At 37.3% G+C, this 1153433-nt stretch overlaps 2 protein-coding genes, 3 long non-coding RNA genes and 1 other non-coding gene across 7 annotated transcripts; 4 read left to right on the plus strand and 2 right to left on the minus strand.

Moving 5' to 3' along the window:
* Positions 1 to 118320: 118320 nt before the first annotated feature.
* Positions 118321 to 600357, plus strand: LOC148125121 (uncharacterized). The gene is made up of 2 exons (XR_015744487.1): positions 118321 to 118399; positions 600220 to 600357. It is a non-coding gene; the product is annotated as an uncharacterized LOC148125121 (long non-coding RNA).
* LOC148125122 (uncharacterized) lies at positions 287935 to 323709 on the minus strand. Its single transcript, XR_015744486.1, has 4 exons — positions 323569 to 323709; positions 289967 to 290040; positions 288900 to 288965; positions 287935 to 288465 (listed from the first exon to the last, which is right to left on the minus strand). It is a non-coding gene; the product is annotated as an uncharacterized LOC148125122 (long non-coding RNA).
* NLGN4X (neuroligin 4 X-linked) lies at positions 373083 to 572981 on the plus strand. Of its 2 annotated transcripts, XM_026707502.2 has the most exons (7): positions 373086 to 373541; positions 421996 to 422846; positions 485321 to 485380; positions 488257 to 488409; positions 560299 to 560484; positions 562336 to 563125; positions 568715 to 572981. In XM_026707502.2, exons 2-7 carry the CDS (start codon positions 422375 to 422377, stop codon positions 569556 to 569558), a joined length of 2505 nt encoding a protein of 834 aa, XP_026563287.1. In that variant the 5' UTR covers positions 373086 to 373541; positions 421996 to 422374; the 3' UTR covers positions 569559 to 572981. The 2 variants fall into 2 exon arrangements, with proteins under 2 accessions (XP_026563290.1, XP_026563287.1); XM_026707505.2 differs by lacking the exon at positions 485321 to 485380 and having other exon boundaries at positions 373083 to 373541.
* LOC113440902 (U6 spliceosomal RNA) lies at positions 410652 to 410758 on the plus strand. The gene has a single exon (XR_003374772.1). It is a non-coding gene; the product is annotated as a U6 spliceosomal RNA (small nuclear RNA).
* Positions 600358 to 608065: 7708 nt separating the features above from the next.
* LOC148125123 (uncharacterized) lies at positions 608066 to 642548 on the plus strand. The gene is made up of 3 exons (XR_015744488.1): positions 608066 to 608255; positions 639252 to 639393; positions 641828 to 642548. It is a non-coding gene; the product is annotated as an uncharacterized LOC148125123 (long non-coding RNA).
* A 192028-nt stretch (positions 642549 to 834576) lies between these two features.
* LOC148125124 (uncharacterized) lies at positions 834577 to 841394 on the minus strand. Its single transcript, XM_087938146.1, has 2 exons — positions 841338 to 841394; positions 834577 to 835158 (listed from the first exon to the last, which is right to left on the minus strand). The coding sequence occupies exons 1-2, from the start codon at positions 841392 to 841394 to the stop codon at positions 834577 to 834579; spliced, it is 639 nt and encodes a 212-aa protein (XP_087794272.1).
* Between the last annotated feature and the right edge of the window lie 312039 nt (positions 841395 to 1153433).

Consider the following 1153433-nt stretch of genomic DNA (forward strand, 5'->3'; position numbering starts at 1 on the left):
GAGACGTGAAAGTGAACAGTCAGCTCTTTATTATGACTTCAGAACAAGGACAGCTAAAGCGTGTGAGCCGCTTGGCTTTATACAGCCGGCCGGTGGCTCGGTGGCCAATGGCAGCGCTTTGAATCTCCCGTGATCGGCTCGGCCAATCGCGGTAGATTCTCAGCGCTCCAATCACAGGCGTTCAGTGAACCAATCGGGTTGCGGTCCTGGTGGACCAATCAGAATGCGAGTTTACAAGAATGTTAATACAGAACACCCCTCCCCTCATGGTTTCGTCCGACGCAGCGTCGTGACGTAGTCGCGCAGGTAGGTGGGACTCCGAATCTGCCTAGTTGACCTGCGCGGTTCAGTCTGTGTGTGATCGTCGGCCGGTTCGGACGGGCTCCGCGTCGCTCTCAACTCCGTTGATGGAACCGCCTGGAAGGGTGAGCCGGGCCTGTTGCTGCAGCTCCCGCCCGGACTACCTGGGTCGGTCGAGTTGCGGTTCCTGTTGCTCTCACTCGGTCTTTTCGGGCTGGTTGAGCTGGCTTGGCTGTACCTCCCAGGTGAAGATCCCGTCTGCGACAGTTCGAGGTCTGCTGGTGAGTATGGCTGGTTTATTTGAACGTTTCTGTCTTCTGGTGGGGGGTGTTCGGCTTGCGTTGGGGGGTGTGCCGTTGACAATTCCGGCCTTTCGTCGTTCACCGGCTTGGTTGTTGAGGCTTCCCCTCCCTCTCTGCTTTCTGTGGTTGTTGTTGCTGAGGCGTCGGGGGTGTTGGCGGCTAGTCTGGACCGTAGCTGGTCGATGTGCCGCTTCCAGCTCCTTCCATCCGTCGTTTGGAGTCTGTATGATTGGGGCCCGGTTACCTGTGTTATTTGTGCAGGTACCCAGAGGGGGTCTCCCGTGAAGTTCTTTGCGTAGACCGTGTCCCCGATGTTGAATGCCCGGTACCGGCTGGAGGAGTCCGGGGGTTTCTCTGGGTTGTAGGTGGGGTGTAGGTGGTCCAGTGGAGACCTCAGTTTCCTTCTCATCAGTAACTCCGCTGGGCTCTTGTTCGTGGTCGTGCTCAGCGTGATGTGCTATATGAAGAGTAGCTTGTTTATTTTTTCTTGGATGTCGCCGGTTTCGATTTTTTGGATGTTTTTTTTTGTGTATTGGACCATCTGTTCCGCCCTACCGTTCGCCGCCGGGTGAGCCGTCGAGGTTAAGGCGTGTCTGATGCCCCGTTCGGCCAGGTATTTTTCAAATGCCAGTGTGGTGAACTGTGGCCCGTTGTCCGAACTATGACATCCGGTAGCCCATGCATTGCAAAGAGTCTGTTGAGCTTGTCAATGACCGCTTCTGTTGTTGTTGCCCTCATGGTGCTTACCTCCAGCCAGTTGGAGTAAGCATCTACGGTGATGAGGAATGTATGCCCTTTGGCTGGCCCGGCGAAGTCTATGTGTATTCGCGACCATGGTCCTCTGGGGGTTTCCCATTCCAGGACCGGGGCAGCGGGGGTGGTGGCTCTCGACTCTTGGCACCTGCTGCAGCCGGCGACCCATGTCTCGATTTGTTTTTCCATCCCTGGCCACCAAGCGTAGCTTCTGGCCAGGGCTTTCATCTTGACAACCCCCGGGTGTCCCTCGTGCAGCATTGCCAGCACTCTATTTTGTAGTGTTTCCGGTATGACTACCCGGTCTCCCCAGAGTATGCACCCCCTTTGTGTGAACAGCTCAGTTTGGCGGTTTTGGAAGGCTTTGAACTGTTCGCTGCCGTCGTTTTCCGGCCACCCCCGCTCTACCCAACTCAATACCCGTGCCAGCCATTTGTCTTTATTTGTTTCACGGGCAATGTCTGGCGCAGTTAAGAGTGGGCTGGGTAGGGTCTCGATTTGCAGGATCGTCGTTGTGGGTGCTGGGTCGTCGTCTAGGTCTGGTAGTGGTGACCGGCTTAATGCGTCAGCGTGCGGAATGTTCTTGCCGGGCCGGTGTGACAGTTCATACGAGTACGCGGCAAGGAACTTGGACCACCGTGTCATCCGGGGCGACAGGATGTTCGGGGTGGCCTTGTTCCCTGTGAGTATCCCGAGCAGGGGTTTGTGGTCCGTAATGATCGAAAAGTTCCTACCGTAAAGGTACTCGTGGAACCTTTTCACTCCGGCGACGATGGCGAGGGCTTCTTTGTCCAGTTGGCTGTAATTTCTTTCCGGTCTGGCCAGCGTTCTGGAGAAGAAGGCGATGGGTGCTTCCTTCCCGTCGGGTAGGGTGTGGCTGAGGACCGCTCCGATGCCGAAAGGTGATGCGTCGCATGTTACCATGAGTGGTAGGGTCTCGCTATACTGGATCAGGACTGCGTCTGATGTCAGCAGGTTTTTTGTTTGTTGGAACGCAGTCTCCTCCCGCTTTCCCCAGGTCCAAATGGCTGCTTTATTGAGTAGCCGGTGTAGGGGTTCTGCCACGGTCGCCTTCTGGGGTAGGAAAACATTGTAAAAATTAAGCAGTCCCAAGAATGCCTGTAGTTCCGCCTTGTTTGTTGGTGTGGGGGCTTCTTTGATGGCTCTGAGTTTCTTCCCGGTTGGGTGTATTCTGTGCCGGTCCAGGAGGTACCCCAGGAATTCGACCCTCTCGGTGTGGAGTTGGCATTTGTTTCTTTTGACTTTAAGGCCGGCGTCTTTGAATTTGCTAAGCACCGCCCTTAAACGGGTTTCCAATTGTTCTCTGTTGGCGGCTGCGACCAGCACGTCATCAAAGTAGGGGACCACTCCTTTTATTCCCTGGAGGAGCCTTTCCATGAGACTTTGGAAGACTCCTGGGGCGACGCTGACTCCGAATTGGAGTCGGTTCCATCAAAAAGCCCCCCGGTGTGTAACAATCGTTTGCGCTTCAGCTGTCTCCGCATCGACCGGCAATTGCTGATACGCTTGCGCCAAGTTGAGTTTTGCGAAGACCCGGCCTCCCCCCAGTGAGTGCAGGAGGTGCTGTACTACTGGGACGGGGTAGGCGCTTTGCTGCAGCACGTGATTGAGGGTGGCCTTGTAGTCACCGCAGATTCTTATGGAGCCATTGGGTTTGATGGGGGTGACTATGGGCGTTTCCCAGTGGGCATGGTCGATGGGTTCTAATACCCCTTGCGCGATGAGCTTGTCTAGCTGCTCGTCGATTTTCGGCTTGAGCGCAAATGGCACTCGCCGAGGTTTGAGGCGGATTGGGGCGACGTTAGGGTTAAGGTTGAAAGAGATAGGGGGCCCTCGGTACTTGCCTAGCGAGTCGTCGAAGACCTCCTGGAACTCCTTTACGAGGGTCCCTTCCCAGTCGGCCTCGTCCGTGTGATGGATGCCCGTCACCTCAATTCCCAGCGGGGAGAACCATTGCAGGCCGAGCAAGCTGTGGCGGTCCCTGTCCACGATTGTGAGTGGCAGTATTTCGGTGTGGTTCTTGAAGGTGACTTTAAAATGTCCGATGCCGGCCACAGGGATGCGGTTTCCCTGGTAGTCTTTCAGGATTAGCTTCTGGTTGTCTAGTTCGTTGTGGCGGATGGTCGGTACTAGGCGCTTGATTGTGCACCAAGAGACCATGGAGAGGTAGGACCCAGAGTCCACTTCCATCTCGCAGGGCTGGTCCTCGATGCACAGCGCCACGTGTACCTTTCGGGCGTCCATGGTTGATGAATGGCCGATGACGACCGTCTGGTGGGTTTCCTCACGCCGCTGTGCTTCACTGAGTCATCTGCTGTGGCTGTCGCGGCTCCACCGGCTCTCGGTCTGGTGGTCTCGGTGCCTGGGGGGAGTGTTGTCTTGTCGTCGGGGGCTGTTTCCTCATCGTTGCGGGCTGTAGCTCTTTCTGTTCTGGCACACCTTGGCGATGTGCCCCCGCTTCTCGCAATGCCGGCAAACGGCGTCAAGAAAACGGCATTCGGAGCGGGGGTGGTCGCCGCCGCAGCCGGCGCAATGGAATCCCGACTTACGTCCCCTGCGGTCCCAGCGGTCGCGCTCGGTCTGCAGCCGATGGATCTCCTCGTCTTCGTCCTCGGTGTCGGATTGGGGTTCGAGGTCACCATGATGTGTGGTTGTTTCTCGGTGGCTGGCTTCTCCGGGCTTCGCTGGGGCTGGGGTCGCTTCGTTGGTCGGTGGCCGTTCAGTCGTGTTTGCTTGTCGCATCCGGGCTGCTGATTGGTGGGTGGCCTCAGCGGCGGTAGCCTCAGCGAGGGCGTCGGCGAGGGAGATGTCTCCCTTGGCCATTAGCCGGCTTTGCAGCACGGGGTCTCTGAGTCCGAGGACGACTCGGTCACGAAGTGCCTCGTCCAGGTCGGTGAACCCGCAGAGGCCTCCCAGGTTCCGCAGTTGAGCCACGAAGTCGTCTATGGTTTCGCCTTCGCTCTGATCTCGGCGGTAGAAGTCGTGCCTATGGATGAGGATGGGCACGGCAGGGGCATAATGGTGGCGCAAGATGGGCTCAAGGTCAACCCAGTCCATCTCTTTTACATCGGCGGTCTTGGCCAGCGCCTTGGCCATCTTGAATACCGCGGGGCCACAGTGTGTCAGAAACACTGCCCGTTTCCTCTGGCCGTTGGTGTCCTTGAGGTTGCTGCATTCCAGGAACACCTGGAAGCGATCGGTGTACGACTCCCAATCCTCAGTGGCTGGGTCGAACGGAGTGGGTGGCGGGGTGCTGGCCATCTTGCAGGTCATTGTGCGCCGTTTGCCACGTGCTGGTTGGTCCTCACCTCACGATCCCACCCTCGTCGCCAGTGTTAGATCGGTGGATCGGGTCACATAGAGGCGAGACGCGAAAGTGAACAGTCAGCTCTTTATTATGACTTCAGAACAAGGACAGCTAAAGCGTGTGAGCCGCTTGGCTTTATACAGCCGGCCGGCGGCTCGGCGGCCAATGGCAGCGCTTTGAATCTCCCGCGATCGGCTCGGCCAATCGCGGTAGATTCTCAGCGCTCCAATCACAGGCGTTCAGTGAACCAATCGGGTTGCGGTCTGGGTGGACCAATCAGAATGCGAGTTTACAAGAATGTTAATACAGAACAAAAGGGATTCTGGATTTACACAATGTTTAAAGCTCTTCTTCCAAATTATTGCTGAAGCATATACCCCCCTAATTAATAGGTACACAGATTGTAAATTGATGACCATCAAAAATAGCACACATGGGGAGAAATGACAGCTCCCTTGATCTCTGCTCATTAGGCTTTCATATTGTCACCAGTTTCCTCAGTCTTCTATACTTGATTGAAACAATCATTCACTCCAGTAAGCAAAGTGTATGTTTCATTCCTGTTTCATAGCAAGAAGCTGCCATAACACTTGCTCCTGTAAATTATGCCACAATTAGGGCTCCACTGAAAAATTTTGCCCATGAGTCCAGGAGAGAAAGTAGATAACTTGGACAAATAGTAGCTGAAGAAGAGATAGACAGATGTGCCAAGAGAAAAACAAGTGATGGTTTACAGCAATCTCACTAACCTGAACTTTCTCCAGCTAGTTGTATTAGGATCACAGCACTCAGAAATCTCAGCTAATATTTCTTTCTCAGATTGGGAAAGGCTGGCCGATGGTTTTCTTTTCTTGCTGATTTATTGAATGAAATGAAGGCATTTTGGTATGTCTAGAGCCTGTGAGAGACTCACTTTCCAGATACGTGAACATTCTTTTCACCAACAGTTAAGATAAGACATCCTCTCCAGTTTTCACAGACACCATGAATAGATTGGGGGGGAAATCTTCACCTTAAGAGATAAATTGGGTTCTGAAAATGAAAACTATACAGTTGCTGAGATTTATATAATTTTACCCTATTACTTTGCAATAAATCTTCTTTGTATTTGGGGGATATCATGCATTTGGTTGAAGTAGTACTGTCAAAAGCTTGACAGAATGGAGATACACAGTGTTTTTCAACATAGCATCCATAAATGCTTTAGCAGGCTACAGCTTTTAGATTACTTTGGCCAATCTCAAACTGGGAAATCAGGAAAACTGGAAAACCAATTCAAGAAAATGCATGGATATAATTACCAGGAGATGATATCAATTTGAGTCTCTTTTTTTTGGTTACCAGGTTTTCAAAATTGCTGGAATTGCAGCTCCTAGAATTTGCAGCCAGAAGGCACTGTTGGATTCTGGGCACTGTAATATGCAAAGTGGTAGAAAGGACTCATTTAAACTGTTTAAAGACTGTGAATAGTATTAAGGCCAGATTCAATATTTTCAAGTCTCATAATTCCTAGGTAATATGAAAGTACTTAGCTGTGATAAGGATCCTACTTCCTCCTACACATACACACACTTTTTAGCTTCTTTGGCCCAAGCTAAGTAAAACTCTTTGAATGTAGAGCATAGATATTTTTTTCATGAAATAGCTTTAAATGAGTCCTTCTGTGAATGTCCAGGAATTTAATGCTCTTTTTAATTGAACAAGGAAGAGATAGGGACAAGGGAATGCTTTCTATTTATAATGACTCAATGCAATTTACTGTATATCAACAGAAGTTTATGAAAATATTTCATTCCTATCAATACAACACATGCATTATCTTTTCTCAAAGAGAATAAAACTAATTAATCTAGTTTCTTAGTTCTGCATGACCCAAATACATTGATTCTAGACTAATGGCGCAACCTTCTATACCTGCTTTTAGATGTGCTGTTTGCATGTCTTATATGTTGTTCAGAAAAAAAACGCATCATGTATTCAGTGAAATCAAATAAGACTAAAATCATCATATATGTCAAGGTTCCGACAGATGCCCTAATTAAATCATGAGTCTCAAGCCAAGCTTCAAAAGAAATCCAGTTATTTATTAGGAGTTTCATGCTGGCATGGACCAGGTGGAGACAACTCTGGCCTCAATAATTCGCCCTTTGCCTCTGACCCTGTTTCTCCTTCCCCCCAATATGTGTCACATTCCCCAATGAAGCAATTTTGTGGGTTGTAAAAATCCCTCCCTCCAGCTACTGTGGGTTCCCATGGAGATGGCCTTGGAGATTTGGGTGGAAGGTGCCTTGTTTTGACTGAGGCACCAGCTCCTTCAGGCAGCAGCGAAGTTTGCTCTCCCATCCCCCTTTCCCATGGCAACTCGAGAGCAGTTCAGGGATGCTTTGCGAGTTGACAATATATTTGTATCACCTAAGTTTAAATAACTGGATTCCATTTACAGAATTCCATATTCAAAGCTAGTACCATATTATATTTCCATATTGTAGGATTTCATTTAAAATTCTATGCAGTGTCTGAATATACTATATTTTTAATGAATGGAAAGTAACTTCCTACATATGTAATATAAATCTATTTACTTCAGTTTGTATGTTTAATTTCCAAACTTTGAAATTCCTTCTTTAGAATGGGTAGTACCATAAAAGCTTTTAATTGAGGTTTTATTTGATTTAATATTTTTATATAAAACAATTATAGTTAGACTACATTTTGTAGACATATTTATGGAATAACTTTTTCATCTTCTGCCATTGTTCCTCATACTGCACCGAAATAGCTTACAGTTTAGATAGTTGAAAACGTTTGACTTTAAATTCTGACTTTCATACTTCTACAGCTATCTCACAAAACTTTCCACTTAATGATGAGAGTAACTAACCTATATCAAGCATCATAACTGTGCTGTTCCAGATACTGGTAAATTACAGTTCTCTAAAAATCTGGATAAAGTTACTGGAAGCTATAATTCTACAACAGAGCTGTCAAACTCATGGCCCATGGGTGGATGTATCACGTGCTGGCCATACTCGTGTGGTTTAGCAAAGGAGGGGGGGGAGTTGCTATATGTCATGTGACACCACTGTAGGTTTGACATCCCTGTTCTACAATATCTTAAGTGCCAGAATGTATCTATCCTGATCAAAACTGTTGTGAAGTCAACTTATTTTAACACTACCTAATATGTCAATACCAGACAGGCAATACCCATATCCTGGAAGAAAGTTTGTGTGTCCTTTTGAAAACCAGACAGAACTCTGGTACCAAAGCTTAGGTGAATCATTTATGTGAGATGATAAACAAACAAACTAAACAAACATATAAAGATTAGGTAAAAGGAGAAAAGCTGTATCACTTTCCTGAGCCTGTGATTTAAAGTTGTAATCTACAGGAAAGAAAGCTCAAGGGAATTAAATAGAAAACAAATGATGCAGTGATCGGTTTGCATCTAAGAAATAAGTTACTAGTTTAACTGGAAATATTTCATAGGATTACCTTTTATTGATTTGTGTTTCCATTCAAGGGTTAATGTATGTGATATTTATTGTGTCTATGCAAACTGGTGGTTGCCTTCCTAGAATCTCTAAAGCTCAAAGTTGTCTCTAGCCAGAAGCAAACCATAATTAGCTTATTATCTGCAGGGCATTATATTTTCCTGTATATTGCAGATTATTTTAAAAATAGCATCTGTAGCTCCTTATTTTTTTAATCTCTTATATCATGAATTTTTTTGCATTTGATTACTTAAAATTATAAATAAGTTTTTACTTTTCTCTTTTCTTTCTTTTTTTTAAATAAAGTTTTATTCTATTTATGTCTTGTGAGATTGGTAAAGCTCATAGTGGAGAGAAGACATGATTTGTCTAGTCATAATCCTCAAGGCTTCAAGTCCTGAAAAGGACCTTATAAATTTATTTAATATTTTTCCTCATGGCAATGGCTTGAAATGGTTTGAGGCCAACCTGATTGCTTTACTAAATCAAATTAGGACATCTGTTCACTTTCAGTATCAAAATAATTATCAAAATTAACTGAAATTTTTCCCCTAAGACTATGAAGACTACCTTGAATGAAATCATTTATTTTATGTTAGGCATAGGTCTTGACTGTTTAATAAATTAAAGAAAAAACAAATTACTGTTCACTGATAACCATCTCCCTTCTACAAATGGTGATAAAAACATGGAAATAAAATAGTTTCCAGATATTGGAAGTCAGCATCAAATATCATGACACAGCTTAAATAATATGTTACTTGTGCTATGACATGATGACTATATCATCATTTTTAGAATGATGTTTATTGTTTTATGATGGACACGTAACAGTTTGCATATATATATATGTTGCACGCACGCACGCACGCGCACACACACACACATATATATGGCATTCAGCTTTGTTCGGGTATTTTCCCACGTCATTGTAGTTGTGCTTTTAAAGTTGTAGCAACGTTTCGGCAGAATCTCATCTGCCATCATCAGGCTTCTGTAAATACACTGAAAATACACCAAGTGCTTAAAACAATTTAAATAAATGTATTTTATAGACTACATATTCTGTATTCCTGCTGGTCTATTTTCCAGCTGCATAATGTCATAACAGCTTGGGGCAGCCTATAAATTTCATTAAAATGTGATGATAGTTGAAAAAATACTATTTTCATTATGGTTTATAGCCAGTTTGATCTTGGACTATTTATTTATTATTTAATTAAATTTATCAGCCATCTAACTCAATAGACTCTGGGTGGTATACATAGATAAAACATGCAAGTAGCTCAAACATTAAACCAGATAGCCTGACTTAAGTAATCCAATGGACAGCAAAATTAACAAAATAGAACAAGAGGCTGAATGAATGAATTATAAATATCAACCCCAGGCCTGTGACCAAAGACATGTTTGAAAGGCTTTCTAGCACCCTAGGAGGGAGGGTGCCTTCCTTGAATTTGGGGATGATGTTTCAGAGGGAGGAGGGAACAATAGAAATGTCACATTTTCCAGGTCACACAAGGTGACGATGTTTAATGGAGGAGACCTGCAGTGAACCCACTTTGCAGACAGAAACAGTTGGAGAGAAGCATGGTGTCAGATATCCAAGCCTTATGCTATAGATTATTTTTAAAAGACCATATGCTTCCATATATTACTTTGGGTGCCCTATTTGTATTCTCCATTGAATCAAAAGTGAGAAGGGCTCAATTTAATCATGAAAACTACATGTGCATTATTGTACCACCCCTTATTACATGATAATGTACAAGGCTTCTAAAAACTCTGACCCACAGTTACAGTATCAGAAATAGATGGTCGATAGTCTGCCTAATATCAACTAAAGAAGGCAGAGGATTTTTATGTTAGTATATTAATTCAATGTATGGTTGTACATATAAAGACAGAGGAAGAATCTGATTCTTTTTATATGAATGTCTTAGTTCTAATCAGCTCAGCAATAGTCTGAGTAGAATCCAGAAATAAGAGGGATAAGGAAAAGAAGCAGGAACTGAAATGTTTGATGGAGAATCTACATGGATTGTATTTGGCCGTGTGGTATTTTCCAAACCTTAAAGGAGTCAGTAAATTAGATACTAGCAATCAAAACCAAAATTTATAGCGATAGATCCTTAGGAGACAGGCTGATAGGAAAGAAAATTACTACTACTAGTTTTCAGTAAAGGCTACCTTACTTTTTCTCTAGTATCCATTAGAGCATATACCCAAGAAAAACTGTTATGCTTTATGTAACATACATAAAAACCTTTATTTGGGGATGGGGATTCTTTTTTCTTTTGTTAGTCTTGATTAATGTTGTTTATTTCTTTCTATGTTTCATGGTCTCTATCTCAAGCTTTCAAATGTTTACATTCAAATACAATGACAACCATTGTGATTAATATTGGACCTCATACTGTCATAAAGTCAATCCTACCACATTTTAAATCATGTATCAGCATTTGCGTAATATCAATCAACTGATTTATTGATTTCACTTCTGGGGTCCACCAAGTCAAATATTATAGTGAACGAGAAACCTATTCCTATTCACCTGACATCAGCAGGTATTTCTAATCTGGCTCATTATTGTGTTCATGATAGTTTAGGCCTCCTGTGTAATTGTGAAAAAAGCCTCTATGGATGGCTGAAAACTTTTCAGTGTTATCCCATTTGGTGGTCCATGTGGATAAATAGAAAAGCTTGCCCTTGTCAGACTTGAGCAACACAATGCACCACAGCATGTTAAGAAACAGAATATGCTGAACTCCCCAGTTCACAGTTTTCTTTTCTCATCCCAGTGAAAGTCTTAAAGATCTATTGTCTAATCAGCAGGACAAATATAATAGCTTAAATGATGCAAAATCATCCCCTCATGCTAAGACTGCAGCTTGAGACAAAACTAAGTGGCAATTTTAGGATTTTGATCTCAAATCCCAGTTTGTACTCCCTGGGGTTCAATGCTGTCTGAATTGCTACTTTTCACCAAGCCTATTGTTATAGTCAAATACTGCTTGACAAAGTGTTGGCTTTAGTCTCTATATATCAACAAGTGGTCAGGAATAGATTGATTTGAAATATTAAGTACTGCTATTTCTCTGAAGTACAGCAGGAAAACTCCAATAAGGTCATTCTAAACCTTTAGTACATTCCACAAAGCCGCTTCAGACTGCAGTTGAAGAATAATATTTAATTTGAGAAAAAGCAAATATAATTTAATAGATGAGGTGTTCTCATAATGAACTATAATCAAATAAAGGTAGTACAATGAAATTCTGCTACTGTGTATTCCTCCTTATCAAAATTCTTAAATTTACCAATCAATGCCAAGCAAGACTATGAAGAATGCAATAAATTAGTAATGCTGTACAATTTTTCATAGCAAGAACAAAGTCAACATCTTGAGCAAACAATATGGTATCTGAAATCTTTGTCCTATGATTTGAATCTTGTTATGGTAAGGTTGTCTAAAAAATAAAGAATTTATCAAAATCTTTCACCAGGCAATTCAATGAAATATATTATCTGTGTTGTTTGATATTTATAATAGTAAAATTAATTAATTTACTTCATGTTCCTTAAGCTCCAATAGCAAAATTCTCTGAGCAGTTTACAATAAGATTGAGATCTCTGCGCAGAGATCCCATCTGTAAATGGGGCACAACCACACACACACACACACACACACACACACAAAGGTACAGACTCATGTCACTTCCTTTAGTGGAGAGAACTAGAGGAAGGTATCAGATCTTAAGGCCTAGACATACAGGAGAAGGAACTTCTTCCGTTTATCTGGCTGTAAGCCATTCCCTGCAATATAATTCAAAATTGACCTATCAATATGGTGCAACTATAGAACAAGCAAAATATAATTGAGTAGGCTATTGTAATAGGTATTTAAAAATAGTAAAACCAAAAGGGAATAGAAAAATGAGTAATAAATTGATTGTAGGAGGTGAGAAGCATTCTTGTATGCTAGACAGTTTGATCTAGACAACAAGCATGACTGCTTTGCATCCTGTAAATAGTTTGTTACTACAAATACAGAGTCACTTGCTAATTTTGGTGATTTTATAAGTTGACAATAAATAAATAAATATGAGGACCAGAACAAGGTAATGTGTCATTGCACAGAAACTTTTGCCCTTTTTCAGAAAAAGCAAGAATTGGGAGTCAGACATTTACAGATCTATAGCATATGATTTTTCTTTTATTCCATTCAATTGTGTCCAATTCTCAGAGACTGCCTGGATAAGTCCCTGCCCAAGATTAGGATAACTGTATCTGGGTTGCAAAGATATATGGAAAACTCTAACTTTGCTGCCATCTACAGGTTTTCTAACAATCCAGATAAGCATTTCTCAGCCTTGGCAACCTGAAGAGGTGTGGGAGTGAAGTCCATGCCTCTTCAAGTTGCCAAGATTGAGAAACACTGATCCAGATAATATTCTATCTTCTCTGAAATATAATTAAAGTAGTTCTTACTAGCATCTGGTCTTCTGAGCACAGAGCAACAAGACAGGAGTTGCCACTGTTGTTGCTAGTAATTTGCAATCCGTGTAGCTATTTAGGCCGAGTACCTTGAGAAATTAAGGACTTTAAATATTCCATGAACAATTCTCTGTTAGTTACCACAAGAGTTTCTTTTTAAGGGAACACCACAAGAGTTTCTTTTTAAGGGAACTCCACAAGAGTTTCTTTTTAAGGGAACAGCTTTGGGTGGACTCTTTAAGCATCAGCACCTTTTTGCCAGCTTGTGTGTAAGCTGCTTTTCTATCTTAGGTTTAGGCATTATATCCTTGACTCATTCAAGTTGAATGGAAGTGGTTTTGTTTATACAGGACCTAGATCTCCAGGAAATTTTCCAATCCCTGTTTCTGTACATTCAATTTGTTCTGCTAAATGCAACGTGGATATCCCAAGCAACAAGAAATTTTGTATTACTTCTGAGAAAACCCTGCATACAAAAGGAAAATACATGGTCAATAGATTTGTATTCTTTTAATTTGTTTGTATCAGCTGTAATCATAGATTTTCTAAGTTGTATGTCTTCAGTCATAACTGATATTTTGGCTGGAAGAGGAAAAGATGAGGGAGATAGAAAATGCAGGCATGGTAGACAATATCTTCCTGCTAGTTTTGCTTGAGGCCATACCAGCAACCAAACATTTCTGGGGACTTTTTTTTCAAACTTTAAGCTCCAAAATAGCTATGTCAAAATATATACTATTGAAGTGTTTTACTGTTAACAATAGGTCATGTAATCCAGTTTGGTATACTATAGTGGTTAAGCATCAGTCTAGAAACCAAGAGACCATGGGCTCTAATCCTGCCTTGAACCTTTGGGCTCAAGGCGGGACTGGACATTGGCCAGTAACTTTCTTTCAGTCCTATGAAGTAGGCAAAGACAACCAGTTTTGAAATCTTACCAAGAAAACTGCTGGGACTTGTCCAAGTGATCTCCAGGAGACAACACTGACTTAAAAATATGCAGCTTGGCATAGTACACAGAAATATGTACATTTAGTATCCTGGGCAGTGAGAGGAAGAATGCAAATTCTGAAGCATGTATCATAAATCAAATCACATGATTTACAAGTAGCTCTTAATTTATGAGCACAGTTGGGCCTGGAACTTCTATCACTAAGAGATGCAGTCTTTAGGTGAAACTTCATGTGACCAACAGCTTAGCAATAGCAATTCTAGCAATCCTAGTTGCACCCATTAGGCTAGGACAAGCAAGGTTCTCATGTTTCTCCTGCCTTGTTATAATCAGCTTCACTTCAACTCTCCACCCACCAATCTTCCTCCCATTGCTGTTTACACTATTCTCTACTTCACATCCCTGCTATCTTCTACTTTGACTGCCACTGCCTCTCACTACTTGAAGTTGACCTTTGCCATCTCAGGCTGTTGGTTGGCTGCAAGGGGCATTGCTGTGGCCATAACTTGGGTTATACATCCCTTTGATCAACTCCAATGTAAATTTGAATGGTCAATGAATGAATTATCATAAATCAAGGACCACCTGTATGTACTTGTGTGCATACAGTATGAAAGTTTCAAATTGCTCCATATCACAAAACTATATACAGCTCATTAAAAATAGATTAAGACTCCAAAACCTCTTTGTAAAATTTATTTATTTATTTATTAGGAAAATAAATAAAAAGCAGCAAAATATGCACTGGAAAGTGATGATTCGTGGAGTTTTAAAGATTTACATTTTTGGTATAATTAAATGAGCAATATTATACCTTTTATTAAAGAAAATGGATAGCATAAATGGATTAACTCAGACAAAATAAGAAAAAAAAGGTAGATGGATTTTCCATAGAAATCTCCTTCTGAAGAAAAGAAAAGCAACAATAGATCTAATGGGCACAGGCTTCAATAAACTCAGCAGCACTCCAAAGTCATTTTAAAAGGGTTTTGAGTCTTGATTTTCATGGTTAATCATATTGTTTAAAAAGTATAAAAATTTCAAAATCACTTCAATAATCTGGTTTAAATACTTTTTGCTAAAATGTTTCTTTTCTAAAAAAAAATACCTAATTAGGTTCAGCACTATATATGACAATACACTGTGGTTGTTGTCTTAGTTGTACATTATCTCCTCTTGCTGAAAATGTCCTTATCTTAATTTTAAGCTTGCCTTGCATATGTTGTCTGGTTAGAGACTTCTTAATGTCCATCAAACAGGTAAGTTTTCTGTAAGTGATTATTTCAGTGAATATGCTTTGTGGGTGATGCTTTTTGTACAATATTCTTTTAAATCAACCATTTAGATTTTTTTTCTCTATATAATTTTAGATACATAGACATAGATGATAGAAGATAGATTATATATAGATATATAGATAGAATAGATGATAGATAGTTACTTTTGAGTGTACACATCAAAACGAACCATGAAATGGTTTGTACACAGGTTTCAATATGACTATCTCCCAGCCCCCAAAAGAATTATGAACTTTATTCTTTGCTATATTCATTTATATAGAGGTTCATGCCAGTTCCCAATTATATACACTCTAGTAGTAATAATGATATTATCTATTCAGTCATATCTGACCCTTGGTGCTTCTATGGGCCAGGTCTCTCTACATCTTTCTACGTTGCACTACCTCTTTGAGTTTTTCTACACTCTGGCTGGTGTCAACTCTGATGGTGTCCAGCCACCATGTTTTTGGGCAGCCTAGTTTCCTTTTACTGTTAACTTTTCCAAGTATAATTGCTCTGTCCAATGATTTCCCCTGAATTACATGTCCAAAATGAGTGAGATGCAGTTTTGTGATTTTGCCTCCCAGTGGCATGTCTGGTGTTATGCACTCCAGTACTTGCTTGTTAGTTACCTTTGCTGTCCAAGGAATGCAGGAACAGTGGCTATAATAAATTGTGAGCAAAATAACAGTCATAGAAATGGTGAATAGAATAAAATGGAGATATGATATGAATGCAGGAGGTATAATAGTGATAGGTGACTGGTAGAAAAATAATCTTGTATTCTTTATCTAGTTTTTCTCTGTGCCACACCTTTAAGCTATTGGGTTAGTGAGTGATAAACCACAGGACATTGACAAGTCTTGTTAAATTATTATGAGTCATATTGCTAGTTATGCTAAATTTTATAAAGAATTGCTGCCACTTATAAATAAATCAGTTGTTCCAATATATTCTGAAATCTTAGTTCCACAGAGGAATTGACAATGCAGGCCATAGATCTATACAACTAATCCTCAAACCTTCTGCTGTTAAATGTGGAAATATATTGGTTTCAGTAGGTGAAGAGATGATAACATAGATTAATCTATTTTTGCCATCTCTTTTCCTGGCACATTGTTTTTTCTAGTAACTTTATCAAACATGGCAGACAATGAAAAATGAAAACCTTAGAACTTAGTGTTTCCTGACCTTCTCAAATGCTATCATTTCCATCTTGACATGATCAGTTGTGTAGTATCTGGCATTTGACCCTTGAATGAAAATTATGTCTGGTAAGGGGCAATGCTTTTGAACATATGCTCAAAAGAATGGTCAATCTTAGCACTCTCTTACTTTGTACTTTTAGTTGCAGACACGTGTGGTAGAATGTGGGCAAACACTAAAGAAAGTCTTCATCTAGCATTTTCAAGGTTATCCTTAATTTAGTCAAGAATATTTTAGTGATGCACAATCGGTACAGTAATTTCTTTTGGCTAATGAAACTGAGGAAATAGCAACCTTCACCTCATGCATCAGTGAGAAAAAAGGAAGGAACAATTAGAGTGGCAGAGCAGAAGACAATTATCACCTGTCTTGCTTATGTGTTTTAGATTCTGCCTCAAACTCCTCATTGATCTGAAACTAAAAAGATGAAATTTTATCTGTTCTTCTTTGAATGTCATTGTATTCATCCTATATGCTAATAGCAAATTTATTTTCATACTGTAGATCCTTACATAACCAGAACTACATCATCCTTGCTATTCAGGGAGCTATAACTGAGCTTAAGAGCTGCTTGCCCTCTAAAAATAATAGATAAATAGGTGCATAGAGAAAACACAAAATGAAGGTGTACTTTATTTTCTCTTTGCAAAGAATGGGAAGGGAAATTATTATCTTGTTTGTATTTTTGGTTGGAAATGGGAAATATGTCAAGTATATTTTACCAACTTGTTAGAATACCAAACAAGCACAACTTTTTCTAATCTGAACCTAGAATGTACAAAATTCTCTTTAAATATCAATTCTCTAATTCAAATTTAATCAGGATAGGTTCACACAAGGTTAAGGAGAGAGAGATTTGAGATTAACCTTTGAGAAAGGAAATTTAACTTTTTAAAAAATCATGTCACACTATTGCTCAATAAAAGTAGGAGTGACAGATTTGATTCTTCACAATTTTACAAGATTGAATAAAAACAATGTCAACACATACATATAATTTACATAGTTGGGATATTTAAAAATATGGTACAGGAAAATAGGACCTGAAACGAGCTCCTTCATCTGCACCTCCACATAATCAGCATTCACATTATTCTGCCAATGATGCACAAGCTTGTTTATGAAAGACCTCCACGTTTTGTCTCTTCAACCAGGTTCTGAGTGCCCTTCCACCTTTGAATTAAATGATTTCCTTCATCTGAGTTAAACGGTGTCTTATAAAGAGATACTCCTTTGATTTTGAGAAAGTGAAACTTGCATGGTGCCATGCCTCGCATATTGATGGGGAAGATGATGACCTCCAACCTTTTATTGCTTTCTGAATGCCTCTTGTGGTATGAGGTCTATCATTGTCATGGTGCAGCAAAAATTCCTTCTTATTCTTCAGTACATGCTTATATGTTGTTTTGAATGTTGCAATTTACACTTTGAATAGATAGTAATACAAGGTTCAAGAAAATCCATAGTGAATAGCACTATCTGCATTCCCAAAACCTGAAACCATGAGATTTCTCGCCAAAGCCTATGCTGTGAAATGGTTTATCACAGATAAAGCTTTGTGATAGTATTCTAAAGTCTAATACTTTTTTTCTGATTCCTAATGATGTGCCCATGTATCATCAGCACATGAAATTATTTGCTTTGATTTTCATATCATGATAACAATTGTGGGAAATTTTTAAATATAAAGCTTTTATTTTCTGCTGTCATCTGCTTTGTCATGATCACACAACTCTTTTTTCTTCACGTTTACAGTTATTTTACTGTAATATACAGTACTCTTGTTACCACAGTCCTTACCATAAACTAGCATAAACTAGAATGATAATGCCTGCTAATGTTGCTTCACTATAAAGTACACGGTTTGAATGAAATATAATGCCTCCAATGTTCTAAGTCAACAACAGGTGGCAGCAGTACTACTGTTGATAAAGCTATCAGGGTTTGATATTGATTTTCAATTGGAGGGATTACTTTAAGCAACAAAAATTCAATGCTGCTTAAAAAGCACTGATGAGTACTCACTGCAACATTCCATTTCATAAATAATAGAAACACAATATTTTCTCATGTAAACTTTCTGTAACTGACGTAAAATAACAGATGCTGAAGAACATGTCAATACAGCTATCTGAGGCTGACTTCTAACACTAGAGGCATTACTTTTCATTCAAACATTGTACTTTATAGAAACTCACTATCAGCAATGCATTTTCATTTTTTCATTTTGTATTAAGACAAATGTCCTTGATATATAAATTGAAGCTAAATTGATTAGCTGCTATGGCACAGTGGTGAGAGTGCAGCACTGCAGGCTATTTCTGCTGACTGCCAGCTGCCTGTTCAATTTTTGAAGTTCAAATCTCACCAGGCTCAAGGTTGTCTCAGCCTGCTATCCTTCTGAGATCAGTAAAATAAGGATCCAGATTGTTGGGGAAAATATGCTGACTCTATAAACCTCTTAAAGAGGGCTGTAAAACACTGTGAAGCGGTATATAAGTCTAAATGCTATTTCTATTTTTATTAGTAAATTGGTAAAAACCAGCATACTTCTGTATCAGATTTAAACTGAAGTTTTTTTTTGGGGAAATAGAATCTCCAATTTTTTTGTCTAATTTTGTTTTTCTGTACACTGTGAAGGATTCTTGAAAAGCCTGGGATCCTTCATGGTGGACCACTGCAAATGAGATTCTGCTTAATAATTGAAGCATATAATAAATTCCTGTTTATAGATTATTTCTATAATGCATTAATTATAGCATTATAGAAGTAATGTTGTAATAATGCATCAATGTTGTCTGTGTAATTCTATGTACAGAAGTCACCATCACAATATTGGCAATTACTAGGTAAATTGAATTAGTCTATTTTTGTCCTCTATAGAGATTTTATAAGACTGACTAAATACAAAATATGAAATAGAAATATAGAAATGGTATTAATAAACTTGATGAGTATACTGTGAGAGCTGATTTTTATGTTTCCCCTACAGTTGGAGACCTGTGCTTATATGGAAGAAGCATTTAATGAACAACTTGAGCATCTGAACAGCCACTAATTTTCTTGATGCAAAAACTGGGGAATTGCTCCTGCAAGTACTTCCACCACTTTATCTGTATTGCTTCTTGGTTTAAATGTTAGAAGACAACACTGCCTAGTTGTGTTTATTAGTATTTAGAATCCTTTCAAAATAAAGCAAGATTAAACAATGTAAAATAATACACAGGCAGAATAAAATGAGGGGAAATCACAGTAAGATTATATACAGATATCTGGAGTTACAAGTATTGGTGGTTACAGGTTGACATAGAGGAATGCTGTAAAAAATTCAAAACATATCAAGGTACAAATCAATAGGATTGGTATACCATAAAAGGAAAATGGTTCCACTACACAGGTATCCCTGTAAATAATGCTTGCTTCCATACTGTAAGCAATAATTGTTAGTTTGCTTTACAGGGAAAAAGAACTCCTTCAAGCCATGAGATGTTTATGTCCTTGAAAATGCATTTTAAAGTATTCTGGTTAACATGTTCTTCGCTGTCATAGCACAGTCTGGATTATAATTCTTAAGTATTAACCATTAACAAGTTGGTCCAGAATGCAGTGGCTTGATCATTACCACTGCGTGTTCATCAGATATGCCACCAAAAGAACTGTACTGGTTAGCAGTGAACTTCCAATGCAGTTCATGGTGCTGGTTATCAACTAGAAAACCTTTCATGGAATAAGGCCTGACTATCTGAGGTGCTGTCTTGCTTGCAATATTTCTGTCTGCCTCACATCAACAGTGCATGTTCTCCATGTTCCATCTATTCAGAAAGTAATCAGAGGGAACCTGAAAAGTGAGTCTTCTCTATCGCAATGCCTGTTCTTTGGAAAATAAAACCCAAAGAAGCTCAATATGCCAATTCTGCAAACTTTTAAATAATGTTGGAAAATCAAGTCCAACTTCTTGCATTGAATGGTGGAGGGCCTATTTGGCATATATAATTTATCTTAGCTATGCTATGTTTTTTATTTTTCTGTAGTTAGCTCTATTTTTACATGCACATTGTATTTGTTTTGTAATTGCATTATATATCATCAAGAGTCCATGTTTTGGATTTTAGATAAAGACATAAATTATAGATAAATGCCCCTTTAGCTATGGAAAAAAAAGGAACATCAGGCTATTGAGTATAATAGGTGTTCCCCAGTTCATTTAACTTATTTTATAGAAGCAGTTTTTTGCACACAAGAAAATATACAATGAAACCTTCAATGGACCTCTATGCATTATGCTACTGTTATGCTCAACACATTGCAATCAGACTTAACAAAGGAAAAGCTTTTTCTTTGAAAACTGGTGAGAATAGTATCTGGAAAAATATTTTTTAATGTATGTGTGTATATATAAAGATTCAAAGACATACAAAGGATGCAAGTGAATCATATTTGCCATTATATGTGTTCTGTAGAATGTTTTCTGATCACATTCTCTAGATTTGATGTAGGCATGTCCATGAACTGGAAAAATACTAAGTTTACAGTGCCAGCAAAGGAAAACCTTTCAAGTCCAATACTTATTAAAGCTATATACAGTGTGTGTGTGTGTGTGATTGTGTGTGTGCATGTGTGTGTGTGTGTGTGTGAGAGAGAGAGAACGAGAGAGTGAGAGAAATGCATTTATATATTCACAACTTCTGCTCCTAGTACTCTCCAGAAGCTCAGTAAAAGCAACAGTACTACTTTGCTATGTGCTCAACAAATGGCATTACTGTGCATCGTAGATGATGATAATGATTGAATTAATGCATTTATGGACCGACAGCTGGATGTACACATGTGCACTAATTTTTCATTGTGAAATTTCCAACGGACCTACAAAACTATTCATACTTATAGTGTAAAGGTCCTTTGTATTCATCAGTTCCATAAATATACATCTATAAAGGATGTTCCCAGAGAATTGTAAGTAGACAGGAAGGAAAATAGAAACAGAAAACAGAATAAGACCTCAGCATTTGGACAACTTCTTGGAGAAGTGGCAATTTTTAAGGTATTTTAGCCCTAGGTTGTTCAGCAGTTTAAAAATAAGAAAACTTAAAATATTTAAGTTAATCCAAGATACAGACGATATACAAATGTAGATAATTACACACATAGATTCACATATGCATACATGAAAATTCTATCTTAAACCAGTGAGACTTAAATGTGTTTATTTGTATTATTTTCTTAAGTGACAAATGTATGATCAACATTTTGAAACAATAGTTTCTCAGCTGAAATGTATACTCTGCAGCACAACATATTCGGAATATTTTTCCTCCTCTTTTTATACTTTCCTTTTAAAATATGTCCTTCCCTTTTAAGGGAGGTTTCTTTTTCATTAGGAAAGGCAAACATGATGGATACGAGAAAAATAACCCTTTTTAAAATGATTGCATTATGTAGCATTTCAAAAGCTATCTATGAAAAAATAGAAGGAAAAAAAAACATAGTCAGAGACAAAGGATATGATCTATAAAAAGATGTCCCTGAATGAAGGCTGGTGACTAATACTTATAAGTACATTGCAAAATGCAGCAATGGGAAACAAACAATTTAATTATATAAAAGATTGTCATCTTGGTAAAATATGACTCCTGAGCATCAGAGGCTTTTAAAATGTAGCCAAGTTGGCTTACTCTGTGACTTATAGCCTAAACATATTTACTTTACCCTTTATTTTGAAATGTGGTTGGTAGTTTATCAATTACAAAATGGACAATGTATAGATGGTGGGTTGCTGATATCTCATCACTGTTTTTTAGTATTCTGAATGCTTCCTAGGATTATGCTACAAATTTTGGTGGCAAACCTCAAATAACAACTACTATTGCATAAAAGTCTTGGCATTTTTTCATTTAACAGTATTCACTTAAGAAAAAACAAAATCCAAATTTCTCACAGTAGTTTTCCAATAACTAACTTTCACATTTACATTGACAATGGCAATAGAGCAGGGTTGTCAAACTCAAGGCCCTCAGCCCGTATCTGGCCCGCTATGTGGTCGAATCTGGTCTGCACAGCCATCCTGGAAAAAGTAAGGGGCCGGCTGCATCATTTCAGCCCATCCCAGACCATCCCAGCAGGCATGCATGTACACAGGAGGCAGTGGGCACATTCATGCACAGGCCTAGTCCATGCCATCCTGGCAGGCACACGTGCGCATAGGAGGAGGTAGATTTGGAAGGAATAGGACATGCCTGTGCACATGCACACCCACTGCCTCCTGTGCGCACACATGCTTGCCGGTATGGTGTGGGCTATGCTGTGCTGTGCATACATGTGCACACTGACTCCTGTGTGCACACCTACCATGATAGAATGTTCTCTCCCCACTACACCTCACTGCCAGCCCATGGGGGACAAGTTTAATGCTGCTCGGGCTCTCAAAGAAATCGAGTTTGACACCCCTGCAATAGAGAGTTTAGATTAAAATATGCAATCATTTCTTGTTTTAAGCAAGAAGTCTTGTTTCCAAATAATTTGGAAACAAATTATTACAAAGGTTACAGTGATCTCTGTAACCAATCTTGGCTCACGAAATGCTGAAGTAGCTCGGAGGGCATTTTATGATAAATAATAGCCTTGATTATTCATGGTTAGAATCTTCTTTTACAATAACTAAATCCAGAATGAACCAACAAAAGCAAGCACTAAAGATTGTTCTGACATATAATTGTGCTTTCATTCATTTATTATATTTAGATTTCTTTCTTTTTTTTTCATCTGGATACCTGGCTCTGTCAGAAGAGTGAGAGGGACTTCATTCAAGGATCTAAAGCCAAATTGGCCAACAAAATGGCTTATTCATTTAGGATCACAGAGAGACAAAGTCATTCCTGAAGATATTCAATAAACTTTTTACTTGAATGTACTACATTATGATTAAATAACACTAGAAAATGTATGAAAACCATCGGAAAACCATTTCCATTATGAAATGATTTTCTGTTCACATATTATTAATGTGTCAAATGGTACAGCCATACACCTGTACTAATGATCGAGAGATGGAAGTAGTTAGTAGTATCAAGTTCCTGGGTGTGCAGCTGATGAACAAGTTAGCTTGGTCACTCAGCAGTGAGACATTGATGAAGTGGGCACAGCAGCATCTGCATGTGAAAAGCATATCCTCCGTCCCCCAGCATTACCACTTACTATAAAGGGACGATTGAAAACATCCTGTCATATTGCATTACTGTGTGGTTTGGAAGCATTTTTTTTTTAATTAGGAAGACTGTGTAGAGAGTGGTGAGGACAGCAGAAGAGATTATAGGATGTTCACTTCCTTCTCTTCAGGATATGGCATATCAACACTACTTGCTTAGGATTTGCAGTATTGTCGGAGATGCTACTCATTGTCTCCGTGACAGGCTTTTTTTATTACCCTCTAGGAGGCCCTGTCCAGAGTTATGCCAATTCAGAAATATGGTATATTTTCTAAAGAGAGTAGTCATTAGATTATGATAAACATAAACCTGCAAGTAAAATATTGAAATGAGCTTAAGATAACCCATATAGTGTAGCCTCTTTAGTATGGTTGAAGGAATGGGTGAATTTAACCAAAAAGAGAATATTATTCTTAGAAGGCCATGACTTGCAAAGGGGGTGGCATGCTTTTTTATGGGATGTAGGGAAAACTAGCCAGAAATATTTTCACAGACACCTAATCAGGGACTCATTAATAACTAATTGGAAGAAAATACGGAAAAAACACTATTTAAAAATACCACTTTGGATTTCAACAATGGAGGCAATGATTCACTCAAATAATCTGGATATCACTAAAATGATTAAATATAAGGATCTATTGGATACACAAGGAAATTTGAAATCGTGGCAAGAACTTCAAGAGCAGGGACTAAAAATTGATCAGTGGGCATATCTTCAAATTCAAAGTAGATATAAACAGGACAAGAAAGAATTTGGAATTAACAATAAACTCCAGCAATTAGATAAAATTTTATTAGGATCAGGCAAAAAAAAATATAACAAAATTTTATAATTATTTATTAGAAGTAGAATTAGAAGAAGAAATTGTAAAAGGGAACATGATAGCCTGGAATAGGAAAATAGGACGTAGCATCACCATAACAGAATGGGAAAAGGTCTGGGGTAGAAATAATAAAATTACAAAATCAATAAGCATACAAAGAAAACACCTATAAAATGTTTTATAATGGCACCTTCCTCCTTCGAGATTAGCGAAGATGCACCCCAATATGAGTCCGAATTGCTGAAAATGCAAAAAAAAAAAAGAGGGAACTTTTTTCCATATGTGGTGGTCCTGTACAGAAGCTCAAAAATATTGGCAGAAAATTAGAAATTGGCTGGAAGAAATGACAAGAGAACAGATCGAATTCAAACCAGAGTCCTTTCTGTTAGGGATCTTTGATAAACAAATATCAAAAAAAGTGAAATATATAATAATACACATTTTGACAGTGGCCAAATTGGCTTTTGCACAATGTTGGAAGCGGCCTCATGTTCCATCAGAGGAGATGATCATTCAAAAAATTTCAAGTTGTGCAGAAATGGACAAATTAACTTTGGCATTAAAAAATAAAGACACTTCAATATACTACAACAGTTGGAACTGCTGGTACAAATGGATAGACCAAAGATAGACTTCACACTAAAAGGCAAAAGAGGATAGGATAAATCCATACTAGTCATACACAGATATATGTAAGGATTCGGTATGTTTATATGGCATAAAATAAGGATAAAAAAGAGATCTTACAAACTGTTGAAGATGAGAATGTTTTTAATTGTTTTCTATTTTTTTGTTTCCATTTTCTTCTCTCTTTCTTCCTTTTCTCTCTTTCATTTATGTATGTGTTGTTGGTTTGTTTTAACTGTAAAATCAATAAAATTTATTTTAAAAAAATATTGAAATGGGCTTAAGATAACCCATCATGATATTTCTGAAATCAGAGTTTTCAAGTTGAGATACATGATTTATCATTCAGCTGAATAGTTGAGAAAGGAATATCTGAAATATCTTTACCCTTTACCTTACCTTTAGCTAGAACATCAGGAAAATGATAATGATTCATAAGTTTCTACAGTCAGTCCCACTTCAAGAATGTACTGGGTTAATTTACTTTGTATTGAAGATGAAGTTATAATTATCAATTGCAACAATGTATCTTCCATCCATTGTACTGGATCTTGATTAAATATGCCTATATCTAATGTGCAATATATATATATATATATATATATATATATATATATATATATATATATTGCACATTAGATATAGCATATTTTAACCACACACACACACACACACACACACACACACACACACACACATATATATATATATATATATATATATATATATATATATATATATATATATATATATGTTTTCTTAAGTTTTCGTGGGTATTTACATGTATGTTATTCAGCTTTATTCGGGTATTTTCCCACATCATTATAGTTGTGCTTTTAAAGTTGTAGCAATGTTTTGGCATGTAGCATGATGGCAGATGAGATTATGCCGAAACGTTGCTACAACTTTAAAAGCACAACTACAATGACGTGGGAATGCTATACATGTAAGTACCCGTGAAAACTTAAGAAAACACACACACACAGAGACATATATATTGAAGTATACTTTTAAAACATGCCTCTAAATTTGAACAAAACTAGATGTTTTCTCTTTCCGTCAAAATGCTTGAAAATATTCTGTATCCTGAATATTTTCCCATTTTTTTTCTTTTTTATAACTGCCTTCATACTTGCTGTGACTCCCACCAGATGGCTGACAGTGTTTTTAATTGTATATATTCAATTTAAGAGAAAGGGAGTCAAGATACTGTAAACATATTAAATCATCAAGGAAGAAAAAAAAACATTCTGTTTATCAGCAGAACAACTGAATCCCGTTTGAAATGCAATCATCCCTCACTAGAGGATTAAAAAAAAGCAACGTGATGATTTTTTAAAAATAAAATGAGGGATGCGGGATGATTGCCTCATTTCTGTTCTACTGTAGATACTGAGATGTTTTGTGGGAATTAAAAGAATCCTGAATAAGTCTTCATATTTCTTTATGGCGATACAGCTGCACTTGTGCCAATCAATAATTCCTTGATCTTCAGAGTAACAGTTTTAGTTGGCTATCCTGAAGCCAAACTACAAGCCTTTGCAAAACCTGCTGTTTCACATGACCCTCCTAAACATGAGTTAATTAAATTTTCCATAAATCTAAGGATTTGATAGTGGAACCTTTTCTAGCCTAAACTTAACTCTTGGGTGTCTCTCCAAATACTTCAGTATATTGTATTTTTAAAATATGTTTACAATATCTCAACCCCCTTTCTCTTAAATTTAATAAAAAAAAAAGAGAAAAGAATGTAAGGAACAATCCTGTGTTTTGGTCTAGACTAGCACTTGTCAATCAGTGCCTCCCTCAAACTGGCTGGGGAATTCTGGGAGTTGAAGTCCATACATCTGACAGTTAACAAGGTTGAGAAACATTGGTTTCAACATTCATGCTATGCTCCAATAGGATTATGCAAAATGGACAAGTTTGGCTCTTATGATATATTTCTTGCCACAACTTCTTGAGGCAAAGGTGACAGAACTTCATCAGACCTTATTTGGTTTTGGTAGCCTCCTCCATGAATTTACAATGCTTCCCTGTAAATTCACTGCATAGTGCACTAGAAGCCCCTTTCAGATTCTGGAAGTGCCAAATGAGGTCATCAAGGCAATGGGCAGTTTTGCTCTGCTTTTTTTTACAAGAACTTATAAAAGGGTCCCAAATCCACTTAAAGATGTACTTCACATGAACCATCTTTGACATGACTACCTCTTCATAGTTTTGTACAGCCTTGTCCCCAAAGTTCTACTTAGAAAAAAAGAGATTCACTTTCATGCAGCTGAACCCCAAAATGGTCATTTTGAAATTATTTTAGATGTTGTACCTTTTGTGTTAAAAATAACTTTCATTTTAAAACTGTATTGTTAATACAAATGGATTTTGTTTTGTTCATATCCCAACAAAAAACACATGCAATGTTCTTGCTTCCATTGGATATAGAATGCACAAAACAACCAGAGTGTCAGAAAGATTTATGATTAAAATATAAATTTTTCAGAGTACCTGATAATCTCTCCACTGAACTTCTCCTCCCAGAGAGCCAGGCACTGTGAGATAAGTGTTCTCTTATAGCAGCTGTTTGCTTTCCTAACAATGTTATATAGCCAGCGACTAACCTTTCCAATTTCCCCCTAGTCCTCTGATACATTCAGAAAATGATAACATTTTTGAAAAGAAAGTGATAGTAGACAAAATAGCTCTTTGTGAACATACTTTCAGGACTTATTTATTTATTTATTTTACAGAAGAAAATGTAAGTATTTAAAAGAAACATGGCTCTAATTCAGGGGTGGGCCTCAAAAATTTCAGCAACCGGTTCTCTGCCTGGTTGCTGGGTGGGCATGGCGGTGGTGGGTGTGGCCTATTCGGCTTCCTTCTCCATGGCAGGGGGGCATTTTCACCCTCCCTGGTCTACAGAGGCTTTTCTCAAGCCTCCAGGAGGGTGAAAACAGCCTTCCTGGCCTCTGGAGGCAGGAAATGAGCCTATTTTTCACCATCCCCAGGTAAAAATGCATATCTTCTGGTTAAGACAGCCAGACTCTTAATGTTATGTTCCTGGGGAATCTTAATTCCTTCAGTTTTCACTATTTTTCTTCTTTAATAGTGAGTGTGGCATATTTGTCCAATACAAACTCCATTGCAATATCTTGGATATATATACGGACAGTGTTGAACAGTGATTCTATTTCAGATGGAGTTTTTCCATACAGCTTCAGTTCATCCATGCAAAGGAGGGGGTCAGGCAGATTCTTTTGAAGTTTAATAGCCATGGCCTGAGTTTCTCAGTATTATTGACAGAAGAAACAGTGCAATGACAAATAGCATTGGTGATAGTGAATCTCCTTGAAATATTCCTCTCTTGATATTAACCTCTCCCAGTCTCTCACTATAGATCTGCAACTGTGCCTTCCATTGTGCCATTGATTTTTGCACAAAGTTTCTGATCTTTCTACTGACTCCTATTATTTCTAGGCACTTGATTAACCAATCATGTGGTAGAGAATCAAATACCTTTTTGTAGTCAATCCATGCTAAATTTTGATTGGTCTTCCTTTTTGTGCAGTTTTCAAAAACATTTTGTCAATTAGGGGTTGATCTTTTGTACTCTACTCTTGGTGCAGTTTTCTTTCTGCTTAAATGGAAAGAAATTGCTTTCAACTGAATGCTTTTGGACTGCATCAGCTACCACACCAATTAGCAATTTTAAAGTTGTTGGTAAGCAAGGATTTTGCTTAGTTGCCTGGTGTGCCCCTTTTGCTGGATCTTTAATTAATTTTCAGGTAGGTTTTCCCAGATGTTAGCCACTCTTCAATTTCATCTCCTTGTAATACATTGTTAAACTGTTTGGCAATGAGTGATATAGATTAATTAGATGTTTTAACCAAAAACCATGCAGTTCATCTTCACCTGGTGCTGACCAATTCTTGATCTTCCTTGCTCTTTTCTCTACCATTTCTGCTGTTATTACAAGTTCTTTCTTTGCAATTTCTTTTTTATTCATATCAACATCTTTTAACCAAGCTGTACCCTTGTTGTATTTCTTTGGGTTATGCCATATCTGTGCCCAAAACTGTACTGTTTCTTACTTGTCAGGTATTGACTGATTCACTGTAGTTTCTCTGTTAATGAATTGGTAGAAATGTTTCTGATTGGATTGAAATTGGAGGTTCTGCCTATAATTTACAATTTGAGCTTTGTATCTGCCGATCTTGGCTATAGCTGTTATTTGCTGCTTTATTATTTCCAGTGCTTCTTTGATCTTCCTTGTTTCTAAAGTGGTATTTCTTGATTAGGTATTGTTTTTTCTTCTTGTTCTTCAACTTCTTTTCCTTCACCTGTTCTAGCCCACTGCCATCTGATCTCAAATTGCTGACCTTATTTTCCATTCTAATCTTACATTTTGTGGGGTTTTCTTCTTCTCTGTTGACGTTGCAGTTATTCAGTTATAACTGCAGCTAAGCTGTATATTAGTTGGTTTGTTTCATGCAGTGAGTTAGTGCTTATACTTTCTATTTCAGTATTTGCATCTTTTAATGTTTGTGCTAACTGTTTCTTTGGAACAAGCTTCAATGCAGGCAGCCTTATTCTGATGTCTTTGTGCTGTTCTAGATGCTCAGTTGTTCTTTGTTTCAATTCTTTTACTTCTTTAGTTAGATGGCTTTGTCCTGAGGCAGAGAGTGCTGGATTCTTCTACTACCAACTCTGCTTTGCCTCTACATTCTGAGGTACTTTTGGAAAATATTTGATTTCTTTGCAGAAAATATTTGATTTCTTTGGGTAAACTTTTGCAGTTCTTCTAATTCTGCTTCTGTGAGTACTTTATTTCATATTATAAATCAACGTTAGGGTTAGGGTTACTTCTGATTTTGGATGTTCTTTCCAGAACTGGTGCATTCATTTCAAATATCCTCTTCTTATTGGACTGGATGTGTCATAACAAATCATTATTTCTTTGTTTTCAATCCCTGTATATTTGTGAACACATTTTCTTCCAATAGTTCTGTAACTGCTGGCTCTGGTTGCTCAGCCAACAGTCCTGAGTCCTATAGCCCATTTTTCACTAGATATCCAGAAACTCTAATATTTAGTGTGGACTTTATTAACCTGAGCAACACCTGAACTGGTATGGCTTTCTGTAATTTACATATCACCATATCTTTAATGGGAGACATACTTTGTCTGACTCCTCAGATGATACCTGTTCAGTAGGTTGAACCTCTGGCATTCCTCAGAGCAATTAATCACGTCAAGGTAGAGTCTCACTGGGGGATTATCATCTTCATAATCATCATCAAGATAATCATCTCAATTCATAATATATCAAATTTGGCCAGTGCAGGTTAAGAGATATTTCTGACTTTCCAGTCTGAGACTTAAAGGTTGTGTTGTCCAAAATAATCCAGGTGGAGGTTTCCATGCCTAAAAAAGGACTAGAGTTTGGGTCTGTCTCTTTCTATTGCTTATTTGTACCCTATGATTATCATTAAGTGTTGTACCTTATGATTCTTGATGAATTTATCTTTTCTTTTTACGTATACTGAGAGCATATGCACAATTCCTTGTGTGTCCAATCACACTTGGCCAGTAAAGAACTCCTATTCTATTCTATTCTATTCTATTCTATTCTATTCTGTTCTGTTCTGTTCTGTTCTGTTCTGTTCTATTCTATTCTATTCTATACTACTATACTGCAGCAATTTTCAAAAATTAATAAATGTTGGAAGTTATGTATCAATCTTCCTTTAACACTTTTCAGGTTTTTCACAAACTTAATAGTGGAGAAAATATGAAGCTTCTAATTTTTTCCTAGGCCAAAAGTGAAGAATAGCTACAAGTGTTTGTAACAGAATAGTAATCATGCTTTGTGTAATGTAATCTTGTATCACTTGATTCTTGAACATAATTACAAGTTTACTTTATTGTTTTTATCAAGATGAAGAAGGACAGATTATCAAGGACAGATTGATTTAAGAGAAAACTAATTCTACTTTTTATTATAAACACATACCTTAATAATTTCACATGTTCAGTTTAACTTAAGAGAAGTATTTATTTTTCATTTTAAGTTTGCTTGTAATATGAGTCACTTTCTGGCAAAATAGGAGGAAATGTCTGTATTTTTAACACATTTCAATTGAGCCTTTAAGGGTTTACTTAGATTTATTTTTATTTAGCATCCATTCTATCTTCAAAGTAATTTTAACACATTTATTGCTTTCTTTTCATCTTATGGTAAGATACAGCAATTTTTAAAATACTATTGATGTCAAATTGCTTTGAGGCATGCTGAGTGTAGGAAAAAGCAAGGATTCATCTCTAGCTACAGCATCCTTGTTGCGGTCATTGTGACTTTTTCAAAAAATAGATATGTTTCTGTAATGAACATAAACAAATTCAAGGTCAGAAATACCTGTATCTAGATATATTTGGTTCTCTCTGTGTTTGTCTGGATGGATAAAAACTAAAAGAAATCCACCTATATGGGTCTATATATATGTGTGTGTATAATGATAATCTACTAACATTTATTACATCCCATAATAGGTTTAATTATGTAAAGATAGGTAGACAATATGATACAAAAAAGCTGAAAAATGGGTTGGTTTCTTGGATATATAAATCAGAATTTTTGCTCTGTCATTGTGTTGTATTGCTGCTTGTCCAACTTGAAAACCAGACATTGTTATGGATGAAATGCAGGAGTTATTTTTTTTAGGCTGCATTTTATTTTATTTTTTTTTATTTATTTGATTTGTCAATCACTTACAAGATAATAGGTATAAGTATAAACATGAGTAAGAATACCTGAAATAGGTACGAATAAATGGGGAGAATAGGACAGGGACTGTAGGCACGATGGTGCACTTATGCACGCCCCTTACAGACCTCTTAGGAATGGGGTGAGGTCAATAGTGGATAGTTTAAATTTAAAGGAGTGGGGGTTAGAGGATGTAACAACAGAGTCAGGTAGTGCATTCCAGGCCTTGACCACTCTGTTGCTGAACTACTTTCTGCAATCAGGTTTGGAGCGGTTTACATTGAGTTTGTATCTGTTGTGTGCTCTTTTTATTGTTGCGGTTGAAAGTAAAGTAGTCATTGACTGGTAGGACATTGTAGCAGATAATTTTATGTACTATGCTTAAGTCCAACCATAGGAGGCATGGTTCAAGGTTGTCCAAGCCCAAAATTTCAGGCCTAGTGATATAGGGTATTCTGTTGTAATATAGGGTATCCAGTTTTACATATAAAACTGCGAGAAATTATTTGGATCTAACAGAAGTGCAAGCCCAGATAAAGCATCGCTGCAATGTATTAAAGAACAGCAATCTGTTTGAGGGCTCTCTAGGAGCATAGGAAAAAAAGAGATGTACCTGCGTTAAAAATAGCTTAAGCTTATTGAGAGGATTCCTTAAACCAACCAATAACACCTTTTTTCTCACTTGTGGAAAAAATGTGGAAAATGTTAGGCTCTTTTCATGAAGTACAGAATAATAGTGTATTTATGCTTGCCAGTTTCAAAACAATGCTTCCATTTATTAAGGTACAGAGATATAACATTTTAAAGGAATTTCTCATAGGAATCATCCTTACCAAACTGAAATAATATGTATTCTGAATAGGAAGATAAAGAATCTAAGTAAAATAAATAAAATCTAAAAAATGTCTTACAAATTAAGGAGTGGGCTACATATAGTAGGTTTGCCACATTGAAGTTTTCCCCCATAGGTTTCCTCTTGTTAGACATAACATAAAATGGCTAAACCCTCTTTTCTGCAGTGCTAGTTTGGGCATCTACATGGCATGCAAGTATGTTTATGTCAAAATTTTCAAGAAGGCAGGTATTCTTTTAGGATTTTATATTGACATATACAGAAGCGGAGTGGTGTTCTGATCACAACATTGTGGTTGCAAAAGTTGACATATACAGTCACACATTTATCTTGGTATGGGATAAAATTGTTCATGTTTGTAAAAAGGTAACAGAGAAAGAAGAGAGGGAGCTCCAATGTGCAACATTGTTGTGTTCTTTTTCAAGTAAATTTTGCATAGCTGCAAGCCCATAGATGTAAGCATCTTGATGTGATGCATAGTTAACATTACATTTAAAAAGTTCCTCTGAACTTTCCTCTGAACTTTAGACTGGTGGTTCTGTTTGTTACTTGGTTGGACACCCATCTAAACTTTAACCCACCTCCAAGCACAACAGACTCAAAGTGACCTAAAGCAGGTATGGAATCAACTCAGAAATATCTCCCATTTTTCCATTTGCTCTCAATTTTGATAGGCTATTTGTTTCTATCACATAATATAAGCCATCACTCTTCCTTTGCAGTCATTGAAACAATTTTCCAAATTCCAAAATGAAAGAAAATTTCTTAGGAAGAATATGTTCCCAGACACGGAAATTATAGCAATAGTCAGTCTGTTTAATTTGTGGTAGATTGGATTTTTTTTAAAAAAAATCTCAGTTGTCACTTACTTTTTATGTTATTATTTATTACATTTTAAAAAAATATAATTAGCTACCCAGAATTTCTACAGTGAGTTGGATGATGATATAACTTAAATGAATGCAATGTAACACGATACAATAAAAAACAGCAATTTAACTAGAAGCAGATATTTTTCTGGTGCTCGTATGATAACCTAGAAAGATTTTTTTATTTTTTTAACAAGCCAGAAAATGTCATAATGCTGAGGACTGAAAACTGTTTTTTCCCCATTCTGTCTAATTATAAGTTCTGTATTTTGAGTCTTTCCACTACCTTGCCATTGCTCACATTTATGATCCTAAAAGCATCAGTATTTCATGTTCATCTGTAAGCATGAAGAAAAGAAGTAGGCTGAACTCTGCAAAGAGGTTTGTTTTTTTTTGAGGATACATTACTAGTTAATGGGAACATTTTAAAAAATGCCAAATATTCATGGCATCTAATAAAGAGACAGGAGTCAATTCCACAAAGCAAAACATGAATGATTTTATTGATGTTTTTATAATTCATGTCAAACTCTGTGATTTATATTTTATTTATTCCTCACATTCATATAGCCTCACACACACACACACACACACACACACACACACACACACACACACACACACACACACACACACACACACACACACACACACACATATATATATATGTTAAGACTGTTAAGAACTGAAAATCCACCTACAGTTCCACTTCATGAATATTTCTTCTCAAACCTTTTGAAGATTATGTTATGGCTCACAGGTCTCAGACAGATATGGCTAATGGCCATTTCAGGAACCAGACAACAATATTCTGTCTATAGAATCCGTGAGCCATAATCTTCAAAAGGTTTGAGAAGAAATATCTCATGAAGTGGAACTGTAGGTGGATTTTCAGTTCTTAACAGTCTGTTTAGGATTGCAAAATAATGCACGCTGTCTCTTTATTTGCAAGAAATTCATGATCTTTATTTTGCTTATTTATTAGTACTATTAGGCAATTTATGTGTTAGCTTCTTTATCCGTAATCTTATGATACTTATGAAAAAAAAAAAGCCCACCCCTGTTCCTGGAATGTATTCGCAAAGAATGTCTGTACAGAGTACACAGCTCCTTGCTGCAAATAGACTTTGCCTTCCTTCATCCAGCTACAATCTCCACAATAGACACCATTCCATTTAAAAAGGGATACTTAGTTTTTCATGAATCTTCACCAGAAGTAATCTTTGATGGTCTTGAACATTTATGGAACCTGCATCTCTTCAGCATCCTGAGTTCCATCTTTGCTTTCTATACTTCTGTCTTTCCAATTCATCTTTCTACTTTGTCAATTTCACTTCAACTCTTTCTTGCCAGCTTCTTTACCCCATTACAACCTTTCCTCTCTCATGATCGACCTTCTGTGTGTGGAACCTTCATAAATACTGGTCAGCATGGTTGAAAGTCATGTCTTATAGTAGTTGCAGTCTTAAACTACATTGGAGGAACATCATTTGGCTTGTCTTTGATTTAAACCGTATCTATATAGTCTCATATTGTTAGTAGTGCAATAGCAGTGTTTGGGCATCATAAATGGGAAGAAGAAGAAAAAGTAGATAGGGAGAGAGAGAATGCAAAGACTGGATTAAAGTTAGTTCATTAGAAATGTTTCTGATTAGCATTGCTTTTGTTCTCAAATTTGATACAGCAGTTTAAATCACACGTAAACAGAAACAGATGGGGTGAGAATCAGCGACCTCTGAGCCAAATCTAACACAAAAATGAAACAATAGAAACAATACACTCTTCCTGCAAGCTGTGTTCATTGCTGCAAATTGCACTACACATTCAGTTCTTTTCATTTTTAACAACAATTTCCCAGCTGAATCTTTTTTCTCAGATGACAAATGGTTTCAGTTGAGTTAACAACCAATAATATAATGATGCAGTTTCTTTACAGAAACAATGAAGGCAGACTATGTGCTTGCAACTTCTCCTCTTCTCTAGAGAAGAGAAACTGATTTGGTTAGTGAAATAATGGAAGGAAACACAAAGGCTGATGACACGTAGCACTAACTCAGAAGAAAACAATTCACTTTTTACCATGGTCATGGCCTTGCATCGTCTTGGCTTTGTGTCACAAATAGCATTACTCATTTCTTCCACGCAAGCATTCCCCATAAATTCTATTCCACTTTATCCATTACGTGCTTTCAGCTTCCCCCAATTTTCCCAAGTATAACCATTTTTTTCTAGTTCATCATCCACGTGAATTTCTGCTTGCTGATCTCTGCTTCAAGAGAGAAGTCTGTCTTTATTTAGTATAGGATTGGATGAATGAGAAAGTGTGAGTTGTTGCAGTCCAATCTTAATAACCAGTTCCAGGAAGAAGGAAGTTAGCTTTTGAAACAGATTTATGGATCATTACAAATATAAGCAAAAACTCATTTCCCCTGCGTTCACTAACAGGAACTGCCATATAGTGTTTAGATCATTATTATTTTTATTCAAGCAATTTTGTAGTTATCTTATTTTTAAAAACCTATAACTTTCTTATAATAATTGAACTATAAATACAACACCGTCTACAAAACAACACCATTTGGCAATTTAAATTTAAGTTAAGCATGGATTGATACTATAAAGATTTTAATACAACTAGGTAAAATTGTCTTTAAAGTAATAATCTTTGGTGGATAAAAGCCAGAGAAGCCCAATATGTATTGCTCACTAATGTTGTTGATTTTAAGGCAAACTCTGCAGGTTTACCTGCTAGTGATGACTAATATTAAGGGCAGTGTTTATCTCTGTTTCTTGAGCCAGCATTGTCCAGAGACATTTCTGTGGTTACGTGGTCAACATGACATCATGATGCAGCACAGAGCATGCGGCAAACATAGAATGCTGTTACCTTGCTACATGCGTATGTGTGATACCTATTCATCTTCTTGCATTTACATGCTTTTGAACTGCTAGGTTGATATGAGCTGAGACAGGTAACAGGAGCTTCCTCCTGCTAGTGGCACTCAGGTCTCAAATAACTGAACTGTAGGCCTTTAATGATCTAATATTTTGAAACCCCTGTTGATCCTAAGGCTGATTAATAAAAGAGAAGAAGCTTGGCCAAGAAATGACAATAAATGTCATGGCAATCAACCCATAGTGCATTAAGGTAAGCAGAACTATCACAGTCCTGTTTTTTTAAAAAAATATTTCATACAGGTAAACCTTGGCTTATGACCATAATTGAGATCAGATTTTTTGTTGTTAGGCAAAACAGTTGTAAAAATGAATTATGACCTATTTTTCCATGGTTTTAACTGAATCACAGAAGTTTTTAAGTAAATTGAATGACCCTTAAATGAATCTTCCTTCCCCCATTGACTTTGGTTGCCAAAAGACAATTGGGAAGATCACAAATGGCAATCATATGACCCTGGTACATTGTAATTTTTAAAAATACATGCCAATTGCCAAGTGCCCAAATTTTGATCATGTGACTGTGGAGATGTTGTGATGGTTGTAAGTGCAAGGACCAGTTATAAATAACATTTTTCAATGCCATTATAAGTTTGAATGTGCTATGTTCTGAAGTTCCCCCTCTGGTCCAGGGGGCTCCCAGCCACAACCTGATTGGCCGGTAGTTTGACAGCCAACTATATAAGGAGCTGTCAAACAGGCCAACAGCTGTTACCTAATGGCTGAGCAGTTCATTTGCTGTTAGCGGGCGAATTCAATAAAGCCTGAGCAACCAATTTAGCTGCCTTGCCTCAGTCTGTGTTACGTTCGCTCCCAGTACGAAGCACTGGCAATGAAGGTGGGATTGCCACCCTTGAGGCATTAGGGGAGCTTGAAGTCCTCCTGTGGGCAACCAAAAGAGCTGATCACAGTGGCAAAAAGAGCCAAACAAGCCAGAAGGGCATACAAAAAGAGCAAGTCATGCTGAGGGAGCTCGATAAGTCCACCAGCCACCTGCCTAAGGATCAAGGGTCCTGTGAAGCTGTCAGAATGGCAGCATTAAATTCATTCGCACCATTTGACACATCCACAGAGACTTGGGAGTCATACACTGAGCATTTTGACTGTTTCCTAGAGGCAAACGATCTGGTGGATTTGACAGGCAGCCGGTGAAGGGCGCTATTTCTAAATTTCTGTGGCAAACAAATATTTGACAAAGCCAGAGCTCTGTTAGCACCTCAACCCCTGAATTTCGTCACCTGGGAGGTGTTAATGGCAAAGCTTAAGAACCATTACTTCCTCCCCCCCTCACGAATATCCTGAAGGCAGGCATTTCACCGGTGCGAGCAAGCTGAGGGGGAAACTGTTAATCAATTTATGGTGGGTCTCTGAACAGCTGCTTTCCATTGCGAGTTTAAAGAGCTGGATGATGCCTTGCTGGATCGTTTAGTTTGTGGGTTAAAAGACCTCTGAATCCAGTGCAGACTACTAGCAAAGCCTGACCTGACACTACAATCAGCATTGGACGAAACCTGCGCTGAGGAGCTATCCAACAAGTTGAAGGTAGAGATTCATGGCACGAGCAGCCCAGCTTCAGGGAGAAAAACCTTAGCTGTCCACCAGGAAGAGGCTACCAAGGAAGACCTTGATCTGCCAGGGGATGACAATATCTACTGGCTGAAGACTGCATCAGGTGATAATTGGCAATCCAATAAAGCAGCCCAGGCACAATCCTGCATAGGGTGCAGAGGAAACCATCTATGAGCAGCATGCAGATTTCGAACTGCAAATTGTCAGCGCTGCGGAAAGAGAAGCCATTTAGCTAGGAAGTGCAGAGCTATCCTGCCTGATGACAGTCCAGGCAAAACAAGGGCAAATGAAGGGGACCCCTAGAAAGGTTCCTAGGTTGAGGGAACAGTGTTTCACCATCCAAAGGGATAATTGCCACATCAACCCCAGAGTAGAGCAAACAAACTTATCACTAAATAAAAAAAATTTTCTTTCAGTGAAAATTGAGGGACAGGATTGTCAAATGGAGGTTGACACAGGTTCTTCTTTCTCGTTGGTAAGTTGGAGCACAATCAAATGGTTGGTGCCCAAAATGGCAAAGAAAAGATTAAGTTCCTGTTCCCTCACATTAAGAGACAATCAAGGGAATATAATTCCCATTTTGGGTCTCATTAAAGTGACAGTAGTTTTCAAACAATTCAAAGGCTGTCTCCCACTAATAGTTGTGGAAAGGACATTGCCAAGTTTACTGGACCTTGACTGGTTTAAATCCCTAGGTCTGCCCATAAGTGGAGTGCATGCCACAAATGGACAAAACACTGACACCATAGATGCATTGGCAAAGGAATTTGCTAGTGTTTTTGACAGTGACCTAGGTAAATATACAGGGAAACCTATTTCACTGAATTTAGACCCTACAGTTATGCCTAGGAGATTGAAAGCCAGGCGAGTGCCCTTCGCACTCCGCCCAAAAATTGATGCTGAACTTGATAAGCTTATATCACAAGGGGTATTACAGCCAATAGATCACACTCCTTGGGAGACCCCAATTGTCACGCCACTCAAGGTTGACGGGTTGGTCAGGGTGTGCACAGACTACAAGGCAACCCTTAATTTGGCATTACAGCAAAGTGCGTACCCAGTTGCAACATCTGTTGCATTCACTGGGTAACAGAATTTTTTTTGCAAAGCTTGACATGGCTCCAGCGTATCAACAGCTGCCGGTGGACTCAGCCATCCAGAAGCCCAAACCATAGTAACACACAGGGGAGCATTTAGGTGCAGTAGGCTACAATTTGGCATTAGTGCTGCCCCTGGGATATTCCAGTCCCTGATGGAACGGCTCTTACAAGGCATCCCTGGAGTTGTTCCCTACTTTGATGACATTATTGTTTCAGCTAGAGATGAAAAAGCACTTTTAGACAGCCTAAGGGAAGTTTTTAAGAGATTCCAGGCTCATCCCACAGCAGCTTGGGTTCAAGCCATAAAAAGCACTCCCATTCCAAATAACAAAACTGAGCTGCAGGTTTTCCTTGGCCTTCTGAATTTCTATGCCATTTTCATTCCTCACAAGGCATCTGTAGCTGAACCCCTACACAGACTTTTAGATAAAAAATCACCTTGGGTTTGGGGCAAAGGCTGTGAAGGACTTGTTAACTTCAGATTCTCTTCTCATACAGTTAAATGAATGCTTACCATTAGTGTTAGATGCGACACTTCGCCATATGGAATAGGGGCAGTTTTGAGTCACAGACTGCCTAATGGCTCTGAGGCCCCTATAGCATTCTGTTCTGTCTTATCTGTGACCACGAGGTGAGAGTCCAAGTTTTCAAAGGAATACAAACAAACAGACAGGACCAGGAATGACAGAGTTAAATTTCTTTGACTGGAGGAATCCTTGGCAGTCTTCCAGAAGCTGCCTGCCAAGTCCGATAACAAACAAGACCGTAAATCAAGAAGCAAATGCCGCACGGAGAGAGTTTGTCCAAGCTGCTATCACGATTAAACAATTTGTCCCGAACAGAGATTCAGAGCTAACACGCCCCCTTTTATGTCCTGAGGGGCGTGTCCATCTCTCAAATCAGTTCCTGATTTGACATTTCCTTTTACGTTGAATTTCACGCTTCTGCCTGCGTCTTTGTCTTGCATCCAACCAGCATTCCCTGGCTTGATCCTCAGCCAAGGACTCTGGCACGCTCTCCTAATTATCTGCCAACACCTGAGGCACAACCAGGGATGAAGGTCCCGGGGAGGGAGATGATGATTCCGAAACTTCCAGCAAGGCAGGTTCAAAACTCAAGGCCAAATCCTCCTCTTCCTCATTACTCGAGTCTGTGTCTTCCAACAGAGCAGGCTCAACCCTCCGAGTCACAACAGCATTCTTCTCTAGGACTATCGCCAGTGGAATGGAATTATAGCCAAATAGATCGTGAGGTCCTTGCTGCCATTACTGGTGTTAAACGTTACCACGAGTATGTTTATGGACATAAGTTTGAACTTATGACGGATCATAAGCCTTTACTAGGATTATTCGCTGGGGATAAACATACTCTTCAAATACTCTCCCCTCGAATGACAAGGTGGGAGGGGGTTGGCAGCATACTCATACACACTGACATATCGGCCGGGCAAACATCTCAGCCATGCTGATGCACTCAGCAGGTGCCCGATTCCAGCTGCAGCTGAGGACCACGAGGCTGAGGAATCCATCCTCCTCATTGACCAACAACAGGACTTTCTACTCACCGTTGCAGACATTGCTGCCCATTCAGCTAAAGACAGACTCTTAAGGCAAATTCTGAACTGGGTGAAAAGGGGATGGCCACAAGGGTCTGTGCCTGCTGATTGTCGTCCCTTCAAAATAAGGCAACAAGAGCTGTCTTGCAGCAAGGGTTGTTTACTATGGGGGAGTAGAGTGGTAATTCCCTCAGCCTTACAAAAGCATGTTCTGGGGGCACTCCATAAGGGTCACCCGGGCATCGTTCGTATGAAGTCCCTAGGCCAAAGTTATGTGTGGTGGCCAGGGATGGACCAGGCATTATCTGAATGGGTGTCAGGGTGTCAGCAGTATCAGGAAACTAGGCCATTACCCCCAAAAGCCCCAGTAAGAGAGTGGGAAGCCCCCAGAGGTCCATGGTCACGCCTGCATATTGATTTCACGGGGCCCTTCCAAGGTCAGATTTTCCTCATCCTAGTAGACACTTTCTCCAAGTGTGTTGAGGTAGTTTCAGTGACCTCTACAACATCTGAAGCTGTCGGTTTAGCCTTACAAAAGGTGTTTGCCACCCATGGGCTTCCCGATCTAGTTGTATCAGATAACGGGCCCCAATTTACCTCAAGAAGTTTTGAGCTGTTTCTCATTAGTTTAGGCATAAGACATGCATTAATTGCTCCTTTCAATTCCTTTAATAATGGGATGGCAGAACGAGGGGTAAGATCTGCAAAAGAGGCACTAGCAAAGATGGGCCCAGGGCCATGGATAACTAGAGTAGCCCAGTATCTGCTAATCCAGCATTCTACCCATGTCCATCCACAAATCATAGCCCAGCAGAATTATTAATGGGCCGAAGACTTAGAACAGTGTTAGATAGGCTGCATCCTGCCTATACATCAGACAAGCCCCTTGACTCACATAGCAGTGCCAGGGAATTTGATGTAGGGGACCAGGTATTTTCTAGGAACTACACTGGTAATCCCCTGTGGGTACCGGCATCCATAACTAGCATAACCCGGGCCGTATTCATACATTGTAAAGTTAGAGGGTGGCCAGACCTGGAGGTGCCACATTAATCAATTAAGGGGGCGAGGGAACCTGAGGCCAGGAGCTATATTAACAGGGGAGAACGATGAGTTCTTAGGAACCGACACAAGATCATCTGCAGCAACCACATGCCAGCAGCCACACTCACCAGAGAGGCCAGGGGTCGAGGAATCACCAGCAGAAGTCCAACTGCAGCAGTCAGAGGTTCTGGTCAAAGAGGTCCCAGACAAAGAGGTTCCTGCCGCGTCCAACGAGCCATCGCTGTGCAGATCAACTAGAATCCGGCGCCGCCCGGCCTACCTCGAAGACTACGCATGCGCTATCAAGATGGGAAGGAGTGCTATGTTCTGAAGTTCCCCCTCTGGTCTGGTTTCCAGCAGGGGGCACCCAGCCGCAATCTGATTGGCTGGTAGTTTGACAGCCAACTATATAAAGAGCTGTCAAACAGGCCAACAGCTGTTGCCTCATGGCTGAGCGTTTCACTCGCTGTTAGCGCGCAAATTCAATAAAGCCTGAGCAACCAATTTAGCCGCCTCGCCTCAGTCTGTGGTACATTCTCTCCCAGTATGAAGCAGAATGGTTACTAAATGAATGGTTGCAATTTGAGGACTACTTATATTCTTACTGTGTTCTAATTCTAATTTCAATAATAGGTTTAGAAATTGTGGACTGTTGCACTTTTCATCTTTGATATTAATATTCAATTATTTTCAAATGATAAAGACTAGATATTTGTCAAAGTTTTTATTCAATACTTTCATAGATGTATGCATAAATAAGTTAAAATTTCATATTTTCCTAAAGAAGATACATCAAATATTTCATCTTTTAGTTGATTTATCTATTCTTGTAGGAATACGTTTGTCTATTTCCATCTTGGCAGCTCAGTATAATATTTTGACTGTCTTGACTATTCAGGGCTTAGGCAATAATCTATGATCCAGAAGATTCCATTATTTTTGCTCCTCAGGATGGAGCTATTAGGTGGATAGTCACAATCTAGACCAAGGATGTCAAACTCAAGGCCCACAGGCTGGATGCAGCCTGCGATGTGGTCAGATCCGGCCTGCATGACTGGCTTGGAAACAGTAAGGGGGCAGCCTGCATCGCTTCAACCCTGCCCATCCCATCCCATCCTGTCAGGCATGCATGCACACAGGAGGTGGTGGGCGCATATTCGTACAGGCTCGATCCACACCGTCCCAGCAGGTGCACGAGTGTATGCTGGAATGGGGTGGGTCGGGCCTGTGAATGCATGTGCGCCTGTCCCACGCACACACAGAAGAACTTGGAATGGGACCTCTGCACTAGCCATTTATAACTTGCTTCACTTGATTGGGAATTATGCTCTGCAAGGAAGAGACTTCATAGACATTCTCATTAATTGTAACAACAGCCAAAACCATTTTTTTTAAATTTCAACCTGGAAATTTCACACTGAACCAATAGGAGAGAAAATAGGACACTTTTCTTATTAAAATAAAACAACAGAATAATTTGCATTTGTCTTTTGTATCTGGCTTTTTTTTTTTTTTGGCAAAAGTAACCCACTCTCTTTAAAGTTTTTTTTCCTAAAAAAACCTGTGTGTCACAGGTTCCTCAAGTTGTTTACTGCATGTCACGGTAGGACTATATTTAGCGTGTGGCGTTTGGCTTGCAGGTGTAGAAGGTCAAATAAAACTTGCAAATATGAAAGCCTGGGAAAATTAGCACAATCTTTGTTAACATAGTCACTATGCTGGTGGCAGTAACAGGCCAAGGCCTAGCTGGATTGCATGCTTTTTATACAGAATCACTAAACATCCAGCAAAGAACAGCATTCCACTTTTCTTGTTCCCTCACCTTCCTGTTGCCCTCTGAAGAATTACAGGGTAGTATTATACTAAGTTAGCTTCCATGTATGTATTCTGTTGAGGCTTAATCAAATACAGCCCATGTCTCTGGGATCAAACAACTAATCTTAGCAGCTTTGTCAGACCACTGACTCCCTCATCAATCATGCTGCAGACTTTGGAAAGTTAGAGGTATTGCTGAATAGCCTTCTGTTATAGGCTGCGGCCAGCTTCTTTGTGACAAATTTACAGCAGACACCGACAATGTTGTTTGTGTGAAACCAGCTGAACTTGATGGGATAAAGCTGGGGACTCAGGGGGAGGAATAATGATTCTGCAAAAGTGATTGCTAACGAGAACCCTACCTTTTTATTCCTTCTCTAAAAAAAAAGTAATTGACTGCTGGAACTGCTTGTGCTGGGAATATTGATCAGTGACAGTTAGAGGCCTTCTTCACTATCACTCGTCCTGGGAGGCCTAATTAACAAAGGCTGGCTTGTTGAATTAGATAAAGCTCAGTGTGCACTGAAATTAATGTGATGCTGTCTGAGCATCCTTCACCTAATAGGCGAAAATCAAGTTTAAGTGGAGGAAAAGAGGAAAGTCCTGTTAAGAGCTAAAACAATTGTGACTGGAAAAGAAGTGGATAAATACAAGATCTTTACAAGGGCAAACTTTTTTTCTTCTAGAGCAAAGTCATATGCATTGTTTCATTCATATCAATCCTTCTAATGGGGCCTTTGTGATTAAAGAAGGCTCTTATTACCATTGTAACCCTGCTTTCTAAGTAAAATAAACTTTGTCTTGAAATTTGGCAGGATGTTTGTACAGGCAGGGAAATGGACAATTAGATTGGTGTTCTTCCAACCATTCTTAGTTCTTTCAATCATTTTTACAGTGCTCCAAAGTAGTCTAGAATTGGTCACCTGGGAAAGCAATAGAACATTTTGTGTTGCCTTCAGTGAAGGATCTACTCTATGCTAAATATGGAGATGTGAGAATACTGACACGCAGAATTGAGATTCAAATAGAGTTGCACATGTAGCGCTACCCCTGAAAGGGCTGCAAAAGTCCATCTCCATCTGTCCCTTTCTCCCAGATAACTTGGGGTCTTTCAGCTCATGGTCATTGATCTAGCGTTTCAGGTGCTCTCATTCTGACCGTTCACCCAGTCACCTTTACTCACCTGGCTTAGTTCACCTCCGCAGTCCTTCTGGTGTATCTGATGGCCCTTCTGGTCATTGGTTCTCTCCTGCACTGGCTTTCCACTGCAGCCTCCTGGTATGTCTTTTGACCCCTTGGGTTGCTGGCTCTCTTTCTCACACTGCTCTCTCTCTCTGGGACAGTGTTGCTCCTTTCTCTCTTTTTGGATCAACTTCACTCCTGCTCTCTCTGCCCCCACCCCCATCTGGCCCTTACTGCCCTCCACACAGCCCCGCTAAGCAGGGACCAGGCTGTGGGCTGGTTCAAGGTAGGCTGATAAATGCTTACCTGTCTCTCCCTTCCCTACTCACCTCCTCTTACACCATTTTTTCCCCATTTCCTCCTCCTGTTTGCTTTTTCCTGTCTCTCTCCTCACACTGCTTCTCTCCCTTCTTTAATCTCTCTCACTCAGATTCTCTCTCTATCTCTCCTTCTTCCCTCCTTTGTTCTCCCCCTCACCACATGTCTCCTTCTCTTTTTCTTGAGTTACGCCTTTCCCCCTAATTTTCAGTAGGATTCTGTGGGGCACCATGCAGCAATTGGAGCTCCAGGTCAGCTGGAGCTCCAGGACTCCATCCATGCCCAACTGATTGTGTCCATTGGTGCCACCACATCAGGGGTGAAATTCAAAATTTTTCCCTACCGGCTATGTGGGCATGGCTTGGTGGTACTCAGTCTCTAAAAGGAAGAAGGTGTGCGCGTGTGGGCGGGGCCAACTGATTCAAATCGTCCCTACCACCTCTCCCAAGGTGGTGCGAGGTGGTTGAATTTCACCCCTGCACCTCGTGACCGGCACAACCTTGTGATCGGCGCTGAGAATTCTCTCTCGCTATTGCACTGGTCAGTGTGATTGCACTGCCAGCATGATTCGTGCTGTTGGTGCCACTCTCCCTGCTGGCCAGACGGTGTCCCGGGATTCCCGCAGCTCCATCCAGGTAATCACGCTGATCAGCACTGTTCTCCCTGCTACCCCTGTATTGAGAGTTTCGCAGCAATAATTCAGCGCCAGAAAAATAAACACAGATGGCTGATGCTTCATTTAACAGCTTTATAAACATAAGTAGATTTTACAAACCAATTGTAGATTTCTCCAACATGGAGCAAACTCAAAGAGAAACATGTTGCAAGTTCAGAGCAGAGCTCCAGTCTTCAGCAAGCAAGCAAGTTAGTTTCATCTTCAGTAGACAGACTCAGAGGTCTACATAGCTTCAGGGCTGCAGAGCTTAACATAGAACCACACCTAGGCTACTTTTAGTTTCAGTTTCCAGCCTAGGCTAATTCTAGTTTCAGTTTCCAAAATAGTTCTCATTGGCTGACTTAGTTGCTATGCCTATTCATTGGCTGACATCACCAAACTCTGTTCTAGTTCATGAACATACTCTGACACCCTGCCAAACATAAATCAGATCAAAATTCATACATAAAAAAGCAGGTGGCACTAATAGATTTTGGAATGTTATCTTGATCCAAAATTAATAAATAATTTCTTTTTCTTCCATTCAATAGGGTCTGATTCTCAGAGACTGTCTGAATAAATTGCTGACATTTTCTTGGTAGGATTTTTCAGAACTGGTTTGCCATTGCTTCCTTTCTGGGTCTGAGAGAAAGTGATTGGCCCAAAATCATTCAGCAAGTTCTAGGCCTAAGGTGGGAATGGAACTCAGTCTCCTAATTTCTAGCCTGGTGCCTTAATCAGTATATCAAACTTTTGTACAGGTGCTTGTTAAGTGATTTTATTGAAATTGAATGCCAACATCATGTCATATGCAAATCAAATTTAGTCTATACATGTGTACATGTGCATCATTCCTTTTTCCAAATGAGAAGACAAAAAGGAATACAGTATTTGCAATTCCCCAAAGAATGAGAAAGGTTTTTCTAGGGCTTCCTTCTTGTAATTTGGTGGTGATGCTGTGGTGTCATTCAGTTTTTTCCCAGGTTATGAGGTTATATTTTATAACTTGTATTTTATAAGCTTGTTATTTGTGTTAAGGTTGTCAGAGTCAAAACACCCCCTGCTTTAAAATTCATTTTCCACTAAAAGTTTGTGTAACTTACATTATTTTTAGTTTACCATCAATTTGCTGCAATAATTTAAAAAATGTTTCTGAAAGGTATATTGTACACCTGTACAATATAAGTTATCTCTCTGTTATGCATATAAAACTATTTATTATTCCCATCCACAAGTGGCATAGAAAATTACAAAAATAAAATAAAATAAATGGAAATAACTAAAAAAATAGGACCCAAGCCTCCAACACATCATTTTCTCTGTAAAATATCCTTACAAAAATACCTGCTGAGTTCAGAAGGTTTTCAATAATTTTGGGAATCACTGTTACTGTGGATAAAAATGAAAGTCTACCATTGCCCAGCCCTGATATGTGACAATGACAGAGGATTAATATTGTAAGATATTTGCTTTTATCAGTGAATAGTGAGTAACAATGGGAGACAGGTATTTCCTTTGTGTCCCCCTAGGATATGGCTTCCCAATTTGAGCACCCTCAATTAGTTGACTTTCAACTTTTCATCTTCTCTAAACAGCACAGCCATAGCCAAGAGTTCTAGAAATTAGTCCACATATTTGGAAGGTGAGAAGTTTAAAGATTACTGTCCCAAAGTCATTTGGTTGACTATTGTAGACTAGATGGATTTTTGAAGGATGACAACATTATACAATTTTGTGGACTTTCAGATGATTTCAAATTAGTGTTTAGAATTCCATAAGTAAATGCATAAGATTTCATATAAATAACATCTGCAAATACTTCTGTGAAATAGGTTTTGCACTAATTCTCCTTTATTTTTATAATGAAAGAAAAGATGCTCCTTTATTTTGCAAAACACTTTACATAAAATAATTGATTTTTATAAGCTTTGCTTGTTTGTTGCCTGAGAAACCTGTTGAACTATATCTGATTAGGAATTATAGGGATTGGTCCAACACACTTGACTTCTCAAATTCATTGGCAAAGAAATCAGTAGTTTCTCAAACAGATCGAAAGCAAAAGTTAGCTCAGCAAACATGCGTTCTTTCTGAGACCATTTGGTAACAGGACAAGTTACCTGGATATATATTGAACTTCATTTAATAATGGGAGGAGAGGTGGTATTCAGCAGGTTCTGACCAGTTCTGGAGAACCAGTAGCGGAAATTTTGAGTAGTTTGGCGAACCAGCAAATATCACCTCTGAGTAGAGACTTATAGTATCCTTCCCCTGCCATGCCCACCAAGCCATGCCCAAAGAACCGGTAGTAAAAAATTTTAATCCCACCACTGAATGGGAGAATCACTCATTTTTTTGTTGCTTGGAAAAATTAATAAGATATTTAATATAGGGACAATGCAGCTTTCAGCAACCAGAATGATAGCAATTACAGAATAAACATTATTTTCTCATGACCATTTATCAGAATCAGATATGCATGGGATGCAAAGTACACCTGGATCAACAGAGAGAAATCAGCTTGCTTAACTTTGATTGATGAAGCAGATCATTAGGAGGAGGATGAGAAGTTGTGCCTGACAGCAATCATTCAGTAATTGCTTGATGGAATTAAGACCTGTCAGGTACTGCCATAAACACACCATACTATATAATGCATAGCTTCTATTAACAGAAGATGGCAAGTGATTCTATAGGCATAAATCTAGAAGGCATAAAGAAATATGCACACAGAGCATACTTCATTTCTTTTTGCATATGCAGTCAAAACCAAAAAATAGACATTATTCCTGAATCTATTACATCATAGGGGAAAGAAGAATATGAAGTTGTAAAAATAGTTGTTACGTGTACAGGCTGTTTAAATTTAATACAATCTTTTGTTCAATAACGAACAGAAGTATCTCAGAATAATTGTATGAACATATAATCCATTAAAACAATTTTATGTTCATACAATTATTCAAATGTTTATTTAACATTTAATCAATAAAAAAAAACTTATCTAGTAATCAGTTCAAATCTCGTATAAAATAAAATTGTAACCAGGAGTGGGTTTCTACCAGTTCGCACCTGTTCGCTGGTTTCTACCAGTTCACACCTGTTTGCTGGTTGTTAACATTCTAAGCAGTTTGGAGAACCGGTTGTTAGAAGAAATTATTGGCCTAATCCTGTAAAGAAGGCAGGAAGGAAACACTCTGATGTTGCTTACAGAAAATGCCTCTCCATTAATCCTTATTACATTCTTGGCAGGACTAGACTTCCTGTCTCAGGAGCTTCTCTGGAGTTTTTTTCCCCCTCCTTTGCTAGTACTTTGCTTGTGTGGAGTGACCACTCAAAGTTACAATGGCACTGAAAAAAATGACTTATCACAATTTTTCACACTTACGACTGTTGCAGCATTCCCACATTCACGAGAGGCCAGGCGAAGAGATGCGTGCCTTGATGTGAATGATGTTGAGTTGGCCAATGACATGACCATCAAGCTACGTCCACCTGGTCACATGACCACCAAGCCACACCCATCAACTTAGCCAGACTCACAGAACCAGTTGTTAAAAAATTTGAATCCACCTCTGATTGTAACTATTAATCCTGAACTTTCACTTACCAAGAAATATTTATTTTTCAAAACCTATTTTATAGTGTTTACCCTATTTCACCCTAAGAAAATGTTGGGGAGAGAGGGAGAGAATGGGATGCTCAGGGAGGGATAGTGCCTCTGGTGGAGGGGGTCTCATGTCCTTTATAGGGATTTTCATTCGTCTTTGGTCCAACTGGTGCTCAGCTCTCACATGCTGCTCCAAATGTGCTTATATTCATGCATGAATATGTGTACACATACAGTGTTTAAATTACCCTTTAATATTAGTAGAAAAAGACAAATATTTGTCTGTGGGTTTTGGCCTATTCAATAAAGAGAACATTGGTTCAGACTTATTTTACAGTCAGTTATGATAGTATGTAAATATGATGCCTTTAATAACATTGAAGTATGTACTTATACTAAATATACTAAATTATGTATATTTCATCCTGTTTGCACCCTATCTTCCCCTCCTTTCAGCAACCAATTTGAATTCTCCATCATTTTAGTCATTCCTTTCATCTGATAAACCGGGTTGTAGCACACAAAGCTTATGTCTTTTCATAAAATGTGTTAATACATTAACACACGTTGCCATTTGGTGCTACCATAAGCTAATATGGGGCTCTTTTTAGAATGCCTGTATGCTTGTGCCAAAAGCACCCAGGAAAACCTTTGCAGAAAGAATCCATCTTCTCAACTGTTCTTAGGATAACTGCTTTGTGAAGGTGCTCAGTTTATAGCTTTGCAGAGTCCCACCAGGATCAAAGCATCTCAATAGACTAAGGACTATCCCAGATTACTATCTGAAGTGTCAATTGTGAAACTTTGCAGGCTAAAAAGCTATATTTAGACAAATTATCTTGATATCCAAGGCAGAAATCTCCACATGCCTATTCAACCCTGGTATCAAATACAGTCATAAAACATTTAAAAGCATATACTTTCCTCCCTTTCATGTCAATTCACGAAGCTGAAAGAACTGTTTTACTTTATATTAAGAACAACATCAAGGAAAAAAATTCCTAAGACTTAGGGGTGCTTGTGGATGTCCTAGAAACCTCAAAATGAAGCATTTCATAACAGCTGACAGACTTTTTAATGTTATCCTTTCTACTGTCACAATGTCCTAAAGAAGTGGATAAGATCTTTGTGTTGTTGAGTTGGCCATTTATTTACTGGATCATGGTCCTTGCTGAGTCACAAAAGAGCCAAAGAAGGTGTGCCACAGTTCATCCATGCAGATCTTTTTGACAAAGGTAATGGTACCCCCAGCCTTGGAAGAGGCAGTGGTGCTGCCACTTGTCAAGAGGTCATCCCTGGATCTAACAATTGTTGATAACAATGGACCAGTTACAACTCTCCTTTCAGGTCTGACTAGTTTGTACCTGATGAGAACCCTGGAAAAATGCAGTTTATCTAGTCCCATTTCAGACAGGTTTCAAGCTGGGATTTAGTACTGAGGCAGCTTTGGTGACACTTGGTGGTGGTGATTCTATATCTATTTTTGTGTTCCTTAATGTTTCAACAACTTTCAATTTCATTGACTCTGGCATCCTTCTATAAGAGGGGTGTCATACTCAAGGCTGGATTTGGCCCACAGGGGGCTTAGATCTTGCCCTCAGGGCCACCCTGGAAACAGTGAAGGATTGTCCCCTGCTGCCTCTATCAGCAAAAATGGAGCATGGGAGGACTGGCGCATGGGTCATTCTGAGCTCCATTTTCCCTGGCAGAGGGTTGCAGGAAGCTACTGCAGTTAAAAATGGTGCTCAGGAGCCCGTTTTCTCTGGCAGAGCATTTGGGCCACCACAGGCACCCCCAACACGAGTGATGTCATACTGGCCATGCCCACCCTGGTCACATCTACTCCAGACCCCTGGGGTCAAACACAATCCTGATGCTACACACCCGTTCTATAATGTCTCCATGAGCTGGGGTTTAGGGAAACAGTTTTGAAGGGATGCAGTTGCTTTCTCTGAGACAATTCTAATTCAGTGTTGGTTGGTTGGACCAGTGGTGGTATTCTACCAGTTCAGCCTGATTCAGGCAAACCAGTAGTAAAAAATGCTATCGTTTGGCCAAACTGGTAGTAAAAAACTGGTATTTGTTTTTTTTCCTCCTGACGATCAGTTGTTCTGATGATCAGCTGTGCTGGGATACCCATCGCTGTCTTACTGCTTCACCCAGGAGGCTTCCCTGAGGCCCAGGAGTCAAAAGGGGGCACACAGGGGTGCATGGACCAAAAACAGGCTCCCAGGAGGCTTCCCTGAGGTGCAGTAGGCAAAAAAAATGGAGTGCAGGGGGGATGCTGCAAAAAAATAAATAAAAAGAAGCCACGCCCACCCAGTCACATGGCCATGCCAACCAAGCCACACCCACCAAGCCACACCCACAGAACTAGTAGTAAAAATATTTGCATCCCACCCCAGGTGTGGACAGATCATCCTCTTATTCCTTCATTTCTGGTGTGAGCTAGTCTATCTCCTATTTTTTTCAATATCTACAATATATAAACCACAGAGTAAGATTATCCACCAGTTTATGATTAAGTATATGATACCCAACTATATCTTTTAACTCTGGGCCAGACAAATAAGATTATTGAGGTTCTGTCCCAGTGTCTGGAGGCTGTTTTATTTACTTACTTACTTATTTATGTATGTATGTATGTATTTATTTATTTATTATTGATTTGTCAATTGCTTACAAGATAATAGATATAAGTATAAACTTATATAGATATAAGTATGAGTAAGAATACAGGAAATAGGTACGAATAAATGGGGACAATAGGACAGGGACGGTAGGCATGATGGCGCACTTATGCATAGACCTCTTAGGAATAAGGTGAGATCAATAGTGGTTAGTTTGAGGTTAAAGGTGTGAGGGTTAGAGGACATAGCAACAGAGTCAGGTAGTGCATTCCAGGCATTGACCACACTGTTGCTGAACTACTTTCTGCAATCAAGTTTGAAGCTGTTTACATTGAGTTTGTATCTGTTGTGTACTCTTGTATTGTTGTGGTTAAAACAGAAGTAGTCATTGACTGGTAGGACGTTGTAGCAGATAATTTTGTTTGCTATGCTTAAGTCTAACCATAGGCGGCATAGTCAAGGTTGTCCAAGCCCCAAATCTCATGCCTGGTGATATAGAGTATTCTGTTGCGAGCAGAGAAGTGTAGTACTCTTCCCGTGAAATACTTCTGGACTCGCTGGATTGTATTAATGTCTGATATGCAGTGCAGAATCCAGACTGATGAGCTGTATTCGAGTATTGGTCTGGCAAAAGTTTTGTATGTTCTAGTTAGCAATTTGATATTTCTGGAGGAGAAGCTTTGTAAGATTAGATTTACAACTCTTAATGCCTTTTTGGCAATGCTGTTACAGTGAGCTCTGGCGCTTAGGTCATTTGATATGAGAACTCCAAGGTCCTTGACAGAGTGAGGATCATCAACGAGGTCATATCCATCTAGTTTGTATTTGGTGTACTGATTTTTTTTTTTTTTACCAATGTGTAGGAGAGAGCATTTGTTGGTCGAGATTTGGAGTTGCCAGATATTTGACCATTCAGACACATAATCAAGGTCACTTTGAAGGATAGTAGCATTGTCAGTGGTGTTGAATAGTTTTATGTCATCCACAAAGAGGACGCAGTTGTTTATAAGGTGATCACAAAAGTCATTTATATAGAGTATAAAGAGTGTGGGTCCTAGAACACTGCCTTGGGGGACACTGAGGTTAACTGGAGCAGGGTTCAATATAGCGCTCCCTATTTTTACTATTTGTTGCCTGTTTGACAGGAATGCAGTAATCCACTTATGGAGGGATCTGGAAATGCCGTAAGAGTTTAGTTTTTACAGTAGTTTGTCATGTACCACTGAATCAAAGGCTTTGCAGAAGTCTATGTAAATTGCATTTATAGCTTTATGGTCAAGTAGAGTAGTCCATATGTTTTTGCAGTGTAGGAGTTGTAGATTGCAGGACAATTTTTTCCTGAAACCAAATTGTTTTTTGGAAAGTAGGTTGTTTGACTCTAAGTGGAGAGTGATGAATTGGTTAATGATTGATGCCATGACTTTGCACATGACACAACACAATGAGATTGGTCTGTAATTTTCAACAAGGCTGGGGTATGTAAATACGTAGGTTATGTAGATATAGATGGGGAAGAACCATTTCCAACTCAATCCTACCAAGACTGAGTAACTGCGGGTGGCCACCCAGATTTGGAGCTATGCTAACTTTCACCTTAAATTGGTTGTACATCCCCATTCAAGAATAGTGTGTAATTTGATGGTCCTCCTGATATCAGAACTCTTGCTTAATGAGCAGAGGGCAGTAGTGGCTAGAAAGGCTTTTGCCTAACTTCACCTGGTGTATCAATTGCACCCTTTTCTAGATTAAAGAGTAATTCAGGCAGTCAATCATGTCCTGTTTACTTCATGCCTTGATTATTGCAGTGCACTTTACACGGGGCAGCCCTTGAAAACTACTCTGGAAGTTTCAGCTGGTCCAGAATACAGTTATGTGCCTTTTAATATCTGCGTTTCACCAGCTTGCTTCCAAGTGCAATTCACATTCTCCTTATCACCTATAAAATCTTACATGGCATAAGACCTGATTACTTGAGGGACTGCTTACTTCCCATAATACCTTTCCTACAGGTTCAGTCTAGCAGGATTGGTGTACTTTGGATTCCATCAATTAAACAATGTCATATGTTGGAAGCATACCTTCTGGAAGCATACCTTCTCTGAAGCAGCACATGCCCTCTGGAATGTGGTTTGCCCCCAAATTTGAATATTTTGCATCCTACTGTTTTTCCAAAGAAGTTAAAGACCTAGCTCTTTGTCCAGGTTTTTGGTAAAGATGATTGACATCCTCTTTTTCTTTCTGGTTCCTCTCTGAGTTTCTTTTCTTTACCATCATTGTTCTGCTTATGCTTGTGTTATTTCTCTTTCTCTCTCTTTTTGATTTTTGGTCTGAAATATTTTAACAATTATAAACTGCTCAGAGTCACTGGGAGTCAGGTAGCATATAGATTTAATAAATTATTATTGTTACTTTTAGAAATGTTGCTAAGTTTCTTAAAATATGTTATGTATTTTAGACTTTGTTATTATCAATTATTTTTGTAATTGCTTTTAGTCTTTTCACTTTTTGTTATCACCAACCTAATTTATTGAATTAGTTTTTTGTATTGTATCAGCATAGAATGCATCAGCTTCTAGATAACTCATACATTTAAAATAAAAATGAAATAATACATGACTTTTTGTTAAATTTATATTCTGCCTTTCCTTGGGGCTCGAGGCAACATAAAGAATGCTTCCATTTTCCCCCACAATGACAATTTTGTAACTGGCCCAAAGTCAACATATAAAAATTCAAAGAGACTTGTGAGGAATCTACTACTTATATCCTAGTCTGATTTTTCAAAGAAAAGATGAATGATGTCCATATAGTATAACTATATGTGAACAACAAAAAAGGTTTGCTGATGATGGAGTTCTGGTTTGCAGGGCTTCAGCGGCAGGCTGGAATCCGTGATCGTGTGCGGTTTCTGCCTGGGCTCGCCGCTGGAGCATTCCGAGCCAGCTGGCTTTGGGGCTAAGCCATCCCATAGAGGTGGTGAAGAGGGGGGAGATCACCAGCAGAGTCAAAGGGAGCCTCATCTCTCCTCCTCAGCTGGCCAAACTCCCTTTCCTAAAGGCAGTAGGAGCGGTGGTCAGAAATGGCCACCTCAAAGAAGCACTCAACCAGAAAAGAAAGTGCAGGAGGAAGATAAGAAGTGAAAGTTTTGGCTGACTGGGATAAAAAGCAACAACTAAGGTACCCTGGAATTTAAATTTTATAAAAGATAACATCACTCCCAAAGAAGAGTCAGAAGCAGCGAAAGAAAGTGAAAAGGAAACGTTTTTTTTTCTTCACTCTCCTTCCTCACATTGACAACGAAGAGAGCTGAATAAGAAATAGGAAAAATCCGCTTTGGCACTAATAGGTAACTAAGCTGAAAATATAATTAAATGCCAAAGGGACAATAAAGATTTCTGGACACTAAAAAATCCTTTTTTTTTCTGTAAGGAGGAAGGGAGAGGAAAAGAATAAGGACAGGATTTGGAAGGAGGAGACTGCCTGGACTTCAAAAGAATCTAAAGTAAAATCTCAATAAGACTTCTAAAAGATACATTTTAACTGGAACTTTGGAACTAAATAGTAACCCCAGGAAGAGAAAGTGAAGAAAGAAGAAAGTGTAAAAAGAAACAGCTTGTGTGTATTCGGATTGCTTGGTGACTTTGGGATTTTTGGGTATTATATTTGAATGACCAAAAACAATTGGGTGGTGTTTAAAAAAATTCTACAATGGCATCACTTATGGATGAACTGAAAATGGAATTTAAAAAATATAAAGAAGAGACACAAGAAGGGAAGGGCTTCTTTGGCTCCATTTTCCAATTCTTAGAAATGGCGATCTGCATCTATGAGAAACAACAAGAAAAGACTGCGCAACTAGAAAATTGGGACAAAGAAGAAGCCATCTTTAATGAACAAGTAACTCTATTTGGGAAAGAAAGGGGAAAGGGGGGGGAAAGAGAATGGAGAATTTAAGACTTTAAAAAACAGCCCCAAAAGGGAAAAATAATTTGAGAAGTGGATATAAAGTTGGAAAGCAACAGAAAAGGGGAATACAGAAGAGGGAAATGGAGGGGGATAAAAAGGGGAGAGAGAAGAAGAAAGGGAAGAAGGAAAGGAAGAGAAGTTACAAAGTTTTGGAGCAAGATGTAAAGAAACAGGACTTATTCAGAGATAATGGGTGAAAATTTAACTGAAAAAGGGATTCTGTGAAGGTACATAAGATTGTATTGTTATATTTGTAATAGAAATAATGTTAGAAAATTGGAAACAATGTATGATTAAAAAGTGGGATAAAATAGTCAGTGTACTTTAGTGAAACTTTTGTGAACAAAATAAGTGAAATAAAATAAATGAGAGAATTGAATTAGGAAGGAACGGGAACATTTTAATTACTCAATATTGGGGGGGAATTAACTATGGAAAGTTTCTAAGTGTTTCCATAGAAGTAAGATACTTATCTGAAAAGTAATGTGTAAAACATTAAGATTTAAATGAATATTAATATTAATGATAGAATTGAATTGGTATGGATTATTGTTTTAATTATATTATACATTTATAATTTTTTTCTTTTTTAAAAATACAGTGTGTAGTTTTAGAATGTGCCAAGCAGAATCCGAATGGAAGTTATATATTATTTTAAGTGTTATAATTTTAGGGGAACGATATAAAGGCGTCATACTCCAATCAGTGATTACAGGAGAAATTTTATTCAATGAGAACAGATAGTAGACAGTTGAAACAGGACAGACAAAGAATATAAGTACAATGATTTGAATTGAGATGAAATAAATAAAATAAAATTAAGAAAGTTAAAAGAGGGGAGAAGCTATATAGAAAATGTAGAATAGTAATAAGATATGGAATGGAATATAAAAATGAGCATGAACATGAATTTGTGTCTGTACAAAGAGATGTAACCCGGGATTATGCTGCTTTCAAAAAAGGTGTTTTATGTTTTTATGTTTTTATGTTTGTTTTTAAAAATCAATAAAATTTTCAAAAAAAAAAGTTTGCTGATGGCACAACAGTGATTGGTCTCATTCTAGACAATGATGAATCTGCACACAGACAGGAGGTTATACAACTTGCCTCGTGGTGTAACCGGAACAATCTGGAATTGAACACACTCAAAACCATAGAAATGGTGGTAGACTTTAGAAGAAACCCTCCCATACTACCACCTCTTACAATAATAGACAACATAGTATCAACAGTAGAGACCTTCAAATTTCTAGGTTCTACTATACCACATGACCTAACATCAAAAACATCATCACCTAACATCAAAAATGTCATCAAAAAAGCACAACAAAGAACTTTCTTTCTGTGCCAACTCAAACTGCTCAAACTGCCCAAGGAGCTGCTGATCCAGTTCTGCAGAGGAATTATTGAGTCTATCATCTGCACCTCTATAACTGTCTGGTTTGGTTCTGCAACCCAACAGGACAGACACAGACTTCAGAGGATAATTAGGACTGCAGAAAAAACAATTACTAGTCACCTGCCTTCAATCGGGAACCTCAATACTGCACAAGTCAAAAAGAGGACTGTGAAAATATTTACAGACCCCTCACATCCCGGATATAAACTATTTCAACTCCTTCCCTCAAAACAACGCTATAGAGCACTGCACACCAGAACAACTAGACACAAGAAAAGTTTTTTCCCGAAAGCCATCACTCTGCTAAAGAAATAATTTCCTCAGCACTGTTCAACTATTTACAAAGTGTGCACTACTATTACTGTTAATCTTCTCATCACTCCTTATCACCCATCCCCTCCCACTTGTGATTGTAAGACTGTAACTTTGTCGCTTGTATCCTTATGATTTATATTGACTGTTCCCTAGTGTGATTTGATTGTTGATTGTACCCTATGACTATCATTAAGTGTTGTAGATTATGATTCTTGATTCTTAATGAATGTATCTTTTCTTTTATGTATACTGAGAGTATTTACACCAAGACAAATTCCTTGTGTGTCCAATCACATTTGGCCAATAAAAGTATTCTATTCTATTCTATTCTATTCTATTCTATTCTATTCTATTCTATTCTATTCTATTCTAAAACATATAGGTACAAAACATTTACTTATTTCTCATCATGCTTTATTTTTCCATTTCTTAGTATGGCAACATTTAGAAACACACATCTACTCTCAGCAGAACACCCTTGCTGAAGGAATGAATCTTCAAAGTTATTCTAGTTCAATTATGCATGATGCTGCTTGATGTAGAATAAAGAAACCAATATTCAGGTATGTTCCAGAATCCTCTTGTGGGTATGTAAAAAAGAAGTACCTGTCCCTCCCTGTAGCAGAAGGAGGAGATAGCAGGAGCATAAACAGCAAAAGAAACACACCCATGGCTTGATCTCACCCCCCTCCTTTTTTATTTTTAGTTCAATTGAAATTCACTGATTTGTGCAGTGGGAGGCTCAAGTCGACAGTAGCAGGCTAGCATTTCTAAGAGAAGAGCTGATACTCTTCTATGACGCACTGACATCCAAAACAGTGGGAGAGTGACAGGTGGCATTCCCTTTGTTCCCCTGCCTGTCCACATGCTTCTGACATCTCTTCATGGGCACAGCAGGGCTTTGATTCCTCTGTGTTTTGTATTCATGCCCTTTCCACAGTTCTGTGGCACCAATTTACAGAATGCTTGGAATTGCAGAAATTCAAAACATCTCACTTGCAAGGGTAGATGATACACTGTTGATTGGGGATGGGGGAGAGTGGAGGGGGAGAAGTGGACAGGCGTGGGAAATAATCATGCTGCTTCTCTGGTTCTTGAAAATAAGGAAAAGAAAGGAAGAGAGAGGGGTGAAAAGCATGGCAAAATGTTAAATGATTTCAATTGTGCAGTCATCCCAGCTGTTCTGGGGAGATTTCCTATTCCTCTGCTTTAAGAGAATGAAGGAAAGTGAGAGAGGGAATGAGGGGGAGAAAGAGAGAGGGAGAGAAGGAGGGAGGAAGAGATTATAATGAGTAGAGGTCACAAATGTCCTCTTGGACAACCCCCTGGAACGGTTTCCTCTCACAAGTGTCATTGTGCTACACTTGAGATCAGGAGCTGGTCTTTAGTATTCAGAGTGCTAATTCATTTTGTTGCTGGCAGCGCTGCATTAATGATCAAGCGACGACAATGAACACTGTCTGCATAACAAATGTGCCTTTCTCCAGTGGCAGTAAATACAAAGTGATTAATATAGAATCAGGGCTCATATGGAGTACCTTTCTTTTTACATCTTCTCAAATGATGATGTTATTATTATTACTATACCTGAATTTTGTCAGATTTCTAGGGAAGAGACTTCTGTTCCTTTGTTCCTATCTATCCATATTTCTCTCTGTATATGGATTGGTATGTCTCCATTTCTATCCAACTGCACCCATGCATCATTATTAGGGCGAAGCTACTTGGTGCTTTCTCTCTCTCTCTCTCTCTCATTGGAAAGCTGCCTTTTCCTACGCTGGATGCAAATGATTATTAATACTCTGTTCTTCGCTTCTGACATTTACCAAGGCAGAATCATCAGACTGAACTAAATCACATCCTGCTCCTTCTGGCTACCTACCTAAGCCTATCTTCTATTAGAATTAAACGATTGGAACAGGTGAGATGTGGGGCCACATTTTTTTTTTTTTAAAAAGTGTCAGTTGCTGCTTCCTTTTAGCAGGAGTCGAGAAAGCTCCAATTTCATGGAGTTTGGACTTAAATGAGAGGGAAAGAAAGATTATTCCTTTATCACAGCAGTGATGTTAGGGCAATATTAGTCAGTATAAAAAATAGGATTATGCTATTCTTAAGGAGCACAAAAATGGTTATTTGTCAAGCTGTTTCCTCTTCTGTGTTATTTGTGATGTGGTGAATCCTCTTTGACTACCTCCCTGCTTTTGAAATGTAAAGGAGATTGGGACAGTGGTGGAAAGAGCAGTGTTAACCCTCTATTAAGCATTTGGATATGGCAGCTTTTCACTCACTTTGTACATAACACTGTTCACATACATAGTACCCTCTCATCTGCTTATAATGTGCCAAAAGCTTCCTCTCTTCAATCCCAAGCAGCCTTTTAAAGAGACATCTTTACTGGAAACTCTAAAATGTCCTTTGCTAAGCAAGACAATTGTTAAGTGAGTTGTGCCCAATTTTATGATCTTTTTGCCACAGTTGTTAAGCAAATCATTGCAGTTTTCAATGAAATATGTGGTTGTTAAATGAATCTGGTTTCCCCCCATTGGCTTTGCTTCTTGGAAGCCAGATGGGAACATATGATGATCACATGATCCCAGGACACTGCAAATGTCATAAATACATACATACATTCATAAATGTCATAAATACATAATAATAAATTCTAGTTGGTTGTAAATCAAGGACTACTTGTAAAGTACCTTTTGCATCTCTTCTCCGACATCACTATCGAGATTCCTTCCTTATATATGCCTTTCAAAACATGGAATATTTCTTTATTTAGGACTCAATATAACTCTCCTTCTAGCAAGAATGGTGATTTTGAAACCATGCACCTCTCTTGGAACAGGAGTGAGTCATGTTAGATGGCTCAGAGCCTAGGTGTGGCTTAGCTTATGGGTTAGTTTGTCCTTGGATCTTTGTTTCTGTGATTATGACTTCTGGATTCTGAGTTCTGGTTCTGACTTCTGCTGCATGAGTATTGTATACATGCATCATACTGTATATTATTGTATTTAAAGAAGTTTCTTTTATAAATGAATCCTGCTGAATTATTTACTTGTGTGCTGGTTGGATGGCTGCAAACTCGAACACATTTTATAATGAACAGCAGAACAAGAGAAAATATTTTTTATTGCACATGCTTGCAATCCACATTTTCTAAGAGGAAAAATCAGGGTGAATTCATATGCCTCAAGAATGTTGGTGAAAATTCTTGTTGGTGCAAAGGCCATGTGAATGTAAATAAACACTGTGACTGGAGATAGGCACATCGCAAGCATTCTCATTGACACCCATACCCAGAGGAGACAGTGTGATATGGAAAATGTACATGGTAAAAATCCAAACAACCACGTCTTGGTGCTTCTAGTAATCCAATACAACATGCTCTGTTTTTTTTTTAAATGAAAGCTTTCCCCCCTTTTTCTTCATAAGGATATTCTCATCATTCTCATGTGAACAACTGCACCTACATACACACTCTGACCTTGAAAGTTAATTTGCACAGAAGGTTGTGTCTTCCAATTTTTCCCTTTGTACAGCATTGGGAAGATAATGAAAAATGCTCATTTGGTCCAATTGCATATTTTATTGGCATTTTTTATGCTTACAAAGTATTGGTGTCATTATTTTTACTAGTATTCAATGACATATTTAGCTGAAAGCACTGATTGGTCATATTTATGTGATGCTTCAAATACAAAATTGGTTTATATAAAATAGTCATAACCTTTAGATACTCCCTTTTGGACATAAATTATTTTATATTTTTTCTTTTGGAAAACTCATTCCATTTTGTATGTCTTTTGAATTATATAGTGACAAGTTGAAAATTAACTGGTGGACAAAGGAAATGGATATGGCATGTATTCATGGCTGTTAAGGGAAGTTGTAAAGATATTCATTTTCTGTCAATTATGCAATAGTTCAAAGTCTCATCTTTTTTTCTATATTTGAAATGAGCACTTGGCTGCCAAAATTCCCATTTTGAGTACTGCTTAGAGTTTGGGGCTGAATATTCTTCTTGATGCTTGCTTTGCTGTTTCTGTTGTAGTTGTTAATAATTACTATATGCCTAGGGTTGAGTACACATTATTATACGAGACCTATCTGCTTGTATAACAAAGTTTTGCAATTGTGGTTTGGACTGCTATTTTTATTATTTCTAGTCCATCAGAAAGTTGGAAGAAAATTATAAAAAGGAGTTTAGTATCTATCTCTCCATCAATCTGCATGCTAGCAAAATAAATAATCAATATCAGGATAAAAGTGATCCAAATTTGTGGAAGGGCAAAAGTATTAAAATAAAAAATGCAAAAACGGGGCAGATCTGGTAATGGTTACAAGGAAAAAAATTCCCAAATATTACCCTATCATTTTAATAGCACAGGAAATGTATTCCTAGACATCTAGACACAAGAAATGTATTCCTAGACAACAAAAGATGGTCGATTTTAGGAGAAGTCTTTCCTTTATCAGGAGATCTTTAATCAGGAATCCACAGCCCATTCTATAAATCTTAGGAAGAATCTTCTGCCCTTTAACTCAAAGGATACTCTAAGGCTTCATCCAGGAAATCATGGAGGCCATTGTACACATTCATCAAAAATTCTCTTCCTAAAAGAAGCAACTTAGAAATAGTTGATTTCATGATGAGTAGCTGTCTGGTCTGCTGTACTACACAAAGTATTTTGTCTGTAATGCCAAGTCAGTAGTAATGCAACTTGACCTGTTTACTTGTAATGCTGTATTAATTCACTGTAGTTCTGAATCAGTTACGAGTTCAGGAAGGATTACCTTTCCCCATACCCAGTAGATGTTGCTTGTTTAGTCTGATGCTGCTGCTTATCTTAGTTAACACCATTGACTGTGTATTATACCCTTTCTCTGATTATGGGTCACTTTAAGTGAGACTGAGCAGGTTGCTCTTCAGAGGATGGATGGTCCTGCCTTTTAGCGTCTTAAACTGCACAATATTTGAGTTTCTTCCAGCTGCTTGGTTAACCCTCTTAGTAAAGTGTGGAGGAAGGAACAGGTGCATGAATTAGTCTTGCATAAAATGAATAGGTCAACAGGTGTCCAATTAGGGCATCACCAAGTTGGTTGAACACAAAGGGAAATGTGGGGAGATGAGCGGGTTAAGCAGTTTGTGTAACTTACTGCTTTAGGAAATACTTATGATTAGGACACTGTCAAGGCTGACTTGAACTTTCACCTATATTCCATTTCTCATGCAAGAATAGGTTGATGGTGATGGATTGGAATGCAAAGGTGGAGAGAATGGCATCCAAGCATCATCAGTTTCCACGAAACATCTCTCCCCCCCTCAAGGACACTCTGAGCAGATGTCCCAGCGGGGCCAGTCAGTTCTCATAACAAAATCAACAGAAGTGATTGGTGGACATAATGGACCATGGATGGTCTGTGGGTAAAGAGTGAATGAACTTTGTGTGCTTTTGCATGGGAAGCCCAGAGCTAGTTTCACTTCTTCTGTACTAATGTGGATTTATTCAGTAAAATAATGTCCCAATCTTCTTCTAGATTCTCCAACTGGGAAGTTGACAGACCCAATTTTGTAAGCAGTGAAGTTAAATGAACATAGAGGAAAGTCATCTCAATTATTAATTAATTAATTAAATTTAACACAGAAACTACTCAGCAGAAAACAAGTGGCTGTTTGTCTTTCACTGTAAGACAAAAAGTTGTGCTGTTGAAAAGAAGAGGATGCATGTTCATAACCTTCATGAAAAGAAAGAAAAGAAGCATTCTTTCAACAGGCCTGATTTGTTATTATTGTAAGGAGAAATGAGTAAAGCTTACTAAGCTGATCAGTTTCTCAAGCACTTTTCTCACAAGGTTCAGTAGCTAATGCCATTTTCTCCATGATCTACTGCATGTGGGACACAACACTTTTATGAGAGGATTTCACACAATGACAGCAGAAATATGAGGTGAATCAGTTATTCACTATCCAGGCTTTTGTGTAGGCAGCAGTGCTCACTGTCAATATGGCCTCTGACACAATATCTGCCTTCTTGTCAAGAAGAACTGGCAGGATTGGATGATTAAGCAAGTCTGAGGCCAAGGTTCAGAACCCTGGATTTTTTTTTTAGGAACAGATACTGTAAACTGGTTCAGAGTATGAGGTTCAGGACCTGAAAGATCAAGGCTGTAGTGCAGTAACAGGATTATCATTGTCTACACCAAAGTAATATTCTCCCTTATTCCTATTCCAAGGTTCTTAAAACTTCCTCCAGATATAGAGTAGAGTTTATTGGATATTGTTTAAAAGTAACACAAAAGAAAAATATATGGCTTGATATAACTAGCTAATGTAGTCTTTAGGACTGCATTATCATCTTTTGCATACTTATGGAAATTGACTGATTTATCTTCTTCTTGATTTTCAGAGTTGTATGGCTATTGTAGATAGTTGTTATAGTGATATATTACTCTGCTTTTATTCTACAATAGTTTTTGTCTGTTTGGGAGTTTCCTCACCAAACTGAATTATTAACCTACCTTTTCAATTAGTAATATGAGGTGATATGTACTAGTTTATAGATAATGTAATAATCTTAAAAAGGAGTACTTGAATAGTAGATTGTGAAGGTTAATTAGGTTACTATGTGTTGGGGATAGTAAATGAGATTTTAAAAGAGATTGGCATTGTTTTGATTTCTCAGTTGTAGAAAATCTGAAACTGACAGTGATTTAAGTGGCAGAAACTCTAAGGAAATTGTACATCGCAGATCCTCTGGACATTTCTCTTCTTATGCCCACAGAATGAGACTTCCTAAATCTTACATATGTAGCCAGACAGCTTCATAATAGATAATACATGAGGCTAACATAAAAGTTGTTTTTTTCAACAACTCAAGTTTTCTATAACTAAAAGACTATAATTCTATGTCTTTCTTCCTGGTCATTAATGGGAGGTGAGAATGACAAGTTCTCAATGAGATTGAAACTGTTCGAGAAGACAAATTATGATAACATGGTTTGATTGTGCTAGGTTTATGTAGATTATTGCCAATAAGGATATTCTTTTAGTTCTGTTATATACTTATAGTAAGGATATTGGCTTGGCTTATTTTTTAGAAAGAAAAGATTGGACAGTTTTCAAAAAGCACAAGTAGGAATATATAAAAAGAAAACAAAAAACAAAGCAGTGTTCTGTTACATTGCTGTTACTCTAATTTAAGTAGAAGCATTTAACCAAGATTTTTATATATATAGTATGACATTAGAATTGCAGAAAAACAAGTTTGAAAAGTCATTGGGTGAGCTTATATTAAAATCAGAACAGACAAATTTATTAAAACCTTAAGAACTTAAAGGAATTTGAAATAAAAATGAAGCAGCTAAATAATTTTTTAATCTAAGCAAGTTATAAATAGATTAAGATTCTAAGTAAATCTGGAATATTGATTTTTACTATACAATGTTGAAATTAATTATAAAAAATAAATACCATCTTGTGGGAAAGTGACTTATTTTGGCCATCCATTGAAAAGATAGATAATGATTTTAGAAACTGGATACTAGAGGGGACTAAAGAGGTAAAACAGAAAAAAAGTACAAGCTTGGTTTTGATGTCAGTTAATACTGGGAATTTCAAAGTGACACAAAATGTTATAACACTGGAAATATTAAAGGAGATCTTTAAAGAGTGAAGTAGGAAGTTAGTAACCAAAATATCAACACTGTCACTAATGCTGCCTGCTTTATAGATTATGTCTAAAAGATGTTAATGAAGGAATGACGGATATGAAACAAATTTTATCTGACAAGATGAAGGAATACGGAATGTGGAACTACAAATGACAACCAAATAGAATATTTGGAAAATGATCCCTTAGTGTATACTCCAAAGAAACTGGCTGAAGTTCTAAAAAATTAAAAGAGTAATAGAAATGATAAACCAAGAAAATGGCCTGGAAAATGTTTTCCTATTGTATCTAAAAGTAAAATGAATGTATAGGAAGAAAGTTGGTTTGTTTAATCAAGATTAAAATAAGATTTTTTTTTACAATGCTTTGGCAATCCTATATGCACTTTTGGCTGACATCAAGATTGAAAAATGCGGGACAACTGGAGTGGCAGGACAGGAGAACGGAGGTGAAGAAGTCTGGTGCAGGCTTCGAACACCTTTTCTGGCGTCAGGAGCGATCCCCCAGGGATACATGAACCCCGGAGAGGTTCGTGTCAACGTGGAGATCCTCGAGCTGCAGAGGGGGGAAGGCAACTCCCCGACAGTGAAGAGGGAAGCTCCCGAGCTCAGCGCTAAAGAGTAAGCTGTCATTTTATGGCAGCTTCCAATCCGGTCTGCCACTTGAGTGAATAAGCAAAGCAGTGACAGCCTGCGAGATCGAGTAACAGGAACAGAGAAACGGTTTATATCTTGGATTCTTTGAAGTCTGAAGGGAGTAGAATGACAGAAGAATGATAGCATAAATTCTTCTCTCCTGGTTGTGATAAGCACCTCTTGGAAGTCGGGCGGAGAGCGGCCAGAAAAGCAATTGGGAAAATTTTACTCTGTGAGGGGGAAGCTTTGGGGAAAGAAGGAGATTGCTAAAACCTGGAGATTTGAGATCCGGAACTGGTCTGAGCACAACATGACTATTACATCTACTTAATATTGGGGAGAAGATAAATTGAGCATTATATTGGACTTTGGAAGATTTGTATGTGGATTTAAAAGTTGGAAAGCAAAGAAAGAAGCAGCAGCAAGAGGAAGAAGCCAGAGGCGAACAGTAGGCTGGGAAAGACGGTTTTGGGACTGCAGATTAGTCAGCACATTTCACCATTTGCTGATTGGAAGGCTGAAAAGAAACCTCTAGCTGGAAGATGGAACTTTAGCTCACCCAATTTGCTCTCTTTATTACGTGGTACTACTTAAGTTTACTAAGTTGGCACTATTTTCTCTTTAAGATGACTTCCTTGTTGTTGTTTGTTTGTTGAATTTCTGAAGCTGTGGTAATCTCTCTTCTACCCCTTCTCTTATTATCTTGCCCCTTGCCGCCCTATTGTATCTCCTAAATACTTTACATAATTTTACTTACTGGGGGGGGGAAGAGGAAGATACACTATTATCAAAGAGTTAAGAGTTTACTGTTGTAAGTATTAATAGTAAAAAGGGATAAACTTTGTTGATATAACCTATTTATAAATTATTTAGACTACTTATGACATTTAAGATTAATTCCTTAAAGTGTTAATTGATGTACTATTGTTGACCAATTTTCTTATTACATTGACTAGAATATTGTTGCAGATCTCTATTTATGATATAGGGGAAAAGACTGTGGAGTGAGATATAAAATTGAAATACGTGAATAGTCTTTCAAGTACAGGACCCAAATACTGAATGGTGATTTGGGATAATATATTTAAAATTGTGCATCAACAAAAACAAATACTTAGAGAGATGACATCCACAACAACTATGGCCTTAAAAGCAGGAAAGAAGGCTATCCCGACCTTATCGACTACGTTGACAGCTACCCCACCAACATCTCAAAAAACTATCGAGGAGTCTTTAATAGGGGAAAAGCAGCCCAATGTCCCCAATATTAATATACAAACTTCCATATTAGCCTTGCAGGAAGCTATATCTAAAATGCAAGAAATGATGATTAAAAATCACAAGGAAACTAGAGCAGATATAAGCGAATTGAAAGATGAGATGGGGAAATTGAAGGCTGAAATGAAAGCGGATATAGCGAAGGTGGAGGGTAAGATAGGGTCTCTACAGCAGGCCATGGAGAGAAACGAAGTGAAGATAAAAGATATAGAGAGTAGAACAACACGCATGGAGACTAACTTTGAAAGGATGGATGAGGAATTTAAAAATGTACTTAGAGAAACGGAAGACTCTCTGGTCCACCTCGAGATGGACAAAGCAATGGCGTATTTAAGATTCCAGAATGTGGCGGAAGCCAAAAATGAAGAATTGGAACATTTGATGGCAGAAATATTGGCTGAATGGCTAGGAAAGGAAAAAGATGATCTAATTAAAGAGTTTGATGAGGTATATAGGGTTAGCACAAAGCTACGCCAGGCGTAACAACTGTCCAAGAGAAATTCATATCCGCTTCTCTAGGAGATGTCTGAGGGATTTAATTTTGAAAATGTCTAGGGAGGAAACAATATCATATAAAGGCAGAGAAATTAGGATTTTAAAACAAATTCCAAAGAGAGTGAGGATGATAAGACAAGATTATAAATTTTTAGCTAATGATTTAAATAAAGAAGGAATCCATTTTAAATGGTTAATCCCGGAAGGGATGTTAATTACATGGAAAGAGAGGAAAATCAAAATAGAATCGATAGAACAGGCCCAAGTTTTTCATCAACAGCTCACAGATAAGAATAGTCAACCCACCAAAGAAGACCCTAAAACAAGACCACAGGAGGTCCGATATTATCACAGAACCTAAAAGGAACGACTTTCACCAATTTCAGGAAGTGATAATCCACAACATGGGAGAGAAGAGCAAATCCCACAACAACAACAACAAGAGAACCGAATCATTACTAGGCAAAAATCTAAGCAGAAGTAGATAAATGGTGGAGGGGAAGAAGTTGCTCTCCATCAATATAAACGGATTAAATTCATTATTAAAAAGAAAAGGATATTCTCAAAACTTATTCAACATAACGCAGATATAATATGTCTTCAAGAGACACATATTTCAAGAATGACGAAAGACATCTAATTTGTCCAAAATTAGGTAAACTTTTTACAGCACCGCCGACCAACACAAGAAAAAAGGAATTGCAATTTATGTAAAACAAGATGTAAAGGCAGAATTAATCTGGTCGGATCCCGAAGGAAGAACTCTGGTTATACAAGTTTGGATAAACCACATCACATTTTTACTTGTAGCAATCTATGCCCCAAATGATGACCAGGGAAATTTTTTAAACACCTTCACCAAAAAATAGTAGGCTTTGAAAAAAGAAACATTTGCTTGATTGGCGATTTTAACTCCATTGCAGACTACCAGAAAGACCATAGTAATATGGGGAAAAACAAGAAGGGGAAAAGGGAACTTTCTGCGGCATGTAAGGAAATGTTGAGAGAGTTAAATTTAAAAGATCTATGGAGGAGCGGAATCTTGAAGGAAAACAATTTACATATTATTCTAACCCACATAAGACTTGGACCAGAATAGATATGGCTTGGATGGATTTGGACTTGGCTAATGAAATAAAAGAAATCAAAATCCTACCGAATGAATGGGCTGATCATAACCCAATACAGCTAATTTGGAGAGATAGGAGACGAATAAAAAAAGATGGACACTAAATAACCAAATTGTAAGCGAAGAAGAGTATATTAATAAACTGAAAGAGGAGCTAAACTATTTTCTAAAAGATAATAATAATGAAACAACTTCAAAACAGAACATTTGGGTTACTATGAAAGCAATTATAAGAGGCACAACAATTTCCTATAATGCTATGAGAAACAAGAGAATTTATGCCCAACAAAAGCGTTACAACAACAAATTCAAGACTTAGAAATACAATTACAAAAACCCCTAAGACCCAAGGACTACAAAATCAGTTAATACTAGCCAAACATAAGCTGAATTTAATTGAACAAGATAAAATAGAAGTTAGCTTGAGAAGGTCCAAACAAAATTATTTTGAACACGCCAATAAACCAGGAAGATGGCTATCTTATAAACTTAAAAAGAAAAAGAAAAGAGATTGATACACCAATTAATAGGCGAGAAAGGTATCCCACAACATGAGATTGAGAAGAAAAAGGATATTATATTAAACTATTTCCAAAGATTATATAAAAAGAAGAAATCAATGAGGATAAAATAAGAACTTATCTGGAGAATACGAATGATAAAACAATAGGGGAAGGAGACAAAGAATTACTAAATAAGGATATTACATGGTCTGAGTTAAAATCTGCAATGGAAAATCAATGTAATAATAAATCCCCTGGTCCAGATGGGATTCCAGTAGAATTGTATAAAGCCACAATAGATTTAGTAGGGCCTCTGATGCTGGAAGTGTTTAACGAAGTACTTTTGGCTGCCAAAATGCCAGACTCATGGAGGAGGCGTTGATTGCGTTAATTCGAAGGAGGATGTGGATGCCAGATATATCAACAATTATAGACCAATCTCACTTTTAAACGCCGATTATAAATTATTTACCTCAATTATTGCGAATAGAGTAAAACAAGTTTTAAATTTATACATTCATGAAGACCAAAATGGCTTCCTTCCATTCCGCCAAATTAAAAACAATTTAAGAACCGTTATTGACGTCTTAGAATATTATGAAGCTCATCCAGAGAAACAATTTACACTCTTGTTTCTAGATGCAGAGAAAGCATTCGATAACTTACATTGGCACTTTTTAATACAAAAATCTATAATATGAATCTGGGCACTAAATTCGAGAATATTATCACAACAATTTACAATACCCAACAAGCCAATATACTAATTAATGGTGAACAAACAGGCCCACTAAGCATTGAAAAGGGCGTTAGACAGGGTTGCCCTCTCTCACCCCTCTTATTTATATTTGCTTTAGAATCATTGTTAACGTGGATAAGACAAAATCCTGAAATCCAAGGGGTTAGGGTCAAAGCAGAGGAATATAAATTACAGGCGTTTGCAGGCGATATGGTTTTCTTCCTAGAGGATCCCATGGAAAAAGGACATAATCTAATAAAAGAACTAGAACAATATGGTTCAGTAGCAGGATTAAAGATTAACAGAAATAAGACGAAATTACTGACTAAAAATCTAACAGAGAACCAGAGGAAAGAATTAGAAAAAACCATGGGGATACAGGCAACAAAAAAGGTCAAATATTTAGGCATATGGTTAACACCACATAGTAAATCACTCAAAGAGAATAATTATGATAAACTGTTACAGCAAATTAAGAAAGATCTAGAATCTTGGAATAAGTTGCAGCTTTCTTTACTGGGCAGGATTGCCACAATCAAAATGAACATTTTACCAAAACTCCTTTACTTATTCCAGACAATCCCAATAAAATTACCAAAAATTTTTTTTGATGATATAAATAAGGTAACTCTTAAATTTATTTGGCAAGGGAAAAAAGCTAGAATCAGTATTAAGGCCTTACAAGATGCAAAAAGTAGAGGTGGGCTAGCGCTTCCAAACTGGGAATTATATTATTGGGCAGCCAACTTATTATGGTTAAAAGACTGGGTCAATTTACGGAATAAAAGAACTCTAGCCTTGGAAGGGCACGACCTTCAGAGAGGATGGCACGCATTTCTATGGGATGTGGGAAAACTAAACAGGCGTACTTTCATAGACATCTTATTAGAGATTCACTATTAACTAATTGGAAAAAAATATGTAAAAAACATTATTTAAAAATTCCGATTTGGCTTTCAACAATGGAGGCAATGGTTCATCCCAACAATTTGGATATAACAAAAACGACTAAATATAAAGATTTATTAGATCCTTTAGGAAAATTAAGAACTCGACAGGAATTACAGGAACAGGGATTTAAAATTGATCAGTGGTTATATATACAAATCCATAGTAGATACAAACAAGATATCAAAGAATTTGGAATCTATAGCAAATTACAACACTTAGATAAAATCTTATTAGGATCAAATAAAAGAATATCTCCAAATTTTATAAATATTTATTGGAGGTAGAATTAGAGCAAGAGATAGTGAAAGGGAACATGATAATGTGGAGTAGGAATATTGGAAGAAGCATTACATTAACAGAATGGGAAAAGATCTGGAATAGAATCATTAAGATCACGAAATCTGCGGCGTACAAAGAAAATATGTATAAAATGTTATATAGATGGCACTTACCCCCTTCGAGGTTAGCGAAAATGAACCCAAACTCTAGTCCAAAATGTTGGAAATGTAAAAACATAGAGGGAACCTACTTTCATATGTGGTGGACCTGTAAAGAAGCCCAGAAATACTGGCAAAAAATTAGAAAATGGCTGGAGGAGATAACTAAAGAACAAATTGAATACAAACCAGAGTTCTTCCTACTAGGGATCTCTGATAAACATTTTCTTAAAAAGACGAAATATATAATAATTCATATTCTAACTGCGGCCAGATTAGCATTTGCCCAGTGCTGGAAATCATCCCGTTTATCTACAGATCAATTGGTCATTCAGAAAATATGTGACTGCGCAGAAATGGACAATCTAACCATAGCTCTTAAAAATAAAGAGTCTTCAGCATTTGATAATAATTGGAATACGTGGTATAATTGGTTATATCAGAGATAAACTGTTCAATGAGCATAAATAAGCATAAATAACCATAAATATCCCAGGGGTGGGATTCAAATTTATGTGGGAGTGGCCTAATTTGAGGGTGTGGTTTGCTGGTCACATGACTGGGTAAGCATGGCTTGCTGGTCATGTGAATGGGTGGGCGTGGCCAGGTGACTGGCAAACCAAATACAAGTGGTCCTCACTTAATGACCGGTTGTTTAGCAAGTGTTCTAATTTATGACTGGCCTCCCCAGAGCTACCTGACCAGTTTTTGGAGTTTTGACAGCTTTAGATCAGGGGTCTAAATCTCACCTCTGCCTGTGTGTGTAAGAGAGAGGGAGAGAGAGAGGTTGGATCAGATCTCTCTCTCTCTCTCTCTCTCTCTTCCACCAATGCCAGAAAGCCACAGTCAGTCAAAATTCATATTAGTGGTCTCCGGGATTTAAAATTATGAGTTTGGTGGTCCCCTGATCCAAAGGGATGAGCCTGAGAGAGGGAAAGAGAGAGAGAAAAGAAAGAGAGAAAGAGAAATGGGAAATAAAGAGAAATGGGAAAGAAAGAAAGAAAAGGGGACAAAGAAAGAGGGGGGATGGAAGGAAGGGACAGAAAGAAAAAGAAATAAAGAAGGAGGGAGGAGAAAGATAATGAAATATCTATTCTAGTCCAATCACCTGCTCTAGCAGGGTTAGAAGGGAGTGTGTGTGTGTATTATTCTTGTAATTTACCAGTACATTTTGGTTTTGCCTTCTTCAGAATTGGCACTGTAATACATTGAGGAAAAGTAATTTTTAGGGTGGAGATCTGGTCCAATGGATCCTGTTTAAAGCCTCAACAAAATGTGAGAGCTTCCTGATAGTCTTGATCATTTTTCGTCCACAAAACCTTTAATAGAAGCCAAAGAGGTTTCAATGTGCTGGCAAATGTGGAAAAGGGCCTCAGTCTAAACTAGGCTTTATTCAATCTGATGCATCAGGTCTCTCTCTTTCTCTCTCTCTCTTCCTCTCCCTCCTTCCCTCCCTCCCTCTCAGACTGGCTTTGCTCTACTTTCCCGATGTGCCTGTGGCGCCGGCGCTTCAAACATGGATGGATGGATGGATGGAGAGAGAGAGAGAGAGAAACAGGCAGGCAGGTTGGTAGTCAGGAAGGCAGGCAGGCAAACAGACAGACCTTTTGGGTGGATGGATGGACGGACAGACAGACAGACAGAATGCGACAGCAGTGGCACTTTGGGAAAGCAGGGGCAGCGGCTTTTCCCAACGTGCTTCCGCATTCGAGGCACCGGTTCTGGAGCATTACTACAATCAATGGGTGAACCTGCAGGGCCGGCGCCTCAAACGGCCCCCTGCTGCCTCTTAGCATCCCCAAGGGGGCTGGCAGAGGGGGGCTAAGAGGTGGCAGGGGGGCGTTTGAGGTGCCGGCTGGCCCTGCAGTTTCACCCATTGATTAGCACTGCTCCAGAGCCGGTGCCTCCAATGCAGAAGTGGTGGCATGTTACATGCTGCCACGGCCATGTTTGATGTGCCACCCCCCTGCCGCCTCTTAGTGCCCTTCTGCTGGCCCCCTTGGGGATGCTAAGAGGTGGCAGGGGGGTGTTCAAGCCACCAGTCCTGCAGGTTCACCCATTGACTGTAGCACCGCTCTGGAGCCGGCACCTCAATGGGTGAACCTGCAGGGCCAGCTGGCACCTCGAATGCTCCCCTGCCGCCTCTTAGAGCCCCTCTGCCAGCCCCCTTGGGGACACTAAGAAGTGGCAGGGAGACAGTGCATTGAACACTGCTGTGGTGGTACATAACGTGCCACCACTTCTACATTGGAGGCTCTGGCTCTGGAGTGGTGCTACAGTCAATGGGTGAACCTGCAAGACCGGTGCTTTGAATGCCCCCCTGCCACCTCTTAGCATCCCCAAGGGGGCCAGCAGAGGGCTCTAAGAGGTGGCAGGGGGTGGCACATCGAACGCGGCCATAGTGGCATGTAACATGCCACTGCTTCCTCATTGGAGGCATCGGCTCTGGAGCAGTGCTACAGTCAGTGAGTGAACCTGCAGGGCCAGCGCCTTGAACGCCCCCCTGCTGCCTCCTAGTGTCCCCCTGCCAGCCCCCATGCCTCTTAGCACCCCCTAAGGTATTCCCATCGCCCCCCCAGGAGGCGGTACTGCCCACTTTGGGAACCACTGGTCTATACCCCTTGTTCTCGCTGTTCGTGATTCATCAAACAAATTTGTGGAAAATTCATTACCACGCAACATGACAACAATGGTTTACTTCAATAATTTTTAAAAAGCAGTGCATACATTGAGGACACAGAACATGTATACTAAAAACTATTGGTTGAAATGTTAGACTTAAATGGGTCTTGTGACTGTGTCTGTTACAACTGCTTTTCTTTTGTTAGGTAACCCAAGTTTATGAAGATTATGCTGGGTATTTTCACAACTATTTACTATTTATGTATTTTACAATATTTTAATACCACCCACATCTTGAAGAACACAACAAAGCAAAATAAATACAACTGAAGCAGTGTGAAAGTAAAAACTCATAAACCAGTCAAGATCAAAGTCACGCCTATGATGGTGCTTATAAACAACTTAAGGCAAAGGTTAAGCTTAAAGGTAAGGGCCACAATTCTGAATTAGGTCTGGAAGCCTAATGTCAACCAATTAATTTACTGCTCATGTCTGGGTTGTTATACAACAGTGAGTTTGTCCTGCAAATAATATGACTAACATTCATTTCATTTTTCAAGTCGTCTTCAATGTTAGATCCACATTCACTGTATTACAGTAGTTCAGCTGAATGATGATTAGAATAAGAATTACCATTACCAAAGCACTCTGGTCCAGGTAGGATTGTACTGGTTCACCACCTGGCTTACATTTGCTTCTCAAACATCACCCTTGAATCCAAAAGGACTTGTAAAGCCTGAACTACTTCTCTCAGCAGAAGAATCTATTCCAGAGTAATTATTAGGACCAATATTAGCAGATGCTTACTGATGAATGACAAATCTGTCTTGGCATTATTTAATGAGAGCTTGTTTTCCCCATGTAACCTCCAAAATCTAGTTCAGGCATGAACCTATAACTGAGGTAAGAGCTCTGTTTTACATTGCTACAACTAAACTGCTTGGGATTTTACTGGTTTCTCGAAATCAGAGGATGAAGATTATTGAGGTTTTCTGGTAGTGTCATGGTGCAAAACGAGAGGAATTGTGTTTCTTTCCCTCCTTTGGATTTTAACATATGCCATTGGTGTCACTGACATTTTTTTTCTATCTCTTGTAGTAGTTGTTGGCAACATTTGGGAGAAAAGTGAATCTATCAGGAGAGAAATATTAAGACAATCCGTATGTATGGAGAATGGATTTTAAAAAATGCTATACTAAGCAAGCTGACAGAATGTAGAAAAAAATGAACTGGCAAAGATTGATATTACTTTAAAAGTGTAACTTGTAATCATACTTCCTATTTGTCCCTTTTTTTTCTTTGCATTCTTTTGATATTTCTGTCTTTCCCCCTTGTTATACCAATAATTAGATTTTTTTTTTTTTGCTGGAAACAGAGTTATGGCAAAGAAGGGAAGAATGAAATGAAGAAACGTTTAGAGAATGTGACTAAGGTTTTACATAAATTATCTGAAACTTTGTAAAGCTTGCATATTAATGAAGCACATGCAATTCTTCTTCATTTCACTTGAAATTGCCATAGGATTGGACAATGTATATTTGTTATGCCTATCTCTGACTTAAAAATGTCTTGTCAAAACCTCAGTGACAAGCAAGACACAGACAGATGAAAAATAAATTTTGATTTAAACAGACCATTTTATGCTAGCTATGCTAGATTCTTGGTTCAGACCCATAAAGTTTGTTCACCCCTTTTCAACTGTTTGCCAATTAAGTAAAATAATGTACTATCTGTCAAGATGAATGAGACAATAAAGATATATAAAAACCATAGTAAAAGGCAAGGCAAAGATAAAATTTTCAACACAGTACCACCCAATCCAAGACCAGAGGTGGCAATTCTCCCTGAGCCAATAAACCCCCAAACCAGAGCCATTTGGTCTTGCCAAATGGTTTGGTTTTTTTAAAATCATCTTTTATCACCTTAATTGCTTTTCTCTGAACTTTTTCCAAACTCTCAACATCTTTTTTGTAGTATGGTGACCAAAATTGATTGCAATATTCCAGATGTGGTCTTAAGTCATTTTTGAAGATATTGAAGAGTACTGAGCCTTGTGGTACCCCACTATTTACTTCCCTCACAATATTTCAAAACTGTTAAAACCAAAACTATTGTTCTTAATCTAACAATCTCTCTCCTCCCCTCCCCTCCCCTCCCTTCCTCTCCTCTCCTCTCCTATCTTGGGATTCTATTTAAATTAGAATAGGAACTCCAGCTTTCTGATAATGGTTTTTCATGTTTAGGGTTCCCAAAATGTGTTTTTTATATGTGGAGTGTGAAATTAACTCATATGTGCAGTCACATCTTTTTAAAGCAGAGGTCAGTCAGTCACATGATTTCTGGAAAAGAAAAACTATTTTACCAAGTTGCAGACAATACTTCAACTACTATTCCCCCCAATATTTTTCTCTTCTAAACTACTATACAGCCCTATTGGGATCTTATCTGGAGCTAGAAATAAATGTTGATAAACATATTAAAACATATTCTAAAAGTTTTTATTAAAAATATTTAGGCAAACAGATGATTTCATTGAATTAATTTTGAATATTTGTTTTAAAAAAATCAGTTGTGCGCGATTTTGTGTGCATTTACATTGTATGGCATATCTGAAAGGGCAACAGGACAACAGAATTGACAAGAATTATACCATAATATTACATTTGAACATAGAAATCAATATAAGTTACTCTGTCACTGAATCTATCATGATGTTTGCTATCACTAGAGAAGGAAGGAAACAATCCTTTTAATGTTACCTATTTGAAACAAATGACAGTGTGATTTAGTTTTTTTTAAAGTCAAACTGGAAATTAACTGCACAAATGTTAATATAATAAAGTGCTTCAGTATTGAAAGGTGCTCATGTAATTTTAAAATTTCCATAAAATATTTTTACCTTTCCAAGGTATATTCACACTGAGTATGATTTGCATATTGCCTATTATCGCAAAATGGGGAACAGTGCAAGCAACAATTATATTAAACTCCACTATGCATGTGAATTTGATATTGTCCTGTGGCTTCATTAAGGAGAAGGTAGCATTAAAAAAAGATGTTATGGTTTCCATCTGGCCTCACATATAGTCATAATAGTCTTTTTAATGAAGGAAATAAAAGGAAAACCAGATCCTGCCTACAATCTACTTCATCCACTAATATGAAAATGTCTCATTAAACAAATGGATACCAAATACAAGTGTTGCACGACCTCTAGCAAATTGATGCTAAAATGAAAAAACACGTGTAACTGCTCGGAACTTCATGTTGCCATTAACATGTCCTCTTAATGGAACCACTGAAAATATTAGTTTTCCTGTTAAAAATTAAGGACTTTCTTCCAGTATTCAATACAAGGTTCATTACCTACTTACCGTAATATCTTGTCAGCAACGTTAAGGTTCAGTACTGAATTCTGCCTTATAATTAGAATACAAACAGAAGAACTGAGTGAAATGGTAATTTAACAATTTGTATTCACTTTGGATAAAATTCTGGGAACAAGTCGAGCATGTATTTACTTACTGAACATATGAAACTTTTGTGGTTCTCTGAATTATAGCTCACAAAACCATAGTTGATCCTGGGTGGTATACAGCAACTCATCAGTGATTATTCCTTGTGTGTCCAATCACACTTGGCCAATAAAGAATTCTATTCTAAAAATTGTAATACTATTACAAAAAAGAACTTAAATAATTGGGGACTACTCATTAAATCTGTAATTAATTCAATAGTATTTTAGTTACATTTAAATTGAATGAATTAGTTTTTGTCCAGGCCCAATCCACTTTCTGTGATTTTGCCACCTTTTTGCAGTTCCCCCAAACCAGACTAGGATTTAGTTATCCTCAAGTATTGTACATTCTCATCTAGAACTCCACCCTGAGTTCAAGATTCATCCTTGTCAATGTGTTAACTTTTATATATGCTATTACAAGGGACTGTTCAGCATAGCCACAGCCCATTGACGAGTTGTACTTCTGAATTACTATAATACAATTACTATAATACAATGCCTAAGTAATGTTATAGACTCCTTTCTTTAGAAATCTCCACATTTCATTTCTGACATGTACCTCTTGTCATTCAGGTCTCATGCATACTAATTCAGTAGCAAGTCTCATTGGATTGATTAGGAAATGCTCTTTAAAAAGCTTCCTTAGAATTACATCAGTAAAACAGGACAACTTATCCATTGCATAATGAATAAGCAAGTGAACAAATATGATATTGATGTTTGCATTACTTTGGTCTTTTAAATGTGATGGACTAAATATGAATCAAAAATGAAGCTGAGTCAGTTCTAATTACTGACATGAAAAAACAGCCACTGAACACATTGAGATTTATTTCTGTGTAAATATGCTATGAGTGGCACTGAAAACAATGGAAAAATCAATACCATCTAGTTTAGCTCCCATTCGGTTTTAATCAAACCTATTAGCTGCTACTAAGGTTAGTCGGATGGAAGTCAATAATATATTGTAGCCAACAATGGCAGTTTTATTTAACTTTAAACAAAAGTTAGCTGACAAACTTATATCATACCCAAAAAACAAACCTCTTTGTCATTTTTATTGATTAGAAAGATGAGTTAAATGTATTGAAGGAATTATTGGATTTTGGGTTAAAAAGAATGTTAGAAGATTTTAAAAGTTACAGAAAGTAGAATAAAATAGAAAGAAAGCCTTAGCCAAAAAAGCAAATACAATCCTTAGTAAGATCAGACTTGGAATACTGCATCCAGCTTTGGTCACCACGTTATAAAAAAGATGCTGAGATTTTGGAAAAAGTGCAAAGAAGAGCAACTAAGATGTTTAAGGGCCTAGAGACAAAAACATATGAAGAACAACTGCAGGAATTGGGTATTGCCAGTCTAGAGAAAAGAAGGACCGGGGTGGTATGGTAGCAGTATTCTAGTATTTGAGGGGATGCCACAAAGAAGAGAGTGTAAAATTATTTTGCAAAGCACCAGAAGGTAATACAAGAAATGCTAGTTGTTCTGATTTTGGTAATCTAAATATTATAGGCCTACTGGACACTTGAATTTCAAAAATACATAAACATTATTTTCTGTCAATGATTTTTAAAAAATCAGTTCCTTTTAACAATAAAATAAATGTGAAACTTATATATGTATGAAAAAGGGAAAAACAAACAAACAAACAAAAAACCTTCAAAGTCCCCAGAAAAAATTCTAACTTACTAATTAAAACTTCTCAAAGCAGTTATTTTTCTATCTAGAAATATTTTACATGTTGTTTTATTTTTGTTGTTTTTATTAAACTATTGAAGAGCAGGCTGCTTTCTAAATAAATTCATAAAACAGTGAAGAGTTTGAAGAGGTAATTACAAAGCTTTAATGACCAACAATTATCTCCTATCAAAAATATTTTTCTTGAGGATATAGGATTTGGTTTTTTTTCCTTGCTCATATGTTTGGAAAAAGAACGAACAATAAAACATAAATCAGAAAAAAAATCTGCAAAGATTGTTTTGCAGAATACATTTTATTTTATCAATATATTTGGAGAGATATAGTCTAAACTTCTGGCAAGTAGCAGAAAGACAAAATAATAGTATCCTGGTATCACTATTATTTCATATCTTAATTAAAAAGCATGTGAAAATCTCAGTTGGCCATTGCAATAACGAACATAGAGTCAATGAAATAGGAAGTAGTAGAAATCCTGTTGATATATTCCCCATAGCAAAAAATGTTTGTAATATAAGAAGAGTTTGTGGTAAAGAATATGCATTGATGAATTACATTTAAAAAAGACCACTTTGGTCTAATACAGGGGTATGAAACTCAAGGCCGAGTGCCCATGGGGCCCGCCTGGAAATAAAGGACCAGCCCATGGTGTCTCTTCCAGTGAAAATGGAGCTCACTGGGGCCATGCGCAGCCTTCCTTTTTACTGGCAAAGGGTTGCAGGAGACTGTTGCAGCCGAAAATGGAGATCAGGAGCCTGTTTTCAGTGGCAGAGTGCTCAGGCCACCACAGGCACCCTCCCCAACACAAGTGATGTCATTTTGGCCACACCCACACTGGCCACGCCCCTCCAGTCAAACACACCCCTGATGCAGCTCTCAATGAAATTGAGTTTGACACCCCTGGTCTAATAGATAAGGCACCAGACTAGAAACCAGGGGATTATGAGTTCTAGTTCCTCTGTAGGCATGAAAGCTGGCTGGGTGACTTTGAATCAGTCACAGTCTCTCAGCCTAACTCAAGGTTATTGTAATAAGGAAAATAGGAAAAGAAAGAAATATTGTTCACTGCCTTGAGTTATTTATAAAAATAGTAATGTGGGATAAAAATGAATAAATAATTTTTTAAAAGATGTAAATTTATGAAACTAAGAGAAAAAAAGAAGGATTTAATAGATTTGACTAGTGATCAACTGACCTCCTGGACAAGCGGTAAAGATTATTGTATGGAAGTGAAAATGTAGATTCAATTCTGAATTTAAGGATAATATATGTCATAAAGCATGAATTATTGCAATTTGGATTAGTGAGATATGAAAGTAAGTATTAATAGGATCATGGTAGTGGCATAGAATAACATAGAATAATAGGGTTAGGAGGGGCCTTGGAAGTCTTCTAATCCAACCCTCTGCTCAAGCAGGATACGTTAGACCATTCCATATGTTGTACTTCAGCAAATGGAGATAACAGGAGAAAGACAAGTGAGAAATATTCTGAGTTAATTTCATCGATGGGGGAAAATCTGTTATAGAGAATGAAACTAAAGTTACGAAATTTCTCCATTTCTGCCTGTTAGATGTTTCGTTTCGTCTAACATAACAACTTTTTAAAAGACTATGATATACAATTTTCTTCAATACACTTGGCAACACTTTCTCAAAATTATGAAAAGTTTTCTCCTAAGTAGTCTTTTCAGTTATTGGAAATTAGAAATGATAGTTTCAAACTGAGGTTCAAATGATGAACATGTATGTTAAGCCTTATTTTTTTTCTCTCTCTCTTCTTTCTCTCTTCACATGCATGTACAATTCTTCATCTTTGCTCAATTGAACTGTTTTTATGGGGTTTTTTATGGTTTTTGACAAGTCAAAAATGTGTGAGAACAGGAAATACTAATAGAAGAAAAGGTCATTTAAATTTAGCTCTGATTTTATAAACATTTATTTTTTCTCTTTTTCTTGTTCTTTTCAAAGAAAAGTAGTAATAAATTTAGTTATTGAAGATTCAGTGTCTATATCTGGTAAGGCAAAATGAGAAGCTGAGTTACACTTAGAAGCAATACATTACTTACAAAAATCTTTGTTGTTCAATTCTACCCTGAATCACTTGGTTAAACTGGTATTAGCTGGTATAATTTTCATTGAAAGGCCAAGTGTACTGTTCTGACCTGATGATTTTGTGTGGCAATTTTACTTTGAACTGTGAAGCTAATGAATTTTTACTTCCTCAATCAAAGAGTTTCCCATGATCCTCTATTATTAATTTAGTTTAAGTGGAATGAAGTTTCACTTTAATTGTAGAGCACTAAATTACAGGTTATTGAAAGTATAGCCTATTTTATTTCCTTTGTTTTTATTGTTGAAGTTCCTCCTGCACTAATTACTTCATTTGTAATAACATAAACAAATACTGAGTAGCGGTTTTGTTCCTGGTTTCTTCCTGCCACCAAATTCCCATTCTTTCTTCTGTCATCACAATAAGAATGTGGGCAGATACAAATGCACACACATGTGCTCATTCTATTTTGAAGATTTATCACATAAGATATTATATATTCCAGTTGCTATCAAGAACTTTTAAACATATGGAGATAATCTTTGTAGAAGTAAGCATGCTAGATGCCTAAAATATATCTGGAATGGTGAAAGTGCATCTCTCCCTCTCTGTTCCCTTCCCCCCCCGCCCCCCCGCTTTCTGCATGCGTGAGAGAGAAAAAGCTGTCGCACATAAGTGACATTATGAGATAGTAGGGTTGGAGGTGGAAATGGCCATGATATTATGAATATGAGAACAAGCTGACTACAAAGTGTCAGAAGGCAGTGTACAATCAGGGGTTGACTTTGTATTTACCAAGGTAAATCAATTATTCACTCATTCCTATTTTATTTTAAATAAATAATTAGATTTGGGCCTTATGATTTCAACAAAAGGTTAGAAGAGTGAATCGCAAGGTATGTATTATCTGAAACAACAATTTATTATATTAAGCTCATTTCTTTATTTTATTATTATTATTACTGAAATATACAAATGAGAAAAAATATCAGAACTGAAAAATTATAAAATACAAAACAATATAAGCTTACCCCATCATGTTATAAATAAAGGTACAAAATACAGAACCATCCCACAATAAATCCTGCACACATACTCACAAACATACACACACATATGCACACACACACACACACACACATATACACATGTAGACATAGATATGTGTTTTTAAACAAATTAAAATTTGTAACACAGATCATGCTGTTTTGTTATTGAGAGCCAATTCAAATACTGAAATGCATATAATAAAGACATTTTTTTAAATTCAGACTAATTAGGTTTTTTTTCCATTCTAGGGTGGATGCCAATCTCAATAGATCCAAGAATTGTTTTTTTCCTTTCTATAGATATAATTTTGAAACTGACCAGCTATACATGACCCTGGATGGCTTACAATTTATGAGCAACAAGGAACAGTTCATTGATATCCATAAAAGAAACAAAAACTAAATTAAGTAATATAAGGTAGCCCACAGAGGCTTAGTGCTTCCAACCCCAAAGTTCTTCATAAACCAATAAATCCCAGTTTTTTTTGGTGTAAAAGTATTACACTGACCTTTTACTGTGGTTTTGTAAAATCATATTAATAATTGGTTCAGTATTAGTTTAAAAAATGTGCATTATATGTGGATAAATCATAGGTGTCAAAGTTCACATAACCTTGACATTAAAATGGTGGTTTTAAATGTGTAGTCCTAAACATCTGCTGAAGTATGAAGACCAGAGAGGTGACCTTGGGGAAGTAATGCAACAGTTAGAAAAACATGAATTAACCCTGGGAAAGGGGGAAGGCATTGAACAATAAGTTCATCTTTATCATTACAATCTGGATCTGGTCCAGATTATTTACAGTCATTTTTATATCTTTTTTCCCTCCTTAGAATAGCAATATTGGTGCTTTTGAAGGTTAGATCTCTGTTAGACTTGAAGTTCTCTGGAGCTTTCCTCATTGAGGGGCAAACACCTATTGACTACCCAAGTGCTACTCTATTGGGTTTCAGAGAGAATTTGGAATTATTAATCACATTCTGAAAAAGAGTTCATTTAAGACCATAGTCTCTATCTAAATGAGAGCGGGGTAATAGTCATAGTTTGTTCCTGTGCAATATCTTTCTGCACATCAATCCTGGAGATCCCTTTGGTTTTCAAAGGAGACAGGGAGATAAAGTACCAGAAGTGATACCTAAAGCACTACTGGAGGAGAACATAGAAATATTCAATCAAACATAGATAAAATCTTTTAGTAAGATTTACTTCAAGGCAACAAGAGTGGCAGAGGTAGTTATTTTCCCATCCTTATCTCATCTTCTTGTTGACTGATGGTCCTATTTATGATGACCTAAACTCTCCTGGAGAAATAGAGGCCAGAAGAATGTCTACAGTACCACTATAAGGAATATTCTACATATTTGTCAGATAAAGTTGAAGATTTCGACTCTGTGCAGATCCTGTGGTGTTGTTTGAGGATGGTTTGTAAAACTTTATGACAGTTGGTTCTGAGAAAGTGGACAGGGTCCATAGAATTTTAAATATGGCTACCTCTGTGTTAGATTCTTGTACCTCATGATTGGTTGAGGCTTCCTAGGATACGTCATGCTATTGAATAGATGGATTTGTAACTGGCTAACAAACTGTACTCAATGTGTAGTCCATAATGGTACTACACCTACATGGATGTAAGCAGTGAGATACCACAAGGTTCCATCTTAGGCCCAGTATTCTTTAATATCTTCATAAATGGCTTAGATGAGGGAATAGAAAGGGAACTCATCAAATTTGCAGGTGACACTAAACTGGCAAGAATAGCTAATATCCCAGAAGACAAGCTGAGGATCCAAAAATATCTTGACAGACTTAAACAATGTGCCCTATCCAACAACATGAAATTTAATGTGAAGAAAAGCAAGGTTTTATACCTAGCAGGAAAAAACAAAGGTACAAGTACAAATTAGGTGAAACCTGGCTCAAAAATAGTAACTCTGGGGATCCTAGTGGATGAACAGTAACCTTGGGAGTCCTAGTGGATGATCATTTAAATATGAACTATCAGTGTGTGGCAGCAGCCAATAATACTAATACAATCCTTGGTTGTATAAACAAAGGCATAAAATCAAAATCAATTAATACCACTTTATAAATCTTTATAAATTAGACTCCAATTAAGTCAAGCAAGAAGGTCTCCTCAAGTTGCTGATGCTGAAGGAGAGATCTAGTAATAAGTTGTTGAAAAACAACATGGTGTATGAATGACAGCAACTGTTCTCTGTCTCTAAACTACTATTCAGAGTAGCAGTATGTCCAGTTTTTGAACATCGAACAAGACAGAGAGGAGGTAATAGAATCTTGCACTGATTTGAAAGTTTTGAAACCATACAATAACATTAGTTATTATAGATCATGTATATATACAGGAGACATAGCTAATAGAATATGGAACATAGAACAACAGAGTTGGAAGGGACCTTGGAGATCTAGTCCAACCCACTGCTCGAGCAGGAAACCCTATACTATTTCAGACAAATGGTTCTCCAGTCAATTTTGAAAACCTCCACTGATGAAGCACCCACAACTTCTGAAGGCAAGCTATTCCACTGGTTGATTGCTCTCACCATTAGGAAATTTCTCCTTAGTTCTTGATTGCTTCTCTCCTTGGTTAGTTTCCAACCATTGTTTCTTGTATGGCCTTTTGGTGTTTTGGAAAGTAGTTTGACCTCCTCGTCTTTGTAGAAGTCCCTCAACTATTGGAACAATGCTATCATGTCACCGCTAGTCCATTTTTTCATTAGACTAGACATACCCAATTCCTGTAACTGTTCTTCGTATATTTTTGCCTCCAGTCCCCTAATCATTTTTGTTGCCCCTCTCTGCACTCTTTCGGGACTCTCAACATCATTTTTATATTGTGGTGACCAGAAATGGATGCAATTTTCCAAGTGTGGTCTTAGTAAGGCTTTGTAAATTGGTACTAGAACTTCATATGATCTTGATTTTATCCCCTCTAATACAGGTGAAACTCAAAAAATTAGAATATCATGCAAAAGTTCATTTATTTCAGTAATGCAACTTAAAAGGTGAAACTAATATATGAGATAGACCCATTACATGCAAAGCAAGATAGTTCAAGCTGTGATTTATCATAATTGTGATGATTATGGCTGACAGCTCATGAAAACCCCAAATCCACAATCTCAGAAAATTAGAATATTACATGCAAACAATAAAACAAGGATTGCACATAGAACGATATCGGACCTCTGAAAAGTATAAGTATGCATATGTACTCAATACTTGATTTGGGCCCTTTTTGCAGCAATTACTGCCTCAATGCATCGTGGCATGGAAGTTATCATCCTGTGGCACTGCTGAGATGTTATGGAAGACCAGGATGCTTCAATAGCGGCCTTCAGCTCTTCTGCATTGTTCGGTTTCATGCCTCTAATCTTTCTCTTGGCAATGCCCCATAGATTCTCTATGGGGTTCAGGTCAGGTGAGTTTTCTGGCCAATCAAGCACAGTAATCCCATGGTCATTAAACCAGGTTTTGGTGCTTTCGGCATGTGGGCAGGTGCCAAGTCCTGCTGGACAATGAAGTCAGCATCCCCATAAAGCTCTGTGGAAGGAAGCATGAAGTGCTCCAAAATCTCCTGGTAGACGGCTGTGTTGAACCTGGACTTAATGAAGCACAGTGGACCAGCACCAGCAGATGAAATGGCTCCCCAAATCTACACAGACTGTGGAAACTTCACACTGGACTTCAAGCATCTTGCAGTGTGTGCCTCTCCATTCTTCCTCCAGACTCTGGGTCTTTGGTTTCCAAATGAGATGCAAAAGTTGCTCTCATCAGAAAAGAGGACTTTGGACCACTGAGCAACAGACCAGGTCTGTTTTTCTTTAGCCCAGGTAAGATGCTTCTGAGGTTGTTTGTTGTTCAGGAGTGGCTTGACAAGAGGAATACGACATTTGAAGCCCATGTCCAGGATCTGTCTGTGTGTGGTGGCTCTTGATGCACTGACTCCAGCCTCAATCCACTCCTTGTGAAGGTCCCCGACACTTTTGAATGGCCTTTTCCTGACAATCCTCTTCCGGCTGCGGTCATCCCTGCCACTTGTGCACCTTTTTCTTCCACACTTTTCTCTTCCACATAACTTTCTATTAATGTGCTTTCATACAGCACTTTGGGAACATCCAACTTCCTTTGCAATTACCTTTTGAGGGTTTCCGTCCGTATGGAGGGTGTCAATGATGGTTTTCTGCACAACTGTAAGTTCAGCAGTCTTTCCCATGATTGTGATTCCTACTTAACCAGACTGAGAGACCATTTAAAGGCTCAGAAACCCTTTGTAGGTGTTATGGCTTAATTAGCTGATTAGAGTGGGACACTTTGAGCCTAGAATATTGAACCTTTTCACAATATTCTAATTTTCTGAGATTGTGGATTTGGAGTTTTCATGAGTTGTAAGCCATAATTGTCACGGCTTGAGCTATCTTGCTTTGCATATAATGAGTCTATCTCATATATTAGTTTCACCTTTTAAGTTGCATTACTGAAATAAATGAACTTTTGCATGATATTCTAATTTTTCGAGTTTCACCTGTAAATTTCTTATGAAGGCCAAGTGACTAACTTAATTAAGGTGGAAGTTTTCAAGTATTTAGGGAAGTAGTTTTAGCTATTAGTACACTTATATGATTTCCAGTTATTATTTATTTATAAGCATACTTATAAGCATATTGGCTTCAGCGTGCATAGGATCAAAATCTTAAGATCCCAAGCTCCATTTTGCATTTATATCAAATAAATATAATGAACATGTTATATGATTTTTATTTCTTTTAATTAGTGTTTCCAAGTGATCATGTGATTCATTCTTTAGAAACTGTATAATTGCAATGAATAACTTAAAAGCTGCTTTTGAAAAGATAAAAAGGTGCAATGCAATGCAGTGCAATGATTCCATGTAAGATAAATGAAAGAAATCTTGCTCTCATTTCTCTCTGCCTTTAGTTTCTATTTTTGAGGTTTTGAGTTCAGAGTAAAACACTGTGCAATAAGTCTTGTGGAAATGTATGTCAGAGCTATACGATTATCTATGTCCTCAAACTCCCCTGTGTCTACCTTTTGGGCATGTGTTATCACTCTTGAACTGTCTTGCAAGGATGTTCAGTGTGAGACTAAGATTACCTCTTTATGTTTCATTTGTCAATAATTTGCCAATAGCTTAGCATGCATCTGCTTAATGAGAAGTTTGAAGACAAACAGAATTGCCAGATGGCTAGTTTGTTTAAAATCTGCTCTATCTGATTAAGGCCAAGGACGACTAACAAAATGAAGGAGAGAACTGTGCACATTGGATGAACAGGCAGATGCCAGATGGGAAGATAAGATGCCATTTCTGAAACAAGAAGATAATGGTCAAATTATGGTGATGGCCTTAAACAATGAATGTGACAGCAGAATGCCACCATTTTTGAAGCCTAGTTTAAAGATTATATAGCAGTGATGGCTAAACTTTTTTGGCTCCCATGCCAGCACTCAGAAGGCAATGAATGCTGTCCCCCCCACGCCCCTGCGCATGCGTGAGTAACTCCCTACATGTGTGCCATGCATCTGCACATGTGCACATGATTCTCCCATGCCATGTGTCTCTGTGCATGTGCACGCGATCCCCCACACATTCTGCGCATCTCTGAGCATGCATGCGCATCTCCCACACACCCACGCCCCTGCGCATGCATGCCAGATACCCGACAATCAGCTGTTGGGCTGTGGCATACATGCGCATGCACAGTGGGGCTCTTCCAGGCGTCCTCTCACATGCTGTCAGAAGTGGCTCTGCATGCAACTTCTGGTACACGTGCCATAGGTTCACCATTGCGGTTATATAGGATGGGCCATTTCCTTGTTTTGACCTATTTAGCCATTTCTACTGACAATTGTCGATTCTTTTTTGTTTTAAACAATAGGTCAGAAAAAGTTTTTTTTTTTAATTTTATTTTAAATTTTTTGATAGGATTAATCAAATATAAACACTTTTAGGAGAAATATCTATTAGAAGAATATTAAATATTAAATATGCAAAACAGATGGCTAATTTTATGCTTTCTTCTGAGGTGGTTTCATTGCTTTCCTTACTTCCCTTTTTTTTTAATCAGGAGGCTGGGAAATCAGTTTCAAATAAAAAAGTGCTTCATCAAAGCTGCCAAATCACTTCCTAATTATTACCTTTTTTTCTCAGGCCAAGTACTTTAAATTCCTCGCAATACTTCAGCTCTAGAGCTGGGCTGCAACAATGGCCAGTAGGGAGCAGCAAAGAGATATGCAAAGATCAAACTCTGCCATCCAATGGTTATCCATATTTTTGCAGAGTATAGATGAGGAACTCATCAAATTTACAGATGACACCAAGCTGGCAGGAATAATCAACTCTCCAGAAGATAAACTTAAGATGCAGAAGGATCTTGACAGACTTGAATTATTGGACACTACCTAACATAATGAAATTCAATGGTAAAAGAAAGACCAAATGCACAGGTATAGTATAGGTGGTACATGCATCAGTAATAACTGTGACAGGGATCTTGGAGTCCTAGTAGACAATCACTGAAATATGATCCTGCAATGTGCTGCAGCTGCCAAAAAAGCCAACTACAATCCTAGGCTGCATTAACAAAAGAATAGAATCAAGATCACATGAACTGTTAGTACTGCTTTATAATAGCTTGGTAAGACCATACTTGAAATACTGCATTCAGTTTTGGTCAGCACAATGAAAAAAAAAAAAAAGATGGTGAGACTCTAGAAAAAATTCAGAGAAGAGCAACAAAGATGGAAAGTTGCTGGAATTGGGTATTTCTAGTTTAATGAAAAGAAGGATTAAGGGTGACATGATAACAGTGTTCCAATATGTAACGGGTTGCCACAAAGAGGGTGTCAAGCTATTCTTCAAAGCACCTGAAGGCAGGACAAGAATCAGTGGGTGGAAACTAGGAGCAAATCAACCCAGGACAAAGGAGAAATTTTCTCTTAGAACAATTAACCAACTTGTCTCCAGAAGCTGTGGGTGCTCGAACACTGGAAGTTTTTCAGAAGAGATTGGGCAACCATTTGCCTGGCATAGGGTTTCCTGCCTGACTAGTGGCTTGGATTAGAAGACCTCCAAGAGTCCTTCCAACTCTGTTATTCTATTATTTTGTAATGCTGAACCAGTAATGAGCTTTCTCCTTTTAGATACTGATATGCGACTATAAAGTAAGGAAGATAACGCAAAAGTTAGCATGCCTAAACATTGTTCAGGACTACTAAAATCAGTTAGACTTTCTGCAAATGAATTTATATAGAAGAATTCTTAAAAAATTTCACCTGCCTTCAACTAAATTGGACCTGTCTTCACTGCAAGCATGCATCTTTGCCAATTCGTTAAGTTAGATCACAGTCAGAAAGGCAAAAAAGACACAAGTGCTTTTTAGATTTTTGCCTTTGTACAACAATATTAGTGAAGGGTACTTCATATGACAATAACTCTCTTGAATTACAGAAACAATCATATGCCTCTCTTTTATTAAATTAATGATGTACTTAATAAACACATCAATTGAACAAAGAAGGCTGCCTCTTAACTGATTCATTTCCTGGAAGTTCAGCTATTGAAAAACGGTATTCCCAGCCAATCTAGACACTAATATTGATTTTGGTAATGATGAAAGAAATATACACTTAAACAGGTCATGATATGAAGGGTGAATTTTAATGACTAAAACACTCTATTTTTTATTTCCCTTTGAGAATATGAACAGATATAAATTAGATATAGATAATATAGATAGATATATACATGTACGCATAAGCATGCTCTGTTTTTATTTGTTAACAAAATCATTTTGTTATGCTTTTGCATACCTCCAAAAAGTCTCAATATGTATTTTTTCTCTATTACAGAATGAAATGGCAAGTGAGGATTGCAAAAAGAAATCTGTAACTATGATAATCTGAACATTTCTCTTAAGGTGGGAACATTGAATGAAGACATTTAGAATCAATGTATGTATCACTTGGATATAGGTAGTCTAGGTTGAAAAATTCCATACATCTAGTTGACAGAAAATAGTTCAGGTTTTGCAGCCTAGATCTGGTATATCCTGTAGTTTACAGCAGTGTACAGAGACACAGCCATCTCAGAAGGGCAATCAAACATCTATACCTAATCCTCAATCCACACATTTTCTTGGATTAATGGCCCAATTAAAAATAGATGAAAAATTCAACCACCTTAGTCAAGTTTTTCTTTTAATAAGCAATCAAGATATTTAACTATATTTGCCAGCTTTGCGCAATGAAATTCCATGCTGCAGCTGAGAAGGAAATGTGTTTAGCATAAATTGAATTGTTACACATGTGTACAATAAATCCAATTGTTGACCTGCTAGTTTTACTTCATCAGAACATGACCATTTCTAGGTTTTTTAAAATGTTAATGTCAGCAGAAGATTTCAAGTGATTTTAAATTTTCTAGCATTTTAAAAACATGCCAAAAGCATTATTCCTTTTTTCTAAAAGTATAAAAAAACCTAAATTTTGATTTTTTTAATTTTAGCTGATAGCTTGCAGTCAAGGTATTAACATTTATTCTAAAATCTGAATGTGTCCAGCACATTAGCACATTTCATTGCTTAAATGGATAGGGAGAAAGGACTGTACAAAACCTTGTAGTTTTTAATCTAAGTCAAATTCCTCCTGATTTCCACCACATACTTTTTTGGGGGGGAGGAAGAGGAGGGGAATGGATATGACCCAAACACTTCAATCAATGTGCATCCAATATGGATTTCCTACAGTTCTTCTGGAATTGTACTGTATTTTCCAGATGAATATCCTCTGGATATCACAGCTTTACTGTATATATGGAAATGGATCTGCTTCAGAGGTGGTATTCAGCAGGTTCTGACCAGTTCTGGAGAACTGGTAGTGGAAATTTTGAATAGTTTAGAGAACCGGCAAATACCACCTCTGACTGGAGATTTTACTGCATCCTTCCCCCTGCCACTCCCACCAAGCCCCGCCCACAGAACCAGTAGTAAAAAGAAATATGAATCCCACCACTGATCTGCTTCTTAGAATCACAAACAAGTACCCAATCATGGATGTTGGAAAATGAGGCCCAGGTAGATGATTCTATTGTAAATGTGAAAAAGGCTGTTACGCTGATGATCAGCTACTGCAAACTTTTGAAATATAGACATATTTATATATTAACCTGCAGAGTTTAAGCCTTGAAACTCTTTCTTTCTCTAGACTTGTTTTCCATTTATTTCTCAACTTTGGATTTTAAGAATACATGCTAATGAGGGGTTTTGTCCTTAATTAATGAAATTATACAGAGGGTTTTTGTTTTATTTATTTATCAAATTTCTATCCAAAGATGACTCTAGGCTGCTTAGCTTATAAAGAATGAATGAATAAATAAAAGCAACGAATAAAATGCAGTATAAAACATCAAAACAATAAATAAAAATATAAAATTTAAAAATGCAATTAAAACAGGATGGGGAGGGAAGGAGCAAAGTTCTCATAGGGAGAAAGCCAGGTGTTCTTTTCTCCATTATCCATCTCCAATGTGCCACACCCCAATTGGAATTCTAAGCTAGTGGACACAACAATATTTTCAGGCCTTTCCGAAGGCCAAAAGAGTGAAAGCGGATCTGACCTCAGGGGGAAAGATGTTCCAAAAGGCAGGAGCCATGGCAGAAAAGGCTCTTTTTCTGGATTCCACCAGTTAAAATTCCTTGGTGGATAGGATCCATGTATATTCCTTCTGCTGGCATGGCTGGAGGGGGCTAATTCTATAAGGTGAGTCAGTTTCTCAAATAGCCTGGACCCTGTTGGGTTGCCAACTGGGCAGTTTTGAGAATGTTATGGACAATCTGATGAATAAGCTTACAACTTCTTTTCACTAAACTAAATTCACTTTTGCACTAAACATACAAAGATAATGAAGATTTCCTGATTGGGAACTCGTCAAGCTATGAAAATGCCATCTGTTGCTGTTCTGATGTTAGGGTAGTGTTTTAGGGTAGCAATTAAAAAACATGATGGCTTTCCTTTAGGTATAGGCTAATGAGCTTCACTGATAATTTGTGATGATAGTTCTGTAAAGTAAACCACAAAAGGATAGGATCAGCCCAGCACATTATTGGTCATTTTAGATTAAAGGCAGTGCACACACTTCCCTTCAGGGCATTCCCCCACCCACCCATGTTAGACAATAAGAGAATCCAATTATTTTAAACTTGGTTCGTTTCTCTGTACATACCAGGTTTCTGAGCTGATCTCTGACTCAAAAATCTGGCTCAGCTATTATAGCAGCTGATCATCACCAATGGTAATGAAGCAGTACAACAAAGGAGACTGACTAATAAAGCAATTCCTCATCCTCCCCAGTCCACCACATTTATGTCAATTGATATTTGGGTTGTCGGCTACTCAGACCTATAATTATTTGGGCAGCAAAGAGGTGTGGCAAATGAAGTGAGGGCTAGACTTGTAAATTTAGCCATCTTACAGAATCTGTGCCAACACTGTGATTTAATAACATAGACGTTTTTATGTGACCTTGAGAAGATGTACAAAAGATTGGTCTTTCCATCTCTCAAAGTAAGAAGACTGTCCTACTGCTGCAAGTGTTTATGATAGCCAATAAGGACCATCAAAAACCCACAAAACCCTATGCTTTCTTGTTTTCTGCTGGCTGACAACTGAAAAAGAATACTTGAACTGAGTTATGGAACAGCCTTAGGGCAACCAATATGTTGAATCATTATGGAGATGGTTTGAATCTACATCTTGCCTCAATTTCAGTTAAACATCAACATGCTTGCTTCCAAGTGACTTTAGCATTAGGTTTAGTCATCTGGTGATTGCAACAGTAGTATTTTCTATACCGGTGACATTAGATTTGCAGGCATTTGTGGATTACGGTGAAGATTAGATCAAAATTTTTGATGCATGGTACAAATAGCAGATCTTTTATATGCAGTTGTATCTGTCATAAACCCATGAAAAATGTATTTATCTATCTAAATAAATGATTCAGTTCATGATGGATTGGATTTATCAAATGTTAACCTGCATAATACTAAAATTCAGCTGCAGACACTAATTAAATAAGGGGAAAAGAAAAACATAATCCATTAACAGCTACTCATCAACACATGTTATATTATCAATTGTTTGGAAAAATGCTAAAATAACAAGCTTTAGAGATTATATTTCACTTGAAATTATTCTTCCATAGATGGAGCTGATTGCTCAGTTAGGTATTCAGAATTCCTATTTAGCAACTGTATTTGCATTTTAACTTCATAAAAACCTTCATGAAAATGTGTTGTTACAGATTGTTAGCTACATTATTGGATCCTGTTAAAAAAGGAAAAGGGTACAGTCAACCAAAAATTTCTTTTGATTTTCTTATCTTTTTAGAAGGATACATGTTAATATATGCTTCTAATGTTGATTTTACAAAATAAATTAGAGACAAATCAATTATTTTTTTTAAAAATATATTTATTTCTGTATACATTTATTCATACTAGCTTCTTTTAGACACAGCACAGTTAGGAACTTTACTAGAGGATGGCTGCTATAAGAAGTGGTCGTAATGTCTTTATAGTGAAGAGTCATACTGTGAATTAATGTGAGGTGGCCACCTTTCGAAGTTATTTTCAGAGCTATGATGCTAGGATGAGCAGTGGGCTACAATCAGTTCTGAACACCCACTCTCCCTAGCAGCAGCTAAGCTCATTCTTTGGGTAGCAGCAATAGATGGGACTTTAACCCAATTCTTAATCTGCTCAAGACTATTGCTTTACTTTATCCATTTGACAACTTACAAATTTCTGTGTGACTCTATATGCAAAATATATCACACAATATTGAGAATTTTGATATTTTGCTCCACAACTGCATTTTGGATTCTCTTGTAGCCTGAAGCTAAGGTTGGTCTAAGATAAATATAGCAATAGCACTTAGATTTCATAATGCTTTACAGATCTTTCTAAGCAGTTTACAGAGACAGCATATTGCTCCCAACAATCTGGGTGCTCTTTTACCCACTTTGGAAGGATGAAAGGATGGCAGTGGGCAGAGTTAGTCTTTAATACTGCATTCCAACTGTTATGTCTTGGGAACCGGTTGGGGCTCCAACCGGGTCCACTCGTTAAGCAAGTTCAACAACCGTTCCTATTGGCTGGCGTCGGTTGACAGCCGACTATAAATAGCCGGCTGTCAAGCCAAGCCAGCTGTTGTTCGCAAGCTAGTCTGCCCGTTGGCTGGCAGACGCGACAACCACTGTTCCTTCAATAAACGTGTTAATTGCATGCCCTGGTCTAAGCCTCTCTTTCCCTTGAAATACAACACTGGCGACGAGGGTGGGATGTGAAGGCTAGCCAGGAGCATTTTCTAAAGGAACAGGAGCCTGTCAGCGGAAGCCGCAGCCGCTTGCCGTTTGCTTACCGAGCCATCGGACTCAGCAGCCTGTCAGCGCAAAAGTGAAAGCTCAGGTTAGATCAACCGGGTTAGAGAAGGCCGGGCGCTATCAGAGAAAGCGCGTCGGTTAGAGCACCACGGATAGGGAAAGTCGGGCGCTGAAGCCGCAGCCGCCCGCACGCGCGAAAAAAAGGCGCGAAATTTCTAACGGCTGTCACTGAGCTGCAGCCCCGAGCAAGCTACGGCGCTGAGAGCCTCAGCCGCCTCGATCACAATTGGGCACTAATTACAGAAGCCGTCTCTAAGTGAAGACTCCCCAGTGAAATTGCGAGCGCCTCAGCCGCCTCGCCAAAAAAAAAAAAAAAAAAAAAATTAATAATAAGAAGAAAAAGGGCTCGAATTTAAAGCGCTGTCAGTACAGCACCACAGCCACAGCCGCCTAACGCTAGCAAAAGAGCACGAAAATTCAAGCGCCTCAGAAAAGCTGAAGTCCTTGAGTGAGAATAGGGCACTGTAGGCACAGCCGCCCACGCCCCCAAGCAGCATCAATCCAAGACAACGAGCTCCCAGTGAGGTAGACCAGTCTACAAAGAGACTGAGGGGTCCAAAATGAATGTCAATTCAGTATTCCCCCCTTTCAAACCCGATGAGGAAAAGTGGGACTCATATAAAAATCGCTTCAACCACTTTATCAATGCCATTGGACTGGCTGAAGCTTCGGAGCAGAGGAAGAAATCCTACTTCCTCAGCTACTGTGGGGCTGTAGTATATGACACTGCCACAGCACTCCTGGCCCCACGAGAAATAGGGAATGTCCCATGGGCAGAGCTGGTGGAAACGCTATCCAACCACTACTCCCCAAAACCGTCTCAGATTGCTAGGCGCTTCGCTTTTAGGATGAGGAAGCAAGCTGAGGGGGAATCCATAAATCAATATATGGCAGCCCTGAGGACAGCAGCTCTACAATGTGAGTTCAAGAACTATTTGGACAACATGCTGCTAGACCAACTCGTCTGTGGGGTGAGGGATCTAAAACTCCAGAGGCGTTTGCTGGCTAGAAGAGACCTAAACCTCCCCCAGGCAGTTGAAGAAGCTTTAGCTGCAGAACTTGCAGCACAGTCCGCAGCTGAGATCCAGGGCACCGCTCCCAGACCTAGCACTTCCTCTGTACACTCTGAAGAAGCGGTAAGTGAGGATGACCCGGCAGAATACTCCGATGTGCATCGCCTCAAACCAACGAGACAGCCGCAGGTAGGAGCGAGGCCAAGAAACAACAGTGGTCCAAAACAAACTCTTTTATGCCTGACCTGTGGAGGTTCCCATTCCCGGGCATCTTGCAGGTTCCGAAACGCCACCTGCCACAACTGCCACAAGAAAGGTCACCTCGCAAGAGTCTGCCAGGCAGCGCGCACCTCTCCACAAAGATCTCCTTCCTCTCCTGTTCCCCGAAGGCAAGTAGAAAAATGCCATACTTGTTACCAAGCCAACCACACACTCTACACCCCCAATAAAATTACACTTTCTGTTTTACTAGAAGGTAATCCCTGCCGCATGGAAGTAGACACGGGGTCAGCGCTCTCAATCATATCTTGGGACACGCTTAAGAAGATCCAGCCCAGACTGACAAAGAAACAGCTTCAAAAGTGCCATCTCACCTTGAGAGACTACCAAGGAAAGAACAATCGCCCAGGTTCTGGACTGGGTAGGGAGGGGGTGGCCGGAAACTAACTATTCAGTTGATTTCGCCCCATTTAAAACTCGCCAGCTAGAGCTCTCTAAGTTGCAGGGATGCCTATTGTGGGGTACCAGAGTGGTCATACCAACCACCCTTCGCATACCCGTCTTGAAGATGCTGCACGAGGGCCATCCAGGAATCGTGCGGATGAAGGCGTTAGCTTGAAGTTACGTCTGGTGGCCCGGGATGGACGATCAGATCGCCAAGTGGGTGAGCTCGTGTCGACCCTGTCAGGAATCTAGGGCAGCCCTGCCAACCGCCACACCCACAAAGTGGGAAAGTGCCAATGCCCCGTGGTCACGGCTTCACATCGACCTGGCCGGGCCAATGCACGGCAAGACCTTCTTGGTGGTCGTGGACGCCTATTCAAAATGGATAGATGTGGCCTTACTTCCCACGACCACCACACAGGCAGTTGTTAAAGCCCTGACTCACCTTTTCGTAACTCACGGACTCCCTGACACACTGGTCTCTGATAATGGCCCCCAGTTCACCTCGAACGAATTTAGTAGGTATGTCACCAATCTAGGCATCAGACACGTCTTCACGGCACCCTTTCACCCCGCCAGCAACGGGTTGGCTGAAAGGGCAGTCAGATCAGCCAAGGAGGCGTTAGCCAGGTTCGGCCAAGTGGATTGGCATTCTAAACTGTCTCAATTCCTCCTAAGCCAGCATACCACACCGTGCACAGTTATGAACAAATCCCTGGCTGAGCTGCTGATGGGGAGATGCCTGAGGACTACCTTAGACAGGCTGCACCCCCACTACTGTCCAGACTCCCCTTTGGGGTCTGACAGTCTGGCCAGGAATTTCGCAGTTCAGGACCTAGTGTTTGCTAGGAACTACGTGGGGGACCCACTGTGGGTGGCCGGGAAGGTCGTGGCTGTCACAGGTCCGAGATCTTATCGGGTCCAACTTGAAGACGGTCGTGTGTGGCGAAGACACCTGGACCAGCTGCGGAGACGACGGAGCAGCCTGACCGGCCCAGACCCGTCTCCACCAGAAGAGCCGCGGGCGCCACTCCAAGGTCCAGCTAGGGGCTCCCAGAGTGATCAACCTTCACCAACGGAGCAGAGAGAGCAGGCAGTAGACTGGGACTGCCAGCCGGGAGCCCCACCGTTTATCCCCAGTGAAGGCAGAGACTTTTCACTGGTTCCAGTTCCTGCACCGAGCCCTGGTCGCCACCCTACGTACCCTGACCTGGGGTCCGCAAACTTGTCTTCGCCCAATGAATCTCCTGAGTTACGTCGCTCGGGTCGCCAACACAGACCACCGGCGTATCTCAAAGATTATGTGTGTTCCCATCTGGGGGGGAAGGGGTGTTATGTCTTGGGAACCGGTTGGGGCTCCAACCGGGTCCACTCGTTAAGCAAGTTCAACAACCGTTCCTATTGGCTGGCGTCGGTTGACAGCCGACTATAAATAGCCGGCTGTCAAGCCAAGCCAGCTGTTGTTCGCAAGCTAGTCTGCCCATTGGCTGGCAGACGCGACAACCACTGTTCCTTCAATAAACGTGTTAATTGCATGCCCTGGTCTAAGCCTCTCTTTCCCTTGAAATACAACACTATACTACAGTTTACAGAGACAGCATATTGCTCCCAACAATCTGGGTGCTCTTTTACCCACTTTGGAAGGATGAAAGGATGGCAGTGGGCAGAGTTAGTCTTTAATACTGCATTCCAACCACTATGAAACCAAAGTTTATCACAAAACATTCTGAGCGCCTTACCCATTCCTACTAACATGATGAAAAGAAAGAGCATATAACTGGCTGAACCAGGAGTTGTCTACTCTTACCATGAAATAAATTGTTAAATCTGGGAGGACGGTTCAAGAATGGAGGCAAGACTCAGATAGCAACAACAGTTCTTTATTTGTGACTTCAGATCTGAGCAACTAACCCCAGCCGCAGCAGCCCCTTATATAGGGATGGCTGCGGCTAGGCAGCCAATGAAGGCGATTTGAGTTTGCCGCTCTTGGCAGGGCCAATCGCGGCAGCCCATTTACTGGCCAATCGCATCAGTCTATGGCGACCAATCATGATCGGTTATCAGCGGGCCAATCAGATTTGCAGGCTACGAGCCTGCTAGTCCGGAACACCCCTTCCCTCTCGGTTCCGTTTAAGGGGTGGAGTAATATAGTCTCGCAGGTAGGCAGGTCTTCGCACCTGTCTGCCTGACTTATGCAATTCCACTTGTCCCTGTTCAAACCCGGGTTCAGATGGACTGCTTGCTGGATCAAACAGGAACGGTGAACCGGTGCCATGGTTAGGGCTCTCCTCTGGTGCCCCCGGGGTGATAGAGTCCGGCTCCTGGGGCTCGCTGAACCTGCCTGGTTGCTGCTTCTTGGCGAAGCGATTGACTGTCCAGTCTCAGCTGCAGCTGGTGAGTGTTGCCAACCATGGTGCGGTGATCTCGGTGTTAGCTCGGAATAAACAGGTGTTGGTTCTAATTCTGAGTTGACTGCTTCCCCTCCCCCCCAGTGTCAAAATTAGGGTCAGGGTTGGAAGATGTGGTTAGTCTAGAGCGCAGTTGGTCAATATGGCATTTCCATGCTCTGCCATCAGTAGTGAGTAGACGGTAGGAGCGGGGACCCGTAACTTGAGTTACTTGGGCAGGAATCCAAAGGGGATCCCCAGAAAATTTTTTTGCGAAAACAAGGTCTCCTACCTTGAAAACACGGTGCTTGCTGCTGGAACCCAGGGGCTTTTCTGGGGTGTAGGCAGGGTGCAAATGATCTAGAGGCGATCTGAGTTTCCTGGCCATCAGGAGTTCAGCTGGGCTCTTGTTGGTCGTGCTATTTAGTGTGATGTCTTGTAGGAGCAGCATTCTAGTGACTTTGTCATGGATGTTGCCTTGATCCATTTTCTGCAGGGTTTTCTTTGTAAACTGAACCATTTGTTCAGCCCGGCCATTCGCCGCAGGATGAGCTGGCGATGTGAGTGCGTGTCGGATGCCCTGTTCCACTAAATACTGTTCAAAGGCTAAGGCAGTAAATTGGGGCCCATTGTCAGAGACCAGGACATCTGGTAACCCGTGTGTGGCGAAGAGTCTGTTCAGTTTTTTAATGACCGCCTCAGTAGTGGTTGCTTTCATTTTATTGACCTCAAGCCAGTTTGAGTAGGCATCTACAGTTATTAAGAAGGTGTGGCCTCTTGTAGGTCCTGCAAAGTCAATTTGAATGCGAGACCAAGGACCCCTGAGTGTTTCCCATTCTGCTGGTGAGGCTTTAGGTGGAGCTGAGTGGTTTTCCTGGCATTTGTTACAAGTGGCGACCCAGGTTTTGATTGTTTGTCCATACCTGGCCACCAGGCGTAACTTCTTGCCAGCGCTTTCATACGCACAATGCCCGGGTGTCCATCGTGTAGCATTTGCAAGACCCTTTTTTGTAACTTAGTTGGTACAACAACTCGGTCTCCCCACAAAACACACCCCTTTTGTGAAAAAAGTTCCATTTGTCTGTTTTTAAACGGCTTAAACATTTCCTTAGTGTCGTAATCTGGCCATCTCCTCTCCACCCAGCCAAGAACTCATGCCAAACAAGAGTCTCTTCTGGTTTCAAAGGCGATGTCTTGGGCCGTTAGTGGAGGCGATGGCATTGTCTCTATTTGCAGTACCGGGAGTGTGGGAGCTGGGTCTTCCTGTGGCTCGGGTAGCGGTGAGCGGCTCAAGGCATCTGCGTGGGGAATAGATTTCCCCTGGCGATACTTTAATTGATAGTCGTAGGCAGCGAGAAATTCCGACCATCGCGTCATTCTGGGGGAGAGAATGTGTGAAGTAGATTTGTCACCCGCCAGGATCCCAAGTAGTGGCTTATGATCCGTTATAATAGAAAATGGTATCCCATAAACATATTCATGAAATCTTTTAATTGCAGAGACAATAGCAAGGGCTTCCTTATCTAATTGGCTATAGTTTCTTTCTGTTTTTGATAGAGTTCGTGAAAAAAATGCAATTGGTGCTTCTGAGCCGTTTGGTAGGACGTGGCTCAGGATGGCCCCTACCCCAAATGGTGAGGCATCACACGTGACAGTCAAAGGTAGTGTCTCGTTATACTGAATTAGTACTGCCTTTGAGGTAAGGAGGTCTTTTACTTGCTGGAAGGCATGTTCCTCCCGACGTCCCCAAATCCAGGAGGCCCTTTTATCGAGTAGTCTATGAAGGGGCTCAGCAACAGTCGCCTTCTGGGGTAAGAAGATGTTATAAAAGTTAATAAGTCCCAGGAAGGCTTGGAGATCGGTTTTGTTTTTGGGTCTTGGGCGTTTTTGATAGCTGCCAATTTTTTTTCTGTGGGGTGGATTCCTTGCTTGTCAAGGAGGTAGCCAAGAAACTCCACCCTTTCTGTGCAAAGCTGGCACTTTTCCTTCTTAACCTTGAGGCCCGCGTTTTTGAACCTCTGTAGGACTGTTCTGAGGCATTTTTGTAATTGGTTTTTTGTGGGTGCTGCTATTAATATGTCATCAAAATAGGGCATGACCCCTTTTATCCCTTGTAATAGTCTTCCATCAGGCTTTGAAAGATGCCTGGGGCTACACTTACACCAAACTGGAGCCTGTTGCATTTGAATGCACCACGATGTGTGACTATAGCTTGGGCTTCTGCAGTCTCGGGATCCACTGGCAGCTGTTGATACGCTTGGGCCAGATCTAATTTTGTGAATATTTTGCCACCCCCAAGTGAATGCAGGAGATGTTGAACAACTGGTACTGGGTAGGCGCTCTGCTGTAGCACATGATTGAGGGTGGCCTTGTAGTCCCCGCAGATTCTTATGGACCCGTCAGGCTTTATGGGGGTGACAATTGGTGTCTCCCATCAGGCATGGTCAATAGGTTCTAACACGCCTTGCGCAATTAATTTGTCCAGTTGCTCGTCAATTTTGGATTTGAGAGCAAAGGGAACTCGGCGTGGCTTCAGGCGAATGGGTGCAATGTCGGGACAAAGATTAAATGAAATAGGGGACCCCTTGTACTTGCCTAGGCTTTCATTGAACACTTCTCAGAAGTCATGGACAAGAGCCGACTCCCAGTCATTGTCTTCAGTATGATGGATGCCAGCCATTCCGATTCCTAATGGCGTGAACCACTGAAGACCCAATAGACTTGGCCGGTCTCTGTCTACGATGGTGAGTGGTAGAATTGCCTTATGTCCCTTGAACGAGACCTGCACATGGCGGGTACCTGCAACTGGAATCCGGTTGCCTTGATAGTCTTTCAGTATGAGTCTTTGACTGCTGAGGTCTTGGCATCGGATGTTGGGGATTAGCTGCTTGAGTGTTCTCCAGGATACCATGGATAGTGATGACCCAGAGTCGACTTCCATGTTGCACGGTTTGTTTTCAATCGTGACCTCTACTCAGATCTTTTTAGCGTCAAGTGATGAAGCGTGGCCGTTGGTGATGGTTTGATGAGCCTCCTCTCGTCTGGGGGTGTCGTTAAACCTTCGGGGTCTGCTGTACCGGTTCCACTGGTTGCTAGGGCGGTCCCTCTGCGTGGTGGCGTTGCCATCATTTCTCTTTGGGCTGCTCCCTCTCCGTCTGGGGCTGGAATTTCTCTTGTTTTTGCATACCTTCGCGATGTGTCCCCATTTCTCACAAAAACGGCATATGGCGTCTAAGAATCTGCATTCGGATCGGGGATGGTTTCCCCCGCATCCGGCGCATTGGTAGTTGGATTTGCGACCCCGCTGGTCCCGTTGCTCACGTTCTGACCGGAGCCTGTGGACTTCTTCTTCCTCGCTGTCTGAGGATGACTCGACATCTTCGTGATGGGTGGTCGATGTGTACTTGTTTGAAGGTTTCCCAGCATCGTTGGTGGGTTGGCGGTTGGTCCCGCTGGTTCGACGCATTCGTGCTGCCGATTTACGAGTGGCTTCGGCTGCTGTGGCGTCTGCTGTGGCGTCTGCTATGGCATCTGCAAGCGAGATGTCTCCCTTGGCCATGATCTTGCTCTGGACGGTTAGGTCTCTGAGGCCAAGGACGATGCGATCTCTCATGGCTTCTTCGAGGTTGGTGAAGCCACACAAACCACCCAGGTTCCTCAGGTCTGCCACAAAATCCCCAACGGTCTCACCTTCACGTTGGTCCCTCTGGTAGAACTCATGTCTGTGAATGAGAGTTGGCACGGCTGGGGTGTAAAGGTTGCACTGGATGGGAGCAAGGGTGTCCCAATCCATGGTTTTAACTTCAGCTGTCTTGGCTAAGGCTTTAGCCATCTTAAGAACGGCTGGTCCACAATGGGTTAGAAAAACGGCTCGTTTCTTGCTGGGCGTGGCATCTTTGAGGTTGTTGGACTCCAGGAATATTTGAAATCTGTCCATGTACAAGTCCCAGTCTTCGCTAGCTGGATCAAATGGTGCGGGTGGTATAGCGCTGCTGGCCATGTCGCCGTCGTTGTGCTCTGTCAGCCACGTGCTCGTTTGGCTAGCTCAATTCAATAGCTTCTGTTGACTCCACATCCCATCCTCGTCGCCAGTGTTAAATCTGGGAGGACGGTTCAAGAACGGAGGCAAGACTCAGATAGCAACAACAGCTCTTTATTTGTGACTTCAGATCTGAGCAACTAACCCCAGCCGCAGCAGCCCCTTATATAGGGCTGGCTGTGGCTAGGCAGCCAATGAAGGTGATTTGAGTTTGCCGCTCTTGGCAGGGCCAATCACGGCAGCCCGTTTACTGGCCAATCGCATCAGTCTATGGCGACCAATCACGATCGGTTATCAGCGGGCCAATCAGATTTGCAGGGTACGAGCCTGCTAGTCCGGAACATAAATGTTGGCATATTAACATGAGCTGACTAGTTTCTGAGTTGCTCTGAATGTCTGAGAATCTCTTTTCAACATGTGTGGTGGAAAATACAATAAAGCCTTTATTTCCCTGTATGATTTATAGGTAGAGTGGGAGAATCAGAAAAAGCTCTTGAGCCTTAGAAATTCAGCTGACTGAACAGCATTTTCAGATCTTCACCATTTGTAAGAGTTGCTGAAAATAGATTTGCCCTTTTCCAAAGACAGGAATAAAAGTGAGGAAGAGAACTAGGTTGTGTGGAAGGGAAATCTTATACTTCCCTTTGTTTGTCAGCTCCACATTGTGCCTAATGATTCAGAGACATGACAACTGTACATTTTATATCTACAGGATATCTTTTCTGTGAAGGGTGATTATTATGTAGCTTTTGTGGTGTTCATGACTTACTGAAGTCTTTTTTAGAAGTGAATGAGAAATAATCATTACCTTTCAGTGAAGATATTTTATTTGTTCTGTGAAAGATTGCTTCTTCATTAAAACACATGCACATATTCTAGGAATAAATCAATCAGCATGTCAGCCTCAATCAGCCATATTCTACTTTGTATTAGTTAAACCTCTATCGTAACTACTATTTTCCCATTTGAAGTTTTACTATCTTCAAGATACAAGTTAAAATTAGGAGCAAGATAATACAGAAATACAGATAATACAGAAAACTTAAAAGCATGTAAATTACAAAGCTTATAAACTAACATATATTTAGATACTTTATATCAGGGATCCCCAACCTCCAGGCTATGGCCCACTACCAGTCCTCATCTCTTTTGGAACTGGGTGTGGGCCTGCCACTCATACAGAACCATTCCCACGCCCCGCTCCCAGGGCTACCAAGCCAGAAAAGGGACCACTACTTTATATCCAAAGCATTGGCTTTGGAGTTCCTTCTAAATCAGATGCTGGTAAGATTGGTCCATTTTAAAACTCCATTTTAATAGCAGCTCCACTCTGGGTCTCATGAGTGGAGTATAGAGAATGAAAAGATTTAGGAGGAGCATCTGTCTGCATTCCAAGCCACTGCTCAACAACTAGTTTTATGGAAATACTTTGGGGTTTATTTATTTGTTATTTTGTGGCCTTTTTTCTATAATCCCCATTCATTTTCAAATTAATGTTTCTTTAATTGGTTATTAAGTTTAGTTTTGTTCTATGATCCAAAGTATTCCACATAAACAGAATCTCAAATATATTCAATTTTGTCTCTATCTATCTGTTCTGACCTAGGCTTCACCAAATCACAAAACAGACTCCTTGTCCTGACAAAACCCCTTTTTATTTGGCTAATGTGAATTCCTATCTTTCACATCCAGCAAAGTCCCGGAAAACAGTCTTTCAAGAGTGAATTACAACCACAGATCTTATCAGGCTTGGAGAGTCGCCAGGCCGCTAGCTTCCAAGCGCAATGCTGTACAAGAAATACTTGGCAAGGAGTCTCTGGGAGTCCTGAACTCAGATAAAAGAATCATCACACTCATTAAATGAACTAATTGTCTACTGCAAACACTACTCCCCTTTCACTACTATTTATTTCCTTTGGGAGAGGCCATTCACCTTCCATCTATGCCTTTACTCCCAAGTCAACCCAAGTTCCTTAACTGTTCCCTTCTCCTCATAGCTCTGTGCATGAAAAGGAAAAGGGTCCAGCTGTTCTTTTGCCGCACTGATCTTTGACTCAGAAGGCAGCTGACGGCCCAGGCCCCATCTCTGTCTCCAACGCAGAGCCCACCCCAGGCTCCAGGATTGGGCCATGTTCCTCCCCAATCTCCTCATTGTCCAAGTTTGCCACCATCTCTGCTGGCTGCTGGTGGACCACAAAACTGTCTGTCTGTCATTAAAGCATTTCATGGGTTTAAAAAACAATAAAAATCTTTCTGGGATTTAAGTCAGCATACCAGGATTGTATCTCCTTAATTAGCCTTCAACCATTTCCTTACTTTGGCACATCACTACTCTGAGTTGTATCTAATGACATCTAATAGTCCCATGTGTGTTTATCTTCTACGTAATCCTTTTTCCTATTATGATTTGCTTTAGTATAGACTGATGGACTCTTGGAGTTTTCTACTGTTCTTATTGCTAAGGTCTCAGAAAAAAGAGTGGAAAAGCTACCAGCTATTCAGAATCACCCAGTATTTAGCTTAAGTTATTCATTACCTGTGATCAGAGGGAGTAAGAAATGGTCTGTTACACCATAGCAGGCTTACCTTTAGCAGTCTTGATATGATGCCTGCCTTCAAAACAGACAGAAAAATAGCAGCGATCCTAAGAAACCCCAAAGACAAAATTGACTTGGAAAACCAAGGCATATATGAAGTCCCCTGTGCATCATGCCCTGCCACATATATTGGACAGGCCAATAGAAGAATAAGTACCCACCTGGATGAACACAAAAATGCAGTAAAAAAGCTGGAATACACTTCCTCTCTAGTCCAACACATGAAAGCCACAGGTCATAGCATCAACTTCAATGGCACCAAAACCCTAGCCACTATAGAAAACCCCAGCCACAGAATTATCAGAGAAGCCATAGACCTGAAAGCATGAATAGAAGAGATGATTCCACCAGACTGTCAATTATTTGGATGCCTGCACTCACACAAAAAAAATCTCCACACCACAAGCCAGGCAAACACCTGGGCACAAACAGATCCCCCTAATACCTCCAGCTCAAACATACCCCAACCAGGCACCCAGATGAAACCTAACTTCCTAATAAATGATAGCTGTCCATTTACTTGGAGTCAAGCTGCGCTAAAAGCCTCCAATACAGGAACACAATGTTGCCAGCCAATCAAGACAAAAAAAGCCACAAAACAGACAGAAGATATTTGAAACACCAATCAAGCAGAACACAGCAAGCTCCAAGACCAATAAACACAGACCAAGACTCCCAACCAATCAGAATGAAGAAAAAACATACTGGCACAGCAGTAGACTAGCCCCAAATTTAAAACTGAAACGGCTATGAAAGTCTGACTTACAGACGAACACAATACAGAAGCCTGATGATGGCAGATGAGATTCTGCTGAAACGTTGCTACAACTTTAAAAGCACAACTACTATGACGTGGGAAATACCCGAGCAAAGCCGAATGCCATATATATATATATATATATATATATATATATATATATATATATATATATATATATATGTATGTATGTATGTATGTATATGTATGTATATGTATATGTGTATATGTATATATATATATATATATATATATATATATATATATTTGTTTTCTGAGGTTCTCGGGTATTTGTATGTGGATCTTTAGTTGTTCGGGTTTTCTCCCGCGTAAGATTCAAAGTATCTAGGCAACGTTTCGATGAAGTCTCATTCATCATAATCAGGCCTCTGTCTTCGGTTCTTGCTTTTCAGAGTGATGTATATCATATATATCATTAAAAAACCCGAACAACCAAAGATCCACATACAAATACCCGCGAGAACCTCAGAAAACAAATATATATATATATGTATGTATGTATGTATGTATGTATGTATGTATGTATGTATGGCATTCGGCTTTGCTTGGGTATTTCCCACGTCATAGTAGTATATATATATATATATATATTCTGAGGTTCATATACATATATACGTATATACATATGTACATATATACATATATACATACATATATATATGTTCGTATGTGTGTGTGTGTGTGTGTGTTTCTGATATATATATATATATATATATATATATATATATATATATATATATATATATATATATATATTGGTATAATTTGTCATAACTGTGGGAACTCATGCAACATACAGAGATCCTTAGATGATAGTGTTGGATAACAGATGTAATAAATACAAAAATAAATGTATGCACGAATTTTTAAGAATAATAATTTGGAAGACCCATCCATTTCAAGATCTGAATTTTTTTAAGGAATGAAAGTTCAAGAAATTACTTAAATTTATATGTAGAAAAAAAGAATGAATGTTATCAATAATGCTGATTCTGGAACTGCTAGAAAACAAATATGCCATAGAAAAGATGTGATAGTGATAAATTGAGGAATGTCTATGTGCTTCAGAAAAAAAAAAATGTGGCTGGTAGAGAGCTTTGATTCCCTCCCTCCCTGCAATCTCCTCTGTAGAGATAAAAAGAAAAAAAATACCATAGCTTACAGTTAAACATAAGCTACGTATCTAGTGCAAAGATCACATTTTATAGTCCCTTTGTATTTCAAAACCATATTAATTCCTGATACATTATTTATACCTTAAAATATTTTAACAAGTATATTTATTTATTCATATTGTCACTCCATAGCTTCTTTGAACAGTTCACTGCTGATTGGTTTTTAATGTTCTCTGATGAAGCTCTAAAGCTGCATATAAGAAAGCAAAATAGAATAGAGAGTTGGAATGGACATTGTAGGTCATCTAGTCAAACCCCTGTTCAAGCAGTAGACCCTGGGACATTTCTTACAAGTGGCTGTCCAGTCTCTTCTTGAAAGCCTCCAGTGATGAAGCCCACAACTTCTGAAGGCAAGCTGTTCCATTGGTTTATTGTTTTCACTGACAGAAATTTTCCCCTTATTTCTAGGTTAAATCTCTTCTAGATCAGTTTCCATCCAATTTTCCTTGTCTGGCCTTTGGGTGCTTTTGACAATAGGTTGTCCGCCTCTTCCCTGTGATAGTCTCTCAAATATGAGAAGACTGCTATCATGCCATCCCTGGTCCTTCTCTTCACTAGACTAGTCATGCCCAGTTCTTGTAACCGTCCTTCATATGTTTTAGCCTTCAGGCCCCTAAGCATCTTTGTTGCTCTTCTCTAGTTTCAACATCTTTTTTATTGTGTGGTGACCAAAACTGGAGCAGTATTTTAAGTGTGGCCTCACTAAGGCTTTATAGAGCAGTACTAGTATATCACATGATCTTGATTCAGTCCCTCTGTTAATGCAATTTAGGATTGCAAATTGTTCCATCAATTAATTGTTGTCGTAGTCAGGAAATCCCTCCTTATTTCTGCGTTGGATATCTTTTTGATGAACTTCTACTCATTGCTGCTTGTCCTGGAGAATAAATCAGCCCCCTCTTTTCTGTAAGTCTTTCAAGTATAAGGGCTACTCTCCAGTCTCCCCTAAGCCTTTTCTTATTTAGACTAAAAATCCATAGTTCTCTTAGCTGTTCATCAAAAGCTGTAGCCTCCAAACCCCTTATCATCTTTGTTGCTCTTTTCAGCAGTCATTCTAGGGCCTCAGAATCTTTTTCATATCATGGTGACCAGTGGTGACCATGGTGACTAGCTTCACTAGTGCAACATAGAGCAACAACATTTTTCATGAATGTGAGGCTATCCCTTTGTTGATGCAGCCTATGACTCCATTGGCTTTTTTGGCAGCTGCAGCATACTGCTTTTCTGCCAGGACAACCAGAACCATATCACAGATACTACTGTTGAGTCAGGTCCTACCTATCCTGTACCTGTGCATCTAGTACAGGACATTACTTTTTTCACTACTGACCAACATCTTGTGGGTTAGGACCCAATACTCAAGATCCTTCTCCAAAGTGTTAATAATTTTCCCCACCTTTGTGTTATCTGAAAATTTGATGAGCGCTCCTTCAATCCTCTCATCTAGATCATTAAAAAAATGTTGAACAGGAAACCTCTGTGGCACGATGGTTAGAGTGCAGTACTGCAAGCTACCTCTGCTGCAGCGAGCTACCTACAATTTGGCAGTTCAAATCCCACCAGGATCATGGTTGACTCAGCCTTCTATCCTTCCGAAGTGGGTTAAACGAGGACCCAAATTGTTGGGGGCAATATGCTGACTCTGTAAACTGCTTAGAGAGAGCTGCAAAGTGGTATATAAGTCTAAGTGCTATTGCTATTTATCCAAGACAAAACCTTAAGGTGTTCCATTGCATGCTTCCCTCCGGGTAGATATCGTTCCATTGAGGACTACATACTGAGTGCAGTTGGTCAGCCAATTGCAAATTCATCTGATGGTGGTAGTGTCTATCCCATATTGTTCTACTGTATCTTATAAAGAAGTAGACTGTGGTCTATTTTATCAAATGCCTTACTGAAATATACTTTACGGTTTACTTTATGAAGTATATTTATGGTTTACTAATCTTATCAGTTTACCAAGGAAAGTGATACCAGCATTCTTTGTTTGGCATGTTTTTAACAACTCATGTTGGCTTCTAGTCATTTCTAGATGCTTACAAATCTGCTGCTTGTTTATCTTTTCCAGGATTTTCCCAGGTATTGATGTCAAGCTGATGAGTCTGTAATTTTCCTCTTTTTCTCTCTCTCTTTTTAACAAGTAGAACCACATCAGCTCTTTTCCTGTCCTCTGGCAAATCTTCTCTGCTTCACAAGCTCTGAAAGATTTCATTCAGTGGTTCTGAGATCACATCTGTCAGCAACCTTAGTACCCTGGGATATAAACTATCTGGTCTAGGAGATTTGAATTCTTTCAGAAAAGATAGATGTTGACTTACCAAATCCTCACCTATCTTGTTCTACATTCCTGTTCTGTTTCCCAGGGTGCTATTTTTGATAGGTTGACTATTTTTTTCCATTGGAGTGAAGAAACAATTATTGTATAGGAATATACAATTTTTCTGAATGCCTAAAATTTACTTTTTATTTTTGAAAGTTGTTCAGATATTTCTTCTTAGTATATATTTCTTCTACACATATTCTGGTGGACCTTAAGTTAAATGCTGCTTCAGTGCTCATATGTTTCAAATGCTGTGAGTTTTGTCAAACAATTCTGAATTGTCTGTAAAACGACATTATGAAAAATCAAGGAAAGTAATATAATGCAAGTCATTAATTTTTTTCAAGGCCAGCAGGTATAACTTTTAAATTTCCTTCAGAACAACAAATGTCTTACGACATTTTCACTTATAATGATGCTATCTAAAAGAGAACCTACAGCTCTTCCTCGAAGCTGCAACTTTGGAAACTTGGTTCCTTGTGAATGTTTATTAGATATTAATATTCAGGGGGAAATCAGGCAAAATGTGGAATAGTTTGATGCCTAAAGTTTATAAACATTATTATTTAACTAGATGTGGTATGCTGATATATCCTATGGATATACATAGGGTGATATAAAATGATGTCACATGTGTGACAAATTGTGCAATTTGCTTGATGTCATGGTGTACATGACATGGTATTGGATTTCATCAGTTGATTATAGTATCTTCCTTAGAAAAGTCTGTCTCTGATTCTAATATCATTTATACTGGCTCATTTAAAAGGGCTTAAGGCTCGATATCACAAAGTTCCAAAGTTAATCAAATTCTAGCATTTCTGAATAGTTATACTTCCATGCAATATACAAGTAATTTCATACAAAAATGTTCCAACTGAATTTATAATGATTGATGTACAATAAGCATATACATTTGGAGCCACTGATTCAATATGTGCTTTTGAGGTTGTCTTTCCAAATCAGTATGTACTGGATTGATTTAATTAACAATTTAAAACTTTGAAGATACATTTTACAGTTACATGCTCTTTTGCAAAAGTATTTTTCTGTTTTTTAAAGTCTTTATATGTAACTAAAACTACAGTTAATTTATGAGAAAATGACACCTAAAGTTATCTTTGCATGGGTTTATAATCTGTATAAAATGTGTACAATTAATTTCATGTCCAAAATCTATCTATACATTCTATTTCTATACCTTCTATATCTATTGTATACATTTCCTTTTCTTTTTTCTATTATCTATTCAATAGTACCATTTCTCCCATATTGTATAATATTCAGAATCTTCTTTTCCTTTTAATTCTATAGTCAATTTATCCATTTCTGTGCACTCAATTTTTTTTTTAATTACTAGACCTTTGGATCAGGGGTGGGATTCTACCAGTTCGCACCTATTTGCTAGAACCGGTTGTTAACATTCTAAGCAGTTCGGCAGTTCGGAGAACCGGTTGTTAGAAGAAATTACTGGCCTAATCCTGTAAGGAAGGCAGGAAGGAAACATTCTGGTGTTGCTTACAGAAACTGCCTCTCCGTTAACCCTTATTACATTCTTGGCAGGACTAGACTTCCTGTCATTAATGAAATTGGTTAGAGTTTTTTCCCCTCCTTTGCTGGTACTTTGCTTGTGTGGAGTGACCATTCAAAGTTACAATGGCACTGAAAATAAGTGACTTATGACATTTTTCACACTTACGACTGTCGCAGCATCCCCACAGTCATGAGAGGCCAGGCAAAGAGATGCGTGCCTCGATGTGAGTGATATTGAGTTGGCGACGCCCAGCCAATAAGATGACTACCAAGCCATGCCCACCAAAAAGCCACGCCCACAGAGCTGGTTGTTAAAAAATTTGAATCCTACCCCTGCTTTGGATGGTATCTATTCTTTCCTCCAACACTGCACAATGGTGATCACCATATATTTTGTCCTTTTGTTGTATTTCCCTTTAATTATTCCTAGGAGAAATAATTCCAGAGCAAATTCAATTTGACTTCCTGTTAATTGCTGTAACCACTTTTGAATTTTCTTCCAATATTTTTTTGCTTCAGGGCATAACCACCATGCATGAAAGAAGATACTTGTTTTTGTCTGCATTTCCAACAGTTTGGATTTGAGTTTGGATAGATCTTAGCCAGCCTTGTGGGTGCCAAGTGCCAGCAATAAAACATTTTGTGTTGGTTTTCTTTATAAGCCACCAATTTTGTTATCTTGTAATTTATATTCTCCTTCTCTAGCTCAATACTATACCCAAAATTTTTGGCCCATGCTATCATCGATCCCTTTACTATCTCCACTGCTCTGTCAAATTCTAATAAGTAATTATATATTTTTATAACAATTTCTCTTCTGGACCAATCAAAAGTTTGTCTAGTTTTTGTGGCTCAAAATTAATTCTATATTCCTCACTAACATTTTTGTATCTTGCTTGTAATTGCAAGTAAGGCCACCAATCAATAGTTATTCCCTAGTCCTTCAATTCCTGTCTATTTTTTAATTTCCCTTGGTTATCTAAGATGTATCTGGCCATTTTTGTCTACATCCATTGTGTTGGGGTGAATAATTGCTTCCATGCAGAATACCTTATGCCGCCAGATTTGAAATTTTAGACCTAGACAACCTAGAACTACACCACCTTTCGTCCGATCTAAGTATAGTACATAAAATTATATATTGCAATGTCCTAACTGTCAATGAATACTTCAGCTTCAACCATAACAATACAAGAGAACACAATAGATACAAACTCAAGGTAAACTGCACCACACTTGAATGCAGGAAATACGACTTGAGCAGCAGAGTGGTCAGTGTCTGGAATACTGTACCTGACTCTGTGGTTTCTTTCCCAAACCCCAAAAACTTTAACCTTAACCTGTCTACTATTGACCTCACCCCTTTCCTAAGAGGTCTGTAGGGGGCGTACATAAGCGCACCAACGTGCCTACCATCCCTATCCTATTGTTTCTTATTTCTTTTTCTTATACGTATCCATTTCATGTATTCATAACCATGTTTATACTTATACCTTTATCTAATAATCGCTTGACAAAATAAATAAATAAAAATAATAAAAATGGTGGATAGCCAACCTGGGATTTTCATATAATGCTTTTTTTAAACCTCTCTCCATGTTTGTATCAAAGCATCCCTTATTTTATGTCGATAAAAATATAGATGTGACTTTTTTCCCTATCCCACAGGAAAGCATGCCATTCCTTTTGTAGATCATGTACTTCAAATAATATTCTTTTCTTTCTTAAATTAATCCAATCTAACACCCATACTAGTGTCGCCACCTTATAATAGAGATCCCAATCAGGGAGTCTAAAGCCATATCTGCTTCTGCTATCTTGTACATCTCTTAATTTTATTAGTGCCTCTTTCCTGACCAATAAATTTTGTGGTTACTCTATTTAAATCTATAAAAAAAATTCTTGTCTAATTTTATAGCAATTGTTTGGAATAGGTAAAGTAATTTAGGAAGGATATTCATTTTTTTTTTAATAAATTTTTATTGTTTTTTTAACATAGAAAACACAACAACAAAACATAAAAGTATCAGCTCCCCCATATTTTTGTACACACAGTAAGTCGGTTGGTCCATCGGTTTTGTGCATTCACCTCATAGTCACAATTACAGTTACTTTATATAATACTCTTATCAATACAAATTTATAAATCCTAGTATCGCTATTAAAGAAAAAAAAGAAAAATTTGACTAAACTTTTATTCGGTCATGCCTTTATGAGATAACTATATTTTAAATATTTTATTCTAAAACAAATCTTATAATCATACCAATTCTATCCCAAATATGAAAAAGAAAGAAACAAAGAAAACTATTATATAGATATAGTATCAAAAACCAATAAAAGGAAAGGGAAAATAAAGTCATTATTATTCCTTATTATCTAACTTTTATATTTTAATATTTCATCATTCAACCATTGATAGAAAAGATCCCAAACTAAATAAAATTGTTTATCTTCTTGCTCTCTAATTTCAAAAGTCAATCTACTCATCTCAGCACATTCCAAAATTTTCTTTACAACTTCTTCTTGCAATGGAATTTTCTCATTTTTCCAATTTTTGCAAATACAATCCTAGCAGCAGTCAATACATTTACAATCAAATATTTCAACTCTTTACTATAAGTATCTGGTAGGATTCCCAATAGAAAAAACTCCGGTTTCAAGTCTATATGCTTCTTTGTCATTTTTCCAGCCACATGTGGATTTTAGTCCAATATTTTCTAGCATCCTCACAAGTCCACCACATGTGATAGTATGAACCAGGTTTCTGATGACATTTCCAGCATTTTTGGATTTGTTCTTGAACATTCTTGCTATCCTTGTCGGGGAAAATGCCACCTGTAAAACATCTTATACAAGTTTTCTTTATAGGCTGTAGACATTGTCATTTTATAATTTTGCGACCATAGTTTTTGCCATTTCTCTAAATCAATCCCATATCCAAAATTCCTCCCCCACGCAATCATAGTTTCTTTAACTTGTTCTTCCTCAAGCTTAATTTGCAATAAATAACCATACAATTTTTTAATCACCTTTTCATCAGTACCCATCAAAATCTTATCCAAGTCAGTTTGCTTAGCATAAAATCCTTCTGCTTTGGAATCCTCATAGTACTTTGAATGTATTTGCAAATATGAAAACCAATTCATCTGTATACCTTGTTCTTCCAGTTTTTGCATCGATTTAAGTTCACCCTTTTCATCTAATAATTCCCCATAGTTAACTGTTTGTTCCTTTTTATAAATTATAGGATAAGAGAACGCTTCTATCGTCGATAACCAAACTGGAATTTTCAAATAACACTGTTTTTTATCTTCTCCCAATTCAACCACAGAGACTCCCGTATATAATGTCTTCTAAAATACCCCTGTGTTTTAGTTCCCTTATACCATAAAAAAGCATGCCAGCCCAACAACAAATCATGACCTTCTAATGTCAACAATCTGGTTTTCCTTAATGTTATCCATTCTTTAACCCACGTCAAATTTGCAGCTTGGTAGTACAACTCCCAATTAGGCAGACCAAACCCTCCTCTAAATCTAGCATCCTGTAAAAGCTTTAACTTTATTCTTGCTTTCTTGCCTTGCCATATATACTCAAAACAATTTTATTTAAATCCTCAAAATATTCTTTTCCAAGCCTAATTGGTATTGTTTGAAACAAAAATAAGACTCTGGGTAAAATATTCATCTTGATTGTTGAAATCCTTCCTATTAATGACAATTGTAAGTTCTCCCATTTTTTCAAATCTTGAACTATCTGTTGTTTAAGTTTAATATAATTATTCTCCTTCAATGTACTACATCTTGATGTCAAATATATCCCCAGATACTTAACCTTGTTTGTAACTTGAATTTTTAACAGTTCTGCCAACTCTTCCCTTTGTTTCAGCAACATATTCTTTGACAAGATCTTTGTTTTATCTCTATTTATTTTCAGACCAGCCACCTCCCCATAGACCTCTATCTTTTCCAACAGTTTCGAGGCTGTTTCTATAGGGTCTTCCAAGATAAAGACTAGGTCATCTGCAAAGGCTTGTAGTTTAAATTCTTCCTTTTTAATTTTCATTCCTTTTATAGTTTTATCTTCTCTGATATTTCTATTCAACACTTCCAAAGTCAATACAAATATCAAGGGAGAAAGAGGACAACCTTGTCTTGTGCCTTTTCTTATATTAATAGGATCTGTAAATTCTCCCTCCATCATTACCTTAGCTGTTTGTTCATTGTAAATTACTTCTATTGCCTGAATAAATCTTCTAGCAAAGCCCATCTGTTCCATTAAAAGTAACATAAATCTCCAATTCACGTTATCAAATGCCTTTTGAGCATCTAAAAATATCAAAGCCATTTGCTTTTCAGGATGCGCCTCATAGTATTCCAAGGTGTCCAGAATTACTCTCATATTGTCTCTGATTTGTCGCTTTGGCAAAAACCCATTTTGGTCTGGGTGGATAAAGTTATTCAAGTACTTTTAAGTCTTTCTGCTAATATTGAAGCAAAAATTTTATAATCTGCATTTAATAAAGAAATCGGTCTATAATTCTTGATTTGAAGTAGGTCCGCCTCCTCTTTTGGAATAAGTGTAATGTAAGCCTCTGACCATGTTTTAGGTATCATCTTTTTTAACATAACTTCATTCATAACTTCTAACAGTGGAATACACAGTGATTCTTGAAAGGTTTTATAAAATTCTACAGGAAACCCATCTGGACCTGGTGCCTTTCCATTATTTTGTTTCTTAAGTGCTTGGCTTAACTCCATCATTGTTATATTGCTTTCTAGCATTTCTTCAATCTCTTTAGGTATCTTAGGTAGATTTGCATTCTGCAGGTATTGTTTAACTTTCTCCTCATCAATGTCTTCTTTCTTATACAAATGCTTATAAAAATCATAAATAATCTCTTTTTTTTTCTTTGCTGCCATAACAAATTTTACCTTGGTCGTCTATTAACTGCGGTATTTTCCTCGATTCTTTCTCCTTTCTCAATTTGTATGCTAGCCATCTACCTGGCTTATTTGCATCCTCAAAATAATTCTGTTTAGCATTCCTAATTTTCTGTGCCAGTTCTTCTTTCTCTATTAAGTCCATTTTATGTTTAGTTATATCCAGTTTCATTTTAACATCTTTTTGTGTGGCATTTTCTGTAATTCTTTTTCAAGTCCCTTATATTCATCATCCAAGGCTTTAAGAGTTCGCCTTTTCCTGTTATTCTTTTTCTTGTATAGTCTATTATCAAGCCTCTAACATAGGCCTTCATTGTGTCCCAAACATTCTGTATTGAGGTGTCTTCTTTTCTATTCTCTTTAAAGAAGAAGGCCAATTCTTTCTCCATCCATTGTATAAATTCCTTATCCTTTAAAATAGAATTATTTAATGTCCATCTCGATCTTTTCCTTTGTCCCTTCCATTCAATTGTCAATGGGTTATGGTCAGCCCAAGTACTTGTTTCAATATTTACTTCTTGAATACTAGACATTAAATCTGTTGAGATCCAAATCATATCCAGTCTGGACCATGATAGATGCCTATTTGAATAGAACGTAAATTGCTTAGATTTATCATTTCTTTCTCTCCATATGTCTTTTAAAATTAATTCATCTATCATTTTAAAAAGGATTTAGGAAGAGTTTTCCTGTTATGCTTTACTGCTGTTGCAATATAGTCAAATCTATTATCCACAATTCCATTAAAGTCTCCCATCATAATTACATTAGCATAGTCAAGTTCGGCAGTCTTAGTATGTAATTTTCTATAGAATTCTTCCTGTTTATCATTCGGTGCATAAATTGCAATCAAAAGTATCTTTCTATTATTGTCCATTATTTCTACCATTAATATTCTCCCATCATCATCTGTATAAATCATTTTTGCTGGAATGGCCTCTTTAATATATAAAACCACCCCTCTTTTCTTGGATTGTGTCAAAGAGGTAAACAATTTCCTAATTTTGGTTGTAATAACAATTGTTCATGTTGCTTTTTAATATGAACTTCTTGTAAACAAATTATGTCGAACCTTAATTTCATTAATTTATGGAAAGTCTTCCTTCTCTTAGCAGCTGAATTCAGTCCATTTATATTCATTGTAATCAATTTTTCTCTTCCATAATTATGTTTTATATTTAGATTTAACCACTCTCGTGGGTCTTGCCTCACGTTGATCTTTAATATCCACTTGTCCACCTACTGCACCTTCTTCTTTTCCTACCTCCATTTGTTCCTCTTGGGATTCAATTGATGGGACCTCCTTTCCTGCTCCTCCTTCTCTGCCTCCAAAAACCTCTGCACAAAACAGTTCTGCTTTCTCGATTGAATCAATTCTATGTCTCTGTTCCTGCCACGTAAACATCAATCCTTCTGGAATCAACCACCTGTAAGACACCTCTTTTCCAATAACCTTTTAGTCAGGAATCGGTATTCTCTTCTCATCTCTCTCACTCTTCTAGGTATTTGTTTTAAAACCAAAATTTCTTTACCTTTGTATTTCAGTGGCTTCTCTCTTGCTGCTTGCAATATTTGTGTCTTCAAAGATTTTTTAATAAATCTAATATGAACTTCTCTGGGTAGGTTATTTCTCATCGCATATCTTGTAAAAACTCGATATATCTCATCAATTCCATCCATCATCTTTCTTCTGTTATCTCGAGCGCCTCCGCCAAAATTCCTACCATTATCGCAGCCAAATCTTGTCCTTTTTCTTCTTCTATATTTTGAAATCTGAGATAAAATTCTGATCTATCCAACTCCCACTTCAACATCTCACTTTTTTCTTGTTCAATCGCTGTTAATCTATTGTCGATATTTCCAATTTTCTCCTCTCTTTGTTTGCCTCCCTCTTCAACATTTTGGAGTCTCTCTTCATATTTTTCCATCATCTGTTCCATCCTACCTGTTCTTTGTTCAATAGTATCCATTTTTACCTTAAGATCTTGAATTCCTTGCATAATCATCTGGAAGGATACTCTTCTTGTTCTTTTTTTCTCTTTATCTTGCTTTAACAATGTCTGAATTGAGGCTGTCCAGATGGTGGGGAGGCAGAAGCAGACATAGAGGCACCCAAAGATATAAATTTCTTACTCATTTTAAGTGGTTCCAACTCTTCAAGTTTTTTCAAATTTTAATCCACAAAAAAGAGAAAAAAATATGAAATTATAATCCAAGGTAAAAAGGCCAACAATAAAAAGCCAAAAGTGAGAGAAAAAAGAAAAAGGAAAAAAAATTCTTCAAATTCTTCCTGACCTTAGTCCAATAAAAAGAGAAAAAAAACCATAAAAAAAAGTAACAGTAAAAATAAAAACCCAATAATAATAATAATAAACAAGACAAAGCCAAAAAGAAGAAGGGAAGAAGAAAAAGAGAAAAACAAAAACAAAACAAAAACCAAGAAAAATAAGTTTCTTCAGATTCCACACCTTAGTCCAGCCAGAAAAAAAAAAAAAACCTCAATTGAGAATAGGAAAAGAAATAGTCCGCTGATGTACATTAAAAAAAAAAAAAGGAAAAAGAAAAACAGGATCCAAATGGGCAAGAGAAAAATAAAATCAGTTAAATCAAAATAAAATAAAAGTAGAAAAAAAAAAATTCAGAGGCTTCCTTTGCAAATAAATCAAGCTTAAAAGTAAGGACCTTGATGTTAGTGAAGGGGTTGGCAGAACTCAAAAACAACAACAACACTGCACTCTATTTAATTATCCAAGGCTCTAATTATAACTCCCTTCTCTTTCCCACAAGCTTCAAAGCTGAGCCATGTATATCCAGAAAGACACCTGTAATAATATTCCACAAAGTGCTTTCCTCTATCTTATCAGGGGATGTCCTTGAGAAGAAGAGTCTGTTTTTTTAAAAATATTTCCGAGCCTCTAGGTGGCAGTGTTACAAAGTATCATAATTCTCACTTTCCCCCCTCCTCTCTTAAGGGAAAGCCGGCTTGCAATACACAAAACAGAAACACAAAAATCAAACAAAGTCAAGAGAAGCCTCTAGCCCAGAAAAAAAATAAAAAGTCCAGAAGAAGAATAAAACATATGAATATATAAAAGAAAAAAAAAACAGTCCAGTTATCCAATAAATAACAATAGAGTCCGGAAGCAAAAAAAAAATAGATTCTCTTTGACGTTTCCCTAAAAAACACCGCTAAATCGATTTTGTCAAAAAACAAAACAAAAATCACACAGGTTTCTTCAGATAATTAGAGTAAACTTTGAAACTCAAAAAATTAAATAAAAAAAAAAGAAGTTCTCACCCAACTGACAAACTCTTTCTCAAACTCTTTCCGTCTGAGCGCCCGGCTTCAGCAGCATGGGGGCTGCCTCTCCGCCGCTGGCAAGAAGAGCTTCACCCGGGCTCTCCAGGGATTTTGCGGTATCCCCGGAGTCCTTAGGGTATGCTCTTCACGGTGGCTGTCCCTACGGGACAGCGTAGGTCCGTTGGACCGGCCGGTGGCGGAGATATCGGCTGCAATCGAGGAGCTCGATTGCAGACCGTATCGCCACGGCGCAAGCTCCTCCCATCTCCAGGAAGGATATTCATTTTGATAGTTGCTATTCATCCTAATTAAGATAATTATATCCCCCATCTTTCCAAATCTTTTTTAACTTGATGGAATAATTTCACATAATTGTCTTATTTTATTGAGGAGCATCTCGCCATTAACCAAATTCCTAAATATTTAATTTTGTTTATAGTTTGTAATCCAACTGCTTCTTCTAATTCTCTTTTGTACTTTAATGTTACACTTTTCACTAGCATTTTAGTTTTAACTTTATTAATTTTAAGACCTGAAATACAGCTCTTTCCTATGAAATCTTTCTTTATTTCATATGAAAACAAAAATAGAAAAATTCTACTTTGAAACTATCCCTTAAATAATATAGATGCCAACATGTGCAATCATAACTAGAGTTGGTGGAAAATGTGGAATTTGAAAATGATTTCTCTCTGCTTCGAGTTTTTGCTAATATGCATTGAGCAGAATCTTTCTTGGGCATTATTCCTAATATCTTACTCCATGTAATATGCTATTCTAATATTCTTCAATTTCTGAATAAAGTTAGCTGAGATTAACAGATGGTAATATAAAAGATACTCATCTGTGAACATATTGACTTTGCAACAGAGAAATGTCATCTTCTATGAATCAAGACAGAAGACATTAGATAATATAAATAATATAATGCAGTATAATGCAGTGCAGCATAGCTTATTTAATAATTTGCTTTGATTAAAATCAGATTAACCTGGAAACTCAGATTATAGAAAGTAACATTTACAACAATCAAGGAAGAAAACATTACAATAGAAGATAATATTTGTAGCTCAGGGTTGAACTTGGAATCACTCTCTGAGCTTGGTTGTTTTTGTGCGGATATTTCTTTATTCAACTTGGTAACATCTTCATGCTAGAAGGGAGTGGAGTTTACTTTCTGCTTATATATAGTTGCTTGCTCTTTCAGAGTTGTTGGAAGTGTTGTTTTTTCCTTAATAGTTCCACACTTAGGTGTTGTTTACTACTTGATTTTTTGTCTGATGTTGAACCTGGTGTTAACTCCTGCTTAGGTAAAGGTAAAGGTTCCCCTTACACATACATGCTAGTCATTTTCGGCTCTAGGGGGTGGTGCTTATTTCCATTATAAAGCTGAAGATCCAGCACTGTCTGAAGACATCTTCACGGTTATATGGCCAGCATGACTAAATGCCAAAGGTGCATGGAATGCTGTTATCTTCCCACCAAAGTGGTCCCTATTTTTCTACTTGCATTTTACATGCTTTCAAACTTCTAGGTTGGCAGAAGCTGGGACAAATAAAGGGAGTTCACTCCATTAGGCGGTGCTAGGGATTCGAACCACCGAATTGCTGACCTTTCTGATCAACCAGGTAACCCTTGCTTACCTGGGTATTAATATTCTGATATTTTTGTTTCTCTTTTAACTGTTTTGTCTCTTTTGAATGGTGTATAAGTGTTTATCTCTATGTGTCTGTTGATGGTTGATTTGTCTGAGTGCCAAACTTTCAGGAATTCACTCACATTATTGGATTTAGGTTGGACTAATAATGTGAGTGAATTCTTTTTAAAAAGAACTAAGGTCTTTCCTATTGTGTGTGTGTGTGTGTGTGTGTGTGTGTGTGCATGCATGCATGCATGCATGCATATTAGGCTTAGAATTGCACAAAACCTTATCTGACATTATATCTATCTATCCTTCAAAGCCAATGCAGATCTGATTAGCATATTTATGATGAGCTAACAGATAATCTACAGGCTTTACAATCAGTTATGATGCAATGCAGAAACATCACTTCTATTTCAAAACAAATATCTAGTTTGCTAAGGAATACCAAAGTCAATCATCATATGCATCCTTTAATTAGCTAATCTAACTCTCTTAGACATCTCAAAACTATGGTTAAATCTGAGTGTTATGACTTTAAGCAGTTTTCATCATGTCTTCTGACTGCTAGTTGTTGTGCATTGATGCACTCTGCTGTCTTCTGTCTGTTTGTCCTACATAGTGGCTGTCACAATTTTCACACTGCATGTTGTAGATGAGTTCTATATTTTTTCCCCTTCTTGGGTTATTGTGACCCACCAAACTATATTTGTTTTCAGTTGTCAGGAGAAAACAGTTAAGAATGTTTCCTATGTATAAGATATCCAATCAGTTTTGAGATGTCTAAGAGAGTTAGGTTAGCTAATTAAAGGATGCATATGATGATTGACTTTGGTATTCCTTAGCAAACTAGATATTTGTTTTGAAATAGAAGTGATGTTTCTGCATTGCATCATAACTGATTGTAAAGCCTGTAGATTATCTGTTAGCTCATCATAAATATGCTAATCAGATCTGCATTGGCTTTGAAGGATAGATAGATATAATGTCAGATAAGGTTTTGTGCAATTCTAAGCCTAATATGCATGCATGCATACATACACACACACACACACACACACACACACACACACACACACAAAATAGGAAAGACCTTAGTTCTTTTAAAAAAAAATTCTGGTCATTGATTGAATAAATCTTATTGACTGAGTCACATATCACATGAGAAAATATATAAAAGAATATCCTTATAATAATTTCATCACATTTTTGTTTACAAGAAAGTATGCTAGGTGAATATAAATTTTGAGTCTTAAATGTTTGCCTTAGATAAAACCTTTGCCTTAGATAAAACATCTCTATGGTATTGAGTAAGACTTAATTGGAACAATGTGTCTGAATTAGTCAAAGCATCACAGATAAAATGTTAAGCCAAGTCTATTTATTATGACATGGAAAAAACAATATGCTACATTTCAATAATCAAGATCTAGTGAGGAAGTTATAGTAAGGAAGGGGGAAAATCTTGAATTATCAAAGAGTGTGCAAACAATAGCACAATTACTGATAAATAATCTGGTAAAAAATTTAGAGTATTTTAGAAATAAAAAAATCACTATGCCACAATGTGAATTAATCTGTCTAGTCTTTGATTAACTATTGGCTTATACACTATTCCTTTCAGATCACATATTCTCAATTTATTTATCCAAATGTTCAATATGAGAAAGATTGCACTCTTCCTAATACCTTGAAGCTAAAATTGAGATTTTAATTCAGAATAATTTTCCTGATTGACTACAACATGTCCATCCCTTTAAGCAAATTTTAATTTATGTATTTTTTTTCAATAATTTCCTTCTAGCTATAGTAATAATAATGCAAATAAAAATATGGATAGCTATTTGATAACATTTGTATATTTGTATCTGATGTTTACACATAAATGTGTTAGATTATAAAACCAGAAAGACTCAACTGGTGATACAGCAGATTCATCATACCATTAGAGCTCACAGGGAAAACACATTTTTACTTTGTGACAAAATGTATAATATTCTGAAGAACTGAAACTATTTCTTGAAGCAAAGCACAGCAACAATGCTTGAGCTGTACCCAAGTTTAAAAACACCCCACCAAAATCAGTCAAATTAGGTCTGTTGTAATTCAGAAGAATTTACCTGATTGGCTACAGCATGTCCATCTCTTTAAGCCAGGGGTTGCCAAACTTTTGGACCTCACAGACCACCAAACTCATTTTAAATTTTTAAATTTTAAATCCCAGGGACCACTAACTGGTTCTGTGGGCATGGCCTAATTCGTGGGTATGGCTTGATGGTCATGTGACTGTCTGGGCATGGCTTGTATGTAAATATTATAAATATTTATATAAATATTGAATTTTTTTTATAAAAAAGAGCAACTTCTATCCAAAATCAGGCAAAACAGGCAGGCAGATTCAGTTGCTCACAGAATCACAGATTCATTCAGAGATTTATCTATCTGCCATCAGCTAGCTCAGTCTGTCACATAAAATTTTCTTGCTGTGAATCTGCACTGAATAATAGAAACCAGACCTAAGGGAAGTTCGGCTGTGCTTAAAAGCAGAGCCAAAGATCTAAAGACTAGCTAGAAAGCAAAAAATCCAACCATTTCCTGCTTCCTAGCTAATCTAAATCTCCTGGCACAGCAGAACAGATGATGGTCAGAAAAAAGAAAAATAGCAATTTAGCAGGCAAGTTTGCTGGGTAAGGAATGAGTGGACAGGGGGGGCATGTGGGCAGCTTAGCCTTGTGTTTCTCCACAGCCTGGATTAATTGCTTTGGGGAGGGTGCTCTGCGGGTGAGATTTCTCTGCAGCCCACCAAAATTTTCTTATGGCCCACCAGTGGACTGCAGCCCACCAGTTGGTGACCGCTGCTTTAAGCAACTGGTTGCTGCCCTGGGATGATGGTCAGTTGCTGTTGCTTGTTTTCTTTTTAAAAAAATATTGCAATTGATTGACCAAAGATCTGTTTAAAAAAAATCAAGTCTCTTCCACTCTAGGCACTCATATCCGTTTTAGCTTAACATCTCCTAAGGGTCATCCTTTCAGTTTTGCTCTTGCTAGCATTCCTACATGAGTGGAAAGTTCTAGAAGCAAATCTTGTGAAGACTAGTCTGGATTCACTAGCGGACTCACCCAGTAGGCAGCCAATTTCAGTCTGAGCTGAAATTTCTGAATTTGGCAAATACACAGCCAGGGCCAGGTTTGGAGACCAGCAGCTTAGAGTCCTCTGCAGATTTACCCCTAGACAGAGCATTCAAAGTTGATAGCATCTGCTGCACTTTACTTACTTGATTATATGCCATCAAATTGTTACCAACTCTTAGCAGCCACATAGATTTTGTTCGCGATGACATGTCCCCAACCTTTCTGTCTATATAATATTTAATGAGCTTTTCTGCAGAGGAATAAGTATTGTAAGTGGGGAAGATACAACAGTATCACTTGGGACAGTGGAACAGATTATCTTTCTATATTTATATCACACTTGGCCAATAAAAAATTATATTCTGTTCTATATTTAATTCTAGATTTAATTTCTAAATGCTATTAGCAGGAAATTTCCACAGAGACAATTCAGCATTTGTTCAAGTCCCCTTATGTGGGGAAGGACCTATTGAAAGTATATGTATACATATGAATTGATGATATAAATTGCTAGTGCAAAAATTAAGGCACTACAATGTTTTAGTTAAAATATAATTTATAGCATTATCCCTGCCCAACCTTCGGTAAAGCTTTCATATTCCTCCAAATGTTATGGCTAAATTATATTTAATGTGACAAGAAGGAAAAGTGATTAAATGTTCATATTTATTGCATTTTAATTAATTTAATTTAATTCAAATATAAATTAAATTAAGTCAAGCTTATTTTTCCTCCTACTCTGCCAGTATTGAAGTTTGCCCAGCGTAACACTGAAAAATGAAGTTTGAGCCTCAGTTCAGAAAAAGTTAATTGTTATTTCTGTCTCCCTCTCTCTTTAAGTACGTTTATATTCCATCTCTCTCCAAATACACAGTTTCTTTTTTTCATTGTTTGCACAGGAAACCCCTAAAAATAATATCCCCATTAATTTTCTGTGGTAAATTACTTCATTGCCACAGAGATTTAACTATAATTTCTTTTCATCAAACTTTCAGAAACTGTATGACTATATATGGAGGCACATAATTTGATATTAAATCTTCAGGTGTGTGGATATATTTAATTGGTGATACAATTTATTTCTAATTTAGTTGAGGCTATAATATGTTCTTTAGAGATAAGTTATTTAAAATGAAATGATGCTCAATCCAAAAGTGGAATGATGACAATACTGGAGGAAATTATAATAAGATAAATAGAAAAAAAGTGGAAAAATGCAAGGATTTTATAAAGAAATGCATTACTATATATAAAAACCCATTTAAAAAACCCTAAAGATAATCATAGTTCACTAGAAAGGGTGATGATACTTATTCTGCCATACAATTCACGCTTAATTGGGAGCATGTTTTATTGAACTTAGTTGCAGTTACTTTTCAGAGGTTATAAATGAATTTCAATAATAGCATTGCATTTGTTTGAAATGAAACATACTGTATATCAGATAAAGCATATGATTTGGTCAAAACTTGATTCAAATTTATAATGTAATGTAGTTCAATAAAGACCATCTCCTTGACTTTTTTTCTAACAATAAAAAGAAATATATTTCTTGTCTAAATATCTCTATGATTTATCCTTGTCAGATTTCATGCAGGCTCACAGGTATGGTCATAATTTTTGATAAACTAGCTGGATTACAGAAAAGTTCAGTATGAAGACCATCATCTGCAAACTGTAAGAATCAAGCCATATATGTAAAACAGTTCCAACGTTTCTACAGTATGTTCATATACAAATAAATAGCTCACACCTATTCATTACAGCAAACTATAAGAAATAGATGGTTTTCCTATGTTTTTCCAGAAGGATATTTATTAAAACAGTTAAAAGGTTTGTTTTCTACCTTAGGTTCTTCACAAACTTACTTATTGCTAAGCTTATGCTATCTTAAACCACACCTACACTAATATCTATATCATTTTCAGGTACAGTCATCATTTTTGAGAGGACAAAGTTAATAAATCTAGAAATTTTATTTTTATTGTCATCATCTTTATTATGTTATAGCATCACTAAGTAGTGTTTTTAGGCATGGTAATTTTTCTCCAGAGTAAGTCCTGTTCACAAATCAGATAGGATATTTGTGTGGGTGTTAATAAATTATTTGTAAATTATAAAAACCCAAAACGTAATTCCTCATTATTCATTTGTTTAAAATTACTGACTTATATTTGATAGAGATTCAGACAAATTCTGATAAGACAGATATATGAATATTTGAAAAAAAATCTGATTTCTAAAGATATTAAAGTGCCAAAAGATTTCTTCATGCACAGACAGAGATCTTTGTTTTAGCTATAGAATTCCCACAGGATTTTCTAAGAAGAGAACTCTAATTGAACTATTCTCTGTGCTTAATAATCACATTGAATCAAATGGTTTTGGTGCCTCTCTCAGAAACACATTCTGGCTATAGCATTTTATTGTGTCTTTTAAATTTATATTTAATGTATTATTTTGCAGCTGTCACAGGCAATGAAGAATAAAAGTATGAGTTTAAATTTGGTTTAGTTCATAGAGCTACCATATTAAAATGAAGTCATGAATTTCACTTCTCACTTGGCAAACACTGACCTATAAACTTATCAAAAATCTTAATTTCCTGCTTGAGATGAAATGAGAAACTATGGTGAATTAGAGATTTCCTGGTTTATTGAGGATGCTGGGAAGGGATGAATGATGAAGACTGCATAAGTTGAAATCTTTTTCAGGGGGAAACTGAAATAAATGAAAATATGTAACACCAAGTTACTTCTATTTAGATTATCCAGGACTACTTTTCCCACTATGCTAGTTGATTTTTAACAAGCTTAGCATTCAATTAACACTAAATAAAATAATGTTTAAATATCCATGGACAAAACATTTCATAATTTTGTCTGTAATTAGTGCATGATTTCACGTGTTTCCTATATATAATGAAAACCATTTTCTTCCTACTGATCATTTTTATCACTTTCTTACTGCAATAATGTGATCTTTGTTTTTTACCTTAATGTAGGATATCATTTTATTTAAAGTACTTCATCTATAATAAAAATAAATAATAATGAAATTGGCAATAAACTATAGTATCTATTAAATAGATTTCTAAATTTTAGAAACATAGTATTAGGTGAACTAAATTTAAGCAGCTGTTTAAAATTAATAATGTCTGGCTTATGTGCTATGTTTCTCCTCCATGTGAAAGTCCTCTTATAAAAGATCTGATTCAAGAGTAACTTACCTGAACTATAATAGATCCCAAATGTGAATGAGAAAGGAAAATGTTACAGTATTAAATAACTTCCAATCCTATGAGGTTAATTAGAATAAAATATCACATGACTTGGGCAACTTGATATGGAGAACTAGGTTATATACCAAAACAGTCTGTGGTTGCAAGGTTTTCAGTGTTGATTCTCTCAGTTTCTAATACACTAAATAATAGCTGAATGAACATCACTATCTTGCATTGCTTTTGAAACAATGTAAAAATAACTAAGTCACCAAAGGCATATTTTAATTTTATCAACCCCACTCTAAAACAACATAAAACAAAATTGGAAAATACCACCTTTAAAAGTAAATGTAATTACCAGGATATATGATATTTATATACAGTTGACCATTTGCCATACATATCCTTCTCCTCAACCCCAGATTCTGGTTTCATAAGGAACACGACAAACTACTCCTTAAACTAAAATCTTACGGTATCTCTGGACATCTGCATAATTGGATAGAAGCATTCCTGCCAAACAGACAACAAATGGTCAAAATTGGGAGCATCCTATCAAATTCTGTACCTGTCAACAGTGGTGTCCCCCAGGGCAGTGTTGTAGGACCAACTCTCTCCATACTCTACATAAATGACCTGTGTGATGATATTAAGAGCAACTGCGTTCTCTTTGCTGATGATGTAAAGCTATTCAACACCACAAACAATACTGCTACCCTTCAAAAAGACCTCAACTATGTATCAGAATGGTCAAACAAATGGCAACTTCAAATCTCAACAAATAAATGCTCTGTCTTATATATTGGCCAAAAAAAATATATCAGAAAATAAAATACAAGCTGAATAGTCAAGACCTTGTTGATGATCCAAACTCTGTCAAGGACCTTGGAGTACTCATCTCTAATGATCTAAATGCTAGAGCCCACTGTAACTACATAGCCAAAAAGGCATTAAGAGTTGTTAACCTAATCCTACGTAGCTTTTTCTCTGGTAATATCACACTACTAACTAGTGCATACATAACATTTGCTAGACCAATACTCGAATACAGCTCATCAGTCTGGAACCCACATTATGTATCTGATATTAGCAGAGTTGAGAAAGTCCAGAAATATTTCACAAGAAGAGTTCTCCACTCCTCTACTCATTGCAGAATATCTTATGCCACCAGACTTGAAATTCTAGAACTAGAAAACCTAGAACTACGCCGCCTTCTGTCCGATCTAAATATAGTACATAAAATTATACATTGCAATGTCCTACCTGTCAATGAACACTTCAGCTTCAACCATAACAATACAAGAGCACACAATAGATACAAACTCAAGGTAAACCACACCAAACTTGAATGCAGGAAATACGACTTCAGCAACAGAGTGGTCAATGTCTGGAATACTTTACCTGATTCTGTGGTTTCTTCCCCAAACCCCCCAAACTTTAACCTTAGACTGTCTACTATTGACCTCACCCCTTTCCTAAGAGGTTTGTAGGGAGCATGTATAAGCTCACCAACGTGCCTACCGTCCCTGTCCTATTGTTTCTTTTTTTTTATTTTTGTATATGTATTCATTTCATTTATTCATAACTATGTTTATACTTATACCTGTTATCTTATAATTGCTTGACAAAATAAATAAATAAATAAAGGAAAAGATTGTATTACTATGTAAAATGAAAATATTAAATTTAAATGGCTACTGGGAAAACTTCTGCTATATATATTTGATTAACAGATACATTTGATCAATAAAAGCCTTGATAGTGCAGTGGTTAGAGTACAGTAATGCAGGCTATTTCTGCGGATTGCTGGCTGCTTGCAATTTGGCAATTTAAATCCCACCAGGCTCAAGGTTGGCTCAGCTTTCCATCCTTCCAAAGGTGGGTAAAATGAGGACTCAAATTGTTGTGGACAATATGCTGACTCTGTAAAACTGCTTAGAGAGGGTTATAAAAGCACTGTAAAGCAGGGGTGGGATTCAATTATTTTAACCACCAATTTTGGTGGTTTTTAACCACCATGTGGCTAGGTGGGCATGGCCATGTGACTAGGTGGGCATGGCTTCTTCTCTTTTTTTGCATCACTCTCCCTGTTTTTTGCCTCCTGGGACTCAGGGAATCTCCTGGGGGGGGGGGCATTTTTGCTCCCAGAAGGCTTCCCTTGGGCCCAGGAAGGCAAAAAATGGAGCATGGGGGTGTGTGCAGAACCCACCCACTCCCCGGTCCCTCCATGCCCCTTTTTGCCTCCTGGGCCTCAGGGAAGCCTCCTGGGAAAAGCAGTAAGACAGTGAGGGGGATCCTGGCACAACTGATCCTCAGAACAGCTGATCATTGGGAGGAGGGGAAAAAGAAATACCTTATGGAGTTACTGGGTGGGGAGAATGCAGTCAGCATGTCAGGCATATGTGCGATGTCATGCATGTGCGATAAGGACTGACTGTGCGGGGAGGGGAGGGGCGAGCGGAGAGAGGTGGGACCAGCCAGGGGCATGATTTGCCAACTCTCCAAACTACTCCTAAAACTAAAATCTTATGGTATCTCTGGACAACTGCATAACTGGATAGAAGCATTCCTGTCAAACAGACAACAAATGGTCAAAATTTGGGAGCGTCCTATCAAATTCTGCACCTGTCAACAGTGGTGTTCCCCAGGGCAGTGTTGTAGGACCAACTCTCTCCATACTCTACATAAATAACCTCTGTGATCATATTAAGAGTAACTGCGTTCTCTTCGCTGAAGATGTAAAGCTGTTCAATACCACAGACAATACTGCTACCCTTCAAAAAGATCTTGACTATGTATCAGAATGGTCAAACAAATGGCAACTTCAAATCTCAACAAATAAATGCTCTGTCTTACATATTGGCAAAAAAAATCAGAAAATCAGAAAATAAAATACAAGCTGAATAGTCAAGATCTCGTTGATGATCCAAGCTCTGTAAAGGACCTTGGTATACTCATCTCTAATGATCTAAGTGCTAGAGCCCACTGTAACTACATAGCCAAAAAGGCATTAAGAGTTGTTAACCGAAGCCTACGTAGCTATTTCTCTGGTAATATCACACTACTAACTAGTGCATACATAACATTTGCTAGACCAATACTCGAATACAGCTCATCAGTCTGGAACCCACATTATGTATCTGATATTAGCAGAGTTGAGAAAGTCCAGAAATATTTCACAAGAAGAGTTCTCCACTCCTTTACTCGTTGTAGAATACCTTATGCCACCAGACTTGAAATTCTAGACCTAGAAAACCTTGAATTATGCCATCTTTGGTCTGATCTAAGTATGGTATATAAAATCATACATTGCAATGACTTACCTGCCAATGAATACTTCAGCTTCAACCATAACAACACAAGAGCACGCAATAGGTACAAACTTAAGGTTAACCACAGCAAACTTGAATGCAGGAAATACGACTTCAGCAACAGAGTGGTCAATGTCTGGAATACTCTACCTGACTCTGTGGTTTCTTCCCCAAACCCCAAACACTTAAACCTTAGACTGTCTACTATTGACCTCACCCATTTCCTAAGAGGTCTGTAGGGGGCGTACATAAGCGCACTAACGTGCCTACCGTCCCTGTCCTATTGTTTCTTTTATTTTTCTTATATGTACCCATTTCATGTATTAATAACTATGTATATACTTATACCTATTATCTTGTAAGCGATTGACAAATCAAAATAAATAAATAAATAAAAATAACATGGAAAATCAGGATAAAACCTTGGCAAAGCAAAACTGGTTTCTATCTTTATTTACTGTATCTTTTTTTGAAATTGTTACATCAATGCTTTCTATTAAGTTTAATTTAGTAATCACAATGTAAACTTTTCTGCCTTTTCTTATTTGATTTGTTTATTGAATTTATAAAAAGTGGTGCTAAATTTGCTTTCTTTCAGTTTTCCTGAACCAGTCTTTCATTTTTCTCCTCTCTTGCTAGGCAAAGTCTCCCAGTACAATTTCTTTCTTTTTAACAATATTTTTATTTTATTTTTATTTTTTCAGGTGATATACCAATGATATTTTAAAAAATGTTTCTTTAAGATTATATCATAATGTAATTTCAGTCCTTTCAACCACACATTCTCCCATTCCTCCATTTGTGTATCACAGGTAAATTTTTTAGCCCACTTTATCATACATTCTTTTACATGTTCTTTTTCTGTATCAAATTTCAATAAAACTTTATATATTTTAGCAACAATATTTTCACAATTTGCATGTAATTGTATTTCAAACTCTTACACTGGTCTAAAACAAAAGTTATTTTGTCTAATTTAAGCCTTTCTAATACTTGTACATAAGAGAACCACTGGCCAGTGTGTTAAAGTTTGCAGCAATCCAACCTGCACACAAGTAAATAATTCAGCAGGATTCATTTATAGAAGAAACTTCTTTCTATACAATAATATAAAGTATGATGCATGTATACAATACCCATGCAGTAGAAGCCAGAACCAGAACTCAGAATCCAGAAGTCATAATCACAGAAGCAAAGAATTGCAAGGACAAACCAACTATATATACAGATCAGTCAAGTTAAACCATGCCCCAGGCTCCGAGCTGTCTAACTTGTTGTTATGGCTGTCCCAGCTGATAATTTCTTACATACTGACACAGTGTGTTCTTCTGTCACCAGATCTTCTCTTGATCCACTAGAACTAGTCTATGAGTGATAAATAATAGCAAAACTAGGAGATTCCAACAGATTCTCTAATTGTAATAAATGTAATTAGAGGAAATCTGCACCAAGGCCATCTGCTTATAGAAAAGATTAAGGGTATACAAGTGGCAAAAGAAGTATTGTGCCATCCAAATGAAGCTCTGCCTTTTTGTACACCTCTCTTGACATCACCATGAAAGAGCTTGCATTGGTATGTTGAGCTACAACTAATGGGATGAAACTTCAGGGCTGTATATACAGATTACAAGAAGAACTTTTTAACAGTAAAAACTGTCAATCAATGGAATAGGTTTCCAAGTGGGCTAATTTTTTCTATTGCCTGGAGGTTTTTATCAGAGGATGGAAAGACACTTATTGGGAAAGATATAGTGAATCCTGCAATATGCATGTGATTGGACTCCTTCCAATTCTAATTTGAATTCACTGTTTTCAGGACTTGTAGTGGAAGACATTATGCAGCATCTGGAAACTATACAATTTCTACAAAGAACCCCAAAATATGAATCAGATATGTAGATCACACCTTCACCATACTAAAAAATGACCAGTTAGAAAATACTCACAAAACTATCGACAACACCTTCAAAGGAATCCACTTTACTAGAGAAGAATAAAACAACAACTCACTACCTTCCTGGATATCCTGATCAGCAGAAACCATGATTGCAAACTAGAAATACAAATGTACCACTAGAAAAGCAATAACTCAACCTTCCATAAGAAAAGCTACATAAGAACTTTATTTACACAAGTGTCAGGTCAGCCTGGCTCAGCTTGGAGGTCTCATAGGCATCCTGCCATAAGGGGATGGAAGGATGAAAGGTGGAAGAATGGGGGAAGGATAAAAGAGGGAAAGATGAAAGGATAATAAAGCTTTGTGTGTATGTGATAGGAAATTGGGAGGAGGGAATCACAGGTGAGAAGGATCAGAGCAGCTGGATCCTATTTTTATCAGCATCCCATGGCGAGGCACCCTGAAAAATATACAAATTATCCCCCAAACATCTCAGATTATCAAAACATCTTGGTGAGCTCTAGTTGGCTGGAAATGGACTGGGCAAAGGAAAGGTCTTCACCAAGTTATATTTGCATGAGGTGTACTATGAATGAGGACCAAAGAATGAAATGATATATCCGAACACCAATCCAAAATGTTGGAAATGCCAACGAGTTGATGGTACCTACTATCACGTGGTGGCTATACCCTCAGGCCAGGACCTATTGGAATAAAATTAGGAAGTGGACACAATAAATTATTGGATGCCAAACTGAATTCAAACCGGAAATCTATTTACTTGGGATTATTCAAAAACAATATCCAAAAAAGATTAAATATTTAATTTTACACATAGCAACCAGAATAGCTTACGCACAAATGTGGAAAGAGCAGAGGATTCCAACTGAAGAGTTAATTATACAAAAAATAGCAGGCTATGCTGAGATGGGCATGCTCACACTTAAAATGAGAGAGAAAGAAGAATCAGAATACTACTCAATTTGGCATAGATGGTACTTGTGGGTAGAAAAAGAAAGATGAGAATTAGAAAAGATGTTTAAATAAGAATTCTCAAGAAAGTGATACACAAGATATAATAGGATAAACAGAAGGATCAAAGATGTATAATAACTGTAATATATGTATTAAGGATAGGTATGAATAGATGTTAAAAGAATAAGACAATATTTAAGATGTATAATAATAACTGTAATATAAAGGCAATATGTATTGATGATTAATGATAAACAAAGATAATATAGACTAATATAGTTATGAATAGATGTTAAAGTATAAGACAATATTATATGTGGATGTCAATGTTGTTGAAAAAGTAACTAAGATTTGTACTGGTGGAAAATAATAAAAAATTATTAAAAAAAGAAAGAAATGAGTGGAAAATGGCTTTCAATTGCCCATTAGGATACTTCCAGTTCCAGATCCTCCCTTTTGGATTGCAAGGTGCCCCTACGGATTTTATGCAGCTAGTAAACAAAATGCTGCATGAACATCTTACAAGAGGGTATTAGTTTATCTTAATGACATTTTAATCTCTACTGAGACAATGGCAGAATATGTAAAAGAGCTGTGCTCAAGAAGCTTTGAGCAGCCAACTACAGTATATCCAAGCTGTCAAAATGTGAATTTGACCAGAGTAAAATCAACTAACAGGGCTATCACATCACCCATGAGGGAATAGAGATGGACCCTGAAAAGTTATAGGCAGTGCTAGAATGGGCTCCTCCCTACACTTGGAAACAACTACAAGAATTCCTGGGATTTGTGAAATTTAATTGCCAGTTCATCCCTTCATTTGCCCAGATAGCTCTTCCCATCACCAATCCATTAAAGACAAAAGAGGAGGGGAAACCCAGGCAGCCACTTAAATGGACTATGGAGTGCAAGGTTGCATTCAAAAAGTGTAAGTGAAATGAAACCGGTGCTGAAACACCCAGACCCCAATGCCCCCTTCATCTTTCAGACTGATGCCAGTGATGTCACAATGGGTGCAGTGCTTTTACAGAAAAAATGAGCCAAGGGTACCGGAGCCCTGCAGCTATACTCTAAAAGCTAAATGAGATGGAGCAGAGATGGGCAGTCTGGGAAAAGGAAGCTTATGCAGTGCACTGGGTGCCCCTAACTTGGAGGCATTTTCTAGATGGAGGGAAAACCCCATTTGAAATATGGACTGACCATAAGAATTTCAAGGCATTAAAAGCCCTCCAGAGACTATTGGCCAAACGGGCCCAACTGGGCCCAACAGTTTAACTGATTCAACTTCATGTTAAGGTACCTCCCATGGGGGAGGAACCTTCTAGCAGATGTTTTATTCAGACTGCTACAATAAAATAGTTCAAAGTCAGAAGTGATGAAACTGGTCATTCCCTCCAGGCAACTGGCCCCACCCTGAAAGAAGCCAAAACGAAAACTCAACCAGCTGATGATTTAAAGGGTACCTTAAGGGAATTTTGAAGAATGAGTAGTTTCAAATGCACAAGGGAGAATGTACAATGTAAGATGGTCTAATTTGAATAGGAACTAAACTATATGTTCCATAAAGCCAATGATTAACGGTTCTACAAAAAAAAAAAAAACACGATTCAAAAGTGGTGGAGCACTTTGGCTTCATAAAAACCATACACCTAATCAAGCAGCAGTTTTGGTGACCATCACTGAAAAAGGACATAGAGAGCTATACAGTAACTGCCCCATTTGTACCTCTGCCAATTGGCAACAAGCAGTGGTGGGATTCAATTTTTTTTTACTACCGGTTCTGTGGGCATGGCTTGGTGGGCATGGCGGGGAAGGATTCTGTAAAATCTCCAGTCAGAGGTAGTATTTGCCAGTTCTCTAAACTACTCAAAATTTCCTCTACTGGTTCTCTAGAACTGGTGAGAACCTGCTGAATAAGGTTCTGGCAACAAGGGAAAATATCTAGGCCTCTCCAGCCAGTAGCAGAGCCCAAGCCCCATGGAAAGAGATATCATTACACTTTATTGTAGAACTGCCTGAAAGATTGGGGAATACGGTGACCTGGGTGATAACCAATCTATTCTCCAAGCAAGCACACTTTATACCTTGTCAAAAAAAATCCCTTCAACATGCACTTTGGCTATCATACAGCACATCTATCAGCTGCACAGTGCTCCAGAAAGAATAATCTCAGATTGCAAAGTCTAATTCACTTCACAGGTTTGGCCAGGGTTCTTAAAACTTTTGGAGACCACTCAGGGGCTCAGATCCTCACATCATCCAGCTACTAATAGGGAGTGTGAGAGAGGGCCAATGGCATCCTGAAGCAGTACCTCAGATGCTAGATTAATTACAAACAGGACAATTGGACAGACTTCCTCCCTTTCATGGAAATTGCCTCAGTGAACAATAGCACTGGGTTCACCCCATTTAACATGGCCACAGGAGAAGACCTTGTAGCTGTCCCTGAATTACCTCAGGCCACCCCATTGACTGCATCACTGAAATATTAGGTTGCCCAGTTATTACAATATCCACTACATAGGACAAATAGGTAGAAGACTGGCAGAACATATCCTTGAACGCAAACTAGCAGTCAGAAGACATGATGAAAACTTTTTTTAAATTTCACAACATATGGACAGACTTAATGATAGTGACCATCCTAAACCAAACCAAGTCCCAAAATGCTGGGAAATTTCTAGAAGCCTGGCACTCTGATATATTCATAAAGGAAAATATTCATAGCTCAGGGTTGAAATGAGAGGTTCTTAGTGCTTCCTGAACTTGGTTATTTTCTTGCAGATATTTCATTACCCAAACTAGGAAACATCATAGTGCTAGTCATTCATAATGCTACCTAGTTTGGGTAATAAAATGTTTGCAAGAAAACAATCAAGCTCAGAGAACAAGCAAAAAAGACCAAAACCTTTACATCAGCAGTTAGCACCCAGATAAGCATAGACTAACTTCAAGATTAACCTCAGATCAACACTCAAGAAGTAAACAATATCCCAATCAAGCAACTGCCAAACAAGCTAACAGTAAACAGCCCAACCGAAGAACTCTAAAATCACCCCTATTAAAGCTGACAGGGCAAGCCACTAAAATATAAACTGAAGGCAAATCTCACTTCTTACTAGTACTGATAGTGTTACCTAGTTTAGGTAATGAAACATCTGCAGGAAAACAACCAAGCCCAGAGAGCACCAAAGACCTTTATTTGTTGCTGTGGCTTGCTACTGCAGAAAGAAAAGGAGGCAAAAAAAAATTGTTTTGATTATCAAATATTTCTGGCTCCAATAATTATTATGAATTATATTTAAATGTTCCTGTGGTTTTGATGGATAGTCTGGTAGAACATGTTTTCTCCTTTATTTGTAATTTTGTCTAATAATGAACCATTCTTCATTTACTAACTTGGTTCTATGGTTTCCAGCATCACCACACTTTGTGAGTGTTTTATATAGAAAAATTCTATATTTAAATATTTGTCACTGGTATTTTCAGTTTTAACTAAAGTACATTAAGTACCTAGGACCATGGTAGGAAATGAATTAGACTGCAGTCATGAACACAGCATGTTTAAATTTTAATGTGCCATTTTTACATTCTGATTTATTCTGGGATGCATATAAATTTGAAAATAAGCTAAATATTGCTAATTTTTTGTAGGCTTATTTTCACCTGTGCCCACTCCCCATTCAAGGGGATATTTCTCATATTTCTCCCCTTTGGGAGCTTAAGAAAATGTGGAGCCTATACAGCATTCTAAAGATAGATAACAGGAACCATGGAAGGAATTCTTCTCAGTTGCTGCCCAATTTCTAGGAACCAGCTTCTTCAGAAAATTCAAATGTCTCTTATCCAATTGCTTTTTAGAGAGGCCACTAAAACTTGACTATTCTACCAGGCCTTAGCATATGAGATGTTTAAATGTATTTTTGTTTTTATGAAATGTATTGTTATGTTTTATTTTTAGATTTGTATTTGTTCTTTTATATTAGCTGTTTGACCTTTTGTTGAATCACCTTCAGTGAGCTGACAGTACTTCTTGCATTTAATTTATATTAATTTAATATTGGGAAGATACATCAGAATATAGATACATGCTTTGGTTTTTCTTATTGTAATTGTTATTAATATTATTACAATGCTATTATTTTAAAATTCTTTTATATATTGTTGTTTAAATGTTTTGTATGCAGAACACTTAGAGTCATTCAAGTTGGACCATTATATTCCAGTAAATATCTAAATTTACCAAGGTTACAAAAGATGACATAAAGTACTGTCTCTGACAAACAGACACATCTGCAGCATAATGTTATCTTTATAACTTCTCAGCAAATCATATTTCTTAGAACTAAATAACTATTGCCTGGAATAATTTGATCAACAAAGTATAAAGATAAAGAAGTTCAATTAGATTCAGGTTTCCATTAAAGACTGAGGCTGGAGATCTTTCAGAATATAATGGGTGGGTTGGCACTGGGAGCTATGGGGTAATTGAAAATTGCTTTGTGCCTTTTATTTACAGAAGATCTCATTTTTTCACATTAATGAAATGGCCATTTTCATTTACAGAAGGCATTTTTCTGAATCCTTTTCCTCCTACAGCCCCACCCCCAAGCCAGCTTTGGCCAATTTTAAAACTTGACCGTTCTTTTGCTGTTTTTCCTCCATGTGAGATTTGATCTTGTTCTGTTCAGCTAAGAGAGACAATTATGTGCAGAGTGATAGACAGAGTCATAAATTCAAGCTGTTTACATAATTTATTTCCAAGATTCTGTTGGGTTTGAAAGAATAAAAAAGAATAATCTGACTTACACATATTCAAAATTTAAAATTGCAGGCAATTGCAGAGAAATTTCCATAGAGCAATTCAAATTGTTAATATTGTGCAAAGTATTCTGGATTTTAAAATAACATATGCACATATCAGATTTTAAAATCTTTAATGCCCTCCACAAAGGAATCCTCTCTTTTTATCCGAACAGCTTAGCCTTCAAATGTGCTTTTCAGATTTACAGCACTGGTATAACCTCGGCCTTTTCAGCACTGCTGTTTCTGTGTAACTAGCATTGTCTAGGTCACAGACCATACTTTTGTAATTTATTGCATATTATATATACACTTGGACAGGTGATGAATGATCTGTGAAAAAGAATTGTCTGTAGATAATACAGACTCTTGTTTCACCTGGTTATCCAATCTAGTAATTATCTTCCTTAAGAGTAAATTGATTATCCATACTTCCTCTTTGACAAAGGTGAATAAGCTGACCTCTTATATATCTCCTGTATTATTGTGGGATGACACCGATTCCAAATGAGTCAGAAGAACCAGGGGAAAAAAAGGAGTAGTGGTGGTGGAGAACTTATTATTTAAGCTTGAGTCGAAAGGAGCAAGCAACCATATATGTCAAAATGTGGCCAAACTCACTGAAATGGGATGTGCTGCAATTTATCATTAGATTTTTATCCCATCTTTATGACTTTATTCAAAGTTCAATGCAGAAACACATTCCTTCCTCCTCCTGTTTTCCTGACAATAACATCTCTATGAAATGAGTTGGACTGAGAGAGAATGATAGGCCAGTTGGCTTTCATGTCTAAAGGTGCTCTACAACTCATAGCTCCTAGTTTCTAGCCTGGTGCCTTAATCATCAGATGGAAATTTAAATCTGTTTTCTGTCTCAGTATGACATACATTCAATGCTGGCTCCTTCTGTCAAGCATTCAGTGAATTACTGGCTTTAAGCATACTTTCTTTATAAATAATTTCTCCTAACATATGGATACAGTTAGTCCTTGACTTATGACTGGCAGTTTGAATTTATAACAGACCTCCCCAGGGCTACTTATGACCCAGATTCAAAGTTCTGATGGATTGCACACCTTCAAGTTTGCAACTGGCAACTGACTTCCATTTATGGCATTTTGCAGCATCCTGTGGTGACATGACCATGATTTATGCTTTTGGGGTGTGTGTGTCAAAAACTGGTTTCGCTTAGCATCTGTGGTGGTTGCTTTGTTACCACTGGGTTTGTTAACAACCTCTGCACAAAGTTTGTAAAATTGTTCTTAACTTTCAACCATAATTTTGGGGTTAATTACAGTAATAAGTCAAGGACTACCTTTGTTTAAGACATGAAATATTTATCTGAATTTTTCATGCACCATTTTTGAAACAATAACACGTTTAACACTCATGTCTACAGTAGGTTCCTTAGTATTTCAATCTGGAAGTTTCCATTCTTGCTGTATGTATCATCTCTTCCATAAAGATGAGGAAATTCTGAAGAAATATTGAATAAATGTAATTTCTTAAAAACCATTATAACATTACTTATAATAAATATCAATAAATATTATTATATGCTGTATACCAGCATTCAGAAAAAATATAAAGTTAAGACCATGTAATCATAGGGGTAATCTAAGGCTTTAACCAGGAAAATATAAATGTAGAGCAGACATCTTTCAAATTGTCAAGTAGTAAGACCTTTCGACTATTGTTTGGACTGTGATTTTGTATCACTTGGAAGCATGCTCAAAATTGCTAAATTTACTAATGCTAAATTTCTAACTAAATGGTCAAGTAGAAATGGACCACTAATAAGCACCCTAAAAATGTTTACATGACCTTTCCCAAAGCCATAATAAGATAGAGATGGTTTATATATTTTTACTTTCTTTCTCCTGAAAACTGTCTGCAGTTTTCTTGGCAAGATTCCAGAAATGGTTTGCAATGGCTTGCTTCCTAGAGCTTAGGCCAGTTTTGTGCCCAAGGCAAGACTAGAATTTCCAGTCTCCTAGTTTCTAGCCTGCTGCCTTAATCATTAGACAATACTAACTGTTTCTATATATCTTAACGCTATGCAAATCCACTTGTCCTTGGAACCTCCATTTTAAGAGTGAATAGATCATGTCTGCTCAAGCTCAGGATGGCCACAGAAGGTCCCCCACCTAGTCTGAGTTCAGAAGCAGAAATCTCTGCTGCCCATATTTTTGTTGAAGTGAAGAGAATAGAAGAAGTGAATCAGATCTTGAAGGAAATAGACAAAAAACTGTTATATAAACAAAGGGGGCTGAAATATTCCTTAAGTTTTGGGAAACAAGATATCAAATAAGCTCCCTGATTCCTTTGGATGTTACATGGAAGAGAGGTACAGCACAATGAGGCTTGCAAGATTCATGCCAACCCTTTCGGATAGATTAAATGAGGAAACAGTTTCCACTGGAAAACTAGAACTTAACTAGGGGTGGGATTCTACCAGTTCTGTCCACTTCTGTAGAACTGGTTGCTCTAAAGAGCAGCAGACAGAGAGCATACATAGAACTGGTTCTATGTCTGCTTGCTGTTTTGGCCCACCCGCCCATCCAGGCTCTTACCTGAACTTTATTTCCTGCTTTTTTACCACAGCTGCTTTGCGCGACACAGCTGCAGTTGAAAAAGCAGGGGAAAGGGGCTTTTCCAATCACTGCACATTTGCACGCAGTGCTGCTCAGCTGTCCGGGCAGCTCAGCAGGTCGTAAATTGCACTCACGTGCCCCACGTGATTCACGCATGTGCACGCAACGCAGAACAATAGAACCGGTAGTTATACCGGTCGGATCCCATCCCTGAACTTAACTTCATGTACTGGACATTTTCAAGAAGAGATTGGACAGTCATTTATCTGGAATGATATAGGATCACCTGCTATGCAGGGTGTTGGGCTAGAAGATCTCCAAAGTTCCTTCCAACCCTATTATTCTGTGTTCTATGAGATAGCCTATAATAATAGCATCTTGTAGTCTTTTTATATAAAACAACTGTCAGAGGTTTTTCATTTGGCATTACTTCTGCCCTTTTCTCTATTTTTTTTCTTGAAATGATTTTTGCTATGACAATAGTGCTTGCCTTGGCTTAGTGCTTTTTCCAGAAAAAAAGAGTCCAAAACCATATTGAATGCTCTACTGGTTTGCTTTGTAATGTAAACAACACTTACTAATAGTGGTTTAGGGCATGTAGATGCTGAATGGTTTTTGCTGATGAAAAACAAAGAAAGCCCCATTGAGTGATTGATAAAAACCATGAAAATTCTCAGTTGGATAAATTGTTGATACTTAAATATATTTATGATTGAAAATATGGATACAATCATTGATAGCTCTTCCATCAATGACATACATAATCAGTTGCCAAAGGTATAATTTGGTTGTTATTAGTAGTAATAAGGATAAATGTTGCACAACAATGGAAAACAGTAAAAAAAAAATCAGTAAATAAATTTCTGCTGAGCTGTAGATCTAACTAAACACTAGGAGTTGGATTAGTTAGCAGTTGATCAATATAGTAAACCTGGGGGGGCTGCCTTAGGGGGGCGCTAAGAGGCAAGAAGGGTGTTTGAGATGCCAGCCCTGCAGGTTCACTCATTGACTGTAGCACTGCTCCAGAGCCGGTGCCTCCAATGCAGAAGCAGTGGCACATTACGTGCCGCCATGGCTACGTTTGATGTGCCACCCTCCTGCCACTTCTTAGCACCCCTCTGCTGGCCCCCTTGGGGATGCTAAGAGGTGGCAAGGGGGCATTCGAGATGCCGGTCCTGCAGGTTCACCCATTGACTGTAGCACTGCTCCAGAGCTTGTGTCGCCAATGCGGAAGCAGTAGCATTTTATGTGCCGCCGTGGCAGCGTTCAATGCACCGTCCCCCTGCCACTTCTTAGTGTCCCCAAGGGGGCCAGCAGAGGGGCACTAAGAGGTGGCAGGGGGGCATTCTGGTGCCAGCCAGCCCTGCAGTTTCACACATTGAGGCGCCGGCTCTGGAGTGGTGCTACAGTCAATGGGTGAACCTGCAAGGCTGGTGCCTCGAACGCCCTCTTGCCATCTCTTAGCATCCTCAAAGGGGCCAACAGAAGGGTGCTAAGAGGCGGCAGGGGGGCAGTGTGTCAAACGCGGCTGTGGCAGCATGTAACGTGCCACCACTTCCTCATTGGAGGCGCTGGCTTCGGAGCAGTGCTACAGTCAATGGGTGAACCTGCAGGGCTGGCACCTTGAACATCCCCCTGCCACCTCTTAGCATCACCAAGGGGACCAGCAGAAGGGCTCAAAGAGGCGGCAGGCCATGGCGGCATGTAACATGCCACCGCTTCTGCATTGGAGGCGCCAGCTCTGGAGCAGTGCTAGTCAATGGGTGAAACTGCAGGGCCAAATGGTGCCTCAAATGCCCCCCTGCTGCCTCTTAGACTCCCATCTGCCGGCCCCCTTGGGGAAACTAAGAGGTGGCAGGGGGGCATTCGAGGCGCCGGCCTTGCAAGCTCACCCATTGACTGGAGTAATGCTTCAGAACCGGTGCCTTGAATGCGGCAGCACATTGACGAAAGCCCCTGCCACCGCTTTCCCAAAGTGCCACTGCTGTCGCATTCTGTCTGTCTGTCCATCCAGCCAGCCATCTATCCATCCACCCAAAAGGTCTGTCTGTTTGCCTTCCTGCCTACCTACATGCCTGCCTGCCTGCCTGTCTGTCTGTCTCTCTTTCTCTCTCTCTCCATCCATCCATCCATCCATGTTCAAAGCGCCGGCGCCACAGGCACATCTGGAAAGTAGAGCAAAGCCAGTCTGAGAGGGAGGGAGGGAAGGAGGGAGGGGAAGAGAGAGAGAGAAAGAGAGAGACCTGATGCATCAGATTGAATGAGGTCTAGTTTAGACTGAGGCCCTTTTCCACATTGAAACCTCTTTGGCTTCTATTAAAGGTTTTGTGGATGAAACATGGTCAAGACTATCAGGAAGCTCTCACATTTTGTTGAGCCTTTAGGTACAGGATCCATTGGACCAGATCTCCACCCTAAAAATTACTTTTCCCCAATGTATTACAGTGCTAATTCTGAAGAAGGAAAACCAAAATGTACTGGTAAATTACAAGGGAACATAAACACACACACTCCCTTCTAACCCTGCTAGAACAGGTGACTGGACTAGAAATAGATATCTCATTATCTTTCTCCTCCCTCCTTCTTTATTTCTTTTTCTTTCTCTCCCTTCCTTCCATCCCCCCTCTTTCTTTGTCCCTCTTTCTTTCTTTCTTTCTTTCTTTCTTTCTTTCTTTCTTTCTTTCTTTCTTTCTTTCTTTCTTTCTTTCTTTCTTTCTTTCTTTCTTTCTTTCTTTCTTTCCATTTTCTCTTTATTTTCTCTCTCTCTTTCTCTCTTTCTTTTCTCTCTCTCTTTCCCTCTCTCAGGCTCATCCTTTTGGATCAGGGACCTCAGGGACCACCAAATTCATAATTTTAAATCCCGGAGACCACTAATATGAATTTTGACTGACGGTGGCTTTCTGGCATTGGTGGAAGAAAGAGAGAGAGAGAGATCTGATCCAACCTTTCTCTCTCCCTCACTCTCTCACACACAGGCAGGGGTGGGATTTAGATCCCTGATCTAAAGCTGTCAAAACTCCAAAAACTGATCAAGTAGCTCTGGGGAGGCCAGTCATAAATTAGAACACTTGCTAAACAACCGATCATTAAGTGAGGACCACTTGTATTTGGTTTGCCAGTCACCTGGTCACGTCCACCTAGTCACATGACCAGCAAGCCATGCCTACCCAGTCACGTGACCAGCAAACCACACCCTCAGATTAGGCCACATCCACAGAAATTTGAATCCCACCCCTGGGTGGGGGGCACCGAGGATGAGTTTGTAGCACCAAGGGGGCGGTGGACCGAAAAAGTTTGGGAACCACTGTAGTAAACCATCAAAAATAGGAACTAAGAATACATGTGATACATGAATACCTCCAAACATTTTGTTTTTATGGGTGAAGCAAGTGCCAAAATACTTAGACAGAAATATTCAGGGACATTGGAGTGAAAAATTCTGAAGTCTCTCTGGACATAGTCAATTGATTAGAAAAGAACACATTTCTTACAGTATAAGAAAAGGTTAACAAATCTAGGAAGTGGTCAGCATTGTTTTCTAGCAATGTCCAGGAATTTACAAAAGTTTTTAAAAGAAGCACATTTCCCAAAATGGAAAATATGATTTGATATAGAGATGAAAAATAGTACAAACTTTGAGAAACAAGTATAAACTGAAAATAAGATCTACAAAAAACAAACCCTTAATAAGCTGTTAGTATAACAGCTTAGAATAAAGTGGAAACATTTATTAATGGTAACAAATAAATAAGATCTAGACTAACTTGGAGGAAATAATAAAAATCCAATCAAATAAATTAATGAAATAGCCATTAGGGCAATAAGTAAGAAAAACTTGAAATGGATCACCAAGGTGGATACAGAGTTTTAAAGAAACTGAATGAGTTGTTTTTATTTATCTTAACTCCAGAAAATATAAGATAGTACCTGATCCTACACTGACTTTTTCAAAGAAAAAATCATAAATACCTAGAAAAATGAGATAAGAAGGCACCTTAAGAAAGTTCATTGTAACAAGTCATGCATCAAAGAGTACCCAAAGACCTCAAACATAATATTGCTGACCTTCTAGAAAAATTATGTCATTTGTCACTCAAATCAGGCTCAGTGGAGAGACCAGAAGATAAGTAATGTGACCCTTTTTATTTTCCAACCAAATGAGAAAATATCCAGGAAATTATAGGCTAGTTAAAGTAATGGCTGTTCCAAAAAAAATGGTAAACATAGAAAGACAAAACATATAAAGAACAAAACTTTGCTAAAGTAAAATCAGCATGGTTTCTGCTAAGTAGATCCTTCAATCTCTCTCCCTCCCTCTCTCCTTCCCTCCCTTCCCTCCACTGCTTATCTATCTATCTATCTATCTATCTATCTATCTATCTATCTATCTATCTATCTATCTATCTATCTATCTATCTATCTATCTAACTATCATCAGGTATGGGTGGAGATGATTAAATTCAGCAGCATATATTTACAAGTGAAGTATTTAATATGCCAATATTCAAAAAATTGTCACAAAGAAGAGGGGGTGAATCTACTTTCCAAAGCACATGAGTGCAGGACAAGAAATAACAAATGAAAATCTATTAAGGAAAGATCTAACCTAGAACTGAGGAGAAATTTTCTGACACTGAGAATAATTAACCAGTGGAGTGGCTTGCCTCTCAACCCTGGAAGTTTTTAAGAAGAAGCTGGACAGCCATTTCTTCAGAATGGCATAGTGTCTCCTGCTTGAGCAGGGGATTGCAATAGAAGATTTCCAAGGCCCTTTCTAACTCTGTTATTCTGTATTTTTTATTCAGAGGATCTTGGATAAATTTAGTACTTGTCAGATACAGGGACTCTATAAACAAGTAAAAAAAAAAACAGAATTGGGATAAGTAGAGTACTTTCTTAGCAAATTGTCTCTCTTCTTTAAGGATATATGTTAGTGCTTTTTAATTGATTCATCAAATGATGGCAGGGGTGTGTGATTAATGTATATAAAATCATTTATGGTGTGGAGATAGTAGACAAGAGAAAGTTTTTCTTTCTTCTTTATAACAGTAAGACCAGGAATTATATGGAAAAGCTGGCTAAAAGGAGATTTAAAATAACTTCACATAGTCCATAATTAACCTGTGGAATTTATTACTACAAAACTTGAGCTTGGCTACAAATCTGGATCATTTTTGAAGGAGATTGGTTAAACTGATGGTCCACCAAGAAATATTGCTTGACCATAAGTTATTAACTTTAGATTAGGTGAAGAATGCTTCCAAAAATCCAATTGCTTGCAAAATTTATGGAAGAGGTCTATGTCTCTACCTATGGCAGCATATCAGGCATATGGTTGGTCACCGTGAGAAACAAACTGGCACTCTATGGATCTTGGCCAGACTATCAGTATGGATATTATTAGTGTTTTTTATCATAAAAAAACAAATATTCAGAGGAACTGTCATTTTGTGAGGGAGATGGCAGTTTATAAATGTGATATAGATAAACTATAACCCCTGAATCAAAATAAAAATAAATGTAAACCAATCTTTTTTTTTCCTTAAACAAGCCAGCTCTTCTATCAGGGCTAGCTATAATATCTGTGGACAGCATTGTTGTCTCAACCCAGAGAGATATCCAGTCCAGTTTTCCACTTAGAAAATAATCTTACTCTTTTCTTACTTCTGCTAACATTACGCTAAATTATAATGATAATTTTTAGGAAGCATTGTGGCATGGTGGTTAGAATGCAAAATTGCAGACTAACTCTGCCCACTGCCAGGAGTTTGATCCTGATTGGCTCGAGATTGACCCAGCCTTCTATCCTTTCGAAGTTGGTAAAATCTAGATTGTTGGGGCAATATGCTGACATTATAAACTGCTCAGAGAATGCTGTAAAGCACTATGGGATGGTATATACGTCTGCTATTTCCTAAGTGTGCACTAAGTCTAAGTGCACACTGTTTAGTAACTGTCCTCATCTTCCTACAACTTCCTTTCTGTGGCCAGTTCAGCCTCCAGCCAATACTGGAAGGGGAAAATACAAAGAAAAATCATCCATCATTCCATTGCATTGATATTTAGTTTTTGGCAGCAAGAAAAAGAAAGAAAGAAAACTATAAGCCAATCAATATTTAAAGAGTGAGAACATCATTCCTCTGTTTTATAAGGAAAACCCTTAGTTCTGAAAACAGGAAAATATCAAAGGAGGAAAAAAGTAGATGATTTTCCCAATGATGTGCGGAGGACTTGTTCAGAAATTGTCATTGCAAATGTGAAAATGTAAATCCATGTTTCTTCTGAAGTAGGATTTTAGGCAGTTGCTTACAAATTTAATTGGCTTTGCTTCCGAGAAGCCTAGAAGTCTCAGAGGAATTTGCAAGGTAGTCCTGATTTCAGACTGATGCATTCCTAGCATATAAAAAAGACTAGATCAATTCCTCCAATTGAGTGTTTTACATAATCGGTTTTATTGATTACTGCTTTAAGAAAAAAATGTCATGCCACAAACAAGGCATTATTTGTGTGAGCCATATCTATGCATGCAGCTATTGGAGAAAAAAATCCTGGTTGCAAAATTGTACTTAGCTGGCAAAAAAGATGGCACGAGAGCTTTGCAGCTATACTACTTTACCACAGCTGCTGATATTTCAGCAGATGCAGACAATAAAGTTTAGAAAATATTATTTATTTTTAATGGAAAGGAAGGGAAAAGAGGACATTTAGATTGCAATCTTGGGAAAAAGTTCTGTTTAAGTTAGGGTTTTTTAAAATTCTTTTATATTAAAAAGAGACTGATTAGTCTTTTTTTTTTTCAATTTTGTCATTTGGAAAGTGGAAAGTAGAAGAAATGAAAACAACTGTAGTCAGTTTAAAACCAGTAGACTAGGAAAAGGGTAGAAATAGTTTACTGGAGAAGTAGCCTCAAATAAAACCAGGATGACCAACTACATGTTTACAACTAAGACTTCTTTATAAGTTGCTTCTCCTCTTCCTTAACAATCTAGTGAATAAATTAGGCTATGTTTTCTTGCATGTCAGTAAAACAGACTCAATACATTCAAAATTAAATTAGCATGCTTTTAATCTCATATTAATGTGGCGGTGCCAAAATCAAAACAAAGTTGTATTTTTTTATAAAAACCCAGGATGTATGACATGGGATGGAGGAGGGAAAGATGATTAACAATTTTGTTGGCTCTATCAGGTTACTCGGTAATATGATTGTGGAACAACTAATAGGAAATCTACTGAATGAATTTTATAAATATATATATTTATAAAATTATAAAATTTATAAATATATAATATATATATATATATATATATATATATATATATATATATATATATATATATATATATATATATATATATATATATATATATATATATATATATATATATATAAAACCAGACACCCAGATGAAACCTAGCTTCCTAACTAATGATAGTCGTCCATTTACCTGGAGCCAAGCTGCACTAAAGGCCTCCAATAAAGTAACAGCCAAAAGAGACAAAAAGAGCCAAAAAACAGACAGGAGATATTAGAAACACCAATCAAGCAGAACACAGCAAACTCCAAGACCAATAAACACAGACCAAGACTCCCAACCAATCAGGGTGAAGAAAAAACCATTCTGGCACAGCAATAGGCTGCCCCAAATTTAAATCTGAAGCCACTATAAAAGCCGGACTCACAGATGAACACTATACAGAAGCCTGATGATGGCAGATGAGATTCTGCCGAAACGTTGCTACAACTTTACAAGCACGACTACAATGACGTGGGAAAATACCTGAACAAAGCTGAATGCCATACATGTAAGTACCCGCATATTTATTTATTTCTCTGAGGTTCTCGCGGGTATTTGTATGTGGATCTTTGGTTATTCGGGTTTTCTCCCGCATAAGATTGGAGGTATCTATGCAAGGTTTCGATGAAGTCTCATTCATCATCTTCAGGCTTGTGTCTTCGGCTCTGTGCTTCTCAGAGGAGCACAGAGAAGCACAGAGCCGAAGACACAAGCCTGAAGATGATGAATGAGACTTCATGCCTGCCCTACCACATACATTGGACAAACTAACAGAAGAATAAGTGCATGCATTGAAGAACATAAGAACTCAATCAAAAAAGAAGAAACGACCTCTTCCCTGGTCCAACACCTCAAAGCCACAGGACATGAAATTGATTTTAAAAATACCAGAACTATCGCCAAAACCGAACACTTCAACAGCAGAATAATCAGAGGAGCCATAGAGATAGAAAAACGCCCACACAGCATGAACAAACGAGATGACACCTCCCGCCTTCCAGCCATTTGGAAACCTGCCCTCATGAACAGACAGTACCTAACATGAAGAAGGACACCAGACCCACACCCATGAGAGCCACACAAGATGCCACCACCACACTTCCATGTAGAAAACAGACTCCCACCCACTCAGAAGATGAGACACGACCATGGACCAGAAGCTGCACGGCAGCTGCATCACTACCCACTTCAAACCCCTCCGAGCCATACATGAAGCAAACCGACACCCACTATGAAGATGCAGAAGGACCACGAACTCAAGCCAAACAGCAAGATCACAACTCACCAGCTCAAATCCCCAGCAACTAAGACTAACCTGAGCACAACCAAGCCCCCACCTGAACAGAACACGCCTCCAACCAATCAGAACACGGCTAACCCCCAACCAATCAGAACACAGCCAAACCCCTACCAATGAGAACACCCCCACCCAATCAGAACACAGCCAAGCCCCCACCCAATCAAGTCCCACCCCCACTGGCAGTTAAAAGGAGGAAGCAGCTGCAATCTCACATTACTCTGAGAAGCACAGAGCCGAGACAGAAGCCTGAAGATGATGAATGAGACTTCATCGAAACGCGTTGCCTAGATACTTCCAATCTTACGCGGAAAAGAAAACCAAAGATCCAACAAATGAGAATCAAAAATATATATATATATATATATATATATATATATATATATATATATATATATATATATATTTATTTTCTGAGGTTCTGCGGTATTTGTATGTGGATCTTTGGTTGTTTGTTTTTCCCACGCAAGATTCGAAGTATCTAGGCAACGTTCTCATTCATCATCTTCAGGCTTCTGTTCGGCTCTGTGCTTCTCCTCTGAGAAGCACAGAGCCGAAGACAGAAGCCTGAAGATGATGAATGAGACTTCATCAAACGTTGCCTAGATACTTGAATCTTACGCGAGAAAACCCGAACAACCAAAGATACACACTAACACACACACACACACACACACACACACACACACACACACATATATTTATATATATCAATATCAATATCAACAGATGAACACTATAGAGAAGCCTGATGATGGCAGATAAGATTCTGCCGAAACGTTGCTACAATTTTAACAGCACAACTATAATGACGTGGGAAAATACCTGAACAAAGCTGAATACCATACATATAAATACCCATGAAAATGTAAGAAAACAATATCAATATATATCAATATCAATATATACATATACATCAATACATATCAATATATATCTCTATCTTTATCTAGATTTGTCTGTCTGTCTGTCTGTCTATCTATGACAAACAAGAATTATGACAAAGTGCAAAGAAGTTAGAAGTTGTACACATCTTCATGAGATAGAATATTTTAAGCTTTGAAGCTATATTTGAAACTCAATGACTCCCAAAATATGGCATCTCAGCATCTCCTAGAATGAGAAACTTGGACATACATAAATCTAGCATATTATATCTATCTTAACTATATAAAACTTCATTCATTTTGCTAAAAATAATAGTGCATTTTCAAAATCTAGAAATCCCAGATTCCCTAATGTCAATTAAAAATGAAGTATAGCCCAACATTTTCTTCTGCAAACATCCAGAGAGATTAACTACTTTTGGTAGAGAGAAAATGCTTTTCAATGAACCCTTATCTGCTGGGATAAGGGAAAAAGAGAATCAGTTCTACTTAATATATTAAACACAGTGAATCAGATTGTATATGACACCTATCCTGTGTGACAAATGGGTTTATAAAGTATTACTCACATAGCATAATGGTAATTTGTCTGCTAGGTAGCTGGAACATATGCATTACATTTTTGCTTAACAGTTATAATTCATCATTTCAATACACAAAATACAGGGAAATTCCTTTTTTCTCAGCAGGGGATAAATAGGATGTCAGTGCTGAAGTTACAATGGTTTCCCAAAAGCATCATTAATTTATTCTTCTACTTGCCCAGAAGTAGGAAAAAAGATGGCTGCATAGGGATTGTAGCACTTAGATGTTATCAATCAAGACCACCATCTGAATCAACATTTTACAATATGGTAGCACCATGCTGATCTGAACAGCTGTCACAGTTTGTTGAGATGTCAAGAAATACATCCAGAACATTTCTTTTACAGAAAAAAGTGATCCTTTCATTTAAAATATTGTCAATTAATATAGACTTTATTCTTAAACAATGTGAAAACTATAACAGTTGGTTTAGAATCTTGTCCAAATAATTTTTCAATGTTTTTTTAACCTGTTTGCAACCATTTTGCTTTTTTTTTTTTAACTGATGGAAATTTGGTTGTATAATCTGTCCCATAAAAAGTAATAGAAATAGATTTATGAATCTGCACATTCTGATTGTGTAGGTTTTCTAATCTGATGGTAGTTTGTAATTGTATTCAGTAAGTTTATGTATTTTCCACCAATAATACAGATTCTTTTCCATCCAGGAAAAGAAGTTTTGTCTTGAGGTGATAGGGCTAAAGTTTATTTCTCTGGAACAATCTATGGTTTTTGTTAAAGAAATACCTATACAATGCTAGAATGAATACTAACATACCTTTTTAATATCACTGTGCAGGTAACAGGTGACCTTGCAGGTGAAGTTGTCAATGTGTTCACAAGCTATATGTAGGTTGTTAGTCTTGGATGGAGTATCATTTCCTCTGGTGATCAATTTGAGTTCCTCCTGAAATCATGGCTACTTTATGCAGAACAGGTGGCTACTATTGTCAGTAAGGTCTCTTTACAGGTACATATGCCAGTTTCTTTTCCTTGATTGGGAGGGTCTTCAGACAATCGAACTGCAGAGACTCTGGCATAAATTATTCACCTCATAACTGGATTGCTGTGTACTCTACATGGAGTTGTCCTTGAACATTTGGAAGCTGGTGCTGGCTGAAAAAGCAGTGGTGCAAGCAGTAACATAGGCTTTCCAATGTCCTGTGCGTCACTGTAAGCCATACTCGAATACACAAACTGTATTCATTGCAAGTCAGCTTCTGAGTGCAATTCAAGGTGCTGGATATCATCTTTAGAGACCTCCATGACATACAGTCTGGATATCTATGGAACTGCCTATCTCCAATTGTTTCTGCTTGCTTGATCATTCTGGCAGAATGGTTATGTTCCAGATGCTTAATATTATGGACCAAGCTTAAATGCATTCCCTGCTGAGGTTCCCACCCTGTGCAATCTTCCCCTGACCTCTCCCCCCAAAGATATGGACATATTTGGGGTTCCAAACAGCCTGAAGACCTGGCTACTCTCTCAGAATTGGAGTTAATATGCTGGTGGTGGCCCTGTTGTAGTTTCTTGTTGTTTTAATCTGGGGTTCTTTGATATTTTATATTTGTATTGTTTTTACTGTTTGGGGAATTTTGTGAACCATTCATAGTTTTCTGGAATAGATGTTGATTTTTTTTTAAATCAAATAAATATATAAATAATATAATACAATAATCACTTCATATATAATTGATTGTGGTTGATGGCAAGAATGAACTCTCACTCACTTGGGATTACTTAGATAAAGATGATGATGATGATGATAATAATAATAATAATAATAATAATAATAATAATAATAATAACAACAATAACAATAACAACAACAACTGTGATATCTGGGGTGAGTGATAAAGTTTTGGAACACAACACCCCGGATATCACATTGAGTCTTATATCAAATTGGATATCAAATTGGGTCTTATATCCACTTGCATCTTTAATAAATCACTAGAGATGTGTCATGTTCCTTCTTGCTTCAAATGCTCTACTATCATTCCAGTGCCTAAGAAACTCTCCATCAAGAACTGAACAACTACAGATCAGTTAACCTGACATCCATAATTATGAATACCTTTGAAAGTTACTGCTTGCCCACCTGAAAACCATCACAAATCCATTGTATACCCAATGCAATTTGCCTACTGAGCAATTAAATTGGCAGACAATGCTGTTAATATGGCACTGCACTACATCTTATAACATCTTGAATCTCCAAGGACCTATGCAGGAGTCCTTCTTGTAGATTTCAGCTCAGCAATCAATGCCATCATTCCAGATATTCTTCTCAGTAAACTGATTCAGCTAACTGTGCCTAGCCACACTTGTAAGTGGATCATAAGCTTTCTAACACTTAGGAAGCAGCAGGTGATGTTAGGAAAAATCACATCAGATACCTGTACAATTAGCAAAGGTGCCTTGCAGGGCTATGTGTTCTCTCCATTACTCTTTTCTCTCTGTACCAACATCTGCATCTCAAAGGATGCCTCTGTTAAAGTACTGAAGTTTGCAGATGACACAACAGTGATTGGCCTTATTTGAGATGACAACAAATCTGCATAGAGATAGGAAGTTGAACAACTGGCCCCACGGGGCAGCCAGAACAATCTTGAACTGAGCACACTCAAAATTGTAGAGATGATAGTAGATTTTAAGAGAAGCTCTTCTATTCTACCCATTGGCAACACATTTTCAACAGTTGAGACATTCGAGCTTCTAGGTTCTATAAAATCTCAGGACTTAAAATGAACACTTAACATCAGAAACATCTTTAAAAAGCACAACAAAATGTTCTTCCTGCACCAACTCAGAAAGTTCAGACTGTCCAAGGAGCTACTGATACAGTTCTACAAAGTCATTTGCACATCTATAACTGTCTGGTTTGGCACGACAGCTAAACAAGACAGGCACAGGCTTCAATAGATAGTTAGGACTGCAGAAAAACATTTGCAACCAGGCTGTCTTCCATTAAGAACATGTATACTGTACAAGTCAGAAAGACGGCTGTGAAAATATCAATAGACTCTTCACATCCTGGACATAAACTGTTTGAACTTCTTCCCTCAAAATGATATTATAGGGCATTGCATCCCAAAACAATTAGACACAAGGGTAGTTTCCCCACCACCACCATCACCCTGGTAAACAACTAATTCCCACAATACTGTCTTATGCCCAAGGATGTAAAACCACCTAGAAGAGCTATATTACTATTATCTTTTTCATCTTTCCTATTACCTATTTCCTTAGCTTCTTATGACTATAACTTTGCTATTTGTAACTTGTGATTTATATTGATTGGTTTTATTTAGTATCCTATTATGATTTATGTTGATTGTTTATTTAGCATTCTGTTTATATCACTGAGTGTTGTATCTGGATTTATGATGATAGTATTTTATGTTTATGATCATGACTTATTACTTGTTGTTTGTATGTACACTGAGAGCTTATACACCTAGACAAAGTCCTCATGTGTCCAATCACACTTGGCCAACAACGAATTCTGTTCTGTTCTGTTCTGTCCTACCTTACCCTACCCTATTCTAACATACCCTATCCTATTTTGTCATAATGACTGGCTACACATATCATGTGAAGCAAAAAAATATGTGAACCCAATAAATGGGTAATTTCTTTTTCATAAGAAAAAGAGTGATGTGGGCATTAATTGAAGAAATGAAAATTATATGTACAAGAAAGGAAAGAAACAACGAGGAAGCTATCCTTACAGAATAGTTACGGTATAAAACTTTAAGACAATGTTAAAATTCATCATGGAATGTAAATGAAGTTAATGAATCATTCTTGCACAAAAAGTGCTTGAATTTCTGGGAGAAATGTAAAAAGTCATCATTGAGGAAACCCTTGGCAAAAAGAAAGATTTTTAAAAATGATGATTTATAGTTTTTTAGCTTTCATTCCTAAACTCTAAGGAGTGGCTTATTTCAATGCACAGGGTTTTTAAATTTAATATCTGAGGAGTGGGAAAAATAGAATTATGTTAGATGAGGATTTTTTTTTATTGGCCAAAAAAGGAGAAAGAAACTTTTATGTTTTACATTCTAAGAAAAGACCATGATAGACCATAAATCTTACATTTGACAACAAAGTCAAAATATCAAGAGAGAGAAAAAGGGGGAGTATTGATACCTGTTAAGGAAATGTATATAACATTTTAGAGCTGTGTTTTACAATGAATAGAAAATGAATCCTTATGTGAAAGGTGAAAAACTAGCCTGAAATTTTGCATGACTGAGAAAATTTATCATTGCATTTATTTAAGGTAGCTGGATGAAAATACTTGTTTTTAGTCTAGCTTCGTGTTTCTATGTACAGTATGTTCTTTTGTATTTTTCATGAATTATGGTTCTGCTATTTTAATGTACAGTATGCTATAAGTTTTAATTCACTGTAACAATAACTGAAATATATGCCAGAAGAGATGGTTTGGGTTTGTGTAACATATAAGCGCAATAAGATAAATAAAACCTTAGTAAGACTACATCTGGAATACTACATACAATTTTGGTCATCACATTATTAAAAAAGATGTTGAAACTTTGAAAAAACTGCAGAGAAGAGTAATTAAGATATTTAAAGGTCTAGAGACTAGAACATATGAAGAACAGTTACAGGATTTGGCTATGTCTAGTCTAGTGAAAAGAAGGACTAAGGATAGCAGTGTTCCAATATTTGAGGGGCTGCCATAAAGTGGAGGGAGTTCAACCTATTTTCCAAAACACTTGAAGGCAAGACAAGAAACAATAGATAGAAACTAATAAAGGAGAGAAGCAATTTGGAATTAATGAGAAATTTCCTTACAGTGACAACAATTAACTGGTGGAAAGGCTTGCTTTCAGAAGTTGTGGGTGTTTTATCACTGGAGGCTTTTAAAAAGAGACTAGATGTCTGAAATGGTATAAAGTCTCCTGCTTGAGCAAGGGTTAAGTAGAAGACCTACAAGTTCCCTTCCAACTCTATTATTCTGTATTCTATAAAATACAAATACAGGATACCTTTTAAAGATAATGGGCATTCCTCCTTTCTGTGAGGTGAGCTGTGACATTAGAATCTAAGCACTTTTCCTTTATATCAATTGTTGGAAGCAGCTATGCTTCTTTTATCCAAGAATCATCTTGAATTAGAAACATTAACTTTATTACATTGATGACTCAATGCCCAATTATCATCCTGAATGTGACCTGCCTGTATTAAAATTTCACATATTTACTTTTCTTTTATTTCCCAAGATAAATGGCATCCTATCTCCTGTTGCGGTAGTACCAGATTAAGGCTATGCAAACAGTGCTTCAATTGAGATTGGCTATGAACCACTTTGTAACCTTAATAAGTGCTTGCTGTCAGGGTTCTGACGATTGCCCCAATTAAATCATGAGCCTCAAGCCAAGCTTCAAAAGAATCCAAAAGATTTATTAGGGGCAACATGTCGGCATTGTCCCAGTTGAAGCCAACTCTGACACACATAATTCATGTCACTTGCGACCCTGTTTCCCCTCCTTCCCCTTGGTGTGTCATACATCAGATTCTCCAACGAAGCACATTCACGGGCTAGATGTCATCAATTACACTCTCCAAAGAAGGATTTTTGCAGGCAGAAGATCCAGTAGCCTAGCTACAATATTTGTAAGATAAGTGTGGAATGTACTTTTGGTTTCTCCCTCCCCCTGGTTATGGCAACTCAGAAACAGGCATACTTTATGAGTTGACAGTTTGCAAATATGATGGCTAACTTGATATAAGGTTGCCACTTTAGCTTCTTCTATGTAAATTGAAAGTATGCTAAAGTACATCAATGGACAGATAATAATTGATTCAAAAGAGGTCAATGGAAGATGATAGGAGTATACTGAAAGAATAGAGTACAGCTTCCAGCAGAGATGGACATACAGTAAGATGTCAACATTCAAGATACCTTAAAATATTTCTAACATATAATAATTTTTAGTAGTAGAAAATGAAGTTAGATTGGTGCTCTGAGTATTATCAAATCATGAAGCTATAGAAACTGATGCAATATCCACTGAAATATGACAAGCAACAGAAGAAGAATTAATCAAGGTTTTATGCTGGCAAATCTGAAGAATGACATAGCGGCCAATTGTTGGAAGAGGTACATTCCAGAACCAAAACAAGAAGACTTAACAGAGTGTGCAAAATATTGCAAAATAATTTCACATGCTGGCAAAATAATGCTTGAAATTATCCAACACAGTTAGGGCCCTACATGGAAAAAGAAATGCCAGATGTTCAAACTGGCTTTAGAAAAGGCCGAGGAAATGAGACATTATTGCAGATGTATACCGGATAATTGAAAAAGCTGAATAATAATAATAAAAAACTTAGTATATGCTTCTTCGATTATAGAAAAACATTACATTGTGTTGTTCATGTCAAGCTGTGTAATGTGCTAAAAAAATGGCAATCCCAGAACATCTCATTGTCATCATGAGAAATTTATCTGCAAGCCAGGAAGCCACAGGCCAGGCAGAATATGATGAAACAAACTGTCTCCAAGTTGGCAAAGGAGTAAGACAAGGCTGCTTACTCTCCCATTATTTATTCAACCTGTCGTATCTCTCATACGGACAAAGGACGCAAGGCAGTGACTTGGTTCAGCTCATTTATTCGGGAAAAACACAAGTGGGGTCAGTGGGGAAGAAGCGCGGCTTAAAAGCATTTTCCGCCGAGCGCTGCGGCCAATCGGGGTCGTTTGAATCGCCCGCGATCGGCTCAGCCAATCGCGGTCGATTCCGAATGACCAATCAGTGCCGCGCACTCAGCCAATCCGGTGGCCGTGCGCTTTGGCCAATCCGGGCTGCCGGATTTCGAGTATGCAAATGTCTGTACAGAACACCCCTCCCCTCTTGGTTTGGTCCTACGTGACGTAGTCCCGTAAGTAGGCGGGGCTCCGTATTTTCCGACTGGACCTGCGCAGGTCAGTTGTTTCCTGGCTGTCGGCCGGTTCGGTTGGGAATCCTGTCGCTCTCCGCCTCGTTGATGGAACCGCCTGGAAGGGTGAGTCAGGCCTCTCGCCGCGGCTCCCTCCTGGTCTCCCCGGGTTGGTTGAGCCGCTGGCTTCGCTGCTCCCGCTCGGACTTCCCGGGCTGGCTGAGCTGTCTAGACTGCTTCCGCTCGGGCTTCCCGGGCCGGTTGAGCTGGCTCGGCTGCTCCTTCCAGGTGAGGCTTCGAGTGGGTCGCTCTCCGGTTCTTCAGATGGTGAGTACTGCTGGTTTCTTTTTGGGTGGGTTTGTCCTTCTTGTTCTTTGGGGCCTTCCCTCCCCTCTTGGTTGGTGTCTTGCCGGTTCTCCTCTGTGTCTGATGTTTGCGTGTCGTTTGTGTTTCCCGCGGTTGTTCTTGATCTCAGTTGGTCGATGTGACGTTTCCACGCTCGTCCGTCGGTTGTTTGAAGGTGGTACGAGTGTGGGCCCGTTGCTTGGGTTATTGTTGCCGGCACCCAGAGGGGGTCCCCGGTAAGGTTTTTTGCGTAGACCCTGTCTCCTGGTGCGAATGTTCTGCGTTTGCTGGTGGAGTCAGGGGGCTTCTCTGGGTTGTATGTGGGGTGCAGGCAGTCGAGCGGTGATCGCAGTTTCCTCACCATCAGTAGCTCCGCTGGGCTCCTGTTTGTTGTCGTGTTCGGGGTTATGTGCTGGATCAGCAGCATCTGGTTTATCTTGTCTTGTATGTCCCCGGTTTCGATCTTTTGAATGGTCTTCTTCGTGAATTGGACCATTTTCTCTGCCCTTCCGTTCGCCGCCGGGTGCGCTGGCGCCGTTAACGCGTGCCGGATCCCTCGTTCCGCCAAGAATTTTTCGAAGGGCAGCGTGGTGAACTGGGATCCGTTGTCTGAGACGATGACATCGGGAAGGCTGTGGGTTGTGAAAAGCTTACTGAGTTCTGTGATGACGGCGTCTGTGGTGGCTTCGGCAAAAGCGTCGGCGAGGGAGATGTCGCCCTTTGCCATGATCCGACTCTGTAGGACGGGGTCCCTGAGGCCGAGGACGACGCGGTCCCGCAGGGCTTCATTGAGATCGGTGAACCCGCACAGGCCCCCGAGGTCCCTGAGGTCAGCCACAAAGTTGCTGACACTCTCGCCTTGCTTCTGGTCGCGGCGGTAGAACTCGTGCCGGCGGATGAGAGTGGGCACGGCGGGCGCGTAGTGGCTCCTCAGCAGCGGTTCGAGATCGGCCCAGTCCATGGCCTTCACGTCGAGAGGTTTGGCGAGGGCTTTTGCCATTTTAAACACTGCGGGCCCTCAGTGCGTGAGGAAGATGGCTCGTTTTCTCTGCCCATTCGCGTCCTTGAGGTTGCTACTCTCCAAGAACATGAGGAATCTGTCTATGTATGATTCCCAGTCCTCCGTAGCTTGGTTGAAGGGAGCAGGTGGCACGTTGCCGCTGGCCATGCTGCCGGTTGCGGTTCCGTGGGCCACGTGCGGTGTGGGACTTGTTTTAGGATCCCATCCTCGTCGCCAGAGTCGTATCTCTCATACGGACAAAGGACGCGAGGCAGTGACTTGGTTCAGCTCATTTATTCGGGAAAAACACAAGTGGGGTCAGTGGGGAAGAAGCGCGGCTTAAAAGCATTTTCCGCCGAGCGCTGCGGCCAATCGGGGTCGTTTGAATCGCCCGCGATCGGCTCAGCCAATCGCGGTCAATTCCGAATGACCAATCAGTGCCGCGCACTCAGCCAATCCGGTGGCCGTGCGCTTTGGCCAATCCGGGCAGCCAGATTTCGAGTATGCAAATGTCTGTACAGAACACAACCTATATGTGAAATATGTATTAAGGATATCTAAAATGAAAAAAATTAGCATAGTTTTAAAACTGGAATAAAAAACAAGATTAACTTGCACTATGCTAATGACACTATTCTCATAACTGAAAATTCAAAGAATGTCTGAGCAACAAAAGTCAAAGAACACAGTGAAACAAATGGGATAAAAATTAAATATAAGGAAGATCAAATTAATGACAACCGGTAGAACAATTAGCCTTAGCACTGACAATGAAGGTTTCAAAGTAGTGAATAGTTTCTGCTTTTTATATTCAACCATCAATAAAGGAACAAGGGTGCAAGAAATACACCACAGACTAACACTTGGTGTGAATATGAGAATGAAGGCCTTGGAAAAGAAAGACATTCAAATACTGTTGTGTCTATACCTACAAAGTTCAAAATCATACAAACAATGGTATGCCCTGTGACACTGTATGGAAGTGAAAGTTGAACTTTAAAAAGGCAGGACAGGAAGAGTACTGAAACTTTTCATCTTTGGTGATGGAAAAGATTCCTGAAAATACGGTGGACAATAAAGAAAACAAACTGCTGGATCAATGAACAAGTCAACCCAGAGTTCTCACTCAATGAACAAATGAATATGTTTATCTTACTTTGGAGACATTATGCAAAGGACCAGCTCTTTGGAAAAGGGTCTAATGTTGGGAATGGCAGAAAGAAAGAGAAAAGGACAACCAGCAACAAAGTGGATGGACTCAGTTTTAGAGATGATGGGTGCACCATTGGGAGACATGAAATAACAGTTTAAGGATAGAATATTTTGTGTGTGTGGATTGTGTGATTTATAGGAGTCAAAAATAATTTGGTGGCACATAATCAATCAATGATGGAAAGCCCTGAAAAAGAGTCAAATGGTGGGATAGATAGCCTAGCATTGACATTCATAGTTGGAGCTTTATAATATTGTTCAGCTCTCTAAATATCAAGAGCTACCTTGATTTGTGTTTTGTACATATTTTTAATTCCCAGCTGATTTTAAAATAATTTTAAAATTATTCCACATTTCATTTTTAAATCTATCAATTGTACCATGTACTTGTAGCCTGGAAGATCACTTTTACTGCAGGTATTTAAACAATCGAATCTTTTATTTATGGAACCCAGGAGTCCTTTGTTTTTTATTGTATAATATTATCTCATAAATCTACATCATCTTATATTGTGTCTCTGGTGGAAAGCTATTGGCCTGTAAGGTAACTCATAGTAAACTTAGATAAACTCTAAGTATAATTTCCTTAATAAAGTTTACTCATTAAATGGCGCAGGAAATCAGTACTGTACTCCCATCTCCCTTCTGATTAGAAGCACATAAAAAGCCATTTTCCCTGGAGAGTTAGATGATGGTGGGTTAATCGTCCCAAATTATTTTTAAAAAATTAGAGAGGATTTGATGTGATTTGTAAAGTAACTTTTATTTTATGCTCTTATTCTGAGAAGAATATTTGAGACTCTTCCTGATGCAAATTCAAGAGCAAACATGCATTCCTAGTCATTAATGACAGCTCAAGTGGCACTATTTAAGCAATAGAGAAAATTAGAAAGAAAGATGAGAAAATAAGAAGAAGCCTTAAGAAGTTTTGCAGAGAGAGATTACATGAAGTTAATCCCATGTCACTTTGTGAAGAACCTGAATCAGCTGAATTCATTTGAACACAGATTCCTGAAGGTATTCTCCAGGGGTAACACTGCAAGTTTGCCAAAGCTGATGTTTTAGTTTCACAAGTGCCTTTGATACTTGATCAGTATTAAGTACTGAACATAATATGTTATTCTAATGTTCTCTGATATTTGGTAATCCCTTTGCTTTGTGGTCAAGAACGAGTCATCCTTCGAATGAATGATATATCTTCCTATAGTTAATAGAATGCACAGCTACTCTAGGAATCTATTGAATGGTAGCTCTATATCTTTTGTAAACAAACAAGTGAACATCTCCTGATACACTCTTCTCAGAGAGACAGGATAGCTACATTATTTTTCTATCATGTTTTTAGAAGGCAAAAATATTTTCACTTTGTCTTTAATGAGCTCTACACCCATTGTACATTGCTTTGGTATTGTGATAAATATGATTTTACTGGCCCAGCCTCCTATCCCTATCTTTTTTTTTTTTTTTTTTTGCTCTATACAGATTGGAAAACTGTTTTGTTCAGATTTCTTCCTTCTATACACATGGACACATTTTCATGAACATGTGATATGAGGTAGAACAGGATTTTTGGGCTGCATATACCTGCTGTATTGTGCAATAAAGGGTTTACTTTGGTTGAACATGTTGTATGTAGGCAGCTATTAGTTTGGAAAAGAAGGCATATGGCTTAATGTCTATGTCAAAACATAGGCATTGTGGCTTATTTAACAAATTAAACTTAAAAGAATTCCTGCTTTTTCAAAGACCAATTATAGATAGCTTCCTAAAAATAAGCTCAGCAAGTTTAGTCATGAGTTTTAATTACAGAGAAGTCTCAATTTAATGGACAAACTGTAGAACAGTCTCCATTATTCCTGAAGTATGTGGTCAGAAAGTTATAACTGACTACTATGGAAAGAACCATAATATGTGATTATTGTGAAATGAAATGATACTACGAAGTAGGTTTTATAATAGTTGAGTCTTGCTTGAAAAGGATGAAGTGAACTTGCAATTATAGTCTGATAATGATTTGATAATAATATGATATTAATATTATATATTATGAACTGTAATATAAAATTAAGATGGAATGACTGTTGATATTGTGCTCAAGAGATATGTACCAACTGACACACTGTATAATGGAAAGAAGATTTTATTTAATGTTGTATGTTTTGTGTTTGTTTATATTTGTTGTTAAAAATAAAAAAAATACAATAAAAGAAAGTATGTCATTTGCATTGTGGTGTCATCACACAAATGACATAAATGTAGGCAAATAATATAATTATCTTGGTTGATAGTGCTTTCAATATGTGTGTGTGTGTGTGTGTGTGTGTGTGTGTGTGTATCTATGTCCTTCTGTCTCTCATGTCCCAAACGATAATATGTTCTTCTTGTATCCAGAGTCTCTTTGGCCAGCCAAATATAGTCTAAAAATAGTGATAGAGGGCAATTCTAGAAATTTAATGGGTAGAGGGCACGTACATAATAGATGGCAGCTGCCAATATGAGCTTGACAAATTTCTTCTCTTGACCACACCATAACAAATATTGCTACCAAGTGTTAGAGAGGAAAAGCATCTCTAACACTGAAATACCTAACAATGATTTTAAGTGATTTTCATATTGAACTATGAGTGGGGCAGAAGTCTCATTGGTTTATAATATGACTTTGTAGTTAAATATAATGGAAATAACCACTGAAAGTTTTTTCCTGCTATGATGTCCCAAGGAAAGAAAAACAGAGAACACATATTTTGGGTTAGTGGTTTCCAAAAATAAATATATTGGTCTTTTCCAACCAAAATCCAAGAAAGTTACATAAATTACAGTTGATTTCATTAGAAGCAGATAAGAAATCTAATGTGAATCATCCTTAAGGTCAGGAAATGGATACTATGCTCGTATTAGGTCAATGAAGATTTTGAGATTGCCTACTGTCCTCTCAGTCTCTTGATTTTTTTTCCTGTTTTCATTAACATTTGCAGTTCTACTATGTTATATTCTTTTTCCTCTGAGAGAAGTGTCACTGCAAATCTGTGTGTGCATCTGTCTAGTTTGTTTTTCTGGTTTAACTGTTTTTTTTTATTAAACTTTAGAAGCATACAGAAATTATATTGCAAAATATGGCAACAGCAGCAGTATACCTAGCTCTGCATGCCTACAGCCATCTGCCACAGCTGATGGTATAATAGCTTTTAGAGTCATTATGTTTTGCTGAAAGACAGCCTGCAAGTAGACTATGGTGATATGCAAGATGGTGTCAAACTTAAAATTCAGTTACAGTTCTTTTGTGTGTGTAAGTATTAGATAGGAAATGTAATAAAGAGAAATAGCATCTTTCATACCTCTTAGCATTCCTGGCAGTGTATTTTTAGTTAGATAGAGTGAAACAAAGTCATTTTTTAAAAAGAGGAGGACTAACATGCCATTAAACATCCACTTAGAATGTCCCTCAAAACTTAATTTTATTAGTAGTCCTTTACAAGAAGAATGACTGCTGACATGGACTCCTTCTTTGAATATTGACTCTTCAGGCATATTTCTTTCCTCGGCCATATAATATAAAAAGTCTTTGTACAAAAATGTTCTGGATATCCAGAGAAGTGAAATGGTAAATAGAGCTTACGAAGACTTTTATATCCCCGCTATTGTTTCATTAAAAAATTCACTGATTCTTCCCAGTAATTCAAATAAACTGAAAGAAGAACAGTGGACTTTTTGGTATATATAGAATCTAGAACTCAGTGGTACAGGAGACTTGAATAGAAGATTCTGATAAGGCTGCACTATTAGTAGAAGAACAATTTCATTCTGCTGGCCTTTGCCTTAATTAAGAAATGAATTTATTATTTCCCCATGCTTGTTACTATTTCTCTAGGTTTTCTCTGCCCAATATCTATTTTCTCACCAATCTCTCCCCAATATGATGAAATGATACAGCTGGTGGGTCTAGGAATCCAGATGTCACCGAATAAAATGGCAAAGTGAATGGTACATACATGGTTTTAGTTATTTAATATATTAGACATGTTTGTGTGGTCAGAACAAGACATTCACATGAAGAATGAGCTTATTTATCACATCCCAGTAGCCTGAAGTCCCTCTAACTCATTAATATCTGACACATAACAGGAATAGATGGGTTAAAAGAACACAAACCTATACTGAATATCTTATGTATGTAACTTTTCGTTTCTGATGCCCATGCATTATGTGTAAACATTTCACATAAAACAGCATTATGGGACCTAGAATTACTTCAGTCAAGCTTCCTTGTAAGCCCATATCATATGCATACTTTCCAATGGAGAAATATCCATACCTAACACATAGGCACTAAGCACAGTATGGACAAGGGCATCATTCATCTGGATAAGTTGTTTTGGCTGTCTATAATCAGTTTGCTTTTCTCAGTATAAATTTCATGAAGAAATCCCAGGAGTAAGTAGAAACTGTAAAAGTAAAAGAATGAAATACAAAGTTACATAGGGATATCATTGAATGGATTCCAACGGAGGAAAATGTAGAAATTGGGAAATCTACAAATCTTGCTTTGCCAGTTTTCTTTGTACAATCAGAAAATATTATCTCTTTACCATAGTTTACTGTCTGTCTATTAAAGGTGAAGTCAGAAGAAAAATACTTTCTGTGGAAAGATAAACAATAAATAAAAAATAGAATCTGCATACAATGTTATGATGTCCTTATCTTAGTTCTTATTTTAGTTCAGGAAAAGGACTTCGGAGAGTCAATTTGGTACAGTGTTTAAGGCATTAGGTTACAAACTGGGAGACCATCTTGCCTTGGCCATAAAGCCGGCTCACTTTCTTGTGCCAATCACTTTTTCTTAGACCTAGGAAGAAGGCAATGGAAAACCAGTTCTGAAAAATCTTGCTAAGAAAACTTCAAGGACTTGGACATGATTGAACATAAAAGAAAAAAGAGATTTCATGAGTAAATAACTCATGATCACTATCAGCACTCAATTTCCAATTTATATAGTTGTTAAAGTTTCTAAATGTACTATAGATACAGTTTGCATTCTTGGTTGTTCATACACTACAAATTTTAAATAATCTATAGTTCTGGCTAAAACTTCTGATGTCATTGTAAAATTATAATTCACTACAATGAACTATATAATTACCGGAACATTATCTTGATGAAAAATTGTGAATATATTAACATTCCAAGAACAAATGTACTGCACGAAACATTAAATTAGACTTTATTCAGGATCCAAAATACTATTTCTGATGCTAGAAATAAGAAAATGTGGTAATCTCATAGCCAATAAGCTATACAGAAAACATTATTTAATTCTCAATTAATCGGATATTAATAGGATAAAAGTTTTCCACTGTAAAAAAACTTCAACATTAATATTGAACATTAATTCAATGTTATATGCTACAGCATTAAGACATATTGGGGAATATAAACACATGCACACACACAAATACACATACACACAATCAATTCATTTAATGAAATGGAATTGTAGATACATAAGGTGCAGAAAGGGAATAAGAAATGTACCATCAAAGTATACCTTACAGAGTTATTTATGCTGACAATCTAGTGTAAAACATTTGTTGTCTGTGCTCTATTAAATTATATAAGCAGATTCATGAATACACAAAGTGTACATGAGCATTAGAAAAGCACCTCAATCCAAGAGTTAAAGAAACACATTATTCCTATTATGTTGTTCTTCAGCTGTGTGTCCATTTCTGTTTAGACATTGTTGGACTCTTTTATGGTAATTTATAATAAAGTCCAGAATCACTTTACAAATGAGGTGAATTGCAATTAAATGTAATGAATAAATAATGCTGCACAGAGCACGCATTGTTTCACTGTTTACAATAGACTTTTTAAAAAGTGGTTTTTAAAATATTTTTAAATTTTATATCAGGCATTTTTTTTTCTTTGGGTTGCACACAGAAAATATTCAGCACTGACAACCACTCTGACTAGGTTTGGGGAGTGTATTTTGAATTCTAGTTTTTTCCTATTGAGGAACACTAATAAGTTTTCACGTTTACTTTCTTTGAAACACAGCCGACTCAAAACATTCTGTCAGATTTTTTTCATTTCTTTCTTTGGGTACTTCATGTACATCCTTTCTTGGCAAATATTCAAATAGAAGGCACTTTTGAAATGAAGACTGCCCTCTAACAAGACATATAACCACCTGAAATTTAAAAACAATTAGATTTTTTTTTCTTTTTTGTTCAGCATTTGCGAGTTCAGGTCTTTCCTTTCCAATATGGCTTTGAGGGCAAATGTTTACATAGGGAAATAAATATAGGAATTTGCTTTAGGAAATAATTGGGATAGCCTTCTTGGCAATTCTTCCTTGTTTTAATTCTTTAGAAAACACATATTTAACTATTTAGTTGACTATTTTCATCAAAGGTAAAGGTTCCCCTTGCACATATGTGCTAATCGTTTCCAGCTCTAGGGGGCACTGCTAATCCCCATTACAAAGCCAAAGAGCCAGCACTGTCCAAAGACATCTCCGTGGTCATGTGGCCAACATGACTAAATGCTGAAGACGCACAGAACGGTGTTACCTTCCCACCAAAGTGGTCCCTATTTTTCTACTTGCATTTTTACATGCTTTCAAACTGCTAGGTTGAGAGAAGCTGGGACAAATAATGGGAGCTCACTCTGTTACACGGCGCTAGGGAGTTGAACCACTGAACTGATGACCTTTCTGATCGACAAGCTCAGCATCTTAGCCACTGAGTCACCACGTCCCTCCTAAACAAGCATACCAGAGAACAATAATCTTGTTGGAAGATTATGGTTTTTTTTCTAGATTACCATTACCATTAACTCATCTATTCAAATGTTAAAATCCAAGCTGGTCTATCTATAGGTAGTCCTTAATTTATGGCCATAATTGCACCCAAAATTGCTGTTGTGAGTCATGGTAATCATTAAGCAGGTCACCATGTGACCATGTCTGATTTTTGTGGTGGTTGTTAAGTGAATGCCAAGGTCAATAAAGCAAAGACTATGGTCACTAAGCAAAATTGTCTTTTTCAATATTTTGTTTTTTTGTTGGAAACCAAAAGTAAGTGCCAGAAACTGGGAAAAATGCTGAAAAATTGCATGGCTTTGGGACCCTGAAAAGAGGGTAAATGATTTTTTTCCTTTCTGAGCTCCAGTGAAGCCTTCTGGGATCAAAAACACCCTCCAGGAGGCTTCCCTGAGGTACAGAAGGCCCCCAAAATGGGGGGGGGGTTGTTGCCACACCCACCCAGTCACATGGCCACGCCCACCTAGCCACACTCACAGAACCAGTTGTTAAAAAATTTGAATCCCACCCCTGTCTGTCATAACTTGGAATGTCAGTAAGAACAGTCATTAAGCAAGGACTGCCTGTAGGTTGTTTTGAAATTTGCAGGTAATTGGGATCATATTTATGATTCTACATTTCTCTCTCTCTCCTTCTCTCTCTCTCTCTCTCTCTCTCTCTCTCTCTCTCTCTCTCTCACACACACACACACACACACACACACACAAAGGTCAGGTAGTCACTAATTACCTTTTGGCCAAATAACTGATTTAGAGACTGGTCAGTCAATCAATGCTTAGTTTCTGGCCTTAGGTTTCTCACAGGAACACAAAATGCTAACCTGCTCATTTAGAATTCCTGATCAGCAGACAGCTAGTGATTGATATGTAGATATTCTGGGAACTGGCTTTTTGTCTTCATCAGATGTAAAAAGTATCTGATGATGGCAACACAACCTTATTAGAATGAAGTTTCAGAATAACAGCTTTGATTATTAAGAGTGAGGTGGATATATCTTATCTAAAGTATGTCATCTGGAAAAGTCTAATGTTCAAAATGTTTGAAGTGTAATAAAATAACCAAATATATTCCAATAAAATGTATGCAAACTTGAATATATCAAATAGCTGTGCAATGCTGAATTTTATTTTAATTATTTATAAGAACACTTATTCTGTGGGAATGTTCACCACACTGGAAAAAATTCATACAGGAATGCACTGAGTTTTACATAAAGGAAACATCTGTTTCTCCACAATTTGCAATTAAAAGTGCCAAACCACAACAAATGTTTTAATGTGGACTCATTCACATAATGGCTACCAGTTCCTGTCATAATATACTAATCAGATCAGACATTTGTAAGTGGTACAGACTAGCATGTTCTACTTCCAAATGCCCACCACATGAAATGCTATAAGAAGAATTTGAGCTCTGAGCAAATGTTAAATTTGAGAACAGAAAGAAATGTCAGATGAAAGAGAAAAGGGAACTTCTCAGGAAATGTAATTTCCCCCCCTAGCAGGCAGCTTTGGAAAAGAAAAACACTGAAGCACTGTGCCTCAAAACCAAATCAAAAGGGTTTACAGAAAAGCTAAACTTGCGTGAATGACCCTTATTGCTGGATTAAGAAAAGGCTGGAATGAACTGATTTCATCTCTTAATGTTCCAGGCACTTTTCCATACTTGCCAATGAAAAGAATGGATCTTTTTAAGCACTTTATCTAAAACAGTCATTCTAAGTGAGCCATTGTTGTAGAGATTACTATCACTTATTTTCATATAGATAAAAAATGATTTTTATGGGTACAAGCAGGGACATTTTCAGGGCAAGGGGCAAAGCTCCAGTTTAGGCTATGCTTCACATTTAATAGTCTCATAGAATCATAGGTAGAAGAACTGGAAAATATCTTTCTAATACTTCACCAGTGCAGAAATCTACTACCGCTACATTTCTGAAGTGCAGGGGTAGGGACTGGGGGTGATTTTAGTATACTAATTTACTATATGATTCTTACTATATGATTCTTCTTTTATTGGTTTTATATAGGGTTTTATATTCTGTAAGCTGCCTTGAGTTGCCATGTGCGAATAGGTAACAATATAAATTCCCTAAATAATAAAAATTTCTATCAGAGAAGAATCGAACAACTTCTTAGTGTTGGAAGAAATATCCACCTGGTTCAGCTCCAAACCAAAAGAAAGACATTGGAAACATGGAGACTGATTGGAAAGATGGTTTAATAATGAAGCAGGACCACCAAGCATATGGGTCTGGTGCAGCTGACCATGTGGAGCTGAGAGTGAGGGGTTTTTATACCTTCTCTTGGGCTTTGCACTTGATCTTTCTGACCCTGTGCAAGAACATGTATTCTATTGACTGTTGTCAGACGCCCATGGGGCCATGTGCAAATCCTAGGAGTTTGAGCTAAGTTTGGTTGAAGTTTCTGAGGGTGATGCAATGAAGGGGCTTGTGTTCTGAAAGGGTGTTGGGCAATTCCTATTATGGCTTAATGGCTTTGTCTTGGTTTGGATCTTGAGTGTGGGCTTTCTGCTGAATCAGACAGAAGACAGTCTTCATTTCTGTTGAATGATTATTGGGCGATTATTTGTGGATACAATAAAAGCAGAAAAACAGCCACATTTTGCCACCCTTGCCACTGTGAGATACGCTTTAGCTCATATTTGATCATCCCTATCATTTGCCAATGGCAGTCTAAGTCATGGAATATAAAACTATTATTAAAAAAATCTTTCTCAGCTCCATTCTTCCAATAGTATTGGTACTTGCTATGCATCCAGCAGGGTGTACAACACAGATTATATTAACTGAGGAGTCCCCCCATGGTTGCAACAATGAAATGATTCAGTTTGGAATTTCTTTTTTTTTTCTGACAGCTAATAGTAATAACTCTTTTTTCAATACAAGCAACTACGTGTTCCTGAATATTTTTTCCCATCTGTATGAGAAAAATGGCATCAACTATGTGATAGTATTCAATAAACTGTATTCATGACTATTGAGCACATATACCTTCAGAATATCTTAAAGGGCCTGTGCGATAGCCTAATCGTAGAAACAAAACTATACTTTCCATGACCATGTTATTTTCTCTTATTCTATTAGAATGAGATTTTCATTATAGTTCCCCCCCCCCAATTTTTCCTCTTAAAATCCAGAATAAAGATGTGCTTTTGGGCTATGTAGGATCTCTTGTTGTACTAGACATTATTAATGAAAAAGGGAATTTATTTAACAAAGTAGCACAGTGCATATTCTGTTTTATATTTATATTTAATTATTTATTGAATCTTTGTGCATCTCAATAAATTATTTTGCATGGCTTAGAATTCCAAAACTACAGAAACAATTAAAAAAACATTTTTAAAAGAATAAAAACGTTGAAATAAATATGCACAGCAACTGAGATACTTAACTAGTTAACAATAAAACCAAGGAACAGGACCCTTAACACATTCAATACTGCAGGCTTGGGAACAGAACCAAGTTTTTAAAGCCTTAGAAAAGGCCAAGAGGATTGGCTTATTCTAATCTCTGAGGGGAGATTATTCCACAGAGCAGGAGTTAATGCAGAAAAAGCCTAGTCCCCACCAGCCAATACTCTTTGATTGATGGGATCAGCAGCATGCCCAATCTGTAGATTGAATTGGATGGGTAAAGACTGTTGGGAAAAGGTAGTCCCTCCAGAATGAAGGTATTTATCCTTCAAAGATATACCTTATAAATATTCAAATATGCTCAGTAAAATATTTTAATGTTAAACTCTTCAGAACAGAGATTTTATCATAATCTCATCACTAAATTTTGAAAAATTGGTAGTGAAAGTGGAATTCTTAAGAGTTTGTTCTTGTTGAGTCTTATTTAAGCTTCTCTGCAATTATTTTAAAGATGTACCTGCTAAGTTGTATTTTTAGTAATAACCCAATTAAGACATTCATAGCTGTTCTGTAATTGCAATCCTTGCAATAAGAAATGCTGAGTAGTGAATTTGATCTCTATTAAACAAACAAAACAAACGCATAATAGCATTGACTGTTATTGCTAATAAAACTACAGGTGACACCTAGTTGTTATGACTTGCACAGTAATGACCTAAATTTGTTCTAAAATGATACTTTAATCCAGTAATACTATTCTATGTTACTTCCCACTGAGAGGAAGGCATAGCAACGAAAGGAGAAAATGTAATGTTGCACAGTGATCTATCAAACTAATTGGATTATCAGGGGTAACAGAATACTATGCCTGTTTCCTTGACTTATTTCTGTTTTACAGTATATGCAAAAAATACCTTTGTAGCTGCATAGATGGAAAAACTACTGTGATCCAGAACTTTGCTCTTGGTTGCAATGGATGAATGAATTGATTGACTATGATTAGCTAGAAGAGCTAGATGTTGAATAATCTATGTGACATATAATTACATCATGTTGTTTGTGCTTCACTTGTTCATTTTCTTGGCTATTCATGGTATTCTTAGAGATCTTCTCCAACAGTACAAAAGTATCCATATTTTTTCTATTCTGCTTATTCCAAGGCCAATATTTGCTTCCATAGAGGGCAGCTTGGCTGAACACATACAGTATTTTGACTTTGTAGAAAGATATAAAGGATAGGAAATAAAAGATACATTTGATCAAATTGAATTTTGACTCAGTCTAATCTGAGACAAGGGTATGTCTCATCCAATACTGGGGAAGAAGATAAAGGGTTTTGAGAGAACAAGTGATGTTGTCAGAAAATTTCTACCAGCTATGAATGACATTGAATAAGTTTAGACCTCTAAAGCCAAAGAGGTCTCTGTGTTAAAATGCTAAAATAACTTACAATGGTCTAGTGAAATATTTTTTTAAAAAAACAAGTTTTATTCAGTTTCTCCCATTTTAACATCTCTTTTTAGTGAACAGCATGATTACAGGTTTCACATACAAATATGACCATAATTACATATTCAATTTTTGTATTCAATTTCTTATCTTAACAATGCTTTTATACATTTTCCATTTTATTATATTATTCCAAATGCTTATCTCATTATTTAATTCATATATATTAACTTCATAATTATTATACTTTAGTACTTTTAACTGTCACATTTGTATATTCCTCTTAAATTCTGATTAATAACACTCCTTCTATAAATTGATTTTCCCCTAAAATATCAGTTTAAGTGTGCCACCTCTAAGTTACATATTCATTAATTATTACCTAAAACATTAAAATTAATAATCCCATTTTAAACTACATAACATATATAAATCAGATTCTGCATGGTTTCCTCTTTTTAATTTCATACAGTTTATCTACAATTTTTTAAAAAAGGACATATTAATCTACTCATTTAATCCTGATGTTAATTCCATTTCAGCTCTCCTCCTATATCATTTCATTTATTTCAGTATATTTAAAATATTTCAATATATTTAATCCATTATTTGTTACAATTATCTCTATGCATAAAGGAAAAGAGCATTGAATTCCATTATAAAAAAATATCAGTTCTAGTTTCCATCTTATCTATATGTCCCCATTTCACAACTACAAATTTATTTGTTACCCCCCAGAACCTTGCAGAATCCCCTCTCCAAATATCAATCAGCCATTATCTCTATGTCCAATAAAACAATTTTTCCCATTTTTTTAGAATTCCCATATTTCTTTGTTCCCAAGTCCTGTTTCTTATCCCTTCTTTCCCCTTGTGTTTTCCCCTTTATTCTTTCACTCCAGTTTTTATCCCCCTCTCTATTTATAACTCCCTTCCACCCTTTGAATTTCTGCTGATTCTTTTCCCCCCTTTTAATTTTCCAGATATTTCCCCTTTATTCAATTTCCAAAATCTCCAATATTTATTTCCAACTTTTTTCCTCTTTTTTTCCAGAGTTCTTTGTTCTCGGTGGTAATTAAAGATGGCCCCTTCTATGATTTGCTCCACCTCCTCTTCTGTCCTTTGCCTTTGTTGTTCATACTCTGCAATTGCATTTTCAATGAATTTTGAAGCAAAACCCAGCATTTCACCTTGTTCTTGTAATATTTATTTTGTGTTTCTAAGTTCCATTTTTAATGCCAGAGGAGATATTGCCATTTTAGAAAGCTTTCTAATTAGCAATTTAGTCCAAATAATGCCTTTAAAGTTAATTTCCGTCAGTCAGCTTTTATTTTCTTCCTCTCAAGTTTTAATCCTCAGCTAATCCAATGCCAAATCCATATCAGAATCAACAATTAATCCAAAGGAAGAATCTTCCCGTTTCTTTCCTTGTTTCAATTTTTCAATTTTTCAAAGTTCTTGTTTTATTGTATCAATTATCCTTACAGTTTTAAGAAACAGAGTCTTTTGAAGGAAAAACAAGTTAGATTTAGCTCAGATGGCACTTTTGTTCTGACAAGTCCACACACACCCTTTTCTTTTTTTCTTCCCAATTATTCAGAGCTTTTTAAACCATAATCTTCCAAACAGGTCAAATCCAATTAATATTAAAGTTTCTCTTTAACAATCTATACTTCAGCTTTATTAGTGCCCAGATAGAATCAAAATATACTTATCCAAATTGATTAGATGATTCCTTCTCTAGCTTCTACCTTTCTCAGTTCAAAGCCCCACCACTGTCAAAAGCAATTCACACCTTTTTTTTCCTCTTTCTATTCACCACTTTAAGTCCTTTCTTGAAAATTCTTTGAAATGTTAATCCAGGGGTTCCTTCCATTTAATCATATAGTCCCATTCCTCCTGCTGTCCACTTCTTTCTCTCTCTCCTGCACAAACTTATTCCTGTCTAATCTTCCCCTTCAGGGTGGCCATTTTAGACCACCACTTCAGGCGTCTTCGGGAGGGAGCAATTGCCAAGCCGGGGAAGGGAATTGCAACTCCCCTCTACCCGGCTGATGGCCTCCCCTTCCTCTGCTGCCCCATGAGGCAGCTTTTGCCCCAAATCTAGTCCATTGGGGCTCTCCAATGCCGAAGCACGGACCAAAGCTGCACACAGTCATGGTCAGCAGTCAGTCTTTGAGGAAGCTCAAAACCGGAAACCCCAATGGTCTACTGAAATCTTGTTTGTGATATCTGTAAGGATATTTGGAAAAAAGGGCATTTTTAACAAGGTACCACAAGTTATGCCAGACCAAAAAAATGATTCACAAGTTTGCCTGCACTTACTTGAAAGCCTGTTTTTCTTTCACTCCCTCTTATGTTCAGTAGGCAGCTTGAAATTCTTGTTAAGGTTTTGTTTCTTTGGGGATTAAAAAAGGTTAATTTCCCTGTAATAATCTTTGTATTATTTCTTTTGGACATTTTTGAACTTTCTACACCATTTCAAAAAAGAACAAAATGATGACGATCCAGGGAATTATACTGAAGAGTATGTCTGATCTTGACACCTGAGAGGATTCTATAACATATATCTGACTACGGAAATTCTAAGACATCTGGGTCATGATTGTCTCAAAAGTGCTTTTTTTTTCCCTTGAGGAAGACGTTTAGCTTCTCACCCAAGAAGCTTCTTCAGAACTGACCATTCAGTCAGAACTGAAGAAGCTTCTTCAATGAGAAGTGAAATGTTCTCCTCAAGGAAAATACGAAGTCCATTTGCCTTTTGAAAAAGCACCTTTGAGTCAACAAATAATTGAGAAATTAGTCTATAATCTAAAATATTGTTAACAGCAAATCTTTGCACATTAAACTTCATCTCAACTTTTTAATGAGGTTACATTTTTTTAATATTTATTTATTTATTTTGTAAAAAGCTTACAATACAATAGAAATAAACATAAGCTTAAATATAAGAAATAGGAACTAATAATTGGGGACAATGGCACAAGGATGGTAGGCACAATTGTGTGCTTATGCATGCCCCTTACAGACCTCTTAGGAATGGAGTGAGGTCAATAGAGGTTTGTTTGAGGGTAAAGGAGTGGGGGTTTGAGCAGTTGACAACAGAATCAGGTAGTGAGTTCCAAACATTGACCACTCTGTTGCTGAAATTGTACTTCCTGCAATCAAGTTTGGAATGGTTTACATTAAGTTTATATCTGTTGTGTGCTCTTGTGTTGTTGTGGTTAAAACTGAAATATTTATTAACTGGTAAGATGTAACATATGATTTTATGTACTATGCTTAAGTCCAATCTTAGCCAGCGTAGTTCAAGGTTTTCTAAGCCTAGAATCTCAAGTCTAGTGGTGTAGGGTATTCTGTTGCGAACAGAGGAGTGTAGTACTCTTGTAAAATACTTCTGGACTCGCTCAATTGTATTTATGTCTGATATACAGTGCAGATTCCAGACAGCAGAGCTGTATTCAAGTATTCTAGCAAAGGTTTTGAATGCCCTAGTTTGCAAATCAGTATTACTGATTTGGGAGTCTAGGTCTGCTTTTTAATGGTCTTCGAGTTGCTGTGTTCTTGATTGGCTAGCAACATTGTGTTTTGTGCATTGGGGTTTCTTAGTGCAGCTTGGTTTCTTGTGAATGGCCGATAATTATTTATTAGGAAGCTAGGATTTATTTGGGTAGCTGGCTGGGGCATGTTTGGGCTGAAGGTATAGCAGAGCCAACCACTACAGCAGAGAATGAAGAGTCACTGAATAGACTGGCTCTTCAAACCTTTCCAGGCCAAGAGAGGATGGGAGATCACCCACAAGTGCTCCAAGCAGTTGCTGCTTGTGAGGAAGTTGCCAGACAAATTCTCTTTGGAGAATTTTGAGCACTGGGAGATAAGGAAATAGACATCTTGCTCAAACTGCATTTGGTGCCTTTGAAAGAATACTAAAGCAAAGTTTACATGCACAACATGTAGGGACAGCTAGGAAAAACCTAAGAAGCTAGGTGAGCAGTATAAAAGATATTGCCACATGAACTATTGAAAGAGAGCTACACTGTTTCTGTTAACATAAGTTGTGAAATATTGTTTTTCCAAATGGTTTTCCAAGCTTAATAAATAATACTTAGAAGACAGAAATGAAATTTAAAATAATCTTTCTGAGTGAGACAAATGAGCTAAAAATAATAGAATGAATATCAACAGGAACAAATGCAAATTGACACATCTATCAAGCAGAAATCAAATGTACAGATACAGGGTGGCTATGTCTAACTTCATAATAGTATCCATGAAATGATATTAGAACAGAAGTTGCTTACAAATAAATGAGTCAGCAAAGAGATATAAGTGCAAAAAAAGGCAATGGCAATTTAGGCTATGTTTAGTGGAAATATCTTTTTCAATCATGACAATTTTAGTTTGCACAGATAAATTCCCTAGGCTGATTAAGGAGTGAAAATTAACTCCAGTGTATAAAGACTGAAGGATCTGGAGCACTTTTGTTTTGAAAGAAGATATAATATCATAAAAAGCCAATAGACAACATGGAATGATAGTTTTTTTCTATTATAGCACAACATGGAATGATAGGTTTTAAACTAATGGAATACATATAAATTAATTATTATTTAATATTATATAATTATAATTAATTTAATTTGTGGAGATACAGCATCATAGTTGCAAACACTCTAAATAGAAAAATAGATTGATTTTATTTTTTACCAGTTGGTCATAAGATATCCATGTAATTACGTACACAAGATTTTTGCTTTCTGTTCAGGTTCTGGTAATACCTAGGGAAATTCAAGGGAATTCAAAGGAAGAAATCCTATATAATAAATATGAATATTTTGAGTTGTATCACAAAAATAAATGGGGATATTTAGAGGAGAGTAAAGAACAACTATGAATTTTTGGACAAGGATAAATATGATGAAAATGAATATGGCTTCACAAAGAGAATGATGCTGAGGATAAAATGATTTTTTAAATAAACTTACAGATAATTAACTTTCCTTATGAAAGTTGATTTTTAATGGGAGACAGAAAAATCACAGTTCAAGAGAATATAGTTCAGAAAGTTAAGTGAAATATCTTTTAGAAATGTGTAGTTCCTTTTAAAGAATAGGCATGATTTGGATTTCAGAAAAACTTGGCTACTAAAGTTTCTGAAGTAGAGGTTTTACCAAGATGCTTTCAGATCATAATCCTGAAAGTTCGATTTATAAAAGAAAATCTAGCTCTTTTAGTCAAACTTAAATGAAGGATTGTTACAGAAAGAAATATTTTCTCAAAAATAATTGAAACAAAAGAAATGATCTGAAAATGGTTTGGAGGCAAGTAAGCCTTTATAGATACAATATAGTTTTGAACAGGGGTGGGATTCAAATTTTTTAACAACCGTTTCTGTGGGCATGGCTTAGGTGTTGGGCGTGGCTTGGTGGTCATGTGACTGGGTGGGCATGGCTTGGTGGTCATGTTATTGGCTGGGTGTGGCCAACTCACTATCACTCACATAGTGGTACGCATCTCCTCGCCTGGCCTCTCATGACTATGGAGATGTTGCAACCGTTGTAAGTGTGAAAAATGGTCATAAGTCACTTTTTTCAGTGCCATTGTAACTTTGAATGGTCACTCCACACAAGCAGAGTACCAGCAAAGAAGGGGGAAAAATCTCCAGAGAAGTTCCTGAGACAGGAAGTCTAGTCCTGCCAAGAATGTAATAAGGGTTAACGGAGAGGCAGTTTCTGTAAGCAAAACCAGAATGTTTCCTTCCTGCCTCCCTTACAGGATTAGGCCAGTAATTTCTTCTAACAACCGGTTCTCCGAACTGCTTAGAATGTTAACAACCAGTTCGGGCGAATAGGTGCGAACTGGTAGAATCCCACCCCTGGTTTTGAACCTAGGAAGAGGCAATTGAAAATGTAGAATAAATTGAATGAAATGAAAATAAAGAAGAATTAAGGAAGTTCTGAGGACTATCAATCAGAATAGAGCTGGAAGGGACGTTGGAGGTCTTCCAGTCCAACTCCCTACTCAAGCAGGAGACTCTAGACCATTTTAGTTAGGTGGCTGGCCAGTCTTTTCTTTAAAACCTCCAATGATGAAACACCTCAACTTCTGAAGGCAAGTTGGTCCATTAGGTAATTGTTCTTGCTGTTAGGAGTTTCTCCTTAATTCCAGGTTGCTTCTCTCCTTAATTAGTTTCTATCCATTATTTCTTGTCTTGCCTTTTATTGTTTTGGAAAACAGGTTGACCCCCCCCCTCTTTTTTGTGACAGCCCTTTAAATATTGAAATATTTCCATCATGTCACCCCTAGTCCTTTTTTTTCTCTAGATGCTATTCTTCGCACTTTTTCCAAAGTCTCAACATCTTGCAGTGACCAAAACTTGATGCAGTATTCCAGGTGTGGTCTTACTAAGGATTTATAAAGTTATACTAATACTTCACATATTTGATGAGTTTCCCTTCTATTCCCCCATTTAAGTAATTTATGAAGATACTGAAAAGTACTGGGCCTAAGACAGAACCTTGTGGTATCCCACTGCTTCCTTGTGGGAATAAACTTTGACTTGGGTATTGGGTAATGATTAGTCTAAGACCTTATACATACATACTTGCTTAAAGGTCACTGAGATAGTGTAAGGAAATTAAGAACAAACACTAGAAACAATCAAGCAGCTCAGACAACTGTAAACAAGTCTGTACTATATCTAATTATTGTAATCCACAATGTGACTATACTTGCTATGCTAAAAATCTCAATAAAAGGGAGCACTGGAATTTGCTCTGGGCTCTCATCCCGAGAACACTCGCTTGTGTCTCATCTTTTCCATGAGAGACCACCACACTTCCTCCCTTCCATGTAGATGTAGTGCTATTAAGGACTACTCATTGAGTATGGTTTATCAGCCCATTACAAATATATCTGGTGGTGATGCTGTTTAACCCACATTTTTGTAACTTACCAAGAAGTAGGTTGTGGCTTACTTTGTCAAATGCCTTGTTGAAATCTAAATAAGATTGGCTTGGGTGACCTATTTTTAACAAACCCGTGCTATCTATATCTTTATTTGTTTCTAGATTTTTGCAGATCTATTTTTCAATTATCTTTTCCAGTATCTTCCCAGGTATTGGCTGGTTGGGTCTGTTCTTTTTCCTTTTTTGAAGATGGGAACCACATTAGTTCTTTTTCAATTTTCTGGTAGTTCCCTGGTGCTCTCTCAACAAATTAAGATTTTACAGCAAAAGTTATCTCTCTATTATTGAAATAGGAATAAATTTGAATTATGCAAAGCACAGACATTTTGAATTTGTAATTAAATGTTGCTTTATAAATTGTGAAAAAAGGGGAAAGAAATGATATTAAATTTACAACAATAAATATTATAACAGGAGACACTGACAGTGTAGTTATACAAAAATATTTTATTAATATTTTAATTTGTATAAAGGTCATGATATTCTTTGGGACAAAATAGATAAATATCTTAGAATATAAATTTGACAAGGATTACAATAGGCCAAAGACAAATTATCTATGGGCCTATAATGATAAGGCAGTCAAACTAGATTCTTTGGAGAGCCATAACAACATTGTAGTTGTCCTCTGCAGACCAGATGGGCTGGAGGAGATGGGATGGATGGCCTCCTGCAGCACCCTGCAATTTAAGCTTTCCCCTTATTTCTACTGGTTTTAAATATAATTGCAAGGTATTATTCTCTATCCATCATCTCTCAGACTTTTTAGAATGTAATCATTTATTGATTTTGGTGATTCTTTTATATTTCTCTCTTGGAATCCTATATGTCTTTCTAGCATTTTTGCACAGACTAATTGTTCTCTCTGCCTTACCCTTTTCCTCCTCTTGCTGCATCTTTTGTATGTCCATCCATAACCCTTTCATTATTTTTGGAAAATCTACCTTTCTCTCCCCGCCCCCCTATTCTATTGTAAATTCTTAAGGGATTATCTATTTGATTTTTTAATATTTATTGTTACTGTTTTTTTCAGTATTTTTATCTGCTTGTAACTTATTTTTATCTGTTTGTAGTTTATTTTACATAGTCTCCTCTACCACTTCTTCTAATTTCTCATCTATCTTCTGTGTATTATATTCATCCTTTCCCACCATTTGTTGAGGGCCTACTACTTTCACATCTTTATCTTTAAATATTCCCATCAACTCCTTATAATTCTTTGTTGCCATTTCGAACATTTCCTCATAGAACTTTATTGTCTTCTGCTGGGCCATTTTGTTAATATACCTTAATATTCCAGTATCCCAATATCTAAAAACTCCAGAAAAAATCAATTGTTAATAAAAATTGCTCAATCCCAAAATTATTCCTCCAAGTCCCCTAAATTTTTAGTCTTTAAGTGCTATCAATTTGTGCTTTTCAGTCTTTATAATTTCCAGTTTACACCTTCCCAATTGTCCAAATTTTAAAGTCTTACTTATCTTTTTTTTCTTTTTCCTTTCCCCCTTCTAACACTTTTATTCCTTTGCTTCATAGGATGATATGTCATGTGATGAATGAATGAATATAACTTTATTACGGTCTTAAACCAGCAGTAGACATCACTATTTACAATATACATAAAAAATACTGACACTTTATAATACATTAATAGTGGATTAAAACATCTGTTAAGAAAATACATGTTCTCAAACAGTTAGGGGCACTCCCTGGTTTATATGAGTGGAGAACCAATAAGTATGTGTGTAAATATCATTTTCCAAAGTTTTTCTATCTCCAAAAATTGTCACAAATTGACAGCTATAATTCTGTAACCAATTTTTTTCTAGTAGACATTGCAGCAACACAGAATTTTGCCACTGCACATGTAATAGCTGGGTTTGAATCCTGGAGGAGAAAGTCTACATAAAAATTGTCTGCCCTCCCTGGCAATCTCTCTAGTGAGGGTAGAATATACAATGACCTATATACTCTGTATAACTCACAGTACAATAAAACATGTGAGGAATCTTCAACTTCTCCTTTACCACATATACATACCCGTTCTGCTATTGGTGTTTTCTTATACCTATCCTGAATGAATGCTGATGGGAAAATATTAAATCTGGCTCCGAAGAATGTTATTCTTTGTTTTGGGAAGATCAGATCATTTAGATATCATGCTGACTCCCACACTCCCTGTTTAATTCTGTCCTTGCTGTGGTGAACCAACCTATTTAGTTCTTCTTGGAACTCCATGTCCTTCATTCTATTGATTACTACTTGCTTTGCTTGGTCAAAGCCTACGGAAATTAAGAATACCAGTAAGAACCCATAAGAGCCCAGCTTGTGGTCTATTGCCTGTTTCCAGGGGGAGGGGTAGTTAACAGTCAATACTAGAAGGGTCAGAAATGCATTTTTAGCCAATGAATGACCATCATCTTCCAGGCTCTTACCTGAATTTGAGGCATGCCTGTCTCAATTCTTACCTGGGCATTTGGAGTTCCTTTGGGTACAGCTAAGATGGCTCACAGGAATTTGGTTTGTATAGGTTCTAGCAAGTCTTTTTTGCAAGGATTCCTGTTTGTGCCCCATATAGAATTTGTGTCAATGTTTTGGCCTCAAAAAGTTTTAAGGCCACGGGTACTAATTGCCCTCCACTGGTGTAAAAAAAGTGTTTAATTGTATTTGAGTACCTATAGGCTGCTTGCACTGTGTGATCCAGGCGTGCCTTCCATGTCCCTTGTGAGTGGAAAACCACCCCAAGATAACTGAATGTCCTGACCTGTTCTAAACTATACCCTTCTATTTTCCAGGAGTATCGTCTAGGTCTTTTAGCAAAAACTGAACCTTTTGATTTATCAAAGTTAAGAACCAGCTTATTCTGTTTACAAAATTCAAGTGTTGCTGTAATTGCTCTCTTCAGTCCTATTGGAGTTTATGAGATTATAGCAGCATTGTCGGCATATAGGAGAATTGGGATTTTACATTGTGCTATGTTTGGAGGATGTAAATCAGGGTTCTGTAAGAGGTTGATCAGAGGGTTAATGTAAAAGTTAAAAAAGGAGGGGGATAGAATGCAACCCTGCCATACCCCTTTTTGTACCCTTACTGGGCCGGTTAAAGTCCCTTGAGGATTACATATCACTTTCAAGGTGGAATTATCATAGAATTTTTGTATGAGGAAAAGGAGGCATTTATTCTCCCTGAGAGTATTGAATCAAAGGCCTGCTTAAAATCAAGGAAGGCCACAAAAAGAGAGGATTTTTTTAAATTCGTGTATTTTTGAATCAGATGGTGAAGTACCAAGATATGATCCACCGTAGATCTTCCTTCTCTAAAACCAGCTTGCTCATCTTTAATTATCCCCCCAGAAATTAGCCAATCATGAAGTTTATAGTTTAGGTGTTTGGCATACAATTTACTAATAACACTCAGAAGGCTAATAGGTCTATAATTACCTGGGTCATTTCTATTACCTTTTTTATAGATTGGTATGATAAATGCTAATCCCTGATCTCTTGGCATACGACCCGTTTTATCTATAAATGTAAACAGAAATGCTAAAAGTGGAGCCCACCAACTGGAATTCTTTTGGATTATTTCTGGCAGGACATTATCAGCACCTGGTGCCTTATTAGCCTTGAGGGTTCTGATCCACCGGGTTATCTCTCCTGGTATAACCGGAGGCCAGTAAGGAGTTTGGTCCAAACTAATTTGGCTCTCCTTAGTTACATAGTCAGGGTCTGTATATAGCTCTCTAAAATATTCTTCCCAGGCATGAATCAGTACCTGATTAGTTGGGGGTAGGAGGGATTTCCCCAATCCTCTAGTGATGTGCCAGAAAAGGGATGTATTTTTTGTCTTGACTGCTGCAATTAATCTATGCCAAGACTCCTTCAGAGCTGCACTTTTCTTTTCTTTTCTTTTAGCAGGGTCTTATATTGTGCCTTCAACTGCTTTAAGTAGTGAGTGTGATCCTCAGAAGGGGCATTTTTACTTTTCCTATACTCTTTGTTATATGTCCTTTTCAGTTGCACGCAATCTCTATCAAACCATTTTTTATTCTTTAAAATCGGCATTTTGGATTGAGCTAGTATTCTGTTAGTGAGAATCGATTTCAAATTTGAAATTAAAGTTTCAAACCCTTCTAAGTATGATCCTTCAAACGTATTTTTTAGTAGAGATGTACGAAGTTCTATTGTTTCTGGCACTAACATCCATTCAGTAACTTCCTTTGCATTTTTCTCGGTCCATTTAATTTTTACCTGGGTATTTTGGCTCTCTAGCCTGGGTAGGTAGATTGAACCGGTCCTTAGAGATTTCTGGTGTAATGTGAGAGTAAGGATTACTGAATTGTGATTGCTTTCCAGTCGTGAGTCTACCTCCATCTTTTGCAAGAACTTCTGGAGGTCATATGATATTATCCAATAATCAACTATGGATTTTCTTCCTGCTCCCTGATAATTATATTCCACTGGGTAGTCACCTTTTGTGGAACCATTAAGGATACAAAGGTCCAAATGTAAATGTGATGTTAATAACCTAAACCCAGCTTAGCCCACCAGGTTTTTTCAAATCTTTCAAATCCTCTTTTCAATGCTGTCAGGATTCCAACAGATGCTCTAATTAAATCATGAGTCTCAAACCAAATTTTAAAGGATATCCAGTTATTTATAAGGGGCTTCATGCTGGCATGGACCAAGTGGAGCCAACTCTGACCTCAGTTAATTCATGCTTTGCCTCTGATCCTGTTTCCCCTTTCCCCTGATATGTGTCATCAGTCACATTCCCCCATGAAGCAATTTAATGGAGGGTAAAAGTCCCTCCCTCCAGCCACTGTGGGTTTCCATGGAGACACCTTGGAGATTTCATTGGAATGTGCCTTGTTTTGATTGAGATATCAGCTCCTTAAGGCAGCAGCAAAATTCCCTCTCCCATCCCCTTTCCTTTGGCAACTCGAGAGCAGTTCAGGGATGCTTGGTGAGTTGACAAATGCACAGTTCCAATAAAGTTATTAGTGTTTAATTTAATTTGACTTATGTATCTTCAAAAAAACCAGTAAATATTCCCCAGCATCCAAATTGCATACTAAGGTAAGGTCAAGGTCAAGTAGCCTTCCAGGTGTTATTTACTTTCTCTCGTTTCCTCACTTTCCTTTGAGTTTTACAGGTAATCTTCTTCCTCTAGTAGATGGCTTTCCTGCTCCCAATTCCAGCATTTAACAGAGTGTAACAGTCAAAAACAGCTTATTGTCATCCAATCAGGGGGGTTATAAATAGAGTTTAGAAAAGCAATTTCTCCCATTAATCACTTTTCACAATGTTATTCGGCTTTTCCAGGCTTTATATGTTTTGTGAAAACCAAACAAGTGCCTATTGTTTTATATGAATCAATGAGGCCTCAGGTATAGTAATGAACCAAAGTATGGAAAATTTTAAAAGTACAAAGGAAATATTTATAAGAACGTCAGAATGTTACTGGAACATGTTTTTGAAACTGAAGGAAGTTTCATAAGTATGTTGGGAAATCAACGGTTGCAACTAAAGAAAATTTAGGAACTGAGTGTAGCAGGTATTGAAGGATTTCAGATGTACCTGGACAAATGTTGAAACCTGATGGTCAGCAAAAGAACAGGGAAGTTAAATTATGAAATATGGGTGGACATTGGAAGAAAAGTATAAAAGATTGGATAAACATCAGAGTGGGGCCCTTTGGCCATAGCAACTCTTTTTGGACCTGCTATGTCTTTTGGATCCCATTGCAATGGTTTATTGATGTGAATACCCTGTTATTGGTATACTCTTTCTTTATTTCTTATATTTTCTCTGTGCTAAATTGTTAGAATTAATAAACTTCTGATTCCAAAGCAAGAATCATTCTTTGTGGTTGCGGCCTCTGTTTTGTCATTGTAATTTGATCACAGTTTTAAATCATCCTTTAGGTATTTCTTTTACTTCTAGGTCTTTAATCTTTCTCTTTAGTTTTTAGTCTTTAATCTTTCTCCATAAATCCAATCACTACTTACTTTGCGTTAGGAGATCATTTTTTTGGAACTTTTTTACTTGAGTTAAATCTCTAAGGGTGGAAGTTATCTCATTGCTCCAGCACAAGATCTTAATGTCTCAGTTGTCCCTGAGACTGACCAAAATAGCTGTCATCTCTGCTGCCATTTGGGAGAGCTTTCTTTGAATTAACAAGGAAATTGTGAATTCCTCAGGATTGACAAAGCGCCTCTCCTTTCCTCACCACCCCTCTAGGGCAGCTTAACCTATAAGGGCTCCCAGCAAGCAGTTACCAGCTGCATTTCATGGAGCCCAGGGGAGCTCTACTATTTTCCAGCCATTCTCGCCATGATATCAACCAGAGCATTCATAGAATCTTTCTTTTCTCAAGGTTTCTTTCAAGAGTTTTCTCGTGTTTTTATGAGAAAACATGAAACTTCTATATACTTTATCAAGGTAACTGGTACGCATTTAAATTGTTTGATTATTGGACAACCAAGTGATTTACAAAATCTAATTTAGTACTGAGGACAACTTAAGAAGGGTTTGGGATTTTTTTTACTGTAACAAGAGGGTATTGCTGGTTGTATTTGTTCAACAGATAGTAAGAATCATAACTATATTAAAGTGCAAAGATGCATTTGGATTACATATTTTCTGCTCTTTTCTGGTATTTAGTCTTTTGTTTTATCTCACATTATATGCAAGTGTTGCTTGTGAATTCTAAGCTGCATTACCCAGAGGACTAGATTTACCATATGTTCTATGGCATTTACATTATTTTTTAAATAAAATATTCATTTTTGAAATAAGCATATCTAGAGGTTAAATTATATATTTTCAGCTCAAGCATCCATATGATGGCAATTAAAATGCATTTCTCTTATTATTAAAGATAAATATTGGACCTTATTGATTCACCAGTGCCCCATAAGCTACATTGGCTGTAGACAGGTTTATAAATGTAGCTTGTGGGGCACTGGTGTTGTATGTTTGTAATGGGAAATGCCAAAAGTACTTGCCTTCTCCCCCCCCAAAGAAAAACCTTAGCACATTCTGGATCAACTGAAACTCTGAGTGCTCTTCAAGGACAGTTCCTTATACATTACGTTAAAGTAATCAAATGGGGGATAACTATGGCATGAATTAGAATGACTAAGACTTTCAAGACAAAGAATGAGCCAATGGATGTATAAAACAAACGTGTGTAAAAGCCCCTATCTGCAGCTGCCACCTACTGTTTGAACAGGAGCTAAGACTCCAAACTGGAAACCAACTCTGGGAAAATGCAATTCAAAGCAGAATGAAAGATGGAAAATCCCCAGAACTGAGGGGAGGCATAAAACCATAGCTATTCAATCTTGCCAAATGCTATTTTCTTCATCCAGACCCTCATACTCTACAACCACCCCAAAAAACCAGAATTACTTGATTAGCATAATTTATGCCACACATGTCAAACTCACTGTGTCACATTGCTGTCACGTGACATATCACAATTTTTCCCCTTTGCGGAACTGCGGTGGCCTGCATGTGATGCATCTGGTCTGTGGGCTGCCAGTTTGACACCCCTGACACCCCTAACCTATGCCAATCAGATGACCTTGCCCAATGGCTTCTTGTAGATCTTAAACAGGAGTGTGGAAAGAGTAAGCGCCAATGCCCTACTCAAAATTGGGTCCTCACTCCAAGAGGAAATGTCCCCAGAGAAAGTAGGAGAACCATCATAACATGGTGCCTTCCACCCCTAACTCCCTGAAAGATGCCAGGTTTGTTGGTATCAGAAAGCCTCTGAGATATCAAGGACAGTAGAATGGGTACACTATTATGTCCTCAACTCACAAGAGGTCATCAGCTAGTGTGATCTTGACTGAAAAGTGTTTACATAATTCATTTCTCTGATCTCCTACTTGATCTGTAAGTCAAGCCCTGCTCAACAATCATTATAAAAAGGGAAGGTTTGAGACTGGAAAAAAAAATGTTTAAAACCATTGGGTACAGTGATGATCTCTTAAGGAAAAATGGACAATTGCCTCCTTAAAAGTGAACAGAACACCTTTTACCACAGAAAAACCATTACATGAATTTAACCTCCTACCAGCTATTAGGAGAACTTAATTAGACAGATGGACAGTCATCCAGGTGACCAACTTGACAGCTCCAAGGACCAATTCCGAAAGAATATGAATAACCTATAGGCCAGGAGTCTATAAATGTCATATGTCATGAACTGTGGCAAACATCCTACTGGAATTCATTATTGGTTCTTGATAGATAATGCAAAACTGTCATCATGACTCTACTGATAATAGTTTAAAGCTAAAAAATGGAGCATGTTAGGTGAATATTAAGAGTATGTGACACTTTTATTACAAAATTGAAACTTTATTTAACTTCCAGATACCACCCCATGTTGTCCAAGATTAACTAATGAATCCTACAAGACCAAAATTGTTGGGGTGTTGCACTTTTCATCAAAGAACTATTATGACATTCACTGTCTTGTTTTTTACCAACTGATAGCAAATCAGATAGTACAGATAGCCCTTGACTTATGATCACAATTGGGCCCAAATGTTCTGTTCCTAAGCAAGGCAGTTGATAAGTGGGTTTTGCTTCATTTTATGACCTTTCTGCCACGGCTCTTAAGTGAATCACTGTAGCTGTTAAATGAATTATATGGACATTGAGTGAATCTGGTTTCCTGCATTGACTTGTCAGAAGCCATCTGGGAAGGTGTGATGACCCAGGGTGTGGCACAAAAATAATGAAGTCACAAAAGTAGATAAATTCCCTTTAAAGCTCCAACTTGGCCCCCAATGTCCAGTTATCCTCGGCTGGAAATCAAACATTTCAAAAAGAGGAAGAAATGCAGTCCGAACCCAAAGTACAGATATAGTAGAAATAAAAACAACAACACAAACCACGCTGAAGTAATTAACACGACAGGCCAGGATAATAAATTGCAGACTTCCAAAAGATAATGAAGCACACACAGTTGGGAGGACGCCAAAACCCAAATAAGCCTTGACAAAGATAATGCACGCTTTGCTTCTAGCAAGGTGCTGGGTGCAAATGCCCTTCTTATATCCCATTCTCCCAGCTGCAACTAATGAAAGGGATCAGGGCCTTTTTCTCTTCCGTAAGTCACATTGCTACCTTCTCTGTTTCTCCCTGAGTGTCCTAGGATGAAGAAGAGGGGGTGGCCCTGGTTCTTTTTCTGAATACCCAGCCTTCCCGTTTCTTCCACAACCACTGGAGCCACACTCCCACTCCCTGTCAGCTCCTCAATCTTCCCCTCAGTATCAGACTGAAACAAGGGCATGACAGAAGGTTACAAATGATGACACATGACCTGAGACAGTGCAATTATCATAAATACATGCCAGTTCCTAAGCACTAAATTTTGATCACATGGGAATGCTACAACAATCAAAAGTGTGAAACGTGGTCATGAGTCATTTTTTTTTCAGTGTTGTACCTTTGAATGGTCACTAAATGAATGATAGTAAGTTGAGGACTACCTGGATTCATTTTGGAAACTGAATCACATGTAATACTGTAGAATGGATAGAATTTATTTATTTAAAAGCATTTATTTATTTTAAAAGTAGTAGTGGTATGTACTAAATAATTAGGTTTCATATTTTTAATTTAGCCACTCTTAAACATTTTTAAACTAATAAACCTTTATATCACAGTCTCCTATATATTTTTCAAAAAGGCACAAGTACTTTGAAACACATGTTTACTTAAATTTGACTATTTATTTATGAGCCGCAGTGGCGCAGTGGTTAGAGTGCAATACTGCAGGCTACTTCTTCTGACTGCTGAATGCCTGCAGTTTGGCAGTTCTAATCTTACCAAACTCAAGGTTGACTAAGCCTTCCATCCTTCTGAGGTGGGTAAAATGAGAACCAAGATTGTTGGGGGAAACATGCTGACTCTGTAAACTGCTTAGAGAGGACTATAAAGCACAGTATAGTGGTATATAAGTCTAAGTGCTATTGCTATTGCTAAATAAATTATTCAATTAGTTTATATTCATTTCTTCAGTTCATATTGTAGAAGATAGTTTCAGGTTTTAATTTTTGTTGTTAATTGTACAGAAGTAAATGATACTTATGAAGTTTGCTTTTTTTAAAAAAAAACTTGTAAGTTAGTTAACATGGACATTGGCATGCCAGAAAAAAAATGAGACCTTGATAATCTGTTCTTATCAGATACAAGATCTGATGCCTTATTTAAGATAACAAAACAGTGCAGCACTATTGTGATCTAACTCTTCTTCTTTCATTCATTCATGCATAGGATGTCATAATGCACATATATACTCAGCAGGTACCTCTAGTTCAATGTGACTGTTCCCAAGTCAGCCATTTTATCTTTTTGAGAAACAAAATTGAAAAAGTGGGGGAGGTATGCCAATGTCTTGACCAATAGTTATACATAAAGTTAAGAGATTAGATTCAAAGAGAAGTCCTTGCAATTTTCTTGGCATGGTTTTTTAGAAGTGATTTGCCATTGTGTCCTTAATAGGGCAGAAAAAGAGTAATTGGCCTAAGATCAACAAGTTGGATACCAAACCTCATGGTCTTCAGGTTTTTAGTTTGATGTGTCAAACACTATACCAAATATGTGTGTATGTATATTTATATATATATATGCATATATAAATATGCATGCAAGCATTTAAGGAAGGGAATTTAAATCTTCTGAGTGCTATTCTGCCTTACTTACCAAAACATCTTGGGTACATCCTCCTTGAATTGTTGTAGCCACATATTTTATACTTTATTTTAATTATATAACCCTTCACTAAGAATAAGCCATAATATCTCCTTGTCAATAAAGCTGGGAAACTAAAAATATGAATAGCTAGTTTAACATAATTACTCTTACTGTAGCATGTATAAATATTAAACTATCACATCTACCAGAATAAATAATGGTTATTAATTGTAAACTATGTTCTGTCTGCAGAGGCATTGCTGGCTAAACAAATATTGATGAAACAAGAAGCAATATCAAGAAGTTAAATAAACAATTGGAAATATTACTGTGAATAATTAGATTTCTATATTTAGTGACTCTCTCCAATTTGAAATGATTACATATTGGGATCAATAATACAGGGATTTTTCAAGTGGAAAATTAGCCAATTTTGTTTTTTAAAACCAAATTGAGCAAGTAAGATTGAAGTGGAATGGAATTATTAAGGATAAAAGTCTATTCTTGTTTTAACTGTGGCCCAGAAGGCACATTATTTAAGCAAGTATGAAAGCAAATGAGTAAAGGATGAATGTGTTATTTTAATATTTCTGATTCTTGATTGTAAAGGAAAGCCTTTTCAGTCATAGTGACTATCTTTCGAGTATCATCACATAGTTGTTAAGGAAATTCAGTATAACCAATGGATGTTTTCTCCAGAAAATGGCAAAAATGTTGCACATTGTGCTGATATGACCAATAGAATAGAATAACAGAGTTGGAAGGGATCTTTGAGGTCTTCTAGTCCAAACCCCTGCCTAGGCAGGAAACCCTACACCACTTCAGACAAATGGTTATTCAACATCTTTTTAAAAACTTCCAGTCTTGGAACATTCACAACTTCTGGAGGCAAGTTGTTCCACTGATTAGTTGTTCTAACTGTCAGGAAATTTGTCCTCGGTACACTGCACTGGTCATAATTACAATCTGGTTGCCAAGCACCTGAAATGTGATCACATGACTTCAGGAGAGGAGAGTTTTGTAGTTATAACTTTGAGGACAATACATAAGTAGCTTTTTTGAAATCCATCATAACTTCAAACAATCATTATGTGAACCATCATTAAGTGAGGGCTATCTATATATCTCCCTGGTTCTCAAATATAGAAATACATTAACACACACACACACATATAAATATACAGAAAAAACCACGTATTGCATATCTCAATAATTCAGTTAATATTTCTATATTGTTATTGTGGTTTTGGAACCACCATACTAATGATGTAGTTCTTGCAGACCTTCTTCTGATGAAAGGAGTACTAATAATTCAGCCAAGCAAATGTTAAATGGGAAGTGATTGATATATCATTCAAGTTATTATGTTAGGGCTTAAATTAGTTATTGAGCAACCTGCAGGCAACTGCCATCCATTTACAAGGAAATGGATGTGGAATGACAATTCCTTAAATTCAGATATCACACCAGAGTTGGGTCAGAGTTCACAAGTACAGACTCTGTTATATTTGAGGAATAATTAGGATGTATTGAAGATCAACATGTTTATTTATTTACCAGTTAATTCTGGTTGCAGAAGAATTATTACAAAGGCTAAGCATGTTTATTCTATTTGAGAAATACACACTCTAGAAGGCTCATTTAAATACATTATGGAGTTTCTATTTCACCTTCATTTAAGCACTTTTAGTATGTGTATCTGTGCTAATTGAACTATTTGGCATACAAAATTTCACTGAAATTACTGATGTGCAAATGTGTGGCATATAGTTTTTATTGGTCTGATATGGTGGAATGAGTCAGCAATTGAAGAGCAATAAAGATGGAGAAAAGCAATCCTATCCTTGAAGTGCAGCTGTCCTTCATCATAGCTGAATGAGATCACTGGCTGGCAACGGCTGTTGTAGATTTGAGTAGCAGCAATCCCATTGCTCCTATCTTATACATAGGTGGACTAGAAACCTGCAAAGAAACCCAGGTTTCTTCTTTAGTTTTGGGGAATCTTGCTTCCATTTGACTCAAACTGGAGAGAGAGAAGGAAAGAAGAGAACAGGAAAAGACAATGTAAAGCAAAGTGGCTGGAGAAAAATAATTGGAGAATAAAGTTAGATATGAGTTGTTGGTTCCTGGTCAGAGGAGAAAAAGTCCATGGATGGCTTCTCTGAAAGAGAAGGAATGAATTTCATAGATATGACATCTACACCTACATCCATTACAGAAAGGAGGGAGACAGCCAAAGGTGGTATTCAGCAGATTCTGACCAGTTCTGGAGAACTGGTAGCGGAAAGTTTGAATAGTTTGGAGAACCAGCAAATACCACCTCTGATTGGCCCTGCCCCCATCTATTCTCTGCCTCCTGAGTCCCAGCTGATTGACTGGGTCTTTTTTTGTTGCCCTGCACAGGAGAATGGAGCTAGAAACCAAGTTAGTAGGGTGGGGAGGGAATGGAGATTTTGCAGTATATCCTTTCCCTGGAGTGGGGTGGAAATGGAGAATTCTGGGAGTTGAAGTCCGTAAGTCTTAAAGTGGCCAAGTTTGGGGGGCCCTGATTTAAGCCAACCCAAGGAAAGGAGACTTGCCTCAGTGAGGGAAATAATCATAAATCCATTCCTTTCTTTTCTTTTTACTTTCTCATATTAAGTCCAGAAACGGTGGAGAGAGGGAGAGGAAGGGCAGTTAATGGGAAAGTCGGGAGGGTATAAACTCTAGGAAGATGACCAAACAGGATACCCATAAAAATTTGAATTGTGAATAATTTCACTGTCTATAGTAAACAAACATAAAAATCTCACCAGTTTTGGTTTCACTATGTCATTTGTCATCTTTGAAAAATATATATATATATATCTGCAGTTCTTCAGTGAGAATATGACTTAATTGAAGGTTAAGATGAGGATGTTAATAATTCTAATAAAGTATTCCAACACGCATACTAATGCAATGCTAGCTAGCTAGCACCTCTGAGATGTAATGACATGGATTAAACTTTTAGAACACTCCAACAATGACAAAACAAGTTTTAAAGACCTTTCTGTGACCCATATATGAAAGGAGCAGGGCATGGAGTATCACCCTACATTTTCCTTCTTGCACGCTTTGATCCACAACACTACTAGATTTTCCCATGGTTCTTAGGAAATTCATAAAAGTGCCTTTTAATAAATTTAATAGGCACATCAAATAGTCAAAGCAATGGCTGTTTTAAAAGAAAACATACATTTTCATTTGTTGTTATAGTGCTACTGTCAGTTTTAAAAGATCAGTTGCTGATGGCCCTTCATAGAAGATTATTATTACATATGTAGAATATTATTAATTTATGAACAAATTTTGTTACTTATAAATTTGACTCTTAGGGTCAAAGTGCAATGTTACTTCAAATTTTAATCTCTTTTTGTCTCTTTCTGAACATCAAAAAGATAACTGCAAGAAATGGAAACATCAGAAATTGATGGTGAACAGATAGAATGCTTGGAAAAATTCATTGTCCTAGGATTGCAGATAGCTCAAAGTGGTGATTGCAACACCAAAATAAAACTTCACAAGACATCAGGTCACACAGCATTGATGAACATGAGTTGAATGTGGAAAAGCAAGGACATCAACCTGGCAACCAAATGTAGATTTATCTGCTCTACTGTGTTCCCTGTAGCAACCAATGATTTGTAAGTTGGACCTTAAAAAAGCAAGACCAGAAGAAAATCATGTTGTGGTGGTGAAGACTCCTACATATTCCTTGGATAACAAAGCAGCAGATAGCTCTGAATGCAACATTTGTAGGAAACATAATTAAAGATAATGTCAAGAGCTGCAACACCCTTTTTCTAATTGTTGGTTCCTATGAAAGAAGCATCTGGAGACAGAAATAAGATGGCAGGTTCTAGTCATAAAATCACATATAACAATTATTACAGTTACTCATTTTCTGCATAGTGTGTTTCTTTAATTTAAGGCTGTTTTTCATGGGAGAACTAATGTGCTTTCCTCAGTTCTTAGGTTGTCAAAAGTTATGAAATCATAAATGGTTTATCTCCAGCAGATAATCTTTCTTCTACCTCAGCTGAGTGAAAGGTTCTGTCCTTATAGATTTAGGCCATGCCAAGTATTTTGGATGGGCAAAAAAGTTGCTTTCCTTAGCATACCTTAGGGCTAGGGAATGAAACAAGTTTGACAGCTGACTAGAAATATGAGTTTAGCCACTTGTCAAAAGTTGGTACCAGATCAGGCAATTATTCTTTTTCTTGATCATTCTCATACTCTTTGTGTATCTGGGATGAAATAGGGAAAGACTCGGCCACACAACATCTGGCGGGGGGGCAATGTGCACAGAAGCTGAGTATTTTTCCTGCTTTGCAGGAAAATAATAGCAACAAGAGAAGCAATGAACTTGATGGCATGTTACTTAATAGTAACATACCACAGCATAATATTTGGTAGGCTACAGTTCACAAAGTGTAGGAAACTTCCATATTTAGAACGGCCCAGAGATATGCAAAACAAGTCTAGCCCTCTGAAACTCCCTGTTGGAGATGTCCCAATTCAAATTCTAAAGAAATGGATTTTTAATTCCTGATGTCTACTTTGGAATTCTACATATTGCTTACGTATCTGTATCTGCATCATTAGGAGATTGGAGGCACAGAGAAAATGTAGAATAAAATAGAAGGGAGTGTCTCTGATGAATTGGGTCACACCCTTTCTATTTCATGTTCTCCTTTCTTGCCTGGAATTTGTTTGTTGAGCTATTTTTAGATGCACATTTAAGCATTTTGCTCTGTCTCTTCCTGATTCAGTGAGATTCTGCATATGTTCAAAAGAAGTGCATTTTATTTCTTTTCCATTCTGAATTTTAGTCTGATAAATTGAATAATCTTCTGATGAAGATCAGGGAACAGGAAAAGTATGATCATAACACAACTGACCATTAAAAAAAAGACAGCATTCAGCTGCTTTCAGATTGTTTCAACTTCTTTAATAACTTTTATCTTTCTTATGATGATGATTGGAGTTTTAGTTTTTCAGATTTTAAGAAATATTGTTGGGCTTATTTTCTTTTATCTCAATCACACATTAGAATGGAAACAATACTGAATGTATACTATTGTGGAATTGACATGGCAAATTCTTGGCAAATTCTTGTCACTAATTATGGTAGAATGTGGGGGTTTTTATTTCTCCAGTAGAGAAAGTTCTTAGCCGTTGCTGTGTCTTATTGGGTACAAATTTAACTTGTATTTATTGATTCCCATCAAAAATTAACACTTTCAACTTACTGTTATTTAAAAATGTCTGGCAATACATTTCTTTTGCAGTACATGGGTTATAACTGAATCATTTTCACCAAATGAAGTATTACATAAAGATACTTTAAAAAGTATCATCATGAATGGACTGAGATCAGTGAAATCAGGCTCATTGTCTATTTGTTACTGAATAGATTTCCTGCCTGATAGTTTGACCTGTGTAATACAGAAGTGTTTTGAGGTTTTTTAATTTTAGTTTGGCAATATGTGTTCAGTCTGGATTAACCTATTGCTATTATTTTGTTCAACTACTATTGTAATCTTCACACAGGTTGCAGATTCACCCAGTGTCTATGTAAAGTTTATGTTTATTACTGTTTTAAAAGAGTCAAGGCAAATTTAACAAAAGAGATTTGGTCTGATTGAGGAAAGGATAGAAAAATAAACATCTTGAAGGAAAAGACTATTTATAATAAAAAGTAGAATGTTTTAAAGGCAAGTGGACTACCCTATGAGCAACATTAAGAGCAGCTTGCAGGTTCTCAGGATACCATACTGTTTTACTGTTTTCTTAATTTTATTCTGGCTTTATATTAGAGCCTTTAATTTTGGCTTTTGGTCAGCACAGAAGACATAATTATAAATCATGAAGAGAGAAATACATTGTAGCAATAATTCAGTGGATAGTCTCACCTGACAGAAAAGAGAAGATGTATCCAGGAGTTAAATCAAAAGAGGAGGAGGTGCTTAATATGAAAAATGGATTAATTTGTAATAAAAATAAATAAGAACTGCCTTCAGGAAAGAAACTCATAATTCAAATCTGGAGGCTTAAGAATTGGGACATGAAGTTCTTACTTGTTTACAGAATTGAAAAACAAGTCCTGATAAATGTGTATTGGGCAAGATACAAACTGTCAAACTTTGAATTAATTGGGTCAAAGACTCAAAGTGAAGTGGGTTATTCATATATGGTGACCAATAGAACTTGTCTGTACCACAGCAATGAAAGAAACATGACCATTTGCTCAAATTTCATTTTAGTTTTTTTTTTCCACTAACTGAATTCAGAAATCAGGAAGAAAAAAATGACATTCCCAAGCCCACATAAAATTGTAAGTAACTTAGGGCCCATTAGACAAAAATAACAGCTGGTCAAAAAGAACAAGCAGTATTAGGTGGAAATGCCAGAATCAATAGATACATCTGCTAACTGGTTTCCGTGCCCAGGGGGAAAAAAAAAACCATAAGTATAAAACTGTGGTAAACAATTCTGATACTTTTCCGTGTTGAGCTATTCAAGAAACCAGTGTATTCAGGGGAAAAACATTACCATAAACTAGAGGCTATTGCCACAGCTCTCTAAAATTAACTGATAAAGTAAATATTATTCTGCAGCTAATTGGATAAGGAATTATGCTGGTGGCATCTTTAGAAGAAAACCATATGGAATTAAAGGAAAGATGCCAGAGAAAAGCATTAGTCTTAGTTGGGTTCCCTGCTTAGGTCTCAAGTCACAGTTGGAAGAAATGATATATGATTACAAGTGTAATTTGGAGACCAGCAAATTAACATCTTTATTAAATTGGTCCAGTAAGGGCAGCATTTAGAATAATAACTCATTTGTTACTGTAGACAGATAGCCAAATAATACACTTAAGGCTAACACTTTGACTGTATACTGAGATCAGATATATAACAAAGAAAAGAAGGAGATAGCTGGAAAGTTTTTGATAAAACTGCTAAGATCTATGGATTGCTTCAGCTATTTTTTTGTTAGTATGTGAAATTAAAGATACTATTTGCACACTGTTTTATCTTTGCTATTGGTATGTAGAGTATCTTTTTCTAAATTAACCTTGGCAATGGCCAGGCAACCGACAAGGAGGCAGGGAAGAAAAGGATAAGTACATAACACTTGTGAACAGGGAGGAAAGAGATAAACTTTCAAAGCAGATTATAGAGGGTTAAGAGCTAAGCGTCTCCTAGAAAAAAGCTTGAGATTTCCAACAAAAAGAAGTGCATAACACTACATAAGGGTCAAGAACTTTTGCAAATTCTTAAATTTTTAAAAATTTCTGAACGTTTTTTTAAAAAAACAAATTCTTTTTCTATTTCTTTTTTCAATGTTCAATGTTCAAATTCTTTTTTCAAGTTTTCAATTCCTTTTTAACTTTAAATCTTTTTTCAGCTTTTCAACTTCTTTTTAATTTTAAATTCTGTTTTCAATTTTTAAATATTTTCCATTTTTAATTTCATTTTTCAATTTTTCAATAAAATTCTTTTTCCAATTTTAATTTTTTTCTATTTTTCATTTCTTTTTGAACTAAACAACTAAAAAAGCAATTTACTTATTTTATTTCTTTAGAATTTTTTAAATTTTTAACTAAGAGGGGAAAAAAATCACAGAAAAAGTAGTGATGAATTTTTCAAGACAGAGAACAAAGGATCAATAACTTTTGTAAACTATTGTAAATGGACACTTTGCAATAGGGAAATATTTTTTAGATTTTTAAAAAAAATTTAAGAAAAAAAATGGAAATAAAGACTGACATTATAGTGACTTGCAAAATATGTCGTATGTTTGAGCTTATGCTCACAGAAGACCCAAACTATATATGTATTACATGTAAATTATATGAATTGCTAGAGGAAAAAGTATAGAAGCAACTCTAGCCACTTTGAAACTCAATGAACAAAGTGAGAAACTCAATGAACAAAGTGAGAAAGAAGAAGACTACACCAAATTTAAACACAATAGGGAGTAAACAACTTCTTAAAAAATGACACCTATATATGAACAAAAAGAAGAAAACCGATATACCCAAATTGAACTCAACAGGGAAGAAGCAGCTTCTATTAAAAATAATCCTATATATGAACCTAAAGAGGAAAAGTGATGAAAACATTTCACTTTTAGAAGAAAACATCAAACAAGTGCAAAGCCTCTACTATTTACTCTAGCCCACTTCAGTGAAGCCCTTCTGGATCTGAACAATCGTTTTCATAACCTCCCGTTGGAAAAGAATGTACAGAAACCTATAAAAGATACATCATCAATAGTTTCTTAAAAAAAAAAGATATACAACCCTGCATTCCTGTGACAGGAAGAATATTATCCCAGGAAAAAAGATGAATATTAGTGATAGGAAATTCAAATTTTTGGGGAATAGAAACTGAAGTTTGCAGACTGAAAACTCAATCTTAGGATAGTATGTTAAGAAGAACTTTATTGTCATTGTACAAGTACAATGAATGCATCCCACCTTTCCCTGGAGCAAAAATCAAAGATGTAACTGTGAGAACTTACTAAAACGATCAACCCCACAGATTACTGCCCCTCCTACATGTGAAGACCAATGACACAATAATGAATCTAAAAACAATAACAAGAGATTATAAACTATAAAATTAGGAACACAAGTGATATTTTCATCTATACTTCCAACAAAAGGCCAACATCCAATGAGAAAGCAAGGGATTTTATAAACAAATCACTAGCATAAAAACTGTGTCATCAAAAGAACTTCAGTTTTCTAGAACATGGTCTGCATTACCTACATGAAGGGCTATTGGAAAGGGATGGGATGAATCTCATAAGAACTGGAAAGAATATATTTGGAAAACAACATGCTCATCTTATCAGAAGGGCTTTAAACTAAAATTGAGAGGGGCAATCTTTAAGACCTTTAGAACAAATTTCCAATAAAAAACCACTAGATAACCAATCATATAAGGAGTTAAGGAGTAAAAAGAAAGAAAAGAAAGAAAAGAAAAGATAAAAAACACAATGAAGTAGACAATTTTGGAAATGATGGAAAACCCAGTTCCAAAGTAGGAGATATTAGAAACATATTCAAATGTCTATACATGAATGTTCAAAGTTTAGAGAACAAAGTGATCTGAAGTATTAGTACATAAAGGCAGATATAATATAGTTGCCCTCGGTGAAACATGGTGGGATGACACTCATGACTGGAATGTACTGATGGAAGGATACAAACTATTCAAAAGAAACAGATCTAACAAAAGATGTGATAGTGTTGTATTATATGTAAAAGATCACTACATCTCCACCAAAATCCATAAAACCAAGGATGAAAAGCTCTTACAAACCATAAGGATCAATATAAAGGGGGAAAAATAACTTTGCTATAGGTGTATACTACAGGCCACCTAACCAAGCAAAATAAATAGATGAACTTTTTGCTAAACAATTAACAAATGTATGTAGGAAACATACCACAGTAATAATGAGAGACTTTAACTACCCTGGTATCAATGGAAGACAAGCACCCCCAGAAGATTCAAAAAGATCTTGACAGACTTGAACAATTGGCCCTTTCCAATAAAATGAAATTTAATCTGAAAAAAAAGCAAGGTTTTACCACTAGGCATGAAAAACAAAGGTACAAATACAGATTAGGCTCAAAAACAGTAACTTTGAGAGGAACCTTGGAGTCCTAGTGGACAATCATTTAAATATGAGGCAGCAGTATATGGCAGCAGCCAAAAAAGCTAATACAATCCTTGGTTGTATAAACAGAGGCATAGAATCAAAATCATAATAGGAACAGTAAGTTATATAATCATATCTATTTTATTTCCTAATCTTAACCTTAATCCTTCCATTCAGATAGTTTCATTGGAATCTGGGAGACTGTTTGAGAGAACAAAAGAAGGAACAAGAATTGGTCAGAGGAGATTGAAATGGCATTCAACAACTTAAACCAGCTGAAATTTCAAAAACTTATTCAAATAAGCTTTAACCAAAAGTCCAAAGAGGCCAGAAACATATGGCTAAATTTTAAAGGAAAGCAAAAGCACCCCAAAAGGCAGCATTGATGCCAGATCTAGTAGATGAATTGTCAAGATTTAAAAAAACTCAACTAAAGGGAAAGAAAGTGGAAATTGACAAATTATATCTGACAGGAAATGGTGGAAAAATTGATAATCATGATGAAAACAGATTGTGGCTTTAGCTTTCCATGGATTAGATAAACTAGAATGCTAATTGAAGCACAGATTCAATTCCCACTGGATGGATTTTTTTCTCTTTCAGCAAATCTTTGCAGAAATTTACTGAAAGTGAACATACTGAGAATATACAGGAATATGGGAATTCAGAGAAACTGCAAGAATCAGCAAAACAGTCACCCCAATTGCAAGAGAAGTTAAGAGAACTGAGGTTCAACAGATGTCAGGATCTTATCCCAGTACTAGGAAAATGCATGATACCAGCAGAAGGAATAGTCAAAATCATTTTATGTAAATAAACTTTGCTCCCATTCTGTTGTTTTCAATAAAAGTGAATTTTCTTTCTATTATTATTAAAACAATCAAGGAAATTTTTCTCTCTGATAAAAAGTTGATATGTTAAAAAAGATGTTTATAAAAAAAAAGAAAAATCTATAAGGGTAGTTTGGAGGGAAGGGTCCAAACTGAAGTTTAAAGCTTGTATGGTAAGTCAAAGAAAAAGATGTATTAGAAAGTTTTGATTTTTAAAAAAGTGGTTTCTTTAAAAAAGTTTAGTGCTTTGAAGCAGTGATGGGATTCAAATAATTTAACAACCAGTTCTCTGCCCTAATGACCAGCTAGGTAGGCATTGGTGGGTGTTCATGTGATTGGGTGGACGTGGCCAACTCAATGTCAGCTGAAGACAAAACAAGAAGCAGTGGATGGAAACTGAACAAGAAACTTCCTGACAGTGAGAACAATTAACCAGTGGAACTGCTTGTCTCCAGAAGTTCTGGGTGTTCCATCACTGGAGGTTTTTAAGACTGGTCAGCCATTTCTCTGACATGGTATAGAGTCCACCTCCAAGATCTCTTCTAAGTTTTATTCTGTTAGTTTGACACCTTTCCCAGGCCCTGCACTCAAATTTAGGCATCCTCAATTTTCCTGCCTGAAAAGGGGTTGGACTAGAAGATCTTCAAAGTCCCTTTCAACTCTGTTGTTCTGTTATTCCTGAGCTAAATATGCTAAGACCCTCATTGGGACCCTTTTTCTTTACTCCCTCTGGACTAATGAGTTAAAGAACTGCCTCTAGACATTCATTTTAATAGACTTTTAGAAACCTGCAATTAAAGATTCTTCATGAATCCTTACCCTGTAGATCCAATTTCATTTGGAATTTAATCCCAAGCTGATTGCCCTTTTAACGTTTCTCTTGACGCTTCCCCAAAATGCACCCCCAAGGTTTCCTCCCCCCTCTCTCACACACTCAGTTTAAGCAAATTCCCTTGAATTGGAGCCTTTAGAATCATAGGCTGGAAGGTACCTTGGAGGTGTTTTACTTCAACTTTCTGCTCAAGCCAGAAGACCTCATACATACTTGTAGGTTCATAGACATCCTGGCTTTGGCTGCAGGAACTACAGGAAGCCTTCCCAGTCACACACTTCTCCTTCTGGTCTGGGCACACACACACAGTGGAGCCCTTCCCAGGGAGCAAAACCTTGGATGACGTGCTCTCTCTTGAAGGCCTCGAGGGACAAAGAATTTGAAAGAATACAATAAATTTTGTAAATAAAAATGGTGACAGTTCATAAAGATTACAAGTGCAAATAGAAATACACTTTATTTCCATAGCAAGGAAGATAAAGCAGGATTGGTTAAACTGATTGTTTTATTTGAAGAGGAAAATATGTTCTTGTTTGGATATCATGTCTGGAATTTGTGCTTGTGAAGAAAAAAATGAAACTTTGACCTTGGTTTTGTTGATTAGAAAGATTTGGTGTTATAAGTAAATGTAAATGTTCCCCTCGCACATACGTGCTAGTCGTTTCTGGCTCTAGGGTGTGGTGCTCATCTCCGTTACAAAGCCTAACAGCCAGTGGTGTCTGAAGACATCTACATGGCCATGTGGCTAACATGACTAAATGCCGAAGGCGCAACGGAACGCTGTTACTTTCCCACCAAAGTGCTCCCTATTTTTCTACTTGCATTTTTACATGCTTTCAAACCGCTAGCTTGGCAGAAGCTGGGACAGGTAATGGGAGCTCACTCTGTTACACAGCACTAAGGATTTGAACCGCCGAACTGCTGACTTTTCTGATCAACAAGCTCAGTGTCTTAGCTACTGAACCACTGTGTTCCTATGGCTAGTTATATTTTAATGTGTAAAAGCAAAAAGTTGAGGTTGGAGTGTGTTTATCTTGGACTGTGCTAAGAAGCGTTGGAAGTCAATGCCCCCTTTACTGTTTCCCCTTGTATCTCTCACCCCCTTTTCCCTGCTTCCTTTCCCTCCCTTAATTTCTTATTTTATCTTTTCTTCTTTGTATTTTATATAATAAAATAAAAATGATAAATGGATAAAAAGTTGATTGACATGCCTAAATCATACTACTGAAATAATGGAGACAGAAATTAAAGATAATGGTTGTGTTTGGGAATGTTTACAGTATTTGAAAGTGATTCTCGTTCAGTGAAACAGGTGTCCCCAATTTTCAAGATTAATTTAAAGATCTGGCAGTTGGTGAGCCATTTGCTTAGAATGATATTGTGCAGTTGAGTTGTATGGAAAATGCTACAATATCTACAGATTTGAAAGCATTATCTGTGAGACAAGCCTTTACTCTCAAAATCTGGAAAATGAAGAGGGATAATAGTTCTAACATGTCTCTGTATTAGTTAATTAGTTCTGGGCATCCTTAATAGCAGAAATATTAGATTTTACAGATGTTTCAGCAGAGAATCTAATACATCTCCATATATTTATTTCATATAATGAAAATTTCTATTTAAAATTCTTTTATGTCTATTATTTATCTTTATGTTATCTTTCTGCTGCAATCATGCTATAATTCATCCAAACCAGAAAGGTTAGTTTGAACTCTAGTTTAAGTCCTATTTCAAATTTTCAATAAAATTTGAAAATAGAAGGTACGTAAAATTTAGTAAAATATTTGTATAAATTCTATGTATTTATGTGTTGGGGCAGAGACCTTTCAAATTGGTAAACAGTTCAGTTTGTTTTAAATTCGATTTTGGGGCAGATTAAATTTATTGATACCTATCCATTGACCTAATTCTAGCTCAGCAAACTAATCTTCCTGACATGAGAATATAGACTTGTTTTCTCTGCTTTCTAACTTTATCATAATAAATTGAGTGTCCATTAAACATATTTTTATGCTCAACTTTTAGGCAATAAAGCAGTCAATAGATAAGAAGATTATCACTTGGGAATTATCTAAATCTTAATTCAAAACATTGCTGTAATAAATCTGAAGTTTTTTTTTTCAAGTAGCCAAATCTATCCAATTTCACGAGAACATAAATATTCTTAGTGCCAATTCCAAAAGACCCTAAAGAATAGAGCTTTGTACAATCATTTCATGCTAGGTTATGCTAACAAATTCTGATATTCTGGTGGGAATTATTTAGAAGTATGCATAATGAGCATGTGCACATGTGTATGTATGCATGTGAAAACAAAGTCTCAATTTATAATGCCATTGATTCAGTTCAGAAACTGCATTTTAAAAATACTGACAGAGCATGGGAGGGGAATATTCTTTGGCAGCCAGCTCTGCATACTTATGCTACTAGAAGCAAGGTTAAAGATATAAATAGAGATCTTTGCAGAATGCCAGTTCTATAAATATATGAGAGGAGTGACAACTTTACATTTTCTCCTGTTGAGAAATAGTTCTCAAATAGATGAGAGTTTATTAGTCAGATTTTGAAATACAGCAGCAGCATGCTTGAATGGGTAACAGATTCTCTATTCTTGGAGAGATATTGAACCAAGACCTAATTATGTCATCATGCTGTTAATAAACCTACTGTTTTCTGAATGATGTGGTAGCTTGAATTATCTTAAATGGGACAGATGATTGGTTTAATGTCCCACAGAGAGTGCCATTCCAAAGACTGTATCATAGAAGCATTTTTGTAGCCTTTGGAAAATGGAACAAAAGAATCCAGTCATAGGAATTTGACCAGCCTGTTACTTAAAGAGAGAAAAATAAAGCTGGATACAATCAGTCAAGCAAATCAATTTTTATGGAATGCCAAGAGTCTATAATTTGTACATCTTCCACAATTTATCAATCATAAACATAAGCTAAAAAGATCTTTGTAAAATTGGGCTATAATATCTTTTATCCATTTTATTTTAGTTAATTTGTCTCATCAAATAGTATTTCATTAAAATTAATCAGAGTTCATTTCCAAACCTGTAAGGTTCCAGTATCCTTAGTTTTTCAGTTCATGTGGTTATCTTTTAGTCCTTTTTTTGTACTTGCTCCCAGCTTTGTTTCAGAACTTCCCTTTGATCCTAACTTTTGGCTTTTAATATTGCTCCTGGTTCTCATCTGTTGTTGTTTGTTGTTAATTTCATTGTTTTTCCTGGTTCAAATCCCAACCCGGTTCAGTCTTGGCTGGACACTAACCATGATCCATATTTAGAGAGATTCAAAGATAGAGGCACAGAGTTTGTAAGATTGCATAGTGACTTGAATTAGGCACATTTTATAAGCATAGGAATAAAAACAAGCCTTAAGGATTTTGTGATAGTGGCTATTCATAGGATATATAGTCAGTACCATTTCAATATCCTGCCAGTTATCATTTCAGCTACTATAGCTATTTCTGCTAATAAAGTGCACATTTGTCTGGTATCCCAAATTAGCTGAATAAATTTGTTGGAATCAGCACTATAACTCCACCATCAGCCCCCAACACACACACACACACACACACACACACACACACACACAGACACACACACACACAGTCTAGAGTCTTTATATAGCAAACTTCTTTTTTTCACTGCTGTCAGATTGTGGTACATCATCTTCATTTTTTACATAATTTAACTATGGGATCTAGGGAAAGTCTGCAAGTACAGATAATGTAATGAATCTTACTTTATTTTTAAAACTTCCTCTTTTGATCCCATTAGTATAATTGGTTTGTATAATTTCAAACAAGCACAATATTTCATTTACTTAAAAAGATACTATCTGTGAATAGAAAATTAATGTTTATTTTAAAAGACTCATTATAATATTTTCTGATTATGAGAAAAGGAGAAAGTCAGGGAAAGAGGGAATAGAGCAATTTACTAAGACTCTTGCCATAATAACCTTTAATGAGCAGAGATCAAACCATCCACAATGCTGAAAGTGAAATGTACAAGTGAAACTTGAAAAATTAGAATATTGTGCAAAAGTTCATTTATTTCAGTAATGCAACTTAAAAGGTGAAACTAATATATGGGATAGACTCATTACACGCAAAGCAAGATAGTTCAAGCTGTGATTTGTCATAACTGTGATGATTATGGCTTACAGCTCATGAAAACCCCAAATCCACAATCTCAGAAAATTAGAATATTACATGTAATCAATAAAACAAGGATTGTACATAGAACAATATTGGACCTCTGAAAAGTATAAGCATGCATATGTATTCAGTACTTGGTTTGGGTCCCTTTTGCAGCAATTACTGCCTCAATGCGGTGTGGCATGGAAGCTATCATCCTGTGGCACTGCTGAGGTGTTATGGAAGACCAGGATGCGTCAATAGCAGCCTTCAGCTCTTCTGCATTGTTCGGTCTCATGTCTCTCATCTTTCTCTTGGCAATGCCCCATAGATTCTCTATGGGGTTCAGGTCAAATGAGTTTGCTGGCCAGTAATCCCACGGTCATTGAACCAGGTTTTGGTGCTTTTGGCAGTGTGGGCATGTGCCAAGTCCTGATGGAAAATGAAGTCAGCATTCCCCATAAAGCTCGTCTGCAGAAGGAAGCATGAAATGCTCCAAAATCTCCTGGTAGATGGCTGTGTTGACCCTGGACTTAATGAAGCACAGTGGACCAACACCAGCAGATGACATGGCTCCCCACACCAACACAGACTGTGGAAACTTCACACTGGACTTCAAGCATCTTGCAGTGTGTGCCTCTCCATTCTGCCTCCAGACTCTGGGTCCTTGGTTTCCAAATGAGATGCAAAAGTTGCTCTCATCAGAAAAGAGGACTTTGGACCACTGAGCAACAGACCAGGTCTGTTTTTCTTTAGCCCAGATAAGATGCTTCTGACGTTTTTTGTTGTTCGGGAGCAGCTTGACAAGAGGAATACGACATTTGAAGCTCATGTCCAGGACCTGTCTGTGTGTGGTGGCTCTTGATGCACTGACTCCAGCCTCAGTCCACTCCTTGTGGAAGTCCCCAACACTTTTGAATGGCCTTTTCCTGACAATCCTCTCCAGGCTGCGATCATCCCTGCTGCTTGTGCACCTTTTTCTTCCACACTTTTCCCTTCCACATAACTTTCTATTAATGTGCTTTCATACAGCACTTTGGGAACATCCAACTTCATTTGCAATTACATTTTGAGGCTTTCCCTCCTTATGGAGGGTGTCAATGATGGTTTTCTGCACAACTGTCAAGTCTTTCCCATGATTGTGATTCCTACAGAACCAGACTTAGAGACCATTTAAAGGCTCATGAACCCTTTACAGGTGTTATGGCTTAATTAGCTGATTAGAGTGGGACACTTTGAGCCTAGAATATTGAACCTTTTCACAATATTCTAATTTTCTGAGATTGTGGATTTGCAGTTTTCATGAGCTGTAAGCCATAATCATCACAACTATGACAAATCACAGCTTGAACTATCTTGCTGTGCATGTAATGAGTCTATCTCATATATTAGGTTCACCTTTTAAGTTGCATTACTGAAATAAATGAACTTTTGCATGATATTCTAATTTTTTGAGTTTCACCTGTATATGCTATCATTACTATTAACTCCTAAGGCTGATTTCTATTTCAAAATAAGATCTCTGAATACCTTGGAATAATAAGTAATAATCAGGAATGTCTGGAATATAATTTGTTCAATGAAAATATAGTCTTTCTTTTTAAAATTAGGAAATGTTGTCCTGGGCTTTAGTGGAATATTTAAAATACTTGATCTCATTAATCCTCTACAGTGCTTCCTCAAATATTACTAACCTATTCAAAAATAAGTCAATAAATATGATGCTGTTGCTGTATCCACTTAGTCTAGGAGTTTGATGATGAATCTTGTAAGAGCTGTCATTTCATCTCCTTTCTGCTACTTTAAGAACTGGAGAAACCCTACCAATAGCTAGAGGGAGGGAGCTATCTCAGCAGAATTTTAATAACCTAAAATGACATAACACCCTAAATTATTTGTTATTATAAGAGGATAAGTAATCTTCCATACCAAAGATCTAATAGTTCTTTTCTTTATAGATTATCTTGCTTACTTCCCAATAAGAGTAAATCTCAGGTTCATGAGACTTGGTACATATATTGCAGGGATTAATTTACTGGAAATAATTCTGTTTTCTCAAAATTGGGCAGGTTGAAAGTTTCTGCTTTTCATTGCGAATTAATCCTTATTTGGAAGTGAGAACAAAAATGTAGTACTCTTTTGATCTTTTATATGTCTTCCAAGAAATATGGTGCAAGCTCAATTAGGCTCTGCTGGGAAATTTAATACACCCTATTTTATAGCAGAAGGACTTTGTAGAAAAATCTGATTTCTAACGTAAGTCTGTTCTGGATGAGAACATTGACAACTCAAAGAGAAGGCTTCGGGATTTTATTTTAAAAGAGGCATGTGAGAGTTTGCCTACCTTAATCTATGTGTCTCCAAAGTTCAGAGCAATTCAACTAGGCTATATATTGTTAAAAGAGACAAATGTGTAACTATACAATTCCTTCTGTTTGAAGTTAGGAATAATAGATGAGCAATGGAAACCTTTCCCCTTCTCCCCTTACAGCCACTGCCCAAAATTATTCTTCTGTAATGCGTTAGATTACATTTCTGATCATACTCAAGTACTTAAAGCATAAAATTTATAAATTTTATTCTAGAATATCCAAAACCATGTTGCACAATAGATTTAGAATATAGCTTTTTTCACTCAAAAAAAAAAAAAAACACCAAAAAAACGGGTAGGCATGTGACATACATTTTACCTAAAATTGGGTTTACCACCTGTAAAATGCAAAAACCTAAACAGTCTCTAGAATAGGGCTGCCAAACTCCTGGCCTGCAGACCAGATGCATCACATTTGGCCATGCCCGTGTCCACTTTAGCAAAGGGGAAAAAAGTCCCAATACATCACGTGATGCTGCCATGACAACGTGAGTTTGACACCCCTGCTCTAAAGGGAATGGGTAAGATAGATGTTTCAGATCTTTTTACTCCTATCTAGTAATCAAAAGGATTTTTCTTTGAAAAATATATGAAAATATTGCTTTCTTCATTTTCTGATTTGCTATACCATCTCAAGGTACTTAAGTAGTCTATAATGCTTGTTTTTATTTCAAATGTTCCTGTTAAATCCTGCTTTGCTCTGGGCCTCAAAATTCAAATGTTTCTTAAAATAGAATTGCTTTTTGACATCATTAGGTTTACCAGATTTGGACTGCAAAAACCCCAGAAAGCAGATACAAAAAAAACTTTTAACTTTTAGCTCTGAAAAAACTTGGTTCCTGCAGCACACCAAAATGAAATGGAGATTAAGAACATGGAATCAATATTATACAATAATTTATTGGAATGACTTGCCTTGCCTTTAGAAAGTGTAGGTGCTCCATCACTGGAGGTTTTAAGAAGAGATTGGACTGAAATGGTCCAATTGTCTGAAATGGTACAGAGATGGTATTCAGCAGGTTCTGACCAGTTCTGGAGAACCAGTAGTGGAAATTTTGAGTAGTTTGGAAAACCGGCAAATACCACCTCTGACTGGAGATTATACAGTAACCTTCCCTGCCACGCCCACCAAGCCATGGCCACAGAACCAGTAGTAAATTATTTTGAATCTCACCACTGGTGTTTCCTGCTTGAGCAGGGGGTTGGATTAGAAGATCTCTAAGGTCCTTTCCAACTCTGTTATTGTGCTATTCTGAAATTGCTGTCTAATATTATGCTGTAACAAAATAGTTTAATTAAGCAACATGTTTAGAACCATGGCTAAATTTTCACAATACATCGAAGCCCACAGTCCAACATAATACCACTGGAATAAAAAAAGAAATCCAAGAAACCAGCATGGTTTCATTCCAGATGGCAGATGTCTCAGAACAATTGTACCATATCTTTCAGAAAAGCACAGGGATCTAGCAGCGGATTGGAAAAAAGCTGTTATGGTTCCCAAATTAAAAAGCGGGGAGGGGGAAACAGAGCCAGGAGACTACAGACCAATCAGCCTAAAATCAATACCTGGGAAAATACTGGAAAAAACCCCCACATCTGTGAAAATCTACATACAAAGTTATAACTAGAAGCCCTCACAGGATTGCCCAACCAATCCTACTTCATTCTTTGACAGTGTCCAAATTAGTAGACCAGCTAAATGCTGTGGACATACTTGGACTTCAGCAAGGCATTCAACAAAGTAAACAACAACCTACTTCTTGGTAAACTAGAAAAATGTGGGATAAACAGCATCATTGCTAGATGGATTTATAACTAGCTGACAAATCATATTCCTTCTTGCTTAAAAGTCTGTGCTGACCAATTGGCCCCCACCTTCACCTGAATCTTCAATAGATCACTGGAGATGTGCTTTGTTCCTTCCTGCTTCAAATGCTCTACTATCATCCCAGTGCCAAAGAAGTCCTCCATCAAGGAACTGAATGACTACAGACCAGTTGCTCTAACATCTGTAATTATGAAAATCTTTGAAAGGCTTGTGCTGTCCCACCTGAAAACCATCACGGATCCGCTTTTAGATCCCATGCAGTTTGCATACCAAGCAAATAGATCAACAAATGATGCTGTTAACATGGCTCTGCATTACATCCTGCAACACCTTGAATCTCCCAATACCTATGCAAGGGACCTCTTTGTAGACTTCAGTTCAGCATTCAATACCATCATTCCAGACACTCTTCTAAGTAAATTAAATCAACTAGCGGTACCTGAACACACTTGTAAGTGGATCATAAGCTTCCTAACAGATAGGAAGCATCAGGTGAAGCTAGGCAGAATCACATCCGATACCTGTACAATCAGCACAGCTCCCCCCCACTTCTCTTCTCCCTATATACCAATGACTGCATCTCAAATGATTCATCTGTTAAAATACTGAAGTTTGTAGATGACACAACAGTGATTGGTCTCATTCGAGACAACGAAGAATCCGCATACAGATAGGAGGTTATACAACTTGCCTCGCGGTATAACCGTAACAATCTGGAACTGAACACACTCAAAACTGTAGAAATGGTGGTAGACTTTAGAAGAAATCCACCTCTTACAACACCAAATCAACAGTAGAGACCTTCAAATTTCTAGGTTCTACTCTATCACATGACCTAAAATGGACACCTAACATCAAAAATGTCATCAAAAAAGCATGTTTGTTTATTTTAATTGTAAAATTAATAAAGTTTGTTTTTAAAAAAAGCATAACAAAGAATGTTCTTTCTGCACCAACTCAGAAAGCTCACACTGCCCAAGGAGCTGCTGATCCTCTACAGAGGAATCATTGAGTCTATCATCTGCACCTCTATAACTGTCTGGTTTGGTTCTGCAAACAAAGAGGACAGACACAGACTTCTGAGAGTAATTAGGACTGCAGAAAAAACAATTACTACCAACCTGCCTTCAATCAAGGACCTGTATACTGCATGAGTCAAAAGGAGGGCTGTGAAAATATTTACAGACCCCTCGTATCCCGGACATAAACTGTTTCAACTCCTTCCCTGAAAATGACGTTATAGAGCACTGCACAGCAGAACAATTAGACATAAGAACAGTTTTTTACAAAAGCCATCACTCTGCTAAACAAATAATTTCCTCAACACTGTTCAACTATTTATAAAGTGTGCACTACTATTACTGTTAATCTTCTCATCACTCCTTATCACCCATCCCCTCCCACTTGTGTCTGCATGACTGTAACTTTTTTGCTTGTATACTTACAATTTATATTGACTGTTTCCTAGTATGATTGATTGCTTATTGTACCCTATGACTATCATTAAGTGTTGTATCTTATGATTCTCGACTCCTGATGAATGTATATTTTCTTTTATGTACACTGAGAGTATTTACACCAAGACAAATTCCTTGTGTGTACAGTTGGCCAATACAAGCATTCTATTCTATTCTATTCTATTCTATTCTATTCTATTCTATTCTATTCTATTCTATTCTATTCTATTCTATTCAAGTCGTCCTTGGTGATACTGCACCTATATGGAAGGAAGGAAGCAGCAAGGTACCACAAGTTTCCATCCTCCGCCCCATCATAAATATCTTCACAAATGGCTTAGATGAGGGAATAGAAAGGGAATTTATCACATTTGCAGCTTGCAGGACTAGCTAACATTCCAGAAGACAAGTTCAGGATCCAAAAAGATCTTAACAGACTTGAACAATGGGCCCCATCCAACATCATGAAATGTAATGTGGAGAAAAGCAAGTTTTTATACATAGGCAGGAAACACCAAAGGTACAAAAACAGATTAAGCAAAACCTGGTTCAAAAACAGGAGCTGTAAGAGGGACCTTGGAGTCATAGTGGATGATCATTTAAACATGGGCCAGCACTGTGAGGCAGCAGCCAAAAAACCCTATACAATCCTTGGTTGTTTAAACAGAGGCATAGAATCAAAATCATGTGATGTATTAGTATTGATAAATCTTTAGTAAGACCACACCTGAAATACTGCATCCAGTTTTGGTCACCACATTTACCAAAAAAAAAAAAAAGATGAGATTTTGGCAAAAGTGCAAAGAAGAGTAACTAAGATAATTAAATGCATAGAGACAAAACATATGAAGAACAGCTACAGAAATTGGATATGGCCAGTCTAGAGAAAAGAAGGACTAGTAGGAACATGATAGCAGTATTTCAGTATTTAAGGGGCTGTCACAAAGAAGAGAGGTTCAACCTTTTCCAAAGCACCAGAAGGCAAGATAAGAAACAATGGATGGAAACTAATCAAGGAGAGAAGCAATCTGGAATTAAGGAGAAAGGTGAGGACAATTCACTAGTGGAACAATTTGCCTTCAGAAGTTTTGGATAGTTCTGTAAGTGGGTAAATCACATTTTTTGTAGTTAATATTTATAAGTGTAAATGCCATCTTGTGTTTTGTGCTCCTGGGAAAACAAGTGGGATAAAGGAACTTTCCCTATGGATTTTTGTCAATAATCTGTGTGTGAGGGAGAAAGGGAGATAAAGCTATGGATGATTTTGAAAATTTTAGATTACAAAACTTGGTGATAATAAAAGAGAAATATCATGCTCTTGTTTTCCTGTTTTCTCTAGCTTTTGGATTTTATTTTGACACACCTTTTGGGAGGCAGACTCAAGGAAAGTAATTTTCATACACTTATTTGGGATTAATTCCAGATGGATTCTGTGGTACTTATAAACATGTAGAAGGTTGCAGCATTAATGCAGATCCAGAAGAAATTCTGCAACATAGCACTAGTGTATAAACAGGGGTGGGATTCAAATTTTTTAACAAACGGTGCTGTGGATGTGGCTTAGTTGGTGGGCTTGGCTTGGTGGTCATGTTATTGGCTGGCATGGCCAACTCAATATCACTCACATCGAGGGACACATCTCCTCGCCTGGCCTCTCACAACTATGGGGATGCTGCAACAGTCTTAAGTGTGAAAAATGGTCATGTCACTTTTTTCAGTGTCATTATAACTTTGGTCACTCCACACAAGCAAAGTACCAGCAAAGGAAGGAAAAAAAAACTCCAGAGAAGTTCCTGAGACAGGAAGTCTAGTCCTGCCAAGTATGTAATAAGGGTTAATGGAGAGGCAGTTTCTGTAAGCAACACCAGAATGTTTCCTTCCTACCTTCCTTACAGGATTAGGCCAGTAATTTCTTCTAACAACCGGTTCTCCGAACTGCTTAGAATGTTAACAATTGGTTCTAGCAAATAGGTGCGAACTGGTAGAATCTCACCCCTGTGTGTCAATAGTTGTTGTTCATTTGGGTTATGTGCAATATAAATTAATGGTTTTCAAACATTTTATCTCCACCTCCTTTACATTTTTAAAATGATTGAGTATCTCACACAAGCACTTTGGTTTATCTGACTCACTTCTATTGATATTTACTGTATTAGAAATTAAAACTGAGACATTTAAAATATTTATTTGATCCCCTCAGAGACATCCAGACTATACTTTGAGAACTACTGATATAAACAAAGCAAAAATTTGGATATATGGGAACTTGAAAGTGATTCAAAACTCATTCAAAAAACTAGCTCTTCCTTACATTCTGAAAATGGCTCTTGCATTATTTTAATTTTATATTGAAGTTGGACAAAACGTTTTTGCATCCACACACAAAAAAGGCAAAACTTCAATTGCACCATCACTTTCAAAAATTTTTGCCATACATTGTGGGCAGTCCAAGGAATACAACTGCAAATATTTAATAATCCTTCCCTAAAAGTAAAATTATTATATTTCATTTGAATTAAGTTGACTATACTTTAGCCCTACACAGGTATAACATAACTTGTGTCACAGTGAATTTAGAGAAACACAGGACAGCTAAGTTAGTTTGAAATCAACCAGTATGATTTCTTTAAAAAAAAAAAAAAACCAAATGTGTAAAAACTGATCATGTAATACAGACATGTCAAACTCAAGCTCGCAATGCATTTAGATCTGGCCCATGGGGCTGCCTTGGAGACAGCAAGGGGCTGGCCCCTGCAGCCTTGGCCCTGGCCACCAACCTGACTGGGTGCTCCCCCTGGGCCTCTACACCCTCCCCTTCCTCTACAGCACTCCTCTCCCAAATAAGCTTGGAACCCCACTTTCTTTCTCCCTGCCAGCTGCCCAGTACCTCTCCTGCTGTTGCCTCCATGGGGCAGGTGGATGCATTGCCTTGACCCCTGACCAGCACCATCCATCCATCCAGCCTGCCTGCTTTTTTACTGTCTCTCTCAGGCTGGGCCAAGGCCACTGGGGGTGGTATGAAAAGGAAGAAGAGATGGAGGAGCAGTAGGCGGAGGCATCTGAACCCAGCTCCTGCAGGGCCAGTGGCACTGATGCTGGCATTGCTGCCAGAGGTCTGAAAAGTGGAGTGGGAGAAATGGAGATTGCTGTGATTTTTGTCCCTTTCCCATCTTAGCCGCATACCACTGTCACCTCAATCTTGGGGATGGTGGCATCAGGGGAGAGCTATGAGGGGTAGCCAGAGGGAGCATGGAATGAGAGCTGGAGGGGAAGCCGCTTCTACTCCCCCTCCATGGAACACTCACCTCCCTAGGTGGCCTGCTGCAGACATTCAACTGCTACACCAAGCTTGCAGCAGAAGTGTTGACAATGAGCATAAGTAGGGCAGGTGTGCACTTTCCAGACCAGGCTCCAACCTTCATTCACCAGCCGCCTCCATCTGCCTGGCTGTCCCAGGCTGGTCCCCTCCAGATGTGATCTATTGGGCTACAAATTTATTTCCCTTCCCCTATGTCTGAACAGCAAAGTTGGCTTTTGCATATAGGTATTCTTAAGCACTTTCCATGTTTATATTGTAAAATAAAATAGCCTCTTCGGCCGGCTGACTGAGCTCCTTCCTTCTTTCCCTCCTTCCTTCCTTCTTTTCTTCCTTTCCTTCCTTTCTTCTTTTCCTCCTTCTTTCCTTACTTTCTTCTTTCCTCCCTTCTTTCCTTCCCTCCCCCAATGGCTCCTTTATTCAGCCACACCCACCCAGCCATATCCACCTGGTCACTGTGAATAGTCATAGTCTTACATGCAATTGGCCTTTTGAGGGCAACCATAATGGTCATATGGAGGTCACTTTTGTTCAGAGCTTGCATAGGACTTATGTAACAATTTTAAAGTAAGAGGAATTCCTTTTTTCCTTGTAAATTTTTAAAATAATATAAAAATCATGACGTACTACTGCTCACTAGCTGTTGTGCCCTATTGATATTACTAGTTTCTCAAATTCTTATTCTTAAAAATAATATAAATATTCTTACGAGTTACACATTTGTTCAGATTTATTTAGTTATTCATTCAGCACTTCTAGATGTAACTTTTGTTTCTTAAAATACTTTTGTTAAGTTTTTGTTATTTGTTTACTTTTAGTTTTTCTTATTATTTAAAACACATGTGTAAACACTTCACATAGTAAAAATCCTAATGCGTATCTTATTTGCACATACAGCATCTTGCTCTACTGTCTTTTCTTTTCCAGTTTTTAGGATACCAAATATGAAATAGTTTCCTATGTTTCTAGGCCACATAAATCATTTAGATTGTTTTTCATGCCCACAAAAAAAATATTTACATTTTTAATTTGATATGTTTATTTTTTATCTTTTAATTATTATTGTTCCTCATGCATGATCTATATAGTTGATGTAATCTATTTCACAAGTTATCTGCTTGCATTTATTTGTTTATTTACTTTCTATAGCCACCCATCTCCAGGAGTATCTCTTTAGCTAAGAAGTAGGGATTTGCTTCTGATCAGAGGTCAGCGGAAGAACCAGATTACAATTAGGAAGAGTGCAAGAGTTGTCTCTGGTGCCAGATGCTGGAGATTATGGAAATGAACAGAGCAAGGAGCACCATAAAAGCCTTTTATACTCAGATGGTTTAATGTCTCAAAGGTGCATTTTCAAAACACAAGTGGACTTTCTTCATTTTTCCTTGAAGACTTTCACTTCTCATCCAAGAAACTTCTTCTTCAGGAGAAGAAACATCTTCAAGGAAAAACAAAGAAAGTCCAGCAACCTTTTGAAAAAGCACCTTTGGGATAACCATGACCTGGATAATTGAGAATTTTCACAGACATTTAGAATGGTTGAATGTAATCTTATGCTTATTGTAAAACAAGGTCCTGGCAAACAAAAACCACATTCTAGTCACTATCTTCTTCCATAATTAAATATATTTCATCTTGTACCTTTTCATGTCTATGCTAGACATATGCTGTTAATATCATACTGTTTACAAACAAGTTATGTGAATATGCAGCTTTGTGTATAAATCAAGGAACTACTAGATTATCAGAAACAGTTCTGAACAGGAACTATGCTCATTCTGGATTCAGCTCATACAAATAATAGATTCTTAATGAATATATAATAATATTCTTACTATTACTATAAGGTATAATACTTTTATTAAATATAATATTTGTCGTATTTGCAATACAATTATACACATAATATGCTTTTGTTGGAAATATGACACCTGACTACAGTAATGTTTCTTCAACTTATCTAGCTTCTTATTTGAATTAATTCTCCATGAATCTTCCTCTCTGGGGTCCCTATCCAACTTTTCCTGACAGCATGCCAATTCTCCATAGTAACACACCATCTGTCATATTATTAATCCAATTTTGCATACAAAATCAAAGTCAAAAAGTTTCCAGGATCAATCTAATTCAATATCTTATACTAGCTTTCCTATAGCTATAATTTAATTTCTCAAGCAATAACTAATGCAGTTTTCACCATGCTTTTGTAAGCTTGTAATTTTTCCACAATTTCAGTGAAAAAATGAATAGAATAAATTGCCAAATAGAAATTATAATAGAAATATGTTAATTTGGATCCTGAAACATTTGTCATTTTACTTATCAGAACAAGATTTCACCAAAGATGTTTAAAGAGGATAAATACAGCAACATATAATTAGTCACAATGCTCTCTTATTTCATTCACTGTAATTCTGTTAATAGTGATGCCCATAACCCATAATTCAGTTATGTGAAACTTTTCCAGTGAATTTAAAGGAATCTAAGAACTTTCAGAAATTTGACCTGGGAATTGAATGGATGTTTTAAACAGTTGGTGGGGTTTTTTTTTTTTTTTCAAAATAGAATTTTCTAATGGTGCAATATAAGTTTATGGGACAAATGTTTCAGACTTAATCCTTATACTACCCTTTTATACAATAATTCCATCAATTGTCATTTTTTTCTGCTTGCTATTTGTCAGCCCCACTAGGTAGATCAAAACAGGAAATCATTTCCACAAGTTTAAAATTATTTTTAATGAAATTAGCTACAATGATGGAGTCTTGCAAATCAGATTGCTTTGTATCCTCTCCTATTTATATTTTATGGAATCTATTCATAATTGTGTAAATGCAAAACCTTTTAATGGAAAATTTGCCTGATATTACCACCCAAGACTATGTTCTTACTTTATTAATGACATCCTCATTTCCTTTTTAATGGAAAGCAGTCTAAACAACACCTTTATTTACTAAGTAATGAAAAAAAATTCAATTTTGTTTTAATTATAATTTAACAATATTAAAATAATTCCACACACACACATAACTTCCACAGGAAAAAAACATGATGTCAGAGATCCATACACCCCCAAAGAAAATTCTAAATATGCTATAGGACAATGCTTCTCAATTGGGGGCTGTCATAGGAGGTCTGCAAAGGCTTGAATAAATGTTATGATTTAAATCTTGAGTTAAGCCCTGGTGGTTCATGGCCATGGTCTGTGGCCATAAAAGGTATGTAAAGGGGTTCATGGTGAAGAAAAGGTTGAGAACCACTGCTTTAGGGCTTTGATTCCTATTTATCAATGTAATGATTATATGAATAGACAAGCATCTCTTAAAATTTGAAAAATGGATAGAGAAGCATCTCTTAAAATTTGTTCAAAGTTTACAAAATTATCTATGCAGAGAGTCTTGTTGTAAACAAACATACTTGTGTTTGCCTCTAGATGCCAACAGAATTGTGTATGTGTTTGTATCCTAACCTGTATTAGCAACCACAGACTTAAGCCAGATGGAGTACAGTTGTTTTCATGTTACTTGGCAATATGCTCTAAGATCATAACTAAACTAAATTTGACATTGTTATAAACTTTTGTGTGTGTGTGTGTGTGTTCATGTGTGTATTGAAAATTAATACATTAAAACTCATTGCCTATTCACATATTTCCTCATATGTAACCTTATTAGTCAAGGGTTTTTTTGCAAATAAGGTGAATTTCTGTTGAAGCCATAAATAGGATTTTTTTTTTTGTTAAGTATCATGTTCTGGCATATATATCAGCACTGAGGCCTATTCAAAAAATATTTTGAACATTCAGTGTTGAAAATATTCAAATGTTGGCAAATAAATTAAATGGGCTGGTCAAACATTTTCATATACCAATTCTGGAGTTAAAAAGGCAAGCTCAGATTGATCTGTTTCTTCCTCATAATAACTAGCATTGCTGATTGCTGAGACACAAAGGAAGCCAATAAAACATTATCAATATCTTTTTAATACTGTTTAATCTTATATTCCTCATTTACCATTGTTCAGTCCTCACCATTTTAGTCTAGTGTTCTTTATCTAACTATTCATGTGAATGATGATGTATTTTCCACCATAAGTACAATAATTGCTGAAAAATCCATTATATACGGATAAACATGTATTCTTATTTGTTCTCCTCTCCCCCTAAGAACCCTTATGCATATTGAAAAGGGCATGCTATCCAGAGAGAAGGGAAGAAACAGAATATGTAAAAAGCTACTAAGAATCCACCAGAATGTCACCATATATGGCTTAAGAAAGTTTCTGCAATCCCAAAGTTAGACCTCTATAGCAATTATTCAAGGATTTGCTTCTGTGTTGCAGGACATGAGTTTGTAACTCTGTATGCTAGTTCATAGCCTAATGTAAGAATTAATATAAATTTCTTCCCTGACTAAATTATTTAAAAAGCATTGTTTTCTCTCCTATATCACTTTTGTAAAACTACAGAAAATTCAATGTGTACTCTCAGCTGCAAACTGTTAAATCATCATTATCATCATCATCATAAACTAGAAGTTTATTTTCTTCTCCCTGAATTATTGCATTCTGTGCAAAAGGGTATGATTTAGTTTTACAGAAGTAGTTTGATAATATGGTTTTCACTCTTTTTTTAACTTCTCTAATCATTTGATAAAAGAAGACCAAAATAAAATTCTCATTATGTGAATTATTTCAAATGAGAAAAGTGGGATTCATGTCAGATTTACATTAAAACATATGCAAATTAATACTTTTAGCCTTTAGTTAAATATATCAAAGAATTCTGGTGTGCTCAGGCAGTAATCATTGCTTGTAAAATTGAAATGAAGACTGTCTTAATTCTCTGAAGAACAGAAATATTTGATCAAGACAAAATAATCCAATATTCTGTTCCCAGAGACACTAAGCATTTACCTCTGGGAGTCCCATAAACATTTCAGGAGCTTAATGGAATTTGTTATGGTGTACAGCATGATATTTTACTGTGGCTACTCTTAGTTTTCTCCAAGAATGTGTTCAGTGTTCTTATTAAGCCATTGAAATTGCTGATCAACATCAACATGAAAGCAGATTTCACTAGAGATTGCAATTATTTAATCATTTTGTATCATAAAAGGATAACAAGCTGTTCTTTATGGTTCATTTACCATTGAACCTTTATACGATTAACAGAGGAAAAGAAATTGTGGCAGAGGTGGTATTCAGCAGGTTCTGACCAGTTCTGGAGAACCAGCAGTGGAAATTTTGAGTAGCTTGGAGAACCAGCAAATACTGCCTCTGACTGGCCTCGCCCCATCTATTCGCTGCCTCTCATTGAGTCCCAGCTGATCAGCTAGGTCTTCTTTGGTTGTCCTGCACAGGAGAACGGAGCTGGAAAGAAGGTTAGTGGGCTGGGGAGGGAATGGGGATTTTGCAGTGACTTTCCCCCACCACGCCCACCAAGCCATGCCCACCAAGCCATGCCCACCAAGCCACACCCACAGAACTGGTAGTAAAAAAATTGAATCTCACTATTGATTTGTGCCACTTTTGATGAAAACAACTGTACTTTCTTATCTGGTTCTGCAACAAGGATCCTCCCCCACCCCCCATTTTTACTGACCTCTCCAATGCAATCCTTCAAAATCCTTTGTAGAGGCACATTTCCCATGATTTAATGTCTGTGCCTTTGCTATGGATAAATTCTTAGGAACACATTTCTATTCTTTTTCATTTTACTCTCACAAAGACTATTATATTTTCATGATATCTTCATTATACTATATTAAGCATTAAATAATTATATTGATAAGAATATAGATGTATCTGTACCAAACCAAATAATTTTATCAACTTAAGTTTGCAACAGAAGTCACTAAAGGGTTTTTTTCTGGAGGGGAGTGACTTGTATAAGTACAGTAAAGCAGTTAGCTATATTAATATTCCATGCTGATTATAAGATGTGTTTTTTTCTTGACAGTCAACAAATTGTCTTTTTATTCCTAATATTATGAATCTGTCTCAATGTTTTATTTTATTCCTTACCTACAGTATATCACATTTTACTGAAGAGTATGGGAGCAACACAATCACTGAGGTGAGTTCAATCACACATTTATTCCAAATTTTAGTTACTAAGCTGGAATAATTCTCAGGCCTACACATTTCAACAGTCCACTGTTTAGAAAGTACATATTAAGTGCATTTCATTCATGCTGAAACTTTAAATTCTGGAGATATGTCTTTTGCTGTGTAGGACTATGATCAAGATTAGATCTGCATTTTCTGATTCATCCATCAACAGTACAGACCACTCACCATTTCTTGAGTGTAGGAAGAGTTAGTGTTTTCTGTTATTACACCTAGGCAATAATAATGATGATGATGATGATGATGATATCCCCTAACTCTATTTTGGAGCTTTACTTCAGGAGAACTGTTTTTTACTCTGAGCTATCATAGCAACATCCTCAGATCTATCCTCAGATCTATTTGTGTGGGGTGCCTGGCATCCCTTCAATGATGGAAGGTCTTGTTTAGCCATATCATTCTGCTGAGCTGCCTTCTACCTTAGATCTGCTACTGTGCACCCTTTGGGTTTTGATCCAGAATAGTGAAATATACTCTCCTTTGCCCCAAACATGCTTTTTCAAGAGGCAACTGGACTTTCTTCTTTTTATTTTATTTATTTATTTATTTATTTGATTTGTCAATCGCTTACAAGATAACAGGTATAAGTATAAACATAGTTATGAATACATGAAATGGATACATATAAGAATAAAAAGAAACAATAGGACAGGGACAGAAGGCATGTTGGTGCGCTTATGCACGCCCCCTAAAGACCTCTTAGGAAAAGGGGTGGGGTCAATAGTAGACAGTCTAAGGTTAAAGTTTTTGGGGTTTGGGGAAGAAACCACAGAGTCAGGTAGAGTATTCCAGACATTGACCACTCTGTTGCTGAAGTCGTATTTCCTGCATGGTCATGGGGATCCTGCAAGGGTCCTAAGAGTGAAAAACGATTGTGTTACTTTTTTCAGTGCTGTTTTAACTTCAAATGGTCACTACACAAACTGCTGTAAGTCGAGGACTACCTGTACCGAAAACCAACTTTAAAGTAATTCAGATAAAGAATTGATAAAACTAGTGTGAAAGGGCAGTCTGCCTACAACATGGCAACATGTGAATAGCTGTGTTCTGTCTCTTTAAGACCTCTCCCAAGCCAGCTCAGCAAATGATGGTTATAAAAACTGAGGAGAGACAGCTGAGTGTGGCTGTGTTGGAGGGTTTTTGAAGCAGCCTATGGCAAACGGAGATACTATCCTCCAGCAGTAGGACACACAAGAAGGAGCAGGGGAGGAGCAGGGGCTGTAATAGAACTGGAGAAGAGTAAAATATTAAACAGTGAGTACTATCTGTGAAGTACTCGTGTGTGTGTCAAACAGCTGTCAAAATATAAATAAAATATTTTATATATTTTCTACCTGAAAGATAATAATCTTCTTAACTATTAACAGATGATTTTTTTTTCTTATTTCACACTATGAAAAATAATTTCTAAAAAGGAAAAAAGCTGTACTTAGGAGTTTATCCTGTATAAAATAACTTAATAAATAAGAAAATACAGCTTCCATTTAATTAGGGAGAAATAGAGTTTTGGCATCTCTGAATAAAACGAATATATATTAGAAGTAAGATTAACAGTTTTGTGATTAAATGTTGCATTTTACTAAGATCTGGTAAATTAACTACTGATTAATATTAAAACAACTGTCTTATGCTTTTAGTTTTACATTTAATACAGTAATTGTTACATATTTTCATTAGAAAATCATTCACTTATTCAAATGGGTATGGGTAAATTAGTATAATGGAATAATCATGATTTAAAAGTTTAAAAAGGAATGATTTGCACTTTTGTGAAAACAATAGTAAACTAAAATAATTTGGCCTGAACATTTCAGACATTTCTGGTGCAAATATTGAAGAGTGCTTGAGGAAAATTGTGAAATCACATGACAAGCCACACTTTGCCACCCATGTTCTTTGTTCTATGCATATGTCAGGTTTCCAGCTGATGCCCTAATTAAATCATGGGCTTCGAGCCAAATTGTAGAAAGTTAACACCCACCCTTCTCCTTGAAGAATGAAATATTCTAGGAAATATTCAAAAGGTAGAATATTATATTTTCCCTAAAGGAGAAGCATGTTTCTAAGGACATACACGCAAAGCCTCAACTCCCTGCCCTTCCCAGCAGATATTTTGGTGCCAATCTATCTACAAGACAAAAGGCTGGACCAGCTTATCTACAAAACAAAAGACCTTCATCCTCAAGACATAATAGGATTAGCTCTCTACCCATATCACCACGTGTTACCTGGGAAGATTGCATCATCTAGCAAGGTTCGGTCAAGCCTGGGACCCAAGACAGCCTACAAAGTTACCCCTGCATGGCCCCATGGAGCCTGACAATCAGTCAGAATACATGCCCTTTCCACAGGAACAGGAAGCAAGTTCAAAGCCCAAGAGAGGGTTTTTCTCTTCTCTTCTCTTCTCTTCTCTTCTCTTCTCTTCTCTTCTCTTCTCTTCTCTTTCTCTCTCTCTCTCTCTCTCTCTCTCTCTCTCTCTCTCTCTCTCTCTCTCTCTCTGTCTCTCTTCTCCATGTGCTCAATTGCCCAGGATCTCAAACCATGTGGTCCTGTCCACCATTAAACCATCTTTCCAAACAGCCTCCATGTTTCTAGTGTCATTTTTACCACTTGGAACTGAACCCAGATGGACATTTCTTCCAACAATACCAACAGGGGTTCCGGGCTTATAGCCACATTGTACATTATCTGAGTCTCACAGCAGATTACAAAAGTTTCATGTATGCATTTTCACAAGTACTTCCAGGGTTTTCTTCCTTCTCCTCCAGAGCTGGCACTCAGGGACTTGGCAGTCTGGGTTGTTCATCCATTCCACCCCACATTAACAACTGCATGTCTGGAGAACCTGAACTTTCTTTTTTCTTATTGCTTTTATGTTACATATCTAAAGTACCTACATGATACTTTGTAGGTAGAATTTAACATTTTCTTTTCTGCCTACATGCTCTTTGTCCTGTGCTGACTCATCTGCCTTCATGAAAGGTATAGGCTTCCGTGGCCTGTATCTCCAGGGTTTAGTAACTGTGGTCTAGATCAGCAGTCACCAACCAGTGGGCCATAGCCCACTGGTGGGCCACAAGAAAATTTTGGTGGGCCGCAGAGAAATCTCACCCCCAGAGCACCCCCCAAAGCAATTAATCCATGCTGTGCAGAAACACAAGGCTGTGCCACCCACATGGCCCCTGGGAACCCTCCCTACCCACTCACTCCTTACTCGGCAAACTTGCCTGTTAAATTGCTATTTTTCCAACCATCAGCTGTTCTGCTGTGCCAGGAGGTTTAGATTAGCTAGAAAGCAGGAAATGGTTGGATTTCTTGCTTTCTAGCTAGTCTTTAGATCTTCGGCTCTGCTTTTAAGCACAGCTGAACCTCCCTTAGGACTGAAGGTTCTATTATTCAGTGCAGACTCATGACAAGCAAATTTTATGTGACTTAATGAGCTAGCTGATTGTAGATAGATAGATAGATAGATCACTGAATGATTCTGTGAGCAACTCAATCTGCCTGCCTGCTTTGTCTGATTTGGGGTAAAAATTTCTTTTTAAAAAAATAAAAAATTCAATATTTACATACATGGTATGTTGTGAGTTAATTTTGTGAGTTTGCTTGCTAGCTAATTTTATGTGACAGACTGAGCTAGCCGATGGCAGGTAGATAGATCTCTGAATGAATCTGTGATTCTGTGAGCAACTCAATCTGTCTGCCTGCTTTGACTGATTTTGGGTAAAAGTTGTGTTTTTATATAAAAAATCCAATATTTATATAAATATTTATAATATTTACATACAAGCCATGCCCAGCCAGTCACATGACCACCAAGCTACACCCACAAATTAGGCCATGCCCGCAGAACTGGTTAGTGGTCCCTGGAATTTAAAATTATGAGTTTGGTTGTCCTTGAGGTCCAAAAGGTTGGTGACCCGTGGTCTAGATAGTCATTTTCCTGAGTGAGGAACAGTGAGGTTTCACTGTTTGGGGGCAGCTTTTATCATGGACACTCATGTTCTAATTCTTGCTACTTTTCTATATTACTCATATCTTTGTCTTTTCTAGGTCTTTGGCACATCATTGTTTCAGTACATCCTAGCAGCTGTTGCAATTCCATTCATCTGTACCTTTAGATGGACAGTATGAACTACATTAGACTGAGTATTAATCATACATTTCATTAAGTTCATTGTTCAGAATAATTATTAGAATAGAGTAACAGAGCCGGAAGGGATCTTGGAGGTTTTCTAGTCCAAGCCTCTGCCTAGGCAGGAAACCCTAAACCACTTCAGACAAATGGCTATCCAACATCTTTTTAAAAACTTCCAGTGATGGAGCATTCCCAACTTCTGGAGGCAAATTGTTCCACTAATTAATTGTTCTAACTGTCATTTCTTCTTAGCTCTAAGTTGCTTCTCTCCTTGATTAGTTTCCACCCATTGCTTCTTGTCCTACCTTAAGGTGCTTTGGAAAATAACTTGACTATACTCTTTGTGGCAGCCCCTGAGATATTGGAACACTACTATCATGTCTGCCCTAGTCCTTCTTTTCATTAAACTAGACATACCCAGTTCCTACAACTGTTCTTCATGTGTTTTAGCCTCCATTCCCCTAATCACCTCTGTACTATTTCTAGAGTCTCAACATCTTTTTTAATATCGTGGCGACCAAAACTGAATGCAATATTCCAAGTGTGGCCTTACCAAGGCATTATAAAATGGTATTAACATTTCATGTGATCTTGATTCTATCCCTCTGTTTATGCATCATAGAACTGTATTGGCTTTTTTGGCAGCTACTGCACACTGCTGGCTCATATTTAAATGGTTGTCCACTAGGACTCCGAGATCTCTCTCACAGTTACTACTATTGAGCAAGGTACATTAGAAAAGGTCATTTGCTAAGCAAAGAGGTTACATTCCATTTGAACATGGATTTTCTCTGGCTAAACTAACCTTTCTGTACCTTTCAAAATATTCCTTTGTAAAAGAAGAGCCACAACCTATATAAGCAGAACCCGCTCATCTCCACTTGTGCTATATAGCTCAGTATAGGTAGTCCTTGACTTACAACCACAATTGAGCCCAAAATTTCTGTTGCTAAATGAGATATTTGTTAAGTGAGTTTTATCCCATTTTCAACCTTCTTTGGCACAGGTGTTAAGTGAATTACTGTAGTTATTAAGTTGGTACCACCATTGTTAAGTGAATCTGGCTTCTCCATTGTCTTTGTTTGTCAGAAGGTCATAAAAGGTGATCACATGACCCTAGGACACTGCAACTGTCATAAATATGACCATAGGGATGCTGTAATGGTTGTAAGCATGAAAAATTGTCATGAGTCATTTTTTTGTTGTAACTTCAAATGGTCATTATATGAACTGTTGTAAGTCAAGGACTAGCTGCATCTGAGTTTTGAATAGACCAGACTCTCCAGGTAGATTCTGTCCAGAGTTCCCAAATGTCAGGAAAACGTAATAGCCTCTGCTGCTATTAGATGTGACAAAAGAGCCATGAAAATGATTCAGATCTATCTGTCTATATCATCTATCACCTATTATCTATCCATAATCCATCACCTATTAATCAGTATCATCCATCTATTATCAATCTATCCCTCCATCCTCCTTCCCTCCTTCCATCCAATTTCAAAGGGTTAATTGTATGCAAACTGTGATGCCAATATATTTGGGTTTTTTTTCTTTTTCTTTAATGTTATAGTTTTAATGATGATGATGATGATGCTTTACTGTTATGTTTTATACATTGTCCAGCATTTATAAATATTTGAGCAGTTTTAATTCTTCAATTAATTAAGCCTTCTACAAGTAACCCATTTCAGAATATTGTCTCTGTGCATTAAAGGGCCATAATATGGGTGAGATGAATGACACATTCATTGTGCCATTTCCATGCAAAGAATTATAATGGGAAAAGGAATATATGACAAAGCTAAAATATTAATAACTTCTTTGAGGATCAATATATATTTTTGTTGAAATGAGGTATATTCTAATATTGTATATTAGAATAAGATAGTTTGATAGTAATGAGATTGGTAGCATGTGGTAGAATGACAATATTTGATTCTATCCATTTTAACTTATTAACATAGATTTTAATATTTAAAGTAGGTTTTTATGGATCACATGCAAAGATACCTGAACTGGGAGTTAAAATATCAGAGTTCACTTCTGAAAAGAAACCACTAATGAACAATAAATACTCAGTCTTTCATAGCTATGTAATTTAAATATTACTGACACAGATGTTTGTATATATAATTGAAACATTAATTTGGTTTTAGATTTCCCAGGAGAATGTAGAGGGCTCTGACATTTGAAAGAAGAGAAACTGTACTATAAAAGAATTACAAAGAAGCAGCATAAGCAATTAAATGATGTAAAACTTTGTTAAATTTTGAGCGTTTTAGATCTTTAATTGTTTCCTGGTTCATTTATTAAAGAGAAGAGTGTCTCCTTCATTTTGAATGAAGGACTTACCAACATGTAGAAGAATGAATCTCTCATTTCAGAAGGTTCATATGAACTTTCAGTCAAATTTGTATTCTTCTGGATCTTGATTGGACCTTTGAGTTGATTTCCTTTCCCTTAGCTTCCACAAAACCCTAACAGATTTATTAATATGGTAGGTTCCATATTGTTGCCAAAACAACTCCATAAAATTGAGCTTGACTCAAGGGAGTCTTAATCTTTAGCACAACTTTCTTTTGGGCTGGAATTGAGCAGCCAAGTACAAATTTTTGGTAATTGCATTAAGAAGTCAGAGCCCCAATTCAGCAGGTTAAAATAATTACATAACTTGAGCAGATGTTTTAACAAAACAAATGTACATGTGTTATTGGTGTTTCTCACAGTGAACATATGGAAATTCAGGATCTTAGTTCCAGTCATTTACTCAGGTTGCTAGTTCACATTCCTGATGAGGAAAAAAGTATTTAAAGAAAAATAAAAGCATCTGCAGCATCTTTACTGAAATGTTCAGATAGTGTACATTGAAATATTCATTCCATAATGGGCTTAGCAGAGATTCTCAGTTTTCAGGATGCAATGCATACATTGTATTGTAATATTAATTTCTTTTTCACTTTAATATATTTATAAATTAGTAAATAAATCAAGCTATCTTCAGCAGGAATTATGAATAATATCACAACATATTATATGCCCTATTTATTAAATAACCTTACATTGATGTCTTACGTTGCATAATTCTAGGATGTTGAGATAAGATAACATGATGACAAAATAGAGACGCAAGGAAATCCAGTTGTCTCTAACTTTATTAGTTAAACCTGAAGAAATACATTTCCTGCTTATTTCTTTTTAATCCTTCAAAATATATTGATGAATTTCAGAATATATTGATGAGTTTATTGCTGAAATAATTTCTTTTTATTTATTTTTTTAATTCTAGAAAAAAAAATTGACATACATTTAAAACAGACAAATCAACACACAAACATATATATACATATACATATACATATACATATACATATACATATACATATACATATATATATATATATATATATATATATATATATATGCACATGGGCAAGTCTACCACATGTGAAAATATGTTCCTTGTGCGTAGTTACATTTCCAACAGTTGGGTGGTAGGTTGGGAAACATCTTAGCCAGTCTCGCGGAAGGTAGGTGCCAGCGATAAACCATTTTATATAAATTTTCTTTATACGAGACTGACATGGTTAATTTGTAGTTTGTTTGCCAGATGTGTTTCCCCTTATCTAATTCAATACTATGACCAACGTTTTTAGCCCAAATTATCATAGATTCTGTGACTATTTCTTCTTTTAATTTGTAATCCAAAAGATATTTATATGTTTTACTAATTGTTTTCTTTTACTCTCCTAGCCATATTTTATCTAATTCTTGTGGAATCATATTAAAGCCAAATTGTTCTCTATCTTTTTTATAATGGGTTTGTATTTGTGCAAAGGGCCACCATGCTATCTCCTTTCCTTGAATTTGTATTTGGTTCCTATTTTTAAGCTCTCCAGTATCATATAGTAAATCTTTATACCTGACAATATGTTCATAATCCAATAGATTTGGATATGTGACTGCTTCCAATGTAGAAAGCCACAATGGAACCTTTGGGTAGTGGTTTTTTTTAATCTTTCCCCAGATATAGAACAACACATTTCTTACATGGTGCCTTTGGAAATATGAATGTTGTTTAGATTTTCCATCCCACGTGAAGGCGTGCCAGCCAAGTTGGAGATCAAAACCTTCTAATACTAATAACCTTCTATTTTCCAATTTAACCCAATCCTTAAGCCAGTTTACTATAGCAGCATCATAATATAATTCAAAATCTGGAAGGCCAAATCCTCCTTTTTTCTTGGTGTCCTGTAATAATTTATATTTCACTCTGGGTTTTTTCCCCTGCCATATAAATTTAGATATACATTTGTTTAATGTAAATTTAGATATACATTTGTTTAGATATACATTCTACAAAAAAGTTCTTTTCCAACTTGACTGGCACAGTCTGAAACAGGAACAACAGTTTTGGCAAAATATTCATTTTTACTGTCGAAATACATCCCAATAGCAATAACTGAAATTTGGCCCAATTATCTTAATCTTTTAACTATTCGCATTATTAACTTATCATAGTTATCATTTTTAATCGACGAACATCTAGCAGTCAACCAGATCCCTAAGTATTTTACTTTATTTACCACCTGCATACCTAATTTATTTGCTAGTTCTTTCTTCTGCTCCTTTGTACAGTTTTTTGTTAACACTTTTGTTTTTTCTTTGTTAATTTTTAACCCTGCCACCTTTCCATATTCTTCTATTTTTCTTAGTAGTATAGGGCTCGTTTCTAAGGGTTCTTCTTATATAAATGTCATATCATTGGCCTGGAATTTATATTCCTCTTTTTTAATTTTTAGTCCTCTAATTTCTTGATTTTGCCTAATTTGTGTTGAGGGTCTCTTCTGCCAATATATACAGTACAGGAGCTAGGGGGAAGCTTTGTCTTACTCCCTTATTTATCTTTATGGTATCTGTATTTTCCTCATTTATTAATATTTTTGCAGTTTGCATGTTATAAATTGTCTTAATAAATCCTATAAAATTTTCACCAAATTTCATGCCTATCAGTTGTTTAATAAGGAAGTTCCAATTCAGGTTGTCAAAAGCCTTCTGGGCGTCTAAAAATATCAATGCCATTGTCTTGGTTGAGTGTACTTCATAATATTCTAATATATCCATAATGGTTCTTGTATTTGTTTTTATTTGCTTATGGGGCAGGAAGCCATTCTGATCAGTGTGGATAATTCTACTTAATACTCTCTTTAATCTTTCTGCCAATATTGTAGCCATTATTTTGTAATCTACATTTAAAAGTGATATTGGTCTGTAGTTTTGAATTTTTTGTGGGTCTGATTGTTCTTTATAAATAAGGGTAATATATGCTTCCAACCATGATTTAGGCATGTTAGCATTCTCCAGGGCTTCATTGTACAAATCCACCAATATCTCCTCGATTGTTTCTTGGAATTCCTTATAGAATTCCGAAGGAATTCCATCTGGGCCAGGGGTCTTATTTGCTTTTTGTGTTCCAATTGCCTTCCTAATTTCTTCTATAGATATTTTATTATTCAAATTCTGTTTCTCTTCATCAGTAATTTCGGGCAAATTCTTTTCATTCAAATATTGATCAATAGATTCTTCTGGTATTTCTTTATACAATTTCATAAAAAACTCCTTAGCAATTTCTTTCTTTTCTTGGGTCTGCCTGCATAATTTCCCTTCCTGATCTTGGAGAGCTACGATCGTTCTCTTTTCTTGTTCTTTTTTAATTTTATGGGCTAACCACCTCCCTGGCTTATTTGCGTTTTCAAAGTAATTTTGTTTTGCTAATTTAATTTTTTGGGCCAAATCTTCCTGTACATTTAAATTTATTTTATGTTTTACCAGATCAATTTCTTTCTTAATGTTTGAATTGTTTGGGTCCTTTTGTCTACTTATTTCCAAATCTTTCAGTTTCTCCCTCCATATGTTTTGTTGCTGTCTTTTTTCTTTATTCTTTTTAATACTATAAGCAATAGTTAGACCTCTCACATAGGCTTTGGCCGTATCCCAAAGATTCTGTAGAGAGGTATGTTCTCTTTTGTTTATTTCAAAAAATATGTTCAATTCTTTCTTTATCATTTCAATATATTCTTTATCTCTTAATATGGTATTGTTAAATGTCCATCTTCCAATTTTCCTCTTTTCTTTCCATTTAAGTTGAATGGGATTATGGTCAGCCCATAGATTTAGCAAAATCTCGATCCTTTCAATATTCTCCATTAACCCAGGGCCCATCTATATCTGATCTATTCTGGACCAAGAGTGGTGGGGGTTCGAAAAAAAGATATATTGTTTTTTATTTGGATTTAATTCTCTCCACACATCTTTCAAGTTAAGTTCTCTTACCATATTATTAAAAGACGAAGGGAGTATTCTCCTTTCCTTTTTTTTTTTTTGGGGGGGGGGAGTTCTATAATCTTTATCTTTGCCTGGGACTGCATTATAGTCTCCTACAATGCATACATTAGCATACTCAAATTTTATTATCTTATGGTGAAGCCTATTATAAGTCTTTTTGGTTTGTATTTGGGGCATATATTGTGACTAATAACATCTTTTTCTGATTTACATTTATTTCTATAAAAAGCATTCTCCCTTCTTGATCTTTGTATATTTGTTGCAACCAATCCTTTATGTATACTACAATACCCCCCTTTTTTTTGTTTGCAAGTGCTGAGTACATTTTACTCAAATTTATATTCTTTAAGAGGTCTGCTTGATTGTTTGGAATATGCACTTCTTGGATACAAGTTATGTCAGCGTTTTGTTAAGTTTCTCAAATATCTGTTTTCTTTTTGATGATAGATTTAAACCATTGATATTGGCTGAAAATAAAGTGATTTCTCTATCAGTGTCACTGACTGTGTGAGGCATTTCTCATTTCATTTCTTGTTCTAGGCTCTCTTTGTCTTAGTCTGTTGCCTTCCCCTTCTTCTCTAAGATTTTAGGGTTCAGAGTGTGAATCAGATTCTTTTTCTCCAGAGAGTTGTTCCTCTTGGCTTCTTGTATTTAGGTCGTCTCTACTTTTTTGTTCTTCCTCAGGTCCTAGGTGTCATTCATGAAATTCCTGTGCTTTTTCAATTGTATCAATTTTGTATTTTATGTACTGCCACAAAATTAAAAGTCCCTCTGGGGTGAGCCACCTAAATGGAATACCATTTCTAATACCTGAATTGATAAAAATTGGTAGCCCCTTCTCTGCTCTCTGACTCTACTAGGTATTTGTTTCAGTGTAACCACTTCATGATCTTTGTATACAAGTAGTTCATCTCTGGTCTTACTATAGAGCAGGTCTTGTGTTATCTTCCTCACAAATTGAATTTGAACCTCTCAGAGTAGTCTATGTCTCCTTGCAAAGTGTGTATATACTCTGTATACCTCGTCTACATCATTTTCAATTTCCAGTTTGGGTTTCTGTAAAGCTGCTGCTATCAGATTCGTCATAATTGCACGTAAATCTTTGTTTTTGTCTTCCACCACATTTTGGAACCTAAGATGAAATAATGCCTTCTCTAATTCCATGTGTACCATCGAATCCCAGAGTTCACAGTAGAGTACTTTCCAATTTTGTTCTGAATCCTCTAATTTCTTCTCCACCATCTCCGTTCTTGCCTCTACTAAATTTAATTTCTGTTCATTTTTTATCACCTTTTTCTGCATATTTCCAATCCTACTATTCAAATTTTGTATTTCATTTTTCACTTGTCCTATTTCAGTTCTCATCTCTGTTTTCATATCTTCATGGTTCCTCGCTATCAATTCATGGGTTTTTACCATCATTTCCTGCATCGTAGTGAGCGTTGCCTCTACTGTTTGCAGGCTTTGAGCTGAACTAGTTTTTTCTGCCAGTAGTATTGCATCTATAGATCTCTGCCCCATAGGTGAAGACGTCGTTATAGTTTTCTTTCCTGATTTTACATTTGTAGTTGATGTTGTCGCCATTTTGACTATCTGTAGCAGCTCTTTCCAATCTACTATCAACTATCCCTAGTAGAGCACTATTTTCTCTCCTTTTCAGTTCAATAGTAATATTAATACATATATTATTATATTATTAATTACCAAAATTCTATTATGGAAAATCACAGTCAGCTCTTATTTCTATTTTTTCTTATTGAACTTATTGAACTATTACAATACTTAAGAGAATTCAATATTAATCAAATACAGATATATTTACTCACAAAATCAACAGTCTTATATGTTTAACTAATTAATTCAAAGCAGCCAATTCATTAAAGTAATTAAATTCTTATATATAAATATCAATTAATCTATTTCTTTAGAGTTCTTAGTTATATGCTTACCTCAGAATAAAAATACCTCAATTCTTACTATATGATTATTATTTGAAGGTCTGAGTTCTATATTTATACAACACACTTTCAATTGATCAGTTATTCAAAAATTATTAACCAGTATTCTTAACTCAATATTCTAACACATATATATCTATTAAGATTATGTTTTACCAATATTATTTAGTTACATCTATGATTGACCAGTTGAATGATATCCATGGATCTTCTTCTTCTTCTTTTTATAAATACCTTATTACAGTTCTTAGTTCGAGTTCAAAATGTTCTCTTTAAATTTGCACAGTCACTTCCACCATTCTGTTTCTCCTTTCTATTTTGGCTTCTTCTTCTTCTTGCTTCTTTATTCTTTTTCTCCACACAGTCCTAGTTCCACTTATAAATCTTAGTTATCTTATTTCTTCCTTTTTTTCTTTATCACAGTTATCAGACAAATATTGCAATTATAAGGTTTCTTTCCTCAATCCTTTTCTTAAATCTTTTAAAGTGTCAATTGTTCTCTTTTCAAGTTTTTACTCTCAGCTGTTTTTCGGATCTCTCTGTCTTGTTTGGACACATCACTGTCACTTTCTCTTTCTTCCCACAATTCTCAAACGTCAATCGCCAAAAAATATAGTTATACAACCCCCTTTTCAGCTTCCAAAGTAAAAGTAAACGGTGTTGTCTCACTCTTCAGCTCCTCCGTTTTCAGCGCTCCATTAACCAGTACAAATTACTGCCGTTTCTTTAGTTAGTACTCCTTCCGATATTTCTGCCGCTTCGCTGTACTGTTCGGTTTGGAGTTTCAATTTGCAATTTCCCTTTGTAGTATAAATCAGTATTCTGGAAATCTTCTTTAAGTTCACCTTTCCACTACTCAATTTGCTGTTTTCCACTCTTTGCTTCCTTCCTTCTTCTTTAAGCTGCTGGGCTGCCACGTCTATGGTTCCGATCTGTACAATCTCCCTCTTCTTCTGCTGGTTTTCGGGGGATTCTCTTGTAATCTCCGGGATCGTGGCACCTTCCCGAGATCTCCAGGTCTTCCCCTTTCGTCTGTCTACCCCTCCGAGGTCCAACACGCTCCTGGAAGCCACCAAACAGAGAAAATCAGAGCCTTTCAGAGCGGCGATCCGCCCCTCAGCTCCGCATCAATGCAGCGCCCAGTTGGAAGCGTCTATTGCTGAAATAATTTCTATTGGGAATTCAGTAACACACAGGAATAGATAGATGTATGATTGGTGAGCAGAGACTTTCAGATTCATCCATCCATCTAGCTATCCTTCCCTTCTCTCTAAATCAGGGATCTCCAACCTTGGCAACCTTAAAACTTGCTGGCTGAGGAACTCTGGGAGTTTAAGTCCACAAGTCTTAAATTTGCCAAGGTTGGAGACCCCTGCTCTAATCATAAAGCGTTCGCCCAACAAACTCTCTTTCTCTCATGCACATTGTCTCCTTCTCTTCTCTCTCTCCCTCTTCCCACCTCTCCCCATGTATTATTTTCCTTATTATAAGCAATCTAAATTTATTATGAATTTATATTTTTATATTTTAAAGCAGTCTAATGGTAATTGGATGAATTTTTCCTGTACATTTTCTGATTTATTTCATTTCTTTGTTCATAAAGGAACCATAATTACTGTATTTAAAGCAGTTAAGGATGTTTAGGAAGAAATATTCTTATTGCATTCATTTATCACGATATTGCCTGATGGACTTAATTAATTAAAATGAACATTATCTTCTTCACTATGGTAGAATTGTTCCTTAAACCAATGTCCTATCAGGCTCAGTCCAAATTGTTACAAATATTGGATTTTTAAATAAATGCTAGTTGTGAAGACACCTGATTCTATCTGAAATAAATAACATTCAAAATTCCACTTGTGCCTTGCATTGTCCTATTATAATATTTTAAAGGCTGTAACTTCCTTCCTTCCTTCCTTCCTTCCTTCCTTCCTTCCTTCCTTCCTTCCTTCCTTCCTTCCTTCCTTCCTTCCTTCCTTCCAATAGGATACATTTAAAAAGCTTGTCTTACTACAAGTTTGAAACTTGATGGTTCTACAGATATTTTGAATTTTAATTTAAAATAAAAGACAATGTTTTCAATTGAATTATACATCTTGTCAAATTTCACATACAGTATACTGTAGGTGTAGTGATTTTGTTCAAATGGAATTTTAGAATATTTTTAAAAGGTGTGCTATTCATTAAAAACAATATGAAATGAGAGAATGTCCAGTCACATTTATAAACATAGGTATGGTTTTTTTTAATTCTTTAGCACTAGAAAAAGATATAACTACAGAGAATGATTATTTAATTGACCCATTTTTATATAGAAAGGGGAACACCTAAAATGATGTACAAGTCAACAAAGCATGTGCTTCTATGAATGTCTGGCAGCTTAATATCATTTAAGTGAATTAGGAGATCTATAGTTATGTTAGAAACGACCAATTTATGATCCTTTTATTCAAAGTTCTTTGTAATCCCTTTTCTTAAGATCCTACCAGCTACAACATTTTGACTTTGCTCATGCCATCTGACTTTTCAGCCTTTAGCAGGAAAACTAATTCTGCCTTCTGAAGAATGAGAAAAATAGGGTAAGAGTCATGGTGCTTCAAAGTGGTATTTCAATTTGAGAAAGCTTTGAGGAAGTATTCAAAGAAAAGCTTTAAAATGAAAAGCACCTAGAAATAAAGCAGAGATGGTTATGATGCTTCATCATTTCAACTAGTCAAAGAGGCTTTTTACACATAAGCAGAACTACTTTCTTTAAAAGGAGCTAATGGGCAAGGTATATCATTCATATCTTCATGATTCACACAGAAGAAAGCTTTCACATAGAAGCAGTGCTGCTGTCTTTTCTGGGACAAAATATCGATGCTGAAAAAAGAACAACCCTCTTTATCATAGAGCTGATCATATAAGAGAATTCCTGGGTAACCTCGATGTTTCAGGATGTTCTACAACTGAATCTACTATGACTTCTCTGTAAAAACTTTTTCCATTTGATTTTATTAAAAACACTGTCTAAACTCTGAGCAAAGATTGGGAAGGCACATATAGGTCTTAGAACAATCTTCTGTTTGAGATTTTCCAAATATATTTGAATTTCTCCATCTATTTCTCCACCATCAGCATCAGAACTATTGCCATTACCATCATCACTTTTACCTCCTCATCTTTTGATCTTACGATGCCTACTTATCATTGTTAGCTACAGAATGGCTCAAATGTTTACATATTAGATTTTATAGATCTATCTGCGGTTTGCATATAATAGAAAAATCCATGTTTTTATTGTTTAGTGTCTCAGGTGATCTATGCATAGGCAGAATGTTGCCAGCATAAGATTATGACCATCAGTCCTCTGCCCACTACCCCAAAACCTCTATATTTTTCAAGCAAGGCATAGTCTTTTTGCAAAAGGAGGAGAATAATATGACTCTTTTTATAATATAGTACTTGTATCTTAAAGAAAAGAGTTCTGTCTCGTTTCAGAAAATTGTATAAATAAATATTTTGTGGTTTTCTTTCATCAATGTATTCACCTTCTAAATATTTCAAGATCAGCCAAACTTGGTGCTGCTACCTACTGTGATTCTGAAAATCTTAAGTTTACATTCAAAAGGATTTATCTTGTTTGTTCCATTCTTATGTAGAACAATGAAACAATTTAGAACAACAAAAATATGACTTATAATTTATGATTGCATGATTAAACCTATAAAAATATTCTTCACTTGGGAGCACAATTTAGCTGAAATTGCCATAAAATTATAATTAACTTGCTTATTCCTTGTTATTTGTCTCAAGAGAATGATTGTGCATGTTTCCTTGTGGTCAGATTGTCAATTATCCTTTTTATTATTGTGGTTAAATTAAATGTAAAGATGACCATACTGGGTTCCTTTTCACAAGAAAAGCTTCCTCGTGACTGAAAAAAAATCTGTCATTGTTGTTACATAGCCTTGGAACAAACTATTTATTTACTTGTCTTTACTTCATCTCAACTGGATTATTAAGTGAACTCCATTTACACAAAAGCTCATGTGAGTTCATGACTCTATCAATAATCAGATCAGAATTTTCATAGCAAAAATTAAAATATTTCCTTGACTCACTTTTGTGGTTTATTAGCTGTTTCCCTAGATGTTTTGATCAAGACCTTTGCTTGATCTTGGTGATTATGATTTCGAACTGACAGAAGTTTGATCTGGGTGAACACCACTGACTTTGAATATGCCCTGTGATGTGAAATTATTTCTAGGGAAAAGATGCCCCTCATTCTGAAAAGATTCCTCATACCCTTGAAGAAAAGGGGCAATCTCAAATATAGGATATGAATGCTCAAGTAAATGTATGGTCTTTTATCTTTAAACAGTATTAGATAAATAGTTGCCCAGTAAGAAAGCTTCCAGGGTATTGGACCTTCCAGGTATTGAAGAAGTTTGCCCTCAAAATGCACTGTGCTCCATATTTCTTTATTTTCCATCCATCTGGCTTTTTGTTTGTTTTAATATTTTTGGGGAAATGGACAAAGACAAAGGAAAAGTTTATGGCTTGAATACTTAAGTAGATTGATGGACATTTACTTCCCAACAACAGAATACAAATTTGTTCAGGAACAAAGCTTTCTAGACTTGTAGACCATAGCATTTTACCAATACACATGTTTTCTCAACTATTCTTGTATTTTATTAATAAGGAAAAAGTGGCTTGCTTGCTTGCTATAGTCCTTGCATTAACTGAATCATTGTAAATCTTATAAAAAGGAAACAATCCAAGTTGCATTATACTGGAAAGCAAATTTGGGAAATATTTAGCCTATTGCAGGCAATATTGAATAGTAAGTTAAAATTGCATGGATACATGTGCACAAACACATTCATTTGTATGCATATTGTTGTTCCGTGCTAGTACCTAGCAATCTTGCCTTCTGTCAGACTGCTTTGATGGCCTTCGATTTTTCCAAGCATCAGGGTCTTCAGTAACTCTTGTTTTCACATTTTGTGTCTACACCATTTAAGATTCATGAAAAGGATGTCCAGAGAGTTGATTGGTTTTACTTCATTTAGTTTAGCAGGATCTATTTTTCTTGAATTTCAAAGCATTTACAATCATTTTTCTAACACCATCATTCAATTCATTAATATATCTTTGGCCAGTCTTTGGTTGATCCAAATTTCATAAATGTTCTGGCTGAAGAAAAAAAATCACAGCTCCTATAATATGTAACTTTGTTGTCAAAATGGCATGTTTTCATTTGGAAAAATAAAAGCAACAAATGTTAAGGCTATGATTATTTAATTAAATTGTTAGGCTTTTACTTCCTAACAGTTCAAAGTATAATTGTGACCCCTCAAACCTTGTATACCTACATAGCTACAAAATTTTGGCATAATTCATTTATTAAAATCCTTGAGGGGGAAAAGGAGTGCCAAGACCTGTAATACATGAACTAGAGAAAGCTTATACGAAATGGTAAAAAGCATAATCTTGGGCAACAAGGTTATTATAGATTAAGGAATGAGAGACTAAACCAGAGCATTCACAAGTAAAGGCTTTATTCAATGGAATAAAGGGCTGTCGCGTCTGCATACTAACAAGCAGACATGCTCAGCGAACAGCAGCTGGCTCGACCTAGCAGCCGGCTTTTATAGCCGGCTGTCGAAGGGAGCCAGCCAATGGGAAGCTATAACGCCCAGCGGTATAGACGGACTTGGTTGGGAACTTTGGTCAGTCCCAAGGACATAACACCCCTTCCCCCAGATGCGAACATGAATAGTCTTTTAAATATGCAGGTGGTCTGTGCGAGCGCCCGGACCGGCGCAGTTCAGGTGAGTCACTGAGTGGACCAGAGTTCACGGGATCAGGATTGGTGGGTGCTGGAGAGCGGGGTTGCTCTGGGACCTGATCAGGTGTCTGTGAATAGTCTCTACCACCGGGTTGGCTTCTAGTATAGTCATTGTCCAACAACCCGGTGGCATCGCTGGTCGGCAAGGCTGGCGTCTCTGGCGGACGGTCCCGGTCTACTGTCCGTTCCCCTCGCTCGGTCGGTGGTGACAGGCCCCTCAGATGGTCCCCGATCGGATTCTGATGAGGCGACTGGAGATCAACAGGAGTCCATGGTTCAGCATTGGCATGACCACTCTGGCGCTTCCTTATCTGATCCAGATGTCTCCGCCAAACTTGCCCGTCCTCCAGTTGAACTTGGTACGATCTCAGACCGGTGATGGCCACGACTCTCCCGGGTACCCATACCGGATCGCCGGCGTAGTTCCTGACAAACACTGGGTCCTGCAACACAAAATCTCTGACCCTGCTGTCAGACCCGATAGGAGTGTCAGGGCAATAATGGGGATGCAGCCTGTCTAACACCGTTCTCAGACGTCTGCCCATTAGGAGCTCGGCAGGAGACTTGTTTGTAACCGTACAGGGGGTCGTGTGTTGGCTCAAGAGAAAACGGGAGAGCTTAGAGTGCCAGTCCTCTTGATTGAATCTGGCCAACGCCTCCTTTGTTGACCTAACGGCTCTCTCTGCCAACCCGTTGCTGGCAGGATGAAAGGGGGCCGTTAAGATGTGCCGGATGCCCAGGTTGGTGACATACCGGCTGAATTCTGTAGACGTAAATTGGGGGCCATTGTCCGAGACTAGAGTGTCAGGCAGCCCGTGTGTTACAAATAGACGGGTCAGGGCTTGGGCAACTGCCCGGGTGGTGGTCGTGGGTAGTAGGGCCACATCGATCCACTTGGAATACAAATCCACGACCACCAAGAAGGTCTTGCCGTGCATTGGCCCAGCCAAGTCAATGTGCAGCCATGACCACGGTGCATTGGCACTCTCCCACTTGGTTGGGGTGGTGATTGGCGGTGCTGGCCTGGATTCCTGACAGGGTCGGCAAGAGCTTACCCATTTGGCGATCTCGTCGTCCATGCCTGGCCACCAGACGTAACTTCGAGCCAACGCCTTCATCTGGACGATGCCTGGGTGACCCTCGTGCAGCGCCTTCAGGACAGGTGTGCACAGGGAGCTTGGAATGACGACTCTGGTTCCCCACAACAGGCAGCCCTGTAAACTGGAAAGCTCTTGCTGGCGGGTTTTAAATGGTGTGAATTCAGTTGTGAAATTAGTGACCGGCCACCCCCTCCATACCCAGTCCAGAACCTGGGCGATTGTTTTGTCTTTTTTGGAGTGGAAGGCAATGTCGCCTGAGGTGACAGGTAGGTTGAGCTCGCTGACATCGAAGATGGCATGGACCGGAGCCGGGTCCTCTACAGGGGTTGGCAGCGGGCAGCGGCTGAGGGCGTCGGCGTGGCTTAGGGTTTTTCCCGGCCGGTGAACGAGTTTGTACGAGTAGGCCGCCAGGAATAAGGTCCACCTTGTCATCCTGGGTGACAAGATTTGGGGTGTTTGTTTGTCCCCTGACAATAGCCCCAGAAGCGGCTTGTGGTCTGTGATGAGTTCGAATTTGTGACCAAAAAGAAATTCAAGGAATTTTTTTACCGCAGCCACTGCGGCTAGGACCTCTTTATCAATTTGGCTATAATTACGCTCGGTTGGTGAAAAGGTTCTGGAAAAGAAAGCGATTGGTGCCTCGGAGCCGTTGGGGAGTCTGTGGCTTAAGACAGCCCCGATCCCGAAGGGGGATGCGTCTGCTGCTAAGACTAAAGGGAGGCGCTGGTCGAATTGGATTAGGACAGCGTCTGAGGTGAGCAGCGATTTGACTGCTTTAAAAGCATACTCCTCTTTGGGTCCCCAATGCCACGGTGCGTTTTTGTCTAGAAGTCTGTGTAACGGTTCGGCTACTGACGCTTTGTGGGGTAGGAACGAAGCGTAGAAATTTAATAAGCCTAGGAAAGCCTGTAATTCTGACTTTGTGGAAGGCGTGGGTGCCTCGTGAATTGCTTTAACTTTAGATTCTACCAGGTGGATGCCAGAGGCGTCTATTCTATACCCAAGAAAGTCCACCTGTTTAGTGGCGATGGCACACTTCTCCCTTTTTAGCTTGAGGCCATGCTGTCTGAACTTGTCTAAAACCGCTCTGACTCTTTGGAAGAGTTGGGGCCTGTCCCTGGCTGAGACCAATATGTCATCAAAATAAGGAACCACGCCAGGGAGGCCTTGGAGTATTCGTTCCATTAATGACTGAAAAATGCCTGGGGCAACACTAACGCCAAACTGGAGACGCCTGCACCTGAATGCCCCTCTGTGAGTGACAATAGTTTGTAAATCGGCGGTTTGACTGTCAACAGGAAACTGCTGATAAGCCTGTGACATATCCAATTTGGCAAAAATGGTGCCAGGCTCAAATGTGTGGAGTAAGTGCTGGATTACCGGGACTGGGTAAGCGCTAACCTGTAGGTAGTGGTTAATTGTGGTCTTATAATCAGAACAAATTCTTAAACTGCCATCCTTCTTAAGGGGTGTGACAATTGGGGTTTCCCATTTAGCAAAATCCGTGGGCTCAATCACCCCCTGTTTGAGTAATTTGTCCAGTTCCGCGTCCAGTTTAGGGCGTAGCGCAAATGGTACTCTACGCGGTTTTAAACGGACGGGAACTGCTTGGGGGTCCACTGAAAAAGAAATGGGTGTGCCATTGTAACACCCTAATTCGTTGCTGAACACATCAGCGTAGTCTGCAAATAGGGAGTCAATGTCTGAAGTTGAGACAGCATGGACTCCCGTTAAGCTAAGACCGAGATAGGGGAACCAATCCAACCCCAACAAGCTAGCGAGGGCACCGTCAACAACCACTAAAGGCAGATGGCCTTTAAAGGATTTGAATTTAACGAGGAACTTGCCTTTTCCGAGTACTGGAATATTCTTCCCTTGATAGTCCCTCAAGGTGAGGCGGCTCTTCTGGAGTTGGCTCCTAGACAGGCTGGGCCGGATTTTCTTAAGAGTGTTCCACGAGATGATTGAGAGCGCTGACCCGGTATCGACCTCCATGAGACAAGGTTTACCTTCTAAATGAATAGAAAGTGTGATTTTATTAGGTGTCAGAAAAGTGTGATTAGCTTGGTAGCAAGTATAACAGTTCTCTACTTGCCTTGGTGGCTCCGGAGGAGAGTAAGAGGATGCAGACCTTTGCGATGCCACGTGTGCTACCTGGCAGGCTCGGGCAATGTGACCTTTTTTGTTGCAGTTGTTGCAGGTAGCGTTTCTGAACCTGCACGCCGTCCGGGCATGGGGACCCCCACAGGACAGGCATAACAGGATGTGCTTTGGTGCGTTGCGGTTCCCGTGCCTTGCCCCTACCTGTGATCGCCTCAAGGGTTTGAGACGATGAACTTCCGACTGTTCAATGGGGTCTTCTTCACTCACCGCTTCCTCGGAGTGAACAGTGGCAGAGCTGGGCTTGGGGGTGGTCCCTTGGATTTCAGCGGCTGACTGGGTCGCTAGTTCTGCGGCTAAGGCTTCTTCAACCACTTGGGAGAGGTTGAGGTCTTTTCTGGCCAGCAAATGCCTCTGTAGTTTTAAGTCTTTGACTCCACATACGAGTTGATCAAGTAACATGTCGTCCAGGTAATTTTTGAACTCGCAGTGGAGAGCTGCTGTCCTCAGGGCGGCCATGTATTGATTTATGGATTCCCCATCTGCTTGCTTCCTCATCCGGAAGGCAAAACGCCTCGCGATCTGCGAAGGTTTAGGGGAGTAATGATTTGAAAGTGTTTCCAGCAGCTCTGGCCATGGAACGCTCTTGATTTCTCGTGGAGCAAGGAGGGCTGTTGCGGTATCGAAGACTGCAGCTCCGCAGTAGCTGAGGAAATATGACTTTATTCGGTGTTCCGCTGCGTCAGCCAGACCGATGGCATCAATATAGTGATTGAACCGGTTTCTATAAGAGTCCCACTTCTCTTCATCCGGTTTAAAAGGCGGAAATGCTGGGTTAGCGTTCATATTGGCGCCTAGTCAAGGGTAGACTGCCCTCTCTCTCTGGGTATATGAAGGCCCAATACGTGCTCACGTGAGCGCAGGCGGCTGTGGCTGCAGCGGTTCACCTGGCTCAATGACTTCAGCTCTGTGCTAGTGAGCGTTAGAGGCTCTTGCTGTAACGCTGTGACTATCAGCAATCATTTGAATCTCGCGCTCCCGGAAAGCGTTGGTGGATGTGTTGACAGAGATTCAAATTTCGCGCTCTCTGGGCGTGTAGGCGGCTGCGGACACAGCGCTGGGCTTCACTTGTGTTTCGAATTCAAACGACAGCAGTTTGAATTCTGCGCTCTTTTTCCTGAGCGGGGCGGCTGTAGCTTCAGCGCCTGACTTCACTCTCTCTCGCTGTAGCTTTCTGTGCGAACGGCTACAGACGCTTCACTTTCACTTAGCTAACTAGTGAACTGACCGAGCTCTCTGCTTCGCGGCTGCGGTTCAGTTGCCTATCGTGATTTCAGCTCAATGGAATGCTTCTGGTTAGTCATCCCATCCTCGTCGCCAGTATTATAGATTAAGGAATGAGAGACTAAACCAGAGCATTCACAAGTAAAGGCTTTATTCAACGGAATAAAGGGCTGTCGCGTCTGCATACTAACAAGCAGACATGCTCAGCGAACAGCGGCTGGCTCGACCTAGCAGCCGGCTTTTATAGCCGGCTGTCGAAGGGAGCCAGCCAATGGGAGCTGTAAACGCCCCCGCGGTATAGACGGACTTGGTTGGGAACTTTGGTCAGTCCCAAGGACATAACAAAGGTCTTTAACTGATTCACTGATGCAAATATACTAGAGAAGAGGGGATTCAAAAGAGAGAAGCAGATGAAATCTAACTTCAGTCTAACTCTTCCATCTGTTATATTCAATGTTCTAGTTCTGAGTGTGCAACTAAGTTGCAGATATGAAAGATTCATGGTATTATTTTCAAAACGTTGTGCCGCTTTGAAGTATTTTCTTATGTCTAAATTGATTTGTTTTTTAAATATAAAATCTCATCATACCTAGACATTAAATATCTATCTCTGTTTCTCTCTCTCTCTCTCCCTCCCTCCCTCTCTCTCTTCTGTGTCTGTGTCTGTATTTTTACTGGATCCTCTAAAAGAGAAGGAAATAATTCCTTAGCCACACACATAAACATATACCCACTGGGGGACAATTTTGTAGCAGGCTTGTTTGAAATAAATTAGAATGGACTGGAAGGTTTCCCATTTGGGAAATCTTTTGAGAATCATCTTGAAAAACTTGGGCTCTAGTTTATGGATTATATCCTGAACCTTAACTCTGATCTGTCCTCGCTCCATTATTCAGGTTAGTTATATTACTATTACTATTCAAACAGAAATTTAATAAAAATTATCTACCCATTTCTATAAACAAAAAACTCTCTAAACACAATATTTTCTCCTAATGGGGATGTTGGACCCATAGAGAACTTGTTGCATCTTGAATGATATGAATGATATAAACTAGAAGAGAGATTATATATGGTTTTCCCATAATGTCATTGAGAAAACCCATGCATCTGGTTGTACCCTCAAGCCAGAGGTGCTATTCAGCAGGTTCTGACCAGTTCTGGTAGTGGAAATTTTGAGTAGTTTGGAGAACCAGCAAATACCACCTCTGACTCGCCCCGTCCCATCCAGTCTCTGCCTCCTGAGTCCCAGCTGATTGGCCTGGTCATCTTTTGTTGCCTTGCACAGGACAACAGAGCTGGAAATCAGGTTAGTGGGGTGGGGAGGGAATGGAATTTTGCAGTAATCTTCCCCCCAGGAGAGGGGCGGGGATGGAGATTTTGCAGTAACCTTCCCCTGCCATGCCCACCAAGTCATGCCCACAGAACCTATAGTAAAAAAAATTGAATCCCACCACTGCCTCAAGCATGTGACATTTAGATCTAGGCATATAGAAAATTAGTTTCTGTGTACTTGTGGGCTGCTAAAGAATAAATTCCTTGCCCATATTTATTAATTAACAGGGAGGTTAGTTTGGAAGAGCGAAAAAAGTAGTCTGTGACAGCTCTGAATATTAATGGTAGGGGCAACTATAAGATTTGCATGGTAGAAATAAACTTTTATTACTAGGTGCTTTCAGCCTATAGGAAAATGAAATCTTATAGTCCTTGAAAATTGTACTGCATTTTATATAACAATGATTATGACTTTTAATGTGCAGAATATGACTAGTAGCTCTTAAGAAATATTTTTTTGTGAAATATCATTGACTACACTTCTTATAGGTGCATAATTGTTCCATAATATTCGGGATATTACCCAAAGTTCTCTTTTCTTCTATTGTATGTTGAACTTTTACATTTCAAAGAAATGAGTTGTGGTACTTCAGAGGTTCAGGTCAGGCTCAATTGCATTTAACATCTTCACTAATGAATTGAAAAGCCAGCTAAGCAGCACATCAACTGTGTTTGCAGACAATTATAAATTAGTATACTGTATAACAGCAGTAAAGAAAAATAATCCCACTTCCGGTTTGGGTTTCTTCGGCGACGGACCGAAATCTGCGATCGTGTGCTGTTTTGATCTGTGCTCACTGCTGGAGCACCCTGAGCCAGCTGGATTTGGGGCAAAGCCACCCCATAGACATGGGGAAGAGGGGGAAGACTGCCAGCAGAGTCGAGGAGAGCTGCATCTCTCCTCCCCAGCTTGCCATTACTCCCTTTCCTGAAGATGGTTGCAGCGGTGGTCAGAAATGGCCACCTCAAAGAAGAACCCAACCAGAAAAGATTGTGCAGGAGGAAGATAAGAAGAGAAAGCTTTGACTGACCAGGTTGAACTGAAAAAGCAACAACATAAGGTACCCTGGCATCTGAACTATAAAGAATAACATTGTTCCCAAAGAAGAATTCTGAAGCGGTGAAGAAGGGAAGGAAGGGGAAAGATTTAGTTTTTTTTTCTTTCCTTCCCCTTACTGACAGTTAAGAGACTTAAGTAAGAAATTGAAAAAAAATCACTTTGACATTAATAGGCATTCAAGCTGAAAATAAAATGTCAAAGGGTTAATAAAGATTTCTTGGATATTTAAAAACTTTTAAAAGAAGGAAAGGGGAGAAAAGGAAAAAACAAAAGGGTGGGATCTGGAAAAATGAAGGAGACCACCTGGAAGTAAAAGGAATTAACAGTGAAACCTTAACAAGATTCCTAAAAAATACATTCTAACTGAAACTTTGTAACAAGAGAATAGAACCCCAGGAAGAGAAAGTGGAAAAAAGAAACAAGAAGAAACAGCCTTGGATTATTTGGATTACTTGCTGATTTTTGGATTTTTGGTTATTGGATTTCAATGACTAAAATCAATTGGGTGGTTGTTTAAAAGTGTTTAAAAGGCCATCACTCTTGGAAGAACTGAAAATGGAACTTAAAAAACAGAAAGAAGGAAGAGGCTTTTTTTTGGCTTCATATATCAATTTTTAGAAATGGAGATCTTGAACTATGAGAAACAACAAGAAATGCTTGAAGAACAAGAAGGATGGGACAAAGAAGAAGCCATCTTTAATGATCAAGTAATCCTATGTGGGGGAAAAAAAGAATGGGGGGAAAGAGAGTGAAAAATTTAAGATTTGAAAAAACAACCCCCCCCCCAAAAGAGAACAATTTGAAAAGCAATTACAATATTAGGAAGAAATATTATAAAGGACAGAAACAGGATATAGAGAAACAGGGAAAACATACAAGGATTAAAGGTATAAGCCTATTTAGAAGACATAGAGATAATGGGTGAAAATTTAATTGAAAGAGAGGATTCTGCAAGGGTACATAAGATAGCATTGTTATATTAGAAATAGAAGTGAATTTAGAAAATTTGAAACAAGTGTGATAAAAGTGATAGATAAAATACTTATTGCAATGTAATGGAATGTTTGTTAATAAATAAATGAAATAAAGAGAATGAGAGAATGAAATTAGGAAAGGATGGGAACATTTTAATTGTTATTAATGATTTATGGAAATTTAAATGAAAAGAAATATTAAAAAAATATGGAAATATTACAAGTGTTCCTAAGGAAATATAATATTTAATTGAAAAGGAATGTTAAAGATGTTAATTAATATTAATGTAAGATTGTATCTAACATTAATGGTTGAGCCGAATTGGAATAGAATGAGTATTTTATGTATTATTGTGTGTGTGTGTGTGTGTGTGTGTTTTCTTAAGTTTTCGCGGGTACTTATATGCATGGTATTCAGCTTTGTTCGGGTATTTTCCCACGTCATTATAGTTGTGCTTTGAAAGTTGTAGCAACGTTTCAGCAGAATCCCCATTAAGAGAATGAGTGCATACAGGGAGACGTACTTGAGAGTAGTGTTGAATAATACACATACAGCACACAGATACACTGTACAGTAAATGTAGGATTTTACTTTCAATAAAGGTTTAAGCAAAGTTCAAAATAGGCAGTCCAAAGTCATTCACAGTTAAATCAGTCAGTTTTTTCAATCCAAGGATAATCCAAATATCAAAGTCCAGTGTCAAAAAACTGTTCAGTAACAGACTTACATTAAATCCAGTAATATCAGTCAATTAGAAGAAATTGAGGAACAGCAATACTTTCCAACAGAAGGAAACAGAGATACACTCTCTTCTGAGACTCAGACTGAAACAATCCTGGTTTCTGGTTCCATCTTATGGGCATTTGAAAAACCACACCCAATTGCAGTTTTTGCAATCTCTTAATGACATAGTACTAAAATGTTTATCCTGGTTTATATATTTCTAACCCAAATACCTGTTAGGTGACTTATATTCCTAACAAATCTCATCTGCCATCATCAGACTTCTGCATTGTGTTCATCTGTGAGTCAGACTTTCACAGCCGTGAAAGTCTGACTCACAGATGAACACAGTACAGAAGCCTGATGATGGCAGATGAGATTCTGCCAAAACAAACAAAGCTGAATACGATAGATAGATAGATAGATAGATAGATAGATAGATAGATAGATAGATATAGATATAGATATAGATATAGATATAGATATAGATATAGATATAGATATAGATATAGATATAGATATAGATATAGATATAGATATAGATGGTATTCAGCTTTTTTCGGGTATTTTCCCACATCATTATAGTCTATGACAAACACTATATTGCCAAAACGTTGCTACAACTTTAAAAGCACAACTATAATGACATGGGAAAATACCTGAACAAAGCTGAATGCCATACATGTAAGTACCCGCGAAAACTTAAGAATATATATATATATATATATATATATATATATATATATATATATATATATATATATATATAATCTTTAAGAACTTAGTGTGTGGGGACGACGGTCTGCCACCTCCAAGTGGTGTCCCCTGGATGCGCGAAGCCGTCAAACGCTGACCGTAACTGAGAGCAGACCCTCCGACGACAGGCCCACGCGACAGGCCGGCTGGAGTACTCAAATGCCGCATCAACATGATGGAAACGTCCACTACAAAACACACATCCAATGCTACCGCGTTGGGGAACCAGCGGGTGCAGGAGACCAGGAGCCTGCGCCAAAAATCAACGAAATGGTCCACGGAAAGCACGGCCGTGTGAAAAACGCAAGCGGGGAACAGAGGACTGCCAGACGCTCAAGGTGGCCACCTGGAACGTGGATTCGCTGACTGGACGCTCGACCGAGATCGTCAGGGCCATGCGGGACAGGAAGCTGGACATCTGCTGCCTCCAGGAAACTCGCTGGAAGGGCAACAAGGCTACGACTATAGACGGCTACAAGATCATATACACCAGCTGTAAGGAAAACCGCGGCGGTGTAGCTGTAGTTGTCAGTCCAAGCTGGCAAAGTTCCGTCGCAGAAGTTAAGCGCCTCACAGAACGACTGATGATAATCGTCGAGCGACCGAGAGGCAGCGCCTACACATCTTGTCCGCCACGCCCCTCAGACCGGATGTCACGAGGAGGAGAAGGATACCTTCTGGGAACTGCTCGACATCCAACTCAGGCAGATCCCACACGAAGACGACATCATCATCTCGGGTGACCTGAATGGTCATGTAGGGCGGGACAAAAACGGACACCAGTGCCACGGTGGGCACAGCACAGGCGATACGAATGAGAATGGCCAGAGGATCCTGGACTTTGCCGACTCCCATGATATGACCATCACGAATACCTGCTTCATTAGGTGAGAATCTCAACTCCTCACCTACCATAGCAGAAACAGGAGCCACCACACACAGATCGACTACATCATCGCACGACGAAGAGCCGCTAAAAACGTGCTCAACGCCAAGGCGTACCCGTGCGAATCGAGCAGTCAGCACAGGCCGCTGATGGCGAAGATCAGGATCAGCAAGCCCAAGACCAGGATTGACAAAAGAAATGCAGACCAGCCACGAATCAAGTGGTGGAACCAGAAGAAGATGGCGGGACCCCTCATCAAACCGGAGCAGTTCCCGCAGATGGTCGACGGGCCACAGGAAGCGTGGTCCATGCTGAAGAGCACTGTTCACACTGCCGGCTGCCAACAGCTTGGTTGCACCAAGCCAGGATGGAGACGCATCGAAGCGAGATACATGGCTCTGGACACCGGAAGTACAAGATGCCGTACACCTGAAGAAACGGCTCTACAAGGCCTTTCTTCAGGACAAGACCAGCGAGAAGCTCTGCGAATACAAGGCGACCAAAAAGGCAGCCAAGAAAGCAGTAGCGACAGCCAGAAGCTCCCACTACGATGACATCTACGAGAAGCTGAACACGCGAGAAGGCGAGAATGAGATCTACCGCCTAGCCAAAAGCAGACACAGGAAGACCCTGGACATTGACCAGTTTCATGGGATCAACGACAAAGGGGAAATTTGATCGTCAACCCCAGAGACGCCTGCGGAGAGGTGGCGGCAATACTTCAAGAAGATCTCCACCGAGGAGTTCCCACACCCACGAACCCCGCGAGGTGACCCAGTTGAAGGCCCAGTCTCAGGCATTTATGCCAGCGAGGTCGCCGACGCCATCAAGGCCATGAAAACGGTAAGGCAACAGGACCAGACGACATCCCTGCCGACTTCTGGAAAAAGGCACTACCGGGCTCGGCATTGTGGCTGTGCGAGCTGTTCAACAACATCGTCTCCACGGGAAAAGTGCCACATGACTGGTACCGCAGCACCACTGTTCCAATCTGGAAGGGAAAGGGCAGCCCAGCGGACTGCTCCAACTACAGACCGGTCAGGTTACTGTCACACACTATGAAGATCTTTGAACGCGTCCTTGATAAGCGCATTCGGGACACCGTCGACATCAGCGTCAACCAGGCTGGATTCATCAAGAACTGCGGCACCACCGACGCCATCTTCGGTGTGCGGATGCTGATGGAGGCTCACAGAGAGAAGAAAATCCGCTCCACACCGCCTTCCTAGACTTGGAAAAGGCCTTCGACCGAGTCCCGCACGATCTCATCTGTGCACGCACTGCGAGACCACGGCGTGCCTGAGCTGCTCGTACAATGGGTCCAACTCCTATACAGATGTCACAAAAGCCGTGTAAAAGCGGCAGCTGGGATATCAGAGGAGTTTAATATTACTGTCGGCGTACACCAGGGCTCTGCTCTCTCACCACTGCTGTTCATTCTGGTGATGGACACAATTACACACGACCTGTACACGCCCGCCCCATGGACGCTGCTCTACGCCGATGATGTGTTCCTGGCCAACCTGTGCAAGGCTGAACTAGAGCACCGAGTCCAACAGTGGCACGACCGCCTCGAGCAGTTCGGGCTCCGGCTGAACCTAAAGAAGTCCGAATACCTGACCACTGACAATGAAATGACAGGCTCCATCCATGTGAACGGGCAGGAGCTACCGCGCGCCTCCACCTTCAAGTACCTGGGAACTACTCTTGGGGAAGAAGGCCTACTACAAACTGAGGTGGCAGCCAGGATCAATGCAGCGTGGGGCAAATGGAAGTCCGTCACGGGCGTCCTCTGTGACAAGAAGATGCCGATGCGCCTGAAGGCGAAAATCTATAACTCTGTGGTGCGCCCGTGGCCATATACGGCGCAGAGTGCTGGCCGACGACCAAAGAAGTTGAAAGCAGACTCCAGATAATGGAGATGCGAATGCTCCGATGGTCGGTAGGCCCCACCCTACTCGACGCGTCAGAACGAAGAAGTGCGTAGACGGTTCAACGTCGTGCCCATCCCCACGGTCATGAGGCAGTCCCGGCTACGATGGTTCGGCCACGTGAGCCGCGCCAAGGAAGAATCCATCATCAAATCTGTAATGAAGGTGACTGTCGGAGGAGCGAGACCGCGTGGTAGACCTAAACAACGCTGGATGGACACGATCAAGGCCGATCTAGAGATCGCGAAGGCAGACCCGACACACGTGGCAGACAGAGAGGCGTGGAAGCAGTACTCAAGGACATTAGCGGACCTCGCCCGAGCGCGAGACAAACGCTGAAGAAAAAGAAGAAGAAGAAGAAGAAGAACTTAGTGTGTATTTTAAGAATGTACCAAGCAGCATTTGATTGGCAAAAGTTATGTTTTATAAAATAGAGGTTAGATATTGCATGTTATAATTGTAAAGGCATAAATTGAAGTTTAAATAAGATCTAAATGGACAAAATTTAAAAGATACAAAGGTGTCATACTCCAGTCAGTAACTACAGGGGAGAACTTGTTTAATGAGAAAAGAAAATATGAAATTGAAACAGGACAGAAAAAAAAATTAAACATAATGATTAGAAAGATATTGAAACTTAGAAAAAGGTATGTAATTGAACTTAGAAAGGAATGAGATAACTAAAAACGAGGTTGAGAAAACTAAGGGAAAGGAAAAATCACTGAGAAAATACTAAAATAGTAACAAGATATGGAATATAATACAAAGATGAATATGAAATTGAGTTTGTGTCTTTATGGAAAAGTGATAACCCGGGATCATATTATTCTCAAAAAAAGATATTTTATTTGTATTATGTTTTGTGAAAACCCAAATAAAAATTTTTACAAAAAGAAAAAGAAAAATAATCCCATTAATATCAACAGATCTATAAGGCAACAGGGGCAAATTTAATTTTGAAAGCAAGATTGATATGCAAATGAAAAATTGTAGAAGAAAAAGAAAGAAATGAGAAGGCAAATACTAAGTTTTCATTTGAAATAGTTCCATTTTAAATAGCAATGAACAATAATGATAACTACAAATCTATAAAATCAAAGATACATTTGTTACATTAATTAGTGGTTGCTCAAAAGCCCAAATGCTTCCAAAATGATAAGGAGTGTGTACTATGAAAGATTTTTGAGGTCATATAGGAATAGGTGCATACCAAAGTGCAAATAATCTATTGTAACTTTATAATAAAATTAAATATAGCTTGAACAGTGATTCCCTGTGTTGATACCAATGTTTTTCTCCCTAGTTACAACTTTATGTAAAAACATCTTTATCCATAAATTAAATTACTGGCTGGGTTATTCTGAACAGAAGTTGGAAAAAAAATACTAAAAAGGAACAATGAACAGTGAAATTTTTCCATACTTATACATTTACTACATTCATGATTTGTCCAATAAAATAGTACACTGATCAATTAAAACAGTAATTAGAGAACAGATTGGATACTGCAAACATAGAAGGTTGAATGATCACCCAAAATTACAGTTCTAACATACATATTAGTTACTCTATTAATACTCCCACAGTTCTATTGGATAAAATAATATATATTGAAATAGCACCAGTATAAATAAATATAACCTGTATGTGTGTTCTGATAGGCTTCTAAAGGCATGTGTGTGTTGGGGGAGGAGGAGGGGAGAATAGGAACAGGTAGTAATGATGGAAGCTAACTTGTATTTTAAAAACTAAAATCAACCAGTGTCCTCACACGGAGTGTCTCCATGGCCATTTAAAAAAAAAAAAAACCCTTCCAAGTGCTACAAATACCATGCCATCATTTTGAAAATGCACTGCAGAAGCCCTGAGTTAGTGACAGAAGATTAGTTTTTTTTTTTTTATGACTTTGGATGCTCCAAAAATATCATGGAAATTTCAGTTCTGATGATCAGACATGACTAATTACAGATATAGTAAAGTCTTGATTGCTGATACTGAGTCCAGGCACAGGAGGTAAGAGCAGGGAGCACTGCAAAATTGTTCCCCTTGGCAATAGATTATGCATGGACTGCAGAAGTGCTGCTAAACTTCCTGGTGATATAACAATGCCAATAGTAACTGCATATTTTAGCTTCTGTTAGGATGCTTAAGGTTGCAAATGAAATAGCTGAATTATGAATTCTGAATTATGAAAACTGTCAGTGAATAAGAAATCCTGCTGGCAGTCTACTAAATAGAAGTAAGAAAAGAAGCAGGAACTAATTGTAGTTAACTATCTGCAGGCTCTATTTAAGCCTTCTTCTTCTTCTTCTTCTTCTTCTTCTTCTTCTTCTTCTTCTTCTTCTTCTTCTTCTTCTTCTTCTTCTTCTTCTTCTTCTTCTTCTTCTTCTTCTTCTTCTTCTTCTTCTTCTTCTTCTTCTTCCTCTTCTTCTTCCTCCTCCTCCTCCTCCTCCTCCTCCTCCTCTTCCTCTTCCTCTTCCTCATGTATGGCATGTTTTAGCCAGGGATCATCGAGGTGGCTGGCTGCCTCTGAAAGGAATTTTTTTCAGGCGGTGTTATCTTTTCCTGCGGGATGCCTGGAGAACCAGTAGCAGAAATATTGAGTAGTTCAGAGAACCAGCAAATACCTGCAGATTTTACAGTATCCTTCCCCTGCCATGCCTACCAAGCCACGCCCACAAAACTGGCAGTAAAAAGATTTGAATCCCACCACTGGTGAGCCACCTCTTGATACTGTTCTTCCTCTGGTTTATGTATAAAATATTTATATCAATACTTATTATGTTCTGTCCATTATGGTACATTGTCCTTAGAAAATGGAACCAAAGGGGATTTCCTTAGATTATATTTTTATATATGTACAAAGCAGTTTAATGCAAACTATCGAACCCTACAGGGGAAAGGGCTATTTCCAATAAACTTAGTGAAACAAACTCCATTCAGATAACCAGTTAATTAATATATTAATAAATCAGTCAAAAGCATTGCCACTGTTGCCCGGGGCTCCCAGAAGGAATAGAAGGAGTAGTCAACACCCCAGAAAACAAACTCAAGATCCAAAAAGATCTTGACAGACTAGAACAATGGGCCCTATCCAACAACATGAAATTTAATGTGGACAAAAGCAAGGTTTTATACCTAAGCAGGAAAAGCTAAATGTAACAGACGATCAGGCAAAACCTGCGTCAAAAACAGGGGAGAGGGATCTTTGGAATCCTAGTGGATGATCACTTAAACATGAGCCAGTAGTGATAGGATTCAAAACTTTTTACTACCAGTTCTGTGGGTGTGGCTTGGTGGGCATGGCAGGGGAAGGATACTGTAAAATCTCCATTCCCCCTCCATCCCACTAACCTATTTTCCAGCTCTGTTCTCCTGTGCAGGGCAAAAGAAGACCCAGCCAACCAGCTGGGACTCAGGAGGCAGAGAATAGATGGGGCGGGGCCAATCAGGGGTGGTATTCCAAACTACTCAAAATTTCTACTACAGTTCTCCAGAACTGGTCAGAACCTGCTGAATACCACCTCTAGCCAGCAGTGTGTGGCAGCAGCTAAAAAAAAGTTAATACAATCCTTGAGGCATAGAATCAAAATAGACTGCTTTATAAAGCCTTACATATTGATATAAATATTTTATACATAATCCAGGCCACACCTGGAATATTGCATCCAGTTTTGGACACCACATTACAAAAAAGATGTTGAGACTTTGGAAAAAGTGCAAAAAACAACAACTACGATGATTAAGGGCCTGGAGGCAAAAAACATATGAAGAACGATTGCGGGAATTGTGTATGGCTACTTTAGAGAAAAGAAGGATTAGGGGTGACATGATAACTGTTATGTCCTGAGAACTCTAGGAGTTCTCACTCAGGTCCACTCACTTTGTGTGGGCGTTATTCCCCCCATTCCCATTGGTTGGTTCTCTCCAGCAGCCAGCTATAAAAGCAGGCTGCGGGGTCCAACCAGTTGCTGATTGCTGCGAGCCAGTTCCAGGAGTGGCAAGCACGGTCAGCCCTTTATTGTAAAATAAAGTATTGTTGCACTCATGCTCTGGTTCAGCCTCTCATTGCTCAAACTTAACACTGGCGACGAGGATGGGATGGCTACCAGAAGCACCATGCAACCGCTGAGTCACTAGCCACCGATCCGCAGCCCAGAGAGAGCGATCGGCTGGCGATAAGGGAAACGCTGATCCGCAGCCAGAGAGAGCGGTCAGCCAACAAAACGAGCGATCAAAAAGAGCAAACGCTGATCCGCAGCCAGAGAAAGCGGTCTGGTTCAAAAAGTTAGAAGCGTCTGTAGCCGCTTGTTAGCCCGCTAAGGAAAGTGAAGCGCTGCGAGCCGCAGCCGCTCTGTATTTGCGCGAAATTCAAGCGGGTGTCATTTGAATTTCGAGCCAGTAGGAGTCACAGCACAGCGCTGTAGGAAGTCACTAACGCCCACTTTTTGGCGCGAATCAAGACACCTCCAACGGCTAGCAGCCAACGTGGTAACCCAGAGAGAAAAGAGAGGGTAGCAAAAAACCTCTCCAGAGCTGATATCACTAGTAACTCACGAGCACCCGTTGTCCCAGAGAGATTTTTTCCGCAGGTAGCCCAGCCGTTCCAGCACCATGAGTTCCAACCCAGTATTCCCGGCGTTTAAACCAGACGAAGAGAAGTGGGAATCGTATAAGAACCGCTTCAATCATTACATAGATGCGGTCGGCCTGGCGGATGCAGGAGAGCATCGGAAAAAATCCTATTTCCTAATCTACTGCGGAGCCACCGTTTACGATACCGCCGCAGCACTCGTGGTGCCGAGAGAATTGAAAAACGTTCCGTGGTCCGAGTTGCTTGAGATCCTCACTAACCACTACGCTCCCAGGCCTTCACAAATCGCCAGGAGGTTCACGTTCTGTATGAGGAAGCAATCAAGTAAGGAGACCATCAATCAATATATGGCCGCCCTCAGAAAAGCAGCCCTGCACTGCGGGTTTGGAACATACCTGGAGGACATGCTCCTCGATCAATTAGTTTGTGGGGTCAAGGATCTCAACCTACAGAGGCGCCTGCTAGCAAAAAGACCTCAACCTCGCGCAAGCGGTCGAGGAGGCCCTAGCAGCCGAGCTAGCAACGAACTCAGCCACCGAAATTCAGGGCCCAAGTGCCAAGTTGGCATCGTTCCCAGTCCATTCCGAAGAGGTGGAAGCGGAGGAAACCCACAACGATGAAAACGACGTCCACCGCCTCGCCAACGACAGACGGTCGCAGGTAGGGGCCAAACAAGAATACACCGGTCCACCCAAGCACATCACACTGTGCCTAGCCTGTGGGGATCGCATCAAAGGGCCACCTGCAAGTTTAAAGGAGCCACTTGCAACAACTGCCATAAGAGGGGCACATCGCGAGAGTCTGCCAAGCCCCTCAAAGCGCTGCACACAGACCCCGTCCTCGCACTCGGGACCACAGAGGCAAGTATTAAACTGTCGCACGCACCGCCTTGCCAGGCGTACTTGCCACACTGTTAGTAAAATTTCTCTCTCCGTTTCCCTAGAAGGTAAACCGTGCCACATGGAGGTTGACACAGGGTCAGCGCTCTCAATAATCTCGTGGAGCACCCTCAAGAGACTCCATCCCAGCCTATCTACTACCCGGCTTCAGAGATGCCAGTTCGGTCTGAAGGACTACCAGGGAAGGCCATTCCCGTGATCGGCAGAGGCAAGTTCTTTGTCAGTTTTAGAGCTTTTAAAGGCCACCTACCTCTAGTGGTAGTTAACGGCAATCTACCCACCTTATTGGGGCTCGATTGGTTTCCCCACCTCGGCCTAGGGCTAACAGGAGTCCATGCTGTCTCAACCTCAGACACTGACTCCTTATTCGCTGACTACACAGATGTGTTCAGCGAGGAGCTGGGGTGTTATAATGGAACCCCATCTCGTTCACCGTTGACCCCAGGCAGTCCCAATCAGATTAAAACCACGTAGAGTTCCATTTGCTATTCGACCAAAACTAGACGCTGAATTGGATAAACTACTAAAACAAGGGGTCATTGAGCCAACAGATTTCGCCAAGTGGGAGACGCCCATTGTCACACCCTTAAAAAAGATGGTAGCCTGAGAATTTGCTCGGACTACAAGACAACAATCAATAAATATTTACAAGTTAGCGCCTACCCTGTGCCCGTCATTCAGCACTTATTACACACATTCGAGCCGGGCAGTATTTTTGCTAAATTGGACATGTCTCAAGCATATCAGCAGTTCCCTGTTGATAACCAAACAGCGGAACTTCAGACCATCGTCACTCACAGGGGTGCCTTCCGATGCAAGCGTCTCCAATTTGGCGTAAGTGTTGCCCCAGGTATTTTTCAATCCCTCATGGAGCGGATTTTACAGGGCCCCTGGTGTAGTACCCTACTTCGACGACATCTTGGTCTCGGCCAGGGACAGACCCCAACTCTTCCAGAGAGTGCGAGCAGTGTTAGAGAGGTTCAGACAGCATGGCCTCAAGTTAAAAAAAGAAAAATGCGCCATTGCCACTAGACAGGTGGACTTTCTGGGCTATAAAATTGACGCCTCTGGCATTCACCCCCTGGAGTCCAAGGTTAGGGCAATCCATGAAGCTCCCACACCAACCTCCAAAACGGAGCTACAAGCTTTCTTGGGGCTGCTGAACTTTTATGCATCCTTCTTGCCCCATAAAGCCTCAGTAGCCGAACCCCTACACAGATTACTAGACAAAAAGTCACCGTGGCACTGGGGGCACAAAGAAGACCAGGCGTTTAACGCCGTCAAATCACTACTTACATCAGAGGCAGTGCTCATCCAATTCGACCCCAACCTTCCTTTAGTACTGGCAGCAGACGCATCCCCTTTTGGAATTGGGGCGGTCCTTAGTCACAGACTCCCCAATGGCGCCGAGGCCCCCATCGCCTTTTTTCTCCAGGACGCTCTCGGCCACGGAGCGAAACTACAGCCAAATAGACAAGGAAGCCCTAGCAGCTGTTGCGGCCGTGAAAAAGTTTCACGAATTCCTTTTTGGCCACTTCTTCGAACTGGTCACCGACCATAAGCCTACTGGGCCTACTGGCCGGCGACAAACAGACACCTCAAGTCCTTTCCCCTAGGATGACAAGGTGGACACTTTTCCTAGCGGCCTACTCATACAAACTTATTCACCGCCCGGGCAAAACTCTATCCCACGCCGACGCTCTCAGTCGCTGCCCCTTGCCCGCTCCGGCTGAAGACCCAGCTCCTGTCAACGCCATTTTCGAAATCACCCAGTTGGACCTGCCCATCACCGCCCTTGACATCGCCGCTAAAACAAAGGCAGACCAAGCGCTCGCCCAGGTGCTCGACTGGGTGAGGAGGGGGTGGCCGGGAGGCAACATTGATAACAAATTCGCACCCTTTAAGACTCGCATGCAGGAGCTGTCCAGTTTGCAGGGTTGTCTACTGTGGGGCACTCGAGTGGTCATTCCGACCTCGCTGCGTACCCGAGTCCTGGAGGCGTTGCACGAGGGACACCCCGGCATCGTGAGAATGAAGTCATTAGCACGCAGCTACGTGTGGTGGCCGGGTCTAGACGAGGACATTGTCAATTGGGTAAGTTCCTGCAGCATTTGCCAGGAATCCCGTCCTGCTCCCCCCATCGCCACCCCTACCAGATGGGAGAGCGCCAGCGCCCTTGGTCTAGAATCCATATCGATCTGGCCGGCCCGTGCATGGAAAGATGTTCCTAGTGGTCGTGGACGCTTATTCCAAATGGATAGACGTGGCACAGCTATCCACGACCACCACACTAGCAATCACCAACGTGTTAACGCGCCTGTTCGTTACACATGGGCTACCCGACTCCATTGTCTCCGATAATGGCCCACAGTTCGCATCAGTAGAATTCAGCCGTTTTGCTGCCAACCTGGGCATTTGCCACATTTTCACAGCCACATTTCACCCTGCCAGTAATGGGTTGGCTGAAAGGGCCGTCAGGACCACCAAAGAGGCCCTCGCTAGGTTTGGCAGGGATGACTGGCACCACAAACTCGCACGGTTCCTGATGAGCCAGCACTCAACCCCTGTACAGTCACCAATAAGTCCCCAGCGGAACTTCTGATGGGCCGGCGCCTGAGGACTGTATTGGACAGACTGCACCCTCAATACTGCCCTGACTCTCCCTCGCTTCTACTTCGGGGTTAGACATTTTATGTTACAGGAGCCAGTATTCGCAAGGAATTTCGCAGGGGACCCACTTTGGATTCCAGGCGAGGTCATTGCCGTCACCGGGCCGAGATCGTATAGGGTCAGGCTGGAGGATGGTCGCGTCTGGAGGAGACACATAGACCAGCTTAGAAGGCGCCCCAGCACCCTTGCCAACAAGAACCCAGAGTCTCCAGTCGAAGAGGAACCACCACATCCGTCGCCCAGCCACATCGCACCCAACGACCAGTCTGCACCAGCGGTCGCTCCGGTCAACCCAAACTCGGACAACAGCGCCCATAGAGTTGACCAGCCTGATCCAACCCACGAGAGCTCGACCCCAGTAACCAACCCGGTGGTTTCCGAGGATGCCCAGTCCGGAGAGAGTGTTGGTGACACTATGCCGGCTCAACCGTCACAGACTGATATCGAACAGACAGACAATGTTCCCGAGCTGCGCCGTTCCGGGCGCCAACACAAACCCCCCGTCTACCTCAAGGACTATGCATGTTCGCATCTGGGGGGAAGGGGTGTTATGTCCTGAGAACTCTAGGAGTTCTCACTCAGGTCCACTCACTTTGTGTGGGCGTTATTCCCCCCATTCCCATTGGTTGGTTCTCTCCAGCAGCCAGCTATAAAAGCAGGCTGCGGGGTCCAACCAGTTGCTGATTGCTGCGAGCCAGTTCCAGGCGTGGCAAGCACGGTCAGCCCTTTATTGCAAAATAAAGTATTGTTGCACTCATGCTCTGGTTCAGCCTCTCATTGCTCAAACTTAACAATAACAGTATTCCAGTATTTGAGGAGCTGCCACAAAGAAGAAGGATCAACTTATTTTTTAAAGCACCAGAAGGCAAGACAAGAAAGAATGAATGAAAACTAATCAAGGAAAGAAGTAACCTTGAATTAAGGGGAAACTTCTCAACAGTGTGGACAATTAACCAGTTGCCTTCAGAATTTATAGATGCTTCATCACTGGAGATTTTAAAGAAAAAACTGGACAGCAATCTATCTGAAATGGTTTAGGGAAGTGGTGGCTAACCTTTTTTGGTTCCCATGCCGATAATTGCGTGCGCACTCATGTGCCAGCACCCAGAAGGCAATGCATGTTGACCCCTCATGCACTCTACACATGCGCATGTAATCCCCTCTTGTGTGCCGCATGTCTGCACATGCACAGACAATTCCCCCTATGCACAGTGTGTCTGCGCATGCACATGTGATCCCCTCATGCTGAGCACATCTCTGCGCATGCATGCACATCTCCCATGCAGCCTCCCTCCACCTCCTGCGCATGCGCACCAGACAATCAGCTATCGGGCATCAATGAGCGTGCATGCTCACGTGCCAGGGAAATGGCTATAGGTTTGCCAACATGGGTTTAGGGTCTCCTGCTTGAACAGGGATTGGACTAGAAGACCTCCAAGGTCCCTTCCTCTCTATTCTGACTGATTGAAGGCCCTCCTCCCTTCTTCCCTGCCACTCCTCTCCCCCTTCTCATTTCAGGGTAATAATTTCATAAAAAGACTTTTAAGTTGTGTTTATATAAATGGAAAGAGAGAAATGGTACAGTATTATTTTATCACCTGCTTGACCATATAATTAAAATCTATAATTATGTAAGCAGACAATATGTTAGCATTTCTCTCTGAGCAAATTTGAGTCCTATTCATTCATGTTGATTGGATAATTATAATCAGTTTATACAATTCATTTGATCAGAAGACTTTCCTACTTTCTCATTATACATATAGCCTACATCAGTTCCCATATACAATGGGCTATGAGAATAATCTTGACAGTCAGGAGGAAAAGTCACAGCCTACATAATAATCTGATAAAAGAAATCTGAGTCCAAAGAAAGAATGAAGTTGGAGAAAGTATCTCAGAATTGACCCTTTCTAGTTGTCTGGAAGGTCAAGGCAGATAAGAGGATATTTTTTTCAGACTTACAAGATTGTGTTACTATCATTTCACAATAAAAGTAGTATTCTTGGTTTTGGTTTCCTAGTCTGAAGTAAATGTTGACATTAAATATGATTACCTGGGAAATTAGCGATTGATTGTACACTGGCTATTGTTTTCTACAAGAAATGCAATAAGCATGGAGATCATACACAAAGAGCTGATTTGGGTTATCATCTTACTGCGCCCATTGTGATAAATATGAATTTTGAGATCTTCACTAAATGAAAAAGATGTTTGAACTTTTCCACTTTCTATAATTTTAGAATATTTTATCTTGAACATCACAACTATAGATTGTCATTCTCTCAGGTAATTTTTCATCTTCACCTTGAAAATTTAGAATTGTTTTTATTTAGGCATGTGTATGTGGTAGAACCACTAGCTAAAGGGGAGTGGGCCTCTCTAGGAGAAGTAAAGAGGCATTCCAGTTTAGAGTCTGTTTTGGGGTGGAAATATCTGAAGTCTTTAACTTTTGGTAACTGTTTTTCTCTAGAAAGTCTTACTGTCTCTAAGTGATATGGATTTGTCATTACTGAATTTAAAAAATATTTAAATAATAACATTTTCAAGGCTATTTATTTTCAAAAGTCTAGCAACACATGACATATAGCACTAAAATGCATTATTTATGCTAACACAATTAACAATTTAATAAAATTTCAACTAGAAAAGTCTGTCAGAAATAGATATTTAATTTCAGCTGGTTTTCTATATCTGCTAATATATCATGCCAGTAACAAAACACTGCAGCAGATTACAGGATTATAGTAAAAATTTGTTTGGGGAGAAATCACTGTATTTTTTTAAATTCAAGTGCATTCAGAAATGTTAATGGTAAATATATTCAGATATAAAGAGGGCACCACATTGGAGGAGAATAAATAACAATATTATTTATTTTGTTATAGGCTTCTGGCTTCTTTTTTAATTCCATCAGTTTCTGAAAATATAAATTTCTTATGCAGTGCAAATATAATTCAATACCAAATTAAGACCATATGAATTAAATGAAATGGAAGCAAGTATATAGATGTCTAGATGTGTAGGAGTATGTTTCAATGTGTGTATGTGTGTGTGTGTGTGTGTGTGCATTATGTATTTAAGGACAGGATAGGATAGGATGAATTATGATAAGCTAAGCTAAAACAATAAGGTAACGTAAAGTAAGATAGATAAGATAACTTTATTCTGTGAACACACTGGCACACATTTAAAAATGAAATTCTGATGTGCATTCTCAAAATAAATATATAACCATACACATGCATGCATATACATACACATATTCTATACAGGTATTCCTCCAGTAACCAATGTTTGCTTAGCAAATATTCATTTATGACATCGCTGAGTCCCAAAGTCACCTATGTTGTATGATGGTGTCATTCGCCCTTACAAACAACCACAGAGGCACTGTAATATAGCAATAGCAATAGCACTTACACTTATATACCACTTTATAGTGCTTTACAGCCCTCTCAAAGTGGTTTACAGAGTCAGTGTACTGCCCACAACAATTTGGGTCCTCATTTTACCCACCTTGGAAGGATGGAAGGCTGAGTCAACCTTGAGCCTGTCGGGATTCAATCTGCCAAATTACAGTAGGAGTAGCTTGCAGTATTGCACTATAACCACTGCGCCACCAAGGCTCCTTTGGAGCCATGCTGGAGAGCCACATGTTGTCCACACTTGCCTTCTACATGAGCTTGGATGTCAGAGAGCTTATCCCCACAGGCAAAGCACTGTGCTGGACTCTCTCCTTCCCCATGAAGCCCCAGCCTTGCTCATAAGTAGGTGTGGCCTTGCCCTGCCACTTTCTGGAGCAGTAAACCTGCCCAAATTTCAGAAATTGCACTTCTGTGGAGCTGCAAACCTTGTTGCATGCCAGATGTAGTCTGTCTTCCCCCACTCCCAGGGTGACCATTGTAGCTTACAGACACCTTTCTGCCAAGATTTCCCAAATTGTGCCACCTCAGAGTTGAAGAGTTTGACACACCACCATCCTGTGGCCTTCACTTCTGGACCCACTCTGTGGCCTTTTCCAAACTGCAAGAGGGTCTCCTAATAAACCTGCTTTCCAGCTCCATCGCATTTCTCCCCACAGCTCAACACACCCTTCTTTCTCTAGAGAAATGGAAAAGCTGCATTACAAAAGGAAGAAACCAAAAAAGAATCCTCTGAAGTCATCACTTTCCCCAGTGTGGAGCAGGAAAGAGCAAGCAACTTCACAAGGCAACTTTCATGAGAAGTTGGACATGCTGACCTTACATTTTTTAAGCCCCATGGAGGAAACCGCTAGGCAACAGACTTGGTCATTGCCAGAAGTTGCCTTGTGGAGTTGCTTGGTCTTTCCTGCTCCTCATTGTGGAAAGTGCGCCTGATAGGCAAGGTGCATCAAGCTCTCTAGCTGTCAGCATTCCAGAAAACTTCAACTCCAGTAAATAACTCCATGACAGACATGTTCTCAAAGTTTCCCGTTATTAGAGTAATAAGCTGTCACATCTGGGAAATACTGAATCTGAAAGTTCCAGGTTTCCCTCCAAATAAGTAAAAAAAATTACACCAGCTGTGTGGCAAAGAACAGAGGCCTGCAGGGACATGAGAACACACTATCAAAGGTTTCTGTCCTCTTTACAAAAGGCTCTTGGTGCATAGAATGGAACCATCTTGTGCTTCTTCAGATTTCTCTTCTCTATATCAAAAACTTTTGCAAAGGGACAGAAGGCCTCAAGCAGCACAAGTTCAGTCTCCTGAAGCCTTCCATTCCTTTGCAAAAGCTTTTGGTATGGAGAAGAGGAGCCTTTTGGCCATGAGATCATGCTCCTTCAGACTCACTGAGGCTGCCTGGCACTCCAAAAGTGGATCAGGCAGCCTCAGTGAGTCAGCCAAGCTGAGCAGGGCACAGTTGCCCCACTCACTCTGAGAGAAGGCAAAGAAACCACAACCGAGAGGCTGGGGAAGAGCTTGCTGGATCATGGAGATCTTTGAAAGGTAAGTGAATCTTACCTTTAGGACAGAATGTGTTGGGGGGAAGCATGAGATATCTCAGTAGTCGGGATAGACCTTGGATAGTCAGAAATACTAGGCTTTCCATGGTCTTCACCACCCTGAGATATCTCATGTGCACTTAATGACCTGTGCATTCATGAATGCATTGGGTAAAGCAGGGATGGATCATGTTTATTTAACTGATCCAATTAACAAATCCTCGGGTTACAAATGTAACTAGTAGGCTCTATTACATTCATAACTCGGGGATTACCTGTACACACACACACACACACACACACACACACACACACACACAAAATCACAGTCCATTTTGAAAACATAGTGGAAAAAAGAGTCTTGAGAGTTAGCAAGGTTGACACAATATGGTGCACAAAGCCTCCTCCCAGAAAACAAAGAAAACCAGTCGATGGAGAGGATGTGTATTATCCCAGACAATACTGTGGACTCTGGTCAAGCAACACTTATATGTCATGTCCTGAATAGAAGGAATTGAATATCCAATGACCTTTTCTACTGTCCTCACCACTCTCTGCACAGCCTTCCTATCTGAAATAATAATAATATTTATGTATAAGATATGTTTCTTTGTGTGTGTATAGACAGATCCTCAATGACTTGAGAATATGTATACATGCATTATAAATCTCATGCTTGAGATTAATTTTATTTAAATGGATATCTCTTGTTTATATTTAAATAGATGTTAATTTAAATAGCTATATCTTGTTTATATTAATGAAAGCTAATGAAATGTTTTCTACTATGATAGTTTAAGCAAATGTTATCACAAATCCATTTATGTACTTTGGGAATATGTAGTGCTGCATGTATGTGTGTGTGTATTCAAGTTTTACTGACCATGGCATGTTCATTTCCATAAAAAGGGCACAGACTGTGGCATCTTTACATCGCTTTTTTGAAATTCTGATTTTTTATTATTCATAAACAACACAAGAAATATATGGCTTTGTGGTTATGAGACTTAAGGAAATTGTATTTGCCAGAGGATATTTTGATTAATTAAACATGCCCAATAATTAATATATATTCTCCCGAGGGCTAACCTTTGAATACATTTTTTATTATTATTCTTTTCAGCTGTTACCTTTAGCTGTTTTAGCTTTCTGGATTAGATGGCCTTCAGTTTGGGATCCTCTGTTGCTTTCTCCCATGAGATATTTTCCTCAACTCATGCTTTGATTTCCAGTAGTTTCTGTCATATGGCCTGCAGATATTTTTTAGCTAACAAACAATTTCTAAAAGAAATATTGGACAACTTTTAATTATTTATTTTATTTATTTGGTTTGTCAATTGCTTACAAAATAATAGGTAGTTATGAATGCATGAAATGGGTAGATATAAGAAAAATAAAAGAAATAATAGGACAGGGATGGTAGGCATGTTGGTGCACTTATGCACGCCCCTACAGACCTCTTAGGAAAGGGGTGAGGTCAATAGTAGACAGTCTAAGGTTAAAGTTTTTGGGGTTTGGGGAAGAAACCACAGAGTCAGGTAGAGTATTCCAGATACTGACCACTCTATTGCTGAAGTTGTATTTCTTGCAATAAGTTTGGTGCAATTAACCTTGAGTTTATATCTATTGTTTGCTCTTGTATTGTTACGGTTGAAGCTGAAGTATTTATTGACAGGTAGGACATTGTAATGTATGATTTTATATACTATACTTAGATCGGACCGAAGGTGGCATAGTTCTAGGTTTTCTAGGTCTAGAATTTCAAGTCTGGTGGCATAAGATATTCTGCAATGAGTAGAGGAATGGAGAACTCTTCTTGTGAAATATTTCTGGACTTTCTCAACTGTGTTAATATCAGAAACATAATGTGGGTTCCAGACTGATGAGCTGTATTTGAGTATTGGTCTAGCAAATGTTTTGTATGCTCTAGTTAGTAGTGTAATATTACCAGAGAAAAAGCTATGAAGGATTAGGTTAACAATTCTTAATACCTTTTTTTGCCATGTAGTCACAATGGGCTCTAGCACTTAGATCATTAATATTGGATACATAATGTGGGTTCCAGACTGATGATCTGTATTCGAGTATTGGTCTAGCAGATGTTTTGTATGCTCTAGTTAGTAGTGTAATATTACCAGAGAAAAAGCTATGTAAGATTAGGTTAACAATTCTTAATGCCTTTTTTTGCTATGTAGTTACAGTGGGCTCTAGCACTTAGATCATTAGAGATGAGTACTCCAAGATCCTTCACAGAGTTTGGATCATCAACAAGGTCTTGACTATTCAGCCTGTGTTTTATTTTCTGATTTTTTTTGCCAATATGTAAGACAGAGCATTTATTCGTTGAGATTTGAAGTTGCCATTTGTTTGACCATTCTGATACATAGTCAAGGTCTTTTTGAAGGGTAGCAGGATTGTCTGTGGTGTTGAAGAGTTTTACATTGTCAGTAAAGAAGACGCAGTTGCTCTTAATATGATCACAGAGGTCATTTAGGTAGAGTATGAAGAGAGTTGGTCCTAGAACACTGCCTTGGGGGACACCACTGTTGACAGGTACAGAATTTGATAGGACACTCCCAATTTTTACCATTTGTTGTCTGTTTGACAGGAATGCTTCTGTCCAGTAATGCATGTGTCCATAGATACCATAAGATTTTAGTTTTAGGAGTAGTTTGTCATGTACCACTGAATCAAAGGCTTTACAGAGGTCTATGTAGATTGTGTCTATTGCTTTGCCCTGATCGAGTTGTGTAGTCCATATGTTTTTGCAGTGTAAGTGTTGCAGATTGCAGGAACTTTTTTCTGAAACCAAATTGTTTATTAGAGAGTAGGTTGTTTGTCTTTAAGTGGAGGATAATGGATTGGTTAATAATTGATTCCATGACTTTACAGGTGACGCAGCATAAAGAGATTGGTCTGTAATTTTCAACTAGGCTGGGGTCTCCCTTTTTGAAGATGGGGATGACCGTGGCTTGTGACCATAGTTTTGGCAAGAAGCTGGTCCTGAAAGATTTTTCAAAGATTATGCTTAGAGGTTTGGCTAATGGCAGTGGATAGCTTTTTTAAGAAGTAGGCACATATTCCATCCGGTCCAATAGATAGAGATGGTTTTAGACTGAGTAGTGCTTTTTCAACATTGTCTTCTGTAAAATCGGTATGTATTAGATCATTGTAGTTGTCTGTGGTTTGACTAGGAAGTACTGGGCATGATCCATTGCTGTTTACAAATATGGAGCCAAACAATGTGTTAAAGAGGTTGGCTTTAATGGTGTCATCATTGCAGTTTTTACCATTAGGTCGTTTCAGGGGTGGGATGGACCTTGAGTCTTTTAGTTTGTTGTTTACAAAATTGTAGAAAGTGCGGGTGTAATTGGTATGTAGAAGGTTTTCCTCTTGTTTAATGTGATAATTGGTGTATTCAGTCTTTATCTGGTGGCATATGTTTTTCCGCCAAAGTGATCTCTTTTTGGATTGAAGCTTCCTGGTTGTTATGGGTAATCTGTTTTTTTCTGGTTTTGGAAGTTGTTATTGGTACATATAGTTTGATGACTCTTTTGACTTCAAGTAAAAATATGTTCTAATGGTCTTCAACAGTACTGCATCCAGTGAATAGAAATTGCCAATCAAGGGAACAGAGACTGTTGATTATAAGATCATAGTTGCCTTTTTTGAAGTTATAATTGGGGATCACTTCTTTACCTTTAAGGTTTCCTTCCATTTTGCAGTGTTGCTCATAAAGACTTTTCAGATCCTTCAAAATATATTTCTGACTTGTTAAAGCACTGGTATCTTTTTCCAGGATCATGTAGCTGTTTCATAGCTGTTCTTCATTGCTTCTGGGATGTGTGTGCACTCAATACAATTTTCTCTTTTTGTGGGGGAGGATTTTTTTCCAAAGTAAAAAATGAATGCAGAATAGAATAGAATTCTTTATTTGCCAAGTGTGATTGGACACACAAGGAATTGTCTTAGTGCAGATGCTCTCAGTGTACATAAAAGAAAAGATACATTCATCAAGAATCAAGAATCATCAGGTACAACACTTAATAATAGTCATAGGGTACAACAAGCAAGCAAAAAAGCAAAATGAAATGACTTTCCTTTCATTTGTACACATGGAGCAGTTTATGAAACAGCCACATGCATTTTGTATATGCTACCACGTGTTTGCCCACCATAATTATTTTTCAGGAAAGAAAAAGGGAATCAAGAGACCACAATAGCATGTACTACAATTAGTTTTATGTGTTCAAGCTATGTTATGCCATTGAATTATAAACACTTAAGTAAATAAAGAATAGAAGGAAATGGGAATATAAATTCTATAATATACAGTATAATTCAGAAATCTAAGAAGAATGTCAAACAGAATGCCTGGATTTTAAATATTTGTTTGTGTGTGTGTGTGTGTGTGTGTGTGTGTGTTTAGGTCCTTGTACAACTTATGGAGAAAGGAATCTTTCAAACCTTGTAATATCTATTGTTTTCATTCAACAAAGTACAAAGAAATATTTTTGCAATCATTTCTTTTTTAAATTCGAAGTCTTGGCCATATCATTTGAAAGAAAATGAGGATTTACAAAGAGCAATGAGTGTTACAAAATTAAAATTAATATAAAATACCTGATCTGATATAGCAATTTTCCATATCTTCTAAATTACTTTTGCATTTTGCTGAGCAAAAAAGGTCTTACATCAATGTTTATATACTGGACATTTCCTAATTCTTTGCCTATGTGTGTCTTTAACTAACTAATTTTATACATTCTCAGAACAATGTTTAAATTCTTGTTTTATACTTTTATTCTGAAGAGATTGTTTAGATACAATTTTTAAACCCTTAGGAATACTTACACATATCAAAACATCAAATGGTATTGACAAGATTTTTGTAGCCAATATTTAAATTACAACTCTTCAAATATTTTAATAATATAATCTACTCATTAATCTGAGACATAGATTCCATACTTCACCTAGGATTTGCAATAAAAATATTGCTATTTCATCAGAGTTGTTATCTTTCTCTTTTGCAAGTTTTTTCATATATATAAATACTAAATAAATTCCAACTGTTCTCACTTGGCCTACGAGAATGTTGTCAATAGAAAAAGTTAACTACTCTGGTCTTGGTTTGAAATTTTTGTCTTGTTCTATTTCCTAGCTATAAACTATGTATTATGATGCTATGATTTTTTTTGTCTAAGAAAGCAACACTGCATGATATTTCAAAATGTATTTTAAAACATATATTTGCAGACGTATTTAAATCTTGGCTGTATAGTAATGATAGGAGATATTAAAATGATATGGCATGTTTGGAGATGAACAACCATGAAACTTGTTCACTTGCACTGGTGAAAAAATGGTCCTAAGGCTGCCTGTTCATATCCTAGGATAGTTTATTTTCATCCTGCCAAGAGTAACAGATAACTTCGTCATACATCTAGTTGTGTAGTGGATTAGAATAGTCATCTCCATCAACCCGAAGAAGGTACATATAGGAGAAAACAATTGATTAGCATTCTGTTTTGTTAGAGTTTCATGTTCTTATTGAACTTTGAATCTAATGAAATTGCTCTACGATCCTTAATAGAAACTGTCTATCTTGATTCAGGTATAGCTAGCACATCTTCCTTGCAGGTAATGCTACTCTAACATTGTTTAGAATCACTTGAAGTAGAAGGTTGGGGTTATTTTTTGCTCTTTGGCCACATTTATTTTAATTGTAGTATTGTTGTTCTTTCTTCTATGGATCTCTTCTTGGACACATTCCTTTAGGAATTGGAGAAATCCCTTTTTCCTCTCAAGGTCAGATCTCTATTGGATCTGCAAAAATAACACTTGTTATACATAAGGGCTTTACATTTACAAAGTGATGGGTAAACCGTAACTAATTCGTATCATGCCCCAGTGAAACAAGTACATTTTTCTAGCAGATGGTCCCCATTCATTCTTCATTGAAATATTAATTAATAAGAAACTATTTTTGTAGAAACATTGGATACTAATGAGCTTCCTTCAGGAATTCAAAAGTGGTATAATTTCTAGAGAGTTATTCTTGCTGTGGGATTTGCATTCTTCTCCTTATGGACAACATCATATTTGATTGAAGATCATAAATAATGAAGTACAAATGATTTTAAATATTCTCCTGGCAGAACAGTCTTTTGTCTGCTTTTGATTAAAGAATTACTCAATGTTGCTTATTGCTTTTATCACATATGCAATCAATTTCAGGCCTCAAAGCAAATGTCTTGGATTGCAAAATATTAGTACAGGTGTCTCAGAGGGACCAGTATTTGTGGAGAGGGCAGAGCTGGCGTCATGATGATACGGCATGTGATCTTGGAGGTCTGAGATCGCTGCTGATATCTTTGCTCCTGGACAGTCCTATCAGATCTAAACCATCCCGAAGATATGGTGAAAGTGAAGAGCACATCCTGTCGATCCCAGGGATACTGCAAAGTCCCTGGTAGATCCAGGAGAAGCAGAATTTTTTTGGAGGGAAAGAAGAAGAGGCAGAAAAGGAGATCTCACTTATTGAATTCCAAGAGGACTGCCAAATGGCGACTGAAAAAGAAGAGGGTGCAGTAGGTGGAAAGGTGGAAGCCAAAGAACAATGTGAACTAAGATCTACGAGAGCTGCTAAACTTAACTACAAAATATAACCATGGAAGAAAAAAAATTGATTACAATTAATATAAATGGACTTAATTCAGCCGTTAAAAGAAGGAAAACCTTTCATAAATTAGAGAAATTAAAATTTGATATAATTTGTCTACAAGAAGTACATATTAAAAAACAATATGAACAATTGCTGATACAGCCAAAATTAGGGAAAATATTTACTTCGTTGACACAATGTAAGAAAAGAGGAGTGGTTTTATATATTAAAGAGATCACCCCAGCAAAATTAATTTATACCGATGATGATGGAAGAATACTAATGGTGGAAATAATGGACAATAATACAAAAACACTCCTGATTGCAATCTATGCTCCGAATGACAAACAAGAAGAATTCTACAAAAAATTACATATGAGAATAATTGAACTGGACTATGCTAATATAGTTATGATGGGAGATTTTAATGGAATTGTAGACAATAAACTGGACTATACAGCACAGAAAACAATAAAGCAAAGCAGAAAGACTCTCCCTAAATCTTTTTTTTAAAATGGTAGATGAAATAAACTTAAAAGATACATGGAGAGAAAGAAATGGTAAAACTAAACAATACACCCTCTATTCAAATAGACACTTATTATGGTCCAGAATAGATATGATATGGATGTCAACAGAATTAATAACTAATATTCAAGAAATAAATATTGAAACAAGTACTTGGTCAGATCACAATCCAATGACAATTAAATGGAAAGGACAAAAAAGAAGATCTAGATGGACGTTAAATAATACTATTTTAAAGGAAAAAGACTTCACACAGTGGATAGAGAAATAATTGGCTTTTTTCTTTAGAGAAAACAAAAAAGAAGATACATCAATTCAGAATGTATGGGATACAATGAAGGCATATGTTGGAGGCTTGATAATAGACTATACAAGGAAAAGGAATACTATGAAAAGGCTAGCCTCTAAGGCCTTAGAGGATGAGTATAAAAGACTTGAAAAAGAGCTACAGAAAATGCCACAGAAAAAGGACGTCAAGCTAAAAATGGATATAATTAAACATAAAATGGGTCAAATAGAAAAAGAAGAATTAGCACAGAAAATTAGAGGTGCTAAACAGAACTACTTTGAAGACGCAAACAAACCAAGTAGATGGTTAGCATACAAATTGAGAAAGGAGAAAGAATCAAGGAAAATATTGCAATTAATAGATGACCAAGGCCAAGTTTGCTATGGTAGTAAAGAGAAGAAGAAAATCATTCGAGACTTCTATGGGAAATTATATATGCGAGAGAATATTGATGAGGAAAGATTTAAACAGTACTTACAGAATGCTAATTTACCTCAGATACCTAAAGAGATTGAAACAATGTTAGAAAGCAATATAATGATGATGGAGTTAACTGAAGCACTCAAGAAGCAAAATAATGGAAAGGCACCAGGCCCAGATGGACTTCCGGCAGAATTTTACAAAACACTACAAGAATCGTTGACTCTTCCATTCCTAGAAGTTATGAATGAAGCTATGTTAAAGAAGAAGATACCTAAATCATGGTCAGAAGCTTATATTACACTTATTCCATTGCAAGCCGATCCATTACAAATTAAGAACTATAGACCCATTCCTCTACTAAATGCAGATTATAAAATTTTTGCTTCCAATATTGGCAGAAAGACTTAAAAAAATTTAAATAATTTTATTCATCCTGATCAAAATGGATTTCTGCCAAAGAGACAAATTGAAGACAATATGAGAGTAATCTTGGACACCTTGGAATACTACGAGGCACATCCTGAAAAACAAATGGCTCTGATATTTCTAGATGCACAGAAGGCATTTGATAATGTGAATTGGTGATTCATGTTAATACTGTTGGAACAGATGGGTTTTGCTAGAAAATTTATTCAAGCAATAGAAGCTATATACTAAAAGCAAATGGCAAAGGTAATGATAGAGGGAGAACTGACAGACTATCAATATAAGAAAAGGAACAAGACAAGGGTGCCCACTATCACCTTTGTTGTTTGTGTTAACTTTGGAAGTGCTAAACAGAAATATTAGAGATGAAAAGCATATAAAAAGAATGAAAATCAAAAAGGGAAGAATTTAAGCTGCAAGCATTTGCAGATGATCTGGTTTTCATCTTAGAAGATCCTTTAGAAACAGCATCAAAATTGATAGAAAAGATAGAGACATATGGAAAGGTGGCTGGTTTGAAAATAAATAAAGATAAGACAAATAGGTCTGCCAGTTCTTCCTTTTGTCTTGATAGCATATTCTTGACAAAGAATATGCTATCAAGACAAAAGGAAGAACTGGCAGACCTATTAAAATTCAGGTCACGAATAAGATTAAGTACTTGGGGATATATTTGACAGCAAGATGTAGTACATTAAAAGAAAATAATTATATCAAACTTAAGCAGCAGATAGCGCTAGATAGCGCTAGATTTGGCGAAATGGGAAAATTTACTAATAGGGAGAATTTCAACAATTAAGATGAATATATTACCCAGAATTTTATATTTGTTTCAAACAAATCCAATTAGGCTTGGAAAAGATTACTTTGAAGATTTAAATAAAATTGTGTTGAAATATATATGGCAAGGTAAGAAAGCAAGAATAAGATGCTAGAATTAGAGGAGGATTTGGTTTGCCTAATTGGGAGTTGTACTATCAAGCTACAAATCTGATATGGGTTAAGGAATGGATAACACTAAGAAATAGTAGATTGTTGACATTAGAAGATGATTTTTTGTTGGGGTGGCAAGCTTTTTTATGGTATAAAGGAACTAAAACACAGGGGTATTTTAGAAGACATTATATACGGGAGTCTCTGTGGTTAAACTGGGAGAAGATTAAAAGACAATGTTATTTGAAAATTCCAGTCTGGTTATCGACTATTGAATCATTTTCTTTTCCTATAATATACAAAAAGGAACAAACAGTTAGATATGGTGAAATATTGAATGAAAAGGGTGAACTCAAATCTATACAAAAGCTAGAGGAACAAGGTATAAAGATGAATTGGTTTTCATATGCGCAAAATACATTCAAGAAGAACTTTGGATATGGGATCGATTTAGAGAAATGGCAAAAATTGTGGTCCCAAAATTATAAAATGACAATGTCAACAACAATAAAGAAAATTTGTATAAGATGTTTTACAGGTGGCATTTCCCCCCAACAAGAATAGCAAGAATGTTCAAGAATAAATCCAAAAAATGTTGGAAATGTCATCAGACCTCTGGCTCAGATTACCATATGTGGTGGACTTGTGCAGATGCTAAAAAATACTGGACTAAAATCCACACGTGGTTGGAAAAAATGACAAAAAAAACATATAGACTTGAAACCAGAGATATTTTAATTGGGAATTGTACCTGAAATATATAGTAAAGACTTGAAATACCTGATTGTAAACGTATTAACCGCGGCTAGGATTGTATTTGCTAAAAACTGGAAAAATGAGAAAATACCAACTCAGGAGGAAATCATTAAGAAAATATTGCAATGTGCTGAAATGAGTAGATTGACATTTGAAATTAGAGAACAAGAGGATAAACAATTTTATAAAATTTGGGATCTTTTCTATCAATGGTTAGACAATAAAATACAGTAATGAAATATGTAGACTTTTAGAAAATAATAAATATATAAAGATGTGCTTCTTTCTTATTATATCTACAAAATGATTTTAGGACAGATTTGGGGTGATAATATGAACTGTTATAAAATAAACTAAGTAAATTATGAATGAATAAAAGTATAGTCAAATGATTGATTAATAATGATACTAAGGTATTTAATTTTTGATTGAAAATATGCGATTATATGCAATGTAATTGTAATTGAAGACTATGAAATGGAAGCACAAAATAATTTATAAACCAACTGGCACACTGTATGTACACATGTGGAAGATAGCTTTATGTTTTTATGTTTTGTTTGTTTATGTTTGTTTTTAAAAACCTATAAAAATTTTTTTAAAAAAGAGGGGCCAGTATTTGTATGATAACTTTAGCATTTGTTGTGCCACTTTCTCAGCAAGATTTTTATGTATCCAATTGACAGTATGAAACTTTAACCCAACAAATATATTATTACCATATTTCCTGGCTATCAGGCCTCTGCTGTGGATAATTAAATAACCATTTAATAACATGACATGAACCTTGCTTCCCACTAGTCCACTAGTCAACTTCAATCAATCTAGTTCACATATTAGATCTGATCCCAAAATAGTAAGTCGCTATTATGACAAGGAGTGACTAATGGCTATGAATACATCTAATAATGTTGTCAGACTATCCCAATTGGGGTTCATACTTACATTATTGAAATTGACACCTACTTTTTTAGGACAACATGGTACCATCTTCCTAAGTCTGTGATATTGTTTCTATTCACCTTCAACACTATACATCACTTTGCACATGTCTATCATAACTCTTCACCCCCACTTTTGTTTTTACTGCAATAAAACCCCACACAGTTTTTACAACTTTGTGGAATGAATTTAGGCCTTTGACATCTATTGCAAAGTCCTTTTTAATGTTTGGGTAACCAAAGAATGCGTGAGATTCCATCTGTTGTTTTTCATTTCTTCTTTTTCTGTTTACATTATTCTATCTTTATATTTCTATAATTTGGGCAGACATTTGGGAGACTTTTTCTTTCCCATTTAATATGAAGTTGTATTAGAAACATATATTCTTCAAGCTGATAGGAAAATATGAATACAGAAAAATTACATATTGAAACGAAGTTTAAAAATAAACATAAAATCATAAGACAAAATTTTTAGTAGCTCATAGTCCTTTCCTTCCATTGTTCCTAGTCACTAAAGTACTGTTCTTAAACTATTGAAGGTTGTTACTTATATTTACTTAAATCATTTCATGTTTTCAAAATTAAATCTTTAATGCTTTTTCTTAAGAGCCATATTATAGATGTCTAACCTTGCGTTCCTCTATTATATACCTTGTGTAAGCCATTCCTGGTTGAATTTAGTTAAACCTCTACATTGAATATACACAATCAGTTTTTTTTTTTCATAAAGCATGCAGATAGCAGGGAAATGGGCAAATGTTTCCAACAATCCCAAAGTCCACTCATCCAATTAAATAGGTGCTTGCCATGCAGCTCATCAGGAGGAACGAGGCTGCCACTTCATGAGTAGCTTTGTTGTGTGTGCCTCCATTCAACCCTGTGCATCTGTGGTTCAAGTAGAGGACGCAATTCCTCCTCATTGCCACTGACAAGCTTTAGCTACATACTTTCTCCACCTTGCTTTGCTTCCAACAAAATCTCCCTTTTTCTTTCTTCAGACAGCTTCTCCACTGTTCCTGGAATCTCCACTCCTTGCTTGGAGCCCTCATTGATTTCCTGGCCCTCCTCTACATCCTCTTCCAAAGCCCACAGAGCCAGCTCTTTCATTGTCCGGGCTAGTGTTTGGGGAAGCCACCATACCTTGTGTAGATGAAAGCAATACAGAACTGACACCCTTCCCCATCCCCTTTAAGCTCTATAGAGCTTTATCTATTTTTCTCTGGAAGGCTCATAGTCCGGGGAGATTCTTTTTTAATAGACAGAATATACTAAAGTATTAGTACACATGTGAACTGACTGCTTGTGTCTGACAGAAAGATTATTCTTGTTTTCTGCCAATGTCACAAGGGTGACACATTCTTGTCATAGTGATGTTCATCTTTAATTGGATTTTCATCTTTAAGCTATCAGATATATCGGGGGAACTAAGACAAGATAATGGATATCATTCCAGGATTTCCACACCTGCCTATTTTTTTACTTCCTGAAAGTTCCAATTTACTGGAGATCACAGAATTAAGCCTTGATTCAGCTGGTGTCTAACCTGGACATTCAATTGCACTGAGTTCTCATATTAATTTTCCTGAATTCATTGTGTGCAACTTACAACATAGACAGGCTATATATCAGACTATGGATTAGACAAGAACTTGAATTTATCTTCATTAATCTTCCTCAAAGAAGTGTCCAAAGTATTTTTTTTCCTTTTGCATCATGAAAATCACTCAACAAATATAGAATCTAGAGCCAATAGTTTGATGTGCAAATCAATAGATCATCAGAAGCATAATCAAGTGTGGAAACCAGTGACTTAGCATTCTCAGCATGGGAACCAATTTCACTGATACTAAATTGTAGATAAAGATTATGTAAATATGATGTGCAATAAAAGCTAAAATTATCAGAGGATATGTTTTTTTAATTATATAACTAGTATATGATTTAGACAACTGGACAAACTGAATGGATTCCCCATGCCCTTATTATGGTTAATACCAGTGGTTAATACACTGATATTGCAGCATTGGAAAGATAAGTGTATGATTCCATTTATTTAATGGATTGAAGACCTGTGTCAAGCTGATCAGCTTGACTGCCTGATTGTACTTGTAAGTGGATTGCATTGTAGACATTCGTAAAGACAGCTATATTGAAATAGGGGACACATGTATACAGAATGCCATAGGTTAAAAATTATATAAAGGTATAGAAATATATACATGCTTAATTAATTAAAGCATTTATTGATATAATACAATTTTTGTTAAAGCATTTTTATTCTTTTTTTCTGTTGTCTTCTCTTTGAAAATGTATGCATCCACATTATTATATTTGCATTTTTCTCTCTTTTTATTAATTACAAAACAATAATATATTTTAAAAGTTTTAGATGAGGATGATGTAGGTTTTCTCTAGCTTGAAAGAAGAAACTAGTTTAACCAGCACATTCTATGTTCTGTTCTTAATAAAAATCTGAAAAAATGTCATCATGGACCTCTTTATATAATATTGTTAAGTGCGCAGACTGAGGTGTCTTTGCCTATACAAAAATTAAAATAAATCTAACTAAAGGAAGAATCCAATGGAAAATAATTAAACCTCCTCCTTTGGTATTATTATATTGCTTTGAGGAATTCAAATTATCTGCAAATACAAAACAATTTCTTAGTAAAAGCATATTTCATTGTCCCCAAGCTGCAATGACAACATCAATTCATTTTTGTTTCTGCAGGAAGGCATTTTATAAAATTGATTTAGGGGAAATAGGATCAACATGGCCCATAGCAAAGTATTAGTCCTTCCATAATCACCAAAGCAATGTATTAGTTCAATTTTGAAGTTCATATAATACCACTACCATTCTAAGTAATTAGAATTATAGTCTAATATTCTATTTGTATTATTTTTACAGAATCCTTAGAAGGACTCTTTAAAAGAAACTACATAAATAATACCACACACACACACACACACACACACACACACACACAAATCAACAGCAACAACATAGAAATGTTGGCTATTGAAAGACCTGCTTTACCAGAACTTGTTCACAAAATTAAACTTGCGATCACAAATATTAGAGTCAAATATTAAAGCACAGGGTGATTTCAAATCACAATAGATTATACTTTTATATATATAACACAACCCTTTTTATGGCATATTTTTGAAATAGCATTGAAGCATCAGACTTGCATATTAATTATCCAGCAAAATAATGTGATATGATTTATATTCAGATTTATAAATGTGACAGCTAAATATTAGCTGAAATAAATATTAAATTAATCCTTTTCTTTAATACAATTAACAGAAATTGTGAATTCTAAGGTGCCAAATATTTTTTTCTACTTCAATATTGCATATAATGGTCTTAGTAATTGATTTCTGAGCAATATGTAGACAATTACAACATACACAAAAATATTTTAGCAAAATGTATATTTTATGAATGACTAATTGTAAGCACTCACCATATACTGTAACAGTGACTAATCTAGAAGGAGAGGGACAGAGTGGCTCAGTGGCTAAGGCGCTGAGCTTGTCAATCAAAAAGGTCTGCAGTTTGGTGGTTCAAATAGAGCTGGAAATGGCTAGCACGTATGTGCGAGGGGAACCTTTACCTTTATCTAAATCTAGACGGAAGCAATGTAAGACTACAGTACAAAATATTATAGCTTAATATAGCACACATTATATACAATTTACATGGAAAATATTCAACCACTTGAATACTAGGTCAAGTACAGCAGAATACAAACCCAACAAAAATTGTACTGCCAAGGATAAGATTTGGGGCGAGTACGTGACCATAATAGGAGAGTCCAAAAAGATTGCTTTGACTTTTGAGCATAAGCTGAGTTGGAATTAGGGTTACATGAAAATGAAAAATTGCTTTCATAGATTTCCTCAGGAAGAAAATATACAGACGCTCACCAAAAAAAAAAAAAAAAAAAGCATTCATCAATAGTTTCTAAAAAAGAGGCAGAACCCACAAATCCTATGACAGGAATAAAAATATTCCAGATTTGAACAATGGGCCCTATTCAACAACATGAAATTTAATGTGTAGAAAAGCAAGGTTTTACACCAGAAGAGGAAAACCAAAGGCACAAGTACAGAGTAGGTGAAACCCGGCTCAAAAACAATAACTGTGAGAGGGATCTTGGAGCCCTTGTGGACAATCACTTAAGCATGAACCGGTAGTATGAGGCAGCAACCAAAGAAGCTAAAGTAATCCTTGGATGTATTAACAAAGGTATAGAATCAAAATCAAGTGAAGTATTTATAAAACCTTAGTAAGGCCACACCTGGAATACTGCATCCAGTTTTGGTCAACACGTTACAAAAAGGATATTGAGATTTTGGAAAAAGTACAAAGAAGAGCAACTAAGATGATTAAAAACTTGGAGACAAAAACATATGAAGAACAGTTGCAGGAATTGGGTATGGCTACTTTAGAGAAAAGAAGGACTAGGGGTGACATGATAGCAATATTCCAGTATTTGAGGGGCTGCTACAAAAAAGAGAGGGTCAATTTATTTTTTAAAGCACATGGCAGGACAAGAAACAATGCTTGGAAACTAATCAAGGAGAGAGTCACCTGGAATTAAGGAGACACTTCATAACAGTGAGGACATCTAACCAGAGGAACAGCTTGCCTTCAGAAGTTGTAGGTGTTTCCTCACTGGAGGTTTTTAAGAAAAGACTGGACAGTCACCTATCTGAAATGGTATAGTGTTGAAATGGGGCAGTGTTGGTGAACCTTTTCAGCACTGAGTGCCGAAATGGTAATGAGCATGCATGAGGGACTATCAGAAACTGGAAGAGCAGCTCCCCAGCACGCATGTGCATGCCAGGAAGCTGAGCTTTCATTTATGACATGCACATGTGCACTGATCTTCTGGTTTTCTGGTGTGCATACGCATCTGGTCTTCTGGTTTCTGGCGTGCATACGCACACAAAGACCAGCTGGCCAGCATATATGTGCACACTAGGAACCAGAAACTCAGCCTCCTGGTACATGCATGCATGCAGGGAGCTGCTCTTCTGGGTTCTTGCACTCCCACATGCACAAAGACCAGCTGGCCGGCATGCATGTGTGCACCAGAACCCGAAAGAGCAACGGGCGATGGCTGGCATGCCCGGAGAGATGGCTCTGCATGCCACTTCTGGCACATGTGCCATAGGTTCGCCATCACGGGTATAGGGTCTCCTGTTTGAACAGAGGGTTGGACTAGAACAGGGGTAGTCAACCTTTTTATACCTACCATTCACTTTTGTATCTCTGTTGGTAGTAAATTTTTCTCTAACCACTCACTGGTTCCACAGTAATGGTGATTTATAAAGTAGGGAACAAAACCCTTTCTGCCCACCATGAAAGCTGGAACTCCCACTAGTGGGTGGTAGGGACTAGGTTGACTACCACTGGACTAGAAGACCTCCAAGGTCCCTTCCAGCTCCATTTTGATCAAGTATATCAAGTAGTTTGGTTGTGACACCAAATTTTTCAGTTTCTATCTTCAATTTATATTTTACATTATTATTGTTGTTGTTCATCATCACACAGTCAGCCATATATTCAGACTAGATTTTCCAAGGAGCTAGGATAGAGAGATTTGAATGTTTAAAGGTTCATCATAGCTGGATGTAAGGTTATCCAAGTATTATTATTGTTGTTATTTTTATTATTTTGTATATTATTTTCATTACCTTATGACTATGCTTTTTTCAGAATCCTGATTTTAAGATAATGGCTATATAAGAATTTTAAATAGATAAACAAATAAACAAAAACTACTTCACTGGACTGGTTTTATAATGGTTTAGAATCACTATGTAATCAAAATTCCAGAATGCCATATGTTATAACTAATTCAGTTACTTCTACAATAACAAACATTGATTTATACGTTCTTTACTGACCAATTGGGATAAAAGTGGCAGTTGTATCACTCAGGATGTGATGTGTAAATCAATATCTTATAAATACTTATCCAACATAAGTAGATCTTTAGCACCCACAACCACAGCCTGGGGGAAAATTCTGTCTCTGGTGAAAGAGCATTAAGTAGGAAGCTATTTAGGAAGACACTTGAATGCCTGTTTTCCAATGATCACTTTCTCCCCATAAATCTAAGCATTAGAACCATACCCCTGAAAGAGACTTATTTGTTTTCCATCTTGCTGTCTTGAAGCTTAAAAAGCTCTTTAATATGCACTTATCACTCCTACTGACTTTTCAGCTGTTTGTTGCAATGAAGAGACAGGCTCAGTATCATTTGCAGCTCCCTGGGGGCTACTCTAAGTCACTCAAAACTGAAATAATTTTAGGTTTTATTAAAATTTTATTTTCAGTTGCTTTCTCAGATACTATGGGGAAGGCACTCCCCCACACATCCCAAAGACCTGGTATGCTACCTTATAGTGAGGAGGTGGGAAAGGATATTCTGGGATGAATGAGAAAGTAGCATTAAGTCTTATATATCACCTCATAGCATTTTATAGCACTCTCAGGGTGGCTTATAACCGAAGCATTATTTTTATATTGCCCTGAACAATCTAGGTTCTCATTTTACTGACCTCAGAAGGATGGAAGACTGAGTCAATCTTGACTCCTGTCAGGATCAAATTTGAGGTTGTGAGCAGAGTTGCCTGCAATATTGCACTTTAACCACTGATCCACCAGAGCTCTGTGCCACCAGTAAACAATGCGACATGACCAAACAATGCCAGGAAGGTACACTAAGAATTTATTGTCCTACAGAGTCATTCAAGGTGTGAAAGTCATCCCAGCTAAAATAAACAGGCATTTACACTGAGCAGTAGCAATATAGGAAGAAAAGTGTCATTTCATACTGCATGAATAAACAAAATTCCTGTATGTTAGCAAGAAAACCACATAAATAGAAAGTATTAAAAGACCCACAATATAGTTGGATAATGGGTCCTCCCATGATTCATATTAATATATTATTTGGGACTAACTTGTGCTAACTCTATTGCTTCCAACTAACACTATTGCTAGACAATTGTTTGTCTTGATTTGTTCCCAAACTGAATGACAAGCTAACTATATCCATCTACTGTATCCATCAGTGCATATCCTTTGGTTCTTGATGCCAACTAAAACTAATTCAGAGTAAGCCCAAAAGTTAATAGCTATCAGTTTTTTGTCATTGGTCAAGTAAAGTCATAATTTAAGAGACAGAAATAAATATTTCCAAGTTCAGGCAAATATGTGGTTATTGTTTAATGTATTAATTGCTTCTTACATAATGCTGCATATGTGGCATATGAATTCTTCTAACTAGTGGGTCCATAACAAGCCAAGCAGGCTCTTAAGAACAAGACAGTTCATTCTAGTACTGGAGATTGTAACCACTTGTCAAAAGGATCCATGAAAGGGAAGCTTTCAAAAATTAAAAGCATCATCGTAACAATGTTATGTAAGTTCTGCCCCCTTGAATATCATACAAACAAAGGAGAAGACCTTGCTTTGCAACAGCACAATACTGCTTTTTATTTTGACAAAAGCATTGTGTCCTGCAAACACCTGTGCCATTTGTTAATCAAATTGATCCCAGATGACACATTGAAACTTTGCGAAACCAGCTAGCTTATAATGTTTTGCACATGTATTATTATTATTATTATTATTTTGGCAGACTTGTCTGTACAGAAAGATTGCAATTGTCTTAACTTGGGATTTCCTTTTCTCTTTGAGAAATTAGGAGAGCTTCAAAATTTGAAATGTACAACAGTGAATATTTTCCATCTGTTTAGTAAACAACAAATTATTTTAAAGTAGTGAACATAAACATAAAAATTCATCAATGTTTTGAGAAAACATTTATTTTAGATCCATAGTTAACTGTGATGCTTTTTGTTTGTCAGCATTAGAAACTGCAGTGTTATTTTATAAAGCAGATGAGTGACTTATGCCGATAATGACATTTGATATTAAGGTCACAGTGTATGATATTATTTTCTTCATGTTATTTTAACTTGGGGTCCAAACTTTTTATGACTGGAGATTACACTGTATGCTAAAATAATTCAGCTGGTTGTTCCCTATTCCCTATTTTGGAGCTAGGCAGAAGCTCTCTTTTTTTCTGTAATGAGCCAACCTTCTGCAATGATCTCCCATTAAAGGTTTCTTTATCTTAATTGAAATGAAAGGTTTTCCAGAAGGCTTTTGGAATCTAAAATGATTAATTGTGTTGAGATTTTTAAGGTAGAAAGTTGTGTTATTGTCTTTTGTCATCATAAACTAGGGGATGTTGAAGGGAGGAAAATCTGAACTAGTGCCATCTTGATGAATGTGTTTCATGTTTCAAAAAGACAGAAAAACCAATGTCTACTTATAAAAAATAGATGTCAGAGATGATCAGGCTGATGATCAGGCTGAGGGAGGAGTCAAATGCATCATAAGTCATGAGTCCCTGCTCACCCATAGGAGATCAAAGTTTAGCCCATCTTGAATTCCTTTCTTATCCCCCATTCATTTCCTTTGAATGCTTGTTGGTCAGGTTCTTGTAGAGAGCTAAAGCTTGCAATAAATCTTTATACTCTTGAACTGTCTGAATCTCCTAATTTCCCCAGTGTTTCACAGTAGACCAGTGTTTTTCAGCCTCACTTTAAAATGTGTGGGTCTCAATTCTTAAACTTCCCCACCCAGCATTGAAGTCCACACATCTTAAAGTGACTGAGGTTGTGAAACACTTGGATAGATCTTTGATGTCATAAAATGGTGTATAAATTGCAGGCAATCCTGGAACCTCACTTGCCCTCCCTTCTTTAAGTCATTGGTCATGTGGTTGTTGTTTTTCTGTTTAAGACATAATATGAGGGGGATCTTACTTATAATTAAACTGACTAAAAAACATTATGTTCCTTCTGCAGATAAAGGGACTCAGTATCCAGCAGAACATTCAACTCCAACAAAGAGGCATATCTTACTTCTTTTGGCATCTGCCATTTTCTACATTGCTCTGGAGGGATTCTCAGCCATCCTGTGTAACTATTGGGTTTTTGGAAAAAAGAAAGCTGCACAAAAATCCCCTATCTCCTTTTGTTACATGATGATCCATTTGCACCCAAGAAGATTTTGCATTCTATCTTGGATTAACCCAACTCTATACACCAAGGAAAACCTTCTTGTAAAATCTTTAGGTAAATCTTAGTTTAACTTCTGGAGTGGCTGATTCCACTCAATGTGTCAATTCCCCAGATTCAGACTCTGATCTGAAAAAACTGTTCCACCTGAACCAGTGGAGTATCAGCCCCAGAGATATCAAGCCAAGAATCAATTGTTGATCAGCATCAGAAGAACAAGGGAGTAATTGTTTAATTAAAGATAGCTGGCTGTGACCTGATTTAATAGGCAGCCTGACCCATATTTTTTTGTTGGAAATAACTGTCTGACCTCCCGTTCCACTATGTCATTCTTGTGATTCCACTCATGATTACCAAAACCGATCTTTGAACTTGCTGAAAAGCTTGACTTGGCTCTGATCTTTGGACTGATTTTGACTACTCTTCTATGAGTTTTATTTATTTTTATTTTATTTGGTTTATTAGTTGCTTACAAGATAATAGGTATAAGTAAAAATATGGTTATGAATACATGGATACATATAAGAAAAATAAAAGAAACAATAGTTCCTGCTGAAAGCAAAACTACCCAGGCAAGCTTTATTTCCCAGAGATGGTTTTGATTTATATCCCTTCCCTTTTCTGTCATTACCTACTCAGCCTCAAATAAATTGCCATTCTCACTTAGCAACTGTTTATGTGTGAGTTTGGGCCTGAAAAAGACACAGTGATGGGTGGAGAGAAAATAAGCAAGCACTCAGCCTCTCTTTTACAGAGTACCAGAGTACTGGTCTTGTTTCATCTATAGGTAGTCTTCAATTTATCATTTAATGATTGGCTTCAGAACGGGCGCTTTCTGTTCTATTATATATTCTCAACCGATCAAGCATTTTATTTTCCCCTTAGAAGAAATAGTAGTTTCTGGATATTTTAAAATTCCAAACTGATGGAGATCTCTTCCTATTTCAATTGGTAGTTTAAAATCTTTTTAAAACAATCTTTGTGGTGTATATTTCTTTTGAAAGCTAATTTTTTTAAAAGCCAATGTTTAAGCCCCTGTACTTCCCGTTAATAATTGTTTGCATGGTAATTTCAGTTGTACAATTTACGTTTTAGTGAAAGCCATTTTTCTTTTGCAGAACAGCTTAGTAGCAAAAGACAATAATACTTCTATTTGACAATTAGCTATTATGCAACCTATTCACAGCATAATAAAATATACACATTACACAAAAAAATGTTCAAAAATATTTGTCTTGTTTTAAAAGCTAGAAGCATTTATTACTAATACTTTTAACAAGATTCAATAAATCATTTATATGCCAATAAAATATTTAAAATATCATGTAATAGTTGTTGTGAAGATTTTATTTACTGTTTGATATCTGATATTAACACCTTAGTAAGCTATTCATGTTAAAAATGTCATCAAACAGTAAATATCAACATAAATGTTAAGCTACTAACAATAATTTGTTTTAATTTCATTGTAATATATAGATTGACACATGTAATAACAGAAAAAAGTAGTATATGAACAATGTTCTATTGTATTTGTTGGAAGAAATATCCATCTAGTTCAGTTCCAAGTAGGGAGAAAGACATTGGAAACATGGAGGCTGATTGGAAAAATGGTTTATTGATGACAGGACCACATGGGTTTAAGGCTGCTGACCACATGGAGTGGAGAGTGAGGGTTTTTTAATACCTTCTCTTGGGCTTTGCCCTTGAGCTTCCTGTTCCTGTGGCAAGAGATGTATTCTATTGGTTGCTGTCAGACTCTCATGGGGCTATGCATGGGTCATAGCTGATTTTGTAGGTTATCTGAGTTAAGCTTGGTTGAAGCTTGGGCTGATGCAATGAAGGGGCTTGTTGTGCAGTTCCTATTGTGGCTGAATGGCTTTTTCCTGAAGCATAATCCCATCAACCTGGAGCTGAAGGTCTTTTGTTTAGTAGATAGGCTGGCCCAGTTTTTCTTAATGGGAACCAAATATCTGCTGGGGGCAGGAAGCTGAAAATCTGCTGGGAGCAGGGAGTTTCTCACTCTCTTAAGATATCAATTTCTCTTTTAGGCAAAAGATAATATTCTGCCTTTTTAAAATATTTCTCAAAATATTTCATTCTTCTAGGAGAGGTGACTTCTCTCATATTGACCTATTGTCATTGCTATTTACTATATCTTTAATTTATAAATACTTTTGACATAATAATGGGATTACAAATAGTTGCTACTAAAAATAATTTGAGTTCTTTTGAACTCCAGCTGGGGCAACAACATCTTTTAATGCTGCCATTGTTTTCCTTAGTTGCCAGAGTTTGGTTAGTCAGATTTTTCTTATGTTTGTCAGATCTGTAGCTCTGAACTGTTAAAACTCCCATTAAGCTAGTTTATTGACAAAAAAATATTTGTAACAGCTCTGAAGAAAGCCATAGTGATTTTTAGAGTTTTATTGGTTTTCCTGTTCTTAAAAAATTATTCATCAGTCTTAATTTCAGGCAAAGCAAGCATTAATTGTGTTCTAGTTTATTCCTCCATTATTGCTTCCAATATGAGTGGGGGTTAAATCATTTTTATTGTCTCATTGATGATTAATGACAAAAGGAAAATGGAATAGTGAAATTCTATTGATTTAGGACTATTGCAAAAATGCTTGATCAAATGGGTCATGTCATTCTACACTAATTCTAAACCAATTTTTATGTATTTGTTTATACTTGGCTTTTATTTAAGATGTATTTTCACATAATATCATTGATGTAGTTTCAAGGTAAACTCTGAGAAGCCAAATATAATGAAAAAAGGATCCAGGAGTGTTACTACTTTTAAGCTGTCTTCATCAATGAAAAATTAAAGTATGTGTGAATTTTGAATTTTTCTCCCCCCCAAATTGATCCCAACTCTTCTGTTTCAGGGAAATTCAGGAAAATTTAATACCAATAATATGAACTGGTTTGGAGTATGGCTCAACTGAATATACTTTCTTAAAATGTATAAACCACTGAAGATGCATAGTTTGGAAAATGCATTTTAAATCTGATCTATCCAAGATGGCGCTGACAACGGCTGCCTCGGTGAAATGCTCTCTAATGGTTTCTTGTATACTGAGAGTATTTGCACCAAGACAAATTCCTGGTGGGTCCAGCCACACTTGGCCAATAAAGAATTCTATTCTATTCTATTCTATTCTAAATTTATTTGTACAGCTAGTTCTCAAGTTACAACAGTTCATTTAGTGACTATTCAAAATTACAACAGCACTGAAAAAAGTGATTTATGACTTTTTTCACATGACCATTGCAGCATCCCCATAGTCACTTGATCTAAATTCAGATGCTTACAAATGACTCATATTTATGACAGTTGAAGTTACCTGGGGTCATGTGATCATCTTTCTCAATCTTCTGACAAGCAACATCAATGTGGAAGCCAGATTCACTTAACAACTGTGTGACTAAATTAAATGCAGTGATTCATTTAACAACTGTGGTGAGAAAGATCATAAAATAGGGCAAAACTCACTTCATAAACATTTCACTTAGCAAGGTAAATTTTGGGGCTTAATTATAGTCATAAATCAAAAGTACTTATATCAACCAAAGATCTCAATTCCATAATGAGAAAACCAAGAAAATAAAATTAAATTTGAAACAGATTAATTTAAAAAATGGCAGTGAAGTTTCAAATGATCATATGAGATGTTACCTATAGTTGCACCTAATGAGTGGTCACAGCTTTTGGAAGCAATCAGTGGCAGAATAAAACTGTTCTATCCTCACTACATGTTGGTCTGTGTGCAGCTCAACATGCAGGTAAACCCACCAATTGCCCAATAAAACAGACCATTTGGGCAGATCTGGATGCTTTATTGAAGGAACAGGATATGATGAAACTGGGGAAAATAGGAATACATACAATGAGAACCAAATACAAGATAGGCGGTATTGAATTACTGCTGAACATAATTAATAAATACAAGTAATTTAAATCTCACAAGCGATGCTCTGTGTGTGGGATGTGGGTTTGTCCTTGGATGACCCTGTGCTACAGATTAAGATGGTTTCTTCTTTGTGCTTTTGCCTTCTCTGAATGCTAAAGGAAATGGAGTCTGGCTTCCCAGCATGCACTTGTTTTGAGAGTGCAGGCTGATGGGTAAAGAAGGTTGGGTCAACTTCAAACAATATACTTGGTATTTGTCTCTCCGTTCACGAGATGAGGCTAGAGAGCAACAACAGTATATAAAAGTTACATGCTGGGGCATGACAGAAGCAAAATCAGTGACATTTGAGCCAGGATTGATATCTAGTCTCATTGAGTTATCTTGGTCCTGAGCACTTTTTCTATAAATGACTATATGAGAATTTCTTTGCATTTCAGTCACAGAAATAGGTTTTCTTCTTCCTCTTGCCATTTCCTGAAAATATATTGCAAATTAGAAATTTGGTAGCCTTCTTTCAATATTTTTACCATAAACATAGTGATACACAATCAATGTGTAATCAAATGAAGATGATCTGCTTCGTTCATCAGAAAACAAAGCACCACAAAGTATGCCTATCTAAATAACAAAAGAGTTGACTGGGACATATCCTTTCTCTCTTTGGTAAGAGTTTGCTTCATATTAGGGGCCACTATCAATAGAACACATCAACAGAAGATTTGAGAATGCAAAATAAACATCATATAACTATGGAAACCAATACTACTCATTTTTTATTCTTGTAATAATGAAGTGATTGGTTTGAGTTACAACTTATTGATTAGCAAGACCTTTTGCATGCCTACTCCTCTAGTTCTTATAATGTGAGAAAAGGGGATGCCTGTTCATTTTATACACCCATCCATTACCTGCATAATGAAGTATTCCTGCTGCTCAGAGGTTGTTTCTCCCAATCTATTTCCTGACAATCAGTTCTAAAGATATATAACAGATTATTATCCCAAAGTGAATGACCTTTTCATACACACACACACACACATACACACACACAAAATAAATAAGAAAGATCAAATCTTGAGGACCCCCATAGTGAACTGCTTGAGGTTCTGTCAGCCATTCTGTTACAGAACTGAGTTTCCCCAACCACTATTGACTGCATATAATCACTTAGGAAGGAAAGGAACCATGAAAAAATAGGGCTCAAGTGTCATAGGAAATGCAGAAAGATATTGTAGTTGACATTACTGATGTCCACTGAAAAGTCCAAATGGTCAGGAGTGATAGCTTTACTCAATTCAATTTCTGCCAAGACATTAGTTGAGAACAACTAATGCAGTTTCAGTCAAATCTAAATAAGGACTGCCATGTATCCAAGTAATCTTCAGATCTCTTTAAACATCCATCTACAAAAAAGGAAGTTTGGAGATCAAATGTTTGTTTGATAAGTTGTTCATTATCAAGGCATCTAAGGCTCACTTCTTTGGCAGCTGGGAAGCCAATGCCTCTTTCAAGGCAGCTAGATCTTGTTCAGAATTGTTGGTCACTTCCTGTGTCCAAGCTCCAATTTCCTTTCTAGCTGTCTTAATTAGGTAGGTGAACAAGGGACCCACTTACACCCAGCAGAGATAAACCACAAAGAACTACTGACTACTTCTTCCACATTTACAGATTCAAAAACTTCCTAGGTAACATTGCAAGACATTACTTCTGTCATCTTACTGGATATTATCTACCTGACTCCCAACATGGAACCATGTTAGGTATTTTATTTATAACTGTCAAACAATTACAGCTTACACTAAATGGAATGTTAGTCCTGGCTTTCCAAAGAGTTTGGACAATCTAAATACTATAGTAGGAAAGTAACATTTTGCAGATACAAAAAGGTCAAAAAACAACTCTGCCTTGCTTTCTTATTGTTACAGAGAGGACTCGCGTTTGAATGTATATTGTACTTGTGTCCTGTTGTACTTACTTTTGCTGACATTGCTGCAGGCATCTCTTTGCTTATTTGATGTCCCATAGGTCCTCTGAAAACTAAACAGCCATCTGGAATAAGCAAGCAATGATAACAGCTTAGGAACAAACTTAGTTATTGACCTGATCATATTCTAGAACTTAATAAGGCATTCAACGGAACTGTCCAACAGATCTCTGGGGAGAAAACTATCTGGATCTATCAAGTGCTATTATAATTGCTCCCCTCTCCCTGCAGAGATTAGTGGTTTTATTTAACCCCATCATTGATGAAAAAGTGATCTAAACTGTGCAAGGGACTGATATAAAAGTTCTTTCTTACTAGAGAATGCCTGATCTTTTTTGAATAAAGGACAAGTCTAATGTGTAGTCTTTATTGAAAAAGATCAAACATTCTCTCATTTTGGAGGAGTCTGAGCTGTCAAGCCCAGCAACACATTTACAGAAGCTCCACTCAGTTTTATTATTTTATTATATAATTAGCTTTTTAGTACTTTTACTGGACTTATTTAACTAACTTCATTTGCATGAAACAATAGTGAAGATAAATATCTAATTTATCAGTGAAGTGAAGATAAATATCTGAATCCAGATAATGGATTTTGCCTGGAACTCATAGTTATGGGGAAAAGTGTCAGAGTGCACACAGTGTGACTAGGTGAGACAACCCAGGAGCAAATACAGCACACAGGTTTGTATTTACATATAGTGGTCTTATCCCTACAAAAGCATATATACACATGAGTGCTGTGATACAGACCTTGAACAGCAATCAGTTATCAGCTACATATGCTCCATATCACATATGGAGAGAGAGATACTTCATCACATGGTCTCTTATACTACAGCCTCTTAAAGTGGTAGCAGTCAACTGACCCTGCTGACTCATTGCTACCATTGCATCATCATTGTAACCCTACAATATTACAGCATTACACCCTTACAGAAGCAGGTCAGCTGTTAAATCATCATTACCCTGACAAAAAGAAAGTAAACACCATGGTGCTTGGCTGGGACATTTTCCTCTTTTGAACTCTGCAAAACAGCCAAAAATTGAGGAGTGCTTCACACAAAAGAGAACTGTAAGTAAAACAAATTCTCTCCCCAGTTCTAACAACTTTGAAGCTCTAGAATGGGACCTCCAAACAGAGCTGGCCAAACAACAACTATTAGACCTTTCCTCATTTCTTGGTGGAAGAGCAAACAGTGCCTCCTCACAGTGCAAACTGTTATCTCAATATTTTAGTAGCTTATGGCTATAAAACATGATTTGGAAACATTGAAAAGATATGTCGCTTTTTTTTTTTCAAAAGCAGACCTTCTACTCCCACAAAAGCCTTTGTAACAGACACAGTCAAATCTCCCACTCTGAGCAAGAGTACTAATAAGGAGCAAAGAGCTAAAGAAATACTAAATAACTTGTTAAAAAGTCACAGATCTCTAAAAATAACTATCTTCTGATAAAGCAAAGAGAGGGGAACTTACAAATATTAAAGACTCATTGGAAGCCAGCAAATATCCTCCACCAAATTAAATTGTTCATTGCAAACACAACAGATTGCTCTCAGAATTTGTATGAACAGACTTAATATTGGACACTGTAATACCAGGAGACCAATCCTATCTTCCTTGGGTCAGCTTCTTTACTGCCAAGCTGGGCAGATTGATCTGTGTGCTGTCAAATGACTCCCAGTTGCCCCAAATTGGAAGTGGATACTCCTGTCCTTTAAGCAGTCTACCACCCCTTTGATGTTATTCAAAATGAGAGCATATCTAGCTTCCTTTAAAGTTTTTCCTAACAGAGTCTTTTGTGATGAAAAGGTTAAACCTTTAATAGCTAACATGCTAACTCCCAATGCTGCTGCTTCTTCACTCCCAACCTTGAGAAACCAAGAGTGTGGGAGTCAGTCAGCCTTATTTCATAAAGATGTTCTCATCACAGAAACTGGCCTTATTAATCTTTTTGGCTCTTGCCACAAAAAAAAATAAAACAAGATATTGTTTAAACTAGAATACCTTGTTGGTCGCAATTGCCACAGCTGACCCATTTATTTATTTATTTATTTGATTATTTGATTTGTCAATCACTTACAAGATAATAGGTATAAGTATATACATAGTTATGAATACATGAAATGGCTACATATAAGAAAAATAAACAATAGGACAGGGATGGTAGGCATGCTGGTGCGCTTATGCACGCCTCCTACAGACCTCTTAGGAAAGGATGAGGTCAACAGTAGACAGTTTAAGGTTAAAGTTTTTGGGGTTTGGGGAAGAAACCACAGAGTCAGGTAGAGTATTCCAGACACTGACCATTGTATTTCCTACAATCAAGTTTGGTGCGGTTGACCTTGAGTTTGTATCTATTGTGTGCTCTTGTTATGGTTGAAGCTGAAGTATTCATTGACAGGTAAGTCATTGCAATGATTTTATATACCATACTTAGATCAGACAGAAGACGGTGTAATTCAAGGTTTTCTTGGTCTAGAATTTCAAGTCTGGTGCCATAAGGTATTCTACAATGAGTAGAGGAGTAGAGAACTCTTCTTGTGAAATATTTCTGGACTTTCTCAACTGTGCTAATATCAGATACATAATGTGGGTTCCAGAAGATGAGCTGTATTCGAATATTGGTCTAGCAAATGTTTTGTATGCTCTAGTTAGTAGTGTGATATTACCAGAGAAAAAGCTATGTAGGATTAGATTAACAACTCTTAATGCCTTTTTGACTATGTAGTTACAGTGGGTTCTAGCACTTTGATCATTAGAGATGAGTATTCCAGGGTCCTTTACAGAGCTTGGATCATCAACAAGGTCTTGACTATTCAGCTTGTATTTTATTTTCTGATTTTTTTTTTGCCAATATGTAAGACAGAGCATTTATTTGTTGAGATTTGAAGTTGCCATTTGTTTGACCATTCTGATACATAGTCAAGATCTTTTTGAAGGGTAGCAGTATTGTCTGGTATTGAACAGCTTTACATCATCAGCGAAGAGAATGCAGTTGCTCTTAATATGATCACAGAGGTCATTTAGGTAGAGTATGAAGAGAGTTGGTCCTAGAACACTTCCTTGGGGGACACCACTATTGACAGGTACAGAATTTGATAGGACACTCCCAATTTTGACCATTTGTTGTCTGTTTGACAGTAATGCTTCTATCCAGTTATGCAGTTGTCCAGAGATACCATAAGATTTTAGTTTTAGGAGTAGTTTGTCATGTACCACTGAATCAAAGGCTTTACAGAAGTCTATGTAGATTGCGTCTATTGTTTTGCCCTGATCGAGTTGTGTAGTCCATATGTTTTTGCAGTGTAAGAGTTGCAGATTACAGGATAGTTTTTTTCTGAAACAAAATTGTTTATTAGAAAGTAGGTTGTTCGTCTCTAAGTGGAGGATAATGGATTGGTTAATAATTGATTCCATGACTTTACAGGTGACGCAGCATAAGGAGATTGGTCTGTAAAGCTTATTGAGCCTCTCACTTTCCCCTCAGTAAAAAATGGATTATCTATTATCTAAAATGGCCCTATCAAAAATAGAAGTCTAAATCCTCTTGGGCCAGTAGAGGATCCTGCAGTTGAGGAAGAGTCATTACTTTCATCAGGATTCTCCATGGAGACTCCAGCAACAACTCATGGGATGGGCAGGGGATCCTTGTCAACCTCAATGACACAGAGCCAGATGTAGCATGATTTAACATCTCTTTTCCCAACACCTCTGCAGATCCCCCTCACAAGGCAAGCATTGTTAAATGGTGTCAATATCATCCACTCAGAAGAAAAGGTCCAAGAGTTGATGCAGGTTATATATGAATCAAGTCATTCCTTAGAGGAGACCATAATAGTTGCTGATAAGCTCCCAGACCAATATAATGACCTCACAGCTTCTTCTTTCTAAACCATATATACTTATGGGACTCAAATGACTATCATCTTTCCCTTCTAATTTGGAATATTGCTGTCTGGTCAGTTCCATGAAACAATCAACTTTTTTTTTTTTATTATGCTTTACAATTTGATGTTGATTCCTAGAGGAAAACCAGGTCTCCTCAGAGGTGGAGTTAGTTGGCTACTGGGTTAACTCTATCCCAGCTGCCCTGATCAAGGTAGATAGGAGATCTAAAAGTGCTCCTAGATAACAGAGCTCTCCAAAATTTAATGTGTCTCATTGCCTCTTTTACAGCCATGGGTCCTGACTACCTTACTCTCATCCAAACAGGTGGAGATTTTGCTTTTAGATATTTATATTCCCCCTCTTAACAAGAGCAATCTGGTCAACAATATTTGGGAGTGCATATAAAATTTTCTCTCTAGTTGTTTATACAAATACTTATAGGCAGAGGTTTCCATCCTCCCAAAATAGCACAATGCAAAATAAGATACTTCTTTTTTTAAAATTTTTTTATTGGTTTTGTAAGACGAACATAGATAAACAAAACATAAAAACATCAAGCCATCTTCCATATATATACATACAGTGTGCTGGTTGGTTTACAAATTGTTTTGTGTTCCATTTTGTAGTCTTCAATTATAATTACATTGTATATATTCTCATATTTTCAATCAAGTATTAAATACATTAATATTATTGTTAATCAATCATTTGACTATATTTTTATTCATTCATGTTTTATGAAATAATCATATTTTACTTAAATTGTTTTATGACAGTTCATATTATCATCTCACATCTATCCTACAATCATTTTGTAGATATAATAAGAAAAGAATACATCTTTATATATTTATTATTTTCTAAGAATCTACATATTTCATTACCATGTTTTATTGTCTAACTATTGATAGAATAGATCCCAAATTTTATAAAATTGTTTATCATCTTGTTCTCTGATTTCAAATGTCAATCTACTCATTTCAGCACATTCCAATATTTTCTTAATGATTTCCTCCTGTGATGGTATTTTCTCATTTTTCCAGTTTTTAGCAAATACAATCCTAGCCACTGTTAATACATTTACATTTACCTGATTATAATACAATCAGGTATTTCAATTCTTTACCATATAGTTCAGGTAAAATTCCCAATAAAAACATCTCTGGTTTCAAGTCTATATGTTTTTTTGTCATTTTTTCCAACCACATGTGGATTTTAGTCCAGTATTTTTTAGCATCCGCACAAGTCGACCACATATGGTAATATGAGCCTGGTGTCTGATGACATTTCCAACATTTTTCAGATTTGTCCTTGAACATTCTTGCTATTCTTGTCAGGGGAAAATGCCACCTGTAAAACATCTTATACAAATTTTCTTTATATGCTGTTGACATTGTCATTTTATAATTTTGAGACCAAATTTTTGCCATTTCTCTAGATCAATCCCAGATCCAAAATTCTTCCCCCAAGCAATCATTGTTTCTTTAACTTGTTCTTCTTCTAGTTTAATTTCTAATAAATATCCATACAATTTTTTAATCACCTTTTCATCAGTACCTGTCAAAATCTTATCTAAATCAGTTTATCATAGAAACCTTCTGTTTTAGAGTCTTTATCATACCTTGAATGTATTTGCACATATGAAAACCAATTCATCTTTATACCTTGTTCCTCTAATTTTTGTATATATTTAAGTTCACCCTTTTCATTCAATATTTCACCATATCTAACTGTTTGTTCCTTTTTATATATTATAGGATAAGAAAATGCTTCAATAGTCGATAGCCAGACTGGAATCTTCAAATAACATTGTCTTTTAGTCTTCTCCCAGTTTAACCACAGAGACTCCCGTATATAATGTCTTCTAAAATACCCCTGTGATTTAGTTCCTTTAAATCATAAAAAAGCATGCCACCCCCACAACAGATCATGTCCTTCTAATGTCAACAATCTAGTATTTCTTAATGTTATCCATTCCTTAACCCACATCAGATTTGTAGCTTGGTAATACAACTCCCAATTAGGCAAACCAAATCCTCCTCTTATACTATCATCTTGCAAAAGTTTTAACTTTATTCTTGCTTTCTTATCTTGCCATATACATTTCAAAACAATTTTATTTAAATCTTCAAAGTAAACTTTTCCGAGCCTAATTGGAACAAATATAAAATTCTGGGTAATATATTCATCTTGATTGTTGATATTCTCCCTATTAATGACAGTAGTAAATTTTCCCATTTCGCCAAATCTAATGCTATCTGCTGCTTAAGTTTGATATAATTATTCTCTTTTAGTGTACTGAATCTTGCTGTCAAATGTATACCCAAGTACTTGATCTTATTCGTGACCTGAATTTTCAATAGATCTGCCAGTTCTTCCTTTTGTCTTGATAGCATATTCTTTGTCAAAATCTTTGTCTTATCTTTATTTATTTTCAAACCAGCCACCTTTCCATATGCCTTTATCTTTTCTATCAATTTTGATGCTGTTTCTAGTGGGTCTTCTAAAATGAAAACCAGATCATCTGCAAATGCTTGCAACTTAAATTCTTCCTTTTTATTTTTCATCCCTTTTAAATCCTTTTCTTCTCTAATATTTCTGTTTAGCACTTCCAAGGTTAACACAAACAACAGAGGTGATAGTGGGCACCCTTGTCTTGTTCCTTTTCTTATATCAATAGAGTCTGTCAGTTCTCCCTCTATCATTACTTTTGCTGTTTGCTTATGATATATATCTTCTATTGCTTGAATAAATTTTTTAGCAAAGCCCATCTGTTCCAGGTGTAATAACATGAATCGCCAATTCACATTATCAAATGCCTTCTGTGCATCTAGAAATATCACAGCCATTTGTTTTTCAGGATGTGCCTCATAGTATTCCAAAGTATCCAAGATTACTCTCATATTGTCTTTAATTTGTCTCTTTGGCAGAAATCCATTTTGATCAGGATGGATAAAATTGTTTAGGTATTTTTTAAGTCTTTCTGCCAATATTGAAGCAAAAATTTTATAATCTGTGTTTAGTAAGGAAATAGGTCTATAGTTCTTGATTTGTAATGGATCGGCCTCCTCTTTTGGGACAAGTGTAATATAAGCTTCTGATCATGATTTAGGTATCTTCTTCTTTAATATAAGTTCATTCATAACTTCTAGCAATGAAAGGTTCAACGATTCTTGTAGTGTTTTATAAAATTCTGTCGGAAGTCCATCTGGGCCTGGTGCCGTTCCATTATTTTGTTTCTTTAGTGCTTCAGTTAACTCCATCATCGTTATATTGCTTTCTAACATTGTTTCAATCTCTTTAGGTATCTGGGGTAAATTATCATTCTGTAAATACTGTTTAACTCTTTCCTCATCAATATTCTCTTGTGTGTATAGTTTCCCATAATAGTCTCAAATGATTTCCTTCTTCTCTTTACTACCATAGCAAACTTGGCCTTGGTCATCTATTAATTGCAATATTTTCCTTGATTTTTTTCTCCTTTTTCAGTTTATATGCTAACCATCTATCTGGTTTATTTGCATCTTCAAAGTAGTTCTGTTTAGCACCTCTGATTTTCTGTGCTAATTCTTTTTCTATTTGACCCATTTTATGTTTAATTATATCCATTTTTAACTTAAAGTCCTTTTTCTGTGGCATTTTCTGTAGCTCTTTTTCAAGTCCTTTACACTCATCCTCTAATGCCTTTTCATGGTATTTCTTTTTCTTGTACAGTCTATTATCAAGCCTCTGGCATATGCCTTCATTGTATCCCATACGTTCTGGATTGATGTATCTTCTTTTTTGTTTTCTCTAAAGAAGAAAGCCAGTTCTTTCTCCATCCACTGTGTGAAGTCTTTTTCCTTTAATATAGTATTATTTAACATCCAACTAGATCTTTTTCTTTGTCCTTTCCATTTAATTGTCATTGGATTGTGATCTGCCCAAGGACTTATTTCAATATTTATTTCTTGAATATTAGCTAACAATTCTGTTGACATCCATATCATATCTATTCTGGACCATGATAAATGTCTATTTGAGTAGAAGGTGTATTGTTTAGTTTTAGCATTTCTTTCTCTCCATGTATCTTTTAAGTTTATTTCATCTACCATTTTAAAAAAAGATTTAGGGAGAGTCTTTCTGTTTTGCTTTGTTGTTTTCTGTGCTGTATAGTCCAGTTTATTATCTACAATTCCATTAAAATCTCCCATCATAACTATATTAGCATAGTCCAGTTCAATTATTTTCATATGTAATTTTTTAATAAAATTCTTCTTGATTGTCATTCGGGGCATAGATTGCAATCAGGAGTGTTTTCATATTATTGTCCATTATTTCCAACATTAGTATTCTTCCATCGTCATCAGTATAGATCAATTTCGCTGGGATAATATCTTTAATATATAAAACTACTCCTCTTTTCTGGCATTGTGTCAAAGAAGTAAATATTTTCCCTAATTTTGGCTGTATCAACAATTGTTCATGTTGTTTTTTGATATGTACTTCTTGTAGGCAGATTATATCAAATTTTAATTTCTATAATTTATGGAAAGTTTTCCTTCTTTTAACAGCTGAATTAAGTCCATTTATATTAATTCTAGTCAGATTTTTCTCTTCCATGGTTATATTTTGTAGTTAGGTTTAGCAGCTCTCATAGATCTTGGTTCACGTTGTTCTTTGGCTTCTACCTTACCACCTACTGCACCTTCTTTTTCAGTCGCCATTTGGCAGTCCTCTTTGAATTCAATTAGTGAGATTTCTTTTTCGGCCTCTTCCTCTTTCCCTCCAAAAAATTCTGTGTAAAATGATTCAGCTTTCTCAATTGAGTCAATTCTATGTCTCTGTTCTTGCCATGTGAACATTAAATTTTCTGGAATCAGCCATCTATAATTCACCTCTTTTTTAAGTAGCATTTTGGTCAGAAATCGGTATTCTCTTCTCATCTCTCTCACTCTTCTGGGTACTTGTTTCAGAACCACAATCTCCTTGTCTTTATATTTCAATGTTTTCTCTCTTGCCACTTGCAACATTTGCGTTTTAATGGCTTTCTTTGTAAATCCGATGTGAACTTCTCTTGGTAAGCTATTTCTCTTTGCATATATTGTGAAGACTCGATAAACCTCATCTATTCCATCCATCATCTTATCTTTAGTTATTTCCAAAGCTTCAGCCAAAATTTCTATCATTATCTCAGCTAGGTTTTGTCCCTTTACTTCCTCTATGTTTTGGAATCTGAGATAAAATTCAAAATATAAAATCATGTGTAGAAAATCCAGCAATGAGAAAATAAAAATAAAAATATTACTTTGACATTCCTGTTTAAAATCTCTGCTTAATCACTTTTGTCAAAACTTTTATAGATTCTTTCTTTTCCTTAGGGTGTCCTTTCAAATCTTAAAATAGAGAAAAAGTTCTCACCAAACCGGCACGCTTTCTCTTTCCGTTCTCTTTCGTTTCAGAGCTGTCCCAACTTCAGCAGCTTTAATGGCTGCCTCTTTGCCGCTGGCAAAAAGAGCTTCTCCTGGATCTACCAGGGACTTTGCTGTATCCCTGGGATCGAGAGGATGCGCTCTTTACATTCACCATCTCTTCAGGACGGTTTAGATCCAATTGGACAGTCCAGGAGCAAAGATATCGGCAGCGAACTCAGACCTCCAAGATCGCATGCCATATCGTTGTGACACCAGCTCCGCCCTCCCAAAATACAGATACTTCTGTATGCTGACAATGCTGCTATTATTTCACAAACCCATATTGGACTCAAGAGACCTATTTCAGCAACATTAAAATACTGTAGATAAAATAATTTGATCCTCAATTTTGATAAATGAAAAATCCTATTTTTTGCTCAATGAACTATTCAATACTCTTGGAGAGTAGAATCCAGAAAGAGGTCAATACATTCAAGTACCTTTAGATGTTTTCCATACCAAATGTATTCGGAAGGCACATCTGGACCACACAATGCAATCAGCCCTTATATTCTCAAATGCTATTAAAAACTTTTTTTACATAGGCAGAGGACAATTAGTCCTGCAGCCTTGAAGCTCTCTGAATCTAAAACAAATTCTCTACAGGGCACAAACAAGATCTTTTTTTTTTTGAAGAAAGAATCTTTAGAAACCATACAAAGAAAATTCCTGCAATCCATTTTATTATCTATTGGACTTAGAAGGGCATGAATTAAGATTTGGTTGGCACGGTTACCTATGGTATGATAAAGTTAAAGTAAATGTTGACTTCAACAATTATTTTGTCAGACATGCTATTTTGAAAGTTTGGAATAAATAGTAAACACAGTTTTCCATGAAGGTGCCTCTTTGGTTTTCCTCACAGGAGGTTTTTCTTTTTGGAAAAGAAATGGTGACAAGGCGAAAGTGATGGCCTTATGGTACAATAATAATTTTTAACCTAGGAGACCCTACCCTCAAATCTAAGGAGGAGTTAGAATCAGAAGGTCTTTTTGTCATTGTTTTCATACTTACAACTGAAAGATAGAGTTAAACTAGATAAAAAGAATCATGAATTTAACTTTGTTAAAAAAGAATTAGATACTTTATTGTGTGTGATAGTGATGAACATATTATTGTTAAAGTCTATAAAGTGTTATTGAATTTAAATCTGAAATATGAACAAGTAAAACATTATATGATTCAGTGGGCAAGAAATTTTGGATACAATGTAATGCTTGAACAATGGGAAAATATGTGAAATAAAGGTTTAAAGTTTACATTAAGCTATAATTTAAAAGAAAAAATTTATAAGATGATGTATTATTGGTATTTAACACCAGATAAATTGTCAAGAATGTATAAAGGTACCTCAAAGGAATGTTGAAAATGTAAAGGAAAGGGACTTTTTATCATTTATGGTGGACTAATAAAGCAAAGAAATATTGGAGTAGGATTCATATCTGAATACAAAAAATTCTTAAAGTGAATTTAGAACAAAAAACAGAGACTTTTTGGGGGGGAGGTTAATGGAACAAGACTTAGGGGGGAAATTCAGAATGCTGATGGAAGAAAGACTATATGCATAGAAATGGAAAGTCACTTCCACCCACAATGGATGGATGGCTGCAAAAACTTATGGAGTTAGCAGAGATGGCTAAATTAACTGCTCTGATTAAAGAAAAAAAAAACACAAACACTGCTACTTCGACTTGGAAACCACTTCTAGATTTTGTGCTTTAGGTGGAAAAAGATGAAATATTGACTTTGAGTTTTACCGATTAGATAGATTTGTTATTTTAAAAAGGCTAGTTTCTATTAGTTGAGGGTTGAGGGTTGATGGTTGATCTTAATGCCTTATTTAATTGCACCAAAGGAGTCAAAGTCAATGCCCCCACTTCTTTCTGTCCCTCTCCCCCCCACTCTTCCTTTCCACCACTATTCACTTCCCTATTTCCTTTCCTAATTTCCCTAATATTTGCTTTTGTTTTCTCTTTGTATGTTATGTTATAAACTAATAAAAACTACATAATATAGAAAATTGAGACAGGAATGCCTCAAATTCAGGTAAAGGCCGGGAAGATGATGATAATTTACTGGTTGAAAATTCAACTCTTCCCAGAGGGCTTGAACCCCCTAGTCTTATTAGACAATTTTTCCTCTCTCCAGAAACAGGTGATAGAGTATAAGTTGGCCTTCTATGGACTTTCCCCACTGTTTTTAATATCCCTAGGCTACAATAAAGCCAAGCAACTGGCTATGAAAAGAATAAGAGACATGGAGTTCTAGCTGAAACGTAACAGGATATCTCTCCACAACAGAAATCGAATTAAATGGGATATGTGGGAATCAGCAAGGTATCTGAAAGACCCGACTTTTCCTAAGAGCAGAACAGCATTTTTTAGAGCCAGACTTAATATCCTCCCCTCAGCACTCCTGAAGATCAGGTATGATAAAACCCCAATAGCTGAGCAAATATGAACAAATATGTGGCAATAAAAAGTTGAAGATATCTCACATGTCCTATTGCACTTTAGGGACATTAGATTAATGTACTGTATTAGAGATATTTCTAGGAGCTCAGGTAATTTCTACATAAATTCCTTCTCTCCCCATCTCCTTCAGGGTTCAAATCTATCCACCACTTGAGAAGTAATAAAATTTGGTGGTACTGCAATGATAATGAGGAAAAAACACATAAAGAACTAAAGATCCATATTCATATTACAAGTTTACTATTCTCCAATAATTTCTAGAAAACATATTTATTTTAATGTTTAAATTTTGTGCTGGTCTGTGACCACAATAAAGATTGATTCTTTCCAATATGTGGTCAGCTATGAGGGTGGGATCAACAATGACCTAGCACAAGTCCATAGATATCATGATGACCATGAATTTCCAAGCTGAGTTAGACTCTGGTCCTGGGAAATAAAGGTTAAAATTACATCACAGTGCAACATTCTGAGGGAGTCCATTGTCTACCCCAACCATAATCGATCCATAATCACCCCACACCATCCAACTTAGGAATAGGTATTGCTATCATCTATGAGAATAGTACAATAGCAACAGCGTCTGAATGTATCTCTGCCCCAGCTTTACAAATAGGGACCCAAATGTGACTATCTGCAGAATAGGGCTCCTTGCAACATCCAGGGTCAGAGTCTCCTGGTATACAATTCCCTCTTGCCATTCCACCTTCTTTTCTGAAGCTTTCAGCCTGAAGCAATTCACAAATATAGTTGGATAGGTTTCAATGAACAGACCCAACTCCTTGTCAAGCTAAATCTTGATAATGCACACTAGGTCTACACTCTCATCAGTGATCATGCACAAAGACTTGATTTATTTTAAAGAGACCTGACTATCAGGCTGAGCCTGGCTTGCCCAAGGGTTGCATGCTTGGCTTATGAGTTGAGTAAGTGTAGAACTAATCTATCTTGTCTGGTAATGTCTCTTTTCTATATCCTAAAATACTGCTACCACTATTTTCACTTCTTTTTCAACTGTCCGTAGCTTCCTAGCCCAAGCCACCAATGTTGCAATGTTGCAATAACATAGTAACCGAGATCCAAATATGGTTGTTTGACAAATCTTAATCAACCGTCCCACCATCCCTACTGTTTTCACCCTCTAATTTATCCAGCCACTAGCAGTATACACTTGATTCTTATGTGGTTGGAAGGGGCAACATTCCCTTCTCTAATCTCTTAATCTGGAGAATGATCACTCCTCTCCTGTTCCCCAAATCTCACACAAGGGGTCAATACTTTTCTTTCTTTGCATGAGACTTATTTTCTTTATTGTATTCTCTATTTAATTTTCCATTAAATCTACCAGGACATATGTTAGTACAGGTGGTCCTCGACTTCAACAACTGAGACCAGAATTTCCATCTCTAAGCGATGCAATCATAAAGTGAGAGTGGGAAAGAGGCACTCATTGGGAAAGGAATTCCAAAAATCAATCATAACCACCATTCAGTGCCACCATAACTACAAATGGATATCGAACAAATGGTTGTAAGTTAAGATCTACCTTTATCGGATGACACAATGGCCAGTCTTGCTTTGTATATCATCTTCTCCTAAATGGATCCTAGGTTTCAGGCAGATTTTAACTAGCAGTCTCAGTGGTTATTTCAGTGGTTCCCATGAGCCCTCTTAACAACAAGTGAGATATCAACTATCCCTTAAGTTCCAGCCTTTTGGTTCATCTGATTCCAAAGCCATAGTATTACCATTCCAGTTTACAACACACACCATCACTTTTTCAGCATAATATAACAACTATCTATCCGTTTAGCCATATTCCCAACTTCAACTCAAGCTTGCTTATTATGTCAAGCAATTAATTTCTTCTATTGTAAGTTCCTGTTACCTCTCAGCTGTTTGTTTTCTTCTTTTTCCATGCCATAATTTATAAATGCCACATCCTCTCTTGGGCAAACACCACAAAATACAAACAAACAAACACTGGTACTTGAACTACCCTATGAACAATGTATCAAGTGTCATTTTATGGATTTCCTATAAAAAAAATGAGAATCACCAAAAGTGTAATGAGGAACACTTTTTCTCTCACAATAAAATGAATAGCTCACAATAAAGCACTATATGGTAAGGAAGAATGAATAGAAATTAAATCTACCAAATATTATTGTTGTTAAAATGGAGGTATTTTTCTTTAGAGAACATTGGCCTTTTTTTGGATATTTTCTATTTTATTTTTTCAAATATACACCCATATTGTGTGAACAGAGTTGGTTCCTGGTATCATTCATATTAATCTAGTTCATCATAACAATATTAGTAAACTCTATCACATTTGTTGAATTTAAGTAACCCTCGTTATTTTGTTTAAGCATACATCAACTAAAAAGAAACACCTAATTCCTCATCTTTATGTCTATCTTCATCACTGCAGTATGTCTTTCTTGTTCAATCTAAACCTTTCTTTATATGTGTAAATAAAATTAATTCTATCATTCATATTGATCCAATTCATAATAATAATATTAGTAATCTCTATCACAATTATCAAATTTAAGTAAGTCTCATTATATTATTTGAAAAATACATTAAAAATGCCTAACATCTGTGAACTTCTAGTCTTTCTATTATTTTTATTCATTCTATAAAATTTTATATTCTAAGATTCCCCCTATCTAATTTTATTTCTGCTTCCTTTAGCTTACAATCAGGCTACTTAAATATTTAAATGGCATTTTTTATCCATCATCTCTTCTTCTCCTTAGTGCTTCATTTCTTATCCATTTTTTAATTCACCTCCCACACTTCTCATCTTTATCCCTATCTTCATCTGTGTCTTTCTCTAGACATTTCTCCCAATATAATGGTGCCAATTCTCCCAAATATCTGCCCATGTTCCAATCTCCTAATCAAAAGTATATTCCTGCCTCTCCAACTGTCAATTTATCTGTTTTATTTTCTGCAGTCTTTTCTTTTATCAGCTGATTTGTCAGTCCTATTTTTGCTCCAGTTCTTGGTTTATTTGTTGATGTGTCCAATCCATCTGTTCTTTCTGCTTCTCTTGCTTGCCATTTATCTGGTCTTCCTCTTTAGTTTAATTTACTTTGTTGTCATTACACCTTGTACAATGAAATCAAACACCATCTTCAGTGCACATCATGACCATGACCATGACAATAAACACAAACACACTCCTTCACCCTTCACACATTGAACCGGAAACCCCTGACACCATACCAACACTGCACTATACAGCAGAATTCAAAAGAGCTACTGCCCTGGGATAGAAGCTGTTTTTCAGCCTATTTGTCGTTGTTTTTATTATTCTGTACCATCTTCCAGATGGTAACAGTTCAAAAAAAGGATGAGATGGATCTTTGAGAATGTTTTGAACTTTCTTAAGGCAGCAGAAGTTATAAAGCTCTTCCAAAGAGGGGAGAGGGCAACCAATGATCTTCTAGGCAATGACATTAACCTCTGGAGTGCTTTCCTATCTGCCACTGTGCAATTGGCAAACCATACAGAGGTGCAGTATGTTAAAATGCTCTCCCTGGTACAGTGGTAGAAGGTCACCAGCAGTTTCTCATTCAGTTGTTGTTTTCTGAGAAGCCTCAGGTAGTATAATCTCTTCTGGGCCCTTTTGACCAGGGCTGCAATGTGGGCACCCCAGGTCAGGTCCTCTTTTAGGGTAACACCCAGAAACTTAAAACTGGCCACTTGCTCCATTCGGTCTCCACTGATAAGCAAGGGCTGATCTATTCCTTCTATAATCCACTATAAGCTCCTTGGTCTTATTGATGTTGAGGACCAAGTTATTGGCTCCACACCATGAAAGCAACCAGTCCACCTCATCTCGGGAGGCAGACTCATCCTCCTTGGATATAAGTCCCACCACTGTTGTATCATCTGCAAATTTAGCAATAGTATTACTAACGTGAGTGGGAATGCAGTCATGCACATAAAGAGTATAGAGTAAGGGACTCAACACACAACCCTGAGGTGTACCAGTGTTAAGAATAAGGGCTGAAGAGGTATGATTACCTAATCTGACCCTCTGTGAGCGACCAGACAGAAAATCCGTAATCCAAAAGCAGATTGAATTAGAAAGCCCAAGGTCCAGAATTTTAGACACTAGTCTACATGGAAGAATTGTGTTAAATGCAGAACTAAAATCCACAAAAAGCATCCTCACATAGCCCTCCTGCTGTTCTAGATGAGTCAGAGCAGTGTGAAGAGTGATGGCTATAGCATCCTCTGTAGATCTATTTTTTCTGTATGCAAGCTGGTGTTTATCAAATGTATGCAGAAGACCAGAAATGATGTGCCGGCAGACTAATTTCTCAAAGCACTTCATGATGATAGAAGTGAGTGCCACTGGTCTGTAATCATTGAGGTTATTGATAGAGAACTTCTTTGGCAGCGGAACAATAGTAGAAACCTTCAAACAAGATGTAATAGTGGACTGGGATAAAGACCGATTGAAGATCCTGGTAAAGACTGCAGCCAACTGATCAGCACAGTCTTTAAGCACTTGGCCAAAGATAACATCAGGACCGGCAGCCTTTCTAGGGTCCACAGACCTCAGAATGCTCCTCACTTCCTGTTTCTCCACAATGAGGTGGGGACTACAATTGGCTGGTAGTTTTGTTTTATCTGTCTCTGATGTCTCCACTTCAAAGCAAGCAAAGAAATGATTCAGTTCCTCTGCCAATGAAGCATCCCTCTCAGCAGGGATGACATTGGTCAGTTGATCGTAATTTGTTGAATTCCTCACTGCACCTGCCTCATGTTATTGCTATAAAAATTATCCTCAATCTTCCTCTTATAATCAGTCTTGGCCTTCCAAATACCTTTCTTCAGATTAGCTCTGGCAATACTGTATCTTGCTCCACCACCAGACCTAAAGGCCTTGGTCCTGTCACGCAAGAGGTGCTGGACTTCCTTGGTCATCCAGGGTTTCTGATTGGGATAGATCCTAATACGTTTATCCACAGTGATAGTACCTGTGCAGTGTTTGATAGAGCACAGAACAGTTGCAGTGTGCACCTCTAGGTCAGGGCAGTAAAAGATGTCCCAATTTGTGTTCTCAAAACAATCCTGAAATTGTTGGGAAGCATCTTCTGGCCAAGATTTCACTGTCTTTATTATAGGAAGAGCCCGTCTCCTAAGCGGGATGTAAGCTGGTGCTAAAAGCAGTGACATATGGTCTGATTGTCCCAAATGTGGTAATTGTATAACCTTATAGCCATGTTTGATGTTGGTATATACTTTGTCCAATATGTTTGCTCCTCTAGTAGCACATTTAACATGCTGATAGAATTTAGGGAGCACTTCTTTTAAATCAGCTTGATTAAAGTCCCCTGCTATGATATGCACAGCATCAGGATACTTATTGCCTTTTCTGATTAAAGTCCACTAAAAGTAGGCTTATTTTGAATTCTGCACAAATAGTAGTAATAATTGAAAGTATATTTTAATTTCACTTAGAAAAACTGCACTGGGGAAATGTACTTGTTAAAGAAAGATAGCAATATTAATTCATTTTTAAATAAGATTTGTGATGTAATTTATATTAACTTCTATAAAACTACAAAAAGATGAATGCAATGGTGTGATACGTTCATTCATACTGTAAAAATAAATGGTTCAGTTGATTCTATAGAAAAACTCACTGGACCAGAAAGTTGCCTGACTACCATGTGAAATAAGAGTCAGGATTTTTGCTGAATCACTTATTATTAATTGCAATTATGGAAGAGTCATTTTATCTGATCCCATGAGATTAGTTCTGTTAATGGTATCATCTGTGCCTATGAATCACACCTTATTTGCTAGAGATTTGGCAAGGTGCAGAAGTTATGAAGATGAACGGATTACTCTAGGCAAGCAAAGTATTCTCATGCCATGTATCTTCTGGATCAGAAGGACCTGCTAAGGTTTCTGAATAAGAAAAGTTCTACAAGATTTCAATAAATACTCTGAACAGTGAACTTTTTAATGCAGTTCTACATTTTGTTTTGCATCTTTGCATGGTACTAAAAATGGAACTGTTGTAGGTTCTTTTATGCTGAATGATAATAACCTGTCACAAAATCAAGCTTTTATTACAAACAAGCTTTATTGTATCATCATATATAAAATATCTTGGCTTCTCTGCTTGAACATGAAGTTCTTTACATCATCTCTCCCATTCACACTCCTCCACTACTCCTTGATTATTTATCTCTGTTAACACTTTGTAGATTTTTCAATTCTTTTACAGCTTACACTTGAATTTCTTTCACTATTTTTTCTCTCTTTCTCCTCCTATCCTCTTTTTCCCGAGTTACTTGTATTTCTGTCAGCTTCTTCTTTCATTCATTTGGGTCTGAGGTCAGCGGTTCTCAATAGACACAGTAATCACTTGTCTCCTCTTGATGCAATATCATTCCTCTCCCTCAACATTTATCCTTATCCCAATTATTGCTGTAGAAATTCTCCTTGACTGAAGGCACAAATCTCTTTTTCCAGCATTCTCCCTGCCCTGGGATTCCACAAAGTTGCTTTCTGGCTCTTCTGTTTCCTGGCATCATCAGTCTTAACAAAAGTTTTCAGAAAACCAAAGTCTACACCTTCTTTCCAGTTCTGATTAGTCAGTCAACTTTATCTACAATTTCTGATGATTTGGTCTGCAAATGTCCATTCCCTACTGCCTATTCATAGCCACAGTTTCAACAGCGATCTCTTTTTATCAACTATCCTTTGGAACAGAGGTGGGCTGCTACCAGTTCGCACTGGTTCTCCCGATTCGGTGTTAATTTTCTGAGCAGTTTGAAGAACAGGTTGTTGGAAGAAAACTTTTGTCACTTTACAGGGCTAATCCTGCAAGAGAGGTAGGAAGGAAACATTCTGGTATGACAGTATTTCCAGCCTAATCCTTATCTTAATTGCCCTGCTGCTTTAAGTGTTTTCAGAAATTGCCCTGGGTTAAGCTTGTTACATTGTAAGCCTTAATGGTTCTTGGCAGTACACCCAGGCTTTCTGTCTGTAGACTGAGCTTCTCTTGAGGTTTTTGTGGTACTTTTATTTCTGGGGCTTGGTTTTCTTAAAGATTGTTAAAGGGTTGTTTTAAGCTGCTTGGAGTATACTTACAACATGGCTGGAATAGCTATTTACAGAAGCTTTGGCATAGCCATAGAAGAAATGGCTGAGAGGCAGGATGCAAGGTTGACATTCTGATTTTTTTTTTACTGCTTTTTGGGGGGCATGTAACATTTCCTTAAATCTGGATGATTACCTAAGGATATCTTGTGAGGTGAGTGAGACAAGCTGGTATCTTTAAGTGGTGCAAAGGGAACTAATGATTGCTTCTACTGGGCGGGAAATTGTGTTTTGTCAGTTCACTGAGCACAGGAGTCTCTTGCCTATGGGGATTCTTCAGTCATTCAGGTCATGGTTGTCCCAAAGATGTATTTTTGTACAGGTAATCCTTGACTTACAACCATTAGTGACCATTCCGAGTTAAAATGGCACTGACAAAAGTGTCATGACCGTTTTTCACACATATGACCATTGCACCATCCCCACAGTCATGAGAGCATGGGTGAGGTGAAGCACCCCTCGATGTAAGTAACATCGAGTTGGTCATGCCAACTCAGTCACATGACCACCCAGCCATATTACCCAGACAGTCATTATGGCAGAGAACCAGTTTTTGAAAAATTTGAAGCCCACCACTGCTATGGAACCTCTTCCGTGTATGGACATGTTTACTTTGTATGGGCTTTCTGACTTTTTGGTCTTTATTTTTTTCTTGTCAGCTTTTCTTTCCCTTGTCAGTTCTTCTTTCTTCCAGCTTGCCAGTTTGATAACCCTTCAAAGCAACTTCTTCTCTGATAGCTCTTTTCTACAGTCTCTATGTAATACTTATCAGCTCCACTTCCAGCTTCCAGTAAGGTCCATTTCTATGTGCTGCTAGACATACATTCCTGATGAAAAATGTTTATAAGTGTCTGGTGGTCTTGTTAAGAGGGAGGTAGCAGTATTTGCTTGTTAATCACCTTGCTGTCCAAGGAATATGGAGATGCCTTCTCTAGCACCACAGCTCAAATGAGTTGATTTTCTTCCTATCTTAACTTTTTTAAGGTCCAACTTTCATAGCCATAGGTAGCTATCAGAAACACAATAGGGTGAACTGATTTTCATTTGGTTGCCAGGCTAATGTCTGTGTTTTTCCATTTTCAGTTCCTGTTGCACCAGTGCTGTGTGACCAAGTGCAACCTGATGTTTTATTTCTATGCTGCATTCATCACTTTGAGCTACCTGCAATCCTAAGAAAGTGAATTTTTCCACACCTTCTAACTCTTTATCATCGATTTCTATTTTGCTGTTTTTCTTTCTTGCAGTGCTCATGGCCTCAGTCTTTTTAATGTTCAAAAAGAGACTAAAATTCTCATTTTCTTCTTTGATAAATATTCTTATAGAAATGGAATTCTCATAACATCTCATATTCAACTAAAACCTGTACAGAGTCAGGAAGCTATAGTATGAATAGAACTTGGCAAAGCAGATTGGAGTAAAGGAATTTCATATCAAACTTGTAAAAACTCAAACTTCCCTATGTGTACTCTATTTCCCTTCCCATTTAATTTGCACTCTCATGACTGCATATTCTTACTCTTCTAAGTAGGTTTTTAATCCAGTGAAACCACACACACACACACACACACACACACACACACACATGTTAATAGTATGCTGGTCTATTACTAAATAAAGTATGTTTAATATAAACATAAATCATGTTCATACTTTTATTATATTTTATACCATCATAGGAATTCTGTAGGTTGTGCACAATAAGCATAGCATAAAAAGTAAAGTAATATAAAAATGGTATCAAATCAACAGAAAGAATTTTGTGGCATAAGGAACAATATATTGCAGACATAAAGTTATTATAGCATCCATTTCTCTTCATTGTATGCTTCTCTGATTAGCAGTTATTAATTATAATAATGAAAAGTAATCAATAAATTGCTTTTAAGTAAATAGCATATAATTTTACAGAAAAGTTGCTATTTTTGTTATGAAATATAATAACCTCTCTTTCTATGGTGACTTCTTGATAAATAACTCTAATTGCTTACGGAGTAAAGTATGTCCTACTTTTGGAATAAAATGTGACTTGCTTTTCCAAATTCTCAGGAAGCAGATGATGAATGAGCAATCTAATTAACATCCTTATACATATCTCTTTTTATAGCAGTAATGCGAGTAATAGAATGAACAAACATAGATTGCATAAAAATAAAACATTAATACATCCATCATATGCAAAGTGGTGATGGACCTTCAAATACTATAAAAGAGAAAATATAAACATGGGGTTCTTATTGTTATTCCAATTCTGGATCAGCAGGAAGCTTAAACTCCATTTAACTATTAACTGATGTAAACCCAAGTGAAATGAATAATATACTAGGGACTGTCATTTACATTAAGATATTCAATCATTTTGTTAAAACAGAATAATCTCTTGTCTTTAATAGAAGGCAATACTTCTATTTTTGACTGTGGATATGGGAATTGGTCTTCCCTGCAGTACTAAGCATTGACAAGAAAGCTGTGAAGACCTTTCTTGCACACAAACACACCCCAAATAGTGTTTTTATCATAAAGAAAAATCAGTTTTTTTCCTTCCAAAATAATTATCAGTGGACTGAATATTTGTTTTTCTTTGTTGAAACATCCTATAGAAAGAAATGTTGAAAGCAGACAAATAGGTCAAAGAGAAATAAATAACTGCTATGACAAAATTGTTCAGAAACATGCATGCCTTTATATAGTAATTTGCACATTAGCCATTCCTTTACCTGCTTACTGAAGCTAATCACTTTTTAATTCCTGATTTGGACTTCTTTTTGATTTTCCTCTTCTTTCCTGTCCAATTTTTTTTCTTCCCAGTTTCAACTTCTGTCAATGTGTGTCATCTTTTCTCTTTCCTTCCATTCCAATAGAGCACAGCTGTCAAGCTCCCAGCTAGCAGATGTGTCACATGCTGGCCATTCCTGTGTCCATTTTAGTGAAGGGGGGAAAGTCCCAATATGTCACATGACACCACCATGATGACACAAATTTGACACCCCTGCAATAGAGCTATGTATTCCTATCATCAGTACTCAGTCCAAAAGATCTAAGCCCCAGAGCTCACTGTAACAACATTGCCAAAAAAGCATTAAGAATTGTTAACCTAATTTTGCAAACTTTCTTCTCTGGTAACACTGTACTGCAAACCAGGGCATACAAAACCTTCGCTAGACCAATTCTCAAATACAGCTCATCTGCCTAGAATCCACACTGTATAACAGACATTAATACAATTAAGCGAGTCCAGAGGTATTTCACGAGAAGAGTACTCCACTCCTCTGCTCACAATAGAATACCTTATGATATCAGGCTTGAAATTTTGGACCTGGACAGCCTAGAACTATGCCATCTATGGTCTGATCTAAGCTTAATACACAAAATTGTCTGCTATAATGTCCTACCTGTCAATGACTACTTCAGCTTCAACTACAATAATACATGGGCAAACAATAGATACAAATTCAAAGTAGACCACTCCAAACTCTATTGCAGAAAATACGACTTCAGCAACAGAGTGGTCAATGCCTGGAACTCACTACCTGTCTCTGTTGTTACATCCTAAGTCCCGCAAAATTTTAACTTTAAAGTGTCTACCATGGACCTCACTCTATTCCTAAGTGGTCTGTAAGGGGGCATGCATAAGCGCACCAGCGTGCCTACCATCCCTGTCCTATTGTTCCCATTTATCTATTTATTCATATTTATTATGTATATACTTATACTTGTTTATATGTAATATTCATACTTATACTTGTTTTCTCATACATGCTAGACAAACAAAATAAATAAATAAATATTTTTGATCCTTCTGCTATTTAATGTTTCCCCTCCACTGGAAAGAAGGAATAAGTGTGTATAGTGTATAGTTCTATAGTGGTTAATGGTGTGAGAGGAAATAGCTGGCATATACAGATGAAGAATCAATTTTTGAAATGAGGCACCTTATTTTAGAGACTATACATTTTAATAAATAGTTCAGTTAATATGTCTGGATAAATACATGAATGCCCATGAGCATGTGCACACACACACACACAATTAGGTCACACAAAAACATTACTGCATGATAGGATGGGAACAACTCTTCAAAACTGGTTTCAACTGAACTGCCAATCCTATTGATAAGATTTTATGTTTTGCACAGGATTTGTGTTCACTCTTGAATACTACTTGGAAGTTGCAATTGTCACCTATAAATACTTTACTGTATAGGACCTGCCTGTCTGAGATACTCATCTATTTCTTACAGTATCCAGCTCTCCTGTTGACGTGCCTTGAACCTTTTTAATAAACAGTGCCATCAATGGGATTCAGAAAGCAAGCTTTCTCATATGTATAGCATATGTCCTTTGGAATGGCATATTTTCAGAAATCTGTATTGCCCCTACCCTGACCTCATTCAAATGAATTATTAAATTAAAAATTACTTTTTTGCCAGGCCTTTGGCTTTGTTGGCGATTGGGTCCCTTGTAGTAATGTCATTATGTCAGAGTAGGTATTTGCTCTGGCTGAATGTTTATCATTAGCTCAATCCAGGGCTAGGATTCAGATTTTTTAACAACTGGTTCTGTGGGTGTGGCTTAGTTGGTGGGTGTGGCTTGGTGGTCATGTGATTGGCTGAGTGTGGCCAACTCAACATTATTCACATCGAGAGGCGCTTCTTCTTGCCTGGCTTCTCGTGACCGTGGAGATGCTGCAATGATTGTAAGTGTGAAAAATGGTCATAAGTCACTTTTTTCAGTGCCATTGTAACTTTGAATGGTCACTAAATTAACTGTTGCAAGTCAAGGATTACCTGTACAAAAATACAAAAAGCTTCTTTGCTTGCAAAAAGCTGCCCTAAGTACCAATCATTACATTAAAAATACCTGCAAGCTGGAGTTACAAATCAGGCAGAGTGCCAGAGCACCTTGAGGAATTTAAAATAGTTAAAATGCAGTGACAACTATCAGCAGCCAACTCTTGCTCATAAAGTGAAACCATTTAGCAGAGAGATCATTTAAGCTCTCCATAAAGAGCACACCCAGCAGAAGCAATCCTTAGATCCATTTGCACCACTTAAAGGCACCAGCTGGTCTCACTCACCTCACAAGATATCCTAAGGAAATCATCCAGATTTAAGGAAAGGTCACATGACCTCCAGAAAGGCAATAAAAATATCAGTGCATCCTACCTCTTGGAAGTATACCCCAAAAGGTCAGTACCAGATACCACTAAAGCAGTAAAGGAAGACCTCCTCCCCGGACAGAAAAAGAAACCATGAGGCAGGAAAAAATTCAAACACAACACAAATAATTAAATCACAACAGTAGCTGTGTTATAGGCATAAAATCAAATTAAGCCCCTCCCCCAAATTAAGGCCTATATTAAACATGTGAAATGGGGGGGAATGGTGGGAGGGACTTGCTGTTAGGAAGTACTTTTGTTGCATACCCGGATATGGTGTTGCCTGCGTTGACCTCGGCGTTGGTGGGGCACTTCGTATCGGGAGACCTTCCACCACCGTTGCTTTCCCTTCTTCCCAGGCTGCTGTGGTATTTAGAGCAATGCTGTGGCATTTGGCGCAGTCATGCATGGCCAGCCAGGGCTCCTCCCTGCAATAGAGCCCGGTGGAGAGACTCAGCTTCAGGCGCTCCTGTCTCCGCCTTCCTGGGCATTGTTCAAAGGCAAAGTCTATTCTTTTAAAAATGATGCCCTACTATCAGTACAACAAAGCCTCCCCTGCCCAAGAGGGTAGCCCAACCCCACCTGGGGAGGCAAATCTCCCAGGGCCACAGTGCAGGATCGGCCCACCCCGGGAGAAGCGCCCAGCTGCCATCCCTGCCTGGCACCGGGCCGAGCACGAAGAGCTTCACCTGGGGTGCCCAGTGCAGCTGACAGGTGGGCCCTCCTGCCCAGCGGTGGAGCTCTTGCCAAGGCAGCGAGCACCTCCCAGCTGGGCCCTTCACTCATCCCGCGAGGGCCATGCCAGAGCCGGGCGGGCTGGGCAGAGCTGGCAAAATGAGCCGTGGGTGTGTGCCCGCCTGCCAAGTGAAAGAGCCGGGCCAACCCGAGCTTGGCTTCCTTCCCAAGTCCCTCCATCCCGAACCCGAAGGGGCCACTGGGAGAGGCTGCCCGAGGCAGTGTTAGTGCCCACACATCTGTGGACAGGGAGGCAAGGCGACAGCAGCACTGCTTCCCTGGCTGGTGGGGCTGGCGGAGAGAGCCTGAAGCCGCCCATCCTTTCCACCACTCATCCAGCCCGTCCCTGTCCCCAAGCATCTCCAAATGCGCTGGCAGCTCCAAACGTTGCAGTGGCATGGGCATCGGCGCTCACTTGGCGGGGCTCATCTCGGAGGACACGGCATAGGCCATCACCTTGCCTCCCTGTCCACGGATGTGTGGGTCCTATCACTGCCTTGGGTGGACTTTCCTGGTGGCCCCTTCAGGTTTGGGCTGGAGGGACTTAGGAAGGAAGCCAAGCTCGGGTCAGCCTGGCTCTTTCGCTTGGCAGGCAGGCATGCACCTACGGCTCGCTTTCCTGGCTCTGCCCAGCCCGCCCAGCTCTGACGCGGCCCTGGTGGGATGAGCGGAGGGCCCGGTGGGGAGGCGCTCACTGCCTTGGCAAGAGCTCTCCCACCAGGCACGAGGCCCCACCTTTCAGCTGTGCTGGGCACCCCAGGCAAAGCTCTTCGGGCTCTGCCTGGCACCAGGCAGGGATGGCGGCTGGGTGCTTCTCTCAGGGTGGGCCAATCCTGCGCTGCAGCCCCAGGAGATTTGCCTCCCCATGTGGGGTTGGGCTGCCCTCTCAGGCAGGGGAGGCTTTGTCCTACCAGTAGTAGGGCATCGTTTTTAAAAGAATAGGCTTTGCCTTCAAACAATGCCCAGAAAGGCGGCGACAGGAGCGCCTGAAGTCGAGTGTCTCCACCCGGCTCCAGTTGCAGGGAGGAGCCCTGGCTGGTCGTGCATGGCTGCACCAAACTCCATGGCATTGCTCTAAACATGGCAGCATGGGGAGAAGGGAAAGCAACGGTGGCGGAAGGTCTCCCGATATAAAGTGCCCAACCAAAGCCGAGGTCAACTTCCAAGCCGTCGCCGCCCGCCCACCCAAGGATGCAAGGGGAGGAAAATTAAGTCACCCCCGAAAAGACAGCCTAGCCATTTTTTCAGGGGTCAAAAAGAAATAAGGCCCAGCCTTATTTTGTGAGAAACACAGTAACTCCAACAGGGGAGTATTTCCTCCCAACAGCAGTGTAAAAAGCTTAAAACAACCCTTCCCCTTTAGGAAAGTCAAGCTGTCAGGTTTCCAAGTGAAATGGCTGCACATATGTCAATTTTGGGCTATACACAAGCAAGGTACCAGCAAAGGAGGAAAAAAAAAATCCAGAGAAGCTCTGGAGACAGGAAGTCTAGTCCTGCCAAGAATGTAATAAGGGTTAACTTTTATAAGCAATACCAGAATGTTTCTTTCCTGCATCCCTTATAAGCAATAAGCAATAACAAAAATATATACCTGGGCATTCTATGATCTACAGATCACATCTGGCCCTTTGGCAGTCCCTGTTTGACCCGCAATTGTGACAGGGATGGCAGCAGCAGGTGTAGCCCTATTGGTTCAGCCCTGCACAACAGTCCCAGTTTTGCATGTGGCCCCTTGGAAAAATTAATTGCCCACCACTGCTCCAAGGATATAAATGCAACAATAATGTTATAACCAAGTACCTCTGGATGCAGTTCAGAAATTGTTACAGAGAACAAATTCCACCAGCATTTTACGAAGTCCTGTAATTTGCTATTTGTTAGCAAAGTAAAGTGAGTGTGAGTAGAATGGTTAGTACTAGATTATGGGTGCCAGTATACCAGCTTAAAAGATCAATTATCATGCTGTGCCTAATTATGTATCTGTACATCAATCCCTGCCAAAGATGTTGGTATTTTTAATCAAATCTAGCCATCCTCAGAAACACTTTGATTCATGTTATTTTTTTTTAATTGGAGCACACATATAATGTCCAAAGATTTTTCTCTCCCCTCCCCCCCTCTTGTTCTCACTCTTTCTCTCTGTCTTGTCTGTAAATATATTGATGGGTGGATGGATGGAAGAGAAAGAAAGAAAGAGAGAGAGAAAGAAGGAAGAAAAGGAAGGAAGGAGAGAGAGAGAGAGAGAGAGAGAGAGAGAGAGAGAGAGAGAGGTTTTGATTATTGCAAATCAGGAAATCTTAAGGAATATTTTGATGAAAGCTGAGAGTGCAAAAGACTCTATTTAATATTAACAGAAAAAAAGAAACAAAGAGTTAGAAAAGAATGTCAACCAAAGCCAATCCAAAATAACTATACAGAGAAACAGAACAAGTAACAAATGTTATATCTCAAGGCTCAAAAGATCATAAGAACTTTATCTGTCACCATGAAATACAGAGCAATTCACTACTTGGGGCAATGGTTATGATAGATCCAGACAAAATGCTCAGTGGCAGAGGTATCATCCTGACAAGAAACGTATTATTTCAAGAAAATTTGGGTAGTATTTCTTTTTAACATATTTATTTTCATATAGATGACTGAAACAATAGATACCAATGTACAGAGTATGAGAAATAAACAAGATGGATTAGAAATTCAAGTAAATGGGGCCAGATGATATATATATATATATATATATATATATATATATATATATATATATATATATATATATATATATGTGTGTGTGTGTGTGTGTGTGTGTGTGTGTGTGTGTGTGTGTGTGTGTGTGTATGTGTATATATATATATATATATATATATATATATATATATATATATATATATATATATATGTGGATCTTTGGTTGTTCGGGTTTTCTCCCGCGTAAGATTCGAAGTATCTAGGCAACGTTTCGATGAAGTCTCATTCATCATCTTCAGGCTTCTGTCTTTGGCTCTTGCTTCTCAGAGTGATGTGAGATTGCAGCTGCTTCTTCCTTTTAACTGCTAGTGGGGGTGGGACTTGATTGGGTGGGGGCTTGGCTGTGTTCTGATTGGGTGGGGGGGTGTTCTCATTGGTAGGGGATTTGGCTGTGTTCTGATTGGTTGGGGGGTTGGCCGTGTTCTGATTGGTGGGAGGCGTGTTCTGTTCAGGTGAGGGCTTGGTTGTACTCAGGTTAGACTTAGTTGCTGGGGTTGGTGAGCTGTGATCTTGCTGTTTGGCTTCGAGTTCGTGGTCGTGCTGCATCTTCATAGTGGGTGTCGGTTTGCTTCATGTATGGCTCGGAGGGGTTTGAAGTGGGTAGTGATGCAGCTGCAGTGCAGCTTCTGGTCCATGGTCGTGTCTCATCTTCTGAGTGGGTGTGAGTCTGTTTTCTACATGGAAGTGTGGTGGTGGCATCTTGTGTGGCTCTCATGGGTGTGGGTCTGGTGTCCTTCTTCATGTTAGGTACTCGTCTGTTCATGAGGGCGGGTTTCCAAATGGCTGGAAGGCAGGAGGTGTCATCTCGTTTGTTCATGCTGTGTGGGCGTTTTTCTATCTCTATGGCTTTTCTGATTATTCTGCTGTTGAAGTGTTCGGTTTTGGCGATAGTTCTGGTATTTTTAAAGTCAATTTCATGTCCTGTGGCTTTGAGGTGTTGGACCAGGAAGAGGTCGTTTCTTCTTTTTGATTGAGTTCTTATGTTCTTCAATGCGTGCACTTATTCTTCTGTTAGTTTGTCCAATGTATGTGGTAGGGCAGGCAGTGCAGGGGATCTTACGCGGGAGAAAACCCGAACAACCAAAGATCCACATACAAATACCATGAGAACCTCAGAAAACATATATATATATATATATATATATATATATATATATATATATATATATATATATATATATATATATTATTGTCATTATAGAAACTTTATAGAAACATTATAGAAACTCTATGTCTATAGATTGAAATCATTTGTTGACTGGTACCTTCCTTCGGAATTAAGGTGACATATGCCCCAGACCAGGACTTTGGTAGTCCAGTTTCTATCAGTGCCTCATTATATACCTCTAATAGTATTCAAATGATTCGTACATGTTTTTTATATAGTTCACTGGGAAAACTGTCTGGTCCTGGCATTTTGTTGTTTTTCTGCTTTTGACCTGCTTTTTTTCAACTCTGCTGAGGCTATTTCTCTATTTAATGTTTTCTTTTGTTCTTCAGAACTTCAACCCAAACCATTCTTCTCTAGATATTTTATTATATTTTCCTCCATAATTTCCTCTTGTTTATACAGTTCCCCAAAATAGCTTTGCCCAATATATTTTATTTCATCTGACAACATATATTCCCTTCTTTATCTTTTAATTGCTGAATTAAACTTTTTTCTTTATCTACCTTTAACTTATGAGCTAGCCATCTACCTGGCTTGTTTGCAGATTCAAAAAAGTTTTGTCTTATAAATTTTAAATTTGATGCTCTTTTTTCTAAGAATGTCAAATATAATTTTTGTCTAGCCATCATTACTTTTTTTGTTGTCATATTTTTAGGGTCTTTTTGAAATCCATTTTCTAATTCCTTTATCTTCTTCTGCAGCTCATTTTCTTGTTTCCGTTCTGTCTTATTTTTCCTAATTGTGCAGGCTATTGATACTTCTCTCATATAGGCTTTTGTAGTGTCTCACAGATTCTGTAAATTTGTATGTTCTTTTAAGTTTATCTTAAAGAAAGTTTCCAATTCATTTTTTAAAATTCTCTGATTATATTATTTTTCTTTCAAAATTTGTGAGTTTAATGTCCATCTCATCCTTCTTTTCCTCTGCCCTTTCCAAATGATTTTAATGGGTTATGGTCTGCCCAAATATTGGGCATTATTTTATATATCCAATTGTCCCATTCACCCATACCATGTTGATTCTCAACCAAGACTTATGTGAACTCAAGTAAAATGTGTAATCTTTATCATTTGGATTTCTTTTTTGCCATATATCTTCCAAATTAGTTTCTTTTATTAAGTCAAAAAATGGCTTTGGTAAGCAATTCTTTTTTTTCCCCTAATTTGTTCAATGTTAAACATAGATTATAAAATATTTATGACAATATTAGCAGAGAGAATTAAATCAGTTCTAAGTGAGATTATATATTTGGACCAGAACAATTTCCTGCCAAATAGGCGAATTAGAAACAACAGTGGAATAGTGTTAAATACGATCGAATACTATGAAGCACACCCTAAAAAGCAAGCAGCATTAATTAATATTCTTGGATGCACAAAAGGCCTTTGATAATCTAATATAGAAAAAACACTACAAGCCATATACTCTAATCAAACAGCAAGCGTGATACTGAATGGAGACTGTACAGATGAGTTTGAGATAGGCAAAGGACTGAGGCAAGGTATCCACAATCACCTCTGTGGTCTATTTTATCCTTAGAAGTGCTACTAGCCATAATTAGACAAAATTTAAGAATAAAAGGGATCAAAATTAGAAATGAAGAATACAAGTCCAAGCATTTGCAGATGAACTTGTATTCATAGTGGAAGAACCCATGAAGAATGGACAAGTACTACTTCAAGAAATAGAAAAATTTGGAGAAGTTGCAGGATTAAATAAATATATATATATAATGCTCTGTAATCCCATTTTATTTTCTGTTTCCTGTTTTGCAGTGCAATTTTAGTTTAGTTTTTGTTCGGGTATTTTCCCACGTCATAGTAGTTGTGCTTTTAAAGTTGTAGCGACGTTTCAGCAGAATCTCATCTGCCATCATCATTTAAATCTGAAACCACTATAAAAGCCTGACTCACAGATGAACACTATACAGAAGCCTGATGATGGCAGATGAGATTCTGCTGAAACGTCGCTACAACTTTAAAAGCACAACTACTATGACGTGGGAAAATACCCGAGCAAAGCCGAATGCCATATATATATATTTATATATATATTTGGGGATATGGCTATCCACTAGGTGTTCATCAAAGATGACAATTATACTAAATTAACTGAACAAATTAGGAAATAATTGGAATTATGGCAAAAGCTACTATTATCAATACTAGACAGAATTGCAGTGTTAAAAATGAATACCCTACCAAAATTGTTGTAGCTCTTTCAGATGATCCTGATAAAATTAGGAAAACCATTTTTTACTGAATTAAATAAAATAACAACCAAATTTGTTTGGCTGGGCAAGAAACCATGTATTAAATTAAAACTGATGCAGGATAGTAAAAGCAGAGGTTTGGGATTACCAGAATGGGAGCTTTATCGTCAGGCAGCAATACTAAATTGAGTTAAGGATTGGGTTAAATTAAAAGATAAGAGAATACTAACATTAGAAGGTCATGACCTCCAGGAAGGTTGGCATGAATACCTGTGGGAGAAAAAAGGCAAGGCGCGTGCCTACTTTAACCAACACTTAATAAGAGACTCACTTATACAGATACGGAGGAAAATCAAGAACAAGCATTATATGAAAGTACCATCTTGGTTGTCAACCATGGAAACCATGATACGCCCGAACAGATTGGACTTAGGCAAAATGATAAACTATAACGAATTATTAGACACCCAAGGGAAACTAAAATCAAATCATGAACTTAAAGAACAGGGAATTACAATTCATTGGTGGCCATATCTCCAAATTCAAAACAGATATAAAATAGACTCAGAAGAATTTGGATTTGATAAGGGGCAAAACCAATTAGATAAAATTTGAATTGGACCAGAACAAAAATTCATATCCAAAACATTTAATACCTGTTAGATTTTAAAATGGAAGAGGAAACAGTAAAAAAAAAATACTATGATAGAATGGATGAGGAATTTCAGACATAATGTAGATTTAGAAAAATGGGAAAAATAATGGAGCATAAATTATAAGTTAACAACAGCCTTGTCGTATAAAAAAAAAATTATACAAAATGGTTTATCAATGGCACTTAGCCCCAGCAAGACTATCCGTAATATACCCAAATACTAGCCCAAAATATTGGAAATGCCAACAAGCCGATGGTACCTTCTACCACATATGGTGGCTATGCCCCAAGCCCAAGATCTGTTGGACCAAAATTGAAGATTAGATAGAAGAAATTACACAATACCAAAATGAACTCAAACCAGAACTTTATATATTGGGAATAATCAAAGAGCAATATCAAAAAAAGATAAAATACATAATTTTACATATTCTAACAGCAGCCAGGATAGCTTATGCGCAAATGTGAAAAGGACCTAATGCTCCAACAGAAGACTTAGCCTTACAAAAAATAACAGACTGTGTGGAAATGAACATGCTTACACTGAAAATGAAAGAAAAAGAGCAATCCTATTATTATTCAATTTGACATAGATGGTACGAATGGTTAGAAAATAGAGATAGGGAATGAAAAGCAAAGATTACATAGAAGAAACCTTAAGAGAATGATATGTAGATATGTAAAATAGATAAAGATAGAGTTTAATAACAAGTATAAGTAAGGATAATAGTTATTGGTGATGTTTATGAACTGATGATAGAAAACATAAGATAACGTTGTATGCCAATGTCATATGTAAATATGGTGGAAAAACAATAAAAAATATTTGGTAAAAGAAAAGAAACTTGGTGGGATGAAACCCACAAATGGAACATACAGATAGAAGGACCAAATAAAAGAGGAGGTAGAGTTATTTATATATAATAAATAACTACATCTGTACAGAAAAAGAGCACAATGATCAAAACTGTCTTGAATGGGTCAATATAAAAGACAGGGGAATGACATTGCCATAGGTGTATACTATAGGCCACCCAACCAAACATAGAAAACAGATGAACTTTTTGCTAGTCAGTTAACTAAGGTATGTAGGAAGCACATCACAATAGTAATGGGGGATTTAACTACCCTGACATCAACTGGGAGACAACTCTGCATCAAGTACAAGATCAAATAGATTCCTGACAAATCTAGCAAACACTTTTGTGTCCCCAAAAGTAGAGAGGGGGTTAGCTATATTGGACTTGATTGTCACTAACAGAGATGAAATGATACAAGGTGTTGAAGCTACAGGAACCTTGTGGGGAAGTGATCATGCAATATTGGAATTCAACAGTATGCAAGCACAAGCAATAGAATGTAGTCAAACTAGAGTCTTGGACTTTAAGAGAGCTAATTTCAATAAACTTAGAGACAGCTTGGAAAAGATTCCATGGATGAGAATTCTCAAGGGGAAAACAACTCAAGAAGCTTAGGAAATTTTTAAAAGTGAGTTTATAAAAGCCTAGTCTAGCATAACACCAATGAAGAAAAAAATAACAGCTCTCAAAATAAACTAGCATCACTGCATAAAGAACTCTCTGATAAATTGAAAGAAAAAAAGGACAAGTATAAAAAGTGAAAAGAGGTGCACATAATTAAAGCAGAATATCAGCAAATAGCCTCACCCTGCAAAGATGAAGTGAGAAAAACTAAAACTCAAAATGAACTAAGGCTTGCGACAAAAGTCAAAAATAACAAAAAACATGTAAACAAGAAAAAAGTCAAAGAAACTATTGTTCCATTAGTGAGAGAAAGTGGCAAGAAGGTGACAAGAAGGGAGAAAGCAGAACTTGTTAACTCATTCTTTTGCATCCATCTTTACACAAAGGGAAAAACCAATCCAATCCATCAAAAACAATATCATAAATAACAGATTAGGAACACAAGTTAAAATAGGCAAGAAAATGATAAATGAGTACCTGATGAGTTCAAATTACCAGGACCAGATGAATTACACCCTAATGTTCTGAAGGAACTGGCAGACATCTCAGAACCAATCAGCACATCTCAGCACTAGGGAAGGACTGGACTAGAGGACTGGAAAAGAGCTGATGTAGTTCCCTCTTCAAAAAAGAAAAAAAAATAGATCAAGGAAACTACAAACCTATCAGCCTGATCTCTGGAAAGGATAATCAAACAATGAATCAGTAAACACTTAGAGCCAAACAAAGTCATGAACAGATCATGCCAGACAAATCTTATTGCATTTTTGACAAAGTGACAAGATTAGCAGATCAAAGGAATGCTTTGGATATAATTTAGTTGGACTTCAGCAAGGCATTTGATAAAGTAGACCATAACCTAATATTTGATAAGTTAGAAAAATGTGGGATAGACAGCATCACCACTAGATGGATTCATAACTGGCTGACCAACCACACTCAACAAGTAGTCCTCAATGGAACTGCATCTATTTTTATCTTTTTATTTATTTTATTAATTTATTTTTGTCAATTGCTTACAAGATAATAGGTATAAGTAAAAACATAGTTATGAATACATGGACATATATAAGAAAAATAAAAAAAATAAAAGAAACAATAGGACTGGGATGGTAGCCATGTTGTTGCGCTTATGCATGCCCCCTACAGACCTCTTAGGAAAGGGGTGAGGTCAATAGTAGAAAGTCTAAGGTTAAAGTTTTGGGGGTCACAGAGTCAGGTAGAGTATTCCAAACATTGACCACTCTTTTGCTGAAGTCATATTTCCTGCAATCAAGTTTGGTGTGATTAACTTTGAGTTTGTATGTATTGTTTGCTCTTGTATTGTTACAGTTGAAGCTGAAGTATTCATTGTCAGGTAGGACATTGCAATGTATGATTTTATATATTATACTTAGATCGGACCGAAGGCGGCATAGTTCTAGGTTTTCTAGGTCTAGAATTTCAAGTCTGGTGGCATAAGGTATTCTTCAATGAGTAGAGGAGTGGAGAACTCTTCTTGTGAAATGTTTCTGGACTTTCTCAACTGTGTTAATATCAGATACGTAATGTGGGTTCCAGACTGATGAGCTGTATTAGAGTATTGGTCTAGCAGATGTTTTGTATGCTCTAGTTAGTAGTGTAATATTACCAGAGAAAAAGCTACATACGATTAGGTTAACAACTCTTAATGCCTTTTTGGCTATGTAGTTACAGTGGGCTCTAGCACTTAGATCATTAGAGATGAGTACTCCAAGATCCTTCACAGAGCTTGGATCATCAACAAGGTCTTGACTATTCAGCCTGTATTTTATTTTCTGATTTTTTTTTTTGCCAATATGTAGGACAGAGCATTTATTTGATTGAAGTTGCCATTTGTTTGACCATTCTGATACATAGTCAAGGTCTTTTTGAAGGGTAGCAGTATTGTCTGTGGTGTTGAATAGCTTTACATCATCATCAGTGAAGAGAATGCAGTTGGTCTTGATATGATATGATGTGGAGGGAAGTATGCAGTGGGGTTCCCCCAAGCTATGTTTTAGATCCAGTACTCTTCCAACTTCTTCATCAGTGATTTGAATGAGGGGATAGATGGGAAACTCATCAAATTTGCAGACAATTCGAAGCTGGCAGGAATGAACAACACTGCAGAGGATGGACTTTATTTTTATTTATTTATTTTATTTATTTATTTGGTCTGTCAATTGCTTACAAGATAATAGGTATAAGTAAAAACATAGTTATGAATACATGGATACATATAAGAAAAATAAAAGAAACAATAGGGACGGTAGGCACGTTGGTGCGCTTATGCACGCTCCATACAGACCTCTTAGAAAAGGGGTGAGGTCAATAGTAGACAGTCTAAGGTTAAAGTTTTGGGGGGTTGGGGATCTTGACAGACTTGAACACTGGGCACTATCTAACAAAATGAAATGAAATGGTGAAAAAAGTAAGGTTCTACATTTAAGAAAGTAAAACCGAATGCACAGGTATGGTATAGGTGGTACCTCGCTCAATAATAGTAACTGTGAGAGGAATCTTGAAGTCCTAGTGGGCAATCATTTAAATAGGAGCCAGCAGTGTGCAGCAACTGTCAAAAAAAGCCAACACAGACAGAGGGATAGAATCAAGATCACGTGAAGTGTTAATATCATTTTATAATGCCTTGGTATGGCCACACTTGGAATACAGTTTTAGTTGCCATGATGTAAAAAAGATGTTGTAACTCTAGAAAGAGTGCAGAGAAGAGCAGTTTCTTTTCTTTTTGCACCTCAGTTTTATCTTTTTCTTTATCATTTTTAAGTATTTTTGTCTTGTCTGTTAATCTTTTAATCTCAGGTTTCAAAACTCATTGAACTTGTTTTACAGTATAAACACACACACACAGACACTCTTAAATTAAAAAACTATAATTTTAAAACAATTATCACAAAAATACAGAAGCCTAATATCTGGAATCAATAGCTATATATTTTCAGGTAAAACAGCAGTAACAGTTTCAAAAGTCTCAGTGAATACAATATCATTAAAAGCATCAAATTAACAGGAATACAATCTACTTTTTGTTTTATTTTCAGACAAATACATCTATAATGATGGAATCTGTAAACTTCAGGTGGAAACTGAATGCTGAAATTGTGAGATCCTCTGCTAAAATCACTACATTTCTCCTGCAACCTAACATAATAACATAATAACCCAACATAAGGTACAATTGAGGAAAGTAATTAAAGATTGTTGGTCCATCGAAAGATGTGGATGCAGTGCTACAGATACACTAAAAATTAGTGCAATACTTGCTTTGCTAATGTATACTCTTAACCAACGAATGGTACAAACCTTGTTAGGATTCTTATGCTTTTCCATCCATTGTATAGTTTGTAGAAGGGATCAATATAGAGTGGTGAAGGAGGACTACTGCCTAGTTCTATTCAAATCAATTTTGGAAACCAATGTAATGATATTATTGAACTCTTGAATTGCTATTAAAATACATATTGCTACTTTTTGCATCAGTAAGCTTTTAAAACTATTTTAGTCTATTTGAAGGAGTTAGAGGTAGAACTCACAGAATGACAATAAGGAATAATTCCATTATTCATGAATAAGTTGCTTTTCAGTTGTCTGTTCTTTTTTCATTAAATCAATAGTTTCATCAGAGATTTTGACAGTACCAAGTGTTTTTCTGGTGGTGCTTTAGATGTAGCAGATTCAAGGATGTTTTTGACTATTTGTTCATTTTGGTCTGTAATGTTCATCTCTTCCAAATCTTGTAATAGAGCAAAGCAATTTGACCAATTAATCTCATATATTAATATATGAGAATATGAGATATATATTGTATGTATGTATGTGTGTGTGTGTATGTATGTGTATGTATGTATGTATATATATATATATATATATATATATATATATATATATATATATATATATATATATATGCATATACGTATATGTATGGTATTCAGCTTTGTTTGGGTATTTTCTCACGTCATTATAGTTGTGCTTTTAAAGTTGTAGCAATGTTTCAGCAGAATCTCATCTGCCATCATCAGGCTTCTGTATAGTGTTCGTCAGAAGCCTGATGATGGCAGATGAGATTCTGCCGAAATGTTGCTACAACTTTAAAAGCACAACTATAATGATGTGGGAAAATACCCAAACAAAGCTGAATACCATACATATAAATACCTACAAAAACTTAAGAAAACAAATATACATATATGTATATATGCCAAAGCTTTTTATCAGTGATTGCATGACCTCATTAGATTCCATATGCTAAATAAATAAATTTGGCCTTCAATAGTCAATAACATTGCATTAAAGTAATAGCATTTAAGCACATATATTTTGGCATATATTAACTCTATAAAGGTTTCCGAATAATATGTGAGCTTTTGAATTTCAAGAATTAGGCCTTATTAAAACAGAAAAGAGAGGCAAGATGAAGAAAAAATGTAACTTATAAGTTTGAAAATATTATTGTGTTGTTCTGCTGTGCTAATAATTCTCCCAAATTTTACTGGGAGAAAGGAAGAAAGAAATAATTATAGGTTTATCATTTTTGAAAATATGAAAAGCAGGTGTTCATCTTTTTTTATCATCATTGAGATGCATATCCAAAGATCGATATGCAAGTTAGATAAGGTTAAGCTGTGCTAATAGGATATGTATGTTTAGGAGTATTAGCTCCAGCATTGCTATTATAAATTCCTATTTCTTTTGTAGAATCATTATTTGAAATGAAATACTTAAATAGTTATTTAATGGAAATGGTTTATACATCAGCCCTGACCTTTGGTTATATGTGTGATCACAAAGGAAATTATGTGGAACTGGTCATGTCTTTTTCTCCTTCTCATAAAATTCTCCTCCCATGTCTTTTCTTCATATCTACTTTTGGATTGCCTTATTGTGGTTAAATAAAAGACAGTATAAAAGTATAAAAGAGGAATTAACATTTCGATCTTAGCTGTTTACCATAGTTATTGATATTGTATTCATTAATCAAGCAAGAACAATAAGTATAGCTCATTTTACATGGATGGACTAGTAAGTGTGTGTGTGTGTGTGTGTGTGTATCCCTTTTATATGTTTAATATTCCTTCAATATCCTATAAAAATCAAAGTGAATCTGTGAATTTATATTTTCCTTCATAAATACATAATTTTATGTTTATAATTAATTAGTAGATAATCTCAAATATTGAATGCTACTAATGCATAAGAACTGAGGGAATGGGATCTGTTTGTGGTCTAAATTTCCACAAAACCGCTGATATTTATGGAGATTCTTGCACTATGATGTTTTCCATTAATTTCCTTATTCGTTGTGTGTGTACTGTACTTCAATGACTAATCCTAATATATTGCATATTTAATGCATCTCTGAGAAGAAGTGTCACTGCAGTAAAAAAAATTGCCATTTTCTTTCTTTTTGCAGTAGCAAAAATCTATGGCTTCATAGCAGAACTCTAGGTCTATGATCTTTGGCAAGTGATTTAGAATATCCAGTCATGAACTTACATTTGGATAATGTGCCCCATGATTGAAAGAAAGAATTTTTTTGGTTTTAATCCAAATGTTCTGCATCATATGCAATATAAGAATGTTACAAATAAATATCCAGTCTTATGGAAAATTACAGATTAAATCGGGTTTGTGTTTTAACTGAATCAATGTTATATTTAGCTACTTTGCAGCTAAGCCAGAACCCTCATTCACATGGATAGATTTCAGAGTTCTTTTATGATGAATAAGATGCACATCAGGAGAGTTACTGAAGATCATTAGTTAAGAGAGAAACAGCAGGTCCTTGTGCTAAATTGTACTGCTCTTTGTTGGAATAAACATACAACAAGTATGCAGACCATAGGGGTCAGCTCTTCACCGAAGCTTCTGAAATGAAAACTTTCACCTTTAGAGAAGTGATAGAAGAGAGTAATTTATCTTTTATGATTATGCCCCCATAATTGGTATATTTGTATACCAACTGTGATATTTGTTCTGCCAGATAATCAGACACTATTATCTTTTATTTTGATAGTTCATAAGATATTGATCATGATCAGCAACATAACTCTCTTTCCTACATATGATATTTTAAAGAATTGGAAAAACTATAGCAATTCCATTAGGGATACACATTATTAGATGCATAATGTATCAGAAAATATTGCTTATAAGATAAATGACAACTGGCCATTCACAGAGTGTCAGATTAGATAATCATACCTCTTCAGTCCTTATTCTTAACACTGGTAAACCACAGGGTTGCATGTTGAGTCCCTTACTCTATACTCTTTATGTGCATGACTGCATTCCCACTCACACTAGTAATACTATTGCTAAATTTGCAGATAATACAACAGTGATGGGTCTTATCTCTGGAGGGGATGAGTCTGCCTACTGAAATGAGGTGGACCGGTTACTTTCATGGTGTAGAGACAATAACTTGATCCTCAACACCAATAAGACCAAGGAGCTTATAGTGGATTATAGAAGGAACAGATCAGACATCCAGCCCTTGCTTATCAATGAAGACCGAGTGGAGCAAGTGGCCAGTTTTAAGTTTCTGGGTGTTACCCTAAAAGAGGACCTGACCTGGGATGCCCACATTGCAACCCTGGTCAAAAGGACCCAGCAGAGATTATACTACCTGAGGCTTCTCAGAAAACAACAATTGAATGAGAAACAGCTAGTGACCTTCTACTACTGCACCATAGAGAGCATTTTAACATACTGCACCTCTGTATGGTTTGCCAATTGCACAGTAGCAGATAGGAAAAGACTCCAGAGGGTTAACATAATTGCCCAGAAGATCATTGGTTGCTCTCTCCTCTCTTTGGAAGAGTTTTATAGCTCCTGATGCCTTTAGAAAGTTCCAAACATTCTCAAAGATCCATCTCATCCTGGGAACCCTTTTTTTGAACTATTACTATCTGGCAGATGATACAGAATAATAAAAACAAGGACAAATAGGCTGAAAAACAGCTTCTATCCCAGGGCAGTAGCTCTTTTGAATTCTGCTATATAGTGCAGTGTTGGTGTGGTGTCGGGGGTTTCCGGTTCAATGTGTGAAGGGTGAAGGATGTGTGTTTGTGTTTATTTTCATGGTCATGGTCATGGTCATGATGTGCACTGAAGATGGTGTTTGATTTCGTTGTACAACTCTGCTACCATTTGGGCCTTTCTTTCTTTGTCTCTTTCACATTCTTCTTCTTCCTCTTTCTCCCTCTCTCTGCAATCTCCAGAAAGACAATAAGGCATCATTTGATAGAATGAAAAGCTATACTGTAGGCATGGAATGAATTATTATCCAAAGTTGTGGCTATCCAGAAATACTAGCTGAGGAGATGCTGGGAATTCCTGATTATCCTTAAAGCAAAGGTAGATCTTTTAAAAACTAGGGAGATACTCCTGATCCTACTTACAGCAGGAAACAAGGTGATATAACTCAACTGATCATTTCCATGTGTCCACTCCTGTCAGCTTCTGTGCATAAGAAATGTGTATGGCAGAAATTCCATTGTTTAAAGTATCTAATTCAATTATTCTAAAGAATGCTTTTAGCATTTGATTGCTAATAAAAACATTTTTGCCCCAAAGAAAAAGATTTCTGATGAAGAATACGAATATTTGCTAGACCAATACTCAAATACAGCTCATCAGTCTGGAACCCACATTACATATCTGATATTAGCACAGTTGAGAAAGTCCAGAAATATTTCACAAGAATAGTTCTCCACTTCTCTACTCGTTGTACAATATCTTATGCCACCAGACTTGAAATTCTAGACCTAGAAAACATTGAATTACACCGTCTTTGGTCTGATCTAAGTATGCTCTATAAAATCATACATTGCAATGACTTACCAGTCAATGAATACTTCAGCTTCAACCATTACAACACAAGAGCACACAATAGATACAAACTCAAGGTTAATCGCACCAAACTTGATTGCAGGAAATACGACTTCAGCAACAGAGTGGTCAATGTCTGGAATACTCTACCTGACTCTGTGGTTTCTTCCCCAAACCCCAAAAACTTTAACCTTAGACTGTCTACTATTGACCTCACCCCTTTTCTAAGAGGTCTGTAGGGGGCGTGCATAAACACACCAATGTACCTACGTCCCTGTCCTATTGTTTCTTTTATTTTTCTTATATGTACCCATTTCATGTCTTCATAACTATGTATATACTTATACCTATTATCCTGTAAGCGATTGACAAATCTAATAAATAAATAAAATAAGTAAATAAAATATTAACATTTGCTTTTTGGTTATTTGGCAAGAAAATGAAAATGATAAAAACACATCATGAATCTATTGCTTATACGACATATCAGATTATCTAGAAAGAGACAGGGATTTTCATTGTAAGAAAGATAAACAAATGAACAGCTGAAAGAACAATATGTATAAAAATATGAATAAGTCATGCTTACGCAAGGAAATATGCATATGCTAAGTACATACTGTGATTGATTTGATCTGCATTTGTAAACAATCTGCATTTCTACATGACAAGAATGAATTACATTTGTGTATTTCATCAATTTAATATGGACTTCTTATAGTGTACTTCATTTCTCAGGAAAAATAGTCTAAATTCTGCTTCGGCTGTAAGGAAAACACAAATTTCCTTTTTAATAGTGAAAAAAAAATCCATGTTTAGAAGAAATGTAAAAAGGGTTTTCCTCCTCTTGTTTTCCTTTTTGACAGGAAACTGTTCCCAGATTCATTATTTTCTTTAGATGTGAGAGCTCAAAGGTTGGATTCAGTTTTTCATAAAGGTGTATCAAGGTAATCTGATGTTTGATAGAAAAACATTTGTAAACACGTATATTATGCAGGTACATTTATCTGACACAGTAATTGCTTTTTGACTGGCAATACACCTGAGTTTATTGTAAAATTGCCAAGCTCCCTGCTGTTTGTGGGTTTCATTTGCCATCCCATGAACTATTTGTCTGGCAACCAATTTTCTCCAGTCGCTAGTTAAAGCATAGTCATCAAATTTGTGCAAATCAGGAAGGAATATATTGGAGAGAACATATTTCAGTGCTCTTCAACTTATAAGGTACATTATCTTTCTGAGATTCAAAAATTAGAGCACCTGATGAAATGACGAAAAAAAAATCCCTTTGTGTATTATTTCATTTTCCGTGGGTATTCCCTGGGAGGGTAACAAAGTAGAGACAAACGTAGGAGTTGGAACAGTCTCCAGCTTCTTTTCTCTGTGCCAGTAGTAGAAAGGAGAGCTATGCTAAGATTCACTTTCCTTGAAAGATTTGCTTGAATCAGGTCAATTACCCAACAAATAAATTAGACACTCCTGTGGGTGCTCTGATTCTCATTTAACTGAAAGATGATCGGATTTTTAGGTTTGCATGGCATGTTCACTTTTTTATTCTTTAATTGACCTGATTAAGTATGCCATGGAAGTTTGCCCAGGATGTACATCATTTTAACCCTAATTTTGCCTTTAGTTAGAAGCTGTATAGAAGCTTGTGCAGGAAACTCTAGATCAATCAACTATAATTCTGCCAGTTGATTGCTGTACCAGGATTTAGGGTGGCTGAGTCCTAATAAGTTGTGGCGGGGAGGTGTTGTGTTTGGATTCTGTTCTAAATATCTGTGATCTTTTTCATAATTCTGATTTTCATGATTTTAAAATGTAAGCTGCCTAGAGTCATATAAAATAAATGCATTTAAAAACTGTAAAAAAATTGGGTTTTAAAATAGAATTTTTTAAATGTTCTTCAGGTTCTTGGGTGAAAATCAGTCTTAGCTCATTTAGGAAGGTGTTTGTAGCTGCAACATGTTTTATTTTATATTTACCAGTATTTTTTGCACTACAATACACTCCAGACCATACAACGCACCTAGCTTTTGGGGAGGAAAACAAGGGGAAAAAATCTGGCTCCCAGCAAGTTACCTCCTTGCAGCAAACCGCAAACAGTCTGGTCAGTTTCAGCACAGCCTGATTTAGCACCAACAGCAGATTGGCCTCCCAGAATATTGCCAATCAGCTGTTCCAGGCTGCAGGGATCACTGCGACCCATCGCCACCATTGCCGCCCATCGCCACCACCGATTGCCGCCTCCGCATGTCCCATGCATCCATGCATCCCATGCATCCCATTTTTAGCTCCCACGCATTTCCATTTTCGGCCTGTTCCATGTGGAGGATTGCTGCCTATTGCCACCAATCATTGCCACCTAGAACGTGCCAAAAACCAGTGATGGCAGCAATGGGCGGGGGCAATTTCCACAGCTGAAACAGCTGATCAGCAGTATTCTGGGAAGCAGATCCAACCAACAATCAGCTGTTTGTGCTAAATCAGGCTGTGCTGAAGCTGACCAGGCTGTTTGCTGTTTGCTGCAAGGAGACAAATTGCTAGGAGGCAGAGGGTGAATGGTGGGGGCTGGTGGGTGGGCGGGGCTTTGGCAACAGTTGCTCTAATAAGACACACAGATATTTCCAGCCACTTTTTGGGGGGTGGGGGGGAATGCATCTTTTAGTGCAAAAAATATGGTATCTATTTATATGGGCTTCCCCACCCCCAAAAATAACACCAAAAACAAACAAACAAAAACAAGACCTGTTAGGAAATTGAAAATTATAGGCCTTTGAAGAGAAAGGAATTATATTTAAGTTGTATCAAACTTATCTTTCTACATATGGGAACATAGTGATTCCCCAAGACTTGCATATATACAGTATACCTCACACATCAAAATGAAAGGTAATTATTCCACCATCAAAATTATTTTTTAAGAGAACAATAATATGGTGTCTACATTTAGATAATCAAAACTAATCATGATCCATTTACAGATCACATTTTAATAAAAAGCAGCCCTTGTGTTTGTCCAGATAACTATCAGCACAAGAATAGGTCTTAGACTATGTACTCCCTTGAGAAAATGATCCTGTAAAGAGAGTAGCCAAAGTCCCTTCTCCTTGTGTTATTTTCAGTTATACCTGAATAAAACATATTAAATCACTATGCTAACCTACTATTTCAGAATCTATAATAGTAATTGTAGAGGTAAGGGAGAAAAAAACTATTTCTGAGTGATTCCTAAATTGTCTATGATATAGAAATTCACAAACTACATTCACAAACTACACTCTTACATCATCTGGTTACGTCTTTTCACAGCCCTGGGATCATTCACAATGTTATTAAGAGTTGTAGGGTAAATTCTAACAGCCTTAGAAATAAGATGTTTAATATATCTAGATGATATCTTAAGAGTGGGTCCAATGGAGGAAGCTCCATTAACTCACCGAAAGGCCACAAATTCATTTATTAAAAGCCTTGAGCTTTGTAATAAAAGTGGTGGCGGAAAATCAATCTTTTCATTTCAAAAATCAATACCCTACTTATGTTGGTGGGGCGGGTGAATACTCAAACTATGACAATGATGATGATAAAGAGTTAATATGGGGGTGGGAGAAAGGAAATGAAATGTCTGAAGATGGAAAAGGCTTTCAGGAGCATTATGCAGCCAGTCATATTTTATATCCTTTTTTTGCTGTAATCAACGTCTTCCAAGAGCCTGTCTTTGATTGGATGGCTTTTGAATTCCAGGCCTGTGTGTGGTGGGAGGAATGTATTGCTGTTATTTTACATTGCAAGGAATAAAATCTATCACAGCTACATGAATAGTGGTTACTTGAACTAAAGCAGAGGAACATATTCTTTAGCAAAAGGGGAGAAGGAGAACTCATACACAATCCAAAACCAGTCAGAAAAGGAAATGAGTGGAGCTGGAATAAAAACTAAAAATAAATAATTTTAATTAATACTAAAACAAAAATAATTATATGTACATGATGTGATTACTAAGCCTCTATGAAACATCCCACTGACCTAATCTCTTATCTCTAGAGCAGTTTATTTTGAAATATTGCCTATTCTTTAGTACATCAAACGAAGGCATTGTCATAATTTGCATTATTATTGTATCTATTATGACTGAGTAAACATATCTGTTGTTTAGTACTGTTATTCTATTATCATGGTCTGCCTGTCTATGTTATGATTCCTGAAGTCAGTTTCTTCTAGAAAATCTTACTCCTGATTCTAGTGTTTTTTGTTTCATCAGTAGAAACCATGCAACCCTGGTGACAGAATAGGATCCTGGGAGTGGGAGACAAGCTATTTAAGCATCACCAGATGTCTGGGGTAGGGCCGGGGACAATTGGGTGGGCAGCAAGTAGCTAAACAAAGAAATAGAGGAAAACAATGAAAAACCACACCAAGAAAAAGAAAAAGAATACACCAGAGAGGCAGTTTTATTGGAAAGATGAATGCTTTTGATACCACCAGTCAAAAGCTGAATGGGCATTATACAGAGAGAGATCTAAGAAAGTTGTTAAAGCTAAGATGATACAGTTATAGAAAAAAGGCGCCAGTTTTATTAAATGTAAAATGCAAAACATCCAGCTTATTATTCTGACTCCAGGGTCTTTTATAACAGCAAATAATAAAGCAAGAAAATCCTTTGTGGCAAATGCAGCTGAAACCTGTCTGGCTATTGCAGCTGTTCTCTCAGCACAATGTATTGAGACACTGGCTATTTCATGGAATTCTGAAATAAAGCATTCAAAAAAAAACCCCTCTTAACAAAGACAGAATTAACATTTAAGAGTACATCTGAAATTGTTATCTCCAGGGAAACCACAAGATACTACAGAACTCCAGTCAGGCATGAGGGAAAATGTAAACAAACTTGCAACATCATAGGAATAACCAGTAGTAGATCAAAATGAACTTTGTTACCATTGTAGCAAAGGTTTAAACATCCCTCCCAACTGAATGTAGATTTAAAGGAGAAACCAACAGAACATTCAGTAGAAGCTGTTGCTGAGGAAACAAGGTACTTATATGGGCATATCAGAGAACCTAAATAGAATCAACAATTTATACTGGAGAGAAAATCATTCCTACTGAGTAACACTGATAATTATAGTATAAAATAGAAAAATATGTTGGACTTAAATGATGCAAGAACAGATGGACAAACACAGGGTCATGATTCTTTGAGGAAGCTGCCACTGGATTCCTTCAACCCACTGGCACATTATGTTATCTATTGCCAAGTTCCACAAGAATAAGTTCAAAAAGCTATTGGATGTTACTGCACCTGTGTTCAAAGATGATATCCACAACTTTATCATATGAAAAGTGAAATAGAAACTTACCACAGCATAGTTTCATAAACTGTGCTCACTTTAATGTGACATGGAAAAAGCTAGAAACTGAACTGTTTCTATCAGTTGAAGTTGAAAGAATTGCTTCAAAAACTGATCAAATCCCATTAATTTTGGTTCTGAAACTTCCTGTAGTGATTTTTAAATTACCAATAATTCACTACTATCAGGCAATTTCTCTTAATCAGATTTAAGAAATTTAAGAACAATTTTGTCAACTTTATTGGCAAAATAGACTTGGTGGCAACTTATTTACAGATAAAAAGAAAGGGAAGATTTCAAGGTGTTTCTACATGTAAACATTTATGGATGTAAAAAATATTTTTGAATAATATAGCACTAGCTGTTTACCATTGAGCTTTGAACTAAGTGCAACAAGGCTTGTCCAGGCAACTAGTGCTATTGATATGGCATAATTATCATTAGAAAAAAAAATGGCAAGGCATATCTTTGATATCAAGGCAGTTTTGCAGAGATTGGCAAACTATAGATTTCAAACATTATAGAACAAATGTGAGTTATTTATTCCAGTGTTGCCCATTGCTGTAACACAATCAGTGGAGTTATAACTGCCTACGAGATGTTGCAACAATAATCCCTTTTTGATTTGTTAATTATAATTAGAGCAGATTCTTGTCCAATTGAACGACCATTTTGTACCTCTTTAATACACTATTATGTGTGGTCTACAAGAAGCTTTCATGGTGCATTCAAAAAGTATTCAGACCCCTTCACTTTTGTCAATTTTGTTAAGCTGCAACCTGATTGGACAGTTGTTGAAATTCATTTTTTCTTCATTAATCTACACAATACCCCATAATGACAAAATGAATGCAGAAATTTAGAAATGTCTGCAAATTTATTAAAAAGAAAAGGCTGAAATATAATATTGGCATAAGCATTCAGACCCCTGGCAACACCATTTTAAATTTAGCTTCGTTGCCTCCCATTTCTCTGGATCTTTGTTGCCATGTTTCTACACCTATGGTATATTTAATTGATTGGACATGATTTGGAAAGACATCTTTATAAGGCTCACAGCTGACAATGTGTACTGTAGCAGAGCAAAATCCATGAGGTGAAAAGGGATGCCTGAAGATCTCAGAGACAGGATTATTGCAAGGCACAGATCTGGGTAAGCGTACAATAAAGTTTCTGATGCACTGAAGGTACAACCAGGACTGGAGGTGGTATTCAGCAGGTTCTGATCAGTTCTGGAGAACCGGTAGTGGAAATTTTGGGTAGTTCAGAGAACCAGCAAATACCACCTCTGACTAGAGATTTTACAGTATTCTTACCCTGCCATGCCCACCAATCCACGCCCACAGAACCGGTAGTAAAAAAATTGGAATCCCACCACTGACCAGGACTCTTCTAAGAGCTGGTCACCCAGTCAAGCTGGGCAATCAGAGGAGAAGGACCTTAGTAAGAGAGGTGACCAAGTCATTCTGACTGAGCTCCAGAGATCCTGTGTGGAGATGGGACATAATTCCAGAAGAACAACCATCACTACAGCCTTCCACTGATCTAGACTTTATGATAGAGTGGCTATACAGAAACCTCTCCTCAGTGCAAAATACATGAAAGCTTGCCTGGAATTTGCAAAAAAAAAAAAAAAAAAACAGTACCTGAAGGTCTCTCAGACTATGAGGAACAAGATTCTCTGGTCTGATGAAACAAGATTGAACTGCTTGACCTTAATTCTAAATGTTATGTTTGGAGGAAACTAAGCACCACTCATCACCTGCCTAATATCATCCCAATAGTGAAGCAGAATGGTGATAGCATTATGTTGTGGGAATGTTTTTCAGTAGCAGTGACTGGGAGACTGGTCGAAGTTGAGGGAAAGCTAAATGGCTCAAAGTACAGAGATATCCTCAATGACAACCTGTATCACAGCACTCAGAACTTCAGACTGGGCCAAAGATTCACTTTACAGCTTGACAATGACTCTAAGTACACAGTAAAGACAACACAGGGTTGGCTTAGGGATAACTATGTGGATGTCTTAAAGTGGCCCTGCCAGAATTCTGACTTGAACGCTATTAAACATCTCTGGAGGGACCTGGAAATGGCTGTACATCAACAATCACTATCCAACCTGACTGAGCTTGAGAGGATTTGCAAGGAAATATGGCAGAAAATCACCATATTCAGGTATACAAAGTTTGTCATGTCATACCAAAAAAGACTTGAGGCTGTAATTGCTGGCAAAGGTGCTTTAACAAAGGACTGAATGAACAAAGGACTTTGAAAGTGATTATTTCAGTTTTTTCCTTTTAATAAATTTACAGGCATTTCTAACATTTTCTCTTCACTCATGGGTAATGAATGTGGATTAATGAGAGAAAAAAATGAATTTTAACAACTGTAGAACCAGGCTGCTGTATTACAAAATTGACAAAAGTAAATGGGGTCTGAATACTTTCTGAATGCACTGTATATTCAGGCATGGTATTCTCGTTTTATAACCCACATTAGCCAGTGAGCATGACTTGTGATGCTTCACAGTGTGGCTTTGGGTCTGTTATGTGACATGTCATGAAAAGCAGCAGTGATAGCTATCATTTCATGCTCAGTCACAGCTGTACAAAATTATGCCAAATAAACAGGTAAGTCTATCTGGGGAATTAAGCATTCAAACAGTACTCATGTGGAAAGAGATTTATGCTCCTCACCAGCATCTGCTACTACAGTTAATTTTCATCCACAGAAAGTGATTCTATTTCTACATGAAAATTCAGTGATGGAATAACATGGAATTCGAGAGGTTACACAGAAAAACCCAATGTTTCATTATTGTGCAAACTATAGAGTACAATGTAAGTCAGGGGTCTCCAAACTCAGCCACTTTAAGACTTGTGGACTTCAACTCCCAGAATTCTATACTGGCTGCGGAATTCTGGGAGTTGAAGTCCACAAGTCTTAAAGTGGCCGAGTTTGGAGACCCCTGATGTAAGAGGACAATCAGAAAGATAAAACTCTCTTATTCTGAAGAGATTTTCATGACAAAACATGAAGATGACATATGAATTGCTGAAGAGGACATAGATATAGAAAGGACCGGAAGGCATTTTCTAATCCAACGTCTTATCCAAGGTGGGAGTCTTTATACATTGTTACTGTATTGAAGGCAATTGAAATTTCAGCCATTCAGTCTGCTTTTTGTCTTTATTGCTTTACTTTACAAAGTCTATACACTTTTTATGTTTGAAGTTTATGTTGGGTGCATGTGAGCTAGATGGCAGTATCCAAATGGATGGATGACCTTCATCAAGTTATTAGTCAGCTTGTTTTACTATAATTCTGCTCCTTGATATGGAAACATGAATAGGCATATCTAATAATTTCCCTTTCTATATGTTACTACAATATTGTCAATCATTCTGTCAACATTTGCTTGCAACTGGAAACCTAGATTTATGCATTGATCAAACTTTGATCCTATTTCTTAATATAATCTTCATTGTATAAATATTGGTGCTCAGATTAAGACCTAAGATAGGTTTGTTTACTAATATAACAAACAATATTAGTTTTTGTATAGTGCTTTGCCATTGTCAATTACTGATTTCTGATCAGAGGTGGTATTCAGCAGGTTCTGACCAGTTCTGGAGAACCGGTAGTGGAAATTTTGAATAGTTCAGAGAACCAGCAAATACCACATCTGCCTGAAGATTTTATACTATTCTTCCCCTGCCATGCCCACCAAGCCATGCCCACAGAACCGACAATATGAAATATGAAAAACAAAAAAGTTGAGAAAACACTGGCAGATAACCGTAGTTATCTGGTGTTCATATCTTGTGTTAAATTGACCCATGATGACTTGTCCTGCAGTATTGAGTTGTCCCACGTCAAGTTGGCCAGGACGAGTCGACACCAGGGACCGTCTCCAGGGAGCTGGCCATAGCAAATTCTCCCATTCCAAGATCAGATTCCTGCAGATAAACTAATGGGAAGCATTCATCATCAGTGATATTTAACATGTAATAGATTCAGTCGCATTACATGTGCATGGGTTGTTGTTTTTCTAAGTTGCTTAGCTGCTTCATAGAGTCTTTCATACTGATTAGATTAGTGGTGGGATTCAAAAAATTTTTTACTACTGATTCTGTGGGTGTGGCTTGGTGGGCATGGCAGGGGAAGGATACTGTAAAACCTCCAATCTGAGGTGGTATTTGCCGGTTCTCTGAACTACTCAAAATTTCCGCTACCGGTTCTCCAGAACTGATCAGAACCTGCTGAATACCACCTCTGGATTAAATCCTGAATTGATTCTTGTAGTGATTTTGTAGCACAGTCTCTTTTCTATTCAATTTTTGACAGCTGAAAAAATTAATATTGTTAACTTGAATTCCTAAATAAGATACCTTATTATTTTTACATATAATCACTAACTTCAAATATTAAAAATTGCATTTGTTTCAGTTTCAAGTGAAAATAGTTCCAAACAAACCTTTGAAAATGCTAGTTCTCTATGAAAAATTTGTGGCTTCTGAAAATTCTTCATCTAATATTAAAGAGTGCAATAAAGATGAGATAGCTGGAAGTGGATGATTGTGACCACTTCTAATATCTGCTGGGAGTATAACATGAAAAAAAAATTCTGTATGGGAACATGCTAGGCTCTTTTCTGCCAATGTTTATCATAGCAACCTTCTTATCTCATGCATTCCCTTGTTAAGACATTTCATGTCTACAATAAGAATTGGGGTAGGATTTTCAGGGGAGGAAACTTCCTTTCTCTGTTGCCCTTCGCTTTGCTGCTGAAAATTAACCAGACATTTCAGATAAGATAAAGATTTGTTTTCCAAGACAGAAAGATAATCTGGATTCCCAAATGCAAAATTTCATTGCAAAATGATAATACATTGGATGCCATAAGAGCATTTATCTTGATCTTTTAGATATTTTTTATTTCATGAGGAGGTTTAAGTGAGCTTATGTTTATGTACCCCTGAGCTTTCCATATGGTCATAATGTCTGGTGTAGTAGCTATGGGACAAGATTACAGGACTGAAACTATTTATGGATGTGCTAATCCATTTGCATATTTGAACATCCACACCTTAACTTTCATAAATGCTTAAAGTAAAAGAGACCCAGCAAGTCTTCAGCTTATTTCTAATATCTGCTCATTAAAGAATTAATAATATTCATATATATTTTAAATAATGGATAAGCACTGTGGGTAAGCAAGCCATATTTATTTACAAAAAGTTTCAGACCTGATTGGAATTGCTCTATTGATGTACAATATAATGTAACTGAGAGATCCAGCTTCTAATTCCATTAACTTTATATACCAATACAATGTAAAATAACAAAAAAAGTTCCAAATTGACATTACATGAACTTAGCCAAAGAACGAGCTGAAAATTATCTATCCTCTCCCAAGAGTTAATAAAATATACAGGGCTTTGTTAGAAATGTTAAAATTATTACATGTATTGCAAAATTTAAAATATATTCATTTGCAAAAAGGCCATGCATATTTCATTCAGAACTAAGACTAGTGGATAAAAGATGTCCATTTGCCAAGCCTGAGTTCCAGAAACACTTAGCAAAGCCATTCTGCATTTCCTAGTTTCTCAGTAAAGGATATTTTAGTAATGACAGCTGAAGACATGCAAACTGCTACCAGAATTCTAGTAATGACCTTTTTCTCTAAATATCTGCTCTATTTGATGTTTAAAACTAAATTGCAAAAATGCAAGCAGAATGATCAAAAAGCCTCAGAATAATATAACACATGAGACAGGGAGACAGCATTTTTTTGGAATTATTTATAGTTCAGGTTATTAGACAAATAACACAAATGAAAACCATGTGGAACTAGTGGTAAATAAGAAAGGTTTCCAGATACTTGGAATCAGTAACTTAAAGGATTCCTTTTTATGAAATATTTTCAAATTTACTATAGATAAATGTTGGAAATATGACCTTAGTTGCATTAATACTTCAAGATCTACTGACTATATAGATTTAACAATCCTAGAATCTCTCTGTTAACTCTCTGTATGCCTACTATTTGGATATGAGTTGTCATTTGCAGGAATTTTTGTCATTGTCTTCCCAAGTAAAATCTGCTTGATAGAAGGTGCTACTTAGGAGTTAACCTACCACCATGACTGTTAGGAATATGAGTCACCTAACAGCTATTTGGGTTAGAAATATATAAACCAGGATAAACATTTTAGTACTATATCTTTAAGGGAATGCAAGAGCAAGCAATTAGGTGTGGTTTCTCAAAAGGCCATAAGATGGAGCCAGAAACCTGATTTCTTTTGGTTTGAGTCTCAGAAGAGAGTGCAAGTGTATCTCTGTTTCCTTCTGTTGGAAAGTATTGCTGTTGCTCCATTTCTTCTAATTGACTGATATTACTGGATTTAATGTAAGTCTGATACCGAACTGTTTTTGACACCGGACTTTGATATTTGGATTATCCCTGGATTGAAAAACTGACTGATTTACCTGTGAATGACTTTTGGACTGCTTATTTTGGACTTTGCTTAAACCTTTCTGGAAGTAAAAACCTACATTTACTGTACAGTGTATCTGTGTACTGTGTATGTATTATTCAAACACTACTCTCAAATACGTCTCCCTGTATGCACTCATTCTCCTAACGGGGAATTACTTCAACAATGACCCCCCAATATATTCCATATATTTTCTACAATAAACATTTGTTTTTCAGTTAAAGTAGCAAATATTTGTTTCGCTTGCTTTGTCCTCATTCTCCAAGAATGCAATTTTTTCCAACAATATGGATTTTCTTTATATCTTTACCAATAAAGTAGAAATACTGTATAATTTCCATGTTTGGGAGGAAATATAATTTGCTGACTAATCAAAACTCTAAAAACTATTTTCTCCTGTGGTTAAGATTCCTGATTATAACAGAATATCTAGAGAAAACATATCAGGGACTTTGTCCACTCAGAAAATGGGATGAGAATATGACCAAATTACGGTTGAGAGATTTGAAGAAGCCAGAATAGGATAAGGAGAAAAACCAAGCTAAACTGTTGGTAAAGCTTGAGGAAATTTATGAAAGCCTGTTTCCTTGTATTATCTTTCTGCCTGGATCTGATTATAGTGTGAAGTCAGGAAGGAAAAGGTATTGAGCAGCTGCAGCACAAGATGAACAATTAATCTAAAATGATAACTGGATTCAGTAAGAAGAATGAAAAGTAAATGAAAAGTAATGTAAATATCTGCTATCTCATAATGAAAATTTCAAGGCTATTGAGGGGCAGTCTGGGACCATCTGTATATTACCCTGATGCTTAAGGAAACTGTATATATAAATAATGAAACCTCATTATTTATAAAGACCAAGGTGAGTTTTGGCTCAGTTGAAGTGCAAAAGCTTCCACACTGGATAACTTTGTTGCATAATTCAGCAAAATGTCAACAATCTTGAGATTCTTGCTTTAGGAACTAGATGACTACTTCTTCTTCTTCTTCTTCTTCTTCTTCTTCTTCTTCTTCTTCTTCTTCTTCTTCTTCTTCTTCTTCTTCTTCTTCTTCTTCTTCTTCTTCTTCTTCTGCTTCTGCTTCTGCTTCTTCTGCTTCTTCTTCTCCTCCTCCTCCTCCTCCTCCTCCTCCTCCTTCTCCTTCTCCTTCTCCTTCTCCTTCTCCTTCTCCTTCTCCTCTTCTTCTGGCTTCTTTTCATGAGCAGTTATGATATTGGTATTTCTGTAGGTCTGCAGCTGAAAAGATGTCTTCGAAATCCTTACAAGTGGAAATCTCCTCAAGGAGCTGAAAGGATGGGAATTGAACACCTTAAGTGGAGTTTGCTAACTAGATAATGGAAATGGATTTCTTAGCATTGCTGTCAAACTGGACACTGAACTAGTATACGTGTGTGTGTGTTATATAAGAAAATTTCCTTACCATCCCTAGCTTGAAATATACAAAATGAGTTATGTATCTCAACAAGGGCTGCCTGTTGGAAATCACAAACACATGAGTAAATGTGTGTATGTCAGAAGTGGTATTCAGTAGGTTCGGACCAGTTCTGGAGAACTAGTAGTGGAAATTTTGAATTCGGAGAACCGGCAAATACCACCTCTGCCTGGCCCTGCCCCCATCTATTCTCTGCCTCCCTAATCCCAGCTGATCGCTGGGTCTTCTTTTGTTGCCCTACACAGGAGAATGGAGCTGGAAAGCAGGTTAGTCGGGTGGGGAGGGAATGGGATTTTGTAGTAACCTTCCCCCAGGAGTGGGGAGGGAATGGAGATTTTATAGTCCTTCCCCTAGAGTGGGGTGGGAATGGAGATTTTGCAGTATTCTTCCCATGCCATGCCCACCAAGCCACACCCATAGAACCGGTAGTAAAAAAAAATTGAATCCCATCAGTGTGTGTGTGTGTGTGTGTGTGTGTGTGAGAGAGAGAGAGAGAGAGAGAGAGAGAGAGAGAGAGAGAGAGAGAGAGAGAGATGTTGAAACAGAGTCTCAAAGTTTAAACTTTAAGCCTTTTTCTTCTAATCAATGGAAGCAGCAGACTTTGACATCTTTGAGTTTGGGATCTGCTTACCTAACGTTTACACAAGAATTTTGTATGGGTTGAGTAGTGCTGGCTACTGCCTTGCCAGTTTCAGCCCTTCAGGTATGAGCATTTGAAGTAAATCTGATGCCACAAATCACAAAATTATTAGAAGCTGTGAAAACTCAATATTAATACTTAACCCTAATTGCTTCCTTTCAAACAAAGGAATTGTTTGCTTTTATTGCATTCCCTGATTGTTTCAATTGTGCTGGATGCCATTTGACCTGTATGGGGATTCTTCTACCTTCTAATGACTAATGGACCATATTTAGCACCCATAGTGGGTATTTAGATATTTTTAATTTTCAGTCAAAGTTTGGAAAAAGATCCTAGTATCCAGGCAGCTGACATTATTGTAAATTAAAGGAGAATTATGCTTTATTAAAACTTGAGCTATCACCTATTTAGGTCATGGTTGAGTCATCCCATAGATGATGAAGTATCAGCACTGGTGGACTGGCCACTACCTCAAATAAAATGGCAAATATGACAATTAATGGGATTATAGAATATTATCAATTTTTCATTTCTTAGCTTACTCTGTGGGCTATTCTTGTTATAGATAAACTGAGAAATACCCCTCCCATTAAAGGTAATGGACAATTTAAATGAAAGTTTTCTAGGCATTGAATGTGCAACATTTCAAGATATATTTTTATGCTAGTGCACCTTACCAATTTTATAAGGATGTTTCAAATATGTTTCCATCTAGTTTTGTCTCAAAACATTGCCAGAACAGACAGCAATCAGTCAAAAAACTGTAATCAGTGACACAGACCTATTCCTCTATTGAAAAAGAGGCATTGATTAATTGGCCATTATCTCTTATTATTATTACTTTTTGGGTAACAGGAGAGAGTAGGCAGATTATTCCTTATTCCAGTATCTATCTTCCATGAATGAAATGGAATACCTTGATTCTGTTTACTATGATGGTATCAGGCAACAGAGCCACAAGGATTTATGGTGTCATTTCAACCAAGCCAATTGTCATTTTGTGGAGAAAGACTGCCAGACCACACAGCTCTTTTTACATGACAAAATTAACAACTTTGGAACTGCTATTGAAAAAAATTCAACCTGAAGATTGCTGCTTTCTTTTTCTAATGTTGAAATATTTCCATTTGCTGATAAATATGATCAAAATTTAGTCTAATTTTAATAGTCCAATTGCCTATTTGGAAGAGACCCTTAAATCAAAATCCTTTTGAACCCCTTTTAGTAGCAAGTTTACCTTTAATCCATGTTTACTTTTTTTCTTTAATAAACAATTAAAACATAATAAGACATATTGCGAACAAAATCTCACCAGAATGAACTTGCTTCCCTTTTCTTATAGCTTTGTAATAATAATTGACTTTTATTAAATGAGGCTATTCATTAATTGGTTCTTTTTTAAAAAAAGGCTCTACAAGCTGTATGGAGTTCTTTCTTTTCTTTTTTCTTTTCTTTGAGTTATGAATCAATGAATAGCAGTATCTTTATTGTCTGGAAATCTAACATTTTCAATCTGGCTGCTGCTTGCTGCAGCATTGCTGCTTGCTAAATTTTAACAGGAAAAGCACATTCTTCACAGGAATATTTATCCTTCCCACTGCCTCCTAAAGTAAAGTGATCATACAGCATAAAATCAGAAAACTATAATGTATGATTCATTCAGTACTATAAAAATTAAAGGTTAAGTACTACTATGGCAAGATATATAAGTTCTACATATGGGACTTGCTTTCTGAAGTTCTGTTGAGGTAATTCCCCGTTAGGAGAATGAGCGCATACAGGGAGACGTATAGAGAGTGGTGTTTGAATAATACACACAGAGCACACAGATACACTGTACAGTAAATGTAGGTTTTTACTTCCAGAAACGTTAAGCGAAGTCCAAAATAGGCAGTCCAAAGTCATTCACAGGTTAAATCAGTCAGTTTTCAATCCAGGGATAATCCAAATATCAAAGTCCGGTGTCAAAAACAGTTCAGTAACAGACTTACATTAAATCCAGTAATACCAGTCAATTAGAAGAAATGGAGCAACGGCAATACTTTCCAACAGAGGGAAACAGAGAGACTTACTCACACTCTCTTCTGAGACTCAGACTAAATGTTATGTCCTGAGAACTCTAGGAGTTCTCACTCAGGTCCACTCACTTTGCGTGGGCGTTCTTCCCTTCACTCATTGGTTGGTTCTCCCCAGCAGCCAGCTATAAAAGCAGGCTGCGGGGTCCCACCAGTTGCTGATTGCTGCGAGCCAGTTTCCAGGCGTGGCAAGCACGGTCAGCCCTTTATTGTTATAATAAAGTATTGTTGCACTCATGCTCTGGTTCAGCCTCTCTTTTCCCAAACTTAACACTGGCGACGAGGATGGGATGGCTACCAGAAGCACCATGCAACCGCTGAGTCACTAGCCGCCGATCCGCAGCCAGAGAGAGCGATCGGCCGGCGATAAGGGCAACGCTGATCCGCAGCCAGAGAGAGCGGTCAGCAAACAAAAAGAGCAAACAAAAAGAGCAAACGCTGACCCGCTGACAGAGAAAGCGGCCAGCAAGCAGCGAACGCTGATCCGCAGCCAGAGAGAGCGGTCAGAATCGAAAGTTAGAAGCGTCTGTAGCCGCTTGTTAGCCCAGCTACAGGGAAAGTGAAGCGCTGCGAGCCGCAGCCGCTCAGTATTAGGCGCGAAATTCAAACGGCTGTCATTTGAATTTCAAACCTAAAAGGTACAGCACAGCGCTGTAGTCAAGTCACTGACGCCCACACAGGCGCGAATCCAAACGCCGCCAACGGCCAACAGCCAAACGTGGTTAACCCAGAGAGAAAGAGAGGATTGCGAAAAGCCTCTCCGGAGCTGAAATCACTTGCCTGCCACAGGCACTAAAACATTGTCTGCTGCCCCAGAGAGATTTTTTCCCACAGGTAGTTCTACCGGTCCCAGCACCATGAATTCCAATCCAGTCTTCCCAGAGTTCAAACCAGACGAGGAGAAGTGGGAATCATATAAGAACCGCTTTAATCATTATATCGATGCAATTGGCCTGGCGGATGCGGAGAGCATCGGAAAAATCGTATTTCCTGATCTACTGTGGAGCCACCGTTTTCGATACTGCCACGGCCCTCGTGGCTCCTCGTGAGTTGAAAAATGTTCCGTGGTCTGAGTTACTTGAAATCCTCACTAACCACTATTCTCCCAGGCCCTCACAGATTGCCAGGAGATTCACCTTCCGTATGAGGAAACAATCGGACAAGGAGACCATAAATCAGTATATGGCCGCCCTCAGAACAGCAGCACTGCATTGTGGGTTTGGAACCTACCTGGAGGACATGCTCCTCGATCAATTAGTCTGCGGAGTCAAGGATCTCCACCTGCAAAGGCGCCTTCTCGCAAAAAAAGACCTCAACCTCGCACAAGCAGTCGAGGAGGCCTTGGCAGCTGAGCTGGCAGTGCATTCAGCCACCGAAATCCATGGCCCAAGTGCCAAGCTGACATCACTTCCCGTCCACTCCGAGGAGGTGGTAGCAGAGGAAACCATCAATGATGACAACGACGTCCACCGCCTCTCCAACGACAGACGGCCGCAGGTAGGAACCAAACAAGAAAACATCGGTCCTCCCAAGCACATCATCCTGTGCCTAGCCTGTGGGGGATCTCATCAGAGGGCCACCTGCAAGTTTAAAGGAGCCACCTGCAATAACTGTCATAAAAGGGGACACATCACGAGAGTCTGCCAAGCCCCTCAAAGCTCAGCACAAAGGCACCCCCCCTCGCAATCAGGCCCACAGAGGCAAGTATTGAACTGTCGCACTCACCACCATGCCAAACACACTTGCCACACTGTTAGTAAAATTTCTCTCTCCGTTTCCCTAGAAGGTAAACCGTGCCGTATGGAGGTTGACACAGGGTCAGCGCTCTCAATTATCTCGTGGAACACCCTCAAGAGGCTCCAACCAAGCCTATCCACTAGCCGGCTCCAGAGATGCCAGTTTAGCCTGAAGGACTACCAGGGGAAGACCATTCCGGTAATCGGCAGAGGCAAGTTCCTTGTCAGTTTTAAAGCTTTTAAAGGTCACCTACCTCTAGTGGTAGTTAACGGCAATCTCCCCACCTTATTGGGGCTCGATTGGTTCCCCCATCTCGGCCTAGGGCTAACAGGAGTCCATGCTGTCTCAACCTCAGACACTGACTCCTTATTCGCTGATTACTCAGATGTATTCAGCGAGGAGCTGGGGTGTTATAACGGTACCCCCATCTCATTCTCAGTTGACCCCAGGCAGTCCCAATCAGGCTAAAACCGCGTGAGGGTCCCATTCGCTATTCGGCCAAAACTAGATGCGGAATTGGATAAACTATTAAAACAAGGGGTCATTGAGCCAACAGATTTCGCCAAATGGGAGACGCCCATTGTCACACCCCTCAAAAAGACGGTAGCCTGAGAATTTGCTCGGACTACAAGACCACAATCAATAAATTTCTACAAGTTAGCGCTTATCCTGTGCCCGTCATTCAGCATTTATTACACACATTTGAACCAGGCAGCATTTTTGCTAAATTGGACATGTCTCAAGCATATCAGCAGTTCCCTGTTGATAACCAAACAGCGGAACTCCAGACCATTGTCACTCACAGGGGTGCCTTCCGATGCAAGCGTTGCCCCAGGTATTTTCCAATCCCTCATGGAGCGGATTTTGCAGGGCCTCCCTGGTGTAGTACCCTACTTCGACGACATCTTAGTCTCGGCCAGGGACAGACCCCAACTCTTCCAGAGAGTTCGAGCAGTGTTAGAGAGGTTCAGACAGCATGGCCTCAAGTTGAAAAAGGAAAAATGTGCCATTGCCACTAGACAGGTGGACTTTCTGGGTTATAAAATTGACGCCTCTGGCATTCACCCCCTGGAGTCCAAGGTTAAGGCAATCCACGAGGCACCCACTCCAACCTCCAAAACTGAACTACAGGCTTTCTTGGGGCTATTGAACTTTTACGCATCCTTCTTGCCCCATAAAGCATCAGTAGCTGAACCCCTACACAGATTACTGGATAAAAAGTCACCGTGGCACTGGGGGCACAAAGAAGACCATGCTTTTCACGCCGTCAAATCACTACTCACGTCAGAGGCGGTACTTATTCAATTCGACCCTAACCTTCCTTTAGTGCTGGCAGCAGACGCATCCCCTTTTGGAATTGGGGCGGTACTAAGTCACAGGCTCCCCAATGGCGCCGAGGCTCCCATCGCCTTTTTTCTCAAGGACGCTCTCTGCAACGGAGCGCAATTACAGCCAGATCGATAAGGAAGCCCTAGCAGCTGTTGCAGCCGTGAAAAAATTTCATGAATTTCTTTTTGGCCATTTTTTCGAGCTGGTCACGGACCACAAGCCCCTCCTGGGCCTACTAGCCGGGGACAAACAGACCCCTCAAGTCCTTTCCCCTAGGATGACAAGGTGGACCCTCTTCCTAGCAGCCTACTCCTACAGACTTATACACCGCCCGGGTAAAACACTGTCCCACGCTGACGCTCTCAGTCGCTGCCCCTTGCCGGCTCCGGTTGAAGACCCTGCTCCTGTCCACGCTATTTTCGAGATCACCCAGTTGGACCTACCCATCACTGCCCTTGACATTGCTGCTAAAACCAAGGCAGATCAAACGCTCGCCCAGGTGCTCGACTGGGTGAGGAGGGGGTGGCCAGGGGGCAATGTTGAAAACAAATTCACACCTTTCAAGACTCGCATGCAGGAGTTGTCCAGTTTGCAGGGCTGTCTACTATGGGGCACTCGAGTGGTCATCCCGACCTCACTGCGTACCCGAGTTCTGGAAGCGTTGCACGAGGGACACCCTGGCATCGTGAGAATGAAGGCATTAGCACGCAGCTACGTGTGGTGGCTGGGTCTCGACGAGGACGTTGTCAATTGGGTAAGTTCCTGCAGCATTTGCCAGGAATCCCGTCCTGCTCCCCCCATTGCCACCCCTACTAGATGGGAAAGCGCCAGCGCTCCTTGGTCCAGAATTCACATCGACCTGGCCGGCCCCTTGCATGGGAAGATGTTCCTAGTGGTCGTGGACGCCTATTCTAAATGGATTGACGTAGCACAGCTATCCACGACCACCACACTAGCAATCACCAACGTGTTAACACGCCTGTTCGTAATGCACGGGCTACCCGACTCCATTGTCTCCGACAATGGCCCACAGTTTGCATCGACCGAATTCAGCCGTTTCGTGGCCAACCTGGGCATCCGCCACATTTTCACAGCCCCATTTCATCCTGCCAGTAACGGATTGGCTGAAAGGGCCGTCAGGACCACTAAAGAAGCCCTGGCTAGGTTCAGCAGGGATGACTGGCACCACAAACTCTCGCGTTTCCTGATGAGCCAGCACTCAACTCCTTGCTCAGCCACCAATAAGTCCCCAGCTGAGCTCCTGATGGGCAGGTGCCTGAGGACTGTATTGGACAGACTTCACCCACAATACTGCCCTGACTCTCCCCTCGCTTCCACATCGGGGGTTAGACATTTTATCTTACAGGAGCCAGTATTCGCGAGGAACTTCGCTGGAGACCCCCTGTGGATCCCGGGCGAGATCGTAGCCATCACCGGACCGCGGTCGTATCGGGTCAGACTAGAGGATGGCCGCGTCTGGAGAAGGCACATAGACCAACTGCGGAGGCGCCTCAGCACCCTCGCCAGAAGAGATCCAGAGTCACACGATGAAGGGAGACCTCATCTGCAGCCCCACATCCACATCATGCCCGGCGACCAGTTCACACCAACAGCCGATCCCGAAGGCCCGAACACGGACAGCGGCACCCAGACGGTTGACCAGCCCGATCCTGTCTACAGGAGCACATCCCCAGTGACCAACCCTACGAGCCCCGGGCATGCCCGAACCGAGGGGCATACTGATGACACTTTGCCGGCTCTGCCTTCCCAGGCAGACCCCGAATGGACAGACAGTGTTCCAGAGCTGCGCCGTTCCGGGCGCCAACATAAACCTCCTGCCTACCTCAAAGACTATGTGTGTTCGCATCTGGGGGGAAGGGGTGTTATGTCCTGAGAACTCTAGGAGTTCTCACTCAGGTCCACTCACTTTGCGTGGGCGTTGTTCCCTTCACTCATTGGTTGGTTCTCCCCAGCAGCCAGCTATAAAAGCAGGCTGCGGGGTCCCACCAGTTGCTGATTGCTGCGAGCCAGTTTCCAGGCGTGGCAAGCACGGTCAGCCCTTTATTGTTATAATAAAGTATTGTTGCACTCATGCTCTGGTTCAGCCTCTCTTTTCCCAAACTTAACACTAAACAACCCAGGTTTCTTGCTCCATCTTATGGCCGTTTGAGAAGCCCCACCTAATTACAGTTTTGCATTTTCTTAAAGATACAGTTTTAAAATGTTTATCCTCATTTATATATTTCTAACCCAAATAGCTGTTAGGTGACTCATATTCCTAACAAGTTCCAAATGATATATGTAGCAAATGGAGTAAATATGAATGTTTTTAAAAATATTATATATATATATTAAGGGTTAGGTGTAGAATGATCAGAATCCAGAAAGAGGATCAAACATTGTCAAGAAAGAACACTTAGATAAGTCTTGTGAAGCAGGTTAGATAGAATGGGACTAGTGTCTCTTGAAAATAGTTGTTGTTGGAACAATAAATAGGTACAAGGATGCACTGACTTTTTTAAAAATATTGTAAAATATTTTGATGTGTATAAATCAATTTTTCTCAATCTGTGTGCTTTCAGTAATATCCATCTTCTTGCTTGTGACTTCTAAGAATTAGACTCAGAATATCTAAAGTGCCTAAGTAGGAAGGGCTGATGTAGAAAGCTTGCTCTTTCTTTCCTGAATATGTACTCAGAGCCATGGGACTATGTATAATATAATCTTATATCTTATAAATGATAATAAATCTAAGCACTATTTTCCTGCCCTAATTTCTTGCCTAGATTGTCAAAACGTATTGTGGATTATGTGTTCTGTAGCTCTTTCTTCAATGAATCTTTCTTCAATGAAACTTTCTGAAGGATTGTAGCTGGTTTACTGTATTTGATGTTTTTTTTAAATTGTCTTTAAAGAAAACCCCAGTTGTCTATTTGAGGGAAAATGCTTTGACTTCCTGGGAAAATACAACTACTGTACCAAAATTAGTTCTAGATATAGGATTACTTAATTTATTAATTATCTCCTTCTACTTTTTAATGCTTCCATAATGCTTCATGCACAGTTCTAGTTTTGAAATCTATAGTTGTACAGATCAGATAGAGAACTTAAAGCTTTTGGAAAAATACCACAATAGTCTTCAGCCGAGTACAACAATTAGACAGCATTCCTAATTATATTTTTAAACCAAATTGTGGCATCTTAATAATAGTGAGTTTCCATTTAGATTACAACTTTAATCAGATCTATCTCTTGAAGAAGTAATAGTATTCCTAAAGTTATACAAATAATTTGAGACTCTTCCTTTTTAACATTCATAGCCAAATCCCTGGAAATTGGTGGTTAGCTAATTTGATTATGTGCACAGCATTTCTATATTCAATGCATAAGTGATTGGACTTTTTCATTACAATTATGCAAATTTTCATTTACTTTTCTCTCTATAACAATCCCCACTATTTCACTATTGCTGCAATATTCCTGGCATATAATAAAATCCTTTTTGCTATTCTATGCTCCTTTTTGACCTTATTTGGAAATCATTTTTTAAAAAAATTCAATTTGATCTGTTTGTTATAGTATTAAAAGTAATATTATGTTCCAACTTGCAGTGAGTGGATTTAATAAATAATCTATTTTCTTTTCTTTTGTAATCTACACGTACTGTATATTAAAAGTACAGTCTATAGCAGTTGACTTTATGTCTGTAAGCAAATTATTTCTTATTTTGAGAATAATTTCTATCTTAATTGAAACACATTTAAATCTATTCCAAGTGTGCCATATAATTAATAGAAAATTCATATTCTTCTGTATGCATTTTTCTCAAAGTGATGATTGTAGTAAGGAGATAAAATTGCAATTAATTATTTTTAAATGATCTGGATAACCATGCTTTGGAGCTATTAGACTACAGAGAAAGTAATCTATCTCCAGATCACATTCTATACATCCCGATCTAAGTAATTCTGATATTACACAAAAGGGCAATGCCTACCATTTTTAGGTGCTTCTTGAAAAGGCATACAAAAATAATATAACTTGTGCACAACTTGGGCACAGCCTCTAATGTTGCTGTAGGAGCCCTGGTGGCACAGAGGTTGGAATGCAGTACTGTAGGTCAACTCTGCCCACAGTCTGGAGTTTGGATCCTGCCAGGGCTCATGGTTAACTCAGCCTTCCTCCTTCTGAGGTCAGTAAAACAAGGAAACTAGGGTTGTTTAATATTAGTAGTATTGTAAAGTGACTGGTTGTTGACTCATTAACTACTTTCATTATAATCCATATAGTTTTTCTCTTGCCACTTCTGTGCCCACCTACAGTAATCTAGCAATAACATTTAGACTTATATACTTGCAGCAATCTCTGAGTGGTTTACAATATCAGCATATTGTCCCAACAATCTGGGTTCTCATTTTACCAACCTTGATCCAACTCCAGACTGTGGGCAGAGTTGGCCTGCAATACTGTATTTCAACCACTGTGCCACCAGGGGTCCTGTGTTAATATCACTAGAAAATATTAGGAGAGCATTAAGAAAGTTTTTGCTAAAGCCTTAGGAAAATCAACATAAATTGTTGCAATGTTTCATTATGATAATTGGATTAAATTAAAAAGCTGGGTCTTATTAACCTCAAGCATTTCTGCTCTCTTCCTATGTATGATGGGCTGCAACTACTTCTTTACTAGCCAGTTAAATTGTAAATAACTGAGGATGAGGAAAAGGATTTGAGACTCAATATTTGATTCTAACTTTTGATTTACCAGATTATATGCCATCACCTGAACCATTTCCTAACCCTCTTCTTCAGGCTATAAGTGTTTAAGGCAAGGGGAGAATAAAGATACTTTCTCACAGTCCATGTTTTCATTACCCTTATTTACATATAGGTAATCTTTGATTTGCAACAGTTCATTTAGTGACCAACTGAAGTTACAATGGCACTAAAAAAGGGACTTATGGCCATTTTTCATGCTTACAACCATTGCATTGCCATGGTCAAAATTCAGATGCTTGGCAACTGACTCATATTTATGATGACTGCAGCATCCCAGGGTCATGCAATCCTGTTTTGCAACTTTCTGACAAGCAAAGCCAGACAACTGTGTTAGTAACTTAACAACTGCTGCGATTCACTGAACAACTTTCACAATAAAGGCCAAAAAATGGGGCAAAACTCACTTAACAAATGTCTCACTTAACAACAGAAATTTGGGGCTCAGTTCTGGTCATAAGTCAAGGACTGCCTGCATTTCAGATTTGGATTTTTTTTTTACATGAATTTGCACTGATTTGGACTGTTAAACTGTTTTACAGTACTGAATTGAATCAGCAGATTGATCTGATTCATTGAATTAAATCTATCTGCACTGAGTTAAAATGCACGTGCGTTATAATGTTGAAATTTCATTGGCCTTGATTCACTTTGAATTGACTCTGAATTAAATAGATTGATTTTTTTAAAATTGATTTCATTGATTTGAATGCCTGAATCTAATCAGGGCTATTTTCTACACGTCAAGTTTTACAAATACTCAAAGACATTTGAAGGTAAATTTGACTATGTTCTCTTTTGAAGACTTGAAATATGGAAAACTAAAGAAAAAAATCCCTGCCGTTGAGCTTCTGGAAGGAGGAGGAGGAGGAGGAGGAGGAGGAGGAGAAGAAGGAGAAGAAGAAGAAGAAGAAGAAGAAGAAGAAGAAGAAGAAGAAGAAGAAGAAGAAGAAGAAGAAGAAGAAGAAGAAGAAGAAGAAGAAGAAGAAGAAGAAGAAGAAGAAGAAGAAGAAGAAGAAGAAGAAGAAGAAGAAGTAGTAGTAGTCAAGCATTCTACAGAAAAAGTAAAAAAACAAAAAGAAAAAAATGGCTTGTTGTTTTTTATGGATTCTCCTAGAGATGTTAACACTTTTCTCTACATATATGTGTTATGCTGCCTGTACAGAGTGTTCTGTTTACCAAGATATGAATGTACTTTCTTTACATTCTGTATCACCAATTTATTCACTTTTTAAAATCATGATCTAAAAGTAGTAAGACTTTTCCCCTACGTAGCCTAGAAAACAATACCATCAGTACCTCTATGCTTTTTTGGTATTTTAGCCCTTTGAAATGTAAATTTATTCAAAACAACCTTAATTAGAACTAAAATTAGAAATTAGAAGTAAAAATTAATTAGAATTCGAAGCTTCTTCTGAGACTGTACATAGCACACCTCATTTCCTACAGCAATTATCCTGAGTATGCTGCTCTACCTAATCCCTCTGTTTTATTTTATTTTTCTGGGGCATGAATATACCTTAAAGATCACTACACTAAAAACTCTTAAGTGCATACCCTGAAAACTAATTGAATTTATTAGAAATTAAACACTTATTTACTAGTTAGTAAATAGTTTTTTTGATACAAAACAATCATACATTTATAATTCTTTGACCACTAAGTTTATTTCTGAATATAGCTTGGTGATAAAACTCTGATGTTACATGCATACAGAAAGATTCACCCAGATTTTATTTAGGGGTGGAAAGGAAACTACTATATAATAAAATGGCTTATGAATATTTTGCCACTAGGTCATTTAATGCACCTAGAACATCAAGGCACACTCATTTTGTAATACTTTTTTTTTCATCTCTCTCTCTGTCTCTTCCTCATGCTAGATTAACCTATGTTTAATTGAAATAAAAGCATAAATCTGAATTTGTAGGCATTGATGTAGAACAACATTGCAAATCATATGCAAAATGCAGCACCTGCAGTTTGCTTGACACAAAATATTTACAGTAACAATCTCTGGGGTAGAGAAGATGAATATAATTAGGAGTTTTGTAGAATCCCATACTGTAATGAAAATGCATGTTAATACAAATGTTTTAAATAAGGCTGGTTGAAACAACAAACCAAACTAATAAATATATTTCTGTTAACCACAAACTATAAATTTTGATTATAAATGAATTCGACCTAAACACTTTTTAGTGATTTTAAAAAATGAAGTTTAAGTACATGTCTTCCACTGAATCTAACAGGATTTCTGCAATTTCTGCTTAGGTACTGTCTTCAGATATACTTCATCATCACACAATCATGCCTAGCATCCACAATTCTCTCTCTTAACTCAGGACATTTCCTTCACTCACTATGTCCCCAGGTTATAAGTAAAATAATTCTAAGTCATTATGTATCTGAGTTTAGAAGTGTCATAGAACTTGCTACATCTTCAAGATTGATAAAATCTACAATATTTATTTATTTAAAACATTTGTTTAGCCAGTCATCTTTCAATTCTGGGCAGCTCCAATAAAATCATTTTAAAAACTGTAAATCATACTTAATTAAAACATTAAAAAACAATAAAACCAAAAACCTGGCACCAATCTACACAAAGATATCATAATCTAATCTCCCAACACATGGGCAGAAAGCCAGGTCTTTAAAGCTTTGTCACATGTTACCTTAGTATGAAATACCAACCTTGGACCTGTTGTATAATTAAAAGTGTGTTTGGAAGTCTTGGGAGATGCAGACATGCCCTCTCTCTTCAAATAATCAACCACTTTACGTCAGCCATTTTGCCTCTGGAATTTTCTTCTATCATTTCAGGCCCATCATCACTCCCAACCCTGATCCAGTTGTTTACACCAACATCTCCAGACTTCCAGAAAATTAGAGAAGAAAAGAGCAGAAATTCTGTATTTTACTTGAAAAAGAAAATAGGATATTTTTATACTTATTTGCTTTAACAGTATTCTGTCTTCAGTTACATGAATAGCTGCCAGGTAGAAAACAGGATAAATCTTTCAATGTTTTTCTAGAAGACTAGAAAGGAAACAATGAATTTAAATTACCAGTAACTAATTTTCAGTTGAAATCTTGAAAATATGGCAAGAGCTGTTCAACAAAGGAGGGTTCTAGAAATAACTGTCACTGGAGTGACAGAACAGAAGCTGGGTTGCCATCTGTCAGCAATGTTGTAGTAGTAGATTCCAAGATTACCAAGGTTTCTTCCAACATTAAAATTCTAGGATTCTCTGATAGATGAAGTAGTATATATGATATAAAAGAGCCAGGTCAGTGTGATGGTTAAGGTACCAGATTACAAACTAGGAGACGAAGAATTCTAACCCTATTTTAGGCATGCAATTAGCAGTCACTCTTAGTCCTATGAAGCAGGCAATGGGAAACCATTCTGAAATCTTGCGCAAAAGCTTTCCACAACTCCCTGTAAAACAAGTTAGACTGAGAAAGACTGACTGGCCCAATGTCACTGAGTTGACTTCCATGCCAAATAATTGCTGATGAGCATATTATTTCTCTTTTCAGAACTAGCATATTAAATTGGAAAATGTCAAATTAATCATGGCAGGATTGTCTTCCATACTTGATCTTTGCTATGATATGTTGGGCTTTGGATTATAAATTAATTTTGATTGATTGATTGATTTGCTATGGTGATAAAGAAAAGAAGGGCAGTGCTTTGCTTTGTTCAAAATTTTACTCTAGCATAGCTGGCGTAACTACAGTATGAGATAATTATCTTGCATTGACCAAAAAAGTGCTTGGCTCAGATAGGTTAGTTGGTTGTAACAGCCTTTTCTTCCTCTTGTTCTTGCAATAGATGAATGGGTAGATGGATGGATGGATGGATAGATAGGTAAAATAATAGTGCTTTTTTTGTGGGCCACAGAATAACTCAGCCAGTTGTTGATGCTCCAATACTTAGTCAATTGGACCATGAATGCACCTATCCCCCAACTGAACATAATCCCCTGTAAGCCTATTTAAAATCATCCTGGCATTCATGGTCTCTCCAATGCTTACACAATGAATCCCTATTTAAATGTAAATACTGCAAAACTTATAAAGAGAAATCCCTTTCAGTCTACATTATGTATTACTAGGAAGCAAAGATACAGATAAACACTGTGATTATGAATGACACCATTTTGTTTACCACATTTATGGCGGAGGTCCCATTATGCAGACACTTTGATGGATGTGAAGAAAGAGAAGTTTCCCAAACATAAGTAGAGCTAATCTTGGTGACTCTAACATTACGAGATGTTTCTTTTACATGAAACTAAAATTATTTAAATTTTAAAGAAAACTTTAGCTAAGAAACCTTCATGCAAATGTTGCATTTCATTTGTTTGGAATACTTATCCTGCTTGTCTAAAGCATGTACAGCTAATTGTTGTTGTTTTTTTAAATCTGAAAATGTGCACAACATACACTTATGGGCATGTTGCATTGTGCCTAGCATGAAGCAGATCTATCCTAAGTTTTGTTATTGCTTGGATGAGAAGCTTAGAATATGTTTATGAACCCAGCATATGCCATTTTGAGTTTCACAGCAAAAGATTGAATATAAATGAATTGATATATGTGTTGAATATTTTCAAAAACAAAAGAGAAACCACCATTCAAAGCAAATATATCACAAAATTAAATAGCATGTAGTCACATCATAAGGTTCTATATCTATCAAAAACCATACTTTTTTTGCAGCAGAACTAACAATAGGGACCTATATATCCAAAGAAAACCTATCATACTAAATTATTGGGGGGGGGGGGTTTGTGCAAGGAATGATCTTCATAGGCTTCAGATGTAGAAAATTTAAGCTTTTCTTTCCATTACAAAATCAGTTCTCAACATTAGGATGTTCTGCATACATTTTGGAGCCCTGATTATCCTTGGGTATATAGTCTTGTTTGAAAGCATCTAGCACAGGGGCATTAAACTCAAGGTCCATGGGACAGATCTAGCACATAGAGTGCTTAGATCTGGAAACATCAAAGGGCTGGGCTGCAGTGCCTCTGCAAGTGAAAACAGAGTTCAGAAAGGCCACATGCAGTCCTCCCAGTCTCCGTTTTCAGCCACAGTGGCCAACTGCAGCCCTCTGCCAGAAAAAACAGAGCTTGGGAAGGCTGCACGTGGCCCTCAATGAAATTGTATTTGATACCCTGGATCTAGCACATGGTCAGAGAGCTGATCATAAAAATGTCCATGAGTTACTTTATTTCAAAGGCTAGTAGCTAGTAGTAAGCATTAAATTGAACTTCATGCGGTTTCTAGGCTACAGCCTTCCCTCACATAAATCAGCCAGATTGCTAAACAGCTGGCATACGAAAAACAACTGGATTACAAATTAAGTTTTAATGAAGAAGATAGCACAGAATTTTTAAGTCATAGGAAGTTTCATCAGTGGCAGCCCCAACATGACAATCAATCTTGTAACCATTCTGTAATTGCTACAGAGGAGTGTGCTTGTGTGTATAACTGCCATCAATACAGAATCAAAATCAGGCATACATATTATTGCAGTGTTATTTCAGATATTGTTTGCTCCTCTGCTCATCAGCATTTGTGTGTGTGTATGTGTAATTGTGTCTGAAATAATTCTTACTAAAATAATTAGTAATAATTCTCACTAAACCTGGTCTTGGTCCATTCAAACTCTTAAGAAAAATATTTTATGCTCTGAAATTTAGAATTTATTTCATGCATTAGATAAGTGGTTAATGACTATGAACTATAATATTTCTTATAACTAATAATTTTAATATCTGCATATTTTACATTTATGATAGCTGATATATGTCCTTCTCTTCACTTCATCAATAATTTCTAACAAAGAATTATTTATTTTAACTTCACATAAAGCATTTCTGAGCCTGGACCCATAAAAAAACCATTCAAATCTCAAATTTGCCTTCATTCATGAGGTTTCAAATCTAAAAAGAACTATCTAGTGGTCTTTCACTTTGGTCTCCTTGCTTTCAGCCTGCAATCTACATTTTGGCAGGCATACGGAAGAAAATCAAACTTGTAATAATATAAAAATAAAGACCAGAACACAATGACACCAGGGATGGGAGTCAAATTTTTAACAACTGGTTCTGTGGGCATGGCTTAGTCAGTGGGCATGGCTTAGTGGTCATGTGACTGGGTGGACATGGCTTGGTGGTCATGTTATTGGCTGGGTGTGGCCAACTCAATATCACTCACATCGAGGCATGCATCTCCTTGCCTGACCTCTCATGACTGTGGGGATGCTGCAACAGTTGTAAGTGTGAAAAATGGTCATAAGTCACTTTTTTCAGTGCCATTGTAACTTTGAATGGTCACTTCACACAAGCAAAGTACCAGCAAAGGAGAGGGAAAAAACTCCAGAGAAGTTCCAGAGACAGGAACTGTAGTCCTGCCAAGAATATAATAAGGGTTAATGGAGAGGCAGTTTCTGTAAGCAACACCAGAATGTTTCCTTCCTGCCTTCCTTACAGGATTAGGCCAGTAATTTCTTCTAACAACTGGTTCTCCAAACTGCTTAGAATGTTAACAACTAGTTCTAGCAAATAGGTGCAAACTGGTAGAATCCCAACCCCGCATGACACCCAAATGCACATTAGTCTCAATGTGAAGAATATGAACAGAACAATTTTCTTGACTCAAAGAAGACTTGACTTACTGCTATGATAAAATCTCCTTGTTTCAGCCCATAGCTAGGTAACACCAGATGATCCATCAATATTTTGTTCCCTAATCATCTGTGATAGAGCAAAACAGAGTTTTGGACAAGATCGACCCAACCACTTTACCATCTTTTCTTCTGTTTTCCTACTATAAACATTATAAATTAAATCCTTAACTGTATTTGTTAGCCTTCTTTTTTCCAGCTGATTTTATCTGTTTCTCCAATTTTGAGCTTTGATAAAAGAGGGCCATTATAATCATTATTCTGAATCATAAAACAATTTTAAGGCTATTCTAAATATTTAGGACTCTTTCAGGAGTATTAGATATATTTAACATCAACTTACAATATATCTAAGGACTTTTTGACTCTTTCATTACAAAATGAAATGTCTTCTTTGAGAAGTTATTTTCTCTTGAAAACTTTTTAAAGAGATAATATATATTCATCAGAAAATTATATGGATCAGAAGCAATAGCCTTTGCTCAATACTTTGCTGCAAAGTATGTTAAATGGCATACTTTGAAGAAAAATATAGAGCAAGTCTATTTCCTTGAAATGGTGTGCACAGCCAATACCATAAATTTCCCCACTATACTTTGTTTTTTCTTTCTGGAGCAGCTTCAGAATACTATTTCATTTACCAATTATTACAAAACCATATAATTCTTTACATTGAATTCTAAAATAGGAAAATATTTTGGGCTTTTTCAGAAAGTACATCCTCATTAAAAATTGACAATTTTAACAGGTGATAAATCGTAGGATCAGCTTATTGGTCTAGTTAGGACTACTTTCTGTTCTCAACTGAAAAGTGTGTGAATATAAATCTGTGGATATATAATAAATACTAGAATTTGCAATAATTGTTTTTGGATATTACTGAACTCTCTCTTCCACTGTATGAATTAAATGTGTTCATATACATATTTCCATGGTATTTCATTATCTAAAAAGATTTGCTACCATTTTATTGAAAATATTATTTATAGACATTTATATTGCAACAAAGAATTCTGAAAAGGTAGTTCTATATTTACTGTTCTATCTGTCATTGTGTTCTGGAGATTGGACTAACATTGTACATGAGGAGATTTTGAATTCTTTGTACATTTAGTATATGTTTGATACACTTGGATCATGGCATTGCAACTTACCTATTGTCATTAGAATTGCTGCTGAGTCTATGCTTCAAAATAAATAGATATGCAAAAAAAATTAACTTGAGTTCATCAATTGTTGAAAAATAATATCAAAACTTGGTTAAGTGAAGCAGAAAGTAAAGTCTTAATTAACAATCAGGTATTCTCAAAAGCTTGTAAAAAATTAAAATACCTTTCTCTCACCTCTCTATATCACCTTATGGAGTTTTATGAATAAGAAGGTTCTTTTATATCTCTTCTTTCTTTACCCCAGGACTTCCTAAGGATATTGTGGCAAGAAACAGATGTTCTTAAAACAATTTGTGGACCCCAAATACCCTCTGGGGTTTAGAAGATTTCAAAAATGCATTTCTTGCTTCTACAACTGAAGCAAATTGATAACTAAGCCAGTTTAGGCTTAGTGATTGAAGAAGAAAAACAGAGGAATTACTTGTCTGATCTTAATCAGATTGTAAAGCAGTTCAGAAGCTGGTTACTACTTGACTGCAGTTGAAATAGTTGATTTCCAGTATTTATCACAATATGATTTTTATAACAGATTATGCTTTTCAAAAATGGGACAGTCCCAGCCAAATCAAGACTGTTATCAAGTATGCTATATGTTTAGGTGCTACTTTTTAAAAATCCCATAGTTTGGCTCTTCTACATTACATTTTATTCCATATTATTTCTAAAGGAAAGAGGATACATCCTGACATTGGGGGTTGCTTTCAATATATGATTTTCATGCAGTTTTTCCTCAGAGCTTGCCTCATCCAAGCTGCACTCAGCACCTCTAGTAAAAGTATCTTTCTCTAAAATCTATAGAGTCTAGGATTGTTCTTTCTTAGGGAGTAGTTAGGGCAAGTCTGACAAAAGGTATCTGGAGAAGGTTATTGAATAAAATAATTCTGAGGGCACATTAATTCTAAGAGCTGCAACAGTTTAAATCTAGTCTTGTTACCTATGCTTACTTTAAAAGACTTGTATTTGATGGATAAATAATAAAACAGAGCTAGTTGTTAGGCACAAACTAGATCCACACTTGAATTCAATTAGCTACTTCATTGGCCATTCCTACTTTACAGGAAGTTCCCCGAGTGGCAATCCCCACCTGAGCTAGACTAAATAAGGTTCAATGGCATTCAAGTGGGTAGAGTGTTAGATCTTGTTTTGTGCCCATGTAAGGATTCCAAACTAATTCCCCACTTGACTCCTTCTCCTGGCTTTGCCATTCTCTTCCTGATACTAGTCATTTTTTTTTGAAAAAAGTTTTCAATCTCAGTAAGATTTTAATTTCTATAACAAATGTCATTGTCAACTGAATATATTTTCAAAACAGATTTTTAAAAATAATGATAGTAATATCCCACTTGGTAAATTATGGGGAAATAATGTATTGGTATATACTGTGATAAACAAAAGGTGAAAGAAAATCACATCCTGTCTAGTAATATCTTCCAAGTTACTTCCTCAGAGTAGTTGGTGAGATAAATGTTCAACAAACTCCTTCCTCTCTATTAAATTGCCTATAAACATTTTTCTTAAGGTTATGATAAAAGTGGTAGAATGTTATTCTCAAAGTAATATTATTATTTCACCCCAATTTCAACTACAGTTAGCAAGGGAATAAATATTCCCCTCCAATACACGGTTACTGATGGCCTTCTTATGCCCTGAGCTAAAATAAATTTGAGTATGTTTTCTCAGTGCCTTTGTAAAAGACCTTCTCACCTTTTGTTTCTTTCTGTTAACTTTCAGTTCAATTTTTATGTGCAAATCCTGAGTTCTGGTGGCTATTTAAGAAAAAAGCATTAAGCATGTGTCTTATAGTCAACCTTGAGAACAATCTAATTCTATATACTTATTCCTTCATTTTTTTTCTTAAAACTAGGTTCTGAATTTTTCAGTGTTCAGAACCAGAAATTTTAATAAAATATATTTGATTGGGGGGAACTATAATGTTCAATAATTTCTAAAACACACACACACATATATAACGTACATTTGGCATTGGAAGAGAGAAAGAAAATGTATAGTTTTAATATTCTAGTAGAAATAGTGGAATGTATTCCTAATCACTAAATAGGAGGAATGCATTATATAATAAGAAAGAATCTAGAAAGGAGATAGCTGGGAAGTTTTCTCCTGGGAAAACCACTTTAAAAACTATATGCAGTTTATATATTTTAGATTTTATAAGTAATTTATTATTGTTCAACTGAAAAATAGTTTTACAAAGAACAAACATGCAGTAGAACTCATTTCTAAGGCCTGCAGATAGTGCAGCAGATAGAAGGCCTAGAAAATTTCCCCCTATTATGGATCCCTGCACATGTCCTATTTATGTCATCAGACTACAAAAATAACAATTAATTAACTAGATGGTAAGTAGGTTAATTATTATTTTTGTTACTGTCCCACATTACGTTGTTGATTATTTTCTTATTTTAGGGGGGAAATGATGGGCATATTGTCCTTTAGAAAAACTAATCCAAGAAGTGACCTGAATTCATCAATTTAACAAAGAAGGCTAAGGAATCTGCTAAAGTTCCTATAAGAAATCAATGAAAAAGCATGTGAGTTTGGAGACTGCAGCAGTGCTTAGGCTAGTGCACACTGAAGAAGGCATTATCTTAAAAGCTAGAAGAGGAAACTGCTTTAACTTTAGGTGCAAGTATGGCAGTGATAAGAAACTCTGAACCAATCAAGTTCCAAGCCCTGGACCAAACCACCTTAATGGGACTGCAGATAGTTGCTAAAAACCCCTGCCAGTCAAACAAGAGAGGGAAAGCAGGCAGAAAGCCAAGTTAGATAAACTTTGCCCAATGATTAAAGCAATCAGCTTCAACACAGTTGGAGGACTACACATATATTCAGTGTACAGAGGGCAGAATGTTCTACTAGGATTGCTGGATGGCATAAATGTAAGAATGCAGATCATTTTGCAGACATTTGTCATGCTGGAAAACAAAGTTTAAAAAATGGGAAGCATCTTTGCAAAGCAATATTTTAAAATGGATAGAGGAGCTGATGCAACTGTTTACAGTATCTGTTTACAAAAGCTTCCAGAGCTTGCCTGATTCCAGCAGCTAAATGTATTCCCTACAAGACCTGACAGGAACACATTACATGGTCAAGGTTACTTTATAGCTAATGCACAGTACAGAGTTAGAGAGCTTCAAGTATAAATGCATTTTCAAATAAACAATCTTCTACTTCAAGAGGTATGTTTCCAAATCATGTAAAAGAATTAACCCCCTCCCCCGCAAAAATCACTTGAAAACAGGAAACTTGAAAATGTTTCCCATAAAAATAATGCTTAAAAAAGAGTTGCTTTGTGTGCAGTCAAAATGATTACAGTGCTACCATTTCCCAAAGAAAAAAAATAAAAACAGAGACCAGGTGCCAGAAACAATGTGACTGAAATAAGCTCTGAGCCAATGTGTCCCAGTAGTGTAAGTACACAAGGAAAATGGCACAGTTTCCATATGTGTATGAAGAAAATTCTCATCTGGCTAAATAAAGCCATGAAAAGACCTCCTTCATGCTATTGCTACAGATAACAGTTTTCTATCACGTGCTTAATTATTCATGCTGCTGCGTGCAGAGAGACACTTTTGGCTGGTCCAGTCAGACTCGCATGGTATCAGCTTAGTCACCTTATTATACAATTTGGTTTTTTTTAAAAAAAAAAAATCAGCTTTTTGCATTTCCGGGATGCTTAATTTGTTCCAAAGAAAAATGTCTACACTCATTCCCCTGGAAGTTGTTTCAGTGAAAATTTTGGTTTAAAATCTTACTGTGGATGAAGATAAATCTGGTTAGAGATTATCTACACTTCCAGCAACCAAGGTTTTAGGTGTAAAACTGAATAAAAGCAAAAGCCTCTTGGCCAAAAACAAATATACATCATGGACATTACATAAAATAATTATTGATAATCACTGAAAACAGATCCAAAAAGGGTAGAAGCAATTTTAGGAATTAATCCCACTGAATTCTTCTTGAGCTTTTGGTGCAGTGCAATATCCTGAAAGATTAATATCACAACTGGGAGCACTCCTTTTTAAATGAACTGCATAAAATATTTGTTATTTTGCATTAGAAATATAATTAGGATGACAGGTTCAGAAATATATAACAAATCTCAAGTTATGCCCCACTGCTTACATTTTATATTGTTGTGAATGTTATCAAGATTCACCTAACAATAGTGGAACATAATTCTTCAGTAACAGAAGAATTAAAGCTTTTTTTGTGTGTTAATATGCCAAATTTCTGTATCATGAACATCCATGTTCATGATCCAGAAATTTGGCATATTAACACAAAGAAAAAGTGTGACAGGCCCACTGGGGCATGAAAAACACTTCTCATAGGGCTGACTCATTTTACTTGTATATCTATTAAGGATGCAAGGTAAAGTCAGTCAGACTTTTACCAGGATAGGGCAGCAGAGCAAGTGGCTGGAAAATGGCAGTGGTTCATCAGGAGAGGAGGCCAAAGACACAACTTATCTAATTATATTGTTAAGTGTTGGGTCCCAGTGCAATAAGCCAAGTAATTCCAATTGGATGCATGTACACTGAGGGCTTTTGCACTGGAGATGAATTCCTTATGTGTCAAATCACATTTGGCCAATAATGTGTTCTATTCTATTCTATTCTATTCTATTCTATTCTATTCTATTCTATTCTATTCTATTCCATTCATTCCATTCCATTCCATTCAAAACTATACTGTTCTTCAATATGTTTCTGACAAATCCCAAGGAGACGTCAGATGTATTCAGCAGAACTTGGAAGCAGGACCTACAAAGAGGAAAGTTGGCAAAATGAGGACCAATGTCATCAGAAAAACAATGTGTAATTCATCTAACAAGAAGGAAAGAATGACAATGAAAGTCAATGGCTGAATTGTCCAGTACAGAAGCAGCAACCAAGCATCACACTAGCCAATAATCTGAGAGTAGCCAGACTATCAATTATAAACCAGGGCAGGAATTGCAGAGTCAATGCAGAATTGGTAGTGGTGGCAGAGGCAATCTTCAAGGGAGGTGACTGCCAGGAATGAAGGTGAGATAGAGGAAATGAAAAAAAAAGTCAACCACCCACCCCATTCAAACCTTGGGAGAGCAGCCAAGCAAAACTAGTGGTTAGTTAGTAGTTAGTGGTTAGATAGGGAAAACAAAATTAGGAACTAAAATTTTAGAATAAGCAATGTCTAAGCACAGGAAATTTAGCCTAATATCAGAGCTGCCCCAGTTTGAGCCCTTAAGAAAGAGTTTCAACTTCATTTGGTTGAAGTGATAGGTACTTTTACTAAAATATTACTGGCTGCAGTAAACTCGGGCTAATTTTCCCACCTGAAAAGATACAGAAGGATTTCCTCATCCCAGCCTTCTCCCTATGACAGGTTTGTCTTCAGCCAATGAAGATCTGCCTAGATGTTTTGGGAATGCTGAGATGTTTGGTTAATACACATTCCTTCTCAGAGTGCATGGCCTAGAGTGATGGCATAAACTGGTTCTGAACGTCTCTATTCTTCATTAAACTGTTATTTTCCCCATCCCTATTTACCATCACACAATGACACAGGTTTATAGACCATTTATTCCTTCCTTCCCCCACAACCTCCCCATGTCCCCTCCCCACTAGCCTTTGATGGCAGGATGCAGCAAGGGACCAAACCAAAGATGGCAGACCTAACAGCAGGGATGGGATCTGACCAGTATAACTACTGGTTCTGTTGCTCTGTGTCGCGCGAGTTGTGCAAGTGCAATTTACAACCTGCTGAGCTGCCCGAACAGCTGAGCAGTGCTGCGTGCAAGTGCACAGCGGTTGGAAAAGCCCTTTTTTCCTGCTTTTTCAACCGTAGCTGTGTCGTGCAAAGCAGCTGCAGTTGAAAAAGCAGGAAATAAAGGTTAGAAAATATGAAACAATGTATGATTAAAATGTTTGATAAAATAGCTATCATAATTCAGTAGAATGCTTGTCAATAAATAAATGTAACAAAATGAATATTTAATGATTTACAAAACATATGTGAAGAGAAATAAGGGAAAAATTAATTATGGAGATTATATGTGTCTTTAAGGAAGTGTGATATTTAATTGAAAAGAAGTGTTAAAGATGTTAAAATTTTAATGATTATTGATAGAACTGAATTGGAATGGAATGAGGGTTTATAATTACATATATTTATAATTTTTTTTAAAGAATATAGTGTGTATTATAAGAATGTACCAAGCAGAATTCGATTGGAAGTTATGTATTATGTATTATATTGAAGGTCATAACCTTAAGGTATATATTGAAGTTTAAATAAGAGTTGAATGGATGTAATTAAAAGATATAAAGTTGCCATACTCCAAGTAGTAACTACAGGAGAAAATTTGTTTAATGAGAAAAGATAATATGAAATTGAAACAGAACAGACAAAAGTGTAAATATCATGATTTGAATTGAGATGAGATAATCAAAATAAAATTGAGAAAATTAAAAGAGGGGAAAAACTATATAGAAAATGTAGAATAATATAAGATATGGAATAGAACACAAAAAGGAGCATGAAATTGAATTTTGTGTCTGTATAAAGAAGTTCAACCTGGGACCATGCTATTTTCAAAAAAGATGTTTTACTTGTATTTTGTATCTGTGAAAACCCAAATAAAACTTTATTTTTTTAAAAAAAGAATCCCAGTCCTGCCTAACAGTCTCTTTTTTCCCAAAAATAATAGACCACAGAGAAAGGGTTTAATTTTTTAACTTGCTACTTTGTAATAATAATAATAATAAAATTTCCCTATGATAGTTGACCTGTATTGCTTGAAAAATCATCCCTCTGATGATCAGGATGAGCCTCATGGAAGTCTTTGAAAACTTGGTTTTGTGTCTAAGCTTGTGGCCTTGTAGACATAATCTCTAGTTTAAGTTAATTGTGATTTTTTAAAAATGATTTTGCTATGAGGTTTTTTTTTTTAAATTATGTGTTTTATCCATTTTATCGTAAACCATGTGAGATGAATGTCCATATAAGTTGATTAAATAAAAACATAAATAAATAAATAGCATAGATTTCTAAAGTTAGCACTGGATTTTTGATGTCAAACATATATGGAATTTCTTTAGTCCAAGTCTGTGGTTTTATTTTATTTTTATTTTGCAGACTTTTTTAAAAAAGGAATAATCTACAATATTTATTACAACATGTCTTCAATAGACATTTTTCTTTGTTCTAAGATTTCCCAGCTGCAATATGAAGAAGCTTGTAAGACTAACGGCTCTCTTCTCACATAAATCATTTATTTTGTATCTGATACAGTATTACTCTTCCCATACAAAGCTGATCAATCTATTCCTAATGGACCAGGAGGAACAACTATAACATGGACGGGTTTCATTCATTGTTGGGGTTTTAGCAGCAGCACCATTAAAGAAAATTCAAGCGCATATGGCTAGGTGTCCATGGCAGAGAGAACAATCACAACAGAAGAAAATCTGTAACTTCTAGGCTGTCTCTGAAGCTTAGAGTAAATGAAGGTGTATTTGATAACATAAGCAAGAAAGTACCAAGCAATATTAAACAATTAGTTGAATATTAGACAAACCTTTTTAACATAATTTAGGATCTTTGATCATAATTTTCATTTATGGATTTTTTTGTTCTATTGAATTAAAGTGCATACACCCAACCTTGAATCAGTGCAAAATTTTATTATATATCATTCAGCTGATGTTCTGCTTCTATTGCATTTGTTACAAGTCACTGTCAAATATTATAGATAAGGTGATTTCTCCTTACTGTTGTTCTCCTTTCAGGATTTCACCAGACAGTAAGTAAAACATTCACTTACAGGGCACTGCAGCGTGAATGGGATGAATCTGACTCTGGGACTTTTCCTGGGCTTCTTTAAGCTGCTTTAGCTTCCCCTCCCCTCATCTTCCATCACTAGATTAAAATAATGTAAAATAAAGATATATTGATATATGGAAAAAATAGTCCCAGAAAAGAGGACCATTGAAGAGTCATAACACTACCTAGATGCTGTACAGCAGAATAAGTAAAATCGATTAGCTGTTATGCAACTTGATCTGCTACTGAACTGAGAAGTATTTTGAAACGGATCTTTAAATTTGTTAATTTGTCAGCTTGAAATCGACAAAAATGGGGAAATTGATAAAATAAGAAATAACCATATATACTGTATCCTTCATTATTTTATGGTTTTGCATTTGGTTTCTTGAGTACAAATTAGTTTAATCTGTTTCATGATGATTTAAGGTTGTTTCACTCATAGGTTGCTATAAGGATACATGAGACTGGAGAAAGATTGAGATTATGAAGGTGCATGGTACCAATGAAATTTCTTGTGTAAACTTAAATTGATTTAAAAAACAACATGACTTTATTTTTTTTTATATCATCCTAGATGTCTCTAGTGGTTCCAGAAAAAAATCAATATGTGAAATTCTTCAATTATTTCCCAATGATACCATTTTCAAGATGAAGCAAATTCAAAATCCATTGCAGAATAGTCATGATAGGTCTATTATGAATTACCTGTGAGGTTTTGCTCTCAAAAATAGCCTATTCTTGTTTAAAAATAATTAATGTGATGCCTGTAATAGAACATTTAGTCAGAGAATTCAACTTTTAACTTCTCCACTGCATCCACTTTCAAATTCTAAAAAAGAAAGTATGGGCCTATCTAGAAATACCTTTTAAAATATTATTCTAATACTTTTAATATTAATAATTAAAAATATTACTGAAATGGTGTTTCAACACTTTAAAATAAGACCGTAAAATCTGTGTTTGATGTGATTTGGTATACATCATTTTTATACAGCTTTGCAGTGTGAAATAAATAGGTAGACAGAAATGATTATTTAAACAAATCTGAACTCTACACATTATCCTTTTTCTTCCCAGGTGTGTTATATTTTCTGGGGATTCCTACATTTATTAGAGTTTTCTGTTTCATGATTCCTCACAAAAAACAAGGATCAATTATCCTGGATCTCTGTGTTAACTTCAGAATGGCCTTATTTTCATAGGGTTCAATAGTTATGGTGATCTTTACTGAACAATCCCAGTGTCCTTGAGGACTGCGGTTCCTATTCTTTCCAAACCATCAAGGCAACCTCTAAAGGCTTGCACCTTTGATAATTATCTGTAATGTTCCACTTAACAGTCACGCTCATGACAGATGTCTCAAGCTATGTGGAACCTGATGGACAGCTACCCAAAGTCACAGCATATTCCCTGATCAATTTTAGATACTTTTAAAGTGATAAAGAAGCTCCAGTGGTATAAAGCATAAGTCGAAAATTTGGTTTTAGAAGAGACCTAAACAATACACACACACATACACAGAGTGTTAGAGCAGTTTGGCAACCCCAATTTTATTGATTATATGCATGACACAGGCCATGATTTTAAGCATCCTTATCCTGCTCTTTTCTGTACTGCAAAACACCAGCTGGCAGCAAAACACAGAGGTGAGTAATGATAATGAGTAGGACAGATTATACTGGCAGTTTTTTTTTTCCCCTTGCCACAGCAAGGAATAAATTCCATGTAGGATCACTATAACCCATGTTGTAGTTCCACTGGTGCAAACAATGGAACAAATAAGGTTTATTGATTTGTAGCCTTTATTTAATTGCTCTTTTTGTGTAACTTATTCCAGCATTTAAAAGAAATCAGGTTTTCTACTTGCTTTTCAGAATGAAACTTGGGTCCACATTGGAGTGGAACAAGCATGTGGAAACCCACCACTTTTTGCTTAAGGAAACCACTTTCGGACTTCCCATTTGTGAGGTGTGGAATAGAGAAAAAATAAGACACGATGTCAAAGCAATGGGTGGGGACACAGATCAATGACAAAGCACATGTTTTACAGTCCCACCATCAACCTCCAGCGATTCCAACAATGCCTCCTTGAAATACCGAAGATGCTGCTCATAGAACAGCATGCTCTTTTGAAATTCTGTTCTCCAATTCCGGAATGGTTTACTATTTGAGCAAGTTTATTTAAGCCGGTAGTCATTGCTGCTGTGGAAGAGACCATTTTTGAAGTAGCCCTAATGGATTACGGGTGGGTGGGTGTGTGGGCGCGCGCGCGAGTCAAGCCAGAGATATTCCAGGACAGTAACAGGTGCTTTTCTTTACCTTTCCGTTTCAACATGTGTACAAATGCCCACCTGTTCAGCCCTCCAGACACCCCGGCTAATGCTCTTCCGGCTGGTTTGGGTTGAGGATGAGAGGCTCTTCGCCTCGGCTTGTAGATGTCGATCTGGTTTCTGTAGCGATGGGCCAGACTGAGGAGATCTATTGGCTGCTGGCTTTGTAAATTTCACTCAGTTTGGTCCAATAGCAGAAGGAGAGAGACTGGTACAGCCTGGACCCTCTCCCTGCTCAATCTCGCTTCTCCTAGCCGAGCAGTCTCTCGCGCGCTCTCCCTCCCTCCCTCCCTCCTCCCTACCCCGCATCGGCGATCCGAGCTCTTTACTCAAAGACCCAACTCGCCTTCTTCCCGCGCGGCTTGTGCTGATTTTTTCCCCTCCTTTGAATGTAGGTCATTGGCAGCGAGGAGCAACGGGTTATTTCAAGCCTAAGTGTGGAGGCCAGGGTTTGCGGGGTGCGTGGGTGCGCGTTGTTTGTTTGATCGCCGCTCTTCTCATCCCCCCGCCCCCCCCTTTTCCTGCTTCCGAGGGGGCTGTTGCATTCCTCCGGACGAGAAGGATCCTTCGGGTTGGATTTCACGGACGCGGAGAGGGGATGGGTGGGGGGCAGAGACGCCGAACTCCGCTCATTCCAGCGGTGTGAGAGATTCCGACTAAATTCGCCGGGAAGAAATCCGCTGGAAGATCCTGTTCCGTCTACAGCAGCAGTTCTTTCGGTAAAGGTAGGTGCATCTAGAAGTCTTTTCCTTTCTCTCCGCCTTGTTTTTTGGTTTGCAGCCGATACTCCATAGAGGTATTGCTTCGCTGCAGTCATTTTTGCGCGCTTCCAGCCCCCGCTGCTTTGCCACCTTAGAATTGGGAGGGGGGGCGGGCAAAGACTTTTTTCTTTTCTTTTCCTCCTCTCGCCCTCATCTTTCCACCACCACCACCACCACTACCATTAGAGGATTCCCACCACCACCATACACCACCGCCCTCTCTTTGCACGCACACTCCTAATCGCCCACACTTGGGCATCCACACATCCTGGACCCTGATTTGGAAGGTGGGGACCACTTTGCTGCAGTCAGCTCTTTGGCGAAGCTTGGGGCTCTGTGTGAGATGTTTACAAAGTAGTTCTGCCTCTTGGAGAAACACAGTGCAGCCGCGGGGGGAGGAGGGGGGTGATATCTGCAGTACGGAGGGCAGAGAGAGTGGGAGAAAGTGCCGCCGCCGCCGCTTCACGGAGATTATGCAGGGAAGCTGGACCTCAGGGGTTGTTCTTGGGAACCGAGCGGGGGAATGGAGGTGGGGAGAAATGCAAAACAGGCGGCCGGAGCGTTGCTTTTAGCCCTCCCCCGCTAGAATGGGGAGGGATTAGGGGCTCTCTGGAACCATTAAGCGGGTCCTCCTCCTCCTCCTCTCCCCCCCTCCCCATCTCCGGAGGCTGCTTGGTATTCTTTTTCTTTTTAATAGACGAGAAAGCACACGTGATTTACGGACTGGCATTTCGGGGTGGGTTTCCTCCTTATTTATTACTTGTTTATCTGAAAAGAGAAGCTGAATTAAATGGGAAGAACAACGGAAATAGCTTTGAAAAAAGGAGCGGGGGGAGAAGCTGGAGCGTCTTTGCGGGGGTGGAGATGGGGGAGCGGACAAAAGGATTGCTAGATCCACCGTATGCCCTCAAAGGGGGTCTTTCTGCGTTTGGATTCTCTGGTGGGGAGGGGGAGCAAGAAAACTCCGCTTTGGGCTGGAATGGTTGATTCGCGTTGCTAAGGCTCGACTCTCCAGTGGAAAGTTAGCAAACCTAGAACTAAGAGTCAAGTGGTCGAAGAGCCTAGCCTGCCTTTAATGCTCGACCCTTTAATGCTGCTTCTACCCTTTTCGTCCACCTCTTCCTTCACTGCACTGCAGCTGCCTTCCTTTTCCTATGCACCCCTCCCTTTTGGTCTGCAGGGCGTTGTGAATGATGAACTGTCCCTTCTGCAGCCACCCGTGAAGGGGGTCATAAGATCGGCAGCCTAACATGTTAGTCTCCCTCTCTCATCCTTTGCAAAATTGCCATTTTGCCCTCAGCCTCTTGTTCAGCTTCCAAGGCCTAGGAGGATGTTTAAAGAAAGGATGATCCTAATTGGGGGTGGGGGAGAGATGGCTTCATCTCCTTTCCCCCACCCCCAAATCACTGCAGGGGCTTGAAAGTTCCAGATGCTGCCAGGTCTCCAGTATAGGCTGCTAACTCTGGCATTCAGATGCTCTGGAAAGGTTGAGCAGCTGCAGCCCATCTTGTCCCTCACACCAGGTCCAACTTGTCAGATAAAATTATCTAGCTTTTCCAATGATGGACAGTATTCTTTACCCTTCACCAATGTCCAAATGCCCAATTTCAGTGTTTCCACTTTACAAAATGCCTCTCCGCTCCAAGTTGCTTTTCCATTTACTTAACCACACTTTGCAACCATTTCCCTAGTAATCACAGCTGTCAGTGTTGAAGCTATGGCCCAAAGTCAATTGAACCTCACTCCCCAGTCCATAGGTACCCTTTTATCACAACAGTTTTGGCCCTGCTTGATAGATTTTGCCTGAATTTTAACCTGAGCTAGCTGCAAAAGATATCTAAAAGGTAAGAATATCTATTTTAGGATTTAAATAGGAGATTAAGCAATATTATGAAGGTACAAGATAAACATTCTTCTGAATTTTTGTTCTTACTATTCTAATCTTGAGTTGCTGCTCAGTTGCTAGTTCAGTTACTAGAGATGTTCTTTCTTGGATTACATTTTGCTAGAAATATTTTTGGACTGCTGGGAGAAATTCATTGGAAAGTGGCTATGGTCAGTGCCTGGTTAATTTCAACTTTCAATATTTAGGGTGGTAGAAGTTAGGTATTTCAACAAAAGGCCCCATTAATTTTCTGACCTGTAGGCATGTATAAGATTCTGAGAGTCTACATGAGATATCTTTTGTCTTCTCAGGTACTGTAGACATCTATGTATAGTGTGTAGTGTATGTGTATGAAAATAAGAAAATACTATGTAGGAAAACAGGAAAATACTATATATAATAGAAACTTTTCTACTTTTGGGTAGGGGGAGGTGATGGGAAAAAGCAGGTGTTCTTGCAAGAAAATTCCACAAGGTGGTAGTGTGGATACTTCTTAATGATGTGCATTTTATTTATTTTGGGGGGAGATTTCGTCAATTGCTTGAATGTTTTTCCCCCCTCTATTTCTTCTTGTATCTTAAAAGACCCATTGTATGTCTGTTCTGCAAACGACAAAAGCAGGATTGTTTTGCAAATTGTGGTATATTCATCTAGGCCTGCTTTCCTACCCATCAGTTATGTCTTCTTGGGAAATAGGCCTTCTGAGATTTCAAAGTTCATGTATGAGAATTGCAGGAAGTGTAGGATTTGGCTTGCTTGGAACAAGATATAACAATTATGTCAACGGATATGCAGCAGAATGAAGAAAAGAGAGCCTGTGCTTTGTTATAGTGTACACCCACAGATAAGACTGAATTGTAAAAGTCTATAGGTCTAATAATGAGAGACAAAGATTGATGTATCTATTGAATCCATTACACTGGCTGTTTTTGATCAAATTCATGTTTCATTCTGTGTTATTGACAGGATTGCAGTAAACTAACTTATCTGTTGTTTATATAAATTGATAAAAGATTGTCAGAAAGAAGATGATGATATTGCTCAAAATACTATTATGAGTAAGAGAAGAAGAAATGGGGGTTTCTGAAATGAGGAAATCTTTTGAACTTGTAAATTTAAGGTGGGGCATACATGTGGGAAGAAAGAGAAGGTAAGGTGTTAAAAGGTGTTACATATGATAGCTTAAAAATCCATTTGATGGCAAAACTGATATGTGAAAATTGCTTCTTTCCTATAATTTTCAGGAATCTATTTACTAAAAAATTGAAGTTCAGATTCATAGAAGGCAGAAATATATTTCACAAAATGGGTACAAACTATTCTCTTGCTATTAGTGGTTCAGAATATGGTGGATTATATCATTCATTTTTATATCATTGTAATATTGTAATATTTCTGTTCAGTTATGCTATTCCCTTTGGTGTGTATGTGTGTGTGTCTGACTGTTTAGTTATGCTATTCCCTTTGGTGTGTGTGTGTGTGCGTGTGTCTTCCTGGTTATTCTGGAAAAGAAGTGTACATTTTTATTTAGAATTATGTGAGATTTTTATATAAGAATTGGATACTTTATGTGGCAATAATTTCATCACCACAAGTAATTTGGCAATACAACAATACAAATAACAATACAACAAGAAAAATAGCAATAAGTAAAATCTTGTGTTTGATAAAAAATAGTCCAGCAAAAAATGTTTTTGTTTTTAAATTTTATTTAGTGAATCATGATTGTGTTAGGGACTATTGTGTTTCATGCTACCTCTCTCAAAAAAAATATTTGTCATTTTGTAATGTAGTTAAAATACAATATAGTTCAAGGATATAGTGTATCTCCAAAAGGGAAGTAAGCATTTCATTTCATTGTAAATAGCTATCTCCATATATTGAATTTGGTCAGAATTTCAGCTCCTAAATGACTTGTATAAGTTAAGGGCTTTGTTCTCATAAGTAATATAAAACTGAAATAATGTAAATTAAAACTGAGTTTAGGGTAGATAAAATTAAGGTCATTATTTCTGCATAATTATGACCTCTCATTTTATTATTACCTAAAATAAACTGTCTGATCATTATTTTGCTGCACAATATGGAAAGGATCAATAGGACTATAGTATTCTTTTATTGGCTGGCTTCATGATGAAGGGTTTCTCAAAAAAGGATTCTTAAAATGTGCATAGAGAGTTCATGTTCAGCTGTGGATCAGAAGGAAGTACTGTTTGAATCCTCCTCAGGATATGATTTATTTTTTCACATTATCTTTTGCTATAGAAGTACAGTGCCTGGTTCTGATGGGTCCTCAACAGAATGACCACATTAAAAGAATGTTTTTGATTAGTTGAATTGTTTATTGTGTGGAATGCAGTCGTCTGTGTGGGACAGTACCTTTGTCTTTGAGCCATTGTATGGTCTGGGAGGAAGGATGCATTAATGCAAGCCAGGTGCATTTCTCATATCTGTTTCACATTAACTAAACACATTAAAAGTAATAAGAAAAAGTGATATTGAAAACCTGGGTCTTAAACTCAGGACTTACATCATGTCATTGAAACCCACAATGAAATTTAAATTCAGACTAAAGCTTTATTCTATTACTATGCAACTCAGGTGTACTCAAGCTCTGTTTGTAAAGCACTGATATTATGAGCCATTTTGATATCTGAATCTGAGTGGGCTTTACATTCTGCCTCCCAACCTTTTCATGAGCCTTATTCTGTTTACTTTAGTAGTCCCTTGCCTGAATTGCAACAGAAAAAAAGCTTGTTGTCTGATGGAAATGAGATTTCATTGGCAGTTCTCCTGGAAATAGTAGATAAGGAAAAACTACTCAAGATATCTAAAGAAGAAGAAAAAGAAGAGAAATTAAGCCAGAGAGGTAGAAATGACAGCTGGGAGAAACTATTTAAAAGAAAGCATTCATTGTTAAATGTGAAACTGCAGTTTACATCTTGGAAATTATTAGGAACAAGAATCCTTGATACCCAAAGCTTTTAAAGTCTTACTGCATAACTTAGTTTACCTGAAGGAGATGTAATAGTAAAAATGATGACTTACCTATAGCCGTGCAGTTTCCTGAGGAAAGACTTCTTAATACCAGTGCTTTATTTAATTACACATAAAATAAATAAATAGAAGAAAAGTAACAAAAGTAATTGAGATTGGCATATGTGGAACTGATTGCGGTAGATTATACCAAAATATAATTTTATCATATTTTATTTAGCTATATATTAAATTATTGTATTTTATTCCAATTTCCTTTTAAACTATTTTATTCCAATTTTCTTTTAAATTGTATTTTATCCAATTCCATTTTAAATTTATCAGATTTTAGTAATAATTTGTGTCTGGAATGCTGCACTTTGATATGGCACAAGGGCTAATCAATAAACTAAGTAAGTAATACAGGCAAACAAATGAAAGCAGTAACTACTGTCTCCTTGAAATCAGCTGTTTTCTCATAAACACGTTTTCATTTTTTTATCATTTTGATTAGTTTTTCTGTAATTTAATTTTTTATTAAGATTATAAAATAGAGTTAGGCAGACTCAATTTTAACAAAGTGAATAATAAATAAAATAATCACCTGGGTTTCTGAAGAGCAGTAGGCCACATCTGGGAATTCTGCAAAGAAGATATAAGGAATGCAGTGGGGAAGCAAGGCAACAGAGTGCCAATTGAATGAGTGAAAACATTGATGATTTAGGTTTTTCACTATCTTTCCAAGACATGGAGATATTTCATATATTTTGTAGTATTTTATATGTTGCATTTGTCATCGCAAGTTTTCTAGGAAATGATTTATTCAGTCTTTTGATTCCTTGACCATTCTGCTCAAATTCTTTCTCTCTATATATACTTGCTCAATATCCGTGCTTCACTATGAAACTATGTAGCTGGGCTTAGTTTTGGGGAAGGAAAATAAGGGGAAAAAAATTCTACCTCTGCCTACCAGCATCCATTGGTATTCATCTGGCTAGCATCCTGTCACTGTGTGAGAGAGTTGAGGAAACTGAAAAAATGTTTGCTGTGTGAGCAAGAAGGAGACAGCAAGGAGCCTAGGTGTGGCTTAGCTCAACTGTACTGTACTAAAGCTACTTGGTGCTGTGGAACTAAAAGTAAAATTGAAACTCCTCTGCTTGTGTTTTGCATTTGGAACATATTTCTTTTCAAGTGGAGAGGGGGAGTAGAACTCCTTAGCATCAGAGCATGTTAATAATAATATATGAAATATTAATGCTCTGATGGTCATTTTGAAAAATCCTTTCTTAGTGAGCACCTAGAAACCAAGAGGAACATACATGCCAAATTTCAGTTTGTAGGCGTTATGGTTCAAGAGATTTTGTGATGATGCGTGAGTGGTATTTCACTTTTATATAGAGAGATACACACACATACATGCACACAAATATATCATTTAATATATACATACAGTACATACACATAGAAACAAATTGAACTTTTTAATAAAGTTGTAATGAAGTGTGTAATGAAGTTTTTTTATTTATTAAATAAATTTATTAAATTTATATGCCACTCTTTAAAGATCTCCTTTGGGAGGGCATATCTTACTTACCTTTAAGAAAGGTAGAGTAAAATACTGCAGGTGGATTACAACAAGCAGATAAATGTCTAATAAGATATAAACTAGTATAATTGAAAACCAATCCTGAAACCATATATGCTTACATACTTGCAGAAATACAGATAAAACTGTTCTTGAAAAATTGCCAGCCAGAAATGGTAGAGGAAAAATAAAAATATGGTATTTTTGATATTTCTGGTGGTTAAAACACAGGTTGGAAAGAAAGTGCATAGGATTAGAAAACATTGCATTTAGAAAATGTTAGCATATCATATGAAGAAGCTAGATTCCATTAAAAAGCATGGAAAGGATTTGATAGGACAATGGAAGTTAGGCAGAAAATGATAAAAAATAAAGAATGGAATGTAGGCATTTGCAACAGAAACACTGTGTTAAAGGAGTAGATAGAATAAGGAAATTGCCAAGAACACATAAAATCAGGCAATGTATGATTTTTGAAGGATGAATGCCTATTTCCATAGAAATGGTAACTACTGTATAAATTAAAAGCAGAATTCTCTTTTTCCTAACTTCAAATCCTGGGCAACTTCTTATCCATTTATTCTTAGTATGTATGAAGATAACTTCACAGAATCATAGGTTGTTTCTCTTCACATCTGAGATAATATATGCATTTTTGCTATAACGTAATATGTTCCATCTCTGCTTTTAATGTACTCACACTAAGGTAGCTTCATTTAAGTAATATAGTAGCAATTTCTACCTTTCTCTTTCACATCTCATTTTCAGAACACTCTTCTGCTTGACAGAGGTGTCAAAACTTTTAAGAGAGCCCAGATTTGGAAATTAATGGAGCTCTCATTAGAAGCACATTATAGACAATCTCACAATGAGATGATTAAATGACTAGGGTGAAGGATGAGAAAAATGCAGTCATTATTAAAATGACTTTTTAAAAAACGAAACTTTGAAATGGAATGAGAGTTTTTCATATGGTTTTGGTAATAACATAAGAAAGGCACACTGAAGTGCAACTGATAGGAAATGGAAAATAGAGCATTTGTAATGTACTGAAATGATAAAGATAGGGAAAATGTAAATTATTAAAATTATATGCTTAAGTCATATATAGGAGCCGTGGTAGCACAATGGTTAAAATGCAGTATTGCAGGTTAATTCTGCTGATTGTCAGCAGTTCGATTCTGACCTTAGAGGGGGCATGCATAAGTGCCTATTGTCCCTGTCATTGTATTTTTAGTCTTGTTCACATTTTTCTTTCACAAATTCAAATAAATAAATGACCAGCTCAAGGTTGACTCAGCTTTCTATCCTTCCGAAGTTGGTAAAATGAAAACCCAGATTGTTGGGGCAATATGCTGACTCTATAAACCACTTAGAGAGGCACTATGAAATGGTATGTATATCGAAGTGCTATTGCTATATATTAATGTATTATTTATATATCATCCAAACCAGATTTGATTTTATATTCTTGGAATAAAATTACCATAAGGAAAACGTCACCAAATGTAACTGAAATGCATATTATGTTGGGCATTCTGGGTACTAAGGAATTCTATAAAATACTTGTTTTAGGACTGTTTATCCCACACATAATAATCAAAACTTATTGGCAACAAATTTTGGCATTAGGGGATTTAAAAATAATAGAGGCTGACCTGGATGGAACATAAAGCAATAATATGTTTAAAAGAAAAGGAAATTCTGGAGCATTTATATAACCTATCATTGGTTGACCCAATGTCAGATTTAGATTGTTTTTGTATTTTTTTTCATGATTCAATCATAATTCATTTGTCATGATTCCATATATACCCCTTTGCAGGATGGAAGACTATTAGATACGTTTAGTTGATATAAATTAGATAATAATGAAACTGATGAATGAATCAGTCTTAATGTCAGAATTCATCATCCAGAAAAAATCAGTCAAGGAATCAAATTATGCCAGACAGTAAAAGCAAGGATGATATGCTTAAAAGATATAGGGAATGGCAAAGTCAAAACTCTACAATAATGAGCTGAAAACGAGGTCTTGGGGAAAAGCTGATAGATTAGTTTAAAAATCAAATTAGAAAAACATAGGTAAATATGAATTAATTACTCAAGATGTTGGGAGAAACTAATGTATGATATAAAATGCATATTATGTTGGGCAGACCTCAGGTTTCTCAGAATTTTAATTTTGTAAAAAACACTGTACAATCTATAGCTATAATGTATATATAAGGTGCAACTTTTAAGTACTTTTAAAAATCCCCCAAATTTCAAGGATTGAATTGAGCTTCATAGCTACTGTATTTTATCAAATAAATTGATTATGTGCAATCATCTAGGTTTTGATTTTAGCAACCACATTGATAGATTTTCTCCATGACAATCTACTTCAAAATCAAGTAAATATCAAAATCATTCCATCTCTCAGCTTTCTTCCCTTCAGTATAGTAGTGCAAAATAGTCAGGATGGCACTTCTTTTGGTTCTACTATTAAGCAATTGAAGCTTAAAAATTATTTGATGATTGACTTTAAAGAACCTACAGCAGATTTTGCAGTAGATGAGAAACATTTCTATCCACTCCTTCCTTTCTTGTTCTTTGAATGTACTGACCTCTGGCTGTTAACATGTCAGTAAGACTCAAAATCATAACTGGGGTATAGTAACCCAGTCTCAGCACTAATATGGCAAACAAAGTAAAATTTCTTGGTCCTTATACTTTTATGTATGGTGTGTGTGTGTATCTTATGTATGTATATCCACACAAATACCTCACACACACATAACCTCCCACCAAAGTTCCATTTTCTTTTCTCGGTCACAAGTTTAAAAAAAGTGGAATTGCAATCACATAGTTATGCCCACTGTCTTGACTTTTATCAACTCCCATCAATGTTCCTGTCATCATCTCTTTTTATAGAATTTCTTACCCACATTGTTGCTGAAAGTTTGTGGTTTGGAACAAAGCTACATTTTCTGGCATAGGAAGCCATGTATTCTGATGATACTAATATTGGAATCAAGTGCTTCATATTCTATCTAACTATTGAATTTCCCATAAGATGTATCAGTGGTAATTAGGAATAGACAAATTCCTTGTGTGTTCAGTCTCATTTGGCCAATAAAGAATAAAGAAAGAAAGAATTCTAAAAGAATAATTGTGGTCATATAGACAGCTCTTACTTTCCTCTTTTCTTCTTGTTTACATCATTCTGGTTCACCTTTTGAATATATAAATGACATTAAAAACTGTTATAGTTGAAAGCTTTTAATGACCAGACTGTGGGCTAAATTAACCCCCGCATAGGGGCTTTTCCCACTTCCTAAACAGTAAGTCCTAAGCAAATATAATAAAGATGAAATATTATATCAACATAAAAACACAAGCAAGTCTTAGTCACTGGAATATGTCTTTGAAGAGAGACATGCCATTATGCTTCCTGTCAAATTATGTCAGAACAAATTAATTTTCTCATATTAGTCAATTTAATGCAAGCTTATATTTGAGTACATATTGTGTTTGCTTGTGGGTTTCTTTTGTTTTTTGTCTTTGTGATCTGTAATTGTATTATATTTTATAAGAGTGTTTTTGTAACAGAGGGATAGAACTAGGTGAGTGCCAAGAAACAGTAGTCCATAGGTATATTGATGACGATTAGAAAGGATTTGAAATATGGACTATTTCAAAGAATATATGAAGTTATTTTATATCAGCCTATTCATCTCATTCAGTGTTGACTATATTAGCTTTTGCCAATCTGGTATACTCTAAAGCAGGGGTCGCCAACCTTTTGGACCTCAGGGACCACCAAACTCATAATTTTAGATCCCAGGGACCACTAACCGATTCTGTGGGTGTGGCCTAATTTGTGGGTGTGGCTTGGTAGTCATGTGACTGGCTGGGCATGGCTTGTATGTAAATATTATAAATATTTATGTAAATATTGATTTTTTTTATAAAAAAGAGCAACTTTTACCCAAAATCAGGCAAAGCAGGGAGATTGAGTTGCTCACAGAATCACAGATTCATTCAGAGATCTATCTATCTGCCATTGGCTAGGTCAGTCTGTCACATAAAATTTGCTTGCAAGCAAACTCATAAAATTTGCTTGCAAGCAAACTCACAAAATTAACTCCCAACATACCATGCATGTAAATATTGAATTTTTTATTTTAAAAAAGAGCAACTTTTACCCAAAATCAGGCAAAGCAGGCAGATTGAGTTGCTCACAGAATCATTCAGTGATCTATCTATCTGCCATTGGCTAGCTCAGTCTCTCAAATTTGCTTGCTGTGGGTCTGCACTGAATTCGCTTGCAAGCAAACCTTCAGTCCTAAGGGAGGTTCAGCTGTGCTGAGCCGAAGATCTAAAGACTAGCTAGAAAGCAAGAAATCCAACCATTTCCTGCTTCCTAGCTAATCTAAATCTCCCAGCACAGCAGAACAGATGATGGTCAGAAAAAGGAAAAATAGCAACTTAGCAGGCAAGTTTACTGGGTAAGGAGTGAGTGGGTGGGGAGGGTTCCAGTGGGCCATGTGGGCGGCGCAGCCTTGTGTTTCTGTGCAGCCTGGATTAATTGCTTTGTGGGGGTGCTCGGGGTGAGACTTCTCTGTGGCCCACCAAAATTTTCTCACAGCCCACCGGTTGGCGACCGCTGCTTTAGAGGAGTTGAATTTAATAATTAAAATAATTGTTGCAAGCATGTGTAGAAGGAAGAAATTTGTTCTAAACAAGGGTTCAGGTAGCTTTTTTTCTGAAGCCCAGTAGATGCTAATGCTCTTCAATAAAAAAGCATTATTTCACTAGTCTATTATGTGAAATGTCAACATTCAGGTCAGCATTAAATACCTAATAATATACATTTCTTGGGGTTTTTAAATTGCATATAGACTTCTGCATCCATATACTTTCTCTTGAGTAGAGAACATGAAACACTGTATATGAAAATTATCCTCATCCTGATCATCTGTTTTAAAATGTATTATTCGTAACATTTATAAATAATACATAAATAAAATATACATATGACCCATCTTGTAACATATTGTAGAAGCTTGCAACCTATATATAACATCACAATTATACAATAAAAATATTAAAACCAAAGATACTAAAATAAAAATATTAAAACTAAAAATCTGGCACTATATACTAAAGTTAGCTCATTCTGTTCTAGTGCTTGGAGGAAAATCCAGGTTTTGAATGCTTTTTAGGAGGTTTAAAAAGCTGTTGAACTGCCAAATTTCAGGGGACAAGAGTATTGCTTAGGTACAGGGCTTGTCACAGAAAAGGCACATGTACTAGTTTCCACAAAAATTGCAACATTAATGGAAAAGACTAGGACAATGCATATCTTATCCAACCTGATAGGATGGGCAGATGCCTTAGAGAGAGCTGGTTTCCAAATAACTGACTCCTGTGCCATTTCAAGGCAATGTAGGATACAGATAAAGTCAACAACTATAATAAATATCAGTAAGTTTTTCCTCATTAGGTTGCAAAGCCTATTTGACGAATTTACGTAAGCAAGCAGAAACGAGTACCTTGAGCAGTAGAAAATTGTTTGGATTTTTATCTTAATTTATCATTAAGCTCTGTGGAGATCTGTTGTGTTCTTAACAGGGCTGCTTATTAGTATATCAAGTTCACAGAATCAAGGTAGCCTGGACTGAGGCAATTAGATCTTTAAAAAAGTTATATTGACAAAGCCAGAAGCAAGAAAATTATTCTTTTTTTTGGCAGTCTGAAGAACACAGGGACACCATAAGCTCAATGTGTAGTAATTGGTCTGAAGAGACTAAGCATTCTGCCTTAACACAAACTTCTAAAAGCTTGTGTATTTTGAAGTGTCAATATGTAGCTATCACAGATTCAGAAAGTACTGTCTTTATCTTCTATTATGTAATTCAAGGCATATATTTAAAGTTCTCTGATTTTTTTTAACCCAGAATCTGATTGGCTCATGCTAGGTTTTTGGATTTCTTCATTATGTGCTTTGAGGAAAGGTATGCTATCATATAATAGGACTGGTGTCTATGAAAAAGAAATATGTTTCTCCCATCTCAACATGAGTATTAAGTTCTAATATGCATCTGTAAAAAAAAGCTATAAAGAGAACTTATTATTCTAAATTATGGTATATATATGTATAATATGGTACGTCCTCATAATGATTAATGTTTAAAATGTAATTACTTGATAAAAACAATTATCAAAATGAAACAATTACCAAAATCAAACCCTCTTTAAAAATGCTGACTCAAGCACAAAATATATTCAGTTTGCTCAGTTTAGCAAACAAATTTCATTCAGCTGATTGAGAAAACACTGTTTGCAAGATAGCTGTAACAACAGCAGCTTTTTTGTTGTATTATGGAACACTTAGTCTTTACCATAAAAGATTGTTAAGCATAGGTTTATGATCATCTATGGAGATTCTCAATCACCGAGTCCTGGTTGTCTTGAAGATGCTTTTCAAAAGGCAACTAGACTTTATTGATTTTTTTCCCCTTGAAAATGATTCACTTCTCATCCAAGAACTGAAGAAGTTTCTTAGATGACAAGCAAAACACTGTGATGGGTTCTTGTAAATTAGACAAGGGAAAAGTTCTGACATTTTTTTATATTGCATGCAATCATGAGTTTATGGTTTATATGTTTTGTCCTTATAAACAGCAACTATATTTGAATAATGCATCATGTTGATTTTTAGTGCAGCCATTCTAAGCTTGCTGAGTTAAGTATTATGCCTAATAAGAATCAGTAGGGTAACACTTTAATATGATTGGGATGGGGTCTATTGGAAATTGCCATCATATATATGCTCTGCTATCATATTGACCGGAATAATGAAGGTTAAGAGATCAAATTCCTCCATTTGTTAACAAATGGTGTTATATATCAAATGGAGAAGCAAGAGGAGAGGAATCACACCTCCACCTAACTGTAGAGTGGAAACTACTATACATAAACAATATGTAAGCAAACCCCACCTTCACTAGTCCTAATTATATTATCTCATTGGGTAATAAAATGTCTGCAAGTAAGCAACCAAGTATCAAGGAGTGAGCTGGAAACCATGTTTTCTATTTACAATTTTACAGAGAACTTAAAACATTTTTTTCATTTTGTAGGGTTTTAAGAAATTCTGTAACAAAGATTCATAACTGGATTAAAATACATATTTGTTGCAATTACATCTACTTTATAAAGAAATTTAAGTACTATTTGAGCTTAAATATATATGTTGTGTGTTAAAAACAAAAAAGAAGTAAACATAATATACATAGCCTCTATATTAAAATAGTTCATATAAACTATATTAACAATTTTTTTTAAAAAAAAATATAATAATTATGCCAGTCTAGAGCGTGAATTGTCAGCAGCTTGCAGTGGGAAGAGATACTTCCAAATATCTTTTGAAAAGATAGACATGTTTCAGTTATATTCATTTTAATTATACCATATTTAGATATAGAATACTATGGCAACATTTTAATTAGTTCTAGACTGTTAAATACAGGTAGTCCTTGACTTTTTACAGTTCATTTGGTGACCATTCAAAGTTACAAAGGTACTGAAGAAATTGACTTATGACCAAGGGTGGGATTCCACCGGTTCTGTCCAACTCTGTTAGAAACAGTAGCTTTTTCAAACACTGCGCGCAGGTACTCAGCTGTCCGGGCAGCATAGCTGATGACATTTCACATGCGCACCCAGCAAAATGTAAATCACCGAACTGGTAGTTACACCGGTCAGATCCCACCCCTGCTTATGACCATTTTTCAAAGTTACAATCTTTGCAGCATCTCCATGATTATGTGATCAGAATTCAAATATTTGGCAACTGGTTCATATTTATGACCATTGCTGTGTCCCAAGGTCATGTGATAATCTTTTGCTCTGTCGAGCAAAGTCAATTGGGAAGCCGCATCCACTTAACAACTAGATTATTGACTTATCAACTGCATTAACAAATGTGGCAAGAAAGACAGTAAAATGGGGTAAAATTCACTTAACAAATGTCTCACTTAACAACAGAAATTTTGGACTCAATTGTGGTCATAAGTTGAGGATGACCTGTATACAGATTATCTTTCATTTTCATTTCTATTTAAGAATTCTATTTAACAAAAATCTGCCAAAAACTATCCTCAAAATAGCAATACAGAGCAACTTATGGAAAATTATAGGCTAAATGCTGGAATTCTGGAGTAAAATCATCTTAGCCTTTTTTATATTTTGGGTTGTTTTTATTTAAACATGAAAAATGTTGAGAAAATGAATTTTTCTTTAGTTTCCCACTAACTCTTCCAAATCTTTCCCTTTATAGTTATGTTTTATTGATTAATTACATTGCAGCCTTTTTTAGATTTTTCACAGAGGACAGACAAATGAAATATTTCTACTTAAGTTGAATGAACCTAAAAGAATAGCTGTAAGAATGTTAGAATTAGCACTTGGATGCAGTTGTGAATGTAGCTTTAATTTTGATAGCTTTGTAGGTAGAAGACACAGATGGGAATTATCTCTCCTAAAATATAGCAGTTTTTTTCTACCACTAACAATGTTTCCTTTAAAAGATGTAATGGCTCAGGGGTGTAAACATGAAATTATCATATCTAAGTGAAAAGATAGTTGGAAGCTCAATTATATATTTAAAAGATGAGGAAAAAGATATAAAGTGTCTTCAAATAGATTTTGAGTAGTGGAAACTATGTAGAAACATCCATGTAATTTTCTTGATGGCAGTTAGATTTGTTACTGCCTTTTTTTGAACTTTCTTTGGCTTTCCTGCATCGTCTACAGCCATAATATTTCCTGGAAATCTTCCACTCAAATATTAACAAGCCTGACCTTGATTCGGGTTCTGAGCTCAAAGAAAGTCAGGCATTGCTACCGCTAGTTAGAAATTAATCAATCAGATTAGGACTTAAATTATGAACTCTTTCTACCAAAGCATGGATAATTGTGAAAAAATATATATTGCCATTCCCATAGAACAAATTATGAATTTATATGAATAGGACTTTTTAATATTTTCATGTAAATTATCAAAATACACACAGATTTGGATTAGTACACTGACTTTTGAATGAGTTTTTAAAGATTTCAAAAGCATGACCGTTGATATGCATGATTATATTTTACCTCTTGGAAGGTCCCATTATGAAAAAAATTGCCATGTGGTAATAAATTGATTAGAGTAGAAATTTTGTAAGATGGTACAGTTTGCAGAATACATTTTCCTCCAGCCAATCTATATGAAGGTACAGTAATAATCAAACTCTCCACTCCCCTTTTCCATATTTATAGCTGTATAATCAGATAGAGTCAGATAATCAGATAAAAATATACAAGTAATCTAGTGGCATCATCTACACCAGGGGTGTCAAACTCATGATGACACATCACGTGACATATCATAACTTTCCCCCACTTCGCTAAACCGGGGGTGGCCATGGCCAATGCATGATGCATCTGGCCCATGGGCTGTGAGTTTCACACCCCTGATCTATACAGAAAAGAAAGCTTCAACAGCATTCATTCAAATCGTCTGAGGATGGATTTATCAACTAGTTGTAATGAACTTCAAAGAATACTAACTTTTCACTGATAACTTGTGAAAGTTAAAGATAATCTTTGTACTGTCATAAGGTCTACAAAATGTTCAGAATCAGAAACAAGATACAAAGTTTAGACATGAATTTTCTGTCCGTGTTGAGAAGGAGTTATGGTAAGGCCAACTAGTCCACAGAATTTATTGGAAAAATATTATAGCCTAAATAAGCACAATGTCATTTTATTGTTAAGGATTAATTTTAAGCAAGCCCCAAACAGCACCTAATGTTTATTCACCTTCAAGTAGTATCCAATATTTTCCATTTCTGTCCTTCCATAAAGTTCCATTCTCATTTACTGTTAAATTAAAGATGTTAAGTTAAAGATGGAGAGTTATCAATTAACTGTCCATTATTGTTGCCAAATCTTTTAAATGATTTATGTAAATAAGTGATCTGCTTTATTTGGAAAAAAATATAACAAATGACAGTTTAGTCAGCTCCAACACATTCAGAAATTGGCACTGAATTCTTTTGTAGTCACTTATTCTGTTTGCACAATTTCTTCTTAACATATCCCAAAGGTGTTTTTTCAAGAGGCAATTGAACTTACCAGAAAGTCCAGTTGCCTCTTGAAAAAGCACCTTTGGCACAACCATGACCTGGATGACTGAGAATCTACACAGACATCACCTTAACATAGCTGTATAAGATTTATTTCCCACTGTGAGGATTTTTTTTTTATTTTAAAAACCCGCATATTTAAAGTTACATGCATGGAATAATAGGAAGAAAGCAAACATTTCAAAGTAGTATCCCTGAAATTATTACATAAATTTCTGTAAAAGTTGTCTTCTTCATCAATTCATGGTCATTTATCTGAAAATTCCATCCTATGATGTTGATGAATCAGAAAATAGCAGGCATTTGGGCCTCTCTTATACTATCAAATGGGGATTTGCTTTTCCTATAAATCTTGCACCAGTAAAATTGATCTGTAAGCAGTTACCTGATTTGTAAGCAATTATCCAAGTCTAGAAAAGAATACTTCTTTTCTGGATTTGGATCAGGCTCCTAAATTGAACCTGGTGGACTCTGTGCACTCCACGTACATGAAGAAAATGGGAGATATATTGCTAACAAGTATCACTGAATATTTATAATAACCAAGTTTTCTTTTATGAAAATAGTATTGGTTGAAGGGAATAATAAGAATAATGTAACCTTCAATATACTTAGGATGAAACATTGACTTGTAACATCACGTTTGACAAATCATTCTTTGATTTCAAAACTTGGGTGCTGCTAAAATGGAGTGGTGAAATAAAAGGATTTTTAACTGATGAAACCTAACTGTATCAGTGTATTTCCATGGCAAATGTAAGCAATCCACCTCAATTATGCTAAATGGTTCCCTAGAAGAAAATGATACAGCTGTTTAGTGAATTAGCAAAGTGGAGTATTTTGCTTTTCAGTAGAATAAATTTCAGAATATTTTTGCCAGAAGGAAATCTGTTGTGCAGACATTTTTTAAAAAGACACATTATATTTCATATTTTGACACCAAAAATTCATTATGTTTCTATTATGTATTGAATATATTTTATGTTCTTGGTTATTCTTGAGCATCTATATTCACAATGTTTAAATAATTGTCTTTAATCTATTTGTGTAATTTTCCAGACCATTTGCATAAAAATTGGAGCAACGTAAGATGGAAATTATAACTAGAATTTGCTTTTAATTTTGTTTATTATTGAAATAGAATTTATATGTTGCTTTTCAGTATAGGTTCTCAGACAAGCTAGGATATTATAAAATAAAATACTAGAATATATTAACTAAATTAATAAAGTACACACTTGGGAAAGTTATTTAATATGTGTAATGGATAATATGCTTTAGTCTGCAGTTCAGAACAAATCAGCTCCCACAGTTGAAATATTTTTATTGTGACTAAAAAAAATGTTCTTCTTGTAACAAAATTTTAAACATTTCTAATGTTCTAGCCAGTGGAAACAATCAATACCCAGAATAAGTTTGTTCTCTGATTCTCTGACCACAGGGAAACTGTGCTGTTCATGCTGATTGCTACTAACTAGTCTTTTTGCAAAAAAATAATAATAGTTTTTTAAAAAATTAGGTCACCTGCTGGTGTGGCAGCCACTTAAGAAGCAGATTAATGGAGCTGTGATTGGTTGAGGTAGATTGATATATGATATATTGGGATAGGTAGTGTCTAACCAGATGCTGTCTCCATCCATCTCTGTTTCACAATCCACTGTTGAGAGATAGTGCAGGATCAGAACTCAGCTGAATGGACATCATTCATTTGCATGATGTAACCATTTATTTGCATGGTAGCACACATCAAGCTTGGTCTCAAATGTATGCTTTAGTATAAGCATCTGGCTCCTCTTAACCTAAGGTACCTGGCTGCTAGCTGATAACACAGATTACTTACTGCTGCCAAAGCTGATAAAAACCCTTGGATGATGTCTTATCAAATCCTTACATTACTCCAAAATTAAAGGGAATTTTTTATCCTTGACATTATTATTTTCACTTTAAACTGATAGCATAGAATTGGTTTTTAAGCTTGTGCCTGAATTACTCCTATACTTTGTACATCTATTTTGGCAGTAGCTTTTTAATAGTAGCTTTTGCTTTCATTAGGTAAGGAGACATAAGACATGATTCTGCCAAAAAGATGGAGACCTGGACTCAGGTTTCTCATACTTCATTGTTATTTACTAAATGTGCTTTTATTGACTGATTAAATCTACTGGAAGTTGGTTATATAGTTATCGCATATACTGTATTTACCTTATGTGACATCAGTTTGTTTTAATGGTGTCACAAAGAGGATTGTCTTGCCCTTTAGAGGAGAGTAGTTCAAAGAAAAGCAATTAGAACAATAAAATGTTATTGCAGTTATCCTTGGGGCTATATTGCTTTCCTGTAGCTCATTTGTATTCTACCCAGTGATGCTTGAAACTCTTGAGTACACTATCTTACTTAGGCAGAAAGTTTTCTTAGGTAATTTTTGTTTGTACCCATCCTTGGAAGAAGACTAGGTTTTATTCTGCTAAAATTCATAACATGGGGAGACCTGAATTTAAATGCTCATTGTTTATTAGATAATTATGGTTTATTTACTGTTTTTGTCTCAACAATCTAACAAGATGGTAAAGGCAAAGGTTTCCCTGTCCAGTCATGTCTGACTCTAAGGAGCAGTCCTCATCTTTGTTTCCTAGCCTAGGAAGTCAGCCAAGACACTTCCATGGTCATGTGGCCAAAATGACAATACATAGTAAATTTAAAATAAAGAAGTTGTGAGTGCCTTGGAACAGGTAAGATAGACCAATATTGTATGCACCAATAACAGAAAATTCAGTACCAAAATAGGTACAGATCTTTTCCCTAAACATACAAAATTACTTGCATGATGGTGTTGTAATGCACCAAATATATTGATGTGATTGTTACTTCTATCAAATGCCTAACACATTTGGTTTTGTAGCTTACAACATTGTACAAACTGATTTAATTCCATACATCCTTAAATTTCATTTATTCCATATAACAGCTATTGATCATTTTACCTGAATTCTGCTTACCTAAATGAAAGGTTAAGAATAACATTTTGTACAATCAGAATATACCTGTCAAAGTGAATTCTTTTATCCAAATGTTAGAGGCGAAAATATAGCATGTGACCATGATTTAAAAGAAGTCTTGGATTTATTTGTGAGTGTATTTTTAATCAATACTTGCTGACATTTAAACATAAAAGGAATAAAATATTTAAAGAACTGGGGGCAGTTGGAATTTAATTATGCACTATTGAGTCTTATTTTACCCAAATCAGTCACAGCTTATGGGAAAAAAAGTATACATCGCCTATCAAAGCAGCCCTACCATAGGGATGTTGGATGTTTGTGAAGGATTCCAAGATAATAACATGGACAATATTTTTGGATTCAGAACCAATAGGCAAAAGAAATACAGGTAATCCTTAATTTATAACCACAATGGAATCCAAAATTTATGTTGGTAAGTGAGACATTTATTAAGTGAGTTTTTGCTCCATTTTATGACTTTCCTTGCCACAGTTGATAAGTAAATAACTGCAGTTGTTAATAACATGTTTAAGTGATTATGGGTTGTGAATTTTGGTCACATGACCCTGGGGACCCTGCAAAGATCATAAGTCTAAAATACAATCATAACTCATTTTTTTAATGCTGTTGTAATTTCAAAGGATCACTAAATGAACTGTTGTAAGTCGAGGACTAATTACTACACCCAATTTAATACCTTTCCCCAATTACATTAACCATAGTAAAAAGATGGTCCAGCAGCTTCATTTTTTCTGCCATTTCCTTAACACATTGCCTCATCCCATCCTCAATCTCAAATTCATTCTTAGCTGTTAGTTTTTAAGCAATACTTATTCCTTGTCTTAATCATGGAAATAAAATCATTATCAAGGTGATCATTAGATCATTGAAAGCAACTTGATGACACATATTCAATCAATCAGTATTCCGGTAAGCATATGTCAAGTCATTTCAGTTTAACTCACTTCCCTAACAATTTAGTTAATGCTGCAGTCCAGTATCCCTGAGGGTGAGGTTAGTCTGGTATCTCTTAGCCACTTTGAGCTGTGGTAGGCATGCTTCTTCCATTCAGTGCCTAGACATTAATTCCAGGGCCATTCTGTTTGGGACAGTTGAAAAATACATGTTTCAATTGGACGTTCCTTGTGTGCCCATCATGTCTTTAAACTAATTTCTGGTTGAAAGGTCTGGATTGATTTGAACGTCACTTACCCAATGGTGTATGAACCAAGGCTTCATACTGAAATTAGAGAAGAATAGCCAAATTTGAACTCTTCCTGTGACCGTTAGTTCTTTGAGTTGTTTTTGAGTATGAGCTTAGAGTTGTTCTTGAATAGGGCTAAACCTAGGTCCAACAGAAGTTGATGTTTAAAACTAGGGTTTTAGGGGGCTACATTCGAAGGAAATTTGTTTCTCACTTCTTTAAAAGGTGAACATGTTGGTCTGGTTATTTGTCAAATATTGCTGGTTATTTGTCAAATATTGCTTCTGGACAGTGAATGGCGGATTTTTCCCCCTGCCAGCTGATGAACTGGTTGAAAGAGAAGAAAACAAAAGAAGTGAAATAACACCCATATCCTGTAAATAAAGACATTATTTGCATGATCTGTGGCAGAATAGGCATTCCCAGTTCTCAGTGTATTTATTATGTATTTCAGGTTCTGAACTTCTTTTCTAAAGAACCAGTTCTGTTTCCTTAGTTCTTTTATTATTGTTTTATTATTATTTTATTATTATTCTTTGAAAGTATGTGGATATGAGGATATTGTTGTTTCTGGATCACTGGATGAATTTGAAATCTTTCCCTCAAAATCTGAGCCTTTCTAGAGACAGAATAGTCTTGATTTCGCCTCTTCCTTATGTTCATGTTATGTTCTTGACATACAATCATAAGATTATTAGAATAATATTTTATTTCATGAACTTTGAAATATTTTGTGTCTGAATATTGGCTTTGTTCTCAAGTCTTTTTAAAAGAGACAAAATTCAAGGCTACCTAGATGTTAGGCATTCCAGAAACTCTCATATTTAATATATGACAAAATAATGATAACATACAACTGAATAAGCTTTCATCTGAATACCCAATGTATTGTAGTGGGGATATAAAAAAGAAATAATTCCTTAACAACACTAACAATATGGATAGCATATTTAGATCTCCTGTTTGTGGGTTGTCCATAAGGGCTTAACAGGAATATAAATTCTGATGTTTAGGAGCAAACCTTTTTGAGAGAAAATAGAAATATGTAAATACGTAATTATCAGATTGAACTGTCCACCTTTAAAAGAAAAAGAGAGAGAAATATGAAAAAAAAAATCTGTTGATATGGATGTATAAAGGAACTAGACATCCAGTGACCTCTTGGGTCATCTTTTCAGAGATGTTTCCTTACCTAGAGAAGCAAAATGACTACACATGGGTAAAAAAAAACCCAAATGCATGAAGGAACAACTTCCAACTTCTTGCCAGCTTCCTCATTGATGTGGTTTGTGGGAAACTGGCAGGGAGCTTCCTCCTCCTCCCTGTGGAATTGCCTGCCATTGTGCTGAGGGGAAGGGAAACAAAGGGAGCAACTTATTGTGAGGGAAACTGCATCTTCACTCTCCATCCTGGTGTGGTACCAAGGGTCCCCTTCGGGAAAGAAGGAAGAAGCTTCACCTGTTGACTGCCAGCACTTCCCAATTTCACATATAGGCATGAAGACTTCATCTTTCCCTTGCTGTTAAGAGATTTCAGCCTTTGTTCAAAAGCAGACCACCAGCCTGATTGGGTAAAAGGTCAGAAGAATGTGAGAAAGAGGATAAGAATATGACCATACTATTTTTGTTTTTATCATATAAATCTATATGTTTCTGGGACATAGTAGGGGTACATGTTAGAGATGAAGTAGTCACAAATTTTCAAAATTTTATTTCCACAAGAATCAAGGGTCCCAACTTTCTGAAACTTAGTTGATTTGAATTACCTTGATTCAGTAATTGCCTTATACCTTCTAATTTTGCCCAATTGAAGGTGACAAATAAACAACCTTAAGAATTGTAGTAGTATATGCACTGCTCAAAAAAATAAAGGGAACACTTCAACAATATAATGTAACTCCAAGTCAATCACACTTCTGTGAAATCAAACTGTCCACTTAGGTAGCAACACTGATTGACAATCAATTTCACATGCTGTTGTGCAAATGGAATAGACAACAGGTAGAAAGCATAGGCAGTTAGCATGACATCCTCAATAAAGGAGTGGTTCTGCAGGTGGTGATCACAGACCACTTCTCAGTTCCTATGCTTTCTGGCTGATGGTTTGGTCCCTTTCAAATGCTGGCAGTGCTGTCACTCTAGTGGTAGCATGAGATGGAGTCTACAACCCACACAAGTGGCTCAGGTAGTGCAGCTCATCCAAGATAGCACATCAATGCCAGCTGTGGCAAGAAAGTTTGCTGTGTCTGTCAGTGTAGTGTCCAGAGCATGGAGGCTCTACCAGGAGACAGGCCAGTACATCAGGAGACGTGGAGGAGGCCATAGGAGGGCAAGAACACAGCATCAGGACCGCTGCCTCCCCCTTTGTGAAAGGAGGGACAGGAACAGCACTGCCAGAGCCCTGCAAAATGACCTCCAGTGGGCCACAAATGTGCATGTGGCTGCTCAAACGGTCAGAAACAGACTCCATGAGGGTGGTATGAGAGCCCGACGTCCACAGGTGTGGGTTGTGCTTACAGCACAGCACCGTGCAGGACGTTTGGCATTTGCCAGAGAACACCAAGATTGGCAAATTTGCCACTGGTGCCCTGTGCTCTTCACAGATGAAAGCAGGTTCATACTGAGCACATGTGACAGACGTGACAGGGTCTGGAGATGCCGTGGAGAACGTTCTGCTGCCTGCAACATCCTCCAGCATGACCGGTTTGGCAGTGGGTCAGTATTGGTGTGGGTGGCATTTCTTTAGGGGCCCGCACAACCCTCCATGTGCTCGCCAGAGGTAGCCTGACTGCCATTAGGTACCGAGATGAGATCCTCAGACCGCTTGTGAGACCATATGCTGGTGCAGTTGGCCCTGGGTTCCTCCTAATGTATGACAATGCTAGACCTCATGTCACTGGAGTGTGTCAGCAGTTCCTGCAAGATGAAGGCATTGATGCTATGGACTGGCCTGCCCGTTCCCCAGACCTGAATCCAATTGAGCACATCTGGGACATCATGTCTCGCTCCATCCACCAATGTCATGTTGCACCACAGACTGTCCAGGAGTTGGGGGATGCTTTAGTCCAGGTGTGGGAGGAGATCCCTCAGGAGACCACCCGCCACCTCATCAGGAGCATGCCCAGGCATTGTAGGGAGGTCATACAGGGACGTGGAGGCCACACACACTACTAAGCCTCATTTTGACTTGTTTTAAGAACATTACATCAAAGTTGGATCAGCCTGTAGTGTTTTTTTCCACTTTAATTTTGAGTGTAACTCCAAATCCAGACCTCCATGGGTTGCTGAATTTGATTTCCATTGATAATTTTTGTGTGGTTTTGTTGTCAGCACATTCAACTATGTAATGAATAAAGTATTTAATAAGAATGTTTCATTCATTCAGCTCTAGGATGTCTTATTTTTGTGTTCCCTTTATTTTTTTGAGCATTGTATTTAGTTTGTCTAAATGTGTTCATTGCTTTTCATTCATGTGGTCAGACTTGACTTTGAAAGAATGATTATCCTCCTTAAAAATAACTATGGATATGTTTTCAGGACAGTAAGACAAATAGTTCCTTTTTTTCTGCAGAACTGAAAGCTGTGTTTGAACAAAGACTCCAGTTTCTGAGGTGAAAATGAACTGATAACCCTGTGAAGTGAAAATATGACTCTGCTTCAGGGAAAATAAAATATAGAGTAATACTTTCAAAAATAACACCAGGGGGCTGACAGAGATAGGAAATTTAGTAGTGAAAGTGAAAAATGACCATCCTCTGAGATTATTTAAAGGTCACAGGAAAGATTTCTTTCTCTCCCACCTCCCTCTTCAACTATCCCTTTCTCTGTCTTAACTAATCAATGAACCAACCAATCAATCATTTACTGATAAGTGTGTGTAGGTTCCATTATTGAAAGTCAAATAATATTAGGAGAACAAGATAAAACTTGTTTAGGCTTTTCAGAAATAATGCTCACAAGACTTACATTGTAATATAATCAGGTTAGCAAATGGGCTGCTCATACTATATATAGTTCCAATTTTAACCTTAAAGCTGGTCCTGAGTGAGAAGCTGATGCCCTAGCAGGATGCCTTCAGGTTTAATTCAGTCCAAAACCTGTTGCGAAGCTCCAACCAGAGATGAAGGTCAAAAAAGGGCACTTTATGTTCTTTCCTTTTGACTCCAGTAAGACAATATAAACTATTAGTTATAATCAGACAAAAAATAAAACAACCTTTTTCCAGGAAATAATAACCTTACAAATATAAGGAAAACAGGAATAACTTCAAACACTACTAAGCTATTGTTTGCATGGTTTGGATTTCCTTGTACCCCAAGAGACTTACTCAGAGTTAGCAGTTCATGTGCACACAACAGAGCAGTCTCTTTAAAGTTACAGTAAAGCATGTCTTCTTGTTCCCTTCTGAATAATTGTTAGTATGGAAATCTCAGTAACGGATGGTTTTCCACACACATACATACTTGATATATATTTGATGTATCATATATATGGTATACATTATTTAAATTAGTATAATGTTTATGTAGTTTTATATAATACATAATAAACATTTAATATAATTCATTATACAATTATGAAGGTGATTATATAATATTTTAATCTAATATATATTTTAATCTATATAATAACAAAATACAGACATCTTCAAATAGAAATAAAATCATTATGGCAAAAGAAAGCAAAGGTAATACCAATTGTAACAGGTGCCTTGGCTATAATCCCAAAACAAATGGAGTACTATTTAAACATCATCAGCATTGAGGAATTCACTATTGGTCAATTTCAAAAGGCAGCTTTACTCGGAACAGTTTACATCCTGCGAGAATACCTCTGACACCATTAAACATGAACATCTGCCTATTACAAGTCATTGGGAAGGACTCAATTGGTGGATAAAATCCAATCTGAACAACTGGTTGACTGCAATGAACCATAATATATAAAATCAGCGACCTGAATAGCAGCATGTTGCAGGGTTGTTTGTTTTAAGAAAATAAATGCAAGTCCCTATAATTTTCATGAGAAGAGAAGAGAAGAGAATTCTTTATTGGCCAAGTGTGATTGGACACACAAAGAATTTGTCTTTGGTGCATATGCTCTCAGTGTACATAAAGAAAAAATAAAATACATTCATCAAAAATCATAAGATACAACATTTAGTGATAGTCATATGTTATTAATAAGCAATAAAATCATACTAGGAAACAAATAAAACAATATAAATTATAAGGATACAAGCAACATGGTTATAGTCATATGTGGGAAGAGATATGTACTAGGAAGGATGAGAAGAGTAATAGTGATACAGTCTTAGTAAATAATTTGAGTGTTGTGCATGGGTGGGATTCAAAAATTCCAGCAACTGGCTCACTGCCCAGTTGCTGGGTGGGCATGGCCATGGTGGGTGTGGCCTACCAGACTTCCTGTTTCTGGCTTCCAGTGGGCCTCCAGAGCCTGGGGAGGCTGTTTTCGCCCTCCTAAGAATCCAGAGACTTCCCCCAGACTTCTGGGAGGGCAAAAACAGCCTCCCCTGGGCTCTGGAGGCCCACCGGAAGCTGTTTCTGATCTTCTGGTACTTCTGGGAGGTTGATTTTTGCCCTTCCAAGTTTCTGGAGGTCTCCCCTGGGTCTTTGGGAGGGCAAAAATGGCCTCCCCCAGGTTCTGGAGGCCCACCAGAAGCCAGAAACAGGCTCATTTCGAGACTTCCAGTTTTTCTGGGAGGGCTGGGTTTTTTGCCTTCCCAAGGGTCCGGAGGCCTTCCCTGGGCCTCTGGGAGGGCAAAAATAGCCACCCACGGCTCTGGAGGCTCCAGAAACTGGAAAGAGGCCCATTTCATGCTTCTGGTTTTTCTGGGAATGCTGTTTTTCGCCTTTCCAAGAGTCTAGAGGCTTCCCCTGGGCCTTTGGGTGGGTGAAAACAGCCTCCCCTGGGCTCTGGAGGCCCTCTGGAAGCTGGAAACAGGCCCATTTCCAGACGTTCAGAAGGCCCATTTTCCCTCTCCTAGAGCCTCTGCACAGACCCTGACTTACCTCCATCAAAAATGGGCCATGTGGAGACTTCTGGAAGGGGTGGGGTGGGCAGGACAGGCCGATCGGTTGAAATACTGGTTCGGCAAACCAGATGTAAGTTTAACATCCAGTTCGCCTGAACCAGTCCAAACCTGTAGAATTCCACACCTGGTGTTGTGGGAATTAGTTGTTTAGCAGAGTGATGGCATTCGGGGAAAAAACTGCCCTTGTGTCTAGTTGTTCTGGTGTGCAATGCCCTACCCTGTTGTTTTCAGGAGAATAGTTGAAACAATTTATATTCAGGATCTGTCTATAGATATTTTCACAGCTCTCTTTTTGACTCATGCAGTATAAAGGTCGTCAATGGAAGGTGTCAGCTTTGGAAGCCATATTCCACGCTGCCACATAGCCTGAGAAAGTGGAAGGGGGGTGATTTTAATTAGTAGCTCTTAAGTAGACACAATAAAATTCTTCTGTTGTTCAAGATCATTTAGTATGGTGCAGGATGAAATAAGGATCTTACTTTTGGACGGATCATGATTGGGCCATGTGGTGTGATGACAATCAAGGGAAAGTGGATTTGTAGTTTGAGAAATTGTGGAAAGACCGAAAACTTGTAGATTTAGGATTCGACAGATGTGCCAGATGCTATTCTAATAAAGGTACTTTTGAGATGTTTGTCTCTGAGTTACTGATTGGAATGGAGGTTTGCTGGAACGCTGACAGTAGGTTGGTAGCAACTGTTTTTTCTGCAGTTGTAATTGTGCACTGAAGTCTGCGTCTGTCTTGTTTGGTTGCAGAGCCAAACCAGGCAGTTATAGAGGTGCAGATGACAGACTCAATAATTCCTCTTTAGAATTGAACCAGCAGCTCTTCACAGGCTTGACAGTCTTTACAATGTATCTCTTTGCTAAAATATTTTTGCTGTATTAAGTTTAACACATCATTCAAATATAGATGCCTATATAGCATATAATAATAGCAGTGATGGTACTAATAGCACATTGATGGTCAGGAGAGTTAATGTGTTTCAGTGTTTTTGTACAATTTATATGGTATTTAGGAGTTTAGGTTACATCTTTTCAATTGAGTGTTGTAGTTCAAAGAGAACACTTCTGCAATGTTTTTTCCTCAAAGAAAATGCAATTTACAATCCTTAAGAAGTTTGGAAATGTGTGTAGGATTTCAATTATTGGTTAATTTTCAGCGTTGCAGCACATGTATTATGATATAAAACTGGGCTTGTTTCTGGCATTGAAAATATATATTTATTGTAGAAAAATGGTAAAAATGTTGAAAGAGGGAGCAAATTTAGTCTTTATAAATACCATTGTGATTTTAAGTTGGAACACTTGCCAGACTTATATAATAGAATCACTTTCTTTTATTGGCCACTATTCTGTCCCCACTACACATTAGCTTGACATGCAGCTAAACCCTTTAATAAGTCAGACAGTAAATGTAAATCTTGATAGTTTGTTAAAGAACAGGATAAGCAGAGGTGATATTCAGCAGGTTCTGTCCAGTTCTGGAAAACCAGTAGCAGAAATTTTGAATAGTTTAGAGAACCGACAAATACCACCTTGACTGGCCCAGCCCCCATCTATTCTTTGCCTCCCAAGTCCCAGCTGATCGGCTGGATCTTCTTTTGTTGCCCTGCAGGAGGACGGAGCTGGAAAGCAGGTTAGTGGGGTGAGAGGGAATGGGGATTTTACAGTATCCTTCCCCTGCCACTCCCACCAAACCACGCCCACAGAACCGGTAGTAAAAAAAATTAAATCCTACCACTGAGGGTAAGGAAAAACAGTGATGCTGTGCATGTAATGTAGATTTTTGTCTTCAGAAAAACATGTATTGCAGACCAAGCCAGATTCCTCTGTTACCTTAGAATGTCACAAAATGGAGTCTGGCTTCTCAGGATGTAAGGATCCTCAGTAGGGTCAAAAATGCTACCAAACTAACGTTTTAAACATTGAAAGTTTTGTCTCCAGCCAATAGATGTGGCTCAATGCATGCCAGAGAATAACAATAGCAATAAAATACAAAAACTACATATACAAATTTTATGCTGGATTATTAGTAAATATACCTAAAGGCTATTGGTGGCTTGGCTTTAACTCCAGTTGTTTATGATTTGGATTATGGGGGAGGAAGCGCAATATATAAATACAATCAGTGGTGGAATTCAAATATTTTTACTATTGGTTCTGTGGGTGTGGCTTATTTGGTGGGAATGGCTTGTGGTCATGTGACTGGGTGGGTGTGGCCAACTCAATGTCACTCACATCAAGGGGTGCCTCACCTGGCCCCTCCCCTCCTGGCTATTCCTTGTCACCCAGCCTCAACTTATCTATAGTTCTGTAAAAATGTTGTTCACCTTTTTTGACTTTATTATCTGCATACTCCAGATGTACTTTCATGGACCGCTGAAAGGAAGAAATGGCTCGCATGCTTTACTCAAGAGTGTGATAGGCAACAGGCTTTTAAGGGGCTGCCACAAAGAAAGGGGGACAATGTATTTTCCAAAGAAGCAGAACGCAAACAAGAAGCAATGGATGGAAACTGAACAGAGAGAAGCAAGCTAAAACTAAGGAGAAACTTCCTGACAGTGAGAACAATTAACCAGTGGAACTGCCTGTCTCCAGAAGTTCTGGGTGCTCAATCACTGGAAGTTTTTAAGAAAAGATTGGACAGCCATTTCTCTGAAATGGTATAGAGTTCACCCCAAGGTCCCTTCTAAGTATTATTCTGACACTTTTCCCAGGATTTCTCCTCAGAGTTTGGCATCCTCAGTTTTCTTGCCTGAGCTGGGGGTTGGACTAGAAGACCTCCAAGGTCCCTTTCAACTCTTGTTAAACACGTGTGTATTTTATGCTTTGGACGATTGACATTGCATGTAAACCCTAAAAAATATGTGGTAGCCCTGGGCAAAAGAAAGGCAGAAAAATCACTCTAGGCATAGGGACAGTGTAAAATATTAACACATGATAAATAATGGAACATTAAAAATCATAGCACAGAGTTTTATCTCTCTCTCTCTTCCTATTATTTCTTTCTTTCTCTACCTTCCTCTTTCTTTCTTTCTTTCTTTCTTTCTTTCTTTCTTTCTTTCTTTCTTTCTTTCTTTCTCTCTCATACACACACACACACACACACACACACACACACACACACACACACAGCACTTACAGACAAGCTCCTTTAAATTTCTCCAAGGCTTGAGTGGATTCCCCCACCCCCTCTGTCAGACCGCACTCCTTCTTACTCCAGCACTTTAACTCACAAGAGGAAAGCAATACTTGCAGCATCCATGGGGAATCCTTGGAGAAGTTTTTAAAGGACCTGTTCCAAAATGCATTTCTTTTATGTTGCCAAAGTGCTCCAAGGCTCGATTCACCCCGACCCCCTTTGTTAGACCGCACTCTTTCTTACTCCTGACACTTTAACTCACACGGGGAAAGCGAAACTTTGCAGCGTCCATGCCTTTCTTCCTTTTCCCAGGGAAGAAAGAGGACATGGGGAACGGAAAGCTAGGAAAGCAACCGCAAGTGAGCAACCGGACAACCGGGTTGAGGGCGTGGCCAGCTAGGGATTGCCACCAGTTCAGCGACCCATGCCAAATAACCGCTACCGGTTCGCCCAAATAGGTGCGAACCGGTCGAATTGTACCTCTGAATACAATGAAAACATTTGATAGTGTTGCATACTGATTTCCTTAATGTGTTCAGGATAGTAACATTAGAATCTGTCTGCTTAATAGCACTTTTAGCACATTGTATTAACTATGTCTTATAATAGTTGAAAACTTTTAGCAAAGAGAATAATGTTTGTGCAGTGGAATATAATATATATTCTACTAAAATTATTTTTTTGTTTCTTGAGTCTCTCTTCTCCTGGAACAAAGATGCTGAATTGAGTTAAATTTTTTGAAAGTTCACTGATGTACAAAATGTAATTAAACATGGGGTGACATTTTTAAATTTTATGTGTTTGGCTGGATGATAAGGGCTGTCAAGCAAATCATTTTAACAGGTTTTTGCTCTGTTATTACAGAAAAGCACTGAGACAGCATGTTTTCTTACCAGGGACTTGCTCTGAATAATAAAATATTCTGTTTCTTTTCTTCATTGTCTGTATTCCTTTCCTGCAAGGGTATAATGATTTTAGGATTTTACCTTTCTAATTTAACAGCATTTATACTGTATTTTATTTTTGCTATTTTGTGCTAAATATGTCACAAGGAAAAATATTATTGTTTTCATTTGTCCCACAGTCAGTCAAATGTTTAGACTGGATTCGGCATTTTTATCTACCTATTGAGTCTTTCAATATAGGCAGATGTTGTTCAATAACAGTGTATCATTGCAGGATGTAAGCTATTCCAAGTAAAGCTGCCTTGCAAATGATTGATGGTAATTTTGTCAATGACGATGATATTCAAGTGATATTATTTTTTAGTCAAATAATAATATATTCACAAAACAATATGACACTACAGCTGTCAGTTCTTTAGCTGGTGTTGGCCTTTATATCATTTTCCCCCCAAAGCCTAGGATATCATAATGCATCAGTGTATTATTGTACAGTTGTGGATTTTATTTACTATCTGTTTATTTCTAACATATTTGGTCTTAGATTGAAAAGGATAAATGTTTGGATCTTCAGCCATTGAAAAAACAGTGCTGTTATATCCTTTCCTTTTTTCCTTCACTTTGAATAGGGATTTAAGAAAAACCTTGTTTGAACATTCTCCATCTGTTTAACTACGAGCCTTATACATATGTATATGGTATCAATAGATTCTTTAAAATTATATAAAAGGACAGGATATTAAGAACAAGCATTAGAACTCTGCTTATGGATATTGTCATTGAATGATCTCTAAAATCATTTACAAAAGGACTGACTCCTGCAAATCCTCTTAGCTACTTTTATGCGAGTGAATAATTTTGGATGTAATCTGTAGTATACTTTTTCAGAATTAAAATGAATGAACTAATGTTTTGCATGTTCATACTATTTCAAGAGGATTTTGGAAAAGAGAGATTTTTGCAAGCAGCAAGTGTTACCTTTTGTATAGTAAGACAAGCTGAAATGTAGTATTTCTTCTAACATATGCTGTGAAGCCATGTGTAATTTGGCGCGTCAATAAAGGCAATCATCTTAATAATAAATTTATCTTAATTTAATAAATGAATAAATAAATGCAAAGTTGCCTGTATGACACACACACACAAGTATATATACACATCATACACACATAAATACATAGAGACAGACATATATGTTGCTTTAATTGTAGGCTAGACTAAGCACTCCAATACCATAGAAATAAAATTAAAACAATAAATAATAAGAATGTCATTTCCATGACAACATTTTTGGGGAGATAAAATTTAAAAGAAACAACCATACATTATTTTAAATAGAAAGGAATATGTCTCATAATATCTAATCATTGAATAGTTTTTAAAATATTGGTACAATATTGTTTCCCTTCATTAGCTTGAATAGGATTATATAACGATTTCATATTTTAAATAGACATTGATCTGCTAGTCTCTGTTCTGTTATTTCTGATTCTGGATGTTGTTCTTTCCAGAACTGGTGCATATCCTCTTCTTGTTGGACTTGATCTAGACACAGGTGGTATTCAGCAGGTTCTGACCAGTTCTGGAGAACAGGTAGCGGAAATTTCGAATAGTTCAGAGAACCGGCAAATACCACCTCCGAATGGAGATTTTACAGTATCCTTCCCCTGCCACGCCCACCAAGCCACGCCCACAGAACTAGTAGTAAAATTTTTTGAATCCCATCATTGGATCTAGAATAACAGATCATTTTTTCTTTGTTTTTAATCACTATGTATTTGTGACAGGTAAGCACCTTTCTTCCAGTAGTTCTGCAGCTGATTGTTCTGGTTACTCAGCCAATAGTCCTGAATCCTGTAGCCCATTTTTCATCAGACATCCAGGACCTCCCAACACCCAGCATGGTCCTTGTTGACCTGGGCAACAACCAAGCCATTATGGGTTTCTGTAATTTATGTCTCTCCATATGTTTTTATGGGAGAGACACTCTTTGCCTGGCTCCTCTGATAAGAACTGTACAGTATAGTTGAACCTCTGCATAGCTCTCATCTTCCTCAGAGCATACAATTGCCATAGCCACATCAAGTTTGTGCCTCATTGGAGGCATAATTATTTTATTGCTCTTTTTATTATGTTTAAAATATAATTAGTGCATTAAATCTTTTACAATATTTGCAGTCTTCTGATGAAGCGTGCTCTTAGATGGTTTCCTTTTTGAACTTCTGACAGTACTCATAAAGTTTGATCATAACAGCCATTTCTCAGATACCACATTATCTCTTCTGAATTTATATTTTGTGTATTTTATATTTTATTTTATATTTTAATATTTCATTTTGCATTTTGTATTTCCTATCACAAGATTCAGAGACATAAAATCAAATTGCTAGTTAATAAAACTGTGTTAAAAGCAGATGATCAAAAATAAGCCAGATAACTTCGTGCCATGATTAAAGGTTCATTATAGAGAAGATATTATATGAAATAGGATCTCAAGCTGTTTCATTCATAATGTCCTAATTGCTTTATAAGTTGAGTCCCTGTAGTAGATGGGCAAGTTGATATGAATGGTGTTGGTTTTTTAAATAATCCAAATATAAACTATTGGACTCTTTAAAAGCCAGGGCCAATGCTTCCAACTGGCCCTGAAAATGTATCCCTGCACAAATCAGTTTACAGAAAGCCGTTTCAGTTGTAAAAGAGCACATAAATAGCTGGATAAGGGCTACCGTGACCATAAAAGCCAAACATTTATAATGTCCAAACATTTGTGGCCACCATGAAAATCTGTGCTTCCATTTGACCCTTAGGTAGAATAAAGTTTGCCCTAAATTTATCATGAGATTCCATCCCTAATGTAATTTTTATTCTACCTTGGTGTTGCTAATATACCACTTTTAATTATTGGATCAAGAGTTCAACAGTGTTCCTGAAATTTGTACAAGGTAATTAAAATGTTGAGTACAAGTTAAGACAAACTCTGATTGTTTTTCTGATGAATAATCACCTCTGATTGTTTTCTTCATAAGTTTGGTATCAGTGCACACACACACACGCACGCACAAAAAGCATTGGCAATGACAGAGGTTTTGTGACATTTCATGAAGTATTAATAGTTGAGGCAAGTGTAGATGTTTACTCATGTCAGTTCGAGATAGTCGTAAAAAGAAGCACAAACCATGAGTACTAACACTGCACATGCTGTTAAGGTTACAGTAACAGAAAATTGCAAGTCTGAAAGTCTGCAACCCTTTCATTATTTTTATTTTCCATAAAACTATGGAGTGTCCCTCTCAGAGGCTTCTCATGCCTCTTTTCCTTCTGTGGGCTGAGCTTTCTTTTTTATGATGGTTGTTTAGTCTTCAGCTCTTCCTCCTGTCTCCCAAGGTTATTCTCTCGTGTTATTTCAAAGCATCCTTCCTTCTCCTTATGCCAACCAGAAAATTATTGTCTATAAAATTACTTAGAACACATAGTTCATGTTATTCTCCAGGTGAGCTGTTCAGAGTATCCATTGTTTGGGATGATGCTTCTGTCACTTGTCTGATAAGCTGGGCTTTAATTGAGAGGACGCTTCTCCTCCTCCACGGGACTTCTCCCTAGCATCCCCAGTTTTTGCTTAGCCTTCGTGGATATAGGCAGCTTAATTTCCTTTCCCTTGGCCAGAATAGGAAAGGCTTCAAAAGAAGACAACAAAAAGGTTTGCTTTTAAACTCTAAACAAATCCTTTAAGGCTTTTAGTTTCAATGAGTCAAGCAGCTCCCTATGGCATATAACTCGAGCCAAGGGAGCTCATTGTAGCTTCAGATAATGATCTCTCACCCCCAGGACGATCGGAGGTGATAACGCCTCAGCCACATGGCTAACAACTCATATTTCTTAGCCCGTACCATTACGATCTTTTCAAGCCGAACCGCTACGATCGCTGCCACCCGCGCCCGACGGGAGAGGCTCCATTTAAAAAGGGTCCGAGGCTTCTTTCTCTCCCCTGGGAACACCGTCTGGGGTGGGGGCATCAGCGCTCATCTGCCCCACTGTGCCTTTTTATTCAAGGGGAAACTCTGCAGTATCAACTCCCCACAAGGCGTGGAAGTGCTGCTGAGCCAATTTAACTCATTATGTGCCTAAAAATAACAACTGGTGCCATTGCAGACTCATTAACCATGTGGTAGTGATCTGCATTTTATTTCTGGAACTGTGAGAGGCTTTTCTTTCCCCAAGCAGGGGTCTCCTTCCTGAAACCCAGGGGAAATCACCCTAATACATGTGTGTGTGTGTGTGTGTGTGTGTGTGTGTGTGTGTATGTATGTATGTTTATAGATATTCAGATATAATTGTTCTATTTTGGACCCTTATTCATTAAGGAGGAAATTGTTGGCTTATGCCCTCACAGAATTAAACAATAGCACCACAGCGAGCACCAAGGCCCATGTCTGCCTATTCAGGAAGCTGTCACAGGCCTACATCTTATTTCAACAATTCCTCCTTTCTAGGCCTATGAGGTGTTCCAAATGTGGTTAATTCAGAAATAATAATATTAATAACAAAATAATAATAATGATAATAATAGGAACAAGAATAAGAATTCAATATTCTTACATAAGATTATACAAAACTGGGGAGCATTGTTTTAGGGTTCCCTGGCCATTGCTGGTTCAGACCCCTGGGCATGCCAACTGCCCGACATTTCAGCCTCATTAACAGTAAAATTTAATAAGCGGTCACAATGACAAGCGGAAGTAGCTCAAGAGCCATGTCAAATTCTCAAAACAAATTGAAGCATTCTAAGGGTACCTCCTAAGCAGCAGAAAAAGACGCTAACAAGCGCCAAAAGGTACTAGAAAAGCACATGAAGAAGTTTATGTGGGAGGATGAAGAAAATTCTCAAACCTCATCTCCTCCAGGCCTACTTCGGCTCCAATCCCCTCTGCAGCCACCCCTGGATCTGTCTGTGTAATCCAGACACAGCGCAGCTGCACAAGATCAGGTAGCCCATCTAGATCAGTACAAGTGACTCAAAATGCCTCTGTGGCCACATTGCTCCAACAGCGGCTAGATTCTGTCAAGATAATGACTTACCGGAAAAGATCTCTGCAAAGATGAGACTGTGGATGGAATTAGCAATACGCCAATGTATCTTTGCGGGGTTGCAGCATACTGCTCTGGACAACAACAGAGTGCTCCTTCCGATTGGAATTCCCTATAACTCCGGTCACTAAGCAGAACAGAGCATCCTTACCCTCAGGTATCTCTCCACAGGAGATTCTGTAGTTTCAGATATACTCCTGCAAGGTATATAGAAGAAGCAAGGGCTATTGATAGGTAGAGCCAGAGGACTCAGAGTTCTGCTCAAATTCTCAAGTTCTGTTATCTATTGAGAGGCCACTTCCCCTCACAAGGATCTCTCTGTGAGGGTCCAGGGGACATTTATGCCGATTGCAGACCTCTTTCTGAGGTTGACTGTCGGCCTTCCTTTTTAAGTTGGCAGCCCTCACAGAATATAGCAGCACAGTAACAGCGAGCACCAAGGCCTGTATCCACCTGGGCAGGAAACTATTGAGGACCAGTGACTGCAGGATCACCCAATTGCAATACAGGTCCTGAAAGGTGTTCTCTATTTGGCTTCACAATTTGATTCCATATTCAGTCATCACATTATGAGTTTGGTAACAGCACAACAATTTATGTTAGTAGCTGTGCACAGATATCACAAAAATATTATCAATAATAACATAATATTAATGGTATCAATGTTATTATGAATAATAACATAATAACAAATTGAATTTACCCCCCAAAAGGGGGGGAGCAAATATCAAGAGGATTCCCTGCCTCTGTTTACATCATGCCTCTGGACCAGTCAACGGTCCATTAATATCGCATACACATATAGATATATATAGATATCTCACCTCATGAGCTTTAGGTCAGAATCTTCTAGAGCAACCAAAAATACCCCCCAGAGGACAATAAACCAACTGAAAGTAGGTCAAAATGTCCTAGAGAGACCTCTAAGGCAATAAGAGATGCCAAGAGATGCCAAAATGTGTTAGATAAGCATATTTTTTTTAACAAAAATGCATGAGGGAGGTTGAACAGAAGTCTCAGTCTTCTTCCCCAGCCAGGCTGGTCCCAGTTCCAGAGTGCTCACTTCAGCAGCACATATACTAAAATTATAATGAGACAGAGAAGATTAGCATGGCTCCTGCACAAGGATGACACATAAATTTGTGAAGTGTTCCATATTTCACTTTGCCTCCATCCTTGGATCTCTCAACGCCATCCAGGAGAGCCTCAGAGGGACCGGTTCAACCCAGGCCTTCAGCAGTGCTACTTACCTGACAGACAGTTGTGGGACCATGCCAGAATTCCTCCTCCTGGAGGATATCCCTGACAAATTGAAGGCCTGGAAGGACATGGCAACTTGAAGAGGCATCGCAGCCGGGGTACAGTAAAAGTTGATGGCTAGGCAGCCTCCACAATCTGACCTCGATTCTCACTCGATTTAGTTACTATGCAGAATGGACCTTCATTACCAGCAGGTACCTCCTTCAGGGGAATATTATATAATCCAGTTACACATTCACATGATGCACAGGATGAGGCAGAACTAGAGACCAGATGGAACAGGTTGAGGAAGAGTCTACTCATAACAGTGACCAAAATCTGTCAGAGGTGGATCCCCCCCCCCCAAAAAGGGGGGCATGTCAGACATTGAAGGCATTAAGCCAGACCACCGACCTTCAGGTCTGTTTCGCCCTCAGACTTGTTTCAAGTCTCTGTTGTTTCAAAAAAACAAAAAAAAAAACCCAAACCTAATGCCTGCCTTGATATTCCATTCCCCTCAGCCCAACAATCGTTACTGTAAGGGGGGTCAGACGATTTAATCTTCTTCCAACCAATAATGTAAGAAGAAGTCATAACTGTCCCACAGAAGTTCTTGGATCTCATCCAGAAACAAGGAGTCTCTTCAGTGGCGTATATCCCGCTTACAGGATATGATAGAAAATTTTTAATTTGGTTTTCTGATTCTGCTAAATTTCTCATCACCACAATAGTAGATAAAACAATAATGGCAATTATCATCCTCCTCTCAAATTCCAACGGAAGCAGAAGAGGCTCTCAAGTCAAAGGATATACAGGGTCGAGTTGTCTCCATGTAGGGCATGTCGATCTGATGTGGGGGCCATAAGAGTGGAGTCGGCCGCATCCCTTTTTTTTACTGGATCATCTCAGGTAGCTCCGCCATCTGAGGGAGATTATCTCAAATTCCAATATCAGGGCACACAAGGATGCTGCAAAACTCTATTAAATTATCTGCTCGAGCTGGGGCATCTCAGGTTACTCCTCGCTTACTGCTATGGCTCAGACATTGGCAAGCAGATATCACACAACTAATGGAAGCTTGCTTCTTCCCCAATATTGGAGATAATTTGGTTGGTGGTGCCCCTGACCTATCTCTGATAGAGACTAGAAGCAGAAAATAAGTTCCTCTCTTTTCATAGACCCCAAAATAGTCCTTCCCAGCTTTTGGGGTGGGGTTCCTTCATTCTCTCTACCAGGGACTTTTTCTCTCCAGACTCCAGGGACCATCTGAACGCATGAATCACCAACAGTCGGATAGTTTCTAATCTGGAGATAGATACTGAAGGGGAGGGCGGACCAAAAGAATCTCTTGAGGAACATGAAATAGAGGTCTCCGAGGCACTGTGCCCCTATTGGTGGAAGGCTCAAGCCTTTCACGGACAGATGGAATGCCTCTACCTCTGTTTCCTGGGTTAGAGATATCAGAAGATTAGGCCTGGCTATAGAATTTCCATCCTCTCCCTGGAACCTTTGCATTACTTGCCCTCTCTCTGGGGATCCTGTTAAAGGGAGCATGATGGAGACAGCTATTGTTCATTTATTGGAGATCCAGGCAACCGACCTGTGGCACCGGATCAGCAGGGGCAATTTTAGTTTTAAAATGACTTAATTGGTCCATAGTTCATAGGAGGCTTAAGATGAGTATACTGAACTCCATACTTTTGAGCTTCACTACCCTCCATTGACTTAATGGAGGCCCATCCCCACATTCCAATTAGATCCTCACATAGAAAACCTATTAGTTTTTGTTATAATACTCAACATTTTGAATATGTTGCACTGTCCTTTGGGTTGTCATCTGCCCAAGGTTCTTACAAAGGTTCTGATGGCTCTGGCTATCCATCTTAGGGGAACACCTGTTATACGGCAGTGTTATTTATATGACATTTCATTATTATCTTGTTCATATAAACTGGAAAAGGGCAGGCCTTAGCATCGGTCATCATTTGGAGAGACTTGCAGTCCATTTCTTATCACCCACGCATATGCAAGTTTCTTGCATGGGGTTACAATCTTATGGCCTTCTGTGGTGCATTGATATCACAAGTGGAACCTCAACAAGGTCCTTACTGCACTCAAGAAAACTCCCTCTGAGCCCATGTAGACCATGAGTCTCCATTTCTAACGTACAAGGTGGTTCTCTTGGTTGCCATTACATCGGCCAGTTACATCTTGGATCTAGTAGCCTTGTCAGTTAGACAGGAGCTCTGTATTTTTCACACAGACAGAGTGGTCCTTAGTCCAAATCCATCTTTCACCCATAGATAAATTTGGGTTTCCACAGACTATAGGAACTGATACTCCTGTACGTTTGTCTGAAACCGACATAAAATCTGGCATGACAATGCCACAATCTAGATGTAAGGCGAGCTTTCTGCATATATTTCAACTGCACGATGTGTGTTAGGAAATGAAGGTTCTCTTCGTTTCTTTTCAACCACCCACTGTTGGGTGCAAGACCTCTTCCTTAATGACCAGTAAGTGGCTGAGAGAACAATTCCCAAGCCCTATGAGACACAGTCTCATCCTGTATCCAGGGACATCACTGCTCATTCAACCTGGAGCGCTGCGATGTTGACAACATGGGCCACAAGCCTCAATAGAAAAAATTTACAAGGTGACATCATGGGCCTCACTATCGCCTTTTATTTAGAAACTATTAGAATGATGTCTTCGCCTCTATGGAGGCTGCCTTTGACAGGAGGGAGAGTGTTACAAAGGGTCCATAGGGACCAAGAAAAAGGGGAATCCGAACCAGACTGAAGCCCTCCCGAAGGACACACTAAGCTTTGGTATATCCCAAACAATGGATGCTCTGAACAGCTCATCTGGAGAAGGGGCGTTGGTACTTACCTGACACGCCCTTTCTCTGTGAGCTGTGAAGAGCATCCATCCCCACCCTTATTCGTCTGGTGGAATGCTATTCTGGCCAAGTGTTAGAAAGGGTGAAGGAGAAGAAATATTTCATCACTTCGACTTTGCCAAAACTGGGGACGCTAGGGAGGAGTCCCGTGGAGGAGAAGGAGCGTCCTCTCAATTAAAGGCCAGCCTATAAGATGAAAGACAGAAGCATCATCCCAAACAATGGATGCTCTTCACAGCTCACAGAGAAAGGGCATGTCAGGTAAGTACCAATGCCCCTTATCATTTCAAATTTTATAGCCCAACTGTAAAATGTTTTGAAGTATCTTTAGTATGGTTTGTTACTATAATGTAAAGTAAATAAATATCACAATACAGCTAAAAAGGTTTGATATATTCACAGATTGTTGGAGATGACTTAGAGACCTTTTCCTCAAAGTCAACCGATAGCAATAAATCTGAATCCTGGAGCCTCTTTTAGAAGCTGCAGCTGAATGATCATAACACAAAAAGAGTGATAGTCCAGTGACAAATTACTTATTTCACATGTGCCAGGGTTTTAGGCATTTCCAGGAAGAATTATAAAAGTGTGTCTGAGACACATTTAAAATATTGCCAGCCACTGCAGGCCATCTAAATAAAAAAACAACAAAAACATCAAACCATTATTTTCTTCTCCTCCCTTTTCCCTTGTAAAATAAACTACTGAAGGGAAATATGAAGGAAATGGGTGTGTCATGGAGATCGGGGCAAAGATGAGCTCCCAATGCAACTGGATTAACAAAAAGACATGATGGAGCAAGTGTGAAGGGTGTTGAGAGATGTCTTTGGGAAATGGCAGGCCAAAGAACTCTTTGCCCGTCTAGCAGACTCTTGACTCCACCAGGGCTGGTAGGAGATGATGTCACAACACAGGTGGCCACAACGGGGAGAGAAGCAGTCTCACCTGGACCTAGCCTGCCCAGGCAGCTCTGTCATCAGCTGTTAAGGCAGTGCAGCCCCTTCCTTGAAGGGGGGCTGTCTTGCCATGATAATAGATGCTGAGACTTCCTGCCCTGGGGTTGAAGTATGCAGGAGACCCAAAACAACTGAGGTTTTTCCTCACTCGGATGTGGAATTATATGCAGGAGTACAAAGCAGACCTGGCCAACAATGCAGTCCGGGTCTAGTTCATAACCACAGTCCTGGAAGGCACCACTTCAGAGTAGATGGTGTCCCTCCTCAATGTCATTTCAGAGAGCTCTGAAGCTTCAACTGATTCATGATATCCTCACAAAAGCAGATTGAAGATCCACTCACCCAACACAAGGTCTGAACCCGCATCAAACCATCAATCAGGGCTGCAGGGGATTGGCAGTATACAACCAAGAGTTTCGTGAGCTGGTGTGCTGGCTGGCCAATTGGTGAGAGGACATCCTAATAGAATGCTTCCAAAATGGGGTCGATGATGTATACAACACCTGCATCTCAACCCCCCCCCCACTTTTTGCCAGTGGTATGTGCTAGATAAAGAGGTTGAGATAGACCTGGCTAGGTCCTGAAGCCAAAATCCCCATGGCTGGCATCAGAAAAATAGGATTCAGACAGTTAAAAGTACCCATAGAATTTTGCCAGCTAGATGGGACCATGCCCAAAGCAGCCTCAGTTCACTTTATAATGGAACCAGTGGAGATGAGGATGAGTGGCCACTGGGGGACCCTGAGACTTATTATGGCTCTGGGGATGGAGAGACCCCTCTTGTGGAGGCAGGCATGGCTCCAAAAATGGAATCCCCACATGAACTGGTGAAAGAAACTGTTAAAAAATCAGAGGGGAGGGGAGTGAAATGAGAGGTTTTTCCCCAGAAGACTAGCAGCAAACCCACCTGGGTGCAAGGGAATTAGCCGCAGTGGCACATAATCAACCAAGGTGGTACCCAAAAATCCACAGGGAATATTGGGACCTAAATGACTTTTTAGTAAGAAAAGGTCCGATGTGCTTCCACCACACTGGTTGATTGATTGCACCATTGTGCAATTGCCATAACCAGGGGGGAGGGGAAACGTCTGGAGGTGTGAAATAATGCTATGGGAAATTAGGGAGTATGGACACTAACAGGAGCCAGAATTGCCAAACTGAACCATCTGCCGAACTTCAAGGATGCCAGTCTAACAAAATGTAACAAAATGAAATTCAATGTAGAACAATTCAGTGAAGAGAAAAGTAAAGTCTTACCCTTAGGCAGAAAAAAACCAAAAACTACACATATAGACTGGGCGAAACCAGGTGTCAGTGTTCCAAGGAATCTCCATTCCAATCAGTAACTCCGAGACAAGCATAATCTCAAAAGTACTTTTATTAGAATAGCACCTGGCACATCTGTGGAATTTCGAAACTAAAAGTTTCCAGGACTTCCCACGATGTCCCAAACTACAAATCATCCCCTTTTTTCTCATCATCACATCACATGAATCAATCCCAAGTAATTCCTTTTTATTCCTGCACCACACTCTATGACCTTAAGCTAACCAAAGAATTCTATTTTGTCTACTTAAAGCTACTCAGTAAAAATCACCCCCTCCCACTTTCTCAAGCTATGTGGCAGCGATGAGTAAGGATTCCAAAGCTGACACCAGGCTTAATAGCAGTAACTGTGAGAAGGATCTTGAAGTCTTAGTGGACAACCAGTTAAATATGAGCCAGCAGTGTTCAGCCACCACCAATAAAGCTAACACAATCCTAAATTGCATTAACAGAGGGATACAATCAAGATCAAGTGAGGTACTAATATGACTCCACTCTATAAAGCCTTAATAAGACCACACACACCTAGAGTACTACATCCAGTTTTGGTCACCACAGTATAACAAAGATGTTGAGACTTTGGAAAAAGTGCAGAGAAGTGCAGCCCGGATGATTAGGGGACTGGAGACTAGAACAATTATAAGAATTTGGCATGGCTCATCTAGTGAAGAGAAGGACTAGGGGAGACATGATAGCAGTATTCTCATATTTGAGGGGCTGCCACAGAGAGGAGGGGTCAAGTTATTTTCCAAGGCACCTGAATGCCAGACAAGGAATAATGGATGGAAACTGATCAAGGAGAGATTCAGCCTAGATATAAGGAGAAATTTTCTGACAGTGAGAACAATCAATCAATGGAATAGCTTCCCTTCAGAAGTTGTGGGAGCTTCATCACTGGAGACTTTCAAGAGGAGATTGGACTGTCATTTGTCATCTTCTGGATCTTCTGTTTGGGCGGGGGTTTGGACTAAATGTCCTACAAGGTCCCTTCCAACTCTGTTAATATGTTAATCAGTCCTGGGAAAGAAATTTACACTCTTGCCTGAGATACCGAGTTCCCAAAACATCAGAATGACATTTGATTGGACTACTCTCACGGGGGGGGGGTGTTTTGAACATTTGGGATTGCTTTCAATATGCAATTTTCATTAGGTTTTTCCTCAGAGCTTGTCTCATTCATGCTACACTTGGCATATCTAGTAAAAGTACCTTTTCTCTAACACTTATGGAGTCAAGGGTCATTCTTTCCTCGGGAGTAGCTGGGACCAATCTGACAACAGCTGTGTAACTAATGACTGGAATAATCCAATATGTTAATTACCTTAATGGTATTTAAACCAACAAACTTGAGCTGTAACTTGTTCTTCACTTTCATGATTATTCACTTCTAGCCTTTTTGGCTTCAGTGTGCTTGATGTTGTCCACTTGAAGGATGCCCATTTATTTATAGTGATCGTCTTCATCTGGACTCTTTATAATATTTCTATAGGCATTTTGATTCCTTCATTGTTCACCATTTTCCCCCTGTTGATGGTGAAGGTAGGACATTTGTCCAATTCAAACTCCATTGCAATATCTTTGCTTTATATATACAGATGAAACTCAAAAAATTAGAATATTGTGCAAAAATTCATTTATTTCAGTAATGCAACTTAAAAGGTGAAACTAATATATGAGAGAGACTCATTACATGCAAAGCAAGATAGTTTAAGCTGTGATGTGGCATAATTGAGATGATTATGGCTTTCAGCTCATGAAAACCCCAAATCGACAATCTCAGAAAATTAGAATATTGTGAAAAGGGTCAATATTCTAGGCTCAAAGTGTCCTACTCTAATCAGCTAATTACGCCATAACACCTGCAAAGGGTTCCTGAGCCTTTAAATGGTCTCTCAGTCTGGTTCAGTAGGAATCACAATCATGGGAAAGACTGTTGACCTGACAGTTGTGCAGAAAACCATCATTGACACCCTCCATAAGGAGGGAAAGCCTCAAAAGGTAGTTGCAAACGAAGTCAGATGTTCCCAAAGAGCTGTATGAAAGCACATTAATAGAAAGTTATGTGGAAGGGAAAAGTGTGGAAGAAAAAGGTGCACAAGCAGCAGGGATGACCACAGCCTGGAGAGGATTGTCAGGAAAAGGCCATTCAAAAGTGTTGGGGACTTTCACAAGGAGTGGACTGAGGCTGGAGTCAGTGCATCAAGAGCCACCACACACAGACGGATCCTGGACATGGGCTTCAAATGTCGTATTCCTCTTGTCAATCCGCTCTTGAACAATAAACAACGTCAGAAGCCTCTTACCTGGGCTAAAGAAAAACAGACCTGGTCTGTTGCTCAGTGGTCCAAAGTCCTCTTTTCTGATGAGAGCAACTTTTCCATCTCATTTGGAAACCAAGGACCCAGAGTCTGGAGGCAGAATGGAGAGACACACACTGCAAGATGCTTGAAGTCCAGTGTGAAGTTTCCACGGTCTGTGCTGATTTGGGGAGCCATGTCATCTGCTGATGTTGATCCACTGTGCTTCATTAAGTCCAGGGTCAACGCAGCCATCTACCAGGAGATTTTGGAGCACTTCATGCTTCCTTCCTCAGACGAGCTTTATGAGGATGCTGACTTCATTTTCCAGCAGGACTTGGCACTTGCCCACACTGTCAAAAGCACCAAAAACCTGGTTCAATGACCATGGGATTACTGTGCTTGATTGGCCAGCAAACTCCCCTGACCTGAACCCCATAGAGAATCTATGGGGCATTGCCAAGAGAAAGATGAGAGACATGAGACTGAACAATGCAGAAGAGCTGAAGGCTGCTATTGAAGCATCCTGGTCTTCCATAACACCTCAGCAGTGCCACAGGCTGATAGCTTCCATGCCACGCCGCATTGAGGCAATAATTGCTGCAAAAAGGGCCCAAACCAAGTACTGAGTACATATGCATGCTTATACTTTTCAGAAGTCCGCTATTGTTCTATGTACAATCCTTGTTTTAATGATTGCATGTAATATTCTAATTTTCTGAGATTGTGGATTTGGGGTTTTCATGAGCTGTAAGCCATAATCATCTCAATTATGACAAATCACAGCATGAACTATCTTGCTTTGCATGTAATGAGTCTATCTTATTTATTAGGTTCACCTTTTAAGTAGCATTACTGAAATAAATGAACTTTTGCACGATATTCTAATTTTTCGAGTTTCACCTGTAGACAGTGCTGAGCAGCGGTTCTATTTCAGATGGGTTTTTTTCATACTGCTTCAGATTGTCCTTCTAAAGGAGATGGGATAATCTGACAGATGATTTTGATGTTTATTATTATTGTTTACAAAAATGAGATTATCATGGTTTCCTTTCATTAATTATAACATTTCTTTTTGTGATAGTAGTTTTTATTTTCCAAATATGTTTTTTTTTAATTGAAAAAAGTATTGAGATTTTAAAAAACAGGTAGTAGTAGAACTTTTGTTCCCCTGCCTTCTTGCAGGTATTATATGTTGTTGAGAATGACGTAGTAGTAGTAGATGAAGCTAGAGGCAATATTAGGTAGATTGTTCCTCTTCCCTCATCTTTGGAAAGTCAAACATCTTACAGATGTCAAAATATATTCTGCAGAAATAAAATATCACTTATTAATTAGTGCTGCCTTTCATATTTTGAAAACAGTTTGAAACAAATGATTTGGTCCTCACATGATTGTATGTGTAACTTCTCTCAGATATCTTTTTTCAGGTTTCCATGTGAAGCTGACAAAAAACTATAGTTGCTTTTAAATCACATTAAATATGTATTGTTCACTTCTGAGTCATTTTTTGAAGCTTGCATAGTCCTTATACCTCTACTCTTAACTATGGTTAGTGGAAATGACTGTGGCTTGGTATAAATTAGTCTTTATTTGTTCTTTCCCTGTCCAACCTTAATAGAAAAGCAAATTTGTTTCTGCTTACTTTCTACAAATCAGGATTCTGTGGAAACTACTTGATATTGTGACAAAACTAGCTAATGGTGAATATAAAGAGCCATGTTAAAAATAGAATATACCCTCAGGACAAACTGAAAATACCTAGCCTGATAACATTTAGTGTCTATTTCCTCAAGATCTCCTAGAAATTTCATTTGCTGTATGTTTAGGTTCTGATGTAGAAAATTACTGGAACTGACACTTCTTATTCTTACTGCAAATAGAATATAATCAAAAAGATCAGTATTTTGCTTACAGGCAATGATTAGGCTAAAATTACTTTTAGATATACCAGACTGAGGGATGGGCAATATATAAAAATGTGCATTGGATCAATAAAAGTGATAGAGATGCCCAGAAGTAATAGCCATTGGCAGAGGAGATGTTAAGTATACAAAAATATTCTGCTTAATCCTTGAACTGTTGGACTGGGCTGCAAAGATTCTTTACCTGAATTTTGGAAAGGAGCTATTAAGAGGACAAGCTAGATTTTTATAGATTTTTGTAGAGAAGGAGCTGTTGCATTAGCCTAGAATGGTGTAAAATAAGGGGGAGTCTGGAAGCACCCTTATCTGACTAGAAGAATTTATTTAAAACCATAAGTTTTCATGAATTGTGGCTCAGTTCATTCACAGAGTCCATAACTGATATAGACAGTTCTTGAGATGTTTTGGATTGCAACTCCCATCCTCTGTATGGTACAAACAGGAGTCTTAAATTACTGGACTACATAGTTGTCCAGAGCCTGATTAGCATACTGAACTACAAATAGTTTTAGACTTACGGCTGCAATTGAGCCAACATTTCTGTTGCTAAGTGAGACATTTGTTAAGTGAGTTTTGCCCCGTTTTACAACCTTTCTTGCCACAGTTATTAAGTCAATCACTGCAGTTGTTAAGTTAGTAACATAGTTATTAAATAAATCTGGCTTTCCCATTGACTTTGCTTGCCAGAAAATTACAAAAGATGACCCTGCAACACTGCAACCATTATAAATATGAGTCAGTTGCCAAGCATCTGAATTTTGATCACGTGACTATGGAGATGCTACAACAGTCATAAGTGTGAAAAATAGTTATAGGTCACTTTTTTCACTGCCATTGTAACTTTTGGTGTTGCTTACAAAAACTGCCTCTCCATTAATCCTTTTTACATTCTTGGTTAGACTTCCTGTCTCTGGAACTTCTCTGGAGTTTTTTTCCCCCTCCTTTGCTGGTACTTTGCTTGCATGGAATGACCATTCAAAGTTACATTGGCACTGAAAAAAGTGACTTATAACCATTTTTCACACTTATGACTATTGCAGCATCCCCACAGTCATGAGCGGCCAGGCGAGGAGATGCGTGCCTTGATGTGAGTGATGTTGAGTTGGCCACGCCCAGCCAGTCACATGACCACCAAGCCATGCCCACCAACTAAGCCACGCCCACAGAACCAGTTGTTTTAAAAATTGAATTCCACCCCTGGTTAAGGACCATCTACATACAGCTGGTATAAGAGAGTTCCTATGTTTCTGTTATACATTAAATAATGCTTTTCACAAAAATGGAAAGTCTCCTGATATGTTTTCAAGTAAACAAGACTCACACCCAATATTTCTGAAACCTGTTCAACTGTGTTGATTTTCTAGAATAAAAGACAAATATAGCCATTTTAAATGTTTAAATGTAGAAAAAAATTGGATGCTTGTGAGAATACTTGCTTATGCATAAGCATGCTAAAGATGTTCAGGATTTTTCATTGTTACTTTTAGGTTTTGTACATGGCACTTCTTCTCCAGCGGACATGGTAGCTTATGTTTAGAATGATAATTAAACCATGGCTGCTAGTGACCTGCTGGAGAGAGATAGAGTATTCCAATATGATTCATGAATGAGCTGTTCTTGCATCCTGATGCTTATTTTACAGTAATAGACAGAGGGGATAAAATTGTGACAAAATAATACAACTGTATTTTTTTTAAAAAGAACTCTTATTAGTAAACTATAATTCTTTATTTCTCCCTTTTTCTTCCCTGCAGGGTTCTTCATCATGATGGACTTAACTCAAATGGATTTGCATAGTAGGCTCTAAGTATCTGGGCATCTTATCTTCTTGGATAAGTGACATCAGCATTAAACAGAAGAGCCAAGGGATGGACTGTAGCCAGAAGAAGTCCATTGCTGTTTGTGTTCCTGGGAACTGTCTAGGTTTAATCTGCTGAGATACCTACCATATTTAAATAGGGTTTTCTCTGCTTGACCAAGAATACTTTACATTATCCTTGGTAAATTATTCTCTTTCTCATACACCTCATACATTTTTCTAATCTTCACTGTTGCTTCAGATTTTTTCTGCAAAATTTGTTTTTCTGCCTGGGTGTGAACGTCCTCAGGACCTGCTAATGCTGATGTGAAACCATGTCAAAGCCGGTGGGACTCTTATGGCTGTCTTTAATTTTTACTCCTCTTTGTGTCATGCTGAATTCTAATTTGCTCCTTTGGATAACTGCCCTATCAATACGTTTTACACTTATTGAGGGTCAAGCACAATACCCAATTGTAACTACAAATTATGGCAAAATCCGTGGTGTAAGAACACCCCTGCCCAATGAAATCCTTGGTCCTGTGGAACAGTATTTGGGAGTCCCTTATGCTTCTCCTCCAACTGGAGAGAGACGTTTCCAACCTCCAGAACCTCCTTCTTCATGGACTGGGATACGGAATGCTACACAATTTGCTGCTGTTTGCCCACAGTATCTGGATGAGAGATCACTGCTTAATGATATGCTACCGGTTTGGTTTACTGCCAACTTGGATACTGTAATGACCTATGTGCAAGATCAAAATGAAGACTGCCTTTATCTGAACATCTATGTACCAACTGAAGATGGTAAGTACACTAATCATGAACCAGCCAGTTGGCCAATTTGCACAATTTATTGAAGCATACACTGTAGGAATTCTACAGTGACCTATGTGATGAACTATAAAAATGTTATTGGTTCTTATTAGATTAAAACATCATAAGAACAGCCTGTATTATTTGTTCACATTTGCTACATGCATTTATGATCACAGTCCAATTTTCCTTTCAAAGAGTACACTATGTCAATCTCTGGTTGTTCATAGAGGAAAAGTCAAGATATACTATACTATAAAATAATATAAACAGTTCTGTGGCTATTTAAACAAAGAAATAAACAAATTTTAATATTTTAAGAATCTATAGTAATATATTATGTAAGCCTTAAAATGAACGAAAATATCTATAGCTTATTTTAATAGAAAATTTTTGAATGATCATTGACTTTTTAGAAGTGCCTGGCTCTTTATTTCTTTAGAATAAATAATACATCATATGGCATAAAAATATTTTGATTTTTAAACTCTCAGAATTTTAGTAGCTCTCACTGTGTGTATATATAGACATATAATTCTTAATTCTAACAATTGCAAATAAGCCAATCAATAACTATCACAAAATAGCCAAGTTATCATTAATTGTTTCAAATAAATATCTTTACCTAATGATTTTTTATGGATTATTTCTATTACAAATATTTATGTTTTTTCTTAGGATTATAATTTTAAATAATCCTTCATTGACATTCTTACCAATAGCCTTAGCTTTGATCTTTATTCCTTACCCGAAGATATTGATTTACATAGCAAGTAGCTTTTTGGTTCTATTATACAGAATGATAAAAAAAAATGTCCTGTATTAATAAAATATTTAAAACAATAACAATAATAGATTTATCACCATCTGTGTACCCTGCATAAAATTTTTCTTTAAGATAGCAAAGCACTTGAGGCGTCTGAATATCACTATTCTGGTTTTGTTTTATTTTGCTTTGCTTTTTTGCTTTTGATATGTGCTTTCATTTAAGGTTCTGTTGAGTTTTGGCAGTACTGGTGGTATAATTAAGTCTTACTTCATACCTTTAAAAAAGGGAAATGAAACATTACTACTGCTGTTACTCCTACAAATAATGTAAAAAAAAACCCCACTTAAGCTGTGAAGTATTAGCACCTTTTCCATCCCCTTTCCTATTAGAATATTACAATGCATCCGTTTCCTTTTCTCAGTCTCATCTGAAGGAGTTAGTGGTTCAGTCTTTCCAAGGTCCTTACTGAGTAATGTTTTCTTGTTGATGGGATAAAGAATGTATTGACCAAGATGGATTCAAGATGTATTATGGAAAAGTATGACAGCAAGCGAGAGGAAAACTAGCATGATTTTAATGGAGAGCTATGGTGCTACATAAATAAAGGAAGGAAGAGTTCAGTTGTGACATTATACTGTATAAAGGAGAACCAAACACTTTCAGTCAGTCTCAAATTTCCTTTTTTATTTTGTACAAGAAAACAGGCAATTTTACCAGCTTGTTCTTCAACATGAAGGGTTTCAGTAAATAGCCTTTTTTTTTCAATTTACTGCATTTCATGCAGGAAAAATAAGCCGAAGGTTTACCTCTTTTCTCATACATATGCACAAAGCAAATGAACCGTGCATGCATTCAAGCTGTTTAAAAAGTTGAGACTAAATATACTTACAGTTTGTTTAATTTAATCTAGGAAAATCTTGTATTTTCACTATCATTTTGATACAAAGATTAAGGGTCTCACTTTATATAAATATTAATATAAATCAGGTAATTTATAGGTAATTAAAAATAATCCAGAAGAAGAAAAGATTATAGAAGGAATTTATTTATTTTGTCTCTAACTTGAAGTGGGTTGATATCAAATGAATTCACCTAATTTTTGGAAATTTATAATCTCCGCATGCATTTATGAAATGTACTGTAATTGCCAGAATTTTTGTGCTAGAGGCTACTTTCATGGCATTCTACTTTCATGAGACCTACACTAGAGACAAAATTTTTATGTGTCTAATCACACTTGGCCAAATAAAAGTAATCAATTCAATTCAATTTTGTCTCTGATATTTATTTTATAGGAAAGAAAGCATTGAGAACAATTTCACATATATTTTTGGAGAGTTATGTAAACATCACTGCACCAAAATAATAGTTCATAAGGCTATACCATTTAAGTGATGATTGGGTGATGCTATGCAGAAGCTATGTCACTGAGGGAAATTGTCTCAAGTGGTTCAGAACCTTGGAAAGTTTTCTAAAGTATTAGTTTAGAAATGCCTATTGAAATTTCTGCCTGAAAACTAAAAGATCTTAATTGTTTTTATTTTGCTAGATATGTATTCAAGTTGCACAAAAATACTAAGAGGGAAGGAGATATTTGAAATTTGTTTTCTAAGATTTTGTTTTGTTTTGTTTTTTTCTTTTTTATAATTTTATTTTTTATTTTTTAATAACAAGATAAACATAAGCATACATAACAAGATAAATATAAACATACCACAAAAAACATAAAAATATCCTTCTTCATGAATTTACATACAGTGCATCGATTGGTTTACCACTTTTTTTTGTGCATCCATTTCCTAGTCACTAGTATAATTATATTACATAATAGCTCATATTATCAATCAATAATTGTATAACCTAATATCATCACTAAAAAAATCATTTATAATTTTGTTAATTCATATTTTAACGAGATAACTATAGTTTGCTTAATTTATTTTGCAATAAATCATAAGATCATACCAAATCTACCTTAATAATGTTTTATAAAGATAATATCAAGAAAAAAAATTTTTTTTATGCTAAATCTGAATATTCTATCATTATATTTTATTATCTAACCATTGATAAATCTAAGATTTTTTTAAATAGTTGTTTTCTAGGAATTTACCTGATCTATCATCGATACTGGCGAGGACAGGGCATCAGTTTTTTATTCTGTCTTCCTGTCTTTATTTTTTTCATAAGGAAAACACTGGGTAATTATGCAGTTGAAGTTGTTTTTATACCAAGAAGCACACCTTCAGAAAGGGATTGTCAAGATTGGGGAAATATCAGTTATTGATGGTGAGACAGTTAGGACAGTTGATTGAGCCAAGATGCCTTAATCTTGACAATTGTTATACATGGATTTTTTAACATAAAATATGCATTTATATAGAATAGAAAAATGAGAAAACTGCTGATGGAGAAGGCAAAAATATTCCTGGACTTGCCAATTATAAGAACAGTCAAGAATATGATATGATAAACTCCTTTTGTCAACAATGGTGGTTGATGACATCAGCAGGATTCAAGTGGACAAGATTATACTTCTTATTGATGAAAGTTACTGCAATCCATGAGCAAAGGCAAAGTTATACAAGTCTAGACATTTGAAACCAGTAATTGAGGTCCAATATGATATTAATGAAAATCTTTTGGTCTCAGGATTTGCATCTGATGAACTTTAAATTTTTATAGTTAGCATTTTAAAATCCATACTGTGTTGAAATCCATGTGGATATTGATTGCTTTTTCTGGAGATGAAGGCCTACAGCTAAAGACATTCTCATATTTTTAAGCTACATTTTGAATTGCCTCTACTTCTGGAACAGTTTTTTTTTTTACTGTCCTAGAACATTTTACAGTTTTCTCATTTTGGTGAATTGCCTGAGTTTGTTTATACTGTGATTTATATTACAATCTGACAATATGATAGCTCAGATATTTTCCTTAGCTTGGGGATAGGTTTTGTTTTACTACTTTCATCTCAGGCAACTTGAGACTTAGGGTTTTTTAGTTTTTGGTATTCTCTTATCTGGCAAGAGTCATTTGACCATTGAAGCAAACCAGGAGAGTAATTAATGATAGTTCTTACTATTCATAGTATGAGCATACTGTAATCTAAAAACTAAAATTCTGAATGGAATTAATGGATGGAGCATTAGATGGAGAGACAATTTAATGTAGTGGTTAAGGCACCAGGATACAAACCAGGAGACTGTAAGTTCTATTGAGCCTGGGCTACTCACTTTCAGTTCTAAGAAAGAGGTAATGGCAAACCACTTCTCCTCCCCACCCCCCTCAAAAAAAAAAAAAACTTGGCAAGGAAATTTCAGGGACTTATTCAGGCAGTCACCAGTAGCCAACATTAAAAAAAGGACTGAATTTATAAACATTACAAAATAACTTGGTTTGCCCATGTGGTAGATATGAAATGCCAATCTGTTCCAGTAGGCCCATTCTGGATAAATTGTTAGGGTTTAAAAGAATTCAGATGAAAGAATCCTCCACCAAAAATTGAAAATTTTAATTATAGATAGGTTTGTCTAAAATAAGAACCTAGTTCAGGTTCAATTACAGAGAAAATTCGAAAGTCCAAATTATTGTTTCTACGGAATGGCTATATGGATGTTTTTAGTGACCCTGTCTGGTATAGCTGGAAAATAGTCGATTAGATTTATAAACAAAGACCTAATAGTCAGTTAAATTTATAAAAGAAATTCAAGCAATATAAGTAGAGATAATTTCTATTTGATAAATAGATTGGACAAATCATTGGAACATTAAATGTCATGTTAAAGTTATCGGTTTGATCCTGATCGGCTCAAGGTTGACTCAGCCTTCCATCTTTCCATGGTCAGTAAAATGAAGAACCAGATTGTTGTCAATATGCTGACTCTGTAAACCACTTAGATAAGGCTGTAAAGCAGGGTTCACCAACCGGTGGGCCGGGAACCACTGGTGGTCCATGACAAAATTTTGGTGGTCTGCAGAGAAATGTCAACCCCAAAGCATCCCCCAAAGCAATTAATCCAAGCTGCATGGAAACAGAAGGCTGTGCCACCCACATGGCCCATAGGAACACAAGGCTTGTGTCGCTTGCATTGCGAACAACGTGAGATAGTGAGGGGAGGGGGCAAAGGGTCTCTGCTGCTTCTGCTTTTTCTGCAGAAACCCTGGGAAAATCCCCCCAAAAGGCTGCAGGAAAATCCCCCACCTGGTTTTCTTATTCATTGATTGTTCTTTATTTGGGATCACAGGATACCCCCCCTCTCTCCCCCCCCCAAGAATGGAGCTGAAAAGCAAGTTAGGAATGTGCTACCTTGGAGGGTGTGTGTGTGTGAGAGAGAGGGGGGGGACCTGTGTGTGTGTGTGTGTGTGAGAGAGAGAGAGAGAGAGAGAGAGACAGAGTGAGAGAGAGAACATCACCGCCAGCCCTCTGAGGTTAGATTGGTGCTCTCTCTCTCTCTCCCTCTCTGCCCCCCCTCTCTCCCACCAACGTCAGTAAGTCACTGTCACTCAAAATTCATATTAGTAGTCCGTGGGATTTAAAAGTATGAGTTTGGTAGTCCTTGAGGTCCAAAAGGTTGGCGACCCCTGCTGTAAAGCACTATGAAGTGGTATATAAATCTAAGTGCTATTGCTTTAAGCACAAACAAGCTACTTAGGCACAGTTTGTGTATGAAAATGTAACCATGCTTTAAAGAGACTAATTTCAACACTGTGTCACAGGTTCTGCAAAGTCAGTTTATATAAATAACCAAAACAAAGTGGAAGATAAAAAATACTTACAGGTAGACCATCCAAAACATGTTTCAGGATTTTAATGAACTCAATTTATCCTGGAAGCTCTTGATCTCTCCCAATCATATATTTGATTATAATGATTGGTTTAATTATCAGCATCACCCTTCTTGTGAATACAGACAATTCCAGATCAAGGGAACTAATTATACTACTATGCTCTGTAATGTCAGATTACATTTGGCTTACTATATCCAGTCTGGACACTAGTGATTAAAGCATATGGTGAGATGTTTGAATAAGTCTATAAGATGTTCAGCAAGATGGCAGAGAGTCTCATATCTCTGCGAGAAATGGTTTAAATGACCTAGGAGGGTTTAGCCTCTAGGAGATACAATAACAATTTCCAAAAGTCTGAAGGGAGCCTTCTTAGAGGATGCAGTGAACCTAGTCTCTATTCCTTCAAAAAGTAGGAATGAAACAGTTTAAAACTTCAATAAAAAGGCTCAGGCTAAATATTAGGAAGAACTTAGTGACTGTACAAGTCGCTAACAAATGGACTAGGTGAGATATCTTTTACTGGAAGTATTTTAACCCGATCATCTTTCAGAGATCCCCAGTGGATCTACACTAAATGTTGGGTTGGATGAATATGGTCATTTCTATCTCTATAAGTGTCTCCTGAGTAGACTACTTCCCATATAATTATTATTTATTTAATTTTATTTATTTATTTATTTATTTTTGTCAATTGCTTTGAAGATAATAGGTATGTAAAAACATAGTTATGAATATATGGATACATATAAGAAAAATAAAAAAATAAAAGAAACAATAGGACAGGGAAGGTAGGCACATTGGTGCGCTTATGCACGCCCCCTACAGACCTCTTAGGAAAGGGATGAGGTCAATAGTAGACAGTCTAAGGTTAAAATTTTTGGGGTTTGGGGAAGAAACTACAGAATCAGGTAGAATATTCCAGACATTGACCACTCTGTTGCTGAAGTCGTATTTCCTGCAATCAAGTTTGGTGTGGTTTACCTTGAGTTTGTATCTATTGTGTGCTCTTGTATTGTTATGGTTGAAGCTGAAGTATTCATTGACAGGTAGGACATTGCAATACATAATTTTATGTATTATACTTAGACCGGACCAAAGGCAGCGTAGTTCTAGGTTGTATAGGTCTAGAATTTCAAGTCTGGTGGCATAAGATATTCTGCAATGAGTAGAGGAGTGGAGAACTCTTCTTGTGAAATATTTCTGGACTTTCTCAACTGTATTAATATTAGATATGTAATGCGGGTTCGAGACTGATGAGCTGTATTCAAGTATTGGTCTAGCAAATGCTCTAGTTAATAGTGTGATATTACCAGAGAAAAAGCTACATAAGATTAGGTTAACAACTCCTTTTTTGCTATGTAGTTACAGTGGGCTCTAGCACTTAGGTCATTAGAGATGAGTATTCCAAGATCCTTTACAGAGCTTGGATCATCAATAAGGTCTTGACTATTCAGCTTGTATTTTATTTTCTGATTTTTTTTTGCCAATATGTAGGACAGAGCATTTATTTGTTGAGATTTGAAGTTGCCATTTGTTTGACCATTCTGCTACCTAGTCGAGGTCTTTTTGAAGGGTAGCAGTATTGTCTGTGGTGTTGAATAGCTTTACATCGTCAGCCAAGAGAACGCAGTTGCTCTTAATATGATCATAGAGGTCATTTTTGTAGAGTATGAAAAGAGTTGGTCCTAGAAAACTTCCTTGGGGGACACCACTGTTGACGGGTACAGAATTTGATAGGACGTTCCTAATTTTGATCATTCATTATCTGTTTGACAGGAATGCTTCTATCCAGCTATGCAGGTGTCCAGAGATACCATAAGATTTTAGTTTTAGGAGTAGTTTGTCTTGTACCACTGAATCAAAGGCTTTACAGAAGTCTATGTAGATTATTACTATTACTACTACTGTTACTATTACTATTACTGCTACTATATTACTGCCTCTTATGGTATGGCTTTTATGGTCCTTGTTCAGAAGTCAGTTAAATATTCACATGTTTCTGGAAGGTGGAAAGGTCTTTCAAAAGAGTGAATAGCTTTCTGAAATGAGAGGAAAGAATCTCTGGCTCTCAGAGTAACAAACGGACTGGCACTTAGTCACTCTGTACTCTGCTGCACAAAGTTGAATCAGCAATGTTCTTGAGAACTTAGTAATTACGGTCCTGTTTTAGACCCTAAGGTCTATCCAGAATTTAAAAGTTAATTGTTCCAGTTTCCTAGACTTAGTTCACCAGTTTTTGTTCCTATTGCCCTTGTTGTTTTGCTTTTCCTCCTCCTCCTCATCTTTCCCCCGAAAAATATTAGTTTGAGATTTCAGTGACATTAAAGAATTGCTACTCCCTCTCTTCTAGATAATGGAGAATCTGTCTGTAGAAAACTGTTCAAATTATAAACTTCTTTAGCACTGCTGCTTTAGCACAATTTTTCAATGTGTTGAGAGATGAATTTGGAAATGTTTGCAAACTGAGTCTTTGTTATTATTTTGTCTCTTAGACCCCAGAGAATTAATTTAAAAAATGAATGTATTTTTTATAATCACAGTTCAGTTTCGTTTTTTAAAAAGCACAGCTAGAGCTACATTGAAATCATTCTGGTTGTGAACATGACAATAAGGTGCAGATGCTATTTTTTTCCCCAACTGTTCATTTGAAAGGGTAACAAATAATTCCTTGGAGTTTACTTTGCTCATTTGGTGCTGCAGAAATTAAGAAATGTGAGGAAAAAGACCTCTGTAATGTGATTGTTCAAAATAAGGATAGAGAGAATAGTATGGCTAGATGAGTGTGGTTTTTTTTTTCATTTAGTCACATAAGGGTGCCCATGAAAAGGGGGCAAAGATAGATGGAAAATATTTGTGTGTTGAAAAACAAGGTTTCTGATAACAGAGACCTCTGCCATACTATTTAATAAAGTGATCAGATATACCTTACAATTGGATAATTAAACATCAATTACATCTGTAATTACTATTTCCAAAATATATTTAAAGAAGTTTGTTTAAAACTACTAAATATAGGTTCCAGAATTCAAATTCAAAGGCAAGATAAAAATCTAATTGAAGATAGATAGATAGATAGATAGATAGATAGATAGACAGATAATGTCAGACATGCCACAAACCTAAATCTCTAAATACAAATGATATATACCTCACAATTAAGCATCAATTAGCGGACCTCGCCCGAGCGCGAGACAAACGCTGAAGAAAAAGAAGAAGAAGAAGAATTAAGCATCAATTACATCTTTAATTACTACTTCTAAAATACATTTATTTTATTTTTTTTTAATAAACTTTATTAGTTTTACTTTTTAAAAAATCAACGACAACACAGCTACAAAGTATATACAACAGAAAGACAAACAAGTCTTGGCATGGGCCAAGAGGGAAAGAGAGGAAAGCTTGAGAGAGGAAAGAGGGAAAGGGAAGGGAAGGGTGGGGGTGGGGGAAAGTGGGGATAACAGAAGTAGAGAAAACATTTATAATAAAACCATATTTTTGTGACTGTCTGTAAGGTCTTTTCTTCTTCCAGACTATCATCGGCAGTGCTTTTCTTTATCTCTGCCTCGGAGGCCTCGGCCTTAATTTTCTTAGAGGTGATCTATCTTTGATTAAGCCAAATGTACAAAGGATTCCAATTGCTATAATAGGTTGAAGATTTTTTATTTTTTAATGCTTGTGTTAGTTTGTCCATTTCGGCGCATTGTAAGATTTTCTGAATAACCATAAGATCAGTGGGGATAGAGGGTAGTTTCCAGCACTGGGCAAATGCCAGTCTGGCGCATGAGTTAAGATGTGGATTGTAATATACTTTGACTTTTTGGATATTTGTTTATCAAAAATTCCTAGAAGGAAGGACTCTGGTTTGTACTCAATTTCTTCCATGGTTATTTCCTCTAGCCAGTGCCTAATTTTTTGCCAATACTTCTGGGTTTCCTTGCATGACCACCACATGTGAAAGAAGGTACCTTCTATGTGTTGACATTTCCAACACTTGGGGCTCGTGTTGGGGTGCATCTTCGCCAATCTCGAAGGGGGCAGGTGCCATCTATAAAACATTTTATATAAGTTTTCTTTATAAGCTGCTGATTTTGTGATCTTAATGTTCCTGTTCCAGATCTTTTCCCATTCTGCTAGGGTAATGCTCCGACCCACATTTCTGCTCCACGCAATCATATTTCCCTTGACAATTTCTTGTTCTAGTTCTGTTTCTAATAAATATTTGTAAAATTTAGATATAGTTTTTTTACTTGGTCCTAGTAGAATTTTGTCTAGGGTCTGTAATTTATTGTAGATTCCGAATTCCTTAATGTCTTGTTTGTATTTACTATGAATTTGTAGGTACACCCACTGATCAATTATAAATCCTCGCTCTTGCAGTTCTTGTCGTGTTTTCAATTTTCCTTGTGGGTCTAATAAATTTTTGTACTTAATCATTTTGGATATATCCAAATTATTAGGGTGTACTATCGCTTCCATTGGGGATATCCAAATCGGTATTTTTAAATAAAGCTTTTTACGTACTTTTTTCCAATTAGTTAATAAAGAGTCCCTGATAAGATGCCTATGGAAATATGATTGCCTGGGTTTCCCAGATTCCCACAGAAAGGCATGCCATCCTTTCTGCATATCGTGGCCTTCTAATACATTTAAAGAAGTTTGTTTAGGACTATTGATTTATGCAGAAAACTGAATTTAATTGCTGCCATCTGATGATTATCCAGATTTTTGTAACTCAAATATTTATTTATTTATTTATTTAATTTGTCAATTGTTTACAAGATAATAAGTATAAGTGTATACATAGCTATGAATACATGAAATGGGTACATATAAGAAAAATAAAAGAAAAATAAAAGAAACAATAGGACAGGGACAGTAGGCACATTGGTGCGCTTATGCACGCCCCCTAGAGACCTCTTAGGAAAGCGGTGAGGTCAATAGTAGACAGTCTAAGGTTAAAGTTTTTGGGGTTTGGGCAAGAAACTACAGAGTCGGGTAGAGTATTCCAGACACTGACCACTCTGTTGCTGAAGTCGTATTTCCTGCAATCAAGTTTGAAGTTGCCATTTGTTTGACCATTCTGATACATAGTCAAGATCTTTTTGAAGGGTAGCAGTATTGTCTGTGGTATTGAACAACTTTACATCATCAGCGAAAAGAATGCAGTTGCTCTTAATATGATCACAGAGGTCATTTATGTAGAGTATGAAGAGAGTTGGTCCTAGAACACTGCCTTGGGGGACACCACTATTGACAGGTACAGAATTTGTTAGGACACTCCCAATTTTGACCATTTGTTGTCTGTTTGACAGGAATGCTTCTATCCAGTTATGCAGTTGTCCAGAGATACCATAGGATTTTATTTTTAAGAATAGTTTGTCGTGTACCACTGAATCAAAGGCTTTACAGAAGTCTATGTAGATTGCGTCTATTGCTTTGCGCTGATCAAGTTGTGTCATCCATATGTTTTTGCAGTGTAAGAGTTGCAGATTACAGGATAGTTTTTTTCTGAAACCAAATTGATTATTGGAGAGTAGGTTGTTTGTCTCTAAGTGGAGGATGATGGATTGGTTAATAATTGATTCCATGACTTTACAGGTGACACAGCATAAGGAGATTGGTCTGTAATTTTCAACTAGGGTGGGGTCTCCCTTTTTGAAGATGGGGATGACCGTGGCTTGTGACCATAAGTTAGGCAAGGAGCTGGTCCTGAAAGATTTTTCAAAGATTATGCTTAGAAGTTTGGCTATGGCAGTGGATAGCCTTTTTAAGAAGTAGGCACATATTCCATCTGGTCCAATAGATAGAGATGGTTTTAGATTGCGAAGTGCTTTTTCAACATTGTCTTCTGTAAGATCGATATGTATTAGATCATTGTAGTTATCTGTGGTTCGGCTAGGAAATACTGGGCATGATCCATTGCTGTTTACAAATATTGAGCCGAAGAATGTGTTAAAGATGTTGGCTTTAATGGTGTCATCATTGCAGTCTTTACCATTAGGTCCTATCAGGGTGGGATGGACCTTGAGTCTTTTAGTTTGTTGTTTACAAAATTGTAAAAAGCACGGGTGGAATTGGTGCTTAGAAGGTTTTTCTCTTGTTTAATGTGATAATTGGTGCATTCAGTCTTTATCTGGTGGCATAAATTTTTGTATTGGCTTTTGAAATTGGCAACGTGACGTGATTTGTTTTTCCGCCAGAGTGATCTCTTTTTGGATTGAAGTTTCCTTATTGTTATGGGTAATCTGTTTTTTTGTTTTGTTCTGGGAGTTGTTGTTGGTACATATAGTTTGATGACTCTTTTGACTTCAAGTAAAAATATGTTGTAATGGTCTTCAACAGTATTGCATCCAGTGAATAGAAATTGCCAATCAAGGGAAGAGAGATCGTTGATTATAAGATCATAGTTGCCTTTTTTGAAGTTATAACTGGAGATTTTGTCGTTGTGATGATTTTTGTGTGGACGTATGTTGAGACAAAAGTCAATCATGTTGTGGTCACTGTTGGAAAAGGGTTCTTTAATTTGTATTCCATAAATTGAATTCAAACTATTGCAGAAGATGAGATCGAGGCAGTTGTTTAGTCTAATGTTGTTGGTTACTAGCTGTTCCAGTCCCAGACTTGTAACAGCATTGTAGAAGGTTGCGTGTATGGTTTCAGGTGTACATTCATTTAGGGTCCAGTCAATATGAGGTAGATTGAAATCACCAAGAAGGATAAAAGGGTATGGGCAGGATGCTTCCCATGTTAGTAGTGTATTTAGCTTGTTTACATGTTCGATGTCATAATCAGGTGCTCTGTGACATAGTAAGAATCGAATTGTGATATTTAAGGATAGTTCACAGATGATGGTCTCAGGAAGAGCAAGCTCCTGGGTAACTTGGATATTTTTTAGATGTAAGGACTTTTTATAGAAGATAGCAACACCACCTCCTCTACGAATTTCATGATCTGATCAGTAAACATGATAGTCTCTTAGTCCTATACTTGGTTCTTATGCTTCTGGAAAAAAAACCAGTGGAATCTGGTCCATAACAAATACCTTCTGCTAATAGCATAGTAACTTCCTCCTCTTGCTTCTATTGTGGCTTTACAATTCTAATGTGTAGAAATATATTCTGAATATTCATAAACGTTTCTAACAATATTTTAATGACATTATTTCATTCTTAGCATGAACTGCCTGATGAAGACAAATCCCAGCTTTCTTGCATGGGCATGGGGAAAGGACTTGCTAGAGATGAGCTCCTAAATGCTTTTGGTATTTGTTTAAGAATTATTGAAATAAGAAAATAAGTATTCATTTTTAAATCAAAAGTTGGAGTGTTAATTATACAACATTTCCATTAAAGGATCTTATTTCTGCTTCCTAATATTTACATAGTCTTTCAGTGCTACAAAAGTACTCAGTACCAGTTTTTTCTTGGGACGTTTTTTTTTTCTTAATCCAATTCAGAAACTGTATAACTATTGCCTTCCTCACCATACGGCTTCTGAGCTTTCTGAGTTACTAGCTTTTCAGAGTCTTCTCACCACAGAATAATTTGAAATCTAGGAGATTGAGATCTTCCCTCTTTTGATTACCCATTCTAGTTCTTCTCCGAATGAAAAGGAACAATCTATAAATGGCTCATCCCTAATCATGTTTAAGGAGTTAATTTGAAACCACCCTCCTATAGCAAATTATCAGAGACTAGGGGGGTTTACTTAAATTAGGCAGCAACTCATTCCAGTTTCTCTTCTTTCATCCCTTGCTAGCAATGAAAGCACACTACAGTATTTCACCTCAGCATGCATCCACAGTTAATATGATCCGGTCTCTTCTCTCTCAAATCTGTCTCTAAGCACAGGACACTACTTAGATCTATCTATTCTTTCATCCCTCACTTAATTATAAAGGATCTTAAAAGGTTTTTTTTACAATGAGTAACAGCATTATGTATCCAGACTGCCTGCTGTATTGGTTGAAGTATTCTCCTGCAAGAAGTATCTCAGGAGATATAGGCCTTGGGCAGCCTGGAAAGAATAAACATATTTGTAATGGATCAAAAATGAATGCTCTCAAGAACAAGCCCTGGGAAGGAAGGAAGGAAGGAAGGCAGGCAGGCAGGCAGGCAAGATATGTTGTCCTCATCCAAACAATGCTTTATTTGCTAAGTCCAGTTAATGAAGGCCTAATTTAGCCTTAAATTATTTGAGAATATATTGTTATGAGCTGGGACTTTATGTACTATAAATAATGGTAAAATAAGTGAGCTGTTGCTAGCTTTTGCAGAAGAACCCAACTCAAAACAAAAAATACTACCTTCCATAGGCCAAAAAGGAAGAAAAGAAAAGCATTTCATCTTTTCTCAGCACTGTCTGAAATGGAGAGCATCTACATCTTTTGTCTGAGTCATTAGTTCATAAGAAGTTCTGGTTGCTATCGTGTCTTCTACCTTTACATGATATCTGAACCAGGGCACATTCTTGTGTCAAACTAGGTAAACATTAATCATGAAAAATTACAAGAGATTTGCATTAAAAATGATATTTCGAAAAACAAAACGAGTGTTTCCAAACTGTGTCAAGCAAATTATTTTAGCAACATAATTGACATTTTCACTTATTAAAATGTCTACATTTAAGATAAAAACTGTTTCTATAACTCTAATTCAAACATTTTTATAAAAACATTACAGCTACTTTCAAAACAGAGAGAAAAGATCCCTTTCTCAGTGTTTAGTTTTCATTTTTTCATTTATTGGTGCATTCATTTTAAAAACCAAAACAATTCCTTCTACGGTTCTAAATATTTCTATTATCTGCCAGCCAGGGGTCTAAGTATTTGATCAATGACATATTTGCTTATAGTCCTAACCAAAATTATTTTTCCCATCTTAAATATTTGTTAAAATAAGTCATCAATCACAATATTCATTTTGTCAATTAACTCTGAAGGCTACTAGAGTAATTAGACATTGTCTCCAGATGTTAAATAAAATTAACCTGAATTTTAACATTCATAATTTAGCATTCAGAGTGGTAAGCAAATATACAAAGTTGGTTTTCGTATCTAGTCACATTATATATACAGTACATTCAGAAAGTATTCAGACACCTTCACTTTTTCAATTTTGTTATGCTGTAGCCCTGATTCTACAGTTGTAGAAATGCATTTTTCCTCATTAATCTACACTCAATACCCCATAATGACAAAGTGAAAATAGAATTTTAGAAATGCCTATAAAATTATTAAAAATAAAAAACTGAAATATAATATTGGCATAAGTATTCAGACCCTTTGTAACAACACATGAAATTTGGTTCTGGTGCCTCTCATTTCTTTTTATTGTTGCTGATATGTTTCTACACCTTAATTGGAGTCCACCTGTGATAAATTACATTGATTGGACATTATTTGAAAAGGCACACATCTGTCTATAGATTGTCAGAGCTGACATTGCATACTGTAGCACAGCAAAAGCCATGAGGTCAAAGGAACTGCCTGCAGAGCTCAAGGACAGGATTATTGCAAGGTCAGATGTGGGGAAGGCTCCAATATAATTTCTGCTCCACTAAAGGTTCCTAAAAGCACAATGGCCTCCATAATTCTCAAATGGAAGAAGTTTAATACAACCAGGACTTTTCTAAGAGTTGGTCACCCAATCAAACTGAGCAATTGGGGAAGAAGGGCCTTAGTAAGAGAGGTAACCAAAAGCTCAGTGGTCACTCTGACTGAGTGAACTGTGAGATCCTGTGTGGAAATGGATCCGAGTATCAGAAGGACAACTATCACTGCAGCCCTTCACTGACCTGAGTTTTATGGCAGCGTGGCTAGGCAGAATCCTACCCTCAGTGCAAAACACATGAAAGGTCACTTGGAGTTTGCAAAAAAAACATCTGAAGAACTTCAGGCAGTGAGGAACAAGATTCTCTGGTCTAATTGAACTGTTTGACCTCAATTCTAAATATTATGTCTGCAGGAAACCAGATACTGCGTATCACCTGCCCAATACCATCCCAACAGTGAAGCATTGTGGTGGCAGCCACTAGCATGCTGTGGTGGTATTTTTTAGTAGTAGGGACTGGGAGACTGGTCTGGATTGAATGAAAGCTGAATGGAGCAAAGTACAGGGATATCCTCAATGACTACCACAGTGGTCAGGACCTCAGACTGGGCTGGAGGTTCATTTTCCAACTTGACAATGACCTAAGCACACAGCCAAGACAAACAGCAGCTTAAAGACAATTCTGTAAATGTCCTAGAGTGGCCGAGCTTTAGCCCTGACCTTTCTGGAGGGACCTGAAAATGGCTGTCCACTGACTGAGCTTGAGAGGATTTGCAAGAAAGAATAGCAGAAAATCCCCCAATACAGATGTGCAAAGCTTTTCATGTCATTCCCCAAAAGACTGTAATTGCTGCCAAAGATGCTTCAACAAAGTACTGAATGAAGGGTCTGAATACTTATGCCAATATATTTCAAGTTTTTTTTTTCTTTTTAATAAATTTACATATATTTCTAAATTTCTTTTTTAACTTTGTCATTATGGGGTACTGTAGATTAATGAGAAAAAAATGAATTTCAGCAACTGTAGAATCAGGCTGCATCATAACAAATTTGACACCTGTACTCTACATAATACTTGTTTTCTTCCTTGTGTGATGGTTTTCTATTTGGAAAGTTTTCAATTTTAAATCAGCTACGTATTCTTTTTGGATCATTTTTCCTTTGGATATTTAATATTTATTATATTCAACCATGGAAAGTAATGGCAAAAGAAGCTATTCTGGCCATTGTATTCAAATGTTAGGTCTTATTTCATTAGATAATGCACTATAGTGGCACCTAGTGATACCATGTAGACATTTCTCAGGGATAGACTAGAAATCCACAAAGGAGAGACAGTTCATTCTCCTTTGTGGTGGAGATAGCATCCAGTAATGGGTTAACGTTGTCTTGCTAGCTGATTGGACTGAGTCTGTCAGAGCTGTGAGGATACCCCTCTGTTACCAATGGTCCCCAGCTTTTGACTCAGTCAAGCAGCTAGGACGGACGTGTTTCAAATTGCTCCATTACTTGAGGAAAATATTCACATCTTTCAAATGGTCAATTTATTCCTGGAAACTGCCTCTGGAACAACCGGCTCCTGGTCTACCAACAGAGTGGCAATGATCTCCCAGCATGAAGGGCTTCAGCCTGGATCGGCTGAGGGCTGACACACTGTCAGGCACTTCAGGTATAGTACCATTCGTTAGTGTAAATGAGTTTAGTTCCATGCCACTAACCATACATATCTCAGGAGGGCGTTTGCTGTGTTTAGATTAATGCTTTGACAGCCAAGCTGCGGAAGCGCAGCAGCTGTCAAAAAAGTGCGAAAAGGGCTATCAGTGTGGCAATTGCCTTTAGAGGCTTCTGACAGTTTTCCTGGTCCAGTGGGGGTACTTCCAGTCATTGCCCCTTTCCAGCGCATTAATTATGCCTCCGAAACTGCTATGGCAGCAGAGCTCTCTGGGGAGTGAGTCTGCCTATCAAATTAATCAAAATGGCTGATTCTATGGAAGATGGCAGCTGCGCAGGCAGGAAGGTGGAGGAAATGGCTTGCAGGCTGTTAGACTCCCAGAGCTCTGAGGCCCTTGCCACAATGGCATCCATGGGCACTTCAAAGCCCAAATCCAAGGCTGCAGGGTCTTGGAAGAGCTCCAAGCAGCCAAAAGTGATGTGTGCTGCAGAGACAAGGTCCTGAATAGTCTGTGGGCAAAAGGGCAGCAAGAGGCAGCCGAAAGAAGCCCACAAACGGCACCCAACAGCACCGTGGCAGATTCCCGCCAATTTGAGGAGTGGCAGGCAGGTCGGTGAGCCAAATCTAGTCAGACTGACAGGCTGCAATTACAGGACTTGGCCATTGGGGGAGCTGAAGGACAATTCTGTCTGCAGGAATCACAATCGCCTTTTGCATTTTTGAAGGCAGGGATTTGTTTTCTGGCTTTCCTGCAAATCATTTTGCAATCAGTTCAGCTGTCAGAGCCAGACCTGCACCTGAGGCAACTTTCACCCCTACAGCTGCTGGGCTTCACTGGGGAGGGGTGCAAGAAACAGATATGCAGATCAACATGCAAGCTGTCATTGCAGAGGCAATAATTTAGGGCATAGCAGCAGGCTTGAAGCAGTTCAGGCAATCACCTTCGGTTGCCTCTGTTTTTTCCTTAGACCCAAGCCTGAGAAAGGCACCTCAGTTTCAGGAGGAATTCTCAGTCTTTTCAGAACCATACTCCCCTGCTCCTTCACAGCAGAGTCAATCCCTTCCAATGGAAGTAGGTGAGCAAAGGGAGAGGGACCTTTCAGATGATGAAGGTATGCAACCAGACCATCCCTTAAGTTTCAGGGCTATTCCAACCAGCCCTGTTTAAGTCTCTTCTCTTTAAGGCAAAGGATTCCACTGGGCAGGGGATGGAGCTGGAGGGTCCAGAGACTGCTGTGGCATCAGCTAATCCAACTGTCCCTCTCTTCTCTGAAAGTACCATGGAGGCAGAAGTCATCCCATCCCCTAGGATGTTCACTGATGTAGTCCAGAGGCAATGGGCTTCATCAGGATTAGGGCCCAGCCCATCTTCCTTGGACAAGAGGTTCTATAATGTGAGCTTAGAGCTCACTAGAGCTCTCCAGATACCTACATGGTCCTGTGGCAGCTCTGCAATCTTCTTCCACCATACCCGGTGAGCCGGAAGATTCCCTGAAGGCAGAGGATAAGAGACTGGAACAGACGCTTCAGAGAACCCATCAGGCCATGGCCTGGGCAGTCAAGCCTCCATGGTGGCATCATTTTTCAACAGGGCATCCCTGATCTGACTTCACCCATTGCAAGAGAGGATCCTGTCAGGCAACATGAGATCACACCAACACATTAACAAGCTGCTAGCCACAGTGGAGTTCTCTGCAAATGCCACCCTCAGTGCGGCCAGGTTCACATCAAGGGCCATATGCTCTTCATTGGTCTCACACCATCTGCTCTGGCTTCATCAGTGGTAGGCAGACATGAGACATAAGTGGAGGAGGGCTTCTGCTCACTTCTCTGGACAATGCTCTGGACAATGTCCTGGTAGAGTCAAGGGACAAGAGAAAGATCATGCCATCCTTCTCTAGAAGAGGCAAATTTTGCTCTGCACCATATTTTCATCACCCTCCTTTCGGGCGACGGATGCAGTGGCAGGATTTTCACGTCCCCAGAGGCCTTTTGTTCCCAGGCAAGAGCCACAGCAGGATTAGGCAGGTAGAAACAGGCAGTTCCAAGCCAAGCGTCCCTTTTGAGGAGGAGGGGGTTGCACCTTTCGACACTCTTAAGTAACTGCTCAGCCATCCCTCCCATTGGGGGGGCAACCTGGCCTTGTTTGTCAGGCATTGGGAGGAACTAACCACAGACACCTGGGTACTGGAGACAGTTAGGTCAGGCCTCTCTCTAGAGTTCCTCTCTACACCCCCAAGGTTTTTTCATTCATTGCTCTATTTCCAGAGATAGGGCAAAGAAGGCCCTCATGGAGACCACTATTCAGCGTAAGTTAGACATCCATGCGATCCAACCAGTTCTTAAGGACCAATAGGACATCGGATTCTATTCCCCATCCTCTTTGTCATTCCAAAGATCTTTGGGGGGTGGAGAGCAATTCTGGACCTGAAACAGCTGAACCACTGACTAATCAAAATTACAGGCAGTTCAAGATGCACTGGCTCCAGTCTATTCTGGAGAGCGTCAGGGAGGGCGACTTCCTCACATCTATAGATTTGATGGAAGCCTACCTGCATGTGCCTATATTACCAGCTCACAGGCAATATCTACGCTTCTACTACACAGGGCGACATTTCCAATACAGGGCCTTATCCTTTGGTCTATCATCAGCACCTAGGACATTCACAAAACTGTTAGTTGCCTTAGTGGCACATCTTAGGGCTCTCCCTGTGCACATCCAGTGCTACCTGGACGACATCCTTGTCCAATCCTCCTCCACTCTACAGGCAATTGAGGACTTGAAGATCTCAGTCCAGGTTCTCCAGGAGCACGGTTTCTCCATAAATGCAGCCAAGAGCCATTTTTCTCCTACAAACCATTTGTTCCATTTAAAGCAGTGATAGACACTCTAGCGTGCAAGGTTTATCTCTCCCAGGAGTGTCAGTAGAGCCTAAAGGACTTGATAGCTCATATTAAGAAGGAACGCAGGGTCTGGCCCTGCTCTCGTGACTCCTGGACAAGATGGTTTCCTGTATTTCCATTGTGCCTTGGGCATATCTGCACACCAGGGCCCTCCAATGTTTCTCCTACCCTATCAAAGGGTAGGGAGGAGCAATTTCCCTTGCAAGATTAGGGTTCTTCCAGCAGTGATTCATTCCTTCTGTTGGTGGGCTTCACAGTTCGTTAGGGAGCCTATTTAAGGAACCGAGCTGTCTGGCTCTTAGCACCATTGCCAGTCTCTTCAGTTGGGGAGCCCATCTCCAGTCCAGGATGGTTCAGGGGCAGTGGTCACAGGCCAAGCTGGATCATAACAAAAATTGGTTGGAACTTAGGGCACTTCATCTGGCCCTGAAGCGGTTCCAGGACATTGTATTGGATAGTCATGTCCTGGTCCTAATGGACAATGGGACCACTAGGGCACATATAAATCATCAGGGGGAACGCACTCCAGGCCCCTGATGCTAGAGGCAGAGCAGCTTTGCCTCTGGGCAGAGAGGTACCATATGTGTCTCAGGGCTGAACATATTTCTAGAGTGTCAAACATGCAGGCAGACTGGCTTAGCAGGCCACGATAAACCATGCAGAGTGGTGCCTTCACCCAAATTTGTTTCAGGAGCTGATGGAGCATTTTGGACAGCCAGCCATGGACCTGTTCACCTCTCAGGACAACACATAACTTCCAAGATTCTTCTCCAGGTTTGCAGTTCTGGGGGGGGAGGATAGATGCCCTTCACAGTCCTTGACCCCTCTATACCTTTCCACCCCTTCCCCTTATCCCGAGGGTGATATGGAAACTTTCTAGGGAAAGAGCAGAGCTTTCGCTTATTGCCCTCGCTGGCCCAGATGACCATGGTTGCTGACCTGGTAACCTATTGGTGACCAGCCCTTGGAGGATACTGCTGGACAGAGTGTCTCTCAGCCAGGGGGCCTTGGTCCACCAGACCCTCAGTGGCTCCAGTTGACTGCCTGGTGCTTGAGCAGGGATTTCTGATGTGGGACAATTACTCCTCCACAGTGTTACAGACTACCCAGGCATCCAGGAGGCTTTCCACCAATCACATATATGATGTGACCTGGAGGGCCTTCTCTGCTCAAGGTGAAGGTTGGATCCTGCAGTGGAGTGCTGGAATTCCTCCAGGAGGGGCTAGACAAAGGGCTGTCCTCCAGCACTATCCGACATCAGGTGGCAGCCATTGTCTTCGCTACTTTCCTTGGGGTGGGGGGGAGTTCCTGGCCTGGCACCCAACTGTCTGCAGGTTCATTAGCAGTGCAACAAACCTCCAGCCACCAGTGGTTCATTGATACCCCACATGAGACCTCTTCAGGGTACTGCATTCGCTGACCGAAGCACCTTCGAACCACTGAGGTCTACCACTCTACAATTCCTATCCTGTAAGGTGGACTTCCTGATAGCCATTACTTTGGCTAGATGGATTTTGGACATGGCTGCTCTCTCCGTCAGGAAGGACCTCTGTATCTTTCACCCCAACAGGGTAGTTTTGAGGTTGGACCCTTCCTTTATCCCAAAGGTGAACTGGTTCCACAGGGCCCAGGAGCTTTTATTGCCCAACTTCTGTCCAAAACCAGTTCATGCCCTGGAGAAGAAGTGGCACACTTTGGATGCCAGGAGGACCCTCTGCATGTATATTAAAAGAACTTTCCCTTTCATGAAGAGGTCTGCAAGGTCATTCCATCAACTGTGGGGTGGTGGATCAGGATGTGCATTGCCAGGGCTTACCAGTCCCAGGGCATTCCAGTGCCTCGACACATAACAGCACATTCCACAAGGAATGTGGCCACGACAGCAGCATGGGTCACCCAGGCCTCTCTTGAGGTGGTTTGCTGAACAGCCACATGGTCCTTGCTATCCTCATTCATCAAACATTATAAGCTGGACTCCTTTGCCTCAGCAGACGTGACCTTTGGCAGGCAAGTCCTGCAGAAGGTCCACCCTGACTAGGGGATTTCATACCAGACTGAGCCCCACCCTTAGGACAAGCCAGCTTTGGTATGTCCCATTCCTGGATACTATCTCCACCCAAAGATAAGAGAAGGGGTATTGGTCTTACCTGATATGCCTTTTCTCTTTGGGTGGAGATAGCAACCAGTCCCACCTTTCAGGAGGTCTGATCCAAATGCAGCGGTACACACCATCATCAAGAAAACATGTCAGTCTGTCTCTACGCCTTTGCCAAAAGCTGGGGACCATTGGTAACAGAAGCATGTCCTTACAGCTCTGACAGACTCAGTCCAATCAGCTAGCAAGACGAGGTCAACCCATTCCTGGATGCTATCTCCACCCAAAGAGAAAAGGCGTATCAGGTAAGACCAACGCCCCTTCTTTTTCTATCTGGACGAAATGCACATTTATTTTAAAAAAATTATTAAGAAATTACAGGTGCTTATTCAAGTAACCAATCAAATAAAAGAACCAATGCTGAAGTTATAAACATTGAGTTATTTGAAAATATTATTAAACCCAGACCATGTGAAAGCAGTACATTTTTGAACATGAAGAAAAATTGAACTGAAAAGTACTATTCTAACCATAAGATGAATTAAAAATGCCCAATTCATTCTAGTAGAAAGGTCAGATCCCATCAGCCAAAGAATTTCAGTGGGATTCAGGAGGCCCTGCTGTGGCCCCTGCCCTCTGGAATATTCTGTCACAGGTGAATCTACTCCCACATTTCTGGCTTCTGGAAAAGCCTAAAATATTGGCTCTGCCCCTTATCCTGGAGTCCTAACAGGCACCTGCATATTGGAGATGACTGAGTGTAGTGATGGTTGATGCCAAAGATTCTCATCCCCAATTTTAATAAAAAGATAAAATAAAGCTACCAAACATCTTGGTTTCTAATTTTAACATTTTGTTCTATTGTAACTGTTTTTGCACTTTAATTTTTTTTTTTTTTTGCATTGTAAGCTTCCCAGAGTTTCTGTAGCAGTTATATGGGCAGCATAGAAATCCAATCAATCAATCAATCAATCAAATCTATGGATTGTGTTAAGGATTCATTGGTTTTTAGTGTGTGGTTTATTTAAGTATTATGGGTGTCGCTTTTATCAGATCTGTGGTTTCTCTATAAATAGCATTTCCTGTACTGTATATGTTTGATAAAATCTGTTTGGAAGATGGTTTAGAGCAGGGGTGGGGAACCATGGCCAATTAATTTAGAAATTAAAATTGTTCACTGATAATATGAAGAGCCAAATGCAAGTGTGAATTTCCAAAGGCTTGTTGGAACAGCAATACTTTAGCATCTTCCTGGAAAATGAGTTTCTAAATCAAAGAGTTGTTTACAACCTTCTGAACTGGGTATCTCATCTCTACCTTACCTATTTGAAAGAACCCACAGGTAGAAGATCCATATTCTCCAAGTCCAAAAGATCAAAAGAACCCTCAGTTAATAAGTACAGTTATTTTTACAAGCAAAATACTTAATAGAGGACTAGTTTCCCTGGCCTAGTTTGGACAGTACTTTTTTGACGCAGAAAAAGCAGAGAAATATTGGAGTGGGGCTGCCTTTACTGGCAAAGTGTAATGTAGTGAATATGAATATGTGCTTGACTGTCATTGTTTCCTGACACAAACATGGAGATGGTATTTTTATTGTCATCAATGGCATAGCAAGCCTATTTTGGTAGCAAATACTATCTTCTATTTAACAGGATAACAGAATTGGAAGAGACCTTGGAGATCATCTAGTCCAATCTTCTATTCAAGTAGGAAATCCTATACTTCTATACTTCAGACAAATGATAGTCCAATCACTTCTTAAAAGTGTTAGAGCACCCATAACTTCTGAAGGCAACTCATTCCACTGATTAATTGGTCCAACTTTCAGGAAATTTCTCCTTAGTTCTAGATTGGTTCTTTCCTTGATTATTTTCCATCCATTGCTTCTTGCCTCGCCTTCAGGTGCTTTGGAGAACAGATTGACCCCTGCTTCTTTCTGACATCCCTCAGATATTGGAATACTGCTATCATGTAACTCCTAGTCCTTCTTTTCATTAAACTTGATGTAGCCAATTCCTGCAATTCCTTCATATGTTTTAGCTTCCGGTCCCCTAATAATCTTAGTTGCTGTTCTCTGCACTGTTTCTAGAATCTCTATCTTTTTTATATCGTGGTGACCAAAACTGGATGCAATAATTACCAAAGCATTATAAAGTGGGATTGACATTCACATGATCTTGATTCTATCCCTTTGTTAATGAAGCCTAAGGCTGTGTTGGCTTTTTTGGCAGCTGCAGCACACTTCTGGCTCATATCTAAGTGATCGTCCGCTAGAACTCCAAGATCCCTCTCACAGATACTATTTTTGAACCAGGTACCACCTATACTATATTATATCTCTGTGTTTGGGTTTTTTGCCTGAATGTAGAAGTTTATTTTTCTCACCACTGAATTTCATTTTGTTAGATAGGGAACAGTCTGTCAAGATCCTTGTATATCTTGAGCCTATTTTGGGGAGTATTGGCTATTCGTGCCAGATTGGTGTCATCTGCAAAATTGAAGAGTCCCATCTATTCCCTTATCTAAAGCTTCCACGAAGATATGAAAGAGTACTGGGCCTAAGACAGAGCCTTGATGTATCCCACTGTATACCTCCCTCCATGTAGGTGCAGTTCCATTGAGGATTACACCTTGAGTATTGTTGATCACTGATTGACTGCCAATTACATTCATAACCCTAGGATTGGTAGGAATCATGTAACTTAAAGTGACCTCTCCCTGCTTTTGTCCCTGTATTTCCTATCTTAGGATAGGGAAGGTCATTTTTGCAGAAAGCCTTTGCTGATAAGAATGGAGTCCAGGATGGCCACATGCATTCCTCTGGGCCTCCGTTGTCATTGGCAAAGATCTCAAGCCCTTTGCGATGAAAACAGAGCCTAGGACGGCCATGTACGTCCCTCCAGGCCTCCATTCTCATCAGCAAAGACCTCCTCAAGCCCTTTGCCAATGAGAACGGAGATGAGGATGTCAGTGTGCTTCCTCCAGGGCTCCATTCTCATTGGCAAAGGGCTTGAAGAAGCCTTTGCTGACAAGAACAGAGGCCTGGGGGAACGCACATGCCCCTCCTGGCCTCCGTTCTTGGCAATAAAGGATTTTTGCAAATATAGCAAAAGGCTTTGCAAAGGGAGGAAAGGTTTAGGTGCTTCAGGCCTTCCCTCCATTTGCAAAGCCTTTTGCTGCAGGTCTCATCCAGGCCTCCATTTGAAGAGAATAGAGGCCTAGAATACCATGAGGCCAGCGAGATCTCACGCTATTGATCTCGTGTGATCTTGCTTTCCTTTAGGCCTCCATTCTCTTCAAACTCAGCAAAGTCCTGAAGCACTGAAGAGGCCAAGAAGCCAAGAAATGGAAGGCTCCCTAGATCTTCAAAACGTGAATATCCACAAGCCTAGTATCTATAGAGACACAGATAGGGAGTGATGGAATAAGCAGAGTGAATGTTGCAGAGCTTCTGTGGTTATTTGTAAGTGTGAATGACAGTTGTGGTGCTGCAACATTCATAATTTTGGGATTGTGTTATAAGTACATGGGGGGGATTAGGTCATAACTTTAAATGGCCACTAAGTGAACTGTCCTAACTTCGGGATTACTTGTATTTCAGTGGGAAGGCAACAGCACTCCATGACACCATGCTGGCCACATGACCACGGAAATATGCTGGCTCAATGGCCTTGAAACAGATATGAGCACTGCCTCCAATAGTCACTAACGACTATTGGAGTCCATCTTTACCATTGATTTCTTATTCTCCCTCAAATTCTAGCTCTTTCCATTGTTAACAGGCTTAATAGGTTCTTTAAAATAGTTATTATCATAATAGTATTTATTACTTAATTCTCTGGTTGTCAATCAATATATCCAGGTAGACTACTAGAAATTAAATCTATACGTACTTCAGAATCATTGAACAGATTAAAAAGTTCTTTAAAGTCAAAGAAAAATAGCTTTTTCATGGTGTCCCAAGAATTCAGAATGAATACATTATACTACATTACATGGCTTCTGGCTGTCAGAAATTAGCAATGTCTTTGTGGAGACAGACCATGAAATTAGATGTGAAAGAAGCAAAATTTACATTTGCCAGTCTTGTTCTAATACAGATCTGATTGCATCTTCTCTAACTGAAGATAAAAACATTTCACAGCAGCATTAATGATATGATTTTAAAACTATACCAATAATCTTAAAGTTTCTTTTTCGAAAAGAGTAATGCATTATTTGGAATGTTCTAGCCAGTGCTTGTCAAATTTGCTGTCCTTTAAGTGCAGTCTAAGTGATATCATTATATATCTTGGCTATAATAGTCATACATTGCTACCGATGCTGTTTTTGCCTTAGCATAGGTTTCAAGCTTTGTCTCTGTTGCAGCAAGACATCAGGAATCACAAATGAGAAAAAGCTTTGCATAGAAGGAAAGACATGGAATCTATGTCCTTTGCAAATTCTCCAGCTTCTATGCTGTTCTCTAAAATAAATACTTTAAAGGTTTCTAACATCTCTTGTGGAATTTCAAGGGCAAAGGCATATGATTCAGTCAGCTGCTAAGGTGACTGGATCAGTCTTTCCAAAACATGATTACTAATTTCACACTGTAAACTACTGAGAAGCTCAGCTCTTATGGTCTCATTTGGCCATATAAACTAAAGCTTCTGTGTTCAAAGGCAATATCAGATTCAAACAAGTAAAAATTGTGTGTAGTGAAGAACAGAAAAGAAGACTATGTTATCACTATGTTATATGAAAATACCACAATATCCAACGAGGCAATGCTACAAAAAAATACGTATGTAGGAGTTTTCTTGTCCTGATGATGGTTGAATTTCAAACCTCATCTTCCCTGGTGATTAGCAATGCTGGCTCCGGCTAATACTAAATAATAACAGAGATCCATTTCTCAATCCTGCTTTAAAATATGTTAACTAGTATCCTAGTGCTGGACCAGAGCAGTTGAAGATAATGGTGGAAAAGCATTTACTAAAAGGCAGCTTCCTTTGTTTTTTCCACCAATTTTAATAAAAAAATAGAACTTAATTTTTGTTAGGATTCCTGAAAAATATGAATACATTTTCATTAGAAATAATCTTCATTAAACAACCTTCTAGAAATGAACATGTGACTTACATGTTATTGCCACTGAACTGTGGTGCTACAGAAAAATGATGAGATTATGTTAGACAGCACAAAAAGTAATCATTCAGATTAAATGGTAAAATTGGAGGAAGACACACCAATAATCTGTACTATGTTAAAGGGCACTTGTCTGGGACTTGAAAATACAAATGATCTACAGACTCTAGCATTGAAAGTCAAGATACATAGTGAAAAAATGAGATTGAAATTAAATATAAATGCAACAACTATAAAAACAAACCTTAAAATTGGCAATGAAGATACTAAAATAGTGAATAATTTTGCTAACAACAGTAAAAAAAAAAAAAGACTCATTAAAAATGCTTCCTAGTTTCATAAAAAAAAACTTCCAAAATCTATGGAGTGAAAGTTGGAGATTAAAGAAGCATGTGTTGGGTTAGCAATGAAGTCCTGGTGAAGATATTTAGATACTGTCACATCAGAGATAGCATTCCTACAGTTCGGACTGGTTTGGGCATACCGGTAGTGGAAATTTTGAGTAGTTCAGAGAAGCAGCAAACACCACCTTTGGCAGGCCACGCACACCCGCCCCTGCCCTCGCCTTTTCCTGCCCTAAATTCCCTGGTTTTTTAGTCAGCTGATTCACAGGCAGAGCAGATTGTCGCACCTCAGCTGAGCTAAAAAAACAGCTGATCTCACCAGCACAGACACAGAGGGTGGTCTTTGTATGCTGCACTGCGCCTGTGCAAACCGCACTCTCATAGGACTAATCACACCAATGGCTGGCCCTGTCCCATTCTGCCCCACCCCTCCCTATATATCTTGCCTTTGCTATGTGCCCAGCTAATCTCCGCACCTTGCCTCCATGTCTCACCTCCTCTGCTCACCAAAGGTAAGCAATGCATGCCGTCCGCTTGTCGTTTGCATCAGCCAGGTCAGGGGATACGCCATTCCTCAGCTCCAGCCTTGCCCCAGAGCCTCTGCCTGCTTGCCATTCACCTTGGCTGGTTTTGGAAATACACCATTCCTTGGCTCCGGCCTTGCCCCAGGCCTTCGTCCACATGCTGCCACTCTCTGGCCTCACACTATGCCCTGAGGACCAAAGCAATTTATTCACCGTGGGGGGGTGGAGGTAGAGCAGCATGGGCATAGGAGGGCCAAAGCAGTTTGGGAATGGACTGGATGGTTCTTCTTACCTTTAAAAAGATTCATCCAGAAAGTGCTGCAGTGGAGGTCTTGCAGCTGTCTGTGGTTGCAGAGGCTTGCTGCTGAGGCTTCGCTCGGGGAGATGCTCCATGTTCTCTAGGTCAGCAGCTGCTTCTTTCCATTGCTGCTCTTGCTAGGAGAGCAAAGAGCAATTTAGCAGCTCTCAGCCGCCACTTTGGGTCCTCTAAGTTCCATTGGAAAACGCTGCTCCTGAAACAACATTCCACATGGATGCTTCTTCTCTGTGTTGCAGCGCTTTCTGGATAGGACTTAGATCAGTGGCCCCAACCTTTTTTGTGCCACGGCCCGGTACCGGCATCACAAAATGATCCGCGGCCCGGTACCGGCATCAGCACACATTGCAAGGCAAGGGAGCCGAGCGACCGGCCAGCCAGCCGTCCCCCGCTTCTCCCCGCCACCTTTCAACTCCTCCTTTGTACCTGTGTCGATGGGCTTCGCTTCGGGACGGCTTCAGGACGCTCGCTCGGCTCACCTTGCCTTGGGTGCTGAAAGAATCCTCGCGCCTGAGTTCCGTTCGAAGCCCCCCCTTCGATGAAACTAAGGCGCGATGATTCCTTCAGGACCCAAATGCCACTTTCCAACCGGAAAAGCTCACTTTCTCGTCAAACAAGATGGCAGCGCCCAGCAAACCGGCGGCCCGGTAGGAAATGTTCCACAGACCGGTACCGGTCCATGGCCCGGTGGTTGGGGACCCCTGACTTAGAGGACCCAAAGTGGCAGCTGAGAGCTGCTAAATTGCTGTCTGTTCTCCTAGCAAGAGCAGCAGTGGAAAGAAGCAGCTGCTGCCCTGGAGAGCAGAGGTGGAGGGGAGTAGGCCCCAAAACACTGCTCCATTGAGCCTTGCCATGTGGCAAAAGCTGCACATGCACACGCTCACATTTTCAGCGAACTAGTGGTGGGTTTATCTGAAATCCACCACTGTGTCACATGTTACAGATAGTATTACAACCAGTTGCTTAGTAATCATTTGAAGTTACAATCAATCTGGAAAAGGAAACTTACAGCCCAGATTCGAAGTTGCAATGGCCTCACCCCCTTTGTGGTCATGTGAGTCAACTTCAGGCATTTGGCAACACAGCTGCATTTAAAATAGTGTTTTACAATGGATTTGCCAAAACCCAGAACTTCCAGTTTGGTGTAAAAGATTCCTGAGAATACTTTGGACAGCCAGAAAAACAAAAAACAATCATAAAATAAATCAGACTAAAAAAAACAAACAAAATGAGAAACATTCGCCAATTTCTAAAGTTTATACAGTAAATTCAAATAGAGTTGAAAGGCATATAGGAACATCACAGCAGGGTTTTCTCTATAATGAGATGCATATTAAGTTTTTTACAAAACATTCTGTCTAGTACAACTGTGTGTGCCAATCTCTCTTTTGTTGAAGTATGAGAAATCTATTTATTCAGAGTCCTGGAATGTGTAGAAAAAAATCCCTCCATTCATTCAGTTGTGTTTGGAGATCTTTTTTTCAGATGATAAGGATGAACATATTAATGGAGAGAGGACTGTTGTCTTCTTGACTGTTTATTACACTCTAAAAAATTCTGTAAAAAAAGCCTTGAAATCTCGCACTGACATTTCAGAAGTATAATTAAAGCTATACAATTCAAAATCAAATTCTTGCTTCTCAACCACACACAAGAACTTATTTATGAATAAACTAGGCATAAACTTTATGCATTGGATAATTTTTTGCACAACTGCAAAATGAGCTTTAAGAAAATATGATTTTGATAATGAAGTACAGAATAGCTATATGTGAGAGCACCATATTTATGAATTGATCATAAAGACAGATCCAATTTGTTTTTCTTCCATCAAACTTTCACAAGATATGAATATGAATATGAAATCTAATTTGTTTCAGTTGAGATTTAGGTATGACAGCCAGATATACAGTAGTATCTGAATAGGAGCCAGCTGCTGTTATCTATTTGAACAATAAGTCATGATTAAATACAATAAATACAAAATAATATTTGAATTATTACATATTAGATATTCTTCCAGTTTTGGAGCAGGAAGCCTATCAGTTGTTGCTATCTAAAAATTAGGAGGTCAATCTTTCAATCAACTGCAAATCATCCAGCAATCCACTAGACTCTATAGATTTAGCAAATACCATTTTTTGCTTACATTGTAATGTTACTACATGTATTCATGACTTGATTGAATAAGATAATTTTTGATTATTTTATCTTATTATACATATTATTTTTGCATGAGAAATAATACAAAATCATTTCTCAAATAGCATTTGAATGCTGCCAATAAATCAAACATTTTTTACAAGAACAGCATTTAAAATGTGTTGTAAAATTCTATATTGTCGATACTCTAGTTAATGGAAGTTTTAATTTTTTTGTCTTTAGTTTGCTAGTAGTAGAATTCTATATGTAGAATAAACCACTCATCAGGGTTTGCATGATATAATAAGCTGCTATCACTTTCTCTAAATACCCTACAAATTACTTCTATCAGTTGCTGGGGTGCTAACTTTATTTATAATTCCAATGAGGATTAGGGATTTACTAACCTAGCTGATTGTGATTAGTGATCTGCAACCTCATGCTTCTTCATACTGTACTTAATACTAGCCCTTGAAACCCTTTCATAATTGAAAACTGAATAATAATTATCAGGGTTCAGATCTCTTGAACATTCAAATGAATATCTCTACATCATTCAGTCACAGTTCTAAATTTAAGCAATTAATTCTAATTAAATGTTTGCATTTGAAATATTTGTCACACATCCTAATTTACATATGGTACCTTTTAAAAAATTTTACATCTATTTCTACTTACTATTGCATGTAATAAAATCATAAAAGAAGCAATTTTTTTTCCCTAAGGAAGAAGGCATAAATGAAATGTTTCTACAATTAAGATGTAAAATATTGAATCTATCCACCCAGCTGACCGAAGTCACTGGACAGTGAGATGAGCGTAGGACATGAGGTTTTAAACTGAGATGTGATACTTTTTGTGCTCATAAAACGTTATGCCCAGTTGAAAGAAAAACCCATTTTGTATTGTCCTACAATAAATGATAACCTTTGTTTAAGGTAATCTCTAAATTGATGATATTCAATCTATTTTATATATATTCAATTTATACTCTATTTCTGTACTCTGGCACAGGGTCCCCAACCTATGAGCTGTGAAAGGTTTGCACCTGGGCTGTAGAAATGGTTGGTGAGCACATGCATGCGCATCCTCACTTGTGCAAGCAGCAGGCGAGCATGTGCATGCATACTCTATTTGCATGAGTGGCAGGCGGCATGGATGCCACTTGTGCAAATGCAGCTGGGAGTGTTGGCTGCTTGCACGAATCATCCCTCCCCCCCATCAGTCTGCAAAGACAGAAATGTTGGGAACTCTGCTCTAGCAAATAGTCAAGGTGACCTACATTTTTCTTTCAAGATATTTTATTTTTTTCTCAATCTTAAATCTTGTTTCTTTCATCAATTCTGTTTCAGCCTCTATTTTCTGTTTTTTGTTAACAATCTTGTCTTCTGATTATTAATGTTAAAATCTGCTAGCACCATTTTTTTAAATTTTTCCATCAATAATTATTTTCCTCTAATGGATCCTCCAAAACCAACAACATCAATCAATGTCCTGAACTTAGAAATTCCTTTAAAAATATTTATTAAATTGTTTCATCTTGTATCTTTACATAATACTAGCTCTATACCCATGCTTCATTATGAAACTATGTGATCGGGCTTAGTTTTGGGGGAGCTAAATAAGGAAAAAAATTGTGCCTCTGCCTACCAGCATCCATCGGTATTCATTTGACTAGCATCCTGTCAGTGTGTGAGAGGATTGAGGGCTGTTTGGAAACTGAAACATGGAAACTGAAACAGTATTTGCTGTCTGAGCAAGAAGAAGACAGCAAGGGGCCTCGGCATGGCTTAGCTCAACTGTTCTGTACTAAAGCTGGTTGCTGCTCTGAAAATGAAACTGAAACTCCTCTCTTCTTGTTTTGCATTTGGGACAAATTTCTTTTCAGGTGTGGAGGGGGGAATGGAACTCCTTAGCATCAGAACGTGTTAATAATAATATACAAAATACTAATGCTGAGATGGTCATTTCGAAAGATCATTTCTTAGTGAGCACCTAGAAGCCAAGAGGAACATATGTGTCAAATTTCGAGTTTGTAGGCTTTACAGTTCTGGCGATTTTGTGATGACGCGTAAGTGGTATTTTGCTTTTATATATATAGATTTCAAGAACAAGAATAAGCAGGAAAGAAGACAATGGGCATCCCTAACTTGTCTATTTTGTATATCTCACAGTGTTTTGTTAGATCATCAGTAACAAACATTTCTGCTTTCTATAAAGTATAAATCATTCTGATCCATTAAATAAAATTCTCTCCAAAATCATATATTCCAAAACTTCAAATAGGAGGCACCAATTCAAATTGTCAAAGGTTTTCTTTTTATCTGAGAAAAATCAAAATGGCCTGTGGTTTTTCATTATGTTCCTTCAAGTATTCCAACATGTCCAACACATTTCTTATGTTATCCTTTTATTACCTTTTAGGTAAAAACTCACACTGATCCTCATGCATAAATTCTTGCAAAATTGTTTTCAACTTCTGAGCCAAAATCATTGTCACCAACTTATAGTTGTTATTCAATAATAATATCAGTAGTTTCTTGTTAAAGTCAAATCTCTTTAAATGTTAATGCTACATTAGCCCCTGTTCCACTCTTCAAACGTTTTCGTCCTCTGTAAAATAAAAAATTGTCATATTTTTCTAAAGATTGTAAAAGTTTATCTTCAAAACATGATAGCCCATCTGGTTCAGGTACCTTTCTTGTTTTCCAATTTTTTATCGCTTTGCAAACTTCCATTATTATTATAACTCCATTGATAATCTCTATCTGTTTCTCTGTAATCTTTGGTTAATTTTAATATTAAATTGTTGAATATTTAAATATTCAGCTATTTTCTCCAGGGAAATTTCTTGCTTTTTATATAAAATGGAATAAATGATGAAATGCATTTTCATAGCCACTTTATCCTTGTAATTTCCATATCACTTTCTTTTCTTTTTCTTTTCATAATTTGTATGCCAACCACTTCCCTGGTTTATTTGCAGACTATTTTTTTTATTTTGTATAATTCATTTGTATTTCCATTTCTCCTACTGTGAACAGAGATATATTTTTTTCCTTAGTGTATTTTAGTATTTAGTATTTATTTGATTTGTCAATTGCTTACAAGAAACAGGTATAAGAATAAATACCGTTTTGAATACATGAGATAGATACTTATAAGAAAAATAAAAAACAATAGGACAGGCACGATTGGTGCACTTATGCACGCCCCCTACAGGCCTCTTAGGAAGGGGGTGAGGTCAATAGTAGACAGTCTAACGTTAAAGTTTCTGGGGTTTGGGGAAGAAACCACAGAGTCAGGTAAAGTATTCCAAACATTGACCACTCTGTTGCTGAAGTTGTATTTTCTGCAGTCAAGTTTGGTGCGGTTAACCTTGAGTTTGTACCTATTGTGTGCTCTTGTATTGTTTTGATTGAAGCTGAATTATTCATTTGCAGGTAGGACATTGCAATGTGTGATTTTATATACTATATTTAGATCGGACCGGAGGCGGTGTTATTCTAGGTTTTCTAGGTCTGGAGTTTCAAGTCTGGTGGCATAAGGTATTCTGCAATGAGTAGAGGAGTGGAGAACTCTTCTTGTGAAATATTTCTGGACTTTTTCAATTGTGTGAATATCAGATACATGATATGGGTTCCAGACTGATGAGCTGTATTTATCAGTCTAGCAAATGTTTTGTATGCTCTAGTTAGTAGAGAAGAAGCTATGTAGGATTAGATTAACAACTCTTAATGCCTTTTTGGCTATGTAGTTACAGTGGGCTCTAGCACTTAGATCATTTGAGATGAGTACTCCAAGGTCCTTGACAAAGTTTGGATCCTCAACAAGGTCTTGACTATTCGGCCTGTATTTTATTTTCTGATTTTTTTTTTTGCCAATATGTAAGACAGAGCATTTATTTGTTGAGATTTGAAGATGCCATTTGATTGACCATTCTGATACATAGTCAAGGTCTTTTTGGAGGGTAGTAGTATTGTCTGTGGTTTTGAATCACTTTACATCGTCAGCAAAGAGATCGCAGTTGCTCTTAATATAATCACAGAGGTCATTTTTGTAGAGTATGAAGAGAGTTGGTCCTAAAACACTGCCTTGGGGGACACCACTGTTGACAGGTACAGAATTTGATAGAATGCTCCCAATTTTGACCATTTGTTGTCTGTTTGACAGGAATGCTTCTATCCAGTTATGTAGGTGTCCAGAGATACCATAAGATTTTAGTTTTAGGAGTAGTTTGTCATGTACCACTGAATCAAAGGCTTTACAGAAGTCTATGTAGATTGCGTCTATTGCTTTGCCCTGATGGAGTTGTGTAGTCCATATATTTTTGCAGTATAAGAGTTGCAGATTACAGGATAGTTTTTTTCTGAAACCAAATCGTTTATTAGAGAGTAGATTGTTTGTCTCTAAGTGGAGGATAATGGATTGGTTAATAATTGATTCCATGACTTTACAGGTGACGCAGCATAAAGAGATTGGTCTGTAATTTTCAACTAGGCTGGGGTCTCCCTTTTTGAAGATGGGGATGACCATGGCTTGTGACCATAGTTTTGGCAAGGAGCTAGTCCTGAAAGATTTTTCAAAGATTATGTTTAGAGGTTCGCCTATGGCAGTGGATAGCTTTTTTAAGAAGTAGGCACATATTCCATCTGGTCCAATAGATAGGGATGTTTTTAGATTGTGCAGTGCTTTTTCAACAACGTCTTCTGTAAAATCGATATGTATTAGATCATTGTAGTTTTCTGTGATTCGACTAGGAAATAGTGGGCTTGATCCATTGCTGTTTACAAATACTGAGCCAAAAAAATGTGTTAAAGAGGTTTGCTTTGATGGTGTCGTCATTGCAGTCTTTGCCATTAGGTCCTTTCAGGAGTGGGATGGACCTTGAGTCTTTTAGTTTATTGTTTACAAAACTATTGAAAGCATGGGTGAAATTTGTGCATAGAAGGTTTTCCTCTTGTTTAACGTGATAACTAGTGCATTCAGTTTTTATCTGGTGATACAGATTTTTTGTATCGGCTTTTGAAGTTGGCAACGTGACCAGATTTGTTTATTTGCCAAAGTAATTTCTGTTTGGATTGAAGCTTCCTTATTGTTATGGGTAATCTGTTTTTCCTTGTTCTGGGAGTTGTTATTGGTACATATAGTTTGATGACTCTTTTGATTTCTAGTAAGAATATGTTGTAATGGTCTTCAACAGTATTGCATCCAGTGAATAGAAATTGCCAATCAAGGGAAGAGAGAGCTTTGATTATAAGATCATAGTTGCCTTTTTTGAACTTATAACTGGAGATTTTGTCATTGTGGTGATTTTTGTGTGGACATATGTTGAGATAAAAGTCAATCATGTTGTGGTCACTGTTGGAAAAGGGTTCTTTAATTTGTATTCCATAAATTGAATTCAAACTATTGCAGAAGATGAGATCGAGGCAGTTGTCAAGCTTGGTATTGTTGGTTACCAATTGTTCCAGTCCCAGATTTGTTACAGCATTGTAGAAGGTTGCATGTATGGGTTCAGTTGTACATTTGTTTAGGGTTCAGTTAATATGAAGTAGAAGCTTAATTTGTTGAGTAATATTTGTTTTTTTTAATTCCTTTTTTTTAATCTCATGAAAAATAACTTGTGTTTTATTTTGTCTCTTTCTTTTAAGCCCACTATTATGTTGTGTAAAGTAATCACTCATGAAAGCTTTGCTTGTGTCCCAAACCATTCTTCTGTCTATAATTATATTAAGATTATTAAAACAAAACACAATGTCTTTTTACAGTCTTCTGCTGTTGCTTCTTTTTGTAACAGCATTTTATATATAATCCATCTAAAAGAACTGGGTTTTACTTTAAAAACCAAACCCACTGGATTATGCTTTTAAAAGGTCTTTGGTAATATCACTATTTTATGAACCTTGGTAGTCAAATTCTTTGAAATCAGAACCATGTCCCTTCTTGAAAAAGATTCATGAATTTTGGAAAATAAGTATACTCCCTTGAATTGCCATTTTATGTTTCTATGCATTAATAAACAAACTCTCAATTGCCCATCACATTTTTGGTAATTTATCTTATTTAATTTTAATATTTTTCTCAAAATTTTTGTCTTCTCTAATGTCCACACCAGAATTATGTCACATTGTTTTTAAAATTAGGCAAAATTCTTTCTCTCTCAACTTTAGAATGCCACACTATTTACATGTTTTTCCATTTGTCTCTTTATAACATCTCTCTTACTTTCCAAAATTTCTATTTTGTCATTCATTTGTTTTACATCTCCAGACAATTATTTTACAGAATTTTCCATCTCCTTCACTCTTTTTTTCATATCTGTTTTCATCTTTATAAGTTTTTTATCCGTTCTGTCTTCATTTTTTTTTTTAATATTAAGTAATTCAGACAACTTTTTGCCTAATTACTCATACATTTCCTGAAGGAACTCTATTGTGAATGTTCTTTCTGCAGGTTGCTCTAGTAAGCTCCTCTCTTTTCCTTTTTACCACTTTTCTGGTAGCTTCAGTTCTAATATTGTAATCCAAAACTGAAAGTATATCAATTACCAGAGAGAAAGTAAAAGGCAATCTCCCCCCTCTTCCCCCTTTCTTTTTTCTTTCTGTGTCCTAATTACTTTATTCTTAAATGAAATACTTTGTTACAATCACTGTTAACAACCTGGTTCATATTACCTTTGTCTTTCCTTTGTAAATTGTCTATTCTCACAAAGTTAGGTCTGTTTGTCTGTTTAGTTCCAATATTTTCAAAAGCATTTTCACCAAAATATAATCTTTCAAAATTACAGGTCCTTTGTAAACTTTCTCATATCCAAGTCTTGTTATGTGTTTTTGTTGGAAAAAAGAGGAGCAGTAGTGTTGGGAGGAAATAAGAGACTGAATCACCCATAATTTAGTCTATCTGGCCATTTATCTATGTTGTCGTGTTTCCCTATTCCTTGACGATATCTATTATGCCACAGAATCTTACTCAGATGCCCGTAGATTAAACTTTTTCTGATATCTTTACAGAATGAATGCTTAAATTTACTGTGGATCATAAAGTACTGTGGTTTCTCTATCTCATTTAAATTTGTTTTGGTTAAAACAATGTAGTGCATTTTGTATTCTGTAACTGTTTTATTAAGAGTTAGCTTAGTATGGTAATAGTTAAGGCACCACACTGGAAATCAGGAGACCATGGGTTCTATTTCTTCCTTAAACACAAAATCATCTACATGACTCTGGGTCAGTCACTTTCTCTCAGCTTTAGGAAGAAGGCCACTCCAAACCGTTTCCAATATCTTGCCATGAAAACTATAAGCACAAGACTAGGTTGTAGACAGAAGTCAAAAACAGACTCAAGAGCATTAAAACAAAACAAAACCAACCAGCCGACCAGACAAACAAACAAAAATACCTGTTTTTTTAGACCAGTAGAGAAGCTTTCTAAAATTATAAAGAATCTTCCTATAGATTATGAAGATAAATAAATCTTACTAGAACCATTTTTATTTATTTTGTTTATGAAGATAAATAAATCTTACTAGAACCATTTTTATTTATTTTGTTTATTCAATACTATTTTCTTCACACATTTTACAACATATCAACTGAGGAACTGCTATTCTAGGATATAATTAATGTGTGTGTGTGTGTGTGTGTGTTCAGCTTTGTTCGGGTATTTTCCCACGTCATTATAGTTGTGCTTTTAAAGTTGTAGCAACGTTTCGGCAGAATCTCATTTGCCATCATCAGGCTTCTGTATTGTGTTCAATACGTGTGTGTGTGTGTGTGTGTGTGTGTGTGTTTTCTTAAGTTTTTATGGGTACTTACATGTATGGTATTCAGCTTTGTTCGGGTATTTTCCTACGTCATTATAGTTGTTTCCTTTCAGGCCTGACTCACAGACGAACACAATACAGAAGCCTGATGATGGCAGATGAGATTCTGCCAAAACGTTGCTACAACTTTAAAAGCACAACTATAATGACGTGGGAAAATACCCGAACAAAGCTGAAATATAAATATAAATGTAAATGTAAATGTAAATGTAAATGTAAATGTAAATGTAAATGTAAATGTAAATGTAAATAAATATATATAAATATATATAAATATATATATATATATATATATATATATATATATATATATATATATATATATATATATATATATATATATATATATATAGGTTTTCTCCATGTAAAATTGGAAGATAATTCAAAGATCCACATACAAATACCCGCAAAAACCTCAAAACACACACACACACACACACACACACACACACACACACACACACAGAGCCATATTTTTGGATTATTATTTTCTGGAGATTTTACTTTCTAAGATATCAGGAAATGAATATTTGTATTGTTTCTTCAACTCTGAATTATTTTATTAGTAGTGTGCATACTGTTTTAATATATAATAATATAAATGGGCTAGTGAAATAGCTATGGAAATTTGCTACATGAAATGTGAGAGGTATTGTAAACAATGCATTAATAATAGTACAATGAAAAAAGGGAAAATAATTGTTATAGTTTGTAAAACTAAGAGAAGGGAAAATTTATATTGGGGTGAGTTGAAAAATACATTCATCAACTTTCATGAAAGTTGGGATTATTTATGAATGAAAAATCTTAATTTATGTTAGAAAATGAACTACACTGGAATGTTGGTACTCAACTGCTTTAAAACTCATCACATTTGGTACTCAATGCATTTTCATGTGAAAATTTTGTCCTGGTATGTATCATTTGTTTCGTACTCAATGCACAAGCTAGAACTTGTCAATGTTGTTTACCTTGTGATTCACTACACTATTCCTTATGGGAAAAAAGTGTTTAGTACTCATTGGTTTTGCTACTCATCATGCCTCCCAGAACCAATTGATGAGTACCAAGTTACCACTGTAATGTAATTATGTTATTGAGGATGCATATGGATGTGACAATTGGATAAGAATTGCAGATTATATTTCAATGCATGGTGATAATGATAGAAACAGGGATGGGTTTTGGAGGAAAACATATACACAACCAATGAATGAATGAAATCCATGGAAAAAGTTATTTTTGTTATGTGACATAAATAGAAGGTAGAAAAAATATGATCACATAACTCACATAACTTATTTGCTAAAACAGTTTTGAATGCACAGTTTAAGCATAAATTTATTCATCCATTCATATGGCAGTGGAATTCATCCAATACCACACTTTCTATTGAAAGAATAAAAAAGATACTTTTACTTAAAATTACAAAACGAAACATGCTGGGAAAATATTGCATATAGAGAATAAGAATAATGGAATGCATAAATAGTGAAAAATATGTAAAACAAGGAACATTTAAAATTTTAAGGAGGAAATCCAGAGCCATGAGTCTGATACCAACTTTTGAGATTCACAAATTTTACTAAGAGGCACAAGCTTTTATGATCTATAGTTCACATTACCAGATTTATGATGTGACTAAATTTGTGCAGGATTTAAATTGGCATGAGTTTGTGGGGTAGAAAGGGATGGAAGATAAGATGATTGTTAAAAATCCATTGTTTGGGGAGACCTTGATGTGATAGCCTGTTTTGATGTGCAGGGGTCTTGGTCTGATACTACTTTGTCCTTCTTCTGAATGCTGATGTCAAAATTTGTGCCCATTAATTTTTGAATTTGGCCTGTTTATAGAATTCATATTGGCAGATAATGGCTTATATAACATTAGAGGAAGAAGCTATGATGGTTCCTGTACCCATCCAATGAGATTTATAGATAAATAGACAAATCAGTATAGTCAAATGTATTCTAGACAGAACTTAACTATACTTCAAAAATAAATCAACAGAACAGAACTGTTTGTCACCTAAAAATTCACAACCCAAGCAATTTAAATGCATTATTCATAAGCTACAACCGTTCCTGGAAAACAGCATTGCATTTTCTCAAACACTAGATACATGCATATCATCAATGGGTCATCCTGAAACACATAGAGAAAAAATAACAGAACAATGATGCTACCTGGCAACTAGCTGCTTTAACAAGCCCAAATATCTATTTTGGCACCACATGTACACCAATCAATATTCAACATTAGAAGTTGCTTGGGTAGTTTCATTGAAATATATTTAGCCATTTCATTTAAAAAAAACCACAATACAGCTTTATTGAAACCATACACATAGTTTTCCACTGTAATATGCAAACTATAATGTTGTTGATGACTGGAATGTTAAACACAAAGCCTCTATTAGTTTGGAAGATTATACTTCAGATATATACTTCAGTCTGTTAATATATGGAGCCAATATTTTATATGTCTCTGCATCCTATATGGATATGCAAATAACACACAAACACTACTCTATATAGTGTTGCCTCTTGGCAAACACCTGGATAGATTTTTTCCAGCACAATCTGTCCCCAGTCTTGTCCAATGGTTCGCCCATTGTTGATATAGTTGGCTCCATCCAACTTGCTGCTGTTCTTCTATTTCCTTCCATCTTTTCCAGCATTATACATTTTCAAGAGAGCTAGTTCTTTGTATAATGCGTCTAAGATATGATAATTTGATCCGGATTAGTTGTATCTAAAATGAGAATTCAAGATTAATTTGTCTAATGATTAATTTGTTTGCTTACCAGACTATTAATATTCTTTCTATACTGCCTGTTTAAAAATATTTGTTCAATTTTGATATTTAACCTCTCTTTCAAACCAGTAATCCTCTCTGTCTAAAATATGAGTTTGTTGTCTTCAAAAGAGTGGCCAGTGTCTTTTAAATGGAACTAGACTGCTGAAACTAGCCCTGGTGTGTTTGTTCCCCTATGTTGTGCCATGTGTTTATGAAGTGGTTGTTTCATTTCCCCAACGTAGAGATCTGCACATGGCTCACTGCATTGTATTGCATATACCATGTTGTTCAGTTTCTGTCTAGGTATTTTATCCTTGGCGTGGACAAGCTTCTGCCTTAGTATATTCTTGGGTTTGAAATGTGCATGTATCTTATGTTGGTTGAAGATCCTCCTGAGCTTTTCCAATATGTCTGCAACGTATGGAATGACAACGTTGCTTCATTTATTGTTCTCATCATTGCCTGTATGAGCTCCTGTAAGGTCTTTTTTGAGATTTGATGAAGGCCCAGTTGGGATAGCCACATGTTCTGAGAGCCTCCCTGATGTATTTTAGTTCTTTTCTCTCCCATCTTTGCTGGTAGACAGGCCTTCAACTCAGTGATATAAAGTTCTGATAACTCCCATTTTATGCCCAAGTTGGTGCTGAGAATCAAAATGTAAATATTGATCTGTGTGAGTTAGGCTTCTATGCTAAGGCTTCTGTCTTCCTTAATGTGTACTGCACAGTCCAGGAAGGCTAAACTATTTTCCTTAACGTATTCCCATGTGAATTTGATGTATCTGTCCACAGAGTTGAAATGTTTGCTGAATGCTACCAATTCCTGTGTTTTGACCTTGACCCAAGTATTGTCCACACACCTATACCAGTGAATGGGTGGAATTCCTATGAAGGCGCCTAGGGCTTTGGTTTTTACCTCTTCCATGTAGAAATGGTTACAATGGGGGACAGTGGTGAGCCCATGGCACAGCTGTGTTTTTCTCTGTAGAAACCTTCATTGTATTTAAAATAAGTAGTGGTCAAGCAGAGATCAAGCATGGCACATATGTGTTTTGGGCTGAGGTTGGTTCTTTTACCTAAGGTGCTGTTTTGTAGCAGTCATTTTTTCACTACGATGACAGCTTCGATAGTTGGAATGCAAGTGTAGAGAGAAGTCACATCACAGGAAACCATGGTCTTCTGGGTCCAGTTTTAATTTCTAAATCTTGTTGGCAAAGTCCTGTGAATTGTTGATGTGACAGGTTGTGTTGCCAACTAGAGGCGTTAATACGTAGATATTTTCAAATGTAGATGACAGAGTTGATGCTGCTGACAATTGGTCTTAGCGGAGTTCCCTCTTTGTGGATTTTTGGGAGTTGATATATAAAATAGAACTACAAACATCTAGAAACAAAATTACAAATAGAACCCAGTAGAGGTTTGTTAAAAATAGATCATGCCAAACCAATCTTATTTCATTCTTTGACAAAGTGACTAAATTAATAGACCAGTGAAATGCTGTGGATATAGTATACTTAGACATCAGCAAGGTATTCAGCTAAGTAGACTACAACCTACTTCTTGGTAAACTAGAAAAATGTAGGATAGACAGCATCACCACTAGATGGATTTGTAACTGGCTGACAAACCGTACTCAATGAGTAGTCCTTAATGGTACTAGATCTACATGGAGGGAAATAAGCAAGTGGGGTACCACAAGGTTCTTTCTTAGGCTCTTCAATATCTTCATAAATGACTTAGATGAGGGAATAGAAGGGGAACTCATCAAATTTGCAGATGATACGAAGCTAACAGGAATAGCCAATAGCCCAGGAGACAAGCTCAGGATCCAAAAAGATGTTGACAGGCTTGAACAAGGGGCCATATTCAACTTCATGGAATTTAATATGGAGAAAAGCAAGGTTTTACACCAGGGGAGGAAAAAACAAATGTAAAAATACAGAGCAGGCAAAACCTGGCTCAAAAACAATAACTGTGAGTCCTAGTGGACAATCACTTAAAGATGAGCCAACAGTGTGAGGCAGCATCCAAAGAAACTAATGCAATCCTTGGTTGTATAAACAGAGATATAGAAGATATAGAATCAAAATCACATGAAGTATTTATAAAACCTCAATAAGGCCACACCTGGAATATTGCATCCAGTTTTGCTCACCACATTACAAAGAAGATGTTGAGACTTTGGAAAAAGTGCAAAGAAGAACAGCTAAGATGATTAAAGGCCTGGAGTCAAAATCATATGATGAACAGTTTCATGAGTTGGGTATGGCTAGTCTAGAGAAAAGAAGGACTACGAGCGACATGATAGCAGTATTCCGGTGTTTGAAGCCACAAAGAAGAGAGGGCAAACTTATTTTCCAAAGCATCAGAAGGCAAGACAAGAAACTGTTATGTCTCCTCTTGGAAATTCAAACGAACAAACACAAAGCAGCCATTTCACAATCAAATCAAACTGAAGGAAAATAACAAGATAACGGCTGCCAGAAACTGTTAGGACTCCCCTTCAAAATTCAAACAAACAGAGATCTCTTTGCAGTAACGTCCTCATTCAAAATAGACATTTTGTTTCTGGCAAAAGGTACCAGCACAGCTGTGTCCTTTTATACCCATTAAGGCAACGTGCTAATTAACTGGCTTGCCCTTCAGATTAACGTTTCCTGGAATGAATGAATGGGGAGTCTCAAGTGAGAGGACAGGAGATCGGAGGTGAAGAAGTCTGGTGCAGGCTTCGAACACCTTTTCTGGCGTCAGGAGCGATCCCCCAGGGATACATGAACCCCGGAGAGGTTCGTGTCAACGTGGAGATCCTCGAGCTGCAGAGGGGGGAAGGCAACTCCCCAACAGTGAAGAGGGAAACTCCCGAGCTCGGCGCTAAAGAGTAAGCTGTCATTTTATGGCGGCTTCCAATCCGGTCTGCCACTTGAGTGAATAAGCAAAGCAGTGACAGCCTGCGAGATCCAGTAACAGGAACAGAGAAACGGTTTATATCTTGGATTCTTTGAAGTCTGAAGGAGTAGAATGACAGAAGAATGATAGCATAAATTCTTCTCTCCTGGTTGTGATAAGCACCTCTTGGAAGTCCGGCGGAGAGCGGCCAGAAAAGCAATTGGGGAAGCTTTGGGGAAAGAGAGAGATTGCTAAAACCTGGAGATTGGAGATCCGGATCTGGTCTGAGCACAACATGACTATTACATCTACTTAATATTGGGGAGAAGATAAATTGAGCATTATATTGGACTTTGGAAGATTTGTATGTGGATTTAAAAGTTGGAAAGCAAAGAAAGAAGCAGCAGCAAGAGGAAGAAGCCAGAGGCGAACAGAACGCTGGGATAGACGGTTTTGGGACTGCAGATTAGTCAGCACTTTTCACCATTTGCTGATTGGAAGGCTGAAAAGAAACCTCTAGCTGGAAGATGGAACTTTAGCTCACCCAATTTGCTCTCTTTATTACGTGGTACTACTTAAGTTTACTAAGTTGGCACTATTTTCTCTTTAAGATGACTTCCTTGTGGTTGTTTGTTTGTTGATTTTCTGAAGCTGTGGTAATCTCTCTTCTACCCCTTCTCTTATTATCTTGCCCTTGCCTCCCTATTGTATCTCCTAAACACTTTACATAATTTTACTTACTGGGGGGAAGAGGAGGATACACTATTATCAAAGAGTTAAGAGTTTACTGTTGTAAGTATTAATAGTAAAAGGGATAAACTTTGTTGATATAATCTATTTATAAATTATTTAGACTACTTACGACATTTAAGATCAATTCCTTAAAGTGTTAATTGATGTACTATTGTTGACCAATTTTCTTATTACATTGACTAGAATATTGTTGCAGATCTCTATTTATGATATAGGGGAAAAGACTGTGGAGTGAGATATAAAATTGAAATACGTGAATAGTCTTTCAAGTACAGAACCCAAATACTGAATGGTGATTTGGGATAATATATTTAATATTGTGCATCAACAAAAACAAATACTTAGAGAGATGACATCCACAACAACTATGGCCTTAAAAACAGGAAAGAAGGCTATCCCGACCCTATCGACTACGTTGACAGCCACCCCACCAACATCTCAAAAACTATCGAGGAGTCTTTAATAGGGGAAAAGCAGCCCAATGTCCCCAATATTAATATACAAACTTCCATATTAGCCTTGCAGGAAGCTATATCTAAAATGCAAGAAATGATGATTAATAATCACAAGGAAACTAGAGCAGATATAAGTGAATTGAAAGATGAGATGGGGAAAATGAAGGCTGAAATGAAAGCGGATATAGCGAAGGTGGAGGGTAAGATAGGGTCTCTACAGCAGGCCATGGAGAGAAACGAAGTGAAAATAAAAGATATAGAGAGTAGAACAACACGCATGGAGTCTAACTTTGAAAGGATGGATGAGGAATTTAAAAATGTACTTAGAGAAACGGAAGACTCTCTGATCCACCTCGAGATGGACAAAGCAATGGCGTATTTAAGATTCCAGAATGTGGCGGAAGCCAAAAATGAAGAATTGGAACATTTGATGGCAGAAATATTGGCTGAATGGCTAGGAAAGGAAAAAGATGATCTAATTAAAGAGTTTGAGGAGGTATATAGGGTTAGCACAAGCTACGCCAGGCGTAACAACTGTCCAAGAGAAATTCATATCCGCTTCTCTAGGAGATGTCTGAGGGATTTAATTTTGAAAATGTCTAGGGAGGAAACAATATCATATAAGGGCAGAGAAATTAGGATTTTAAAACAAATTCCAAAGAGAGTGAGGATGATAAGACAAGATTATAAATTTTTAGCTAATGATTTAAATAAAGAAGGAATCCATTTTAAATGGTTAATCCCGGAAGGGATGTTAATTACATGGAAAGAGAGGAAAATCAAAATAGAATCGATAGAACAGGCCCAAGTTTTTCATCAACAGCTCACAGATAAGAATAGTCAACCCACCAAAGAAGAACCTAAAACAAGACCACAGGAGGTCCGATATTATCACAGAACCCAAAAGGAACGACTTTCTCCAATTTCAAGAAGTGATAATCCACAACATGGGAGAGAAGAGCAAATCCCACAACAACAACAACAAGAGAACCGAATCATTACTAGGCAAAAATCTAAGCAGAAGTAGATAAATGGTGGAGGGGAAGAAGTTGCTCCATCAATATAAACGGATTAAATTCATTATTAAAAAGAAAAAGGATATTCTCAAAACTTATTCAACATAACGCAGATATAATATGTCTTCAAGAGACACATATTTCGAAGAATGACGAAAGATATCTAATTTGTCCAAAATTAGGTAAACTTTTTACAGCACCGCCGACCAACACAAGAAAAAAGGAATTGCAATTTATGTAAAACAAGATGTAAAGGCAGAACTAATCTGGTCGGATCCCGAAGGAAGAACTCTGGTTATACAAGTTCGGATAAACCACATCACATTTTTACTTGTAGCAATCTATGCCCCAAATGATGACCAGGGAAATTTTTTAAACACCTTCACCAAAAATAGTAGGCTTTGAAAAAGAAACATTTGCTTGATTGGCGATTTTAACTCCATTGCAGACTACCAGAAAGACCATAGTAATATGGGGAAAAACAAGAAGGGGAAAAGGAACCTCTGCAGCATGTAAGGAAATGTTGAGAGAGTTAAATTTAAAAGATCTATGGAGGGAACGGAATCTTGAAGGAAAACAATTTACATATTATTCCAACCCACATAAGACGTGGACCAGAATAGATATGGCTTGGATGGATTTGGAGTTGGCTAATGAAATAAAAGAAATCAAAATTCTACCGAATGAATGGGCTGATCATAACCCAATACAGCTAATTTGGAGGGATAGGAGACTAATAAAAAAAAGATGGACACTAAATAACCAAATTGTAAACGAAGAAGAGTATATTAATAAACTGAAAGAGGAGCTAAATTATTTTCTAAAAGATAATAATAATGAAACAACTTCAAAACAGAACATTTGGGATACTATGAAAGCAATTATAAGAGGCACAACAATTTCCTATAATGCCATAGCCATATAGAAACAAGAGAATTTATGCCCAACAAAACGCGTTACAACAACAAATCCAAGACTTAGAAACACAATTACAAAAACCCCTAAGACCCAAGGACTACAAAATCAGTTAATACTAGCCAAACATAAGCTGAATTTAATTGAACAAGATAAATTAGAAGTTAGCTTGAGAAGGTCCAAACAAAATTATTTTGAACACGCCAATAAACCAGGAAGATGGCTATCTTATAAACTTAAAAAGAAAAAGAAAAGAGATTGATACACCAATTAATAGATGAGAAAGGCATCCCACAACATGAGATTGAGAAGAAAAAGGATATTATATTAAACTATTTCCAAAGATTATATAAAAAGAAGAAATCAATGAGGATAAAATAAGAACTTATCTGGAGAATACTAATGATAAAACAATAGGGGAAGGAGACAAAGAATTACTAAATAAGGATATTACATGGTCTGAGTTAAAATCTGCAATGGAAAATCAATGTAATAATAAATCCCCTGGTCCAGATGGGATTCCAGTAGAATTATATAAAGCCACATTAGATTTAGTAGGGCCTCTGATGCTGGAAGTGTTTAACTAAGTACTTTCGCTGCCAAAATGCCAGACTCATGGAGGGAGGCGTTGATTGCGTTAATTCGAAGGAGGATGTGGATGCCAGATATATTAACAATTATAGACCAATCTCACTTTTAAATGCCGATTATAAATTATTTACCTCAATTATTGCGAATAGAGTAAAACAAGTTTTAAATTTATACATTCATGAAGACCAAAATGGTTTCCTTCCATTCCGCCAAATTAAAAACAATTTAAGAACCGTTATTGACGCCTTAGAATATTATGAAGCTCATCCAGAGAAACAATTTACACTCTTGTTTCTAGATGCGGAGAAAGCATTCGATAACTTACATTGGCACTTCTTAATACAAAAATCTATAACATGAATCTGGGCACTAAATTCGAGAATATTATCACAACAATTTACAATACCCAACAAGCCAATATACTAATTAATGGTGAACAAACAGGCCCACTAAGCATTGAAAAGGGCGCTAGACAGGGTTGCCCTCTCTCACCCCTCTTATTTATATTTGCTTTAGAATCATTGTTAACGCGGATAAGACAAAATCCTGAAATTCAAGGGGTTAGGGTCAAGGCAGAGGAATATAAATTACAGGCGTTTGCAGACGATATGGTTTTCTTCCTAGAGGATCCCATGGAGAAAGGACATAATCTAATAAAAGAACTAGAACAATATGGTTCAGTAGCAGGACTAAAGATCAACAGAAATAAGACGAAATTACTGACTAAAAATCTAACAGAGAACCAGAGGAAAGAATTAGAAAAACCATGGGGATACAGGCAACAAAAAAGGTCAAATATTTAGGCATATGGTTAACACCACATAGTAAATCACTCAAAGAGAATAATTATGATAAACTGTTACAGCAAATTAAGAAAGATCTAGAATCCTGGAATAAGTTGCAGCTTTCTTTACTGGGCAGGATTGCCACAATCAAAATGAACATTTTACCAAAACTCCTTTACTTATTCCAGACAATCCCAATAAAATTACCAAAAAAATTTTTTGATGATATAAATAAGGTAACTCTTAAATTTATTTGGCAAGGGAAAAAAGCTAGAATCAGTATTAAGGCCTTACAAGATGCAAAAGTAGAGGTGGGCTAGCGCTTCCAAACTGGGAATTATATTATTGGGCAGCCAATTTACTATGGTTAAAAGACTGGGTCAATTTACGGAATAAAAGAACTCTAGCCTTGGAAGGGCACGACCTTCAGAGAGGATGGCACGCATTTCTATGGGATGTGGGGAAAACTAAACAGGCGTACTTTCATAGACATCTTATTAGAGATTCACTATTAACTAATTGGAAAAAAATATGTAAAAACATTATTTAAAAATTCGATTTGGCTTTCAACAATGGAGGCAATGGTTCATCCCAACAATTTGGATATAACAAAATGACTAAATATAAAGATTTATTAGATCCTTTAGGGAAGCTAAGAACTCGACAGGACTTACAGGAACAGGGATTTAAAATTGATCAGTGGTTATATATACAAATCCATAGTAGATACAAACAAGATATCAAAGAGTTTGGAATTTATAGCAAATTACAACACTTAGATAAAATCTTATTAGGATCAAATAAAAAGAATATTTCTAAATTTTATAAATATTTATTGGAGGTAGAATTAGAGCAAGAGATAGTGAAAGGGAACATGATAAAGTGGAGTAGGAATATTGGAAGAAGCATTACATTAACAGAATGGGAAAAGATCTGGAATAGAATCATTAAGATTACGAAATCTAGGCGTACAAAGAAAATATGTATAAAATGTTATATAGATGGCACTTACCCCTTCGAGGTTAGCGAAAATGAACCCAAACTCTAGTCCAAAATGTTGGAAATGTAAAAACATAGAGGGAACCTACTTTCATATGTGGTGGACCTGTAAAGAAGCCCAGAAATACTGGCAAAAAATTAGAAAATGGCTGGAGGAGATAACCAAAGATCAAATTGAATACAAACCAGAGTTCTTCCTACTAGGGATCTCTGATAAACATTTTCCTAAAAAGACGAAATACATAATAATTCATATTCTAACTGCGCCAGATTAGCATTTGCCCAATGCTGGAAATCATCCCGTTTACCTACAGATCAATTGGTCATTCAGAAAATATGTGACTGCGCAGAAATGGACAATTTAACCATAGCTCTTAAAAATAAAGAGTCTTCAGCATTTGATAATAATTGGAATGCATGGTATAATTGGTTTTATCAGAGATAAACTGTTTAATGAGCATAAATAAGCATAAATATCCATAAATAGCGATAAGATGTGTATATTTAAAGTAAGGTAGGAGAATTGGATCTTGTAGACTGTCAAAAAGAATATTTGTCTGGTTTTAACGTATTTTCTTTTTCCTTTCGTCTCTTTGTTTGTTTGTTTTTTTCTCTCTTTTATACTTCTTCTTCTCCTTTTTCGGTCGCAAGACCGAGCGTTTTTTTTTTTTTTCCTCTCTCTTTCTCTTCTTTCTTTCTTCTTTTTCTCTCTCTGTTTCTTATGTAATGTTGTTATGTTATTTTTTTAATTGTAAATTCAATAAAATTTATATGAAACAGATTAACGTTTCCTGGTTCTGACGTCAATCCACGATCTAACAGTCATCAGATTCAAAATTCCTAACAGGACCGATCCTTCCAATCACAACACTATCCCCCACCGCAGGGCCCTTCCCCCGAGTCTGATGATTAACTTGACAATGTTTCGTTGACAACCCCACTCTGTCTCCCACAGCCAATGGAGGCGTCGCTCGTTCCAATTGTCTCAGGTGGTCTACACATTGGAGACTTGGAAAAGAAATACCATTCTGCGACCAAGCCACCAACGGATTGTGCAAACGCAACCAGGACATTCCGAGCACCAAAGGGAGATGAAGGTTCAAGGTGATATAAAAACTTATCGCCTCCTCATGATCCCCAATGATCATACGCACTGGCTGGGTGGCGAAACGAATGGGCCCAGACTTGAGCACACGCCCATCCACGGTTTCCACCTTAATGGGTGGATATACAGCAACCAATGGGATCCCATAGTGCATAGCAAAAGCTCGGTCCATAAAGCTGGTTGTAGTCCCTGAGTCCACCAACGCAACAGCAGGAATTCCCTCCTTCTGTGACTGTCGAAAAATTTGAGTGTCCAAAAGTAAATGCCGAGGAGGGCCAGGATTTACTTCAGCAATTTGAGGTGGGGATGTGAAATGTGTCCGACCTAGGGTTTCCTTGAGGTCAGGTCTACCCTGTTTTCCTGACGAGCCAAGAGTGGTTTCAGGTACGGGTCTGCGGTTCCCTCTCCATTTGCAGGAATTAACAAAATGTCCCAGACCCCCGCAATAAAGGCACAAACCTTCCTGGAACCTTCTCGTACATTCTCGCACCATTAAGCGAGGGTGGAGTGCGCCTAACTCCATCGGCTCCTCAACATTAACCGTGGGTTGGAAAACTCTCGGTGGTGTGGATTGTGCACGAGAAAACGAAGATGGTTCCATACCGAGCCGTTTGCGTCCACGTTGCTGTAAACGAGCTTCAATTCGTAAGCACTGAACTATCAATGCATCCAAAGTTAAAGCCCTCTCTGCATGGACCAGCTCATCTTTGATGGCATCAGACAAACCTTCCTGGAATGCAGCCATATGAGCCGGTTTGTTCCAGTTGGAATCTAAACACAGCAAACGAAATTCTGCAACGTAATCCTGCAGGGAACGTTTCCCCTGAGTAATGTCCCGTAACCGTCTGTCCACAGTTTGTATCTTAATTGGGTTCTCAAACATCACTGTCATTTGTTGAAGAAAACCCTGGAAATCATTCAACAACGGGCTATCTTGAACTAACAAGGGAGTAGCCCAATTAGCAGCCTGCCCAGATAAAAGACTAAGAATGAATCCTGTCTTGGCCCGATCATTTGGAAAGTTTTCAGGCCTCAAGGACATAAATAATTGACACTGCCCCAGAAATGCTGGAAGTATGTCCATTTGCCCAGAAAATTTCTCCGGCATGGATACTGGGCTTTTCCTCACAGGAGGGGCAGGGGGAACAGCATCAGGGCTTGGTAAGCTGGAAACATAATTCAGCAATTGTGTTACCTGATTCTGAAGCGTCACATTGCTTTGCAGTAGCTGATTTATTTGCTGTTGCTGCTGCTCTACCAAACGCTGCAGTTGATTTAAATCCATCTTGCTTGAAAGATGGTTTGTTTAGGCCAGAAACAATAATGTTATGTCTCCTCTTGGAAATTCAAACGAACAAACACAAAGCAGCCGTTTCACAATCAAATCAAACTGAAGGAAAATAACAAGATAACGGCTGCCAGAAACTGTTAGGACTCCCCTTCAAAATTCAAACAAACAGAGATCTCTTTGCAGTAACGTCCTCATTCAAAATAGACATTTTGTTTCTGGCAAAAGGCACCAGCACAGCTGTGTCCTTTTATACCCATTAAGGCAACGTGCTAATTAACTGGCTTGCCCTTCAGATTAACGTTTCCTGGTTCTGACGTCAATCCACGATCTAACAGTCATCAGATTCAAAATTCCTAACAGGACCGATCCTTCCAATCACAACAAGAAACAATGGATGGAAACTAATCAAGGACAGAAGCAAGCTGGAATGAAGGAGAAACTTCCTATTAGAACACCTTGCCTTCAGAATTTGTAGGTGCTTCATCACTGGAGGTTTTTAAGAAAAAAACTGGACAGCCATCTGTCTGAAAGGGTTTTAAAGTATAGATTGGATAATGCTATAGGGTTTCCTGCCTAAGCAGGGGGTTGGACTGGAAGACCTCCAAGATCCCTTCCAGCTCTATTCCGGTTGAAATAAATGTGCAAATTTGTATATTTAAATCCAGATGATTGACTGGGCCAGAGAAGATCTGAATAAAACTTAGCTAACATTTTTTTTAGATTTGGAGTAATTGTTGTTGTTTTTTTAATTTAAATCTATCTTCACCCTAGATTTTTTGAACATTCTATTTTTATAATTTCAAGTTAATGTTCTTTAAGTTATAAAAAGTTATATTTCATTAGCTAACTAGATTTACAGACAGTTATTATCCAGACCACCCCAGATAGTAATAGATACGATGGATGGATAGATGTATCACAATGATGCATCCACTCTGCTATTGCTGTTACAGAGTTAAACTGTTTTTCCAAATTTCTTCTGGAAACATCCATGTTATCCTGTGGAGTTCTGATTTACCACCAGCTTATCAATACTTAGGAGCTGAGGACTTGGCATGAAACAATAGCCAATGGCTAATACCCAGCCACCAATACCCCAATCAACCAATAAGAAGCCAGATCCAACCAGGCATCACATAAAATACAACAGATAGAATGGTCACACATTTCAATAAATAAAAGTTCTCTGTGGATGCGCTTCAGCACAAGTCCCAAAGCTTGGAAGAATAAACTTCTGGTCTGTGCGACCAAACAAGATTGGATCCTGCAATATTATCCTGGAATACATATATTTGCTTTCAAACTTCTTCTAAACCTCTCTGGAGAGCAATAATCTTGGGAGCATGCACGTACAATTTGGATCAAAAATGTCAACCTTTATTTGTGTGTTGATTTCTTGAAGTGTGGTGTTTTATACATTTCAGAACTGAACCTCAATCTTCCTTTGAAATTAGGGCATTTTATATATGGGGTGGAAATAATTTTCCTATGTTGGCTGAAATTTAATTTTCATCCATGAAGCACATTAGTCGACACTTATGGATAAGCTTAGGTTTTCCAGATGGGCCTGATACCAACCACTTAGCATCAAAATGTAGCCAGAATTTAGCTATCTCATAACTAACCCTAACCCTAAAATCAAATATAACATTCAGATGATTGATAAAATCAGCTCAAATAAACTAACAAATCAACAAAGGGGGTGCCCATAAAACATATTATTGCAATTATTCAGATAATATTTTATCCCAACCTTTCTTAAAAGAACTCAAGCTAGATTTTATTTCCTTCTATCCTCCTAAGAATCTTTATTATTCAGATGTGCTTTATTGTTGTTACTATATTTTAAAAAAGTCTAAGTTACAGAGGCAGCCTTGTATCTGAAAAGGAATTTGAACCCTATATTCTTTTAATGTTGAATTGAATATTCCAACGATTACATCTTTCTTCTTAAATACTTCACCATCTGATGTTTCATATGAATATTACTATTACAGAAATAACACAATTATAATTAGTATACAGAGTATTTGTGGTGGGCAGGGTTTATCTTAAATATTTTGGTTGTTACTGGAAAATATGCCTTTCAGTGTATAATTCCACACTAAGTATGTGTTGAATAAAACACTATTTTTATTTAATAAAAATTGAATTGAATAAAACACTATTTTGGCACTTTGATTGTATGTCTCAAGAAGGTACCAGTTTATATTTTGAAACTTAGAAGGATTATATTCTACCTTATGGCAATGTCCATCTAGACAGGTCAACAACATCCTAATATCCTAACTTGCTGACAAAATGCGATGTGTGCATTGCATTGCGACGGGTTACATCACTGGTCATAACATGATGTAACCCAACGCAGCATGATGTAAGCATCGTGATACATTGGAGGTTTAAAGAAATAATTAAAATGTAACATTTAAATTGTAACTTAGGAAATTTTATTTCTTTTTGTTGTTATTGCATGAAAGGCTGTAACAAATATACAGCATTTAATAATGCAATTCTGAAAGCGATTATAAATACATGTTGATTTCAGAAGTTGTGAAAAATAATTCCTAATGGTTAGCTGATTGTGAGAACTGATAAAATATATTGAAGTTTATTATAAAGCCTATAATAGTGAATATTGTTATATAAATAGTCAACTTGCTTTATAAAGTAGGTTATCAGATGGAATTAATGTTTTTATAATGCTAATCATCATATGGCTGAATGTCCTACTTGTCATAAAATTCAATGTCAAGGCACTGCTTCTTACTAGTGATACTGTACCCTAAAGCTCTTCTCCAGTTCAATTAAGCCATGCTGAGTTGATCTCAATAGGTCTCAATCATGTTTAAGATTCACTCACAGAAGGGTCTGTAACAATTCTTCATGGCTACATCACCCTGTCCATTTCACCCTGGATTTTTCAGCATGGCTGGCTGACCCACCATGGCTCTTCGTCCACGGCTAATCCTTCACCACTGATATACTGACTGTACAACTTCTCTTCTGCTTCTCCAAGGCTGCCTAATTGTGATCATAACCCAAATCTTCATGACCAATCCCCCCCAGGGATGATTAAATGCACCTCTGTTGCTTCTAGTTTCTGGCATGCTTTTGGCATGCACCCAATAGTGAGAGGCACACCAGTACTGGAAAGCAGTGGTAGTACAGGTGGGGCTGGGTGGGGCTGCAGTCTCACATTTGCCAGCAGCATTTGGATGGCAAGGGAGGGGATGATAGAGAGGCTTTGCCAGCAGCTTTTGAATGGGGGGGGGGTGTTGTGGGGGTGACAGAGGTTTTCCCAGTAGCATTTGGATAGTTCACAGTGGGACATGAAAAGAGTTGAAGGGCTGAAATGTACTATTTGTATTAGCAGGATCTGTTATCTGTTTTTCCAGTGAGAGACACACACCAACATGCACACCCCTTCTGTAGGTTTCAATTAAACATTAATGTTTAATCACATTTCATTCATTGGTTTGGCTGGGATGAACTTTGGGGTTGGTCATGGAAGGGTATGTCTGTGTCTCTCACTGGAAAGGTAGGTTTCAGGTTTCTGCTGGCTTACTTTAAAATGATTCCCAACTTCCTTTTTTTTCTTTCTAGTGTCATTTTCATCAAAATTCAGCAGCTACGACCACCTCAATCTATCATATTCTGGTAGCCAAGCAACTGGGATGAGCACCATCCCACTCTCCCACCCATCCCTCTTTCTCTCACATACACAGAGTCATGGAACTGTGGCTGCTTTCCTGTCAGCCCACCCACCAGCTTTTAATCTGCTCTTAATTTAGTACAAGGGTGCCTCCCTTTTTCCTCCCCTCCCCTGCCCACTTCTCAAAAGCATTTTTCCTTCTTTTTTTGTTCTACTTCCAACCAGGCAGTATCAAAAAATCATGGAAACGCTTTGTTGAGCTAATTCCCCATTAGGAGAATGAGTGCACACAGGGAGACATAGTGATAGTGGTAAGGAATAACACACAACCAGCACACAGATACACTGTATAGTAAAATGTAGGTTTTTACTTCCAGTAAACAGTTAAGCAAAGTCCAACAAGCAGTCCAAGTCATACACGGTTAAAGCAGTCAGTTTTCAGTCCAGGGATAATCCAAATAACAAAGTCCAGTATCATACACAGTTCAGTAACAGTCTTAAAGTAATCCAAGAATAACAACGTTCAGCAACAGTCAATAGGGAAATATTCAGGAAACAGCTAACATCAGAACATCGACCAACTAGCAACTATCAACAACAGGACTAAACAACCCAGGTTTCTGGCTCCATCTTATGGCCGTTTGAGGAACCACACCCAATTACAATTTTAGCATTCCCTGGAAGAGACAGTATTAAATATCTATCCTGGTTTATATATTTGCAACCCAACTGTTAGGTGACTATCAATTCCTAACACTCTTGGCACATCTTCTGCAGTTCTGTGGATCTGTATTATTTGGCACCTTTGTTGTGTCTTTACATGATGGTGCATTTAGTTTTGCATGCTTGGTTGTCCTGGGAGGCTTTGCTGGGGGCAAGGAGGAAAAAAATTCACTGGGTTGATGATCCAACACCCTCTTTTAAGGGAAGCTGTCAAAATCCCCCGTGGAAAGAACTTCACAGTGCAGGGAAAAATAAATGCAAGAGATATTTGCGGTGTGGAAAATAAAAGGAAGGGGAATTTCTGAATGAAGAGATATATTGGGTCAGGGGACGAGGCATATGGCACAAGGCAACCACAGATGGGCTGCTACTGGTTCTCCTCGGTTCGGGCAAACTAAAAGCTAATTTTATTCATTTTTAATGACCAGTTCGGCAAATTGGTAAATCCCATGCCTTGCTGGCCCCACCCACCCCACCCTGACTCTCCCATTTTGGATGCCAGCTAAGTACAAGGGCTGCGCAGAGACTCGAGAGGCTGAAAAATGGACCTCCTGGTGTTGTAGGATGTAATGCAGAGCCATGTTAACAGCATCATCTGTCGATCTACTTGCTCGGTATGCAAAGTACATGGGATCTAACAGCGGATCTGTGGTGTTTTCAGGTGGGACAGCACAAGCCTTTCAAAGACTTTCATAACTACAGATGTTAGAGCAACTGGTCTGTAGTCATTCAGTTCCCTGATGGAGGTTGTCTTTGGCACTGGGATGATAGTAGAATGTTTGAAGCAAGAAGGAACATAGCACATCTCTAGTGATTTATTGAAGATTTGGGTGAAGATGAGGGCCAATTGGTCAGCACAGACTTTTAAGCAAGAAGGAAGATAGCTAAAGATAGCTCTTAATGACATTGGCTGTATGTTTGGGGCCACGTCCTGCTTTAGAATAAATTTGGGGCTAATCAGACACCTCTCTGATGGTATGGCATGATGGATAAGTATCTGTCTATATTTTTCAGCATTGAGGACACCATTGATCCTGCCCAAAATTCCATCTCCATTTGCAGATATGCAACCTCAAACTTTCAAGGAACCTCTATAATGCTTCATTGTTGCTTGCAGACACTCATTATTGTACTGCTAACCAGCCCTTCAGTGAACAAACTGGCTCCTGTTACAGACAAATATCTCAAATTTTGACATATCAGTTCAGAGCAGTTTCTGCCATTTTGTGCACCCCAGTTCCTATGTTTTCAGGCATTGTTGGGTTGCTTCACCTTGTTTCCATGTGAGGGGTATAGCTTTTAGATCATAATTCTTCCACAAAGACCACTCATGGCTATACTTCTCCAGACAATAGATGGGTATACTTGGCTTCCACTGCAAATTCTGTACTCATGGCACTGATGGACATCTTTCGATATCAAAGAGAAGTAAGCATGATGTGTCTTTCATCTGCTGTATTAAGTTTCTTTGGCCAATCACTGTTTCTATGGTCCTCAACATTGCTTATTTCTTTGTGCTTCTTCAAAAGAGCTTGAACAGCACATCTTGCAAACCCAGTCTGCTTTGAAATCTTTGCCTGGGAGAAAACTTTCTAATGCAGTATAGCCACCTTTTGTCTTTCCCTGTGCTCAGTGTATGACTTGTAACATGAAACTGTCTTCTATAACTTCACCTTAGTAGCAGAGTTTGGCTTTCTCATCCAGTTTTAAGTCTCTTACACAGCTGTTTTAGTTAATGACTGTGTTCCACTTACATATAAAATTGATGTGCATTAGCACCTTCTTGGTATAATTGTTTAATCATACATCTGACTCTAATACTACAAAATGACTTTGACTTTGTGCAAGTGTGCAAGTGTAAGAATTGATGCTGTTTTGAAGGCAAGGGGTAGTCAGTCCAAATATTGATTTGATTTAGATTTCTCTTCTGTTCATTTACTTAATAAACCATTAACACTTCAATTTCTGAAAACATTAATTTACAGCATTTTTTCACAACTCTGTAACACTTTTGCACAGTGCTGTATGTACATTACTCTCTATCTCTGTCTCTCTCTGTGTGTGTGTCTCTGTCTCTCTCTCTGTCTCTCTCTGTCTCTGTCTCTCTCTCTCTCTCTCTCTCTCTCACACACACACACACTTTCTACGTCAGTACTCAAGTGCTTCAAAACTCATTCAATTTGGTAAAACTCATTCAATTTGTTACTCAAAATATTTTGATGTGAAAAAGTCCCGGCACTTGTCATTTGTTTGCTACTCAACACATTATAATAGGTAGAGGGGAACGGCCTTGATAGCAGACAGGAAGTTAGCCAAGCCAGAAAAGCCACTGTAAAAAGAAGTGGGAATAGCTTCAGAGGGTGGACAGTAGGTTGGCCATGCTGGGAAGATTGTTGACATAGAAAAGGGACAGATAGGAAGTCCTTCCTGGCTGAAAAGAGTCACATGTTAAGTCATGTGGTTTGTTTGGTACTCACCTTTTTTAGTACTCATCATGCTTCCTGGAACCAATTAACATTGAGTACCAAGGCACCATTGTTCATACACAAACACACACACACACAATAACATAATCCTACTTACATTGGATTTCACATGCTTATTTCTATTAACTAAGAATAGGATTGCAAAATAATTATATTAATATTATATTAAATTTATCATGTATTCTGAACAATAAGCAGTATAGAAATGTACACACACTTCTTAAGCATGTATTTTTTAAAAATACAGAGACATTAGAAAGGGGATGACAAAGACATGTGATAAACAATAGAGAAATCATATTGTATTTTCTTTCTGTAAAATGGTATGTTTATGAGAATGTGAAAACAAATTAGAAATTTAAATATGTGAACAGTGAGGTCTAACCAAACAATAACAATATAACCACAATAAGAATAATTATTACATCCACATAAATAGAATGCAAATAAATTAACAGTAATGATCTCACTGTCAAAGGTTACTTTGGGAATAAAAATGAAATGAGAGAAGTAGTAAAAATTAAAAATCCAATATTAGTTATACTGAATAACTGCACAATGCATTGATTACTAAACAGTACTAATAAAAGGCTATGCAATCTGATTCTTGAGCAATAAATTGTATATACAACAAAAGATAAATAAGCATTATCGGACTATTAAAACACAATTAAAAATGCTGTAATAGCATGTTTGTCACACATATTCTGTGGCACACAGAAACTTCTTAAGAAGCCCATCATGGTCTATTTATTTATTTGAATATTATTGTATTTTCTACAGAAATTCACAGTATAATTTTATCAACAACAAGGTGATTTAAAATGTATCTCTTTTTATGACAGATTATTTAAAGAAAAGCAGCAAATAAATGATAAATCAATGTAAAAATAAGTTGACCCTGTAATGTTAAATTTTGAAGTGTTGGCTCCCAGTGCAACAATGGGTACATACCACACAAAAACAATAGCTCTACATCACACTAAGATGGTTGATTAGAAAGCACCATGACTTCAGTTTGGGTCATACTAGTTACCTGGACTAAGCTTTCTTGATGTGGGATGCAATTACTTCTCAACTTTAGCTTTGATCCTGATATCCCATATCCTTCTATTTATAAAAAGCAATTGGCATCTTTAGAACAAAGGAGTCAGTTGACTTTTTTCCCCCTGCAGTTTCTGGTTTGTTTCTCTTGTCACTATAGGTTTTTTTCAACCCCAGTTCTAAGCTGCTTATTTAGCTTTATCAGTTTCACTCTATGATAAAGCATACATACAAAACAGTGCTGAAACTGGAGTGCCTTATCTCACTCAATAAAAGAAGGATAATCCGTCACAGACAATCTTCACTTAAGAAAAAGCACAACAACTGTAATCTCCTAGAAGTCCACAAATTTCCTGAAGGTCATTTTATTAGCTTGCTTGCTTATTGATTAGTTTGTTTGACTAATATTAGCTGCCCATTGTATAGCATCATACCCATGGGTGGCTTTCCAACAATTAAAACAGAAAAAAAGGTAAACCAGGAGTATTCAATGACATACATATTAAATATCACTGTTGTCTGTATATCCAGACTATTCCAGCCATGTTAATGAAGTGAAAGTTCTTTATAAGCAAGTATTTCTGAATGAATGTATGTTTGCACACTGCTATTTACTGGGGGAAATGTTTCTCAGTAATGCTACAGAAGACAATGAGTATATGCTGTATATTTCACTATTCTTACTGCCAGCTTCCTCTGAGCAGATCTGAAGGGGCTCTGTGTGATTGCCGGTAATCAGAGCTGATCTGGATTGCACCTGAAAATCCTCAAACTGAAATTGCAATCCCCATGCTTTTAAAAAATATGTTTCAGTCCCATATTGCATTATCCTATGTATGTTATTTGGATTTATTTTAAAAGTGAATGTTTTACTTGCCTTTTGCTATGCACATATTAAATATGTATTTTCACAGTGATCCAAAGACTTAAACTTTCTCAGCATGAAAAAAAATTTCTGATCAGAGGTAAACTCAAAATATCTTTATGAATGGCAAAAATAAAATTATGATTGAACAATGCTACGTATATCTGAACAAATTGGTTTTGGTTTTTATTTATTGGATTTTTTTTAAATTTCAGTATAAAATATTAGGAAAGTTCTTAGGTGTTGAATATTGTTGCCAACTTATGCATCAAAAATATTCTACAATGCCTATATATTACATGGCAAAATCATTTCATATTCATAACTGTAGCACTTAGACTTATCTACCACCCATAGTGCTTTACAGCATTCTCTGAATGGTGTACAAAGTCCCATATTTTCCCTAACAATCTGGATCCTTACTTTACCAATCTTGGAAGGATGAAATGGAAGGCTGAGTCAACTTTGAGCTCCATCAGGATCGAATTCCAGGCTTTGGGCAGAGTTTACCTGCAATTCTACATTCTAACCATTGCACCCCCATTAAATCATATACCTGTTTGTATGTTCCACATTCATTTTCCTTTTCAGGTTTTTTAATGTTGGCATTGTTGTATGTTAATGTGTGGCACTAAACCAGTCCTTTCATCTGATCTCTTTGATAATATAGAAATGAAATACTATTAAAAGGCTATCTAAGGCAGATGGATTTCATGCTTTTTGCTACAGGAAGGTCTGTTTGGTTCAAGATTAAAGTTTTAAATGTACACACAGAAATTCCTCTGTAAGAAGAGAGAGTAAGACTAGCTGCTTTTGACTGAAAGCTTTAAAAATGATATAAAACATTAGATTGGAAGAAATTGTCATAATTGTCCATTAAAGGTCGTAGTTTCTATTTGAAATGTTTCAATGCAATAGAATTATATAAAATTCTCCATCTTATATAAGGTTCTGTCTTTAGGGGATTGGATGCATGTGATTAATTGTGTTTTGGTTGTCATGGTTAATTCAAATCTTTTCAAAATGCAAAGAATTAATCAGGTGAACCCTATTCATTCATATTCAGATGTGCTTTTGTCTGAAATCAGATCTGTAAAATAGATTTTATCTTACAGATTGTCAAACAATGCTAATTGACTATATGTTCATATTGATTTATTAGCAATCATTATGGTAACAAAAGCCACTTTGGTATAGTCAGGCTAAGATCTAAGAATCTGAGTCCTAATCTCATGTTGGCCACAAAGCCAGCTGGATGACCTTGGGCCAGTTACTTTCTCTCAGTCCTAGGAAGAAGACAATGGTAAGCCTCTTCTGAAAAAAGTCCTGCCAAGAAAACTATAGGGATTTGCCCATGCAATCTCTGAGAAGCAGACATGACTGAAACAGAAGAAGAAAAATGATAACAGTCTGAAGATTTTGGATTTTGTTGTAGAACAGTATTCAATTCTAATTGTAGAACTTTTGACTTTTCCCCTTTGAACAGCAAACCCAAACAATAGATGATAAATTATGTCCATGATTTTTTTTCTTATTTTCAAATACAGTAGTTTTGCCATGAAATATTAATGGCAACTTCTTGTATTTCTTGGGATCCAGATTCAGTATGGTTAGGGTTAAAAAATATCTTGAATATCTTATATTGAATTTCACAAATGTTTTCATCACATGTCCATTTCTTAAACAATTTTCATAAAAGTCCATTTGATCTATCGTGTACTGAAAATTGAACTCTCAATGTAAAGAAATAATAAATACATACCAATTTCATCTTTTCAAATTTAGTCAAACTAACTGCATTAACACAAGATAACAATTTTTCCCCACTAGCATTTTTTTAAATTGTTGGAATATTTTTAGATTTATGTTTCTGTGGAATTTGCAACCTTTATTTTTCCAGTACAAATGTTGACTTTTTTGTGTGTATTACTTTTTTTTTCTTTTGCAATTTCCTGCTCGTTTTCTTTAAATTTTGGGGAATTTGCTTTTTTCAAATTATCTTTTTTCCCTTTATTCTCCTGCTCCCTCTGAACCTAGGAGCCAACACAAAGAAAAGCACAGATGATATAACCAGTACTGATCGTGGGGAAGATGAAGGTATTTTTGTTGTTGTTTTTCCCCCCAAAAAAACTCAGTCCTGATATGCATGAATATAAATTTTTCCCCTTCTTTATTTAATCACCCACATTTTGGTGTGGTGTTTTATTTTTGTCTTATCTAAAATCCACCTTCCTTTTTTTTCTAAAATACAAATTAGCATTTAGATTACTGCAATTCCTATTTGAGATAAGAGTTCAAATTATCTGTAATATCTGTGGAGTGACATAAACGTTATTTACAATCAAATGCTTATTCCAATTCCCAACTTTTAATTGGGAAGAAAAGAAATGGAACTGAAACCTTGCATGTTCTGTATAGTTTCTTTTTCTTTTCTCTTTTGGTAGCTTATAAATTTACCTTCACATTATTTTTCTTCTCTTTCCCTTATACTGGATGCAATTACACTTCCCTTGGGTTTCTTTTTTTCTTTTTTTTATCTTCAATATGTAACAAGTCAAGGAAATTCAGTGATGCTTTCTAACTTACTTTGTTTTTGTTTTTTTTTGAAGCTTCCTTCTTTTGCATGTAATTGAGACAAAATTGCCTCCACCATTTATTCCCGCATTTCTCTTGAAAAGCTATTTTGTGAGTTTATACAATAGTCAACAAATTATACCTGTCCTGTTTGGAATTCTATCACTTGCATGTTATTGTAAAATTGCAAGGAAACCTATTTCTGTAAATGTTTTAATAGAATCTGTGGGATGTTATGAGTATAGCTGCTCAGGCAGTATCAGCCATGACAAACTGGTAGGTATATATATTTATTTTTAGGGATATTCTTTAAATTACTTGATAATGATCAAATGCAAGGGAATTGGAACTTTCCTATGGATTTAGTTAATTCTTGCAGAGGACTATATTGTACTATGCAAAAATGCCTTTCTCTCTCTAACTAAAATAAGTCAGAAAGTTGTATACATTATAGGAGGGTAGTTTTATTTTATTTTTACCTGCATAGTTTTTCAAATTCAGCCAGAACCTTTTTAAAATATATGTCTTTGATATATTGTGATGGTTTTACAGACATACATAGCCAACATTACATTTCAGGATAAAAGTTTGCACTAAATAGCAAACTTTTATCATGAAATGTTTTCTATCTACGGTTACCTTTCCATGGGGTGATATGTTGGGATATGAAGCCTGTATAGGATCCATGTGAAATCAGGATTGAAACTTGTGCCATAAATATGAAATTTTAGGAATTGTTTACTTTAGACAGCTTCTCTTGTTATGGTCTTGTTTTAGGATTATCACCTGATTTTCCTTAATTTTCATATCTGAAACATTCTACACCTATTTATCAATTTGTCTTTCTATTCAATTCCGTTCAGAAATATGTATAGTATGGTGGGATCGCTTTTTAATATCCTGCTTCTGATGATACAGAGTATTTTTTTTTTTTTAGAAATGTAGCTGCTGAAATATCTGCTTCTTGGGTAATGCAACTGTTATCTTATTTTCCTTGCAGTCTTCAACTATTTCCAAATAATGAAACTAGGTGTTTATCCCATATTCAAATATAGGATTATGGAATCCCAGGAACAATTATAGTTATAAGATTACTTCACTTCCCACTGAAAATTCTTGCATGAATACAATAACAACATATTACAACATGTGATATTTCTAAAAAAATATTCTTTCTTATTTCAATCTATAGCTAAGTAAACAGATCTGAACTATTAACTGATAACATTGTCCAGACAAATACATCTTTGTTCCTTTTGATTGTGATCCAAATTTACTTCTAGTTAATAAGTTCATTAATTGTAAAAGCAAATAAGTCTTCAAAGAAATATCAAACCAGCAAAGCCAGTTTTTGCAATGCTTAGTAATCTGTTGTATGGTTATTTGGAATAGACTGTGAAATGTGTCTTGATCTTGATTTATTATGCTACTCTATATAGCATAAAATAGGCATTCAAACCAATGGCAGTACCCTTTGAATGATACCAGGGCTCACTTGAACTAGTACGCCTGGTACATTGGGTGAAAATAATGGTCAAGAATATGTAAGACAAATTGTTCTGTAAAGGCAATTCAGGGAATAAGTGCTGTTTAAATTGGCATTGATTAATTGGCACAAGTCATTTTGCTGACTACCTGAAACTTAACACTATATTAATTGTCAATGGTAGTAGAAATGGAAAAGCTAAGCAGGGGTTGGATATGATTAGTTGTTGGATGTAGGATTACCAGTAAAGTAAAGTTAGAAGTTGAAAAGAACATTCTAAAAAAGGCAATGGCAAAACATATTTATTACACAAAGTATCTACTGCTGCACTTTTCTGTGTCTTAGTAGCTTATTTTACATGGACAAACAGTGTGCTTTGAAAGAAGGAATAAAGTATCTGTCAAAAAACATTATTCTGCCTCTATTTTTTGTACTTTGAATATTAGTTTATGGTGAGAGAGGTAATAAGAATGTCAGTTTGTTGTGTTCAAACATTCTTTATTTCATAAATTGCAGAAAATATGTTTAATGAGCTAATTTAATATTGGACATGAATATTGCACTGTGGATTTTCTAACAGCAATTTTAAATCTATTTTTATGTTGTTTGCAATATATATTTTACATATTTGAGTATTGTGAATATTCTATTACCTTTTCATTCCTAGAATCAACTATATTCTATATAAATGATATTTTAGATATTTTTTTCAAAGTTATTCTAGAAATCATATTGGTTTATGTTATTGGTTATAAATGAAGAGAAGTAGAAGTGATCATATAAGAAATACAGTTGAAATGAGAAAATATGCAAAATAACTAATTAGCTCTTTGGGGGTGAAAAAAAAACTATGATTTTTTAATTTAATACTTGTATTACTTTCTTGTGTTTTCCTTACTTGTATTCTTTTCAGATATACATGATCAGAACAGCAAGAAACCAGTGATGGTCTATATTCATGGTGGATCATATATGGAAGGTACAGGGAATATAGTTGATGGCAGCATACTGGCAAGCTACGGAAATGTCATTGTTGTAACCATCAACTACAGGCTAGGGGTTCTAGGTAAGTGATTGTTTTTCCCCTCTTATTCCTTTTTCCCTAGCAACTTTTCCCTCTTTCTCTCATTAAATATCATTAGTTCCTGATTTCTTTTATACTTAACATAACTGTTTTTTTTTCTGATACTAAAAAAAAGGCCTTTGGCTATTCATTCAGCTATGAGCCTCACTGGCCTCAATGAGACTTTTTTTCAAGTATCTGCCTATATACAATCTTAAACCATTGAACCCATATGTATTTTAACTTTATTTATTTTTTGTATTGATTAGGTGTGGGGACTCTTTTTAACCCCAGTTAATGTGGTGTGGTAAAGATAATGCTTTGCCATGTTGGAACATTTCGTAGTCTAAGATTCAAAATTATGACTATACCTTTTTATGACTGTACCACATCATTGCTCTTGTATTCTAAGGAATAAAGACTTGGTCTATGTTTTGCAAAGTCAACTAGATAATCTTGTTGTTGGAACCCAGTTTTGCTCAACTTCTTTCCCTCTAATTTTCTACTTCACTTCCATAATTCCAAGCTACAATGGCTCAAGAAGTTGATAGCAAAACATTTTAAGGAATTGTGAAAGGGTAATATAGCTTCCTTGTGACTTTTTCTTTCTAAAGTGCAGAAAATTGATTAATGAAACCAATTCATATTGTTGAGAATATTCTCTTTTTGTGGCTGTTTCTTATGGTGCAGAACTCACAAGCTATGTGGTGTAATAAAGGTTATCTTGACTTATGACCATTCACTTACCAATCATTTGAAGTTACAATGGCACTTAAAAAAATGACTTAAAACTAGTCCTCACATTTATGACAGTCAAAGTCTCCCAGCAATCATGTGATTGCAGTTTGGACACTTGGCAATCAGCATGTATTTATGATGGTTGTAGTGTCCCAGGGCCAAATTATTGCTTATTGAGACCTCCCAGACAACTTTTGACTATCAATATCTATTAGGAAACCAACAGGAAAGTTAGAAATGGCAATAATGTGATGTCTTCCTTAATGGCCATGTTGATTTACTTAACTACCACAACAGAAAAAGGTGTAAAATCAGGTGGTTGCACTTAATAATCCCACCACTTAACAACATATGTTCTATTTCCAATTGTGATCATAAGTGAAACACAATTTGTAATATCAATTCAAGATGGCTACACTAAGTTTTATTGTAACTCAGTGACATCTATATTTCCTCCCAGTAGAAAGCTTCCTTATAATCACTCTTTAAAATTCATTCCAATAATGTGCACTAAAAAATAACTATGCTGGAATACTTTTTCTTTTATTTGTAAATGTGTTAACAGATATAGTTGTATTTGTATTTTGAGCAAAGGGAAGGAAGATAAAATGTAAGATATACTACTACTTAGAAAAATGCATCTCTTGCTACAATTGAATTATATTTCCAGATTTTAAACACTATGAACAAGTGTACTTGGTAGTCTCTGAAGGTCAGCATGATTTACTCACTGGCATTTGAGTGAATTTATGTCTGCTTTTAAGCTTTCTCAAAAATATTAAACAGCCCTGTTAAAACTTGCAAAACATTAGACGTTAACTAGTTGCTTCTTGTTAGTATACTGATCAATTTGTAAGAAGATAGATATCTACATGCACAAATTCATACAAACATATGTTGTATCAATGTCTCTTTATTTCTTTTCCTGTTTAAAAAAAAAAATCACAGAATGATCTGTTTCTTTCATTTAGCTGAAACACCTTTTCCACTAGCATATGACTAAGATCATATATAAAAATAAATATATTCTAACTTCTGTTATGAGTTTTTTTGTGAGTGAGATACCAGTTATGATTTTATTTTCAATGAAATTCCACCCAAAAGAAATAGATTCAGTATATTGCAAATGCACACATAATGTCACATATTATTTTATGGATATGATAAAATTTGGATTTAATCCATGTTTTCTACAGCTACAGTTTTCTGATGTGACAAAATAATATCATGGTGACTGTACATCTCTTTACTGTTACGAATCTTGAACTATTCAAATGCCAGAAACACCTATACACAAAACAATTAATATTTTGATTTCATTGTCTGAATTTTAATACTAAGTGATTGAGGGAATTCTCAGAATTGGAATGGTAGGAAAATATTTGGTAATACTGTGTTTCTCACAAAATAAGGCCGGGCCTTATTTTTACTTTTTATTTTTTTATTAATTTCTTCTTTAATTAATAATTTTCAAACAGAAACACACTGCAGTTATTGTGAATATCTAGATTTCATCATACTCAACTCATCAATCTATATTTTCTGCTTCTCTGTTTTTCTCCCATGAGCTGTTCAGAGCATCCAGTAGTGGGAGGTGCTTCAGTCTCTGCATGTGTAGGCTGGGCTTAATTTGTGGAATGCTCCTCCTCCTCCACGGGACTCCTCCCCAGCGTTCCCCAGTTTTTGCTCAGCCTCGTGGGAGATAGGCAGTGCTTGTGATTCTTCCTTGGCTGAAACAGGAAAAATTCTTTCATTGCAGCAGGATTGACAGTTAATACGCTTTTCTTTAGCCATCTATTCCATTCCGATTTCTCAAATTGGCTCACATTGTAGAGATTGCAGCCAGACAGGTCTGTCTTAGGGAAGCGCCAATTCGTGCCCCAAAGCGGCAGGAGGGTTTTTTCGGCGCTGCTCATGCCCCCTCCTCACAGCCGATATTCTACCCCTGCCATTTCGAACGATCGTCGCAGCGTTGCCTTTTAATCGATCAGCGACATGATGTTTCACTCCAAACTGAGTCGTATCACTCTTCCCCCTCTCCGAACGCCATTTGAAGTGGAGAATTCAAACTCTTGATAACTTCCACCTTTTCCCGCCACTTAGCTTAATAGAAAGAGCCATCAGCAGCTATTCACTTACAAGGCGGGAAGTTGCCGCTTGAGGAGCGCGCCAAAAGTTTAATGGCTGGAGGCCATTTTGGGCTGTCAAAACCTCATGGCCGCGCACCAGTTATTCATTCTCGAGCTGTGTGAGGTTGTTCTGCTCAGAGCAGCAGGTTCCCTTCAATATTCTGGGAACTATTATACCCTTGTCTTGGTTTGGTTTCATTTGAGGCTATTGCTTACATTTTAAATTGTTGGCTTAACCCTCACAGCCCAATTATCTCAGCAGCACAACAGCGAGCACCCAGGCCTGTGTCTGCCTATGAGGGAAGCTGTTGAAGGCCCCTACACTTATCAATCTGGGCCTTTAGGCATTCACAATTTGGCTGTTTTGGCTTTACTTTGCATAATATTTTGTCACTTAATTAACATTGTTATACTTATATATATATATATATATATATATATATATATATATATATATACATACATACATACATACATATACACATACATACATACATACATACACACATACATTAGTGCTTATAAGAGCAATAATAATAATAATAATAATAATAATAATAATAATAAATTTCTCTTCAGTATAATATTTTAATTTCAATAAAATATTATTACTGAGATATGACTCATTATATATATATATATATGGGGGGGGGGGAATAAAACCATTATCAGGGCAACCGGTCTATACTCAGATCAGGTCCCTGGGCGTGCCAACCGCCTTCACAGCATTATATAACAAGCATACTGTAATTCCAATTTGAATCGAAATGGCAGACAGTAGCACCTCTCAGACCTCATACTTGAAGGCAAAAGCCAAATCTCAACACAAACCTAAGCAGGCTAAGGGGACTTCTAAAGCCTCAGAAAGGGACACTGTCAGGCACCACAAAGCTTTACAAAGGCAGATAGACAAGCACACTCGGGAGGCGCACAAAGTCTCACAGGACTTCCCCTCCTCCAGCCCAGGTCCGTATTTCTCTTCCCACCCTCCTCCTCCCCTAGATCTCTCCCTCTCATCCAGGCGCAGCTTGGCTCCCCAAGGCCAACAGGCCCGTGCCCAGGATACCGACCACATGAAGGGCTCCTGAAGCCACATTCACTCCGCCGGCTGCTGGTCTTCTTCAAGGTGATAGTCTTATTGAGGAGGTTCCAGAGAGGATGAAAGTCTGGATGGACCTGGCAATCTGTCAGGGAATCGCAGCGGGGCTTCAACATGCAGTTATGACCAGGGAATATCCTGTGATCACCGATCATGATTCCCAATCGCTGAGGTCATTGACCAGGTCGGAGCAGCACCATACCCAGGTACATTTACAGGGGGAGACCCCCCTCCAAGGGCCAACGGAGGAGGAGGAGGAAGAATTGGATCAAATTGATCAAATGGAAGAGACTGAATCTGGATCAATATATGATAGCGAGCCCCTGTCAGAAGCAGACCCCTTAGAAAGGGGAATGTCTAAGGATGAAGGTCTTATTCCTGACCAACCTGTTTTTACAGGCTTATTCCGCCCACAGCTTTTCAGATCTCTCTTGTTTAAGGCAAAAAATATTGTACACCTAAACAAGTCGACCCCTTCCACCACACCAACTCCTTCGGAAGAGGGACCAGAGGATCTGATCTTCAACCAACCAGTAGTTGAAGCAGAGGTGATCCCAGTTCCTCCCATGTTTTTGGACCTGGTACGGAAGCAGTGGGTCTCTGCAGCAGTGTACACAGCCCCCACTGGATATGACAGGAAATATTTCAATATGGCCCCTGATTTCTCAAAATTATTGAATACTCCCAAGGTAGATGAACTTATAGTGGGATTAGCATCCTCCTCCATTCCCAGTGATGCTCTGGAGGCATTAAAGCCAGAGGAAAAACGGGCCGAGCTAGCCCTACGCAGAGCCCATCAGTTTGGTGCGTGGGCCATCAGAGCAGCCATGGCCGCTTCCTTCTTCACGCAGTCATTTCTCAGATGGCTCCGTCTTTTACAGCAACATGTCCCTAATTCTAACCTTAGAGCGTGCCAAGATAGCGCTAAATTTATTGCTGCTGCTGAATTCTAAGCTGATACAACTTATCATGCAGTCAAGTTTTCAGCCAGGGCCATTACTTCACATGTCACAGTGCGCCACTTCCTATGGTTAAAGCATTGGCAAGCCAACTTCAAACACAAATCCAAGCTGTCTTCATCCCCAATTGTGGGAGACAGACTGCTTAGCCCTTCCCTCGATCCCTTACTAATCGAAACCTATAACAAAAAGAAAATTCTTCCTTCCCTTTTTCAGAAGTCAGATCCTAGAAACCCCCAGTCCTTTCAGAAGGGATCCTTTTGACCCTTTTACCAGGGATCCTTTTCACCCAGATACCAGAGACCCCCATCATTTAGACCAGGGCAGCAACCAGATAAGTCTGACTTTGGGGATAGGAGCAGAAGGGGTGGTCAATCCAAAAGATCCTTTCAGGGTGCAGGAAACAGGTCTTTTTGGCAACCAAGATAACCCCCGGGACCCAACCCCTATTGGCAGATGCCTTAAATTATTCACCGACCAATGGGATTCCTCAACCTCTGATTCCTGGGTCAGAGATATGATCAGATTTAGCCTTACACTGGAGTTTCAATCCAATCCCCCAGATTTTTTCATGTCATGCCCTCTCTCCAGAGACCCGATTAAACGTAATCTCATGGAATCGGCTATCCAACATCTACTGGATATACGAGCCATCCAACCAGTAGCTACCACTCAACGTGGGCGAGGTTTCTATTCACATCTTTTTGTTGTGCCCCAAAGTTCGGGTGTGGTGGTGGACCTGAAACGTCTCAACCGTTTCTTAGTATATCACAAGTTTAAAATGCATCCTTACGTCCATAGACTTGATGGAGGCGTACCTGCATATTGCTATTCGGCCTTCCCACTATAATTTCTGAGATTCTGTTATAATAACCACCATTTTGAATATGTGGCCCTTCCTTTCGGACTAGCTTCTGCCCCTAGGACCTTCATGAAGGTTCTCGCAGCGTTAGCTGCTCATCTCTGGGACATCCCCGTACGACTCCAGTATTATCTTGATGACATCTTGACTTTGTCATCTTCTGCCCATCAAGCAGTCAAAGACACTCAGAACACATTACAATCCCTACAAAAGCATAGCTTCTTAATAAATTGGAAAAAGAGTCAATTAACACCATCGACTTGGTTAACCCATCTGGGGGCTGTCGTAGATATGGTGGAAGGCAAGGCTTACCTGTCACCAGATAGACTAAATAGCATTCAGCAATTAGTTAAGGAGATCAGGGGTCTTAAGAGGATGTCCCTAGCTGATCTATCAAAATTGTTAGGCAAGATGATCTCATGTATTTCTGTCATCCCTTGGGCCCGCCTCCACACTAGATCTCTCCAGTGGTTCCCGCTTCTGTACCAGCGCTCCGGCCGAGGCAAGTCCAAAGGTCAAGGTACCACCAAAGGTCCTCATATCTCTCCTCTGGTGGACCAGACCAGTCATCAACAGAGGCTGCCTCTTCAAGGAGCCACAAAGACTTATCATCACCACCAATGCCAGTCTGTTTGGATGGGGCGCTCACGTTCAGTCGCTTAGAACCCAAGGCCGTTGGTCTGCCATGGAACAGTCATGCAGCATAAACTGGCTGGAGCTTCGAGCAATACGCCTGGCTCTCCGCAGCTTCCTTTACCAGGTACACGATCAGCACATACTAATATTAACCGACAACATAACAGCCAAAGCTCACATAAACAAACAGGGGCACACAGTCGAAACATCTCACGTGGGAAGCAGAGTGCTTGTGTCGTTGGGTGGAGACCAACCTACTTTCCATCAGAGCAGAGCACATTTCAGGTCTGTCGAATACACAGGCAGACTGGCTGAGCAGGGCCACCATCGATCAATCGGACTGGCGCCTCCATCTCTCCCTGTTTCAAGAAGTGGTTAGGACATTTGGACAGCCGGTGGTGGACCTGTTCACTTCCCCCCTCAACACTCAGCTTCTAAGATTTTTTTCCAGGTACCCCTCACAAGGAGCGGAGAATTTTAACTCGCTCCACTGTCGTTGGCCCCCCGGGCTCCTATATACATTCCTGCCACTTCCACTGATTCCCAAGGTCATCCAGAAATTACTAGACAAGAGGGCGGAACTACTTCTAGTAGCTCCTTACTGGCCCAGACAGCCATGGTTTGCAGACCTCCGCAGTCTCTCCGTATCAGCTCCTTGGAGAATTCTGCCAGCCAGGGTTTTGTTAACTCAGGGGCCCCTTCAACATCCAGACCCTCAATGGTTGCACCTGACCATCTGGAGGTTGAACAGAGTTGTCTGAAGAGTGAAAAGTTTTCCAACAGAGTTATCGCCACTATTCTAGCCGCTAGACACCCCTCAACAACTCGCATTTACAATGCCACATGGTCCAGTTTCTGCAAATGGTGTACCAAGTCTCAAATTGATCCTACCTCTCATTCTGTGCTCAAATTCTAGAGTTTTTGCAAGAGGGACTTGACAAGGTGTTATCACCCAATACGTTGAAAAGACACGTGGTGGCCTTGGCGTCAGTTCTCACTTGTGAAGATCTATTTTCTCTTTTCCATCATCCACGTATAAGGTCTTTCCTTTGAGGAGCCACAAATTTATGCCCTCCAGCGGTACACCGTTATCCCACCTGGGACCTTAACAAGGTTCTTGTTGCAATCACTAAGGCCCCTTTTGAACCTTTGAAATCGTCAAGTCTACAATTTCTGACATATAAAGTAGTTTCCCTTGTAGCGATTAATTCTGCTTGTCGTATTTCGGAGATTGCAGCCTTGTCTATTAGACAAGATCTTTGTGTTTTCCATGCTGACCAGGTGGTCCTTCGCCCCGATCCCACATTTATACCCAAAATTAACTCAGCCTTTCATAGGGCACAAGAGCTGATACTTCCTAATTTTTGCCCCAGACCATCACAAGGGAAGGAACTGCAATGGCATAGGCTTGATGTGAGGCGAGCATTGTGAATATATATCAATCGTACAGTGGCTTTCAGAAAAACGGAGGCCTTATTCGTGTCCTTTCAGCCCAACACTCAGGGATGCAAGGTCTCACCTTCTACGAGTAGAAGGTAGGCCTACGGTAGGCCGTTGGCTATGGGCTGCAATAGCGAAAACATATCAGACTCAATCCCTTCATGTGCCAGGGGCATAACAGCTCATTCAACAAGGAGCGCCGCAACATCGGCAGCGTGGGCCACACAGGCACCAATATCTGAAGTTTCTCGAGCCGCAACTTGGGCTTCCGCATCGCCTTTCATTAGACATTATAAAATAGATGTGTTTGCATCCGCTGACGCTTCCTTAGGCAAAAGAGTTCTGCAACAGGTCCACAGGGACCAGGAGGAGATTCCAGGCCAGACAGAGTCCCTCCCATAGGACAGGCCAAGCTTTGGTATGTCCCGCTACTGGATGCTCTGAACAGCTCATGGGAGAAAGGGCGTTGGTATTTACCTAACACACCCGTTCTCTTTGAGCTGTGAAGAGCATCCAGCCCCACCCTTTTTTCTGTCTGGTGGGGTCCTGTTTCAGCCAACGAATTGTTAGGGCATTGAGGACGAGGGCGTTTATTTCTCTTATCTTCACCAAAACTGGGGAACACTGGGGAAGAGTCCCATAGAGGAGGAGGAGCGTTCCACAAATTAAGCCCAGCCTACACATGCAGAGACTGAAGCACCTCCCACTACTGGATGCTCTTCACAGCTCAAAGAGAACGGGTGTGTCAGGTAAGTACCAACGCCCTTTTTCTACAATAACAAAAATCCATTGAAAAATAATAGATGAAATAACTGCAGTGTGTTTCGGACTGGCAGCATTATCCATTCTTTTTTAAAGGATCAACCAGGCATGTAATAGGAATGAAATATATACATGCCTAAATATGGGATGAGCAATCCTGTCACTAGATCAGGGACAGCTTGGTAGTTCAAGTCTCTTGAATGACTTTGATCCATGCACTATTCTATTGTACTTTTTGTTTGAAAATTATTAATTAAAGAAGAATGCAGTATTGCATTCTACCCTTCCCTTTGGAGGAAGGGTAGAATAAAATGCAAATAAATATTGGACTTGCGATTATTTGGACTCTGGGGAAAAGTAACACACATGAAAACCTTTCCTTCCTTTGTCTATGAATATTGTAATATTTAAGTTATTTGAATGTCCTGGAATATCTAGGAATGGGGAATTTAAGAGATGTGTATCGTCTTATTCTATGGGCAAGCTACAGGAACGGGGCAAGGTAGGTACCGTATTTGTGCAAACCATGCCAGTGCAGAAGCCAAAACTATATTTGTGGATTACCCTCACCCTTGTACCGTCTGAAAAAGAGACGCCAAAATACCCCACCAAGCACATAAGGGAGAGCTGAAGCCAGACTCAACCACCTGTCAGTAGTCGGGCTGCAAGCAAAACGTTGAGAAGAAAGTAGGAGAAAGTCAGTCTGTTTAGCTCACAATTTTATGGACAGCAATCTCCGCATTCCCCCTTGAAGCATACTTTCCCCTTCGAAGATGCTAGTGGATGGCAAGGGGCACAAAGATCCCCCCAACCTCCCTTTGAAACCAGTTGAGTAATTGAGTAGACTGGGAGTTCCCTTAGTTGGGAGCCTAAGTGGAGGGACCCGGAACTGCCCATTGCAGGTGATAGGTGGAATCATAAATATATGGATTTGTCAATATAATTGTGGCTTAGAGCCTAGAACATAATTTGTGTCCAAGATATATCATTTAATTGTGTTTAATTAAAAAAACCTGTGCCATTTGACATTTATAAAACTCACATCTAAGTTCTTAAACGCAAAGGTACATTGACATATGCTTACAGGTTTTATTTATAACAAGCAGGAAAGTAACAATGTCACAGAAATAGGTGGAAAGGCAGGTCTGAATTATTCAGTGGTCAGTATCTATAGCTTCAAAAAGCATTATGACTATTTTTACAACTTCATAAGCATTAATCACCCTTACCTACTTACCAAGTAGAAGTTGATTTTTGAAGCAAATTATTATGGATACATTGTAATTTCAAAATTTAACCATATATGATCATTTCCATAAAATTGTTCATTAAACCTGTATTTAAGCATTGAATTTTATAAAAAGATTGCAAATGTTTAAGCTGCTTAGTGCTAGTAATGCAAGATACACAGCACATTCAGAAAGTATTCACACCTTTATTTTTGTCAATTTTGTTATGCTGCAGTCTGATTCTGCAATTGTTGAAATTCATCTTTTCTCATTGATCTACACCCAGTACCCCATAATGACCAAGTGAAAATAGAATTTTCGAAATGTCTGTAAATTTATGAAAAAGAAAAAAAAAACAGAAATATCACATGGCCATAAGTATTCAGACTCTTCACTCAGTACTTTGTTGAAGCATCTTTGGCAGCAATTACAGTCTCAAATCCTTTTTGATATGATGCAACAAACTTTGCACACCTGGATTGGGGAATTTTCTGCCATTCTTCGTTGCAAATACTCTCAAGCTCAGTCAGGTTGTATGGTGACCGTTGGTGGACAGCTATTTTCAGGTCCCTCCAGAGATGTTCAAACAGGATTCAAGTTAGGGCTCTTGCTGGGCCACTTTAGGACATTCACAGAGTTATCCCTAAGCCAGTGGCCCCCAACCTTTTTTGTGCCATGGCCCGGCACCGGCATCACAAAATGATCCACGGCACGGTACTGGCATCAGCACGCATGGCAAGGCGAGCCGAGCGACCGGCCAGCCAGCCGTCCCCCGCTTCTCCCCACCACCTTCAACTCCTCCTTTGTACCTTTGTCAATGGGCTTTGGGACGGCTTTGGGGTGGTCACTCGGCTCGCCTTGCCTTGGGTGCTGAAAGAATCCTCGTGCCTTAGTTTTGTTTGAAGCCGCCCCGCCTTCAATGAAACTAAGGCGCGAGGATTCCTTCGGGACCCAAATGCCGCTTTCCAACCGGAAAAGCTCACTGGAAGCTCTTTCTCAGCAAAACAAGATGGCAGCGCCCAGCAAACCAGCGGCCCGGTAGAAAATGTTCCACGGATCGGTACTGGTCCAGGGCCCGGTGGTTGGGGACCCCTGCCCTAAGCCACTCCTGTATTCTCTTGGCTGTGTGCTTAGGATTATTGTCATGTTGGAAAGTGAACCTTTGGCCCAGCCTGATGTCCTAAGCACTTCAACCCTGACCAGTCTCTCCCAGTCCCTGCTCCTGAAAAACCCTCCCACGGCATGTTGCTGCCATCACCATGCTTCACTTTTGGGATGATATTGGGCAGATGATAAGTGGTGCCTGGTTTCCTCCAGATATAATATTTAGAATTGAGGCCAATCGGTTTCATCAGACCATAGAATCTTGTTCCTCATAGTCTGAAGTCCTTCAGGTGCTTTTTTGCAAACTCCAAGCAGGCTTTCATATGTTTTACACTGAGGAAAGTTTTCTGTCTAGCCACTCTGCCATAAAGCCTAGATTGGTGGAGGGTTTCAAAAGTGAAGGGATCCAAATACTTTCTGAATGCATTGTTCACTATACACTGAACACATTATTCCTGTAAATCCAATCATAGCATCTAAGCTGTCTTTAATGTGTGCATCCATGTATTTTACAAAAATGCATCCATGTTCACTAGATGCTGAAAATTGCCATTTTTTTTAAAGCAGCTGCTGGAAGAAAATAATACATTTGAAAACACATTAGCCTGTAATCTTCATTTCCTTAGCTCTTCCTCATGTAATGCTTTTAAAGCTTCACATCTATCTTCATTCTTTTTGTCTAGACATTCTTTAATTGTGTTTTCAAAATGTCTAAGAAATTGTGCTTCATATATGATTGATGGAGAAAAATATCTTTATCTTCTCTACATTTTCCTGTACTATTTTCTCAGGCCAGCTTTTTGAGGGATCATAAATACTAAATGCTCTAAACCATAACTGTATTATGAGACTTATAGAGGGAGCTGATTATCTGTATAGTTTAGTCATATACTGAGCTATTGCACTGAGATGACTTACATTGTACAACCAGTCCTCAGACTATTTGAGAAGCTTAGACAGCTGAACTACTGATGACATCTGAGGTCGTATTAAGAGATCTTTTAGTTCCTTGTCATGCTAGAAATCAAGACCATATTAAAACATCAATGCAGGTGATGTACATTAAAGATACCAATAAAGCACTAAGTTGAAATTCAATGAAGATTTGCACAACTACAGTATAAATCCTTATCAGTGTGAATGTCAAGGCTTACTCAAGTTCATGTGGAATGCAAATTAATTCATATTAATTATTATAAAATAAGTTGGAAAATAGTTTCCAGGATTAATTATTATTTAAGATTTTTATATATTGAGAGAAATCCATGCTGTCATTTTATCCCAGTGCAAAGGTAGTCCACTAAATGTTTCGTAAATATGTCTGAATGCCTTTGCTATGTCTCTGTGCTGTACAGCTTAGACAGGCTCAAGATGTCTTAAGTTGACATAATGTGAATTGATGTTTTCTTTAATATTCCAAATCAAGATACTATGTACAGAAATTGTACTCATAGTAATATGCATCAAGGAAATGGTGTAAAATAATGAGTTTTGTGCTGGCAGTCTGGGGAATTCAATTTGTTCTGCCAGATTCTTTTAGAACCATCTCCTTTAGTCTCACCCTGGTCTACTTGCCTAACTTGAGCTTCTTTTGGCTGAAAAGAAGACCAGAACTCTGTCTCCTGCAACCATTTTTAGTAGGTTGGTCAACTGGTTGACCTAGAAAGTCAAGACCTAGGCCTTGAAACTAATTCAAGCATTCCAATTTAACATATTAGTTGAAAATACAGCTTGAAAAAAATCAGCTTTTAAATTTCTGAAGTCTATTTAAGGAATTATTTCCCTACTCCCACAAATGCCTGGGTTTCTTGTTTCCTCTTCTTATGTTAATTAAGTATGTTATTAGGTAGTTTATAGCTCCCCCACTGTTCCCTACAGCTATATTCCTTTCTCAATTTTCAGCTCTCCAGCAGCACTTTCTATCACTTGCATTTTATAGAATCAAATTATGACCAACCAGTAGATAGCAGCTAAAAGATATAACACTCTCCTCCAGCTATTTGATGCCAGCCAGGATTGTTATATTGAACTGTCAATTGGTTGATCTATAGTTTGATGATTATTATGATAATGATATTAAATCAGTCAATTATGAAATGGGAAAGAAAAATAAATAAAGATAATAACCAAAGTGCAAACATGAACTGGAAATTACTTAAACTCAAATATCTGTTAAATCTGAATGTATGTAATGCACATTATTTTATTTCTTTGTTTAATAATAAAAGTGAATTGATTTATGTAAGTCAAATGCCATGAATTGACACAAATGATGAAAAAAAGAGCATTGCTGAGCAGGGCCTACTTTTAACCTTTACATCAGAAATATTGATCTCCAATAATGTTATACATCAACTTCTATGGATTGTTTTCCATTAGGACCTTTAATAACATGAAGGATATGCTGGGTTTCGGAACAATTTAATTAAAAGCCAAGTCATGCTGTGTTTTTTCAGATCTGTCTTCTCTGTTTTGGTCATTTACAGAGTATGCCATACATACCCACTAGTCTACTTCTGCAGAACTAAACTGTTATATCACTAAATCATGTAAAATTATTCTGCAATGCCTCTCATATGGAACACCTAAGATGTATAACTCCTACTCTTAATCAGTTCTTTGACTGGCATCTAATTTTCCTGATGTTAACAGAAACGTAGTTTTTATTGAAATCAAATTCATTAGCACAGATTCATAAAAGCATGTTGCATAGTTAATTTGCTCCCCCCCCACACTATATTTTGCACTTAAATACACTTAAATACACCCTATTTAACAAATACAGTTGTTCGTAAGTCTCTTTTGTCCAACAAGCATAAATCTATGCCCAATGCAAATCCTGCCTTGCCCGGGTAGCACTCCAGTGGGCTTTGGGTGGTGGCAGGAGAGGACATAAGGGGGGGATGCATAAGAAGGTGGGACGAAGTTAAGTTTCTGCAGTATTCAGGAAGCTGTTCCGTTCCTGTTGTCTCCCAATTTCTTTTTCTGCCCTCTCTCACTGTTGCCCAGGGTTCACTGGATATGTCAGGTTTTGCTGAAATGGTTCGTGTGTGTGTGTAGGAGAAGTGTGTTTTACCCACCAACAGCTTCAGTCTAGAGCAGGGCTCTCCAAACTTGGCAACTTTAAGACTTGTGGAGACCTCTGGCCAGGCCCTAGAGGGACCCAGGGTTTGGGAGAGAGTGACAGAATTTCACATATGCATTTTGCCAATATAAACAAACCTGTCCACCATATCTCGACTTCTTCAGGTGAACAGATTTGTTCACAAGATGTCTTAAGTTGACATAATGTGAATTGATGTTTTCTTTAATATTCCAAATATATTCCGAACAGATTTGTTCACATCAGTAAAAGTGTGGAATTTGAAATTATTAGAGTAATGTCTGCAGTGTAAGTTTGTGTTTTCCTAGCAAGCTTTAACTAAATTGAAAGTTTAGGAACAGAACAGAATTATCTAAAATATGAAATCCTAACCCCACCCCTAAACCAATTTTTTTTATAGTTTGGACCATATCAGGCTCCCAAGGACATCACTAAAATTAGTTATAAAGGCCTGAACTACAATTGCATTGTTTATTTTTGTCCTTTTTTCCAGTAGTTTGATAGTTGTGAAATCCAGTGTTTCTCATAATTGATTGAAGCATGAATCACAAGATTGCGCTATTAAAACATTGCCTTTTCCCTAGGTATACTATTTTTAGAAAAACAAGCACTTTAAATTTTCTGGAATCTTTTTGGCTTTTATGCATTAAACAAAAAGGAAACTCTATTCTATTTTTTAAGTTTGACAGAAGCAGATCAATGTGCTATTTTGAGAAATTGTGAAGAAGAGGTAAATGACATGTCTACAAAGATTTTTAAAAATAGCTTATGGTAAAAAAAGAATTTATATATTGATTAACTAGGATTTCCCAGATCTTCACTAACCAAGTTAAGATAGTTTAACTTCCTGTTCTCAGTGCTCTTAATTGTGCTATTACATTTGTGCTGTTACAATGAGAAATTGCATTTTGACTCAAATGTAAATAGTCTATAAACTATAAAAAAAAAACTACAGAAAAGAATGCTGATTGATTTTACTGTTTAGTGCTATGTGCTATTGATAAAACAACATAATTTAAAATAGTAGGATCAGCAAAAAAAATGCAATATTTGTGCTCATGGTGTAATTCACCAAATGTAAGATCTAATCAGCTTTCTAGAAGTAAATTGAAGTTTTATGGAATGAATTTTCTTTATAAAAGTGCAAGATCAGCTTCAATTAGAAAGCATTCATATAATATGCATAATGGTATGTTTTTACTGCATATTGTGTATTAAAATAATATATCCTGCATATTATCAATCATTTCATACTGCTTCAATGTATATAATAAAAAATATTCAGAGTATAGGAAGAATTAAAAATTCATAAATTAATACTCATTTAATCAGGACATTAAGTATAAAATGAGATAATTTCCAATAGACATTGAAAAAAAATAACACTAATCATAAGGGGAAAGTATTCTATATGGTAAAATTATTACTGTAGTTAAATTCAGTCATAACCAATTCATTAAATGAAATTCTTCAGAATGTAATGGTACCAGTCAGAATGTAATGGTACCAATCTAATAGACGTATAGTATAAAAAGGGACAATATTTCTCGTTAGTCTTTCTTGATTGTTTATGGATATATGTGTCAACATGATAAACATGGTTTGGTACAAATTAGCTTATGCAGTTCCTTGAGTCCAGCTATATGACCTATGGCCTATCAACATTCATGCTATTTCATTAATTCCAATATAAAGAAAAGCCTGTTGAGAACCTTAAAGTATTAGTCAAATTTTAAGGATATGATATTGAGGTTATTTATAATTTATCTAATTAACATAATGCAATCTAGTGTATCATTATCTCAAAAAGCATACAAACCAAAATTAACTTCAACCTTCTCATGAAAGTTATCAGAGTCTCCATCAATTGTATGGATGCACTCCTAAAGTCATTAGTTTGTAAGGGTTTGTTCAATAAGAGTGCAGTTCCCACTTTGATAAACAAAATTGCTTTTACTCAGAAATGAAAAGACTAACTTGCAGGCATATTGGAATTCAGACTCAGCCAGTTCTCATTTAGCATCATTTTGTGCAAACATGGGATCAAAAGGTGACATAGAAATTGCATTATGACAATTCCCAAAAGAGTCATACAAATGTTTCATGCTTTGGAAACCAAATTGTACTCGGCGGCAATCTTCATTACAACTGCCAACATTTGGGGGTGAAAATGGATCTCCAGTTTAATATTTGTGGAGAGAGAGAAATGATAAAGCCAATGTACCCATTGAAGCCAGTCCATTAAAAGTCATGCTTGAGCATGATGACAAGCTAGTCATAGTGGTCAACCCTTTAGTGACATCTTAGTTCACTTTATTCTTTGCAGAAAATATTTTTTATTTTCTTATTGGTTTTAATTCTTATTATTGTACCAAAATAGTGCACTAAAAAATCAATATGGAGAAGTGCACATATTAGATATATGTAGCCTGTATGTGTTATCGATTGCATTAGAAATATGTGGTTTTTCTAATTGCAATTTTAAAATGTATAGTTTCAGGATTAGTCTTGTCTTTTATTTGTATTTTTTTTACAATATTTTTCAGAATGATTTAAAATACAATTAACTTAAAAAGAATTAACATTTAACTTCACTATTAAATCAGGCAGTCTATGGATGTACACATATTTGTTTTTTTTAGTTACAGAAAAATCTTATTATTGGAAGTAACTCCTGAATAGGAGATTAAGAAATGTGCCATATTAAGGAGACTGACATACCAGGCATAAATAAAGATTCTTCAACTCTAGTGTTGAAGAATATAAATATCAGCATAAATGTTCTGGAATCTGTGACATGGACAGATATTTTTGTTAGAGTTGTAGTTTGATGAAGAAAATGTCAGATGACAGATTAATTTCTGCTTTCCACTAATATATTCAAGTAGTTTTTTTGAGTGAATGGGGCATATAGCATTTGGGATTTCATTTTCAAATTGAATAAGTATGGAACTAATAAATGTATTTGCGTAGTTGATTTTTGAGATTTTGAACATTTGCCTATTTAAAGATCACAGCACCATAAATTATATACCCCATTATTACATAACTCATAACCCATAATAATTTCAATACAGTAGGGTCATTAATTACATTATTAATCAAGCCCTTATGATTCTCAAAACCAAATGTCAATAATTCCTACATCCTTTGATTTTCATTTAATATGGTCCCAAGAGGCAATTACGTAGCTTTTTTTCTTCCCCTGAAGGTTGCAACAATGAGGATTATCAATATTTTTAATAAGCCAAATTGAATAATTGAAACATCTCAGGACAATTTGTTATAGCTACTGAAAATAAATGAAAAGCGAGACTAAGAAAAATTATCTTCCCCATCTGGATATTTTCAGAGAAAAGGGAATTATTTTTCAACCAAATAATGATTATTTTTCCTTTGGCTCAGCTCTGGAGATGTTTGGCCAATAAATGTTCACAATTATAATTATGAAAGGTGATATAACTTAGATCACAAAACTATAATTACTACATTTTGTCATCCTACATCTAATAAGGCAGGAAGCTAAGCTGAAAGCCACTTTAAGTCTACTGGTAGTACAGTAGTTAAGGCTAGAAACCAGAAGGCTGTGAGACTCAAAACCAGCCTTAGCCATGAAAGCCAGCTGGTTGACTTTATGCTAGTCCCTCTTTATCAGTCCAACCCACCTCACAGAGTCGTTGTTCTGGGGAAAATAGAAAAAAGGAAAATGTTGGATATGTTCACTGCCTTGAATTATTTGTGTGTCTGTGTGTCTGTGTGTCTGTGTGTCTGTGTGTGTGTTAGACAAAAAACCAGTACAGATGCGTAGACAGCTATGTTGCCTATTCATTAATGACCTCATACAGAAACTTTCCAAAGAGAAAAGAAGAAAGGCATGCAACTATTCTAAAAGCCTGCACAGCTGAATTTTTCAGGCCTTCCCACACTTACTCATATCTGCCATTTTGGTGGAAAATAGAACATGTCTTTTCATTATATTCTGTCCAGAATCACATACTATGACATGGGCAGCTGTATATTTATAAAAAAACAACAACCAAACATTCTTCTAACTGACTACTCCTTTACTCTGTTATTCATATTTGTAAATTAAGTTGAAAAGATTGTTATCCTGAAAGAAAGGATATAAATAATTGATATAAAAAAGGATGTAACTTATCTAATGATATTTCCCTAGATTCAGAAGAAAAAGCAATCCCTTTGAATCATAACATTCAGTCAAATGATGAAGTTTGGAATTTTTAGTATTCTCTAAGCTTGGTTATATACTTAGAGATGTTTCATTACCCAACTAGGTAACATCATCATGATAAATTTGTAATGAAACATCTCAGTGGTGGAATTTAAAAAAAAATATTATCGGTTCTGTGGGCGTGGCTTGGTGGGTGCAGCAGGGGCAGGATACTGTAAAATATCCAGTCGGTGGGTATTTGCCGGTTCTCTGAACTACTCAAAATTTCTGCTACCGGTTCTCCAGAACAGTCAGAACCTGCTGAATACCACCTCTGAAACATCAGCAAGCAAATGACCACGCTCAGAGTGTATCAAGAATTTCACAGTTCAACCCTGAGCTACATACACTTTCTTCTATTGGAATGGTAAAGCTTAGAATGCTTCTATTCTAAATAACAGAAGCCACCATGGCTTTTCCTCCATTCCATTTCCAAGATATTCTGATTCTTCCTGTATGCTCTTTCAGCAGACTAAGTTTCGTCCTTATCTAAAGTAGTAGTTTGCTCATTGCACATGTGTGTGGCTGTACGTGTATGAGTTCACACTACGAAGAAAATTTAATATATTTTGACTATATATTTTCTCTAGCTCTTTACTCTCTGAAAAAGTTGTTTTACATATTTCTTTTTTTATATATAATTTTTTTTTTATTTTAAGACAAACATACACAGACAATACATTAAAAAAAACATAAAACCATCTTCCATTTTGTGCATACAGTGTGTCAGTTGGTTTAGAATCTTTTGTGCGATCCTTTCATAATCATTGTTCACAATTTATATCAATCTCACATTGTCAAACTAACATATGCTTATCTATTTATCAATTATTAATTAGCCTGCTATTTATTCCATCAATATTATATTATGCTGTCATCCAATGCTTATATATGTCTACATTATATTTTGTATCAGTCTATTAAACTTCTATAACAAAATTATCTATTCTTTTACTTTACCATGTCTTTTTATCCAACCATTGATAAAACAAACCCCATATCATATAAAATTGCTTGTCTTCTTGTTCTCTAATTTCAAATGTCAGTTTACTCATTTCAGCACAGTCCATAATTTTTTTAATAATTTCCTCCTGCATAGGTATTTTGTCATTTTTCCAGTTCTTCGCAAATACAATTCTAGCCGCTGTTAAAACACTTACAATCAAATATTTCAATTCTTTATTGTATATGTCCAGTATGACTCCCAATAAAAAGATCTCTGGTTTAAAGTTTAGATGTTGTTTTATCATTTTTTCCAACCATGTGTGGATTTTAGTCCAATATTTCTTTGTGTCCGAACATGTCCACCACATATGGTAATATGAACCAGGTATCTGATGACATTTCCAACATTTATCTGATTTATTCTTAAACATTCTCCTGTAAAACATCTTATACAAATTTTCTTTATATGCAGTTGACTTTGTCATTTTATAATTTTATAATGTATCCCTAAATATTTAACTTTGTTCGTGACCTGTATTTTTAAAAAAATTTTCCAACTCTTTCTTTCATCTTGCTAACATATTCTTTGTTAATATCTTTGTTTTGTCTTTATTTATTCTCAAACCTGCTACTTTTCAATATTCTTCTATTTTTTCTATTAATTTTGGTGCTGTTTCCAATGGGTCTTCTAATATAAATACCAGGTCATCTGCAAAAGCTTGCAATTTATATTCCTCCTTTTTAGTTTTCATTCCTTTTATTTCTCTTTCTTCTCTAATATTCATGTTTAACACTTGAAGCAAATATTTTGAGCAAATATTTTATAATCTGAGTTCAATAGAGATATAGGTCTAGAATTTTTAACTTGCTGCAGATCTGTACCTTCCTTCGGTATAAGTGTAATGTATGCTTCTGACCATATTTTTGGTATTCTTTTCTTCAACATAACTTCATTCATAACTTCTAAAAGATGAAGATTCAACATTTCCTGAAAAGTCTTGTAAAATTCTGCTGGCAAACCATCTAGACCTGGTGCTTTCCCAACATTCTGTTTTTTTAAGGCTTCTGTTAATTCCATCATTGTTATATTTCCTTCTAACATTGTTTCAATATTTTTAGGTATCTGAGGTAGGTCCACTTTCTGTAGATATTGCTTAATTTTTTCTTCTTGAATATTCTCTTGAAAGTACAGTTTTCCATAGTAGTCTTGTATAATTTTTTATCTTCTCATTTCCATAACAAACCTGTCCTTCTTTATTTATCAATTGACTAATCATTCTTGCTTCTCTTTCCTTACTCATTTTATAAGCTAGCCATCTGCCTGGTTTGTTTGCATCTTCAAAGTAATTCTGTTTGGCATTTTTAATTTTTGTGCTAATTCTTCTTTTTCCATTAGTCCCATTTTATGTTTAATTATATCCATTTTATTTTTAATATCTTTTTTTGTGGGGACTTCTGTAAGTCTTTTTCTAATCTTTTATAGTCATCCTCTAATGTCTTAATTAGAGTAATGTTTTGTTTCTTCTCCTAGTATAATCTATTATCAAGCCTCTTGTGTAGGCCGTCATCGTGTCCCAGAGATTCTGTAAAGATGTATCCTCTTTTCTATTTTCTTTGAAGAAGAAAACAAGTTCTTTCACTATTTTCTGTTTAAAGTCTTTTTCTTTTAATATCATATTATTTAAAGTCCATCTAGATCTCCTCTTGTATTCTTTCCAAATAACTGACACTGGATTATGATCTGCCCAAGTGCTTGTTTCTATTTCAATCTGTTGTACATTAGTCAATAATTTTGCTGACATCCATATCATATATGTTTTAGACCAGGATGTATGCCTGTTTGAATAAAAAGTATATTGCTTATTGTCCACATTTCTCTCTCTCTATGCATCTTTTAAGTTAAATTCTTCTATTATTCGAGGGAAGGATTTTGGTAGTATCTTTCTAACTTTCTTTGTTGTTTTCTGTGTTTTATAATCCAACCAGTCATTAATTATTCCATGAAAATCTCCCATCATACAAATATTAACATAGTCCAATTCAATTATTTTTGTATGTAATTTTCTGTAGAATTCTTCTTGTTTATCATTCAGGGCATAAATTGGAATTAGAAGTGTTTTAATGCTGTTATCCATTATTTCCACCATCAGAATCCTTCCATCATCATTTGTGTAGATTAGTTCTGCCAAAATTGTTTCTTTAATATATAATACTACACCTCTATTTTTAAATTGCGCCAGCAACGTAAATAATTTCCCTAGTTTTCCTTGTTTTAGTATATATTCATGTTGTTTTTTAATACGTACCTCTTGTAAGCAGATTATATCAAATTTTATTTTTTCTAATTTGTGAAATACTTCCATTATTTTAGTAGCCAAATTAAGTTCACTTATATTAATCGAAATCAATTTTCTTTCATCCATGTTAAGCTTTATAAGAGGGTTTTATTGCTTTAGTAGATCTCAATTATCGTTGTTCTTTGGATTCACCACCTACTGCACCTTCTTCTTTTTCTTTTTCAATTACTGCTATACACTCCTCTTGAAATTCAACTAGTGACTCTTCCTTTCTTTCTTCTTCCTCCTTTCCTCTAAAGTATTCTAAGTAGAATAGCTCAGCTTTTTCAACTGTTTCAATTCTGTGTCTTTGTTTCTGCCAAGTGAACAAAAGACCTTCTGGCATCAACCATCTGTAGTTTACTCCTCTTTTAAGTAACTCTTTAGTCAAGAATAAATATTCTCTTCTCATCTCTCTTACTCTTCTTGGTATCTGTTTCAGCATCACAATTTCTTTGTCTTTATATTTTAGTGTTTTCTCTCTCACCAACTGGTGTATCTTTGTCTTAATAATCTTCTTAGTAAATCTAATGTGAAGTTCTCTTGGTAGTCTGTTCCTTGTTGCATATCTTGTATAGACATGAAACACTTCATTCATCCCATCCATCATCTTTTCTTTGGTTATTTCCAGTGCTTCTGGTAATATTTCTGCCATTATTTCAGCAAGATTTTCACCTTTTCCTTCTTCTATATTTTGAAATCTTAGATAAAATTCTGATTTATCTATTTCCCATCCTAATGGTTCACATCTGCCCTTCTTGACATTGCTCAATCTAATATCAATATCTCCAATTTTCTTATCTCTTTGTATATCCTCTTCTTCAATTTTTTAAAAAAATCTGTCTTCATATTTCATCATCTGTTGAATATTTTCCAATTTCTCATCTGTCTTTTCAATTTTTTGCTCAATCTTCTGGATTCCTTGAATAATCATCTGTAATGTCACTTCCTTCTCTTTCTCTTTTTTCTGTTGTAATATTGTCTGTATAGATTGTTGTCCTCCAGATGGTGAGGGGGTTGGTATCAAAGAAGCTAGAGCTGTTGTCTTTCTACTCATCTTGTAATGCTTATCTGTAAAGAAAGAGAGAAAAAAAAAGAAAAAAAAAGAGGAAAAAAGAAAAAAAAAAGGGGGGGGGAGACGAAGAAAAACAGTTGCCACTCCAAAGGAAAAAAGAAAGTCTTTAGGCACTTGTATACCTTAATCCAATTAATTACAATGGTAAATGTAAAAAGTAAAAAATCAATGATAAAAAGGGGAAAAAGAGAAAGAGAAATATGTTCCTCTTAATAAACAAATAGAAAACAAAAATAAAAGATTTACATTCTGGTTCCTGGTTTAAAAAGTCAAAATCCAATTAAAGAGGGAAAAAAGCCCAACCGGGGGGCGGGGGGAGTGTAGAAAGGGAGGAAAATGGTAAAAAGCAATTCTAATATAAAACAAGCCTCTGCCACCAAATATCCAAGGCTTTTTGATAAATCAGCTCAGAGTTTTTCAAGGTCACTTCAGTCTTTCTTTCAACTTCAACTCCAGACTCCAGCTATCTGTTCACAAATGAGCACCTGAATAAACAAACTGCCATGCTCATCTCTATCTTTTCCAATACACAGCTCAGAGTCCTTGATTGTAACACACAACTAGTGAAAGAAAAAAGAAACAATGTATCCAATCCTCTGGGCGGCAGTGCTACTTACTTTCCTTCACTTTCTCTTCCCCCTCCTCAATCTACAGGCAGAAACTAAAAGAAAAAAAGTAAAATCTCTCCCCCCGCTTTTAAGGGAGAAAAATAAATCTTAAATCAAGCAGAAAAGTCTTAATCAAAAAATAATTTTCAATAGGATTGTTTAAAAAAAGGAGAAAGAAATGCAAACAGAAATAAAAAGATTAAAAAGTACCAGTCCAGCTTAAAGTTAAACAGTTTTGCCAAGTTCAAAATTCCAATAAAAAGGGGAAAAAAGAAAAAAAAACTTTCATTTTGACAATTAATCACGCTTCTTAAATGCTTTCCTCTTCACTTTTAGTCCACTTTAATTTTTTCAGTGTGTTCTTTGCAAGAAATAATAGAAGTTCATCTCACCAAACTGACACACTTTCTTCCAATCTCTTCTGTTCCGGAGCTGTCCCAGCTTCAGCAGCTTGGAAGGCTGCCTCTCTGCCACCGGCAAAAAGGGCTTTCCCTGGATCCACCAGGGACTTTGCGATGTCCCTGGGATCAACTGGACGTGCCGTTATCAATCACCGCCTCTATGGGATGGTTTAGGTCCATGAGGACCGACCAGCAGCTGAGATATCTGAGAGGACAGATAGGACAAAATATGCTTCCTTTTTGTTTTTGTCCATCAGTATCATGGAATGGGAAAAGGTCTGGTAGCCTCACTCTACATGGCATTCTTTCGAATTTCAAACCCCGTTTATTGTGAATTCAAATTTAACAAAGTGTATGGGCAATCAAAAGTAGTATTGCTATTGACATAAAGTTGGATAGTGCTATGATTAGGCCATTATCGGCATATGGACTTGCAAATATACACATTTATTCAATTAATATTTTAAAAAATATAGCATCTTTAATTGTATATATTGGTACTATTTTAGTAAGTCTCATTTATAATAGGCAATCCATAACAGAATCCTTTCTCTTTTAAAATACACATGACACATGTATTTCATTCCCAGATATATAGTACAATTGAAGATTGTCTTTTGAAAACAAAAATTAGACAACATTCCATACAGTACATTTAGTAATAAAACACTTCGTATGCAGGCTTTCACAAAGAATCACCTACAATTTTAGACGTGGTGATTTTTCTCGATTTATTTTTTAAAATATACAATATTTAATCTAGAAGAGTTACTTTTCCATCCAGAGAATACCTGGGTTTCCTGGAAGATATTGGTTTAGGATAAATTGGGGGGGGGGGGCTTTGTTTCCATAGTTATATTGAAGGGATATGTAAATACTATTTTATGGACAGTCCTTTAGACATTTATGAAGGAAACAGTGTCATGATTCTTGTTTCTAACAATTCACAAATAGAATTTCTGTAGAATATGGACTAATCTATAACATTATTTACATATCTAATTCTAATCATAACATAATTATAATAAGATCTTATTAAAACTTATCAAGCTGAGCTAATATTAGTCATTCAATTAATCATAGGTTATAGTCTTTTCATTTGTTATACTATAATTTTGTATATATATATATATATATATATATATATATATATATATATATTACTATAATTACACTGAACTGTACTTTTAGTTATTCCAGCCCCTGTAAGAAAATGCAGGTATAAAGCTTAGATATTTCTATTTCCCTAGCTGTGCATTTTTTTTTCAAAATTTTTGAAAAATGATTTTAAGCCCATGTAGCTAACTCCTTCCATGAATATGTTTTATGCATAGTATACTCAGAAATTTCATATAAATGTTGAATATAAACTTTAAGTGTAATGACTGTAATTCATTCATTCATGTATTTATTCATTCATCCATTTATCCATCTATCCTTTCATTAAACATGAAATAAATAGTAGCAATTCCACTTTTGGGATTATAAAATTGACCAAATGACAGGCTCAATAAATTAAGTGAATTTGACATCATCGCTAGCAGATTTGTTTCTATTCATCACATTCAAATTGAAAAGTAGAAGGCTGAAACAAAGATTAATTTGCATGTCTATAACTTTAAGACAAGTTTAGGTATTATATGATCACATTCCTCCACTTCACAAAGCACTCCTTTAGATAGTGGGGAAATCACTGAATTTTCACAAAAAAACCCCTGAGAATATTGATATATGTAGAGTAAAATAATAAAGAAAAAAAGAGATCTGATCCATTTCAGACAAGTAACTGTCTAGTCTCTTCTTAAAAACCTCCAGTGATGAAGCACCCACAACTGCTGAAATCAAGCTGTTCCACTAGTTAATTGTCCTCACTAACACTTCACGTGATTTTGATTCTATGCTTCTGTTTATACAACCAAGGATTTTATTAGGTTTTTTTGGCTGCTGCCACACACTGACTCATGTTTAAGTGATCGTCCACTAAGTCTCCAAGGTCTCTCTCACAATTACTATTTTTAAACCAGGTTTCACCTAATCTGTACTTGTACTTTTGGATTTTTCTGCCCAGGGGTAAAACCTTGCATTTTCCACATTAAATCTCATTTTGTTGGATAAGGCCCATTGTTCAACTCTTGTCAAAATGTTTTGGATCCTGAGTTTGTCTTCTGGGATGTTCCTGCCTGCTTACTGTCATCTGCAAATTTGATGATTTCCCCTTCTATTTCCTCATCTACAGTAAGTAATTTATGAAGATACTGAAGAGTACTGGGGCGTAGATGGAACCTTGTGGTACCATATTGTTTACTTCCCTCCATTTAGATCCTGAGTTTGTCTTCTGGGATTAAGGACTACTCGTTAAGTATGGTTTGTCAGCCAGTTACAAATCCATCCAGTGGTGATACAGTCTATCCCACATTTTTCTAGTTTATCAAATAGGTTGTGGTCTATTTTGTCAAATGCCTTGCTGAAATTTAAGTACACTATGTCTACAGCATTTCGCTGGTCTACTAATGTAGTCACTTTGTCAAAGAATAAAATAAGCTTGGTTTGGCATGATCTGTTTTTAAAAAACCCATGTTGGCTACTAGTTAGAACTTTATTTGTTTCTAGATGTTCACATATCTGTTTTTTATTATTATTTTCCAGTATCTTCCCAGGTATTGATGTTAAGCTGATTGGTCTGTAGTTTCCTGGGTCTGTTTCCCGCTCCCTGTGTTTTTTTGAAGATGCAAACCACATCAGCTTTTCCAGTCCTCTGGTAGTTTCCCGACCCTCCAATATTTTTTAAAGTATGATACAATGGTTATTTTTAAAAAAAGTTTTTTATTTTATTTTTACAGTGGTTCTGAGATAACATCTGTCAGCTCTTTCAGAACTCTGGGATGTAATCCATCAGGTCTTAGTGATTTATCTTCATCTAGGGCAGGCAGATGTTCTAAGCTGTCTTTTACAGTTATATTTTTGATAGGTTGATCTATAGTTTCTTTTTGTATGAAGACTGATGCAAAGAATGAGTTGTAGCTCTCCTTTCTCTCTACTGCCTGTTATTTCCTTGCTATCTTTTTTCTTTAGTAGTCCAACCTTTTTCTTGACTTTTTTCTTGTTATTTATATGTTGAAAGAAATTGTTTTCATTATCTTTGTAAGTCTTTGTTGATTCTGAGCCTTGCTTTCCTTTCTTCATTTTTGCAGATTTGGGATATCTGTTAATATTCTGTCTTAGTTATGTGTTCCTCTTTCCATTTTTTTGTACTTATCCTTTTTATCTTTCAGTTTATCAGAGAGATATTTGTACAACCATACTGGTTTCTTCTTGGATGTCTTGTTTTTCATTTACAGTAGTTTTATATTTGTTTATTTATTAGCAAAGTGTTCATCAATTTCTTCTGCTTGGTTGGGTGTCCTGTAGTATATACCTATAGCAATGTCATTTTTTTCTCCTTTTATATTTATCCATATGAATTCTAGGAGGTTTTCATCCTTAGTTTTGTGTATTTCTGTAGAGCTGTAGTGATATTTTATATATAATGCAACTCCAATTCCTTATTTCTTTTGAATAGTTTGTGTCCTTCTGTCAGTACATTACAGTACATTCCAGTCATAAGTTTCATCCCACCAAATTTCAGTAATGGCAACTATATCATATCTGCCTTCATGTACTAATATGTCAAGTTCACCCTTTTTGTCCCTAAACTTTCAGTGTTAATGTATAGGCATTTGAGTCCTACTTTGTAACTGGGGTTCCATCCTTTCCATCACTCTCTACTTCATTATGTTTTTTTAATTTCTTTTTTATCTTGATAACATCAGTTTTTAAGTGAGTGGTTTATTTCTAAACATATAAGATGACTTAACAATATCAAAAATATTAGAGGATTGTCCTTGGAGTAACTATTATTAAAAGTTATTATGGAGTAGTTATTATTAGAAATGGCTACATAGTGGTAGAATTTAAGTTCAACTCAATGGCACTTAATTAACACAGTTGCATCTACTTAATTATTAATATTGATAGGTTATATTTAAATCAACAAAATATTACTTTTAGCAATTCTTTTTTTCAGTTTCAATAATACTTGAATAAAAACTAGTCAAGTACTGTAACCAAAATCAAAATTAGGTACTCTAACTAAGTACAGTAAGCACAATTTTCACTTTGCTTGTAGGTAGTTGCATGATCATCCCTGGGTAAATTTGCTACAATATTGTAGTGACACTAAGATCTCTTAAATTGCAACTTTAAATCTTAAATTGCAACTCCATAGCTGGCAATTTAACTAAGGATATCCAAAGAACAAAAGACAATATATGAAGTAGTATATGAATGTGAATGTGATGAAACTAATAATGTATTGCAAGGCTACAAAGATACAGACAGGTAGAATAAAACAGAACAGAATAGAACAGAACAGAATAACAGAATTTGAAGGGACCTTGGAGGTCTTCTAGTCCAACCCACTGCTTAGGCAGGAACCCCTATAGCATTTCAGATAAGTAAATGGTTATCCAATCTATTCTTTAAAACTTCCAGTGTTGGAACATTTAAAATTTCTGGAGGCAAGTTGTTCCACTTGTTCTAACTGTCAGGAAACTGCCTGGTATAATAAATAGGGTGGGTTTAAGCTAGTTTTAGCTATGTTTCATTCTTTTTTATCTTATGGTTTTAATGTATTTGACATTTTATTTTTATTCACTTTCTCTATTTGGTATGACACAATAATTTGATCGATATGGTTATGGATTTTTATACTTGAGAAGGTATATTGGGGAATAAAAAAAATCCTATATGCCTTTTATAATATTTTATCTTTAAATTTTATATATGAGGAAATTTTGCTTTTTCCATGTAATTCTTTTCTAAGAAATACGCTCAATTTTCTTTTCTAAGAAATTTGCTCAATTTTACCATAGAATATAATATCTAGTAATTAATTTCTATCGCTGTATGAAATTAAGCAATTAACATGGATGTAGAAACTTGGCGTCTTCCTGCATATGCCCTGTACTGATTGTTGACAATTCAGTTCTTTGATTGATAGCTATACTTTAGAATGTGGTTATTAATCTATTTCAGGTCAAGCAAGAATTGATTTGGATATACTGAATCTGTCATGTCCTCTACTGATTGATGTTGTTAATTATATTTTACTAAAACTTGAAATAATACTAGTTGATAACCCCCATCAGTCAGGAATAAGGATTTTGTAAAATCAAAACCAAAGTATTATTAAACAAAATGGACTGCTGGGAATAACCACAAAACCATTAGGTCAGCATACAAAGAAATAATTAAAACTGGGCTGGAAAAACTTGTTTTGTACATATACTCAGGACTGAATATGGGCTAAATCTCATGGGCTAAATCTAAATGACTAGATATTGCCCCATTACTTGGCAGTGACCTTCTTGCAATGAAATAAGCTTTGGGAAGTCATTGAAATCTCTCTGCAGCTATTAGTGGAGCCATTTAGGGAGGCAAAAATAGGCCATGTATTGCAAAATTGTGATTATTACATTGAAATAAAACCCAAGAGAAATAAACTGGTTGCAATTTAATGTGTATTATACAATACATTAAAAAAGTAATTTTATTGAAAATTGGCATACACTAAGTGATTCAAATATCTACTAGGAATTTTACACTTAATATTTTTACAAAAATCTCAAAATTTAAGATGACTTCTGTAGTAAAGATGAAACCATCTTTTAAGGTGAGAATAACAAATCTTCCCCAAATTTGTTAAAACCAATTAAGATAAAAGTTTATTAAACTATAGAAATGTAATCAATAATCAATGCATAAATCATCAGTTCATAAATATTAATGCATTCAGTTTTGTTCCATATTCTTTTAGAAGACACAATTTCTCACCAGATCAAATTTACATGAGGAAATAAATGAGAAGGACTATTTGAATATCACATGAGCAGTCATACAGTGGAAAATATTAATTACAATACAAATTTTGCAAGATCAAGAAAAATACAGTTTCAGACCAGAGGCAATTCACATGTATTCCAGAAGCTGTATCTGATGCTCAAAAACATGGAACATATCTTATTTATATATTATTTGTGCGTGTTTATTTTATTTTTATTTGATTGTTTTATATTGTTAGGAAGTTTTTCATTATTGTTGTGTACAATGCCCAGTCACATTTTTGTGAGATGAGCAGGTATATAAATATGATACATAAATAAATAAAACTAATGGAATTGACAGTAAAAAGATGGTTTTCTATCTTTCTACTAGACTTTTGACTTTTGCAGAGGACAATATGTGACTATTAAAAACGCTAAACATTAGCGATCAGACAACACAATCCAAGTGCACTAATACTAATTTGAAGGAAATTGATAATATACTGGTGCAAAAAAAAAATCTACCTTCCAAATTCCACACAGAGAATGGAAAATTAGAAGAGAAGAAATCCGTTTTTTTGTTTGTTTTTTTTATTGCTGAGAGCTTTACATTCTAACCAGGAAGTAAGTTTAGCAGGATTCTTCTTCAACAGTACTTTTGAAAAGAATGTGGCAGAAACTTATGAAGAGCCCAGGGCTTCCAGATAGTGTATATCTTTAAGATATTTAAGATATGCCTAATACAACTACCTACTCATTGGGTAGTTATTACCGAAACCAAGTCAGTAAGACTGTTTCTTGAGAAGGCCAATGCTGTACAACTCAAACTTTGTTCTCACATTTTTTGTTCCCTACTTGCATTGATTCCCCACTTTTTTCCTTTTCTTACTTCTGCACTACTGATCTGCTCAGAAGAGACTGCCAGAAGAAAATGCCATTTGTATGGATGAGTTCCCGATAGATTTGATCATTAGTGAAAAATAACTGACTTGCTGAAAGAAACTAGTCTAGTGGATTCAATTGGATATTCTATGTGGATCACTACCTAAATTATTTTTCAGATCTACTGATGTAAAAACTGCCATATTCCATTTCACTGCTATTTTCAGATATCCAAGGTAATTATGAACTCTAATTAAAAAGATGCAAACCAAGCAATTAGTCAAATTTTAAAAAATAATGGAATTCATTTTCCGAATTGCCCACGGTACTTCACCCTGTAATCTAGTTTATAAATAGTGAGGCCAGTCCAATTACAATTAGATTTTCAACCCACATCACTGCTATAGTTTTTTTAATCTTCAGAATCACATTTTAAGTGACATTAAGTGTTGAAATTATAGGGAAGAGAGAAAGGAGTGAAAATCCACCCTTTATTAATCTGGTTAATAAAAGTCTTGCTGTCTGTATGGAATTTGTAGCACACATTTTATGTGGAGCTTCAAAGGGGTACTTTGACTCCATGAAATTCTGATTAAAGCAGTATTTCTCAGCCTTGGCAGTTTAAAGGTATGCTGGCTAAGGAATTCTGGGAGTTGGCATCCACATTTCTTCAAACTGCCAAGGTTGAGAAACACTGAATGAAAGCATTCCTTCAAATTAAACACTGAGTCAAAATAGTACTTTAATGCAACACTTAAGTAAGCTGCCAGTTAGTCAGCATCCCAGCTACAAATACCCCCTCCCACCAGAATCAAATGGTGAGCCCCAGTGCATTTCAAGGAATTAAGCTTAAATAATTTCAGTTTTTTTAACATTGCTGTGTCTCATACTGGATTATTCTATGCCCTGAACCTGAATGAGGCCTCAAGGTGGAGTTGACCCATTTAGTACAGACCTCATTTCTATAAAATTGAAGCAGTTGCCTGAATCAAGATGACATTCTTTAATTCAATGCCAACTTCATATATTAAAATACCGATGACATTGTAACAATTTCCCCTTAAACATGTTATTTTGTCAACATGCATCTTACTATGCATGTTTTGTATATTGCTTTGCCGTTCTCTTCTCTATTTCAGCACCCCACAATTTGCATAGGTTTGGAATGTGGGAATTTTTAAGTGAGAAGTTCCCACTTAAAAATAAATGGCATCATCACTTTTTAAGTTTCTGAACAAAAGTTTCTGGGTTATAAGATCTTTGCAGCATTTTATAACTGTAGAAATGGGTTAGAAAATATGTGATCTAGATTTTTTCTATAGTGCCTATTATTCCTGTGAGATTACAATTATCATTGTAATATAAATATGTCTTTGTAGAATTATTTTATTCTTCATTGAATTAGCATGACTTAAGGTCAAGCTTGTATCTTAATATTCTTGAAGGTTACAAAACATCCTTAATTACTACATTTCTTACTCATTAACATGCAACAGGCAGAACCTCAAATATTTTCATTACAAATTCGTCTTGTATTTACACATGAACTTTTAAGTGTATGACATGTATATGCACATAAATTTGTCAAATTACTTGAATTAAAATTACACAAATTACAAAAGAGTTGTGGCCAAGAATATTCAGGAGCAGAATGGAGATGTTTGTATCTAGCTTTGAGTCAAAGTACAATAGGATAACATAGAGATGTGGACATGCTAATACATTCTAATTTCAGTTATGCTCTGCAAACGGAAACAAGCAACCTTGTGATTAGGCTAAATTTAATTTCAGTTATTATATAGTTTAATATTAGCTTGTTTCAATTTAATCCAATTTACTGCCATAATGGATAATTCAAACAATCAGACTGAGATCCTTTTGCACCAATGAGTCCTTAATCTGCTTAAAATTGCAGAATTTCTCATTTTGTAATAAATTAGGACATAATTAAAGGTATTTTAATATACTGGTTTGTGCTTAATTTAAATAAGCACAAATCTGTATAGTTTCATTTCTCTTCCCAAGCCCATCACTAGTATATTACACAGGTAGTCCTCAGCAGTTCATTTAGTGACCATTTGAACTTACAATGGCACTGTAAAAAGTGACTTATGGCCATTTTTCATACTTACGACCATTGGAACATTCTCCTGGTTATGTGATCCAAATTCAGCCACTCATATTTATGACAGTTGCAATGTCCTGGGGTCATGTGATGATTCCCTTTTGCAACCTTCTGAGAAGCAAAGTCAATAGGGAAGCCAGATTCACTTAATGATCATGTTACTGAACTAAACAATAGCTGAAGCAATTGCTCTTTCCTTGCCACTTAACGGGACAAAACTCACAACAAATGTCTAATTTAACAACATAAATTTTGGGGCTCAGTTGTGATCGTGTGTCGAGGACTACCTGTACTATTCATAAAATAAAAGAAAGATTTTTTTTTTAATGGATTGGGTTTTCTAGAATATTTTGACCAAAATGTGGCATTTTGTACCTGCCACATTACTGGCAGTATCATTCAGCCTTTCTGAAGCACAGTAACCAGAAATCCAGATTGGAGACAATATTGAAAAGAGAAACAAATGTATACTTCAGCCTGATAGCTGCTGACAGCAGCACATTTTGCCAAAGCATTTTCAGCTATGCAGAATTGTCTCATCATACCTTATCATAGAGTAAGATAACATACATTGTCAAAGGCCAGTAAACATTTCTGCATATAGTAAAGAAAAATCAAGGCAGTTGCAAAGACCAACAGAAATGTTTACTCCTTTTTGAAAATGTATCTTATCTTCTTTGTACAATAGTTTTGCTTTAGAAATCATGTTATCCCTTTCAGGGAAGGAATTTGTACCATATTTTTAATTGTTCTCATTCCGTTTAATGCGGGGAAGGATGCTTTTCTTTCTAGTTCCATTTGCTGCTGGAAAGATATAAATTAACTAAATTTAAATGTATATTTTGATTAAATTAGCAAGGCAACATTTTTTTTTCTTTGCACCTCCCACAGTTATATGTGATCTTTTATCATATAATTAAATCCTCTTCCTGGATAAATCTGAATAAATTAAAAATAAGGTAATATAATTCCTTAGTGGGAGTTCTTTCTGTTAGATGTCTGGAATGAATGGAAAAAAACCTACATTTAATAGTAATACAGTGTGATCAAGAATATTGCTGAAATGCATTCTAAAATCCTTTAAGGCATAAAGTGGAAGTTTTTATAATATGAAGACAAAATAAATGTTAATTGAGATTACAAAATGTACTACAACAAGTTGTTTCTCTTCTAATTTTGTTAGCCTTTGGAACTATTCTGTTAATGTATATTAGTTCAGAAATCAATCTGGTACAAAATTGTATAAATAAGAAAACGTATACAGTAGTACTTTATACAGGTAATCCTGAAGTTCTGACAGTTCACTTAGCAACTGTTCAAAGTTATGACATAACCCCCTATACTTACAACACAGTGCTAAAGTTATGAATGTTGCAACACCATAGAAGTTGTTCACATGAATGACCATAGAAACTCTGCAACATTTGCCCTGCCTATTCTTCCTACCACCCAGATCTAGTGAGCCTTCCATTTCTTGGCATGTTTCAGTGCTGCAGGCTTTCAGTGTGTTCACAGAGAATGGAGGCCTAAAGTAGTGCAATATCACATAAAATCAGTAGAGCGAGATCTTGTGCTACTGATCTCTTGTGATCTCACAGTACTTTAGACCTCTGTTCTCTGCAAACATAGGCCTGAATGAGATGTGGCAAAAGGCTTTGCAAATGGAATGAAGGCCTGAAGGACTGAAGCCTTCTCTCCATTTGCAAAGTCTTTTGCCATCTTTGCAAAAAGCCTTTGTCCCCAAGAATGGAGGACTCAGGGCCTCTGTTCTCATCACCAAGGATCTTTCCTTAAGTCCCTTGCCAATGAGAATGGAGCCCAGGAGTGGTGCCTACATCCCTCTGGGCCTCCGTTCTACTTGGCAAAGGCCTTTCCTCAAGTCCTTTGCTGAAGAGAACAGAGCCTGTGAGGGATGCGTCCTTCTAACCAGGCCTCCATTCTCAGCGGCAAAGGGCTTGAGGAAAGACCCTTGGCAATAAGAATGGAGGCCCAAGGTCTCTGTTCTCTGTGGCAAAGGCTTTTTTCAAACAGCCTATAGAGATGCGATCTCTTGTCCTTACAGGCCTTGGCAAGCCTTTGCTCAAGGCAAAACCGTGGCAGAAAGGTTGGAGAGTTCCATTAATCATCAAGATCCGCATAATGTTAATGACCCAGTTGGACAGGATGGGGGAGGGAAGCATGAGATATCTCAGTGGGTTAGGGAAGGCCTTGGATGATCGGAAACTAGGTTTCCCCATAACCTTCCCAACCCTGAGATACCTTGTGCACTTAATGACCCATGCATTCGATTAGCAAATGTGAGGGTGAAAGCATGGAGTGATCATGTTCATGTTATGTGATTTACTCCTATGAATCCTTAGGTTACAAATACGTATAATTGGCAGGCTCCATTACATTCGTAACTCAAGGATTACCTGTAATGTGTTGGTTTTAAGAGGATGTAGGCCTAGCACATTAGTTCTGTAGGCCATAGAAGCTGAAGTTGCTTTATTATATCCAGGCTAAGTTGACTTTGCTTAGGTGTTAAAAAGTAGATCTCGATTTGAGAAAAGAATCAGAATATAAAATCATATCTAGCTTAGTATCTAGCACCCAGTTTGCCACTTGCCAGCACTTTAATTTGGCTGAAAAAAACTGTGGTCTAGAAGCATGATAAGTATATTGAACTGCAACAGATTCCGTTTATTAATCACAATACACTAAAGGCTGTTTTCATTTAATCACATTGCACTGAAAATAGCATTAGAAATGTGAGGTAATTACTTGATGAGAATTCTTAGGGCTCCCAGACAAAACCATAATTAAGGCAATTAATACCTTGTGATTACTATCCATTCTAATTCATAAACTTTTCAGAGAAGAGATTCACCATCTGGATTTCACCATAAATACTGTAGCAGGAAAAAAAAGAAGTTAAGCATAAAGGTTATACAACTTTTTAAAAAATGATATGGTAATTCCATTTGAGAGGCTATTTATAATGCCCCAAAACAAAATATTTACCTCGTTATGGATAACTAGTTATCCATGTACCAAATCTTCCTTTTTCTGGATTTTGCCAGAGTCTCTAATTAAAAAATAAGAAAATGCATTGATTAACCAATGCCATTTTCACAAACAGTCATAATTAAGAAACTTAGAAAAAAAATAAGAACACTCCCAAGATAAATAGCCTAGAGATATATGTTTACAAAATAATTCACAAACTATATACACTGGAAAAATATGCACAAAAGTAGATATAATTTTTGCTTATTTTGCTTATTGGTATTTTTAGTGAATCTTGAAACTGAAAATCCAAATGAAAATAATTTTGTTTCAGGATCCAATCCGAGTTATCCACTGGGACCAAAGGTTTATTCTTCTAAGCTTTCACACTGATGCTGGAGCCCATCCTTGGGGAATTTCTCTATCTCCAGGATGTGTACACTGGGCTATTCTTTGCATAGTATTTATGTGGTGTCTGGTTGGCTGTGGCTTTGAATTGTTGATGGTACTGTTGGTCAGCTGTTAAGTTGTTGATTATTGTTTCCTTGTTCTGCCATGCAGAACAAGTTCCTAAGTACTTGTTATTAGCATTCCTGTTGACTGACAAGGAGCCTGTTTCTCAGGCTTCAATCATTTCTCTGACAATTTTTGTCCCTGTTTGGCCAACGATCTTACTAGCTGCAAAATTGAATGCATGGCCTTGTTCATTGCAGGCTACCAATAAGTTTGAGTCTCCTAACCACTTGCTTGTGTTCTTGTAACCTTGTTAAATCATCATCATCATCATCATCATCATAATGTAATAATTGAAAATTGCCATTCCAAGTGAGAAAGGCTAAGTCCATGAAGAAAAAAATAGAATATTTTTAACCATTACTCTGTAAAAGCCAGGTCATGGACTCAGACTTAATCAGTTCTGATTCCAACTGTAGTGCCAGCACTAAGCAAACGTGAGAATTATTGAGATGATAGCCAGGAGAAATATTGACTGAATCTTTTCCAACTTGCTACAACTGCTTAAATGTAAGTGTAAAGCCATACAGCAGTTGAGCTACACCTTTACCTTCAAAACCCTTGAAAACTAATGGAATATAAGGTCCAAAATGAAAAAAAAATAGATCTAGATAGTTGAATAGCTAATATTTATGACTTGAAACCAGTCTATTACATTAGTATCTATTCACTATTTATATTTCAAAGCTATTTTAGCAAACATTGTCACTTGATCTTGCAATAATTGATGGTCAGAAATTCCTGCCAGCTGTTAGAAGCAAATTATAAAGAGCTCTTCTCATCCCTATTAGAGTTCACAATACAAGCACTGCATTGTCAGCATGAAGTAAGATAATGATATGCCTCTTATATAATTTAGGAGGATGGAACTCTGGATTGTCCAAACAATCCACTAATGAATTAATATAAAGATTAAATAGTGTTGGAGCTAAGATAATGGTATTTTCTTGTGGCTTGTAATGAATTTGACAGCAGGCCCTAAGCTATGTATCTAACCCCAAAGATATGATTGTAAAGCTAGCAAATGAGCAAAAGAAATCATGAGTCAACAGAGAAGCCTAGAGATAGAATTAAATGAAGATTTATATTCTATAGGAATAACATGGGGAAAGAATGCTGAAGCTTTATCCAAGTTAGACCAGCTGATTCTAAATCCAGATCCATGGTCACGTTAATGGTTTGATCAGTGCATGTGCTGAGTTTAGCTAGCACTAATACCTAACAATATACTATACTAAGATATAATATAATTTACTAAGATATGATAAAATATGATGATACAACACAATACAATACAATGCATAACAATTCTTTCAGAAGCCATTGATAATTGCTCACTCTTCAAGGATAATATAGAATGTTAGGTTAGGTAGATTAGATTAGATTAGATCAGAGTAATATAATTCTTCTTTCAGAAATCACCAATAATTGCTCGCTCTTCAAGGATAATATAATTTATATTTGTATTATCATTCTAGCCATTGTCTATCCACTGCAGGATGAAGTCCTCTTCCACATGTTTCCATCCAATAAGGTCTTAAGCTTTCTTTTGCCAATTGGGTCCATTATACTTGTTGTTGATCCATCTTGTTTTTTGTCTCTTTTATAGATGTTTTTTATCAAGTGGGATCCATTCTATGACTGCCTTGATCTACCTCCTGTCAGTTCTTTTTGCTATCTTACCAACCCATTTGTACTTCAATTCTTTTACTTTCTTGATGATATTGTATACTTTCATTTGGTTTCTAATCCAATTATATATATCATACCATACCATTATATTATATCATATTATTATTACATTATATATTCCATTATAATAGTGTCCCTGAATTTTGGGCAATTATCTTAGTGACTTCTGAGGAAGAACCATGGGCCACTCCAGGAGAGATTAATACTAGATGAAAACAAAAAGGGATGATTAATATCTACAGTATTTGTCTATTTAATATGACCACCCAATTATCTGATGGCATGTAACATCCCAAACGCAGAAAATTTTCATAAGCTATATTGTATATGACACAGCTTGCCCAAAGGCAAATGTGTATGTCTAGGATTCCTGAATTGTTGACTTCTTTTTTAAGCTGCGTAGGATAACCTAACTACCTTTTTTGTATCAGAAATTTGCCTTGAAACCCTGGGTCAATAGATCCATAAGCTCTTTAAATTGTGAATCATATGCTTTTTGCTGTGATGCATTTGAAAAAAACTTTTGAATTCTATGATTCTTAAATGTTTCCCTACAATTGACATGGTTTCTCTATACTTCATGTATCAACATATAACCTAGGGACTTTACTGGCTTTGAGCAGCCAATCAAAATAAAATGGTAGACTGACAGATGACCTTCACAGATATCCCTATAAGAATATTTCAGGATCAGAAATAAATAACTGTTTAAAGGTTATTAGTTATTAGATGACTAACCAGTAAATCATCTAATAAAGCTGATAACTATAAAACAATTATATAGTGTAGAATATTTTCCTAATCTTCTATCCATTTAGCAAGGACACCTGAAGTGTGCCAGTAAGGAAAGAACTGTCCAGGCTATTCATGAGTGAGGCCTACCTACGATAAAATTACATAGTATTATTTTGGATTCATCTCTGTAATGAGGCAGGATATACAATATGATCTTGGGGGAAGACAGCTGTGATGGCAAGAAGACACCAGGTTACCATTAGACTTTACAAAACTTATAATAATAATAATAATGAAATTATGGAAGGCACCTACCAAGTCAATAACATATCATATTATTTTTGTGTTATATAAGGGCAATATTTAAGCAGTGGGGGTGGGGGGTACATGTTGATGATGAGAAAATAAATAGGACTATAAATCAAGACTGCAACAGAACAGCAAATGTCACAATGTGTCACCTTGGTCCTTTTTTGGTATAGGCCAATAACACAATTCCTCTTTGTGTCTAATTTTCTTAATATTCTAGTTAAAGAGAGCGAATCTGTCAACATAAACATCAAACCTTCTGAGTGAGCATAATATTAAAATTGGAAGTATTTACTTTTTAGAGTACCAAATCAAAGTGTTCTATTAAGGAATGAAACATTACCTTAAAGGTGTCAGTTAATTCACAATATCTTTGCAGAAAGATCTAATGACACTGTCAGTAGGATCAGCTGGGTAGAATGCTCTAAGGGAGCAAAGGAGTTACTGAACCAATGATATAATGTTAAAAGTTTCATTTGGACTCAACCAAAGACATATTCACAGAAACAAAGGAAAATCATCTGGAAAATATAAAGATACTACTTCTTGCTACAAAAGTTTTATTCTAACAGATCTGCTTATAATATATAGCATAGAATAAACCTAGAGCTCTTAGGCTACTCTATTTCTGTTATCGTAGGGTTAAGCCTGGAAAACTTTGATTTTTCATTTTTGTTAAAGACCAGGATAGCCATTAGAGGTTTGGCTAGCTTCTGTGATATATTCATTTTATTGGAAATATCTTTTAGCCTTCCAGCTACAATTTCCCACTGTATGCTCTCAGGAGGGAGAAATTAGAACAGTACAACTTTTGGTGTATTGAAATATCTCTATTTGAGAATAGAAGTAGTTGAATACTTTTGATTCAACCCACACGAATTAATGATTGGGCTAAATGTGAATGACAAAGTAACTGTCTTGGAATAAGAGGAAAAATAAGATGAGAAAAATATGCAAGTTCTGTTAAGTAAAGCAAAGTGGGCTGAAACATTCTTTAAGTTCTAGGAAGCAAGCTAGGATTTAGAAGTGATTCAGCAGGGTCCTCGCTGATTTATTGGGATATAAGCAGATGATCATTTTTTAAAAATATTATGCAGTCATTATAAAAATAAGCCTTCCTAATTATTGTCTATAATATGTATAGATAAGAACTTAATTATCAAACATCAGATGGATAGGGAAATATTGATGGGTTTTACTGAAGTCAAATATTTACTGATATTTACTGATATTTACTGAATATCAAAAGATTTTTCTGATAAAACAAACTGCAACTTTTCTTGTTGCACATATTAAAAGCATCTTCATAACTGTTGTTCCAAATATTGTATGATATATTTACCAAACATTTTTATTATTACATCTTCAGTGAAAAATTATAATCAATATTTTCATAGTGTGCATAGATTATTTTATATATTCATAAATTCGGATTGTAGTTCTACGTAATCTTTACTACCAGCAGCAATAGAGACCCTTAATACTGAACTTGGAATAATTCTGTCTTAAATAAGATGTTGTATTGGCTTTTTTAAGAAAAAGATTTCTTATGTCATCATATTTTATGTTTTGTTTGTTTGTATATTGTTTTGTAAAATTAATAAAATTTGCTTAAAAAAAATAATGAACTTTGGTATCAGGCAGAGTTCTCAGGAGAGATTTTGCTGATGTAAGATGATCTGGCAATTATCACAGCAACAGGATCACTTAATACTAATCTGTCATCATAGAATATTATCCTCAACACCAGTCTTGTGTATGCATGAACATAAAAACTTAGCAGCTTTCCATGACCTTATGGATTTTGAAAAAGAGGATGTTTTCATTTTTGTTTTAAAAATTGAGGAAGAGCACCATGAGTAATTCACACCGTTTTTTCTAAAGTCTTGAATCTAGTGAAGTCTACTAGAGCTCCATTGTTCAAAATCAACAAGCCTTTTAAGTGTATTGTTCAATAACACAAAAGTCCAAATAAATCAGCTACTGTTCTTCCAGTTCTAATATTCTATTTTAGATTGCTTTATATATATGAGCCTTGCAAAATAATATTCAGTCCAAATCCTCCATCAACTTGCATTATTTTTTATTTAGAAAATGAATTATTGATGATTTGGGAAGACTTTAAGGCCCTTGTAGTAAAAATGATCAATAGTGGGTGAAAACTGGAAGAAAAAAAGTTAAAGTGATCTTTTAAAAAAGAAAAATTGATAATCTATTAAAGATACATAATATATTAAAGAAAATGTAATCTTCCACCCTATACTTTATTTTAAATGACATATCATATAAATTAATTTGATGCATTAATTTTTGACATTAAAACGATACTTTACTCACAAAATACAAAATTCCCTGCCACGTACAATCTTTTCTGAATAATGTGCCAATATTTAGTATATAATTTAGGCCACAATCACCATTCCCCATTTATTTGGGAAGATGTTCGTTAAAACTGAATGGTGTTATTTCTGAAAACACTGAGAATAAAATCAATATGTACTCTCTAAACTGTCCTAATGTTAGTCTCTTTTATAAACCTTTCAGTTTCCACTAAAGAATTTTGAAAAGTTCATAATCTAGACTTTAAACATTTTAATTCAGAATAGATTTTTCACAATATCAGTAGCATTGTTTCAGAACTCACTTCCAAGTGAGTTCCCATCCCAGGGAGGGATGATAATTTGCATTGCCTTCCCTCACAATAAAAGATTTGAGAGAGTTTGAGATTTTTATTTTTTTGTCTTATTTTTTTATTTGACAAAAAAAATCATACTGAAAATACTAAATACATATAAATCAAGATTCTGTGTGAAAATTTTATAGAAAAGAAACAGCAACAAAGATAGATCATTAACATGTAGACAGCTATTAGAAAAAGACATGGGGAATATAAGATAAGAAATCAAAGGAAGAATTGACTGCAGAGGTATTTAGCTTTCTATAGTTTTCATATGCATGGTGAAGAGGAAGATTTAAGATAATGGGACCTTTGGAATTCAACAGCATAAGACAGAATCTGTAACTGAATTAAGTACAAACTATTGATGCTAAAATATATAAACGTTTTATTAAATTTGAAACAAGAAAAAAAATGAAAGGGTGTGTGACAAAATGGGCTAAGTACTTTGGATGTAATAAACTGATGCAACAGTTTATTTATTGTGGGAGGTTGAAAGGACTGAAATCTACATTATGTTATAATTTAAAAGATAATTTTTATAAAGTGGTTTGCCATCAACACATCATTCCAGAGAAATTATCTAGAATGAAGTCACTGAAAAACTATGTGGAAAACATTTAACAGATAATTTAACAGATAATCAGAGTTGGAAGGGAGCTTGTAGGTCATCTAGTCCAAGCGGGGGACCCTACACTATTTCTGACAGAAGGCAGTCCAATCTCTTCTTGAAAGTCTCAAGTGACAAACAAGAAGGGTCATTTTATAATGCCTGATGCACTTATAAAATTGAAAAATTTGGGAGTTCAAAGAATGTTATATAAACAATTTTAAAGATTAATATTCAATTCAAACCATTTTTCCTTGCTTGGGACTAAGTGATAGACAATTATAAAAGAGTTGTGAAAGATTGTTGTATATTTTTAACCTCTGCAAGATTATATGGACAGAAAATGGAAGATTTTTAATTGTTCACCATGGAGGAATGGCTGGTGAAGATGACAGAATTAAGCAGAGATGACAAAACTGACTTTTCTGATTAGAGAAAAGGTTTATTTATTAGAAAAGCCCTTATAGATCTTTGCTGGAAAAAAAATGAATGTGTGATTTATGGGTTTGATTATTAGAAAGGATAGATTATAAAAAAGGGAAATTCTTTTGTAATCTTAGAGAGAGAGAAATATAAATGTACTTGCAATTACTGCTAAAGTGCTTTATGACTTTTCAAAATTTGTTTAATATAAATTATATAGAAATAAAATCAAAAAGAAATATTCTCTAGGAAAACTTGCTTGCTTTTATGGTTAACTCTTGTGCAAGCTTTTCTATTTATATATTCATTTCTAGATATGGTTCTTGAAGTATTTCCTTTATATTGTGTGTGTGCGCACATGCTCATATGTGAATTTCTAGGCAAACATACATACAACATTGTGTTTCACAACACTGAAACAAATGTAGGTATAATCAAGTAGGGTCTTTTCATGTACCAATATGTTAATAATTGGAAAATCTAAAAAAAATGCCCCATGAATTTATTTTCCATTTATGTGATAATGAAGGCACTTTCAGGAGGATTGGTAATTAATAGTAGCCTCATTTTAATCAGAAAGATTAATTGGGCTGATTCCCATTATGATTATGGTTGTGCAGCTTAAGCTTAATGACATAGCAATGTCAGAAAAAAGTGAGGAGAATATTCCCTGTTTTCTAGGACTGGGGAAAAGTACTGAGGCTCAGGTCATATACCTAAAACGCCTTTTAAAAGTTTCTAATTATAATTTTAAATGTGGAAGCAAAAAGCTTATTCAAGGAAGTATATATTATGTTCTTGACAAAGCCAATCTAGTTATTACCACATTTTCCTCGAGATGTTTACAGATTGATTACTTTATGACTTTCCAAGTATTTATGTCAACAGTTTTCTAGATCCTGTTTTTTTCTTTTGCTCTCCTCTAGTTGTTGCTTCTTGATTTATAATATCTTAACATGACATAGGTAAATATTAGTGAAATTGTCAGTTACTTTATTTGGTACTCTAGGATGCAATTGATTTTATCTTGAAGATTTTAAGTAAGTAGTATTTCCTGACAGTTTCTATCAGTCTGAAGTTACAACCCTGCTCATCAGTCAGATCTTTACAATTTTAAAAAAATAATAGTTGGAAACTAGTTGAAAAGTTCTTCCTTCACTTTTCCATTTGTGTGTGTGTGTGTGTGTTCCTATGTGTTTGGCACGTCAGCAGTGATGTGCCTTAGGACTCCATGCTGCCAATAATCGTGCTGCACAAACATCTTGGCCAGACTCTGGCAGAAGGAACCTTCAGACACGCGATGAAGTGTGCTTGCTTTGAAACAGGTCAACCATTGTCCAAATCATGGTACTCTAATTACTCTCAGACAATTCTACTATAACATCCATGACGATTTCTTCCCATGGTCTGCTGGGGTTGGGCCACAATTGTTTCATGGACATGCACATCGGGCAGCTGGTAACACAGTTTTCTATGTCTTTCTTCATCTTGGACCACTAGAACTGTCTTAGCCAGGTGAAGGGTCCTTACAAACTTGAAGTGGCCTGGTTGTTTTACATCATGGCTTCTTTCTAGGGTCTGGATCCTCTGGCTGGCTGGAACATTCCACATCAGATCCTCCCTCATCATTAGCTCATCTTTTTGGTCCTTGAACCATGCATCTTCTTTCAGGGCTTCCTTTAACTGCTGGGTCAGAGTACTATCAGCTGACTGAGGAGTGGTTAGTGGCTGCTGCTTCACGGAGACCTGCACTGCTATTGTCAGGAGGGGATAATAGAGTTGACTATTTCTTCCCAGGTGCTTTTGTATTGGGGCATCTGAGAAAGTGCATTGGCAAGGAAATTCTTTCTTCCTGGCACGTACTGAAGGGTAAAGTTGAACTGATTAAAGTACTAAGCCCATTGTACTTGCTTAGGGGATAGTTTCCTTGGGGTTTTTTAGGGCTTCTAAGTACTTGTGGTCAGTCCACACTTTGAAAGGGATTTTACTGCTCTCCAGGAAATCTCCCCAAGTCAGCAGTACTCATCAAAAAACCATCTTTTTCCTCACCGCCCAATGTCTTTCGATGTCAGTCAGTTTCTGGGAAGTGTAGGCACAGAGTTGCTGCATTCCCTTCACATTTATTTGGATCAGGACAGCCCCCACTGCCACATCACTAGCATCAACTTGTATTACAAAAGGTTCCTCTGGATTCCGGTGTTTAAGAATTGACTCCCCTGCAAAAAGCCATTTTAGTTTTTCAAAAGCTGCTTGGCAATCCATTATCCCATTAAGCAACTGGCTCAGTTTAGGCTTCACACACATCGCGCCCATCTTTAGAAATTCAGTGATAGACTGGGCTATTTTACAAATAGGGGAGGAACTGGTGGTAAAAGTTGGCAAAGTCCAAGAAACTCTGTAGTTGCTTTCTGGTCTGGGAGGCTCCCCACTCTGGTTTCACTTTCTGGCCATCTCCTTTCCCTCAGTGGACATATGTTACCCCAAATAATTCAGACTGGTTTTGTAGAAGTCATATTTAGGTAGTTTGGCACAGAGTTTGGCTTTCGGTAGTTTCCTTAAGACTTTCTGCACTAACTTTATGTGTTCTTCCATCATTTCAAAATAAATGAGAATGTCACCAGGTACACCAACACTTCCTTATACAGGTGCTCATGCAGCACATCATTTATTAGTTGCATGAATACTGTGGGTGCTCCCTGCAGTCTGAAAGGCATCACCCAGAATTAGTAACACCCAGGTGCAATTGAAACCTGTTTTCCACCAGTGGTGGGATTCAAAGATTTTTACCACTGGTTCAGTGGGCATGGCTTGGTGGGTGTGCTTTGTGTGCATGCACACAATTTTTATGTGTGTGTGCACCAAATGTGCACTTTGTGCAACCACAGAGGCATTTGCATAGGCACAGAGGCATTCCAACTTACCTCCTGCAAGCCTGCACTCTCCCTGTCACATCAGCAGCTGCTGCACAACACACTGTGCTGTGCAAAGCAGCTGCACTTCAAAAACAGGGAATAAAAGTGAATATGGGAGGCTGGGCAGGCGGGTGGGCCCAATAGCAGAGCGGTGAAGAGAATAGGTTCGGTCTCCACTGCTCATCAGTGCTACCAGCTCGGTAGAACCAGGCTGAACTGGTAGAATACTATCACTGGTTTTCCACTTGTCACCTTCTTTTATCCCAAGTTCACTAAGTTGGATTTTCTCTCACGTCCAACTTAGTGAACACTGGTCAGGTATCCCAACATGTCCTTCATAAAGGGGAGGAGATACATATTTTCCTTGCAGACTCCAACAATTCCCCTAAAATCTATGCATAATCTCAAAGAACCATCTTTCTTTTCTTTGAAGAATACCAGAATTGCCATCCTAGATTTTGCCAGTTGCATGAAGCCTATAGCTAGATTTTTATTCATGTTCTGAGCTCCTCAATCCACCTTGGTGTCATTGAATACATCTTTAGGTTGGATTGGGTAATTTTTCCCCAGGCACTATTTCAATAGCACAGTAAGTAGAGTGATGGGGAGGAAATACATCTGATTCCTTCTTGCTAAACACTTCAGCTGGGTCTTGGTACTCTTTTGGAATGCCCGGCCTCACTTGCTCACTCTCAGCTAGTGCATTCACAGGTTCTGTCTTCTCCTTCCCTACCAACAGAGTTTTGCCAACTTTGTGCATTGTCCCCACTCATTGCAGTTCACCTGCTTTACTTTTCAAGCACCACTTCTTATCTTTCTGATCAGCTGCTGGATTCCACTTTTTCAGCCACACCAAGCCCAATATCATAGGCCCTTCCATTGTTCAAGCTACTATAAACTATATGGTCTCTTCATGACTCCCTGCCTTCAGGGTCATTGGCTTGGTTATGTATGTGGTGGCCACCTCTTCATGAGTGAACCATCAACTTGTTAAAACTTGGGTTACCTCAGTTTCTTAAGTCTCAGTCCCATCTTTTCCACAGTTCATAGGCTGACCAAGCAGTGGGGATGCAACCCAAATCTACCAGGAAAGTGAGGACCCCCCTTGCTCCTGATTGGGCCACTAACATTTCCAACTGGGTGGTCAAAGGGACAATGGTTCCATTTACCATCCTGTCCCTCGCTGTCACTCTTATAGAGGATCTGTTTAAGCTTGATGAGGGTTAGAGTTTCCTCCCCCTCACTGGAAGGGGTAGAGTTTTCTACAACTTGTTGCACCACCTGCACCTTTGTTTTCACTTCTTGGCCTTGGCGCTGATATGGGCTATGGGCTGGGCAATTTGCAGCCCAATGGCCTTTTTTCCCACATCAGAAGCAGGTTCCAGAAAGGCACCATGGTCTCTCTTTTGGAGTTGAGAGAGGAGATGTTCCCTTCTTGAGCACCAGCAGGCATCACTCTTGGCCTTGTCATTTTGTTATGGAAACAGTCCATCTCCTTCTAATGCACCTGCAGTGGTGACCTTGATGGTTTCCAGGCTCTAAATCTGTGCATAACTTCTCAGCATTCCATTCCAACTTCCCTCTCCACAGTTGCAAGTTGAATAGCTATAAGGTTTGAAAGAAGCAAAGCAATTCAATCTTGACATCACCCATCTTGATGTGCTGTACCAGAAGGCGGCTATTTAGCACAACAGACAGATGGAGGGGATGCTGGGAACAAGGTGTTTGTATTCTAGCTGTGTCTTTTCTGTTTCTTTTTTGTGATTTCATCCTCACTTTGGATTGACACTGTGCCTTGACTTGGATTGTGCCTTGGAAACTCTGGGCTTTTCTTGCCTCATGAACCCACTTGCATTGTGGATTTAATTTTGCCTGGTTGGTTTATCTTCTTTGGGAAACTTTCAAGTGCCTTGTGGACTCTTTGGCTTTGTGGACTAGCATTGTTCTGCTTGTGGCTAGACTTAATTGGGACAGTTCTGAGTTTTGGGGGGAAGGGAATTGCTGGGGAATATTAATAAACTCACTCAACCACAGTGACACATGTGTGTACGAGTCAGCAGGACAGCTAAGATACTGCACAACATCCTCAAACATCCAGACTCTTTTAGAGGACCTGTGTTTGAGGAACACAGGGTGAGAAAGGAAATTTTATGTATAAAATTGAACAGCTAGTATTGTTTTCCTTTTATTTTAAACATACTTAATAAGTCCTGTCTCTTGTTGCCTATGGAGGGTCGCAGTCATCCAGGTCAAGGTTGGCTATGTTTTTTCCTTAATGAGGAGGTTTCACTTCGCATCCAAGAATCTTCTTTAGTTCTAACTGGATCAAAGGTGGTATTCATCAGGTTCTGACCAGTTTGGAGAACCGGTAGTGGAAATTTTGAGTAGTTCGGAGAACTGGAAAATACCACCTCTGACTGGAGATTTTAACGTATCCTTCCCCTGCCATGCCCACCAAGCTACACCCACAGAACCGGTAGTAAAAAAAAACTTTGGATCCCACCAGTGGACTGTCTCTTGTGTGGAAGGGTTTAAAATTCCTGTGCAGTCATCTGGTTGTTAGCATTCTCTCTGAGAGCTGTTTAGGCTACTTGGTGTTACCTTTTATCTTTGCCCTCAGGGTCATCTGAATCAGAGTGCAAATGGTTGTGGAATCTTCTTGGAATTGCTGAAAGGTCTGTGTTGTAAACAGGAGATAATTGGTGTTATATATCTCTACCTCTGTTGAGAATTTTAACATAGATGGACTGTTTTACCCCTCTTTCCAACCAGTGGTCCCCTCTATCCAGAATGTGGTCTTTGCTGACTTCAAAAGAGTTATTTGTTTTTCAAATGCAGCTGGACCACTGAATCTTGTCCTGATGGGTTTGTTCTCCTATGTTGTGCCATGCATTTGTGAAGTAATTGTTTTGTTTCCCTGATGTACAGATCATGTTTCACTGCAATTATTCCATGTAGCACTTTGCTCAGTTTGTGTCTGGATGTTTTATTCTAGGTGGGCCAGCTTCTGCCAGTGTATTATTATGTTTAAAGTGTGCATGCATGTTATGTTGGTTGAAAATCCTCCTGAGCTATTCAGATATTCCTCCAATTTATGGAATGACAACGTCGCTTCATTTGTTGTTCTCTTCTTTCTCTGTTATGGAGCAGCTCATGCTGCATCTTTTTCTGGATTTGATGAAGGCCCAGTTGGGATAACCACAAATTCTGAATTCTGCCTCTTGTTCTTAACATCTTTTTAAACTCTCTTTTACAAAACTCGGTATATATAGCTATACATGTTTTGGGGTTTTTTAAAAACTGAAACTTCAGGATTTTTTTTTCTTCATTTTGCTTTTGTTAACCATTCAGTATAGGCAAGATTAAAAAAAACAGGTACAACATTCCGGGAATATTCTTCCAGGGATTCCAGGAATATTCTTATTGTAGAAAAATAGAAGAACAGAACATTGAAAGTCTGCTGAATGTCTCTTCTTGTCTTGCTTATAACAAACACAATCAAGGTATGGTATTTGAAATTGCATTTGCAGATTTTCTTCTTTTAGGAGGATTGAGTAATGGAGCTAGTTCTACATTCTGTCACAGACTTTGATAATCCCACCCTAACCTCCAAGCTCTAGAATTGCAAACAATTTCCTTGTATATTCCATTCCATTCCATCTCTCCATACATGGTCCTTTCCTCATTAGTTTTTCAATTAAAATTAAATTATAATAGCTCTAAATTTATTCTTCTCTTGTTGTATTCTAATCATGTGAGTAATTCTATCCATTCTTCAATCTAACTATTAAATCTGTTCTTTTTTTTTAAGAATTGAAAAACTTTTAAAAGACAATGGAAATTAAACAGAAAAGAAAAGAAAGAAGAAAAGAGAAAAAAGAAAGTACAAGAAAAAATAACATGAAGGAAAAAAGAAAAAATATTCAAAGAAGTGATTTTTGATCTTTTTCACAGCAACATAAACTTAATAATTCTTTGTTTCCTATAAAGTTACATCAAATACCTCTTATTACAATAGCTCATCCCTTATGCATATACAAATTCATAAATAATTTTCATTTCTGTCCCAATGTCAGCATAAAGTCCATAAAGTCTCTGGATTTTGTAGCCTCCTTGGTGAAACAAATCAACTTTGTAATAGTTTTTGCTTCTAGGAATCTGAATTTCATTCAGATATTGTAGGACTTGATATCTCTTTGAATTTTCTTTTTCCTATCACAAAGGCTTTCTATGTTTTAGCCAACCTCTTTTGTAAATCCAGTAGGAAGTCCCTGCCCAGCTCATTCTTCTATATTTGTATTTGTATATTTCTACTTTAACTATCATCTCTATTTCATAATCCACATTTTTTTTCATTTTCCAGCATTTGCTTTATATTCAAAGTTTTCTATATTGCATAAGGCTTTTTTTTGCTTCTTCTAAGGTACAGATAGTCCTCGACTTATGACCACAGTTGAGCCCAAAATTTATGTTTCTAAATGAAACAGTAGTTAAGTGGGTTTTACCTTATTTTCTTGCCACCGTTGTTAAATGAATCACTGCAATTGTGAAGTTAGTAACAAATGAATCTGGCTTCCACATTGATTTTGCTTGTCAGAAGGTTACAAAAGGTGATCACATGACTGGGATACTTCAACTGTAATAAATGTGAGTCAGTTGCCAAGCATTTGGATTTTGATCACATGACCATAGGGATGCTGCATCAATTGTAAATATGAAAAACGGTCATAAGTCGTGGTAATTTTGAACAGTCACTAAATGAATTTGTTGTAAGTTGAGGACTACTTGTATTCTTTTTTAGATCTGTCATTTCTTTTTAAATATTTTTAGCCATAGAATATCAATGGAAGTATGCAACATTGCTGACATCATAGCTGCAAGTAGTCTGTCCCCATTCTTCAAATATCTGTTGCATCATTTCTACTATCTTAATATTTGTCCCGTTTTGTCCCAATGTTCACAAAAGATAAATTCTTCCCCTGACTCTTTTCTTTTATCATTTATTTCAGATTCTTTAAATTCCTATGCTTTTTTGTTTTTGTTCTAAAATGAAGGAAAAATCCCCAGGTAGTTTTGCAAATTTGCGATTTTGAAGACCTTTATTAGCCTCAACCTAGTCAAATAGGTAATTTCTGAATCTTCTGTCCTCTCCTTATCCAGAGGCATTCCATGAGACTGATTTACCTGCCATTCCTTTTAGTACAGTCACCTTTACTTATCTGGAGATTTGCTAGTTCACCATTCTTCACCCAGAAAACAAATCTTTTATGTTTTCATGTACTAGAGTTCAGGTTCATCTTACTGATTTCTTATATTCTGATTTGAACAAATGATTATTTTGACTTTTCATTTACTATTTTAATGGTATGAGGTTTCTATTGTCTTTTATTTACTTCAGGACACTTCAAGTCTATAGGATTGATTTTAAAATATTCTTGTAAAGTTCACAATCTTGACTAGACACAAGTTTAATATTCATTATGAACTGCAATGTGTCTTGTACCAACTGTCCATCATTCAGGTAAACCAAGAATGTTCTCAGATATCAAATCTCTTCCATTAACATGATTATGTATAATTTACTTGTAATGTTCCTATTTTCCTTCCCTTCTTTCCATGGGTGCTTATAGGGTTGAGCATACCATCCATCCCAATGGTTTCCCATCTTCCTTCTCAGATCTTTTGCAGTTTTCAGTAATATCATTGGCTATTATATAAAATAAAGAGGAATAAATCATTCTTAGTAATTCTCAATAATAATAATCTCATAAAAACTAACAAGAAGGAATAATTAATTAACTTGATCACTTTTTGAAGTTGCTGTCTGATCTAGATACTATACAAGTCATAGTGTATAACCATTAATTCCTTACAGCTCTTCTTGCAGACCTTTGTTATCTGCCTATTTAGAAACTACGTCTTGTTTAAAGCATCATCTTTTCTTCTCCTAAAGCCTTCAGAAGTTTCCTCTTGTGAAAGTATCAAAGCTATTCTGAATATCAATTGTAGAGAATATCTTTGAGATTTTTTTTCTTTTTTTCACCCATGAGTCATGTCATAAAATGGATAGAAGGCCAGTTCCTTTACTTCTTTACTGGATTTTTCTTTTGGAATGTTGTTTCTTCTGCCAGTTTCTGCTGAATGTCTCAATTATTTGTTCTGATAAACCTTTATCTTCTTCAGCCTTTCATGAATCCCTGGAAATTGTGCTGTATTCATCACTGGTGTCATTAGTTCCTAAGAGCCTTGTTCTTTCTTACCAAATGTCACCCTCCATCTCCAATCTGCAGCATGATGAAATTAGAGAAAGCTTTTGGTTCAGCCCTATTAAAATACAGTTTGTTTGGGTTTTTTAAAAACTGGAAGCATTCCTTTTTCTCACTAACTAATCACAATGCCAGTGTGGCATCAAAAATGCTAGTAGCTGTTCATGTAACGATAATCTTACACTTGACTGCTTCTTTACACACTTGATTACACTGGCTTTAGGGAAGTTTTTGCCAAGTCTCTCTTCAAATAGTATCACATTTGGGACATGGTGTTTTAAACATTCCATTTCAAATGAGAGTTATTTTTGAGCTTGTCTGAAAACATGATTATGAATTATTAGGTCTTAACATAATGCTTTAGAAAAAAATCAGTTTGGACAGATGTTGATTTTAAAATAGCATATGGAAAGCTATTGTCTAATAGTTATATTTGGCAATATAGAAAGATATTTGTCTATTTGCCAATAGAAATTCTCTAGTGCCTCAAGAAACTGTTTTTCCATGACGTGTTACCTAGGCGAAGTCACTCAAGCAGCGCAGTTAAAGGTCTTTCTGTACAGTACAATTGAAGCTGGAAATTATTATTTAAATACTTGGTTTTTTCTCTTGTGCTGGTATTAAAGATCAATGTTTCTGGCAATTCTTATAGCAACCCTGTATACTTCCCTCAGTAAAATGGCATTGTTGATCTGAAGGTCATTTTTGTTAACCTTTTCATCTGAGGTATGTTCAATTCAGATTGGTTAATTTGTAAGGAAAAAGAGGTCCATTTTTTTCAGTGCAATATGTATGCCGAATAAGGATTTTAGTACTGATGTATGTTTTAGAGTTTAACACTTTTATTTGGATTACCACTTTTGGCTAACTATCAGTTCTAGATAACTAATCATCAATCTTGATCCGGGGGAGGGGGAATTCAGGGTGGGATTCTACCAGTTTGGACTGGTTCTATAGAACCAGTTATTATGATTCTGCACAGTTCATAGAACTGGCAAATCATGCACCTGGCTGGCCCCGCCCCTCTCCGCCCACCCTTCCCCTCCCTGCCCAGTCAGTCCATATTGCACATGCGTGACATTGCATGCATAACCGACATCGCTGACTGGGTTGTTCCCTGCCCAGTCACTCCTTAAGGTATTTCTTTTTTCCTCCCTCCTGACCATCAGCTGTTCCTATGATCAGCTGTGCTGGGATACTGCTTCACCCAGGAGGCTTCCCTGAGGCCCAGGAAGGCAAAACATGGAGGACGGTGGGGGATGCTGCGCGCCCCTCCAGGCTCCTTTTTTTTTTTTCTTCCTGAGCCCCAGGGAAGCCTTCTGGGAACAAAAATGCTCCCCCATGAGGTTTCCTTGAGGCCTAGAAGGCCCCAAAATGGAGGGTGTGGAGGTGCTGCAAAAAAAAAAAAAAACCTCCCACAAGCCACGCCCATCCAGTGACATAATCATGCCTACCTAGTCACACCCACAGAACCAGTTGTTAAAAAAAATGAATCCCACCCCTGGGGAAATTGGCTCCTACCAAAGTGGAGCATTATGTATAAGTCAAAGACATTGGCCCTCCAAAAGATTCTTGTTCAGCCCTATTTGGAGATTAGGGACTGGAGGTAGGATGTTTTGTTTGACACAAATGTACCGTAGTGCAAAGAGTTTGAAAGAATTATTATTGTTGTTGTTGTTGTTATAATCTTTATCATCCTTGTCATACAAGCCACCATTCAATAAACCTTTAAGTAAAGGTAAAGGTTTTCCTGTCCTGCCATGCCTGACTCCAGGAGGTGGTGCTCATCTCTGTTCCTTAACTGAGGGAGTCAGCATTGTCCAAAGACATTTTCATGGTCATATGGCCAGCATGACTGTACCCTGAGGTGAACAAAAAACTTTATTCTATTTATTAAATTTCAGCTTTACCAGTCAATAGTTATTAATGTATAGCTTTGCTTTTCATGTCTATAAAACAGCCCTGCCGTTTGGTAATGTGATTAATCTCCCATAATCTTTTAATTTATAATATCCTTTCCATGAATAAAACTCTGAATTAAGCTTACAATCTTCATTTTGTTGGATCTGCAGCAATTGCTGCATGTTTGTATGTCTGCATTTGTGAATATGTCTATATGTGTCTGTTTCTGTTTTTTATTTTTTTTATTAATTTTCCAAATTTAAAAAAACATAAAACAAAACTTTATACATTGTTATCAACATCAAGACATCTTTTGCATTTCCTCACATTTTTCAGTATATGTATTTATTTATTCCTTTACCATTACATCTTACTCTTAGTATACATCAATATCTTTTATCCTTACATCTCAATCTTCTCCATGGTATATTTACATATTTACACATTCCCTCATACTTTTCCTAACTGCCATTTTATTTTCTTTTTATTTCTAAACCACTCATACCAGGGATACCAGGCCCTATAATAAATTGAATCTTCTCTGTCTTTTATTTTCATCGTTAGCCTGTCCATTTCTATACAATCTTATTATTTTTTTAATAACCATGCCTTCTGGTGGAACCCTTTTTTCCTTCTAGAGTTGTGCATATGAAATCCTTGCAGCTGTTAATATATGTAAAATAATATATCTATCTGTTTTATTGCATTTTTGTGTTATTATACCCAATAAAAAAGTTTCCAAATTGAATTCAATTTACTGATTCGTGATTTCATCTATCCATTGTCTAATTGAATTTGAATATTTTTTCACTTCCTGGGATATCCACCCAGTAGCCTTTTTCTTTACCACATTTCCAACAATTTGGGTCTGAATTAAACATTTTTGCCAATCTAGCGGGAGGAAGGTGCCATCTGTAGAACATTTTGTATTGATTTTCCTTGTATGCTGTGGATGTAATTAGTTTGTAATTTGATCCCCACATTCTCTCCCAATTTTCCAGGTCTATATTATGGCCAACATTTTTCGCCTATACCACCATCGTCTCTTTGACCACCTCCTCTTCCATTTTAAAATCTAGTAGAAAGTTATATATTCTTGAAATCATTTTCTTTTCCATTTCTTGTAGAATTTTATCTAGTTGATGATTTTTCATGCAAAAACCAAATTGTTCTTTGTCCTTCTGATATCTCGCCTGGATATGCATGTATGGCCACCAGTCTATCTTTATATTTTGTTGCTGTAATTTTTGTCTCATTTTTAATCTTCCTTGTGGGTCTAATAGGTCTTTATAACTCCTCTTTTTCCCCAGATCCATTGCGTTTGGGTATATTTGTGCTTCCATAGTTGACAACCAGTTTGGTATTTTAGTATAATGATTCTTTTTAATCTTGTTCCATGTCCGAATTAATGAATCTCTAATCATGTGTCTCTGAAAATATGCATGCTGTTTACATTTCCCATCCCGTAGGAAACTATGCCACCCTCTCTGAAAGTCGTGACCCTCTATCGACAATACTCTTCTATTTTCCAGGTTGATCCAATCTTTAATCCATACCATAGCCACAGCCTGATAATACATTTCCCAGTCAGGGAGTCCAAAGCCACCCCTTTCTCTTTTGTCCTGTAACAATTTCATTTTTATCCTAGCTTTTTCCCCATCCCAAACAAATTCACTTATTATTTGATCTAATTCTCCCATGAGCTGTTCAGAGCATCCAGTAGTTGGAGGTGTTTCAGTCTCCGCATGTCTAGGCTGGGCTTAATTTGTGGAACTCTCCTCCTTCTCCACGGTACTCCTCCCCAGCATTCCCCAGTTTTTGCTCAGCCTCGTGAGAGATAGGCAGTGTTTGTGATTCTTCCTTGGCCGAAACAGGAAAAAGTTCTTTCATTGCCAGCAGGTTTGACAGTTAATCAGCTTGTTTTTAGCCTTCTATTCCATTCCAATTTCTCAAGTTGGCTCGCATTGTAGAGATCACAGCCAGACAGGTCCAACTTAGGGAAGCGCCAATTCATGCCCCAAAGCGGCGGGAGGCTTCAGCGCTGCTCCGCGCCCCCTCCCCACACCCGATATTTCTACCCCTGCCATTTCGACTGATTGCCGCAGCGTTTTCTTTTAATCAATCAGCGGCGTGAGTTTTCACTCCAAACTGAGTCGTATCACTCCCCCCACCCCGAATGCCATTTGGAGTGGAGGATTCAAACACTTGGTACCTTCTACCCTTCCCCGCCGCTTAGCCTCACAGAAAAAAGCCATCGGAGGCTATTCATTTACAAGGCGGGAGTTTGCTACTGAGGAGCGCGCCAAAAGATTAATGGCTGGAGGCCATCTTTTCTTTCAAGACCTCATGGCCACGTGCCCGTATTCCTTCTCATGCTGTGTGAGGTAGCTCGGCTCGGAGCAGAGATTCCCTTCAGATATTCTGGGAACCATTATACCCTCGTCTTGGTTTGTTCTTCATTCGAGGCTATTCTTACATTTAAATTGTTGGCTTAACCCTCATAGCCCAATCAACCCAGTGGCACAACAGCGAGCACCCAGGCCTGTGTCTGCCTGTGCAGGGAAGCTGTTGAAGGCCTCTATCCTTATCAATCTGGGCCTTTAGGCATTCGCAATTTGGCTGTTTAGTTTTGCTCTGCATGCAACATTGTGCCACTTAATGTGTAATAATAATAATAATAATAATTTTCTCTTCAGTATAATATTTTAATTTCAATAAAATATTATTACTGAGATACAACTCATTTTAGATAAGTATTATTCAAAAAAGGCGGGGCAATAAAATCATCATCAGGGCAACCAGTCTATCCTCAGATCAGGCCCCTGGGCGTGCCAACCGCCTTCACAGTATTACATTGTATAACAAGCATACTGCAATTCCAATTTGAATCAAAATGGCAGACGGTAGCAGCTCTCAGACCTCATCCTTGAAGGCAAAAGCCAAATCTCAACACAAACCTAAGCAGGCTAAGGGGACTTCTAAAGCCTCAGAAAGGACGCTACCAGGTGCCATAAAGCTTTATAAAAACAGATAGATAAGCGCACTCGGGAGGCACACAAAGTCTAACAGGATTTCCCCTCCTCCAGCCCAGGTCTGTCTACCTCTTCCCACCCTCCTCCTCCCCTAGATCTCTCCCTCTCATCCAGGCGCAGCTTGGCTCCCCAAGGCCCAAGTGCCTGGGACACCGACCACGCAAAGGGTTCCCGAAGCCACATTCACTCCTATGGCTGCTGGTCTTCGTCAGGGCGATAGTCTTACTGAGGAGGTTCCAGAGAGGATGAAAGCCTGGATGGAGCTGGCAATCCGCCAGGGAATCGCAGCGGGGCTTCAGCACGCAGTTATGACCAGGGAATATCCTGTGATCACCAATCATGATTCCCAATCGCTGAGGTCATTGATCAGGTCAGAGCAGCACCATACCCAGGTACATTTACAGGGGGAGGTCCCCCTCTAAGGGCCGACGGAGGAGGAGGAGGAGGAGGAAGAAGTGGATCAAATTGATCAAATGGAAGAGATTGAGTCAGGATCAATACATGACAGCGAGCCCCTGTCAGAAGCAAACCCCTTAGAAAGGGGAATGTCTGAGGATGAAGGTCTTATTCCTGACCAACCTGTTTTTACAGGCTTATTCCGCCCACAGCTTTTCAGATCTCTCTTGTTTAAGGCAAAAAATATTGCATGCCTAAACAAGTCGACCCCTTCCACCACCCCAACTCCTTCGGAAGAGGGACCAGAGGATCTGATTTTCAACCAACCAGTAGTTGAAGCAGAGGTGATCCCAGTTCCTCCCATGTTTTCGGACCTGGTACAGAAGCAGTGGGCCTCTGCAGTGGTGTACTCAGCCCCCACTGGATATGACAGGAAATGTTTCAATTTGGCCCCTGATTTCTCAAAAGTATTGAATACTCCCGAGGTAGATCACCCTATAGTGGGATTAGCGTCCTTCCCCATTCCAAATGATGGACTGGAGGCATTAAAGCCAGAGGAAAAACGGGCCGAGCTAGCCCTACGCAGAGCCCATCAGTCTGACGTGTGGACCATCAGAGCAGCCACGGCCGCCTCCTTCTTCACCCGTTCGTCTCTCAGATGGCTCCACCTTTTACAGGAACATGTCCCTAATTCTAACCTTAGAGCACACCAAGATATTGCTAAACTTATTGCAGCTGCTGAATTCTCAGCTGATGCAACTTATCACGCAGTCAAGTTTTCAGCCAAGGCCATTACTTCACATGTCACAGCATGACGCTTGCTATGGTTAAAACATTGGCAAGCCGACTTTAAGCACAAATGCAAGCTGGCTTCATCACTCAGGGATGCAAGGTCTCACCTTCTATGATAGGCCGTTGGCTACGGGCCGCAATAGCGAAAACGAATCAGACTCAATCTCTGCAGGTGCCCAGGGGCATAACAGCTCATCCAACAAGAAGCGCTGCAACATCGGCAGCGTGGGCCACACAGGCACCAATAACTGAAATTTGTCAAGCCACAACTTGGGCCTCCCCATTGCCATTCATTAGACATTATAAAATAGATGTGTTTGCATCCGCTGAGGCTTCCTTTGGCAGAAGAGTTCTGCAATGGGTCCACGGGACCAGGAGGAGATTCTAGGACAGACGGAGTCCCTCCCGTAGGACAGGCCAAGCTTTGGTATGTCCCACTACTGGATACTCTGAACAGCTCATGGGAGAAAGGGCGTTGGTACTTACCTGACACGCCCGTTTTCTTTGAGCTGTGGAGACCATCCAGCCCCACCCCCTTTTCTCCATCTGGTGGGGCCCTTTTTCAGACAATGAGTTGTTAGGGCATTGAACACGAGGGCAGTTAAGTATCTCGTCTTTGCCAAAACTGGGGAATGCTGGGGAGGAGTACCGTGGAGGACGAGGAGCGTTCCACAAATTAAGCCCAGCCTAGACATGCGGAGACTGAAGCACCTCCCACTACTGGATGCTCTTCACAGCTCAAAGAGAACGGGCATGTCAGGTAAGTACCAATGCCCTTTCTCTAAAAAAAGGTTTTATCCAATCTTATTGGTACTGTTTAAAAAAGATATAGTATTTTTGGTAGGATAGACATTTTAATTGCTGCAATTTTCCCCAGTAGTGATAGCTGTAATTTCCCCCACATTTCCAAATTTTTTTTTATTTGTATTATTAATTTATCATAGTTATCTTTTTTAATTGAAGAGCATCTTGCTGTTAACCAAATGCCTAAATATTTTACCCTTTGCACACTTTGCATTCCCAATTTTCCTTCTAATTCTTTTTTTTTTTTTGCTTATCTTTTAAATTTTTAGTCAATAATTTTGTTTTGTTTTTATTAATCTTAAGGCCTGTGACCTTGCCAAATTCCTCTATTTCCTTTATTAATTTTACTCCCGTATCCTCTGGATCTTCCAGAAAAAATACTGTATCATCGGCAAAAGCCTGTACCTTATAATGCTCCTTTTTAATTAAAGCCCCTTTGATTTCTACATTTTTTCTAACGTTTTCCAGTAAGTTTTCTAAGGTAAGAATAAGGAGAAGGGGTGACAGTGGGCATTCCTGCCTTACTCCCTTGTTGATCTTAAATGTTTCTGTTCTGTCACCATTCATTATTACACTGGCCGTCTGTGTCGTATAAATTGTCGAAATCAATTTAATAAATTTATTTGCCAAATTGCATGTTTTTTAATTGTTGTATTATGAACTGCCAATTAACATTGTCAAATGCCTTTTGTGCATTGAGGAAGACCATTGCCAATTTTTTTTTCCTGGGTTTGCTTCATAATATTCTATTATATTCAATACCATTCTAGTATTTCTTTTAATTTGTCTATTCAGAAAGAATCCGTTTTTGTCGCTATGAATGATCTGATTAAGGGTTTTTTTCAATCTTTCTGCCATTATGGACATAAATATTTTATAATCAACATGTAAAAGAGATATGGACCTGTAATTTTGAATTAATTGATGGTCTGAATCTTTTGGGATCAATGTTATGTGTGTCTCCCCACATAACTTAGGTAATTTTGCTGTCGTCAGTACCTCATTATAGAGTTCTAATAATTGCATTTCCAATTTTCCTTGGAGTGTTTTATGCAGTTCCCCAGGGAGACCATCCGATCGCGATATCTTATTGTTTTTCTGTTTCAGGATTGCCTCTTGCAGTTCTCTTAATGTTATTTCCCTGTTTATCTCTTCTTTATCCTCTTCTGGGATCACAGGTAGCCCTTTTCCTTCTAAGTAATGTTGGATATTTTCCTCTGGTACGTCTTCCCTATTATATAGTTCCTCAAAGAAACTTTTAACAATATGTTTTTTTCTTTTCAGTTTGATGTTATAGTGTACCATCAGCATCCTTCAATTATTGGGTTGCTCTTTTTTCTTTTTCTTTTTTAAGTCTATAGGCTAGCCACCTTCCCGGCTTATTTGCATGTTCGAAATAATTCTGTTTTATCTTTTTCATGTCCTGTAACCGTTCATCTTGTGCTAACATGTTCAATTTATGTCTAATCATTATCCTCTCCGTATTTGCTGTCTTATTATGTGGTGTTTTTTCTAGTGTTTTTTTCTAACTCTTAAGAGTATCTAGTAGTTTAGATTGTTCTCCTTTTTTCCCCTTATATCTATGTGTATTATAGGAAATTGCTAAGCCCCTAATATATGCTTTAGTCGTGTCCCATAGGTTTGGCATTGATGTTGTTGTTTTTTGTTTTCCTTTGGAAAGAACTCCAATTCTTTTTTCATCATCTTGACACATTCTTTTTTTTTTTTTTTTGGATCTCCTTGTTTAGCATCCATCTTCTGGTTTTTTGTTTTTTTTCAATCCTTTCCAAATTATTTTAATGGGATTATGGTCCACCCATGTGTTAGATTCAATTTCTATTTCTTATATACTACGTTCCATTTCCCCATTTGTTCATAACATATCCAATTTTGACCATGATGCACGTGGTGCTGAATAGTAAGTATACTGTTTTTGTCTGGATTTCTTTCTCTCCATATATCTTTTAATCCTAATTCTTCCACCATTTGATAAAATACTTTTGGTAATGTTTTCCTTTTCCTTTTTTCCCCTAGATTTTCATTATTGTAGTCTTTTCCTAAATTTGCTATTGCATTGAAATCATCTAGCAGGCATATGTTCTCATATTCCTGTTCGACTAATTTTCTGTATAGTTTGGTATAAATTTTTTCTTGTTTCTCGCTCGGTGTATATATATCACTATCAATAACATTTTCTTATAATTTATATAAACTTCTAACATCAAAATCCTATCCTCCTCGCCTGCATATATCTGTTTTGCTTGTAAATGTTTCCTAATATATATTGCTATCCCCCTCTTTTTTTGATGGGCAAGAGATACGTATAAATCTCCTAACTTTGGTGCTTCTAACAGTTTACTTTGATGTTTCTGGATATGTGTTTCTTGAAGGCATATAATATCTAAGTTCAAATTCTGTAGTTTAGTTATTGTTTTTTCCTCTTAATTTGTGAATTTAAACCAGTGATGTTAATGGAAATCAATTTGATTTCTTCTGCCATCTTACTCTGTAGTTGTTTCTTGTTGAAGCTTATTTGCTCTCATTTGGTGTCTCGTTCTTACGCCTTCTCTTTCCACTTCTTCCTGTTCTCTTTCCTCTTGTTCTGTTTCTCTTTTCTCCACCCGATCTTCTTCTTGGCTCCTACTTTCCACTTCCTCTTTGCTGTTCTGGTCTTCTCCTGATACCACATACAGTTCAAAGGATTCCCTCGCTTTTTCTATACTGTATTTTAATTTTTTTATCCTGGCATGATATTAACATTCCCTCTGGGATGAGCCATTTGAACAGGATATTATTCTTATTCAGTTGGACGGCCAGGAATCTGTATTTCTTTCTATGTTCCCTTATTCTTCTTGGAATTTGTTTCAACGTTACAATTTCTGTTCCCTTGAATATCAGCGGTTCGTCTCTTGTCACTTTGTATATCTCATCTCTCAGTTGTTTCTTTGAGAATTGTATATGCACCTCTCTTGGAAGTCTAAAACGTCTTGTATAGTTGGTATATATTCTATATACCTCATCGATTTCCCTTCCAACCTCTTGGCCCTCTTTTTGTAACAATTCTGCTATGAGATCTGCCATTAATTTGGTCAAGTCCTCCTCCTTTTCTTCTGTTACATTCTGAAATTTGAAGAAAAAATCAGCCTTTTCCATCTCCAAATATGCAATTGCCTCTTCTAAATTCTTGTTCTCTCCCATTAATTTCTGTTCTATTGATTCTACTTTCTTATCTGTTTGTTCGACCTTTGCCTCCACTGCTTTCATTTTATGTTCCGTCTTTGCTACTGTTTGTTGGATTGTACTTATCTTCTCGTCTAGTTTCCCTATTTTACCTTTTATTTTCCCCATTTCAGTTTTAAAGTTTGCGTGGTTTCTCACCATTGTTTCTTGTATTGCTGTTAATGCCATTTGAATTGTTTGCATATTTGATACCTGACTTACCTTCTCAGGATTCATCATGCCCTCTATGGAACGTTGTCTTGCTGGTGATGTTATTGTTGATGTTAGGTTGGATGTTGTTTTCTTCCCTTTCTTAGCGGTAGTTGTCATGGTGGACATCTTAGGCTTCCCAAATCTACCTATTTTCTTAAGAAAGTCTTTCAATAATAGCATCCGTTGTATCAACTCCCTTCTGCATTTTCTGTGTTTATCTCTTCCCTTTTATCTTCTTCTAATCCCTTCAGTTTATCATTACAAGGTCTAATATACTTAATAATGTCTCTCCTTAATTTTATGCACACTTTATATATATATATATACACATATATATGTATTTATACAACAATGTAAAACTAAGTATTGTTTATAATCTATGATAGTCTGTAACCCTCTTAATTTTCTAATCTTATTTAATCCTTTTAATAAATTAATTAAGTATAATTCTAAATATAGCTTATATAGTAAACATATATAATTCAATAAATATAGATAAATATGTGTTTGATTGTTTTCTTTTCTTATATACTATATCTTATAACTTTCTTATAGTTCAATTAAGTCTATGAATCAATATATAGGCATTAATTAGTTGTACATCAATTGATTAATTAGTTGTTATCCAAGGTATCAAATTGTAGAAAAATATAAAGAATATATAGGGTATAACAGTTATAAAGAATGTAGCAATCTATGAAATAGGATACATAAATTAATTCTTCTTGCAAACAATCATATATATATATATATATATATATATATATATATATATATATATATATATATATATATATATATATATATATATATCTTTAGATATTTTTCAATATACACTTTTGAATTTAATACTTAGAAATTATTCAGCTTTCTTCTTTCTTCTTCTTTTCCCTTTCTTCTGCACACCGTCACATTACTTTCTTCATTTCCTGTTTCCTCAGTCCTCTTTAACTTCTTAGTCATTTTCACTCTCAAATTGCACAGTTACAGCTTTCTATCAAAATGGTTCCACTCTCCATTCAACTACAGTTCTCCATTAAAGTTCCAATTGTTCTCTCTAATGTCTCTTTTCTGCTCTACCAGTAATCAATCCAAATTGTAAATTTTGAGTTTTTATTCACAAAGTCTCGATCTTTTCTTCTGTGGTACTCTCTCTCAGCTGTTAAACTGTTGTTTCCTCCTCTCCCTTTTGCTTCGCTATCCCCCACCAATTAGCCTCTGTATTCACTCTCTCTGGAGGCTTCCTTTGTCAAAGTCTTTCACAGGGCTCTCTCACCTCTCAAAAACTGTCCCAGTCTGCCGTTCTCCTTCTGATGTCTTGTGTTGATCCACTTTCCTGCTTCCTGATCGCAGCTGGCTGTCACAGCTTCAGACCTGCCATAGATGCCAGGTTTCTTTCATGCTGGATTCAAAGGGCTTCCCCTCATTGCAGTGAGAGGTTGCTTTCCTCCACTCTGCTCCTTGGTTTCTCCTTCTAATTCATGTGTCTCTCCAAGCTTCACGATGCCTCTGAGAGCTTCCAAGCACGAAAATTTGGGTACAGGATTGCAGAATTCGCTCTCCTGCTCCGCTCTGCTGTGACCTCACCACCAAAAGTCTCGTCTGTTTCTGTTTAAAATGTTACTTTTTATTAAGTTGATTATTTATGAACAAGTCAAGATGGCACAAGTTAAGCATTTATTTAATCATGTAGCTTTATTCTTTTATTATAGAAAGATGATGTGTTAGTCTAGGGAGGAAAAATATCAGAATGTTTCTAGTAATATTGCTTCTGACTAATAAAAATTATTAAAAGTTATAAGCATTTGTAAGCTTTATCAGTTTCACAGAATGGCTAGACTGGGTTGTGTGTGAGGCAGAAAGGAAGAAAGGGGCAAGCAACATATGTTGGTTATGTAGATGTAGATTATATGAGAGACAGGTTATAAGTAATTTATCAATTAATAGTTGTAATGCATTAGGAATACTTTGTGTTTATTGAGATTTCCTAAGATTGCCTTTTGATGTATATGAGTTCATCAACCCGAATTTCAGGGTTCATTCTGTTTTTCAAAAATATTTCTGGTGTAGAGTATTTTGGAAAGTTGAAAGTTGAAATACTGCACTACCACATTATTCTTGTTTTGCACTTTGATACTGTATCAAATTTGCATTTATACATACTTTTGTACAAAGTTATCCCATTTGTTCCATGCAGAATCCAGAGGACCATTCCTGGCAAATGATGGCATGTATCACATTAGGAAAGAAACATGTGAAGACAGCTGTAATCTTGTCTGTGTACTTGCTAGACTCTATGATGTTATTCTTGGGGTACATCTGGGACCTAAGTTGACATCTGGATTTGTTGCAGGTCTATTTAAGAGCTGTAGTGGTGCGGTGGTTAGAATGCAGTACTGCAGGCTATGTCTGCTGACTGCTGGCTGCCAGAAGTTTGACAGTTCAAATTTTACCAGACTCAGCCTTCCATCCTTCTGAGGTCAGTAAAATGAGGACCCAGATTGTTAGGGGCAATATGCTGACTTTGTAAACTGTTTAGAGAGGGCTGTAAAGCACTGTGAAGTGGTATATAAGCCTAAGTGCTATTGCTATTGTTTTTTTCCATTTTGCATAATTTTCTGTGCTGTCAAAGTTCTATTCACTAGGAAAAAGAAAAATATAGTTTCTCAATCTTTTTAGGAACTTAAATTTTGACCCAATTTGTAAACAACTTAATTAAACAACTTAATTAAGTGTGTAAATTACAATCCCTTTGATCAATGAATGGATTCCACTTTTCTACGCTAGGACTCTTACCACTCTTTTGTGAATATCACTAATCGTTTAAAATGAAATGAAAATATACCTTATTTCTTTTTTTTTAATAAATATTCTAATAATATAAGCATGCAGAGAGATAGGTAGATTACTATCTCTGAAGACATCACATGTTTTGCAATCCTTTCCTTTTTATTTTATTTTTAGTGAACACAGTAGTAATCTTAAAACATTAAAAATAAATATTATCTAAAGCATCGAGAAAAGAAAATAACTGATTACAGAATCTTCATTCAATTCACTGAGATAGGCATCTGTCAATCAAATTGAAGTTTAGGGAAAGATTGTTTTGTATGATAGCTGTTGAAAGCCAAATAATTTAGAAACTCTTCTGATTACATTTGATGGAAACAGCTTTATGTAGTATCAACTTTTCTTTATGTAGCCAAGGATTAAGTCAGAGCTCTATTAAATTATATGTAGTATACTTTAATAGAATAGTATTTACAATAATACATAATTATTATGCATTTCAAAATCTTTCAAAGTATTAATATAACTAGAAATAGTTATAATTTTTTTAATTTGAATTTGAATACATAATCTTACACTGGCTCTTAATGTTCTTTTTTATATAAATATGATTTTGTATTCAAACCATGAAATGCTATAGAGACTCATCCAGAGGAGAAATATTTGTTTATTCATTTGGTGTAAGATTAGACTGTCTCTTTGCTTTGATGATTAGTTTTTAAATTAAGAAGACTTATTCTTGCAGTTAATGAAGATCAGCACAGAACTACTGAAGGGAAAAAAACTCATTTGTTAAACATGAAGTAGTTATTGATGAGGGTCTTGCACAAATTTAATATGAAAGAAACTGAAAAATTAAAACTAGAAATGTATCCCTAGCAGTTAATCCCATCACTGCTTTAACAATATCTTTCAAAAAGTTTTTTTGATGATAATTCTGGGAATGTTAGTTTTAAGTATATCTTGGACCAACTAGTTGAGAAAACAGAATTAAAAACTTCGAATTCTCCAAAATAAAAGAATTAGAAGTTCAGTTTATACAAAGAATCTATAGGCCTAGTGCATAGACAAAAGTCTATCCTTCCTTCCTTCCTTCCTTCCTTCCTGACCATGCAGTTATTACCACATGACAATAACTCTTAGGATAATTTTTTAAAATTTGAATGATGTAATCAACTTATTGATTGGCAAAACCAGTTCATTTCTTTATACAAACTGGAACTGAAACAATGTTCAATTAGTTATTTAAATCTATTCTCATATGATGACAGAGCAATAGTACCCATGCTGCAGATTTTAAGCTTTTTCTGAAATTTCATGTATGAGGAAAAATTAGAACTCTCAGAAAATTGTTTTTGCTACTAGTTACTGGATTTTTATAGTTCATATAAGGCAATGCCAAATAAAAATTTTTTGGGGGGGTGGGGGGGTTAAATGAGCAGCTGGACAGCAGGCAGTCTGATCCAGATTATTATATGAAATAAATAGCCTTACTTGCATAAAACTGGAAGTTTAACATTAATTTCCGTTATATTCCAGTATTATTCCATTCATATATATTTTTTTCTTTTTTATTATTTATGTTAACTTGCATTACTATTCCTACAATAGATAAAATTCAAGCTATTATTTATGTTCTAGAATATTGATGATCATCATGATTATATTATTAAAATATTTTGTTTTTGTTTAATATACTTTATTAAATTTCAACAAAAGATAAAACAGAAGAAAACAGAGGGAAAGAATTAAAAGGAGAAAGAGGGGAGATAAAAGTTCAAGGAAGAAAAAGGAAAACTTCCATATTTTTCCCATTTAGTTTCACATTTTTCCCATCTAGCTTTAAAATTCAATAATGCACATTTCTTTATCTATAAACTTCTAATTCTCAGATATCAAGAATAAGGTCATTTTTTCAGTTTCAAGTAAAGTATCCAGCATTAGTTTCCAAGTAGAAAGAAAACTAGACAAGTATTTTCTTTAATCAAAGTAGTCAGTTTCATGATCTCCACCAATTTCATTGACTTCACCATCCATTTTTGCATTGTGTGAATCTGTATATCCTTCCATTTCTGTGCTACAAAAGTCTTGCTGCTATCATAGAAATAAAGTCCTATGTTGTCCCAAAAGTGTTTTTTCAAAAGGCAAGCAGACTTTCTTTGTCTTTTCTTGACAACATTTCACTTCACATCCAAGAAGGTGCTTCAGTTCCAATATTCTTTTTTTGCTAATCCATCAAATTTAAAGAAAAACCTTGGATTTCAGTTGTACATTTCTATAAAGAATTCTCTGAATTAAAATACATATATCATCCCAATAATACTTAGCTTTTTTACATGACTATCAAAGGTGATAAAAAATATCTTCAGACTGATTAAATTTCCAGTAGGTATTTCACACACCATTACACATCTTTGATAATTTATCAGGTGTTAAAAACCAATGATATATCATCTTATAAATATTCTGTTTCAAGTTATAATTCAGTATGAACAGTGGTGGGATTCAAATTTTTTTACTACCGGTTCTGTGGGCATGGCTTGGTGGGCGTGGCAGGGGAAGGATACTGTAAAATCTCCAGTCAGATCTGGTATTTGCTGGTTCTCTGAACTACTCAACATTTCCTCTACCAGTTCTCCAGAACTGATCAGAACCTGTTGAATACCACCTCTGAGTATGAATTTCAATTCACACTCCACATATACTCATATTGATCAAATGTTATATTATGTCAATTTTTACCAATTTAGTGTTACAGTATTTAACATATTCTTCTTCCATATTCATTTTCAATAAAAGTTTATACATATTAGCAATAGCATGTTCATAATTGGTTCACAGATCTAGATCGGAATTGGTTTTTTTTTCTCATTTATAAAATCAAAATTCTTCTTATCCAATTTAAATCTTTGTGTCAACTGATCATAAACAAATCACAGACAAAGTGAAAGTAAAGTAAAAGCCACTTTTTCCAATGCATTTCTAAGTATTCCATCAAAAAAAAAATCTACTAATCAGTGTAGGTCAATCAACCCTATGTGATTATCATTTCTTTTCTAGAAATGGTTCTTGGAATGACAATTATAGAAGAATTTTGGGACTCAATCTTGCTCTAAACCTGTTCCAAACCTTCAATATGGCATGCCTAACAAAATGATTTTGAAAATGTATATTAGTCTTAACTTTGTGTTACATTAGGTAGGCAGGCCACTTAAATGTCAAATAATGCCCTTTCAACTCAAATAATCTCCTATTCTCAGAGTCACCAATCTTCCATCCATACCAAACAATAACGTTAAAATATTTCTGTGAAACAGAAAACTCTCAAAAATATCTTTATCTTCCAGTTGACAACTTGCTCTATATTTACAGTTATGATAATTTACAAATACTAATGGATGACACCTTTTTAACTGTTGGGTGCCTACAAGTGTTTCAAGCGGGAGTGATGAAGTCTGAATTTTCCATCAGTTACATTACATTTTACATTAATGCAACAATTCTGAAAGGGCTTGTAGAAATAATGCTTGTGATGTAAAAGTTTTAAAAAATCAAACTTGAGAATTTGAAAATAAAAATGATAAATTAGGACTTAGCGAGCTATATACTGTGGAATTCAAACTGTTCCAAGTGAATTGCTTTCAGCAAATCAAAGCAAATCTGAAGCCTATGAATTTGACAGCTTTCTGAATTGCAAGGCCACCTGCAAACATGGCTCATTTCCATTTTCAAATCTGATAACAAGATAAAAGTGTAAATGGGGTTTGCATGACAGGAAGCCAGATGCTTTTTTTACATCTTTTCCCCATTCTTGTGGGGAGCAGGGAGTCCTCTGGTTTGTTTCTAAGGGATCTCTGAAGTCTCAGTATCCAAAGTAACAAAGTTAGTTTCACCTACATTCTTGCTCAAACCTTGTCCTATTTAAATAGACCTACTTTGCAGGTCTATTCATCATTATTTACCTCTTACTAAGTCCATAAATAATTGCTATTTTGTGCATTACTAAAGAGGATAGAGAATCAAATGAATTTATGAATTATTATTCTTAGCAGCTAGTTTTACATTCATGCTGTCAGTAGGTGTTTTCCATGCTTTTAAAGACTGGGAGCAGCCTAAAATTAGCAATATAAAATGAAAACATAAAAATCAATGACATCCCTATAAGAAGAAGATAATGTCACAAAACAAACAGAAAAATGATCAAGTCTCCCCAAGTAGCTCATGGTTTTTCAAAAATATAATACCTGGGGGTTTTAATGTCCCAAGGTAGAAGGCCCCCATTGAACAGTTTGAATATAGAACCCCTTTACATGGCTTTCCTTCAGATGGCAGCCAATGTAGACTCCATTGTTGTTAACTGGTGTTACATTTGCTACTGTGTGCTGAATCAGAACCTTCACATACAATTTTCAAGGACTGTCCGATAGAAAACAAACTGTAGTCGTCTAGTCATTAGACGACAAGATCATAACCTAGAGAAATGTTTTCTTTTTCATAAATAGTCACAATTGGGACACAAAATGTGACTGTGCAAAGGTCATAGTCTCTATCTGCTATTCATGCATAAATTGTGAGTCCAGGGGGATATTCAGATGTTTCATTAAAGTTTGGAAATAGTTGCTATGCTTACTATATGTTTTATTTATTTTTATTTTATTTGGTTTGTAAATTGCTTACAAGATAATAGGTATAAGTAAATCATAGTTAAGAATACATGGATACATATAAGAAAAATAAAAGAAACAATAGGACAGGGACGGTAGGCACGTTGGTGTGCTTATGCATGCCCCCTACAGACCTCTTAAGAAAGGGGTGAGGTCAATAGTAGAAAGTCTAAGGTTAAAGTTTCTGGGATTTGGGGAAGAAATATGTAATTAAGTCTACACTTGTTTCTCCTCTTGCCCATCCCATACTGATGATACCTCACTCCATCCCAACAGCTGTGTGATGGAAAGTGTAGCTGAAGAAGGAATTTTAGGAGGAGGAAGTTGGCAGTAGCACCATGGCTTCCAAGGCAGGAGATAATTCCAAAGATGACTCCAAGACAAGAGATTGTGCAGTGAACTAGATGGGGAGGGAGGACTAATTTCAGGATAGTAGCACCCTGTCTCCCAAAGTATATATGCATGTATGTATGTATGCATATATGTATATACATGCATACATACATACATACAGTATATTCTTCCCTTCCTAGAAAGAACTGGATTTGATTGGATCTCACAAATATGTCTTTGGGTTAGGCTTCACAAATTGTTAGCTCCTATCTGCCTTACCATTTTTATGAGTTTATGAAATACCATGCAACAATTGCCCAGCCACATACATTGGACAAACCAACAGGAGAATAAATGCATGCATTGCAGAACACAAAAACGCAGTCAGAAGAGAAGAAAATACTTCCTCCCTCTTCCAGCACCTTAAAGCCACAGGGCATGAAATTAATTTTGAAGGAACCAAATTAATATCCAACACCCAACACTCCAACAAGAGAATAATCAGGGAAGCCATCGAGATAGAGAAACACCCCCATAACATGAATAGACGGGATGATACCTCCCGCCTACCATATATCTAGAAGCTAGCCCTCACCAACAAACGAGTCCCAGCCATGAAAACCAACACCAGACCCAAAACAACATGGGACACCACCGCCAATCCCCCTCATCAGACCCAGGCCCAAGCCCATCCTATAAAGGAAGGACAACCACCATCCAGAAAAAGACCACGGCTGCTTCACCAGCTGTCGTACCCCCGACCCCAAAACCAAACAAGCTGACACATGCCAAGAACACATACCCAGACCCCAAACTCAAAGCCAGACTAAAACCTGGAATGCTACATCACAGCCACCCGCTCAGGACATCACATCAGAAAACTCAGGAAATTATACCACAAGAACTCAAGAAGTTGCAGCACAACAAATGACCCAGGATATCACAGCACAAGACCAAGGATATCACAGCACAAGACCAAGGATACCACAGCAATAAATCTCACAAGGTCATCACACAACCCATTACCCAAGCCATCACTACACAGGAGGTTAATGGAAAAGAGATCAAAACACAAACGACCCAGGAGATTACAACGCAGGACCCAGGATACCACAACAAAAGAACTTTCAAGCCCATCACTCAACTCATTACCCAAGCCATTAAAACACAAATGTAGCTGGTGTTTTCTATAACTACAGAATTATCAGAGAAGCCACAGAGATTGAAAAAAGACCAGAAAGCATGAATAGAAAAGATGACTCCACCAGACTGTCAATTATTTGGAAGCCTGCACTCACAAACAAACAAATCTCCACACCACAAGCCAGGCAAACACCTGGGCACAAACAGATCCCCCTGATACCTCCAGCTCAAACACACCCCAACCAGGCACCCAGATGAAACCTAGCTTCCTAATAAATGATAGCCGTCCATTTACTCAGAGCCAAGCTGCACTAAAAGCCTCCAATACAGGAACACAATGTTGCCAGCCAATCAAGACAAAAAAAGCCACAAAACAGACAGAAGATATTAGAAACACCAATCAAGCAGAACACAGCAAACTCCAAGACCAATAAACACAGACCAAGACTCCCAACCAATCAGGATGAAGAAAAAAAACATTCTGGCACAGCAGTAGGCTAGCCCCAAATTTAAAACTGAAACGGCTGTGAAAGTCTGACTCACAGACGAACACAATACAGAAGCCTGATGATGGCAGATGAGATTCTGCCGAAATGTTGCTACAACTTTAAAAGCACAACTATAATGACGTGGGAAAATACCCAAACAAAGCTGAATACCACACACACACACACACACACACACACACACACACACACACATACTGTTCTTAATATTGTAATTACTATAGGAAAATATATGTAAAAGAAATAAAAATTGCCACACTTCATGCATTTTTCTATGACAGGAAAAATAATTGGATCCTTAAAGCTTTTATTAATTACATTTAAGTTGAACCATAAGCGTTTGAAAATTTGAAGAAGAAAAGATTTTATTTGTATGCCCTATAACTCATTCCTTGACCAGTGCGTTTAATGTATTCTTTCCTTCCTTTCTTTCTTTTTGAATTTGTAGGTTTCCTAAGTACTGGAGACCAAGCAGCAAAAGGCAATTATGGATTACTTGACCAAATTCAAGCTCTGAGATGGATTGAAGAAAATATTGGATCATTTGGAGGAGACCCAAAAAGAGTTACAATTTTTGGATCAGGAGCTGGAGCATCTTGTGTTAGTCTCTTGACATTGTCTCACTATTCAGAAGGTAACCTTTTTCCATGTTAAATAATATGATTTTAGTAGTCATAATAGCAATAGCACTTAGACTTATATACTGCTTTAGACTTATATACTGCTTTATAGTGCTTTACAGCCTCACAAAGCAGTTTAGAGTCAGCATATTGCCCCCAACAATTTGGGCCCTCATTTTACCCACCTCGGAAGGCTGAGTCAACCTTGAGCCTGGTGGGATTCGATCTGCCAAATTGCAATAGGAGTAGCTTGCAGTACTGCACTCTAACCACTGAGCCATCAAGGCTCTATAAAGTAATAATGGATTGCAAAAACAGTAGGAATTAGTTCCAGAAACTACTACAGATAATGTTCAATTTACAACCACAATTTATGTTTAACTGAAACATTTGTTAAGTGAATTTTACCCCATTTTACGACATTTCTTGCCACAGTTGTTAAGTGAAACACTACAGTTGTTAAGTTAGTGATGCAGTTGTAAGGTGAATGTGAGTTCTCCATTGATTTTGCTTGTCAGAAGGTCACTAAAAGCTGTCACATGACTCCAAGACACTGCAATTTTCATAAATATATGCCAGTTTCCAAGTGTTTGAATTTTGATCATATAACTATGGAGATGTGTTGGGTCATAAGTAGAAAAACAGTTATAATTCATTTTATTCAGTGTGTCCATAACTTCTAATGGTCACAAATGGTTGTAAGTCAAGGATTACTTGTACGATATCAGCATCTTAGGAATTAGTATTATATCAATTGTACTAGGTTTTCAGTTCCAATTTTTAAAATAAAAACAATAGCTTTTATGTAATACTAGACACATATGGCCTGATGGATCATTGTTTCAGAGAAACAGAATGACTAAGGATGGGCAAAAAACCCAGCAGTGGTAGCAGAAGTGACTTCAGTCCAGTAGTGCAGCAGCAACCAATAGCAATGAAGCAGCCACAACTTTTCCAAATTTCATTCCCACGGGAGTCATAGGTCACAGATTTGGAATGCATTCTGTATATTAGCCCATTTGAGGTCCCTTGGCTTAAAAAATGTTGCCCTATGACGCACTGTTTGCCCAGTTAAAGGTCATGACAATAAGTGTTTTTGTAATATATGGAGTAAATCAATAAACTAACCAGGATCTAATGATCTTCATTACTAAATAAAATTAGTAATTTTAAAATTCCATTTTAAAAAATACAGCAAAAATACCCAAAAAGCTTTTGCTGCAGTTAAATTGGTCAACCATGCATATTGCAAAAGAAGAAAGAAGATATAAATTTGTGCTAGACTGCACAATACTCTACTGAAATATTCTATTCCACTATTACATTTAAAATTGAGTTGATTGAATTACTCCTTTGAATAAAATCTTCAGACTCGATTGTAAAATCACTGTTTCTCTGTTTGAAGTAGCTTATGTATAAGAGATTTTGTGAAGTTTAGCAAAGTCCAGATACAAATTTCAAAAGCATTACAGGGTTTTTTTTAAATGAAAAAGTTAATGTTGCCAGTTAACAATTGCTATCAACTTGTATCTATGTTAGGAAGAAACACTAACATCTGGCTCCATAGATGGATTCAGTGAAAATTGGAGTCAATTATTTCAATGTGCTACACATTTCAGAAATAATTTCATCTCCTAAATATTCACACTGGATTTTTCATGTTTTATATAATGAACATTGAATTTGAGAGGAAATATAGCTACCATTTGGCAAGAGGACTGCAATAATGTTTTGTTGTCGTTGTTCTAAGCAAAATGAATTGTGCTTTCTCTTAATCAGTGCTTCTTCTTGATATCATAAATATTCCTTTTGCTTTGTCTTTTGTGTATGTGTGTGTATTTTAATTTTCACTTTTGCACCTGCAGGTCTGTTCCAAAAAGCAATCATTCAAAGTGGAACAGCCCTGTCCAGCTGGGCAGTGAATTACCAGCCTGCCAAGTACACTGCAATTTTGGCAGAAAAAGTGGGCTGCAACACTTTGGACACTACAGACTTAGTTGAATGCTTTCGGAATAAGAACTACAAAGAACTCATTCAGCAAACAATCACACCAGCTACATACCACATTGCCTTTGGGCCTGTGATTGATGGGGATGTAATTCCAGATGATCCACAGATTCTAATGGAACAGGGAGAATTTCTCAACTATGATATAATGTTAGGTGTAAACCAAGGAGAAGGTTTAAAATTTGTAGATGGAATTGTGGATAATGAAGAAGGCATATCTCCAAATGATTTTGATTTCTCCGTATCTAATTTTGTGGACAATCTATATGGTTATCCAGAAGGGAAAGATACTCTAAGAGAAACCATTAAATTCATGTACACAGATTGGGCAGACAAGGAGAATCCTGAAACACGAAGGAAGACCCTGGTGGCACTTTTTACTGATCACCAATGGGTTGCACCAGCTGTTGCCACAGCAGACCTCCATGCTCAATATGGTTCTCCAACATACTTCTATGCATTTTATCACCACTGCCAAAGTGAAATGAAACCCAGTTGGGCTGATTCTGCACATGGTGATGAAGTCCCTTATGTGTTTGGTATCCCCATGATCGGTCCTACTGAATTATTCAACTGCAACTTTTCAAAGAATGATGTCATGCTCAGTGCGGTTGTTATGACTTATTGGACAAACTTCGCCAAAACAGGGTAGGATGACACTTAACATTTTAAGCATATTGTTCCTTTATAATGATATAATGGTAATGATAAAAGCTTCTCTTTTGATATTCTTATAAAATCCTTCTCGTTGGACTGGCCCTTGTTTCACAGAGGGCACCCTGCTATAGAAGGAAAGCAGTATTTTCCAAACATAATATACAAGCAAGGCTAGCTTAAAAGAAGGTGCTGGAGATTTTGGAGAATATGACCCCATGTATGTAGAAGGATTAGGATTCATTATTTTATTATTTTATTTTACAAATTATTCTGAATAGCTTTCAAGATCTTGGAAGGTACAGTCCACACATGTGTACAGTCAAACTTATCATCTCTATCAAAAATAGGCCTTGTCCCACCAACCCAGTTTAAAAAAAGCAAGGCAGTAAAGCAAATTCACCATTCATAGGTATTATGAAGACTACAGATCACATTTCTTGCTATCCAACTTCTGTCAATAAAAGTACATTTATTTGGAAGAATAGCAATACAAAATATAATTCAGTAATCAAGCACATTTGATTGTGGTTAGTTTGTTTGTTTCAGCCCTGTTTTCTCACCATTGCATATTCCCATGACACTTAGGGCAAGAAAGAAAAAAGAAAGAAAGAAAAAAACTCATTTAACCAGACTGCCACTGTGGTTTCTTTATAGAATTAATTGGTTGCCTTTTTAAAATTAAAGATGGGGTAAAAGATATAAAAGAAATAATTATATATGTTTGTTTCTTCATCTAGGATGGTATATGATTAATTTTAAAATTAATATTTAGTTTCTTAAATGTGAAAGCTCCCAATATATTTTTGAAGCATATGAAAAGAACATAATGCTGCAGTAGATCAAAGGAACTTATTGGTAAAGCAAACAGAAAACATTTTATATAAATATCTTAATTAATAATGTAGTATTTCCCCTTTTAAATAGCAGTGATGGTTGTTGTTTTGTTTCAGGTTTTGAAACTTTCTTTTTCATTCTCTTTTCTTGTCTTAGTATTGAATTTTAAGAAAGGTCCTTGCAGTGTACCAAGGGCCCATAAATCTTTCCAATGAACCTTTATGGCAAATCCGAGCTTTCAGAACCGCAGCTCTACTGCAGTGCAGAAAATGGTATGCAGCAATATTGGACAGTTTAGAGAAAAACACAGTGTCCTGATTCATTCAGGAGCTTAAGTGGATTTCATAGGATTTAAAAAAGTCAGACTGGCATAGTACATATCACAAAAAGCAAGCAATTGTTTCTGTTCCACAAAGAAATCAGAAGGGAACATATCCTTCTCTACACTAAAAAGTGATATATGTGCTCCTCCTTCCTTGACTCCTAAATTTAAACAGTATTCTTGCATTTTGGATGGATGGAAAATGGATGTATGGATGAATAAATAGATAGATCAATCCCACTTTGGCTTCCAACCATTTTCCCCATAAAAATAAATAGGTAGATATTAGATTTTTACAGAATCTTCTGAATTTGACTGGCTGGATACCAACTGTGCTCGTAGAATGCATATAATTACTTGAGTTAGAACAAAGTGACTTTTTTCCCAAAAGAAATATACTTCTTTGATTAGAAACATATACACAATTTGCATATTTGTAAAACAAAATACATAGATTAAATGAATTGTCCAATACAGTAGTGCTCAAACTATGACCACAATTGAGCCCAAAATTTCTGTTGCTTAAGCAAAACATTTGTTAAATGAATTTTGCCTCCTTGTATGATCTTTCTTCCCACAGTTGTTAAGTGAATCATTGCAGATGTTAAGTTAATAACATGATTGCTAAATGAATCTGGCTTCTCCATTGACTTTTCTTATCAGAAGGTCACAAAAGGTAATCACATGACCTCGAGACAATGCAGCCATCATAAATACATGTCAGTTGCCAAGCATCTGAATTTTGATCACGGGACTATAAGAATGCTACAACAGTTGTAAGTGTGAAAAACAGTCATAAGTCAGTGTTTGCAGTGCAGTGGTGGTATTCCACCAGTTCGGCCCGGTTTGGCCAAACTGGTAGCTCTGAGGATCATCTGTGAGCGAACCAGTTCACTCCTACAATCAGCTACTGAGCCCACCTGCCTGCCCTGGCTATATTCTTACCTTTATTTCCTGTTTTTCAACCTCAGCTGCTTCGTGCAGCACAGCCATTTGCCACGCATCAGCTGTTTTACACATAGGGCTTGTAGCAGCAGGCGAGTTGCAAATGCTGCATGCGTACAAAGCATACGTTTGGCATGCACACACAAAGCACGCGCTCACACCAAACCGGTAGGAAATTTTTTTGAAACCCACCACTGTTACAGTTCCTTTGTAACTTCAAACGGTTACTAAATGAACTTTTGTAAGTCGAGGACTACCTGTAGTGAGTATCTCAGATACTGTATAAGCATGATGAGTTACTTATGAATGCTAGGAGATCTTATGAAAAGGAAAATTTTATTAGGTTAATATAAAATTTTATTAAGATTAAATTATAGTTTTAACAATAGTAAACAATAAAAAACCTTGGGAGAATTTTACAGTAGTTATGGATATTTAAAATCACAGGTACATTTTACCTATACAGAAGAGAAAGGAAGGGAGAGAGAGAGAGAGAGAGAGAGAACATTCAGTGCAATTCAATGTAATACAGTATGCACCTTACCACCTTATTGAAAAAGAATTTATATGCCAAGAAAAACCAGAGGAAAAAATAATAAAGCTTATAACAGAAGACAGAATACTGAACACAATAGTTGCAATGGACAAAATATATTCACATATTTGTCCAATTTTGAAGACATATCTGTAATTGTTACCTCAGCAACAGTTTAGAGTTTTATTAAAAAAAATATAAAATACTAATATAATACAATACAATAAAAATTGTTTTGCTTCAATTCTTCTAAAACAGGGTGAAGCAATTGTTACTGTGGCTAATAAAAGGATATTATAATGAATCCGACTGATCTACTTCATGGAATTTTCTTCAATTTATGTAGAAGAACTTAGCAAGAGAAATTTTACTGTTTTCTTTTCATCTCTTTTACTCAACTAAAGCTGACAGCACTTTGTATCTACGTGAAATCTAGGAGTTCTGTCTTGTTTCCAGAATGCATTTTCAGTTCTTATTACAAGTTTTGTCTTAAGTAAACAAAATGGGGAAAATCCAATGTAAGAACTTTCAGGTCATCCCTAACAATGACAGAGCCACAACTTGAAGTTGAAATATTTCTTCCTCTCTTTGTTTTGTTACCTTTAAATTTTGGACCACCCATTTGTATCAACCCTTTCTCTCTTAGGGGAAGAACTTGATTTAAGCAAGAGCCATTTTATACAGCTGAAGCTGAATTAAATTCTAGGGATTAATTAAAATGCCAAAATCCATAACTATTTTTATATATAGCAGAATTAGTTTTTTGCATTTTTGTGTGTGTTTGGTAGACAGTAGGTTGGCAGATAGATGCCATTTCTTTATTTATTTTGCATAGTCAAAACATGAAAATCAAAGCAAGAAACTTGAAACCTATTTAATAGAAACCATACAAGAAATCTTCTATATTGAGCAGAAAAACCACTGTAAAAATATTTAGGATGGTATAAGAATTTCCCATCAAAAACATTTATAACTGTTTTGTGTATGTAAACCAAGCACTTTTTACATCACATCATCCATACCTTACACTGGATCCAATTAAAGTAGAAACAGAGTTGATAGTCTATAATAGGCCAGATCACATGTGATCTATATATTTACCAGAAATCTAAAACTCTAGATCTAACACTCTATAAATCTAAACCAGAAATTCACATATGCTGGGTTTTTTTTTTCTCAACATGTATTGCCAGTGGCAAAATCTAATAGATATCTACATTGTACAATCCAATTTTGGAAGGGTAACTGAATGGGAAATGTAGAATGTAGCCTGAGTAATTTCAAATAAAGTTATATTTATATTTTTGGTGATTTGCATTATAGCAGGTTTCATACCTTTGCTTGAAACAATTTGTTGCAGGAATATAGTTGCAGCTTTTATATAAATTATATTTTCAGGTCTAATTATTGACATTGGAAACATGTTCAATTTCAGTAGCCATTAATACAAATTGCTGCTGTTCCAACAAAAACAATAGTTAACATAGCAAAAAATATTTATAATGATTTGCCATAACAGCCCTCTATAATTAAAATGAAACCCCAAGGAAGGACCAGTTTTCCTATGACAAGGAAATGTGAATATATGTACATATAGAGAAGATAGAAAAAAGAATCCATTCTATTCTCAAAACCTTTAATGGTCTTTATTTCAATTCTTAGTTTTTATAAAGAGAGATTTCCAACACTGTAATTACAACTTTCAAGATTTGACATTTTTAGCCTTTAAAAAAAAAGATTTCTATATTCATAGGCAGCTTACATAAGCCATAATAATAATGGTTATTACCTTTAAAAACTTACTTGAAGCTTCATCTAGTATAGACTGGACACTTATCAGTAGTTATTGTTGGGAGCGCATTATACCTGTCTTGTGAAGCCTGCATTAACTGCCTATAAGCTTCTAGGTAAAATTTAAAGTGTTGATGTTAATGCTTTATGGCTTAGTGCCAAGCTATCTAGAGAGCTACATCTTCTGTTATAATCATGTTAGAAAAAGCAGCAGATAGTTCTCTACATTCAAGAGGTTGTGGAGAGTTAACATTCAGAAATAATGTTTTTCAGTGGCAGTTCTGGCCCTTTGGAATGACCTCCTGCATGGGGAAGTGCATATGCCATTTCTGAATATATTGCAAACTGGGCTCTTTCAGAGAGAGCATTTAAATCATGATACCTCCTTGACATTATGTATTTTATGGTTATTGATAAACATATTTTAATTGGATGTATGTGGGCAACTGAGAATCTGTTAGATTGTGATGAGATAATAGATGACAAACAATTTTGAGGAAACATACCACTCAACATCACGAAATAGCCATTTTTCATACCAGAATCCCAAATCAGATTCAAGTTGCCAAGTCATGAAGTTTGTTCAGTGCTGTCACAATTCATAGTTTATCCCTTAATATAGGCAAAGGGATGGCAGAACCTGGGGTGGAGTGAAAAGGGAAACAGCCTAGAATCCATACATATCCATAAAAAAAGTCCAGATCCGTGTCATTCAACCTTATCTAACTCTAAGCAGGTATATAACCTTTTAGCAATAAATTAGTTTAATTGAACCTTCACATGTAGAGCTGGTCTTTCACACCTGACATTTTACCCACTTTCTGGATGCCTGTGTCCATGCCTTTTATTGAAATCTGCATTTGTGAGCTATTATTGAAAATTCCTGAATATTTGCCTTAAAAAAAAATAACTTAAAGTATTCCTTTCATATGTTAGGCAAATATACAATTCATTTTGCAAGTATTATAAAATGAATCAGAGCATATATTTTGGTCAAGTATTCTGATCTAAATCGACTGGACTCTATTAGTCATAACCTTGAAACTCAAAATATCATCAAGTAATGACTGTAACGAAATTGACTTTAGCTCTTGTAATATATTTAAGTATGTAAGTTGATTGTTTTTAATATTATTTATTTGTATACTTTTAGGGATCCAAACCAGCCTGTTCCCCAAGATACAAAATTCATCCATACAAAGCCTAATCGTTTTGAAGAAGTTGCTTGGTCTAAATACAACCCAAAAGACCAGCTTTATCTGCACATTGGTTTGAAACCCAGAGTTCGAGATCACTACCGAGCAACAAAAGTTGCTTTCTGGTTAGAACTTGTACCACACTTGCACAATTTGAATGAAATATTTCAGTATGTTTCCACTACAACTAAGGTGCCACCACCTGATATGACATCATTCCCATATGTTACCCGACGTTCTCCTGGGAAGTTTACTACCAAACGCCCATTAATGACTCCAAGCAACAATCCAAAGCATTCAAAAGACACCCAGAAAACCTCTCCAGAGGATACAAGTGTTCTGATAGAAAACAAGAGAGATTATTCCACGGAGCTAAGTGTTACTATTGCTGTAGGAGCATCATTGTTATTCCTCAACATTTTGGCATTTGCGGCCTTGTACTATAAGAAAGACAAGCGACGTCATGAGACACACAGACGGCCCAGTCCCCAAAGGAACACAACCAATGATATTGCCCATATACAGAATGAAGAAATTATGTCACTGCAGATGAAACAGCTTGAGCATGATCATGACTGTGAGTCACTGCAAGCTCATGATACCCTGAGACTCACCTGTCCACCTGATTACACCCTGACTCTTAGAAGATCTCCAGATGATATTCCACTCATGACACCCAATACCATAACCATGATTCCAAATACATTAACAGGAATGCAACCTTTGCATACTTTCAACACCTTCAGTGGAGGACAGAACAGTACTAATTTGCCTCATGGACATTCCACCACTAGAGTATAGCTCAGTCGTTCACCCATCACATACCACCTGGAAGATTAACCATAAGAAAGGGGGGGGGGGATTCATATTCTCCATCAAGAAGTTTGTGAAAACGAAAAGTTAAAAGGTGACAGAGCAGAACGGTCATAATTTCAGATCCTTTCCATAGGAACTCTGATATTCAAGAAAGATCACCCTCTCAAACCCTGTGAAATGTGTACATTGCTATTAGGATTCCGCTTTAATATCTCAACCACTTTGATTGAATATAAGAGTTGAGGCCTGAAGAAAGTCTCCTAGAAAAGGATATATATTGAGTGTAATGAACAGAAACAGAACTTTTGAAACACAGAGCCAGTGACTGTATAGGGTTTCTTCTTCTTCTTTTTCTTTGAATAAATAAAATTAAAAAAAAAGATGTTCTATATGTGCCATACCATGAATGGCCCTTGTTATACAAAAGACGTCATCATGGGCTTTTACCCATCCTAAGAAGCTATAATCCAGAATCGGGAAATAAGATTTTATTATTATTAAAAAAAATAGGACTGACTATGCAGTAAATATGTATAGTTCTGTGCAAAGAGATGACTTGCCAGCCTGAACTATATTTAAGGAACTTTGTAAAAAAAAAAAAAGTGTACATAGCTGTGAGTTTTAAAAAAAGAAGCTTTTATTGATGTTTTCAGTTTGAAAAAAGCTTTTAGAAAGATTGTGCTTTCAGTTGTGATCTATGTGTATAAGCATTAATCATACCACCTATGTTTCCTCCCAGACCTAAAGGAGGGTGTTCTTCTTAATTACTACTGATGATCCAAACACGAAAGATTTTTCCTAATGTTTCATTTCTGGGAAAACATGTTGTAGCATACAAAGGACACAGATGACTGTGTGGCCTGCTAGATTTTCCTTTAGAGGCTGAATAGATGCATGTTAAAGCATCCGTAGATGGGAACAGGATTTTATTTTTCCTCCCTTAATGGAAAGAAATCTCTCCACCCTCACCCCACCCCACCATTTTCCTTTCTCTTTGTGTTAACATCCATTATATTGCAACACAGAGGCAAATTGGAAGAATTTCAACAAGCTTGTTCAGTTGATGTAGGAATCTTGTTCTTGGTATCCTATGTGCCATGAACCTTTGCTTCTTTCAGACAGCCTACTTTCTAAAGCAGTTTTTTTTTCCTTTGATAAGATTCTGCCTGCTCTAGCAGATGGTAGAAAAGGTTATGCAAAGAAGGAAAATTGATATAGCTACGTTGAACATGGAGATCACACAAGTTAGACAAAGAGCGATATTATTTTTCCATTAAGTTCTTGTTGGATCAGTAGCTAAAACTTTTGACCTATTTTAATCAAGCTTAAGCTTGATACCACGGAAAGCAAGTGAGAATCCATATTAATGCATAATGGGCGAATTGTTTTGAAGAAGTTGGATCATTTCATAATTCATCATTATTCTATAAGAAAATATTCACATCATCTACAAATGCAGGGAAGTGTGATGTGAAATGCAACTGTTCCAACAATATGCCTGGCATCTCTGTATAGAGTTGAAAAACAATTCTAAAGAAAATAAATCAACAAAATAAATCAGACATTACAAAAGTAGAAATTGTTATTAGTGAGTTACAAATGGTTTATAAAGGTAGAAACCAAAGATATTTGAACACAGTTGCTCTGCACAAGATCACAGCTTTCCTGGGTGTACATTCTATTTTTTTTCTCTTTTATTGAGGAAGGCACGATACTGCTATACTATCATCTTTATAACAATAAATATACATGTGATGTTATGTCACATAATGTAACACAGGATGCCTTCTGCTTTAAAATAGAGAGTTTAAGCTATTCTAACTTACAGCTACTTTGATGTTTTGCTGGGTATGGAGTATGGAATATATGTACAACTTCATGCTGTTTCTGAGAGAAAAACAGGTTCCTAGAGTAGCAAACAACAGCTGGAGACCTAATAGAATTAATTGTTAACATGATCTTCCTTCTTAGAAAATGAAATTATTACATATTTTCCTTTTCGACCCAAATAAAATTTTAACAGTTCCGATTTTTACCCAATAGTCAAGGGAAGTCAATGCATTCCTTGATTTTTTAAAATGTAATCGTAATGTATTTATTTTGTTAGTTTTATATTTCACTTTCCCTAGGAGCTCATGGCAGCATACATAACATTCCCTCCTCCAGCTTTTCCCCATGAAAACAATCCTGTGAGATTGATTGGTCTTAAAAGTAGGGATTGGCACAAAGTCACCTAGTGAGCTTTCCTAGCTGAAGGCAGACTAGAAATTGGGACTTCTCAATCCTTGCCCAGTATCTTAATCGCTTCGTGACACTGGCTGTCTAAAGCTGGATCTTTGCCTTCATGTCTAAAACATGACACTTCTTCATCACTCAGTGGGGAATAATAAGGAAAATGATGGTATCTTATTCAGATGGGTATGTTTGTTATGTGAATTATGGTATTTGTTTAGTACTTCCAGTTGTTTTCTGCTAGCAATATGTACAGTAATGTGTCAGGCTTGTGACATTTGGATAAAACCATTTCTGTAAGTGAATGATTTTAGCTTTTAAAAATCAATGAAGATGATGTCACTTTAATAATTTAATACATCGAGACAGATGTATGATTTATAAATGGAAATTTTTAGGCTCTTCAAAGGATTGTATAATAATAACGACAAAGGATACTTTAAAGAATAGGAAAAAAAAAATCCCAGACTTTTCTTCTTAACCTTAAGAGGCACGCAGGGTTTTTTTTGTTATTATTTCTTCATTTTTTTCTTTTTGGTTTGCCTTAAGTAAGGACAGAAGATATATATGGCTGGACACATATGTATAAACTTTTCAGCAGCATTTTTAATAATAAAATATCACAGTATTTTCTAATGCTTTGTGCAAAGAATTACGTGTTTATCATTTTTGTAAAACTACTATTTTGAAAATCTCTGTGTGAGTGTGCACATGTATGTGACCATATGGATATAATATGTAGTCCATAACGAACCTTGTCAACACTTGAAAAGTGTTGAAATGATAAACCTAGATAAGTGTTGAAATGATAGCCTGGATAAAGATAAATACTGTAACCAATCTTGCTATGAGTTTGCAGAGAACTTTATGGAATGCCAGTTGCTGACCTTCGAACCACTGAATACAACAAATACTATCTATAATTATACATGAATTTTCCTTTCTTAGCTGAAGGTAGACTAGAAGTTGGGCCTTCTCAATCCTTGCCTAGTATATTAATCACTTCATGACACTGGCTGTCTGAAGCTGGATCTTTGCCATCATGACTAAAACATAACATTATTTTCCTTAGTTACAGTCATGTGAAAAGGGATATTAAATATTGTTAACCAGAATACTAGCACTCACCAGGTTAAGGTAGTAATGACCTTACAATTAAGCATCATTATTAATTCAAATGAAAACTTCTGGAATCTTTTGGATCAATAACTTTCTTAGTCTTATTTCTGATATTTAATTACTAGGATATAATAGGCAACTTTATGTAAATATATATGAAAACCATATACCAAATTGTTTCTTTTTACTCCATTATCAGTTCCATTATTTCAACCCTCTTCTTCAATCCTATTGAAAAACCTCAAAGACTGAGCACATGCAAAGAATGTGTTTTACCAAAGAGGTACAATAAGATCCTATAGAAGAGCTATCCTTTCTTCCTAAAAGCCATGGACCTCATATAACAAACTAATTTCAGACAGAGTTCCACAGTTAATAAATTGATCATTTTCTGCATATATCACTAGGTCTATGAAGTTGGATATTCAATGAGTACTGTGAAATATGGAAAAATGATATACTAATCATTATTTCTTAGAAAAGCATATATGGAATATAAAATATGGCTGAAATGTCCTTTCATTTGGGAGCACCTGGATCTAGAGGAAGCAATCAGAAAACTATTTCTTTGAATTACATATTATTAATTTAACAATGACTAACTGGAAAATCTTATTTTGAAAATTCTGATCTTTTTCTATATAGAGAGAGAGTTCTTTGCTGTACATGTCTGTGATCTTCAGAGGTAAATCTTTGGATCAGAGATACAGATTACATATTTTGTTGCTGTGCAACTCTCAACATTGTATGTGTGAATGTGTGGGCTTGTATGCATGTTTAAGAAAGTACTTTTATTCTTGATAGTCATTTTCAGGCTGGATTAATTAACAAGTTATAAGGCAACTTTTTAAAAAATACACATCTAATCAAATATACAAGTAGTGGTAATTTTACACAAATTTATTTCTTACACAAATTTTATGTTGGGGCACACTGTAAAAACAAACCAAAATTTCACTTCCAGAGTGTGTATTTTCTGAGATAAACCCTTGAATTGTCCTTTACAGAAAATCAAACTTCCAGAGAGATTCATATTTTATAAGTGTTAAAATACTCTTAAATTATTATTATTTAGATTTTTGCATATTTATTTTTAGACAAAACTTTTTAAAGCAAGCACAGTGAATACGAAAAAGTTAAAATGTATGTTGTGGGTACTAAAAATAAATAAAAATTAATAATATATATATATATATATATATATATATATATATATATATATATATATATATATATGTTTTCTGAGGTTCTCGGGTATTTATATGTGGATCTTTGGTTGTTCGGGTTTTCTCCCGCGTAAGATTCGAAGTATCTAGGCAACGTTTCGATGAAGTCTCATTCATCATCTTCAGGCTTCTGTCTCCGGCTCTGTGCTTCTCAGAGTAATGGAGATTGCAGCTGCTTCCTCCTTTTTAACTGCCAGTGGGGTGGGACTTGATTGGGTGGGGGCTTGGCTGTGTTCTGATTGGGTGGGGTGTGTTCTCATTGGTAGGGGTTTGGCTGTGTTCTGATTGGTTGGGGGGTTAGCCGTGTTCTGATTGGTTGGAGGCGTGTTCTGTTCAGGTAGGGGCTTGGTTGTGCTCAGGTTAGTCTTAGTTGCTGGGGGATTTGAGCTGGAGAGTTGTGATCTTGCTGTTTGGCTTCTAGTTCGTGGTCCTGCTGCATCTTCATAGTGGGTGTCGGTTTGCTTCATGTATGGCTCAGAGGGGTTTGAAGTGGGTAGTGATGCAGCTGCAGTGCAGCTTCTGGTCCATGGTCGTTTCTCATTTTCTGAATGGGTGGGAGTCTGTTTTCTACATGGAAGTGTGGTCGTGGCATCTTGTGTGGCTCTCATGGGTGTGGGTCCGGTGTCCTTCTTCATGTTAGGTACTCGTCTGTTCATGAGGGCGGGTTGGCCACACGGGAAAGAAAAACTGAACAACTTCCTCACATACCTCAACAGCCTACACCCCAAAATACAATTCACCATGGAAACAGAAGCCAACAATCAACTTCCCTTCCTAGATGTCTTGGTATACAAAAGATCCAATGGCTCCCTAGGACACACCATCTACCAGAAGAAAACACATACTAACCGCTATCTACATGCACTCTCACACCACCACCCAGCACAGATCAATTCCGTAGCCAAGACACTCATCTCCAGAACAAAATGCTTAGCCGATGAACAACACCAAAAAACCGAACTACACACTCTCACCAATGTACTTACAGCCAATGGATTCCAAAGAAAGAAGATTACCCACCTAATCCAAAAAGAAACCCCAACCAAAATCCAAGACAGAGAACAAGAAAACGGTAAAGCCCTCCTCCCATATATAAAAGGCACTACAGACAAAATTAGCAAGATCCTCCAAAAACACAACATCAAAACAGCATTCTGCACAAACAGAAAAATATCCACCATCCTAAGAAACCCCAAAGACAAAATCGAATTAGAAAACCAAGGAGTATACGAAATCCCCTGCACTGCCTGCCCTACCACATACATTGGACAAACTAACAGAAGAATAAGTGCACGCATTGAAGAACATAAGAACTCAATCAAAAAGAAGAAACGACCTCTTCCCTGGTCCAACACCTCAAAGCCACAGGACATGAAATTGATTTTAAAAATACCAGAACTATCGCCAAAACCGAACACTTCAACAGCAGAATAATCAGAGAAGCCATAGAGATAGAAAAACGCCCACACAGCATGAACAAACGAGATGACACCTCCCGCCTTCCAGCCATTTGGAAACCCGCCCTCATGAACAGACAGTACCTAACATGAAGAAGGACACCGGACCCACACCCATGAGAGCCACACAAGATGCCACCACCACACTTCCATGTAGAAAACAGACTCCCACCCATTCAGAAAATGAGAAACGACCATGGACCAGAAGCTGCACTGCAGCTGCATCACTACCCACTTCAAACCCCTCTGAGCCATACATGAAGCAAACCGACACCCACTATGAAGATGCAGCAGGACCACGAACTAGAAGCCAAACAGCAAGATCACAACTCTCCAGCTCAAATCCCCAGCAACTAAGACTAACCTGAGCACAACCAAGCCCCCACCTGAACAGAACACGCCTCTAACCAATCAGAACACGGCTAATCCCCAACCAATCAGAACACAGCCAAACCCCCTACCAATGAGAACACACCCCACCCAATCAGAACACAGCCAAGCCCCCACCCAATCAAGTCCCACCCCCACTGGCAGTTAAAAAGGAGGAAGCAGCTGCAATCTCCATTACTCTGAGAAGCACAGAGCCGGAGACAGAAGCCTGAAGATGATGAATGAGACTTCATCGAAACGTTGCCTAGATACTTGAATCTTACGCGGGAGAAAACCCGAACAACCAAAGATCCACATATATATATATATATATATATATATATATATATATATATATATATATATATATATATATATATATATATATATAAATTCATTATGGGAAAAATAATACCTCATGTAGTCACAAAATTAAGCTCAGGCCCTCATAATTTTTAAAGAAAATCTGTTAAAATAAAAGCAGGAAATAAGACAAGGGGAGCACAGAAAAATAATCACATGTCCTCTGGATGGTTGATGCTAATAAGAAAACTGCAAGACTGCAGTTCCCATGCATTTCAGGGCCAGGAGAGAAAGGGAAACCATTGCATTCTTAACTATGGCAGAGTTAAGACACTGAGTTCATTAATCTCACTGAGTAGAAGTTGAAATTGCTTATTTAGCTATTCTAAGGCTATTAGAGATCTTTGGAACAAGAAGTTTAGATTTATCTTCTTTCTTGAACAAAGATAAAAGAACTCTTAATTAGCCTACCAATAAATTATAACGCTTGTGAATTTATTTGATAGACATCAATGAACTTTAGTATCATGAAAGAAAACAGTACTTCTATCTTATGTTATATTCAACCAATCTGGTCACAAGTTCTCTGGTCTTTTACAAAAAAAAATAATTATAGTTCAGAAAGACATATTTTTACTCTTAAATACAGAGCACATACTCACCCGTGTGTCCCCCAAAATAAGACCCAGACTTATATTTTGGGGGACTCCAAAATAAGCACTAGAGCTTATTTTCTGGGAAACATGATTTCTGGGTGATCAGCCTGGCTGGGTAGCCTCCCCCCCTGCATGCACAGAAAAGGTGGTGCAGAAGCCAAGCACAGGTGATTTGATTACCTGTCCAAGCAGCAGATGATGATGAAGGCACAGGGGGGAACACAAAATCCAGATGCACTGAATGGTTGGTGGGCTGGAGTGGGCAGCCAGCCAAGGGAGGCTCAACTTCACACAGCAGCATCAAGAGCAGATGGAGGCAGAGGCATGGGGGAAGTGCACACAATCCGGATGCGCCATGTGAGCCACAGGTAAGTCAAGAGATAGGGGGCTGGAGTGGATGAGTGGCCACAGGAGGCTTGTCTTTGCATTTCTTGGCTTGCCTGCAACCCCTGTGGTGCATCTGGATCACTTGTTTCCCCTGCTGCTTGGATAGATAACTCACCTGTGCTGCACAGGCTGTGGCTGCTGCTGGACACTGTTGGCCCCCTCATCCTCGCTGCTTCCGATGCTGGCCATGCCCATCCATCCCTGGGCTGATGACGATCTTCACTAGGGCTTATTTTTGGGATAGCGCTTATATTAGGCACATGCTTAAAAATCAGGCTCGGGCTTATTTTTCTTATTTTCAGGAAAACATGATAGAACCTTGTTTATTTTCAATGTATAGAAAATGAGAAATTTCCAAGCTATATTTAGCATGTTAGATGTCTATATCATATTTATTATAGTTTTTTGCCCTAAGCCTGTTGTATAGTTCCGCAACATTTCAGATTTTAAGAGAAAAAAGTGCATAAAAATCATTAAAAATCTGGAGAATATCAGAGTTGGAAAGGCTACCCAAACATATAAGCATTTTATAACATTATTAAGTTATATTCAATTGCTGCCTAATAAATTGAAAAACTTAAAACTCAAAAGCTTGACTTATTAGAGCTGGAGAATTACACAAACATTGAAATTATGGCACTAGTAAAGTACTGCATTGTTATAGCTTGTATCTAACTATAAGGGAGTACAAAGTTTCATATATGCAATATTTGAATGATTTTTTTTTAATTCACAATTGATATGTAGCCCAGGAGAATGAGTCCCAAAGTCACACTTTCCCACCATAATCCTATTCACTGATTTAGCATCTGTCCACATAGACATGCAGAAAGTCTTTCCAAATTTGAAATAAATTTCAAATTTTTGGACCTCCATATTATTGGAAAGATATGTTATCATAGAATGGATAATCTCAAATTTTAATTTTCAAGCTCTGTGCATTACAGAGGTGAAGAAAGTCATTGTGAACAATTGTAATTTGTAAAAAAAAAAAAAACTACTGGAGCCATGTCATTCATTATGAAAGCTGGTACTGAGAAAGAACATCGGTTCCAAATTGCATGGAGCTCTTAGCCAATCAGCAAAGATCTTCTTCAGTTATTGATTCTGATCTTGCAAATTCCCATCTCAGGCTCACCAAAAGTGGAACTTGTCAGTTTGTCATGTTCAGTTGCCCTGTCATGGGCTAGATTCACTTATTGCATAACACCAAATAATACCAGTTTGAAACTATATATACTGAAAATTGCTATTATTGTGGCTGCTGCAAGATTAGTTGTTTATCAAGGGCACTTACTAGGGAATGGCTATAGTGCTGTTTTGAAATGTTCTTCTAAGGTCTTTTATAAAGAAAAAAATGTACAGGAAACTTAATGATGCCCTGCAAGAAGGGATTTTGGGGAATAAAAGTCTTTTGGGAGGCTTTTTTTACTTTGTTTTTACAGGAACAAGTGTTACATAATAACTTGGTGCAGTCCTTTGGGGAAAGAGGAACAAAGGCATTATATATTGCTTCATAAAATTGTTCTTAATTTGTGAGATTATTATTTTAATTATTCAGTATGAGTTCTAAGTTGTAATGTAGGCATTACTTTAAACAAGTCTTCATCCATGTTTTGGAAATCTATACATACAAGTCTTCCGAAGCTGGGGTGATGAATACAATAGATACCACATTTTTGCCCTCTGCTCAGAGAACAGGAACATTACCTTTCTTCTTGACAAGTTCATCATTCCAAATTTCTCTTCTGAGCAGAAGATAAGAAACTGAAGTGTTTGGATGCTGTAATATTATTAAAAATATTGATTTCATAACTATAAAAAATAAAATAACAAGATATCAAAAGGGGAAAATGAAAAATAATAGGAAATTCATAAGCATCATTAAAATGTTATATAATTTCAAAATAACAATGATTTGATCTGCATATTAAAATGTTTTATATACATCTGAATATTGAAGTCAGTATTAAAGGATGTCTTAAAGCTAGCGTGCTGTAGCAATTAAGAAACCAAAAGACTGTGAGTTCTCTTCCTGCCTTAAGCAGAAAGGTAGCTTGCTGACTGTGGCTTAGCTTTAGGATGGAGGCAATGGCAAATCAGTTCTGAAATATTGCTTAGAAAATTACAGGAACTTGTCCAGAGAGTCACTCTGAATACTGATTCAAAGACACAAATAAAATAAAGTAACAACTGTAAACAGTATTACTCAAATTATAAATTGCAAACTGAGATAAAAGAGCTGTAATATGTCAACAATCTGAAAAATTAATAAATTTAAGAAATTATTTTGAGAAAAATGAATACTATAATCTATATATGTCATGGTGGCGCAGTGGTTTAGAGTTCAGTACTGCAAGCTACTCTTACTGCAATTTGGCAGATCAAATCCCATCAGACTCAAGGTTGACTTAGCCTTCCATCCTTCCAAGGTGGGTAAAATGAGGACCCAAATTTTTGGGCACAATATGCTGACTCTGTAAACCAATTTGAGAGGGCTGTAAAGCAGTATAAAGCGGTATATAAGTACGTGCTATTGCTATATCAGAAAAAATCCAAACTAAGAAAAGATAGTTTTATGTATTTCTGGGACTTAATCTAGGCCACATGAAGATCTTTATAAAACTTATAAGTGCAAATAAAAGGGCTAGCAATCCAACTGGATTTTGTTTGTGTTTTTCTGCTTAGAAAAACTGACTTAATCTTGAAGAGTCAAATGACAAACTCTTGAACATCAGAAATCATCTGTCACAATAGCCCAAAGTGTAACATTACAAAGCCTGCTTCTGGGATAGAATAGAATAGAATAGAATTCTTTATTGGCCAAGTGTGATTGGACAGACAAGGAATTTGTCTTTGGTGCATAAGCTCTCAGTGTACATAAAATTCATCAAGAATCATAAGATGCAACAGTTAGTGATAGTCATAGGATACTAACTAAGCAATCAAATCATACTAGGAAACAAATAAAACAATATAAATCACAGAGATACAAGCAACAAGGTTATCGTCGTGAGTAGGAAGAGATAGGTAATGGGAAGGATGAGAAGAATAATAGCAATACAGTCTTAGTAAATAGTTTGACAGTGTTGTGGGGATTAGTTGTTTAGCAGAGTGATGGAATGCAGAGAAAAACTGTCCTTGTATCTAGTTGTTCTGGTGTGCAATGCTCTATAACATCATTTTGAGGGTAGAAATTGAAACAATTTATGTTTGGGATGTGAAGGGTTTATAGATATTTTCACAGGCCTCTTTTTGACTCATGAATTATACAGGTCCTCAATGGAAGGCAGGCTGGTAACAATTGTTTTTTTCTGCAGTTCTAATTATCTGTTGAAGTCTGTTTCTGTCAAACTGGACAGTTATAGAGGTGTAGATGACAGACTCAATAATTCCTCTGTAGAACTAAATCAGCAGCTCCTTGGGCAGTCTGAGCTTTCTGAGTTGGTGTAGAAAGAACATTCTTTGCTGTGCATTTTTGATGACGTTTTAGATGTTAGGTGTCAATTTTAAGTCTTGAGATATGATAGAACCTAGAAACTTGAAGGTCCCTACTGTTGGTACTGTGTTTAGTATTGTAAGAGGTAGTAATATAGGAGGGTTTCTCATAAAATCTACTACCATTTCTATGATTTTGAGTGTGTTTAGTTTAAGATTGTTCCAGTTGCACCACAAGGCTAGTTGTTCAACCTCCCATCTGCATGCAGATTTGTCATTGTCTTGAATGAGACCAATCAATGTTGAATCATCTGCAAACTTCAGTACTTAGAGGGAGTTTTTGAGATGCAGTCATTGGTATATAGAGAGGAGTGGAGAGAGCACACATCCCTAGGGTGTGTGTGCGTTAATTGTACAAGTATCAGATGTGATTTTGCCTAGCTTCACCTGCTGCTTCCTGTTTGCTAAGAAGCTTATGATCCACTTACAAGTGTGATCAGATACAGCTAGCTGATTTAGTTTAGTCAGAATAATTTCTGGAATGATAGTATTGTATACTGAGCTGAAGTCTACAAAGAGGTCCCTTGCATAGATCTTTGGAGATTCAAGATATTGTAGGATGTAATGCAGAGCCATATTAATGGCATCATCTGTCGATCTATTTTCTCAGTGGGCAAATTGCAAGGAGTTTAACAGTGGATGACCATATTACTTCAGTCATCAAATGCTTCCCTTGAGTTATGTGTTGACTTGGTAAAAAATAAATCCTGTTCGCAGAATACACCTAAACAGGTCAATAATGGATTAAGGTTCTTTTTGTGAGAACATTTAAAAAGGATTAATTGGTGTAGTCAACTAATCTTGGGGAACAGATTAAATTCAGACTGTGATAGCTCCATCTATTCATCAACTGTATCAAGGGAATATCTGAATAGAATAAACAAGTACATTTTGGATCAACTATAACTATCCATTATAAGAGGATCTCAGTCAGCTGGTAAACTCTTGGCAAGTGCTGTTGACTGTAACTGTAATCAATTAAATTCTGGACCACAGAGGAACCAAGCCAAACAGATAATTACATGGGAATATTATAACAATAGCTTTCCTGGTGGATGATTCACAGTGGTTATGTCAGGTTGGATGGGTAGGCATGGTCAGATCGGCATGAATGAGTATGTGTGGATGGGTCAGCATGAATGACTCAGCAGATGAATTGGTGCGGCCAGGTCAGCATGGATAGGTGATTTTGGCTGGGTGAGTACACCTGGGTGGATTCAGCTGGGTCGGTGCAAGTTGACCTGGCCAATTGAACCTATGGAAAACTCAGCACTCCACAAGAAGAAACATAAGCCCCTAATGTGCCAGCCGATGGGCAGCAGGGATGGGGAGAACTTGCAGTGAGGGAAATCACCAGCATGGGGTGATACAAACCAAGCAGGGAAGGGTAGAGGCACTCCCCTCACCAGAAGAAACACCCCATTCTAGGCCAAGACACAATGCAACAATGAGCTCATAATTAGGGATGGCCTGTCCTAGCAGGTGCTTTCCTATCTTCCAGGATGGGAAATGAAGCCTAACAAGCAGCTGGACTATATGCCATGACAAGCCTCCATTGTCCATCCAGATTGTGGTCCTGCTGCTGCTGTTCTAGAGATGATCGGTTGGTATGTCAGCCAGAGTTTTTCACAAAAGGGCTGGACCTCTGCCTGCAGCTTTCCTTACAAAGAAAGGGAGGAAACCTCAGAAATATACTTTTGCAGGGGGAAAGGCAGCAGTAGTTCAAGAGAGACTGGGCAACATCAAGGACCCTAAGAAATTCTCCTGCCATACTCCCACCCCCCATGAATAGATTTGCTTCCATCCCGTTCTGAGAGGGAATACCTCTGAGTAGGTGGAGCCTCCCAGGTGGGGCAAAGTCTTAAAATTTGGGTGGAGTTTCTTCTATGAAATCCCTGCATTTTTCTTGGTATGATTTACCATTTACCATTGCTGTTTCCTAGGTCTGAGAGAGAGTAACTGCCCCAAGGCCACCAAGTTGGCCTTTTGCCTAAAGGAGGAAGAAAGAAGACATAAGAGGAGATGAAGGGAAGGAAGAAAGGCCTTTGTTCCTATTGGAAGACTAGAACCCACTGACTCTTGGATAGGCCCAAAGTCACTGCCTACTGCAGGACTCAAACTCACCATTTCGTGGTGATTGGCCCAAAGTTAAACAGCTGCAGAGGTGGTATTCAACAAACCGGTAGCGGTTATTTGGCATGGGTCGCTGAACCAGTGGCAACCCCTGGCTGGCCACACCCCCAACCCGGTCTCCAAGTTGCTCACTTGCAATCGTTCTCCTAGCTTTCTGTTCCCCATGTCCTCTTTCTTCCCGAAGAAAAGGAAGAAAGGCATGGACACTGCAAGTATCGCTTTCCCTGTGTGAGTTAAAGTGTCAGGAGTAAGAAAGAGTGCAGTCTGACAAAGTGGGTGGGGGTGAATCGAGCCTTGGAGCATTCTGGCAATGTAAAAGAAATGCATTTTGGAAGCAGGTCCTTTAAAAACTTTTCCAAGGACTCCCCATAGATGCTGGAAGTATTGCTTTCCTCTTGTGAGTTAAAATGCTGGAGTGAGAAGGAGTGCGGTCTGACAGAGGGGGTGGGGGAATCCACTCAAGCCTTGGAGAAATTTAAAGGAGCTGCTTCCAAAATGCTTGTCTGTTAAGTGCTGTGTGTGAGAGAGAGGGGAGGGAGGGAGGGAGGGAGGGAGGGGGAGAGAGAGAGAGAGAGAGAGAGAGAGAGAGAAAGAAAGAAAGAAAGAAAGAAAGAAAGAAAGAAAGAAAGAAAGAAAGAAAGAAAGAAAGAAAGAAAGAAAGAAAGAAAGAGGAAGGTGGAGAAAGAAAGAAAAAAATAGGCAGAGAGAGAGAGATAAAACTCTGTGCTATGATTTTTAGTTCCATTATTTATCATGTGTTAATATTTTACACTGTCCTTACACCTAGAGTGATTTTTCTGCCTTTCTTTTGCCCAGGGCTACCACATATTTTTCAGGGTTTACATGCATTCAATGTCAATAGTCCAAAGCATAAAATACACATGTGTTTAACAAGAGTTGAAAGGGACCTTGGAGGTCTTCTAGTCCAACCCCCAGCTCAAGCAAGAAAACCGAGGATGTCAAACTCTGAGTAGAAATCCTGGGAAAGGTATCAGAATAAAACTTAGAAGGGATCTTGGGGTGAACTCTATACCATTTCAGAGAAATGGCTGTCCAATCTTTTCTTAAAAACTTCCAGTGATTGAGCACCCAGAACTTCTGGAGACAGGCAGTTCCACTGGTTAATTGTTCTCACTGTCAGGAAGTTTCTCCTTAGTTTTAGCTTGCTTCTCTCTGTTCAGTTTCCATCCATTGCTTCTTGTTTGCATTCTGCGTCTTTGGAAAATACATTGTCCCCCTTTCTTTGTGGCAGCCCCTTAAAAGCCTGTTGCCTATCACACTCTTGAGTAAAGCATGTGAGCCATTTCCTCCTTTCAGTGGTCCATGAAAGTACATCTGTAATATGCAGATAATAAAGTCAAAAAAGGTGAACAACATTTTTACAGAACTATAGATAAGTTGAGGCTGGGTGACAAGGAATGGCTGGGAGGGGCCAGGTGAGGCACCCCTTGATGTGAGTGACATTGAGTTGGCCATGCCCACCCAGTCACATGATCACCAAGCATGCCCACCCAGACACATGACCATTAAGCCACACCTACCCAGTCACATGACCACAAGCCACACCCACCAAATAAGCCACACCCACAGAACTGGTAGTAAAAAAAATTGAATTCCACCACTGAACAGCTGGCTTTCATTCCAAAGTTTTGACCAGAACTCACTATCTCCTGCTAATTGGCCAAAGTCACTCAGATGGAAGTCATGCGTATTGTAGGATTAGAAATTATTGTGCCATTTGCAGGACTAGAACTCACCATTTTGGGGTTATTGGCCCAAAGACACAAAGCTGGCTTTCATGTATAAGGTGTGACTGGAACTCACCATCTACTTGTGATTGGCACCAAGTCATGCAGCTGGCTTCCATGCCAAAGATTTAACTATAACTCACCATCTCCTGATGATTGGCCTAAAGTCACTCCTCCAGCTATGATCCATATTGGAGGACTAGAACTCATGTCTGCTGCAGGACTAGAATTCATCATCTCTTGGCTACTGGTCCAAAGAATTCAGGTGCTTGTCATCTGTATTGCAGGACTCAAAGTCACATTCTCCTGGTGATTGTCCCAAGGTCACTCTGCCACCATGCATATTGGAGCATTAGAACTTACCATGCCTATTGCAGGACTAGAAGTTACCATCAGGAGATAGTAAGGCCCAAAATAATATAGTTGGCTTTCACGTGTAAGGTTCAATTAGAAGTCATCATCTCCTGAGGATTGGTTCCAGATCGTTCAGCCTTCTGTCATGTGGATTGCAGGACTACAGCTCATTGTCTCTTAGTATTGGACTATTGGTATTGCAGGATTAGATCTTTCCATCTTCTGGAGATTGGCCTAAACCTCACACAGATGCCTTTCCTGCAAAAGATTTCCCTATAACTAATCATCTTGGTGGCACAGTGGTTAGAGTGCGGTACTGCAGGCTTCTTCTCCTGCTTGCTGGCTGCCTGCAATTTGGTAGTTCAAATCTCACCAGACTCAAGTTTGACTCAGCCTTCCATCCTTCCGAGGCTGGTAAAATGAGGGCCCAGATTGTTGGGAGCAATATGCTGACACTGTAAACTTCTTAGACTATGCTGTAAAGCACTGTAAAGTGGTATATAAGTCTAAATTCTATTGCTATCTCCTGATGATTGACCCAGTCACTCAGCTGCCTGTTGTGCATATTGCAGGACTAGAATTTACTTGGCCTAAAGTCACTTAGCCACCTGTCATCTGTATTGCAGACTAGAACTTATCATTCCTAATGCAGGTTTAAAAGTCACTGTCTCCTGGTGATTAGCCCAATGTTGCTCAGCCGCCTATTGTGCATATTGCGGGACTAGAACTCATTGTCTACTGATGATCAGCACAAAGTCATTTGGCAGCCAGCCCTGTGTATTGCTGGTCTAGAACTCACCATGTTTTTTTCAGGACTAGAACTTACCTCCTGCTGGTGATTGTCCCAACTTCATTCCGCTATTGTTATCCATATTGGAGGATTAGAACATAACAAGCCTACTGTAAGACTAGAAGTAACCATCTCCTGATTATTGGTCCAAAGTCATGCAGTTGGATTTGTGCCTAAAGTTGGACTAGAACTTACCATCACCCCTTGATGGTCCAATATTACTCAGCCACCTATTATGTGCTTTGTAGGACTAGAAGTTACCATGTCTATTGCAGGACTAATATTCACCATCTTCTGGTTTGGTCCAAGGTCAGTCAGTTGCCTGCCATACATATTGCAGGACTAGAACTCATGTTCTCATGATGATTGGCTCAAGGTCACTCAGCTGCCCATCAGGGGTATTGCTGTACTAGAACTTACCATGCCTACTGCAGGACTAGAACTCACCTCCTTGTGATTGGACCAAACTCACACAATTGTCTTTCATATCTAAGATTCGACTAGAACTCACCATCACCTCATGGTTGGCTAAATGTCATTCAGCCACCTATCATGCAGGATAGAACTCATGCCTCCTGGTTATTGGTCCAAAGATATGCAGCTAACTTTTCTGTATAAGTTTGACTAGAACTCACCATCTACTGCTGATTGGCCCAAAGTCACTCTGTGGCCTGTCATGTGTATTGCAGGTTAAGAACTCAGTATACCTTTTGCAGGATTGGAATTAACCTCCTAGTGATTGGCCTAAAATCACTCAGCTGGCTGTTGTACATACAGTATTGCAGGGCTTGAACTTAACATGTCTATTGCAAGAGTAGAACTCATCATCTTCTGATTATTAGTCCAAAGTCACTCAGCTGCCTGTCATGCATACTGAAGGATGAGAATTTACCATGCAGGACTAGAAGTCATGGTCTCTTGGTTATTGAGCCGAAATTTTGCAGCTGGCTTTCATGCCTTTGGTTCAACTGGAATTCACCTTATCCTGGAGCTGCCTGTCATGTGTACTGCAGGACTAGAACATAGCGGGCTTGTTGCAGGATTAAAACTCCTTCTCCTCTCCTGGTTATTGGTCCAAAGTCACTCAGCTGTCTGTTGTTCTTATGGCAGGACTAGAACTCACTGTCTCCTTGTTTTTAGATGAAAGTCATGCAGCTGGCTTTCAAGCTTTAGGTTGGACTAAAACTCACCATCTACAGGTGATTTCCTAAAGTCACTCAGCAGTCTGTTATGTGTATTGAAGGAATAGAACTCATAGTCTCCTGGTGATTGGTCCAAAGTCACTCAACCACCATTCATGCATATTGCAGGACTAGACCTTACCATGCCTATTGCAGGACTAGAACTCAGTCTACTTTTTAATTGGCCCAAAGTCATGCAGCTAGCTTTCATGCCTAAAGTTCAACTAGAACTTACTTTCTTCTGGTGATTGGCCCAAAGTCACTCAGCAGACTGTCATGCATATTGCAGGTATAGACCTCACCATGGCTTTCACAGGACTAAATGTCACCTTCTATATCTGGTGATTGATCCAAATCTCTCAGCTGGCTGTTGTGCGCATTGCAGTACTAGAATACACGGCACAAGAACAAGACAATAACAAGAACTTACCATCTCCAGATGAGTAGCCCAAAGTCAGCAGCCTTTTGTGCCTATTGCAGGAATAATAGTCATCATCTCCCGATGATTGGCTCAAAGTCACTGAGACAACTGTTGTGTGTGTTGCAGGAGTAGAACTCACATGCCAACTGCAGGACTGGAACTCACAATTATCTGGTGATTAGCCCTAAATAACCCAGCCAGCTTTGGTGCTTATTGCAGGGCTAGAACTCACAGTCTCCTGATCATTACCTTGACCTCTAAATATAATTGGCTGTCATTTTGTTTGTGCCAATCTCTCCCAAATGGCTGAGTAATTCAGCATGTGACACTTGCTGGCAACTTCCTTGAACTGGAGCTGGTGATTATGCAAGTGATGTGTGTGGTAAACTCTTCTATGATGTCATAATGAAGAGAGGGGAGGGATGAAGCAGAGGGGTTTTTGACTGCCAGGGAAGATCAAGACTTCACCACTCAGGCCATCTCTCTCACCATGCCTCTTGCAGGACAAGAACTTACCATCTCCCAGTGATCGGTCCAAGTCACTCAAAAGTCTGTCAAGTATATTGCAGGATTAGAACTCAAGGTCTTCTGCTAATTGGCCAAAATAACCTAGCTGCCTTTCTTGCCTCGGGTGGGAGTAGAACTCACTGTCAAGGAATACCCGTTAGGAGAATGAGTGCACTCAGGAAAACATAGAGTGGTGATAAATAACACACAACCAGCACACAGATATGCTGAATAGTAAAATGTAAGTTTTACTTCCTGTAAATGGGTAAACAAAGTCCAACAAACAGTCCAAATCATATGCGGTTAAAGCAGTTAGTATTCAAAATAATTAGTCCAGGGATAATCCAAAAACGAAGTCCTTTTCTTTACCAGTATCATAAACAAAGTTCAGTAAACAGAGTTTGTGAATAGTTGCAAGACTCACAGCAATTCAAGCAGAATGGCGATCAGGCAAAAGGCAAAAGGAAAGGAAAGGAAATGCAAAAAAGAACAAACCAGGTTTCTGGCTCCATCTTATGGCCGTTGGAGGAACCTCAGCCAATCACAATTACAACAGTCTCTTAAAGATACAACAGTATTAAATGACTATCCTGGTTTATATATTGCCAACCCAACTGTTAGGTGTCTATCATTCCTAACACTCACTATCTCCTGGTGATTGGTTAAAGTTACCCAGTTGTCTCTCCTGCCTATTACAGGATCAGAACTGCCCATCTCCTAGTTTCTAGCACACAACCTTGGCCTCTAAACAACATTGGCTCTCTTTTAGGGAGATTGTGTGTGCCAACCTCTCTCCCAAGTGGCTGAACATCTGAGCACAAGATGCCAGTTGTTGGCATCCTCCCTGAAAAGGAAATGTCTCCCCACCACATTGGCTGATACTCAGGCAAGTAACTGTGTGGGGTCATCTCTTCTATGATATCATAATGGAGGGAGGGAGGAGGCAGAATGGGCTATAAGTGTAAGGAAAGACCAAGCCTTCATCACCCAACCCATCTCCCTGTTGCCTGAATCTTTTTGCATGGTTGCCCAAAGCCTTTCTTCTGACCTCCTTCTCATCTTCTTGGTGAAGGAGTCAAAAGTCCTCTGCAAGCAAGCCCCTTCTGGAATCTCTGCAATGGGAGGCCTACTGGGTGCTGCTGCTGATTATCTGGAGTGCTGCTGTGCCATGGCATGGAGCATCCTCTTCATTGTCTATGATGTAGGCCAGTGGGTGGGGGAGACACTGTCCCAGATCCCTGGTGCCCAGGATGAGGAGCAGAAGGAGGGGGACCCCCGAACAGATAAGCATTGGTGGGAGGGACTGGAAGGAGGAACCGATCACCACTCAAGACGGGTTTATATGATATAAGAACCCTATTCCCAGCCAAAGTATCCATCCTGCCTGCATTCATAGTATATGGCAGACCCAGAGAATTAAACCTTATTCAACTGAAAAAATAATACAAGCTTCAAATTATCCAAGCTTATGCACCAACAATAAACGATACTGATAATGAAGTCAAAGAATTTTACTGTGATGTGACCCACCTTCAAGGCAAAGAAAATGCTGATACAAAATACTAATGGGTGACTTTAATACAAGAATAGGAAGAACAATACCTGGAGAAAAAGCAACTGGCCCATATGGAAATGGTGAATGAGATAATAGAGGTGACAGGCTAGTAGATTTTGCTGAAGGACAGGAACTTTATATCATGAACTCATTTTGCAAGTAAACAGCTAGCAGAAAATGGACATGGCTGAGTCCATCTGAGTACATAAGTGAAACTGACTATATTGTATCAAGTGATAAAACCATATTCTGCAATTGTATTACCATTAATCATTTTAATGTTTGAAATGACCATAGAATGGTACAAACTAAAGCGAAGATAGACTGTCAAAAAGTCTGCATGAAAATGATAAAGACATCACGAAAAACAAAAATAGTGATAAGCTGTTAGAGGAGAACAGTGATTTTGAGATTAATCTATCAAATTGCTTTGCTCTATTGCAAGATTTGGAAGAGATGAACATTGCGGACCAAAATGAACAAATAGTCAAAAACATCCATGAATCAGCTACATCTATTGCACCACCAGAAAAAAACACTTAGTACAGTAAAAAAATCTCTGATGAAACTATTCTCTTAATGAAAAAATGATGGACAATGAAGAGCACCAGAAGTATTACTAATAAACTGGAGTATGTTGAACTTTGCAAGACCCTAAGAAAAGGTATCCAAGGAGAAACTCAGCAGTTTAATGTGAAGCTTGTGAAAAAGGCAATTGAAGAAAACAAGGGGATTAATAACAGAGCAAAATGCAAGCTTATAAATACAAGAAAGAAGATTTTTGCATTAAAACATAAAAATGGCTCTGTGTGTAGAGCAAGATAGGAAATGTTAGAAATAATTGGAAAATTCTATTCAGGGCTATACAAAGATCAAGATCACTCAAAACTGACAACACCCATGAAAAAGAAATGCCAGATATCCTAGTGGAGAAAGTATCAAGTGCCATAAAATCAATGAAAAATGGCAAAGTTTCAGGAAATTACTGTGTTACAGTTGAGATGCTGAAAGCTGGTGGTCACAGTTTACATAAGATGCCAGCAAAACTATATGCGAGATGCCTGAGAGGAAAAAAAATATCCTCATTTATTTTTACTTATTTCATATATGACATAAAATGTCATGGGTAGAAAAATGTGGGTTTTGAAATAAAATAAAACATGAAAACTCAGATAGGGATTCAAAAACTTTGATCTGGGTATCAAAACGTACCACAGTATGGTGATGGGGAGAAGTTTTGCACTTTGGAGAGAGGCTGCACTGCTGCCCATGGCCAGCAGAGGGCAGGATGGAACCAACCTTTCCTCATGGTTCTCCTCCACATTGCCCCCATCCCCAGTGCCCAGATTTTCTCCCTGTCTTTCCGATATGCTCTGCAAGCCAGAGATGCAGAGATGGAATAATTGCCCCATAGCTGTGTTTTTTGCAGGTGAGGAATTGAGGAGGGGGTTTCAGCAAGTGTACTGAAGCTGAGAATGAAGTGAGGGCAAGGGTTGGAGCAGGGGGGCACCCAGAGGTCTCTTGTTTGGAGGTCTCTTGTTTGGGGAGGAGTGCAAAACAACTAGGATGGCATCTTCCCAATGCATGTAAAGCAGCAAAATGCATGTTGAGGGAGACACGTCTAGAGCCAGATGCAGGTCACCCAGAAGCTCCAGCTTGACTGTGTTGGGAGGGGTAGGAGAATTGGGGAGGTATCTCTCCCCCACCCGAGTTTTGATGGGCTTTCCTTCCTGGGCACCATCCAGCTTTCAAAAAAAAAGGAATCTCCACTCTGGTGGCTGTGACAAGACTACCTCTGGGCAGAATTCATCTCCTCATTTGATTACTGTTGAGAAGCAAGGGGAGGAGTGATGCCAGCTGGGGCTCCTTAAACCAACACACGCTGGTGATATACAATGAATGGGTTGTGTGAATCCAACCACTGGGTCTTCCAGTCACCTGGCTGAATAAAGGCAGTCCTTGACTTATGAGCAGAATTGAACCTAACATTTCTGTTGCAGTGCCAGTTAAGTGAATCTTCCACCAACGGTGGTGATACAGATGACTCAGCATGGAAGATTCAGTGCCAGTTAAGTGAATCTTCCACCAACGGTGGTGATACAGATGACTCAGCATGGAAGATTCAGTGAGACCAGATTGTGGTCAGTGGGTGCAGAACAAGTTGCCCCAATTGGACATGGGGACAACCTGGCTGGAGGAGGAGAAGGAGAAAGGGGTGATGGAGAAGAGGACAGTTGGTGCCTCACCCAGTCATGTCCACCCATACACAACAACCTGAACATGCTGAGTCATTTGCACCAAGTTATCTGTACCAACTCACCACATCCACTCATCCATGCTGACCCGGCCATGCCCACCTGGCCACACCCAGGGGGGCATGTGCTGACGTGGCTATGGTGAGTTCTCCTACACCCCTTTCCTGGATAATGACCACAATCTATTTGCCATTTAACCTTTCTCATCAAGTGATTTGTTCTAAATTAGATTCCAAGTAGTGTGTTAATGATTTGAAGTCCAATGACTCAGATGGGTAGTTTTGACATTCCTTGGTTATATTTGCTGTTCTGAGGACTACAATATTTTCTGACATACTGGTCATTAAATAGAAATATCCTCACATGAATTTGGACAACTGTAGAATTTGTAATAGAAATTCCCTTAGTCTTGCATTTAGCTTCAGTGAACATAATTAGAAAAGCAACATTGGCAGTACTGAACCATTCAGAAAGTTCCTGACTCTCAGATATCAGCCCCAATTGCATTTTTCCAGCAGAAAATGTAGAATGCTACAGTTGGTAACCAGGACATTAAATAGCAATCTGCCTGTAGTACCGATATAGCAGATAAAAATGGGTTTAAAATGAAATGTATACCTAAAATTGTTTGGTGAACTACAGTTCAACAAAAACTATTAGGTGGGAGTCTTTGAGTCATTTATAATACCTATCATTTACAAATATATTTAAAGTAAGTGCAATGTTAGAATATCTTAGATATCTATCAGTTTGAAGTAAGTAAGTATTACATGACAGGACTGAGGAAGCAAAGTATATTATTATTTAGCCTTGAGAAAAGACAACTGAGAAAAGATATGAGATCAGTCATCCAATATTTAACATCTATTATTCGTCTTTTATCATCCCATAATCTTCAGCAGTGTGGCTGAATTTGGTTGGGGGCGGGGGAAAGCCTCTGATGAGTAAAAATGGTTAAATAGTAGAACCAATAACTAAGGGAGATGGTGAATTTTCCTAAACTGCGTACAGCCAAAGAGGCTGGATCAACATTTCTGACAGTAATAAAGGAGAATATTTGTAGTTCAGGGTTGAAGTGAGCAGTCCTTGGTGCTCTTTATCAAAAAGTCCCTGATCACTCAACCCAATATGACACAACCAATGCAACCCCTAAAAAGAATGACATTGCCATACATCAAAAATATCTCAAAAACCACCAACAGACTACTACAGCCACATGGAATCAGCACAGCACACAACTAAAGCTGTTCAAAACATACTAAGCAGACCAAAAGACCCAACAATCACAGAAGAAAAAACAGGAGTCATCTACAACATACAATGTAAGGACTGCAAACAACCACTATGTAGGATGAACAGGCAGAATACTGGCAGAACACATCCATGAACACCAACTAGCAATCAGAAGACATGATGAAAATTCTTTAATTTCACAACATACAGACAGATTTAACCATAGTTTCAATCAGGAAGACGTGACCATCCTAGACCAGGCCAAGTCCAAAAATGCCAGAAAATTTCTAGAAGACTGGCACTCTGGCAAATCAGCCATCAATAGACCCATAAACATTAACAATATCTATAGAAGATGCAAAAGAGACTATCACCCAGCCCAAAAAGGAACAAAAAGAACCAAGTGTCTGTCCAGCAGCAATCAGCACCCAGATCAGCATAGATTAACTCCAAGTTTAACTTCAGACCAACAATCAAGTAAATTATACCTGAATCAAGAAACTGCAGAATAAACCAACAGCAAACAGCCCAATCAAAGATTCTCTAAGACCATGCCAACCAACACTGACAGGAAGCCATCGAAATATAAACTGACAGCAAACCACTTATTAACACTGATGATGTTACCTAATTTGGGGAATGAAATGTCTGTAAGAAAACAAGCAAGCTTCAAGAAGCACCAAGGACCCCTCATTTCTGAAACTTTTATATATTGATTCCTATCCTGAATACATGGTTGGACTTGATGGCCAAATAAAGGACAATATGGATTAGTTCTTAGATATCATCAGGATAGTGTATCCGGGTAGAATTGATTCACAGTGTGTTCATTCTGAGAAGATTTGCTGAAGAAGGTGATGAAGGCAGTGCATTTCAGCTATAGCCACTGGAATAGCCTTTCTTTCAGGTTTGACTGGTGATATGATACATAACCAAATCCATTTGTGACAGAAAGCTGATGGATGGATGGATGGATGGATGGATGGATGGATGGATGGATAGATAGATAGATAGATAGATAGATAGATAGATAGATAGATAGATAGATAGATAGATAGATAGATTTGATATCAATAAATTGTCAAAATTATGATGTAAATGCTGTGTGTATTCCAAAAATAGAGAATAAAATATTACAATTTGGTTTGCAACTGCTAACAATATTATCAATAATATAATCACATGCATGAGGAGCGGAAAGGGAAAGGAAGGAGGAAGGAAGGAAGGAAGGAAGGAAGGAAGGAAGGAAGGAAGGAAGGAAGGAAGGAAGGAAGGAAGGAAGGAAATTTTACTAATTACTTTTTTAAAAAGAATCTTTGGAAAATGGCAGTTGCAAAACATACTGTGGTCTGTATTACACTAAGGGATTTAATTCCTCTTAATACTTGACTTTCTAATGGATTTGTTTTTGTTTAATAGAATTGTTTCTGTGTTTCTCTTGCTGTAAACTGCCCTGGGATTTGCATAAATTTAAAGTGGGAAATCAATATTTTAAATAAACAAGCAGATCATCCGTCATTTTGTAGTTGGAAAGAAATTTCAGTTTGAAAGTGAATGGGCTTTTCACTGGTATTTTTGTTGAAAAATACTGTCCTTTAAAAATTATGTAATTAGGATTAGGATACTGCTGCACTGTGCAGATTGCAAGGTGCAGGATCTTCTTAAACTACAGCATGAAATACGGGTGAGGTGAAAATCCCCAGATTCCTAGCAAGCACTTCATGATTGTTAGGAATAACATAGGTTACCTAACGTAGTTTGGGTAAAATAATATATATATAAATTATGATTGTAAGTTTAAGTGTGTGTCACTTTAAACTGCAAAGCATGTAATTTTGGGTGCGGTGTTGAACCGCCATAAGAGGGAGCAAGAGAACCTGACAATTGCTGACGATTCCCTGACGATTGACTGTTTTGATGAATTGATGGTTTGTTAACTGCGTGTTTCCCTACTGCTGAGTTGCTGAAGGAAGAGAGAAGTTTTTTTTTTATATATAAATTTTTATTATTTTTTTAACATAAAAAACACAACAACAAAGCATAAAAGTATCAGCTCCCCCATATTTTTGTACACACAGTAAGTCGGTTGGTCCATCGGTTTTGTGCATTCACCTCATAGTCACAATTACAGTTACTTTATATAATACTCTTATCAATACAAATTTATAAATCCTAGTATCGCTATTAAAGAAAAAAAAAAATTTGACTAAACTTTTATTCGGTCATGCCTTTATGAGATAACTATATTTTAAATATTTTATTCTAAAACAAATCTTATAATCATACCAATTCTATCCCAAATATGAAAAAGAAAGAAACAAAGAAAACTATTATATAGATATAGTATCAAAAACCAATAAAAGGAAAGGGAAAATAAAGTCATTATTATTCCTTATTATCTAACTTTTATATTTTAATATTTCATCATTCAACCATTGATAGAAAAGATCCCAAACTAAATAAAATTGTTTATCTTCTTGCTCTCTAATTTCAAAAGTCAATCTACTCATCTCAGCACATTCCAAAATTTTCTTTACAACTTCTTCTTGCAATGGAATTTTCTCATTTTTCCAATTTTTTGCAAATACAATCCTAGCAGCAGTCAATACATTTACAATCAAATATTTCAACTCTTTACTATAAGTATCTGGTAGTATTCCCAATAGAAAAACTCCGGTTTCAAGTCTATATGCTTCTTTGTCATTTTTTCCAGCCACATGTGGATTTTAGTCCAATATTTTCTAGCATCCTCACAAGTCCACCACATGTGATAGTATGAACCAGGTTTCTGATGACATTTCCAGCATTTTTCGGATTTGTTCTTGAACATTCTTGCTATCCTTGTCGGGGAAAATGCCACCTGTAAAACATCTTATACAAGTTTTCTTTATAGGCTGTAGACATTGTCATTTTATAATTTTGCGACCATAATTTCTGCCATTTCTCTAAATCAATCCCATATCCAAAATTCCTCCCCACGCAATCATAGTTTCTTTAACTTGTTCTTCCTCAAGCTTAATTTGCAATAAATAACCATACAATTTTTTAATCACCTTTTCATCAGTACCCATCAAAATCTTATCCAAGTCAGTTTGCTTATCATAAAATCCCTCTGCTTTGGAATCCTCATAGTACTTTGAATGAATTTGCAAATATGAAAACCAATTCATCTGTATACCTTGTTCTTCCAATTTTTGCATCGATTTAAGTTCACCCTTTTCATCTAATAATTCCCCATAGTTAACTGTTTGTTCCTTTTTATAAATTATAGGATAAGAAAACGCTTCTATCGTCGATAACCAAACTGGAATTTTCAAATAACACTGTTTTTTTTATCTTCTCCCAATTCAACCACAGAGACTCCCGTATATAATGTCTTCTAAAATACCCCTGTGTTTTAGTTCCTTGTACCATAAAAAGCATGCCAGCCCAACAACAAATCATGACCTTCTAATGTCAACAATCTGGTTTTCCTTAATGTTATCCATTCTTTAACCCACGTCAAGTTTGCAGCTTGGTAGTACAACTCCCAATTAGGCAGACCAAACCCTCCTCTAAATCTAGCATCCTGTAAAAAGCTTTAACTTTATTCTTGCTTTCTTGCCTTGCCATATATACTTCAAAACAATTTTATTTAAATCCTCAAAATATTCTTTTCCAAGCCTAATTGGTATTGTTTGAAACAAAAATAAGACTCTGGGTAAAATGTTCATCTTGATTGTTGAAATCCTTCCTATTAATGACAATTGTAAGTTCTCCCATTTTTTCAAATCTTGAGCTATCTGTTGTTTAAGTTTAATATAATTATTCTCCTTCAATGTACTACATCTTGATGTCAAATATATCCCCAGATACTTAACCTTGTTTGTAACTTGAATTTTTAACAGTTCTGCCAACTCTTCCCTTTGTTTCAGCAACATATTCTTTGACAAAATCTTTGTTTTATCTCTATTTATTTTCAAACCAGCCACCTCCCCATAGACCTCTATCTTTTCCAACAGTTTTGAGGCTGTTTCTATAGGGTCTTCCAAGATAAAGACTAGGTCATCTGCAAAGGCTTGTAGTTTAAATTCTTCCTTTTTAATTTTCATTCCTTTTATAGTTTTATCTTCTCTGATATTTCTATTCAACACTTCCAAAGTCAATACAAATATCAAGGGAGAAAGAGGACAACCTTGTCTTGTGCCTTTTCTTATATTAATAGGATCTGTAAATTCTCCCTCCATCATTACCTTAGCTGTTTGTTCATTATAAATTGCTTCTATTGCCTGAATAAATCTTCTAGCAAAGCCCATCTGTTCCATTAAAAGTAACATAAATCTCCAATTCACGTTATCAAATGCCTTTTGAGCATCTAAAAATATCAAAGCCATTTGCTTTTCAGGATGCGCCTCATAGTATTCCAGGGTGTCCAGAATTACTCTCATATTGTCTCTGATTTGTCGCTTTGGCAAAAACCCATTTTGGTCTGGGTGAATAAAGTTATTCAAGTACTTTTTAAGTCTTTCTGCTAATATTGAAGCAAAAATTTTATAATCTGCATTTAGTAAAGAAATCGGTCTATAATTCTTGATTTGCAGTAGGTCCGCCTCCTCTTTTGGAATAAGTGTAATGTAAGCCTCTGACCATGTTTTAGGTATCATCTTTTTTAACATAACTTCATTCATAACTTCTAACAGTGGAATACACAGTGATTCTTGAAAGATTTTATAAAATTCTACAGGAAACCCGTCTGGACCTGGTGCCTTTCCATTATTTTGTTTCTTAAGTGCTTGACTTAACTCCATCATTGTTATATTACTTTCTAGCATTTCTTCAATCTCTTTAGGTATCTTAGGTAGATTTGCATTCTGCAGGTATTGTTTAACTTTCTCCTCATCAATGTCTTCTTTCTTATACAAATGCTTATAAAAATCATAAATAATCTCTTTTTTTCTTTGCTGCCATAACAAATTTTACCTTGGTCATCTATTAACTGCGGTATTTTCCTCGACTCTTTCTCCTTTCTCAATTTGTATGCTAGCCATCTACCTGGCTTATTTGCATCCTCAAAATAATTCTGTTTAGCATTCCTAATTTTCTGTGCCAGTTCTTCTTTCTCTATTAAGTCCATTTTATGTTTAGTTATATCCAGTTTCATTTTAACATCTTTTCTGTGTGGCATTTTCTGTAATTCTTTTTCAAGTCCCTTATATTCATCATCCAAGGCTTTAAGAGTTCGCCTTTTCCTGTTATTCTTTTTCTTGTATAGTCTATTATCAAGCCTCTAACATAGGCCTTCATTGTGTCCCAAACATTCTGTATTGAGGTGTCTTCTTTTCTGTTCTCTTTAAAGAAGAAGGCCAATTCTTTCTCCATCCATTGTATAAATTCCTTATCCTTTAAAATAGAATTATTTAATGTCCATCTCGATCTTTTCCTTTGTCCCTTCCATTCAATTGTCAATGGGTTATGGTCAGCCCAAGTACTTGTTTCAATATTTACTTCTTGAATACTAGACATTAAATCTGTTGAAATCCAAATCATATCCAGTCTGGACCATGATAGATGCCTATTTGAATAGAACGTAAATTGCTTAGATTTATCATTTCTTTCTCTCCATATGTCTTTTAAAGTTAATTCATCTATCATTTTAAAAAGGATTTAGGAAGAGTTTTCCTGTTATGCTTTACTGTTGTTGCAATATAGTCAAGTCTATTATCCACAATTCCATTAAAGTCTCCCATCATAATTACATTAGCATAGTCAAGTTCGGCAGTCTTAGTATGTAATTTTCTATAGAATTCTTCCTGTTTATCATTCGGTGCATAAATTGCAATCAAAAGTATCTTTCTATTATTGTCCATTATTTCTACCATTAATATTCTCCCATCATCATCTGTATAAATCATTTTTGCTGAATGGCCTCTTTAATATATAAAACCACCCCTCTTTTCTTGGATTGTGTCAAAGAGGTAAACAATTTCCCTAATTTTGGTTGTAATAACAATTGTTCATGTTGCTTTTTAATATGAACTTCTTGTAAACAAATTATGTCGAACCTTAATTTCATTAATTTATGAAAAATCTTCCTTCTCTTAGCAGCTGAATTCAGTCCATTTATATTCATTGTAATCAATTTTTCTCTTCCATAATTATGTTTTATATTTAGATTTAACCACTCTCGTGGGTCTTGCCTCACGTTGATCTTTAATATCCACTTATCCACCTACTGCACCTTCTTCTTTTCCAACCTCCATTTGTTCCTCTTGGGATTCAATTGATGGGACCTCCTTTCCTGCTCCTCCTTCTCTGCCTCCAAAACCTCTGCACAAAACAGTTCTGTTTTCTCAATTGAATCAATTCTATGTCTCTGTTCCTGCCACGTAAACATCAATCCTTCTGGAATCAACCACCTGTAAGACACCTCTTTTTCCAATAACCTTTTAGTCAGGAATCGGTATTCTCTTCTCATCTCTCTCACTCTTCTAGGTATTTGTTTTAAAACCAAAATTTCTTTACTTTTGTATTTCAGTGGCTTCTCTCTTGCTACTTGCAATATTTGTGTCTTCAAAGATTTTTTAATAAATCTAATATGAACTTCTCTGGGTAGGTTATTTCTCATCGCATATCTTGTAAAACTCGATATATCTCATCAATTCCATCCATCATCTTCTCTTCTGTTATCTCGAGCGCCTCCGCCAGAATTCCTACCATTATCGCAACCAAATCTTGTCCTTTTTCTTCTTCTATATTTTGGAATCTAAGATAAAATTCTGATCTATCCAACTCCCACTTCAACATCTCACTTTTTCTTGTTCAATCGCTGTTAATCTATTGTCGATATTTCCAATTTTCTCCTCTCTTTGTTTGCCTCCCTCTTCAACATTTTGGAGTCTCTCTTCATATTTTTCCATCATCTGTTCCATCCTACCTGTTCTTTGTTCAATAGTATCCATTTTTACCTTAAGATCTTGAATTCCTTGCATAATCATCTGGAAGGATACTCTTTCTTGTTCTTTTTCTTTCTCTTTATCTTGCTTTAACAATGTCTGAATTGAGCGCTGTCCAGATGGTGGGGAGGCAGAAGCAGACATAGAGGCACCCAAGATATAAATTTCTTACTCATTTTAAGTGGTTCCAACTCTTCAAGTTTTTTCAAATTTTAATCCACAAAAAAGAAAAAAATATGAAATTATAATCCAAGGTAAAAGGCCAACAATAAAAAAGCCAAAAGTGAGAGAAAAAAAAGAAAAAAGAAAAAAAAAATTCTTCAAATTCTTCCTGACCTTAGTCCAATAAAAAGAAAAAAAAACCATAAAAAAAAGTAACAGTAAAAATAAAAACCCAATAATAATAATAAACAAGACAAAGCCAAAAAGGAAGAAGGGAAGAAGAAAAAGAGAAAAACAAAAACAAAACAAAAACCAAGAAAAATAAGTTTCTTCAGATTCCACACCTTAGTCCAGCCAGAAAAAAAAAAAAAAAGAAAAACCACAATTGAAAAAGGAAAAAGAAATAGTCCGCTGATGTACATTTAAAAAAAAAAAAGGAAAAAAGAGAAAACAGGATCCAAATAGGCAAAAAAAAAAATAAAATCAGTTAAATCAAAATAAAATATAAGTAGAAAAAAGAAATTCAGAGGCTTCCCTTTGCAAATAAATCAAGCTTAAAAGTAAGGACCTTGATGTTAGTGAAGGGGTTGGCAGAACTCAAAAACAACAACAACACTGCACTCTATTTAATTATCCAAGGCTCTAATTATAACTCCCTTCTCTTTCCCACAAGCTTCAAAGCTGAGCCATGTATATCCAGAAAGACACCTGTAATAATATTCCACAAAGTGCTTTCCTCTATCTTATCAGGGGATGTCCTTGAGAAGAAGAGTCTATTTTTTATTTTTTTAAAAATATTTCCGAGCCTCTAGGTGGCAGTGTTACAAAGTATCATAGTTCTCACTTTCCCCCCTCCTCTCTTAAGGGAAAGCCGGCTTGCAATACACAAAACAGAAACCGAAAAATCAAACAAAATCAAGAGAAGCCTCTAGCCCAGAAAAAAAAAAAAAAAAAGTCCAGAAGAAGAATAAAACATATGAATATATAGAAAAAGAAAACAGTCCAGTTATCCAATAAATAACAATAGAGTCCGAAGCAAAGAAAAAAAAAAAAAATGGATTCTCTCTTTGACGTTTCCCTAAAAAACGCCGCTAAATCAATTTTGTCAAAAACAAAACAAAATCACACAGGTTTCTTCAAATAATTAGAGTAAACTTTCAAAATTCAAAAATTAAATAAAAAAAGAAGTTCTCACCCAACCGACAAACTCTTTCTCAAACTCTTTCCGTCTGAGTCGCCCGGCCTCAGCAGCATGGGGCTGCCTCTCCGCCGCTGGCAAGAAGAGCTTCACCCGGGCTCTCCAGGGATTTTGCGGTGTCCCCGGAATCCTCAGGATATGCTCTTCACGATGGCTGTCCCTACGGGACAGCGTAGGTCCGTTGGACCGGCCAGTGGCGGAGATATCGGCTGCAATCGAGGAGCTCGATTGCAAACCGTATCGCCACGGCGCAAGCTCCTCCCATCTCCCAAGGAAGAGAGAAGTTTTGACTTCTTCATATCTCTACTGCGAGGAGATATATTACTGGACTGATATTTGTAAGTTTACTGACCTCTTTTTCGACACTGGAATTTGCAACTGATTAATCCCCGGACGGACTGAACTAGTGAATGATATATGGACTGTTTTCTGACTATGCTAAAACTCTTACTGGAATAAACTATTTAACTAGCACTGTGTATCTGTTTTACTGAGTGTAAGCTACAAAAACGTCTATCTCACATATTTTGCCTGCCTGCCTGCCTGCCGTGCAGATTCTGCTAGGGTGTATCCCTAACAATGATTATTCTAAAAGCTCTGTGCTAGCCATGTTGATGCAATTACATCATTATAAAAGAAAAAAAAAACATCATAAGGTATTTTTCAAAACAGTAACAATCTGAGCTGATTGTGAAATATGAGACTCTGGGATATCACCATATACTGTATTTTTTTCACTATAAAATGCATTTTACCCCCACAAAGTGGAGTGGAAATGTCGGTGCATCTCATGGAGTGTATATTGCCTATTGTCACCACTGCCTGTCGCTACCGTCACCTATCGTTGCCACCGTTTGCTGCTGCCACCTATCAGCAGTTGGATCAGCCTCCCAGAATACTGCTGATCAGCTGTTCCAGGCAACAGGGATTGCCACTACCTATCGCTGCCACTACTTGTTGCCACTGCTACCATTCGGCGGTGGTGGCAAGCAGTGGTGAACCACATCAGTGGTGAGAGATGGCAACAGGTGGTGGCAATAACAGGAGGTGGCAATAGGCGGTGGTGATCTCCACTGCCTGGAGCAGCTGAAGAGTGGTATTCCAAGGAGGTCAATCCACCACCGATAGGTGGTGGCAAGTAGCAGCGATAGGCAATGGCAGTGAGTGGCGCCAATAGCCAGGGAATGTTGGTGAAGGCTCCAGCATTCCCTGGTGAAGGCAGCAGACATAAAGGAGGCAGCAATAGCAATAGCAACTGTTGCTCAACTGACTGGTGATGAGTGCAATGGAGTAGACCCCTGATGAACCATGTGCTGGGGCTGTGAGGTACAGACAGATTTTTTATTTTTTTTGTTTCCCTCCCCAAAAGCTAGGTGCGTCTTATGGTCTGAAGCATGTTATAGTGGTAGTAACAGTAGTGGAAAAGATAGAAAACATGACACTAGAGGCAGGGAGAAATCTGTAGGATAAGCAGAGGTTGGATTGAACCAGTTGTTAAAATTCTGCCCCGTTCAGCGAATTTGCTAATCCCACCACTTGCTAATCCCACCTGTTTTTCAGCTCATTTTCAGCAGTTTTTACACCATTTTTCAGGCCATTTTCCGGGTCATTTTCCAAACTGTTTTCTGGGTCTACCTAGCCAGACATTAGGCAGAGAACCGATTGTTAAATTATTTTAATTCCACCACTGAGGAGATGTGCATTAACAAAGATAGGATGGAGAAGAATAGGCAGCAGTGGTAGTGCCCATGGGACAGAAGAGAAGAAACAGATGAGGATCCTACAAGCCACTTTATTTCTCTGACAGCTTCAGTATTCAAAACCATTATACTTGTTATAATTGTATGTATCTGGACCACTCTCCATATTTTCTTTTCTTTACCATCCACAATGTTTTATCCATGGAAATGTTGCTGTGCTTTGTGTCACATTAATCTTGTTTGGTAGTTGCTACAGTCTTTGCATTTTTTTACTTGGCTCACTTGCTTTAGTGAGCTTTCCTTGTCAATCATTTTTAGTAGAGGGAGGCACAAACATCTTTTTTGTAAATCTAGTGAGAGTTCACCTCAGTTACAGTGATCTCAAGTAAAGGAGGATTACATTGCGCAAAATCAAAAACAAACGTATTCAATAGAAAGTATATGAATGAGCTGGGTAAGATTTTATACCCTTCCTTGGTTGTTGTTTTACATTTTAAAGAATTCTAGAATATTTTGTTTCTATCAGATGCAATACTCCAGGGGGTATTTAATTTTTCTCCACCTTTACTATTCCTCTATATTTAGCACAGCTAGGTGGGAATATGCCACAAAGTATTCCTTTGCCCCAGAGCTAGTTTTAAAATGATCATGGTAATCCTTCATTTTCAGTCCCTGCTGCCATTCTTTATGGCTCTGTCAAGTCTTGCAGCATGGCAGGTTTTGAATGATTGAGATCTGCTATGCTTAGAAATTCATCTGTATAGGTTTCACATCCTTTATGTCTATTTTCTCTCTATAGTGTCCCCCCCACCTCCCCATCTTTTTACCTACCAGGGGCAGCTGCGACAGGCATTGATCTGCCTGCCTTTCCTCATTTTATCTTGCCAACAGCAAACTTTGCTAGCTGTACTACTGCACCTTCAATGCTTGTTTGCTTACTGATCTTTGTAATGCAGTTAACCACAAGATGCTGACATGAGCTCTTGGCACATAGCTTATTGAAGCTCAGTTTCATATATGCAGTTGCTTAACCTTATAGATTTGATCTTACTTGTTTCTTCCTGAATGTATCTGTTTAGCAAATACCACTTTGGATGAAATGAGCAATACTAGTAACAGTAACGATCAAGTACTTTACTCTTTAATAGTGTTGATAGTGATTAGGACAGCAAGACATAAGCTCCTGAAGGGAATGATAACTTATTCAGCTCTTAAACTTTCATGCAGTGGCTTTTTGGACTCCAGAAGAATTATAGTCCTCGTTTAGCAACTACAATTGGGATTGGCAACTTGGTTGATAACTGAAGCAGTCACTAAGTGAAACTGCAACTGTGCTAATAATCTTATTTCAGCTTTCCTTTGCTTCACAGAATGCAAAGGTTGAAAATGTGAGGTTTGGTTACAAAGTTACTTTTTATCACTGTCATAACTGCAAATATTGTTAAATGAGGCAGTCACTAAATAGGAACACCCCATATGCTGCATTTAGCCCAAGTCTTTAGAGTGATTCTTGATGTTAAACTAATCATCCTAAATAGAATGATTATTACACTACAGATAAAAAGGAGTTAAATACTTGCCAAACATAAGGGAAATACTGTATATTACAAATGGATACTATTAAGCATGGGAGTTCTCTGCAAAGTATTTTAAATTCATAATATGTATTCATCCCGAATGTAAACTTGACTAAGATGGAGAGATGGGAGATACTTCCATTGAAGTGGGAGATATTGCTAATGTAATCTACCAGATCTCCTGAATGGATTGCTCTTGCAACTATGTGAAACAGACAGGAAAGCAGCTAACCACCAGATTGCAAGAACACAAGCAAGCAGTCAGACAAGGAGACCTAATTCATTGGTAGCCTCATATTGCAATGAACACGGGTATACATTCAATTTAACAGCTGCTATGATTGTTGGCCGTGCAAGTACAAAGATAGCCAGGGAAATGATTAAAGCCTGGGAAACAGATTCCCGTTTCAGGAGTGCTGATTTACTACCAGCTTATCAGGTACTTAGGAGCTGATGGCTTGACAGCACAAGGACACAACAGCCAATCGCTGGCCATCAAACACCAATCAACCCATAGGAAGGCACCACATAAATATTACTCATAGAATAGCCCAAAGCACAAATTTCAGTAGAGAGAGGTACCTTGAGGATGGGATTCAGCATGAATCTGAAAGCTGAGAAAAACTAAACCCCTGGTCCCATGACCAATTCAAATTGGATCCTACAACATTTTCCATGTATATTTGCCTTCATCTATAAGAGGGAACTTACCCCGAGTAAATCTTGTAGGAGTGCATATCAAGAAAGAAAGAAAGAAAGAAAGAAAGAAAGAAAGAAAGAAAGAAAGAAAGAAAGAAAGAAAGAAAGAAAGAAAGAAAGAAAGAAAGAAAGAAAGATCATTATATGAAAGTTAAATATAAGTGCTTGTAGCAAAGTCAGAAACTGAAGGTGGTAAAATATAAGTATGAATTGTGAAACAATTCATATATGATTTATGAAAGGACAAGTGGCTTTACTTGACATTTCTCCAAAGTTTTGCTTGAAGAGGTACACTTTCGCATTCACTTTGATTTATTGAAAGTCTGGTGAAAAAGCAAAAGCCTGGCTAAAGCCTCATGCATTATCATGGTTTTTATGAACCACCTCAACATTTCTCTGATTTTTCTAGGCAAAAAGAAAATGTCAGTGGCAACTATAGAGAACAACAATGAAAAGCATTACTACATAGCAATATGTAACCTTGTGCTTATTTATCTTGAATATAATCTGGATCTTGTTGAAAAACCTCAGCATGTGAGCAATTAACATTTTTTTAGAATTTTGTGTTTGAAATGATATACCTGAGAATATCCAAAAAGACCATTTTCATGTGCTACTAAAATCATTTTCCTATCCAGATTCTAGCAGTTAAGATTTCTGCCCTTGAGCATGTATTTGATAAAGCATTATTTCAATATACTATCAGTTATCTCCCAGGACTAAACACGTTGTTGCCTTAGGCAAAACAGCACATGGTGTGTTCTATGTTGTCGAGATGGATAGTACCAAAGACTAGCTGTAATATTTTTGTAGCTCAGAAAGAAATCACACAAGCATCTTTCCCTAGGAATAATGTAATTATAATGAATCATATAAGCAACCATTAATCATCTTTCAATTCACCAAACTTATCTGCTATTGCAGACACCTTGCTTTTTGTTGCTGAATCCATATTCCAGTTTCTAGATCCATTTTTTTTCGGTATGAAAAATGCCCTAGGTTTAGTTCTCAGGATCCTCAATAAAATTGAAGAAAAAAACAAATTATCTGAAATTCTGGTGGTCTATTGCCAGTCCTAGTCAACGATGCTGCTAGGAGGCTAAATAAATGTAATAAAACAACTTCAGATAACAGTATCTGTTTTAAAATTGTATTTGCTTGTTTGCTTCCTTGCTTGTTTGCTTGCTTGCTTGCTTGCTTGCTGAATTGGGTATGCATTTCAAAACATTCAATCATCAATCTAAACAGCTACCACCAAATTACACTTAGAGCAAATAAGGTGGCATTGGTTTGTATGACTGATTTTTTTCATTGCAAATCTAAAGCCAGATATATAATCACCATTCTACATGGTCAGATTTGCTACTAATTATTGGCATAAGCTGCCGTGTGCTAGCTGAAGATACTGCTTTTTATTATGGCAGATTATTTGGTTTTATTAACCAATACAGCTCTAGAAGTGATATTCTAAAACATATTTCACTTCATTAAACTATATGAAATTCACACTTAAAATATTAGTAAATTAAAATGGAAAACCTATGTTGAAATCCAGTTAAAATTAGACTGAAAATATGAATACAAGTTGTCTAAACAGTGGCATCAAGAAGCACAACTGAAGCAGCATAATTCATTTTATATTTTAAATGGCTTAGAGCTTGTTAGCCTTTAGTTGTGAAGCCAGATTTAAATAAGTACTATTTTTTTAAAAAAAGTCCTTCATTTTGTGATCTACCTAAGCATTTTGTGATTAAAATAATTTAAAGTTCTTTTTTTGTGTAAGTTGGCATGTGCAGTCCTTGGATTGACTATAAGATGTTTGATTTGCTGGTGAAATTCTGTGAGAAATGGATGAAATAAGGTTATAATTCATATACATTTTTAGAAATTGCATATAATCAATAATACCTAAGCAAAACTAAATAAGGTATAATTTAATCAATGTTATTATCATGACCTAGTTGTGATGATACTCTTTTTAAGACATGAACAAAATGTGGTAAAATTCAGAATGAAATGGATTCTTTTCTATCCACTGTTTATTTGAACTGCAGAGTTTCAGCTGGATTTCCTCTTACATAGAAAGTATACTGTAATATAGAGTACACTTTCTAAAAAAAAAATCATTTTATGAGGATTGTATAATTCTGATAATTTTACAGGCTGTAATTAGGGAAGAATCAGTCTCCTAATATAATAGGCCACATCTCAATCCTTGTAGTGTATCAAATAGTTCACTAGAATACAGGCAAAGGGAACCAAGAACTAACTGTATGCTGCTAAGAGAAGAATATAATCTAGACAATTGAAGTATTAAATAATGAGAATTCCTATCTGCATGATATTAAAATGAAATATAAGAAAGATGAAATCCATACAGTAGTTTGCTGTAGTGGTTAAGGTATTAGTCTAGAAATCAAACTGTGTGATCATCCGTATTCTCTCAAAATAACCCAAAATCCAAAACATACATTAAAGTCCAGTAAGGCCTTCAACTTAACCTCACTGTTTTATTAGGCACAGTTTAAAGTTACTAAAGTAAATAATGAGGCAAAAAGAAAGCCAAAACAAACGCATTGACAAGAGTTCCGAAGCAAGCCAAGATAACTAATCATACATTCCAGGAAAATAACCAAGGAGAGTCCATGGGAAGAACGCCAGCAAAGATAAACTTCTTTCAAAGTAAACACTAAACTTTGACTCCAGAAATTCTAACTGCACAGCTACAAACTTATATACACAGCCCCCAGTTGGAAGCCACAAGGAGGATCATAGTAATCTCCTCTTGAGTAGACCTCGCTTTTCCCTGATCCTCTCCTCCCTGCGTGACCTAGGACGGATAGGGGATGGGCCTGGATCCTCCTCTGATTACTCAGCCGGCCTCTGCCCTTCCCCAGCCTCCTCCACCACCTCTGGAGCCACACTCCCACTCCATGTTGGCTGTTCCTCCTCTTCCTCAGAGTCAGTCTCCACCAGGGGCATGACAAACTGTGAGTTCTAGTCCCACTTTAGGAATGAAAAACAATTAAGTGACATTGGACTTTATTCTCTTTCATCCCAATTCACCATATGGGGCTGTTGTGGGAAAAATAGGAGAAGGAGGGAGTATTAGGTATGTTTGCTGCCTTTGTACTGTCTGTGTTTGTGTGTGTGTGTGTGTGTGTGTGTGTGTATGAAATCAAAGTACATGCCTTGATTTCTTTGGTGATGAGAACCAGTTTCTTACTGCTTATCCAAAGGAAGGTGGTGACCTACAGCTGCTATAGGAAGGGACAACAGTATTCACCAGTTAACTGCAGCAATAAGGGTTAGAGTTAGGATAGAGAAGGTGCAGAATTTTTGCTTGACTCATGGATCGTGTGTGTGTGTGTGTGTGTGTGTGTGTGTGTATGAGTGTGTGCATTCCCCTGATGCCAGTTTTTTCAAGCAACATAACCTATATGTCCAGGACTCTAAGGAAAAGTTCCTTTTTAAAAAAAACTTCATCACCTGTGGATTTTCATAACTTACTACTTCCTTTACATACTGGCCACATTTTAACTTGAAATCCAACATGCTTTAGAAAAAGTTTAGATTGCATTGTAGGTTTCTTTGAAACTGCATCGTAACTTGGCTGTCACTTGTCTTTTCTGGCTTTAAGATAGTGTAATGAAATTTTTTTTTAAAAAAACATCTTTGCCTTATTATGACTGGCAGAAAGCCGAGATGGAGTAATGAGGAGTTCAACAAGGGTGAGCCATCATGGCTAGTATGCAGTACGGCAGGCTAACTCACTGTTCACTCCAGGAGTTGATTCTGAATGGCTCAAAGTTGACTCAGCCTTCCATCCTTTTGAGATCAGTAAAATGAGGACCCAGATTATCGGGAGCAATATGCCGACTCTGCAAACCACTTAGAGAGGGCTATAAAGCACTATGAAGCAGTTTATAAGTCTAAATTTTATTGCTAAGGGTAGAGAAGAAGCTGAGCATTGCACAGGACTCTGTGTGTACATACTGTATATAATGTTTCTATAACTTTCCTTTTCTGGGAGATAGAATTCCATCTTAAAGCCAGGTTGTGGATTTTACCTTTTGGGATTACCAAGGTCATATATAACAGATCAATGCTTTAAGTTGTCAAATTTATAGTAATCATTTTTTAGCCAAAACAGTCATGCAGGGTCTCTTAAGAGTTGTGTATCTGTAATGGTTTCAGTGGAAGAATATATATAACCTATGTACATATTTTTAGACACAATGCGATTACACACTTAATAGACAACAGTATAGGCAGGGGTAGGATGCTACCAGTTTGGCCTATAGAACCAGTACCTCTGAAGAGCAGCTGACACCGAACTGGTTCACTGCGATGACTGTCTGGTTGTCTGTTTGGCCCATCCGCCCACCTGGGCTCTAGGCTGTCCTTTATCCTATGCTTTTACCTCCTCAGCTGCTTTGCGTTGCACAGCTGAGTGCTACTCATCAGCTGAAGAAATTAAATGCTCACTGGAGCCGGTAGCATGCACTCTCCAAACCAGTTGTTCTGCTGGTAGGATCCCACCTCTGAGTATAGGGTATCTATAACTTTTATATGCATTGGGAGAACAAAAAATGTGACTTGCTTTATTGTGATATTTACTTTATTGTGGTGGTCTGGAGATGAATCTCCAATATCTCTGAGGTATTGCCCCTCCTGAAATACTCTTCCAGAAGTGATACTTCTTCTTGATTTGGTCTTCAATATCCAGAATCCTCAAAATGGGAAATTGATTCAATCTACCTATAAGGCACCAATTGAAAGAAGGCCTTGTTAGAATTTTCTACTTCTGCATTGATGATTTTCTATGTCATCATATTGGATAAATGCTCTTCAGTATGTGATATCTCAGCTGTTGCCTAGGAACCAAAACCTCTTGATGTGGTGGATCTGGAACCATTAAACATGAATTTTGGGAGACAGATATCTATAGGAATGAGTGCATGAAGTTCACTCATGAAGCAGGGGGAGTTCAGAATTCTCTGTGTGTGTGTGTGTGTGTGTGTGTGCATGCGCGCGCGCGCACACACACACACACACACACACACACACTTGTAAGCACATGTATGTCTCACTCTTTTTTAAAAAAAGAACTATTTTATGTCATTAAATATGGAACTCCCATAGCTTGGCAATTTCATTTCTCAGGAAAAAAACAGAATAAACAGTTGGCCTGTTGCAGTAGGGAAACAGAACAAAAACAGCAACAGAAAACCTGTTATACTTTCAGACTGGCTGAAAGGTCAAAGCAGAATTTTAAGAAGTTATATTTGAAAAATCACAATGCACTGAAAGAATGTAATATTACAGAGCAACAGAGGAGTACCATTCATTTAAACTGAGCCCTAAGAGGAGATTGATCCAGTGGCAGCCTGCAAAAAAAGAAGCAGCAATTTGAAAAGGGAATTATAAGAAGATTTATCTCATATTTTGCCTTCTCAGCTAGACATACAGTGAGACAACCTTCTATAACAATCAGTAACTGGCCAGGCAAAATAAGAATTAAAGTAGATAGAAAATGATATGAACTAATGATCATCGGAGAGGTGCAGTAGGCTCTAATTTCATTTTCCTATATTGCCGGTTTATGTAAAATACCAGATGATTTTTACTTGGGACTGAGTATTATCATTTCTGGGCAAACTCTTAAACAGGCATCTTAGGGGACAAAGGAATGGAAATGGACAAACACACACAAAGACACCCATGGATGTCAAATTGAAATTGTATTTTTTTTCTTTTAAACAAACAAACAGTTCTGTTTCTCATAACTAGCTCATCTATTTTATTAAACAAAAAAAGCTTTTGAATAATGGATAAAGCTATATAATATTCCAGAATTTGTAAAGTCAATCCATTCTAGTCATTTGTAATATTAATGCAATGTCAATTTCTGAATATACTGAATATATTAGACTCAGCTGGAATTTCCTTGTTTTTCTTCTCTGACTTTCTGCCTCTTCTTTAAGAATGCAGGCAAGGAAAGCTTTGAAATTCCCTGAGGCTCCTGACATTCCTGAAAATAAGCTGTTCTGAATTTAGTGCACTGGGTTGGCTTGTGAGTTTTAAACAAGGTCATAGGTGTACCTGTATGAACAGCTAAGACAGCTGTGAAGTCAAACAGCATTTGTAAATAGCCATTATGAAAAGGGTCCATGCATGGATGTTGAGATCATGCAGAAAAAAACCCACAGTATCATGCAAATCATTGCTTCCATTCATTAGGTGGAAATTATTTCAAAAAGTTGAGATAACAGGCCATCATCCCCATATCATTACAAAATTACAATGCCACTCATCAGAGCCACAGATTGTAGTATCAAATGGCACAATCCTCATAGGCAACTTTCCAAAATCATAATTTTACTTCATTGTATCTAGTATGCATGGTGTATGCCTAAATAAATATATTCTCAGTAGCAATATTTATTTTCACTGTTTTAATCCCATTTTTTAAATGTAGCTTTCTTTTTTCCATTCTGTTTATGTATGTAATTAATATTTCACATCTCTTAATTTCTTTCCTGGATTTCTTTCCTTGAGTAATTTAGTCCCAGTAACACTTCAGGAGTAGAAAAAGCATAAACCCTGAAAAGATTGCTTAATTGCATATGTAGTTAATTTGCTATTACTGCAAAGCTCATAATAGTGAGCAGACTTTAACCTTTTAAAACCCATCAGAAGGTTTATGAAGATTAGGCCACCGAAGTATTGGCTGTCTTTTAATGCCAATTGTTTGCTATGAAATGCATGAAAGAAAGAGGTAACTCGTGTATTTATATACTTTAGTTTCAGCTTTATGTACTGCTAATATGCAACAGTTCCCTAAAGGCAGCACTTTTTCATCTAATATACTTGGAAATCATAGCTATCTATCAAAACCTTAGTTTGACCAAAAAAAAAAATTACTCTGCATAGCCATTCATGGGCAATTCATAAGCACAGCAGTACCCATTTTATACCTCCTGGGAAGAACTCTGTCAGATGTTTAATCTGTATAATAAATTACAAGTTGCTTTTTCCTTTTTCCTTTTCTTTTCAAGCTTTTCTCTTCATCAAAGATTGATTTTAACTTTGCAACTGCAGCATGATAAAAGTCTACCAAATTACCCATTTTTACTTCACCAATAAAAGCACAAAAACTGTGACTTCCTTTGCATTTCTTCAATCTACATATAGGCCTTTTAAAATAAGGGGATTATTTTCTTACTGCCACATGACTAACAGGAATGAACCAAATGTTGCTGCTTTCTATTCAACAAAAATTCAAAGTACCTATATTCTACATTATTTGCTCCCACTGTATAATTAACTTTGTATATAAGTTGTCCTGTACATATAATGTGCCATTCTGTTCCACATTACTGCACGTTTTTATATGAACTATTTTAATTTAAAGTGATATTTTTCTTATGTATTAATCATTTTGAAGTTCTTACTCATACAGGTCTTCAAGCTGATTTAAAACAAATTTGTATGCAGTATATTTATTCTAACAGGAATAATGTTGTATGTAATGAGGTTTCTGTTTAGCTCACCAGATTTAATGACTCTCAGTCACTTCCCTAGATACCTCTCCAGAAGTCAGCTCAGAGGAGGATGAACCAATTCTGGGCATGACAGGAAGGGAGTTGGTCAATGGCTCCAAGCAGCCATCTGCTGATTTGGCTGAAGCACAGCAGTCAAAGGTTTTAAGTGGGAAGAGCATGCAGCTGTAGCCAGTCAATGATGAGGAAGTGGAACTGCCTTCTGTACCTGATCCAAGAACACATAAGGCAGAAAAAAGGCAAGAACAATAAAGGCCAGCCTGATTACTCATGAGGAGGCAGCCTCGCCCTTCTTGATGGGCTGCACCAGAAGCTGGCTATTTAGCCAGATGGAGGTGATGCTGGGAACAACGTGTTGATCTCCTAATGTGTGTTTCCTGGTCATTGTGATTCCTGTGTTGCTTTGGATTGACACTATGCCCTGACTTGAATTGTGCCTTGTGAACTCTGGACTTTTCTTTCCTCATGAATGCTCTTGTATTGTGGATTTAATTTTGACTGGTGGGTTTATCTTGTTTGAAAAACTTTCAAATGCCTTGTGGACTTACTGGTGGATGAACATCAGTCTACCTTTTGCTGGACTTAATTGGGACAGTTCTGGGTTTTTGGTGAAGGGAATTGCTAGGGAATATTAAATAAACCCATTAAGCCACCATTACATGTGTGTCTCAGTGAGCAAAACAGCACACCAGATCCAACATCATGGGCATTGTTCCCTCTGTTAAATAATATCATTGTGTGGACCTGAGAATCTTCTCTGTGGCAGCACCTGTTCTATGGAACAGCTTTCCCCCTAAGAGCCAGAAAGTACTGAACCTTCTAGTCTTCTTGAAAGCTACGAGGACATGGCCAAACACTGGTTCATGATGTAAGTGAATCCATATATGGTGCCTTGTTTATTGTTCTGTGATAATTTAAATTCTATTTCAGAGATGGGGGTATTTAGAGTCAGCATATTGCTCCCAACAATCTGAGTCCTCATTTTACCAATCTTGGAAGAATGGAAGGCTGAATCAAACTTGAATGGTTTGAACACTTGACAGTTAGCTGAATTGTCCTGTAATACTGCATTCTAACCAATACATACATGTGTACATGTACACATCTACTTCAGGGCCCTTCTCTGTACATCTCTGCATCACAGCCCTATAGCATTTTGAAGCTTTGTCTTAATTCTATAACCCCCATCAGTGTAGCACCTTGAGCCAGCCATTTAGTCACTTCATCTCATTATTTATCCATTTAACTGTTTTTCTCTTGGATATCCAACTAAAAAAGGTATCTAGGCGGCTTCACAAAATCCAAATAATTAAAACATAACAACCCTGAGAGAAAAACATACCAATCTTTCACACACAACCAACTACAAAGGATCTGCCTGAAATATCTCAACCAAAGACAAAGGGGTAGAGTGGGGAAAGCAGATTTGAAAAGATCACCTGAAGGTAGAAAGAGAAAACCCATAGAGATCTCCAGGGGAAGACACAGCAATGGAAAAGACTTGTTTCCTAAGTCCTATGTAACATTGCTTCTAATTGATGGACGAAAGCAAGCCAACTCTGTTGGAATGCACAGGGCAGTCAAACAGGCATGTGGTCCATCAAATAATTTTACTTTTATATCTTTAGATATTTTAGTCAGAAAGTTCATTTAAACAGTGCAATTTTTACTTCTTTTATTTTCTTTTGGTTGAATGAATCAGGAATTCATAAACAGGAATGTGAGAGAAAATGCAAAATAGTAAACTAACTCTAGGCATTATGTTTTAACAGTTAATGTTAATTACCTTTATTATTGAAAAGGGTTGATCCAGGGGATCACTTTCTATGCTGTCTTTAGAAAGACCCTCTCTTGGGGTGGGGACACATGTTGAGCAATTAACAAAGACTCTGCTCATTTTATTTATTTATTTATTTATCTATTTATTTATTTATTTACTTGCTTATTTATTTATTTTGTCAAGCAATTATAAGATAACAGGTATAAGTATAAACATAGTTATGGATCCATGAAATGGATACATATAAGAAAAATAAAAAAGAAACAATAGGACATAGGATTGGGTCCATTCTATAAATAAAAGGATAAATTAAATATTTCTTGCTCTATTCTGTCCCAGGACTGCCTCTAACCTGGGCTCCATAAAATAATAATTAAAAGAGGGATTGCTACAGTGCGTTTCCTTTCCCGTCTTCTAAATTAGTGAAAGAATTACCTGAAAAATGATTTTTTTTTATTTTTCTCTATTTTGCTCTAAGACTAAAGGCATCAAAAACCTACATTTGGTTTAATGACTAAAATAAATAAAAATAGTTGATAAGGGAAAACAAATTAGAATTTTTCCAAGGTCTAATCTGATCTTGATTAAGAGCTCTGGTTTTACGGACCTACAGTACTGTAAGCACTGAATATGTGGGAACTACTAATACACGATAATAAATGAACTTACAATTCTTCTTTGTGCATCTAATAACATGGCTCTAAAGTGATAGAAATAGAGATAGGCAGATAGAGACAGAGACATTCTTTTTGTATTGTATATGCTTGGTTTATATATTTATGAATATATATCTGTATATACTGTATATTTATAGGAAGTTAATATTGCTGGTTTACTGGTTGGTTTCTTTATGGAACCATAAATGCATACAATTAAACCTTGTCTACTACTGAAGCTCTCTGGAAAACTGAAGCTTAATGTTCTAGGTTCATCAGTTCCAGCAGGATTTCCTAAACAGCTTCTAAATGCTAATTTCCCAGGAGACAATAATTTACTATGTTTGTTTAATAGTCCCATTGTCCTCTATTATAAAAATAAACTTTACTTATCCCAATTAGTGTTTGAAAGATAACATACTTTCACATAACGTTAAACTCAGAGGAGCGAATTCTGTGTAAATATATATAGAACTGTCTTCTTAAAAGATATAATCTCAAGGAATTTCAGATTTAATATATTGTGTGGTCTGTAAAAGAGCAATTCACACTTCAAATGAATTTCTAATTCAGTCACATTTGAGAAGGATAATAGATCAGTGGCAAATTTAGTTTTATCATAGATACATACTTATCTATCTAGTCTTACAATAGATTCCTGGGCAGGTTTCTTGAGAAATAAACTTCAGTGAATTCAGTGGAACTTACCAGATCAATTAATATAGGACCTATTCTAAGGAAACCCCTGATTTTTGCAATCAATGGCAGCAAATGAAATTTACTATCTAATTTATCTAAAATTATTTAATTTATGCATTGCAGATTTGGCACAGTTTATAACCCTTTGTATAACCTTTTTTTGTAACAAGAATCTATTGGCTAAAGTTATAATTGTTTATTTTTAAAAAATAATATTTATGAGTTTATCTGCTGATTTGTAATCTCCCCTTTATTTATTATAGTTCTATGCAAAAAATACAACAACCCTACTCTGACATTTTTAACCATTCTCATTCAATTAAGAAGCATTGACTTTTTTCTTCTTTTAAGTACAACATAATTTCAATGGGAATAAGTCATACAGCGGAGTTGTGATCCACCATACCTGACCAGCTTATTAAAGACCACAGTGTTTTAAAGTTGAATTTCTAAACATTCCAAACAACAATAAATTTTATTTATGAAATTTTAAAAATGTCACAGAGTGTAGAAAATCTTCTCAGAATGCTTCAAGCAAAGTAGATCAGTCACTGAGCTTTATGCAGAAAAGATAATAAAACTATTAGCCTGCTTATTCCAAAGGACTAGACTTTGAAATGTGGCAACTTTAATGGATGGAGGAGAGAGGGGGGAAAGGGAGGGAGGGAGGGAGAAGGAGGGTCTATGTTAATTCGCCATGGCCCACTTATCACAGCCAATTCACCGTGGCTAACTTGCCACAGCCATCTCGCCACAGAGCAGCTCGCTGTGGGACAAGAGTTATACTAATATCAAAGAAATGGTAGAATAGAATCATTAAAGAAAGGATGCAAAAGGAGGGACTAAATGAACTGTGAAAGACAAAAAATAAAATAATTTTTATTTATTTTAAATAATTAAATAGAATTGTTAAATTGTCCTGCACCAAGTTGTCCCATGGTGAGTTGGCCATAGTAACTTATCCAGCAGCAAATTGGCCATGGTGAATTGGCTGCAATGAGTTGGCTATGGCATGTTATCCCACAGACAGAGAGGGGGGAGGGGGGAGGCAGAGAGAGAGAGAGAGACTGGAAAATTGGGCAGTATATGGCTCAATGTAAATGTATCTTATTTTTTTCCTTGTGTTGCCTTTTCAAAATTACTTTTATGATCTTTTCAGATTCCATATAGAGAAGCCAGGCCCACTTCTTTATGCTTCCATATTGCATATTTCAAAATGTTGTCATAAAAATTTCACAGTCCCTCTCCTTTAGTGGATGAATTAATTGCTTGGCCTGCTTCCTATTTTAGCATGACTTATGTTTTCTAATAACATTTTTGGCGTCAGCTATACAAAGAAATAGGTTAGTTTATTCTGTGGCACCTGCAAATACTAATAGGATTTTTTTTAAAAGAAAAGGAAAAATCCATCATGTATTCTCCTCTCTTAATCTGAGATAGTGAAGTTTTCCATTTCTGTCAGCTTTGGTACATCTCATTTGTTGCTACTAATTGCTATTACTAATTGCTACTAAGTTAGTACCAGTTATTGTTCCTACTACTGGCAATATTAATTTCATTGATTTTTGCACATGGCTATACTTCCAGTTCTATCTGCCTTTATTTACTGACAAGTATGTAGAAGGTATGCTATTTATTTCATAATTTCTCAGTGACACTGAAGGTAGATGTTGTAAGAGGAGAGCCGTAGTAGCCTATGGTAGCAAAAAACAGGACTCTTATAGCTATTCTATGCATTTAATGAAGTGGGCTATATTATAACTTTTAACAAAATATGCTAGCTGAAAAAGGACCTACGAGACTCTCTTGATTTTTGATTTTTTTTTTCAAAAAAAATGATGCCTTTAGTATCTTCATTCAGATATCATTAATTAACAGTAATAGACAACAAATAGTCCTAGCTAAACAGCATTGGGTCCATTAGACATATTTCCTCTACTATTGATGGACATTTGGTCACTGGCTGGACAGAAAACTATATTCTTTGCTATCAAGAACTTCCCCTATTATATGACCCTAAATATCCAAAGAGATTTCATTGCATGGATGTTGGGACTGGAAGAAATTCAAAAGACTCAACTTTAAAGATTGCAGCACATATTCCATGACAGAAATAGTCCCTGCTAGAGTCCAAATGGAAAGAATGCTTTACATATAGAAGGGACACTGGTGCCACCTCCTGGTTCTACTTCCCAAAACTAATTTGTTTGGCCGGCTGAATTTCTAGAATTCTGCGTAAATCTCCTAGCTATTTATGTTCCACACAGATTTTGAAAATAAGGTATTGGGGAAAAAAACTGCAAATGCCCCTTCTATATGTACTGTTTGCTATATCTGGCTAATACAGAGCATTCTAGTACATTACCATCATCCTGGGCCCAAAAAAGAGATACAATAATAGAAAATGTTGAAACTAAAGTCCTCTGGGAGTTTAGAATTCAAACAGACAAAGCATTTGCTACACAACATTCCAGACTTAGTAATTCCTACTAAGAAAAACCAAAAAAAGAGAGTCTGTAGTGAACATTAGAATACCTGGAAACATCAGAATAGAAGAGAAAGAGAAAATCAAAAATATAAAACCTACAAATGCAAGTAGAATGACTGTGGCAAAAGAAAGCAAAAGTAGTACCAATAGTAATGGTGTTTTGGGTGCAATTCTATAACATTTGGAACACTACTTGAACATCACTGAAAATGACAAAATTACCATCAGTCAGTTGCAAAAGGCAGCTTTACTAGAAAAGCTTACATCCTTTAATATTATTAAATCAGGATCTGCCTACCTTAGGACTCTGGGAAGGACTAAATAGGAGGGCAAAACCCCCAAATCCAGTATAAACATTTGATCGACTGTGCAACCAACCATAATAAATGATGGTTACATAGTAAGAATGTTGATTCACTCTGTTACCTTCTGTCTGGTTTGTTATGGAGTCTGTAAAATGATCAAAACAAATCCACCTTATCTTGGGGGGGAATGGAATAGGTAGATGAGGAGAGAGAGAGAGAGAGAATAGATCACATTCTCTGAATTAAATTGAACAAGTCAAGCATATCTGACATCTCTCAATATTGGTTATGATGATTTCTGGTTTACTCTATTTAATAGCCATTCATCCATGCTTTCAAACTGAGTTCATAGCTTTGCATTTCCGGTTATGTAAACAAGCAAAGTAACAAGAGCTATTCTTTCCATTTTTTGCTGTTGATATCCTCAAAGGAAAATTCCAAATTCAAATTTAACATGTTTTCAATATATACATCTTAAGCATATCTCTTAATTTTATGCTATATCAGAATTTGATGTTCCATGGGCTAGAAATTTAGACATAACAAATCTTATTTAAAAATGTAATTACTGGAATAGAGGGAGCTGCACTCCACTTACTAAATGTCTTCTTAATGTCTTTTAAAGTTAGTTTTGTGCTGGTATTTTTATGTCTCCTGATAGAGAAGTGTATTGTATATTTTACTAGTAGATCACGATTTACCAAACATATTATATCTAGGCTGCAAAAATCCTGATGGCCACTGAATGGCAGTAGAAAATTAGAGTTTGATTCTCCTATAAGGTAGAAAAGAAAACTGCAAACTATAATAGGGAAAGTTTATTGGGTTGGTTTTGTTCCCATTCATTTATCACCCAAATCACATAGTGTCTAATTATGATTTCTGGTGCTTTGCCTAAATAAACAACAAATACAAAATCATCCATATTGTGTTCATACAGTATACCAGTGGTGAACAGAGACAGAGACAAAAATGGACATGGTCACCTCACATATTTACTTACATATCTATAAATATCATAGACAGAATTATGTGTTATATACATTAGTTATCCATTTTCTCTCTTTTTGCCTCTCTCTTTCCTCTCGGTCCTACACATACTTACACACTTTTTGCTTTCCATTTGTTTCCCTGCAGTTCCTATATGGATAAGGATAGCTATGCCTTCCATTTACATTGCAAAGAAACTTAGGGTTTCTAACTTTTATTTTATTTTTTATGTATTTATTAGAATTTGTCAAACAAAAATAAGAACAAGAATAAAATAATAAAAATACAATGACAGGGATGATAGGCATGTTAGTGCACTTATGCATGTCCCCTTTATCAACCACTTAAGTATGATATAAGGTTCACGGAAGTCAATTTGTGACTGAAGCTGTGAAACTGAAACAACTGAATCAAGTAGAGTTTTCCAGACTTTGACAACTGTATTACAGAAATCATATTCTTTACAGTCAAGTATAGAATGGTTTACATTGAGTTTAAAGCCGTGGTTAGTGCGATTATTATTACTATTGTTGTTGTTATATAACTTTAATGCAAATTCAGAGCACCGGGCATCATGACAGACCAATCGAGAGCTGGATGAAGGCTTCTTTGCTTTCACCTTTAACACCTTGTTTCTGTGGTAGGTGGGGGGAAAAGAGGAGCAATTCCTTTCACAACTAGCCGAGAGTTGGGGAAGAAAAGACAAAGATGCAAAGGAAAGGTGATATGTAAATCACTTAGATAATTTTATCCAAACCATGAAGTTTCCTAATTGCAGATACATAGTATTAGGCTAAAAAGCTTAGAATGGGAAAACTAGGCTGAAATTCCCAGGCAAACTCGACTTAATTTTTTTAAGGCACATTTTTTTTCAGTTTGTAATAAGAACAAAGGTGGTCTAGTTATTAAAGCAAGGGTGTCAAACTTGTGGCCCAGTTTGGGCCGGATGCATTACATGCAGGCCATGCCCAGCTACACAAAGGCAAAAAACATCACAATACATCACACGACATGATCAAGTTTGATACCCGTGCCTTTAAGTGTTGGGTTAGGACCAAGAAGACCCAGGTTAACTCCACCTTTTGCCATGGACTTGGGAAAATGTTGGACTAAAAACAATTTATCTTCAAAAGGTTGCTGAGGAAAAAAGCGGAGAGAAAGTTAATGTCTCTTTTGTTCTTCATAGAAATATAACTTGAATATGATTTATAACCTTTTCATAGTCCTTGACTGCATATGAATTTCATTTTTTGTACACAGAAAATGATTAGAATAATCTTAATTAGTGAAGTGCAAAACAACTCAAAATAATTTGAATAATCAACGCTTGCATTTGCCGCACCCATGAAATATATGAATAATTCAAACTTCACACCTTGTCTTGAATTTTTCAGATTTAGAGAAGATAATAGCACTCTGCTATGTGTGATCATCACTACTTATATTAGAAGTGGCCTCTGCTTTAAATGAATGGGTCATTTTGCACCATTTCTGTGCAAAAAAGGAAGCTACTTTATATGGTATTAGTGCTGAGTTATAGATAGGATAGTGTCATTTTTTTGTGTCATTTGAAATTTTAATGCTATTCTCGTGATAAATGTGAAAATCAGCTGTGGTTAGTATGAGTCATATTTGCATAATTCAATCATCTAAAAGCAGTTTTCTTTTACAGAATTTCTTTGCTTAGAGTTGGACTTTTCATCTCAGCTTTAAATATTCATTGAGCAACATCATTCCAATGCAGCAAAGGACCATAATATCAGTATAATTTTACATAAACATTGCAGGATGTTCATATAAGAAGAATGACATTCTGCATATTTTCAGATGAACAATTTGCTTTCAAAGGACAAAATTAAATGGTTAATTCAGTAAAATTATTTACACAATACTTATATTCAATTGATTCTTTAAGATTCATTACCTATGAAATTTGGGTGTGATGTAGTCAAGATATGAAATACAAATATTAGACACTCATAATGTTCATATAAGAATCTTATCTGCAGTACCTTTCTGCCTTAAATACTAAGCTAAGCCAAAACATGGAGAAATGTTTCCTGGCCCAATTCCTGCTTATTCCATTTATCAGGTTGGCAGTGGCTCGACTAGGGCAAAATAAATTTCAGGGATAAGCAATGAAAGAAGAGGAAGTGATTTTTTTTCTTAGTAGCCCTGAAAAACTACATTTCTCAAAGACTACTTCTGAACTTATTCTGTTGTATGTTAGGCAATGGCATGATCTGTGGGTAATATGTTCAATATTGGATAATCATCTTTTTTCTTCTTTTCTATCAGATGTTTTGTAAAGTGATAGTGTTATTCAACCTAAAAAAAAGAAACCAAATATCTATTAAACTTTAATAATAACATACACTTTTATGCCCTTGAAAATAGGAGATATTGAGGATCACAAGATATTCTGTAAAATATTAATTTGGGGATCTGGCAGGGGAATGGAAAGAGCTGTTGATAAGAAAGGCATGGAAAAGAATCTGGAAATGAATGAAGTTATGGCTGCTGAAATGCAGAGATGCATTTATAGTGGAAAATAAGCACCAGATTAACAACTGCTTGTGAAATGATGCTTCACTAACCATTTTTTGTAATGTCCCAAGGGAGCTTCTCTCTTTTTCTTTCTATGTCACTATCACATCAGGTTAGGTCTTCCCTTCTGATCTTTAACTGCAATTGACTTATATTATTGAAGCCTCTTCTTGGTTCCATTGACATTTTTTCCCTTTCACGTTATTTTCCTCTTTCTCAATGCATTCAGCTCTTGTTTTTCTTTCTTGTCTGCATGTTAGGTATTTCCGCTGGAAAAAGTTGGAGATGTCTCATCTACTTGTGTATGTATCTGTGTATGGAAGGCTTAGCTGTATGGGTGAATGTGCTTTACTTGTGGAAAGCATCTGCAGAAAAATCACAGTGTTACATTATTTTCTCATATCATTTCAGGATATTTTTTCCCTTAGTCATACTTTAATTTTCAGAAATAACAAGGTATAGCGATAGTACGTTTTGCAAACTATATTTGAAAATCATATCTTTCCTTCTCCAGTCAATGTTCCTTATTGCCAATTGTCTACCTGCTCTTCTTTCTAGTGCTTCCTTCTGCCACTGTATTATATCCTTTGATTTAATATTACTGATTATTTCCTGTTGATTAACAGAAGAAAAAGATAATCAAAAAATGAACTTCAAACAAAAACAGCATTCTTGACATCTCATCAATGAAGGCCTCAATATCTTCAGTTTGTTTTTCTTTACTAATATTCTTTTTTGAAATGGTTAGAAAATAATTTTAATTTAAGCTAGAAGTAGCCTTCAAATAAGACTCCTGAGAATATGTTATTCCTGAGAATATACATTGAAAGAGAATTCTACATCAAGAAATCTAGTTATCTTATATACAGATTTCATATGTATATCCAACACTAATTGAAGGAAAAACTGTGTATACCTCAGATGTAGTACATATAGTCAACAGTATTTCTGAAAGTGTTTTTGGTCAGTTTTAAAATGCCTTTTTACTTTTCATGCTTGCTGAGCTTAACATTTAGATAGTGCATCATTGGCTAGATTTATTATATTAATCAAAAAAAGCAAACACCAATCAATAATGGAGGCTTTTTGCAGTAATAATAATTGATCCCACATACTGTAATAAAGCATGGCTCTTTCTAGTTTTTTTAAGACCAACACTTACTTTAGATGCACAACAAAATGCAAATTAAGTATTTTTGCTACAGTTAAAAAGAAGTTTGGAAAATATATGTATACTATGCTCAAAAATGTTTGACTTGAGAGTCATTTTTGCCTACTTAAACAATAACTTCATTTTCTATCTGAACAGTTTAAATACCGGTACATACATTTCATTATGTAATCATTGAGATTAACATGTTACATTATAGTTACCTTATATCTATGAAAATATTGATGAGATGTCTATATGCAGATTACAAATATCAATTTAAATCATTGATTATTGTGCTGGGGCAGTTTTGTTATCTATAGTTGACCTAGCTCCTATAGATAAGGTTGATGGCATGACATTGTGCTGGTATAAGCCTAGTATTGACCCTGAAGTTCTATTGTTTTTTGTAATATCTCTATTCTACCCATAGCAGAAACTTACAAAGTTCTATATATCTCAGACATCCATGAGCATAACATTGTTCTTGAGGGTTTCCAGGAGTACCAGTATTAAGACAGTTATATGAAAGCCTTACCACAGAAGTCTTTATGAATTCATGATAGAATAGCAAAAGAATTCATTACCAAAGGATGTAAAAGGAAAAGATAATTCAAATGACTTTTAAGGGATGCTAGAGAAAGGCATGAAATTAGAGAGCAGTTAAAAGCAAAAATAGCCAACAAGAAATGGTGTGGCACATGTAACATAACAATCATCAAGTAAGCCGGTTAAGGAGTAAAGGAATATTTGGGAATCTTGTTCTTCTCTAAAAAGAAAGAAAGAAAAATACTGTAACAAGGAATAAAATTTGGAAGAGAGCAATAACTCTAAAAGACTTATACAGCTTTTAGTGCATCTTGAATATGAGCAGTGTGTATAAGCCTGCCACTGGTAGAGCAAGGATAACCCATTATTTTGTTCTCTTGTTTTGTTGTTAAGTACCTTATTTTCCAAAGAGAATTCAACTAGGAGGTACATTTCTTAAAAGTAATGGGTGGGAATGAAATACAATGACATAGATATCAATGTTGTTGTTTTTTTCTGATGATATTTTCCTACTCCCCAATAAAAAACTGAGTAGAGATTGACAGGGTCAGGTAGAGACATTGTTGCCTAGATTGTATGGAAATCTACTTTTCTAAAATACCTGCTAAAACAATATGGCATTAAAACAAATCTGGGAACATTTCTGCTTCCTCCAGAACAATTCCACTGTGGAATCGTATTGCTTAAGAAAGCATCTGAAAATCCACTGCTTCATAGGCTAAGATTTCTCTCAGCATGAGAGATAGTTGATCTCTGCAAATCCTCTTATCATAGCAATGAACAGCTGTTCAAAAATTCCATCCTTTTTCACCTTCTTGTATTTTGTTTTGTGAGAAGATTTAGTATGGAAAGTTGGGTCTTAAGGTACTTCCTCTAGCACAGCCAGAAAGCTTGGGTGCTTGGAGGGTTAGGGAGGACAATTATACAGATAAAGCAAAGCATCTCTTATCCAAAAGTTATTTTTCAATAATTAAACATTCAGCATTAAATTTAGTTTTGAAGTAAGTTAGAGCTGGGAATATTTGCAAAAGACAAAAAAAAGTTGATTTAACATGAATATTGTAGGATATCAAAAAAGATAACACCTCAAACTCATTATGAGTCCCTGGAATTCTCCCAATGACCAGACATGATGTACATGTAATTTTATGACACTAATGCTGTACAAGTTACCAAAGATTGACATACTGTATATTAATATTGTTTCTGTATACATGATTATATCAAATGGTTACTTTAACAACTATAACAATACAATTAAAACAGTATTGTTTTATCATGTATATGTTAATCAGGATTTAAAAGTTGGCCTAATATGGAGAAATTAAATTAAAACTGAATATAAATGAGAGAATTCAGATTTTGCATGCAGATATTATCTTTGTATTGATAACATCAAATTGAGCACGACTACCAATAATATAGTCTGAATAAATTTATGTTTATAATTAAAAAGGGCACATTCACAAGAATATATTAATCAAAGAGAGAAACAATCTGGAATTAAGGAGAAACTTTCTAACAGCGAGGACAATTAACCAGCGAAACAGCTTGCCTTCAGAAATTGTGGGTGCTCTGGAAGAAGGCGGAGCCTCCTCACTGACAGACCATAGTTTGTGACTCTCTGTGGCTATGGTCCGTGCTCTTTCGTTGGAGAGCCCCAATCATTACGATTAGGGGCTGAAGCTGCCTTGGAGGGCGGCAGAGTAAGGGGAAGTCGCAAGCCAGGTTGAGGGGACCTACATCTCCCCCCCTAGGCTTGGTCTTTTTCCCCCTGGAGATGACTGCAGCAGTGGCTTAAAATGACCACCCCGAAGAGGAGGACTCAGCTGGATTAAGATTTGTGCAGGAGGGAAGAAAGAGGTGGATAACATATGAACTGGGACAACTGGGCAATACAACTAAACAAAAGTACCCCGGGATTAAGGTAATATGGAATTTTTAAGAAAAGAAAAGTGAGCGGTGAAATTACAAAGGGACGGGGGAAAAAATAAGAAAATATTTTTGACAGCTAACCAGGAAAGGAAGAATCTGGAACTAAAGATTTAACTAAATTGGACTAAAATATTTCGGGAATAAACAGGCATAAAATAAAGCTGGACTTAAGATTGTCAAAAAATAATAATAATAAAGTTTACAAATTGGAGACTGGACTGTGCTGGAATATTGAGGTTCGAAAAACCCTAAAAAAAAAATAGGGGTAAAAGGTGAAGACTTTGTATAATGGAGAGTGCCACCTTTTGACAAAAACTTGAGTTCAAACAAAACGGAAAGCATCCTGTTTCTGAATGACCTTGTATGGATATAACATTAAAGAAATATTGAAACAAAGTAAGAATCTTAGAAAGTGAAAGCAGAACTAGAATAAAGGAAAAAGCAAGGAAAGACTGTGGGATTGATTGATGTTTTTGGTATAGACCCTGGGCTGGAATAACTGAGAACTTTAGAAAATTGAAAAAAGAAAGAAGGAAAGTAAAAGTAGTTTTTTGGGGGGGTGGACTTTAACGATCATAAAATATAAGAGTGTGTAATGATGATATCTCTTCGGGAATTAAAAATGGAACTTAAAAATATGAGAGAATTACTACAGGAAAGAGGCGAATCACTTTGCTCTGTGTTAGAAAAAATGGAAATGGTGATTGAAGAACAAGAAGAAAGAGCTTCAGAGGAGGAGGAGTCGACTCAAGGAGAAGACATTTTAAATAGACAATTAACACAAAGAACACTATAAAGAAGTGGGGAAAGAAGGAAGGTTAAAAAGTTGAGATTTAAGAAAGCAATCAAAGGGAATACCTGTGAAGTTGGGAAGGGCAGAAAGACCCAGCAGAAAAGGGGAAAGGAAGATATTAAGAAAGAGAGGAATATAAACTGGAATGAGAAAAGATGGGGAAAAGAGGGGGAGGAGAAGCAGTAAGAAACAGGGGCATGAAATAAAGAAATACAGAAATAGTAAAATGTTGAAAAGAAATTGTTTTTTCAGAGATAATGGTTGATGAATTAAAAAGGGGATTCTGCAGGGTGATAAGGGGTAATAAGAATATTTCTGCAATTAAAAATATTTAGAAAATAGGGTAATATAGATACTGATAACTCATTAAAAAACAAGGGGGGGAAATATGCTGCAGAATCAAAATGAAAAGATGTAATGATTATTATTGTAACTTCTTAAAATAATGGTTTATTGGGAATCAAGATGAGGGAATAAAGACTGGACAATTACTTGTCTGAAATGGTACAGATCACAAGTGTCAAACTCACTGTGTCATGTTGCCTTTATGTGACATGTCGTAATGTTTTTCCCCTTCACAGAGCTGGGCGCGGTCTGTGCGTGACACATCCAGCCCATGGCTCACCAGTTTGACACCCCTTGTATAGGTTCTGCTGCTTGAGTAGGGGGCTGAACTAGAAGACCTCTAAGGTCCCTTCCAGCTCTATTCTATTCAATTCTGTTCCATTCCATTCCATTCCATTCTATTCTATTCTATTCTATTCTATTCTATTCTATTCTATTCTATTCTATTCTATTCTATTCTATTCTATTCTATTCTATTCCATTCTATTCTAATTACCTTTATTGTCAAAGTACAACTTGTGTACAATGAGATTGGCTGAGGCTCACTTCGTACAACCCCCCCCCCCCCCATACAACTCACATTGAGGACAGAAGTCCCTAACCCAGATCCAATCTTATTATACTATGTGACCTTGTTGCACAATGTGCCGGCCCCACAAGTCTGTCATACTATGTTGACATGAAGTTATTTTCCATTCAGAAATCTGACAACCCATGCGTAGAAACTGTTCTTCAGCCTATTGGTGCAGCTGGCTTCGCTTCTATATATCCTACCTGATAGTAGGAGAGTGAAGAAGTGCTGACCGGGGTGTGAGTCATCCCTGAGAATTTTCCTCACTCTTCTAAGGCAGCGAGCCCTAGCGATGTCATCTAGTGGTATCAGGGGACAGCCCACAATGTTTTGTGCTGTGCTCACCGCCCCCTGTAATGTCTTTCTATCCATGGCTGTCAAGCCAGCATACCACACCATAATGCAATATGTGAGGATGCTTTCTATTTGTGGACCGGTAAAAGGAGGTCATCAGTCGTTGTTCCACTTTATTCTTTCACAAGACCCTAAGGAAATAGAGTCTCTGTTGGACCTTTCTGACCTTATGTTGATTTTCTAGGTGAGATCTTCGCTGAGGTAAACTCCCAGGAATTTAAAGGAGGAAACTCTCTCTCAATATAAAGTGGGGCGGGTTCCTCTCTCTTCTTCTGGAAGTCTAACACCATCTCCTTTGTCTTGCTGGTATATAGTGCAGGCACCATGAGGATAATTTTTGAACCTTCCCCCTGTAATGAGACCCAATACAGTAGTATCATCAGTGAACTTAATGATCACAGTGGATGGGTCAGATGATACACAATCATGTGTGTACAGTAAGTACAGGTAGGGATTGAGCACAAAGCCCTGTGGGGAGCCAGTGCTAAGCTTCAGGGAGGTGGATGTGACAGACCCAGCTCTCACTGTTTGTGGTCAAACCCTCAGAAAGTATTTGATCCAGTCACAGATGGAAGAGGGAAAATCAAAGTCAGTCATTTTTTCAATAAGGATGCTCAGCAGTATAATATTGAAGGATGAGCTGTAGTCAATGAAAAGCATCCTGACATAGTTTCCAGGTTTCTCCAGATGTCTCACTACAGAATGTAAGGCAGTAGTTATGGCGTTGTCTGTCAACCTGTTCCCCCTATAGGCAAACTGATGCTTGTCAAAGTCTGGTGGGATGCATGTCCTAAGGTATTGGAGACCCAGTCTTTCGAAGCATTTCATCACAACTGACGTTAACACAATAGGTCTGCAGTCATTTAGACAGTTAACTGCTGTTTTCTTGGGGACTGGGACAATAGTGGCTGTTTTCAAACATGATGGAACACGGGCTATTCTATTCTATTCTTTCTATTCTATTCACTTGGAATCAAAGATATTGTTTATTTGTAATGGTGTCTGTAAGTGATGAAGGATGGGAAATATAACATGTTCTCAAATGTAGAATTTTTCCACTCCAAAAACGCAGTTATAAATAAGGTATTTTTATTTTTGATTGAAGTAGACTCTTTAAAAGTTTGAAAATAGTTGTGACATATCAACTCTTTCACAGCATTAAAGCAGTTTATCCTTTGGGGCATCTTTTAGATCATTTTCTATTGGTGTGATGTTGTTCATTACACAACTGTATGCAGTTACAATATACAGAAGTCTCCTAGTCATGTTAGAAATTCATAATGTCAAATATAGCTGAGCAGAAAAAGTTACTTGATCATAATGTCTCATAGATAATGTGTCAGTCTGATCTAAGGATGGATCTATTATAAAGTAGATATATGTCCAATTCAATAGCACTGGAAATCTGAGAGAATCAGTTTAGAGGACTATTTCTCTTTCCAGAATAATAGTAAACAGAAATGCTAGATTTTCCTAAATACAATAGCTTTTTGTTATATCCAATAATAATAACAAAATATCAGATGCTTTTTAAATGTTATTCCTTTAAAATTAATTGTTGAATTTTGAGGGCTTGCAATGGGACCTATACAACCAACTGTGAGATATTCATGACTGACACATATGATGGCATAGAAAAAGAGGCTGTCATGGCTGCATCTCACCTCTCCAAGCTTCATGAGTTTGCAGCTGGAAGTGTGTGTGTGTGTGCGCACGCGCGCGCGCAATTGGAATGTGAAGAAAGGTAGGGATGCCATGTTTGTCCCAGGTGAGCCATTTGACAAACTCCAGCCGGCCAAGGTCATTAACAATATGCAAAGCTGGGAACTGAACATTTGTTTCCTGAACAATATACAAGCACCTGATTGGACATTTTCAAATAATGGTGACTGGGGGAGAGGCTGGGAAAGAGAGGGAACTTTAATTTGTGTTTTTTGCATGGGAAAACTTCAAATTCAGCTTACGCTATTTCTGTAACCATTTAATTTTCAGTAAAGTATATTCTTGGCAAAAACAAATGGCCAGGATTCTGTCTTTGCCAGATGGCTGAGTGTGACAGTTGACAGAAGCAGATAAAGCAATAAAGGACATATTCTTTTTTTTTTTTTAAGCCAGGCAGATTCTTAGTGATTGCATGTTGCCAGAGCTAGCAATCTGGGGAGAAAACTGTATCTGTTGATTGTGATTTTGGCCTGCCTTGTTAGATGATTAGTGAATATACAAAGCTTGAATTTATCTTGGTAATTGACCTGAATTAGATATATCTCAGGCACAAGGGCATCAATTGAGTTTTTATTTTGGTGGTAGCAGTCAAACAATCATCACTGGCACAGGACACCTGATTCACTCTTGATCTCTGTTTGGCTCAGTATAATTTGGATGAGCTCGGTTAGTCTGGGAGACTGATTTGTGACATGGATATGGTTCAATCAATGCATGTGAGATCTTGTTTTTGGAAAGAAATATCATAACAGATTATATCTGGATCCCCACCAGACTGATATTTTTAAAATGTTTTAGGAAAACCAAAAGACACAAAATTAAATACAAAAAATTATTTGTTTCTAGTTTCAGGGATAAAAAAGGTAATGAATATTTTAGAGTATTTAATATGGATTTGCAATTGTTATAAGTTATAATTAAGTTGCTATCTCAAAATATAGATGAAAAGATCTTTTTGTAGTCTACTGCACTGAGAAAAGTTGAAAGATTACTTTTCTCTTTCTTTTTAATCTGCCTTTGCACCTCTTTCTCTCTTTAACTTCTCTAACTTTGGCTTATATTTATATTTTGCCTTATAATAAATTTTTAATAAAAAAATAAAAAAAAGTTAAGGGAAATTATAAAAAAGGCCCTAGGTGGATTTTCACTAGAAACACTGTTGTTTTTATCTTGTAAAATTTTTATCTTTTATCTTATTTTTATACTTTTTATCTTGTAAAATTGAATGCCATTTATAGCAGATTTACAGTTATTCTGTGTATGTAACCATAGAAAATGATTAATGTGCAATGAGACAATTTTAATAAAACAAATATCTAAATAATATTCTCAACCTTCTATAACCTAAAGCTAAGTCTATTTTTTAAAAAAAATTCTAGCAAAAAGCATCAGAAAAGAGATATGCAGAAAGCAAGAGAAGGAACAAAAATATAGAAGGATTTAAAAAAAAAACTAGAAGGGGACATACTAGACATGTATAAAATTAGGTCTGATAAAGAATGAATAGTGAGGACATTTTCTCCTTGTTTTATAATGCTAGAATCAAGGACAACCAGTGAAGCTGGATGACAGAAGTGTTTAGGGAAGCTTAAAGCTTAGTTGTAGAGAATAAAGACACCAAAGGCATGATGCTTATATATTGCCACCAGTGTTTTCAGTTATAGTCACTGTAAACCTAACCACAGGCTTTCCTCGAGCACAAAGAAAAGGGGGTCAAAGCACCAGAGGACAGAACAAGAAACAATGGTTGGAAACTAATCAAAGAGAGAAGCAGCCTGGAATTAAGGAGAAACTTCATAACAGTGAGAACAATTAATCAGTGGAACAACTTGCCTTTAGAAATCATGGGTGCTTCATCACTGGAGGTTTTTAAGAAGAGACTGGACAGCCACTTGTCTGAAATAGTATAGGGTCTCCTGCCAGAGCAGGGGGCTGGATTAGAAGACCTCCAAAGTCTCCCTTCCAGCTCTATTCCAGTCTACATCATTGAACGCTGCTGAAATATGTAGAATACTGGATCAGGTGCTCCTTGGATTTAGTATGGCTCTCCTTGTGTCTTTATTGACATGTAAATATGATCACAAGCCAAGCAGATCTCCTCAGAAAAGTTTTCCTACCTCACTGACTTTCAGCACCTACAGGAATTCCAGGATTCTACATATATAATTTTTATGCATAAACTTGCTTGTTTTCAGTTATGCACAGCCTTGAACAAATCATAGATAGACAGTGTTAGTTGCTTAGTAAATCATATATTTAAAAAAGAGATGTGATTTGTGTAGCTTAATATGGTGATAAAAGCTTTATTTGGAAAATTTCATAACATTCAAGTGGAGCATCATAATTCAAGGGTATTTACTTTTGAAACTGATAACAGCAATTTTTTTTTTTAATGATCAGTTTATTTTAAAGAGTAGCCAAAGTGGAGAAATATTGAACAAAGGGTAAGGCTGGAAAGAATTCAAAATATTTCCAAAGTTGTCTCGGAAAAAGCCTCCTAGTTTTCTATATTTGGTTTATCTTCAAGACTTTAACTCAATTACTGTCTTGGAAGAATAAGATTATCAGAAAGTTTTTATATTGAAATGTGTTTGAAGCTTGGGTTGATTGTTGGGCTGTTGGGCCAAACTTCGAGCTTGACAATTTGGTTGCAAATGTTTCATCACCATTCGTGGAGACATTGTCATTTTCATCTGCATTTAGGACTACAACTTCAGAAGGAAATCACATGGGATATGAGGGTAAGATTGTAAGTATAGTACTGCTCTCAGGGCAAATAGTGACATAGTTTCTGATTTCCCTTCATGCTTTGTTGAATATTCTCAGCAATAAATTATGTCACATTGTTGAAAGAAAAAGAAGTGCAAATGTGCCTTTAAAAAGAAGAAAATCTGACATGCTATATCTCAATCCTCCAAGTGTCAAAAATTACAACAGATAGAAAATATCCTTCCAAAATGGACTTATTTGGCTCCTCTAGTTGCTTTTTGCTTTCTTTTCATGCTGTGGTATCATCACATTCACATGCCTGTGGCTCCTGCTTGTTAATTCTAATGTGAACTGCCTTTAAGGAAAAAATAAGTGTTAAGAAAGAAGAGGGAATAACATAGCAGTTTCCTTTTCAGCTCCTCTCCTTTTCAGCTCCTCTCAGTAAACCTTAGGGCTGTGGAAAGTTTTATTTCTTTTAGGGAATGTACATCAGATAAACTCCAGTTTCTGGCAATAATGTCTGCTACGGCTTCATTCTAAAGCCCGGGGAAAAAACAGTTTCACAGTTATCTGAACAAGTACTGCCTTTGTTGTTTCTGCTTTTTAAATTTGATACCTTGATTTTATTTACTGACAAGAAAAGAATAGTTCCAAGGCAAAGAAGATTAAAATAATAAAATAAAATAATAAAATATAAAATAAAGTTGAAACTAGGGCAAGACATCTTATGGTACAAGCACCATTCTGATCTTGGTCATGTCATCATAAAAGTTTAGCTTTTCTTCTGTGGTTTTTAAAGTTATAAATTAATATGTCCTACACACAGTTCCTTCATAACAACTCCACCTCTAATATTTGCATATAAACATCATACATTTTAAATAAATCTTTGCATATATACAGTATGTCTGTGCTTGTAATTCCTATGTATTATATAATAAATCTTTTACTGTCTCCCAAATATGTGTAATGATATAGATCAACCAAAAGCTACTTCCAACGGAATTACAGAATAAAATAAAAAATAATACTGTGGCTAGCCTAAGAAATTAAATAGGGCTTACCTTGATTATACATTGTAGAACAGATAACATAGAATGTCAGGATTGTTGGATAATTTATTTGTTTATTAATCAAATTTGTATATCCACCCGTTTCACAGAAAGTGACTCTGGACAGCATAAACCATAGAATAATACATGTTGTGGCTCCGGGCTTGGATTCAGCTCCTGTGATTGATATGAGTTCAAGTGAAGAGATTATGGCAGAACGATATGAGCCAACCTGGCTTACTGATTGGACTGATAACCAGGATGAGGAGATGGACGTGACAAAGGACGACAGACCTGATGTATTAGAATTGTCAGGACCTTTGACCTCCTCTGGTTGCTTATCTGATCAACAGCCGGGAATGGCTGACAGGGAAGTTTTGAGAGAGTCTTCTAGTGGAGATGAGAACTTGGAAAATTTGTGGTTAAATGTAAAAAATAGAAGACGGTTGAAAAGGCAAAATCAGCTGGAGCGAATGAGAAGGGCAAGTCAGTAAATTAGCACGTTGCCTTAATGAGTATAAAAGGACACAGCTGGGCTGGTACATTTCGCCAGGAACAAAATAACTATTTGAGTGAAGACGTTACAGCAAAGAGCTCTGAGGCTGAAGATTTATTGCCAGGACTGGTTTGCCGGACAGAGTAAAGATTTATGCTGTGGTTTCTGCCAGCCGTTATCTTGTAAGACTTCTTTCCGTTTGATTTAATTGTGAAATGGCTGCTTTCTGTTTTGTTCGTTTGAATTTCGAAGGGGAGTCATAACATTATTGTTCCTGGCCCAAACAAACCATCTTTAAAGCAAGATGGATTCAAATCAACTGCAGCGTTTGGTAGAGCAGCAACAACAACAAATTAATCAGCTACTGCAAAGCAATGTGACGCTTCAGAATCAGGTAACACAATTGCTGAATTATGTTTCCAGCTTACCAAGCCCTGCTGCTGTTCCCCCTGCCCCTCCTGTGAGGAAAAGCCCAGTATCCATGCCGGAGAAATTTTCTGGGTAAATGGACAGGTTCCCGGCATTTATGGGTCAATGCCAATTGTTTATCTCTCTGAGGCCTGAAGACTTCCCAACTGACCGGTCTAAAGTAGGATTTATGATCAGTTTATTAACCGGGCAGGCTGCTAATTGGGCTACTCCCTTGTTAGTTCAAGATAGCCCGTTGTTGAATAATTTCCAGGGTTTTCTTCAACAAATGAGAGTGATGTTTGAGAACCCAATTAAGATACAAACTGTGGACAGATGGTTATGGGACATTAATCAGGGGAAACGTTCCCTGCAGGAATACGTTGCAGAATTTCATTTGCTGTGTATGGACTCTAACTGGAACGAACCGGCTCATATGGCTGCATTCCAGGAAGGCTTGTCTGATGCCATCAAAGATGAGCTGGTCCATGCAGAGCGGGCTTTAACTTTGGATGCATTGATAGTTCAGTGCTTACGAATTGAAGCTCGTTTACAGCAACGTGGACGCAAATGGCTCATTATGGAACCATCTTCGTTTTCTCGTGCACAACCCATGCCACCGAGAGTTTTCCAACCCACGGTTAATGTTGAGGAGCCAATGGAGTTAGGCGCACTACACCCTCGCTTAACGGTGCGAGAACATTTGAGAAGGTTCCAGGAAGGCTTGTGCCTTTATTGCGAGGGTCCGGGACATTTTGCAAATTCCTGCACTCGGAAATTTGCTCATGGACGGATGCGTCTGCAGTTCATGCTCCAGACATCATTCAGGACTTTCATGAACGTTTCCCTTCGAAACCGCATCCGGATCGTCAGACCCGAGGGAAGGGCCCTGCGGTGAGGGATAGTGTTGTGGCTCCGGGCTTGGATTCAGCTCCTGTGATTGATATGAGTTCAAGTGAAGAGATTATGGCAGAACGATATGAGCCAGCCTGGCTTACTGATTGGACTGATAACCAGGATGAGGAGATGGACGTGACAAAGGACGACAGACCTGATGTATTAGAATTGTCAGGACCTTTGACCTCCTCTGGTTGCTTATCTGATCAACAGCCGGGAATGGCTGACAGGGAAGTTTTGAGAGAGTCTTCTAGTGGAGATGAGAACTTGGAAAATTTGTGGTTAAATGTAAAAAATAGAAGACGGTTGAAAAGGCAAAATCAGCTGGAGCGAATGAGAAGGGCAAGTCAGTAAATTAGCACGTTGCCTTAATGAGTATAAAAGGACACAGCTGGGCTGGTACATTTCGCCAGGAACAAAATAACTATTTGAGTGAAGACGTTACAGCAAAGAGCTCTGAGGCTGAAGATTTATTGCCAGGACTGGTTTGCCGGACAGAGTAAAGATTTATGCTGTGGTTTCTGCCAGCTGTTATCTTGTAAGACTTCTTTCCGTTTGATTTAATTGTGAAATGGCTGCTTTCTGTTTTGTTCGTTTGAATTTCGAAGGGGAGTCATAACAAATACATATATTAATAAAGAATTAAATAAATAAATATTAAACAAATGTTATATATATTGTTAGATAAAGTGTGATTGTGCAACAATGGAAGTAGTTCAGTGGCAAACGTGCTCTATAATCCTGCCAAGAAAACCAAATGGTTGTTATCATCATGAGACAAGCTGAGCTTGGGGTGTTTTTACCTGTTTATCCCTGCTCAGCATTCAGTTTTATGTACAGTAATAACTTCAGGTGATTGAGGTTTTCCCGAATATTAGAACGAACTATAACTTGGGTTTTTTCCACCTTCTGGTTTCATTGTTTTTCTCTACCTCCTGGTAATACAGTGTATGCTAATATGGCTTTTATATTTGGGGCATGACTTCTGTAAGATGCCAGGAGGCACCATGGATGAGTTGGGCAGCCATATAAATTTTCTTAATAAATAAATGTAAAAAATATTAGTCTGGAGGAAATATGACTAGAAAGATCTGAGGACAAATGGAGAAAGCCAATGTTGCTGACATAAATATCCTTGTTGTGGAGACTGTTTTCCGTTGCAAACCATATGATTTATAACAACAATCCTAAACCTAGAACCTATTATCCCTAGTTAAAAAGATCAAGTGGCAAAGAACATGACGGATCTCCCTTTACATTTTCAAAAACTGCTGTCAGTAAGAATAATTGGATGGGCAAATAGACTGATTTGATGTATAAGTCACAGAAGAGTTTCTTGGTAGCTGCTTCAGTATCTCAGTAAAGTTAATAGATGGCTTCAAGTAACCCTATGATTTGGCATGACAAAGATTTAAGTTCTTCCCTGTGTTCCAGTCTGTTGGTTGGAGTTTGGGAAAGAGAGTTCAGAGCATGATAAAATAAAATGCTGGCTGACAGCTTCAACTGAATCAACATTTTCTTACAATTTGGAGTCTGGTTTTAGTATGACCAATTCTACTTTCTCTTTTTCATTATGGGATGTAACTAATGATACTTAGGACAAATGGAATTTGCAAAGTGTGATGAGATTTGGGATTGAGTAGGATTGAATTACTATAAACCCAAGCTTTTTGATTCAACCTAATAAATAAATATTAAAGCTCAGTGGCTGCTAGCGTAGAAAAGGAAAAAAATTCTTAGTTGCTTGCTATAATAATGTGCAAATACAACTCTTCACACTTTCTGTAAGGCAAATGCTTCCAAATCAATGGAGGTATTATAATCATCTCAGCCAATTATCAGCTAACTAAAGTGTATTATGTAATCTGAAGGTAGAGTATTGAGGGTAGAATACAAAACAGGGGCACTAAGAGTAAAATGTTGCACTTGATAGCAAGATGAAAACGTGAAAGATAAATGTATTGCAGTACATAAAATCAATGATTCATACACACACACACACACACAGAGTTTGTATTTAGGAACACACAAATGGAGATATGATGAGGAACCAGTTTCCGACAACTTTCCCTATCTTTCAAGCATTATCCTTAAATTCAAGGATGCATAGATTTGTCTGGACCGCAATAGAGATACTCACATATATACATAGAAATCAAAACCAAAATATATATGAAGTTTTCAATTGGTAAAATGTAAAAGTACACATATAATTCTGAAAAGAGATAAGGAAAGAAACTGTGTAAGGAAATCTCTCTCCTCTACTTCCCCATGACCAGTGGTGTGATTCAACCAATATAACAACCAGTTTGGTGATCTCATGCTCCACATGCATGCACACCATTTGAAAAAACCCATTTTTACTTACTACAGCCCTGTTGATAAAACAGCTGAGGCATAGCAAAACCACTCTGCTGTGTGAATCAGCTGTGCTCCAAAACAAGGTAATAAAGCACAGGAAAGAGCAGGGATGGGTTGGTGGGTCCAAATGATCACTGGAACTACCTTGTTCACCTGAAATGGTCTGAACTGGTAGAATCCCACTCCTGCCCATGACCTATACTGAAGGTAATCTTTTCATTTTAAGATGCCTGATTCTTTCTTCTTTTTGAAATGTCAGCTCTCTAACGACAACCGTAGATACTCTCTAGTTATTCAACACTTTCCTCCTTCCCATTTTTCACACACACACACACACACACACACACACACACACAAGGGAGAGAGAGAGGGGGGAGGGAGAGCTTCTTTTTGCCACTGCCAATGGCAACTTTCCTGTTTTTTCATCTAGGACTACATTCTCACATGAAAGCATTTCCATGGTATTTAGTGAGGTCAGAGAAGCAGACAATTACCAAGAGTAACCATCATTGATTCTTCACTATTCTCCCCAAAGTTGTGATTTGTTTAATTGGGCTTTATTCTATTTATTTCCAGTTATGTGCAAAACAGAGGTCCCCCAAATTACTACAGACCTTATTGTCAGACCAGCCCCAATCCGATCCCTTAGAAAAGAATAGCCTTCAACTTCATTTGGTTAAAGTAAAGGGTTGTTGTTGTTTTTTTAACTAAGAGTGGTGGTTTCAGTAAAAGTCAAGCCAGCTCTAAAACTACCATGTTTGCTGGATACAAAAATAAAGTGTAGGAATCATTGAAAAAAATGTCCATCTGGGTTCAGTTCCAAGTGGGAAGAAAGACACTGGAAACATGGAGACTGCTTGGAAGGATGGTTTTATGGTTTGGTGGACAGGACCACATTGAGATCCTGGGCAAAAAAAGCACATGGTTGAGAGAGGGAGAGATATTTATAACCTATGTTTGGCTTTGAACTTGCTTCCTGTTCTTGTGGCAAGAAATGTATCCTAATTAGTTGACAAGTCTCCCAAGGGGCCATGCAGGGGTAACTTTGTAGGTGGTCTTGAGCTCCAAGCTTGGTTGAATCTTGCTGGGTGATGTAATCTTTCCAGGTGCCATGTGGTGACTTGGGTAAAGGCCTAATCCTATCATATCCTGAGGGCCATGTCTTAATCCCATCACCCAGGAGCTGAAGTGGGGCGGAGGGCAGAGAGTTGCAGCAAGCTGCTTTGTCTTTAAAAACATGTTTCTCCTTTTCTCATCCAGGGAAATATAATATCCTGCCTTTTTAATATTTCTAGAATATTTTGTTCTTCTAGGAGAGGGGTGGGTACTAACTTTCTACAGCTTGCCTCCATCCCATCCCTCCTCTGTGACCACTCCGTTTCTAGCCCATCAGAGCTCGCCAAAATGTTTTGAGAATGCTGAGATGTTTGGGGTAATCCATATATTTCTCAGGCTGCTTGGCTGTAGGATGCTGGTACAAACAGGATCCAACTGCTCTGGCCTTTATCACCTGTCACTCCCAGCTCCTGATTTCCTATCACGTGCACACAGATTTTTATTGCCCTTTCATTCTTTCCCCTTTCATCCTCTCCCTGCTTCTTCTTTTTATGGCAGGATGCCTGTGAGGACCCAAGCCAAGCCAGGCAGAGCTGACACTTGTCTATCCCTAAGCAAAGAGTCAGGGAAATGAATGTGAAGTAACTGGCTGAAATGCAAATAGTAAGGCTTCTGCTCTGTCATCCATTGAAAACTACAGGTAAAAAAAATTATATGTTTGTCATTTTAATCTAATTCCTGATTTTAATGTGTAATTAGCTAAGGGCTAATTCATTTGTAAAAAGTCATGGGCTAAATCAAATTAAAACTCTGCACAGTTTGATGCCCAACAGCCACACATGTCTAGGTGTAGTGTATATAGTTCGTATATACCATTTTCATTCTCCATAAAACTTTCATCCTTTGCTTGTTTCTATTTTCTTTGCATCAGTAAACCTTATATTTACTTTGGAGTCAAGTAAAGTTTGCCAAGTACATAATTCATGACATATAATACCTTCATTCACACTTGACTCACAGTTTATTTTCTCCTACTCAGCAAGTAAATCTCTTTTTCTCTGCTGTTTTTTTCTACTTTAAGATATTTTAAGAGAAAAAAGTTTTTAATTATCATCATATTGTTATTATCATTGGAGTATTTTTCTTCTTTGGAAGTAAATCTTGTTATACTAATGAAAAATATTTCCTAGGAACTATATGTAATTCTTCTGCTCAGTCACAATATTCTCCTCCAGTTCCATTCCAAATTTTAGATTAAATTAAATCCTTTTAAATATTTGGGAATCTAGACATTGCTTTTGGTAGTTTTGAATTCTTTCTCATTAGCATAATGCCAAAATGAGCTGAATTAAGCGCAGGCAAAAGATACATTTATAAGTAGCAGCAGATATCTGAACAGCAGCAGATATTTGAATAGTTGAATTTGAAAAGTGCCTTCATGTAGTAGAAACAGCAAAAGAGCAGCACATCCTGTCATTAAAAATAACTCCTATTGAAATTTGGAGATATACCGGTACATATAGTTATTGACTTATGGCCACAATTGAACCCAAAATTTCTATTGCTAAGCAAGACAGTTGTTAAGTGAGTTTTGCCCCTTTTTACAATATTTTACTGTCACAATTGTCAAGCGAATCACTGCCACTGTTAAGTTAGTAACACAGTTGTTAAGTGACTCTTGTTTTATTATTGTCTTTGCTTATCAGAAGATCACAAAAGTTGATCACATGACCCTGGGACATTTCAACCATCATAAATACATGCCAGCTGCCAAACACCCAAGTTTTGATCACATGACTATGGGAATGCTGCAAGTCATATATGTGAAAAATGATCATTAATCATTTTTTTTACTGCCATTATAACTTTGAACAGTCAGTAAATGAAAGGAATACTTATACTTGAAAATATTGAGGTAAAAATTAAGGATATATGTTGACAGTTTAGCAAGAACATTGGGCTAGCTGTAGATCCATCTTCCAATTATACTATCTCCTTACCCTATAGCAAAACAGAAACACCCTTTTCAATTCTACAAAAAAAGGTATGTGGGGCAAATTGGGGAAACACATTCTATAGTTTCTGGAGCATTTTGGATGAAAAGAGGACACAAAAAGTTTAATGTTACTTTCTGCAAAGTCTAGAATACAGAAGAACAATTTAAATAGTAGAGATGCACAGAAATGTGTACTACTGTAGTTTGTGAACAAAATAATCACCAGCACTATTACTGACTGATATTCTCTTTTGGTGGATTAGTTAAATCTGGTACAGATAATTTGGTCCTTCTCAATTATTGCGGTGGGTGGGATTATAAGGGGCAGACCTGTAGAAGCATTAGCTGGCAACAGATCTCCTTTGATATGAGTGAGGAAAAAGGCCCACAGTCTTTTATCTGATGCAGTTGGAAAAAAAGAAGAAAGAAAGCTGAAAAACAAAGATAAATGCTTTTGGATTTCCATTATGTGCAGGCTTTATAGAAGTTACATTTACTAACGAAAATGAGCTGAAAATGGTCTTTCAATACTTTAAGGATATTCTAGAAAAACATTCCTAGCCATCCCCCATATAATCAATTATGTTATTCAGAAAGATAACTTCAATGGAATTCAAATTCAAAAGGGAACTTGCTGTAGCAACTTATACTATGCAAACATTCATATATTTAACTGCTGTAAAATATTATTGTTGAGTTTACTCATAGTCTTATCCTAGATAGCTTGTCAATTTTCAAATTTGTTTACTTCTAAAAAAGCAAATATTTGATTGTTAAATGAACTTTTTGCATATGACAAGTAAGAAAAAATAACATTAAAAACCAATGAAAATATTTGGAATTTGGAGAAAAAAATAGGACATGTTGGAAGTTGTCTCTCAAAATGGTGTGAAGTTTGGCCCCAACTGAAAATTTGAATGTAATGATCAGCATCACCATAAAAAAAGAGAAGAAAAAGCCATTAGGACCATATTTTCCCCTAATGCTGAAATAGACACAAAATTGAAATAAGAAATTTCAAAATTTAATCCTTCAACCAAATCACACTATTTCGGCAGCCTATTCTGATTCTATGTCAAACATTAAGATATAAGTGATCTGCAAGAAGTGTCAGTTTAATTTTTTTCTCTCTCTCTAGGAATCCTATTATTATCTATATAGCAGCTATCATCTATCTATCCACAAAGCAATTAAGTTTATTTCAATAATGATTCCAAATCTTAAAAGAAAAATAAAACAAAAAAGAATCCAATCATGCTTCTGGAGTATACTTGAAACTCAAAAGGTACAAGCAAAGGAGAAGAAGGAAATGTCTTGCAGTGCAAATGTGAACAGAATTCTGCTTCTACTGAACTGATGCAGCCCAAACAAACTGTGCATTCACATTCCACCATCTTCCATATGGAAGCCATAACTTCTGTCTAAAATGTAGTTAGAACAACAATGTTCTTCTTTATGGCAGTCAGATGCAAAGAAAAGGGAAGGAAAGCAGCTGTTGCCTGAAATAATGTTTTCCCAGTTTCCTTCCCCTGCACTCAGTTCCTAGTTGGGGGAAAACAACGGGAGGAGAGAAAACGAAGAAGGAAGTTATAAACCTATATTCACTGACTTGGGATGGGAATAAATGTCATTAAATTCTCAAGTACTCTTGTCTGAGTGCATTTCATTGTAAGGTTACAAGCCTATAGAAACTGACTGGAAGTAGGTTCCACTGAATTTTAATGGGAGTTATTTCTGAACAAGCATGACTAAAATTACTGTCCTTTTCTTCATGGAAACTTTTAATAATAACCATCAAATGATTTATTATAATTCAGATTTTGTCATTTCAATCTTCTTTTACAATTGTCTTGCCAGCATAATACATTTTATATATATATATATATATATATATATATATATATATATATATATATATATATATATATATATATATATATATATATATCCATCCCTGTCCTGTTGAATCCCACCAGCTAATTGTTACTTTTTTTTCTTTCCACAAGCACGAGGGAATGGGGGGGGGATACTAACATTTTAATTGTAAAATCAAATGTCATCAACTATACAATATACTTTGCTCAGAGATGATGGCAAGACAGAGGAAATCATTTGGCAGTCAACAATATCCTTTGCCTTCTTTAAGGACTATTAAGACATTATAAAACAATTGGTATAATTAATCAGTAATATAATGCTCTCCCATGTTCCCAACTTAAGCTATATATAATGAAGAAATGTTGGTTGTAAAATTATGACACAATCTTTACACCTGCGAAGTTTTGAATGTGGTAAAATACATTTAGATTTCTGTTTTTAATATCTGGTTTAACCTTTTAAACTGCATTAACTTTTGTATCATTATTAGTGATACTAGGCTGTATTACACTTTCATAAATTCCTCTTCTGTACTTGCTACATTTAATAGCAGTTATGGGTTACTGCCACTATAAAGAATTATATGATACTGTATTCCCCTTTTTAAATAATGTATTCCCTCTCTCCCTCCTCCCTGTTTCAAGTCATGCAGTCAGGCTGAAATTGTGGTTTTTGTCATTCTAATTTGAATACTGAATTTTACTGACAATCTTTATGAGGTGTTACATATATATCGGCAATACAGAACTGACAAGATTTCTAATAAGCAAATTTAAGCTGCAAAAATATCTATCTATCTATCTATCTATCTATCTATCTATCTATCTATCTATCTATCTCTATATCATAAAAGAAAAAAACCCTTGCTTTTCTGTAGCAAGCTATTAGCATTATATTGTTAATAAAAGACATTGTTAACAAAGTTGTCAATATGGTAGTAGTTAAAAAGATAAATCTTCTGTTTTTGGAATAATAAAACTGATAATTCAATTACAGTAGGTTGATATCTAAGTAGATATTCTGTACACTGAATAAAAACAGAATTAAATTCAATTGATAAAATTGAAATCATTCAAGTATTTGTTGGTGTAAGTAGTTTTGATTAAATAAATTATCCACCTGTACTTTGTTTTGCACAATGAACCTGCTCATCCACTTTTTGTTTTTGTTTTGAAAGTAAGTTTCAAGGATTAGATACATTAAAAAAAAAATCATTGTGACCTTTACCCCTTCAGTTGATTGTACAAGTTTGCAAGCGTTTCTTCTTTCTGCTGAATTTGGTCACATGAAGATCAAAGGAGAACCATTACTGAATCTATAAAAACATTGTTTATTCACATTTTGTATAATACATAATATACTAATAAACCTAACTACTAAAACTATCCATTACCTGCCCCAACTTAGCAGTTCGAAAGCATGTAAAGGCCAGTAGATAAATAGGTACCATTTCAGTGGAATGTAACAACATTCATGTGCCTCGGCATGCAGTCATGGTGGCCACATGACCACAGAAGCATCTTAAGACAACTATGGCTCTGTTGGCTAAGCAAAAGAGATGAGGAACAGTCTCTAGAATTGGATATGATTGGACAGGGGGAACATTTACCTTTACCTTTATTAAGAAAATATCGCTCATACTAAAATGCATCCTTATGCCAAAGATACAAAGTCTTCAAACAGTAACCTTTCAGTATGACCAAGTCACTGCTGAATTATATACCCTTATATGCATTAGGATTTCATTTGAATTTTCAAAATGCTCCTGTCTGACCTTTTCATGCAAGATAAGTCAAATTAAATAAAATTCTCTCTCCCTCCCTCCCTCTCTCTCTGTCACACACACAAACTCAATAGGAGATATTATTACAATATCTTCAACTGCAGTAAAGCAGTTTCTACACAATATTATTTTGCTTTCACAGAGTACAGTTCTAAAAGATAGATTTTTTTCTTCTGCAATTCTTTTTCTTCATTTCTTCCTTCTTCAAAAGAGGCTAACAAAAACTGGTGAGTTTTTTTCTCTAAAGTTTCAGTCTCTTAAGAGAAAGCCAATTTGGTCTAGTAGTTAAGGCACCAGGTTAGAAAGTAGGAGACTATGAATTCAAGTCCTGCCTTAGCCTTGAAAGCCAGCTGGTTGATTTTGGGCCAGTCACTCTCTCTCAGCCTAATCCACATCACAAGATTGTTGTTGTGGGGAAAATAAGAGAAGGAAAGTATGTTGCATATGTTCACCACCTTCAGTTATTTGTAAAAAGAATAAAGGCAGAATACAAATAAATAAATCAGAAATGAAGCAATTGGGAATTAATACTAAAACCATTAGTATTAATATACATCTAGTTTTATTATTTATTTAGCCTTTTATCTCACATATCCTGATTCTGGGTGGTTTACAATAAGTTTATAAAATAAGAATAAGTAGCAACCAACCATTAAAAGCAATAATATATGAGTAAACTGGCAAGGAGGGTGCACTATATCTTATAGACAATGGAACCATTTTATGATAATTACAGATATATTATACAAATACAGATAATTTATCTTCATCTGTTGCATCCAATGCCATTGAATCTGATCTCTGAGTGTCCCAACTCAGTAGTTTACAAACCTCTCCTAAATTCTGTTAAATCAGTTTCATAATGTGTTGTAATTGTCCTGGCATCTTTCCTATCTTTCCTATTGATTATTTGGGGTGGGGGAGTAAAGATTTTCTCTCCTCTAAGTAGGAATGTGATACAAGGGCCCAATAGCTTAACGGCATGATAGCAGCTGCTCGAAGGTGATAAAGCCAATAAATAAATAAAATCAGAAGATAAAGTCAGGCAAGGATCCCTACCGATACTGTCTGAAACTTCCCAGAGCTATAGAATGATCAGATCAGAATTAGAAGTTGTTACTCCTCCTGAGACACAGATAAGGTAGAAGTAAATTGGTTGACTTGCTCAATGGTAACCAAGACATGGGATAGATGGAGCCTGGCACTGACTCAGGATCAGCATCGAACAACAGGTAGTCCTCAACCTATACCAGTTAATTTAATAACCATTCGAAGGTATGATGGCCCTGAAAAAAGTGACATGATCATTTTTCACACTAATGACCACAATAGTCACATGATCAAAATTCAGACACTTGGCAACAGGTTCTTATTTATGATGGTTGCAGTGTCAATGGAAGAGCCAGATCTCCTTAACAATCATGCTAGTAACTTAACAACTGCAGTGATTCACTTAACAACTTGGCAAGAAAGATTGTAACATGGGACAACATTCACTTAACAACCATTTCACTTAGCAACAGAAATTTTGGGCTCATTAGTGGTCATAAGTTGAGGTTTACCTGTAAAAATGCTACCACTCCCTTTTAGACTCAGGAAAATTAGCCCTTCTGCTGTACCAGTGATGCTTTCTTTGGCTAATTGGGATACACAGATAATTCTGGGAATGAAGTTTCTTTTCTTCATTTTCTTTTATTTCATTTCATTTCTTTTTTTCACAAAGAAGCTCTTTATTTTGTCTTCCTTTTTTTAGCCTAGGATTATTCTGCAAATACAGGGTCCAGGGTTTTTTTTAAGGATAAACCAAGTGTTGATCCACTGATTGCAACAAAAGACGGCTGAGCAGCTTATCAAATGGACTTGACATCATGGGCTGCAAGACAGTGACTGGCCCAAGCCTACCCAGCCTACTTTCAGGCTTATACATCAGTTTCCTAGTTTCTAGCCTACTGCCTTTTATCATTAGGCCAAACTGGCTCTCAACATTCTGTTTTCCTACAAAAAGAAAGAAAGAAACAACCCCTGCTTTATGGTGAAGATATTTCACAATTCAATTAACAAATCTTCAATTGTTAAGAGGCTGAACACTAGCTTTTCTCTCTTGCATGATTAAACAATTTTAAAGGAAATTGAATATAGAAATAAGTGAAAGTACTATTCACACAACTAATTAAAGAAGCGAAATGAGATGTTAGCACACCTAAGTATTGTATATGAAAAGAACCAAAAATATAGCAAATGAGATATTTCATGAGCTACATAATAAATGGTGAATTAAGACTTCCTCTTTGCTTTTTAACAGAGATAGGCTGCAGTCACTATACAGGTGAAACTTGAAAAATTAGAATATTATGCAAAAGTTCATTTATTTCAGTAATGCTACTTAAAAGGTGAACCTAATTTTTGAGATAGACACATTACATGCAAAGCAAGATAGTTCAAGCTGTGATTTGTCATAATTGTGATGATTATGGCTTACAGCTCATGAAAACCCCACATCCACAATCTCAGAAAATTACAATATTACATGCAATCAATAAAACAAGGATTGCACGTAGAACAATATCGGACCTCTGAAAAGTATAAGCATGCATATGTACTCAGTACTTGGTTTGGGCCCCTTTTGCAGCAATTACTGCCTCAATGCGGCATGGCATGGAAGCTATCAGCCTGTGGCACTGCTAATGTGTTATGGAAGACCAGGATGCTTCAATAGCAGCCTTCAGCTCTTCTGCATTGTTCTGTCTCATGTCTCTCATCTTTCTCTTGGCAATGCCTCATAGATTCTCTATGGGGTTCAGGTCAGGCGAGTTTGCTGGCCAATCAAGCACAGTAATCCCACAGTCACTGAACCAGGTTTTGGTGCTTTTGACAGTGTGGGCAGGTGCCAAGTCCTGCTGGAAAATGAAGTCAGCATCCCCATAAAGCTCACCTGCGGAAGGAAGCATGAAGTGCTCCAAAATCTCCTGATAGATGGCTGCATTGACCCTGGACTTAATGAAGCACAGTGGACCAACACCAGCAGATGACATGACTGCCCAAATCAACACAGACTGTGGAAACTTCACACTGGACTTCAAGCATCTTGCAGTGTGTGCCTCTCCATTTTTCCTCAAGACTCTGGGTCTTTGGTTTCCAAATGAGATGCAAAAGTTGCTCTCATCAGAAAAGAGGGCTTTGGACCACTGAGCAACAGACCAGTTCTGTTTTTCTTTAGTCCAGGTAAGACGCTTCTGATGTTTGTTGTTCAGGAGCGGATTGACAAGAGGAATATGACATTTGAAGCCCATGTCTAGAATCCATCTCTGTGTGATGGCTCTTGATGCACTGATTCCAGCCTCAGTCCACTCCTTGTGAAAGTCCCCAACACTTTTGAATGGCTTTTTCCTGACAATCCTCTCCAGGCTGCAGTCATCCCTGCTGCTTGTGCACCTTTTTCTTCCACACTTTTCCCTTCCACATAAGTTTCTATTTGGGAACATCCAACTTCTTTTGCAATTATCTTTTGAGGCTTTCCCTCCTTATGGACAGTGTCAATGATGGTTTTCTGCACAACTGTCAGGTCAGCAGTCTTTCCCATGATTGTGCTTCCTACTGAACCTGACTGAGAGGCCATTTAAAGGCTCAGGAACCCTTTGCAGATGTTATGGCTGAATTAGCTGATTAGAGTGGGACACTTTGAGCCTAGAATATTGAACCTTTTCACAATATTCTAATTTTCTGAGATTGTGGATTTGGGGTTTTCATGAGCTGTAAACCATAATCATCTCAATTGAGACACATCACAGCTTGAACTATCTTGCTTTGCATGTAATGAGTCTATCATATATTAGTTTCACCTTTTACGTTGCATTACTGACATAAATGAACTTTTGCATGATATTCTAATTTTTCAAGTTTCACCTGTATATTCCTAATTAATACCAATACCTGAACATTTCAAGAACACAACTGTTTCCCAGTCCACATGCAGCCTGAAAATCTGAGTCTTTAGTCATATTACCCAACAATAAATGCTGTGTCTCTATTTACTGAATTGCCTTTTGGCTGACCATCAACATTTTTATTTTGCTTGTATATCATTTGCAAAAGAAACAGTATTGGCTTTCATTACTGTATAGGGATAAAAGAAATTGAACCCCCAAATAGCAACCAACATTCCCCAGTAGTTTTATTCTTTGGTAAATAGCTGGGGACTAGAAAGACCTTTGCAGGACACCAAAACCAATATAGAACCAGGAACGTGTATTGAAATAAGTATCTGAGGATTTCCGGAACAGCCAGGATTCCTCTAGCAATGACACTGACGAGTATTATAACTGATAAAATTGAAAGCCATAACAGTATAATAAAGAGAAAACATGGTCCAGCAAAAATCATCTTCTGGTCAGAGATCTCAAAAATATTTTCTTATAAGCAGATTTTAATCTCTATTGAAATGGAAAATATTTCATAAATGATTTCCATATACATTATTTGGTTTTCTGGAAATTAAATATTCAAGCCTTGATGTCACAAGAGGGAACAACTATAATTTAGCAAGAATTAACCCTATAAAGATACAGATTTCTCTGTGTGCAATTGATGTGTGTGCTGTACTAAATCATGTTTTTCTTGGCATCCATAGACAGCTGCTTAAGGCTGGGAATCATGAAAGAGACATCTGGTGGGATCTAAACTTATACTATTTGTTTATGTTTTGCCTTCCATTCTTGAACTTAAAATCAGATATTTGTAAACCTACTTGCCATTTTAAATTTCCTCTAATGACTTACTTTAATAATTTAAATGGTGGCAATATTACATTAGCAATCCATCAAAAGTGTATTTCTGTCAGGAAATAGTACATTTCTAAGAGCTTTCCTCAAACCTCATATTGGTCCTAAGAATGGACATCCGTATGTTTATTGTGTAGCTTAGCTATTATATTTTACTAGACCAAACTGAGTTTACACTTAGTGACTGAACAACCCATTGACCTCTTGGCTTATCATTCCAGAGATATTTCCTTACTGGATTCTTCAATGCCTTCATCAATGTAAGAGCTCTCATGTACTTGAAAAGTTTTTAACTGTCTAGGGAGGTATTCTGTGATATATCTGCCTTGAAACTAGTTAAACATCAGCATAGGAAATGTTTTATGAAGTAAAATGCAATATAAGTTTTGTGTCATAAAATGTTTTATAAAATTTTCCAAATTTCAATTCCACAGTGTGGTGGTCTCTCATGGAAAAGATGAGACACAAGCCAGTGTTCTCGGGATGAGAGCCCAGAGCAAATTCCAGTGCTCCCTTTTATTGAGATTTTTAGCATAGCAAGTATAGTCACATTGTGGATTACAATAATTAAATATAGTACAGACTTGTTTACAGTTGTCTGAGCTGCTTGATTGTTTCTAGTGTTTGTTCTTAATTTCCTTACACTATCTCAGTGACCTTTAAGCAAGCATGTATGTATAAGGTCTTAGACTAATCATTACCCAATACCCAAGTCAAAGTTTATTCCCACACACAGGAATCATGGATACCAGATGTTGTATGCATTCTTGTAAGTTATACATACACACACATACACACACACAAAATTCATAAAACTGATACAAAGTTTTTTGAGTTACATACATTTGTCTACCTTTTGCTTTATCATGACATTATTTGATGTAATGTATATGCAGTTATGAAAAAGTCTATATCAAATGAGGAAAAGTGTATTTGTAACAAATGGCAATATTCTTTCCTGATTATGGTGAGACCAACAGTCAAGGGCTGAGTCAGATGTACAAGAGATTAAGTCATTGTTTCCCCCCAAAATAAATTAGTTTGTATGCCTGATGAGATAGCAAATATAGTTAGCATGGTAGTGTGATAAATCATTCAGAGTAAGAACCAGATTAAAATGAGACAGAGCAAATAGTAAAACTAAGGGATTCTCTCAGCACAAGGATTTGTCGGATCAGATTACAGGGTTGAGGCCAGACATATTGATCAATGAATCCAATATTCTTCCCTTCTCTCCTATGTATCATAGCATTTAATAACATTGATTTCTTTTTAAGCATCTGCTAGGTTGTTGCTGTTTGCAATATGACAACAACCAGGGAAACAAATCAGGAATCAAGATTTGTGAAGGTCCATAACTGGAACAAGAACATTGGGTTTGGTTTGCTTCAACCTAGATAAATAAACATTCTGTCTAAATCATTAAGTGTACTTCATGATATGGACTATAATCAAATCCTAATTTATAACCTACATACTATAAAGACAAACACAAAACACAAAAACACAAACACAAAATCTTTGGTTAGGACTTGTGCTAAAGCAAAGTGATGGGGTATATATGTCCATGTGGCAACAACATGGAAGAAACCTGATGATTGAATGAAAGAAAGGAGAAGAATCTGGACAATCCATTGAACCAAGCAGCTGTTCCATGTCTTTAAAAGACACAATTCTTTCAATGCTTCAAGAAGGGTATGTCTGCAAAATTGATTAGTGAATTTTGCATGTTATCAAATAATTTTTTGTCCTTTCCTATTTTTAGTACAGCTAGCCATATCAATTTAGCACAATCATCACCTTAAATGTTTGTAATTTTGACTGTTGTAGTTCTTCCCTTCCTCAAAGTGAAAATATGGTCCTCAAATGTAGGTATGCCTGTGGGTTCCCTTATGAGTAGATCGGCAAATTATTTCTTCTTCAGGACTTCCTGCCCCCTCATGTTGCTTCACAGTGTGTAGAAGCTTTCCTCCCACAAATCTTTTATCATCTGGTCTAGGAAATCAGGCTAATTAACAAAGCAATCAACAGCTCACTTTGTGATTCCAGAGTTGATTTAGGAAGTAGCAGAAAAAGGAGGGAGGGAGAGAACTCATCCACAGTAAAGCTTCAAAGAGTGTTTTGATGAAAACGAGCTTCTTTTTCATTTGCAGCTGCAAAAAGAGCTGGCAAGTAAGGCACAGGCTCCCTGCCAGCACTAAACAAGAAGGCGGGGGAAGTCGAGGAAAACAAGGTAATGGTGGGGATTTCAGGGCAGGTGTCCCATTAGGCCTTTCCAAATGGTTACATCTGAGACATTATCTGCAACAATGAGGCTGCCTGGTTCTGCTTCTGTGGGTTAGTTCTGTTTTTAAAGCTGAAGTGTTCACAAAAAGCCACATAGAGAGAAGAGCTTCAAGTGAGTAAAGTCACCAGCCTGAAGAAAGAGAAAAAAAATCTGCTGAGATTTTATAGTCTAGATTTTAAATCCAATTCACATGCTTTTTGGCAAAGCCTCAAGTCAAATTTTCAGTGCATACTTTTTCTTTTTTCTTTTCTTTTCTGCTATCTCCTCCTTCATAATTTTACTTACAAATCTCTTTTACCAAATACTTATGCAGGGTTACAGATGGTAAAATATAAGTGATATTAGCATGGGGTATTTTAGATTATTATGCAACTCTGGTGGCTTCAGGACATTCTTTCTGCCCTGTTAACCCTTTATCCTTCTGAATTTTTCAACTCTGATTTTCACTTTTAACTGGAAAATTTTAAACTTGTTTTTAATTTTGTTTTAATTTTACTTTTAGTCATGCTTTATATTGTTTTATATTGTTTGAAAATTTTGTTTTAATTTTACTTTTAGTCATGCTTTATATTGTTTTATATTATTGTTTGTAAACTGATCAGAGTCACAGCTGAAATAGAGGTTATGGAAATTTGAACAAACAAACCAACAAATAAATAATAGATAAATACATATAGTTATACGTAGGATGCACAGAATGACAGCCATGTTTTTATCAACTAGTTAATAGAATGGTTTTGAGATTTTTGGGGGGAGCTCTGTACAAGAAATTGTGGGCTGCCTGTGAAGGCACACACACACACACGCACACACACAACTTACAAATAGTAAAAGTCATTGAAACTCATAATAATAGTAACAATTTATAATAAAAAAGATGAGGAGGAAGGGAGCATGATGCACATGAGGAGGTGGGTCTTAATCCATTTCCACCTCCAGTATAATCCACCCCCATTGGGATTCCAAGCCAACTGGCAGAGCCAGGTCTTCAGGCCCTTACAGAAGGTCAGGAAGGCGCATGCCAATATTACCTCAAGGAGCAGGAGGCTCCAAAAGGCAAGAGCCACAGTAGAAAAGGTTTTTCTCCTGGACCTCACTAGTGAAATTCCTTGACTGACAGGGTTTGCAACATGGTCCCCCTGCTGGCATGGGAAGGGGTGGGGAAGGCCAATCCCATTGAGATGAGACAGTTCCTCAATTGCTCTCCAGCAGGTGGTTTTTGACATTAGTTCTGTACTGCAATAGTGGAAACCTTTGGATCATCTTATGTATCAAGCTTAAACATGGACTATTTGGGGTAAAAAATAAATTTCAGGGCTCGTAGTATCAATTTAATTTATCTTTGGCAAGAAGTGTCCTCAGGAAATAAAAGTAACTAATATAGGAGAAAAACAAAAGATGATGCATGTTGTTAGGCAATCTTTTTCTCCAATAATCCCACATGAATGAAAAACAGCATATGTTATGTCAGAATAATGTTCAGAAATGAGCTTCCATATGGCAGCGAAGAGGGGACAAGTGACATCTACGTATCATGCTACCACCGTCCAAATAATCTACATAGCATGTATAGCATTTTCATTGTAATGTTATAATGTAATTTACATAAATCATGTATTTTGTGTGATTACTCATAATGTGTTTGACATTCTCTTGGTTTCTCCCATATGCCTGTTCAGGCTCCCTAACTTAGGAATGTAACAGAAGTAAATGTTTCACTCTCAATTTGGTCAATTCATATTTCTGTGATTAAGAATATACCCCACACCTATAGTCAGGCAAACATTTCTCAACTTTTAAAGTATCACTTGTGTCTATGATTTTGTCAGCAAGTGGTAAGTTTTGCATATGAGTCACTGGACCATGATTTACATTGTAGGAAAAGATTACTTTGAGTCACAATTAACTTCTGATGACTTCATGGACATATCCATGCAGTCAGGGGTGGAATTCAAATTTGTTAACAACCGGTTCTGTGGGCATGGCTTAGTGGTCATGTGACTGGGTGGGCATGGCTTGATGGTCATGTGATTGGGTGAGGCACCAAAATAACCCAGATGTCTCCTTCTGGAGACAGGCGGTTGGACTAGATGACCTCTGAGGCCCCTTCCAGCCCTGGATTGCTGTGCTGTTTCAAAGCATCCTCTGAAGCTACATCTAGTGCCAGGGTTTGTGATCCTTCCTTCCTCTTCTTTTTCTGTGTCTCCTTCCCTCCATCCATACATATCTCATTCACTTTCCCTTCTCTCTTTCTCCCTTCCCTTCCTCTTTCTTTCTTTCTTTCTTTCTTTCTTTCTTTCTTTCTTTCTTTCTTTCTTTCTTTCTTTCTTTTTTTCTTTCTTTCTTTCTTTCTTTCTCCCTTTCCTCCCTCCCTCTTTCTTTCTCTTCCTTCCTTGCTCCCTCCCATATATCCATCCATTCCTCTTTCTTTCTTTCTTTCTTTCTTTCTTTCTTTCTTTCTTTCTTTCTTTCTTTCTTTTCTTTCTTTCTTTCTTTCTTTCTTTCTTTCTTTCATTCATTCTCCTTTCCGTTCCCCTCCCTTCCCTTCCCTCCTTTCTTTTTTCTTTCCCTCCCTCCCTCCCTCTCTCTCTCTCTCTCTCTCTCTCTCTTTCTTTCTTTCTTTCTTTCTTTTCCTTTCTTCCTTCTTTTATTTCTCCCTTGAAGGCTTACTTTCTCCCTTGAAGGCCTTCCTGGAGCCTCCTGGCAGCGAAAATGGGGCACCGGGGAGGGGTGGCATCAGATTTCCTGTGCCCCATTTTGGGCCTAGGAAGCCTCCCTGAAGCCTCCTGGAAGCTCCATTTTTGCTCCCAGGAGGCGTTCCTACACGAGATCCAGATGGGCCTCATGTGGACTCCTGGGAGGGGTGGGGAGGGTCAGGTGGGGCAGCTGGTCATTGGAACTACCAGTTCCAACTGGCCTAAACCAGCTGAATCCCACCTGTTATGTCCTCGGGGCTGACACCAGTTCTCCATCAGGTCCGCTCTCCCTGCGGGGGCGTTTACACCCCCCATTGGTTGGCTCCCTTCGACAGCCGGCTATAAAAGCCAGCTGCTAGGTTGAGCCAGCCGCTGTTCGCTGGCAAGTCTGCTGTTAGCAATGCAGACGCGACAGCCCCCTTTATTTCCGAATAAAGCGTGTTTTGAGAAATGCTCTGGTGTGGCCTCCCTCCTTTTCGAGATCTAACATTGGCGACGAGGGTGGGATGCGGCCAACCAGCAGCAATACAAGAGCTGAAGTCACACACCTGAACGCTGAGCCGTAGCCGCGCCGCTGAGAGCTCGGTCAGCCGTTACAGATACAGAGCGAAGTGGAGCGTGTAGCCGCTCAAGTGCACAAATAGCTACAGGGAAGTAGGGCGCTGAGAGCCTCAGCCGCCCGGCATTGAATCCAGCCGAAATTGCCGGATTCTGCCTAGCCGAGCCTCGGCGCTGCGTTCACAATCGCTGAAAGTTGGCACGCAATTTAAATCACTGTCGGCACGAAGCTACAGCCATAGCCGCCTACGCCTTGGAAGGGCACGAAATTTAAACAGACGTCAGTTACGGCGCTACAGCCTAGCCACCAAGGGCAATACAGAGCGTGGAAACCCAGAGAGATTCTGAGAGCTGAAACACTAAGCTGAAATAGCACTGCGAACTGCAGCTGCTACCACACAAACCCAGAGAGATTCCAAGAGCTGAGACACTGAGCTGAAATAGCGCTGCGAGCTGCAGCTGCTACCGCATCCAGGGCCTGTATTCCCAGTGAGATTGATCAACCTGCCACAGGTTGAAACCAAACATGAATTCAAATCCGGCGTTCCCGCCATTTAAGCCAGACGAAGACAAGTGGGACTCTTACAGGAGCCGTTTCAATCATTACATTGATGCTGTTGGGCTGGCCGACGCTACAGACAATAAGAAGAAATCATTTTTCCTGAGTTACTGCGGGGCCACAGTGTTCGACACCGCAACAGCACTATGCGCCCCGAGGGAGTTAAAGAATGTTCCGTGGTCTGAGCTGCTGGAGATACTCTCCAATCATTATTCGCCAAAGCCGTCGCAGATCGCGAGACGCTTTGCCTTTCACATGAGGAAACAAGCGGATGGAGAAACCATAAACCAGTATATGGCCACCCTCAGAACCGCAGCCCTTCATTGTGAATTTAAAAACTACCTCGATGACATGCTCCTGGATCAACTTGTCTGTGGGGTCAGAGACATGAGGCTACAGAGGCGCTTATTGGCCAGAAAGGACCTTAACCTCGCCCAAGCAATCGAAGAAGCCCTGGCCGCTGAGCTAGCCATACAGTCAGCCGCTGAAATACAGGGAGGCGCACCCAAAACCAGTCCAGTCACTGTGCATTCTGAGGAAGCAGTGAACGAGGAAGAACCTATTGAACATTCAGAAGTCCACCGCCTTAAACCATTCAAGCAACCACAGGTAGGAGCTAGACCTAGAGACGGCAATGCACCTAGGCACACCCAACTTTGTCTCTCATGCGGCGGTCCCCATGCCAGAGCGATGTGCAGGTTCAGAAACGCCACCTGCAACAATTGCAACAAGAAAGGGCACATCGCCAGGGTGTGCCAGGCAACGCACGTGACTCCACAAAAGACATCTTCCTACGCCCCTCTGGGGCCACCCAGGCAAGTAGAAAATTGTTATACATGCTATCAAGCTAACCATACTTTCTTGACTCCTAATAAAATACAACTTTCCATTCATTTAGAAGGTAAACCCTGCCTTATGGAGGTCGATACCGGGTCAGCACTCTCGATTATTTCGTGGAGCACACTTAAGAAAATACGTCCCAGCCTGTCCAGGAAGCAACTGCAGAAGAGTCGCCTATCCTTGAGGGACTATCAAGGGAAGAATATTCCGGTGCTCGGAACAGACAAGTTCCTCGTCAAATTCAAATCCTTTAAAGGCCACCTGCCATTAGTGGTAGTTGATGGTGCTCTTCCTAGTCTTCTGGGGTTGGATTGGTTCCCCTTTCTCGGCCTTAGCTTAACGGGAGTACATGCTGTCTCATCCTCCGATACCGACTCACTCTTTTCAGATTACGCTGACGTATTCAGTGATGAATTGGGCTGTTACAAAGGCACACCTATATCCTTCTCTGTAGACCCCCAAGCAGTTCCCATCCGCTTAAAGCCGCGAAGAGTACCATTTGCTCTGCGATCTAAGCTAGATGCGGAACTAGACAAATTACTCAAGCAAGGGGTAATTGAACCCACAGATTTTGCTAAATGGGAGACACCAATTGTCACACCCCTAAAAAAGGATGGTAGTATAAGAATGTGTTCAGACTACAAGACCACAATAAACCGCTATCTGCAGACTAGCGCATACCCAGTGCCAGTAATCCAACATTTACTTCACACATTTGAACCAGGAACTATATTCGCCAAATTGGATATGTCACAGGCATACCAGCAGTTTCCTGTGGACAACCAAACGGCCAAATTGCAAACCATTGTTACCCACAGGGGGGCCTTCCGATGCAAGCGCCTCCAATTTGGCGTCAGCGTCGCCCGGGCATATTCCAGTCATTAATGGAACGGATCCTGCAGGGCCTTCCTGGTGTGGTTCCGTACTTTGATGACATCTTGGTTTCAGCCCGGGACAGAGCCCAACTTTTCCTCAGAGTAAGAGGGGTATTGGATAGGTTCAGACAGCATGGCCTCAAACTAAAAAAAGAAAAATGCGCCATAGCCACTAAACAGGTGGACTTTCTTGGATACCGAATAGATGCCTCTGGCATTCACCCGGTGGAATCCAAGGTCAAAGCCATTCACGAGGCACCCACCCCCTCTTCCAAACCAGAGCTACAAGCCTTCCTGGGCCTGCTGAACTTCTATGCATCATTCCTGCCTCACAAAGCTTCAGTGGCCGAACCACTGCATAGACTTTTAGACAAAAATACACCATGGCATTGGGGACCCAAAGAGGAATACGCTTTTAGGGCAGTCAAGTCACTACTTACTTCAGACGCTGTGCTGATTCAATTCAACCAGCACCTGCCACTGGTTTTAGCTGCTGACGCCTCACCCTTCGGGATTGGGGCCGTACTAAGTCACAGGCTTCCCAACGGATCCGAAGCTCCGATCGCATTCTTTTCCCGAACATTTTCAACTACGGAACGTAATTATAGTCAAATTGACAAAGAGGCCCTCGCTGCCGTAGCTGCGGTTAAAAAATTCCATGAATTTTTATTCGGGCACAACTTCGAACTAGTTACAGATCACAAACCACTGTTGGGACTTCTCTCCGGGGAGAAACAAACGCCGCAAGTCTTATCACCCAGGATGACAAGGTGGACCTTATTCCTGGCGGCTTATTCATACAAATTAGTTCACCGCCCAGGAAAAAACCTCAGCCATGCTGACGCCCTCAGCCGATGCCCGCTGCCAACACCCGTGGAGGATCCGGCCCCAGTACACACCATTTTCGACACCAGTGAGTTCAGCATTCCAGTCACTGCGAGAGACATTGCTTTTCAGTCCAGAAAAGACACACTTATCGCCAGGTCCTGGACTGGGTACGGAGGGGTGGCTGGGTAGTAATCCATCTAACGATTTTTCACCATTTAAAGTCCGCCAACAGGAGCTTTCCAGTTTACAGGGCTGCCTGCTTTGGGGGACCAGAGTTGTCATCCCGGAATCTCTGCGCAGACCCGTCCTAAAGGCATTGCACGAGGGGCACCCTGGCATCGTCCGAATGAAGGCATTGGCCCGGAGTTACGTCTGGTGGCCGGGCATGGACGACAAAATCGTGAAATGGGTAAGCTCCTGCCGCCCCTGTCAAGAGTCCAGGCCTGCACCTCCAATCACCACTCCCACCAAATGGGAAAGCGCCAACGCACCATGGTCGCGGCTGCATATTGACTTGGCCGGCCCATTTCAAGGCAAGACCTTCCTAGTAGTTGTAGATTCATTCTCTAAATGGATCGATGTGGCCCTTCTACTCACAACCACCACTCGAGCAATTGCCCAAGCTCTAACCCGTCTGTTCGTCACACACGGTCTGCCGGACACTATAGTCTCAGACAATGGCCCTCAATTTACTTCCACGGAATTCAGCCGGTATGTCACCAACCTGGGCATCCGGCACATTCTAACGGCCCCTTTTCATCCCTCGAGCAATGGACTGGCTGAGAGAGCTGTCAGAACTGCCAAAGAGGCACTAGCCAGGTTCACCCAAGATGACTGGCACTCCAGGCTCTCTCGATTCCTTATGAGCCAACATTCGACCCCTTGCACGGTCACCAACAAATCTCCAGCCGAGTTACTAATGGGCAGACGCTTAAGGACAGTACTAGATAGACTGCACCCTCACTATTGCCCAGACACGCCAATTGGGTCTAACAGTAGGGTCAGGAGTTTTGTATTACAGGACCGAGTTTTCGCCAGGAATTACGCAGGTGACCCACTGTGGATACCCAGAAAGATCGTGGCCATCACAGGTCCCCGATCATACCGCATCCAGTTGGAAGACGGGCGCATCTGGCGGAGACACCTAGACCAAATACGGAGCCGTCCAGCCGAGCTCGCCAGCACCGACCCAGAGGCTGCAGTGACACTCCAAGCACCACGCGCAACTCCTGACTGGGACATCCAGGGCGACCAATCCCCTCCAGCCGAGTCAAGGGAACAGACAATAGACCGGAACCGTCCACCAGAGTCATCGGCCCTTCCGACCGACTACCCCACCGCACTAAGTGGCTGCGACAACTCAGCGAGCTGGCCCGAGGTCTACGACCACGCACAGGTGGCCGACCAGCTCCCAACAAATCCAGCTCCCGCTGCCCCGAACTCTGTACCGCCTGTGGGCTCACCTGAACTGCGCCGATCAGGGCGATCGCACAAACCGCCCGCATACCTACAAGACTATTCATGTTTGTATCTGGGGGGAAGGGGTGTTATGTCCTCGGGGCTGACACCAGTTCTCCATCAGGTCCGCTCTCCCTGCGGGGGCGTTTACACCCCCCATTGGTTGGCTCCCTTCGACAGCCGGCTATAAAAGCTGGCTGCTAGGTTGAGCCAGCCGCTGTTCGCTGGCAAGTCTGCTGTTAGCAATGCAGACGCGACAGCCCCCTTTATTTCCGAATAAAGCGTGTTTTGAGAAATGCTCTGGTGTGGCCTCCCTCCTTTTCGAGATCTAACACCACCCCTGCATGAAGTTTCAGAAATTTATGCCATTGCCTTCTTTCAAGATATGTTTTTAATTTCCCTCTAGTTTATAGCCCTGGTATTTTCTTGTAATTTTACATTCAAGTATTAATTATCCAATTTCTGCTTAGGTTGTGTGTGTGTGTGTGTGTATCTTGGAGTCATTGCTGACTCCTGGCAACTACCAGGACACGTCCTTGCAGTTTTCTTGGCAAGGTTTTAGAAGTGGATTCACTTGCCTTTTTTCTAGGACTGAGAGAATGACTGGCCCAAAATCAGCCAGCTGGTTTTGTATATGTGTGGGGTTAGAATGCATAATCTCCTAGTTTGTTAAGAGAAAAAATATTGTACACAATATACATGATATATGAAAGAAAAGAACAAAATTCTATGAAGCAAAGGTATCCTTTCTAGTTATTGTTGATGGTCAAAATAGACTAGAAATTGGAAATAGCATAGTAAAAGTTGGATGAAAAATACAATTACCTGCTGAGACAAACTATCCCTCATTTAGTTTTGACTTAGCCTTTTGTATGAAACTAATTTTTGGAGTTTGCAAACTATGATTCATGGCCTCATGTATTGTGTAAATTCAGTCACATGTGCTTTGTTCTTATTGTACAGTGAAACAAAAACTCATTCTGTGTCATATTTTGTTAGGTAAATTTCTGAGAAGTTTGCTATTTTGTCATTTAGTAGAAAGCCATTTTTGGTATGACGGTTAAGGTACCAGGCTAGAAACTGGGAGATTGTAAATTGTAACCCAACCTTAGGCTCAAAGCCAACTTGGTGACCTGGGGCCAGTCACACTCTTTCAGCCCTTGGAAATAGGCAATATCAAGCCAAGAAAACTTGCCAAGAAAACTGTAGTGACTCTTCCAGGCAGTTGCCAAGAGTCAACGATGACTCAAAGGTGCATACACACATTCTGTAGAAATAGCATTTTCTTTCTTTTTGGTAAGAAGGAAACAATGTTCAGAATTATAAAAATTTGGCTACCATGTAAGCATCATCACTTTCTTCACATCTCAGATGAGTGTCAGGTTAGTTGTACTTCTTTACTCCCTTCTATCCATTTCAGCCCAACCAATTAAAGTAGTGTGTAGTATATTGCTTATAAGGCAGTCTTTAGGCATGAAAGTAATGTGTTACAAAGAAAAGGTAGCAGGGGATATTATGTGATTCAGAGGTGGTGAACTTAAATGGTAGTGATGAAAGAATACCTGACCTCCTCCTATAATAGTAGGTTTTAGGATCCAGATGTTATAAAGTGAAAGAAACTGCTTTATTTCCGACTGCACAGTTTCTTGGTGGGGTTCCTTATAACCACAAAAAGGAAAAGGGGTAAAAGTCAGCTTAAACTATACTGCAAAGTTTTTATCCCCTGAGGACATTCAGAGAGAAGTTAAATGTGCAAGATCCCAAGTCTACAGGAGCTGCCAGGAAGTTCACAGTCATTTTCTTTCAGGAACTGAAGCTGATGTTCTTTGATCACAGTAAAAGAGCAGTTTCACTATCTGAAATGATTATCAGCTGTTTATCCACAGACATGTGGCTCTAACATTTTTAAAGTTACGAATCAAACTGAAAAAAGAAAACAATTCAAAATTAAAGACCGGAATGGAACATTTTTCAAAGGCTTATTTCTTTGTGATTTTTTCCTACTTATTAATAGCATGTAAATGTATTTGTCAGTTCTATAATTTTTCAGAATCTAACAGGTAGCATTAATCATATATTGGATATATGATCCTAGAAACTATTTAATAAAATTTTATCTCTCTACTAGGTCTCGGTCTCTCTTTTGTCTCTCTCGTCCCCCCCTCTCTCTCCCTCCCTCCCCCCCTCTCTGTCTCTGTCTCTCTGTCTCTCTCCCCTTCTTGTAAAAACACGATTTTACAAGTTTCAGGAATTTTAGATTATTTCTGGATTAAGTGGCAACTACAGCTATTTTGAAAGTCGGACTTTTTCCACCATCAAATATATCATCTCAAAGTGGTCTAGCAGATTAGTTTCTATACTTATGATGAATTTGCACCTGAACCATTATAGCTTATGTAGGGATAATCCATAAAACACAATACTCTTTTGCCTATTCACTTTTTGTACTATTGTTATTCTTGATATATTAGCAGTGGGTATGGATTCTTCTTGCTCATGAACAGTGCTTTAAAATATCTATATTTGTTTCTTCCATGTGTCTACATCAGGTTTTGTGTGGATTGGTTGTGGTTCTCTGCTGTTTGTACACTTGGTAAATTCACTTGTCAATGCATAATATGTGGTGGCCTTAAGCTTCATTCATCATGGGGTTTTGACCTAATGCTTATTCACTGGAATGAATTAAGCCTGGACAGAGGCAAAGCATGACAGATTTTATTTAGTTAATTTATCTGGATTGAACTATTCTAACTCTATACACTTCACAGCTGGATGATCAGTGGCCAGCAGTCAGTCAGCTAATCTTCAAATCATTAATTAGCAGGATAAACCTCTTATTACAGAGCTCATTATGGGTGAAATTCTTCCCCTCTGCAATACTTAAGTACCTCTTGTGCATTATATTAAGGTCTTAATCACTTCTCATTTGGTGCTGTTTCTCTGCATGGGCTGAATTTCTTAGTATATAATTTATAAACCCTCTGCAATATAAGCAAAAGGTGAATATAAATATATATATTACAGATAATTTATTATGTTGTTATGCCTGTCATCAGCTAATTGGTAAAGATTTTCAAAGTTCAGAAACAAAATGTTTGAGGCAACCTATAGGCTATGCAAGTTTTAGGCAATCATAATTTTTGTGGTGTAGTTGAGCTAATGATGACATCTCTGGTGTCTTTTTTGACATAAATTAATTTTTGTAGCACTGGAATGTGTTCAATAGAATAATATTACATTTGAGAAGCATATAAGATTCATTTTGATATTAAGCACCTTTCCTTGAAGAAGTATGTTTTTCTATCTATTAAAAACCAGAAATACCTACCACACATTTATTTAGATTCTAAATATCATTTTGAGATTCATGTGATGTTTTCTGTTTGGAGAAACAATCTGGCAATTTTTTGAAAGAAAGGCAAGAATAACTAGAAAATACTTCAGGCTAATACTGGGTATCCCTTAGCTGTCAATCAGTCACTTTTGTCATTTTTTAAGGCAAGATGACTTTGAGAATCCTTTCTCAGATAACAGAAATAACAAGAAACTGAGTGAATGTTGTGACAGATCTAAAAAATGTTACAGGAAATACTTTCCATCAGGAATAATTTAAAGAACAATTATTTGCAAACAGGAATTGTTTTTTATTCACTCAAATCAACATGGTCTTGAGTTAAAGGAAAGACCTGTGAATATAAGGCATGTTGCTTCAGTGGTGACTAGGACAAAAAAAGTCCTCCTTGGCTACTGATTTGGCTGAGATTTCCCAGCAGTTCAGGAAAGAAATGTTTATGTATGGATGGATGGATGCATGTAACTATCACTTATATATTTACAATAACTTTCTGCAGTCTCTCTCTTTCCCCCTCTCTCTCTGATCTTCTAGGGTTTTAAAACTCAGCATGTGTGGCAGTAGTGGGATTCAATAATTTTTACTACCGGTTCTGTGGGTGTGGCTTGGTGGGCATGGCATGGTTTGGTGGGCATGGTATGGTTTGGTGGGTGTGGTTTGGTGGGTGTGGCAGGGGAAGGATACTGTAAAATCCCCGTTGTCTCCCCACCCCACTAACCTGCTTTCCAGCTCCATTCTCCTGTGCAGGACAATCAAACAAGACCCAGCCAATCAGCTGGGACTCGGGAAGCAGAGAATAGATGGAGGCGGGGCCAATCAGAGATGGTTCTCCAAACTACTCAAAATTTCTGCTACCAGTTCTCCAGAACTGGTGAGAACCTGCTGAATACCACCTCTGATGTGTGCTCTCTATTTTTTCATTAGGAGGCGATAATATTAACAATTTACTCTCCAATACATTTACTCTCCAATAGTGTTTCAATTGTCAGGATTCCAGTGATTGCTCTAATTAATATAGGAATGCATATTTCCAAGACATAATGAATTGTTATAAAATTATGACTCTAGCATCGAATCTTCTGAAAGTTTAAGAATATACTTATATACAGTACTTGTTGACAATGAATTAACTTCTGTTGTTGACATTTTCTAATATTAATATAAAATAATATAATATGTCAAAAAATGCAGAAATTCATTGTCAAGTAACTGGCTTCACTAAATTTATCCCCTATGTAAATGTTGGAAAAACATAATCAGTGCAAATAATTAACTTCTATAAAAAAAAGTCCCGATAGTCTAAAGTTAATATTGTTAATGACCTGGTCAAACTGGGAAACCATATCTGTAGGTTTGGAGACGATGGTCTGAACTCTTGTTCACAAAAAAGTTCCATTCAGAAAAAAAGAGGTTATTTTCTCCCATCATTCTATACTCTCCTTTTCTCAAACTTTCAGAAAATTATGGGAAGTATTTTTGAAGATGGAAAGAGACAGGTGGAAATGAAAATTAAAAATGCTTTGCCTCCTTCTTCATAAACATAAACCTTTGGGATTCAGCAGCCCTTATGTCGATCAGGATTCTGATTATTAAGATTTGTATATTGAAATGACTAAACTAATTTGCACATGTCCTGAATAAGGGGAAGAATGATGCGGAACAACAATGGTCCTGAGTAAGGTTTGCTCAAAATATCTATCACAATGGGATGTGGGCACAGTTTTAGTAAATTCTGTACTGTACTTATATTCATACAAACAGTTGCAATTCCTGCTTGTGTAATCAAGTATAAAAGCTTGTTGAAGAAATCATTTGTAGTTCTTCCCAGTCTTATGGGAGAACCCACCTTTGTTCAGATCTGAATAAACATGTGATTCAGAGAGAGTTGGACTTTGCCTCTTTGTTCATGCTAGGCCAGACCTAGTATTTCTGCTTTACAGAAAGAAACAATTTCAATTAATCGAAACTGTTTTCTGTATCCCACTTAACTATGAAATCATTTGACATTCTTCTTGAACCCTGCCGATCATAAAAGTAGATGTATTATAAGGATCTTTATATATTGCTAATTCTTTAAATATTGTTTTTTAATTGGAACTATTGTTCTTACAATTCTCTTAATGATTGAGATATTGTTGAATATGAATTAATATATATACAACTCTGATAACCTCATCCTCATTCCAGTTTCTAAATAGGGTGAATTTTTTTCCTCTATCTTGTTTTTCATAATTGGCTAAATAGTTTGCATTTATTTGTACATGTGATGTATTTTTTTTAATAAAGATATTATGTACTGTACAATACAGAATCATAATTGCCTACTTATATTAGAGCTGCTCTTGTTTATATCTGGACAATAACTATCTCCCATTAATTGAAATGATCCCATAAGTGTACCTAAAACATAAAATAAACATATAAAGCAATTCAAGTTCACTATTCCTGATAATGAGAATAATTCAGAACAAACAAACTTTTCTGAAATAATGTTACACTGAATTATGGAAAATAATAATTATCCTGTTTTCAAATGATGTTCTGTTAAATAAAGAGATACTATATACAAAAATTACTTTTTGTTATTTTTTATCATTTTATTTAACTTTTGAGCAGTTTAGAGTTTTAATGTATGCTTAGGGTTGAGAAGACAAATGTGTCACAGGAAAAGACTTCCTAGACAGATATGACTGTGGTAAATTGGTCAAATTGTTTCTTCTAACTAGCTTCACTTCTATTATTTGAGGAAACTTAACAAAAATACCTGTATCTTCAGAGACTAAGGGAGATTTCTTTGAAAAAAAATGGAACAATTGTCAGGCAAAAAGAGATGAAACATTAGTTAAGTCCTCAAAATCAGGATAATATCTGAAAGATAATAAAGTCTTGATAAGGTGAATGCCTCCCTGATTCACTGTGATACAAGTTCTGTAGTTATTACAATGTACTTATTACAAGTAGAGTTTTAGTCTTCTGGTGGAGTTGATTCTCTGGTCTATTTGTGGAGCTGACATCACTTAAAAAAAGAACCTACATGTTGCAGTGAGCAACATTTTATATGACTGAAAACTTCAGACTTTTATTCTGAGTTGCAATTTATTTTGTGTTACTCTTATCTGATGGCTAGATGAGTAGAGAAAGAGAAAGTAAGATAAATAGTAAGTAGGGACATCTGAATTATTAAAATACTGTCTGCTTCTATGTTCACATTAACAGGTTATCTTTCTTTAGAACCTTCACTATTAATAGAAAAAAGATGTAGCAAGAAAGTACAGGTAGTCCTCAATTTATGACCAAATTGAGTCCAAAATGTATGTTGTTAAGTGAAATATTTAAGGGAATTTTGTCTCATTTTAGGATTTTTCTTACCATATCTGTTAAGTGAATCACTATAGTTGTTAAATTAGTAACATGGTTCTTTAATTAATCTGGTTTCCTCATTGACTCTGCAAAAGTGAATGGTTGCAAAAGGTTGCAAAAGGTAATCACATGACCCCAGCAGTGGTGGGATTCAAAATTTTTTACTATTGGTTCTGTGGGTGTGGCTTGGTGGGTGTGATGTGGCTTGGTGGGTGTGGCTTGGTGGGCGTGGCAGGGGAAGGATACTGCAAAATCCCCATTCCCTCCCCACCCCACTAAGCTGCTTTCCAGCTCCATTCTCCTGTGCAGGGCAATAAAAGAAGACCCAGCCGATCAGCTGGGACTCAGGAAACAGAGAATAGATGGGGGCAGGGCCAGTCAGAAGTGGTATTTGCCAGTTCTCCAAACTACTCAAAATTTCCGCTACCAGTTCTCCAGAACCTGTCAGAATACTATCTCTGGACGCCGGGATGCTGCAACTATCATAAATGTGAGTCAGTTGTCAAGTATCTGAATGTAAATCATGTGATCATGGGGATCCTGCAATGGTCATAAGTGTGGAAAATGGTCATAATATTTTTTTCAGTGCCATTGTAACTTCAAACAGTCACTAAGCAAACTGTTGTAAGTCAAGGACTACCTGACAGAAAAAAAAGTTCTAACTGCTCTTCCAATCAGTATTTTAATCTGGTAATAGGTTCTGTCCACTTTGAGAATTGGAGCAGTGGAGGGACGGGCACAAAGAGTAAGAGAATTTGCATTGATGGTGCCTTTTAACTGGCAACAGAAGACTCCTAGGTCAGTTTTATGATTCCACATAGGTATTAGTCTGGTAACTGGCACCAAAGTTTTCCCCTGCTTCTAATGTTACTTTTTCTTTCATTTTTATCTTTTAATTTAAAATGGTGCTTTTAATGGTTTTATATATTTTGATTGTCTTATTGTGTATGCCACTCAGAGACACGATGGGAGATGGGAAGCTATATAAATGTCATTAAATAAATAATCTCCTCTTTTTCCATTTTCTTTTCCTGGTATCATGGCAATAGATGTATGTGATTGAAGAGGAAAAATATGACCTGGTCCCTCCTTCCTTGCCCCCTACTCTCTAGTCATAAGGACCAGAGGAAACAGGAGGAAGCCTTACCTCCCTCTTCCAGTCAAAGTGTTGCTTCTGATTTGTTTCCCATCCAAGAAGGGGTTTCAGGAGACAGCTGTTCAGCTAAAAAACACCCCATTACTAGTCTTCCATTCTTCCATGGAATATATCCCTCATTCCAAGGTTTAGCTGGTCCCTCATTGTTTAGTCTACTGTGGACTAGCATTTGTACAAAAGGGATACTATTAGTAAAGTTGCTTGGAAGGAGAACTGGAAAAAACCTGGAGAAAAGCTTTTCCAGCTTTCTTTCCATGGAGAAAGTAAATCTGAAGAAGTGGGTCTTTGTGTGTGTGTGTGTGTGTGTGTGTGTGTGTGTGTGTGTGTGTACGCGCGTGTGTGTGCGCACGCGTGAGCACTGAAAAAGTATTTCTGATTTCCACCCCATGATCTGTATTTGCATTCCAACTGTACCAAAAGAAGAAATAGCCTGTAAATGTGGAATTTTCAATCCCTCATGCAGCCATAGCTAAAATGGCCATGACAATACAAAGCAGTTGTTACTACTACTCATATGCATATTTACTGTGATATCTGTGTTAGCCTATCCATGAATGAAAAGTAGTGTCCAAAGCACTAATTAGCATAATTATGCAAATTTTGATAGATGATGCAGCTTTAGGATATAAATAAAATTTTGGATACAGCTTTGTATTTTATGAAACTAAAACCGTTCTGTTCCTCTGGACTTTCAAAATGGCCTAGTCCAGATGTAGGAAGCCGAATATACTATCATTCTTATGTTCACTTAATTCAGTGAAATACATAATATACAGAGGTGGTATTCAGTAGGTTTCTGACTGGTTCTGAAGAACCAGTAGTGGAAATTTTGAGTAGTTCGGAGAACCGGAAAATACCACTTCTGACTGGAGATTTTACAATATTCTCCCCCCTGCTATGCCCACTAAGCCACGCCCATAGAACTGGTAGTAAAAAAATTGAATCTCACCATTGATAATATGTACTCCTAATGTGCACATATGGAAGTTTAAAGTATTTGATGGAACATACCTATACTAAGTTATATTATTGATTATTACAAGTATAGGCAAGCATAATTTGTCATGTTAGAATAATACATCTAACTAAAGAACAATAAAACAAATGTTTGCCCAGCAACTGGGAGTCAATTGTTTTTCTTTCTAGACAAGCTTAAAACACATTTCTGAGATCAATACAATATTATTTAGTATAAAGTTCATGCTAAAATCCAACATGTAAACAAAACTAGACATTGCCTTAAAGGAAGGTTGCAGAGAGATTTTACCAAGAAAAGATTGATGCACAAAACCAATAAAGATTAAATAATATTAACATGTTTTAGTTAACAATAGCAAGGTTGGAGGTCAGAAACTAGTGAACCAAATGCAACCTGACATTCAGGTAGCATAAAAGATAGTATAAATAATGGTGTATATCTGTGAAAGTAGAAGACAAAACTTATCAAGAGAAGAAAGATTTTGGACATCTTTGGTTTGGAGAAAATACTTTTGGTATGGAATCTAGGCTTCTTTTTTGAGCAAGAGGGCAAGAGTGGTAGATTTTTAAAAAAATATTCCTCAGGATCCATATTACAATATTGGTTGCAGAATAATTCAGCATTCAAAAAATTATAAGCTTTGCAAAGTTCTGTGGAGATTCTCAGTCATCCAAATCATGATTGTCCCAAAGATGCTTTTTCAGGAGGCAACTGCACTTTCTTGTTTTTCTTTGAAGGCATTTTGCTTCTCATCCAAGAAGCTTCTTCAGCTTTGACTGGAAGGATTTATATTCCTTGCAGACAGCTGGTCATTAAAAGAATGCAAATGACCAGCTGTCTATAAGGAATATAAATCCTTCCATTCTGCACCATCCAGTCAAAGCTGAAGAAACTTCTTGGATGAGAAGCAAAACACCTTTAAAGAAAAATCAAGGAAGTCCAGTGAACTCCTGAAAAATCACCTTGATGACTTTTTACACCAGGATTGAGAAGTTTATGTTTTAAGGGATTTGATTAAAGATATGAAATGGTATGTGGGATGGAACAATATTTATCGGTAAACTTATAGGGGATAAAGTGTTACTAAAATCTGTTTATACTTGAGATTAAGGTTGAAAGTCACTCCTTTATATAATTCTTTTTTTTCTGCTTTCTTTTTTCCTGCACAATTTATTCCTTTTTCTATTTTTTTAAGTTTAGTTTGTATTAAATTTTATTATTGTAATTATTTTTTTATAAAAAATATATTTAAAAAGAGAAAAACTATAAACATAAGCATTATTTGGTCATGATTTTGCAAGCATGCTGGAGTTTAATGAATATAGTTTTATTTAATTGTTTCCTAGCTATTTGATACAAAGCTTGCATAAATCACAGAATCCCATTACATTATGGGAATCTGTCCAGAAATAAGGTTTTCACAAAATTTGCCTATATAGATCCCTCATCTACATCAGCTTCGAGCTTGCATTGTTCTAAGATTCACCAGGTTTGAAGAATAACTTTTCATGGATACTACACCATTTTTTAAAGAGATAGCTGTAGAAGCCATGGAGACATAAATTAGTTATATCATCAGAGGTGTCAAACTTGCACTGACATGGCATCGTCAAGTGATGTATTGTGATTTTTTTCCCCTTTGCTAAATCAGACATGGGTGTGGCCAACACATGATGCATCCGACCCACAGGCGTGAGTTTGATATCCCAGCTATATTTCTTTATCACTGAAGTGTTTAGTTGGTCGGCATCATTCATACAAAAAAAATTGGAGCATGGCCAAGGGTTATTACCAAGACAAAAATGTCAACTACTTTTCATTTATTTAATTACATTTTTATTTAAATAAAATGTAACTCATTCATACAATGAAATCAAGTTTACATTTTTGTCTTCTCATGACTGTTTTTTCAGAATATTCTCTCCAACATAAGATTTAAAGACAAAGAGTGGCTCTCAACCAAGTAATTTTGGTTCCTTGCCTTATAGTGAGACACCAATAGATGTTAATATAATCAAATGTTAGCAGTTCGTAAATACAAGTATTTATTTAAAAATTACTCCTTTTAGCTAAAAAGCAATTTGTATTTCTCAGAATTCTTCATTTCAATGATGCTTACAAAACAACATGTATATGCACTGGCTTCAAAAATTGCTGATAACTATTACCTGCATTTAATTCTTGTTACTTTTTAATAATAAGCTAAGCATGAGTTCATTACTCTCCCACAGTTATATCATTAAAAACACTTGTATGAGATCAGTTTTCTCTGACAATTTAAGTTTTTGTAAACTTTTATCTATGCAACTCAAACCCACCTCTCCCTTCATTGGCTGTCTTCAGCTGTCTTCACTGTGTTTTCTTCTTAACATGTCAAGAAGCTTTTCCCCACAAGCTAAGCCACAAATTCCAATCTAAATTAGTAGGACTCAGAAACATCTAATGATGAAAATGAGCATATTTACATGTGATAGCTCTGAGTCAAGATGGCATTGCTTATCTTAGGAATGTAAAATACAAATATAGTTATGCCAAAGGTTTGGGTTAGGGTTAGGGTTGACACTTACACATTATTGTTGTTGTTGTTGTTGTTGTTGTTCTTATTATTATTATTATTATTATTATTATTATTATTATTATTGACACTTACACATTATGAAAGACAGAGCCATGGCGCTGCAGTAGTTAGAATGCAGTATTGCAGGCTAACTTTACTCATTACCAGTAATTTGATTCTGACTGGCTCAAAATTGGTTAATCCTTCCATCTTGAGGTTGCTAAAATGAGGACCCAGATTGAGAATAAAGTCTGGGTGGGCACGTGTGTTACCCGGAGCTCTGTTTTCACCAGGAAAGGCCTTTCCTCAAGGCCTCTACCAAAGCTCTGGAGCCCAGAGGAGGGAGAATGAGGTAGCTCTGTGGGTCGGGGAAGGCCTTAGGTCGTCTGAAGCATCACTGTTTCATTGCTAGGCCCCCCATGGCCTTTCCCTGAGATACCACATGTGCACTTAATACATTTGAATATTTGATTAGGAGTGCAGGCAAAAGGAGGGAGTGATTCAGGGGTGCTATTCAGCTGGTTTGCACCACGAACCGGTAGCAAGAATTTGGCGTGGGTCGCTGAACCAGTAGTAAGTTCTGGCTGGCCATGCTCCTGATCCAGTCACCCTCCCACCTGATGCTCCCTTACCCACCTGCCTGACATTCACCTAAGGTATTTCTCTTTTTTCCTTCCCGACAATCAGCTGTGCATAGATCAGCTGTGTCGGGATTCCCTTTGCTGAGGCCCAGGAAGGCAAAAAATGGAGGGAGGAGCTCAGCCCCCCCCTCCATTTTTTGCCTTCCAGAGCCCCAGAGGAACCTTAGGGCAGTAAAAATGCACACCCCCCCCGAGGCTTCTCTGAGGCTAGGGAGGTGCCAAAAAGGAGCTTGGAGGGGTGCTGCGTACCCCTCCCATGCTCTGTTTTTCCTTCCTGAGCCTCAGAGAAGCCCTAGGCGAGCAAACCACCCCCCCCCGAGGCTCCTCTGAGGCTAGGAAGCTCCCAAAGATAAGTGGGGGTGGCAAAAAAGCAAAAAAAAAAAAGGCCACAACGAGCCAGTCACATGGCCACGCCCACCACTGGAGTGATTGCGTTCAAGTTATGCAATTCACTCCTACGAATCTTTGAGTTACGAATGGAATGGGCAGACTCTATTACATTTGTAGCTCAAGGACTACCTGTATTTGATTCAGTTTCTATTTTCTTAGAGATCAGATTCCTTATGCACCATATCTCTAAACCATGGGAGTATAATTCTGGTTCACCTTATAAAGACATTATTATTATGTTCATTGTATCACAAAGTGATCAGGCTAACAAGTTGCATTATTTGTGGTATGAATTTCTACTTTCTCCTTGGCTCTCTTTCATTTTCCTTGGAGAAAAATGATAATTATACTCTTAATATTAGTACCCATGAATAAGCCACTGAGCTTTAACAGACCTCCTGGATATCAAGGCTCTTGGCTTGTTTGCATTGGTAGAGATAGAGATACCTGTTTTAGTCATTATTACTTATTCCATTCATTAATGGAAATGCAAAGACTGAACTGAAGTGAAAAAAGAAATTCAGAAATATGTCAAAACAGATTTCCTTCAAAACTATATAGACTGAGGCATCTGACGCTATTACTTCCAGCTAAGGAACAAATCATGCCATTTCATGAAACTAGACTTCAGCAAAATTGAGGAATTCCTAGAGTACATTATGGGTACAAATGTATTAACAAAATGGTTTTTATTTGTACAGCATTTACTATTTCCTTCGTGTGCTTTGACTTTTCTTTTAATCCAGTGTTTCCTAACTTGGGCAACTGAGTGAGAAAAAGATAAAAAAAATATAATTGCTAAAATGTACAAATTTTTATTGAAATTTGAAACAGGAAGAATGGGTTAAATAATGCAAGATAAAGAATTTTTGTTAAAAATGTGAAAATGTATAATAAAAAACTGAAATTTATGATATCAAAGAGAATGTTTATGAAATGATGTGTCATTGGCGGTGAGTCCTCTGAAAATGGTGTGCTGAGTGGCAGAGCAATCTTTTTCTTCTGCTGACAAATTGCTGATTTTTTTCCCCACCAAAGCAGGCTCTTTGACAGCATAATACCCAGATTTGAACAAGAGAAAGTACGAATCAACCAAGATGACTCTCAGATGATAGTGGACTTACCTGGGAAAAGGAATCTCAATGGTTGCAATGTTTGGTAGAAGTGGTTGGAGGGTCAGGTGTCCTTTCAGCTGTTTGTTTATACCTCTTAGTTTTTGCTGCACATTTTGAAGTTTCCTTTTTTTATTTCGATTCTTATTTTAAATGTTAATCAACTGGTTGAATGCTACCATTGAACACCTTGTTGGATTTTAACGTGATTTTTTTTCAGGGGCTTTTTTCTACTGTTTTTTTACAAATCACTTTTGCTTCCTCTGTACAGAAATCAACAATTTCCTGGGTAATGAAAATGATCTGATTTAATTTACATTTACATTGGATTTTCACTACAGGCATTTTGCATTCTGTTAATTTTTAAAAGCTATGATCTTTTTTAAAAAACATTTGATGGAAATTTCCCTTTTTTTCATTCATTTTTATTGTGTGAAATATTATTTCAGTATTTTCTGAGATTGTTTTGTTATGGTACATCTAATTCCCTTGTTTTTAAGAGAAACTGTCAGGTCTCATAGATCCCTATGGGGACATTGCCATTCCAGTGGGGAGGGGCCCCTGGGTACTCTTTTACAACCCCATTCCTGTTTCTGGCATCCTGTCACTTTGATGTACCTGATTGGGAAAGGGAGGGGGAGGGAATTGCTTGGGGCCATCTATTTTGTCTCCGTTCTGAAGAAACGGGCAAAGCAATGCCTAAGAACAACTTCTTATCATCTTTCTTAGCTTGAGTTCTCATAATAACTTCACAATTATGGTTTGGTTCAGCTTGGACAGGACATAATGGGAGGGGTTTTCTGCAGTGTTTAATCTAATGGGTTTTTGAGCAGGAACTTCAGATCCTGCCTTGCTTGTCTCTGATGGTGGGACTCAAATAATTTAACAATCTGTCTTTGCAGAGTCAGGTTGGCTGTTGTGGGAGCCGTGGCCCATCCCTGTCCTCCAGCTCTGCTGCATATCAGGATGAACCTTCTGCAATGGCCAACCTGACCCTGGGTGAAGTGGCATTATTTCAAAAGGAAATTGAGGGAAAGTGATAGCAAGGAATGATTGTAATGGCTTATGGCAGATTAGAAGCCATTGTGGACTTTCAGTGAGTGAAATACAATAGATTGCTAACAGGTATTTGAAATTTAACTTTTCAAAATTAAATTTCTATAAATGTCTTTTCTATAGATAAATGTCAGATTACATTGGTTGGGTAATCAGAATTGTAAAAAGTCATAAACTGTTGACCTATTTTACAAGGACAGGAAATATTATTCTTGAAATATATTTATCAATATTCAACTAGGAAGAACAATCTCTGTGCATGTTTGTTTTTATGCATATCTCTTTTTTTGGTCTTGTCTAGTTTTGCTTTGTTTTTGTATTTTTATTCCCCTTTTTGAAGTTTGTATTTAATATTCTAAATAAAATTTTAAAAATATTCAATTTGCAAGGCTTCGGCAGCGGCAGGGATTCGCGACTCTGCGCAATCACTGCTCGCTCGCTGCCGAGGTGCCTCCGATCCGCTTGGATTTGGAGGATATAGCTGCCCCGTAGAGGCAGCTGAAGATAGGGGGGATCCGGATAGGGGTTTGGGAGTGTCGCAGACCCCCTCCCCAGCTGGCAAAACCCCCTTTTCCCAAGGTGGTGGAGTGGCGGTCAGTAATGGCTGCCACAAAAGAAGCCTGCAGCTGGATAAGATTGTGCAGGAGGAAGAAGGTGAAAGTTTTTTTTTCTGGCTGAACCAGACAAAGAGGAGCTTTTAAAATCTGGATATTTGCCTTTTTTATTGCTACATTGTTTCCCAGAAAGATGTGCAACTGGCGAGAAAGCTGTGAAAGGGAAAGTTATTTTTTTCTCACTCTCCTTCCCTACGGAATAGCAGATGGAAATCTGGAAATCCTGCTTGGGCAAGAAGGTAAATAAACCTAAATACTAAAGCCAAGGGGATAAAAGAATTTGGAACATTGGAATTAAAAATCAAAGCTTATTGCTATAAGTGGGAAGGAAGAGGTAAAAAACTTATTCTAAGACTCTATTGAAGAAGACTGCTTGAAGTTTTTAAGATTAAAAATTAATGACAATAAGGCTTCTAAAAAATCATTTTGAAACTGTTTAATTGAATTTCACCCCAGGAGGAGGGGGGAGAAAAAAAGAAGAAGGAGAAGAAGAAAGTGTTAACGGAACAGTTTGTGCTGATTTGGATTGTTTTGTGACTTTCTGACTTTGGGATTTTTGGGGGACTATTCTTTGAAGGACTAAAAACATTTGGGTTGCTCTTTTAAAAAATAAATAAATAATAATAATAAAAAATGGCACTATCTGTGCAAGAATTACAAATAGAATTTCAAAAGCTACAACAAGAGAGACAAGAAGGTAAGGGCTCTCTTGGATCTATCTTTTGTTTTTTGGAAATGACGATTTCTACATACCAAGAAATACAAGAACAAGAGGACCGGGATGAAGAAGGAGAAGCCATCTTTAATGGACAAAAAATCATAGCTGAAAAGAACAAGGGGGGAAAGAAAATGGAGAATTTAAAACCTAAAAAAGCAACCAAGAAAGGGAAAAATAAGATGAAAAATCGATACAATGTCAGAAAGCAGCAGAAAAGGGAAACACTACAGAGAGGGAAGATTCAAAAAGTGGAATTTGAGAAACGGGGGGGCAAAAAGATAAAAAAGATCAGAATTGATAAGAAAGGAAGGGAAAAAGGAAAGAGAAGCCATAAAGGTTCAAAACAAGATGGAAAAAAAGGCTTTTTTCAGAGACAAAGGGTAAAATTTAAATTAAAAAAAAATATGATTCTGCAAAAATATATAAGATTGTCATATCTGATCATATTTTTTTTAATTTAAATTTTACCCTTTGTCTCTGAAAAAAAACCTTTTTTTTCCATCTTGTTTTGAACCTTTAAGATTGTATTGTAGATATTAGTATTTGAAATTGAGTCAGAAAACTGAAATATTATATGAGTTAATAATGTACTAAAGGGAATATATAAAATGTTTAAGAGTAAATAATAGAGTTTAGTTTTCTGTGGAATGTTGTTTTGATTATACTATAAACTTAAGCTTCTTTTTATTTTTATTATCTTATTTTGTGTTAAGCAGAATCAGTATGGAAAATATGTATTATTTTAAGTATCAAATTGAGGGGAAAGATAAAAATGGTCAGGCTTCAATCAGTGATTACAGGAGAAATATTGTATTGGAAAGAAAAGATAAATAGATAATTGAAGAAAGACAAAAGATACAAGTATAATTATTTAAAATGAGATGAAATAAATATAATAGAATTATGAGAGTGAATAGAGAAGAGAAAATATATAGAAAATACTGAATGTTAACAAGATATGAGGTAGTATATTGAGTGAGCATGAATTTGATTTATGTCTGTATAAAAAGAGGTAACCCGGGGTAAGCCGCTTTCCCAAAAGAAGTTTTAGGTATGTACGTTTTGTGTTTTGTATGTCCATGCTTGAAATCTTAGAAATTTGTAAGAAGACTGTTGGAAGAGAATAATGAAATCGTAAATAAGACAGATGGATATAAAGAATGTATACAAGCCAAAGTAAAAGAAATATAATTTGAATAATAGAAGGAAAGGGAGAAACAAAGAGAAGGTGGGATGGGATATGAAGTTAAGCAGATGGGGTAAATATATATGTTAAATTGTGCTTGTATGGAAATGTGACAATTTGGAATTATTCTGTCTTTAAATAAGGTGTTTTATTGAGGTGTTTTATTGATTTTCTCAGAAGGGATCTTTCATGTTATTATATTCTATGTTTTGTTTGTGTATCATTTTGTAAAACTTAATAAAATTTGTTTAAAATTTTTTTTTAAAAAAATTATAATATAAAATGATATATAATTGGTAGACGATGTCAGAGAAATAATCTAAAATATATAAAGGCATTTCATATGCATGTATGAAAACTTAACCTGTAATTGTCCAGGACTTTAGTTTCCATCATTCTTCCTGAAAATAACACAAAATACAGATAGCATAGACAAACAAAATGCTGCAAATCACAGAATACCTTCTTCTAGTATAGAGAGAATTTAGGGAAGACTGTCTGGATTTTCTTTAAGATCTTTGAAATGAAAAAAAATAGTATTTTGAAGTAAAATGTACAAAGCAATGGAGACCTCAAGCAATTGGGATTCTTCCTGACACAGGTTTGGATATACATGCAGGGGTATGGATCAGAAATAGCCACCAAAGAGCATCCTTTAGCCCATGGGGTGTCCAACCTTGGCAACTTTAAGACTTGTGGACTTCAACTCCCAGAATTCCTCAGCCAGCTGGCTGAGGAATTCTGGGAGTTGAAGTCCACAAGTCTTAAAGTTGCCAAGGTTGGACACCCCTGCTTTAGCCAATCACAAAGCCAGAGATCACATCAATACCATCAGCCAAGGGTTCAGGGGAGTGGCCAAGTACCCCCAGGAGTTTTGAGTCTTGCTGACTGATCAACCAGCCAGAAAAGAACTTGAACAGATGTTTTCAAGATGGGCTCAGTGACAAGGTCTACAATACTGCATTTACACGGCTGATATGTCTTAGGAGAGAAAGTGGAAATTTATTTGACTTGATCCAAATACCAGCTGAGAGGCGCTAAAACTGGTGCTATATGAGCTGAGCCCATGTCGACAATCCAACGGCTGCTTCAGGTGTGGGAAGGAGGGGCAGTGAGCTGTTGACTGCTGAGTTGCATACCTAGCCCAGAAGGTGACTCAGCCAAAACACTTGCAGCAAAACACTCCAAAGCTGGATCAAATCAAGTCATTGGAGGGCAAACGGCAAGGAAGAAAGGAAGGCATGTCCTTCTCGCGCAGCAGCGGCAGCAATGATCACCCTGCCCTCCACCTCCTCCTCCTCTCTCTCTCCCCTTCTCCCCAGTTCTTGAAGAATGAACTTCTACTTCTCACCCTGTCAAAATCCTTTATGCCAAAAGGGAGGAGGTGCCACTGTTAGCTTAGGCAGAGGATCTGTGTGCACCAGCCATGCCAAAGGGTAACTGGCAAGAGAGGTGGCTTTAAAATACAGGAAGATAAACCAGAGGACGATATATAGAGTAGAATGAATCATTCTTCTCCCAATCAGGAAAAAAAAAGCATCTAGTTGTGGGCCGCATGGACTCCAACACCGCTTTTCTGTACCTTGTCCACACACACACACACACACACACACACACACACACACACTTCCCAATCTGCTTCACTGCCCTGGCGGGCTTCTTTTTTTTAAACAAGGTAGGTTAGGAGTTACATGATGTCGGTGCAGGGAGTAATGTGAAACCCACAGGTTGCTGGGGAGGGGGAGGGGAAATGTTAAGTTAATGTGTAGGTGAGGGGGCCATATTAGTCTTGTTCCAGCACTTAATAATCCTTTTGGAGGTCCTATTTCTAGGGCTGCCCTGCACACCAAATCTAAGCACCGCACAGGCTGTATCCTTGAATTTGACACCCCTGCCCTATATGAACTGGAGGAAGGGACTGCTAAAGATCTAGAGAGCCATCTGTGAAGCGGGCATAAAAAAACCCTACCTCTAAGCTGCAGCAGGCAAAACCAAAAACCAAAAAGGGGAGGTGGGAGTAACTGCTGAGGGTCACCCTCCCAGTCCCCAGGGTGACCCTCAGATCCCCAAAGAGTACTGGGGCTTACAGGATGTCTTCAGTGAAAAGGGATCAGGTGTGCTCCAACCCCATTGGCCAATTGACTGTTCCATAGAAATCCTACCAGGGGCCAAACTATCCAAACCTATAGGATATTCCATAGCCCTTAGAGAATTGGAGGAATTGTGGACTTTTATAGACAAAAAACATGAAGCGTGGATTCATCCAACCCACCAGACCAAGAGTGGCTTCCCCAGTAATGTTGAAGAAAAAGAAGGATGGGTCCCTTCATCTATGCATGACTATCATGTGTGGAAAACATCCCCCCCGCCCTCCATGAAGGATATACTAGCTCATTTGGCTTGATTTTATTGCAACACATTTAGTAATAGAGACCTTTGCTTTAACCAAATGGAGTCAAGGGCCTTTCTTTCCTAAAGGATCAGATTGGAGCAGGTCTGACAATCTACAATTGTGAAATTTGGATAACAGAGTTTGGGTTGAGTGAGCTTCATTAAGAGACCTTTTGCTAAATGGTTAGGAGGTCCCACCAAAAATACCATAATTTCATATCCTGTATTAACCTCCAAATCTGTCATGACAAAAATAATTCATCAATGACTGGAAAGGGTCCAAACAATGGTTTTATTGGTCAAAAGCTAGCAAGTTATTTTGAATAATTGGTCTTTTGCACTGTTAAGGGTAAAGCTACAGGGTTGCATAGATCATACTGTATATAGTATGCAGTTGAAACATGCATACTAACTAGGAAAAAGTCCCTTATACAGAAAAAAAAAAAAAGATTTACAGTTGATAAAGAAAAAAACTACTGGTAAACTACTGGTAAAATGACTGGTAATCACAAGGAGAGATAGGGTAGCCTTCATGATGTGAAAAATAGAAAGGCTCGAATTTTTATCTTATCCAAACAAGCCTGTGTTTACTCCAAGGCATAAGGCATATTGAGTCTTCTCTTTTCTCATGATGTGAACTTTGCAACTAATTGTTACTAACTGGCACATATTGATGCAATAATAAAAATTCAATTCTTAGGAGTGTTACATGAGAAGGACAGAGAAGCACATGCACAAATTTAAAGAAACTTGTAGGAATATTACAATTGATTTAACCTTGGTTCTTGTTCTAATTCACATTATCTAAAATTAGGTTTTGACATTTTTGTGTGTATTTCTCCACTGTCATATTCCCCAATGTTTTATACGTATCTCCTATATAAATAGGAGGGTTTTTTTATTCAACCAAATTAATGGGTGTTATTCATATTAGTTATTCCCACAGGTTTGCACTATATTAGCAGGCTTTCATGTGCTAATGAATCCATAGAAAATATTCTAGTAATAGTATTCTCTTCTGCCACATGCTGCGTAATTTAATGGGCCTTCCAGTTATCTGGCACCAACTTAAAAACAACCAGCTATTGGGGGCCTGAAAAAAAATCTAAATGACATCTAAGATAAATAGGTATTTGTAGTAAAAACTGCAATGTGGCTAAAAAACTAGACCAGTATATTTCCTATTGCCACATTAAGATTTAGATTTCATGCACCATTACCTCCTGATCAACAATGTCTTACAAAGAGCAGAATCTTATAGTTTCTAGCTGGGTTTTTATATATGATAGTAATAAAACCATAATAATTAGTGCAGAGTTCCATACCGTATCAAGAGAATGCTAAAGATTAAATACAATTTGATCAATAATGCAAAACTTATAATTCAAAACTTTGAAAATGAACAGTTATATTTTATTTAAAGCACTTTTTAAAAGTAACTTGGCTAAGGAATATTGTTTTACGGGATGGCATGCTTCAGATTTTTTGACTAATGTGTGTATATATACATCACAGTTTAAAAGACAATATACACTTGTGGGATTTGTTATGATACATACTTGATATGAATTACATACATCTGCACATACACAAACACATGCACATATATGTGTATCTGTGTGTCTTTGTGTATGTGTATGTGTATACAAAGACTCATATAAATAAAGTTGTATTAAGTGCAAATTAATTTGTTTAAGTCATTGTTGCCTAATTATCTAATGATTCATTTTTGGTAATATGAAATTTGCCATTTTATTGTAACATGAAATTGAATCTCTTGAATCTTCAACTATGTTTTGCATGGCTTGTGTTGTTCTGTGTGTTTGTGCATACACTTGTGAAAATTTTATACATACACACATATACATGAATATAATTCATGGATCATTTTTAATTATCAAGAGGCAGATTCAAGGGTTTTTATTTTAGTAAAAACTACCATGGATCTCCATGGGAATACTGCTTGATTATGCATGGCAACTCTGATTTGTAACAAAATACTTCAACAAGCTCCTGACAGTGTTTAATCAGTCAAATGCTTGTTCAAATTAATGGAAGGATAAAGAGTTTTGTCCTGTTTATATCTACTTTGAATTTGAAAATATGCCCACTGTTCAATTTTTAATCCCCACTCTTGAAGTTCTTGCCGAGATTTCAAATTTCCTTGTGTATCCAATAGGTCCTTATATTTAATCATTTTAGTGATATCCAGATTATTTGGGTGAATCATCACCTCCATTGTTGAAATCCAAATTGGTATTTTTAAATAGTGTTTTTTCTGTATTTTCTTCCAATTAGTTAATAATGAGTCTCTGATTAGGTGTCTGTGGAAATATTTCTGGCTAGTTTTCCCTACATCCCATAAAAAAGCATGCCACCCCCTCTGCAAGTCATGGCCTTCTAAGAATAATATTCTCTTACTGGTTAAATTCACCCATTCCTTCAACCATACTAAAGAGGCTGCACTATAATACAACTCCCAATTTGGAAGTGCCAGCCCTCCCCTGCTCTTCATATCCTGCATTGCCTTTAAATTTATTCTAGCTTTTTTCCCTTGCCAGATAAATTTTACAGTTATTTTATTAAGTTCTTCAAAAAAAATTTCTGTACTTTGATTGGGATCGTCTGAAATATATATAGGAATTTTGGAAGAATAGTCATTTTAATAGCAGCAATCCTGCCTAATAATGAAAGTTGCAGCTTACCCCATGTTTCTAAATCCTTCTTTACTTGTTGCATCAATTTATCATAATTATTTTCCTTAAGTGTCTTACAATGTGCTGTCAACCATATTCCTAAGTATTTAACTTTCTTTATTACTTGCATTCCCATAACTTCTTCTAGTTCTATTTTCTGTTTTTCTGCTAAATTTTTAGTCATTAATTTTGTTTTCTTCCTATTAATTTTAAGTCCTGCTACTGCTCCAAATTGTTCTAATTCGTTCATCAATTTTTGTCCTCTTTCTATTGGTTCCCCAATGAAAAAAAATCATATCATCCGCAAACGCTTGCAACTTATATTCTTCTTTCTTAACCTTTAATCCTTTTATGTCTGGGTTCTGCCTAATTCGCATTAGTAATGTTTCTAATGATAATATGAAGAGCAGGGGTGACAGTGGGTAGCCCTGTCTGACTACTTTTTCTATTTTTATTGGGCGGGTATATTCCCCGTTATTATAATATTAGCCTGTTGTGGATCATAAATGGTTGTTATAATATTTTCAAATTTGGTGCCTAAATTCATATTATAAATTTTTTGGATTAAAAATTGCCAATTTAAATTATCGAAGGCCTTCTCTGCATCTAAAAACATAAGTGCAATTTGTTTTTCAGGGTGGGCTTCATAAAATTCTAAGACATCTAGTACTATTCTTAAGTTGTTCCTGATTTGTCTGGTCGGGAGAAATCCATTTTGATCTTCATATATGTGCTCATTTAACATTCTTTTTAGTCTACTTGCTATAATAGAAGTGAATATTTTGTAATCATTATTTAACAGTGAAATCGGCATATAATTATATATCGGGGATCTGAATCCTCTTTTGGGATCAGCTAAATCAATGCCCCCCTCCATGAGTCCGGCGTCCTGGCTGCCAATAAGATGTCATTAAAAACTTCCACCATAAGAGGTCCTATTTGTTCTGCTATTGCCTTGTACAGCTCCCCTGGAATCCCATCTGGTCCCGGGGATTTATTGTTTTTCTGGTTCTCTATTGCTGATTTCAATTCAAATCAAGTAATGTCTTTGTTTAATAATTCTTCCATTTCTTCCCCAATTGCTTTATCCTTCACTTCATCTAAATAGTTCCTTATTCTATCTTCGTTAACTTCTTCCTTTTTATATAACTCTTCCAAATACTTATGGGCAATTTCTTTTTTCTGTTCTATCTCCTGTTGTATATCCCCCTTTCCATCTATTAGCTGGTATATCAATCTCTTTTCTTTCCTCTTTTTTAGTCTATATGATAGCCATCTACCTGGCTTATTAGCATGCTCAAAATAAGTTGGTCTAGTTATATTCAAATTTATAATCATTCTCTCTTGTTCAATTCAATTCAATTTATGTTTAGTTATTGTTATCTGATTTTGCAATTTTGAATCCTCTGGGGTACTCTGTAATTGAGTTTCTAATTCCTTAATTTTTTGTTGTAATTTGTTTTGCTGGGTGTATTTTTCCTTATTCCTCTTGGCATTATAAAAGATTGTTATACCTCTTATTACTGCCTTCATTGTATTCCAAATGTTTTGTTTTGTAGTTGCTCCATTATCATTTTCCTTTAAGAAATAATTTAATTCCTCCTTGAGTTTGTTGGTGCATTCTTTTTCTCTTATTAACTGAGTATTTAACGTCCATCTTTTCTTGGGTTTTTCCCTACCCTTCCATATTATCTGAATTGGATTGTGATCTGCCCATTCATTAGGTAAAATTTCAATCCCTTTTATCTCATTTGCTATTTCCCTATTCATCCATGCCATATCAATTCGTGTCCATATTTGATGAGGATTTGAATAGAATGTAAATTGTTTTTTCTCGGGATGTAATCTTCTCCATATATCAATCGAATTTAACTCCTTCATCATTTCCATACATATCTTGGGAAGCTCTCTTTTCCCCCCTTTGTTCTTCGCCCCATTACTGTGGTCTTTTTGATAATCAGCAATAGAATTAAAGTCTCCTATGATACAAATATTTCTTTTTTCCAATCCTACTATTTTTCCATAAAGATGCTTAAAAAACTCTTTTTGATCTCCGTTCAGGGTGTAGATTACCACTAAGAGAATTGAGATGGCATTAATCCAGATCTGCAAAACCAGAGTTCTTCCCTCAGAATCTGACCATATTAAATCTGCTTTCAAATCCTCTTTAACATATACTGCAATCCCTTTCTTTTTCCCCATGTCTGCTGGTGCGGTAAATAACTTCCCTAATTTCGGACATTCTAGGTATTTTTCATCTGTTTTCTTTATATGTGTTTCTTGTAGGCATATTATATCAGCATTTTGTTTGGTTAGTTTAGCTATTAGGAAGGATAAAGAGTTTTGAAGCAAGCAACCTTTTGCTGCCAAACAGAAACAGTATCTGCTGTATGCTCACAAATTCCATACAGTCCTCAGTAATGTTTCATGACCTAGTCATGACCTTTCTAGCCTCAGTTAAAAACAATAATGGAATGACACTGTTTCCAAATAGAAGCTTTACCACTATTGGCAAGATAAAATCTTGCATTGTCTTTATGTTTAGTAGGTTTCTTCTTCCATGAATTGAAAACCAAAGTGACTTTCTCATCATTGCTTAATGCAAGGGTGGAAATCTTAGTTTTATTCCAGGGGCTGTGCTTCTTTGAACAACAAAATCAGTAGCCAAAGATTAGGAGGAATGACAATTGTGTGATAATACCAGCAGGGAACATAATTCCCTTCCCAGTTTTGGGAGGATATTAATTGAAGCTTGTTGAACATTTAACACAATTTGATTGTTTACACACACATACAGGAAAACAAACCTGCAGTCTACACTCTACATATATGCTTTGGTGTTTTAATAGCCCTATCTTGGCAAGATTTCTGGAGGCTGCAAAAAGAAAACTTGGAAATGAATGAGAAATGGTTGCCTACCCCTGATTTAATAGTTGGTAGGCAGTAATCTCTTTTACTCCATTGTTCTGGAAGATAATAAATCCTTCCTTTTTAACAGATCTATGAAGTCTTATCTGTATTCTGACAGAACTGAATGCAGAACAATCAGTTAGCTTGCTCTACTTCAATAAGGGAGGTCTTCCAAGTGTTGAGGTTTTTTAAAAAAAATATCCACTTGACAGTCCAAATTGAATCAACTCAATTTGGTGATAAACTTTGAACATTTGAACTAGATTGATTCAGAGATCTGAACTGATGAATTGGACCTGACCTAAGCTGTTAACTCAAGTGCTTGCATGGGTTGGTGGTGAGGAAGCAATCTACACTCTTAATGTCTGATATCTGCCAGCAGGTCTCAATACCAAAATGACTTAATCCAGCAGTGCAATGTTTGTGTATTTTTGGAGGGGAGGGAGAGGAGAAGGCAGGGTGAGATAGTGATGGTTAAAGATAAGCTTGGGAGCAGATTACTTGTGAGATGCCCTTAACTGTCTCAGCTAAAAAAATAAAGTCCTGAAATATTTTGACTATTCTGCTGACATTATAGCCTTATTAGATGACCCTCCTGCATATCTTAAAAATCAAAAAGCCACATTGTAGCTTCTTATTTGAGAATGTTTGCACTTCAAAAATTATTCAGATAAAACATATCTCAGGCTCCACATTAGCACAAGCATAGCATCTCTGTGTTTTTTATTATTATTAAAGTAGATTAATGATTTTCTCCCCTGCCTTTTTTGTGAGCTGAGAAAAAAGAGATCTCTACTTTAAAGGTTTTTGTGGACTGAGACTGGAAGCTTCTGGGGGCTGTGATCTTGCACAATCATGGACCCCAGAAGCTTTCAGTCTCAGCGCACAAGATGTTTGCATGCTGAAAGGAGGCTTTGGGGTGGTGATATCACACTGCTTCTAAGTGTCCCATTGGCTTGCAAACACTTTGTGGGCTGAAACTGTAAGCTTCTGGGGGCCGTGATCTTGTACACCACTTTTCCACCACTTTTGCAGAGAATGGGTACTGAAGTCATGCAATAGCATGGCACACAGAAGATTCCAGTCTTGGCACGCAAAACATTTGCATGCCAACAGGAGGTGTTGGGGCAATAAAATCACACTGCTTCAAAGCATTCCACCAGCTTGCAAACACTTTGTGACTGGAAGCTTCTGGGGGCCATGATGTTACCTGGCAGAGAGGCTGGAGAGGAGACAGCTTGCTAGATCTTTGCAAGATAAGAGACCTGGCATGGCAGGATGGGGGAGGGAAGCAATTGTGAGCAATATGAGTTATCTCAGTGGGTTGGATAGGGCCTTGGGTGGTCTTAAGCAAGTGGCCTGTTCCATTATTAGCCCCTTCCCCCATGGCCTTTCTTACCCTGTGATACCTCATATGCATTAGTGCAGTGGTCACCAAACAGTGGGCCGGGGACCATTGGTGGTCCATGAGAAAATGTGGGTGGTCTGCAGAGAAATGTCCCCCCCCAAAGCACCCTCCAAAGCAATTAATCCAGGCTGCGCGGGAACACCACATGGCCCACGGGAACACAAGGCATGCATTGCTTGCATTGCAAACAACATGAGGTAGTGAGGGGAGGGGGGAAAGGATGGAGGGGGGAACTTGCCTCACTCGCCCCACACACTTTGCCTGGCTACGGGGCTGCTTCTTTCTGTTTCTTTCTTCTTCTACTTTTGACTGCATGCAAGGAAAGCAGCAAAAGTCTTTCTTTCTCTCCCCCAAATTCCACCAGAAATGAGTCTTTGGGACCTTGCAAGGCATCCTGCTCCAAGAGGCTGAGCTAGCACAACAAGTTTCACAAAGATTCATTTCTGATGGAGTTTAGGGGAGAAAAAGAAAGTCTGCTGCATCTGCTGCTTTCATTGTGTTGAAAGAAATATCCTTCTGGGTTCAGTTCCAAGTGGGGAAAAAGACACTGGAAACATGGAAGCTATTTGGAAAGATGGTTTAATGGTGGACAACAGGACCACATGGCTTGGAGCTCCAAAGTGAAAAAGAAAGGATGATCACATACTTCAAGGTGAGAAGGTCAAGAAGGAAAGACCAAGATGTGGAGAGACCCTTATATAACTTCTGTTGGGCCCCACCTTAGTGTTTCCTGTTCCTGTGTAAGAAATGTATCCCATTGGCTGTCAGACTCCCAGGGGCAGGGCTCTTAGCTAACTTTGTAGGCTTTGTCTGGACCACATGGCTTCACCTGAGTGTTGGCTGATACAATCTTCCCAGGCCAGGTGGTGAGATAGGTAGACCCTTTATTATGTAGAATACTCTGCCCTAGGCCTTAATGGCCCATTAGCAAAGGTGTGGGGACTGAGTTTCTGCTTCTCTGAGTTTCTGCTTTACTCTTTTTAGGGGAAATATTCTGCCTTTTTAATATTTCCCAGGATATTTCATTTTTCTAGGAGAGGGGTGGATGCTAACTTCCTACAATTGCATGAAGCCAAAAGAGAGTCTCTTTCTCTCTCTCTCTCTCCCTCTAAGAATGGAGCTGGAGACAGTTTCCTGCAATCCCAAATAAAGAATGATTGATCAGTAGGAAACCGTGATGGGGAATTTTCCTGCAGAGGTTTTTTGGGATTTTCCCAGGGTCTCTGCTCCACGGGATTTAAAATTAGGAGTTTGAGGGTCCCTGAAGTCTGAAAGGTTGGAGACCCCTGCATTAGCGAATGCATGGATGAAAGTACATTCAAGTTACAGAATTCATTTCTACAAATCCTCAGGTTATGAATGTAATTGGCAGGCTCCATTACATTCGTAACTTGAAGATTACCTGTAGAATACAGTAGAATCAATTTATGTGTACAATTACTGCTGTGGGTTACACCTTTTAAGCTGTGGAAGATGTGGTCCTCACTAAAAATATACATACAACTGTATGGACCCATGAAATCCTCATCACATTAAAATTATTAAGGGTTTGATTGCTATCAGGCCTCATCACAGCATAGGCATTCCACTGGAGACCTCTACTGACAGCAGATAAGCCTCTTTCTGGACATGGTTTTCCTGTTGTAAAATTAACTTGGAAGTTGAGGGATGATTGATTAAATGGCACCATGGCATAATAGCTTAAAGTACACTTGTCATATCCAATGCAAATTCGGAAAACAACAAATAGATACTTGTCAACACTTGTCATTTCTCTGCCATCACATGATGACAAAATGCAAGGTATCTTAGATTTCTCCTGTCAACAGGATATAATTAACTGTGGCTATACTTATGTGGAATTTTGACTGTGGAAATCAGTTGCATTACTTGTTTAGAAATATTTTTTTCCCTTTGCTTGAGGCATTGTCATCAATTTCTCACTAGGGAGTTTGAAATAATATAATCATTCTCTCCCTTTCCCCAAAGAACATCTTTAGAAAAGCTAACCATTTAGAATGATGTCATAATATAAACATTCTTTAATACCCTTAGGACTTCCCTCCCCAAGCTTGTCCCCACCCAGTAAGAACAGCCTGGATAAATTGACTTTTTAAAAAATATTGCTTCTTCTACTTACAAAATAAGCGGGGAGGGGGACAGAAAGAAGCATGAAAGAAGAAAAATGCCATTCTATTTTTACTAATAAAAGAAAATATGAGGGCAGTTTAAATTAAGTGATTAATAGTCAATCTATAGAGATTTTGGCTTTTTAAGCCATTTCTAGATTACAAACCTCAAAATACAACAAGAACCAACAATTCTTGTTTAAAATTGTACTTACTTTATTCTACTAGAAAATACCTGCCACCATAGAGCTTTAAAGAAATATGGACAACAATTTAGGAAAAAGGAAAAAAAAACGAGAAGATTGGTTTCAGATAACAAATTGACATAAAGAGACAATGGTGAGATTCATTAAAATGGAGATTAAATCTTGGGCAAAATTGCTGTGAAAGTAATCAGGTAAGGCTTTGAGAAAATTTAAAAAAAAAAAAATCAAAATTCAGAAGCAATAAAACTCCATTCTTGATAATACTGTAAGTTTGAAGTGCCCCTAAAACCTTCCCTTGTAATCCAATCTTTTTTGCTACTGGTGATAGATGGAATCAATCTACCAATCAGCTCTAGATATAGACTGACAATTGTAAGGGTAACGATTAAGTTCTGTCTTATAAAATAGTCTGGATTCCAACTATATGTGAAAATAATCTAACAATCCTGGCTGATATAAGATACATTTATTTGCTCATTGGATAAAAAAAATGGTGAGTAATACTGGAACAAATAGCCTAGTTATATATTTTGGGACATATTTTGACAAGCAATCAATACCTATAAGAACTTTAAAAATAATGTTGAAAAGTCTACTGTGTTTCATTTTCATTTTTAGTTCTTAATTTGATTTTTTTTTTCTATCTTTAAGCTCTGCTAACTTGGAAGTAAATAGTGCAAAAGTCTTTTAAAAAATTCTCTAAATGATGCAACTCCTTCCCAAGGTCTCCTCTTTGTGTTAAAAAAACTTTGAAAACCCAAGTAATACAAATGTCTTTCAATTGATGTATTTTACTGATCATGTTGTTTTATTTATTTGTTGGTTCAACATTTTTATTTAAAAAAAACCCAAACCATGGACTGAATTATATTTTACTATATCCTTGACTTAGAACAGCTCATTCTTTAAAAAAATTACTTCCATAGATTAATTTTGTTTGCTGACTTGACTTACATGTGCTTGATCCAGACAGGTGTCTGGAAAATATTCAACTAAAGAAATAAAATAAAGAATAATGGCTTCATGGGAATCATATTGCAGATCTAGTTTTTGTTTGGGGGCAATTGTGATGGGATCTGGTTTTGGAGGACATGACTAACAATCTACTGCCATATTAAGATTGTTCTGATTGGTTTTTACCTTGTTGAAGTCACCTCACAACACAATGAAGTAGACTCCGTTAGAGTAAACTTTCCCAGGTAGCTGATATAGCTGGATGGGTCTGGAGAGAGCTTAGGGTCTTCCCTGAAGATTTGGTGAGGAATTTAGCCAAGATCTTAGTCACTGCCTAGAGTAAGTGAAGAACTATAGAGCCATGGACTGGATTATTCCCATGTTCCCTTTGCAGGTGTATTGATTCCATACTGCACTTGGTTCTCCAAAGAGCTCAAGGAGAAACAGAAAATGCACCTGAAGTGCCATTGGAGGGAGATAGAGAATGAGTTTGGCATGACATAAGAGCAGAAACACAGCAATATTTCTCCCCACATTGTCATTAGCTATCTGATAGCCTTGTTTAAGGAGATTTGTTTCTTGCTGCGGAGTGAGATGCCAGAGGAACATCTTTTGCAAGAATTACCCAGCAAATATGGCAGATATGGTCATTTGGATTCACTGCAGGTTCAGAGAGGAATAGATTAAAAACAATTGACAAAGTTTTATTGAATAATTCTGTGGTTAGTGCAAAAGGGAAACACTAAAGCAAATGATCCACAAAAGGTCTGCCTTTGTAGGGCAAGTTTTATAACTCTTCAACAAGTAACCCTTGTGGAGTTACTTAGACTTCTTTTGGAAAAATAAATCAGGAAATACTTGCTTAACTTAAACAATAGCAAGAAAGTTTACATATTGGTGAAGATTAACTAAACCACTAAACGCTAACTGGCAACAGGTTCCTATTTAAGGCAAAAGAGGGAAAATATGGCACACTATTTGCAAAGGAAATAAGATAAGAGTAGCTTGTTTAAGTATATGGGTGCAAGTATATGGGTGTTAATTAAAGCCCTCATGGCATAGAGGAGGGCTGTCAAACTCACAGTCCACAAACCAGATGCGTCACTTGCTGGCCATGCCCATGCCTGTTTTAGCAAAGGGGGAAAAAGTCCCAATACATGATGTCTTCATGATGACATGATTTTAACACCCCTGGCATAGAGCCTAAGTAACTGAAGGATCACTGTTTTCTAATTATTTATGCCTTTTTGAAGGCAGCTGGATTAGATAGAATGGACACCCTCTAGTCCCATCAATCTAGCATTATTCTTTAATGGGACCCAGAAATCAGGCCTTCTCTGTCACAGCCTTTGCCTTCTGGAATAGTATTCTTCAAGAAGTCCATTTAATCCCCACCCTGATGACATTAAGGAAGCTATTAAGCATTGTTTTTTTCTCCCTTGGTGTGGGGGCAGAGTGAAGGTGGGGCTTTGTGTGTGGGGGGAAGTTATATGTTGTTTTTGGAGATATGATACTTTTTCATCTTTGATTGCTTTTTAAAATTGTTTTAATTGTTATGAGCTGCCCAGAGTCATAAGCAGCAAATGAATGTGAATGAATGAAATATTATTTATAAGTATAGCACATCAATCTTAACTATACAAAAATATTTTTATGCTTTATAATAAAAAATAAAAAATTGATTATAGATTTGGTTGGTATGAGGAGTTGCGCTGTGCAAAAATAAATAAATGAATAAATGAAAAAATACTTCAGAATATGCAGGAAGAATACAGACAAAACCCTTCTTTTTGAATAATTAAAGCAATTGTGTTTTTCTCCCTGGTATCCAGATTGTTGGAGGAAATATGCTGACTCCGTAAACCCTTTGGAGAGGTCTGTAAAGCACTATGAAGTGGTATATACTGTAAGTATTATTGCTATTACATAACTGTATTGGAAACTGCTTTGGGCTGTGTCAGCATTTATATGGAAACAGAATTACATTGCTTTTAATATGTCAGAATAAAGTTGTGTGTATGTTTCTGAACAGTCCAACCCCCCCCCCCTAGTTTTCACAGCCCTACTCTTCACACCAGCTTGAACTATAACTTACAGTCTTCCTTTGGTTTCATTTGTTTGTTTCTTGGATGTTTCGTTCATTAATTGGCAATGATACAAGCACTGTCATGATATAATAAATGGTGTTGGTCTGTCACCATCATCTCAGACTGCCAGCTCACCCATGCTTTCCTAAGAACATTTCAGCAAAGCAATGATGCCTGTTTTCTAGAAATGAGACAGGCGGGTTATAGATGGTGATTACAGTAAATAGTAATGGCAAGGAGAAGGACTAAATACTTCACCTTAATCTGGCACTTTTTTTCTGCAAGAATATGGCTTTTTAATGAATACCTTACTCACTAACCCACCCTGCCCCCCAAAAGAGTCTGCTATCAGAGTTATGTTGGCACTTTGGTCCATGTAAATTAGGGAAATGACTTCTCCAATTCCCCCCCACCCCTTCCCATTACCCCTTTGATGTTAGGAAAAGGAGGAATTTAGTAAGCTATCAAAGCAAGAACTTGTAATTAAATATTTAAGGAAAGTATCTTAAGATGGGCAGGCTTTATTTGTATGTTAAATTATCTATAGAGAGAGTTCAGTCTATCAATCACCGTGTAACATCTCATTAGATCTTTATAGGTACTGAGCCTTCTTTGGAATCTTTTAAATGATTTAGATTTGTAAAAATGACTTCTAGTAATTACCTCAGATACTATAACTATAGCATGTGAGCCCAGCAGAAACTGTGTATTTCTGACAAGCATACATTTAAAAGAAATGTTTTATCTGTCTTCTGCATTATCTATCTTAAATTTTGAGGTAGTATAAAACAAAACTAAACTAAACTGAATGTTTCTTTAAAGCTTGGGTTTGGCCAAAAAACATTCTGCTGTCTAAAGCAAAGAAAAATATGATATAATTATCTTCCATTCCATAATCAAGTTGTTATCTTGATGTTGAATCATCAGCATTCTCCTTAGCAAATGATGTCAGGAAGGTTGAAGACCTCTCTGGGCAAATATATGGAACAGATAATTTTGTTCTCCGATACAGTCATTGTATACAAAGTGACTTCCTGGTTTAATCAAATGTTAAGTACAGACTAGTGTTTAAGCTAAAACTCTTTGGGCTGAAAAAAAAATCAGATATAGCACTAGATGGCAGCAAAGTAAGCTCTCTTTGCTGCCATCTATCAGTCATCTGCATTCATTTCTGTACAATTGTCCATTAAGAGACTACATGATAGTTAAATTAGCTTCAGAATCTGGATACCCCAGGTGGGAACAAGCACACCATTAGCACAAGAGGTGGAAGGGATTTATTTCAGCTATTTACTTTCCATTGTAGCAAATAAATGAGGATAGCTATCATGTGGTTCGCATATATATGATAGATGAGTTTATACATTTATTTGTAAAATTGATCTAACCACATCAGACCAGCTGAATTCTAGCAGAAGGTAACAGAAATTAAGTCTTAAAAGATGTTGCAAATCAAAAATATATTATGATTAAACTGATGCAATTATGCAAAATACAGATTTATGATTTGTTGGAAAAGCATGAGGCAGAGCTAGATGAGATGGGGATTACAAGAAGGGAAAGTAGAAAGCAGTAATATCAATGGAAGAAAGGGTCTGGTGCTAGCGATGCAGGATTTGAGGGTTGGCCTCATCCCATTCCTAAGAGGTCTGCAAGGGGCATGCATAAGTGCACCTTCGTGCCTACCATCCCTGTCCTATTGTCCCCATTTATTTGTACCTATTTCCTGTATTATTACTCATGATTATACTTATACCTATTATCTTGTAAGCGATTGACAAATCAAATAAATCAATAAAATATGTCTCTGAGGAAGGAATAGTGCTTTGGTATTGAACAAAATGATTTCTGGGAATGGTCTAGTTGATATAAAATGTTGCAATTTCAATTCTTAATATGGACATTGCTGAAGATTATGTGGTTTGATGAGTAGTTGGCCAATAAGTTTGTCAACTGTTTAATTTCTCTGTCTAATATGGCCTTCTTTGGGATGGCAAGAGGTTCTAAATTGTCAGGTTATTTAATGTGTTCAGTCATATTAAATAATCTATTCTTCCTTGTCCTAATGTTCACCTTGGATTGGTCTTACCAACTGAAAAGCTAGCACTCAGCACTCTGAATATGGGCTGAACCCTGTCTGCTATGCAAACCTGGTTAAATCATTATATATTCTTGGCTTAAATCTTATTTCTCATTTTTACGTGACTGGGTTGTTTTGAGAATAAGCAAATGGATATAAGGCTGGCAGTTATACACGTGATGTAAGTGCTTGCTCTTTTTTAAGATTAAGAAGTTACTATTTGTTCTACATCAGCTTCTTTCTCTATTAATCAATAGGCTTGATTATGCCTATTGCACTGTATCTCATCCTGTCCCTTCTTCTGCTGCCTGTCCCAATTACTTAAAAAACACAAAGTATTGGAAGCAAGAGGCAGTTCTGAGACAACGAACTCTTGTTTATGATGAAGAGGTATTTTTCACAAGAGGCAAAAGTTGTCAACTGGCTTGTTCAGTCTTTCTGTCACCCACAAAGACAGAACCACATAAAGATAAATTAATGTTCATTGTTCTAAATCTCAAATAAAATCAGGTTGTGCACAGTACTAACCACTACCACTTGGAATTACTTTTGAACATAAAATGATTAATAATGATATCTTACTTATTCAGCAATATCTTAAATTATAAAACCATACAACTTTTGTCTCCAAACCAGAGCATTTAACTATTAAAAGCTTTCTTGAATTGTTGTACTTCAGATTCGTTTTTTCATGTTCATGTAACATTTACTACATCTTCAGTGTACAATCTAAGAAACATAAGGAAAGTTGGGAGCAGTTGGGTGTTGGTGTTGACTAAGAGTGATCTAGCTTGATGAAGTGCATTGTACCATCTTCATATAATATTGATTAGTCAGGATTAACCAATCTATAGGCAACTGGGAAAATCAGCTAGTTACAAGTGGGGTTCTGTTTTACTTTGTGGCATTGTTTTAAACAGAGCCTTGCTTGACTAAGCTGTCAAAGTAAAGTGTTCCTTTTGAAGAACTATATGGCAGCAGTAAACATTTATTATCTACCTTTAAAAGTTCATGTCAATGGAAAAAAAGAGTAGAAATATCCCAGCAGAATCCTCCAATTTATATAGATAGAATGAAGGAGTTGCTGGGACTTCAATACAACAATGCACTATCTAGCTCAAAAAATAATCTTGCTTTTTCTCCTCATTCTCAAACCAAGCATTAATGTGTTGTGACATTTTGTGTTCCCAAAGTGACTAGCTTTGCCAAATCAGGGCTTATTTTGTGTCAGACACCAGCAGCTCTCAAGCAAATAGAAAAGCAGCAATTCACCTGGAGGAATTCTTATCCCGACAATCACCTTTCTCCCATGTTATGTTATGGAAAGATCACAATTTCAAATGTTTGTTACAAATAGAATGAAACAAGTGGTCAGTTTCACAAGTCAGACTTATCTGTCAAAACAGTAAGTATGGAATTTGACATCAAGATTTGAACTCAGATCTTGTTTCTTGAAATTTTGAAATCCTGTCCTTATTACTTTGTCCTGTTATGGGTCAGTTGCATATCCTGAAATGAGACCTGAGAGCTTGGTAATGCTTTTAGATAATTATTATTTTACTCTTTTTCGTGGTTCGGAGCTACTGGTTTGGGAGCTGAACAAATGTATAAATTACATAACTAAATAAAATAAATACAACTGATCCAGCAGTCAGAGCTCATTGACTATGGATATAACTTAAAATATTCTTTTTGAGGAACATTTTTTCACATCTTCAAAACAAGCACTTTTTTTTTTGTGAATGACAGTGAAAACAGTACCAAAAAATCTCATTCTTGAAGAATGGAAAGAATTCACCATTTGCAGCATGCAGATAGAGGTATTATGGAAAAGCTCAACCTATCATAAATTTTGGAGATGTCACGTCCAAAAGAAACACAAGACAGGACAACCTGGATGAAATACAGTAGATTATCTAGAGCTGAAATAATTTTCAGGTTAATTTCAATTGTAAGTTGATTCAAAATGATACTTCAGGAAAGGTGATCTTGAGTAAGTTAAGTCAGACACGCACAACTGGGAATGAGAAATAATACTTTAATGCTCAGAAAACTAGTAGCTGAATTACCAGGGAATGGAATTTTAATGGAACATGTGTCAGAAATCTCCCTATAGTGTGAATCTTTCTGATGATTTAATCAAGGAACTGTTATTAAGATCATTACGAGAAAACTATAAATATATAGTAATCAAAGTTCATGATGAAATTTCCCTTGAGGCATGCTAACATGATTTGAATAATGCAACTGAAGAGACTCCTTTGAACAAGATAAAAAGCAGAAATGTAGTCTGCCATTATTGTAAGAGAAGAGACATGTTAAAGAAGAATGACATGTTGAGAGCTAGGATCAATACCACAGTGAGAAAATTAATAAATATCCAAAAGAAAGCCTGTGCAATGAGGTACAAAGAAATGTATTTTCATTTACAAACCTTTTCTTATTTGAAATTGACATAATTCTGAATTTGAAAAAGGGAAAAAGCCACAGATATTTGCTGGATAATGTACATTAAGTTGATATATCTGCAACAAAAATGTTTATAAGTCCTGATAAGTCTTACCAAGATCAGTTTATTTCTGATGAGAAATATACCGGTATGTAGGAAAGGCAGTATTGATCTGAGAAGTGTTATAAACCATAAGAAGAATGTAATATTTAAAAACAGATTATGTAGCAGAACTATACACAAATTATATAAGTATATGCCATCTTATGCAGTGTGGATATAAAATCATTCTTAAAAATATACTTTACATTTTTACAAAAGACCACCAAGTAATGTTACTTGGAAAGCACAATAAAGCAATTTGCTGGAGTTTATATAACTAAAAGTGAATAGAATAGGAAGATAGCAATAGTACTTAGGCTTATATATCACTTTACAACCCTCTCCGAGCAGTTTACAGAGTCAGCATATTGCACTGAACAATCTGGCTCCTCATTTTAATGACCTCAGAAGGATGGAAGTTTGAGTCAATCTTGACCTGCTCAGAATCAAACTCCTGGACTGAGCAGTGAGTTAGCCTGCAATACTGCATTCTAACCACTGTGCCACCATGGCTCAAAGTTAATGCACAACGTGCAAAATGGCATAAATGATTTGTCCCACAAAGATAAGTCAGTTATTAAAAGAATTAAGGGATGAGAGTTTAGAAGTTGGATTAAATGTTTGTTCTTGCAACACCCAAAGGAAATCAAACTGCATTTGTTATTTAAAAGGAGAAAAGAATACTTTTCTGGGCTTGAATTCAAACAAGCTATCCAACTATTGAAACTTATTTTTTCATGGTCCTAGCAAATCAATGTTAAATGCAACCCCCACAATACACACTTTGTAAAGTTGAAATACTGTCATTCAAAGCATACTTGTGTCCAGAGGTGGTATTCAGCAGGTTCTGACCAGTTCTGGAGAACCAGTAGCAGAAATTTTGAGTAGTTCAGAGAACTGGCAAATACACTTCTGACTGGAGATTTTACAATACCCTTTCCCTGACATGCCCACTAAACCATGCCCATATAACTGGTAATAAAAAAAAAATTGAATCCCACCACTGCTTGTACCTATCTTTTAAGTATTAAGAGTAAAGTATTTGAGCAAGTCAAACTGAACAATACTTATGTTAGAAAGTTCAATAGAAAAAATAAGAGTTTTAGGTTATTATAACTGGGCATTTGAAAAACACAAGCATCAAACTTTTACAAACTTGTATACCTACCTAAAGAATAAATTAAAAAATCCATCTGAGCAGTGGTTAGAATGCAGTACTGTAGGCTACTTCTGCTGACTTATCAGCTGCCTGCAATTTATCAGTTTGAATCTCACCAGGCTCAAGATTGACTCAGCCTTCCATTCCTCTAAGGTTGGTAAAATGAGGACTCAGATTGTTGGGGCAATATGCTGACTCTGTGAACTGCTTAGAGAGGGCTGTAAAACACTGTGAAGCAGTATATAAATCTAAGTGCTATTGCTATTGCTATCTTGGGTAGCCTGTCAAACTCCGGGATTAATATTGATCACTGTGGGAAACTCTAGTCTAAAAAATATTTTTAATCTTATGATGACATGTCAACGACCCAATGCAGTGAGATGGATGGATAGATGGATGGACGGATGGATGGATGGATGGACAGACAGACAGATATCTACCAACTTAAGCAGTGAGACTCAGTAATATGAGCTCAGTAATATGAACATTTATTTATTAAATTTTTATCCTGTCTTTATTACTTTAAGAGTAACTCAAGGTTTTTAATGAACATACCTAATACTCTTTCCTTCTCCTATTTCCACCCACTAAAACAACTCTGTGAGGTGAGCTGGATTAAGAGAGAGTGACCAAAGACACTCAGCTGGCTTTCGTGCCTAAGGTAAGCCTAAAGTTCACAATTTCCTGATTTCTAAGCCAGCACCTTAACCATTACACTACAACTGGCTCTCAATTATTATGCATAATTTAGTGTAAGGAATAATGAGAAACATTGCATGCATCATGTCTATCCACCTACTTGTTTTCTCTACCATAGAAAGTAAGAGAAACATCTACTTTCCATCTCAATTCTGCTACTGTTTTGCACATAAAAGAGCCAAGATTAGAACAACCAGAGGCCGATTCTTTGGACATTGTCCATGCTAATTACCAATATTATTGTTTCCAGTAGTTTGGGGAAGTCCTTTGATATACCAATATGTAATGTAAATTTGTGTCTGTTGGCTCTCTCTTCCCCCTTTTCTCTCTCCCCCACCCCCTCCCTCTCTCCCTCTCCCTCCCTCCCTCCCTCCCTACTCACTTCCACTCTCACTGTCACTTTTAGTCTCACTCTCACTCCTTTTGAGTGGACTATGCTGGGTGCTGGAAATCTCCCACAGTTATTTTTCAACAATTGGCTGTGAATCCCAGTAAGTTCTGTAGAATTTCTCCAACAGAAATTAGCCACGAACTGCAGCATTATTTGCAGGCACAGTGGGTGGTAGGCTTGATGCCATAAATTGCTGTTTTATTCATTTTGAATTTGCTTTATGTTTACTTTAATAGCAGAAGTTGCTGTGAAAGCTGTAAATTCATTGTTCAGCATCTTAAGTGGTCTGTTTTGCCTGTTTAAAAATTGAGCAACCTTTAACTGCTATGGAAGCTTCTGTACAGTGCCATGGTTTTTCCTTCTTTCCCCCTATTATGCATTTTTCTTTTTGTCAGTCTTCTTGCTATATTCATTCCTCAACTCTGAACTTTGACCTCTCATCTAATAAAAGATTAAAGCTTTTAAATTTTCTTCCTTTCCCTTCTTCTGCCCCTGCTCTTGCACAACATCAGGAATTCACAAGGGCTCCAACTCAGCAGATAATTATTTTCATTCTTCTCTGTGGCTTTAGTTGATTTGTTTTTTATTATTATTTAGCACTCATTAATTATTTAGCACTTTAGGTCTTATTTATGTTTTCACCATCCTCGGCCTCCCTCCCTGGTTATTTCTCTGCAGATTTCCATTCATGTTGAATGAAGATGTTTCTTCCAAGCACTTGTACTTGTTATGAAGCTGAGGATAACATCTCCCATGTGCAATGTTCTAGTCTATGAGACTATAAACAGCAAATATAATGTGACCTCTACTTTCAATCCCAGTTATGATGCACTAGTTTAATTTTTGCTCTCTAACAGCAAGTCTGTTTTCTTTTCCATTCTTTGGGTAAACAATTCTAATTGTTTCTTTCTTCCCCTAATATGAAATAAAATTTCATTTACCAATCTTCTGATATATTTATCTTCCCAGGTTCACTTTCCAACTGAGGCAAAATATTGGGGACTACTTGTTGGGAAAACTAAATTAAAAATGGGTGGAGCCACCTATTCTTTCTTGGATATACCTTTTTGTGTGTGTGAATTTTCCCTTTCTCCTTAATTTTCTCTCTGACATCTCTTTACTTTCTTGCAAGCAATGATTTGGGAAAGAATAGATAGCATCTATTGGAGGCTTGAGTTGATTGTTTTGCCAAGATCCACATGAACTTGGGCTGAAATCCACATTAATTAATTGTTGTGCCTTCCTTTATAAGTTCAAACTCAGTTACTTGATTGGGTAGGTTTGTAAGACACAATTGCATATTAGTCTCATGGTGACATTGAGGAGTTAATCAGACTCAAAGTTAATTGATGCAATCATATTTTTCCATCTTTCCATTGTTACATTTCAAAAGATCACATCCTCTAGATATACATTGTTCAGCTCCTTATCATTTAAACATGGCTGTCAGATTATGGAGGCAGCAAAGTTGACTACATAAAGATAAGTTCAATAGGAATCAGAAATACTTAATGCCTCGAAGTCTTTCTTCATGGATGAGAATATTACTTCTTTCACTGTTGAGAACATTGTATTTTTTGTAATGGTTGAAGTTTCTTTTTATTAGCATTCTGCCATGTGGTTTACTCTCCAGATATATTGCATTTGCAATTTGTGGTATGCTTATTCTATACTATCTTTGTTCATGCTGGGGAAAGCTACCCACAGAAGTTATCTTCTGGTAGTAGACTTTTAGGATGTTACAATTTGTAGAAGAGCTCACATGATTGATTCTTGCTCCATGAGAAAATAAATGAATAATCTTTCCCTATATGAAAAACTAAGTACTTCATCTTTCAGGCTTTATTCGCTGAAACCAAAATTCTATTTATGCCTAATTACTATGCAGACAATGTCACTGTAATGCATTTACTTGATTGTGAGAAATTTTCCCATTTCTGTTTTAGTGATTGATAGGCATGCAGTCTGCAGAACAGTAGCAAGAAATATCAATATTTGATGTGGACAAGCTTAACCAAATAACTTACCAGTGAGCTCATTTAATATGAACCCTTGAAAGAAACCAAAAGTGAGCTACTTGAGTTGTAGACTTCTCTTTTGGGAGGCTAATTCCTTACATTTCTCTATAAAAAGGCAGAATTATCATAGAACCCCCACCCACATTCCGCTTGCCCATCCCCTGGACATTAGATGGAGGACTTAGACATAGAAGGAAAAGAGAAGAAAGTAGCTAGAATGAATGTAGTATTTGATGTAAAATTTTGCAGAAGCATTTGGTTTGGTGTCACTTTGCTTTAAAGCTGGATCCAGAACACATTACATTTCCCATGTACAAAAATATTGCTGGCTCTCACCAATGTGTAATAACCATTGTGGCAAATTCATTATTTAAATATAAAAATATGGAGTCATATTTGAATGGTGATTATATGCATATTTGCCTACTGCTTATCTCAACGAGTTGGTAAATAAGCACCAAACGTACAATCAAATATCCAATGATTTTATTTTGAAGAGTAGAAGCATGATTTAGCATAAGTAATATTTACATTGGTGAATATATATTTCAGATATTTCTATTAAAGCAATACCAGCTAAGAACTACCTTTCTCTAAGTTGCCATCAGAAGCCATCAGAGAATAAAGGATTGACTACCAGGCAGCCCTCCACCATATCTACTTACAACTCCAGCCAGGAATCCCTTCGCCCTGGTTGTTATCCCACTAAAGATACAAAACCATAATCTTTTCCATTGCATTTACAATCAGCTGCATGATTTATTGGATATTGAAATGTAGAGTAGGCTTTTGGATTTACTTTTATTCCTCTTCTTATTCAACTCAATTTTTTTCTCCTTTTGTGAAATACTATTTACATTATAAACTAGAGAACCTAGATTGCCTTATGATTGATCTCAGAGCCACTTTGGGTCAAAGAACAGAGGAAAGAATACTTTCAAGAAATGAAATGGAATATTGATCTTAGAGTAAGAGATCTGACTGTATTAGAATGATGTGTATCTATGGCCACGAACACCATGGATTAGTAACAGCAGGCTAGGCCAGTTCAGTTGCTTTTATTACTTTGTTCTAGTCACTGGGCTTGTTCAAATACATTTATCACAATCTCCAACAAACAGCATCTGTGTAGGTACATAAACCTTTGCTCATGAACCACTTTTATTTTCTTGCTAAAGCAATGTGTTGCAAAAAAAAATTCCAAAAAACTAATCCTAATTTTTGATGAATATTTAATTTTCTATCCAGTTTTAATAAATATCCAAATCAGGCAGTTTCCTTGGCAAGAGAGATCAGCTCATTATACATCATGTTACATTTAGTTGTTCTTTCAGTGGCTATCCTGAAGCCTTTGCAAAGTATAATTTTTCTTCAAGTCTGTATGCTTTTCTCATTTGCTTTTCCTCTCAGCATGAAATTCTAAAAACAAATCATATCTGACAACAAGCTGAGATATTAGAAATGACTTGGAGGATACTTTTTACACAGTTCAAGAGAACTGAATTTTTATCCATAGATACACTTTATTGTCTTTTCTCTGTATTGATAATCCACAAGCGTTTTTTTTATTAAAGGATTATAATTATTAGTGGATTTATATATTTTTGCCATCTTTCCTCCATCATATTTAGCTAGGCATAGAATTCATTTTTGAAATTAGATTTAAACAGTTTTGGTTTGTGCTTCAACTTTAATCAGTGGTTTAATGTTGAAAGGAGGTGACAGAGTTTCATGTTGCAGATACTAAGGGTCAGTATTTTAAACTTATTAAGAACATTAAAACGTAAGAGTTGATCTGCTAAATTAGACTACAGACCTTTTAATCCAGCATTTGTTTCTAAAAGCAGACAACAAGACTTCTGGATTACTCACAAATAGTAAATGAGATACAGTGTAGATGTCTTCCCTTGCTGTTCCCCTAGAACTGGTATTTGGAGGAACACTGCTTCCAAATTATATGTAACTTATATGTAACACTCATTTAAAAGTTACAGATTAATTATGTGCTATGTGATTGATTGAATTCATTTCTATTTTATTTCAATCAACTTCATAGAAAGATTCCTGGTACTATTACTTTGAGAAACAGATAAACATCTCCTGTCTACCCATATTTGCTATGGACATTCATGGAAAGTTAAATTCTGATACGACATAAAATATATAACTCGCATACTTGAGTCCCATGTTGTGAAGAAAGTATTAAGTGCATCCTTTGTATAAATATGTCATGGTTTACATGTAATCATTTTGGCATCATTATTGCTACAAATTTCCCTTACTATGTCATGTAAATTCTATTAGCAGATGCACCAAAAGCATATTTAAAAGCATTAAAGTGCTAGTAGTTTTATTTTCAATCCCTTTCCTTATGATCCCAAGTATGAAATTTGTTTTTGTTTTGTTCAAGCAAGCTGAATTCAACTCATATACATTTTGTTTTTTCCTCCCTTTGAAATGCAATGCTTGTGGCTCTATGGCAAGGAAGGGCAACCCAAGAACAGGCCCTGGGCCTTGATAAAAATTAGTAAAGGAAGTAGCCTCTAGCACCTCTCCTTCTCTGCCTTAAGCAAACAAAGAATAGCAGTTTCTAAGCACTACAGATGGAACTGAATCTGAAATGATTTTTCCGTGTTATTCATTTCTAACTATGTGAGCAATAAGAAGCCTGATTACAAAAGCGTCTAGATTTGCCTGTTTGGCCCCTTTTAGGCTATGACAGGACATACCACATACATGATGATGTGTTGAGTAAAAACGAACAGCTTTTCTCCTTCATCATTTCTCAAGAGCCTGGAATACATATTGTCTGCTTGTCATTTGCTTTTTCAGAAATGTACATAATATCAGAGTTATATAATATCTTTGGTTATTGGTTTGGACTTTGATCATTTATTAATTTTGCTAAATTTTGATTTTTTTAATGCATTGATATATATGAGATAAAACAAAGCATAGACTCATATTTAAAGTAAATATCCCAGAGAAGAAGTTCTTCAAATTAGCTTTCAGAAATTATGGAGGGCAAAGATTAGAAAAATCCTTACCATGCATTTTTTCAGGCACAGTATCATTTGCATTTCAAACTTTACCATATAGAATTACACCATCATTACACCATCAGCATTCTAGAATATTAGTTATTCTCCTTATGGTCCTCTTACATATATGGCTTGACTCTCCTTTTAATGTGTGCCTCGAGTAGAACATTGGAATACACAACACATTGTGGGCAAGCACCCATGCAAACACACATAAGCTTGCTTCCTAAATGTGGTTAATATAGTTTACTAAAAACAAAGCATAGGGTTTCTCTCACACATTTTAAGAGGAAAAATCAAATAAATCTAGTCTCAGAGTAGTGGCTGTAGCATTTGGCTGAGAGGTTATGCTAACCTAGAGTGAGTTAGAGGAAAAGGCTACAATGGGAAATCCATTCCCTCCTCCTTTTCTGTCTTTTTAAATCATTCTTCTTTCTTTCACCTTTTTTCTTTTCTCTCTCTTCTTTCCTATATCCCCCAATTCCACCCCCAACACACACAAACTCATTTACTAGCAATTGCCAAAGGAGAGACAATTCCCTCTTGGCCGAGGCCTGTGCTAATTGCTTGTGTAACACTTTTGAAATTAGGATGACCATAGCAGTCCATTCCTGTGTCACATTAACTGTATGATGGAAAGAGGAGGGAGCATGTTGCTGCATGAAGTCCTGAGAAGATGTGTGAATAGGGGCTTTATTTCTTTTTTCCAGTTGCTATGGCACTCCAAATATTATGGAAGAACTCTGAATGGAATGGTGACAATTTAGTTTCTTGGAAATGGAAGAGGCTTAGAGGACAAAAGTTGTCAGTGAGGCTCTTGCTGTGAATGAAATCGAAGTCTGTCTCTCAGACTTCTTAGATTGCTTGACTGAGGTGTTGATTAAACTAAGATGAGGACTGCAGTTGCAATTAACACCAAATGAGATTTGCTGATTGACTTCTCTTAAATCAGATTGGGATTTCCCTTCTGCTGTCTTCTATCTTTGATTGGACTTGATAAGGAGAGAAGGAACAGTGAAAATTGACTGAGGAGGGGCAGCTACTTGAAAATTCAATCTGTTTTAACTTATGTAGGTACAAATTGGAATTTAAATAAATAGTCAAAGGAAATGACAACTGCAGTTTATAATGTTAATGATTAGCCAGAATGATCTATAATTTGGACCTTCACTAATGAGATTAATTGAATTAGTTTATTAGACTTGGACAAAAAATAAAGTAGTGATCAAAGACAGACTTAGGAAAGAAGTTCAAAAAAAAAATTAAAATCTCCTTCCTCTTATTTTTGATTGTAGAAAGCAAAGTGATTTTTATTTTCCTTCTATTTGGCATTGTTAACTCCTATTGCTAAATTTTACAAATCTCAGTTTGCAGGTTCAAATGAAACTATAATAAAGATGAAGACGATAATAATAATTTTAATACAATTCTTCAAAACAAAGCAAAGGAAAATCTTGGCTGCATGACTAATTCTGTAAAGATATAAGTGAGGGAGGTCATGCCTTCTTCAAGAATTCTTCTGGATTTCACTTAAATCAATTCACTTTCTCGTGTAGTTGCTGGGTAATTAATATTATTTTTTAAATAAGAAAATGCAAACTGATTTAACTGAAGGTAGTTACATGTTAAAACAATGAATGGTAGAGATTAAAAGACAAAACTGCTAAAATTGTGAAATGGATTGGAATGGATGGAATGGAACAGAATAGAATAGAATAGAATAGAATAGAATAGAATAGAATAGAATAGAATAGAATAGAATAGAATAGAATACAAAGTGCTAGGTTATATCATAGATCATAGTTACAATCATTAATCATAAGATACAACAACATACGATAAATCATGATGCCAATAGGAGAAGGTAGTAAGAAAGATGAGAAGATGAGAATGACGAGAAGATCAGAAGGATAGTAGCAATACGCCCTTCTATATAGGTAATACAGCCTACTACATAGGCAGCTGCTCTGAAGATTCTTTAGTAGGAAGAGGCAAAGGACAATAAGATCCTTTGCTGATTGCAAGATGGGCTACATCTGTAGGAAATTAGGACCACTCTCCTTAGAAAGATCAAAGAGACTGAGATTCCATAGCATCAAAAGGGCAAAAGGACAGAAATTAAACTATAACCTATGGCAATCTATATACCATTAAAACTGGGAGAAATGGTGCATTATAAGGAACAATTTTTGAAATGGAATCATTTGTGGAATGTGTCACAAATATGGGACCCACAATTCTTGGTAATGAAATTTGGAAAAACTGTAGCTGCTTTAGTACTACTGGTTACTGCTGCACTGCTGGACTCTTGCTGTGATTATGTCATCTTCATCTTCAGCATTCTATGATTTCCCCCACCCCCAGTCATTCTCACAACCTTTGCTTTCTGCCCCATGCAGCAGCAGTCATTTGCCTCCCTGCAGGGAAGGAAAGAAGGATTTCTGATGCTCCCTGCCAGATTATCACATGAAAGTCAAAAGTTGCTTCTGCTCCTACTGATATTTGCCCACCTGTTGTCTTTCTATTTCTCTTTTTAGGTAATAAAAAGAGAAACAATGACCCAACGGTTCAGTTAGTAAAGTGCTAACTAAAGATTTATCTACTGTATGTCCATTAAGGTAACAAAATTCCACTTTGGTGTAGTGGTGAAGGCACCAGACTACAAAACTAGAAAATTGTGAATTCTAATTTGCTTTAAGTACAAAGTCAGCCAGGGGTTTTTGGGCCTATCACTCATTGTCACCTCTAGGAAGGAAGCAACAGCCTATCACTGTAGGAGATGATCAGACTGAGCCTGAAGGAAGGGTCAAATGCATCATAAGTCATGAATCCCTATGCACCCACAAGAGTTCTGAGTGCAGGCCACCTTGAATGCCTTCTTAATTCCTGCTCATTTCCCCTGACTGTTAGCTCAGATTCTTGTAGAGAGCTTAAGCTTGCAATAAATCTTTATACTCATTTGAACTGCCTGAATCTCCTGATTTCCCAGATGCTTGACAATCATTTCTGAAAAAAAGATTGTCAAGAAAACTATAGGTATTAATCCAGTTGCCAGGAGTCAAAAACTAACTTGAAATACAGTACACACAGAGAGAGAGAGATAGATAGACACCCACACCCACACCTACACATACTAATCCATTAAAACAGAAGTTCTTTTCTAATTCAGTTTTATCTGAAGGAGCCATGGTGGTGATTAGGATGCAGTATTGCAGACTAATTCTACTCATTGCCAGGAGTTCAATTCTGACTGGCTCAGGAGTGATTCAGCCTTCCATCCTTCCAAGGTTAGTAAAATGAAGACCCATATTGTTGGGGTGCAATATGCTGACATTGTAAAATCCTTAAAGAATGCTGTAAAGCACTATGAAGCAGTATATAAGTCTAAGTGTTAAACACGTCCCTGCTGTGTTTATGCAACTGATAAACGAGGTGCTCCATGAGCACCTGTACAAAGGGGTTGTGGTGTAGATAGATGACATTTTAATATACACTGAGTCAAAAGCTGAGCATGTAAAGCTTGTCTGAGAAGTCCTAAACAAACAAAATGTTACTCAAAACTTTCTAAATGTGAATTCCCCAAAGATAAAATTGACTACCTGGGATATAGGATTTCCTACAAGAGCATGCAAGTGGACCCAGGGAAAGTGCAAGCAGTGATTGACTGGGTTCCCCTCTCTGAACCCACAAACAACTGCAAAACTTCCTGGGACTGGCAAATTTTTACTGGCAATTTATCACAGCATTTGCACAAATTGCACTCCCAATCACTAACCTACTGAAAACAAAGGAGGGGGTGGTGGATAAACCAAAACCAAAGCAGCCCATAAATTGTACCATGGAATGCCAGGCAGCATTTGTTAGATTGAAAAAATTGTTCTCAGCTGAACCAGTTTTAAAATACCCAGATCCAGAACAACTGTTCTTCATACAGGCAGACACCAGTGATGTACCAATTGGAGCCATCCTACTCCAAGAAATTAGCAGGGCCAACTGCAGCCCTGTGCATACATGTCTAAAAAAACTAACCAACACTGAACAGAGATGAGCTGTCTTGGAGAAGGAAGCTTTTGCAGTATGGTGGCTTCTCCTTACTTGGAGGCATTTCCTGGAGGGGAACAAAATCCGTTTCAAAGTCTGGACTGATCATAAAAACCTAGAGGCCCTAAAAACCCCATGGAAACTTCCCCCAAAACAAGTTTGTTGGGCTCAATATTTCAAACATTTCAATTTCAACCTAAAATACTTCCCTGTGGAAAAAAAAAACTTTTTAGCAGATGCACTATCCAGAAAGCCCCAGTTTAATAGCAGGAAACCTGAAGTGATCAAACCCCTGCTCCCAGTCTCCCAACTGGCAGCCAAAGTGATGACCAGAGCGCAAGCTAAACAAGAACCACTAAAGGACAATGCTACCACGCAGGCATTTAAAAATGATGACTGGTTCCTAGCCTACAAACTGATGACTGGTTCCTAGCCCATTAAAAAACCTGTTTAATTAAAGATGACTTTGTTTGGGTGAGAGGAAAACTAAACATTCCAGCCAGTCAGAGAATTCCTCTCATGCAAACATGCCACAACTCCAAACTGGCTGGTCACTTTGTTTTCGTGAAAACCCTACACCTTATCAAAAGGCAATTCTGGTGGCCATCTCTTAAGAAAGACATTGAAAGCTATGTAGCCAGTTGCCCTATCTGTGCAGCAGCAAAGAGGAGACAAGGAAAAAAAAACCCTGTCTTTTACAGACAGTAGCCGAACCTTCAGCACCCTGGGGAGATATCTCAATGGATGTTATTGTAGAGTTACCTACAGTATACCTGGGAGGAATATTGTTATTTGGATTGTAACAGACCTCTTCTCCAAGCACGCCCACTTCATTCCCTGCCCAAAAATCCCCACTGCTAAGGCACTCTCCAGACTCTTCCTGCAGCATATCTATCAGCTACATGGGACCCCACAAAGGATAATATCTGATTGGGGGGGGGGGCGGTCCAATTCACTTCAAAATTTTGGAAGGCCTTTTGGACCTTCTTGGAACTGGCCAAGGCCTAAGCTCTAGTCATCATCCTCAAACTAATGGATCAATAGAGAGACTGAACTTGGTTCTGGAACAATATTTAAGATGCTTTATTAACTACCAAGAAGATAACTGGACTGACCTTCTCCCTTTTGCAGAAGTTGCCTAAAATAACTCTGTGCACTCTAGCACTGGGTTCTCCCCATTACAAGTTGCCACTGGCCAGGACTTCATCCCAATGCCAGAACTACCAGTAGAGGAACCAACCATACCCTCCCTTAAGGAGTGGATACACCAACTACAAAACACCTGGCCAGTACTGAGATTAGCTCTGAATGAGGTTAGAGCCACTTTTAAAGCCCAAGCTGACAAAAGAAGAACAGAACCAAACCCATTTAATATAGGTGTTAGGGTTTACCTGTCCACAAAATTCCTAAAATCCTTACAACCCTCAAAGAAATTGGGACCCAAATTCATAGGTCCTTTCCCAATCACAAGAATCATCCACCCTGTAATGGTGGAATTACTACTCCCCAAAACACTTAGACAGCTCCATCTAGTTTTTCACTGAAGCCTGATGGAACCCAAAATTACATCCCTTTGAGACTCCCAGCAGATGTTACTCCAACCCCTATTATGGATGAAGGGGAACAACACTTTGAAATAAAAGAAATCCTTGACTCCCACACCCATCATGGTTCAACTCAATACCTAGTCTTCTGGAGACATTTACCTTCCTCACAAAATGATGGGTAGCTAAGAAACATATTAGGGCCCCTGCATTGCTGAAAAAGTTTCACTCAAAAAACAAACCAAAACCAACTGTCTATGATGTTCATCTTTCTGTTCTTTTTTACAGGTAATCCTCTCATTTTGAGGGGAAGGGGGCAGCATGTCAGATTCCTATCATGATACTGCCATTCATATGGGGAGGGTACCCCAGATTTTTTTACTCATTTATTGCTCTCATCCAGTTTCCTATGTATCTTGTAATTTCCCTAGTTTATAAATTTTACCCTGTCACCTATTGTGCCCTGTGCTTTGATTTACCTTGGGGAATGTATAAAGGGGGAGGGTCACCTGTTTGCTGTCAGTTTGGAAGCCTCACAGAAGGAGCTTATCTTATCCTTATCTCTTTCCCAGGATGACTGTTTCACAACATCTTCACACCAGTGGATTGGCTCATTCAATATCAGACTGAGGAGAGAGGTTTCTAACTACTTTATCCTAACAGAATTGCGTGGAGGGGGAACTCAGACCCTGTTTTGCATTGTCCTGCATTCATTTCCTTTCAATAAAAGTTTCCTTTTGAAATGCTAAAGTTTAGTCCATGCTTGCTTGAACAGGAAGGAGAGACAGAGCCTTACAGCTATCTTATTTGTTTATCATAACTTTCCATAGTTCCAGCAATACTAAAGCTTTTTTTTAAACCTGACCAAAAATGATAAAGGAGGGACTTATTCTTGCCCATTAAATATTAGTATGAATATGTGTTGTCGCCAGGGTGTGGGGGGTTATTATTTTTTTATTATTTTTTAATATGGTGTTTTTATATCTTCAGTCACCATGTGTGAGTAGGCAGCAATATAAATTTTCTAAATAAAATAAAAATAAATAAAATAAAATGTAAGAAAGGAAAACCATGTTGATTCCCTGAGTGGCAGAGAAGGGCTGATCGGAATCTTCTCATACAGCAGTATAGAAATAGTATTTTCAAAGTGACTTAAACATTGATATTTGATACAAAATCTGTTGTAACTGGTACCTTCTTCTTTAAGACTGCTGGATTTTACATTAAGCTACTTACCTACCAATTAGTTTTTCATAATTCTATCTTTGGGGCTATGCAATGATCCAAATATTTCTATGTAGCCTTTTGAGCCTTTATCATTCACTCACTCACTCACAAGAGTCATAAGGCTCCTTATGCAGTCAAAAATGTACTCTTTCCCCTTGGCACTAACATTCCAAACAAGATTTACTCCAACCTTTCCCTGGCATACTAAACCTTTCAGAAACAGGGCCTCCCCACACCTCTCCACTAGCATCATGTTAAAAGGTTCCTTTCAGTGTTACTCTATGTTATGCAATCTTTGAATGTGATCATCACTTCGTCATTTCCCCCACCAAAAGAAACTAGATTGAAAGCCCTAGAAAGGAAAGAAGAAATAGATGACTATCAGTTTAATTATTTTGTCTTTAGAGTTGACTCACAGGGTAATTCTCTGTTTTTTATACACAGTATTGTTTGCAGATCTGCAGTATGTTTTTATTAATCATGTAATGATTTCCAGAATCCATCAGTGGAATGAACCAAATGCTGTGCTTCTGAAGTATAAAATTCCAGATGTAATGTGAGAAACTGTCTATAGAAAATGTAAAGTAGAAATAATGAAAGGCCATTTTGTATCACTAGTCTGTATTCTCATGAGACAGTATCACCCCCCCCGCCCCACTTCCACTTTTTTCCTCTAGAAAGTATAAGTACAATGAAAAGAAGTGTACCTCTTTCTGAAACAAATTAAAGCAATTTACCTTAGCATTCAGAGGCAGCAACAATATTCTACTATAAGTTCAGATTGATTAAAGACAGCTCTTCCTGGTAATGACCAAATAAATTGCACGGCCAATCAAATTTAAATACATGAGTTTTACTAAGAACAAGAAAGCAAGTTTTGACTTAAGCCAATGCTTTGAATTCTAGAGGTACTTCCTTTCCTAGAATTAGCTTTCCTCATTCTCATTGATGCTGTCACCTGACAACATTCATATCATTAGAAATGCACACACACAAACATACACAGAAGTTTAATCATGGCTGCTGTCACACTATGTAATTGAATTATTAAATTTCACACCATCCTTAAAAAAAAAAAATGAAATAGGCAAGTTCCAGAAAATGAAAGTATTTAGGACATATACTCATATAAACTATCTTAGATTAAAGACAGACATAAGCATCAGCAACAATTTTTCCATCAGATAGACAAATGTCGATTATTACTGTAATTTGCATGAATAGCATATATGTCTATTTTCCTTATACTTTGTTGCTTTCTTCTGTTTCATGATACAAGCATAATATAATCTTATTGAGTAAATTTTGGATATTTGGGGACACACTAATATAACTGATAACTTGGTATGATTTACAAAGTCCATTTTTTTTTCTACTTAGCCTAAGCTTATAGACAGGGGTGGGATTCAAATGTCTTAACAACCAGTTCTGTGGGTGTTGCCTAATTTGTGGATGTGGCTTGATGGTCATATGACTGGCTGGGCATGGCTTGCTGACTGGGCATAGCTTGGTGGTCATGTGACTGGCTGGGCAAGGCTTGTATGTAAATATTATAAATATTTATGTAAATATTGAACTTTTTATATAAAAAGAACTTTTACCCAAAATCCAGCAGGGCAAGCAGGCAGATTGAATTTCTCACAGAATCACAGATTCATTCAGAGATCTATCTTTCTGCTATCGGCTATCTCAGTCTGTCACATAAAATTTGCTTGCAAGCAAACTCATAAAATTTGCTAGCAAGCAAACTCATAAAATTAACTCATAACACACTATGTATGTAAATATTGAATTTTTTTATAAAAAAGGAGCAACTTTTACCGAAAATCAGGCAAAGCAGGCAGGCAGATTGAATTGCTCACAGAATCACAGATTCACTTAGAGATCTATTTATCTGCTATTGGCTACCTGAGTCTGCACTGAAAAATAGAAGCCTCAGTCCTAAGGAAAGTTCAGCTCTTCTTTTAGATTAGCTAGAAAGCAAGACATTCAACAATTTCCTGCTGTTTAGCTAATCGAAATCTCCCGGCACAGCTGAACAGCTAATGGTTGGGAAAAAGAAAAAAAAATAGCAACTTAGCAGGAAAGTTTGATGGCGTGCATGCCAGGTAAGGAGTGAGTGGGTAGGGCGGGGCCAGCCAGTGGCACAATTTGCCAGTTCTCCAGCAGATAGAATCCCATCCCTAGTGAGAGTGCGTTTTGCATGAATGTGTAGACCATTTCCAAAAAACCTCAGCTGTGCCACCCGGACAGCTGACAAGTGCTGCGCGAGGGTGTGCAGCATTTGAAAATCCTCTTTTTTCCTGCTTTTTCAACTTCAGCTGTACCACGCAAAACAGCTGAGGTTGAAAAAGCAGGAAATAAAGGACAGCCAAGAACCTGGGTGGGCAGCTGGGGCAATCAGAGCAGCAGACACTGAACCAGTTCAGTGTGCCTGCTTCTTTTCAGAGCTACCGGTTCTATAGAACTGGTAGCATCCCACCCCTGCTTAAAGAGGAGGCAGTGATTCTGGAGCCCCTGAAACTTAGAGAATACATTATCTAGACTTTTTTTCCATCTAGATATCAATTTGGTTTCAAAATAGAGATGGCTTTTATTATTCCTATGAATGATTTCAACTGTAGTAGAGATGATAGAGAATATAATTACCGATTCTGAAAGAAGTTTCAATAATTCTTGATAATAATGACCATGGTATATTCTTTTGAGAAGGCGGAAATGGAAGTTCTTACCTGGTGGAAGTTTCTACCTTATTTGTTCACACTCTATCAAAAGACAAGATTAGGAGACATCACCTTAGTCTTTGAAAACCATTCTTGAAGATTCTCCAAGGTTCTATCTTGCCTTATTTAATACCTACATTGGAAAGAAACATGCATGAGGTTTAGGATTGTTACAGCAGCAGTAGATAAATTTGGCAATGCAAAGTACTCTCATGGTTTGGGTTTTAGTGAACCATTATATCTGTTATAGTCTGTTCTATATTGTCAGCTCTTTAATGGGGCAATTTTGAAAGATTTACATGGATACACTGAACATTGACAAAAGAAAAGTTTCTTTTGGTGTTAAGACCATTATTATGCAATAAATTACAGTTGAAATCCTTGTTACAGGCTTCTAAAATCCTTATCATTTTAATGTTACCATTTAAATGTGTTAGTGTTTGGGGACAAACCCCCAAGCAGAGTGCACAGCAGCAGTCAAGCCAGGCAGCCACGTGAGAGAGAGAGGCTGGGCCCAAGAGTATACACACACTGGAGACAAATACACTGTTTGTAGTTTTAAATAGTTATTTAATACATTTAGAATTTAAGCAGTGTCATTCAGTCCATATGTCATTATCCAAATATATCCATCCAGTAACCTAGTCCATTAACTAGTCAGTACAATGTCTTTATCTGCTTGTAAATCTTCTCCTTCCGATACCTTTCTCTCGAAGACAACGCTGAGTATGCACAGGATATCAGCTCACCAAGTAAACAGTCCTTTTGTTCAGTAGAAACGGTATCAAGCACAGTAGCCAACAAGCAGACATCTCATACAGGAGTAAACAGCAGGCAGCAGGCAGAGAGACCAGGAACCAGACCAGTAACCAGCAGGAGGTGTTACGTTACTCTCACTGCCTTTTATTGCTGCTTGCAACCGCACCCTTAATTATCTAATTACATTGCAGTTTGGTGCTTAAAGCTACAAACACTTAAACCTAGGTTTATATATTTAGTCACCCAAACCTAGTTGGTGTATCCATATACCCAACAAAATGCATTATGTTTATTGTTATTTTTATACATGTTTTAATTAAATTTCTGAAACGCTGCAAAATTTACATGGTGACAAAGAGATACAGCGAATTCTACTACTACTACTACTACTACTACTACTGCTACTACTACTACTGTTGTTGTTGTTGTTGTTGTTCCTGTAAAGTGGTAAATTGGCTACTTGCTGCCCAGATCAAATCATGGTAATCTGCCTTATTCAGTGGAAGAAGAGGCTAAATTGCCAGGTACAGTTAAATGTGTCATCAGTTTGGAGTCCATGAATTCTATTGGCCCTTTTCTATCACCAATTTAGCTTTGATCATTAGTTGAGTGGATTCATGCATTAGATGTAGCAATAATAAACTCTTCTGTGATTTGAATTCAACAGATGGTCCTGGTTATTTGTGCCTAACTGTATTAGCTTAGGATTGTCTATCCCCTTGGTAATTAGCTTGACTAAATTTAGAATAGAGTTTTTCCCAGTCCTACATGGAGAAATGAATCAATCATGGCATTTTCCCCTTCATCTAAAGCAAAACTGACTGGGGAATTCTGGGAGTTGACGTTTACACATCTGAAATTTGCCAACTTTGAGAAACACTGATCTAAAGTCTTTCCCTTCTTCTAAGGAATAGTGATGACTGATCTGCAAAGGAAAATACTTGTGTCTACACATAGAAGTATTTTGTAGTGGTGATGGGAAACATACTTTAGTCTCTGAGACGAGCAAAGTGATATACTAGTTAAGTCTTTTATCTGATCAATATGAGCTCTCATGAAATGTGGGGTGGGTTTGGAGAGAAAATGGTAATGTGGAGCAATCTTTTTAGCCTCATTTAAATCTCTTTTCCATATTAAAATAGTTCTTTGGAGAACATTTGATTCAGCAAATTAATTGCAATGTTGAGAAATAAGTTATACTGAAATATTGCTGATAAAAATGAAACCTCCTGAATTAATAGCTTTGCATCCTACATAATTCAATATTAATTGTTTTTAATCTGAGCAATATTGTAGAGAATGACCTTTTGAGGTATTCTCTCCAGTGGCCCTAGATACAATAAAGTCTCCTTGCCTTTTGATGGATGACAGACTTTCACTGTTATTTCACCCAATGGCGGGTTTTAAGACTGCACTGAACCTTCCATGCATTTTAATCACTACAAGAAGCTAGAAATGTTTTAATAATCCTCAAAAACAAAAAACCCTGGTGTGATTGGTGGAGATGATTTTGTTATCATCAAGATCTCTGGCAGGTAGTGTTGACTTGTAGTTCACATTAATATCACCATCTTAAAATGTGTCTCTGGATATATATTATTAAGAATTGAAAAAATTGATTAAATTCAGGATATTAAAACAATTCAATGCAAACCACAATGTATTTCCCAAGTAAGAAAGAATTAAATATTAAAGCTTATGATAAATAAAATATGATGGCATACCTTGTTCAGTGCCATAAAGATAGTGGGTTTCAAACTGAGAGTTTCACTTCATCATTTTTTTGAAAAATATGCTGCTTCTACCATTTGACCCTATCCTACCCCAATCACATTTTCCCATATAGAATATGTCAGTGCTGCATAGGAAGCAGGAAACATTTTGGTTCTTGATTTTCTTTGGAAAACAAGTCTAGGTGTTTAGTTGTGATAATGCCCTTCCTCATAGTTTCTAATCCAAACACAATCAGAGGGGAGAAAAAAGAGGAGGAAATATCAATAATATGCTACTAAAAATATTTTTCTCAAATGGGCTATGAAGTCCCATGGCTCCTAGCAAAGTCCAGCTGCATACGTTAGGAGTCAGATTGTGATGTTCATAGTTCCTGACATTCGAGGCTGAAGACAATGAAGTAAGAGAAAATTCTGTGATAATAAGAAAGGTTTGGTATGAATAGAAACTTATTCAAAATAGAGCTGGAAGGGATCTTGGAGGTCCAACCCCCTGCTCCTATACTATTTCAGACAAATGGTTGTCCAATCTCTTTTTAAAAACTTCCAGTGCTGGAGCACCCACAATTTCTGGAGGTGAGTCATTCCACTGATTAATTGTTCTAATTGTCAGGAAATTTCTCATTAATTCAAGGTTGCTTTCCTTCTTGATTAGTTTCCATCCATTGTTTCTTGTCTAGCCTATTGGTGCTTTGGAAAATAAGTTGATTCCTCTTCTTTGTGGCAGCCTCTCAAATACTGGAGGACTGCTATCCTGACACCCCTAGTCCTTCTTTTCTCTAGACTGGCCATACCCAATTCCTGCAACCGTTCTTCATATGTTTTTGTCTTCAAGCTGTCTCTGTGTTATGGGATTCCTATCTTTAGGTTCTCTCTTCATAGTCTTCAAAGGCAAAATGATGAGAAATACCTATTTAGTACAACACCATCAAAGATTAGTGTTAGGCTTTAATGAAGTCATGGTTAAAAACAGTCCCTCTCCCTCTCTCTCCCCCTCTCTCTCCCCCCTCTCCTCCCTGTCTCTATCCATTGTAAAATTATAATTGGAAGGATGCCAGCTAACATAGCTAATGTTAAGTCAGATTTTATTCAACACAGGGCTAAAAAACAAAACCACAGTTTTGGGCCTCAGCAAAATAATGGGGAAATGTCATGCCCGAAATTGACATAAGTGTAGCCATTTTAGTTAGGCTTATATATATTCTTTTTCTTACTTTCTCTGTGGCCCTGAGGGAAGGGTTTCGGGCTTGCCACATTCCTAAGGGGGGAGGAATGGAGATAAAGAGAGTGATTTGGCTAGGTGATCTTTCTTCATAGGAATGGGAGTTGTTTCTAACTTGTAATATTGTGGGGTAATTCCGGGTTGTGTCTTATCCAGAATTACCACGGACTTTGCCAATTTGATGTTTTCCTAAATAAAAGAATTTGTTTTGGAAGATGGACTTTATTCTTTTCTTTTTAAATTGATTTCATCACTTGGAAACCTGACAGAAAATACCAATGAGGGGATACGTCTACTTAGGGATATGATTATGCTTCTTTAAAGTCAGGACACAAACACACACAAATAATGGTAGATATATCCTGGAACAAATGGCATGGGAAAAGACATTTAATATGAAAACAATGCATAGGAATTGGGTTAGGTTTCCTAACACTAGATTGAAAAAAGCAACATGAAGCTCAGATTCAGGATATATACTGTATGTATGTATGTATGTATGTATGTATGTATGTATATATATATATATATATATATATATATATCTCTCTCTCTCTATATATATATATATATATATATTCATTCTTAAGTTTTTGCGGGTACTTGCATGTATGGCATTCAGCTTTGTTTGGGTATTTTCCCACGTCATTGTAGTTGTGCTTTTAAAGTTGTAGCAACGTTTCAGCAGAATCTCATCTGCCATCATCAGGCTTCTGTATAGTGTATAGCTTCATCTGTGACACAGATGAACACAACAGATGAACACAACAGATAAACACTATACAGAAGCCTGATGATGGCAGATGAGATTCTGCAAACGTGCTACAACTTTAAAGCACAACTACAGTGACGTGAGAAAATACCAACAAACTGAATTATATATATATATATATATATATATAAAAGCACAACTACAGTGAGCGTGAGAAAATACCGAACAAAGCTGAATGCCATATATATATATATATATATATATATATATATATATATATATATATATATATATACACACACACACACACATACAGTATATATATATACACCACCATGAACCGATCGAGCATGTCCCGGAACACGTCGTTCATCAGGTGCTGGAAGACCACAGGGACGTTGGTCAATCCGAACGGCATCATGGTGTATTCAAAATGGCCCTATTGGGTGCCAAACACCATCTTCCATTCATCCTCCTCTCGCATCCGCACCAAGTTGTAGGCCCCTCGAAGATCGAGCTTGGTGAAGACAGTAGCCTACCGTAACCGCTCCATCAACTCTGGAATGAGCGGCAAGGGATAACTATTCCGCACTGTAATCGCATTCAACCTGCAGTAGTCGCAACACAAGCACAAGTCCCCCATCTTCTTTTTAACAAAAAGCATGGGAGCAGAAAGAGGGGACGACGATGGCCGGATAAACCCCCGAGCCAAATTCTTTTCCAAAAAATCACGAAGGGCGGCCAATTAGGGCTCAGACATAGAATACAGGCGTCCCTTGGGTAGTGGGGCATCGGGCAGAAGGTCCACGGGACAGTCATAGGATTGATGTGGGGGTAACCGATCCACCTCCTTCTCACTAAAGACATCGGAAAAATCAGAGAGTTCAGGAGGTACGGAGACGGCGGGGGCAGCGATGTCCTGGCCAGCACAGGTGTTTCGTAAATGGTCCACACACACTGGAAACTCGAGAACGAAATGGTATTCTGAGCCCATGCCACCTGAAGATCGTGTAACCGTAACCAGGCCATTCTGAGGACCAAGGGGAGATGGAGGTCTGCAGTGATGTAGAAACTAATTGCCTCCTCATGGTCCCCAATAACCAGGCGCAACGGCTGGGTAGTGAAATGAATGGGCCCAGCACGAAGTTCTCACCCATCAATCATTTCCACCTTGATTGGAGACTCCACTGCAACCAACAAAATGAGTTGCAAAGGCCTGGTCCATGAAACTGGTCATAGCCCCGAGTCCACCAACGCAATTGCAGGAATCCCCTCTGACCAGGACGGCAAGAAAACCTGAGTGTCTAGAAGTAAATGGCGAGGGGGCCCAGAGTCCACCTCCGCTACTTCAGGCGGGTGGTTGATATGTGTCTGGTTTAGAGTTTCCCCGAGACCAGGCCGACCTTGTTTCCCCGACTGATCAAGTCTAGATTCGGGCACAGGCCTGCGTGTCCCCTGTTGTTGAACAGGACAAGAATTTGCAAAATGTCCAGGCCCCCCACAATACAGGCATAAGCCTCCCTGGAGTCTCTGTGTGTGTTCTTTGGCCGTCAAAAAAGGTCGGACTGCACCCAACTCCATCGGCTCCTCAGGCATGGCCACGGCACTGTGGGAGACCTGGGGCGCTGGTTGTACAGGACGCTGTGGCCTTGGGGTAGATGGCTGCTCCAGAACTGGGCATCTAGTCTTGCACCATTGAAGATGGGCGTCAATGCGCAAGCATTGCACCACCAGAGCGTCAAGGGTTGGGGCCAGCTCCATGTGCACCAATTCGTCTGTATGTCCTCCGACAGGCCATCCTGGAAAGCATCCATCAAAGCCGCATCATTCCAGGCAGAGTCCAAACAGAGCGGCCGAAACTCAGAAATGAACTCCTGCAAGGGGCGTTTCTCCTGGCAAAGTTCCTTCAGGCGTCTGGCTGCTGTCTGAGCCCATATGGGGTCCTCATACATCAGTCTCAGGTGATGCCAAAATAGTCAGTTAGCAATGGACTATCCTGCACCAACAAAGGAGTGGCCCACCTGGCAGCCAAGCCCGACAGAAGGCTGATTACAAATCCCACCCGAGCCTGGTCGTCAGGAAAATCCTCCGGCCTCAGAGCCATAAACAATTGGCACTGTCCCATGAAAGCCGGGAACATTTCACACTGCCCAGAGAACTTATCCGGCACAGCTACCAGGCATTTCCTACGGGGAGGGGCAGGAGGAGCAGCATGAGCCTGCAGAAGTGTGAATTGATTAACCAGCTGAGTAACTTGCTGCTGCAAAACTTGGTTATCCTTTTGAAGTTGATTAATCTGCCGCTGCTGCTGCTGCTGCTGTTGTTGATCCATCTTGGTCAGAATATGGTTTTTGTATGGTTCGGGACAAAAATCTTATGTCTCACCTGTGCCCATGAGGTGAGAGTCCAAGTTTCCAAAGGAATATAAACAAGCAGACAGGACCAGTAATGACAGGGTTAAATTCCTTTGGCTGGAGAAGTCCTTGGCAGTCTCCCACAAGCTGCCTGCCAAATCTGATAATAAAGCAAGAACATAAATCACAGGCAAACGCCGCACACAGAATTTGTCGAAGCTTCTATTCCAAATTAACAAGTTGTCCTGAACGAGAATCCAGAGCTAACACGCCCACTTTTATTCCCTGAGGGGCGTGTCAGTCTCTCATCTCAGTCCCTGATTTGTCCTTTCCTTCTACGTTGCATCTCACGCCTATGCCTGCATCTTTGCCCCACTCTGAGAAACACAGAGCCAAAGATACAAGCCTAAAGGTGATGAATGAGACTTCATCGAAATGTTCTCTAGATACTTCCAATCTTACGCGGGAGAAAACCCAAATAACCAAAGATCCATATATATATATATAGTATATATATATACTGTGTATCATCAAAATCCTTTTTTTTGTTTGGGGTTTGCATTTCCTCCTCTTTCATTTCATCTTCATTTTAAGTCATCTGACTTAACTGTGTTGCTTATGTTGGGGATTGTCTTGTATTTCATTTATGCAGTTCTATCTTTTCATCTGCCACCCTTTGCCTTCATTCTATTACTTTTTCCTTCATTAGAATTTGAAATGCTGCTGTCCATTTGAATATGTTGTTAGAAGCTGACAAAACCAGGTAAGAACTCTATTAAGAAGAGGAGAAGTAATAGCATTTAGAATGACAACAAATAAGATTTATGTAGTCACCCCAGACAGTTTTGTTCTCCATTTTTGTGAGTAGATGTTAAAAAAAGGGGGGTCTTACACCCAAGTCAGAGGTGGTATTCAGCAGGTTCTGACCAGTTCTGGAGAACCAGTAGCAGAAATTTTGAGGAGTTCAGAGAACCGGCAAATACCCACCTCTGACTGGATATTTTACGGTATCCTTCCCCTGCCACGCCCACCGAAACGGTAGTTATTTTTTTTTAATCCCACCACTGACCCAAGTGTATCATTATGTTGATGAAATGACATTCACCAATTCAGTAATTGTTGTATGTGGATCTATAGGTGGATTTCATGTTTCAAATCTCCTTTCATGAAGTCTGCAATAAAAGGAAAAGGATGAAAATCCCACACGCAGGGGAAAGTTTACTTATATAACGTAAAATGTAGTCCTCAAATGTTTACATATATCTCCAGACTATCTTGATAAGAAATTATTTTCCCTACAGAAAGCTTTGAGAAAACTCAAGGTCACAAAGTTGATATGTCGCCCTATTAGTGCAAGGAAACAGCCTAAGAAGTTATTAGAACATTAGATTCTACATTTAATTAAAAATAATGAAAGTTATTTTTCAGAGTAGATTAAAATTAAAGTCAAAGCAGAATTCAAGTATTCTGATATATTTATGATTTAATATACTTTATAAACACCTTTTTAATGCAGTTCCTGGGTATCAAGGTCTGTGTCAGTGTCTCTGTGTAATTACATCTTGAGAAATTGAATACTTTCTTTTTAAAATGGCTTTTTCAAAAGTTCACAAAGAACATTATCTTCAGGGCAAAAGAACAATATGTTCACTGTTATTTATTTTATTCCTAAATCTCTCAGTTCATACGTGCAGCAACATGCAGAAAACATTTTGGTCTACTCTTCAACATACAGGTGAAACTCGAAAAATTAGAATATCGTGCAAAAGTTCATTTATTTAAGTAATGCAACTTAAAAGGTGAAACTAATATATGTAATAGACTCATTACATGCAAAGCAAGATAGTTCAAGCTGTGATTTGTCATAATTGCGATGATTATGGCTTACAGCTCATGAAAATCCCAAATCCACAATCTCAGAAAATTAGAATATTACACACAATCAATAAAACACGGATTGTACATAGAACAATATTGGACCTCTGAAAAGTATAAGCATGCATATGTACTCAGTACTTGGTTTGGGCCCATTTTGCTGCAATTACTGCCTTAATGCGGTGTGGCATGGAAGCTATCAGCCTGTGGCACTGCTGAGATGTTATGGAAGACCAGGATGCTTCAATAGCAGCCTTTAGCTCTTCTGCATTGTTCAGTCTCATGTCTCTCATCTTTCTCTTGGCAATGCCTCATAGATTCTCTATGGGGTTCAGGTCAGGCGAGTTTGCTGGCCAATCAAGCACAGTAATCCCACAGTCATTGAACCAGGTTTTGGTGTTTTTGGCAGTGTGGACAGGTGCCAAATCCTGCTGGAAAATGAAGTCTGCATTCCCATAAAGCTCATCTGTGGAAGGAAGCATGAAGTGCTCCAAAATCTCCTGGAAGATGGCTGCATTGACCCTGGACTTAATGAAGCACAGTGGACCAACACCAGCAGATGACATGGCTCCCCAAATCAACACAGACTGTGGAAACTTCACACTGGACTTCAAGCATCTTGCAGTGTGTGCCTCTCCATTCTTCCTCAAGACTCTGGGTCCTTGGTTTCCAAATGAGATGCAAAAGTTGCTCTCATCAGAAAAGAGGACTGTGGATCACTGAGCAATAGACCAGTTCTGTTTTTCTTTAGCCCAGATAAGACGCTTCTGACATTGTTTGTTGTTCAGTAGCAGCTTGACAAGAGGAATACGACATTTGAAGCCCATGTCCAGGATCCATCTGTGTGTGGTGGCTCTTGATGCACTGACTCCAGCCTCAGTCCACTCTTTGTGAAAGTCCCCAACACTTCTGAATGGCCTTTTCCTGACAATCCTCTCCAGGCTGCGGTCATCCCTGCTGCTTGTGCACCTTTTTCTTCCACACTTTTTCCTTCCACATAACTTTATATTAATGTGCTTTGATACAGCACTTTGGGAACATCCAACTTCTTTTGCAATTACCTTTTGAGGCTTTCCCTCCTTATGGAGGGTGTCAGTGATGGTTTTCTGCACAACTGTCAGGTCAGCAGTCTTTCCCATGATTGTGATTCCTACTTAACCAGACTGAGAGACCATTTAAAGGCTCAGGAACCCTTTGCAGGTGTTATGGCTTAATTAGCTGATTGGAGTGGGACACTTTGAGCCTAGAATATTGAACCTTTTCACAATATTCTAATCTTCTGAGATTGGGGATTTGGGGTTTTCATGAGCTGAAATCATCATAATCACCACAATTATGACAAATCACAGCTTGAACTATTTTGCTTTGCATGTAATAAGTCTATCTCATATATTAGTTTCACCTTTTAAGTTGCATTACTGAAATAAATGAACTTTTGCACAATATTCTAATTTTTTGAGTTTCACCTGTATAGTATGAAGCAGTGAGCAATAACTATTTTGTTTTTTGTTTTATGTTCTTCAAGAAAATATGTAATCTATCAAAGTATGTACAGGGGAACAGTAGGAGAGTGTCCATCAGTGGTGGGGTTCAATTTTCTTTACTACCAGTTCTGTGGGTATGGTTTGGTGGGTGTGGCAGTGGAAGGTTACTGTAAAATCTCCAGTCAGAGGTGGTATCTGCCGGTACTCAAAATTTCCACTACTGCTTCTCCAGAACTAGTCAGAACCTGCTGAATATCACCTCTAGTATCCATCTTTTGCTTGTGAGACCAGTGAGACAATAACTGCAAGAAACAAAATTCTGGATTGAAATGAGTGTTAATATGATTCAGGACAGCTATTCTAATATTCATAAGTGTATGTATGTGTGAATACAAATACACACACACTTTGAAAGATTATGGAGCAAATCATAAAGCATTCAGTCTGTAAGCACTGGAAACTATTCAGTGATTACTTGAAATCACATTGATTTCTGAAGAACAATTCTTATCAGAGTAGCTTTATCTTATTGCTTGAATGGTTTTATATATATATATAACCATTTATCAGTTTGACAGCCCTGTGCTAGCCTATAGAGTTGGACTTTCTTTCTAATTTCTCCATCCAAGTACTACCTAGCCCTGCTAAAGGCTACTTTAGCAGAACAATGTTTAGCAGTACAGTGTTTTACAGTGTTTAGTTAGCTACAACCTAGCCCTAGCTAAGCACTAGTTAGCACAGTGTTTCTCAACCTTGGCAAGTTCTGACTGGCTGAGGAATTTTGAGAGGTGAAGTTGAAGTCTACCCATCTTAAAATTGCCAAGGTTGAGAAACATTGGGTTAACATCTGAGCTAAGACAGAGTTGGCCAAATATTGCCATCTACCACTGAGATGGCATGCAAGCAAATTATTCACAATGTGATGCCTTAAAAATGCCTTAACATTTTTCTCAATGCTTGAGTTCATTTATCAGCATATATGTGTTCATGCTTTGTTACATGCAGTGATCTTTAGGGATTTGGGACACTGACTCTGAATAGTTGCTCATAGTTTCCAGAAATCATGTTGTTTTCTTTCATTTTACAGTAAATGCCACTTGGGCTTAGATTCATGATTGTTCTATTATTCGATGAAAACAACTATGCTTTTATAATGCCATATGCTCTGTAGACTTAAAATTGGTAATAATTACTTATGAGAATTCTTTTGAAAATATTAGTCACCTTTAATTCACCACCTACAAGAAATTATTTCCTGAATTTTTAGAGGTGCAAACATAATTCTCTAAACATTTTTTTAAAAGGGTACATTAAAATTTTAAATAGGGTTAATGAATAAAGTTAAATAAATGAGGAATAATATGCTTTAAAGGTTGCCTTAAAAGATGCTACTGAAACTTTACATATGCTGAATTTCTTTTTTGCCCATTCTATGCATTAGTGTCAATATGTGACCTAGTTAAGGTTTGTCTTTCTACCTGTGTGTGTGTGGTGGTGGGGAGTAGCTATATTCTTATGAAGTACATTTCTAGAAGTCTATTTCACAGTATTCCTCAGGCTGTAACTCTCACATAATTAATAATAGAGTGGAATATACAACTATGTCTTATTCTACTTTGAATCTATGTTCCACTTCATGCATTATATTGTTCAAAATATTTGCCTCTTATCAATTGTTCTTCTTCCCCCTAAAACTCGTACAAAGGTTAAAATCTCTTTTGAACTGAGCTTTACTCTGTGTGTATATAGAAGTGGTTTGCTATAGAACTTCCGGTTTGAGCTTCTTCGGTGATAGACTGAAACCTCGTCTCTCCGAGGCTTCAATCCGTGCTCGCCACTGGAGCGCCCCGAGCCAGCTGGTTTTGGGGCTAAGCCACCCTGTAGAGGTGGTGAAGAAGGGGGAGACTGTCTGCAGGGTTGAGGAGAGCTGCATCTCTCCTCCCCAGCTGGCTATTACTCCCTTTCCCGAAGGCAGTTGTAGTGGTGGTCAGAAATGGCCACCACAAAGAAGAACTCAACCGGAAAAGAATGTGCAGGAGGAAGATAAGAAGAGAAAATTTTGGTTGACCGGGTCAAACAGCAAAAGCAACAAATAAGGTACCCTGGAATTTAAACTTAACAACATTGTTCCCAAAGAAGATTTTGAAGCTGCGAAGGAGAGAGAGAAGGGAAAGGATTAGGTTTTTTTTCCCCTTCCTTATACTGACAGCTAAGAGATTTAAGCAAGAAACTGAAAAAAAAAGTCCACTTTGACATTAATAGGCATCTAAGCTGAAAATAAAAGTCAAAGGGATAAATAAAGATTTCTGGACATTTAAAAGTTTTTAAAAGCTGGAAAGGAGAAAAGAAAAAGAATAGAAGGGCAGAATCTGGAAAAATGGAGGAGACTGCCTGGAATTAAGGAATGGAACTGTAATTAAAAGGAACTTACAGTGAAATTTTAACAAGATTCCTCAAAGATACATTTTAATGGAAACTTGGTAACAAAATAATAGAACCCCAGGAAGAGAAAGTGGAAAAAAGAAGCAAGTAGAAACAGCCTTGGATTATTTGGATTACTTGGTGATTTTTGGTTTTTGCATCTAGATGATTAAAATTAACTGGGTGGTTGTTTAAAAGTTTTTAAAATGGTATCACTCTTAGAAGAACTGAAAATGGAACTTAAAAATGGAAAGAAGACACACAAGAAGGGAGAAGTTCTTTTGCCTTCGTGTTTCAGTTCTTAGAAATTGAGATCTGGAACTATGAGAAGCAACAAGAAACGCTTGCAGAACAAGATTGGGACAAAGAAGAAGCCATCTTTAATGATCAAATAATTTTAAGAGGGGGGAGAAAAGGGGGGAAGAGAGTGATAGGTTTAAGATTAGAAAAAACAACCAAAAAGAAGAAGAACAATTTGAAAGATAAGTATAATATTAGAAAGCAACAGAAGAGGGGATTACAGATGAGAGAGTTAGAAGTAGAGAGACGAGGGGGTAAAAAGGGGAGGGAGAAGAAGAGGGGGAAGAAGGCAAGGAAAAGAAGTTGTAAAAGACAGAAACAAGAAATGGAGAAACAGGAAAAAGATATATGGAATGTAACCATAAGTTTGTTTAGAGATAATGGGTGAAAATTTAATTATAAAAGGGATTCTGCAAAGGTACATAAGATAGCTTTGTTATATTACAAATAGAAATAACTTTAGAAAATATGATGATGGATAAAATATTTATTGTAATGCGGTGGGATGTTTGTTAATAAATAAATGAATTAAAATGATTGAGAGAATTAAAAGGGAACATTTTTAATTATTAGTAATGATTTAAAAAAATATAAGTGAGAAATATGGGGAAAAAAAAGAATTAACTATGGAAAGTTTATAAGTGTTCCCAAGGAAGTATGATATTCAAATCAAAAGAAATGTTAAAGATGTTAAGATTTTAATGCATATTAATGATAGAATTGAATTGGAATGGAATATTTATATATATATATATATATTGTGACTGGAAGGTTTGGCATTGGAATTGGAGCCTGCTAATTAGAGACTAATTAGAGAGACTGACACGCCCCTTCAAGGAATATAAGGAGGCGTGATAGTTAACGAACCTTGTCTGGATCAAACTTCATTAATTACTGCGCAGCTTTGAAGAAGCCCTCTGTTCCTGATTTATCTTGCGTTATCTCGGCTTGAAGACAGTTTCTGGGAAAGTTGCCAACGATGATTACAGAGACAAGTTAACTCTGTGGTTTCTGGTATTATTTGTTTGTGTTTATTTCTTTGGGACATTTGGACTCTCACTTGTGGCTACAAGTGAGACAGAACATATATATATATATAATTTTTTTCTTTTTAAGAATATAGTGTCTATTTTAAGAATGTACCAAGCAGAATTTGTTTGGAAGCTATGTATTATATTGAATGGTATAATCTTAAAGCTATACATTGAAGCTTAAATAAGAGCTTGAATGGATAAAATTAAAGGATATAAAGGTGTCATACTCTAATTGGTAATTACAGGGAAAAATTTGCTTAATAAGAAAAGATAATGTGAAATTGTAACAGGACAGACAAAAGTATAAATATAATGATTTGAATTGAGATAATTAAAACAAAGTTGAGAAAATTAGAAGAGGGGAAAAACTATGTAGAAAATATAAAATGGTAATAAGATATGGAATAGAATATAAAAATGAGCATGAAATTGAGTTTTGTGTCTGTATGAAGAAGTGATACCCTGGGACCATGCTATTTTCAAAAAAGATGTTTTATTTGTATTTTGTTTTTATGAAAACCCAAATAAAATTTTCAAAAAAAAAAAAAAAGAAGTGATTTGCCATTGTCTTCTAAGATTTTTTTTTCTTTTTCTTTTTCCGGTCTACTTAAAGCATTAACATTTTCTGTTTGTGTCTCACCATACTCTGCTTTATTTTTTTCAAGCTCAGCCAAGATCACATAGACACTAGAGAACTTACAAAAGGAACTTACAAAATTATAATATTAGGAGAAGATGTAAAATAAAGCAGTATTTTTCTATAGGAAGGCAGGGAGGGCAAACATTCTAGAGAAGTATCAAGAGGCAGTAACTTAACTCAGTTATGTAGTATATTTCCAGTTCAGCAAATTGCTCTATTTTAGTACAGGTAGTCCTCAACTTACAATAGTTTCATTTAGTGACCATTTGAAGTTACAATGGCACTGAAAAAAGTGAATTCTGACTGTTTTTTGCAGTTACATTGCATCCCTATGGTCACATGTTCAAAATTCAGATGCTTTTTAACTGACTCCTACAACCATGTTACTAACTTAACAACTGCCACAATTCACTTAACAACTGTGGCAAGAAATGTCATAAAATGGGTAAAACTCACTTAAATGTTTCACTTAGCAACAGAAATTTTGGCTCAATTGTGGTCATAAGTTGAGGACTATATGTGTTGACTGATTCTAATATATAGGACACATTAGGTAAATAGTTACAGACAATAATACAATGTTTCCCTTAATCTGTCATATTCTTAAGAATCACTTACAGTTTGATCTTATTTTTCTGGAAATAAAGAAATTAAAGCATCCTTCTGTATTTCCAGAACCAACATAATATACATAATCTTAACTTACATTTAAACTTTCTTATTTTAAAAAAAAATATATTTAGTGCTTTACAACCAGATATCATATTCTGCTTATATTCATTGTGTTAGCTCCTAATTTATGTCAACTTAATTTTAGAAATGCCTATTTTTAAAACTAAATGTTGAATCAGTGTTTTGGTTTTAGATATAATTATAATAATTTGATTTTTGGCCCCTATCTTGCAAATGTAAGACTTTTAAACATCTCAGTGTGGATACAGTCAGATATAATTTTTCAGTTTTGTAAAATGAACATCTAAATGCATTTAAAACCCTAATAATGATGTCTTTGTTCTTATATACCTATAACTGTATTTCATTTATAATATAACAACCAGTAAGAAGATAACTTTTTCCATCAAACTGCATATAGTAAATCTTTTTTAAAATAATAAGCAAAACACATAAGCAAATAAAACAGCAAATAACCTTTGAAATTTTATTTCATTATAAAAGATGTACAAAAGCTACAAAATGCAGCTATAATGCAAAATAGATCTGCAAAGAAATGGCAGAATGTTGCAGAAATACCCAGAATGCTTAAGAACACCTGCATTTCTGTATGCTGATACCAAGAAATTCTTCAGTTTGGTACCTAATTACTTGTAGAATAGCATTGCTCATTTTTATTTGCACCTGAATTTTTTTAAAAAGTAAACATATGCTAATTCCTTCATCCTTTGGCCAGCATATCTTCTTGTTTTTTGCTGGATTTGTGTTTAAGTGATCTAAAACCCAGTTGTAACAGAAGCAATGAGAGAAAATGACTTTGTCAAGGAACAGATTTTTAGACAATTTTTTACATCAATGACTCACTAAAACTGCACTGAATCATGCAGCCACTGTAAAATCAATATAATCAATTTGTAGATATCTCTCCAAAATCATTCATTAGTAAAAATAAGTGAAAGGCTTCAATTTCTTCTGCACAATCTTTACAAATACGCAATCAACATTTTGTTTCATATTTATATTTTCCATGTTAGTCTTTTACCTTGCACCAAATAAAAGAAAACAAATCTAGGTCTCACAGAAATGCTACAAAATGCAGATGTCATAGGGGTCCAGGCAGCATTATAAGCAACAATTTATAGAAAGATCTTGTGGGTTTTCAGACAATCAGAAAAACTCCTAGAGGGAACTCCTAGAAGCAATATTTTCCTTCTCAATTTTGATTTCCATTTTGAAATACTTGGTCATACATAAGATTACTATATTTGCATATGTTAAGATTTCAAAGAAGTTTTATTTGGACAACTAAAATGAGAGTTCTGTAAAGAACAGACAAAAAAGGGAATATGAAAAATTATAACCATATATTGTTTAATTTCTCCCCTGCAATCTGTGAGCATGAAAATATGCTAAATACCCCATCTACTGGAATCATATACAAAATATAGCACTACATTTAGCATTAATGTATATAGGAGAAGAATGGTAAAGAAGCAATTCATGTGGAAACTACCATATGCATAATTGCTTGCACATTGCACAATGGCCATGTTGTCCATTCAGGTCTCAAAAATAGGGTTACATGATTTGTGCAACTTTGGAGGGAACTATTTTATATGGCCCATCTCCATTTTGTGTAGAACTCCTTCCCCATTAGACATAAGCTAGAAGTTTTGGGGAACTTCCTAAGTTGTACAAGACATACCTCAATTTTTATTCAGTTCCAATCACCTACAATCAGTGAATGAGACAGACCTAACTGAGAAACCAAACCAGCTTAGCCACAGGATTTAGCTCAGCAGTGTATAGAATAATAAGAACATGATATTGGAAGCAGAGGTTTCAGAGCTGGCAGATGAGACAGGGTGGTTTACTGGATGAGTTACTTGAAAATGACTTCCCAGTATTAGCTATTTGCATTGAGTCATGTCTTGCTTGATTGAAAAGTGTTCATTTTAGGTACCAACATTTCTCAGGAACTCTCAAATTGAATGAACCCCCTAGCAAATCTATCAATAGTACAACAAAAATTATTAACAACTAAATAATGAAATAGCAGCATGATTCCAAAAGTCCAGGGTTATCACAGTTACATGGAAGACCATGAAGGTTCCAAATAGCAATTTCCAAATAATTTCAAAGAAGTAAAATTAAGGAATCTTTTCCATTAGTGAAGTAGCTGAGCCTCTCACAGTGGGAAATTTTGAATTCCTCCATATTTCTGAAGATGTTTATCACTATTCAGAAGAAACTGAACTCAGCCTCAGGGTCTACTTTCCTGCATATCCCTATTTAATTTAACGTTCATCAAGCATTAAGCAATTGCTTGATAAATAATTACTTGCTATGCTATATATTATGTCAGATTATTTTTTGTGCTTTTGTTTATTGTATTTGTTTCTCAACAAAACATTATTACAAGAAATTATTTTAGATTGTGATGAGTCTCATATGATCCTTGTTACAATCTGGCCTGTGAAGTCCTCCATTTGTGGTCTAACTTTTGTCCCATCAACTTTGCTACTTTTAGTCTTCTTCGCTTACTTCCTCCAATGAAGTCCCTTGCAAGTCACTTACTTTCTCTACTTATCTGTTCAGCGTGCACAGTGTCTGGGGAACTGCTTATATGTCCCCTAAAGTTATTTCAGCTTACTTATCTGAAGCAATGCTCCAATTCTATTCAATGGGCAATCATCCACACACAGAAAAAGAGTTAACAGTAGCAATCAGTCAGCAGAGTCTCTCTTCGCTCTTTTTCTCTCTTCTGTCTCTTCCTTCTCTCTCTCCTGACAAAATCCAGTTTTTTTCTCTCTCTTCACTCTTTGGTGAAACGTTTCTACATTTTATTATTGTAAGGGCGATTACATGGACAATAATAATTCTGATTAAAGAAGCCATATCTGATACTATTTACATTCTGTTCAGCAGTACAGTTCTAAAAGAAGGAAAGGTAGATCTACATTTGTGGTATATTGCCTTTTCATTTATATACTGCATTTAAACAGGGATTTAGCTGGAAGTATAGAATTAACGTGTCTTCAACATCATCCTGCAGTCTATCTTCATACATTGCTTTTCATTTGTGCTGGTGATATCAGGTGCAAATACAAGGCGTAGCTCAGATGAATATAGCAAAATGAAAATGTGAAGCAGGCATGATTGAATTCCTTTTTTCATATGTGTTCCCCAATGAGGAAGTTTTATCAAACTACTATTCTATTTATCATTATCATGAAGCAATGAAAATATAAATGCTTGTGGAATTCATTCAGTTTTCTGTTGCATCCAATCTTCTTTTTAATATTAAAACCTGCTTAGGGTTTTAATACTGTTATTTTGTAGTTTTATACCATCTTAATTTTCTTTATTAGATCTTTCACTTGAAAACTGGTATGTTATTTCAGATAAAATTTAGCTGATTATACTTGCCATATGAAGGTTCCTTTCTTTTATATGTTTGAAAAGTTCTATATTACAATTCATTTTTTCTTTTAATTTGATCTGGCCTTACAGTTTTTCTATAACTTTCTTAATGGAACAGTATCTTCTCAGAAAACAAAGATAAGACAGAAAAGAGTTAACATACAGTATTTATTTGGCAAAATTATTGACCATTATTATTTAGGTAATCAATTCAGTTTTCTCTATACCTAAATCCTTTGAGGAATATAAATAAGATAAGGATATAGATACATTCCTGGCCTCTGGAAAAAAAATCTGAGAAGTTTTGTCAGACCTTGTACAGTGTGTTGGAAGGAAAATCCACCTGGTTCATTTCCAAACTGGGAGAAAGATGCTGGAAACAACAGGGAGGCTGATTGGAAATAAAGTTTATTGAACAGAACTACAAAGACAGTGTGCAGTTCTGGGTCAGCTGAACAACCAACTGGGTAAAAGGAAGGGTTCTTATATGGTTCTATGATTTTGAAGTTTTGGGATTTGTGCAATATGGGGTTTGTGTTCTGAAAAGGTGTTGGGCAATTCCTATTGTGGCTAATTGCTTTTGTTCTGTGCTGGATCTTGGGTGAGGGGCTGCTATACTAATCCTACCATTCTGCTTTTGTTAGCTGTCAAACTTTGCTGCAAGGAGTTTCAAAATATCCTGCCTTGAATGGATTTCTGCCTGCAGTACTTGCTTTGCTTATGAATAGAGCCATCTAGATAATTGGTTTCCTCTTTTAAGAAGCTGTTTATCTCCTGTGGCATCTGCTGTGGGCTATTAAGAAATCTGGAGTTTGCTTTCTGCCTCTAAAAACATGTTTCTCCATTTCTCTTTTAGGGAAATATAATTTCTACCTTCCCACAAATGCATAACATTTATTTGTGATAAAATTAGTTTCCTAAGACTTTTTGGATCAAATTCCCTGACCCAATTTCAGAATAAAAAGATGAAGTGGTATTCAATGAACTGATAAAGAGTTTTTTGAAGTTTTTTGAAACAAAAAACCAATCCTTAATGGAACTGCATCTAGACAGAACGAGGCAGCTTTGTCTTAGGCCCAATACTCTTCAATATTTTCATCAATGATATAGGTGAGGAGATAGGTGGGGAACTCAAACGACACCAAGATGACAGGAATAGCCAACACTGCAAAAGATGGGCTTAAGATACAGAAGGATCTTGACAGACTTGAACATTAGGCCTGATCTAAAAAAATGAAATTCAATGGTGAAAAAAGTAAGATTCTTCATTTAGGCAAGAAAAATCAAACGCACAGGTATAGTGTAGGTATACCCAGCTCAGTAGTAGTAACTGTGAGAGGGATAGCAGACAATCACTTAAATATAAGCCAGCAGTGTGCTGCAGCTGCCAAAACAATCAATGCAGTCCTAGGCTGCATTAACAGAGGGATAGAATTAAGATCATGTGAAGTGTTAATGCTACTTTATTGGTCTTGGTAAGACCACCCTTGGAACACTGCATCCAATTTGGGTGCCATGATTTAAAAAAAGATGTTGAGACTCTAGAAAGAGTGCAGAGAAGAGCAACAAAGATGATTAGGGGACTGGAGGCTAAAACATATGATGAACACTAATTGGGTATGTCTAGTTTAATGAAAAGGACCAGGGGTAACTGTAATAATAGTGTTCCAATATTTAAGGGGCTACCACAAAGAAGAGAGGGTCAACCTACTTTCCAAATCACCTGAAGGTAGAACAAGAAGCAATGAATGGAAACTAATCAAGGAGAGAAGTAACCCAGAATTAAGGAGAAATTTCCTGACAGAACAATTAATCCGAGGAATGCCTCCAGAAATTGTAGGTGCTCCAACACTGAAATGATATAGGGTTTCTTGCCTGAGCAGGGGATTGGACTAGAAGACCTCCAAGGTCCCTTCCAACTCTGCTATTCTGTTATAAAAATAGATTATTTGGTGCAGGCATGCACTCAGAACACTGATGTTGTAGTCATCAGGTAAGAGGTGAGTAGACCAATTGGATATGCTGCACTTAAGACTGGGACTACACTGAAGTGGCAAATGGAAGACAGGGAAGGCATGGAAAGATTTTTCATCAAGTCCCATTAGAATTCTTTCACACAAATCAGCTGGAAAAAGGGGTGTTACTCAATTTCTGGCCTTTCAATCTATGGTAGTACTACAATGGATAGAAAAGGATAAACATAACCATATCTAGCCTTTGCACTCAGTTTGTAATGTTGTCTGGATCTTGTTTGTTAAACAAGTGTGATATAGCCTGTTGAACTGGTTATGAGAATAAACTAAAAATCTAACAAAACCTGCCAGATGGTTAAGGCTCACAATAAACTCCAAGTTATATCAAACTTCAGGAACTCAGTGCCACCTTTTTTGTAGTGATTGGAACCATTTATTGACCAGATTTCTTTGCTTGTGTGGCATGACCATTCAACAGTACAATGGCACTGAAAAAAGTGACTTATGGCCATTTTTCACACTTACGACTGTTGCAACATCCCCACAGTCTTGAGAGGCCAGGCGAGGAGATGCATGCCTCGATGTGAGTGATATTGAGTTGGCCACCCCAGCTAATAACATGACCACCAAGCCGTGTCCACCCAGTCACATGTCCACCAAGCCACGCCCACCACATAAGCGATGCCCATAGAACCGGTTGTTAAAAAATTTGAATTCCACCCTTGCCTACAGATCATACTTATTGCCACATTAGGTAAGAATCCCCAAACAACCCGTAATTAGGGTTAGGGCTAAGGTTACTTTAGCTTATAGTCTCATCTCTGACTCTTCCATGCAGTAACACATTTGAAGAGTTTGGAAGCTATGCAAAAAAATAATAGGTCCAAGGATTTATGGTAAACCTTTTGAGACTTGGTCCATTATTTGACATTTACTTTCTCCTTAATGTTTTTCCTCCCTAGAGTCCAGAACTAGATAATGTTTAAATCAAATTTACTGACCCTCTCTCCAAAAGCAATACCATGCTTTTGAGCTCACTGATACTATTGAAAAATACACAGAAACCTGTCTGCTCCTGCTGATGTCAGACAAATTGGGGCTCTTCTATAGTGTCCTACAAAGAGTTACATGTTGAGGCAGGGTTAAGTATTAAGGTCTCCAAATAATCCTGTCATTTTTGTTGATGTTTGTCTGTTATACACATTGTACTAATTTATTTACCAAATTTATTATCAATTGTATGGATACTTATATCATCATTTGGTATCACCTCAAAGTAAGAGAACACAGTTAAGTACATACACTTTTTAAAAGAAAAATTTAAATGTATTTAAAAACTAATAAAATTCTATGCAAATTCAGTAATAAAGCATGATCTCTCTCTCTCTCTCTCTCTCTCTCTCTCTCACACACACACACACACACACACACACACACACACACACACACACACACACACAGAGAGAGAGAGAGAGAGAGAGAGGGAGAGGCACACATCTTTTTTTTTAACAAAGTACACTTGAGGGAAGCTACCTCTATGTGTCAAGAAAAGCATACGTTAAAAAGTTTTGTATGTATGAGATGATTTTCTGCTCCTTCTCATTCCATGCTCAGGTAAAATAATTAATTTCAGAAAGTATTTATTTGGGGTAGGATAATTAGCACTTCCCCCTTCCCTATCCTCTTCTCCTCCTCCTATCCTTTCCCTTCCTCTTCTATTCCTTCCCCCTTTCCTTCTTCTCTTCTACTTCTCCTTCTTTTCTGTATTTTAGAGAACATTGAATATCCAGTCTAAGATGCAATTTCTTTTTATTCTTCTAGAGACTGTAAAAGACAGGAAAGTAAAAGAATTTTGCAATGTTTGTTGGGCATTTTAATTTTAGAGAAAATTTAATAAATGGGAGATATTTGAGCATGGGCTTAACTCTCTATCAGAATTCAGTAACTTCCAAGTGTTTAAGTTAAGCTGTGTCACACAACCTGTCAAATTACTTAGAAGGGGAAAAAGTCAGATCTTTATTACTTATGAATTGATAGGACTTAAAGTAATGCACTTTGTACCATTAGTGGTAGAATGCCATTAAAGGATCACTGTGCAACATTTTGTAATTTTTTTGAAATTAAAGAACTGCAATTTGGAGTTTAAATGACCCATGAATTATTTATGTGTTTATACAAAAAAACTTTTAATTTATTCTACTTCTCTAATGCTGTTTTTTTTCTTACTAAAATGCTTGAAGGCAACTTCTCTGCTTTCATAGTACTTAGCTTATAGTCTAGAACTGTCAATCCTCATTTCCAAGAAAGTGTGTAAATTGCAAGGCTGGTAATTTGGAGCAATTATATGCTTTCTTAATTACTAATTTGAGTAAATCAAGATACAGTAATTTCTGCACTGTGGGTGAGAATACACTAAACTTCAACCCAGCTGTTTCTCGCTACTTTATATAACATGAATATTAATGCATTTTGATAACCAGAATAATTCATTTCATGTCACAGATTGACATTCAATTAATAAAGATGAAACTTTTTTTGTCCCAGAATAGATCACAAGCCCAAAATTAATCAGCAGAATTTGCAATAAGAGCTAAATGCTGGATTGAGTGGATGGATTCAACATGCAAATATCAATCAGGATGTTTACAGTATTCATTTTTAATTTGTAAATGTGCCAAACATTCAGATGAATTTTGATAAAGTCTTGTCAAGAATTATTTAGGAAATCAGAAAGTACATATTTTGGAACTTAAATTCTAGACAAGACTGAAGGAAATTATGTTGGAGGAGGAAGTAATAACTTTCACTGGTAATCACATGGGGGGGGTGTGAAAAATGTATTTTCAAATAACTCCCTAATACTTTTCAAAATTAAGGAAATCCTTTCCCTGGTTTACACATTTACTGTAAATTAGTTAGTTAATTAGTTACTTATATTGTATTGATTGGGATGTATTAGTCTCTTTTCCAAATGCAGTTCCAAGAACATTGAAATTTCTAAAGTATCCACAATTATAAAGAAATAAAAGTTGAGCAGAATAAAACTGCTACTTATAACTCTTCTCTCTGAAAGTATATCAGAATACTATTCCTTTCTCTCCAGTGCAAGAAAGCAATGTGGTATGTTGTGGTAGGTCAACAAATCCCACCCAATGACTCAGCACATCAAAATCTATTGCATATCCATAAAGCTTATATTTTTATTTTTTCAGTATGCATCTAATGGCCAGGATTGAATAGGATACTGCACAATTTATTTCTGTTATCTAGTCATGTGGTATTTCAAAAAGAATTTGGATTGATGACCAATTTCAAATTATTAATGATTAGTCGGATATTTTTGTTTAGACAATATAGAATTAAAAAGAAAAAAAAATATGGGGTTTTCTTCTTTGTACCCATATTATTAGCATATCTTGAGAGAGAGGGGGGAGAGGGAGAGAGGGAGAGAGGGCAATGTGGGATTGTGGAGAAAAGGGCCAATTCCTCTGACTGTTAATCACCTGTGAGCAATTTACTTGTTTCTTTTTCACCCTGGTAGAAGTGATGGATTAAAGCCAGTCCTGTAACTGATGGCAATGTAGAAAGCAATTGTATTTTAGCAGAGAAAATTTTGAGAAAATTAAATCCCCATGATCCATTGGGCTCTACCTATATATATAAGTCTATAGGCTGCAATGTAAACCTCTGATTGGCTTTGTTGCCTCCTATTGACTTGATAAAGGAAAGTCAGTATACAATGCTGTCAAGACTAATCATAATCCCCTTGTTCCAGCTGATCTTTCAAACCTTGAGGAAAATGAGATTATTTTCATTTTGTATAAACTGCTGTTCTGGAATATAATAAATGGTAGATCAAAAAGGTAGTATTTTTAAAATATGGCAAGAATAGAATTGTTAAAAAATATAGAGCAGACTACAGCATGATGCATATTCATATCAAGGTAAGATTGTTTTGTTAAGGTTGATGTTATTTTTGCTCTTTTTTGATCAAGGTAACAACAGATGGACATTTGTGTCATTTGTGTCCTGGGTATGTTGTTTTTGGTCTTTAAAAATATGAGCTTTAATAAACCAATGTTTTATTCATATTAAAAAGTGTTAATATTTCAAATCTGAATTTCCCCTGAGAACATGTAAAATTTAATATGAAAGCCATAATTTGACATACTTTAAAAAAGTCTTATACATTGTAATGTCTACTTACATTAGAAAACTTAGGTCTTGTTTAGAAAGTACTATAATACTTCTATAATCTATAATGGATTTGAGCCAGAGTTTGTTCCAGAATTTGTTGAGTTGTTAGATACTAGAAATCAGAGGTCTCCAAACTTTGCAACTTTAAGACTTGTGGATTTCAACTCCCAGCTATATTGGGTGAGGAATTCTGGGGGGGTTGAAATCCACAAGTGTTAAAGTTGCCAAGTTTGGGGACCTCTGCTCTAAATAGATACTCCTCATTGCTAGCCTATCTATCTATCTATCTATCTATCTATCTATCTATCTATCTATCTATCTATCTATCTATCTATCTATCTATCTATCTATCATCTCTAGTCACCTAGCCACTTCATTATCCAATAGAAGATGAAGCAGGTAGGCAAAGGCTGCACGTATGGATAAGGAAGGCAGGCTGAGAATATTTCAATATGAGCATTGCCATTGTAGTAGGATCCTCCCGGAAGGTAACCTTGAGAAATTCCGTTTTGCTTGGAAGTCTAATGTGAAAATTTATTCATAAAAGAAGCTGCATCATTGGTCTGGAAGTCAATTCAATTTCCATATAGTAATACTATTAGCCTTATAATGTAGTCCAGACAAAAAGCACAAGCAGGAGTACCAGCTCTATCCTTATTGTAAGGTTACTTTATCAGAATGTTGCAAACCTGAAAGTATCCTTCCTATATCCTCCATGTTTACTCTTCCAAAATCTAAGAATAGTCCCTCCTGATACACTTTTGCCACCATTCATCTTTCAAATGACATTTTTCTTATCAGATTGTTGATGTCAGCCTTTCCAGATATACCAGACAGGAAACAGGAATAGATAAGCTAATTCTACTTTATTGCCAAGACTTCATTAACACAAAGTTATGGGTCTGAAAGTACAAACTTACAGATGCCACTTTTAACCACCTGAACAATTAAGGCAAGTCCTTCCTAAATTTCTTCCTCTAATCATTAATTCATTGGGAGCTCTTGCCTCTGTCTGATTTTTTTTCCAGGCAGTATCTCTTCCCTTTATCCCATAAGACCATCCACTTCCATTAGAGTTATTTTATTTATTTATTTATTATTTATTTATTTTATTTTGTCAAATGATTATTAGATAACAGGTATAAGTATAAACATGGTTATAAATACATGAAATGGATATGATTAAGAAAAAAAGAAAAAAAGAGGACAGGGACGGTAGGCATGTTGGTGCACTTATGCATGCCCCATATACAGACCTCTTAGGAAAGGGGTGAGGTCAATAGTAGACAGTCTAAGGTTAACGTTTTTGGGGTTTGGGTAAGAAACCACAGAGTCAGGTAGAGTATTCCAGACATTGACCATTCTGTTGCTGAAGTCGTATATCCTGCAATCAAGTTTGGTGCGGTTTATCTTGAGTTTGTATCTATTGTGTGCTCCTGTATTGTTTTGGTTGAAGCTGAAGATAGGATATTGCAATGTATAATTTTATGTACTATACTTAAATCAAACCAAAGGCACATAGTTCTAGGTTGTCTAGGTCTAAAATTTCAAGTCTGGTGGAATAATGGTCATGGTCATGATGTGCACTGAAGATGGGGTTTGATTTCATTGTATGAGGTGCAATGACAATAAAGTAAAGTAAAGGTATTCGGCTACGAGTAGAGGAGTGGAAGACTCTTCTCGTAAAACATTTCTGGACTTTCTCAATTGTATTAATATCAGATATGTAATGCGGGTTCCAGACTGATGAACTGTATTTAAGTATTGGTCTAGCAAATGTTTTATATGCTCTAGTTAGTAGAGTGATATTATCAGAGAAAAAGCTATGCAGGATTGGGTTAACAACTCTTAATGCCTTTTTGGCTATGCAGTTACAGTGGGCTCTAGCACTTAGATCATTAGAGATGAGTATTCCAAGGTCCTTGACAAAGTTTGTGTCATCAACAAGGTCTTGACAATTCAGCCTGTATTTTATTTTCTGATTGTTTTTTGCCAATATGTAAGATAGAGCATTTATTTGTTGAGATTTGAAGTTCCCATTTGTTTGACCATTCTGACACATGGTCGAGGTCTTTTTGAAGGATAGCAGTATTGCCAGTGGTGTTGAATAGCTTTACATCATCAGCGAAGAGAACGCAGTTGCTCTTAATATGATCACAGAGGTCATTTATATAGAGTATGAAGAGAGTTGATCCTAGAACACTGCCTTGGGGAACACCACTGTTGACAGGTACAGAATTTGATAGGACGCTCCCAATTTTAACCATTTGTTACCTGTTTGACAGGAATGCTTCTATCCAGTTATGCAGGTATCCAGAGATACCATAAGATTTTCATTTTAGGAGTAGTTTGTCGTGTACCACTGAATCAAAGGCTTTACAGAAGTCTATGTAAATTGCGTCAATTGCTTTGTCATGATCAAGTTGTGTAGTCCATATGTTTTTACAGTGTAAGAGTTGAAGATTACAGCATAGTTTTTTTCTGAAACCAAATTGTTTGTTGGAGAGTAGGTTGTTTGTCTCCAAGTGGAGGATAATGGATTGGTTAATAATTGATTCCATGACTTTACAGGTGACACAGCATAAAGAGATTGGTCTGTAATTTTCAACTAGGCTGGGATCTCCCTTTTTGAAGTTGGGGGTGACCGTGGCTAGTAACCATAGGTTTGGCAAGGAGCTGGTCCTGAAAGATTTTTCAAAGATTATGCTTAGAGGTTCAGCTATGACAGTGGATAGCTTTTTTAAATAAGTAGGCACAAATTCCGCCCGTTCCAATAGAGATGTTTAATAAATATTTAAACTGTGGCTTTTCCTTTTGTCTCCCAAAGACATGGTGGTGCAGTGGTTAGATAGCATGTTAACTGAGCTCACTGCCAGGGGTTTGATCCTGACCAACTCAAAGTTGACTCAGTCTTCCTTCCTTTTAAGGTCAGTAAAATATGGACTCAGCTTGTTGGGGGCAATATACTGACTCTGTAAACTGCTTGTTGGGGGCTATAAAAAGTGCTACAAAGCACTATAAAGTAGTATGTGTCTAAGTGCTATTGCTATTCCCATATACCATGTATGGGAATAGTAATATAGTAAAGTTGATTTAATATCAGGCATTTCTGCTGTACTCTAGTTCAACGTTAATAAACAAGCAGAGCATGCTAAAAATGGTCTATAATTCAAAAGCACTGTTCTCAGCCAACAAAATAAGAACTCACACATTGTATTGTTAATAGATTTCCCTAATAAAATCAGAATACACACAATATCCCTCCCAAAAAATAAGGCAGTTCCATTATGATGGTTGACATTGAAATAGATTCTTCCTGGCAGATGGTCTTTCAGAAATTCTCAGTTAGGCAATATCATGTCTGATAATAAGGCAAGTCATTCATTCATTCATTAAATATTTCTCTTCATATAATGATACCCCCTGCATGTATATCAGGAGTACAAAATCTTTTTCATACTCCTTGAATGCAGACATGAAGACTGAGAAATTTAGCGAAGTTCCTTCCATGAATATACCAAAGAAATAATTTTTTGGATGGGAATGTGCATTTATACTATATACTGCAGTCATCACCAAAGAAACATTTTTCAGATAGAAATAACCGTGGAATAACATGCATGCTAGCTTCAAAAGTTTGTGTCTGTGTAATTCTCATAAGAAATTATGATTGGCCTTCATTCTCAGTGGCTTGACACTATCACACTAGAAGGGAAGAAATGGAAATGCTACGATTATACTTACAGAAGAGCACATTTATGGCAATAAATAAATACAGCTGAAATACCATTTTTCTATGCTGCACTATCCAGTAAGCACTGGGCCTGAAAAATCATTCATTGTATCACAAAACATCATATTTGGAAATAATTTGTATAAGACAAATACTCAGATTGGGAAACTTTAATAAGTTGATATCTTCAGCTGAAGGATCATAGTATAAGAGAGATGCTTGCCATAGTCATTTCAGTAATAGTTAGTGGCATGTGCAGCAGGCATTTGGTTCTTATTCATTGGGAAAACTTGAACAGTGAAACCATTACATGAGTAGCAAAAATCCTCGTACCACAGTCTTGTAACCCATTCAACATAAAAGCAATTATACAATATTTTCTATAGTCCATGGGCTTTGATATGAAAAATCATTGCCATTGTTAGCTTGTGAAATATATCCCACACATACTTCTTTCAGAATAGAATGATAAAATGTAATGTATTGCCTTTTTATGCTTCATCACTGCTTGAACTATTCTGTTCCTTCCTGGTTTAAATATTTCCTGTCTACTCAGAGAACAGATTCAAGGTCATCAGATAATTTGAAAGCCATTCATTCTGCAACAAAGGAGTAACTTGGTATCGAAATATAAAAGAGGGAGAGAACTCCACTCCTAACTTTTCTGAAAATATCTTGGAGTTCATTGCTAATATTTTCCAGAATTAAATGTCTTTTCTTTTGTCCATGTCTCAATAACTCTGCTTTTAATTGAGAACAATTTAATTATGCTATTCTTGAACATATTTTCCTATCTTGTGCAATAAAATTGCATTGTATGCAATACAGTAAAATAAATGGAAAGAAGAATTTATGTCATTTTTATCACAGAAGCCTAATTCATGTTCCTATTTCTTCCACTGTGAATATCTCTGCATAAATCGTAAAGTCTTTCAAAGTACTAATTTATTAATGATAACACTGGATAAAGAATCTTTTGATACAGTGAGAAAATGATACATGGCCGAATAAATGTTGACTAATCTTTTATTCATAAATGTTCCCTTAAGTCAGTTTGCCCCAGTCTGGCAATGTTGAGATATGTTAGCATCGCAAAATTAAAAAAAAAAAAATCAAAAGCATTCAGTGTGGCTTCCATGGGTCTTTGGCTCATGAACAATATATCATGCATTCCTAAATATATGTTTGGTTGATTTTATCAGAATAATCTGCATTTTACCCGAAAGAACCTACTTTTACCAGAATAAATCCTGGTACAGTTTTATCAAATTACTTCCAGAGCACGGACATATTCTATATTCTTCCCCTTCAACTTGTGTCAACTTTCTGATTCACATTATAATTAGGCTATAAGAGTAAATGAAAATTATCACAAAATACATTTAAAAACAAGGCCTAAATCTAAAATGATCTTGGAAGAACTGAGCACATTTTAAGCTATTTGTTTGTGCCTGATTACTATATGAAAGTCAAAAGACTCAAAATGTCAGTATCTGTCAATCAATCAACACAAGGTACAGAAATCTTGACCTTCCTTCTTGTCAACATATTATTTGAATTAGTATGTTCTAAGTCAGTCTGAACCTGGTCAATAGGACCCAGTTCTTTTAAATAGATATTTCCAACAACTTTTGTAATACTCTCAAATTCACAAAGTAGTGAATTTCACTCTAAGAGATAACCCACTTGCACGGGTTAAAATCAGGGGTGGGATTCTACGGGTTCGCACCAATTCTCTAGAACCAGTTGTTAACATTCTAAGCAGTTCAGAGAACTGGTTGTTAGAAGAAATTACTGGCCTAATCCTGTAAGGAAGGCAGGAAGGAAACATTCTGGTGTTCCTTACAGAAACTGCCTCTCTGTTAACCTTTATTACATTCTTGGCAGGACTAGACTTCCTGTCTCAGGAACTTCTCTGGAGTTTTTTTCCCCTCCTTTGCTGGTACTTTGCTTGTGTGGAGTGACCATTCAAAGTTACAATGGCACTGAAAAAAGTGACTTATGGCCATTTTTCACACTTACAACTGTTGCAGCATCCCCACAGTCATGAGAGGCCAAGTGAGGAGATGCATGCCTCGATGTGAGTGATGTTGAGTTGGCCACTCCCAACCAGTCACATGACCACCAAGCCATACCCATCAACTAAACCATGCCCACAGAACCAGTTAAAAAAATTGAATCCCACCACTGGTTAAAATGATAACTAGAAAAACATGGTGATAATATATACTAGACAACAAAGATACAAAACAGTAACTAATGTATTTTAGCTGTTAGAAAATAAACAAGGAATGTATGGGAGATACACAGGATAGGATAGGATAGGATAGGATAGGATAGGATAGGATAGGATTGGATAGCATAATAGAGTTGGAAGGGACCTTGGAGGTCTTCTAGTCCAACCCGCTACTTAGGTAGGAAACCCCATATCATTTCAGACAAATGATTATCCAATCTCTTCTTAAAAACTTCCAGTGTTGGAGCATTCACAATATCAGAGTACTGCCAGGAATGTTGCTTTGTGCTTAGACTTTCATGTGTTGCGTAATTGGCAGCAGTTTAAATCTAAATAAAAGGAATTAAAATATGTCACATCTCTTTCAAGCTTAATATTATAGTTACTTGACTGTGAATAACAAGCAGAAAGCATTAGCTTCCTAACAGATCAAGAAACTTCTTTTCATAATTATTAAAATCAACTCCATAAAATTGCCACCTAGGAACATGCTCTATATAAACTTTGCAAGTGCTAAATTGGTGTTCATGTACAATTAGCAATATAGTTTCTTTATTAGCTACACACAGGCCAGTGTTAAGGGCAATTAGCAGGAGAAAACAAGCGAGAGAGAGAGAGAAAGAGAGAGAGAGAGAGAGAGAGAGAGAGAGAGAGAGAGAGAGAGAGAGAGAGATATCTATTTCATCTTATGCACTAGCAGAATTGCCTTTGTTATTTACCCATATTCATTACTTATTTGGACAAGAGATTTTTTATTACTGGTTCTGTGGGTGTAGCTGGGTGGGCGTGGCAGGGGTAGGATACTCTAAATCTCCAGTCAGAGGTGGTGTTTGCCGGTTCTCCAAATGACTCAAAATTTCCGCTACCAGTTCTCCAGAACTGGTCAGAATCTGCTGAATACCACCTCTGGTTATGAAGGTACTCATTTTGAATAGCCTCACAAAACAATGACATTTCACCACCAGATTGCTCATGCTTTAGTGATATGTTTTGTGATATTTTGACAAATTAGCTCTAGATAGACAGCGAAACAGTACTCCAGATCATGCCCTTATTCATTCATCAACTGGATAAGCATCAGAGTCATTACAAAATTGACAAATAGCAGATATTACTACTTCTTGAGTGGAAAATCTACCAAATGCCCTTACTTTAATTCACATCCAATGGCTCTTTCTGCCATTGTAGGCATGTATACACAGAGAATAAACATGCTTCTGAAATAATGATAAGGTTATGTACTAGGCTTCATTCTTTTTAGGGGTTTAGGGGCATATTTTCAAACCAATGTTTTTCTTTATATGAAGAAAATAGAAATTTTTAAACCCTCATTTTGAAATTATATGTGACCGGATTGGTCAGGACTCCCTAGTCTGATGTTAACGAGATATACAAGACAAATCTGTGCATAGGATACATGTATGTAAAAAAGAATCCTGATTGGTCAACTTCCTTGTTCTTTATAATTCTTTTTGATTAAGTCCAGAGGTGTGGTGGCTCAGTGTCTTAATGATGCTGGAGGTGGTCTCTGCTTCCAGTGGTTTGAATCCTCGCACTGCATGGCATAGTGAGCTCCTATCACTGGCCCCAGCTTCTGACCATGTAACAGTTCAAAAGCATATTCTATGCGAGTAGCTAGATAGGTACTACTTCAGTGGAGATATGAGTTGGTACTCTGTGCAGTCAGTCAGATTCCTGACAGCTCTGAACCTTTTTGGTTGCAGTGACCATTTGCAAGACAGATCTCGGAAGGCAGGAGGCCTTGGATGCTGCTGCAGGAAGACCACTCATCTTTCTCTCTAGTGCAAAGTCAGCTTACCCTCCTATGGCACAATTTGGGAAGCACATGAGTGTGTCCTGCAACAGGGCTGGTACCCTGGCGAGCCAAATTACTACTCTGGACTTTCATTGTGAATTTCTGGCTACTGTAACGATACCATACGCTAATAATAAAGATAATTTATTAAATCAATCTTTGGGATAAGTTGACAAGGAATAACAGATTCATGAATGTTGGATAGGCTGTAACATGATATTAATTCTCAGTTAAATTATGGTCATTATCTATGATTTTAGCTGTAGTGCCCAGATCTTAATTTAATATTTATATCAAATTAGTAAATTAGTATATTATTTTACTCACCTAATTTTAGAGGAAATCGGAAATCATTACTATGGTGAAGAATATTTGATTTTTAACACCTCACTGGCACATCACTCTTGATATACAATTGTGTTTTATCTGAGAATTGGGAATCCATGGAAAGAAGGCATATTAGCTTGTGGTATCTGTAAGAAAATATCAGAAAATCTAGATGCTGGCTTTGATTGCAGTTATTGTCATTAACTGACTTTTCAAAATACCACTTTTAAGGTTGCCTTGCTTATTAATACCAATGTAAGTCAATATTGGAACCAAGCCTAGAAGACAACTGTTTGCCCAAGTCACCTTTCAGAAACAGCTTTGACTTGCTATGTTCATATAAAAAGTGATCTGATCCATAGGGATTCATTCATATTCTGTTAATTTTTGAAAATGGTATATGGATAAAATGAAAAATGCTTATAATAAGAAATCAGCATGATTTCTGAAAAGATTTTCCTCACTTTCAATATTCAATAATTATCTAAATGTGGGTAGGCCATGACATTTATAATTTGGGTTCTTTTCTCCTTATTTAGTTTATAAGTCTCATGTCCTATATACATGAGTATGGATGGCTAATATATAAAACAGAATTTAAAATAATAGAAATAACATGAAAAAAATCAGCCAATAATAATAAGTGTAAATACTCAAATTGTCCATGAAATGGCTGATAGACTTTTAAAAAGCTAAGAGATTTTTAAAGAACATTTCACAATGCTCCAAGATTCCTCAACAAAATCAATAACCATAGGATAAACGACAAGTGAATTTGAAGCTAGTTAATATATATATATATATATAAAAACAGAAAGTAGTGTGGGAACAAATACTTCAATTATCCTGATATCAATTGGAAAACTAATTCTGCACCAAGTGAGAAATCAAATAAGTTCCTAACCAACATGACAACTTTGTTGTCCAAAAGGTAGAAGATGGAACCAAAGGAACAGCCATACTGGACTTAATTCTTACAAACAGAGAAGTGATAGAGGGAGTTGAAACTGCAGGAACCTTGGGTGACAGTGACCATGTCATACTAGAATTCAACATAACACAAACACAAGCAATAGAACATAATGACACCAGAGTCTTGGATTTTAAAAGAGCCGATTTTAATAAACTCAGAGAGAACTTGGGAAAGATTCCATGGATGAAAATCCTAAAGGGGAAAACAACTCAAGAATCTTGGGAAACTCTGAAAAGTACAATCATAGAAGCCTAGACCAACACAGTACCACTGAGAAAGAAAAGCAAGAAATCCAAGAAGAAACCAGCATGACTAGACAAAGATCTCTGTCAAATTGAAAGAAAAAAAGGACAAGTACAAAAAATGGAAAGAAGGACATACCACTAAGGCAGAATATCAGCAGATAGCCAGAATCTGCAAAGACGAAGTCAGAAAAGCAAAGACTCAGAACAAACTTGCAACAAAAGACATAGATAATTAAAAAAGTTTCTTCCAACATATAAATAACAAGAAAAAAAATCAAGGAAACAGTTGGGCCAAGAAAGAAAGAAGATGGCAAGGAAGTAACAGGCAACAGAGAGAAAGCAGAACTACTTAACTTTGCATCCATCTTCACACTAAAAGAAACTATAGTTCAACCCACCAAAAACATAACTGTAAAAGACAGACCAGAAATAAAAGTTAAAATAAGCAAAAAATAGTAAGAGAACACCTGTCTGACCCTGATGAACACAAATCACTAGGGCCTGAGTTTTAAAGGAGCTGGCAGAGGTCATCTCAGAACCACTGCACCATATCTTTCAAAAATCCTGGAGCACCGGGGAACTACCAGAGGACTGGAAAAGAGCTGATGTGCTTCCCATCTTCAAAAAAGGGAAAAAAAACAGACCCAGGAAACTATAGACCAATCAGCCTAACATCAATACCCGGGAAGATACTGGAAAAGATTTAGAAAAAAAAAAGATCTGCCAGCATCTAGAAATAAGTAAAGTAATAAATAACAGACAGCACGGGTTTGTTAAGAACAGATCATGCCAAACCAATCTAATTTCATTCTTCAACATAGTGACTAAATTAGTAGACCAGCAAAACACTGTGGACATAATATATTTAGATTTCAGCAAAGCATTCGACAAATTAGATCACAACCTACTTCTTAGTAAGCTAAAAAAAAGTGGATTATATAGCACCACCACTAGATGGACTTGCAACTGGCTGACAAACTGTACTCAACAAATAGTCCTTAATGGGTCTAAGTCTACGGGGAGGGAAGTAAGCAGTGGGGTGCCACAAGGTTCCGTCTTAGCCCCAGTATTCTTCAATATCTTCATTAACAACTTAGATGACAGAATAGAAGAGGAACTTACCAAATTTTCAGGTGATTCTAAGCTGGCAGGAATAGCTAACACCCAAGAAGATAGGCTCAAGATCCAGATGGATCTTGACAGACTAGAACACTGGGCCATATCTAACAAAATGAAATTCAATGTAGAGAAAAATAAAGTCCTACACTTAGGCAATAAAAATCAAAAGTGCCCATATAGAGTGGGTGAAACTAGGCTCCATAGCAGTAACTGTGAGAGGGATCTTGGAGTCTTAGTGGACAACCAGCTAAATATGAGCCAGCAGTGTGCAGCAGCTGCCAAAAAAGCTAATGCAATCCTAAATTGCATTAACAGAGGGATACAATCAAGATCAAGTGAGTACTAGTACCACTCTATAAAGCCTTAGTAAGTCCACATCTAGAGTACTGCATCAAGTTTTGGTCACCACATTATAAAAAGATGTTGAGACTCTAGAAAAAGTGCAGACAAAAGCAACCAGGATGATTAGGGGACTGGAGACTAAGGCATATGAAGAAAGGTTTCAGGAACTGGACTTGGCTAGTCTCATGAAGAGAAGGACCAGGGGAGACATGATCGCGTTCTTTCAATATTTGAGGGGCTGCCACAGAGAGGAAGGATTCAAACTATTTTCTAAAGCAGGGGTCACCAACCTTTTGGACCTCAGGGACCACCAATCTCATAATTTTAGATCCCAGGGACCACTAATTGGTTCTGTGGGTGTGGCCTAATTTGTGGGTGTGGCTTGGTGGTCATGTGACTGGCTGGGCATGGCTTGTATGCAAATATTATAAATATTTATATAAATATTGAATGTTTTATAAAAAGAGAGCAACTTTTACCCAAAATCAGGCAAAGCAGGCAGGCAGATTGAGTTGCTCAGAGAATCATAGATGCATTCAGAGATCCATCTATCTGCCATTGGCTAGCTCAGTCTGTCACATAAAATTTGCTTGCAAGCAAACTCACAAAATTAACCCACAATACACCATGCATGTAAATATTGAATTTTTTTTATTAAAAAAGAGCAACTTTTATCCAAAATCAGGCAAAGCAGGCAGATTGAGTTGCTCACAGAATCATTCAGTGATCTATCTATCTGCCATCGGCTAGCTCAGTCTCTCATATTTGCTTGCCTTGAGTCTGCACTGAATTTGCTTGCAAGGAAATTCAAGGGAGGTTCGGCTGTGCTGAGCCGAAGATCTAAAGACTAACTAGAAAGCAAGAAAACCAATCATTTCTTGTTTCCTAGCTAATCTAAATCTCCCGGCACAGCAGAACAGATGATGGTCGGAAAAAGGAAAAATAGCAATTTAGCAGGCAAGTTTACCAGATAAGGAGTGAGTGGGCGGGGAGGGTTCCCATGGGCCAAGTGGGAGGCGCAGCCTTGTGTTTCTGCGCAGCCTGGATTAATTGCTTTGTGGGGGTACTCTGAGGGTGAGATTTCTCTGCTGCCCACCAAAATTTTCTTCTGGCCCACTGGTTGGCGACCACTGTTCTAAAGCACCTGAAGGCCAGGCAAGGAATAATGGATGGAAACCGAACAAGAGATTTAACCTGGAAATAAGGAGAAACTTTCTAACAGTGAGAACAATTTACCTATGGAACAGCTTGCCCTTGGAAGTTGTGGGAGCATCATCATTTGAGACCTTTAAGAAAAGATTGGACTGCCGTTTGTCAGAAATGTTATAGGGTCTTCCACTTGTGCGGGTGGTTGGACTAGATGACCTATAAGGTCCCTTCCAACTCTGATTATCTGTTATTTGTTACTTTTATTTTTCTAATTTTGTTACTAAAACCATTTAGGGTATTAAAATTAGAAATGTTAGATCTATTAGAAAATATATTGGAGGAAGAATCTCTGCAAGCTGAGTCAGATATGACAAATGTGGTTCATTGAAGAAATACAAAATTATAAACCTCAGAAAAAAATGGAAACTTCACACATATCAGCGGGATCTAAGCTGGTAATAACTTACCAAGATGTTGGGCAGCTAAAAGAAAATGTCAATCAATGTGCAGCTCTTGTAAAAAAGGGAAATTAAACTCCATATTTAAAATAATTAGAAAAAGAAGTATAAAACAGGTAATTAGCTTGCAGATAATATTACATTGTCCTTTCTAAAGCAATGAACATTAAACAAAGTTCAGAAAATGAATAGGACACTCTAAAGTAGCAGAATAAAGCCATGAGGTAAAAAAAGAAATGTAGCAAAATCTAGTTTATACCAACACTGAAAATAGCATTGCCTTTATAAAAATGAATGATGAGATTGAACTTTAAAGTACTAAATGCAGTTCTGGTTAAGAATAAAGCTTATTGTAAGGCTAGAAAAGAACAAAAATAGCCATCAAAATTTACAAGGCTAGAGCATTTTTTCTATGTGGAAGCAATACAGCATCTGAAGCTTATGCATATACCTGGGTTGTCCACAGATAAGTAGAGATCAGATAAAAGCATGTGAGGGTGTAAATGAGGTAGAAAATGCAGACTGAGAAAAAAGAATTCTTTTCAACACATGTTATCCATGAAACTAATCTAATAAAGGAAACTGTTGATTTACACAATTTATATTTGCTCATCTGAATAATTATGGTTGTTATACAAAAAGCTTTAAAATAATTTGGTGAATCAAGCTATTGGACTTGCCTGTCTGATGCAGGTGACATGCTGTGACTACATATGGGGCGTACCTTAGGGTACCTTCCTTACCAGGTGGAGCTTCCTGACTACATTTGCCTGGCCACTGAACCGCTGAGTAATTGACCCATTTGTTCAAATAGTTAACTCCTAGTATTAGTATGGTCTTCATTGGGGATTTAGTGTAATTATTTCAAGATCAAAATAATTTCACAACTATGGAATTAGAATTTTCATATTTCATATGTCATAGGGCTAGGAAAAGCTGCTTATGGAATATGGTCATTGGAAATATTTGCCAACTGACATGGACTATATCATTTCCTCTTACCAATTTACATTTCTGGGCTTTGGTCTACTGTCAGTGTTTGCCTTGTTTTCCTTTCTTATACAGGTATACCTGTGTGCTATTAGGAATGAGCCTTTATTGAAAACAATAATTAAAATGAACAGTATTTTCTTTTCTTTTTTTCAAATTTAAAATTTAAATCACAGTCTTCTGATTTTATGTTAAATTTGTTTATTTCATCTAGAATTATTTCTATTTGCACTTTATTTTCTGTTTCCATTTCAGAATCCACAACCTTTTTTTTACAATTCTTCTCAATTTGTAATTAGTTCTATTGCTAATTTGAAAAGATTTTTTATTGTTGTTTGTATCTGCAATTTTTCCAAGGAAGATTTTATCAGAATTAAAATACACAGGAAGCATTTATAAGCACTTATAAAGAAAGAAAATTTTATTTTTCTTCTTTGATTATTTTCCTCCTTTTTAAAACTATATGTCTGCCTTTGGAAGTATGGCCATATATTTGTATTCCCTTCCCACCATCTTTAAACAAATCAAAAGGAAACAAAACAGGGACTTGCCTCTCAGTAGCTAGCAACAAGTCTTATGACTCACTAAAAGTTCAAAGATTGCTAGTCTGGATAGAAATAAAGCCTAGAAAAATGTTGAAGAGAAGGAATTTATTGGACATTATTGGAAGAGAAGGAATTGTCATACTGGACTTTGTTGAAGTCCTATATAGAAGGAAAATTTCAATTGCAATGAAGATGCTACTGCTGTGTTTCTGTGAAAATAAGACTCAACCAGAAAGTAAGCCCTAGCCTATTTTTTAGTGTGCTTGTAATAGAAGACCTACCAACAAAATAATCCCCAGTTAAGGTCGTCATCAGAGGGGGGGCATGGCCAGCACCAGAGGTGGCAAGACACAGCAGTTGACTGTGTCTGGCAGCAGCTGAAGCCCACCTTGGTCAGTGCACTCTGGGGCTATCCAGCCCATGTGGCATAGGTGAGTTGATTACCTGTCCAAGCAGCAGGTAAAGGCAGAGGTACAGGAGGGAGGCACAGAATCTAGATGCACCATGTGGACCACGGGGAAGCTGAGAGTCAGTCAGCTGTAGTGGATTGCTGGCCACAGGAGGCTCATCTTTGCATGCTGCATTGGCAGCAGATGGAGACAGAGGTACAGATTTTATTTTCAGGGAAACACAGTAGTATTCCTCCAATTGCACTATACGTATGTATGTGTGTGTGTGTGTATGTATGTATATATGTATGTATGTATGTATGTACGTACGTACATTAGGGAAATTCTTGTCTATACAGAAGTATACAATAGGGTTGAGGGGAGCACTTTAAAACCTGCAATGCTACTTCCTCTATATGCATACACTTATATTTTTATTGTTAGAAAATACAGGCAGACCAGCCCTATCCTGGGATGACACTTTTTGAGAAGTCCTAATAATAATATAAAACATCTGGGGGAGGTGAATGTCTGAATGAGATAAACAGCTTTACCTCAGCAAAATGACCTACTTAACATCTAGATAAATTTTAGTTTGGAAGAATTTATAGTGAAAGGTGAAAACGAAGAAAGTACCCTAGACTTGGTTGATCTTGTGAATGTAGTCAGTAGGGTTTCCTGATGTCAGAACTGCTTTTAAATATGGATACACACCAGTGGTGGGATTCAGATAATTTAACAACTGGTTCTCTGCCCTAATGATTTCTTCCAACAACCAGTTCACCAAACTGCTCCGAAAGTTAACAACCAGTTCTCCTGAAGTGGTGAGAACTGGCTGAATCCCACCACTGGTACACACATACATTCTATAGGAAATTTAACTTTCTTGAATACATTGTGTGATTTTTATGGGTAGTCAATTGAAAGCAACTTACCCATTGTCCTTATTTTGAAATTGTCCATATAAAGAGATTTTAGCAGGCTCAAGTTATGACTGTCAACCATTTTTAGCATTCCATATAACCATTTATATAGCAATCCTCCATCAGCAATAGACCTATTCATGATCCACTTTTTGTTCCTTATCACCTGTTATTTTTCTATCAGATTATATTATACAAATATTATATAATGATATTTACATTATTGTTGATATAAAGTTCATTTCTAAATGAAAATTCCTCCAAATATCTAATAAGTGATCTATAAACAAATGTAACTGATGTGCAGTATTTTCTTTTGGTGATTCATTTCCATACAAAGTTAATATATGTGGTACTTACACTTAGAATAACTATATTGTTAATTTCTCATTATATTATTTGGTTATTACAAATTGAGCAATTTAAAGTAAGTATATGAATAATGATTAAACAGATGTCTCAAATCCATCTCATAATCTGTAAAACCAGTTTCAAGAAGAAAGGAAGCTTTTGAATTGTGTGGTATTGATTTGATTTCCTGCATAATGCATCAATGTAAGCAAAGCGAATAAATTATGCACTATAAATAACATGTCAAACAATATATCTTAAAGTATCAGTCACCAAATCCACTGTAGATTGCTGAATTTGCATATGATTTACAAATATGACTGTACCACAGAAGCATTTTTAAGTAATATAAAATGAACATTTTCTTAAAATACATAAAATGACTTTTTATCTATACATAAGGTGCTAAACAAACAAACAAAGAGAGCAACTATAATTAGTGGATAAAGAAAGAAAAATAAACTAACAATATAAAAGTAATTTCTAGCTTTTTTAAAAAAAGTTTTTATTACAAACTTTGATAGTTTTTTTTATCAATCTCTTTATTAATCATGTCATTATCACTACATAATGTATATTGCAGGTGTCAAATTCATGGTGTTGGCTTCACATGACATTTCGTGATGACTTTCCCATTTGTGGAGCTGGGGTGGGTGTAGCCTGCACATGATTTATGCGCTAGTTTGACACCCCTGGACTGTATATTTGTTTCCTTATTTTTTCCCCAATTGAATGATATATAGACATTTTAGTACTGATAAAAGAGAGGGTTAAAGGGCTTTGTACCTACAAAACAGTCCTACTAGCTTAACAGAAAATGACTGGTGTAAAGATACTCAAGTAATTTCAAGACTGAAGAAAGATTTATATGCAGGTCTGCTATTCCAGATTCAAATTATGCTAGCATATTGTTGATAAAACATTTATAATTTAATCACTTGAATATGTAAACATCCCAAGAGTTGGATGTTTTATAAGCCCTCCTTTACCCTACAGTCCTTGCTTTGTTATAATATGTTTGTGGCTTATTACTGTTGATGCTATTTTTGAGAAATAAATCCAATTAAGACATGTGTATACTATATCCTGGGGAATTGTACCATCCATCTGCAAAAATTGACTTTTGTGATTTTGCATCTGCCCATTGTCCTGTAAACATAGTCTCTCTATGAATGTCATTTGGAAATTATGTTTATTCTAATTATGATAATGCTTTTATTCTTGCAGTTTATGTCTAGGTATAATTGCTCAAATACTAATTTCATATTGCCCCATTCACTGGCCAAGCATCCACACAAAAATTATACAGCAAACGATTCTTCAAGACTTCATTTCCTTAGGGGTGAATATTCCATATCCTTCTGCAAATAAAATAGTAAAGCTGATACATTATATTAACCAGGGGTGGGATTCAAATTTTTTAACAACCGGTTTTGTGGGTGTGGCTTAGTTGGTGGGCATGGCTTGGTGGTCATGTGACTGAGTGGACGTGGCTTGGTGGTCATGTTATTGGCTGGGTGTGGCCAACTCAATATCACTCACATCGAGGCATGCATCTCCTTGCCTGGCCTCTCATGACTGTGGGGATGCTGCAAAGTTGTAAGTGTGAAAAATGTCATAAATCACTTTTTTCAGTGCCATTGTAACTTTGAATGGTCACTCTACAAAGTAAACTACCAGCAAAAGAGGGAAAGAAAACTCCAGAGAGGTTCCTGAGGCAGTCTAATCCTGCCAAGAATGTAAACATTGCTTACACGAATTAGACAGAACCCAAGAATAAAGGGGCTAAACATTAAGAAAGAAGAATACAAACTGCAGTCATTTGCGGATGATATGGTTTTTTTTTATAGAGGAACCAATTAAACAGGTCAAGAACTACTGAAAGAGTTAGATCAATTTGGGAAAGTTGCAGGACTTAAAAGTAATAGGGAAAAAATGAAAATAATAACTAAAAATCTAACAGAAAAACAGAAATTAAAACTGGAAAGGATAATGGGACTACAAGTGGTTAAAAAAATTAAATACTTAGGAATTTGGCTGACAGCTCATTGCAAAACCCTAATGGAAAATAACTATAGTAAATTATTACAACAAGTCAAAAAAGACTTAGAGCTATGGGTTAAATTGCAAATCCCCCTATTAGGGAGGATTGCTACTATTAAAATGAACATTCTTTCTAAATTTATCCATTTATTCCAAACAGTATCAATAAAAATACATAAAAATTATTTTGTGGAACTTAAGAGGATAACCACCAAATTTATTTGGCAAGGCAAAAAAGCGAGGATAAATCTAAAGGCAATACAAGATATGAAGAGCAGGGAGGGGTATGGCACTCCCAAATTGGGAACTATACTATAGCGCAGCCTGCTTACTTTGGTTGAAAGAGCGGGTAAACTTGTCAAATAAAAGAATCCTATTCCTAGAAGGCCATGACTTACAGAGGGGGTGGCATGCATTTTTATGGGGCACTGGAAAAACCAAACAGAATTATTTCCACAGACATATAATTAGAGACTCTTTATTGGCTAATTGGAATAGAATAAAAAAAAATCTAAAAATTCCAATTTGGATCTCAACAATGGAGGCGATGATCATCCAAATAATTTGGATCTTAACAAGATGATAAAATACAAAGACCTTCTAGATGCGCAAGGAACTTTAAAATCTTGGCAGGATCTCCAAGAACAAGGGCTACGAGTAGACTGGTGGGCTTACCTGTAAATTCAAAATAGATACAGTCAGGATAAGAAAAATTTTGGAATTTACAGTAAGCTACAACAACTAGATAAAATCTTATTAGGTCCAGATTGAAAAAAAAAGCCAAATTCTATAATTATCTATTAGAGATAGAATTAGAAGAGGAAGTAGTCAAAGGCAACATGATAGCTTAGAGTAGAATGGATGTAGCATCATATTATCAGAATGGGAAAAGGTCTGGATCAGGAATAATAAAATCACAAAATCAGCAACATATAAAGTAAATGCCTATAAAATGTTTTATAGATGGTACCTCTCCCCTTCGAGAATAGTGAAGATGTCTCCTAACATGAATCTGAATTGCTAGAAATGTAAAAAGAAACACAGTACATTCTTTCATATGTGGTGGTCCTGCACTGAAACCCAAAGATACTGGCGTAGAATAAAAAAATGGTTAGAGGAAATAATAATAGAGCAAATTGAATTAAAACCAGAATTCTTCCTATTACGGATATTTAATAGACAACTTTCTAAAAAAGCTAAATATATAATATTGCACATTCTTAACTGCAGCCAGATTAGCCTTCGCACAGTGTTGGAAACAAACTGACATTCCAATAGAGGAAATGATCATTCAGAAAATAACAGCCTGTGCAGAGATGGATAAACTAACCCTAGCACTTAAGGATAAAGAATCATCAGAATATTATAAAAGCTGGCAATGTTGGTATGATTGGATAGAACAAAAATAGAAAATATATTAGTAAATATTGTTAAATTGTAATAGAGGTAGTATTTACACATTCGCAATAAGACTTATTTGTAATATGACACCAATAATGATAACAAATAAGGAACCACAGACTGTTGATAATGGAATTGTTTGTTTTTATTCATTTTCATTTTCTTTTCCTTTTTTTATGTTGTGTATGTGTTTGTTTGTTATTTTAGTTGTATAATCAATAAAGTTTGCTTTTAAAAAAATGAAGAGGGAGAAAGATTTTTCTGATGAAATGAGACAGAACTTACAACTCAATACTATAAAGGTGAAATAAGAATTCACCTTGCTATCTAAATGAATTCAGGTCTCTGGGGATACTGAAAGTATTTTCCAGAGCATTAAAGGAAATTAAAGGAATGATCTCAGAATTTCAGAACATAATATTTGAGAACTATCAGAGAGTAAGGTGCTGGAAGACTGAAGAATAACAAGATTCATATTCAAAAAGAGAATGAAGATCCATTGAACTACAAAATAGTTAAAATGAATAATGATACTAGAGTAGGTGATCAAGCAGAAAATCTGAAAGTATTTAGGAAAAAAAGCAGCAAATATAAGAGGATGGTGTTAGTTTTTAAGAATAGAATACATTGGATTAAATTTAACTGTTTTCCTAACAATATAAATAGTTTGATAGACAAAGAGAATGTTTTGGGTATAATCAACTTTGATCTTAATAATGTTTGATATGAAATCTTGATAGCCAATATGTAAAAGTTGTGTTCAGGTTGTCCTTAGATGAATAAACATACCAGAAGTTGCTCATAAATGATTCTACATTAATTCCATTCTAGCTCCATATATTCAACATCTTTATAAATTCCCAAGAGCATGGGATGAAAGAGATGCTAATCAAATATGTAGCTGACATCAAAGGTAAATTGAGTGATACCTAAGAGTAGAAAATCATAGTACAATATTATCTCAACAAAACTGAAAATTAACGAAATCCCAATAGTCAAAAAGATTGGGCACATTTACCTTGGATAATACTAAGAAGACTAAGAGGGAGATATTATAGTAATCTGTATATAAATAAAAATATGGAAGGAGAATCATATATATTCTTTGTTGAAAACAAAAAAAGAAATTAAAAGACAGAAAATTCAGATGGAATATTAGGAGGACACTCTTGGTATTGAGAAAGCTGTTAAATACTTGAACAGATTGCCTAGGTTTTGGGTGAGTGGTCAACATTGGTGAGTGGTGACTGTCAGAGATGATGGATGGATTCCTGCTCTGGGCAAATGGGTGGCCCAGATGACCAAAATATCTCCATTATTCTCCTTTTTTTCCCCATTCCCATTTAGCCAGATTTATCCTGGGGACAGTGCCGTGCATTAAAAGTTGTTAAGCAAATGAGAAAGCAAGAACAATTAAGGGTATTGTTAGCATGAAACTAATTTTCTGCTGCTGAGTATAAATTGTAATTAAGCTAGGCAAAATGAATACACTGCCTTTCATTTCCAGATATGATAAGAGATAAATGCCCTTAGCAAGCAGCCAAGAAATACTGGCAGCTGAGATTACATTTCCCTTCCCCGTGATCCTTTGACTGCATTTACTTGCACTAGGTTTTTAAGTTCATACTACAGAATTATCTGAAAGAGTCAGAAACATAGATTGGACTGGTACTTCTAAAAAGTATCAAAACAATATTGAATGTCAGCACAGGAACATTTATAAAATGGTAAAATCTTTCAGTACTTCAATATAAACTAAAACTAAAACTTTTCAAGATGATTCAACAAGAGATATTTAATTGCAGTTTGTTGGGGTTTTTTTTTATTTCCATTTTCTCTAACTTTCATTATTAGATTAAATGGCAGATGAGCACATCTAACAACTGGCTGAAAAACAAAAGTTCCGCTGAATCAGTGGAACAGTACCCTGTTTCTCCAACAATATGGCCTCCCCCAATAGGAAGTCCCAGCATGTTTTATAGGCATGAAATGAAATTAAGCCCCTCCCCCCAAATTAAGGCCTATATTAAAACATGTGAAATGAGGGGGGATGGGGGGGCTTGCCGTTAGGAAGTACTTTTGTTGCACACCCGGATATGGTGCTGCCTGCATTGACCCCAATATGAAGAGCCCCACCAATGCCGAGGTCAACATCCAAGCCATCTCTGCCTGCCCGCCCGAAGATGCAAGGGGGGGGGGAATTAAGTCACCCCCAAAAAGACAGCCTAGCCATTTTTGGGGGGCTCAAAAAAAAAAAAAAGACCCGGCCTTATTATATGAGAAACACGGTACCTGTTCAGTCTGTTTCAGCCAAACCGGTAATAAAAATTGTAAAAAAAAAAACTTTCGACGATCAACTGAGAAGAGAAAGAAGAGAAAAGTGCAGGATTGGCCTTCCCCCCTGCCCCTGCACTTTTCTGTTCTTTATCCTCTCAGCTGATTGGTGCGGTAGAGCCTCATCTGTTGTTTGGAAAGCTATGTGCGGACATTCAGTGCAGCGCGTGAAATACACATGAAGTGCATGATCAGCGAACCAGTAGGGAAACTGGCCAAATCTCACCACTGCGCTGAATGTCTGCATTCATGAGGTAACCACATCCTTTGTATGTGGTTACCTCATTTTCATAAAATGTAAATCTACTCAAAATGTGAATATGAATACAAATGATTCTGATGTACTAAATCAGGGATCCTCAAACTACAGCCTGTGGGATGGATATGACCTGCCAATGCAATCTATCCAGCCTGTGCACAGTGATGATTCATTCCCGCCCCTCTCCTCCCAGCCACTCCTTGCATGGCTGGCTGAGCTGCCTGCATCACCCCTCTTCCAGCTGTCACCCTTATTTTCCAGCCCACAGCAGTCTGCTCACTGCAAAGGGAATGTGATGACCTGGAGTGTGGCACAAAGGCAACATAGTCACATAAGTAAGAAAGTCCCTTTAATACCTCCAACTTTGCTCCCAATGTCCAGTTATCTTCCGCTGGAGAAAAAAAACACTCCCAAGAACAGGCTTTCAGTCCAAAAACAAAGTACATATAAACTGTAAATAAAAATCCACACAAACCACGCTACAGCAATTAACTGGACAGGGCAGGTTAAGGAATGGCAGACATCAAAGACAAACAAAATACACACAGTTGGGAAGATGCCAGGAACCCAGATAAGCCTCGACAAAACAAGATAATACATGATTTGTTTCCAACAAGTTACTCTGCACAAATTTCCTTTTAAAATACTGTTCCCAGCTGCAGCTAATGAAGGGAATCAGGGCCCTTTCCTCCCCTATAAGCCAGCAACTCACATTGCTCCCTTCTCCATTCCTCCCTGCATACCCTAGGATGAAGAGGGGGTGGGCCTGATTCTTCCTCTGAATTCCCTCTGCCTTGCTCTACCTCTCCACTGCTCTGCCCAGCCAGACTGTGCCCTTCCTCAGTTTCTTCCTCAGCCAATGGAGCCCCACTCCCACTCCCTGTCAGCTGCTTGGCCTCCCCCTGAGAATCAGATTCTGACAGGGGCATGACAGGTAAGGGCGAAGGATACAGTTAAAGTTTACTCACTGCTAAGGCTGAAGGTCACAGGCCTGTGGATTGGTGGGTGGGTGGGTGAGATGCTGACAGCACAGCCACATGGTCCCTGGCTGCCCACAGCAGCTGCACTATGGAGAGTCCGGGTGGAGATGTGGGCTGGAGGAGGGGGCTGAACACTATCAGTCTTACCTTTCAGCCCGTGGGGCTTGCAAAGCTTACCGCAGCTGTCTGCGAACATAAAGCTGACAGTGGGACAGGGAAACATGTTCTGCACCCACTGCACTTAGCTGAAGGGCACAGGCTGGTGGGTGACTGGGAGAGAGCCAGCTGGGCAGTAGCACGGCCACATGATTCCTGGTCACCCCAGCAGCTGCATTGTGGAGAGTCTGGGTAGATATGTGGCCTGGAAGAGGAGTAAGTGTGCTATCAGCCTTACCTTCCAGCCTGTGGGGCTTTCAAAACTCACTGTCCATGAATGTAAGGCCAATGGCAGGAGAGGGAGACTCACCATGTTTGGCCAAAGGGCATGCGGCACCTTGGGGACTGACAGTGAGGCTGTCGGGCCTGCCTCTTGTCTTCCATGGAGTCTTTGGGCCTCTGCTGCTCACCCTCCCATCTGCCTTTGGCCCTGCATCTAGCTGGGGAATGCACCGCTTCTGAGCCAGTCCTGAAGAATCACCTGTGAGACCCAGCAAGAGATGAGACACAGTTTATTGTTTTCACAAGTTACTCTATGTCTTGGTTACTTCTTTCTGCTGTTAGATTGGTTCTCTTGGGAACCCTTTTGGATGGACTTTGCATGTGTATGAAATCTGCAGGTGTTTTGTTGCAGATGGGGTTTGCGGGCAATTTGTTTTGTGTACCCTGTTTGAGTGGTGGGAGTACATTGGCTTCTTGAACATGACTGAAACTGCACTAAGCTGCAATCTCATTGCTGCAAAGCTTGGTGATCGTGGGCTAGGAATTTCAGAAAATTAAAAGGGGCAGGTCTCCTGCCAAAGGAAGCCATCCTGCTTAATCAAGCAGATTATCTTTGAAATAAAGCAGGGTTTTATTGCTGGCGTTCCTAATCACAGACTTGATTGAATCACAAATATCAAACTTTGGACCCAGGTAAAGTGTGTTCTTAAGCGTGATCATAATATATTCTCTTGGATTGGAAAGTTTTTCAAGACGTGATCTTGATTGGAACAAATCCTCTGTTGAAGGAGAGGTGAGGCTCATCAAACCATCACCATCGGCCACGCTTCATCACTAGATGCTAAAAAAATCCGTGTAAAGGTCACCATCAAAAATAAACCTTGCATCATGGAAGTCGACTCTGGGTCCTCACTATCCATGGTATCCTGGAAAACGCTCAAGCAACTGATTCCCAACATCCGACGCCAAGACCTCAGCAGTCAGAGACTCATACTGAAAGATTATCAAGGCAACCGGATTCCAGTCGCAGGTACCCGCCATTTCCAGGTCTCTTTCAAGGGACATAATGCAATTCTACCACTCACCATCATAGACAGAGACCGGCCAAGTCTATTGGGCCTTCAGTGGTTCGCGCCATTAGGAATCGGAATGGCTGGCATCCATCATACTGAAGACAATGACTGGGAGGCAGGCCTCATCCACGATTTCCGAGAAGTGTTCAGCGAAAACTTAGGCAAGTACAAGGGGTTCCCTATTTCATTTAATCTTCGCCCCAACATTGTGCCCATTCGCCTAAAGCCACACCGAGTTCCCTTTGCTCTCAAACCCAAAATTGATGAGCAACTGGACAAATTAATTGCACAAGGCGTGTTAGAACCCATTGACCACGCCCGATGGGAGACACCAATTGTCACCCCCATAAAGCCTGACGGGTCCTTGAGAATCTGTGGTAACTACAAGGCCACCCTCAATCACGCGTTGCAGCAGAGCGCCTATCCGGTACCAGTCGTTCAGCATCTCCTGCATTCACTTGGGGGTGGCAGAATATTCGCAAAATTAGATCTGGCCCAAGCGTATCAACAGCTGCCAGTTGATTCCGAAACTGCAGAAGCCCAAACTATAGTCACGCATCGTGGTGCATTCAAATGCAACAGGCTCCAGATTGGAGTAAGCGTAGCCCCAGGCATTTTTCAAAGCCTGATGGAGAGACTATTGCAAGGCATAAAAGGGGTCGTGCCCTATTTTGATGACGTACTAATAGCAGCCCCAACAAAAAGCCAATTAGAGAAACGCCTCAGAACAGTCCTACAAAGGTTCAAAGATGCTGGCCTCAAGGTTAAAAAGGAAAAGTGCCAGCTATGCACAGAAAGGGTGGAGTTTCTTGGCTACCTTCTTGACAAACAAGGAATCCACCCTACTGAAAAGAAATTGGCAGTTATCAAAAATGCCCCAAGACCTAAGAACAAAACTGACCTCCAAGCCTTCCTGGGACTTATTAACTTTTATAACATTTTCCTACCCCAGAAGGTGACTGTTGCTGAGCCCCTTCATAGACTACTCGATAAAAGGGCCTCCTAGATTTGGGGACGTCGGGAGGAACATGCCTTCCAGCAAGTAAAAGACCTCCTTACCTCTGATACAGTGCTAATTCAATATAACGAGACACTCCCCTTGACTGTTACTTGTGATGCCTCACCATTTGGGGTGGGGCCATCCTGAGCCACATCCTACCAAATGGCTCAGAGGCACCAATTGCATTTTTTTCAAGAACTCTGTCAAAAACAGAAAGAAACTATAGATAAGGAAGCCCTTGCTATTGTCTCTGCGATTAAAAGGTTTCATGAATATGTATATGGGAGATCATTTTCTATTATCATGGATCATAAGCCATTACTTGGCATTCTGGTGGGCGACAAACCTACCCCACACATTCTCTCCCCCAGAATGACGCGATGGTCCGAATTCCTAGCTGCCTACGACTATCAACTAAAATATCACCCGGGGAAATCTATTCCTCACGCTGATGCCTTGAGCCACTCGCCACTACCCGAGCCACAGAAAGACCCAGCTCCCACGCTCCCAGTATTACAAATTGAGACAATTCCCTCACCTCCACTAATGGCCCAGGACATCGCCTTTGAAACCAAAAGAGACTCTTGTTTGGCATGAGTTCTTGGCTGGGTGGAGAGGGGATGGCCAGAATACGAACCCAAGGAAACCTTTAAGCCATTCAAAAACAGACAGACAGAACTTTTCTCACAAAGAGGGTGTGTTTTATGGGGAGACCGAGTTGTCATACCAACTAAACTACAAAATAAAGTCCTACAAATGCTACATGATGGACACCCGGGCATCGTGCATATGAAAGTGCTGGCAAGAAGTTATGCCTGGTGGCCAGGTATGGACAAACAAATTGAATCCTGGGTCGCCTCTTGTAACAGATGCCAGGAAAACCACTCAGCCCCACCAAAAGCTCCACCAGCAGAATGGGAAACCCCCAGGGGTCCTTGGTCATGCATTCATGTTGACTTTGCAGGACCTACTAGAGGCCACACTTTCCTAATAACTGTGGATGCATATTTTAACTGGCTCGAGGTCAATAAAATGAAAACAATCACTACTGAGGCAGTCAGCAAGAAATTGAACAGACTCTTTGCCACACATGGCCTTCCTGATGTCCTGGTTTCTGACAATGGGCCCCAATTTACTGCCTTAGCCTTTGAACAATACCTAGCTGAATGGGGCATCCGACATGCACTCACATCACTGGCTCATCCAACGGCGAATGGTAGGGCTGAACGAATGGTTCAGTTCACAAAGAAAACCCTACAGAAAATGGAACAAGGTAATATCCACGATAAAGTCACTAGAATGCTGCTTCTTCAACACATCACACCTAACAGCACGACTAACAAGAGCCCAGCTGAACTCCTGATGGCCAGGAAACTCAGATCGCCTCTAGACCACTTGCACCCTGCCTACACCTCGGAAAAGCCCTGGGTTCCAGCAGCAAGCATCGCGCCTTTAAGGTAGGAGACCTTGTATTTGCAAAAAATTTTTCTGGGGATCCCCTCTGGATTCCTGCTCAAATAACTCAAGTCATGGGTCCCCGCTCCTACCGTCTACTGACCACTGATGGCAGAGCGTGGAAACGCCATATTGACCAGCTACACTCCAGACTGACCACAACTTCCATCCCTGACCCCAGTCTCGACACCAGGGGGGGTGGGGAAGCCATGAGCCCAGAAATAGAACCAACACCTGTTCATTCAGAACTAACCCCGAGATCACCAAACCATGGCTTGCAATACTCACCAGCTGTAGTTGAACCTGGGCAGACGAATATTTCACCAAGAAACAGCAGCCAAGCAGGTTCAGCGAGCCCGGGGAGCCATAGCAGTAGCAACGAAGCTGAGGACTCAAACACCCCCGGGGCATCAGAGGAGAGTCCCAACCATGGCACCGATTCACCGTTCCAGCTAGATCCAGCTAACAGTCCATCTGAACCCAAATTTGAACATGGACAATTGGAATTGTGTAAGTCGGGTAGACAGGTACGAAGACCTGCCTACCTGCGAGACTATATAACTCCAGCCCTTAAATGGAACCGAGAGGGGAGGGGTGTTCCGGACTAGCAGGCTCGAAAGCCTGCAACTCTGATTGGCCTGCGAATAACCAATCGTGATTGGTCGCCGCAGACTGATGCAATTGGCTAGTAAACGGGCTGCCGCGATTGGCCCAGTCAAGAGCAGCAAACTCAAATTGCCTTCATTGGCTGTCAAGCCGCAGCCAGCCCTATATAAGGGGCTGCTGCGGCTGGGGTTCTTTGCTCAGATCTGAAGTCACTAATAAAGAGCTGTTGTTGTTATCTGAGTCTTGCCTCCGTTCTTGAACCGTCCTCCCAGATCTAACAAAACCTTTCTCTTCAAGCCTTTCAAGAGCTTTCCTGTACTAAGCAAACAGATTTGCTTCATGTTTCAGAACCAGTGAGTTCATATTATGAGGAAGGGGTTTATATGCTAATCACAAAACCTTTTAGCTTTCAATAAAATAAAAGATGCCACAACTCTTTCAGAGATAAGGTGATCCAGTCTAGGCCTCACTCAAGATCAGGATTTTTATGGGCTTTGCTGTTGGAGGTTTTATCTCCACTCTCTTCCCAGGTTTTTTTATATCTGCAATATAACCGGTTATAAATCCATATTAATAAATAAACTGGCCATGCCAAGTCACATTACCACCTGGCCATGCCTATCCTGACAGACCACCACCCCAATAGTTTGAGTCACCATGAATTGGCCCCATTTAAAAAGTTTGAGGATCCCTGTACGAAACTAATCATGGAGAAAAGTGGAACAGCCTGCCTTCAGAAGTTCAGGGGGCTCCAACATTGGAGGTTTTTAAGAAGAGACTGGACAGCCATTTATTTGAAATGGTATAGCGCTGTGATGGTGAACCTATGCCATGCGTGCCGGAAGTGGCACGCTGAGCCATCTTTCCAGACATGCCAGCCATTACCCATTGCTCTTCTGGGTTCCAGCGCTTGCATGCACACTGCCCAGCTGGTCTTCAGATGCATGGGAGTGCCAGAAACTGTAAGAGCAGCTCATTGGAGCGCATGCATGCACCGGCCAGCTAGTCTTCATGCGTGTGGGAGTGCCAGAAACCAGAAGAAAAGTTCCCCAGAGTGCATGCACATGCTGGCCAGCTGGTCTTTGTGTGAGCATGCACATTAGAAACCAGAAGACCAGGTGGCTGGCACATATGTGCGTGTGGGAAAGCTAAGCTTCTGGTTTCTGGTGCTCTAACGCATGTGCATCAGGAAGCTGCTCTTCCAGTTTTTGGTACCAAAAAGTTTAGCTACCTGCATGAGCAGGGGGGTTGGATTAGAAGACCTCCAAAGTCCCTTCCAACACTGTTATTCTAATTATACTGACTAGATATTATAATTTTGGCAGGATAGTCATGGTTCAGAGAAAAGCGCCCTGGTGTTGGGGCAATTCCCAATACATACTTCCAAATATGCCCTGGTTTTCAGATTCTATGCTGGCCGACCAGGAGCAACAAGAGAAGCAGCAGAAATCTTGAATCACAAGAGATTGTTTTGTTCTGGAAGTCCATTCTAAACTGCTTTCAGAACATTTGTTATTGACTCCCTTTAAATGCAGAAGTCCATCTGATTTTATATTCTTTATCACATATGTCATACATGCCATGTGTATACAAGCACCCATCCTTAAGTTCATTTTCTATTATACCCACTTTATTTTTTTTCCTTTTGTCTGCAAATAAAAAATGCAAATACCTTTAACAATAGTAAAATCCTTCAGTTTCAGATATACAGCCCTAAAAAAGCTGAACTGTAAATGGCTGGCACTTTATTTTTGATTGTGGTTGAGCAACTGGATTGGTTGGCAAACACTCCATACAGTGGAGTTGAGATGCCATCAGTGGTTTTCTCTTTTTATTCAGATCATTACAGAGCAAGATTAGTGATTAAATGGAGCTAGTTTTCTTTTCCCAGAGTGGCCTTGGATAGCAAAGCCTGTAATTTCCTAACAGCTGCAGAGAATTAGCTGAAAACAATCTTCTGCAAGCAAAGACAATTCAGATTATCCAACAAACGCAAACAAGCCATTTATACAATCAAGAGCCTCATTCCACAACTTTATTTAGATGTGATGTTCTACTTCAGGGTGAGCAGAAAGGTAACTAATATAACCATGAAAAAAAAACATATATATTTTCTGGTGACTTGTGACTTTTTGATGAGCTCAGGTACACAACCTTTCATAAAGATATACATAGACTTATGCACCACTGACCACTGACTTAGAAAATTTAGTTATTTGATCCTCTAGTGCAGGGATCCCATTGCGGGCCATATCAGAATTTTGTTTGTCCTTGGTGGGACTGGGGTGGGCTGGTTGTCACAGCTGACTGGGTGGCATGGCCAGGGCCTGGGGCGGCAGAGGGAGGTCCCTTGCTGTCCCCAGGACAGTTCCGTGGGACAACTAAGGGCCTATCCACCTGTTTGACACTTGTCCTCTAATGCTTCAACAACATTTTTGTTCCATAGGAATTTCATATAGGGAATTAGGAGAACATATCACACTCCTGAAAAGGTACAATTATTTATGAAAACATTGCCAACTTAACAATTTTAATAATTTATTTTGTGCTACAATAAAATCCATATCTGTTTTTTTATTGATATGCTGTTTCCTTCCCTCCAAATTTGCATTTTTTAAAATTCCCTGGTAAAGTAGCACTACTTTCTCAGAAAGGAAAGTTCTCTTGAACTTTCTCAGAAGTTAAAAGAAAATTCACACCCAAAGATATATTGTTATTAATAAGTAGTAATCACATGGATATTTAAAGAAAATAAAATAAAACTTTGGAAGGAAAATGTGTTGTTCAAAGTGCTCAACAATACCTGTCATAATTTTGTAGATTTATAATATTGATCTCCCTATTAATTTTAATTTATAATTTTATAATGAAAATGGTTAATCCATGACTTGCTATGTCATCTTCTTTACACATGTAGGCCAGAGGAAAATCCCTTCTTCTTATTACCCTCAGCAGATTTTTGTTGTTATTTGGGTATTATTGTTATACTGATTTGACTCTTAGTCAAACCTCATTTGGAAATCTCCTGTCTTGGTTAGGTCAGCAGATAAATAGAAATGAATAAACTCTCGAGTTGCCTGTTAGTTCATTTAGTGTTTAGTTCAGACTCTTTGGGTGTCAGTCACTCAACAGTGATGTGTGACCTTTTTTGCAAAGTTGTTATTTGTACTAGAGTTGAGTTAATTGAAAAGATGAACTTTTACTTCACAAGAGACTTAATACAGTCACTTGATGCAAGATATCATTAGCTGTCTTGTCCTTCTATTTGAAATAGCCTTTTAAAGTTCAAAGCTTGCCCATTTCATTTTAAATCCATAATGTAAGATTTTGTTTAGAAGAAAAATATTGGTTTTAATGTTATCTCAAGGCAGAAGATTTTTTTTTTTGGTAGGTTCAGGAGTTATAGTTCAGGATATTATCTGTAACTTGCAAAAATCTGGATAACCGCTTCATAAAAACAAAAAGGTTAGAGAAAGAAAATCATTCTTTGATGTAATTTAGTGGTCTTCAAGACTTGTTCAGCACAAATGGAAATCATACTGTAATAGATAAATGAAAAACAAATCAAGTGGAGAACTTTCCTTTCCTTCTGTCTAATCTTACACAAGCAAAGATCATTTTTCCTTCTAATGTCTTTTACTCCTGGTGAATAAAAACCAACGGTACTAGCCTTAAGCAACAAAGATTCTGCACTACCTATTATTTCCACCACACAGTGTTAGTGTGTGTCTTGAACAGCTTGAAGAAATAACTCATCCAGAAAAAAAAAAGATATCTGTTGTGGTGGATGCTGGGATTTTCTAAAAGCCTAGAGCAGACTGCCAAGAAATCATTTACTAAAAGTTAATAGACCATAGAAACATCTAGAATTTTATCATCCACACCTTATTTCAAAGGTTGCTCCTCTAGATTTGCTAAGTTTTATGACTGAGGAATGGTTGAATAGTTAGAAAAGATGCTTTCTTTAGCACTTACACAAAAAATGAATAAAAGAAGTGCAGATTCAATCAGACCTTTTAAAGTACATTTTTGGCCCTCTGCACACTTTTAGTCGATAATACATAGAGAAGGTGAAAAACTGCACATATGGCCTTCATTCAATCCTCACCTTGCATCTTTACATCAAAATCACAATCAAGTTTCCTATGGCACTATCAGCCCTGGGAAAGGCATATAGATCAATGAGACAAATACAATGTGCTCATGGGATATTATATTGCTCATGTTATATTCGTACAACTTTGACTGAAGCTGGAGGGTGTCAGACAGATGTAATACCGTTTTTATCTTACTATAGTCAGTTTACATGTATTAAAATGAGATTAATGTAAATGTTTCTGAAACATAATTTCAATTATATTATGGTGGGGGGGAGACATATTAAGCACTAACCAGAGCATCCTGCATCCCTTATCCAATTAAAAACTTTAGAAACTGTATTTATTTGCACTTGCAGGTAATCGATTTTGTTGGGTATATGGATACACCAACCAGGTTTGGGTTGAATAAATATGTAAACCTAGGATTAAGTGTAATGTAGCTTTAAGCACAAGAAACTGCAATGTCATTGTGGGTGTGGTTGCAGGCAGCCATAAAGGTAGGAAGGGAAACGTAATAGCCCCGGCTTCTGGATGCACCTGGTTACTGTTCCTGGTCTGCTGCCTGTGTTTTGGAACGTCTATCTGCTTACTTTGGAGGCTACTGTGCCAGATACCATTTCAACTGAACACAAAGACTGTTTGCTTGGTGAGCTGTGGATTCAGCGTTGTCCTTGAGAGAAAGGGATCGGAAGGAGAAGATTTACAAGCAGATAAGAACATTGTATTTACTGTTTAAAAGACTAGGTAACTGGATTGATAAACTGGATACTGACATATGGACTGAATGACTATTCTTAATCTCTGTGTGAATTAAATATCTATTTACAACCACAAACATTGTTTTTGTCTCAAGTGTGTGTATACTCTTGGGCCCAGCCTCACTCTCATTTGGCTGCCTGGCTTGACTGCTGCTGTGCACTCAGCTCGGGGGTTTATCCCCAAACACTAACAGATTTGCATCAAGAGATATGTGCTATTAACTTTATGAATATATTTTATTACAGTTTTTTTTCTGAATCATATGGGATATTAAATTGCAAAGTGAGTGATATCAAGATTTGCCACTTCTAAAACTTTCAATCATTTTTTTCAGGGAGGGAGTAAAAGTCAAGTTGTTATGCATCCTTAACCCACTGTGGAGGTTCCCACTCCTGCAACGATTGATTTTTTTTTTTCTGGGCCCATTTCCACCCCAACAGGTGAAATCTATTGTCCCAAGAAGTCAATCGTGGTTTGTGCAAACTGACAGTTCTCATGTTTAGCAAACAGGTGGTTATCACGCAAACATTGCAACACTAGCCACACATGCTGCCAATGTTCCTGCAGGAAGTCTGAGTAAATCAAAATGTCATCTAAATAAATGACCACAAATTGATCCAACAAATCACAGAAAACATTGTGCATGAAATGCATGAAATGCATGAACACAGCTGGGGACTGGTTAATCCAAAAGGCATCACGGTATACTCAAAATGCCTGTACCTCATCCAGAAAGCTGTTTTCCACTCATCCCCTGCACAAATGTGAACGAAATTGTAGGCCCCATGCAAATCCAACTTCATAAAGTTCTTAGCTTGACGAAGCCGCTCAATCAGTTCAGGGATGAGAGGAAGCGGGTACTGATTCCTCACTGTGATTGCATTCAACTTGCGGTAATCACAACACAAACATAGCTCCCCCAATTTCTTTTTCACAAAAAGCACTGGTGCAGCCAGTGGGGAGATAGAAGGCCAGATAAACCCTTTCCAGAGGTTCTTGTCAATAAAATCCCACAACGTGGCCAACTCCAGTTCCAACAGGGAATATATCCGACCCACCAGCAATTTTGCATTGGGCAACAAGTTGATTGGACAGTCATACGCCCGATGTGGAGGCAACTGATCTGCCTCCTTCTCCTCAAACACATCAGCAAAGTCCACCAACTCCGCAGGTAGATCCAGGTCCACTGGCGTAGCCACACTCCCTGCACAGGAGCGCAAGCAATGGTTGGCACACTTCCTATCAAGGAACTGCATAGCTCCAGATGACCAGACAATCTGTGGCCTGTAGCCACTGCAAACCCAACACCACTGGAAAATGAGGCACTGTGGCAGCATAAAACATGGTTTCCTCCATATGCTGCCCAATATGCATGCAAAGGGGTTTGGTTGCAGCAACCACAGGTCCCAAATGAAGGGGTTGACCATCAATCATCTCCACCATTACTGGTGGGGATACCTGTTGCTGAGGAATGAACCACTGCTTGACAAAATGAGCATCCATGACATTGGCTGTGGCCCCTGAGTCGACCAAAGCTGGGATCTCTACCACTCCCACACCAATAGCGACTGTGGTCAAGATGTCAAAGATGTCAAAGGTGGCGAAGGTGGCAAGGTTGATGAAGATGGTGGGCCTATGGACTTTACACCCTGACCTGCAGACCCCGGTAGGCCGAGTGATGCTTGTTTCCTGCCACCACAAGTGTCGCTGCTGTGGATGTCTTACCAGGACACTTGGCTGCAAAATGGCCTCGATTGCCACAATAGTGGCATAAACCATCACAACGACGTCTATTCTTTTATACTTGAGTCAGGTGAGGGAGGCCAGCCCCCAACTGCATGGGTTCCTCCAAAGGCACTTCCACCAAGGGCGCCATCTTGCTGAAAACAGATACGGTCTCTGTCCGTCATCGCACCCGTCGCTGCTGAAGTCTAGCATCGATATGAAGACACAAATGCATGAGCTCCTGAAGGGTGTGAGGGCATTCAGTGTGCGCCAACTCATCCAGAATCTCGGATGAGAAACCCTCCTGGAACTGGTCTAATAGTGTTGCCTCATTCTATTGTACATCCTGAGCAACTACATGAAAACTAGCAATATAATCCATGAGTGAGCCACACCCCTGCTTCAACTCTCTCAAACGTCTGTTTGCTGTTTGGCTTCGAACAAGGTCCTCAAACATGGCCTGAAACTGACAGCAAAACTTGGCGTAATTGTCCAACACCTGGTTGGGCTGGGTCAGCAGAGGCATCACCCAATGTGCTGCAGAGCCTGACAACAAACTAATCAAAAACCCCACCTTATCCCAGTCAGTGGGAAAGTCCTCAGACCAAAGGCTCATGTAAAGCTGGCACTGCCCAAAAACTGTTGGAAATTGGGCCAGCGAACCATCAAATTTATCTGGCACTGCCACTGGGCATTTTCGGCGTGGCTGGCCAGCTTGCATTTGTGCCACCTGTGCAGTCAAAAGAGCCACTTGCTGAGTTAACTGGGCAATCTCTGCTCTTAGCTGATCCATGGTCACCCCTCAAAAAAGCAAAAATAAGTTGAAGGGGTGGCTGAAGTCAATATGTGATGACCCATAGTCTCTCAAAATAACCCAAAACCCCAAAACATATATTACAGTCCGGTAAAGCCTTCAACTTAACTTCATTGTTTTATTAGGCACAGTTTAAAGTCACAAAAGTAAATAATGAGGCAAACAGAAAAACCAAAAGAAACCGTATTTATGAGAGTTCTGAAGCAAGCCAAGATAACTAATTATAAACTCCAGGAAAATAACCGAGAAAAGTCCATGGGAAGAACACCAGCAAAGATAAACCTCTTTCAAGGTAAACACTAACTGACTTCAGCAATTCTAACTGCGCAGTTGCAAATTTATATACATAGCTTCCACCTGCAAGCCATGAGGAGGCTCATGGTAATCTTCTCTTGAGTAGACCTTACTTTTCCCTGATCCTCTCCTCCCTGTGTGACCTAGGATGATGGATAGGGGATGGGCCTGGATCCTCTTCTGACTGCTCAGCTGGCCTCTGCCCTTCCCCAGCCTTCTCCACCACCTCTGGACCACACTCCCACTCCCTGTTGCCTGTTCCTCCTCTTCCTCAGAGTCAGATTCCACCAGGGGCATGCCAGAGTCTGCCTTTAATCCTGAATGAAAGAAAACTTTAATTATAAACTTAAGAATGTAAAATAAATAGCAAAAAGCAAAAGACAATTATAATAAGAACCTAGGTGTGAGGGTTCAAGCAGAAATCAACAGTTCTTAGTGTGGTTCAGGGCTAGCTAACATGATATAATAATCTGTTAATCTACAGAAATAACAGAAAGAGGGAAAAAATCAATTCATTTTATCATATTAGGTATAAGGGTAAAGATTTTGATATTTCCAGAACTTCTCAGAAAATCAAGAGGCTTGAGATTGTACACTGGGAGCAATCATTCAGAAGCAATCCTATTGAAAGCCTTCATCACCCTATGCCAAGTTAAATTAGTTTCTAACTGGAAAATTCTCCAAGCCCCCTCTGGAAATTGATTGGATTCAATAAGCCCTTGAGGTGAATGAATGTATTTGCTACATCTTACTTGTAACAAACTGTGGTTCACGAAAATGTTTTTTTTTCCTATGACATTAAATTTTTTATATTCCTAATTACAGATAACATCTCAATTACTCCCACATCTAATATTATTCCTTCTCACCTGCTTATCAGCTCATGATAACAAGAGACAAACCAACAGTTGTTGCAATGGCCATGATATCAACTGATTATTGAGAGAGGCCCAGAATTTATGGCATGTTCCTGGAAACCCAATTTTAATTACTGGTAGAAAAGTACCTTGCCTTTGAGATAAGTGAAAATATCAGGATCTGTGCCCAATTTCCTTTCAGATTATTAGCAAATATGCATGTACAAATTTTAAATTAGATCTAAAACTTGAAGCTAATACATAAAATTTATAAACTGAGCTGACAAAAATCTTATATATATTTCATTGAATGCAGACTTTCTTTTAATATTATTCTAATTTAAGAATAGTAATTGCATTCCCAATGTTGGTAAGGAAGTTTTTAGTAGACTTCAGAAATGTGTATTATTTTTGGTTTCAGGCATTAGTTAAATATTCTAAAAGAAGTAAGAATGTCAGTACTCATTGTCTAAATATAAAGCAGACTTTGAAAAACATGGATGGTGAAATCTTTCATTGTTTCTCATTATGTTCATACTTTATGAAGCAAATGTCAGAGAAAAAGTAATGACATTGCTGCATTTGTAATGGCAATGATCATTTCTGAAGCATTATTGAAACATGAGAATCAAATTAAGTATAACGTGTGGTGCATTTTTGTACTATGTTATTCTCATGTAAGAAAAAAAGTTGGCTGGGTTTTGATGGTATTAGACTAAGAGATTCTTAGATGCCATTAATCTCTCCTTAGTGTTTGTGGTGTAGGGTAAATGGAACCTGTTGATGTTTAACTGTGAAGAGGAACCAATGTTAGACAGAGAGTAGTGAGGGACATATTTTGAGGTGACACATATGAAGGAACTGGAAGGGAGGAGTTAAGAAAAATAAAGCAGTTTGTGTGCAGAGAACTCACACATTAGGAGTATTATTACAAAATACAATATGGTGTCAGAAGTTCTGTAACACGGTAACGGAACAACGAGGTCTACCCAAAAGAGGAAAATGAGCAGCAGTGGGGATGAGCAGAATGAGGAAGGAGTTATCAGAATGGCTAGCACACCCAGCACTACTTTTAACATCCAACCCCTGGAGCCCTTTGATTTTTCCAAACCAAATGAGTGGACAAAATGGATATGGCAATTTGAGAGATTTAGGCAAGCAAACAATCTCGCAATAAGCTCCAAAGAAAATCAGGTGAACACTTTCATTTACTGTATGGGAGACAAAGCAGATGATGTTCTATGTGGCCTGAAACTCAGTGAAGCTGATCAGCGTCAGTATACTAAAGTAAGAGACGGCTTTCAGTCATTCTTTGTAGTAAAAAAGAACATTGTGTATGAATTTGCAAGATTTAATATGTGCAAATAAGAAGCAAATGAGACAGTTGATGCATTTGTCACAGTGGTGTATGCATTAGCAAAACACTGTAACTATGGAGCACTACATGACAAGCTCATCAGAGACAGGATTGTAGTAGGCTTGGTCGATACACGGCTATCAGAACGCATGGAAATGGAAAAAGACCTAGACTTGGATAAAGCTATTAATATGGCAAGACAATCAGAGGAGATTAAAAAACAGCAAACCACATTGAGAAGTGATGCTAGTACTGTAAACCTAAAGAATGTGAACTCTTTGGACAGACTGTTTAAAGGCAGGCATCAGAAAGAAAAGCAAAAATTCAGCAGATCAAAGAATGATGAAATAAAGCCTCAAAGCAGGCAGAACAAAAACACTAAAGACCCCCAGTGTCACAAATGTGGTGGCATGCTTCACCCTAGACAGAAATGTCCTGCTAAGGATGCTAAATGTCATACATGTGGGAAAAAGGGTCACTATCAATGTGTATGTTTTGCAAGCAAGGTGGTGCATGGCATTGAGGAAGAGGAGAGAAGCTTCTTTCTTGGCTCTGTGACATCACATGCTGATCCATGGACTGTGGAAATCAGAATAATGGATAAAAACATCACGTTCAAGTTGAATACAGGAGCAGATGTCACTGTTGTTTCACAGAAGAATTTTGCCAACATTTTTCACAACACACAGGTGTCACAGTGCTGCAAAAAGCAGAGAGACCTCTACTGGGTCTAGGGAGAATTCCACTGGAAGTGATGGGGTTCGCCAAACTACAGCTAAAGAAAGGAGCAAAACGAATTACCGAGAAGGTGTATGTGGTCAAAAACCTGAGTATGCCTTTGCTGGGACTGTCAGCTATTGTAGCTCTTGGTCTGTTGGTTCATGTGGATGCTATTGACATGGAAAACCTGAAGTCAAGCTACCCTAAGTTATGCAGTGGCCTAGGGGAGTTTCGACAACCTTATTATATTAAGCTCAAACCCAATGCTGTGCCTTTCTCTTTGAAAACCCCAAGGAGGATTCCCCTACCATTGATGGGGAAAGTCAAAGATGAGCTTCAACGCATGGAAAACTTGGGAGTAATCACTTGTGTAGAAGAGCCTACAGACTGGTGCACAGGCATGGTAGTGGTTTCCAAGATGGACAGCAAAAGGTGCGTTTGTGTGTGGACCTGATTGGCTTGAACAAGTATGTGTGTCGTGAAAAATTCATTTTACCATCAGTAGAACAGAGTCTTGGAACACTGGCTGGTGCTAAAATGTTCAGTAAATTAGACACCAACATGGGGTTTTGGCAGATACCCCTCATTGAGGATTCAGCAAAGTATACCATATTCATTACACCCTTCGGGCAGTTCCACTTTAACCATCTTCCATTTGGCATTGCCTCAGCACCCAAACATTTCCAATGTATGATGGCAGAAGTTACACAGGGGCTGGAAGCTATAGTTTGCCATATTGATGATCTACTGGTGTGGGGACGGGACCAAGAAGAACATGACAATCGACTCCATGAAGTGCTAAAAAAAACTGGAAAAGGCGGGAATCACTCTGAACATGGATAAGTGTGAACTCTCCAGGAGTGAGGTGGTCTTTTGGGGTCACATCATCTCTGATGCAGGGATATGACCTGACCGAAGGAAAACAGAGGCTATCAGAGCTATTAAGGAGCCCTCTAGTGTGAACGAACTGATGAGTTTTCTTGACATGGTAAACCAGCTGGGGAAGTTCATCCCTCAGTTGGCAGAAAAAGACAAGCCACTTCATGATCTCCTTTCTAAGAAAAACTGTTAGGTTTGGGATGTGGAACAGGTCAGGGCATTTAAGACATTGAAAGATGCTTTGTCTTCCCCTCCAGTGCTGGCCATGTATGATCTGAACAAAGTGACGAAAGTGTCAGCAGATGCTTCGTCATATGGCTTGGGCACCATTCTTCTTCAAGAGTGGGGAGATAAATGGAAGCCTGTGGCTTATGCGTTGCGTTCACTCACTCCAACTGAACAATGCTATGCACAGGTGGAAAAAGAAGGCCTGGCTCTAACCTGGGCATGTGACAGATTTTGGGATTTCATCCTAGGAAAGCATTTCTGCCTGGAGACTGACCACAAACCACTTGTCAGTTTGTTTGGAGACCAAGCACTAGATCTTCTACCCTTGAGAATTCAGCAATTCAGGATGAGGCTCATGAGTTACTCTTACTATATTGTGCATGTGCCTGGAAAGTCACTTTGGACAGCAGACACATTGTCACATTTGCCTATGGACTCTCACATGTCCAAAGCAGAACTGGAGCTAATGGAAAGCACTAACATATATGTGGACTGTGTAGTAGACACCTTGCCTGTTAGCCACATATATATGGAAATCATAAAAGAGCAGTTGCAAGCTGATAGTATTTGCTCTCGAGTCATGAAATTGTGTGCAGATGGATGGCCAGTGCATGCAAAACAGGAACCTGCACTGAGAGGATACTGGCCAGAATGAGCTACACTCACTGTACAAGATGGATTACTACTGAAAGATACTAGGCTTGTGATCCCATCCACTTTGAGGAATGAGGTGTTGGAGAGGCTGCATGAAGGACACCAAGGGGTGGTGAAATGCAAAGAATGTACTCGTCAGTCTGTGTGGTGGCCAGGACTCAGTCAGCAGGTCAGTGAAATGGTGCTCAAATGCAGGAGATGTATTCAAGAGCGTCAGAATCCTAAAGAGCCACTCATGACATCTGAGTGCCCTGAAAGACCATGGCAAAAGTTAGGGACTGACATGTTTGTACTTGGAAGGAAAACATACTTATTTGTGATAGACTATTTCTCCAGATATGTCGAGATTGTACTGCTTTCGGACACTAAGCCAACTGATGTCATTGTCCGTCTGAAGTCAATCTTTGCCCAGCATGGGCTTCCAGAGGAGTTGATGTCAGACAATGGACCACAGTTTTCTGGCCAAGATTTCTCTCATTTTGCATCCACATATGGGTTCAAACACATTACCAGCAGTCCAAAGTTTCCACAAAGTAATGGAGAAGCTGAACGTGCAGTTCAGACAGTGAAAAGTCTCTTGAAAAAGGCTAGTGACCCTTATCTGGCTCTGCTTGCCTACAGAGGTACCTCTCTCCAGAGTGGGCTCAGTCTGGCTTAGCTGCTTATTGGGCGACATCTTCTTACCACTGTGCCAACTCTTCCCTCTCAGCTAGGCCCAGCATTGCCAGATGTTGACCATTTTGCTCATAAAGAGAGAGAGGAGAGGAAATTGAATACTGACTACAACAGGAGACATCGTGCAAAACCTCTTAGTGATTTGGTGACCAGGAGAGCATGTATGGGTCACTGATACAAAAGAATCTGGGACTGTGCTGCAGAATCACATGAGTCCAAGGTCATATCTGTTGGATGTACTTAAAGGTGTGGTGAGATGCAATCATCAGCACTTGATACCCTTACACACACATGCAAGTGAAGGAGGAGTGGTGGAGCAGCAGGAGTTGCCAGAGACAAACAGTGAACAAGTTTCTACATTACCTGGGAAAATACTTAAAAACTTTCTGAGTGTGACAGCTACCCCAAGGACAAGGTCTGGGAGAGCTATAGTTAAACCAGAGAGACTGAGTCTGTGAACTGAGAAAGTGAAAAAGAGTTAATGTTGATGTGTAGTTCAGTAAGAAATCTGAGATGCAGAACAGTTTAAACACAGTTAGGTGTACTGGATTAGTAAATAGTTATATGATAAACATTTTCTTCCCTACAGAATTTAGATAGGAACAGACCTTCAACAAAAGAGGCAGAATAGTCCTCTAAGGTCTGGTAAGACAAAGGTAGTCTACCCTTTGTTCTCTAGAGAAGGGAGATGTGGTGTAGGGTAAATGGAACCTGTTGATGTTTAACTGTGAAGAGGAACCAATGTTAGACAGAGAGTAGTGAGGGACATATTTTGAGTATGAAGGAACTGGAAGGGAGGAGTTAAGAAAAATAAAGCAGTTTGTGTGCAGAGAACTCACGTGTTAGGAGTATTATTACAAAATACGACAGTGTTCAAGGCCTATACATACATACATACATACATACATACATACATACATACATACATACATACTTACATACATATATACATACATACATATATATATATAACAGTGAAGAGAAGAGAGAGATAAAGATTCAGTTTTCTCACACAATAAATATTGAAATAACTCTTACTAATTAATTAGAGAAAAAGACAATCTGAATACTGAGCAATGTCTAAATTGTTCTGAGTCATAATATTGGTTTTGGATGAGAGCTTTTACCTGTAGTTCTCCCTTTTGTTTTGGGTAGAAAGAGCACAATTTTAGCAGCCTCTTAGCCAGTAGTGGGATTCATTTTTTTTTACTACTGGTTCTGTGGGTGTGGCTTGGTGGGCATGGCATGGCTTGGTGAGTGTGGCAGGGGAAGGATACTGCAAAATCTCCATTCCCTCCTCACTCCTAGGGAAAGGTTACCACCAGTTCTTTGAACTACTCAAAATTTCCGCTACCAGTTCTCCAGAACTGGTCAGAACCTGCTGAATACCACATCTGATTCAGAATCATACTATATCATTGTGAAGAATAGCCATATCATCAGCATATAAGAACAAGGATTGAGTGTCACCACACCCTTAATATCTTGGCTGTCTAATAAAAAAAAGAGAGTGCCTTTTACTTAGAGCTGACAGATTTAAGTGCCCTAGGACCATAGGTTTAGGGAATTCTACCACAGGAACAGAGATCTGTTATGCAGCAAGGAGACTGGTATAATAGCAACAATCCCAACTGGCTCCTACAGCTCAGCTCATTATTAGGGTCCCAGTCTAGCTCTTTATGGAATGGTATCCCTGACAACCTTCTTGAAAAGTCATACCAGCAACCTGCCTTAGCCCAGAGGTCATGCAAAGCTGATGACAAACCTGGAATTAATCAGGTTATATTCTGGCTTCTCCCCAGCCTAGCTAGTTTTCCCCAGTCTCGGAAATGTATGTCAAGTTGGTTCTCTCATCCATTAAATCTTGAATGAGGTAAAAGAGCATCTGGGTATTCAAGGGTATCAGCCAGAGTCCAAAGCCAGGTGATAGTTCAATAACCAAGTTGAAGGTTACATTTGACAAGAGGCCATTCTAATTACTGCCATGTTGTAATCTGACAAACAAACCAATTTATTAATAAGTTTAGCCACTGGGATATACTAAATTGAAATATAATGAACAAAAGAGGATGGAAGCTTGATTTTAGAACACACTTTACAAATTTAAACTAAATCGTGTTGAAGACCATGTCATGTCCAACAAAATTAGAACAGATGGTTCCAATTTGTCAACTGCAATATCCAAAATATCAATCATTATAAGTATAGTTAGTTTTTATAAAATTGAGATGTGTGGATTATAGATAGCATTATAACAACATTATAGTAACCTAATAATTTTGCACTTCTGCTGTTGAATTCCAATATTTTGGGGTAATACATTTCAGAGTGTTTTCAATTTGTTTTGAATTCAGTAACACCAATTTTAATTTTGCTATTATAAATGCTTGGTATGATTCATCAATGGGATTCCTAGCATATAGCAAAAGTAAAATTTAACTATCTCTTCCAAGTGTTTAAACTAGAATCTTTGAGTCTCTTTTTTTTCCTGAGGCAAAAACAATAATAGGTCTCTAATAAAAGCCTGAAACAAACCTTATGAAATTAATTTATTGGTAAAGCATTTGATTTATTGGTCTATTAATTTCCTTCTTGGAACACATCAATATTTTCTTCCTTGATATATTCTAGCAGTTAGTTAAAAGAGAAATCTTTGGATACCATTCAGATTTAGCTAATTTATAGGCATTGGAACAAGATTACAGAATTACAGAATAACAGAATTGGAAGCAACCTTGTAGGTCATCTAGTCCAATGCTCTTCTCAAGCAGGAGATCCTATACCAGTATTGACAACCCTTTTTGGCACCAAGTGCCAAAACAGGAGTGCGCGTGGTAATGCAGGGGAGCACTAGAAACAGGTAAAGCAGCTCCACAGCACACATGCACATGCTGGGAAGCTGAGCTGTTTATGCATGCCGGCCACCTTGTCTTCCAGTTTCTGGAGCACATGGACGCATGAAGGGCAGCTGGCTGGCGGCATGTGGGCCCCAGAACCCAGAAGAACCCAGGCAATGGTTGGTGTGCCCGGAGGGATGGCTCTGTGTGCCACTTCTGGCACACGTGCCACGGGTTCACCATCGCAGTGTGACAAATGGCTGTCCAATCTCTTCTTAAAAGCCTCCAGTGATGAAACACCCACAACTTCTGAAGGCAAGCTGTTCCATTGGTTGATTATTCTCCATCAACTAATCAACGAATGTAAAAATGTGAATTTGCAATGAAACTTATTGACTTGAGTTGATCCAGCAAAGTAAAAGAGATAAATACATAACTTAATCTAAAGCAGGCTTGTCCAACCCGTGGCCCGTGGGCCGCATGCGGCCCAGGTCGCCTCATAATGCGGCCCAGTGCCCACCCCAACCTTCATGCCAGAGCCAGCGAGGAGGAGGAGGAGAGGCAGGCACAAGGTGGGGCGAGGCGAGCACCAGGCCAAGCAGCAACAGAAAAGGCGGGCGCCATCAGAGCGCCACCTCCTGCTGTTGCTGCCGCCGCCCCGCTGCTGCTGCTTCTGCCCCCGCCGCCGCTGCCCCCGCCGCCGCTTCTGCCCCCGCTGCCACTTCTGCCCCAGCTGTCGCTGCCGCTTCTGCCCCCACCTCCACTGCTGCTTCTGCCTTCCACTCCTGCCTCATACCGCTGGGCCATTTGCAGGAGGAGAGGTAGGTGCGAGGTGGGCGAGCTTCCCCCCCCCCCGCAAAATTTGGCTGGAAAATAAACCATGATAAAAAAAAGTGATAAAAAAAACAGTGATAAAAAATAAATAATTTTTAATAAATAATTAATAATAAATAATCAAAACATCTCACTAACTTCATTTCCAAATAAATTTAATATATTAACTATGTTTTCTATGTTTTTTTTGGATGATCAGGTATCGTTACTGTTATTTTATTTTATGTGCGGCCCAAACCAAATTTTCATCTTCTAATGTGGCCCAGGGAAGGTGAAAGGTTGGACACCCCTGATCTAAAGCAATTATGGTATTCATGTGAAAAGATATATTTATTAAGTTTTGGATTTTAAAAAGCCCATATCTATTAACTTTAATTTAACTTTAATTTCAATACATATCTTGCAGTACTTTCCAATTTGGGGAAAAATTAAACATTTTTTAAAAGAAGTATTTCTATTTAACTCAGATTTTTGAGTTCACAGATTACTTTAAAATATTTGACACAAATTATGTATAATAGTTTGCATTATATAGAGAAAAAAAAATATGAATTATTTCAAGAGTGATTTTAATGAAACCATATAACTTAATCAGAGCAAAAATGGTGGTAGCTATATTTAATCAAACCATATACTCTCATATACTGTTTTATATTTTGATACTGTATTTACCAATCGGTCACATCTTCCTCAAAGGAATTCTGCGCAGTGTACAATACAGTACCAAAATAATGAATAAATGAAAATGTTCTTCAGAATTTTAATATCCACTAACATTTTCAAGTTACTGTTAAATGTAATAATTAGCCCACATGCTATTGTGGTGGGTTTGGCAATATGGAGCACTGTTTTATAATGGGTCCATTCCACCTTCAGTAGGTAGTTCAAGTCATTAGGAACAAGCATGGAGAAGGAGGTCAACCTGCTGGCCACTCTTTTATGAAATTTTAGATTATATGTGACTAATTGCAGGACCACATATTCCAGCCAGAACTTGATCTGCCCAAGGAAGTGCTGGGATAAACTACAGGGGGTGTTTTGTGAGTTGAAATGGGTTGAGGCTAGCAAGTATTCCTTTTTTAACATAAGACAAGTATACTAGAGCAGCTTTCTTCTAGAAGCTAGATGGCCACATCCAAATGATAGCTTCCTATAAGTCAATGAAGCCCTAAACTTTCTGGACAGTCTGTGAGATATATTTGATCTCCATCAATACATTATAATTTTATTTCATATCATAATTATTCTTTGTCCTTTTGATTTGTTATCATTTATTTTATGCTGTTATTTGGGGCTGTGAGTTAACTTTTATTAGAGTTGCTTTATTGTATTTCTGTTATTTTTTTCTCCTTATAGAATGTTTATTTCACTTTATTCTATTGTAGGGTGTCATGAGTCTAGATTTACTTGCTTATTAAATTATCTATCTACATTTATTTCTGCTAACTTATTCCTTATGGAGAACATTGTCTCCTGTGTTTCCAGGAATTTCCAACTCAAATTACAGTAAATATGCAAGAAGACAAGTTCATTAGAGTCAGGGCGACAATCCTGAAACCCTTTATACATTGAGGCAAACTTATCTAATGATTCAGAAATAAAGAAATCAATAAATAATTAAAACATTTATTAAAATTGTTTTTAAATGCTTTCTGAGAAATTGTGCTACCTTTGTAATTAACAAGATCTGTAGTGTTTGCCCTGGTTGACATTGCATATCATAAATCCCTTATCCATCTGAAACTTGACAGATTTCAGATATATCTGAAAATTATTTCCAAACAGCAAATATAGATTTTGTAATACTGGCAGAAAAATATAATGACTTTGGCAATAAAGGGGGGTGGGGAGAATAATAGTTTCTTCCTTTAATTTTGCATGTATCATGCTTTCAGAAGAGGTTATAATTTCTCTAAATTTAGTCAAATAAAATACTTTTATTTAAGTACTTTTAATGGAATGCAAGATAGTTATTTGGTCATTTATTTATGAAATGTGTAAATCACCTCAATCTCAAGGTGATTTAGAGGAAAAAAATATAGTATAAATACAGTAAAAGTAGAACATAATTTAGAATAGTATCACATTGACACTTGGAACTAAATAACTGTAATACAAACTCTAAAGGATTTCTGGGAAATGAAGCTTTTTCAAGTTTAAGAAGCGAAAAGAACAGGTTAGATCTTGCACAAATACCATCACCCTCTTTTTTCCTGTCCTTCTTATCAGCCTTTATAATAGGTGGGGACATTTAATTGGCATTCTTTCCTACAAAGAGTGAATAGGCAACATCTGTCCACAATTATGGATATTATAGATATTCAGGCCCTGAACCACACAAGACTTTCTAAATAATCAGTGCCATACTTCCAGCATGAAGTTTGTAATCATGTATTTTTATTGCTATTGTTGTTCTTTAATTTATCTGGAGCTCCACCTAATGGCCAAACATGAGTCTTTATTGAGACCTGACCCTTTAAAGATCATCTTCCCACCATCCCTTATTCCAAAAAATAAATGCATCCTGGGAAGCCACGCTCCATTTCCTTTAACATTTGGAGGAAACAGAAGTACCAGGGAGAATCCAGCTGAATTCATAGCACATGTTCAATGAGGATAAAAATCCCCATCCCATACACATAATATTACTAGTGAGATTTAACTTTATCTCTATTTGTTCGTTGTTATGCTCACCAGCAATTCAACACTACATATTTTGTATTTGGGTTATCTTATGGTATGCGTTTTTAATTTTTCCTAGTTTCACTATCCTGTTCCCTCAATAAAGGATCCAAATCTATGCATACAGTCTGTTTTATTGGAAGATAAATGGGTTTAGCTGAATGTCAAGGTGCACACAGAGTAATATGGTGAGGACAGAATAATCAGCCTCTTGAACTCAGAAATATGCTGTTAGCCAATGTTTGATTAAATAAATCAAAAAATTTTCAGACAGAAAGAAAGCAATTGCCATTTGGTGTTTTCCAATTATAATGAATGGGGAAGCATGGAGAAATTGTGTTTTTAATAAAGTTTAATGCTTGAGTGTAGATTCACTTACTGTATAGGATTATCTGGGACTGACATATGGACCACTACTTTTCTGATAACCTTGCATTGGGAAGGGTAACATTTCCAGAAAGTGATGCACCATAAATCCCAAACCAGGTACATGTCAGCATTCTAGAAAACCTCAACTCCAACCAATAGCTCAGAGACAGACATCTTCTCAAAGGTTCCTTTTATTAGAGTAGTCAACTGGCACATCTGGGAAATCCCAAATCTGAAAGTTCCGGGTTTCCCTTCAATAAATAAAATATTACAAATCCACCCCCTGCACCCCTCATTGAATCACATGCCCCAATCACCATCCATCCCAACTTGAGTTGTCCTCTCAACCACTCCTCAGCCAGGTGCAGAAATAACATGACCTTGACTTAGAAGAAGAATGCTATTGTGTCTAACCACATACGCTCCAAGGAATTTCCCCCTCCCATTTCCCCAGGCTCAAGAATGTGGCAGTGTGGAAGCATCTGGTGCTAATATGGCTTCCAAAGCTGACAGTGCACTTCCTAGATAACAGGAGAAGAAAAGTCATATGAGAAGATCTCTATGGAAAATTTTTACCTTTTTTTTTACCTTGACAGTGGAAGACCATAACTGTCAGAGGCAGGAGCAAGAGAATGTCCTATTTTAGCCACTTGGGAAGAAACAGCTTTTCATTCTTCTCATCAGAAAGCAACCAAGTTCACTGGGGTTTGCTGAAGGATTTCACATCATTGCTGCTTCCCACCTCTTCCTCCTCTCCTGCCATTTCACAAGTAAGGCAAGCAGAGCAAAAGAAGACCTGTTCAATGGTAGTCTCACAATATCTGTCCTATGGTCACCATCTATATGAAACAACCAGAGAATCTGAGCAAAAAGTGGTGCACTAGACTGAGAGGAACATAGATCTCTTGACAAGAATGATGGTCTAATGCTATCCTTGTCTTCCTTACTGATGGGAACAAGGGTGTGTTTCTGATATTACTTTAGCCAGCAACATCAGCAGCAAGGTGACATATCATATCCTTAGTTATGATATAAAATTGGCATGGACTGGAAGTGCACAAGATGATCTAAAGGGTCAAATGCAGCTTATGAACTGTGTGTAAGACCCTAATCTTACATAGTGAACTGGGGTCTACTATAAGAATAAACTACTGAACATACACCTTCAGTTTGCTAGCAGAAGGAAAACAAAGATGAGAAAATGCTTTTACAACCCTTGTAAGAAAAGATGAAAAGATCAGTTTTTCAAGTAATGCAGAGCTATATGCAAACAATCTGTGTTTGCTTTGTGCTGTATTTTTTACCATTTTGTTCCAAGAAACAGGAACTGAGCAAATAGATGATGTGGGAAAACAAGCAGTTCAGTGAGAGAAAAGATGAATGATTTTGCTTTTATAGCTTGTAAGGCGTTTAGTATTACTTTCTATATGTACTGATGGCAATGGCAACAACAGGTAGGGATTTAGATCTGTTCAGAATTTCCTAGAAATTATCAGACAGTATTCATGACCTCCATATAATATCTTATACTAAACAGCTTAAAGGAATTATTGTTATATATTTGAGTTACCAGCTTTGGTTCAAATTGTCTTTTCTACATGCAGCAGATATTTACCTAAATGGGCATTTTGACTTTAGTTCAGCAACTGAAAAATTAACTTAGAAGCTGTCATGTTGTTAAAATCAGTGTGATTTACATGAAGTATTTTTAGGAGCACAAGGCCTTAACTGGGGGGAAGGTTTCAATTGCTATGAATCAATAAAAATTAAAAAAAAATTAAAAAAAAACCCTGCAATTTTGTGAAAATAAGAAATATTTTATTAATGTGCCATGTAATGTGGATTTATTTAGCAAGATCACTTCAAATGTTTCTTACAAAGATACCTTATATGTGGATTTGATATTTCACTCATATAAGGACAAATAACTTGATACTCTCCAGATTTGTGGACTACAACTTCTATAATCCTGCCTCTAGCACTGTCATTGCTGCTATTTCTAATACTCGAAGCTAATATAACTGGAGGTTATAAAAACTGGAGAAAGCTAAATTACTTGTTTTGCTGAGGTGATCAGTTTTTCTGATACCACTCAGTATACCAAAGACTAAACATGAATTGGTGATGTATGGATAGGGTAAAGGAATTTAAAAAATGACCCCAAGCATTTGCAAACACAAACCTATCAGCATTTCCATCAAAGAGCTCTATTTATATTCAGATTAATACCACATAATGAAACCAGAGACATTGTGGTTATACTAGCATGGATGAATCTATACACCTTACTCAAAACAGGGTTGCTGAAGAAATTTTTGAGGTGCAAAGTTCTTTATTTAGTCAACAGATAGAAGGAAAAATGAGAATCTGAAGAAAGAGGAACTGAAAAAGGAACTGACTTGAAGAAAACAAGCAAACAGAGGTGACAAAATGAGATGTTAATGAGAAAGAAATGAATGTGAGGACAATCAGGTGGTTAAGACCAGGATGTTCTTAATTGCTATGAGGAAGAGGGCTGAACATGGAACTGGAAACAACAAAATGCAATTTTGAAAAAAAAATGAAAATTATAATTTATCAGAATATCAGGAATGTTCACATAAAGCTCTTTAAGTACTATAAGCATATCTGGAATGGGCAATCATGCTAACTCACCCAGACCTCTCCTGCTACTATGCAAATACACAGTGAATTATATTAAATAGTTGAGTTAATTTTTGAACTAATCAACTATTTTTGCTTTTATGTTCCTACAACAGTAAAAAAAATCTGAGGTTATCAGAATTATAAGTGAAGAAAATGTGATTATATTGGACTAGGAAATTGAAGGAACCTGATAGCTAAGAAATAGCAGTTTGTTTGCTTCAAAGACTAAGGAAACTAAAAATGAGTTACCCACTTAATATTATTTTTATTCATATGGTAATAACTCTGCATTTTATATCTTTCTATCACAAAGTGACCTTTGATGAAAATGTTAAACTTTAGTTTGATGAAGAATTAACATTCTCCCCAAATGTTAACTTCTTGGCGTAAGTTCCTCTGGCCCAGATTCTGGCTTAGCCATTTTTAACGCCCTGCATTTAGGTTGCAAAACTGTCATCTTGTCATTTACTGTAGCTTTGTCCATTTGTCAGGAAAGTTAATTTGACTCCCTATATATAGCAGGTTTCCTTGGCAACTCTTTGTTATGACCTGGAAATAGAGAGGCCTCTATTGCCTATTTGTGTGAGTTCCAAGAATCATCTGCTTCCAATATTAAGTGGAAATATGCAATTAAAAATAATTCAGACAATGAAGTTAAAGTTGATCTGATCATCTTTTTATTTTTATTACTAATAAAGATTTGATAGGGGTGGAAAATAAATTTCCTCATGCAATTCAATTTTCTTGCCACTGCATGCCAAGTTTCTGACTGTTGGCAAATAGATGGGAGGGTACAGGATGCATTTTATTAATCTGGATTGTCTATGATCTGAATCCTTACAAACAACTTTTGTTATAAATATAATAAACATAAAGATATGATATACAATGGGTTGAATTATACCACCTAGGGTTGAAGATGCATTCAATATAATCATAGTACAAACATTTTCTAGAAGATGACATAAAACATCAAAAATGAATCAGTGTCTAACATTATAATATAATGTTATTGTTGTGATGATCTGCAATCAATAGAGATAATAGTAAGAATCTATTATCTTTGAATTCTGCACGTGGATGTAAGCCTTTCTCATCCAGTAGGGCATTCCTCTTGTTATAAAACAGGGTGTCAAATTCAATTTCATTGAGGTTCACATCAGGGTTGTGTTTGACCTCTGGGGATGGGGGGGGCATGGCTAGGGTGGGTGTGGCCAGCTCGATGTCACTCGTGTCAGGGGTGCCTGTGGTGGTCCGAGTGCTCTGCCAGTGAAAACAGGCTCCCAAGTTCCATTTTGGGCTAGACGGCCTCTTACAACCCTCTGTCAGCAAAAGTGGAGTTGGGAGGGCTGTGTGCAGCTGTCCCAAGCTCAGTTTTCACTGGCAGAGGCACCATCTCTATTTCCAGGATGGCCCCATGGGTCAGATCTCAGCAGCCCATGGGCCAAATCCAGCCCCCAGGCCTTGAGTTTGACACTCCTGCTACAAAGTAAGCCATTTTTTAGGGAATCCCATATGAAGAGATATTTTGTCTCCTGGGAAGTGGTACGACAGAGACATACAATTTTCAAACCAGTAAACTTATGGTCCAGTTAGTCACTGGGTTAACACTGTGGTGAGGAGAAGGTGTCTGGAATGCATTATCCACTTTGACATCAACCAGGTTATAGTAAGTAATAGTTGGAGATTAAGCCTCTGGGTTTTAGATTGTTTGACCAAGAAATATTTTCCTTATAATTAAAAACATCAGAAATACAGTGAATATATCCAGAAGTTCAGAAAAATGAAACTTAGGCTTCTGTCAGAAATAGAAATAATTACACATTCATTAAAAAAAGGAATCTTCTTTGAAAAATTAATTTTGGAAATAAAAATTATTTATTTGTTAGTTTGTAAATTCATTCATTCTATTTATTTATCATTAAATCTGCTAGGAACAACAACAAGTCATGTATTATACAATTTAGAAGAGTCAGATAATTACATTAAAACATCCTTGACTTATTAATTAATATAAAAAATAAAAATTTTAAATGCATTTATTATAAGAAATCTCACAGTGCTGTCATAATCCCGAACAAGTGACAAAGCAAATAACTAGTAGTGACAACCAATTAATTCCAAATGGTCTCTGGAACAGTTCTGCCTTTACCAGAACAGTGTTTAAATAGGGAAAATCTGAGTTTTAAAGACCACAGAGATGAGTTAATTCTGATTGGAGAAGGTGGTGCCTAAGATAACTAGATTTATAGAACTTTAAGGAAAAATTTGAACTGTATCTGGAAATCATAAGAGTAATATGCTAACACCTGCCAGTAAATAAGTGGCTACATTTGTATCAGTTGCAAAATCTTGATGGTCCTCAGACACAGCCACAATAGACTTTAACAATAGACTTTTATTGTTAAAGTCAATAAAACTTTTTTTCAAAAAAAAAAAAAAAAGACACAGCCACAATAATAGTAGTAAAGACATGAGCTACCATTGTGAGACTTTTGATATTGCTGCATCAGACTCATAAGTCAGAACTTTGCAAAGAATTTCATTTGCCTACTTTGCAAATGTAACTCAGAAGCCCCCCAAATCTTGGAATTGGTCCCTTAATGTAGTGCATCTCTCTCAACACCAGGCCTACCCAAGATCTTAAACAACCAATAACAGTCCTATCATGCTCAGTTTCAACTTCATCCATGTCCCTACAACCAGGGGTGGGATTCTACCGGTTCGCACCTATTCACTAGAACTGGTTGTTAACATTCTAAGAAGTTTGGAGAACTGGTTGTTAGAAGAAATTACTGGCCTAATCCTGTAAGGAAAGAAGGAAGGAAACATTCTGGTGTTGCTTACAGAAACTGCCTCTCCGTTAACCCTTATTACATTCTTGGCAAGACTAGACTTCCTGTCTCAGGAACGTCTCTGGGTTTTTTTTCCCCTCCTTTGCTGGTACTTTGCTTGTGTGGAGTGACCATTCAAAGTTACAATGGCACTGAAAAAAGTGACTTATGACATTTTCCACACTTTCGACTGTTGCAGCATCCCCATGAGAGGCCAAGCGAGGTGATGCATGCCTCGATGTGAGTGATGTTGAGTTGGCCACGCCCAGCCAATAACATGACCACCAAGCCATGTTCACCCAGTCACATGACCACCAAGCCATGCCCACCACCTAAGCCACACCCACAGAACCGGTTGTTAAAAATTTGAATTCCACCCCTGCCTAAAACATTCAGATATGTGTACAGCATCACCTGTTTCACCTAAGAAAGCATTGAATAGCTTGGTATTGTCATAATATTAATGATACCAATACCAATACCTCCAAGTGATGGATAAGCAACTTCATTAAGATGTTAAGCAATAGCTGAGAAAAGACCAAACCTGTAGCATCCCACATATAATTGGTAACTAAACTATTTCCTTTTCCCATGTAATTACTGGATTGACAAACACAAAAACAAACCCATCCATGCATCCTCCTCCATTGCCAATAAAGGAATGGATACCCAATATTGCATCTTAACCTTTGGCCACATGTGGTCCCTGTGTCTGAAGGCTTTTTGGATCTGGAAGAAAAGGAACAGACCCAGGCTTAATTCTAACATAACCAAGTGGCTATGGTTATTGGCCTCTCTCAGCCTGTACCTTTAGTCTTAGAGGGGATAGCACTTCCCTATTTAAGACTGGTATGTGCTGTGGGGTAATTTTGGATTTGCAGCTCTTGTATAAAGATAAAATGGAGGTTGGGACCAATATCTTTGCACAAATCCTTTTAGTGCACTAGTTGTATCTACTTGTGGATCAGTATACTCTCCAGATTGTCAGTCATGTCCTGATCACTTCATAAATGGACTATTATAATGTGTTGTCCAGAGACATTTCCTTAAAGAATATATGGAAGATATATCTGCTTCAGAGAAAAGAGAGCTTGTGAGCAATAATGGACATGTCACAATATGCCCACATGATACCACTGCTCTGCAAACTGTACTAGGTTGTAATTGGGTTCCAGATAAAATCTAAAGTGCCTTGATATCAGTATTTCTTTTTTCTTTGTATTTTTTATGGAAACACAGGAAGGTTAAGAAACACAATAGACAAATATACTTAATTTATATGTACCCAATTTATATGACAGTTTGGGAACCTCATACTACTGTAAAATCTTTATAAATAGACAGTAGTTTTCTACTTATATAACAATGCATTTGTAAACTGAGATTTGTTTATGTAGTAATTTTAGTACTTTGTTTCAAAAGATAAATTGTATTTATTGCTTAAATTTCTTTAATGTAATAAAGTTAAAGAACATATTGGGCAGATTTAGTATTATCTTAAATAGAAAGGGGAAGAAAAAAGGTGTGAGATGGCTGCAAAATTAAATGAGATCCTCTAATTTCTTCGTTTCTTTTGTTAGTATAATATATTATATATAATGTTTATCACTTTCACCTTTTCTTGATGATAGTGTTTTTAAGATGCATTTTTACACAATTAACCTATGGTGATAAGTATGTTTACTCTTGAACTAATTGGTCTTGAACTGATTGGTTATATCTAGATTTCTGTACTATTATGCAGCCTCAGCTTTTCTAACCAAAGCATGGGGAGCAATGTATAATTAATGAATTGCTAAAGTTACTTTGGAGTACACTGAAAATTTCTAGCCCAATGGAAAGAGCATTTGGGGCAATATAGCAAGAAGAATGGAACTCCAAAATTTGCTCTGAGGGCTTTTGAAAGTGAGGATATTAATAGAAAGCAACTTCATGTGTTCCTGTCCTGGACAACAAAATAGTGTTGCCAAGCTCTAAATTAGTGTTAAAACTGTTTTAATATTTAAATAGTATTTAAACTAGGTTTTGTTAAAAGTTTTAACTGTAAGGTGCGTGTTTAGTGTTATTTTCTAAGAAACAATACATTGTCAGAGATTTGAAAGAAAAAAATGTTGATTCATTACTGAATAGCTGATATATTTTAATCTATAATCCATTATACTTACCAAATTTATTAGGAGTAAATTCATTGAACTCAGGAGCATTCCTACTAGTCCTTCAGAGAACTGCATTGCTATAGTTTACTTACTAACCAATTATATACAAAATTACTTACAGCAACCTACAGGTTGCAAAACTAATGGTTCGCAGTGCTGTCACTGCCTGTCACTCTTAGACAGAAAATTGAAAAGCGCAACAACTTTACTTCTCAGGCAGGAACTGACAAAATTAAATTAATGTATATATTCTTGTAGCTTCAGAAATAAATACTTGGAAAATCATTTTTAAAGTTTATACAGCTCAAGAACTTTACTTAACTACATTAAACAAAATCAGAACTTGACTGTGTGGATTCAAATAGAATTTTCTCTCCAGTGTTGCCTTTGAATATGAAATGACAATATCTACAGTTGTTTGCATGTTCAAGGATATTTTTTTTTAAAAAAAAACACCTTCCATTCCCTTTTTTCCTAAAAAACCAACACATTTTTGTTATGAGCCGCAATATCAAATGAGAGGTAATGCACTCATTTCTTATTAGTAGATAGAATTTAAGAAGACTTATAAACATGAGGCAACTTCTCAATTTTCTATCACCCAAGCATTTAGAGGCAGAACGAAGGCAGTTTTTCAGCCCCCAAAAGGTCATAAATGAAATAGAATGCCACAGTGCTGACAACAAACACTTTAAAGGTCTGTTTCAGGCCTGTTAAGGGCTGTTTGCTCATGTATGAAGGATTGCCTATTAAATTTGAAAAAGGTTGCAAGCTGAATAAACATCTTCCAGCAGGGTCAGTCCTCTTTAAAGTCATGTAACAGAAAGCAGTTAATGATTTGGGCACTTGGTAATACCCACTAGATTTACATCAAATCAAATGCTGATGGAGGATCAGGGCAAGCTTCGAATGCCAGTTATAGGAATGGGCTGTAGTGGATTCATTATTTGTTTAATAAACAAAAAATACTGTTAAAACATTCTTCAAATATTCTCCTCCTACACAGGACAAAGCTTTCTATTTTACCATAACTGAAGACAAAAGCAGACCAAAACAAAATGTAGAAAAGCTGAAGACCAGTTGAACTGTCAAAGAGGTCAGCAAAAACCTCAGTATCCTGGCCTTGAGAATGAGAGCTATTTAATATATTTTTTCCCAGAGAATTGTTGAGTATTGTTGACAACTTCCTCTAAGAAGCCACCTCCACACGGAAATATATTATTACCCTCAGCCGTGTTTTAGGAAATTTGCCACATAATTGCCGAAAGAATTGCTGAAAGACTCAAGAAGAGTCATAGGAGAGCAAACATCGTGTGCTTAATGGTTTTGCCCAGCTGTTTTTCTTTCAGAAGCTCAAGGACTGGGATCAGTCATACTGTAAAGTCTACCTTTAGGTTAACAAAATACAATTGCTGAGTTCACACAAAAAGCTATTCCCAAACAGATGAAGTTAAACCATAGTACAGCTTAACATAACAGCCTGCATCACAAGAAATGCTAACACAATTCTCTGATCCTATAACACTGAATCACAAAAGCATTCTTTAGAGTCCAGTATAGCATATGATGAAAAGACAGCTAAGATGGCAGTTTCTGAGAGAGTACAAAAGCAGAGAGAATGTTAAGCATTCGGACCACGTACATCAGGGGTGTCAAACTCACTTCGTCACAGTGGCATCACATTACTTATTGGGCCTTTTCCCCCTTCGCTAAACCGGGCATGGGTGTGGCCAGCATGTGACGCATCTGTCCCACTGGCTGGGAGTTTGGCAACCTTGACATATATGGTCAACCATAAAGATCAGTTTAGAAAATTAGCTTCAGAAAATTAGACCTAAAATGATGGTAGTATTCTTATCAGTAACATAACACTATGTTCCTAATTAATACATAACCATCCTGTTTATAAATCCACAGAATATCAGAACAGTATGTCTTTCAAGATTCAGTGTTTCTTGTTAATTGATTTACGGTAAAGTAACACGTGCAAGATATACAATATGTACTGTACATCTTATATTAGTGTCATATTGGAGTTTCAGTTAATGTTAAAGGGTATCTTCATGCTAACAAGAAAACAACGCTTTCTTTGAAACAGCTGCTGGGTTTAAATATTCTAACAAAATCAGCTTAGCAATTGGTTCATAGCATTCTTTTGCTTTCTATTCCAACTGACTTTTTTTGCTTATACTCATTATACTCTTCAAGAAATGTTTTCTGAGAAAAGGCAATTTATCATTCTTACCTAGGATGCAAACTCATGCTTTTAAATATCCATACTACCTGACCAGGAGTAATACAGCGGTAGAAAAATGCAAGTATTTTCAAAGCAATAATTCCTAAAAATCTATGCCAATTTATATTTGCAAAATAGTACTGATGTGCTTTATTTTTTTTCTTTGCTCTGAAAGTTTCATTCTTAGTGATAGAAGTGAATTTAGATTATTCATTTATAGCCACATTAAACAATTAAAGTCAGCAGCTCTGATCAGAGACAAATGAGCTAGGAACTGCAGTTATAGAAAACAAAAGCTAATGAATATCCTAATAAATGGACATGAATTTGGTATAAGTTTCCTTTTCATTTTTTCCCCTTTTTTTCCTTTCTGGTAGAATGAGATTTTAGCATTACTGATAGAAATTATTAATTCCAATTCTGGTGATTTATTGCTACTAAATATGGGAATCATTCTTCTCCGATATACATAGACCTCTAAGATCTTTACAAGGCATACTATTTGGAAGGGATTTATGAACACCCTATTCCCATTCTGATTAGTACTATAAATAATAAAGGACATAGAATGATAAATATTAAAAATAAGCCCAATCTGACTTTCTTGGGAACTTCTGAAAATCAAAGCCTTGCCTTGTCTCATACATTGCAAACATTGAAGTGATAAGGGCATCAACTAATAAAGTCATTTTGAATTATTGAAAACTGATTAGTTTATTTTCTGATTGGAGATCAACTGTCTTCCACTTTCTTTATATTTTTACTGGTTGATATGTATTTTCATTAGGTCAGGATCCATTGGAAAACATGAAATAAGATATTAATCTAATTCCTCTTGGATGAGAGGCAAATTTGTGATCAATAGGATAAAATTGCTGTCAGTCTGAGGCATTCAAGGGTGGGATTCTACCGGTTCTATCCAGTTCTATAGAACCCCGTGTTAACTTTCTAAGCAATTCAGAGAACCGTAGTTAGAAACAATCTCCTTTTGTTTTGTTCCATCCTTATTACATTCTTGCCAGACAGCCTAGACTTACTGTCTTTGGAGCTTGGCTTTCTTAAAGGGGAAAGGTTGTTTTAAGATTTTTACACTGCTGTTGGGAGGAAATACTTCCTTGGACAATCAGCACTTTGAAGAAATAATTGAATAATGAAGCAAAGCTTTTAGTGACAGGGAACCAAGATGAGTGACATTCAGCAAGGCTTCTTGGCTAGCTAGAAAGATTGACATTCAAACGTAAGTTTACATACCCTTTCTGAGTTTTGGTCTAAAACTGTTTTTTGGTGAAGGTTAATTCTGTGCTTGGTGACGTTTAATCCTATGTTTATTCATGGGATAATTTTCCCTATTCAGCTTCAACAAACAACAGCTACTGTTGTGATTTAATTATTTGTATTGTGTTTGAATTTTTCTTGCCTCATGGTTTCTTTTTCTATTTGGGGAGGGGATCTTCCTCACTGCTTTAGTACTGGCACTGTCCTTATGGGGTATACTTCCTAGAGGCAGGATGCAAGCTTGGCACTGATTTTCTAGGGGGCATGTGACCTTTCCTTAAATCTGGATGGTTTCCTTAGGATATCTTGTGAGGTGAGTGAGACCAGCTGGTATTTTTAAGTGGTGCAAGTGGATCTAAGGATTGCTTTTCCTGGGTGTGCTTTTTCTTGAGAGCTTAAATGACCTCTTTGCTAAAGGGTTTCGCTTTATGAACAAGAGTTGGCTGCTTGATAGTTACCACTGCATTTAAACTATTTTCATTCCTCAAGGTGCTCTGGAACCCTGCCTGATTTGTAACTCCGGCTTGCAGGTATTTTTAATCTAATGATTGGTATTTAGGGCAGCTTTTTGCAAGCAAAGAAGCTTTTTGTATTTTTGTACAGATAATCCTTGACTTACAACAGTTCATTTAGTGACCATTCAAAGTTACAATGGCATTGAAAAAAGTGACTTATTACCATTTTTCACACTTATGACCATTGCAGCATCCCCACTGTCATGAGAGGCCAGGTGAGGAGAAGCGACCCTTGACATGAGTGATGTCGAGTTGGCCACACCCACCCAGTCACATGACCAAGCCACACCCACCAACTAAGCCATGCCCACAGAGCCGGTTGTTAAAAAACTGAACTCCATCCCTGGAGGCATTGTATTATTTTTAAATATATGAAGTAGCATGCATACTACCACCAACAAGGTAGGAGAGGTACTTGAAGTTTAAAATAAAATCACAAAAAGAGGTCTGTTTTTTTCCAAACAGTCCCCAACATGTAAACTGTAGTGCTGAGTGTTTAAGGGGACATTCTGTTTTGTGGGATTTGGGTCTGGATAAAGAAGTGTGTAGCATGTATCAGAAACAACAGATTAACAACAAGGTCAATAGTACAGATGCTTATCCTTCCAATTAGAATCAGTGGTATTTAAAGAAAATATGAGTCCAGCATTTCCTGTTGCCATTTTAAGTGCTGCATGGAGTTTGGGTGCTTTGATCAGACCATGGGGAGAGATATTACCAGAGTCTCTGTTCCTTTGCTGGCTCTTGTACTACTTCTTCTTCTGATACAAAAGATTTCTAATTAATATATCAGAACAGACTTTCTAGCAAGGAGAAGGGTCTAAAAATCTAGTTTCTCCTAATTTCATCAGTATAAATGCTTATCTGAATCAGAAGTCATCTATTATGAAAAAAAAAACTTTCACTGAAAGAAGAGAAGTTCTGCCTAGAACCTTCAACTTAGCACGTCATTAGGAATCTGAAAATAGATTGCTACATGCAGGGAAGCTTTCTCCAAAGTGTATTAGAGATACTTGGCACCTACTTTATTATCTTTCCAGCTCTATGAATGGACATTTTTATTCACATAGGCCTTGTAATATGGTCATATTTTAACAAGTCTATTAAGATGCAATGGAGCTTTTAAACACTTTTTTCCTACTGTGTTCTTTCTTTCCCCCTGCTGAGAACTTAATACTTTGAATGCTGGTATTTTTAGCTCCTGTTGTTGGTTAAATTTTAATCTGTTTTGATTCTGTAGACTGCCACGGAGAAAACTTTGTTTTGAAAGCTGGCATAAAAATGTTAGAAACAAACTAAAATAAATGTCACAATTCAACCTTCAGAGTGCTCAGATGTACCAGAACCACTCCCCCTTAAACACCAAGATAAAATTGTACATAACCAGCATCTTGAACCTCGTACAGTTCTGCTAAATATCACATATGGTAAATTTTGTTTAGTCATAAGTTTATGAAGAGCCTGGACCACAAGTTAAGGTAGATATGTTTAAACTATATACTGCATATCCTTTGACTTTGTAGAGTTAAATGTTTAAATGTCAAGTAAAATAGGGGCAATGGGTGATCCTATTTATTTCTGGATTTGAAGACCTCCAGATCTTTAGTTGGAAAATTGTTCAGGGATGTTATGTCATATTATTGCAATTAAGTGTCAATTAACATCAAGTGATTCACTGCTATGCCCTTTTTGTCTGTAGTGAAAGATGAGCTGTGGTTTAGTTTAGCTTAGTTTATCTTAGTTTAGATTAGATTAGAAAATGTAATAGCAGTTGAACACTACTTCCATACTATTGTCAATAAAACTCATGAATGTAATATAGTTAGATAGTCTGTAAGAGCAAAATTGGATGCCCTTAGAACCCAGAGGCAAGACTTGCTGTTCCAATGCTGTTATTATTAAAAAAAGGTAGATCTAAAGAAAAGCATTAAGACTTAAGCAACCTAATTTATTCATCTATCAAAGTGAATGAAAACTCTTGAGATTGTGTACTATATATTCCTAATTTTTAAAAATGTGTCTTCACTATAAATCTATCAAGTAAGATAAACAGAAAATCTCAAGAAAATGCAAGTACCATAGTAATATAAATGTGCATACATAATTTTTCTTCTAGAGTACATCCGTTGCCAGTCTTACCATGTATTCTGTATTGGTGGGGGGAAATCTAGTTGAAAGTAATGTCAAAAATTTTAATATATATTGATAGATAAGCAATTGTAACTCCTTTGGGATAATGTCTTCCCTATCACAATCAGCAAGTGGATATATGCATGGTATAGACTTCCTATTCCTTCTGTAAATGAGGAAGATTGGCAACATGATAAATATGAAAATGAAGGGCTAGCAAACATGTTCCTGTTTTATATCTGCAGATAATTTTCGGATGGACAACCTGAAGTTTTGGGTACTTCTGACAGATAAACCACATTTTAATTTTGAATTGAGAAATACATAAAATGAGTATAAGTATCAAATGAATATAAATATAGTTGTATTCAGTGATACCTTCATGTGAAGATCTCAATCTGTATATGGAATTCAACATCAGAGGCTCAGGGAATAGCCTTTTCTTTCTCTAAGATGCTCTTGTATGTCACTGAAAAACCAATCACAATGAGTATAGTATGAATGTATGAAGTGAGGAGCTTTTGCATGCTATTGTTCCTACATGAGCCAGATCCTGCAGAAAATTGTGTATGGCTTGCCATATAACAGAATAACAGATTTGGGAGGAACCTTGGAGGTCTTCTGGTCCAACTCTCTACTAGGCAGGAATATCTATACTATTTCAGACAAATGGTTGTCCAATGTCTCTTAAAAACTTCCAGTGTCGGAGCATTCATATCTTCTAGAGGAATTAATTGTTCTGTCAGGAAATTTCTCCTTAGTTCTTGCTTCTCTCCTTAGTTAGTTTCCATCCACTGCTTCTTGTTCTGCCCTCAGGTGCTTTGGAGAATAGCTTGACTCCTTCTTCTTTGTGGTAATCCTGAGATATTGGAATACTGCTATCATGTCACCCCTTTTCATTAAACTAAACATTCCATCAACCATTCTTTATATGTTTTAGCCTCCGGTCTCCTAATCATCTTTGTTGCTCTTCTCTGTACTCTTTCTAAAGTCTTGACATCTTTTTTACACTGTGGCAACCAAAACTGGATGAAGTATTCCAAGTGTGGTCTTACCAAGGCATTATAAATTGAACAAACACTTCACATGATCTTGATTCTATCTGCATTTTAGGACTCCATTGCCTTTTTTTTTTTTTTTTTGCATGGAGGGGGGAGTGGAGCATACTGTAGCATACTGCTGGCTCACATTTAAATGTTTATCTAAATGTTTATCTCCAAGATCCCTCTCACATTTACTACTATTGAGCCAGGCACCACCTATACTATACCTGTGCATTTGGTTTTTCTTGCCTAAATGTAGAACCTTACTTTTTTTACCATTGAATTTCATTTTGTTAGATCGGGCCCAATGGTTACATTTGTCAAGATCTTTCTGTATCTCAAGCCTATCTTCTGGAGTGTGGCTATTCTTGCCATCTGGGATAGTAAACCCCATAGCCTAGTCAATAGTTTTGTTGAAAACAAACACAAAAATGCTTATATCCCTTCAGTTTGGGGAAACATATGTAGCAATAGACAAACTCTCATGAGACTGAAAAGTCATGGCATGGTAATGTAATGTGATTCTAATCTACAAAGAAGTACCAGTTGAATGGCTGTTTTCAGAATTTATTCTGTATAACCAAGTTATGATTAAATATTTTAATTTTCAAAAGGAGCTAGAAAATATCTATAAATAATCTTCTGCCATAAGAAATGAAAGAAAGACCCTTTTTAAATCAATTTCAGCTAGTAATTCCTTTAAGCATAGTCAGAATTGGTCTTTGGAGAGTTCCATTAAATCCTCAAGATGGCCATGCTTTTCTTCAATTCTGTGTATGGTTGCCTACTACTGAATAGTGGAAACTCCAGATTGGATTTTTATAGAACAATACATCACAACCTTTTAAACCCCTTATGTGCAGATGAGAATGCTTGTAATGAGTTCAAGATTGTCCCTTATTAGAAATTTGTCAGGAGCTGCAATCCTGTAGTGTGTATCATATGCTAAATAGTATCAATACCCTTGCAGAACAGAAGGTCTTCTGCTTTTACCAGAGGATACTTTATCTACTTTACTTTATTGTCATTGCACCTCAAACAACGAAATCAAACACCATCTTCAGTGCACATCATGACCATGAAAATAACCTTCACCCATTGAACTGGAAACGCCCGACACCACACCAACACTGCATTATACAGCAGAATTCAAAAGAGCTACTGCCCTGGGATAGAAGCTGTTTTTCAGCCTATTTGTCCTTGTTTTTATTATTCTGTACCGTCCGCCAGATGGTAATAGTTCAAAAAAAGGGTTCCCAGGAAGAGATGGATCTTTGAGAATGTTTTGAACTTTCTTAAGGCAGCGGGAGCTATAAAACTCTTCCAAAGAGGGGATAGGGCAACCAATGATCTTCTGGGCAATGAAATTAACCCTCTGGAGTGCTTTCCTATCTGCCACTGTGCAATTGACAAACCATACAGGGGTGCAGTATATTAAAATGCTCTCTATGGTGCAGCAGTAGAAGGTCACCAGCAGTTTCTCATTCGGTTGTTGCTTTCTGAGGAGCCTCAGGTAATATAATCTCTGCTGGGCCCTTTTGACCAGGGCTGCAATGTGGGCACCCCAGGTCAGGTCCTCTTTTAGGGTAACACCCAGAAACTTAAAACTGGCCACTTGCTCCACTTGGTCTCCACTGATAAGCAAGGGCTGATCTGTTCCTTCTATAATCCACTATAAGCTCCTTGGTCTTATTGGTGTTGAGGACCAAGTTATTGACTCCACACCATGAAAGCAATCAGTCCACCTCATCTCGGGAGGCAGACTCATCCTCCTTGGATATAAGTCCCACCACTGTTGTATAATCTGCAAATTTAGCAATAGTATTACTAGCATGAGTGGGAATGCAGTCATGCGCATAAAGAGTATAGAGTAAGGGACTCAACACGCAACCCTGAGGTGTACCAGTGTTAAGAATAAGGGCTGAAGAGGTATGATTACCTAATCTGACCCTCTGTGAGTGGCCAGACAGGAAATCCGTAATCCAAAAGCAGATTGAATTAGAAAGCCCAAGGTCCAGAAGTTTAGACACTAGTCTACATGGAAGAATTATGTTAAATGCAGAACTAAAATCCACAAAAAGCATCCTCACATAGCCCTCCCACTGTTCTAGATGAGTAAGAGCAGTGTGAAGAGTGATGGTTATAGTGTCCTTTGTAGATGCTATCTATTCCTAGATACAGAAAAATGTTCTGTCTCACCTGTGACCACGAGGCGAGAGTCCAAGCCTCCAAAGGAATATAAATAAACAGACAGGACCAGGAACAATAGAGTTAAATTCCTTTGACTGGAGAAGTTCCTTGGCAGTCTTCCAGAAGCTGCCTGCCAAGTCCGATAACAAACAAGACCATAAATCAAAAGGCAGACGCTGCACAGAGGATTTATCCAAGCTACTATTCCGAATAAACAAATTGTCCCGAACAAGTATTCAGAGCTAACATGCCCTCTTTTATTTCCTGAGGGGTGTGTCAGTCTCTCAAGTCAGTTCCTGATTTGACATTTCCTTTTATGTTGCATTTCCCTCTTCTGCCTGCGTCTTTGCCTTGCATCAAACCAGCATTCCTCGGCTTTATCCTCAGCCAAGGACTCTGGCATGCTCTCCTGATTGTCTGCCAACACCTGATGCACAACCAGGGAGGAAGGTCCCAGGGAGGGAGATGATTCCGAATCCTCCAGCAACGCAGGCTCAAACCTCAGAGCCAAGTCCTCCTCTTCCTCCTGGCTCAAGTCTGTGTCTTCCAGCAAGGCAGGCTCAAATCTCAATGCCAAATCCCTCTCTCCCTCATTACTTAAGTCTGTATCTTCTAACAAGGCAGATTCAGACCTCCGAGTCACAACAGAAAGAGATACATATTTTTGTATATGGAATGTGTGCACACATATTCATTCATGGCAGTGCTTTTGTACCCATCATGACAATTAAGTGAGATTCTAGCTTATGGCAAAGTATATTCTTATAATAGAAACAAAACTGAATATTATCAATTACTCATATGAAATACAGCAGTTTTTATTTTCTCTTGGTCATCTAGGTCAGTGGTTCCCAAAGTGGGTGGTACCACCCCCTGTGGGGCGGTGGGATGCCTTGGGGGGGGCTAAGAGGAAAGGGGGACAACAGGGGGGCACTAAGAGGCAGCAGGGGGGTTGTTTGAGGCGCCGGCTCCATAGGCTCACCCCATTGAGCCCCTTGCACCACTCTGGTGCAACAGTCAATGGTATCCATGGATCACCTAGGGGGAGGCAGAGGAAGTGGGGCTTTGACCACATGCCCAATATCCAGGATCCCGCTTAGCCAAGCCCACACCTCTTTGTAGTTGCTGTGCATGACAGCAAGTTCACACGCTGCCCCTCCCACCAGGGATCAGCCTTCCAAGCTGCCCCCCCTTCCCAGGGCATTCACGTCATACTGTTCCTGGAGCCAGTACAGGGCAGGGTTGGAAGCCCAGGGCAGGTGGCGGCAGCACATTGAGAAAGTAGAGCAAAGCCTGCGGGGGCAGCAGTGGCACATTGGGAAAGTAGAGCAAAGCCAGAGTGGCTTTGCTCTACTTTCCCAACATGCCGCCACTGCCTGTCCTGGGCTTCCTCCACCCTGCCCTGTACCAGCTGCAGGAAGGAGGGAACAGCACCGCCTTTTACAATGTGAGTTCCCCAGTAGGGGGAGCAGCTTGGGAGGCTGATCCCTGGTGGGAGGGGCAGCCTATGAACTTGCTGTCAGGCACCGCAACTTCAAAGAGGTGTGGGCTTGGCTGAGCGGGATCCTGGATATTGGGCATGTGGTCAAAGCCCCCTTCCTCTGCCTTCCTACCTGCCTATCTGTCTTTCTGTCTAACTACCTACCTACCTACCTATCTACCAGTATATCTATCTACCAATATATCTATCTATCTACCAATATATCTACCTACCTACCTATCCATCCATCCATCCATCCATCCATCCATCCATCCATCCATCCATCCATCCATCCATCCAAAAGGTCTGTTTGTCTGTCTGTCTGTCTTTCTGTCTACCTACCTACCTATATATCCATACACCTACCTACCTACCTATCATCTGTCTGTCTGACTGTCTGTCCATTCATACATACATACATCAATCCATCTATCTATCAATCTTCCTACCTACCTACCTTCCAATATATCTATCTGTCTATCTATTATCCATCCATCCGTCCATCCATGTTTGAGGTGCCAGCCCTGCAGGTACATCAGGAAAGTAGAGCAAAGCCAGTCTGGGAGGGACGGGGGGGGGGGAGACAGAGGAAGAGAGGGAGACCTGATGTATCAGATTGAAATGAGGCTTAGTTTAGACTGAGGCCCTTTTCCACATTGAAACATCTTTGTCAACACATTGAAACATCTTTGGCTTCTATTAAAGGTTTTGTGGACGAAACATGGTCAAGACTATCAGGAAGCTCTCACATTTTGTTGAGGCTTTAAACAGGATCTATTGGACCAGACCTCCACCCTAAAAAATTACTTTTCCCCAATGTATTACAGTGCCAATTCTGAAGAAGGCAGAACCAAAATGTACAGGTAAATTACAAGGAGAACACACACACACACACACTCCCTTCTAACCCTGCTGGAGCAGGTGATCGGACTAGAATAGATATTTCATTATCTTTCTCCTCCTCCCTCCTCCCTCCTTCTTTATTTCTTTTTCTTTCTGTCCCTTCCTTCCACCCACCCCTCTTTTTTGTTCCCTTTTCTTTCTATCCTTTCTTTCTTTTCTTCCTTCTCTCTTTCTCTCTCTCTTTCTTTTCTCTCTCTCTCTTTTCCTCTCTCAGGCTCATCCCATTGACTTGGTGCACCGCTCCACTCAGACTTGCTTGGGCAGGTCCCTTAGGTGCAACGGGCTCAATGGGGTGGACCTGCAGGACCGGCACCTAGAACATGGCAGTGGCAGCACGTTTGAAAAGTAGAGCAAAGCCAGAGTCAGTAATTTTTGTTGCAAAGAATCATAAAAGTTTCTGGGACACACATGTCAATGCAATTCAGCAACATAAAATAAGGAAATAAAAATAAAACAAATCAAGAATCGGCAAAGCATCTCTGATTAGATTCTATTCACTCCTAGAATCTAATCAGTGATGCTTTGCCGATTCTAGTCCAATGTCCTGCTCCAGTAGGGTTAGAAGGGAATGTGTGTGTATATGTATGCATGGATGTCAAAACTCCAAAAATAGGTCAAGTAGCTCTGGGGAGGCCAGTCATAAATTAGAACACTTGCTAAACAACCGGCCATTAAGTGAGGACCACTTGTATTTGGTTTGCCAGTCACCTGGCCATGCCCACCCAGTCACATGACCACCAAACCACACCTACCTGGTCATGTGACCACCAAGCCATGCCCAGCCAGCATGCATGTCAGCCAGTCATGTGACCAGAAAGCCACACCTGCCCAGTCATGTGACCAGCAAGCCACGCCCACCCAATCACATGACCAGCAAGCCACGCCCACCCAGTCACATGACTAGAAAGCCACACCCTCAAATTAGGCCACATCCACAGAAAAGGATTGTCATTTGGAATGTAAAAAGAGTTAAAATGTGCCGACTTATTATTTTATTTTTTAGCTAGTGTCAGGTGCTTCTGTACTACCCAACTCAAGCAACTCCTGCTGGTTTACAGTATAAAAATAAAATATATAAACATAAGTAATTACAATTATTTTCTTTTAAAAATGGTCATATATTCTAATTTCATATATCACACATCAGCATTTATATATTCATTTAAAAAATATTGCCTTAAAGAAAGTAATAAGGAATTTCCAGATTATTTTTGGCAGCAGGTGCCATCACTTACAGAAATTTGTCACTTTGATTTCTCATAAGGATAACAGTCTACACATCCCTTCTTCATCTGTACATGGAATGAATAGATTCTATCTATAGCACACAGTCTCTGAAGTACCTTTGAAGAAGCCATAAAGGTATAGATAGATAGATAGATAGATAGATAGGTAGGTAGGTAGGTAGGTAAGTAGGTAGATAGATAGATAGATAGATAGATAGATAGACAGATGATAGATAGATAGATAAGGAGGGAGAGAGATAGGTAGGGGAGAGAGAAAGCGCACGAGAGAAGTGTAACTTGAACCATTCATAGCAGCTTTCACCACTCATCTATTGCAATTGACGCTTTGCATCCAGGTAATCTTCAATAACAGCCCTATGCAGATTCTTATGGTAATCAAAATGTGGTGATAATGGCACAGCAGTTACTATCATCAGGGTTTCTTGGTCCAGGTAAAGCCAGAACTGATGTTTCCCACTTATTTTTCCATCAGGAGTAATGCATCCAAAAGTTCCCATAAGTTGTAAATGGTGGAACTAATAAACAAACAAACAAAACATACTAAACAGAAGTAGCTATTCTTAGCCAAGTAGATTGAATTATGATAAATCACATAAACCAGCATTCTGTATCTGGAGGACAGATGAATAGGTGGCTAGATCTCAAAATTTGTTTGCCGTATTTTATCATTATCTATTAATAATGTTATTATAGATTCTTTGTTTGACTGCTGTAAGCCACTCAAAGTCATTGAGAGTTGGGCAGCGTACAAGCTTAACTATCTGAATTTGATACTGTATATTAATAGGAAACCTATTAATTTTTGGAACAATAGATCTTTATGGCTGTTACCCTTGGTAAGTACCATATCAAATAGGAAGGTGAAATAGCTGCAGGAAGACTGGGATACACTGCATGTCTTCCCATGCGGCATGCCATAATTACCCTTGAAGGCAAAATATTTATGATTTATGAAATGTTAGTTTTGGATTAGCTTTTGGAGAACTTTTCACATAAAATTACTAAATCCTTAGAGTTCAAAATAGAACAAAAAAATCATCACAGAAACAGGCACTTGTAGTTTGGTCATTAAAAATACAAGTGTTAGAATTATAAAATTGGATTTTGCCTCATGATTAAATTAATCACACTCTCCAGAATTTCCTGAAAATGCTTGCTAGATGAAAAAAATGATTTCCTCCTATTTAAATTAAATGAAGAATAATACAGCACTGAGCATAATGTGGAATTGCTAAAAGTTGTTGGCTATTGATGGTGAGTTTTCAAAATATAACTTACATTCAGATTAAAATAACAGTTATCTTTCACAGATTTCCCTAAGCAAGATATCATTATCATTTTATTGTAGTATGTATCTGCGTTTACCAAGTTAATCAATGTATATAAGCTTTCTTATCAAGGCTGATTATATTTAAAAATAAGTTTATTTATTAATGTTTACCTACAATGAAGAAAAGAAAATATTCAACACACCTGGGGCCAACCACTGAAAGGAAAGTATTAGATGTTCAATCTGGTTTCAGAAGAGATTGTGGCACTCATGACCATATTGCAAATCTATGCTGGATCATGGAAAAATGTTCAGTAATATTAGAAGAATGTCTAAGTTTGTTTTATTGACTACAAGAAAACTTTGGATTGTATTGATCAGCTATGGGATACCCTAGAAAACCATATCTACTGACATATCAGGTCAAGTTGGTGCAGTTGCTGTGGACAAATCAGTAAGTCACTGTGTGGACAATATATGAAACCCCTAGTCCTTAGCATTGCTGAGGATTGGAGATATTTGAAAAGATAGCATCATCCTCACAATATAAAAAATATTTAAGGAATTACATAGAGGATGCCACAGACTAAATCTGATTGAAGATGATTATTTTTGTCCTTAGGAAAGAACTTGTGTGTCGGAGGTAAGGAAATAATTAAAATATATGTATGTTCTTTTCTATTCTTCTGTTTAGTGCTAGAAGAAGTGTATAAATTATTTGAGCATTCTCATCCTCTTTCAGCTTTTAATGCTTCATAGGAAAGATTGATAATTCTGTTTTTTAAGTTTTATATTTAGCATGGTTTTTAGCCTTTGTTAGTTATGTCCAGGATGGAACAGGGAAATTTCCTCCCTTTTTCTATTAAATCATTGCATGTATAGATGTTTAAGCTGCAGCAGTTTTTATTTATTTTTATTACAAAGACAATTAATTCTTATTTGCATTCTATGTCTGATTGAAACTTTAGCATTGCTGAGCATTCATGCATTGTTGATTGCATCCCTCCACCATCAGATAAGATATTTTCATCACAACAAAGACCAAAGCGATTTGCATAAAATTCACTGTAGTAAAACCAGTTTGTGTGTGCAAGTGTTCCACACCTTCAGCTGCATGCCAGCTAGACTGCATTCTGAAAATATATTTTATGTCTCCCAAACACAAGCAACATGTAGCTTCACTTCAATCTCTCTCACTCCAGGAAGAGGTGGTGGCTTTATTTTTCTAGCACACTGTAGGCACAAATCCTGTTTAAAAAAGGGGAGGAAACCATTTGCTTCTAACCTCTGATTAAAAGAGAATTTTCAGGAAAAAAACCAGCTGAATCAAAAGGGAATTTGATTTAAATATAATTTTACTTTTAGAAGAGGGAAATGATGAGGGGATGAAAATAACTGATAAATTGAATCTTCATGTTCTCTGTGTGACAATTCAGCTTTATTATCTTTTGTGTTTATTGCTTTATAAAACATTTGACAATTGACCATTCAACTTGGAACCTTAATTATCTAAGTCAAGGTGGACTATGGAAAATACGATACTGGTATGTCTAGAGTCTTTTAGAGTAGGGTGACTATCATTGATCAAATACATGTATATATACATACATAACTTTTACTTTGACAGTTTTGTTGAAAATGATTAATATTAACTAGGAATCCAACTCCCACTTCTACTTGTAGCAAAACCAGAATATTTTGTGATCTGATAGGATCCATACATCTAACATAAGACTTTTCATTCTTTTTAAGCTTCTTCCCTGTGAAATTGAGCAGTTCTGGGCACTTTTAAATTCATATTCAATATCTACATTTAAGATTTTAAGTTAAAATGGATGTTACAATGCTTTTTCCCCTATTTTTCAATAATTTTGTTTAAAAGATTATACCATGCAGGCAAAACTAATACAACTACATAATGCAGAAATACATCTAAAAGATGCAGAAAAATGAAAAAGAGAAAGAAAAGATAAATATCCCCTTTCATCCCCAACAAATATAATCAACATTAACACCTTATCAGTATGTCTCAAAGTACAACTAAACACTTCTTTATTCCCATCTCAACCAATCTCTATCAGCCTGTTTCTAAACTTCATCTCTCCATATTAAACAGCAAAAATCCAGTAAGGGCTATCACAAATAACAATATAAGTATTACAAACTGTATATATTACACCCAATTTGAATTCTTCCTTTTAAATTTTTATTTCCATTTCTATTTCATCAGACCTCCTCTATTTCCTCTTTTCAAACAGTAAGTTTTTTCCTATTTATTTTTAAATAATGTTTAATTTTCTCATGTGAACTGATAATGCTAGACATATACCTTGGATTCTATATGACCAGGAATGGGGCTAGAAATATTGTTGTCATTACTATTTTATACAGTAACAGCAGAATAGCATAGAATAATACAGAATAACAGAAATAATGTAGTGGAATGTTGTTTTTCACACACCTCAATATTAATGAGGAAGGCTCCAGATGAAGTGGTTCCTAGAAAACAGGTGGCAGCTGTAAAAGCTACTAAGCTGCTATTCTAGGAGAAAGGTTTATGGGATAAGAAATAAGAGATCTTAAAATGTTCATATTATGGGCTAAGGCAGTGGTTCTCAACTTTTTCTTCACCATGGACCCCTGAGCTGCCTTGCTCCCTTCTCATATGTACAGCAAGAGTTCTACAGGTGCTTATTCAAACCCCCCAAATAGGTCTCCAGAAAGCACGCTCATTACATAGGTCTGGATTCTGAGTTCAATATGGCAAGAGACACTGGGTAAATGAGTCCAATGGGCACATATGAAATCCAGGAAAGCAGTCAGCTCAACTCCTCCTCCTCTGAACTTATATCTGGAGAGGGGCCTAGGAGTTGATCCATGATAACTCGCTTTAAATGCCTTTTATGGCCAGGGACCCCTAAGATTAACTCAAGATTTAAATCATAACATTTCTTCAAGCCTTTGTGGACCCCGTGTAATGACATTGTGGCCCCTCAGGTGTCCACAGACCACAGGTTGAGAACCATTGGGTTAAGACATGCCAATGCATGTACATTTGATAACATTCATTTTGGAAAATGTAGACATCATTATTCTTATAATTTAAATAGAAATACATGGAGTATATCACAACATTGTGGGGAGGTGCAGTCAAGGGAATTTCTTTGTTGGCTAAGCTTACCAACCAGAGCTAACCGTTGAAGACTAATTTCAGACTCATTGCATTCACTTTTTCTGCTTTGTTAAAATTTAAATGTGATTTGAATTCAGATGCAGCATACCTTCAAATAAAGTCCATGTGGAATTAGGCCACATGGTCAGCCAAGCTCTAGATTTCCTGTCATTTAAATGCTTATTACCCCTAATTCCCTCTGCAATGTCTTATTATCTTCTGTTGTCAAAACACTCGCTTCATGATATCATGCTACTCTTGTCAACTACAATTGTAAGAGAAGTTTTTGCAACTTTCTCTGGTGACAGACTTCATTTCTAGAGGCTGCCATTGATATTTCAATATAAACTTAAACTTTAAACCAAATGGTGTTTTGCTATAAAGCATGATTCCCTTTAGTGATTGATTATGCTCTTTTATATGTCAGTGGAGTTCTCCCCCATTTTTTAAATTGTTTTTTAATTAAATGATATATTTTACTTCTGGCAAGCAGGGGAATAATAAGAATTCAAGTGGGCTGCCAGATGTTTGGATGAATTGCATATCAACAACACTTCCCTACAGGCAGAGAACCAAGAAAGCTTGGGGAGTTTTAAAACAGGCTGCTCTGTCTGTAATATATACTGTTTACATATTCTTATTGTGTGTAAACACTAGTGGAGCTGTATTTGTTTCTCTCCATGCCTGCCATTTGTCTAATGGGCTAATGAATCTGACAGCATACTAATCAATTGTTTACAGCTTCAGAAGGATCCCTTCAACAGAGAGTTAGAACAACCATGGAGTTGTCATGGGGCAAATCATGCTCAGGAACAGCCTGTTAAGTATTATTTGAAGAATATATGAACAAATGTTATTCCTCGTTGAATAACAGATTGTAATTCATTGAAAGACCATTTGTGCAGAGTTAGTTCTGCAGTCAACTATGCCACTCTATAATGATCTGGAATGCATTCCAATTAGGCTAGCAGGACAACAGAACTTAAAGCTTTTTTTCATATACAGTACTTTAGGCCATTTTGCACTCCTAGGAAGAGCCTATATGCATCTGATAACAAAAATATGCTCATGTCTATTAACTGTCTTTCTGTCTGTCTGTCTGTCTGTCTGTCTGTCTATCTATCTATCTATCTATCTATCTATCTATCTATCTATCTATCTATCATCTTTTCTTCAGTTTATATCACATATATTCAATTGATAATCTATTCTGTCAATGTTTTGTCTTCTCTATTAAACAGGTGAAAAAGCAAATTTAGTTTGTCATTTCTCTAATGTGTATTTTGCATACTTCTTGTAAATATCATTCCCATCTTTTACAAATATGCATTTTTGTAGATAATTTTTGAATCCAGATTTACAATAAATCTGACTTAAATGATGACATTAAATGAGACTATAATTTGTATGATAGTTCATAATATGATAGATTAAATTTTGCCAGATAGTATTGTATCCATGCTGAACATCTCTGATTTCTCTGCATGGACTCTACATAGTTTTACCTTTATATATGTAACCAAAAAATGAGCAAATATCTCATGGGACCATCAGACTTCCTCAGTTACTTACAGATTTAAAAAATATTTATTACCTGTTTATAGAATTCCAAATATGTCCCCAGCTCCCAAATATTGTAAATGTCTGATTTCAGATAAATGGTTCATCGTTCTCTCCAGTGAATGTGCAAGACTAAGATAGCTATATAACCAATGCAGTAGATGAGACCCAAAGCATGGTCTTGTTTCATGCATTAATCTTGCTTTTAATGAATTAGACCTTCTGTGATGATATTGCAGGGGTCTGTGGACCATAGGTTGAAAACCACTGAATTAGATGGTTGTACAAATCTTTGAAGGGTTCCTCACTCTGACCAAAGGTATTTGAAGCAGCCATGGAAAAGCAACTGTGTGAAGTGGACTATTGCTTTTATGAAGGTAGGAGCAGAACAGTCATTTGCTTTGCTTCACCTAACTATAGCCTCTTCACAGGCATGGGAATCACTCTTATCAAATTGAGGTGACCAAATAAGGCAGTTTAACTGTGGCTTGACTTTTCCCCCTGAAATGATGTATGTATACATATTAAATTACCCTTTGTTCAGTAGTATATGCTGCAATCCAATCCCAAATTTATATACAAGGAACTCTCATTGAACTAAATGGGCTTACTTGTAATAAATGCATACAAAATTCCCCATTTTTATTGCTTATATTAAGGACTTTGTTAATTTGCTACAAAAATCAATTCTCAATCCACCTGTGAATAAAGTGTTTCTGTTTCTGTTAATTTTTTCTTCTAAAGAAATAGATTATTTAGCCTTTTTTGGTGTAGGTACTCATACAAAACATCCAAGTTACCCAAGAGCTTGCTCTTCCTGAGACCATTATCTGTCAACTGACCTTAAATTTAGGTTCTGACCATTTCAGTTCTTACTATGTTACAGAGCCCCTGATTATGACATCGAACATGTAAACAAGCTAAATACACTACTAATATGGGCAGCATCCTGCCCACACGCTTTTATCTTTCTTGGTGACTTCAATCTACCTCATATTAACTGGACCCTAAACGAATGCACAACTGAACCCATACATGCAACCTTCTACAATGCTGTAACAAATCTGGGACTGGAACAACTAGTAATCAACAATACTAGACTTAACAACTGCTTCAATCTCATCTTCTGCAATAGTTTGAATTCAATTTACGGAATACAAATTAAAGAACTCTTTTCCAACAGTGACCACAACATGATTGACTTTTGTCTCAATATACGTCCACACAAAAATCATCACAATGACAAAATCCCCAATTATAACTTCAAAAAAGGCAACTATGATCTTATAATCAACGATCGCTCTTCCCTTGATTAGCAATTTCTATTCACTGGATGCAATACTATTGAAGACCATTACAACATATTCTTACTAGAAATCAAAAGAGCCATCAAACTATATGTACCAATAACAACTCCCAAAACCAGGAAAAACAGATTACCCATAACAATAAGGAAGCTTCAATCCAAAAAGAGATCACTTTGGTGGAAAAACAAATCTGGTCACGTTGCCAACTTCAAAAGCCAATACAAAAATCTATGCTACCAGATAAAAACTGAATGCACTAATTATCACATGAAACAAGAGAAAAACCTTCTACGCACCAATTCCACCCATGCTTTCTACAATTTTGTAAACAACAAACTAAAAGACTCAAGGTCTATCCCACCCCTGAAAGGTTCTAATGGCAAAGACTGCAAGGATGACACCATCAAAGCCAACCTCTTTAACACATTCTTTGGCTCAGTATTTGTAAACAGCAATGGATCAAGACCAATACTTCCTAGTCGAACCACAGACAACTACAATGATCTAATACATATCGATTGTTTCAACATTGTTGAAAAAGCACTGCACAATCTAAAACTATCCCTATCGATTGGACCAGATGGAATATGTGCCTACTTCTTAAAAAAGCTATCCACTGCCATACACGACAAACTACTACTAAAACTAAAACCTTATGGTATCTCTGGACATCTACATAACTGGATAGAAGCATTCCTATCAAACAGACAACAAATGGTCATAATTTGGAGCATACTATCAAATTCTGTACCTGTCAACAGTGGTGTCCCCCAAGGCAGTGTTTTAGGACCAACTCTCTTCATACTCTACATAAATGACCTCTGTGATCATATTAAGAGCAACTGCATTTTCTTTGCTGATGATGTAAAGCTATTCAACACCACAGACAATACTACTACCCTCCAAAAAGACCTTGACTATGTATCAGAATGGTCAATCAAATGGCAACTTCAAATCTCAATAAATAAATGCTCTCTCTTGCATATTGGCAAAAAAAATCAGAAAATAAAATACAAGATAAATAGTCAAGACTTTGTTGAGGATCCAAACTCTGTCAAGGACCTTGGAGTACTCATCTCTAATGATCTAAGTGCTAGAGCCCACTGTAATTACATAGCCAAAAAGGCATTAAGAGTTGTTAACCTAATCCTACGTAGCTTTTTCTCTGGTAATATCACACTACTAACTAGAGCATACAAAACATTTGCTAAAACAGTACTTGAATACAGCTCATCAGTCTGGAACCCGCATTACGTATCTGATATTAATACAGTTGAGAAAGTCCAGAAATATTTCACAAGAGTTCCCCATTCCTCTACTCATTGTAGAATACCTTATGCCACCAGACTTGAAATTCTAAACCTAGAAAACCTTGAATTACGCCATCTTCTGTCTGATCTAAGTATGGTATATAAAATCATACATTGGAATGTCCTACCTTCAAATGAATAATTCAGCTTCAATCATAACAATACAAGAGTGCACAATAGATACAAACTCAAGGTTAACTGCACCAAACTTGACTGCAGAAAATCCGACTTCAGCAACAGAGTGGTCAATGTTTGGAATACTCTACCTGATTCTGTGGTTTCTTCCCAAAATTCCAAAAACTTTAACCTTAGACTGTCTACTATTGACCTCACCCCCTTCCTAAGAGGCCTGTAGGGGGCGTGCATAAGCACACCAATCATGCCTACTGTCCCTGTCCTATTATTTCTTTTTATTTTTCTTATAAGTATCTATCTCATGTATTCAAAACTATGTTTATTCTTATACCTGTAACTTGTAAGCGACTGACAAATCAAATAAATAAAAATAAATAAATAATAAAAATATGCTCACACACAAGATTTGAACAATTCAGATGCTGTTGGTTACATTAACATCTTAACATTCTAACTTAAACAAGTTTATTTAAAAATAAACTTCTGTCTAGTGAGACAATTTCCACTAAGCATGCATAGAGATGCTGGTCTGATCTTGAAATTTTGACTTTGGTTTTTCTTTTTACTTTGATTTATGATGTATCGGTAAGATTAGAAAATGTATGGACCCCAGGTAATGTTTTCTGCCAAGATGTTATTACTAATCCCCAGACTAGTTTTTCTTTGCTTTACATCCCCCAGATGTACTCAAACTGCAGGATCCATTTTTTTCTTTCAGTAATGACCTAGGAATTACAAAAGTTGTATTTTAAAAATAATTTGAAAACTAGCTGGAGAAATTTGGAATAACTCAAAGAAAATAATATGTTGGTTAGTTTCATCTAGAAATCCTACAGCCCTTGAGTTTCTGAACTATTTTTCAGAATTAACAAGGTAGACAGCTAGTTTGGTGTAATGGATTAAAAGTACCACCCTAGACTTTTAGAGATGGTGCGTTCTAGTCCTGCATTTTGCATATTGCCACTAGGTATGTTTGAGCTACCGTCCCCCACTGTCTCCCTCCTTCCTTACCTCTCTCCTCCCTCTTGGAAGAAAGTAATACAAATGACTAAAATATTGGCAAGGAATCTGTCTGGAATTGTCCAGGCAATGGCCAGGAGTTAAGACTAACTTGAAAACAGACAAACACAAATGCAGAGAGAGTAAAACATCAATTTGAGAAAATGTAATTGATCTCAGGTCATCCCTGTCCTACCAGTTGATACATCAACTGAAAAAAGGTGCTTCTAATTATTCAAGTCATCTGTTCTTTTGACAGAGATGGATCCAGGAAAAATCCCAAATAGCATCTCCTCAAGGAGAACATGTTCTATTCTTCCTCTACTCGTCTGGATTTTTCTGAAGACAATTTTAATATGTTAGACCAATCTAGGATATAAAGAACAGGATATCTACTATTTTTGCATGCTTTATGAAAAAAAAAATATTTGCTTCATTTTCTACAACACATGCATTCTTTCCAGTGGTGGGATTCAAATTTTTTTACTACCAGTTCTGTGGACCATGCTTGGTGGGCGTGGCAGGAGAAGGATACTATAAAATCTCCATTCCCTCCCCATCCCATTAACCCGCTTTCCAGCTATGTTCTCCTGTGCAGGGTAACAAAAGAAGAATGGATGGGAGCGGGGCCAGTCAGAGGTGGTATTTGCTGGTTCTTCGAATTACTCAAAATTTCCACTACCGGTTCCTCAGAACTGGTCAGAATCTGCTGAATACCACCTCTGATCCTTTCCAACAAAAGTTATTTCCATACCACTTAACTAACAGTTTCGCTTATTTATATATTTCTTTACATCTATGAAAATCTGTAAACATCTTCCGACAATACTATGTTTGGGAAGCATTTTCTCTGTAATATACATCATGCAGCATGCTATTATCAGTAATGCACTCATTTTGTTATCTAGTTTTTCAATTATAAAATAGTATCAGGAAATTGAGAGAAGTGACAACTGGAGAATAATTTTAGTCTACTTCATATATTACTCTGAGTGATAAAGATTACACTCATTTGAATTAAAATATAAGCCAAGTAAATTATTCCTTATTCTGAGCATTATTGTATTTGTCTTCTTTTTTCAACCTTTGAAAGAAGAATCTAAAAATAGTTTACTCATAGGGAGGCAGAGATATGGCCTAATAAGAATTTTATAGGGCAGCTTTTTAAAGAGCAAGTGCTTAGATTATCTAATCTGTTCTTTCGTAAACAATTCATATTATGTAAAATCATTCCTATTTTAGATTGAATCAGATTTCTAAGGAGAGATGTAATTTTATTTACTTCAGCTGTCCTTTAAAAGAGGCAAAATAGCTTGTTTTGTTAAGATCAAATTTTATTAAAAATATTGGAAGTAATATCGAAAGCACAAGTAAACTACTTTTGTATTTTGCTTAAGAAATTGGATGTATTCATGAAGTCATAAAGAGTCACCATTTAACGGAAGACTTTTATCATGTTAAAAGAAATACCTAACATACTTTACTCATATTGAAATATATTTCATTTATAGTTTTGCTATCATTGTCAGACTTTGTTAGAAATAATGCTTAAAATACATTCCATTAAAACAGTATCTCCACAAAGGCAATATTTATTTATTTGGAAAATTTATATTGCTGCCTATTCACTCACAACAATTCAAGGCAGTTTATAGGAAATAAAAATACAATATAAAAGAAATAAAAATAATAAATAATAACCCCAGTGACGACACACTTATACCAGCCATTTAATGGACTCCATTCTGTTCTGGGTTCCCCAGACCAGAGAAAGGAAGTGAGGCAGGATATCACAAAGCCCCCCCACCTCCAACCCCTGAAGCTGCTCCAAAAGGATACCATGGTCAATGGTATTAAAAGCTGCCGAGAGGTCAAGTAGAGCAAGGATGGATACACTACCCCATCCTGCTCCTACCAGAGATCATCAAAAAGTGTGACAACTGCTGTTTCTATCCCATATCCAGGACTGAATTGTGACCAGTAGTGGTCTAGATAATCCACTTCATCCAGAAACTTCTGGAGCTGCAGCACAGCTACCTTCTCAACAATCTTGCCCAAAAAGGGAAGGTTGGAGACAGATCAGAAATTATCCAAAAAGAGGGTGGCACAGTCTCCTTAAAGTGCTGGAGCACCATCTCCTTCTGTAAAGAAGCATTAATCACCACCAGAGTCCACCCACATGTCATCTCCCAGAAAGCTTTCACAAGCTAAAACACAGGTGCTTGTGTCCATACTCCCTAGCATCCTGTCCACTTCTTCAGGATGGAGTCAAACTATTCCCAGATAAAAGGGGCAAAAACCTATCCCAGGGGTGTCCACCAGACCAGTGACCACAACAGCATCTAAATTGGAATGAAGTCGAGCAATTTTGTCTTCAAGAAAATCTGTAAATTCCTCAGCATGCTCCTTTAGGTGGCATGTCTCCTCTTTCCCCAGGAGGAGACCACCTTAAAGAAGGTTTGTTAGTGATTGGGGACAAACCCCCAAGCAGAGTGTGCAGCAGCAGTCAAGCCAGGCAGCCAAATGAGAGAGGTTGGGCCCAAAAATATACACACACTGGACACAAAAAAACTGTTTGTAGTTTAAATAGTTGTTTAATCCACTCAGAGTTTAAGCATTGTCAATCAGTCCATATGTCATTCACAAATATATCCATCCAGTAACTTAGTCCTTTAACTAGTCAGTATGTCCTTATCTGCTTGTAAATCTTCTCCTTCCGATACCTTTCTCTTGAAGACAACGCTGAGTATTCACAGGATATCAGCTCACCAAGGGAATAGTCCTTTTGTTCAGTAGAAACGGTATCCAGCACAGTAGCCAGCAAACAGTAACAAGCAGATGTCTCAAACAGGAGTAAGCAGCAGGCAGGCAGAGAGCAGAGAGACCAGGGACCAGCAGGGCTGTTACGTTTCTCTCACTGCCTTTTATTGCAGGTTGTAACCGCACCCTTAATTAGCTAATTACATTGCAGTTTGGTGCTTAAAGCTACAAACACTTAAAACTAGGTTTATATATTTATTCACCCAAACCTAGTTGGTGTATCAATATACCCAACAAGGTTGCTGGTCAATGCGGTGAGGTCTAGGAGCCCAGGTAGGGAAGCTGCCACACAGCAGGGAGGATGGTACAGCAGCAGCAATCCTACCTGATCCCTTCAGCCCAACCTAAGAAAAAGCTGGACACAGCTGGGCATGTCAATTTGATGCTTTCCTAAATAAAATAATTTTTTTTTGAAGATGGACTTTGTATTTTTATTTTTAAATGGATTTCATCACTTGGAAACCTGACAGAAAACTTGTAGAGCCATGGCCCTGGAGACTGCCAGAATTGTTCTGATAAAAACAGCACACACCCTCCCTGGTCCTGAGGTCTAGGTTGGTGCCATGCTTGGTAACCCACTGGCCACATTACTGGGAGGATAACACCTCCCTCTGGGCCTAGCCAGGTTTCAGGTATTTATTTATTTATTTGTTTATTTAGTCAAATGTTTACAATATAAAATAAGAATAAACAGTAGTTTAAATATAAGAAATAGGAACTAATAATTGGGGACAATAGGACAGGGATGGTAGGCACAATTGTGTGCTTATGCACCCCCTTACAGACCTCTTAGGAATGGAGTGAGGTCAATAGAGGTTTGTTTGAGGGTAAAGGAGTGGGGTTTGAGCATATGACAACAGAATCAGGTAGTGAGTTCCAGACATTGACCACTCTGTTGCTGAAATCGTACTTTCTGCAATTGAGTTTGGAGTGGTTTACATTAAGTTTATATCTGTTGTGTGCTCTTGTGTTGTTGTGGTTAAAGCTGAAATATTCATTAACTGGTAAGATTTTATGTACTATGCTTAAGTCCAATCTTAGCCGGCATAGTTCAAGGTTGTCTAAGCCTAGAATCTCAAGTCTGGTGGTGTAGGGTATTCTGTGGCGAACAGAGAAATGTAGTACTCTTCTTGTAAAATACTTCTGGACTTGCTCAATTGTATTTATGTCTGATATACAGTGCGGATTCCAGACAGCAGAGCTGTATTCAAGTATTGGTCTAGCAAAGGTTTTGAATGCCCTAGTTTGCAAATCAGTACTACCAGAGAAGAAGCTTTGTAAAATTAAATTTAGAACTCTTAAAGCCTTTTTTGCAATACCGTTGCAGTGAGCTTTGGCTCTTAGGTCATTTATTTGAGAACTCCATATGAGAACTCCAAGGTCCTTGATATATAAGGTTATATATAAGGAATATATAAGGAAGATTATAAGTTATATAAGGAAGATCAGCCTTATCTTCAAGAATCAAATTAGGCTGATCTGACATTTAAAAGCAGCAACCAAGACCAGGGCCACCACAGATCTGCTGATCAGGTAAATGTAGCAAGTGCAAGGAGGAAAAATGAAACTCGTTCTAAACACTGAGGTTGCAATCTCAAGTGCATCTCCCCCACTTGCCTCCCGTATCTCCCATTATGCCATGAGGCTACTTGATTTAGATAATACATCAGTTCTGCAAACTACAGCTTCTAATGGGAAGTTTAAGTTTAAAGTGTTTGAGTAATAAAAAAGAGTTACAATTAAAGCCAAGCATAATACAATACAAATACAATTAAAGCCAAGCAAATCTATGCAGATGAAGAAGGAAGAATATTGATGGTTGAAATAATAGATAATAACTCAGAAGTACTTTTCATCGCAATCTATGCTCCCAATAACCAGGAAGACCAATTCTATAAAATCTACATAATAAAATAATTGAACTGGATTATGATAAGATATACATTCTAGGAGATTTCAATGCAATTGTAAATACTCAATTGGACTATAAAACACAGAAAACAAACAAGAAAAACAGGAAAATATTACCTAAATCTTTTTTTAAGATGGTGGAGGAGCTGAGTATTAAAGATATTTAGAGAGAATTGAATAGCAAAATTAGACAATTTACATACTTCGAGAAGATCTCCACCGAGGAGTTCCCACACCCACGAACCCCGCGAGGTGACCCAGTTGAAGGCCCAGTCTCAGGCATTTATGCCAGCGAGGTCGCCGACGCCATCAAGGCCATGAAAAACGGTAAGGCAACAGGACCAGACGACATCCCTGCCGACTTCTGGAAAAAAAACACTACCGGGCTCGGCATTGTGGCTGTGCGAGCTGTTCAACAACATCGTCTCCACGGGAAAAGTGCCACACGACTGGTACCGCAGCACCACTGTTCCGATCTGGAAGGGAAAGGGCAGCCCAGCGGACTGCTCCAACTACAGACCGGTCAGGTTACTGTCACACACTATGAAGATCTTTGAACGCGTCCTTGATAAGCGCATTCGGGACATCGTCGACATCAGCGTCAACCAGGCTGGATTCATCAAGAACTGCGGCACCACTGACGCCATCTTCGGTGTGCGGATGCTGATGGAGGCTCACAGAGAGAAGAAAATCCCGCTCCACACCGCCTTCCTAGACTTGGAAAAGGCCTTCGACCGAGTCCCGCACGATCTCATCTGGTACGCACTGCGAAGATCACGGCGTGCCTGAGCTGCTCGTACAATGGGTCCAACTCCTATACAGATGTCACAAAAGCCGTGTAAAAGCGGCAGCTGGGATATCAGAGGAGTTTAATATTACCGTTGGCGTACACCAGGGCTCTGCTCTCTCACCACTGCTGTTCATTCTGGTGATGGACACAATTACACACGACCTGTACACGCCCGCCCCATGGACGCTGCTCTCGCCGATGATGTGTTCCTGGCCAACCTGTGCAAGGCTGAACTCGAGCACCGAGTCCAACAGTGGCACGACCGCCTCGAGCAGTTCGGGCTCCGGCTGAACCTAAAGAAGTCCGAATACCTGACCACTGACAATGAAATGATAGGCTCCATCCACGTGAACGGGCAGGAGCTACCGCGCGCCTCCACCTTCAAGTACCTGGGAACTACTCTTGGGGAAGAAGGCCTACTACAAACTGAGGTGGCAGCCAGGATCAATGCAGCGTGGGGCAAATGGAAGTCCGTCACGGGCGTCCTTTGTGACAAGAAGATGCCGATCGCCTGAAGGCGAAAATCTATAACTCTGTGGTGCGCCCGTGGCCATATACGGTGCAGAGTGCTGGCCGGCGACCAAAGAAGTCGAAAGCAGACTCCAGATAATGGAGATGCGAATGCTCCGATGGTCGGTAGGCCTCACCCTACTCGATCGCGTCAGGAGCGAAGAAGTGCGTAGAGCGGTTCAACGTCGTGCCCATCCCCCACGGTCATGAGGCAGTCCCGGCTACGATGGTTCGGCCATGTGAGCCGCGCCAAGGAAGAATCCATCATCAAATCTGTAATGAAGGTGACTGTCGGAGGAGCGAGACCGCGTGGTAGACCTAAACAACGCTGGATGGACACGATCAAGGCCGATCTAGAGATCGCGAAGGCAGACCCGACACGCGTGGCAGACAGAGAGGTGTGGAAGCAGTACTCAAGGACATTAGCGGACCTCGCCCGAGCGCGAGACAAACGCTGAAGAAAAAGAAGAAGAAGAAGAAGACAATTTACATTCTACTCAAATAGACATTTATTATGGTCAAGAATAGACATGATTTGGATGTCAACAAATTTAATGCCTAATACTCAAGAAGCAAATACAAACATTTGGGCTGACCACCATCCAATAAGGATTAAATGAAAAGGACAGAAGAAAAGATCAAGATGGACTTTGAATAATTCAATTTTGAAAGAAAAAGAATTTATTAAACATCTGAAAAAAGAGCTGGCTTTCTTCCTTAAAGAAAACAAACCAGGAGAAATGTATGGGACACCATGAAAGCGTATACCAGAGGATAGTTATAACCTATACAAGAAGAAAGAATACTAAAAAGAGACAAACACAACAATCTTTAGAACAAGAGTATAAAAAACTGGAGAAGGATTTACAAAAATATCCATAACATAAAGATACCAAAAACCAAATGGATATAATCAAACACAAAATTGGACTAATGGAAATTAAAAAAGAGTTAAGTGATATACTTGCTGTTGAAAATGGAGCTTCCTCTCAATAAATCCTCAATATAATATTAGTACCTCCTTATATATTTGCTTTGTATAAATAATGAAATCAATTCTTCCTTTTGATTTGTTTAAAAAAGACTTGTAAAATATTTTTACATAATTTATTATTAGAAAAGTTATACTCTGCTGCCAGGGATTTGTGTTTGGCAGACAGAAATTTATTTTGGTCATTGACCAATGAAATTACATTCAATAAAAATATTGCCTAACAAGAATTAATTAATCAATTAATACAAAATGAAGCAAAATTTGGGTCATCATGTTATAGAATAAGTGATCAATTTAAACACACAAATGCTCGTGCTAACAGTCCTATAAGACTATAAGACCCGGCTCAAATTATTATGATAGCATTGGAGATGAGTAGATGTTTTCCATAACTACACAATTCTTGATTTGGAACCCTTCCAGTCACATATGCTAACTGAATAACTTTCAGCAAGATTTGACTCCTCATATTTTTGATCTATATCAGGTTTACAGATAAGATTAAAAAATATTTTAAAAGCCAGTCTGGTTTGGCTGTTTGCTGTTTGCATTTTTCAGTATATTAGTCACATAAATTATTCCAAGAATCTCCCATCCCACAGATATCTAAACAGGAATAAATATACCTGATAACATTAGCATATTGAGTGATAACTTCTCTGGATTGCTAGTTATCAGCTTATTTGAAATCAATAAGCAGTTAAAAACTCCCATTTTATAGGTACACACAGAAAACATACAAGTCTCAGTTAAGAGAAATAATTGTTTTCTCACAAATATGCTCAATATATGTCTCATTTTATTAATGTGCTATTATAACATACAAGAATTAATGGAAAGATGTGCTATTAAACTATTTTAGATCTAAAAAAAATGCACACATGGAAAGGCACATATTAAATAATAATTTTTAAAAGTAAAAATATATGAGGAAGAAGGAAAATAGAAAAATGTAAGTTTGGGAATATTGCATATAAATATATGCTTATTAGGTAGAGATTCTTTCCAAATATATGGTTTAAATAATATATGGTACTTATTTAAAAAAATATACTCAGAAAAGTTGACAAAACTAATGCAGGTCTGATATATTGTATTAAATGTCTAAAATACCCTTTAAAATTATGAATGAAGACAAATATTTTTGTGCCAGAATAATGTTTCAGGATCCAATCTGGGTCAGTCTCCGGGACCAAAGGCTTAGTCTTCTGAGCATTCAGACTCTTGCTGGATCCTATCCTCAGGGTACTTCTCTCTCATAAGAATATGTTTGGTGGACAGAAAAGTTCCCTGAAGATGGACTGCAGCATGAATCCAAAAGCTCGAAAGACTATACTTCTGGTCCTGGTGATTTACCCAGATTGAATCCTGCAGCATTTAAAGTTGTCCAGGAATACCCGGAGGAATGTTTTGTCCGTGGGATTGCAATGGGTTGTATTAGGAATATGAGTCACCTAACAGCTATTTGAGTTGGAAATATATAAACCAGGATAAACATTTTAATACTGTATCTTTAAGAGAATCATAGAAGTGTAATTGGGTGTGGTTTCTCAAATGGCCATAAGATGGAGCCAGAAACCTGGGTTGTCTTAGTCTCAGAAGAGAGTGTGAGTCTCTGTTTTCCTTCTGTTGGAGAGTATTGCCGTTCCTTCTAATTGACTGATATTCATGGATTTGATGTAAATCTGATACTGAACTGTTTTTGACACTGGACACTGTTATTGGATTATCCCTGGACTAAAAACTGATCTTACCTGTGAATGACTTTGGACTGTGTTTGAACTTTGCTTAAACCTTTATCGACAGTAAAAACCTACATTTACTGTACTGTGTATCTGTGTGCTGTGTGTGTATTATTCAAACACTACTCTCAATACGTCTCCCTGTATGCGCTCATTCTCCTAACAGAGAATTACTTCAACAGGTCGGACACAACTTTGCAACTAACAACAACAATACAATTTCAGTTGCATGTAATAATATAGATTCAATGGAAAAAAAGAGAATTTTGAGCATATTTTGGTGTGCAGGTGGCATCTGTGTTTTCCTGGGAGCACATTTCAGCACCCATATGATCCCTTCTCTTTGGTACATCATTCCTCTGATCTTACATTGACCATGAAGACTTTCAAAGTCTTTCAAAGAAGACTTTGAAACCTTGGCTCTTCATCCAGATTTTGGGTTTAATGAGTATGGGTCCTCTGTATTTTTTTCTCAGCTAGAATGGTTGCTTTTTCCAGACATTAGAGATTTTTTATTTCTATCATCTGTACTTGGTTGACATTTTTTGCATGCCACCAGGAGTCATCATAGTGACGTTATATATTCAATAAGATAAAAATAAATCCAAAGGATAGAGGAGAAATGTTTCTATACTGTTGACCCACAAATGTTCCAATATTTTTATTGTCCAAGTTCTTCACAGAACTAGATATGAAATGGCTAATTATATTTGAATGAAAGCTGCTGTATTTTTGTATAAAGTATACTCTGTCTCTGTTATATTGTTGATAATGTCAGGGAAAGAGATTATTTAATTCTTGCTGTGGATGTGATGTCATTTTGGTATATTATAGGAAAGAACAACAATGCATCCAGGGGGATTTTAGAAGCTGCTTTTGAAAGAGTTTACAATACTCTACTTGCTGTATTGCTATGGGACATTGTAGCTATTATAAACTTTTATAAGCTATTATAAGCTATTAGATATTATAAGGTATTTTGTAGAATTACAAGCTGTTATATTAGGTGTGGGTGTTTCACTGGAGGTTTTTAAGAAGAGAATGGATTATCATGTGTGTGCAGTGATATCTCTTCCTTGAGTAGGGTGTTGGCCTAGAAGCTCTCTAAGGTCCCAACTCTGTTACTTTGTTATAGCAGTCCCACCAGAACGTGAGACAGTCTGAGCTTCTCACCCTGAAGCTAGGTGAAATTTTTAACAGTTCATAAATGCAACAGATTAGAAAATTAAAGGAAGCAATATTTCCTTAAAGAATACATTTTACCACATATCATTGGTTTCTGGGTCAGGTTTCTTTATCTTGCTGTTTGTAGGCATTCTATTTAAACCTTTTAAAGAATGTGTTCTTATCTAAGGCATCTTGAGTCTCTAAGGCATATTGAGTCATCCCCAAAAGACTAAACTGACTTGAATTTGCATGTTGCAAGGTGAAAAAGAATTTGGTATTGATTTATTTTGGCAAACAGCTGATGTATATAAATAGAATTTATAATAGGTATAGACATTTGTTTTCTGGAGTGGTTACTGAGTAAATTCATAAACATTAATACTGCACAAGTCCGTGACAGATTCATATTGCTGTTTTGTTCACACCCCTTTCTCTTACAATGCTGAAATAAGATTGACTATTCTCCTGCCGTGCACTTTTAAAAATATCTTAAACTCATCCAAGAAGGCACTAGTATTAAATCTAAAACTGGATTAATGCAAACGGTAAAGAGAAATGACAGGCTGTAGAAGCTATCTTAGCTTCTTCTCTTAGAATACATGAATCTATTAGTTAGTGGCATTAGGTCAGCAAACTCTGCACCTTGTTTGGCATATTTGTTTCAAGATATAAAAAAATCCAAACAAAATGTAATCGCCTGCAATCAAGAATATTTTAAAAGTTATTCAGTTTTAGTACAGAAATTTTCAGTGGTAAGAGTGGATGGAAAAGTCCTAGAATATCTATCAAGTGGGACAACTCGCCACAGCCAATTCACCACTGGCCAACTTGACATGGGACAAGAGTTGCACTAATATTTAACAAATAGTGGAATAGAATCATTAAAAGAAAGGATGCCAAAGGCAGGCAAAAGGAAAATATTTTAAAAATTATTTTAAATAATTAAATTGTTGAATTGTTTCACAGCAAGTTGTCCCAAAGTGAATTGGCCATGGTAGCCTGACCATGGCAAGTTGGCTATGGTGAATTGGCTGTGGTTAATTGTTCCATTCCGCTATTAATTATCTGTGTAGAAGTGTTCAAATGAATGATTGTACAATGTTTATTTTCCTGACCTGTTTCTGCTATGTGTTATACTGTAAATGGATGAAAAAAAAATAATGAAATGAACAATTCATGAATACACACACACATACATTTGACTAATAAAATTGTATTATACACATACGATAGTGTTTCCTTTATTTCTCTTCAAAGTAGGAAATGTTACACAGGCAGGTAGAAAAGAACCAACAATTTCCTAGCCTTCCTTGATGTCTATTCCATATAATGTCTTATGATATGATCCTCCCCCAGTACCTCTATAGCAGTGGTGGCTAACCATTTCAGCACCGAATGCCAAAATGGGAGTGGGCATGCATGTGCCATAAACTGGAAGAACAGCTCCATGAAACGTGCATGCAGGAGTGCCAGAAACCAGAAGCTTAGCTTCCTGGCACGTGCATGCACACCGGCCACCTGGTCTTCTAGTTTCTAATGCACATGTGTGCATGAAGCCCAGCTGGCTAATGCATGCATGCATTCTGGGGAGCTGCTCTTCTGGTTTCTGGTGCTCCTGCACATGTGAAGACCAGCTAGCCAGCATGCATGCATGCACTGGAACCTGTAAGAGCAACAGGCAATGTTTGGCGTACCCAGAGAGATGGCTCTGTGTGCCACTTCCAGCATGCATGGTATAGGTTCGCCATCACGGTTCTAGAGGATCAAGTTGCCTCAACATAATTCTTTCATACTGGTTTCTCAATTTTGTTTTGAATTCACATTCTGTAGAGATTCTCAGTCATCCAGGTCATGGTTGTCCCAAAGCTGCTTTTTCAGGAGGCAACTGGACTTTGTTTTTTCTTTTAAGATGTTTCACTTCTCAACCAAGAAGCTTCTTCAGCTCTGACACGATAGTGGGGAATGGAAGGATTTGTGGTCATTTTCCTCCTTTTAGAGCAGGGGTGTCAAACTCAAGGCCCACAGGTTGCATCCACATAAAAATTTAGTTATTTTTATCCGGCCTTTAATATTTTTTATAAGTAAGTCAAGGCAGTGACTGTATCTAATATTCTTTCTTCCTTGTCAACCTTATTTGGTAAACTAGAACAGGAAATCAACTCCATAAGAAGACTAAAAATATTTTTATTGAGATTGACTGTAAGAATATTACAATCATTGCAAGTTTGTTGTGCTGAATCTCCTCCTTTTTCCTATAATCCAGTGAATGTGGGAGGCATCTACATGAGTCACTTTTTAATATTATCTCACTATTCTGAATTTTTAAAAAAACGCTTCAGTCCCTCTTGCCTAGGTAACATTTTTTTGCATATTTCTATCAAGGCATTTTTCTTTCTCCATGTTTTATCTAATTTCCATCCTGAAAAATCAAATCAAGCAAAAGGATTTGTAATCACTGTAGATCACTGAAAATGTTTCTCTGTGAGTGTGATAGTATACAGGTTTAGAAAAAGTGACACATTGTGCTAAATATTAGTATTGCATTTAGATTGAATACATTGGGGTGCGCGTGCGTGTGTGTGTGTGTGCACGCGCACGCTCACATGCAGAAACACACACAGAGAGACATTTTTGAGAAACACCAGTTTTGGTTCCAGAACTCAAGACAGAGGTCATCAGTTTGTTCATTTCCTATACATAGCATCACCTGTTTTCATTTTTGTAATCCATTCTGCAATGTGGCAGTGATGCATTACTGTTTTGGTGAAAAGACATTACATGATAACATTTCATATATCAAATAACTTTGCTAAACTTCTGACCTCATTTTCATATTAATGTTATTTCCAGTTTAGTTCCATTACTGAGATTACCAAACTGGGATATTTGATTTAATAATTAGCATCAGTAAGGTATGGTGATTATTAGACTATATAGCCATTTCTTAAAATTCATGTTTGTAGCAAAAAAAAAAAAAAGGTTTTATTTTCTCCATAAAATACTTACAGGTATTTTGTTTCACTATATTAACCTCTATGATTGTTAGACATTTTTATTTTTAGCAGTTCATAACTTTCTCTTCAATAAGGAAGGGAAGTTATTTATTGAGTGGCTATTGAGTGGCTGCACTTTTTGTGAGCAGGTAAATGGGGTCCGATTATGTACATGGATACCATTGAGTTTTTATGGGGAACTTTTGCATAATTTTTTATTGAAGCAAGAGGGAAAAGGGAAAAAACTAAATGAAACAAAAACAATGTATATATAAGTACGCATGTGATATTGAGGCCATATTTTATGCAGAAACCTGTTTTTCTTAGAGGATGGTACATTGATTTGCCGTTATTTTGATTAAATTATTTTATTCTATTTAATAATTACATTTATTTTTTCCTCAAAAGAATGGCCAAGTGAAATGTGGTAGTATAATGATGAGGACTTAGAGGGGGATATCAAAGAGCAAGTAAAGTCTAGTAGTATTGCTCCATGCTTAGCTCGTGAAAATGTTTGTTTGAGTCTCCTCAATTAATTAAGATATAATTTAGGACAGTTCTATTCTGGCCACATCTACATCCTTATGTTTCCAGATTCATCTGAAGCAAAATCTATGAGATCTCAGTACTTCCAAAGTTTCTTGTATGTATTTCTTCTCTTTTCCTACAACTTTTTTTTTAAATAAGGAGCATTCTAGAATTGGGAAGTGGAGACAGCTGGTAGGGTTTGTAACCTTCTATTTGATAGCTATAGAAATAACTAGAAATAAATTGCAGTAAAAACATTAAAAATCTCAATTATTATTCTTAGAAATAGAGACTTCTATGAATGTGGGGTTCTTGGTGCTCTCTGAGCTTGGTGATTTTCTTGCATACATTTCATTACCCACTTAGATAACATCATCAGTGCATTATGATGTTACCTAGTTTTGGTAATGAAGCATCTGCAAAAAACCCACTAAGGATCCTAGATTTTAACCATGAGCTACAAATATTTTATATTGGCTTCGATGAAGAATGGTTAAGAATCAGCACAAAATGTATCTGTACATTGTTGTCTCTCCAACAGATTGCTTCTGCTGGCATCAGTTTGCCAAATCCTCACAAGCTAAGAGAAACCCTGTGTTAATCATTAATCTTCAATTTTTTATGAAGTTTAGAAATAAGATTGCAAAATGCACAGTGAACCAAACTCATAGTAATTCAAACATTTGTATTCCCAGTGAGTCCTACTGTACCTTCATCCTGTTTATTATTCAGTGTCCTGTGGGGTGGGGAGAAGGGGCTACCTTTCTTAAACTGTTGGTCTAATTTTCTACTCACTGGAATTTATTGAAATATTAACTGCAACAATTTTTAGTGAAATCTTTTATTTTATTTGGCTATAGTAGTTAGCAGGAACCTATAAAATATAGAAGCTTTGGCAATGTATCAAATGACTACATGAAGATGACTGCAGCTGAAGAAGCATCTCAGCTTCAACATGAAAGAATCTAAGTAAAGGAATTAGTGAAGGATATGCAAAAGTTTAAATAGCAGTTTGAGGGCAGTTTCTCACTGTAATCTTTTCTGCTTGTCAGTCTCCTGAAATTATTGAAAGCAGTCTCTTCATCTTTGCTTGCTGATTCAGAAACACTGAAGGCAAAGAATAAAGATCACTAACCTAATCAGAGTTGCTAAAAACCATTCAGCAACAAAAATATTCTTATCTTCATTCCACATTTAACGGAAAGGGGAAACAGTGCTTTGCATAAGATCTTCCCCCAGTCCTCCCAACAAAATTTGACATCTGCTTGCATTGCCTGGGCTACTGAAGAACAGATATGAAATGTCAAGCCAGCCAGCATTTTCTCTTTAGAATCTGCTAGGGAAGTCTAAGACCTATGAAGAGGGGTGAAACAAATGTTTTTCAATGGGGAAAATGGTCATTACCAGATTCTTCAATTGTTTTCAGCAAAATAAGCTGAGCTATTACTCTTCATCATAGCTAAACTGGAAACAAAACTTAAAAACTAAGTTTTTAAAGGACATATTGGTATGGTATTATAAGGATATCAAATTGATTCAAGAGAAGCCCAGTCAGTTTGTACAGATGCACCCTAGATTTCCAACAGTTCAAGAAGATTGATGTAATAATCCATCCTAGTAAATCTATAATGGTACATAATAATACTATATGCATACAGGATATTCATGTTTCTTCTGACTGCTTAGGATTCACCACTGATGTTCTAACATTAGAAGCATCTGTTCCAAAGAGCTTTTATAGTCTAGCTTGCTATTTCTATTGGCAGGAGAAAATAGAAGGCAGCAACTGAGCACTATTGCCTTTTTAAATCAGGATTCTCAACAATTCTGGCTTTGCATAATGTTCAGATAAGACCAATTTACTGTGATTTAAATTATTAGCAATGATATGTGGTCTGAGACTAAGGAGAGAAAATGCTGCTTATTTCTCTCTCTCCACTTGGCACTTTTATATAGGATTTAACATAATGGTTCACTAGTACTGTCAATCAGAAAATCTGTTTAATGGTGGGTTCAACTTACCTTATAAGGTTTTGTTCATCTGCTACTGAAACTCAAGATACTGTAGTATTTTTAGTTCTATGTAAGGTTTTCCCAATGCATCAAAACATAGAGACAGATAGAAAAGGTTAAATTTTTAAGTGCAACATTGTTTCTTTTCTCATCCATTGTCATAATGGGGTATAACAATAGAAGTAAAGTTTAAACACTTCAAAGTGCATTTGAAAATGAATGAAATTGCTCTATACTTGTAGATGTATCTTTAGACTTTAAGATTTATTCTGACAATGATTTAAGCAAATAGAGTTCCAAAATCATGATAATCCATTATATTAAACTTAATTAGAACTCTTAATAGATATGACTTACAATAAAGTAACAAAAATGTGTATTGCTGATTATATCATTACAGGATGTAAGATGAAAGCGAAGGAAAATGGAAGATTATAATTGCTTTTCGGTGCTGTCTTAATTGTGTTATAAGAGGCATTGTATCCTTATTGTATATAAATTACAAGATAATTATTTCAATTATTTTCTATAAATAGTTTTTGAATAAAGGTGATCTAAAAATACCTCTGGGCTACACTCAATCTTTTATTTGTTCTAGAAAATCAGTGGTTCATTATATTGTCAGTTGAAAAAAAAACACCCTTGCTTTGAGGTTTATAACTGTATTAAGTGTACAGTCTACCATTTATAATACTCTACTTAAAGCTTCCTGGGAGTGTCTCAGCAATAATGGAACAGTATGTAGTTATAAAGCCAATAGGATTTGTGTGTTGCTCTGGGTCACACACAATATTTCTGTTGGTGCAAAGGTCTCATTGGTTTGCTTGATGAAATTGCTTCAGCTGACTTGTCACTGAATTTAGCTTAAAGCAAAATGTTGAAGTTAATTCTGGAACACTTGTTCAAGCAAAACAAGACTTTTTTTTTAAAGAAAAAGTTGTAAGATTACTTGACTAAAGTGGAAGGAACTGCACAAAGTAAATTGACATTTGATTTCCTGCAGAATAAAATTTATGATATTAGATCCTACCAGGAGAATTTAAGAAATATTGAATGAAGTATTATAGCATTAAATATTGCAGGAAATTCTGGATAATTTTATTTATGTAATTCTTATTATTTATTTATTTAATTTATATTGCCAACTATTCACCCATGGAGACTCATGGTAGCTTACACAATGTAAAACCATATTTAAAACAAAAAATAAAAATAAAAAAACAATAAAAACTAACAAAAAGAATCTAATAAATTAGTAAAGTACAAAAGAACAAAATTTTGGGGAAAAAACCCAACTCCCACCCCCCACCCCGACGACAACAGATCACACTAGCCATTTGATGGGCTCCATCCCGCTCTGGGTTCCCCAGACCCACTGGCAAAACCAGGCCTCAGAGCCTCTCGGAAGAGTGCTAGAATGGAGGTCATTCTAATCTCTGGGGGAATGATATTCCAGAGAGAGGGAGCCACCATGGAGAAAGCCCTTCTTCTGGGTGCCACCAGGTGTATCTCCCTCAGGGGCAGGACCCACAACATTCCCTGCCTCCTTGCTCTAATGGGACAAGTAGATGTGACCAGCAAGAGATGTTCCCTCAGATACCCGGTCCCAAGCCATGAAGGACTTTAAAGGTGACAACCACCACCTTGAATTGCACCCGGAAGCAAATCGGCAACCAATGAAGCTCCTGCAGGAGAGGTGACACATGTGCACACTGTGATATACACAAAAATATGCGGGCCGCTGCATTTTGCACCAACTGGAGCTTCTGGGTGCTCTTCAAGGGGAATTGGCTGTGGTTAATTGTTCCATTTAATTTAAACACTGTGAAGGCAGTGACTCTTAGGTGGCTTACAAAAATAAAAACCCAATATACAAAGAGTAAAAACAATCCTTCTACCAATTTTACTAATGAATAAAAAGAATGCACTGTTAACAATACAGTGATGATGTACCACTCTTATTCCTCTTTCCATCTAATTTCAATATAGAAGTCTTGAAATAATTGCCTGTGTTCTGTAAAAGGGTATGCGAGGTTTTCTTATCATGGTAAATGACAATGTCATTTATTTATTTATATCTTATTTCAGTGTACAAAACCTACCATTTTGTTTAATTAAATTAAAGTTTACTTTACTCAAGATTGATGCACTGACAATTGATTTGAAGCAAACTTTTCTACCTGAGTAGGAATTTGCAGCCCTAAACGACCAAGTATAAAGTTCCAATAATGGAGAATATTTTTAGCTCAGGTTTGAAATATTTATAGCTCAGGTTTGTCAATACCCAAACTAGTTAACATGACCAGTGCTAGTCTCACTAGCACTGATGTTGTTTCTCAGTTAGGGTAATGAAATGTCTGCAAACAAGCAATCTCAGAGAGCACCAAGGAAACCCTCAAAGTATAAAATTTAAAATGCTCCAGAATCTGAATAATGTTGCTGTATTGTGCTTATGGATTTTCATAATTTTGGTAAGCAAGGTTTTGTTTTGTTTTGACAGAATAAGGCAAATTTAATTATTACATAGGCCCTTATTAGTTCAAGATTAGATAAATGTGGTGAACTCTATTCAATATTCAGAAATTTTGGATAGCATTAAATCTAGTACAGATCTTCATTATATTCCTTTTCAATTTACACTTTCAGTTGATTAGGTAAGATGTTAGGGACTTGATTTTTCTAGTATCATTTCTGATTTTTTAGATACTTTGCTATTGTTTTGGTTTGTTTTTCATTCATTCATGTACCTTTTCATATTCTAAGGTGTCTTTCTGATTTTAGATTGCTTTGCAATTTTAAGATATTTTGAAGTAAAGGATTTGTAAACTGCTCTTTTTGGGTGGGAAGAAAGTAAGGAGAAATATTGGATTCAGCATCAACATATTCATCTTCAAACTAAATATTCATTAAGATTCTCCCACCATTAGTTGCCTCAATCATTCTCTTTGGATAAATGACAAATTAAATTTTGTGTGAGTGAAGGGACTCAGAGAAACATCATTCTAGTGAGTTGAATAATAGAGGAAAAGGATATAGGATAGGTTCTCAATTAAATTTTTAGGCTCAAATAGGTTCAATGAGCATCTGGTTATTCTCCCATATATCTTGGGGTGTGTTGATAATTGAGCACCATGTTAGAAGAATTTTTATTTATAGGTTTCCCTTTGGACTGGTTATTAATTCTTTTTCTTTTATATATTCTTTTTTTATTTGTAAGTTAGCAAAAGTTGTTGGGAATTGGGCAATCACTGAATTGAAGTAATAAATGAATAATATGACTGAAAAGTTTTCATGCAGAGGTCATCTGAATAAGTTTCTGCTGCTATAATCGGTAGGGGAGAAAAAACCCCGAATAAGACAAGTATATGGAAAAGTTGTAACACCCCGAGTTAGGGTTGCAATCCAGTTTGGGAAAGCATCAGAATCAAGGTCACCTGAAAACATGGTCAAGAAAATATTAAGACAGTAATATTACCCCTTCTTCTACCTTATGAAAAATAAAATCCATCCAACTTTACTTCATCTAGCTGCTTACTAGGATCTATTGACAGGCAGACTTATGTGACTGAGACATCTTTTAGTTTTGACAGAGTCTGGATAGAAGTCATCTAGAGACTCTTCCTTTTCTGACAATTTTGTTTAGAAGAGCATTCGGATGTACTGAAGTTTCTTTCATTAAAAAAAAACACCAGGCATTTTTCTAATAACTTAATTATTTCACTGTATGAATAAAATAAATTTTACCTAATTTGTTTGAACCATCTGGAATTGATATATAGACCTGAGGAATGCTCAAACTCAACAGTAGTATGATTTATTATGATGATTATTATAAACTTTTATTCATTAAACATGAAACTCAGTCAGCTGAACATTTAAAAATGTATCACAAATATTATTGACTGGCTCTGATGGTTGCTACGGGTTGCTACAAGCATCCCAGGTATCAACCAAGTATCTTCTTAAAATGTATGTTATTCTGAGTAGTGCAGTCTTTTGCAGCTCTGCTGGAGCTACAGCAGGAAGCTGCAACTTCTTAAGGTAAGTTGCAAATTCTTGGACATGGTATCAAATGCCCCAATGACAATGGGTATCACTGTTACATGTTTAATTCATAATCATGTAGTTTCGATGGCCAGGGCACGACATTTTGTGATTTTTTTTCCAGTTCTTTTTCTTCAACTCTGGCATCTCCTGGTACAGCGATATCAATAAATTGTACTTTTTGGTTATTTATTATTATTATACTTTATTCATTAAATATGAAACTTGGTCAACTGAACATTTAAATATATTATTATTATACACAAAAATGACAGTGTACACAGCAAACGAGATAACTATGCTGGGTTTCATATCACAAATCACTAGTTGAACACTTTGCGGGAGTTTAGGACTGAGTGATGTATTGGCAGATTATGTGAGCAGATCCCAGTAAGGTGGCCTTCTGCAGCTGACCAATGGTGATCTCATCAGCGCCAACTGTTTTTAAGTGCTTGCCGAGGTCTTTAGGCACAACACCCAGCGTGCCGAGTACCACTGGAACCATCTGCATTGGTTTATGCCAGAATCTCTGCATAAACTTGAGTTCGATTCTCAAGTCCTGGTACCTGGTGATTTTTTCAAGTAGTTTCTTGTCAATTCTGCTGTCACCAGGTATGGCAATGTCAATGATCCACACTTTTTTCTTCTCCACAATCGTGATATCCAGGGTATTGTGTTCCAAAACTTTGTCAGTCTGTATTTGGAAGTCCCACAATAGTTTTGCATGCTCGTTTTTGACCACTTTTTCAGGCTTATGTTCCCACCAGTTCTTTGGTACAGGCAGATGGTAGTTGTGACATAAATTCCAGTGGACCATCTGAGTGACTGTGTTATGACATTGTTTGTAGTCAATCTGAGTGATTGTCTTGCAACAGCTTAGTATGTGATTGATGGTGTCATCCATTTCTTTGCAGAGTCTGGGTGCTGCCTTGATGTGGCGGGGGGGTTAACTGCTCCAATGAAGCTGAGATCTGTGCTGGCAGTAGTGTAACCTACCAGCAGGTCCAACCATGTCAGAGAAGTCTCGGCCAAGGAGCAGAACTGAGTGCACCCAACAACCCATGCAATGAATCATGGTGAAACACAACCGAACAAAGCCTATACTTGTTCATCACCCGGGTTAACAAGGACCGCGTCGGGTGTTGGGGAACCTGGGCATCCATCAACAAGTGGGCTAGAGGCCACAGGTCCCATAGCTGAGCAACCAGGGCATGGGCCTGCAGGGCTATTGGAAGCTGAACAACCTCAGAAGCAGCAGAAATATACCATGTCAGAGAACCGCACTGTAACGAAATGCTACTATAAAGCAGAACCAGAAAAACGAAGCTACCAAAAAAGGATGTACAAATAATAATAATAATAATAATAATAATAATAATAATAATTATTATTATTATTATTATTATTATTATTATTATTGTTTTTGTTTTTGTTGTTGTTGTTGTTGTTGTTAAAATATTTAGTGAGATTCTTGAGGCTGGTTGATAGCTCAACAACTTGAGTCATAACCAAGGACCTAGGAACTGGGTAGTGTTGGATTATATAAGCTGTTCCAAGGAGGGTGGTTTTTTTGTAGAATAATGGTATTCAAGTCTGATAAATTCAGTATTTCCAAATAGCGAGGTAGGGCTCCAAGGGCTCCAATTACAATTGGGATAACACACAATTTCTTTTTCCAAAGTTGCTCAACTTCAATTTGTAAGTCCTGATACTTTGTGACTTTTTTTCTTGCAGTTATTATTATTGTTTTGTTGTTGTTGTTAAAAAGTGTCAAATTACATAGAAAGTGAAACATCAAGCAAACTATTGTTTTCACAATAGTAGATGCCCAGCAACGAGTTTGATATCAGATCTATTACTCCAACAAGTGATAGATATAAATAATTAATTCAATTTTATGGCTTCTAGTGGGTGAAAGAGAAAGGTACAATAATTTGAACCATGGTCTCAGTAAAAATCCAACTTGCATGTGCAGTCACTAAACAGTCAATAAACAGCAGTCACTGACTTCATTAACTTTTCTGCATGAAATCTTCATAACATAGCTTCAGTGTCCTTCAGAGTTTATTTCTTCAGTTCCTTTCCAAGCTAGTTGAAACAAATCTGGAAATTCTTTTGTACATTAGATGTTCTAGTTTGACTGTGAAGAACCTTCAACCCTGCTACTCCAGATTATGCCAGAGAAGCTGTTGTGTGTATAGGATTTATTTTGTTTTCTTTCTTAAAGATAGTAGTCACCTTTCACAGTGACAGTTCTTCCCCTTTTTGTCAGTAAGCATATTGGCTCACTAGGTAAATACATAAAACACCCACAGAGTGTGATCACTGTTCTTTCTGGATTTATTATCTGGGAAAAAATTGTAACAATGTACTCTGCAGGATTCATTACCAGAGGCTTATTTCAAAACTTGTTTTTCCAACTGCCTGATATGATTGACCAAAGTACATCAGAGTTTTTCATCAGTTTCTTTTTTGATAATTTGTTCTGTTTTCCTTTTTCCAATCTCTTATATACCAATTTCTTGATACTCCCGATCAAGGCAAATCAACACCTGTCATGCTATAATAATTTTCGTGTTTATTACGGTCAATGATCCATCAATTTAACAAAAAAATACAGGACACTAGTCAATAAAATAAGTGAAAGAGGTGTAACGAAAATACCTAAAATATATCGTATGGCCAACAGGAAGAACCCTAACCCTAAAATCAAGTGAAATTATTATTAGTTGTCATAAAAACACAATAAATAAAATTTTGCTTACCATAAAGGATATATAAAACTGTAAGAAAAATGAATACATTTATTTTTTAATATTACAGAGGGAACAATATAGGAAAGCTAATATTTGAGAAAGAGGTTATGGATTCCGTAGGTTTATTATGATGCAGCAGTCTGACAGACATATATCTCATCTTTCTATATAGTAAACACTTTAAAACAGGAAGGTTTAGGGTATCTCATAAGTCCCTTAAAAAGTTACCTGTATATATATATAAGTGAACTACCACTTACTCTTCATCACAAAATCTCCATAAAGCCTACAAACTTGATATCTGGCACATATGTTCGTCTTGGCTTCTAGGTGTTCACAAAGAAAGGATTTTTCAAAATGACAATAAGAGCATTAATATTTCATATATTATTATTAACACACCGATGCTAAGGAATTCATCTCCTCCTCCCCACCTGAAAAGAAATCTCTTCCAAATGCAAACCATAAGCAGAGGAGAGGAGTTCCAGTTTCAGTTTTAGTTTCACAGTGCCAAGCAGCTTTAGTACAGAACAGTTGAGCTAAGCCAGCCCATGCTCCTTGTTGTCTTCTTTTTGCTCAAACAGCAAATACCCTTTCAGTTTCCAAACAGCCCTAAACTCTCTCACACACTGACAGGATGCTAGCCAGATGAATACTGATGGATGCTGGTAGGTAGAGACAGAATCCCCCACTATTTTCTTCCCCCAAAACTAAGCCCAACTACATAGTTTCATACCAAAGTACAGGTATCAAGCTCGTAGTATAATCAAACTTAATTCACAATCTCAGTTCCCTGAAAGCTACTGAAGAAGAGATGTTTCTGATAGTGTGTCTTGTAATATCTATCCTCAATAACAGCTATTAATAACATTTGGTTAAGGGATTCTCATCCATGAAACAGTTATCTTGGATGAGAAGAGAAACATCTTCAACAAAAACAAAGAAAGTCCAGCTGCCTTTTGAAACGCACCTTTAGGACAACCATTACCTGGATGACAGAAAATCTCCATAGTTATAATTCATTAATATTATTTTCTAAAATGTGCTATCTCTTTTACAGAAGAATTTTAAGTGGCAAAATGGTATGTAGACATTGATTACAAGACACCAATGTTAGCAAAATTGATTCAGGCTGGGTATTGCATAAATAATGGGTTTATTGTGCCTATTAAAATAAATACATTCTACCAACCTGGTTTCTGGTATTAATAATATGCCATCATATTTCACTTCCAATAGCATTCTGGGAAAGATGAAGTTTGAAACCTATGATATAGGATAAGAATCAATCTGAATAAACAGTGTGGTTTCCTTTGATTCAATCCTCATTTAGGGTAAGAAATCTCATTGGATAGAGCCATATTAAGATGAGATGAATTAGCTTAGGTCAGACTTTCCTCTTTAGAATGAAATTGCTCATTGTTAGAGATGGGCTAGGTGGAGGACTTCCTCACCTATGATGCTTATTTTGGCAAGAAAAATAACTGACAGAAACCACAAGGTCTATCTCTGTATCTCCGACTTTTCAATATAATTGGAGAAGTTCATTCAAATTACAGGGGTAACATGATGTTGAGGTTAGTTCAATATGATCATCAAAATGATAGAAACTAACAGACAATAACCCGAAATGTGTATCACCTAAGATGGGATCTGTAAGAAGGGTAACTGATTGGTGTCCTTAACATTACAGTATCCATACCTATGCAAGTGTGTAGATCAAATACCCAATACCGTTTCATTTAAAATTAAAAATGTTCTAGTTCATCAGTAATTCACTATTGGATTTGGGTAACAATTCAGTGCCCAGCATGAAGCAGAGAATTTGAAAGTAGATCAGACAAAGTTAACTATGAAGAATGTTATGGATGGATAGCAACATGAAGGACCACTCATTCAAAGTTTGCTAGAGAAAAGACTGTAAGCTATAGTAAGGGTTTAACTTGAGTATGAAAGATGGACAAATATTCCTGGTATTTATGTTGTGAGATGGGCCTGAGATCTATTCCACAATCAAAAGGCAGCCATGGCTTTGGACAATCACATGATCTGAATATGTAGTCCATGAAGATACAGGTTTTTTTTTATCTTCATGTTATTTGTTATTGAATGTCCACATATGTGCATATCTGAACAGACAAGTTATTTTAAAATTAATTTAAAATTATTTTTGTACAAAGATGAAAAAAAAGAGGAGAAATAATGATGCAATAGAGTTTATTCATAATGAATATGACTCAATTTTATCTCATTAACAAGTTACAAGAAGAAAATATTAATAGGTGATCAGGCAGAGTTATTTCCTTAAAATAACATTTCTCCTATCAAAAGGTACATTATATAACCCTGATTTGTCCTACTGGAAAATCAGTCTTACAAAATGTATCTGATTCATTTGGTCATTTGGATCTTTATTTTGAATATAGTAAGCAACTGTTGGTTGCTTACAGCTGTTGTACAGGATTCTATTGGCTATAATACCATATCATTCATTTCACATTCTATACATACGATATGATAGTCAATTATTATTTGAGTTGTGAAATATTGTTGTTTATGTTAACCTTGAAACCTTTCTCACTGTTTAATTGAAGGGGAAAAACTAAAGGAAGGAAGAAAGAGAGACAGTGGCTACATATCTTTAGTCATAAATACAAGAACTCAATTTAACATGATGAATATTTTCACATTTCTTTAAATAAGATCCTGTAGCAAGATAGGCTTGAAAATAGCAGAACCAATTCTTTGGTTGATTTTTCTTAGATTTTCTTTTTATTTAAACAATTTACAACTATAATAATTGTTTGCTCCTCTAGCAATGGAACACAGCTCCTCTTATATAATAGAACTGTGTAGTGCCACCTGGTAAGGGTACCTAAAAATTAATGATGTCTCTGAAGAAGAACATTGCCTTGAGAATACCCAGAGGATTTTAAGGATCCTGGTGAGCCGCACAGCCATGTATTCTGCAGAACAAGCATTTCACTCCCATCAAATTCCTCCTATATTGGGATTTTAATTATGGATACAGGAATCCTCAAACATAAATCACTAAAAGTCAGCATTTTTGTTATAGCTCTGTATAAGAAAGATACAAACAATAGTACGCTACCTTCCCCCTCTCTTTAGCAAAATGTTTTGATTTCCCATGGCTACAATTATTTCTATTGTTTGTTTATTATATTTAGATGGACAACATCTCATAAAACATTTTGTCCATAAAAAAATACTTTTCAAAAGCATGCTGCAACTAAAGCATTATTATTATTAAAAGCCTATATCAGTTGTAGCCACATTCCCTTGGGATTTCCTATCTGTTGACCCACCCACATTTTGAAGAACTTCTGGAAGGTTGTGGTGGGGGGGGATAGGAGAAATCTCACTGCAGAGGGGATAAAGTTCCACAAGGCAAGTGCCACAGCAGAAAAAGCCTATCCCCTAGCTGTGTCTCTTGGGTCAGAAAAGGCCTGTTTCTTGGGTTTCACCAGCTATAGCTCCTTGGCAACATACCTGTTCTGCCAGACCTGATGGGACAGCATATGTAATTCTTCAACCCACCCAGCTCCATGCCATGTAGCACTTTAACAGTCCAAAACAGGACCTTTTATTTTTTTAAAAAATGGTCAAGTCACCCACTGCTCTTGTCTAATTTTATGACTCTCCACCATGTTACATCTTTTTGAAATATTCAAACTGATATTTCATACATGTCCTTTCCTTTCCTGATGCCCCTTGACACAGTTGGACAGGCAAACAGCTGCAGGCAATGTCAAAGTTACACTGCTGCAAAATGTCAAAAGTTCTTCCAATAAAGCTTGCCAGCTCAGTGGTATCTATTCAGATGTTTGAAACATTTCCCTTTGGCTGTCTCTTGCTTCTCTTCCAATCACCTTCTCCCTCAAGAGCTCATCACTTGGTATATTGATTTCACAACCTCATATTAGCCAGAACAGACATGGAGTCTAGACTGAGTTGATCCCACAAGCTTCTCCAAACTGCTTTCATATCCTGGAATTCATACAGCAGTCTAACTGTAGGATAGACTTAAACATGTTTTATACATTAGGGGAATAGCAGTCATTTGGTCCACAGATTAAATGGCTTACATTAGTTCAGAGGAAAGAAAAACAGTACCATTGTTATTTCTAATCTTAAGAAAATTATTTCTTTAAATTAAACATTAAATAAGGCAAAATGAGAGTAATATATTGCAATATTAATTGGAGTGATTATTATTTATGAAGTCATAACTTATTATTTATGAATAGCTTTCATAGATTCTTGACTTGTGTTTTTTTATACTCTCACCTCTACAGTAATTTTTTCATATATTTGTGTGATATAACCATACCTTTAGATGAAGTTCAAACATGCTATGTAGTTCTGGAGGAGGGTACCATTCTTTCATCTATGACCTTCACCAATAAGAATAACAGATTGCAACATTTCCTGCATCCTTTTTAAGTAAATGCATGTATAATTTCCTTGTTCTAGTCTCCTTCATGAGCTTTAGTTTTGTTGTTTTGATTTTCACAGAGGCATTTCGAATTCTGTTTCATTTTAATTATAAATATAATTATTTATTCCTAAATCAATGTTTTATTTCCTTTAAAAGTAAGGAGATATAACAATTTTGTTGCATTTTTCTTTGTTGCAGTACCTTTGAGTATTTTCTTCAAAATTCTACTCGGCCATAAAACAAAATGACAACTGGTTTACTTATAGTTATTAATATATTATTACAAATTTAGCAGAAATTGATTTTATTGTTTAAATTTATAATTAAAATCCACATTAATCAGCTACATTGAAGTGATATAGAAGTCTTTGCAAATGAATATGATTTTAATTTCAAGATGCTATTCCGCAGTGAAAAAGTATTGTATAAGAAAAGTTTAGATTAAGATAAAGTTTGTGCAAAAATACATAAATTAAAGTAATTTAAACATTTACATTTTATTTTCAAAAATGCACACAATAAATAAAAAAGCAAACAAAAATATAAATTTGCACATACATTTGGAGAAATGCATGTACAAATCAGACTGATTAGGAATGTGACAAATGTGACTGAAAATATTAGAATGTCAGATTAGTATGTAATAAATATCTGGAATCTAATCCAACATGATTAACAAAGAAAATGAGAAAAATGATTTATTCTTCATTTACCTAGAATTTCTGCCTTTTATTTTTAAAGTCTTAAAGTAGCTTACAAACAGCAACATCAAATTAAAATATAAACCTATAAACAATCAATGAAGAACAAATATCAACATCATAAATCAGGAGATGTGCCACAATTTAGGCAGCAGAATTTTTGAGCTATCTTCCTTTAAAAAAACATGTTTTCAGAACACTGTAATAGGGCTGATGTGCTCCCATTCAGATATCTGGGAGTGGACTGTTTCACAGATAGACAATTACCCTGGGCATACTCAAGTGAAAGGTCATTGTAGATGGTATTCCATCCACATCACGAGCCTAAGCAAGTCATTCATGCTGTGTTACACTGGGCAAGCTGATTTGGATTTCTGAAGGAGATATTGTCAACTAAAAACATATCCACAAAAGTGGAGTTGATGACTTCAACAAAGACCAAACAAGCAAACAGGTTCCCTGTATCCTCTCTGGATAAAAAGAGGATAGGAGATTGATTGCCTGTATGCTCTCTGGAGAAAATGCTTCTTGCAAGGCAGTTGAAGGACAGCAGTTTCTATGGGTTTGACATATGGAGATGAAGGGATTAGCTATCTTTATTCCAATGCTGCAGAGTATTTTAAAGAACATTAAATTTGCAAACCTCATTTTCTAATCATTTCAAGAATTTGTCAATTGACTTTCTTAAAGTTACAGATGTTCAGAATGACAAATTTGAGAAGAGTTTTATCTTCAGTTCTAAATATTTGAAAAATAAGCTTAAACTTAAATAATTTGAAATAAAGAGCAAACATGTAAATATTTTTAATCAAAGTTATAAATCAACTAAAGATCGACATAATTTTGGAATATTGATTTCTACTATAAGAGTTTGTAATTAACTATAAAAATTACAGTTTCTTATGGGAAAGATTTATTCCGACTATTTTAAAACTTTTTAAAAAAAAATTAAAATCTTCTAAAAATATTTTTTTTAAAGTCTTACCTTTTTCATTTTAAGAATTCAAAACCAAAGCAGTTTTTCATGGGAAGAATTCTTTGTAATTCTAAAATCTTATTTAAATTTTTCATAAATTTTTAATTTATCTATATATTTCATGAATTTTTAATTTATCTATATATTTTTTAAATTAAAGCTTTAATCATCTTTTAGCTGTTTATTAAAAAAAATAAGTTTTAAATCTATGGTTTAAAACTTGTGAATCCAAAGCAGAGGTGGTATTCAGCATGTTCTGACCAGTTCTGAAGAACTGGTAGCAGACATTTTGAGTAGTTCAGAGAACCGGCAAATGCCACCTCTGACTGGCCACGCTCACCAAGCCACGCCCACAGAACCTGTAATAAAAAAATTGAATCCCACCACTGATCCAAAGGTTCCTAATAGCGAAAAAGCAGTTAACAAGCAATTTTTGAATGCAATTTTGAACTCAGTGAAACTTTCAAATGACTTCTAGAGGGAATGTGAAGTGAATTGTACTAGTCTAGCCTTGAAGTGACAGGTATATGAGTGATAAAAGCGAAGCTAACTTCCCCATAGAAATAATTCCAACTACTGTATAAGTTTTAAGGCTGCAAAGATCTCCAGGACATAGGTTCCATCTACTATTTGAACAGAAAATATTGTGAGTCCAGGAAACAAACCTCACCCCAAGCAATATACAGACTCTCTCCACTGAATGTGTTAAAGATGTGTCAGGTTACATTGGCTTATGATTCTGCAACCATTGCAACTTGTTGGGATTCAGCATTATTGGATCTCATAGAACAAAAACAGAGACTGAGCCTATCACAAACTTGATCGCCAGGTTTTAAGATTTTTCAATAACCAGATTAGTTTGCAAAAAAAAGTCTATATGGATTGAAAGCTACCTCAGCCTCTCAATGAATAATTTCCTCGCTGCTGTGATTTACTGCAACCCTCTTCCAGGAAAGCTAATTGTCTTCCTTTGTGTACAACATTAAATAATCAAGTATGTAGGCACAACATAAAACCCCCCACTCCACTTTCCATAATGCAATTAAGCCCTTGTTTCTATTTACTAGCACTTTTGAAATATTTAATATTTCAGTGTAGCATATCAAAATTTGGTATTAATATTAGATTTATATATTCCACCATTACTTTGTATAAATTAAGGCAGGGTGTATAATGCTTCTGCTCATTTTCAGTATAACAATGATGTTGTGGGTTGTATTGAGAAAAGGTGACTGGCTGAAAGTCAGATGGTCAGTTTCCATAACCAGAATTCATTTAGAATTAGACTTCCTGGTTTCTAGTGAGGCACCAAATTGTCGGTATAATGTAGAGTAGTTAGTATACAGTAGCTCTAACGAAAGAAAATATATGTAGTTCAGCGTTGAATTGTGAGCTTAATTTTTTTCAGACATTTTATTACCTGATTATAGAAAATCATCATCAGCATAGTTTAGTTTTAGTTTTAGTTTACTTTTATTGTCATTGCACCTCGTACAATGAAATCAAACACCATCTTTAGTGCACATCATGACCATGACCATGAAAACAAACACAAACACACATCCTTCACCCTCCACACATTGAACCAAAAAACCCCGACACCGCACCAATACAGCAGAATTCAAAAGAGCTACTGCCCTGGGATAGAAACTGTTTTTCAGCCTATTTGTCCTTGTTTTTATTATTCTGTACCGTCTGCCAGATGGTAACAGTTCAAAAAAAGGGTTCCCAAGATGAGATGGATCTTTGAGAATGTTTTGAACTTTCTTAAGGCAGCGGGAGCTATAAAGCTCTTCCAAAGATGGGAGAGGGCAACCAATGATCTTCTGGGCAATGACATTAACCCTCTGGAGTGCTTTCCTATCTGCCACTGTGCAATTTGCAAACCATACAGAGGTGCAGTATGTTAAAATGTTCTCTATGGTGCAGCAGTAGAAGATCACCAGCAGTTTTTCATTCAGTTGTTGTTTTCTGAGAAGTCTCAGGTAGTATAATCTCTGCTGGGCCCTTTTGACCAGGGCTGCAATGTGGGCACCCGAGGTCAAGTCCTCTTTTAGGGTAACACCCAGAAACTTAAACTGGCCACTTGTTCCACTTGGTCTCCATTGATAAGCAAGGGCTGGATGTCTGATCTGTTCCTTCTATAATCCACTATAAGCTCCTTGGTCTTATTGGTGTTGAGAACCAAGTTATTGTCTCCACACCACAAAAGCAACTGGTCCCATCTTGGTAGGCAGATTCATCCCCCCCCCAGAGATAAGTCCCACCACTGTTGTATCATCTACAAATTTATCAATAGTATTACTAACGTGAGTGGGAATGCAGTCATGCACATAAAGAGTATAGAGTAAGGAACTCAGCATGCAACCCTGTGATGTACCAGTGTTAAGAATAAGGGCTAAAGAGGTATGATTACCTAATCTGACCCTCTGTGAGTGGCCAGACAGGAAATCCATAATCCAAAGGCAGATTGAATTAGAAAGCCCAAGGTCCAGAAGTTTAGACACTAGTCTACGTGGAAGAATTGTGTTAAACGCAGAAAATCCACAAAAAGCATCCTCACATAGCCCGCCCCCCACCCCCCGCTGTTCTAGATGAATCAGAGCAGTGTGAAGAGTGATGGCTATAGCATCCTCTGTGGTTCTATTTTTTTCTGTATGCAAACTGGTGTTTATCAAATGTATGTGGAAGACCAGAAATGATGTGCCGGCAACCAATTTCGCAAAGTATTTCATGATGATAGGAGTGAGTGCCACTGGTCTGTAATCATTGAGGTTATTGATAGGGAACTTCTTTGGCAGCGAAACCATGGTGGAAGCCTTCAAACAAGATGGAATAGTGGACTGGGATAAAGACTGATTGAAGATCCTGGTAAAGACTCCAGCCAACTGATCAGCACAGTCTTTAAGCATTTGGCCAGAGATACCTTCAGAACTGGCAACCTTTCTAAGGTCCACTACCCTCAGAATGCTTCTCATCTTCTGTTCCTCCACAATGAGGTGGGGGATACAATTGGCTGGTGGTTGTATTTTATCTGACTCTGATCTCTCCACTTCAAAGCGAGCAAAGAAATGATTAAGTTCTTCTGCCAATGAAGCATCCCCCTCAGCAGGGATGACATTGGTCGGTTGATGGTTTGTATTTTGTTGAATCTCTCACCACACCTGCCTCATGTTATTGCTATAAAAATCATCCTCAATCTTCCTCTTATAATCATTCTTTGCCTTCCAAATACCTTTCTTCAGATTAGCTCTGGCAACACTGTATCTTGCCCCATCACCAGACATAAAGGCCTTGATCCTGTCACACAAGAGGTGCTGGACTTCCTTGGTCATCCAGGGTTTCTGATTGGGATAGATCCTAATACGTTTATCCACAGTGATAGTATCTGTGCAGTGTTTGATATAGCACAGAACAGTTTCAGTGTGCACCTCTAGGTCAGGGTGGTAAAAGATGGCCCAATTTGTGTTCTCAATACAATCCTGAAGTTGTTGGGAAGCATCTTCTGGTCAAGATTTCACTGTCTTTATTATAGGCAGAGGCCGTCTCCTAAGAGGGATGTATGCTGGTGCTAAAAGCAGTGACATATGGTCTGATTGTCCCAAATGTGGTAATTGTAAAACCTTATAGCCATGTTTGATTTTGGTATATACTTTGTCCAATATGTTTGCTCCTCTAGTAGCACACTTAATATGCTGATAGAATTTAGGGAACACTTCTTTTAAATCAGCTTGATTAAAGTCCCCTGCTATGATATGCACAGCATCAGGATAGTTATTCTGCTGATTGCTAACAATGTTATACAAGAATCCCAAAGCTATGGTAGTATTGGCATCAGGTGGGACATAGACTGCAGTAATCAAAACCATGCAGAATTCCCATGGAAGATATATGGGTCTACATTTAAGAGTCATATACTCCAGATCCATGGAGCAGTGGCTGTCTACAGTCTTTGTATTGATACACCAGCTTTTGTTCACATAAAGGCTTAAACCTCCCCCTTTGATCTTGCCAGAATCTCTACTCCTGTCCTGCTGGTGAGCTATGTAGCCTTCCATTTCAACAGCTGCACCTGGAATGAGTGAATGAAGCCAAGTTTCTGTGATTAGCAAAACATAGCAGTCCTTGATGAATTTAGTCTTTGCAATCTGTAGCCTTAATTCATTCATTCTGTTAGTCAGAAATCTTGCATTGGTAAGAAATATACTTGGAATTGAAGGCTTGTGTGGAAACTTACTCAGCCTAAAGAAAACTCCGTCACAGCATCCTCTCTTCCTCTTCCTGTTCTTCTTTCTCTGCCTCTTCCTCCTTCCTACAGGGATAGTGATCCATGGCTCCCCCAGGGGCCTAGCTGCCTCCTTCAGTATGTTATGAGTTTATAAAATCATCCATAATAGCCTTTTCACATTTCAGTCCAATTTGTAACAAGGCTTGCCAACTATAGATGCTCCTTGCCCCACAGGATTCAATCAAGGAAAGGATCCAAAACACACACAGAATCATACACACCATACACTGAAAGCAGGAGCGGTTAGCCACAGCATCCATGTGCGCAGCCATCTTGAAAACCATTTAGCATAGCATAGCATAGCATAGCATAGCATAGCATAGCATAGCATAGCATAGCATAGCATAGCATAGCAGATTGGCAGTTCAAAACCCTGCAGATTTTAAAAATAAATATAGATCCTAGTATTTACTTTTCTTCATTTTTTGAAACATGCAAGATTCATTTTACCTTTTGCCAATTCCCTGACATAGAAGAGTTTCACTCTCAGTTCCTAGATAGCCCATTTGGGCTTTGCTACCAAAGGGAGGCATAGAAATTATTAAGGAGTATGGAAACCATTTTTTTAGTTGAAAGGATGGTCTTTCCACTACAACTTAGGTGGTGAACTGCTGAGATTAGCCAACAGCCAACTGAAGTGTTCTGGCCCAAATGAGCAGGATATTGAAGACAGCATAACAGAAAAAGTGGTGCCCCCAGTTCTTTGATTGCAAGTGGGGAGATTAACAGAGATTACACAATCTTTTTCTGAAGATTACATCATCTTCTTTCAGAAATAGTTGTCTCTCTGTTTGTTTGTTTGTCAAATTTGTTTTGCTGTCTAACTTCCAACAACTCTGTTTTGGTGACAGGATAACCAGTCAATAACAGCTAAACTCTGAATTAATTTTAACTGTGTTTTAAATTAAAATATTTATTAGTGGCTCAGAACCAAATTCCTTATTGAAACCTGTAGCCAAAAATAAAATATATTTACACCCAATAGTAACTTTGAAAGTGCTGAAAATTAGCTTCTCTATCCTCTTCTCTAATAGGCAATGGTAGTTTTTTTTGCAATGAAATCTTAAAGAATGAAACAACAGTTTTTTAAAATATAAAGACTCCCCAGAGCTAGCTCAACTTGTGAATGATTACATTGACATGTCCATGTATAGCAGCTCATAAATTTGCTTTAAAATCATGTGAAGAATTAAAAATAGAAAGTCTTTTAGAATATAAATCAACCTTGTAGCTAAATTCACCTTAATAGCATTTATCTTGTCATACATGGTCAGAAGAATTCTAAATTATCTCTCTAGATCTTGATTTAGTAATTCTTCAAACTGGAAGTAAATTTAAATTTACCATTTGACATTCCAACAGGGAATCTAGTGGGTTAGCAATGGGGCTAGATGTCAACCAGGATTCTAGCCAGTGCAGGAACTAATTGGTGATTCCCCAATTTCTTGCTTTTCCTGCCCATTCAGACAAGGCAAGTCTTGCTGGTTGTGTAGTTCTCTATGACTCTCTTTTGCTTTCACAGAAGTTTGTATATTAGATACTTTCACATCCACTCTCCACATTCTCTCCTTTGACACCAACACCCTCCCTCCTTCCCTTTCCTTCCTTCCTTCCTTCCTTCCTTCCTTCCTTCCTTCCTTCCTTCCTTCCTTCCTTCCTTCCTTCCTTCCTTCCTTCCTTGCATCATTGCTATGATGCTACAGTAATCAAAGCAAAGGGGAACACTTCCTGTACAACACTGTAGTCTATTGAAACTTTGTAGCAAAAAAGAACGGAAGATTCAGCTCAATAGAAGCAAAGCATCTTTAATTCTATTCATTCAATGTGCAGTTAAAAGTTGGACTGTGAAGAGAATGAACAAGGCGACACTTCACTATGCTTGGGCAGAAGCCTGAAAGGTGCCTATTAGCAAATACAAACATTCAGTAGAGCAAAGAGCATTTTAAAAGTGTAGGAAAACCTAAGATGATGAAAGTAATCCACCCACAGAAGCCAACCAATAGAGAAAATATCAACCCAGCAACCTTAGATGAAATGGTTCCCTAGTGCAGCAACCAACCTCTAAAAGGAAGTGGACATACCAAATTCTACAGTTAGTTGGGTACTATTACTAGATTAGAGAGGAACAGCTTCAGAAAATCTTTTCAGAAGGGCTTAAAATGGTTTTGATTTTAAAAAAAAACAGCACTTCAAAATACGGGTAGGGAAGTATATTTGGGATGGACTGACTGTGAATACAAAATGACATCATTATTCCTGTAACTCAAGAAATGATGAGTGGCCAATCTTGAATCTGCCCTAAATATTTTTATTCTGAAAGAAGCATCACATCTTAAAAATCATAGCATAGTCTAATCTCTAAGAATATCAGAATCATAAGTCTATGCTGGTCTATGACATCAATAAAGCGTTGATTGATTTGATCATTATTCAGATTCAATGGCTTGCATTTTGATTGATCTAATTTATTGAGTAACTAGAAATAAATAGTACATATCCAATATGACAGGAATAAGACTACAAATAGAAATTTCTGGTCCATCAACAAAAGGAAAAGCACCATTTGCACAAAACAGGATGTTGTGGTCTACCTTATACATATCACTGTAACATTTCATTGGAGACTTGGCAGTTTGGGTACCTGTTCTCATTATGTTACATTGCAGTGTTTATGCAATTTATGGCTGGAAGTATCAGACAGAACAATCCTACCCTCTTGTGGGGAAGGTCTTCAGATAATAAGCAGCAGGAATGTTATGCAACTAAATGCAGACAGTCTGAAAGTCAGACACATGGGTAATATAAACAATTTAAAGAGCTAGTGGCCCATGTAGTTGCAGGCAGTCAGGCAATATATAGCTCATCTGCCTCTCTGCCATGTCATTAGACACAGAATCATCAAAAGGACTCATTTAGATCATCAAGTCTAACATTGTGCTCCCAACAGGCATAACATTGAAGAATCCCTTGGAAATATTATCTTTCCTCTGTTTGAAGACACCCAAGTACAAAGAATCGATTATCCCTGTTAATTGATTCTGCTGTCCAACAAATGTTCATTTTTTTCCTAATACAAAATGATTACTTGAAGATTGGTACTTTGGAACAATATGTTTGGGAAGGGTTTTTTTTCCACATGTTTCATTTCTTTGTTTCTTTTTCTGCCCAACTGATGTTATTTCCAATTGTGACACAAAAGTAATAGTATGCTTTCTAGGAATGGGTTTACCTATCTAATTGTTTTTCATCCACATTTTTTTATTTTATTTTATTCATTTTTTATTTATTTATTTTGATTTGTCAATCGCTTACAAGATAATAGGCAAAAGTATATATATAGTTATGAATGCCTGAAATGGGTACATATAAGAAAAATAAAAGAAACAATAGGACAGGAATGGTAGGCACAGTGGTGCGCTTATGCACACTCCCTACAGACCTCTTAGGAAAGGGGTGAGGTCAATAGTAGACAGTCTAAGGTTAAAGTTTTTGGGGTTTTGTTTTTTCTTTCCTGGCTGAAGAAATGAACAAACATTGAAAAATTCTTATAAAAATATGATTGTGAGAAACTTCTCATCTACTTGACAGCAGTAAAACTCATTAGGCTACAGTTTGCAATCTTTTACTTGTTAAGATAAATAGATTACAGCTATCCTAGACATGTCTGAAAACAGAGAGATGCAATACAGAGATGGTTAAGAGTTCAATATTCAGTATCAATTTGTATTTCTCCCGCTATCAATAACCTCATCTTCTTTCTATCCTTAAGAAGAAACAGGGCAATATGGTAAACCATATTTCAAGGGCATGCAAAATGGGAAAAGGGTATAATGTCCTTGGGTACATTCCTTTAATATCTCTTATCAGGAACAGGATGGGAGACATATGAAGTTGCAACATAATCAGCTTCCATTCTGTCAATATCAAAATTTCATAATAACACCACACAAAGATAGCTATTTAATTAGTTTTTACATTTTGCAAAGATAAACAGTAAGCTGTGTTTGCTCAAATATGCTAATGAAATGTAGCAATTAATTTAAAGACCATTGATGATTTAAAAGATAGGAAAGAAGCCATTCTATTATTAAATAAATGTCTTGGGCTAGAATTCATCTCAAAGCCCAACGCTAGCCCAGATTGTTTTTCATCCTCTCAAGGACAAATGGTTGGCTTCATTTGCCCTATTCCTAATTTAAAATCCTTTGCAAAGTTCCATGACCAGCATTTAGTAGAGAAGCTACTCCTTGCTATGCAAACAAGACTTCAAGATTCAAAAATATTTAAAAGAAAACAGAAAAAAGAATGCTTTGGTGGAGAGGGCACTGGAAAGATCTATTGTTTTCACTGACAGTTACTCTCAATCACAATATTATCAGTTATCCTGTTCACTGTGCCTTAAACAAAGCTTAAAAAGAACTTGAGGAATATGCATATTAATTTAATACTTTGGTCATCATATCAGTTTTCTACTTCCCCTTCAGAAGCTGGCAAAAGGGACTTTATTCCAACAGGGCTATGCATCAGGGGTGGGATTCAGATTTCTTAACAACTGGTTCTGTGGGCATGGCCTAATTTGTGGGTGTGGCTTGGTGGTCATGTGACTGCTTGGGCATGGCTTGGTGGTCATGTGACTGGGTGGGTGTGGCCAACTCAATGTCACTCACATAGAGGGGCGCCTCACCTGGCTTCTCCTCACCCCTCCCCTCCCAGCCAGTCCTTCGTCTTTCATATTATGGTGAGAGAGGAAGATTTTTCAAAGTCATCCTCCCCTTGATACTAGCCAATAAGATGAGATTTTGCTATCAGAAGACCTGATGGACATTTCCAAATATTGTTTATCACCATTCTCTTGGAAAGACTGAATGTAGAGATTTATAAAGAATAACAGAGTTGGAAGAGACCTTGGTGGTTTTCTAGTCCAATCCCTGCTGAAGCATGAGACCCTATCCTATTATGGACAATTTTTTTCTTTAAAACCTCCAGTGATGGTATACTCACAATTTCTGAAGGCATCCCATTTCTCTGATTAATTGTTCTCACTGTCAGGAAATTTCTTCTTATTTTTAGGTTGGATCTGTTTGATAAGTTTCCATCTCACAGTTACTTCCAGTTGAGCCAGGCACCACCTATTCTATACATTTTTTTCTTGCCTGTGTAAAATCTTACTTTACTCTCCATTAAATATTTTAATTGTTCTACAGTGGTATTCAGTATACTACAATGGTTTTTGCAAAATGCATTAAAGCTTGAAGAATACATCTCTGCTTATACTGATTATTCTTTTTGAACATTAAAGTATACAGTCAAGCAAATATTTCCAATCCTACAACTGAAAACACATTTGAAAGGTATTTTCAAAGCAGTCAGTTAGTGGATGACTTACCATTCTTTCTCTTCTCCTTTAATTAAATCTTTCTGATTTATTTATTTTTTTCTTCAGCCTTATTGCAATATTCCAAAATTTTCACAGATCCTTCACAAAGAAACATTTTTAATTTAACTGGAATATAAAACAATCTTTCTGGTCTAGAATGTTTTGACTTACGCTCACATCCCTCAGCTCCTCAACACTTCTCAATGTTTTCCTTTCCTTTTTGTTATGTACAGAAACCTGCTTCTCTTTTACTGCTCTTTTCAAATTAACCCTCCCCTGATGCCTACACCTGCATTTAATTCAGGTAAACCCAAAAGACAATGCCTCTTTCCTAAGTTGTCAAAATGGAAAGTGCTCCAAAGGGAATTACTCAGGAGGGTGATATTAGCAATTCATAAACATAATTATCTTCCTCTCAGAAAAGATGGGGACTTAACAAACTATTTAAGCAATGCATGATTAACTGCATAGCACCAAAGGCAGATGAGTTGCTCATTGAGACCAACAGTGATTCAAGAAAAAGTCAGTCTTGTTAGGAAAGGCTGTCTAATAAAAATGTACCCAGTTCTTCTCTTATTATAAAATCATCCTGGACAGCTGTGGAACCTCTTCCCCTCCCTCTTTTGAGAAGATTTACAAACAACTTCCAGCCAGATTCTCCCTGCAGCCTCACCCATCCCTGCTGGCAGCTCTTGCCTGGGCAACAATTTGGCTTTACCTTGCCCAACCTTCTTCCTCCTGTAGCTGGTGGCAGAGGGGAAGGCCACCCCTCTCAGCTCCAGCAATGCCCTGTGTGCCAAGTCCCGACCTGGGGCTCTCCATACCTGGGTATGTGTGGTGGGGGTGGCAATGGCATGCTCCAGTTGTTTTCATTGGCGAGAGGGGCTGCAGAAGGCAAGTGGTGGTGGCTTGTCCTGGAACTTCTCGGCAGTGGGGAGTTTTCTTGGGTGGCTTCAAGCTGTGGTGGCAAAAGACAAAAGGCGAGCAGGGGGAAGAGAAGGTGAGTGGTGGGGGTGGCAGTGCATCCTGGAACTGCACCGGCAGTGGGGAATTTCATTGGGCAGCTTTGGTGCAGCAGAGCATACTAGGGTGGCAATGGTGGGATGTTCCCCTTGGGGGGCATTCTTCTGGCCAGATCCAGCCACAGCAGCACCAGGGGGAGAAGAAGAACATTCCCTTCTCCCCCAGCCAGTGTCCCGCCATGGCCCCATAGCAACTTCTTCCTGGCCAGAGGGAGAAGGGAACATTCTCCTTCTCCCAAGGCCACGAAGAAGCTGCTGTGGACCCATGGCTTCTTTCTGGCCAGGGGGAGGAGGAGAATTTTCCCTCCTCCCCCAGCCAGCATGGACACGGACATGTGGTGGTGGGGCAGCTAGCTAAGTCACAGTGAAACAAGCCAGGTAAGCCCGGGGAGGGGGAGGGGGGAGACAGCAAAGCAGCCTAGGCCGGCCTGGGAGTCAACTCAATTGGGGCTTGCTTGTAGGCTCATTCACCCAGGGAGATCAGAGCCACAGTGGAAGGCAGGCAGCAATGGTGGGAGAAGGCAGGTTAGCAAGGTCAGGCGAGATGAGGAATGACTGGGTGGGGCGAGTGAGCGGGCAGGAAGGGACGGGGCCAGCCAGTGGTGTGATTTTCTGGTTCTCTGAACTGCACAGACTCATAACAACCGGTTTTATAGAACCAGTCCGAACTGGTAGAATCCCCCCCTTGCTATACCTGTATATTAGAACATCCGTGCCTACAAACTTTCATGGATGGGAACTTTGTTCAGATTTGTTTTCATTTGATGTCTTCTAGTTTATACTAGATCTTCCTAAATAATGTAGGTTATCTTAAGCGCTTGTAACACATAGGCCTGGATGGATAGATTGCTCAAAGCAAATATGTATATGGTAAATGTCTGTTACTTGATTCTTAACATTGTGATTTAATTAATCAACCAATTTATAAGCTGCCTTAATTGCCTCAACAACTCTAAGCGATGTTCAGCAATAAATGAACACAAATTGGAAAGAAGGAAAAAAATCAGAGAAAGAAAAATAATAACATATTAAGAATGTGCATCAGGGAAACAGCACAACAGTCTCATAACCTAAAAACTTTGATTAATTTAAATTTGAGGCAGAGGTACTAATTATCCAGCCCAGGAGCAGTTTTCTTTGTCTTTTTTCCTCCACACTGCAGCCCTTCTGCTACTCATCTCCTGTGTGTGCATAATAAAAATGGAAAATGAAGCCAGTTTAAGAATCCCTTCTTCAATACTTCCCATAGTAATAGCTAGTCTAGGTATCATTCATTTAATGGATTCTCTTGTTTCTTTTCCTTTTTCCTTTACGTTGGCAAAGCAAGCCTCAATTGCTATCTTTTCTTTTCCTTGATCAAATCTTTTGCAGATCAATATGGAAAAAATGGACAATTTATAGTTAACTCATTGTTTAGGTTAGAAAGAGAAATTCAGCCAGAACTCATGTTAACTTGATGAATTAAAATAAAATAGTGCAAAAGTCACTGTTTCATTGTTACTGCTCAAATTTGGGCGTGAGAGGTGGAAATGGTCTAGAACATTTTCAGAACAGGAAGCCCAATGGCTAAATATGAAGTATCAATTAAAAGCAGGGAACTGTGATTGGAGAAGTGTGCGTGAAGAATATCAATGCACCACTGGAATATAGACATTTGTGTAAGATGGAAGGAAGTTCAGCAGGCAGACTGGACTGTTTCACTTATGCTTGAAGAAAGGAGAAAACATTATATTAGATAAAGGAGAAGGATGGTCAGGTGAAGGTCACTTTCCCAGTAAGTTAAGAGTAGGATTACAATGACATCATTTATTCCTGATCTCCTACAACATGGGTGTCAAACTCAATCGCATCATGTGATCTATTGTGACATATCATGACTCTTTTGCCTTTGCGGAGCAGGGTTGGGCATGGCCTGTGTGTGATGCATCCAGCCTGCAGGCCACCCATCCTACAATAACAGGAAACTCATCCTAACACAATAGCAAACAAAATACTGTATTGGAGACAGATGGTGGGAGTAGGCAAGAGAAAAATCATCTTAAATTAAGGATCTGTTTCAGATGAATACTATTTGCTGAGCATTTTCAATAGTTCTCCGCATGAGAGGTCCTTGGTACTCTCTGAGCTTGCTTGTTTTCTTGCAGATGTTTCATTCCCCAAACTAGGTAACATCACCAGCACTTAATTACCTAATTTGGGTTATGAAATGTCTGCAAGAAAACAAGCAAGCTCAGAGAGCATCAAGGACCACAATTCAACACTGAGCTACAAATATTTTGCTTTATTAGTTCTCCACATTATCAGGCTTATAATGATCTTAAAATAAGTAGAAAGATTTTTTCGCCTAATACAAATTTTGTAACTACTGAATAAACAGTATTGAACAAACTTCAAAATTGATCAAACAAGATTTTAAAATTACATGTAGTATTTTGTTTTCTAAGTCCCTACCTAAATGAAGCTAGCAACAATAACAACAACAATAATAAATCAAGAAACTGCAGCTTCCTGCAATAACACCAGTGGAACTGAAAAAAACAGTGGAACTGAAAAAAACGGCGCTACTCGGAACATCATACATTTTAATAAGATACTTTGCTGATACCTAGGATGCGGGCAGCATCCCGTATCAACCATCAGTGCCAGTCAATAATATTTGTGATACATTTTTAAATGTTCATTTGACTGAGTTTCATGTTTAATTAATAAAAGTTTATAATAATAATAATATTTGTAAGGAGAAAGATAAGAGAAAACAGCATCAACATCTTTTTAAAACAACAGCAACTTTATGGATATCTAGAAAACAAGGACTTGCTACCTATAGTACAGACAAGGTGTGGCAAAAATTCAAGAGGAACCAAAGATCAACTGATGATTGATAAACTGGTCTTGAAGAATTCAAAGAAAAGACAAAGAAATTTGTTTATGACCTGAACTGATTATAAAAAAAACATTTGATTCTTTTCCACCCAGCTGGATTGAGAAATGCTTAGACATTTTTGGAATTAGCAGCAACATCCAGGTATCTCTGAAGACTTGCATGAAGCTATGCCAAATTAAGCTGATGGCCTGGGGAGAAAAGCTTGGTGAAATTGAAATCAAACATGGAATCTTCAAAGACAACTCATTGTCACCTCTGTTGTTTGTACTTTTGATGGTACCACTAAGAAGCATTCTGAACAAAACAAACTGTGTCTATGAATTGGCTAAAAAAGGGTAGAAAATTTCCTATTTGATCTACATGGATGATTTAAAAATATTTGGAAAGACAAAAGCTGAACTGAGCTCCCTGCTGAAAAGCACTGTGGAGTTTAAAAGAGACATTGAAATGCAATTTGGCATTGACAAATATGCAACAATTGCTGTTAAGGCAGGAAAAAATGGTTGAAGATAATGGATTCAAACTTGGTAATGAAGAGCTGATAAAAGCAGTAACACCAGAATAGGGATACAAGTACTTAGGAGTTTTGGAAACTTCTGACTTGTTGAACAACCAAGTCAAGGAAACCATTTCAACAAAATATATAAAGCGAGTCCTGAAAATCTTGAGATCAAAGCTGAGTGGAAGAAATATCATAAAGGCAATTAATATACCTAGGCAGTGCTTGTAATATTATATTCAGCTGGAATAATTGATTGGACTCAGCTAGAACTTGATAACTTGGATCAAAAGACAAGAACATTAATGACAATGCACCATGCTCTGCATCCAAAAAGTGATGTTGATCTATTGTACTTGCCCAGATCACAGGGTGGCAGATTGAAATAAACTTTGGAAGAGGAAAAACACAGCTTAAATGACTACATACAAAAAGCAAAAGAGCCTCTGCTGAAGGCAGTGAATAAGGGAAACCTCTTAAAAAAACAACAAGATTGAAAGCAGAATATTGAAAGGAAACAATTGAGCATCAGATTTTTAACAGGAAAAAGAAGCCTATGCACAATCAATACCTGAAGGACATTGAAGGAAAGATAGATACAAAGCTAACATGGAGATGGTTGGGATCAGGAGTGCAGAAGAAAGAAACTGAAGGCTTCATTTTGGTTGCCCAAGAATAAGCCCTCCAAACCAATTCCATGAAAGCACAAATTCAACACATCAGTAACAACATAAAATGTCATTTATACAATGAGAATAATGAAACAGTGGATCATCTTATCAGTGGCTGCAGCAAAATCTCACAAACTGATTATCTACAACTTCATGATCAAGTTGCCAAAATCATACATTGAAAGCTTTTTCAGAAGTTTGGGTTTGACTACAGCAAAAATTACTAGGAATATCAAATTGACAAAGTTCTTGAAAATGAACTCAAGATCTTGTGGGACATTTGAATCCAAACAGACAGATATCTGACCTACAACATGTCTGATATCACTATAGTGGAAAAGAAAAATGTCTGGTTCATTCATATTGTAATACCAAGTGATGCACAAATTGAAGAGAAAATTCAAAAATAATGAAATACTGTGATCTGCAAATTAAAATTGAATGATTGTGGAGGAAGAAATCAATGGTTATACCAATAGTAGTAGGAGCCCTTGGAGCAATATCTGAAGGGTTGCCTAGATACATGGAAATTTTGAGCTTATCATACCTGAATATTTTGACATTGCAAAAAAATCACCTTACTCGGAACTGAGTACATACTCAGACATTACTTTAAAAGCTCTTACGTCCTTGGTTAGGACTTGAATTGATAAGTTTTTATCAATCCCAGACTTTGAATTGAATTGAAGCTTAAAACTTAAATAATAATAATGTGGTATTTAATCCATGTGAATTTTGTAATAAGATTGCATAAAGTCTTTCTACTTCTAGCAAATGTGGCTTTAAGTAAAATAAGTGTTTGGGGTTGCCATAAGCTCAACAGCAAGACTACAAGCAAGACTTGTTTTATTGCTTTTAAGACTTTGTGCATATTTTAGCCAAGGCCCCTATCATGCAGCATTTTCTTGATGAAAAACAAATGAGGATATTTAAAATATCTTTCTGGGGAAAAGAGTAGGGTGAATAGATTTGGAGGACATGGGACTTAAATGTAATAAATTACAATAAAGACAGTGATGTGTTTGTTGGGTATATGGATACTCCAACTGTTTTGGTTGAATAAATATGTAAACCTAGGATTAAGTGCTATGTAGCTTTAAGCACAAGAAACTGCAATGTCATTGTGGGTGCGGTTGCAGGCAGCCATATAGGTAGGAGGGGAAACGTAATAACTCCGGCTTCTGGATGCAACTGTCTGAGTCCGGCTTCTGGATGCACCTGGTTACTGTTCCTGGTCTGCTGCCTACTGTGTATTGGAACGTCTATCTGCTTACCTTGGAGGCTACTGTGCCAGATACCATTTTCAACTGAACACAAGGACTGTTTACTGGTTAGCTGTGGATTCAGCGTTAGTACTTGAGAGAAAGGTATCTTAAGAAGAAGATATACAAGCAGATAAAGAGATTGTATTTACTGTTTAAAGAGACTTGATAACTGGATTGATAAACTAGATACTGACATATGGACTGAATGACTATTCTTAATCTCTGTATGAATTAAATATCTATTTACAACCACAAACAGTGTTTTTGTCTCAAGTGTGTGTATACTCTTGGGCCCAGCCTCACTCTCATTTGGCTGCCTGGCTTGACTGCTGCTGTGCACTCAGCTCGGGGGTTTATCCCCAAATACTAACATTGGTTATGGGCCCAGCAGTGTGCACAGTCTAGCTAACCAGGATATACCAGTGAGAGTTTGGTCAAGAGTTACACATTGCTGTAAGTACAAACTGTTTGTTAAATAGTTATTTTTCTCAAGAGAAATGGCACAAGTAAATTTGCCAAGTCTGTCCATGATATCCAGACTAGATGGAACAAACTATGTTTCATGGTCAATGAAGTGTAGTTTACTGCTACGAAGAGAAGGTTTGTGGGACATAATAACAAACCCACCAGATGTATCAAACTTAAATCCTAATGATGAAGAGGATTATAAACTGATACAGGACTATGAAAGAAAGAATGAACAGGCTTTGTGCATCATAGGTCTCACCCTGTCTGACCAGCAACTCATTCATATCCGAGGAGTGGAAAACGCTGCAGACTGCTGGGATAGTCTTAAAAGGATTTATGTTCGAGACAGTGTAGGAGCTCATATCAATCTTACACGGAAGCTGTTTAGAACACATCTTGAGATAAATGGAGATATGTTAACTCATTTAAACTGTATGAAAAGCATTTTTCAAGAACTGCAAGAAAAAGAGCTTATATTTAATGAGTTACAACAAGTATACATCATATTGTCTTCTCTGGATCGAAGCTATGATGATTTTGTGACTGCATTGGAGGTATTGCCTAAAGACAGTTTATCAGTAACTGAGATTACCGGCAGGCTATTAGAGGAAGCCAGGAGAAGGAGTGACCGTGAACAGCTGAGGGAAGATAAGAATAATGAAGAGAAATTATCTTCAAAGCCTGAGAGAAACCAGCTGTGTAAACTAAAGCACCCGGAAGAAGAGAAGTTATCTTCAACGGCATACACAATTAAAAAGTGTTTTAATTGTGGAGGCAGAGGACATTTGGCAAGGTTCTGCAGAAAAGGAAAAAGCCAGAATTTAAAGAAGCCAAAGAAATCCTCTGAACTGGCCATGTTTAGCAATTGTGATATTAAGAATAATAAGTGCACACTGGAAAGGGATAACAAAAAGGTAACTGCAGCTTTAAATGGAGCATTGTATGTCTTACATGATAGTAAGAAAGGGGAGGCACAGACTGTATTTAATAATACCAAGCCTCATGATGAATGTATCCATTTATTGCATAGGCGTTTGGGGCATGTAAATTTTAAAATGCTAAAACGTACAGTAGAGTTATCTGAAGGTATAAGGTTAAAACCCTGTGATAAGTATTTGCATTGTAATGTCTGTTGTGAAGATAAGAGTAAAATAATGCCTGCAAATAGGCTAAATGGTTTTAAAACTAAAGAACCTTTAGAAGTTGTATTTGCAGACATTATAGGTCCAAAGAAACCCAGTATGGGGGGTGCTCGATATATACTGAGCATTATGGACCATTACTCTAGATATGGTTTTTGCTATTTAATGAAAAGCAAAACTGAAACATATCAACATTTCTTAAAATGGTTAAAGTTTGCTGAAAGAAAAACCAAACGGCAACTGATAACCCTGGTGACAGATAATGGCACGGAATTTGTAAATAGCAAATTCCAGAATAGGTTAAAGGCAGCTGGAATAGCTCATAAGACATCTGCACCATACAGACCACAGCACAATGCATTTGTAGAAAGGCGAGGCCAAACATTGCAGGCGATGACCCGTACTATGTTAACTGATTCTGGGTTACCTGATACTTTATGGGGGGAGGCAACAATGTGTGCTAATCATTTATTAAACAATGTGGTTAACTCAACCACTGGTGAAATACCATTCACCATGTGGCATGGCAGGAAGCCTGATTTGAGTTACCTGCACACATTTGGTGCACCAGCATGGGTGCATATCCCTACACAACTCAGGCGTAAAGGGCAACACAGAGCTAAACAATTTTTCTTCGTTGGTTACCAAGCTAACCATAGGGCATATAGATTTTGGGAGAAAGGCACATCTAGAGTGTTATGTAGTGCCAATGCCCAATTTCTAGAGCACGTAGGATGGGATAAGTTAGAGCAGGATAACAATAAAGAGGTGGTTATTGAATCCTACAGAAATCCCATTAAGTATCCCTGTAACTTTAAGAAAGCTGTAAAGGAAGAAGAAAAGGAAGAAATAGCTGAACAAGATGAGGAACAGGTTGTAACTCAACCAAGCCCTGTAATTCCCAGAAGGACTACACGTATATCTAGACCGCCTGATAGATACCAGGCTAACACAGTGTGCCAGGTAAATAGAGTGCCATCTACTGTGGATGAGATAAAAAGATATCCTTCTAAAGAGAAAGAAAAATGGTATGCAGCAATTAATAAAGAATTGAAGTCTCTGAAGGATATGAAAGTGTATGAAAACGTGAGATTACCTAGTAATGAAAAAACCATTGGCTGCAAATGGATTTTTAAAATAAAAACTGATAAGGATGGAAACACAATCCATAAGGCAAGGTTAGTAGCCCAAGGCTTTAGACAAAGTGCAAAAGACTATGATGAAGTATTTGCACCTAGTCTGAAAGCAGCAACTTTAAGGGCAGCCTTAGTGTGGGCAGCAAGCAAGAAATATATCGTTAACCATTTAGATGTGGAAACTGCTTACTTGCACGCTCCACTAAGACATACTGTGTATATGAAAAGGCCTAATGGATTTAAAGGAGACAATAATAATGATAATGATTGTTGGTTATTAAAGAAGAGCCTTTATGGTCTTAAACAATCGGGCTATGAATGGAACCAGTATATTGTGAAGGAACTGACCAATATAGGATTTAAAGCTGGTTTAGCTGACCCATGTCTGTTTAAGAGAGAGAAACATGGGAAGATATCATTATTATTGTTGTTTACTGATGATATTGCTCTGATAACTAAGACTAATGATGAAGCAAATGAAATAATAGCATCATTAGCCAAGAAAGTCAAAATCAAGCAATTAGGTGAGATAAAGAGATATCTAGGATTGAATATATTGAGAACAAAGAAAGGGTTTAGGATATCTCAGGAAGATAAGATATCGAAATTGCTAATAGATTATAAGATGGAACTTTGTAAGCCTGCAAAGACTCCAATGAGTCAGGATATTTGCAAAATGGATACTCAAAGTCCCAAGTTTGATAAGGAACTGTATCAATCCTTGGTTGGTAGCTTATCATATATTAGCAATTGGTCAAGGCCAGATATTGTTTTTAGTATTAACCAGCTGGCAAGACACAATAATGACCCACTTCAGTGCCACTGGATAGCATTGAAAAGAATCCTAAGATATCTTAAAGGTACATTACACCATGCACTGTATTTAGAACCAGAAGGTGATCTCATATTGAGTGCTTATGCAGATGCTAGTTTTGCAGCAGAAAGAGATACTAGAAAGTCGACTTCAGGAACAGCCATAATGCTGGGTAAGACATTAATAGGCTGGAAGTCAATAATGCAACAGCATATAAGTTTGTCTACTATGGAGGCAGAATTCTCCTGTTTATCTTTATTGTGTACTGAGTTGATCATGTACAAACAAATGTTGAAGGATATGGGTATAACTGTAAATTACCCTATAGTTGTACATGAGGATAATCAGGCAGCAATTCAAATGGCCACTAATATTGCAGTTAAAACGAGAAGTAAACATACAGATTTGAGGTATCTTAATGTAAGAGAATCTGTACAGAGTAAATTGATACAGCTAGAATATTGCATGTCGGAGGACAATGTAGCTGATCATTTTACTAAAGCCCAAGGTGCTATTAAGCATCTACAGAGTTGTCAAAAATATGGGTTTAGAATGTAAAGATTACATATTTATATCACCCAAAAGGGGAGAATGTTGGGTATATGGATACTCCAACTGTTTTGGTTGAATAAATATGTAAACCTAGGATTAAGTGCTATGTAGCTTTAAGCACAAGAAACTGCAATGTCATTGTGGGTGCGGTTGCAGGCAGCCATATAGGTAGGAGGGGAAACGTAATAACTCCGGCTTCTGGATGCAACTGTCTGAGTCCGGCTTCTGGATGCACCTGGTTACTGTTCCTGGTCTGCTGCCTACTGTGTATTGGAACGTCTATCTGCTTACCTTGGAGGCTACTGTGCCAGATACCATTTTCAACTGAACACAAGGACTGTTTACTGGTTAGCTGTGGATTCAGCGTTAGTACTTGAGAGAAAGGTATCTTAAGAAGAAGATATACAAGCAGATAAAGAGATTGTATTTACTGTTTAAAGAGACTTGATAACTGGATTGATAAACTAGATACTGACATATGGACTGAATGACTATTCTTAATCTCTGTATGAATTAAATATCTATTTACAACCACAAACAGTGTTTTTGTCTCAAGTGTGTGTATACTCTTGGGCCCAGCCTCACTCTCATTTGGCTGCCTGGCTTGACTGCTGCTGTGCACTCAGCTCGGGGGTTTATCCCCAAATACTAACAGTGTTTGTTGTCACCAGGGAACTAAAGTGTCAAATTAAATGACTAAAAATAATTTTCAAGCATAAGGGTCTAATTTTCTTCACTTGCATGATTACTTACCTTTTAGAAGTATGTTAATATGCATGTGCCCATGGAAACAAAATGTGATGATTAAATTTATGCCCTGAGGTTCGTAGAAGCAAATATCATTACACATTGTTTCTCCTTACAAAGTTAAGTGTAGAGATTTATAGTGTTTTTATGACTCTAAAGATATTGGTGTTTTTTTTTCTGGATATGCTTCACATGTGGATAATTGTATTCTTTTCAGTTCTCATAGACCTTAGGCTGCCATTTAACAGCTCCTCATTTGAGCCAGAGAGAGAGAAAAAGGGCAGTTTGGAGGGATAATAACTAGAAGTTTGATGTATTTGTATGAGACAAGTAGGAGAAAACAATAGACGTCAAAATATGTGTTAAGAACAGTTTTTCTAGGAAATTGAAATCTTATGAATCATATATGCAATCTGCATACCATATTAAATATTCTAATAAGTCTGGGGATCATCTACATAAGATTTTCAAGAAAGCCGTAAGCAGGCATTAAAAAAAAGTTTATTTAATGTAGCAACTAGGGATAGTCAGTTTATGATCAAACCATTGCTTATTTACTGAACAACTGAAGGGAAGGGAAGTATATTTGTGACTCTATTGTCAGCCTTGAGTTAGACTTGACTTAAATCCCAAAGTAAGAAAACTAGCAAGTATCTAAGCAATTTTCTTGAATTGCATTCTTATATTTTTATTTATTGATTTGTATTTCGCCTTTATTATTTTTATAAATACACCAAGGTGGCCCTTTACAAATAAGTCAACACACCTTCCTCCTCCTCTTTTTTACCACAACAACAACCCAGCAAGGTGACTTGGGTTGAAAGAGATTGACTGGCCCAAAATCAACCAGCTAGCTAAAAACTAAAACTCACTCTCCCAGTTTCTAGCCTGGTACTTTAACTACTAGACCAACTGGCTCAAACTAGACCAAACTTTCAACTCAGATTTCTGTTTTCTGCCTTGGCTATGGCTCTTTCTCCTTTTCTTCAAGGTTATTCTCATAGCCTATTACTTCTATACCAATGGAGTCTATCACACACTCTAGATTGCTGTCAGCATCAATAGGTATAATTCAGCACTCGAAAGCTTCTTTTTCTGTGCATTTGCAGGATTATATGATCTGAAATGAAATCAGATATTCAAATGTCTCAGCAGCAGCAAAATATATGGACCTAAGGATCAAATGCTCCCCTGGTTTTGAATTATTACAATGCTTAAATAGAGAGAAGTGAATTGGTCCTACCAGACTTAGAAGATACCAGATATCTCCAGTAATGCATATCCTTTCGGTTCTCACTATACTGCCTGCAATCTGGCAATAGCACATGGCAAGTAACTAAAAATTATGGCTCTGGTGCACCTTTTGATGTCTTTACCCCTCCCCCCTTTATCTCTGAATTGTAAAGAATGCACATTTCTTTTCATGTCTTAGATAGGAGAGGTTGATTTCTCACTATTCCCTATTTCCCTGTGGGGCTTCTAGAAAATAGCACGCTCTTGAAAGCAGTCTGCAAACAACATGAAGAATTAAGGTGGGTGATTCTTCATTTGGAAGCAATTCAATACAATGTTATAATATGGCATGACTCAATTTTGATTTGTTGTTTCACTAGGTCTATTTTAGATGCAATTTTATTACAGTTAATATATAGTTATGAGGAAATTGACTCTATGAGATCCAAAATATCTCTACTGCCTTGAACCTCAGCATCAGCTACTTCTTCTGCATCACCTTAAATATTTTGTATAACTTTTCCTTTATTTTGTGAGAACCGAAGAAAATATATGGTTACCATCATACCCTTTTCAGTGTAAATACATATGATACATATTCTGCTCTGGCCATTGTAGGGCCAGTAAGGCTCTGGATGACATGATAATTCTGTCCTTATGGTCTCCTAACTCAATGTTTGCAATATAAGTATTAATTATAATACTTGAATTGCTATACGTACAATTATATGAATATTTGATTCAATTGTGTTTAATATCAATTGTAGTATTAATTATATATATTCAAATTTCTTCAAACAAAGTCTTACAATTATGCACAGGAGTTTTGACATTGCATAAGTAAAACAGCAGCAATATTTGTATTGATCGATGTTATTAAGCCCTCCATTTGCATTAACTCTGCAAATTTCTGGTTGAAAAATCATGATTTCTTAGTTTAGTATTAATCAAAGAAAACACAATCATTTTCTCTAACTGCTTGAATAATTATATTGTTGGGTGCTACTTTTTTGATGAAACTCTGAGCTACCAGTTACCACAGTTTCTGGAATTTATAGCTCTAAAGAAGTTTTTTTTAAAAAAAAACAACTTTTAGCCTGCCATTCAGGTATTTGTAAGATATAATTTACAACATATATATATATATATATATATATATATATATATATATATATATATATATATATATATCTATCTATCTATCTATATCTATATCTATCTATATATCTATCTATCTATCTATCTATCTTTGGTTGTTCGGGTTTTCTCCCGCGTAAGATTCAAAGTATCTAGGCAACGTTTCGATGAAGTCTCATTCATCATCATCAGGCCTCTGTCTTCGGCTCTTGCTTTTCAGAGTGATGTGAGATTGCAGCTGCTTTTTCCTTCCAACTGCCAGTGTGGGTGGGACTTGATTGGGTGGGGGCTTGGCTGTGTTCTGATTGGGTGGGGGGTTGGCCGTGTTCTGATTGGCTGGATTTCCTGCTGCCCGGCTTCGAGTTCGTGGTCGCGCTGCATCTCCATAGTGGGTGTCGGCCTGCTTCATGTATGGCTTGGAGGGGTTTGAAGTGGGGAGTGATGCAGCTGCAGTGCAGCTTCTGGTCCATGGTCGTGTCTCATCTTCTGAGTGGGTGTGAGTCTGTTTTCTACATGGAAGTGTGGTGGTGGCATCTTGTGTGGCTCTCATGGGTGTGGGTCTGGTGTCATTCTTCATGTTAGGTACTCGTCTGTTCATGAGGGCGGGTTTCCAAATGGCTGGAAGGCGGGAGGTGTCATCTCGTTTGTTCATGCTGTGTGGGCGTTTTTCTATTTCTATGGCTTCTCTGATTATTCTGCTGTTGAAGTGTTCAGTTTTGGCGATAGTTCTGGTATTTTTAAAGTCAATTTCATGTCCTGTGGCTTTGAGGTGTTGGACCAGGGAAGAGGTCGTTTCTTCTTTTTTGATTGAGTTCTTATGTTCTTCAATGCGTGCATTTATTCTTCTGTTAGTTTGTCCAATGTATGTGGCAGGGCAGGCAGTGCAGGGGATTTCGTATACTCCTTGGTTTTCCAATTCGATTCTGTCTTTGGGGTTTCTTAGGATGGTGGATATTTTTCTGTTTGTGCAGAATGCTGTTTTAATGTTGTGTTTTTGGAGGATCTTGCTGATTTTGTCTGTAGTGCCTTTATATATGGGAGGAGGGCTTTGCCGTTTTCTTGTTCTCTGTCTTGGATTTTGGTTGGGGTTTCTTTTTGGATTAGGTGGGTAATCTTGTGTCTTTGGAATCCATTGGCTGTAAGTACGTTGGTGAGAGTGTGTAGTTCGGTTTTTTTGGTGTTGTTCATCGGCTAAGCATTTTGTTCTGGAGATGAGTGTTTTGGCTACGGAATTGATCTGTGCTGGGTGGTGGTGTGAGAGTGCATGTAGATAGCGGTTTGTATGTGTTTTCTTCTGGTAGATGGTGTGTCCTAGGGAGCCATTGGATCTTTTGTATACCAAGACATCTAGGAAGGGAAGTTGATTGTTGGCTTCTGTTTCCATGGTGAATTGTATTTTGGGGTGTAGGCTGTTGAGGTGTGAGGAAGTTGTTCAGTTTTTCTTTCCCGTGTGGCCAGATTATGAAGGTTTCATCTACGTATCTGAGCCAGAGTTTGGGTTTGTGGTCGTATTTTTCTAGAGCTTGTGTTTCAAAGTGTTCCATGTAGAGGTTTGCGATGACAGGTGAGAGGGGTGATCCCATGGGTGCTCCTTCTATTTGTTTGTATTTTTGTCCGTTGTAGGTGAAGTATGTATTGGATAGGCAGTGGTTGGTCAGATCTAGGATGTGCTTGAGGGGGTTGTATTTGTTTTGGATGGCTGTCAAGGCTTCTTTTATTGGTACTTGGGTGAAGAGGGATATGACATCGAAGCTTACTAGTAGGTCGCTGGGTTGTAAGTTTTGTTTCTTTATGATCTCGATGAACTGGAATGAGTTTCTTACATGTGAGTTGATGGATTCTGCATAGGGTTGTAGTTGTTTGGCGAGAAATTTGGCCAGGTTTTGTAGAGGTGAGCCTATGGAGGTGACTATTGGTCTGAGTGGGGTTCCTTCTTTGTGTATCTTGGGGAGACCATAAAGCTTAGGGCATCTGGATGATTTCTCTCTGGGTATGATTCTTTGCTGGATTTCTTCACTGATGGGGGAGGCTTTTATTTTGGATTTGGTAGTTTTTTCTAGGTAGGTGGTGGGGTCTGTCTTTAGGGGTTTGTATGTGGGGTCTTGGAGTAGGTTGGTTAACTTGGTTTGGTAGTCAGATGTGTTCATAACCACTGTCGCATTGATGAATATAGATGAATATAGAAATAAAAAGGAGGCAGATAGACAGAAAGCAAAGTCAGTTACCATCATATTGCTTCCATTGCACAGAAATCAACGAGTCACTTCTCATGATATTGTAGGAGAGAAGGCCTCAGTGTGTTTAAGATACTTTTTACATATTCATTCAAGATAATAGCAGCAGAAGAACCAAAGTTCAGAGAAGTTATTGGCTATGTCTAGAAAAAAAGAGCACTGAATACTTGCATCGTTTATCTGCTTACTTTCATTTTGTTGATCTTAATTTGGTTTAATTAATTATTTTAAACTTTATATCATTTTTAAAGTGGAGTTTCCCAAGGTGGCTGATTTTAATTTTCCTAAAAATGACAGGGGATGGGTGTCAAACGACCTTCCTTGTGGCAGATATTATTGTCTCAAGACACAAAAGGTGTTGCAGATTATGAAAGGATACTAGCACTTCAAACTGATTAGGAACTAGATATGAACATAGAATGTGTTTCTGAATATTGATCTACTAATGATATGGCATGCAATTAACATCAAGCAAATAAAATATTTCTGTCCACGCAGCTTTTCTGATTACTGAAGACAATACCGAGCAAGTTGGAAAATGGCATAAGCCACCAATTTAAGAAAGTTACTTATACCTGTTTTCATGTGTGTTTGTGTGTATGTATAAAAAGATGCAGCTGATATGAAAAATAAGAAATTAGATTTGATTTAATCTGAAACTTTTCATCTAAGAAAAGTTTTTGATTGTGTTAGCAAATCATCTGTGGTTGCATATTATTTAAGCACCGTGGTTTTTTTCCCCTTCCATGTTATACTGACAGATAATGGCTATTTAGTAATGAGTTGTGAATATGCTTTTTTGGAATGTATGTGAAATGAAAGCTTCAGTAAAACTGACAAGATAATAGCTACCATGCTGAGACAAAGTTGGTGGTTATATTATGGATGGAAAAATTTGCTCATTATAACTTACTTCAACTGTATTTAAAATTGTACTTCCCTTATGGAGGCAGCTGATGAAAAAATTGATTACGCTGGATTTCTGTCCATGTCTACTTGCAATCTTAGCTATTTCATCAACTGCCATTTAACCAATGGCTTAGTAATTAATAGTTAGCACCCATTAAATCCATGGGTTGTATCAGTATGTCAATCAATCAATCAATCAATCAGAAAAGAGGTGGAAAGGACATTGGAGGTTTTCTAATCCAACCCACTGCTCAAGCAGGAGATAATAAACCATTTCAGACAGGTGGCTGTCCAGTTTTTTTCTTAAAAACATCCAGTGATGAAGAACCTACAATTTCTGAAAGCAAACTGGTTAATTGTTCTCACTGTTAGAAAATTTCTCCTTAATTCCAGATTGCTTCTCTCAATTAGTTTCCACTGTTTCTTGTCTTGCCTTCTGGTGCTTTGGAAAATAAGTTGATCCCTCTTCTTTGTGGCAGCCCCTCAAATATTGGAATACTGCTATCATGTCATCTGTAGGCCTTCTTTTCTATACAATAGCCACACCCAGTTAATAGCCAATTATATCTCTCCAATCAAGGGCAAGTAATATATGAGTTGCAGGTTCTAATCTGTTGCCTGTTGGGGCCTGAATACGGGGGGTGGGGGAACTGACTCAGGTTTAGCCATGGCAAGATGGAATAACTTCTTGATTCAAAATCATTCTGATTCTAGGACCTTAGAACATCTACAACAGGGGTGTCAAATTCAAGGCCTGTGGGCCAAAACTGGTCCATGGGGTACTTAGATCTGGCCCATGGGACTGCCCTGGAAACAGCGAAGGACCACCCGTAGTGCCTCTGCCAGTAAAAATTGAGCTCAGGAGGGCTGTGTTTGGCCCTCCTAAGCTCCTTTTTCACTGGCAGAGGATTGCAGGTAGCCATACCAGCTAAAAATGGAGCTCATGTGAGTCGCACCTGGCCCTCCCGAGCTCTGTTTTTGTTGGCAGAGGTTTGCAGGAGGCCATTTTTGCTGACAGGGTGCTAAGACTACCACAGACACCCCCTACACAAGTGATGTCAAGCTGGCCGCTCCCAGCTTGGCCATGCCCCCCACCCCTTTGAGGTCAAACACAACCCTGATGTGGCCCTTAATGAAATTGAATTTGACACCCCTGATCTAAAACATTTGTTTTAATGGGGTTTGGTCCCCTGGGGAGAACAGACTGAATGTGAGAAAAATAGGTGAAGAGTCCATTCTGGAAAATCATTATACTGCTGTTCCACTTGTTACGTTGCCTTGAAACTCATACATTCGCCATTCAAACAGATCACTGTAGCTTACTTTACATAGGACTGTTCTAGACCTTTCAGCTATTTCAGCTAATATAAAACGCATTTTACCCAATGCTTCCTGGTTAGTCTCATTATACAGTGCAAACTTGAGACTTGGAATGGTTACCAATGTGTTTAAGAGTATAAGCCAAACCACTGGTTATCATAATAAATCCACCTAAGGCTTGGTGTTTCATAATTCAGAAACAGTCCGTTCCACATATAGATTCTGACTGCTCAACCAGATAGCCTCAGACATCTGGTGAAGGTTCCTATTACCATGAAAAATGACAGTGGGAGACTTTATGCTTCCTCTATCCTCCTCTGGAATCCATTTAGCACTCCAATTTTCATAACCTTCTTAGCTTTTTCCAAATACTTTTGGATTCACTAGTAAAATTCTTGGTAACACAATGCTTCTATTATTTTTTGTTTATTTTTGTTAATCATTATTGTACAGTATTATTTTTATAATGTGTGTTGCATTATAGAGTCCATCCAGATTATGGACGGATTTAGAGTCCATCCAGATTGTGACATAATGAATGATCTGCTCATGCATATTACTTCAGTCCAACGGTAGTTGATTTACTAACTTCACTTTGCATATTGCTAAAACTTTGACATTACAGCAGGAGTTAGTTGTGGTAAGGAAGGCTTATCTATCTAGGTAATTTTTCCCTAGACAAAAAGGTTCTTCAGGAAGTCATGAATACCCTAGTCACCACATAGCTTGGCTACTGCAGTGTCCCCTACATGGTACTGTCTTCTAAGACTACCCAGAAACAGCAGCTAGTCCAGAATGCAGCAATGTGAGCAGTAATGGGCATGCCTCAGTAGGTCCATGTAACTCCTCTGGTTTGTAAGTTGCACTGGTTTGCTTCTAGCTGCAATTTAAGGTGCTGGTTGTTACTTATAAATCACTACTTGCTACCTGCCCAGCCACTTCATTCTTGCAGGATTGGTAAACTCTAGATTCCTTAAATTAAACAATAAAAAAGTGTATCGTCTTTTTAGCAATGCCTGGAATGAGGTTCTCTCACAGATCTGAATGATCTCTGTTATGCTGTCATTTAGAAGAGCTGTGAACATCTGATTCTTCATCCAAGCCTTTGGGGCATGGAAGTGAGATCCCTCACTTCATGGTGTTTGAAATCATTTATCTTTATCTTTTGTGTTTTATTGATTTTATTGTAATTTATTTGATAGTATGAGGCACCCAGAGTCATTGAAAGTTGGGCAGCATACAAGTTTAATGAATTATTAAATTTGTCTCATATAAGGGTAATGGAAGTATATGGATTCTGCTGAAGAAGAATATTGAATATCTTCTCTTCTAACCTACTTGTATGTTTTCTGAAGCCACATACTAAGTTAATTTTTTAAAAAAAATGTCAGAATGAATTTGAATATCCTAGAATAGTACATCTAGTACTTTTCTTTTATATACTCTATTGATCATTGTCCATGGATGCATAAATCCTGCAATTATCATATGACAATAAAGTGCCTATTTTCAAATAACAAATGATAATGGAATTCAGTCATTAAAGCTGGAAAATGAAAAATATTGGCCCATTAAATCTTTCACAAATCCGATGTAAAAGAAATTTCATTTCTTTATCTTGGCTGAGACTCAGCTTATCTGTCATTAATTTTAGTTTGGAAAATCTCTTCTATTCTTCAAGGCAGAAAATGAAAACTCTACAATTTCAATTCAGAAAGCCTAATACTGAATAATGGGGATGAGGAACATTAACCACATCCAGTTCTTACAGAGCAACAATAGCAATCCTAGCCAGTATTACTAAGGGTGAAGTACATGTTGTTGTTCATTAATATATGGAGAATCATATATTTTTCATGTGATTTGCAGTTTAGCTTTCAAATTAGACATATTTTAGATAACTTTGGATAAAAATACTAAAGTTTGCACAGCAGGGAAGCAAAGACATAAGAGAGAAGCTGCACTGTGTTCATATTTTAGCCAAACCCCAAATACATGATTTATTGAGGCTCTTTGAATAGCCAACCTAAGCATTCTAGTTTGTGTGTGTGCCTCTGTGGATGTACAGATATTTTATTATAAAGAAAACAAGATCTATAAGAGCATAATTTGCTTAATGTAGAAGTAGTTGATCCAGAGGTGGTATTCAGCAAGTTCTGACCAGTTCTGGAGAACTGGCAGTGGAAATTTTGAGTAGTTCAAAGAACTGGCAAATACCACTTCTGACTGGCCCCACCCCCATCGATTATCTGTCTCCTGAGTCCCAGCTGATCAGCTGGGTCTTCTTTTGTTGCCCTGCACAGGAGAACAGAGCTGGAAAGCACGTTAGTGAGATGGGGAGGGAATGGGATTTTGCAGTAACCTTCTCCCAGGAGTGGGATGGGAATAGAGATTTTACAGTATCCTTCCCTTGCTACTCCAACTAAGCCATGCCACACCCACCAAGCAATGCCCACAGAACAGGTAGTAAAAATTTTGAATCCCACTACTGAGTTGATCAATAAACCATAACTATAGAACCTACATAAATATGACTGGAAAGAACATCCATGTGTTCGATGGAAAAGGTTTATGGAACTGAATACTTTAATTGTATTCAATGCCACTGGGAAAAAAGGTTATTTCTTGTTCTTTGAAAATATTAGGCCTTTTTCTCGAGTGAGATAGCCCTTAACTGCTCTACTCCTTCCCTGCCACTCAGTACTGATACAGTAGAAGCCCCAAAGGCTTCAAAGACTCTTAATTTTACTTGTATATAAAATATGGGATGATCCAATGACATGATGTGTAAAATACTTTTGCATGTTCTCCTGTTTCATGTCAGCTTGAACCTACCAAGCTAAGAGATTAAATGAATCAATTTTGCCAAATCAACATTAGCAACAAAATATATGCCTTACATTGACTGCAGACTTGTGGAAAGGGAACTTCATGAGGACAGTGGTGACACCCAAGCAGGAAAAGCCCAAAGGCACCAGGCCAGCCATAAAAAAAACTTGCATAGGGAAAGAGATTTAATAAAAGGTATTGAAAGAAGCCCCCTAGACAAAATCCAAGTAATTAAGAAAGCTAGGGAAACAAGAAAAAGAAATCCCTTACAAACAACAGGTCATGCCAAATCAGCGAAACAAATAGACACAAAATATATTGCAAAGGAGACAGACAGGAGATTGCCACAAAACAAATATAAGAAAACATTAGGACGAAACTGATAATCCAATCAAACCACCCCACGGAGTTTTCCCTCCGCCGGAAATGAACACAACTCCTGACAGGATTTAGAACATTAAGAAATAAAAACACAAGCACTCACACACAAAAGGAGAAAAAGGGTATAAAAATCAGGGGTTTATTATACAAAGATAGCTAGCCCCAGGAACTCAGACTTCTTGCTATCTCTCGCCTTCCTGAAAAATAAAAAGAATCAGCTTCCAAGCAGTTGTCTGTATCCTTGCGCCGGAGTTCTCCCAGCAGGAAAATCGGATCCTCAGAAGAAAGGCATTTTAAGCAGCCTTTCAACAGACTGATGATAAGGCAACTAATTAGATTTTTTTTCTCGCTCCACATTAGAGGAAACCTTATTTTGTGTAAAAATGTCCCTCTGTCAAATGTGACTCTCTCTCTCTCTCTCTCTCTCCCTCGATGAGATAGATAGAGAGAGAGAGAGAGAGTGAGAGATGAGAGAGGAGGGAGGGAGGGAGGAAGATGCCTTTACTGGAGATACAGGGTGCTGCTATCAATGTGTGTGAACTTAATCAGCAGGTTCTATCTCTTTGACTATAGCGTTGCAGCTTCCAGTTTGGTTTCTGGAATAAGTATTTAAAGTGTGGCTTTTAATCTCTTGACTGTACAGGTGGGATTGAATGAGGAAAGATTAAAAAATGAGTTAATGAAAATAAATTTTCTTATTATTATTATTGAGGATATCTGTTTCTCAAATTTTGGGGAACTGAGGGAACTGTTTTTGGGGGGGCACTTTCATTTTTAGGTGAGCAGTGGATAAAAAGATAAGGCAGCAAAGGAAATATTATTAATGTAAAATAAATCTATTGCAGATGTATTGAGGAGGAAGCAGTAGTGGGATTCAATTTTTTTTACTTCCGGTTCTGTGGGCATGGCTTGGTGGGCGTGGCAGGGAAAGGATACTGTAAAATCTCCAATCAGAGGTGGTATTTGCCAATTCTTCTAACTACTCAAAATTTCCGCTACCGGTTTTCCAGAATTGGTGAGAACCTGCTGAATACCACCTCTGGGAGGAAGGTACTTGTTTGATTCTGTTGAAAGGTGTCAAAATGCCTTTCTTTTGAGGATTCAATTTTCCTGCTGGGAGAGCTCCGGTGCAAGGATACGGACAACTGCTGGAAAGCTGGATATTTTTATTTTTCAGGAAGGCGGAGAACAGCGAGAAGTCTGAGTTCCTGGGCTAGCTAACTTCTTATGGTAAGCCCCTGGTTTTTTATACCCTTTTCTCCCTTTGTAAGTTGATTTTGTGTGAGTGTTTGTATTTGTGCCTAATGTTTCAAATCCTGTTTGAGTTTGTCTTTATTTCCGTCGGAAAGCTAACTCTGCAGGGTGCGGAAGGCAAACTCTGTGGGGTGGCCAGATTGTATTATTGGTTTTCTGTAATCTCTTTTAGGTTTAAGTTAGTTTTTCATATTTGTTCTGTGGCAATCTCCTGTCTGTCCCTTCCGTAATTTATATTTTGTGTCTTTTGTCTGTTTGTTTTGCTTATTTGGTATGTCCTATGTTTGCAAGGGTTTTCTAAGTTATCTTTTTTTTTCCTTTTCCTATTTGTCTAGTTTTCTTAATTACTTAGGCTTTTGTCTATAGGGATTCTTTAATACTTTTTATTTTATTCCTTTTCCTATGTAAGTTTGTTTTCTGGCTGACCTGATGTTCCCCTTGGGCTTTTCCTGGTTTTTTTTTTATTGTGACACTATTGCCTTTGTGAAATTCTCTTTCCACAATTCTTTGCTTTGCTTTGCTTTGCTTTGCTTTGCTTTGCTTTGCTTTGCTTTGCTTTGCTTTGCTTTGCTTTGCTTTGCTTTGCTTTGCTTTGCTTCTCAGATGATGAGAAATAGTTAATGAAAATAAATCAATTTTATATTTTGGTGACAAAAAGGAAGATTATTTAATTTACTTGTGTTTTGATGAAAAAAGAACCAGACGGTATTTTGAATTTTGGAACATCAAACAATTGATGAGCTGAAATATGACTTACAGTTAAGTAGAGAAGCATCCATGTATACTGGATAATAAACCTGTTTACTATAGTGTATTGATTGTGTTTTTGGTATGTTTTACTTTTGTTTGTTAATTGCTACAAGACAATTCAATGCAGCTACAACTCTTAATGAGCATGAGACAGTTGCGAAAAGGCAAGGCTTAATAAAAGCTTACAATGTTGCATATCTGTAAATTGTTTAATATGACTGAAAAAGCCTCCAACAGAAACACAATTCTTTGACTGGGCCCTTAATTGTTTTGCAGTCGCTGTTGGATTTATCCCAAGCGTATTATATAGAAATTAATGGTCATGCTCTATTACCATGACCTGAATTCTGATTCTTATCCATTTTATCCATTTTTATCCATTGTCATTCACTCTAAAACCCATTCAGTGTAATTCATAAAATTTACGATGTTATCCAGTTTTAAAAGTCTACAAAATACTGTATATAGGTATATGCATTGATTGATGGACAGATTGATTATGCGCCATCAAGTCATTTTCAATTTCTCATAGCTAGATGCATAGATTTTCCCTCTGTTAATATCATTTCATTGTGGAAATTTTTAAAAAGTGATATTAAAAACTAATAAAAACTCTAAAATATGAAAAAATAAATTTTAAAAAAATAAAAGAGTAAGCTAAAAGTGCCAGAAAGGGGGGGAAAATAAAAGAAAAATAGAAAAGAAAGAAAAAAGAGACAAAAATAGATTCCAATCTTCTTTACAGCAGTTGTAATTGGACAGGACAGAAAAGCATGATTGGTACACAAGGAATTTGTCTCCTGTACATAAGCTGTCAGTGTATACATATACAACAAAGTGATAGGTCACAATCATATATCATAGTTACAATCATTAATCATAAGAAACAAACAAGAAGTGATAATTTGTCTCTTACTCCATGGTTACAATATTGCTGTCTTCTTTTTAAAATCTATCCTATCTAATCATTGAAACTATAAATCGTAGGATTTTTTAATGTAAAAATTTCATAAGGTGTTTCCAGGCATGTATATACATGTATATACTGTCATTTCTCTGACAAAAGAAAGTCATTACAGCCATTTCAGCAGGTTCTATCATCTTCATCAAATAATCCCCCACTGTGAGTAATGTCAAATCTTTAAAATGCATTTTAATTCCATTCTATATTCTCAATGTGGCATGTCTAACTTAATAATGTTAAAATCTATGTTAACCTTGACTTGATAGCACAAATATTCATGCCAATGAAATTTCAGGTTTTGTCCTTCTGACTCCAAGAGCCTCCCATTTCTCAGCAGCAACCTTTTTTCTTTCGTATGAACAAACAGTAAACAGAAAAACATAATTTCAAATCAGGAAGACATAATCTTTCTCTTTCCTTTTCATCTTGAAATACTTTAAATTTTATTTGTGTTTTTCACCTGTCACACAAATTTAAATATATTCTCTAGTCACTTTTTAAATGGTGTATCAATTGTCAAAACCATCATTCTAGGCAAGATATTCATTTTTCTCACATAAATTCTCCCCAGCAATGACAGGTGCAGTTTCGAACATTTTAACATGCCTTTTAAAAAATTTATTCTATGTCTTCACATGATTGTTTTGAAATCACATACAGTTTGTATCATATAATGAAACTCAGATTATTATTTTTGGTCATATTTCTTAATGGCACATCTCTTTCTTTTACATTCTTTTGATTCATAAAACTTACTTTACTCAACATTTGTGTTTGAATTTCTGCTTTGATAGTTTTGTTAGCATCTTCATCTTTGTTTATTAATCTTGAAAACTATTAATGCACCAAATTCTTTTAACATTTAATTCTTTAATGTTTAAATTCTCTTTAAAAATGTTTCAAAACTAACACCAAGTCATCTACAAAAGCCCTTATTGTGCACATTTCTTTTTTTAATCTTTGTGACTGGGATTATTAGATTTTAATCTAATCCCACAATTGTCTCATCTTCTCTTATATGTCTGTTCAGTATCTCTAGAACCAAAATAAACAAGACAGTAAACAGTGTCCTTCCTTTTTGTATCCCACAGGACTTTAACATATCTCCATTAACTATGCATTAATTATCTATGCTCTCTATGAAGTATAAATTGATTTTATTTATTTTATAAAGTTCTCTCCAAAATTTATACATTCCAATCCTCTAAAAAAATCCCAGTTCAAATTGTTAAAGGCCTTCTCTGCATCTAAGATATCAGTGTGACTTGTTTTTATTATGTTTTTATTTATTCTTCTTCTTCTTTTTCTTCAGCGTTTGTCTCGCGCTCGGGCGAGGTCCGCTAATGTCCTTAAGTACTGCTTCCACACCTCTCTGTCTACCACGTATGTCGGGTCTGCCTTCGCGATCTCTAGATCCGCCTTGATCGTGTCCATCCAGCGTTGCTTAGGTCTACCACGCGGTCTCGCTCCTCCGACAGTCACCTTCATTGCAGATTTGATGATAGATTCTTCCTTGGCGCGGCTCACGTGGCCGAACCATCGTAACCGGGACTGCCTCATGACCATGGGGATGGGCATGACGTTGAACCGTCTACGCACTTCTTCGTTCCTGACGCGATCGAGTAGGGTGAGGCCTACCGACCATCGGAGCATTCGCATCTCCATTATCTGGAGTCTGCTTTCGACTTCTTTGGTCGCCGGCCAGCACTCTGCGCCGTATATGGCCACGGGGCGCACCACAGAGTTATAGATTTTCACCTTCAGGCGCATCGGCATCTTCTTGTCACAGAGGACGCCCGTGACGGACGCACAGAGGATGCCCGTGACTGTTTTTATTTATTATATTCTAAAATGTCCGACACTTTTCTAATATTGTCCTTAACTGTCTTTTAAGTAAAATCCACATTGGTCCTCATGAATAAATTATTCAGAAATTATTTTCAGTTTATCAGCTAGAATAGTTCCAAATAACTTATAGTCATAATTTACCAATGCTATTGGCCTATAGTTTCTCAAAGTCAATCTTGTCCCTGATTAGATATCAGGATTATATTAGCCACTTTGAAGCTCTCTGGCATCTTTTTTCCTTGAAACTAAAAATACGTAATTTTTGTGTAAAGATTGTAAAAATATATCCTCAAAACTTTTATAATAAGACACTGGTGGTAATCCATCTAGTGTAGGCACCCTTCCTGGTTTAATCATCTTATAACTTCAGAAACTACTCTTATTATTATAGCTCATTCATAATCTGTCTCTGTTCCACTGTAATTCTCAGTAAATTTTGTTATTTTAAACATTTATCTATTTTTTCCAGAGAGATGTCACTTCCTTTATACAAATTGGTGTAATATTGATGAATTGTTGTGCTATCCATTAATACAATTTGTTGTGTTATCCATTAATACAGTTTCTCCCTCTTGATTATTCAGTGTCATCTTCTTTTCCTGTTCTTTTCACAGTTTGTATGCCAACTACTTCCCTGGTTTGTTTGCAACCTAATGTTTTTTTTCCTTTACACATTTTATTTTTATTAATAATTCTTTTACTATTAACATAAATAATTGTTATTGTAAAAGCTTAATTTGTTGAGAACTTTATTGATTTATTTGATTAATTTTTGTTCATCTCATCTACTGTATAAGCTCATCTATCTCATTTATTTAACATTATTTATCTTTCCTGCAAATTTCTTAAGTTAATCTTTTCTCTTGACTCTTCTTTTTTGAGTTCAGTATTATAAATATATTTTAAAAGTAATCTATAATGAAAACTTTACTCCTATCCAAACTATTCTTAAAGCAATATCTTATTTAAATTATTTCCAATTTCTTTTTACAATTCTCTGTTATTACTTCTTTCTGTAGGAATATTTCATTTAATGTCCATCTAAAAGAACTAGATTTATTTTTATAAACCAACTACCAGGATTATGATCCAAAGGTTTTTGGTAATATATCTACTTTAAAAGTCTTAGTAGCTAATTTATTTGAAATCCAAATATTATTTATTCTTGAAATGGATCTATGACTTTTAGAAAAGTAGATGTACTCTATTTTTCTGCCTTCATTTGTCAATTTACCTTAAATTGTCCATCAAATAATAATAAAAAAAGCTTTGGGTCATTTCCCTTGGGTAGTTTTAATTTTTTTTTTCTCAGAAGTTCTATGCATTTGTGAGGAGGCTACACTACATTCCAATCTCCCATCAAATACCAGTGATTATAATATAACTGTATTAGTCTTGCCACAAGTCCTTTATAGAGGAGTACTTCCTCATTTGGAGTATAAATTCCCAATATCAAAGTCTTATTCCCTTGAAAATTAACAATCTTCCATGCTCATCAGTTTTCACTTTTAGTTGGAGATTTATATACAAAACAGATGTATTTCTATTTTTAGTTCCTGATGAAATACATTATTCACCCAGAATTTTATCTCCAAATATTTTATGTCCCTTTTTATAAGATGTGAATCCTGTAGGAAAAGCATATTCTGCTTTAATTTTTTTCAAATAATAAATAGAATTTGTCTTCGGTGCATAAGCTCTCAATGTTCATAAAAACAAAAAGAAAAAAATACATTAGTCAAGAATCATAGGTATAACACTTAATAGTAATCGAAGAGTACAAATAAGCAATCAAATCATACTAGGAAACATAATAATAAAAGATCAAATCAAATTATACTAGTAAACAGTAAAAAAAATCATAAGGATACAACAACAAAGTTACATTCATGCAGTCAGAAGTGGGAGGAGATGGGTGAAAGGAAGGATGAGAAGATGAATAGTAAGAGTTAGTAAATAATTTGACAGTGTGGAGGGGATTATTTATTTAGCAGAGTGATGGCATTCAGGAAAAAAATTGTCCTTGTGTCTGGTTGTTCTGGTGTGCACTGTCTTATAGCATTGTTTTGAGGGTAGGAGTTGAAACTGTTTCCATCCAGGATGTGAGGCTCCATAAATATTTTCACAGCCCTCTTTTTGTTTCATGCAGTATATGATTGAAGGCATGTTGGTAGCAATTGTTTATTCTGCAGTTCTAATTATCTCTGTGTGTTTTGTTGGGTTGCAGAATCAAATCAGATAGTTATAGAGGTGCAGATGAGAAACTCAATAATTCCTCTATAGAACTGTGTCAGCAGCTCCTTGGGCAGTTTGAGCTTTCTGAAAGCTACATAAATAATTTTTCTTCATGACAACATGTTCCTTATCTGTTCTTTCAAGTCTACCAACAGTGGAGTCATCACCATAGTTGAGTCTATCCACCGTGCTGCTACTCATTCTTTTCACATTCCTTCCCCAGTATTACAGCCTTTTCTTTGCATAATGGGTCTGAAGTAGGACCCAAATATTATTTATAGAAAATATCCAAGAATTTAAAGAGTTTTCATTCATGTTTTTTTAAAAGTTGAGTTTAATATCTAAATTTTCAGTTGTAAAGTTGAGAACTAATCACTTTTCCTCCAGTTATGAACTACTATAACGTGTTGACTGCAGAAAGTTCTTTCTCTTTCTCTCTCTGTCTTTTCCTTTGTATAGGTAATCCTCAACTTACAACAATTCATTTAGTGACCATTTGAAATTACAATGGCACTGGAAAAAGTGGCCTATGACTTTTTAACATGACCATTGCAGCATCCCCATGGTCACATGATCAAAATTCATATGCTTGGCAACTGGAATATTTTTATGACAGTTACATGTCCTGGGGATATATGATCACCTTTTGCAACTTTCTGACAAGCAAAGTCAATGGGGAAGCTAGATTTACTTAACAAACATGTTACTAACCTAACAATTGCAGTGATTCACTTAACAACTGTGTCAGGTCATAAAGTAAGGCAAGACTCACTTAACAATTGTCTTGCTTCGCAATAGAAAGTTCAGATTCAATTGTGGTAATAAGTTCAGGATTTTACCTGCATTTTATTATTGTGTATTGAATAATAGCAGTGTTTTAAGAGATCATCTTCCATTCTGAATTCACCTAAAGGAAGCAAGCATATAAAACATTCTATTTTGTTTGAATCTGTTTTATCTGCTAGAACTCTTTGCAATAGCTTAGAATTAGTCATGAAATCAAGAATATTGGCATTACAAGAGATCTTCTAAATCTAACAGCCCCACATTATGCCAAAAACTATGCCTATTCGTTTGTGTGTGTGTGTGTGTGTGTGTGTGTGTGTATGAAATCTTCATGAATGGAGTATTTGCTAGTTGAATCTAAAGACATGAAAAGGCCAAAAACCTGTATGTACATCTTGCCTTTCATTATACAACCATTTTCCAGTGTCTTTGGCTTTTAATATTTCAAGTGAATCCTATAGAAAGATACCATAAAATAATGTCTCCCACTATGGTCGTTTTTTTTTTTTTTGTTTTCATTAGCAGTGCTATTCTGAAAACCCAATGGATCCCAATGGTGTTTCACTTGTGTGTATGCATATGTGTGTGCCCCTGTGTGTGTATATAGAATTGAAATTAACTGTATCTATTAATACTCACCTTGTTTTCTGAGTTAAAATATCCAGTGGATTCTTAAAAATAGCAAGGAGAAAATTGATATCCATGAATGAGGAATTGAAATTAATTTTGCAAACAGTAAATATCTCCCACTACATTAATTAGTAAACTTAATCCAAATTATGCCACCACTAGCTTAACCAAAAGGCAACAAATGGGAAAAGTTGTTCATGATTTGTTTTTCTTTGAGAAAAAATGCTGTCAGAAAAAAATGCTGTATTTTGTCTCATATATTTCTGGCAGTAATGTAATTCTGATATGAAGCAAGACTTTGTTTCCATGGCAGAAATACATTCAATAACAATGAAGATAACATTATAATGGATTTTAGCCATTAGGCAGTGATGGATTTAATGGTATTTGAGCTTCTTTTCTTTTATAGTTATTACTCTTATCTAACTTCTAAACCATTGATACCCTGTAAACCCCCTGTTATTAATCTTGTGCATATTTTAACCAACACCAGATGTTACTATCTAATTTACTCAATACAGAATTCCAGATATATCCTTTTTAAAGAGGGGGGGAGGGAGAGAAAGACAGAGGAGGGAGGGAGAGAGCTCTCAAATAGCATGCAGAGGTAATGAAGTACTGCAGAATATGTGTCTAGAACTGTTCCATCAGAAAAATGGGATGGACTGGTAGGATTTTGAAAATTAAAGAATATTAGATACTTTTATGACAGTTACAGCAATTTTCTCTTCAGCATTAGCTCTTTGCTTTCTTTCAGATGAATAGATATTTAAAAAAATCTCCAGAAATACCCGATGAACTATTTGGTCCCATTTATTGATTTTAATGCTGTGTTTTGATTTTACAAAATTTCAGTAACAGAAGCCTTCACATTTTATTGCAATTCCACACAATGCTCTATCTGCCTGGAGACTGAATTTACATTTGATGCCATTTCTTCCTGCCAGGTACAGTGGCAGAATATGAATAAAGCAGGCTTTTTTTTTTGATAAGCATGAGAACTCATTTAGGTACCCGGGTGAAAATCCTCATTCAGATAGACTCATAAAGACCAAATTTACATGCCAGCCATAGCAGGCTATTAAAAAAAAAGAGTTAGAAATAATAACATTAAAGAAGCTCAATAGAATATTAATGTTGCCCCAGTATGTGCTCCATTATGTTACATGAAAACTCTGTAGGTTTACAACTTTATGGAAAGGCTCCAGGCTGTTATGTTTTGACCTCACCATTGGCTTCAGTCCTTGACTTGATGGTACCATTTCAAATTCACCATGGTATAACAGGGAGGAAAAAATTATTATGAGTAAAAGACTCTCATAGTAGTCCAACAAAAGAATTGCATTAAAATGTGCCAATTCAAGTTATATTCCAGGATATATTCATACATAATGTCTGTATGAATGAATTGTATCATGTTCTTTTTGATCCTAGTCATGAAGCTGAGTTGCATTTTGATGAGGAGAAGAAAACATAGGTAAATGTCTAACATTGCACAATTTCAGTGTGTGGATTCCTGCATTATGCTAACCATAATAAAACAATCATAACAAAAATGTTTTAAAAAATAAAACACAACACAAAATATGAATCCAGTCTGAATTTTTTTAAAAAGCAAATAAAACCCCCAAACCTCACAATCTCTAATTGTCCATAGGATTTCAACTGAAACTACTATAGGGTTTGCACTGAGGTTAGCATAGTGAACTTAATGAATTTTTATCAACACTGCTTTTACTTAAAAGTGCTCTAAAAAGGATTTTATTTATTTATTTAAAAATTCAAGGAATTTTAATATTGATAGAAGAGAATATTTGTGGCTGAGAATTGAACGGTAGTCTTTGGTGATCTCTGAGCTTGGGGATTTTCTTGCAGCTGTTTCACTACCAAATTGGTAACATCAACAGTACTAGAATGGAGTGAGATTTGCTCTTAATTCATATACCACTGGCTTGCCTGTCAGTGTTGGTGGGATTGTTCTTAGTGGTTCCTTCATTAGGCTGTTGTTTACTGTTGGCTTCTTGGTCTGCACTGGTAATTCCTTGATTTGGCTATTGTTGACTTCAAACCCCATTCCCTTTAGCACTGATAAAATTACCTAGTTTGGTAATGAATCATCTGTAGGAAAACAATCAAGCTCAGGGAACACCAAGAATTTTATTATTATGATATATGATATGATTTGAATGATTTATTAAAATATATTTTGTTCTTAAAGACATAATAATGATGTGATAAAAGACATCAATCTACTCCAATATTGTGCTTCCTATGGTAAGCAATTAGATACCAGCCAGAAACCTGTAAGATAACATTAGCATCTTCCACTGTTATTTTCTAGTTTGCTACATTCATAGTATTGATATGCAAGGGACTGATAATGGAAGATTTACTCTTTCTTGCTTAATATACTGAAGATAGCTTTCCTTCCACAAATTATGATCCAAATAAGGATCATGATGAGCTAACAGTAAACAAAAATAGTGGGATAATATGGCCATGTAGCTCCTTCCTTCCTTCCTTCCTTCCTTCCTTCCTTCCTTCCTTCCTTCCTTCCTTCCTTCCTTCCATAAATGAAGGAGAACAGTCCAACTATACAATCATTTCTTATTTTAGGAATGTGTACCTACTGGAAACAAAAATAAAGATATTTCAGGAAGGGAAAAGGAAGTCTCTCAGATGTTATCTTACCATTCATGTAGTTGTAGTTTATTATTTATACACTCTATAGAGAATGGAGAAGCTGAATCCTACCTGCCATCTTGTCATGTGATCTCACTTTGAAGGTGATAATATCATCTAGGAAAGCACTGAACTGGAGCTTATTCTGTTTTGTCTTTGTACCAATTATTTTTCACACAATCAGAACCCTTGCAGAGAAAGAGAAAATGCACTCATGAGCTGTCAGAAGAGAAGGAAAAGGAGAAGACTGGCAATCTAAGCTGTATATATATAGTTTTCACTGCTGAAATTTCCAGGATGAATCAAAAACCAAAGATTTCCAGGATCATAAAACATGGAGAAAATACAAGGGCCAGATTTTTAGCTCAGAAAGTGTGCAATTGGTAGATGAATCAGATGAATTTGTGTGAAGATCCTCCAAAACACAGGTAATACTTGCCATCACCAGAATCCAGGAGGACTTCCTTCATAATTTGTGTATTTTGCTATAAAAAGAAGAGTAATTCTATTCAGAACCAATGATGGAAAATCACCAGCATCAAATTTCCATGTATCCATAGCTACTCTGTTTTATTAGGACTGGCACCAAGTGGACCACCACAATATAGCATGATAATATGTAGTTTGAGTATCTCACCACAGTTCTGACCCCATGTTGATGAATGGCTTCACCCAGTGATTTCATGTAAGGGTTAAAAAGAAGATGCAAGAGTGTTGAGCCTTGAAGCACCCAATAAACCAGGATCCTCAAATCAAACCTCTCTCCAGCTGTCAACACCAACTAGAATCAGCCAAGGAGATCAGGAGAGAAAAGAGAATCTCTGTAGTACTGGGCATCTCAGAAAGATACCTTGATTGGGCATGTTTAAATCTGCTAAGAAATCAAAAATAATTATGACAATTGTACCATCACTATCCCAGACAGGGGTGGTCCAATCAACATAAATTGAATCAACAAGTGCAATCAATGTTGTTTCCATACCATGCTTAAACTTGAAATCCAATGAAAATAAGGCTGGATAAACCGCTAACTCAGTGGCCTTCAGGAACTGGATCTTTTGCTCTTGACTTGTTAGTGAGTTTGCTTTTTGATGACTTTGCTTCTTTACATACTTCAGCTAAGTCAGCGCTATACAAATATTCAATTTCAACTGGGCAACTGCAGCAGTCATAACCCTTACGGCAAGTTAGCAGCACTCATAAATCCATCACATCATTCAGGAAACAGCCAGCAGCAGTAGCAACTAGGCAACAGCTCCTTTATTATCCATTTCCCATTTTCTCCTCTTTCTCATGCCTTATTCCTCTCCTTAGCTGAACTCCTGTTTCAAGCTCTTTTTTGAATTCACTGCCTGGGAGACTGGTTTCATTATACATTCCTAGTTTACTGAAAAATATAGTCCTAAGGAACATTCAGTGAGTGTAGTTTTAGGACACACTTCTGTGCTTTTATTACCTTCAATTGATCCTACATCCAAGTCTCAGTATTCCAAATTATATGACAAAGACACTCATCCTGAAATCTAGTCTAGATGTACAAACAGCTAACATAGTAGTGCCAGGGCCAATGTCTCTATATATTCTAGGGTGGGGGTGGGGTGGGGGGAGTAACATAGTACATTTCCCTTAAGACATAATGCACAAAGAATATGGGAAGTGACTGCTTATAACCAAAAGAGCACTAGGCAAATATGGCAATGGCACAGTAGTTCAAGAATGGAAATATTTTTGAATGAGGCTACCTGAATGAGAATTATCTTTAGGAAAAGTAAATATTGATGACACTGCAAATATGTTTTTATTCAGCAACTGTATATTTTGCTGAAAAAGAAAGTTAAGACAGAAGAAAGTTTTTATTGCTTAAGCCTCCTATATGTAAAAGTAATTGCTATTTTTTTCCTTATACCAGATTAATACAGTATTTCATTTAAAAATCTTATGTTTCTTTGTGGCCACTCTCACTCAATATTTAATTGGTCTGCAAACCAACAAGTACCAAAGGGAAGAAAAAAGTTCACCAAAGAATAAAATAATGACTGCCAAGCAGATTTAATTAAAACAAATTCCCTTCTGTGGTAGAAACACATAGTTTGTGAAACGAATAGCTATGAATTAAAAACATTTCTAGTCAGAAGAAGAAGAAATCCAGCAGAACAAATGATTCTTCTGCATATTCCATGCAGGCAATCTGCATAAGAATGGCTTTGCTAAATCATACTGAAATGAATTGTTTTACAACTTGGATTAAAAATAAAATAGAAAAAAAAGCAATTTGGTTCATTCCTGATAGTTTTCTAACTGTCTACCAAATGAGCTATCATGGAGCTCCATAAGGCAATTCATTGTTTTTGAGAAATAGAGGTGTTTTTCATTCAAACAGAGGATAATCAGTTTTGAAAGCTGAATATCCAGTCTTTACATGGATAGCTTCTTTTCTTTCCCTTAAGAAGCCCTTATTATGTGTTACTGTATCAGTTCCAAACATCCGTATGAATTTACTGATATAAATAGCTTGTGTCCATATTCATAGCTTTTATGCACATTTTCTGTGCTTAATGCCATGGAAGCTTGATGCCTAAATGAAGAAAAACAAATATTTCTTCCTAAATCCTTTATGACTGGTGCAGAGAAGTCAATCATTGCAATAAATGAAAAACAGAGATGAAGATTTAAAAGTTATTATGGGAAATAGCAATAATTTACCGCTAGCTCTTCCATAATGCCAGGCTCTTTGTAAAATTTGGCACAATAATTCTAATACCCTGAGTTAATTAAAGTTAGGTTTAAGAACTGTGTTGAAAAAGAACATGCAACTTTCATGGTTCTGTTTTATATTTTAGTTCCTCACATTCACTTTTATCCCTTGTGCATAGTACTAGAGATCATATGTATTCATTAGGCATGTACAAACCATTCTGAGGATTGGGGTTAGATTTCCAGTTCATAATAGACCATTCAAAGTCAGCATTCAAAAATGGAATGGTTTGCAAACATTTATTATTCAAAATGAAAACTAAGCTTACCTAATTTTGAACTATTATAAAGTTAGCTATCCTTCAAAAGTTACAATCACGCATGATACACGTGATATTTTATTTCTAAGTTCTCTGAGACTGTGACCAATAACAAAGATACTAACTTACACGGTGTAGAATTTTGCTTGGAAGATAAAGTCAGTCTATTTGCAATATAACATGTAAATATTTTTACTTCCCAATCCTTCAAAAACAAGTTTGGGATAAGTGTATTCTAATTATCTTCACATCAGTGCTCCATCAGCCAATCAATTGGATAGTAACTTAAAAAAAAACACAATAAGTAGTCTATTCTCTGTGTTGCCATAAATGTGAGTAACACATTCCCCTCATTTTATTCTTCATTATAGCAAAAAATGCATTGTTTGTATATCACCATTTTAAAAAAGCATTCTGTTTTTATTTGTTTAGAGGGTTACATATAGATAAACAATAAATAAGTGAATAAACAAACAAGCAAATAACTAAATAAATACGAGAAGCTATTATTATACAAATTTACCTGTAAAAATGCTGGTTCTTCTCTTTTTTAGAAGCCATTCTGGGTTGTGAAGTTAATATCTTGGCATTTTTGCAACCAGATGTTTTTCACAATAATTCCAGCATGAATATTTTGTCCCTTCCATACAAAATAACTATAAAATATTGGCATCTCCTGTATTTCCTTGATGCTGTGGAAGCAGTTTTAGATCTACTGCTACTAAATAATTTATTAATTAACATATTTTGTGGGGGTGCTGTTCCAAATGTAGAATCTAGAGCTGTGGGCTAGATGGCTTCCCACTGATAAGTATTCCTGTCATGCCTTGGGTCTTCCATTAACTCTGAAGTTAAAGGTGTCCATAAGCATCAATATGTTTGAAGCCTGAGAACGATTTAGAGATTAGCTAGGACAACTTTGGCCACACTGCAATTCAAACAGACTACTAGTAAAACACTGAAAAAATAATTCTGCCTAAAGAAGCTGAGAGATCAATTGAGTTATAAACTGAATGCAATCGGTGGATGAGAATTCTATAACATTTTTCAATTTCCTTTTATAAACTTTTGTTGAAAAAAACTCTTGGACAGTCTTGCTTTCATTTGAAGTTTTCTACCAAGATCCTCTGAGAACACTATTAACTACTATACAAATAACCCAACATCTTATTTCAGTGAATAGGTAGTATGATGGATCCTGAGAACAATTTAAGATTTTCATCATTATACAATTGACATACATTTCCTTAAGACAATTGAGGTTTCTAAAAATTGTGCCTGAATGCTACCTTTCCTTGGTAACTTGATATATGAAGCTGCCAAAGGACAATTTGTATTCCACACAATAATGATCCTAGTTATATTGATAACTGTGCCAATGTTATGCAGATGTTGAAAGCAGCCATTGATGACTTTTCCAGGAGAATTACTGCTAATTAGGAAATTAGCAGACCATACTGAAGAAAACACAAAGGAATATGTAGTGATTTTCAATTATATTCTCGAGATACAAGATGTCTTGGTCTAGTTTTGTTAGAGTAAAGAAGGGTTATCTAATGATATTGGAAGATGAATAGTTTGCAGGCAATATCAGAGGCTTTAGAGAAGCTTCCGAAAAGCTGAAATACAATGGATATAGAACAGAAAGGAAGTTGTATAGCTTTTCTAAACCCATTTTACCTTTTTTTCCTGAGTTTTCAGTCTCTAGAACTGAGCCTATGAAATTAAGTGTTATTATACACACATCATGTTAGGAATGTAAGTCACCTAACAGCTATCTGGGTTGAACAATATATAAACCAGGATAGACATTTTAATACTGTATCTTTAAGAGAATCCTAAAAGTGTAATTGGGTGTGGTTTCTCGAATGGCCAAAAGATGGAGCCAGAAACCTGGGTTGTTTAGTCTTAGTCTCAGAAGAAGTCTCAGTGAGTCTCTGTTTACCTTCTGTTGGAGAGTATTGCCGTTCCTCATAATTGACTGTTCTTCATGGATTTGATTTAAGACTGATACTGAACTGTTTATGACACTGGACTTTGTTATTGGATTATCCCTGGACTTACTGACTTACCTGTGAATGACTTTGGACTGTGTTTGAACTTTGCTTAAACCTTTATTGAAAGTAAAAACCTAAATTTACTGTACAGTGCATCTGTGTGCTGTGTGTGTATTATTCAGACACTACTCTCAAATACGTCTCCCTGTATGCGCTCATTCTCCTAATGGAGAATTACCTCAACACATATCCCATCTGTCAGCTACAGAAAACCAATACAGATTCACTTTGGGTTTTTGTTTTAACAGTTGCATTTCCTGAATCAGCTATGAATTGCCATAACCCATGGAATCAATGTTTATGTTATTAGTGCCACAATTATTCCAAGATTTGGGAAATGGGGGAGAGGCAGTCCCTTAGGGAAGTAAAGGGAGTTTATGCATACAATGTTTTGACATACATTTTATCCTGGTTCTTGTCTACTTCTAACCTGTCTCTGATATATTCTTTTGACATCATCAGATATGGAAATGAAAGCCAATTTTATTGATGAGACAATAATTCACCTTATTCATTCAGACAATTGAATTGACAAGGCATATTAAAACTAGAGATTGAAAACTTTGAGCTTCTGGAGCAAACATAGAACATATTGTTCCACTTCATCTTATCATTGACAATCATTTGGAAACCTTACATCTTATTCTTCACATGTTCCCATTGTCCTGGAAATGGAATGGTGATAGACTCTTAATCTTGACATTTACAATGATCTCTCTCTCTCTCTCTCTCTCTCTCTCTCTCCTCTCTTCCTCCCTCCAATTGTTGAGTCTTGGTAATTGTTTGGACTAATCCTGCAGTTTTCTGGGCAAGGTTTTTTGAAAGTGATTTGCCATCATGTCTTCCTGGGGCTGAGAAAGAATGGCTAGCCCAAGCTTTGGGTCTTCATGACTAGAACTCATGATTTCCCAGTTTCTGACTCGTGCCTTAACACCTACAGCAGACTGGCTCTCTGATAATACAATTCACTTCCAGGACTCACTGTTGGCATCCAGTCCCCATCCCCTATTATTACAACTCAACAGGCTATTTATCCTGTCACTGCATTTTATGACTAGCTGACATTCGAGAACATATATAGGAGGAAAAGCAGATTTTTTCCAACTAATAAATACTACACTTATTTGGATAAATGGACTAGATATTAATATATAGAACACTTATTCCATTCTCATGGACCAATGTATTTCAAAATATAACCTATAATAAATATATATATTCTTGAATTTCTCATACCTTACAAAATTAACTATTATATTTTTATTACTATTATCCATATATTCTATGCCAGATGCTAAACAAATAAATGGCTTTGCTGATGTTTTTGCAAAGGAGAAGGTACATTTCTTGCTCCACACATTACTCCTATGAACACATTCTTCTTGATTTCACATCCTTGATAAACATTAATATCCAATGTCTACCAGAGAGTTGATTTATTTAAAGAACTTTATTGAAGACAACCTACAAAGGAGATTTATTATACTCTCTTCCTTTCCCCTACCTTATCCGGTGAAAAAAATAAGAGCTTTTTAAGACTTGATCATTATTTTAGACTTTTGAAATTGCAATTCTTTCCACTAATTCTGATATTCTGGAAGAACTGCAAAAGGCAAGTATTGTTTACTAAATTTGTCTTGACAGAGACTTACAGTTTGATTCACATGACAGAGGAATATGAATATGTAATGGTCCTTAAAACGCATTATGGAGAATTTGAATACACAGTGATGGCCTTTAGTTTATGTAATTGCCCCTTGGTATTTAGGACATTCATTAAGGAAATATTTCCTGACATTCTGGGCATCATTCCTTTCTACTGAAACTGACTGCCAAGAATTTAACACATGACAACTTGGTACCATGACTTTCCCAGATGACCTAAAAAGTCCTCATTCTTTATAATGGCCACACCCTCCACTCAACTTTCTATGAAATGTTGTGAGATAATGATAAAGACAAGAGATTAAAATGCTGGTCAAAAGACCATTTTTATACCCCTCTCAGTTGTCCAAGACAATGGAGACAATGCAAGCCAACTCATGAGAATTGCTGGCAGCCAGAGGTTAGGATCCTCATGAGAGGACACCAGTTCATTAGCCTTGAAAATGAACAAGTAGGCTGTGTGGAAGTGCCCTCTGATATGGTGATGGCAAGAGTGTGGGAATGGAACAGGGATTTATCCAGACTCTTTTGACTATAGATCCTTCCAAATCTTCCTTAGGGGCACAAGAGGCTAGATGAAGCACATGGGGAGGTGGAGTTCCGATTTTCATTTTCCTTTCTCTTTGGCAGGGAACTATTCAACTGCAATGTGACTGATTATTAATGTTTAGTGGCTAACTGGTAATGGAAATGCTGTGGAGATATGTTTATTGGTATGGAAGAGAGAATAGAAGAGAAGGCTATATTTGTCTTGAGCTTAAGAATTAGGATGAGACAAATGGGAAAACTACACTGTTCATAAGCTCTGTATTCTGAAATTTTCTAAACAAACAAACCACGTTATTATGATATCAAACATTATAGATGTGTCAAAAACAAATCAGTTGAGATTTATGAGATCACAGAGGATTGGAACTCCTTTTGAAGGGCTAAAGACCACTTATGCAGGTATCCTTCAAATTTCACTTACTTTGTGGCTCTATATGCATTAGGAGAAAATATACCTCAAAATGCATATATGAGAGTCACCAGACATTGAAACATATTATACTTATATTGGTGAAAGATACACTGAGATGGAGTGAGTATAAAGTAAGATTGAAAATGAGAAAGGTATTTATCTATCAGAAAAATGTATGCTCAGTTCCTCCTAGAACCACACGTGATGTAATCAAAAGAGCAGGGTTTGCTATTTCTAGGATTTAGATGCTTCTTCAATTGAGAAAATTGTTTGGTCATGGAGTCTGCCTCTAATACATTTTTGTTAAATTTAATTTTGTTTTCTTAAGTGTATTGTTGCCTTTTTTAATAAGAAAAAAAATCTTAAAGTGGAAAATGCAAATTTATACTATTCCAAAATTATAACTGGGCATCAAAATGTAATAAAAGTTATGCTGTTCATTTAAATGAATATATTAAAAATAGTTTACCAGCTTTCCAGGATCCAATCTGGGTCAGGTACCAGGACAAGAGGTTTAATCTTCTGAGCTTTCGAACTGATGCTGGAGCCCATCCTCAGGAACTTCCCTCTCACCCATATTGGATTCAGCAACATTATCCTGGGACACACATATTTCCCTTCATTTGTTTACCAGCTTTCATTATTGTTATTATTTTTGACCCTAAATATTCATGTTCGTTGAAGCTTACCTAACAAACATTTAAAAGTTATTAACTTGCAGCATTTTAAAAAAATACTTTCTTTCAAAAGAGCTAATTATATTTATATCTATTATTAAATTTATATAACATAGAAATTTAATAATAAATAAAAGAGCTAATACATCATATCCAAAAAATTAAAACATACATGTACAGACACAGATATTTATACATTTATACATTCCTACAGTTCTCACTTCCGATTTATGTCTTTCCTATTCATTTCTCTCTCTCTCTGTCTCTTCCTGTGTATAACTAGGCTAGCTTTTATATAAAATTTTCTTCCTCAGCTACATTTTATGGTAAATACTGGACTTTATCTTGTCGGTATAGTAGATAAGATCCCAAATGTAACACTTCAGCCCTCAAGTCTGGCATACTATCTGACAGTATCAGAAGAAGTAAGAGCTGTCTTGTTATTTCCACTGCAGAGACAGTTCAGTTGTGTTCATTCTCTTTCATGATACCATTTTGATTGCTGCAAAATTGCTTTAAAATGGCACCAATTTATATTGTGCCAGAAGAAGAAATGTTTCAGGAAAAGGAAATTTCATCCATTAGACTCTATATTTCTTTTAGCCTTTCAGACAATGCAATGGCAGAGCTTCCAGTAAACACTACTGCCCAATTATGCTTTACAATTGTTATTTTATGAATTTTTGTTTTAAACAAAGCACCATTTTTGCTGTCAGCTTGTGGATGTTTCTTTCTTTTCAAACTATATTTGGTGTCAGCTTTGGAAGCCATATTCCACGCTGCCTGAGGAATTGGGAGGGGGGTGATTTCAATTGAGTAGTTCTAAGTCGACAAAATAAAATTCTTTTCTTAGTTCAAGGTTATTAAGTATGGTGCAGCAGACAATCTTACACGAGACAGATCGTGATTGGTTCATGTGATGTGATGATGGGAGAAAAGGGGATGGGTTGTAGTTTGGGACATTGTGGGAAGTCCAGGAAACTTTAGTTTTGAGATTTCACAGATGTGCCAGGTGCTATTCTAATAAAAGTATTTTTGAGATTTTGCTTGTCTTGGAGTTACTGATTAGAATGGAGGTTTGCTGGAACACTGACATTTGGCTTCCAAGAACCTGTATGATCTTCAAAGGCAGGGCATAGTTTCTGATTTCTTAAAATATTTTTGGTTGTTATAAAAGTATGATTCTCTGAGGGTTGATTCCTATTAGCAACAGTTGGCCAATTTCTTTCATGCATTGTTAATATGTGATGAAATAATATGTTAATATGTTATGTCCATCTCATTGTAGTCTGAAATTTACATTGGTAGCTCAAAAACACACAACTGGAAACATAAACAAAGGAAGTAATCAACATTGAGCTATGCTCTCATATCTTCTGTTTCATTGCATAAATCTTGGCAACTATAGTTTATTCAATCAACTCTAGTTTACAAGAATTCAAAGAAAACCAGATAAAATATAGTTCAATCAACACACTGTAGATATACAAATCAATTTAATAATTGCTTGTTAAAAATCTTTTATTCACGATGATTTATATTGGTTTGGCCAGTTGTCCAGCATATCAACTAATTTGCTAAGACTATCTTGTCAGAGTTTATATACCAACCTGTATAGCATTGACAAGTGTTGTCTCTACAACTGGGCATATGGTGATGTAAAAATGGAGCCTGTGTGTGAATATGTATCTACAGGCGTACTTTAGACCTAGTCATGTGCCAACAGATGGCTGCATAAACTAAAGTTGCCATGGGAACTAAATTATGTTGCTCTTCTTGAACAGGCAACAAATCTCAAAGCTAAGAATGTCAAATGCTAGGGAAAAAAAGATGAAGGAGAATTGATGGTTGTATTTTAATACAAATGCTCAAAACTAACCCAACATGCATTTTTTTTAAATATGTTGAAAAAAATAACAACAAAAAGTATGTTCTGTTCAAATATAATTCTACAGTTTGAATGAGCAGTAGAGGCATGACAGGATATTAGCCTGTATGCAGAACCTCTGAAAATCCAGGTGATTATAACATTTGCTAAGTAATGTTGGGCTAATTGGTTTCTAGCCCTACCTATTTTGAAGGGTCATAAACTGAAATTTAGTGGGTTACTGTTTTTCACACACACACACACACACAGAGAGAGAACAGATAAGAGACAGAAGGATCTAAAGAGTAAAAGAATAATTAACAAAAACAACTTAGAGGCATAACAACTGTTGGCAAAACTTGAGGTCTTAAAAAAAGATTGAACATAACTGTTTATAATAAGCATAGTAACAAAAATGTATTGAATTAGCAACAAAAAATATCAATAATGAAACTTAGCTCAGTGTGGTACACTATTCTTTTCCTGGATTAAGTTTTATGCATGAGAGAATTCTTTCTGAGATCAGTAGAAAATAAGAAAACTAACTTCAGGCAGTATGTGGAATTTTCAGTTGATGCCCAATATCTACTAACATGTTGAAACTAGACAAAATAAATAAGTTGTTTACTGAAATATTTATAGAACCTCCTCTTAAACTCAGAAGTCCATATACTTGGAAAAAGTTATTTACTTGTTAAACCTAATTAACTTACACACACACACATACACACACACACATTCAATTTCTAAAGCAATGTATCTTCACACTGACTACTCTGGGCCCACTATTTCCTTAAATTCCTAATTACATCCTGATTCCTCATATCATTCTCATACCTACATAAAATTCATTCTACATTATAATGTTCATTTCTCTTCTCTGTTCCATTATCCAAGTCATAATTTAATGGGGATGGGAGAGAAGAACTGAAGCAAAATTACAGCAACAATCAGGGCAACCCATCCTTTATTCTTCTAATATTTTCCTGATAATCTATAGAAAGAAAGCTTGTTATGTTCATGCTCATGTTCTTCAGCTTTTCTTCTTTTTCTTTCCTTCCCTCGTTTTCCATGACAGTAGAATAAGTCTAAATAGTGACAAATAAGATATTTAATTATTGTATTACATTTAGAGAAAAGCAGGGTGGAGATTGAGTTTGACTTGAGTACATATATTGATTTTTTAGAAATCTTCCAATAATTCAAAATTATGTCATGTATAGGGCATATTGTTGGGATTGTAAAGCTGCACAGTAAATCTCCAGGCATCTAAAAATTGATGTTTAGATAAACATTTAGATTATTTTCCTGTGTTTTATTTTCACCTTTTGAAATGCTACTTTTGAAACTAATGACTTAGAAGCAACTACCAGAATACTATTAGGTTTCCTATTAAAGCTGTAGCTTGGAACTGGAATATACATGATACTAACTTCTTACATCAGCTGATGCCTTTTTGTGGTTGCTTTCTATATAGCAATTTATCAAAAGAAAGTCATAAAATAGCCTAAAAGTAATGGCAGCAACCAACATGAATATTCTGCACATCTCATCTTTAAAATGGACTTGAATCACAGAGAACAATATTAGAAGCCTTGAATCATAAGAAACAAGCATATCAGAAGATTTCTCCCTGGGCAGATATTTCCAAACCTCTAAAGAACAAGAGAGGAATGCTGCAAATGTCTCTCTTGTCTTGAATTCTAAAGGAGATGCCCTGGATGGCTGTAAAGGAAGAGTGAATAAATTCAAAGAAGATAGGTTTGCCAAGAGATATTAATCTTGAAGAGGCAATATTACCTTCTGGATTGGAAAAGCATGGTTCAAAATTTTCAAATATAGGTTGTAGGAGACAGTGTTTTTCCATCTCCCACTTACAGGTTTGGTGACTGTGAAAAACAAAATATTCATATAAGGTAAACGTTGACTTGGCTGCTCTTTTTTCCTGATGGAAACATTTGTCATAGAGCTTTATTATACTTGAAAGTAGAATAAATTTCCACGTAGCCTTATGGCATGAGGATGGTTTGAGAACATTCATTCCATGATAAATTGTTCATCTTTAAGTGGCTGCAAGGATGTTTTATGTCACAGGCTGCTTTAACTAGCTATCTGGAATCTAAGCTAACATGTGGTTCTCAGGCTGGTGTGCAGCTAGAATAAAATATGTCCAAGTTTTTTCTCCAGATTTTTGATGTAGTTTATTGTCTCAAAGGTTGCATTACTAACTTGTACCATTTGTAAAAAAAAATAGCATTTTAAATGTTTGTAAACAACTCCACAGGTAAAGAAAAGCTATGTATAAAGTACAGCTATAATCTTTTTTAAAAAAATTGCAGAAAGATTTGACTTGACTAAATGTAGTTACCACTAGGTAGATCCGGGTCCCCAAACTTGGCAACTTTAAGACTTGTGGACTTCTCACAGAATTCTCCAGCCAGCATAGCTGGCTGGAGAATTCTGCAAGTTGAAGTCTACAAGTCTTAAAGTTGCCAAGTTTGGAAACCTCTGAGATAGATGAGAAAAATTGAAATGGACCAGATTTATGGAGTGATTTTATTCAGTTGCTTCTGATTCTTCTGTTATTTAATTCATGTTACAAAGGAATCATTTTACAGAACTACTTGTCAGCATCAAGGTCTGACCAGCAGTCAGCACAAGGCATATTTTTTGCTAATTGAATAGAGGCTTTCCATCTTTTCTTGAAGGGTATATAGCTAATTTTATTTTGGCGTTCTCCACTTCTCTGTGTGTAGTGTAATTTCTTCAGATTGTTTGCATAACATATTTGGTATAAACATTGACTTTTTTGAGTGCAAGTCTATTTGTATATTTTCTACTTTGTCTGGTAAGTAGAGGTTAACAGTTTTTCCCATTATTTCAGATGCTATTTTGCTTCCAAATTTAGCATTCTACTGCCATATAATAAACATAATTTAGGGCAGGGATTGTGTTGCCCTAGGTGTTGTCAGTTCATTAAAATGTTCAATTTCTTTTTGTTCTGCAGTTAGAATAGTTGGAATAAACGAGGATCATCCTAATAATAATAAAATTGCATCCAAACACACATGTTGACCCTATTTTGTTTTAATAATGATGGTTATTCCAGTTCGTCTCTGCTTTCTCATCCACTGTGAAAATCTGAAAATCCACTGATGTAGAGAAACACATTTCAATCCATTTTAATGTGTTGTGATTGGAAGGACCAATCCTGTTAGGAACTTTGAATCTGATGACTGTTAGATCGTGGATTGACGTCAGAACCAGGAAACGTTAATCTGATGGGCAAGCCAGTTAATTAGCACGTTACTACAAAGAGCTCTGTCTGTTTGAATTTCAAAGGGGAGTCCTAACAGTTTTGCTTGCAGTTTTGAATGAGGACGTTACTGCAAAGAGCTCTGTCTGTTTGAATTTCAAAGGGGAGTCCTAACAGTTTTGCCTGCAGTTTTGAATGAGGACGTTACTGTAAAGAGCTCTGTCTGTTTGAATTTCAAAGGGGAGTCCTAACAGTTTTGCCTGCAGTTTTGAATGAGGACGTTACTGCAAAGAGCTCTGTCTGTTTGAATTTCGAAGAGGAGTCCTAACAGTTCCTGTCAGCAGTGATAATAAATATTTTGAATGAGGACACATTTGATTTGCAGGACCGGCCTGAACCTTCAACCTCCTCTGCTTCTCAATCAGGTTATCAGCCGGGAACGGCTGACAATGAGGAACTTATGGAGACTTCAGGTGAAGGTAATAATTTAGATGATTGCTGGGTGGATGTCAGAAGCAGGTGTCTCCTTACGAGAAGAAACCAACGGGAGCACAGGAGGAGGGCAGATCAGTAATTAGACTAATTATATGCTGCTCTATAAAGGGAGAGAGATGACTTTGCACATTGTCCGGAACAAAGTGTTTGTTTGCAAGGAGAACCGAAGATTTTGGCTTGGAGGATTTAAACCTGAAATATCTTGTTGGGACTTGGATTTATTTCGTTGGAACTATTAACTTGGACTATCTTGTGGAGGCTATCTACAGCTGTTATCAGTGAAGATTCCTGTTTGCTGCCTTTATTTGCGAGGACTGCTGCTTTCAGCCTTATCTGTTTATTTTGGAAGGTGGGACATAACATTAATGTACTGGTTTTAGAACGTAAATTTCTTGATATTTTGCTGTGCAGTACGAATTTGCCTTGGTGAGAGTGGCGGGCATGGCATGAGTGCAGAGAGAGCATGAGAGGAGGCACAGGTGGGGGAATCTTACTCAAGCAACAACCTTTCCTGGTAGCTTCCTTGCAAGTCAGGGAGGAAGCTGATAAGAAATTAGGAATCACTCCTGCTCCCACTGCTTTTTTGCCAGCTTGTGATCATATTATTTATTTATTTATTTATTTATTTATTTATTTATTTATTTATTTATTTATTTATTTATTTGGTTTGTCAATTGCTTACAACATAATAGGTATAAGTAAAAACATAGTTATGAATACATGGATACATATAAGAAAAATAAAAGAAACAAAAGAAACAATAGGACAGGGACGGTAGGCACGTTGGTGTGCTTAGTAGTGTAATATTACCAGAGAAAAAGCTAACTAAGATTAGGTTAACAACTCTTAACACCTTTTTGGCTATATAGTTACAGTGGGCTCTAGCACTTAGATCATTAGAGATGAGTACTCCAAGATCCTTGACAGAGTTTGGATCATCAACAAGATCTTGACTATTCAGCCTGTATTTTATTTTCTGATCTTTTTTGCCAATATGTAAGACAGAGCATTTATTTGTTGAGATTTGAAGTTGCCATTTGTTTGACCATTCTGATACATAGTCAAAGTCTTTTTGAAGGGTAGTAGTATTGTCTGTGGTGTTGAATAGCTTTACATCATCAGCGAAGAGAACACAGTTGCTCTTAATATGATCACAGAGGTCATTTATGTAAAGTATGAAAACAGTTGGTCCTAAAACACTGCCTTGGGGGACACCACTGTTGACAGGTACAGAATTTGATAGGATGCTCCCAATTTTGTTGTCTGTTTGACAGGAATGCTTCTATCCAGTTATGAAGGTATCCAGAGATACCATAAGATTTTAGTTTTAGGAGTAGTTTGTCATGTACCACTGAATCAAAGGCTTTACAGAAGTTTATGTAGATTGCGTCTATTGCTTTGCCCTGATTGAGTTGTGTAGTCCATATGTTTTTGCAGTGTAAGAGTTGCAGATTACATAATATTTTTTTCTGAAATCAAATTGTTTATTAGAGAGTAGGTTGTTTGTCTCTAAGTGGAGGATAATGGATTGGTTAATAATTGATTCCATGACTTTACAGGTGACACAGCATAAAGAGATTGGTCTGTAATTTTCAACTAGGCTGGGGTCTCCCTTTTTGAAGATAGGATGACCATGGCTTGTGAACATAGTTTTGGCAAGGAGCTGGTCCTGAAAGATTTTTCAAAGATTATGCTATGGCAGTGGATAGCTTTTTTAAGAAGTAGGCACATATTCAGTCTGATCCAATAGATAGAGGTGGTTTTAGATTGTTTAGTGCTTTTTCAACATTGTCTTCTGTAAAATTGATATGTATTAGATCATTGTAGTTGTCTGTGGTTTGACTAGGAAATACTGGGCATGATCCATTGCTGAGCCAAAGAATGTGTTAAAGAGGTTGGCTTTAACGGTGTTATCATTGCAGTCTTTACCATTAGGTCCTTTCAGGGGTGGAATGGACCTTGAGTCTTTTAGTTTGTTGTTTACAAAGTGTAGAAAGCATGGGTGGAATTGGTGCGTAGAAGGTTTTCCTCTTATTTCATGTGATGATTGCTGCATTCAGTTTTTATCTGGTAGCATAAATTTTTGTATTGGCTTTTGAAGTTGGCAACGTGACCAGATTTGTTTTTCCGTCAAAGTGATTTCTTTTTGGATTGAAGCTTCCTTATTGTTATGGATAATTCATTTTTTCTGGTTTTGGGAGTTGTTGGTACATATAGTTTGATGACTCTTTTGACTTCAAGTAAAAATATGTTGTAATGGTCTTCTACAGTATTGCATCCAGTGAATGCCAATCAAGGGATGAGAGATTGTTGTCTATAAGATCATAGTTGACTTTTTTGAAGTTATAATTGGGGATTCCATCGTTGTAATGATTTTTGTGTGGACGTATGTTGAGACAAAAGTCAATCATGTTGTGGTCACTGTTGGAAAAGGGTTCTTTAATTTGTACTCCATAAATTGAATTCAAACTATTGCAGAAGATGAGATCAAGGCAGTTTTTAAGTTTAGTGTTGTTGGTTACTAGTTGTTCTAGTCCCAGATTTGTTACTGCATTGTAGAAGGTTGCATGTGTGAGTTCAGTTGTACATTCATTAAGGGTCCAGTTAATATGAGGTAGATTGAAGTCACCAAGAAAGATAAAAGCATGTGGGCAGGATGCTGCCCGTGTTAGTAGTGTATTTAGCTTGTTTGCATGTTTGATGTCATAATCAGGGGCTCTGTAACTTAGTAAGAACCAAAATGTTATATTTAAGGAGAGTTCACAGATGATGGTCTCAGGAATAGCAAGCTCCTGGGTAACTTGGATGTTTTTTAGATGTAGGGACTTTTTATAGAAGATAGCAACACCACCTCCTCTATGGATTCCATGATCTGATCAGTAAACATGATGGCCTATTACTGTAGTAATGGAGTCAGGGAGAGATGCACTGAGCCATGTTTCACAGACAAATATAATGCCGAATTTAGCTGTATTTAGTAAGAGGAGGAATTCAGGTATTTTATTTACAAGGCTTCTTGCATTGAGTAGCTTGCATTTAAGGCCAGTTGTGGTTGGAATAGAGGTAATGAGGGGCATGCATGCCTAGTTCTGAGTGATGTTGGATTGGATGGGGTGGGGTTGGATGCAGAGTTGTGGGTTGTGTGACTTTCTTTTGATGCAATCAGCATGGTAGTCAATGTACAGATCCTTTTCTCCATTGTCTAGATGATTTTTGAGTTCTGTGAGAAGTTCATGGGAGCGGATTCTTTGCAGTTTGGATAAGTCTGGTCTTGAGTGAAGTTTTTTATGGGTGGGATTGGATTTTGCAATCACATTTATTGTATGAATGAATATACGTTTGCTGGACTCATTTTTGCAAACAACTCTACAAAATCTTGGGGCCACAGAGCCATCATTGTATTTGTACCCAGGGCCATCTCTGGTTATTTCAATGATATCTTCAGGAGAGATGTTTGTTGTATTTGAGTTGCTTATGATATCGCAAACTTTGGTGATGTCGTCTGATTCATTGGTGTCTTCGAGACCAAATAAGATGGCATTTGAACGTTTCTGTTCACGTTCCATGATGTCTCTGATGAATAAGGGGATATTATTTGTGGAATTACTTGATGGGATAGTAATTGTTTGTGGCTGTGGCTTGGTGGTTATTTTTGGTTGTAGTTGTGATTGTAGTTGAGGTAGTGGTTGTGGGATTTGATTTTGAGCTGATAGGTAATCACTTATCTGTGCTGTGTTTTATTGTATTCTGTTGAACTGTTTAGGTAAGTAAATATCTTTGAAATAGTGACATCACTGAGGATGACCCAACAGATAATGGGTTCTCCAGTGGATGACTAAGAGGTATTGGTATTTAACAAAGCCTATAATTCCTTATTTTATGATCTGTTTTAAAGTTGGAAATGCATTTGGATTAAGTATTCATGAATTAACTTGTTAGTTGGTGTGTTGGCAAAATGGTGAATTTGTATTGATAAATACAAGGTATTTGTACATAGAGGGACCTTTCTGGGAGCAGCTCCATTTAATGACTCTCTAAAAGATATATGTAAATAAATCATACACTCTGATTTGACTGTTCTTACTTGATCCATATAAACACAAGACATAATTAACATAAGAACAGAGAGACAGGCTGTCTGAAACCTCTGTAACTAATTTGTCAACACAATCCAGGGCTATGTTTTCATTTGAATGTTTTGTTAACATGTAAAAATTAATAAGGACAACATGACATAAATATATTACTTGAGTGCAGTTACTCTTGTTTCAATCTAGTTATTATAATGTTTTCTCTAATAGCAATATGATCTCATGGGTTTATGACTGAATGCCAAATAAATGTTCAAACCATCATAGACATAAAGAATACATTAAAAGTGAAGAAAAAATTTCAACCATATAAAGCAGAAGTTCAAGAAATCTAGGGATTGTTGCTATTGGTTCAACAACAAAAAGCATGCTTAAGCATAAGCTTATTTGAAGCAAGTATCATGTTAATGAATATTTTTGCCTGTCATGGTTATACTCACGTAGCCATATGAGTAGTCACAGTGGGTCTATACAATAACTTTATGAAGCAGCAAAAAAGGAGAACGTTATCTGTGCTGAACATTAGGGCTGCACAAACCCAGCAAAATATCTCACTGTTTTAAAAGTTGCAGACAAGTGCAAACATCCATGTTCCCATAAGTTCTAAATCACCATTTGGAATTCAAATTTCAAGGGCTGCAAACCCCTAACTCAGTATTTGATTTTGAAAATGTATATCCAAACGTTAGTCTTAGTGTCAGGTTTCCAAGTGACAAAATCTATTTAAAAAGAAAAGAACAAAGTCCATCTTCAAAAAAAAAAAATGGCCTAATTGTGGCTTCAGTAAGAATTTTAATAGTCATCCCAATTTCTAGAATAGTTATTTATAGTTCTATAGAAATAGTGATTGTTTTATTAGTTAGCTCAGACAAATACCTGTACTTTCTTTGAAGTTCTTTCCTTTGCTCAGATGAACCAGACAATCTTTTCACCCTTGCAAAAACTTTTAAGATAACACATATTCAACCCAAGCAGAATATCTTAATGAGGAAAAGGGCCTTTTATATAAAAACCATGGGCCAGAGATCAGGTCATTAGATTGCCTTCATTTTCTGTATCCTCCTTTGTATACAGGCTTTCTTAATTATTGTTTCATCAGAATCAGGCTATATTTAAAATATTCTTCTATTTAATTTACTATTAAAATCCAGGAATACAATAGGATTTCCTTTAAATTAAATGATTGTGACCCTACCTATAAACAGTTCTCCTGTCCATAACTGTATATGGCTCATTTTGAATTATTCAGTAACAAAATAGACAACTATATTAGCAGAAAGTTTAGAATGAGAGAATGAAAAGGAGCCATAATTTGTGTTTAGTTAGAACAATATGCTTAATAAAGAAGATCCATCCCTATCATACTTTTAGTTAGAAATGACACAATTTTCTTTCAAAAGAAAAGTGAAATTCATGAATATTAGATGCTTCTTTTCATGTTTCCTTTGTCTGAAGTAAACATAGGTAATATAAATTAGACAAACTATAATTATTACTGATCCCAAAATGGAAATGATTTTCAGTTTTCTGGAATCATGAAAGGCACTTCTATTTGTTTACTAATCATGTTGTCTCTTTTAAAAGAGGAGTTAAGATGTCACTATGTACCATAATGCATTGTTACCAAGGTAACCAAGTAAGTGGTTTACTCTGCTGTGTTACCATTATGATGGTGTGATGGAATAAGGTCAGTATGATAGAATATGTGAGGATGTGGAATCATTTTGTCTAATTTATGATCCCTGTTTTGGGGGAAAATGTACAAAATAGTATCTGAGCAATATGGAAGAACAAAATCAGTACTTCCTGGCAATTAAAACAGTCTTTAAAGAAGAAAGAAAAAAAGGAGTAAGTAACTTCAGGGGCCTCCAGTTTTGTATTTCCCTGACGATGGACCATTGATAGCAATTGTCCACGGATTTGGTCCGTGCTTCTTCGTCTGAGAGCCCTGAGAGTCTGAGATCAGCTAGATCTGGGGCAGAAGCCTGCCTCGTGGGGTGGCGGAGGAAGGGGAGACTGGGTAGAAGGGGGTTGTAAACCCCCTCCCTGGCTTGGCAAAGCTCCCTCCAGAAGACATCTGTTGTAGTTCAAGGGAAAGAGAGGCTTAGACCAGGGCATGCAATTAACACGTTTATTGAAGGAACAGTGGTTGTCGCGTCTGCCAGCCAACGGGCAGACTAGCTTGCGAACAACAGCTGGCTTGGCTTGACAGCCGGCTTTTTATAGTCGGCTGTCAAACGACGCCAGCCAATAGGAACGGTTGTTGAACTTGCTTAACGAGTGGACCCGGTTGGAGCCCCAACCGGTTCCCAAGACATAACACCCCTTCCCCAGATGGGAACACACATAATCTTTGAGATACGCCGGTGGTCTGTGTTGGCGCACTCCGAGCGACGTAACTCAGGAGATTCATTGGGCGAAGACAAGTTCGCGGACCCCAGGTCAGGGTACGAGGGTGGCGCACCAGGGCTCGGTGCAGGAATTGGAGCCAGTGAAAAGTCTCTGCCTTCACTGGGGATAAACGGTGGTGCTCCCAGCTGGCAGTCCCGGTCTACTGCCTGCTCTCTCTGTTCCGTTGGTGAAGGTTGGTCACTCTGGGAACCCCTAGCTGGACCTTGGAGTGGCGCCCGCGGCTCTTCTGGTGGAGACGGGTCTGGGCCGGTCAGGCTGCTCCGTCGCCTCCGCAGCTGGTCCAGGTGTCTTCGCCACACACGACCGTCTTCAAGTTGGACCTGATAAGATCTTGGACCCGTGACAGCCACGACTTTTCCGGCCACCCACAGTGGGTCCCCGCGTAGTTCCTAGCAAACACTAGGTCCTGAACTGCAAAATTCCTGGCCAGACTGTCAGACCCCAAAGGGGTGTCTGGGCAGTAGTGGGGTGCAGCCTGTCTAAAGCAGTCCTCAGGCGTCTCCCCATCAGCAGCTCAGCCGGGATTTGTTCGTAACTGTGCACGTGTGTGGTATGCTGGCTTAGGAGGAATTGAGACAGTTTAGAATGCCAACCCACTGGGCCAAATCTGGCTAACGCCTCCTTGGCTGATCTGACTGCCCGTTCAGCCAACCCGCTGCTGGCGGGTGGAAGGGGGCCGTGAGGACGGTCTGATGCCTAGATTTGTGACATACCTACTAAATTCGTTCGAGGTGAACTGGGGGCCATTATCGGATACCAGTGTGTCAGGGAGTCCGTGAGTTACAAAAAAGGTGAGTCAAGGCTTTAACAACTGCCTGTGTGGTGGTCGTGTGAAGTAAGGCCACATCTATCCATTTTGAATAGGCGCCCACGACCACCAAGAAGGTCTTGCCGTGCATTGGCCCGGCCAGGTCGATGTGAAGCCGTGACCACGGGGCATTGGCACTTTCCCACTTTGTGGGTGTGGCGGTTGGCGGGCTGCCCTAGATTCTTGACAGGGTCGACACGAGCTTACCCACTTGGCGATCTGATCGTCCATCCCGGGCCACCAGACGTAGCCGAGCTAACGCCTTCATCCGCACGATTCCTGGATGGCCCTCGTGCAGCATCTTCAGGACGGGTATGCGAAGGGTGGTTGGTATGACCACTCTGGTACCCCACAATAGGCATCCCTGCAACTTAGAGAGCTCTAGCTGATGAGTTTTAAATGGGGCGAAATCAACTGCATAGTTAGTTTCCGCCACCCCTCCCTACCCAGTCCAGAACCTGGGCGATTGTTCTGTCCTTCTTGGAATGTGATGCTATGTCGCCTGCAGTCACCCGGTAGGTTTAGTTCGCTTACATCAAAAATAGTATGCACAGGAGCTGGGTCCTCCGACTGGGGCTGGCAAGGGCAGTGGCTGAGGGCATCAGCGTTGTTTAGATTTTTCCGGGACGATAGACCAGTTTGTATGAGTACGCCGCCAGGAATAAGGTCCATCTGGTCATCCTAGGTGACAATATCTGTGGGTTTGCTTTTCCCTGATAATAATCCTAAAGCGGCTTGTGATCAGTGATAAGTTCGAATTGGTGTCCGAATAGAAATTCATGGAATTTTTGACTGCTGCTACTGCAGCCAAGGCCTCCTTATCAACCTGGCTGTAATTACGCTCAGTCGCTGAAAGGGTTCTTGAAAAGAAGGCAATTGGTGCCTCGGAGCCATTGGGAAGCCTGTGACTTAAGACAGCTCCTATCCCAAAAGGGGATGCGTCTGCGGCTAGGACCAAAGGAAGGCGTTGGTCAAATTGTATTAAGACAGCCTCAGAGGTGAGTAGAGATTTGACTGCCACAAATGCTTGGTTTTCTTGGGTCCCCAGTGCCATGGTGTGTTTCTGTCTAAGAGTCTGTGCAATGGTTCAGCAACTGACGCCTTGTGTGGGAGAAATGAAGCGTAGAAGTTCAATAACCCCAGGAAGGCTTGTAACTCGGTTTTGTTGGTAGGCGTGGGCGCCTCGTGGATGGCCTTGACTTTCGATTCCACCGGGTGGATGCCTGAGGCGTCCAGCCTGTAGCCTAGAAAGTCCACCTGTCTAGTGGCGATGGTACACTTCTCCCGCTTTTAGTTTGAGGCCATGCTGCCTGAACTTCTCTAATACTGCCCTGACTCTCTGGATGAGTTGGGGTCTGTCCCTGGCTGTGACTAAGATGTCATCGAAATAAGGCACTACGCCGGGAGACCTTGGAGGATTCGCCCATCAGTGATTGGAAAATACCTGGGGCTACACTTACGCCAAACTGAGGCGCTTACATCTGAATGCCCCTCTGTGTGTAACTATGGTCTGTAAGTCAACTGTTTGGTTATCCACGGGAACTGTTGGTATGTGCCTGTGACATGTCCAGTTTGGCGTAAAATGGTGCCAGGTTCGAATGTGTGTAACAGGTGCTGAATGACTGAGACTGGATATGCGCTAACCTGTAGATAACGGTTGATTGACGCTCTTGTAGTCAGCACAAATTCTTAGATTACCGTCTTTTTTTAGCGGGGTGACTATGGGGGTCTCCCACTTAGCGAAATCTGTGGGTTCTATCACCCCTTGTTTTAGTAGTTTGTCTAGTTCGCGTCCAATTTGGGGCGGATGGCGAAGGGTACTCTACGTGGTTTTAAACGAACGGGACTGCCTGTGGGTCTACTGAGAAGGAGATGGGAGTGCCCTTATAGCAGCCTAACTCACTACTAAAAACGTCAGAGTAATCTGTAAATAAGGAGTCAACATCAGAAGTTGAGACAGCATGGACTCCTTTATACTAAGGCCGAGAGAGGGAACCAATCCAACCCCAAAAGACTAGGAGGGCACCATTAACAACCACTAAAGGCAAATGGCCTTTAAAGGTTTGGAATTTCACGAGAAACTTGCCTTTCCCGAGGACGGGATGTTCTTTCCTTGGTAGTCTCTCAAGGTGAGATGGCACTTTTGAAGCTGTTTCTTTGTCAGTCTGGGCTGGATCTTCTTAAGCGTGTCCCAAGATATGATTGAGAGCGCTGACCCCGTGTCTACTTCCATGCGGCAGGGATTACCTTCTAGTAAAACAGAAAGTGTAATTTTATTGGGGTGTGGAGTGTGTGGTTGGCTTGGTAGCAAGTATGGCATTTTTCCACTTGCCTTTGGGGAACAGGAGAGGAAGGAGATCTTTGTGGAGAGGTGCGCGCTGCCTGGCAGACTCTTGCGAGGTGACCTTTCTTGTGGCAGTTGTGGCAGGTGGCGATTTCGGAACCTGCAAGATGCCCGGGAATGGGAACCTCCACAGGTCAGGCATAAAAGAGTTTGTTTTGGACCACTGTTGTTTCTTGGCCTCGCTCCTACCTGCGGCTGTCTCGTTGGTTTGAGGCGATGCACATGGAGTATTCTGCCGGGTCATCCTCACTTACCGCCTCTTCAGAGTGTACAGAGGAAGTGCTAGGTCTGGGAGCAGTGCCCTGGATCTCAGCTGCGGACTGTGCTGCAAGTTTTGCAGCTAAGGCTTCTTCAACTGCCTGGGGAGGTTTAGGTCTCTTTTAGCCAGCAAACGCCTCTGGAGTTTTAGATCCCTCACCCCACAGACGAGTTGGTCTAGCAGCATGTCGTCCAAATAGTTCTTGAACTCACATTGTAGAGCTGCTGTCCTCAGGGCTGCCATATATTGATTTATGGATTCCCCCTCAGCTTGCTTCCTCATCCTAAAAGCGAAACGCCTAGCAATCTGAGACGGTTTTGGGGAGTAGTGGTTGGATAGCGTTTCCACCAGCTCTGCCCATGGGACATTCCCTATTTCTCATGGGGCCAGGAGTGCTGTGGCAGTGTCATATGCTACAGCCCCACAGTAGCTGAGGAAGTAGGATTTCTTCCTCTGCTCTGAAGCTTCAGCCAGTCCAATGGCATCGATAAAGTGGTTGAAGCGATTTTTATATGAGTCCCACTTTTCCTCATCGGGTTTGAAAGGGGGAATACTGAATTGACATTCATTTTGGATCCCTCAGTCTCTTGGTAGACTGGTCTGCCTCGCTGGGAGCTCGTTGTCTTGGATTGATGCTGCTTGGGGGCGTGGGCGGCTGTGGCTACAGTGCCCTATTCTCACTCAAGGACTTCGGCTTTTCTGAGGTGCTTGAATTTTCGTGTTTTTTGCTAGCGTTAGGCGGCTGTGGCTGTGGTGCTGTACTGACAGCGCTTTAAATTCGAGCCCTTTTTCTTCTTATTATTAATTTTTTTTTTTTTTTTTTGGTGAGGCGGCTGAGGCGCTGCACTCACTGGGAGTCTTCACTTAGAGACGGCTTCTGTAATTAGTGCCCAATTGTGGATCGAGGCGGCTGAGGTTCTCAGCGCCATAGCTTGCTCGGGGCTGCAGCTCAGTGACAGCCGTTAGAATTTTCGTGCCTTTTTTTCGCGCGGGCGGGCGGTTGCGGCTTCAGCGCCCGACTTTCCCTATCCGTGGTGCTCTAACTGACGCGCTTTCTCTGATAGCGCCCGGCCTTCTCTAACCTGGTTGATCTAACCTGAGCTTTCACTTTTGCGCTGACAGGCTGCTGAGTCCGATGGCTCGGTAAGCAAACGGCAAGCGGCTGCGGCTTCCAAAGACAGGCTTCTGAGTCCGAGGCTCGGCAGCAAACGGCAAGCGGCTGCGGCTTCCGCTGACAGGCTCCTGTTCCTTTAGAAAATGCTCCTGGCTAGCCTTCACATCCCACCCTCGTCGCCAGTGTTGTAGTTCAAGGGAAAGAGAGGCTTAGACCAGGGCATGCAATTAACACGTTTATTGAAGGAACAGTGGTTGTCGCGTCTGCCAGCCAACGGGCAGACTAGCTTGCGAACAACAGCTGGCTTGGCTTGACAGCCGGCTTTTTATAGTCGGCTGTCAAACGACGCCAGCCAATAGGAACGGTTGTTGAACTTGCTTAACGAGTGGACCCGGTTGGAGCCCCAACCGGTTCCCAAGACATAACAACATCTGAAGTGGTGGTCTAAAATGGCCACCCTGAAGGGGAAGAGTAAACTGGAATAAGATTGCACAGGAGAGAGTAAGGAGTGGACAGCAGGAGAAATGGGACATTATAATTAAATGAAAGTTACCTCAGGATTAATTTTTAAGAATTTTTTTAAAAAGGACTTTAAGTGGCAAAGAGAAAGGAGGAAAAAAAAGGTGTCAATTGTTTTTTGATAGCGGTGGGGCTTTGAACTGGAAAAGGTAGAAGCTGGAAGAAGAAATCATTTAACTAATTTGGATTAATTGGATTTGATTTTTTTGGAAAACTGTGGTTTAAAAGGGGGTGAGGGGGGAAAAGGGGGTGAAGATTTGTTATGATAAAGACTGCCATTGAACAGTTAAAGTTAATTTGTTTGTTACTAAAAGATTCTGCTTCTAAAAAATCTTAAGGTACAGTGATACAATATAAGATCTTTGAAAAATTGAAACTTTGAAACAAAGAGAAAAGCAGGAAGATTCTGCCCTGGGATTGATTGTTGATTTTGGCTGGACTTGGATTCGGACTAGTTATGAACTTAAAATTTGAGAGGAATAAAACAAAAGCTGACTGTTGGAAACTAACCTCATAGACACTGTTTGGATTAAATTACTAGACAAAAACATGTAAAATAGCGATATCTCTTCTGGAATTAAAAAATGGAAGTGAGAAACATGAAAGAAATATTATAAGAATGAGTGAATCGCTGGATTATACTTTAAAATTTTTGGAAAACGAGATTTTAGAATATGAACAACAAAGACAAAAAAGACAAAAAATGGAAGATGAGGGGAGCTGACTACAGAACAGGCCGTTTTTAACTACCATCAGGAACAAAGAACTCTGAAAAGAAGAAGGGTAGGAAATAAAAATATGAGACGTAAGAAGTTAAATTAAAAAGGGAGCATTTGCAAAATTAAAAAAAGGTAAACAGAAACAGCAGAAAATTGAAGGGTAGAAGGAAGCTATAAATAGGGAGGGGGATAAAAACTGGAGTGGCAGAATAAAGGGGAAAATGAAAGGGAAAAGAAGGGATAAGAAGCAGGAATTGTAAAAAAATGAAAAGGAATTGGTTATTTAGAATGCATAAAGACAATGGCTAATTAATGTTTTAAAAGGGGATTCTGCAGGTAGTTTAAATATACTTAAAGTTATGAATATTGAAATTGTAAATATTTTTTATGAATTTAAGAAGGGGAAAAACCATGCAGAATCTGATTTATATTTGCTATGTATTTTTAAAAGTATTATTAATTTCAATTTTCTAGGTAATAAAGGTTAACTATTCATTGAGATTAAAAGGGGAGATAATTAGTGAATATGTAAATTTTAGAGGGGGCACACTTAAAATTAGTGATTTAAGGGGGAAACCATTTTTATAGAATGATTGTATTAAATTAGATTTTATGAATGGATGTAATGCATATGTGATGAAATATGCAAATATGACAGTTAAAAGTATTAAAGTAGAACAACTGTGAAGATATGTGAAATATAGCTGAATTAAATAAAGAGGCAAGCATTTGGAATAATATAATAAAGTAGAAAATGTATAAAAGTATTGTTAGGATAAGAAGTTGAATATAAAAACTGAATATGTAATTATGGTCATATTTGTATGTAAAGATGAACCTGTAAATCACACTGTTCACTAAAAAGAGACATTTTTAAAATGTGGAAAACTGAAATAAAACTTTTTTTTAAAAAAAAGGAGTAAGTAACTTTGAGGAGATTGCAATATAGAGGAGGAGATAGAAAGAGAGAAGCTATTCTTTTGAAAAAGAACTTTAAAAAAAGTTTTCACCCTTTCCATCAAAAATTATCTCTGCCCAGTTTAGCCTTTGACAGGTAATTGGCTTCAGGCAAACATTGGCATCCCATAAGCAATGTAATTGGAAGCCAGATTTCAACTGAAGAGCAGAATGAAACCTCTGAACATACATATGGTGGCAGAAAATTTCCCTGTGATACAGATGCATATGATATAGTGAAGATCAAACATAATGTTTCCCCTCTCATAACTTACTGAGCTTTAAAAAAGTATATTGATAGAATTAGTGACTACAAAAATAAAATGAGTTGATTTTTTCTAGTTATTTTTATTGTCCATTCGCTGTCATGAAACTATTTACTAATGAGCTGAAACTATTAATATGAATTTATGTTCCAGAACCCTGTATTAGACTGAATTGGACTGAAAGAGGCTAAGTACCCCAATGAAACAAACAAAATGTTAAAAAGTTATGATATTTATGTAGTTACTTACCAAGCACATTTAAATTATATTAAAGTAAGTAAAATATCTTTACAATCCCCAAGGCATGTCACAATGCACCCGTAATGTTTGGAAATTGAAAGTTAAAAAATTTCAGATCCTGGCTTGTTTCTTTCCCACAAACTTCACCAGAAATGGGTCTTTGTGAGGCTTGTCACACCAGCACATCCTCTTGCAGCAGGATGCTGCAAGGCTTGTTAATCATTGCATGTGTGAGTGGCACTGCCACCACAATGAGCCTCACAGTGTCCTACTATAAGTGGCTGCACTGGTATGATGAACCTCACAGCAGTGTCACTGCTTGCACGCACAATGCCACAACAAGCCTTGTCTGTGAGCAGCTGTGCCAGTGTAATAAACCTTGCAGGGATGCCACCGCTCACACACGCAACCCATTACAAGCATTGAATTCACCCACCATTTCGCCATAAACCAGCCTGCTCCCGACTCAGGGCAAAGCTAAAGTAGCTGTGGTGCCTTGCTGGCCTTGAGCATGCTCAGAGTGTGCCAGCAATGCCTTTTGCAGCAGCAAAGGCCACAGCCAAAGTGCCATTTTTGACTTCTCTGGAACTTTGAGCTGCCCTGAAGGGTAGGACAAAAAAAAAAAATTAAGATATACCCCGAAAATAAGCTCTGGCACTTATTTTGGAGGTCAAAAGAAAATAAGACAGGGTCTTATTTTGGGGGAAATGTGGTAATAGCAGATATGTTGCCTGTACACATGCTTGCAATATTTTAAACTGACTCCATGGAAAAGGACTGGGAAAGTCATTTTGTACTGGTGGCAGAAATGGTCACTTTCTAAACCTGGGATATTGGATGACTGTGAAATCCCTTTATTATTGAAACTGGCACATATCTTAATGTAGATTGGGCACAATGTGCCCTCAATAGGCTTTTTGACCTTATAACTCAATAATTTTACAGTGGTATTAAAATAGGATACCACTGAAAAGAAGGGGTTAGAATTTAATACTACTTAAGTGACAAAGCTTACAAATCTCCACATGTTTAATTGCTTGTTGATAATTTATCCTTGTTTATCATTCATAGTGCAATATGTGCAATATGTAAAAAGAAACTAAGAGTAACTCAATCTTCCCTATAGAATGAAATAGTTTGCATTTCAATCACAGGCTAAAAATTGCAACTTATAGTATTTTTTAAAAAAAGAAAACTTATCAAATGATAAAACGAATTGATATAATTCCTTAAAAAAAATAGGGTAGCTAATTTCTCAGTGTGATTATCTTCATATCAGCTAACCAGCAGGGAGTTAATTATGCATGAAATGATAAGTAGGCTTTTATATTTGCTGAAGTAAGGTTTAGCCTTTTGTTTTAATTGCTTCAAGCTCAGGTGTGGTATTTCTGGAAGATGGCTGAAACAGCAAAAGTCTATTTTCTGAAAGTCTTTGTTATATCCAGTGACAGTCTTCACTCTGGTCCACTGCTTAAGTGGGAACCGGAGCCATCGTTGATTGGCTGAGCCCTCTTGACAGCTTGCTATAAAAAGGATCTGTCAAACAGGCTCAGCTGTTCCCTGTCAGCTGGCTGCCGAGTTAGCGGCAGTATGCCCGGCTGGGTTACATTGTGGCCAATAAAGCTTGTTAACCTTTTCACCAGTCTCTGCCTCTCCTTCCTTGCGCGCCAAACTTAAAACTGCCGACGAGGATGGAATGTTAGCGAAGTGAGGCGTTTCTGAGGCAACAAAGAGAGCTGAAAAGTCACAAAGCTGAAGCACTAACAAGGTTAACAAGGCTGCCACTAAGCTAACTGCAGATTGTGGTGGACCTCCCAACTTCCTACCGTTCTGCCTGGCTACAAAAACATGGACATAATATATCATTCATTTCAGGTGTGTGATGGATGCTGCCAACCTGACAGATATCCCCACGAACAGAGCAAAAGCTTATTTCTTAAGCTTCTGCAGAGCTATGGTTTTCGACACTGTCACTGCCCTACTGGCTCCACAGACAGGGAAGGCTGTAATCTGGGAAGAGCTGCAGGAGGTCCCCAGCAATCACTATGCTCTCAGACCACCATGCTTTCCGGAGGAGAGCCCAAGCAGAGGGAGAATCTGTCAGTGAGTACATGGCGGCACTCAGATCGGCCACCCTTCACTGCGGATTCAGAGACCAACTTGACGACATGCTACTGGATCAACTGGTCTTTGGGGTAAGAAACCTCTGGCTACAGAGGTGCCTCTTACCAAAAGCAGACCTTAACCTGAAGCAAGTGATCGAAGAAGCTCAAGCCGCAGAACTGTCAAATCTATCCGCAGCTGAACTCCAAAACTCAGGCAGCCTCCCAAGTGTCAAGGCAAGCACAGCAGTCCACTACAAAGACATGTTCGAAGCTGAGTACTTCAAGGGGGAAGAAGAAGTGAACCATTTAAGAATGTCTCTGACATCCCAAAGAAAAGGCTACCTAGCTGAGAGAAGACCAACCACGCCACAAATCATCTGCCTCAGCTGTGGGGGAAACCATCCAAGAGCCACCTGTCACTTCAGAAACATGATCTGCTTGAAGTGCCAGAGGAAGGGGCACTTGGCAAGAATTTGCCAAGCTTCCAGAAATTTGAATCAGCCAACCCCGCAACCAAACACAGACAAAAACTTTCAGATCCAGAGATGATTGCTTTGCAGTTGCCAAAGCACATCCCAGAGATGAGTCACTACCACAATGCTTTAATATTAATAAGTTTAATGTTGATCTTCTTTTAAAAGGAAAAGCCATGCCACATGGAGGTGGACACTGGCTCCTCCCTCTCCATCCTGTCCTGGGACACTCTGAAGCAGCTGGTTCCAGACATCACCAAGCAACAGCTGACACCCTGCAAGCTGGCCTTGAGGGACTACCAGGGCCAGACTATTCCAGTCATCGGGACAGGCAAGTTCCACATTCAATTCCATCATTTTAATGGACTTTTACCTCTGGTAATGGTTAGAATTAGAATTAGAAGAACTTTATTGTCATTGTAGAAGTACAATGAAACTGTGGATGCACCCCAGCAACTGTTTGCAATACAATAAAACTAAAGCATTTAAAAATGAGGATAAGAAAAATAGAGTACCCACATCTCCATTTGCAATTTGAGAGTACAATATATACAAATATACACAAAATATACATCCAACACTGACTGTAATGCTTTGCCTAGTATAATACACAAGAGATGGATTGTACTGTAATATGTTATTATACATCTGAATGGGTTATTGAGATTTCACATCTTTTCACATCTTAATAAGGTAGTGATTTCGTGTTTATTTGTGGTTTGGATGGCCCAGGGAAAGAAACTATCTGTTAGTCTAGTGGTGTGAGATTTTATTGACCTAAAACTCCGTCCAGATGGCAGCAGGTCAAAAAGATAATTGCCAGGGTATGAGGGGTCTTCTATAATGGCCTTGATTCTGCTTTGGCAGCAGGACCTGGCTAAGGTCCAGGGAGGGCAGAGGGCAACCAATGATCTTTTGAGCTGTGTTTATCACCCTCTGTACAGTTTTCCTGTCCTCAACTGTGGAGCCTGCATACCACACACCCAGACAATATGTCAGAATGCTCTCCACAGAGGTTTTATAGAAAGCCAGCAACAGCTTCTTATCCAGATTGTTCTTCCTGAGAACCCACTGCTGAGCCTTCTTCACTATGGCCTTGGTATTAGGGGACCAAGAGATATCAGCTGAAATATGGATGCCAAGGAATCTGATCATAAGGAACAGTTTCCACTCATTCTCCATTGATGATGAGTGGGGCATGGTCATGTCCATATTTCCTGAAGTCCATAATCAATTCTTTGGTTTTATGGACATTCAGTGACAGATTGTTCTGTGAACACCAGATAGACAGGTTCTCTACTTCTGCCCTATATGCCATCTCATCCTCTCCGGAGATGAGACCAATCATGGTCGTGTCATCTGCAAACTTTATGATGGTGTTTGTTGCACGTGGCTTGGTGAGCAGTCAAAGGTATACAAGGCATATAGCAGTGGGCTCAAGACACAACCCTCGGGAGAACCAGTACTGACTGTAATAGTGAAAGAAAGGGGCCAAGTCTAACAGACTGTTTGTCAAAAAGTTCTTAATCCAGGAGCATGTGGAGGTGGGGACCTGCAGATTATCCAGCTTGTTTACTAGTATATCTGGGATGATAGTGTTAAATGCAGAGCTTTAGTCCACAAAGTGCATCCTCACATAGTGCTGTTTGTTCTCCAGGTGATTCAGCACTCTATGAAGTGTGATGGCCACAGCATCCTCTGTAGATTGGTTTGCTCTATAAGCAAACTGACGTTGATCAAAGGAGGGTGGAGGCAGTCTCTGATGATGATGCTCCAGCTCCTACAAATAAGACAGAGCTGCAAGCCTTTTGGGGCTTACTTAACTTTTACAGTTCATTCTTGCCTCACAAGGCCACTATAGCTGAACCCATAGGTTCATATAGGCTTTTGAATTCAACTGCAACTTGGACTTGGGGACCAAATGAACATGGCTGTTAAAACCCTACTCACTTCAGATTCTGTATTAATGCAATTTAACAAAGCCCTTCCTTTAGTGCTTGTTTGTGATGCCTCTCCTTTCAGCATTGGGGCAATCTTAGGCCACAGACTGCCTAATGGCCAAGAAGCCCCTATTGCTTATTTTTCAAGAACGCTGTCAAAAACAGAATGAAATTATGCACAAATTGACAAGGAGGCCCTTGCTGCTGTGGCTTCAGTCAAAAATTCCACGAGTACTTATATGGCCACCATTTCAAGCTCATTACTGACCACCAGCCTCTCCTAGATATACTGGCTGGTGACAAACCCAGCCCTCAAATTATGTCACCCAGAATGACAAGATGGACATTTTTTCTGTCTGCTTATAATTACAAATTGCTTTACAGACCTGGGAAGCAAGTAGCCCATGCTGATGCTTTAAGCAGGTGCCCCTTACCCATTTTGGTTGATCACCCTGCACCTACAACAACCACCTTTCTAATTGAAGATCTGCAATTACCTTTGAATGCCAATGACATTGCCCATTTCTCCTCCAAAGACCCTCAATTGAATAAAGTTTTGAACTGGGTCAGAAGGGGTTGGCTCAGGGACCCTGTCCCAGTGGATCTCCGCCCTTTCAAAGCACGCCACCTGGAACTGAATGTACTGAAAGGCTGTTTGTTGTGGGGAAATAGAGTGGTCATTCCTCGAGACCTGAGGCCCCGTATTATATCAGTATTACATGAAGGGCACCCGGGCATCACTAGGATGAAGGCCTAGCATGAAGTTATGTCTGGTGGCCAGGTCTCGATGAAGCAGTCGCCAGGAAGGTGCAGGGCTGTCAGGCATGTCAGTTATCAAGACCTGCACCTCCTGCTGCTGCCACTAGCGAATGGGAGGACATGAAGACTCCATGGTCCAGAGCCCACATTGACATAGCAGGCCCGGTGCAGGGAAAAGCCTTTTTAGTGGTAGTGGACTCCTACTCAAAATGGGTTGAGCTAGCCCTCTTTAAATCCACCACGACTGAGGGAGTGTCTGGCATTCTGGATGCTCTGTTTGGGACCCATGGTTATCCTGACACCCTGGTATCAGACAATGGCCTACAGTTTACCTCTTCTCCCTTTGAACTATTCCTGGCCCAAAGGGGCATCAGGCATGCCCTAATTTCCCATTTCCACCCCACAGCTAATGGGGGGCTGAGAGAGCTGTGAGATCAGCCAAGGAAGCCCTGGGGAGGATGACTGGGGGGAATTGGCTTTATAAAATTGCCCTATACCACCTAACACAGCACACCACCCCAAATGCCCAGTCTAACCGATCCCCAGCTGAACTACTAATGGGCAGGAGGTTGAGAACGACCCTGGACAGACTCCACCCAGCCTATGCTTCTAGCACACACCTGGATTCCAATAGCAAAACATGGGAATTCAGACTAAGGGATCTGGTCTATGCCCGCAACTATGCAGGGAATCCCCTATGGTTGCCAGGTTGGGTGGAGAAAATAACAGGCAGTGCAGATGGCCGATGGGAGACTATGGTGCTGACACATGAAACAGCTAAGGAGCCATTGGAGTACTCCTGCAGGTCCACCCCAAGATGACGCTGAGGCCATGGAGATCGAGGAAAATGAAGACCCAAACGAGTATGACAGGCCAATACCCAAACAGCAGTCTCATGCAAGGGACTTACCAGAGTCAGATGCAACACCATTGACTGAAGCTTTCCGGCCACCCAGCGAAACTGTCCAGCCACCCGCGGAGGCCACCCAGAGGAGAGAGCCGACACTGGCCCCGGTGGAAGATGCCAGCACCACAGCCGATCATCTCCCGTCGGTGACTCTGGACAGACTGAGGAGATCCGAGAGAGTGAGGCATAGCCCCACCTACCTGGAGTGCTACACATGCACAATGCCAGGGGGAAGGAGTGTTATATCCAGTGACAGTCTTCACTCTGGTCCACTGCTTAAGTGGAAACCCAGAGCCATCGTTGATTGGCTGAACCCTCTTGACAGCTTGCTATAAAAGGGAGCTGTCAAACAGGCTCAGCTGTTCCCCGTCAGCCGGCTGCTGAGTTAGCGGCAGTACGCCTGGCTGGGTTACATTGTGGCCAATAAAGCCTGTTAACCTTTTCACCAGTCTCTGCCTCTCCTCCCTTGCGCGCCAAACTTAAAAGTCTTCTTCTAGACTTGTAACAATTTTATATGTTGCTATGATTCTCCTTTAATGCTCAAGGATCATATTAGATTACTTTTCTGAACCAACTGGAGGATGCAATGTTGGGAAATGGGAAAATTGGTGAGTTATTTCTGTGTGTGTGTGTGTGTGTGTATGTATGTATGTGTGTGTATGTGTGTGTTAGGGTGTGCTTATATGTGTGAGTGGATATGTTGTGAAGTTGTAACATTTCATTTTTTTAAAATAACAAAAAAATCATTTTAATATAAATCATAGTATATAGCATAGCATAGCATAGCATAGCATTGTTTTAAATTGCTTTAGAATCACCCTAGCATTAACAAATTAACTCCCAAAAACACATGCACCATTTTTCAGAGCCACATTAAAATCTGAAAAGGAGACACTACTTTAATGACTAACGTAGAACTGATTTATTCCTATGAGATTCTTTCAAGTTATTTTCAAAGCATGCACAGCACAATCTTTGATATGGATATTTTTGGTAATTTAATAGAAATACATGGTTCCAAGACAACCTACTTTGTAATTTGGAAAGATGTTTATACTCAGTACAAGAATTATATGAAATACAAGAATTAGTAAATATTTGCCATTTTAGTCAGCATACAGAACCCTTCATATGAGGGGTTTCTGAAGCAAGAAGATAATAGACAAAGGATTACTATTTTTTTGTAAGGTTGAGGGGAATATAGAAAACAATAGATAAGGTAGATGGATAGGATGAAAAAAATAATCATGTCCTTGAGAGAAGCACATGTTGATCCCAGAGACAGAATTGAAACTGAATATACAATTGCCAAGGCTAATTTGATGGCGCTGAATTAGCTAACATAGCTGTCACCGATTTTCGTAGCATTCGTGTGTAGTGGTATTAATGGAGACAGGGTAAACATGGGTGTCAAACTCTTTCACATCATGTGACATATTGTGACATATCGCGACAATTTTTGCCTTTGGGTAATCAGGGTGGACATGGCTTGCATTTGATTCATCTGGCCTGGGAGCTGCCAATTTGACAGGCCTCGATTAAAGCCTCAAAGTGGTCATTATGATGACACGAAGCACAGCTTTGTCATGATGTCATGAGTGCTATCTGAACTTTTTTGACACTTCTTCCACAGACAAACTTTTAAAGTCATTAAATAAGAAAAAACATTATTAAAAATGAAAATCTGATTTAAACTTCCAACTGTCAACATGTATCAACACCTAATAAGGAAGTAAAGAGAATTTGCTGTAATCAAATTAGTAGAAAAAAACACGAATACTTTTAAATATTTTTCTTAGATATTTCTATAAATATTGTTTTAAATTTTAATGAGTAATCTTTACAACCACAAGACACATTTCTCCCATTTTAAACAAAATACTTATCAACTTAAAAATACTTCTCAGTAAAAAATATTGAATATAGAAGAATTTTTTTAGGATTAGAGGAATTGTTTAATTGCTCTTATTTAAATAAATGCTAAACATGAATCTGTGTAAGCAAAGCAGGAGGAACAGATGCATGAAATAACTATCTAATTAAATAATAATAATGGCATTTGTGTTGTCACAGTCATTTTGGTTGTTTGCAAATTATGATTTCATGGTATGATAAACCATGTCCATGTTAAACTAAATCAGGCTTCATAGCATATCTTTCTTCATACCTGAAAATATTTTCCATTTGAACATACGGGCCTTGCAAATTTTGTATTGCAACTCCTTATGCTGCATCAGATCCAAGGATGCAAATTGGAAAATAGTTTCAGTGTTTCATTTCAAGATTAGACTTGGGAAAGAAGTGCTTTTTGAAACAAATACCATATGTCTAGAAATTATTTCATATATATATGAGTCTGTGTGTGTGTGTCTGGGAGTGTAATATGTCACCAATATCAATAGTAACTGTGTATCAGTGACAACTGTGCATCAATGATGACTGTATTTGTCACCAAACACTGTCTCCAAAGACAATTTATTATATAAATTACATTAAGTTCTTTAATCTGCCACTTTCTTCTAAACGCTTTCTTAATCATTTGATATATGACTGTTAAACATTCCTAAGTATAGCAATTTTTCTCTGAGAATTATGTTACATCACAATGCCAAAATGTCTCAAGTGGGAGAAAGAAACAAGGTGGACCCTTTTCAGAAAGAATCTTTAGCACCTTTGGTTCAAAACGCAGCAAAGCCATTTTTAAGGGAAATATTTACTCTCCCCTTATGAATTCAAAAGAATTTGGCGAGGGTCCTTTCCTTGGCAACCTAATCATGAACAGTCATAAATCAGTTGTTTCATCTGTAAAGGCAAACAGATCTTCAGTTCCATTCTATGAAATGTAAAATTATATTTCCCATATAAAGAAATTCAGAAGCTAGTGCAATTGATGTTAGAGAGCACTTCAATCATCCTTCCATCCAGAGTATTTCTAGTATCATCAACTTACATGATATTCTTATGTCTGCATTCTGCTTTCATTCACTTACAGTAGCTCTTTACACATACCCCATCCCATGTGTAAGAAAGAAGTTTATTTTCATCGTTGAACAGGGCAATCCTTAAGACAGAAGCGGAATTGTTGTCCAACGGAGTGCCCTGAGAAGACCACTTAACTTTCTTTAAGAACAAAGCCACACCTATTTGTGCACAACATTATATTTTAGAAGCATAGAACGATTGCAAATGGTGAAAAACTGTACTAAAAAAACCCTCTGACTTTCTAATTTGCCATTACATGCATTCCTATTTAAGGTCTGCATGAAGTCAGTAATGATGCAGTGAAATAGCATATCTGTAAACTCCTGCTGTGCTTGCCTCAGCTCTTGGCAACTCCTTATGAAACAATACAGCCTTAAACTCTGATAACACTGGTTTTTTTAGGACCTTTATGTTAATTAAAAGGCCTCCATCTTTGTTGGATCCTTGGGCTTTTCTCAGTACTCTTACTTTGTGACTTATGCCTCCTTCTGTAACTTAAAATCATAAGCATTCATTATTAAAATGTTGTTTTCTCTCTCTTTCTTTTGGCCTATTTTGATTTAGATTTAAGGATCTATATGAATTGTATTTATTTGCAATCCCAAAATCTAACATTGAGGGAACAGAGATGTCAAGATAATGCCCACATGTTCTTGTAATAACTCATATTCTGAGCAAATCTTTGCTATGTTTAGCTTATATTGAAACTATGTGATCCATGAACATATGCTGATGGGACAATATTGTTTATATAGATGATTGGATGTTATTGTTTAATATATAAACAAATACATTCATTTAAGGATGTATTTAAGACAAATCATCCTAATGTGATTGCCCATATGTTTTTTTGTCTGTAATTTTGTGTGACAAGAACATTTTAAGTTTCATTCATCAAACAGCAGGCCATGTAAACGTTAAGTTTTTATGTGTTGAATATATTAGCAAATATGAAGTGAAGTTCATTTTTATCTCATTAAATCTATCAACTTTCAGCAAAGTCATATAACATTTACCCTTATTTCTTGAAGTCATAATTTGTCTCCAAGACCACAGCTAATGGTCAGCTCATAGGAAAAGTGCTGTTTAATTTTAATTTTACTCATGCATCCATATTCCTAGATTTATTTTAGAGCAATGATTGTTATGATGATGATATATCTACATTTCTTGAACAAGGAAAATATAGAACAAAGCTGATTTTTAACCAGAACAAGCAGATCACTTATTCTGCAAGGCATGTTTAGATCACTATTCTTATCAATGCTCTGTACACATACATTCTTCTACTGCATACCATTCATTTTTATGAGAAGTAAACAATACATCATGCTTGGGAAGACTTTTATAGTAAGAGCAAAGCAGAGCCATCACTTTTTCTACTATTTTTGAATATACATGTATTTTAATTTTTAAGCTTTTTGGGGGAGAAGGGAAGCAGTTTCTGATTATTAAACATCTATTAATATAGAAAATGGAGCATTCAATATATTTTGAATTTCTTCCCATATAAAGCATCTCTAATGCATATTAACTACAAAAATAATGTACTTTTTTGCAGGTAAGTTTTGTTTTTATTTGAAAATAACTACTAACACTAGACTTTTTCATTTCTGAGTTCTATCACAACATCATTTTGTAACATCATTGATGACTTCTTTGGATAGACAGATTTTCTGCAATCTACTATTTTTCATGCAGAGTGACCATTTATGATTGTTGTCTCTGCAGTGAATAAGATTTCTGTATTATTCATCTTTCTGGTTTCTTCAGGGAATAAACTAAGATTAATTTTGGCTACCATGGTAACCTTCATTCTTACAATAGGGAAACATCTATTTCTTCTATATTACATTTGATTACTAAAAGTAAAATAAGGAAAATCTAAATCATTCTTATCAAAACCTCAGTAATAATAAATTAAGTTTAGAATTAGAAATAATTTTCCTTGTAATAATAAGAACAATATAGTAGCAACATTCAAAACTCAGTCAAACAAAATTCCAAATTAGCCCTTGAAAACAGAGCCCTTGCAGTGACAACAGAAGAGAAGTTGACAATAGTATAAAATGTAACAAGAGGGATTTATTTTTGTCAAGAGATCACTTGTTCTAATCTTTATTAGAATAATAAGAGCAATCTTCTTCCTTTAAACAATAGTTTCCTGACTGTGTTTGGACATTTATCTCAGGTGAATCACAGGAAGTGTCAGGGCTGCCTCCAATCAATTCCTAAGAAAAAAACAACCCTTGATTCCATAGATTCAGAGAAATGGTACTTTTACTAGGAAAAAAATGATTGCAGCAAAAGCTTCTGGTCTGAAGCAAATGTTCACAAAAAGAGACATTGAAAATAACCCCAGAGCCCACTCACAGTAGCCAGGCAACCAGAGTCTAATTGTTGGCCAGGAAGATATTTTGGGAATGTTTCTGGCCCAGGTACACTCCTCCTTCATGCGTGTCTTTCCCAGGACAGTTGGCCTTGAAGATGGTAAACAACCCAAGCTGTCCTCTGCACTGAATTCTTGTATGCCACTTCTGCAAATGGTAGAAGGTCAACTCAATTGTCTTATGGGTAATTAATGTAGCACCTGAAGTACAGTTCCAGAACTGAATTATTTCTCTCACATATCCCATTAGTTTGAGGATGATTGGAGGATCTTAAGCCCTGGGTGGTTCCCATCAGCTTCAGAAATTCCTGGCAAAACTGTGATGTGAATTTCATGCCCCTATTCGAGATGATGCATTCAGGAGTGCCATGTAATCTATACACATATTGCACAAAAAGCTTGGCTAACGTTTTTGGGAAGAGGGTCTTGGGGCATGGTATAAAATCCACTTGTTTTGAAAAAAATCAGTAACAACCCAAATAACAGTATTTCCCCCAGTCTCAAGTAGTTTCACTATAAAGTCCATTGATATTTCCTTTCATGGTGCCCAGGAGCTGGCCACAGTTTGCAAAAGTCCCATTGGCTTCCCTAGTGGTCTCTTGGATGCTGTGCAGAGAGGACAGCTGGCCACATAGCTTTCAATGTCCTTTTTTCAAAGAAGGCCACCCAAACTGCCACTTGATTAAGTGCAGGGTTTTTATAAATCCAAAATGTCCTGCCAATTTGGAGTCATGAGCACCCTTTAAAACAGTGTTCCTAAGGGCACATACAATTTAGTCTCAACTCAAGACAGTCAATCATGCACGCTGCAGTCATTCTTATGAGTAGTAAGCTACTTGTCAAGTTTTAGTACTTCTTTAACTTTCTCACACAGTTCATTTGAGACCTTAGAATCTTTTTTATGCTGAGATCTAGTGGTTACTGAAACAGTTAGCTGCATAGAAGGAATGACCAGTCAGACCACTTCAGCTTTTATTGTATTGAAACAATCTGGACAAAGCAACTGCCATAACCCCCTCCCCCCAAATATAGTGCAGGGTAAAATTGAATCAATTAAAGTATTGAGCTCAGAGGACTTGCTTAGGGAATAAGTTGCATGGGGCTTTCAAAGCCTTCAGGTTTTTATGCTCAGTCTACACCTCGAACAGTGTTTTTCCTCCCTCTAGAAAATACTGCCAAGAAAGCAGGGTCCATCGCACTGCATATGCTTCCTTCTACCATACCCCCACCTCTGTTCAGTTTCATTAAGTTTTTTAGAGGTGCATTTGCAGGATTGTAACAGGCCCTGGGCATTCCCTTGTAACAGTGCAGCCTCCATGGCTACATCACCCACATTGGCTTGAATTACAAAAGGAGAAGTTGGGTCAGGGTGCTTTAACATGGACTCCACCACAAAAAGCTATTTGAGTTTTTCAAATGTTGCTTGGCATTCCATGGTCCACTTAAGTGGCTGACTTGGCTTCAGCTTGCTCTCATCCTTTAGTTTTCAAAAGGTTGGTGACTGGTAATGCAATTTTTGCAAATGAAGGGATGAATTGCCGGTAGAAATTTGCAAAGCCTAGGAAACTTTGCAATTGCTTCCTAGTGGGTAGAGGGGCCCATTCTAACACTGCCCGCACCTTTTCTGGGTCCATTTCTACTCCTTCATGAGATATACGGTAAGTCAGGTAGTGAATCTTAATTTGGTGATATTCACATTTAGAGAGCTTGGAGATGCTCTCTTTAGGACCACCCACACCAATTTCACATGCTTTTCCATAGTCTCAGTATATATTAAAATCTCATACAAATACACCAACACCCCTTGTACAAGTAGTCATGCAACACCTCATTGATCAGTTGCATGAAAACAGCAGGGACCCCTTGTAAACCAAAAGGGAGCAATCAGAATTAAAAACATACCAGAGGGCAGTTGAATGTAGTTTTTAATTTGTCACCCACCTTGATCCAAACCCAGTAATAAGCCTCCTCAAATTTAATTTAGTGAAGATTTTGCCTTTTGCTACATGCACAAGCATGTCATTCCTCAAGGGCAATGGATATATATTTTCTATGCACACTGTGTTTAACCATCTATAAGTCACCACACAGTTAAAGAATTCCATTTTTTTTCCCCTTGAACAACACCGGGGCTGCTACTTAAGGTGTAGCCTGCTGAATGAATCTATCTTTTAAGTCCTTATCTATGAAAGTGCAAAGCTATTCAAACCCCTGCAGAGTCATCGAGTACAGCTTAAGTTTTGGGAGGTTAGCTCCAGGAAGGATTTCAATACTATAGTCAGAGGGGTGATGAGGTAGGAGAGCTTTGGGACACTTTTCACTGAACACCTCCCATAGATCCCAGTACTCCTTGGGGATTCTGGGCTTGCTCTTTGGCTGCTCCTGTGAGACTCCCCCTAACTCCCTCAATTCTTTGGTTTTCTTGCCTTTGGGTATTGGAATCTCTTCCTCTTTTTTGGCTACCTTGTGCCCAATTTTTAAGAGCCCTCTTCTCTAGTTCAGATGTAAGGATTCCATTTCTGGAGCCAAGACAGTCCAAGCAGGAGAAGTCTCTCCATCCTCAGTGCCACTGTAAAACTCAGAGTCTCTTTGTGCTTTCCCATTCTTATTTCCACTGGCTCAGTTATAAAATGAGCTGTTCCTGCTCCCCACAGCTACTGTCCCATCCGGTTCACAAAATTCTTTTGGGACCTGCAACTGCTTGAGTCTCAGTCCCAACTCTTCCATAGTCTCAGGGCTAACCACACACCTGGTGCAGCCCAAGTCCAGCCAGCAACCTCCCTGATGAGGTCATCACTAGTTCCACAGGAATGGTCACAGGGATTACATTTTGATTTACCAGGGGATCATTGTAGTCAGTTTCACTTTCACCCAGCTCATCAGAGCTCCCAATACCTCATAATCAGGAGGAGGGAACTAAATGACCTCCCCCTTTTAGTGCCATCTCATGGGTTCTTGGAGCTGTCTTCTCTTCCTTCTTCCCAGTGGTCATTGCCACTTTGAGTTGGGCTTAGTGGATTGGCATTCTGCAGCTTGTTGCCCCTCCTTCTCACACTTGAAGCATGCCATGGATTGTGGTCTGGGCCTAGGTTCAGTCTTTGCTGACTTTGGGGTTTCCTTATACCCAGGGGTGGATGATTTGTGTCATCTGCAGCGACCACACAGTGTCAATATTGGGCTAGGTCGATCTCTACTTCATCCACCAGCATACACCTGTGTTGTATGATGCATGAGACCCCACACAAGATGCAGATGTAGTAGATATCATCATTGAGGCCATCTTTAAATCAATCAATCAGGATGTCTTTAGTCCATATGGCTAGCTAGCATGCCAATTCTTGGAACTCCTGGATGCATGCGGTCACTGACCTTTGACCTTGAAACATCATCATTATAGAGGGAAATTATCCATTCAGCAGCTGCACCCTTGAGAACCATGGTCACATATCTTACTTGGGCTGGACATTTTGATGCTCAGTCTCCACAGTAGACTTCAGTCTTTGGATTGACTGTTGAAACAGACCTTGGCTTATGTCAGGGCTGCCTCCAATCAATCTGTGAGAAACAAAACCCTTGTCTCCATAGTTTCAAAGAAAAAGTACTTTTACTAGGAAAGAACTGATTGCAGCGAAAAACAGGCAAGGTCTAAAGCGAACACGCATGAAAAGACAAATTGAAGATAACCCAGAGCCCACCCACTCTAAGTAGCCAGGCAACCAGAGTCCAATCATCAGCCAGGAAGACATTTTTGGAATGTCTGTGGTCCATGTGCATTGGTCCTCCTTTGTGCATGCCTTTCCCAGGCCTGTTGGCCTTAAAGATGATAAACAACCCAAGCTGGATTCTTTGAGTCCAGGCCTCCCCATCACTTCACAGAAACTCCAATCTCAGTCCTCTTGCATGCTTCCCTTCCCCCAAAATAATTGCTCCTCCGCTCCATTTCCATGGCAGCTGGTAGCAAACTTGAAGGGAGGCAAAGATGGCCAGGCTGACAGGAAGTCACAACCATGATCTTTACTACTTTTTGAAGTTTCTTCATGAACTTGCAGGATAAATCAAAACTGCAACCAAAGCTATTGGTAGATGTGAATGTTTAAATCTCTCAAGTGTTTCTAGGTCACCTTTATAACAAAGACTTACAGTTACAGTTCTTCCTTTTTACAGAAATAAGAACCTATGATAGATGATGATACCATTTCACAATGCTAATAATGGGAGAATGAGAATGCAAAGCAGCTGAAATAAGAGAATGCAAAGCAGCTGAAACAATTTAATCTAGGGATCATGGGATTTGAGGCTGACCCAGTTATGTTGATAGAAATATTTCCATGCAGAAAATTGTCCTACATTTTTTCTACCAACTCTGAGTTTAATGCAAGGTAATAAATGCTTCTAAAATTTATTTCAAAAGAGGAAAGAATTTAGGTGAAATTTTCATCAGTAGTATGATGTCTTTACAATTATTTAGTTGACAATAAAAGATGACCAAAACAAGTATTTAAATACTGTATCTTGTATTTTATTGCATAATTCTCTCTTTAGAAGTCTATAGCACTTCTGGATTCTTGTACTTTAATTTTACCCTATACTCTATACTGAAGGATAGAATTATTTCAATTGGGCTTTCATAGATTATATTTTGCATTTCCAGATCTCCCATATAGATTCCCCAAGTGAGCTCATAGTTTTTGTTCTTTCCAATATTCTTACCCTCAGAGTAGAAAATTCTGATCAAAGATGGAAAAATCCAATAAAATGTGTCTTAACACATCTAACACACTACACTGAATACCATCTTGAGAAGACACACACCATTTTCAGTCCTAGAATGATGGCAGAAAAAGTCATTGGGTTACATGTTCAAATTCCACCTGCACTTTCCCAAGAAGGTCTGGGTGAACAAACATATTTCTGCAAGATCAAAAATCCTGTTTATATCAACCAATCAAACAGAATACAGCTGGAAGAGACCTTGGAAGTTTTCTGGTTCAAACCCCTTCTCAGGCAGGAAACCTTATACTATTTTAGACACATGGCTGCCCAGTCTTTTCTGATGAAGCATCTACAACTTCTGAAAGCAAATTGTTCCACTAGTTAGTTGTTCTCACTGTTAGGAAGTTTCTCTTTTATTCCACATTGCTTTTTTTCTTGATTAATTTCTATCTGTTGTTTCTCGTCTTGCCTCCTGGTGCTTTGGAAAATAACTTGAGCCCCTCTTCTTTGTGGCAGCCCTTCAAATACTGCAATATTGCTATCATGTCAACCCTAGTCTTCCGTTTCTCTAGACTAGCCATACCCAATTCCTGCAAGCGTTCTTCATATGTTTTTGTCTCCAGGATTTAATCATCTTCTTTGCACATGTTCCCAAAGTCCCAACACCTTTTTTATAATGTGGTGATCCAAACTAAATGCAGTGTTCCCAGTGTGCTTTTACTAAGGATTTATAAAGCAGTACTAATAATATTTCATATGATTTTGATTCTTCTCCGTTTATACAAGCAGAGATTGTATTTGCTTTTTTGGCTGTTGCTGCATGTTTAAGTGATTGTCCGCTAAGACTCTAAAGTTCCCCTCACAGTTATTGTTTTTGAACCAGGTTTTGCTTAATATGTACTTGTACCTTTGGTGTTTCCTGACTAGTTGTAAAACCTTCCTTTCTTCCATATTAAATTTTATGTTTTTGGATATATACACGTCTGTCAAGATGTTTTTCAATCCTAAGCTTGTCTGCTGGGATGTTAACTATTCTTGCCAGCTTAGTGTCATCTGCAAATTTCACAGTTCCCCTTCTATTTTTTCATCTGTCCTTTATGAAGATATTGAAGAGTACTGGGCTTAAGATGGAACCTTGTGGTATCCCACTGCTTACTTACCTCCATGAAGATGTAATACCATTAAGGACTACTTGTCGAGTATGATTTGTTAGCCAGTTACAAATCCACCTGGTGGTGATGCTGTCTATCCCACATTTTTCTAGTTTACCAAGTTGTGGTCTATTTTATCAAATGCCTTGCTGAAGTCTAAGTATACTATATCCATGGCATTTCACTGGTCTACTAGTTTAGTCACTTTGTCAAAGAATGAAATAAGATTGATTTGGCATGATCTGCTTTTAACAAACTTGTGCTGGCTAGTTATGACTTTATTTGTTTCTAAGTGTTCACATATCTTTTTGTATTATTATTTTTCAAGTATCTTCCCATGTATTGATGTTAAGCTGATTAGTCTGTAGTTTCCATGGGTCTGTTTTTTTTTTCCTATTTTGAAGATGGGAATCACAACAGCTCTTTTCCAGTCCTCTGGTAGTTCCTCGGTGCTCCAGAATTAGTTTAAGATATGGTACAATGGTTCTGAGATAACATCTGACAGCTCCTTCAGAACTCTGGGACATAAATCCTGGTGATTTATATTCATCAAGATCAGGCAGGTCTTACCATTTTTTGCTTATTTTAATTTTTATTTCTAGTCTGTCTTTTACAGTTATATTTTTGATAGTTTGTGCTACAGTTTCTTTTTTGTGTGAAAACTGAAGCAAAGGATGAGTTAATGTTTTCTCTCTACTGCCTGTTATTTCCTTGCCATCTTCTCTCTTTAGTGGACCAACTGTTTCCTTGATTTTTTCTTTGTTCATCCTAACTAAGCCTTTGCTTTCCTGACTTCACCTTTGCACATTGGGGTTATCTGCTGATATTCTTCCTTAGTTATGTGTCCCTCTTTCCAGTTTTTGTACCTATGTTTTTTGTCTTTCAGTTTATCAGAGAGATCTTTGTGCTACCATGTTGGTTTCTTCTTGGATTTCTTATTTTTTTCTTTTCAGTAATATTGTGTTGGACTGGGCTTTTATAATAATATTTTTCAGAGTTTCCCATACGTCTTGAATTGTTTTTCCCCTTTAGGATTTTCATCTACATAATTTTTCTTAAAGTCTCTCTGAGATTGTTAAAACAAGCTCTTTTAAAATTTAAGACACTTGTTGGATTACATTCTATTGCTTGTGTTTGCATTATTGACCAATATATGTCATTTATCACTTCATCTCTTTTAGTAAGAAGTAGGTCCAGTATAGCTTTTCCTCTAATTTCCTCCTCTATCTTTTGGATGTCAGCTAAGTTGATTAGTTCAATTTCCCTCTTGCTGTAGAGTTTGTCCTATTTGATATCAGGGGAGTTAAAGTTTCCTATTACTACTGTGGTATGTTTCCTATGTGTATTAGTTGATTGATTAGCAAAGAGTTTATCTATTTTTTCTGCTTGCTTTGGTGGCCTGTCCTATATGCCTATAGCAATGTTGTAAGTATGTGTGTGACAGAGAGGGGGGTGGGAGGGAGGGAAGGAAAGAGGGAGAGAGGGACAGAGAGAGGGAGGGAGGGAGGGAGGGAGGGAGGGAGGGAGAGAGAGAGAGAGAGAGAGAACCTAATCCTTGATTGCTAGTAATCTCATTCATCAACATAGCTCCATGTCACTAATGTTCATCATCAAAATGGAAAAGTCAGATATGGAGCAACAATTAATTAAGTCATTTGTAGAAAATGGTTTTTGACAGTTTTATATTAATTGTCCATCAGTGTAGAGTCTGACCACAACCACAGTGCAAATTTGCTACACAAGTTAGTATCTAATACTGTATCATAGAAGAAACAGGTTAAAAGTTCAAAGAACATCATCATTATCACTTTATTACATTTATTTTTCACCTTTCTTACCAATAAGACAACTCTTTCAACTTTATGGAGAATATATTAAGAAATGATAATTTATTTAATATATATGACCAACTATGAATAATTTAAATTATTTAAATTGTATAATTAAATTACCATATGTTTTGCACTACAAGGTGCTCCAGACCATACAATGCACCTAGCTTTTGGGGAGGAAAACAAGAAAAAATATCTGCCTCTGCCTCCCAGCAATTTGCCCCCTTGCAGCAAACAGCAAACATCCTGGTCAACTTCAGCACAGCCTGATTTATCATGAGCAGCTGATTGGCGGTTGGATTGGCCTCCCAGAATACCACTGATCAGCTGTTCCAGGCTGCCATCGCTCCTCATCACTGCCGCCTATTGCTGTCTCTGCATCCCCCATTTTTGGACTCCATCCATCCCACTTTTGGCCTCAGCATGTCCCATTTTTGGCCTCCATGTGCCCCATTTTTGGCCTTCATGCATCCCATTTTCAGCCTCTGCATGCCCCATTTCGGCCTCCATGCATCCATTTTTGGCCCATTCCAGGCGACGGGGATTTCTGCTGCCACCGATAGGCATTGACCGCCACCATTCACTACTGCTGTTCACCACTGATTGCTCCATCTCTCACTGCTGCCACCATTTGGTGGCAGTGAACTGTGATGACAATCAGTGGTGGTGGCAGTGATAGGTGGCAGTGACGATTGGCGGTGTTCATCCCCGCTGCTTGGAATGGGCCAAAAATGGAGCTCGCATAGACCAAAAATGGGGCATATGGAGGTTGAAAATGGCCAAAGGATGGGGGCCAGCATGTGGGCAGAGTTTTGGCAACATTATCTCTATAAGATGCACAGTAATTTCCAGCCACGTTTTTGGTGGGGGAGTGTGTCTTATAGTCCGAAAAATATGGTATATTAAATGTCCATTTTGAATGTTTCAAGTAAAATCTTGGATCCCCAAGGCAAAAACTTGTGATAATTAAAGATAAAATATCAGAGTGCCTGCAGACAGAGCATTGGTTTCAACCACAAAAGAAAAAAATGTTTACACAATTCAGTGTAAATAACTGAGGAGGAAGGAAAGAGCAGAGACAAGCAAGGCTATAAAAGTTGTCTTGGCAGTAACCCCAAAATAAGATCAAGGAAAAAGGGAAAGGAGAGCAGAAAGAAAATGAGTTGAGGCACCCAACGGAGCAGCAAGAAGAAGACTAGCATTATCAGCAAAAGCTATATAGTAATTTCACTAGACTCAGGAGTTTAGTATTGGATTCAATGGAAGAAATGAAAGAAGTAGCATAAGATTGCATAATTGGAGGTTAAAACTGAACCAATTAAATGAACATAGTTGCATTAATCAGCAGCTGAGTCTCCAATATTTTATTCTGAATAGTCTACATGTAACAAATCTACAAAAATAGCTTGGCCGTCATGGATTTATTTATTATTATTAAATAGATTATCCTAATTTTGTTTAATATTTAAGACTCTAATACCAATTTAACTTTATTTTATGAAGGTAATTATGGAATTAAAACATACATAATTTGTATACTATCACTTTCTTCATATCTTCACATGTTTTTAGTTGTCATGATATTTTTTCTATTTTTTATGTCAGCTCCTATCCATTGGAATTAGGTGGCTAATAAATTTAAAACAACAATAATTCCTAGGAAACAATAATGAAGCATATCTGTATGAAAACACTTGTATGCTTTTGTATATTAACTTACAATAAATTGACTATGGTAATTGGCAAACTTCATAAATGAAACTTGATTTTCTGTATGGACTCATACAGATTGCTTTTGTGTAATAATTTATCAATAGAATAGATATCAATATAATAATGATTAGGAGGAGGCATATTAGAGACAAGTAAAAAGAAAAAAAAATCAGAGTTAGAAAAAGCATAATGCATTAGTTTGTGTGTGAGGGGGTTGCAGATGCTTAAGAGAATCTATGAAATGTTAGCCACTTTAATTTAAATATCCCAGCTCAAAAAACAGATGTATATTTCTTTGCAGTTTTAATCATTATCATATTATTTGTAACATTTAATATTTCTTACATTGAGGATACATTAATAGTTTTTTTTCTTGGAGCTAGCAGAGAAATGGTATTCATTTTATCTCTTATTCCCTGGTATTATAAAATTACTAATTCATTTATAACACCAATACATTTCAGTCTCAAATGTTTGTATATGATATAAATGTTTGTCTCAAATGTTTGTATATGATATAAACTGCAAGAACTGTATATTATTAAATATATATTGGTGAACAATATGTGCTCTGATATTAGCCCCCTCCCCCATGACTAAATTAACATAAAGTTTGGTTTCTAGTCTGAAAGTTCCAAAAGGAAAAAAAAAATCAACTTAGCAGGAAAAATTGTACAACTTTTTTTAAAAAATTTGAATAAAAGTCCCAGTTTCTTTTTTAAAAGACTCAGGAGCACTTTGAGAATTTCAGACTTGGTCTTTTGTGTAGATTCTTGCATTTATTTAATTATGAATTAGCCAAAAGGTATACCATATATTGGCACTCTGGTTTTCGTTATAATCATTTCTTTCTTTCTTTAATGGACTACAACATGAATCACCATGCCTAATCTAAAATCCTGACTGATCTTACCTCCACTGGCCATAATGTCAAATCACAAAGTATTTTGGGGGCTTTGACAATTTTAATTACAAATTTATTCCTTATTATTTCTAATTTTGCTGCACTACTATTTACTCATTGTACTAACTGACTCATTGTCAGAGAATTAATCCTCCCTTGCAGAAATTCAGGCACATTTCTCATTCAATGTCTCTTGACACAAATTTCTTTGATAATTTTTAAAAAGACATTGGGCTCAAATAATTCCTGAATTTTAATTTCTTCTTTGTTCACATAGTCTTCAGTATGGTATTTACTGTATTCTGGAACAGCACTTTAGATGCTGAATATGTTCAATATTAATTTTTCCAATCAAATGTCTGTATCCTAAAGAAATAAATATTCCATTTAGAGACCATAAACATGTTTTTAAGACATTCTTTGTCCATCTGGTGTCCTCCAGATGAACTGAAAGTAAAACTGCAGCACATTCAGATTGAGTCCATTAATAGAAAATTTATTCTTTAGTGAAAACAAAGGAAGGAATCAGTTTCATGTAGTGATTAAGGCATTTAGGGTAGAAATTAGATGTCATGAATTCCAACGCAAAGTCACAGGGTGACCTTGGCCCAGTCACTTTCTTTCAGGCCAAGGAAGGAGACTATGGCAAACCACTTCTGATATCTTTCACAGACTTGTCTAGGTAGCATCAGATAATTGGAGGAGAGAAGGGGAAGGGAAAAATGTGAAATACCTTCACAGCTTACATAGCAAATCATTAGATGATTAAAATTTTGATCACACTTTTAAAACATGATTATATTATATGATGGAGCTTTTACTGATGAAGTTTATCCAAATATTAAAATATTAATTCAGAGGCATTAATACGGTGCATGAGACTCCATGCTACCTGGTTGGCTTTAAATAATATAAGAAAAAATAGTATTAGTATATTATATTAGAGATTATATTTATAATATTTTGCAGAATATTTTTCAATGCTGTTATGCTCAAGAATTATAATTCTAATTCATATGCATATATTATACCATTGAAAATTTTAAGTCTTATGTAAATTGTTAACCATTTGAAAGTCAAATAAACTAAATTGTATATTACACTAAATTATATAATGAGCACCACAAATAGTTGGTAATAACATATATTAAACTTCAATTGCAGTTGTATAATCTTGAAACTATGAGCTTCTCTTTAACTCTTAATTATGCCATTTATGACCTTTAAATTGTACTACAACTCAGTAATTAAAGAGATTAGTAAAGGGATTGTAAAATATAAATTAAAGATTATCAAAAGTCTCTATTTTCTTAGGTTTAAAATGTTATATCTGTATTAGTATTGCTTTTCTTTTAATATAAGGGGTGCCTGTCTTGATCAATTGATTATATGAGATCAAGCTCTTGTCAATTGTTAGTAACCATACAGAAATAATTTTCCCAAGAAAATCTTCCCAGGAGGATCCAATGTGGTCCTCCTGATCTTTCAACTATAAACCCATAACCATAGCAATTAGCTGGATCCACCTTGTTGCTTGTTAGCCTCTATTTCCGCCCACTTTCCCCAGCATTAGATCTTTGCATAATGTGCCGGGGGGAAAATTCTAGATTCATATTTTTGATGATATGTTTCTTTATTTTTCATGAATGAAGTTTTAAAATTACACTCATCTACTTCCAATGCAGTCTGTCTCAAAATATATTCAGCATATAAAATGAATAAATGAGGGAGCATGCACTCTTATCTCACTCCTTTGCCAATACAGAACCAGTCTCTTTCATCATGTTCTATCCAGAAAGGCTTTCTTATCTATGTATAGGCTTTACATGAAGACAATGAATTTTTTCTCCAGTTCCCATTTTCCTAAGTGCATTTCACACCATGACATGGTCAACGTAGTCAAAGGTCTTTCTATATGCAATCAAACACATACTGACTTACTTCTGATATTCTTTGGCTGTCTCAATTATTCAGTAAACATTGACAATAATGGTGTCAGCCTTCAAGATCTTCTACTACTGCTTTGCATCTTTCGGCTGCCATAAGTAACGGGGGGAGGAGGGGGGACAAATATGGGAAGCGAGCTGGAGGTGGAAAAACTTAGCATTGTATAAAATGAAGGGTGGGGGAGAATGCATTCTTGCTTAGGTTTCTATTTCTTGCTTAGCTTTCTTTTCTCTGCGCAGCTGCAAACCTTTATCAAACTACGCCAAGGTCAATGGACAGAAACTTCATCACCACCCGAAGATGTCCACATGATGATATTCACAACTTTTAATTGGAAGAACCATTTGAACTATTGGGGGTGGGAACAATTCCATCACTTTGTATATGTGATTTACATGCCTAATTCCTCAGATTCAGAATTCTACTGTAGCTACCACTTCATTTCCAATAAAAGATATCTTTTCTCTAATTAAAAGAGTCTAAGTATTTCTTTCTTGGATTTTGAATGGAGCACAGCCTGACAAATGGCTTTTGTTTCTTGGTCTTTTTTCATAATCAGTGTGTCTCTTTCCATGTAGCACTGTAATCTGTATTGGATGGTCCTAAGTATCATTTTGTTATCATGTGAAATTAAGAATAGTGTACAATATCTCACTCTGTTAACTCTCTTTACTTTAGTACTAATATGTATAATGACCTATTACAAACTATTGGCAACTGTATCATTCTCCAAGTTTGTTGACATAGATTGTGAAAACCTTTTCTGATTTTTTTATTGTTTCATGTTTATGAAGATATTCTTTCAATTCCTGTAGCATTCCATCTTTGTAATGACTATAGTCACAGCTGATCTAACCAGTTTCTATGTATTAGAAGGTCTTGTAAGTAGGAAATATCCTCTCAGGTATGTTAAATGTTGACATTTTTACTGTCAGTATAGTCTTTGGTCAAACTTAGATTTCCTTAGGGGACAGAGTAAATTTTTAAGGAAAGACAGAAGAAAAACAAATAGTAAAATAATAAAGATCTTGATTCTGTACAAGGCATACTGTATACAGGATACTGATTTTTATACTGCTTTATATAATGTATAAGCAGAAACCCCTTAGATATCAGGACATATCTAAGGAAAAGTTTGGATAAACAGTAAATATAAATAATTTTTAAAACAACCAAAATACTTAAGACTCAAAGTTAAGCTAAAGTGACCTTTAATAAGGAGAAATTGAAATGAAAAATGATAACACATGTTAATATAAATAAGTGTTTTTAAAAGCAAAAGAAGATTAGGTTAGATTTAACAAAAAACAAGGGATGCTTTAACAATGATAGAGATCATGTGAAATGAACTGTGAACCTTCAGAAAATCTTTATTAAAGTGAAGTTAAAAGTGACTTGCAAAATTAATAGCTTGAGGCTGTCTTCAGCTGCCATTCAAAACTTAATTTTCAGTACTGAATAAAAAATGTGATTATTATCTTTTGTGGATACTTATTGGAAAATAGTAGAGATTATCATTTATATATGGAAAGTGCCATTTCAGCTTTTTTCACCAAAACAGGTTTCCTGTTTTAGGTTGCCAAGGGCAATCTCTGGAGAGTTTTATTTAAAATCTAGTAATCTTTAGCCAATAATTATCTGCTAAATAAACCAAATTGCCCAACCCTTTCCTTGAAGGATAAATTGGGAAACAGCAAAAAGTTATTTATTGGCATCATGATGTTAGCATTAATTAATGTATTTCAATTAGTATATGAGTGTATTTACTGACTTCTGGCTTGTGGAAATATGGACAAGAATTTTAAAATCATGTACTTTGGAGGTAGTTTCCTTTTACAAAAATTCTCCAAAGAATTGTTTATGCAAATAGTTTTCATATTTAAAATTCTACTTACCATAGAAATAGCACTGAGGAGGGTCTTCTTATGTCAACCTGGTAATAACTATCTCTGATGAAATGTTGATGTTTTATTAGATTTTTCTATCACAACTTCATAGATCTGACACTTGGTTGTGAGAAAGAGATGGAATGGATTTCAGTGAGTCCCATACAAAGTATGATAAATCTTTGTCAATGTATTACTAATGTAGGATAGTATACTCTATTAATATTACTTGTTATGGCAATGTATTTAGCAGCATTCCCATTATGCATGTCAACCACTTTGGAATTATCTTGAATATGCATCTAGATGCATCATATGCATCTTTTTAAGGTATTACCATATTTCTCATAAAATAAGGCTGGGTCTTATTTTTTTTGATTCCCGAAAAAACAGCTAGAATGTCCTTTGAAGGGTGACTTAATCCCCCCTTGCATCCTCAGGTGGGCGGGTGGCAGCCGCGTGGATGTCGGCCATGGCAGTTTGCCTGCCACTGCTGCTTCCTCTTGGAGCATCCTCTTCCATTTGGAGCATCGCCGCTGCATTTGGAGCTGCTGCCACTGTCGTGTTTGGAGCATCACTGCCATGTTTGGAGCATCACTGCCACATTTGGAGCTTCCGCTGCCACGTTTGGAGCATAGCTGCCATGTTTGGAGCTGCAGCCACGTTTTGAGCTGCCACCACCTTGTTTGGAGCGTCACCACCTTGTTTGGAGCTACCGCCTCAGCAGTGATGTTCCAAACATGGCAGTGATGCACCAAATGTGGCAGTGGCAGCAGCTCAAAACATGGTGGCAGCTCAAAACATGGCAGCAACACTCCAAACGTGGCGGCAGCAGCTCCAAAAGTGGCGGCAATGCTCCAAATGGAAGAGGATGTTCCAAGAGGAAGCAGCAGCAGTGGGTGCCCCTCCGAGGCCAATATGCACACAGCCGCCACCGCCCGCCTGCTGACCTGGCCTGTAGGCAGCACCATATCTGGGTTTTCAGCAAAGGTACTTGGCAGGAGTAGAGAGCTCTCCGCACTCTGCCATGATCAGCTGTTAGGAGCAGTTGGTGGCAAGGTATAGCTGCCCACGGGGCGCTCCTAACAGCAAAGGCTCTCCCGCCCTTCCCCCCATTTTGCATGTTTTAAAATAAGCTTAAATTTGGGGGGAGGGGCTTAATTTCAGTTTATGCCTAAAAAACATGCTGGGCCTTCCTATTTGGGGGGGGGCATATTGTTGGAGAAACACGGTATTAGAAATATGATCCTGGGACAAAACCAAGGGCATGAGGAATCTATTTTACTGAACCCTCATTAAATCATGTCAAGGTAATGACCATAAGCATGATAATTACATGATAATGACAACAAATACTAACTTCTATTGTATAAAGTAGTTTCGTAGCAGCTACAATGAGATTTCAAGTATCGTGAACTGATTCTTTTGATACATGGTGTATATGTGCAGAAAATGAATATACTGTGTATCTTTGTGTATCCCACTTGCACATATGCACATACACCCACAGAGATATACATGCATATAAAATATTATTTTTTTCATAATGTTCAGTTGATCTTATCTTAAACTTTCTTCTTACCCTTCTTCCTTTCTGTGCCCGAAAATAAACTCCAAATAAAATGTTGGATTCAAAAAGACAGAGGAAGTATTGGGCTTCTGATAATGTCATCCTTGTTGATGGACTGAAGACCGTGATCGTCCATGGCTTTGGTCCGTACTCTTGTGTCAGAGGGCCCCGATCATCCTGATTTGGGGCCAGAGCCACCCTATAGGGGTGGTGAAGAAAGAGATCACCAGCTGGATTCAGGGGAGCTGCATCTCCTCCTTTGCTTGACAAATACTGCTCTCCTAAGACAGCAGTAGCACTTGTCTAAAATGGACATCCTGAAGAGGAACAGCTAGCTGGAATAAGATTGTGCAGGAGCAGTGAAGAGGAGTACAGCTTGAACAACTGGGCTAATTTGGAGCAACAATTGAATACAAGGCTGTTGGGTATATTGATACACCAACTAGGTTTGGGTGAATAAATATATAAACCAAGGTTTAAGTGTTTGTAGCTTTAAGCACCAAACTGCAATGTAATTAGATAATTAAGGGTGCGGTTACAACCTGCAATAAAAGGCAGTGAGAGAAACGTAACAGCCCTGCTCTCTGGCTGGTCTCTCTGCTCTCTACCTGCCTGCTGCTTACTCCTGTTTGAGACATCTGCTTGTTACTGTTTGCTGGCTACTGTGCTGGATACCGTTTCTGCTGAACAAAAGGACTATTCCCTTGGTGAGCTGATATCCTGTGAATACTCAGTGTTGTCTTCGAGAGAAAGGTATCGGGAGGAGAAGATTTACAAGCAGATAAGGACATAGTACTAACTAGTTAATGGACTAAGTTACTGGATGGATATATTTGTAAATGACATATGGACTGATTGACAATGCTTACACTCTGAATGGATTAAACAACTATTTAAAACTACAAACAGTTTTTGTCTCCAGTGTGTGTATACTCTTGGGCCCAGCCTCTCTCATTTGGCTGCCTGGCTTGACTGCTGCTGCACACTCTGCTTGGGGGTTTGTCCCCAATCACTAACATTGGTTATGGGCCCAGTGCGCACAGTCTAACTAACCAGGATATAGCAGTGAGAGTTGGTGTGAGTTGCACATTACTGTAAAAACAAACTGTTTTTCATTAGTTTTTAAATAGTTGTTTACCTGAAGAGCAATGGCACAAGTAAATTTGCCAAATCTGTCCATGATATCCAGACTAGATGGAACAAACTATGTTTCATGGTCAATGAAATGTAGTTTACTTCTACGAAGAGGTTTGTGGGACATAATAACAAACCCACCAGATGTATCTAACTTAGATCCTAATGTTGAAGAGGATGACAAAAAGATACAAGACTATAAACGAAAGAATGAGCAGGCTTTATGCATCATAGGACTGACTCTCTCTGACCAGCAACTTATCCATATCCGTGGAGAGGAAAATGCTGCAAACTGCTGGGAGAACCTCAGGAAGATATATGTTCGGGACAGTGTAGGAGCTCATATATATCTTACACGCAAACTATTTAGAACACATCTTGAGAAGAATGGAGATATGTTAACTCATTTAAACTGTATGAAGAGCATTTTTCAAGAATTACAAGAAAAAGAGCTTATATTTAATGAGTTGCAACAAGTATACATCATACTGTCTTCATTACATCAAAGTTATGATGATTATGTGACTGCTTTAGAAGTATTGCCAAAAGACAGTTTATCATTAACCGAGATTACCGGCAGGCTATTAGAAGAAGCCAGAAGAAGGTTTGAACGTGATCAGCTGAGAGAAGATAAACCTAATAAAGAAGAGAAATTATCTTCAAAGCTTGAAAGAAACCAACTTAGTAAATTAAAGCACCCGGAAGAAGAGAATTTATCTTCGACGGCATACACAATTAAAAGGTGTTTTAATTGTGGAGGCAGAGGACATTTGGCAAGATTCTGCAGAAAAGGAAAAAGCCAGAAAGTAAAAAAGCCAAAGAAATCCTTTGAACTAGCCACGTTTAGCAACTGTGATGTGAAGAATGATTTATGGGTGGTGGACAGTGGTGCATCCCACTGCATCATGAGAGATAAGAAAAAATTTATAAAAATGTCTACAAGCTCTCAACATATATCACTTGCTAATGGTTGGAACCTCAAGGCCAAGGGTGAAGGTATTGCATACTGTCCATGCTTAAACCAGAATATAAAAATGTTGTATATACCACAGTTAAAGATGAACTTACTTTCTGTAAGAGTATTAGACAAACTAGGTTATGTAATTACATTTAAGGATAATAATTGCATAATTGAGAAAGATAACAAAAGGGTAACTGCAGCTTTAAATGAAACATTGTATGTATTACATGATAGTAAGAAAGGGGAGGCACAGACTGTATTTAACAATATAAAGCCTCATAATGAATGTATCCATTTATTGCATAGGCGTTTGGGACATGTAAATTTTAAAATGCTAAAACGTACAGTAGAGTTATCTGATGGAATAAGGTTAAAACCTTGTGATAAATATTTGCGTTGTAATGTCTGCTGTGAAGATAAGAGTAAAATATTGCCTGCAAATAGGCTAAATGGTTTCAAAACTAAAGAACCTTTAGAAGTAGTATTTGCAGACATTATAGGTCCAAAGAAACCCAGTATGGGGGGTGCTCGATATATACTGAGCATTATGGACCATTATTCTAGATATGGGTTTTGCTACCTAATGAAAAGCAAAACTGAAACATATCAACATTTCTTCAACTGGTTAAAGTTTGCAGAAATAAAGTCTAAATGGCAACTGATAACCCTGGTGACAGATAATGGTACGGAATTTGTTAACAGCAAATTCCAGAATAGATTAAAGGTAGCTGGAATAGAGCACAAGAAATCTGCACCATACAGACCACAACACAACGCATTTATTGAGAGAAGAGGCCAAACACTACAGGCAATGGTTAGAACAATGTTAACTGATTCTGGATTACCTGATTCTTTGTGGGGGGAGGCCACAATGTGTGCTAATAACATATTGAACAACGCTGTTAACACAACTACTGGTGAAATACCATTCACCATGTGGCATGGCAGGAAGCCTGATCTGAGTTACCTGCACACATTTGGTGCACCAGCATGGGTGCATATCCCCACACAACTCAGGCGTAAAGGGCAACACAGAGCTAAACAATTATTCTTCGTTGGTTACCAAGCTAACCATAGGGCATATAGATTTTGGGAGAAAGGCACATCTAAGGTGTTATGTAGTGCCAATGCCCAATTTCTAGAGCACTTAGGATGGGATAAGTTAGAACAGGATAACAATAAAGAAGTAATTATTGAATCCTATAGAAATCCCATTAATTATCCCTGTAACTTTAAGAATAAAGTAAAGAGAGAAGTACAGGCAGAGATAGAGCCCATAAAGGAAGAAATAGTACCAATAGCTGAGCAAGCTGAGGAACAGGAACAGGTAGTAATTCAAGAAAGTCCTCATACAAGCCCTGTAATTCCCAGAAGAACTACACGAATATCTAGACCGCCTGATAGATACCAGGCTAACACAGTGTGCCAGGTTAATAAAGTTCCATATACTGTGGATGAAATAAAAATGTATCCTTCTAAAGATAAAGGAAAGTTGGTATGCAGCAATGAATAAGGAAGTGAAATCCTTAAAGGATATGAAAGTATATGAAAATGTGAGATTACCTGTTGATATAAAACCCATTGGCTGCAAATGGATTTTTAAGATAAAAACTGATAAGGATGGAAATATAATCCATAAGGCAAGATTAGTAGCCCAAGGTTTTAGACAAAGTGCCAATGACTATGATGAGGTATTTGCACCTAGTCTTAAAGCAGCAACATTAAGGGCAGCTTTAGTGTGGGCAGCAAGCAAGAAATATATAGTTAACCATCTAGATGTGGAAACTGCTTACTTGCATGCTCCACTAAGACATACTGTATATATGAAAAAGCCTATTGGATTTAAAGGTGAAAATAATAATGATTGTTGGTTGTTAAAGAAGAGCCTCTATGGTCTTAAACAATCAGGCTATGAATGGAACCAGTATATTGTAAAGGAACTAAACAATATAGGGTTTAAAGCTGGTTTAGCCGATCCATGTCTGTTTAAAAGGGAGACAAATGGGAAAATATCATTATTATTATTGTTTACTGATGATATTGCTTTGATTACTGAGACTAATGATGAAGCCAATAAAATAATAGCATCATTAGCCAAGAAAATAAAATCAAGCAATTAGGGAGATAAAGAAATATCTAGGTTTGAATATACTGAAAACACAGAAAGGTTTTAAGATATCTCAGGAAGATAAGATATCTAAATTGCTAATAGATTATAAGATGGAACTTTGTAAGCCTGCAAAGACTCCAATGAGTCAGGATATTTGCAAAATGGATGCTCAAAGTCCCAAGTTTGATAAGGTAATATATCAATCTTTGATTGGTAGCTTATCATACATTAGCAATTGGTCAAGGCCAGATATAGCTTATGGTATTAATCAACTGGCACGACATAATAATGATCCACTTCAATGTCATTGGATAGCATTAAAGAGGATTTTAAGATATCTTAAAGGAACATTACATCATGCACTGTATCTAGAACCAAAAGGTGATCTAATACTGAGTGCTTATGCAGATGCTAGTTTTGCATCAGAAAGAGACACAAGAAAGTCGACTTCAGGAACAGCCATAATGCTGGGTAAGACATTAATTGGTTGGAAGTCAATAAGACAACAGCATATAAGTTTGTCTACTATGGAGGCAGAATTCTCCTGTTTATCGCTATTATGTACTGAGTTAATTATGTATAAACAAATGATGATTGACATGGGATTAACTGTAAATTATCCTATAATTGTACATGAAGATAATCAGGCAGCAATTCAAATGGCCACAAATATTGCAGTAAAAACTAGGAGCAAGCATACGGATTTAAGGTACCTAAACGTTAGACAATCTGTAAAGAGTAAAATGGTACAGCTGGAGTACTGCATGTCGGAGGACAATATAGCTGATAATTTTACTAAAGCCCAAGGTGCCATTAAGCACCAAGAGAGTTGTGTAAAGTATGGGTTTAGATTGTAAGGGTATTGTATATTTATATCACCCAAAAGGGGAGAATGTTGGGTATATTGATACACCAACTAGGTTTGGGTGAATAAATATATAAACCAAGGTTTAAGTGTTTGTAGCTTTAAGCACCAAACTGCAATGTAATTAGATAATTAAGGGTGCGGTTACAACCTGCAATAAAAGGCAGTGAGAGAAACGTAACAGCCCTGCTCTCTGGCTGGTCTCTCTGCTCTCTGCCTGCCTGCTGCTTACTCCTGTTTGAGACATCTGCTTGTTACTGTTTGCTGGCTACTGTGCTGGATACCGTTTCTGCTGAACAAAAGGACTATTCCCTTGGTGAGCTGATATCCTGTGAATACTCAGTGTTGTCTTCGAGAGAAAGGTATCGGGAGGAGAAGATTTACAAGCAGATAAGGACATAGTACTAACTAGTTAATGGACTAAGTTACTGGATGGATATATTTGTAAATGACATATGGACTGATTGACAATGCTTACACTCTGAATGGATTAAACAACTATTTAAAACTACAAACAGTTTTTGTCTCCAGTGTGTGTATACTCTTGGGCCCAGCCTCTCTCATTTGGCTGCCTGGCTTGACTGCTGCTGCACACTCTGCTTGGGGGTTTGTCCCCAATCACTAACAAAGGCATCCCGAAATTAAATTTTAAAGAATTTTTAAGAGAATTAATTAAAGTGGCAGATAAAGACAATATGGGAAAAGAAAAAGAAAAACTTTTGACATGTGAAAGTGGCTTTGAATTTTGAAAGAGAACCCTGAAGAAGATACTAGTTCAAATTGGAGAATATATTATCTTGACACTAAATAGGCAAATTGAAAGCTGAACTTGAACATGTCAAAGGGAAAATAAAAACAAAGTAACTGATATCTGGATTTATTGGAACTTTGGATTTAGAAATCCTGAATAGAGAAAAAATGGAGAAAAAGGGTGGAACTTGGACATAACAGAAAGTGCCATCTAGTGGTAAAAGGAATTATTTGTGAATTTCTATAACCTGGTTTCTTTAAAGACTTGATTCGATACAAAACAAGTGAAATCTTTCTACACCTGGAAAGTGAAAGTGGAATATTGAACTATGGGGAAAAAAGAAAGAAGTAGGAAGAAATTGATTTGGGATTGTTTGGTGATTTTGGTATAAATATAAACTTATGGATATTGGATTATTTGATGGAACTGAAAATCTAAAGAAGAATTAATAAAAGCTAATCATTGGAAATAAATCTTTTAGACATTGGCTGAACTAAATTACTGGATAGAAGTGGTCAAACATGGCAGAACATTTTTTGGAATTAAAAATAGAACTGAGAAACATGAAAAAAGAGCTACAAGAAAGAGGCAAATCATTTGGCTTTGCTCTACAATTTCTAGAAATTGTGATTTTAGACCATGAAGAACAACAAGGATTGCCAGAAGAAGAGGAGGAGTTGATAAAAGAAGAAGTCATTTTTATTAGAAATTGGAGCAATGAGGTTTAAAGCAAAAAGGGAAAAGAATGGGAATTAAAAATTTGAGATTTGAGGAGGCAATTAAAAAGGGGAATATTTTGAGAACCGAAAAAAGTTAAAGGAAACAGCAGAAAAGGGAACTACAGGAGGAAGTTCTAAAATGGGAGAGGGATAAAAATTGGAGTAAGAAAAGGAGGGAAAAATGAAGAGGAAAAGAAGCAATAAAAAACAGAATCAGGAAAGAAAGAAATATGGAAATTGTATAAAAATGAAAATAAATTGTTTATTTAAAAGACATAGAGATAATGGTTAATTAAGAATAGAGAGAGGAGATACTGCAAGGTGCTAAAGTGTATTATAAATATATTAGAAATATCAAACTATTTAGAAAGTAGGGAAATATAGATTATTGAAATGTAAGATTGGAGTAGATTTTTTTTGTTATTGGAAATACCAGTTTTTTTGTTAAACTAAATATAGAGATAAATGAAACTACTGTGATAAAAGAGAAATCATGATAAACTTATTATGGATAAAGTTTTGGAATATAATTGAAATGAATTACAAAGATTGTTGTAATGAGATTATAATTGGGGGGAATGGAAGAATGTGAACAAAGGGACATTATGATAAGCTTAATAACTATGTTTAACAAACTTACAGAATACAGTTGAAATGATATATGAGAATTGTTGTAATGAAATTAATAGTTCTTTATGATGAATTGAATAGATTGATCTTTCTTGTTATACTATGTTTTTGATGTAATTGAAGGGGAAAACACCATGCAGAATCTGATATAAAAAGTATATTTGTTAGGTAGTTGTTAGAAGATGACTGTTATAAATGTTTAAGGGGATAATTAAGTTAAATGATTATTGGGATTTAAAAGGGAACTTATTAGATGATATATAAGCTGTAGGGATGGCATATTTTAATTGGTATTTGTAAGGGAAATTTGTGTTTTGAATTAAGTTGGAATTTTTGAAATGATGAAATGAGAATATGAAATGAAATTGTAATTATGACAGATAAAAGTATAAGTATAGTGAATATGATATGAGAATTATTTAAAGCTAAAAGAAATAGGCTAAGAAATGAATTGAAAATTTATAAATAAGCCTGAGGAAAATATCCGTGAAAAATCATAGAAAATATGTAAAGTAGAGGTAAGATGTGAACTAAATGTTAAATATGAATATGTAAACTAAACTATGTTTGTATGGAGATGTGAAAACCTGGAGTCATGCTGTTCACTAAAAAGAGATGTTTCTTTAAACAAAAAAGACAGAGGAAGTATCCAGTGGTGGCATTCATTTTTTTTTTTTTTTTTACTACCAGTTATGTGGGAATGGCTTGGTGAGCATGGCACTTACCCCACTCACTTGTTTTCCAGCTCCATTCTCCTGTGCAGGGCAACAAAAGAAGACCCAGCTGATCAGTTGGGACTTGGGAGACAGAGAATAGATGGGGGCAGGGGCAGGGGTGGTATTTGCCGGTTCTCCGAACTACTCAAAATTTCCACTACCGATTCTCCAAAACTGGTCAGAACCTGCTGAATGCCACCTTTGGAAGTGTCACTTCAGAGGGCTTTAAATGAAAGTAGTATAGTTTATTCAACTTAAAAAACTTAAAGAAATTGTAAAGTGGGAAATATGACCTTCACTTTGCTGCTGCAGAGTTTGCACCCCCAGCTCAATTATACAAATCAAGCAATTTGAAATTGTGGTCAGAAGACAATCAATGGCATGCATCTTTTATACTTTATATAGTTACAAATTACCTTTTTTCTAGAACAGTCATAGCAACATACATAAATAATAAATTAATGTATTTTAAGTCAATCAAGTAGAACAATCAAATCAACAAGAAAAAAAATCAATTATTTAAAAATCAAGCATTATTTAATTAATACAAAAATAGATACTGGCCTTAAAATAGGTTGAACAGGGCTAAATAGTATAAAATTTTGATGGAATATAACTTCAAATCTGAGGTAGGGAAATAGGGGAGAAAACATACCAATAATATGGATCTTGCTATAGAAAAGACCATTGTGCCTCCTGGCCTGACCACATACAGTTTCAAAGAACTGCTTCAGTCTAGTCAGATTTGATCAAGCACCTCACTGAAGCAGATTCATGCATCAAAATGACAATCCCTTTTGATATATTGAATCACATCAGGTGTCTGCAAAATGTTTTACAGCACTACGAAGTGCTTCACAAATTTGATGGCTTTTCTAAAGCTTCTGGTGTTGCTAAGGACACATGCAATGTCAGAACATCTGTCGAAAGAGAATGCTGGATTGGGAGGTGGGTGAATCAAGTGGTGAGATGGACTCTAACATTGACATGTGAAGCCAGCTAATGAATTTTATCATCTCATTAAATTGTCTGCTTAACCACTTTTGGGTGGCAAGATTAACATGTGCTTTTGAGCTTCATTTATTTTCTCAGCTTTCAACTTCTTTAAGATGCTAATCTACAAACATTGCCTTTCTGTTCTCTTATACTAATAGAACTTTACAGATCTACACTGGTCCTGCCAATATTGTTTGGAACAACTCAACTCTCAGCACTCCAAATATGATCTCAAGTTGACCTTTCTAGTATGCACTGTTAGATCAATCTGCCTCAGTCACACTGAGTAAAAATCTCTCATTAATGAATAGAGGTGCTAACACTAACAGGCATAGGTAAAACATGTATTTTTTTGCCAGGAATTGGGCTGCATGGCAAGGAAGACTTTGTGCCAACCATTCTCTCTGTGGCATTGTATCTGTACTGTTCTTGCTCTGTCCAGAGAAGACAGAACATTTGTCATTGTGCCTCATGATACAAAAGCAAAGTAATGAGCATTTCTTTTCCATAAAGGGCAACATTTACACATCACCTATACCAATCATTCCACCAAACCAGGGGTGGGATTCTACAGGTTCGCATCTATTTGCTAGAACCAGTTGTTAACATTCTAAGCAGTTCGGAGAACCGGTTGTTAGAAGAAATTACTGTCCTAATTGTTGAGGTAATTCCCCGTTAGGAGAATGAGCGCATACAGGGAGACATATTGAGAGTAGTGTTTGAATAATACACACACAGCACACAGATATACTGTACAGTAAATGTAGGTTTTTACTTCCAGAAATGCTTAAGCAAAGTTCAAACAAGCAGTCCAAAGTCATTCACAGGTAAGATCAGTCAGTTTTCAGTTCATGGATAATCCAATAACAAAGTCCAGTGTCAAAAACAGTTCAGTATCAGGCTTACATTAAATCCAAGAATAGCAGTCAATACAGGAATGGCAAAACTCTCCAACAGAAGGAAAAAGAGACTCACTGAGACTTCTTCTGAGACTAAGACTAAGGCTAAACAACCCAGGTTTCTGGCTCCATCTTATGGCCATTTGAAAAACCACACCTAATTACAGATTTAGTATTTTCTTAAAGATACAGTATTAAAATGTTTATCCTGGTTTATATATTTCCAACTCAAATAGCTGTTAGGTGACTTACATTCCTAACACTAATTCTGTAAGGAAGGCAGGAAGGAAACATTCTGGTGTTGCTTACAGAAACTGCCTCTCCATTAATCCTTATTACATTCTTGGCAGGACTAGACTTCCTGTCTCAGGAACGTCTCTGGAGTTTTTTTCCCCTCCTTTGCTGGTACTTTGCTTGTGTGGAGTGACCGTTCAAAGTTACAATGGCACTGAAAAAAGGGACATGACCATTTTTCACAGTTACAACTGTTGCAGCATCCCCACAGTCATGAGAGGCCAGGCGAAGAGATGAGTGCCTCGATGTGAGTGATATTGAGTTGGCCATGCCCAGCCAGTAACGTGGCCACTAAGCCACACCTACAAACTTAGCCACTCCCACAGAACCGGTTTTTTAAAAATTTGAATCCCACCCCTGTACCAAACCAAGAGAAACCAAAAGCAGCACAACTACACCAGCCACAAGGACAACTCAGTAGGCATTCTTCAGTGTCATATCAAGTGTGATACTTGAAAAGCAAGTATAAATGGCTGTGAGGATCAGAATAGGAACAAACAAATTATCACTGAGCTGTTACACATCTATAGACAGAGGAGCAATCTGATAGCACCAGACTCATACTGATTCCCTAATGGTGGTGTGCTCCCTCCAAAGGAATTAGTTGGTGATCAGGATGTTCTCCTTTACTCTAGACTGCTGCTCAAGTACCAGACATTTTCCCAGCCTAAAATGTTACAGTGCCTCTTCGGCCAAGAGGCTGTTTTAGCAGCCATTCAAAACTTAATCAGATTATTGTAACATGCTCTACATGGGTCTATGAATAAATGAGTAATGAAAGAAGATACAATTAAGCTTTCAGAATGTAAACACAATTCTACAAGATTTCCTATTTCTCTTATAGTGAAGTTCAGCTACAATTGAATCAGACTGAAAATCTAAGGTGAGGTAAGAAATGTTTTGATATAGTAGTCAATCATGAAAAAAACTTGTTATCTCTGATTCAGATAATTTCAAACTATACTGCTAACATTCTATTTTACTCATTGCTAACAAGTTCATGCAATCAATTGGTTTTAATTGCATAAATATATAGTCTGCTTTTAACTCCATCACATTCTTAGTATGGTGTGGTTGACAATTCTATTTAATACTTGTCTGGACACAGATGCAATCACTTCACACAAATATTTATATCCAAGAATGGGTTTTATTGGTTACAACTAATCAGATGTTATTATATAAGACTCGTAGAAAGTTAGATATGAGACAATGTCTTTCAGGGGAAAGGATACAGGAAGGTTAGTTACTCAAAAAAGGAAAAGATATATAAGTATATATACAATATGCCCCCTCTCATGTCCTTCCCTCCATACTCATTTTCTCTCTCTCTCTCTCTCTCTCTCTCTCTCTCCCTCCCACCCTCCCTCCCTCCCTCCCTCCCAATTTATTTTCCTTGCTCTGGGTGCAGAACTGTCAAAACAAAAATAATATATTTGATAAGATCCAGAAGGGAATACATAAAATAGTTTTCACTGTGAATGTTATATTTATTAGATTATGTTGGGGAATAATGAATCAGTGACAGAAATTTTGCTTATGGCTAAAATACGAAGTTAATCAAATACAGAGGCTTGCATTTACTACATGATCATACCACCCTCAGTTGTACAATAAAGAGACTGTTACACTGTCATATTGAAAGACATAAACTTGATTATCTTATAATAAGTAAACTATTGACCAGATTGAAAAACTACTACTTTTTAATGACATATTCATTGAATTGATGCTGAACTCTGGATTTTTATCACATTAACAATATCACAGATCTTTCCAAAAGCCAGTAAATTGTAGGTTTCCTTGGCAAACTAATATAAAGGAATTAATCTATAAAAGAAAGTATGGACAGGAAAGAGAATCATATGTGACAAATAAAACTTTGGAGGCTGTTGATGTTAGTCTGTGATGATGATGATGCATAAATGTTTATTTGTGCTGTTTAAGAATTTTGTATATTTATTTCATTTACTTCAACCTCTGAGGTTTACAAAATAAATGAACAACACACATATGTCATCTCTCTCTCTGTGTGTGGTGTGTGTATATAATCTTTGCTTCTGTAACTATCTGTATTTATATCTAAACTTCAGTGCTATCAATGATGGCCTGTGTTTCATCTTTCTCCTTGTCTATTTGACATGTGTGTCTATGTGCAAATGTATGCTCATGCATATGTATGTTTGTACCTGTGTATGAATGTGATCTCTCATTTTCTCTCTGTGTGTGTTTCTCTGCATGTGTCTGTGTGTATATCAGAATATTACTCTCTTTCTCTCCTTATCATCAAAATGCAAAACCATGAATGCTATTGCAATTGATGCGGCCATAGATTAGATGATAGCAAACAAATTGAAACTGAGTCTAGACACCAATTTTAAGATAAGTGGACTTCACTTCCCAGAATTCCCCAGCCAGCTGTAGTGTAGCTAGAATTTTGGGAATTGTAGTCCACTACTCTTAAACTTGCCATAGTTTTGGACTAGGTGAAAGAAAAGCACGAAATAGGGATACTTTTGGAGAATATGGCATTAACATCTCCTAGAATCTTAAGTGTTTATGTGCATTTCTAGATTTAACTTTTGTTTCAGATGCAGTGAACCCCAGTTCCACCTTTTGAAGATGCACAGAGGCTCCTTGCACATACTTAATGAGAAACTCTTATCTTATCTTGATGCCATCACCATTGGGAGTGCTTTTAATGGAAATGCAAAAGGATTTTTTAGCAACAGTGTCCAGATGTGAGAACTTTTGCCAGGAAAGTATGAAAAGGTAGGAAAAGAAAAAGAATTTTCCATAGGAACAATCCCTCCATCCAGGGGTGAAATTCAATTTCCCCCCTCTACCGGCTCAGTGGCCGTGGCTTGGCGGGCATGGCTTGGTGGGACTGAGTCTCTAAAAGGAAGAATGCAGGCGGGCATGGGCAGGGCCAACCAATTCAAATCATCCCTACCACCTCTCCCAAGGTGGTGCAAGGTGGTTGAATTTCACTCCTGCCCCTCCAGACACAAACATGGTTCTTCTTAACAATATAGTAATGTTTATTGTCATAACGTTTCAAGAAATAAATTGTGATTATTTCATACAGTGGGTCACCTGGACATACAGTGAGTCATCTGGACAAACTGCACGTATATTGTTACACAGACATTTATTTACAGATTTTATTACAGAATGCTTTACCATTTCATCCTGTTCCTTCCTGATTCAACCAGGCGTTCCATATCCCAATTTTAATATGCTCATTCCATTTGGTAGTGTCAGCACTTTCTCTTCTCTGACTTGGTTTCAGACTAGAGAGGAGAACGCAAAGAACAAAAAAATAACTTTATTAGAATTCCAACATCTGGATCAAACAGTCTTCAAAGTCTGTCCTATCCAAATATTGCAATCATTTCTTAGCAGCAGGTCCATTCTGCAAATCTCTCAGCTGCAAATACCTTCTTCCTCCAATTGTTCCTTAATACACATAGCAACTACAGTCTATATACAAACACAGCCTCAGAGAATGCTCAGCAACCTCCAACAATTAACTTCTATTTTAGTGACAGACTGACAAAGATAGATAGACCTGTTCCCAAATGTTTCTGTTAGGCAAGACGTTTCTTGATTTGTATGTGACACTTAATGCAGTGCTAAGAATGGGGGGAGGGGGCTTTAACCTTATGATCAGTTTTAGCCCAATCAGGGCATCTCACCCTACCAAGGAGTGAGATTAGTTTCCTTTCTGTTACCCTTAGACAGAGGGCAAAATAGGCACAGATAGGCAATTTTTTAAAAAAATGCTGGCTAGCTTAATATGTCTTCTGTGGTTCAATGAATGAATTTTATTTATTTTGCTATACATAACTAGCACTGTTTTTACTAGCACTTCAATTGTGCTTTAATTTTTAAAATTGAGTTTTTAATTTTTAAAACTTGGGGATAAATCAACTAAATAAAACATATCCATAGGATCACCGACAAAGAGACAGATTGCTGTATGTGTTTTTGTATGCATAACTATATGTGTTTATTAGTCAGGTATTTTATATCACACTGTTTGTATATAGTAATTGATATTTGTCTCCTAGCATCAGAAGACAAGCCCAATGAAGTTTACCAATAGTTTATTTGCAGTTTACTAATAGTTTAATTCTAGCTTATGACAGTAAGCATATTAAATCATTATAATTCTTCTGCTTCCTGTGAAGTTTAAAAAAAACCCAGCAAAAAGTATACATGTGAATTAATGTGTTTTGACATACACATCTTTGAAGACAAAATGTATACTGCAGTTTTCATACACTGCCCTAAAGTAGTCCTGCCTATTTCTGCATTATATGCTGGTCAGTTCGTGCTATGCTTACAAGCAGGAGATAAACACTGTGGCAAAGCAAAGCTTCTTTGTGCTTTATTATCCAAAGTTTGTAGCAGAACATGACAGCATGTTTGTGCAATATTTTCCATATCTCTAGTATATACAAATTTGAAGAAGTGCAGATAATAACAGATAATCAGAGTTGGAAGGGACCTTATAGGTCATCTAGTCCAAACCCCCACCGAAGCGGGAGACCCTACACCATTTCTGCAAATGGCAGTCCAATCTCTTCTGGAAAGTCTCAAGTGATGGCACTCCCACAACTTCCGAGGGCAAGCTGATCCATTGGTTGTTTTTTCTCACTGTCAGAAAGTTTCTCCTTATTTCCAGATTAAATCTCTCCTTGTTCAACTTCTATCCATTATTTCTTGTCTGGCCTACAGGCAATTTAGAAAATAGCTTGACCCTTTCCTCTCTGTGGCAGCCCTCAGATATTAGAAGAGTGCTATCATTGCTCCCATGGTCCTTCTCTTTACTAGACTAGCCAAGCCCAGTTCCTGCAACCGTTCACTGTATGTTTTAGCCTCCAGTCCCCTAATCATCCTGGTTGCTCTTCTCTGTACTTTTTCTAGAGTCTCAACATCTCTTTTATAATGTGGTGAACAAAACTGGATGCAATACTCTAGGTGTGGTCTTACTAAGGTTTTATAGAGTGATATTAGTACCTTACTTGATCTTGATTGTATCTCTCTGTTAATGCAACTTAGGATTGCATTAGCTTTTTTGGTGGCAGCTGCATACTGCTGGCTCATATTTAGCTGGTTGACCACTGAGACTCTAAGATCCCTCTCACATTTAGTGCTATTGAGCCTGGTTTCACCCAGTCTATATGTGTACTTTTGGTTTTTCTTGCCTAAGTGTAGGACTTTACTTTTCTCTTCTTTGAATTTCATTTTGTTAGATATGGCCCAGTGTTCTAGTCTGTCAAGATCCCTCTGGATCTTGAGCCTATCTTTCTGGGTGTTAGCTATTCCTGCCAGCTTAGTATCATCTGCAAATTTGGTAAGTTCCCTTTCTATTCCCTCATCTAAGCCGTTAATGAAGATATTGAAGAATACTGGGCCTAAGACAGAACCTTGTGGAACCCCACTGCTTACTTCCCTCCATGTAGACTTAGACCCATTAAGGACTCCTCATTGAGTATGGTTTGTCAGCCAGCTATGTTCATACCAATGCTTTAATTCTCAAAAAATGAGTTAAGTCAGTTCTGTTAAAAATATTAACAGAATGATCTGATCTCCAATTCTCATCTGATTTTTTTGAAAGGACTGAATAAATACAGTTACTGAAATTTTGTTTGGTTTTCATTTATTCAGCTGCGTATTTGTGCTGATTTTTAAAACCAGGGGAGAGTTTTAATTTCCCATGGTTATTAATTCTGTAGAATCATATCAACACCTGAACACATGGAAATCTGAAATGTCACTAGGACCAGTGGGTGTGACCTAATTGGCCACACTTATAAATTAAATCCAAACAATGCCTGAATAAGGTTAAGTTGAATAGAAAAGAACAGAAAACTATGAATGTATAAATGATTAAAAATATTAAAAAAGGATGGGATATGAAATTTAATTCATAGCTTTCCAAGAATATTTTCTAGCACATGTGTTGCAACATGGTACTTGAAGGGCTTACAGTGATGGAGTGAGTCTCTTTATTAAAAAAAAGTCCTTTAACTACAGGACAGAAAATTGAATTCAAGCAATGGAAGAGTAGTTCTGATTCTAATGAAACACACTCAGGTCTAAACACTTAAATGTGAAAGCCTTTGAATAATGATGAGCTGATTATACACAACATGGAAGTCTGAAAGAGAGAAGTGAAAGTAAAGCATACACTATGTTTAAATATGTAATGTACTCTAATTTAAAATATTTTATTTATTCTGAAGCTGAATTTTACTCTGCTATAGAAAAAGCTTCTTGCAAATACGTCCTTCCTTCCTTCCTTCCAAAAGGTTTGTATGCTTTGCAACATTCTAATATTATAAACTGCTTTTAGTTTCAGATATCTATTGATTATTCCATATCTTAAACAAGGGGAAAGAAACATTTTCTATGTTAATCATAAAGTTAGTACACTGCAGGAAAGAAGTGTGTCGGTATTATCAAATACTTTTTAAAATTTATTTCAAATACATATTGAAATAAAAATAGCAATGCAAAATAAGAACATGATACATAATTTATCTCTATCTCTATCTATCTATCTATCTATCTATCTATCTATCTATCTATCTATCTATCTATCTATCTATCTATCTATCACTCCTTCTTCTTTGGAATAAACTGGAGATTAATTTATATTAGGAGAAATACATAAATGCCAATATATAATAGCTAAGAAGTACTATTAATTAGGTTAAAATCAATTTTGTTTTGAACTGAATTTTCATGCCAGCAACAAGAAAGTCATTGCATTACTATGACTACTACTACTGCTGCTGCTGCTGCTGCTGCTACTGCTGCTGCTGCTGCTGCTACTGCTGCTGCTGCTACTGCTACTGCTACTACTATTTTCACTTCCCAGTATAACTTGCAACACCAGTTCATTGGACAACCTCCATTTAAGGATTAATCAGGCCAGACCAGGTCATATAGGTGATGATCTTTGTTTCTATATCAATTGCAAAATGGAAATAATTTTCCCATCACTTCAGCTTTATACAATGAAATCACCTCAACTGTTGGAGGCACAGAAGCTTAATTTTAATGGTGGTTATGTCCCACATTTATGAAGATTTATTGATCCAATTTATCTGAAGGAAATTTGATGGGAGACAGAAGTAGAAAAACTGGGGAAGCCGCTGTGACTCTATAATGATCAAACAAAAGTGCTCTACATGAATGCTGTTTTTTCCTTCCACTGGTGGAAGTTCAATTGACCTGCTGACACAAATATCCCATTTCCAAATAGCTGCTATGTTTTTAGTGAGCATGGAACCCTGGTCCCTGCTTTGTGTCTTTGATGGTATATTATACTGTGCCAACTTCCATTTCTGTAAACTTATGTCAAGCACAGGAATGTTGTTTATTCATTGTATAAAATGGTTAGAGCTGAGAAAGACTTTCTAAAAAATTTCCTGGGAAAAGTTACAAGAATAAATGTAAATCTGTCTTTTTTTGTTGTTGCAATCCTCAAAAAAAATGATGATAAAAAGTGCTTGTTTCATTAGCATCAGCAGAGAAAAAAACAAGATAATCTGCCAATTGGGAAACAGGTTTACTATAGGCTAGTTAACACCAGTGCATCAAAATGTCCAAAGCAAAGAAAGGGGTGGAAATCAGAAAAAAAAAACTTGATTAAATTGTCTTCATTACAAGTGGTTTATAAATATGAAGGCTTCAGTATGTAGAAACCTAAAATCCTGGACTCCATAATATTTAAAATCTAGTAATGAAATGGGATATGTGGGTTTCAAATGAACATTTTTATTCTCAGAGGACAATACAATATCTAGAAGAATGGAATGGAATGGAATGGAATAGAATAGAATAGAATAGAATAGAATAGAATAGAATAGAATAGAATAGCTTTATTGGCCAAGTGTGATTGGACACACAAGGAATTTGTCTTGACGCATATTCTCTTAGTGTACATAAAGAAAAAAACTAAATCTATTCATCAAGAATCACAAGATACAACACTTAGTGATGTCATAGGATACTAATAAGCAATTAAGTCATACTACGAAACAATAAAAACAATATAAGTTGTAAAGATACAAGCAATATGGATATAGACATAAGTGGGAAGAGATAGGTATTAGTACAGATGAGAAGAAGAATGGTAATACAGTCTTAGTAGTTAATTTGACAGTGTTGTGGGAATTCGTTGTTTAACAGAGTGGTGGCATTTGGGGAAAAACTGTCCTTGTGTCTTGTTCTGGTGTTCAGAGCCCCATAGCGTTGTTTTGAGGGTAGGAGTTGAAACAGTTTATGTCCAGGATGTGAGGGGTCTGCAGATATTTTCACAGCCCTCTTTTTGACTCATGCAGTATACAGGTCCTTAATGGAAGGCAGGTTGGTAGCAATAGTTTTTTCTGCAGTCCTAACTATTCTCTGAAGTCTGTGTCCATCTTGTTGGGTTGCAAAACCAAACCAGACAGATAACAGATAATCAGAGTTGGAAGGGACCTTGTCAGTCATCTAGTCCAACCAACCCCCATCCAAGCGGGAGACTTTATACCATTTCTGACAAATGGCAGTCCAATCTCTTCTGGAAAGTCTCAAGTGATGGCACTCCCACAACTTCTGAGGGCAAGCTGTTCCATTGGTTGATTGTTCTCACTGTCAGAAAGTTTCTCTTTATTTCCAGGTTTAATCTCTCCTTGTTCAGTTTCCATCCATTATTTTTTGTCTGGCCTACAGGTGCTTTAGAAAATAGCTTGACCCCTTCCTCTCTGTGGCAGCCCTCAGATATTGGAAGAGTGCTATCATTGCTCCCCTGGTCCTTCTCTTTACTAGACTAGTCAAGCCCAGTTCCTGTAACTGTTCTTCATATGTTTTAGTCTCCAGTCCCCTAATCATCCTGGTTGCTCTTCTCTGTACTTTTTCTAGAGTCTCAACATCTTTTTCGTAATGTGGTGAACAAAACTGGATGCAGTACTCTAGGTGTGGTCTTACTAAGACTTTATAGAGTGGTATTAGTACCTCACTTGATCTTGATTGTATCTCTCTGTTAATGCAATTTAGGATTGTATTAGCTTTTTTGGTGGCAGCTGCATACTGCTGGCTCATATTTAGCTGGTTGACCACTGAGACTTAAGATCCCTCTCACAGTTACTGCTATTGAGCCTGGTTTCACCCAGTCTATATGTGTACTTTTGGTTTTTCTTGCCTAAGTGTAGGACTTTACTTTTCTCTTCTTTGAATTTCATTTTGTTAGATATGGCCCAGTGTTCTAGTCTGTCAAGATTCCTCTGGATCTTGAGCCTATCTTTTTGGGTGTTAGCTATTCCTGCCAGCTTAGTATCATCTGCAAATTTGGTAAGTTCCCTTTCTATTCCCTCATCTAAGCCATTAATGAAGATATTGAAGAGTACTGGGCCTAAGACAGAACCTTGTGGCAGCCCACTGCTTACTTCCCTCCATGGAGACTTAGACCCATTAAGGACTACTCGTTGAGTATGGTTTGTCAGCCAGTTGTGAGTCCATATAGTGCTGGTGTTATCTATTCCACTTTTTTCTAGCTTACTAAGAAGTAGGTTGTGGTCTACTTTGTTGAATGCCTTGCTGAAATCTAAACATATTATGTCCACAGTATTTTGCTGGTCTACTAATTTAGTCAATTATAGAGGTGCAGATGACAGACTCAATAATTCCTCTATAGAAATGTATCAGCAGCTCCTTGGGCAGTTTGAGCTTTCTGAGTTGGCGCAGAAAGAACATTCTTTTTTGTGCTTTTTTAATGACGTTTTTGATGTTAGGTGTCCATTTTAGGTCTTGAGATATGATAGAACCTAGAAATGTGAAGGTCTCTATTGTTGATACTGTGTTGTCTAGTATTGTAAGAGGTGGTAATATGGGAGGGTTTCTTCTACCACCATTTCTATGATTTTGAGTATGTTCAGTTCCAGATTGTTCCAGTTGCACAACGATGTAAGTTGTTGTTCAAAAAAGAAGAGAAAATAATTAAAGATATGGGTAGATCCATAGGAAAATCACTGGTGAACAATCTCTTCATCTCTTTGTGTTTTACTGCTTGTGGGGAAAAAAAAGATAAATAGCAGCCAAATCTGTAAACATTTGAGTTTAATGGGGGGGGAATCAAAGATAAAAGATGGTCATTTCTGAGTGAAAAATCCATCACTCCTAAAATATATTTTCCAGATCTCAAAAAATTTGAAAAGCTCTCTCTCCTATTTTTGTTTTTAGCCTTAGTATGGGGTTGAATAAATTGGGACCCTTTTTTTTGTTCAGTCCTAATACCTCTGGTCCAGCTTTCTGATAAATATCTAGATGCCTTTTTAATATAACCATAAATATCCTGTGCTTAAACTTAATATGTTATGGTTTCCCAGCATTAAGCATTCAAAAATCTGGAAGAGAACTAATTTCGCCAATAAAATGATTTATGATTATCAGTTCCCACTAGCCACATGTATATTTTAAAATGATTTGCCACATAAGATAAATGTGATTAGGTGGGACACTTAAAGTATTATGAATTCTTTATCATCAAATAGCAGCACATGACATGGTGATAGATAAATTGCTATTTTTATTTCTTTGTACTCAGTTTATAGAAGGTTTTCAAATCATGAACAAATAGTAAAATCTATTACAAAAGCTGCCATAACAGAGAAAAGTGCCCATATCCATAATGAATACTTTTTAAACAAATATTTAACTAAATCCATTTATATTTGAATATATGCTGGGCCAAGGTTCATGGATAGAAAATATAATAGGAAAAGCAAAAGCCAAATGACTAAAATATATAAAATATGAATAATATGGAGTGGATATATATTTGCATTTTTACTGCAAATAGAAAATTCAGGAATTTGAATGGAAAAAAGAGATGGTGCTACATTCATTTTAATCAGCTCAAAAATCTTGTTCCACCTTAACAAGATTACATATACTTATGAGGACAAGTATGATGGTACGTTGCATGTAATATCACTATATGTTTTACTTAAATTGAAACAAGTGTATAGGGAGAGCCTATAGTGGTTAAGGATCCATAGTGGAAAATGAGAGATTGTGAGTTCAAGTCCTGCCTTAGCCATGAAAATCAGCTAGATGACCTTGGCTGATCACACTCTCTAATCCCAATCTACTTCATAGAGTTGTTGCTGTGAGGAAAATAGAAGGAAGACGGTATATTGGATATATTCATTGCTTTGAGTTATTTGTAAAAAATAAAAAATACAGGCAAAATGCAAACAAATACATAAAAATAAAAAAAAATGTAACTTGAAGTATGTTGGAGTAAATCTTTAAGCACAGACTTTTTCTTTGAGTTTTTTCAAACATACATGGAAAATGTTGTTACAGATGAATAAGAGCTAAAGAGTCTGCATGGAATTTCATATTGTGCTATTACAGTCTTAAATAGCAATGCCATCTAGTGGATATTATCTATGAAATGATAGAAGAGCTTTGTGGCAAAATACAGTATTTGTTTCCCGCGAGTGTTTTAATATCAACCCTATGAGGTTAATAAAGAAGAACCTAGCCATGTTTGAAGTGCCCTTCCACACATTTTTTTTTACTTTAAAACGGATTGTCCTATAATTAGATACTGAATAGAAAGGAAGTAAGATCTGTGGCCATCTAACAACGTATTGATTATAATATTTGATATAGATCAAGATAACCAGTTTCAAGTCCCCATTTGAATATTAACTTCAATCAATCTCTCTAAATCAATTTTATTGCACCGAGTTGTTTTATGAAGAAGTAAGATGCTGTAAGCCAGGGGTGTCAAATTCACGGCATCATGTTGTCGTCATGTGACTTTTTTTTCCCTTCACTAAAATAGAGGTGGGTGTGGCCAACACGTGACACATCTGGCTCGTGGGCCACGAGTTTAAACTTCTGCTTTAAGCTGTGAGACAAAATATGGGAATAAAAGTGAAATAAAATAAAATTAAACAACTACATTCACAACATTCTTCAACCTCATCGTTTTCCATGCTGGTTGGAACTAATAAAAACTCAGCAATACCCAAGGATCCCACTTTTCTAGGCTCCTCAATTATCCTTTTAACTCAGTTTTTTAATGTAATATTTGATGGTGTGTATAAATCTGTCAAGTGACATTTTATGTTTCTAAGTTTTCCCTGAATCTCACTGAAAAATTACTTTTCTCCACATAGCAAATCTAAAAATTCCCTGCAGAATTTTCCCTCAGTCTTTGTGGGGGCTGGCTTTAACATATATAATGTAATATTTCAGAGACCAATTTCTGGTAGACAACAGTCAATAGACCTATGAAGACAAGCTAAGGTTCTACTACTATGAGGCAGTTTTAATGTTTAGTTGTTGTTGACTTGCTTCTGACTCTGTAGTATAGAAGACCACAGTCAGACAGGATTCCTTCTTTTGATTTCTTTTGATTTCTTCATTTTTTGGGGGGGCATTGTATCATGTTTATGATATCAGTGGTAGTATCTATCCATCTTGTCTTCTGACTAGTAATTTGATCTTTTTCCAGCATTAATATCTTTTTCCAGATGGCTTATTCTTCATGCAGCACCTTGTCTTTAAGACTTTAATCTAAAATACTGAGGCTGGGTTTAACTAAATTGGTTGCTTTGACTCAATAACTGAGACACATATAGGAGTCTCCTATGTTGGGAAGATAAAAATAGCCACCTTGATGTTAAAAATGGTTTTGTGTCTTCATTTTAGAGGAGTATTTTAAAGAAAACTATGTATGTAGGCACTGATGCATGCATTTTAATTTTTATAGTAATTTTATTAAAGATTATAATTACAAACTATTACAAACTAAAAAATAAAAGGATAAGAAAGTAGAAACTGCAGAAAAGAAAGAGAAAAATGAGAAAATATGTACAAAAGCAGAAACAACACTATATTACTATTTTATTGTAAATCAGAGCTACTATTCATATATTGTATAGTTTATTTTTACAAAAGATCTGCATTTGAAAAAAAAAAACCTCTTACATAGTCATACATTATATGTTACATCTAAAAAGAAACAGTGTTGACTGTTGAATAATTCCATTATTATATACTGAGTTATATCTTATAGAGTTGATTGCTATAACTGTTGCCTGATATTATTAAAGTCGTCACAACTTTTCAAAGGTGAAAAGGGCAAGAAATCCTATCAGCAGAGATGTTCATCTGTCACATTAAATAAATTACAGCCTGATGATCCAGGCTGAGCTGGCTCATTGTCAACTTTGCCTTTCTCATCAGATAAGGTTGTATTTTTTGTTTTTATTTTTTTTTAAATAAAGTCAAAGAGTTGGTACATTTTTGAAATTCAGCTGCCAAATGATTCTGATCACTTATCTATTTTATTTGTTTTGTTGTTTTGCTTTTAACCAGGTCACTGTTGCTTGCATTATCACATTCAATTAACTTAAAGTGCAAGGTAAAGCCCAGGGAACGTATTTCATTAAGTAATGTTATGGTTCATGATTGGTCCTTTGTCAAGAGGGTTGACTTTTAGAACACTCTGGTAGATTTAGAAGAACCAGGCTGGCTAGGATTGAAAGCCCTCTTGGCAGATTTTAGTGTGATATATTGAGCTCTTGTACTAAAATGGCAATGCAAATGAAGTAAGTAGTAAATAAATTGTTATCAGTTCTACAATTAAAATAAGCATAATTTTGAATGATTCATAACATCCTTCTGTTCATCCAATGACAATGTCTTGCAGTTTCCTTCTTATTGTAATCTCTTGCATCCTAAAAAAAAAAAACAACCATAAGAAAAAGGCTATTTCTACAGTATGGATTGCAGCTTTGGGTAAGAACAGTTTTTTTTTCAAAAAATTGAAAAGGGGCAATTGTAATGATACCACATACTAATTTTAATGGGAGCTTATCCATTTGCTTAATCAGTGATGACATTAAACTCACACGAAGCTGAGACTAGCAGGTTATGAGCCTAACCAGATGTGACACACTTAACCCCAACTATGTGATCCTTGTATCACAAGGTCATGACTTGTACTAGACATGAAATGTTGAATCTAATCCCATTAAGAAAGGGCTGCCTTGCAACTCTATTTGAATGATTAAATTAACCCTTAGCACTAGCCCTAATTCTTTAAGGATTTGGATTAAAACAAAAACCTTCCCAAACAAACCCAAGCCTATAGAAAATGTCATTCGTTTATGTAATCACTTTCCCCTTCCTTTCCCCATTCTTTTGCGAAGGGAATTTTTCTCCTCTTATTTCCTGTCCTTCAAGCCATCATATCAAACTAAGCAGATTCTGGGAGATGCAGTTGTTAAAAACAACAGTTATTGTAAATAAATTGATTTCTTACTGTCCCTACTGCATGATGCAAAAGGCTATAGATAGTTGCGCAACATTGAAAGGAATGGCCACAAACTTGTGTTTCTACGAGAATGATGTCAACTAGATGTAATACTTGAGACAAAAGATGAGGAATCGGGTTAATGTTGAATCATTTTTAGTGAAAAAAGGTGGTAAGATTTCAAATAATGTATTTTTTATGACAAATATAATATCTCCAAAGTCCAATAGCTTCCAAATTCAACAACCTAAATTTAAAGGAAAGCAAATCAATCACTTGATTGAGAATGCTAGGATGCATACTTGATACGAGAGTACCAATTTTTATTGTATAAATCACGCTTTTTTCATTTTATCATTAGAAGGACTTAATTTTTTTTAAATGTATGGCATTACTACATTCTTCTTAAGGACTTCTGGATAGCATGGCATGGTATAACATAAAATAACGGAATTGAAACGGACCTTGGAGGTCATCTAGTCCAACCCCCTGCTCGAGAAGGAGAGTCCATTCCAAATATTAGCCTCTACCTGGGATCAAACTCACAGCCTCCTCATTGTGAGGTGAGAGCTCCACCTCTAGGCCACCATAGCTGTCTTCTAGGCCATTGGAGCTGCCCTAATCAACCACATTTCCAATCATGGCAAAAGACCAAAGAACCAGCTAATTTCTTTATAACATCTCAGAACAAGGAGATTACTCATATGTCTTATGATTACTCATATGTCTTCTAAATAGCTCCTAGTGATGAGACTTCAGGAGAGAGAGGAAGGGCTCAAGCCATCATGTTTTCAACTCTAATGGAATCTCAGGGTTCGTTAATATCAATTTCTAATAACTTTTGGAAAGTACCCATTTAACTATCTTAATGTTATTAGAGACTTTCAGAAGGACAAGTTTGAAAAGCCTGTTTACCTTAATTATTGAACAAAAATAAATAAATAAATAAACAAACAAAAATAAAACTACATAAATTAGGTTAAGCTCACAGATTTGCTTTTAAAAAAATGCATGTTTGGAGAATGGATTTAAAGTGTATAGTAAAATATGCATTAAAATACACATTTTTCTTCCCTCCTTCATTTTTGGCTGAACTTACAAACAGATGTAAAAAAAAAAAGCCAAAATAATTGGGAAAATTGGGGAAGATAATATCATGAAACTCTAGGCTGCACTCATCCCCTTAAAAGTTCACTATGCAGAAATTTTGTAACAATTCTTGTCTCAAAACTTTCTGGCTTTGTCTAATGTTTTAAAACCAGTCCTTAAATACATATCTGTTGGTTTGGCAGTCCAAATGCAATGTATAAGAAAAGAAGAGGCACTTAAAAAGGTTGCAAACCATAAGACACTGGTCAGTTCTTGGTTTATTTTGCTGCTTGGGTTTCAATGGATGATACAAAACCATTCTCAATCTTACTGACCTTTCTTTAGGCTCAGACTTTTTAGTTATGTATCAAATCTCTGGAATAATTGATTTACGAGATTACCTAATATTATGGCCCTGAACTTGCTCAATTTCTATTTTCCAGTGAATGACTAGCACATCTGGAACTGTATTTGAGGCAAGAGACCCACATTCAGATTCCATTTCACTCATCTCAGCTCTATCTATCATCTATTTATTTTTTTAATCTTGCCTTTATTATTTTTGTAAACAGCTCAAGGCAGCAAGCACATCTACTACACCTCCCTCCTCTGATTTTCCCAGAATGACAACACAGTAAAGAGAGAGAGAGAGAGACAGAGACAGAGACAGAGAGACACACAGAGAGAGAAACTGATCCAAAATCACTCAATCAGCTTTTATACTTATAATAGGACTAGAACTTATAGTCTCCTGGCTTTTAACCTGGTATGTTAATCACTGGACTAAACTGATGTAATATAAAACTCATCCCCTCAGCTAAGGTGTGATCCCCATTGGTTTGGTTACATACTTATGCATACAGTGAACAATGTTATAGTCACACGTCTATGTGCTTTGTGTTAACACATATCTTGTTCACTTAAACATTTACACTTAAATGTAACTCCTTTTTGCTTTTGGCAGGAACTCAGCAGTAGTTATTTATGAGCAAAGGACAAGGATGATGAAGATACTGGAATTTAAATCTATATTACTTTGAGAAAAGATATGTGTAGAGGACATAATAATAAATCCCCATTAACTCAAAGCATCTCATACAAAGAAAGGTGAAATTCTGTTCTTTATCAATTCCAAGACTAGGAAATAATGTTCTAAATTCAGAAAATGGAGCTGGTTAAATGTTAAGAAAATATAACTAATGTTACATCTTTAATAGCATGAACTAGTCAAGAGTTGAATCAATTATCAAGGGGATGATGTATCTCTTTTGTTGAATTTCTTCATATGGAGGACTAGTTGTCATATCTTGGAGATAGTTTAACTTTATTTTATTTTTCACATTTCTGTACTCCCCATCTCCCTCAAAGAGAGCTAATGACAATAAAATGCTAAAATATAAAACAGTATATATAAAAGTTAAAAAAATAAATTAAAAAAATATTAAGGGGCGGCAAGAGATTAGAATTAGATAAAAGGCAAAGAGGAAACTTCCGGTTTGGGTCTCTTCAGCAACAGACTGAAATCTGCGATGTGCGCAGTTTTGATCTGTGCTCACCACTGGAGCGCCCCAATCCTTTGGATTTGGTGCTGAAGCCACCCCATAGAGGTGGTGAAGAGGGGGGAGATTGCTAGCTGAGTGGAGGGGAGCCACATCTCTCCTCCTTGGCTGGTCTAAACTCCCTTCCCCGAAGGCACTTGCAGCGGTGGTGAGAAATGGCCACCTCAAAGAAGAACCCGACTGGATAAGACTGTGCAGGAGGAAGACAAAGAGGAAAGCCGGACAGACCGGGATAAACAACAGAGAACATCTAAGCAAGGTACCCTGAATCTAAAAGTACCTAGAGGGATACTTCTGAAAGAAGGATATTTAAGTGGCGAAGGAGAGAGAAAAGGAGGTTAAAAACTCTTTTTTAACCTTTATATTGACAATTACAAATGGTATAGAAAGAAATTTATATTAATCTATTTTGACACTAATAGGCAATCTTAAGCTGAAATCTAAGTGTCAAAAGGAGAATAAAGATTTTTTCTTCGTCATTTTAAAGTCCTGGAAAGGAAGAGTGGAGGCAAAAGGGTGAAACTTGAAATAATGGAAAAATGGAGTGCCACCTGGAAAAATAAAGAGGATTAACAATGAAACTTTGAAAAGACTCCTGAGGATACATGGTAACTGAAATCTTATTAAAAGATACAGTAACCCACAGAAAGAAAAAGTAAAGGAAAGAAACAAGAAGGAACAGTTTGGGATCATTTGGTGATTTAAAAAAAAAAAAGTTTTTGGCATTGGTTTTTTCTTTCTTTTTCTGTTTTTAGTTCAAGTCAATCGGGTGGTTGTTCAAAAATGTTTAAAATGCCATCACTCCTGAAGGAATTGAAGATGAGTCTTAAAAAACAGACAGAAGATGCAGAAAGGGGAGGAAGATCCTTTGGCTTCGTATTTGAATTTTTTGAAATAGAGATTCTGAACTATGAAAAGCAAAAGGAAAAGCTTCAAGAGCAAGAAGAAGGGCGGGACAAAGAAGAAGCCATTTTCAATGATCAAATAATACAAAGTGTGGTAATAAGGAGAAAAAGGGGGAAAGGAGTTAAAAGTTTGAGATCAAAGGGAACAGCCAAAAAGAAAAATAGTCTGAAAAAGAAGTATAACAGCAAGGAGAAGCAGAAAAGAAAACTGCAGAAGGGAAAATTAGAGAGAGAAGGGTATAAAAAAAGGGATGAGAAAAAAGGGGGGAAAGATAGAAAGGGAAAGAATTTATGAGGGACAAAAACAGGAAATAAAGAAAAAGAGGAAACGTACTAGGATTAAAGGTATTTGCTCAGCTAGAAAACACAGAGACAACGGTTAAATTAAGTTAAAAGTGAGGATTCTGCAAAGGTACAAAAGATAGTGTTGTGACAGTAGAATACTGTAATGAATTAGAAATGAAATAAGTAAATAATCTATGAGATAAAACTGTATTGTTATGTAATGGTATGTTTATTTATAATTAATGCAATAATAAAGAAGAGAGGGAAACATTGCAATTGTTTCTAAAGATTGATAAAATATTGAAAAGAAATGTGAAAGATTTATAATGAAATTTATACCAGTTATTGGAATGAATTTGAATAATTATTTTGCTTATCAATAGTAAATAATTTATAAGATAAAACTGTATGACTATCCAATGGTATGCTTATTAACAGTTAAGTAATAATGAAGAAGAGAGGGAAACATTTCAATTGTTCTCAAAGATTGATAGATATTGAAAAGAAACGTGAAAGAGTTACAAGGTTCATACCAGTACTAGAATGATTTGGAATAACTATTTTGTTTACTAATGTTTATATGTATGTATGTATGTATGTATGTATGTATGTTATTCAGCTTTGTTCGGGTATTTTCCCACATCATTATAGTTGTGTTTTTAAAGTTGTAGCAACGTTTTGACAGAATCTCATCTGCCATCATCAGGCTTCTGTATTGTGTTCGTCTGTATTGTGTTCGTCTGTGAACAGAATACAGAAGCCTGATGATGGCAGATGAGATTTTGCCGAAATGTTGCTACAACTTTAAAAGCACAACTACAATGACGTGGGAAAATACCCAAACAAAGCTGAATGCCATTATATATATATGTTTTCTGAGGTTCTCGCGGGTATTTATATGTAGATCTTTGGTTGTTCGGGTTTTCTCCCGCGTAAGATTTGAAGTATCTAGGCAACGTTTCGATGAAGTCTCATTCATCATCTTCAGGCTTCTGTCTCCGGCTCTGTGCTTCTCAGAGTAATGTGAGATTGCAGCTGCTTCCTTCTTTTAACTGCCAGTGGGGGTGGGACTTGATTGGGTGGGGGCTTGGCTGTGTTCTGATTGGGTGGGGTGTGTTCTCATTGGTAGGGGGTTTGGCTGTGTTCTGATTGGTTGGGGGTTAGCCGTGTTCTGATTGGTTGGAGGCGTGTTCTGTTCAGGTGGGGCTTGGTTGTGCTCAGGTTAGTCTTAGTTGCTGGGGATTTGAGCTGGTGAGTTGTGATCTTGCTGTTTGGCTTGAGTTCGTGGTCCTTCTGCATCTTCATAGTGGGTGTCGGTTTGCTTCATGTATGGCTCAGAGGGGTTTGAAGTGGGTAGTGATGCAGCTGCCGGGCAGCTTCTGGTCCATGGTCGTTTCTCATCTTCTGAGTGGGTGGGAGTCTGTTTTCTACATGGAAGTGTGGTGGTGGCATCTTGTGTGGCTCTCATGGGTGTGGGTCTGGTGTCCTTCTTCATGTTAGGTACTCGTCTGTTCATGAGGGCGGGTTTCCAAATGGCTGGAAGGCGGGAGGTGTCATCTCGTTTGTTCATGCTGTGTGGGCGTTTTTCTATCTCTATGGCTTCTCTGATTATTCTGCTGTTGAAGTGTTCGGTTTTGGCGATAGTTCTGGTATTTTTAAAATCAATTTCATGTCCTGTGGCTTTGAGGTGTTGGACCAGGGAAGAGGTCGTTTCTTCTTTTTGATTGAGTTCTTATGTTCTTCAATGCGTGCACTTATTCTTCTGTTAGTTTGTCCAATGTATGTGGTAGGGCAGGCAGTGCCGGGGATTTCATATACTCCTTGGTTTTCTAATTCGATTTTGTCTTTGGGGTTTCTTAGGATGGTGGATATTTTTCTGTTTGTGCAGAATGCTGTTTTGATGTTGTGTTTTTGGAGGATCTTGCTAATTTTGTCTGTAGTGCCTTTTATATATGGGAGGAGGGCTTTGCCGTTTTCTTGTTCTCTGTCTTGGATTTTGGTTGGGGTTTCTTTTTGGATTAGGTGGGTAATCTTCTTTCTTTGGAATCCATTGGCTGCAAGTAGCGTTTTTCAAGATCAGCAATTTTAAGATCTGTGGACATCAACTCCCAGAATTCAAGCCCATGCAAAGCAGCACTATTATTATGCCATTTTTTGCAGCAGTTATTAAGCAATCATTAAGGCATCTTTTTGCCAGAAAATGGAATTAAAAAGCCAGAAATCAACAAACAGTTCCACCACTCCTGAAAATTGAAGTCACTTGAAGCAAACAGCTATAAATGCAAGCACTCAAAATATGATCATGTGACTATGGGTGTATGAGTATGTGGCCATTTTAACTTTCTTGTAGCCATTTTAACTTTGAAATCAGATCATAAGTACATTTGGGGCAGTTCTTTTGTAATTTCACATGGCATGGTAATTTGGAATATGGCATGTATCTGCCATGGTAAGCAGCAACCACAACAGGCCTAGCCTGCCTTTTTAACCTCTGAGGCCTTCAGGTGTGCATCAGGCAATCTCTCCCCAGTTTCTCCTGTACCCCATTCCTCTTCCCTCACCCTTTCACATGGATAGCTTTGGCACCCATGTAAAGCAGCCCATGCAAAGCAACACTAATCCGCCATAAAGTTTCTTAATCCTGACTATTAAAAGTCTGAAATGCTTAGATGCTATTCAGCTGTTCATTTAATGGACAGATTTCTCTGTTAAACTATCAGCACCTCTAAGTTAGTATTACTGATCATGCAGTTTACTCCAGAGTTCACCCCAAAGTTTGAACAAATTGGAAGCACATTAAAGCCATTAAAGTATAGTTCTCATGTGTAATACAAGAAACAGAACACTTAGATAAAGAAAACTTTGCTTCAAATTCTTTCTCAACTGAATCACACTCAATTACCTTCTGAAAAATCTATTATTTTGCTTCTTCTACACACATGGTTGACTGAAAAATAATGATACTATTTCATATATTCTATTAGACAAACTTCTAACATAAAGAAGTAGCTTGAGTACAAATTGGATTTGTAATTGCACACAACTTTCCTGGGAGTAATCAAATAGTTTAGGAGACTCTATATCTTTAGCATGCTTTATGCTATATCATTGGGAAACGGAAATTTCAACTTAGTACTAACTTTTCAACTTAGTACTAACTTTTTTATGTCTAGATTCACTTTGTGTTCATGCTTGAATAATCTTTTAGACAAATCCCTTGCAAATACTACATTGGAAAACTTGATAGGTTTTAGTTTAATTCTTTCCCTTTCTTAATATTGATTTTATTTTAAATTAAGATAGAACATCCATTGTCCCACTGATATATTATACTAGTATGTAATACTTTTAAAACAAAAAATAAATCATGTCTCTCTGCATATGTGCCTATTCTATAGATTATTGAAAATATATATTGAAGCAGGTCTGAATTAAGAAACTTAAGCTAAAGCCAATAAGACAAAGAAATTCTTATGGAAAATTAGAAATGGCCTGTTTTCAAAGCTTTTTTGAATTAAGTATATATACTTCAAACATTTTGCACTGTATTAAATAAAGAATTTTTCCCTTTAACATTTATGACATAATAGAAGAATGCAAAAACAAACATTAAAATAAAAATTAATCTATAGGAATATAGCTTGCTCAGTGCACATGTTATGTAAATAGCTGATTAGACTATAAATACAAGCAAGAACAATGGAAAGAACAAATTATAATAAATTACAAATAAATACATTCAGATGGAGCATTTAAATAGAAGACTAAAGCTAGATAATCATTTGCGATTTATAGAAACAGCAGTTAACATTCTAATAAAATATACATTTTGTAGAACTATGTTCATAAATAAGTTACAGGATTAATTTATTAATGGAGAAATTACTATCATTTCATCACTGATTCTGTATATGACTTCTTCATACGCAACTATCATTAAGCTAGACCTAATATTCTTAAATATGCTAAGTGAAATATAAGTTGGAAAAATATTTCTTATTACTACTCTAATTTTCTTTAAGGAATGTGAGGCATTGTGCATGGTTTTCCCTCACTATTTTATGATGCCAGCAATTGTATAAAATAGGTTGGGTGAGAAATGATGGAAGGTCATCCCATAAACCACATAGGTTGAATATAGATTAGCTCACTTCAAGACATACATTATAACAATTTGACTACATGGTATCATAGCATTCTTTGTATATGGTTTATAACAACTGCATACTCAGAAGTCTGAGGACAGAGAATAAAACAATAAAAGTCTTATTTAAGTTATACTAAGAAAGGTATTCAAGCATTGGTATATTGCAATATTGCCAGTCATAAATTTATGACGACTTGGGTAGATATAACCATACTCCTTCTGTAATTCAGTTGAGGATTAAGCCCTACTATTTTAGTGCCCTTAGAAAAAAGCATATGAGCCTTTAGCTTTCCATTCCTTTTGAATAATTCTCTAAAATTCTTGGGGTTTTTCATAGAAAAAATACTTCTAATTGTACTATGTAGTGTAACGTTCCATTTGGATCACAAATGGAACTTGCTTTAGAAAGAGTTTAATAATTGCAATATAGAAATAATAAGTTATTTGCTGCTCATTAACTGGCATCACAAATAAGTCTAGCCATTATGTGTTCTGTTTTTTTAATCTCTTTAATACCTTTTTCAGAAGTATTCTGTGCAAAAGATGACAAGTTGAATAGGGAAGCTTCAATTCATCTAAAAAGGGTCACTTTATTAATCTGACTCTCTCGCTCTGAATTTGCCCCTGGCCATTTTAATCAATGCAATTTTATTGAATAACCTCCTTCTGGCACATGTCATCCACAACTCTTCTTTAAATTAAAATGAGAGAGTAATTAGATTAATTATTCTGTGAACCAAAGTTTAAGGAGAATTGATTAAAGTAACAACTCTTACTGATTTCATAAAATCTAAATTTAAATAATTAAGTGTGTTATGCTTTAGTTAGTGACAAGCACTAAGTATGAACAATCTATCAATTTCTCTTAGCTTTGACTTTTTTTTTCAATCTGGAGTTTGATTATCATGCATCTTCATCATTGTAAGAATGTTCACTAATATATACATTTGGGATCACTCTTTTTTCTAATACATACTTTTAGCTCAAATTTTAATCCACTTTATACTGTTTTTTTTTAATTTTTATTGGTTTTTAAAACAAACATAAACAAACAAAACATAAAAACATCAGGCCATCTTCCATATATGTACATACAGTGTGCCAGTTGGTTTACAAATTGTTTTGTGCCCCCATTTCGTAGTCTTTTATTACAATTACATTGTATATGATCTCGTATTTTCAATCTAATATTAAATACATTAGTGTCATTATTAATCAATCATTTGACTATACTTTTATTCATTCATGCTTTAGAAAATAATCATATTTTACTTAATTTGTTTTGTGACAATTCATATTATCATCCCAGATCTATCCTAAAATCATTTTGTAGATATAATAAGGAAAGAATACATCTTTATATATTTAGTATTTTCTAAATGTCTACATATTTCATTACTATACTTTATTGTCTAACCATTGATAGAATTGATCCCAAACTTTATAAAATTGTTTATCATCCTGTTCTCTAATTTCAAATGTCAATCTGCTCATTTCAGCACATTCCAATATTTTCTTAATGATTTTCTCCTGTGATGGTATTTTCTCATTTTTCCAGTTTTTAGCAAATACAATCCTAGCCGCTGTTAATACATTTACAATCAGGTATTTCAAGTCTTTACTATATATTTCAGGTAAAATTCCCAATAAAAATATCTCTGTTTTCAAATCCATATGTTTTTTTGTCATTTTTTTCCAACCATGTGTGGATTTTAGTCCAGTATTTTTTAGCATCCGCACAAGTCCACCACATATGGTAATATGAGCCAGGTGTCTGATGATATTTCCAACATTTTTTGGATTTATTCTTGAACATTCTTGCTATTCTTGTCAGGAGAAAATGCCACTGTAAAACATCTTATACAAATTTTCTTTATATGCTGTTGACATTGTCATTTTATAATTTTGAGACCACAATTTTTGCCATTTCTCTAAATCGATCCCATATCCAAAATTCTTCTCCCAAGCAATCATAGTTTCTTTAACTTGTTCTTCTTCTAGTTTAATTTCTAATAAATATTCATACAATTTTTTAATCACCTTTTTATCAGTACCTGTCAAAATCTCATCTAAATCAGTCGATTTATCATAGAAACCTTCTGTTTTAGAATCTTTATCATACCCTGAATGTATTTGCGCATATGAAAACCAATTCATCTTTATACCTTGTTTGTCTAGTTTTTGCATAGATTTAAGTTCACCTTTTTCATTCAATATTTCACCATATCTAACTGTTTGTTCCTTTTTGTATATTATAGGATAAGAAAATGCTTCAATAGTCGATAACCAGACTGGAATTTTCAAATAACATTGTCTTTTAATCTTCTCCCAGTTTAACCACAGAGACTCCCATTATAATGTCTTCTAAAGTACCCCTGTGTTTTGGTTTCTTTATACCATAGAAAAGCATGCCACCCCAACAACAGATCATGTCCCAGACTGAGTCAGCGGCGAATGGATATTAAAGGGAAAACTTTTTTTTCTTTTCACTCTCCTTCCAAACGGAACAGCTTTGAGAGAAATCGGGAAACCCGCATTGAAGGTATGCTAAATGCTAAAGACTATGCTAATGCCAAAGGGATATGGATTTCTAAATATTTAAAGAAAAAAATCTTCTTTTGCTGTGAGTGGGAAGGGAGAGGAAAAAAAATTGAAGTAGAATTTGAAAATAAGGAGCAGACTGCCTAGAATTTTAAATAGCCATTTGAACATTAATAAGACTTCAAAAAGACATATTTCAATTGGAACTTTGTGACTTAATAGTAACCCCAGAAAAATAAATGGAAGAAAGGAAAAAGTGCTAAAAGAAATAGTTTATCTGGATTGTTTGATGAGTTGGGATCTTTTGGGAAATCTTTTTTTTTCTCTTTGCTTAAAAACACTCGGGTGGTTGCTTTGGGAAAAACTTTTCCTTTTTATAATGGCATTATCCTTGGATGAATCCAAAACTGAATATCAAAAATATAAAAAGGAAGAACAAGACTGGAAAGATACTTTGGGCATTCTTTTTCAATCTCTAGAAATGGCGGTACGTTCTTATGGAGAATCGATTGTACAGCAGGATAATTGGGACAAAGAAGAAACCATCTTTGATGAACATGTGATCCTATCTGGGGAGGAGAAGAAAGAGGAAAAGAAAAAAGGGATTTTAAGACCTAAAAAAACAACCAAAAAAGATAAAAATGAGTTGAAAGGTGGATATAAGGTTAGAAAACAACAGAAAGGGGGAAAGCAGAAGAAGAAAAGGGAGGTGGAGAGACAAAGGGGTAAAAAGGCTAAGGAAAAGAATAAGCAAGGGAGAAAGGAAGGGGTGAGAAGTCTTAATGATGGGAAGCAAGATTTAAAGAAACAAAATTCATTTAGAGACAATGGGTAAATCTAATTGAAAAAGGGATTCTGTAAGGTACATAAGATTGTGTTATTATAGGCGTTTTTAGAATAAAATGTTTAAGATATAAATGAGTATTAATATGTATGATTAAAATGGTATTGACAGGGGTATTAGCCACATTATATATCTATAAATCTGTTCTTTTGTTGCTGCTGTTCTTTCTTTCTTTTTTCTTTCTATATAATACATTGTGTAATTTTAGGATGTGCTAAACAGAATCCCAATACAAGTTATGTGTGATATTAAGTATTATTAGGTTAGGGGAAAGAGTTAAAGGTGTCATACTCCAATCAGTGTACAGGAGAGGTTTTGTTTAAAGAGAAAAGATGAATGGATAGTTGAGAACAGACAAAGAATGACAAGTATTATGATTTGAACTGAGATGAGATAAGGAGAATAAAACTAAGAGAGTTAAAAGAAGGAAGAAGCTATATAGAAAATGGGAAACGGTAATAAGATATGGAATGATATATAAAAGGAACATGATCTTTGAAGTTGTGTCTGTACAATGAGTTTTAACCCAGGATCAAGCAACTTTCAGAAAAGATGTTTTATGTTTCTATGTTTTATCTTTTGTCTGTTTGTGTATTGGAAGAGAACAATGAAATTGTATAAGACAGATGGATATAAAAAATGTATACAATCTAAAGTTAAAGAGATATAATTTGAATAAATAGAAGGAAAGGGAGTAATAAAGAGAAGTTGGGATATGATATGAAGTTGAACAGATAAGGTAAATATATATACTAAATTGTGTTTATATGGAAATGTGATAATTTGGAATAATTCTGTCTTTAAATAAGATGTTGTATTGGTTTTTTCAGAAAAAGATTTCTTACGTCATTATATTTTATGTTTTGTTTGTTTGTATATTGTTTTGTAAAATTAATAAAATTTGCTTAAAAAAATAATATTTCCAAGCCTCTAGTTGGCAGTGTTACAAAGTTTCTTTGCTTTCACTTCCCCCCTCCTTTTCCAAGCAAAATATAATAAGAATTAATAAAAAGAAAGAAAAAGATATTTTTTAAAAAGAAATAACTAAAAGGGAGTCTCTAGCCTAAAATGTTACAAAATCAAAAAGGAGAAAAAAAATAGATGGAAAAGAAAAAAACCAGTCCAGTTTCAAAATATAAGATCATGTATAGAAAATCCAGAAATGAGAAAAAAACATTACTTTGACATTCCTGTTTAAAATCACTGCTTAATCACTTCTGTCAAAAACTTTTACAGATTCTTTCTTTTCCTTAGGGTGTCCTTTCAGATCTTAGAATAAAGGAAAAGTTCTCACCAAACCGGCAGACTCTCTCTTTCTGTTCTCTTTTGTTTCGGAGCTGTCCCAACTTCAGCAGCTTTAATGGCTGCCTCTTTGCCGCTGGCAAGAAGAGCTTCTCCTGGATCTACCAGGGACTTTGCGGTGTCCCTGAGATCGACAGGATGCACTCTTCACTTTTACCATCTCTTCGGGATGGTTTAGATCCAATAGGACCATCCAGGAGCAAAGATATTGGCAGCGATCTCAGACCTCCAAGATCTCATGCCATATCGTCGCGACGCCAGCTCCGCCCTCCCACTTTATACTCTTTTTTAATTTGTATCACAATACTTGAGAGAGATATATTTTGAAGGAACACTGAGATACTGTATAATCAACCCTATATTCAGCCCTGGGAATTTTCTTGTATATTTTAAGAGTATTTTTTCTCCTATTCCTTATTTTCCAGTAAACTTTAGGAAATAATTTCTTTTTCTCGGGGATTAGCAATCCACTATCTCATGGATGTTTTTAGATATAATGGTGGTGGTGAGGTATTAGTTTCTATTGTTTTTATATCTTTATCTTTGTAAGCCATCCAGAGTCACTGAGAGGGAGTTAGGCCATATAAATTGTCTTAAATAAATAAACAATCCCCTGAGAGAGAAATCTGGTTGTGCTCTGAGTTTATTGGACAGATCCTAGTGTAGGTGACCAGAAGAATTCCTGCTCAATGGAATGTTTTTCCTATGAAATCAGGGAGGTGGCTGCTGGTACAAGGGCCTGTATATCACTTTGGGATGATTTGAGTTTTGTGTGAGCTTTTTATTTTTATTTTTGTCCTTCCTTTCATATTGCTTCTTTCTTTGCCTCTCCATCTTATATTTTTATATGTAAAGAATATATATCCCATATGTATTTTATTGTCAGTTCAACAACAATATCAAATCTAGCATTATTTTAGGGTTTATTTTCAATAAAAAAGCTAGCATTATTTTATACACCAAGATCTACTAATTATATAGTACAGAACATATTAATATGTGACCTTGAATTGAGACAAAAAACAGATTGCCACAGAGACTTTTTCAAACTGCATGAAAACGATTAGAGAAATGAAATCAGGGAAAGACCAGTTAATAGCTGCACTGGGGATAACATGGAAAAAGCTGCACCAAGAAATGGAATGCTACTAAAAGTTTTGGAAGATTGTTTCATTTGCCTGATGAATGCAAAAGTCAATATGCAAGTGCTAGTAAACATTATTGATTATCATATACAAGCCAAATCAGAAGACAACCATATAAGCTATTTAAATGTGCAGAAAACTAGAGGACATTTATAAGAATCAAACACAAATATAATGGTATATAGATGAAGACATTCCAGTTCAAGTTCTTTTATTTAATTAGTACCTACATAGATGGACATGTCCAAATAACACAGAACCATATTTCCAATCCTTAATTTTTTAAAAAGAATTAAAAAACATTTAAAATAATGAGAGATAATTTTAATTTTATTCAGAACAATGCTACCACCATTTTTGGATGTGCAGCAATTGATTACTGGTATAAGGGATAAATAGGGACTATTTATATGAAAAGGTTTTTTAAAAAGTTTTTGAAAAGTGAATTGTTATTCCAAAAGGTGATAAATTTTTCATTTAAAGTTTTCACCGGTCACATTTGGGAAGTATTTGGCAAATCTTTACAAAAAAACATGCAACAAATGTTCAATGGTATATTATAGAATGCCACTTTCTAATAACATCCAGAGAAATGGATTTTATTGCTTTCTTTTCATCTTAGGTCAAAAAGATGCTCTTCTGGTTTTTGCACAATGCAACAGTTACATGCAAGCAGATTTATATATTTGTCTATTGATTTGCTAATTTCAGAACAACTCTTCCATATTTTGTTCTATCCAATGGACTTGTAGGCCCACTGATTCCAGGAAAAGACCAAGATTTCCTAAAGTTAGATTAATCCTAGATTTGAACAGGATGACCCCTCACATGCTTATATACCCATCCCAACCTGTGCCATACCCTTGCACACTCTTCCTGACCCACACCTCCCATAAACCTCCTTGCATCTTCCACATAGTATTCCTGATGTATACCACAGTCTTCCCAACCTGTGGGCACCCTCACATACTCTCCCCAACTCAGCACCTCACATATCTTTTGTACTCTTATATATCCTTCCTGCCCCTGTGCCCCTGGAGTAACCCCTTATTTCATCTTCCACTGAGCAACAGCAAGTTACCTGCTTGCTAGCCCGGGACTTATAACTTTATGCTGGTTTCCCTACTGACTTTGGCTGTGAGAAACTGGCAGGAAGTTGCTTTGACTAATGATCAGCAACTGGGAGTGCAAGGATTGCCATCATTAAGTGATGTAGTCATGCTTTATATCCAAATTTCCTTCGGCCATCTAGTGATGGAAATCCCTGTCCCAACTGCCATTGTAAGTTGAGGACTACCTTTATCTCAAAATTGTTGGAAAATTACTTTGAGTAATTTCCATTGAGTTTGCACTCAACACACTCCCTGTCAATATGTGTTTCCAAGTCAAGCATGTTTAGCTAGCAGTAAATACATCTTCATGTCTATTGATTAAATATTAGTAAACATCTACAAAGTTAATTGAAAAAATGGTACAAAATATGTAAAATCAGAGAGAAAGAGGGAGGAAGAGAGAGAGATCAATAACTGGCAAGAAATAAAAAGAAGGCTTAATAACAAGAATCTACATTAGCTGTGTCTCTATATAAAAAGGACAAACTTCAAAGGTTTTTGCAGATCTTTAATATCCTTAAGGGAGTTGAATAGGTAATTTTAATAAGTGATTAGATTAACAAATTCAATTTCCTTTAAAAGGAAATTGAAGATAATTCTGTTCAACTCTTGGTGGACAAAACTGTGGGAAAGTTCTGTCCTGCTGTCTCCTTTACAAGAAGTAGCTGTCTGGAGCACAAGTGGATAATCTTCCATTCTCTTCTTATCTGGAGAGGCTTCCTAGGACCAGTCAAGTTGCTGGTCCTTTGGTTTTAGCTGTGTTGTTGTCTCTGCTCATTCAGAAATGTCTTAGCAAACCATTCTACTCCTGGAAGGTCTCTAACATTCTTTGTTTATCATATATTAGTTAAATTAAATTCTGGGGCAAAACTCACAAAAGATCTCCAATTGGTCATCTTCAGCACAAGTACTATTGTCACAATTCAGATGAACAGATTAATATAGATAAATCTTGGATCATACTGTTCCTTCTATAGGAGAGGTTCATAGACTTTGTCTATCCAATTTCTCTGATCATAGTAGTGATTGTAAAACAATATTGATGTCAGGGTTTAACTAAATTGCATCTACTCACTTTAATATAATGCTAATCATATTTACTTAACACCTTTGGCATATACAGTATAGTATATACTATAGCTGTAGCTGTAGATAGACTGCATTCTATATTAATTCACCTGAATATAAATGCTAGTAAATTGAATGGAACAAATTTTGGAATATCTATATAAGAGTGTTCCCATATTTTTCAACTGAAATAGCTCCAGGTAAAATCAAGCAAATAAAACTAACTTGCAGATAATAGCTATATAAGTTTTGAGGTTTATAATAGCTCCATCTCACAAGTGCTATAGGTCCTGAATCACACTCTTAGTAGAATCATTGATCTACTTCCATCTGACATATCAAAAAGTGAGGGAGCAACAGGTGCCATAGATAAATAATAGTCTGAAAATATTGCCTGTAAATGAAATCTTCAAAAGCTTACATTATTATAAAATTCCTAGTTTTTAGATGCAGAAACTCTGTCGTGTTTTCTATAAGATATACAAAAAATGTGTGCCATATATGTGTTTGAATGGGTGCATGTGAGAAAGTACTCCTAAGTCTATTCACCTTTGTAAAACAAAGAAAAGCATTAAATGCAAATGCAAATGTTTTTATACAAGAAGCCAAATGATCCTTTAAAAGTATTAGTATAGTATGGTGGAGCGCGGTTTTATGAGTAATCATTCTGGTTCTATCAACGAGTAAAATAATAGCAAAGTATATTGCATGCTGCCAGTGATTATATTGACAGTATCTGCTTATGAGCTAATTCAAGAGATGCAATGCAAGGCTTAATCCTGAGAGGACTGAGGGAAAATATATCATTGCCTTTTTGACTACCTTCCGTAACTTTGATCATCTTCTGCAATATTAGGCAGTGGTTGCCATCCAGTAGAGCAGGAATGTTTAAAAAATGTTTGGAGATACATGTTTTTAGTATTAATTTTGCAGTGATCAAAGGCCTCAGTGGGTTAGATAAAAATGGACTGAGAGTCAGATTAATATTATAACTCATTTGTATGCAGGATTTGGAGATCCTATTTCTTTTGGCATCTCCCCCCTTAAAAGTATTGAAAATTCTTTTATTTTATTTTGTTGCCTGCTACAATCAGGAGGAAAATCAGGAAAATCAGCAGGAAATAGTGCCACTGTTGTTCAGTAATGTCAGAAAATTACATTTTTATTCTTACATTTAAGTCTTAGCAAACACAGCCTAACTATACTTTTTGTTCTTTAATTGCCTCTCTGCCTGATATTCTTGTTTATTAATGTCTTTCAATTTGTGTGATTTAACTATTACATTATTTTTTATTTGATATTATTGTTTTTTTCTCGGTATTATAAATGAATTGTAAACTGTCACAAGTTCCTCCAGAGACTAAATGACCAATCTCCTTATGCTGCATCACCTGTAAAGTCATGGAATCAATTATTAACCAATCCATTATCCTCCACTTAGAGACAAACAACCTACTCTCTAATAAACAATTTGGTTTCAGAAAAAAACTATCCTGTAATCTGCAACTCTTACACTGCAAAAACATGTGGATTACACAACTCGATCAGGGCAAAGCAATAGATGCAATCTACATAGACTTCTATAAAGCCTTTGATTCAGTGGTACATGACAAACTACTCCTAAAACTAAAATCTTATGGTATCTCTCGATACCTGCATAACTGGATAGAAGCATTCCTGTCAAACAGACAACAAATGGTCAAAATTGGGTGCATCCTATCAAATTCTGTACCTGTCAACAGTGGTGTCCCCCAAGGCAGTGTTTTAGGACCAACTCTCTTCATACTCTACATAAATGACCTCTGTGATCATATTAAGATCAACTGCGTCCTCTTCGCTGATGATGTAAAGCTATTCAACACCACAGACAATACTACTACCCTCCAAAAAGACCTTGACTGTGTATCAGAATGGTCAATCAAATGGCAACTTCAAATCTCAACAAATAAATGCTCTGTCTTACATATTGGCAGAAAAAAATCAGAAAATAAAATACAAGCTAAATAGTCAAGACCTTGTTGATGATCCAAACTTTGTCAAGGACCTTGGAGTACTTATCTCAAATGATCTAAGTGCTAGAGCCCACTGTAACTACACAGCCAAAAAGGCATTAAGAGTTGTTAATCTAAACCTACGTAGCTTCTTCTCTGGTAATATCACATTACTAACTAGAGCATACAAAACATTTGCTAGACCTATACTTGAATACAGCTCATCAATCTGGAACCCTGTTGAGGTAATTCCCCATTAGGAGAATGAGCGCATACAGGGAGATGTATTTGAGAGTAGTGTTTGAATAATACACATATAGCACACAGATACACTGTTCAATAAATATAGGTTTTTACTTCCAGAAACATTAAGCAAAGTCCAAACAAGCAATCCAAAGTCATTCACAGGTAAATCAGTCAGTTTTTTCAATCCAGGGATAATTCAATAACAAACTCTAGTGTCAAAACAGTTCAGTATCAGACTTACATCAAATCCAGGAATATCAGTCAATTAGGTAAAATGGAGGAATGGCAATACTTTCCAATAGAAGGAAACAGAGATACACTCACACTCTCTTCTGAGACTCAGACTAAACAACCCAGGTTTCTGGCTCCATCTTATGGCCGTTTGAGAAACCACACCCAACTACAGTTTTGCATTTTCTTAAAGATACAGTTTTAAAATGTTTATCCTGGTTTATATATTTCTAACCCAAATAGCTGTTAGGTGACTCATATTCCTAACAAACCCATATCATGTATCTGATATTAACACAATTGAAAAAGTCCAGAAATATTTCACAAGAAGAGTTCTCCACTCCTCTACTCATTGCAGAATACCTTATGCCACCAGAGTTGAAGATCTAGACCTAGAAAACCTAGAACTACGCTGCCTCCGGTCCAATCTAAATATAGTATATAAAATCATACATTGCAATATCCTACCTGCAAATGAATACTTCAGCTTCAATCATAACAATACAAGAGCACACAATAGATACAAACTCAAGGTTAACCACACCAAACTTGACTGCAGAAAATACAACTTCAGTAACAGAGTGGTCAATGTTTGGAATACTCTACCTGACTCTGTGGTTTCTTCCCCAAACTCCAAAAACTTTAACCTTAGACTGTCTACTATTGACCTCACCCCCTTCCTAAGAGGCCTGTAGGGGGTGTGCATAAATGCACCAATCGTGCCTACTGTCCCTATCCTACTGTTTTTTTATTTTTCTTATAAGTATCTATCTCATGTATTCAAAACTATATTTATTCTTATACCTGTATCTTGTAAGCAATTGACAAATCAAATAAATATTTAAAAAATACTAAATGCATTCATATCTACCATTCTCTTCTCTTTAAGGATAAGTAACATTATGCAAAAACCCAGAAAATGAATAAAAAATAGCATTGAAAAACAGAGTTGTGAAAGGAAGAAAATATAACTTTATCTATTTTAGACCAACACTGTTTATTCTCTATGTCTTTTGCTCTGCAGCCTATCTTGTTTTTACCATGTCAATATCCTGTTTCATACATCGCCCTTTGTTCTTTAAACTTCTCACCTCTCTTGTTGAAGATCTCTAAAACATCATCCAACCATGACTTTCTGGGTCTTCTTCTTTTTGACCTCTTCACTATTATATGTTTGTTTTGAGCAAATAAGCAACAACAAAAGAATTACTGAACAATATTGAAGTAGTGGAAGTTATGCTTCTCTGTTTAACTCATGAGAAACTGTAATGGCATCCTGCCACACAGAGAGGAGGGAAGACAAAAATTATGTGTACCACTATTACTTATTCCAGCTATTACTGCATCTACATATTTCAGGTTATTCATCCTCATTGTATACTACATTCTGGAAAGTCTCTTCCTATCTGCAATATAGTCCAGGTGTGATGAAATCTCTGAAGAATTGACAGATGAAGCTGTGTGAGGTGATGAGAATGATAGGAAGAAGTTAACTCTGTGGTTTTTTTAATCACTAACTAAATCAGAGATTGACTGGAGCCATGAAAGAGATATATCTGATCAGGATTATTGTGGTTAAAAATTGCCAGTTTTGAGGGATTAAGAGATCATCAATAATTTAATTATTTTGCCAAGGGTGAGAATTGACAAGAACAAGGCAGTATGCATACTCATCTTGGACTTCTGGAAAACCCAGCAAACCTAGTTAATACATTGGAATAATAGGGAATAGTTGAAATTCTTTTGAATAATTGAACTGATATATCTACAGTATAGCATGCTCCTTAGTGGGGCTCCTTGTGAGTAAGGTAACTCATAGGATTACTTTGCTGAAGTTTCCCCACAGCCAAAAGGAAAATGAGTTCTTCCATGTATGTTATGATTTTTCACAAGTTAAAGTGAGTGGTAAAGAATATTTTATTCCTCAAAGAGCTGATAAGTACTTCAGCTTACAAGGCTAATGATATGGAATATTTATATACAAATATAAAGAATTGACAGTGACCTGATGGCACATAATCAAACAGTCTTTTTAAAAAATTATGAATCCAGAGTTCCTATATCTAGACTGTTTTATAGGGAGTACCATTACCAGCAAACAGTTTAGATTTTCTATATTTCTTTGCTCCCATCAAGTGGTTGTCCAGATATGTTCCACTCAGATATAATGGAATAGTTGTAAGTTGGAAACGAATGGAATTTTTTTAAAATTGGGAATCAGGAATCAGATTAATCTGTATTCAGATACTCAGTGTGCAATTAAATGTGTGCAGCTGTGCAATATTGGATTTATATTCAGTAAAAATGTAAATTGTTCAGCAGCACAGCTTTTTGAGTGCATTCTTTTTCTATTTGTTCAAATTCATTGAGAATCTATGGTAATCCTGTTGCCTGCATTTTCCTTTTACTCTTGTGAAAGGCAATTTTCCAACCAGCTACAGCTTGTCATTCTTTTACCAAGGTGGCACATTTAATATGCATGTTTAATTATTTTGAAATGGCATTGAAATTCTTTTGTTTGTCACAGTCACATTAAATGGTCCACAATATTCCTGGTGACCTCATGAACTTATGGAGTAACATCACCCAAGGTCTTGTTTAAATAAATAAGTAAATAAATAAGTAAATAAATAAGTAAATAAATAAGTAAATAAATAAGTAAATAAATAAAGTAAATAAACAAATAAACAAACAAATAAATAAATAAATAAATAAATATTTTTACCTTAAGCTCATTCAGAGGTTTGTTGTTCTGTTGGGAAGGGGTTAGCGGCAGTTAGATGAATCAAAAGATATAAAGTTATTGAATTTTACCATCTTTTCTTACTGAATAATATTATTTTAATTGCCTCTAGAGTCTGGGTAGAGATATTTAAAAATTGATGCACTTGGACAGAATTATGAATGGATGATCTTAAAAAAATATGGTAGTCATTTATCAGAAAAATACCATTACATGTTAGCAAATATATTAGGCAAAACTGCAGTTCAATAGCTTTGCTCACATTGTTTTTACTTTCTGGCTATAACTCCAGCTCTGGAATTCTTGATTACCAATTTCTCATTTTTTTATATATATATTAAAGAATGTCAGATGCCTTTAATTTAACTACACGATACCTTAACTACCACATCATGTAACCAGTTATTCAAAGTTATAAAAATCCAGTCATTGTCCTAACACATTTTGTGAACAAAACCACTGTATCATTCCATAATATGGTTTATTAATTTGTACATAGTATATTATGTGAATTTGTGTCAATAATGGCTCCTTAAATCAATCATGTGCTAATCCAACATCTAAGAGTTGGTAGTCATGCCATGCACACATTCTTATAGCCTTGGGACTTTTCTCTCATCATATATCTGACACTTGATGCCAAACCAGCTACTTCCCTGAACAAGATTTAGCTTATGTGACAAGAATGCATGTTGTGTGGTAATGGGGTTCAATTAAACAACTTTTTTTTTCATTCCTCCTCTGAATTAATTAGGTTCATAATAATGAGGCTGCAGTAGGGTGGGGTATGTGCCTTCTAAGACTTTATGAATTTATCTTCATGTGTGAGCACTGGAGATGAGAGTTATGGTTCTAATGAGGAAGAAGTTGCTTCAGTTTGCTACTTTTATAAATTGTAGCATTGTTTAATCAGATATATCAGGGACATGGATGAAAGTAAAAATCAGAGCATATCCTGGAAGTAAATGAGCTAATAAATGGCAGAAGAAACTATATTAGGAGGATGCAACCTGTTAAAAGTAAGGAAAAAAGACCACTGTGCCACCACCCATTTTTAATCTTTCAATTTAATTTTTAACTAATTTAACCAAGAAGCTCAAGGGGATAGCAGCATTCAAGGCGCAAAACATGAAATTAAATATTGTTTTCAAAAATAGTTTGTAGGGCTGGTTGATGAGAAGTTATAGATAGAACATAGAACATAGAATTATAGAGTTGGAAAGAACCTTGGATGTCTTCTAGTCTGTGATGACCTAGGGCAAAGCATGGAGGCAACACAATCAGCTGATAGTTCAAACTCCCCTTTATTGCTCCAACTTTCCCCCCAAACACTCCCACATTTATGGCAAGTCCCAGAGCAAAATGCTCACACACATATCTCCAGCAGCCTTTGGTTGTGAGTACTTCAACAAAATGCTGTTAGCACAATGGCTTCCAGGCAAGAAATCCAGCAAGGCAAGGGATGAGGCAGGCAATGAGTCCACAAAGCAAAGGAACTGGACAAGAAGTCCAGCAAATTCCAAACATCAGCAATGGCATACAAAACTCCACGAATTCAGTGTGTATTCCCCGCCCCCCCAGCATCTCCTTAAGTCTCAGTCACCATGTGTGCCTTCTGAAGATGGATGGGGCACTCTCTTCCGAAGTTGTCAGGTTGGCTGCATTGTTCCCATCTTCTCTCCACTCTCCATGCTCAGGGATCAACTGGGCATGGCTAGTCTAGTGAAGAGAAGGGCCAGGGAAGACATGATGCCAGTCTTCCAATAGAGAAGAAGGAGTCAGGCTATTCTCCAAAGCACCTGTAGGCCAGACAAGGAATAATGGATGGAAAATGAACAAGGAGAGATTTAACCTGGAAATAAGAAGAAACTTTCTGACAGTGAGAACAATCAACCAATGGGACAGCTTGCCCTCAGAAGTTGTGGGAGCGCCATCACTTGAGATTTTCAAGAAGAGATTGGACTGCCATTTGTCAGACATGGTGTAGGATCTCCCGCTTGGGTGGAGGGTTGGACTAGATGTCCTATAAAGTCCCTTCCAACTCTGATTATCTGTTAAGAATCTGTTAAGGAGGTGGTCCTTGTTATCGCCTGAGCTCTGTCACTCCTTATCTCCACTGCTTGCTCTCTCTTGGTTGTCCTGCTTCCATTCTTCCCTGCTAGCAAATCATCCCAAACCCAAGGGACCCTGGGCTGCCTTGTCCTGCTCCTCCCTACATTCCTCCAAAGTCAACTTGGCTGCCCCTTCAATCTCCATTGCCCCCAGATACAGCTCATCCTCCTTCATGGACTCAGGCTTCAATGGAGCCATTACATAGTCCTCCATAGAATGTAAAACATTCCCTAGAGTTGGAAGAGAATTTGTTGATCTTCTAGTCCAACCTCCTGCTTGAGCAGGAGACTCATACCATTTCAAATAAATGGCTGTCCAGTCTCTTCTTGAAAGTGTCCAGTGATGGAGCAACCACAACTACTGAAGGCAAGCTTTTCCATTGGCTTGGTTGCTTTCACCATCAAGAAATTTTTCCTTAGTTCTAGGTTGATACTCTTATTGGTTAGTTTCCATCAATTGCTTCTCGTCTTGCCTTTTAGTGCTTTGGAAAATAGTTTGACCCCCTTGGTCTTTCTAGGAGCTCCACAAATATTGGAACACTGCTATCATATCTTCTCTAGTCCTTCTTTTCAAGTTTTTTTCATAATCTGAAGCTGATTTGGCACAAAATCCACATCTTAGTATGTTGTGGAAGCTAATTAACAGGTGTGTCCATTTGACACACTAATAAACTCCCCTGACCCACTTAAATCTTTTAATTGAAGAGGAACATTACAGCATAGTGTTGTGTATGAATGATATAGCCTGCTTCTGTTTTATTATGGGTTGGGGGAACTTCTCTGAAACTAGTTTTGAATGCTGCAGGATTATTTTTTAAAATAGCAATCTTCTGTCTAATGTCTTTTGTAGTAAAATATATTGGACAGGCATTGGATATACTTTTTTTTTAATTGATTGTATTGCACAGTGGTCTTCCAAAAATTCAAAATTTGGAATGATATTACATTTTTGTAGTTTAATGAAGAAACCAATGTTTAGAAATTCTTCTCCAAAGCAACACAGTAAAAGCTATACTCTGAAAATAGATACTTAGCCTTTTAAAAAGGGTCAACATGTTTTTGTTTTGTTTTGCTTTTTCCTTGATTTCTGACCATTTATATAAATCCTTGAAATAGGTAAAACAGAACTGCCAGCTGAAGGAATTATCTTTGATAAGATCTAGTGAGGATATCTTTATATTAATACACAGTCTTTATTATACAGCTGAACACTACCATTTCACTTGACCCCAGCATGTTCCAAAAGCGTAAATGGGTATTCTGAAAAGTGGGCCACCATTGATACTGGATACACTGCATCTTTACCACCACCACAAGGCCAGGAAGGTAGTTATGGTAACATCATGTCTTGGTGGCAGACAGTTGCATACAGTGTATCCTCCTTACTCCTTTCACAGTGGATTTAAGCCAATGTGTATGGGGTCTCCGTACAGATGTTATGCTCTGCAAAACAACATATGGCATTTGGCATTTTCTAAAACCAATTTTATGATTTTAAAGATGCTTTTAAATTTATGGAAATTAAATCACTACAGAAGTGTAAAATATAGTTTTAAAACTAGCTTTATTATTTACTTGACAGACACAAACAGTGATGTATAGAATCTTAAAGAGGGGGAAATGGCTTTAAAATAAACAGATTGGTAGGATGGGTCATGTGGGATGCATGGTTCTGTCGTTCAGTATCTAGCCAGTGCTCTCAATCTTGCCACTGTCTTAGATACATACATGTAACATTAATTTGGTCACTGCTAGAGTATGTATCCTGAACTGATTGTTTATCTGTCTGCTACTCCAGGTAGAAGCTGTTTTGTCTATCATTGTCTGGTGGAAGGAAGTCCAAATAAATCAAGCTGGCAATAAATGTTGGCTCTAAAGGATGTCATTGCAAGGGGAAGAGGCAGGAGGATTGCTAGGGCCACCACTCCAAACTGTCTTCTGCTTGAAGCAACTACTTCATTCTATCTGATCATTGATCACATCATTTATATTCCTATGTCTCACTTCTAATAAGATACAACAAAATAGAGATAAATTAAAGAAGTATTTCAACAAATATATGCAAGGTTGCCCATTTTCTTTTTCAGTACCACTGAATTGAATGGTAAAAAAGCATAACAATTCTGTTTCTTAGCTGCTTTCCAGGAAAAGTTGTGCAAATTATTCAGGACAAGAACAAGATATTATGTAAGATGAAGGATCTAAAGATATTTTAAAGATATTTTATATTATCTTATTCATTCATTCATTCATTCATTCATTTTCTGTAGCCATCCATTTCAAGAAAGTGACTATTATGGAAAGAAGATAGATGCAGAGAAGAAACAAGTGGAGATGGCTACAAATGGAAGTAATATATTTTTAGACATCACAGTGACCTCCTAAGATAAAAGACCTGGTACACATAGAAATAAGACTACCAAATATCAGCTGCAAAATCAAAATATCCACTAGATGGCTACAATGACAGTTTTCATAATACCTTTATTGATGTTTGTAGCCTAAATCTTATTGCCCTAACTATTTAAGGATAAAATAGGCTGTCAGCAAATTTAGGAAGATGTTACCCTGTGGTGAAACCCAATTTAGGGTAGGTTAAAACAGGGGTGTATCTTGACTCCAATTTTACTTAACTGCTTGGTAATTGTTATATCAGTAAAGAGATCATCCATTTGTATGGGCTAAAAGACCAGTTTCATTATTTAATATGCAGAAGAAGCCAATGTTTTTATCTATCTCTCAAGTAGACATGAATAAATTACTTTCAGACTTCCAGCATAACTGAGGAGATGACAATCTCACCATCATTTTTTTTATTTTCCAAAGGTTTTGCCTTTGTTATTCAGTCAGAACTGATAGCACCACCTTCATATGTTGGATCTGTTTCTCTGCAGGGCCATTGTATGATGATTGCCATGTATTTTTTAAATAACCACATTGGCGATAGACCTCTAATCTGTATAGAGGCTTACAGACACAGCTATAGAAAAAAAATGTTTATTTGTAAAAGAGGAAATTAATATCATTCTAGAATAAAACACCATTTTAAAGATGTTTGATTAGTTCTCTGGAAAAAAATAAATAAAACTAAAGTTAAATGGTAGGGAAGCCACTAATAAAATCAATTGTCTGTTGAAAGGAATCTATATAGTATATTTACCAATATTATCTTGGGGAGATCAAATAATGTAAAACAAGTTTTCTGTTAAATGTTTTGTTAAAGTTGTTAAAACAATGTGAATGACTTTATTTTTTTTCATAGAAAGCAAAGTAAAGCAATGTTTTACATAAATCTAAGCCAGAGTTATAAGCCAAAGCTAACAAGTAAGAAGCAAAAAACATAAAAGGCATAGATTCCAGAAGATGATACTTGAATGGGCCTATAAAAGGTTGCATTTTGAGGTCTGAGACATCCTTTAAATTTTTATCTAATGCAATTCATTTTGTAGAAATGTCTCTAGTGTATCTAAATGGATACTTCAATCGTCCATGCACTTATTTTGGAGTACTACAGTGACTGAGGGAGTGCACTTCATAACAGGCCTAGCCTCTTTATCCTGGTATGACATTGTCACGATGGAAGTCCCATTTATTTTAATGACACTTAGAGATGATCTTCAAAATCAGCATAATCATATGGAAATAACTCTTAGACGACTTCCAGCTTCAGAAGAATTCTTTCTTTCTCTCCCCCCGCACCACATGCATACATAGATACACACACAGCCTAACAGCACCACAGCCAAATTTGGCTGTTTGTTGTTTGTTGTTAACAGCTGTTTTGGCTGTTTGTCTCTTTGTTGTTAATTCACTGATTCACAAATCAGATGCGAACAGACAAAGAAAGTCACAAGTAAAATAAAGCTTAGGAAGAAATCTTTGAAATGTGCTTCTTAAGGTCTCCAGTTCAAACCCTGTGTAAAGGTCGCAAGCCATTCTCACAGAGAAAGTATGTCTTTGGTTATATGCAACATACTTTCATCCTAGCTACATTCACCTGCAGACACATCAACTCCATTCCAGTGTATTATAAATCTTATAAACAACAGAACTGAGTGGGTGGAATTACACCTACAATCCAATCTAAAGCTATTGTTGCTATATTTCCTTCATAATTAAGCATATATTGGATTTTATGAACAATATTATGAATAATATTGAAATGTAATAACTATACACAGGTATATAACAAATCTTTCAAGGCATTTTAGATGCGTCTCAGCCAAACACTTTGTGTATCTTGAAACTTCTTTGTTAATTCTTACTCTATTTTAAGTTTCTCCATAAATCACCAATTACTGGGATATTGAATTTAATAGACCTTTCAAAACAGGGATGAAAAGTTATATAGATCTAGGATTCCTCCTTTGACTCTTTTTAATTGAAAAACTAAGACACCAATCATGTTTTAAAAATGAAATAAACTATCCAATAAAATATATAAAACCCTCAGAACAAACTAATATAACATTTGAGATTGCTTTTTAATGAATTAATAATACTTCCTTTAAAAATACCAACCCATCTGATCATCTTAAATGCTGACCCAAATGTCTCCAATATGTAGGATATTGAGAATAATTCCACTGTGCAATCCTCAAAGACATTGGTACTATTCATCTAAGTCATAACTTCTGGATGATCCTTCTGTAAAAATTCTTCTTTATGGTCAGGATGGGGAAAAATAGGGTCCACCAGATGTAGTGGAACTACAACTCCCAAGAGGCACCTTTAGCAGGGCACATGTGCCTCATATTGTTTTACTACTTAAGTCAATTTTCAGATATTCAAGGGTAAGCCTCGTTGAGTTTAATAGACTTTATTCTGAGGCAAATTAGTATATGAATGCAGTTTATTTGTCTAAGATTTTGTTTCTTTATTCTTAAATCAAGTTGTTAATTTTCACACATCCCATACAACCTAAAATAGTGTTATATACATTGTCTTACACACATTTTAAAATTCTGTGAGCCTTGTTTTCATGCTGCTTACACTGCAGAAAACGTTTTAGATAAGGAATATTACTTAGGATGCCTCAGGACCACGTTGTCCTGAATTTGAGTTAAGTGGTTCTGCATTATAAGTATGTCATGAGTCTTTTTGAAGAAATGGGACAACTGTAGAAATTCAGGTAGGAAGTTGTGACTGATTAAGAAAGCATGTAAATTATTGTATTATTAATATTAACCTATTTTCAGTGTATTCATGTGATTAATGTATTATACTAGAAGCTGTTCCTTGGTTCCAGACTGAATTTGATTTTCCAAATTTTCAAAAGTAATTTTCCTCCTCCTCCTCCTTTTAGTATTCTCCTTACATTGTCTATTATAAATGTCCCATGCAGTAATTTTGTACTTTTTGAATGCTACTATAAAACAGAAAGGTGCAGTCTGGGGTGCATATTTATCTGATATATCTATTTTGTGTATAGAAATGTTAATTGAGAGGATGTGCATGTATGTGTTTATGTATGTATACACATGTGTACATACACACATATATGATACATTTTTGTTTCATATTAAATAGCTATATCAGTATATTCTTCTAAAACCCTTATTATTTTTATTATATTATAATGAAGGGGTAGCCAACTGGTGGGCTGTGGCCCATTGGTGGGCCGTGGAAAATTTTTGGTGGGCTACAGAAGAAATGGCTCCCGAAAGCAATTAATGTGGGCTGCACAGTTCTCATGCCTCCCAGCTCTTCGAGGGACCCTGGAGTCAGGTCCCTGAGATGCACATGCCAACCAGCTCCCACACATGGTGGGCGGTGGCAACAACAGTCCCCACCCCCAGTGCCCACTGTTAGCTCTTCCATTAGTTCTCTTGCTTTGAATTGCTCTCGCCTCTCTTTCCTTCCCCCTCCCCCCCATGCCCACGTGCAGACATACGAGGAAAGGGAGATGGAGCTGTGCGCAGCTCTTGGCTCCTCTAGCCCTCACTGCCTCTCCCAACATCAAAGCCTCAGAGATGCAAAGCCACCTCAGCAGTAGCACCCAAGTTGCCTTAGCATGCTAGATTAGTTCAGAATCACCCTACCCAAAGAAGGAAGTGCTGTAGGAGGAGGAGGAAGCAGTAGAGGAGAAGCAAGCAACTCAGAGTGCTACCACTGCGGAAGCTTTGCCTGCGTCTCTGAGGCTTTGATGTTAGGAGAGGCAGAGAGGGCTGGAGGAGCCGAAAGCTGCACATGGCCTTGTCTCCCTTTCCTTGCCTGCCTGCACATGGGCATGGGAGGGAAGGGGGAAGGAAAGAGAGAGCAGAGGGAGCAATTCAAAGCTAGGGAACTAATAGGGAGAGCTAACAGTGGGCACTGGGGGAGGGGACTGTGGTTGCCGCCGCCCGCCGTGTGTGGGAGCTGGTTGACATGTGCATCTCAGGGACCGGGGTCCCTCAAAGAGCCAGAAGGCATGAGAACTGTGAGTGGGAGCATTTGGTGCTTTTGAAAAACTAGAATGTGGTAGATTGGCATTTTGTAGGTCTCAGTGAAAGAGTAATATTTGTTTCGCCTCCTTTCCTCCCGTGGTAAAGCCAGATATGTGCTCTCTCTCCCTCCCCCCCTCTCCCCTCCCCCGCCCCAAATAATCACTGGCTGTGGCTGGGTTTGGCAGCAGTACTAAAGCAAATTAAATGCTCCCAGAGACACCTTTCCTTGCCTCTCCCTAGGTGAGGCTGGAAGAGCCCCCCCCCAGCTTTTCCTCGGCTGCAGATCTGAGCCTCTCAATCCTCCAATGGGATCTGAAAGGAGCTCCCACTTTCTCCCCATCTCCTCTCCCCAATTAATCACTGAGGGCGGCAGTCCTTCTGCAGGCAGATGCCTGTTGAGAAGCCCCTGGAGTGGCAGCCAAGGGGCGCTGCTCCCCAAGGAGAGCAAAGCCTCCTTTCTGCCTCTGCTTCTCCCAGCAGCAGTTGCCCTGAGGCCCTTAGCTCCTCTTCTGTCTCTTGGAAGGTGCAGGTGGGGGGAAGCTTCCAGCCTGGAACATTTTATTTTGTTTTCATTAAGCATTTACATTTTTTTTTTATAATTAAGTGTGTGTGTGTGTGTGTGTGTGTGTGTGTGTGTTTAAAATAAATCTGTATTGAATATAATTTTTTATATTCAATATATTAGCTTTTTTTAAAAAAATCATATTGGTGGTCCTTGGAATTTAAAAGTATGAGTTTGGTGGTCCCTGAGGTCCAAAAGGTTGGCAACCCCTATTATAGTGGACATTATGCCATGGAACCAAAAGGGTCAGTATTCCTGGCCAAAGATTTTGAGACTGTCTTTCTTTCTTTCTTTCTTTCTTTCTTTCTTTCTTTCTTTCTTTCTTTCTTTCTTTCTTTCTTTCTTTCTTTCTTTCTTTCTTTCTTTCTTTCTCTCTCTCTCTCTCTCTCTCTCTCTCTCTCTCTCTCTCTCTCTCTCTTTCTTTCTTTCTCTTCCTTCCCTCCCTCCCCTCTCTCTCCCTCTCCCCCCTCTCTCTGCAAATTTATACAGCTGCCCAACTCATACAGACTCTGGGTGGTGTATAACATTACAATTCTACAGTTTGAAAAAAAAAAACCCATCATTTAACCTCACCCCATGGAAGTGACAACAGATTCAACCATCAGAATATTTTTGGTTTCGTGGCATAATGTCCACTAAGTCAAAGGAGACAGGCCAAGAAAGTTTCAGTCTTATTTCACCCATCACATCCCATATTTACAGTAGAAATATGGGATACTCAACTGGAAGTTTTTTTTCCCAGCAACAGTGACCAAAACTGAAAGGGCCCAAGATTAGGACTGGAAGAACACAATAGCCACTATACATTGCAGATTCTTTCTCTCCTGCTATAGTACCTTTCCAGCAGTGGTGGGATTCAATTTCTTTTACCTACCGGTTCTGGTGGGGCGTGGCAGGGGAAGGATAGTGTAAAATCTCCAGTCAGAGGTGGGATTTGCCGGTTCTCCAAACCACTCAAAATTTCTGCTACCGATTCTCCAGAACAGGCCAGAACCTGCTGAAGATCACCTCTGCTTTCCAGTCTATATCCAGAAGGATATTGCCAAATGTTTCCAGAGACTTTTTTTTTGTCTCCACACAATTAATGGATCAGAGTTCATTAATTGACTCATCTGGTCATTACTTAAATTAATTTCTGAAATTAACTATGTATAGTATTATAAAACTGAAATATCAGTTGAACTTCTGAAGGTCAAGAAATTATCATAAAGTTTCAATTTCATTCCCCCAAAAAAAAAATCAAGGTCCCAAGGACAAAGCAGATACAAGAAGTGAACACATTCATGGAAATCCAGAATACTGTGAACTGGCTTTATAAGCTTAGAACAAGAAGATCACCTCAGTTCAGTTCAGACATCCTGGCATATACTAAATGTATGTATTTCTGTAAAATTATTTTCCTTTTACAGATGAAACTCAAGCATGAATAAAGATCTGATGCAGAGCTGACATATTGATATTAAAAGGAAAGTTGCATGAAACTGATATTCACTTCTACTTTCATTCAGTGGAAAACATAGTGTTGTGTGTTGTCTTATTATGTATCTTGACAAAGCAGAGGGATCACATATAGTGCTATTTGCTTTGTTCCCAAATGTTCTTTGTTTCCTTGTTTCACCTCCATTACCTGAAAAAAAACAAAAAAGTACACTAGATCTTTTCTGTCCTCTGACCAACAGTGTATACCATTCAGTGATTAAAGGTCAAATTATTGAGAAATTACCACATTAAACAAGACAAGAGAGGGACTGATTTAATTAAAAAAAACTGACGGCAATCATAATAAATATATTTCATTTGAACTATATTTACATATAAGGGAATGTTTTTGTTTTTTACATAGCCCTCTGTATTAGCTTAGGAAAATGTGAAGTGACCTTCAGATCTGATAAACTTGCATTTCTCTTAGATGTAATGATTTTTTAATGATTAATATAAAAGTTTTGCTTACTATAATGATGAACATCAAGTTGGCAAGGATGCGTTTGAACATCTGCACATATTAAAAATTGCATCATAATATAATTTATGTTTCTCTAATGCTGACTGCAGTTTTTTGCATTGTTATCTAATTTGCTTTGTTTATGGTTCATCTAAAATGACTCCTTTCATTTCCTTTAATAACCATTGAGGAAAATGTTTCCTTATGTTCAACCTTAATTTCCACTGTTCAATATATACAATTATAACTTAAAGTTCTATGTATCAGTTGTAACATTCCCACTAATTGATGGGTGATATTTTGTGAAGGTGTCTAAGTAATTAGAACTTTTCATTTCACATTTGCAGCACCTTTCTAAAGTTGTGATCATTTCAACAGCAGATCCAATTACACCAAAAAGTGGTAGGCTCCCCTTTGCAATATCTGTTCATTCAAAGGTTAGACATCCAATTTTCAGATATTACTATACTGTACAAGGTATTGAATTTAATTACTAAAATAGTTGTTACTAACTCCATGGGATTAAAGTTCTTCTTTATTTTGATTCTTAGTGATATTTTAAAACATTACTTATTTAAGTCGTGCTTCACAGTGCACAGTCATCACAAATCATACTTCATAGTGCAGGTACTACATACTACATACTCAATTTACAATGATTTGTTAAGTGAATTTTACGCCATTTTATGATCTTGAGTGCCACAATTGTTAAATGAATCACTGCAGTTGTTAAGTTAGTAACATGGTTGTTAAGTTACTTCCTCATTGACTTTTCTTGTCAAAAGGTTGCAAAAGATGATCACATGACCCTGGGATACCACAACTGTCATAAGTATGAACCAGTTGCCAAGCATCCAGATTTTGATTACATGATCATGGGGAGGCTTCAATGGTCATAAGTGTGAAAAATGGTCATAAGTGTGAAAAATAGTTTTTTTCAAGGCAGTTGTAATTTCAAAAGTCACTAAATGAACGGTTGTAAGTTGAGGAGTATATGTACCTTTTGTAACTTCCAAGCCACTCCAGCTCTGCTATAGATTCTTACTAGATTCTCAGTAAACAACTTTGCTTTTAATTGCCTGAAATTGCAATAGCAAAATGTGGTCAAGCATCTAATAGATTAAGACCCATGTTCAAAGCTGGATAAACATTTCCTGCTGTTTCTAAGTCAATAAGGTGACAATTACCAGGCCTACATTTTTCAGTACGTTCTAAATATTTTCTGCTTCTCCATAAATCATTTCCCCAAACAAATAATATTTTCTATGTTATAGACCCTCTCTTGACTAATAATAATAGTGCTGCCATGGTTACAAGTCTCTCAGAGTTTTTATTGCCTTGTATTTAATAGATGTACATTAAACAATGATTTTCAGACTAAGTACTTGTTAACTGGGCAATGTCTTCAAGCAAACCATTATTTCATTTATAGATTGGCTGTTATAACTTGCTAAACCCAAGAAGGAAGGGGGAAAATGTGATGGAGGCCTGTAAGTTAAACTATTAAAATGCACATGTTATTATTATGGTTGGTTGCACAGACAGGAAAACATTTAGACTGGATTTGGCAATTTTATCCACCTATTGAGTCCTTCCCAAAGACATGGGATAGGCAATTGTCTAACTGTGTTAGAGATTTTGTTGTAGGATGTAAACTGTTCCAAGTAAAGCTGCCTTTTGCAATTGACTGATGCTAATTTTATCAGTGCTGATAGTGTTCAAGTTATGCTTGGGGTTGCATCCTAGGCGCCTATTGCTATTGCTATTATCTTTTCTTTTTTTGTCACAGCTGTTCTACTTCTGTTTACAGGTCTTTGTATTTTGCGAATTCTATCCATTCTTTCTCCACCCTTATGCTGTCTCCAGGAACTGTCACATCCACTATGCATACTTTTTTCTCCTTTTTATCATCAATTGTTAAATTTTGGGTGTTATATGACAGGTGCTTGTCTGTTTGAATTCTAAAGTTCCAGAAAACATTACTGCCTTCATTTTCTATTGTCTACTTTGTGGTCCCAAACACTTCTTACTTGCAGGCAATGATATTTCTTGTAGATATTGCAATGTATCTTTGTTTGTACTTTGTCCTGCTATTGTTTGTAGTCTGTGCTATTTTCTTGCAACAGCTAAGTAGTCCACTGTTATTAAGTTTCTTCACTTAGGTGGCATGTCTTAATTCTAGATGGCTTTGTTCTTAAGGCTTGGTTTTATGCAGCCAGATTAGACTCTCCATTTCTTTCTTCAACTTCCCTGCTCTTGGAGATCGCCATGCCTTATTATTTTCTACTTTCTTTTCGTGTGTGTGTGTGTGTGTGTGTGTGTGTGTGTGTGTGTGTGTGTGTGTTTGTGCTGGACATATAATATTTTCTTCCTCATGTATCTTTACTGTTCTCCATTTGGTCTTTCTTGTAGGCCAGTGTAGTCACTAAGGTATTCAGTATGCTTTTGTGCTATACTAGCTTTACTGAATCTTCTTCATTATCCTTCAGATATTCTTCCAATATCTTTTTTTCTTCTTCAACTGTCTGTTGTTGTTGTTGTTGTTGTTGTTGTTGTTGTTATTATTATTATTATTATTATTATTATTATTTAGTCTTGTAGCCTTTCCTATTTTTTTATCAAACTGTGCATCTTCTGACAGATCTTAATGGTATTGCTTGATTATTGTCCAATGTTTGATCACTTTTGTTTTTATCATGCAGTTATTTATATATTATTATTTTGCATATAAATAAGCACAAACAGGTTACCATATCTGCCCCCCCCCCAAAAAAAAATCAGATGATCACTCATTGGCAACAAAAAATTCTTATATCCCATTGTCATATATACACAATTACTTTCTTAATTTATTATTATTTATTTGTTCAACAAATTTATAAGGCCACCTAACTCACATGTGATGACTGCAGCTGGTGTACAAGATAAAAATCCATTATTTAACCTCTTTCCTGCACCCCACAGCAGCAACAAACACAATGAACAATCCACTTGATTGGCTCCATATCAATTCCAAGCCTGCTGATAGAAATACGTATTTAGGGCATTTTGGAAAAATAATCAAGTGGTGCTGAACCGTCTCTCCCAGGGAGTGATTTTCCAGAGAGAAACCCCTTTTCCTGATGTACTTCCCTAATGTTCTGATTGTATTTTTATTTGTTGTTTTAAGCTTCTTACATTGCAACTAGGTTTTATTTCCTATCATACTTTGTAACTGACCAATATACAATTTTAGTTCTATCAACTTACATACACACATAGTCATGTTTCTATGTGTTCACTGAATGGTTTATGGTTCAATGGGTAGAATTTGAATATCTTACTCTTAAAATATCTTTATTAATCTGATATCCTGCTACATGTGCATAGTGCTGCATGCATTCCTGCTATTAGAAACATTTTAAGGCTTTAGACATTTTTCTTATCTTTTCCAGATAAGGTTTATACTTTCCTTCCTATGCCATGGCTTACTGCACTTTGTTCTTTTATTCTTTTTGTATAAAGCTGATTGCTTAATTTTCTGGTCAGTGACTATAATCTAGATTATCTGTCTAGTAAAAATTTTCATCAATCTTTAACTATATGGCTAGAAGCCACCAACCACAAACATCTTATAGATATATTACCTGTATAGTTGGAGTGGTACTTCTGTAAAGGGATATGTGGATCACATTGTACAAGGTATGTAGTCAATGCAATATAGTTAAAGCAAGGCAAAGGACAGTTCAGTCATGGAAAATGAAAAGTGCAAGAGAGAAACTCAAACACAACCTTACCTTGACTCTGGTATTAGAAAGAGCAGGAAGAAACTCGGGCAAGATTTCAATATCATAACCTTCAGGAATCAAGTAGCATTTCTGTAGTTCTTACATTGTCTGATTCCTGACCTGGGCTATCTTGAAGGGCTCATAATGTCTACCTTAAAAGTTGTAGTAATAATTTGCAAAGCAAGGACCTACAAAGGGAGAATTCTAATTATTAGCCTTTTCTTGTGCTGGCATATTCCATGATTGCCATTTGAGAATGATTTTTACCACTGTTGAAACAAGTGACCATCATCTCCAAGGGTAATTGAAAAGGACAACTCCTGAGGGAACCCATCCATATGGGTTTCCTATGTGCTGATTTCTTGAAACTGGAATTTCACTATCACATCCATATTTATTCCAACTGAATATTTTATACCCCTGACTAGCAGTTGAAGAAGTATGTTAGTTTAACTAATTCAATATGTGCTAGCATGTACACTTAAAAGGCTATTAATTCCAGTCCCCAAAGAGTAGCCCATGGCTGAAACAAAATCAATGTGATTAAGTCAATGTCAATACACAACAGGGAACAACATAATCAAGAAATTTATGAACCTTTGAAAACTATTAATCATTTAGCCAAGTATTTATGTTACAGTGCCACCCTAACATATCATATGGTTGATCAATAATTAGTGCAGCATTTATTAATTATGCTTGCATAACATTTTTTGGCTATAGTAAACAAGCAGTTCTAACATCCAGAAAATAAGACTGTATGATATTAAAACCTTTTCTGTCCAGGTCAAAGCATCTATTGAGAATAACTAATGCCAGTCAGACTCTACATAACTCAATGAATCACATTCTAAAACTGGATCAATTTTAAAAGACAAAAGCTAAGTACTTGACAAAAGACAGAATTATCCAATCCAGTGTTTGTTTCTTCCTCGACTAATGATGCGATACAAAGAAACAATAATAGGCAATTTCAAGAGAAATAAAGCAAGAATCCCCTTCATTATATTTCATTCTAATATTTTAGTCAAATGGTCAGATAAATGTCCTTCTCTAAAATTACAATGCATATATGTGTTCACATATACACACCAAATTTTATTACACCGAGATATAACCAATGGTGGGATTCAAATTTTTTTGCTACCAGTTCTGTGGACGTGGCTTGGTGGGCATGGCAGGGGAAGGATACTGTAAAATCTCCAGTCAGAGGTGAAATATTTGCCTGTTCTCTGAACTACTCTAAATTTCCACTACCGATTCTCCAGAATTGGTCAGAACCTGCTAAATACCCACCTCTGGATATAAAATAGGTCATGTAATGCACATCAGCACCAACAGTCTTTATTAACATTAAGATATTAGGAAAAAAACTGTTTCAAAAAATCTTTTTTTAATTACTTTTTTCATAAAATGGTTCCTAATTTTATAAACTGGGTTCTTTTTAAATTCCTCAGATGTTTCACCTGAGGAAAAGACTCCAAAATGTAGTTATCATTTTATTTTGGTGAATTTTAATGGGAGCTGTAATAGGTATTGAGTCAATTCCCTGTCTTCTAAATTCATTTCATCATCATCATCACCACCACCACCACCATCACCACTACCACGACCATCATCTTTGTCTATCCACTACAGGATCAAGGCCTCTTCATGTTTTCAACCTATATGCTCCTGAGCTTTCTTTTATCATTTGGGCCTGCAATATTTGCTGATATCACAATGTTTTGGGATTCTTTCGTGGATGCTTTTTTCTATGATTGCCTTGGTCCATCTGCCTTCAGTTCTTCTTACTATGTGACCAGCCCATATGCATTTCAATTCTTTTACTCTCTTGATGATATCATATACTTTCATTTGTTCTCTAATCCATGTGCAGGTCTTTTTATCTTTGTTTTGCTTTATTAATCCCTTCATTTTCTTCAGTTGCCTTTTTCACAAGCTTCATATTAAATTGACATGTTTTTTCTTGGTTTATTTCACTAATTTATTAGTGAAATTTTCAAAAATTCTTCATTGTCTATCATTTTTTCACTAAATCAATAGTGTCATCAGAGATTTTTGACTGTACCAACTGTTTTTCCGGTGGTGCTATTGATCAGGGATCTCCAGCCCCCATTTCATGGACTGGCACCAGTCCGTGGCATGCCAGAAACTGAGCCTCACAAACAAGCAAAGTTCAATCCATGGGATGCAGGCAGAATACAATACCTTCCTTCAGTACGCCTCCTTCAGTATGCAGATAAACCTCTCAATGGACTGGTCCCTGGTGATCCAAAGGTTGGGTGCCAGTGCTATAGATGTAGCAGATTCAATGACATTTTTGACCATGTGTTCAGTGTGGCTCGTTATGTTCCAAATCTTGCAATAGAGCAAAGCAATTTGACAGATTAATCTCAAAATCGCTGTTTTCCTCTAACAGCTTATCACTCTGTATTTTTGTTTTTCATGCTGTCCGATGACTTAACCCACAATTTCATTTACCCACACAAGTGCCTTTGCCTCATCAAGGCCTTGATCCTAGAAGGAGCATTTAAATGCATTTAAGCTGCATTATTCCTTCATTAAACATAGCAAATACCCCAAAGGCAGCCTTCCACAATTCACAAGGATTCAAACTAACTATTTAGTTCAAAAAGTAGATTAATATTTCAGTTATGAAATCCGACCCCAAATAAATGAATAGATGAACCCTACCTTTTTTCCCCTTTAATTTCCTTATAGAGTCTATTGTATACAAATAAGCACTAGATGCTCTGATAAATTATGTTCATACTTTGCATGAATTGTTTGTGGAGTCAGTTTGCTTCTGTGGTATTAATAGAATAAAATAATTTGAAAACTATAATGGTGCAATCTCTTTAAAGTGAATGGATGTCCAAAAGCATATGATATGTTGGCTGGTAAAGTTGTTGAGAATAATTTAGGGATCATTTCATGCACAAAAGTACTTTGAGATTTCACTGCTGATTTTAACTAGTTTTAATCTGGTTTCTAATAGGTGCCAAGAGCACGTTATTTGTAGTACATATCTGAAGACCAAGCTGGCTTTATTCAAATTTTGTTTTTGATTTAACCAGCACATAAGGTTAAAGATTGAAAGATGAGTCCAAGTTTCAGCTGTCCTTTTTCTTGTTATGTATTCTGTTGTTGCCATTAAATTTGCTGATAGTTTCATTGCTTCTAATGAAAATTGTCTTAAGCATAAGTAAAATGAATCTAGGATTTAGTCAACATTTAGATACTTTTCTTTCTTTCATGATAATTTGTCAAGAGTGGAAATTAGCCAACTACATCATGGCTACACAGCTGTACTATTTCCAAGCACTGATAAGTCAGGGGAAACTGTTGCTGCTTATCATAACATGAAATTTGCATTCCAGAATAAAACTGGCCTTGTTGTTGGGAGCCAAGTGGAAAATGGCCAATGGCAAAAAAGAGACAGATAAAATAATACAGAGAAAAAGGAAGTTCTTTTTGATCACTAGTGAATATGAAGAAAATGCTAAGAACAACATTTGACTAAGTAAGGTAGTAATTATCAGCACTATAACCAAAGGGTCTTTCATGGAAGCTTGAAATAATCCTTGTTTTAGAGACTAGCTTTTTCCATTGTCTATAAGTACCAATAGACTGTATTTTTTTACTTCTACTATATTGAGACAGGAGAGAGAGCGGGAGAGAGACAGAGAGAGGAAAATGCTTCAATTAATATTTTCTTGAGCAGGAATGCTTCACTACCAAGGTATTTGTCATCTTGAATAATGTAAATTCAAGAGCTGGGGTTTTATAATTTAGTAACAATTAAATTGAATTCTACATTCTTTATTCATGAATGGTACAAGTAATGATACCTTGCCCATGTTGTAACTTTGGTAGCCGTGGATGCTTTTCTCCTAGGGTGCAAAAAAACAAAAACAAACTAAACCCTGCTACAATCTCTGCATTGCATCAGGAAGGGAATCGGGCCAGTAAATGCTTAGCTCCATCCAGTCTGCCGAACTCTACCCTGAATTAGGGATTACAGGCAGGGATGGGATATGACAGGGTTAACTACCGGTTTGGGATTTACGAGCTTCCCTGAACGCTGTGAGCTACGTGCCTGTGAATCATCATCAGCACGCTGTGTGCACAGATGCAGCCTTTGAAACAGGCCTCTTTTCCTGCTTTTTTAACTGCAGCTGTGCCTCGTTCAGCAGGTGAACTTGAAAAATCAGGAAATAAAGATCAGGTAAGAGCCCGGGTGGGTGGGTGGGCAAAAACATCAGCAGACATAGAACCGGTTCTATGTCTGCTGCTCTTCAGAGCTACCAGTTCTACAGAGGTGGACAGAACCATAGAAACCCACCCCTGATTACAGGATCATAAAAAGGTAGTTTATCTCAAAGTCACCACAAAGTTCCATGTATATAAAATAGTCATACCTGTTATTTCTCCACAACAACTCTATGAGTGAATTGGGCTGAGAGAGAATGACTGTCCAAAATCACCAATGGGATTTAAGGCCTAAAGGAGAAATAGACTCATAGTCTCATGGTATCTAGTCTCGCACCATCGCTACTACACCAAACTGGCTCTTTCTGTAAAAATTGCTAGCAAATTTCAAGACATTATTCCTTGACCATTTCAGTAGCACTCTAGTTGAAAGAAAATCAGATTACCAAAGTAATTTTAGAACACTTTGTTTTTAACATCAGTCTGAAATGTGCAAACAACAAAACTTGTGGATTGGCTTCTGACCTATCTTTTGGTAATATATTCTTAATTCCTCTGAGAAGTGATATTTTTACAATGTGTATCAGTATAGAATATGAAATATATACAGTATTCTACTAATGTCAACAATATGATGAAACAATTGTTAATGTCTGCCAGGTATATTCTATTTATATTTTTCTGCAAATCAATTTTGCAGTAAAAGTCATTTTTCCAAATATAGCTGAATAGAATAGAATAGAATATTGTAAATAAGCCAACCATGTTTGCTCTTACAGTGACAGGATAGATTAGAATTTCAGTATACAAATACAAAAGAAATGCATATGTCCTCAGTACATCTAAAGGAAAAAAATTAATTGACAGCATTCATACAAATTGATACAAATTGACTGTGTTGGATGAGCTTTCTGTGCCTATTCAATACATAAAACTATACCTAACATACTATGTGATTGCTTTTATAACAGGATGGAAATGAATATAAAAGATCAGAAAAGGCCAGTGATAAATACATTCTTAAAAAATGTATTTGTTAGTATCTGTCATAATATATTTCTTTATTAGATTATGTGCAAAACAAATTGATGGAGAGGGAGGCCAAAATGAGATTTTATTATATGTTGCAACAATTTCTGCCTTGCGGACCTAACCTAAAAAAATTGTTAAGTAATCTTGATCAGGTTTGGGTTTTTTTTTTAAACAAAAATAAAAGAGTGGGACATTGTACAGGTTTCAGACTGGGGTAGATAGATCTACTTTTTGGAGAGAAATGGAAAGATTTTGCACAGGTTGCTAACAAATACACTTCCTTTAGTACAGATTTGACTGGGTAAGAAAATTAACTAGATAATTCTAGAGGGAAGCCTAATTCAACTTGACAAAATCCATAACATCATAAAGTTGCCTCAGACATGGCTATGATAATATAATTGGCTTAAATCTGATGGGAAGAAAACAAAACATCTAAAGGTAGATACTGAGTGTTTGACATACTATTCCAATTTTCTGGAAAAAATATGCTTCCTCTTTTTCTTTCTAGAAAATTAATAGCCTTACATTAAAATGACTCTTGATTTTGTTAACATATATGCTGAACAGAATCCTGTAGACTAGTAATAATTGTATCAATTATAGATGCTTTATTGAAAGTAGTTACAATAATGCCAATGTGATAATATATGCATTATGATACCCTTTGTTACTTCCATAGTGATATGACTTGCAGGTATACAAAGGGCAGAAATTGTGTTGCACTTTCTTCGTTATCACACACACATCCTGTCACTGCTGCCACTCCTCTGAGTGCCCTTGGTATGGCAGCATATCAGTGACCAGGAATCAAATTCTGCTGCTTGATTCCAACTGAATATGAATGTATACATATGTCTGGAAAAAATAGTTTTAGGTTGCATATAATGTCTTCTTTGCTCCAGTTTTAGCACATTTCAAGCAGGAGTTAGAGAAATTGGAATGGTCTCAAAGAAGGTAAACAGAATGTTGAGGTCTTGAAACTAAATTTTATAAAAATGATTGAAGGAGTTGGTACGTTTACCCCTGAGAAAAGTCAACAGTGATGTAATGGTGGTGATGGGAATGGGACTAACTCTTAAAATACCTGAAAAAAATATCACATAAAAGAATACCAACATTGGTTCTCTTTTGTTCCATAGTGCAAGAAGGTAGATGCTGCTAAAATATCATAAAATCTTAACAAAAAAGCAGTTGAACTAATCATACATGTGCTGTATTCCCATTCACTGAATATGTTCAGATCAAGGCTAGAAAGACAGATATCTAAGATGCTTTAATCTGAATTTCTGCATATGTGAATAGTTAGACTTGATGATTGAAAGGCCTAACTTTTTTCTACCTGGCATCGTGATGTGATGTTTGCCACCTTGCAGATTGTGACTATTTATAAATATTGTTAGACACTTTGTTAAATTTCCACTCCACCTTTTGATCAAGGTAGCGTTCTTCTCCTCAGCTTGAGCTTTTAGAGGTAGGCTGCTCCGAGAGAAAATGACTGGCTTAGAGACAACCAGTGCATTTCTATAACGGAGATGCAGTTAATAGATAAGTTTATTTTATGTCATTGCATTACTTATCCCAATACAATGTGAAAGGGTGAGCACCTTGCTACTTTTGATAATTAGTGTGAACCATGTTTAAAACAACTGCTGGAAGTCAAACATGAAGAAGTAAGAGAGCTTTTGTCCCATAGGCATGAAATGAACAAAACAAAACAGCTCAGTATGGATAAATAGAAAAATACTATAATTTAATCTTTGTGACATGAATGGGTGTATTATAATTAACATGATTCTTTTTCTAATAATGTGGATAGAAGACTGTAGAAGTCCTAGCTTGGTTATTTGTTCCCTTTTTATTGGAATGAAATACTGTGCTTTTAAAATACAAGTCAAAAAATATGCATGTGGTGTATGATTTATAAATAGTAAACTATAACTATTACAGCTATTACTTAGCTACATCGGTGAATATGAAATATCACGATGTATATTCAAAACACCACAGGTTCCTCTTTTTGCAAGGAAAGATATTCACAAAATTAAATTTCAGTGGGAACAATTGTATTGCAACCTACATTAAGGAGAAAATGATAATATCTTTGATAAAAGATTTCTGAATATAATACATATAAAAACACCACCTATATATTTAGAATTCTCAGACAGTTTTCCATACATTTTTCATCCAAGCTGATGCATTGAGATTCCTTGGATCATGGCCTAAGATCCAATTTAGCATTTAGAAATAAATAATAAACATGTAGCTGCAAGGGAATAGCAAATAAAGCTCCCTGACATCATTAGGTGCTGTGTAATTTAGATGGTATGAAGAGAAAAACAGAGTGAGGAGGGGGAGGGAGGAAGATAGAGAGGGAGATTTTGTGATTAAGTGTGTAATCATATCACTGGCATTACCAACATCATCTGTTGGCACCCATCCAGGCTGTTCAAGCATTATTTAGTAATAGCTTCAATGAGAAAACCTAGTGAATGTGCTTGGCTCTTCCAGTGAATATCAAATTACAAACATCGTCTATGCATATTTAGCAAGAATCCTCATTAGACTTTAATACCACAATGAACAATCTGAGAGCATGGTCAGTAAGGAACGGGTTGACTCAATTATATTGGTTAGAGACCAGCTATTCTGCATTAGACTGGGAAAAATACATTTCACCGACATCACAGCAAAACCATGACCTCTTTCAGAAACCCTTCAGCTATTATTCCAAAATGAAAGATAAATTGTGCTGTTGATTATGAAGTATTACCCTGACATTGTGTTATTTGCCTATAGATGAATTAAAAAAACTGGGATAGTATCCCATTCACAATAATTCTAATTGTCGTGGAAATATCATATGTTAAGCTAAAGGATAAAATGGCACTGTTGTGGCCTGTCGGCCACCAGCCCCTCCAGCAGCCAAATCAGAGAAGGAGGACGCAGCATGAGAATAGGGTCAGCATCAGGCAATCTGGAAGCTCTGAGGGGAAGAGGAAATGGAGCTGGCAGAAAGAGAGAGATTGATGGAGCCTGGGTCATCCATCAGCCCTCACATGGAGAGTCAACAGCCCCCAGGTCTGGAGGTGGTTGATGAAAAAAAGGAGGAACAGGGGTCCATTGCCTGATGCGCAGCTGTGCAGAAGGTAGAGAAGAGGAAATCAGTAGAAAGCCATGGGCCAATCCTGGGTAAGGAAGAACCTAGTGAGGCTGCACCCTAGCTCTGGGGATAAAAGGCAGGGGGCAAAGATGAATGGCAGACAACTATTAATCTTTTGGGAGAATGGATTTGTTAGCCTGTGAGAGAAACTTTTTGCTGGGGCTGCTGGCATTCCTAATAAAGGAATATTTTGAGTTCACGTCAGAGGGATTGACGTGTTTAGGGAGCTGAGTCGGAACAGGCACACTAAACAAAAATAAATAAAATCAGGGAATGAACAATTGCAATAAGGGTGGATATTATCACCATTTAGGACAGGGACAGGAATGTTGATAATTATGAATTATGATAATTATAGATCTTTCTAATTAGTCTGGCCTTAGGGATGTTTTTGCCCACAATCTTAGTGGTAGAAGGAAGGAAAAGATAAGTTCAGGGGACATTTGGGGAGTTAGAGATAGAATGTCTTTACACATCATGAAAGGGCCCATTTAGGTTACCAAGCCCAACCTCTTGCTCAAAGCAAGAATCTATATTAAATTGTCTAAGGGTGCCCAGTTTTCACCTGAACTTATCCAATAAATGGCTCATCATGTTTCTGGACAATTGGTTTCACTGTCAAATGATTCTTAGCATTAGTGAATTTCTTTGATGTTCATTTAGACTCTCATGTACCATAAATCCATTGTTCTATGGCCCACAACCTGAAACAAAAGGCAACAGGCCTTAAACTTCCACATGGTACCTTCCGGGTATTTGGTTATCTTTCAGTTCTCTTTAGTCTAAGCAGAGTCAGATCTTTCAATGATCTTTACTCTCTCCTCTTGCTTAGAATTTAGTTTCTAATTATCTCACTGTGGCCTTTCTCTGACATTCTTTTTTACTGAATCCTTTAAAAATAAGATATCAAGAACTGTACACGGTCCAGAGGTAGGGCTTGAATGTAAAACAGAGTAGAAAAGGGTGATTATTTCCCAAGATTTGGAAGCATTTATCTTTTTTGCAACTAGCTCATATTCAATTAGCATATAGTAAGTATTCAATTTTTTTTTTGCAAGTACCTATTCCCACCCTATATCTATTTGGCTTTTGTTTACATAATTGCCCACTTTATACGTGTCTCTGATCAGTTTCATTGTTTTACTTTCAGTCCATTTCTTCAAATTATTAAGCTAATTTTCTCCTCTACTATGCTAGCTATGTTGCCCAATTTTGTTTCACCTGAAAATTTGAAAATCAAATTCAGTTTAATAATATATTTCAATTTTGAGGCTCCTCAACTCTACAACAAATTTGAGTGGCTTATACTTAGAAAAAGTACAGAACAAAATATATCAAAGAGAATACAAGCAGTCAGAAGATTGACTCTGAAACAAACAAGGACTAAAAGAATACTGCAGTAATTTATCCAAATCATCAATGAAATGATTGAATATAAGAGGCTAATGTCAACTGCCCTGTTGGCATATGCAACAAAAAAGAAACTCCTGGGACATTATTTTACCAAAAGTATAACTTTACTGATAGGTCCATACAGGTACAGAAGAAGCGAAGAGTGAAAAACAGCATAGTTAATTTCCCCCTTTTTCCTTTTGGGACACCTATTTTCCATTGTCCACCAATCCAACACATTATTTTTATTTGGGGAAAACAGTCTGTGCCTTTGAAAGGCATGGCCTTGAAGTATCAGGATCTTCTCAGGTTGCAAACAGCTCACATAAATTTCTCATCTCCCTTCCAGCTACTGATACATTCCAATCATTCTTCTTCTTCTCCTTCCCTTAATTTCTATTGTCAAGCTTCAAGTAGAGTTGTGTTGACAGTTGCCTTGAACTGAACTTAATTTTCTGGAACCTCATTTGATACTTCATTCCCATTAATTGAGAACCATTATAAATTCTTTTGAGACCATGTTTTGAGCCAAATCTGAGGTATTTTTTCTTCTGTTCCGTCATGACTAATTATTGGAGACTGCCTGACAAATCCCTGCAGTTTTCTTAGCAAGATTTTCCAGGAATGGTTTTTGCCATTGTCCTTTTCCTAGAGCTGGGAGAAAGGATCAAATGTTACCTTTTGGCTTTGTGCCACAGGTGGGATTGGAAGTCATAGTCTTCCTGCTTCCAGCCTGGTGTCTTAACCACTACACAAAACTGCTATAAGCTAAATTTATCTTCCAGGAAATGGATTTGTTTTGATTGTCATAGTCCAAGGGTCTGCAACCTTAAACACTCAAAGAGCCATTTGGACCCATTTCCCACAGAAAAGAAAACACCAGGAGCCAAACATTTAACAACCGGTGTGACTGGGTGGTCATGGCCAATTCAAGGTCACTCACTCCCACTCAGTCACCTCCTGCTCTGCAATATGGAACGAGTCTCCATCCCTGCCATCACCATGCAGGCAAGGAGCGACAAGGCAGGGAGTGGGGGGCAGCCAGTGGTGGGAGCTGCAGCAGAGGGCCAAAAGAGCTGCATATGGCTCCAGAGCCGCACATTGCAGACTTTGTCATAGTCTCTGTGACAATTACTCAAAAAAGCAAGTCTACATTATAGATATTTTATAAGCCTGAACTTACTAGTAATTTCTGATTTTTGTTTCCCCAGAAGTTTGCATCACCTAAGGCTTTCCTTCTAAGCTTTGAACTGGAATGAGGGAATCATTCATCATTTCCAAGTGACCTTTCCTCACTCCACACTACCAGTTAACAAGAGAAGTATTTCTATATCTAATAATAAATTATACAGATATCCTTTCTAAGTAATAAAAAAAGGAAAATGCTTTTTTAATGAAGCATTTGTGGAATAACGCTTGAATGTTAATGTTATATTTTTAGTCCAAATGATTGAAATGCTCATGATATGCAGAAAAAGTTAATGAGAGATAGAATCATGAACTAGCATTGTGTAATTATGCTGACTGTCCCTCTTTTTTTTACTGCCAGTAATTTCAGAGACATTTTTGCTGCATTACTTTCTGACTTTATTCATTGTAACCAATTTTCTGCAAAGCAGTGAAAAGCAAGCCACAGTACTTTACATAAATAGTCAAGAATATCTTAAAACAATATAAAATAAATTAATTGGCATATGCTTAAACTTTTCTGGTTTTGGCTGAAGCCATTGTTTTCATTTATCCTGAAGACTAGAAAGACCCAATTATAACTTCAAAAAAGGCAACTATTATCTTATAAACAATGATCTCTCATCCTTTGATTGGCAATTTCTATTCACTGGATGCAATACTGTAGAAGACCATTACAACATATTTTTACTTGAAGTCAAAAGAGTCATCAAACTATATGTATCAATAACAACTCCCAAAACGAGGAAAAACAAATTACCCATAACAATAAGGAAGCTTCAATCCAAAAAGAAATCACTTTGGCAGAAAAACAAATCTGGTCACATTGCCAACTCCAAAAGCCAATACAAAAATTTATGCCACCAGATAAAAACTGAATGCACCAATTATCACATTAAACAAGAAGAAAACCTTCTATGCACCAATTCCATCCCTGCTTTCTACAATTTTGTAAACAACAAACTAAAAGACTCAAGGTCCATTCCACCCCTGAAAGGACCTAACGGTAAAGACTGCAACGATGACAATATTAAAGCCAACCTCTTTAACACATTCTTTGGCTCAGTATTTGTAAACAGCAATGAATCATGCCCAGTATTTCCAAGTTGAACCACATACAACTACAATGATCTAATACATATCGATTTTACAGAAGACAATGTTGAAAAAGCACTACACAATCTACAACCATCTCTATCTATTGGACCGGATGGAATATGTGCCTACTTCTTAAAAAAGCTATCCACTGCCATAGCTGAACCTCTAAGCATAATCTTTGAAAAATCTTTCAGGACTAGCTCCTTGCCAAAACTATGGTCACAAGCCACAGTCATTCCCATCTTCAAAAAGGGAGACCCCAGCCTAGTTGAAACTTACAGACCAATCCCTTTATGCTGCGTCACCTGTAAAGTCATGGAATCAATTATTAACCAATTCATCATCCTCCACTTAGAAACAAACAACTTACTCTCTAATAAACAATTTGGTTTCAGGAAAAAACTATCATGTAATCTGCAACTCTTACACTGCAAAAACATATGGACTACACAACTTGATCAGGGCAAAGCAATAGACACAATCTACATAGACTTCTGTAAAGCCTTTGATTCAGTGATACATGACAAACTACTCCTAAAACTAAAATCTTATGGTATCTCTGCATAACTGGATAGAAGCATTCCTGTCAAACAGATAACAAATGGTCAAAATTGGGAGCGTCCTATCAAATTCTGTACCTGTCAACAGTGGTATCCCCCGAGGCAGTGTTCTAGGACCAACTCTTTTCATACTCTACATAAATGACCTCTGTGATCCTATTAAGAGCAACTGCATTCTCTTCGCTGATGATGTAAAGCTATTCAACACCACAGACAATACTGCCACCCTTCAAAAAGACCTTGACTATGTGTCAGAATGGTCAAACAAATGGCAACTTCAAATATCAAATAAATGTTCTGTCCTACATATTGACAAAAAAAAATCAGAAAATAAAATATAGGATGAATAGTCAAGACCTTCTTGATGATCCAAATTCTGTTAAGGATCTTGGAGTACTCATCTCTAATGATCTAAGTGCTAGAGTCCACTGTAACTACATAGCCAAAAGGGTGTTAAGAGTTGTTAACCTAATCCTACGTAGCTTCTTCTCTGGTAATATTACACTAATAACTACAGCATACAAAACATTTGCTAGACCAATACTCGAATACAACTCATCAGTCTGGAACCCACATTACGTATCTGATATTAACAGAGTTGAGAAAGTCCAGAAATATTTCACAAGAAGAGTTCTCCACTCCTCTACTCGTTGCAGAATACCTTATGCCACCAGACTCGAAATTCTAGACCTAGAAAACCTAGAACTATGCCGCCTTCAGTCCGATCTTAGTATAGTATATAAAATCATACATTGCAATGTCCTACCTGTCAATAAATACTTCAGCTTCAACCATAACAACACAGGAGCAAACAATAGATACAAACTCAAGATTAATTGCACCAATCTTGATTGCAGGAAATACGACTTCAGCAACAGAGTGGTCAATGTCTGGAGTTCTACCTGACTCTGTAGTTTTCTTCCCCAAACCCCCCAAGCTTTAACCTTAGGCTGTCTACTATTGACCTCACCCCCTTCCTGAGAGGCCTGTAGAGGGCGTGCATAAGCGCACCAATGTGCCTATCATCCTTGTCCTATTGTTTCTTTTATTTTTTTATTTTTCTTATATGTATCCATGTATTCATAACTATGTTTTTACTTATACCTATTATCTTGTTAGCAATTGACAAAATCAATCAATCAATAAATAAAAATAAATAAAGTTACTGGGTTGAATTAAAATGACCAATATCTTATCTAGAAATACTTTAACAAAGCTTAAAAACAAACAGTTTCAGAAACTGAGTGGCAGAAGATATCATCATGATCATTTGCAAGCTCTCCTAAGCCAGCAGGCCTGATGAAAGGTTTGGATGAAAACAAAATCCAAAGTTTATTAGATAAAATAAAATACAGAAATTGAATATCTGAAATATAAAATGAAAAAAGCAATATGTTCTCTTTGAAATGATAACTGCATGATTTCTTCGCTGCCATACAATTACACTCAAACTGGAAAGGTATCTTTGTATGTGATTTCTTTCCAATTAATATGGTTTATTAAAAGCAACTGAGGCAAATATATCATCATCATCATGTCCTATGCTAAGCACACAGGCTACAAACGGTACTCCACAGTTCTCGGTCCATACCTATAGTCTCTGCATCCTTCCATTTAAGGTTGATGTTTTCTTACTGAAATGTTTGGCACCAGTTTTTCTTTGACTTTCTTCTTTTTGACTGACTATCTGGCGGTTTCCAATATATTGCAGACTTTGTTGGAGTCTTTGGGAATTACTTCTTCATAGAATTTTCTTGTTTGTGATATGGTCCTGATGAAAAGAATCCTTCTGAAGCAACATTATTGGAAGCTGTTGAACTTATGAATAATTATTGTAGATTTCTAGGTCTCACTGGCATAGATGGCAATTGGTATCACGATGGCATTAAATAATCTGATTTTGATCTTGGTTGCTATGTTTATGACCTATGCGGTCCATACTGAGCATATTTGTTGTAAGAGAGAGGGACATAATAATGTGTAAGGAAATAGAATTTTGCATTAATATCAGGTATTAATAGGTATATATCCATTTCATAGTTACATAGTGATGAACAACAATAAATATGCAGTAGCTTTTTAAATGCAAAGATATAGGCAGGTAACAACTTATATAGTAACAGCTAAGAATATCAACCTACTTTATAAAGTTAACTGCATAGTTACAACATTACGAAGCTTCTCCCCTGGAAATATTGAATCGCTAACTAGGGCATTCAAAACCTCAGCTGGACCAATACTCAAATACAGCTCATCTGTCTGGAATCTGCACTGTATATTAGACATTAATACAATTGAGTGAGTCCAGAAATATTTCATGAGAAGAGTACTGACACTTCCGGCTTGTGGCGCTTCGATGCAGGCAGGAATCCACGACTGTACGTGGTCCCTGCCTGTGTTCACTGCCTGAGTGCCCCGAGCCATTTGGCTTCGGGACTAAGCCACCTTTGTAGAAGGTGGTGAAGACTGGGGGGTTCTGGCAGGGACGAGAGACATCGCATCTCTCTTCCCTAGCCGGCTAAATCTCCCTCTCCGAAGGCAGCTGAGCGGCGGTCTGTAATGGTCGCCACATAGAAGAGCTCAGCCGGAAAAAGAAAGTGCTGGAGGAGCTTGTGAAGAAGTGAAAGTGATTTTGCTGATGGGACAAAGGAACAGTGAATGTATCCTGGTATTTAACACCTATTAAAGACACATTGTTCCCAGACTGAGTAAGCAGCGAATGGATATTAAAGGGAAAACTTTTTTTCTTTTCACTCTCCTTGCAAACGGAACAGCTTTGAAAGAAATCGGAAAACCCGCATTGAAGGTATGCTAAATGCTAAAGACTATGCTAATGCCAAAGGGATATGGATTTCTAAATATTTAAAGAAAATTTTTTCTTTTGCTGTGAGTGGGAAGGGAGAGGAAAAAAATTGAAGTAGAATTTGAAAATAAGGAGCAGACTGCCTAGAATTTTAAAGAGCCATTTGAACATTAATAAGACTTCAAAAAGACATATTTTAATTGGAATTTTGTGATTTAATAGCAACCCCAGAAAAAGAAATGGAAGAAAGGAAAAAGTGCTAAAAGAAATAGTCTATCTGGATTGTTTGGTGACTTTGGATCTTTTGGGAAATTTTTTTCTTTGTTTAAAAACACTCGGGTGGTTGTTTTGGGAAATTTTTTTCCTCTTTATAATGGCATCATCCTTGGATGAATCTAAAACTGAATATCCAAAATATAAAAAGGAAGAACAAGACTGGAAAGATACTTTGGACATTCTTTTTCAATCTCTAGAAATGGCGGTGCATTCCTATGGAGAATCGATTGTGCAGCAGGATAATTGGGACAAAGAAGAAACTATCTTTGATGAACATGTGATCCTATTTGGGGAGAAGAAGAAAGAGGAAAAGGAAAAAAGGATTTTAAAACCTAAAAAAACAACCAAAAAAGATAAAAATGAGTTGAAAGGTGGATATAAGGTTAGAAAACAACAGGAAGGGGGAAAACAGAAGAAGAAAAGGGAGGTGGAGAGACAAAGGGGTAAAAAGGGTAGGGAAAAGAATAAGCAAGGGAGAAAGGAAGGGGTGAGAAGTCTCAACGATGGGAAGCAAGATTTAAAGAAACAAAATTTATTTAGAGACAATGGGTAAATCTAATTGAAAAAGGGATTCTGTAAGGTACATAAGATTGTGTTATTATAGGCATTTTTAGAATAAAATGTTTAAGATATAAATGAGTATTAATATGTATGATTAAAATGGTTTTGACAGGGGTACTAGCTATATTATATATTTACAAATTTGCTTCTTTATTATTGTTGTTCTTTCTTTTTTTTCTTTTTCTCTCTATATAATATATTGTGTAACTTTAGGATGTGCTAAACAGAATCCCAATACAAGTTATGTGTGATATTAAGTATTATTAGGTTAGGGGAAAGAGTTAAAGGCATCATACTCCAATTAGTGTACAGGAGAGGTTTTGTTTAAAGAGAAAAAATGAATGGATAGTTGAGAACAGACAAAGAATGATAAGTATTATGACTTGAACTGAGATGAGATAAGTAGAATAAAAGTAAGAGAGTTAAAAAAAGGAAGAAGCTATATAGAAAATGGAAAACGGTAATAAGATATGGAATGATATATAAAAGGAACATGATTTTTGAAGTGGTGTCTGTACGATGAGTTTTAACCCGGGATCAAGCAACTTTCAGAAAAGATGTTTTATGTTTTATGTCTTGTTTGTTTTTGTATTGGAAGAGAATAATAAAAATGTATAAGACAGATGGATATAAAAAATGTATACAATCTAAAGTTAAAGAGATATAATTTGAATAAATAGAAGGAAAGGAAGTAATAAAGAGAAGTTCGGGATAAGATATGAAGATGAACAGATAAGGTAAATATATATATTAAATTGTGTTTGTATGGAAATGTGATAACTTGGAATAATTCTGTCTTTAAATAAGATGTTGTATTGGTTTTTTTTTAGAAAAAGATTTCTCATGTCATTATATTTTATGTTTTGTTTGTTTGTGTATTGTTTTGTAAAATCAATAAAATTTGTTTAAAAAAAAAAAAGAAGAGTACTATACTCTTCTGCTTGCAACAGAATACCCTATACCACCAGGCTTGAAATTTTGGGCTTGGACAATCTTGAACTATACTGCCTACAGTTGGACTTAAGGGTAGTACACAAAATTATCTGCTACAATATCCTACCAGTCAATGGTTACTTCAGCTTCAACTGCAACAATACAAGAGCACACAACAGATACAAACTCAATGTTAACCGCTCCAAACTTGATTGCAGAAAGTATGGACTTCAGCAACAGAGTGGTCAATGCCTGGAATACACTACCTGACTCTGATGTTATATCCCCAAACCCCAACTCCTTTAACCTCAAACTGTCCACTATTGACCTCACCCCATTCCTAAGAGGTCTGTAAGGGGTGTGCATAAGTGCACCATCATGCCTCCCATCCCTGTCCTATTGTCCCTGTTAGGAATGATAGTCACCTAACAGTTGGGTTGGCAATATATAAGCCAGGATAATTATTTAATACTGTTGTATCTTTAAGAGAATGCTGTAATTGTGATTGGCTGAGGTTCCTCTGACAGCCATAAAATGGAGCCAGAAGCCTGGTTTGTTCTCTTCTTGCATTTCCCTATTGCCTTTTGCCTGATCATCATTCTGCTTGGATTGCTGTGAGTCTTGCAAACTGTTAGCAAACTCCGTTTACTGAACTTTGTTTATGGTACTGGATTTCGTTTTTGGATTATCCCTGGACTGATTGTCTTGAATACTACCTGCTTTAACTGTGTATGATTTGGACTGTTTGTTGGACTTTGTTTACCCGTTTACTGGAAGTAAAACCTACATTTTACTATTCAGTGTATCTGTATGCTGGTTGTGTGTTATTCAACACCACTGTCACTACGTTTCCCTGAGTGCACTCATTCCCCTAACGGGGAATACCTCATTAGTCCCCATTTATTTGTACCTATTTCCTGTATTCTTACTCATGTTTATACTTATACCTATGATCTTGTAAGAGATTGACAAATAAAATAAAATAAATAAATATCTTAAGATAGAGTATGCTTCTCTAGAGGTGTTGAACTACAAGTCTAGCCATCTTTGGCTATTCAGATATGTTAACTATAGTTTACAGTGCTGTCATTCAAAAATATATATAACAGTATACATTATCAACTGAATTATTATTAGCAACTGAAAAAAATTGGGAGAAGAAATTCTACCAACAGGATGATCTTCCTGTGTAGCTGAATAAAATAGAACACCTATGAATGGGTGGTGTTCAATGGGAATGAGAAATGAAGCACAATTTCTTATGCCTGAGAAGAAAGAAGGAGAGGGAAGAGGAGGGAAGGAAGGGAAGGGAAGAAAGGGAAGGGAGGGAGGGAGGGAGGGAGGGAGGAGGGAGGAAAAAAAGGAAGGAAGGAAGGAAGGAAGGAAGGAAGATAGATAGATAAGGGAAGGGAAAATCTATGAAAAAGAGTGCTTTTTTCTTGGTTAAATAGATTTTTTTTTCTTAATTTCTTATGTACTCTTTAAACATTTTCAGACTCTGACAGATAATCTCTAGAAGTGATTAATATATTTCAGTTAAATATTCAATTTATTAAATAAATCTACATTATGCATGAAGATATCCAAAATGTATGTTTTATTTTATTTAACGTTTTTTTGATGCCTGCAATTTATATTAGAAAATCTGGTCAAGTCCATTACAAGGAGAATACTGTGTGTGTGTGTGTGCGTATGTGTGTGTGTTGTACAATAGGGAACCATGCATATTTTGTGCACAAAATATATGAACAAAGCATGCTTAATTATGCTTCAATTAATTATTCTTCAGTGGCAGGAAGTAGCTTCCTATACAACAGCTATCCATGTCTGTTCAGTTGTCCTTTAGTCATCTGAAATAACTTCAGATAAAAAGTTTCTTATGTGTAAAATGAAAAACAGTGATTTGCTTATCTTTTTTAATGAAAACACTGATATCATTATGAAAGCATTTCTTTATGAATGATATTTTTGGTCTCTATTTAGGAGTATAACAAAAATGGATTTCCTGCAGAGAAAAAAAATTGCATGGCATCCATGAAGTATGTTTTTTTAATCTTTTTGCCTCTTTTATTAAAAAAATATATAGAAATGTTTGATCTTAGATAAACTATTTGGCACAAACATTTAGCTGACCATTAGATAACAGTACTGGGCATTTTAAAAAAACAACCCTTCTTTTCTCACAGCTAGTGCTTAATCTATATTTTATAGCATAGATCAGTTTACAGAACAATTTATGTTGGATGCATACATTGCAACTAAGCTGTCAGACCTGCCCCAGTCTGATCCCTGGGGAAGAAAAACCCTCAATGTTGATTGAAGTAAAATCAGGCAGAAGTTCCCACGCAAAAAGACAGCTATTCCCTTTGGTCCCATCTCTCCCTCCATGACCAGTCCAAACACAGCCAATATGATGCCACCTAGATGTTTTGGGAACTCTGAGATGTTTTTGCCTGATAACTTTCCACATTCAAGGAAAATGGCCTTGAAAATGCCAGCACAAACTGATCACATAATTCTTTTCTTCAATTGTCACCCCCCATCCCAAAATTCCCACACCAGAATGCATACAGGTTTATTGCTGTCCATTTGGTGTCCCCTTGTTAGGAATGTAAGTCACCTAACAGCTATTTGGGTTGGACAATATATAAACCAGGATAAACATTTTAAAACTGTATCTTTAAGAAAATCCTAAAAGTATAATTGTGTGTGGTTTCTCAAATGGCCATAAGGTGGAGCCAGAAACCTGGGCTGTTTTAGTCTTAGTCTCAGAAGAGAGTGTGAGTGAGTCTGTTTCCTTCTGTTGGAGAGTTTTGCTGTTCCTGTATAAACTGTTATTGCTGGATTTGATGTAAGTCTGATACTGAACTGTTTTTGACACTGGGATTTGTTATTGGATTATCCCTGGACTAAAAACTGACTGACCTTACCTGTGAATGACTTTGGACTGCCTATTTTGAATTTTGCTTAAACTTTCTGGAAGTAAAAACCTACATTTATTGTACAGTGTATCTGTGTACTGTGTGTGTATTATTCAAACACCACTCTTGAATACGTCTCCCTGTATGCGCTCATTCTCCTAATGGGGAATTAACTCAACACTGGTTATGGGCCCAGGCCATACCAGGCTCAGATAACTGAGAGTTGGTGAGAATACACAGTACTGTATATAGACAGCTGTTTACTGTTTAATTGTGGGTTACTATCCTTGTAAAGATGGCACAAGTCACTTCAATAAGTCTATCACTGATAACCCGGTTGGATGGAACAAACTATGTTTCCTGATCTATGAAGTGTAGTCTACTTCTGCATAGAGAAGGTTTATGGAATGTAGTTCAAGACCCACCGGATGTAAATGCTTGGGATCCAGCTAATGAGGAATATGACAAGAAGCTTGCTGACTTTAAACAGAACAACGAATGAGCTCTTTGTATAATTGGACTAACACTGAGTGACCAGCAGCTAGTCCATATTCATGGAGAAGAGTCTGCTGCTAGGTGTTGGGAGAATTTGAAGAGGATTTATGTTCGTGACAGTGTAGGTGCACACATACATCTTACACACAAACTGTTTAGATTTATATGTGATACATGATGACCAGTTGCAGATGGCTAACTCAGTTTATAACAATGTTAAGCCACATGATGAATGTATACATTTACTGCATAGACGTCTAGGGCACATTAATTTCAAAATGCTCAAACAAACTGTTAAATTGTCAGAGGGAGTAAAATTGAAACCCTGTAGCAAATATTTAAACTGTAATGCTTGTAGTCAAGAGAAGAGCAAAGTTACTCCTACAAACAGACTAAATGGGTTTAAGACCAAAGAACCTTTAGAGGTTGTGTTTGCTGCCATAATTGGTCCTAAAAAACCAAGTTTAGGAGGTGCCTGCTATATTTTGAATATTATGGACCGTTACTCACAACATGGTTTCTACTATCTTATGAAAAACAAAACAGAAACATTCCAACATTTCTTTAACTGGTTAAGGTTTGCTGAGAGAAAAATGAAAAGTAAAGTAATTACTTTAGTTACTGATAATGGGACTGAGTTTGTTAACAAAAGATTCCAAACTATGTTGAAATGGGCTGGTGTTGAGCATAAACATTCTGCACCTTACAGACCACAACATAACTCATTTATAGAACAAAGAGGGCAAACATTATAAGCCATGTCTCGCACTATGCTATCTGATTCAGGTTGAAGCCATAATGTGTAGTAATCATATGTTAAGCAATGTAGTAAACACAACAACTGGAGAATTGCCATTCACTCGTTGGCATGGCAGAAAGCCAAATTTAAATTACCTACACACATTTGGAGCTCCAGCATGGGTGCATATTTCCCCACAAGTAAGACTGAAAGGGCAACATAGAGCTAAGTAGTTATTTTTTGAAGGTTATGAGGCCATCCATAAATCATTTAGATTCTGGGATCAAGGTGCAGCTCATGTTTATTGTAGTGCTAGTGCAAACTTTCTCGAGCACGTTGGGTGGGATAAATTGGAACAGGAATCCAGCAATGATATTATTATTGACACCCAAATAGTCCCTAAAGATAAAATCAGTAAGCCACGAATAGCTATCAAAGAGGAAGCACAGGAGGAATTAGTAGAACAGACACAGGAAAAAGAAGAACAGGAGCAGGTGGCACAGGAAAGTCCATCAATTAGCCCTGTATTACCAAGACGTTCAACCCGAGTAACACGACCACCTGATAGATATCAGGCTAGTGTTGTATGCCAAGTGAATACAGTTCCAAGTAACTATAGTGAACTAAAAATGTATCCTGCTAAGGATCAGGCTGCTTGGCAGAAAGCAATGGATAAGGAACTGGAATCATTAAAAAAAGTAGAGGTATACAAAAATGTTAAGTTACCACCAGGTAAACATGCCATAGGATGTAAATGGATTTATAAACTGAAGACAGGTGTGGATGGGACTGTTACCCATAAAGCCAGGTTAGTAGCACAAGGGTTCAATCAGACAGCAAATGACTGTGATGAGGTGTTTGTACCTGGTCTGAAGGCTACTACATTAAAGGTAGCATTAGTGTGGGCAGCTAAAGAGAAATATATCATAAAACATTTGGATGTAAAGATGGCATATCTGCATGCACCGTTGCAACACAATATATATTTAAAGAAACCTTTAGGTATCAAAGATAATAATAAAATTGATTGCTGGAGATTGAAAAAGAGTCTTTATGGTTTGAAGCAATCAGGATATGAGTGGAACCAGTGTATAATTAAAGAATTAACTAAGATAGGTTTTGTAGCTGGCATGGCTGATCCATGTTTGTTTAAAAGAGAAAGTAATGGTGTAATTTCATTATTGCTATTATTTACTGATGACATAGCATTAATCACCAAAACTGAACAAGAAGCTATTAAAATAATATCAGTGTTAGAGAAGAAATTTAAAATAAAACAGTTAGGAGAAATCAAGCAATATTTTGGTTTAAAGATAGATAGAACTAGGGGAGGATACAAGTTCTCACCAGCAGATAAAATTAACCAATTACTAAAAAGTTTTAAAATGGAACTTTGTAAGCCGGCTAAAACACTAATGAGCCAGGAGTTTACCAATAATGATGTTCAAAGTCCTATTTTTGATAAGAACATTTATCAGTCCTTGATTGGTAGTTTATTTTATCTCAGTAATTGGTCAAGGCCAGATATTGCATACTCTGTTAATCAATTAGAGAGATTTAACACTGAGCCAACTGAAAGGCACTGGCAAGCTGCTAAATGTGTGTTAAGATATCTGAAACAATGCATTATGCATTGTATTTGGAGCCTAAAGACGAACTGAATTTAATTGCATATGCTGATGCAAGTTTTGCTACAGACATAAATACACGAAAATCTACACCGGGTACTGTAGTATTATTGAGAAAAGCGTTGATTGGATGGAGATCTATTAGATAGAAACATCTAAGTTTGTCAACAATGGAGGCTGAATTCTCATGTTTATCTTTACTATGTACAGATTTAGTTTTGCATAAGCAATTATTAATTGATATGGGAATTGATGTAACAGATTCTATTGTTGTTTATGAAGACAACCAATCAGCAATACAGATGGCTTCAAATATTGCTGTAAAAACAAAAACGAAACACACAGATTTAAGATATTTAAATGTGAGATAATGTGTGCAAAGTAAGATGATTAAGCTGGAATACTGTATGTCAGAAAACAATATAGCAGATCATTTTACAAAGGCCCAAGGCTCTATAAAGCATAAGGCGTGCTGTGAGGATTATGGACTTAGAATGTAAGGTTGTATATATTGTCCTACCCAAAAGGGGAGAATGTTAGGAATGTAAGTCACCTAACAGCTATTTGGGTTGGACAATATATAAACCATATATAAACCAGGATAAACATTTTAAAACTGTTTCTTTAAGAGAATCCTAAAAGTGTAATTGGGTGTGGTTTCTCAAACGGCCATAAGGTAGAGCCAGAAACCTGGGCTGTTTTAGTCTTAGTATCAGAAGAGAGTGTGAGTGAGTCTGTTTCCTTCTGTTGGAGAGTTTTGCCATTCCTGTATTGACTGTTATTCCTGGATTTGATGTATACTGAACTGTTTTTGACACTGGAATTTGTTATTGGATTATCCCTGGACTAAAAACTGACTGGTCTTACCTGTGAATGACTTTGGACTGCCTATTTGAACTTTGCTTAAACTTTCTGGAAGTAAAAACCTACATTTACTATACAGTGTATTTGTGTACTGTGTGTGTATTATTTAAACACTACTCTCAAATACGTGTCCCTGTATGTGCTCATTCTCCTAACGGGGAATTACCTCAACACCCCTCATGCCTCCCCCCCCAATCTTTTGATGGCCAGATGCCAGCACAACACTAAGCCAAAGATGGTGGATCTGACATAAACATTCAGAGGTGGTTCAAATGTTTTTAAGTGGAACTAGGCAACCTGTGACTCATTGGGCCATCTTTTCAGGGATATTTCCTTATCTAAACAGAATAGCCATGGGTAATTTTCTAATGTTTTTGTTTTAAAATTAAAGAAGAAAACATTTTATTAAAAAAATCTGTAGCAAGTCTAATATAGATAATTTTTGTTTTAACACAGGACATTTTGATGACATCTGTAATTGATTTGCCATTCTTTAAGGATGCTCTAACATTTTCACTTTTTATTTCTTGCCTTAAAGTGACATATAGCTGACCATGCTGGAATATCAGATTCTCTAGATACATCGGCAATTCTCCATGGGCAATTTGTCCTTGCACTTTAAGTACAGTGAGAGCGAAGTGGAAACCGAAAAGGGACATCATCACCTTCTTATAAATTGAGTGTAATTCTTGAAAAAATGACAGTCTGGCACACTCTCTTGCACACAAAATCTGAATCTTGCACTCTCTCTTACCCTTTTTATTTTTCAGAACATTTCCCCTGTTTGAAAAGAGTACACTTTTATAAAGACACCCTACAATTTATATATGGTCGATCTTTCTTTTTATATGGATGTTATGTCTAACCTATTTGCATGTAGTGGAGAAGATAACAATAGAGATTTCCTATAAACCAGCTTAAAATTTGAGATGCCAAGTAAACAACTTACAAATCCAACTTTCTTTTCATTCTGATTTTGTAAAGTTATTTAGAACTTCCATTGAAAATATTTGACATAGGCTAATTTCCAGTAACACATAGATGGCCATTTCTGAGATTTCTTGCTTACTTATGTCATGTTATATGTTGTTTCTACACTTGCAGTGATTCCAACATGGAACTACTTTTTAAATGTAAAAGTATTATTGAGCTACAATGAAAAGTCCCTGGATAAATTAGATTTCAGAGCATATTAATTGAAATGAAATATTTGAAACAAAGCTCAGGCTTTATGCAAAAAATTCCAAAGCCCATTGCATACTCTGGTGTGATTTAAAATTTCCCCTGAAACAATGACCAGATTTCCCATTGGAAAGCTATGCTGCCTCTCCTCCTCCCACCCCCCAAAAAGCCACTGTTGAATTGACACTGCTGGTACTGCCCATTAGACACAGATATGAAGTAGGAAAATATTCAGTACATGTATTCTTTTTTCTCCAAAGGCGACCTTTCTTAAAGGAAAACATTGATTTCCCCTTAAAGATATACAGAAGGGCAATCCATCAATGACAGAATTGCAAGCAAACCAACAGCAAAACTATCCCTAGTTTATTCAGTTCTACTCCTTAAGGTCATGCATTTATCTTTCATGCATTGTTGGAGAACTGTTCATAATCCAAAACAATTTTCATATTCTTGCTGTTTTTAGAAAATATGCATGAAAAAAATAATGGAATACATACTGTATCTGTATCTATATATGTATGTGTATGTATCAGCATTTTATTTTTAACCTTTCTGTGATATAAACATACTAAATAAAAAAGATCCAGAGTTTGTTGAGAATTTTTAGTGCAATATAATGATTGCTTGCTTGTTTGTTATTTGGATAGAGGAGACCACACTTAGAGTCAACTCTGCCTTGTATTAAAGTTAACAAACACTATTTATAAATCTAACCTGCAATAAAAATACTATACATCATTCCTAATATTAACTCTCTAGGCTGATTAATGTAGTATTGTGATATTAAAAACTATTTTTGATACAATGGCTCACATTTTCCACATTGTAAGCAGATTTAAAAATGCATAGTATCCCACTTCATAACTTTGGAAAAATTTCCAAACTGTCTACCAATATGATTATGATGCAACTGCAGTACTTTGATGCAGTATCAAAAATAAAAATAGCATGGAAGGTGGTCTATTATTTTCAGGGTTTATTTCAGACTTATTTCTTCACAGTGGTAGCGTTTTCCAATATCACCTTTTAGCCATCATTCATTAGGATGCCAGCTGGTTGAGCAAAGGATTGTGGAACCAAGCAAGTGAAATTTCCTTCAACTTCTGGTAGTCATCAAATGTGAGGTGCCAATAAGACAAAGGGCAAATCAAATGCACAATACCAAGGGAAACAAACTCCCTGTAGTTTGATGCACATATACAGAGACTTTAGAACAGGAGGATATACATTAGGAGCAGAGGTGGTATTCTGACCAGATCTGGAGAACTGGTAGGAATTTTTGAGTAGGTCAGAGAACTGGCAAATATCACCTCTGACTGGAAATTTTACAATATCCTTCCCCTGCCATGCCTACCAAGCCATGCCCACAGAACCGGTAGTAAAAATATTTGAATCCTATCACTGATTAGGAGTTAATAAAATGCAGTAATTTCTAAATGTGGAATATGATGAGAAGTTTAGTTAATTCCTATTTCCCAGGAAATAAACCAGAAACAGTGTGTTATAGTTGAACAATATTTATAAGACTTTAGGCAAAGGGCCATCAGGGAAAGATTATGAGACAGAAGTCCAGAATCCCAAAATATAACAAAGCTAATTTACCCCATTCTGAAGTTATAAGGAGAAAGAGAGAGAAATAATGATATGAGGAGAACTACTGTGAGACTTTCATGCCCAGTTTCTAAAATACTATTAATGAATATCACCCATACCTGTCATGTAAGGGCTTCTTCAGCTGTATTGTCATGTAAACAAATTAGAACATTTGACTATATAAATATTGTAGACATGGGTATTTTTTCCAATTTGGCTTACATATTCTAAAAATGATATTCCTATAGCTTTATATTTTTGAGTGAAGATAGTTTACATTGAGATTAGTTATAGAAGCACAGTCATTGAGGTTTAATTAGTATAGTCTTTCAGATAAACAGAAAGCAAAGTTGTAGCTGTGTGATTAATGATGGTTGTTGTTATTGTTGTTACAAGCAATAGTAATCTTTTTATTCAGAAGGCATTTAGTAAATGACAGGATAAGAGGAGAAAACTTGCCCTGCCTCATTTAGAAATATTTTAAAATCCATCAAATGTGAACAGCTCCACCATCCCTTTCAACATGATAAGTGGTTTATGGATTTCTACTTCTGTAGCCCTTTTAAGGGTCAAGAATATGATAGAGACATAATTACAGGAGGCATATGATAGATTCATGTTGTCTCTCACCTTATGCTACATTTCTTAGCATACAAAATGTAGGTGTCTTGTCATCTTAACTTAATAGAACACTTAGCACATTCCTATGATAGAAGTCTCATGGTATTAAGTCAAATAAATGGGAAATGTTGAATTGTAAACTAATAGCTAAGGTAACATCCCACCCATGGTTTTTTTTTTATTTTGAGTTAGTCCTTAAACTGGAAGCATTGCTTTTGTTCAACATAAAATACTTACCTTTACTATATACAAATGCGCAAAATTCCATTCATGTCAAAAAGTATGCTTGAAATGATGCATTGTGACTCAAAACCAAGTTTTAATTTTTCTTTTCTTTTTTTTTACCTTTCAAGGATAGTTATAGGGTTTGGTTAAACATTTCTCAAAATCCAGCAAACAGAAGTTCACAATCATAGCATCATCAAGGGGCTTAGCATCTGTGTCATACTTTAGCTGAAATAGTAGGTTAGCTAAATTTATCCCAGAAACAGTGATCTGAAAAATGGAAGAGGTTACAACTGACATTTCATTCACACAATCTGCTTTCAAGGCAAGAAGCAGTATTTATTTTCAACTTTAATTTACTGCTCACAAACTTATTTCAATGAATTTGTACCAAGATTGTGATATATTAAAACCACCTGCCTACAGCTATTCATACAGTTATGCCAAAGAGGCAGCAGAGTGTTAAATAAATATAGCTTGGATATTCATCTAAAATGTGGAAAATAGAGAGTAATTATCAAAAGTCAAAAACATGAAATTGTTGTTGAATTCTTCATTGGAGAAATGCATACAAAAATAATAAAAGGTGACTGCATTATAATCACAGCCAAAAAAGTACCAACACTTTGTATAATAAAGAACTATTCATAAAAATAATGACTCAATGGCATAAGGAGTACCCTATAAATCATGCAACATTAATGGAAGTTCAATAAGACTCATATTTAAGACCTTCCTTGTGAGAGTGATCTGTATCATCTGTCACCCCTTTGAATGCTAGTAGGGAGCTGACTGATCTAGCTGGCAAGATGAGCATCCCCATCTTACCTCATTGCAGCATGTGCATTCCTTTCAAAGGTACATACTTAGTAGAAAAGGATGACCCTCCCAAATAGCAGTATATTCTTCTTTGGTTAAGGCTTGGTCTTCAATAAAGCATCCAAACAAGTTTAAGAACTTTCTTTGTCATCATCCTCAGGTTCAGAGAATGCTCTATAGCAGAATCTAAATCTCTTCACAGTTATAGATGTCTGAGACAAAACAAACAAACATACAAGCAATAGCTTTTTAATCATTCTGAATAGCTTCTCTAGAAATTTCAAGTGAGTCTAAGATAGATCCAAGATGGGATGATGATGATAATTTTGACACCAAAACATGATTCAAGGCACCACCCAAAATTAAAAATACCATAAAATATATGATCATATATAGAACCAATGCTAATATATTGGGAAAACTAATATTCCAACCACTTTTCATTGACCTAGCAAGATTACAAATTGCTCTTGACCTCTACTCTTTACAAATGAACTCAGAACATGCCTTAGAACATGTCCGTCCTAGAAAAAATTATTAGCATAAAAAAGACAAATTAGAAAGAATGCTAAAGATTTTTTTCATGTCAAAATAAATTTTCCAGAATTCTTACTACTTTTACCATGTTCTATTATTTCTTAGCTTTATGGATGTTTTTGTTCAACTGAAATTTGTTGAAAACTTTCATGCAGTTTTCTTGAAGATAATATGGAAGTTATTTTCCATTGCCTAATTTACCATGGTCTGGTATAACCATTGGAACTCTGTTTAATTTCTGAGGCCAGACAAGTTCTATTAGATTAGTTTTTAAGATGTAGAAATATGTTGATTGCAGTATATTCAAGCTAAGAGAATAATGTTTTTTCATTGTTTAGTATAATCTTTCTTATACAGTATCCTCTGAGAGACTGCGAACCAACCAAGGTATGTTCCAAAAGATTTAATAGCTGCAGATACACCTACATCCTGTATCAATTTCATAACTAGAGATAGTGTTACAGAACAAGGATAGATACATATATCTGCTTTTTTATATATATTTTACTGGATTAATGTGAATTGTATGCATTTATTTTCTTTGTATTTCTCTACAAATATTATCACTGTGTGCTTTTCTTTTACCACATTTATACAATGTCTTGACAAACACTTCAAATGAGACAGTGAAAACTTAAAAGCAAGCAACACAAATAATTGAAAAGTATTGTAGAATTAAAACTTACAAAAGACTTTAAACAGTCAAATTAAAGACATATGCTTTTATTTATTTTCAAAATATAGTTTGAAGACAAGTCTTAATTGTAGAATGCCTACAACTATGGATGGTACTGGCATCTTCTCTTACTATACAAATTGGTACAAAAATTAAGAAACATACTTGCCTCTCTGATATTCTTCTGCAAGTGGACTGATTCATTACACTAGAAAGCAGCCAGCTGAATTTGCAAACATAAATAGCCCTAAGAAAGGCAGGAATATTGGATCTATTTCAGGTATTTTTCCCTGCACAGATAAAAGTACATCACTTTAATTTTAATAAATGCAGATGCAAATCATTAATGACATTGCAAATTAGTTTAAAGCCATCTTTAATTTTCTTCATAAATTGATGGAACTTGCCTCCTTAATTATGTTATCAAATTCCAATTTTTTAAATTTCAGTCTATTTTAAAATATTTATTTCATTTTTCTCTACCATCTGTTTCTCTAAGTTGTTTTTCAAGAAAGCCCGTTTGACAAACTAGGGTAATATAAAATATGTGTAATTCACCACATAGAAATAGAGCATGAATGAAACCCTAAGTACCTTCTATGCATGACTTCTTTCATTCTTCATGCAGGAAAAATGAACAATGACAAAAATATTACCATTTTAAGTTCAGAAAGACTTTACAATTTGGTTCACATGCTGTGCAAAACTCATCAATCACATTTAGTGGTCTGGAAAGGAAGTATTTAATTGCTTATTTGTATCCCTTACCTGATACTTAGATGCTGTCAAGATTTAGCTACACTGTGGTATCTGACTTTTTGGATCTCAAGTTCTGCAGGTTTGGATTGGATAACAGATATAGTCCAAACTGATTTAGCTAAAAATAATGATGTACGTAATAAAGCGGAGGATGAGAATAATGTGATAACTATTGGCTCCCACAAGCCTTCTTTGTTTTCTCAGATTATTTAAATAAAGTCATTTTGTATGTTAATTATAAACCTACTATTAGATAAATCAGGCTTGTATATATTTTCTTGTTGCATAACTACACAAATATGTTGATCCATAAAAAGGACTAATCATTTTAGCAACTTCATGGGAATATCTCAATAATGTTTATTCATTTGTTTGTAATAGAGGAAAAGATAGATTGAGAATGATAAAAAAAATTATTGGTTTAGGATTATATGTTTGACCTCTGAGTACACAGAAAAACTTGTAACCAACATGTTGATTTACTAAATTTTTCTCTACAGAAAATCATACACATACCCAGTGAATAGATTTTAGTTTGGGCTTTTCTTTTTTAAAAAGGAAATAGTTCTGATGTTCTTGTTACTGTTATTTTTTTCCAAAATTTGTTGAATGAAGATTCATTTCAGACCTTTTGTTTATGAACTCTTTAATAATATTTTTGTTAATTATTTGAGTTTAAAAATTCATAAACATGCAAATTTTAAGGGACAACAAGTTTTTCTACTCTTCAAGCAACTTTCCAATAGAAGAGGATGGATGGATGGATGGATGGATGGATGGATGGATGGATGGATGGATGGATGGATGTTTGCACACACAGAGAGACATATATATACACACACAGACACTTATATACACACACACAAAAGGGGGAGAAAGAGTTGAACAGGGTTGAATCCTTGATGATGTCTGTTGTTTGCAGATGTTTAATTATCATCAGTGATAAAGTGACTGTAGTGTTTGCACCTTGTTTATATATAATAACTTACCCTGCCAATATTTCTAGGGTATGGTTTTCTCCTTGCTAGCTCTTTGATTAGGGTATTGTTTTCTGTTTGAAAAAATATCCTATTGTTGCCTTTCTAGCAACTATTTTTGATATCCTTAAAACAAGATAAATCATTAGAAGAGTTTTTATTCATTCAAGGTTATTTGGCATCTCAGAGGAATATCTCAGTATTAAAAAGTGTTTTATATCATGGATCTTGGATCTGAGATTAAAGTAATAGAAACTTACATCCAGCCTAATTAGTCACTGATGAAAATTAATTCCTTGCTATTCCCCATCTAATAAAATGAAATAAAACCCTTAAATAGCATTGCTTTAAAACAGGTAAACAATCTAAACAAATCAATAAGAACAATTTCAACTACTGTATAATCCACATAAGCATTCCTAGTATTAAAACCTAACATTAGACTAATAATTCTTTTCTCTAAGTCTCAATAAAATGTGCTATCACAAGCCATTTCTTTTTCAAGCAAATTCCTGCCTGTCAATCTTATGAGCATTAATTTCATTTTAGAAAATTTATTTAGTTGGGCTTCCTTTTTTTTTACTCCATAGAAAGATTTACAAGAAATTTTAAAATTCAAATTCTATGCTAAATAAATCATTGGCTTTTTGGGGGGAAGCAATTCCTCCAGGATTTATCTTTTAGCCTATTCTGTGATTGCTAAATGTTAAAATGTTAAAAACTTCCTATTGGGCATCAAGTATCTCTTTAAATCTTTGTCCCCTAGTCATTCCCTTCAGGAATGTGCTTATCTTGATAACATCTTCTTTGTCAAAATCTTTGTTTTGTCTTTATTTATTTTCAAACCAGCCACCTTCCCATATACCTCTATCTTTTCTATCAATTTTAATGCTATTTCTAGTGGGTCTTCTAAAATAAAAACCAGATCATCTGCGAATGCTTGCAACTTAAATTCTTCCTTTTTAATTTTCATCTTCCTAGCTATCAAAACCCTACAGTTGGATATTAGAATATAAGAATCTTACACAGAGTAGCCTTTTTTGCAATTTGTCATAAAAATGCCCAAATGATGAAACATGTATAGTGACATCAAAACACAAGCTCCATTTTATCCTACTTTACTTGCAATGTTATGTGCAAGTACATAAGTGACAAACTGTTCATGACATGACACACATTTTGTAACTTGTCTTGTTCCCTTTCCACACATCCCTGTGGTCAGTCATGATATAGACATTTACTTTTACATATTTACACACCATCTAGAATTTATAATGAAATAGTAGTTACATAGAAATCTACTGTTCACATTTGGTTTTATTTTATACTAGTTGTAAGTTGATTTCAAGCAACCAATTGAATCAAATCATATTTTTATTACACCCCAAAACCAGAAAGTATATATAACATAAGCAATAGCTTACATGAAACTTGTTTTCTTATAGTTCTTTCACACTATCTTCAAATATAACTTGATCCATAATTATTCTTCCATAATTCTTTTTTTTAGCACAACATAAAATGTGAGGATTTAGCTGTTAGTCACTCCTGTTGGAGAATTATTTGCAAAGCACAGGAGGATATAATTGTGAAACAGTCATGAGCTCACTGCCCCTACTTTTATTTTAATAAGTAGAACTTAGAAATATATAAGTAGTTGTGCAATTGCTTTTGAGAAGTATACAATATATTCATTGGTAATTTAACCACAAGGCAATACATTTAATGGGTATGCTAGGGGCGCAAATTAATATAGCTTTTTGCTCCCAGTCCTCTTTTTCAAAGTACAGTGAAAAGCAATAGTTTGCATGCACAATTGAACAAAGACTTTCAAAGACAAATTGCCTCCAACTGTGTCCCACATTTTCTCTAACTTCTTTCAAGCTGCAATCTTATACAAACTAAACTTGGAAAACAGCTTTCCATTCTCACCAGGACCAAAAAAATAAATAAAACCTTTCAGAATGCATGTGTTTGTATGTGTATGTATGTGTTTCCCTTAGCTGCAGCAAATGATCAAGCTTCAAAAACTAGAATGAAGGTAGGCCATATCATTTATATAGTAATTCTTCCAAGACTTCTTGGGATTTTTTTTTTTCTGGAGATGCAAGAATTACATTCATCTTCTATTATAGGGAACACTGAAGTCGTATTGCCAATATCTCTTAAGAATGGAATAGGATAATTATCTGAATAAACTGTCTGGGTCACTTGACAATTTTCTGATTTACCTGTCTGATGAAAGAAACTCTAGTATCTACCAATCTGGACTATTTGTCTGAATTCAGTGCTACTTTATGATGGAACTAATGATTTTTTAAAAAATCATCTCCAGATCATAAAAACCATGAATGACTGTGAATAACATTGCAGGATCCAATCTGGGTCAGTCACCACAACCAGAGATACAGTCTTCCGAGGTTTTGTGCTGGAGCCCATCCTTGGGGGACTTTTCTCTAATAGAGCGTATGCTTTGGGCTATTCTGTGGGTGGAATTTATATGGTGCCTGTTGTGTGTGGCTTTTTATTTTATTTTATTTATTTATTTGATTTGTCAATTGCTTACAAGGTAATAGGTATAAATATAAATATGAAGAAGAATACAGGAAATAGGTACGAATAAACAGGGGCAATAGGACAGGGATGGTAGGCAAAATGGTGCACTTATGTACGCCCCTTACAGACCTCTTAGGAATGGGGTGAGGTTAATAGTGGTTAGTTTGAAGTTAAAGGAGTAGAGGTTAGAAGATGTAACAACAGAGTCAGGTAGTGCATTCCAGGCATTGACCACTCTGTTGCTGAAGTTGTACTTTCTGCAATTGAATTTGAAGTGGTTTGCATTGAGTTTGTATCTGTTGTGTGCTCTTGTATTGTTGTGGTTGAAGCTGAAGTAGTCATTGACTGGTAGGACATTGTAGCAGATAATTTTGTGTGCTATGCTCAAGTCTAACGGTAGGCAGCATAGTTCAAGGTTGTCCAAGCCCAAAATCTCAAGCCTGGTGATATAGGGTATTCTGTTGTGAGCAGAAGAGTGTAGTACTCTTCTCGTGAAATACTTCTGGACTTGCTCAATTGTATTAATGTCCAATATGAAGTGTGGATTCCAGACAGATGAGCTATATTTGAGTATTGGTCTGGCAAAAGTTTTGTATGCTCTAGTTAGCAATTCGATATTTCTGGAGGAGAAGCTTTGTAAGATTAGATTTACAACTCTTAATGCCTTTTTGGCAATGCTGTTACAGTGAGCTCTGGCCCTTAGGTCATTTGATATGAGAACTCCAAGGTCCTTGACAGAGTGAGGATCATCAACGAGGTCATATCCACCTAGTTTGTATTTGGTGTACTGATTTTTTTTTACCAATGTGTAGGACAGAGCATTTGTTGGTCGAGATTTGGAATTGCCAGATGTTTGACCATTCAGACACATAATCAAGGTTGCTTTGAAGGATAGTAGCATTGTCTGTGGTGTTGAATAGTTTTACGTCATCCACAAAGAGGACGCAGTTGCTTATAAGGTGATAATTTTTAGATGTTGATTGAGGTGTTGGCTGGCTATTTATATAATCAACCTCTAAAAAGCCACTCAAAATAGGCACAATAGAAATATCAGCTACAGACTAGCCCAAAGCACACAGTCTGCTAGAGAGAAGTTCCCCAAAGACAGGCTCCAGTCCATAAACTCAGAAGACTAAACCCAGTAACTGACCCAGTAACTGACACAGATTGGATCCTGATAAAAATTGCATTCTCATATATCTTCTGCAGCATTTCCCAAACTCCTGATAATATTTTGATCACAGTTTGACTATGGCTCATCGGAACACTTTTATAATATGTCTGACTAACAGTATTCTAGTGTTCTAGAGGCTTACTGAGTCTCATGAACCAATGCAAAAGTAATATTATCAATAGCTGGCCTATCTCTCCTTTTATAGCTGGGATGCAAACAATGCACACTAAACATCAAGTTAGATATATTAATTAGATAAATTAATATTAATTAAACAAATCATGTTAGGCAAGGTGCAGCTACCATGTTTTGACCAAGGCTTATTGAGGCACTAATAAACACATGTTAGTCCCCAAAACCCTTTTTCCTTTTTTCAACGGCTGTGAATTTTAGTTATTCATAGCCCATCATGAGTCTCAATCATTTTGTAAATAGTCCTATGAAAGTCTGCCAAAGTTCTTCAGGATAAGTCTGATAAGCACACACCTTTATCTTCCTTGAAATGCTGTCAACAACTAAATTTCCAAGGGCAACTGGAGCCCAAATGCAACACAAAGCTTCAGGTTTTAAACCAACCAGTATGAACAAAGTTGCTTCCTGTCCCTTTGCTCTTGCTTTATGTCTTATGGGAGGGCCAATCACCACCAAGCTTTCTTCCTGAGTTGCCCTTTTTGACTTAACAGATCTTACCTTCTGGCAGCTCTGTGCACACATGCACTGGGAACAGGCTCCTCTTGTTCCTCGGCCTCGCTGCTGTCAGATTCTGGATGCTCTGGAGTTAACGCATAACTCCCAGATGGCCCTGACCCCTCCCCAGACTGGCCCATGTTCCTCCCACTGTCCGACTCTGCAGGCCACCGGTGGACCACAACATACTGGAAGAAAAACCTGAGGCTGTTTTCCTTTAGCAGGAAGATTGGGGCTTCTTTCTGCCTTTAAGATGTCTCTCCTCATCTTCTTTAGTGGAAATATTCTGTTCTGCATCTTTTTAACATTAACAAGAAAGAATTTTTGTTTTGGGGAGGGGTGGACCTCCTATACAACCATTAGAAAACAAAAGGACTCTGAAGGTTATTGGATAAGAAAATTTATTAAATGTTCTCTTTGGTCAGGATCCATAAAATTGTGCCTTTTCTAACACTTATTATGGGAGAAGTTTCCATAAGTGCCAATAGTAGATATTCATGTAAACAGATATGTATGTAGTAATTAGCACTTGGCTGTTAGTTTAGTAAATTTAGTAAGAAATAGCTGTAAATGACATAATTCTCACCTCAGTAACTCAGATTACACACACACACACACACACACCTCATGCATCGTGACAGTAATACCATAATGAATATCACTATCTAACCTTAATAGAAAAGTTAGCAGAACTGAGAACCAATTACTAGCCTCACATTAAAAAATTCAAAGCTAACTTTAACTCCTAGTATGCCTAGAACAGAGGTGTCAAACTGGGGGATAGATCCAGCCTATGGGGTGCTTAGATCTGGCCCATGGGACTGCCCTGGAAATAGTAAAGGACCAGCCTGCAGTGTCTCTGCAACAAAAACAGAACTCAGGAAGGCCACACGTGGGTCCTCCCAACTTCCATATTCAATTGTAGAGGGTTGAAAGAGACGGTTGCAGCCAAAAATGGAGTTTGAGAGCCATTTTTGCTGGCAGAACACTTGAGCCATCACAGGCACACCTAACACAAGAGACGTCGAGCTGGCCACAGCCACCCTGGCCACGCCCACCCTGGCCCCCAAGGTCAAACACAACCCTGATGCGGCCCTCAGTGAAGTTGAATTTGACACCCCTGACATAGAAGAACACACAAATATATATGCAGAAAGACTATGATGGCATGTGGGAATGAGTTTAGGAGACATGTGGAAGATCTGTGGCGAGTGGGGGACGAGTGGTCTGCCACCTCCAAGTAGTGTCCCCTGGATGCGCGAAGCCATCAAACGCTGACCGTAACTGAGAGCAGACCCTCCGACGACAGGCCCACGCGACAGGCCGGCTGGAGTACTTAAATGCCACATCAACATGGTGGAAACATCCACTACAAAACACACGTCCAATGCTACCGCGTTCGGGGGAACCGACGGGCACAGGAGACCATTGGCCTGCGCCAAAAATCAACGAAATGGTCCACGCGGAAAGCACGGCGCACCTGCACCGTGTGAGAAAGCTATGGCGGCTGCGTCCGGGTCCGATGCGCACGGAGACTACCCGATCCATGTGAAAAAACGCAAGCGGGGAACAGAGGACTGCCAGACGCTCAAGGTGGCCACCTGGAACGTGGATTCGCTGACTGGATGCTCGACCGAGATCGTCAGGGCCATGCGGGACAGGAAGCTGGACATCTGCTGCCTCCAGGAAACTCGCTGGAAGGGCAACAAGGCTACGACTATAGACGGCTACAAGATCATATACACCAGCTGTAAGGAAAACCGCGGCAGTGTAGCTGTGGTTGTCAGTCCAAGCTGGCAAAGTTCCGTCGCAGAAGTTAAGCGCCTCACAGAGCGACTGATGATAATCGTCGTAGCGACCGAGAGGCAGCGCCTACACATCTTGTCCACCTACGCCCCTCAGACCGGATGTCACGAGCAGGAGAAGGATACCTTCTGGGAACTGCTCGACATCCAACTCAGGCAGATCCCACACGAAGACGACATCATCATCTCTGGCAACCTGAATGGTCATGTAGGGCGGGATAAAAATGGACACCAGTGCCACGGTGGGCATGGCACAGGCGATACGAATGAGAATGGCCAGAGGATCCTGGACTTTGCCGACTCCCATGATATGACCATCACGAATACCTGCTTCATTAGGCGAGAATCTCAACTCCTCACCTACCATAGCAGAAACGGGAGCCACCACACACAGATCGACTACATCATCGTACGACGAAGAGCCGCTAAAAACGTGCTCAACGCCAAGGTGTACCCGTACGAATCGAGCAGTCAGCACAGGCCGTTGATGGCGAAGATCAGGATCAGTAAGCCCAAGACCAAGATTGACAAAAGGAATGCAGACCAGCCACGAATCAAGTGGTGGAACCAGAAGAAGATGGCGGGACCCTTCATCAAACCGGAGCAGTTCCTGCAGATGGTCGACGGGCCACAGGAAGCGTGGTCCATGCTGAAGAACACTGTTCACACTGCCGGCTGCCAACAGCTTGGTTGCACCAAGCCAGGACGGAGACGCATTGAACGAGATACATGGCTCTGGACACCGGAAGTACAAGATGCCGTACACCTGAAGAAACGGCTCTACAAGGCCTTTCTCCAGGACAAGACCAGCGAGAAGCTCTGCGAATACAAGGTGGCCAAAAAGGCAGCCAAGAAAGCAGTAGCAACAGCCAGAAGCTCCCACTACGATGACATCTACGAGAAGCTGAACACGCGAGAAGGCGAGAATGAGATCTACCGCCTAGCCAAAAGCAGACACAGGAAGACCCTGGACATTGACCAGTTTCATGGGATCAACGACGAAAGGGGAAATTTGATCGTCAACCCCAGAGACGCTGCCGAGAGGTGGCGGCAATACTTCGAGAAGATCTCCACCGAGGAGTTCCCACACCCACGAACCCCGCGAGGTGACCCAGTTGAAGGCCCAGTCTCAGGCATTTATGCCAGCGAGGTCACCGACGCCATCAAGGCCATGAAAAACGGTAAGGCAACAGGACCAGACGACATCCCTGCCGACTTCTGGAAAAAGGCACTACCGGGCTCGGCATTGTGGCTGTGCGAGCTGTTCAACAACATAGTCTTCACGGGAAAAGTGCCACACGACTGGTACCGCAGCACCACTGTTCCGATCTGGAAGGGAAAGGGCAGCCCAGCGGACTGCTCCAACTACAGACCGGTCAGGTTACTGTCACACACTATGAAGATCTTCAAACGCGTCCTTGATAAGTGCATTCGGGACATCGTCAACATCAGCGTCAACCAGGCCGGATTCATCAAGAACTGCGGCACCACTGACGCCATCTTCGGTGTGCGGATGCTGTTGGAGGCTCACAGAGAGAAGAAAATCCCGCTCCACACCGCCTTCCTGGACTTGGAAAAGGCCTTCGACCGAGTCCCGCATGATCTCATCTGGTATGCACTGCGAGATCATGGCATGCCTGAGCTGCTCGTACAATGGGTCCAACTCCTATACAGATGTCACAAAAGCCGTGTAAAAGCGGCAGCTGGAATATCAGAGGAGTTTAACATCACCGTCGGCGTACACCAGGGCTCTGCTCTCTCACCACTGCTGTTCATTCTGGTGATGGACACAATTACACACGACCTGTACACGCCCGCCCCATGGACGCTGCTCTACGCCGATGATGTGTTCCTGGCCAACCTGTGCAAGGCTGAACTCGAGCACCTAGTCCAACAGTGGCACGACCGCCTCGAGCAGTTCGGGCTCCGGCTGAACCTAAAGAAGTCCGAATACCTGACCACTGACAATGAAATGACAGGCTCCATCCACGTGAACGGGCAGGAGCTAGCGCGCCTCCACCTTCATGTACCTGGGAACTATTCTTGGGGAAGAAGGCTTACTACAAACGGAGGTGACAGCCAGGATCAACGCAGCGTGGGGCAAATGGAAGTCCGTCACGGGCGTCCTCTGTGACAAGAGGATGCCGATGCGCCTGAAGGCGAAAATCTATAACTCTGTGGTGCGCCCCGTGGCCATATACGGCGCAGAGTGCTGGCCGATGACCAAAGAAGTCGAAAGCAGACTCCAGATAATGGAGATGCGAATGCTCCGATGGTCGGTAGGCCTCACCCTACTCGATCGCGTCAGGAACGAAGAAGTGCGTAGATGGTTCAACGTCGTGCCCATCCCCACGGTCATGAGGCAGTCCCGGCTACGATGGTTCGGCCACGTGAGCCGCGCCAAGGAAGAATCCATCATCAAATCTGCAATGAAGGTGACTGTCGGAGGAGCGAGACCGCGTGGTAGACCTAAGCAATGCTGGATGGACACGATCAAGGCCGATCTAGAGATCGTGAAGGCAGACCCGACATACGTGGCAGACAGAGAGGTGTGGAAGCAGTACTCAAGGACATTAGCGGACCTCGCCAGAGCGCGAGACAAACGCTGAAGAAAAAGAAGAAGAAGAAGTGGAAGATCTGTGGCCTAAGCAACAGTGGGATAAAAGGCAGCTTATGCTTATGGTGGGGAAAAGCATAGGAAGCATTTCAGAAGAGCCCCTCCCCAGGATTTCTGGAGACTAAAAAGAGATTAAAAAGACAGTCTTGCAAGATTCTATTTAATGTAATCTTACAATAAAGATAAGTGCTGATACTCCTGGTAATCTGAACTGCCTCAAAGACCTAACACAAGCAGAGCAGTGGTGGGATTCAATTTTTTTTACTACCGGTTCTGTGGGCGTGGCTTGGTGGGCGGTGGCAGAGGAAAGATACTGTAAAATCTCCAGTCAGAGGTGGGATTTGCCAGTTCTCCAAACTACTAAAAATTTCCGCTACCAGTTCTCCAGAACTGGTCAGAACCTGCTGAATACCACCTCTGAAGCGGAGATATAATTCCCTATAATGAAGACTTTGGAAAGATAACATTGCATATTAGCATTGATCTTGCTACCCAAATAAAATACCTTGTGTTGAACAGAAGACTTTATTTCTGGTCAATGCGTTTTTCAAAAAGTGATTTATAAACCCTAAGATGACATATATAATGCTTCTCAAATTTTCCTCAGTTTTCAACTCTGGACTAAGATGTGTTTTCCTTCTCCTTATTACACATAATCACTACTTCATTCCAGAAAAGACTGATGAAATAAATTGTAAAGTTTAAGCAAGGGATACTCATTGACCTTCTCATGAGCATTTTGTGATTTCAAATTGCTGGACCTTACATACTGCCGGATGATAAACTACAGAAAAATAGGAATAAATCAAAATAGAAAAGACTGAATTGTCACAAGGAAGCAAAAGAAAATAGCACATTTTAAAGACAAATAATAGAACAAAGTAAGAAAAAAATGTCCAAGTATCACAGAGGTAAAGAAAACAAATTAGTCAAATTAAATGAAATAGAATTCCAACATAGCAAAGGGTCTCTGTAATAAGAGTTTAATATAACCTACTATAATAATATGTATTAAAAACTATATATTTCAATCTACATAGCAAGAATGTATTCCATGTAAAAATACAATTAATTGCAGAATCTGCATATTAGATCTGAAGTAGGGAAGTTAGTAGAAATGGTTATTCCTGGAACCAGTTATAGAACATAGAATAACAGAAACCTCTGTGATACTTGGACATTTTTTTTCTTACTGTGTTCTATTGTTTTTCTTTAAAATGTACTATTTTCTCTTGCTTCCATGTGACAATTTAATCTTTTCCATTTTGATTTATTCCTGTTTTTCTGTTGTTTATCATCTAATAGTATGAAAGGTTTGAATAAGGAACTTTGAAGATTTTCTAGTTACCTCCATGCCATAGCAGGAAATCTTATACAATTCCAGACCTTCTTTGGGCTTTGTATTTGAGCTTCCTGTTCCTGTGCAAGAACATGCCATTTACTATTTTAATTAGCTGCTGTCAGGTTCCCATGGGGGTCATGTAGAGGTTATAGAATAGAATAGAATAGAATAGAATAGAATAGAATAGAATAGAATAGAATAGAATAGAATAGAATAGAATACTTTATTGGCCAAGTGTGATTGGACACACAAGGAATTTGTCTTGGTGTAAATACTCTAAGTATACATAAAAGAAAAGATACATTCATCAGGAGTCAAGAATCATAAGGTACGACACTTAATGATAGTCATAGAGTACAATAAGCAATCAATCATACTAGGAAACAGTCAATATAAATTGTAAGTATACAAGCGACAAAGTTACAGTCATACAGTCACAAGTGGGAGGGGATGGGTGATAAGGAGTGACAAGATTAAGATAAGGATGACAAGATTAGCAGTAATAGTAGTGCAGACTTTGTAATAATTGAACAGGGTTGAGGGAATTATTTGTTTAGCAGAGTGATGGCTTTCGGGGAAAAACTATTCTTGTGTCTAGTTGTTCTGGTGTGCAATGCGCTATAGCGTCGCTTTGAGGGAAGGAGTTGAAATAGTTTATGTCCTGGATGTGAGGGGTCTGTAAATATTTTCACAGACCTCTTTTTGACTCATATAGTATACAGGTTCTCAACTGAAGGCAAGTTGGTAGCAATTGTTTTTCTGCAGTCCTAATTATCCTGTGAAGTCTTTGTCTGTCCTGTTGGGTTGCAGGACCTAACCAGACAGTTATAGAGGTGCAGATGATAGACTTAATCATTCCTCTGTAGAAATGGATCAGCAGCTCCTTGGGCAGTTTGAGCAGTTTGATATTGGCACAGAAAGAACATTCTTTGTTGTGCTTTTTTGATGACGTTTTTGATGTTAGGTGTCCATTTTAGGTCATGTGATATAGTAGAACCTAGAAATTTTAAGGTTGATATAGTGTTGTCTTGTATTGTAAGAGGTGGTAGTATGGGAGGTTCTTCTAAAGTCTACCACCATTATTATGGTTTTGAGTGTGTTCAGTTCCAGATTGTTCCAGTTACACCATGAGGCAAGTTGTATAACCTCCTGTCTGTATGCAGATTCATTGTTGTCTCGAATGAGACCAATCATTGTTGTGTCATCAGCAAACTTCAATGTTTTAACAGATGGATCACTTGAGATGCAGTCATTTAAGATGCAGGGAGAAGAGAAGTGGAGAAAGCACACAGCCTTGGGGGTGGTTCTGCTGATTGTACAGGTATTGGATGTGATTCTGCCTAGCTTCACCTGCTGCTTCCTGTCTGTTAGGAAGCTTATGATCCACTTACAAGTGTGTTCAAGTACCGCTAGTTGGTTTAATTTACTTAGAAGAATGTCTGGAAGATGGTACTGAATGCTGAACTGAAGTCTACAAAGAGGACTCTTGCATAGGTATTTGGAGATTCAAGGTGTTGTAGGATGTAATGCAGAAACATATTAACAGCATCATCTGTTGATCTATTTGCTCGGTATGCAAACTGCATGGAATCTAACAGCGGATCTGCGATGGTTTTCAGGTGGGACAGCACAAGCCTTTCAAAGATTTTCATAACTACATATGTTAGAGCAACTGGTCTGTAGTCATTCAGTTCCTTGATGGAGGGCTTCTTTGGCACTGGGATGATAGTAGAGCATTATGTAGGGGTCATAGCTGGCTCTATAGGCAAAAGAAGAAATGCAAATCCTATGTGGTTGCCTGAGCTAATTTTGTCAACCTTTTGTTTGTTGCTTCTCTGAGTTTCTGTCTTGATCCAGTCTCTCTGAATGGGTGACCAAATCTGCATTTCTAAAAGCTGGCCTCCTGAGTTTCTGCTTGTGGTAGGGAGTCTGGGACTGAATTCCCTTAAGATCTTTTTATTTCTCCTTTAGGGGAAATATTTTATCCTGCCTTTTAATATTTCTCAAAATATTTTATTCTTCTGGGTGGGTGGGTGGGGCGTCCTACATTCTCTTAATTGTTCATCATATGATTTAACTTCCAGGCCCCTTATCATCTTCGTTGCTCTTCTCTGTATGACTAGAATTGAATGTAATATTCCAAGTGTGGTCTCATCAGTGTAGTATATTAAGTGGCACTATCAATTCATGCAACCTTGAAACTATTCCTATATTGATGCATCCTAGGACTGCATTAATGTTTTTTAGCAGCTGCAGTACACCAATAGCTCTTACTTAAATGATAGTCTACTAGGACACCTAGATCTCTCTCTCTCTCATAGTTGCTTTATTTATTTATATAGCATATGGCAAATACATGGACTTATAGTAGTTCAAATATTAACAAACAGTCCCCCAGCATTCAAGGGCAGGGTGGTCTATGTTGAGAAAATCAGACATTGGGCTAGTGTAAGCTCCTGATGGACATTTGGACACAATGTGATGGATATTTTGTCAAGGAGCACCACAGTCATACTGAGGGGTATGACAAGACCCCACTTAAACAATGAGTCCTGGCAGATACCATGTTGGGTGTCCTTCTCAGCATTGAGCAAAGCTGGTGAGGAAGGTCAAAACCTGACAACTTTTGTGCAGGGTCATCTATGTAATTGTCTGTATCTGGACATTCAGCAGCCCATTTGGCTTTCCACTGTGAGTTGATGTCAAAGTTGTTAGACTTTGAGTTGTTGAGTGAATGCCAGAGAGGGCTTCCTGGATTTAAGCCTGCCAATTGATAGATGAGGAAGATCAGCACACAGAGAAAGAAGTGGGTTTCTCATAATTTTGTTGTACTTCTTCACTAAGACTTCCTGCCTTCATATGGCTGGTAGTGCTATATGGCTCAAGACAAGTAGGACACATAAGTAGGAATATATTTTATGCAACCGCTTATGATCCTGATTGTATTATTTAGTTTAGCATCAATCTTGCTAGTGTGGCAGCTGTTAAGCCAAATGGGGGCACAGTATTCAGCTGTGGAGTAAATCAACCATAGTGCTGATATTCTGAGTAGAGGCTGAGGCTCCCATCTAGATCCTCTTAGTTTCTGGAGTAGGTTGTTCCTGGTATTGATTTTAGCAGGCATGTTCTCTAGGTGTTTCTTGTAGGAAAGAGTCCAATCCAAAGTTAATCCAAGGTATTTGGGTTGAGGATCATGAAGAAGGTTGTTATTCAGGTAGGCCTTTGGGGTGACATTGGCAAGTTTGTTGTTTAGATAGAAAAAGGTAGTCACAGTATTTCTGACACTGGGTATGAGTCCAGCAGTGGAGACAGAAAGGAGGCAGAGGGCAGCGGTGGGTGCTAGCATTCATGGGAGAGTGCCACATAAAAACAGGAGCACACAGAAATGCCCCCCTTTTCCTTCTTCATCTCCATTGCTGGGCGATGCTGGGTGAAGAAGGGGGATAGCAGAGAGGGGAAGAGTGAAAGGTTGCTGCTTCTGGGATGAGGGGACACAGGACACATCTGGGTCTGGTTCACCTAGCCTCTCTTCATCTCACAGCCAGGTTTTTTACCTGAAAAACAGCCAAAAATGGCCTGAAAACAGGTGGGGGTGGGGCCAGTCGGTGGTCCAATTTGCCAGTTCTCTGAACCATGCAGAATTGGAACAACCAGTTCAGGTGAACTTGCCTGAACCAGCATCAGTATACCTCTGCCTTTATTGCTATGAATTAAAAAAAAAACTATAATGGTGGGATTCAAATAATTTAATAACTGGTGTGACTGGGTGGGCATGGCTAATTCAATGTCACTCATTCCCACCCAGTCACATGACCCTCCCCAGCCATGCCTCCCCAGCCGGTCATTAGGGCAGAGAACCGGTTATTAAATTATTTGCCTGGCCCAGCCTGGTCTCACCCCTCCCCTCCCAGGTACATCTCTCTCTCCCTCTCTAATTCTCTCTCTCTCTCTCTCTTTCTGATTATCTCTCTCTCTCTCTCTCTCTCTGTATCTTTCTGTATCTCTCTCTCTGTGTGTGTGTGTGTGTGTGTTTGTCTCTCTCTCTCTCTCTCTATATATATATATATGTGTGTGTGTGTGTCTCTCTCTGTGTATGTCTGTGGGTCTGTCTCTGTCTCTCTGTGTGTGTGTGTCTCCATCTCTCTGTGTGTATCTCTCTTTGTGCCTCTTTCTCTCTTTGTGCATCTCTCTCTCTCTCTCTCTATATATATATATATATGTCTCTCTCTGTCTTTCTCTGTGTGTCTCTTTCTCTCTCTTTTCTTTTCTGCCCCCTCTCTCTCTGTGTGTGTGTCTGTGTGTGTGTGAGTCTCTCTCTCTGTCTATCTCTCTCTGTCTTTCTCTCTCTCTCTCTCTGTCTCCCTGGGTGTCTCTCTCTCTCTCTCTCTCTCTGTCTCTCTCTTTTTTTCTCTGTGTGTGCTTCTGTATCTCTCTCTGTGTCTCTCTCTCTTTCTCTCTCTCTCTCTCTCTCTCTGTGTGTGTGTGTGTGTGTGTCTGTATTTCTCTCTCTCTCTCGTTCTTTCTCAATGGGTGTGGGTGTCTCTCTCTCTCTCTTTCTTTGTCTCTCTGTCTCTCTCTTCATCTCTTGTCTTCTCTCCCTCTCCCTCCCTGCCCCCCCTCTCATTCTGATTCTGATTCTCTGGCACCTCATCTCTAGCTGGGTGTCACTGCCCAACAGACTGTAGCAAGAAATGGTGGGTGGCTACTTCTGGCCCTTGTTGGTGCTGGATGTGCTTCAATCACTTAAGGAGACGCACTCTGCCCTGAGACAATCGCCCGACCTATGCTGTGGCTGATGTCACTGCTGTTGCCAGGGGCAAGTTGGGCAGGGTCGCATTGTGGCTCTGCATCAAATTGGACTCCAGGAGGAGGAGGGGACTCCATCTCCCCCATTGTGAAGCATACTAAATTAAATTGGGCCAGTATCTTAGAGCGGAGAGCAGGTCGTGCATCTCCCCAAGTGACCAAGGCATGCCCAGAACCAACAGGAGCCAGAAGAAGCTCCCGTAAGATCCAGCAAGAGATGAAGCACCAGTGAATCAGCCCCAACCACTTCTCTCCACCTCCGCTCCAAGACACAACTTATAGTTCCAACCCGCACCTCTGGAGCCACACTAGAGGGATAAAAAAGTCACATGTGGCCCCAGAGCTGTGGGTTGCTGTTCTATCCCCTCTAAATCATTTTTGAAGATGTTGAAGAGTACTAGGCCTAGGAAATAACCTTAAGGTACCCCCACTAGATGCTTCCTTCCATTTAGATGTAGTTCCATTGAGGATTACCCACTAAGTATGGCTGGTCATCCAGTTCCAAATTTATCAGGTGGTGGTACTGCCTATCCCACATTGTTCTATCTTATGAAGAAGGCTGTGATCTACTTTGTCAAATGTCTTATTGATGTCTAGGAAACTATGTCCATGGAGTTCCTCTTATCCACTAATTTAGTCACTTTGTCAAAGAAGGCAATTAGGCTTGCCAGGCATGATATGCTTTTGACAAATCCAGGCTAGTTTTTAATAATTGTCTTGTTCTATTAATTGTCTTATGCCTTATTTTCTTTTGGACAACATAAAATTTGGCCACTGAACAAGTTATGAAGGGTTTGGAATCTTCTAGAAGATGATTCATATCAAAGTTGTCTGGCCATTCTGGAAATTTACATATTAGCTACAGAATATAACTAAATCTAATATCCCTGTACAATTTTAGCACTGTAAAATTTATAGTATAGTAATACATGATAAATGATTTTGATCTCCTTGTCACCACATGGACAGGTATCTTGGTTAATGGGGTTTTGGGTATATCTGCCTTGCAGATGAAAGCAATAAAAAATCTTTGTGAATTTTTAAGAAAGCTGATCTGCAATGATTCTTAAATATTTAGAAGATGTGTCATAGATGGAAAACGTTCTTTTCATCTGTCCTTCAAGTAATAGAGGATTGCAGACAGTGGGGAAAGGTAAAAAAGAATTAGCCAATTCCTTCTCAGTGCCCCTTTTAGTAACTAATTTGTATGAATAATGCTTAGAAGAATGTACAGTCTGGATAACTTTAAGATAAGTAAATATTTAAAAAGTGAAGCCTTCTGCTATGTTATAGTAAATGGGAGAGTTCAAAAAGATTGAATCAGAGCAGCTGAAGGCATTATTTATATTATTTGTATAGCTAGAAGGAGAGGAGGAAGAAAGCAGAGAATGCTTACAGTGCATTTTTATTAACTTAAAGTAAGATATATCTGCATATCACCTATTTCTAGTGCATCAACATTAGCCTTCAAGCTGGTTATGAATATACAGTTGTCTGAAATATCAAAGTAGTGATTTGACTCAGATCCTCCTTACCGGCACCCATCTGAATCTTTTATTCCTATATCTGAGATAATTTAATATAAAAAACTCAACCCATATGTTTTTAAATTGCTTTGGAGAGATTTGAAGATGAATTGAAAACTGAACAGATTTTTCTGGTGCTCTCAAATATTGTCGTTTTTCTTCCATATAGGGACAAAGCTGAGATGGGTATATGCTGATCAACATGGGTTCTGCAGTTCCTATCGGTCATGGCATTTTCCCATCCTGAAGAAGGATATAGAAGTTGCTGCTCTATCTTGTTTCTGTTTTCCTTCTCCTGGAATACTTAAGGGTGGGACAGCGCAAGAACCAGCTCATACTTTTCTGCTAGTTTTTGTTCTGTTTGGTCCTCTAACTTTATCCAAATTCATAACGTTTTATCCTTTCCTTAATCTATTTGACTTATAATATAGCAGTCACTGCTTACCTGCAATAATGAAATACATTAAATAATGTGAATAATGAAAAATGGTGAAGTTGCAAATAGTGTAGTCAAAGCAGAAAATAGTTAAAATTCTTAACATTGACATCCAGTCAGGTCTGGTAATTAATGGGATCAACTGTTATCTGAGAAATCCAGATTCAAAACCAGGAAAGCTCATAGGATGATGTTGGCCCAATAACACTCTCCCAAAACAGTCTTGTTCATAGAGTATGCATGAAACAGGATGAAGAAATACATTTTCTGATATCACATAAGCACAATAGAAAGAAACGGTGAACAAAGCTGAGCGTCCACTATTACTTAATATGTAAAAGTGTCAACCAGCAACTCTCAGAATATAAGGTAGCCTGAAGCCAGATATGACAGGTTTGGGCTACTTCTAATTAGAAATATCTGTCAGGACCAATCTTCATGAAATTGGTGTAATATTTCTAAATGTTTGAGATGACAAACAGTTCTGGGAGATGACCAGATAATATAATCAGCTTAATTTGTGGCAATGGAATCTGAATAACTTGCATCCAGCTTTCTGTTTTATTTCTGCACTTGAATATTGCATTGTTAGTTTGGTGTGCATTCTGCATTATGTTGCCTTGCTCCAGTCCAATATGACCTATCAAGATTTTCTAAGAAGGAGGCATCAGTACTCTCTATTAAATTCACTGACACTTTAAGCTTGAGCAGCCAGACTGACTGACTGCAGTTCTGAAAGGCTCTGCTTCAGCAGATTAATTCTTTATGATTAAATCATAAAGAGGTATCTGATAAACATACAATACACAAACACACACATAGAAGAGGTCAAGGGAGGCAGAAACTTGTGCTTATGTTTCTCTAATCTATTACAAATTTATTTTGCCACACAATTCAAACAAACATAGAATTGTTCTTGATTCTCTCTCTCACTTCTCACTCATTTCAGGGTGCATTATCTATTAAAGTTGTATATCTGTGAATATAAAGAAGACCAGAGGCTAGAAAAAGCTAGGTGCTGATGTAAATGGCAAAGGGAATGACCTTGAGGGATAGGAGGAAGAGACATCACCAGGAGAATGGTAAGATAAAAGAAGCCTGAGTCTAATGCAAAAATTGCCCTGCATAAATGTCTTAGACATGTTCCTCCCTAATTCTCAAAAAGGTTAAAGAGAGAAGGAAAGGAAACACATCCAGACTTGTAAGATTCTGTCACTCCACATTTAAAATAAAATAGCATTGACCTACATGACATTGATTTCCTAGTCTGATCTATGCTGAAGGGCTGATAGCTGATAATACTTCAGTACAAACCTCCAAATAATGGTTTCCAGATGTATTATGTAGATGTTGAAAATCACAACGAACATTAAAAAAAACCTCTTCTAGTATCATTTGCTAAGATAGTTCATCCTGGAAATTGAGTCAGGCAAGTGATTAGATGATATCATGGAATAATCCTTTTTAAAGCCTCCAATGTGTTTAGGAGAACTGTGGTTCTTTCTGTCCAAAAGTCATCTCTAGAATCAGTTTGTAATTAATAATAATTTCTATACTCTACAAGCAATGAACATATCCTAAAGTTGCTTGGCTTGATCTTATTCAAAATTCAGCCTTAGCAAATAAAATCTCAGTTTCTCTTGGCCCTTCTTCCTATTCCATCTTGTATAGTGTATTTGGTTCTAGAAGGTACTCTGACTTCAAGTAAAGTATTAGACATTTCCTATAGTTCCATAAAATACTTTTATTTTTTAATCTCAAAATATTTTAGTCCATGATTCTGTAATTAATAATGTATTTGCAAAACTTGAAAAGAGTGAAATAGAAGACCACAGATGCTACAACACATGATGTCTAGTTTTAAGCTTACCCAAATGTACTGAAAGTGTGTCACTCTTTCTGCTCTATTCTTGATGCTCAGTCTGTTATCTGTTTCTCCAAATGGCTTTCATATTTAATCATCCTAATTCCACTCAGACAATTTTTATCTTCAGACTTGATAAAGTAAAATGATACTTAAATGATGTTTTTTTTTGCAACACATGGAAAAGTTTTATTTTCCATTTAATTTTAAGTCCAATATATTTCTCTTCATTATAGTTCCAATATCAGACTTGATACTGTCTATTTCAGAATACAAAATAACTATTCCTTCATCTTCCAGAGTTCACATGAACTCTAGAGAAATTGCTTATTAACTGCTTTCCATCAGTTAGGAACCTTGGATTTTATAACACCAGGTAATTTTCCTTCAATCCTTATCAAAAGAAGTTAAACACTTATTTTTTTCTGTAACGAATAGCAAATGTGTGATTAAAATTTTGATTATAGGAAATTACAGATTAATCCAGGTAAATTGAAATAACATTTTGGAATTATTATAAATATATAATATATATTATTATAAATATTATAAATATCTTTCCCATGTGAAAATAATTGTAGGAACTGGAAATAAAGAAAGATTACAATTAAAGGAGAAGAACACATTTGTCTAATTCAGAATGTAGCAAAATATTTTAACATTGGACTGAAGGGCATTTTGAATATTGGAAACAGTACTTAATTTTAGTCTCTTCTTAATTTTAGAGTCTTCTTCTATAGATTGTTATTAAAAGATGCTGTGGGAGAAGAACAAGTATGATATAAGAGATTGATTTGAAAGTAGATTTAAAAACGACAGGTTACAAGAATAGAAAAGGATGTTATGCTGGACATACAAAAGAAACTGACTGATGTTATAATAATCAAAAGGGATACTCAGATAACAAAGCAACAGAGTGACCTAAATAATCTTCCTATATTGGATTTAGAAAACCAGCTTGTTAAAGTTTTGGAAAATCTTGTGAAAAGGAACAAAAAAAATATGAAGCAAAATTAAGTTTTAAGACATTATTTGCAGGGATTAATGATCAAGATTGTAAAACATAAAAGGAAGGTATATAAAGTTGATTTATACTTGACTATGTGTCAGAATGGTCAAACAAGTGGCAACTTCAAATCTCAACCAACAAATGCTCTGTCTTACACATTGGCAAAAAAACAACAACAACATCAGAACTTTAAATATAAGCTGGATGGACACTCCACTCTGAGGACTCTCACTCTGTCAAGGACCTTAGAGTACTCATCTTTAATGATCTAAGTGCCAGAGCCCACTGTAACAACATTGCCAAAAAAAGCATTAAGAGTTGTTAACCTAATCTTGCATAGCTTCTTCTCTGGTAATATTGTACTGCTACTAGAGCATACAAAACATTTCCTAGACCAATTCTCTATTACAGTTCATCGGTCTGGAACCCTCATTGCACATTGGACATTAATACAGTTGAGCGAGTCCGCAGATATTTCATGAGAAGAGTCCTCCATTCTTCGGCTTGCAACAGAATACCTTGAAATTTTGGGCTTAGACAACTTAGAACTACGCCACCTTCAGTCTGACCTAAGCATAGTACGTAAAATTATCTGCTACAATGTCCTACCTGTCCTTGACTACTTCAGCTTCAACCACAGCAACACATGAGAACACAATAGATGCAAACTTAAAGTAAACCACTCCAAACTTGATTGCGGAAAATATGACTTCAGCAACAGAATTGTCAATGTCTAGAATGCACTACCTGACTCTATGGTTTCTTCCCCAAACCCCCAAACGTTAACCTTAGATTGTCTACTGTTGACCTCACCCCACTCCTTCTTTTATATAATTTTTTATTCTTTAAAAACCAAAAATACAAAACTATCATTTCCATTAATAGTATTTGTGTAATTGTATATACATATTTCTCGTTTTGTAACTATACATCAATTTCTATCTTCACTATTCTTCACCCATTCATATCACCTATCCCATATTGCATAATAATCTCGATCATCCTTGCCTTTTAATTCCATAGTGAATTTGTCTAGCTCTGCACAGTCCATTATTTTTTGAATTAAAACTTCATCTTGTGGTATTTTGTCACTCTTCCAGCTTTGCGCAAAGGTAATTCTTGCTGCTGTTAAGAAGTGTACAATAAGGTATCATTTATCTTTACTCAAATTCCCTTTAATCATACCTAATAGACACGTTTCTGGTTCCAATTTCAATCTATAATTTGTAATTTCAAAGAGCCATCTCTGTACCTTCTTCCAATATTTTTTGACCTCTATACATTGCCACCACATATGGAAAAACATTTCTATTTTTTTGTTTTCAGTACCAGCATTCTGGTTTTGTATTTGGATACATTTCACCAGTCTTGCCAGTGCTAAGTGCCATCTACAAAACATTTTGTATTGGTTTTCCTTAAATGCCATTGACAAAGTCAGCTTCCAGTTCTCAGTCCAAATCTTTTCCCACTCATCCAAATGTATGTTATGACCTACATTTTTTTGCCCAGGTGATCATTGATCCCTTAACAATTTCTTCCTCTAGTTCCACCTCCAATAGATAATTATAGATATGTGTTATAAATTTTATGTCTTTGCCTGTCAAAATTTGGTCCAGTCTTTGTAGATCCTTATCTATTCCTTGTTCCTTTGTATCTTTCTTAAATTTGGTTTGAATTTGCAAGTATGCCTACCAGTCCAATACTATACCTTGTTCTTTTAATTTACCCATTGTTTTTAATTCCCTCTGTTCATCTAATAATTCTTCAAATCTAATCATTTTTTTAATATCCCTAGTATTTGGATATAATATAGCTTCCATAGGTGAGATCCAATTTGGTCTTTTCAGATAGTGCTTTTCCCCCCACATTTGTAATAGTGAATCCCTTATCAGATGTGTATGAAAATAGGAATGAATCTTATTCTTTCTATCCCATAGGAAGGCATACCACCCAATTTGGAGGTCATGACCTTATATTGCCAAGATTCTTTTATTTTTTTAGATTTATCCACTCTTTAACCCATAGTAAATGGGTTAATATGTTTCCCATTTTGGGAGTCCAAGGCTGCCTCTGGTTCTACATTCTTGTAACGTCTTCAGTTTTATTCGTGCTTTTTTCCCTATCCATATAAATTTCATAACTGTCTTATCTAGATCTTGAAAAAAATTCTTATCCAATTTTATATGTATTGTTTGGAAATAATATAATAATTTCGGTAGTATATTCATTTTTATAGCTGCTATTTGGCCTAATACTGATAGCTGTAATTTTTCCCAGTTGTTCAGATCTTTCTTATCAGTAAAAATAGTTGCATGTAATTATCCTTTTTTATGGAAGAACATCTTCCTGTTAGCCAAATTCCTAGGTATTTAAGTTTTTTAACACTTTGTAATCCCAATTTCCTTTCCAGTTCTTTTTTCTGACCTTCTGTCAAATTTTTGGTTATTATTTTCATTTTATCTTTATTAATTTTTAGTCCTGCTACTGCTCCATATTCTTCTAATTCTTGTAATAAATAGATAACTGACTCCATTGGTTCTTCAACAAAGAAGACCAAGTTATCTGCAAACACCTGTACCTTATATTCTTCTTTCTTACTGTTCACTCCAATCATTTCCTTCCTTTGTCTGATCTGATTCAAAAGCACTTTCATAGTCAAGATAAAAAGCAGAAGCGACATTGGAGATCCCTGCCTTACACCTTTCATTATCTCAAAATTTGCAGTGTTCTTTCCATTTATAATTACCTTAGCTTTTTGGTTTGAATAAATTTATTTATTTATTTATTTTTATTTATTTTTGTCAATTGCTTACAAAATAGGTATAAGTAAAAAAACATAGTTATGAATACATGGATACAGATAAGAAAAACAAAAAAATAAAAGAAACAATAGGACAGGGATGGTAGGTACCTTGGTGCGCTTATGCATGCCCCTTACAGAGCTCTTAGGAAAGGGTGAGGTCAATAGTAGACAGTCTAAGGTTAAAGCTTGGGGGGGTTTGGGGAAGAAACCACAGAGTCAGGTAGAGTATTCCAGACATTGACCACTCTGTTGATGAAGTTGTATTTCCTGCAATCAAGTTTGGTGTGGTTTACCTTGAGTTTGTATCTATTGTGTGCTCTTGTGTTGTTATGGTTGAAGTTGAAGTATTCATTGACAGGTAGGACATTGGAATGTATGATTTTATATACTATACTTAGATTAGACCGAAGGCCGCATAGGTTTAGGTTTAGGTCTAGGTTTTCTAGTTCTAGAATTTTGAGTCTGGTGGCATAAAGTATTCTGCAACGAGTAGAGGAGTGGAGAACTCTTCTTGTGAAATATTTCTGGACTTTCTCAACTGTGTTAATATCAGATACATAATGTGGGTTCCAGACTGATGAGCTGTATTCAAGTACTGGTCTAGCAAATGTTTTGTATGCTCTAGTTATTAGTGTGATATTACCAGAGAAGAAGCTACGTAGGATTAGGTTAACAACTCTTAACGCCCTTTTGGCTATGTAGTTACAGTGGGCTCTAGCACTTAAATCATTAGAGATGAGTACTCCAAGGTCCTTGACAGAGTTTGGATCCTCAACGAAGTCTTGACTATTTAGCTTCTATTTTATTTTCTGATTTTTTTGCCAATATGTAAGATGAGCATTTATTTGTTGAGATTTGAAGTTGCCATTTGATTGACCATTCTGATACATAGTCGAGGTCTTTTTAAAGGCTGGCGGTAATGTCTGTGGTGTTGAATAGCTTTACATCATCAGCAAAGAGAATGCAGTTGCTCTTAATATGATCACATAGGTCATTTATGTAGAGTATGAAGATAGTTGGTCCTAGAACACTGACCTGGGGACACCACTGTTGACAGGTACAGAATTTGATAGGACACTCCCAATTTTGACCATTTGTTGTCTGTTTGACAGGAATGCTTCTATTCAGTTATGCAGGTGTCCAGAGATACCGTAACATTTTAGTTTTAGGGGTAGTTTGTCATGTACCACTAAATCAAAGGCTTTACAGAAGTCTATGTAGATTGCATCTATTGCTTTGCCCTGATTTTTCCTTATATAGGAAAGAGATGGGCTAGGGGGAAAAGAATTATTTATTGTACTTTAAGATAAGGTGATAACTTACTAAATTTGCTTATACTTTGTTATGATGAAGTGGGAAGTCATTTTTTTATACATTTCTTTCCTTTTTCTTTTCTATATCTTATTTTTCTTTCTATGCTATTTTTTTCCCTTTTCTGTTTCTTTCTCAGCCACACTCACTTCAAAAATTGAGCCATTTAAATGGTTTGGACACATGTAGAAATAATAATATACATGAAATGCTAGGTCAAAATTAATGCCATAAAGCAAATTAAACTAGCACCGTTCATAATGTGACCATGAGAATATGTAAATCCTTTCATATTGCTAACTTTATCAGTAAATGTCTGCTCACAACAAAGAAATAGCACAAAAAAATGTAAGTGGGGTGATTACCTAGGAGGTCTGCATGCCAGTTATATCACAAAAAGATCATCCATCCATCAAAATGAAGAAAATGAGATGGGATATTTTTATTTTTTAAAAATGCCTCTCATCCATGCAAGTTCCAAGGACGCATAAAAATAATGAAGCCACTGGAAACTGGCATGTCTGTCACTCAGTTCACTGCAGGTAGTAACTGTTACATTATTTTGGATTGTAGAAGTCTCCCTTTCAAGAAAATCTAGAAATTGTTCGACCAGCTGTGTACTGATTAGGAAAAAGAGGGCACTAGCTTCATACATCAAAGGTACTACAAAATTGCTTTCAAAGAGGAAAAAATAGTGTCTTGCAAAGCCTAACTATAGCATATAACACAGAAGTGTTGTGGCGGTGCATAGTAAATGAGGTTTTGTGAACATCGCAAATCAATTCAGCTTATTTAAGGAACTATTGTGTTGGACAGCAATTTGGCTTGGCATTTGACTGAATATTTCAGTAATCAAATTCTTTTTGTCCCTATAGTTCCAAATACTTTAGAACAAACCAACCATCAAACTCTTACTTTTCAGTTTTATTGCAACCTTATTTAGGACAGAATGTGGCTTGAGCTGTCATGAATCTTTAATTGCATGGTTACTTTTAACAGCTTAGGAAGGTGATTGAAAAGAGAAGAGCCTGCAGAATTTATATCAGCTATAATCTTAATGTTTATGGGCTTGTAGCATACAGCTTTTACATAGTATCCATGTATGCATAGTATGCATTGACTGATTAGATTCGTAGAGAATGAATTAACTAATGGATTTTAATAAAATGTAATAAACATACAAACACTCTGGACTTTTGATAGATTTTGAGATTGTAGGTAAACATGCTAACTAGTAAATTAATTTACAGCTGCATCGTATATTTCAATTATTCAAAGGTTTTGCAGTGAAGCTGAAGAATGTATAGAAGACTAGCAGAAATTACAATTCAAGGGTATTGTATTAAAATAGCTATAACCTTTTGATAGTTACAATTCAAAAAGTTTGATATAGATTCAGTAAGTGGGAAGATGAGCTTTTGATTAATATCATCTTCCATTTCACATGCAAGTTGCTTTTGAGGGCATACATTTCCAATACATTATAGCAGGGGTGTGAAACTCAAGGCCTGTGGACCAGATCTGGCCCATGGGGTGCTTAAATCTGGTCCATGGGACTGGCCTGGAAATAACAAAGGGCTGACCCAAGTGCCCATAATGGGACATAAGGGAGGGGCTCATGCGCCCCCCACATCCCATTTTGGCTGGAAAGGTGCTGCAGGAGGCTGTCCAGGCTGAAAATGGGGCATGGGGGGGGCCTCCCATGTCCCCCATGTCCTGTTTTGGGCAGCAGGGTGCTGCAGGCCATCCTGGCTGAAAACGGGGCAAAGGGGGCTCACTCTATCCCCCCCCCCAATGTGCCCTGTTTGCCTGGCAGGGTGCTGCAGGAGGAGTCTGTCCCATCTCTCCCACCTACCGGTCCACAGAGGAGAAGTATAATTCTGATCGGACCCTCGAAGAAATCCAGTTTGACACCCCTGCACTATCATAAATATTGTGTGTTTATCTTGAAATCTTCAAACCTATACTCTGAAATACTATATAAATATTTTGAAGTATGAATAGGATAGTGCCCGTTGTATTCTTTTTATGTACTCAACAAATTGCCTTTGTAAAAAAAAGATAACTATTCAGAATTTTCCAAAGTACAGAATATAGTGCAGAATATATGGTCCGGGCAGTTATGTACACTCCCAGATTAGTACTATACATGTCACATTGAGCTGCACTGGCTGTCAGTGAAAGGTGCTGTTTTTAACCTTTGAATCCCTTCATGGTATGGTACTGGGCTATCTGAGGAATGCCTCTACCCAATTTCATCTGCCTGTCCCATTAGATACAGCACAGAGGGAATTCTATGCCATCTCCTAGGGATTTATATTTGGAAAGTCCCAGGAAGAAGGCTTTCTTTGCCATGGCACCCACCTTATGTAACATTCTTCCCCACCCCCAAAATGAAGTTAGCTCCATCCCTGTTAATATTCTGGAGGTCCTTCAAGATATGATTATGTAATCAGCCTAGGATTCCCAGAGAACTGGTGTCATTTTAAGATAGTTCCAACATTGCACTGTAGTTAATCTCACTCCTGTGCCTTTAGGTTTTTAAAAATTTTAATTTTAATAATGATTGTTGGATACTTTATTGATGTTTTATATATTTATTGTTTTGTTTAATCATTGTATGCTCCCCAGAATGACTTTTGCGATATTGGTAAATATAGACATCAAACAAACAAACAATCATTTCAAAACATCCAGTAACAGATTCTATCATCTGGAGTAGTTTACTTGTTTAATTATTATTCAAAGCCTAGATTTCTGGGCATACCAGTTTCTTTTTGCTTGAAATTTTTTAACATTGAGCCAATGGTGTTTGACCACTCTGGAAACATAAATTAAGCAATATCTTCCAAATCAAAGAAATAGGCATGTGAACATACAGTTAATGTGAGGCAAGGCACATACAGTATGTCATTCTGTACCTCGGTTGAATAACAGTTGAGAATCAAGGCAGATGAGGTCTGAAACTGAGGTTCCCTAAAGGCACAAAAACAGACAATTTACAGATTGTTTCCTGGAACAGGTAGATCGGGGAAAAGGGACTGACGGGTCCTGGATTCTATGTAGCAGACCAAATTACCCAAGGAAATCGAAACACACAGGGAAACTCTTTCAATAAGTTTGCTTTTCAGATTATAAGTGGCTTCCCAAATCAGGCTTTGGAACCTCTCCAAAATGTATTAACTGTGTCGGGCAAATACATGCTCGTGCGTCAGTGACTATGGTGTTTTAAGAAGTCTTGTCATAAAACTGTGGGAAGTAGTACTAAGATTGCATGAGGCTTGCCACCCTCAATTTCCAGTCATCCTGCAGTAATTTATTATTTCCAACAGATTGTGTGGGGGTCGGGTATTGATTGGATCAAGCCAGGGAAAACAAAAGCTGGGACCTTGTTTTGCCTAGGTCAGCACATTTAACAGTTACACACAGTATTTTATGTAATTTTTAATAATGCATCAGCAAGACCTAACTTCTTTACCAATGTCCAAGAAACCTCAGCATTATTATGTTGCCTAAGGAGTACAGCATTCTGTCTAGGAATGAACAAGATTTATAGTTAAAATAATATTAAACCTGTCAGTGCATTGCGGAATCATATATTGCTGATCACATCTGGACAGAGATTTTGTGGCTTAAGGTTTTAGCGAAACCTCAAGATAATGTATAACATTGCACAATGAAAATAAATCACATAATATTGTACCAAAATCTATTCTTCAATTTCCCAAAGGATTTCCTTCCATAAAAAAAAACACCAACAAACAAAAACCTCTTTTCTTTTTTCTATCTTATTCTCAGGGCATTTAGAATTTGTTCCTAATCTCTTTTGTAACATTTTAAGCTTGGTTTATTATCACAAGAGGATGGAGAATAATGTTATTAATGTGACAATTGTGCAGTTGTTGTTACATCTCTTTCTCTTTTACCCCAAAGCCTTGTAAGAGTTCCCTTATGATGTTTTCTTTTGCAATTTAATTAAAATATGGGGAGGCTAAAAGAATACAGACTTCTGGAGAGGTAATTGGATAGAGAAATAGAAAGACATTGACTCTTTAGGCAAGCCATAAATAAGACAGGTTGAATAAAAACTGTGCCTTCACCCAACTTTATTTCTCATGGAAGAAAAATACACTTTCTTTGAACTGAATAAGAATGATCAAAATGTAGAAAAGCATTACTAGTAACGAATACTAGCTGCAATGATAAAATGAATTATTTCAAAAAGTGAGAATTGTCTACTTCATAGTTTTCTATAGCAATAAAATAATAGAAAATTATAAATTTGTAGGTTATCTTTTTCACATGGAAACAATTTGACTCACTGCATCACCATAGAAAAGAGATATTTTCTATTTATTCAATACTAGAAAAATTACCAAATGTTATTTTCTCTAATTAAATGTAAGAAAGGACAGAAAAGAATGATAACTAAAAAACATATAAAGCAGGAATTAGAATGTTTTAAAGTGCAGTCTAATAAAATCTTTGTCAAATATAATCCCTTATTAAAAATTATTTAATAGAATTTCATTTTCATTTTTTTCATTTTTTCCCTCTAGATATGTCTGTAAATATGTGTCAGTGTTCCAAATAGTGCAGATTTTAGCATGTACAGTATATTTTCCCCATTTTTGTCCACAATTAATTCATCAGTTTTTTGCAAAGCTCTCTAGCAGATGTCTTCCTATTATTTCAAAACAATAGGATGTGTACTAGTTCAGAGACATTTTCCTGGGTCTTGGATACTCATAAACATGATTCCCTTGATCAACTGTCATAAGTTATAGGTTGTTGTGTCCTAATTGAATATCACTGCTGGGAAATTTTACCTAAAACATATGTAGAAAATATAGATGGTTCATCATGAGGCAAATAAGGGCCAATTAAGGACATCTTTGTTCTATAAAATCAGTCTTATATACAGCATTCTAAGAGGAACAGCTACTGAATGGGTATGCTTCTGACACAGGGATATTTAAAATTGCACAGTAGATAGAAATGACAACATTGCTTACTTATTTTGTATGGCTGCTAATCTATACCAAATTTTGTGATATACATTTTTTTTTAAAAAAAAGAAAAGAAATACAATACAGATAGTCCTCGACTTTCAATAATTCATTTAGTGGGGAAGTTATAACAGCACTGAAAAAAAGTGACTTACAATTGTTTTTCACACTTACGACTGTTGCAGCATCCTCCTAATCATGTGACCAAAATTCAGGCTCATAGCTACTAGTTCATATTTATGATAGTTGGAGTGTCCCTTTTGCAACTATCTGACAGGCAAAGTCCACATAGAAGCCAGATTCACCTAACAACTTCATTACTAACTTAACTGCAGTGATTCAATTAAGAACTGTGGCAGGAAAGGTCATTAAATGGGGCAAACTCACTTAACAAATGTTTCACTTAGGAACATAAATTTGGGACTTAATTGTGGTTGTAACTTGAGGAGTACCTGTAATGCAAAAATTAAAATATAAAGCAGCAAAAAAAAAAAATCCCATAATAATTACTAAATTAACCAAGAAATGAAAGCTAGAGCCAGGTCTTTAAGCAGCAGGTGGGGCCATCCTGATCTCCTTAGGAATTGTTGGAAATATCCATCAGTTCCAAGCTGGGAGAAAGACACTGGAAACATGGGGGCTGATTGGAAAGATGGTTTAATGGTGAAGCAGAACCACCAAGCACATGGTTCTGAGCAGCTGACCACATAGAGTTGTGAATGGGGGGGTATACCTTATCTTGGGCTTTGAACCTTTTAAAAACAAAAAAAACCCCCCCCCCCCCCCCCCCCCCCCCCCCCCCCCCCCCCCCCCCCCCCCCCCCCCCCCCCCCCCCCCCCCCCCCCCCCCCCCCCCCCCCCCCCCCCCCCCCCCCCCCCCCCCCCCCCCCCCCCCCCCCCCCCCCCCCCCCCCCCCCCCCCCCCCCCCCCCCCCCCCCCCCCCCCCCCCCCCCCCCCCCCCCCCCCCCCCCCCCCCCCCCCCCCCCCCCCCCCCCCCCCCCCCCCCCCCCCCCCCCCCCCCCCCTTATCTTGAAGGGCTTTGAACATGAGCTTCCTGTTCCTGCACAAGAACATGTATTCTATTGGCTGTCAGGTGTCAAAGCTGGCTCTGTAGGTTATCCCAGGTTTGGTTGAAGTTTGGAGGGTATGGTGCAACTGAGATGATGCAATGAAGGACCTTGTGTTCTGAAAGGGTATTGGCTGAGGGCTAATTCTACCTTTGTTCAGATTTTGCTTCAGACAATTAGCTTATGAACAGAGCTAGCTATCTCTTTATCTCTTAAGTCCTGACATTTGCTTAGAGCTATTAAGAAAGGTGGGGGCTATTAAGAGTGAGTCTCTTTTCTGCCTGCAAAAAGAAACATGTTTCCAGAGAAATATAGTATTTCTCAAAATATTTCATTCTTCTAGGAGGCTAACTTTTTGGATGCTAACTTTCTACAGAACAATGTTCTATCAAGTGAATAGTATTGCAGAAAAGACATGTTTTTCATGTTCCATGGCATTCCTTAACTGATGTGATGTGAAGATGCCCAACTTCCTTAATCAGATACCTAATCAGAATATTTGAACTGAAAGGATCCTCCAAATAACTTGGTCCAATTCCATGAAGGCCTCTACCTTGAATTGTACCCCAAAATGCACTGGCAATGAATGCAACTCATGGAGTAGAGGCATGACGTGCACCAAATAACCAGCACCATTTACTACCTATGATGCCATACTCAGCACTTGGCCACTCACTTTTTTTTGGCTTTTTAAAAATTATTTGATCTCCAAATTGCTTTTCTGTGTTGTTAGATTTCTTCAGTAGTTCAAAACGTGTGTGTGTTTGTGTGTGTGTGTATACTTTCATCTACAACCTAGGGAATCATTTTTGAATTTATCAAGTGCAACTGTTTGTCCTTTTTGAGGATCAGATTTACAGGAGCTGTGAAATTGTTGCAATGAAAATTTTAGAAAATGACACACCATTCATATATAGCCTACCGTAGAACCACGTTATATTAAAAAAATACGAGCCCTTTAGAAACAGTTTATAGTAAATTAATCTTTCAGTTAAATGTTGTTAAAATGTTGCTGGCAGTTCAGAATGTGGTATTATTTCTAGGCATGATAAAGATGTGTGGAAATTTCAGCTCAATGCATATTGATGTTCAAAGTAATATATCACACAGTTGACAGAATTATTTGATAACTTTTATTGATCTAATGGGAAGATTTTACCAGTCTACGAACAAGTATAACTTTGCAGGATTCATAAGGCACACATTAAAATCAATCTATTTGATATACTATTCCTTATCTTCAAGTTATTTCATATTATGATTGGCTCTATGTAGGCTTTTTCCTCTGTAAATAAAGGTATAAACATAGAATGTTTTGTTCCTGAGTAAACACTCTGATTAATCTAAAATGGCAAGAACCATATATTCATTTCTCCTGTTGATTCCCCCCCCCCAATTTCTAAAGTTAATCATGCATCTATTTGCTGTTAATAACTATATGGATCCATGTCTATGAAGATTCTCAGTCATCCAGGTCATGGTTGTCCCAAAGATACTTTTTCATGAGGCAACTAGACTGTCTTGTAATTCTTTGAAACCATTTTGCTTCTCATCCCAAAGCTTCTTTAGTTATGACTGGTAGGTGAGGAATGGAAGGATTTATATTCCTTCAGACAGCTGGTCATTTGCATTCTTTTAGAAAGTTATTGAAGCCATTTGGAGGTTTATCCATGTCCTCAGGGTCACCTGAGTAGTGTGTGTAACCTTCTTGGCTGTAGGGTGTTTTTTGCCCCATGTCCCTTCACTGTTGAAGACAGGCACAGGCTGTTATGTTTGTGTTGTCTGCATCTCAAACTAAAGTGCAAATGGATTTTCTAGTCTGAATGTTTTGGTTTTTTTAAAAAAATCTATCCATACTCCCATACCATTCAAAGAATAATCATCCCAAATTGCGTAGGCTAAATATCTATGGTGTTTTGCACTACTCAGGTGATCCTGAGAACACAGATAAATCTCCAAGTTGCCTCAAAGATTCTCTAAAAGAATACAAATGACCATCTGTCTGCAAAGAATATAAATCCTTATATTTCCCACTATCCAGCCAGAACTGAAGCTTTTTCAATGAGAAGTGAAATGGCTTCAAAGAATAACATCCAGTTGTCCCCTGAAAAAATATCTTTGGGACATATATGGATCCATGTAAGTAGCCTATGATGATAGTTGCACTTAATAAAGGTACTTTCAGGAAATGCCTCAAAACCATTTGGGGCAATGTCCAACTCCTTTTAAAAAAAACCTGCTGATTAACCATCATGTAATAGAAAAGAAAATTATTAAGCATAGGGGAAACATTCTACATTTCCACTGATTTAATTTAACTATGAAATTAACAATACATTTACATATAGTCCAATTTCATATTTTGTACCCTTGAAAGATTGCAAACTTCTGACAAATGAAAAGGAGAAAATCTTAACGGATTCAATCAATTTATTAAGAAAAAGGATATAGTTGTTAATAGCTTCAGCGTGAAGATCATTATTAAATGCAAATTTGCAACAATTTAACACATTAAGGATATTTTCCAGAAATAAAACATTTGATTTTTTTTTTGTTAATCACCAAATTGTTCCATCTGTTTCTTTTACCATACAAGGTTATGCAAAATAAATGAGACAAACCAATCTTAATTTATTATCCTTAGTATTTCATCATATATATAAAATGTATTATTTATTCATTCAAGTTAAGTCCCATATTTCTTCCAGAAGAAATAGGTATAACATTCCCTTTTCTAAGTTTTCCCTTGGCTGAGATACCATGTTTCCCCGAAAATACGACCTAGCACAAAAGTAAGTCCTAGCTTGATTTTCACATGTGGTCCCAATATAAGCCCTATCCCCAAAATAAGTGCAATTAAGACCCCACCCACTCCAGAGTGCATGGGTAAAAATTAAACTAGGTGGGGATGGGGGATGAGGGAGCTGCCCTAATACTTACCTTCGGACAGTTGCAGCCATGTCTTGCACACCCTGACACCTGCCTTGCCGGCCCACTTCTGCTGCTAGCAAGGTCTTCAAGGCTTTCCTGAAGACCTCTACAGGTGACAACAGAGCTCCAGATCGATCTGGAGCTCTATTATTGCCTATAGAGGCCTTCAGGAAAGCCTTGAAGACCTTGCTGGCCACAGAAGAATTTCCTGAAGGCCTCTGACAGTGAAAAGGAGGCTGGGAGTGACACCCGCAAGTGAGGTGAGTCAGTGGATGACATTCCCCCCCCCCCCATAAGACCTGGTACCTTTTTGGTGGCAAAAAAATATAAGACAGGGTATTATTTTCAGGGTAGTAACTGTCTCACCAATATCCAGTAATTTTCTAATGCTGAGATTGGATAGCAGATAGAATCTAAAGAAACTCATTATCAGCATTAACTGAAACAGCAATACATACATTTCTTATAAAGTAGTCACATGCACATTTATTCATTACATTATTCCACATCTGCTTAAGCAAGTTTGGGGGGGAGGGTTGGGGGGGGGGGAATCTAATTTACCCACACCATTTTCTATACATCCTCATATCTCTTTATCCTACAAAGAGTCCTTGTTTGTATCATATCCATATACAGATTAATACTTAAGATATTCCTTTCTAAGGAGATCTTCTTTCCTGATCTTTCCCTCAACCCATTCATCCATTCACCATAGCTGACTAACTCAACATGCAGCATACATGGAGAGAAGTATGCAGTGGGATACTCCAACATTCTGTCTTAGGCTCAGTACTAGCTCTAAGATTGATTCTTAGGTAATAATAGAATAAAATAACAGAGTTGGGAGGGACTTTTGAGGTCTTCTGATCCAATTCCCTGCTTGGTCAGGAAACCCTATAGCATTTCAGACAAATGGTTAATCAATCTCTTCTTAAAATCTTCCAGTGTTGGAGCATTCACAACTTCTGGAAGCAAGATATTCTACTGATTAATTGTTGTAATTGTCAGGTAATTTCTTCCTAGTTATAGGTTGCTTCTCTCCTTGATTAGTTTCCATCCATTGCTTCTTGTCCAGCCTCAGGTACTTTGGAGAATAGCTTAACTCTCTCTTCTTTATGTCAACCCAGACCTTCTTTTCATTAAACTAGACATACCCATTTTTAGCAACCATTCCTTATATGTTTTAGCCTCCAATCCTATAATCACCTTCGTTACTCTTCTCTGCACTCTTTCTAGAGTCATCTCTTTTATATCGTGGCAACCAAAACTGGATGCAGTATTCCAAGTGTGGCCTTATTAAGTGTGGCCTTACTCTTCAAAATCATCATAAATCATCTTTATAAATGAGATAAAATTCAAACTCATCAAACTTTCAGAGTTTCAACACCAAGCTGGTAGGAATAGCCAACACCCCAGAAGATAGGCTCAAGATCCAGAAGGATCTTGGCATATTTGAACACTGGGCTCTGTCTTATAAAATGAAATTCAATTGTGAGAAAAGTCAGGTTTTACACTTAGGCAAGAAAAACAAATGCATAGGTGTAAGTGGTACAGTATTGGCTCAATAGCAATAACTGGGTGTCTTAGTGGACAACCACTTAAATATGAGTCAGCAGTGTGCTGCAGCCACCAAAAAAGCCAACGCAGTCCTAGGCTACAATAACAAAGGGATAGAATCAAGATCATTGATGTGTTAGTACTACTGCTTTATAATATTTGGTAGCACTAAACTTGAAATACTGCATTTAGTTTTGGTCACTAAGATATAAAAAGATGTTTAGATTCTAGAAAGAGTACAGAAAAGAGCAGCAAAGATGATTGGGGAGCTAAAACATATGAAGAACAATAGCAGGAAATGGGTATTCTAATCTAATGAAAAGAAGGACTAGGGAATGACACGTTAGTACTGTTCCAATATTTGAGTAGCTATAACAAAGCTGATGAGGGCAACCGACTCTGTGAAGCATCTAAAAGCAGGATAGATGGAATCCCAAGGAGAGAATCAACCTTGAAATAAGGATAATTCTTTTGGCAGTGAGAACAATTAAACAGTGGAAGGGCTTTCCTCCAGAAGTTGTACGTGCTTCATCATTAGAGATTTTTAAGAAAAAAAATGGGCTGCAGTTTGTCCAGAATAGTATAGATCTCCTGTTTGAGTAGGGCGTTGAACTAGAAGATCTTTCAGGTTCTGATCTTCCAACTCGGATATTCTGTTGTTTCTCCACCTATTTTAGCATCTTCAATGAACATTCTATGTATCAAAAATGGCCATTTATGTATATTAGCATTTAGATTTATATACCACCTTATAGTGCTTTACAGCCCTCTCTAAGTGGTTTACAGAGTCAGCATATTGCCCCCACCAATCTGGGTCCTCATTTTACCCACCTGAGAAGGATGGAAGGCTGAGTCAACCTTGAGCCTGGTGGGATTTGAACTGCTAAACTGTAGGCAGCTGGCTGCAGAAGTACCGTATTTATCGGCGTATAACACGCACTTTTTCCCCCTGAAAATAGCTTGCAGTGCTGCACTCTAACCACTGCACCACAGAGGGTCATATATATATACAAACTTCACTTCAATTTTCCAAACAAGGAAAGCTATCTTGGCCTCTAATACATTAGTTTCATATCCAAATTCCTTACTATATCACACAAGCTGTCTGACATTAACAATATTCATTGGGTTAGCAACATTGGCATATAAAAGTATTCACAAATTTATGTCCCAAATTACAGTAACTCATGTCTCCATTTACAGTAACTCGTATCATCTTCCCTTGCCACAAGTATTCTTTATACATTTATCTATAACAACATTACTTTATTAATGAGCTGTTACAAATCTTACTCCTTAGTCCCAACTCAGTGTTAAACCATTTACTAAGCATTCAATTTATTCTTATATATGCTTTACTTCCATCATATATTGTAATTTTCTCATTACATTCAGCAACGAACCTTCCAGATCATAATCATGAAAAATGTAACATAACTCAAATATAATTATAATTTGTGCCTATTATTGATTCCTTATTTCCACACAAATCTTTAAAATTCTCCTTCTTGCATTCCTTTCTTTCACTTTCATTCCAAACCATTTCATTACTTTAATCCTTTTATCATTCATATTTAAAGAAGCTCTTTTATTTATCCCCTTCACTCCAGGTACAATATCATTATTTATTATAATTAGTAACACAGTCTGCCCGAAATTTAGTCTGGATTTGGCATTTTATCCACCTAGAGAATCTTTCCCAAGGACCTGGGATAGGGAGATGTTGTTGGTATTAAAGGTATTATTACAGAATGTAAGTTGTTCCAAATAAAGCTGCCTTTGAAATTGACTTATAGTGATTTTGTCAGTGTTGATGGTGTTCAAGTGATATGTCAGAGGTTTTGAGATTACATCTTAAGTGCTTTGGTACTTTCTTTGTTTTCTTTTGTCACAGTTGTTCTACTTCCATTTGCAGGTACAATTATTATTGTTATTTTCAGCAAAATAACTTATATTTTCTCTGTATCTTTTAATATTAAACATTCCTTGTTCACCTTTACTACTTTATTTACTAGTCTTTTTCTCTTTCTAAGATTATATTTACATTCCCTTAAACGTGTCTTTTTTCTCATCCACAACTTCTTGCATTCATCATTCCGCTAAATATTATTTCCTTCTTTCCATTAGCATATTTCTTTTTTAAAACTATTTTTATTTTATTCAGAAAAAGATAAAATACAAAACACCAAAATATTTTATTATATTTTCTCTAAATATATTGCACTTCTAAACAATTTTATATGCTATCTAACATATTTTCTTCACCCTGTTCTAGTCAGCTTTCATATTATTTTTTTAATGTTGAATATTCTCTCTCCTTCCTTCCTTCCTTCCTTCCTTCCTTCCTTCCTTCCTTCCTTCCTTCCTTCCTTCCTTCCTTCCTTCCTTCCTTTCTTCCCTCCCTTCCTCCCTCCCTCCCTCCCTTCCTATTCCTTTTCTTCCATTTTTCATAAGATGGTTTCTTCATGGTATCCAATAATCAGAATTATCATATACTAGACAACCTTCATTTACCCCCCCCACACATTTTTCACTTTAAACATCCATGATTGTTTAGATTCATCCATTTGCCATAGCCACTAATAAATAATATTATTTCAAAGTAAACAGTTCTCTTTCTAAGCATCCACATGCCAATCACCCATATTATTCATTCTTGTGTCTTTTCAAATGGTACATTCTTTATTTAATTATTTCCCTCTTATTTCATTTCTACTTATCTATTCAGTCCTCTAGATTTAATCCCTTTTTCAATAGCATATGAATGAATCTATGAATTCCCACTTAAGTGTAATTATGCACAATTATAATAGTCTAAACTACACTATTTCATACTGGCTGATGTGTACTTTAGCTTTTTTATCCATAATCAGCTCCATTCATATCTATGCATTCATTAACTTCACAATATTAGACCACTTTTACTCAGATTTGTCCTTTCTCTCATTATTTAAGTATTTATTGACTGATATGTTAATTTTTGTCCAAAAAAGGATCAATGCTTATATGCAGTTTACATATATATTCATATCTGTGCTTCAGCTGAAAAAAGGCTGAGTACACAGATTCAATGGGTACTGAATATACTACCCTATGAAATGGTGAAACTAAAAAATGGAATAATATTCAGATGAAGTTATGTTATTGGTGGAATTGTATCTATTAATTTTGTTGAAAAGTCATCAGCTAAAAGTATCTGGGGTGTAAGCATAGCAAATAGATTTGTAATCACACTTAAAGGGCTATTACATCGAATGGTGATTTGGGATAATATTCTTAACATTGTCCAATTGCAAAAACAAATCTTAGCAGAGATGACTTCCACAACAACCACGGCCCTGAAAACAGGAAGGAAGAACAATCAGACCTTGTTGACAACTCTGGCATCTGCCTCCCCAACAACGCAGAAAACTATAGAAGAGACCTTGAAAGGAGAAAAACAACCGACTGTTACGAATGCCAACTTACAAGTGACATTATTATCCCTGCAAGAATCAATGCAAGAATCGATGTCTAGAATGCAGGAGATTATGATTAGGAATCATAATGAGACCAGAGCAGATATTAGCGAACTGCAGGAAGAAATGGGTAAATTAAAAGAGGAGATGAGAGCAGATATACAGAGAGTTGAAGATAGGGTTGGGACAATGCAATTGGTCATGGAAAGAACTGAATTAAAAATAAAAGAAATAGAGAACAGGACGGAACAAGTGGAGAGGAACCTAGAAAGGACTGAGGAAGATTTCAAAAATGTTAATAAAGAAATGGAAGATTCCTTGGTCCAACTTGAGATGGACAGAGCAGCTGCATACTTAAGGTTCTAAAATGTGGAGGAATCCAAAAATGAAGAATTAGAACAATTAATGGCAGGTTTGTTGGCTGAACTAGTAGAAAAAGAGAAAGATGAATTACTCAAGGAATTTGATGAAATCTATAGGGTGAATACCAGCTATGCAAGGCGTCACAATTGCCCAAGGGAGATCCATATCCGTTTTCAAGAAGATGCATGAGAGACCTAATATATAGAAAGGCCAGAGATGAGAGAATATCATATAAGGGCAAAGAGATTATAATTCTTAAGCAGATTCCAAGTAAAGTGAGGGCCATGAGGCAAGAATATAAATTTTTAGCTAATTACTTAAATAAAAATGAAATCTCATTTAAATGGCTAATCCCAGAAGGGATGCTAATATCGTGGAAGGGAAGAAAAATTAAAATAGACTCAATTGAACAAGCACAAAACTTCCTAGAACAGCTAACAACCACGGAGGATCAACTCACTAGGGAGAAAATCCAAAGAAATATGCAGGAGGATCGTAACCGCCATAGGAACAAAGAAGAAGGATTTGTCCAAATTCAAGGGAAAGACAACTTACATCGAGAAAGAGAAGAAACAACTCCATATCAACCACAAGAAGAGAGCCGTAGAGTTACGAGACAAAAAGCGAGGCAGACTTAAGTAATGGACGAAGGAAAGAAAATTCTTTCCATTAATATAAACGGCCTAAATTCAAGAGCTAAAAGGAAAAGGACTCTAACCAAACTAATAAAACAAAAAGTTGATATAATTTGCATACAAGAAACACACGTTAGGAAAAGTGAGGAGAAATTCCTAGAGTGTCCGAAACTGGGAAAATTATTTACAGCACCAGCAGATAAACACAAAAAGAAAGGCATCGCAATCTATGTGAGAGATGACTTAAAAGCGGAGTTAATCTGGGCGGACCCTGAAGGAAGAACGCTGGTAGTACAAATCTCGATTAATGGCATTACACTCTTACTGGTAGTAATCTATGCCCCAAATGATGATCAAGGTAAATTTTTTAAACATCTCCATCAAAAAATAACAGAATTCGAAAATGGTAATATTATTCTGATTGGCGATTTTAACTCTATTGATGACTACCGGAAGGATCATAGTAATAGGAGTAAGAACAAAAAAGGGAATAGAGAATTTTCTAAGCCATGTAAGGATATGTTGAATGAAATGAATCTGGTAGATATCTGGAGAAAATTAAATCCCAAAAAGAACAGTTTACTTATTATTCTAACCCGCACAAAATTTGGACAAGAATAGATATGGCTTGGATAAACGGTGAATTGATTAATGAAATCAAAGATAGCGAAATCTTACCAAATGACTGGGCTGACCACAATCCAATTCAAATAACCTGGAGAGGTAGAGGAAAACCAAAGAAAAGATGGACTTTTAACACTCATTTAACAAAAGAAGAAGAATATATTAATAAACTGAAAGAAGAACTGAACTTCTTCTTAAAGGAAAATAATAATGATCTAACTTCGAAACAAAATATATGGGACACATTTAAGGCATTTATAAGAGGAATAACAATCTCTTACAATGCTATGAGAAATAAAAGAAAGTATGCCCAACAAAGTAATCTACAACAAGAAATTAAAGATTTAGAAATCCAATTACAAAAGAACCCCAAAAACCAAAGAATACAGAACCAGTTAATAACAACTAAACACAAATTAAATTTACTGGAACAAGAAAAATTGGAGATTAGTCTGAAAATGACTAAACAAATCTACTTTGAGCATGCAAACAAACCAGGGAGATGGTTAGCCCACAAACTTAAGAAAACGAAAGAAAAAAGATTGATACACCAATTAATGGATGAGGGGGGCAATATGCAGGAGGAGATAGAGAAGAAAAAAGAGATTACTTTTAATTACTTCGAGAAATTATACAAAAAAGAAGAAGTCTGTGAGGATAAAATAATGAAATACCTGGAGGAAGCGAATGATAAAGCAATTGGAGAGGAAGAGATAGAATTATTAAATCAAAAAATAACATGGTCCGAACTGAAGTCAGCAATAGAGAAGCAAAGTAACAATAAAGCACCTGGACCGGATGGGATACCGGTAGAACTTTACAAAATTATCATAGAACAAATTGGACCACTGATGCTGGATGTTTTTAATGAGGTACTCTTAGCAGCCAAGATGCCGGACTCGTGGAGGGGAGCCTTAATTTCGCTGATCCCGAAGGAGGACCTAGACCACAGACTTATTAATAATTATAGACCAATTTCGCTCCTGAATGCAGATTACAAATTATTCTCTTCTATAATAGCTAATAGATTAAAACAGGTTTTAAACACTTATATCCATGAAGATCAAAATGGATTTCTCCCATTTCGACAAATTAAGAATAATTTAAGAACAGTGATAGACATTTCAGAATACTATGAAGCCCACCGGAAAAACAATTTGCATTTATGTTCTTGGATGCTGAAAAAGCATTCGACAATTTAAATTGGCATTTCTTAATTCAAAAAATATATAATATGAATCTTGGCACCAGATTTGAAAATGTCATCACAACAATTTACCACACTCAACAGGCAAACATTCTAATAAATGGGGAACAAACTGGCCCGATAAAAATAGAAAAGGGGTAAGACAGGGTTGCCCTCTCTCCCCTCTGCTTTTCATATTCGCCCTAGAATCTCTTCTGACGTACATTAGGCAAAATTTGAGAATTAGAGGTCTGAGGATCAAATCAGAAGAATATAAACTACAGGCTTTCGCTGATGATTTGGTTTTTTTCTGGAGGAGCCTATAGAAAAAGGACACAACTTATTAGAAGAACTAGAACGATTTGGAGAAGTCATGGGATTTAAAATAAACAGGGGAAAAACAAAATTAATGACTAAAAATTTAACAGGAGACCAGAATAAAAAGCTAGAGACAACAATGGGAATACAGGTGACAAAAAAATTAAATACTTAGGAATTTGGCTAACTCCACAAAGTAAATCGTTAAAAGAAAATAATTATGACAAACTTCTTCAACAATCTAAGAAAGACTTGGATTTCTGGAGCAAGTTACAACTTTCCTTATTGGGCAGGATTGCTTTGATTAAGATGAATATTCTGCCAAAATTTCTATATTTATTCCAGACAATTCCAATCAAACTAAATAAAAAATTTTTATGGAACTAAACAAGATAACATTGAATTTCATTTGGCAGGGGAAAAAAGCTAGGATTAACGTAAAAGCCCTACAAGATTTGAAAAGCAGAGGAGGGTTAGCCTTGCCAAACTGGGAAATATACCATACGGCAGCCACCTTACTATGGATAAAGGATTGGGTAAACCTAACCAACAAAAGAACACTAGTATTAGAAGGCCACGATATGCAGAAAGGATGGCATGCCTTTCTGTGGGAAACAGGGAAACCCAGGCAATCATATTTCCATAGGCATCTTATTAGGGACGCTTTATTAACTAATTGGAAAAAAAGTACGTAAAAACTTTATCTAAAAATACCGATTTGGCTGTCTCCAATGGAAGCGATAGTACACCCTAATAATTTGGATATAACCAAAATGATTAAGTATGAAAATTTATTAGACCTACAAGGAAAGTTAAAAACACGACAAGAATTACAAGAACGAGGATTTATAATTGATCAGTGGGTGTACCTTCAAATTCATAGTAAATACAAACAAGACATTAAAGAATTTGGAATCTACAATAAATTACAGACTCTAGACAAAATTCTATTAGGACCAAGTAAAAAAATATATCTAAATTTTACAAATATTTATTAGAAACAGAACTGGAACAAGAAATTGTCAAGGGAAATATGATTGCGTGGAGCAGAAATGTGGGTGGAGCATTACCCTAGCAGAATGGGAAAAGGTCTGGAACAGGAACATTAAGATCACGAAATCAGCAGCTTATAAAGAAAACTTATATAAAATGTTTTATAGATGGCACCTGCCTCCTTCGAGATTGGCCAAGATGCACCCCAACACGAGCCCCAAGTGTTGGAAATGTCAAAACATAGAAGGTACCTTCTTCCACATGTGGTGGTCATGCAAGGAAACCCAGAAGTATTGGCAAAAAATTAGGCACTGGCTAGAGGAAATAACCATGGAACAGATTGAGTACAAACCGGAGTCCTTCCTTCTAGGAATTTTTGATAAACGAATATCCAAAAAATCAAAGTATATTACAATCCATATCTTAACCGCAGCCAGACTGGCATTTGCCCAGTGCTGGAAACTACCTTCCATCCCCACTGAACTTATGGTCATTCAGAAAATTTTACAATGTGCAGAAATGGACAATCTAACCCAAGCATTAAAAAATAAAGAATCTTCAATTTATTCTAGCAATTGGAATCCTTTGTATATTTGGCTTAATCAAAGATAGTTCACCGCTAAGAAGACTAAGGCCGACGATAGCTTTGAAGAAGAAAAGACCTTACTGACAGTCACAAAATATGGTTTTATTATAATTGTCTTTCTTACCTTTGTTTTCCCCACTTTTCCCCCCTTCTCTTCCCTTTCCCTCTTTCCTCTCTCAAACTTTCCTTTCTTTCCCTCTTGGCTTACGCCAAGACTGGTGCGTCTCTTTGTTGTATATAATTTATAGCTGTGTTGTTGTCTTTTTTTAAAAAAAAGTAAAATTAATAAAGTTTATTTAAAAAAAAAGAAAAAGAAAAGTCATCAGCTATAAGTGTAGTATGTAGCAACAGCTGGTGTTGTTTTGTCTTTGCTTTGTTCTAAATCAACTAATTACAGACAAATCCATTTCTTTTAGCTTTTCTCCTAAGCTCAAAACTAGAATATAAGAAGGATCCATAGTGTTGACTAAACTGAAAAAAAAATCAGGGAACATTTCTAGGCCAAAGGAACATAAATAGCTTCTAGCCTCTAGGCAGACCACTTTATAATTATAAAGCAATTAACTTTAAAAAACAATTGCATGGTAGACAGGGAGCAGGAGAAATGAAGCGATAACACAATTTTCTTTTTTTCCCTTTTTTCAGATGAAACTAATTCTTGTTCTTCCCCATTTCCAAGAACTGATCTAATTCTTTTCCTTCTGCAAAATGAATTAAATTTTCTCTCGCTCTGACTTTGTGGTTATTTGAAGTAGGCTTAGCAAAGAACACTAACTGAGTGATCAGTATAAAACACTTAATGAACTATAAGAAAGTCTGCTAAATTTAGGCTATGCTTTGTGCTGGAATTTTCCAAAAACATGGAGTGATTATAAAGGAAAATTTAAAATGCAGAGCATGAGGACCTGTATCTGCTGCTGGAACAAATTATAACAATTCTCAGTTTAGGTTATTGCAACTGAATATAAATGTACCATTAGCTCTGTCATTCTGAAGTCAGCAGCATAAAATAAAACCACAGATTTAAAATCTGTGGTTGAAACAATGAGATTTGGGGATCATGTTTAAGAAATTTTATCCAAAGCAATGAGCAAAACTCTATCCATTTTTAGAATGCCCTATGAAGTAAAGGATAGTAACTATATTTTTACACAGCAGTGAAATATTGTTGTTGTTACAAATAAGCAGCATGCTGAGAGTGCAGGGAGCACTGCCTATTTTACTATTGCTACAAGTCACATAAAAAACAGGCTCAGGCAGAAACACTCTTCTATTATCCATCTGTTGTGTCTGAAACTTACAAAGTGCAAATGTATTCCTTGTTCCCATGCATACTTGTACAACACCTAGCATTATGGCTTTGCAGCATGTTGGCATTCAGCTAAACAAAGATATGAATGTGTATTTGTCTTTCCCAGCCAACAGTGGAGCCAAAGCAAATACACAGAATGCAGGTATTATTTATGCCATGCCAAAAGCATATTCAGAAGAAAATTGCAATAAACAAACCATTCTCAGCAAAACAAACAAGCAAAAAAAAACCCTATGCTTCCCACATACTGCAAATAGAGATTAAAATAAAATTGTTTCTTCTTTGCTCCTTTTAACTGGACACCAGTCTCTTTGAGGTGCTGTTCATTGTTCAGCACAATTTAGGATATCAGAGCCAAGCAAGTCCTCTAGCAACATCTCCCTAAGTAAAGTAAAATAGCTCTTCCTAATTTCTTGGATAAGATGTCTGCAATATTTTATAGAAAATGAAATGCAGTACCTATACCTTATTGTCTCAATAGACCTCAATATTCATGGAAAATAATAAAGCTTTCTTTCTGCAAATGCAACAAAATTGGTTATTTCTGACAAAAGGCAAAGTCATGACATTTTTTTCCATCAGAATTTTAGGATTGTTTTTTGCAAGCTTTCCATCTTAGTTATATTAAAATGCCACATTATTAAAATAATATACTGACACTTTTCTATATTTCCATAGCCGCATGTATTTCCACAATATTCCGCAATTCTATCTCTCTCTCTGTGTGTGTCTGTATGTTTGTTTGTTTATTTATTTTACTTTATTTTGTCAAACAATTATAAGATAACAGGTATAAGTATAAACATAGTTATGGATACATGGAATGGATATATATATAAGATAAATAAAAGAAATAAAAATAAAAAAGAAACAATAGGACAGGGATGGTAGGCACGTTGGTGCGCTTATGCACACGCCCTACAGACCTCTTAGGAAAGGGGTGAGGTCAATAGTAGACAGTTGACGGTCAAAGTTTTTGGGGTTTGGGGAAGGAACCATAGAGTCAGGTAGAGTGTTCCAGACATTTACCACTCTGTTACTGAAGTCGTATTTCCTGCAATCAAGTTTGGTGCAGTTAACCTTGAGTTTGTATCTATTGTGTGCTCTTGTACTGTTATGATTCAAGCTGAAGTATTAATTGACAGGCAGGACATTGCAATGTATAATTTTATATAACTATACTTAGATCAGACCGAAGGCGGCGTAGTTCTACATTTTCTAGGTCTAGAATTTCAAGTCTGGTGGCTTAAGGTATTCTGCAATGAGTAGAGGAGTGGAGAACTCTTCTTGTGAAATATTTCTGGACTTTCTCAACTGTATTAATATCAGATACATAATGCGGGTTCCAGTCTGATGAGCTGTATTCAAGTACTGGTCTAGCAAATGTTTTGTATGCTTTAGTTAGTAATGTGATATTACCAGAGAAAAAGCTACATAGGATTAGGTTAACCACTCTTAATGCCTTTCTGGCTATGCAGTTACAGTGGGCTCTAGCACTTAAATCATTAGAGATGAGTACTCCAAGGTCCTTTACAGAGCTTGGATCATCAGCAAGGTCTTGACTATTCAGCCTGTATTTTATTTTCTGATTTTTTTTTGCCAATATGTAAGACAGAGCATTTATTTGTTGAGATTTGAAGTTGCCATTTGTTTGGCCATTCTGATACATAGTCGAGGTCTTTTTGAAGGGTAGCCGTAATGTCTGTGGTGTTGAATAGCTTTACATCATTAGCGAAGAGAACGCTGTTGCTCTTAATATGATCACAGAGATCATTTATGTAGAGTATGAAGAGAGTTGGTCCTAGAACACAAGCATACATGCACACATACACATTAATTTGGCTGCATAAAAAGGTACATATGGGGCCAATGAAATGTCCTGATTTAGAATATTTGAGTGGTTTTGTCGTCACTCACTTTGTAACTGGCAAAAAATTGTAATTTATAAAGATTTTAAACTCTGCTGCTTTTAAAATCAGTTTCATGTGACTGCTGTAAAAATATACTTTCTTGCTGAAGAATTTTTATTACAAATTGGATTGAAGGAAATTGATTCTATGGCTGAGTATCATATATTTATGCAAATATTTTTATAGATAAAAACAATCTTCACCTCTTCTTTATAATTTACTGTGACCTAAATGGGAAAGAACATAATTACATAAACACTGGAGTGGATTTTTTTTATGAAAAACTACATGCTAAGTGCATTATCTCAGTATGTTCATTTAGATATATATTTTTGTACCTCTCTAGGACTTTAACAAAAACAAACACATTATGAGTAATTTCATCATGCTTGAACTTTAAGATTAGCTGTATATAATTATTATCTACATTTGCACACATTGCAGATAGTTACCTAATGCCTACACATTGCTCTACAGACCTACACATACAATATCTACTTGATGTTTCATAGTAATGAGATATAGGGGTGAGAGCCTAAAAGGTGTGCACTACTGGGAATCTAGAGTACACAATTTTCAAAAGATGAGGTATATGTATATCATCTTTTTAAAGCTATTTCTATCTGATGTTTCTGTTGCAAATGTTTCTTTGCTTTTGTATTTCATTTCTTAATTTTTAAGAATATTCCAGCAGAAAGGATAGCAAGAAAAGTATAGAAAATACTTTAATTCTACATGGATGGTTCTACTATAACTGTTCTTTTTCTATTCAGCTTACCTTTCCCGATGTATTTAGAAAACCAGTTAAAAAGGCAATCACATGTTTCCTTTTTCGCTGACTATATAGCTGTTTCAGGGAAAGATGGAATAGGTTTCATGGATGGAAGGCATTTCCTTCAAATTGCAATCTGGGCACCCAGAATTAAGAGACTTCCTGGGTAAATCAGCACATTGTTTTGTTTGTTTGTTTGTTTGTTTTGATGGAAGCCTCATGTTAATTTCATCCAACTGTCTACTCAGAAGACAGATAGCAACCTAATTACAGGTCCTAATCTATAGTAGACAGGAAAAAATACTGCTTGGAAAAATAATGGCTTTTTACTGGACTGATGCCTAAATGTCATTGTCAATATTTGTTTAAAATTACGCAGCTAAATTAGCCTGCTAAATGAATTGGTGTAATTTACCTGCCTTATAAAACATGCTTCATAAATCACATGCTTCTAATGCAGACATGCTTAGTGAAAACCACTATATTAACTTTCATTAATAGTTTCTGGTTTGTAATTCCTCAAAAGCATACATTACATGAAGTGTTGTTCATCGTTGGAAAATATATAATTTGCCTTCACCTTGGCTTCTAATTTTTATATTTGTGATGAATATAAATTGCCATTGATAACTTTAAGTTAACCTTGTGCTAGTGAAGAATGAATTGATCAATAGGTTTTTTAGTTACATCCCTCACACACTTGCCCACCCTCCAAGTTCATTTTATTCAACTTCTAGACAAACTTTAGTTTTCAAAAGCCAGCATCCAACTCAGTTTAAATAATACATAAGTAGAAATCAGGGGTGGGATTCTACCAGTTTGCACCTATTCGGTAGAACCGATTAACATTCTAAGCAGTTCGGAGAACTGGTTGTTAGAAGAAATTACTGGCCTAATCCTGTAAGGAAGGCAGGAAGGAAACATTCTGGTGTTGCTTACAGAAACTGCCTCTCCATTAACCCTTATTACGTTCTTGGCAGGACTAGACTTCCTGTCTCTGGAACTTCTCTGGAGTTTTTTTCCCCTCCTTTGCTGGTACTTTGCTTGTGTGGAGTGACCATTCAAAGTTACAATGGCACTGACAAAAGTGACTTATGACCATTTTTCACACTTATGACTTGTGCAGCATCCCCACAGTCATGAGAGGCCAGGCGAGGAGATGTGTGCCTCGATGTGAGTGATATTGAGTTGGCCATGCCCAGCCAATAACATAACCACCAAGCCATGCCTATCAACTAAGCCACGCCCACAGAACCGGTTGTTGGAAAATTTGAATCCCACCCCTGGTAGAAATATTTCAGTATAATTTCTGTTAAAGACACAGTTCAAGCAGAGCAATCCTAAATTCTCATTTACAGATTTGTTTAAATCGCAAGGCTGTGCAACACCTTTGTAACTGTAAAACAGTTTAAAAATATAAACAAAAGAACAACACTGTCTTGAAAAAAAGATCCACCGACTCTAACAGACATAATGAGTCTGCAATTCACTCTAGCCCAAGGCCTGGGGGTAGAGTCAGATTTTATAGGCTCTTTTTAACAAGGTGGGAATGAGTCCAAAAATATATTTGTGGTCCCAGAGAGCAGAATCTAGAACAGAGAAGGCCTAATCAGAGAACACTGCTCAGTGGAAAGGTCTGGAGGATGCCAATGGCTGAAACTCACCACAGCCAACTCACTGTGACCAATTCACCATGAGACAATTTGCCACAGCCAACACGCCATGGGACAGCTTGCCACAGGACCAAAGTTACATAATATCAAATGATAGAATAGAATTGTTAAAGAAAGGATGCAAAAGGAGGGATAAAATGAAATGTGAATGACAAAAATTATAATACATATATTTTAAATTATTTTAAATAATTAAATAAAATTGTTGAATTTTCTGGTATCAAGTTGTCCCATGGCAAGTTGGCCATGGTGAGTGGTCCCATAGCTACTTGGTCCCAGCTGGCTGCAGGGAGTTAGCCATGGCATACTGGTAGTGGTGAATTCACCATGGCAAGTTGGCTGTGGTTAGTTGTCATGAAGAGCTTTATAGATAATATCTAGCACTTTGAATTGCAACCAGAAGCCTACTGATTACCAATGTTGCTCATGAATAAAAGGTGTTACATATTTGCTGATGATACTGCATTCTGGTTCAGTTAGATGATATATAGTCTGTAGACAACTATGTGAATCAATAGGTGCTCAGCATGAATTTGGAGGAAGTGACTGTTCAGTTGAAAACAGACAGAGATACTGTGGTGTTAGAAAGAAATAATTGCACTGAAAAGATCACAATCAAATACAAATCACAGTTAAAAGCCGCATATCCTTTTTGAAAAATAGACATGGGTTTGTTTTCCAAATGATTTGCAAGCAACAATACCACGTAGTTGCTCATTCCATGATATGTTGTTGCTATTGCTACATAGCAATAAGCCACATGCAAGGTGATTAAAGCATGAGTGACCATCTAAAGAGCATTCCAGGCCTAGATGAATTGGTGTGAAGGACTTCGTGCTACACCTGCCACTTACTTTTCATGCAGGAGAAAGAAGAGTGCCTCCAAGAAGACCCTGAAAATTTAATTTTATGCTGGATACTGATTGCTAGAAGAGAAGTTAAGATAGAGACTGTGGCTTTCTGAGCCCTCGATAGTAATATATTTCTAATCAGTTTGGGAGCATAGAAAAATACGGGAGCGTTGAGCATCCTTTAGCCCCCTCAATCTATCAATGCAGTGTTCAAGGTAAATCCTTCAGCCTTATCCAATCCTCACCTTACTTCTTTTGGGGGCTTTTTAAGGCCAGTTAGCTAATACCAGAAAGAACCAGGCAGAGAAGGTAAGGACCCCTTTTATTGGATTTTTCTTCAAAGTCAGAATGTTCTTCCGAGCCTGCAGGACTAGAGCCTTTAAATGTTTTGATGTATTGTTTTGAGCAGTGAAATCTGTTAACATTCTGAAATTAAAATGTTGATAGATAATTAAGTTGTGATCTACAAGTCTGAACCTTTTCAGTTCATGTTATAATTCCCACAGATTAAATACCCAAATTTATGACAGCCTCTAAAAGTTGCTTAGTGTGTACATAATTAAGACTAGAATTTTAAGTTCACTTAACAGAAATCAAGCCTTCTAAGTTTAGCATGCTAAATGTTAATAACTAAACAGTATCACATGATTTCTTCAAATTGAATCATTTGCATTAAACATGAAAAAACAGAAAAAATAATTAGCTATTTCACCAGCATGAAATTCACAGCAGTATTTTTAATCAAAATTGTATTATGTACAACATTTATTAACTCAGAAAAAATATCTTTTTTTCTTATCTATATTACCTCAGTTAGGAAACAAATTTGATACAAAGTTCATAAATCCTACCCAAATATATCAAATTTGATACAAAGTTCATAAATCCTGCCCAAATATATCTTTTTAATGTTACCAATGCAGAATGTGTGACATATCTAAATCCTCCTGACATTTTGTAGCATAACGTGCAGATTAAAACAACATCTTCAAATAAAAGACAATTATATAAATTTAAATTCTGTATTTTGTATGCAGAAGGTAATTGTGATTAACCAATACATTTCTGACAGTTTCTCAAGGAGAAGAAACAATGAGAATAATTGGGAAAGCAAAATAATCTATTAAATTTTCATATATATATACAGTTTGAAATATTTCTTAAAATGCAATAGAATGGAAGTTGGAACTTCTCCATTTTTTTTTCAAATAAGAAGCTGAGGCACTTCAAGAGAATAAATCAGCAGTATTAAATGAAGTAATGTGAAAGTTACATGTATATTAGATCTTAATTCTACTGCTATTTGTTCTCCATGTGTTCAGAACCGTATTGTTAGTATTAAGGCAAACATACATGTCCCAGGATAATGTTGCAGGATCCAATCTGGCTCAGTCACTGGATTCAGAAGTTTAGTCTTCCAAGTTTTTGGACTCATGGTGGAGTCATTTCTCTGGGAACTTCTCTGACCACCAAACACATTATTGTGAGGGAGAAACTCCCTGAGGATGGGCTCCAGCAAGAGTCTGAAAGCTTCAGCACTGGTCTTGGTGATTGACCCAGATTGGATCCTGTACTGTTAGAAGGTTATATGTGAATATGGCATGTATGCAAGGTGGTATTCAGCAGGTTCTGACCAATTCCAGAGAACTGGTAGCAGAAATTTTGAGTAGTTTAGAGAACTACGGCAAATGCCACCTCTGACTGACCCTGCCCCCATCTATTCTCTGCCTCCCAAATCCCAGCTAATTGGGTGGGTCTTGTTTTGTTGCCCTGCACAGGAAAAAGGCACTGGAAAGAGGTGGGATTTGCCAGCAGCTGGTGCAGATGGCAGAGGTATCAGACAGTGAGGACGAAAGGGAACCAGTCAGGGAGTCTGATGAGAACTTGGATGAGGGTCCTGCATCCAATGGACCCTCAGGACCACCTGAGAGTGGAGTTCTGCCTTTGGAGCCTTCGGAATCTGGCAGCAGCGAAGCAGACGACCCCAGGGAGCTTGTTCCCAGTGCATGTGTGCACAGAGCTGCTAGAAGGCGAGAGCAGCTGAAGCAGGAGTGAATCAGGAGTAAGGCTGGAAGGTGATTGCCCCTCTCATAAGGGATGAAAGTCAGTCCTCAATGACAAAGAGCTTTGCAGGAAGCAAAGCAGTTCAGTAAACTCCGAGACCTTCATGAAGCTCTGTACTCTGGTCGGATTTTTCTAGGTTTGGGGGTTGGTTTATGTTAAGCCTTAATTGGACTTCTGTTTCTTGGCAAGCATTCTATAGCAGTGAAAAGCATTGTCTTATCTGGAGGAACTGCATATAATGAGTTTTGGCAAGTAATTCCCAGCATTGCATTAAAAAAGGTTTTACTTTTAAATTCAATTTGTGTTTTATTAAGTTTGAAAAAGTGTCGGAACATGGGGACGGAATGGGATTTTGCAGTAACCTTTCCACAGGAGTGGAGGAGATTTTGCAGTATCCTTCCTCTGCCATGCCCACCAAGCTATGCCACACCCACCAAGCCTCACCCACAGAACTAGTTGTCAAATTTTTTGAATCCCACCACTGCATGCTCAGTGTGATGTAGTGGTTAAGGCAGGTTTCCTAAACTTTTTACCATGATATCTCCTGTGTACCTCACAGTATAGAAAACCCTGGGCTGTGTGCTGGACTGGGAGCAAGAAACAGTCTATTTCCTCCTGTATTCTATCCAGAATACCTTAATGTACATTAAATATATTTAAAGAAGGAGATACATTTTATTAATATTTTTAATGACTACATATTTCTGTCTAAAATATTTTGCAATGCAAATTAAAATGTAGTCACATAAATAGTGCTCATAATTTGATTTAAAGATAATATACTGAATCGGTAAGTAACTGCAAAGAAGAGAGTATTGATTAGAATCAGGGGAGTGTAATGTTTAAAGTGTGTTGGATAAAGACAAAGCGGAGAGATTCAAAGTAAGCCTCAGCCATGAAGTTCACTGGGGGACTTTGAGTCAGTGACTTTTTATCTGCCTAAATTTATTCAGAGGGTTTTGTAGGGGAATAAAATAGAAGAAGGGAGTTTTGTGTAGAGCTTCTGAATAAAAGTGGAATATAAATCTAATAATTACATAAATAAGAAAATAATGTAGTTATTAGAGAGTCATGCTATTGACCAAATTGCTCTAAGTGGTGTAATATATACAGGGATAGCTTTCTGCTTCTAGGAAAGGAGACAAGGCCTTAATCTCTAGTTTCTCAATTTAAAGTGATTTAGAAATATTAACTACTTTATGATACTTTAAAATTTGCATTTATAAGATTATTTTTAACTGATGTAGGAAGGATGGGAGGGTGGGAAGGAGGAAAGAAGGAAGTTATTTTAACTTCTTAATCATACTGAAGGGCTATTAAAACAAGATTGAACTTTAGGGTGCAGTCCAATCCTAAAATAATTTAGTGAGAAGATAATGAGAGTTAGCATTCTAACTTTCCATGGCATCTGACCATAACCTCACAAGCACATCAAATTGATATGAAAACATTTGAAATTAGGCAATTTACTAATAAGTGAATAAACCAATGCATTGAAAACTTACTGACCCATAAACTAGTTTAAAAAATAATTTCTTCAGTTCTCTGTTTAAAACAAAGGGGAGAAACCCATTAAATTAAAGTAAAAAAGAAAAATACTTTTTGTTGTAGGCAAAACATTATAATCTGATCTTACTCTCATATAGGATATTTTTACAAATACTGCTAGGTTTGGTGGTGGGAGTAAAGTTCAGGAACAGATATACAGAAGAAAAACTCCCTTGCTTTATGTTTTGCAATTTTATTGAAGGCATTTGCCTTTATAACTGAAATAGAACTACATACTTTTCTCTCTCTGCCATCCGGTTTCTCTTTCACAGATTTTTGAATGAACATTACAGCCCAACAGAGCTAACCAAATTAGGATGAACGTGTCATTTTTCTTTCACTTTTTGTTCTGATCATACTGAGAATTTTCCTTCTGTGACTACTGCCAACAGTGTCCTATTCTGAAATTTATTTAACAACTGAATCCAATAAAACATATATTTTATTTGGATTTTTGAAATGTTATTGTACTGATGATTGTACATATCTGAGTTACATTTTCAATTCTGCTTTTAAAAAATCTTACACTATATATTTCATTTTCCTTTGTGGCTTTCAGCCATACTAAGCATTCTTTTTTTTTTTAGTTTTATTGTTTTTTTAAGACAAACATAAACAAACACAACATAAAAACATCAAACCATCTTCCAAATATGTACATAGAGTGTGTTGGTTGGTTTACAAATTGTTTTGTGCTTCCACTTTGTAGTCTTCAATTAGAATTACATTTTATATGTTCTCATATTGTCAATCAAATATTCCTAAATACATTAATATCATTGTTAATCGTTTGACTATACTATTAGTCATTCATTTTTTACAAAATAATCCATATTATTGGATCTGGAGAAAAGTAGGCTACATCTACTCAGGGTGTCCACTGTGGAGTTTGGGGATAAAACCCATGAGATTTTGCTATAATTAAATAGCAGAAAGACCCATATGCTCATGGTCTGCTTCATTTCATTGCTTAAGTGCAATAGCAATGAAAAACTGGAAATCAGTTCTTGTAATAAAAAAAAAACATGAGAAACTGTGATGGCACAGCTGCTACTACAAAGAACAAAGTTGAGTGGCACAATGAGCATTTTGTTACCTATTTCTGGCTGTCCTATATGATACTTGATCATATCACAGCTGAAATAGCCTTCAGAATGCCACATATACAAGGTTTTGTGGTTAAGAGATTTGCTTTAACTCCATAGAAAATAACAATTAGCACTGATATATCCTCCACATGATTGATATGGAGGAATCCATAGATTTTCAACGTCTGAGTTCATGCTGCCAATTAGAGCACTATTTCTGTGCCAGGTGCAGATAATAAGAAATGGTTTAGCATATTGTTCCTCCCTTAGTTTCTTATATGCAGTGCGGTTCCCTGCTTTCTTCTGCCCTGCCCTGGGTCCTTTACCTCTCCAATTTGACTTGAGGCCGCTTCCTTTATGGCCATTTCATCCCTCTCATTAATTGTTTTGTTTTCCTTGCAAGTAAAATTGATTCATTTTCCCCATGAAATATTTTTGGAGTCCTAGCTTGGGAGATAGAATATTGCTTGAAGAGAGGGTATTCAAAGGTATGGGGACTTGAATCCTTATGCTTCCTGATTTTTTTTTCTTAATTTATTTTCTCCTTTTTAAAACATTTATCTTCTCCTTCTTTCTTCTGCTTTACTGAATGGAAAATATTGAATGAAATAAAATAATGATGAAATGAAGCCTTCACAGCAGAAGGAGCCATGCTTCTGTCTTTAATTTATAGGGTCCAATACTTTCCAAAACTGGAGACATTTGATCCAGTCAACATAATCACATGCCCCTAAAATCTCTAGTAAAAACAAATTGGGTGAGTCAGTGGTATGCTGTATTATTTATGGGAATGGGAGCTATAAGCATTTAATGGTTTAATGGTCTTATCTGTTTCCTTTACTATTTCTACTATATATTTTAAGTCTTCTGTGCAGAAATATCATTTGGAATGGACCTGTAATTTATGGACTTATAAGAAAATGAGTATCATTAAAAAGATGTTGTTTTTACAGGGCCCTCTGTCTAAGTTGTGGTTGGCTCTAGAATGAGAGTTTAAGTGGGTGCATTTGCCCATCTCCAGTAAATTGCCTGTGAATGACTTTGTAAAGCTGAATTGCTTTAAAACAGACAGTTGCAATTGCTTTTTGAGAATTGTAAGCTGTTAGCAAACCAAGAGGCTAGGTAATGCATGTAAAGCAATTCTGAGGTGAACAGATATAAATTTTGTACCACCTTTGCAGAGTATTGAACTGTTCCACCACCCTTTATTCTTTTAATGCATTATGAAACCTATTAGGAGAAAAAAAGAGATTGGAATCATTGTCCTAAGGCAAAGATTCTTATATTTTTAGATTTTCAGTTTGCTCTGTTTAGAAGAAAAGAAAGCTGAAAATTATGCTTATGGATATCTCTACAAATGACAAGTTCTGCTTTTTTCATGAGGTAAAAATTTGTTTGATTATATTTACAATTTAAAGCATCAATTAATGATCCTCTTTTTTTCAATTGATATTCAATTGGAAAAATATCTAAATTGTGAGCATAATATATAGCTATAAATAGACAGAAGTATGTTGATACTGAACAGAAGCAGCTTTTTGTCATCTTTTTTTTCCTACTGAAGGTTTTTCCACAAATGTTTTGAATAGTTGAAACTTGACATCATCATTAAACTTGTTTCTTTTTCTAGCTCTAGGCCACACTGACTCCTACAAATCATTCAGCCTTTCTACCTACTGAATAATATAGGATAGTCAACCAGCTCATTGTTGTCCTTGTTCTGGCTTAGACATAAGGTTCTTAACTGGCATTCTGAAAACTACAGTTCCTGCCAGAGTTGAAACAAACCAACCTCACAAGATAATGATTGTTTACTACATTAATTACCCTGCTTTTCTTCCATTAATAATTCCAATTGAATTGGATGAAAGGCAGTTTGTGTAGAAAAGTCTTTACTAATATCACTATTAGGGAAATGTTCTTGTACTTTAGGAATTTTTGTAGAACTACAGATTACTCATTTTTTGCATCCACAGAATTATTGGAGCATTTAAAAATGCAATTTGTTTTCAGCACTAGGCCATGCCCAATTCTTATCAAAATGTTTGAACAGTATTTAAGAATTGAGCAATTCCATTAATCATACCTAAAACTAGCAGATAAATAATACTTAAAGGACCTCACAAGACTGTTTTTGAGGTAAGAGTTATATAATTCCATGCTCTCATAGAAATGTATAACTTTTATTTGACTTTGTTGGAAATTAAAATCCACTCCTTTCCTAGAAAAATGAAATATTTTAGGATATACTAAAAAGGCAGAATATTTCCCCTAAAAGAGAAGTAGAAACTCAGATAGGCAGAAATTCAGCCCTCCCACCTTTGTTAATGGGCCAATAATTCCTGGGCCAGTCTATTCCAAATAACAAAGATCTATGTCCTTCAAGCAGACCCATTGAATTGCCCTTCATTGCATCACCCACCAAGCTTCAACCAAACTTAGCACACAGACAACCTACAAAACTAGCTATGACCTCTGATAGCAACCAATCTGGATACTCTTTCTTTGCCCCAGGAAGTTCAAAACCAGAGATGATATGAAACCACGGGACTCTCAGCATCCCTGCCCTTTTTTCTTTGCCCAAGAGCTCGAAGGCATGTGATCCTGTTCATCAATAAACTTTCTTTCCAAGCAACTTCCATGATTCCAGTGTCTTTTTCCCCACTTGGAACTGAACCCAGAAGGATATTTCTTCCAACAACGTCAAAGGGAGATAAAGCCAAAATCCCACACTTTGCTTCTCTTGAGAGTAAAGATGGTGACTTTGACAAAGATATGCAAGCCCCATTGCCAAAGTGACAAACATTAAAATGTATTTTTTTTAGTCCATAATAGCTGGGTAACATTTGGAAGTATCTCAGACAGACATGTCTTTAATTCAGTGAACTATAAAGAAGGAGAAGAACAAGGGAAAAAAATAGAGCATAATCAGACTTGCAATACTCTGTTATTTTAACCATTCTTAATAAAAGTCCTTTTAGTCTTGTGTATTTTTTTTTATTTAGTCTGATCTGCATAGTATGATCTGATATTAATCCTGCAATTCTACAAGTTTCTGCTTTAGCAGTGTTTACTTTTAATTTATTAGCATTCCATATTCCATTCCAGGTCATCATCATTGTCTTTTGTGTATTGTCTTCTGAAGTTAAAGAAGAGATGTTTTATTTTTTATTTTACTTATTTACTTTCAGCATTCAATATTCTTTCAGTATTCTTATAATGTAGCAATTTTTTCTGTGCACATTGAGAAGCTTAGCATAGTCTGTTCCTCCTTTAGTTCTACTAATTTAAATTAGAATAAATTAGAATAAAATATGTATTCAAGGATTACATGGTAAGTGAGTTGGAAAGAAAATGAATACACACTGAAAATAGCAACATTGAAATATGGATTCACATGTATGGGACATAATATTGTAGTTAAGATAGCAATCTCTGAGCTTTCAGTGTATAAAGCAAAGATTACCACTTAACCTGTATTTTAGAGTTCAAACTAAATGCAGTGGGGAAATGCATTGGCTGTATGGCCAACATCTGATCCTGCACTTTGTTTTTTTTCAAGGAGGACTTTTGCTGTAGCAGTATATGATCATTAAAGCCTATAGAGCCTTTACAGAAAGGCCTGCAAGCAAGAAATCCTTTGGCTTTTGTGTGATTCCAGAAGAGCCTGGGAAAGCCAGGTTACTTTTATACTGGACCAGTTCTGGGCTTATGTGACATCTGAAACATTTCTCCTAAATCATTTTCATTCATCTGTATGTCTCTCAAAACAAAAATCAGGAGAAAAAGGACCAATGCAATGCAATGCAATAAATTAGTGTAAATCCCATCCTCTACTATTTGAAGTAATGTAGTCAAACCCACCAATGAAATAATCTTCCCTTCATCTGTATGATGAGTGAAAGCTGCTGGGTTAGGTCAAGGTGAAAAGCTTAGATCAGTAACAAATCTGTACTTAGAGGATATAATCAATGTATAGGTCAGAATAGAAAGGCTAGCTGTCTTTGCTCTTTGTATTGTTGTGTAGAAAGCCAATCCCCTTCCCAGATTAAAATATTCTTCATTCTTCATATTCAAAAGAAGCAGGATGGAATATTTTCCCTAAAGGAAAAGAAAAGAAAAATCTTAACAAAGGCAGAAAGCAGCCCCAGTCTTCCTGCCATAGGAAAACAGTCTCAAGCAGAAGCTTAAAGAGGCTGTCTTTAGGAATGGAGATTTCATATCCATTCATATAAAGACTGGGTCAATCTATTCATAAGCAAAGAGACTCCAAATAAGTAACACAATAGGACAAAGCTGACAAGATTAGTTCAAACACCTAGGATTTGCATTTCCCCCTTTGCCTGACAAACCAGCGATGACTTGTACATGTCCCCATAGGAATCTGGCAACAGCCATTGAAATATTAAAGGACATATTCTTACACAGGAACAAGCATCTCAATCACAAAGCCCCAAAGAATGTATAAAAGCCGACCTACTCTCGACCCCATTTTGTCAGCCACCCCGAGAAACATGCTGCTGTCACCAGTTTCTGGCTACCAAATAGACAGAGACTTCCTTTTCTGCAGCCTGCCTCCATTTTATTTTCAGCGTCTTTCTCCCAGCTGGGAACTGGACAAGTTTTTTTTTTCTTCCAACAGTTGCAAACTGATCTTTCAGTGGTAAATGCAGCAATGTAATGACCAGTAAGTAAATCATCCTGTTCTGTTTTTGGCCACACACTATTTCTAAAATGAACCACCAGTGATAAAAAAGAGAGACTGCAAAAATAAGCAAACATGATCAATTGGTGTGATATTCTTGTTGTGATTATGGCATTGGTATATAAATTTGCAGAAGTAACTGTCAGGCCATTGATCAAATAACAATAATACTAGCCCATTTGGTAGGGAAAAAAGTATGAGACGGTCAAAGCAAGAAAACACAGGTGTACAAACTCACTAGCAGACAAAAAAGTTTGTTGAACAAAAAATCTCATCATATTCATCCAACTGCAAGTCAGCTGACTTGCTGGTAGCTGCAAGCACATGGCATACCCATCATTCCACTATATCCCCAAGGGCCAAAACACAAAATCAAATATCAAGGACTTGTGAATATCCAGCTTTGTAATTAACAACCCCAAACTGCATTTTCTAGTCTCTTTACAACATGCTTACAATACATGGCATTATAAATAGCATGTTGTTTTTATATGTTAGACACCATTTGCTATGATAATGCAATCCTTAATAAGGGTGTGAGCTTCCTTTCATACTTGAAAGTTTAAAAAAATCTTTGGAGTATGCAAAAGCATGAATATTGCACTTGTTGCAATTCCTTAAACATATCATTTTCTTTAGAATTTGATGGTCAGGTACCCAACCAGCCTTACATTCTTCTCTTAACATCTTAATGACTAGTTGCCTAAATGACAGGAGTAGACAGAAATATAAAGGTACTTATTGTAACCAGAATAAGGGATGGTTATTATAGTGAAATTATGTAAATGTTTAAAGCTTCTGGAATATCCATTATTTCAAATCCAAGCACGCCAAAAGGTATTTCTTTCACCTTTATAATTACGTGCTTTGTCTATTATTTCCACCCTAATTTCCCTGAATGCTGCTTTTAATAATTTCCTTGAAGAACAAACTGCTAAGATGCTATTGGGAAAAGGGTATAGTTATACATCTGTAAAATTACAGAATGGATTTAGGATTGAATTTCCAACATACACATGAGTTCCTTGGCATTTTCCAAATGAGTCAGATGCTAAATTCAATTAAAACAGGACCGTTGTTTTGTAATGTAATCTGCTCTATAATCTATTTTCTAATCAAATCAAATATAGTGTTGCCATTGGCAGAAGATGCTGCCTGGAACCTTTACGTTCCTTGTCTGTTGTTTATAAAACACCAGATTATGATATAATTACAAGGAAATGATCATTGAAGAGTCATTAGTAAAAGTGTCTCCCTCTCCTTTTTCTTTTATTTGTAATAAAGCCCAGCAATTCTAGACAATGAACCACTTTGCCAACAAGCCCAGAAGCTATGTTTTTACTGCCATCCTTTCATTATAATTCCTAACATCTTTGGCCCATCGAAGAGCTCTCTGTATGTGCATTTTTATTTGTCCTTGCCCCCATCATCATTATTCTATGGTGCCTTCTTCAGCATTAATTCATTTAGAGCAAATGTCCTCAGCAGGAAAGCCTTTGTGAATACAATTATATTAAGACTGACTTCCATGTGAGTTAGTATCTTGATAATGCAGAGCCTCAAAGCCAAAATATGGTGTCGTATGCATGCAGTCTTTCATCTTGCAAAATCCCTTTTTTCAGCACTAACGGGTGAAATGTCTGAAGCAAATTGATGTCCTCTGAATAACGGGAGATATTGTACCTAACCAGCTGCATGATTTGTGAGTTTTCTAATGTTCGAAATGTTTAAGCATTCCTCTTGTCATACGCCTAAGGTTGTTAGATGCGTAGGGTTATGCATAGGGTTATTAGATCATTTTCTGTGGTAAATCCAGTTCATCTGCCCTGAAAACCCACATTGCAAATAACTATCCACCCAAACCCGATACTTAAATCATTTAAAACAAACACATCTATATTTCAGATACCTTGCCACTCTGTACAGATAGTCCTCAATTTACAGGAGTTCATTTAGTGACCTTTCACAGTTACAATGGCCCTGAAAAAAGTGACAAGTTTTTTTTCCACTTAACAACCATTGCAACATTCCCAAGTTCACATGATCAAATTTCAGATACTTGATGGTTGCAGTGTCCCAGGGCCATATGATCACCTTTTGTGACCTGCTGACAAGAAAGTCAATGGGGAAACCAGATTCACTTAACAACCATGTTACTAATTTAACAACTGCAGTGCTTCACTTAACAACTGTGGCAAGAAAGGTCATAATATAAGACAAATTTTATTTAACAACTGTGTCACTTAGTAATAGAAAATTTGGGCTCAATTGTGGTTGTAAATCAAGGACTACCTATATATAAATCCATATAGCTCCATGGAAGAAAAAAAAGACAAGATTGGTCATTTCCTCTAGACTGAATAGCACTTTCCAGGTCTGGACATCTCTTGCCTATGCATATCTGCTATTATTGGCCAGTTAATTCTTAGCTGTCCCTCATGATTGTTTGTATTAAATAACATAGAAGATGGTGCTGAATTTTATTTGTCACCTTCTGACTATTTTACTGGGTTATATTTGATTCAGAAGATCACTTTTCAGCATAAAATCTAGAGCAATTGAAAAGCTCTTATGCTTTTAAAGAAAAATCTCTTGGGTACAACATTTCAGAATATATTAAGTCATCTTTCTGCTAGCTCATCAGCTAGGTCCCTCTCCATTTCCTGAACAGTGGACACCGCTCTACTTATTACTGCAGCAACAGATAACACAAAAAGATCTCTATATGCTTTGAAAATTACTTGGGTGTTAGACCAGTGTACACTTTAATACAGCACTTTCTGCTATTCATTAAAGAATCCTCTTTTTTAGGTGTCTGCTATAAGAGCTGCATTAACATTAATGAGTAGATTCATTAAAAAGGCAGGATTTTTCTGACTCGTGAATGCTTGGTCATCAATATCTGAAAGCTTAGTTGAGTCTATTCCCTGATTTAAAAGTGCAAATTAGTGTGAATTCCACTGAACGCAGTCTAGGTTTGCTGGTATTTTGGTTTGAGGTAAGCAGAAAATGGCAGCAGATGACTCTGAAGGATTGTCTTTAAAATGACAGAATTCAATCATGAGAGTTTATTGGAATAATACCAAAACAAACACATTGTGTTCAAATTGTAAAGCAAAATGCATCCGCTGTGTATTCTAAGCATGCATTTAACTTCCATTTTATTATCTGATTGACTATCTTCAGCCTCTGGTACATCTGGCAAACCCTTCTGTCTCTTCTTTTCTGCATGATAAGTCTCCATTTTCCCTAAGACACAATCAGTATGTTAAATTAGTTAAACATACACTTTTGCATTGTATGCTCATAAAATACCTCAACGGCAAAAGGTATAAACAAATTGTATGAAAATTAAAGCTCCATAAATCATAAAAATGAATACATAATATCTTTTCAATGGTAATATGTAATAACTTTCAACTGTTATATGGGTGGAAAATCTAAAGCCTGCTAAATGTTGATAAATTACAATTACTACATCCCTCATCACTGATTATATTGGCTAGGAATTATACTTTAGTTGTATCTCCAGCTGTTTACAGTTACTAGAAATAATTAGTAGGGCTGTCAGATCTAGTCTGCAGAAACACAGTTGACCATTAGATGGAATGAACAAAATACAATTTGGTTGCAATTCAGAATTGGTAATAATAATGATAATTAGTCGTAGAGACCATGGTTATCAATTCTTCATTGTGTATGTGATCACTTGCTTTAAAGTGAACTGGCTAGCAGTATATTTTGTGGGGAACATGGGGCCTTTTTGTGTCATCTGATATTTATATGAAGTAGTTGATAGAATCAAAGTCATGAAAATGCCTTAACTACACTGTTCAGAATGCATTACATCTTTTACAGCAGCTGCAGTAGCAGCCGCTGCAGCAGCAGCTATAGTTTATATGAAAGGGGGCTCTTAGTAGCACTTTTGATTCTGAGCAATTCTTAGTACTATAATTAACATGCTCGCTGCATTTTTCATGGTAGCTAATGGCATTTTTTGTGTACAAGAAATGCATAATAAGTGAGCCAGATCCAAAGACAAGCTGGAATAATACATAGAGATGTTCTTTATTTTTTAGAACTACATTGCATCTGGATTATCCTGAATTTTTCAGAGCTTCAGATAATAACTTCTGTTGAAATACTGAACTGCCTCCTGTTTTCTGCTCTTCTGATAACATAATTCATCTAATTCATCCAGCTATCCAGATCACAGTCTTTATTTTTATGCACTGTATTTTCAGACTACGAACCATAAAAATAGATAAACCAGTGTAATCATACTTCTTGCCTTTCTCTCTCATCTTTCTCTGGCCACAATAAAAACATTCAGGAGACCCATTTTGTGAAAATGTATCATAGTATCAGGACAATTGCAGCAAAATTTCTGTTTATTTACACTGAAAACCTGTTAATGAATACCATGTAATGACTATAACTTCAGGTTACTATATAAGAGCTGCAGAAATCCCAGTGATCCCTAGATCAAATTTGTTACCATGTAGAGCCAAAGGATATTTGAAACCCTGATATGATAAATTAGTCACAAATGCTTGTGATTAATAGAAGTAGCAATAGCACTTAGATTTATATACAACAGCACTTCAATTTTCAACCTCTCTAAGGGGTTTACAGTGTCAGTGTATTGCCCCCAACAATCTGGGTCCTCACTTTATTGACCTTGGGAGGATGGAAGGCTGAGTCAACCTTGAGCCAGTCAGGATCAAACTGCTGGCAGTGAGCAGTGAGTTAACTTGCAATACTGCATTCTCATTATTGTGTCACCAAGGCTCTTAAATTACTTAAATTACTAATATTATTGATTTTGTTCTAAACCAGGTCCCATCTATATTCTTTAATTTAACCCTGATTTTATTTTAAGTTTTAGAGAATTACCCTCTCTCTTTTCTGTAGAAATTATTTTTGGAGTAATTAACAAAGGCTGTCCTCAAAATCAAAATAAAATACCAATCTGGGAGTTACTGAGATAATTCAAATATATTTATTATCTTACAACATGGAATAGATATATCTAATCCTCCCTGTTTAGATTCAAAGTGTACCAGGATGTTTTTGTTCTAATATATTTCTTTTGAATTATGGCATATTGCAAAAAAGGGGTGAAAACCTATATTGTTTATATTTATTTATTTTATTAGATTTGTTTTCCTTCCACCTTGTCTAGAATTATTAAAATTCCACAATAGGGAGGGAAAGAAAACAGATATCTGCTATAAATCAGAAAGAATCAAGGTAGGTGAACCATTTACACACTTGTGTGAACCTAATGAAGCTTTAACCTAGAATAAACAGAATAGTCAAATCAATTTGCTAACTCTCATAAAGTCATACATCAGCTCTCAATCTTTCACCTGATGCAAGAAATCAGTAAGTATCAGTATTCAAGAGTAAAGCAAACAATTTACATTATGGAATTATGGACCAAGTAGCTGAAGTGAAAACCCTGTTTCAAACCAAAACAATTGTAAGGATACAGTGCATCTTATTTGGGACATATATTATGCATATCTATGTTGTGCTGCTAAGTGAGGCAAGCATGCTATATCAATGCCCCTGCATTTTGGATCAGTTGAAGATTCCAAGTTCATATAGCCAGCTTGTATTTCCCTCCCACAGTAAAGAATTCATCTATTGCACTGAATATGTTGTACTTTATTTTAATTCAATATAAAGTGTTCTTTAAATAAATGTTGTGGGGGGGAAACAGCTAGGATTTGAAGTGATTGTTTGAAATGGAATAAAAATTCATATGATTCATATGTTCATTCCGAACATTTTGTAAACACATATGTGAACTGAATATATATGTTAATCTTTCTACTTTAGGGACATTTTACCTTGTCAAAAATAAATGTCATACAAAAATATGGGAATCAAAGAAAGAGTTCTAAAATTCATATATTTCTGAAAATAAACTATAAAAATAGGCATAATTACTGACAAAAATAGATATGTTAGAAGAGTGTGTCTAAATGAAAAGGAAAATTTTGTGCAGTTTTTAAAAAATAAATCTGAAAAATAATCTGCCATAACTTTACCTATATGTGCCAAATTTCCACTTTAATTTTTGTACCTTTGAAAGTTCAACTGAACTTTATATTATCTAACAATCAGATGTAATGGGTAACTTTATTTTTAGATTTGATTTGTTTTTGTTTGATATGACTTAAAACTTCCTTTCTTCCCTTCTCTAACATAAATACTGCATAGGAAATCACACAAATTGCAGAAAAGTATACATAAAAGGCTTCAATTTGGAGTAGGAGGTAGCAACTGAAAAGGTCAAATGCATTAAAGGCATAGACTGCATTAAACTGAAGCATGATGTCCAGTTCACAGATGTGGTAGTTCCAGTTTATATGGAGTACATATAATATACTGGGTTAATATAATAAAGGAGCTCAACATGTTTACTCTGCAAAAGAGATTGATAATAGCCCACACGTATGTCAGAAAGTAGAAGTTTATATGATTGGACAGATACATTATTAGAGAGCAGATCAAGGACCAATAGATTCATGTTTTAAAAAAGCAGTTTGAAGCAGAAGTTTAGCAGAAGATATTGAGGGGAAAAGCCTTGGAGTAGTAGAACAGCTTCTCTGGAATAATGGTAAATTCTTACTCATTTGAGACTTTAAAATGGAACCTTGGCGAATTGTTAGCGATGGTTTAGTACCGTGTTTCTCCAACAATATGGCCTCCACCAATAGGAAGGCCCAGCATGATTTCTAGGCATGAGGAATAATTAAGTCCCACCCCCAAAATTTAGGCCTATTTAAACCATGCGTTTCCCGCCATTTCTCACATCGTTCGTTAGAACTACATGAGGTGAAGAGAAATGGGGGGAAGGGCAGGGGCGAGAAAACTTGCCTTTAGGAGTGCCCTGCAGGTAGCCTAAGCTAGAATACCCTGATCTACTACCACTAGAACATCAGCCGATAGAAGCTCCCTGAAAGTAGAGTCACCAGCCGCTTCGATCGGCTGATAGAAGCGGCCTCGGGGCGAGCGCCCATGCACAATTCCCTCGCCACGAGGCCATTTCTATCGGCCGATGAAAGTCCCCCAAGGGCAGAGTCACCAGCTGCTTCAGGGCGAGGCATGGCTGCCTGTGTCCCCTCGCCATTAGGCAGTGTCTTTTGGGCAATGGAACTCCCCAAGGGCAGTCACCAGCCACTTTGATCGGCCAGTAGAAGCGGCCTCGGGGCAAGCGCCCAAGCACACTCCCCTTGCTGCGAGGCCACTTCTATCAGATTTAAACTTGCTTAACTGAGAGGCAAAATCCAAATGGTAGTTTAGAAACTTAAATATTCTGGTAATTAAATAAACAAGCATACATACATACATACATACATACATACATACATACATAAATACATACACACACACACACACACACACACACACACATACATAGCTGAATAAAATTCTGGAGAATACTAATTTTTTATAAGATAAGATTGAATTGCAAACAAAGAACAGTATTTTTCTGATATGTGTATTTCTGCTTTTTTTAAATGATTGGCTGATATTTTTATATACAGAGTATTTGAAAAGTAGGAAAGGGAATGTCTATTACATTCTCCATCTTTAGTGAAGAGATACAGCCAATCAAACTTGTAATAGTTTCACTCTTTTTTCTTGGCATCCAATTTGATGCCTAGGGTCTCTTTCTTCTTTCCTCTTCATAAATTTCATCATTTTTTCCTGAATTACATTCACATTGATGGGTATAAACAAGGTCTAGTCTTTTCAACAAGCAAAGGCACTCTTTTATCACATAGGTGATCTTTATGGGCTTCAGAATTTCAGTTCAAATATGCCAGAGTTCATATTTTATTTATAATAGATTTGGGAAACAGGGAAATGAAAGCAGATGAATTTTTAAAGGGAAACTAAAATTAAAACACCCAAATACCCTTTCCTAAGCAACAGATAAAATAGAAACAAATTTCATACTTGTATTCTCACCATTGAGTTGGGGGGTTGTTGTTTGTTTGTTTTTTGGTACTTTTTATTGTAACATTCAGTAGGCTGCATATGGAAAATGTGGAGTCTCAACAGCAACAGAAACTTTCCAGGTGATTCTCATAGCTGTCCTAGAGCCACAAGAAGTTTTGAATAGAAAATATAAATTGATGAAGTTTCAACTGAATCATTCCATTGAAATACGCCCACTAATACAAGTAGAACTATGTTTGAAAGCAATATTTAAAAATTGGAGCACATTTAAGTGCTTCTGAGATTTAATTTCTCTTTCTTTCTTTCTTTCTTTCTTTCTTTCTTTCTTTCTTTCTTTCTTTCTTTCTTTCTTCTTTCTTTCTTTTTGAAGTTTGGAGATTTGTACATACAATTTAGAAGGTTACAAGTTTCTCTGGAGAACACTGAGGGGATTTTGGATGATAGGATGGATTCTCTGGAATTGACATGACCACACAGCCCCATCAATTTCTTTCTTTATCAAAGCTCTTTTATGGTGGCAAGGCTAATTTTATTTCAGATTTAATTTACTTCTCAGTAAATGCCTTTACTTGTTTTTATCTTGTGCTAATGGAATCTTATGCTTTGATACGTACTGTCCAATCTGGTTGGCTCGGCTTGGGTGGCCTCATAGGCATCCCACCATAAAAATAAGAGAGGGGAAGGATGAAAGATAGAAAGATGAAAGGGCTTTTTGTGTATGTGATAGGAAATCAGGAGGGGATGAGTAGTCTGATCCTGTTTGTACCAGCTTCCCACAGCCAGGACTGGTCACTGGGGAAGGGCTGGGCAAGGCATAAACCTACACCTTATTTTTGTATCCAGCAAGCAAGGTACTTTCAGAGATGGCTTGTCTTTATTGCCTAACCTATGGTCTTTGCCTAACCTATGGTCACAAGCCACGGTCATCCCCATCTTCAAAAAGGGAGACCCCAGCCTAGTTGAAAATTACAGACCAATTTCCTTATGCTGGGTCACCTGTAAAGTCAGGGAATCAATTATTAACCAATCCATGATCCTCCACTTAGAGACAAACAACCTGCTCTCTAATAAACAATTTGGTTTCAGAAAAAAACTATCCTGTAATCTTCAACTCTTACACCGCAAAAACATATGAACTACATAACTCGATCAGGGCAAAACAATAGACGCAATCTACATAGACTTCTGTAAAGCCTTTGGTTCAGTGGTACACGACAAACTACTCCTAAAACTAAAATCTTATGGTATCTCTGGACAACTGCATAACTGGATAGAAGCATTCCTGTCAAACAGACAACAAATGGTCAAAATTGGGAATGTCCTATCAAATTCTGTACCTTTCAATAGTGGTGTCCCCCAAAGAAGTGTTCTAGGACCAACTCTCTTCATATTCTACAAAAATGACCTCTGTGATCACATTAAGAGCAACTGTGTTCTCTTCGCTGATGATGTAAAGCTGTTCAATACCACAGACAATACTGCTACCCTTCAAAAAGTTATTGAATATGTATCAGAATGGTCAAACAAATGGCAACTTCAAATCTCAACAAATAAATGCTGTGTCTTACATATTGGCAAAAAAATCAGAAAATAAATACAAGCTGAACAGTCTAGACCTTGTTGATAATCCAAGCTCTGTAAAGGACCTTGGAATACTCATCTCTAATGATCTAAGTGCTAAAGCCCACTGTAACTTTTTTGCCAAAAAGGCATTAAGAGTGGTTAACCTAATCCTACGTAGCTTTTTCTCTGGTAATATCACATTACTAACTAAAGCATACTGTTAGTGTTTGGGGACAAACCTCCCAAAACAGAATGTGCAGCAGCAGTCAAGCCAGGCAGCCAAATGAGAGAGGAAGGGCCCTAGGGTTTACACACACTGATGACAAACACTGTTTGTAGTTTATATAGTTGTTTAATCCAATTCGAGTTTAAACATTGTCAATCAGTCCATATGTCATTCACAAATATATCCATTCAGTAACTTAGTCCATGTACTAGTCAGTTCTATATCCTTATCTGCTTGTAAAGATATCTTCTCCTCTGATACCTTTCCTTTTGAAGACAACGCTGAGTATTCACAGGATATCAGCACATCAATGAAGTAGTCCTTTCGTTCAGGTATTCAAACAGTTGTAGCAAATAGTAGCAAACAAACAGTAGCAAGCAGAAATCAAGCAGAGATCAAGCAGAGATCAAGCAGAGAGATTACGTTTCTCTTACTGCCTTTTATTGCCATTTGTAACCGCACCCTTAATTAGTTAATTACAAGCAGTTTGGTGCTTAAAGCTACAAGTTACAAACACCCAAACCTTGGTTTATATATTTATTCACCCAAACTTAGTTGGTGTATCATTGTTATACCCAACACATACAAAACATTTGCTAGACCAGTACTGGAATACAGCTCATCAGTCTGGAACCCGCATTATGTATCTGATATTAATACAGTTGAGAAAGTCCAGAAATATTTCACAAGAAGAGTTCTCCACTCCTCTACTTGTTGTAGAATACCTTATGCCACCAGACTTGAAATTCTAGACCTAGAAAACCTTGAATTACACCATCTTCGGTCTGATCTAAGTATGGTATATAAAATCATACATTGCAGTGACTTACCTGTCATTGAATACTTCAGCTTCAACCATAACAACACAAGAGCACACAATAGATACACACTCAAGGTTAACTGCACTAAACTTGATTGCAGGAAATACGACTTCAGCAACAGAGTGGTCAATGTCTGGAATACTCTACCTGACTCTGTGGTTTCTTCCCCAAACCCCAAAAACTTTAACCTTAGACTGTCTACTATTGACCTCACCCCTTTCCTAAGAGATCTGTAGGGGGTGTGCATAAGTGCATCAACGTGCCTACCGTCCCTGTCCTATTGTTTCTTTTATTTTTCTTATATCTACCCATTTCATGCATTCATAACTATGTTTATACTTATACCTATTATCTTGTTAGTGATTGACCAATCAAAATAAATAAATTAAACCACCACTCTTAGTAAAAGAGCCTTTTGCTTTAACCAAACAAAGTTGAAGGCTTTTCTTTCCTAAGGGATCGGATCAGGACAGGTCTGACATTTACCCTTAATAAAACTAGGAGCTCAATTCACTTTCAATATCCTAAATATGACTAGGGGCTGCCTTTACTTTTCAATTATGCATAAATGGAACAGATTGAAGTCCATTAAATAACAAAAAAATAGAGTTGGAAGGACCCTTGGAAATCTTCTAATTCCAGCACCCCACTCCTCAGCAAGAAACTCTGTACCATTTCAAACAAATTGTTGTTGAATCTCTTATTAAAAACTTATCCAGTGTTAGAGCAACCACAACTTCTGGAAGCAAGTTGTTCCACTGATTAATTGTTCTAACTGTCAGGAAATTTCTCCTTAATTCTAAGTTGCTTTTCTCCTTCTATCAATTGTTTCTTGTCCTGCTCTCAGGTGCTTTGGATAATAGCTTGATTCCATCTTCTTTGTGGCACCCCTAAGATCTTGGTACACTGCTATCATGTCACCCATATTCCTTCTTTTAATTAAACTAGAAATACCCAATTCCGGCAAACATTCTTTATATGTTTTAGCCTCCAGTCCTGTATTCATCTTTGTTGCTTTTCTCAGCACTCTTTCTAGAGTCTCAACATCTTTTTTGTATCATGGTGAACAAAACTGAACATAGTATTCAAAGTGTGGTCTTACCAAGGCATTATGAACTGGTACTAGCACTTAATCTTAATTCCAGTGGTGGGATTCAATTTTTTTTATTACCAGCTCTGTGGGCATGGCTGGGTGGGCATTGTTTGGTGGGCATAGTGAGGGAAGGATACAGTAAAATCCCCATTCCCTCCCCACTCCTGGGGGAAGGTTACTGCAAAATCCCATTCCCTTTCCACTCCATTAACCTGTTTTCCAACTCAGTTCTCCTGTGCAGGGCAACAAAAGAAGACCCAGCCAATCAGCTGGGACTTGGGAGGCAGAGAATAGATGGAGGTCAGTCAGAAGTGGTATTTGACAGTTCTCCAAACTACTCAAAATTTCTACTACTGGTTCTTCAGAACAGGTCAGAACCTATTGAATGCTACCTCTGCTTAATTCTATCCCTCTGTTAATGTGAATTGGCTTTTTTGGCAGCTGCAGCACACTACTGGCTCACATTTAGGTGATTATCCACTAGTTCTCCAAGATCCTCCTCACAGTTACTACTATTGTGCCAGGTACCACCTATATACCTGTGCGTTTGTTTTTTCTTGCCTAAATGATTGGCAATAGGGGAATGGTTGTCTAGTTATCACAGATTTTGGACCAGGCAGTTACTGTTTTAAAATTAGGGGTGGAGCAGGAAAGCTACAAATAATACACTGTATCTTATTGTGCCATCCTGATTCTTCTGAATCTCCTAACTCAAATGTATTGCCAAAAATCACAATTCTAATATAATCAAAACTTCCTAGTTATGGAGCAAGTGTCCTCTCAAGGAAGGGTCAGGTTTGCCAACCAAACTGAATGGTCAGATGTCTATCGAACCTCAAAAAAGCAAATGGGAAGATAAGTATTTTTTTAAAAAATAGAGTTTTTGCAAATGTGCATTTTTCAATTGGAGAAGGACTCTTTCTGCATTGATTCAACCAATTTCTCCATGGGATCATTTCTAAGCACTATGGAGATAGCTGTACTATTATTTTCTTATCTCTTCTGATCTAAAAGAATCACATGAAAACACATTTTTTAAAAATTGAGGTCAGACTTTTGAAAATGACCAGCTGAAACTTGCAAGATAAAAGTTTTCAGAAGGGCAAACCATGTCTGCTTCTTTCCTCCCATCTTGCCAAAATGTGAAACAGCTTCAGGCATTTTGAAATTTTCCTCTGATACTTATAGGTTAATTTTATTTCAAATCAAATCCTGAAGCAGTTCAAATCAAATCAAGTTGATTTTGAGTAAACTCCATACAAATCTCAAATTCAAGCTTTATTATAATCTCCAATTAGTGTTGTATCTAGACTTCTTCATAGGAAGTTTGATTATGACAAATAATGGGTTGCAATACTTTGGTTTTTTTAGGTATGAAGAATGAGTATTGCCAATGTCCACAGCAAATATATTATGGCTTCCCAGTGCTTGGCAGCATTTCTAATTATTGCAGACCAAGAAAGGTGCATAAAGCTTGTCAAATAAGCTCATAATACATTGTTGGTAGACTGTCTGCACCTTTGTGGATTCATAGCTGTGCTTGATCTTCTAATTCCCCATATGAGATACAGGAGATATCTATAAGTGGCTGCTATTGTCTGCAGCCCTTGATACTTAAATCAGCACTTGTTAGCAGACTTTCATATACAGAGTACATTTTGTCAGAATTCATGTTTATTCTGATAAGCTAATTTTCTGAGAACCTGAGAGTCATGCTATATTTTCTTTTCTATTTCCAGTAGCAGATAAATACAAGGCATAAACTATAAAGTCTGCCAATGTGCGCTTCTATTTGAAGAGAGCTGTTTCCAAGAAAACAACTAAGTCATTGTCTGTGTATAATTAAAAAACATGATAGCTAGTTATTGATATGGTAGCAGAACCATTTCTTTTGTTGTGATGGATTATTTAACTTTATATTACAACTCCCTGTGGCACAAGCAGCAAGATTTATGGAGATGTGTGTCTATCTTGTGCAACTCCTTTGGTGTGACAAGGTAAAGGATGGCTTCTTCCATATCTGCCTCAGTTTTTTTGTGTTTGATGGATTGGACCTTTCCATTGGAAGCTATATCTAGTTTTGTCCTTCTCAAGGTAAAGAAATCTGATTTTTTTTCTTTTGCCCTTGACAAGGCCAGTTTTCATTTTGTGAAAGGTTTGCCTTTCAAACAGTGCCTCAAAGACAAAAGAGCCCTGACACAAAACCTATTCACATGATATGTTGAGCTTTATCTAGTGAGCAGAAAAGACAATAGGATAGGAATAGAAAATAGGCAGATAAGCAGCTGTTACACTGACTGGAACTTCCTGCTCTTAAACATGTGGGATAATTTAAATGATTCATGGAATCTGAATAAAGAAACAATGCTTGCCCTATTTGTACATAATCATATTTGTGTGGGTTGATCTCTCTGCATTTTTTCTCTGCAATCATTTCAAGGTCTAAATTATAAATGCTAGCATCGTGAATGTTAACCTTATGGTTATAGCACTAACATTATTTAAGTGAAGCTTAAATATAAACATTTATATGGCCACCCAACTTTTGCAATTTTGGACAGCCGGCAACGCCAATAAAACTAATTAATAAAACAATCATAAAACAGTAAATAAAATAAAAAAAAATCCTGTGCCATAACTGTCCCCTTGGGATGCCCCACAGCAAAATCAATTGCCCTCCTTTTACAATGATACCTCATCATCTCAGTCTGAATAGCCTTCTGAAAAGCTAGAAGTCAGAATCCTGTTGAATTGCTGGTGGGAAGGTGTTCCACAAGGTACAGGCAGCTATAGAAAAAGCATGCTTACAAGATCCAATCAGATGGCAAGATTTCAGAGTGGAGACCTGGAGTATACGCACCCTATCTGATGTAATGGATGGCAGATATTTCTAAGGTGAAGTGATCTCATAAATAACCAGATCACACAATGAAGAGTTTACAAAATATAAACAGCAGGAAATAAAATAATAAATATAATAAACAGCAGGTCATTTAAAAATAATAATCAGCAGGAATCCAGGACAGCTCACATAATCAAGGTGTTTCATGGGCACCCAATTCTGTGAGTGTCACTGCATTCTGTACTAAGAAGTTCTAACTTCTGAATGGGTCTTCCAGGATAGACCCATATAAGTGCATTGCAATAATCCATTCAGAAGGTGATTAAGGGGTGAGTGACCGTGAACAGGAAAGGCTGCATTAACACAAGACAGATCTGTGGAAAGGAGACTCTAGTCACAACTGCCACCTGCTCATCAAGTAGGAGCTGTAAGTCCAGGAGGACCCCCAATTTGCACACCAACCAGTATAGGAGTGTGCAACCCCATCCAAAGATGTCACCAGAACCTGGAATATCAAAATCTAAGAGTCACTTTGTCTTTCCAGGGTTGAAGAGAAGTTAGTTAATCCCCAGACCCTTTTAGGTACTTGAACAGGATCACAACAGTATCACTGGCCCAAGCAAGGGTAGGAGTACTAATGATATTGTATGCTAAGCCATTGGATTACCTCTCTGAGCATTTACATGTAGATGTTAGAGGAAGAGGGAAGAACCAAATTCTTCACATATAGCAGGACTGCAAGGGATCTGCCAGTCACAGTCTAAGTCAGAGAGAAATTGAATTATTTCCTCTCTCAAATCCCCACAATATTCCTTACAGTGACAGGGACTGCAGGGGCTCCCCCAGTCAGCATTCTTTCATAAGCCTATTTCAACTTTAGTTAAAAAAATATGCGCTAATTTTCTATTTTCTATGCAATTCATAGAATGACCAACAATAGAAACTCCTACAATGCCTTTGCTTCCCAAACCTGTCTAAATTACCCAAAATGGGGTAAAAGTGGTTTTTCTTTGGGTAATAACATACAAACCTGTTGTGGCTCTGAGGTTTGAGCCTGCTTTATTAGAGGATGAAGACTCGGACAATGGGGAAGAAGAGGTTTTGGAAATGCCTTCCTCCCCAGGACCTTCCTCTTTGGTAATGCCTTCCTCCCTGATTGTGCCTCAGGTGTTGGCAGATAACCGGGAGAGAAGACCTGAGGCTAATCAGGAAAAGGAGGAGGGTGTATCAGAGTCTCTGACTGAGAATCCAGCAGAGGAATGCTGGCTTGATGCGAGGCAACGTCGCAGGCAAAAGTGGAGCTGCCACGCAGAAAGAAGGGATGAATCAGAGACTGAGCTGAGGGACTGACACACCCCACAGGGAATAAAAGTGGGTGTGTTTGCTCTGGGAACTTGTTCGGGACAAAGTGTTACTTATTCAGAGAAGCTTCGGAGTATCCTGTGTGGTGACGGCTTGTGTCATTTATATTCCTGCTTTCTTGTCGGAGTTGGCAGACAGCGTGTGTGAGACTGCCAAGAACTTTATCGGCTCAAGGAATTTAACTCTGTAATTACTGGATTTGCTTGCTTGTTTGTATTCAGTTGGAAATTTGGACTTCTCACCTCTTTTGTACAGGTGAGACATAACACAAACCATTATCTGATCACAATAGGAACATCTCAATTAACTTAAATTGCTTTTCTTATATTGGGTAAAAAGGACTATCTGATAAGTATGATTTAGGTAATGAAGGAAAGAGATTGGAAAGCATTGTTCTATCTGTTGGTAGCGGTTTGTTCTTTGAGCTTCTTTAGTTTTGAAATGTTTCATTACCAGGCTAGGTAACATTGTCAGTGGAACTTTGGTGGAAGTATCTTGTTTCAAGGAAACAAGAGCCAATCACTAGCCATCAACATGGAAATCAGCCAATAGGAAGGCATTATATAAACACACCTCACAGAATACCTCAAGGCACATATTTCAGTAGGGAGAAGTTCCCTGAAGATGGGCTCTAGCACGAGTCCAAAAACTTGAAAGAGTAAATTTCTGGTTCTGGCAACCAACCCAAATTTGATCTCACACCATTTTTCTGGGACACGTATATTTGCCTTCATTTGCCTTGTTTCAATTCTGTTCAACAAGACACTTCAATTGAAGTTCCACTGATGATATCAACTAGAATGGTGATATAACATTCAGAAACTAAATAACAAGTTCGGAGAACAAACTACAGCTACAAATATTTTCCACCATTTCAAAATGTTTTATCTCCTGCTGACTATTCATAAGTCATACATAAACTGGAATGGTAGAAATAGCATAGATCAAATCTTTTTACTTGCAATTATGTATCATGATTGATATTTTTTAGTTACCAGTATAATCAAAGCTTGCTGACCTATTAAACTTGATCTGTATCTTAGAGCTTTTTTGGATAGCAGCCCTAAGCTGTTTTCAAGCAGCTGAAAACGGAACCAAGTTAAGAATCTGCCCTCCTGTTTTCAGTTCATTATCAGTTTTAAACATAATCTATCTGGTGGATTATTCTATTCCTCTGCTTTTTTCTATTCATGGTAGAAAAACAAGTACTAACCACTTTGTTTTCAATTATTGGGTCTTTGAAGATATCTAATTTCTGTTGGTAGACCTTCACATGACCTATTCCATCGAGTACACCAGGTTCTGACCAGTTCTGGAGAACTGGTAGTAGAAATTTTGAGTAGTTCAGAGAATGGGAAATTTCACCTCTGACTGGAGATTTTACAATATCCTTCCCCTGCCACCCCCCAAGCCATGCCCACAGAACCAGTAGTAAAAAAAAAATGAATCCCACCACTGGAGTACACCCAACAGTGGACTAAAATGTATTTTACAGGCTGTAATTTGTATAGTTCCTAGTTTACTACTGAATAATCTGTGTTACTAGCAAACAGACTAATAATTAGCAAAGTCACGGAAAAGTGAGCAGTAACCTGCTGTCTTACAGCACATTGGAGGTAAGACCTCTACATCATTAAAGTACCTTGCTGATCATCCCATTTTTATTTAATTTTAAACACTGTTTGACAGAAGAATGAGGTAAAACATTCATGTGCAGTCAGTTATTTTAATTAATTCCCTGAAGGCCTTTAGCTTCAATGTGAACCGTTCCTCAGAATGGAAGCACTAGAGGTCAAGTAGAAATATGAGTGTGACTTTGTTCTGTGTTTGTGTGTATGTGTGTTTTTTGTTTCACTTTGAACTAGCCAAGCTATTATTTCTTGCTGTCAGTTTTCTGAGGGAAATGACTGTGAGTATGTAGCATTTAAATCAAGGATTATTGATTGGCCAAATGACTGTGTGTGGTATTTAAATACTTTAATTTGAAAGGATATTGATTTGCAACATTCTAATATAACTGGGAGTTGTTGAGATTTTTTAAAAGAATGTGAAGTGTGATTTAGATATGATCAGGAACTTGAGATATTAGAGAATTTTTCTAGAATTTACAGAAAAAGAAGTGTCATGAGGAAAGTGAGCAAGAGCCCAACATTCCTATATTTCAGATCATATTTACCTTTTTATGTATGGGTAAATCCTTAAGAAAATAAATACTTCCATATGTCATGAATAAATTACTCAGCAGCCTTTTAAAACCATGCAAATGGGCTATTATTGTTCATATGAATGGAAGTTTGGGAGGCTCACAAAGAAAAGGGTTAAAGACTTTAAAAATTGCAAGATGATGGGAACTAGTTTTTACAGAATGGACTGAAGTTATAATTACTGAAATAACAGTCAATGCATGGCACAGTTTAATCTTTGTAAGTCATTTTGTCACATCTTGTCATGTACAAAATTTCAGATGTGGGAGATGTCTTAAGGATGCTATATTGAATATATTTAGAAATTCTTTGAGACTGCAGAAATTTTAAACAATTATCATGTTCCTAAAAGTACATGTCTTTTTTTCATAATGTTCTTTCTAATGTAGCCGAGAACATGTACCTTTCTTTACCTTGAGATAATATACTTGAGACTACTGAGAACAGTATAAAATCTACAGTAGACACTTGCCTTTTTAAATGTTGCTGAATTTTCATCTCCCATATATTTATTAGTTTAGAAAGGTTACATGCTGTCTACTTCTTTAATGGCACTGGATGGGTTGCAGAATAGGAACAATATATTGTTCACTATATTCTTCACTTTAAATATCTGATTTACCAGACAAGCCAAATGTGATTGGGACAAACAGAAGGAAAAATCTCTTTTTTGGAGAATAAATTTGTGCTACTATATGTTTTAATTTTTACCAATTTGTATTGCAAGTTTAGTAAGTAAAAGAGTACAGCAATATCTTAGCCTATACCTCTTGAGAAAAATAACTAAGCAAGTTAATTTCTTAAGAAATTTTATGTATCCCAAAATATTATATCATCTATACTACCAATCAAAACATTTTGATGTTACTGTTTAATGTAGAATAAAAGTTACAGATTTTGGGTACAGGTTGTTACACTGACTAAAAATGAAGTAAGATTAAACGTGTAACTAATGAGGTCTTAAATCCCTCAAAGACTGCATGGTATGATGATGTGACTGTTTAGATAGAGAAATTGGTTATAATAGCTATGGAAGACAGAATTTTCGAAGGGCATTAATAGTGAAAGTCAATGACATTGATATTTAGAAGCCAGAAATAATGCTTTTGTTATGTGAATTGCTTAAAATAAATTCCAAAAAGCTTACTAAATCTCAAAGAACAATTGAGAAATGTAATTTAACCTACATTATTATGCTATTTTTGAACTTTTTGAACTCATATTAAAATATATATTATCTTTGTGCTTACAGGTAGTCTTTAGTAACTGACATAAGCAAGTGATACAGTAATTAAGTGAAACATTATATAACTATGCCAACTTATATTGTGGTTATAAAATAAACCATCACAATCATGAGGCACAATGCCACATGACATCAACTTACAACTTACTGCTGGTTTCTCCATTGACTTGTCTTCTAAGAAGCCAGCCATTAAAGTTGCAAATGGAGATTATGTGACTGTGGGATGCTGAGACCATCATAAATATGTTCCGATTGTGAAGCATCCAAATCACAATTATGTGACAGAGGGGATACTGCAACAATCATAACTTCAAGGACTAATCAGAAATGTTTTTTTCAGCACCAAGGTAAGTTTGAATGGTCACCGAACAAGCAGTCAGTAATCCAGTACTACTGCTTTAAGTTTTGCTTGAGCTATTAAGTTGAATCTGCAAACACAAAAAACAAGGAGTATTGTTTGTTTTGAGAAAATTATGTACATTGTCAAATCATGAAAAATCTTAACAGCTATAAAATTTAGAAAGAAATGAAAATGTCCTGAAATAATCTAATTTAAAATCTTCCTCAGGACAGGAATCGACAATTTATAATATCCTTGACAAATTGCCAACAATACTCTGTTTAAACACTTCCAGTGAAGAAGAACACAATCGTTTAAATACATTAGGATTTTTTTCTTGATGTCCAACTGAAATTTATTTGTTTGTAATTTAAATCCACTTTTTCTTGTTCTGTCTTTTGGAGTAGTGCTGAATAATTCTGCTCTGTTTTTTACATGGCTACCCTCAGATATTTGGAATACAGTTGTTAGTGCCCCTGCAATTTGTTTTTGGAAAAAGAACTACTTTCAGATTGTCCATTTATTGTTTGTTACAATTACTATAAATGACACAAATACAATTTAGAACCATAGTTCCTCACAATGTAATATGTTTCAAACCTTGAGAGTAATCATGCACAGAGTAGCTTATTAAAGCTATTAAATGTAAACAGCAGAGTGCCTAAATGGATGGTCAAAACTTGCAAGGTGGCAAATGAAGCATTATAATACAAGCCACTTCTATATACTGTATCTGCTAATGTCTCTTGGATTCAAAAGACGCAGGGCCTACACTGTAACTCCCTCTCTTCCCCCTTGCTGATTTGGACTGTTCCTGGTGGTTACTGGATTAAATAATGTAGACAGTGATCATAAGAAAAGATAAGATAATCTTTATTGTCATCTTTTTCTGTAAGATGACAATACACACATTTTAAAAAATAAACTTCTGATGCTTGCTCTCAAAATAGTGTGTCTATGTGTGTGTGCAAATATATTAATCACAGTCCATTTTGAATACATAACAGAAAAAAATGAATTTTCAGTGTTAACAAAGTTTATACTACACTGCTCAAAAAAATAAAGGGAACACAAAAATAAGACATCCTAGATCTGAATGAATGAAATATTCTTATTAAATACTTTGTTCATTACATAATTGAATGTGCTGACAACAAAATCACACAAGGAGGAACCCAGGGCCAACTGCACCAGCATTTGTTCTCACAAGGGATCTGAGGATCTCATCTTGGTACCTAATGGCAGTCAGGCTACATCTGGCGAGCACATGGAAGGCTGTGCGGCCCCCTAAAGAAATGCCACCCCACACCGTTACTGACCCACTGCCAAACCGGTCATGCTGGAGGATGTTGCAGGCAGCAGAACATTCTCCATGGCATCTCCAGACTCTGCCACGTCTGTCACATGTGCTCAGTGTGAACCTGCTTTCATCTGTGAAGAGCACAGGCTGCCAGTGGTGAATTTACTAATATTGGTGTTCTCTGGCAAATGCCAAATGTCCTAAACAGTGTTGGGCTGTAAGTACAACCCCCACCTGTGGATGTCGGGCCCTCATACTACCCTCATGGAGTCTGTTTCTGACCATTTGAGCAGCCACATGCACATTTGTGGCCCGCTGGAAGTCATTTTGCAGGGCTCTGGCAGTGCTCCTCCTGTCCCTCCTTGTACAAAGGCGGAGTTAGCGGTCCTGATGCTGGGTTGTTGCCCTCCTACGGCCTCCTGCACATCTCCTGATGTACTGGCCTGTCTCCTGGTAGCTCCTCCATGCTCTGGACACTACGCTGACAGACACAGCAAACCTTCTTGCCACAGCTCGCATTGATGTGCCATCCTGGATGAGCTGCACTACCTGAGCCACTTGTGTGGGCTGTAGACTCTGTCTCATGCTACCCCTAGAGTGAAAGCACCGCCAGCATTCAAAAGTGACTATACCATCAGCCAGAAAGCATAGGAATTGAGAAGTTGTCTGTGGTCACCACCTGCAGAACCATTCCTTTATTGGGGATGTCTTGCTAACTGCCTATGCTTTCCACCTGTTGTCTACATTGTGTTGTTTAAGAGTTCCCTTTATTTTTTTGAGTAGTGTATATGGTACAAAGCTATTACAGAATCTAGTTGTTCTGCTTGGACACCACAAAGCCTCATCCCAGAAGGTAGCAAAGAAAATCGGTCATGAAGAGGATGTGTCGTGTCCATGACAATACTGCAGACCCTGGTCAAGCTGTGCTTGCATGCTGTATAGAAGGAAATGAACTTCCAATAATCTTTTCTGACATCCTCATCACTCTCTGTTTAGCTTTCATGTCTGAAACAGTAATATTTCCAAACTGCACAGCAATAAAATACAACAGGATGCTTTCAATTGTTCCTCTATAAAAAGTGGTAAGGACAGTTGAAAGAAGATTTGCTCTTCTCGCATAACACAGAAAATGCAGCTGCTGCTGTGCCCACTTCACCTATGTTTCACTGTTGAGTGACCAAGCTAAGTTGCTTGTGAGCTGCACATCCACAAACTTAATACTAAATAATACTACAAAACATGAAGCTATATAATTGATTAATACAAATGGATGTTCAACATTCAGCATGTGTAGTGCTGAAACATCTTAAGAAGTATTAATACTATGGGAAATGGGCTTCCAGTTTTTTTTTTTTATTTGCAAGATGCTTTAGAATCAAGTTGAAGGGATTCTAAGATCACCAAATGTATGTGTCAGATCTACCCCACTCAGGTCCCTAGGAAAAAAAAACTTTGACTGCATTTGGTCAAGGTGATAGGTTCTTTTATTAAGTATTAGAGGTTGCAGTGAAAGCAAGGCTAGATCTGAATGTTCCCTCACAAAGATTACACCTTTCCATGGCCCTTCCCTCTTTGTCCAGTCCATCATGTCCAATAGTAGGTGGCTTAGATGTTTTGAGAATTGTTTGGATGTTTGGCACCACTCAGTGCAGTTACCAAGCCAAGTGTACTTGGCAGCTGGTTTATTCTGCTCTCAGCAGCTCTAGTTTCTGTCAAGGCTGTCTCCCGCTCCCACCATTTGTCTTCACATTCATATGCTCAACTTTACTACTCCACATTCCTTTGCCCCTCCTTTTCTCTTCATTTTATGGATGCCAGTGAAGCATAGAGGCTGAAGATGGCAGATCTGACAATATGTGATATGGCTTTTTTTTTCCTTTTCAGAAATGTCCTTGTTACTGCAGCCTCTGCATACCTGCACTTTCTGATCTAAAAATACCCCATAGGTAGAGTAGCATGTTGTTTTCCTTATGATTTAATTGATGCAGAGAACTGCCTATCAAGTGTCTGAAACTGATGCAGTCATTGATTTTGTTTTTGAAAAAAGCATTTTAAATGCTCTCATTACTAGTCCTATCTTTTCTTTAATTAAATCTCAAGAGAAGAATCATATGCTAAGGCTTCCCATGAGTGCTTTTTATGTCAGGAAGCCAAGACAGATAAGGATACTGCAGAGTGCTAGAAAGTTGTGTAATAGAAAGAGAAAATACAAGGACCTCCTACTGTCAGCCACTTACAAACAAACTAGCAAACAAAAAATAATCTCAAAAACTCTGCTCCTCAGATAGAGAACTTCACTAAAATTCTCCTTCTGCATTGGTTGTCACTTTTTCTAAAAAATGGGGAAATACCCAGTTTGGTACCAGTAATGCAGTGAAATTGGCCTTAAGATAAATGAATGGAAAACACAATCAGGATGGGGGTATATATGTAACCCCCTCACACAAACACACATGCCACTCCTATGCACACACACACACACACACACACACACACACACACGTATGCAATGTGAAGAGAAATATAACTCCTGAAAATTTTTGCCCTTTCTTTCTCAGTTCACCTATCTCCTGTTTTAATTTTCTTTCCTTTCCTTTCCTTTCTCCTCTCCTCTTCTTTTCCTTTCTTTTCTCCTTTGCAAAAAGGAGCTTGTTTGAATTTGTTGAAACAAAGTGGCTTAAATGTGAATGAAAAAATTGTCATCTATTCATTTTCATTTTGATTTGATCTCATAGTCTTACCCCTCACAGACATAAATGCAAATGTATTTAAATAATTAATTTAATAAATGTGTGGGGGGAGGATTAGACTTTCTTGTTTACATGAACTCTTACCAATGGATAAATATACATATCATATAGGTCTGAGCATAACTTGTTTACAATAACTTAAAAGCAGCCACATCTTTTCCCAGGGTAGCCCAGCTGTTTCTGCCTGCTTCAAAGTGTCATTTAGACATGGAATTCAAACTGCTGTAGATCCCAAATAGTTACTTATATAATCTGTACAACTATTGTCACATGGATCTTTATTCATGCCCAACTATATATACTCCTTATCAGCCATCCTCTCCCACTTGTGACTGTATGACTGTAACTTTGTTGCTTGTATCCTTACGATTTATATTGACTGTTTTCTATTATGATTTGATTGCTTATTGTACCCTATGACTATTATTAAGTGTTGTACCTTATGACTCTTGACTCTTGATGAATGCATCTTTTCTTTTATGTACACTGAGAGCATTTGCACCAAAGACAAATTCTTTGTGTGTCCAATCACACTTGGCCAATAAAGAATTCTATGCTATGCTATGCTATGCTATGCTATGCTATGCTATGCTATGCTATGCTATGCTATGCTATGCTATGCTATGCTATTGAAAGCAAGAGGGAATATCCTGCAGGATAGATGATATAGAAGCCAGACACTGCAAAGAATTATTTTCTTTAAGTTGGGAGGGGGGGAGACTAGATAAATTACAATATAGGATAAACCATACAGAGTATAATTTAATATTCATGTGTTATATTAATATTCACATATTCCGCTTTGATCTGTTTTCAATCTTAGTTTAAGCACCACAGGATTGCTAGGCATAAGGATTTTAAATGCATATCATCATCATTATCATCATCGTGATCACCATCATCATCATCATCATCATCATCATAATCATCGTCATCATCATTTTTAGCTATTCTCTATCCACTACAGGATGAAGGACTTTTCTGCACGTTTCCAACCAATATGACCCTGAACTTGCTTTTGTCAATTGTACTCGCAATACTTGCCAATGTAATTTTAGGTATTTTCCATGGATGCTTTTTATCAAGTTGAATCTATTCTACTTGATAACTGATGGCAGGTACCTTCTTATGTGACCAGCCCATTTCCATTTCCAATTCTTTTACTCTCTTTATGATATAGTATACTTTCGTTTGTTCTCTAATCCATGTGCAGGGTGGATTTCTATCTTGTCTTGTAATGCTGAGCATGTATCTTCCCATTTTGTGCCATTTGAAAGGGGCCCAAGATGACTCAAAAAACTAAAAAAAACTATCACCCAATAAGCCTTCTTTCAGTCATCTACAAGGTTTTCACTGACATAATAGCAAAAAGAATATTGAGAACATTAAATGAATGACTGTACACCCCAAAGACCAAGCAGGATTCAGAAGTGATTACAGCACAATGGAGCACATCCAGATTGTTCAACAAGTCATTAAAAGGCACAACAAGAACACCATGCTTCTGTATATGGCTTTCATTGACTACAAAAAGGCATTTGACTCAGTATTCCAGCAAACAATAATTAGTGCATTGCTCAACCAAGGCATAGACACTGCTTACATAACTTATTACAACCAGTATATGAGAAAATAATAGCGACAATTCACCTTAATGATCTTGAAGTGGAAATCAACATAGCATGAGGTATAGAACAAGGCAATGCAATGTCACCTATCCTTTTCTCATCCTGCCATGAAAAAGTATTTCACAAACTAGACTGGGAAAAAGATGGAATAAAACCCAATGGTGCCTATTTAAATCACTTAAGATTTGCAGATGATGTTGTTCTTTTCTCACAAGACCCAGAAGAACTGCAAAGACACATACAAGAGCTACACAAAGCAGGAGAACCATTGGCTTAAAAATAAACCTGAAAAAGAGTCAAGTTATGTTTAATAAATTCACTAAAGAAAGAAAGAAAATATTTATCTGGGAAAGAACTAGACATAGTAGACCACTACAGATACCTTGGCCAACAGATTTAATGAAAGGTGATACAATAAAGGGAACTGAATAATGTGTTAAATATGGTTGGTAGAAATTCAGCAATTTAAGCATAATTTTCAAGAAGAGAAAATATTTTGATCAGTGTGTGTTACCTGTTCTAAAATATGCTGGTGAAACATGGACACTAATTTCCCAGTCAATACAAAAGCTATGAGTGACACTAAGTATATTTTTGGTTCTATTTCTATGTATGTGTATGTATGTCTGGAGGGAACAGAATATGAAGAATAGACCCATGTGTCCTACTTCAGAGGTGATCTAGTTTGGCAACTTTAAGACTTGTGGACTTCAATTTCCAGAAATCCCCAGCTGGTTATGTTGGAGAATTCTTGGAGTTGAAGCCCACAAGACTTAAAGTTGCCAAGGTTGGAGACTCCTGCACTAGAGAAAGTAATAATTGAATAATTCCTTCTTCACATGTCTTCCTTCTCTTAATAGATTTTTCCAGACAATTCAGCTAGCTACCTAGTTTACTACATAGATAAATAATCAGGCATATGTTTGGTTTTTATCATTATGTTGCAATTAAAATATTTAGGTTTTGATCAAAATATTATTTAAGGAATTGTAGGTTGTGAGATATATCCAGTTTGCTAACATAATATCAAGCAAAAAATATTTAAATTAATATTTAAAACTTATAGGCAGAGTATTTGGCATTCATCCCAGATGCAATTATTTATGTGGTTCATATTTTTTCTCCTCAACCCTCAGAGAATAAGAATTATGCTATCACATTTAAAATGTTAAGACTTTTCTTCAGCTAAAAGGGGCTATTTTGCATGAAAACATGCTCCAAGAAATATATTTAGTTATGCTTCTTATAATTGGCAACTAAAACTACAGCTATTCACAGAGTATTTGGTGATACAGCTCTTTCTCAGCTGCCAAATATCCTGGAATTTATTCTGAAATTTATTCTCATGTATATTTGATCATTTTGCCTTATAGTTATATTTTTATGATTAGTAAGGACTATAGGTGTTCTTACTTAAGTTCCAAACCTGCTAACAAAACAAAGTTACATGGCAGAATTTTACTGAAGTTTAATAGTACAGTATGCCAATTGTGCCTGCATACATCTATGTGAATATCTGCCGGCCTACCAACCTACTTACCTACCAACTTATCATCTGTCTATCTATCTATCTATCTACCTATCTATCTATCTTCTATCGTCTATCTATATCGATCTACCTCATTATACTATTGTTCTATGGATCACTATAAATCCACTAACAATTGGCACACAGCTACTAGGCATTCAAAATGTAATAATTATTGTACATAACTATGCATTCAAAATGTAATCACAGAATTAAAATTTACTGTGCACAAGTATATTCACCATTATTGAAAATTATGCATAGTGTCTTCTGAATAATGAAGATGATATAAAACCTAGTTCCGAGGCATTGGTTCATGCAGGTCAGTACATTTTGTAACTATGCTAAGCTTGAATCTTTCTTCCTTCCTTCCTTCCTTCCTTCCTTCCTTCCTTCCTTCCTTCTTCCCTTCCTTCCTTCCTTCCTTTCTTCCTTCCTTCCTTCCTTCCTTCCTTCTTCCCTTCCTTCCTTCCTTTCTTCCTTCCTCCATTAAAAACCTGAGGTTTAAAGCTTTAAAACCATTTAATATCTAATAATTCTCTAAAAATATCTACAATATTAATAAATAATAACAGGTAATGCATGAAAGTTAATTTTAGCCTTGTCTAAAATATTTTTGAATAAAAATAGGTTTAGGTATACATGGTATGTAGTCCTTAGTGTGGTCTAACTTATAGGGCTGCTTAACTCTATCTACAATCATTAATAGATACATTTTAAGGGTCAAATACCAGCAATAATTAAAATTGGAATTGGAACTTATGCGTGGATTAGGGTTGAATCAAATGGGGACAAGTATTTAATGAATTTAATGAGGCTTGTGATGGGATAGGAATTTACTGCAATATTTTTCAGCAAGATTAGTGAAAACTGGGTGCATTTTGAAGAGTTTGTTTGGGTAAGACTCTGTCCTCGAATCTTTTAAAAAAATCTTTAAAACACACACAGATATATAGATTTAAATTATTTTCCTCAGGACATAAAGGAACAAATATAATGTTTTGTGTCATTTGTTTAACTAGGTCCTCTTCACTTAGGTTTAGGATTTGGACAGAGAACATATCTTGCTTTAGGTCATATTTATGCTAAAATATTAAAAATTCAAAAGAATTCACAAATTGAAATACCTTTGTACATATATGAAATATGTTTTATAGAACTAATAAAAATTAACAATTATCAATATTTAGTCTAATGTTCAGTTATCTAAACTATGGGCCATGTTTGGTGATACAAATAGTGGGAAAGGGGATGATTCAATCCACTTTTTGTTTTTTTTTAACTGTGGATATTTTTGTCTAAATGTCACAGTCTTTTTTTTATATCATCTTAGGGGTTTTCTTCTTCTTTTTTATATTTGATTTGTATCCCCATATTTGCTTTATTTAATATTATTTGTATCTTGATCATCACTCATTTTAACCATAGGTAAAGCTCCCCCCCACACACATTTCAGTCCCTCAAGCTATAAGGTTTCAAATATAAAAATTGTAGAATATACATCTGCTTGATAACTAAAGCATGCTTATAATCTTTAATATACTCATTTTTTATCATATTCATACCTTTTTCAGGGCAGCTCCTTGACCCGTGACATTTGGCAGGCCTCAATCCTTTTAACCTTCCTTAAGACTTTAAAGAGCTGGATTTCCCCGATTGGAAGAAGATTAGATTACCATACATTAAAGCTGATTGGTACAAGATTTTGGCTGTTTTTAATATTTTCGTTAGTTGAGTTTTATAGCTTTTAACATGTTTTTGTATGTCTCTTGGTTTTTGATTGGTAGCCACCCAAAGCTAATTAAAAGTTAAATAGATATATAAATGTTTTAAATAAATAAATCCATCCATCCCCCAAGGCCCCTCACATATCGTGAGCCGTGGTGGCACAGTGGTTACAATGCAGTACTGCAAGCTACGTCTGCTGACTGCCGGATGACTGCAATTTGGCAGTTCAAATTTTACCAGGCTCAAGGTTGACTCAGCCTTCCAACCTTCCAAAGTGGGTAAAATGAGGAGCCAGATTGTTGGGGGCACTATACTGACTCTGTAAACTGCTTAGGCACAGTAAAGCACAGGGTAAAGCACTGTGAAGCAGTATATAAGTCTAAGTGCTATTGCTATTGCTATAAGGAGCTTGTTTATTTTATTTTATTTTTATTTATTTTTATTTTGTCAAGTGATTATAAGATAAGAAATATAATTATAAACATAGCTATGAATACATGAAATGGATACATATAAGAAAAATAAAAAGAAACAATAGGACAGGGATGGTAGGCACGTTGGTGCGCTTATGCACGCCCCCTACAGACCTCTTAGGAAAGGGGTGAGGTCAATAGTAGACAGTCTAAGTTTAAAGTTTTTGGGGTTTGGGGAAGAAACCACAGTCAGGTAGAGTATTCGAGACATTGGCCATTCTGTTGCTGAAGTCGTATTTCCTGCAATCAAGTTTGATGTGGTTTACCTTGAGTTTGTATCTATTGTGTGCTCTTGTATTTTTAGAGTTGAAGCTGAAGTATTCATTGACAGGTAGGACATTGCAATATATAATTTTATATACTATACTTAGATCGGACCAAAGGCAGCGTAATTCTACATATTCTAGTTCTAGAATTTCGAGTCTGGTGGCATAAGGTATTCTGCAACAAGTAGAGGAGTGGAGAACTCTTCTTGTGAAATATTTCTGGATTTTCTCAACTGTATTAATATCAGATATGTAATGTGGGTATCAGACTGATGAGCTGTATTCAAGTATTGGCTTAGCAAATGTTTTGTATGCTCTAGTTAGTAGTGTGATATTACCAGAGAAAAAGCTGCATAGGATTAGGTTAACACCTCTTAATCCCTTTTTGGCTATGTAGTTACAGTGGGCTCTAGCACTTACATCATTAGAAATGAGTACTCCATGGTCCTTCACAGAGTTTGGATCATCAACAAGGTCTTGACTATTCAGCCTGCATTTTATTTTCTGATTTTTTTTTGCCAATATGTAAGACAGAGCATTTATTTGTTGAGATTTGAAGTTGCCATTTGTTTGACCATTCTGATACATAGTCGAGGTCTTTTTGAAAGGTAGCAGTATTGTCAGTGGTGTTGAATAGCTTTACATCATCAGCTAACAGAATGCAGTTGCTCTAAATATGATCATAGAGGTCATTTATGGGGAGAGAGTTGGTCCTAGAACACTGGCCTGGGGGACACCACTGTTGACAGGTACAGAATTTGATAGGACGCTCCCAATTTTGACCATTTGTTGTCAGTTTGACAGGAATGCTTCTATCCAGTTATGCAGGTGTCCAGAGATACCATAAGATTTTAGTTTTAGGGGTAGTTTGTCATGTGCCACTGAATCAAAGGCTTTACAGAAGTTTATATAGATTGTGTCTATTGCTTTGCCCTGATCAAGTTGTGTAGTCCATATATTTTTGTAGTGTAGGAGTTGCAGATTGCAGGATAGATTTTTTCTGAAACCAAATTGTTTATTAGAAAGTAGGTTGTTTGTCTCTAAGTGGAGGATAATGGATTGATTAATAATTGATTCCATGACTTTACAGGTGACACAGCATAAGGAGATTGGTCTTTAATTTTCAACTAGGCCGGGGTCTCCCTTTTTGAAGATGGGGATGACTGTGGCTACTGACCATAGGTTTGGCAAGGAGCTGGTCCTGAAAGATTTTTCAAAGGTTATGCTTAGAGGTTCGGCTATGGCAGTAGATAGCTTTTTTAAAAAGTAGGCACATATTCCAGTCCAATAGATAGAGATGGTTTTAGATTGTGTAGTGCTTTTTCAACATTGTCTTCTGTAAAATCGATATGTATTAGATCATTGTAGTTGTCTGTGGTTTGACTAGGAAATACTGGGCATGATCCATTGCTTTTTACAAATACTGAGCCAAAGAATGTATTAAAGAGGTTGGCTTTAATGGTGTCATCATTGCAGTCTTTACCATTAGGTCCTTTCAGGAGTGGAATGAACCTTGAGTCTTTTAGTTTGTTTTTTACAAAATTGTAGAAAGTGCGGGTGGAATTGGTGCATAGAAGGTTTTCCTCTTGTTTAGTGTGATAATTGATACATTCAGTCTTTATCTGGTGGCATAAATTTTTGCATTGGCTTTTGAAGTTGGCAACATGACCAGATTTGTTTTTCCGCCAGTGATCTCTTTTTGGACTGAAGCTTCCTTATTGTTATGGGTAATTTGTTTTTCCTCGTTTTGGGAGTTGTTATTGGTACATATAGTTTGATGATTCTTTTGACTTCAAATAAAAATATGCTGTAATGGTCTTCAATGGTATTGCATCCAATGAATAGAAATTGCCAATCAAGAGATCAATCAAACAATCAAGCTTGTGATAATTTTTTCACAATTAAAGGAGTTCAAGTATTTAGAGAGGGTTGTGAAGTGGCATATAAGTCTAAATGCTATTGCTATATCATACCCTGTTCTCTCAACTGCTGTTGCTTAATGCCATTGACTTTGCACCCCAGAAGAGGCTCTGCTTCCCATTTTTATTCTGTCATTCTAAAAGGTCGAGAAACTCTGTTCTAGGAAACAACATGATTCTCACCCAGTTTTTTCACTCTCCAGGCTGAACTTTTTCTCATACCACATTTGTAGCCAATCACCTCAATTCCAGAAATGTGACAGTGTCAGCTAGTTGTTAGTAGAATGATATGAAGAGGATTGGAGAGATAGGTCAAATTATGCAACTTTTTCTTCTTGGGTTATCGAGATGCATGAGGCCTATATCATTTGCAGTTTCCATTTTAAACGATAAGTAACTAAATTCAAAATTTGAATTGCAGTTAACAAGGAGTGGATGGGAATGGTGTATATAGAACAAAAGAGAGCTTCCCAATGTGAAAACCACTGAGATGTAGAAATTGCAGAGGAAAATTAATGCAGAGCAAGCAATGAAATTGCAACATTGTACCCTCAGTAATTCAAATGTTATTATCTCACTTGCAGATAAATTAAAGTGTACATAGATGTGTTATTCTGTCCCTATTTATCTGGGGGAAAGTGTTTATTTTGCAACAACCATTTACACTATTTTTCAGACTAATTTAAAGATAGTGCAATTAGAAAATAATGTTATATAGTTATATAGTTATATAGTTATATATACAGTGTAATAGGCTATGTCCTTTGGTTTTAATTATCTGCCATTTTATTTAACATACAGAATTTGTTCTTGTTTAATATTTGAAACACTCTCTCTTCCCATAAACTAAGTCTGGAAAATGAAATATGAATTCCCTAGACAAATAAATCAGATGAAAATCAATATGCCTAAGATCAAGATATGAAAGATGAATTTAATACTCAGAAGCAATCTTGCTTAACCTTATATTGATGTTATCAAAAAAATTATGCCATTAGATTTATAGACTTGAAAAAGATGATGTTTACTATATATACAGACACACATATACATATTCACATAATATGTACATGAACACCAGTTTTGTAAGTCAATGTTTTATACCTATAAAATCCATATGTATTTGTTAACCTTATTTTCTTGAAAATAAATTACAAAAATAATACTTAACCCAAGGCTCGGTATCACTAGAAGTAATTTAATAACATTTCCAAAAGTGTGGTATAAATAACAGAGGAAAAAGTTGAACAGTACTTGATTCTTATTTGTTTTCAGTTTCAAGCAGTGGTGGGATTCAGCTGGTTCACACTAGTTCCAGAAAACTGTTAGCTAACTTTCTGAGCAGTTCAACAAACCAGCTCTTGGAAGAAACAGCCCACCTTACAGAGTTAATCCTGTCAGGAAGGTAGGAAGGAGACATTCTGGTGTGCCCATGCATGTTTTTTCTAGCCTAATCCTTATCTTTATTGCCCTGCTTAAGTGTTTTCACAACTGCCTCTGCAGTTAAGCCTTGTTACACTGTAATAGCTCATGGTTCTTGGCAGTATGCCCAGACTTTTGATAGCCTGAGCTTCTCCTGAGCTTTTTATTAGGGGCTTGACTTTTTTAAAGGGGAAGGGTTGTTTTAAGCTTTTTACACTGCTTTATTGGTTCCCGGCACTGTCCATTTGGGGTGTACTTCTAAAAGGCAGGATTCAAGCTTGGCATTGATATTTTTACTGGCTTTCTGGGGGCATGTGATTCTTCCTTAAATCTAAATGATTTCCTTAAAATCTTGTGTGTTGAGTGAGACTAGCCAGTATCTTTAGGTGGTGCAAATGGATCTAAGGATTGCTTCTCCTGGGTGGGAAAGAGTGCTTTGTCATTTCACTGGGCATAGGAGTCTCTTGTCTATGGGGATTCTTCAGTCATCCAGATCATGGTTTTCTCAAAGGTGCTTTTTTCAAGAGTTACCTGGACTTTATTGGTTTCCAGAAAGTCCAGCTGCCTCTTGAAAAAGAACTTTTGGGAAAGGAGTCTCTTGCATTGCTTCAGAGTGGCCAAGGCACATGATTGCTCACTGATAGTAATATTTATTTTAAAAAGGAGGTAGGGGTGTTGATCCTCCCTCCAATTCATTTTAGTTTCCTCTCATGATAATAAGGCTTAGTAATATGGCACCAGGTTTGAAGTTTATTTAGATATCTGTGGCATGTACTAATTTTATTGTGATCCTGACAAGTTTGGGAGGGCAGAAACTTGAACCTGGGTTTCCTATATACTTCATTTATTTGTCTCTTTAGCTCAGCATTTTGTAACCCAAGGGTGCTCACCCACTTTTTGGAGAGCTTAAATGAACTTTCTGCTAAAGGGTTTCACTTTATGAACAAGAGTTGGCTGCTGATAGTTATCATTGCATTTTAACTATTTTAATTCCTCAGTGTGCTTTAGTACCCTGCCTGAGTTGTAATTCTGGGTTGCAGGTATTGCTGATGAAAAGGAAGGTATTCAGACAGAATGGTTTAGATTTCCATGATGGCTGTAATTATCACTGATCTTCAGTGTGTATTTGCCCATTTCTAATCTGATGATTGGCATTTAGGGGAGCCTTTTGCAAACAAAGAAGATTTTTGTATTTTTGTACAGGTAATCCTAGACTTACAACAATTAATTTAGTGACCATTCAAAGTTACAATGACACTGAAAAAAGTGACTTATGACCATTTTTCACACTTACAACCATTTCAGTATCCCCATGGTCACGAGAAGCCAGTCAAGGTGAAGCACTCCTTGACATGACTGATGTCAAGGTGGCCACGTCCACTCAGTCACATGACCACCCAGCCATACCTACCCAGCTGGTCATTAGGGCAGAGAAGTGGTTGTTAATTGAATTGAATTCCACCACTGGTTTCAATTGTATACAAAAGAAAAAATTACCTTCCTGGACACAGTTTGAATCAAACAACAGATTCCATTGTTAATTGGGTATGCAGCAGATTCTGATTATTTTGTTTTTTCCTGAAAGAAATATCCAGATCCTTAATGTAAACCAGGAATGGAGACTTTTAATTTCTCTTCTCTCTCTTCATTTCTTAATTTCCCACAACACTCAGAAGTTTGTCCCTTAATTGCCTGTCTATGAATGGAGCAACAACTGTTTTCATTAACAGTTGCCAACCTTTTTTTTCTCTCCAACCAAGGATATTGAAGTGTGGTCCAACAGATGCAAAAATGTCTTTCTTTTTGTGTTAATTGAAAATTTAAGCACAGAAGCTGGTAGTCAGTCTTCAGATACCTATGTCTTCTGAGGTGTTGTTACCCAATTACAAGCCCCAAGATACAAACTGACACCAAAACTAAAACAGTGTAAAACAGTGTTTATTAGAAACATACAATCTAAAGAAAAGAGGGATGGATGCTAGACTTAGAGGCAAACAATTATATGATGTGAACAAAAGAACATCGGATGGTCCAAAATGAATATTGAACCTCAGAGAAAATAGGAATAAAAGATTTATTGGAAGGAAAGGATTTGAAGCAGGGGTGGTTCGCACCGGTTCTATAGAACTTGTTCGTTAACTTTCCCGGTAGTTCAGAGAACTGGTAAAATGGATCCCTGGTGGTCCCCGCCCCCCTCTGCCCACTCTTCTGTTCCCAGAACTGGTTTTTCTCATTGCACATGAGTGACATTTTGTGTACATGCACAACAATCCTTGCCTCATTCTCCCCTTCAAGCCCCTCCCTTCACGGCTCATTCATTCATTATTGTACATGTGCAACAATTGGTGATGGCATTCTCCCCTGCTGCCAGTCCTACTCCACAGTTCCTGGCGCAGTCAGCCATTATTACACATATGTGACATCACATGCATGTGCGACAATAGCTGACAGCATTCTCCCCTGCCCGCCCTGCCCCGTCACTACTTATAGTGCATGTGTACTATGCTTCTGACATTTTCCCACCCGGCGCCATCTCTCCCACCACCACCACCAGCAGCCCAGCCAGTCAGCCAGTCAGTCAGCCATCACTGTCTGCCTTCTGCCACCCTGCTTCATCTGGGTGAGTGAGCACAAGCCACAAGCCCCAGCTGCCACTGCTGCTAGCTGCCCTCACCCACCTGGCCTGCTTCCCAGGCCTGCCTTGCCTGGCCTGCCTCCCCCAGTCACCATTAATGAAGACACAGATCAGCGAGTGAGCCACAAGCAAGGCCTGGCTGCCACTTCCGCTAGCCACCCTCACCCACCCGGCCTGCCTCCCAGGCCCTGCCTTGCCCAGTCTGCCTCCCAGGCCTGCCTGCCTTGCCCTGACCACCTGCTTCATCTGGATTGCTTCCTTCAGCTGCCGTTACTGAAGACACGGATCACTGAGTGAGACCTCCAAGCAAAACCCGGTCACCTACCTTCTGCCACCAGCCCTGGTCAAGTGCTGAATCCTGGGTCATCCAGCTGCCCTTGACAATACTGCCTGCCTCACCCACCACCATCTTTCCTCGCCTGCAGCCCTCCATTATTGCTGCCTTGCTTTCCACCACCTATTGGTAAGTGAAGAGGCAAAGGTAGCAAGCCCTGCCAGTCGCCTCCCTTCTGCAGCCGCCGCCAGCCCTCATTGAGTGCCAACTCCCAGGCTGGCTGCCCAGCCGTCCTCACCACAACAAGTTCCAAGAACAATGAGGAGAACCCTGGCATAGCTGGCTAGCCAAGTTGCCCGCCTAATTTTTGGTAAGTTGCTTTTTTATTTCTTTATGTATTTATTTATTTTTTTAATATGTTTTGGTTTTTATTAATCATAAAAACAAAAAAGGAAAAACAAAAGCAGAAACGTAAGTATCAATATGTAACAATAACAGCAGTGTAACAAAAACATTTTTATTTATGTATATATTTAGGTTTTCAGTATGTCTGCTGTTTTTATCATTAATAAAAACAAAACCCATAATTTTTAATAATATTTTTATGTATGGGTTTTGTTTTTATTAATGATAAAAATAGTAGACATACTGAAAACCTGCATGCATACATAAATGAAAATGTTTTTGTTACACTGCTGTTATTGTTACATATTGATACTTATGTTTCTGCTTTTAAAAGCAAAAGCAGAAACATAAGTATCAATATGTAACAATAACAACAGTGTAACAAAAATGTTTTCATTTATGTATGCATACAGATTTTCAGTATGTCTAGTAGATACCATGTTTCTCAGAAAATAAGGCTGGGCCTTATTTTCTTTTGACCCCTGAAAAAATGGCTAGGCCATCTTTTGGGGGGTGACTTAATTTCCCCCCATGCACCCTTTCCTAGAGCACCCCGTGGGCAGCCATGCCTTGCCACCAGCCGCTCCTAATGGCCGATCGTGGTGGAGCACAGAGAGCTCCCTAGCCCTGCCAAGCGCCTTTGCTGCAGACCCAGGTATGGTACTGGCTGCAGACTGGGTCAGCAGACAGGTGGCAGTGGCGTGGATGTTGGCTTCGATGGCGGCGGGGGACTTTGTATCACAGGACATTCGTTGGCCACCACTGCCGCTTCTTCCACCAACGTTGCTTTCCCTTCTGCCCTTGCTGTGGCTTATACCACGTTCGGAGTGCTGCCATTGGGCAAGATGCAGAAGCTGGAGCCCCTGCTGGACATTGTGGCATGGCAGTAGCGGACAAGTGGCCCTTCCAATCAGTGGAGGAATGGTTCAAGCGCATTCCTCCAATGGCAGCGTTGTAAATTAGAACAGTTGCTAAGCAACTGGCCATTAAGGAAGGACCACTTATATTTGGTTTGCCAGTCACCTGGCCATACCCATCCCAGTCACATGACCACCTAGCCACACCCAGTCAGCAAGCTGTGCCCACCCAATCACATGATCACCAAGCCACATCCACAAATTAGGCCATGCCCACAGAACTGGTTGTTAAGAAATTTGAATCCTACCCCTGATTTGAACACATCTAAAATAAAATCAGATTAATACAATTCTTATTTACTGCTTCTACAAGTAGTCAAAAAATACAAGAAAATTCAGATATTTGTTCTTTCTTCCTTTCCCTCTGAGCTAAATTTCTCTTTTCTGAAAGATTCAAAGGCAAAACTCCTTAGCAAACTCTTCACTTTTAATTTTATAGAGAGACATGTATAGAGAAATGTATGGTCTTTATCAGACAGAAATGTGTACAGCTTAGATTGCCAAAAGTGCCTATTATATGAAGTTAAAATATATAAAAACAACCCACTCATACTCTTTGAAGATACAGATCTTCAAACTCTTAAATGAAAATATGTATGATGTATAATGATATGCTGCAGAGTTCCACTTATGTGTATCATCATCATTTATTATAATTCCCTTTCTGCAGAGTGAATGAAGTATATGTTATATTTGGTTGCATGGATGGTTTAAGTTTGTATACTGCACCAGTACTAAAAATAGGTATGTGTTTTGTGCCATCTAGATCACTTTCCAAGATGTAAATGTTTTGCTACAGTTCAGATCAGCTGTTAAACTTTCTGGTTTTTCTCTTTCTGACAAGAACATAATAAGAAAACAATAGTGTAACTGAATTATGGAATTATAATAAAGGAAATTGAAGAAACTGGATAATATCTAGAAATCATACAGTGAACTACAGAGGTGACTGAGATCCATAAAAGACAGGACAATATTGCTATATAAGGATGGGTCAAGATTTTCCTTTCATATGAGAAAATCGGTTTATGGGGAAGTGTTTATTTCGAATATGATAAGTTATTATTTATTATTAATGATTAGAGGCTTCCCATATTTATATTTCATACCTGAAAAGGTATGAAAGATAAATATGCATAGTTTTCCAACTGTGGTTGGAGAAATTTCCATAAAAAGTAGGGTCCTGAGAAGCATAGTGGACTGAGTCACATAGTTGATTGGGCATTTCTATCTGCAGACCTTTGCATCATACATATTTTGAAGTGTTATATTCACTGGAGAAAAACTGATCATGAAAAAAAGAAACACAAATAGAACACTGACAGCAGTCCACAATAATGCACCTTTGTAGTAATAATAATACCTTCTATTTGATAAACTGAACAGGAGGCATTGGAACATTGGAATATTTCTATTAGAATAAAATTTGTTTGTATATTAATATTTCATATTTCAAAACCACCACTCTCTCTCCCCCTCAAAGAGAGGTTCTGGACTGATTACAGTATAATATAACTCATAAGTAAAACAATATAGAAAAACTGATTTAACATTAAAAAATAAATTAGGGTAAAATATTTAAAATTATAGAATAATGGTGATTAAACATCAAAAAGTGGGGCATCCTAAGATGGCTATTTAACATTGGATTATTACAGACTGGGGAAGGGCTCTTAAGAAACTAACCCACCCCATAGTTGGGTGGTCCTTTGTGTCTCCCCATGCAAGACTGCAGAATGAAGTTTTGACACCTTTGTGGAAGACAAAAGATTGGGGGCTTTCCTCATCTCTGGGGGAAGGATGTTCCACAAAACAGAGTATTCTTCCTAGACCCTATTAGTCAAAGTTCTTTTTATAGATTACCTTCTCTGCCTGATTGAGTGAGATAGACTGGTGAAGTTGAGCAATACTAGTTCTATAGCCCTAGGTCATGTAGGGCTTTATAAGTGACAACCAACAACTTGAATTGGCCTGCAAGAAAACTGGTACATGGTACAGATGGAATAGCAAGGTTATTATGTATCCTTCTTCAGGTACTCAGTATGGCTCATGTGGCTGCACTCTGCACCAGCTGAAGATTTGATATATCTTTTAGGGGTAGTCCCAAAAATTATTTGGGCTCTATGTATAGAGTATACTTTAACAGACTGGTCAAAGTATGAGATGTCCAATGCAAAAATAAACTGAAGGGCATTTGCAAAATGATCATTCAGATATTTGCAACAAATAGTCCTTCAGAAGGTGCCAGAGATAAGCCTACTATGTTTGTATTTCTGTGGAGACTAACCATAGACACTTTCAGAACAGAAATGAATTGCCTTTCTAGTGTCAATTATTTAGTATTAAATATATAGTTTTATGACGTTTGGAACATTGGTAGTTCCAAATCTATAGTGTTTATATTTATTTATAGATATATTTATTCATGTTAATGGGTCTAAGCACCCCTTTAAATATTTGCAATTGTTGTTGTTTGTTCAGAGTATTGCAGTGTAAATTCAGTGCCAGAAAAGTAAAGACAGATGGCTGAGGTTTCATTTAACTTCTTTATAAACATATAAAGTAAATTTTACAATACCAGTTGTAGATTTTTCCAACATGGATTAAACTCAACAAAAGCAGACATGTTACAGGTTCAAAGCAGAACAGCAATTTAGGAGCTCAGAAATAGACATCAGTTTCACTTTAGTTCAGCAGGCAAGCAAGCAAGCTAGTTTCTCTTTCAATAGACAGACTCAGAGCTTAACGTAGCTTCAGAGCTGCAGAGCTTAATATAGAGCCATGCCTAAGCTACTTCTAGTTTCAGTTTCCAAACAGTCCTTATTGGCTGACTTAGTTGCTATGCCTATTCCAGTTCATGAATATACTCTGACTTTGTTGTTTTTACTCAGAGCTTCTTTAGGTGAAGTTTGCAATGCATTACAGTAATAGGTTTTTAAATTGTAGCTGACTATGCTGCATTTTTACTTATTAATTATTTTTGGGAGGATTTATTTATTTTCTAAAAATAGCCTTTAAACTATTTATTTGATCTTCTTTTTGAATGCTGCATAAGCCATATTAACAACAACTACAACAAAGACAATAAAAACAATTATCAAGCATCCATACTGCTTTTATAAATGAAAACCTTGGTTTCATCTACCCCTCCCTTTTGATATCTTTCTGAATATTTAAATAAAAAAATCAATATATGATAATTAAAAAAAATAAAGTTATCTGAAGAATCAGCTGTCACTCATCTTAATTGACACTTTACGGAAAAGTGAATAACACTGCTAAGCTTTAATTAATGTGACTGTGATGGGCAGTTATTATTGAGTTAATGTGTTCTGTAGAAGCTAATGTCAAAAACAAACAAGCTAATTCAGTGTATGTGCCATTCATAAATTGACAAGCATGTTTTTGCCCTTTGCACAGATATAAAGGTCTCTGTTTTCACCTTCACACCAAGAGTACACCAATAATATGTTGTATAACCTTATTACACAGAAATGTTATGCCCATCGATGAGGTGTAAATCATCCTTCCATTTACTGAAATAAATAAGCTATCAGGAAAGAGAGCCAGCAATATCTATGGCTGCAACTTACTTGTCCCCTGAGTATAGGTTTTTTAAAAGTGATATAAATGATCAGTATTACATTCTGCTTCTCTGTATTAGATATTAACATTCCATGAAGGATAGAGATCTCTGTTCTGCTAAGTGTTAGGCATTTTTTGAACTGTTAAGTGATGTTTGTTTCAAAGGAACCAACCTAAGAGATTAAGGCATTATAGCAGATTTCTGTGGGGAAATATATTGCATATAATATTTTAATTTATTTATATTAATATAAAGAAATACTTCAAATCTTTAGGGACTATAGCTTTTAAGATTATGTATCAGCTACAGATTTTTTTAAAAAAATTCTGAAATAAGGCATTATTTTGAAAAAGCTGAAACAAAGTCAGTAACAACATGCAATTCCAAACAACCGTTTCAGAGATCTATGGGGACCATGATAAACCTTTCTGATGGTACCCTCCATGTTTAGAACACACTTTATTTGGAGATATATTAAGTTCTTTTCTTGCACTTTGCAAGCTTGCACACACTTTGTTCTATTTTTGTTCTGGTGGATTGTGGGATTCATTGTACTTTTTTCTGATAGGAAAATATAAATGTGAATAATGTACTGCAAAAAAATTATTCACAGGAAAATGAGGAGGGGTGTGTTTGTTATGTTCAGTAGGCCAGCTCACTAGTAACTGTATTTAGACATTTTTAAATCTTAACATGAACACCTTCCTTCTTTCCACAACCAGAAAGCATTTGAAGTTGGTGAGCACAAGACAATTTAATGGATATGAGAATATATAATCATAAAAAAAAAACTTTAAGGTAAAGAGTAAACAACTTTCAACTCCCTTGTATTAGTAGTAATCAGCCACGGGATCGATACATTTATTTATATATTATTCCATTTTTATTATTCTTTATAATAACTCAAGGCAGAGACATACCTAATACTCTTTCCTCCTTCTATGTTCCTCACAACAGCAACCATATCAGATGGGCTGGGAGAGAGTACTTGACTCCAAATCACCCAGCTGTAATTTAAAATACCATTTCCCTTCCTTTCCCTTCTCTAATTGCTTCAGTTTGTGCCTTTGAATCAGTTTTGCCTCCTGGCAACTGCCTAACAGTTTTCTTGGCAAAATTTTAGCTTGAGTTTGCCATTATCTGTTTCCATTATACCTATCTATAATACCCAGTTCATACCATTTAGTTTACCTGGTCACATTTTTAAAAGCTCTGCTCTTTCTGTAGAATGTTGAAATGAACATTTTATTTCAGTTATTTTTTAACTCCAGTGTGAAGCTTTTAAGACAAGTTTTATACATTTCATATGCCTGTCTATCCTTTAACGAAAGGACACATTAATGCTAATATCACAGCAGCCATTTTCTGTTTATTAGACAGGAAGGTGAATATTCAGAACAGTTCATGGGGATTTAGTTCACTGACTTCAATTAACATTAATGAGGGCTTGTGAGGTTAAATTACTGCACATCAAATTGAAAAATCACTCTAGAGTATGAAGAGGTGTGTATTGCTTCTTAAGACTTCAGAGGCTGTTATTTTTCAGGATATCCATGAAATAGTAAAAGTACATAAAGGATACAAAAGAAAATGCATTAGTAATTACATTTTATTTCTTATTATTTCTTCTTTTGCATTGCAATAATGAGGTAATTATTTAAAGCCTCAAGGAAATGGAGTATAAGTCTGTGACATGTAATTCATGTATTGGGCACAAAAGAACTTATTATCTTACTCAAAAAGAGAAAGCTCAGAGTTATGAAAAGAATTATTTTAATAACTATGCAATATTTAGTTGACCCCATTAACATTTTTAAAGGTTAAAATGCATCCTGGATATGTAAAAAATATTGAAATCACTTTTAATGCAAAGAGTAACAATGGGCATCATTAAAAAGAGGCGGACTTGGAACACTTCTGGGGAAGAAATGGTGGACTGAAGAAAGCATTGCTAATGTCCATGTTGGAATGAAGAGAAAGCAAGTAATCTCTTTCTAGACAGGAAGAGGAATTGAGATAACCTACCATTATTCCAAATAATGTTCCACACAGGGGTGGGATTCCACTAGTATAACAATTGGTTCAGTAATTGCGCTTTCCACATTTTAAAAAGCCCACACTTTCCTTCAACTGAAGCTTCTGTAAATAAAACAGCTGAGGTGCCAATCAGCTATGCTCTAAACAAAGGAAATAAAGGACAGGAAAGAGCAAGGGTGGGTGCCTGGGCCCACATGCTCGTCGCAGCAAATCAGTTTGGAGCCTGCTCATCATCGGAACAAGGTTCACCTGAACTGGTCCAACCCACCCCTGGTTCTGTATAAGGAGACTACAAGATAGTGGTTTCCAGTAGATTTTGAGCTCTGAGAAATGAGGGAATAGCCAGCTTTCTCAAACCACAGTCAGCCTTTTGAACGTTATACTTCCTTTTGTAATCAGTTTCAGAAATTGCTTGTTAACTGCCTTTTAGCTATTAGGAAACTTTGGATTGATAGATTTTACAGGACTATATGAGTTTCTTTGAATCATTAGAAAAATAAGTTTAGCTACAATTTTAAAAGCTGAAAAAAGAAACCTGTTCTTTTTTAATAAACGGTAAAAGGTGATTAAAACTTTGATTTGAGAAATTCCTTATCTGGAGTAAGGGTCCAGATAAATTTGAAAATTTAGGAATTAATTATAAAGAAGCCTTCTTGGGGGAAAATGCTTTTGTTTTCATTTTTTAAAAGATTCAATTTTAAACATTGGACAGTAGAGGTAACCAAAGATAATTAAAAGAGAAATCTCAAACCTAATTTTTCTGTATTTTGGTAGTGGTATTTTTCTCAGGTCATTTTTTATCTCTCTGGGCATGACATTAATGCTCTCTTTTTCAACTGATTTTGATTGCCATCCATTCAGTCAACTTGCTTTTCCACATGTTAATCTCATTCCATAATGTAATCCAAAACAGTCTGCTCAAATAAAAGTATTATTATTCATTGCTATGTTTCTGCATGCATATATATATACACAGAGAGACACAGATTTTTTTATTGCCAATATCAATTTAGTTCAATATAACAGAATTAAACCTCTGAAGATCATAAATGAAAATTGTTTATAGATGAAGAATATGTCAACTTTGTTCTCTGCTATACAGAAGAAATTCAATAATATAAGGGTAGAATTTAACTTATGGTGTCTACTATAGTTTGTCAGTGAAATGAGAAGAGAAGACTGTGTATATATGGCTGTTTATATGCTAAGTGATTAGCTAAATGTAAACCAGGCAGCTAATCAAACATCTTTAAAGCCTACATTTTACCTGATTGAGTCAACATTCATACCAGTGGCTCTGGCAGATGAAAATTAGGGAGAATAGCTCGCTATCCCGAGAAAATTGCTTTTTCAATTCCCCATAAATTGTTGTGATCTAGAACAGCACTATATCTAAACATGCAAGCTGAATATAAAAATGACTTTCAAAAAAATAAAAGAGGAGGATTTGGAGAAAAGCATACATAGAAATAGCTATATGGAATATGCTTATAGATCATAAATAATTAATTTTAGATCTCTTGTTAAACCAGGACAGAGGTTGTTATTCAGGGAGAATTAAATCTCTTTTTCAAATAGAAATGCAGTGGTCATGAATGCATTTTCCTTTGTTTAGTGTTCATGTTTTAGGGTCAAACTGAATTTATACTAATTTTTGAAGTGCCATTCCAAACTATAGTTGCTTGCCTGGATCAGCACTGTCATTCTTTACATTTTTAAACAGTAAAAAGAACTGAAAAAATATACATGTAATAAAATAAAAAGACTTTCTTCAAGGACATTTTTTTTTAAAGGACAGAAAGCACTAAAGACATAGCATGCTTATTTTTTCAAAATGTACATATTTACCAATTATATATTTATAATGAATGTGAGTGAAGAGTCATGCTCAAGGCATAAACAGTTCCCCAAACGTCAGCTCACCAATTACTAGGCCTGTATTAGGCAGCTGTAGAAGCAAATGATTTTCCACCATCAAAACTTTTTGTGCCATCTCAAGTCTCTCATCTAGCACTTTAATAGCTGTTGAAATAGCTGGAAGAGACTCATATGTATGATTTGCACATTCACAGAAGCCACTTCTAGCTACTTGAAGTGCTGGACAAGGAGCTTAGAGCCCTATGAAGCAAAGCAATGTATCTGCTTTAGTTTGAGAAGTGCTACGGTATTGCTTGATGAAGAGTTTTGAAGAGATGCTTTACAGAAGGCTTCAATAAAACAAACCACCATTTGGAAGTTTTGCAAAACCTTAGTATTTACCAATTCATTATTATTCACAGACTAATTTGAATAGTGTATTCATGCTTCCAGTCAGGCATGGGATTTATGTTCCTAGATGCAATTACCAGAATTACTACCGGTAGGTAGTCATCTATTTATATTCTTTAACTACCAGAAATAATGAAAGATAGTATGATTGCTCAGTGTTTCAGAAAAATCATTTTACTGTCCACTCAGTGGTATTGTAAATTATAGTCATAAATCAGATAATTATTATAATTAAACAAGATTTCACAAACTCATTAGACAAAGGAAATATTTGACACTTTGGTGCATCACAACAATTTAATTCCATTAATTGTAAAAAAAAAATCTGAGTTTCACTATAGGATTTTACCTGTCTATAATATGTATCTTCTCCAACAATAAATCATATTTTATTTTGAACAATATTAAATTAATTAATATTAAAATAAAGAAAGTTTTTTTTAAAAAAGCAGTGCTTTGAATTTTGGCATGGTTATCATTGCCACTAGAGACAAATTTTTGCTGAAGTTGCTATGAATATAGTTATGAAAATGCAATTATTATATGCATAGTTGAGAATCCAAGAGCTATATAATATTCAAAATACTATAATCTTTTGATGAATGCAGGCATCTATTTTATTAATTCAAAGGTATACAGAGGGCATATGAATGTAGCCACAGATCCAATATATGACTTGTAAAAAAGTAGGGTATGCTTTGATCCCAGTTTGACTGGACTTTTATTACATAGAGCCATCTTCAATCCACCAGTCTTTCCCAGAAGTAACCAGTGGGAAGATAACAGATAATCAGAGTTGGAAGGGACCTTACAGGTCATCTAGTCCAAACCCCTGCCCAAGCAGAAGATCCTACACCATTTCTGACAGATGGGAGTCCAATTTCTTCTTGAAAGTCTCAAGTGATGGTGCCTCCACAACTTCCAAGGGCAAGCTGTTCCACTGGTTGATTGTTCTTACTGTCAGAAAGTTTCTCCTTATTTCCAGGTTAAAATTCTGCTTGTTCAGTTTCAATCAATTATTCCTTGTCTGGCCTTCGGGTGCTTTAGAAAATAGTTTGACCCCCTTCCTCTCTGTGGCAGCCCCTCAAATATTGGACCACTGATATCATGTCTTCCCTGGTCCTTCTCTTCACTAGACTAGCCATGCCCAGTTCCTGTAATTGTTCTTCATATGTTTTAGTCTCCAATCTCCCTAATCATCTTGATTGCTCTTCTCTGTACTTTTTCTAGAGTCTCAACATCTTTTCATAGTGATTTGGAGGAAAGATTGATTTTGATACGGACCATTTCAGAAACAATCTGATTAGACTTTAGGTGAGATTCAATAATTCAGTGCATAATATCTACCAACAACTATCTTAAAAATCCACATAAGACTGTAACCTTTTCATTTTAATATAATTTAATGAAAATTGTGTCTCAGTTACCTTTTGGGGAGGGCAGAACCTTTGAAATACCACTGAAACAAATACAGGGATTTCAATGTATATCCTTCACAAAAAGAATGTATTTAAAATTTTGGTTTTGTTTTCACAGAATTAAATGTCATTTGCAAGTAAATGTATTCCTTCTTAACAATAAAATTTTAGACTTATATGAACAGTGTTATTTTTCTAAGTTGTATATTGCATGGTGGACAATTTTTATGTAAACAGAAAATACCTCTTAGGGAAAAAAAAACAATTTTACACTGAATATTATAACATATGTGGGAGTCAGTGTTAGGTGCAAAATTTAATTCTGGTTAGAAAGGAATTCCTTGCATATGAATGTACTGTACGCAAGAACATGAATTATTTATAGTATTAGAATGGAAAAGGAAATTTGTGAAATTATTGAGAAATCTTAATCAGAATAGGAAAAAACATATGAAGTAACTAGTTGCCAAAGAAGCTCATTCAAAAACTTTGAGCCCACAACCTTGAAACAAGAATAATCCTAAACTGGACTGATCTTAGATATGCTTTCTATAAAGCTCCTAGAATCTCTCTATTTGTCTCTGTAAGTGTGTGTGCGAGTGGGGAGGTATGAATATCTTGACTTTTGTTTCTTGGGCCTCCACTGGGTTTTAGATTTATTTTTTTTATAGATGAATGACAGTTTGAAAACACCATCTAAGCCTTTTAATTGTGGATTTTGAAAGAGAGGAGTTGAAAATAATAAGGTGAACCAACATATAAATAAAAGTTCTTTGTTTTGCTGAAAGGATTGGCTCCTAGTACATTTATATCATTTTAAAAGTTTGGAAGAAGGAAGACTCCTAAAGGGTTAGCATGCAAATGAGAAGCAAAAGTAATTTTCATGCTGTTATTGAATTTACCCTTGGAATTTCCTTAGAAACAATGCTGCGGGTTTTCATCTAAGCTGAATGCTGTAATATGCTGCTGGTAATTAGATATTGATTAAACCTGTCAATGGATATAGTTTCTAGTGTCCTTCTTGCTACCCTGAGAAATATGTCAAGTCAGAATTAATTTTGGAATCAGCACCAATGATACATTTTACTTGAAGATAAAATAAGATTGGCTACCAAAGAAAATTACTGCAATTAGAAATTTAAAAAGAGGGGCAGAGGAAGACAGACTTCTAACATGAAAGTTGAGTTAACAAGAAAATGTTGTGCATTGCAGAATTTGATTAGGTTATTTATTAGTCTCTGCACTATAAATATTAGCACATTTTGATACAGATACAAAAATGACCATATCCAAATCAACGTGTATTTACCTGTTCTTTTTAAATTGAAATATTTTTAATCATTTTGATATTTACTAAAATCTCTTTTTTTGCCTTGTGAACACATTCACTGTTTAAGACACCCAACTCTTATTTTATAAGTAATGATAAATATACAGGGAGAAGACAACATGCAATCCTATTTTCTTCTATTGTTTCATTAAATATCCATCCTTTTCATATTTCTGTAGTTCTATTTGTCATATTGACCATAGCCTTTTTGATGAGCTTATCTTCACCAAGATGGCATATAATTTATTATAAGTCTGTGGTAGCAAGATAGTTGTATTTCTTTTCTTTTTTCTTTTTTCTAAGCCTTTATTTATTTATTTTTAATAAAGTTTATTAAATTTTCACCTTTAAAAAAAATATAGTTGTATTTCTATTCATTAAATTATAATGGAATTAACAAAAATAAAATTGTATTTTGATTTTGTTCCCATTTATGAAGAAGTGTGAGCAACATGGTCCTAAAGGAGTTAGGTCCCCAAATTAAAAAAAAAAAAGATTTTAGGAAAGGCATGTCAGTTTACATTTTTAGTGGCCAGCTGGATCTGTTCTCAATGTCAGTATAGCCAGTGTTTCTTATTAAGAACCCACTATTTCCATCTTCTTCCTACTTAAAGGGTTCTCCTGATTATGCAATGTTGCATGGCTATGAAAGACAAGTTGAAAGATTAGAACTTTCATAAGATTTCTACTACATGAGAGGCTCTTTCATGAAATAAATTAAAAAGAAGAAAGAATAGAGAATAGAGGCTTGCATAAGGAAATCATCCCTATAAATTTGAGTTGGAGGTATTTCAGCCTTTCCTCCTTCCCTCTTTTAGAGTCGCATGAACACAAGAAGAATATTGATATTCACAATTTTCCTAATGTATTTTCCCTTTACTTTACACAACTATTCACGTAAAATGTCTGCTAATAGTTTTTGTGCAAAATTTTCAGAAGCATACATTTTTTAGCTAATTCCAGCACCCATGCCACTATGATGCCCTCTGAGAGACAATCAAATGCCCCTGGTCTCAAGAGAATTCATAAGATTTACACAAACACACACACACATGTGTGTGTGCATGCGCACATGTGGGTGTATTCCTACTTTAGATGTCTCAGAGCTACCACTTAAAAAACTCCTTGCATGGGTGTCCAATGATTTGCAGGCTACAAAGCTGTAATCCTGCACATATGAAAATGTACTAGATGGTGAAAACTATCCATAATTTAAATTTTAATTATAAAAAATGCTGCCTTCAATATTCCTGTCCCATTTGGGTCAGAAGCACTGTTTAAGGCACTTCAGGGTTGAAAGGATTAGCCAGTGACATAACCATTGCCCAGGGAATGCCTGTGGGGACTCCTTTCATGTCCCCATCAAGAAACTATAGTGAATGGCGGGAGCTCAGCCTGCCATGCAGCAGCACTTGAGTCTCAAATGCAGGCTTATTAACTTCCAACCCAGGATACTAATTATGTGAGCCACACTGTTCTACCTTCAGTATTTATGAAGTGTGATAATCATGAGGTATCAAATTTTTGCATATAAAATTCATGTAATAAAATGTGATGGTCTTTAATATATAGTATAGTAATTTAACTTTTAAAATTCTATATGGATGATAGAATAGGAGCTCATATAATCATTTTCTACAAATTTTCAACAATTTAAATAAAAACATGGAAATGCCATATATACAAGTGCAGACTATTGGAAGTATTGATGAGTATAAATTTTCTTTCTGGTATTCCCCACCCCCACCCCCCACCCCACCCCATGTTTGCTAATGCTTTGCTATGAAACTACTCAAGGAACAAAAGCATAGGAATATACAGTAGATTATAGGACTAGCAATTTTTCAGACCACTTGTCTATGACACGCTAGTTTTATTCACAGAATGCAAATAAATTAAAATTCTAATCTGATCTCAGTACAGGAAAATAAATATAGAATAGCCTAAAAGTCTATCACAACTAAGGTATTGCTTGTTAAGTAAGGATTTGCACTGCTAGCTACTAAGTTGCCTAGACAATTGCCCTAACTTCTCTGCCTATTCTAAGGTTCATACAGGTGAACATCCATCAGCGGATGGATGGATCACATCAAGGAGGACATGAAATACATGGGCATTGCCCCTGAAGACACCCTGGATCGACCCAAATGGAGATGACTTTGTCAACAAGCGGACCCTGCCATAGTGTGGGGATAATGATAAGAAGAATAAAAATGTTCATACAGGCATATATTACACCTGAATGTGAAATAAAAGTTTTCTTGATATTAGGAACCTGCTTAGGAATGAGTAAGCTTAAGAAACAGTCTGACTATAGAATCGACTTTGGACTATTTTTGTTAGTCTGATGGTCACCTCTGGGAAAGAGACAGCAGTAAATACAATCATCTCCTGCACCATCTACATGAGTAGGTAATCAAGGACACTATATCTTATAGTAGTTCTATTCTTCCAAGCAGTCTTCAACAGCATGATGGTTAACTATCTTGCAACTATGCTGGAGTGTATTGTAAATCATTATTTGGCCCATGAAGCTATGGCCAGTCAGCAAAAGTGAAGATGATATGATGATAATCTTGAAAACTATTTCTATAATATTTGAAACCAGGAGGCCATATATGGGTTGGAGAAGACTGGTTAAGGAGTGGAACATTTGGCCAAGAATGCATTAAAACAATATCAAAGCAACTGCATTAGTTCCCTAATAGCAGCAGAAATGGCATAAAGGTTTAATTCTGAAAAACTTGAGTTTTGAGTTTCTGGTCAATCTCCCTAATATAAATCTAGACAGTTGCTTTGGTTTTTAGAAGAGTCCTGTTTCTGTTGTTTCAGCTTTCAGATTGCCATCCTTAGTTATATTTAAATGTCTCTTCTCTGGGAACACATTTTCAAGACAATCCTATGTTCTATGATTTAGTCTTGAAGTGTCCATTGAAAACCTATTACTTTTCCATGTAAATGTTAAGAATTATTTTTTGTCATTTCTTCTTTCTATTTTTATAGTGTGTGGGAGTCTTAATTTGATTTGGGTGCATTTTAATTTTCTTCTTTAAATGACATCTTTGTATATCAATTAGAGTGGTTTTAAAATAAGTATGTAACATTAAAACATTTTCAATTAGTTAATTATTGCATGATTAACCATACACAAGCCAATGTTTGTAAGGCTAAAGTCTTCTGATTACAATGGTAAAAGTAAGAATTTGAATAATATTTTGCCAAAAATGCATAACACTATAAACATGGAACATTTGAAATAAGCAAAGAATGAAAAAAAAACCCCAGGTTATTCAATATTTTCAAATGTTGAAACATAAAGCTATAGGAAACTGCCTTAATAAATTGATCCTCAGAAATTGTTTTAGCTCCCAATCTGACGAAGTTCTGCAATTCTTGGAAAAAAATATTCCCAGATGGATAGTTTTAAGGTAGGATATTTATGAAGCCCTGGGTGATTGGATATGTAATTTATCCAAATGCTTACATACTTTCTCTTATTTTCATTGTTTGAGTATTTGAAGTGTAAACCACCTGAATCCACTCTGGAGTCTAGTGGTTTCTAAATCTGGTAAACAAGTGAACAAATCACAATCAAACATTACACAGTATGTAAGGTTATATTACAATTAGAGGTAGCTAGAAAAAGAATGAAGATCTGGGGCAGGTATGATACTGCAAATCTTGCTCCTACTTGACATAGGATCTGTGTATACATGTCTTTTGAATGAGCAAAATAATAGGACAAGGAAAGAAACCAAAGGTGGGTAAGAAATATGGAATGGGACAACTTGGCATAGCCAGCTTGGCATGGCTAGCTCACTGTTGCCAGCAAATCACGGCCAAGTCCCCTCTGCCAACTCACCACTGCCCATCCTGCTGACTGCTGCTGTTGCTGAATGGCTTGAACATCACCACTACCAAATGGCCCAAACTTCGGACAGGTCAGATTTTGGCAGGGTGGCAGTGGCAGAGGTGACAGTGGGTGGGTGTGAAAATAAGAAGCCCCCAGACACCAGGGTTACTCTGTACTCTGCCTCTGCCATATACTTGCTCACTCCCTCAGCTCTCCCTCTGGCTTCCCATGGTGAATTATCCCCATGGCAATTTAGCAGTGGTGAGTTGGCAGAGGCAACTGGCAACAGTCAACTGGACACCGAGCTGGCCATGCTGAGTTGTTCTAGATACAAGAGGTAAGCCCATTTCTTGAAATATTAGAACATAATATTTCAATATGCTTTTTATTTTCCTTATAATTTGTCTGGTTTATTAGTTTTATTTAAATTAATAGGAGTCATTTTGACATAATTATGGGTGGAATGAGGCACAATATATAAGCAATAAGAGAAGTAGCAGTAACAAAAATATCACAGTGGTAACATATATATGATTGTCCTATTAAAACATTTCAACAGAGGATAAGTTTCTGTCTACCAGTCTCAAATATAGATGCAAATGATAATAAACTCTGTTCCATTTCCCATAATACGTCACTTTAAAAGAGGTGTTAGTAAAACATGTAATCCTTTGAATCATGTCATATTTTATTATATCATTATTGAACTCTAAGCATAGAATACTAAAAATGAATTTTCTCAAAAAAGTAAAACAAAGATGATTCTCAAAATTGCCTCAAATTATATGCTTCGTTAAGATAATAAGCAATCCCCTTACATATTTACATAATAAGACACTAACAAAATATATATAGTAAGTTAAGATTCAATAGCAAGATAAATTGAACAAATATTATTTGAGGAAGAGTTCAGTAACCATAGATGCAATCGGAAATGATAATATTTCACAGTCACTGGGGTGTCATTTCTGTTTGCTAAGAAACTGTGCCACTAACCTTTATAGAACCATTTTTGAGAAAGGAATTAGAAGGACCAATTTCAACAGAAGCACCAGAGTTAAAATTAATTAGGAGCTTTAACACAAGTTATCAACAACTGAACAAAGCTCATGTATTTTTATTCTATGAATTCTGGCTAGCTACAAAGGGCAATAATATTTATGACAGACTAGAAATAAAACTTAAAATAAGAAAGAAAATGGTAAGAGAATACCTGTCTGACCTTGATGAATATAAATCACTGGGAGCTGATGAATTACATCCAGAGTTCTGAATGAGCTGGCAGATGTTATGTCAGAACCATTGTATCAAAACTTTTTAAAAAAATCCCTGAGCACTGGGAAACTACCAGAGGACTGGAAAAGAGCTGATGTGATTCCCATCTTCAAAAAAAAAAAAAAAAGCGGGGGCGCAAACCCATATACCAGTATTTGAAGGGCTGTCACAAAGAAAAGGGGGACAACTTATTTTCCAAAGGACCAGAAGGCAAGATAAGAAACAATGGATAGAAACTAATCAAGGAGAGAAGCAACCTGGAATTAAGGAGGAACTTCCTCACAGTGAGAGCAATTAATAAGTGGAACAGCTTGCCTTCAGAAGTTGTCCATCCCATCCCAACAAAAACAGTGACTATACTGTACACATGATGTTAAGTTTGAGCAATGAGAGGCTGAACCAGAGCATGAGTGCAACAGTACTTTATTTTACAAATAAAGGGCTGACCGTGCTTGCCAAGCCTGGAACTGGCTCGCAGCAATCAGCAGCCAGTTGGACCCCGCAGCCTGCTTTTATAGCCGGCTGCTGGGGAGAACTGACCAATGGGAATGGGGGAATAACGCCCACACAAAGCGAGTGGACCTGAGTGAGAACTCCTTGAGTCCTCAGGACATAACACCCCTTCCCCCAGATGCGAACACGCATAGTCCTTGAGGTAGATGGGGTTTGTGTTGGCGCCGGAGCGGCGCAACTCGGGAACATTGTCTGACTGTTCGGTATCAGTCTGTGACGGTTGAGCTGGCATAGTGTCGCCAACACTCTCTCTGGACTGGGCATCCTCGGAAACCACCGGGTTGGTTTCTGGGGTCAAGCTCTCGTGGGTTGGATCCGGTTGGTCAACTCTCTGGGCGCTGTTGTCCGAGTTTGGGCTGACCAGAACGACCGCTGGCGCAGACTGGTCACTGGGTGCGGTGTGGCTGGGTGGCGGATGAGACGGTTCCCCTTCGACTGGAGACTCTGGATTCTTGTTTGCGAGGTTGCTGAGGCGCCTTCTGAGTTGGTCTATGTGTCTCCTCCAGATGCGACCATCCTCCAGCCTGACTCTATACGATCTCGGCCCGGTGACGGCGATGACCTCGCCCGGAATCCAAAGTGGGTCCCCAGCGAAATTCCTTGCGAATATCGGCTCCTGTAACATAAAATGTCTAACCCCGAAGTGGAAGCGAGGGGAGAGTCAGGGCAGTATTGTGGGTGCAGTCTATCTAATACAGTCCTCAGGCGCCGGCCCATCAGAAGTTCCGCTGGGGACTTATTGGTGACTGCACAGGGGGTTGAATGCTGGCTCATCAGGAACCGTGAGAGTTTGTGGTGCCAGTCATCTCTGCCAAACCTAGCGAGGGCCTCTTTGGTGGTCCTGACGGCCCTTTCAGCCAACCTATTACTCGCAGGGTGAAATGGGGCTGTGAAAATGTGGCGAATGCCTAGGTTGGCTGCAAAACGGCTGAATTCTACTGATGCGAACTGTGGGTCATTATCGGAGACCAAGGAGTCGGGTAGTCCATGTGTAACGAACAGGCGCGTTAACACGGTGATTGCTAGTGTGGTGGTCGTGGATAGCTGCGCCACGTCTATCCACTTGGAATAAGCGTCCACGACCACTAGGAACATCTTTCCATGCAGGGCCGGCCAGATCGATATGGATTCTAGACCAGGGGCGCTGGCGCTCTCCCATCTGGTAGGGGTGGCGATGGGGGAGCAGGACGGGATTCCTGGCAAATGCTGCAGGAACTTACCCAATTGACAATGTCCTCGTCTAGACCCGGCCACCACACGTAGCTGCGTGCCAACGCCTTCATTCTCACAATGCCGGGTGTCCCTCGTGCAACGCTTCCAGGACTCGGGTACGCAGCGAGGTCGGAATGACCACTCGAGTGCCCCACAGTAGACAACCCTGCAAACTGGACAGCTCCTGCATGCGAGTCTTAAAGGGTGCGAATTTGTTATCAACATTGCCTCCCGGCCACCCCCTCCTCACCCAGTCGAGCACCTGGGCGAGCGTTTGGTCTGCCTTGGTTTTGGCGGCGATGTCAAGGGCGGTGATGGGTAGGTCCAACTGGGTGATTTCAAAAATGGCATTGACAGGAGCTGAGTCTTCAGCCGGAGTGGGTAAGGGGCAGCGACTGAGCGCGTCAGCGTGGGATAGAGTTTTGCCCGGGCGGTGGATAAGTTTGTATGAGTAGGCCGCTAGGAAAAGTGTCCACCTTGTCATCCGAGGGGAGAGGACTTGAGGTGTCTGTTTGTCGCCGGCCAGTAGGCCCAGGAGGGGCTTATGGTCGGTGACCAGTTCAAGAAGTGGCCAAAAAGGAATTCGTGAAACTTTTTCACGGCTGCAACAGCTGCTAGGGCTTCCTTGTCTATTTGGCTGTAATTTCGCTCCGTGGCCAAGAGCGTCCTGGAGAAAAAGCGATGGGGGCCTCGGCGCCATTGGCGAGTCGGTGACTAAGGACCGCCCCAATTCCAAAGGGGATGCGTCTGCTGCCAGTACTAAAGGAAGGTTGGGGTCGAATTGGATGAGCACTGCCTCTGACGTAAGTAGTGATTTGACGGCGTTAAACGCCTGGTCTTCTTTTGTGCCCCAGTGCCACGGTGACTTTTTGTCTAGTAATCTGTGTAGGGTTCGGCTACTGAGGCTTTATGGGGCAAAAAGGATGCATAAAAGTTTAGGAGCCCCAAGAAAGCTTGTAGCTCCGTTTTGGAGGTCGGTGTGGGAGCTTCGTGGATCGCCCTGACCTTGGACTCCAGGGGTGAATGCCAGAGGCGTCAATTTTATAACCCAGAAAGTCCACCTGTCTAGTGGCAATGGCGCATTTTTCTTTTTTTAACTTGAGGCCATGCTGTCTGAACCTCTCTAACACTGCTCGCACTCTCTGGAAGAGTTGGGGTCTGTCCCTGGCCGAGACCAAGATGTCGTCGAAGTAGGGTACTACACCAGGGAGGCCCTGTAAAATCCGCTCCATGAGGGATTGAAAAATACCCGGGCAACACTTACGCCAAATTGGAGACGCTTGCATCGGAAGGCACCCTGTGAGTGACGATGGTCTGAAGTTCCGCTGTTTGGTTATCAACAGGGAACTGTTGATATGCTTGAGACATGTCCAATTTAGCAAAAATACTGCCCGGTTCGAATGTGTGCAATAAGTGCTGAATGACGGGCACGGGGTAGGCGCTAACTTGTAAATATTTATTGATTGTTGTCTTGTAGTCCGAGCAAATTCTCAGGCTACCATCTTTTTGAGGGTGTGACAATGGGCGTCTCCCACTTGGCGAAATCTGTTGGCTCAATGACCCCTTGTTTTAGTAGTTTATCCAATTCAGCGTCTAGTTTTGGTCGAATAGCAAATGGAACTCTACGTGGTTTTAATCTGATTGGGACTGCCTGGGGTCAACGGTGAACGAGATGGGGGTTCCATTATAACACCCCAGCTCCTCGCTGAACACATCTGCGTAGTCAGCGAATAAGGAGTCAGTGTCTGAGGTTGAGACAGCATGGACTCCTGTTAACCCTAGGCCGAGGTGGGGAAACCAATCGAGCCCCAATAAGGTGGGTAGATTGCCGTTAACTACCACTAGAGGTAGGTGGCCTTTAAAAGCTCTAAAACTGACAAAGAACTTGCCTCTGCCGATCACGGGAATGGCCTTCCCTGGTAGTCCTTCAGACCGAACTGGCATCTCTGAAGCCGGGTAGTAGATAGGCTGGGGTGGAGTCTCTTGAGGGTGTTCCATGAGATTATTGAGAGCGCTGACCCTGTGTCAACCTCCATGTGGCACGGTTTACCTTCTAGGGAAACGGAGAGAGAAATTTTACTAACAGAGTGGCAAGTACGCCTGGCAAGGCGGTGCGTGCGACAGTTTAATACTTGCCTCTGTGGTCCCAAGTGCGAGGACGGGGTCTTTGTGCAGCGCTTTGGGGGCTTGGCAGACTCTCACAATGTGCCCCTCTTATGGCAGTTGTTGCAAATGGCTCCTTTAAACTTGCAGGTGGCCCTTTGATGTGATCCCCACAGGCTAGGCACAGGGTGATGTGCTTGGGTGGACCGGTGTATTCTTGTTTGGCCCCTACCTGCGACCGTCTGTCATTGGTGAGGCGATGGACATCGCTCTCATCGTTGTGGCCTTCCTCCGCTTCCACCTCTTCGGAATGGACTGGGAACGCTGCTAGTTTGGCGCTTGGGCCCTGAATTTCGGTGGCTGAGTTCGTTGCTAGCTCGGCTGCTAGGGCTCTCCTCTCGCTTGCGCGAGGTTGAGGTCTTTTTAGCTAGCAGCCGCTCTGTAGGTTGAGATCCTTGACCCCACAAACTAATTGATCGAGGAGCATGTCCTCCAGGTATGTTCCAAACCCGCAGTGCAGGGCTGCTGTTCTGAGGGCGGCCATATATTGGTTGATGGTCTCCTTACTTGATTGCTTCCTCATTCGGAACGTGAACCTCCTGGCGATTTGTGAAGGCCTGGGAGCGTAGTGATTTGTGAGGATCTCAAGCAACTCGGACCACGGAACGTTTTTCAATTCTCTCGGCGCCACGAGTGCTGCAGCGGTATCGTAAACGGTGGCTCCGCAGTAGATTAGGAAATAGGATTTTTTCCGATGCTCTCCCGCATCCGACAGGCCGACCGCATCGATGTAATGATTGAAACGGTTCTTATACGATTCCCACTTCTTTTCGTCTGGTTTAAACGCCGGGAATACTGGATTGGAACCCATGGTGCTGGAACGGCTGGGCTACCTGCGGAAAAAATCTCTCTGGGACTACGAACGCTCGTGAGTTACTAGTGATATCAGCTCTGGAGAGGTTTTTGCTACCTCTCTTCTCTCTCTCTGGGTTACCACGTTGGCTGCTAGCCGTTGGAGGTGTCTTGATTCGCGCCAAAAAAGTGGGCGTTAGTGACTCTCTACAGCGCTGTGCTGTGATTCCTACTGGCTCGAAATTCAAATGACACCCGCTTGAATTTCGCGCCAAATGCAGAGCGGCTGCGGCTCGCAGCGCTTCACTTTCCCCGTAAGCGGGGCTAACAAGCGGCTACAGACGCTTCTAACTATTTGACTCAGACCGCTTTCTCTGGCTGCGGATCTGCGTTTGCTCTTTTTGATCGCTCGTTTTGCTAGCTGACTGCTCTCTCTGGCTGCGGATCAGCGTTTCCCTTGTCGCCAGCCAATCGCTCTCTCTGGGCTGTAGATCGGTGGCTAGTGACTCAGCGGTTGCAAGGTGCTTCTGGTAGCCATCCCATCCTCGTCGCCAGTGTTAAGTTTGAGCAATGAGAGGCTGAACCAGAGCATGAGTGCAACAGTACTTTATTTTACAAATAAAGGGCTGACCATGCTTGCCAAGCCTGGAACTGGCTCGCAGCAATCAGCAGCCAGTTGGACCCCGCAGCCTGCTTTTATAGCCGGCTGCTGGGGAGAACTGACCAATGGGAATGGGGGAATAACGCCCACACAAAGCGAGTGGACCTGAGTGAGAACTCCTTGAGTCCTCAGGACATAACACATGACTTAGAAAATACACACACACAGAGAGAGAGAGAGAACCATGAATTCTGCTGAGTCTATGAAGTATTCCACAACACAGTACCTATCTTATCTTGTAATAAATGTATTAATATTTAAAGCACTACAAATCTGTTGCCTTTTTCTAGCAAAAGAGTAGCATAGTCATCTTTGGAAAAAGAACATGTGGTCATCTTTCAGCAAACATTAATGTGCTTTAGTTTCCTTTCAAAGATATTGTGCCAGCAAAGGACATAATTTGGGTTAAGTAATTTGATTGACTTTTTATGTTATAGATTTTAGGTGTGTAAAGTAATGGAAGCATTACATTGTGCCATGTTTCTTCCTAAAGTATTTACTTAGAGTAATTGAGGCAAAGTATTTAATGGAATAACAGAGTGTAGTAGAACTAGGGAAACAGTTGTAATCTATAATTAGCTTCTAGGTAGTTTTCAGTATTTGTATAAACAATCTAATGGAGAACAAGGTGACTGACTAAAACCAAACATTTATTTACTGACTTTCACTAATAATGCTTTTCCTGCTTTTTCAGAGGAAATTAATGCTTATCTCATAGCAAATTCTTCTAAGTAAATTAAACCAACTAGCGGTACCTGAACACACTTGCAAGTGGATCGTAAGCTTCCTAACAGACAGGAAGCAGCAGGTGAAGCTAAGCAGAATCACATCCGATACCTGTACAATCAGCACAGGGGTCCCCCAAGGCTGTGTGCTATCTCCACTTCTCTTCTCCCTATATAGCAATGACTGCATCTCAAATGATCCATCTGTTAAAATACCGAAGTTTGCTGATGACACAACAGTGATTGGTCTAATTCGAGACAATGGCGAATCCACATACAGACAGGAGGTTGTACAACTTGTCCTCATGGTATAACTGGAACATATATTTCCTAGTCGAACCACAGACAATTACAATGATTTAATACATATCGATTTTACAGAAGACAATGTTGAAAAAACACTACACAATCTAAAACCATCTCTATCTATTGGACCGGACGGAATATGTGCCTACTTCTTTAAAAAGTTATGCACTGCCATAGCCAAACCTCTAAGCATAATCTTTGAAAAATCTTTCAGGACCAGCTCCTTGCCAAAACTATGGTCACAAGCCACGGTCATCCCCATCTTCAAAAAGGGAGACCCCAGCCTAATTGAAAATTACAGACCAATCTCTTTATGCTGGGTCACCTGTAACATCATGGAATCAGTTATTAACCAATGCACCATCCTCCACTTAGAGACAAACAACCTACTCTCTAACAAACAATTTGATTTCAGAAAAAAACTATCCTGTAATCTGCAACTCTTACACTGCAAAAACATGTGGACTACAAAACTCGATCAGGGCAAAGCAATAGACACAATTTACATAGACTCATGTAAAGCCTTTGATTCAGTGGTACATGACAAACTACCCCTAAAACTAAAGTCTTATAGTATCTCTGGACACCTGGATAACTGGATAGAAGCATTCCTGTCAAACTGACAACAAATGGTCAAAATTGGGAGCGTCCTATCAAATTCTGTACCTGTCAATAGTGGTGTCCTCCAAGGCAGTGTTCTAGGACCAACTCTCTTCATACTCTACATAAATGATCTCTGTGATCATATTAAGAGCAACTGTGTTCTCTTCGCTGATGATGTAAAGCTATTCAAGGCCACCAACAATACTGCTACCCTTCAAAAGACCTCGACTATGTATCAGAATGGTCAAACAAATGGCAACTTCAAATCTCAACAAATAAATGCTCTGCCTTACATATTGGCAAAAAAACAAAAAACCCAGAAAATAAAATACAAGCTGAATAGTCAAGACCTTGCTGATGATCCAAACTCTGTCAAGGACCTTGGAGTACTCTAATGATCTAAGTGCTAGAGCTAACTATATAGCCAAAAAGACATTAAGAGTTGTTAACCTAATCCTATGTAGCTTTTTCTCAGGTAATATCACACTACTAACTAAAGCATACAAAACATTTACTAAACCAGTACTTGAATACAGCTCATCAGTCTGGAACCCACATTACGTATCTGATATTAATACAGTTGGAAAAAGTCCAGAAATATTTCACAAGAAGCGTTCTCCACTCCTCTACTCATTGTAGAATGCCTTATGCCACCAGACTTGAAATTCCAGACCTAGAAAACCTTGAATTATGCTGTCTTCGGTTTGATCTAAGTATGGTATATAAAATCATACATTGCAATGATTTACCTGTAAATGAATACTTCAGCTTCAACCATAACAATACAAGAGCACACAATAGATACAAACTCAAGGTAAACTGCACCAAACTTGATTGCAAGAAATACGAGTTCAGCAACAAAGTGGTCAATGTCTGGAATACTCCACCTGACTCTGTGGTTTCTTCCCCAAACCCCCAAAACTTTAACCTTAGACTGTCTACTATTGACCTCACCCCTTTCCTAACAGGTCTGTAGAGGGTGTGCACAAGTGCACCAACATGCCTATTGTCCCTGTCCTATTGTTTCTTTTTATTTTTCTTATATGTATCAATTTAATGTATTTATAACTATGTTTATACTTATACCTGTTATCTTATAATCGCTTGACAAAATAAATAAAAATAAATAAAAACAATCTGGAACTGAACATACTCAAAATCATAGAAATGGTGGTAGGCTTTAGAAGAAACCCTCCCATACTACCACCTCTTACAAAACTAGACAACACAGTATCAACAGTAAGAGACCTTCAAATTTCTAGGTTCTACTATATCACATGACCTAAAATGGACAACTAACATCAAAAACCTCATCAAAAAAGCACAACAACTAATGTTCTTTCTGCGCCAACTCAGAAAGCTCAAACTGCCCAAGAGCTGCTGGTATAATTCTACAGAGGAATTATTGAGTCTATCATCTGCACCTCTATAACTGTCTGGTTTGGTTCTGCAGCCCAACAGGACAGACACAGACTTCAGAGGATAATTAGGACTGCAGAAAAAACAATTACTACCAACCTGCCTTCAATCGAGGACCTGTATACTGCACGAGTCAAAAAGAGGGCTGTGAAAATATTTACAGACCCCTCATGTTAAGTTTGGGAAAAGAGAGGCTGAACCAGAGCATGAATGCAACGAATGCTTTATTGAAACAATAAAGGGCTTGCCACGCCTGGAACTGGCTCGCAGCAATCAGCAACTGGTGGGACCCCGCAGCCTGCTTTTATAGCTGGCTGCTGGGGAGAACCAACCAATGGGTGAAGGGAAGAACGCCCACGCAAAGTGAGTGGACCTGAGTGAGAACTCCTAGAGTTCTCAGGACATAACACCCCTTCCCCCCAGATGCGAACACGCATAGTCTCTGAGGTAGGCCGGAGGTTTATGTTGGCGCCCGGAACGGCGCAGCTCTGGAACACTGTCTGTCCGTTCGGGGTCTGCCTGGGAAGGCAGGGCCGGTAAGGTGTCATCAGTATGCCCCTCGGTTCGGGCATGTCCGGGGCTCGTAGGGTTGGTCTCTGGGGATGCGCTCCCGTAGACAGGATCGGGTTGGTCAGCCGTCTGGGTGTCGCTGTCCATGTTCGGGCTTTCGGGATCGGCTGTTGGTGTGAACTGGTCGCCGGGCATGATGTGGATGTGGGGCTGCTGATGAGGTCTCCCTTCATCGTGTGACTCTGGATTCCTGCTGGTGAGGGTGCTGAGGTGTCTACGCAGTTGGTCTATGTGCCTTCTCCAGACGCGGCCATCCTCCAGTCTGACCCGATACGGCCGCGGCCCAGTGATGGCTACAATCTCGCCCGGGATCCACAGGGGGTCTCCAGCGAAGTTCCTCGCGAAAACTGGCTCCTGTAAGATAAAATGTCTAACCCCCGATGTGGAAGCGAGGGGAGAGTCAGGGCAGTACTGTGGGTGGAGTCTGTCCAATACAGTCCTCAGGCGCCTGCCCATCAGGAGTTCGGCTGTGGACTTATTGGTGGCTGAGCAAGGAGTTGAGTGCTGGCTCATCAGGAACCGCGAGAGTTTGTGGTGCCAGTCATCCCTGCTGAACCTAGCCAGGGCTTCTTTAGTGGTCCTGACGGCCCTTTCAGCCAATCCGTTACTGGCAGGATGAAATGGGGCTGTGAAAATGTGGCGGATGCCCAGGTTGGCCACGAAACGGCTGAACTCGGTCGATGCGAACTGTGGGCCATTGTCGGAGACAATGGCGTCGGGTAGCCCGTGCGTTACGAACAGGCGTGTTAACACGTTGGTGATTGCTAGTGTGGTGGTCGTGGATAGCTGTGCTACATCAATCCATTTAGAATAGGCGTCCACGACCACTAGGAACATTTTCCCATGCAAGGGGCCGGCCAGGTCGATGTGAATTCTGGACCAAGGAGCGCTGGCGCTTTCCCATCTAGTAGGGGTGGCAATGGGGGGGGGCAGGACGGGATTCCTGGCAAATGCTGCAGGAACTTACCCAATTGACAACGTCCTCGTCGAGACCCGGCCACCACACGTAGCTGCGTGCTAATGCCTTCATTCTCACGATGCCAGGGTGTCCCTCGTGCAACGCTTCCAGAACTCGGGTACGCAGTGAGGTCGGGATGACCACTCGAGTGCCCCATAGTAGACAGCCCTGCAGACTGGACAACTCCTGCATGCGAGTCTTGAAGGGTGTGAATTTGTTTTCAACATTGCCCCCTGGCCACCCCCTCCTCACCCAGTCGAGCACCTGGGCGAGCGTTTGATCTGCCTTGGTTTTAGCCACAATATCAAGGGCAGTGATGGGTAGGTCCAACTGGGTGATCTCGAAAATCGCATGGACAGGAGCAGGGTCTTCAGCCGG

The sequence above is a fragment of the Pseudonaja textilis genome, chromosome 8 (genome assembly GCF_049901715.1).
Source record: "Pseudonaja textilis isolate UNSWEBS1 chromosome 8, rPseTex1.2, whole genome shotgun sequence".
Classification (NCBI taxonomy): Eukaryota; Metazoa; Chordata; class Lepidosauria; order Squamata; family Elapidae; genus Pseudonaja; species Pseudonaja textilis.

What these genes read in the sequence shown, in the direction of transcription:
- NLGN4X (XM_026707502.2), top strand. Translation starts at nt 422,375, where the DNA reads ATGTCAAAGCCGGTGGGACTCTTATGGCTGTCTTTAATTTTTACTCCT. An exon ending in CTATGTACCAACTGAAGATG is followed by an intron (nt 422,847 to 485,320) that starts GTAAGTACACTA and finishes CTCTGAACCTAG; the next exon opens with GAGCCAACACAAAGAAAAGC. An exon ending in TGATCGTGGGGAAGATGAAG is followed by an intron (nt 485,381 to 488,256) that starts GTATTTTTGTTG and finishes TATTCTTTTCAG; the next exon opens with ATATACATGATCAGAACAGC.
- LOC148125124 (XM_087938146.1), bottom strand. Translation starts at nt 841,394, where the DNA reads ATGAAAGAATGGTACCCTCCTCCAGAACTACATAGCATGTTTGAACTT. An exon ending in TGTTTGAACTTCATCTAAAG is followed by an intron (nt 835,159 to 841,337) that starts GTATGGTTATAT and finishes CGCCACATCAAG; the next exon opens with GCAGCACCCAGACTCTGCAA.